We start from the raw sequence: 852,500 nt of genomic DNA, 5'->3' as shown, positions 1-852,500 counted from the left end.
CTGAGGGAACTAGCAGATTCCAGCTCTAAGAAAAGCCACATGTTTCAGCATAGACACAGGGTAAAGAAGCAATCTCCAGTGATCAGAGCCCCCATGTGTTTCAATGTAGGTCCAGGCAAACAGATGAACATCAATCTTAGAAGTGCCTGAGCAAACAGGCAGTGTTGGGGCCTGGCCACGGGCTTTAGCCATAGCCCCGGGCAAACAGACATCCCAGAGCAGCCAGACCATCACATGCTTTACTGTAGCAATGCGGAAATACAGAAATGCTCTACTGACCTCAGCAAACAGTAGACGCCCCCACTGGATAGGCCTTGGATAAGCATCAGATAAATTGCCAGACTCTTTCAGTTCCAGCCATCCCCTCCCTATCTCATCCTCTTAGCACATCATCAGACACAAGGGTCCTCTAGGGGCCTCAGGGCAACACCAGGTAAACAGTGTCTGCAACCCCTGTCCAGGCAGCTTAATATAATACCTCTCTCATCCCAGTAGCAGAGCTCAAATTTAAAAGAAATGAAAGTAGTCAAAAAAGATGAGCAAACAGCAACAAAAAGGGAATCTGACCACAGAAAGTTATCATGATGATATGGAAGATCAAGACATAAACTCAGAAGAGATCAAAAATGTGAAAGCATTTTTGGGCAAAACCCCAAAGAAAAATGGGAAGTAGTATCAAACCCAGAAAGAATTCATGGAAGAAATCAAAAGGGACCTTGAAAATCATATAAGAGAGACAGGAAAAGATATGCATTATGAAAAAAGAGTGAACAGCTGGAAAAAGAAAATAACTGCTTAAAAAGTAGTTTGGATTTGGATTGGACAAATGGATAAAGAAATACAAAAATCCAGTGAAGAATACTTCCTTAAAGACTACAATTAACCAAATGGAAAAGAAAGTATGAAAGCTAATTGAGAAAAACAACTCTTTTAAAAGTTAGAATTGGGCAAAATGTAAGCTAATTACTGCATAAGACATCAGAATCAATCAAATAAATTTGAAAAAAATGTAAAATATTTCAAAGAAAACCTGATCTAGAAAATTGATCCAATGTCAAAATCACTGGACTACCTGAAATCTCTTTGATTATGGAGATAGGGATAGCATCTTTCAAGAAATTATCAAGAAAAATTGGCCTGATGTCCTGGCACCAGAGGGGAAAATAGGCATTAAAAAAATCCACCAGGGGCTTCTAGATGATGCAGTGAATAGAGCACCATCCCTTAAGTCAGGAGAACTTGAATTCAAATCGGTCCTCAGACACCTAACACTAAGCTGTGTGACCCTGGGCAAGCCACATAAATCCAATGAACACACCAATCGCATCAGAAAGAGACCCCAAAATAAAACTCCAATGAATATTATAGCCAAATTTCAGAACTATCAATTCTTTGAAAAAATATTACAAATGGAAAGAAACAATTCTATATCAGGAAGTCACAGTCAAGATTACACAGAACTTGGCAACTGCAACATTAAAAGACAGGAGGTCATGAAACATGATATTCTGGATGGCGAAGTTAGGACTACAACCAAGAATCACTTACCTGTCAATATTAAGCATAATACAGCAATAGGGAAAAAGGAGAAAAATAGAATTAAACAAATTTTGATCTCTAATACCTAAGAAAAGCATAAACAGGTAAAAAGGAAAATAAAACATAAGAGAATCAATAGAACTAAACTATTTACATCCCAACATTGGAAAATACTTGAAATTCTCACTAATAGTACAGTCAGAAGGAATATACATTGACAAAAGGTATGAATATAAGGTGGATAAGAAAGAGGAATATACTGGATGCAGAAGAAAGGGTGAGATAGAATGGGATAAATTATTTCACATGAAGAGGTTCAAAAGACCTATGAACAGGAAGATGGAAAGGTGGAAAATTGTATCACTTGAACCTTACTCATATAGGTATTGGCTCAAATTGGGAATATTATACACAACTGGTTGAAGCTAGAAATCTATTTCATCCAGCAGGGAAGCAAGAGGGAAGGAGATTAAATAAAGGGAGAGGATGAGCTGATAGAAGAAAGGGCAGATTAAGGAAGGTGGTAGAAGAAAAACACTGGTGAAGGAAAGGGTGAAAGGAGAGAAAGGACAACAGGACAAAGAAAAGGATGGTGAGAAATACACAAATGGTAAATCATAATTATGAATATGAATGTGTTGTATTGCTCTGGAAAACGGAAGCTCTGAAATCAGAGTGGATCAAAAACTGGAGTCCTACAATATGTTGCTTACAAAAAACATACCTGAAGCAAAGAGACACACACAGAGTAAAGGTAAGAGGCTGGAGGATAGTCTATTATACTTCAGCTGAAGCAAATAAAAAAGGGAAAGAAAAGGAAAAAAAAAAAACAAAGGTAGCAATCCTAATCTCAGATAAAGTAAAAGAAAAATAGATCCAGTTAAAGAAGATAATGAAGAAAACTACATTTTGATAAAAGGTACCACAGACAGTGAAGAAATATCAATATTAAACTGCCAAGTGGTATAATATTTAAATTCTTAAAGTACAAATTAAGTGAATTACAGGAAAAAATAAACAGCAAAACTATAATTGTAGAGCCTCAACTGTCCCCTTTCAAAATTCAATAAATTCAACCAAAAATAAGAAATACTAGAATTTCTAGTATTTTATCTAGTATATTATCTAGAATATCTAGTAGAATAGTAGAAAACTACTAGAATAATAGAAAAGTTAGATATGATAGACCTTTGCAAAAAGCTAAATGGGAACAGAAAAGAATATGCCCTTTCTCAGTTGCATATGGTACCTACACAAATGTAATATAGAGAATAAAAACCTCAAATAAAATGTAGAAAGGCCAGAATATTCAATGTATTCTTGTCAGATCATAATGCAATAAAAATCACATTCAACAAAAGACAATGGAACTATGCTCAAAAAGTTATCAAACTGTGCATACCCTTTGATCCAGCAGTGTTAATAGTGGGCTTATATATCAAAGAGATTTTAAAGAAACCATTCTGGAGAACAATTTTGAAGTGCAAAAATGTTTGTGGCAGCCCTTTTTGTAGTGGCTAAAAACTGGAAACTAAATGGATGCCCATCAACTGGAGAATGGATGAATAAATTATGATATATGAATGTTATGGAATATAATTGTTCTGTAAGAAATTTACAACAGGATGATTTCAGAGAGGCCTGGGGAGACTTACATGAATTGATGCTAAGTGAAATAAATAGAACCAGGAGATCATTATACATGGCAACAATAATTTTATACAATGGTCAACTCTGTTGGATATGGCCCTCTTCAACAATGAGATAATTCAAACCAGTTCCAATTGTTCAGTAATGAAGAAAATCAGCTACACCCAGAGAGAGGACTATGGGAACTGAGTGTGGACCACAACACAGCATTTTCACTCTTTCTGTTATTGTTTGCTTGTATTTTTGTTTTCCTTCTCAGGTTTTTTTTTTCTTTCTAGATCCGATTTTTCTTGTGCAACAAGATAACTGTATAAATATGTATACATATGTTGGATTTAACATATATTTTAACATATTTAACCTGCCATCTAGGGAAGAAGGGGGGAAGGAGGGAAAAATTGGGAACAGAAGGTTTTGCAAGGGTCAGGGTTGAAAAAAATTACCCATGTATATATTTTGTAAATAAAAAGCTATAATAAAAAAAATTTAAAAAGTCATGACCAAACAAGAGGTAGAGTATTATGAAAAATAAAATAATCTTGATTATATTAAATTACAAGGCTTTTGCACGCACGCGCACACACACACACACACACACACACACACACACACACACACACCCCAATGCAACCAAGACTATAAGGAAAGCAGAAAGCTTGGAAAGTAGAAAGTAATCTTTCCTGCAAGTGTTTTTGATAAAGGCCTCATTTCTCAAATATATAATGAACTGAGTCAAATTTATAAGCATACAGACCATTCTAAAATGGATAAGTAGTCAAAAAATATGAACAGGCAGTTTTCAGAAGAAGAAATTAAAGTTATCTATAGTCATATGACTCTAAGTCACTATTCATTAGAGAAATGCCAATCAAAATACTTCTGAGATACCATCTTATAGCTTATATTATGACAAAAATGGAAAATGATAAGTGTTGGAAGAGGATTGGGGAAATTGGGACACTGATGAATTGATTCAACCATTCTGGAGAACAATTTTGAAGTACACCCAAAGGTCAAACAAAGTGTGCATATCCTTTGATCCAGCAATATCACTACTAAGTCTATATCCCAAAGAGATCATAAAAAGGGGGAAAGAACCTACAAGTACAAAATATTTGTAGCAGACCTTTTTTGGTGGTAAACAACTAGAAATTGAGGGGATGTTCATCAATTGGAAAATGGCTGAACAAGCTGTGGTACATGAATATAATGGAATACTATTCTGCATTAAGAAATGTTATCCAGGCAGATTCCATAAAGACCTGGGAAAATTGTACAAGCTGAAGCAAAGTGAAATAAGCAGACCAGGAAAATACTGGACACAGTAGGAGCAACAAGTATGATGATCAAGTATGAATGACTCAGCTCCTCTCATCAACATAAGTTTGTCATCCAAGACAAGTACAAAGGACTCATGAAGGAAAATGACATCCACACCAGTTAAAAGAACTAATGGATTCAATGTAGACAGAAGCATATTTTTTCCACTTTATTTTTTTTCATGGTATTTTTTTTCTTTTGATCTGTTTCTTCTATTACAACTGTGACTAATATAGTTTATATGATATCAAACTGCCTACCATTTTTGGAAGAGGGGACGGAAAAGAAGAGAAAAATTTGGAAACCAAAATCAATTCTAAAAATTGTCTTGACATGTAATTGAGGGGAAAAATAAAATATTATTAAAGTTTTTAAGGGGTATAAGACTTTGATTATCTCAGTGCATATGAAAAAGTCTGAAAAGAAAATGAACTGCACCAAAGTCCAGAGTATCTTAAAACCCTTGTTCCCAGCCACTCATTTGCATAAGATTCCCCAAAGAAATATATGAGATATAAATATCTGGTCACTTCTGAAAGAGTATGATTTTATTCCTGCTAAAAACAAAACAAAATAAAAAAAAATAATAAAACATTGTAGCCCAGAAAAAGCATAGTAATTCTCAGCAAAGCCAAAGACTGGGGATGATGGATATAGCAGCTTCTTCCTAAAGATAAATCTGGAAGTCTAGCAAATGGACCTGTCATCCAGAGACCATATACCTATAAAGAGCCAACCCAGTGGCCAAATAACTTGTTGCTCTACTATGGCAGTAGCCAGTCTGTGGCTAACAGATCTGCCCAATTCAATCAGCTCAGCAGCATTTGTGCCCAGTGAAGAACTGTCTTTTGGCTAAAAGACCAGCTCAGTTTATTTGATGAGAGTTAATGAAAAGTTAATTTATGGGAGCTCATAAGATATAGTGTGAAGAAAATGCCAATTACAGGATTACTCCTATAACTTGAGGTGGAAATTTGTGAATTAATCTCATTTAGGACACCAATTTGAATTAGGGTTATTTCTTAGGATTTGCATCACTATTCTCAAAATGAAAAGGACTGATCAAGTTTTCCTACTCATTTTAATTTCTGAATTAGGCAGCAAATGCATCTCCCAATTGTTAATTCTTTGGTAAATCATGTCCACATTAGCAAGGCAAAAAAAAAATTAGTCCCCATACAAAATATTCAAATGAATTTATTGAATGTCAAGAAAGACACAGCAAATCTCTAAGTCTAGAAGTAGCTACAATTCATTTTAATATTTTATTTCTTTCCAGTTACATGTTTGAAAAAAGTTTTTAACATTCATTTTTAAAAATTGTTGAGTTCTAAATTCTTTTCTTCCTTCTTTACCTTCCCCTCTTCCTGAGATGTTAAAATCAATTTGATATAGGTTTTATATGTAGAATCATGCAAAAATATATTTCCCTATTAATCATGTTGTGAAAGTAGGCACAGACCAATAAATAAACAATTAAACAACTCCATGAAAAAAAAAAATAAAGGTGGCAGCTAGATGGTACATCAGCTCTGAAGTCAGGAGGACCTAAGTTCAAATTTGGCTTCAGACACTTAATACTTTCTAGATTTGTGGCCCTAGCAAATTGCTTAATTCCAATTGCCTCAGGAAAGAAAAAAGAAAGGAAGAAAGAAAGAAAAAAGTGAAAACTAGTATATAGGATTCTTTCTCTAGAGGTAGATAATGTTTTTTATCATGAGTCCTTTGGAATTGTTTTGGATCGTTGTATTGCTGAGAACAACTAAATCATTCACAGTTAACCATCATACAAGGTGATTGTTTCTGTATACAAAGTTTTCCTGGCTCTTCTCACTTCACTCTGCATCAGTTCATGTAAGTATTTCCAATTTTTTTCTGAGAGAATTTTCCTCATCATTTATTCAGTTAGCTTCTGTATCTCCTTTTTCCTTTGGCCAATTATACTTTTAAAAGAGTCATTTTCTTCAGTGGATTTTTTCCCATTTGGCCAATTGCATTTTTTAAGGAGTTGTTTTCATTAGTCAATTTTTGTGATTCTTTTTCCAAGCTATTGATTCTTTTTTCATAATTCTGCATAACACTCATTTCTTTTCCCAATTTTTCTTCTACTTCTCTTACTTGATTTTAAAAATCCTTTTTAAGCTCTTCCAAAAAGATCTGAGGGCCAGGAGGCTTGGTCACTGGCTTTTCATATCAGGGCTTCAGGTGCTCCTACCTTGCCCACTGAACTGGGGTAAGCCCAACCCAGCTGTGCCTATTGTGCTGGGAATATAGGATTAGCAATTTGCCTTCTCCTCTGGGCTAGAAGCCTTATAAATAGCATGCTGTGCAACTGTTCTGCTGAACCATAACAGAGAAGCCTCATTTGTTGATCTGTGTTATGGCTAAGAGACTCCCACTGGGTTGCTCAGATATCATCTGTGTTTTAGCTGTGCTCAAAAACAAGCTGTGTTCAGTTCTCCCCTTTTATCCAAGTGAAACTGACTTTCCTGAAGTCCTTCTAAATTATCTTAAGCTGGAAAACTATTTCACTCATACTTTTTGTGGTTTTGGTAGCTTGAAAATCCATCAAGAGACTTGATTTAACATTATTTCTGAGGAAAACTAGGGAGAGGTCAGGCAACTTTCTGAATTCTCTTCAACATCTTGCTGCTAATAATTTCTTATAGCACAATTTCATTACGTGTACCACAACTTGTTAAGTCATTTCCCAATTGAAGGGTATCCCCTCAATTTCTAGTTCTCTGTCATCACAATAGAGCTACTATAAACATTTTTTTTACAAATGGGTCTTTTCCCCTCCTCCCCGCATTCTATGCCTAGTTTGTGTTCTATTGTTTTCTATTTTCCCAGTACTTTTTGTCAAATAATGCATTCTTGTCCCAAAAACTTGAGTCTTTGAGTTTATCAAATACTAGATACTATGGTCATTGACTATTGTTTCTTGTGTACCTAATATATTCCACTGATCTACCACTCTATTTCATAACCAATATCAGTTTTGATGATTACCACTTTATAATATAGTTTGAGATCCAGTACAGGTAGGCCACCTTCATGTTTGTTTGTTTGTTTGTTTTCATTAATTCTCTTGATATTATTGATTTTTTTGTTCTTCCAGATGAATTTTGTTATTTTTTTCTAGCACTAACAAATAATTTTTGGTAGTTTGATTAGTTTAACTCTGAATAAATAAATCAGTTTAGGCAGAATTGTCATTTTTATTATGTTATACCATTATATTATGATAATACATACTTTATATTATATTTTACTATATTTGCTCAGCTTAATTGTTCATAAGCAATTAATATTTTCCAGTTGTTTGAACAACTTTATTTGTATGGAAAATGTTCTGTAATTGTATTCATATAGTTCCTGAGTTTGTCTTGACAGGTAGACTCTCAAGTATTTTATGTTGTCTACAGTTATTTTTAAATAGAATTTCTCTTTTTATCTCTTGCTGCTATACCTTGTTGATAATATATAGAAATGCTAATGATTAATGTGGGTTTATTTTATATCCTACAATTTTGATAAAGTATTAATTATTTCAACTAGGTTTTTTTAGTTGATTTTCTAGAGTTATCACTAAAGATACCATTATGTCATCTGCAAAGAGTGACAGTTTTGGTTTCTCGATGCCTATTCTAATTCCTTCAATTTGTTTTTTCTCTTATTACTATAACTAACATTTCTTGTATAATATCAAATGATAATTGTGATAATGTTCATCCTTGCTTTACCCATGATCTTGTTGCACAATTTATTTTCTGGGAGGTGAGGAGAGAGTATGAGAAGGGAATGATAGTTCACCAAAATGGATTCCCAACTTTTTTTTTACAAGAAAAGTCTTATCTCTGACATTCAGCTATGTTTTACCTTTCTTTGTATTCCCAGTGTTTAGCACAATGCTTGGCACATAGTAGCTGATACTTGCTAGGAAGTCTTTGCTCACTTCCCAGAGTTTCTAGGGCAGTGATTGATGAGGAAATAAAATATTATTTGTTACCTCTACTCCCTCAGATCTGTACTTTAAGATCTTTGAGCAATGTAATTGGTTATAAAGGCAAATAGGGGGTGGGGAGAGAAGGTGAGGGTAGGAGGTAGAAAGAAAGTCTGACTCATCTCATGTCTGACTTTGGGTCTGTTCTCATAGAGATAGGAAGTTGCTCTTCATGGCCTTGGCTGGATTCTGAGAAAATCTCTTCTCATAGATGAGTCACCAGCTCATACAAAGAAGAAAGCTGCCGAAGTTTGTTCATCGACTAAATTTCTGTTTTGTCTCAACCCTCCTGAATCTACCTCTAAATATACAAAGTTTGTTATAGGTATAGTGAAAAGATTAACATCCATTCAGACTTTTGGTCAAGTACTTTATATCCCAGGATTTATTATACTGTTGAGATGGGCCAGTAGATAAATTTCTCAGGTGTATTAAGGGCTTTAATAAACAAACAAAAATCACTATGTAGAAGCAACATCTAGTACTACCACGTGAACTACACTAGTCCTTTTCCTTAAAGGTAGGAAAGTTTTCTGTGAGACTTCATTGGGCTAGGGGGCTAAACTGTTCATGTAGAACTATGCCCTGCAACATAGAATGGACTAATTTTACTTAAGACCCTAGCCTATAGACTGGGTGATTTCACACACACACACACACACAGAAAAAGAAGGGATGTATGTTTATGTGTGTATATACACAAAGTCTACTGAGTCATTATACTGACCTTATTATTGTGTGCCTGTGAATCTGAACACTCTACCAGGAAACTGATTCCCTTCCATTTGTGTTGTCTTGAGAAGATTATGAAGATCACCTGGCAACTTAAAGTATCAAGCACTCCAGCTGAACTGCTAAGCATTCAAACTTTACTGTAGAAAGCACAATCCAATGGGCTGGCCATTGTTCAAATGCCATAAGTATGTTCGCCTAAAAGACTATTTTATGGAGAACTCACATGAAACAAGAGCTCATATAGAGGTCAGAAGAAGAAATATGAAAATATTCTTGAAGTATCTCTGAAGAATTTTGGAATCTATTGTGAGATATAGGAGACACTGGCACAGAATTGCCCAGTATGGTGTGCCCACATTAACAAAGATTCTGTGCCCTGTGAGCAAAGCAGAAATGCAGAAGCTAAAAAAAAAAAAAAAAAAAAAGATTCACAAATTTAGAAACATTTCCACTCCAAAATTACATTCATATGGACTATTTGTGCCCTATCTGTGGCAGAGAATTCTGAGTTTATATTGGTCTGATCAACCACAGTGGGAAATGCTGTGCTTTTATCCCAACATTAGTAATATCATTTTGCTATGTTTTAGATATATACATATATATATATATGTACACACCTATGTGTATATGTATTTATGTATATATATATATATATATGCATAGGTATATAGGTAGATATATGTATATATATGCATATATATGTGTGTATATATAATTTACTTAAAACCTGTGCTATGTAGGCTGACTATTTTTCAGCACACACATACACTTATGTATATAACATACCTATATATAAACTCATATAGAGAGATATGCTAATATATCTTATATGTTAATATATCTAATATATATTATAGCATATATAGGAATAGCCTATGTATCAAGGTCTTAGTTGTATAGGAAAACCTTGTCAATGGCTCAAGCCATAGTCCCTTAGTCATAACAAAAGATAATGAATTTGGCATGCCACATATGTGGAGAACATGATAACTCAAGGTCTTCCTGCAGCCCCCAGAGGATAATGAAATAGCTGCCAGGGTTGAAGCAGTATGACTGTTCAGGGTTTACATAAAAGTATGAGATGTCAATGTGTGAAGGTAGGCAACCCAGGAGAAAATTAGGAATCCTGACCAGAGAGACCAGGAGGTAGGGCAGAAACTGTTCAATTGGATAGAAATCATTCAGGCACCTCCAGATATGGCCAGTATCTACAATAACTTGACTGGAAGAAAGTAGAGGCCTTCCTCCAAATCCATTGGCTATGAGATGTAATAATCGAGGTGTGCCTCTTTATCTTCCTTTCTCTACTTCTTTATTTCATTTAGAGAGGGGTGACAAAATCCAACTGTGTCCTATCTTCCTATCTACTATTCCAGATGCCCCATTCTTTATTTTTAAATGAGTTTGTTCCCATTGTCTGTGGGCATATTATTACTGGAGATCAGAGTTCACACAGGTGTATGATCCTAAGGAGTTTAGTATTTCACAGACTATCTGCGTTAAGAAGTGTAGGAAGTTTCTTTGACTTTCCCAAGCAGAACCCCAAAAACTTAAACTCAGGATTCACTTAGATTTCCCCTAGAAGCCTGAGATGATTAAGGCCATTGTAAACTGATCATGTTCTTGAAACTAAACTCCATTCCTGAAGCTGGAGAAGAGACCAGGAGAAACTAGAGGAGAGTCCCATCTCTCAACCAAAAATGGATATAAAGTATAATGGGTATAAGGACTTTGATTCAATTTCTTTCTAAATAACATGGGACCACAGTGAAGATTGTTAACAATTGTTAAATAACATTCAGAACTACCAGTAACATGAAGAGCTTTTTTTTTTTTCCTGTTTTGAGAATAACATATATAATTCCTCCCTTAGTGGGATTTAAACCTGTTCTTCACATACGTAGTTTATATCTTTTGTCATGATTAGTTGACTATGGCTAGAGCCAATGACATGATTTTATTTAAGCCCCTGCCACATCTGTCATTAAAATTTGATTGGACCAAGGGGCTAATTCTCAATCCACCAGTGGATTTCCTCATGGCTTAGATTATAAACTCCACAAGGAGTTGGTGCTCCCTAGACCTCATCTTTCCCTCTCCAAACGAATCCTAATCTATATTTTCTGCTGGTACTGGTTTTCTCCAATGGAAATGTTTTCCTCCTGCTTCAGATTGACAATGAAATGCTAATCCCTTGAACCCAAAAGACCACCAAGCTTGGACCTGTATCCCTCTCAAAGCCTACGCTTGCTCACTTGATCAGAAAGGTAGCACAAAGCAGAGAAAGCAGCCAGAAGTCCAAGGCTGTCACCAGAACTTAACCAGTCTGGTATCTGAGTATCTGAGGGTCATCCATCCTCCCAATAATCCAGTGACAAAGAGGGCTATTTCCTACAAAAGAACAAAGGAAGTAAGAAACTGTCTACTTTTTAAGTAATGAACCTGAACAAGAGATCCACACAGGTTTTGCACTGCAGTACCAAAAAAAGGACAATAGAAAAATAGGTAGTGACCCTCGGATTCTGGCTTTTGTCCAAAGGTGGCCCAGAGTTTGCTTGGTCTAAGGGGTAACCTGTGATGCAGCTACCTCTTTGGGCTGTAATGGAGTTTGGGCCCCTGCTCTTGAAAAAACTCACCTAGAGTTTGAAGATCCCAGAAGACACATTCTCCAGCCAGTGCTGCTGCTGAAAGAGGTAGCTGCCCTAGAAAGATTGGTGAAGCTAGCCCACCAAGGAAATGAGCCTTGCATATCTCAGGAAATCACCCTGTTCAGCTCTTACAACTAGGTTGCAAAAATATGTGATAAACCAAGTACAAAAAAAAATTCTTAAAAACCCCAAAAAACACAAGTAATAACAAATCACATAAATAAGGCTGGCCAAAGGCAGAATAGCCCTGAAAATTCTTTGTTTAACACTGTCATTCAACATGTTTGGGATAAGAAGGGTTCAAAAATCTGGAAAGATGTCTGCACCTCCATGATGAAACCATATTTCTCTGTGGGCAAAAATTATCTGTGTTATTCCTGAATGTGAAAAGTCTTTGTTTATTATGAAAAGATAAAATAAGATTCTGGAAAATGATGGGATCAAAATGACAATTCCTATTCTACACACATAAAAACAAAATAAAACAAAACAAAACAGCAAAATTAATGGCACCTAGAACTGGGCTTGGAGTAATGTGACATTTTAACTGGATGCTAGAAAGCGTTAACTCTTTTCTGAATTTCATCTAGTCCAAGGATAATTTTTTAACCAATTTTTAAATACTTTTATTTTAAGTTTTGAGTTCCAAATTCAATCTCTCCTTCTCTAAACCAATAAACTATCATATTTAGGTTATACATGTGCAATTATGTAAAACATTTCCATATTAGTAATTTTGTACAAGAAGACTCAAATAAAAGAAAAAAATGAAATAAAAAAGTGAAAAAAATAGCATGCTTTAATCTGTGTTCAATTAATATCAGTTTCTCTGAAGGCAGATAGTATACTTCATCATTAGTCCTTTGGGATTGTCGGGCTAATTTCTATAGGAAGTAAAACAATCTTGTATAGAAAGGAAAGGAGGGAGTTAGTGGAAGAATGCAAGTGAGTCCTCCTAAAGAGGAAGTATCCCACCTCAGAGAGGAAGTAAGAGTACCCCATATTCTATCGACAATTAAGAAAGCATGCTAGGGGCAGTTAGGTAACACAGTAGGTAGAGCACCAGCCCTGAAGTCAGGAGTACTTGAGTTCAAATCTGGCCTTAGACACTTAACACTTTCTAGCTGTGTGACCCTGGGTAAGTCACTTAACCCCAATTGCCTCAAGGAAAAAAAAAAAAAAAAGGCAGGCTACTGCCATGTTGAGATGTGTGAAAAAGTCTCCTTGTACCTGTGCTGTTTACAAGGAAATATCTTAAAAGCAGTACACAGAAAACAAATTTGTATCTTCATAATTTTCACAATCCTGATCATCCTTTTCTTTCAATCAAACCATCAAAAACTTCTGCTCACCGTAAAGTTTTTAAATTTTATTTTTAAAGAGATTTCCTAATTACATGTAAATTTTTTTTAACAATTTAAAGAAATTTGAGTTCCAAATTCTCTGTCCTTCCTACATCTACCCTTCCTTGAGAAAGCAAATGCTTTGATATTTATTATACTAGTGAAATCATGCAAAACACAATATTAGCCATTTTGCCAAAGAAAACACAAGCATGTGTTTAGAAAAAAAAATTCTAAAAATAATAATAGAGGGTTTTTTTTTAAGTATGCTTCAGAGTTCAAAGTATGTTTTCAGAGTTCCTCAGTTCTCTCTCTGGAGGTAGATAGCATTTTTTCATTATCTCCATAATCTTTTAAATAGCCCTGGTTCAATATTTGAGGATAGAGTCTGTCTGGGTCTGGTGGCTTAAATTCCTCAAGAGTAGTTACATATAATTCCTTCTTGGATATCAATTCCCTATGGACAATTTTTGTACTTTTCAGTCCAAAGATAACCCCTCTTGGCAGAGGAAAAAGTATTAAGCTACCCTGCTTTCTCACTAACATCAGTTATTATTAGTTAGTATGAAATCAGTGGTTCTATCCTTTCCTTGCTCTTCTTCTTTCCCCCATTTGTGTTTTAAAAAGGGGGGGGAAAGAAGGAAGGAAGGAAGGAAGGAAGGAAGGAAGGAAGGAAGGAAGGAAGGAAGGAAGGAAGGAAGGAAGGAAGGAAGGAAGGAAGGAAGGAAGGAAGGAAGGAAGGAAGGAAGGAAGGAAGGAAGGAAGGAAGAAAGAAAGAAAAGAAAGAAAGAAAGAAAGAAAGAAAGAAAGAAAGAAAGAAAGAAAGAAAGAAAGAAAGAAAGAAAGAAAGAAAGAAAGAAAGAAAGAAAGAAAGAAAGAAAGAAAGAAAGAAAGAAAGAAAGAAAGAAAGAAAGAAAGAAAGAAAGAAAGAAAGAAAGAAAGAAAGAAAGAAAGAAAGAAAGAAAGAAAGAGAAAGAGAAAGAAAGAAAAAAAGAAAGAGGGAGGGAGGGAGGGGAAAGAAGAAAGAAAGTAAGGAACAAAGGAATGAAGGAAAGAAGAAAAAAAGAAAGAGAAGGAAGAAAAAGAAGGAAGAGGAAGAAGAAAAAGAAGAAGAAGATGATAATGATGAAAAAGAAGAAGCCCTTTTTGGCTTTTTCTCACCACTCTTGGGTCATTCTGAACTTCAGCACTTATAAGGCTTTTCTTATAGGATCATGTCATGACATTTTATTTATCCTCCATTACTGGCCTTTTCTTCTATCATATATATTTATATTTCTAAAGTGTGAATTAGCTCCTAATTGCTTGCAATCACTCCACCAATCCACTTAGACCTCCCCACAGCTTCCAAATTGATATTCCAAAAGAATAGATCTGATCATATCACCACACTGCCCAAGAAGTTTCACTAGTGATGGGAGGCTGGGAACCTCCTGGGAACCAGGGAGCTATTGGGTTGTCTAAAATGGATGTCTGGTATGGATTGAAAAATGGCAAGTCAATGGTCCCTAGCAAATTGTACTGGCACCAGGCTCTGAGTGTTCCCAATACTTTCAGCCAAAGAAAAAGGAAGAGGAGGAGGAGAAAGAAGAGGAGGAGAGGAAGAGGAGGACAAAAAAGAGGTGGAAGAAAAGAAGAAAGAAAAGGAGGAGGAAGAGGAGGAGAAGGAGGAGGAGGAGGAGGAAAAAGAGGAGAAAGAAAAAGAGGAGAGAGAAGAGAAAAAGAAATTTCATTGGCTGCTTTTTGCCTTTAGGATAAAGTATAAAATATTGGTTAGGAGTTTATAGAATAATTTAATTGGTATAGTAAACTTCCAGATTAGGAAATTCCTTCTGACAATGCATATATATATATTTTTTCATGCATGTATATGTGTATATATGCAAGTATAATACATATAATATAGAATATAATTCATATAATAATGTATTATATATACATGTATAGACACACATACATATGCATATATACATATACACACACACACACACATATATACATACACAATGCCTAGCCTCCATCCTGAGGTTTTGCTATATTATCAATAGAATGCTAGACATCTCAAACTTACTGTGTCTAAAAGTAAACTACTTATCCTAAACCTACCTTTGACACCAAGACTAGGAACTCTGTAGCCCTGACAAATAGGAAAATTAAGATGGGTTATACTGAAGTAAATCTGAATTCATAATAGAACTCCAATATAGTATTAGTGTGCATTCTTTTAAATATGCTGTAACCTCTTTTCTAATCTCTTATTCGTGTTTTTGCATCAATCCTCATTAGAGATATTAGTCTATAATTTCTTTTTCTGCTTTATCTCTCTCTGATTTAGGAATTAAGATAAAATTGGTCTCTGAAGTTTCTAGGATCCCTTCTTTCCTTTTTTTTCAAACAATTTTATAATATTGAAATCTCCTATGTGTTTGGATGATTCTTCTCAGGTTCCTTTACTGAGTCATCATTTGTTTTTTGTGAGTATATTCCAAGACTGTCTCCTGGGATTTCTTCTCTTCTTTCTCAACACTTTTTTTCTTTCTCATCTACCTCATTAGCTCTTCTAGGTTTATTTATCAGCCCCATGCAGTTCAGTCTAAGTAAAAGGAGCAATGTCTATTTCCAAGCAGTCTAGGTTTGGCTATAAAAGCAATTATATTGTCCTCAAGAGATAAGAGGTCCAAGGAATCAAGACATGAACCATTGATGTATAAGGAGTACCACTGTGTACAAAAAGTCAGGAGCTCTTTCAACTTTATACATATTGCTAATTGCGCACATCAGTAGGTAAATATTCTTGCCCTGCTATTTTAAAGAAAATGACTTTGCTGGATATTAAATTATCTATGAGTATCCCATTTTATTACTTTCTAGATATTTAACCATCAGACTAGACTGACTCAGCCCTGGTTCACAACTCTACTAAATCCATATAACTATGTCAATACTCTCTTTCCTAAGTTTTAGGCCTATAAATGGTCAATTGAATATTTCTATTTAGGTATCCTATAAGCATCCAAACTCAGCATGTCAAAATAAAAATTCATTATTTTTCCCTCCAAAACCACCTTCTTAACTTCCTTATTTGAGAAGTCCAATCATGAAGAGGGCACAAGAGACCTTGGAATCATCCTCAACTCTTCTCTTTTCTTCACCCCCTTATATTCTTTCAGCTGCCAAATCTCATTCATGATTATTCTGATTGTTCTTCCCTCCTCACTACATAAATTAATTTTCTATTCAACTGCCAAAATTATCTTTTGAAAGAAGTGAAGTTTTGCCCAAGTCACTGCCTTACTCGGTAAATTTTAAAACTCCTGATGGCAGCCATACCTGAGAAGGAGAGAGAATGTCTTGAATGACCTTCACTCTTAAGCTCGTCCCTCCCCATCCCCCACTCTGAAAAAAAATAATTTGTGGGTGGGAGACAGAATAATTCACAAACATGAAAACTAAGTAAACATAAGGAGAAGACTGAAGGAGGTGCTCAGCAAATATAGAAGATGTCACTCCAATATGGAGAAAAAAAGGGAGCTGTATATCCTTTTCCCTTTCTTTACCTTCTGCTCTCATTACTCTATGCTAGGGAAAATAAGTCCCCTGGTATTCATCAATTCTTTCTGTTCTTTTGCCTGTTCTTTCCCTTAAATGTTGATTTAGTTGCCAATGTTTCTAACCCAAGACAAAATTGTTAGCCAATATACTTAAGCTTTCTTACACTTGTGTTGTTTAGTCCTGTATGATTATCCATGACTCCAATTGGGGTCATGGCAAAGATACTGGAGTGATTTATCATTTCCTTCTCCAGTGGATTAAGGCAAACAGAGGTTAAATGACTTACCTAGAGTCACACAACTAGTACATGTCTAAGTCCATCTTTGTACTCAGGTCTTCCTGACATCAGACCCAGTACTCTATCCACTGAACCACCGAGCTGCCTCTGGCACTTTACCTAGTACTTAATTATATCTGGAGAAAAAAGAGATATGTGACATTTCCTTTCAAAGATGAGAGACATCTTGCTTACCAAAGAGGGCAATTAGAACAAAATGAGAGATTTTTATATTGGAAAGCACAAATCTGAAGATAAATTCTGGTTTCAGAAACTCCTAGAAATAAAATTGAGAACGGGTAAGAACATTAGGCTGTGAAGGAATAGGGAAATATCTTCAGTGTAATTTTCACTTTCCGTGACTTGGGCTGTATTTGGAACAATAAGTTTTGAAAACCAAGCCAAAGTGAGCTAATAGACAAGCTCTGCTCATAAGTAAGGAGGTGCATTGAGTTGCATGAGCATGCTCACCGATTGGTGGCTTAACCTACCCAGAACAACCTTGGTTTCCTTCTCTCATAATTCTCCACCTCAAGTCTCTCCCATCTTCAATACAATCACCACGCCAGTGCTAATGGGATAAAGTCTGACCCTCTCCCTGTTCAAAAAGATGCAGTGTTTCTATGTGATCTCTAGAGTAGAAGAGAAATTTTTGTTTGGTGCTTCACCTCTGTGAAAGATGTCTTTGAATGACTGGCACTAGTCTTCCTAATTATTATACTTCCCTTCACACAATTTTACATTCCAGTCAAATTAACCTATTTGGTGATCTTGAAAAATGATATTCTATCTTCTGTCTTTTATTTTATTTTGGAGGCAATCCAGGTTAAATGACTTACACAGTGTCTGAAGCTGGATTTGAATTCAGGTCTTCTTGACTGGTGCTCTGTCCACTGTGCCACCTAACTGCCCCTATCTTCCAGCGTGATGCCTTTACACAGACAGTCCCTCCTGCCAGGGATTCACTCCTTTCTAATCTCTGATCCTTAGGACGCTTAGCTTCATTCAAAGGTCAGCTCCCATGTTATTTCCTTCATGAGCCTGATCTAGCTAGGAAGCTACTAATACTTTTCCTCAACTTTTAATTTCTTTTGTGTAAATCTTGTATTTATTTACCTGTGTCTTTCCTGCTTGAATGTAAGTCCTTGAGCTCCAGCTCTGTGGCGTTTTTGCCTTCATATTAGCAGTGCCCAGCACAATATTGTTGTTCAGTCATTTTCGGGCTCTTTGTGTCCCCATTTGGGGTTTTTCTTGGCAGAGATGCTGAAGTGGTTTGCCAATTTTCTGGCTCATTTGAGACATGAGGGAACTGAGGAAAACAGGATTCTGTGACAAGCTCAGGGTCGCACAGTTAGTGTCTGAAAACAAATCTGATCTCACAAACATGAATATTCCTGATTCCAGGTCAGGCACATCATACACTAGAGTGCCACCTAGTGCCCATAGGGCACATGGTAAGTGTTTAAGAAGAAAGCATGGGGGTAATTGATGGAGAATCTATTTTAGAGCCAGGATTTATCCAAATCCTGCCTCTGATACAGAATTGACTGTGTGATACTGTGATAGAAACATAACCTCTCAGTGTTGCAAGCCACATTCTAAGGTTATAAGTTGTAGAATCGTTGCTTATCTGATTTGCCAGCAACTAACACTCTCATTCCCAAAGCTTGCTACATTTTATATTTCCATATATGTACATGTTATCTTCTGCATTTTCCCTCAAAATGTAAGCTCCTTGAAGTTAGGAGACTGTTTCATATTTGCCTTTGTATTCCCAGTGGTTTGCACAGTGTCTGACACATATTAGGAACTTAATGTTTTTCCTTTTTTTTTTCCCCCCCTGAGGCTGGGGTTAAGTGACTTGCCCAGGGTCACACAGCCAGGAAGTGTTAAGTGTCTGAGACTAGATTTGAGCTGGGGTCCTCCTGAATTCAGGGCTGGTGCTCTATCCACTGCGCCACCTAGCTGCCCCCAATGTTTTTCCTTCAATTTGGAAGAGGACCACAAAGTGATGTTTTGATTCATGCATGAATTGGATTTAATTGAGGCAGAGTTGTAAAAAAGAAGTCATCAGAATCGACCTAAGTTCAAACAATGCTTACTAGCTGTGTGATTCTGGGCAAGTCACTTTGCTCCAATTCCCTCACAAAAAGCAAAACTAAAACCAAACAACAACAACAACAACAACAAATAAAGTCATCAGAGTCAGAATGACTGGCAATGGCCCAGGATGCAGTGGATGATCTGGAATCGACCAGCTCTAGGTACTCCACAGCACTTGCTTCAGCTGCCTTCATGAATTTTGGACCAAATTGTTGTCATCCACCCATGCCACCGTGTTAGTCTCCACATGCTTTAAGGAAACAACCCACTAATTCACCAATGGTTTGGGGACCTTTTGTGGTTGAGGTTGCCCTCACTGCCTGAAGAGTGTACATGTCACTGAACCTTCTATATAACTTCTTGGAGTCACAGGTAAGAGTTGAGTGCCAGGTAAACATCAAAAATGGAAAGCCACCCTTAGACACTTACTAAATACTTATTTAGGATATAGAAGCAAATAAACATAGTAAAATAGTGTAAACTAGAAAACAGCAACTACTTGGGAGGAAACTCATTATTTAACAAAAACTGTTGAGAAAACTGGAGAGGAGTTTGTCAGAAATTACTAGCTCTAATTGAATATGGGAATTAAATATAAAAGGTCACATCATAAATTGATGCATCATGAAAAGAGACATTTTTCAATTGTGAAAAGAGGGGGAAAAGGATTGAGATGATCACAAGAGATAAAATAGACAATTTTCTGGCATAAAATTGAAAAGTTTTTGCATAAACAAAATCAATGCAGATTGCATTGTACATCTGCACAAACAAAAATCATTTAGAAAGACTTTTTACTAGGAAAAAAAATCTTTGCATCAAATTTCTCCAGTTAAGGTCTGATAGCCAGGATATTTAAATGATTAAATATATAAGATCATTTTTTTTCTTTTCATTTTTAATCTTTTTTTTTTTCCCTGAGGCTGGGATTAAGTGACTTGCCCAGGGTCACGCAGCTAGGAAGTGTTGAGTGTCTGAGATCAAATTTGAACTCGGGTCCTCCTGAATTCAGGGCTGGTGCTCTATCTACTGCTCCACTTAGCTGCCCCCATAAGATCATTTTAAATTAAATATATGTTATTCCCTATTACATAAATAGTTAAAGGATATGAACAAGGAGTTCCCAAAAGGAGAAATGCAAGCCATCAACAACTATATTGAATTGATGAACTCTTGAGTGCAGTTTGGAGCATATTTTTCCATTTTATTTTTCTTGCTTTTTTGCCAAAATGACTAATATGGAAATACTTTTTACATGATCACATGTATAATGGATATCATATTGCTTATCTTATCAACTAGTGGGGAAGGGACTGGAGGGAGAGAGAGAATTTGAAGTTGAAAAGTTTTTTAAAATTTTGATTAAAAAATGAATCTCAAAAAACTACCTAATCATATGATAAAATATTCCAAATCACTAATAATAATAAAACACAAATTAAAACATCTCTAAGGTTCTACTTCATATCCATTAAATTAGCAAAGATGATGAGACAGGAGAATGACTATTGTTGAATGGGTTGTGAAGAATAGTGTACTGTTGGTGGAACCACGAAATGGTCTAGCAATTTATTCTGGAGAGTGATTCATGCTTATACACAAAAACTGTCTTGACTATGCATCCCATCCACTCAGGGATACCACCACTAAGTATATATTTCTAAGAGATCAAAGACAAAGATGCAGGACCAATATATATAAAAATGGTTCTAGCAGCACATTTTAATTGTAGCAAATAATTTAATTCCCTTAACTATTCATTCTCTCTACTAAATTACCTTGCAATTTAACTACTTTGAATTTATTTGAACTTGTTCTTGATTGGTTTGATAAATACTTGTATATGTTCTTATATTCCTAATTAGCATATAAATTTTGTGAGATGGTATTTCTTCATTTGTTGTATCCCTGGTGTTGTATCCGATTTATGTATTTCCAGTATTTAACAGAGTGTTTATCACATGGTTAAGAGTTTAACAAATATATGTTTGATTGAAGGTGCTCATCAACTGGAGAATTATGGAGAAATTATGATATGAATGTAACGGAGCATTATTGTGTCACAATAAATAACAAAAAGGAAGAGTAAATTCATATATCTTATAGTAAGACTTGCATGAACTGATACAGAGTGAAACAAGTAGATCTAGGAGAACAATTTATACAATCACTACAATATTGTGAAGAAAAACAACTTTAAAAGATTTAAGAACTCTGAATAATGAAATGAGCCACCAACCACTGTTCCAGATGATCAATGATAAAGCATATTACACATTTCCTGATAGAGATGATGGACACAAGAAGTATATAATGAGAGTTAGTTTTCAGATCTGGCCAATGTGAAGGGGAGTAGGGAAGGGAGAAGAGAAAAGTCATTTTTGCTTTTCTGTGCTCATTTGAAACAATGAGTTGGGTGTTTCATTTTGTTTTTTTTCAATGGGGATATGTGTGAAGTTTGGGATGGGGAAATGCATTATAATGTGTGTGGGGGGGTCAGTTGGCTAGAGCATAGAGAGCATTAGGGAGTTATGTATTACAAAGCTTCTTAAACTGGGTCAGGACCCCATATGGAGTTGTGTAACTAAATGTAGAGATTCTGAAAAATTTGGCAACATATAAGGTATAAAATATTCTGCCAAGATTTAATTCTTTATGTAAAAATAAATTAGCACATCTATCTCATTAGTATGCAAATTTTCTTTCTCGTTAATAAGTGGAAATGATATGTAAAGAAAAGAATTGTTTTAAAATAAATTTCTTTATGACTTATTAGTAAATGTTTGATTTGTATAATTATTTTATAAACCCATAAATGTAAAGTCACATAAAAATTTCTCAGGTGAAAAGGGGTTGCAAGTGGAAAAAAATTAGATGTATAACAATCACAAAAAGGTAGGTTGGAGTTCATTTCAATAGCACAAGGAATATCTTTTGAGATTTTTTTTTAATTAATTGGCAGCTGAACTTGATGCTGTTGTAGAAATAGCTACTTGTAGTAAAGGTCACATCTAAAGTGCCAAAATAGCATTTGAAGCTAGTCTGATATCTCATAATCATCCATAGAGACCATGAGAGTGTAGGGTACCCTCAAGCAGCCCAGGAGCTCAAGTGATGTTAGATCCAACTGGGTTCTGTTTTTAGCAGGTTTAAATTTACCATCTTCTCTGATGAACAGACATCACAGCCAGCAGGCAGATGTGCTGTGGCAGAAACAGAAATGTGACACCTGGTAAGTTAGCTATCTCAGTAGTCTCTCCTACAAACCAAAAACTTCCCAGTCACTTTAGAGCTATATCTGATTGACCTGTAACAGGGTCAGGGGCAGCTAGTTGGCACAATAGATAGAATGCCAGACCTGGAGTCAGGAAGACAGTTCAAGTCAGGTGTCAGACACTTACCAGCTTTGTGACCCCGGGAAAATATCTAACCCTATTTGCCTCAGTTTCCTTATCTGTAAAATAAGCTCAAAAAGAAAACAGTAAACCATCCTAGTTTCTTTGCCAAGAAAATCCCAAATGGGGTCACTAAGAGTCAGCCATGACTGAAAATGATTGAATGAGCAGGCACAGGATGCCTAGAATAATCTCTATCCAACAGAAGGTCAGGCTCTCTGATGGCAAGTTCAGTGGAATAAGAAGTGAATTGTAGTCATTGGCCAAGATCCAAATTCCACTTCTACCACTTATTGCATGTGAAATTTTGGAAAGAGGGGAAAGGAATTAACATTTATGCAGCATCTACTATGAGCCAGGCACTGTGCTAAGCTCTTTCACAAGTATTATCTCATTTGATCTTACAACTCTTTGGGTAGTGTTGCTATTATCTTCATTTTAGAATTGAAGAAACTGAGGCAGACTGGTTAAATGACTTGCCCGAGATCAAACAGCTGGTGTTTGAGGCAGCATTGGGACTCAGGTCTTGTTGACTCTGGGTCTAAGATTTGCCTTGAACAAATCACTTTGATGCGCCAGACTTTAAATCAGTTCAACGGCCATTTATTAAGTATCTATTATATATGTAATCTATTTTAAGTACCTATTTATTAAGGTACCTGCTAGGCACTGAAAATATAAAGAAAAAAAAATAGTTGCTACTCTTAAGGAACTTACATCCTATTGGGGAGAAATAAATACAAAATACAATTGGTAATAAGGGAGTAGTATTTGGTACTAATATTGGGAAATATAAAGCAGAATTTAAGATGAGTCTTAAATGGAGTTAGGGTCTTTAAGAGAAAGGGGCGAGGAAGGAGAGAATCTTACACATAATGCTGACTGAACACTTGCTGAAAATTCCAAAGAGCTAAATTTAGGCTTAATGGAGGAAGGAGCAGAATTTCTAATAACTCTTCTTAAATGGAATGGCTTGCCTTGGAAGGTACTGGACGCCCTCTTTACTAAAGGTTTTCCTGCTCAGGGTTGGACTAATTAGCTTCCAAGGTCCCTTTAAATTATGAAATTCTGGAATTTTCTGCGCTGCATGATCTATTGGTATAGCTCATTCTGAGAAGCCTGAATCTAATTTCTGCAGAGAAGCCACTGGGGCTGACTTATGGCAATCTTTGCCTACTGTGTGAGTGGTAGTAATATCGATCTGTCCTCATCCTAATGGGATAAAGTCAGAGGGAAACACTCTGACCAAGAAGGCTCAATTGTTTCAGTGTAGAGACTTACCAAGGACTGTCCCTCCCTGAAATGCTCTGGCTCCACAACATCCACCTACCTCCCACAGAGCAGGATAATCTGATTAGTTTTCAATTTTGCCTCATTTCTAAAGCACCTCTACAGACAAAAACTAAAACTAAACAAAACTCACCAAAGTCAATACATGAAAATAGCAAATATCTTGTCCTTAAATCTTATCTCCTTTTGGCTATACATCCCCAGTTTCTTCAACTAGTCTATCTACAGCATGACATTCACACTCTGCTTATTCCTTTCTGGAAATGTTGTCAATGTATTTCCTAAAATGTGGTTTCTGGGACTGAACATAAGATCTGAGATATTGTCCACCTAGGCCAGAAGAACTATCTTGGAATTCCTATGGTACTTAAAATTTTTTACATGATGTATAATAGTATTTTATTTTTCCAAGTACATGCAAAGATAATTTTCAGCTTTCACCTTTGCAATATCTTATGTTCCAATTTTCTCTCTCTCTCCTCCCCCCTCCTAAGACAGCAAACAATCCAATACAGGTTTAACATGTACAGTTCTTCTAAACATATTTCCATATTCGTCATACTGCACAAGAAAAATCAGATCAAAAGGGAAGAAAAAAAACAAGAAAGGAAAAAAACCGAGCAAACAATAGCAACAACAACAACAACAACAACAAAAAGGTGAAAATACTATTCTTTGATTCACAGTTTCCACAGTTCTTTCTCTGGATGTAGACGGAGTACTTAGAATTTCTATCTATTTAGTATTTAATGTTGCCTTTGTATCCTTCTCCAGTTTTTGCAAGGGTCAATGTTGAAAAATTACCCATGCATATGTTTTGTCAATAAAATATGCTATTTAAAAAAAAAATGAGGACATCTGGGGAAAAAAAAATGCTTCCTCCACAAGAACCCTGTGAAATAGGTTCCCAGAATCTAACATAGGAAGGGACACCAGGGGTCTCCAGTCTGACCCACACAAGGATCCCTCTGCAACATCCTTGTTTTGAAGGCCTCCCATGAAGAAGAAGTTATTGCAACCCATTTCAGTTTTGGATAGTTCTAAATGTTAGAAAAGTTTTTCCTTACATTAGGCCTCCATTTCTTTATTTTCACTAAGTGGGCTTGATTTTGTAATCTGAAACATTACTTATGAGTGAAATGATTCCATAAATTTACAGATCATCTTTCCAAGTGAGGTAACTGAGGTTCAGAAGTTAATTAATTCTTGTATGATCACATCAAGAAATGGCTATGCCTGGATTCAGACCCAGAATTCCTGACTCAAGTCCAAACCTCAACTTCCTGTCTAGAAATGGAAAAATATAGGCAGAAACTTCTATCATTTTAAAAAATATATATTTAAAATTAAATAAAAAATAGAAAAAGAAAAAGGGAAATTTTAAAAAAATATATTGTCTTGTGTCTAGCAGAATATTAGGGAGGATTCAATATATATGTAGCAATAAATTTCCCATTTCAAGAATATATATAATAGAAGACATTATATTCATTAATATCTATCTTTGCTTCCTTGTAGGTTATACTTTTGTTCTTTACTATGAACTTTTACTTTATTCTTTTTTCTCCCTTTCATCCTCCTCAACATCTCCAATCAGATTATATATATATATATATATATATATATACACATATACATATATAGAAGTACAGATAATTAAATACACACATATATGTATGTATATATATAGACACACACATACATAAACCTGCCTACATACACATTTATACATACACAGACGTGCATCTAAAACAATATTAATATGGCTGACATAGATTTCTTTCTTAATTGAACCTTAAATTATTATTAGCCTTACTTTTTTTCCCTAATAAATTCTACTCCTGATCCTTGATATTATATTTATATCTTATTTCCCATCCCTGCTAATTCTATTTTAGTTCTACTCCTTGCTTTGCTATTATGTAGCCTCCCCCCACTAAAGGATCCTTCTTTTATCTTCCACCCTCATCCATATCCTTCCCCCATTAAGTTATGCACCTTGTCCCACTACCATAAATCTATGCATCTTCTCTATACCTTACCTTATCCTATTCCATCCCCACTTCTTTCTGTCTAAATTTTGGAGAGAGCTATAACTTTCATGATATATATGTATTGTTCCCTATTTAACCCATTTCCAATGTGAGTAGCTTTTAAAACTACTAAGGCCCATCTAATGCTTCTATGTCAATTTTTCATCTGTACCTCATTTATATAGCATAAATACTATTTTTATCTTTTCCTAGACAATTTTTTTAGTTAGATCATATTTAGCACTACCCCAATCTTTCTTTTGAATTACCTAATTACTGAAATGAATCTTAGATGTATGGTTTATATTTCCACATTGTTCTTGTTGAGTACCTTGAAATTAGCCTTTGATATTGGTTCTTATGTTACATTTGCTATTGAATTCAGGTTTGATTGAGACAAATCTTGAAAATCTACAAGTTCCACTCTTTGCAGGTGATATGATGGTATACTTAGAGAACCCTAGAGATTCTAATGAAAAGTTATTAGAAATAATTCACAACTTTAGCAAAGTTGCTGGATACAAAATAAATCTACATAAATCCTCAGCATTTTTATACATCACTAACAAAATGCAACTGCAGGAGTTACAAAGAGAAATTCTATTCAAAACAAATGTCGAGAGTATAAAATATTTGGGAATCCATCTACCAAAGAAAACTCAGGAATTATATGAGCAAAATTACAAAACACTTGCCACAAAAATAAAGTCAGATTTAAATAATTGGAAAGACTATTCAGTGCTCCTGGATAGGCCGAGCGAATATAATAAAGATGACAATACTCCCCAAACTAATCTATTTATTTAGTGCTATACCAATCAGACTCCCGAAGAAACTATTTTAATGACCTAGAAAAAATAACAACTAAATTCATATGGAAGAATAAAAGTTCAAGAATTTCAAGGGAACTAATGAAAAAAAAGTCAGATGAAGGTGGTCTAGCTGTACCTGATCTAAAGCTATATTATAAAACAGCAGTCAACCAAAACCATTTGGTATTGGCTAAGAAATAGAACAGTAGATCAGTGGAACAGATTAGGTACAAAGAACAAGAAAGGGTACATCTATAGCAATCTAGTGTTTGACAAACCCAAAGATACCAACATTAGGGATAAAAATTCATTATTTGAAAAAAACTGTTGGGAAAACAGGAAATTAGTATGGCAGAAATTAGATATGGATCCACACTTAACACCATATACCAAGATAAGATCAAAATGGGTCCATGATTTAGGCATAAAGAATGAGATCATAAATAGATTAGAGGAACAGAGAATAGTCTACCTATCAGACCTGTGGAGGAGGAAGGAATTTATGACCAGAGGAGAACTAGAGATCATTAGTGATCACAGAATAGAAGATTTTGATTACATCAAATTAAAAAGCTTTTGTACAAACAAAACTAATGCAAACAAGATTAGAAGGGAAGTAACAAATTGGGAAAATATTTTTACAGTTAAAGATTCTGATAAAGGTCTCATTTCCAAAATATATAGAGAACTAACCCTAATTTATAAGAAACCAAACCATTCTCCAACTGATAAATGGTCAAAGGATATGAACAGACAATTCTCAGATGATGAAATTAAAACTATTTCCGCTCATATGAAAGAGTGTTCCAAATCACTACTGATCAGAGAAATGCAAATTCAGACAACTCTGAGATACCACTACACACCTGTCAGATTTCTGACAGGTGTGTAGTGATATCTCAAAGTGACGGGAACAAATAATGATGAATGTTGGAGGGGATGTGGGAAAACTGGGACACTAATACATTGTTGGTGGAGCTGTGAAAGAATCCAACCATTCTGGAGAGCAATCTGGAACTATGCCCAAAAAGTTGTCAAACTGTGCATACCCTTTGATCCAGCATTGCTGCTATTGGGCTTATATCCCAAAGAAATACTAAAGAGCGGAAAGGGACCTGTATGTGCAAAATGTTTGTGGCAGCCCTTTTCATAGTGGCTAGAAACTGGAAGATGAATGGATGTCCATCAATTGGAGAATGGTTGGGTAAATTATGGTATATGAATCTTATGGAATATTATTGCTCTGTAAGAAATGACCAGCAGGATAAATTCAGAAAGGCTTGGAGAGACTTGCATGAACTGATGCTGAGTGAAATGAGCAGAACCAGAAGATCACTATACACTTCAACAACAATACTGTATGAGGATGTATTCTGATGGAAGTGGAAATCTTCAACATAAAGAAGAGCCAACTCACTTCCAGTTGATCAATGATGGACAGAAATAACTATACCCAGAGAAGGAACACTGGGAAGTGAATGTAAACTGTTAGCACTACTGTCTATCTACCCAGGTTACTTACACCTTCGGAATCTAATACTTAATGTGCAACAAGAAAATGGGATTTACACACATATATTGTATCTAGGTTATACATGTGAAATGTATGGGATTGCCTGTCATCTAGGGGAAGGAGTAGAAAATCTGGAAAAATGAATACAAGGGATAATGTCATAAAAAAAAAAAAATTACTCATGCATATGTACTGTCAAAAAAATTTATAATTATAAAATTAATAAAATAAAATAAAATAAAAAATAAATTCTCACAGTTAGTATGTTAAGAAAAAAAAAAAAGAAAAAAAAAATCTACAAGTTCATTGAATGTCCTTTTTTTTCCATTCAATATTATGCTTAGGGGCAACTAGGTGGAGCAGTGGATAGAGCACCAACCTTGAATTCAGGAGACCCAAGTTCAAATCTTGTCTCAGATACTTAACACCTCCTAGCTGTGTGACCCTGGGCAAGTCACTTAACCCCAGTGGGGGTGGGGGGGGAGAAATCTGGTCAATATTATGCTTAGTTTTGCTGAATTTATATTTCTGGCTGAAGGCCTAATTCTTATGATTGCCAATATTACCTATTCTAAGACCTACAATCTTTTATTCTAGCTGCTGATAAATCCTGTACAATTCTAATTGCAGCTCCATTATATTTTAATTGTTTGGGGGTGGGTTTTTTTTTGTTGTTGTTAATTTTCTTTTTGATCTGAAGATTTCGAAATTTAGCAATAATGTTTTTTATGTGTTTTCTTTGTAGAATCTCATCGAAGTGTCAATGGGTAAATTTTATTCTATTTCTACTTTCCCCTGTAAGTGTTTTATCACTTCAGGACAATTTTCTTTGATTATTTCTTGCAATATTGTGTCAAGATTATTAATTTTTTTTCGTCCATTTTCAAATAGTCCACTTATGTTTTCTTGTTCTGTTCTTCAGATTTGTTGTTTTCCTTGTTTGACCTTTTTTATTTTTTCATTCTTTATATTTTGTTATTTCTTGGTCTCTTATCATTTCACTGGTTTTCCATTGGTCAATTCTAATTTTCAAAGATTTTCTACTTTAAGACTGTATCTTCTTTTCCAATTGACTTTCTTTTTATAACTTTCTTGTATTTAAAAAAAAAAAAAATTTCCTCAATCTTCCTCATTTAGTTTTTAGTCTTTATTGAGTTCTATAAATTCTTTCTGGGTGGGGAGCCATTTAACATTACTGTTTGGATTAGAAGCTTTTTTTTTTTTTTTTTTTTTAAATTTCAACGTTCTCCTTTGATGACGAATCCCAGTTTTCCCTATTCCTTCAATAAGTTTCTATGACTGAGTTTTTTCTCCTTTGACTGCTTATTTTTAAATGAACACTTATTAGTCTAAGTACGGCTAATCCTGGGTTTGGGAGCCTCTGGCTTCACTTTAGCTCTCCCTGACCTGGAACACCAAATCAAAAATTCCACCCTCCTGCAAGTGCCTGCTGTCAGCAGCATCCCTGCCCCACTACCTTTGCCCTCACAGATGTGCTGGCTCAATCCTGCCCAGGGCACATCTCTGCAGCACACCTGGGCCTGGCTTTCCTAATCAGCTGAGGTTCCCTCAATCTTACCAGACTCAAAAACCGGATTCCCCATGGGTCTGGGAGGTGAAAGTTCTTGTGGCTGTGGCTTAGGTTACTTTTGTATTCAGCTAATTCCAGAACTCCCTGCTAGGTTTCTGCAGAGCTAGCCTGGAGGTGTTCAAACCCCAGGTTAAACCCCAATCTCCAGGTCTGTTGTCCCTGGACAACCGGTTTTACCCCAAGTCTTCTTCCCCTGCTCTCCCATCATGTTCACCATATGCAAATTTCTTTTGTTTATGGGGGAAATCTAGAGAGTTTGGAATTTTCTCACCTAACCCACCATCTGCCCAAAATCCTCTCCTCAGCCTCTATCTTTATTTTTGCCTTTTACTTCTCCCACCACCACTGACCTAAAGCTAATAGAGGGCCATTATAGAACTAGGAGAATCAAAAAAGGACTTTGAACAGGCTTCCCTTCCAATAGGTTCTAATATAGTCTTTCAAGTTTGAAACAACAGCTTCAGGAATGAAATGTTCTGTATACTACCTACACACCAAAACATAAGATTTGGGGTTTTTTTAGGAACATTGAGCTTGCACCATTTCATTCAGTGACTCCCTGTGCATACACATACCTGGTAGGGGTATATGTGCTCTGTGGCTGGACATATTCAGATGTGTCTTACAGGGGACAAACACTAATTATTGTAGCTCCACTGCCCTCATGCTCTCACCAATTTAATGGCTGAAATGATGCTTGTCTGCATGTGGCTTTCTACCATCCTGATCACTTCTTCTTCTGTCTTCTGTTGCGAAGTTATACAAACAGCCTTCCCAAACTTTGGACTGGCTTCTGCACTACCCCACATATAATTAAAGACTACTGGCAGTTCTTAATCACTAGGCAGGTTTACTGTTCTCCATAAACCTACAGCTTTCAAAACATGCTTCACCCCAAATTCCACTGGAAATATAATTTGCTATTCCATCAAATAAAGCAGAATTTTTTCATAACAACCTGAATAGCAAGAACTTGGTGATGAAACCATTAAAAATACTTTATTGTTACAACATATCATGAAGATCACAACACATTCGGCTTCTTCTCTCAAGGATATACACAATACAATCTGTTTGGTACAGAGGTTAGAACAGGAAACGGCAAGCCCTTGGAAACTGGCTGCTGTAAGTCTCAGGCAAATGGAATTTGTTAGTGTTTTAGTGACAGCAGGTAGGACATGAGGGATGGCTCCATTAACCACTTCCTTGTGCCATTCCCTTTATAACAGTATGAGCAGATGATTCCCTAATGACCTCATCTCCCAGCCTAAAGTCAAAAGGAGCTACTCCTCTGCTGTAGAGAGGCTTTGGGACTGGCTGTTACTACTACCCAGACTCTTAGCTTTTTTTCGACTTTCTCACTGAAGCAATGTTGTGCAGCAGTGTGGAATGAGTGCATGACCTGGGTTCAAATCCTGCCTTGCTATTTATTAGGCAACTCACTTTAACCTCTCTAGATTTTGTGTCCTCTTTTGAGAAATGAGAAACTTTTAGGTCCCTCCAGTACTAGGATCTCATGATTCCTGTTTGTTCAGGTGATAAGATGGAGAAAGAAAAGAAAATTCCCATCTGCTCTGTTCTGTGCGCACCCAACAGAAGTTCTGGAAGGAGTTTGGTGGGAAAACTGACACACCTAAAATGAGGGGTAAGGAATAATACATGGACCTCAGCATCCAAGGCTGCTCTTTTCAACAGCTCTGGCTAATTGAATTAATTGCTATGGCATGGATCAACTCAATCACAGAGCTGGAAAAGACAGCATTTTACAGCTAGGGGAACTGGGGTAGCAGGAGGTTAAGTGATAATCCCCAAGAATTCTTTTTTCTGGAAAAAAAAATAAAAATGCAGCCCCATTACACCACTGCTAAGTATATTTACTACAGGAAAAATGTTTAAGAGGGACATGATCTGGAGAGAATCTAGAGAATGACCAAGTTGTCCAAGGGCTTTAATCCAAGACATATGGATTAAATTGACCAGAGAGGTTTATTAGCCTGAATGACAAAAGCCTTGGGGCTTGGGGCTTGGGAACATGATAGTCACCTTGAAAACTGTCTCATGTGGACCTGTGTTTAGGCTTGTTCTTGGTCTCAGAGGGCAGGACAGGGGTAAAGGGTTACAAGACCAACTTAAGCTCCATGTCAGAGCTGTTTAACCCTCAGAGCTGACCCTAAGTAGGAGTTTCCTTGGAAGGCAGCCACTGAAGGTCCCCAAGTAGAGGCCAGACAGCTACCTTAACAGAGTATGTTGAAATAAGAATCCTTTTTTAGGTAAGATGAAGCAGACAATCCCCAAAGGTCCCTTACAACTGTGAAACCCTACAATTCTATGCCTGTTCTACAAAACCCAACCAGTCACTTGACCCTCAGCTCAAAGAAAAGCACTTTAAGTATTGTGTGGTACTTCGGTGGTATGGGGAAACAGCCGCTCTTTGCTGTCAAGAGATCCCAGATTCAATCATTTGCTGGAGACTAGGACCTCACTTAGCCTCTCAGGCCTCAATCCCCTCACCTGGGAAATGAAGCAGGGGGAGGAGGCAGCTCCAGAGACTCCCCCCCACCCTCAGCTCTGGTTCTGTCACCAAGTAGGAAACAAGGAGGTGGAAGGCTTCTTCAGTCCGAGTTAGCCAGGCAAGGATTCCCTTTGTAGCTCAGGGGACCAGCCTCCCCATTGGCTAATCTGCGCACCCCAAGGCATCCTTGGTTTTGGTTTTAAACCATTCAGGGCATGCACACACTATCTGCCTTATTTTCACAAAGGAAAAGCTAGTATCTTGAGGATCATAGTTGTGGGGATCACAGAATAATGTACTTGTGGAAAAAAAGATTCAAATTCATGACTGTGCCAAGGTGATTACAGCCAAATAATAATAATAATATTTATCAGAATCCACCTCCAAACCTCTGCAGTCAGACTAACTCTTTTATCCACATGCCTTTCTAAAAGGAAACTTCAATCCCCAAGGCACATTCCACTCCAAGTTCCACAGAGGCAAAAATCCAATCTCATCCTACCCTTATCAGAGATGAGATTAGAACAATGCTAGATATTTTTTCCTCTTTTTTTTGGAGGGAGGAGAGATTGTAGGGGAAATATGTTGAGAACCATCATGGGAAGGTTCTTCTGCTAAGGTCTCTGTTCCTGCTCATTTCAAATAAAGAATAAAGTCAAACCTCAGATCCATTGTTTAATATAAAAATAGGAACTATGCAAACAGTATGAAGGAATTCCCATCTCACTTCAGAAGCAGATTAGTGCTATGACAGGGAGAATATAGCAGTTGAATTTAAGGAAATGAAAGTTTTAGGTGAATCTTAGAGCTTGAAAATGATTAGAATAGACCCAAAATACTGGGTTTTCACAAGTAAGAACTTTCATGCTGGAAGTACAGTCTTTTCTACCACACTTTGGAATCTTTCAGGTACATTTTTCGAAATCCTATTAAAAGACCAGTTTTTCCCCAACGAAGTCTCAATTTAAACAACACAATAAAATCAATAACAGGAATGAAGCTAAAGTCTAGATTCTCCCTTTTAGAGCTTTACCTTTTGGTTCAGTGAGGATAAGCTGACCCAGATTTGAACATGCTGTTGTCCTAAAGTGAGAGGATGGAGTTGCTAAGAAGAGTAGCACAAAAAGTTGCTGTTTATAGGGACTTCTTCTGACCTTCCTTCCTCTAGTCCCACAAAGAATCCAACAGAAACCCAAATCAAATGATCTCTCCTCTTGGAGGTGGGACTCCTTCCCAACGCAGCCAAACCCTAGAAAAGGCCTATGGAAGGGAGTTCTTGAAGCACATCACAGGGTCCGGGATAGGTAGTGTAAATACAGCACCAAGAGTGTTGTGATTGGGGCTTGACCATTATGGAAATCACAACCTTTGTCAACAGCATTTGGCTTGAAAAGTTTGCAAGTCACCATTTAATCCAGAAATGAGAGAGACAGCACTACTAAAGTGCGTTCAGACTTTAAAGTACCAAGAAAAAAAAATGCTCTAGAAAAAAAAAATCTTGATACAAGAGCAATAAATGTGCTGCTGATCAGTCAGCATTCCCCTGTCCACTTTGCTTTGCTCTGCCCTGTCCAATCCAGGAGAGTTCCAGGGCATGCCCATTCCTGGGACTGAGAACCCAAACCCTTCAGGAGTCACAGTTCCTTAGGAAGTCCCTTCAAGGCCCCAGTTGGGGAGTAAAGAAGGTTAAGATGCTGCCACCATTTCTGGCTGTTTTGCCCTTGTCTTGATGGGTTCTTTCTCTGTGGAGGAAAAAAATACTTATTATTTTTACATAAAATACCCCAAAATCAGAAAAATAAGGTTTTGGGAAATACTTGGGAAAACAATGTTTGACAGGGAGACAAGTATCTGGGTTCCTGAGAGCCATTCCACTCTGGAGAGACCTTGTTTGCTTCTACATATTAAATATGAAAAAGCAGCTAGCTAAACAGAATGCTATTATAAAAGGAAAAAAATCTAAGACAAATTGATTTTGGTAAGAACAAAGCTGGCTACAGATATCATTCAAAAAAAAAACTCTTAATAGAGAACAGGAACACTTAGAGAATAATAAGAAAAAAAAAGCAAAACTGGGAAATTATGAAAGCAAAGAAAGGGCAGATTGCCAATGGACATTTTCTGACAGTTAAGATGAACTTATGGGAAGACAGCAGCCACTCTTCCCCAGGGAAGAGTACAACTAAAACAAGAAACAATGAGTAGAACTCCACTCTACTGAGAATGTATTAAACTGTGTTGATTGATAGGGAAAGACCCTTTGTGGCAAAATACGGTTTTCTGTTAAAAAAAAAAAAAAAAAAAATAGCATTCCCAATTTTTAGGACATACTTCTTTGAAAATAGTGTCCAGAAATATTATTGCTCTGTAAGAAATGACCAGCAGGAGGAATACAGAGAAGCTTGGAGAGACTTAAATCAACTGTTGCTGAGTGAAATGAGCAGAACCAGAAGATCGCTGTACACTTCAACAACAACACTGTATGAAGATGTATTCTGATGGAAGTGGAAATCTTCAACATAAAGAAGATCCAACTCACTTCCAGCTGATCAATGATGGACAGAAATAACTGCACCCAAAGAAGGAACACTGGGAAATGAATGTAAATTGTTAGCACTGCTGTCTATCTACCCAGGTTACTTATACCTTCGGAAGCTAATAATTAATGTGCAACAAGAAAACGGTATTTACACACATATATTGTATCTAGGTTATATTGTAACACATGTAAAATGTATGGGATTACCTGCCATCGGGGGGGAGGGAGTGGAGGGAGAGGGGGATAATTTGGAAAAATGAATAAAAAAAAAAAAAAAGAAAATAGTGTCCAGATCACTACCAGTGCTTTTGAAATCTTATGCAATATTTTAAGAAGAATGATTTCAATAGAAAGCATTTTCCCTCTTGGAATTCCTGGGCAAGAAGACTATGAGCCATTACCAAGTTCATCATTATCATTCCCCAGGTAGGGACTAGCTTTCTCACTTCCAGTCTGTACCAAATAAGAAAGGCCTATGCTTATGTGCATTTCGAATATCCCTTAAATTCAACAAAATTTCTCAATTCTTTTTTAAACTTTAAAGATGCTAAAATATTAATTAAAAAGGGAAAAAAGAACATACCTGGAATCTTCTCTGATAGGGGTTCTGAAGGAACTTCTGGAAGCTCTAATTGTTCCTACAAAGACAAAAGAGGAAAAATTATGAGATAAAATTCTGTAAAGTCTTAAGGTTTGGTGGTTGTTTCAACAAGTGATCCCTATAGGCTCTCTCCAGTCTATCTTAACTTTGTCTGATTAAGTCAACTTCTTTACTTCAAAGTTCCTTAACTATTGATTTTATATGAGAACAAAGCTCTTAACCATGAACTTTTGGGTCCTTATGGTCTTCAGAATACATCTACCAGGACATCAATGCTTAACTTTTTTTTGTATCATGAATTCCTTGGGCTGAATTTAGGTGGCACAGTGGATAGAGAGCTAGCCCTGGAGTCAGGAAGATCTATGCAACCTTGATGCTTACTGGCTGTTTGAACCTGGGCAAGTCATTAACTTCTGTCTGCCTTAGTTTCCTCATCTGTAAAATGGATTTGATAACAGCACTTACCTTGAAGGGTTGTTGTGAGATTCAATAAGATAATAATTGTACATTTTAAAGAGCATAGCATTTAAAAATCGGGCACATAATAAGTACTATGTAAATATTAGCGGTGGTATTATTATTATTTGGCAGTGTCTAATGAAGCCTGTGGACTTTTTCTCAGAATAATGTTGTTAAATACATAAAATAAAATACATAAGATTACCAAGGAAACCAATTATTTTAAAGTTCAATTATCAAACTATTTTTAAAAACAAGTTTCTAGGTACCCCACATCAAGAGCCTTTGATTCAGCATAACCAATTTCAATAGCTTCTGGTTCTGAGGCAGTCTGTTATGGCTCTGTACCCCATTGCTCATATCCTAACAAGTTAGGGCAAACATATTCTTTATGAACACTTAGACTCTAAAGGGAGATGGAAAGGCAGTAAATGGAAAGTACTAGAAAGGTCACATGATATAATGAAAAAATCTCTAGACTACAAGTTAGGAGATGTAGGTTCTTAATCTTGACTTGACTAATAATTAGCTATGACCTAGGAGAATTCTTTTAAACCTGTTTTCTGCTTTGTAAAATGAGATTTGACTAGATTATTGGATTGTAGGAAGACCATCAGACTTGGATATCAGAAGCTCTGGGGTCAAAACTTTGGCTTTGACATATACCAGCCATGTAATCAAGAGCAAATCAATTAGTTTTTTTTGTGTATGTGCCTCAGTTTCCACAAGTGTAAAAAAAGGATAACACTTGCACAATGCATTTTACAAAAAATGTGAAATTCTAACAATTTTGGTTCCATCCGAGGGTATTATTCATCAAAAGCTTTTTTCCCCCTTTTCTGCATTTCAAAACCCTTAACTAAGCTCTAATGAAGAGAAGGTCCTTCTCTTCATCCAGGTAAACTTCTTTATGGGCGCCCTTGATCTTATTCCTTCCTGTCTTCTCCAGTAAACTGTTCCCAGTTTCATCTCCTTTCTTTCTCTCAAACTGACAATCTCTATTGTTAGATAGAGATTTCTCTCTCAATCTCTGACTCTTTTGTTGATGCCTATAAATATGTCCAAGCTTCCAAAACCTTTTTAATTCTCTCCCTTTCCTATAAACATTGGAATTGATGATTCCACTATTTATCTATATATCCTTTACTTCTCTTACCTTTTATAACTAACCTTGAAAGAGCTTTCTACACTTCTGGCCTCTACTTTTCTTCTGAAACCTCTGCAATCTGACTTCAACAAAACAATACATTAAACCCTGATCTACAAGGCTTGCATATTTGAGATGAATGCTCACAATGAAAATTTAACAACTGGCTCTCACAAATCAATTTCACCAGGCCCTAACATCCTCTGCTTTCTGTATACTAAAGTCTATGTAGATGAGTTCCAAATCTTCTCATCTAGACCTACTTTCCCTCCTGAATACCAACTGCCTCATAGACATTTTTTAATTAATTTTTTTTTATTAACAGTTGTCAATGAATATTAGATTCATTTTTGAGAGGAGTACATATGAAACTATATATGGCTTGTTTTTAATGCATATATCAAACTTAATCACTATTTTGACTTTCCTTTTGTTCTTTATGTATTTTATATATTTTACTGATTTTTTAGCATCACTATCACCCTCCTCCTCTCCATCAGAAGGGCTCTCTTTTGTAACAAGAAACAGTCAATCAAAATGAATTTGTGTTGATTTGGTCATATCTGAAAACATCCCATTCTTTACCTGTTTGGAAACATATTTTTGAAGTCAAGATTGTTCCTATTAGATATCTCAAATTGAATGTCCATAAGCTTTGCAAATTCAACATATTTAAGACAGAACTCGTAACTCCTCTTCCTAATATCCCTATTACTATTACACAACTCCCATCCTTCCAGTCACACAAGTTCATATTCTTAATGTTCCTCCCTCATATATGACATTTTAATTGCCAAATCTTATCATCAACCTACAATCTTTCTCTATACATTCTCTTAGCCACTACTCTAGTTCAAGCTCTTTGCTGGATGATTGCAAATAATCTTCTAAATTATCTTCCTATCTTAAACCTCTCCCTTCTCTAAGCTACCTCCACATGGCCTCCAACATGATTTTTCCTAAGTGTAGTTCAACCCCTATTACCCCGCCACTCAAACTCCAGTGACTCTACTGATATATTTAGGATCAAATCTTCTCACAACTGGCATTTCACACACAGAATCTGGCTGCTCTTTACAATTGAGGTTTCCTGACTCTGAACCAGCTATCTGCATACCTGTAATGTTCTCCATTCATACCTTTCTCTCCTGCAATCCGATCTCCTTCAAAACTCAATTTGCAACATCATGTCTATGAGGTCTTTTCCTGATTCCTCTAATTGCTCATGCCTTCCTCATAATTACCTAGTATTTGGTTTGTACATGTCTTGCTTATACCTGAATGTACATGCTATTTTTCTCCCTACATTCCACTAAAATATAAGCTCCTTGAAAGCAAAAACTGTTTTATTTTTGTCTCTGTATCCCCAGGGATTAGCACAGTACCTAGAATAAAGTAGGTACTTCATAAATACCTACCAACTGATTAAACATAATTCTGTGTGTTCTTGCCTTCCCAGTTTACATTACCTATATATTATGTACGTTATACTATATCATATGTATTATATCATATACTTTATATTACCTATCTATTACTTATCACTTTCCCCTTTCTACTATTCTAATAAGCTTCTAGATTGAGTCCCTGTGACACTGGGGATTTTCAGTGGTATGACAGTTGGGTAGGCTCCATTAAACCAACCTTATGACTAAGCCTCTGTGGTGGAAATATAAATGGGAGGCAGCAGGCACTAGTTCACACTACTAAGCTAAATTCTGGCAAACTGGGATAGCTGCCCAGAAAGACTGGGAATCCCTGCTCTAGGGGACTAAATACAGACCCTTAAGAGTAAACAGAAAGCTCTGGAAGTGAGAACAAGTTGGCTAATTCCTCATAAAGGTCTCTTATAGATTGAGGTGCTCATTCATCCATGTATGTATGTATTCATCCATTCAATAACCATTGACCAGAACCACAGAATAGAAAAAAAAAGTCAAAAAAATCTCACACCATTGCCAGTTGTGGTAGAGTAGTAGGGGGATACAAAGGGACAAAGAAAACAATGCTCTTTTCTCAGAGAAAACTAAATTCAAATTCCCAACTATTCATGGAACCACTTATAAATAAAAATTTCTATCCCAGAGTGTCTTTTAGGATATTCCCAGAATTCTTTATCTTATTACTTACTAAGTGTGTGTGTGTGCAGGAAATGTAAACCTTTTTCAATATTTACAATGATTTAACTGGCAATGAAAATTAGTTGGGGAAAAAGATCTTAATTCATAATTATCTAAATATCTAACATCTAAATCAGCACGGGTTTAGGTTTTCAGTCTTTTTCTTTAAAAAAGAGAAATCAGTCAGCTCAAATGTTACCTGAGTGATTGCTTCTAATTCTTCTAAGATAGCATCTTCATCTTCTTGAGTAAAACTGCCAGCCAAGAGATCATCAATTTGCTGCAAAGAGAAAAACCCATAATGACTAACATACTTTGCCATTTGGTCCCTTACAACTGAAACCTGGAGCAAGGTAAAAGGTGAGAAAGATCAGGTATAAAATTGTCTCATCACAAGATTTCACTCATCAAGGAAGTACAACAATGAAATTATATCCTTGAAGACTGTTGAGTTACATCACCCAGGAAGTGGACAACTAGCAAGGATTGGAATGATACAGAATTCATACCTTCTGGTACTCTACAGCATCCCGGGTTTCATCCATTATCCTTTCCACTTCTTCAATGGACATGACCTAATAGCATAACATAAAATGTTTATATCTTGAAGGAATCTCAGCATTCACATAGCCTAATTCAAGTAGCCTAAAAGATTGAAATTGAGACCTAGAAAAATGAAGTTGCTGCTCCAAATCACTGTTAATTGTGGCACAGTGAGAACTGGTATGGTAACTCAATAACCATACCACCATCTACCATGCTGCTACCACTTTGGTAGTTAAAACATGGTTAAAAACAACTATGAATTCTACTGGCCAGGTAACAAAGGCCAATTAGGCCGGGTCTCAGTTCTCAGGCCTAAAATAAACCCCCAGGGTTAGTACTTTCACTAATGTTGAACAAAACATAAAACATTACTGGCTCCACTAGGAGATTTTCTCAGAGTTGGTGTGCAACATTGTATATAAATCCTATAGAAGTCCTGCATGTTCATTTAAAAAAAAAAAATCTGAGGGCAAATGTTTCTACTTTCCCATTTTCATCTCCCTATGACACAAGGAGGTATTTTTTTTAAAGTGATCAAAAGGGGAACAGTGGAATTTATGACAAATATATGCCACCCTTAATCCTCTCCTTTGAATCAACTCAGCTATTGCCTTTTTCAAGACTTAGCTTAAAACTCATGTTCTACCAAGTCTTTCCCAATTAATTTTAAATTACATTTTTCTCTGCATCACTTCGGCACTTAATAGATTTAGTTTGCATTGTTTTATACTTGTTGATGGTAACTGTTGTTAAGTCACGTTATAGAGGTAGCTTTGTTTTTTTTCTCCTTAAAAAACAAACATATAAACTGATTACATCCATGTATTTGTGTTTTTGTTTGTGACATGGCCAAAGTACTATGAGAAATTAACACAAAATTAGAAAAAAATAAAGCTGTTTTAAAAACAAAAACAAAAAACCATAGCTCAGTGATAAGAGATCATAGCTTCTATTTTTTTTGTATTTTTCTACACCAACCAATACAAAGCTCTCTCCCCTGCATATGTATAAAAATGATTCCCCCAGCTACTCTTTAGTAGCTGTTCACTGCTCTATTTGCCTCATCCCTTGCTGCTCCATTTAGTTCTTCCTCAATCCCTACAGTACTTAGTGGCTTTGACCTACCTGATGCATTTTATTGAGACACTCATTTCCAAACTTCAGGCCTTCAATCACTTTCATTTCAATCTGGGTAAACTCAATATTCTGAACCTAGAGGAAAAAAAACAAAAAAACAAATCCCACCTTGTGCAGGAGACAGAATGCAGCTAACCTCCCCTCACTTTCCACATGGGAATTAGTTTTACTTTATTACTTTTACCTAATCAAGCATTTCTTGTCTACTATAGAGGCTAATAATGATATGAATGACACCTCATATGTACCTTCTACCTTCAGAAATAAATCACAACAAAATTATGGAATGATCAACTGTGATAGACTTGGCTTTTTACAACAATGAGGTGATTCCAGGCAATTCCTATAAATTTGGGATGGGAAGTGCCATTTGTATCTAGAGAGAGAACTATGGAGACTGAATGTAGATCAAAAGTATTTTCATCTTTTTTTGTTGCTGCTGTTTGTATGCTTGTGTTTGTTTTCCCTTTTGATCAGATTTTTCTTGAGCATCATGATGAATATGAAAGAATAACACATGTTTAACCTATAGAAGATAAGTCTTAAGGAAGGGATAAAACAGGGAGGGAGGGAGAAAAATTTGGAACACAAAACTTTGCTTTGTTGAATGTTGAAAACTATCTTTGTAAGTACTTGGCAAAATAAAATACTATTAAATTAAAAAAAAAAAAAACAAAAGAAAACCAAAAAAACCTCAATTATCCCAAGCCTTCATTAAAATGCAAATAGAGGAAAACAAAAAAAGCAAAAATCAAAGTAATTATGATGTTCATCATGAGAGTGCTGGTGAAAATTCAGAGGACTATATATATATGGATTTCAATGATTCCTATTCCCATGGGCAGCAATAACTGAAATCCCAATTGGGATTGGCACTGGCCCATGATACAGAGAGAAAACTTCTATCAATCTACACCTTTTCTTCAACATACAGTGTTAAAAAAATTTGCGCAGACTAGTGGTGTCAAACTCAAATAGAAACAAGGGCCACTAATCCATATAAATATTTTTGTGGGCCACATTCTGATTTAGTTTTAAAATGTAATGTAACCTTTTTTTTTTTTTTATCATATTTCTATTTTTTTTGTTGTTGTTGTAAATTTCTCCCAATCATAGTTTAATCTGGTTTGGGTAGCCCAGAAGAGTGTTGTGGGCCATCATATTCTAGAGAAAAATTACAGAGGCAGTTAGGTGGAGTAGTGGATATAGAACCAGCTCCTTAGGTCAACAGGACCTGAGTTCAAATGTGACTCAGACACTTAACACTTTCTAGCTGTGTGGCCCTGAGGAGGGAGGGAAGGGAGGAAGGAACAGAGAAAGGAAGGAAGGGACTGAGGGAGGGGGGAATTATGTTTGTTACAAGAGCACTTTTGTTTAATGTTATCAAAACAGCCTATGGTTCAATGGCACATCCATCACTCTGAGCCATGGGGACGTCTATATACATACCATCTATATACATACCATAGTTTCCAGATTCGTGATTTGGTTTTCTGTCTTATCCAAGAGCTGTTCCTGGTAACGCTTCTTCTTAAGCAGTAACTTTGCCCTTCTACAGAAGGAAATGCAACAGGGGACACAGTGACATAAATGGAAGAAACAAATGAATCACAATATAATCTCTTTGGGTGGGAATCTCAGTGCCAGGCAATTACTAAAGCAAACAGGCCCCCTAGAGCACAAACCTGATAAAAAGGACAACATCTGCATCCCTAAATAGAGCATGCCCTTAGGGAGCACTTATTTGATGCCTCCATATGCAGAATTCTGATATTCAGAAAGATCAGGGAAGAAATATCCAGAGAATTCTATAATTATGAATTCAGTTCTTCCATCCCAGATTTTTCCAAATCTTATTTTGGCCAGAAGCAAGTAGTTCTCGTTAGTCCTCTCACTTACTCTTTTTTTCCATCACGAAGAAGTTGTCTAGCAATCTCCCTTTCCCTTTCCAGTTGCTGGGTAATTCTCTTCTGGTACTGCTTCAACTTATCCCGTTGTTGTTTCAATTGCTATCAGAAGCAAGAAAAAATTGCATCTCATTAAAACTTTGTTTTGTTTTGTTTTTTTTGCTGAGGTAATTGGGATTAAGTGACTTACCCAGAGTCACCCAGCCAGGAAGTGTTAAGTGTCTGAGACCAGATCTGAACTCCGGTCCTCCTGACTTCAGGGCTGGTGCTCTATCCACTGCGCCACCTAGCTGCCCCTCATTAAAACTTCTGATTGATGCATGCATATCTATTTTTCATTATCAAGTCATAATGCCTCTGACAATATAACCAACCTTCAGGTCACCATTTTTATCAAGGAACATAATGTATAGACCACATTGTGCAGATGTGATAGCTATCCTCAGGCAATCTATGCTCTAGAAGAGACAATGGCAAGACTGACTCACATACACTGAGACACACACTCTTGCAATGATAACTGTACAATCACTAATATTAAAGTTTTCATCATTTGAACAACTAATTATATAAAAAGGCTTTGGTCTGTAATCCATTCCCAAGCTGGCAAATGGATGAATTTTCAGTATCATATGAGTCAGTCACGACTACCTTCTTTTCCTGGACACTGCCCTGCTGCTTATGTCCCATTCACATGTTCAAAAAAGCTGATATAGCCATAGTATTTTCTTTCTATCTTGAGAAAGGATTTACCAGCTTAGCACACAACTTCTGAAAGACTGCTAACTCCAAATCTATTTAAATTTTAATTCAAATATTAGGAGATAGTAAAAATGTCATCGTTATACTATGCCCAAAAAGTTATCAAACTGTGCATACCCTTTGACCCAGCATTGCTGCTATTGGGCTTATATCCCAAAGAAATACTAAAGAGGGGAAAGGGACTTGTATGTGCCAAAATGTTTGTGGCAGCTCTTTTTGTTGTAGCTAGAAACTGGAAGATGAATGGATGTCCATCAATTGGAGAATGGTTGGGTAAATTATGGTATATGAAGGTTATGAAATATTATTGCTCTGTAAGAAATGACCAGCAGGATGAATAAATACAGAGAGGCTTGGAGAGACTTGCATCAACTGATGCTGAGTGAAATGAATAGAAGATCTCTGTACACTTCAATGCTGTATGAGGATGTATTCTGATGGAAGTGGAAATCTTCAACATAAAGAAGATCCAACTCACTTCCAGTTGATCAATGATGGACAGAAACAACTACACCCAGAGAAGGAACACTGGGAAGTGAATGTAAATTGTTAGCACTACTGTCTATCTACCCAGGTTACTTACACCTTCGGAAGCTAATAATTAATGTGCAACAAGAAAATGGTATTTACACACATATATTGTATCTAGGTTATATTGTAACACATGTAAAATGTATGGGATTGCCTGTCATGGGGGGGGAGGGATAATTTGGAAAAATGAATACAAGGGATAATATTATAAAATAAATAAATAAAATTTTTTAAAAATGTCATCGTTATGCCAGTGATGCGGGTTGTGGTCTCTTTAAGAAACTAGTCCTTTCAGATAGTTATTTTTTTCTGATTCCCAGCCCCTCCTGGCTGATGCATTCATTATCAATTCAAGAAGCTAAGACTATGATTCACAATTCCTGGTCAAAAGCACCCCTCTGAATTCCAACCTGGGCTGTCCCAGCCCCCATTCTAATGACCTGCTCACGTTTCCCAACTCCTGCCAAGCAAATTCTAGCCCTCACTGAAACCCAGCCAGGAGCCAACCTGGGACTCCACCCACAGGTCCCTTTAGCTAAATCTCTCATTATAAAAGAGCCAGACTGGCTGGAGCCCTCTTTGCAGAGGTTCCTAACATGACAGCTTTCCGCCTGGCATGCCAAAGATCTCTGCCCATGAAACACTGTTTCTGGGGCCTTCTTATCTCTACCTTCACCTTTTACTAACCAGACTTCAACTTTACTTCCAAACTCCACAATAAACCTCTTTTATCAACCTTGGTTTTCCGGTCTGTAAATTCCTTTACAGGGGTTCTTTGCGCTGCTTCTAGACCTCATTTAACTCTGTATCCTTGTGCCGAATCCAAAGGGGTTGCAGGGGAGTTCTATCTGACTCCCGGTACCCCAAACCTGCCACTAGACCTCAATTAAATCTAATTTCATTTGGGTACCCCAATTCTAGACCTCATCAACAATTCTCTTTTATTGTCCTGATTCATTTTTCCTAATTATCCTAATAACCCAGTCCTGCCTGGTTCAGCTTTAGTTTATAATTGTCTGCTCAATCCTGCAAAACCATCCCTCCCTATCAGAATATTTGATAAGGATAAAAGATCTTATGTTTTAGAATAATAATGCCTCTCCATCCCAAGCAATGAGAATGTCAGATACCGTCTTATCAAGATGCCTCTGCCCATCTCCGGGGTTCCTCCCCCTACTAGGTCATGCCACCCAGAGTCCCTTTCCCGCTCTCAGCACCCTGACTTAGCCCCTGCCTCAGTCTACCCCGAGTCTGAGCCACATGTATATAAGTCATTGAGAACTCACATTGTTTGCTGGATTCTTGGAGACGTTAATTTCATTCTGCCCTGGGACCAACCATGGATCCATTTAGTCCCAGTAAATCTTGCCCTTTTAAATAAATTATTAAATACTCTCTAATCATTATCTTGCCTCAGTTTCTCCAGCATTACATCATAAGGAAAGCACGTATAACCAAACTTATTCCTCTGTGAAAATAACAGTTCTTAAAATAATTTCTGAGCAAAGGTCACCATAACACATGCTGGGATATACAGTTTCTTAGAGTCATATCTCAAAGAAATGTAAGGTGATGATAACCTGTTCCTTTAGTCTGTGAATATACATGGTCCTGGGAACTTGTGAGGAGAGGGAAAAGATTAAAGACAAATGAGATAATATCTGTAAAGTGCTTAGTGCTGTGACTTGATACTTAGTAGGTGCTTAATAAATGGGCAGCTTGGTGCCACAATACTACCAGGCCTGGAATCAGTAAGATTTCTTCTTGTTCAAAATCTGGTCTCAGACACTATTTATGTGACCCTGGGAAACCCTGGTTGCCTCAGTTTCTCATCTGTAAAATGAGCTAATAAAGGGAACAGCAAAGCACTCTAGTATCTTTGCCAAGAAAATGACAAAAGGGAAGAGTCAGACACAACAAATGTTTGCTTCCTTCTTTCCTTTTTAAAGAAAGTTATCAAGCTGGTGCTCCTCTATAAAACATACTAGAAGTAATTCTTTGGGAAGAATTCTTAATGTTGTTTATAAGAAATCAGGAAAAAGAATGACTTTTAGGAAGATCAGATTTCTTCATGGTGTTGTTCCCAATTACTAAAGGAGTTAAAACGGATAAAAGCCTTGGGGCAAATTGATGGCACCTAGAAACAATTTTGTTACCAAAGATAAAAGTCTTAAGTCCTATATTAACACCTCCTACCCCCAGGTCCCCACATTCATGACAGCCAAAAGTGAAAACAATAAAGAATTAAATTACAACTATCCCCATCACCTTAATTTTAATTAAGACAATTAGATTTAATTAATATTAATTTTAGACAAGCCTTAAGCACCTTTGGAAGAAGTTATCTTTTACATCCAGTTCAGTTTCCCCCTTAAAAGGCACATGAATCTATAATCTAGATGGTGATTAACATTTTTTGAGTGCCCAAGTACCAACTCAGTCATGAATTCAGAAGTACCTGAAAAGCTCACCAACCTACCCTCCTAATTAATCCTTTCTAATTTTTGAATACCTAGTCCCTAACAGACTTCAAAATACAGAAGCTCTCCTTTTAGAAAAGGAAAAGCTGTATGTATTTGAGCTACAACACCCATTCATTCAAAGTCAATTTTAATTAATTAATTTAATTAAGATGTAACTGACCATAAATTGGCCAGGGAAAGATTTCATTTTCTTAGTAATTATATACAGGGGGGCAGCTAGGTGGCGCAGTGGATAGAGCACCAGCCCTGAATTCAGGAGGACCTGAGTTCAAATCTGCTCTCAGACACTTAACACTTCCTAGCTGTGTGACCCTGGGCAAGTCACTTAACCCCAGCCTCAGGGGAAAAAAAAAGACCCCCAATGGGGTCGTGACCCACAGTTTAAGAAGCTGGGATAGGCAGGTTTGGAAATCTTAACTCGACATATAAATGCTACCCATTATTAAGTCTGCAATTTATATGTTTTGTTTAAAGTTTAAAGACCCAGTAAACTGCTCTACTTTGGAGAAGTAGCACTAATATGAGATGACAGGAGATGTGACTAAAGTTCTCTTTTTTAAAGGTGTTGGGGGAAGGAGACAGGTCCTGCAGGAACTTGTTACTGGGTTGCAAAGCTACTAAGGAATAACTTTCTTCCTCAGAAAAACGGCTTGAATAGCACTTCCACGGGCTGTAGAGGGGCTCAAATAATGCGCGTAGATTGTGTTTTGTGAAGCTTAAAGAGGAAGGTAAAGGTTAGATAGGAGCTGCGGTTAGCTTCCACCAGCCACGCCGGGAACTAACCCTCCAAAAGAAATCTGAACACGAAAGGGAGGCGTCCGAAAAACAGACGGCGGAAACTTCCAGACCCAGAAAAGCTTCGAGCCTCGGGCCAGACCCCACCCCCTCTCATTCCCCGCCCCCGAGGAAAAACCCTTAAAGAAATAGAAAGGCAGCCCCAGAAAGGGGAGGACCGCAGAGAAGAGGAGGCGGCGGCGGAGGGACGGGGCGGTGTGGGAGGAAGGTGCGGGACAGATTGGGGTGGGGCAGAAAGGTCACGGGGGGGAGGGGAGCAGGCCCTTCCGGCCCTCCAGCCTTTCACCCTCAAGCAGGACGAAGATGCCCCTCTGGTACCCCGCGGCCCTCCAGCCCCTGGATAGGAGGAGCGCTGCTAACTGCAGACTTAGCTCCTGGGAATCTTCCAGCCTTCTCTGGCAGAAGGAAACTGAGGCCGCGAAGGGGGGTAGGGAGGACGACCGGTCCGAGGTCACCCGGCACGCGGGGGCGGAGCCCGGCCTGGAGACCCCAGGCTCAGGTTTCTACTCCGCAGCGGCCGGAGTTGGGGCCCGGGACTCCCTCCCAGCCTGCGCTCCAGCCCGTGCTCCGCCCCGCCGCCGCTAAGGCCTCCTCACCAGGATGGCTTTGTCTTGTTCGGTGATCCGGCTCTGCTTCTTGCGGCCGAACAAGTTGCCCATGACGGCCGCGGAGACCCGGCTCTGCTCGGCCTGGCCCCGCTTCCTCAAGTCCACAAGGAACCCCGAGCCCCGGCGGCCGCGGGCCGCCCAGCCACGCTACGGTGGCCGAGGAAGACCAGGAACCACCGGATCGCGTAGGCCCCACGTGGCTCGGCTCAGACGGAGTTCGGGAAGAAGCTGAGGGCGAGGGGGAGGGAAGAGGGAATTAGAGCTGTCACTTGTCCTCAGGGTCTTTTCCCGATCCCGGGATTAGTGGAGGTCAACCCCAGGGAATTATGGGAGGGGAACCTTCGTCTGGAGGTTCATTAAGTACCTCTCCTTAGGGCGTGTAGACGCCCATTGGACCTTGGTATGGGCCGCACCAGGAGTGGTTTCAGAATCCAGTCAGTAAACATTTATTAAGCAGCTTCCCTCCTGGATCCCTCCCGTTGTCCGGGCGGACTATCCCACCCTTACCTTCCGAGGCCCCAGACTTTCTCTGCTTGTTCTGCATCCCTGAGGCTAGATGTCCTGCAGAGGATCATGCTCTAAACCGAAGCACTCCCACTCCCTTCGATACCCAATGCGGAGGCTCAGGCCGGGCCGCAGTCCGGCCTTGTTCGGGACCTAAGGGACTCGGGGAATGTGAATAGTCATCGTTTCTGTATTGACCCTATTTATTTAGATTTAATAGATGTGTGGTTTTTGGTGGAACAGGAGAATCTACCTGAGTTTCTGTCTGTGGAAGACCTTAGTTTAAGAAAGGCCAAGGCCATCTCCGGCCATTCTGCTCTATATCTGGCCCCGGCCCCAGGCTGAAGGGGCTCTCCCCCCTTAAATCCAATCCACCCGCAGGTCAGCAATGAAGCCCCGGCTTACTAGATAGGGTTGGCTGAGAAAGTCTGAAGCATTGATGCAATTACTCCCTGAGGCACCGCTGGGGACGGGTTCAATCTTATAGGTCCTGGAAAGTCCCACCTTGCTATGTCCAGCAGGAAATCGGTGATGTTAAACCCTCGAAGTTAAATTTCCCCTCTAAATCTGTCCATGGCTCCAGCCCATGACTTCTCCCCCCACCAAGTCCCATGGTCCTTCTTCTAGCCACTTAACTCTTTCAGGGGGCTAAAGTACTCCGTGAATTCGGCCTGTCAGCTAAGGACATGGTCCAACGTCTTTCTTTTGACTAATCGTGACTTCCAGTAGGGAATTTCCCATTGTTAATTGTTAAAACTCCTTTCTCTCCCGAGCCATTCTCCAGTTGATAAATGTTCAAAGGATACGAACAGATTATTTCCAGAAAAAGAAATTAAAATTATTTCTAGTCATAGGAAAAATGTTCTAAATCATTATTGATGAAAGAAATGCAAATTAAGATAACTTTGAGCTATCACTACACACTGTCAGATTGGCTAAGATAACAGGAAAAGATAATGATCAATGTTGGAGGGGATGTGGGAAAATTGGGACACCCATGCATTGTTGGTGGAGTTGTGAACTGATCCAACCATTCTAGAGAACAATCTGGAATTATGCACAAAGGGCTATCAAACTGTACATACCCTTTGACCCATCAATGCCTTTACAAATCATAAAAAAGGGAAAAGGACCCACATGTGCAAAAATGTTTGTAGCAGCTCTTTTTGTAGTGGAAAGGAACTGGAAACTGAGTGGATGCCCATTGGTGGGAAAATGACTGAATAAATTATGATATATGAATGTAATGGAATATTATTGTCCTCTAAGAAATCATCAGCAGGATCATTTCAGAAAGGCCTGGAGAGACTGATGCAAAATGAAATGCAATAGTACAGGGCAACAGCGATTATACAATGATCAATTCTGATGGACATGGCTCTTTTCAACAATGAGAAGACTGAGGCCAGTTTCAATGGTTTTGTGATGGAGAGAGCCACCTGCATCCAGAGACAGACCTGTGGCGACTGAGTATGGTTTGCAACGTAGTATTTTCACCTTTTTTGTTGTTGTTTGCTTGGATTTTGTGTTTTCCTTCTCAATATTTTCCCTTTTTAATCTGGTTTTTCTTGTGCAGCATGATGATTGTGGAAATATGTATAGAAGAATTGAATGTGTTTAACATTGGATTACTTGTCATCTAGGGCGCTAGGGGGAAGGAGGGAGAAAAAAAATTGGAGCATAATGTTTTGCAAGGGTGAATGTTGAAAACTGTCTTTGTTTATGTTTTGAAAGTAAAAAGCTTTATTAAAAAAAAAGTTTTCTCAACTATATGCTCTCCCAAAATCTTTTTCATATTTACTATTCCTGGTGTCTCTTCATTTAGTCTATACCCTCTTCTAATTATAAACCTTCCTTTTGCCAAAGAGAATGGCCACTGTGGATTCTTCACATGACCGAACCCCAACATTTCTTGTATACATCATTTCATCATTTGGTGTTAAATGCCAGACGTCATTTGTAACTAGAAATTACTCTCCACAATCACATCAATGGTATCACCTCCCTAATGTCATGATCCTCTTTGAGAACAAAGGGCAAGCAATAGCAACTATGAGCTAAAGCTATGTTTCTTGGCAGCTGTGACTCTGCAGACTCTCTCTCTTCTCTGGAGAATGCAGGAGTCAGAGCCCTGAACCTTGTGTCCCCAAGAAAAGGACCTAATTTCTTCACCATGCCATTGACTCAGCAACTGCAATTTCAAGAGCAGGGCTTCTGTCTTCACCTAAAGGCGTTAAGGGCTGAGTTCAAACATTGCACTCCAGTGATAGAAAATTCTTCTTTTCTTTCTACCTCTCTACCTACCATAAGTTACTAAAAATAGAAGACGTATTCTTGCCAGCTGTAACTTCCTAGGGAGACTTCTTGCTGTCCATAGTTTGCCAGCCCCTTAGTATTATTAGTATGTGAGCATTCTGTCTAGTGGTGGATTTCATATGTAAATTCATTGATGCTTGCCAATTCTGGTCTATATATTGCAAATTCAGAGGATATTCTCAAACACATTAGGTGGTTTTCTTTATATTTTCTTTACATTTTTAAACTTATTTAACATGTATTGGTCTACCTGCCAGCTAGTGGAGGAGTGAGGAGAAGAAGGGGAAAATTTGGAAGAGAAAGTTTTGTAAGGGTCAATGTTGGAAAAATTACCCATGCATATGCTTTGTAAATAAAAAACTTTAATAATAATAAAAAATTTCTAAAAAATAAAAAAATTTCTTTACATCATGAATATATATCAAAGGAACATGATTTTCCATAGACTACCTCTCACTCACTAAATGAGATTTCCATCTTTTTTGTTCATTTAAAATTTTTTTGTAATTTTGAATTTGATAGACACCAACAAATATGAAAGTTTTCATACACACAAAAAAGAACTGAAGAGGACTGTAATATTAAACTGAATTTCAATTACAAATGAATTTTTTAAAATGAAATATGCAACAAATTCAGGATATTAATTACAAAGCTGTTGGACTTGTCTGTGTTCTTCTCTTCCCTTCTGTGCCTTTCAAAAAAGTTCTTATAACAAATAGGCATAAACAAGCAAAATAAATCCACATATGGATCTGGCCATATATTTATCATACTCTATGACCCTTGAAGATGAAGGGATAATATGAAATAAAAATGTGAAGATTTGGAAGAGCATAATTTTATAAGAAATTATAAAAAATAGTTAATAGAGTAACAATTCAATTCGCAGCATAAAGAAATTTTGTCAGAGACATCTATAATAGGTTGCAAAGGTTTGCCATTTATTATGTGAAATAGTTCATAGACTTGGCCAACTATGACTAAGCAAGGCAGAGAAGGATGATTAAGCAACCTGCTTTTGTGGGGAATGGCTTTAAAATCTCAAAGAATAGGAGGAGGAATTGGGGAGAGGCCAGGGAGGGATCAAGGAGGAGCTAGATGTGACTGACCAGGCCCCAGACTCATGCTAATCAAGACAGTCACAGGATGGATGGATGGATGACAGTGAATTCCTATTTCACATTATTCTTTGCTAATAACACAGTTGGAGAAAACTGATCTGATTATGATTGACAATAGGAACAGGATGAGCTCATTTTAGCAATTCCTGGGAATTTCATAATAATATTAAAATATTTTTTGTCTAATAAAATAATCTTTTCCAACTACCTAATACAATAATAAAAAATTAATTTTTTCCAAGGATTTGGGTAAGGTTGGCTTTTCTTTATATATCTGAACTAAAATAGTACATAGCAGATTGAATGCAAAAGTAAATAAAAGATCCAGCTATCTTCTATTAAGCTAATCATTAGATATCTGCAAAATATGAAACAAAAAGATTTGGGAACCATTGATATAGATAATAGAAATTCTTCATTTACTTTGTTTTTTTTTTTCCCTGTGAGTGAATAATTAGGCTAATCTCTGTACTATTCTAGAGCTTGATGGGATCAGCATAATGTTATTTGTAAACAGAAACACCTCTGATAAAGTTTTGCCTTTCTGTTTCATGTCTTACTTGATATTAATAAAGAGACATCTAATAAGATTGTCTATTATGTCTCTCAAGGAATCTTGTATAATTTTGATGAATGCATGGTAGACATGAGGAAAAAAGACTTTTATGAAGATATTTCGCTCTATCAAATCAAATGCTTTTTGATAATTGTTCAATTATTTCAGTCACATCCCCACTTGGGGTTTTCTTGGCCAAGACACTGAAGTGGTTTGCCATTTCCTTCTCTAGCTCATTTTACAGATGAGGAAAAACAAGGCAAACAGATTAAAGTGACTTGCCTATTTTATAATTAACCACCAAGAAATACTTTGGGATCTTCTATATCTTTCAGGCAATTGCTCTTGTCATATTTGTCCTTTGTTCTTGAAGAGGACCATGACTGCAGAAAAATGACACCAATGTCATGCAAGTGAATTGGATTTCAGTGAGATAGGGCTGCCTCAGTTTCCCCTCCAGAGCCATCTCAGTCTAGTAGCCAGACCTAGATCAGGATGACTAGAAATGGTCCTGAATGCAATGGGAGACCTTGGCCTTTTTAAGCTAAGGTCTTTGACAGATCTCAGTTTGACTGGAGCCACATTTATTCAGTGATTAAGGCTAAGTAGTAAATGAGTCTAAAAACAGCCTCTTTCATCAAGTCAAAAAAAATGTAAGTCAATTATATGAGAGAAGTATATTGAAATGGACAGTGAATCTGAAGTCAGTGAACCTGGTTTCAAATATGAACTCTACCATTTACCACACGTGATTTTGAGCAAATCACAACAGTTTTCTGTTATATAAAATCTAGGGCTACACTACATGTCCTCTAAGATCTTTCCCACTTTAAATATATAGCATGGGAGACAGGCAAGCCAAAGGCACACAGGTATGAGATAGAGTGTAGGGGGACAAGATCCTAGCATTGTGGGGGGTAGTAAAATGTAAAAAGTCTGGAAAGGGAAAAAAGGCCAGAATGTGTAGGGCTATACATGCCAAATAAAGTCTTGTTATATTTGAATCTAGAAATAACAAGGACTCACTGGAGCTCACTGATAACACAATCATACTTAAGAGAAATATTTGAGAAAAATCACAGCAAAGAATGAACTGGAATAAGGAGAATTTTGAAGTAAGGAGATCAGAAAGCTATGAGGATACTCTGGGGAAAAGGGGATGAGAGTATGTATGGATTGGGAGGGTGACTGTGAGTAGAGAGAAGACATATGTGAGAGATATAAAGGTAGAAATTACATGATCTGGCAAATATATTGGATGAGTAGAATCAATGAGACTAAAGAGTTGAAAACAGTAAGATTTTGAGGTTGGAGGATAGTGATGTGGGTTGTCTCCCTTTAAGAAACTAATCCTTTCAGACTGATTTATTCCTTTCTGATTCCCAGCCCCTCCTAGCTGATGCATTATCAATTCAAGAAGCTAGGACCTTTGATTCACAAATCCTGTCAAAAGCACCCTTTTGAATTCTAATAGGAAATCCTGGCTCTCACAACCCCCACCCAGATCTGAGCCAACTTGGGGCACTATCCACAGGCCCCTTTAGCTAAATCTCTCATTATACAAGAGCTGGAGCTCTCTCTTTGCAGAGCTTCCTAACATAGCAGCCTTATGCTTGGCATGCCAAGGATCTCTGTCCACTGGAATCTTATTCTGGTGTCCTTTTATCTCTACCTTCACCTTTTACTAACTAGACTTTAACTTTACTTCCAAACCCCATAATAAACCTCCTTTATCAAGCTAAGTTTTGGGGTTTGTAAATTCCTTTACAGAGGACTCTGTGCCGCCATTAGACCTCATTTAACTCTGTATCCTTGCGCCAAATCCAAAGGGGTTGCAGGGGAGCTCTAGTTGACTCCCTGTATCCCAAACCTGTACCCCAACCTCAATTAAATCTAATTTCATTCTAAACCTCATTAACAGTACATTTCTTTCACTGTATAGTAAAAGAGAATGCTAAACAAAAGAGAAATTGAGTTTAGTTTTGGACATGTTTTATTTCAGATGTCTGAAATGGCAAAAAGGCAATGGGTGATGGAGCACAGAAGAAAGACTGGAGCTAGATATATAGAGCTGGCAATCATCTATGTAGAGACAATAATTGACCTAATGGGTGCTGAGGAAATGACCAAGCAAGCTAGTGTAGAGGGAGAAGAGGATGCAGGATAGAATCTTGAGGAATATTGACAATTAGTAAGCATGATCTGGAAAAAAAATGCAAAAGATATTGAGAAGGAATTAATGATCATAGAGGTTTATAGGAGGACTGGAAGAGGATAGTATCACAAAAATCATGAGAGGAGAGAACAACCAGGACAAAGGCTTCGGAGAGAGAGATCAAGGATGAAGACTGACAAGAGGCCCTTAGAAGAGCTGCCTAGTCTAGAAGAGAGTTAGATAAGAGGAACTAGAGACAGCTAGAATGGATGGTTTTCTCAAAGAGTTTAGACAAGAAGGGAATGAGAGATAAAGGATAATAGGGGATGGTTGGATCAAATGATGTTTTTTAAGGGTGGAAGAGACATTGTAGGGAAGAAGCTAGTAGATGGAGATGGAAGGAAAGAGAGAGATTGAATGAATGAGTGAATGGCATTCATTTTCCAAAAGAAATAAATGAAGGGTTTGCCAGTATTCCCTTTGTCCTATATTCATGTTTTAGGATCTTATTCCTGTCTGCAAATCTACTTCAAATCTATAGTTCTGATATGCAGAACATTTTTTTTAACCTCAGAAAAGCCAGATTTATACACTGTGGAAAGAGCTTTGTTGTTGTTCAGTCATTTTTCTAGTCATTCCTGACTTTTTTTATGTGTCACATACACACTTTTTAATAGGCAATTTTAAATTTATTTATTGAATATTTTCCCCCAATTACATTCAAAATTAATTTTTTTTTACATTTGTTTTTAAAAATTTTGAGTTCTGGGTTCTCTTCTTTATCTTCACCCACAATTAAGAAACCACTTGTGAAGTTATGCATAAAAGTCAAGTTGTGAAAAAAACATAGCTCTCCAATCCTAATGAAAATAAAAATCCTCAAGAAAAATTAAATTAAAAAAAGAGAGAGAAAGAGAGAATGCTTCAATGTGTATTCAGACATAATCAGTTCCTTTTCTGAGTATGGATAGAATTTTTCATCATAAGTCCTTCAGAGTAGTCATGGATTGTTGTCCAACTGAGAACAACAAAGTTATTCACAAGCTGGTCATCCTAGAATATTGCTATTATTTTGTATACAGTATTTTTCATTTTGTTTGAGTTCATGGAGGACTTTCCAGATTGTTTTTTTCTTGAAAGCATCCTGCTCATCATTTCCCATAGAAAAATAGTATTCCATCAAAAACACAAACGACAGTTTACTGAGCTATTCCCCAATTTATGAGTATCCCCTTAATTTCCAATTTTTTTTACCCTGAGAAGAGAGCTGTTACAAATATTTTTTCTGTACTTATAGGTCATTTTCCTTCTCCCCAAAAATCTCTTTTGATAGTATTGTTAGGCCAAAGAATATGCCTGACTTTTTGTAACTTCATTTGGGGTTTTTCAGACAAGGACACTCCAATAATTTTCCATTTCCTTCTACAGCTCATTTTACAGATGAGGAAACTCTAGCAAACAGGGCTAAATGACTTCCCCAGGATCACACAACTAGTAAATGTCTGAGCTCAAATTTGAACTCAGGAAGATGAGACTTCTTGGTTCCAGGCTCAACGTTCTATCCACTTTGCCACTGAGCTGCCCCTGGAAAGAGCTCTAGGCTCCTATATGTCTGCTGAAAGAATTTTCATATGAATTTCCAGTGATCTTTTGTGAACTCAAATTCAAAATAGCCCATCCCCCAGAGATCTAGCTCTTACCCTACTGATGGTCCATAGCCCTTTACTTCTGGCCCTTCAACATTCTCTATGAAGGGAGATAGGGGATAACTGAGAAGCACAGAGTGCTGGAAGGGAAAAGTGAATCCTGGAAGAAAAGAATCACGACAAAGGAACCCTGGGAGTGGGGATAGCAGGTGGCCTACATGTGAGAGATGAGGTTCTTGTGCTGTACCACACAAGATTGGTGAACCCAAGAATTCTCATAAGGAGAAAATGCAGGGCAAAAACAAACACAAAAGGAAAGGAAAGGATTAGGTGAAGGAGACACAGAGAGAGATAAGGAGGGAGGGAAGAAAGAGGGAGGCAGAGAGAGGGAGAAAGAAAGAGAGACAGAGGGAGACACAAAAAGAAAGAGAGAGAGAGACAAAGAGTGTGAACAAAGAACTCGTGGATAAGGAAACTTCTGCTACCAATGTTGGTTGATATCTTGTCTGTATTTTACAGCCATGGAGAGTTGTCCAGAGCACTGAGAGATTAGGTGATTTGCCCAGGGTCACACAGCTAATATGTCAGAGCCAGAGATGGAGTTCTTCCTAGTGTGAGCCAGGTGGCACAGTGAATGGTCACTAAACTTTCAGTCAGGAAACCCTGTGTTCATATCCTGTCTCAGATGCTTCCCCAGGCAAGTCACTAACATCTCTCAGACTCAATTTCCTTATCTGTAAAATAGGGGTAATAATAGAATCTATACCACAGGATTACTTGCAAGCACTTTGAAGATGTTAAAGTTCTATATGTGTAAACTATATCATTGCTAACAGAGCTGGTTCTTTATCTCTCGGTATTTAGTAGGCACTTAATAAATGCTTGTTGTAGTTACTTGCTGTTAACTTCAGCCACTTACTAAACTCTTGAGTTCGAATGTCTTGGATCATCCTCAGAATCTTTTTCTTCCTGCCAGATGCCAGGAATGTGGCCATCCAGGCATAAACAAGAAACATTGGAGGCTCTGAGAGTGGATAAATTCTTCTGGAAGAAAATCAGAGCAAGAAAATCGGCAAGCCAAGTATTCATAATATAACCAAAATGAAAAGGAAGAGGTTCTAGCAAAGCAGATGTGGCAGGAAGAGCAAAGCAGAGTCACAGAAATCTAAGGAACAAAAAGCGTCAGTGCCAGTGGTTTCTAACGCCATGCAGAAATCAAGGAAGGTGAAATTTTATCAGCTGGGATAGACTCTCTTCCATGTCATGCGGCCAAACTTGGGTATCTGCTTCAACCACATCTTTCTCGGGGGATGTCTTAGGAGAAGCAGCTCATTTGACTGTACACCCTGAGTGAAATGCGATATTAGCTGTTCCCTCACTCCTTTATGTTTCTCCATCTTAGATCACAATGCTTCCTTCCCAATTGGCTTCTCCAGAAGTATAATCCAGGGGTATCTGACTATAAGAGCACTTTGGGGGTTTCTGTATTCAGCAGGGCCCTTCCAAGGTCTCTGTCCCACACTCCTTAACTGAACATGCCCTAGGTGATTGCACTCAAGAAATATTTATTAAACATCTCTTATATACAAAGACCTGGGAAGATAAACTGGATTATGTAAAATATTTTGTAAACCACAAAGCATTACTATTATTGTTGCAATTGTTATTTTAGTTATTCTTATAATTATTGCCATTTTAAAAATTATATTTATACAGGCATTTGTGGTTTGATTTTAAAACCAAATTACTGTTATCTCAATGAGAAAATTTCTTCTTGGTTCCAGACCGCTGACTAAACAGAAGGTGGGGATAGATGTAGTGTATTTTTTCCTTATTTTCCCTCTGTTCCCCACTAGGTGGGGATATAGGACTGAATCTGCCATCCTAACAACCTGTAGGACTCTCAGAGCAGCCATTTTGCACCTGTTTCCACCCCTCAGAACAAAGGCAGCGAGTGGTTTGAGCTCTATCACTTCCATAACTGGTTCAATGGATCTAAGCAAAAATGCCATACAGTATTTTCAGAGCAAACTGCAACTAGGATTCTGGAAATGCCTTTTACTTCACGGGATCCCAAGGAAATTAATGTACACATCTTAAAGCCTGCCATAAAGGTGAGGTAGGATTACATAATGGCATTAATGAAAGGGGTGATGTTACACCATTGGTGGAGGGGAGGGACTGTAAGAGTAGGCCCCATAGGATGACTATGGGTATCTCGTAAGAGGACTAAGGGCATGAGGTTGCTGAGCCAAGGATGAGGAAGAACCTTTGTTTGGGATTTTTGATGGTCTAGTCCTATGGCTGAATTGGAAATGTCCCTAACTGCTGCCTGGAGGAGGGATCAGTGATTGTGCATAAATTAACTATTGTAAGGGAGATGGTTAATTTTAGGTGAAATTTGTATTAGTCCATAATTAGTTTATGCATATTTTTCCTTTCAAATCTTTCTTTCCCTTTTCCCCTTCTTGGAGTACAGGTCAGAGCACAGAAGAGCAGATATATGTTCCTGCCCTAGCCCCATCCTCACCTTCAGCCAGGAGCCATAAATGGTTTCCTTTAGGCAGAAGCCAATAAGGGACTGCATTTCCCCTTAGTCACATGGCCTGGGAAGAGAGTTCCAGATTCAAAGTTCTCTCCCCAGCCTTGGAGAGGCAGTGGGCTGCTCTTAGACTGAGAAATGAAGAAAGAGAACAAATATTTATATAGCACCTACTAGGTGTCAGGCACTATGCTAAGTGCTTTGCAAATATCTCATTTGATCCTTATAACATACCTGTTATAGGTAACCCTGCTGTTGTTATCTCCATTTTACAGTTGAGGAAATCGATCAGACAGAGGTTGTGATCAGACAGAGGTGACCATGGTACCTTGGTTATTGCAGTACCACAAATATCTGGCTCGGAAGGTGAAGTAAGATTTGAACTCAGGTGTTCCTGACACAGTACAGGCCCAGTGTTCTATCCATTGCACATACTCCTTCCAACCTCCAACGCCTAACTGCCTCTGCTGCTAGGCAGATAGATGCACAATGAAATAAGCAGATGACTGTCTGGGAGGGGGAAGAAAGGGGAAAATCTCAGCAATATAAAAATAAGCATCTCAATAAAAATCTATTTTAAAAGGAGGAGGGGATTTCTTGGGCAGTTTCATGCTGAAATCCAGCCTTCTAGTAAAAGGAGATGCTCTGGACTCACCAGACTTCAAGGTGCTTTAATAGCAACCTCATTTTTCAGAGTTTTAACTAATTTTCTATTGAAAAAAGGAGATTTCCTGAGCAGCGCCAGCCCCGGGGGGAAAAAAGAGAATGACACTTTGGCCTTCCAAACTGGAAGAAAAGCAAGAGTCCTAAACTATACGTAAGAGAGAGCAAAAGACTCCCTCTGTTATTATGATTTATTTGGACAGTTTAGGTCTAATGGGAAAGAGGGTTGCCTTAGTAGCCCCTCCAAGTTAGTTTCCTTTTAGGAGAATTCAGTAGTATCAGAAGGTTAGGTGCAAATATGGACTGCAAGGGTAAAAGAGGGAGTGACCAGAATGTTAAGAATTGTATTGATTAAGAATTATTGTAAGTCTTTTGTCATACATAGTTTTGGGGCCGAGAAAGAGGGTAGAAATATACCAGAAAAAGGATCTTGCTCTGGCTCATTTCTGCACCCTTAAGAAAGAACTTTACAGTTAAGTATAATAAATATATGTCTAGTTTTCCCCCCAGTAGATTGAGTTCCTTACTCAATATTCAGATAGGAAATACCAGGTATAAGACAGCTCTTCCACAACCAAAGATATGCTCAATATACTCATACATGTAATTTATATATAGTTCAAACATAAACGGTAACCTCTCATCTCTTTGATATTTTCCATGGGAGGCAAAGATTTCCAGGAGATTTGTGGACTATTGAACAGATAATTCACCTTAAACCCAGATCCATAACTTCTGACCAGTCCCATACATACAACAATTGTACCTAGATGATCAGACTTCACTAGTTCTGTTTCCTCAGACTGGACAGAGTGGTGAGCCTGGATCAGGAAGACTCATCTTTCTGAGTTCATATCTGACCTCAGACACTTACCAGCTTGTGACCCTGAGCAAATCACTGAACCCTGAACGCTGTTTGCCTCAGGTTCCTAATCTGTGAAATGTGCTGAAGAAGGAAATGATAAACCCCTTCAGTATCTTTGCCAAGAAAATCCCAAATGGGATCACAAAGAACAGGACATGACTAAAAAGTGACTCAGCGGCAACAAAATACATACACAGCTTCTCTTTCTGTGGTGGTCTATTTAGGGAAGAGAGTAGTTACAGAGGTTACAAAGCCACCATCACCAGAGCTGATGACTTAAGACTTCTTGATCTCATGATATAACTATCAAGAGTGGAAATGTTCATTACTTAGGACCACTTTTTGGAAACCTGTTTTCAGGAAAATAAATGTAAAGCAGAAAGAACCTGAGAATCTAGTCTCAGATTCACCTAGGCCAGACATATTTATTGCTATGTATCATCATAGTTGACTTTGAGTGCCTCCCCCTTAAAAAAATTACATGTATTTAATTTGTATATATTTTGCATATAAAATGATATGATATAAGATTATATTGTCTCCCTTGATGGAATATAAACTCCTTGAGGGCAGGGACCATTTCATTTTATTTTATTTTTTAATCTTTTTATCCCTAGTGCCTAGGAGTTTTAATCTTTAAATGAATAAGGTACCAAATGGCAAGATTAGGACTTGAACCCAGGTCCTCTACTATAAAACAAGGGCATTGGATTAGTCAGTATATTGGGTCCCTTCTAAGATTCTATGCTGCTGTAAAACCTTAGCCATATAGAACTATAGAACAGTTTAAGGAAACTATGATTGTAAAGCTTGTATGTGCCACTAGAGAGCATTGCAGTGCTAGTCAGGGTGACCTGGCCACTTGTATGATGGGATACTTGTGACTGCAGAGCAGGTGTTTTTACTGAAGCTCCAAGTCACATTTCTCCTTTCTTTCCAAAAATCCACAGGGACACATGGATGGGAATATAGATCCCCTTGCTCTCCCAACCACCGGGGCAGGCATATACCTGTAGATGCCATATCCAGGGAGAAGGAACTGTCTGATACTTAACACCTGTGACCTAGACCAATTAATTGTGCTTTTCAAGTGTATGATTCCTTATTTACAAAAAAGAGAAGGTTGCATTAGATAGCCTTTAAGATATCTTTTCACACCAAATCTATGACTTTGTGCCTGTTTTCTTCCCACTAGAACGTATCTCTTTCTCTATTTTCCTGCTAAGCTGAGCTAGCTACTAAATTTCACTGGTGCAAAATAATAATAAGCTAGCATTTATATGACACTCGTTTTAGCCTCACAATAACCCCATGGGATAGATACTGCAATTATCTTGATGCTCATTTTGCAGATGAAAAAACAAACATTCAGACAGGAGATGTGCTTGCCTACTATTTGAACCTAGCACCTACCTATTTACTATGTCACCTGCCTTTTCCACAAAAAGAAAGTGGGAAAACATTCATGCAATGTTTACAGAACAATACTGGGTGTGCTGGCAAATATTAAACAGCCAGGTTCTCAGGGGGGAAAATGAATACATATGCACATTTTTAAAGATTACATATGTATAATCACATGAAACTTATTTCCACATTAGTCATGTTGCGAAAATAGAATTAGAACAAAAGGGAAAAACCATGAGAAAGAAAACAACAAAAGCAAAAATGGTATGCTTAGATCTGCATTCAGAATCCATAGTTCTTTCTCTGGATGTGGATAGCACTTTTTGAATTGTCTTGGATCACTGTTTTTCTAAGAAGAGTCTATCAAAGTTCATCATCACATAATGTTGCTATTACTGTATACAATGTTCTCCTGGTTCTGCTCCCTTCAATGAGCATCAATTTATATGTCTTTCCAGGTTTTTCTGAAAGATGCTTACAGAATACAATAGTATTCCATTACATTCACATACTACAACTTGTTCAGCCATTCTCCAATTTCCAATTCTTAATTCTACCTGATCAACAAAATGCTAAACCAAGATCTGATTTGTAGCAGATTGCTGGTTACTAAGGTATAAATGTATACAATGAAAAATTTGGCTCTTCTGGGTTAAAGCTGACTCCAGCACACCCTCTGCTTGAAATCATCCATTGAGTGGAGGCAGGGCAACCCTTCAGCTCCTGACTTGTGATTTAGCATAACCAGTCATTATCATCCACTGTGGGATCAATAGGATAAATCTTTTCTTTCCACTAGTAACTGTAACCTCAGAAAGATTATTTGGGAAGGGTAGGGGAGAAGGAGTAGAAAAGGCTGAATGTCTTAAAAGTCATCCTAGATGTAGCATTTAGCTAACATTTAATGTTAGCAAACATTAACATATCATTTAAATGATAGATTGTTGTTGTTTTTGTTGTCATTATATGGAAACAAGGGGAAGGAATCAGATTTTAACTTGGAGGAGGTGTAGCTAAAGGAGAAGAGAATCAGAGAATTCTAAATTGGAATTATTTTTGTCTAGCACTTTTGTCTTTCCAGAGCAGCCTCAATGGGCCAGAGGTAAGGGATCTAAAGAACGAGGGCAAATGGCTTTCCATTTCTCATTAGATTTCTTTAATTCCATGACACTTTGGAGTGGATGAATGCTGCTTCCCTCCAAAATTTGTCCTGCTTCTCCTCCCAACCCCTCCACACTACTTCATCATCAGTTATCAAAAGAACACCCAGGTTCCATCCCAGTTCTAAAAATCTACAATTCTATTTACATTGGAATATTGGAAAGTTACTATCAATAAAACTTTATTGATCAATTTTAAAAAAGACTAAATTATAAATTTCTATCAATGGATAGCAGAATTCATACCAGAATTTCCTCATATTGTTATGCCACAGTTCCCTTTTATTGTCCTGCCTCAGTTTCCCTAGTTGTCCTACCTCTGTTCCTTTAATTGTTCTTCCTCAATCCCACTGATTGCAACCCCCCTTCCTGATCATTAGGACTAAGATAATTAAAGTTTAGAAATCTGGCCACTCTGACATTCCAAAAGAGTCATAAAACTCCAAATGTCCTATCTCTGGTTCCTAATTGGTATCCTCTACCTCTAAGTCCAGACTTCCTGGCTCTAGTTTGACTATCTTCTTTACTCCCAATTAGTAAGAATTTATGATCCTACCCCCAACCTGCCAGAACTGGATTCCCCTTCCTGGAAATTCCCACTCTCAGTGTTCTGACTCCCACCCCTGCCTCTGTCTACCCTGGTAGCTTAGCTTATGTGTATATATATTTCATGGGAACCTCACATTGGCTGCAGTATACTTTGAGATTTATTCAACCCTGGGGGCAACATGGATCCTGTTTTGCCCCCAGCACAATCTCTCCCTCACAAATAAAATGTTAAAAACTCTCTAATCTCTATCTTGCCTCAGTTTCTGGTGGAATCCAAATGCAAAACACACACAACATATTATAGTGGAAAGCACACCGGATTTAAAATAAGTGGGCTTTGATTAAAATCTTAGTGCTGGTTTACTGTTTCTTCATAGATTTAAACCAGCTCTAATAAATCCCAATATCCAACCTACCTTCTCCATTTCCATGTCCTTTCCCCCACTCAGTACAACTTAATATTGAGATCAGGAACCATTTTGTTTTGTCTTCATATGCTCAGTGGCCAAAAGCACAGTACCTGGTATATCATAGCCATTTAAAAATGTTTGTTGATTTGGATGATTATCTGGTAATTTGCTTTCTTCTCCTGAAGCATAAATTTGAAAAAAATTTTGGTTGCCTTTCTTTCAGAATAAGGTCCAAGTTTTTTTCCGTATCTTTAGTGTCTTTCCTTCTTTCAGATATCTTGTATATCGATTCTTCAATACTCTTACAATTGGATTGCCTCCAGAACAAATTTCTTTTTGTACTTTTCCGATCCAGTTGCTTTTCTTGTCTTTTTTTGTTTTAGTGTTATTTCCACATGCCCTAGAGTGGTCCTCAAACTTTTTAAATAGGGGGCCAGTTCACTGTCCCTCAGACTGTGGGAGGCCGGACTATAGTAAAAACAAAAGCTCACACTCTGTCTCCGCCCCTCAGCCCATTTGCCACAACCCAGTGGGCTGCATCTGGCCTGAGGGCCATAGTTTGAGAACCCCTGCCCTATAAGAATTTGTAAGATTGTGATGCTACAGTTCAAGTATGGTAGTTGCCCTGCCATTAATGGAGAAAAGTTTGTTAAGATGATTTTTACACATCTTTTCCTCTGTTGTCCTATTTTTGTCCTCATATGCCCTGGGAATGATTTTGCTTAATTGGCTGTCTTTGCAAAGTTTTCTTTAAATTGGTTTTTTATCTTCCACCATTTTTTCTATTTTATAATATGATATTGATCATAATCATCTATCAATTTTTTGGGGGGTAAAATTTCACAAAATTCTAATTCTAATTCCATGTTGCCTTTGGCAACTATCACAACTTTTTGGACTTTTTTGGTGGTCTTGTGGCATCTAATATATGTTGGTTAAACTTCTTTATAAAATCATTTTTATTAATATTAATATCATCTTAGTTGTCCATTTCTTGCTTTTGATAACAATTTTTATTTAAATACTAGAGGGTTAAGTTGTTTCCATTGTGTGTGGTATCTTTTTTTTTTTTTTTTTTTTTTTTTTAACTACTTTTTTGTTTGCTGAAATCAGAGGAAATGACAGTGTATATGAGGAAGAGACTTGGGAATTCCCTCTCAGGGGAAGATGCCCAGAGCTAGCCCTATTACTATAGGCCAGATGTGATTTCTTTCATTCTGGGTGGACCATCTTTTTCTATAAAGCAATTTTCTAGGTTACCAGAGAAATTCTAATATCAAATTGATGAATCACTGGGACATAGCACCTATGGATGCGGTCAAATGGAACTAATTCATAGATTCTTTGCAGAATGCTTTTATAGACTTGGGGAACTTATTTCTACAGACTCAACTCAATTCCCTTTATTGGAGCCATAGTTTCCTTTGTGGAGTCATACTAAATATACTATTTCTCATTCCTTTTGGGGATATTAAGAAATACTATTAGGACAGAACTTTTGTCTGAAGCCCTTAGTCTAACCTGGAACTTTATCAATTTATAATCAATTCAATAGGATTTTTATTCAGCATCCCTAAGTGACATGTGCTTGGAAATCTCTAGTGATGGATAACTTACTACTTTCTAGAAATGTCCGATTTTGGACAGTTCCAGTAGTTCGAAGTTGTATTTTATATTGAGCTAACATCCACCTCTTAGTAATTTGGTATCATAGATTTAGAGCTAGAAAGGATTTCAGATGCTCTTTAGTCAAAACACCTAATTTTAAGATGAAGAAATGAAATGCCAGAGAAATTAAGAGAATGTTGAGGCAAGATGTTTAGTAGGGTAACAAGAATGACAAGCATTTTATTGAAAAAAGATGAAAGATTTTAGGAATAGTTTCTGCAGTGAGTGGGAGAATGGCTTGAGTAGGGAGGATTACCTTGCTATAGTGAGGGCTCACTTGAGGTTACATTGAAGTGGAGCTAGTAGGCACAGTTTTGTGATTTGCTCCCCCTCCATTCAGTAGGACAAGAATAGGAATGGAGGCAGTAGATGGTGATAGTGGTGTGATAGTAGGATTATAGTCTAGGAATCAAGTGACCTAAATTCTAGTTCTTTTCCACTAACTCATTCTATGACCTTGGGCAACATACATTATCCCTCTGTAGGCCTTATTTTACATTTGATTTCTGGGGTTCCTTCCAGCTCCAACATCTGCAGTTTTGTGATTATGTGTTTGTCATGACATTTTTTCCCTAGGATGATGGCTATTGATTCTGTGGAGCCTAGTAGGGCTGGGATTTGAACCTTATTGTTCTGACTCCAAAGCCAAATAAATTCCCTTTCCACTCCACTCTACTACTTCCCACCCATTGTTCTAAGTTGTGATCTCTGCAGACTATCAGAACAAGAATTTGAAGATAGTTTTCATATCTCTTCCTCTTGGACCTTTCAAAGAATCCTTGCATAACAATTTCTGACCCCCTCTACATTTTAACTTTGTTTGGAATATTCCAGCATATCAATATCTTTCCAAAATGTGTCCACAGAGAGCACAATATTCCTGTAAGATAGGGTGTATTAGGGGTTACCCCCTTCCCTGTTTTGTATACTCTTAGTTGCAGTTTCAGACTTAAAAAGCTTTTTTTTTGGCTTTCAGTCACCTTGGTGACTCATTGAGCTTGTTCTCTGCTGCTGATGTCTTCATGCTTCCCTATTCCATTTGGGGATGGGCAAAGTTAAGATGACACACATCTGTTGCCAGAATGGAAACCCCTATAGTTGGATTTTTACTTTGCTTCTCTGCTTTTCATCCCCAATACCCTATTATACAGTCCCAATCTTTCCATCTGCCAAGAATTCTCTTGGGAAATGGGGCAATGAAGCTGCCATGCTCTATAGGTGTTAAAACTGAGGCTGCAGTCTCTTTGGGGGAGGACAGAAGAGATTCTAACTTAATTCAGTTTTGCCTCCTGCCTGTTTAAAACAGTCTGGGAACTTGACACCCTATCAAGCCCACATGGCCTTTCCCACACTCTTCCTGCACTAATGGATGCTGTCAGTAGCCTCTGAGCTCAGTACTTCTTTGCTTCCCTGCCAAAAGTGGCCCCACATTAGGAAGCAGGGATTGATTTTGCAGAATCCTGGCAGCCTAGAGCAAATAACAGTGGAAACGAGAATTTGTCAGCATCCTGGTTACCTGGAAAACCTTCTTCCCCAAGGAATAGATTTGTCTAGAATGGCTGGCACCACTCTGAAGCTGCAGAGGATGTGTGGGGAGGGCATAAAAGGGAAGAGGTAGAAGTGAGAGGATATAGATTTAAAGCTGCAAGGAAATTGAAAATTTACCTAGTCCAACTCTTTCATTTTATGTGAGTCTAACTCACCTTTCACTGAGGTGACTGAAGCCCTGAGAGGGAAAGTGATTTGCCTAAGGTCAGATAGAGAGTAAGATCACAATGGATAGAATACCCAGCGTGACTCAAAGAGATCTGTATTCAAATCTAGTCTCAGATACTTACTAGCTGTGTGACCCTGGGAAAGCAACTTAACCTCTATCTCAGTTTTCTCACGTGTAAAATGGGGAGAATAATATCATCTACTTTTCAGGGTTGTCATAAGGATCAAATTTGTAAAGCTCTTAGCACAGTAGCATGGGAAATAGTAGGTGCTATCTTAATGTTAGTTATTATTATTATCTTCTGATTCTAAATCTAACAACTTTCTACCCTGTCCCACTGGCTAAACGGACAAAAGGAATACCAGAGATTAGGGAGGCATTAGCATGATGTAATAGAGAATGGTCTAGTTTTGGAGTCAAAAGATTTTGGTTTGAATGTCTGCTCTGGCATGAAATAAATGAATGAATGGAAGGGGCAGCTTGATGGCAAAATGAGTAGTACATCAGAACTGAAGTCAGGAGGACTTAAGTTCAAATCTGCCCTCAGATACTTAACACTAACTATGTGACTTTGGGCAAGCCACTTAACCTTAATTGCCTCACTGAAGGAAAAAAAAGAAAAGAATGAATTAAAAGGTATTCATTAAGTGATTACTATTTGCAAAACACCTTGCTAAGTATTGGGGAAACAAATAAAAAATACACAACTCTGTTTTCAAGGAGCTCACAACAGGGAGAGACAGAACATCTAAAAGTCAAATGAAAAAAGTACTTAGTTGCTGTGTGGCTCTAAGCAAGCCTCTTAACCTCTCCCTGTGTGTTTCTTCATTTGTAAAATGACTGTAATGATTTTGCTTTACCAATTGCTTCACAGGGCTGTTGGGAGTAAAACACTTTGTATATAAATACTTAAAATGAGAGAAAATTATGAATTATTTTTTCATAGAGAACAGAATCCTAAGGAGATATCCTAGGTTAGTCTACATGTTCAGGCCTGACCCAGGATTGCCTGGTACTTCAGATTTGGTATTGAACAAAATGAAATATTCCTAAGAACATCTGACAGTTAATTAAAAGATTGATTTAGCTCTAGCATTGGAAAGCTATCCAGGGCAGAAAAGAGATGTTCCAAGAGATTCCATCATTAAGTCAGATGAGTTCAGCTTCCTGATCTCTGCCTGCCAGAATACTTCTAGAGAAGTCCATTCCAGCTTTGGACAATTCCAATTCTGAGCTGCTACTTTTACTCTGGTTTTTGTATCTCTAGTGCTTAGCACAGTTTCTGAGACATAATGACTGCTTAATAAGTCTTTGTTAAATAGAACAGTTGACTTTATATTTTAGTATGGTCCAGTGTTGAGCAGGAAAAAATTGTTATTCAATGTACATGGCATAGGATTAGGAGCAGCACCATGGAGAGGGATCTCAGAGAAAGCAAGCAAAGTGGCCTACAAGGCTAAGACTTTGCCAAGACTTTTTGGAAGTGGAAATAGACTGTAAGATAAGAAGTCTAAAGGGATCAACTTTTCCAGAGACTTCATTCTCTTCTTTTCATTTTTTTTCACTATATCAGGTATTTTTTTCAGTTTGTTCAGCAGCCAAAGCATTTATTGGTGCCAGGTTCTAGCCTTATGAATTGGAGATATTACCTTTCTCCCTAAAGGAAAAAGAGCCCAGAGGAAGTCAAATGTTCTCAAAACTGTCTTCACCATATCCTATTATAATAGGCTGGATTAATGAATGTGATAGGATGTGATTTTTGCCATAAAAAGATGAAATTCTGGAAGTCAGAGAAAAAAAGCGAAGATGATGAACTGAAATAAATAAGCAGAACTGGGAGAATGATATAACAATGACTATGATAATGTAAACAAAATAACAATAGAATGAATAAAATGAAGCTTGATCTTGTCAAAATTGGATAAGTATACTAAGTTCTTGGGATGCTAATACAAAAGCAAAGACAGTTCTTGCCTTCATTGAAGATAGCATGAATAGAGGAATGGTGGCCAGATGGGAATATTTTTGTTTGGAAAGATACTGGAATCTGTAAGGCTAAAACAGAGGAGATTAGTATATCTTTCTCAAAAGCAATGGTAATATTGTGGTTCCAGACAGTAGTAAATGGGAAAAAGGTTGTAGCTCAAAGGCAGTAAAGCTACTAGGAAAGAGAAGAGAACACTGGGAATAAAGTGAAGCATTGGCAGTAGCCTGACTAGACATAGCAGGCCACTTAAAAAAGTTGGAAATTGATTAGTTTCTTAGCCCAGTTTCTTGGATTAAAGATCTAATTTTGCATCAATTCAACCTTGTATTAAAATATGACCCATTCTTTATTTTTTTTTCTTGCCAATATTTTTTTATTTTTTTAACTTTAAAAAAATCTTTAAATAGTTTTTATTTACCGGATATTTGCATGGGTAATTTTACAACATTGACAATTGCCAAACCATTTGTTCCAATTTTCCCCCTCCTTCCTCCCACCTCAGATGGCAGGTCGACCAATACATGTTAAATATGTTAGAGTATAAATTAAATACAATATATGTATAATATATAACTAAATACAATATATGTATAATGAAACAGTTATTTTGCTGAACAAAAAGAATCTGACTTTGAAACAGTGTACATTTAGCCTGTGAAGGAAAACCAAAATGCAAGTGGATAAAAATAAAGGGATTGGGAATTCTATGTAGTGGTTCATAGTCATCTCCCAGAATTCTTTTGCTAAGTGTAGCTGGTTCAGTTCATTACTGCTCTATTGGAACTGATTGGATTCATCTCATTGTTGGAGAGGGCCACATCCATCAGAATTGATCATCATAGAGTATTTTTGTTGAAGTATATAATGATCTCCTGGTCCTGCTCATTTTACTCAGCATCAATTCATGTAAGTCTCTCTAGACCTCTCTGAAATCATCCTGTTGGTCATTTCTTACAGAACAATAATATTCCATACTATTCATATACCACAATTTATTTGGGCAATCTCCAATTGATGGGTATCCACGTAGTTTCCAGTTTCTGGTCACCACAAAGAGGGCTGCCACAAGCATTCTCGCACATACAGGTCCCTTTCCCTTCTTTAAGATCTCTTTGGGATATAAGCCCAGTAGCAACACTGCTGGGTCAAAGAGTATGCACAGTTTGATAACTTTTTAAGCATAGTTCCAAATTGCTCTCCAGAATGGCTGGATGTATTCACAGTTCCACCAACAATGTATCAGTGTCCCTGTTTTCCCACATCCCCTCCAACATTTCATTACCTTTGCTTGTCATTCTAGCCAATCTGACAGGTGTGTAGTGGTATCTCAGAGTGGTCTTAATTTGCATTTCTCTGATTATTAATGATTTGGAGCATCTTTTCATATGACTAGAAATAGTTTCAATTTCCTTATCCAAGAATTGTCTGTTCATATCCTTTGACCATTTATCAAATGGAGATTGGCTTGATTTCTTATATATTAGAGTCAGTTCTCTATATATTTTGGAAATGAGGCCTTTATCTGAACCTTTGACTGTAAAACTGTTTTCCCAGTTTATTGTTTCCCTTCTAATCTTATCTGCATTGATTTTGTTTGTACAAAAACTTTTCAATTTGATATAATCAAAGCTTTCTATTTTGTGATCAATAATGATCTCTAGTTCTTCTTTGGTCATGAATTCATTCCTCTTCCACAAGTCTGAGAGGTAAACTATCCTATGTTCCTCTATTTATTTATAATCTCATTCTTTATTCCTAGGTCATGAACCCATTTTGACCTGACCTTGGTGTACGGTGTTAAGTGTGGGTCAGTGCCTAGTTTCTGCCATATTAATTTCCAATTTTCCCAGAGATTTTTGTCAAACATTGAGTTCTTATCCTAAAAGCTGTGGTCCTTGGGTTTGTCAAACACTAGGTTGTTAGAGTTATTAATTATTTTGTCCTTTGTACCTAACCTATTCCACTGATCAACTAGTCTATTTCTTAGCCAATACCAAATGGTTTTGGTGACCGCTGCTTTATAATATAATTTTAGATCTGGTACAGCTAGGCCACCTTCATTTGATTTTTTTTTTTCATTAATTCCCTTGAAATTCTTGACCTTTTGTTTTTCCATATGAACTTTGGAAATTATTTTTTCTATGATCCATTCTTTATTGATGCATTTTATGTTCCCAATTAAGCCTTGAGGCTACATGTGAAACTGAATGTCCTGCATACTTCTCTCTCCCTTCTCTCAGACCCTGCCCAATTCACTGCTTCATATCTAGGCTCCCCTAGCTCTGACTACTATCATCTTTACAACCTTAGGAAGCTGGATCTTTTGATAATATATAAGCATCTTAAGAGAAGGAACTGTCCTTCTTTTTATATCTTCAATTGTATCCTAGTGCCATTTAATATATGCTTATTAAATTAAGCTAAATTTATCTCAGGAGAAGGAATGAATCTCCCCTTTGGCTCTTTGCATTGCTCTCCCACTCCTCAATTTTCTAAGGCACACAATTCTATGGTTAGTTTAAAATTTGTTATTTGTTTGCATTTGACAAAAGTCTATTTTTTGAATCTCTCACATCTCTCACCCCACATTGAAAAAAGAAAGAAAGTAAAAATTATTGCAACATATATGTAGAGCCAAACAAAAATTGACTTCACTGGATTGGACACCCCAATTGTATTTGTTAAAACTGAATCACTTTTCCAAGTCCCTAGAAACCTAACACCTGCCTTCTTTTTTCTTCCTCCCTATAGCACACATGGATCTATAGAACAAAAAGGATTTTTTGGCTTGCTGTCACATCTTAATTAACTCAGCAGGTGAATTGCACTATAAAAAAATTCTGTTGGTTCAATAGAACCAGCTAAGGCTGATTCTTTGAAACACAGCCACATTACCATTTGGTTCATGTGAGAGGAAGAGTTTCCCACCTTTCTTTCAGATGGAATTCCTTCCCCCATTCCCCCACCCTAACCACAGCTAAATGTTACTCTTCTCTCTCTCCCAATTACCATTCATAGGTTGGGTCCCTAGGGAGAGAACTACCACATATTACAAAATACTTTGAGGATTCACTATTCTAAAACTGTAACTCACGAGCCCCTACTAGTGTATTTACATTGACTCGAATCTATTGGAGGACATAATTAGTTCAAAATGCAAGAATTTACTGAATGGCAAATTAAGAACAGTAGCAACAAAACATCTCCCTTCTTCTCCTATTGTTGGAGCACATACTCTTACAAATAGAATGTGATTGAGAAGAATGGACACACAAAAATTTCACAAGTGAAGAGGCAAAACTCGCAGGATGGCAATTCACATTCTAAGTGTTTTCCGGCCATAGGATTGTTGATGTCCTCACACTGCTCCTGTCAACCTTTACATCTGCCAGATTTTCTTCCACTGGTTGCCGCTGGATGCTGCTCTCATTAGATGGCCATATGCTGCCCCATTGAATGCTACTTCATTAATTGGTTGTAATCACCACTTCCAGCTTTGGGCTAAAGTAGTTATACTTTTTTCAGAAAGAATTGGAGCCTTTATATCCCAAAGAGATCTTAAAGGAGGGAAAGGGACCTGTATGTGAAAGAATGTTTGTGGCAGCCCTTTTTGTAATGGCCAGAAACTGGAAACTGAGTGGATACCCATCAGTTGGAGATTGACTCAATAAATTGTGGTATATGAATATACCAGCAGGATGAATACAGAGAGGCTTGGAGAGATTTACATGAACTGATGCTGAGTGAAATGAGCAGGACCAGGAGATCATTATACACTTCAACAACAATACTACATGATGATCAATTCTGATAAACATGGCTCTCTTCAACAATGAGAGGATCCAAATCAATTCCAACTGATCTGTAATGGACAGAATCAACTACACCCAGAAAAAAAACCCTGGGAAATGAGTAGGAACCACAACATAACATTTCCATTCTTTCTGTTTATGGTTTGTTTGAATTTTTGTTTTTTCTTCTCAAGTTATTTTTACCTTCTTTCTAAATCTGATCTTTCTTGTGCAACAAGATAACTGTATAAATATGTATGGGATTACCTGCCATCTAGGGGAGGAGGTGGAGGGAAAGAGGGGAAAAATTGAAACAGAAGTTTTTGCAAGGGTCAGTGTTGAAAAATTACCTATGCATATGTTTTATATATAAAAAGCTATAATTTTTAAAAAAGAATTGAAGCCCTCAGGCTGGCAAGGGTTTCACCTCTGGAGCCCACCACTTCCGAAGCAGGAATCCAGCTCCAGACAACATTCTAATGTCCTCCATTTGCCCACCAGTGAGTTTCACAACTTCCATAGTCTGTGAATAAGCCATTGGTGGTCTGAAAAGGGCAAAATTTGAAAGACTTTGTCCCACTACTATACCAGTATCTCCAACCCCAAATCCAGTTACTTTTCTCTCACACATACCTTCACAAAATTGTTGTTCAGTTATTTCAGACTCTTTGTGACCCCATTTGAGATTTTCCTGGCAGAGATATTGAAGTGGTTTGTCATTTCCTACTCTAGCTCATTTTATAGATGAGGAAGCTGAGGCAAACAGGGTTAAATGACTTGCCGTTGGACATACACTTGTAAGTATCTCAGGCTGGATTTGAAATTAGGAAGATTAATCTTTCTGATTCTAAGGACAACTTGCTTTACCACCCAACTTCCCTCTCCAAAATTACACAGATATACTCCTCTCCTTTGGGGAGGGGAGTAGGGCCAAACAATTTCTATCCAGTAGTCTGGATATATTCCCATGGTGCCAATCCATAAAGAGAAGTATACATGGATGGCCCTGCCCCATGATTTATTAAAAACCATTTATTAAACTCCTAATCTATATGTAAGATTAATAATTATCATAATAATAGTTAGCATCTGTATGGCACTTCAAAGTTTGCAAAGTATATTACATATATTCTCATTTGATCTTCCCCAAAACCAGGGGAGTTAGATATTATCTCCCCTTTACAAATGAGGAAATCAAATCTAGAGATACAAGGACAAGAATCAGATCCTTCTCTCAAGGAGTTTACATCCAATTAAGTCAGTAGAGTTCTGGGGCAGGATTCAATTAGCCACTAGTATTTTATCTCTTCTCTTCATATATACACTGCAAAAAGTTTAGATTATCCTGTAGGCCTTCTGGGGCACTCTAAGCCTTACACTGGTTCAAAAACCCTTAAGGGTGAGGGAAGGCATTAGAGGATTTGCTGGTACTCTCAACCAAGGTATTATTCTCTGTTTTTTCAACCAAGATCAGGCAGCTTAACTAAGTTTATTGAAATGCTGCCAACAGAAGAGAGAAGGAAGGGGAAGGTCTGTTACTGCTGGCACTTGTCTTAGAAGCAGTGGCTTCTTATCCAGTGAAGAGTGAGTCATTGCCATGTTTCCTTTAAAATGTCACTGTGGCCCTCATTAGAGAGTAAAAAGTTTGCTTCTCCTAACTGCCAAAGAAAGTGATGAGAGCTTAGAGCCAATGGAGAGACAACCTATATACCTGACTGCCTGCAGAGGGAAGTTGATCCTTTATTGTCCTGAGCTGGCCTATGTGTGAGCCAATAGTGGCCCTAACAAACGCTATGGATTGCATAGCTTCCATATTAGGGAGTGATTTTCCTTTAACTCTATCTAGAGCCACAATTGTCCTGGGGATCCAGGGTTTTTTTGCCTTGACTTGGGGATGGGGAGGCAGTTACTAATTCCTCCCCATAATAACTGATATTCTAGCTCCTCACCTCAGAGTTCTTTATTGGCCTTCACTGTCTTGTGATGTCTCTGGGCACATACTTACAAGGTTCAGTCAACATGAGATCCTTACCCTAAGACCAACCTTTTTGTTCAATTCCAACTGACACTTATGGAGTACCACAAGTCATTCCTCTATGCACATATGCTGTACACATACATTCACACAAGTAAATCTGCCACCTATTCATAACTTCCTAAAGATAACTCTGTCCCAGTCCTCATTTGTAAAATGAGGGGATTTGCCAAGAATGATCTCCAGTTATTCCTTCTAGAATATATTAGTTAAAAGAAAATTATATTTAATAAAACAATTTAGCAAATAAAGTGATTTTACCCATAGTGGGTTACAGCCTACATGCAGAAGATATGACTGGCTAGCATATGTGGAGAACATTCATAAGGGGAAAATGTGAGACCAAAGCACATATATGGATGGGACATGTGTATATATGTAGCAGAGACCTGCTAGAGCAATTGATCCCTCAGATCCTACAGAGTCACCTAGGAAGATGTCCTATGAAGAGCTTGGCACATAGGATTCAAGAGGTACTAGCTTGTCATGATGGTGATGATAGCTAACACTCATATAGTGCTTATTATGTACCAAACTGTTCTATCTCATTTGATTCTCACAATCACCCTGGGAGGGAGATGCTGTTATTATTATCTCCATTTTACAGTTAAGGAAGCCAGAGGAAAATCCTTGCCTAAGGTCACAGAGCTAGTAAGTATCTAAGATCAGATTTGAACTCAAGTAGGACTGACTCTAGGCCCAGCACTGTATGCACAATACCATATGGTTACTTGTTGGATTGACAAACCATTTGATTTAGGATTAGAAAAGTTCTTGTAATATTTAGACAGATATTTTGTGCCTCCAAAAGAAATTTTTGGATCTTGCCAAAATAAGATTTGTAGAAGCTCCATAGAGTCTGGGAAGATTGACTTGCTCCCCAAATCTGAAAAAGATACACAAATTATATTGAGAAGGCAAAAACCGAGCAAAGAAGGCAAGATCATTTTTTCTCTACATTCCCGGTTCCCCTCCCTGCCTTTATTATGAAAGTTATCTTCCTACCATGCCCGAGTGATGAGATCCTGAATGGTGTGCTGGACAGAGAGAAACTAAAGAATTAACCCTGAGGCAAGCAGAGAGAAGACAGAGAGAGATCAGTTTAGCTCTATGGCCCCACCCTCTGAGAAGGTCATCCAATCAGACATCTATATATTAAACCCCGAGACCCTTCTCTGGAGGGATCCCATGCAGTCTCACCTTGCCATGTCCTATCAGAAATCCCAGTCATGTTCCTCAGGTTAAATTTTCTCTATAAAATCTACTTATGGTCCATCCCATGGCTACTGCCTTCCTTTGGGTCAGTCTGTCATGACATGGTGCCTCACAGTGACTTTCTCCTTACTCCTCCATCCCATGCCACATGGTTTCCCCCCTAACTCCACAATGTTTCTCAACTCCTCCTCTGCTTACAGCTAATTCTTTTTGAGTGCTAAGTCCCTTTCAGAATTTGCTAGCATTCCCTCAACCTCATGGGTTGTTCCCTTTCCACCTGGTAATTGTGAGTTCTACTGAGGAACTTGCTTTTCATATATTCTCCCATTTCATCTTTACCATTTCTATTGTATCCCTTCATTTTCTGTAACTTCTTCCCCTACATGAATCCACCTTTCGCCAAAGAGTATGGCCATTGTGAATTCTTCACATGAGCAAACCCCAACTTTTGGTGCCTGTGATTGTTGGAGTTCGAAGGAGACCCCCAAAGATTGGGATTCCGAACTGGTATTACCAGGTGTCTCAACAGAATTTGCAGACTCACACTCATCTCTAAGTCAAGGGACAAAGTTTATTATAATTGTAATGCCATTTGAAGCAAGCTAAGTTCCAAAAGAATTTTGCAAAAAAACAGGAGCAAGAGGATAAATTAAAAAAAAAAAATAGAGAGAGATCATGTGCTTCATGTCACTGATATGCTAATGTTATGGCTTAGAGGCAGAATTGAGGAGTGTTTTTTGAAGTGAACTTGAAAAGTTTGGAAATTTATGGTTAAAGGTTTCACCCCATAATTGAATTATATGGCTTAGATTGTCTCAGAAACCTTATTAATGACCAACAGATTGTTGTGTGACAGCTAGAATTGTTTGTGGAACTAACATTCCCAAGGCCAGGTGATTTTAGGCTTATTGCTACATCCTTCCTAGGAACTATACATCACCATCATCTGGAGTTTACATCATCCACATCACTGAGAGCACACCTTCCCCTAATTTGCTTTTGTTCTCTAGGTCAGCTAGAATTGATTTGAGGGATAAAACAAGGATGGGCTTGAAGCAGATTGTGGTCCCTTTAAGAAGCTGATTTGTGATCCTTTCAATCCTTTGATTGATTTGTGATTCAGATTACTCCCAACCCCTCCAGGTTGATTCATTATCAATTCAAGAAGCTAGGACCTTTGATTCACAAATCTTGGTCAAAAGCACTCCTTTGAATTCCAGTAGGAGATCTGGGCTTGTCCCAGCCCACACCAGGACTGAGCCAATTTGGGACATCCCCCAATGGGCCCCTTTAGCTAAATCTCTCATTATAAAAAGAGCCAAGCTGGAGCCCTCTCTTTGCAGAGGTTCCAAATGTGCCCCATGCTTTGCACCCCAAGGGCCTCTGCCCACTGGAATTATGTTTCCAGAGCCCTCCTCTCTTTATCCTCACCTATTTCCTTAACTAGACTTTAACATTACTTATAATCCCCATAATAAACCTCTTTTATCAGTCTAGGTTTTCGGGTCTGTAAATTCCTTTACAGAGAACTGCTTGTGCCGCCATCAGACTTCATTTAAGTCCTTACCCTTGCACTAAATTCTGAGGGGTTGCAAGGGAGCTCCCTGTACCCCAAACCTGCCACAATACCAGAAAACCTAATTTCATTTGGGTACCCCAAATCTAAACCTCATCAGACTCCTCCTGCTGCCTTGACTTACTCCCTCTTTTTCTTACCTCCTTGTTCTTTTGCAGAACTACCAGGTGGCAACAATCATGACTGAGGCAAAAGCCCTACTTACATTAAGTTTCAGCTCCCCTGCTGAGAGGAAGGCTTCCAGACTTCTTCCTGCCTAGACAGATGCAGCTCTCCCTTCCCCAGAGCTCTCATGTTGAGATTAAGTACCTTCATTCAGGCTATATTTTTTACCCAGGGAGTGGGAACACTGACAATTTCCCTTTCCAAGAGAGTCCCAGTCACCACCTTATTTGTGCAGGAGCTGACAGAACACCCCATTTCCCCCTAATTATCTTTCTTAAATTCCAAAGAATCTCTCTGAGGCAACTGAATAAGATTATTCAAATCCCCCTAAGCTATTACCAGCCTTACCTAAAATGCGTAGGTAAGAGCTAGTTATGCATTCTCCTGGTACTCATCTAGATTTGCTCCAGGGACTTAACTTGTTGGGTGTTAGAAGGAATAGTCCTCATAGATACAACTATGCTACACAGGGATTTAGGAATGAATGAATGAAGGCTGACTGAATGACCTTCTCTGAAAGCATGTATGTAATGGTGGATCTGGTCCTGGATACTGTTCCTTTTTTGTTGTTGCTGTTGTTATTGTTCAGTTGCTCAGTGACACATCACTCTCTGTGACCCCATTTGAGGTTTTCTTGGCAAAGATGATAGAGTGTTTTGCTATTTCCTTCATTTTACAGATGTGGAAACTGAGGCAAACAAGGTTAAGTGACTTGCCCAGGGTCACACATCTAGTAAGTGTCTGAGGCTGGATTTTAAGAAGTTGAGTCTTCTGATTCTAGGTCATGTGTTCTATCTACAAAATAAATAAGAATTCAATAAACACTGATAATGTTAATATGTAGTATTCTAAGTTAATTCACAAGGATCTTTATAAATGGTTTAGTGGCCCCCTTTATATTTGAACTTGATCCCAATGCTCTAGAAGATCTCCCACAATTTATACAAACCTAGATCCAGGATGGGGCACCTCTGATCTCAGGGACAGAAGAAACCTCTACTAGACCGTCCTGCAGGAGGAACTGAAAAGGGTAAAAGAAAAAACAAAAACAGCAAACAAAGAATGGAAAGGTTGGGAGAAGAAGATGCTAGACAAGATAGTTCCTTTTTTTGTGCCACAGTTCTCTTTTATTGTCCTGACTCAGTTTCCCTAGTTGGTCCTGCCTGTTTCCCTAAATTGTTTTGCCTCAGTTTCCCTAATTGGTCTTGCCTCAGTTTCCCTAATTGTTCTGCCTCAATCCCCTTAGTTGCAAACCCCTCTCTGGTTCATGAAGACTGATATAACTCAGGGCTATTTGCTCTAAGGTTATAAACTGTGAATGTGTAAACCCAGAAATGGGAACTCCAAACACTTTAATTCCTAGATTGTTAGAATTTATGATTCTACCCCCCAATCTACGAGTTGATGGTCACCAGAGTTTGGACTCCACGCCCCCCCCAGCCTTTGTTTAGCTACTGTGTATAAATATGTCATTGAGAACTCAAATTGGCTGCTGGAGGCTGGATTCTTGGAGATGATAGTCTGGGAGATGATTCAGCCCTGGGACCAAACCATGAATCCATTTGGTTCTAGTAAATCTCTCCCTTTCAAATAAAATATTAAAAATTCTCTAATCTCTATCTTGTCTCAGTTTCTTCAGCATTACACTTTTCTGCGTGGGTTTACATTCTGAGAGAGGAAGAGAATATCCAGGGTTAGTGGTGGACAGGAAGAAGAGCGTTTGGGTCTGGGAAGTCACAGATTGGTGAGCCATTGACTGACAAAGTCCTTTCTTGGAAAGGAAGGGTTGATGGGAAGGGTTGATTTATACTTGGGCTTTCATTGATTGGCCAATAATAGCTCTCAGTTTAAGCTCAGTTCTTGCTCTTTGAGTTTTGAAGACTGAATGAGTGTAAATAGCAATTGTTTCTGTTATTGCCAGAAACTCTGAGGTTCTTCTCCCAGACTGGTTCTTTTGGGAAGGTAATCTAGGCCGTCTTTTGCCTCACTTCTTACTTAGTTTTTAGTTAAAAACTGAATGGTCATTGCCTCAGAAAAACTAAATCCTGGGAAAGACCTTAGCTTAGAAAGGCAAGGTCTCCTACTGCCTCCCAGGTCATAGCTTTTACTTGTCACAGGACTCTGGTAATTGGAGAGGGTAAGGCTGAAGACTTTGTGTAGCTTTCCCTCACTACAAGTCCAGACATCAACATCCTGTTATCATTGGTCCTCCTAGATAATGAAGGATGAACAACAGCAAATGTTAATTTGATCATGGTTACAAGAGCTAGAAATGGAAAGGCTGGGAAGGGAAATGCACACAAGTAGTAGCTTGGTGTGACTATGGAAACAGCATTTGGGTCAGATTTGGTGAAAACCAACCAACCAATAGCCTAATGACCTAGGGAGAAAACTACAGTACCAGGACAGAGATGCAGGCTAGAGTAAAAGAGGGCAGCATGGAGAGGGCCAAGGAGCAATAGCGTATGATGAGAAAAGCACTTCGGCAAACTCAAAAGTGTAACCCACATTTTGGGCCTCCTCCAAAAGTCTTGGGCATGGAGCATGAGGAGATGAGTGGCAGGTGGCCCCTTTCCCAGCATCCCTTCAGTTGAACTTGACCTACTTTATGGGTAAAAGATGTCAACCCTAGCAAATAAAACACAAGGAAGCAAACTTAGAGCAGATGCCATCAGGAGTTGTGAAATTAGAGACATGAATGGCCAAGATTTAAAGCAACTATTAAAGGTGCTAAGTTAGGTGGTGAGAATATTTAAAGCATGAATTATATCCTTGGCAAGTTGAAAATTCCTTGCTGATGACCCAGTTTGGGCTGAAAAAAAAAAAAAAAAAAGAGATGGATGACCTTCCTTCCTGCTTCCCTTTTCCTTCTCTCCAGATAGGGTCAATATTACTGTAGCTCATTTCCTCTCTTTCAGTTTTCTTGCTTCCCATATCTGATTTATTTCTTCAACTAGCAAATATGATGAAGCTGTTAATGAACAGAAATTCAAAGGTGAGTGTTGTGTGTCTTAATGAATGCTTACAGATATAGAGCTGGAAAAAGAGATAGGGAATGTTTCTTATGTTAGAGATATGAAATATTTGGTTGAGATTGAAACCAAAGGAAAATAATTTAGAAGAGTTGAGTATAGTAAGAGATTGGTATTGAATACATTGCCTGGCACATAGTTGAAGCTTAATAAGTAGATTGATTGTGATGAGCCCATCAATGGATTCAGAAATAAAATTGTGGATTGTTAAGAAGAGCAGGTTGCAAGGAAGCAAAATATAAATACATTTCTTTTCCTTTTCCATTTTCTTGGCAGATAGTTGATATCTGGGCCTTGAAAAATCATGCTCCCTAGGGGGAGGCAGTACCTTGGAAAGAGAAAGCTACCCCCTTTAGAGGAGTGAGCTTCTAACTACTGACTACTGACATGAAAGGAAGGGAGGGAGCTGTACCATAACCCTCAACAGGATTCTGCTGAAAGGGATGCTCAATTCTGTCTAGCTCCCCAGGACTGCTTGATGCTTACAAAAGGGCTATAAGAGCAGCTGGGTGGTGAAGTAGGTAGAGTGCTGGGGCTCGAGTCAGGAAGACCCGAGTTCAAAGCTTCCAACTTACTGGCTATGTGATCCTGGGCAAGTTATTTAACCTCTGTTCAATTCAAGTTTCCTACTCTGAAAAATAGAGATAAAATAGTGCCTGCTTCCCAGGGCTATTGTGAGAATCAAATGAGTTAATTATAAAGTGTTTCACACAGTGCCTGGCACATACTGAATGTCATATAAATATTAGCTATTATCATTATTATGAATTATAGGATAGATGTTCCCCACAGAATTCTTTCTGCTCATAGGCAAGTTCTTACAGAATAGGAAGGGCCCTCTGCTGAACTATACTTGCAGATGTGGATTCTAATACCAAAGCCTTTATTTTGCTTTCCTTAACTGAGAATCAGAGTCATAACTAGTACTAGTGGAGTGTGGCTGGTGCAGGTTTCTCAAAAGAATTTATAGGCTTAGATATTTTCAAGCCTTTCTGAGCACGGCTTAATCCATCTGGGCTTCTTAGCAAAGAAAAAAAGGTGTTAGCAACCAACAAGGAAAAGACAGGAGCTAAGTTCTCTAGTAGAACCCTAGTAGAATCAGGAGGAAGACACCATTAGGGAAAAGTCTCCAATAAGGTTTGGTAAATGTCATTGACTGATGGTTAAATTCCTAAAGAAGTTTAGCCATTGTGTTGCTTAGCAAATGCACTAACCCTAAAAAAAGAAGTAGCTGGGAATTACTGTAGAGTGGTCTTTTATAGGGGAAATATTACCTCAAGCAGGGATTGACATTATAACTTGGCTTTCTGATTGGATATAATAAACTGTGGGGGTTGTCCATGAAAGGAACTGATTAGGTCTTGAAGAATAAAAGGTCCACTTAAAGCTGAGATGATGATTCTATCAGTGTTTTTCCTTGCTAGCATCAGGTAATTGCTTGGCTTCTAGATAGTTTGCAGTAATTCAGACTTTCTTCAGATCCCAACTATGCAGGTTCTGGGGTCTTTATCCTCATCAGTACCTGGGGCTTTGCCACAGAACACAGAAATGTAAACATTTCTTTGGCAGGTAAAAACTCCTAAACTTAGAATGTAGTTAGCAAGATGAATTAATTAAAAGAGAAAGCTACTACATATTTCACTTTCTCTCTGGCATGACTCAATCTGCATGCTTCTAGTTCCTCTCTACCTTGCCCCGTGTTGAACAACTGGCACTACTACATATGGTAGTTAGGATTCCTTCCTCAAATTCACTCCTTTACAATTGAATTTATCTTAAAGATTTGAAAATTAAAAGAGAATGAAAGGAGGTGCTTTTGACAACTATGACTCTTTGGCTAAGAGAAAAATTCTTAACCAAACAAAAGAGAAGAGATCATTTAAAAAATAGACAATTATATACATTTTTTAAAAAGAGAAGAAAATAACTTTGGCACTCTCTCCAGAAACCCATGCAGGTAGGCTAATTAAGGGGTGTGTTAGTAGGGGAGGGGGAGGGGGAAGGGGAAATCCTTGCATCAGATATCTCTGATAAAGGTCTAAGATCTAATCAATATAGGTTGGAAGCTTATACAAATATATAGCTCAAGATTTACTCCTAAACAAATGATGAAAAGATACTAAGTTTTCAAAAGGATTGTAAACTATCAACAACCATATGAAAAATTGGAACAAATTGCTTATGCGAGGAGAAAGACAAAAGACAGAATGCTCAATGTTCAGACGTCGTGGGAAGATTGAACACTCATACACTGATGGTGGAACTATGAATAGATCCGATTATCTTGGGAAACAATTTGGAATTATGCACTTAAAGTTATAATCCTATCTAGTCATATTATTTAACCCAGATATCTCACTACTGTGTGCATATACTCAAAAGATGTCAAAGACAGAAAGATAGGTTCCATATATACTAAAATATTCATAGCAACACTTTTTGTGGTAGCAAAAAACTATAAAGTTCTGTCAAGCTCATGTAACTCGCCTACATTATCTCCCCACTTAATTTCCCTCTAGCTAGAGAGTAGGTTAGACTGAGTGTCCAGACGAGAAGTGCATTCAGATAGTGGCCTGAGATGTCGAGCAGAAACTCAGCAGAGAGGTGTCTGGCATCCCATCTTGCTAGTTCCAGCCTGTGGTTATTAATTCTTCACTTTTATGGGTACCCCATTTGCATTCAAGATTCAGGGACAAAAGAGAATTGATTCTAATGGGAAAAATATTACCCCTTTCATCTTTAGCATGCACCATACAAACCTGCATAAAATGCAAGAGTTACTTGTTATTTAAAACAAAGAATAATTTAATACAGTTGTTTTGGCTGATTAGACGATGTAATAACACAGTTGCACCTTCAGGGTTACCATGACAACAACTGTTCTTTCCTTTTTTGCCAAGCTATAGCAATCTACCATGTCCATAAATCTTAAGCAGGCACGGTTGGCTTTTGAACATTCTTCTCCAGGTCTCTTGGTGCTGCTGAATTTCATGGAATTCAATTATTGACAGACAAAGCACACAAATACTGACACGATTCTCTTTGGCCCCCTGGCATATTCCTGGCAATCTAAAGTTCACTGAGTGGTGATAGATTCACAGGCCAAGGGGTGGCAGTCTGCCATACCTCCAGTCACCCCTAGGAAGACGAGAAATCATTTGACATTAACTGCCTGCATTGACCCTGTCCAAGCAAAGCCAGCAGATTTGACAGCAGGCAATTTGGGAAAGTTTGGCATCTCACCTTTCTATCTGATTTTCTCCTCCTCTCTTCTCCTCTCCTTCAAAGTAGAGGAGGAACAAATTGTTTCTTACTCCCAGTGCCACTAGAACAAATCCCTAGACTTTGATTTCAGAACTTTCTTGTGGAAGGCTCAGACTGTGTCTGGAAGCTTGTGGACTCCAACCAGCTTTTACATCAGAATCTGTAAGTGTGGTGAGCTTCGTTTGGATTACATTGTGTTCTTCTCAAGGGCCACATCCAAATACACTAAATAAATCATATCTTGACTCACACTACCTATCCAATTTTATTTACTGCTCCCTAGTCTAAAGCAGGCAGTTCTCCTTTCTGTTTCCATCCTCCAATTCTTATTCAGAATATCACTATTTTCTTCTTTTGGTCCTATTCCTCCAGAATTCTCTAATTTTTTCTAATACTTCTTTCTCTAATACTTCTCCAATTTTCTAAATCCTACCAATTCTTTTCATTCATTCATTTATTCTATAGTTTTTATTTTGCTGTTTACTTGTCCATATAGTTTTTTGGTCTGTTTGTTTTGTTTTGTTTTTTGCTGAGGTAATTGGGGTTAAGTGACTTGCCCAGGGTCACACAGCCAGGAAGTGCTAAGTGTCTGAGGCCACATTTGAACTCGGGTCCGCCTGACTTCAGGGCTGGTGCTCCATCCACTGCGCCACCTAGCTGCCCCCCCAACATAGATTTTTAAATACAAGGGCTAAAGAAAGTACAATAATATATTTTAGAAAAGTGATTGTAAATAATTGTACATGCAACAGTACATTTGTTATTTACTGACTATTAAATAAAAGCTATGTGTGATATTTATATGGCGCCAGTTTTTTGAATGCTGCCTTCTTAAAAAAAAAAAAAAATCCATGGTTGTAGCCAGTGTGTATATTAGTCATTGATTTTGCTTATTTTATTCTACATATCTTATCAGTCTTCCCACATTTTTTGAATTGTTCATATTTGTGGTCTTACAGCATGACAATTTCTTTACATTAATGCATTCATGATTTATTCAATCATTTCATAACCATTAAGCATATAGCAATAGCCTTCTCAGTTGTCTCCTTCGACCTGATTTTTCCTCTTTCCAAGTCATCAGCTGTCAGAGATATTTTGTGCAGATCTGATTCTATTATTTCTCTGCTTAAGCAGTATCAGTGACTGCCCATTGCTTATAGAATAAAATATAACTTTTCTGTTCAATATATAAAGCCATTTGCAAGCTGCCTCTAGCCTCTCACTCACTCACCCAATGCTCTAGTCAAACCAGCCCAGTTATTATTCCCTATATATAGCATTCCACCTTCTACTTGCCCTTCATGCCTCCAATGTTTTAATTATCCCTTTCTAGATCATGGCCCCTGTGATCTAGACAAATCTGTGTAAAATTTTTTTACCCCTCCCTTTGAAACTGAGAAGTCTGAATTATGCATTATAACAAAAATATGTTGCTATTATATATACCTCCATATATTTCATGCATTTCTGAGTAGCTAAACTTTTTCTGCTGGTTTTCATGTGTTGTCTGAAGATTCTGCACAACTCTCCCCAAATTTCCATTTAATTTCTTATACAACCTGCAATACATGAAGACTGTGATGGGAAAAGTCATGACGTGGAAGGGATAAATGTAGTTCTTCACTCTGCCTCTCAGAAGCCCCATCTCCCTTCAAGATTCAGTTCATTTCCTTTAAGGTTCTTTTCTGATTCTTCCATTGTTAGTACCCAGTCTATTTTGGGGGCTACGTATTCCACATTTATCTATCTGGAGAGGGAGAGATGATCAAGGGACCCTTTATCAATTGAATCTCTCAGGAAACAGACAATGAAGTATTAAGGTTTTCTTTCTTATAGACATTAAATGCTTATGATTATAGCTTGTAAAGAGTATGAAAACTTGATGGGCTCACATCCTGAGTGGCCTATTCCCATGTTTTAAAGGGTAGAAAACTCATTCACAATTTGTGGAAACAACCCATTCAGTTTACAGAGAAAATAATGACGGGGGTGGGGATGGGGTGGGGTGGGGGGATGAGAGATGGGTGGGGGGATGGAGAGGTGAATTCTGAAACTGTGTCCCCTTGATGAGAATTAGGTAAGGGATACCTAAATGAAATTAGGGTTAATTGAGGTCTAGTGGCAGGTTCGGGGTACAAGGAGTCAAATAGAGCTCTCCTGCAACTCCTTTGGATTTGGCGCAAGGATACAGAGTTAAATGAGGTCTAGTAGAGGTGCAAGAGTCCTCTGTAAAGGAATTTACAGGCCCAAAAACCTAGATTGATAAAAGAGGTTTATTGTGGGGTTTGGAAGTAAGGTTGGAAGGTAGAAGTCACCAGGGCCAGGCCTGGCACCAGGTGGGCAGGAACCCTTGACATAGCCAATGTAAGGATGCCACGTCTGGGGCTCCTGCAAAGAGTGAACTCCACTTTCCCTCTTTTATAATGGGGGGCTTTTGGTAATCTTGAAGGGGGTGAAGTCCCAGGTTGGCTCCTGGCTGGTTTCAGCCAGGGTTAGAATTTGAATAGAATTCAATGGGTTTTTAGATAAGGAACTGTTTGTGCTTAGGGTGGAGGTTGGGAAACCTGAGCAGATCATTAGAGTGGGGGCTGGTACAGCCCAAGTTAGCTCAGATCCGATGGGGGCTGGGAATTAGAAAGGAATCTTAACCTACATCACGCTTTGATCCATAAAGGAAGGGAGATTCGGGGTCTCAGATTCCAAAGAGTCTGGGATGGGGCACACTTTCCAAACAGGCCTTTTCCAAGGTAAGTGGCTCATTCAATTGGAAATCTTAGTCAAAACCCCCCCATTGATCTTTGGGGGTAGCTGGATCCCCATTCAGGAAATTCCAAATTTCATTCAATTGGGAGATCTTGGTCTGATAATCAGCTCAAATTGCCCCCAAGATTTGCTCATAAAATAGGTTTCTGTTAACACATTCTTTGCAAATTTCCTCACTGAGGGATTTGTCCACTGAGAGAGAGCTTTTTAGTGAAAAATAAACCTTCTTTTTTGCCCCTGATTTTTGGGTCTGGAAATTCTTTCACATTTGGACCTGCTGTTATGCCGCGGTTTCCTTTGATTGTTCTACCTGAATTTCCCTTAATTGTTCTGCCTCAGTCCCCCTGGTGGCAACCTCCTCTTCCCCCCACCATTAGGACTGAAATAATTCAGCACTGGCTACTCTAAGGTTATATATTGTAAATGTTTAATCCCAGATAATAAGGAAGACCTTCCATCTCAGACATCATGTCTCCAGACCTTCCCAACTTCTCAGAATGACCAGTGCTCACTCTGCCTTCCCCCCTTCTGTCTTTGTTCTCCCTAATCACTAAAACCACATAAAGAATCTCTGGAATCACATATTCGATACTGGATACTTGGAGACGAGAGTCTGATTCATTCAATTAATTAAGCTCTCCAGCAAATAAAATATTATAACTCTCTAATCTCTATCTTGCCTCAGTTTCTCCAGCATTATACTGCGTCTCCGAGCAGAGGGATCTCTCCCCCTTGTTACCACACCACATCAGTAAGAAGATAAAAAAGTGCAATGAAGTTCCTTAACCAAATCTGACAGAATTGCAGGGCAGCCAGTTATTGGCTCTCCTCAAGGGTGTCTTATGGAGGAGAAGCAGAGACCCAGCAGGGAGCAGCTTCAGAGGGTTTCCTTTCAGAGTCAAATGGAGCTGTGGTGACTCGCCTAGGAATCCCCTGGATCATTTCAGTAAATATCTTTGCTTCCAGCTATTGTATGCTTTAGTTACCTTCTGAAAGTCAGTGTGGGGGAGGGGCTTAGAGGTGCAGACCCAAGAGCACCTTGAGTCTGGGGTAACTGTGTCCCTTCCCCCAAACCTATGGGTATAAGTTGAAAGAGTGTACCAGAATGAGTGTGGTCTTAGAAATATGTACTTCTAATAGAATTTAAGCTCCTTGAGGACACAATCCCCAGAACAATACCTAGAACACAATCGGTACTTAATAAGTGTATGCTGATTTATTGATTGATAATTTGTCTCCAGTTTTTTGCCACTACTCATGAAGCTGCTAGGAGCATTTTTGCACAAACACAAAGAAGTCATTTTCTCCTCTATCAAGAACATTCATATAGTACAAATCTATCTGGTCATAAGGTATGAACATTTTATAATTTTATTGCATGATTTCATAGTATTTTATCAAAAGATTGAAACTATTCACAGCTCCAATGGTATGTCAATTTTCTACAACTCCCACAGCAGTGAACTTCCTCGTCTTTTAAGATTTAAGAAGCCTTAAAATCCCAACCTTCCCCTGAAGCCTTTACTGGACATTCTCTGAACTTCTCTACTTACTTTTATCATGATTCATTTTTATACACATATGAGATTGGTAGGACTGTCTTGTAATGTTATTCATCTGATTTATGCCTCTTCTCTCCAACTAGTTCACATATTTCCTAAGGTTAGATAGCATGTCTAAATTTTTTTTGGTTTCCTCAGGGCCCCGACAAAGGGCTATGCAGTTAGTAGGTGCTAAGTAAAAAGCGTTTGAAATTTGCATTGAGTATGACAAAACCCTAGATCAGATAAGTCAGATGGGGTAATGCATATAAGGTCCTTTGAAAATTTAAAAATGCATTGCAGGTGGAAGCTATTATTTTTTCCTGTATCTGAAAATATGTCTCATTTTGTACCTCTAGTATCTCAACTCTCAGCCAAGAAGTGGGACTCATGATTCACCTTCAGTCTTAAGTCTAAGTTGTTTTCCTTTGCCTTATTGTAGTTATTGTATAAACTGTTCTCTTGGTCCTTCTCACTTTATTCTGCATCACTCTGAACAAGACCAATCAGGGTCCTCTGAATCCATTCTTTTCATCATTTCATATGTTACATTAACATCCCTTTGTATTAACAGGAGTGGCATTGTAACATAGCAGATTGAAAGCCGGCCTTTTTGTGTGAATTTTGTGTTCAAATACCACTTTTGACACATACTGGCTTACCAGGTCTGCAGGTAACTTCCTAAGATTTGAAGTTGCAGAGAAGGTAACTGTTTCATTGAGAGAAGGAATTCTTTTCCCTGGGAAAGATGGAAGCGCACTCTTCCTCTGGACTTCACACATTGGAAATATCCTCTACCCCTTGTCCTCTCCCTCCACTTAGCTGGTTCCTTTCAGAACCTCCATTTTTAGGAGAAGGCACAGGCCACCAAATCTTTATTCTTCTTCTGTCTGCACTCCTGACTGTTCTCCGGGCAGTTATTGTTTTTTTAAGCTATAGCATGTCACAAAACCAACTGTTTAGGAACAGAAGAGTTGCAATTTGTATCAATTAAAAGGAGCATACATAGGAATGAAACTACATATTTTTGAAGTACTTAAGACATTTACCTAAGTATAAGTTTTAGACAATTAATAAAATACTGTTAACTTGATTGATTTACTGAATCTATTCTATAAGAAAATTCACTAAAAGTGAATTTGAAGACCATTTGTCTAAAGAAGAAGACTGGTTATGGCAACCGATAGATTAAGATCGACAATTGTTTAGGACATTAGCTGGTCTATGAATTACAGTTTGCAGTATGTTCTTATAGCCCTATGAGATAAAATGGGAAGCCTAACCAGTGCTCTAGCTCAGGCCCTTATCATCTGGATTATAATAACTTTGTTGTTCGACTACCTGGGCATTTTCTTAAAATACTTAACAAAGTATCCTTCTGTTTAAAAAAAAAATTATTATTTAATGCCAGTTGAAATGGGAAGCCTGAAGAAACTTTCTGTCTCAAGGAGAAAGCTACCTTGAATTTTACCTCCAAAGCCCACCCAGACAAACAGATGACCAGCCCTCATGGATAATGCCCATTACTGATTAAGCTTTCTATAGAGTTAAGCAGAAACCTATTCAATTCCAAAATTCCCCATTGTTTCAATAGTTCCAAGCTCTGGGATCTGCCCATAAAACTAAGTATATTCAACAAACCTCTTTACAAAATCTCCTGATTGTTTTTGGAGCTCTTGTCCACTTAGGGAGTCTCTTAGTGATATTCAGAAATGAACTTTCCTATTCTTTGCCATAGAGTGAATTCTTTCCCAAGAACTCGGGCACTCTGCCTTTTTTGCCAGGGCTCATATCCCATCGCAGTGAGTATAAGAATTTTCTTTCTAAGTATAATCAAAATGCTGCCTAAGATGCATCTATTTATTATACTTGAGTATAAAGATGTTTTGTTAATTCCTAAAATCGTGTTTGCATGTTTGCAGGTCTGATATTTTTTTTCTAAAGTGTTCTGTTCAAAACTAAGTGAAAGGGTAGTTCCTTCTGTCAGAGTTTTTAATATATGGGATAACAGATACAGAAATTAACATATGGCATTAGGATGTTTCATTGTAGAACTGACAGGGTTGAATTTCAGTAGTTCCATCTTTTTAATATTTAGTACTTTTATAATTTATGTTACATAAAGTGATAAACTATGGCTTCTAGTTTCAAAGGTTTTAACTTATTAGGTCCAGTCATGGATTCATTATGTTGCTATTGTTTTTTGCTTTATGTATTTTTTGATGCTTTAAGTAAATATAGCTCCTTCATGAAATTACTTATTCATAGACAATTCTTTTTGTCTTGACTGGGAGGATTGGTAATCTTTTTTTTATTTTTTGGGGGGTGTAGATTTTGTATTTTAATGAATATCCTAACTTCCAGGAATGTCATTATTATGTATCTATGGGGTTTTCTGGGAAAATTGGTCATGTGGGAGCTATTTTACAAGTTGAATAAAGAATTGAGATTTCTTTATATAAAGTAAGTTCACTTCAAAATATGAGGACTGAAGTATAAGCCTTAGGAGAACTTGACCTCTCTGTGAACTTCATGACTTGGACCAAGCTGACAGATCTGTATAGAAATTTTAGGAACTAGCCCCTCTTGGAACTGTGTATGCTTGAGGGGACATGGCTACCCCCTTCTTGCATAATCTTGCTAAAATATGCTCCAAAGACAGTCTGTTTCCTGTTCTAACTCAGAAATAACTGACAGAATCGATTCATGATCTTATTCCTCAGTCACACACTTGCCACATGTGCAAAGTTGCTGTGCTAAATGAATTACTTAATAAGTTGGCTGCATGGCTTCTTTGCCTAAAGTCCTATATAAGCTAGCAAGCCCTAAGTTTCTTTGGAATCCCATCCATGGAGATGACGATCTGCCTGGGAATTTTCCCATTCGGGACTCAAAGGCTGCTAGTCTAAGGATCCCCCAGCCGAGATTTCCAGAGTCAATGCTCTCCCGAATTGATGATGTTTTCTTTATCCTTCTCTACTATTACTTATAATATTAGTAATCTTCCGTGTTTTATGTTGTATGAGCTGTTACTGTAAGCAATCTATTCCTTGCATTGCATGATTAAATTTTACTTTCACTTTTGACTATTGTGTGAGTGTCATTTATAGGAGCGAATCCAAACTTTTCTCTAAAATCACAAAACACAAGTCTTCCCCACTACCCTGAAATTAAATAAAAGGAAATTGGACTAAATTATCGAGTTGCCAAAATGATTGCCTAAAGGCATAGATCTGACTGGATCGTTCTATTTCCCCAATGGCAGACAAAAAGTGCTATGAGGAATTTAGTGATATCTATACTTGGGTAAATATCTTTAGTATTTCAAAAGATATGTGGTTTCACTCCTAGAGATACTCCATCCATAGAGGTAAATTACAACTCTTTCATTTCTAAATAAATCGCTATGATCAAAAAAAAAAAAAATAATTACCTGGAAAATAGCCCTGGGATGTTAGGCTCACATTCCTTAGGCCTTCTGTAAGAGGCAAGCTTAACACAAGTTCAAGTAATGTTGGTACTTGTACAAGTCAATGAATGCTTTCCTATAGTCTAGAAGAAGGCTTTGATGAGGGAAAGGAAAGGGGGAACCCCATTTGTCGGAGCATAGATAATAAGATAATCCCATGAGGCGCAGTGTCCCCTGTAAAATGAATTTACAGGCCCGAAAACCTAGATTGATAAATATAAGATTTATTGTAGGAATTTGGAAGTAAAGTTTAGTTAGAAAGACGCCAGGGCTGAAGGTGGCCGCTGGGCCGGCAGGAACCCTTATATGGCCGGAAGGATACCATGTGTTGGGGGGAAGGGCTCCAGATCGGCTCTTTTATACCTAGAAGGGGATGGGCAGAGGCTGGGGGAAGCTGAGCAGATAGTGGGGGCTGGGCCCGGATATTCAAAAGGATGCTTTTGACCAGGATTTGTGAATCAAGGTCAGCTATGGGGAGTGGGCAGTTAGAAAGGAATCTTAAAGGGACCTCAACCCCTATCAGCTTCATGGAAAAAGTTTGCTTTGTATAAATTTTGTACTCATTTATATCTGGCAATAAATTCTGCTTCCCTTGACTGAATAGAAATTTATTTTTTATAAATCCAGCATCAAGCAAAGGGTCTATTATATAACAGGTGTTTAATTAATTGATTGATTGAGATAACTGAATCAGGCCTTGAAGAAATGGGAGGATTTCAAAATTGAAGAAGATAATTCACTTAAGTTTGGAAACCCCATCAGGTAGCTAAGCTGTGAGTTAGTGCAAATTCACATATAGGTATCTTCAGACCAAACTTTTCTTCATAGTCTATCCTGTCACCTGTCCAATTGCAACATGCACTTACTTTCCAGCTCTTAGAAAATAATAATGAAATCAATATTATATTGCTTCTAGATAAAGTGTGTCAATGGACTGATCTATGGTTATACTCACTAGTCCTTCCAGTTGGACCAAAATATCCTTCCATGACTAATTACTTCCCTTCATAGTATGTTCCCAGATCACCATTTCTTGAGGGGTCTAACTATGGCACTCATTTTAGTACCAACTCAACTCACTTTCCAGGCTGCTCTATCTCCCCACCAGCTGCTGGCATTCATCTCCACTGCCCTCTTTTATTATTCCTCCTGATTTCTACTTTGTCTTTATGTTTTATCTTTGCAATCTCTTTGAGAAGGGACCATCTTGAAAAACAATTTTTGGGGGTATTTATTTCACCAGCATTTAACACAATTCTTACTATGTGTTATGTGCTTAATAAGTGCTCTCTACCTCTCTAATTTAATCTCTTTTGATTTTATATTTTTATAATCCCCAATGTTTAGCATAGTTCCTGACACATGCTTTTCATTCATTCTTTCATAGTGGAGAAAGAAGTCCATTCCAAATACTGAGGAAGGAATTGGCAAAGGCACAAGTTGAGAGAGATTGTGTGAATGGAGAATCTGGGAGATGGCTACAAAAACAATTGTGATGGACATATGAAGGAAATATTTTGGAGAGTCTATGGAACATGTATGGACATTCCATAATTTGTTCCAGTTGGCTAACCATGGAGGTTGGGAGATTTTTTTGTTTGTTTGTTTATAAAGAACTATCAGTGTCTTCAAAGAAGCCTAAATCAGCCTTGACTATCTGCTTCACTCCCTTCTGAGGGAACTCACTGATTTTTTCATGTACAGTTTCCAGTGACAAACTATGTGGTTCAGCCCTCTGAATTTATATGATCCTTAAAAATGGGCCTGGGGCTTCAGCCTTTTTGTTTTTTGTCTGTTTTAGGTGAAGGAAGGTAGAGTTTTGTGACCTCCTGAGTTTGAATGGTCAGCATGAGGGAGCTTTGGCACACTGAAAATTAAGATCCCAGGATCCAAGACTCCAAGTATTTTATCTAACAGCTAGCCTAACACTGATAATACTATAAGAGGCAAGAAGCAATCTGTAGGATCAACTTTTTGGACCCATGCCAGTAATAGCCAAAACAAAAGTGATGCTACCTTTGGATGGAAATTTGTAGGACCAGTGCTATAGAGGAAATGAGCTAAACTTTAAGCCTGTACTTTCAGAGACGTTATGTTTTCAGTTTCAGTTATATAAGAAAGAATGTACATTGGAGCTATGGGAGAAAATGTTTATATATTCGACAAGACATGGAAACAATTGCTTATATGGGGAGAGAATATTTATAGCAAGTTATTCTGATATTTTAAAAATTGACATATATGAATATATTTTCCAAAAACAAGAGATGCAAATTAAAACAAGTTTGAGGTGTGATGCATGTATATACTATGTGTATACTTTAGAAGTAAACATCCCTGCCTCTCTAGCTCCCTATTTCAATAGAACTGGTGATGGTGCCAATTATTTGTACTGGTCCCTAAAAAATGGGAGGGAACATTTTTTCTCCCTAAAAATTGGGGAAACGTTTGCTGGTCTTAAGTCTTGTGATACTTTTCTGTCCCTGATGATTTTTCAAAAATCATTGACAGTGATTCAGTTAGATTTTACTTGTACAAATTCACAGTTCTTTTAGCATTTTGGGATGTAGTCCATCCCAACCCACTGACTTTAACTCATTGAAGGTAGAGAAGTGTTCCATTACTAATATTTAGCTTTGGCTTGGACTCCTTGTTAGCCATTTTTGTTTTTCCTTAGCAGTAAAATGATTTCCACAGCACATAGCATGATCCCTGTCACATTCTACAATGAGTTTAATAAGTGCTTATTTATTGAACATTATGCTGATTCAATTATCCACTGTTTCCAAACCCACTTGTTTGGATTGGAAGGAGGTATCCCCAGTCATCACTTTGCCATGTAGTCAAGTCACCCCCTCCATGGAAATTGTCACATACTCCTACCTTGGGGAAGAACTGATTTGCAAGGGCCCAATCTTTGTCTAACTGAATTGTCTTTATCTCACTTTGAAAACCTGGTTCAATCAGCTAGTCAGTGTGTTACCTTGAAGTACTTACAATAAACTTTTAATTCTCTATCCTGGAGTTTTGCCTCATTAATCAAGGTGAAAACCTAAAGAATTTTCCTTTCAACATGCTGAGTGATTTTCATTAATAAGAATCAAAATAAAAAAGTTGGATGGTCCTATCAATTATTTTGACATTCTTCTGACTCTGAAAATATTTTTTAAAATTTCCTCCTTTTTTTTTTTTTCCAAAGTGATGCCCCTTGGCGGTCATCTTCATCTTTGCTTTTTCTGAATTTTGGAATTCCTGTCTGTATTCATATAGGAATGATCATGCTACCATTTTATATTCACCCTCACCTGCTTCTTGTTCCCATTATCTATACATGCACTGTTTGTTAGTTAATTTAAGATGGTGGCTATGTATCTTTTGCAACCACTTTGGATTCTTTAGATATTACCTTCTTTTTTTTTTCCCCCCCCTAATCAGAATTGTTTTGGGCTGGCTTTTCCTGTAGAACTTCAAGCATTAAGATTCTATTTCTCCTTTCTCTGAACTCTGAAACCCATTACCCCCAAAGCTAAAGGTTGTCTTAATATGTCAAACTTTTCTCTTTTGTGTAAGAATTCCAAGAGGTTAAGATCCCTTCTCAGGGCTCCAAACATATGTACTTAGAAACTAGTGTTTCTCTTATCAGTCAGAATCATAGGTCCAGAATGGCAGTTCCCTTGTTGATCCCATATTTTGAAGGATGAGATCTACACCTGTCATCAAAGCACAGTAAATGATAGCTGGTTTGCTTTGAGCAGAGATAGCAAGAAAGCAACAAAAGACGTCTGGAGAGTTGAAGGTCCTCATGCCTCTGGGACATATGTATGATGTCCTCCCTCCCTCTCGATTACTTCTCTATGTCCTCATGGCTTATAATGCTCTCATGCAAAATTGCTTTCCTTTTTCTCTTCAGTGATCCTCACCTAATTGTTCTTCCTTTGGTACCTGAATTTCTTCACAAATCAATCTTTCTAATATACGGTGTTACTCTACTGACTCTTTTTTAAATTAAGTATATATATATATATATATATATATATATATATATATATATATATATATATATTTTTTTTTTTTTTTTTCCTAAGGCAATTGGGGTTAAGTGACTTGCCCAGGGTCACACAGCTAGGAAGTGTTAAGTGTTTGAGGCTAGATTTGAACTCTGGGCCTCCTGATTTCAGGGCTGGTGCTCTATCCACTGCGCCACCTAGCTGCCCTCTAGGTATATTCTTTAAAAAACATTCTATTAATGAGTTCCATCTCATCAAGTCTCAATGACATTTATATGGTAGAATTTTATACATAGATAGATATAGATATATAGAATAATTAATCAATTTACAAGCATTTTCCAAAGGGCAATGGGATCCAGAAAAGCTTCATGTAAAAGGTGGTGTTTGAAGTAAGTCTTGAAGAGAAGAATTTCTGCAGTTAGGAAAGCAAAAGCTAAGATAGTCCCTTGTCCTCAAATATTGCTAAAGAAGGAAGCTATAGTATAGGGAAGTAAAAGTCAGGGAGGGAAATTCTGGATTATAAAGTTACTGGGGGGTGTAAGTAGAAATCCAAGAGTAGACTGACATGCCCTTTTCAAGTGTAAAGAATTCTTTACTTCAACAGTTGGCTCATTTAATAAGAGAGTGCATTCTAGGCACTGGGACAGCCAGCACATAAGCTTGGAAATGAGTTGTGTTTTATGTGAGGAACAAGAAGTCCAGTTTGGCTGGATTATAGAGAGCCAGAAGGGAAATAATGTATAATGAGGCTGAAAGGGTATGTTGGGGACAGGTTGAACAGGGATTTAAAAGCAAAACAGTAGTTTATACTTAATAGTGGGAACAATAGATTAACACTAGAGTCTACTGAATAGGGGTGTGACATAATTTATAATGGATTGGAACGGAGAGACACCTGAGGTAAAAAGATCAATTAGAAAGCTATTGCAATGGTCTAGACAAGAGGTAATATGAGGCTGTTCCAGTAGTGAAAAGAGGATGCATTAGAAATATGGTAGAAAAATACAAAAATGAATGGCAAAATTTTAAATTCTTACCATGTGCCAAGCACTGGAGTTACCAAAAAAAAAAAAAAAAAAAAAAGAAAAAAAAAGTGTTTGTTTGCCCTCAAGGATGGTTAAGGAGAGAAGTTCTGCTTATAGGAGAGTATAGGCAGGGAGGGGTATTGTGGACTGGAAAATTACTGGGGAAGGGTGAGTGGGAATTTAAGAGTAGATTAACATACCTTTCCCAATAGCAGAGCAGCGGCAGTGTTGAACTGATTAGGTTAGTTCTAGAATTGAAAACTATTTGGGAGAAGAGGGAAGAAGATAGAAAATAAAGTGAAGGTAGTTGGAGTAACTGGTTTCTATAGGGAGCTATTACATGTGAAACATTAGACCTGAAGGCCTACAGGGTAGGAATTTCACAGGTAAAAGGCTTTAGTTTTTTAAAACACAAGGAATAAGGGAGAGGAAATAGAAACCATCAGATTTAGCAAGTGACATCTCCTATAAAGAGAAATAAAAAATCTTTTCTATAACATCCATTAATGGAAGTATCTCTTGAATTCATCTTTGACCAGCTGGAGAGGGAATCCTTAAAGGAAGTGGTAAAAGAGAGATTGAGTCATTTTAGGAAAATTATTCTCCAAGGATGTAACAAAATATTTAGTTTACTGTTCTGCATAATCTAATGAATTTTGGAATGACTTTGTGTTACAAAATTTTTAGAACCATGGGATGTCTTTACCTGTCTTTGGTTCTCTTTCTAAATGGAAGTACTTAGATTAGGCTAATCTCAATGAACAAAAATTGAGCTTTCTACCACTTTGCTTTGCTTTGAAGGAGCAAAAAGCAGTTGTGTTTACCTACCTATACTTATTTCAGAGTCAATAATTTAGAAATGAGGTTTTTTAAAAAATGATGATGATATAGAGTGAGCACCTTTTGGAACTTGAATTTCCCAAACAGAGGGCATGTGATTATTTTAAAAGGTCATTTTATTGCTTGGGTCTACCATCCGATATAAGGGACTTCTCTTTGGCAATCTGCCATAGCACAGAGTCAGAGGGATCAGGGCTGCCTTCTTAAGGTTTCTAAGCATCCAAGGAAGACTTGGAAAGACTTTAAATAAAAATTGTAGTGTCATGAATTGAGGGAGAATACAATATTATACCTAGAATGACTTTTATGTGTCTGATGAGGTGAACCTAAAATATAGCTCTTTATTTGGCCCTTTGTTGTTCCATTCTTTGGTATATCTGTAGGATGTTTATCCTTGCAACAGCCTCCCATTCCCACTCCAAACCCCAACTCCACTCCTAATGTTGCTTTGTCTCCACTATTCTCCAACAGAGTTGTTTTTGGACAAGTCTATGACCCTTAGCTTTCTCGTCTTATAAAATGGGCACCATCGTAACTGTACTGCTTCTCTTATGGGTCAATGAGGAAAATGCTTTGTATGTCATAAATTTCCAAGGAGAGATGCCTTGATGATATTGTTATGTTACCAAGCAATTCTCTCTCTCTTTCAGGAGAAAACTGATGACCAGCTATTTCTGCATTTTATTTTTTATTAACAGTTTATTCTTTGTCATTGCTCTTATTTTCACATTACAAGTCCATTTTTTAAAGTCTTTTTTAATTTTAATTTTTGTAAAATAAATAGATAAATGAACCTTTAGGTAGGATGCTCTCTAGAGCCTTGGTTAACTTCATGATTGAATTTTCGCATCAAACCTCTGAAAATACAGCCCACGTGCACAAGCACACACACATACACACGCACACACACATACACACACACACGCACACACACACTAGATGAAAGCTAATTGTAAAAGTTACTTAGTTGCTCCTGGCTGTGCCAACTTGGAAAAGAGTTGGGGACTGCAGGCAGGAGGCGGAGAAAATCTTTTTTCTCCTTCTGGTACTATCTACATTTTGCCAGGTAATGGTTTTGTCTCAGAACAAAGAGAAATGCATATAAGGTTAAAAATCTCTTGAGTTTCAACTTTGTTAGTCAGTTATTTGCAGATTAGAAGCTGTATTAACACCTAGTGGTGGGTTCCCCTCAGGACTTTCCTTGAACCTCTTAGTTCAGTAGAAGCTGGTTGGTTCAATGATAACTTTGGACAAAATGAATGAAGACAAGCATATTAGCCTGATAGACACATCATTCCCATAGGCTACCAACAGTTTACCAGCTACTGCTAAATTTATCACCTACATTTAAATAAAGTTCCATAATGGTTTGCTATTTGTCCTTCTCCAGCCATGGAGATGAGTGGGGAACCCTATAGCCCTCTTGATACCAAAATGATTTTATCCCAAGCTGATCTAGACATTCCTATAGAAGGTCAAGGCAGTCAGTCAGGAGGATTAACTGGATTCTGGGTGGGAAGGGCAGTCTCCCTCCCCATGAATTTCAGCATCACCAACTTACAATGACTTTTCTTTTAGCAGGTACTTATTTATTACAGGGTAGCTAGAAGGGGCAATTCATTTGCCCTGCACCTCCCCAGGAGTACCCTCATAGCTAACTCACCAAGGGACAACACAAGACAAGGAATTTCCCTGGCATCTGATCCATGACAATAGAGTCATAACTCCATCAGACAGAATCCTGCAGGTGAGGTTGAACTGCCTTCCATAATAAAGAGAACAAAAATATTTCATCATTTTTTTTTTTACCACTATTATTGGTCTCATTATTGGCAGAATTAATTAGGCCACTATACTAGCCTATGAATAATCGTGATACCCAAAGAAAAATGGAAAGAAAAAAACCAAAAAGTTTTTCAAAATATCATCATTGTGGTTAAGTTTGGCAAATGCCATTTTTGTTCTCAAACACTGCTTAAGATTACATTTTTCTGGCACCTAACAAGGGAAAAATTATCTTCACACCTCTTGTATCTCAATCTCTCAGGCTTTGCACTTAACACCCACACACCCATACCCACACACACCCACACACCCTACACAACCATACTCTAGAACAATCACCCCGGAAGTCTCTTTTGCATTATAGACTGCAAGATGCATATCTTAGTTATATCGGGATATGGGAGAGAAGGACCAGGAACAAGGGAATGTGTTGTCCTGGAAAAAAAAATTACCCATCATTGACCCACTGTGACTCAAGAGTACTGTTGTTGTGCTATTCTTGTACACATAAGCATGCACACGTGGGCACACAAGCTGATAGGCATGCTCCTGGGCATATAATTACCGAGCCTGCCAGTAATCTGAATATTAGCACTTCTGCAAGAAATGAAACCCAGTGGTTTAAGGCAGCAGCTATAACAACCAAGGGATTCTGTCATCTGTCCAGAGCCAGCAAAGCGCCTTGCGCTGATGGGATTTGTTTGTGTGAGGAAGGAGAACGACTTTAAAAAAAAAAAATTCAACTTGATAAATAACAGAGTTGGAATAGAAATGACAGAAAGAAGGTGGAAGGTGAACAATCCTGTCCCTCATCATGCCCAGACAGGCAATCCCACCAACAAGAGAAAGTCCTTCAATCACTCATCTCCATTTCCTACGGTTTAAGTAGCCTTGCTTAGGGTTCCCATTCATATGCATAGTGCAAGTAGGATATTTTCACTTGATCCTTTCCTTAGTTTTTCCAGCCTCCTATCCTAGAATCTTTATTCTCAGTAAGCTGAGCACATTCCTGACTCTGTAGGAAGGGAGAGAAATGAGCAGAAGCTGCATGGATGGCTCATGCTCTCCTTGCTTCATCAGAACTGCCCAGTTTCTGGGGCTTATTCCATGGATGGCCAAATCAGGCATTACTGTCCGCAGAGACAAATGGGAGGACATGCTTGCTCTGCCCTGCATGTGAGCCCCTGGCCATTCTGGACTTCAGTCTTTCAGCTATTTGCTAGCTAATATTCTAGCAAAATAAAAATACACAAAGCTAATGGGATCCTCCCCCCTCCCCACCCTAAAAAACCCAAACACAACAACAAAAATTTCAACCAAAATGGTAACAAAAACAAAACAGGTGTGGTTTGTCCAAGTCCTTGGAACCCGGAAGTTGTGTTCTTAGCAGAGAAGCAACTATCAAAACCAAAAAGAATAAAAATCCCTTTCCTTTCCTGTACTTTCTAGATATTATAGCAAAAACAAAAGAAAGCAGGCATCTGTCTCTCCTCAAATCATCAGTAGCTAAGTCAGAAGGAAAAAATGTTCAAGTTACAGGTTGCAGCAGCAGCCAACACTAAACATTCAAGTCGATCATTTCACTATATACATGACAGGAGAGATACAGCCCTGCCTGGGAGGGACTTCCCCATCTCTGGGGAGACTGCAGGCTCCTGTTATCTGATGCGCTTCTCCACGGAGTACACAGAAATGTAGTAGTCATTGCTTCCAACTGCCAAATGAGGCTGCAGGAGAGAAAGCAAATGAGAGAGAAATAAACAGCTTGCTCAGCCCACCCCTTCACACACAAACCTATGCCTAGAGACGCAGAGGACAAAAAGGCGCTATGGGCAGCAAGATGCAAATCGGTCATGAAGTCATCTGGCTACCTTGATCCTCAATGGAATTAAGAAGGTACAAACTGCCATGGCATGCAATCTGTCTTTCACCCAAGGGGTTTCGTTAATGCTACTATTCACATTACTATTCCAAGCAGGCCCAGAAATGATGGTGGCTATTAGTTGCCAGCTTGTAGTTGGGACAATGTATTACCTGTCCTCCAGTAGAAGAAATATGCATATTACCCATAGTGCCTAGCATTTTTCTTTCTAGGTTAATCCTATGGGGACAAATTCCGTGTATTTCAGTCAATACATTTCAGCAGAAATCTAGGGGCTAGAATCTTTCAGAGCAGGGGTTATCAACCTAAGTCAGTAACATTTCAAAAACATTATGATAATAGTATTTTAATACAATTACTTTTCTTTGTAATACTTATGTATTTTATTTTTGCATTTAAGAACATTATTCTAAGAAGCCGTCCATAAGCTTTGCCAGACTGCTTAAAGAGCTCATGACAGAAAAAAAAAATCTGAGTTTGAGTTTCAAGTTGGAAGAAAGCAACTTTAAAAAAAATACAAGACATGACTACATGAATGGATTATTATTAGCAGCAAAGCTAATAAGCTACTGATTTTGTTGGGTTGCTTTTACAAGGAGAAAGAAGGACAGGGAGATTGTCTAATATCACTGATGGTTGAAAGGATTGGTTTTGTTTCATGAGAGGGCCAAGTGAAGCTGATTTTTCTGCTCTTGAACCTAGGTCAATGTAGTAGTAATAGTGTCTGTCCTGAAGAGCTCCACCGACTGTCTTTTATGCAGTAATATAGTAAGCTTCTTAGGATTCTCAGGAGGCAAATGGCAGCAGGAGAATATGGGTACAGATAATTTATTCACAAGATTTACTGGACCCAGAACTTAGGGGTGTATGAAGCTAGAGTTACCCCAGGAGCAAAAGTAAATGGATGCTGCTGATTAGTACAGGGAGACAAGTGTTAATTCCATTCAGGGGGTCAGCACCGGTACAGTTTAACAAAGCAAAACATTCATTCAACCACAGAAATCCCGATATAAAGATACAGACCCAGTGCGGGTGGAAAGCTAAACAGCTGATGGCTCCAACTCTTTGTCCCATAAACCCATCATAGTATTTGATGTTGTTGATCAGCTCTCCATTCCCATTATAGATAGCAGTGAACTGATTCATTGAGCCACTGTAAATCAGGAAAGAGAACATGTATAAGCCGAGATTGTTTATTTTTATTTTTTGCATGTTTATGTGTGTGTATGAAATTGGAGCAAGAAAATTCTTTTTCTCCATATCTTGCCTCAGCCATTCCTAAAAATGGGGTTTGTCTCTAAAATTGGGCAGAAGAGGTGAACAGCAATGCAGACAAATAGATCTTTGTAATTCACTTTGATAATGCTGGAAAAATAAACTGCTGGGGCTGGATTAAAACTGTTTTCTTCTAGAATAACACTGTGCATTACAGAAGGCCAGAAGATAGATTTTTCTTGTGTCCTTCATAATATAGATACTGTAGCACACCAAACTCTTTCTAGAGATGTACTTTTGTACCTTTTGTCGATACCTTGAGGACTTTTGAATAAGATCTCTCTATATAAAGGGTCTAAGATTCAATTTCAGTAGATGAGGAACAAAATCAGAGAGGCAAGGCATTAACTGACTGCTCAGAAACTACTATTCCCCCAATCTCCCACCCTAAGTTAGGTAGAGGCATTTGGTTACTTTTTTTGTCATCTATCATTTCTTTCTTCTCACCTTTGAGTTCCTTAGGATGCTTAAATTCCTAGGCCTTTTTTAGGGCAACAAAGAAGTAGAGACCTTCCATCAGTAATTCATATTATTTTCTTGTTAGTGCATCTTCTATTTATTTTATTTATTTGCCTCAGTAGGCAATGAAGGTGGAGTCCATTATATATAGGAGCTCTATATAAAGTGGGACACAAGGACTCTTCTTTCTCTTCCTCTTGGGGACTTAACTGTGTGGGAGTATGTGGCGGGGGTGGGGGATGGAATGATGACATGTTTTTCTCTCTCTTGTATTGAAAGAATTTTCAAGAAAGATTGTTGGGGAGGGAAGAGAGAAGACTGGTACCTACCATGCAAACAAATTTGCCTGTGGGTGAATGTCAAGGGCCGTCAATCCTTTCACGATTTGGAGGACATTCACAGATTCAGGCATCCGGGGGTCGAAGAAACGGACATCTCCATTGACACTGCCAAGAGGGGATATTTTCAATTATTATGATTTGGACCAGTCTGATGTAAAGGATCCTCGACAACGGAACTGACTGTGGCTACCTTTCTAAGTCAGGATACTTTATCAAGAGCTAAAAGCCAGGACTGCAGGAATTCAGGTACAATCTCAAACCTGGAATAAGACCCTTCATTCTGTCACTTTATTCTGGTACATGAAAAAAAAGACTGATTCTCTTATTTACATAAATATTGCACAAGACCAAAATATCCTGAACTCTGAACAGCATGGAAAATTTGGCATTTTTTAAAACACTACTTATCCGGGAAACCAAGATTGAGTGAATTGCTCATTTTCTTTCCTTTTTATTTAAGAGAAAGAGTGGTAGGATAGCTAGGGAGAGCCACTATTATTGCTCCTTATAGAAAGTATCATTACTCTTTGGTTCTGGAAAAATACCAAATAAACTGCCAGGCAGAAGCATGAATTATTTTTTTTATATTTTGTAATAAGATTAGATTCTGTGGGATTGGGAGCAATGACATGATGACAGCATATATCTGACAGTTATGGTGTTAAGCCCCCTTTCCAATATAGGAGTTTTAATACCCACCTGCCTTCCACAAATAAGAAGAAAAGAACAACTCTGTGAAGAAGGTGTGGTGGCTTTGTGATAGTAAATTATATTCTGCTGTCCCTTTAATGGGCAAATAAATATTCACTGCTCTCAGCACAGTATTTACCAAGCAACAGACATGGATTTATGAGCAGAAAATTGCTAGATGGTGAAGTAATCCTGAACAGCAATATGCCCAGCAGACACGTACTGCTCCTTCTTCTTCCTTATAGTCTGTCTGCCTAATATGTGGAAGGGAAGAAAGGCAGTTTTTGAGAAAGGGGGACATTTCACCTGCTCCCTTGGGGTTCTTTTTACTGTTTGCAATGAAGCTTAGCCAAGGAAAATGCCAGAGAATTGAATAAGCAATTCTAACCTGGCTGAAAGACACACACGTTTTTCCTCACTAACCTTTTGCCCTCATCAGTGACCCTTTGGCCAGTCCCAAGCAGAAGTTAATGACTGCCCTGAAATGCCAAAATGAAGTGCTATCATTTCCTGGCTGCTTAAATACCAGACACATATTTTTAATGGAAAGCAAAATAATGTTTTTACAGCAAAATGTCTCATAAATATTCCACCCTCATTACCTGACGCTCATGATGTGGCCCTCGGGATGTTTCTGGAGGTGTGCTTTTACCACCCAGGCAGTATGCTCACGGTAGGTCATAACTCGGCTAGAGAAAAAGGAGAAGGTGAACTCTTGACATTTAATTAGCAGTTGGAATACCTCGATACAGCTTAGGAATGCCTAGGCTCTGTCTAGACTTGTGGTTCTCAGAATTGAGGGATACAATGAAGGGGCTTATCATGGAAAAACCAACTGAGCATTTCTTCTTACCATAAGTTTGGGAGTTGACTAGTAAAATATTATACTTTTCCCTTGTTCCCAAGGTTCAGGAATTAAAATGACATGAAACTCTGGATAGTTGCTTAGTATCTTAACTCCATTTTAAGGGTATTGGAGTAACCAATCAGAAATAAAAGAAATAAGCATTATTGAGCACCTACTATGTATCAGTCTTTGTGCTGAGCACTGTGCAGATATCTCATTTGATTTTTTCGATGACCCTGGGTGCTATAATTATCCCTGTTTTACTTTTAGTAAACTGAGGCAGGCAGGGGCAAAGTGATTTACACAGTGTAAAAGGCAGGAACACTGAAAAGGCTCAGTTAAGGCTCAGTATGATTGGTTTTATCCTACAACAAGGTGTTAACACTGGATTTGATGGTTATCTAGTTTATATATACTTAGTACTTAGCAAGGTGTAATAGAGTATTTAAACTGAGGACAAAGTCATTCACATACATTCCATCTTTGATGGCTCTCCTAACTCCTGCACTTTGAGAGAGACTAATTCAGACTGGGAGACTGAAGGAGACAATAAAGACATTGAACTTTATCCCTGACTATTCTCGTGGTGATTATTCTACTGAAACTAAGGCCTATTCCAGGAAACCTCCAGAAAGCTAACCAGAACATTACATTTTGATCCCTGCCTGGACTAAGGACCTATATCAGACTGACAAGATCTTGAGTTCAGTGAAGAAGTCCCCGTGACTCAGAAATAGGGTGAGTACAAAAATAGACAAGCAAGAAACTTTGGTAAGGACTAAACTAGTGTTTCAGCTGAAATGGGTCAGATGCTTAGAAAAGAAACTTCCCCAACCCAAGGGAAGTATATAGAGTGCATAGTTAAACTAATAAAAAACCAAGGTTTTATTGTAACTTGGAAGCAGATCAATGAACTCTTAGAAACTTTACTCGTCTCTTTGATTCTCTTAAGGAAGAAAAATTAGAGCTAGATAAGTGGAAACTTGTAGAAGAGCAATTAATTGAATATAATAATAATAATGGTCCTGATTCAATTCCTAAAGGAACATTCTATATATACAACATAATACAGTTGGCTTTAGGGAATTACATAAGTTTTAGAATATGGAAAAATAAGAGTAGGAGGGGATGGTATTGACAAAATAGCTGAAAAGCATGAAGAATTAGACAAGAAAGCAGTTAAATGTAGTACTGATGAAATTAGGGAATGTGGTGCTGCACAGCAGGAGCCATTATGGCATTCCCATCCCTTGACCCTCCCCCCTCAATTTCCCCTTTGTGGGTGGAAGGGGGGGAAGGGAAGTGACATAATCAGCACCACCCATGAAGCAGCTTTGTCCATCCTCTATGACACCATTAGAAAAGGCACTAATTAAAGCTAAAAAAGAAGGACAGGATATATCTGATTTAAGAATAGAAACATACCCTGGGATTGAAGAGTTTGATTCTTCAGGTCAAGCCAGGAGAAGATACACTCCTTTTGATCTGGAAATTGTCAAAGATCTGAAAAAGGCTTATACTCTTTATAGGGCTACATCGTTTTATGTTAAAATGGTATTAGAGAATTTGGCTTTTGATTTTAACCCCTAGTGATTGGAAATCTATAGCAAGGACTTGTTTAGAACATGGAAAAAACTTGTTGTGGCTTTTTGAGTATAGTGAACTCTGTAGAATACAAGACCAACGACATAGGCAAACTGGAGTTAATATACCAGTCACCTTTGATCAACTGCAGGTATAGGTGATTTTGCAGACTTTAGCACAGATTAATTACCCTTTGATAGCATATTAGCAAATTGCTGTTGCTGCTATCAAAACATGGGGCACCTTCCCAGGAAAACAAGATAGAGGGGAAGCTTTTACTAAAATAGAGCAAGGTCCATGAACCCTTTGCTGATTTCTTGGGACATCTGCAGACAGCTGTCATATGAACTATTAGTGAAAATGAAGCCACAGGAATAATGATAAAACAACTTGCTAGAGAAAATGCTAATGAGATTTGTAGAAGAATTATACTAGGACTACACCAGGATGCTCCTTAGGATGAGATCATAAGATGCTGTGCTACAGTGGGCACAAATGCCTTTTATATCCAGGCTATGATGCAGAACATGGTAAGCCAGGGTCCCTTTTGGCAAGGAACTTCCAGAGAGACTCGTCAATGCTTTCAATGTGGTAAAGTAGGGCATCTGAAAGCTCAATGTTGGCATAGAGATAGAGTGAGAGGACAGGGTGAGACCTACCCTATGTCCAAAATGCAACAGAGGCTTCCACTGGGGGTATCAGAATGTAGATTGACTCAGGAAAATGGAAATCAGGCAAAAAAACAAAGCAAAATAAAACAAAAAAACCCCAGGTGGGGCATGATGGCAACCCAGGTTACACCCAGAGAGTCTTTAGAAGTTCCATACTCTGATACTATCAAGCAGCCAAAAAGCAATCTGATGGAAGAAAGGGTTACAGGTTTTATAACCTGACAGAAGGGCAGTGTCCAGTGCGAGCAGTTCCAATATAATCATCAAGTGATGTGGAAAGAGCCAGAAAGTGGTGAATGGAAGAAACCAGATTGGTTAACTACTTGGGGAAGAGGGTTTGCTTGTATCTCTACAAATGGAGAAGAAATCAGATGGGTACCAACGAGCCGTATTCGCCTTGTCCTTCAGAGAGAGAAAGAAAAAGAGAAAAAAACCTCGAAACAAAGGAGAAGACCTAAAAAACATCTGACACTGAAAAAGCATGGTTGATAATGAAACTATTGCAAGACTTTAAAACTAGCAGGAATCATTGGATTCCCTGACACATGAAGTAATGGACAATAGACTGGTTTTGGACTATCTCTAGGACTTATGGACATGTATAATTCCTCATGTTGATTCATAGTTTGTCATATCACTACTTCCATATATATATAATTTATATTTGTTTCACCACACTGAGCCTGCACCAGCTGTGGGGAGAGCCATCACTACTAGCCTGTGTTATATAACTATGTGCTTGTGTAACACCTCCCATGCTGATGGATTTATGTATACCTGTTTCAAGTGAGACCCTTCAGAAACCTGATAACAAAATCTGGTTTGACTCTCCATTTTTCCTTGATGTTTCACCTCCCTTACTGAGAAATCAGGGAGGGCATGATGACCTCCTTTTTTGGGGTTCTCACCTCCCTGAAAAGTCAGGGAGGGTGTGACCACTTATGTTCTAAAACAAAAGAAAATGGGAGATGTAATGGGCCAGAACTCTGTACTTGAAACAAAGATTCTTACAAGGTCTTAAGTCAGTGGAATTGATAAGACAATGGTTATCTAGTTTACATACACTTAGTACTTAGCATGGTGATGTAATAGTTACAGTTGATGTAATTGTAATAGTGTATTTAAACTGAGGACAAAGTCAGCCACATACATTCCATCTTTGATCTGCCTTGTGATGGCTCTCCTGCCTCCTGCACTTTGAGAGAGACTGGTTCAGACTGGGAGACTGAAGGAGACAATAAAGACTTTGGACTCTATTCCTGACCATTCTCATGGTTATTACTCTGTTGAGACCAAGGCTGGTCCCAAGACCTCCAGAAAGCTAACCAGAACATTACAACACAGTGTCTTATAGGGAGGACTGGGTGGTCTTTGGGGTAATCAATAACTTTTGAAATTTTCAGCGGGGGGGGAGAGAAAGAAGGACCAGCAATATCCTAATACCCTCAGGTCTTTCTAACTCTAATACGTAGATTGCCTTTTTAAAGAGTTTAGTCACAAAAGGCAGAAGAGGTATGGGATGACAGAGGGGATGGAAGAATCAAGTGAGAGTTTTTTGGGGATGGAAGAGACATGCCTAGATTTGTAGAGAGTATGGCAGTAGCCACTATAAAGGGAGAGACTAAAGATAAGTGAGAGAGAGGAAATGATAGAAGGAGCAATCTACTAGAGGAGAAGAGATGGAATGGGATCATTTATTCAAGTAGAAAGGTCACTTTATATGAGATCTGAGTGAAGGAGGAAATATTGGCAAAAGATAACTGTTTGTGAGATAGAAGTGAGAGGAGAGATGAGAGGAGAGACATCTCTCCCTAAATGGCCTAAGGGTGAGGAGAGAGGGAGCTAAAGGTGGCTTGAGAAGGGACAAAAGATTTGGAAGAGATGCTGCAGAAAGTGGGATATTGAATTGATAAGGTAGTTATAGTAAGATTACAGCAGTGAGGACCCAATTGAGATTGTGTAATATAAATCTGTAGTGCACCCAATCATGATGATTGTGCAATTTTCCACAGCTTTGCTCAGCAGCACTTATACAGGAGTGAAAGCGGCAGATGGTGGAAGTGAGGCCTGGCTGGGTGTAATCCATGATATGATAAGGAGGCCAGGAAGAGATAAGAACAGAGTAGAACTGAGCTGGTTCTCTAAGAGTTAGGATGGGGAAAAGAGGAAAGAGTGATTAACATAGGAATGATTGGAAGTCACCTTTGCTTCGGATAGAACCTGTAACCTATCTCAGGGAGTCTGTCAGTGAGTGTTGGTGTGGGTCCAACAAGCTGTTATCTAACAAAGGTTTCTGGTGGCCCTTGCCATTTTTTCTTAGCATTCCTGAAGATGACTCCTTAGTTAGGCAGTGTGAGTAGCAGTTTTACTAATTTTTTCTTGCTCCCTTTGCAAAGTACCATAAAAAACCCATCTTACCTCACTACACGTTCATACGATGTGTTAATTCATCTCCCACTGACAACCTGGCCCACCTTCAGATTGGCTCCAGTCTACCCTATCTTAAAAAATCCCTTGTCACTTGACACTGCTCTTCTTCCTAGTTCCTGTCCAGACTTGGTTGGTCCTTCCTGTCACCACCTAACTTCTTGAACATGCCTATTAGCCTATTCTAGCCTCAAATACAAAATTCTCTGGCTGGATTTGAAAGCTCTCTACTACTTACTACCAACATAGGCTTCTCCCTTTATCATATATTCTTCTCCTTCCTACTCTCTACAATTCCGATTCATGAAAAATCAGCTACTTCTCATCTCTAGGCCTTTGCACAGCCTGTTTCTCAAGCCTGGAATGCACTTCCTTTTCTTTTGATTTGTAGTTTCCTAATGTCGCATTCTACATTAACCCTTTCCTAATCCTTCCATTTGCTACTGCTTCTCTCCAAAAAGAGAAGTTTTTCATTTATGTACTTATTTTAGACATATTTACATCTAAGTACATGTTGTCTTTCTTATAAAATGTAAATTTCTTGGAAATAGAGACATTTTTTAAATCTTCAAAGCCTAGCACAGTGCATGGGATAGTAGATGTACTAAATACCTTCTGCATGATTGATTGATTAGCAAGGCATAAAATGGATATACCAATCAACAAACTTTTGTTAAGCATCTACTATGTATCAGGCATTGCATTACTGAGGATATGAATAGAAAGAATGAAACCATGTCTTTTTCTTTGGATCCTGCATTCTAACAAGAAACAATTACATATAGTATAAAAGTGCATAGAGAATAAATGTAAAGATAATAAGTACAGAGTAGTTAATTATAAAGTGGTTTGGAAAGCAGTTTGGCAGCTAGGTGGCTTTGTGGATAAACTGATGGGCCCGGAGTCTGAAAGACCTGAGTTCAAATTACAACTCAGATACTTCCTAGCTGTGGGAGTGTAGGCAGGATAGTTAACTTTGTTTCCCTAATCCACTGGAGAAGGAAATATGTCAGACCATTCTAATATCTTTGCCCAGAAAACCCCCTGGACAGTATGGCCCATGAAGTCATCAAGAATTGGACATGACTAAACAATAAGTTTGAGAAGCAGGGTACTGGCAGGGGGAGGGATTGAAAAAGGCATCATGTAGAAGATGGTGCTTGACTCCTAATTTTAATTAATCTAGCCTGAATTTTCTTTCTAGTCACATGAACAATCAATGTCAATCCAGTCTTCTTGGACTCCCCCTCTAACTCTCCATTTTCTGTCTGTAGCTCTACTGATGCTCCTGTAGCAGGTACCTTCTGGGGAAACTCTCCTCCCCCACTTTCCACTTTTTTGCATCTTGTTTTCTTCTACTAGATTGTTAAGCCCCTTGAAAGCAAGGACTGTTGGTTTTGTTCTTATTTTTATCACCAGTGCTTAGCACAGTGCCTGGCATATAGTAAATGTTTAGTAAATGTTTACTGAACTGAATTATTGAATACAAATAGTTTAGCACTGAAGTGTTACCAAATGTTTTATTTCTCTAATTTGATCATAAATTTCCAACAAGGCATGTATGAAATCTGCCTTTTTACCCTCTACAGTAGTTTTCTTACTTCACTACATCCTCTCTACCAAAGATGCTGGAGCTTTCTTGCATTTTACTTCTTCTCTCCATTATCCCTTTTACTTCCTAACTTGTACCATGCTCCTCTGCATAATAACATATTGGTTATGGTAAGTAAGGAATTAGGTAAGTTCCCACAAGAAGGAACCCTTTTCTTGGTATCTGTGTATTCTTATTGAGCACATGGTACGTTGTTAAGTGCCTTGAAATGAATTTTGAATTGAAGCTCTTATAGTTTCTATGAGATTTTTTAGTCAAACATTTATGTCCAGATACTCTAGAGAGTTGTGGTGCAAGGAGTGCATTCTATTGGCAGACCTTTGCCAAAAAATGTATGGAGTTTTTTTCAGGGGGAGGGGGGAGGGAAAGGGAGAGTAGTAGCAGAATAAGTATCTGAAGTTCTGACCCCTTGGACATGGAATCTTCCTGGTCAACTTTTTGAACACTGTCCTGTCTTTCTAAATATCCCACATTTAGCATTTGTGGGAGGCTGTGAAGTGAGTAGAAGGAAAGCAGGCCCTAGAAATACAAAGAAAAACACCACTGAACTGACCCTGAATTTCCATAGGATCAGCTGGAGTGAGCCTAGCAGGAAAACCACTAATACTTGAGGGCAGGAGAATGGGCAGGCTCTGGTGAGTTACCATTCACTGAGTGCCATTCTCCTATCATAGACCCGAATGGAACCATCGCCAAGGCCAGCCACAATGAGTGAGCGGTGAGAGTCACAGGAGAGGCTTGTCACACAGCTGTCTGCACCAGTGGGGATATCCTAAGGCACAAACAGAGAGATCACAATGTAGAGAATCATGAGCATCTGAGTGTAGTCCTCTCATAAGTCCTCTTGTGAGAATGCTGAAGGAGAATTTTGAGCTGATTGATTCTGTAACACTTTCCAAAAATAACCTGAAATTGTATTTATTGATAAAAATCTCTCCCCCTCCTCTTCCCTTATGCGATATTCAAGGATGTTATGTCCATCTACAGAAGTAGTCAGAAAGTCTTGAGGAACCTTGGGGTAGAAGGGAAAAGTAAGAAAACTCTAAGTGTACAGAGGCATTTGTCCCCACAGTATGAATGATAGGTCAATTGTACTTCAGCTTCTACCGGTCTGGAAAGGAAAAGCTATAAACATGCATCTCCCAGGAGGTCACAGAGCTCACAGACACAATTTAATAATGACTGTCTTTCAGGTCCAATTAAACTTTCCAACAACATATTCCTCTCTTTCTAAAAAGAAAGACAAAGCACATTTGGCAGGGAAGAAGCCTTGTTATATCTCTCCTAAAACTTCTAATTAGTTAAGGAAAATCTCCAGGAGGAATTTTCCTTCCTATAAAGCATCACTCCCCTCCTTTCCTGTTGGTCATAAATGCTGCTAGAAGAGCAGGAGTGCTGATAAATACTTTGTAGGAAAGAGGAGAAGACAAAAAAAATGGGTCCCGGGAGAGAAAAGTACTTTCAGGAATATAAAAAGATTTTGCAACTAAGAGAAAAGAAATCCAACATATATAAAAAGCAAGAGATCACTACTTTAACCAGGAGCTCCCCATTATAGAATACTATTTTTTATGCATCAAACCACAAAACAAATCTGTAATTAGCATCTTTATATCTGCATGAAAGAATATACTAGCAGGGGACAGGAAGGGAAAACTCAAATAGATAAAACCATTGATTAGTTAAGAGAAGCTTTTCTGTCTCTCTCGATCTGTTTTTTGCCTTAGCAGAGGCCTTTCAAAGAAAGAAGAAACAGAACCTCTAGGGAAGTCAAGTTCTCTCTTTGGTTGAGTTCTACTTTCTCAGTATAGGAACTGTATTTACTAAGAAAAAAAATCTGTCATGGGGTGGGGGAAGAAGAGACATTTTTCTAACAACTCCCTTCCCCCTCAAAAAACCCACCAATTATAGCTGTGCAGTTCTACTGGCAATGATTTAATAACAAGAGAGAGTGTGAACCAAAAGATGACAAATTTCAAAATAGAAGGCCAAAGGTATTCAAAGGAAGAGAATGCAGAGTGTAAAAATGGTGCTATCAGGGCATTGCCTTGGGTGGTAGTTCTGCATGTTGCAGATCTCCACCAGGTGCACATGTGGCCACCAATGAGAGTACTGCCTGCCACAGAAAGGAAATAATGGTAAGAAAGAAAAATAGTTTTAATTTAACAGCTACAAAAGGAAGAGCAGCTTCTAACAATTGGGAAATAATTAGGCCCTCTTCACACTGCATTAGCTCCCTTCACACCTCCTTTCTATTTTGGTTTTGAGAGCACATGTGATACACCTTTCCCTTTCTGACAATGTCAATTTTTGTCTAATCAAACATCTTAGCTGGGGATTCAAGTTGGTCAAGGATGTAAGTTGAGGGGGGCTGGAAAACAACTATTTTCTCCTAGAAAAAAAATTTCACCCTTAGGAAAATTCTCAACTCATGGAGTTCTGGGGATAAAGAAAATGGAAACCTCTATATCCTAAATCCATGTCAAACACTGTTCTAAGAGCAGCATCTGGCTCCCCTCTCTCTGCTGCTTCTGACCCGACCTGCATTAGCTCTCTTCCCTCCCTTGCTGGCCCTCTGTCAACTTTCCAGGGTGTCTTGAGCAAAACTAATTTACTTCTCTCTCTCTCTTTATTAAAACTGAAAATAAATGTTTTCAGAAGCACACAGTCGAATAATTAATCATTCTAATTTAAAATGTTTTCACCCTACTGATTTCTGATGTTCCCTAATTTATACAGATAAAATAATATTTGGAAATAATTAGGATTAGTATAGGCTTAATTATGCTGGAATGCAGGGTCAAAGTATCATAATTAATGTTCATCCAGGGGTAATTAATTTCTAAAAGCTCTGAAGTCTAGCCTTCATTTGTCCCCAGGAGTGAAGCCTTTTTTCTTGTAGATCTTGCCTCTTCCCCTGAAATAATTTAAGTTTTTACCACAACTCCCTTTTGCTGATGATATATTACTTGGAAGGGTAGAATCTATTTCTCTATAATCACAAATAGAAGAGGGCCCTTAAGAGAAATTTGAAGGTAGAGCTGAACTTTCAGGAAATAAAGAAGAAAATGGAGATGGTAATGGTACACCTCACCTGTGAGGTACATTGGGAAGAAGGCTGGATTTGGAAACAGAGGATCTGAGTTCAAATCCTGATTCTAATACTTACCATTTATATGACCTTAGCAAAGTCCCATCAACTTCTCAGGTCTCACTTTTCCTCAACTATAAAATAGAGAGGATGACCTTGAAAATTCCTTCTATAGGAAGGAATCAAGCAACTGATTATCTAACACACTGCATCTGAAACACTTAGGTGAACAACTGATGTAGTTTCTTTGGCAGCACTAGGTTGAGGAAGAATGCCAAGGTTCTAAAAGAATGGCAAAAAGAGGAGGCTTACATATTTCATGAATCTTCTTGTTTTTGTCTTTTTAAGCAGAGGTTTTTTTTTTTTTTTTTTTTTTTTTTTTTTTTTTTTTTTTTTACCTGTACTTTCATCTCTCTATCTGTGTCCCAGATTCGGATAATCCGTACATCTCCTGAAGTCATGAGGAGGCCAGTCTCTTGCTCCCAGTCTACTACCATACCAGCTCCTAAGTAGAAACAAAAAGTATGTATGTGTTACATGAAGAATTCATTCAGCTTTTATTTGGAGAATCATTGCAAAAGCAAGCCTTGGGAATGCAATTAGGGCATTCAGTCAAACACTTCCAAAAAATTCATCAAACTGCCCAAAATGACATTTATTCTCTGAGCTTAGGATCTAGATTCCAAAGAAGGGCAAGAATAAGATTTTAAGGGATCCTTCTTCAATTTATAAAAAGTAATTTTGAGTCCTGCTTGGACTCCTATAATGCACATATCAAGTCAACAAGTATTTATGAAAAGCTTACAATGTATCAAGCACTGTGCTAAATACTAGAAACTGTTTGGGGGTAAATAGCTTAAAGGAGAAAAAAAAAATGGAAAGACTTTGCCAGACTTTCAGGTTCAAAGATGTCCTAGAAGAAATGAACTAGATTAAGAGACACAGCATTGGATTTGATATATTGATGGAACTGAATTGTCTATCATGGATGCAGAAACTTTCTCCAGTGGATCATGTTTTATTTATTTCTTATCAGCATGTGTGTCAGCATATTTTAAATACATTAAAATTCTTCTTCCATAAGTCCTCCGCTGTGGGCTTATCCCACATTTTGGGACTCTTACTTTTTGATACAATCTGTCCCATAAGTTATCCTTCACTTTGAACTCATGACTGACCTGCTTTCTTTTCTGGTCATACATTTTTTCTTGGATAATAAATTTTATAATGCTTCCCTTCATAGTTCTTTGTGGGTAATATATTGCTGCCTTGTCTCAATCATGTCAGCCTACACAAAATTATACACAAGTTTTTCATTCTCATGGAGCCATGGATTGGCTTGTTTGGGAACTCAAGAAAATATTACTGAACATTCACCAAATGAATTTTGGTGTATGAATGAACATTAAAATATTATATATTTCTTCTGAAGTATCTGTTCTCATAGCCTACTCTCTTTTAGCTCTCCAGGAAACAACAAACTTTGGAATGGAATTTCAACTTTTGTGGATAATCAAATGATAGACCAACAAGGATTAATAAATGTTTATTCTATGTAGGAAACTATACTTAGTACTGGAGACACACACACACACACACACACACACACACACACACACACGTTTATTTTTGAGGTGGTCTGTGCCCTCAAGGAGCTTATAGGGAAATACAATATGATTAAAGAAGTAAATGTAACCAATTTGCTTGGAGGATAAAGCATGAGAAGGAGTAATGTGAAATCAGCTTGAAAGGTTGATGGCTGTCAAGCTCACTTTCAGTGGCATTTAAAGAACTTTAAATGCTACAACTAGGAGACTGTATTTTAACCTAAAGGCCTCTTGAACAAAGTGGTAGCATAGTCAGATCTGGACTTTTGTACTATAATACCACTTTTGCAACTGTGTAGAAGATTGAATGGAGAAGTGAGAGATCAGAAGCAGGGAAACTCTATCAGGAGGCCTTTGCAATCATCTAGGTGGGAAGTAATAAGAACCTAGACTAGAAAGGTTGCAGGATAAGTAGAGAGATGTTAAAGTGATAGAACTGACAAGGTGGAACAACTGAGTAGATATGTCATAGAAACCATTGTCAGCAGTCTTTGAAGTGGTAGAATGTACTGGGATGACATCTCATTTCCTTTTAGGAGGGCCCAAATCATTCTACTGCTTGGTAGATAGTATAATTTGGGGATAACTGGTAAGTGAAATAGTCATACTTCTGTAATCCTCCATACTAAATAATACCTCCATACTAAATACCTTTAAATTAGTCCCAAAGGACATTCATTTAAGGATATACTGCCTTTTAAGACTACCAAGACTTGTCTAATACATAACTATCTCCATACAAACTTCATTTAATAGGCTTGTTTACACTACCAAAGAATTTTACGAGAAGGTGCTTAAATGGTATACTTTGAAGGCAAAATCAATTAATAATTATCTTTTACGTCTGATGTTGGGAGGCAGACTGACCTCATATTTGATGCTCTACTGGATAGATTTCTACTCACAAGTTCCTTCATGCATAAAAGTAATTCTTGGCCCAAGAAATTGGAGATACAAAGCATGACTGGTTGGGAGATTCTAATACCTTGGAAGAAGAATGTATACTTTTTGTTTTTGTTTTCCATATCCAATACATTGTTGTCTGTCCTTATAGAGCTGAGATGGAGAACATAAAATCTTCTAAGTACTTCCAGAATGAGATACTAACTGCTAGACAGGGAGATTTGTGAAGAACAACTTCCTTATTCTCCACTTTGGGTACAAAAAGAGATGACCTTCCTAGGCTACAATAGAGCCTGAGGAAATTATCTTGGGGAACAATAAATGAATTAAGCCTTTTTCTGATGCTGATAACATGAATGGGGAAAAAATAGGACTTAGTTAATAAAAGCGGGTGAGGAAAAGGGGAGAATATCCATGATATGAGTATTGTGCAAATGGGGAAAGGTAAAGGTAAAGGATGGTCAGAATTAATTGTTATCTAACAGGCAATCCCAGAGAATGAAGCACATAAAAACTGTTGGATATTCTGTTAATTAGAATACTGTTTTCTTTTTCTTATTTTTAAAGACTGGGTCTCCCTATCTTTGCCCAAGGTAGATGTACAGGGGGTACTCACTTTTGGATAGCACATTTGAATTGATCCATTTCTGATGTGGGTGGATTCATTTTTCTTTAAGTGATTTGGTGGTCCTCTGCTCCCAGAGGGGAAGGTAAGGTAGTAAGTACTTAAATGACCAACTACCGTGTGTCATGAACTGTGCTAAATGCTTTACAGATATTGTCTCATTCATACCTAATACTCCTTGGAGGTAGGTATTGTTTTTATCCCTACTTTATAGTTCAACTCATCAAAGCAAACAGAAGTCAAGTGACTTGCCTAAGATCACGTAGCTGATACATATCTGAGGTTGGATTTCAACTCAGATCTTCTGACTCCAGGCCCAGCATTCTAGCTATCTCTATTAATGTTCAATTTAGTGTAGACATCTGATTGAGTTAGTCCACTGCAACTCACTGCATCATCAACCTATCCTTCCCTGGAAGCAAGGATTGCAATGTACTACCATTTCCTGGCAGGAGATGGAGTTTTCATTCATCAAACACTTATAGAGTACTTACTATGAACAAGGCAGTGATGTGGCAGACAAAAAACCATTGCAATCTGGGACAGCATTAATAGAAGCATAGTATTAACACCAAAGTAAGTACTAGTCCCAATCTCCAGCTATTCAACAATGGAACAGTCTGCCCAAGAATTAGAGTAGTTGTCTGAGGACAGATGACTTGGACCAGTCAGGGATATGAGGAAAAGAAACACAGGGGTGGGGAGGGGTAATTTTGGACTAGATGACCTCTATCATTGCTTTTACCAATTAAAATCCTATAATTTTAACTCATGTATTTCTTTATTATTAAAGCTTTTTATTTTTGAAACATATACATGGATAATTTTAACATTGACCCTTCCATATTTTCCCTTCCTTCCCTCCACCCTCTCCCCTAGATGGCAAGAAATCCAAAATATGTTAAACATGTTAAAATATATGTTAAATCCAATATATGTATACAATTATCTTGCTGCACAAGAAAAATATATCAAAAAAGGAAAAAAAATGAGAAAGAAAACAAAATATAAGCAAACAACAACAAAAAGAGTGAAAGTGCACTCCACATGATCCACTCTCAGTTTCCACAGTCCTCTCTCTGGGTGTAGATAGCTCTCTTTATCACAAGACCATTGGAATTGGCCTCATCTCATTGTTGACAAGAGCCACATCCATCAGAATTGATCATCATATAATTTTGCTGTTGCCATGTACAACGATCTCCTGGTTCTGCTCATTTCACTAAGCATCAGTTCATGTAAGTCTCTCCAGACCTCTCTAAAATCATCCTGCTGATTGTTTCTTATAGAACAATAATATTCCATAACATTCATATAACTTATTCAGCCACTTTCCAACTGATGGGCATCCATTCTAACTCACATATTTTCACCAAGCTTTTGTTGTGAGTGAATTCTTGGGTATAAGTGCAAATAGAATTTGGTTACAGAAAAGCAGAACTACTTGAACTTATGAAAACTTTAACTAGTATTTCCTAAACCCCTTTGTAAAAACCTGGTTCCTACTAAGGTACAAATTCAATGTCTGCTTCTTGCCAGGTTCTTAAGTAATTAATGTTTTATTGGTTTTTGAATAGAATTAAAGAAATCCAAGTAATCAAGAAGTACAACTAAAAGTATCAAGACTATACTTTGGATAATCCACAGACATCAAAGAAACATATATTCACATGAAAAAGTAGTAAACTGTTAACTATAAAGTTTGGACTACAAGATGAGAGGACAGGAATACTAACTGGACCATGCAACTCCTTTCTTTTTTAAAATCCAGAACCCATAAAGCCTATACAGGCATTAAAAGCTAAAACAATACTTATACACAATTAGTAGAAATATAGATCAATAGGACTTAGGTAGCATTTCGGACAACTGAGATTTCTTCATACTCCTGAATGGAAAACAATCCCTAAACACTTAAGGGTTCTTCCTAGTGGGTATCCTGTATCAGCAACACCTTTTTTTTATTTTATTTTTTTTCTTAAGGCCAGGAATGCTTTTTACCCCATCTCTGCCCATTGAAATCCTTCAAGATTCAATTCAAATTCTACTTCTCATTCCTAAATTTTCCAAGCCAGAATTCTTACATCTCTCAAACAATTCTAGCACTTTTAATTTCATCTTATGCCCTCTGTATTGTGTTCATGTCTTATTTATCCCATTAGATAGTAAATTCCTTGGGAACAGAGACTGTCTTTTATTTATTTTTTGGATTTGTTGGCTATTGAAGAAGAGTAGGACTATTATAACCTTCCCTGTAGATGCTATGCTGCATCAGCTTTTTGGAGTAGCCAAGTCATGACTCTTATTGAGCTGGAAGACAAATAAGATTGCTAAATGTGTTTTTTTCCCCCCATTATTAATTGCTAAATTATATGGGATTTTACATTTATTTGTATTACATTTCATCTTGTTAAATCATCATTGCAGCCTTAAAGTTGTTTTGTTTTGTTTTTTGATCCTGAATCTTTTACCATTTTAACTTTGCATCATCTTTAGATTTACCAAGCATGTCACCAATATTTTCATCCAATCTTCATTGGATGAAAACATATTGAATAAAGTATCTGAGGATAGAACCTTAAGGCACACCTCTTAATTCACCTATATCTGGATAGACTTGCATGAACTGATGCTGAGTGAGGTGAGCAGGACCAGGAGATCATTATATATTACTATATGATGATCAATTCTGATGGACGTGGCCCTCTTCAACAATGAGATAAACCAAATCAGTTCCAATAGAGCAGTAATGAACTGAACCAGCTATACCCAGCAAAAGAACTCTGGGAGATGACTATGAACCATTATATCGAATTCCCAATCCCTCTAATTTTGTCTGCGTACATTTTTGATTTCCTTCACAGGCTAATTGTACACTATTTCAAAGTCCTGTGGAGATGGTCAAATGATGAAGCAGCATGTATGGATATACCAGGAATTGTAGTAAAAACCCTCCACACAGGGAGCCCAGGCCAGAGGGCCATCTTCTCACTGGAAGCAGCAGTGGGATTCAGCAGCTCCCTGGGTGTCTGAGCAGCCTTTTAAGGATTTCACTGCTCACCTCCAGGTATGAGGAAGGAGCTCAGAAAAGTTGCCCTAAAAGTTGTCTGGTTATCTAAACCTGGTTGGATTACATGGCAGGTGGGGACCATGTCCATACAGTTATTTTGTTGTACAAAAAGAGTCCGACTAGATACTACTACTAGGTCCATACCCCAACAAGATCATAGAAAGGGGAAAGGATCCATATGTACAATATTCTTTACAGCAACTCTTTTTATTTATTTATTTATTTTTTTAAGTGATGAATTGTAGACTATGAGGGGTATTCATCAATTGGGGAGTGGCTAAACAAATTGTGTCATAACAAATAATGAAAGTGTCAGTTTTGATGAAACCTGGGAAGACTTGTATAAATTGATATAGCCTGAAATGAGAGGAATCAAGAGAACAATTTATAAAACATCGCCACTATTGTAAAAACAAAAATCTTTGAAAGACAATATGCTAAGCCCCTAAAGTAAAAGATTACAAGGTTGTATAAAAAGGAGTGAACTCATCCAGCTTGGAAATGGAGCAGATGGGACTGGGCCCTTAAATGGGTGCTGTACTGTTAAGATTCTTACAAGGTACTTATGTACTTAGTTCACACCTTTAAAAGAGTTTACACATTTACATGCTCCTACACTCCCTCCAGGGAAGAACCCTGGTGGTTTGAGACCCAATGAAATCTGACAAATAGATGTGACCCACTATAAATCTTTTGGTCGTCTGTCTTTCATACACATTGTGGTAGATACCTTTTCAGGATTCACTTTTGCAATGCCAACAGCAAAAGAGACAGCCCGAGTGGTCATTGAATTCCTTATCCAAGCATTTGCAATTATGGGTGTGCCACAAGAAATAAAAACAGGTAGTGGACCTACATATACTTCTAAAAATTTTGCACACCTTTGTGCACAGTATAAGTTTTACACACCACTGGCATACCTTTTAATCCTCAAGGTCAGGCAATAGTAGAGAGAAGAAACAGAGACATAAAGACACTCCTCCAAAAACAAAAGAAAGGGGGAGCCACAGGTAACCTAAGAGAACTTCTAAATTTAGTTCTCTATACCATTAATTTTAAAATTTTTGACAAAGATGCACTAGCTCTGGCAGACAGGTTTTATAACCCACTGAAAGGGCAGTATCCAGTGCAATCAGCTCCACTATCTTTAGATAATTGCCAGGTGATGTGAATGGAAGGGATCAGATAGGTTAGCTACTTGGGGAGAGGGTTTGCTTTTATTTCTTCAGATGGAGAAGGAATCAGATGGGTGCCAGTTAGTCATATTCTCTTTGTCCATCAGAGAGAGACAGAAAAAGAGAAGATCTAATAAACACTGAAAGAGCATGGCTGATGATAAAGACTGTTGAAGGACTTGAAAACCAGCAGGGATCATTGGATTCATTGAGATGAAAAATTGTTGATGAGACTATTGCAGGACTTCAAAACTTGCAGGAATTATTGGATTCCTGGCACATGAACTAATGGATAATAAATTCCTTTTGTACTATTTCTAGGACTTATGGATATGAATAATTCCTCATGTGATATGTTACTATGTGTTTATGTAATTATGTATAATACCTATACATATAGATGGATTTTATGTATTCCTGTTTCAAGTAAACCCCTTCAGAAACCCGCTAATCTGATTTGATTTCCCATTTCTTTTGATGTTTTCATCTCCCTGAGAAGTCAGGGGGATGTGACCACCTCCTTTTTATGATGTTTTCACTTCTATTTTGAGCAGTCAGGGAAGAAGTGATCACATTCCTTTTGGGGGGTAAGAACCTTGAGAAGTCAGGGAGGTCGTGACCACCCTATGTTCTAAATCAAAAGAAAGGGGGAGATGTTAGGATTCTTACAAGGTACTTATGTACTTAGTTCATATCTTTAAAGGAGTTCAAACCTTTAAAGGACTTTACACCTTTAACTGTACTTCCAATGTGGGTGAATAGGGGGATTCAATTTTCTTTCCACATCTACTTTCCCTTCTGTTTCTATTATCTCTGGACAGTTCTCTTTGATAATTTCCTGTAAAATAGAATCTAGGCTCTTTTTTTGGTCATAGTTTTCTGGAAGTCCAATAATCCGCAGATTATCTCTCCTAGATCTATTTTCCAGGTCTATAGATTTTCCCAGTAAGTATTTGACGTTGTTCTCCAGCTTCTCATTTTTTTTGTTTTGTTTGACTGATTCTTGGTTCTCTGTGAATCATTCATTTCTATTTGTTCCATCCTGACTTTTAAGGAGTTATTTTCTTCTTTCACAGTTTTTAGTTCTTTTTGTAAATGCCCAATTTCGTTTTTAAATGAATTATTTTGCTCTATTGAATTTTTTTCCATTTCCCTAATTTTTTTTTTTTGAGAATTATTTTCTTTTTCCAATTCAAAAATTCTATTTTCTTGAGACTTTTTTATCTTTTCCAATTCAGAAATCCTACTTTCCTGTGTTTTTTTAACCTTTTCTAATTCACTAATTTTGTTTCCCTGCATCTCCTGTGAATTCTTTATTTTTTCCAACTCCAATTTCAGGACGTTGTTATTCTCTATCATAACTTCCCTTTCCTTGCCCCATTTTTCTTCGATCTCCCTCAATTTCTTAAGAGCTTCTTCTAGGAGAGAGTTATGTGATGGGGGGCAGGAATCGTTCCCCTTTAGGTTGTTATCTTCTGAATCTTTGCTGTTAACTTCCTTGGGGTTGGATACCCGCTCTTTCTCTGTATAGAAGGAATCTATAGTTTTTCTAGCTTTTTTGCTCATACTTAAAAAATGTTTTGGGGTCTGTCCCTGGGGTAGGAAATTATTTACTTCTTTACCAGCTTCCTCCCAGACCGGATGGATGCAGCGGCCCCTGCGCCCGCGCTAAGAGAGAGCTCTGGAAGAGAGTTCCCCACCCCCTCCTTGGAAGCGCCTCAGAGGTGATTAGCACTGCTGTGCTTTGAGGGCGTAGAATAGTGAAGACAGCAAGAAGCTCAGCCTATGTGTCCGGGTGGGGAGTGGATGTCTGCAGCAGGTGACGTGAGAAGCCCCTGCGCTCAAACTGGAAGTGTCTGCCAGAAACCGCGGTCCCTAGTTCAAAGGTTCCGCTTCTCTGGGACTTCCTGGAGCTGAGTTCCACTCCCTCCAGCTAAGCCAGGCCGTGTGTGTTGCCTTGGGCCATATCCACCCACTTGTCAGTCTCTCAACTATTCTCAGGAGGTAGCTGAGGCCACACCCCCTGGTGCCGAGTCTGCCGAGTCACCCCCAGGGTGGGTGGGGGGGGGAAATCTAATCTGAGTTTTAAAATATTTTGGCTTTCTCTTCTGAACTGCTAAATAATTAGCAGAGAAGAGCTAACAGCCTGTGCCAGATTCCTTTACCTCAGTGGCTTCTCTGATCCCAGAGCCCCTCCCAGCGCAATGGGCGCAGTGTGCCCCTACCCCACCGTCTGTGTTGGTCTTTCTTATTCCTCCCCTGAGAACTGACCTTTCCTGTTGAAACTCCAGATTCTCTTCAGCTGGTAAGTCGTGCTTCCAGTCCTTGTGGTATCTATCAGTCCTGAGCTAATTTTGAGACTTAATTTATCTAATTGGTTGTGAGGGAGTGAGGACGTTCACTGAGTAGTGTGTTTCTTCTCCGCCATCTTGGCTCCGCCCCCGGGGGATTCAATTTTCAAAAATAATGAATAAAAAAGCAGTCTTCTTGACTCTTAATGTCAGGAATTTTTCTCTCCATGGAAAGATCTACTCTGATCTCACCTATTATTCCATGATATGCTTTATTTCTCTTTCTGGTGCTATAGTGGAATGAGAATTGGCATTGGAATCTGACGCCTTGGGTTTGAATTCTACCACTGAAGCTCAGAGTCTGTGGAACCTTGGACAAGTCATCACTTGACTTTCCTAGACCTCAGTTACCTTCACCTGTAAAATGATGAGGTTGGGTGGGGTAGCTTACGACGTCCTTTCCAGTTCTATAACTTCCTATGATCTTTTTTCACTTTCTCCACTGATACAAAATACTAGAAATGGGGAGATCAACTAATTTAACTGCCTAATTTAGAGGGATAAGGAAACTTTTTCCTAGAAGAATATCTATCAGATACTTTCATGAACTTTTCCTCTCCTGGCTCTCCCCATGTTTGAAGCAAACTCTTTTTCTCATTCATTTTAATCTTCACTAGAGCTTCCTAGTAATTCTTGAAAACTTTCTTAGTAGAAGTGGCAACATCAACAAATCAAGTTTCTAGAGGAAGAACATTGTAAAAAACAAATAAAAGTGCTCAGAAATGTACTACTATGGTTTACTTGAAAATCTTATACTTTATCTTTCTATTGCTCCAATTTATACTGAGAACTCCTAAAACCAGGAATATGTGTTCTTTCTTTCTTACAGACCCTGGTGTATAAACAGTTGTCAGTCAATCAATAATTGTCAAGATAATAGAAGAGAAGCTGTGTAAAGGGAAAATAAAGTATTAGGTTCAATAGGCACTTCATTCCTAAGCCTCGAGATTTTTATTACCCAACAAGAGTAAGTAAGAGGAGGAAAAAAAGAAGCCTTGGCTAGCTGGAAAGCCTAGGGTATACTTAGAACTATCTCCTTGTCAATCTAATGAATCTGTCTTAAAGCATACAAAAGACCTATTTTCAAAATCTTGACCTTAATTCAAGTAGAGAAAAAAAATGTATTCAAAATATTCAACATCTCTATTTCCACAAATTAAACAAAATGGCAGACTTTAAGGGAAAAAAGTATGGCATAGAGAAAGGCATCTACAAAAAATAAACAGAAGGAAAATTCAGAAATGTTCAGATGTGTCATTACAACATACACAAAAGGCTTGAGATTTTATTTTAGATTGTAATCTAAGTTACATGCCCAAAGTTCTCAGTCTACATGACTAAACTCCATTCTCTCTTTCATTTATGTACACATTTAGATTGATAGGCACATGGGTATATGGACATAAAATGATATCTAATAGGATCTACTTGGAAAAATGGCTTCATGATTCTTAGATACAAGAGTAAGCACACTTTGATAATGCATATCAAGAAAAATCAAGTGTTAAATTATTCCTGCCACATATAAAATAGAAAACAAGGAGTTTAGCAAATTCACTTATATTTTGTTGGGAATATTGAAGCAGTCATGTTGACTGAGTGTTAAACTGGCTTGGAATCCTTACTAAAGTCTCCTTTCTGAACACCAGTGATGGCAAGGCTCACAAGCCTAATCTATTGTTTCATTCTGGAGCAGGAAATACTGGACTTCACAGCTTAGCTGAAGTTTATATATCTTTATCTTGTGAGTCAAACTGATTGTTATTTTAGATTTCCTGGCACCTTAAAGTCTTCTGCAGAACAGGAAGTAAGCGTACTGACAGTGGTGTTGATGATAAATGCCCCCAAAGTGTTTATATTTGTCAACTTGTTTACCGCCCATGTGACAAGATAACTCTGGCAGGCCTGAGATGGATATTATCATTACATCACTGATTAAGTTAGGTGGATAAAGCTCTGTGTGGCAGTTTGAAAGCCCTCAGTTTTCTAGTTAGATTCCTCTACTTGAGGGCAATGATTTTCTTTAGTCTGATATGATGTAATCATCACAAAAATCATGTATTTCTCTGCTGGAGGGAAAAAGGAGGACACACTTTCTAACTAGGGTTACTGCTACCAAGGGAAGAGCCACAGGGCACATATCCTCTTCCTGGCTTATGGGGAGGGGCATAAACACTGAACAACCATGAAATCATGGGTAAGGAAAGACTGCAGCCCTGGAGGGAACTCAAGCCATGATTAAGAACAAGCCCACAATATTTTGTAATCCCTAGGCTTGGCCATTATAAGTGTGGTCTTCTGAATTCCCAATGTGGTGGGGGATGACAGAATAATGCAGAGTCTTTTATCTTGTGGGTCAGGGAATCCTAACCACCTTTCTGTTATCCAACTTAGGTATATACTTTGCCAATAACACAAATAATACCTATTAATTTCTGAACTACTGGTGCCCAAAAGAAAAATAAAGAAAATTTTAAAGAGGCTATATGAATACAAACAGGGCAGATTCACTAGTTATACTTAGTTATTTAGACCACTTCTGAAATATTATAACTAGCCAGTGTGGTGGACAGAGCATTGGACTGAGTTCAAAATCTATTCCTGACATTTAGTAGCTGTGTGATCATCAAAAAGTTACTTAACCTCTTTGAGGCTCAAGTTAGTACCTAACTTCAGAGTTGTAGAGATCAAATTAAATAATGTTTATACTTTGCAAACTTCTGAGTAATATATGTCAGTTTTTATTTCTATTATTAATAGTGGAAGCCTTTACAAGTGACACTGAAAAACTAGAGTTTTCAGAGAAAGTTGACTAGTATAGCAAAGGGTCAGGAAAACATCAGATGAAGAACAACAAATTCAAAACAAAAGTCAAAGCATCAAAGTGTTTTCCTCATAATAATCCTTTCTTCTGCCCATGACGACACTTCTAATTGGGAATCACATCAGTTTAGGTCTACAATGTTTGCCATCTACTGTGCCATGGAAAAAACCAGTTATGTGAATATAAAGGGGAACCTTACTATTTGGATTGTCGAAAGTTTCCAGAAACATAGCTGAATCTCAAAAGAGCAAATTTAGAGAGTATGAAATAAACTAGGTCACTGAATTCTCTGTGTAGTTCCACAAGGGAGAATGAGTATCAACAGAGAAAAGTTATAAAGAGGCCTGTGTTTGGGTCAATAAATAAAAAGAAGAATGAAAGCTGTCCAACAAGGGAACTGGCTGCCTGGTGAGATAGTAAGAGCCCAACTTCCAAAAGTGTTCCCTCAAAGGCCAAATGAATATTTATCAGAAATGTTGGAGAGCTGAGAGGTTATATTAGATGATTTTTAAGTTTCCTTCCAATTTTAAAATCCTATAGTTATGATTAAGTTAAAAAAACTCAATGATTCCTAAAGTTATTTACTTACCTAGAAGGTCTTTTTTGATATCATTATAAATATATTTTTAATACTTTACAGATTTAAATATTCACAAGTCAGACATAGAGGCAAAGGGGAGTCAAGTTATAGCTAATATTTCATACAATAATACCTTTCATCAAGGTTTATAAAAGAAAAGCTACTATGAAGTCTGCTCATCTAGGCAAAGACTGTTATGGGAAATTTCTCCAATCAAGAATAGCATAATTTCAGAATGAAAATTATAAATGTCATTCCTCTCAGTAGTGGAGGAAACCAACTGGGGAATGCCCAAATAAATCATGGCATATGAATGTAGTAGCATGTTGTTGCCCTATAAAAAGTGATGACATGGACAGATTAAAAAAAACCGAGGAAGATTTGTATGAACTGATGTAGACTGAGGTGATATGGACAAGAATAATAGTGTTATTCCTTCCTACTTCTCCCCAAAAGAAAGTATGAGTGAAACCTTTAAAATTACTCAGGTGTTGCAGAGTGAAGGGAATAGAACCAAGAGAATACTTTTTTCTCTAACAGCAACACTGCAAAAAGTGAACTATTTTCAAAGACTTAAGAACTCTGATCAACATAAGGACCAATCATGATCCTAGAGGGATGATGATGAAGAATGCTTTCTACCTCTTGACAGAGAAGTGAAGTTCTAAATATGCAGAATGAGACATACATTTTTGGATATGGGCAATGTGAACATTTGTTTTATATTTTGTTCAAGACTCTTTCCCAGCCTCTTTCCTTCTCAGCCATGGCCATGTACCAAAAAATACTTTGCATTTGTTAAAAGAGTTTTTTGTTTTTAAAGCTGGAGTGGGGTGGGGAGAAAAAAAAATAAATGCCCTGTTAGATGGGAAAAAAAAATCAATTTAAATAAATAAATGTGAAAATATAGACAAAAGAGGAAACACAATAAAGGCAAAATATTAAAAACTAATATATTAAACTTAACATGTTCTATATAAAATCAAGCAAGAGGGGAAAATCCAATTTCTTACATAAAATTAAGACTATAATTTGTGAATCACATGGAGCTTATTCTGTAGAATTCTCTAAGAAAACTTCCCCCAGGAAATGAGACTATTTCCTATATCAGATTTAAATGAATACCTACTACCAAAATTCACTCCCATTTTCAAAAAATGTGCATGTGCATGCATTCTTGTATGTGTGCACACACACATTCATACACCATAACAAAAAAACAAACAAACAAACAAAAAACAACAGCTCAATTATAACCAACAAACAAATACATACTTAATTTTTGACATTCTGAGTTCTATTCTGATGACTTCAGGATATTATTAGCTGGTACTTATGGAATAGAAAGAAAATTCAACCTAGAGCTAAATAAACAAATTGTTATTCATCTCAACTAAGCCTTTCTTTCCCTGACTCCCCTCCCCTTATAATGAACACTGCAGTATAACACAGGTTTAATTACTGAAATGCTGTAGATTAAGAGATTAATTGACTTGTCAGGAATATATGCAAGGAAATTGAGAGTGAGTAAATGGAAGACTAATAATGAGTATGATTTTATTAAAATACAGTTCTGCAAAGAAAATGATGTTGTTCAAGAATTCTTACTATTCCATTTCCAAAAAGAGTTAAATGTCACTATTTCTTTTTCCTTAAGTAAATTATTGTTGACCAGAGTGGGAAAAACTGGGTTTCATTCCTTTGCTTTATCTTTTTTTCTCCTCAGGGAGGGTGAGGGGGAACCCTCTTTTACCTCCCTCTTAGTCTTTAACTTTAACCCTTCCACTTTAGCAAAGAAGTTCTTTTGCTGTGGGCCCACCTGGAGCAAAAAAAAATGATTTACTGACACAAGCTTGGGGATTCCTGTTTAATTTTTCTTCCTCTTTCATCCAGATTCCTTATGAAATTATGAATTCCATCTTCTAACACGTTATTGATTTGTTTTCAGATGAACTATGCTTATTTTAATAAAAGATTAACTCATATCTGACAGGCAAAACTTCATCCTCTCTTACTTCTGATTAAGATGGCTTTGTGACTGGGTCCAGAGAAACTCAACTTTCTTACACGTATTCTATTAAAAACCTAAGAAAAATGAAACTGAAGAATGATTAAGAAATCTAGGTCTGATGGTACATGCCCATAATACCTGCCACTAGATGGGGGGAAGAATGAGAGTCTGAGGTGGATGAATTACTTAGATTCAGGAATTGATAACAACAATTAACATTTATATAGCACTAACTATGTGCTAGGTATTGTGTTAAGCACTTTAGAAATAATGCAGATTTGGTTGTCCCCACTAAATCTGGCACCAGTTATGGTAAACCTTCAGGAAAGAGGAGCCACCAGGCTGAGGAGAAATGTAAGCTGTACCAGCTTGGAGAAATGCAGAAAATCAAAGCTTCCATCAAGATCTGCACAGAGGTTAGTACACTATATTTTTAGTTTGGGAAAGACAGGGAGACCTTGTCTAAACAAACAAACAAACAAAAACTCTTTAAAAAAAAAAAAAAAAAGGGAAATAATAGTAATTACTTTCCTTCATTCTAGGATTGTACGTAAAAGATAGCTAGCCTGCAGGCAAGAGGACAGGGGTCTTATCAGAAAAGCCAATGTAAACAAGTTAAAGCCCTATAGGTATAGAGAGATAAAGCATTTTTTAAGCACTTAATACAAGCCCATCCTTGGGTTTGGGAAGAAAAAAAGTTAGTACATATATGAAGAGGGAAACTTAAGGAGGCTTAGAAACTTGCAACTACATCACTCTCACCAAAGACACATAGCCAGGAACCACCATTTTTAAGACTAAGATGTTCAGAGGTACTAGTAATCTATCTGATAACATTCTACAGGTCTTTGAATACTATAGTAGTCTGAAACTGTCTGATCCAGGGGACAGCCTGAATCCTAGCAATATTATAAATCTAGTTATAAAAGTAGAATGGAAGCCTATAGCAAGGTTTGAGGTAATTGAGGAGGGAAAAAAGCAATTAAGCAGGGCTGGCCATTCTATCCAGGAGCATGGGGAAGAATGGAGCCTGGCCCTGGCACAAGTCTTAAATCAGTAATTAAGACATGAGATATGAATAAACAGAAGAAGATACAGAACACAAAGAAGAAATATGGCTCCAGAGACAGCTAAGAGGAAAAAAAAATAGAAGAAAAGCAGAGTCACAGAGATAAAAGGGCCTTAGACACAAGGACTACATGGAAAAAATAAAGCAAGAAATGAAAACTAGAATTAGAAACAAAATAATAACTCTGGATGAAATAATTGGAAGGAGAATAAATGCCTTAGAATAGAAGGTGGTAAAATTACTCAAATAGCACTAAAAATTAAAATGAGCCAAATAGAAATTAATAATAACCCAATGGGAAATATGTAAAGTATATACTATGAGAAGTAACTGACATGGAAATATGTGGAGAGTAAGAATCATTTCATTGAAGACTTACATGAACTCATGCTGACTGAAGTGAGCAGAATCAGGAGAACACTGTACACAGTAATATTATGAAATATTGTGATCTAAGACAATTCCAATAGATTTGTGATGGAAAGTGGCATCCACATCCAGAGAAAGAACTATGGAGACTGAAAGCAGAGAGAAACATACTATTTTCACTTTTGGGGGGGGTTTGTTTCTTTCTTGTTGGTTTTTCCCTTTTGTCCTGATTTTTCTTTTACAACATGACTAATACAGGAATATGTTTAAAATGATTATACATGTATAATCTATATCAGATTACTTAATGTCTGAGGGGAGGAGAAGAGGAAAAAAATTTCAAACTCGAAATCTTATAAAAACGAATGTTGAAAACTATCTTTACACGTAATTGAAAAGAAATCATTTTATTGAAGTCCCCTTCCAGTAACAACGACAACAAAAAGTCTGAGTATCCTTTTTCAAGAAGTCAACTGATTAGAAATTATCATTAGAAAGCAAAGTGAAAATAAAAACTATTAGTCATGTCCTGAAAAACCTCAAAAACAGAACTAGGAACATCAGTCAAGATCTAGAGCTTCCAGGCCAAAGAAAAGATTCTACATCCTACCACAATGAAAGAGTTTAAATAACAAAGAAAGTCAGAACCAAGACTTAGCACATCATTTAGGAGAGGGAATTTTGGACTGTAATAAAGGTTTATAACCAGGAATTATTCCAAAGATAGAAAAATGGACCTTTAAGGGAACAGGGAGCTTTAAAGTGTTCTTGAAGAAGAGACCAGAACTGAGTAGAAACTTTGAAATGCAAACATAGGAGTCAAGAGAAGTCTTAAGAAATAAAAACGTCTGGGAAATTAGAAAGAGTTAAAATAATGATGAAGCACTTACAATCTATAGGATCCCTTCAGATCTCTCAAGCCTTTAAAGGTACTGGTGAGTCATATGCATAACAAAAAGAGAGGAACTGGGGATGGTTTTGTTCTCTTTTGATGCTTTTAGGAGAAGAAAGAAAAAGGGATGGAAAGAGGAATTATTTTAGGATTTGGTACACAGTAAAGAATAAATGCATGTACCCTTCCTGCCTTCTCAGAAAAGAAACAACAAGGGAAAAAAAGGGGAGCAGAAATTATTATTTTCCCTAACTAGAGTAAGAAAAGCACAACTAGTTTTCCTCTCCCTCTTCCTCCTTCTTTTCCTCCTTTCCTCCCTGACTCCCTTCCCATCTCTCCATCTTTCCCTCCCAATTTGATACAGAAATACTTTAAATTCAACAGAAAGCTTAAGATTTCTTTGTTGCAGTATTTTTCCTTGAGCTAAAAGCTATGCATGTTGACTATGACATTCTTGGAAATTTTCATTTTGAGATTATTTTCAAAAGGAAGCCAGAATATTTTTTCTATTTTCACTTTGTTTTCTAGTTCTAATAGATAAGCAGTTTTCATTTATGATTTCTTGAAAAAATGATATTCAGGATTTTTTTGTTGTTGTTGTCTGTGGAAGTTTTTAGAGACTCCAATGAAATAATTATTAAATTATCTCTCCTTGTTTTTTTTTTTTTTTCCATATCAGTTATTTCTCATAATAGATATTTTACATTTCCTTTAATTTTAAAATTTTAAAAAATTTTATTCTAACATTCCCCAATGTCTCATGGAGTCATTTCTGTTTGATTCATTATAATTTTCAGGGTTACTTAGGCAAAATGTACCACCCATTTTTAAAAAATGCAAATTTATTCTATTTTTTCTAATTATATGTGAAGATCATTTTCAACATTAATTTTTTTTAAGATTTTGAGTTCAAATTTTTTCTCCTTCTGTCCCTCCAAGATGACAAGCAATCTGATATATTACTACTTTCTATTCTAAGCTATTTATTTATTCCCCTTGGAAGTATTTAATCCAGAGCTATTATTTTGCCTATAAATCTATTTATTACTTTTTGCTTTATTTATTCTAGGTAATCTTGAAATCCAAAAAAATTTTTTTTTCTCTTTCACTCTCCTTGTAGTTTCTGTGGAGTTAGCCTCTTCTGGGTTTAAAAACCCAGATCCAACCTCTAGATCCATGTCTTGTGACTTTTGCTTACTTATATCTCTAGTCTCAGTTACTGATTTGGGACTTTGAACCAAGACTAAGTTCTATTTTCTCCCATACTACTGTGTGGTTAGGTTCTCTTTGGTATGTGTCATTGATTTCTATTTCCTTTGATGTTTTCACCAAGAGTGGGAATCTTCAATGTCCCTGGTTAGAGAGGTGGTTGGCAGTTACTATAGTCTCTATTTCCTCTGGGTTTTTCCTAGTTAGGGTGCTGCCATTTCTCACCCAAAGGCTTCCCAATTTGAGGTGCTGGTTTTTCTATTTCCTCTGAGGTATTGCTGGTTGAGTCATTAGACATGCTCCTGTTAACTTCATTTCCCAGATCAGGATAGGTGGTTTTCTATCCCTACTTCAGTTTTCCTGATTATAGTGCTGCCATGGGTTTCTGATTTCTTTCTCTGGGCTCAGTTTGGTTTCTCTTTCAGTATTTGTGGCATCTGGCTCTCTGTTTTTGTGAACATCTGGACTACAAAAAAAGGAAGGGGGGGCTTACTGGTGTTTCTTTAAAATTTCTTGGTAGCTGTTTCACCTGATACTTGTTTTTCCTAGACCACTGCTAGAGAAAGAGTGAGAGAATTGGTCTAGTTTTTGATGTTTCATGTGGTTATCTTAGCTTCCTAGTTTTCTTCAAAATTCATTCTCATCCCTCAGTTGTTGGTGGTCTTTCCCTAGAAATTACTGTGCAGCTACTTGGTAGATAATTTGTATTTATTTTTCTTTGTATATTTTTATTTCACTGAGCAAAATCATATAATCATAAATTTAAGGCTTGAAGGGATTTGGGAGGTCATTCAGTCCTCTTATTGTAAAACAGATGAAAACAATGAAATAATTTGCAGAAGGTGGTTTCAAAATTAGATCCTCTGGTGTTTTGCAGTCTCTGAGAAAGATGGTGGCAGCTGCAGCCCATGGGATTGGTTCCAAAGTGGGCCAGAACCTGAAGGAGATCCAGATTCACTTGTGCCAGCACTTGCTCAGAAGTCAAGGAGTGAGAGACTTCAGTGATAAATACTATGTGAAGCTGAAGAAAGTAAATTCCTACTTCCCCTACTTCTCCATCCGTGAGTGCTCCAAGATGCAGCCCAAGCTATGAGTCTGTTCTGCTTTTGACCAAGAGAAGAATGTCTCTTTGAACAACCTCAATAGTGAACAAGTGGCTATAGCTCTAGTGAACATAATGAATAACAAAGTCTGAACTTTCAAGAAAGCATTAACAAAAGTTGCCTTGGAGCTTAGACTCTGATGGACTGAGAATGCAATATCCATATATTTTAAAATTATCTTTCTGGGTAAATCTTATATTGTAATGAACTATAACTTTTCTGAATGTTCCTTTTAGTACCTCATCCCCAGACATATGCAGTTAGCCACCAACATTGTGATTGAAGAAATTTAATATAATACAACTTTTCAATTCTAAGAAAAAAATAAGATCTTCTGATTTCAAATTTAGTCCCATTCCCCCTGTGCTCTGATGTTTCCCATTTCTTGCGGAAGCTCTATGGGGACAGTTGTGAGTTTCCCTTTTGGCTTTGTAGTCAGTGCTTAGGCACTTTATTTTATTTTATTTTTTTTTTGGGGGGAGGGGGCCTGATTGGTGATTTTATTGATGAAGAGAACTCTCAGTGAGGAAACTCAAATTATATCAGCAATGGCTCAGTAATTTAATCATCTCAGAGTGTTGCATAGGGCATGGAGAAGTTAGGTTAAGGGACTTGCCCAGGGTCACACAACCAGAATGAGGAAAAAGCAATACTTGAGAACCCATGTTTTCTTGAAACCAAATCTGTATAGTCTATATCACACTGCTCCTTAAAACAGATGGCCCTAAATAAATACTTGTTGAATGAACTGAATGAATGATATATAAAAACAAAAACCAATAATAATTTTTTTAAGACAGGAAAAAAAAAAAGATCCCCCAGGGAGAAATTGCCTAATGCCTAAGCACCAAGGTGCATTACAGATTGACTATTACATGACTCTAAGCATGGGGTAGAGCCCTGGCCTATTTGGCTTTAACAACTTTGACATTACAGTACAGTCAGAAGTAATGGCATAGAGCTGTCCTGAACTGGCTCTGATTTCCTGCTCATTGAGTGGGGAATTCCCTTTGATCGGGTTCTGATAATTTTAGACTTTATATTTGCCTGTGAATTTCTAAAGAAACAGAAAGTGAGGATAATAGTCCACCAGTAAGTTCCCATAAGCTTCTTGATAATCAGAGGGAGTGCAAAGGTTTAAAATTAAAGGATTCTGATTCATAACTTCCTTTTGTACTATATATTCTAGCAATCAGCACTTTTCTGGTAACCACAGTATTTGCATTTTAGTCCTCAGTTAATGAAGATTAATCAAAGATTTAAGATTTATCTAAGTGTTATATCACAAAGAGAAAAATTTAAACAATTTCTTTAATGCACAATGCCATAATTAATAGAGTAGAAGAAGAACCCTTTATTTCCTTTAGCATGAGGCAGAGTTTGGAGGCATAGTCAAAAAGGGCTAACATATTCTATGTTTCAAGATTTTGCTTTTCAAACTTTGATTTAAAACTGGGTATTAAAAGGTTAGCAAAGATTAACTCTATGAATTTCCTTTGAATTTACTTAGGGCAAACAATTTTGACCTACTGAAGTCACCGTAATTCCATGCCTGCCCCCTCTGGCTTCCTATTACCAAGAATTCAATCAATTATTGAGCTGAAAAGGTCATCTAGTCAAGTTTCTACATTTCACATAGAGGTATGATTCAATACCTGAACCAAGAAACATAAATGTATCCCTTCAACAATACTTTGTTACATGCTTACTGCAAGTTAGGTACTATGGTCAGCCATTAGGAAAACTGAGCATAATTCCCCAAAGAACTTATTTTAGTGCTTAATCACACTTTCTGATTAAAAAAAAAAATGCTTTCCTTTTGTCTAATTTAAACCTTTCCATGACAATGCAAACCCTTTTCTTAGGATTTTTGCCTCTGCACATGGTGATTCAGTGGTCAATATCTATAGCTTAAAGATTTTAGATTTTTTTCACTTTAAACAAAATAATCCTAATTCTGTTAGTCATGCTTTATTTCCTATATTCTTTACTTCTTCAGTACTAAATGCTTTACAAAATGTGGTTTCAGCAGGTCTGTGGTAGTTTTTGGTTTTCAAATTTATGATTCTCATATCCTTAATAATTCTGAGAATATAACTGAAGCCTAGAGTTTCCTTGGTAATCTTGCTTTAGCAGTCACACAGCTGGGAATATCATTTATGCCATTAGAGAGAAATGAATAACTAAAAGCTAGGCTATGACCAAACAGTTTACTTGAGGGATGATCACATAGCTCTGAAAATTAAAGGTGAAAGAAAGTATTTATTCTCTTTTTAGTGAGCCTCAGAAAAAAGCAGCTTTATAAAAAAGTTTTTCTATTCCATCTAAATGAGAAAAGAACTCCTGTTTCAAATAGAAGTGCAGTAGTTAGAAAGTTAAACATGTAGAATTAGTCACACATAGAACTAACCAGCTATGGCTGTTATTCAGATATTCTAGTAACTTAGAAAACCATTTATTTACAAATTCTGAGTTTATATGTGAAGTTTTCTGATAGAAACAGGTATTTCAAATAGCATAGTTTAGTTTCATGATACAGAGCCCTCTCAAACAGGTGGAAAAAAAAATCAGAATCCTTTCCAGATATGTTCCAACGATTATGTTCTTTCTAGTAAGGCATATTTAAAGCCAATCAGGATATTACATTCCTCTGTAAATCTTTTTATAAGAATATAGTCATAATGAAGTCAAGATTATTGGATTTAGATTTGGATTATTTTTAATGTTCCAATTCAAAAGTTAGGGGAAAAGGGTCTTGGGGAGATGAAAATAACATTAATTAGTTTTCTTATGTATAGAAAATGCCCAGTTGTTGGAGATTAGGCAGGAAAAATGCAAATCACACCCACAAGAGTAGAGATGAAAGACTGAAACTCTGAGCCCAAAGAAAGTACAACTAATAGATAAAACATTTAAATCTCATTTTAAGAAGGTGGGTTTTCTTCTCAGTTCCTTATAATATCTAATTTCTCCACTCAGACATGTCCTATCTCTATTGGTCAACTTTACCTGGTACTCAAGAATTCTGTCCAGGGAATAAAAAATGAAGCAAAAGAAACAAATCTAAATTCCTTAACCTTATTTTCCTGTAGCAAAAGAACCTAGAAGATGTGAAAAGGATTAACAACAACAACAAAAAACCTTTAAGAATCAACAAAATGAAGGCAAGGATAGTTCCATGGATGGTTGTAGGTAAGAGGAAAGAAAACACTCACCTCCCTGCTTACTTCGATCAAGATAGATTGAAACCCTTCGGGCCAGACCTGTGAGGAAATAGGGATTAGGGGATTGGTGCTAAGGGTAAATTGGTCAGGCAAAGCAAAATAAATTAAAACAAAACAAAGCAAGATTAGAAAGAAAACTCAAAAGAGAAAAGAAAGTGGAATGAGTGCAGAAGAAAATGTTCATGTTCACAACATGCTTCTATCCAAAGGGAAAGGAATGACTTGGTTGTAACAACCTGCCTATAAAATCATTCTACTTTACAAACACAAAAATAATTAATACTTTCTGGCTAATAACACTGGTTTGATTATCAAGTATTTTTCTAATTGTAAATGCCCTGGATGTCAAAGTTATTTGTGGAACGTGCGTCATCTAACTGCAACATAAATGATCATCTAACTAACTTTAATAAAATGTAGCACCAACTAAGCCACATTTGAGGGTAGACTAAAGGCCAAAGAGGAGCTGAAGGACTGAGCAAGTTCTTTGGTAGAAGACAAGATAAGTAATTAGCATGTCCAGGGATAACCAAATTAACAGATGCTCTGTTTTGAGGGGATAAAACTATGGTGAGAAATTAGTAGTGGAAGGGATTAAGTTCAAACCATAAAACAACAACAACAAAACTTCTCCTAGAAAGCAGGCCAAATGTTAGGGTGGTAGAACCGACTCTAAGTGCAGTATAATAGGGCTCTGTTGGGGTACTTGGCTTGGTAAGGAAATGAAGCTGCTCCTTCTACCAAAATAAATAGTTTTCTCCAGGCCAATCTCTGTGAAATGAGATCTTTAGGAGTTGGAACAATAATAGATGGTAACTCAACAGAATTCAAGTCAGGGTACTGGTTTCCAAAATGACTCCTTAGCTGGTCTCATCAACTATTTCCACTTCTCAATCTGGGTAGCTAAGGAGAAAGATCTTGAGCAAAAATATTTTTTGATTCTCTGGTCACTTCTTGATTTTTGTAAGTAATTCAAGAGTATATGAGAAAGTATACACAAAACTATGTCCTCATTGTGCACCATGGTAGGAGTTGTTTCTGTGATGATGTAGAGGCTCTGTACATCTTTTGCATTGAAATCAAAGAACCAGAGGACCACTGGAAGAGAGTGTCATTCTCATCTCAGAGATCAATATATCAAATCGCCTTTTGAAATAGGCTACCTAATGAGTAACTTAGAAAGCAGTCAGAAAGCTAGAGAACCTTTAAACTCCTGAAGATATTGCCCAGGGCAAACAGTTTTATTCCAAGCATATTCATGAAGAAGCAAGAACAAGGAATGAAAAATGGTATTTGGAAATCCTATCTCCTCTCTTTTCAGCTAGTTACTGTATGCCTTGGAGTATATAAGACTTCTATTTGAAGATTCTTCAGATTTGCACACTGATGGAAAGTTTTTCTTATGTTATTTCCTGGAATATGGAAAAAGACTTTTAAAAAATATTTTCTGAGAAACCAATAATTCTTACCAAGTTTGTTTGTCTGGTTCTGCTGTTTTGATTTGTAGAAGTCTGTAATCTCCCACTTCTGGTTTGATTTTTTAATTTTATGCATTTTTTTTCTTATCATCTCTAAAGCCCTGTACTCTACTATTTCACTAAGATTTTCCCACCATCAATAGGTATAACACTTTTTTTTGCCAATTCTCCGGGGTCTGTGGATTCTTGAACCATCAGGATTTCCAGTGGTTTTTCCTTTATATCTCTTATTATGCCTCTAAATCTGTAGGTTCCTAGGGCTTGTCAATTTTTCTTTTCTGAAGGCTTACGGCTCTTAAGAGTTTTGTTCTTTCTTTCTGAAGATTTCTCCTGGCTTTCTTTTATTCATTACAATGGTGACTTGTTTCACTTACTCAGGCTTTATATTTTCTGTTTGTTTTCCTCCCTTTCTTTCTTTTCTAATAATAGCTTTTTATTTTCAAAATATACACAAAGATGGTTTTCAACATTCACCTTTGTAAAACTCTTGTATTCCAAATTTTTCTCCTCCCACCCCTAGAAAGCAAGTAATCCAATATAGGTTAAATATATGCAATTCTTCTAATCTTTGTTCTTTTCTTATAAGTAAGACTCATGTTAGGGAATTGGGCTCAGTGCACCATCTTGCTGAAGGAAGGTTTTCATGTTCTCTCTTTTTGTTAGTTAATAAAAAAGTATCTATTAGGTATTAGGTACCAACTATGTGTCAGGCCTAGACATGGCTGCTAAGCACTGAAAATACAAATATAATAAAACTCTCCATTCACAAGGGATTTACATTTTAATGTGGGAGAAAGCGAGTAGGAAAAAAAAAGCATGTTAAAAATAAATGCAAAGAGAATAAATACAAAACAAAGTATAAAGTGTGGCAAGATAATATAGACGGTGGTGTTTGAGCTGTGTCTGGAAGAAATACAAATGATGAGGTGCTGCAGATGTAGATGCAGGACACAGCAGTGTGAAGACATGGAGACAGAAGAGGGGTTGTTGTTCTAGTCCCTCTGTTTAGTTTTAAAATCATTTTTTCAACATATGTACAATCTACATTTCTAACCTCAAGAATTTTCATTCTTAGCCCAGCCCATACCTCTAGCTTCACTGTGTATTAAAGAGGAAAGTCTCTGCAATCTACTCAAATATCAGAGTTTAGGAAGGGGAGTAATGAGACAGAACTAAAAGGTTGGAGACATATGGTGAAGGGCATGGAGAGCTAAATAGAAGATATTTTCCCTTGGAACTAATAAGGATCCACTGGAATTGATTGAGTAGGAGAATAACAATCAGATATTTACCTGAGAAAAATCACCTTGGCAGTTTTGTGGAGTATAAAAGGATGAGGAGAGATTTAAGGTAAGAAGAGCAATTAGGAGACTGAAATAATAATGGAATAAGTGAGAGATGATAAGGATCTGGACTGGTACTTGGTAGAACAGTAGGCACTAGTAGAATAGAGAAAGGGGATTACATGTGAGTGATGTTGTAAATGTAGAAACGTCAAGATTTGGCCAATGACTGGATATGTGAGATGAGAGAGTGAGGAGATGAGAGTAACACCAAAATTACAAACCTGAGAGAAATAGTATTTATTTTATGATAGCTTAAAGGGATGAAAGGATCTACTGAAAATTTTTTTAAAAGGATGGTCTTTATGACGACAAGACTGAAGATTAGAGAGAGGATGACTGACATTATAATTGGCTGGAGAAGATGGCAAGGGATGGGTGCAAGGACACATGTAGATAGGTCTTGGCAAGGGTGAGAAGTATTTTATTGTCAGAACCTAGGGATACAAAAAGAGCAGGAAATGAAACCTCGGAGTTTTGAGATGAAGAGAAAGGGGAAAGAAGGAACTTGTGTTGAATAGCCTCAACATTTCAGTAAAGTTAACAAGTGAGGTTCTTTGCTAAAGGAGAGAACAAAAGATTTGGAAAAGTTTTGGTAAGGAATGAGCTAGGGAATCAGCATGGGTGGAATTGCCTCACTGCCCTGGGGGCCCAGTTGAAGTTGGATAATAAGAATCTATAGTGTAACCACTATGATTGTATGAATGGAGGGGAGAAGAAAGAAAATGGGAGTAATCCAAAAGTGACATTTGGCAAGGCACATGTGCTAACAGGTGAGAGGACAAGAGATCTGAGAAGACAGTAAAGAGTCAAAATTGGAGAGAAGAGAAAATGAAGATCAGGGCAGGGGTGATGTACTGAGGAGTGGGGGCCTGAAAATCCTGAGGGAGGTGAAGAAGAGACTTATAAGAGGTGAGACATAGGGGATGAAAGACTGGGAGGCTCAGATAGAGAAATATCAGTTTTTGATTATGGAAGGGGACACTTGCTGATAATGGTAAGATCCTGGGTGCATGAGGAAACGGCATGTGTCTCTATAGATGGAGAATCTTTCTGACTCCTGCCACTTAATCTTTTCCTAGGATGACAACTCAGTGATCTTGATGAGGTATAGCTTCTAGAGGAAACACAGCAGAAAGGAGATTCCCTGACAGAGTACTACTGTTCTAACAATCTATCAATAATCCTAAAGTCTTCTGGCCTTAGAAAAGTCCTACAAACATTATTGAGTGTCAGATAGATAATCTGTTGGTCAGTGATAACTAAATTCCTGAGACAATAGTGAATAGACCACCCCTCAAACTTCCCTGTAATCCATAAAATTAGCAAATAAGTAACATGAAGCTCTGGTCTAACTTTGAACTATAAATCTATCTTCTTTCTCTTGGTTCCTTGATAAATTCTTTTGGAACTTAGCCTGCTTCAATTGGCATTACAATTACAATAAACTTTGTCTCTTTACTTGGATATGGATTTAAGTCTGCAAATTCTTTTGAGATACCTCACAACACTGGTCTGCAACCTCAACCTTTTGGGGTCCCTTCTGAACCACAACAATCTGATAGCAATCAAATCACAGGTGAAGACTTATAACTTCATGGATGGATAAAAGAAGGATTTAGATGGAGGAGAGAACAGAAATTGAGAACAAAATAATGTTAATATCACTGTCCTTTGGAACCTAAGGAAAGGGGAGCATCACTATTACAGGACTTTGAATTACATATATTTATTTTCATTTACTGGAAAGTATTCTACAGGTCATAGGCAACATGAGACTGTGAGAGGATAGAGTAGGATGAATGTTGGATTTGGAATCAGAGATTCTGGGTTTGAATTCCAGTTTATGTGATTGTGGCTAACTCACTTAATATCTTTGGGCATTTGATTCCCTTTATTTACATCTGCAAAAAAAGAAGAGTCCCTTTCAGATTCAAATCTAAGATTTAATATTGTATTATCATCACTATTAGTCATGGAATATTAGAATTGCAAGGGATCCCAGAGATTTAATCCAGTTTCCTCATTATTTTGCAAAAGAAAATGGGAGCCAGAGATGTAAAGTGAATTGTCTGAGTAAGCTAGACAGTGGCAGAGACAGAGAGGAGCCCTCCATCTCCAGAAATCTATGATTCTTCTTTCTGCTCCTTCTAAAATGACTAGGCAGAGCTTTCTTGAGAAGATTTTTTTCAAAGTGTTTCAGAAAAGTTACTTCCCTGAACTTTAGTAAAGTTCTTTAAAGATCTGTCCTTTCTTAGAAAATCCTATTCTGACATATTTTCAGTGAACTGATTATCATACCTCTACCCCCAACAAGACAAAAGTGTGTGAAAGGTGCCCAAGACCAGAGATGGCTCTTTTAGGCATGGATGCCACTGCACTTAATCCTACTCTATGACATTCTAGATAATCTTACTTATCTCATCAATGACTTTGCCACATTCAGCTCTGCTTCTTTGTTCACATAACAGGGCATATTTTCAGAAAGATAAGGGAGAGTGCGGCTGTTTGGATGAAAAGGAGATGAGTGGCATAAAACTGAAATTCTTAGTTATAACCTGGATTTTTATAGTTATAGTAGTCTGAATTCTTGGGTTCTTCAAGAAGTAAGATATTAATGGGAACTACTGTTACTTGATCTTCTTGGATTAGGTGAACTTCATAAAAATAATATCAAGTTAGAAAAAAAGCATCAGATTTACTGAGGAGGTCACTGCTTTTTAAAAGTACCTTTCAAAAGTCAACATGTCTTAAGACAAAACTTACTACCTTTTCCCTAAAATCTTTCCCTCGACCAAGCTTCCTTGCTTTTGTAAAGGGTATTTCCAACAATCTCATTTCCCAAGTTTGTAACTTCACTGTTATTTTCATTCTCTCTCGGCCAATTAAGCACAAATTCCTGCCACCCTAACATCTCTCCTTTCTGACCTTTTTCTTTATAAGCAAAGTCACCACTTGGTTCAGGCTTGCACTGTTTCTGGTCTCATAATTAGTCTCCTAGCCTCAAGTCTCCCCACTCCAATCTATTCTTCACATAGCTGCCAAGATAATTTTTCTTAACTGTAATTCTAACTGTGTCATTCCTCTGGACAATAAACAGGTTCCAAATCAGGACCATGGGTCCATTGCAAATTTATGTTACATAAACTTATCTGAGCCTTCACTGCAGTATTACAATTCTTTTACTCTTCTATTCTTCAAAATTATTCTTTATAAACTTTTTCTTCTGTTCTCAAAGTCCCCATTCACTTTTCACTCCCCTCAAATATCTCTCAAGCTGAAGTTTTAATTTTTTCCAAGAAAATCAAGGTCATTGACCATAAATTCTTTAACATTGTCATGACACCCCAAACTCAATGTCATTCCCTTAAATTCTCTTTCACCCCTGTTATGATGAAGAACTTGATTTCTTTCTTGACAATTTCTCTACATGTACCCTTGATATTATGCCTTACTAAAGCTGCCAAGAAAATTGCTCTAACTTGCCTATACTGTCTCTTACTAGTCTTTAGTATTTCCTTATAAATAATTTTTTTCACTGCTGTTTACAAACATTCCCAAGTTTACCCTGTCATCAAAAAACTCACTAGAGCCGATTATCCCTAGTAGCTCATGCACCTCTCTTCCCTCTTCCAGTCAAAATCCCTGAAAATAGATATCTATTCTAGATATCTCCATTTCTTTTCTTCCCATTTTCTTCTAACCTACTCAAGTTTGCTTTTGCCTTTATCATTCAATTGCAATGGAACTCTAGTAAGTTATTAATGATTCTCTTACTTGTAAAAATCGAATTAACCTCCTCCTCCTCTAATTTTAATAGTTCTTGACTTGTCTGATTATTTTGACAAGCCTTTCCTCCTGGATATTTTCTCATTTCTGGATCTTTATCTTCACTGAGCACTCTTCAGCTTCTTTTGCTGATTTATCATCCACACCACATTCCTCATTGGGGGCCCTCTTTTCTCTATATTCTTTTATTTCGCAACCTCATCAGTCCCATTGTTTCAATTATCAACTCTATGCAGATGACTCTCAGATCCAGCTTTAGTTTCTCTTTGGGGCACATTTTTGCATCAAAAACTGACTACTGGACATCTTGAATTGGATGTCCCAAAGGTATCTCAAACTCAAACATAACTCATTATCATAGGATTTGAGAATTCAAATAAAAATCCATATAGTTCAACCCATACATGAAAGGAATGCCTATTATAATATAGCCAATAAGTGTCATCTGACTTCAGTTTAGAGATATCTAATGAAGGGAAACCCATCATCTCTCAAGGCAAAGTCTTTCACTTTTGGATTGTTCTAGTTGATGGGAAATATTTTCTTTACATTAAAGCTAAATCTGCAACTCCAGGTTCTGCTCTCCAGCATCAAGGAGCAAACAGATCAAACAGAACAAGTTTGATTCTTGTACTCTATGACAAGCCTTCAAATACTTGAAGACAGCAATCATATCTAATATGGGTTTTCTCTTCTCCAGATTAAATATGCCAAGGTCCTTCAAATGATTCTCATGACATAGACTTAAGCTCCTTTGCCATCCTGTTGTCTTCCTCACTTGAACTTAACATTTCTCTTAATGAGAACCAATTCTGCATTAGCTGTTGTGGCTTATATCAAACTTGTTTTATGCCAACCTTGCTGTCCAATAAAGCTCTCAGATCTTTTTGAGTCTAATTTTCTTTTCTTTTCTTTTTTTTCTCTTTATTTATTTAGTTTATTTTAATTTTTTTAAACATGGTAAAAATATGTTAAATCCAATATATGCATACATATTTATACAATTTATACAATTATCTTACAGTTACAATTAATTATGTTTTATACAAAAATCAAAAAGAAAAATAAAAACAAAAAGGAAAAAGAAATGAGAAAGAAAATAAAATGCAAACAAACAATAAAAAAGAGTGAAAATATTATATTGTGATCCACTCTCAGTCCCCTCCCTCCCCCCCCCACACAGTTCCTCTCCCTGGGTGTAGCTCATTGGAGCTAGCCTGGATTATCTCATTGTTGAAAAGAGCCTCAGTCTAATTTTCTATCTAATTATGCCTTGTCTATCATATGCTTAAGCTGATTTTTTGTACTCACGGGTAAGACTTTTTACATTTATTCCTATTGAATTTTACCTTATTAGCTACATAACTATGTTCTAGCCTAAAGCTCTAAAGACACTTATGACTACTGATTCTGCTATCTAGTATGCTGATTTAGTTTCTTTTAGGAATTATTTGTTCTTCCTTATAAACTGGAATGTATATAGGTATTCTTTTAGTCCTTTCACCTTCTTCAGGAGAGAGTTCTGTTCTATTCTTGCAACACAGATGAGGGTCATTTGGCTATGGTACAAATACCTAAAGGGCTAAGATGGAGTTAGAGTAAATTGTGGGATCAACAGTCTGAAAAGGACTTCTTCATAGCATCTTAAAGGTTAACCAGCCTGTGTAGTTTGAAATTAAGTAGGCCAATTCAAGTTTTCTGCTCTATTACTTCTGCTGGTTTCAAGTTCCTCCACAAGTATATTTGACTATTACTACCTCCAATATGCTTTTGAAATCTCTTTGAAAAGGATATTGGGAGTGGATATAAGGAATCAAATAATAGATGTGAACATTTTCTGATTTGCAATGAGGCACACTTTGTTGGAAAGATTCCCTTTGATTGAGAAGGCCCATGGCATCTGGCTCTTCCCATCAGACATTAAGAACAAGTTAGATCAGTACCCTTTAATATCAAGATTTCACAAAAATAGAGGAGAGAGAATCTACTAAAAAAGCATTCCTTTAATTAGATGCAAGAACAATACCTGAAAGAGGAAAGCCATCAAAGGAAACATGTTAAAGGTAAGACTATCAAATCTGGTTACAGAAATAAATTATAAATGAATAGAGAGAATGAGAGGGAAAAGGAAAAAGCTGTTTTTTGGGGAAATGTTTTTTAAAAACTAGGATTAAATCTAGAGATTATCTTAAAAAGGAAATAATACTCAGATTTCAATTACTTTAATCTACTAGAGATGAAACCTTATTAACAGATAAAGTTATTACTTTAGTCTTAAGTTCTAAAGGAAATGCTGCTAATGCACACATTCCTTATTCTTTGAACAAAGAAAGCAAAGAAAATGTCACTTATGTCCTAAAGCAAGAGTTGCGATTGTTCTTGTATGCTAGATTTTGTTGTAGCCTCTTCTAACTGAACTGACAGCATTTTATTTTCTTATCTAAGCTTCCCAGTCTAGTTATAGGTGAAAAACAAACTAGAATTATGTTGTTCCTCTATATCTTTAAACCTGAAGGGAATAGCAAGCAGACTAGAAATAACTAATTCATGCCCAAACTGGAGACAGGCAATGAACTGACATGCAGCAATGCAAAGCTGTGCAAAACATAGACAGGTGATCCAAAGTAATGGTGAAAGTAATCAGTTATAATCATACTGACTAAATTCAGAGAACAGGAATACTGTTCCCTATTAGTTCAAGCCAGGCAAGTGGTCAGTAAACTTATTCTTTAGGTCTAAGGGAGCAAAAAGGGATATGTCCAGGATAATCATTTTGTATTCTCGTAGTACCAAGATTGTTTTCTAAAAATGGGAACATCTAGATATGAATATTTATAAAATGGTTTATGACTCCTCCACTCACATGGAGATGGTTTGGAGCTTTTAAAATCTATTTCTAGTGAAGCATAACCAAGGGAAAGGTCTTACCAAACAGAAAAAGCTTTGGGTATAGTTCACATAACAGACTACTGTCTGAAGTCCAATCTAGTCAAGTTTGGAGAACTCATTATCAGAGAGTTGGCTAGTAAGTAGTGAATATATTTGGATAGAGAAACTCATGGAACTGTCTAATAAAGAATAAAGAGATTGTCATCTGCATCAATGGAAGGAATAACCACATTGCTGAAATCACTGCTCTTTTGAGGTACTAATGAAATGTTCACAACATGTTAGGCATCTGTGAGTGACCAAAAAAAGCATAATCTAAAGCTGGAAAAGCCTGATTCTTCTCTCCTGGTCTTAATCATCAATCAGGCAACATTTCCTCCTAGGAAACATCCATCTCAGTTTTAAACCACATCAAAGACAATGACATAACTTCCCACACATCAATGAAAGAGGCAAGTAAATACATTAATGCTGAAGGGTTGAAATTCTGATACTACTGACAGAAACCACACCAAAACACTCTTATGTTATATTTATCAGATACTATAGTGTTTTTGACAAAGAACCAAGTTAGTTTTGTGTTACCAGGAAATCTCAGACAATACTGACAGAGACACTGCTGGAGGAGGAATGAAGCCATATGGATCACTTCATCCAATTCTGGAAAGGCATCCCTGGGTGATATGCTTCAGATTCTAAAAAAATTCCATGCAGACCTACCTCTTGTTGTTGGTAGCATGTCTGAAAGCCCCTGCCAGGCAGTCACCATTTCAGGGTTCTTTTCTACATCTGCAAAATTTTTCCACACCCTGATGGCACCATCATCTGGAAAAGAAAAGATAAGACTGTCAAAGACACTATCTCTTTCAGGCTCTATTCAGGAGTCTGGGGGAGACAGGAAGTCAAATGACCTGCATTTGATTTGCATTTGAACTGCAAAAGAATGAATATGTTGCCTAATTTGGCAACTGTCTGACTGATAAAGAAATGGACCTAGACTTCTAGATTTGTTCCTTTTTTCTTTTTCTTTATGCTCCTCTTTTTGCAACCCAAATTTCTCCCCCCCAAAAAAAAGAAAAGAAAAAGAAAAAAAAAAAGAAATGAAGGCAGGCAGGCAGGAAGAAAATGATGCAGCAAAGAACATGTGAGGGTGCATTATTATTTTCCTTTTCATAGGCAAACATACCTAGCTAACTATTGAATAGGTCCTTGAAACAATTTTAGCTTCTCTAGAACCTGTGATTTATTTCCTTCTTATTAGTATTGAAGTACTAAGTGTAAAATCCTTCAACCTGTAAGAATAACCATGATAAAGCCCAGACTCTGGATAATACACTCCTCTCTATGTTAACTTTTTGTTAAGAAAAAATAAATCAATCATTTCTGAGGAAAAAAAGTCTTAATGCCCTTTCACATCCCTTTCTTACCATTGTTTAATTATACTTAACATGCAAACTGTGGTTTCAGTGATGGAAACAATTGAAACCAGCTGGACTGTCAAGATCAGGGATTCTCAAACTATCACCCGAGGGCCAGATGTAGCCCAACGGGTTATGGCAAATGGGCTGAGGGGTAGAGACAGAGTGTGAGTTTTTGTTTTTACTATAGTCCAGCCCTCCAACAGTCTGAGGGACAGTGAACTGGCCCCTTATTTAAAAAAGTTTGAGGACTACTGGTTAAGATTGAGAAACTGAATTGAGAAGACTATTGTCAATTCTCAAAGTTTACTAAGCAGAGAAAAGCAATTCTTCATGAATTTTGTTAAGTGAAGACACACCTTTGTCACCATAATGAAGTGGGTTATGATCCCTTTAAGAAACTGTATTTCCTATTGATCTGTGATTCCTTTCAGATTCCCAGCCCCTCCTGGCTGAGGCATATCCTCCCCAGACAAGTTGTCTTTCCAGGATGCCAGAGCCTTTGATTCAATTACAAATCCTGGTCAAAAAGCATCCCTTTGAATTCCAATAAGAGATCCGGGCTTGTCCCAGCCCCCATTCTGACTTGCTTGGGCCGCCCAGTCCCCACTGGTTCTGATCTGCTCCCAACCCCCACTAAGACACCCAATATAATAAGCTTCCATCAACTAAAGCCTTTGCAGATGGATCTCAATAGCTCACTCAGCTGTCCACTTTCTGTCCACTGAGAACTGTATTCTCAGTGCAAAACTCCATTTTCTATAGATCTGCCACTATAGAAGTCAGTCTCTGGGTAAATTGATATCTAACAATAAACTTTCATTTTGCAACTAATATTTGGGAATGAGTGAATTCTTTCACTCTTAAAATCTGTGGCCGATTTAAAGGGGATTCTTAATAACTCTCTTATAGCCACTAACCTCTAGACCATCAGGAATCTAGACCACTCTAAATCTCATCAATCTCACTTTCATAGAAGCCCACTAGAGGAGTGAGGGGAATGTCTGTTATGGCCTAAGTCTGACAGCCAGCCTTTAAGTCTTAATGCCAAATAGAACATTGGAAACAAACAAACAAACAAAAAACCTCATGTGTGTGTATTTCAGCTTCTCATCTGTTTATTTTGACTCATTTTTCTCTTTTTGTATTTGCATTATTCAAAGCTCATTAGTTTCCTCACCAAACCCTTAGTGATTTCAGTACCTTGAACTGTCCAAAGGATCCACAGGTTGTAGCTTACTTCATACTTGGGGGAAAAAATAGTTTATGCAGTGGGCACCTTTAGTAAATGTTTGTTCAACTAAATGAAAAATTCTCAATCCAATCTTAACCTGATGATCTTCTTCATATCCTTTCCCTTTCTCTTGGTTTCGACTTCTCAGTGATTTCTCTTTCAATTTGAATTTCTCTCCTTACTTTTTCCCTCATCAGCCAAGAACATTTCGTTTATCCTGTCTTTTTTTTCCTCCACCCTTATATCTGTCCTCTTCTTGAAAGTACTTTATTTCTAAAGGTACATTCCAGTCTCACACTAAAATATACTTTTGCTGATATGACTGTCTCTTCTTTACATTGAATTCTTGATCAATTCAATTCTACATTATATTCTATATTCAAGACCTTCGACCTCTTATCCTGTTATTGATCATGCCTTACTAAGTCCCAAACCTGTTTTCTCCACTCTTTACTCCTTTGCTCATATTTCATAAACTATGAAATGAAGTTGGAGAAAGGCACAATATTGTGCTATGAATATAATTTTATATAATATTAACTGGGATGCCAATATAACAAAAGGCAATTTATTTTATGGCTTCTTAACCAATTTGTTCTCCTTTTCCAAATCTTTTTTATTTTATTTTTTTTTATTCCTTCTCAAATTTCCTATGATATGCCTCTCCCTATCTTCTCAGTTGAAAACCTATCCTTTTTTTTTTTTTTTTTTTTAAACTGATAAACTTGAGGCCATTTGCCATGAGTTTATTCTTCTTTCATTTCAGGTCAAGCAGATGATTTCTAACAATATTTTGCTGATGTATCTCATTTGGAGACAGTCCTTCTCTTTGCCAAAACTCTCTACATGCACAAGTGATCTTACTCTATCTCACCTTCTCCAGCAGACTGCACCTACTATAATCCCCACTCTCTATCTTCAATTACTTACTGCTCACTGGCTGTTTCCCTGATACCTAAAAATATGCCTATGTCTCCTTCAATCTTGAAAACAATAAATAAAAAACCTCACTTTACCTGAACATCCTTGTCTTTTTTTCTCCATTTTTTGCTAAAAGTCTTGAAAGAGTCATCTATACCCAGTGCTTCTACTATCTCTTCTTTCTTCTACACCTTTGTCAGTTGAAGTTCTTACCTCATCATTCAATTGAAACTGCTTTCTTTGTCACTTCTTATTTGCCAAATCTAAAGGCCTTTTCTGGATTTTTTTTTTTTTTTGACCTCTCAGAAATCTGCTATATTTTCTCCTTGTCTTGATACTGTTTTCTTCTGGTTCTCCTCTTATCCATCTTATTTCTTTGCTAGATCTTCAGTTGTCTTTGCTAGATCTTCATCCAAATCATAATGATTGAGTACACATGTCTCCCAAGGTTCTGACATGGGTCTTCTTTTCCTTTTCTCTATCAGGTAGGGTTCTCATCCGAACTCTCATGAATTCAATGAATATTTCTATGGGACAATTCTCAGATCTACTTATCTCATTACACTTCTCTCCCAACCTCCATTCATATATCTCTACCTGTTCACTGAATATCTTAAATTGATGTCCCCATGAAACATCTTAAACTCAACATGTCCAAAATAGAAATCAGTATCTTTCCCCTTAGGTTACCCTCCTTCCCTATGGCTGTCAGTGTTATACCATCCTTTTGGTCATCTAGGCTCACAACTAAGTGACATCTTGGACTTTTCACTTCCAACACACTGAATTTATTGCAGCCAAATCCTGTCATGTCTACCTTCCCAATATTTCTTATATATGTCCACTTTTCTCTTGCTGTTTGGAGTCTCTCCCTACTCCAGTCTAGTCTCATACTCAACTGCCAATAATTTAAAAGCACAGTTTTTATCTTATTTTTCACTTTTTTTCCCCCCTGAGGCTGGGGTTAAGTGACTTGCCCAGGGTCACACAGCTAGGAAGTGTTAAGTGTCTGAGACCAGATTTGAACTTGGGTCCTCCTGAATTTGAGGCTGGTGCTCTATCCACTGCGCCACCTAGCTGCCCCTTATTCTTCACTCTTAATGCTCCACATTTGTACCCCTGACCTAAGAATAAACTCCAGTGACTCCAAGATCAAATGTAAAGTGCTTTATTTGGTATTTAAAGCCCACCGCAAGCTAGCCCCTTCCTATTATTCTAGTCGTCTTCTTCTTCTTTTTTTTTATTGATACAGAATAAGAAAAAAAAACAGAAAAGGAAAACAAAGCAAATCAGAACATTGTCAAGTGCCAAGTGCCTCCTATCAAGGAAGATTCAAAATACATAACAATAAATTACCAGTTCAAGAAAGGCTATATATAGGTAGAAGAAATTATATTCATGCGTGTCCTTTTTTTTTTTTCTTCCTTGTTTGTGCACTTTTTTAACCTTATTGTTTTTTTTTTCCCCTTTCATCGCTCCCACTTCCCCCAAGCAGGCTATAATTAAGCACAGATATTTGTTATATGCATATACAAATATCTACACACACACACATACTCATATACATTTATATGTAAACATTCATATCAACCCACAGATGCACTCATATACATATAGCTATATACATACATACATAGAGCAACATGCCTATATATCTACATATAGTCAGACATATATACAGACACAATTATCCATATGTAAACATGGCTCTAAAACAATATTAGTATGGTTGACACATAATATAGATTTCTCTCTTGATTGAATGTTTGTTTAAGATCAATGATTACTGGCAATTTTTTTTAAAAAATAAATTCTACTCCTAATCCTTGTTGTAGTGTTCTTTCCTATCCCTGCTAACTCTTCTGCTTTAATTTTGCTTCTTAATTTGCCTTGCGATTATTTAACCTCCCTCCACTCATGTATCCCTCCCTTGTTTTCTCCTCCATGCATCTCCCCTGCCTTATTTCTGTGTAGAAGGAGGATACTATATCTTTCATGGTATACATACAGTGCTGCCTATTTAACCTTTTCATGATTAGTGAGTTTCAGAACTTCCTTCTTCCTACTGTAATGCTTCTGTAAATATTCTTTCTCTGTACCTCATTTGGTTAACATAATTATTATTTTTACTTTTTTTTTTTTTTTTTTTTTTTTTAGGTGGCTTTGCTTTTTGGAGACAGATCATACTCAATTCTGCCCTAATTTTTTTTTAAGTTATGCAATCAATGGATACCAATGTATGGTATACATTTCCACGTAAAACACATAAACAATTTGTCCATGTTAAGTTCCTTGAAGCTGATCTTTGATATTGGTTCTTATAGGTTAAATTTTCTATTGAGTTCAGGTTTTGTTGAAAGTCCTGAAAATCTGCAAGTTTGTTGAATGTCCATTTTTTTCATTCAATATTGTGAATAATTTTGCTGAAAGTTATTTTTGGCCACAGGTCTGGTTCTTTTGATTACTGGTATGTAAGATTTCAGAACTCGTAATCTTTTATTGTGGCTACTGATATGTCCTGCATAATTCTAACTGCAGCTCCAGTCTATTTGAACTGCTTTCTTTCCCTTGTTTTTTGCAAAATTTTCTCATTGATTCTGGGATTTTTTTTTGAAATTTGGCAATATCCCTTTGAGTTTTCTACAAGGGATCTCTTTGAGGTGGTGATTAGTGGAGATAGGTGGACTTCTATTTCTACTTTCCCCACCTGCTCTATCACTCCAGGACAATTTTCTTTTTTTGTCTCAGTTTTCAATTATTCTTATATTTTTTTCTTCTTGATGTGTTCTCCTGATCTGTTGTTTTTCTTATGATGTTTCACATTCTGTTCTAGTTTTTCATTCTTTATATTCTCATTTGTTATTTCTTGGTTTCTTAAAGTTTCACTGACATCTCCTTGCCCAATTCTAATTTCCAAAGAGTTAATTTCATTTTTAAAATTGACATTTTTAAGATTCTTTTCTAGTTGGCTAATTTTTTTTTCATAATCTTGTTTTTCTATGATGGTCTTTTTTTTTTTTTTCTTCCCAATTTCTCTCATTTAATTTTTAAATTCTTTTTTGGGTTCGTCTATAAATTCTCCTTGGGGAGAGTCATTTAACATTACTCTTTGGGGTAAAAGAAGCTTTTTTACATAATTGTCCTCTGAAGATGAACGAACTCCTATTTCTATAGTAGGTTTCTATGATTTGGTTCTTTCTTCTTTGGCAATTTATTTAAGCACTTTCAGTTGTGGGGCAGGGAGGATAGTGCCTTTAACTTCACTAGGACTACACTCTGCAGCACAACTGAGCCTGGTGTTCCTAATCAGTCAAAGTACCCTCAGTCTTCCCAGACTCAGACTCCTGACTTCTCATGCTGTAGGAGAGGTGAAAGTTTCTGTGGTTCCTGCTGAGGCTCCAGCCAAACCCAGCTAATCTTCATACTGGTTAATTCCCAGCCTCTGATCTTTTTTCGGATCTTCTTGAATTGTGGCAGGAGAACCCTTGCTGTGGCCCAAGTCTTCTTGATTTTTCACCAGTCTATATTCATTCTGAAGCACAAATTTGTTCTGTTTGTGGGGGAAATCTAAAGAGCTTGAAATTTACTGACATACTCTGCCATCTTCCCAGAATCCTCACCATCCTAGTCTTCTTACACTTTATTACCTTCATATACTTTACAATCCAGGGACATTGGTTTTCTTGATTTTCCTTTCATGAGACCCAGTCTCTTGATTTTATGCCTCTTCCTAGGCTGCCCCAAGGCCTGGATTACTCTTTCATCACTTCTGCTTCCTGGCTTCCCTCACGACTCAGATCAAGTTACATCTTTTGCAAGGGCCTTTCTCATTCTCCTTTAGTGTTAGTAGCTTTTCTCTGAGATTACCTCTAATTTATCCTGTATATATCATGTATGTACCTAGTTATTTGCATATTGTCTTTCCTCTTGGGCATGTGAGTTTCGTTGAGGGGACAGGACTATTTCTACATTTCTCTATATCCATACATACCATTGTGCTTGGCACATAGGAGGCATTTAATAAATGCTTATTGACTTGACTGATCATTTTCTCTAACCAGCCCTTCATAATCACTTCCAATTCCCATAGCAGGAATGGGAAAACTTCAAAATGTAACCTCAAGCTGATTACGAGGTTAAATTGTTCTGATCGTGCTTGCTATAGTCCAGAGAAAAAGTTCTCTTATGGTAGTAGACTATTGTGGTTAAAGATTTCATGGCAGAACCTTAAAAGATTCTTAAGAAACTGAAGAGCAATGAATTCGGATTACTGTTTAAATATCCAATATATTATGAAGCACAATCCAAATTGGAAAAAAAAAAAAGTTAGTTTTACCTCCATCCCATTTTGTTCTCATTTCCACAATCTCTTAATGGATTCCTTTTTTCCTCTACATATTCACAACAAAATCACCAAAGTTTTGAAAATGTATCTGAATCTCAACATGTCCAAAACAGAACTCATCATCTTTGCACCCAGTCACCCAGATTTGTAATCTTGAATATTCCCTCTTTCTCACACTTTATATACAATTGCAACTCCACAATGTTCTCCCCTTCCTTCTCTTCTCTTCCATGGACACACCACCCTTCTTTCCCTGTACCTGAACTGCTGTACAAAGCTTCATAATTGTTCTTTCTGGTTCTATTTAACTTATCCACATACCAGTCAAAATAAGACAAATCTGATCATATTACTCTTAAAAAAACAACAACAAAACATGACTTTCTTGTCACTGGTATAAAATAAAAAATTCTCAGTCTGGCATTTAAGGCATCCTACAATCTGGCCTCAGTTTCCTTTCCTGATGTATCTGATGTTATTTCCTTTCACATGCTCTGTGCTAAAAGTTCCTATATGTTTCCATAATCTGTCTCCTGTTCCTAGATTGAACTCCTACCTCAGCTCTACCTGTCAAAATACTTATTTCTTGAGATCCCTCCTAATTAGTAGTTATTTCTTATTTTTCAATATGCTTCATATTATAATGTTATACCTTCCCAGAAGAATTAAGATTCCCTGAAGGCCAGAACATTTTGGTTTTGTCTTTGGTCTTTTATGTGTTGGTGCTTATATTTAATAAACACCTGTGGAATAGAATCCCACTTCATCATCTTCCTAAATCTGTGCCTTCTTTTGACTTAGTGATTCCTGTTAATAATACCACTATTCTTCCAAAAATGTATCCTCAGAACTGCAGTTTGTTTCCTCTCCCTCCATCCTTCAATACTTTCTCTTGGAACTATTTTATTGATCTATTAAATGGTCTCTCTGCTTTAATCTATCCTTAATCAAACACTAACAGGTTAACTTTCCCAATATATGTGATGATGATGAGACTTCCTTGCTCACAAAGAATCAATGGCTTCCACTGCCTATTGGATAAAGTGGAAACTCTTTGTCCAGATATTTACATCTCCCTAGTTAAGTTTCAGTTTACCTTTCTATTTTATTTCAAATCATGCATTTTCATCTACTCTCTACTTAAGTAAAAATGGAATTTAACAAATTCCATGAATCTCATACTTTCTCATCTCTAAACCATTGTTTATGCCAGAAATTCCCTATTTCCATCTCTATGTGTTAAATCCTACTTATTCTTTAAGATATTTTAAAAAGTCATCTTTTCTCATAAATTTTTCCTGATAATTCCAGTTAGAAATGATTTCTCTCCTTGCAAAGCTGGAGGTGTTAACTATAAGGGTTCGTTGGCTAGTTATTATTCTCATTAGGTTATGTTTGGCATTAGTTAGTTGTGTATAGCTCAATTCTACCACTAGAATGCAAATTCCTTAAGGTCAGGGACCATTCTCTTCTGTATCTTTCTTAGTTACTAAATAGTGCTGCTCAATGAATGCTTACTGAGTGGGTCAGTTTTTAACTTAAAATGTGAGTGAATTAAGCATCTTATGTTTCTCTGAGAAAAATTAAAATAGATTGCTTTTTGTGTCTTGTCCTCGATTTTTTTAAACTTCTTTGCTCTGTGAACTTTGATAGAAAAAATGTCTTCTGTTAGTGTGCCAGAGTATACCATCCATGCCAACCTGATTTTAATTCATCTTCTTAAATGTCTTCCTTGATCCCTTTCCAATTCTTCAGTTAAGATTCTTCATATGACATTTTGTATCAATAACCCTTGTAAGGGTCAATAAAAACATCCTCATAATTTGATCCTTGGTTGTTTTTTTTTCAGTACTTCTTTATAACTTTCGATATTATTGTCCCACATTTTTCTTATCTGAGATATGAAATATTTTCTGACTTCATATAATCTTTGTTTTATGCTTTTTCTCTGCAGCTGCTTTTTTTTCCTTCAATTTTATTTCCACTGAAAGTAAATTTTCCCAAATTTTACCTCATTTTTTTTTTGTTGTTGCTTGCATTACTCTTGTGTTTTAGTTCCTGTTCCCATCATCTTCTACTCTTACAGTTTCTAATACTGAAATCATCCCCATAAATGAATACTTATTCATCTCATCTAACCAGTAGCTTAATCTGGTAACATGGAAAGAGATTACATTTCTCTTTATACCTACTGACATTTCACTATGTTGAATCTGTTCACAACCTTCTTGGTCTTTTTGTCTGCAAGCAGTTCCCCCTCCAATCCAGTATAGAGGACTACTCATGAATGACTAACAAAACTCAAATGAAGCTGTACTTTCTATTTCTGGGTGATGACACAAACTGGTATTGATGGTTCAGCAGAAACATACTATTGGGGAAAGCCTTCTTGCTCAGTCATTTCAGTCGTGTCCAATTCTCCATGACCCCATTTGGGGTTTTCTTGGCAAAGATAATGCAGTGATTTGCCATTCCAACTTTTTAGCTTATTTTACAAATGAAGAATTAAGGCATATAAGGTTAAGTGATTTGCCCAGCATCACACAGTCAGTAAGGGTCTGGGGCTAGATTTGAACTAAGGAAGGGGGGTCTTCCTGACTCCAGGTCTAGCTCTCTGTCAATTGTGCCATCTACCTGCCCCGAGGAAAGTCTTACAATATTTTATTCCCAGCGCAATTAAAACATACAGGCTAAATTTCTGCCTTTTAAATTATATTTGATATTAAGGTCATTTCCCTCATAATTCTGTGGCATTTTATGATGATCACTTCTAATCAAAGATCTTTTTCATTAGGAAGAGAACAAATATAAACAGGACAAAAAGTATCCTGAAATAGCAAGCATGGCTACCACTTTAGCTCAGGAGTCCCAGGATCCCAAGTCTACCTATTAATGTTCTGATGTAATACTTCCCCCTGCTCCCATTTCTTTGACCAAGTGGGATGCAGCTTACCTGTAGCTGTCAGTAGCAATGAACAGTCCTGGCCATTCAGATACTCCATGGCAGTGACTCTTGTATATCGAGGATTTCCATTGTGGAAGTAGTCCAACTTTTCCCCTTTTTCCCAGTCCCAAAAACTTGAGGAGTTTAAAGATAAAATAGGAAATGAAAATGAGAACTATATCTGTTTTATTAGCAGTACTAAGAAAACTCTATTAAATCAGTATCTTCTCAATTATAAAGGTTTATACTTATTATCCATTAAACTTGTTTTTCTCCTTGGAGAATTTGAATATTTGTTTCTTTTTAATTAATGACTTTTCATAACATCTCTTGCTTTTGCAGAGGAAATAATAAGATTAAATCTCCATTACAAGTCTTTCTGTTATAAATTTAGTTTTGATGAGACTATTATATGCACACTAAAATCAGGAAATCACTTTATCTTTATATACAGTATAAAAATAACACATGTCAAAAATGTAACATCTGATTCACTGTCCATTAACCTACAATTATTACTTTGAGACTTCATCCCTTTATAATTCAATAGTAGTCAAGAGCTACAGAAAGAATGCTTTCAACCTTCAAGAGATTAGAAAAGTAATGAAGAGTATCTCATAGTCAGTTTTTGAGACCTCCATGTTTGGAATAAAACAAAAGAGCCCTACATTCAGAGATGTGTGCAGAGTATGCAACACTTCAGCATCCTTCAAATGCTGAAGGATCAGCATTTAAATCAGCAGTTAAATCATGAAGAAGTTAATATTTAGTTAATACTTGATGAAGTCAGGAGAAAAGTTACCATAACTCTTACCAAATGCTGTCTTTATCAGCTACAGCTATGCAAGGAGTGAAGGGATGGAATTTGACCACTGAAGGAACACCAGGGTTCCTATTAAGGAAGATCTGGTCATCTAATCTTGTAATACCTACAAAAAGAAATGGATAAGAAAGTACTTGATAATTAATCTGAATTTCTATGCTTATACCTAAGAAATTGAATATAATACTGTGAAGAAAATACAATTTATGCTCATACATGAATGAAATGTAAGCATATCTGAATTCTATAGCAATAATAGTATATGCTAGTATGGTTGTATGTGATATTGTCCTTATTTTTTATTTATTGCAAAGCTTATTAGACTATAGATTTCATGAGGACAGGAATTATGTCTTCTATTTCTTCATATAGGAAATGTCCTCTGGAAAAACCTCACTGCATGTACCTTTGTCCCATTCCATCCCACTTTCTTTGACATATTACATACATACATAATCATACCTATTCTCTAATTTATCTTCAATCTCTCCTTAATGTCTAGCTATTTTTCTGGTGCCTACAAACATGTCTATGTTTCCCCAAACCTCAAAAAAAAAACCTCCCCCAGTTAGCTATTGCCCTATATTTTTCCTCCTATTGTCTAAACTCTTTGAGAAAGCCACCTATACCTAGTGCTTCCACTTCCACTCTTCTCATCAGTGACCTCTACTGCCAAATTCAATGGTCTTTGCTCAATACTTCTTGGTACCTTTCCGGGCTCTGAAACTATCAGTCATCCTCTGTTCTGGGAAAATTTTTCCTCTTCGTGACATTGCTCTCTCCTGGTTTTGCCTCCTACCTGTCTGAACACTTCTGAGTCTCCTTTAATGGGATGCTCTCTCACCTCATTACACCCTGATTTCCTTCTAGGCATAATAAATAGCAACTTTTGTTTCTGTCTTTCCTCTCTACTTCCCCATGCCTGTCCACTGAATTTATTTTCCATTTACACTGTATGTGTCTTTTTCATATTGTCTCCCTTAAAGTCTCTTTAGAATGTGACCTTTCTTCATATCTTGTCTTTAGTTTGGTCCCTGGCATATAGTAAGTAATTAGTAAATGCTTATTAATTTAAAAATGCGTGGAAAGGAGATTCAAAGTGTATAACAAAGAGGAAAAAAATCCAGAATAAATAAGGAGGGGGTGGGTGATATAAGAATGTAATGGAATATTATTGTGTTAGAAGAAATAATGAAAAAGATGATTTCCCAGAATCCTATGTAGTTCAACTTCTTAAATTGTGGCTTAAAACCCTATATGGGTCTTATAACTGAATGTGGGGGATGAAAAATTATGATTTATTATCATTATAAATGTTTGGTTTCTGTATCTATTTTAGATACCTATACATCCAGGGTCATAAAAAAATTTCTTGGTTGAAAAGGGATCATGAGTGGAAAAAGTTTAAGAAGCCCTGCTATATAGTATTATGAAGTGATACTGAATGATGTAAACAGAACCAGGAAAACAAGGATAGCAATGTGTTGAAGAAAAGCAACTTTAAAAAATTCTGATCAATGCAATGACTAAGCCTGAATCCATAGGATATATGATGAAGGCTGTTATCTCCTTCTTAAAAGAGAGATGATGGACACAGAGAGACATAACATTTTGGATTTGTTTTGGTTAACCATGCTGATTTGTTGAAAGGCTCCTCCCCCACTCCCTTTTGTGAATTTTTAATTAGGCAGAAAGACTGGAGAGAAAGAAGTTGGAAACAATTACTCAGAAGGTAAAGAAGGAGAAGGCAGAAGAAGAGGCCAATGTAGTACTGAAAAATGCACAGATGAAAACAATGAAGTTCAGAAAGAAACAAAAAAGTAGGACTGTTTTGAAAGTAAAATGTAGAATAATATATGTGTATGTATTTGTTAAAAAAGCAAGTATTATACATGATTTTATACGGAATCCTCTTGTTTCTGTTATGTAGAAATGTTCTTACATTTTTTTAATGTCTCAGTTCAGAATAAAAAAAGGCCTTGAACCATTAGAATGAAAAAGAATTTATTGAAGTTACTTTTCAGAACTGACAATGGTTATTCAACAGATAGACCTTATTACTTCAAAAAATGCCTTAGGCTGATAATTTAAAAGGGTTCAAAAAAAAGTTGGATGTGGTATTATTACCCATGAAATGGTCAATCATAACTTACAGTAGTTCTTTCAAATTCAAATAGAAGCAGATCCTAGTAGCTGTATACTGACTTAGAAAGCCACAAATTGACATTATCTATGTAGCATTTTATTTTTATTTGATTTTTTGTTTTAAGGTTTAAACATTACTGTTTAATGTTCTTTTTAGGTTTAAACATTACCTACTTATATTTTAATCTGCTTCTCATTAAACTGTGGGTTCTGGCCCACATTGGACACTTCTGCTCTTTAGAGATGCAAGATAGTCTAGTTGGAGATCTCAGATGTGATACAGGCTGGTATTTCTTATATTAAGAATTTCTCTAGTACATGAGACAAATTTTGAGGCAATGACAAAATAAGGAAAATATCCTACTCTTTATTAATTGGCCCTTCTGAATTCTGAGATTCCAATATGGTATGCTTGGAAAACTTTTGAGACATTTAAGCATTCTCCTATGCATAAGAATGAACTATACTCTGTATTAGATGGAAGTCAGTACTAAGGAATACTTGCCACAATAATGTTAACTTGAAATCCTGTATGAACCAAGACTACACAGACAGATGTCTGTAAATCTTTAAAAAAAAATTTAAATTCAATTTAATTGATAATAAACATTTATTTTAAGTTCCTCCCAACTTTCCCTTCCCTCCTCTTGAAAAAAAGAAAAAACCAAAACAATTTTGTAAATTGATTTTGTAAGTTGTAAAATGATTAGTAAAGTATAAAAAATGATTAGTAAAGTATAAAAAAATTTCTATGTTGTCTTTATTCAAAAACAGATGTCACTTTCTCATGTGATTCCATTACTTCTACAAGAGCAAGTAACATTCTTTGTCACTAAAGTTAGTCTGACAGTATATGTAATATTCTATACCTCTAGTTCTTTACCTCTGTAAAGGGAGGGAGCTGCATTTTCTCATTTCTCTTTAAGGATAAGCTTGGTCATTAAAATTTCTTACAACCAGGATTTTTTTTTTAAGATCTTTTTTATACTGAGAATCACTATGCTATAAGTATCTCTGCATTTATTTCTAAATACACTAAGTGGTGATGCCTGGCCATAAACTAAAATATACACATAGACAGACATACACAGTCACACAAGTGCGTGCTGTTTTTTATATGCTGTTATCCTTATGGTATGTAAAAATACCTATTCTTGAAAGCATTTTTAAAAATTTGGCTGTTCTTTATTCTTTGAACTTGAAGAGGCCCAATGATATCATGATGTTGGAATCAAAGTTCACAACATTTATATGTGTTCATTCTTGAAAGTACTTGAAAAAAGCTGGCTAGATAAAGGGTTAATGTGTTAAATGGTTTTGATAACATTTTTTTCTTTAGGCATCTAAAGTAGCATATATTATCACCAATTTATGAGCATCCATCCTACTCTTATTTCATTCTTATTTTTTTTTTTCCCCCTGAGGCTGGGGTTAAGTGACTTGCCAGGGTCACACAGCTAGGAAGTGTTAAGTGTTTGAGACCAGATTTGAACTCGGGTCCGCCTGAATTCAGGGCTGGTGCTCTATCCACTGTGCCACCTAGCTGCCCCTGTCTCATTTCATTCTTATGACAAGAGGTTCAAATTGAGCAGACAAAAATTAACCAAATATAAGGTTTCAATTATATAAGTTAATCTGTACAGCTTTTGTGTGCTCTTCATTTTCACTTTAACATTTTAGTGGTAGAACTCTAGATATAGTTTTGATGTAAAGAAATTAAAGAGAAAGGTGATACTTTAGTAATACTTCAGAATCTCAAATTATTAAGAAACGATATGTACATTTTGGATGTTAGCACAAGAGATCCACTAACACTGAGGATGCAGCTGAAGGATGGACCAAGAAGGAATAAAGGGAAATGGAGTATGGAATAAGGAAAATGAAGAAAATCAACCACCTGGATATATAATTATCAATAGATAAGAATGGCATATTTGCTGATAACAGATTATTTGGTTAATCTGGTTCAAAGTATTACATTTTGCTTGTTTTCAAATAAAGGGATTACTAAACTCAGATTCTGAATATGATAAATAGCTGAAAGAGGGCAGATCTAAAATTAGAGTTCAATCCTTCTCAGTTTTAAGTATACATGTGTTATTTTGACATCCTACAATCTCTCATTTGCTTATTTTTATAGCAGTTCAACAGTCCTCCTGACAAACACATCTCATCCCATTTTACTAAGTCTGAGAAAGTAAATCTAAATCTGGTCTACACAAAGATGGCCTATTCTGTTTGCAAAATACCAGTTTTGGTTTTTTGACACTCAGCTCTGATTTTACTATTTAATTCAGACCTAAAACATTAGGTAGAAATTCTTTTTCAATGTCATAGGCCTGGATAGCCTCTAGCTATTAATTGTCCAAGGCAGACTCAGCAGTAGATTGTCTTGAACAATAGGTTAACCAATTCATTTGAGGAATCCAAACTAAAAGGCTTTCAAAGGTTTCAAAGAACTTCCATTCTCTAAGGAAAACAATTTCTAGAATTCAGAAAAATAAGGTGTTGAGCACTAGTTTCAGAGAATGATCTTGTTCTACTTTACCTGGGAGGATATGGAAAGGTTTTCTGGAGGAGGTGACACCTGAGTTTAGACTTGAAGAGAAAGATTTTAATAGGAGAAGATGGAGACTGTATTCAAAGCAGGAGAGGATGGATTTTCAAGTAAAAGATGGCAGGATTAGATTGGCTACCATCTAACTTGGCTGTAATGTAGAATATATGAATATGAATAATGTAAAATAAAACTATAAAGGAAGATAGGAGGTAGATGATAGAAGGGATCAATGGGGCAAAGGGGAGAAAAAGCATATATATTATTTCACCACATGCCAAGCGTTGTGCTAAGCCCTTTTTACAAATATTATCTTGTCCAAGGTCACACAGATAGTAAGTGTTTGAGGTCAAGTTTGAACTCCAGTCTTGTGCCTCTTGGCATAGCACCCTATCCACTGCACCACCAGCTGCTTCTAACATGATAAATGTCCAAATATTTGTGAGCTTTATTTAGTTTCCTGACTGCTACCTCATAAAGACATGAAAAGTTATTAAAAAAACCAAGATGAGCTTTCAATAGTGCACTGAGTATACCTGTTAATGAAACATGAGCCAGAGATATAATAAAAGGAAAAAAAAAACTCTTAAGTGTAAATGAGACTATACATAAAAATGCTTCAGAAATGTCACTGAGCTTGAGAAGTAAAAAATCATTTGTTATGCTCAGTGGAGCAAGGGTATATACTAGAGCCATTTAGATGGCTGGTAAATATTACGAGATCACATAATTCAGTTTAGCTAAATAACCTGGTTTGGATGGATGAATAATTGGAATGACATTTGACAAAGGCCCCACTCTGACAGTACCCTTTTAGCTCAGTTGAAAGCGACAAGAGTTTATCTTATCGAGTCCTTCTTATGGCTTTAAAGAAGTAACACATATTACTCATCAGAATCTTATGGGACAGGAAGAAAGGTCAAAGTGGTAAATCAATAGAATCTGCTAAGAGTTTCTAAATTATTGATTTTATGCCAGATCCTTTGGCAGTGTTGCACCTATAATCTATAACCAATATAGTTCCTGAAAGTTCTGGCTGCTGACTTGCAAACAAAGGCCCTTTAAAGTTCCTGAATTTGCTTAAAATGACACAATTATATCATTTTCCAAACTGGGGGGGGGGGAACTCATTCTTAATTTATTAGCACACACTGAAAAAAAATTGTAACTTTTATTTTGGTGCTTATTCTGATTAAATCAGGTTTTTTCATCATTAGATTTTATTGAGTGGTATGCAGTAAGTGTACTTTATTTCTCTGCAAAGAATATTTCTGTACTTATGATGGTTATGGCTAACAAAACTGCAAATACACCATGCTCTGTAACGTTCAGGAATAATATAAATCATTTGTTCTCTTCTCCCTCACTTATTTCTGATGCTTACCTAATGAAAAGCTGTTTGATATAGTGTAGTGCTATATTTGGGGACAAGAAGAACCTAGATCAAAATTCTTCCATAAGCATGTCCTACCTGGATGATCTTGAAAAAAGTCACTGGTTCTCTATGTGCTATAATTTACTTTTCTAGAATATGGGGAAATGACATCTATACTAATTCACAGGAAATGAAGGTCAAGTGAGATAATGTAGAATGGATAACATTTAGATAAAGATCAAAGGAGGCAGCAACAAAGATGATACTGTTAGCAAAGAATACCACAGACTACCTAGATAGAAGGAGAAAACCAAAGAAGAGTTTAGGAAACTTCACAATCTTGGCACAGAGCCTTATATAGTAGTGAAGGAGAATTTGAATTCTCCAGTTGTATATAGGAGCACTCTGGGAAAAGCAGAATAACTAACAATTTTTTGGCTTGTCTTAATAACAAGTTTAAATTTTTAAAACTAGAATCAATCAGTCAATAAACCTTTATTAAGCATTTATCATGTGTCAAGTACCATGCAAAGCCCAGTGAGTACAAATAAAGGTAAATTATTTTTACAATTTGCACATAGAATGAGTGACTTGCTTGGGGTGTCTCCCAGGTAGAACATGTCTGTGGAAGAATTTGAATCCAGGTTCTTCCTAATACAAATATAGCACTCTCTACACTATAATAAATAACTTTTTTTTTTTTTTAAATCAAGTAAACATCAGAAATAAGTATGGAGGAAAGAACACATGAATTATATCATACTTATATTATTCCTGAACAGCACAGATCATAGTGTATTTGTAGATTTGTTAGCCAAAGATGGTTTCTGCCCTCAAGTTGCTCACAGACTAATGGGAGAAGACAACACACAGAAAAAAGTTCAAAAGTCAGAGATGGGGAGGAGAGGAAGCTACCCAGCATGTGGTCAGGGCAGAAAAGATCTGAATTGTGAGTTTCATAGATCACATTTTGCAGGATGATGAGATTCTGGCAATCACAAAGAAGGTGACTTCCCTGAGTGCTTGCCTCAAAGTTAGGATCTGGAAGCAGCTCCCACAGGTCTATCCCCTACATTCTCCAGGTAGAGGGGAGAAGAAGCCTCCCGGGAGAAATTGTGCATTTCAGAGTTGATTTCTTTTTGAAGATGAGAAAACAATGAATAAAGTGGCTATTTAGAATCACTAAGAAGTTAAAAGTTGTTGAAATAGAAAGGATGAGAACACAGGGAGAAATGATGGAAGAGGAAAGAAAAGTTGGTTATAACCTGATATGTACCCTAGATTTTAAAAGAGTAGATTTTATGGTTTCAGAGAAAAGATACATATGATCCTATTCACTCAAAAATACTAGGAAGCTCTACAATATGTAATTCTAAAGACATAAAGAAAAGCAATTCCAATGAGAAAGGGAGAATTTTTTTCTAACAGGATTGTTGTGAATGCACATGGAACTTAACAACCAATTTAGACTTAAAAGATATGTATTATTGTATCATAATACTAGACAAGAATTACTGCTCCAACTTTCAAAATATGAGAAAAGATATTGCTAATGATAAGCTAGAGATTTAGATGTGGATATCTGGCAAAATGTAAAATGTATTATTAAAGAGACCTTCAAACTACCAAATTCTGTGTTTAGTGCTTTGAGAACAGGAAGCAGTGACCATCAAGAGCCGACATGGGCTTATTAATAAAACGAGTCACGCCAGACTAATATCATTATCTTTTTTTTTTGGATAGGATTACTAGATTGGTAGAACAAGGAGCTGTAATACTTAGAGATTATCTAGATTTTAATGAGATATTTTATCACTTCCTCATGTTATTCTTGATCAAAACAGGGGATCAAAAATAGAACAATGAGGTATATTTAGAATTGACTGAATGGTTGGGCACAAAGAGTAATTAATTAATGGTTCAATGTCAATTTGTAAAGCAATAGCTAGTGGATAGGCTCAGGGATCTACAGTATATCCTATGTTTTTTAACAAACTAATCAATAACTGATAAAGGTAATATGTCATGCTTACAGAATAAAACAAAGCTACAAAAGATAACTAACATGTTGGATGATAGATTCAGAATTGTAAAGTATTTAGCACAGTGCGTGGCATTTGGGAAACATTATGTAAATGTCAGCTATTATTTTATAACATCTTAACTGGCTAGAACACTGGACAGAATCCAAGATTCTGGGAGAAACATAAAGTCTTACACCTTGGTTTGAGAAACTCAGTTTCTCAAATATAAGACAAGAAGGGTATAGCTAGAGAGGAATTTTAATGAAAAAGATCTGGGGATTCAAATATTAAAGAGAAAAAGGACCCAAATGTACAAAAATATATATATCTACAGATGGATATGTATACAAGAAGGCCATCCATTGGAGAATGGCCAAATAAGTTATGGTAGCACTCTGCCATAAGAAATGACATAAGGAAAGCAATTTACTGATAAGAACATTATAGAGACAAAAAACATTGAAAATTTTAAGAACTTTGCAATGTAATGCAATGACTAATCACAATTACGGAGGCCCAATAATGAAGCATTCTGTGAGAGAGGTGAAATCGACAATTTTGGACACAGCCAGTGTAGGAATGTTCTTTTTGACTATGTCTATCTATTATAAAATTTTTTGTTTTGTTTTTTTTTCCCCCCAGCACAGGTGGAAGTGGGAGGCAGGAGAAAAAAAAAGTTCATTAATTAACAAAGAAATCTAAAACTCTGAACCAAAAACAAAATAGCATTTATGGTAGTAAGCATTTGTTTAAAGTTTTAAAGTTTGCAGAACATTTTACATGTTATCTTATTTGATCCTCACAGTAACCCTGTCAAATAATTATAAATAATATCCCCATTTTGCAGATGAGGAAATTAAGGATCAAAAAAGTTAAATGATTATGGGCAGCTAGTTGGTATAGTGGATAGAACACCAGCCCTGAAGTCAGGAGGACTTGAGTTCAAATTTGACCTCAGACACTTAACACTTTCTGGCTATGTGACTCTGGGCAAGTCACTTAATTCCAATTGCTTCAGCAAGAAAAAAAAGTAAAATGAATTGAGCAGGGTCACAGAGTCAGTAAAGAGTGGACATATATTTTCTCTGATTCCAAGTCCAGCACTCTACACACTGAGACATTCAGTCGACATCTTAACAAACAAAAAAAAAATAAGCTGGTGTTTTAAGATCATTGCAAACTCAATATAAATTGAGTAGCCTTGAAAACCTCATCATGATGTGGAGGTAACCCTTGTTTCTTGAAGACTATATCAATGGTGAGAAAAACCCTGCCACCACAGGTCCTAATTATCCCATGTTAAGCATGAAGCCCACGTTTGGGATTAGATTTTCGTATTTGAGCAATGGCAAAGACGCCAGTGTCACTGAATTGCAGTGTATATTGAGGATGAGGATGAGGGGATGCAAGGTTTAAAACTGGAAAGATGAAAAGAGGAGGAGGAAGAGTTATAAAGGACTTTGAACACCAAACAGAGGATTTTATATTTGATTCTAGAGGTGATAATAACTTTAGCAGAAGTTGACTAAGCGCTAGGGTGATGTGATTGGACTTGTACTTTAGGAAAATCACTTTGGAGTGAAGGATGGGTTGGAGATTTTTCCAGAGGAGGACAATTATGGAGAAGATTGGCTGAAATCTTGTGAGGTTTAGTCTAGACAGAATTTGGCAGGGGAAAAGAGAAAGGAAAAGGAAAGGAGGGATAGGGAGCCAGAGTGGTCATGTTAAAAAATCTTGAAGTAAAAAAAAATCTTGACAGTTTAGACCAATTTTATGTGGTCCTGCAGGGCCAATCTAGGAACAATTGTTGGGATTTTTAATAAGGGAGATTTAAAAATGCTCTAAATTAATATTGATTGGGGAAAGGTAAATTAAAACAACTCTAAAACATTTTATCAGACTGGCTAATATGACAGAAAAAGAAAATGACAAAGGCTGGAGATGATGAGGAAAAATAGGGACACTAATGTACTATTGGTAGAATTGTGAACTGGTCCAACCCAAAGAGTTATGAAAATGTGTACAAAATATCTTTTGATCCAACAATATCACTGTATCCCAAATAGATCAAAGAAAAGGGAAAAAGATATAGAGATACAAAAATATTTATAATGGCTCTTTCTGTGGTGGCAAAGAATTGGAAATTGATGGAACGCTCTTCAATTGGTGCATGGCTAAACAAGATGTGGTATATGATTGTGATGAAATATTACTGCGTTATATAAAATGACAAGAGGAATGATTTCAGAAAAAAACCTGGGAAGCCTTATATGAGCTGAGAAGGAGTGAAGTGAGCAGAATTAGGACATCATTGTGTATAGTAACAGCAATATTATAATGATGATCAACTGTGAAAGACAGCTACTCTAATACAATGATCCAAAACGATTCTGGAGGAATGCTATTCACTGCCAGAGAGAGCGCTAATGAATTTTGATTGTAAGATGAGTATATATTTTTCATTTTCTTAATTTTTCTTATGATGTGGCTAAAAAAGAAATGTTTTTACATAATTTCACATGTATAATTGATCTCATATTGTTTGCCTTCTCAATGAGTGGGGAGAGACTAGTGAGAAAGAATTTAGAATTCAAATTTAAAAAAGAATGTTAAAAAAATGATTTTATAAAGCAAAAGGAGATTTAGGAAAAACTTCTTAATAATGAGAGCTATCCAAAAAAAGGAGAATGAACTGCTTCTGTTTCTCTCTCCCTGGAGATTTTCAAGCAGATATTAAATGAATAATTATTGATTATTTTATAGAAGCAATTCTTTTTCAGGCTAATCTAAATGACCTCAAATCTCTTTAATCTGAGATTCTTTGATATTCAAGAGCAACTCAGATGGACAAATTTCCATGGTACTAAATCACTGAGGGAAATCTCTTAGGGGTTCTGTATAGTTCTGTTCCTGCCCATTCTGGACTATGAAAAGTACAAAAGTAAAGAGGTTAAGGGGAGAATGTTCAATTGTCCTCAATGATCTCATTTGTTTCCTAATCATATTACAACGATGCTTTATCACAGTATAGAAATATTTATGGTTTCTTAATGACTATATCAGTAAAGTGCAAGATCTGGCATATTATACCTAGTTCATGATATTTCAAATAAAGGTTCAGTGACTGAATGTTGATCTATTTCAAACAGATCAACCTAAATCTGTAGGGATTCAATAGCAGATTGGCTACATGGTGATAAAGTTCTTGGTCAAAGCAAACCATGAATGTCATTTATGAAAGCACAAAGAGCTTGTGATCTACATTAGTTAAGGAAGCATCCATACCAAAGAAATAAAAAGATACTTAATGGGTGGTTTTCTTCAACAGAAAAAAAAAAAAGTCTCCTTTACATTAGAAAAGAAGCAAATCAAAGATATCATTTCAGGTATTATATGTATGGAGGCCCCACTTACCCTTCTGGATGATCTGCTGTGCTTGCTTTCTCACACGTGTGTTGCGTAGAAACCGCCACTCCCGCTCTTTTCGGATTTGGCTCTCCAGATCATGTTCTTCTGGGATCTTTGAACAACAACAAAAGATGAAATCAAGGTTAACTGCTCGAAGGAACATTAAAAAAAAAGTCTTCTTCCTTCAAGTTTTCCATAAATGCTAAAATAAATGAGAGTTAATCTGGAGAAAATGGTTTTTTTGTCAGAACCAAATGTCTTTTGATGTGTAAAAACAGATGGTCAGTATTTAAAAGGCTTTACATCTTAAAATCCAGTGAGTAAGTAGCTAATGGAGAGCCATTATATTGCAAAGTAGAGAAAGAGGAAAGTAAACATGGTGGGCAGTTAGGCAGGGCACCTGAGTCTAATAGATAGATGCAGTGGGTAATGTACTAGACTTTGTACTGGGGAACTGGGTTAAAATTCTAGCCTTGAATTGCTGATTAACACTGAGCAAGTCATTTTACTTTCTGGTTGAGAATTGTCTCAATTAGGGAAAATAATGTTTGAGCCATTTACTTTCCAGGATAATAAGCACTTTATAAGCCTTAAAGGGCAACACAAATTTGAGTTGGTATCACTGTCAACATCATTATTAACTCCTCTCATCTTTTTGAAGAGCTTCAGATAGAAATAGCAAGGAGAAGTCATTACTACTATTCTTTTATATTTGACTTTTAGGAGGATACTATTATATACATGGATAAAATACCTACTTTTGAAATTGAGCTAAGTGGCATGGTGCATAAAGTGTTGGACCTAGATTCAGGAAGGCTCCTCTTCCTGAGTTCAAATCTGGCCTCAGACACTTACTAGCTGTGTGTCCTTGGGCAAGTTTCTTACCCCTTCTTGCTCTAAATCACTATTGATTAGAGAAATGTAAATTGAGGCAACTCTAAGGTACCATTTCACATCTAAAATGACAGGAAAAAGTAATGATGAATGTTGGATGGGGATGTAGAAAAAACTGGGACACCAATGCATTGTTGGTGGAGTAGTGAAATGATACAACCATTCTGGAGAGCAATTTGGAACTACGCCCAAAGGACTATAAAACAGTGCATAATCTTTGATCCAACAGTGTTACTACTGAGCCTGTATCCCAAAGACATTATAAAAGAGGGAAAAGGACTCACATGTGCAAAAATGTAGCAATTCTTTTTGTGATGGCAAGGAACAGGAAATTGAGTGAATGCCCATAAATTGAGGAATGGATAATACATCATGGTATATGGATGTAATGGAATATTATTGTTCTATAAAAATGATGAGGAGGCTAATTTCAGAAAAGCCTGGAAAGACATACATGAATTGATGCAAAGTGAAGTGAGAAGAACCAAGAGAACCTTGTATATAATAATAGTAAGATTATGTGATGATCAATAAGAAAGACTTAGCTCTTTTCAACAATCAAATAATTCAAGGCAATTCTAACAGACTTTTGATGGAAAGTACCATCCACATCCAGAAAGAGAACTATGGAGAATGAATGTGGATCAAATCATAGTATTTTCACCTTTGTTATTGTTGTTTATTTGCTTATTTTTTTCTTTCTTGTGTGTTTTTTTCCTTTCAATTTTGATTTGATTATTTTTCCTCAGTATGATGAATATGAAAATATATTTAGAAGATTTGTACATATGAATTGCTTGCTATCTTGGGGAGGGGAGAAAGGGGGAAAATTTGAACACTAGATTTTATAAAGTTGAATGCTGAAAACTATCTTTGCATGCATTTGGAAAAATAAAATAAAAAAATTAAAACATACATATGTATTTGTAAAAGAAAAACAGCTTGAGACAAGAGATTCCAAACTACCTTCTTTTTCTTCTTCTTCTTCTTTTTTTTTTTTTGGAAAAAAAAAAATAGTAACAGCACTCAAAAATGGAGTTGAGAGTATGAATCTTGCCTCTAATACTTACATACTAGATAATTACAGGTAAATTATTGCAGAAAGAGACCTCTGAGGCAACTGAGCTCAGTCTTCTTTCATCACAGGCCAGGAAGAACTTACTGATCTATCTAAAATAACATGAGTAATAAGTATCAGACAGAGGTGGGATATGAAATCAGATCTTCTGACTCCAAAGCCAGTGAACCTTTTCCAGTGTGTCAGCTGAGCCTGTTTCTTCAACCATAAAATGGGGATAACAATATTTGCAGCATCTACCTCACAGGATGCTATGAGGACAAATGAGATAATGTACTGAAGATTAAAATTAAAAAAAAAATACTCTTGGAATATTATTAATGTCTATAAACTTACCCCAGAGGATTATGATCAAGATAACCATTCTACATTTTTATTTCTTTAACTCTAATAAACTCTCTCAATTTCTTATTTTTCATTTCAGTAACTGAGTGTATACATATGTCATTGAAGGCATGTGCTAAATCTATAGAATGGATGTTAGCCTTCTGAAAAGGATGGATGAAGTCAGTGCCTTCCATAGAAAGTACAACCATGAATTAGAGTTTTGTTATATTTTTAAGGAAGATCATCTATGGCCAGAAAAGACAGACGACAGAGTTGCTCATTCTTTATTTTGCTTCCATTTTCTCTGCCAAGGAGAATGACTTTGCACAGGAAAAGGCAAAGCAAAAATGATTAATAGGGAATTGATATTCAAGATAAAAAGGGAAATAGTAAGAAAATACCTAGTTGCTCTTGATGTATTCAAGTTAGTTGGCCAAAATGAACTACATCCTTGGATCCTGAAAGAATTGGCAGATGTCACTGCTGAGCCATTGTCAGGGATATCTGAAAATGTGAGAGGTGCCACAAGATTGGAATTGGGAAAATGTTCTATTGAAAAAATAATTAAGAGAACAGAATCTGCAAACTATAACCTAGTAAGCTTAACCTTAATTACTGAAAAAAAAATCTAAATAGTAAGATACAGATTAGATGATTAAAAAAATTTAGATTAAGAACTGGATGAGTAACTAGAGTTAATGGTTTAGTATCAATGAGGTAGGAGGTTTCCAGTTGAGAATCCTAGGGGTTTGAACATAACCTTGTGTTATTCACTACTCATAACAATGATCTAAATAAAGATATGGATAGAACACTCATCAGAATGTTGATGAAAAGCCGGGATGAATAGCTAACATATATGATAAAGATGTTGACATTGAAATGGGCTAAGTTTAATAAGTGGAAATTAAATAGGACTGGATTTAAAGTATTATCTTATAAGTACAATAAATTAATTTTACAAATATCAGAAGGGGAAGATATGTTTAGAAGCAAATGTTCCAAAAACGAGCTGGAGGTTTTAGCAGACTGAAAGCTCAGTGTGAAAGCAGTGTGCCAGCCAATTAAGCAAATATGACTGGAGGATCTTTTAAGAGGCCTCGATTCCAACCAGACCTCAACCATACTATTGTGTTAAGTTCTAGGCCCAATAATATTAAAGACATTGATAAGCAGCAATGTCCAGAATAAAAAAAAAGTCTTTGTATCTAAAACTGGGTGAACAAATTGGACATTTTTAGCCTGGAAGTGAGACAAGATAGAATGTTCAAGTATCTGAATGATCTGATTGTCATATGGAGGAGAGATCAGTTTTATCTCATTTGGTCCCAGAGGGGAGAATCAACAGGAATGGATAGAGCTGAAAGGAGGGAAATATGGATTAGATTTCAAGAAAAAAAGTTCTTAAAAATTAGAACTGTCTAAAAGTGGTATGGATTTCCTTGAGAAATGGTTGAATTTTTTCTCTTTGCATTTCTTCAAGTAGATGGTCACTGATCACTTACATGTTATCTCATAGCATTCTTTTTATGATTTCACTTCTGACCACTCTCATGTTGTTAGAATGTCCAGAAACTAAATCCTGGAAGAATTTCTGACCCTTGATAAACTGCCAAATTGAGCGTGGCCTCAGTCATCTAGGACATCTAGCTAAGACTCTAATTACACTGCATTCCTGAGCTATCTCCTCACCTACTTTCCATTGCATACACTTGCCTTTTCCCCTACCTTTCTAGTTATTGAACCATAAACAAATTATTCCTAGAATGAATGTCACTCTATTCCTGCTATAGCTCTATTTATCATCCCTATAACTTTCATAACTAAAATATCCTTTCCTGGCCACAATACCCTTTTGTCTTATTTCCCTCCTTAAAGGCAAGGATCGTCTTTGTTTTTTATATTGGTATTTTATATTGGTATATAGCACAGTGCTTGATATGACTTTTTAATTAATTAACTGATTTATTCATTTCTTCAGGAGTCTAACTGCACATACATAAACACAGACACAGACACACAGACACAGACACACACAGAGTATTGCTTGACTTCTAAATGTTTTTGGGAGATGTTGGATGGTGAGAATTTAGAACTAAAAATATAAAAAAAAGGTACCTTTCTGGTTACATATATACTCACACATATAGAACATGTATATATATATATATGTATATATTACATATGCATGTACCTATGCTTCTTTGTGCATTTATACCCACACACACATATCATAGTTTTAAAAAGTTATTTTCAGTTCCAAATTCTCTCCTTTCCTCCAACCCTTCCCCAATCCATTTAGAAAGCAATATATGATATTCATTATACATATGAAGTCATACAAAATTTCTATATTAGTCATGTTGGGAAAAAAAAGATAAGAAAAAGTGAAAAAAATATGCTTCAGTTTGCACTGAGTTGATTCAATCTGTATCTGGAAGGATATAGCATTTTCATCATAAGTCCTTTGGAATTGTCATGGATATTTCTACTCATCAAAGTAGTGAAGTCTTTCACCGTGTTTATCATTACAATATTTTTATTACTATGTATAATGTTTTCTTGATTTTGCTCATTTTACTTTGCATCAGTTCATATAAGTCTTCCCAGGAAAAAGATAAATATTTAGAAAAAATAAATCTTAGAAACCATCTGATCAAATTCCATTCTACAGATGAGGAAATGGGGCTACAGAAATTAAATGATTTGGTCAAAGTCATTATCTCTGTACTTTGTATTATATTTATATTGGGTAGGGATTATATGTGAACAAGTATGGCCGAACTGTTGTCCATTCTAAAATTTACATTGTTTCTTTGCAGGTGGCTACAATCTCAGTTCTCAAATTGACAGGTACATGTCACTCTGTCCCTTTACTTTTGCTTTGTAATTGTCTTTGCTCCAAAGTCAGTACATTTGATTTTTTGTTTACCAGGTTGTTCTGTTTGCTGTTGTTTGAATTCATTTTGCAAGAATGTTCAGCATTCCATGGCTGAGCTATACCTTTTAAAAAAAAAGGTGTTAGTGTCAAAAACTCCATTGAGAAATTTATTGATTAAGAAATATCCCCAAGTGGAACATGGAGGCAGAGTGTGGATTTCTAACCACTGATTATATTTTATGACAATCTGGTGTTTATTCAAAAAGAAATGACAAATAACCAATAATGTGGTGCAATAAACAAACCTGGATAAAAAGTATTAAAGCATGTGCAGGAGCTAAGATATTACACTTTAATGAAAATCTGGTTTCTATGAGAATAAATTAGAAAAAGATCTAAAAGGCTGTTTCCTTTTAGGAAAGGGAGAGGGACACGATAAGAATTTTAAGTCATTGGATCAGCATTCCCTGATGGTCCCAAAGCTGGATTATGCAGAGCATGTCTCTCCCTGGTAAGAGGGCAGAGAATCACAGATGGTACAGAAAATTCTGAGAGACTTAGTTTTTTAGCTCTAAAGATAATGGAGTCAACACTTTTTTTTTTTTTCTGAGGGATGAGGGACATAATATATTTTGGAAGATATTCTAGAGGGGAGGCAGTAGACTGTGTCAGAAGTCTGTGGTCAGAGATTAAGTGTCTGTCTGTTCTTGTCACTGACTAGCACGGAGGAAGGAGTGGAGGGAATAATTCTCCCAGGGTTAGAATTCTAGGTAACCAAAAGGAATGGGGACATCCATTGGGGGGAAGAGAAATGTAATAACATTCTAATTTGTCTTTTGTATCTGATGCTGTGGGACTGAGTATGTTGACAAAGTAAGAATGCCTATGAAGTATGCTTTTCCTCATTACTTGGAGAACTGCAGGACGGGGTCTGGATAGTTCTCCTTTTCTGACTTTGCTTTTATAACTGGAATTATAAATACGCTCTACACTTCCAGAATATGACTGCTACTGATCAAAGTCTAGTTTGAATCAGATGAAACAAGAAAAATAGGAGAACCAAAGGGAGAGGAAATAAGGAGAAGGAAAGAAAGGGGAAAGGCAATGGGAGAACATAGAGAAAGTAAGAGAACACATGAGAGAAACAAAAGACAGCAGACACAGAATCATTAGGGAGATAATGTTATCGAACAAGATTAAAAAAACCCAATAAAATTATTTAACCACATATTTCTGTCCAACAGAATCTTTTAATCAAGCATTCTGGTTCCTTTTCCTCTCTACCCTATTTTTCTTTGAGCTTTCCAGTAAACAAAAATCTAGTTTCAGCTTTTGCTTAGCTTTCCTCTAACCAGAGCTCCCGGAGGCATGTGGGTGTTTGTAATAGTGTTACACGTTTAGGATCATGACACTCCACAGATTTCTAACACCTCTTGGCTTCTACTCAGACAGAAACCAATTACTATTCTGAAGTCTCCCACTGAGACACATCAGTAGAAAGCCAATGAAATTCATATCCTTTAACTCTCTTGCCTGGCTCAAAGAACAGTTTGGGATTCAGGAAAAAGAGGAAAGCTGGAGTCTCCCCAGAGGATTTGTGGGGGAACATCAGTTCCCTATGTGCTTGCTGAGGAAAATATGCTGCATAAGATGAATTTGTGAGTCATGGAAACCAATTCCCAGTTAGTTCTACCATTCTAATATTTGAAGAAGTTCAAGGGGCATGGAAGTAAGAGGTATGACTAAGGTACATGGATATTAGGAATGAAAAAGGCCCAGTTCTTCATATGTACCACTGCCAAGATAGTTAAACATCAAGGTCTGCAGAACTTTTCAAGATTGTTGCTGTTCTTCCTCCTAGTGAGCAATGTTGTTTGTATTAAATGGAGAATGATTTGAGTATGGTTCTGAATTTACTCAACAGACATGTATTATTTTGTTCCTGGGAATTTTAATAAAAACAGAGATGAGTTTGCTCATTTACTCATCTTGTCTCTGTACAGTGCAAATATATTTGAGGATTAACATTCTGTGTTTTTGTATGTCCATGCTGTAGTTGACTGTATATCAGGCAACAGAGATAATCAGCTACATGCATTTTTTATGAGGGCAGTAACCTGCATAATCATCATTTTCATTTGCTATTAAGTGAAAATGGTAATTTTAATGTAACAACAAGAAAAAAATGCTTCACAAGTCACCAACCAACTATAATAGCAGGATTACAATAATAGAACTTTAATCATTCTTCCAGAGAAGGATAATTGGACCCTTCAAAACAATATGTCAGATTATAACCTGGAATTGAAATTAGTTCTTTTGATTCCCAGATCAGTGCTCTGATCTGGGACCATACTGATACAAAACAGGCACATTTCTGTCCCTAATATTGTGGCTGCTTCTATTTTCTCCCCTTTTCAAGAATTTTATCAGAATTAGGGGGAAACCCTGCAGGAAAAGTAGCGAGGAAGGAAGGCCATGTTGCTAAAGTTATTTTCTGACAGACTAAGGCAGAATTTGCAGCCATTATTTGCAATTTGTATATTAGGCCAGAAGGCTCACTCACAAGGACCTTTCATCACATAGCATCAAACAAAAGGAGGACAAAACTTTTCTGGAACATAAAGTATTGTTGTTCTGCAGCAATTTATTAATAGACCACTGAACAATCACAATGGATCCTGCTCACTCTAAATGTATTTGATTTAACCACCAATAAATCAAGAGAACTCTGTCTGAAACAAAGTCAGTAATTCATAAGAGAAATTAATATTGGCATAATTCTGTAGTACATGCTACCAGATCCTTTGCAGGAGATGGCAAGAAGGTGATACCAGACAAAAGAGTGCCAGTTCAGGGTGTGGGTGGGTGGGTGGGTGGGAAGTGTGAGGAAAGAAGGGAGACAGAGGAAGGGAGAGACAAAGAGAGAGGAAAAGGGGAAGAGGGAGAGACAGAGAGGAGGGAGAGAAAAAGAAAGAGGGAGAGAAAAAGAGTGTGTGTGTGTGTGTGTGTGTGTGTGTGTGTGTGTGTGTGTGTGTGTTATGTATCCATTTTGCCTCATAAAGTTGCGCAAGACTGTATTTCTATAAAAGAATGGTAAGTCAGCTGCTAGTGAACCACTGGTACTCTTCAATGTGAAATTATGAAGTAGTAGAGTAAATGAGTACCCCTTTCCTCTCACCTCCTCCTTGGATAGCATGAAAATAATATCCTAGCAGTTTCTCTCAAGCCTTCACCTAACTGTATGTATACTAAATAAGTTTTCATCAGAAATTTTTTTTTGATGCAAAATTTTTTTTTTATTATAGCTTTTTATTGATAGAACATATACATGGGTAATTTTTCAACACTGACCCTTGCAATCACTTTTGTTCCAACTTTTCCCTTCTTTCCTTCCACCTCATTTCCTAGATGGCTGGTAGTCTCATACATGTTAAACATGTTAAAGTACATCTTAAATACAATATGTGTACATATCAGAAATATTTTTTTTTCTGTTTCCCCCTCCACCACTACCACTGGGCAAAAAAGAAATTGAATCTGCTTTCTTTCTGAACTGTTCGAGAAAGGATCAAAGCCTGTATTTTTGGAATATAAAAATAGAGTGACATTAGTTGGGATAATTAATATGATGCTGAAAATTCATAACTAACTGAACGGTTATAAAACAGTCCTGACTTCCCTCAGTCTGTCACTGGCACCAACATTCACTTATCATTAAACCTGAGTCAATTTTGACTACTCTCTTTCAATCAATTCCTCTATCCAGGAGAGCTCTTCTAATTCTGCAAAACCTCTTGAATCTGAACATTCCTCTCCATTCTCACAACCACATCAACTTAGGGCTTCTACTTTGGGTAAGTTACTACTCTTTCCTCCAAGTTTATTTCATTCCGCTTCAGTCTATTTTTGCCAAATGAATCTTTATTATTTGATTTTGTCATTTTTATACAAAAAATTCAAGAATAAATTCAGTTTTTAACTGGCTTTAATTTACACTAAGCCCTACCACATAATTTGCCCCAGTCACACTTCTTTACTTTGTGTCCCCTGAATAATCTCCTTATTTTCCTCTTCAGGTCTTTGCTCCTGGATTACCTTCTGTTAAGAACCATCTTTTGAATTCTTCTGTATTTTAGAAGACTCAGTAAAATGTCATCACGTCTATGAAGCCTTCTCTGACACCCCTCCAGAATTGGAAAATAAATTTTCATTATCTTTGTAGATCAGGCTGTTTTTCCCCCCATCATAATTGCTTGTTTTCTCTCATACTAGACTAAAGTGCCAAGAGGAAAGGATTGTGTAGTATGAAAATAACAACTCAGATTTCTATAGCACTTTAAAGTTGAAAAAGTCCCATTTCTCACAGTGACCTTTGGAGATCAGCTATGAGAAACTAGGTAGAGTAGTGAATAAAGTGCTGATGGGATTCAGGAAGACTGAAGTTCAAATCTTGCCTCAGATTCCTACTAGGTGTGGATCCTTAAATAGCAAGTCACTTAAGGTGTCAGCCTTAACTTCTTTATCTGTAAAATGGGGATAATTATAGCACCTACCTCTTGGAACTGTTTTTAAGCTCAAATAAGATAATTATCTAGGTTGATCCTGCCAGTAGCATATGCTTGTCTCAAAGATTAAGCCATGCATGTCTAAGTATACATGGCCAGTACAGTGAAACTGCAAATGGCTCATTAAATCAGTTATGCTTCCTTTGGTCTTCGCTTCCTCCTACTTGGATAACTGTGGTAATTCTAGAGCTAATACATGCCGACTAGCGCTGAAGTGCTTAAGAAAGTACTTGGCCTAAAGTAAGTATTTAATATTGTTCCTTTTATCCTTTCCTTCTCTTATGAGATAAAAGGGGTGTTTTTATCTTCATTTTACAGATAAGTAAACAGACTCTGAGAGGTTAAATGCCACTCACATAGTTTCTAAATTTCAGAGATGGGACTTAAACCTAAGTATCTTGACCTTAAGTCCACCATGCTGACTTTTAATGATTTTTATACTTCTCTGAGTTTGTTCACCAGTGCATACACTCATGCACACCCACCCACACACTCACACACGACTGACTTTGTACCCAGTAGATCCTTAACAAATGTTGGCTAAAATTAAATTAAAATAGTCCAGTGAAATTTTATGGTTCTGACATCAGAATTTCATGAACTAATAACTTTCAAATTTCCTAATGCATGTATCAGTTACATAAATTAGCTGGTGATAATCCAATAAAAAATTTAACAACAAATGGGAAATACTGAAGTACAGAGTTGTGGGGGAGGCATGAGCAAACAGGTCCATCTAGTCCAAGCTGTAAATGAACAAGAATCTCTTTCCCAACACATCCAAATAAATGGTTATCTAATCTTGGCTTGAAAATTTCCAGTGAAGGAAAAATCTTTAATTCCAGAAACAGCCCATTTAATTTGTGGATCGTTCTAACCATTAGGAAGCCTTTCACATCATAAAGCTTGAATTTGTTGTTTTTTGATTTATGCCCATTTTTCCTAGTTCTGTCTTTAGTAACATAACCTACCTACAAGTTGGGATTGTCACATTCTGATCAGTTTTGTGTATCTGGGAGTGCTCATCCTCTTGGTCACTAGAAGATGCAACCTTAAGAGCTTTTGGAAAAATTTAAACATTTATTAAGAATTTCTGTTGATCTGAACATCAAACTACCTTCAGGCTTGTTGAGTGTTTTGGGGTTTTCTTTTATTTTCTATGAGAGTACTTTTTTTTTTTTTTTAAATTACCAACTAACTGTAGGCTTGGTAGCCAAGTAATACAGTGGATAAAGCACTAGGCCAGAAAGACTCATCTTTCTGAGTTCAAATCTAGATACTTACTAGTTATGTGATCTGGGCAAGTCACTTAGCCCTGTTTGCCTCAGTTTCCACATCTGTAAAATGAGCTGCAGGAGGATATAGCAAACTACTCCACTACCTCTGCCAAGAGAACTCCACCAAATGGCTTCTCAAAGAATCAGAAATGACTGAGAATCTGAAATGACTGAGCAACTATAAACAATTAAGCTTGTAAGCTCACTGAGCATAGGGACTTTGTATATTCCTCAATGTCTAGTGCAGTTTTGCAAATAACAAAGATTTAGTGTTTATTGAACTGAATTTTACATAAAGAGAAGCTTGATCAAAATAAGTTTGTGATATTTCTATGCAATAAAATACATAGAGGTTTTTTATTTGTTTTGGTCAGCTTCCACATGAAAAATAAAAAAAAAATAATTAGATTGATAAGTATCTTGATGAATAGTCAATTCAAGGAAGTACAAACATATTTTTAACGACAGAAAAAAAGCCTTACATATTTCGTGCTTCATTTCTTAACTAGAAAAAAGAAAAATTGTAAAACCCCAAAGTACCCCAAAAGTTATCATTAATAATTGGGAGACAGATATAAGCACATTTTTAACTATAGCCATAAAATCTAGGACTGGCAACAGTAAACTAAAGGTCAGAAACAGATTATTTCCTAAAATGTATCTAACTGAATTTAAAAGAAAAAAAAGTAATATGTTCTTTTAGTTGTAAAGCTGACAAAGCAGCAGTAGATTTTTTTTTACCCCAACCATATTTTCCCTTCTATCATGGATATTAGATTTAATGGCAAAATTAGGACCCCCCAGTAATGGGGATACAGCATTACCTTGAATGTAGGGAGTGATACGTTCATTCTAGTCACATATGATAGGATCAAGACTTATGAGGTCCTGATACATAAGAGTTGGCTAATTTTTCCTAAAAAATTGCTACCTTGGCTAGGATAACTTTTTTAAAGGTTCTACTTGCCACAGGCAAGGCTACTTTTCCTTAAAAGTTTTGAAATCCTTTTTGAAATTTAATTGGTCCAGGGGTCCTAAGTACAAAAGCTACCACATGAGGAATGAGGCACAGCATCATCAGGTTTGACAGGTGCATCAGGATGGCCAACACATGGGCAGAGAAACTGTGCTCAATGAAATCAATGCTCTATCCTGACTTATCTTTTTCATGATAAATATATCACTTTTTAATAGGAGATAGTACTAAGTGTCTCATTTTGTTCCAGTCTTGAACATGTGTCACCAGACCGTCTTGAAGTAGACTTGGCCAACAACATTACAGTTTGGTCACTGAATAGTTGTATTGGACAAGTCACTTAAATTCAAAAACAAACATTTAATAAAATGTAGCTTCAAACATTGTGTGAACTTGAACAAATCATTTAACCTCTGTGTGTCTCATCCACTTAAGAAGGAAATGGCAGACCATTCCAGTATCTTTGCCAAGAAAACCTTATGGAAGTGTAGTCCATGGGGTTACAAAGAGTGGGACATGACTGAGCAACAATAGCTACCTTCCAGCTCTGACCTTTTTTAAAGAAGGACAGAAGAGATTTTCATGAAATGCTAAAGGGTCTCAGATGTGTCATACTGAGCTGACTAGCACTTAGTATATTTAACATTAAATTAACATTTTGGTGTCTCTTCCCTTTTTAAAAAAGAGATAGCTTTTTATAATAGCAGCAACAAATTGTTCTCAAAAATTATTGCTGGGACAGGGACATACAGTACAATAAATGTGCTCCATAACTGGAAGAAAAAAGAAAAAAGGTGGCATGTCTTTTACCAACAGAAAGAGGACTCTTGTGGTTTTTCCTTGTAGCACAAAGCATCACAGAATTGTACCAACCAATTCAAATCCCCTTTATTACTTTAGTACTCTGATAACATTTTTTTACTAAAGAAGAATGTGCCAGCTCCAGAGGCTATTTCATTTGGGGAAATTTCTGATTTTTGAACAGTTCTTCCTTACATTCAGGGTAAGTTTTTCTAGGCAACTTCTTACCCACTTCTCCTAGTTCTTCCCTATAGAATGTAATCTATATAGTAAGCTGAAATGGCCTGTATTTAAATCTCGTTGACACTTGTGTTTCTAAAGATGAGTTTGTAAATGGATGTTTTGGTGAATAAATCTGTCCCTTTTTTAGTGCTGTTGGCATGGATTTATCTCTCTAGGAGAAATTCTAAACTATCAGCTTAGAGATCCCCAACTTAGGATAGCTTTCTGGGCACATTAGAAGTTTGTCATGGGAGAACAGTACAGGGAATATTTGATAAATGACCATATTATCCAATTGCAATATTTCCAAAGTAGTAAAAATAGTAAAACATTCTGTAGAGGGAAAAGGAGGAAGAGTATATCTAAAAAATTGGAAAGATATAGCTAAAAGAATAAACTCTACTGACCAAAACCAGATGAATGTGGGATTTAAAAATGAAACCCTTTACATACTGAATTAGGAAAAAAACAAACAAAAAAACAAAACCATAACAACCCAGTAAAAGTTTAACCAACCAGAAACTCTGAATTGATTTCCAATTGATGAAATTACAATACTTTTAATGTACCTTTGGAGAAACATCTCATTATTACTAATGTGCTCAGAGTTTCTAATTCTATTTATAACAACTTATCTTTGTGAATCAGGATTATTGATCTTCTTCTCAAATCCAAAGAAACAACTGCAGGTTGAACATGATATGCAGGAATCTCCCCCCAAAAACTAAAAATAAAAGTGCTAGTTTACAAAAAACAGAATCAAAGGTCTCACTATTATTGGACTGTGTTCTGATAAACATTTAAAAAATTTAAGATAAAAAATGTTATATACAGAATAATTTTCTTCATGAAAAATTAATCCTTTTATTTTATCTCATGTGCTGCTGCATATTCTTTTCATATTTCTTAAGAATTATGAAAAGGTTTGCTGAAAACCAAGAAATCTAGGAATAAAAAAGTGCTAACCTCTGTCCTAGATAAATTGAGTTTCATCTTGTGAATATGTACTTGTGCTTATCTCACCAAACTATAGCTGTCTTGTGAGGTAGTGTCTGAAAGCTAGCTCATCTAGGCTTACCATAGATGAATTATATTAGAACAAATCTAGCCCTTGTTCCCTAATAAAGCAGGAATTGGTAGATGAATACTAGGGACACATGACTCATTCTGGATTATGCAGTCCATAAAGAGGGGCATTTATCTCCCAATCCAAAAGCCTAATTAGGCCCAATAGCCAGACCATTTAGCATGTACATGACAAAGGTCACCTGTCTTTGCTTTGCACAGAGCTTTGATTACCAGAAATAATACATAAGGTTACATTAGAGGTCTCTGTAGATAATTCTTGATTCTCTATGATAAATTTTGAAGTCCTATGTATGTACAGATTTCTTCTCAAGCTGCTAGCTAATGTGTGCTTAAGAAACACATCAAATTTCAGCCAATTAGAATATATTTCAGGAAGACAAATCTGCTTAAAAACTTACTTAAAAACAAACAAACAAAATGTGACTCATGCTTAATTTTTGGATTATCAATACCAGTGGACTGCAGGGCTTTAAGAGAGTCCATCAATAACTGTTACTTGAAAAAAATATAGATACTTTGGAGCTATAATTTTAATGAGAAGTGAAAGTTAACTAGCAATATTTTTTATCCCTCTTAATATTTACTCATTAGTTGCAAGTGCCTAGATAAAAGGTGAGACACAACTTTAGTCACATTAAAGCTAATCACACTTAGCTTTCAAAACATCAAAGTTAAAAAATTGTCTTCCCAACTATAATACTTAAGATGTTTCAAGAGTCCTCTGTTTCGTTTCTGTTATAATTTAGGCAGTATTGGTTCTCATCAAGAATAAGCTCAGAATTTTACTTCCCCCCTTTTTGAAAGAAATTAATCTACTTGTAATTGAAGAAAGGTTTTCTTTTTAGTTGCTAGCTCTAAATCTTTAACTCTAAAGTTAATTCAAATATCAGCAAGTCGAGACATAATGTGAGGTGGGTGAGATAGTGCTGACCTTGGGATTGAATGCCATTATCTGTACAGTTGACTCAAAGATTTCATTGGGATTGTTTTAAGATCAATTCATTAAGAAAATGGAAAACATTACTGAAAAGATCTGCTCCTCTTCTTACTGAGCAAAAGGAATCTGATAAAAGAGACTTTTAAAATTTTGCTAAAGTACTGACTATGATATTTAGACTTTTTCTCAACAAAACATCATTTACTGATAGTTGAGATAAGGGAAGCTTAGGAAAAAAGAAACAATGACTGATCTAAATAAAATCTGAATTACTGAATTTTGAATCTGGACATAACAGATAGAAATACATACAATATAAATTTTAAACTGACAAAAGGAAACTAAAAGGAAATTCAGTTTTCAGATTCCAAGAAAAGTTATCTGATTGTACAAATATAAGTATATAACATTTATTTTCAGATTGCAGCTGGGGATATTGTTGGGGAAAATGAAAGTTTTTTTTCTTCTTCTAATTTTAGGAAGGAACTTTAAATTGGGTAAAAAGCAAAAATAGTGTGATATGAAGGGACTCATGGCACAGACATTTCTTTTTTTCCTGGGTTTCTATTCCAAGAAGACTGGAGTAAGAGCTCTTCTCCTAGTAAAGTCCAACCACCTCTTGCTTTGTCTTTCTGGGATGTCAACAATCTGAGTTTGTCACATCCATTTCTGAATTTCTGAAGGAGTAATTATGGCAGGAAAAATCTCCTATTACAACTGCTGCAAAATTAGAGCAGAGTGAAAGACAATTTGGAAGGATAATCAAATGTTTTAGAAATTGGCTCCAAAGAAGGTGTTCTTTAAAAAAAAAGTGGCAAAGTCTAATGACCCCAATATGGTCTAAGTGGACTGGCCTAAGGCTGTCCCAATAGTTCATTGCTACTTTCAGTGGTGATGAAGGCGAAACATTTGACATTAGCAAGAACAAGAATGACAAGATTGTGCATTTAGATAAGGCCAGAAGGTAAAAATAATGACACTCTACTCCTAGAGTAGAATATGCATGTATCCCATAGCTAAGAAATAAATGTTAAATCATGCTGGACACAATAGTATCAGTGTAAAATGTATTAATTCTTCTTCTTTTTTTTACTTGAACACCACTCCCACTTTCCCATTCAGTAATGTAACATTATAACTCCCATTGCTTCTCCCTTCCTGACCCCACAGAAATTGAGCATGGCTCTCCTTGATGAATAGGCAGAATGACCAAGCTAAGAGGGAAATGGGAAGCAGATCAGCTGGTACTTTGAGCATGGGATATTTCAAGTACATTCAATCCCAAGTCAATGACTGAATAACATTGGCTCAGAGGGATCAGGTTTTAAATATGACTTTAACAAATTTTAAAATGTAGCTAAAAGATCCACATTTAAAAGTGGCATAAGATAATAATTTTGGGATTAGGGATATACAGAGAAAAAAAGGAAAGGAGCATCCTGAGTATTAAATGAATCTCTTTAGGTTGAGTGACAGCAGGTATTTGCTTACTTGGGAATCTGAGAGGAACAGAATAGGACCAGGAATTTACTGCAAATCAACAAGACCAGTTACCTTCATTACTGGCTGGGCAAAATATTTGGCACTCCAGTCACAGAATCCTGTCTGCATTGTGGCTGAAATGAAACTTTTGTGTCCAACAGTGTCATCTGCATCATCAGTGGTCTTCCAAGAGGAGAGAAAGAAAGCATAAAGACATAATTATCAATCTGACATCCAAGAAAACCATTACTATGTGTTTCTTTCTATTATTTTATGGTTCATTTCTCTGATTAAAAATTCTGATATTCCTGAATCTGACTGTAATTTCTTATTATTATATCTTTTCCCCTGCCTCATCTCCCATAAATCCATTCTTTGCCCTTATTAATGCCTTTAATCCATTCACCCCTTGGTAGGTTAAAAGGCCATTATCCTTCTTCTGATCATTTCCCTCTATTCTTGAATCCCTTGGTCACATTACCATACATCCCTTGCCAAACCTCAGCCCTGAATTATTCTCACCTAATTCCTAAACTACTATTCACATGCTGCACAATAGAGCTGATGGAAATCACACAACTTCTTCTGATGGAATACATTGTACATGTATGTTGTTCAGCTCCATCTGGCCCTCACTGTGGTAAGGAAATCCTCTGAATTTTCTCTAATTGTTTCTCAATTTCACTTTTCACAAAGGCTATTTTAAACTTTTTCTTCTCTCCTCAAACCCGAATATCTCTAACCTCCTTCTAACCTCTGTAACTGAGGACCTGTCCTTTTCATTTATTGAGAACATTGAATATATCTCAGATAAGCTTCCTCTTCATTTCAAAATACTGTGACATGATCCTCAATTCTCTTGCCTTTCCTTCAGGCTCTAGCAAAGAATACCACCCTTTCCATGTACCCTTGATTATATATTCTTTCTTACCTGAAACTGATTTCTCCAAGGTTCTCTAGACTATCAAATCTGATGGCTTTTTCTTAATCTTAATTGTTCTTGATCTACTTGGTGTATCTGACAGTGCAGACTTCCTTCTCTTCCTAGATATGTTCTCTTTTCTCAATTATCACAATTCTATTTTCCTTGTTATCATTACACTTATATGACTGCTTTTTTCTCAGTCTGTGTTGCTGATTCATAATCCATATCATTACCCTGTCTGTGGTTTCTTCTAATAATCTATCCTAGGCTCACTACTTCTCTTTTTCTTAACTCTCTCTTACTGAACTCACAGATTTCCATGGTTTAATTATCAGCTCTATGCAGGTAACTCAAAGATTCTCTCTGCCCAGCTCTCTTCTATAAGCTTTAACTGAACAACAATAATTGCCTATCACACATTTCACACTATGTGTCAGAGAGACATTTCATTAAGTCCAAAACTGAACTCTTTACTAATTTTCCCAAACTTTCCCTTCTTTCAGTCTCCCAGGTTCACAACCTAAACATTTTCCTTACCTACTCCTTCTTCCTCACCTTCTTTTCCACCCATCTATTCATTTCATCTTCAGTGACCAAATCCCTTCCACATCCCTTCTAGTCCTCTGACCCTTTCTTTAATTCACATAATTACTCTGTTAGTTCAGACCCTTCACATACTTAGATGACTGGAACTGTTTCAAGTCTCTGTATATCAGGCCATTTTCCACTCTTCTGTCAAGTGATTTTTCTTAGGTATGAGGTGCTGACTATGTGATTCCTCTACTCAATCAACTCCAGTAGTTTCCTATCACTTCTTACCCTTTCTTTCTAGTATTAGTAAACATCACTGTCCTCTCACATGATATGATCTATCCAAACTAACTTTCCTCTCTGTTTGAACTACCTTTTACTTATTCTTTATATTTAATCTGTTTCTATGCATATACATGCTGGTTGCTACTACATTAAAACATAAGCTTCTTGTGAGTACAGATTGTTTGCTTTATTATATGTATATCCCCAGTAACTAACACATTGCCTGGAACATAGTATTGCTTAATAAATATTTATTGATTCTCTAATAATAAGCAACTAGAGTTGGAAAATACACAAGAGAGGATTTAAAAAAAGGACAATTTTTTCAGGTATTTTTTGAAACTCAATTATGGCAGCAATGTTAGGGATGTGTTTGTGTTGGAACAAACAAACAAAATGTCTGTTGCTACTCATGCCAAAATTGGAGTCTAGAAATGTTAGCCAACGATAAACACAAACACAAGCTTACATCTGGCTTGATTTCTTGATCAGCAGCTGCCATTATGTCAGGTTTTATCCTCAGGACAGCTGAGCCTCATACTTGGTGCTATTTGGCAATCTACTACTGAGCAACCTAGGCATTGAATAGTAGGGGTATTTTTAGTTAGGAACAAGGTATAGTTGCTGCATGACATTTGTAAAATTTTGTCCACCACCTGCCAGCATCATGCCTAGCTGGTATGATAACCACTTTTTAATCTACTGAACACAATGATTCTCTCCACAGTTGTTTTCCTTCTCCCCCTTTCATTATGGACTCTGCTAACTCCTACACTGTTCAGAGATACAGAACGCATCGCACATATATGACCATGCTATAGCCTCATTCAATTTACATAGATGCATTTGCTATAGCCTGAAATCTCATTAGTCCCAGTAATCTTGGCATAGGAAGCCAGAAAAAGATCACACATATTTGTCAGGAATCATTTTATGATCATGTAATAGATAATAGATATGATCTTGACATGTTCTCACCATGTGAATTAAAACATGAAGCTGTTTTCTCAGAATGTCTTTTGAAGTGTGTTGAAAAGGAAATAGCATCAGTTTATGCAAAGCAATTGAATGTTTAAAAAGAAAAACTATGCAGATTAAATGATTCTATTCAATGTAGTTAAAATTGTGCCATCAAGTGTTGTAAAATAATATTTCTTCACAAAGAAGAAAAATCATTTTTACTATTTGGTTTACTTTATGGAAGTTATTAAGAAGAGAGCTGGACTAGTGGCAGCAGGCAGCATTAAGATAAATGCATAGTGCAATATAATAGTCATAAAGGATATGATACTTCAAACAATAGGGCAGATATGTATGCATGCAAAAGACAAAGAAAGGAAGGGGTAATCTGACTAAATGGACAAAGCAACAGAAAAGACTTGGATGAATTGTAGGAAATGTTAGATACAAACTGAGTGACATGAAGTTACTTATATCCTGATGCCCTTCTTTTAAAACTTGAGAAAGAGGGACATCAGTCCTTGATTATGAACTAATTAGAATGGATCTAAATGATTCACAGTAAAACAATGAGACCTAAGAAGGTTTTGGCAAATAGTAAAGGTGATTGTTGATTGTTGTTTTTTACCTGATCTGGGCCCTTGTCAAACATTTTTCGTGTCCTGGGGAATTGGTGGGAGTGAGGTGTATACTGTACGCCCATGGCACCCACATTAGCTGGTCTTCCTGATGGGATGTCCCGACTGCCTGGCTGTTTAGTCACATCATTAGTCAGGCTTGAGCTGCTGGTACTGGATGTTGGAGGAGAGCCTCTGCCAGAGGGTGAAATGTAAGAAATGAATATGATGTCTTACATCATTTTACAAAAAAACATTTTACTTAAAAATAAAAGCTTTCATTATCCCTCACCTAGATCTGATAGAGAATCTAATCTTAGTTTAGCTTCTTGTCTCTAAGCATATACTCTCTTAAATTGTTGAATGTTACTATGTAGTGTGACAACTTAATTCCTTTCCCAACTAAATCTTTTTCATAGAAAATTAGTCTATCAATATGTAGGTAAAGAGCAACCAAATTAAAAGCCAAATGAATCACTTCTTTTTTTTTTATTAGTAAGAAATACAGAATAATTTATGATGTTTTATCTGCATTTGTCATTCAATTAAATTGCTCCATGAAATACAGAACTATCATAGGGAAGTCTTGCCATAAGATTTCTAACTGGGGGTGTTTTTTTTTGTTTGTTTGTTTGTTTGTTTTTTACAATTTTATAGGAACACGAAGGACACATTCTATTATCATACTATGTGCAAACAATGAACTAACCTCAACTTGGAGAAGACCTCTGGGAATGAGGAAAATGTATTGGTGGGAGAGAGAGGAAGGAGATGGGGAAGAAATAGATATAGTATAAAAAGAGATCACCAGAAAGAGAGGAAATACTAAAAAAAAAAAATAAATTAAGGGAGTGAAAGGCTCTAAATCAGTAAAACAACTTACCCTACTTGGTGAATGTGCATGCCCTTGTTAGTAGGGCTAGCTGGGGCAGACTGAGTAAGAGAAGAAGTGTCAAGGATGCGCTGAGGACGGGCATTAACAGTGGCCTGTAGAAAAAAGGAACAAGCAGCATGAAAGGCTAATCAAACAATCTGCAAATATTTATTAAGAGCTTTCTAAGTGCCAGGCACAAATATAATGAACCTTTCCTCCCAAGGAGTAAACTTACATTCTAATGGAGGAGATAACAAGGATAAGCAGAGGGACTAAGATAGGGATTGGACCTATGATTCCATTAGTCAAGGAAACTTCCTATACCTACCAATTCAGGTTGGTACCTTCTTGGTACTTTCAGTCTTTCAGAGTTTCCTGAGGAATTTGAAGGTTAAATGAATAGCCCAGGCTGATGCAGCATATGAAGGTATATCCAGAATAAATAGAGGGATAAATATAAATTAATACATAATTATTAAATACCATGTAGTTTGGGAAGAAAGGCACTAACAGTTTAGGGAATCAGAGAAGATTTCATATTGGAGGTGGTGCCTGAGCTGTGGCTTGAAAGAAGAGAGGGAAAGAAGAGTACAAGATCATTGGCTCCATTATATATCTCTACAATTACAAACTAATAAGCATTTTTAAAAAAGAATTTTGTATCTAATAATACATGAGCTGTTCACAAGATGCAATTCTTGATTTTAACTTACTTTATTATTTTCAAATTCTAAACCAATCTGATTTAACAAATATTTATTAAATGCATATTCTGTGCAAGGTCAAGTACTAAATACTCTATACTAAGTGCTGGGGATACAAAGACAAAAGGAAAAGCAGTCCCTGTTCTTACAATTTACTAATTTTTCAGCTGGGATCCAATAAGTTTTAATAATAGCAATTATTAGAAAATATATATACTATATATGCTATTTTATATACTATAACATACTATTTTAGTTTAGACTTTTCATCACCTCTTGCTTGAACTACTGCAATGGCCTTCTAAGGAACCTTCCACTGCTCTCCTTTCTGAATTCTATCTTTGAAAATAATATTCCCAGACACTGTTACATTGTTGGTGGAATTGTGAATACATCCAGCCATTCTGGAGAACAATTTGCTCAAAGAGTTATCAAATTGTGCATAACCTTTGATGTAGCAGTGTTACTACTGGGCTTATATCCCAAAGAGATCTTAAAGAAGGGAAAGGGACCCGTATGTGCAAGAATGTTTGTGGCAGCTCTTTTTGTAGTGGCCAGTAACTGGAAACTACGTAGATGTCCATTAATTGGAGAATGGTTGAATAAATTGTGGCATATAAATATTATGGAATATTATTGTTCTGTAAGAAATGACCAGCAGGATATTTTCAGAAAGGCCTGGAGAGACTTACATGAACTGGTACTGAATGAAATAAGCAGGACCAGGAGATCATTATATACTTTAACAACAATACTATATGATGATCAATTCTGATGAACGAGGCCCTCTCCAACAATGAGATGAACCAAATCAGTTCCAATAGAGCAGTAATGAACTGAACCAGCTACACCCAGTGAAAAGAACTCTGGGAAATAAGTGTGAACCACTACATAGAATTTCCAATCCCTCTAATTTTGTCCGCCTGCATTTTTTATTTCCTTCACAGGCTAATTGTATACTATTTCAAAGTCTGATTCTTCTTGTGCAGCAAAACAACTGTTTGGACATGTATACATATAGTGTATTTAACATATACTTTGACATATTTAACATGTATTGGTCTACCTGCCATCTGGGGGAGGGGTAGGGGGAAGGAGGGGAAAAAGTAGAACAAAAGATTTTGCTATTGTCAATGCTGAAAAATTATCCATGCATATATCTTGTAAATAAAGAGCTATAATAAAAAAAAGAAAATAATATTCCCAGGACAAAGGCTGAAATATGTCACTGCCCTACACATGTGCACGCGCGCAAGCACACCCACACACACCCACACCCACCCACACCCACACCCACACCCACACACACACACTGGTGGTTTTCTATTGCCTTTGGAATAAAACTCAAACACCTTATCCTAGAATATGAATTTTCTACCATTTGGCTCCTCCCTATCTTTCCTACCTTTCATTCATGATTTCACTCTCTTATTCCTGAACTTGGTTTCAAACCAGTAGTAAATGCTCTTTCTTTTCACAAACTACTTTTGCATTTACTTATTTGTGCATATGTAAGTTTCCAGAGATTGTTTTGTTCTTGATTGGGTATCTCCTTCACTCAGCACACACAGCACCTTGTACATCCTAGGTATTTGATAAATATGTTGAATTGGAAAAATAAAGTTACAAAATAGTGAAAAAATGAAACAAAGTAAAAATTGCAAGGCTGGAGGGAAGAGTTTTAACTTCTGGAGCAATAATGAGCTGTTTCTTCCCAAATGCAGCAAAAAGTATGTCATATGTCCTATCACATATACAAGCATGTGTTATAATTATTTATTTTGTAGTACATGTCTTTGTCCATCCTCTTTTCTCCCTCTACCTATGTGGAGGTGTATTAGAGATTGGAATAGACACTAATTATGAGACTATTATAATGACCTAGCCTAAGGTAGTAGCGTTGGGGGATGCTGGGGAGGTAGAATTGATGAGTTAGGACTGGATAAGGAGAGTAAGGTTAAGGCAGAATTGAGAATATTTTTGAGATTGAGAAACTAGGTGACTAAAAGAATGGTGGTACCTACAAAAGAAATAGAAATACCTGAATATAGAATAAGAATAAGAGAATATAATGGAAAGCATTGAGGGCAAAGCTCTGTTTATGCACCCACAGTCCACTGGAACACATTGTAAAAGGAAGTAGCTGTGTTTAAAGCTACTTTCTATCCTTACCTTTCCCAGGGCTATACTCCCTTTAAGGAAAGTGGTTTGTCTGAGGCAAATACTCAACTTTCATTTCTCCTCTTTTTTTTCCCCTCCCTCAGATGCCTGAGCTCTTACATCACTTTTGCCTTCAGACAAATCCTCTTGAATCCAGTGGTTCTCTATATGCTCTGAAGAACAAAGCTGGGCACTTGAGTTGTCCTGCAAATATATTACTTGCCTCTGTTCTTGTTTAAAGCCATATGAGTACTATATCTTTTGCTCCTTCCTGAAAATATAGTTCTTTTATGAATTATTTTGACTTTTCTGTGAATGGGAAAAAGTTGACTATGGCACAGAAATAATTATTTGGGAATACAAAAGACGATATATATTGGAAATAGTACCTAGAACTGTAATTAAATCAAAAATTCAATACATGGGACCCATGTCCCAAGCTAGACCTCTGCCATTAAAGTTGGTTTATATTCATTTTGTTCCTGAAAGAGATTTATAAAATCCTTGGAGAATTTGAGTTAAGGCAAACAACTATGATAAAGAGTTTTTTTTACTGGTTTTTTTTTTTTCTTGAAGAGAAAAAAGAATTCATCTTGAACTGCAAAATAAGCTCTCGTGTCTCAGTTCCGTGACTTAGTGAGAAAACACTTGTTCATCTTAAAATAATCTATTTCATGCCACAGAATTTTTTCTTTCTGTATCTTTCTTCATTAAAAATATATTTTTTGCCTATAATGCCGGAAATAGCTTAAAAGAAAAAAAAACAAAACAAACCTCTGAATACCTGCCCCAGGTTGAAATAGTATAGACCAGTAATTACTTATAAATGTTCTGATCTGAATATGTGCAATATGTAACTAGGGAAGTAACTGGAAGGGTAATTAAGCCCCAGGACTTTTGAAGGAGCACATTGATAGAATCATCCTGGGAAGCTGTTTCATTAATGAGTCATACCCATGAAGTTCTACTTAAAGAATCTAAGGCTTTCTATAATTGTATCCAACTGTGTTGCCATTAGCATTTGGAAAAAACTAGAGAAGACAATCATTTTCATTTTTGTTTTTATTTTATCTATTTTGTGGACTCAAAATGTTTTCATCAGATTTACCTTAATGCTGAACATTATGAATGATGGGAAAATAGTCAATATTATAAAACTTCCTTCTTCTGGAGCTTGCAGGATTCAAAATTCCAATACAGAAAAAAAAATCTATGCCAATTTAAGACTTGACATTCAGGAGGGCAGGACTTCTTTGTTTTAGAATTTAGTACAGATTTTAAAACTTGAAGTCTGCTTTAAGGTTTACAAATGGTAGGGAAATAATAAACAAACAGGACTGTTTATTGGCAAGTGGATTGCTTTTATTTTTAAAACATAAATTTTGCAAAGATTTTTTTTAAAAAAATAATCAGCCAGCACAGTTTTAAGGGAGAAGCTCAGATCCACTCTGGATACCCAAAGTCATTAAATTTCAAGGACTCTCATGACACCTGCTTTTAAGAAACAATGTCAGATTAAAAAAAAAAAAAACACCACCACCCAAACCAAAACATTTATTTAACAAAACCTTTAACTGGAAACTTCCTATATATCTCTATGTCTTCATGAATATATAACTCATCTTTCAAGAAATCTAATATTTCATTCATAAGTGTCAATTAGCAGTTAGGAACTTTGGAAAGGCAATCAGGTCCATAGATTTAAAAAGCAAGACAAATAGAAAATTCTTCATTTAAATAGCATCAGAGCTTACAGGATTCAGTTTAGCAAACATTTATTAAGTCTACTTGCTGTGTACAGAACACTAAGTTAGTCAGAACTGGAGAGAAAACAAAATTAAGGTAAGACAAGGTCCCTGGCTCACAGGACATAGCATATACACAAAATACTACAACAGAAAAACAATATACGAGAGAGGTACAAAAATGCTATTTTGGCAGTAAGGTTGCTATGGCCACAAATGAAATAAGATTCTTTAATATTGTAAATAAAAGTCTTTTCCTCTGTAGAATGTAAGCTCCTTGAAGACAGAGACTTTTAATTTTTGTCCTTGTATCCTAGGTTGTTAACATAGTGAGAGACACAGAGACACTAAATAAATGTGTATAGAACTGAATCCTTGCCATAAGCCTGGAAACCAGGATTTAACAAAACAACTTTTTTTTTTTTTTTCTGGCACTGAAATGAAGTTTATAATAGATTTTTATTATTAAATCTATCCAATATGAGTACTTTTGAATCAAATTTCTTCTGTTTGTTTTTTTCTTAAGTATGTAAGTTGCTTGACCATCTCATGCCCCTCTCCCAAAGTCTGAAGAGAAACAGATTTCAGATAAAGGGGAGAAGTTTAAACTAAGAAACTGTCATTTCATCTCACATTGATCATTTGGGATTAATTTTTGACTGCTCTTCTCCACACTTTCAAGAAAATGGTTGAAGACTGAGAGGAATATTTTGTCGTTGAACTGAAAAACTTCACCAAAATTCAGCAACCTTAATTACTTAGGGAATATAAAAACTCCAACAATTACTGCCTTATACAGTGACTCACTACCCAACTTCTCAGACACTCAAGAGATGATCCCATTCTTAATGTGCCATTCCATTCTACTCTGTGGATTCATCAGCCCCCACAAAATCTATAATGAAGTCCCAACAAAAAAAAATGAGTGGGAGATACTAGGTTCTTAACTCACTTTTCTACTTCAGGGCTTCCCAACATCACTAAGGAGTAGGATTTCAGTCTTGGGTGAATGGATTTTTGTTTTTTCCTGGCTTTTCTTATAGCAGTATCTTTTCTGGATCTTTACTATTATTTCAGAAAGTAAACTATAATAATTTTGCTTTTTAACTTATCTGAAACTACACACTTTAATGACTTCTTCTGATTGATCTGACAATCACAGACTGACAAGTAATTCTTTACTGGTTCAACTAACATTTATTACTTTTTACTTAAAGTAGTGATATCAACCTCAAACAAAAACAGGGCAACTAAACTACATATAAGAATTCCTACAGGCTACATATTGACTCAGAAAATCACAAATTAACATATTTTTGTTTCATCATATTTGTATTTATTTTATGAAATATTTTCTAGTTACATTTTAATCTTTCCATGATGGGAGTGTCAAGCTTTGTGTGTGAAACCTCTGACTTACATGTAATTTGGCACAGAGGACAGCAATTAGGTCTCAGAGCCACTAAAATTAGGTTTTATGCCTGTGACATATATTGCTTGTGTGATCCTACAGAAATCACTTAACTTTTCAGTGCTCTAGATAATTCCTTAATATTTGAAGTTTCAGAGAAGGTGGTAAACTTCATGACAGAAGAAGTTACTTCATTTGGGAGTTTCCTATACCAATGAAATCACAGATTCAATAAGGCTATGCAAGGATCAATATTGAAAAATTATCTGTGCATATGTTTTGAAAATAAAAAGCTTTAATAATAAAAAAATAAATAAATTTTAAAAATAAAACGAAAATTTTTAGCATTTTCTTTTTCACCAATTATATGTAAAATTATTTAAACATTCATTTTTAAAACTTTGAGTTACAAATTTTCTCTCTCCTACCTTTCCTTCCCCACTCTTTTCATTGAGAAGGCAAGCAATTTGATATAGGTTATACATGTATAATCATATAAAACCTATTTCCATAAGTTATATTGTGAAAGGAAATACTAAAAAAAAACTCTATAGATATTAAATACTATGACATTACAGTGGCATAGTAGAAAAAGTGCCAGATGAGAAATCAGTAGACCTTAATATGAACCTTAGTTCAGATATTCATTGGTTACTGATGATGAACAAGTCAGTTATTTTCTTTTAAACCCTATTTTCATCTGTGAAATAAATATATTATTAAATGTTACCTCACAGAGTTGTAGGATTTCTGAACCTTAAAAAAAAGGATTCAGTCAATCAATATTTATTATGTACTATGTGCTGGGCACTGTTCTAGGTACTGGAGATAAAATACAAAGAATAAAGCTAGTTCTTCTCACAAGAGTTTCTATAAAAATAAAGTTTTTTTTTAAGTAAAAAAAAAAGAAATAAATCACAGTTCAGTTCTTATTCCTTTCTTTTAGATTAGAAATATTTAACTATTATTTTTATTTTAGGGAAGATCTAAGGTGAAATATCTATTTCAAGAAAGAAACATGAATAAGGAGGAACTTTCCAGGAGATATTTTCAGCTTCTAGAACTTAGTAGACTAGATGCTCCCTGAACCTAAACAGATAAGGACTTATCTATGACATTTTCTCTTTGCTTTTGCTTTTCTATATATGCTTTATCCTGGGTTTAGCCATCTTAATAAATGGCACCATTGAGTTCTTTTAGTATTTTGTGGCTATCAGTGAAGTACTAAATTGTAATCCATACTTTTCCCTATGTAATAAGCTGATTTCCCTTTCTGATCATATATGTCCTTGTGGGCGCCTTGTTTTTCTTGTCTCCCACAAATCTTTATGGCTATAACTTACTTATACTAACACTTAAACATCCCATTTTAATTTGGGGTCATTTGCAACTTTTTTTTTCTTCCAACATCATGAATTCCAAGAATGACAGCCATTAAAAGAATATGGTAGTATTGAAGGGATGCCCACCTATTGGAGAATGGCTGTGAATAAATTATGGTATATGAATATTATGGAATATTATTCTTTTATAAGAAATGACCAGCAGGATGATTTTGGAGAAACTTGGAGAGACTTACATGAACTGATGCTGAGTGACATGAGCAGAACCAGGAGACCATTTATACACTTCAACAACAATACTACATGATGATCAATTCTGATAGAGGTGGCTGTCTTTAACAATGAGAGGATCCAAATCAGTTACAACTGATCTGTAATGAACAGAATCAACTACACCAAGAAAAAGAACACTGGGAAATGAGTATGCAGCACAACATAACATTTCCACTCTTTCTGTTACTGCTTGTTTGCATTTTTGTTTTTTTTTCTTCTGAGGTTATTTTATCTTCTTTCTAAATCTAATCTTTCCTGTGCAACAAGATAACGATAAATATGTATAATTATATTGTATTTAATATATACTTTAACATATTTAACATGTATGGGACTATCTGCCATCTAGGGGAAGGGGTGGTGGGAAGGAGGGGAAAAGTTGGAGCAGAAGGTTTTACAAGGGTCAATGTTGAAAAATTACCCATGCATATGTTTTATATGTAAAAAGCTATAATAAAGAATAAAATTAAAAAAAAAAAAGAAATAAATATAAAATGATCTTTTGTTTTTTAATATGATAGTTAAATTGATTATTGAACATATTTATTTTTCATGGTTGGATTGTCCATGACTTTTTTGTGTGTTTGAAAATCTCTAAAGATATGTAGACATAGATCTATATCTATCCACATACAAACACAAAATACATTATTTTAAGACTGTATTTTGTTTGAGTCAAAAGCTTTTTCTGCATAGTACTATTTTATATTTTATGAAAATTGTCATAAAGATAAGAAAGTATTACTTGAATCAAAATATTTGGATTTAAATTTGGATCAGCTGTATCTCCTGTCAAACTCCTGTCCTCTCAATTTTTAAAAAAATCATGAGGTAATATAATATTCCATTATAGTGGCATAGTGGAAAAAGTGCCAGATGAGAAATCAGTAAACCTTAATATGAACCTTAGTTCAGATATTCATTGGTTACTGATGATCAGCAAGTCAGTTATCTTCTTTTAATCCCTGTTCTTATCCGTGAAATGAACATAATAATAAATGTTACCTCACAGAGTTCAGGCCAGGTTGTTAAGGGATTTAACAACTAAACAGAGAGGTTTACATTTTATCTTAGACATAATAGAAAGCCACTTGAATTGATTGAATTAAGTAGTCAAATAGACAGAGCTGCACTTAAAGTCACTGACAGTTGTGTGTAGGATAGCCTGGAGTAGAGAGAGAGATGAAGTGGATCAACTAAGAGGCTGGTGCAAAAATCTAGGTGAGAAGTAAAGAAGGCCTGAACTAAGATGGTATCTGTGAAGAGAGGAGTCATGAAAGATACACTGATTATAATGTCTTTGACAGAAATAGGAAAGAGGGATGGATGGATGTGTGTGTGATTATGAGATCATAGTCAGTTTGGTTTTATAGTTTAAAATATAAAATTGATAACACAAAGGAGAAACTGAGATTAGAAATGTAATTATATACATTTGGGTGTGTGTATATGTATGTACATATATTGTGAGTCATTTGCATATTGATAATAATTAAACCCATGAAAACTGAGAATCCATGTCACAGAGAAAATATAGAGAGAGGTGAAAAGAGGAATTAGGACATAACCATGGGGGATAGCCACAGTTATAAGATATGATCTGGATGATGATCAAGCGAAGGGCTCAGGAAGGAGATGATAAAAAATGAGAAGAGTGTTACAAAACCCAGAGGTAAAAAAGTATCTGATAGAAGAGGATGGTTATCAAATGCAACTACTAGTTCTAGGGGAATCATGAATGAGAAAAGAGGATCAGATTTCAAATTCAGTGACTCTTGACAACTTTGAAGAAATCTATTTTAGATGAATGATGCAATCAGATGCCAGATTGTAAAGGGTTGAGGAGCAAATGAGAAGAGAAGAAACCAAGGCAGCAAGTATAAAAAACATTTTAAAGTTTCATTGAGAAAAAGAGGAGTGATATAGGATAACACCTTGAGGGGATGATGGAGTCTAGGGAAAGTTTTTCAAGGATTTTGAAAGGAAATGTTTGAAAGTAGTAGGGAAGGTATCAGTACATAAGGATAGCTTGAAGATTTAAGAGGTGATTGAGTATGCGATTTTTTGGGAGAAAATGGGAGGGAATAGGATTAATGCACATGTAGAGGGGCTGGTTTTTAGCAAGGATAATGAACATCTCATTGTCAGAGATTGGATAAAAGGAGAGAGAAGGAAATGCTGAAAGAGGGTTTTGAAATGAAGAAGGAGAAAAGAAGAAGCTCACGTCAAATAGCCTCAATTTTCTCAGTAAAGTAAGAGGCAAGGTCCAAGAGGAGGTTTGGAATAGCTTCTGTGGGAGGTGAGACAGGGAACCAATTAGGGAAAAATATACATATATGAAGCACTAGACAAATGTGAATAATTATTATTGTGTTTGTAATGTGTTATAAATGAGCCCATCTTCTAAAAATGGTGTCCTTGGCTACCACATCTTTCTACTTGGCAAAAAGAACAAGAACAAGTTTTTGGTGGTATCTTGAATCTTTTTGTCCTTCTCATTTTGTTAATTGTTTTGTATCAGTTAAAAGTTTCTTTACTTTTGTCTACTTATGATTTTGCAGTTAACCACTTATTTAAAAATATGTTAGAGGTTCTGACATTATTTACTAATAGAATGCCATTTTTCAAACTTTATTTCTTCTATTTTGACACTGATTCTGACCTTTTCTTTAACTAGGAGATGACCTACTTCTACAAATAGCTGACTGGAAAAACTCTTAGATTGATACTCAGTCATATTCATTCTGGTAAGATGCACTTCATTTTACTTACTGTAATGTTGTTCAGCTCTTTCCCCAGAAAATAAGCTGTCAAAGAATACTAAGAGGCAGATTTCTAATACGGAAATAAAAGCTATCAATATTAAAAATCTCCAAAATAAGAGAAATATAAATTGTTCTATCCATACCCATCAGATTAGCAAAGATGACAAAAACAGGAAAATGACAATTGTTGAAAGAGCTCTTTAAGGCAGGACCAGAAGATCATTATATACTTCAACAACAATAATATATGATGATCAATTCCAATGGAGGTGGCCCTCTTCAACAATGAGATGAATCAAATCAGTTCCAGTAATGAATTGTACTCTGGGAAATGAGTATGAGCCACTACATGATGTTAGGATTACAAGGTGATAACTCAGGTTGTCTGGGCAATTCTCTGGCTCAGAATTCACACCTTTGGTTCAGGCCTTTGAAGGGAGTTTACACCTTTGGACTTCTGAGGTAGAGTTTACATGTTTAAAAGAAGTTTGCACCTTTAAGTAAAGCAAGTTCATTGGTTGAAGTATTTTCCCAGGCCTCGTTTAGTTCTCACTAGCTCATTCTCTGCGACAATAAAAGAGGCAACATTGAGCCTGGAGAGGAGGGATTGAGTTTAGATGGCACAGAGGAAAAGATTTTATAGAAAAGAGATCTCCTCCCAGAGAAGGATTATAACTTAGAGACGACAGGACTTTACACTTTGGCACCTGACATGGGGCAAAGACTTTTGCCTATCCTGACAAGGACTTATTCTGAGCCCTTCAGAGAAGCTGGCCTGGACCTTCACATTTTGGCACCCAAATATACAATTCCCGATCCCTCTATTTTTGTCTGCCTGCATTTTGGATTTCCTTCATAGGTTAATTGTACATTATTTCAAAGTCTGATTCTTTTTGTACAGCAAAATAACTGTATGGACATGTATCCATATATTGTATTTAACATATACTTTAACATATTTAACATGTATTGGCCAACTTGCCATGTGGGCTGGGGGGAAGGAGGGGAAAAATTGGAACAAAATTACCCATCTTGTAAATAAAAAGCTATAATTTAAAAAATAAAAAAAAAAGAAAGAGCTCTGGAAGGATAAGAATACAAATGACTTGTTGGATGTAACCACTCTGGAAAACAATTTGGAAATATTTTTTAAAAAGCAATAAATGGTGCAGCTATGTGGTGCAGTGGATAGAGCACTAGCCCTAAAGTCAGGAGGACCTGAGTTCAAATCTGGTCTTAGACATTTATTAGCTGTGTGACCCTGGACAAGTCACAACCCCAATTACTTCAGCAAAAAAATAAATAGAATAAATTAAAAAAAAAAAAAAGCAATAAATTGGGTCTGTTGACCCAATAACCCCTATAAATACCAGAGAAAGCCATCATTCAAAAGGGTGAAACTTATACACTCAAAAATATTTAAAGGAGTATTTTTTTTTGGTAACAAAAAACTGGAAACAAAGGATGCCCCATAATTGGGAACTAGTTGAACAATTATGCTATGTGAATGTGATGGAAAGTTATTCTATCATAATACGTATCAATTCAGAGAAACCACAAAGAGGTGAACTGATGCAGTATGAAAAGGGTTGAAGCAGGAAAACAATTTATATAATACCATAAGAAAAAACAACTTTGAAAACATACCAGAGCAATCGATCATAACTAGAGAAGAGTGATGTTGTTAGCCACAAGTTGGAAAAATGATGATGGGCACAGAGGAACAGAATTAAACAGATTCTGAAATATAGACAATGTAGTGAATTATATGGCTTGACTACCTTTATGTGATGCAAGAGAAAGTTGATATTGGGGGGAGATAGTAAGGATTGTGACAGAAATGAAAAAAAAAACAGAAAAAAGTTATTTTTAAAAACTGTTAAATTTAAAACAATAATAAAAACCAAATGAAAAACTTTATAGTTTGCTGTAACAATCTTTTTTTTTTTTTTTTGCTACTGTACTCTAGAATGTTTAAATCTGCTGATAATTTATAAATTTATAAAAAAAAAAACATTCCTTTGTATGGAATCAAGATTTTTTCAGCTTTGCTTAAGAAATCTTTGGCCTCTTTCATTCTTGGATGTCTAAGCACATATTCCAGATTGTTGTTGCTGTTGCTATATTCTCTTGGTCCTAGCTTCTTATTGAAGTCACAAAGTATTAAAATAATTAGTTTGATGAGTTGTGTCAAGGTGCTCATGTAACTTCCCTACTTCTTTATCCTCTGCAATGGATATGGGTGCATTAGCTGCCATGGAATGCTGATGCCAGTTAGCATTTATATAGCACTTTAAGTTTGTAAGGCATTTTATATATTATCTCATTTGGTTCTTACAGCAATGGTAGAGATGGGGAAAATGAAACCAAGAGAGTAGATAAGGGATTTGCCTAGGGTCACACAGCTAATAAGTGTCATATTGAAACTTAGGTCTTCTTGATTCTAAGTGCAGTACTGAATCCACCAAACTACCTAGCTACTTAGTCTATATGAGAAATGTAAAATGAGAAGAACAAGTGCCTCAAGAAATAATCTTTATTAATCCAAAATAAAAAGGCACAAGCCTTTGGGTACAAAATGGAACCACTAATTCCTTTAGCATAGTTACATTTAATTTAATTTTTTTTTTTCTCTGAGGCTGGGGTTAAGTGACTTGCCCAGGGTCACACAGCTAGAAAGTGTTAAGTGTCTGAGACCAGATTTGAACTCAGGTCCTCCTGAATTCAGGGCTGGTGCTCTATCCACTGCGCCACCTAGCTGCCCCTATAGTAGTCAATTCAATGTGGAATTGCTATCACTAGGATAATATGTTATCACATAGAAAAAATATAAAGGCTATATGTCTAAGTCCAGCAGCAAAGAGAAATAACAAATCAATTTCACTGAATGGGTCGGAAACACTCCATTTTTAAGCTAGTAAAATAAGCTTTTAGGTATGTTACCTTAAAGACAGCAGGTGTTCCAGCAAAATGGAATCAAACAGGGAGCCCATAGCGCTCATGAGTGCTGCCTAAAAGAAACTTGCAACCAAAAAAACATAAATAATGATTGGTTTTCCAAGTGAATATGAAGCTTGCAGGGATGCTTTTATAAAGTTTAGTGACTGCCATTTTTATTTGAGTTTGTTCTATTAGACTTTCTAGTTATTATTATTATTATTTTAGGATATGGATTCACTATATTGATTCCTGAAGGGAAAGTAAAGGATTCATCTTAGCTTGCGTATACTAGTAAGAGTATATATAATTGTAATGCCTCAGACAGGCAGCATTGCACAGGGGAGAGAAAGGGAGCTGTAAAGCCATTAGACTTAGATTCAGGTTCCATTTCTGATAAATACCAACTGATTAATCCTATGCAAAGTCATTAATTTCTCACTCTCATAAGTTGATGAGATATAGTTGATGCACATTAGCAAAGGTGTGCATCATCAGAAGTTCCCAATATTAATGAATCATAACCATAACACTATATAATAGCTAACATTTATATTGTGATATAAGAATTTTAAAGTGATTCCATTTGAAAAATGATGGTGTGAGAGAGGTCTGGATGTAAGGATACCTTGAATGCCTGGTGAAAGAATGCACATTTTCTTTAGACTAATAAGAGAGATGTAGAAGGGTTTGAGTAAAGGAGTAATACAGTCAGATGTGTTTTAGAAATATTGTTTTGGAAGAAGTGTGAGAAACTGATAAAAAAAAAAAAAGGACTGTTCCTAGAGAAATTCATTGGGAGGCTACTATTAGTCCAATTAAAAGGTAGTAAGTATTTGAAATATAGTAATAGCAAAGAGGATGGAAAGAAGGGGGGGGATAAATTGAAGAGCTATTTAAGAGAGATTCTATAGTCTTTGGCAGGACATAGGGCTGAAAGAGAGAAAAGTCAAAGCTGGTTCTAAAGTTTAGACTCAGAGTGAGTGTAAAAATGGTGGTACCATCAAAAGATAATTTTGTTTAGAGATGTTATTCTGACTCCATCCAGCTCTTTGCTTACTGCAGCACTTCCTCTTTTTTTTTAAATTACAGCTTTTTATTTACACGATATATGCATGAGTAATTTTTCAGTATTGACAATTTCAAAACCTTTTGTTCCAATTTTCTCTCTCCTTCCCCCCACCCTTTCCCCCAGATGGCAGGTTGACCAATACATGTTAATTATGTTAAAGTATAAGTTAAATACAATATATGCATACATGTCCATATAGCTATTTTGCTGTACAAAAAGAATCAGACTTTGAAATAATGTACAATTAATCTGTGAAGGAAATCAAAAATACTGCAGCACTTTTTCAAAAAGATCCAAGGCCACCCAAAACAAGATAAGCTGAACAACTCATACAGAGAAAACTGAGTTGAAGGAGGACACATGTTGCCCAGATTATGACACCATGGACAATGAGATAAACCCAGAACTGAAGAGGAGGAGAGTAGGCTGGATTAAATTTGGGAAACTACACAACACTTTCAATCATCCCAAATTGTTGTTTGACAGCAAGATCTATTTTTCTAAACTAATATTCACCTGGTGATGTTAGTAGTTTTGTGGTTGCCAAATATAGCATGAAGCATTCAAATTGTAGAAGGATCAAAATTTGAGGTGACCCAAAGATTAACAAAACGATGTATGATGAATATAAGTAGAATTTTGCAAAAAGTGGGATTTTCAGGATAAGTAGTATAAAAGAACATTATGAATATGGCTGCCTGAAAAAAATGGTGGAGCCTATCATACAGGAAGAGAGACAGAGGCCCAAGTGTTACACTGGCATCTATGAAATATAAGAAGACTTAAAAAATAAGTCTTTGGAATGTCAATAGAAGAATTTCTAAATAAAAGGACAACAATCACACAGATTGAGAAGGCATGAATGTGTAAAAATTGACACAAGAGGAGAGCATCCCGACATCTATTAGGTCCTAGATCCAGATATGCTTTAGGGTTAAGATGTTTCTATCTCACAATCCCATTATGTAGGTGAATCTCAAAGATGGCAAGGTTGTTGAATGATAATTGTGCAATAAGGACTGAAAATAGCATTAGAAAAGGAATATAATAATAATAAAAAAGGAGTAATGGCTTAGGAGTATATTCTCCTAATAATAGACAGGGGAATAAGGAACACAAGAGATAGAGCTTTCAATTCTAGTACCTCTCTCTTATATTGGACTTTTATGGCCATTCTTTTAGATACTGTAATCATCTTCTGGCTGGTCTTTCTGTCTCTATCTTTTAGAATCTTTCCCTCACTGCTAAATCAGTCTTTTAAAAACTTTTATTAATATCTTTTGTTTTGGCATCACCTTCACCTTCAAATGCATCTTTCCATAATCCCTTCCTCAGAGAGCCATTGCTTGTAACAAAGAATGAAAAAGAGGGAAAAAAGTGATTTAGCACCTAAGCCTGACAATATATGGTACCCCACACCTATACTTCCTCATATCCAAAGCAATTTTTCTAACACTGAAATATTTTGTACTAATTCAATTATTTGTTGAATTAAAATAGTCCAGAGTTCATCAAACCATAGATTTGGAGTTAAAAGTGAAACCAGAGGTCATAAAAAACAGAATCACCTCAGTAAATGATTCACCAAAATCATATAATTTTAGAACTTGGAGGACTTGAATGTTCTAGTTCTCTTAGAGATGAAGGAAAGTTTGATTCAAAAATCTTAGTAGCTTCCTATTGCCTAGAAAATAAAATATAAAGGATAGTTTAGTATTTCAGGTACTACATAATGTGGTACAAATTGACCCTTTTAGATTAACTTCACAATACCTCCTTTAAAACATTTTATATTCCAGCCAAACTCCCTGATCACACCCTGTCTTCCTCTCTTACCTCCATGTTTTTGTACTAGCTGAACAACATGCCCCTGGAGCTTAGCCTGCTGAAATCCTCCAACTTCCTTTAAGGCTCAAGTCAGATGTCACCTTTTCTCTGAAAATTCTTTAGTTCTTTCCAGCTAAAACTAATCCTGGCCTTCTCAAATATTTTTATCATACTTGTCTGGATTTTTCCTATGATCTAATGACATTATGCAAATAAAAGTTTCATGGTTACTTTCATATATTTATATATGTGATATCCTCCTGTAAAAGAGTATAAACTCATTGAGACCAGAGATTGCTGCTTTTGCTCAAAGAGATAAATTAAATATGCTTAATTGTGAAATAGAATTTTAACAAACCTAAATTAACTACAAAATTTTCTTTTTTTGGTATAGCAATGTGTAAACTTTGTAGAAAAACTATCCTTGTATTATGATATATGGAGAAATGATTTTCATGAGGAGCATATCTTGAGATCAATAAGCTAAAAGATCCGTGCACTTGTTTTTTAGAAATATCATAGATAGGTCTAGGTGGGGCTAAAATAATTTGACTGTGTGTTCTAGCTATCTGTCAGGGACATAAAATACACTCAAATATAAAATTTTAAATTTGAAATGAATATTAGCCTTTCTATTCTAGTTGTGATTTTACTAAAGGATTTAAAAAATTTTAACTTTACTATGACTTGGCTGAACCAACAACAATCTGAGTTTAATTAATAAAAAAAGTTCAAAACTACAAAGCTGGTTTGGTTTCAAATTGTAATTTTTGTCACCAAATTTGCTCTTCTTTCTGAATTCTCATTTTTTGTTAATAATTCTATCCTTGCAAGTCAGTTACCCATTCTTCAAACTTCAGTGTCTTTCCTCTTTCTTATTAAATATATTTAATCAGCTGTCGAATGCTATTGATATAACAATCATCATGCCTTTCACATCTACTCCTTTCCTCTCAGCTGCCAATGTTTTCATTCAGACCCATCATAACCACTGAAATGTACTACCAAAATATGGCTTCTAGCTTTTCTAAACTCTTCTATTAAAATTTTTATTTTTTTAAATTATGAAAGTGACAAACATTTGGAAACATAAACATTTCAATATGCAAAAATGTATTTATATATAAACTATGGACTTCTATAAGACAGTGTGCTTTTTAAAAAGTATATTAAATTTGATGTGATAATGACAAATTGCTCTGTTTCAGTATGTACTCTTTTGTATATTTTTAAATGTTCTAATCTTCCTTCCTCCGTCCCTTTCTCATTCTTCCTTTCCTTCCTTCCATTCTTCCTTTCTTCTTTCCTTCCTTCCTTATTACATCCCCAATTTTTAATTTTAAAATTTTTTTTCTTCACCTCATTTTTTTTAAAATTAATTTTATAATTATAATTTTTTTTGACAGTACATATGCCTGGGTAATTTTTTTTACAACATTATCCCTTTTTACAACATTATTACAACATTACAACATTATTCACTTTTCCAAATTTTCCCCTCCCTTCCTCTACTCCCTCCCCTAGATGACAGGCAATCCCATACATAATAAATGTGTTAAAGTATATCCTAGATACAATATATGTGTGTAAAACCAAATTTCTTGTTGCACGGTAAGAATTGGATTTCCTGGGTAGAAAGACAATAGTGCAAACATTTTACACTCATTTCCCAATGTTCCTTCTCTGGGTGTAGCTGTTTCTGTCCATCATTGATCAACTGGAACCGAATTGGATCTTCTCTATGTTGAAGATATCCACTTCAATTAGAATATATCTTCATACAATATCGTTGTTGAAGTGTATAGTGATCTCCTGGTTCTCTGCTCATTTCACTCAGCATCAGTTGATGTTAAGTCTCTCCAAGCCTCTCTGTATTCATCCTGCTACTCATTTCTTACAGAGCAATAATATTCCATAACATTCATATACCACAATTTACCCAACCATTCTCCAATTGATGGACATACATTCATTTTCCAGTTTCTAACCACTACAAAAAGAGCTGCCACAAACATTTTGGCCCATACAGGTCCCTTTCCCTTCTTTAGTATTTCCTTGGGATATAAGCCCAGTAGTAGCACTGCTGGATCAAAGGGTAGGCACAGTTTGATAACTTTTTGGGCATAGTTCCAGATTGCTCTCCAGAATGGTTTGATTCTTTCACAACTCCACCAATAATGCATCAGTGTCCCAGTTTTCCCACATCCCCTCCAACATTCATCATTATTTGTTCCTGTCATCTTAGCCAATCTGACAGGTGTGTAGTGGTATCTCAGAGTTGTCTTAATTTGCATTTCTCTGATCAGTAGTGATTTGGAACACTCTTTCATATGAGTGGAAATAGTTTTAATTTCATCATCTGAGAATTATCTGTTCATATCCTTTGACCATTTATCAATTGGAGAATGGTTTGATTTCTTATAAATTAGAGTCAGTTCTCTATATATTTTGGAAATGAGGCCTTTATCAGAACCTTTAACCGTAAAAATATTTTCTCAATTTGTTACTTCCCTTCTAATCTTGTTTGAATTAATTTTGTTAGTATAAAAGCCTTTTAATTTGATGTAATCAAAATCTTCTATTTTGTGATCAATAATGATCTCTAGTTCTCCTCTGGTCATAAATTCCTTCCTCCTCCACAAGTCTGAGAGGTAAACTATCCTCTGTTCCTCTAATCTATGTATGATCTCATTCTTTATGCCTAAATCATAGACCCATTTTGATCTTATCTTGGTATATGGTGTTAAGTATGGGTCCACATCCCCAATTTTTTAATGGTATAAGAATCCATATATCATTTGGCTAGTCTTCAATTAATAGATACTCACTTTTCGAGTTATTTGTTTTCACAAAAATGGATACCTATAACTTTTTTTTTTTGGTAATATGGGTCTCTTTCTTTGAATTCTGGGTGAATAAGCTTAGCAGTGGTATTGAATGATCAGAGTTTAGTGAAATTTCAGGATATAATTTGAAATTGCTTTCAAGACTCATTGGATCAATTCATTGCTTTTATCAATCCCTCCAATAATTATGATTTTCTTTTTCTGGAATTTTTGATAATCTGATGGTTCTGAGAAGGAAGATCAGAGTTGTTTTCATTTGCATTTTTATTATTATTAATGATTAGTGGCACTAAAAAAAATAACCCTATTAACAATAGCTGGCACTTCTTATTTTGAAAATTGCGTGTTTTAAAATTCTTTTAAGGGCAACTGGGTGGTATAGTAGATAGAGTACCAGCCTTGAAGTCAGGAGGACCTGAGTTCAAATCTGGTATCATACACTTAACACTTCCTAGCTGTTTGACCCTGGATAAGTCACTTAATCCCAATTGCCTCAGCAAAAAACAAAAACAAAAACAAAAACAAAAAAACACCCTTAAAAATTAATTAAAATTTTTAAAAATTTTTTTCTCTTGTATCTCTTTCTCCCTCTTTCCCACCAGGATAAAAAAAATTTAAAAAAAAGAACAACAAAACCTTTGCAACATATATGCATAGTCAAGCAAAATAAATTCACACATTAGTCATGTCCAAGAATGTATGTCTCCATTTGAATAATCTGTCCACCTTAGTTCAAAGATGGGTAGCATTTTTCATTGGTTCTCTGGAATTATTTTGGGAATGCATAGACCAGAGTTCTTAAAGCAGCTACTGTTCTTGATTGTGTAGATAAACATATCTTACATATGAGACCTTAGCAGAAAAATCTGATGCAGAGACTTTATTTTCAATTAACTGTTTTCTTTCTAATTCTAACTGCATTGGTTTTGTGTGTAAAAGCTTTTCAATTTTATGTAATCAAAACTGCCCACTTTATCTTCTGATTAGTTAAGAACTTTCTATATATCCATAGCTTTGAAAGATGTCTATTTATCTTCTCTCTTTTATTTAGGATAAGAGTTTTTATTTTTAGGTTGTGGATCTATTTTTTCCAATTCGTTTTTCACATTGCTGCCAAAGTCATTTTTCAGATTAGTATCAGCATAGATAGTCTTACTCTCTTGCCTAATTCTTAGTGAACAGAAGTTCAAGATTTTTAGCACTGCTATAAAAAAGGGCCTCCAAATTTTCATGTTCCAGCCTACTCTGGGAGCTTTTCCTTATATCAGACCACTTCATTTATTTTTATTATTTAGCCAAATCAAAACATATGTCATAGATATACCAACAACACTGTCTAGATAGCTAAGATATAGTGTTGGACTTGAGGTGAAGAAGGTCAAGAAGAAGTTTGATCCTTAACTAGCTTGTGTGATTTCGGGCAAGTCAATTAGCCTGTTTTAGCTTTATTTTTAAAATGGGGATAATACTAGCATCTGTTTTGGAGGGTTGCTGTATCAAATGTGATTTTATATTATATATTAATTATATGTTAAGTTTTATAAACCTTAAAATGTTATATAAGCTTGCTATATTGTTATATTATATATGTAGTATAATTATATTCTACTATTCTATTCTATTATTAATATATTAATTGTATTCTATTTCCCTCATTATGCCTTCACTAACATTGTTCTTAATCCCTGGCATATCCTTCTCCTATCTTTATCTGCTGAAATTGTATCTCTCTCTGCAAGCCTAATTCTAATGCCATCTAAATCCATGAACAATTTTCTAGTGTCCACAGGTAGAAATAATCCTTCTCATTTCAAAAGTTGTATAACAAATGATTTGTATCCTTTGTATGAGCTTATGTTACATTTTGTTTTATGAGCCAATATGACAGATATGTAAATACATGGTTGTTCTTGATCTAGTGTGAGCCCTGGGTTAAAATCATGCCTTTGAGATTTTTCTTTCTAACTTAGAATCCTTAATTCTGTTCTTTGTTTTAACTATTATTTCAAATCCCTCCTTCTACTTCTCTAATTTTTTCCTAAGCAATCTTTCTCATACTGATTACATTCTCCTTCTCCTATTCCACCACTTGGTGAATCAGTTATACTCTATATAATCGTCTGTGCTTGAATCCTTTCTCCTTTGTCTTGTTACCAATTAGACTGCCAAACCTCAGCTTTCAATTACTTCCTTTCCTATTCATATGCTGTCAAATGGAGTTGAAGAAAACTTCAAAATCAAGCCAACTGGGCCCATTACAAATATATACTACACAATCTCAATTGGACCTTCTTTGGAGAGGTAACTCATTTGTGTTTATGGAATCAGCTGATTCTTCCACTCTTCACAGAGGAATTCCAAACTTATTCATTTCTTTTCAAGGGCGCTCATGGCACCTACTTCTGCTACCTTCTCAGGTAAGGACCTTGCTTTATATTTCATCTACAAAATAAGATTCAGCTCCCTGATTTGGTCTACCAAACTTTAATGCTTCTCTTACCTCCAGGATCAAATATAAAACCTTGTGTGGCTATTTAAAACCATTTACAACCTTACCCTTCCTATTTTTTCTTAATTATGTCTTACTTCCCCAGGCTTTCTTGTTTCTCACACATGGCATTATAATTACAAGAGTTACAACTCTTGGCTTTTCACTGTCTATCTTTCCATGTCTTGGAATGTTCTCTCACTTCCATCTCTGGTTTCAAGACTCAGCTCAAAGTCTGTCTTCTGTAATAGGCCTTTCCAAGTCATTTTTCTTCCCTACTATTTTCCTTTTAAGATTATGTTCTTTATATATGTCTTATGTGTAAAATAACTGTAGTTATGTTTGCTCCTCCAGAGCTATCTGAGGATACAGACTGTTTTTACATTTCTTAGTAACCCCAGTATTTAGCACAATGTAATAAGAGTGCTTAACTCAAATAAAAGAGGCTTGTTAATTGAATGAGAAATACTAACTCTGATGCTGGACAAATCATTTAACTTTTCAATAGCCCCAGGCAATTCCTTTAAGACTTACATAATAAATATATCACCCATCAAGTATTTTGGGCAAAACTAGTCTCTATCCCTTTTAAGGGGCTTGTATTCTACAATGGGAGACAAGCATGAAAATCACATACAAGATGTACAGAGAAAAGATGGAGAGTAGTCTCAGAGGTACTAATAAGAAGGGAGGGAGAGGACTATGAGAGATATCTTGTGAAAGATTAGACAAATTTAGTCTCAAAGGAAATTAGGGACACTAAGAAGTGAATTAGAGAGCAAGCATTGCCAGTCCAGAAGGTAGTCAGTGCAGAGGAATCCCAAGTTGTTCAATTTGGTTGTAGAGTATGTAGAAGGGAATCAGGAACAATTAAGATGGAAAGTTAGGTTTATAAAGGATTTTAAATGATCTCTTGTCTTAGGATCTTTCTTTTGATCTTTGAGTCAACTGGAAAACATTGGATTTTATTGATTATGGGGGTATTATTATGGGAGGTATCCTAAAGTCCAATACTTTGGGAAAATCACTAGGGTTGTTGTGGTGGGTACAATGGCATAAAGTGGTGAGTAACATGTGACAGGGAAAAACAAGGAGGAGGTTTCTGCATTCATTTAGGCAATGAGGTCTGAAGTACAGCAATTGCTGTCAGAATCAAAAGAAGGGATAGATCTATGAAATATTATGAAGAGATGACAAAACTTGGCAAAAGAAGGAGTCAGACGAATAGTGCAGCAATATTCCTGGGAAACTGGGAAGATGATAGGGGGCTATCAGTAATATGGAAGTTCAGAAGAAAGGGGTGTGAATTCTTTTCAGTAGACAGAATCTGGATTAGTAAAGGGAGCTTTCACATGGAGAATTCCTTAGTCTAATGGAATCAAAGGCCTGAGAACCCAAGTTAATTGTTTTAAGAGTTATTTGATTAAATGCAAATATTTCTTTCTCCTACTATAATATTAGCTCTTATAAGTAAGCTATTTATTTACCTTTTTTTAAAGCTCTCAAAGTACTGAGCACAATGTTATACATGGTGTATAATTAATAAATATTCAATAAATAAGTGAGGTAGTATTCTAATCTTTCAAGGTACAATAAGGCAGTATAAAAGGTTTTATATATCAGCGATTTGCACCCATAGTTTGTAAATTTACAAAGCATTCTAAATTTGGAATGTAAAATTGAAAAACTTAAATCATTTCTGAATATATGTGTAAAACTTTAACATATGTAAGAAAAATTATTTCCAACAAATTTGAGGAGTAAAAATAACAATGGGAAAACTATTTCCAAATGCAGAAAGATTCAATTAAGATTATTAGAGGTTCATTAGAATTTCCAACTAAGATGATAATAGGTGATAACTTAATTTAAATGTATACTGTAAATAAACAGTAGACTATGTGAACACATTTAGAACACATCCTACTATGCATCCATTTATCTCTTTTTCTTGTCTTTTGCATCCATTTATCTCTTTTTTTTGTCTTTTCCCTCCCTTAAGCTAGCTTTGCTCACACCAGTTGTGTAGCCATTAATGTCTACTTGGCACTATGTCTATATTTCTTCCAGGTGTTTTGTCTCTGGCTCTTTTTCTTCTCCTTTCTTTCTCTTTCCCACTCTACCATCTGTCTTTCTTCTTTAATATGCCATTATATGAAACTGAAATGTATTTTTCATTATTTGTTTTATTCACTTGATAGATTTTATATTCTAAACTCTTAATTTGAAAAGCTGAAGAATAGTATATTTTATATTTTTCTTTTTGAAAAAGGATTCCTCAATGCTGGAATAGAAAAAAAAATCACCTCTATTTGGCTGTTATTCTTCATATAATTTTGGCTTTTCAAGTTACTTAATTTTCTTTCACTTAGATTGATAGAGCAGAAAGATGACTTTCTTAAATGTTCTGGGTGGGAGGGCCCATCTGTGATGAAAAAATCAAATATATATAATCCATAATGGAAATTTCCAGGTTGACTTGTTATCAGATAATATTTTAGAAGAATGCTATCTTTCTGATGGCAGGGGATTCAGAGAAAAATGTCTTGTGAAAGCATTTATTTTCTGTTTCTAGGATGCAGTATGATCTCTCAGAGCAGGTTATCTGGTTCAAGCCTCTCATTTTACAGGTGGAAAAACTAAGGTCCAGAAAGGGTTTGCCCAGCCTGAAGAAATCAGATTTAAAATCTGCATTATTCTTATTCTTTTTCTCTTTACGTGGAAAGAGAATAATTGCTAGGATAAGATATTAAAACTTGGTTCACAATCTTGCATGTGATACAGTTTATGCTTATTAGTCAGAAAGCTAAATAATTAGCATTATTAATCAGAAATGAAAAGCCAATTTTCATTATGCATACTTATTTAAAAAAACACAGGGGGTGCTTATGGGTACACAGGATGCCACTTTAATTCTAGATGATGCAATAGTTCTCTTGCAACAACTAGTACAGGCTGACTTCACAGCTTTATATGCACTGACATCATCTGATATAGTACTAAAAACTCCTTCTTCAGCCTTACTTCCTGTCTGAACAACAACAGTATATCTTTCCTGCTGGAGATAATTTCTATATGAAATATTTCTTCCTTCCATGTTTCTGATAGGAGCTGAAACTGATTTTGATCTCTGAACAGTTGGAAAAGATGGCATGCAGGAGACTGGGCAGAACAGAGACAATAAAACACATACATAAGCTGTGGCAAGTCAAAGTCACAATGTCAGTGTGTTGTAAGAACATAGAATCACAACTACTGAGCTGGATCCAGGGGCCCTGTAGTCTCTTCTTCCCCTGCCCTGTCACCTCTGCTTATTCCTTTTTACAATTAAGGGCTCATTTGTAAAATGAGTTGTGGGAAATGGACAAGATTTTGAATCAGGGTATTTAACTGGGTTTCAAACCCCTTGTTATTAATTATATCTGCTTGACCCTGTGCAGTTCATTCAACTTCTTTGGACCTTAGTTTGCTGGGTAAGACTTCAAAAATATTTCTAGCTCCAATTTCTATGATCTTACGTACCACCCACTTGGTTTCTAAGCACTGGGAAGATAAGACCAAGTTACATGGAGTCCTATAATAGGAAAGTATTGTATTCTTATATTGATGACCAGGTCAAAATAGTTAGCTATCACAATGAAACTGAAATGAAACTCTATAATTAAAAAAAAAACCATATAAAAATCTTTCTCAACTTACTAAAGGGATGACTCGCCTAAAGAAATTGCTTTCTTACTAAAGTATGCCATAACCATGTTTTATTGGGGAAAGTTAATAAGCATTTATATAGCACCCACTATGTGCTAGGCAGTGTGCTTAGTCTTAATTATTTATAATATTTCTATATATTATCTCAGTTGATCTTTACAACTACTTAATGAGGTAGATATTATTATCTCCATTTTATAGTTGAGAAAACTTAGGAAGACAGAGGTTAAGTGACTTCCCAGGATCAAACAGTTAGTATCTGAGATGAAGTTTGAACTCAGGTCTTCCTGATTCTAGTTGTGCTGACTGCCTAGAATGTTAAATGAACTTCTTGAAGACAAGAACTACATATGTATAATACAGATGCCAACAGCAATGATTTATAATGTCAAAGGCTTGGTTACTAAAATCCTTTCACCTAATTTTATATTTTACTTCTGCTGCACCCATGATGATCACACCCTTCATTTTGTCATCACCATCAAAATATCCCACTTTCATGTTTAAGAATTCTACAATTCCTTTTTATGATCATAATATTTTATCAGGCCATCACTTCCTAAGGTTTATGACCTCTAACCCTGTTCTTTTTCTTCCCTTTTATCCTTTAAACTCCAAGTCTTTTCCAGGCTATAACCTTTATTATACTCTCCATATTTTCTTTTCTTTTCTTTTTTCCCCTGAAGCTGGGGTTAAGTGACTTGCCCAGGGTCACACAGCTAGGAAGTGTTAAGTGTCACATTTGAACTCAGGTCCTCCTAAATTCAAGGCTGGTGCTCTCCATATTTTCTTAATCAAAGTAGCTGACCTCTATGTTACTCTCTATTCTTCAATCTCTTTCTTCCTAATCCTGCTACCAACCATTTATTTGCTGTTAATCATTTATTGATAAACTCTGATCTTGGGTTCCTCATGCCAGGTTGATGATTACTCATCATAGATTATGCTGCCTCCTTGGCTTCTATTAACATGTTGTGGAATGGAGCTGCAGAAAATTACAAAACCACTATTTGTTATCTGTCCTCAACTGGACTCTACCTGTAACAAGGCAATCCTACACCTTCTTCATTCATGAACCACCTCATCCACTATTCCAAATGCAGCTATTCTCATGCAGCTATTCCAGACTTTTTCACTCTCTCTTCCATTCTCTTAGCTATGAACTTTACTGGATAACTTATCTCAAAATCTGAAGCTGTTTGCTCTTTCTCCTCTTCTTCATCTAAAATCACTCAGAAATCTTCCCCAACTCTTAGTTCCTCCTTGACTCTCAGGAAGAGATAGTTTTCAGGATAATGCTCTCTTCCTTGACTCTCTTTTGCTGGAATTTATCCAAGTTATTCCCCACCACTCATGGGTGTTCCCCAGTGCTCTTTCCTGGCCTTTCCGCTTTTCTTCTTTTGTTTTAACTTTTTTGATGACTACATTTGATGACTGGTCATTTGGTGACTCTTATTACCATCTCTAGGAAGATGATTCCCAGTTCTAATTTTCTAAGCTCCAATTCTACATTTCCAATTTAATACTAGACATTTCTTATTGTCTATGCTGTAGGCATGCCAATCTCAACATGTTCAAAACAAAACTCATTTTTTTCCCCTTTACTTAAGTTCTCAATTACTTTGAGAAGTATCACTATTCTCCAAGTTACCAAGGCTCACAAGGGATTTGATGATCTGGCATCTTAACTCCTCACTAATCTGTTGCTAAATTTTACTTATAGCCTTCACATCTTTCATGTGAGTGTGTAAAAAATTTCTCCTCTCTATACATATAGCTACCACCTTAGGTCAAGCACTTATCATCCCTCAACTAAACCATTTTAAAAGCTTTCTAATTCCATTCAAATGCCAAAGTGATTTTCCTAAAGAATAGAAATATACTAGGAATAGTAACTGTGTTACTCCCTGTTTCCCGGCTTCAAGAAACTGTAGTGGCTCCCTATTATCTATGGGATCAATTATAAAATCTTTCCTGGCTTCCTCTCTTCTGCTTCTGCCCCATTTACCATCCATCAATCTTGAAGATTCAAGGTACATAATCTCTCTTATTAGAATGTGAGATCCCTGGGGGCAGGTATTGTGTTTTTCTCTTTCTTTGTATTCCCAGCACTAAGGACAGTGTCTGGCCCATACTGCTGGTTTAATAAATGTTTGTTGAATATTTAAGTCCTTCTAATATGGATCAAAATATAGTTTGGTTATGGAAAATTAATTTAGTTCAAGAAGAATTCAAATCACATTTCTTGCTTCTGTTAGATATGGCCATTCTTAGATATGTTCTTCTTATCAGAGAGGGATCTAGATTTGGTGGGAAGAAGGTGTTGGAGGGTTGGAGTGAGCCAGGAAAGAGGAGAAACAATGAGTCACTGAGAAGTAACACTGAGTAAGTATACAAAAAAGAAAAGAGCAACAAAGAATCTTTGGATTCACAATGTCTGAGTCAGGATTTTTACCCACAGATCACTACTAATTTTATATAAGTTTCAAGTCTCTTAATAAAACACTCACAAAAACATGAAAAACAGAATTCAAGATCTTTAATAAAAGTAATTCTGGACCAATGGGCCTACCTTATAGGCGATGCTGTTGAGCACTTTCATAGCCAAATCTGAAACATCTGGATATGGGTCAGCAGCCAGATGTAGTAGGACTCTCCAAATTTGTGTGTAAACACTATTGAAGGAAACTCCTAATTAAAAACAAACAAATAAAAAAGAAATGTTGGAATTAGGTTACTTCTTGGTAGTTCCTCTTCTGATGTCTCTAGGGAAAGTAAGTTTCTTGCAAAATGACAATACTGGAAAGAGTCAAACAGTGACAAATGATTTCAGTATTATGTTCTTGAATAGGGCTTGGGAATTAAGAAATTCTAAATCTGCAACACACAGCATAGTGTGAAACTGGCTGATGCAATCTATTTGTTAAGCTTGTATATGATTTCTTAAGGTTGAAATTTAGGGTTAAAAAGCAGAGAGAAAAAAGAAGAAATATTCTCATTTTATAAGATAGCTTAGTTTTTCTGAAATTGATAATGACAAGAATAATAATTTTATTTTATATTTTATATATACCTCATCTGATGAGGGTAATTCCATGGATTAAAACATGCTCTTTAGATGTCATTATTTTGTATACCTCAATGCTTCAAATTTGTCCTTCACCCTTTCACATCTGAGCAGATTCTTTTCATGAAGAAGAAAGGAAAGAATAAGAACGAAAACAATCTTCCCTAGGCTCCAACTTTTGGGGGCTGTGCCTTGGTGAACTTAGACTAGACCTAGTGAGGATCTACCTGACGACTTTTGGTTTGATAGGATCAGCAACAACTGATACCTCTATGGGAAGAGATTTCAAAGATGTCCAGTTACTTCTACTTCATGATGAAGCATAGGAATGAGATGTTGAACATTTCAATTTGTTAATTTAAAATACATTTATTCTCTTTACTTAACCCAACTAATGTTACTAAGTATCTACTATGTGGTAAATGTTATCAGAAAGGAAAAAAGGAATAGAAGTCATGGTTACTGCCTTTAAGGTGGACCTATTGGGAAGAAAAGAAACACCAAGTAGGATTTTAATAGGCCAAGAGAGGAAAGGGCAATTTAAACAAAAATGAAGCAGAAATGGATTTGGCCTTTCACAGACTATTCACAGACCTATTCATATGATAAATCCATCTGGTTGGAGCAGACTTCAAGTTGGATTACAGTAAAAGACAAAGTTGAGTATACAAAATTTACCCTTTCTTCTGCAGCCCATTACCTAACTTGGGAGATAAGCAATTTATTTGTTGAAATGAAGAGCTCTGGTTCATTACTGAAAAGGATATTAAAACGAAACTTTAAAATGTGTGATATTAAATGGATAGCTAATTAGCAGAATGCTAGTGAATCTTTCTGACATGTCTGGTAGATATTTAAATGTAATAAGTTTTTTAGCAGATGTTATCATGAGTGGATTCTATATCTGTTGCTCTCCAACGTTAGCCTATATTCAACAATTTGTAAACTCAACATTACCATCCTGTTTTCAATCTTACCATAATAATTTTTATGTACAAGGTAAAACAATAATGGAGTGAGATTAAATTTAAAAAGTAAGAATACCAGAACTTAAACAGGCAAATTAATATTTTTCTCTCTTCAAAGTAGAAGACCTAGGAAATTATCCTGAGAAAGAGAAAAATAATCTGTCAAAATAGTTAAGAAACCGTTGGAAAATACTCTGAAATTCACCTTTCTCTCTTAGCAGGGGGTCTCTTAAGGTGTCTGGTTCTGTGATATGTTACATTAAGACCACCAGGAAACTGCACTTTATTATTTTATTTAAGAAGAAAAAACAAATGTAGGGAGAAGAGAATCTACTTTTTAGAATCATCTATTACAATATACAGAAGGGATGTAATGGGTGAATTGGATTACATTTTCACCTACACATGCATTAAGTATACTAGTCAACCATCAAAAACAAAAATAAAAGCAAAAGTCTCAGTTATTTGATTCCTCTTCAAGATAAGAACATAAGGATTATTTTTAAAGGATGTCTCAAACTCATTAGAATGTTGCTTTAGATTTTACTCCCCTCTTTCATTTCTTTTCTTTCTTTTTTTTTTGGTTGAAAATGAAAATGTGATTTATAGTCCTGATTCAGTTCAGTGATGCATCTGAAGCAGCATATAATAGTAAGCCTGTATTGCTATGACAGTGAAAATGTTGTAAGCTCATATGCTAACAATCTCAGTTTGACTTCACATAATGAACCCTCTGCTTTTAAAAACATGGGAGAATGAGGGAAAGACTAAGAAGTAGATAGGATTATAAGAGCAAGAAAAATGAGGGGTTTAAATTAGATGATCTCTATGATCCCCTAGAAGTGTCCCATAACTGATGGTATATGTGAATAAGCAAATTTAAAATGAGCACTATCAATGGAAGTGAATAGTTTGAAAAGTAGACTAAAAAAATTGAGATGATGATGAGGGGAAAGACAGTATATTTTTAGTGACCATTAGAAGACATTGACTTTTTTTGCAGAATATCCTGGCTTTATTATGGGAGAACTCATAATTCAATTCAATTGAAATAGTTAGCACAAAAGAGAAAATTTTGATTTTTAAATCATTTCCCCTGACTACAGTGATGGGCACAGCTGTTCATTGTGATAAGATATTAATGAGGATAATGAAAAGGAACTAGTATCTAATCTTCCCCCCCCCCCCCCCCCCCTGCAACATTCTCACTCCTTGGGTCACTTATAGCAACTACTATGAATTAAAATATGGTGTTTCCCAAAACAGACATAATTCATATCACACACATCAGAGTAGTAGCAACACAGATTGCAAGTTAGACATAATTAACTCTAGTCTTTTCTAAGTAGTAGGCATTCTTAAGTGCTGCCTTACACAAGAAAAAACAAAAACAAAAAAACGCAACAACCAGGAAACTAGGATGGATATGAGCTGCTAGATGTTGAGAAAGGGCTTTGGTATCTGGAAGTGGTTGAAACCCCTAAGTGACCTGAAAGTTCTGAAAACATTTCCATGTTTAAAGTGATACAAGATCCACCAGGTGGCTTTTAGGATTATACTTGAGAGTTTTGGTCAGAAGTGTTTTAGTCAGCTAATCTAGAACTATTTATCATCAGAGAATTCAGGGAAGTGCAAGGGTGTCCATTATCTTTCTGAAAAACAGATGGTTCAGTTTCAACTGTTGATAGACATCTACACATTTATTTGGGAGGAAATATAGTGCAGTGGAATGAAGGCTGGGATGATCAAGGATCTCAGTTCGAAACCCACTCTATCACTTTTTTGGCAAGTCATAGTTCCTATTTAGGCATCAGTTTCTTAATTTATAAAATAAGGAGTATGTATTAGGTGGCCTCCAGGTGACTTTTTCAGTTCTAAATCATTAGTCTTAAGGGTTTTTCAATTCCTCAAAAGAATTAGCAATAGCCATTTCCCTTTTGAGATTATGATCCTTATTTTGACATTTTTCTCTGCTTCCATGAGGTAATCAGAGTAGTAAGGTATTCTTTTCTCCTACCTCAAAAGCATATTATGGAATGCTGCGGGGTCTGGCTTTGGCTTATGGCATTTGTGTTACCATTTCCCAGTTCCTGATTTTAGGGAATATATGACTTGCTTCCTCCTCTTCATAGGGTAATACAAACTTTACTCCCAAACTAGTTCTTTTAGCAAGAAGAGATGATGTCTGACAGTTTATATTCTCTTACTATTCACTACCTGCTGGGAACTACTGTCCCTTTTCAATACATGGAAGAATTAAATTGCTCACATGGGGAATAGAATATCTTCTATTCTCTCTAATCACAGACAGCCAACGTGCCTCACATAATCTTTTCAGCAAAGATCTTCAGTCACACAATGACACACTTAATGATGGCCTTTAATCATGGATTTTTGCTATAAAAACATAATTAATCTTGTAGCATCGGAAAACAATGTTGTTCATTTTCTCAGTACTCTTTTCCGACATGAAGGGATCAGATTAATGGGTTGTAAAACATTCCCTTCAAATATTCTTCAGTTTCTTCTACAGAAGTACTGGTTATATTCCTCCTTAGTGAATGAGCATTTCCCTCCCTTCTAGAGGCTAGAAACCAACATCTTTTATAATTGGAGCAAAATAAGCCAGTAATTTAGAAAGCACAACTCTAGGACCTCTAGAATTATAGAATGGTTTGGCATTAACATAGCTTAGGGTCTTTAAAAAAAAAGGTACTCATGAAAGTTTGAAAAGAAAAAAAAAAGAACAGTGATATTATTATGGTTTCAAATATTCCATTGATGTTAAAATAAGACAAGACACCCAGCAAGTGGAAAACTGAAAGAAGGCTGACTTGGGGTGGCATAAAATGTTTAAGGAGAAGGATTCCATATGCAGTTGGTAACTATGGAGATTTAAAAAGAAAGCATTTTGTTATAATTATTATTGTTTAAGAGTAAGATTACAGATAAGGGAGTTCTAGAATTTCCTTGCTCTTTTATAAGGAGAGGAGGAAAGGATATGCATATGGTGGCAGTAAGGATGGGAAATGGTGGGCATTTAAACATGATTTCTATAGAATCCCAAAATGATCATGTTGCTACAAACACTATTCAAAAATCAATCTGATGGAGTTATAAGTTTAGAGATTTTTTACAAAGTCCTGCTAGGGGAAAATATTTGTAGTAGCAAATTAAATCCAATAGCTTATTCTAATTAGTTTATTGTAAAATATGTTCAAATAAATGTGCCACTTAAAATGGTATTAGACTTAGTACAGAGTAATTTCATTTCATCCCCCTTTTATCCCATTATTTCTTGGACCATCTATTTTTGGACAAGGATTTTTATTTATGACCAGTATATTTAACTGTTTTTAATACTGTCATTCATTAAACAAGTCCCTGGAAGTGGAATTAAACTGATTTGTTAGCATCCATTAGGGAAAGGTGAGGAATCATTACCAATAAATATTTACTGAGCACTTGTTAATGAAAGGCATTGTGCTAGTCAATTGGGGCTACACTGAAATATAAAATAGAGACTCTTCTCTTCATGACCCTGAAATATAATTTGACCATACAAAACCAAAAGACAACATATGCTCAATGCCAAATGACTGACGGTAAAAAATAAATCATTTCAGAAGAGAGAACACAATGGATTAGCCAGCCAAAAAAGGGGAAAAAAAAAAGAAAAAGAAAAAAAAAACTTCACATAAGAAGCAGGAATTGAGGTGGGTCTTGAAGGATAAACAAAACATCAACAAATAAAAGGGGAAAAAGATTTTACACAGAAAGAAAAATGACATGGGTTCACCAGACAAAGAGTAGGCTTAGTTTGATTGTAACACTAATATTATCTAAGAGAGTATGGGTAGATAAAATTGCAGGGAACCAGAATGTGGAACTTCTTAAATGACAAAGTAAAAGTATTAGGTTATAAGCAATAGTGAACCACTGAAGTTTTTGGTGCAGAGAAGTGATAGATAAAGTTGTATGGGAGGAGGATTAATCTGGTAGTGTTGTATAGGAGGGATTTTGGGAGAGGGGTGGTAGTGATTAGAGGTAAGGGACTAGTTTCTAGACCAGTGTGAAATGATAAGGGTTTGAATTAAGCATTAGGAATTAAAAGAATCACTTAGAACTGAAGCATCAATGTAGAATGTGGGGAATGGTATCAAAAATGAGGGAGAGAAGAGGTTAAAAAAAAAAAAAAAAGAGACTGATAGGCTTACAACCTAGGGCATAGAAAATGGTGCTACTAATAGTAATAAAAAGCCTACCAAGAGGAACTTGCTTTGTTGATGGCTGGTGGGAAAGAGTATGTAGGGAAAGAAGGAATGATAAGTTGTTTGATGTGATGTTCTAGGGCTGCCAAGATTTTGAAACCCATTCTTAGCACATTCTGTGAACTAAGCTAAGGAGATTGCTATTCTTTGGTTGAAATGAAAAAAAAAAAAAAAAAAAAGACTGTAAACAAGCAAATGGTGAAAGTAATGGAATTCTCTCTAGGTTATGAATTTTAAACACTTACATAAGCACTGTCATTTACAGGTACATATGAGCTCTATCTAATTGAATATGAATGAGGCGAGCTTTGGAGAGTAGCTACTTTGTTTTCTTAAGGTTCCTTTTCTTTCCTCTACCTCATTTTGGGACATTTCCTACCAACTGTTCTAAAGCTTGTCAGAACCATAGATAAAAGAGTAGTTTTCTCCAGCACAAATGCTCAAAGAATCATATTCAGTGAGGAAGAAATGATCAGAGGTTTGAATCTTAGAAAAGGGAGGAAAAAGTAAGGAAGGGCTGGGGAAAAATAAGTAATGCTATAACTTACTTAGTGAGGCAGTGAATGATTAAACTGTAACCTCTATAGCTTGGTTGTATGACCCTAATTTCAAAGCAAAGATACACATTTTATTTTTGAATCATTAGGAATAAACATGGAGTAAGGTTCATAGGGTCTTATTTACACATTGCTCTTATTTCTCTATTTCTGTCCATCCTAAAAGCTCTTTTCCACCTGAAATGTTTCTATGGCTAAAGAAATCTCCAATGTGTGCATTATATACAAAAGCATATCATTCCGAAGGTTAGTATCTTCAAACTCCACTAGGGACTTCAATTTACAGTAATCCTCAACCTCTGTAGTTTCTATAGGAGAAAAATCATATCTTTCTGAGCAGTGATTGTTTCTTTTCCATGAGAAAAGCCATTTGGTAGAGGTTTATAAATTAGCTCTAATGACAAGGATTCAGAACAGGTCAGGATTGGATGCTATTTCTTACAGGATGCTTAGGGAATCAATGGATATGCAGTAATGGGTATCAGAATTTTTCCAAACCCCAAAGAGAACAGTTTGGGAATAATGAATGTAATAAGATTTGCTACTATGTATTTGAAACATTGTATTGAAATCTTATAGGTTAGATTTTTTTTCATTAAATACTTACATAAATTTGCATGGAGATTCAGCTGAAAAACTGTTATCAGTACATATGAATAAGTTTTAAAATCTGAACTGGAAAACAAAAGATGGAAAACAATCTTCCTTCCTTAGCAGGGAGAAAGCTGATAGAAGGCAGAAGATTTCAACAAATATTTCCAAATACATGTTCACAGGCTGAGACCTAGATAAGAAGGGATCTAGTGGCTAAAAACATGTGACTCAATTTATTTTTTTTTTTAACTAATGGCTGTATATGGGAAAGCTGTTACATTGTCTTAGAAAAATTTTCAACCTTTTCATTTTATATATGCAGAAACAGAATGATCTTTGGATTATTTGTTAATGATCATAGAATAAGACAATAGCCAGGCCAGTCACTGGACCTCTCAGTGAACCAGGCAACTCTCTGATACTCACTGTTATTGAACAGGTGTCAATCTTTTCTGGTAATGAGATTTTCCAATATCATTAGGGCTATCAAACTATGCATTTCCTTTGATCCAGCAGTGTCTCTACTAGGTCACTATCTCAGAGATTATAAAAAAGGAAAAAGACCCGCATGTGCAACTGAATGGATGCCCATCAGTTGGGGAATAGCTAAATAATCTATGGTATATGAATATAATGGAATATTATTGTTCTGGAGAATTTTTTCATGACTATTAGACGGCTTTAATTTCATCATCTGAAAATTGTTTGTTCGTATCCTTTGTCCATTTATCAATTGGGGAATAACTTGTATTTTTTACAAATTTGACAGTTCTTTATTTATTAAAAACACTGGCTATAAATCCCCCCCCCCCATCTTTGTACTTCCCTTTTAATCTTGTTGCACTGGTTTTGTTTGTGCAAAAACTTTTTAATTTAATGTAATCAAAGTTGTTCATCTTTCATTCAAAAGGTTCTCTAGTTCTTTTTTGGTCATAAATTCCTCCATTCTACAGAGATCTGACAGGTAAACTATTCTTGAGCAGGTTGATTTCCGAAAAGCCTAGAAAGACTTACAGAACTGATACTAAGTAAAATGAGTAATACCAAGAGAACATTATGCACAGCAACAACAAGATTATGTGATGATCAATTGGGATGGATTTGGCTCTTTTAAAAAAATGAGGTGATTCAAGGTAATTCAATACACTTGGTTCCCCCCCCCCCCCCCCCCCGAGGCTGGGGTTAAGTGACTTGCCCAGGGTCACACAGCTAGGAATTGTTAAGTGTCTGAGACCAGATTTGAACTCGGGTCATCCTGACTTCAAGGCTGGTGCTCCCACTGCACCACCTAGCTGCCCATTCCAATACACTTGTAATGGAAAAAGCTATCTACACCCAGAGAGAGAACTATGGTGACCAAATGTGGAACAAAGCATAGTATTTTCACTTTTCGCTGTTGTTTGCTTGCTTGTTTTTCTATCTCATGTTTTTTTGTTTTTTTTTTTCCCTGATTTTTGATCTGATTTTTTTTTTTTTTTTTTTTTTTTGGTATAGCATGATGAATATGGAGATAGGTTTAAAAGAATTGCATATGTTTAACTTATAGTGTATTGCTTGCTGTCTGGGAGAGGGAGGAGGAAAGGAAAAAGTGTGAAACACAAGGTTTTGTAGAGGTGAATGTTAAAAACTATTTTTGCATGTATTTGGAAAGATAAAAAGCTATTACAAAGAGAGAGAGAGAGAAAGAGAATGTTTCTGATACCATGGAAATCAAAGGTCTGGAAGCTCCCATCACCTTTACAAAAAGGCTAGATAATTGAGTCTAATGTTTAAAATCAGGGAATATAACTATTAACAGTGCCAAGCAGAGTCAAAGATTCAATCTTTTAGGTTCTAGAGAGAGGAAGGATTATTTTTATGAAGCCATCAATGGCAGTAGTGTGGCAAATCAACAACAGACTAGACTTGAACTGAGGAAACTGCAGTTTGCATCCTGACTCAGACACTGTGTGACTTTGATTATATGAATAGGTTTATAGAATTTTAAGTAGGGAAGAACTTGAGAAATAATCTAGCACTACTCAAGTTTTGACTCTCTTTTCCAATTAAGCCAAAAGCTGATCTTTTATATAAATGGACTTTTAAGCTCAGTGGTAAGCCTGACTATGACCTATAACTAGGAATTTCTAGATAGGGAAGCATTATGATGTAGATTTATAAAACATAGTTCTCTAATTTTTAAAAAAATACATTATGTATTAAATAAAGGTTTTTAATGGGCTAGAAAAGTTATGTGTATGTATAAAATACATGACAAGTGGTCATTCAACATTTGCTAGCAGACCTTCAATGAGGAAGAGACCTTGGAGGCAGTCCAAATCTCTTCTGGACAGCTCTAATGCTTAGACTCAGATGACCAGATATTTATGAATTTTTCTTTTTTTTTTTTTCAGGGATAGTATTTTTGTCTTTGACTTTATTACTTTTCAAGCAATATTAGTAGATGTTTTGATTGATGTTGAATTGTTAATTTTGATCTTTGTATTCCTTGGTCTCCTTGTATCTTTACTTTTTGACTTTTGATTTCAAAGAATCAATAATTTCTGACATGGTTTTGTATTTTGTATTCCTTTCTACATGTTTTTTTTCCTTCTTATATTGCCTTTAATTGGACATCTTCTTTCAATTTATTACTATAGATTCTCAACAGTTCTCTCAAGTTGCTTCTGCCATGCTAGTGTTTAACATCTTTCCTAAGGAGTATTACTTTGATAGCTACATTTTTTTCCCCTATAGTTCTCCACAGCAATGGTTCTATAGACTATTATGTGAAGGACTTGAAATGTTTTAATGCTTTCTGTCAAGTACTGTGGCAGAAAGTGTTTGTTCATGATGATAAGAACAGATACCAACTTAAAAAAAAAACTATTTTGGTAAAAATCAGTTGGCTATGTCCATTTCTTTTGCAAAATCATTGGAAATAATGTTGCTCTTTTGATCACGAACTTTATTATTAGGTATAATTTCTGGAGTTTGAATTAATGGAAAATTTTGTATATCTTCAGTGTCTTCATCTTCTCCTGCAGATTTTAGATTCTCTTTATTGTTATCTCTCATTCTGTTTAAGCTAGGCTTAGGGATAAAGTTATTTCTTATGAGTGATTTGTCCTGGTCAGTAAAATACTTCTGTGACTTGAAGCTTAGGGGACTGTGGATAAAAAGCAGTTTGAAGACTTTAGTCTATAATTGATGAAATGTGTTTTCACTTTGATACGATATAGTTGTATCACATAATAATAAAGTCTATTTCATGGTTTTACTTTAATGATCAGAGTCATCAGAATCAAACCATTTCTAGCTGGTGGGGTATTGCTGTTTCTGATTTGTTCCAATCTCTTCTTCAGTTCCAGTGGTATCAGAACACAAAAGATCATTACTCACTTTAGAATCTATTGTTTCAATCTGATCATCCTGACCACTTTGAGTAGGATCAGCCTATACCACCTGATCTATTTTTTTGGATTCAAAGAAGCAATTTCATCACATATTGAATGGGATGCTAACCTAGTTGATAATATCATTAGGACCTAAATGGTCAGAATTTTAGGATTATTGTCACAGCTGTAGGACATATAGAGTTCTTAATGGAAATCATGTTGGCTAATAATACTTTATTGACCACTGAATATGCTTATAACCCTTTACAACTTGGATAATGGATTATATTTTGAGGGGGTTGTCCATATTTTTCTCTCTCTCATTTTTAACGGGGTTCAGATAGATATAGTTCTAAGACAAGGAGCTTGCAGAAAATGATAAAATAACTGAAGTTATTTTAATAGAAGTATTAAGATGTGAATTGATCTTCTGAAGGTTAGCTATACACTAGACAACATACATTATTTATTTCTCCTCTTCTTTCCACTTGAATTTGATTTCCTTGTCTAGGTCTCTATATTTTGAAGCTTTTTATTCACATAGCTTAGAGATATTGAGTATATGATATAATGACTTTTAACAACAGTATTCTTTTATGCATAAGTGTTATGTCTAGATAATTGTGAGCTATGGTTTGATCTGTGATTATGGTCTAATTCCATTAGTTGATGTGCTCAAAATACTTTGGTGTCGGTATCTATCCTATGGGGATTTGTTACCTATCAATCTATGAAAGATTTCAAATTTCTGACTTAAAGGTATTATCATGTGTTCCAGAATTTCTATCATTACATTAAATAATCTGAATTTCTCTAAAAAAGTATTATAAACCTCTTCTTAAGCTTCTTACATCTTCTCCTTTCCCTACTCTCTGAGGTGAGAACCATATTTCTGAGCTGAAAAAAATGAAGCTGTAAGACATGGCTGCCCTTTCCCCCCTTTCTCTATTAAAAATTTTTTTGACTCTATACTCCAAACTCTCCTCTTTTTTCCTAATCTCTTGACTGTGAAGTAGTACTTTTCTTTGCTAATATCAAATCTTCTACATATATCCTTGGTCACGTCTTCTTAATTGCTCTAAGATTGAAATCCTCTATTTTTAACTTCTCATGTCTTAGTTCCTTCCTTAATATTTTCAAATTTGCCTATCTCTTCCATCTTTAAAAACCTTCACTAGACTCTATGATTCCTTAAGACTCTGTCCTGCATCTCGCCTTTTTTCCCTCAAACTTTTAGAAAACTCCCAAAGTATTAATATTTACTTTCTCTCACTCCTCAGTTCTTTGTAATTTGTCTTTCTATCATATCACTCAACTAAAAAGTCTTCTCTAAAAATTACGCGTGGGCTCTAAATTGCAAGTTCTGACAATTTTTTCTTGATCCTCATCTTTCTCCACCTGTTTGTTACATTTGATACAGTTGACAAGCCTTTCCTCCTGAATGTTCTCTCCTCTCAATGTCTCATAACACTACTCTTTCCTAACTTCTCCTTAAGTTCTTTTTGTTGGCTGATTATTTATATTACAATTTTTAACTGTGTTTGTTTTCTAAGGCTCTGTCCTGGTCCCTCTTCCTTTCTCTGTCACTTACTCTTGGTATGTTTATCACTATGGATTACCATGGGTTTAATAATCACTTCTTATTATTATAGGACATATAATAGGATTATTGTAGGACAACTAGGTGGCACAGTGGAAAGAATGCTGGGCCTGGAGTTAGGATGAGCTGGTTCAAATCTAGATTCAGACATTTACTTAGCTTTGTAATGCTGGGCAAATCAGTTGATCCTGTTTGCCTCAGTTTTCTCATCTGTAAAAAAAAAGTTAGTCAACTAGTTCAGTATCTTTACCAAAAAAACCTTTACCAAGAGTTGGACACAACTGAAAAACAACAACCAATTTATATAGATGACTCATATATTTATATAGCGATAGTGACTCTTCTCTGAGCCTTAGTATTATATCAGCATATGTATTATACTCAAAATCAACATAATCAAAACAGAATTGATATTCTCCCCTTAAAAACCACTTCTCTATGGAAGGCAACATTATTCTTTTAGTCTCTCAGGTGTATGACCTTGGCATTGTCCTCAAATCTCTTTCCCTCAGTCAGCATATCTAATTGGTTGCCAAATTTTGTTATGCTTATCTCCACAAAATCTCTTGTCCCCGACCCCTTCCCTCTACTCAGAGCAGTGAACATTGTTCTTCAGACCCTAATTATCTTTCATCTATATCAGTGGTTCTCAGCAAGATAACCTCTTTACACTCTGAGCTCTCCTCAAAGAGCTTTTGAATATGTGGACTAAATCTAACAATATTAAACATGCTAACATCATTATGAAATGAATTAGCATAATTATGAAAATAGTTTTTGCTTTATAGATCTACCCTGTCCAAAAGAGTATGGGTGCCCAGATCACATATTAGGAACTGCTGATCTAGCTTATGACAATGGGCTCCTAATTAATCTTCTTATCTCATCTTTCCCCTTTGCAGGTTACTCTCTCAACAAAACTATAGGAATGATTCTTTAAAAATACAGATCTGAGTATAAAACTGCCTAACTCAAGGTTCTCCCTATTGATTTTAGTATAATAATAGAATCACAAAATTTGAGAGATGGAAGGGATTTTAGTGGCCATCTAGTACAGTCCAAAGAAGATGGAATCCCCAGTGTAACATACTTGACAAGTGGTCATCCAGTCTCTGTCTGAAGACTTCCAAGGAGGGGGAATTCATCACCTTTACAAGAATACCATTCCACTTTTGGACAATAATAATTGTTTAGATGTTTTTCCTTCTACAAACCCTAAAAAGGACTCTTTATAGCATCGGACCCATTGCTCCAATTTCTTTCCAAATAAAAATAATTCCAGAAACTTGTCTACATGATATTACTTAAAAGAGTTATCATATACATTTCAAGTTTTTTTTTTTCACTAGGCTAACTACTTCTCATATAATGATTCAAGGTCTTTCATTAATTTGGTTTTTGTTCTCTGGACACCCCAGTTTATCAATGCTCTTAAGCCATAGTAGCCATAACTGAACACAATACTCCAAAGTTCTAACAAGGACAGAATACAGTAGGATTATCACTTCCCTATGCCTAGAAGTTAAGTCCCTCCTAATGCTTTGCTGCTTTGGGCTGTCATATTATACTGCTAACTCATATTGAGCTGTGATCTACTAAAAGCCCAAGATCCTTTTCAGAACAATTGCTGTAGACCCATGTCTCCCTTAGACTGTATTTGTGAAATTGATTTTTTGTGCCTAAGTGCAAGACTACATGATTTCCTATTGAATTTCATCTTATTAGATTCAACTTGATGACTGAGCCTGTCAAGAGCCTTATGGATGCTGACTTATTTAGTACAAAAGCTTATTCCTTTCACTTAAAATAAATTTCTCTGTTTAGTCTTTACAACCTTCGTAATCTAATCTCACTCCAACTTATCTTGTGCATCTTATTATGTTTTATTCCCCCTTTGATACTCTGACACCCTTTGGAAGATTTTTTCCATTTCTTGGACAGGATATATCATCTCATTTCTCTGGGGTTGCCTCCCATGCCTAGAACACTCTTCTTCTTACTCTCTGCCTCCTGGCTTGTCTTGTTCACTTCAAAAGAACAAAATTCTACCTTTTACAACATACCTTTCCTTTGTCTCCTTAATGTTAGTGATTAACCTTTGAGATTGACTTAAATTTATACTGCTCATATCTTAATTGTTTAAGTTGTTTGCATGTTATTTCCCCATTAGACTGTGAGCATCTTGAGAGCTGAGATTGTTTTAGCTTTTAAAATTTGTTTTGTATCCTCACTGTTTAACACAGTGCCTATCAGATGATGAATAAATGAATGTGATTGAATTGACATCTAAATGAGGATGTTTTCTTCTGGACTGCATATATAATAATAGAAATCTTAGAGGCAATTATTTTATTTTGTATACAATAAAATCTAGCATTTAAAAAATTCTCAATCAGAGGATCAAGGATAGGAAAAAAGTCAATCCAACCTTTGTAATTTTTATTTCAAATAGTTCACATGTTGTCAAAAAGGAAGATGGAAGATTTCAGTACACTTTTACAAACTAAAATTCTTACATGTCCATCTATCCTGGTCATCCTTGAAATTATATGCTCAACTATAAATGTAAGAAAGCAGGTAGGAAAGCATCTTTACAAAAAAAAGGGGTTAAAGTATATATGGGAAAAGTATAAAGAGGAAAAAAACCAGGATATTTAAGGAGGGCAATGAAATATATTGCCCATTTCAATTCCTGATTACTTCCACATAATGCTTGTTCATTTCTCCAAAATGAGAGAATTTGAGGAATTGATCTATTCAGCTGGTAAATCTATTCAGCTGGAAGTGCTGTGGAAAAGTTTGGTTTTGCTCTACAGAGAGTATCTCCATAGTAATAAGAAAGCACAAAGAATCAAGATGTAGAAGAGTTACAGAATCACAAATTTCAGAGATAGAAGAGTTCTCAAGAGCAGAAAGCAAACACACAGCTTACCTATGAGTGAGTTTAGTGAGGAATAAGAGCTGACTCTTCTCATCTTATCGATTGTCTCAAATGAAAGGATGTACTCTTCGTTTTCAGGGCTGCCCAGGGTGCTGCTTGCACTGCTACTGGTGCTGAGATTGCCTGGAGAAAATGCAACAGAGCTTCCAGCTGTTCAAAAATGAGGCAGGAGAAAAGGAGAAAAAGTTAAGTTTTATTCTCTAGTAACCAGACCCTTGATCTTATACAATTGCATGCTTTAAAATATATATAACTCATCTAAAAGAGGGAATACATACATATATACATACGTACACATGCATGCAGAAACATACAAGCAGAGATTATGCTTCTTTTGCAAAGAAATGTGCTCCTAATAAACACTGTATATACTTAATGTCTACTAATTATAAGTTAGAAGGTATGGATTATCCACTGGCGGCTAAAATGTGTCATCAAGTTTGATTTGTTTGATGGCTGTATACTCAGATATTCTAGAAGTTAACTATAATTACTCTGGAAAAAACCTATAGTCAATAACTGGTAGTAAGATACTGTATATGAAAGCAGTTGGCAAATAATAATAGCAAGTAGCATTTCATGTCATATGTATACCAGTAGAGAAGATAAGTAGGAGGGGTTGTATATAGAAAATATAGTAATGATAAACCCCTTTTCTACACGGAAAATTATATTGTCTTACATTCTTCTGTCAGGCTCAGATTCTGCAAAGACTTGTTCAAACTTCTTGCTGTGGTAACTGCTCTAATATTTCCATAGGAGCTGACTGAACGAAGTCTAGGTGTACATGGACCATCTCGCACAGGTGTCAAACTTCCCCCCTCTAGTTAGAAAAAAGAAAAAAAAAACATACAGGAGAAAAAAGTGTAAACTGTAGACTTAAATACAATGAAGTAACATTTTCCAACTTGTGAATTAGGTGGCGACAATTATAAAAACAAATGATTTCTGAAGCAAAAGGTCAAACAAAACAAAACAAATGGCTATCAATGCTAGATTCCAGTGTTGGAAATCAGGTATTTCCTAATTCATTTTAACAAAACAAAAAAGCTCAATGATCAAGATAAAAGTGGAAAAAACTGAGAAGACAAATTTTGTAGCTCAGAGAGATGTATATTATTCTACTCTAATAAGAATTGGTCATAATTATTTCTGGAATGGATGACCTCTAAGAAAACAGTATGTGATAGGAATGCTATTAATAATCGAGGTAGTGGTTCATTTCCTTTGGAATCACTTCTTCAACTGTGACCCAGCATGGCATATAATCCTGGTGTTCTGGTGGGCTTTCAAGTTTTGCTAGTTGTAATCTGCCTCTCTAAATTTCACTGTCTGTTTTCACTAGACAAGTTTATTTGTCTTCTGATTCCCAGAGTTACTAAATGTAATAGTACTGGTAAAAAACAGCTGATCATCCTCACTAGAGTTGGATTTTAGAAGCAAGGGAAGTTCTACCTGTCCTTTGAGTTTCTTTTAGGGATGAAATGTAAATGTTAAAGATGACTACAATTTGCAGTTAAAAGGACAAATAGAGGAAAAAGACAGCTTTCTAACATGATTCATAATTACAGATAAAGGAATGATTAAATCACTCATCACAGGGAGAGTTCAATTTTCTCTTCCTCAAGTTCCTGTTGTGGCAGTTGTTATCCTTAGAGATTTTTCACCATATGCAATTTCAAAATGACATTAAATAAGGAAAAAAAAGCAGGTCAGTGGCAATTCCTTTTTCTTCCCTAAATGAAGCCAAACACAAAGAACAAGGAGAAAAAAAAATAGCATATGGAACAGTTGGTGAATACGCAAAGCGAGACAAATAATCCAAAAGCCTGTGAACACACCATTGTCTTGAAGGAGGAGAGGTTAGGAAAATTAAAAAACCTACAAGGAGGTAGCTTTTTTGGAAACTAGGATTACTATTTCAGAATAACCATGATTCTGGGTAGGACAGATTTTTTCCAGAGTTATATAAAGGATAAAGATGTACCTGTGGCAGCTGGAGAAGGCAGAGGGTAGTTCTTTTCTTCTTCAATAAATTGCAAGGCTACTGTGCAGAAATTACTCTCATACTGAACCACAAGATGACTCAGAGCAACCACCAGTTCCTGAAGAGAGGGAGAGAGAAAAATAACACTTATCTGTAGCTAAAATGATTGGCTTGCAAAAAACTCCCATTGTGGAACACCAGCCTAATTTAGCCAATAGACGAGGCTAGCTGCTTGACCTTAAGAAGCTGAACTACCTAGAAACAAAGTCAAGATTAACACAAAATTCAGTTTGCAGTTGAAAAAAATAAGACTCAACCTTTACATTGGAAACAATTTTGTTACATCTTGCAACAGCTGTCATGAAAAGGCATCTCTGAAAACCAGAATATTATTGAAATAATGTAGTTGTTTTCATAGAAAAAATCTCCAACAAGAGACAGTGGCATTATGCCAATTTAGAGCTCACCTATTAGTGGCAGGATATGACTAGCAAATTCTAAATGGAAATATTAATGAGTTATATACATGTGGAGAAGAAAAGGAATCTCAGAGCCCAATGCTTGTTATCGTCCATACTATCACCCAAACTGCAAAGCTTTTCTATTTATTAGAAATGATATTTATTGTATTCATTTTTATTTTTACTAAGATCATATCTGAAACAAATAATTGTATAGAGACAATATGTAATTTAATCTTAAAACTTTCCTAGATTTTTAGGGCAAAGAAGCCCTGGAATAAAAAACTTTTTTAAAACACATTAACTTTGGTATCAAAGAAAAATATCTACTGTAGCTTTAGTTTAGAACAGAGAATACTGCAATAAGGGTACTTCAGGATTTGAAAGTAGTAGAAATTTTGTGATACTCTTGTTTCTTTATTCATTCAAGATATTAATCAAATTTCACCTATTTTTTTTCATTTAAGAAAACATAAAAAATAGGTTCTTTAAAGCAAAACCTTCACGAAATAACTTACTATCTGTGAGAATAACTAGGCAAAGAGTTGCAAGGTCAAGAAAACTGCTATAACATTAAGTTCTATTAAGTCCTTGAAAAAAGCAAGATTTAAGGAATGATCCCACTGGTCCACTGACAGTCTTTAATTATGTATGTCAAAGGCACAGCATGTCAAGTTGCAAGGCCTAAAAGATTTTTGCTGCCAATGAAATGGCTGGTAAGACAAGGTTTATTTGACACATATTCTGAGTAATTAATGTAAAAACTCATATAGTGCTGTAAGATTTGGTAAGTGCTTTTCTTATAACAATATTATTATGTAGGTAATATAGAAGTCACCCTTAAAAATGATAATGCTAGAGGAACAGGAGTCACTTCTAGGGTTTCTCCGGGAGAGAGAATGAAGTTCTGGTGAAATGCAATCTGTGAAGAAAGTAAATATTTACCTGCAACTATAAGAAAGAGAGAGAGAGAGTGTGTATGTGTGTCTAGATTTGCACTTAATCATATCTTCTATTATCTCAATCAGATTACATTCTCAATCAGAGCCTCTCTATGTGATTGATCATCAGCTCTTTTATGGCCTTTTTTCTCTGTCTTCTTTAAGCATTCACTCTGATCTTTCCCATCTTTAAAAATATTAATGAAACCCTATCATTTCCTCAAGCTATTGTCCTATATTTCTACTTTCTAGTCAATAGTGAGCAAATATTTATTAGTATCTACTCTGTGCCAATCAATATGCTAAAAGTTGGGGATAAAAATACAAAAAGAAAAAGATAGACCCTGCCCTCAAAGAATTTTAATTAATTGAATGAGGGGAGCTAAACAGAGGAAGCTAGAGGGAAAAAGGGTATGTAACTAGGAGGCGTAGTGGACAAGTCAGACAAGGAAGTCTCAAAGTTAGGGCAGTCAGGTGAGAAATAAAGGGACTTTGGAGCTGGAGCTCTCCCCTTAACTTTAAAACCCAATTTCTACTGCCTATCATTTTGATTAGTTCTTCATAATCTGTCTTCATACTGCATCATTTGATAGTTCTTTTTTGGGGATGCTTTACTTTTTTTTAAAATAGTAATTTATTTCCCTCTCAATTACATATTAAGACAATTTTTAATATTCATTTTTACAAGATCCTAGAGTTTCAACTTTTCTTTCACTCTCCCTCTATTCCCTTCTTCTCAAAATGGAAATTTGATATAGGTTATACACATGCTATCATGTAAAACCTATTTCCATATTGGTCACAGTTGTGAAAGAAGCAGATCAAAAGGGGAAAAAACATGAAAAAGAATAAGGTGAAAAAAATATGCTTTGATCTGTATTCAAAGTCCATTAGTTCTTTTTCTGAATGTGGATAGCATTTTCCTTCATGAGTCCTTTGAACTTATCTTGGGTCACTGTTTTTTCTAGTTCTGCTCATTTCACTTTGCATCAATTTATACAAATCTTTCTTCATTTTTCTGAAATCTGTCTGTTCATTATTTCTTATTGTACAATAATAATCCATTACATTCATATATCACAGCTTGTTCAGCCATTCTCCAATTGACATCCCTTCAGTTTCCAAATTAAGCCACTACAAAAAGGGCTATTACAAATATTTTTGTACATGTAGTTCCTTTCTCCTTTTTTAATGATCTCTTTAGGATATAGATCTAGAAATAGTGTTGTTGGATCAAAGGAAATGCACACTGTGACTGCCCTTTGAGCATGATTCCAAATTGCTCTTCAGAATGGTTGGATTTGTTCACAACTCCACCAAGAGTACATCAGTGTCCCAATTTTCCCACATCTTCTCTAACATTTGTTATTTTCCTCTTCTGTCATACTAGCTTATCTGCTAACTGTAATGTAATATGTCACACCTAAGTTGTTTTAATTTGCATTTTCTAATCAACAGTGATTTAGTGCATTTTTCTTCATTTGACTATAAATAGCTTTAATTTCTTCACCTGAAAACTGCCTGATCATATCTTTTGACTAGTTATTAATTGAGGAATGATTTGTATTTTTATTGTTTACAATGGAATGGAATTTTGCTTTGCTATGTCTTGCTGCTGAGATTTTTTGATCATAGAAAAAATTGGTTTATGTGGGTTTATCTTATATCCTGCAACTTTACTAAATTTGTTAATTATTTCAAGTAATATTTTTACTTGATCCGCTAGGGTTTTCTCATTATAAACATATCATCTGCAAAGAGTGATAAATTTGTTTTCTTGTCTATTTTAATTCCTTCTGATTTCTTTTTCTTCTCTTCTTGCTATAGTTAACATTTCTAGCAGTATACTGAATAATAGTGGGCATCCTTGCTTCTTCCTGATCATATTGGGAAGGATTCTAGCTTATTCCCATTATATATAATGCTTGCTAATGGTTTTAGATATAGCTGGAATGCTCCCTTTATTCCTATGCTCTCTATTATTAATAGGAATGGGTGATATATTTTGTCAAAAGTTTTTCTGCAACTATCTATCCATTTGGTTTTATTATTGATGTGGTCAACTGTGTCAATAATTTTCCTATTTTTGAACCAACCCTGCATTCTTAGTATACATTCCACTAGGTCACAGTATATATACTTTGGGATATATTGCTGTAATTGCCTTGCTAGTATTTTGTTCAAAGTTTTTGCATTGATATTCATTAGGCAAATTGGATTATAATTTTCTTTCTCTGTTTAGCTCTTCCTAGTTTAGGTATTTATTGTTCTGTTTGTTTTTTTCCCCTTATGTTGCTGATGTAAGAATCACAGAAATAAAATTTCCCTTAAGTACTGCTTAGGTTACATCCCATAAATTGTGGTATGCTTTTTCACTGTTTTCATTTCTTGATGAAATTTATTGATTGTTTCTATGATTTGTTCTTTGACCTACTTATTCTTCCCCAATATTTGATTCATGTCTTGTTGGCCACTTGCATATTTTTCTCTTGACTTGATAGGTCTGAAATTTGATTGTAATGTTTCTCGGGATTTTATTTTGGGATATCTTTCCTGCACTGATAGGTGGATTCTTTCAATACCTATTTTGTTCTCTAGTTCCAGGAGATAAGGGCAGTTTTCCTTGATAATTTCCTGAAAGATGTTGTTCAGGTCCTTTTTCTAATTATGGCTTTCAGACAATCCAGTGATTTTGACATTATCTCTCCTGGATCTATTTTCCAGATCAATGGTTTTTCCTGTAAGCCATTTTATATTTTCTTTTATTTTTTTCATTCTTTTGAATCTGTTTGATTCTTGAGGTCTTAGAGAGTTATTAGGTTCCATGTGCCTAATTCTAACTTTTAAGGAGGTTTTTTCCTTAATTCGTTTTTATATTTTCTTTTTCATTTGGACAGACATATAAAAAAAGAGTTATTTTCTTCAATGGCTTTTTGTATCTTCTTTTTAACTTGGTGAATTCTATTTTTTTAAGTAGTTGTTTTCTTTTTCCAAATTGTTGACTTTTTAATAATTCTCTTGTATCACTCTCATTTCTTCCCCTAATTTCTTTTCTGTCTCTCTCATATGATTTTTTTTGTCATTTAAAAAATAATAGCTTTTTATTTTTAAAATATGTGCAAAGATAATTTTCAACATTTACCCTTGAAAAACCTTGTGTTCCAAATTTTTCTCCTTTGCTTCTCCCCATCTCTTTCCCAGATGGCAAGTAATCTAATATATGTTAAACGTGTAATTTTTCTGTACATATCTCAAATTTATCATGCTGTACAAGAAGGAAAAAAGATCAAAAAGAAAAAAAAACTCTCATGATTTTTAAGCTTCTTTTTGAACTCTTTCACGAGTTCTTTCTAGACTTAAGATCATTTCCTGTTTTTCTTTGGGGCTTTGCCCACTGGTGTTTTGATATCATAGCTCTCTTTTGTGTTTGTGTTTTGATCTTCCTTGTCACCATTATAATTTTCAGTGGCCGGATTCTTTGTTGTTGTTGTTTTTTGCTTATCTTTTTTGGCCTTTTCCTTTTCTTTTAAATTTTAGCTCTGTTCCTGAGGTGGAAGGGGCACTGTCTAAGGCTGTATAGTCCCTGGCTATTTATTTAATGCTGCATTGATGTTGTCTTGAAGCCAAAAGAGACCTTTGTGTTTGGTGCTGTACTGAGGGGATAGAATGGAGGGGTGGCTGGTACTGCAGTTCTCTTGGAACTAAGCTCAAGTTCTGATGGTATCTGGTGTGTGCTGAGACTGGGGGGTTGGGGGTAGGAGAACAGAAGGGATTTGCATTTACCTAGGATATGCTAAAGCACACAACAGTCTGGCTGTTGAAGGTTCCCCATTTGCCTGAGGCAGTGCTGAAGCATAGAGTGGTTCTATAACTGGAGTCTGCTCATTCCCCTGGCTACATTGAGACACTAGGGGTCCTGGTATTAGAGCCCTATCACTAGGCTCAGGACCTACTGTTTGTTGCGATGGGGCTTGCTGGGATGTCTCCTCTCCTGGACTACATTTCCCTTTTATTCAAGTGAGACAGACTTTTCCTGCCAATCTCCCAAATTTGTTGGGCTCAAAGATTGTTTTACCTCATTAGTTTTGAGGCATGACTTTATGGTTGTTTGAAGGTGAATAAGGGAGAATTGTGGGAAAATGCTGCTTATTTCACCATTTTGGGTCCCTGAAGTGTGAGGTACTTTTCTTGCTTGAGTTTTCTCTGTTCTCCATAGGCTCGTTCTTACTTTTATGTAAATATATGTATTTAATCTGCCTCTATAATTTTTAGTATTGAATATTGCCACCCTTAATGTACCTTTCAAACCAGATATCTTGGAGATATTCCAAATAAACATGTTCAAACACTTGTTTTCTAAACCTCTCTTTTTCACGGAAGGCATTATTTTTCTTTCAGTTTCTCAAGTTTGACATCAAATTTTCTCTCTCCTTTAGCATACTTCTTTGTTCAGGGGCCAAACTTTGCTAGAATTTCTTTTTAAAAAAATCTGATCCTCTTCTCTCTTATCACATAAGAGCACCTCTTATTTCATTTCAGCTCCTCTTCATCTGTTGTTTAGACTATTACAAAGTACCATTTATTCATTCCCTTCCTTATCTTTCCACTCTCAAGCATGTCAATTATATTACTGCCAAAGTGAATTTCTGTTACTGTAGAATAAAAATGTCATTCTATTATTCAAAAACTTCAATGGTTTCCTATTACTTCTAGAACAAAATACAAAGCTTTTCAAAAACCTATTTTTCTATCCTCATTATACTCCTCTTCCTGTATTTTACAACACTGCCAAATTGGTCTTCTCTCTATTCCTCAAATAGGATATTAATTTCTTGTCTTTCTGCCTTTACACTACCTCTCCTCTCAGCCTAGAATGCTTTTTCCTCTCTTTGACTCACTTCACAGAATCCATCTCTTCCTTTAAGATTTAGCTCAAGAGAGTCATCAAAACCATTAGGTACTGGTTAAAAAATATGAGTCAATCAATAGAATAGATTAGGTTCACAAGACACAATAGTCAACGACTATAGTAATCTAGTGTTTGATAAGCCCAAAGACGCCATCTTCTGGGATAAGAATTCACTATTTGACAAAAATTGCTGGGAAAAATGGAAATTAGTATGGCAGAAATGAGGCATTGGCCACACCTAACACCATATAACAAGATAAGGTTGAAATGGGTTCATAATTTAGAAACAGTGATATCATAAGAAAATTAGAAGAATAAAGGACAGTTTACCTCTCAGATCTGTGGGAAAGGAAGGAATTTGTGGCCAAAGAAGAACTAGAGTACATTATGAAATGCAAAATGGATAATTTTGATTACATTAAGTTAAAAAGTATTTGTACACACAAAACCAATGCAGACAAGTTTAAAAGAGAAGCAATAAACTGGGAAAAATTTTTTATATTCAAAAGTTGTGATAAAGGCCTCATTTCTAAAATATATAGAGAATTGACTCAAACTTATAAGAATTCAAGCCATTCCCCAATTGATAAATGGTCAAAGGAAATGAATAGGCAATTTTCAGATGAAGAAATTAAAATCATTTCTAGTCATGAAAAGGTATTCTAAATCACTACTGATCAGAGAAATGCAAATTAAGACAACTGAGATACCACTACACACTGCTCAGATTGGCTAAGATGACAGGAAAAGGTAATGATGAATGTTGGAGGGGATGTAGGACAACTGGGACACTGATACATTGTTGATAGAGTTGTGAACCTATCTAATCATTCTGGAGAACAATTTGGAACTATTCCCAAAAGGCTATCAAAATGTGCATACCCTTTGAGCCAGCAGTGTCTCTACTGGGCCTGTATCACAAAGGGATCATAAAAAAGGGAAAAAGACCCACATGTGCAAAAATGTTTGCAGCATCCCTTTTATAGTGTCAAGGAATTGGAAACTGAGGGGATGCCCATCAGTTGGAGAATGGCTGAATAAGTTATGATATATGAATGTTATGGAATATTATTGTTCTATTAAGAAACAATAAGCAGGATGATTTCAGAAAGGCCTGGAGAGACTTATATGAACTGATTATATGAACATTGTACCCAGCAACAAGAAGATTATGTGATGATCAATTCTGACAGATGTGGCTCTTTTCAGCAATGAGGTGATTCAGGCCAGTTCTAATGGTCTTGTGAGGAAGAGAGCTATTTGCAACCAGAGAGAGGACTATGAGGACAGAGTGTAGATCACAACATATATTTTCTTTTTTTTTTTTTGTTGTTTGCTTGCATTTTATTTTCTTTCTCATTATTTTCTTTTTGGATCTGATCTTTTATATGCAGCATGATAATTGTGGAAATATGTATGGAAGAATTGCACATGTTAAATACATATTCGATTACTTGCCATCTAGGATATGAGGTGAGGGGAAAGGAAGGAAAAAAATCGGAAGGGTGAATGTTGAAAATTATTTATGCACAAGTTTTGAAAATAAAAGCTTTTATAATAATAATAATAATAATACTAATACTAATAATAATAATAATAATAATAATAATAATAATAATAATAATAATAATAATGATGATAAAGATTTAGCTCAAGAACCACCTTCAACATATAAGCCTTTGCTTATGTGGCATCTTTTAGTGCCCTCATTCTTAAATATGTTTTTTAAAAACTTTTTATTTTCACAATATGTGCAGTTTTCAACATTTACCCTTGCAAAACCTTGTATTACAAATTTTTCCCTCTCTTCCCCCCCCCACTCCCTCCCCTAGATAGCAAATAATCCACTATATGTTAAGCACGTATAATTCTTCTAAATGTATTTCCATAATTATCATGCTGCACAAGAAAGATCAGATCCAAAAAGAAAAAAAATGAGAAAAAACAAAATGCAAGCAAACAACAAGAACAACAAAATGAAAATATTAGTTTGATCCACACTCCATCCCCACAGTTCTCTCTCTCTAGGTGCAGATGGCTCTCTCCATCAAAAGACCATTAGAACTGGCCTGAATCACCTCATTATTGAAAAGATCCACGGTTGTCAGAACTGATCATCGCATAATCTTGTTGGTGTGTACAATGTTCTCTTAGTTCTACTCACTATACTTAGCATCAGTTCATGTAAGTTTCTCCAGGCCTCTCTGAAATCATCTTGCTTATTATTTCTTAATAGAACAATAAATATATTCCATAACATTCATATATCATAACTTCTTCAGCCATTCTCCAACTGAAGGGCATCCCCTCAGTTTCCAGTTCCTTGTCACTACAAAAAGAGCTGCTAAAAACATTTTTGCATATGTGGATTCTTTTCCCTTTTGGTGATCTCTTTTGGATACAGGCCTAGTGGAGACACTGCTGGATCAAAGGGCATGCACAGTTTGATAGCCCTTTGAGTATAGTTCCATATTCTCTCCAGAATGGTTGGATCAGTTCAAAGTCAATCTTAAAAATCTTGTATTTATTCTCTTTATGCTTATTCCACACATTCTTACATTTATACTTGTTTCCATTAGAATGAAAGCTCCTTGACAGTAGAGATTTATTTGTATTTTTAATGTTTACTAGAGCTTAGCATATAGTAGGTGCTTGAAAAATGCTTTTGAATATTGAGTAATTGAAGCAATGACCCATTTGTATTTTAACACTAGGGGAGTTTTCCTATAAGAAAAAGAACTCTTCCAAACAAAAAGGTCTGAAAATTTTGAATAGTTTTTATCCTACTTCATTCAACTGCCCTCCTGCCAAATTGTTGTGCTTATCAGAAAAAAAGTAAAGCTTTCTCCTCAAACACCAATATCATGCAATGAAATGATTTAAAAGTTCATTGGTATTAAGCAACAGGTGGCTTACTGTTCTTGTATATTTATAGGTCACTTATACATTTATATACCTTGGGATGCATTAAAAGTTGGGATGAATTTAATAGTCTTTTTCTAGCACTCCCATATTAAAGATCTAAAGTTGGTCAGCATCATAGATATATTGTGATTTTTTAAAGATTCAACTTTTAAGGTTTTGCAGAGTTTCAATTTGTGTAATAAGTTTTTATCACATATTTATTATTTTTGTAATCTAGTAGCTTGAAATGTATATTTGAAATCTGTACTATATAATTTTTTCAATAAAGATGATTGATGAAATTAGTATTATTTTTCCAATAACTTAAAAAAATAAACTTAATCAGATAAATACATATTCAGTTTAGGGGAAAATAACAACAAATGACAATTTAAAGTTAGTATGATATAGTCAGCCTCAAAAAGTCAAGAGGACTTGAGTTCAGTTTCTACTTTTGATAATACTAACTGTGTGATTATGTGACTATGTTCAGTAATTAAATTAACGTTGTAAATTGCAATTGGTAAGGAGAGGTTTCTTAAAAGGAATGATGTATTCAAATAATAACACATCAGGCCAAAAACAAACAAAAAAACAAAAAAACTTTTCTCCAATTTAAGTGAGGCAATATCTATTCTATGAGAAGGGACAACTATGGATCTGCCTATTAGCATAAAACTTTAAATTAAAGGTCTACACTTAATTTAAACTCCTTGGCTTAAAAAACCAAAACTAAAACCAAATGACATAGACATAGTAAAACTCCTTTATTTATTTTTTTGTTCCATGATTTGCTCAAGGTCATATAGCTACTAAGGGTCAAGTGTCTGAGGTCACATTTGAACTCAGGTCCTCTTTACTCCAGGGCTGGTATTCTACCACCTATTTGCCCCCAAATGTGTGAAATTCATATATATATATATATATATATATATATATATATATATATATATATATATATATATATATATATATATGTATATATATATATATCAGTCTTCATGAACTGATACACACACACACACACACACACACACACACACACACACACACACACACATTCAGTCTAGTCCTATGTCCCAACAAAGGAGACAAACCTAGACCACTATTCTGGTAACTGGGATACTAAAAATATCTTTTTAACATGATTATGGAGAATCAAATATGTGCCCTTGAAGGGAATAAGGAAACTGGAAGCATACCATCAGTCTATTTTCCTTTCATAAAAACTGGGAAAACGACTAAATATCTATTTGGTGAAGTTGTCATGTTTCTTCCCCTATTCCTCTAATGTACTTTCTCCCTAAAGACTGTCACAAACTTCATGTTTCCATTAACAAATTAATATTTAGCATTTAATTTATAATTCAAGACCTCCTAATGTAAAAGTGTGCCATCACAATAGAGATAAAACAAAATAGCATAATGGAGGAAGGTGAATATATTTTGTTTCTAGAAGAGTAACACAAAGTTAGCCTTGGATTCCTAAGAGAATAAACTCTGACCTACTGATTGACTAAGCGGCTTTGGTTTTTTTATCTTCTTTGTAGCAAAGACAGCAGTTTCTTAGTATTGAGGCAAAGGACAATTTCCTTGTACTTCTAATTAGTTTGGTTCAAGGCAGGTATTTGGTTAACGGAAATAAAATTGTGCTCAACTTGTTTGTTATATCACAATGCTTATTTCTGTGGGTAAAGATGGAAACCAAAATTAAAGGAAAAATGATAAAACTGCAAGTAAAGGAGGGAATGGACTATATCTAAAATCATTCCCTCTCACTTTTAGAATCAAATATAAAATCATCTATTTGGGGTTCAAAGCCCTTCATAACCTGGTCCCCATATCACTTTGAATACCTCCCATTCCTTCAGGTCTTTTTATACCTTTTCTGTGGACTCAATGGTCTGATGACACTGGTCTTCTGGCTGTTCTTCCCACAAGACATTCTTATTTCCCAAACTTGGAAATTTAATTGGTTGTTGCCCATGCCATCTTTATCTCCTGGCTTCCTTTAGGTTGCAGCTAAAAATTTCACCCTATTTTATAAGAAACTTTTCCTAATCTCTTACTCCTCCCTTGAACCCCGATTCCTTTCCAGTGGTGTAAGGTTGATAGAAGTGGAATAGTGCATACATTTTCAGACTTTTCCCATGTATTGATTAGTTTTGCTGATTGTTTTTCTTTTCTTACTCTTTTTCTTTCTTTCTTTTTTTAATTTAAGGTTCTGAGGGAGTCACTTTTCCTTTGAAACAGAGAAGAAAGGTCTAGGGGGGGGTATGTGGCAATCTTATTGAGCAATTAAACAATTCGAAAGGGAACTCTAGATACCATTCCTCATGAATCCCTGCTCTTAGAAAAAAGTAATACAAGTTTGAATATATATCCCAATAAATGAGTTATTATTTTATAAAGAATACAAAATGTAAGGGATAATGCTGATAAAACAGCTTAAGGTCACAGAATATTAGAATTAGAAAAGACCTTAGCGAGGCTTAGAATATAAAACTCCTATTACAATTGAAAAAAATAATGGAATAGAAAGTTAAGGAAGTCTAAAAATGGAAAATGACTTGGCAAAGGTGCCACAGCTAGTTACTGCCGACGAGGCCTAAAAATCGTGATCTCCCTCGTTAGATTCTTGGGCTCTTTTTTCACCACACACTGCCCTTCAAAAATGCAAGCTAAGTGCTTTGGGGAAAATTCCCAAGGTCAGTTTCATTACAATCTGAAATGTTAGAACAAAATTTAAATTGATTATTTAAGCTGAAATCTTAGAATAAGACATACTTTCTTTCAATTTAAGCTGACACTTAAAACTAAGCAGTTTTCATAAAACTGCTGCATCTCACAAACGAGGGAGTTGGAAGGGAAATATTTTTCTATTTTCTATTTTTTATTGCTCTTCTGAAACACAATAAAGTGTTTACATGTTTTTCCTAGGCAGGAAAGAGTCTACCATAATTATAAGCTGCTAGGAGATGTAGCCTATCCAAATGTTTCTAAATGAAACAAATATGTCTGTGCAATGAAGAAAAGGAATTTAGAGGAATTTTAGAATTAAAAGAACTCTTCTTCAAATGAGGCACAAAGACAAAAAGTGAATGGCTTTTGTTACTGTTAATGGAACCACCAAATCTCAAATCTCTACTGCATTGCTGAAAGGCTTTTGATTCCTCTTAATATGTTGTGATACAATTTACTTACCTTTCTAACCATAGGGCTTCCGTCATTGATAAGCTGAGCTAACATCATAGCCACATTGTGATCAATTGTGGTGGAGTGATCAGTCCTCTCTGTAGAGTTACCCACAAAAGTACCAAGGGCAAAAACTGCAGCACAACGAACCTGAAAAGCAGAGGGAAATCATCGAGGTTACTTTCTACTGTTCCCTAATTTCTGGATCTGAATCTCTTTCAAAATTTTCATTCAAATTTAATTCAACCCAACTCAATATATAGTCAATGAATACTCTTTTTATGTCTGATCTGCCTCCCTCCCAAAAAAAAATCTCATACAAATAGTATGATCTTTGTGCTCAAGCACTATAAAATCTTGTTATATACTCAGAAAAATTAAACAACTTAAATCATTGCAGTATAATATTAAATGGAAAAATGTATAGTACCTATAAGCACTAAGGAAGTTTGGACAGGGAATGAATAGACTGGGGCATGACTTTATGGAAAAACTCTAACTTGACTTTGAAAGATCAATAGAAATCTCAATAGATATAAAAATGAAAACAATACTTCCATTTATATGTGTGTGTGAGTGAGTGAGTGTGTGTATATAACAACACACAAATGAATGGGGAATTCAGAATGATCTTTATGTTCCCCTTTCTTTAAGAAACTTCATTAACTCCTTATTACCTTTTAGAAAAAATACAAACTCCTCCGCTTAGCATCTGAAGCCTTCACAATTTGGCTCTAGCCTACCTATTCAGGTTTCTTTCATGTCATACCTCCTCCTCAACTCTATTCTTTTAAGTTCCAGCCAAACTGGCTTAGCTGTTGTTTCCTGAGCTCAGTCTTTCATTTTCTATCTCCATTTTTTTTTGGGGGGGGGGGACACCAGCTGGGCAATTCAGAATTGGCTACCATCCTATATGCCCATGTAGTTTTAACTAGTAATCACTTCTGCTTTTACGATAGAAAACAGTCAAAAAGGTCTTCCTGTTTCCCCAATTGTAAATTAAAGATTATGTATGCATAAGGACTCAAATAGCTCCAAAGCACCTGGGATGGATAAGAAGAAAATAAGCTCCTTTTCTTCTCAAGTGATAGATATTCTGAAGTAGAGAAATAAATATTTCAGCCCTATACTCTCATTCCCTTAAGACAATTATTGCACTCCTAAGATCCCAAAGGAAAGACATGGAAGCAAAGGAATTACAGGCTGCACTTCACTCTGTTCATTTTGGTAGTTCAGATTCTGAAGAGAAATAAAATGAAGTAATGCAGACTATCTGACAATAAACAAAAAGAAACTGACTTAGTATGGAAAGAATATTCATCAAGGATATTACATTAATTCAGTCGGGAGATTTTCTCTTTATTTTTCTTTTGCCATGAAGACACATGGGACAAAAGTATGTGTGAAGTGTGTGTGTGTGTGTGTGTATACCCTATGTTCTGTATTGATAAACAGGAAGCTATAGAAATAGTTAAAGCTTTAAAACCATAGACAAAATTGAGTTTTGAGGATAACTATAAAACCTTTTAAAGAAAAATTTAGACTAGTTTATATGAGACAAATATTCCTCTAACTATAGAAGGTAATAGAGAATACCTTAATTCCCACCAACCACCATCTGTAACTACTGAAAGGGGAGCATCTTTAATACATATAAGAGATGGGATTTACTCATGCAGAAAAGGAAATTTTGGAAGCCATCCTGGGAATGGCGCTAAGTGGTACAATGGGCAGAATACAGGCTTGAACTCAGGAAGATCTGAGTTCAAATTCTGTCTCAGATACACTATAAAATGGAGATTGTACTTCCTCATCTATAAAATGGAGTACCTACTTCCCAAATTTATTGAGAGGAAGAAATGAGAGAATAATTATAAAGCATTCAGCAAGATACCTAGAAGAGGAGCTCTGTATAAATATTAGCTATTAGTTATCATTATCAACTCAATTTGGGTATAGATTTGGAAAATGACTTCAATTCCTTTGAGGTGTATAGAATATCCTTTATCCTCTAATTATTACATTGAATAAGTCTTGTGTGTGAGCTTTCAACTTCTTTCCTTTCTAATGCAGATGCTGGGCTGTCACATAATCGTTCATTTAGAGAGGCATTTGCTGCCAAATGGAGGAAGCAAAATAGGCAGAAGAAACTGATTAATTCTTCTTCCCATTTAAAAAATCCTCAAATTCACATATAGATTTCACATTCTAACTACTGCAATAAGTTGCTTTAGTTTAATTTCCTATACCAAATATCTTTCAAGTCATGTATAAATTACATAGATAGCTCTGAAGTTTATGCATAGATCCTCAAAGATCAGGCTGTATGGTATTTTGGGTTTTGGTTTTTTTATTTTTTTCTTTTGGAAATTTATGTATATATTGTAAAAACAGTTTTTAACTTTCATTTTTAAAAACTGAGTCCCAAATTTTTTCCTTTCTTTAGAAGATAAGCAATTAGAACTAGATTATACATTTTCAGTCATGCAAAATATCTTTCCATATTAACCATGTTGCAAAAGAAAAACAAACAAACAAAAACAACTTCCAAAAAAAAATAAAAAAATGTGCTCTAATCTGCATTCAGACTTCATCAATTCTTTCTCTGGAGGTGGATAGCATTTTTTGTTATCTTTTGGAACTGTCACTAATCACTAATTTTTGAGAATAGTTAAGTCATTCAGAATTGATCATCATATATCAGTATTGTTGTTATGGTACACAATGTTTTCTTGGTTCTACTCACCTTATTTTGCAATAGTTCATGTAAGTTTGAGAGTTTTCTGAAAGTGTCCTGTTCATCATTTTTTATAGTACTATAGTATTCCATCATAATCATACACCAGTACTTGTTTAGTCACTGCCCAATCTCAAGAGATTCCAATTCTTTGCTATCACAAAAAGAACTGCTATAAATATTTTTGTACAAATTGGCCACTTTCCCCTTTCTCTGATTTTTTTGGGATACAGATCTAATAATAGTATTACTGGGGTCAAAAAGTATAGATGGTTTTATAGTCCTTTGGGTATAGTTCCAAATAGTAAATTATATTTCTGATAAAAATAATTTTGGATATTTTTTCTGAAACAGCTTAGTAAAAATATACGGTTGGTAAACTGAGTGAAATATTTGAAGTATGATAAAGCTGGGGAAGGGTGATAAAGATGATCTACATGGCAGAGAGCATGTCCTATTACTAAAGTTCTAGTAGAGTATAATACAAGGTTAGATATTGTACCTTTCTTTGTAAGTGTAAAATTTTTTTTATTAAGTATGGACACACATATCAATCTTGTTTTTAGTCAAGATTTCCCATCATCTCTAAGTTTTCTCTTTCTAGATATATTGATTGCTCTTGAGTTGTTGTCACTGAATGTTTTAGTATCTTCACAAGAAACATTCATTTGGGGGGCTGATTTGTCAGGGAGGTAAAATATGGCTTTATTTGGATTTCTCCAAGGTCATGTCAGCTTTGCTGATTTAAACAAATGACACTGAAAAATTTTCACTGAAACATTTGGTAAATCCTGATGAACAGACACCACATTTTCAAGGGCTTGAGCCAATTTTGTTCTATTGTAATATAAATGGGATTTATAAGTCAAAACTATGAAAGCTTAAACAGTAAAGATGCAGAAATCTTATCTAGAAAGGACAGATTTTTATTTTTTCTCTTAACCAAAAATCCAGATAGCTCTACAATTCCAAATGTAACCAAGAAAAATACTTGTAACTTTTTTTTTTTTAATTTTAATTAGAGAGGGATCTGGAAAGTTGAATGGGTAATACTAGCTCTTAGTAAACTGGATGAAACATTTTATGTTATATTTGTAAAGATAAGTAAGGGACCATTCTTATTTATTTCCTTTCTAGAGGAAAGTAATTGTATGACCTTTGGTATGTTACCTTAGTTTTTTTCATATATACTATGGAGATAATTATTCTTCCTCCTTCAAGAAACATAAATTAGATATTTTTAAAAGAACATTGAGAGCTTGGGGTAAAATCTAAATCACAGTTACAATCTTATGTTACCAGTACACAAATGAATAACAAATTTCTGGGCTATGCTCAAGAAATCACAAGAATTCAGGAGATAGCTATGTGACCAAAAATTTTATTATGAGAATGTTTGCTACCTCAAACATGCTAAATTAGCCTTGTAATTTCCTAAATATCACTATCGATCTATGACTTTTTGTCTAAAATTGAGCTGAACGTCTCTCTTCTTAACTTAAGTTCTTCTCTTCCCAAGTGACCCCATATAAGAACTTCCCAACTTTTTGTTGTTGTTCTCCTGAATTTCAATACTAATGTGGTGAAAACTATGGAACTCATTTCAGAAAAAAATAAAAATACATAGGATCATAGGATATCATAGAATACACATGAAAGAAGTTATATACAAATAACTGTCAAATTATAAAAACATTTTAATTTAAAAAAATTCACAGGTTAAAAGTCTAAGCTTTACTACTCATTACTTCCAGATAAATCTTCTTAAAATTAAAGCAGATATTATAATTTCATATCCATTGTTTAGAAATCCCAAGGTTTCTATTTTCTATAGGATAAAGGTAATACTCTTTGTCTTGGCATTATTAAGACTTAATAAAAGTCTCAACCTAGAACCCAATATAGAACTCTACATGTCATTACCCCTTCACAACATACTCCATTGTCTCTTCCTCTACTCCTCATCAAGGAGGGAAGGAAGGAAGAAGGGAAAAAGGGAGAGAAAAGAGAAACCTATTTGTCTGGAGCAACTCATGAATTTATCTGGCAGGCTGTGACATCCTGGGTCTTTTTAGAGACAGTGACAGTATGACCCTCATATAACTTGCTGAGGAAAACCACTTCTCTATTGTTTGGCTTCCCTTGCGGCCCCAGGCCATGGTAGCAGAGAAACAACTTAATCACTGAACTAGTGTCAGTTCCTTTTTAATATACAACAACCCTTCATAGGATGCTGAGAAAATGTAAGGATTTTTTTTTTTAAAGAAAAATATATCACCTATGTTCAAAACAGTTTCAAAGCATGTGTTTAAACTTCTCCTTCCCCATTTCTTAAGCTATAGAGAATAGTACAGTACAAAACAGTCACCAATTATAAAGTTTTCCTCTCTCAGGCTGCAGATGACAACAGAAGACAGAAAGCCAAGATGGCTCTTGGAAGCAGGTGATGCTGATTTCCTCAAATCTGATCCCAGCAGCTGCAGAACCAATCTGGCTTCACTCAACTCTCTCAGCCAACTCAACCTTTTTGTAGCCAATAAGATCTCAGCAAAATGTCTCCGTTCCATGGCTCCCGGCAAAACAGATGCTTAGTTTGCCTGTCAGCTCAACTCCTATAGCTGTATTTTGTTTTCTAAACAAATTCTCCCTTTATCTTCTGTGTCTTCTATTCCCAACTCTATCTTCTTCTTTTATATAATTGACTACTATATTCCTCAACAGCAGGGGTTCTTAGCTTACTTTTTTTTTTTTTTTTTTGACTGTGTCTAGTATTTTTGGCAATGTCTAGTGAAACTACAATGTCTAGTTTCACTAGAGACTACAAAAACTTTCTCAAAATAATGATTTTAAAAGCATAAAATAAAATATGGAAATGATTTATATTACATATAAATATAAGATACACATTTTTAAAAAGGAAAAAAAAAAGGGAATCCTTGCAGTATCAATTGTAGTAGCTCACGTCAAGGTTTCTTCATTCATAAATAGTAACTCATTTCTAACATGTGAAACTCCAAAAAATTATTTTCTTTGACATGTGCTCATCAATTGGCCTTCTATAACCCTCCTAGATTTTCCAACATTTCTCAACCTTCCCCTGATCATAAGTTTCTGTCTTCTGAGGAAAGAAAAGGCCAGGTAACTTCTGGCCCATAGTGACTCTCCCTGGGTATTCAAGAATTCTACCTCTTGCTGTGTTCACTTGATCTCTAGCCTCAGATAAGAAAAGAATCCAGTCTCTTCAAGCTCCTCATGCTCTTCTCTAAGGGAAACTAGTCAAGGACCAGGCTGACTTCCTGACTTCCAACAACTCGACCTCTTCAAGAGTCTTTCACTTCTTGCTGCCAAATTGATCTCCTGCCTGTGATGTGGGAAGGCTCCTGTGTTGAGAGAATCTCTCCTTTGACCTTGGGCCTTCCACAATACTGCAGTCTCCTGCCTACTTCTGAAGGTTCTAAAGAAAGAGTAGTAACAAAACTGGGCCTCTCATCTGATCATAGGACTATGCCTTCCATCTTGTGCTGAGCTTTTCTCCTGACTAATCTCCAGCCTCATCTGTGAAAAGGAAAGATGTCTTCTACTCAATGATTGAATTTAGGTGGAGAAAATCCCGCAACTCTTCTGACTGGCTCTACTACAAATATCTGCTACATAACCTCAACTGAGCCTTCTCTGTCGCGAGGCAGTCTATTTACTTCTCCTTTATCAAATCACTCTCTTACTCTCACAATGGTTCTACCAAAACTTTTCAGCCCTTCTCAAATCTCCCAGGGCTCTCTCTCCCCAACTGTCACAGCAGAGAACTTTCCTCTTATTTTACAGGAAAAACAGAGGCCATTTGCTGTGAACTCCCTCTTTTCTCCTCTTCCTCATCTCCCATGGGATACTTTCTGTCACTGTCTCTTCCTTGAATTTTGTTTCAGATGAAGAGTGGGCTTTACTCCTTACTAAGGTCCCCTCTATCAGTTTAACTATTAATTATTGTCAATCTCTCTCTGTTTACTGGCTCCTTCCCTACCACCAAGAAACATGTCTATTTCTTCCCCATCCTCATAAGATCCTCCCTTGATTTTTCCATCCCTGCCAATCATTATCCCATAGCTCTTCTGCCCTTTGTGGACAAAGTCTTTCAAAAAGGCCATCGACAATAGATCCCTCCAAGTTCTCTGCTCTCAATATGCTCTGCTTCTTTTTTTTTTTTTATGTCATACATTTTTTAAAAATAGTTTTTATTTACCAGATATATGCATGGGTAATTTTACAACATTGACAATTGCCAAACCTTTTGTTCTAATTTTTCCCCTCCTTTCCCCCCCTCCCCCTAGATGGCAGGTTGACCAATACATGTTAAATATGTTAAAGTACAAATTAAATACAATATATGTATACATGTCCAAACAATTGTTTTGCTGTATAAAAAGAATTGAACTTTGAAATAGTGTATAATTAGCCTGTGAAGGAAATCCAAAATGCAGGCAGACAAAATTAGAGGGATTGGGAATTCTACGTAGTGGTTCATAGTCATTTCCCAGAGTTCTTTTGCTGGGTGTAGCTGGTTCAGTTCATTAGTGCTTTCTTGGAACTGATTTGGTTCATCTCATTGTTGAAGAGGGCCATGTCCATCAGAATTGATCATCATATAGTACTGTTGTTGAAGTATATAATGATCTCCTGGTCCTACTCATTTCACTCAGCATCAGTTCATGTAAGTCTCTCCAAACCTCTCTGAAATCATCCTGTTGGTCATTTCTTACAGAACAATAATATTCCATAATATTCATATACCACAATTTATTCAGCCAATCTCCAATTGATGGGCATCTACTCAGTTTCCAGTTTCTGGTCACCACAAAGAGGACTGTCACAAACAATCTTGCACATACAGGTCCCTTTCCCTTCTTTAAGATCTCTTTGGGATATGCTCTGCTTCTTAATATGCCTTGCAATCCAGTTTTCCACATCATTTTATCAACACCACTCTCTCCAAAGTTACCAATTACCCCTTTTTAAAATAGCTTTCTATTTTTCTAAATATATGCAAAGATAGTTATCAATGTTCACTTCTGCAAAACCTTGTATTCCATATTCTCACTCTCTTCCCTTCTCTCGCCTTCCTTTAGACAGGAAGCAATCTGATACAGATTAAACATATGCAATTCTTCTAAACATATTTCCATATTACCCATAACCTCCTAATTGCCAAATCCTGTGGCTTGTTTTCCCTTCTCATTCTTCTTTACTTCTTTGGAGCCTTTGACAAAGTTGATCACACTGTCCTCCTTGATACATTCTGCTCTCCATGCATTCAGATTGGATGTCTGGCAGACATTAAATTAAATATATTCCAAACTGAACTCATTATTTTTCCTCCTGGATCCCCCTCTCCTTCCTACCTAACACCATTCTCCCAGTCCTTTAGGTCTCAACCTAGAAATCATCCTTAAGGCCTCATTATCTCTCATTCCCCCACTTCCCAAATTCTATCTGGTGCAAAGCCTGTCAGTATCATCCTTGCAATACCTCTCCAATACACCACCCTTATCTCCTGACTCTGCCAATATTCTAATACAGTACTTTATAACCTTATGTCTAGACAACTGTGATAGTCTGCAGATGTGTATCATGTCTCTGTTTATTCCTAAAGTACAGGTCCAACTATGTCACCTCCTCTACTCAATAAATTCTAATAGCCCCTTATTGCTCTGAGCATCAAAACCAAAATGTTCAGTTTAGCATTTTAAGTTCTTCATAACCTATCATTCTCTTTGACTCCCAGCTTTCTAGGCTTCTTATACCTTTTTTTCTACCACGTAGTCTTTGAGCAAGTGATACTGGTCTCCTGGTTGTTCCATGAACAAGACATTTTTTGGCTCTGGACATTTTCTCAGGCTGTCCTCCAAGCCTAGAATGCTTCTCCCTTGTCATCTTTGTCTGCTGACTTCTTACAAATCCATATAATGAATTTCTCTACAGAAAGCCTCTTAATCCTACTGTCCTTTTTCTAATTATTTCATATTTATCACATGATATATATGTACAGTTTGATTATACACATTTATTTTATATAATTTATTACATAGGTATATAACTTGTTTACAAATATTTGTATGATCATATCAGATTACCTTAAGTTTGGGGAGAGGGAAGGTAAGGAAAGGAGGGAGAAAAATTTGGAAAAGGTTTACAAAAATGAATGTTGAAAACTATATATGTATTTAGAAAAATAATATACTATTTAGAAAAAGAAAATATTTGCATGACTCTTGTCTCTTTATTTAGAATGAACTCCTTAAGGAAAGTGACTGTCTTTCTGCGTCTTTTATATACATAATACACAGGACTCTGTGCATAGCAGGCACTTAAATAATCACTAACGATCCAAAGGGCTAGTTGATTTGTAATTTATCAAGTACATTCTCCAAAACTCTGAAAAGTCATATATAAGTAAACCAATAGGCAACAATATATTGTACCTATTATTTATGTAGTCAGTTTCTGGCCTGAAATAGGTCTCACCATTACATTTAGCTGAGAGTAAAAGCAAATTTTCTCTCAGTTCCTCAGTCTGTGTCATTATATAATATTTTAATATAAGGGGCTGAGTTTTTTCTCAGTTGATTTTCCCAGAATTCATTATGCAAATATGCTTTTTTTCATTCTTTTTCAAAAATTTAAATATCCAAATAAAAAGGGAAAATACCCAATGCTCTACCTACAAGTAAACATTTGCATATAATTGCAAATTTAAAATTCAATATAGTAGATATACAAACAAAACCCAAATACACATAAAGTCAAAATATAACCAGATCCAGCAATGTGATTACTGGGTCTGTATCCCAAAGAGATCATAAAAGAGGGGGAAAAGAACCACAAATATAAAAATGTTGTAGCAGTTCTTTTTTTGTGGTAGCAAGGAATTGGAAATTGAGGGCATTTCCATCAATTGGGGAATGATTGAATAAGTTATGTTACATGAATGTAATGGATTATTATTCTATAAGAAATGATGAGCAGTTTGATTTCAGAAAAGCCTGGAAAGACTTACATAAAATGATGCTGAATGAAGTGAGCTTATAACTAGGAGAACACTTTTTCAGTAAAACTATCTGATGATTAACTATGATAGACTTAGCTCTTCTCAACAATACTGTAATCCAAGACAATTCCAATTGACTTGGGATGGAAAATGCTGTTTGCAGCATGAAACATTATTTCCACCATTTTAAAAAAAATTGTCTTTTTTCTTATGTTTTTTCCTTTTTTTATTTTTTCTTTTCACAAAATGCCTAATATGGAAATGTGTTTTAAATGATTGTATATCTATAACATAAATCAGATTGCTTGCTGTCTTGGGGAGGAAGGAGTTAAAGGAGAAAGGGAGGGAAAAATATTGAACTCAAAAATCTTAAAAAAAATAAATATTGAAAATTTTTATATATAATTGGCACAGTGAATCAATACAAAATAAAATTTTCTCATTCAGGACACTGAACATATAAAGATATATAAAAACATCTCATATAAGCCACAGAAATTATGCTTATTCTGAAATATATAAGAAATAATCTTATTCATGAACATCAAAATATGTAATATTCTCTCTAAAGTGTAATGTTCTCTGTTGAGGTTTTCTTGGGATCTCTGGAGGCAGCCTTTGTTTCAGTTCAGTAATTACAAGTACAGCCAGAGATTAAAGTCCAAATCCTTTATTGTCTCTTTCCAAGTCTTGTCTCTTTTCCTGGGGCCCAGTTAGTTTTCTTAGAGGTCTATTTCTCTCCTTGGTTCCTTTTAAGCTCCTGCTGCCAGTGCTTTGTCTTTTCTGCTTTGGCCAGCTTCTTGAGGTCCTCCTGAATGTGTCTTGGTTTCTGTGGGGGAGACAGGAGGACTGCCACCACTTCTCTGGTCTTCCCTAGTTCTTCTGGTTGAGTTTGTCCAAGCTTATATCTTCTTTCTCATCATAGGTGTGAATCTTGTGGAACTATAGTAAGTACTAAGTACATATATTGATCTAGAGAACTGTTAAGCACTATGCTAAACAATCATTGTCTCTATCAATTCCACTGACTTAGCACCTTTTTTCAAGTTCTGACCCATAACAAAAATATATTGCACATAAAGAATAAAATGTAGAACTCAAATGTAGTTATCTAAATGTATACTATAGATCTATGAAGAAGATTACAAAAAACACACATCAGCATTTTATAAACAGTATTTTAAAAAAAACCAATTTGTATAACATTGAGTTCTATTAAAAATTTAAAATAATTGTTTATATTACGTATATACCACTACATAATCTTATTCTATGAATAATCATATCTCCTGCTTTACCTGGTATATTGTATGCAAGCCTAATGACTATTCATTAATTTAATGCTTTTAACATTTGAAACCTATATTTCTAAATTCTAGATCACTGATTATTAATTACTGTAAAAATGTGTTTTTAAATAGCTCACCTAATAGTCTCTAGAAGGTGCACTATGTTTCCTGCCTAAAGCTTTAGTAGAGGGAAAAATCTGAAATAAATTTAATTCTCTCATCATTTGAATTGGCAATCCCCTGTGAAAATGACAAATGTGATGCAACTATCATATGTATGGCATGATGTAAAGGGAAAGGAGCAAAAGAGATGGGGAACAATAAATATGCTAGTCTTACTGTTATCTAAATTAGAATACTCTTCACTTCAAGGAATATTTTGGAGTTTTTTTAAAACTACATTTTTATTAGTTTTATATGTTGACTTTTAGAACAAGCTGAGTATCTATAATCTTGAGGTATTCCTTCAATATATCAGATCCTATGTTGTAGCTAAAGAATTTCTAGCCTTTTACACCCATCATTTTGTAATCTTTTCTTTAACTGAGATCTCATTCGAGCATTTCTACTTATTTATTGTTTAATCTAATATTTTCTGAACAACAACTCAATCTGTCACTATGAGAACAAACCTGGACCATATATAGAAACCCATTACTTGATACAGGTTCAAAGGGCATCTTTAGATAAGACATTAAAAATCACCTTATTTTTAATAAGGTGATTTTTAATATCTTTGGGTCATGAAAATCTTTCTTCTGAATTGCATTTTTATTTCCTGAAATCAACACTTTGTAATTCAATTTTTCAGAAAAAGTTCTGAGACCAATAAAGTATACTTTCAGAACTTAGAATGTATTACACTTGGGTACACCATCTCCAGCCTAAATGTAAATGCTTCCTCACGTTTCATTGCTCCTCCAGATATCAGTCTTTGTGGCTGACTATCCATAAAACCCCTCAAAGCCAGTTTTTTCTCTTTGGGCATATCACAGTGAAGGAAATTTGGTTATGCTTGTTAAGTTGTTCCACTAACACCAAATTGCCTTTCTAGTATTTGTAAGTTTTCTGATCAGGAGGCTATGAGGTATGTGGTTTTTATCCTGAGCACAATTCTAAAAGCTAAGCTTTAAAGATATTCTAATGATTAACTTAGTTTTTTTCTACTTTAGATATCTGCCAATATTGTAAAGCTTGAGTTATATTTCTAACCCAAATATCCCAAGTTTCTCCTCCTGAAAGGGTTAAGGATCCTTCTCACAGAAAAGTCATAATCTAAATCTATGATCCCACAGCAATGTATTATTGAATGGTAAATTGGGAAAATTGAATGTGCTTATAATTTTTTGTGCTATTTCAAAGAGATTTTCCTTTAAAGTTAACTCAAGGGGTGTGAACCACAATATAGCATTTCCATTCCTTCTGTTTTTGTCCACTTGCATTTTTGATTTCCTTCTCAGGTCATTTTTACCTTATTTCTAAGTCTGATTTTACTTCTGCAGCAAAATAACTGTGTGGACATGTATACATATATTGTGTTTAACATATATTTTAACATATTTAACATGTATTGGTCTACCTGCCATCTGGGAGAGGGGGTGGGGGGAAGGAGGGGAAAAGTTGGAACAAAAAGTTTGGCAGTTGTCAATGCTGTAAAATTACCCATGCATATGTTTTGTCAATAAATATCTATAATAATTAAAAAAAAAAAAAAGGAAGTTAGCTCAAGGGGAAAGGAATAAGACAATAGGGAGGGTGGAACCATGATGGCAAGTGAAGCCAGGAAGCTGCTTGACTTCTCCCAGGTTCCCTTGAAACTGAGCCTTGCAACAGAGATTGACAAAGTGAAACCTCTCTCCAACTCAAGATAGGTTGGGAAAACTTCAAGAAAACTCAGTCTCAGGCTTATATCCCAAAGAGATATTAAAGAAGGGAAAGGGACCTGCATGTGCAAGAATGTTTGTGGCAGCCCTCTTTGTAGTGGCCAGAAACTGGAAACGGAGTGGATGCCCATCAATTGGAGAATGACTGAATGAGTTGTGGTATATAAATATTATGGAATATTATTGTTCTGTAAGAAATGACCAGCAGGATGATTTCAGAAAGGCTTGGAGAGACTTACATGAACTGATGCTGAGTGAAATGAGCAGGACCAGGAGATCGTTATATTTCAACAACAATACTGTATAATGATGAATTCTGATGGACTCTCTCCAATAATGAGATGAACCAAATCAGTTCCAATTGATCAGTGATGAACAGAACCAGCTACACCCAGTGAAAGAACATTGGGACCTGAGTGTGGACCACAACATAGCATTTCTACTCTTTCTGTTATTGTTTGATTGTATTTTTGTTTTTCTTCCCAGGTTATTTTTACCTTCTTTCTAAATCCAATTTTTCTTGTGTAGCAAGACAATTGTATAAATATGCACACATATAATGTATCTAAGATATACTATAACACATTTAACATGTATGGGGAGGGGGTGGAGGGAAGGAAGGGAAAAGTTGGAACAGAAGTTTTTGCAAGGGTCAATGTTGAAAAATTACCCCATGTGTATGTTTTGTCAATAAAAAGCTATTAAAAAAAAAAAAAAAAAGAAAGCTCAGTCTCACTGAGGTAAAAAAGGGTGTTCAGCCCACCTCAGACAGACTCTGGGTAAGCCAGTGAGAGTGTCTTCATCACAGCAACTGAGACCCTCGGTCCTGGCTCAATAGAGGAGCACAGCACGGGGGCAGCTTCCAGTCCCAGCTCAGAAAGCAAACTCTGGGAAACCAAGCTGTTACCTGCATAGAGCAGGCAAAGCTACCTTCTGTAAACACAAGAGGGCGCTGTGCTCAAAGCAAAGGCTCAGAGATGCATAGGAAGCTTGAGACGATGCCCCTATACCCCAGGAGCAGATTCAACATCAGTTAAAAAAAAAAAAAAAAAAAGAGGAAATGCTAAAAGAAAAGGAAAAAAAAGATGAGCAAGAAACAGAACAGACCATGGAAAGCTAGTAGGGTGATAAGGCAGATCAAAACACCAACTCAGAGGAAAAAAGGTCTGCAAAGGAAATCTTAAATAGTGATATGAATTGTTCTCAGATCCAGAGAAGCTTCTTGGCAATGCCCATGAAAGGCTTTAAAAGGCAAGTTAAGGGGAGGTGGAGGTGGAGCCAAGATTGCAGAGAGGACACATGCTTCATTCTGCACTCCTTTCTACCCTCACTTACTAATTACCTAATTTAGCCTCAGAAATAGTGCCTGACTGATAGCATCCACAAATATTGGGAGTACAATAAATTACCAGCAGAAGATAACTTGGAAGATTGCCAGAAAAGAACTGTCTTAATGGGGTGGAAGGGGAGGGAGGAGACCCTGGCAGGCAGAACACTGAGGCTAGCTCATGCTGAGTGGACATGGGGCAGGGTGTGGTCTCCGTGGTTGGAGAATTTACAGGAAGAACTCTAACACAGGTCGTTTGCTCTGCTTTAGTTGAAAAGCAGTAAATCCACAGAGAAGTTACACAAATGCCAAAAGTAGAGTGTAGTCCAAAATGCTAGTGTTTGACAGGACCTGGACACATCTACCCAGCATGGGGAACGACTTAGCACAGACCACAACTCAGCTGCACAGCTGCATTCCAAAGCCCAGCCCAGGGCAATGACACTTCCGCAGCAGCGTGACCTCTTCGCAGCCTTGGCAGGACAGCCACTGTCCCTCATTGTCTGTTCTTTTTCTATAGAAGAAGTTGACAACCTCCTTGCCCTGAAAGCAGACCCTAAGGGCTTAAAAAAATGAGTAAAAAAGCCAAGCCAGCTCTAACTATAGATAGGTTCTATACAGAAAGAGAACAGATTTCCAACTCTGAGGAGACTAATACTAGACAATCTCCAAACAAAACCACAAAGGGGGATATAACCTGGTCCCCATCATACAAAGCTCTCCTACAAGAAATTAGAAAAGATCTTAAAAGAGAGCTAGAAGAAAAATGGGAAAAGGAAAGAGAAGCTTTACAAGAGAGTATAGCAAAGGCATATGATTCATTAAAAGAAAGATTTGAAAAAGAAAACAACTCCCTGAAACATGAAATGGAAAAGGTAAAGAACTCCCAGGAAAGTAGGATTTGTGAATTGGAAAAGGAAAATAACTCATTAAAAAAAAATTTAGTGAAATGGAAAAAAATTCCATAGAGCAAAACAACTCAATTGCACATATGCAAAAAAAAAGTAAAAAAAGTTAATGAAGAAAATAACTCATTAAAAATCAAAACTGAACAAATAGAAATGAATGATTCATTGAGACACCAAGAATCACTCAAGCAAAACCAAAAAAAAAAAAAAAAAGAAAAATAGTTAAGAAAAATGTTAAATATCTACTTGGAAAAACAACAGACCTGGAAAATAGATCTAGGAGAGATAATCTTTTTTCCCCCCATATGATAGTTTTTAAATTAATTTTATAATTATAACTTTTTTTGACAGGACATATGCATAGGTAATTTTTCACAACATTATCCCTTGCACTCCCTTCTGTTCCGAATTTTCCCCTCCTTCCCTGCACCCCCTCCCCTAGAAGGCAGGCATTCCCATAAATATTAAATATGTTATAGTACATAGGAGAGATAATCTGAGGATTATTGGAGTTGCTGAAAATTATGATGAAAAAAAGAGCCTAGATACTATTTTACAGGAAATCATCAAAGAGAACTGTCTAGATGTAATAGAATCAGAAGGTAAAATAGGCATTGAAAGAATTAATTGAACACCTTCTGAAAGAGACCCCAAAATAAAAACTCCAAGGAATATTGTGGCTAAATTTCAGAACTATCAGACTAAAGAAAAAATATTACAAGCAGCGAGAAAAACAATTCAAATACCAAGGAGCCACAATAAGGATCACTCAGGATCTAGCACCTTCCACTTTAAAAGATCAAAGGGCCTGGAATGTGATATTCCATAAGGCAAAAGAAAGTGGAATGCAGCGAAAAATAAACTACCCAGTTAAGCTGAGCATTTTCTTCCAGGGAAGAAGTTGGACAGTCAATGAAACAGGTGAATTCCATTTATTCCTAATGAAAAAACCAGAGTAAAAAAAAAAATTGACCTCCAAATATAGGACTCAAGAGAAGCATAAAATTTAAAAAGAACTCTTGAGAATTGTATTTCTATTTCAGGCATACATAAAGAGCACGTGTATAATTTGATTTTACTGTTATAATATATATATATAAAGGAAGTAGAAGTGGAAAGGGGATTGTATCAGAAAAAAGGAAAAGGGGATATAAAAAGAGGGAAATTACATCTGACCAAGAGGCAGAGGAAACCTATTATATCTGAGGGAATTAAGAAAGGGGGAGAAATATTGTGTGAATCTTACTCTCATCAGAATTGGTTATATTTGATTTACAGAGAAACTTCTCTCACCACATTAAAAAATGGGAGAAGAAAAGGGAAAAGGAAAAAGTTTAGGCTAAATAGAAAGGAATACAGGAAAAAATAAGGGAAAGGTATTAAAAAGGGGTAGGGACTCAAAAGGGGTGGGAGGGATTCTAAAGAGAGAGAGCTCTGTGAGGCAAATGGTGTCCATAAGTTTAATACTGGGGAGGGGGGTAAGAGGGAAAGAAAAAAAAAAGCATAATCTGGGGATAACAAGATAGCAGGAAATACAACATTAGTATGTTTAACCATAAAGGTGAAATGGGATGAACTCTCCCATAAAATGGAGATAACAGACTGGATCAAAAGCCAGAAGTCTCCAATATGCTGTTTACAGGAAACACATTTAAAGCAGGGTGATACATACAGAGTAAAGGTAAAAGGCTGGAGCAGAATCTATTATGCTTCAGTTCACCTAAAAAAAAGCAGGGGTAGCTATCCTCAGGGGTAGTAATCCTACTAGGGGTAGTAATCTCAGATGAAGCAAAAGCAAAAATTGATCTAATTAAAAGAGATAAGGAAGGAAACTATATCTTGCTAAAGGGTAGCAAAGACAATGAAGCAATATCAATACCAAACATATATGCACTAAGTGGTATAGCATCTCAATTCCTAAAGGGAAAGTTAAAAGAGTTGCAAGAAGAAATAGAAATATAGAATACATAGAATATAAAAACTATAATAGTGCACTCTCAGAATCAGATAAATCAAACCACAAAACAAATAAGAAAGAAGTTAAAGAGGTAAATAGAATATTAGAAAACTTAGCAATAATAGATTTTTAGAGAAAACTGAATGGAGACAGAAAGGAGTATACTTTCTTCTCAGCAATTCATGGAACCTATACAAAAATTAACCACATATTAGGACATAAAGACCTCAAAATTAAATGCAGAAAGGCAGAAATAGTAAATGTATTCTTTTCAAATCAGGATGCAATAAAAATTACATTCAACAAAAAGCTAGTGGTAAATAGAACAAAAAGTAATTGGAAACTAAATAATCTGATCTTAAAGAATGATTGAGTGAAACAGCAAATCATAGACATAATTAATAATTTTACCCAAGAAAATGACAACAATGAGATGGCATGCCAAAATTTGTGGGATGCAGCCAAAGCGGTAATAATAGGAATTTTTATATCTCTAGAGGCTTACTTAAATAAAATAGAGAAAGAGAAGATCAATGAATTGGGCTTGAAACTTAAAAAGCTAGAAAAAGAGCAAATTAAAAACCCCCAATCAAATACTAAAGTTGAAATTCTAAAATTAAAAAGAGAATTCAATAAAATTGAAAGTAAAAAAAACCAAACTATTGAAGTAATCAATAAAACTAAGAGTTGGTTTTATGAAAAAAAAAACACAATAAAATAGATAAAGCTTTAGTTAATTTGATTTAAAAAAAAAGAGGAAAATGAAATGGCTAGACTCAAAAATGAAAAGGGAGAACTATCCACCAAATGAAGAGGAAACTAGAGCAATTATAAGGAGTTACTTTGGCTAATGTTATGTCAATAAATTTGACAACCTAAGTGAAATGGAGGAATACCTACAAAAATATAGATTGCACAGATTAACGGAAGAGGGAAATAAATTGCTTAAATAGTCATATTTTAGAAAAAGAAATAGAACAAGCTATTAATCAAGTCCCTAAGAAAAAATCCCCAGGACTAGATAATTTACATGTGAATTCTACTAAACATTTAAAGAACAATTAACTCCAATCCTATATAACTATTTGAAAAAATAGGGAATGAAGGACTCCTATCAAATTCCTTTTATGACACAGATGTGGTACTGATACATAAACCAGGAAGGCGAAAATAGAGAAAGAAAATTATAAACCAATCTCCCTAATGAATATTGATGTAAAAATCTTTAAAAAATAGATTACAGATAATCATCCCCAGGATAATACATCACAACCAAGTAGGATTTATACCAGAAATGCAGGGCTGGTTCAGTATTAGGAAAACTATTAGCATAATTGAGTATGTCAATAACCAAATTAACAAAAACCATATGATCATCTCAATAGATGCAGAAAAAAGCATTTGATAAAATCCAATATCTATTTCTATTAAAAATATTTGAGAATATAGTAATAAATGGGCTTTTCCTTGAAATAGTCAGTAGCATTTATTTAAAACTGTCAGTAAGCATCATATGTAATGGGAATAAAGTAGAACCATTCCCAATAAGATCAGGAATAAAACAAGCTTGTATTTTATTACCATTACTATTCAATATTGTATTAGAAATGCTAGCTTCGGCATGTAGAGTTGAGAAAGAGGTTAAAGGAATTAGAGTAGGTAATGAGGAAACCAAATTATCACTCTGCAGATGATATGAGATTCTACTAAAAAGCTATTAGAAATAATAACAACTTTAGCAAAACTGCAGGATACAAAATAAACCCACATAAATCATCAGCATTCTTATATATCACTAAAAAAATCCAACAGCAAGAGAAATAAAGAGAAATTCCATTTAAAGTATCTGCCGATAGTATAAAAGTCAGGAACTATATGACCAAAATTATAAAACACTTTCCACACAAATAAAGTCAGATTTAAACAACTGAAAAAATATTAAGTGCTCTTGGATATGTCGAGCGAATATAATAAAGATGACAATACTACCTAAACTAATCTATTTATTTAGTTCTATATCAGTCAAACTCCCAAGAAACTATTTTACTGACCTAGAAAAAAATAACAAAATTCATCAGAAAGAACTAAAGTTCAAGAATTTCAAGGAAATTAATGAAAAAAAAAATTAATAATTTTGTGATGAAGAGAACTATCTATATCCAGAAAGAGGACTGTGGGAACGAAGTGTGAAAACACTCTTTTTGTTGTTATTTGCTTTCATTTTATTTTCTTTCTCATTTTTCCCTTTTTTTTTTGATTTGATTTTTTTTCTTGTGCAGCAAGATAATTATATAAATACATATATTGGATTTAACATATATTTTTGCCATGTTTAACATATATTGGATTACTTGTTATCTAGGGGAGGGAATTAGGAGAAGGAGGGGAAAATTGGAACACAAGGTTTTGCTAGGTTTAATCCTAAAGAATCATCCATGCATATCTTCTGAAAATTAAGAATCTTTAATAAAAAAAAGTTTAACAAAAAAATAAAGTTAACTTAAAGAATTTATTTACCAACAATTTGCATGAGATGGCAATATTTTTACTCTATTAAGTATATTTTCATTCTTTCTGAAAAGTATAATTATCAAAGTTCACTTACTTTTTGAAAGTCCTACCCTAGTAGGAATTTTGGAGGTATCTACAACATCAAGTAATTTGGAGGAAACACATATGGTTTTATTTGTTCCTCTTTATATCTCTTAGTTCTCCAAATTCCCCTCCATTTCCAATAGTATTTTATAAAATATCCTCAATATGCTGCATTTTCTGTATTTTCAAGAGAATTTTATAAAACATCCTCAATATTTTTATTGCTTAAGTAATAGGGTATTCTCTTGAGTATAAGTCCTTGGTGTGGTTTTATCTTCATTGTTAAAAATGTACACATTAGACATGGTAATCGTTGTTATTCATATCAATCTGTATTTAATAATAGCAGCAGTAAATCATTAGATATTAATACTTGTGTTCAAATAATCAAAATTACATTGCAGAAAAAATTACACACACACACACACACACACACACACACACACAAAAAGAAAACTGTTTAAAAATACTCCTAATTTTTTTTCCCCTCTAATTAATCCTTGATAGACATTAGGGGTTCAAATAAATCTTGGAGAGATAATCTCTCCAGTAGGTCCCTGACAATACAAAGGGCATTTGAATAAATCCTTGACAGAGCTCTATAGTTCAGTGTAGTCGTAATGCTGATACAACAAATACAACTTCTTTTGCTGTTTGGTTTGGAATCATTATTCTAACCTATGCTCAGGCTAGTAGGTATCTGGGAGGGTATGGTGGGAAGAAGTTAGCTTTTTAGGTTGGCAGGAAGTAGCCACCAGCATGATTATGTCACTCAGGATAGTATGGGGAAGCTTGGGGTGTAGGGGATACATTTATACTACTTAACCATTGTGGCTCCTAACCCTCATCATTGAGCTCCCCATTTACACAAATTCAGTAATAATATCCTTGAGTGTTAAATAGAAAACACTTATGACACCAAAAGGCAAAAGGAAGAAAAAGCCCAACATTTACCCAATTGAAAATAAAGGCAATAAGAATAAAAAATATAACACTTCAACTGTTTCATGTTCTCTGATTGATGTACAACTTATCTGTAAAGAAATGAACACATGAATAAACTTCAAAAGAAGGCATAAAAGTAGGTAAATGTTTAAGTTTGTAACTGAGAACTCAACAGAATGCTCTAGCAAAATAGCCTCCTAATTGTTCTGCCTCCCTACAGTCCTTGTTCCTTCTAATCTATATTCCAAAAACTGCCAAAGTGATTTTTCAAAAGCATAGATTTTGTCAAATCATTTTCCTGGTTAATAAATTCCATGACATTGGGAGATTATAAACTCTTTTGTTCAGCATTTATTTAATGGCTTTTTTTATAACTTGGACCTGCAAGGCTGACTTTAGATTTCTACTATTCTCATACTCAACAATCTTTTCTGATTCTTCTTACACCTCCTCCCTGGCTATTAATAGCCTCTGTGTAAAATTACCTTGCTTTTATCTACCGTGTGTGTTTAACCTTCTCTTATAGAATGAAAACTGCTTGTGAGTAGGTATTACTTTGTACATTCTTATTTATATACATGGCAATTGGTATAATGCCTAATATATAGTAGGCATTAAATAAATGCTTATTGATTTATTGTATCTTAATTTGTTTCTCTGCACTTCCCTACATTATTACTAGTTCTGACTATTGGAATACAATTACATATTGAGAAATCAATTAGTAAAACTCAAGTAAAACCTGAGAGTTTAAAGGTTCTTACTTTTTAGGCAGACATCTGGTTCTAGGCAGTTTTGTGGCATAAATGATTTAATCCTTAATTAAATGGAAAACTTAACTGAGAAAATCTCCATACTAGTTTACTTATGCATAACTATTTTAATATTACTATAAGACTTTGTACATTTTTCAACTGACACAGAGCTCTATATAGAATAGGTACTTGAGAAAAATTTGCTGAATTGAACTATAAGACCTAAGACAATAGAATTCTTTTTATGACATCTAAAAATCACAGCACAGAGTTTAATGATTTTTTCATAATGATAGCTGAATCTATCAATTCATTTAATTTAACACTCAAATTTTCATATTAACTAATAAACAAACTTACTTCAGGAATGGGATCAGAGAGAAGACTGTAGAGTTTCTCATGGGCACTGTCTCTTACACCACACCATCTTGCTGAATCAAAATTTTGCCAAATTCGTCCCAGGCAGATGGCCACCCATTGACGCAACAAAGGGTGAGGGTCATTCAGTTGCTCCAGACAAATGGCAATCAGATTGCCTTGCAGACAAGCTTCCTAAAAAAAAGACAAAATAATGATTTCTCTTATTTATGTAGGAAAAATTGTGAAGAGGACTACATGCTTTACATACTATTTCCCTAATATTAAAAATCTTGGCTAATAAAGCTTCCAAGGTCTGTTTTTTATGTCTTACTTTAAATTGTGATATTCAAAATAGCAATCTCCATATTTTAAATAAAGAGAAAGGAGCAAGTTTAATAAGGTTTTCTAGCTTCCTTTCCATGTCAAGTTATTATTTTGTTATAATATTAGCACTCTTTTAGATTTGTGGCTCTGTTTTATTTAATGGCAGAACAACAGTTTTACCTGATCACAAAACAAGATAACTAGTATTATATCTCTTTTTCTGCTTGTTGATCCTAAAACTATTTTGATATTATTCTAGATCTCCCTGCAGCTAGTTCCCTCTTTCTGAGATTACCTTCCCTTTAAACAAGCCATGTTTTGTAGGTACATTATTATTTGCATACTGTCTTCCTTGTTAGAATATGAGTGTGTGAAATCAGAGACTATATTTTTGTCTTCTTTGTACCCTTAATGTTTAGCGCAATACATATTAAGTGCTTACTAGATACCTGAACATCAAACATTTGACAGAATAAATTAAACCATGTAGCAAATTAATTTCTTAAATGTGATTCTTAAAAACCTGAAAGTGACAAGTCAGGAGGGTAGCTAGAAGAAGCAAGTTTGTTGATACCCACCTGTCCTGTGTTATAGCTGTTGACAATCACAGCCAGAATGAAAGCTGTCATGGTCCTATGTTCAGCCTGAATGAAAAATAAGATATTTTTATTTTAAGTCATGCATCTGTTTCCTTCTGGGGTAAAACTCCTCCAGTCCTATAGCTGACCAAAGCCATCTTGTCAAAACTTTTATGATACAGTTATGGTTTTTGATCTATTCAAAACAAATTGAGGGTCTTTAAATAAACATGACAGCATTATGAGAATGATTTCATTTCTAAAAGGAGAAAAGCTATCTCCCAGAAAGACTTATAGTACAGAAGAAAAAGGAAGTTGATATGACAAAATATCTTGGTTAATTATGAGATTTAGTAGGTCTTTTTTTTCTGTCCCATTATACAGCAGTATGCTCTCATACTTGGATATACTGTTCCTAAAATGCAGAATTAGCATTTTTCCTATTTCTTTTAATGAATTCTAATATGTGAGACATGAGGATAGTGATTATTTACAAAGATAAATTAAGAATATATTAATCTAGCTTATAAATTAACTATAGATAATATTTTAATTTTAAAAATTGAGATTAAAAAATACAAGTGATTATTTTCAAAAAACTTATTTATAATTATTTTTTTCCTTGGAAACATTTCTTAGGAGGCCCACAGTATAAGACAGTAATGGAGGGTTCTGGCTAATCAAATGTTTTAATTCAACTAAATAAAATTCAACAAGTATTAGATTAAGTATCTACTATATACTAAAAATTGTACTAGGAATTTCAGGAGAAATGCAAGTAAACATGGTTAATGGTTACCATGTGTCTAATACATTGAATGAATCAGTTTTCAAAGAATCTAATTAATTTTATTTGAAAATAAAACTTCAACTGAATACAGTTCAGTCTTTTGTGATGACTCAGGAAATAATTCATGAAATAAAATCATCTCTAAAGATTAAATATCATTTTGTTGTAGATGTACAGTTGCTATTTAATAGAGTTCTGTTGATAAAATTCTAGATGAATCACCTTTTCCTATATTGCAATGAAAATGTCAGTGAGAACACCACCAGATCATTTTCTTTGATGAAAGAGTGATTTGAGGTCTGTAGTCCTTACAAAACCAGATATTGCAATTATGTAACACACAGTCAGAGAAAAACCACACTAATTCTTGAGAATATCTGAAAGAAAAATGAAGTTTGTTTCTTACTGGCATATAAGGGTCTGCCAAGACAGAAAGGAAATATTTGTGACCGTTGTCCTTCACGAGATCAGCTTGGCATGACTAGGGAGAAAAAAGAAAGAAAGAAGGGAAAACAGTGAGCACAGTTACCTGAAGGGAATTTCGTTCTGCGTCTCATGATATATGAATAAATGAATGTACCATGAATATTTTATGGCTTAATCATTTTCTCCCCTCAAGTTCAATTTTCATTTGAAAAAATAGTGAGAATTGTTGCTTGTAGACAAATTCTCTGTGGCTATGGATAACTGAGTATGATCTTATGTGTTCTCAGAATTGAAATGGCTCTGTGCTATATTCTCTGGAAACAACAACAACAACAACAACAACAAAAAACAACACATGATCTTTATAATGGAAATAGGCAAAGGCATAAGAAGTTATTGGGAACAGCTTAATGACTGGGGAACAATTTGAGAGATTATTGGCAAAGAATATCTTTAGAGATATTCTTACTTTTTATACAATCAATCAACAAGCACTTATTAAGAACTTGCTAAAAACCAGGTATTGGGCTAAACCTGGCCGTTAAGGAGCTAACATTCTAATGAGGGAGACCACATGTAAATCACTATGCATACACAAAATATCTAGTTATAATTGGGAGGTGATCCCAAAGGAAGTAGGAGAGGAGAAGAGACAAAGGATTTGGAAAAGCCTCTTGTAGGACAGAAGATTTGAGCTAAGTCTTGAAGAAAGTCAAAGAAGCTAAGTAGTAGAGGTTGGAAGGAGAGCATTTGAGGGATAGGGAACACAGAATTAAGAGATGAAAGAATAATGTGAAAGAAACAGCAATGAGACCAGTGTTAATTGATACAAAATTAGGTGAAGGGGAATAGAGACAAGAAGATTGAAAAATTAGGAAAAGGCCAGATTGTAAAAGGCTTTAAAAGTCAAAGAAAGAATAAACCAAAAAGCCCCAAAAAAGAGCAATGAAAGAGGAAAAGGCATTATGTGAAAAAACAAAAACAAAAACAAAAACAAAAAACTTATTGCCACTAATTAATTGGAGAATGACTAAACAAATAAAGTACACGAATATGATAGAATACTATTGTGCTGTAAAAAACTACTGAAGGTCCAGTTTTAGAAAAAGAGGGGAAGACTAATAAACTGATGCACAATACAGTGAGCAGAACCAATCCATATAAGAACAACATTCTAAAAATCAACAACTTTGCAGGACTTAAAAACTCTGATCAATGCAATGATCAAATAGGATTCCAGAGAATTGATGATAAAAAAAAAAACTACATAGTTCCAGACTGAAAGATGACCAACTAAACGAATCTAATTTGATAAATATTTATATAATTATAAAATTACAGATGCAAAATGAAGCCTATTTTTTTGGACATGGCCTATATGGAACAAAATTTTTCCCCCCTCAAATTTTTACCTTCTAAAAAAACACAGGACCCCAGGCTTCTTAATTTTGGTTCCTACCCTCTCTAAAAATGTTCATTGTTTTGTATTCTGTTAATCATGATTGGCTTACGTGATAGCTCAGTAAACTAATATAGATATTAGATAGATGGCATTTAATTTTTTTCTTATAAACTTAACACAAATGTCAATAAATACAATCATTTCCACACATAAAGAACAGAAAAAGAGATTGGGACATTGTAAATCTTTACTGAATGTCATATTTTAAATATATATATATATAATAAACTGAACACAGAAGTTATAAAACCATTTTGGTTAACTGCCACTTGTTCTTGATAGTACATATTAAAAATCTGTTTTCATTATTGGTTTTAAAAAATAGAATTTGATATTTTCTGTTTCTTATATCAACCTATTATCTATTATATCCTTCCCTGCTATAACTACTGTTATAAATATTTCTGCAGTACCTATGAAGTCCTTTGACTGTTTGAATTTCTGTGATAGGTACCTAAAAGTATCAGGTAGATGCTATAATTAATCCATTTTAGAGATAAGGAAACAGAAACTGAGGAATTAAATTATTTATGCAGGATCATAAAAATAGTGTCTACAGAAGTATTTGCACTTGGGTCTTCCTAATTCAAAGTTTTACATTACATAGACTATTCCATCAAATGAATTTTATGGTATTAAAGAAAACTGGGTCTACATTGTGCTGAAATCTGTCCTGCAGAAAGTGATGTATGATATGATTTAGACAGGATTATGACATTATATTCCTGAATCTTAAGAAGATGCAAAACAGTGACTTATCTACATATTCCACCTTAAAGTACACATGAATATTAAACTTGCCTTAAAATAATCTAGTTCTAAACTATAAAACTCTAAAACTATAGCAAAAAATTGTTCCCAATTGTGGAAAGTCTTACTTAGCTATGATCCAAGGCAGTCTGTTCTTCCTAAATTTATAATGTGTGGCATACTTATTCTTATGGTTCATCCTTAAGACCTTTTTTGGGGGAGGAGGGACGGGAGAAAGGTGATGAATAGGTGACAGATTTTAGAGTCATTTATTTATTAATATGTGAGGACATTTAAATATATTCATTTATTGTATGTATATGCATATGTACAAATATATACATGGATTCAAATATATACATTCTAATGTTTCACCTGGACTTGTATATCAAAGATCCTAGAAATAACTAAGTATTTATTAAATGCTTATGTGCCAAGTAATGTGCTAAATACTGAGGCTACAAAAGAAGTCATTAAAACAACAACAAACCAATGTATATCTACTCTCAAGAAGTTCACAGAGTAATCAGAGAGAAAACATGCAAGTAAGTTTGTACAAATAAGATTGTATGAGATAAAGTAGGAATAGAGAAAAAGCATTTAAATAGAGAACTGGAAAAATCTTCTTAGTAAAAGTGAGATCTTAGCTGATACTTGCATGATGAAAGGGGAAACCAGAAGGAAGTGATTAGGAAAGAGAGAATTCTAAGCACTGGAGATAGCCAGTAAAAATATCCACAGTCAGGAGATGGAGTTAAGAAAAATTACATCCATGATCCTCTCCAAAACTACTGTGTTTACAATGTAGGCTCTGAAAAACTTCTTTTCAGATCCAACAAAATGTCATTAGTCAAGACCATAAATTGTGAACAGGATACAATTAGGGTTTCAGGAAAAAGTGAAAGAAATGTTTTCTTTAAATTTTTTACATCTTGTTTATATGTGGACACTAAAATTAACAACTTTTTTCAAATCAAGGGCTAAAATATTAAGATGTCTTTCAATATGTCTCCTGGTTCTAGGTCAAATTTGTAGAACCAAACAATTAAGAGTTGGAAGAGATGATCAAGTTGAATTTCACATTACATATTACAATTAAGGAAACTGAGGAGCCTGGTCAAAATTTTATAGGCAACTGGGATTCAAACCTACATCATTTGACTTCAAATTCATCTTTCTTCCACTATATCCTACTGCTGTTAATTTTCTTTTAAGCGATTTTTATGTAGATGATGAGGTTGTGATAATAAACAGGTTTACTTTGAAGTATTATTTGTTCATTTATTTTCACTTGAATGATCTTGGTTTGATAAGTATGTGTACTTGAAAACTGTAACAACTCTATTTAAAAAATATATGATTCATGTTTCTAAGTCAGAATGCCTTCTTTTCTTTTATTCTAAATTAGTGAAATAATTTCACTAAATTAATGAAATATTACACTATATTTCATATAAAAAGTTACCTTTTTATTCATGCTGCACAATAATGGAATGGAAAAAGCATTAAACAGCATGTTTTGGTTTAACTCCTTTATTAAAAAGCACCATACCCTTATTTCTACCTATGATACCTGCCTATTAGGAAAAGAAAATAAACTTTCCAATGGAAAAAACAAAACAAAATAAAAACATTCAACCAGCATCTGGCATTTTACAAAACACTGGGTCCACTAGAGACTTAGGGGTTCAGAATAAATGAAGCAAAAAACCCTGGCAGTTTTATCTGCAAAGAAATCTTTTTTCTCAAGATTTTGCTTTTTCCAGATCAAGATTTAGGCATGACATAATAAGGTCAGAGCAGAAGAGAGAAATGAGAGAATCTGATTATGAAAGCACATATTACTGTTTTCCTAAAACAAAAACAAAAACAAAACAAAACAAAACACCTCAGTTAGGTTTCAGCTCTATGGGCAGCTCTGATTCTTCTCTGGGTCTTATAAGACTCAAAGGAATCACACTTTTTAAAAAAAACTCCGAAATGGGATTGGGGTCAGGTTGGGAATGAAAAAAAGGCAAACCATGAAGAGTAGAAAGATAAGAGAAAACACATTAGTGTTCTAGCAGCTAATGCAATTTGCAAGTAAATCAAGTACCAAGGCAATGAAATTGAGGCCAAGTGAAAACTGTGAAAGTTTGAAGGGCCTTTTCATTCTGCTACTAACATAAAAAACAAATTTTACTATTTGGGCAAAAGAAAAAAAAAGATAAACAAAAGATAAGGGGAAAAACTTAAATCACTTTCAGTTTATTTAACATCAAAGTGATACAACAAACCATTCTATTGCCTTGAGGCATTTTCTCTAGTTGCCATCAAGCATAGAAGATATTCCCTTTTTCCTGAATGGTTTCACTGGCTTTCTTCACATCCCAACTAAAATCCCATCTTCTACATACATTATTTCTCAACCACTCTTAACTCTAGTACTTCTCCTCTTTTAACTGTTTTCTAGTTATGTTATCTATGGCTTTTTTGCATATATCTGTTTACTTGTTGCCTGCATTATACTGTGAGCGCCAAAAGGGCAGGGATTATCTTTTGCCTCTTTTTGCATCCCACTTAGCATAGTGCCTGGCACATAGTAGGTGCTTAATTTTACATATTTATTGACTGACTCATAATTGTCAAATTTGGCAAGATGGTATAATTTTAAATATAATTTTAAAGAAATTGTAGTTGAAAACTGAGTCCATCAATTGGAGAATGGCTGAATAAATTATGATATATAAATATTTTGGAATATTATTGTTCTGTAAGAAATGACCAACAGAATGATTTCAGAAAGGCCTGGAGAGGCTTACATAAAATTAAGCTGAGTGAAATGAGCAGGACCAGGAGATCATTATATACTTCAACAACAACACTATATGATGATCAATTCTGATGGACATGGCCCTCTTCAACAATGAGATGAACCAAATCAGTTCCAAGAAAGCAGTAATGAATTGAACCAGCTATACCAGCGAAAGAACTCTGGGAGATGACTATGAACCACTACATAAAATTCCCAATCCCTCTAGTTTTGTCTGCCTGCATTTTGGATTTCCTTCACAGGCTAATTGTACACTATTTCAAAGTCTGATTCTTTTTGTACAGCAAAATTATTGTTTGGACATGTATACATATATTGTATTTAATTTATACTTTAACATATTTAACATGTATTGGTCAACCTGCCATCTGAAGGGAAGGAGGGGAAATTTGGAACAAAATGATCGGCAATTATCAATGCTGTAAAATTACCCATGCATATATCTGGTAAATAGCTATGATAAAAAAAAAAGAAATTTAAAAAAAAAGAAATTGTAGGCATAAACAATGACTAAATTTTTCAAATATCACAAAGAATACTGAACAAAAGTAGGAAATAAGTTTATTATATTTTGTCCTTGGATAGGTCAAAGTATTCAGTGAGTACCTTTTAAAGTTAACAAATCTGTTCTAGAGATACATCTAATTTGATCTTTCTAACCAACAGAAGAATCACAAAAGCAAAATGTTATTTTTAGTGACTGTTAATGAGTGAGTTTAAAAACAGATGTATAGCTATGATGAAATGGCAGTTGCACATCTAGCTTTTTAAAAATATATATATAAAAAAAAGGTATTTATTGCAAAGCTTTTAGTTGAACAAAGAACAAAGAGGACTTCTTGAGAGAGTATGGTTGAACAAATTATGTTATATGAATATAACTGGATTATTGTACTCTAAGAAATGAAGAGATGGGTTCATAGAAACCTGAAAAGACTTATATGAATCAAAGTGAAACAAGCACAACATTGTAAAGAAATTTGCCTTGATAGACTTAAAAACTGATTAATATAATATCTGAAAAGGATTGCTGATGATTGTTGCTTGTTTGCAGGTAGCAGAAAAACAGCAAACTATTAGAGAGATTCTTGGAGGAAGTCATCCATTTCACTTAAGTTATCAAATTTATTGGCATAAAGTTGGGCAAAGTAACTCCTTATTATTTCTCTAATTTCCTCTTCATTGGTGGAAAGATCCCCCTTTTCATTTGTAAGACTATCAATTTGATTTTCCTCTTTCTTTTTTTTGATCAAATTTACCAAAGGTTTATCTATTTTATTGGCTTTTTCATAAAACCAACTCTTGGTTTTATTTATTAATTCAATAGTTTTTTTACTTTCAATTTTATTGATTTCTCCTTTTAATTTTTGTATTTCAAGTTTAATTTTTGGTTGGGGGTTTATAATAGAGAGATTCTTTAGAAGAAAAAAACAAAGAAAGAGAATTATGAATGGGACAAAGTCCTGGAAAACATGATCACAGATGGGATGAGGAACACAAGGCGGGGCTTTTTTTTGGTGAAGAGATAGGTCACTTTTTTATAAATGACTGGGCTAAAGAAGGATGAAGTTGTAGAAAGGCTTTGAGGTGTGGTATAGTGTAGGGGAGATGACAAAATTAATTCATTTTAGAAGGTCTAAATTTTCTTAGAAAATCTAGAGGCCTTGTTATCTATTGAGATGGCATTGAGACTTTAAGGAGATGAGGAGGTTTCCAACAGCTACTGTGTGAAGCTACAGATCAGATAGTTAGAGAAGAATATAAGGATTGTTGAGCAGTAGAGAGCAGTTGAGAGCAGTTGAGATCAGATAATTAGAATTGAAAGCTTCATGGAAGTTTGCCTGCTCTGTTTTATAGTGATAATCTGACTTTGTACAGTGATTCAACAACTGTCATTCTGGTAACTTATTCCACATTAGTAATATTAAATTAATAATTCCATAGCCTAAGCTGCCTGAAGTAATGTTTGATATTGGAACCACAAAAAGAACTTGGAATTCTAATTTCTAATCCTCTCTAAGAATCACTAACTTTAACTGCTTTCAATATGTGTTAAATCTGCTTAGGGCCACTAGGTCAAATATTACTGCTAGTGAAAAATGAATGTACTGAGGATGGGAATGCAATAAGAAATAATATCTGATGCTGCTGCCTTCAGAGCTATACAATAAGATATCATCTTTTCAAATCAATTGTTTCACTTTGAAGTCACTAGGAAATATAAAAAAAGAGGCATAAATGAACTAATATTAATATGGGATGGGGAAAGGAAGTTTTTTTTTTTTTTTTTTTTTGCTTCTTAAAAAATGAATCTGTTTCTGAAGCCAGGATCTAAACAATTTATAGAGTGCTAACATACTAAATATGTCTAGTGTTGGAATATACTCAAGAACTGAGCAGGTTCCTACTTCTCTCCCTGCTCCAGTTCAACACTGCAGTGGTAGTGATTCAGTGCAGTCTAACCATTAATCATTGTACCCTTCAGTCAAGACTGAAAAACAGCCTCCCTTGATTTCCCTGAGCATCTACGATAACACTTTACTTACATTTACAGGGCAGTCATTGTTTCTCCCATTAATCAAAAGGAAAATCTATAAAACCACCACCACAAACTAAGTTACCTATAGAGGGCTGAAACTCCAAAAAGGTATGCTTGAATCAGACAACTGGAGCACTTAAGGCTAATTACCTATTCGATGTGAGACAATAGCTCTATATACATATTTAGAAGAGATGGTGATGTGATGGCTTGCCTCATCATTGGTGCTTACAGAATGTTTGGTGTTGAGATAATTGTAGGCAAGGATTAGAGGTTCAGGGAGAGAAGCCAGAGTCATTTGGCAGCAAGCTGAGGAGGAGAGAGGCTGGAGACTCAGGACTCCAGAATCCAGGATACATCTTTGGCAAGCCGTGTGGCATCTTGTCTGCCTCCTTCACTTCCCCCCCCAAAGACCAAGGACTTTGACTGATCATGACTCTGATGGACCCTGAGGCCCTCTAAGGAGCTAGCCCATATTTTACAGTTACCATTTAGACATAGTGGGCTGAAATGGACAAAAGCAGCATTATGCTGATGTGGCCATTACATTGTTATAGTCTAAAGACAGCAGTTTATAGAACTTCTGTCTCTTCCTCCTCTTTTGGCTTTTCATTTTAGGAAGGTGTTGATATTTTAAAAACTTCATATTTGACAATCCAGAAGCTGAAAACAAAAACCCTTTAATACTCTTTATTTCTCTGGGCACATCTCTGATAATATTTGGAAGAAAAGTGCTTGGCTTTTTTTTTTTCTTTTCTTTTCTCTAATGTATCGCAAGTTATCAGGTTGCCTTTCTCCAAACAGGCTTTTTCTTTATATACAACTATAGTGTTGGGGAAAATAGTACAAACTCATTTTGTGTTTCCACAGATATATCACTGAGATATTGGAACATCTGCTTTGGTGTGTGTAGAACATGATACATGCAAATATCTCTCTAACCAAGAGCAGGAAAATCTACTTAGGGGTTCTTCAATAAACAACAAGCAACCTTAACCAGTAAATTATAGCTTACATTTCAATGGACCAACAAATGAAAAAAATTGCAAAAAACAAATATTCATTCTAGATTATGTAAAACTGTTTCAGAGGTTAAAACAGGAAATCTCCAATGAGGTTCAACTAACTTTACTCCAGTATAATACCATTCTAAATGGAGCAAGGAGATCTTATAGCAAGGTAGATATGTTATCAAAAAAGAGCACAAATTAGAATTACAGACCTGGCAAAATCCTGAGCCCTGGATTAGTGACAATCAAACGTTTAAAAAAGATACTGAGAGGTGATGAAAACAAAAGGATATTCTGAAAGAATTCTTATGCTATGAGGATGGAAAAAGATAGGGGAGAGAGAAGGAAAGAATGTAGTCTCTCCCACACAATTGCAAAGAGGAGGTTACTTCATGCAAGATCTAGCAAAGATTCCACTGATTTCTATGGCTTCTCTCAATAATACAGGCTTTATATCAGAGGTTTATTATGTGAGGTTGTTTTGATAAATTCAAATTTGCTTAAGGGAGTCATCATAGGATGCTAGACAATAATTCTGAATAACAATCTGCTTTTGTTTTTAAGTTGGTTTGTTATTGTCCTTCATTACTGAAGAGGAACAGGCTAATCAGACCAATACAAGTTTGGAATGCTCTGCCACAGATTGGAAACAAATAGTCCTTATGAACATCTGGGGTGGCTTTTTGAACTGTGCAGCTTGTGTCTCTTCTGAGCTGCTTCAATTTTGCTATGCTTATAGAGCACAGTACCTTCTTTGATGAGGGCACACCATGTTGGGTGATCCTGTATTAATGTATTTTACGTCATACAATCAATTCTAAAATTTTAAAGAGAAACCTTGAAAGTGTCCTTTATATAGCTTTTTCTAATCAACTTGTGAGTACTTTTGTTGTGAGTTCTCCATAAAATAGTCTTTTTGACAAGTACATGTTTGGCATTTGAACTCTGTGGCCAGTCCAATGGAGTTGTGCCCTCTGGAACAGAGTTGGGATGCTTGGCAGTTTAGTTTGAGAAAGGATTTAAAATGTCTGATGATCTTCAGAATGTTTCTGAGACAAAAGTAATTCAGTTTCCTGGCATGACACTAGTATACTGTCGAGGTTTCACAAAAAATACAAAAATGAGTTCAGAATAATGGTTCCGTAGAGCTTCAGTTTGGGAATCAGCCTAATACCTTTCTTCTCCCACACTTTCCTTCGAAGCCTCCCCACACTGAGCTAGCTCTGGCAATGCATATGTCAACCTCATTATCAATGTGGAAATTATATTGCCAAGATAAGAGAACTTATCTACAGCATTCAAAACTTCTCCATTTGCTATAACTGATTGTTCTACATATAACATGATGTGGTGCTGGCTGATGAAGTACCTGTGTTTTCTTGGTGTTAATTGTTAGGCCAAAATAAGCACAAGCAGCAGAGAATTGATCCATATTTTGTTACATCTTAACTTCAGAGGCTGCATTAAATGCAGAATCATTTGCAAACAAAAAATCATACAACAACATTCCCTCCACTTTAGTTTTGACTTGTAGTCTTTTCAAGTTGAAGAATTTGCCATCAGTGTGGTAGGTGATTTTGACTCTATGTCAAATACTTCATTGAAGGTATTTGACTACATGGCTGAAAACATCACACTAAAAAGCATGGGAGCAAGGACACAGTCTTGTTTCATTCCATTGGTGACTGGGAAAGCTCAAGAGCATTGTCCATCGTCCAGAAGTTGGGTAAGCATCAAGAAACTGATGAATTTCTCTGGGCAACTGAATGTTGACATAAATTTCCATAAGCCCTCATGACCAACAGTAATAAAACCTTGGACAGATCTATAAATGTATACAGATCTTTGTTCTGCTCCTATGATTGTCACAGGACAATCTATTCCCTTTATTTTTATAAAGATGAACAACATAGGCATTCTTTGGATCCCTGGGCTATAACCTTCTCTTGTCATATAATCTGGAAAATTTTAATCAGGTCTTGAATGAGCAAAGGACCCCTCAGTTTTATAAATCTCAGCTGGAATAAATTAGTACCAGATACTTTTGCCACATAAAAGAAGCCTAATGATCTCAAACCCTACAGTGAGTTGGGGAATGTCTATCCTAAGCATGTAAAGACTTCCACTGGTGTAATGGGCAGATGAGAACAATTTATTCAAATAGCCATGAAGGCAGGTGAAGCAGATGCTGCAGAGTACTTAGAGCTTGGTTAGACCCCGGTTAGACATTAGCTAGACACAAGATCATCCATTGCATCTCAAGTCATCAGCAGTTATTTTGACTCTATCCTGCCATTGGACAGTGTTATTCTGGGAGAGAGAGGGAGGCTGATGACTTTATGCAAATCTGCCTCATTTAAATCCAATTTATACACCACATTATTTTACTATTTCTACCTATTTCATAACCCTGTTGGCAATGAGCAAGTGACAAAGCAGCAGATGTGGATACACTGGGAGCTGTAGTTATAATACTGCACAGAGGCAGCCTAAGCCATATTATCATCTTCTCATAAAACCAACTTTTAGTTTTATTTATTAATTCAATAGTTTTTTTTTTTTTACTTTCAATTTTATTAATTTCTCCTTTTATTTTCAGAATTTCAAGTTTGGTATTTGATTGGAGGTTTTTAATTTGTTCTTTTTCTAGCTTTTTCAGTTTCAAGCCCATCTCATTGGTTTTTTTCCATTTTATGCAAATAAGCATCTAGAGATATAAAAATTTCCCTTATTACCCCTTTGGCTGCATCTCACAAATTTTGGTAAATTGTCTCATTATTGCCACTCTCTTGGATGAAATTATTAATTGTGTCTATAATTTGCTATTTCATCCTTCATTCTTTAGGATATGATTATTTAGTTTCTTTTTGGTCTATTTTTTCCTGGCCTGCATGTGATTTTTATTGCATCATGAACTGAAAAAAAAAATGCATTTACTATTCTGCCTTTCTATATTTGATTTTGAGATTTTTATGCCCTAACACATGGTCAATTTTTGTATAAGTTCCATGAATTGATGAGAAAAAAGTAAACTCCTTTCTGTCTCCATTTAATTTTCTACAAAGATCTAACATACTTAACTTTTCTAACATTTTGTTTACCTCCTTAATTTCTTTCTTGATTATTTTGTGGTTCAATTTATCTAGTTCTGAGAGAACAAAGTTGAGAATCTCCATTAGTACAGTTTTGCTGTCTATTTCTTCTTGTATCTCTCTTATCTTTTCCTATACTAGGAATTTCCATGCTATTCCACTTGATGTATATATGTTTAGTATTGATATTGCTTAATTATCTATGGTACCCTTTTATAAGATATACCTATACCCTTCCTTTATCTCTTTTAATTAGATCTACCTTTGTTTTTACTTGATCTGAGATAAGGAATGCTACCCCTGCTTTTTCTTCCTCATAATATATTCTGCTCTAGCCCTTTACCTTCATTCTGTATGTATATATCACTATGCTTTAAATGTGTTTCTTGAAAACAACATATAGTAGGATTCTGGCTTTTAATCCAATCTGCTATCTGCTCCTGTTTTATAAGGGAGTCCATCCCATTCACATTTAAAATAACTAATTCTGTATTTCCTGCCATCTTATTTACCCTAGGTTAATGCTTTTCTCTTTCCTATCCCTCTTCCCTCCTACCCAATATTTTGCTTTTGATGATCACCTCCCACAAACAGTCCTTCCCCTTTTAGAGCCCCTCTTCTTCTTTATCTTTCCCCTAATTCTCCTGTTTTCCTTTCTATTAGTCCTTTCTTTTCCCCCTTTCCCTCCAAGGTGAGACAAGTTTCTTTATGAAAACAAATATGTCTGATATTCTCTCTTAGAGCCAAATCGGAGAGTAAAATTCACACAATGCTCATTGCCCTCCCTTTTCCCCCTCAGTTATAGTAGATTTTCTTTGCCTCTTCGTGAAATGTAATTTCCCTTATTTTATGTCCTTTTCGCTCTTCTTTCAGTATGATTCCCCTTTCCACCTTTAGTTTCTTTTTCATATTATCATAATAAAATTAAATTATACCTGCATTCTCTAAGTAAACCCATAAATGAAATACAGTTCTCAAGTTCTTTCCTTTTTACCTTTTTATGCTTCTCTTGAGTTCTGTTTGAAGATCACATTTTTTGTTCAGTTCTGGTCTTTTCATTAGAAATAGGTGAAATTCACCTATATCATTGAATGTCCAACTTCTTCCCTGAAAAATAATGCTCATTTTAGCTGGATAGCTTATTCTTGGCTGTAATCCCAGTTCTTTTGCTTTTTGTAATATCAGATTCCAGGCCCTTTGATCCTTTAAGGTAGAAGCTGCTAGATCCTTGGAAATTCTAATTGTGGCTCCTCGGTATTTAAATTGTTTCTTTCTGGCTGCTTGCAGATCTTTTCCTTGGTCTGATAATTCTGAAATTTAGCTATGATATTCCTTGGGGATTTAATTTCAGGGTCTCTTTCAGGAGGTGATTGGTAGATTCTTTCAATGGCTATTTTACTTTCTGATTCTAAAATATCAGGGCAGTTTTCTTTTGTGATTTCCTGTAAGATAGGTCGTTTTTTAAAATCATGGGTTTCAGGAAGCCCAATAAATCCTTAGACTGTCTTTCCTAAATCTATTTTCCAGGTCAGTTGTTTCCTAGGAGAGATTTCATATTTTCTTCTATTTTTTTTTTTTGTTTGTTTGACTGATTCTTGAAGTCTTATTGAGTCATTCACTTCCATTTGTTCAATTCTAATTTTTTGTGTATTATTTTTCTTCAGTTAAGTTTTTAAACTCCTTTTGCAATTGCAAGCTACATTTTTTTGGATTTGCCCAATTTTTTTTTTTTTGTTCATTGCATTTTTTCCATTCCTTCTTGCAATTACCTCATTTCATTTCCCCATTTTTCTTCTAACTCTCTTTTAAGATCCTTTATGCAATCTTTGAAGAAAGCCTTGTGAAATGGGAACCAGCTCATGTCTCTCATTAGGGTTTCTTCTGGAGTTGCTTTGCTTTTAGGAACCTCAGAATTTGAAGTCTGTTCTCTCCATAAAAGCTGTCTATGGTGAGAGTTCTTTTTTTCTTTTTTATTCATTTTTTAAAAGGCTTGAGATCTGTTCAATGCAAAGGGCAAAGGAGAATGCCCTAGGGCAGTTCTGCTGATTGATTTCCAGTGCTGGGTAACGGTGGCTAGGTCCAACGTTCTTCTAGGGCTCAGTGGTTTAAAATTTGTCTTTTACAAAAGACAAATCTGCCAAACCACCTGCTTGCAACCAGGACAGAGTGGCCTAAAAGGCTCACAGATTCCCAGGTGTGTGAAAGCTACAACATTCTGATTCTCTGCTCCAGCTTCTTGCCCCTGTCTCCCTGCGCTGCAGTCTAGGTTCGGCAGACTGTTGCCCTGCCTGATTGAAACAGACTTCTTCTGAAGTTCTTCCAAGATATCTTCTTCTAGAAATATATTGTACTCCAAATATTTGTGGATTCTTTGACTTCAAAACCAGTTTAGAGGCTAAATTTGCTGTTGGTTTGAGAAAAGGTTAGAGGAGGTTACAGTGTCTGCTCTCCACCATCTTGGCTCCACTCCCATAGGATCATCATCTTATTGGAAGGAGCAAGGGGGTTGGCAGCCCTGTGGGCATCTGAACAGCCTTTTAAGGATTGCACTGCTCTCATTATTAATCAGAGAAATGAAAATTAAGACAACTCGGAGATATCACTACAAACCTCTCAGATTGGCTAGGATGACAGGAAAAGATAATGCTGAATGTTGAAGAGGATATCCCAGTCCAGTGTCTAGGACACTGATACATTGTTGGTGGAATTGAGGATACATCCAGCCATTCTGAAGAGCAATTTGGAACTATGCTCAAAGAGTTATCAAACTGTGCATACCCTTTGATCCAGCAGTGCTACTACTGGGCTTATATCCCAAGGAAATACTAGAGAAGGGAAAGGGACCTGTATGTGCCAAAATGTTTGTGGCAGCCCTCTTTGAAGTGGCTAGAAATTAGAAATTTAGTGGATGCCCATCAATTGGAGAATGGCTGAATAAATTATGGTATATGAATGTTATGGAATATTATTGTTCTGTAAGAAATGACCAGCAGGAGAATTTCAGAAAGGCCTGGAGAGACTTACATGAACTGATGCTGAGTGAAATGAGCAGGACCAGGATATCATTATATACTTCAACAACAATACTACATGATGATCAATTCTGATGGACGTGGCCCTCTCCAACAATGAGATAACCAAATCAGTTTCATTTGTTCAATAACGAATAGAACCAGCTACACCCAGCGAAAGAACTCTGGGAAATGAGTGTGAACCACTACATAGCATTTCCAATCCCTTTGTTTTTGTCCACTTGCATTTTTGATTTCCTTCTCAAGGTAATTTTACATTATTTCAAAGTCTGATTCTTCTTGTGCAGCAAAATAACTGTATGGATATGTATATATATATATTGTATTTAATATATACTTTACCATATTTAACATGTATTGGTCTACCTGCCATCTAGGGGAAGGGGTGAGAAGGAGGGGAAATGTTGGAACAGAAGGTTTTGCAAGGGTCAATGCTGAAAAATTACCCATGCATATATCTATATCTTGTAAATAAAAAGCTATTTTAAAAAATTTGCATTGCTCACCTCCAAGTGTGAGTAAGAGACTGGAAAAGAAATATTGTCTGTTTATCCTAAATATTGTCTGTTTGCCCAACCAAGCTCAATTATCATGGCAGGCTCTACATGTTTTGCTTGTATGAAAACTTCCACAAATTTGATTTTGCTCACACCATTGAGCATGGAATGTGTGGGTGCTTACAGACAACATAAAATCCAGTAGACCTGGAAAGAAAGAACAGCTGTTGTAAGAAAACTCAACAGATATCACATCCAAATGTGATGTGAAGTGAAACAAGGCTGGCAAATAAAGGCCAGTTTACTGAAATAGGAGCTGGATATATGTTTATTCTGGAGAGGCTGCAGTGAAAGGGAGCACTGTGAAACTGATATAGGTTTTGCACTAAAAAATAATGTAGTGAACAAGCTCAATGCTTTTGAAAAAGAGTGAATAACAGACTCATGACAATGTGACTGCTACTTGCAGGAAAATGTCACACCATCATCATTAGTGCCTATGCTTTCACCATGACAAGCCTTGATGAAGTCAAAGAAAAATTTTATGAAGACTTGGAGATCTTTATTGCTCATGTGCCAAAAGAAGACAAGCTTATAATTTTGGATGACTTTAATGCAAAAATAAGTTCGGACTACTAAACATGGCAGGGAGTCCTTGAGAGTTGAAGATACCAATAGCAATGGTCATTTACCATTGAAGACTAATCTCATCACCTAAACGCAATAAAACTTCACGTTACACTCTTGCAGCAAACATAGGTATTTAATAGACTATGTGATGTAAGGAGAAGAGACAGACAGGATGTCAAAGTGATAGAAGCAATGTGTGATGCAGTGTGTTGGACTGAATTCCTTAAATAATATACTTTTTGTCCCAATTATTTTTGTAGTCTTGTATCTTATTTCCCTGGTACCATTATCCCTCTGAAAAATTTAATGCCAGCTTTCCCATGCCTTTCTAAATTTCTCAATTCAATCAATTCACATAAACAAAATTATTTTATATTTATATAAATACAAATTTATTTTGTTCACTTTGTTTCCAGATCTTTACTAGCACAAAAAGTGTTGCTATGAACATTTTCTTATATAGTGGAACTATCTTTGCCTTTCTTGGATTACTGAATAAGCTAAAGCAGTATTTCTGGAATGATTTTTTAATATAAATATTAAAAGCTATTATTTTTATATCACCTAAATGTACCCACCATCATATCTCTCCCATTTCCTTATAACAAATAATTTTTAAAAGAAATAAAACTAAAGAAATCCAATAAAAATTCTCAACATTGTTGAGATGGAGTTGTATTTGCATATCTTTTTTGTGGACAAATTTGTTTTATACAATTTCACAGTATTCAGATTTGATTGTTTTGTTGTGATTGTTCCAGAGAAATATAGATAAACCAATATTTCAACTTTATTTCAACAATATTTCAGACTTTCAATTAAGAACATCCCGCTCATTAGTTTCTTATAGAACAACAGTATTCCATCATAATTTCATTCCATATTTTATTCAGCCATTCCTCAACTGATGAATACCCTCTCAACTTTCAATTCTTTGCCCTGAGAAAAGAGTTTCTTTAAATATTTTTGCACATATAGGATTTTTTCATTTAAAAAAACCCCCAACATATCTTTTGGAATATATGCCTAGTAGTGGTATTAGTAGGTCAAAGAGAATGCATCATTTTGTAGCCTTAAAGCATAGATCTTATTAGATAGACTGATATAAAGTAAAATATTCAGTCAGGAAAAACAACAACAACAAAAAATAACTATTTAATGCAAATGGTAAGATCACCCCACCTCTCCAAACAAATATTTATAGAATGAGTGAATGCTTGAAGAAATAAAGCAATTAAAGATGTGAGACTGAAGATCTAGTAGAGAATAGAGCCAGAGACATAGATTACAAAACCATATAGGTATCTCTTGAACTCTCTGAAACTGAAGATACAGAAAAAATATTTATCAGATCCCAAATTCTGGGGATAGCCTATATGTATTGTGAAATGGGAAATGGATTCATTGAAAAAGGAAGAAGAGTAGTCAGAAGACTAGATGATAAAAATAGAGAGGGCAATATCAGAAGAATTCCAAGAAAAAGAGAATATAGTATAGACTATCACAGGGAGGTCAAGGAGAATGAAGACTAAAAATGAAATCACTTTATTGATTAGGGGACCATATTTTCAGCAATGATGGAAGTCAGAGTATGGTTAAATGTTGTGGGTAGAAATGAAATAGATAACAACAAATGTAGAACATTTTTTTCAAAAAATTTAAAATATAGAGACAAAGGATAGTTAATGGATGTAGCACAATTAAGATGAGTCTCTCCTCTTCCTCTTCCCCCTTTAAAGGACAGAAGTCAGACTTATGCTTTCAGATAAAAAAGAAGAAACCATTGGAAAAGGAAAGACTTGAAGATGTAAGAAAGCAAGGAAATACATAACTGGTAGTATAAAACCTTAAGGGAGCTGGGAAAGAATAGAATGAAAACCATGGGAAAAAAAGGTAATAATGCTAATTACAAACAAAATCAATGTTTGAATATTTAAAAAGTCAGAAAAGTCCATTTTAACTGAACCTGTCTTCTAACTCTTTTATCTGACATTTTTTAGGGAGAAGAAACTTAGGAGAAAAAAAAAAACAGCAACCTAGTAAAATCCCAGGAAAATATAAACATCAACTCAAACACATTATATATAAAGTAAAAATGAGATTACTCACACTGTCCACAGCTAGAATTTTGGCCCATATGAAAACAAGAAGTGGTCTCAATTCTCTGGCTGAGCTCTGTAGCAGTTTCAGCACATATGGGAAGATGCCAACTGATAGGGCCTAGGGGCAAAACAGGAAAAAGAAAATTAAAAATTACCAATGATCTCACTATAGGTTCTATATAAGAAGGAAGGAAGGAAGTGGCACTGATGGCAGAACTGCAGAGCTCTGGGACACAGATGCAACATAATTTTCAGCACATTTGGGAAATATGATCAGAATGAATATCCCTGATTTATAGTAAAGAGGGATTTCCTCCAGATTTATTCACCTCTGATTTAATTCCTTAAAGTTGCCAGGTATTTCCAGACTCATCTGGTGTGCAGAGACCTAGAATTAATCTAGTGGCACCCTTTCCTCATTACAATGCATGCAGCTTTATGCCTGAAAACATGATGCTTTTCGTCTTCAAATAAAGCTGTTGACTTTCAGTGCACGTGGGTATGTATACCCACATATACATACACACTCTCACAAACAGTGTTTCTGGAATTCTCCATCAGCATATGAAATATTCTGGTATGCCTCTTGCCACCTTTTGTCAACTTTACATGATAATACACATGCAGATCTTTGAGAACAATCTTGAGAGGCTGATATTTTTGGGATGAGAGCTTGATGCTCAGTTAACATGGAGCAAATGAAAGCTTTTGGCCCTTGCAGTGGTTTGATACCTCTCAGAATTTCTGGTGGGATACCCACTAGTGGGGAGCCCCTTAATTCAAAAAACACAGGGAAAATGGGAGAGAGCACTTACACCACAGGATGCAGAACCTCTGTGAGAAGTTTCATTATTTTTAATTGTGTAAGGCTTTGCTGTCATCTTACATTATAAGAGAAAAATAATATCAAAACAAAACAAATTTTAAACCCCAAACACCTGACGTTTGTAGTACAAAGACATTCCTCCAACACAAAAGAAGTGCACTTTGCAACCATGATAGATGACACACTGAGCTGAAGCCTTAGATCCAACTGTAATATTGTTGGGGGGGTGAGGTGGGAGGGGTGTTGCTGTTCCTATTTGCACAGAATGCATTTCTGCCTATAGTGATTTCTATTTTATTGGACACTGTCAAGGAAGGATTTTTGCTCATACAAATAAAGCAGGCCCCTTATTTTTTAAAACTAAATTTTATGTTTAATCTCTTAGGATAGAAATCTTTCTTAAATGTATTCTTAAATGCATACCTGTCTTTTTATACTGAAAACATTGAAAATAATTAACTTCAATGATTTAAATTTATCATTATGAATCATTATGAATATCAATGATTATATTGGGTTATATAATAAAGGAATGCTCTGTGAGCTGTTAAAAATATATAGGAAAGGTTGCACTTATACAAAGTGGCCTGAAACTATTAAACTATTTGAAATCCTACCCACTTTTGATGCTTTTGTACTATGTTCCCTTGATGTAAGCTGTCACCTCTTATTCCTGTCAACATGCCTATCTCTTACAGTAGTGCTTCCCTTTTCCCCTGTCCTAATTTGCCCTTAATTTTCTGTGATTGTGAAACCAGATAACCAAGCTTGACTCTGAGTCGAAATTCAGAGCAAATAGGCTCAGAGTAAGCACCTAAATGGCTCTTCCATGAGTAGAGTGCTAGGCTATATTTCATGGACTTTATTTTATCTAATTTTGCTGCTCAGAGGCCTTTTTTGCTTACTTCCGGGTTCTTGGCTGTGTTCCGGATAGCTGAGATTGCCGGATAATGGACCTCCAGATAAGTGAGTAAGGTGTTACTGTACTTTCTTTTCTGCAAAGGCTATGGGTAGGTGCAATCTCAGATGGAAGAAGAGGGATAAAAAGTGAATAATGGTAGTTGCTTTGGCCCATTGAGAACACATTTCAAGTACATTTGGCAGTTTCCAAATCCTACTGAATACAGCCAGATTTGAAATTGAACTTAGGGATATAAGGCTGTGGTCAGTTTTGAGACATTCAATAAGCTCACAAAAGATTTTCCCATTCCCTTCATGTAAGAATGACTTATTGTACACAGTCTACATATCAACTCATTTGAAAGGTTCTTTTCCCTTCTGTGAGCTAATGCAACAAGTACACACCAGGCTCACTGCCCAGGGGCCCAAGTCTAAAAACCTTCCCAGTAAGTCGAGAGCTCTCAACCGATGAACTTGGCTTAACAGCACCTACAGAAAGAGGAAGAAAGAAATATTATTGCAAAACCTTATAAGTCCAAACCCTAAAAAAAAAAAAAAAAAAAAAAAAAAAAAAAAAAAAAAAAAAAAAAAAAACTATTCCCAAATATGCACCTGAATAATAAAGGCAGGAGTTTTAAACTACTAATGTTTTTGATAGATGAGAAAGAGAATTTCACTCATCTCCTCACCCCAGCCACTTTTCCCAAATGTACAGTTTCTGCTACTTTCCATCCCATTCATGTATAATTCATAGCTGCACTATATGTTGACTAAAATTTGCATTTCTTTCAGCTCTTAATTAAAAGGATATGTAATTTATCTCTCAGAAATATTTTGGACTAATGTTTTTATTCAAGACTGCTACAATTTACTGTAACATCCTAATATTTTGACTAGCATGGATTTAATAGTCTTTAGGTGACATTGGGTAAGGGCGTCTCCTGATTTCCCAAGTTTGAGTAAGTGAGATGGCCCAATCACAGCATTAGTATCAAATTTTATTCATAATAAATTCCAAGACCAGTAATATTTTTTCTCATTCATCCTACTTCTTAAAGAACTCCAAATAAGAGAACTTTGTTTTCCTTTGCCAAAGAATTACAAAAGCACTTGAAAAAAGAAGAGATAAGTCTAACAATATTCATTATCAAAACTTTGTTTACAACAGTGAAGTGCCATCTTATAGAGGCAGCTTGGGATATTAGAGATCTGGTTTTTAAGACAGGAGGACTACAACTGATGGACACTGTTTCCTTATTTGTAAGATGGGGACAACATAATTACTTCACAGCATTATTGTGAAGATTTAATGAAATAAAACATGTAAAAAGCAGAACTAAGCAATACAAAATATCCAAAAAAGGACTTTAATAGCATTTTAAAAATAAATAAGAAAGCTAATTCATAAGGAAAAAATCATTAAAAAAATAATTACACCAAATTTCTTAATGGAACAACCAACAGAAGAAGCAGTATAGAATAATAAGAGTACTTGATTTAGAGTTGGTGAAACTGGAAAAGAAAGAGATAAACTACGTAATCCTTAAGATCCCATTAAACATATAGTCTAAATAGATAGAACCCTCTTGATTACTTGACTCTCTAGGAGTTGTAGATCTAATGGTAGAATTCAAAATCTTTTGTTGTTTCTGCATTATATTTCTAAGTCAATTTTGGTTCAGAATCCTAAAAATCCACGCTAGTGATTTGATGAGTTATTCCAATAACTTTTTCCTCTGGTAATTTAAAGTAAAGAACAGATATAAGCCTGTCTGACAATTCAAATTAAAGCCACATTTGTCTATGGCAGTGATTCATTAGGGAACACCACAATGAAATGATAACATTGGAGATAGGAACTAGAAAGCCCCTATCAGAATTAAGTACTAGATAGCAGAACAATATTCCAGTTTTAAATTTATATTACTTAGTTTCATTAATATTATAAAATAATAAAAGCAAATAAAATTATGTAAATAAAACTGACTTAAACCATCTTCATGAAATAGTTATATTTATTTTTATTAACTATAAATTTTTAATTAAAGTGGGTTTTTAGTATATTAAATTATATAGGAAACAAATTTCTTTCCTTTATCAGTCCTTTTTATTTCTATCTATCTTCCTCATTTCTGTGACTCCTTCATAAATATTACACCTGAAACAAATTAGGACAACGTCTGAAACCCCTGGGTACTGTTTAATAAGAATTGAAGAGCATATAAAAATGAGAAGTAATTTGTAGTTTTGTTCTGTGGTTAGAGGACAACTCTATAGATATATGACACAATAAACCTTCAAAAACACCATCTGATATACAAATATTATCAATGAACAACCAAAATTATTTTTAATATGGATAAATGTAATTTTTTTCTAGATTTGAGTTTTTAAAAGCCCATTAAGATTGCATAAGGGAAAAGTGTCTTAATAATAGTTCACATGAAAAAGGAATTGAGAGATTTAGTGAAATATTAATTCAAAGTAAGTCAATCATATGCTATAGTGGCCAAAGCTAATCAACCAACAATTATTTATTAAGCATCAACTACAGTATAGTCAATAGTGATACAAGTAACAAAGTGAGACTATTCCTTTCTCTTAAATTAAACTCTCTTAAGCTTAATTTTTTATTAATTTTTATTGGAGAAAGGGAAGGATCCTACCATTATCTTGGTAACATTTGGAGGCAAAATATCTAGAGCAAGGGAACTGAGGGCCCTATTACATTATTCCATGCTCAGGCTGTAACTGGGGGCTATTAGAAGGACTTTTTTTAGAAGGAATAATTTAAGATGGACATTGACATGCTTGATTGTTTCCAGAGGCTAAAGGAGATTGGAGACTAATAGATAAAAGGATTGATTGAAGGAAGTGGAGATGTTTAAATCAGGAGAACACTATATAAGCTATTTCAAATATTTGAAAGTTTTTTAGAATACTAGAAGTATTCTGTTTGATTATTGAGCAATGAATGGAAATTGTAGAGAAACAATTTAAGTTTGATACAAAGAATAAAATCCCCCAAATCAGAACTATCTAAAACTAGAACAAATCACAGAAGGGAGGAATAGTTATGTTTGAAAGTACTTTTCCCCCAACTAGAGGTTTTAAATGAGTAGCTAGATTTCCATTTTGGCTGACTGCATAGAAGAGGTTCTTCAACAGATATATATTATACCAAAGGTCCTTGAAATTCCTAAGCAGGGGGTGTGGAAACTCTACTTCTGAAGAAATTATTGACCTAGAGGGCAAAATGGCAATTTTAATTTGAGGGACAGTGAAGCAATTACACATTAAAAAGATATATTTTAAAGCTGCTGACTGACCCAGGACACACATCAACTTCTGCCATTGCAAGTAAGGTAAAAGAAATTTTGTCCACCATATGAAAAGAAAAATAAACTGTTAAAAGTGAACAGGTCTCTGAATTAAAGTTTCTGTTGAGCAATATTTAAAGGATTGCCAAAGAATAGTTGGACAATTTATGGGTTATAGGGTCTAGGCTTTGGCATTATAATAAAGCTTTTCAAGATAATGCATGATAGAAAAAAAAAAAAAAAAAAAAAACCATGTCAATGAGACAACAGCTATATTATTATGGAATAGTATTAAATAAAACAAGTTCTTCTGTGTATTTTGTCTCGCCCAATTTCTAAATGGAATATACATTAATATTATCCATTTGTACTGGGCAAAGAACTAGAAGGAGAGCCTTTAGTAAAAATTAAGAATCTTCTGCTTATGCTAGTTTTATAGAATTACACTGAAAACAAACAAACAAACCAAAAAACCCATTCTTCTTTTACAAGGGAGGTTTTTTTCCCCCCTTTATTTTGGCAACAATATATTGGCTCTGTTAGGTCTTCTTCCCTGAGGGAGTGTGGATTGTAAATGGAACATTTTTTAAAAAGTCAATAAAAAATTATTTACATAAGGATTCTTTAGGCTTGGTCCCTAGAAGAATCAAGTTTAACTTGTGTGGCATTATGCCCTTGAGACATAAAGGTCCTGGTTTACTACAGATTATTACTGTGCTGCTTCTAGATAAAAAGGTATAGCTTTCTGTGATGGAAATTTGTAACTACAGATTCAAGAGAAATTGAACAATGTTTCTAAGCTTCCTTGGATCCTCTCCCTTTCCTTCTCTTAGAATTTATTTATTCAAATAACAATTTCTATGGGTTAGATACAAGTCATACAAATAAATACAAGTAAGAAATGCCTGATCTCAAGGAGTTTATAATTATACATATAATCGCATTGTGTTCTATGAAAAGAGAACACGAAAATATTTAAAATTTTCATAGTCTGGCTCCAATCGTCCATTCCATTTCATTTCATATTACTCTCCTTTATACAATTAATGTCCAAATCAAACTAGCTGTTCTATTCTTTCTTCAGCAGCCTCCACAAATTCATGCTAACTGTTTACAAGCCCAGAATGGCTTCTTTTCACCCACCTTGTAACCACCCCAACTCTGATATACACCTTCATGTCAAAGATTTTCTTTTCAACCTTACCTCTTGAAATCCTTTTCATATGTAAAAGTTTCCCGTATTCTGAACAGTATTCCTTTCTTTAAAAATTTTTTTAAAGTTCTTTGTATTACGTGCACTCCCCTCCATCGCATTCTACTTTTTAGCAGGCTTTGTTTAAATATATGTTGTGTCACAATAATCTAAATAGACTGTTAATTCCTTGAGTGTAGAAACTGAGTGATTTTTCATCTTTGTATCCATAGAAATAAGCACTCTCTTTCATGGTCTCTCTCTCTCTCTCTCTCTCTCTTTCTCTCTCATTCTTGCTCTTGCTCTCCCCTCTTTCTGCTTGCCTGATCAATGAATGGTTATATTTAATGCTTTTATTTATTTCTGTACTACATTTAAATTGACCCTTTCTTTTCTCTCCACCTTGTCTTACCATGGGAGATTCCTGAGGGAGGTTCTTGTACCAGATGAAATTTCAGAGTTACAAGGTTAATTATGAATAAAATCCTCAGTTGCCAGCTAATATTATGACACACCATAGACTGAATACTAGAGAGAATACCTGCCAGCTTCCATTGTAAGGAAAGAGATAAACTATCATCTATTTTTTAAAAGTTCTCTCAGATATGGAACCACTGAAAAACAAATGTTTGATCAAGAAAAGACTGATAGTCCTGCTCTTCATATTGTAATTAGTAGCATTTAGTAGAGAATGTACAATTCTTTCTTTTAGGAAGGAAGTGAAGCAGATGTCCTTGGAAAGGAAGATAAAAAACAAATTCCTGTCTCACAATATGTAAAAGAATCAAATCACTGTACTTACAGAAAGGCACTGATCTTATCCTGGCAATTATTAGTATTTTTAGTATATAATAAAAGCTTTTTAGAGATGGGATTTTTCCCATTAGGCACTTAAACTAAAAATAGGTGCAGATAGAGCCCAAAGAATGGCCTTACTACAAGGAAGGAAGCAATGAAGAAACGAAGAAAGAAAAAAATTAAGGAAGGCAGGAAAGAAGTAAAGAAAGGAAAGAAGGAAGGAATAATTAAAATAGAGTGAAAAACTGGGTGTAAGTGTGAGTTTTGGGAAAATATATAAGATATGTATGAAGGACATTCTTTGAAACTGCTATAATTCTGAAATATACCTTTTTGCCAAAGAGGCAGACAGATCTTCAGCAGAAACAGGTGTTTCTGTGTTAATGGTCAACCAATAGACAATAGGTACTGTTTCTCTCTTAGAATTTAAAAGAACTGAACTTTATATTTTCTTATAAGAAAGAAAGTATTCATAAGAACTATTTGCCTCATGTGTTCAAAGCAGCTTATGGTGTAAAAGCCAAAAGGGGGGAGGGGAAGCAATATAGCCATTAGGCTACAATAAAAGATAGGTATTTGTTTCAGCATATTTTCAATTCAAAGCTCATTGTGATAAGGAATGGGGGAGGGACAGGGAAGGTAAAGGTGGGTAAAATTTTGGAACAGAATAATGGATAACCTGAATTCATATTCAATTGGGAGTAGGGTAATATTCCATGACTCCAGGAATATACAAACAACTAGTTGTAGTTACTCTTGATGGAATAAATATAATTAATTTACTCAAATACTATCTAGCCCAGAGTATTGCAGTCAGCAGGTACATGTTTCACATATTTCACACCTCTTCACAAAAACTAGATCACTGAGCATAGGGCTATGAGTTCTTTTTTTTTCTTTCTTCCCATAGTTGCATAGGGTATGGTCAATCAAGCTGTGTGAACAAAAGAAATTTACCTGTAAGACTATGGGAAGCTGTTCTGGTGGGTTCCTGTTCTCTACTCCCATGGTGAGCCACACCTGGAATGCAGTCAACTGCTCAGCAAAAAATGGGCTGTGCTGTGAGACAAAACAGAAACAGTGGTGAATTTGTTCTTCTTTTACATGTGTAATAACTTAATTAGACTTCAATGCATACCTCATATATAAATGAGATAGTGCATTTTGACTGGAACAGTGAAATACTGGTAATGAATCTTTCCAAATAAGCATTTTTAAATTCTTTTTCTCCCTTAGAGGATAGAAAATTTTTCAGCAGCTGCTTGTATTAACTCACTTTAGAGAAAGATGAAGACCAACAATAAATATGTGGGACATAAGAAAACATACTCCCTTTTTATATAGGAAAAAGAGTCAGTCATTTTCTTAACATTTCTTCCTGTTAATGAAGTGATTTCTTTTTCTCACATGTTCAATTTTTCTTATACACATTTTTACCTTTCCTGAGCACAAAATGAAACAATACAGGATGAATGAAAAGCATAGTGTTTTTCTTTTGCCAAAGAATTTTAATACTTTCCTGGGGGGTGGAGGTGAGAGGGGGAAGGGAAGGAGTGGATAATTTTAAAGGAGAAATAAAGTGCTTATCTAAAAGATAATATAAAACTAAAATAGTTAATATTAATTGTAGTGTTCTTCTCTAAATTGTAATGTTCTCTGGGAGTAGATTTCCTAGGGGGCTTCTGGGAGCAGCCTTCCTTTCAGTTCAGTGTAATCACCCCAAATGCAACCAGAAGTTAAAGTCCAAATCCTTTACTTTCTCCTTCAAAGACTTGAATCTTTCCCTGGGGCTTGGTTAGCTTTCTTAGAGGCCTATCTCTCTCCTTGGTTCCAAGAACTCCCTCTGAATGTCTCTAGCCAGCACAAAGGTGGAAGTTGGAATGAATCTTGACTCCTCCTCGAAGCAAGTGGGCTTGTGGGTCTGGCCCTGAGAGCTTCTTGCTTATATTTCTGCCTGACTTGTGAATCTCCTTGACTTGTGAATCCCCTCCTTATATATGCTCTCTAAAGGCGTGAAGTCTAAAGGTATGAACTAATGTGTGAAGTCCTTTAAAGTTATGAACTCCTTTAAAGGTATGAACTAAGTACATAAGCATTGTGTCTATCAGTGACTTAGACCTTGTTTCAAGTTCTGGCCCATAACATCTCCAATTTTCTTTTGATTTAGAACATAAGGTAGTCATGACCTCCCTGACTTCTCAAGGAGGTGAGAAACCCCAAAAAGAGGGTGATCACACCTTCCCTGACTGTTCAAAAAAGGAGTGAAAACACCACAAAAAAGGAGTGCTCATACCCCCCCGACTTCTCAGGAAGAGTGATGAAACATCAAAGGAAATGGGAAATAAAATCAGATTAACGATTTTCTGAAGAGGCTTACTCTTAAAACAGGTGTACATAAAACCATCAATATGGGAGGTATTAAACATAATTACATAAATTACATAAGCACATAGCAATATAACACAGGCTAGAAGTGTTGTAATAAATAACATGAATCAACACGAGGGATTATACATGTCCCTAAGTCCTAGAAATAGTCCAAAAGGAATCCATTGTCCATCAGTTCATGTGCCAGGAATCCAATAATTCCAGCAAGTTTTGAAGTCCTACAATAGTCTCATCTTGTGTTAGGGAATCGAATGATTCCTGATGGTTTTCAAATCTTTCAACAGTCTCATCTTGTGTTAGGGAATCCAATGATTCCTGCTGGTTTGCAATTCCTGTGACAGTCTTATTTTGTGTTAGGGAATTCAATGATTCCTCCGATTTTGTTCTTAGGGTCTTCTCCTTTGTTTTGAGGTTTTTCTCCTTTTCTGTCTCTCTCCAGGTGCTCATTGCCACCCATGTGTTTCCTTCTCTGTCTGTAAAAATACAAGCAAACCCTCTCTCCCAGGCAGTTAACCTATCTAGTCCCTTCTATTTACCCCTTTCTAAATCTTTTTTCATCATCTGGCAATTACATTGGAGCTGTTTGCATTGGACACTACCTTGTTGGTTTAAAAAACCTGTATTCTCCCCATTGTAATCCCTTTCTGCCATCTGATTACTTTTCAACTGATTGAACACATCAGAGTCCTGACCTTCTAAAGACTCTCTGGGTGTAACCTTGGCTACCAGCATGCCCCACCTATCTTTTTGGAGTTGGGCCTACCTCTCACTTCCCTTGGTCAATATACATTCTGAGGCCCAGTGGAAGCCCTTGTGGCATTTTGCACATGGGGTTTTAGGTGTACTCTCACCCTGTCTTCTCACTCTATCTCCATATCTACACTAAGCTCTAAGATGTCCTATTTTTCCACATTGAAAACTTCAACAATTTTCTCTAGAAGTCTCTTGCCAAGGGAGACCCTGTCTTCCCATGTTCAGCATGGTCTGGGTATAATAAGCATTTGTGTCCACTGTGGCACAGCGTCTTATGATCTCTTCTAAAGGAGCATCTTTGTGTAGTCCCCATATTATTCTTTTGCAAACCTCATTGGCATTTTCCTTAGCCAGATGTCTGGTCATTATGTACCCTTTTTATAAATCCATAATTTTTTCTAGATCAAAAGGAGTATATCTTCTTTTTTGACCTGAAGAGTCAAGCTCTTCAATCACAGGGTATGCATGTATTAAACCAGATACACCCTGTCCTTCATTTTTTATCTTAACCAATGCTTTTTCTAATCTTATCATAGGCTGCTTAATAGGTGGTTCTGATTGTGTTACTGCCTATTCCCTTCCTCCTTCTCCCTCCTCCCATGAAGGATTAATTGAGGGAGGTAGATCAGGAGATTGGAAATTATATACTTTCTCCTGCCATGAATTCTTATCTAATTCTTCATCCTTTTTACGTAGTTTAGTTGGTACCTCCCCCTCCTGCTCTTTCTTCTATTTCCTTATTCTATAACTTATATAATTTCCTAAAGCCAGTTGTATTAAATTATGTGTATTAAGTATCTTTGGAAATTGAATCAGATCCATTTTTATTATAATGTTGACAAAGTTGCTCTCCTACTATTTCCCACTCCTCCAGATCCAATTCTTTTTCCATAGAGAACCAAGGAGATGTGTACTGTAGTTTCTAAAAGTTCAATGATTTGCTCCCAAATTATAATCAAACCTTAGCTTTTCATAACCCTGACAATACTCTCTACACATTTTCCTTGAAGAGAAACAGAAGGCTGTTTTCTAAACATCTGTCCCATCTCAGCTAGAATTCTACTTTAGCTCTTTAACAAAGTTTCCTTGTTGTACTCACCCTAATTTCTGGGTCAAGAAACTTTTCTACTGAAATCACGATCAGAGGCTTTTCCACTGAAAATCAGGATCGTGCCTGTCCCATGTTTGGGCGCCAAAATGTAGTGTTCTTCTCTAAACTGTAATGTTCTCTGGGAGTAGATTTCCTGGGGGGGCTTCTGGGAGCAGCCTTCCTTTCAGTTCAGTGTAAATCACCCCGAATGCAGCCAGGAGTTAACGTCAAAATCCTTTACTTTCTCTTTCAAAGTCTTGAATCTTTTCCTGGGGCCTGGTTAACTTTCTTAAAGGCCTATCTCTCTCCTTGGTTCCAAGAGCTCCCTCCGAATGTCTCCAGCCAGCAGGAAGGTGGAAGTTGGAATGACTCTTGATAGCTCCTCCCAAGAAGTGGGCTTGTGGGTTTCTGTGGGCTTGTGGGTCTGGCCTTGAGAGCTTCTTGCTTATATTTCTGCCTGACTTGTGAATGTCCTTGACTTGTAAATCCCCTCCTTATATATATGCTCTTTAAAGGTTGAAGTCAAAAAGTGTGAACTAATATGTGAAGTCCTTTAAAGGTATGAACCCCTGAGAGACATAAGCATTGTCTCTATCAGTGACTTAGCACCTTGTTTCAAGTTCTGGCCCATAACCAGTAATGATTTCTATTTGTAGTCCCTAAAATTCTAAAACTATGGGCAAAATGTGAGGGTCTGATTCATAGCTTAGGGAGTCATGGTCCCAAGAGATCTACTGGAATAAAGTAAGCACTGAGAATTCTATTTCATATTTTAAAAAGAATAACTTGAGGGTATGAACAGCATTATTCTTGAATATAAAAAAAAGCTTCATTAGGAAAGAAAGTCCTATATACTTTTTTGGTGGTTTCAAAGAGCTGGGGGGAAAAAAAATGCCCAAAGACTGAGGAATGGCTAAATAGTGATTTAACAATGTAACGGAGTTGTACAATGCTGTGAGAAAGAATTAATATGAAGAAATTAAGGGAAATTGGAAAGAGTGATATGAATGAATTGGTGGTGAGTGAAGTTATTAGCAAAATACAATTAATCTTGGATTGTATTAATAGCAACAAAAAAAAAAAAATAGATTATAATGACCCAGCTTGCCATAGAAATAAAAGTAAGATATATCACCTTCTTTGCAAAAGAGAACAGTGCATATATCAGATTCAGGAGATATGCTGGTTAGTTTTGTGAACTGCTTTTTTTTCAATTTCTTTGTTGTGAGAAATGGCTCTCTGGTTAGGAGAAGAATGATGTATTTGGAAATGAAGGAAATGTTAAAAGAAGGAAAAAAATCCAGAAAAAATGAAAGATGATAAATGAAAAAAGGTGTTGATATAAAAAAAAAATTAGGGATTAATACTGATGGAGAGTTAGCCAAAATATGGTTAATTATACTTGAAAGGCAATTTGTGATTAAGGAAAGGTAATGTTTTTCATACTTAGTATAATACTCATAAATTATTTTTTAAAAAGAAATTGGGTAAGTAAATATAAGTTAAAAGAAAACTAGCAGACTGATTTTTATTCAGGTATATTAACATAATTAAATCTCCCTGTCTAACTTCATTTAAAAATCTGTCTTGGTCTACGGATTTTTACATGCTTCTCCCTTTGCTAGTAATGTCTGCTGGGTCCTGTATATAGATATATAAAAGGAGAAGAAGATTGTTATCTTCAACAAGGGAACTAAACCTAGCAAAGGAAGAAAAAGCTCTCCTCGCTCAGCGTGACTGAGAGAGTTGGTCTTGTTTTCAAAGACTCAAGAGAAGTTTAACATAGAGAGAAAAAGCATCTTTTAATGATGAGACAGGCTCTGGACTTTCAATTATGCCAAAACCATGCCATGACAGAGGCCCCTTTTATCTCTCAAAACATTGCCCAAAGCAGATATTCATTCTAGAATGGCCAGGATTCTTTTTGGTATCATTGCCACTGGGTGCCAGGGCTAGTTTCCTATTTTTAGGTAAATACAACAAACACAATTGGCTCACACAGGAGCCAATTCCTCTGGACTAGGAGTATTAAAAAAAAAAAATGTTTAATAGTATTAAGGAATTCCTGTTCCCAATTTTCTTTGTAGATTATACAAAGATGTTTAAAGAAGGGAAATGGGAGAATTCAGACAGTTTGCAAGAAACACTTATTATTTAATCAAATAAAAGAGATTTTCCCATCATTTTTACCAAGAGAAAGCAACACCATCTATGGAGTACTATCTAATCATTCTTAGTTGCCAATTATTTTTTTTAAAATGTATTGAAAATAGAAAATTAGATAATAGAAAATAGAAAAAAAAAAAGATAAAGAAAAAGAAAGGATTGTCTAGTGTACAGCAGAATATAAGAGAGGATTCAAAATGTGTTACAATAAATTTTCATTTCAAGAAATTACACAACAATAGAACATATATTCAAAGCTGTCCATCTTTGCTTTGTTTTTTCTTTCTTTTCATTTTTTCCCTCTGCTGTGCACTTTTTACTATATTCTTTTTCCCCTTTTCCTTAACCACAAGAAAGCTAAAGCCAATAATAGATATATTTATGTATATATACATACATATGCACATATATACATATACATGGACATATATATAAGTACACACATAATCACAGATACATATATTCATATACATGTACGTAATATTGTATTGTGTTTATCTGTCTTCTGTCTGGGAAGTAAAAGTTCCTGTGGCTGGGGCTGATGTTACCTTCCAACTCAGCTAATTCCGGAGTAGGACTTGATCTTTTAGTCCTTGCTATTTGAGTGGAATAGCATGGAGTTGTTCATATTTTATAGAGGCCAAATCTCTATATCTTTCTTCAAATCTTCTTCAATGATCCCAAGGGGACCACAGTTCTTCCCCAACTCCTATTTGTTTTTAATTTGGCCTGGAGTGACATGGTTTTGGCATAATTGAAAATCCAGAGCCTGTCTCATCATTAATTGTGGGGGGAATCTGGAGAAGTTAGAATTTTCTGAGCTACTTTACTATCTTTCCAGAATCGTCTCTCCCTATCATGTCAGTTACTAGTTCTAAATTAAAAAACGCAAATTAGATTATATCTTTCTTGACAGGGACTTGCCATGTTTGATACTACCCTGCTACCTCAATAATGATATGTAATGCATTGAATTTTAAGGTGACTAAGAGGCATAAAGTAAATAAAGAATATTTAAATATAGATTACAAAAATTTGTTCAAGATTCTTGGCATAGAGATTTAAACCTACTCTTCAATATTGAGTAGTATGGTATAGAATCAAAACTAGACTTGGAGTAAGAAGACTCATGTCTGAAACCTAATTTTTATCACTATGTAATATGTCTATAGAGAAGGCAGAATCTCTTAGGGTCTTAGTTTCCTCATTTTTAAAATGCACCATTGTATGTACAATATTTTTTATCAATATATTATTTTCCTGACAGGGTTGTTATTTCGATGAAATAAGCCATTAGAAATAAAATGTTTCAAAAACTTCATGGTGTTATATAAATGCAAGCTTTTATTAATACTAAAAAAAGTAATTTACTCGTCCACTCTGTTGGTACAGATACATTTCTTCCCACCCTCTATGTTCATTTGATAAAGATCCACATTCAATATAATTCAAAATTTCTAAGAAAACATAACTTAGTTAGATATGGAATACTAGCTTAGCTGCTTAAATGAATTGCTTAATTTCTAGCAACAAGAAAAATTGAGTCCTCTTGCATCTATGCATAGGAGATAGTCTTTTTTTAAAATGCAAATAAAAAAAACTTTTATTTTTAAGTACTTGGGAGACTAAAGTTCAATACGTACTATCTAGTCTTGTCCTAGGTAGGAAGGACAAAGTTTTCTCCCCTTCCCCTATTGAAATTTACTTACTTACTTAATATCGTCCCCCCCAGTTACATTCAAAACAATTTTTTATTCACATTTGTTTTTAAGATTTTTGAATTCTAGGTTCTCTCCCTATCCCTACTCATAATTAAGAATCACATGTGAAGTTATGCAAAACATTTCCATAAAAGTCAAGTTGTGAAGGGAAACATAGATCTCACACGCTAATGAAAATAAGAACGCTCAAGAAAAATTAAGTTAAAAATAAAGAGATAGAGAAATAGAGAATGTTTCCATTGTATTCAGACACAATCAATTCCTTCTCTGGGTGGAGATACAGTCTAAACTAAACAACAGAGGCAATCATAAAATATAAAGTTTAATCATTGTAACCACTTTGTAATATATAATAATATTTGTATATTTGTATAATTCTAACCATTTTGTAATATATAATAATACTACATTACTTACTAATCAAGTAACTTTACATGAAATTGAAAAGTTTCTGAACCAAACTAACAAATCTGGCATAAGAAGGGAAGTAGTTAAACGGGAAAAGAAAAATTTTGAATCAAATTTCCCTGATAAGAGTTTTCTATGCAAGATATAAATACTTACATATACATATATACACATGTGCCATTATAAATGCCATTCTCCAAAACAGATTAAACAGTCAACGGACATGAAAAAATAATTTTCAAAAGAATTGTGAATTATTTACATATTCAATTCACTAATAACTAGATAAATTCAAATTACAACAAATCTACAATTTCATTTCGTATTCAGCAAATTGGCAAAGATAAAAAATGTTGGAAAGTTGGTAGAATAACAAGCATATTCTATTATAACAAGCAATATCAATTATAAAACTATTACATTATTAGTAGAGCTATAAAATGGTATTGTTATTTGGGAAAGCAATTTGGAATTATGGAAATAAATTGATTAATACATCTATATCCTTTGTACTATTAATATTGGGATTATATCCACTGATTGGGGAATGCCCAAATAAACTGTGATATTTGAATATAATGAAAAATTACTTTAAGAAATGACATATTTGATGACTATACATAAGAATGAAAAGACCTAGAGAAACCAATGCAAAGTGAGGAAGCAGATGTAGAGGGCTGAAACTTTGGAGAAGTATACTTGAAACAAGGTGTTAACTCAGTAGAACTGATGAGGTAATGGTTCTTTAGTTCACATATATCCTTAGTATTTAGTATGGTGATGTAATGGTTCCCTAAGTTCATCATAATCAGTACCCTTTAATGATGTAATTACAAGAAGGTATTATAAGGGCTAAGGACTGGAAGATAGACATTCTATCTTTGACTAGCCTGGTGGTGGCTCTCCTGCCTCCTGCACTCCTGCATTAAGATCAAGGCTGATCCCGAGGTCCTCCAGAAAGCTAGCTCAAACACTACAAGCAGAACTAAGAAAATAATAGGTATAATAACGACAACAACACAGATTATAAGAAACGTGAATTAGCAAACTTATAAAGATTGGTTGGTTGGTTGTTGTCCTTTGTTCTTGAAGAGGACTGAAATGGCATCATTATGTTAGTCAAGTTACATTGGGTTCAACTATGGCTGATGAGGCCAATATGAGCTCAGAATGCTCTATCACAGGGTAGGGCACAAAGAGTCCATGTGAACATCTGGAGCAAATTCTCACATTTCTCTTGAGCTATTTTAATTCTGCTTTGTATATAGAGCAGAGCACCTTCTCTGATAAGAGAATGCCATGCTGGGCAGTCCTGTGCCAGTGCCTCCCATGTCACACAATCAATTCCAAAGTTTTCCAAAGTTTTTATTATTATTATTATTATTATAGCTTTTTTATTTACAAGATATATGCATGGGTAATTTTTCAGCACTGACAATTGCAAAAGCTTTAGTTCCAACTTTTCCCCTCCTTTCCCCCCAACCCTTCCCCCAGATGGCAGGTGCCAATACATGTTAAACATGTTAAAGTATAAGTTAAATACAATATATGTATACATGTCCAAACAGTTATTTTGCTGTACAAAAAGAATTGGACTTTGAACTAGTGTACAATTAGCCTGTGAAGGAAATAAAAAATGCAGGCAGACAAAAATAGAGGGATTGGGAATTCTATGTTCATAGTCATCTCCCAGAATTTTCGCTGGGTGTAGCTGGTTCAGTTCATTACTGCCCTATTGGAACTGATTTGGTTCATCTCATTATTGAAAATGACCACGTCCATCAGAATTGATCATCATACAGTATTGTTGTTGAAGTGTATAATGATCTCCTGGTCCTGCTCATTTCACTCAGCATCAGTTGATGTAAGTCTCTCCAGGCCTTTCTGAAATCATCCTGCTAGTCATTTTTTACAGAACAATAATATTCCATAATATTCCTATATCACAATTTATTCAGCCATTCTCCAATTGATGGGCATGCACTCAGTTTCCAGTTTCTAGCCACTACAAAAAGGGCTGCCACAAACATTTTTGCAATACATTTATATTATTTTTATTATATATATTTCCCTTCTTTAAGATCTGTTTGGGATATAAGCCCAGTAGTAACACAGTTTGATAACTTTTTCAGCATAGTTCCAAATCGCTCTCCAGAATGGTTGGATGTATTCAGTTTTCCAAAGTTCTTGAGAAACTTTGAGAGTGTCTTTGTATTGCTTTTCTGATCATGAAGCATCTGCACTTCAGAGGATGCATTGAATGCAGAATCATTTGCAAACAAAAAACCATGCTCCCCTCCACTTTAGTTTTGGCTGATAGCCCTTCCAAAATGAAGAACTGATCATTAGATGCCATGTTTGTCCTCATACAAGACATTTGACAACATGGCTGAAAATATCATGCTGGAAAGCATGAGAGCAAGTACACAGCATTGTTTCACTTTATTGGTCACTGGGAAAGTGCAAGAGCAGCATCCATTATCCAGAACCTGGGCAAGCATGGCATTGTAAAAGCTGATATATAATAATTAATGGGCATTTCTGGGCAACCAAATCTTGACTTAATATTCCATATTCCTAGCAATATAAATTGGAAATAAATTGTTCCCCTGTCTGAAAATTGTTCTAATCTGCTAACAATTTTTCCAGTAGTGTTTTTGCCTCAGGAGCACAGCTTTTATTGAATGAGAATATTCAGTGTGGAGAGGATAAGTCTACGATTGCTCTAGCACTCTGTACCACACACTGCCTTCGTCATTTTCACATCATATCTACTTCTTTTCCTTATAGTCACATAGCTTATTAAATGCCAATGTTTGCTGTAAGGGCACATCCATGAAGTTTTATTGCCTTTACATAAACAGAATACATGTTGATGATGAGGTCATGAAATGCACAAATCTTTAGTACTAAAAAACCACTTCTGTGCTGTTTTCAATTCCATTTCTCCCAAAGATTCCCTACCATGTTGAATAATCTCAGCCTATTACAGCATTAAAATCATCCAGAATTACATGCTCATCCTCTTTCAACATGTTGGTGACAAGAGTCTCCAGGTCTTCATAAAATTTTTCTTTAACCTCATCAGGATTCACATAGTGAGAACACAGGCACTGATGAGGGTGGTTGGTGGTGTTCCTGCAAGTGACCATCTCATTCTCACAAGCCTGCTGTTTACTCCTTTTTGGCAGACATACAAGATTGTTGACTGGATTAATTTTGATTGCAAAACCCACACTAACTTCACTGCAGACCCTCTGAAAAATGTATATCCAGGTCCAATTGGCTAGATTTCACTTGCCAACCTTGTTTCACTCTCTCTTTGAATGCAATACCTACAGAGTTGTTCATCTTTCTAATTTCTAATTTACTGGATTTTGTGTTATTTATAAATGTGCAAAACATTCGCGTGCAGATGGTGAGCAGAATCAACTTTGCCTAAGTTTTTGTATTTTTTTTTGGGGGGGGGGGAGACTGCAGGGTGGGATTTCCCCAAGTTTTATGGTAATCAGGCCAAGGTTGGGTAAGCAAACAATTTTTTAGGGCACCTTTTCTAGCCTCTTCCTCACAAAAAAGGTAAGCAATGTGATCCTTACAAGGCCACTCAGACATCCAGATAGTTGTCGATACCCATTGCTGCCTCCATTGAGAAGATGACCCTAAGGCCTGGGCTGCCTCTGTGCAGGGCTGTGACTACAACCCCCAGTGTACCTGCACCTGCTGCTTTGTCACTTGCCCATCACTACAGTACTCTAAGATAGGTAGAAATGGTAAAATAGTATGGGTGATATCTTTTGATTCATGTGTAAATTGGATTTAAGTGAGGCAGAGTTTCATGAAGTCATAGACATCCCTCTCTCTTCCAAAGTCATCACAGTAGTGGTAGGACAGAGTCAAGACCACTGATGATGGCCTTGGTACCACCAAGCTCTAAGTGCTCTACAACTACAGCTGCCTTCATGGCCATTAGAACAAAATGTCTTCACATGCTTGAGCTGGACACCTCTTAACTCACCAAAGGGTTGACAATCCCTTGGTTACTTTTGACATGATTTTGCCTGTCTGCCAAAATGGTTTAATACGGTGTGGCCACTGAGAATGCTATAGCTTCATAGAGCCTGTCACAGGTAAGAATTAGGTAGATCAGTTGGCTACTAAAGGTAGATGGGTAACCCTGAAAAGGAATTGACAGTCCTCACCCCAGAAGAACTAATCTTCCCTTAACTATACTCTTAAAGATCAAACATGACTCAAATGAAGGGATTGAAGAAAATATACTCATTACAACTCATCAAGGAAGTGGGTGGCCTACAGGTATTAAGCATTGCACATATTTTTGGATTTTTAAAAATTTATTACTAAAATTTGCTTATTTAATTTTTTTCCCCTTTCTTTTATCTTTAAAAATATTGTCATATAGGATAGCTCTTAGGTAGTGGCAAGAATAGTGAAGATAGCTATGATGATGTAAAAAACAGAAGACATCAATAAAAACAAACAAAATAATATCAGTTACTAAAAAAATAAATAAAGAAAATGATTTTGGCAAGTCAAATGTTGCCTTCTCTTTTCCTTCGTCACAAAGACTTGTGTCCAATTCTGTTTGGCCACCTTTGTCTTAAATTAGAACATTTTAATTATTGAAGGTTAAAATGAAGAATTTGTAACAAAGACACTGGATATCTCTGAAAAGCAAAAATATCTAGAACTGTATCTTTGACCTAGAATAAAAAGGTGAACAACACAAAAATGTACAATTTTTTCACATGTCAGTGAAATCTTTCACACGGAAATCAGAACAAAGACACATTTCTAGCCAAATACTGAATGGAATGGGACATGAGGATAGTGTTTAGTGCTTATATTTATAAGGACTTACCCTAAATGCAGTTCCTTCCTCTATAATGGTTGGCAATTGGGAGAGACAAATATCAACTGCTAGGTCCCAAGCTTGCCTGGAAAAATAAAAAGAGGAAAACATAAAAATGACTATTTTCTTTGGATAATGGAAGAAAATCTACAATAAAATGAAAGATGAGCTGATATAGTCTACAACAAATATTTTCTTTCCTTGATTATTTTATGATTTGAGAAAAGGTATAGGAGAAAAACTACTACAACATATTTAGAAACATGATGACAGAACCTTTTAACCAGTGAAATGCATGAAGAGCTGTTCACCAGTGTCAATGATCTTAGTGTAGCTATTTAAGCTATTTACTAGATTTTGGCTTTTTTTTTTTTTTTTTTTTTTTTTTTTTTTTTTTTTTTTTTTTTTTGTGGTAAAAAGAAAGACATACTAATCTCAAAAGGGGAAATCTTACCAATTTCTAATGGAATTAGGCCACTGGAGGCAGTTTACCTAAATCATTGGCCAAACAGGATAGAGATTTACATAAGTGAATCTGGTTTGCTCAAAATGAATTTGTATGTTAATCTGGGGTGAATGTGGAAATATGAATTATTAAAGAGAAACCATATAATGGTTACTGCAGGCAGCTGGACTCCTATCCAATTACTTCCAAACTTAGAAGGCAGAGAGAATCATTCTTAGCCCTAGAGAAAAGCAAAATAAAACAATTCCTACATACAAAGGAATTTCATTGCTCTAAGGGGCCTGAAGTTAGAGCAATCAAGTTCCAGGTGGCAATGTGACAACTTAACCATGTGTCAGAGTAAGTACTAAGTAGTAACAGGTAAGTATAGGTAGCACCTACCAATCAGTCACATAGTTTTAACTTCATCTTTTGCTTCTTAAATAGAAAATGAAGCATTGCTTATTCTTGTTTTAATGATACTATCCTCTAAGTCAACTTGACTAAATTCTTTAGTTTCTCATCATAATTTATTAGTAGTCAGCACCAGGTCATGACTCAACTTCTTCCATCGCCTCAAATCCTAAAACACACATATACTACGTAAAATGTTGAGTACATTTTAAAAAAAACGTGAGTTTTCACTCTGTTTAGAACATTGATCTCTTGAATAAAGCATAAAGGTACTAGCCAGCTAGTCAGCCTGCAGTGATTATCACATCTTCTTAATTCAGCTCTGAGACCAGCATTTCAATTTAACTCATTAAATAATCCTGTGTCGCAAACATAAAAACATGATGATTTCTACAGTTCCAAAAACATTAATTCTTAAAATAACTCGAGATATAGTGAACCAAATTCTCTGAAGTTTTAGTTATGCTCTTGCTTATGTTTCTCTGGAAAGTAATGGTAAATAAGGTGACATTTAGTAGTAGTTGTTTTTTAAAGCAGTAATTTATAAATGACCTGGAAAAGACAAAGTGTCTAATTTATGGGAAAAAATAACTAATGAAGTGGAACAATTTGGATGATTCAGGGCTTGAAATTTTCAGCTGTCACATCATAGATTGCAACCAGGTTGAGCACAGATGCTTAGTATCTGGCTGCTTAACATCTGTTCCTACAACTCAACTGTATCTTGTATCTTAAAGAAACTTTTCATAAACTTTCAACTGATAGGCCAAAATGTACTTCTGAGGTTATCAAATTGACATTCCTCTATGTATCTGCTTTCCTGGAACTTTAACTCACTAGTTATATGGTCGATGGCAACTTATGTAACTAAACTTATTTTATTAGGTTTTGTTCATCTACAAAATGGGGGTTGGGGTGATAGGATGTGATGTTTGAATATACTACTCCTTAAGCAAGTTAGGCATCTAAATAGATGATCCTATTTTACTCATTTTACTTTTCTAGTCTGTTTATCCCATCATAACTTTTGTCATGCAAATTTAGTAATACAAAATACTGATAGTGAAAAAGTTAATTTCTGGATATAAAAATGCTCCTGAATACCACTATGTAAAGGTAATGTGAAAAAAGTTAACTCTCCACAAGATTGTAAATTCTTTGAAACAAAAACTGTCCAATACCTTTCCTTTCATAGCTTGCATTTAGAACAGTGTATGGAACATAGGAGATAAATGTTTATTTACTATTATTGTTTTATTGAATTATTCACTATGAAGTATGATTTTATCATTACCTAAAAAATATCTAGATCAGTAGTGCTGTTCTACAAAGGCTGTTATTGTGAGAGGCTAGACACATTCCAAAGATGTAACTACTGCTAAAAACCTTCTTGAAATAATCTAAAAAACTGGAGGCAACTGTTTGCATAAGAACAATACCCATACATACATATATACATACACACACACACACACATACACACACACACACACACACACACACAGAAAGCTAATCACATTTATTGGGTGCACTGAATTTGCCAAAATATTGTGACATAGGAGATACAAGGGTTATTATTCTCATTTTGCAGATGAGAAAACTATAGCTCAGAGAGGTTTGTCTTGCCCATGATTATAAGCTAGTAAAAAATTGATGTGAGATTTGAATTCTAGATTTTTTTTTTTATTTTTTACTACATGTCCATAACTTGATGTCTCTTAAACTATGTTGTCATTCTTTGGGGGTGGATATGACAGGCACAACTTATTTGAACATAAGGCTGATTAAAAAGTAAGATAATTAAACTGGACAATATTATTTTAGATTCCAAAATATGTGATAAAAAAAACAAGACTGCTTTTTTGCTCTGGTGGTAAATTGGCTCTCAAATCAATTGAATAGTCTCGAAAATATACAGAATAATGCTTACATCAAATTAGAATAAGTATCTAAACTTCCAACGATGACAACTCTGAAGGACAGCAAACAATCATTTGAATGAGTAAGCTCTAGTAGTTAGCTTTAAAAAGTAACCCAAAACAAGTCTTTTCTTTAGAATCCAAATTAGCATATAAAAATTTGGTATCTTTTTTTCCTCCTTATTCCCGTCTATGGTTTTCCCATCATCCTTACTAGTGGTCCTCAAACTATTTAAATAGGGGCCAGTTCACTGTCCCTCAGACTGTTGGAGGGCCAGACTATAATAAAACAAAAACTCACACTGTCTCTGCCCCTCAGCCCATTTGCCATATCCCAGCAGGCCATATAAACGTCCTCAGTGGACCACATCTGGCCCCTGTGGAAGCAGCTATGTGTTTCAGTGGATAGAGAGACCTGAATAAATCATTCCAATAACAAAAGCTTACTAATACTTGGTTAAACTAAAGTCAAAGAAAAACAATACATTCATGTTATTATTGCTGTTCATCCTGACTCTTGGTGACTCTGTGGGCCATAGCATAGTGCATGTCAATAATGTGCACGGGGTTTTCTGGGCAAAGAAACTTGCCTTTTCCTTCTTCAGTGGATCAAGATAAACATCGATTAAGTGATTTGCTCAAGTTCTCACAGCTAGAAAGAGTCTGAAGCCACATTTGATTTCACATCTTCTTGACTGCAGCCCCAGCATTCTATTCACTATGGTGCCACCTAGCTTCCCCAATAATGCACTAAAAATTATCCTGAAAAATAGTGATACCAGACAATTGAAAAGCATTAACTTTCCATTAGATTGTAAACTCCTTGAAGCAAAATTATCTTATACCTTTCTTTTTATATCTGGTGCTTAACATAGTGTATGGCACATAATAGGAATTACAAAGAAAAAGCTACAATGTAACTATAAAAACTGAATATGCTGCTCAGGTAAAATGAACCTTCAATGGAATACATAACTTCTAAGCATTACTAAAGTGTGTAGAAACTTTACAATTCAAAAACAGGAGTAAACATTTATATTGTGGACGTTTCATATCTGGCAAAAATTAGGGATTCTTTTATCTATTTTTGGGAACCATGCTTTTTTAAAAAATTTACATTTTTAATTATAAGTCTAGGTTCTTTTTCTTCTGAAATAATGCACTCCACTGCTTTATGGTAGGAGCTGGTAAATCTTTTGTGATACTTTCAATATTTTTTCTTTAACCTGGAAATTCTGTATTTAAGCTAGAATATTCCTGAAAATTATCATTTCTTTCATGAATCGACCAGTATATTCTTTCTATCTCTACTTTGTTCTAGGTTCTAAAGAATTTGAGCAATTTTCTTTAAATATTTTTGAAAACTGACATCTAGGGTTTTTTTGTGTTTTTAGTTAAAGAATTCAAGTAGGCCATTGATTCTTAATTTCTTAATTGTTTTGTCCTTGAACACAGTGCAGATCAATTGTTTTTCCTATATTATATTATATTACATTTTCTTCCCCAGTCTTTTGACTTTGCTTTAAAATTTTTTAGTCTCATGAAGTAACTAGCCTCTATTTAGTCAATTCTAATTTTCAGGGAGTTTGTTGCCTGGGTAAAGTTTTATACCTCTTTGCCAAACTGGTAATTCTATTTTTAATTAAAAGAATGATTTTTCTTTTCTTCTATCGCTCTTATTTCTTCCCCTCCACTCTCCCATTTCTGTTGAGTTAGTGCCAAAGCTCTATCTGTCTTTGAGTCTTTGGGAATAGATGTTTTAGAGTCATGATCTTTTTTTGGGTTTCTATCTTGAACATCCCTGTAACCAGAATTAAGTTTATGGTGGGTTATCTTTTCGGTTGCTCATTCTAAAGTCCATTTTCTGATTTCAGACTTTATGTGAGGGCAAAACCATGTGCTTTTAGGGGAAAGATCTGGGTTGGTCCTTCTGCTGCATATCTTTGGAGATTAAGTGTTATGCTCCAGAATTTCAGGGACAGCCCAGATTGCGAACCTGCTAGCTTTCCAGAGTCAGAGGTAAACAACATTTATTAAGTGTCTACTATGTTCCAGGTACTGTGTTAAGCATTGGAGATACAAAAAAAAAAAAAAAAAAAAAAAAAATTCCTGCCCTCAAGGTGCTCACAATATAATGGAGGACACAAGACATAAAAAGAAGCTGAAAAGGAGGAGGAGGCAAGAAAGCGAACTTCTCTGGGGGCACAATTGAGTAATACAGTTAGGATGGGGAATTGATCTGAGAAGGTGTGAGTTTCATAACTGACTTCATCTGCTGGAATGATGAGTTTCTGGAGATGTTGAAGTCCAGGACAGTAGGATGGTGGAATATGATCAGAAGAGTTCCTTGAGTGCTTTCCTTAAATGAAGGAGATGGGAGGACTTCCCAAATGTCTACACCTCACCTACTCCAAATAGAACAAAATCTGATTTCTATCCTCAAAATTCAAGCTCTACAAGATTCTGATCTGGGTTTATATCTAAGGAATAGTTGATTGCTATTAGAATCAGCCACTATAAACCAGCTAGAAATCTGCTGGTTCAGAGTACTTCAAGTTCCTCCTCCCTATTTAACTCTGGTTGCCAACCATATCATTCAATTGAAAATGATCTCTCCAAAGTTATCAAAGATCTATTAACTGCCAAAACAAGTGGCCTTTTTTTTCCCCCAACCATCATACTTCTTGACTTCTGTGGCCTCTGCTAATCACCTTTTTCTTGATATCCAACTCTCACTAGGCTTTTGGGACCCTCCTCCCTCCTTGTTCTTCTCCTACTCCTCAACCTCATCCTCTGCTAGATTTTTCACACAGGTTACATCTCCTAAAAGTGGACATCCCCCATCACTCTGACCTGAACCCCTTCTCTTCTCTTCTCCCTCTATACTGTTTCACTTTCTGACCTCAAAACTCCCATGAATTCAATTTTCATCTCTATGTTAATAATCTTTCTACCAATGTCTCTGCTAATCTCCAGATTCCAATCTCCTATTGTCTTTCAGACAGCTCAGACTGGTGTATAGCAGATACCTTGAATCCAATATGTCCAAAAATGAACTCATTATCTTTCCCTCAAATTCCTCTCTTCCCAATTTCCCTTTTATTGTAGAAGGAATTATGGTCCTCTTAGTCACCCTCACTTGCAATCCAGTTGTAATCACTGATTCTTCACTCTTTCTCATTCTCTAGATCCAATTTGGTGCCTAGCTAAGGTCTGTCAATTTTATTTTTCTAACATTTTTAGCTCCCTTAAGTAGGAAAGAGATCTCTTAATTCTACTGATTTCTTTCTGTTAATTGTTTTCAATTTTGTATATAAGTATATAAAGTACAATTGTTTGGATTATGTATACATATGTATGTATAGATTTGTATACCTATGTATAATTGTTTGCCTCATTATTACATGAGCTACTTGAAAGAAGAGTTCATTTTGTATCCTTAATGAATCTCCAGTACTTAGCACAGTGCCTGGCAGATAGGACTTACTTCATAAATGTTTATTGTTTGACTGACTTTTCCCAATTCTCCCAACCTCTACCCCTAAAGCAAACTTAGCTCTGCTAAATCACAAGAAAGGGAGAGGAATTAGGTTGGCTAACAATGATCCTAAAGGCAGTGGATCTTGGCCTGAGAGAAGAACTAAGAGAAACAAAACCAGAACCATTCATTCCATTTTTTTTTTTTTTAGGTGAGGAGGTTATGGCAGTACTGCAGTAATGCTAAGTCAAAAATTAGGACTCAATGCAAATAAAGAGTGTTCAATGCAAAATTAACAAAACATAAATAACTGATTAAAAAAAATAAAAGATGGAGAATCACTTTAAAGAAGTTAAACTACTTTTGAATCCACTTTGCTACCCTCTTTCTAAGGTTGAGTTTATTCCATTCACAATCAAGATAATAACTGTGTTTTGTGTTTTTCCCTCCATTTCTGCCCATCCCCACCCAAATAAAGAAAAAAGAAGTTTGGAAAAGATAGGAAACAGAATTAACATTAGTAATCTATATAATAAGTCATTTTGCCCTTTCACACTTCATCAAAGTATTGGGTTCTTAAACTTTCTTTTTTTTTAATGTCTCCTTTATCATTAGCTTTCATTAGATGGACTTTATTTTGCCTGATACTATTCTTTTCCCAACTTATAATGCCCTCTCTTAAGGCCCTCTACTCTCCTATATCCCATAATGTAATACTTGTGTTGAATTGAATATATTTCTATATGCCTGAGTCATCTGAATAGTTAACCCCTCTTTGCCTGGTTTAGTAAAATTAATGAAATGGCCAGCCTACCAATCCCAAGTCCCATGACTATAAACTCTTTCTCTAGATAATCCAAATTATGGAAGAGTAAGTTCCTCCATTATCAATTCTTTCCCAGAGTATTCATTCTCCCCTCCCTCCCCCCACTTTTTTTTTTTTAATCTCTCTTAAAATAAACAAAACAGAACAAAGACACACCTAGGTCCTGAGTTTGTCTTTCTTTATTCCCTCTGTGTCCCTTGAAGACAGTGAAGATAGTGGGGTTCAGAAAGTTCACCTGTCTCTTCTTTGCCTATTAGAATATAAGCACTCTATTACAACATATTGTTATGTCCATTTCTGTAAAGACCATTAAATAAAACTGGCTCAGGCCCAAAGTCTTAATACTTTAAAATGACTCAATTTAGACTCTGGATTTCATGTAATATATTTAAGAATTATAACAATTTATATTCAAATAAATTGGATTTACATAACATTGCTTCATGAGACTTAAAAAAAAATATTTAGGATACTGGCCATAAAGTGTTAACTTTCAAAGACAATATAACTTTTTTCTCATGCTCTTAACTTTGGATTTTATTTTTTTAATTTTTAATTTTTTGTTTTAATAACATTTTGTCCTTACCAACTAGCCTTCTGAGAGTTTAAAAGTTCTGTGCTAATTTAGATTTATGAAAGTGTTTGTATGGTAGAGGAAGAAAAAGAAAGCACAAAAACTTCATCTTTGTTAAATTTTAAAATGCAATCAAAATATAGATGAAATTAAAAAGATCTGGAGAGGGAAGGGAAGATCTTTAAGACTCAAGATGAACAAAGATGAAAAAGAAAATTACTCCATTTTTGAATACTCCAGAATATGAAATAAAATAAGTTTCATTTCTTCCCACTGACATTCACTTTCCCCTGGACAATGGGCTATCAATATAATTAAGTGGTAATCAGGACATAATCAAAACTGCTTCAAAGTACAAGCAATAAATAGTTCTCTTATGTTCAATAAATGCACTGACTTCAGGCAAAATGTTATTCAGCACTGGTAAAGAAGATATTTATTTTAGGTGGAAGCAGTAGGCAAAGTCAATTATTGTAATTAAACTCAATATAGATCCTTTAAATTTGACCAAAGGGGAGGGAAAGTTAATTTCAGGCACTGGAAGAAGAGAAAGGTGTGTGTGTGTGTGTGTGTGTGTGTGTGTGTGTGTGTGTGTGTGTGTGTGTGTGTGTGTGTATATATATATATATATATTAGAGAGGGCACTAAAGGATCAAGAAGGAAGCATCTTATAAACTATAAAGATGAAACTTTGCAAGCAGCTGACACAGAGGAAAGAACTAAGTGTTAATATTTTGCTGCAGTTTACTACATGAGAAAAACTCATGTCAAAGTTGCATTGGTCATTACTGTAAAAAATCATAATGTTACAATGCTGTTTACTTCACCAAAGTTCTATCTGAGGCAAAGGGTGCTATTGCCTGAAAAATTTTTCTTTTGCATTTCTGGAAGGTCATAAAATGTTATCAGAAGAAACAAACTATATGGGAAGAAAAATTCTTCTTATCAGAGAATCAATAAACTGGGAAAACATTTTTACATTCAAAGGTTCTGATAAAGGCCTCATTTCTAAAATATACAGAGAATTGACTCAAATTCATAAGAATTCAAGCCAATCTCCAACTGATAAATGGTCAATGGATATGAACAGGCAATTTTCTGATGAAGAAATTAAAACTGTTTGTAGTCATATGAAAAGATGCTGCAAATCATTATTGTTCAGAGAATTGAAAATTAAGACAACTCTGAGATACCACTATACACCTCTCAGATTGGCTAAGATGACAGGAAAAGATAATAATGTGGGAAAAGTGGGACACTAATACATTGTTGGTGGAAATATGAATGATGCAGCCATTCTGGAGAGCAATTTGCAACTATGATCAAAAAGTTATCAAACTGTGCATACCCTTTGATCCAGCAGTGTTTCTACTAAGCCTGTATCCCAAAGAAATCTTAAAGGAGGGAAAGGGATCCACATGTACAAAAATGTTTGTGGCAGGCCTTTTTGTAGTGGCTAGAAACTGGAAACTGAGTGGATCTCCATCAATTAGAAAATGGCCGAATGAATTTATAAGAATGTTATGGAATATTATTGTTCTGTAAGAAATGACCAGCAGGATGATTTCTTAGAGGCCTGGAGAGACTTACATGAACTGATGCTAAGTGAAATGAGCAGAACCAGGAGATCATTATACATTGCAACAAGACTATATGATGATCAATTTTGATGGACATGACTCTCTTCAACAGAGATGATTCAAACTAGTTCCAACTGTTCAGTAATGAAAAGAGTCATATACACTCAGAGAAAGGACTGTGGGAACTGAGTGTGGACCATAACATAGCATATTCACTCTTTCTGTTGTTGTTTGCTGGCATTTTGTTTTCTTTCTCATGTTTTTTTTTCCCCTTCTTGATCCGATTTTTCTTATGCAAGATAACTGAATATATTGGATTTAACATATATGTATATATAACATGTATTGGTCTACCATTTAGGGGAGAGGAGTGGGAGGAAGGAAAGGAAAATTTGGAATAGAAGGTTTTGCAAAGGTCAATGTTTAAAAATTACTCATGCATATGTTATGTAAATAAAAAGCTTTAATAAAAAATTCTTCTTATAAAATTAAATCATCAAGTTAAATTTATTTATGTTCCCCTCTATTATCCCATCCCTCCTTCCCATACCTACCCCTTGCACTAGACTTATGATTTCACCTGTTTAGCTTTTTCTATTTGGGCAGCCTGACATTTAATTTACTTCTGGTGTACTGAGCAGTTAAATGTTTAGTCCAGAATCATTTAATCATTATATTCCAGAGGAAGAACCTGAATTATGGACCTCCTAACACAGAGACCAGGTCCTTTTCACTGTCATTTTATTTTTTTGATCTCCTACAAATGGAAATATTAACATAAAACAAACTTATTGTCAGAGGATTCAAATCTTTTTTTTTTTTTTTAAATGGTGACCATAGCATCAAGTCTTATAAAAGTAGCCCCAGAAGTGCTGACATGAAATGGCAATAGAGTGTGTTTCCTTCACTTTGATGTTACCCAGTCATTTTGTGTAAATATAAAAGACCATATCTTTAGCCACATTGGTTTAGACCATATACGTTTATTTGTTCAGGCCAATTTGTAAAATTAAAGAACCAAAATAAGAAAACCATGGGGGCAACTAGACAGTGCAATAGATAGAGAGCTGGGCCCAGAGTCAGGCAGATTTGAGTTCAAGTACAGCCTCAGACATTTACTAAGTATATGACCTGAAGCAAATCACTTATAACTGTTTGCTTCAGTTTGCTCATCTATAAAATGAAAGCAGCAAATAAAATGGCAAAACTACTTCACAAAACAAGCAAACAAAAACAAAAAAGGAGTCACAAAGACACCTGAAATAACTAAAAAAAAAAAGAGAGAGATGAATGATATACACAGACTGTGATGAATAAGCAATAGTTGAACTAAATGATTTATGAAGAATAAGAACAAGAAATTGATATTTTCCTACTTTTTGAAAGGGGATTGAGAGTAAAGGCAGAAGAAAAAGAAAAGAAATAATTTGCCAGCTTTAAAAAAAAAAAAAACAACATAGCAACAAGTGATAAAGTGCGAAAGAAATGAATACAAAGAAAACTCAGCAAAAACATACATTTGATCTTTTCACTATTGTTATATTTTACATAAATCTTCTCCAGGTTCTACTCACTCTGCATCAGTTCATACAAATCTTTGGGGTTTTTCCTTTTCATTATTTCTTAAAATAGTTTATTTTTTCTGGCTATACATGTACACACATTTTTTTAAAAAAGCATTTCTTTATGAATCATGTTGGGAAAAAAACTCAGAACAAAAGGGAAATAAGATGAGTGGGGGAAAAAAGAAGAAAAAGAAAAAAAGTTAACATAGCATGGTTTATTTACAATCAGTCTCCATATTTCTCTCTCTGGATGGGAATGGTATTTTCCATCCAAAGTTTTTTGGGATTGCCTTGGATCACTGAACCACTGAGAAGAACCAGGCCTTTCATAGTTGCCCAATCTTGTTGTTGATCTTTAGAATGTATTCTTCGTTCTGCTTGTTTTGCTCAACATCAGTGTAAATCATTCCAGTACTTTCTAAAATTAGCTTGTTCATCTTTTTTATAAGGCAATAATATTCCCTTTCTTTCATATACCACTTATTCAGCCATTTCCCAATTGATGGACATCTACACATTTTCCAATTATTTGTCACCCCGCACAAAAAAAGAGCTCCTACAAACATTTTTGCATATGTGGGCCCTTTTCCTTCCTTTAAGATTTCTGTGAGATCCGGAACCAGTAACAGCACTGCTGGGTCAAAGGGCATGCACAGTTTAATAGCCCTTTGGGCATACTTCCAAATTATTCTCCAGAATGGCTGGACCATTTCACAACTCCACCATCAATGCACTGATTCTACATATCTGTAACAAGGAATTTTTTTCCCCTGGCTTTCTTAATAGAGAGGAGAGGGAGAAAATGAGTATCTGAATTATGACACTGAATTTTAAAAAGACAGGAAAAAGAATACAGTAAGTAAGTCTACTATTTACAATAATTCCCTACACTTAACATTTAAAACAAGATAAACACAAGAAAAACATGTGAGGCAATGTAACAGAAGTGAAAGAAATCTAAATGAGGAATCAAGGGATCCGGGTTCTAGTTCTAGTTACAAATAAGTAATTTCAACTGTCATGGTCTGTAAGGCAGCAAAGTACAGTAGAAAAAGAACTGTTGGAATTAGAACCCAAGTTCTCCTGAGTTGTATTACCTTAAATTACTCAAATTCTCCAGTTTGTAGGTTCTTTAGTAATAAAATAGAAGATGTTTATGGGAGTGGGGAAGAGGCAGACTAGATGGTCCTTTCCAGCAGCAATGCTGATCTGTGATTAACTTATAGCTATGACTATCACTGAACCAAATTATCATCACAGCCCAGTCTAGCTTTGACTACGTAGTAACATGGCAGAAGTACGTTGCTGTAAAGGTCTCTTATAGCAGAATATCTGCATATACAATTGAAAGATTTTCTTATTATATGAGAAACTAAAAATCATATGAGACTAAATGTCTCAGAATTCCAAAATTAATTTGCGGTTTGTATATGGAATTCTGAGCTTCAAAAAAAGTAGGAAAATGATACACTGTAAAAATTTAGGGGACATTAAACTGGGCTGTTTAAGAAACCAGTGCTCTGTGTTTTGGCATCTGAGGCAACAGCAGAAGTTAAGAGGGAGGTTAGAAGGTGTCTGGATTAGCACTTCCTACACATTGCTATGATACAACCACACTGTACTCCCCAGGAAGGGAGAGCAGCATGGTTACTTGTTTTCAAAATAAGATTTGGGAGGGAGGAGAGAGGTGGGATGGAAGAGGAGGAGTGACTAGATGTGACCAGAGGATCTGAAATTCTATACATACTCCTTCCCTCAACAGCTTGGAACAATGTGACTTTCTAAGCTGCTTGCAACTGTGATGACTCATAGGATCAAAAAATATGCCAACCAGGCAAGAGTTTTGGTTTTCAGGAAACAGGCACTAGGATGGCAAATGCCCAAGGAAGAAGCCTAGAAGGAAAACAGTCCAGGCATATGCAGAACTCCCATCTGCACTGATCAATCAATCCAAGGCACCCTCAATGGGAATAGAAAGTACAGGCTATTACCTTGAAGAAATGCAAGGATTTTAGGACCTGCAGAAATTGAAAGTGAAAGGGAATGACTCCCCCATGATTTTTCATCAAAAATTAACCAGGAAATGGACTTCTTGTACTTCACCATTCATCTTTTCTCTTTTTTTCTCCCCTGAGCAAAGCCTGAACATATTTTATTTTATGTTTTTAGCCTCAATTTTTGTTACATCTTGTTCATTTTTCTCCTGCTACTTTCATTCCATGGACTTGCTAACATGCTTTAGCTCCCTTCCCTTTCTCATTTTTAAAGGTCCCCTTCTCTGAATGGTGAGTACCTCCCCAAATTACCACTGTGAGGAATTGACTAGACCAGTCATTCTTCATAGTCCCGAGGTCCCTCAGCAGTTTCTTTCTTCCGCCTCCCTCACCTTTCCCACCTATTTCATTCCTTTTATATGCTGTTTTCTCCCATTAGAATATAATCTCCTTAAAGACAGAGACTACATTTTTTTTTTTTTTGCTTGATTTCTATCCCTGGTACTTATTTGCACAGTTCCTGGCACTGGCACTTGTTGACAACTAAATGTTTCAAACTCTCATCCTATTAAATTCCATGGCCCAAGAAATAAAATTAACCCTAATTTACTTATTAGTTTCTTGGGAAACTTCAAAATTTGGACAGTTTAGATTTAAGTATTATTTGAGTAGAGGGAATATTAAAAATAGTAGAAAGTAATTAAGCTCTCTGATCACTGCAATGACTAATCAAGACTGCACTGCAGAGAATAAAAACAAACAAGCAAGCAAACTACACACTCCTGAAAAGGAAGATGATAGTTACTCGGGGTGCACAGGATATATAAGAGGAGTAGCACTTCTGGTATGAGGATTTGCTGAGCCCTTTTTAAGGTTGCTCATCCACCTCTGGTGTCCAACTGATCCATCCAACTTTCACCTATGGCTCCAATAACCTGGAACAGGCATAGTGGCCACACCTTGGTAAATGACTTGGGCATATGGGCTTCACCAGGTTGAAGGTAATCAATAGGCCTCAAAATTATTGATGAGTTGGGGGATGTCTACTCCCTCCAATGTGAAGATTTTCCCTGACAGAAGGGGCAGATGAGAACAATTTGTTCCAATGTCCATAAAAGTGGCCGAATCAGGTGCTGTGGACCTCTTAGCTCAAAGATGCCAAGGTCACCTATTTCATCAATCAGGCATCTTGGCTTTTATCCTGCCACTGCACTTTGATGACTCATGAAGAAATGGTGAGGTTGTTGTACAATTCTGTGCAACTTTGCCTCACTTAAATCCAATAAATGAACAGGTCTAGCCATCAATCATGCTGTCACTGGTCTTCTTAGAAAACAAAGAACAAACAACAACATAACCAAAATGAATTTTATTTTGGTTGACTATGCTTGCCTTTCACAAGGAAGACTTTACTTTCTATCTGTTTTAAAAATATATTTTGAGGAGGAGGTAAAAATATACCTAAAGCAGAGGAATGGAGACGGACATGTAAAAAAAAAAAAAAAAAAAAAAAGAGGATCCTTGAAACATGTAACAAGAAGATGAACATAAAAGGAAATTCAGAGAGAAACAAACAAGCTGGTCAGCTTTAAAACTAACTAGTTGAATTGTATGCTTTTAAAAAAGCAAGCTATTTATAATAGAGATTCATTTTCATATACACATTTGCTTTTTCAAATGAACTGGTCTTTGAAGTTCAAAGTACCCAAAATGAAAATTATTAAAAGAGCCCAGCAACAACAACAACAACAACAAAAAACCACTAGAAATTCTGTTGTCAAGCATATGGAACACATTCCTTTTCCTCTTTCTCCTACTTCTTTATAGGGTTAGATAAATTTCTTTATCCAACTGAATGATTCCCTTTTAGAGTCAAAACTGATGAGATCAAGCTTCAGACACAGTCTCCCTTCTTTCCCTCGATTATAATAGGTCTTTTGACCCCTTTATGTGAACTAATTGTCCCATTATACCTCTCTTTTCCTCTTTTCCCAATACAGACTTTTCTACCCCTTAATGGTTTTTTTCTTTGATATCTTCACATCAGAGTCCATTCACAATCACACTCTCATCTAGGTGATGTCGCCCTCTTTCTGCCCCAGTGACAGATGCAGTTCTCAAGAATTACACTTATAGTTTTCCCATCTAGGGATAACCTTTCAATTACACACACACACATACACACACACACACACACACATCCTCCCACACCCAGCGTTTTACCTTTCTACGCCTCTCTTGAGTCCTGTGTTTGCAGATGAAGTTTTCTGTTTAGTTCTGATTTTTTTTCAATACAAATGATTGAAAGTCTCTGACTTCACTGAAGATCCATCACCTCCCCTTAAAGATAATACTGAATCTTGCTGGGTAGTTAATTCTTGGTTGTAACCCTAGGTCCTTTGCCTTCTAGAATATGGTATTCCACGTCCTCCAAATCTTTATTGTAGAAGGCTGCCATAGCCTAGGTAATCCTGGCTGTTGCTCCTTTATATATGAATTATTTTTATCTAGCAGCTTGTAGTATTTTTCCTTGAAATTGAAGATTTAGTTTCACAACAATGTTCCTTGGGCTTTTCCTTGTGGGATCGCTTTCCAAAGGTGATTGATGGATTCTTTCAATCAGTATTTCCCTTTCTGTTTCTAGAATATTGGGGCAATTTGCCTTATAGAATCTCTTATAGAATAGTAACCAGGATCTTTTTTGGTCATGCCCTTCAGGGAGGCCAATAATTTTTAAATTGTCTCCTCTGGATCTATTTTCTAGGTTGGCTATATTTCCAATGAAGTATTTCACATTTTCTTCCATATTTTCATTTTTTTTAGTTAATTTGACTGATTATAACTGTTTTACAAAGTCATTAGCTTCCATTTGCCTTGTTATAGATTTTAATGTGTGATTTTCTTCTGTTAGCTTTTACTTAACTTTTCCCATCTGGTTAATTCTACTGTTTAAGGAGTTGTTTTCTTCAGACAACTTTTTTCTTTCCTTTTCCAAGCTGCTGACTGTTTCATGTATACCTCTTATTTCCTTTCTCATTTTTTTCTTCAATCTTTCTTATTTGTGTTTGAAAGTCTTTTAGGGAACTTCCAAGAAGCCTCTTTGGACTTAAGAACAATTCATACCACTCTTTGAGATTTCCTTTGTGGATATTGTGTCCTCAACTGAATTTGTGTTTTGGTTTGCTGTGTCACCATAATAGCTTTCCATGGGTCAAGCTTCTTTTCTATTTTTTGCTCATTTTCTTTCCTTTTCTTTTAGCATTTCTTCTTCTTTTTTTTTTTTTCCTTCCTATTTTGAGGATTGAGCTCTGCACTGTCCCAAGCTTCCGGTATTGCTGTGAGCTTTGAATTTTCGCACAGTGCCCTCTTGTGTTTGCAAGAGGTAGCTTTGCCTGATCTGTGTAGAAACAGCCTAGTTTTCCTAGATTTTGTCTTCTGAGCTAAGACTGGAAACTGCCCCCCTGATCTGCTCCGCTAGTGAGCCAGGATTGAAGATCTTAGTTGCTGATTTGCTGTTGATTAAGACCTTCTCACCAGCTTTCCCAGAGTCTATCTGAGCTAGGCTGAATACCATTTTCATTCCAGTGAGACTGAGCTTTTTTTCAGTTTTTCTTGAGTTGGAGAGAGGTTTCATTCCATCAGACTCTGTTCAGCAGCTGGGTTTCATGTGGTTTTTCAAGGGAAATTGGGAGACCATGCACAAAGATTTATTTTTAAAGCAAACAAATTATATAAGCAGAAAAGAAAATACATAGAAAAACTCATGGTAACAGAAAGTGCCTGAGAAGCCATGGACAAAACTTCATCATACCCTGTGTGTAGATTAATCATTATTTTATAGGAGATTAAATTATAGAACAGGAAGACACACAAAGGGGAGATGGGAGGAAGAAAATACAGGATAACATATGATGCACTTTAATCCAAGTTCATGGTAAGTAAGAAAGTGACAAAGTTTTAAAGGTACACAGAGAAAATTTTTCAAGGTACTTTAATGTGAGAAAGATTTAAAAAAAAAAAGAAAAAGAAAAACACCTACTACCATAAAAAGGACAACCAATATTTCAGAAATCACTCATTCACATGCATACTTTTTTCCCCCTCTAATAGAACTTAATCCAGAATTGGTGTGGTCCTCTTGGTGTCCAGGTTGCAGTCCATTCACTTTGGTCAGTGTTTTGCAGAGCCCTAAGAATGATCCCATGTAGATTTTAAAAAGAGCAGTAAAACGAGTGCCATCCTTATGCTTTTCCTTTAATTGTTATTGGTAAAAGTATTACATAATAGAGGGCAAGATAGAAAGCTAGAAGCAAATAAAAGAAGGGGTTCACAGATAGAAAATGACAAGATGGAAAACAGATACCTTGATTTTTTTTGGACAATCTGGGAGGTGGAGATCATTAATTTTATAACAGAAAAATCACAAATTGTTTTGAACAGACTTCTTTACATCCAAAATCAAATAGTTACTTAAATTGTATGCAAAGCACTGAACTAGGCACTGGAGCATTACAACGTGCCTATACTCAATGAGGTCAAAAGCTTGAAATTCAGTCATGTGTGATTCTTTTATCACCCCATTTGAGGTTTTCTTGGCAGTGGTAAGAGAGCAATTTGTCATTTCTTTTTTTAGTTCATTTTACACAGGAAGAAACTGAGGCAAACAGGGTTAAATGACTTGTCACATAGCTACTAAGTGTTTGAGGTCAAATTTGAACTCAGTTTTTCCTAACTTCAGGCCTGATGTCTGTGCCATTTAGCTGCAGCAAGTTTTTAGAGCTAAATGAGTAAAAAGTACTAAATAAAGTAGTTGTAAAAGCAGCCTTGATAGTTGAGAATGTTGAGAAAGTTGAAAATGAACTTCCTTTACAATGGTTTTCAGCAATAAGTTATCTTAGCTAATTTGGTATAGTGTATTACCTTTTGTAGCATGGAAGTAAAACTCACTAATCTGTAATTTTTAGAACGTTTCTTATATTTATGAGAGTTGTTAGCACTGGAACTCTCTATCTGGTTAAATTACACACTTAGGTCAATAGAGCCACATAACAACATTAGCACTTCAAATGAATCTAGGAAATGCAAGTATATTCAATATAATTTCACTTGTATAACCTCTAATCTATCTATTTCAAAAGGTAAAAATATATTGAATGAATTGGGATGGATGGGCTCTTTCGTATTTCCTTTTTATCAATGATTTTCAAATATTAGCTCTGATTCCTAAGATGATTTTCTGACAGTGATGCATTTAAAAGACCTCTTCACATTATAAGAATGTACCTTCATTACAGAGGTTGGGGGAGGGAGATGTTGCATATAATGTCATACTTGCTGGCTGATTTATTTATTTATTTATTTGTTTAAATATTTTTGCTTCTTGGTTTATTTTGCTAAACTATTTCTGTATCTTCTTCCCACTCCCCCCTCCTTACCCCATACTATATTTTTTCTTAGAAAGAAAGACTGTCTTGAAAGGATATATTTGGAAATGAAAACAATGTCAAATAACTTTTTAAAGTGAAAAAAACATTAAACTTCATAATGGCATAATGACGTAGGAATCCTTTTTTTTTCATTGATTTTTAAATCGTTTCTTAAATAGCTTGTTGCTAAGGTTCTAGTTCTAATTATATAATTTAAGCCATCTTGTTGACTTTTCTGGACCATTTGTTTCATTTCCTTAATTTTTCTTACAAAGAAACTTTTTGCTTATGGGAAATTTTTAATTTTACCAATTAGATAGTAAGAGTTGGTTCTTCTACCATGTTTAATCCCTGCCACAAATGAAGAATTGTTTTTTGTTTGTTTTTTGATACAAAGCATCAATTTTTTCAAGAATTCCATTTAGTATTTAGAAATAGTTTCTTGGATTTCACAAGTTATTTACATTTTAAACAATTCTTTTCTTCAACACTGAATGACTAAAAAAATTAAGTTTTCTCTATTTTAAATGAATTATCCCAATAATAAATGGGCCAAAAGTTTAATATTCAAACCAAGTAAATGAAAATAATTCAAATCACATAATTCCCTTTTGGCAACAGAGAGGTAAAATCTTTCAGGATGCAAAAGGATGGTTTTTCATAAGACTTGGCTCCACAATAATAATGCTTAAGTAATTTAGTTACAAGGAATTCTCTATAGCAAATAATTCAGTAAAAAAAATTTTCTAGCTCAATTAACATAATCTGTCCCAAATAACCAGGACAGTGTTCTTCACAACACATAACTGTGTTAACATCAAGAAGAAATTATATTTCAGCATTGGATATTCCATATATTTTAGCTACCCATAAAATTTTCAAATCACCCATCAAAACAAATCACAACACTATAGGAGAAAGGGACAAAGGCTTTAGAGGTTGAAAAGCTTGGAGATAAAAATGTATTTTCATTCCTACCTTTATGTATAGAATGAAAAACACCTGCATTCATATAATATCTTACTACAAAGAGGTAGAGCACTACTGGCCTTCAGGTCAAGATACATGGGAAAGTTCTTAATAATTCTAGTTTAAGCAGGTTCTTATAACAAAATTCCACTTCCAAGAAAACTGAAAACAATTTTAAAATCCCATAGAGTTTATTATATTGGGATTTTACTTCACTGTAATTGAAAGGTGTGTTACCTGCTGCAACAGGTCTACTGTCACTGTGACAGATCTAAACAAGGACTGACAACAAGTTCTGTAAAACCAACTAAAAAAAAATAAGCTCTTTTGGAATAGAAAAGGAATTTTGTTTCTTGGAAACAGTGTAGGTATATGCTAGGATTGTGAAACATCACAACTGGATGCCATTCTATTCTTCCTAGTGCCTGAGAGAGACAACAATAATTCAGCAAAAGTCTGACTAGTAATTCCCAGAAAGGCAAGTTAAGCTCTAGCTTTTTACAGGGCAGTGGGTTGGAACTGCTGAACCAGTAAAGTATATTTAAATGTTCATTGTGGAAAGGGGCCCAAGAGGACACACAAATCAATTTGGAGAAGCTGAAAAATAATGAAATAGGAAAACTTGAAGTATAATTTTATGACTATTATAAAGCAATTCCAACTCCCTTGGTATATGAATTTTGATCACTTTCCAAAATATACTTTAACTATCACAAATATTCATGTTATTCCATGTTCCCCAAACACACATAAAAAAGAAGATTTACACTAGCATTATAATGCTAAAATACTGTATTTCTATTTTAAGTTGGAAAAAGCACTAGTCACACAGATAAGGAATTTTATTACATGATAAGTCTAAATTCTAGGCTATTAAAACAAATCAAAATAGCACTAAAAGGATCTTAGGATGAGGAAATAGGAAAAATTCCAAATAATAGGGAAAATTATCTCTATCATACTAAATAAACAACAGGTTTTCTTAGTTTATCTATAGCAATGATTTCCCCCCCCCCCCATTTCGTAGCACTGTCAATTTGGTATCAATCACCTATTCCTATCCTCTAAGAACTTTTTATTTTCCCTGCTTCTACTAATTAAGAGATATAGTTTCTATTCCTGTATGTTTTCAGTTTCATAATAGTCTATTTCTTTGACTAAGCATTCAAAGAAAATATGGAGTGAAAACTACACATTAAATGCACATGGTTTGAAAACTGAGGAAGGAATAATGCCACTTCTCTCATACTTTTAGTAGCAAATAAATACTTTTAACTAAGTCTTCATTCCCTCCTCCAAATCCTTTATTAATTTATTCTTCACTGGCCAACATAACTCCTGAAGTCTTTAGTTAAAGTTTCTTTCTTGTTCAGAGGCAGCCAGTTATTATGATTATTTCCTATCAAGTAACTAGTTTTCAGTCCTTGACCAAATCAATCCTGAAAGAACCCCAAGGTCATTTGAAAAATTTTGAATTCTGAAAAAAGACATCTCCAATGTACCAGCAACTATTCTAGAGAACTCAACAACAGACAAACCTGCTGGTTTGCGGTTCCTTTGATCACTAATTGTTGATTTAAAAAACCCACAAAACATTAGAGTAATATTTTGCTATTACCTGGGCATTTTAAAAAAGCATTCCATAGGATCCCATAGGATAACAGCTACATTAAAAAAAAAAAAAAAACCCACCAATCTCCTTTATTTAAAGGATAATAGAAAATTAAATGAAAGAAAATAGTCAGTAGTTATAGGTTCATCATCTCTGGGCTGATAACATCCTGATCTAGATATTCAGATCTAGTCTGTCCAGTCTTACATCACTAATTGCCTACTAAACATTTCAAACTTGACATCCTATGGGCATCTCAAAATCACAATGTCTAAAACAAAACTCTTTCGTAGCCAAAATTGCCTTTCTTCACAATTTCCAAGTTTCTACTGAGGTCACCACTATCTTTCCATTTGTCTAAGTAGTCAGCTACAATGTCATCCTCAACTCCTGATTCTCACTCTACATTTGTTTCTAATAATATTATTTCTAAATGTTAGAGATTCTAATTCTGTCACATTTGTTTCCTTCTCTTCACTTATATGGTAGCCACTCAAGCCCTCATCACCTTAACTATGAACTGCTGCAATAGCCTTTTAATTGGTCTTCCAACCAAGAGTATCTTCCCAAAACAAGATTTCCATTCAACGTTTTTCTAAAGCCTGTTTGACCACGTTAATTACCTTACATCATAGAATAAGCCAATGGTCCCCTTTAACCTCTAAATCAAACATAAATTTCTCTATTGTATATTTAAAATTCTTTACAATACTATTCTTTTCTATGCTTCTAAACTGATTATACACCAACCACTTTGCTCTGTACATTCTATGGTTCAGCTACATTAGTCATCTTGCAGTTTCTTACACATGACAAATTCACCTTTTGTCTGATGACTTTGCACATGCCATCCCTCATACCTGGAATATGTTGACTTCTCAATTCTGTTGCTTGAAATTCTGAGATGCCTTTTAGACTCAGCTCATACTTTTTACCTGTGGGGTTTCCTGGTCACCTAAATCACTTTCAAATTTATTCTGTATCTGTTTTTTATGTAATTAGTATCTCCATGGCTATATAGCTCCTTGCTGGAAAATGTAAGCTTTTGGAGGGCATGGTAATTTTTGGCTTTATATACCATAAGTCAACAGTTTCTGATATATAGTTATATATTTTTAATAGCTGAGTGATTGATTAATCTTTCATTTTGATTAAATATTATTTCACTCTATTATGTGGGATACAGTAGTCTATGACAACTCTTTTTGTATATATATATATTGTTATGTATGCGTGATCTTAACAAGGGAGAGACTATTTCAACTTTTATTTAGGGTTCAGCACAGAGCATTCTACATGTTATAGGTTCAAAATTCAATCAAATACAGGATCCCTTGGTTATTTATTTGTGAATTATGTGCAGCAAAGTTTTGATAGCCACATTGTTTTTCACTGCCAAATCAAGTGCTTCTGGGTTGCCTTCTATTTACTAAAAGCTGATGTATTTTCAAAGAATGTAATTAATTTCACTAAATTAAAGTAAAACTATTGCTGAAAAATTAATCAGATAGATTTAAAAACAAATATACATAGTCTGTACCATTTCAGATATTTTTTCTACTGTTTTACCATTGATATATATGCTGTCAAGATAATTTTCTTATTGATCAGTATTCAGGTTCAGTATAGAACTTTGTAATCAAACTATGCAGAAGGTTTTGCTGAAGAAGGCCAGATGGCAAGAATGAAAAGAAACAAAAGTCTTCAATCAAACTAACTACACATTTTTTTTTTAGTCTTAAGAGGAATTTCCCAGGATCAGGGGAAAATCAGTTACATCAAGAAGGAATTATAGTTAAGGAAAGACATTAAACCAAAATTTACACTTATATTGCAATCACAAGTACAGAGTAGTTCAGATGGTAAAATGTTTCCCAATCTCACTTCTGCCATTCTCAAGAATCCATTTGCAGAAAGCCTAACTCTTTTCTGGAGTATGGAGGAATCCTTGGGTAGAAACACTGAGATACTTCAGCCTTTAAGCAGCAAATATTGAAAATTATCCCAGCTATGGATAATTCTTAGTACTTTTATAAACATGTTCTTGGGTCTCTAATAGTGTCACTGAAATCTTCTTATATTTTTAATTTTAAGCAATGAAATTTCACAAATTCAAAAAAGATTAAAAAAATAGTATTCAAAAAGCAATAGATGTTCAGTTGTTGAAGACTTACCACATTGCATGCATATAGGTAGGAGGTAGGCGTGGACTGCTAACAGGGGTACAGTTATATGATCTCATGATCCTTTCTGCCAACAGAAAGTTACGAAACAGACTTGCCACCAAGAGGTCCTGCCTGAAAAGCTTTTGGAAGAGATCTAGAGCCAATGAAAGAGAACAGTATAGTACCATGTTAGTCAAAATCAGCTATACACACACACACACACACACACACTCCTCCCCAAAACTGAAAAAGCAAATTTCGACTAACTGTCCAAAAAAGGATAAACATGCAATACCAATTTTGCTACAACACACCAGAAAAGAGCCAGTGAGTTGAAGAAAATGCATTCTGAATTTGGCAAGCAAATACTGGAAAAATACATATATACTTGCTACCTTCTCACTGTGCCTAACACTTCATTAGGCAAACTTACTTGACATCCCTTGTGAGCAAATGTGAACTCTAAGTACCTTGTGTTCTTTTAACCTAGTTGTCACCCCACCCTTATCATGAAATTATTCTCAAAGTTAATTTTACACATTCTTTATCTACTAGAGAGATTCCAATTATTCCCTGATAACCTTACCCCTGGGCAGCACATTCCAAGCAATGGTATCTGTAATTGCAGTGAAGATCCAGTTCAGTTCTCCCAGAGGAGTCCTCCTGTCATTAAGCCTGCCAGGAATCCTATAAAATATAGGACATTTTCATTATTAACACAAGTTGGGGGAGGAGGAAGAGGTAGCAGAGACAACATCTCATTAAAAAGTCCACACAACAGATTTGGCCCCCATCACTTGAAGCCAATCTAATCAATTTATTTCACAAATATCCAGGTTGACTAACTTGTCACAAAAACAGTAAGCACCAGAGATAGGCTTTAATCCCAGATCCTTTTATACTTTGGCTCTTTAAAATATCTTAGTACAGTAAATGCTTTTAGACAAATTGCACAATAAGAGATGATTATGACCTTGCCATAGTTAATTGATTGGGTCACAGTTAACAAACTAAAGAATGCAGACATTATCCTGGAGTGAGATGCAATTCTATCTTTCTAGCTTCACCAAAAAAAAAAAAAAGGCCTTTTGTTATTCTTGCCAAGCATCCAAATTAATTCCAATATCATACTTTACATTCTACAGATCTGAAAATGACCTTCTTTATCTTCAACTGCCTGTCTAGTTTAATTTTATCCAGCTCTTAGTAATACAACCTAATTAAAAAAAAATCTTGATGCTAAGAGGTGAGAGTCTGAATGTCTTCTCAATATATTCATACTGTTCTTGCCTCCAAATTATAGCTGGAAAGAAAACTCCTTTCCATTTTCCAATTTCAATGGCACAAAGATCTAAAACCTGACAGAAAACTAAAACTTCTACTAGCTTTATCTACCTTTTTGTTTTGTTTAAAGGTAAAGTTTTATAGAGTCCAGAAGGTAGAGAACAGAATACCTGCCACTTACAAGATGTAAAAGATTAACAGTTTAATTTTACAGAGCCCAGTGGAAGTAAATTTTTAATGGCAAGGACATTCCCTATGTGTTCACAAAATGGAATCATAAGAGAATGTTATGAAACTACAACAGATGGTTGCCCATTCTTTTAAGGCAATAGAATTTCTCCCATTTGCTTACAGTTAGGACTACTCAAACAAACTGGATGAAAGGGGGGAAAAATGTTTGGAAGGAAATGATTACATAGTATAATAATGAATAATTGATATCAAGCAGTACTAGTAGAAAGCAATTAAATAATTTTCTACATTTTCAATTTCTGAAATTTAAATGTTCTATGCTGATAGAGGTCTTGCAAATTTAGTCAACTATTAATTGTTCCTGATAATGATAATGGCTAGTAGCATCAAAAAAATCATTTTAGTCAGCTCTGGAATGCCTTGTACTTACACTTTAATGTGGATATCCCCACTGTTATAGATAGAAATCCTTAAATTTTAAAATTGTTGTCTAATTCTAAATATGCTCTCCTCTTTAACTATGCTTTCTGGAATTCCATAATTAATATATTTTTCTTCACTGAAAGCATCTTCCTCTCTGTTCTTCTTGTCTACTTTACTTTTTACTACTATGTTACATCTACTAATTGTCAAAGTCCCCCAAATCCCTATGCCGAGTCCTCTTCCTTATATCCAATTTCTCGTGGTGATCTCATCAGGTCCTATGAATTCAAATATCTTTGGGAAGATGATAACTAGATCTACCATATATAATAATAGATCTACTATACAAAACCATAGTCTCCTATTTTCCAATCCTACAACACCAACTACTGTCAGACATTTTGAAATGAATGTTCCATTGGTATCTCAAACTTAAGAAGTTCAAAACAGAATAACGTTTTGCACTAAATCCTTTCCTTTTCCCATTCACAGAGCCAAAACTTTGTCTTAACTTTTTAGATCCAAGTCATTCTGGGCTTTCATGGAAAGATTATAGCCCAAGCCTCCTACTGCCCACTATTTGGATCTTGACTGCTTAGAGTGGGCACAAAGAGCAATTGTTATCTATTCTGGACAGAGCATCTTTCCCTCTCAGGCTGATTGTTTTGTGATGGTAAACTAAGCCATATTTTGCCTAGGTTCTTACCTAATCCTTTGTACTAAAACCTATGAAAGATTTAAATTTTAAAAGGCCAAGATCACCCACTGCCTCCAGGGCATCACTAGACATCTAGACTTATTTTAACTACTTGGACTCTGATGGCTCAGGATAAGAAATGCCTCATTAAGTCCAATTCACTCCAAAGTTAAGGCATCAGCCTCCAAGGTCTCCTCCCTTCAACCTCAGAGATCTAGATTAGCATATCTTTAAACAGGTCTGAGATCTGGTCAGGCAGGTGGATTCCACCTCACACTTCCTAGATTTCTCCCTCTGAACCACCAAACTCTTAATAAAAAGTACTAAGAAGTACTAAAAGTACAAAGAAAACACTATGCACAGTGACAGCAACAATAGAAATGGAAAGAACACACCAAAAAAACCTAAAGTAAGTGTAACAAAATTATGATCATATGAGATATGTGGAAAGGGGAAGTCTGTAAGTATTAAATATTGCACGTTTTTTGGACTTTTTCAAAGTATCCATCAGGTGTGATGATAATTTTTCCTTCTCCATATATATCATATAAATGATTTCTCTAGAAGACTAAAGTGGGGTTGGGATGAAGGAGGAGGGTCAGAACACATGGGTATAATGGATATGTAAAAAACAGAAATTATCAATAAAAACATGAAAAAATTGAATTACGCAAATTCATCTAAGTCACAGCAGTTTAGATTTTACAAGTTAATTATTTAGAAATTACTGCTTACGTTAGAGTAAAAATTATTATTAATAATAAGAGGAGATCCAAAGTCCCCTTTTTTCTAAAGTTTTGAGTTTTTAAAAGTTCAATCTTTTGAAGGATAATGAGATTGGATTAACTTTCAAGTTTAAGACATCACCTCAGAGAGTAGCCAATGTGTTCTTTTCAGGCTGGGGTGGGGCATAAATTCTTTGAATATATTGCCCAAGGTTGGGAGTTGTTTGGGTATAGCAAGATCTTCTAAGGATTGACAGTCACAGCTCCTCACTGAAATACTCTTCCTTTCATTAATTGTTAACCAATCAGCGTTGGGTACCATTCCTCTTCCAAAAGAACATATATAAACCTTGAGTCCATTGTCATGACTGTCTGGCCTAAAAATGATAGCCAAATGACCATCCTTTTATTAATAAACATGCTGGTCTTATTAATAAGGTGATTGATTTACCCAGAAATTGTGTCTTTTGATTTTCTTTAATCGCCATGAAAAGAAAAAATTGGGCAGTTGGGGAAGAGGAATGGAAAGAGGGGCAGTATAATGACCTAGAAAAAATAACAACAAAATTCATATGGAAGAATAAAAGGTCGAGAATTGCAAGGGAACTAATGAAAAAAAAGTCAGAGGAAGGTGGTCTAAGTGTACCTGATTTAAAGCTATATTATAAAGCAAAAGTCACCAAAACCATTTGGTATTGGCTAAGAAATAGACTAGTTGATCAGTGGCATAGGTTAGGTTCACAGGGCAAGATAGTGAATAAAAATAGCAATCTAATCTTTGACAAACCCAAAGATCCCAAATTTTGGGATAAGAATTCATTATTTGACAAAAACTGCTGGGAAAACTGGAAATTAGTATGGCAGAAACTAGGCATGGACCCACATTTAACACCACATACTAAGATTAGATCAAAATGGGTCCAAGATTTAGGCATAAAGAACGAAATCATAAATAAATTGGAGGAACATGGGATGGTTTACCTCTCAAACTTGTGGAGGAGGAAGGAGTTTGTGTCCAAGGGAGAACTAGAGACCATTATTGATCACAAAATAGAACATTTTGATTACACCAAATTAAAAAGTTTCTGCACAAACAAAACTAATGCAAACAAGATTAGAAGGGAAGTAACAAATTGGGAAAACATTTTCACAGTTAAAGGTTCTGATAAAGGCCTCATCTCCAAAATATACAGAGAACTGAATTTAATTTATAAGAAATCAAGCCATTCTCCAATTGATAAATGGTCAAAGGATATGAACAGACAATTTTCAGATGATGAAATTAAAACTATTTCCACTCATATGAAAGAGTGTTCCAAATCACTATTGATCAGAGAAATGCAAATTAAGACAACTCTGAGGTATCATTACACACCTGTCAGATTGGCTAAGATGACAGGAACAAATAACGATGAATGTTGGAGGGGCTGTGGGAAAACTGGGACACTGATGCATTGTTGGTGGAGTTGTGAAAGAATCCAACCATTCTGGAGAGCAATCTGGAATTATGCCCCAAAAGTTATCAAAATGTGCATACCCTTTGACCCAGCCATACTACTACTGGGCTTATACCCCAAGGAATTACTAAAGAAGGGAAAGGGACCTGTATGTGCCAAAATGTTTGTGGCAGCCCTTTTCATAGTAGCTAGAAGCTGGAAGATGAATGGATGTCCATCAATTGGAGAATGGTTGGGTAAACTATGGTATATGAATGTTATGGAATATTATTGTTCTATAAGAAATGACCAACAGAAGAAATACAGAGAGACTTGGAGAGACTTACATCAACTGATGCTGAGTGAAACGAGCAGAACCAGAAGATCATTATACACTTCAACAATGATACTGTACGAGGATGTATGCTGATGGAAGTGGATTTCTTCAACATAGAGAAGAGCTAATCCAATTCCAATTGATTAATGATGGGACAAAATCAGCTATATCCAGAAAAGGAACACTGGGAAATGAGTGTAAACTGTTATTTTTACCTTGTGAATCCAATTCTTCCTGTGCAACAAAAAATTCGGTTCTATACACATAAATTGTATCTAGAATATACTGTAATATATTTAACATATATAAGACTGCTTGCCATCTGGGGGAAGGGGTTGGGGGAGGAAGGGAAAAAAATCTGAATAGAAGTAAGTGCAAGGGATAATGTAAAAAATTACCCATGCATATGTACTGTCAAAAAATGTTATAATTATAAAATAAAATAAAAATTAAAAAAGAAAGAGGGGCAGTAGCTGGAAATTGCATTATCATTAACAATAATAGCAGCATTTATTAAATCCTTGTTCATGAAAGGCACTATACCAAATGCAGGTGATTAAAAAATACATTAAAAATGGAAAACTGGGGAATATTAAAGAAAAGATTTATATGAAGGCATGGGATGATCATATAGAGTATAAACTTATAGATGAAGGGAGCAATAAAAAACTTTCTAAAAATTAAAAGAATATGATGTGAAAAAAAGCTCTTTTATACCCGTGTTATAGAATTTTTATCAAAAATGTGTATTTTATTTTGCCAATGGCTATTTATGCATGTGCTAAGGAAACTGCATCTTTCTGCTTTTAATAAAATTAAATATGTTATTTTCCAAATTTTGGATCCATACTTGCATCCCTGACATAAAGACAGATAGATGTGCTATGGTAAATAAATGACTGGACAAACTATGATAGTCTTTTTTTGTTAGGAATGTATCTGAAAGTGTTCAATCAATATTCACTAATAATATTTAGGAGTACTTTTTCTTTGTTTTATCTTTTCCCAGTTTATGTAACACAATTATTTATTTCATAAAAAGAAATTTGATGAAATATTTTCTTTTTCAGATTTTGCAAATAATTTGTATAGTAAAGAAATTAATTTTTCTTCAATATACTTACATAATTCTGCTGTAACATATGTAGCCCCTATTTTTTTTTTAAGTGAGGGGAGAGAAGAGGTAATTCCTAATTTAATTCCCTTTTCTGAAACTGGAATATTTAAGATCTCTATTAGATGCTGTTACCTTGGATAATTTATATTTTTGTACTGATTTCTATTTTTAAATTTTTTTTCCTGTTGATTTTTCAGGGTTTACTGAACTCAACTGTATAGTATGTTCTAATTATTGTTTTTGTTTTTTCTGTTGTGAATATACATAGTTTATTTTTTTTATTTTATTCAACTTTTGTCATTCCAAAATAAGTTTATCTTAAATGAACAACTTTATAGTATTTTCACAATAAATTTTCTTTTGAAAACTGTCATTTTGGAAACCAAAATCTGTTTCTTTAGCAGACTGTAGGTATTTAAATATAGAAATATTCTAAACCTTCTTATTTCCTCTTATTTGTAATGAAAATTGATATTCAAAGAGTTAAGAAATTGTTTCAGGTTTCTTTCTATACCACAATCTAAAGAATATCAAAACACTACCCATTCTGGAAATCACATATAATTCCTATTGTAGTATAAGTAGATAGAAAAAAGATGTACAGAAAATCAAAGAGAAGAAAAGAAAACATTTCTTTTTAAAAGCTTCCTTACATACCCTAAAATAAATTCTTTAATGTTCTAAACAGCTTATAAAATTTATATGTATATTTATTATTCAGTGGTTGAATTTCCCATAGCACAAAGGGGTATAAAATTATAGTGATCCAGATTATAAAATTCTAGCAGAGTATTTCAATATCATGAATCACTAACCTTACCCTTAAAGATACAGCATGGCAAAATGAATAGAAGCCTGGGCTGGAAATCAGGAAGACCTAAGTAGAAGATTTACCTGTGAAAAATAATGGCAACATAATTCTGCCAATCTGCATTGTTAGAGAAAGTTCCTTCCCTGGCAAAGGAACACTTTTTAATTGAATTGATAAAGGTAGGTCATTTATTTGTTTTTTATATTTTGCAATTATTTTGAATAGGATTTACATTTCTTATATTGGCTCATGGATTTTGTTATATGGACATGCTGTTTATTTTTGTACATTTATTTTGTTTGCCTTTGTCTCAATTACTATCATTGATAATTCTCCAGGATTTTCAAAGTAAACTATCATGTCATCAGCCAATAGGGTTAGTTTTACCTTCTGTTTTCCTAATATTCAAATCTGACTTCCAGTCAAATTTACTTCTCTATGCTATAAGCTTTTAAACTCTATCAAATAATAGTAAGGAAAGAATATGTTTTACTCCATAGTTACTGCAGAAATATCTATGATACTGCTTTTAATTATTTTCTTTACCAAAGCATTAATGAACTTATTACTTTATTAAAGTGTGGGTGGATTTTTTGTTTGTTGGTTTTTCTGGGGAGAGGAGAGAATCAAATACTGTGATTCTATTTTTATTTTTAAAGTTATGATGTTTGGGACAGCTAGGTGGCGCAGTGGACAGAGCACCAGCCTTGAATTCAGGAGGACCCGAGTTCAAATCTGGTCTCAGACACGTAACACTTCCTAGCTGTGTGACCCTGAGCAAGTCACTTAACCCCAGCCTCAAAAAAAAAAAAAAAAAAAAAAGTTATGATGTTGATGTGTTTCCTTAATTTTGAACTCATTCTTATATCCCTGGTATAAATCCATTTTAGATTTTCCATAGTAAATAATTTCTGAGAAGAAAGGTAGATAAATAAAACAGAAGAGGAAAAAAGAGAACTAGAAATAGATGGGCCTCAATAACCCAGTGTTAAATAAAGCTAAAAATTTAAGATATTTAGGAAAGAACTTCCTATTTCATAAAAACTTCTGAAAAAACTAGAAAGCATTCAGATAGAAACATTTTATGCCATATTACATAATAAATTATTATCTAAATATTATTCAATAAAAATTGAAGAGAAACAGAAAATATAGTTTTCACTATTAAGAACAGAAATATTCCTAAACAAAGGAGGAAAAGCAATTATAAATGCAAAATAGATTTCTACAAATAATATTACTGAAGGACAAAAAAGCAATCAAGTGGGAAAATATTTGAATAAAATATCTCGAATTAGGGGTATAGATAATTAAAAATATAAAATAGATAATTGATTAAAATAAAAAAAATTGTATGAACAAAATCAATAGGACTAGGATTAAAAAGTAAAGTAGTTGAAAGGGGAAAATTCTTTGTATTTATTAAATATTTCTGATATGGATCTGATATACAAGACATAGAGAGAAATATGGGAAACTAAAAAATACGCCAATAAATAAGTAACCAAAGAATGAAAACAACCAGTTCTTAAGATAAAATCTGTAAAGCATTAAAAATCATAATAGAATGGTTTCAAATCAAGAGAAATAAAATTCAAAATAATCTTGAAATATCAGCTTTATTTTTGCATTTCAATAATTTTTCCAGCATCTCCTCTCTCCTTTTTATAGACCTATCCCATGTAACAAATATTTTCAAATAACAGGAAAAAAATCAATGAAACTGTGCATTGGTAAATCAGGGAAATTGTTCATTTTGTATTAATTGCATATGTGGTATTCTTGGCTTTGTTTACTGTGTTTTACATCAAATCATATAAATCTTTTAATAAGTCAGGGTATTCATCATTTCTTACATCAAAGTATAATTGAAATGCAAAAATAAAATTTAAAAATATTCATTAATGTGTGCAACATGCACATACAGAAGGCCAGGGGAAGAGGAATTTACCAGAGAAGTAATATGACTAGCCAGTAAAAGATTATATATATTTTTAAAGATAGGAAAGTTAATATAGATTTATTAACTTACACATACCCACATTCCTACATATACTTCTCTAAAATGATCACCTTTACTTGAAAGGGACAGAAGGTTATGATGAAAAAAGTTCTGAATTGGTCATTAACTAAGTTATGTATCCCTGGGGAAAATATCCTAATATTCTGTGGAAAGGGGGTTCTTCTTTTGTAAAATTAAAGTATTAGAGAATATCATCTTCAATGTCTCTTCCAATATTACCATTCAGTTTTTGCCCTCCAGATTTTCATTTATTAATGGTAATTTATATTTCTAGTCCTTAATTTGTAATTTGCTGGAGTAATCTTTTTCATTTAACTTTTTCATTTCATTTACAGAAATCCTTAACAAAAGTATTTTAATTCTATTTTGAAACTAGAGAAAAATATTAGAGACTGGGAAAAAACCCAAAGAAGTCAATGTCACAATATTACAAAGGAAAAGCACAATCCTAAGAAGAGATGTGAAACGACATTAGCTCTACCTTCTTTTAAGAGGTTCAGGGGAAGAGGAATTGGAGATAGTGTTAGATTTTTGTCAATATACTGACTGATTTTACTGAATTTTTTCTACTTATTTTAAAAAATCTTGACTGCAAGGAAATCTAGATAATGGAAAAAATTTTAAAAATTACTATTAAAAAAAAGAAAAAGAAATATATGTTTTTTCATGGATTATAAATTTTTTTAAAATAAAACTTGCAGGGAACTGCATTATAGAATTCTCTATCAATTATTGTAAATGGCTAATTTTAAAAACTTAATCATAGCGTGTCATATGTGAATAATCCAAGGTTCTCAGCATCAGAATTCACTTGAATATATCATGTTACTAATTTTAATTAAACAGTTATTAGGTACACACACACATACACACACACACACACACACACACACACATATATATAAATTACTTTGGGATAATTAAAAGGAAAATGAAACAGCTTTTAAAAGCGACAAATATGATGAATGTAAAGCATAAAAAGATTTACACTACTTCAGCAATGTAATAAATAAAAACATCAGCAAAATAAGGCTAAAAAACCCCAAAGAAGATATGAAAATGAAGGGGGAGAGAAACTGTTCCCTTTACTGAAGCTGTGTTCCCTTTAAGATTATCACTGTGAAACTGTGTTCCCTTTTGATCTATGATCCCTTTTGGAGTCTCAGCCCCTCCTGGGGAAGGCATATCACCCCCAGATAAGTTATCTTTCAGGGATGCCAGAGCCTTTGATTCAATTAGAAATCATAATAAAAAAGCAGTTACTTGAAGTGTTGTTGATTCCAATAGGAGATCTGGGTTGGATACAGACAAGCATCTAGGCAGGGAACCTTGGCTTCCAGAAGCCTTAGGATTCCTTTTAAAAAGCAGTTTCTGGGCTCACTCCTTGCAGAGGTCCAAGTAGTTGCTAGGACCCTGTGCCTGCTGAGAAGGCATTCCCTTCTTTATTCCAGACTCCATTTCCCTAATAGGACTTTGCCACTATAGAAGTCAGTCTCTTAGCAAACTGGTTTCTATCCAACAATCAACTTTCATTTTTCTCAAATAATAATTTGGGGTTTTGTGAATACTTTCATGGAAAAACCTGTGCTGACCAAAAGGGGATTTTAACAACTCTCTAAATGCCACTTACCTCATCAAAAAGACACCCTTATTTCACTCTTTTTGAAAAAGGGAGTAGCTCAAGATGACAGGAACAAATGTTAGAGGGGATGTGGGAAAACTGGGACACTGATACATTGTTGGTGGAGTTGTGAAAGAATCCAGCCATTCTGGAGAGCAATTTGGAACTATGCCCAAAAAGTTGTCAAACTGTGCATACCCTTTGACCCAGCATTGCTGTTATTGGGATTATATCCCAAAGAAATACTGAAGAGTGGAAAGGGAAATGCGTGTGCCAAAATGTTTGTGGCAGCTCTTTTTGTTGTAGCTAGAAACTGGAAGTTGAATGGATGCCCATCAATTGGAGAATGGTTGGGTAAATTGTGGTATATGAAGGTTATGGAATATTATTGCTCTGTAAGAAATGACCAGCAGGAGGAATACAGAGAGGCCTGGAGAGACTTAAATCAACTGTTGCTGAGTGAGATGAGCAGAACCAGAAGATCACTCACTATACACTTCAACAACAATACTGTATGAGGATGTATTCTGATGGAAGTGGAAATCTTCAACATAAAGAAGATCCCACTCACTTCTAGTTGATCAATGTTGAACAGAGGTAGCTACACCCAGAGAAGGAACACTGGGAGGGGAATGAAAATTGTTAGCACTGCTGTCTATCTACCCAGATTAATTATACCTTCGGAAGCTAATAATTAATGTGCAACAAGAAAATGGTATTTACACACATATATTGTATCTAGGTTATATTGTAACACATGTAAAATGTATGGGATTGCCTGCCATCGGGGGGAGGGAGTAGAGGGAGGGAGGGGATGGTTTGGAAAAATGAATAAATAAATAAATAAATAAACAAACAAACAAATAAATAAATATATTAAAAAATTTAAAAAAAGAAAAAAAAAGAAAAAGGGAGTAGCTCATGAGTAGGGGAATTTAATTTCATTCATGTTTTTTTATCTCTTTAGAGCTAGCAATCATTTTTGTAGATTGTTTTTCTTCTTTCTCAAAAATACATTATGCTGTATAAGCTAGTTCTTTGAGGTGGCAAAGAAGAGGGATACTAGGAGAATATTTTACAATGTAAAGGTAAAAGTTATCAGTAAAAGTTAATACATTAAAAATATTATTTGAGAAATGGCCAAGACAAAAGAATGCAGATAGAAAATTTAGAAATGACAGAACCGATTATGAAGTTATTACAATGGCATATGCAAAAACAAATCAGGGGCAGCTAAGTGGCGCAGTGGATAGAGCACCAGCCTTGAATTCAGGAGGACTGGAGTTCAAATCTGGTCTCAGACACTTAACACTTCCTAGCTATGTGACCCTGGGCAAGTCACTTAACCCTAACCTGGGGGGAAGGGAGGGGGGAATCTGTATATAATCTCAAAAAAATATGATTATTAACTGCTTCAATTTTATTATTTTATTTTTACATATATATGTATGCTGAGATAATTGGAGTTAAGTGACTTGACCAGGGTCACACAGCTAAGAAATGTTAAGTGTCTGACGCCTGATTTGAACTCTGGTCCTCCTGACTTCAGGGATGGTGTTCCATCTACTGCGCCACCTAACAGATCCTTACTTTATTTTTAAAAGATGAACATACTTGTTTGGATTATTCTTATATAAGTATTAGAGAATAAACACATAAGAATTAAATATTTCTAGTATTCTAGTCACTAGCAGTAAATGTCATTTCTTCTCAGTGACAGAATAAGTAAGGAGTTGATTTTATATAATTATTTCTGCTTGAAAGTCAAATGAACTTTTTTGTAAGATGGCATCCTGTATGTGATACCTGGTGTCAACAGTCAATATGTTAGAAGCCAGACCAGAAGATTACATCTTCAAATCACTTAGAGATTAGGTCTTTTTTTGAAAGGAGTGATAGATGAAAGTTTTAGCTCTTAAGCTTGCTATGATATTTACATAAAACGGGGAAATACTTGCATTTTACCTGCCTCAGAGTATTGTTGTGAGGGAAACATTTTGTAAAATTAAGTGTGACTTCATCATTAACCTCAGAATCCCTCTCAACTCTTAAATGCTATAATGACAAATGAATGTGTGTATATATATGATTATTATACTATTATATTACTTTAAACCCTATTAAAATGACTGTTTTTCATTACACATTCACTTTCATTTGTAGTGTTTGTTTTTGAGTATGAAGTTTAGCAATTCAAGGAATCACTTAACAGATTATGGAAATATAAACTAACGAACATGCACTATTCAATTCTTTATTAGCATTTTCCAATGTAATTTTAAAATTAATTTCTAATCCATCCTGCATTTACATTTTTTGTTGTTGTTATTTTAGGTATACATTATCTCTCTGAAATCAGGAAGTGTTTAATTTTTGTCTGTCTTCCCAAAGACAGGCAAACTTTCAATAAATTTTTGTGAATTAAGTAAAGTATACTTGTCTTCTTGTTCCTTTTTCCCAGAAAGAAAATGGGCGAATCTCAATGCTATGAGGAAAAGGAAAAAAAAATCTAAAACCTGGGTTTATAGGAATATAGTATTTAAAACTGAAAAAATTATCAGAGTCATTTATTCCAATCCCCTCATTTTGGCAAACGAAAGAGGCAGGGATAAGTAAAGTGACTTGCTAAATATCTTCCACCACCACTTCAGCCTTTTGCAGCCTAAGAAGAAAATAAAGGGGCAGGAAGAGAATACAAAAGAAAAGGAAATGTTTACATTTCTTAAAAAAAAAAAAAAAAAAAAAAAAAAAAAAAAAAAAAAAAGATCCTAAGAAAGTTCAAGGGAAGGGAAGAAGAAGAGATTTAAAATATATTTTTCTTGAATACACAGAAGATCCCCAGAAAATATTTAGCAATCATCAAAGAACTAAATATGAAACAAGGAAAAACATTGTTATAAGAAAGGATAATCACAATATGAATGGTAAAGCACATTAACAGTCTCACAATGGGAACTTTCACCTTCTGCCTTCAATTAAGACAAGCTGCCAACAAAACAAACTAATCAGCAGGAACAAAACTTACACAGAAAAGGGCATTTGTCAAAAGCACCCAGGAACACATATTTTTTCCAAGACACAGGAGGGCACCATGGTAGAGAACAAAATGAAAGTACTGATACCTTATGTTAGCAATCACCTTACTATACTTTAATGGCATCTGATTTGATGACACTGGTTTGCTATTCTTTTGTGAAAGAGATGGAAAAGTCTATGTGCTATGCAATATTCTTCCTGAAGGCACTCTCTAAAGTCTCCCTTTCTCCCAACCTCTGGCATTCTTACTTGTCAACTCACTCATAAAATCATCTTAAAGCTAAGATTTCTTTAAAGTTTGTTGAGTCTGAGAAATGGTGAGCTGCTTTGCTGCAGTGTACAAATAACTACAAAAAAGAAAAATAAAAGCTCCTCCTTTTCTCTTTTGGCCTTCTAATAATATGAATGAGATAATTGAGAGTGGAAAATCTAGTGTACTAACCTGTGACACTCTGTCTCATTTCAGATGTATAAGATAAAAGGTAACTGATTAATTATGGCTCTCAAGGCAGGGAGGGAAAGATTTGTTATTTTGTTTACATTAAAACATTTCAACATTTTATCCAACTTATTCACATTCTCACATTCACACCTTATAGTCTCTTTGGGTTTTACTTCCATCATCTCATTTCTAAATTAGCTTAGTGAATCATTACTCATTTTATCCATGACTGGGAGATATTAGAGAATTACTTCCTCCCCACCTTAGGCTAGCCTATAATATTTACAAGAAAACACAAGTGTTTTTTTTTTGCTTGTTTGTTTGTTTATTTGATATTGAAATGGACAAAAGACTGAGCCCCTCAGCCCTGGGTCAAGAGGCCTCAGGCTTATAGGAAAATGTTACTAAAACTAAATTAAAGGAAATGTTATGTTCAGACTGAGCCCCATCTCCCGGTTCATGAGACCCTAGACTTTCCGAGAAGTGTGTGTCTAACAGAGTCAGGACAACATTGTAAAACATGCCAACAAGGTCCCGTTGTGTGCTCACTCACATCCAGCCATTTCCCCATTGTAAACGAGAAACTGTGTCAGTGATTTCTTAAATGTGTAACCACAAGGCTGTACCAGGATGTGGCAAAAGCACTTAAAAGTGTACCTCACTAAAGGTTCGGGGCTTATCTCTACTAGCCTGTCTAATAGGGTCAGTTGCCAGCCGGCTAATAAATGATGCTTTAAATTGAATAATCTGGTCCAAGCTGTCTATCTCGTGTCAGTTCATTTCAATATCAGACCAATTATACTTGTTTTTCTTTTAAATTTCAAGGCATGAAGTAATATTTGGATCTGCCAATGAAATCAAATTGATCAAATTCTGAAATAGGTAGGACCTAAAAAAGTAGGAACAATATAAGGTTTTCCAACTTCACTAGAGACCTTCAACTAGGTCCCATCATCAAGCTTTTATCAAGGAACTATTGCTTTTCTTTTCTATAGTAATTCTGTCTTTTGATCCCCTCTTAGGAGAAGTGTATTAATAATACATTAAGCTCATGAAGCACCTTTCTGACAATAAATACGTGGACAGTCCAGAATTATTCCCCAATGCAGCCCTAAGATTTAAGCAACTTCAAGAATCTTAGAAAATGAAAAATTTGAAAAGCTTAATTCGACAAAGGACAGAAATGTAGTCAAAAATAGGACCAAATCCAGAAGTCTAAACATTGGGCTATTAATTTGCTGTTTTCCTGTTAATCAAAGGCTAATTACTATGCTTAGGTTTTTAAAATAATTTTAAATAATTAAGCAAAATACATTAGAATCACAGAATTAAAGTGCGGAAAGGGATCCTGAGTTCACACAAAAATGGAATCTCCATTATAACACACAAATGAGGAACACATCACAACTCTAAGGAATCCATTCAATTTTCAGATAACACTAATCTGTAGCTTGAGTAGAAAACAAATATTTTCTTCAGCTAAAAAAAACACCCCTCAACTCTAATAGCCATATAATGCCTGGATCTTCTCTCCAGACTTGTCTTGGTATATAAGAAGTGTTCTCCATAAATAATAAATGTGACAGATAAAAGGCAGCATGAGGTTGGGGAGAAAAAAATGGGATAAATGGAGAATATTTTATTTTCTTTTTTGAAAACTTGAAGTTTTTTTGTCTAGGGATTGTTTAGGCAGTATGAGGTCTACCATATTGTGAGTTTGAGGACGTTGGATCAAATAGTACTTCTTATATTTAAGACTACATACAACATCTTGGGCAAAGTATATCCATTCTCTAAGCTTCAATATGCTAAATAGTAGAGTGAAGGGAGTAGAAGAAATGATATAAAGAGTTTGAAACTCTAACCTGATGCTATGATATGAAATAGTTTTTAACTACATAAAGCTACCACTACATAAAAGTTTAAATTCAGAGACTCAAAGTAGAAAAGTACACTAAGTAGACTTGTTTGCCTTGAATATCATATATAAAAGATAAATCAGAATGTGGAGTGTAGTGTGTGTGTGTGTCTATGTATGTGTGTGTGTGTGCGTGTGTGTGTGCGTGCGTGTGTGTGTGTTTAACTTGTGACAAGAAGAACTTTCACTGACCAAAAAAAATTTTTGTTTTCAGTCTTCCTTTCATCCATTGGTAAAGTAAATTCAGGAAATCAAAACCATTTAAAGATATGGCAGAGTGATCCCCATCCACATAGCTACGGGCTCTTACCCTTCCACTTTTACATGGTGAAATGTGAAAAGCAGAACAGATTTTAGAAAGCAGGTTTTTAATAATCTGAGATTTTACAATAACATAAATGTTTATGTATGGATCAATAACATGAACAAATTCTTGTACTTTTACAAAAATCACTGAACTATAATACTTTATAACAACCTCTCTTCACAAATGCAAGAGTGTTGGCAGATCACTTAACAATCTTCACATAGATATAAACCTGATCTTATGGTCTGGAGGTGACCTTGAATTCTGGAGTACCAAGTCAGCAAAGAACAATCTCATACAGGTCTAACAAAACAACAAAAGGCCGTCAGCTGGATCACATCAAGAGGCCAAGGTAAGTGTGAAGAATTTTGTCAAGTGAGCAGTACAGTGATGAATTTTTGGGCCACAGAAACTTTTCAAATCTGCCTACTAAGATGCTCTACAATTTGGATTGTGATCTGTGTTGTCGAGAAATTATTTACACAGATGAAATCACAGATATTTGGGTAATTTTAAAATTATTTATACATTTTCATTATTTGAATATAGGATGCTTTAAATGTTTTTGTGCTTAACCCAAACATTTTTGAGAATTAGTGTTGTAAATTTTGTAATTGCTTTTGCAAACTCTTGAGTATCTAAGTAAAAGTACTTTTTCAAAATAAATTTATGTTTAAATTTTTAAAATTAGTCTAAAGATATATTTTGTAAAACATTTCTCCTTTTCAGCAATGAGGTGATTCATGCCATTTCCAATGTCCTTGTAATGGAGACAGCCATCTGCATCCAAAGAGAGGAATGTGCGGATTGAGTGTAAATCACAACATAATATTTTCATCTTTTTTTGTGGTTAATCTTTTGAATTTTCTTTTCTTTCTTAATTTTACCCTTTTAATCTGATTTTTCTTGTGCAACATGATAATTGTGGAAATATGTATAGAAACATTTCACATGTTTAACATATATTGGATTGCTTGCTGTCCAGTGAGGGGCAAAGGAGGGAGAAAAAGTTTGGAACACATGGTTTTGCAAGGGTGAATGATGAAAACTATCTTTGCATATATTTTGAAAATAAAAAGCTATTACTTAAACATTTCTCCTTTTAAATTTGTAGTATGATATACTGTATCTAATCAAGAGATGAAGTTTTATAAACAAATCAAGAGAATTTCAATTGTATGTCTCTATCCTTCACATTCCTTGCAATATTCTTTCCCTTCATCTTTGTCTCATAATAATTCAAGAATTCATTCAAGGTAAAGCTCACTTGTGATTTCCTACTGAAACTCTTTTGTGATGTGTCAAGTTTTTATTAATTTCCTCTTCAATATATTATCTATATATTTATCTGTTTATCCTTTATATACCTTTAATATTAATTGATAAGAGGAAAATCACTGATAAGGGGAAAAGATAGGAAGTATATATGTATCATTATGATTTTCCTTTTGGCTATTAAAATGGTAGAAAATCAAATATGTCCTTCTAGTTATGCCTCTCTTATATAGTTATGCTATGATTTGTTTACACTGGTAAGATAGGTAATGTTAATCAATTTACAGATTTAACAATAAGAGAGCCAAGCATAAATGGTAGTTATTTCCCTGGGGCTTATTAATGGAAAAGAAAATTATAAGCATAATTGAGCATTGAAAATTCTTTTAAAGCTGGTTAAAGTCAACGACTTAGGAAGTTAAAGTTTTGCTAATGCTATGCTTATATATCATGTTTCTTTCTAGAATATGTTCATGTTATAAATTTATATAATTTCAAATTGATGTAGGTAGCACAGAGCAATTTTGTTAGCTGATTATTTTCTAACTACCTAAAATATTTAAAAGTCTATTCAGTTTAAAAGATATAAAATAAGACTAGATAATCAAATAAAAACTCAGCAGTGCTGTATTTTGGAATTTTAGAAAACTACAATGTAGCACGAATTAGGTAGAGCCATACCTGAGGTTGCTCTTGTATGATATCTTGTCCATTTTATTTTTTTGTGATGGCAATATTCCTCAGTAAGTTAATGATACCAGAGAAATCAAAATGATGGATGCCCTCTGTCAGTTTTGGTTCAAGGAAATTGGAGCTCCATTTCCCTCATACAGGAGAAACATTCATTGAAATGAGACATATGGGAATATCACCAAGCCAATTATTTCTCTCCTCCCCACCCCAAATCACAAAACTGGCTTCACAGCTATTCTGATAGCTTTATCAATAGTGTGTATGTTTGTGTATAATATATATTAGATTTCCTGCTGTCTTAGGGAAAGGGAACATAAAGGTGGGGAAAGGGAGAAAGAGGAGGAAAAATTTTAGAACACAAACAAAAATGAATGTTGAAAAGTAGCTTTACATATATTTGGAAAAATGAAATCATATTGAGAAAAAAAAATAGTGTGTATGTTCCACTAAAACTGCCACATTATTTAAACTGCTATTTTTAAGAAAACGGGTTGAGGGTCTCCCAAATTTTAATCTTTAAATAGAGAAAAATTTCCCAATTATTCTTAATCATTAGTCCCTAAGGTAGCTGGCCTAGGTACAAGCTTTCAGTTCTGTTAAAAGGGACCAGGGAAAACAAAGGAATTCAACCACATACCTGGGATGGGGCCCAAAGTTGAGTAGCCAGTTCAGGGAGTGCTAACCAGGGATGAGCCTATAAAGTTCAAACAAGGTGGGCATTTATGAGACTATACCCTACATCAGATTGTTAGGGCTTTGTGAAAGGTAGAATATGACATTTGCAAGAGCAAAAGACATAAGTTTAAGACTAAGAATATCTTGGCAAGTAAAACTAAGTTTACTCCTAGAGGAAAAAGAACAATGGACTTTTAATGAAATAGAAGCTTTCTCAGGATTTTTGATAAAAAGACCAAAGCTAAGTAGAAACTCTAAAATATAAACATAGTAATCAAAGGAAATGTAAAAAGGTAAGTTACAGTGAGCAATCAGAAGAGCTATCAATCAAGATTTTCTTTCTTTTTTTTTTTTAAAGTACAGGCAACTATTTTACTTATCTATTTTAATACTTTAAAATTTTCTAAGAGTCAGTTATACTCATTTGCATGAATTTTGCAAAACCATTTTCTTTTTTGACAATCAAGAAAATCTCTCCATCTTCAGTCATGGGCCGTACAGTGCTTTCTATACAATTTTCTAAACATCAGCAACAATATTTCATTTCAAATCTGCAAAACATCCACAAATATCTACTGCACTTTGTTGAATTTAAATCCATTAAGTTTAACAACAGCACCATTGTCTATATTATTATCTTACTTATTCTGGGATTCTGTCTCATCATTTCTTTCAATTCAAGCTCACTGTCTTTGATAAAGAAAATAGAAGAAAAGAGATTTTAATAAGTATATCTTCCCTCCATAGTCCATTTATCAGTCTCCTAGCCACTAAAGCAGCAATCCTATCCACTCTTTTCTGCATTCTCTAGGTCATTTTAATAGTGTAATTATCCCTACTCTGAAAAAATGTTTCTATTATTTTTTTTAAACAAGGCATTTCCTTCCACTCACATGTTTGAGCAAGGAATCTATCAAGACTTGAGTGGGATAGATATCATTATTTTCTCATTTGTGGCTCCATTATTAACATTTCAATATCTGATTTTATGTGCCTCAAGAAGACATTATCATAATTGCTAAATTGGTCTTTCCTAACCTGTCTCACTACTTCATTCTAAAATAATCTTTTACAACAAAACTCTTTAATGATCAAGTAATTTTTTTTTTTTATATCATCCTCATTATACCCCTATAATCTCAAAGAAGTAGTATGGCATATAATGGATAAACATGAGCTGATGTTTAGAAAATCTGAATTCAAAGCTCACTTTTGAAACATATCAGTTTGGTGATCCTGGACATTACAATTTCCCCCAGGCTTCAGTAAAGTGAAAGATTAGCCTCTATTGTACCTTCTAGTTCTGAATCTATAATCCAATAATACAGTAAAATATTCAGACTAAAGAATACATTTTATTCATCTCAGAATATGGTCACTACTTAATAAAAGGCCTGGTACACTACTGAATATTCCTTGAATGAGTCTCCTGTTCAATTTCAGGCTATGATCCTAATTCAGAAATCCTGAAGAGAATAGCACCATTGCTGTTATATGTGCAGATATAGAGAGTAAATTCAAAAAAATAGCAACTAATACAGAATGTTGCTCAATAAAATTGAGAAAGTTGCTTATGATAAAAAGTTATAATAATAACCTTTAGATAGCTATTTGATGAAAAACAGCAATAGAATGTAAATCTCCCCTGTACCTAATAATGCCTTATTAAATTTATTTTCACTATTTTTGTATGGGTCAATATCAAAATTAGTAATACATTATTTAAAGAATTATAACTAAAAACAGTAGGTGATCCCAAATGATGATAACTATTAAGTAATAACTTCTATTTATAAAATACTTTTTTTCCAAACAGCCTAATTGACAGAAAATATAAGTAACATTAAGTTTATTTTATAGGTGAAAAAAAAGAGAAGAGGTAAGGTTGTTCTACCCCATGGTGATATAGTGAGTAAAATTGGAAACTGGGATCAAACCCATCTGATTCGAAGTCTACTATCACATTGTGTTTTCTCTGAAAGAAGAAAAGAGATAAAACTGACTATTCAAGCACAAATATTTAGTGAAGAATAACACGTGAATGCATGTAAAAATGGAATATTAATTTTTTCAGATTCTGTCACTCTAAAAAAGTATTTATAATCCTGATTCATTATATTATTCTTTCGTGATGTATGTGTTATGCATGTGTATATGTATGTGTGAGAGAGAGAAGAGAGACAAAGAGACAGAGAAACAGAGAAGGAGGGAAGCTGTAAAATCTGCTATTTTTGCTGATTTTTTTTTAATCAGATTTTGTTGAAAAGTCCATATACAAAATAATGGAAAGAACAAGTTCTTACCCACTACCCTTGACCACAAAAAACCCAAAACAAAACAAAAAGAAAGCAAACTCAAGAATGATTTCAAAGAAGAGATATCAGATATCGCCATTTGTCTGAGGGGAAGATCCAGGAGGTATCTTGCAAATTTCAGATTTTTCAATAAATGATGAGTTTTGCTGATTTTTTGTTTGTTTGTCTGTCTTTGAAAATATTGTTGTATGGGATAATTTACTTGATGGGAAAGGAAAGGCATACAGGAAAAAACTTGATGATGTAAGAAAAAAATGACATCAATAAATTACACATTTTTTAAAATAAAAGACTAAAAATATATAAAGAACTGTGTCAAATTTATAAGAATTCAAGTCATTCTCTAATTGATAAATGGCCAAAGGATATGAACAGATAATTTTCAGATGATGAAATTAAAGCCATTTATAGGTTATATGAAAACAATGCTCTAAATTACTATTGATCAGAGAAATTCAAATTAAAACTACTCTGAGATAGCACCTTATACCTCTCAGATTGGCTAAGATGACAGGAAAAGATAATGATAAATATTGGAGGGGATGTGGGAAAACTGGGACATTAATGCATTGTTGGTGGAATTGTGAAATGATCCAACCATTCTGGAGAGCAATTTGGAACTATGCCTAAAGGGCTATAAAACTGCATACCCTAAAGGGCCCATGTGTGCAAAAATGTTTGTAGCAACTCTTTTTGTGGTAGCAAAAAATTGGAAAAGGAGGGGAAGCCATCAATTGGGGAATCCCCGAACAAGCTGTAGTACATGAAGGTAATGGAACACTACTGTTCTATAAAAAATGATGAACAAGCTGATTTTTAAAAAGCCTGAAAGATGGACATGAATTGATATTGATGCTGAGCAAAACAAACAGAATTAAGAATACTTTGTACACAGTAACAGTAAGAATGTGTGATGATCAACCATGAAAGACTTGGTTCTTCTCAGTGGTTGAGTGATCCAAAGCAATTCCAATAGACTTTGAACAGAAAATTCCATCTGCAACCAGAAAAAGAACTAAGGAGACTAAGATGTCAATCAACACATGCTATGTTCATTTATTTTTTCTGTTTTTTGTTTTTTTTTTTAAATCTCTCCCATGATTTTTCCCATTTGCTCTGATTTTTCTCTTCCAACATAAGTCATAACAAAAAAAAAATTAATTAATTAAAGACTGAGGGGCAGTTAGATGGTACAGTAGTGGAGTTTTGGGGGATCTAAATTCCAACCAGTCCACAAACACTTAGAAGTTATATGACCCTGGGCAGGTCAGTTAAAGCCAATTGCCCCAAAAATAAATAAATAAATAAATAAACAAACAAACAAATATATAAATAAGTAAGTAAGTAAACAAACAAACAAACACTTAGAACTAATTTATAAAGTCAATGACAACATAGGGGAAGGGAAGAAAGTTAGATTATTAGATCTGTTTGCAATAATATGTTACTTATAAATGTATATTTATATATATGTATATCATACCATATTATTTTTTATGGCTGTGTATGTAATTGTAGGACCAAGAACAAGTCTGCTTTTTTTAGCGCCATTTTCATTTCATTAGCCTATAAGATAGCTGGAAAAGAAGCTAAATATTATGTTATCAAAATTTTGCTGGAATAGAGATGTTTCCTAGGTAAAACATAAATATTAAAAAACTAAAACAAAAACTAGATTTAAAGAGCTTCTTTTAGTCTTTTAAAAATAATTCGGGTAAGTATTGAATAAATTTTTTTAACTGGTAAAAATAAAACAGCTGAGAAAAGGAGTTCTCACCTGTGAATATAATTAAATTTCATTTGCCATTTCTATGTGCCCTAATACAACATCATTTTTATTAAAGTATATGGTCATAAAACTGTAGCGATAGCAATAAGATGGAAGGAAATATAGGAAATTAAACTATCTTATTGGCTGATGAAATGTTAGAAAATTCCATAGAATTCCATACAAAAGCCTAGAGAATCAACAAGGTTACTAATGGAGATAGTTAATAATTTCAACAAGGTTGAAGACAACAACAACAAAAAAAAGATATACAAAAATCAACAGAATTTCTCCATAATAACAAAATCCAAGAGCTTTATTAAAAAAAAAAAAAAAAAAAGGCTACAAGATATTTGGTGGTAAATCCACTAATGAATAATAAAAATATGGCTTAAGTTTCCATTACAAATTACTCCTTATACAAGAAAAAAAAGAGCAAAAGGATTTCAGGAGATACCTCTAAGCAGGACAGTTTTATACTTGTCTTGTTCAATTGATAGATTAAAAAAAAAAAAAAAGCTTACATAAAAAAACTTTTATGTATTTTATGGCTTTAAACTTGATCATCAAATAATGTCCTTTGCATTATGGAAATATCCATATGTTTTTCAGGTTTATAAATAAAGTGAAAACAGAAAGAAATTTTTAAAAAAGAAAATCCAATAAAATCAATGTGGATATTGAGAAAATTAATAGCTTTAGGAAATTTATAGGCTATAAAACATATTACTAGAAAAAAGAAATCCAACCAATCCTATAAAATGTTTGGAAATCAATTAAATAAAGCTTATTAAATATTGGTATACATTCAATTAAAAAGTGATTCTTAAGGAAATAAAGAATTTAAATAGTTGGAGGAATATTCAGTGTTCATGGATAGGACATGCAAATATGTTAAAGATGATAACATTAACAAAGTTAATTTACATTTTTAATGTTCTGAAAATCAAACTATCAAAAGAGAAAAATAATAATAAATTCATTGGGAGGAATAAAAGTTCTTAATTATCAAGGGAAATAATGAAAAAAAATAAGGATAAAGGCAAGTAGAACTTCCAAACCTCAAAAAATTTTTTATTGATTATAGAGAAGCAGACGAAAAGATTAGATGAGGCAGGGGAAAAAGAGTAAACTTGGAAACTCAAACAACTAAGGAAAGAATTTACTACTCCATAAAAACTACTGGAAAAATATGAAATGTCTTAACAAAAATCAAGTTTAGATCAATTTAGATTAATCCACAATAAATTCAAAACAGTTACCGAATTTTCTGAATATAAAAGATCATACCATAAAAATAATTAAAGAGAAACAGGCCATATTCTTAATCAAAGCAGTTATCACAAAAGGTAAAAGTAATTTTGACAATATAAAACTTTTTAAGCTTTTGCTCAAATGAAATTATACATCTGGATAAGACCTAATCAGGTAAAAAAATCTTTTATCATATTTCTAACATAAAAGTTTGGTATAAAAAAATATAAAAAAACCTAACTGATAAATACATAAAAGGCCAAAAGCCACTCCTCAGAAGAAAAGTTATCAAGCGATATGAATATTTTTCAAAAGAAGAATCACAAATTATTAGTAATTGTATGAAAGAATGTTCCAATTCAAAATAACCCAGACCCCTGGGAATTATGATAATAGATAGGAATAATCTAAGTTGAAGGAGTTGTGGAAATATAAACTAGTGAATTGTTAATGAAACTGTGAATAACTACAAACATTCTGAACATTAATTTCTAATTATGCAAATAAAGTGTCTAAAATATTTATATCCTCAGAACTAGTTATTCTACTACTAGCTACAAACCCCAAGCAGATACATATACTATACATGCCAAATTATTTATAGAAGCATTTTTCATATTAGCAAACAACTAGAAGCAAGGTAGTAGCCCATCAACTGAGAAATGGTTAAACAAACTATGGTATATGAATGTCCTATAATATTAATGTGTTATAAAAAATGATGAATATGATGAGTATAGAGAAGTATGGAAAAACTTACAAAATGATGACAGCAATACAAATGGAAACAATAATCACAAAACAATGGAATGTAAATGATGCAAAATAACAAAGAGTAAGCATGGATTCAAATAACTGTTTTTACAAGAAACCTCTTCCCAATCTGCCAGCAGAGACAATGTCATTTATGTTCAGTTGTTTTTTAAATAATTAATTGGGTTCTGCTGATTTTTCTACCCTGTTCTTCCTCTAAAAAATTCATGGATGTAAATTATTTTTTCAAGTTTATGTAATATCAGGCTTTTAAAAATTACTGATTGGTCTTTCTCTTCCTAGTTTAAAAAATTTTTTTCTTTGATATAAAATTGGACACTTCAGCTAAAGATGGTGGAGGGATGGTTGGGAAGAGATAGAGAGAAATACAATGTATGCAACTTAAGAAAATTAATTTAAAAAAAACTTCTTATTTGGCAGTTAAATCTCTGGGAACTAGCAAAGACAACAAAAATAAAATTCAATTATCTAAATCAACTTTTGTCAAGTAATATGGTAGAGCTGTGATGTAGCATTTCAAATAACCACAAAACTGCAAAAAATACTTGGGAATCATCCTACCAAAGCATATTAAATACTTAGGTAGATCTGACTACAAAATATTCCTTAAAGAAATAAAAAACCATTTATATAGTTGGAGAGCTATTCTGTGCTTAAGACTGAGCTGTGCCAATACAACAAAAATGATTAGTTACTAAAAGTAATTTATAGATTTAATGTACTATCAAACTATCAGACGAATACATTATAAATACTACATTCACTTGGAGGAACAAAACATTTAGAATGTCAAGGGAAATAAAAAAATAAGAATAAAAGGAATACCAAATTAGAGCTAAAACTATATTATAAAGCAAAAATGAAAAATCTGGAAACATCAGACAATTATATATTCTAACTTAGTAGACTAAAGAAATAGAAGTTGATTTTGCTAGAGTACTCACAGTAACCAACTATCTTGTCTATTCTGATTTAAAATAATGCATTCTCAAATGTTTATCATCTTTTAAAAACTCACCAAATAAACTTCCCTCTCATTCCACTATCTAGAAATTAGTTCTAGCTATGAGTCAGAAGTACAGAACCTATCTTCTTCCCAGATTAATTCTTACAACAAGCATTTCTAAAAGGCAGCAATCCCTGAAAGCTGAATTATCTTTTTAAATTACTTACTCTGACTTGGTTATACTGTATTCTAGAAAACAGTGGCATTGCTTGGACTGAATAAAAGAAGGATCCTTGTAAAACCCATTATTTTCTTACTCTGAAGTTTTTAACTACAAAACAAAAAACCTTTAAGAACATATAGAACAGTCCCACATATTCTTACTGGGACTTCAGGGGAAGTGTTTATTTGTTAGATGATGAAATATGAGGACTATTAGAATAGTATTTTTTTTAAATAGGCAAACCAAGCGTTTTTATAAACAAATTTTATAAACAATCATATAATGAAGATTTTTCTTTTTTTGCATGAAAATATTTAATAAGTAAAACTGATATAATAGTAAAACTCTCTAATGGAATTTATTAACTTCTTGCTATGTTGCAAGATCTAAGATACAAATGTAATTGGGGGAGAAAGGACCTCAATATAACATAATCAGAATTAGTTATATAAACTCTCATTCTAGTCAATTTAGGAAAGTATGTATTAGAGGGGAATGGTAATGATAAACACATACATGGAATAATACAAAATAACAAAAATATTCAGTGAAATTAGGGGAAAATGGTACTCATAAAAAACTAAAAAGGGAAAAGATCTAAAATGACTGGATTAGGAGACACAAGGATCAAAAAATGTTTCATGGAAATGGAATCTTTAAACTTGGGCCTTGAATGATAGGCAAGAGAATTTGAACCAGAATTTGAATTTTCAGCTATTTCACAAATTCATCATGCCCATCTCCTATCTGTGCCAGGTCCTACATTGCCATTCTTCTATCCTACTGAAATCATTCCTTTCCTTAAAGGTCCCAATATAAAATTTCCTGCAAGAAAGCCTTCTTTGATACTTCATCCCTCATGTCGTATTCCATATCAGATTATATTTTGCCCTTACCTGGAATCTAGACTTCAATAGCTGGTTTCACATTCACTACTACTTCCTAACCTTGTGATCCAAGTCAGGACTTTACCTCTGGAGCTCATTTCTCTAAACTGTAAAAGGTGGAGTATGATCTAGAGGATCTCATTCATCCCTTCCAGCTTTAATGTCTCTGAGCCTAACTCTATTAACTATTTTTAGAAAAAGTGAATGGGGAAGAAATCAGGAGGGGCATACCTTGTACTATTGTACCTTGAGTCATCTTTCTCTATAAATGTAGTATTAGGCTGCAGCTCTTTGAGGGAAGTGAAGCTGTAATTTTCTACCTTTATATCTCAACTACCTAGTCCATAATAGGTAGCTGAGAAGTTTTCTTTTAATTTTTCATATAAAGTGAATTGATGAAAAATACTTTAGATTTTCTGCAGTAAAAACTGAGATTCAGACTGATTACAGGGCTCAAGTTGATTCTTCTCTATTAAGAAGTATGGGGAGGAATGAAGCACTTTTATATAACACCTACAATGAGGCACTATGCTAAGCAGTTTATAAATACTGTGTTTAATCTTCACAACAACACTTCTTTGAGGTAGTTATTATTATTATCCCCATTTTAAAGGTGAGGAAATTGAGTACTAAGAAGTGAAATGAAATGTCTTGTTCAGTCACATAAACGTGTAAGGTAGGATTTAAATTCAGGTTTTCTTGACTCTAGGCCCAGAACTCTATTCACTGAGCCATTTTTAATAAATGTTCTCATATTTGACCCTATATGAGGTAGGTGCTACTATTATCCACACTTTACAGAGGCAGCTGTTTGTTCAAATGATGACACAATGATAAAATGATTCTTTTCTCTATATATACATTCACCATTATTGATTTCAATTTCTTACCATTTTTTCAAATAATGTAACTCCACAAGTAATTCTCAAATCAATAGACTGAGTCATAATATCTGTCCTAAATTCCACTTCTACATTGCCAACTACAGTGTCTTAAATAGAACATGTCTCAGTTTAGACTCATAATTTTATTCCCACAACCTCCTCTTACTTCAAATATCATTATTATTATTTTTAATAGCTGAATCTCTTTGATGATACCCTTTATTGTTTTATTTTTTTCTATTTATACATTTACATTCATTCTTTAAACACATTTTATGTGTTTTATGAATCATGTTGGGAGAAAAAAAATCAGAACAAAAAGGAAAAGCCATGAAAGAAAGGAAAAAAAAAAAAACAGAAGAAAAAGAAAAAAAGTGAACATAGCATGTATTAATTTACTTTCAGTCTCTACAGTTCTCCCCCTGAATGTAGATGGTGTTTATTCGGATTGCCTTGGATCATTGAACCACTAAGAAGAACCAAGTCCATCACACTTGATCATTTCATAATAATATTTTTGCTATGTACAATTTTTTATTTGTCTACTCACTTCATTTAGCACCCGTTCATGTCTTTTCAGGGTTTTCTTAAATCAACTTGCTCATCATTTCTTAGAGAACAATAATATTCTATTATATTAATACACTATAACTTATTCAATTATTTGCCAACTGATAGGCATTTACTCAGTCTCCAGTTCCTTGTTACTACAAAAAGGGCTGTTACAAACATTTCTGCATATGTGGATCCTTTTCCTCCTTTACGATTTCTATGGGATAAATAAATCCATTAGTGTCACTGCCGATCAAAAAGTATGCACAATTGAAAGCCCTTTGGGCATAGTTCCAAATGATTCTACAGAATGGTTGGATCAGTTTATAACTCCACCAATAATGTGTTAGTGTCCCAGTTTTCCAACATTCCCTCCAACATTCATCATTATCTTTTCCTGTATCTGATAATACTCTTTAGTTTTGATGCATGATTCTTAATTGATAATAGATTGCCACATATTTATCACCACTATGTACCACAATATTTTTTTAGAGTTTACCTAAAACTTTAATGATTGAAAATCATGATTAGCAATTATATAGCATCACTAGATGAATACTGAAATTCAAAAGATGGTCCTTTTCAGGAAGAAGCTTTAGGGACATTGAAAGTAATATATATTTCTCCTACTTTTTTGCAAAGGAGGGGAGGAATATCAATATATATAACAATATGTATATCAGACATCTTTTTTAACATTTACTAGTTTTGTGGAACTTTTTTGTTTCTTTTCAATTCTTAATTTTGTGGAACGGATTTCTGAAATTGGGAAAGTGTAAATATACATGAGGTAATTTACATGAAATACAAACAAAATATATCAATAAAAATAATTTTAATATTTTAATAAACCAAAAATTCCAAAGAAAATCCAATTATTTATCTTCTTATTTTATACTTGGCTCAAGTCACAGTTCAACTAGATTGTAAATATAATATTTAAAATTTTTTTATTATAGTTTTTTATATACAAAACATACATGCATGGGTAATTTTTCAACACTGACTCTTGAAAAACTTCTGTTTCAACTTTTCTCCTCCTTCCCTCCACTCCCTCCCCTAGACGGCAGGAACCATGCATGTTAAATATGTTAAAATATACACCAAATACAATATATGTATACATATTTATAGTTATCTTCAAACAGCATTATTTTTGTTGAAGCAATCACTATGTTCTAATTCATACAGTTATATAAGTTTGGCATATGACCTTATATTCTGTCCCGAGCTCATTTTAAATTCTCTCCCCAGAACACCTAACATTGATCTTCTCTCTACTTACCTTAGTCAATAATCATAATTCAGGACCTCTTATACTCTTGCTTGGATTTTAATCATGTGTTATTAATTACTTTACCAGATATCTTCCTGCTTCTACTTTTTCTGTTTTCCTATAAGTTATCAACATATAATGTTTTACCCATGCTTATTTCATGTCAGAGGAGGCAGATGATGAATAGAAAAAAGATAGAGAAATGTGATTTTTTTCTGCCTTGATTTTTAGTTTGAAAAATGCTAAACAGGATTCTGAGGTTGCATTGTGAAGTAGATGTAGAGCTGGCCTCAGAGCTGAGAAAATGTTATTTAAGTTTCTCTAACACAGGCTAACGGTGTGACATGGGCAAGTCATTGAATTTGTGAGGGCTCTAGCTATGGATACAAGAGGCAAAGAATCTACTGACTTGGACTGGTAAATAGAATTTCCCTATCTGAAAGTTCTGCATATTAATGAAATCAAAGGCCCAGGTACAATCCCGTCTCTTCATCCTAAATTGTTCTGGCAATAAGTGTTAATACTTTACAACAACTGGCATTAATAACAGTAAAAAGAACAGAAGAACACAAATCCTCCTGAAGATGAAGGAGAAACAATCCCACATCAGCAGAAAAAAATTCCTACAAATCAAATAAGAAATAATAAACAAGAAAAAACAAGAAGAAATAATGTCCCACTTGTTTCAAAAATCAAAGTTATTCAAATATATTAAAATCATGCTTACTTCTCTATTAAATCCAGTGTAACTCCAGGCACCAGACTGACACACTTCTGCATGCAAAACCTGTAGAAAAGAAAAGAAAATCACAATACCAGAACATTAAGATTAAAGAAAGCAACAGTACTGTGTTGGGGAAGAAGTTTGGGGGGGGAAGAATTAGGGGTATTTGCAATAAACGATTCAGATGTAAAAATGATTGTTAGTGGAATTAGGAAAACTTGGATTAAAATAAACAACAAGCATATATTAAAGACCTATTATATATCTAGTTTAAGTCTTGCTCAGCCACTGAGTCAATTAAGACAGGAAAAATAATTTAGGCTTTCATTGCAAATGCAGAAGTGTGAATAAAATCCCCTTTCTTCCCCCCCCCCCCAGAACATCAGTGAAATAACAATTCTGCATTTATGTCTCCCATTACAACCCATCTTTATTCCTCTTTAAAAAAATAAAAAAGAGTGTTCCACAGTCATACACAATTCTCTTTATGTAACTATTCTTGGGTTCATATCAATCTTTTGACTGGTTAAATGTCAAGCTGGTAAGTATTTCCAAGCTGGTAAGTATTTCAATAAAGAGATGGGACAGGGATTTTGTAATGATGTATATTAGAGTCCCTGGAAAGGAACACCAAGATATTAAACTCTGTGTGTGTGTGTGTGTGTGTGTGTTTAAAAGAACATGGATAGTCTGAGTTTTCTAAAGAAATGTAGAAACAAAATTTATCTAAAAGGAAAGTAAAATAGAAAGATATATTTATAGGGCCTCAGATAGTGAGTAAGCTATAAGACCCTTCAGCCCAGAGGCAATGTGGCTGACAATATTAGGTCTGGCTCCCCATTTCCCTTTGGTGCCCATCTCCCTTCCTGAGAAGTCAAGGGGGGAGTGACCACCTGTGTTCTACTTGAAGCAAGAGATACTTACAGTAAGAGGAATTTACATATCAATAATAGGGTGCTTATAGTTAACATATGCACAGTGTGCTGTGGCCATGTAATGGTTCTATAGGTGGCACATGCTCAGTGTACTATAGCAAGGTAATTATACTAAGGTATTTAAGGGCTGAGAGAACTTGAAATAAACAGAGTCTATCTTTGACCAGACTTCTGGGTCCATTAAGACCAAGAGCTCGGCTGATCCCAAAGATTCTCCAGAGATCTAGTCCAGATGGTATATTCTGGCACCCCAGCCTGAGGGCTCTAGAAAGCACACACAGTTATATTGTGAATATTGAGGGAAGGAGAGACTGGGGTGCTAAAATATACCATTAAGAACAAAATATAAAAAGCTAAAATTCTACAATATGTTGTTTACAATAAACACATTTGAAGCAGAGAAAGTCACACAGAATAAAGTGAAAGACTGGAGCAGATTATATTGTGCTTTAGCTGAAGGTTAAAAAAAAAAAAAAGCAGAGGTAATGATCCTGATCTCAAACCAAGCAAAAGCAAAAACAGATCTAATTAAAAGAGATATTGCTAAAGGGTGCCATATATATTGATATTATCAATGCTAAATATATATGCACCAAGTGGTGTAGAATGCAAATTCTTAGAGTAGTTAATTGAGTTGCGAGCTGCAAGAAGAAATAGGTAGCAAAACTATACTAGTGGGGAATGCCAACCTCCCCATTTCAGAACTAGATAAATCTAACCAAAAAAGAACCAAGAAAGAAGGAGAGGGAATAGAATTTTAGAAAACTTAGGTATGATATATATCTGGCAAAAATTGAATGGGGATAAAAAGGAACAGGCCTTTTTTTCTCAATGGTACATGACACCCACACAAAAATTGACCTTATAATCAAAAGCAGAAAGGCAGAAATATTAAATGCACTCTTTTCAGATCGTGATGCAATAAAAATAATGTATAATAGTCATGAAAACATAGATTACGAAAAGAAATTAATTAAAAAAATGGGTGGATAAAACAATAAATCATAGAAACAATAAATAATTTCATTTAAGAGAATAACAATGAAACCACATACCAAAACTTATGGGATACAACCAAAGGAGTACTTAGGGAAAATGTTATATCTCTAGATGCTTACAAGAACACAATAGAGAAGACATAAGATCAATTAAGTGGACATGCAATTTAAAAAGCTAAAAAAGAAGCAAATTGAAAACCCCCAATTAAAATCAAATTAGAAATTCTGAAATCAAGGAGAGTAATAAAACTGAAAGCAAATTATTGTACTAAAATAAATAAATAATATCATTACACAAGTCTTAAATAAATACTGTTTATAAATAGATAAAACTGAGTATTGATTTTCATTTTATGAAAAACAACAACAAAATAGCTAAACCTGTAGTTAATTTGATTAGAAAAAGGAAAGAATTACCAAACATCTCCTTATCAAAAATTGAAAAGGGCAAACTTATTTATCAATGAAGAGGAACTTAAAGCAATAATTAGGAACTGTTTTGTCCAACTATATACCAATAAATCTGACAATCTAATTTAAATGGATAAAGTTTAACAGAAGAGAAAATGAAATCCGTAAATAATCCCATTTTAGAAAAAGAAATTCAATAAGCCATCAATGAACTTTCTTAAGAAAAATTCTACATAGGCCAGATGGATTTATAAGTGAATTCTACCAAATATTTAAAGAATTAATTCCAATACTCTATAAACTATTTGGAAAAACAAGAAAGTAAGGAGTTTTATCAAATTCCTTTTTGGCATAGATATGGTACAACTACATAAACCAAGAAGAATCGAAAATAAGAAAGAAAATTATAGACCAATTTCCTAACGAATATTGATGCGAAAATCTTAAACAAAATAGTAGTAAAGAGATTACAGCAATTTATCACCAGGATAACACATTATGACCAAATCAATTATGACATAGTTTTTATACCAGAAATCCAGAGTTGATTCAATATGAACAAAACTATCCACATAAACATATTAATAACAAAACACAAATCATATACTTATCTGAATAGCGATGCAGAAAAAGCATTTGACAAAAGACAGCATCCATTCCTTAAAAAACACTAGAGAACATAGGGATAAACAGAGTTTTCCTTAAAATGATAACTGGCCCTGTCTAAAACCAATAGCAAGTTTTATACGTAATGAGTACAACTTAAAAAACATTCCCAATAAGATGAAAGGTGGAATAAGGATGTTTATCACCACTAGTATTGGTTTGTACTAGAAACATTAGCTTTAGCAATAAGAGAAGTAAAAAATATTGAAGGAATTAGAGTATACAATGAAGAAACAAAACTATTACTCTTTGGAAATGATATGATGGTATATTTAGAAAAACCAAGAGAATCAACTAAAAAAGTATTTGAAACAATTAACAATGTTAGCAAATTTGCAAGATTTTTTAAAAAACTCACATAAATCACTGGAATTCCTATATATTACCAACAAAGAGTAGCAGCAAGAGATAGAAGGAGAAATCCTATTTAAAATAACTGTAGAAAATATAAAATATTTGGAAGTCTACCTGCCAAGACATAGCCAGAAACTATATGAACACAACCAAAAAAAATTTTCACACAAAGTCAGATCTAAACAATTAGAAAATATCAATTGTTCATGAGTAAGCCGAGCTAATATACTAAAAATGGTAATTCCACCTAAATTGATCTACTTATTCAGTGCCATTCCAATCAAACAAGCAAAAAAAAAAGCACAAACCTAAAATTGTTTATGTATACTAAAAATTATATATGTATACTAAAATTGTTTATGTATACTAAAAAGAGTTAGAAAAAAAATAACAAAATTCATCTGGAAAGTAATTAATGAAAAAAAATACAAAGGAAGGTAGATTTGCAATCCTGGATCTCAAGCTGTATTTTAAATCACCAAACATCAAAACCACTTTGCTAATGGCTAAGAAACAGAGTAACTGAGCAGTATAATAGGTTAAGTACACAAGATAAAATAGTGAATTAACTATAGTAATCTACTGTTTGATAAACTCAAAGACTCCAGCTTCCGAGATAATAACTCATTATTTGACAAAATTGCTGGAAAAACTAGAAAAAAGAATGGCAGAAAATACACACATACCAACATCTCACACCTTCTATTAATACAAAGTCAAAATGGATTCATGATTTAGACATAGAGAATGATACAATAAGCAAATTAGAAGAGCAAGGGATAGTTCACCTGTCAGTTTTTTGATAAAGGGAGGAATTTATGACTAAACAAGAAAGGTTTTGCATAAACAAAATCAATTCAGCCTAGATAAAAGGGAAGCAGCAAGCTGGAATCAATTTTTACAGTCAATGTTTCTGATAATCGTCTCATTTCTAAGTCTGAGTTAAATTTTTAAAAATGTGTTATTGCCCAATTGATAAATGGCTAAAAGATATGAAAAGATAACATTTAGATGAAGAAATTAAAGTCATCCATAGCTATCTGAAAAAAAAAATGCTCTAAGTCACTACTGATTAGAGAAAGGTACATTAAAAATAACTCTGGGAGAAATGCAAATTGAGACAACTCTACACACCTCTCAGATTGGTTAAGATGACAGGAAAAGATAATGACTAATATTGGAGGAGATGTGAGAAAACAGGGACACTGATACATTGTTAGTGGATTTGTGAACTGATCCAACCATTCTAGAGAACAATTTGAAACTATGCTCAAAGGGCTTAAAAATTTGCACACTCTTTGATCCAGCAATGTCTATTGGACTTATATCCCAATGAAATCCCAAAGAGAAAGGGTCCCACATGTGCAAAAATGTTTGTGGCAGTCTTTTATGTAGTGGCAAGAAATCGGAAACTGAGTGTATGCCCATCCATTGGAGAATGGCTGAATAAGTTATGGTATATGAATGTTATGGAATATTACTGTTGCCTAAGAAATGATCAGCAGGATGATTTCAGAGAGGCCTGAAGAGACTTACATGAACTAAGTGAAAAGAGCAGAACTAGGAGATTATATGACAATCAATTTCAATGGACATGGCTCTTTTCAACAATGAGATGATTGAGGCCAGTTCCAATAATGTGATGAAGAGAGCCATCTACATTCAGAGAGAGGACTGTGGGAATTGAGTGTGGATCATAACATAGCATTTTCACTCTTTTTGCTGTTTGCTTTTTTTTTTTTTTTTTCATTTTGTTCACTTTTTGATCTGATTTTTCTTGTGCAGCATGATAATTGTTCAAATATGTCTACATATATTAGATTACTTATCATCTAGGGGAGGGCATGGGGGAAGGGAGAGAAAAATTTGGAACACAAGGTTTTGCAAGGATTAAGGTTGAAAAATTATCCATGCATATGTTTTGAAAATAAAAAGCTGGAATTAAAAAAAAAAAAAGGAATAAAAAGAGAGAAAAAAATAAAAATAACTCTGAGGTACCACCTCACACCTATCAGATTGGCTAAGATGACAGGAAAAGGTAATGATAAATACTGGAGAAGATGTGGGAAAACTGGAACACTAAAGCATTGTAGGTGGAGTGGTGAAATGATCCCATCATTCTGGGAAGTAATTTGGAAATTTGCTCAAGCTACTATAAAACTATGCATACCCTTTAATACAGTAGTATCACTACTAGGCCTCTGTCCCAAAGAGATCATAAAAGAGGAGAAAGCACTCACATCTTTGATAATAGTTTGATAACAAATAGAAATATAAGAACAAAAGCTATTGCCCAACTTAAAAAATGGTCAAAGGATATGCAGTTTAAAAAAAAAAAAAACAACTTTAAACTATTAGTCAATGTGAAAAATGTTCCAAAAATTAATAGTAAGAGAAATAATAAAAACAACTCTGTAGTTTGATTGACTTGCTTCATTCCTGCTATTTGTTCCCTCTTCATTGAGTATTATTTCTTAGCATAAAACAGGAGTCTAATAAATATATATTTATTGAATACTTGAATAGAAGCAGGGATAGATGAAAGCAAAGATGAACAACATCTAACCAATCTATAATGGTCTTTATTGCATATTTGTAAAACTATTAACAAATGGCATAGCCAGTAAGTTTGATGTTTATTTGAGTTTAGGAGATTATGATTTTTGAAACATTTAAAAATATATAAGTAACTGCTTAAAAGAAAAGAGATTAATATATTTCATTAAATAAGTAATAATACATAAAACTGAGGGAAAAGGGAAAACCCAAGGCTGACTGATTAATGAGAGATTACAATTATGGGAATTAATAGAGAAATATTAAAATATATTTCTAGATTTCCTTAGATATCAGAATAATGAGAATGAATATGGAACCTAGTAAAGTAGCTGGCTGAGGATTGTGATTACTTTATGTAGAATACATAAAAATGCAGCTGACTCTGAAATACTATTACAGAAATAATCATATGGTTTTAAATATTTTTTCATATTACTAATAATGAAAATTGTTTTTCTAACGGTAAACCACCATTGACTGTGGCAGTAATACAACTTGAACATACTGCTCTATAGTCCTTTTAACATCATTTTATTTAATCAATACTGATTAAATATGTTTGATTTTTTTCTTTTTCATTTTCAAAGCTCTGTCTTGAGTCATACCTTTTTGGTAACCTGATCTGCTGAGATGCTTAATTATTATCTCTAAAATGATATCTCAAAGATATATTTCAAACTCTATCTCCTCTTGAGATTTCTTTTTCCATCAATCTCTGAAACCTTCTTCATCCAGAAAGATGCCTCCATCACCATTTTCCAGCAGCCCTCTCATCCTTCCACCCATGGACTTCTCAAATGACTGTACATATTTCAGCTTCTTTTGAGGGGCTGTTTCAAAGTTTGCCATCCTACTATACCCTCCTAACACCAGAGGGTAGAGACTCTATTTATGATTCAATTGTATTCCCAGTAATAATCACAGTGACTGATACATAATAAGTCCTTATAAATCTTTTTTTAACTTGTCTTGATACCAATTGACATAGCAACAAGAGTGGTTTGGACATTTTGATCTAATTGTCCCATTGCTATCTCAAATAAAGCCTCTAAAAAAATTAACTTATAACATTTTACCCCAAATCTACAACTTTTGACTTCTATTTCTATAGACAGCATCAACAAGTTTGACAATCTTGGTATCATCTTCAACTTCTCACACACACTCTACATAACTACTTAGATAACAATATTTTTATTTTGATCTTTTTGACACTTGTTCCTTTTTTCTCCACTCACAGTCAACAAACTGGCTCGGTTAAGCTTTAGTTACATAATCCCCAGTCTGTTGTCTTACCCTTCAGTAACTGTCTCTGTCTCAAGTTTTTGTCCTTGACAATCTGTCCTTTTAAAAACTGTGAAACTGATCTTCCAAAACTTCAAATACCAGCTTCACCATCAAAAGGAAATAGGTTAGTGTCTCTATTACCTTAAGTTCAAATATAAAGTGTTTCTTTTGGTATTTAAAATTCTTCACAGGCCTCAAACTACATTTTAACATTTGTACACATACACACACACAAACACAAACACACACACACACACACACACACACACACACACACAATGGATTAGTCAAATGGATTTTGCTATTCCTCATGTATGAATTTGAGTTCGCATGATTTTAGATGCAGTGTCAGTTTAGTATTAGTATTGGTACAATGTTTATGATTTTGTGCATAATATGACTGTTTAGCATTACAATAAGCAAGGAGGTATAAAGATCAATTTTACATATAAAAAGTTTACGTCCTAGGCAGTTAACTTTCCTGAGGAAATGAGTTCTGAGTTTCAGTGAACTTTTTCTGATGCAAGAGAAGGATGTATATGTAAGCTACAAGGTAAGATGATACCCAGACTTATCCTGGATATAGCGTTTGGTTTAACTCATATTCCTAATATGATTTTATATTTTTGTTTTGTCTTTTGACATGAATGAAATTCCAGTTTAAAAAAAAAATCACCTGCTACATAGTAAATTTTATTCCAGCATTTGTATTATATGTCTTTCTTTTATATAACAAATTAGTTATTTTTGTTTTCTCTTCCACTATGTTAATGCATTCACATTTAAAACCATGATTGTTAGGCTTGTAACATCCTTCATTTTTATTTTGTGGTCTACTTTCATCTTCAAATCAATATTTTGTTCCTGTGATAACTTTTTGCTTATACTAACAAAAATGAAATTCATCACACCTAGACTATCACCAAGGTTGTAGTACTGATTGAATCAATCAATTAATTAATTATGCACAAATTAAATTCAAAGAGTAGCAACATTGGCTTTCATGTGAACAGAATTGGGACTTTGAGAACTAAGTAGAAAAGATGAGTGAAACCTTTTCATTTTAGAGAGGAGAAAAATGAAATTCAGATGAGTTAAAAGACATCCCAAAGATAACATCATTAGTAAATGTCTAAGATGGGAAATGAATTTTGGTCTTACTGACTTTTAAGATCAGCCTTCTAATAACTAATGGATAACAAAATTTAAATAACTGTTTAATATTTCTGTCATGTTTGCAAAGACATCAGAAACCAAATTTTATAATGAGTTTCTTATGTTTGGAAGAATTGCACATGTTTAACCTATATTGTATTACTTGATGTCTAGGGGAAGGAGGAAAAGGAAGGGAGGAAGAAAAATTTGGAACACAAGGTTTTACAAAGGTGAATGTTGAAAACTATTTTTGAATATATTTGGGAAGAATAAAAAGCTATTATTAAAAAAATTGTTTCTTCCTTTTCTTTCTTTGGACCATGATAGTAATCACTAATGACTCTTGAGATAGTTGCAATGTAACAGCAATGAATTATAATAATCCTGAAGTAATTAAGAAAAAATACAATGCAAATATGGAAAAGAAAATTATTTTCACATGCAGAAAAATCTTATATAACTAACATCAACATAGGAAGAAACATAAACTAACAAATAAGTAAACTTTGAGTTTTATCAAATACTCAATTGGCAGTTTTCTCTGCATCAAAAGAACTTTTTAGATAACAGCTTTATAGTATATTCAAAACTACTACTCAACCATAACTTCAAATATCCCAAAAAACTTGGTATATGATTTCATTATAATTTGTCAAAGATGCAGTCATTCCAATGAAGATTAATTTGCAGTAGGGAAGACCAATAGTTGAAAAAGGGGGAGATGTACCCCAAACAAAATGCATGTATCTGGAACTCTATAAACAGTAAATAATTATAACACAAAAAGTTCTTTTCACCCCAGTGTCAGTATGACATGGTATTTCCATTTTTCACATTGTAGTACTGTTGAACATTGGCAAAAAGATAAAGGCTTTTGGATTATGTGCTATGGTTCTATAGAAAGAAGTCAGTGCCAAATAATTGATTTAGAATAAATTCCAACAAATGAATCTGTGCATTTCACACTAGGGAACCAAAGCCTCAACTTTCCTTGTCTTAGTTGCTAGAGGGTGTCCTGATATACATATAGAATAGCTAAATTTATAAAAGTCCAGATTTTTTGATTCCTCCAGTGAAGAATTATTTCTATTAAGATATGATGCAAAAGGAAATCTGTGTGGCTATAGTAATTCTGCCAAGAGACATGAACTAAAATGGTGAGTACTTTATAAATTTTAAATACTATTCATGTCTTAATAGAAATAATTCTTCAATAGAGGAATAAAAAAATATGAATACAAATCCTGCCTATGACAATGAGCCACTTAAATTCTTAGAAAGCAATCCTACAAGGAAAACCCCAAGGAACATTGTTGCTACTACTCTAGAACTACAATCTCAAGGAAAAAATTCTACAAGCTGCCAGACAAAAACGATTCAAATATCAAGGAGCAACAGTCAGAATTACCCCAGATATGGCAGCGTCTATATGAAAGGATTAGAGGGTTTGAAATACCACATTCCAGAAGGCAAAGGACTTGGGGTTACAACCAAGAATTAACTACTCAGTGAGACTCAGCATCATCTTTCAGGGGAGGTGATGGATAGTCAATGAAGTAAGAAACTTTCAATCATTTCTCCTGAAAAACCAGAACTAATCAGAAAATTTAATCTACAAAAACAGGACTCAAAAGAAGCATAGAAAGGTAAATGGGGAAAATATTTGTTATTTAAAAGTTAATCTGTTTACATCCCTAGTTGGGAAAATAATATCTGTAATTCTTAAGAACTGTATCTGTCCCTAGGGCAGACAAAAGTGGGGCATCACATAGATAAGGTTGTGATTGTGAATGAACTCTGATGTGATGATATCAAAGAAAAAAACATTAAGAGGGGAAAAAAGATCTGTATTATAACAAAGAAGAAAGAGGAGGTATAATGGGACAACCAGAACACAAGAGGCACAAAAGACCCATTACAATGAGGGAAAGAAGAAAAGGGGATGAGGATTGTCTGAAACTTGATCTCATCAGTTTTGGCTCTTAGAGGGAATAAACTGAAGCATTCAGCTGAGTATAAAAATTTATCTAACCCCATAAAGAAGTAGGAGAAGAAAGGAGAAAGAAAAAGGGAATCTGACCAGATTCTAGTGTTTCTAGAGAAAAAAGGCAAGAGAAAGGGAGAAGGGGTGATAGAAGATAAGGTAGTGGGTGGGATTGGGTTAAAAAAAAAAAACACTATTAAAGATAGGATGGAAAGAAAACAAAAGTTTTCTTTCAAGGGAGAAAACAGGAAGGAGGGAAATACAGATCTAGTCATCATAACTGTGAATGTGAATGGAATGAATTCTCCCATAAAAACAGAAGCAAATTGAAATGTATAAAATACTACAATGTATTAGAGCAGTAATGAACTAAACCAGCTAAAGAACTCTAGAAGCTGATTATGAACCACTACATAGAATTCCCAATTCCTCTAATTTTGTCTGCCTGCATTTTGGATTTCCTTCGCAGGCTAATTATACACTATTTCAAAGTCCGATTCTTTTTATACAGCAAAACAACTGTTTGGTCATATATACATATATTGTATTTAATTTATACTCTAACATTTAACATGTATTAGTCAAACTGCCATCTGGTGGGGGGGAGAAGGAGGGGAAAAATTAGAACAAAATGCTTGGCAATTGTCAGTGTTGGAAAATTACCCATGCATATATCTGGTAAATAAAAAACTATTAAAAAATACTACAATATATTGTTTACAAGGAAGACATTTGATGCAGAGAAACACATACAAAGTAAAGGACAAAAGCTGGAACAAAACTTATTATGTTTCAATTTAAGTATAAAAAGTAGGGGTAGCAATTCTGATTTCAGAAAAAGCAAAATTAAAAATAGATCTTATCAAAGGAGATAAGGAAACAAAGAACATTTTGATAAAGGGTACCATGAACAATGACATAGTAAAGCTACAAAATGTGTACACACCAAATAGTAGGGCAGCCAAATTCCTGGAGTAGATTTTAAGCTAGGTACAGGAAGAAATAGAAAGTAAAATTATACTAATGGGGAACATCAACCTTTCCCTTTAAAAATCTGACAAATCTAACCACTAAATAAACAAGAAACTAGGGAAGCTAACAGAATCCTAGAAAGCTAGATATGATAGACCTCTGGAGAAAACAGAATAGGGACAGAGAAAAATATACCTTTTCCTTGGCAGTACAGGACACCTATACAATAATTATCAATTTATAAAAACCTCACAATCAAATGCAGAAAGACAAATCATAAATGCTTCATTTTCAGACAATAATGCAAAAGGAAAGGTATACTAAAAACCAAATGGAAATTAAATAATCTAATTCTAAAAATTAAGTGGGCCAAACAACAAATCATAAAACAATCCATAATTTCATCCAAAAAAATAAAAATAATGAGACAACATACCAAAATCTATAATATACAGCCAAAGCAGTTCTTAGGGGAAAGTTTCTATCTCTAAATAGCTACATGAATAAAAAGGAGAAAGAGAACATCAATGAATTGGACTAGCAACTAAAAAAGCTAGAAAAGAACATATTAAAACTCCCCAAATTAAATACCAAATTATAAATTCTGAAACTCAAAAGAGAGATTAATAAAATTGAAACTAAGAAAACTATTGAACTAATTAACAAAACTAAGAGTTTCTTTTATGAAAAAACAACAATAAAAAAGACAAACTTTTGGTTAATTTAATTAGAAAAGGAAAGAAAAATTACTGGCATCAAAAATGGAAAGGGCAAAGTTCCCAACAATGGAAAAAAAAAAATTAATGTAATAATTAGGAGCTATTTTGCCCAACTGTGTGACAGCAAGCCTCACAATCTAACTGAAATGGATGAATATTTACAAAAATATAAGTTTCCCAGGTTAACAGAAGAAGAAATAAATTACTTAAATAGTCCTATTTTAGAAAAAAGGAATTGAACAAGCCATTAATGAATTCCCTAAGAAAAAATCTCCAGGGCCAGATGGACTCATAAGTGAATTCTAGCAAACATTTAAAAAACAATTAATTCCAATACTATATAAACTATTTGGGAAAATAGACAAAAGAGTCCTGCCAAATTTCTTTTATAACACAAATATGGTTCTGATAACTAAACCAGGAAGAGCCAAAACAGAGAAAGAAAATTATAGACTAATCTCCCTAATGATGCAAAAATTGTAAATAAAATATTAGCAAAAAGATTACAGCAACTTATCAACAGAATAATATACTATGACCAAGTGGAATTTGTACTAGGAATGCAGTTGTCATTTAATATCAGGAAAACTATTACCATAATTGATCATATCAATAACAAAACTAACAGAAACCATATGATAATCTTAATAGATGCAGAAAAAGCTATGGACAAAATACAACAACCATTCCTATTAAAAATATGAGAGAGCATGGGGATAAAGGAAGATTTCCTTAAAATAATAAGCAATATCTATCTAAAACCAACAACAAGCATTATTTGTAATGAAGAGAAGCTAGAAGCATGCCAATCATCACTACTATTATTCAACATTATACTAGAAATTTTGACTTGAACAATAAGAAAAGAAAAACAAATTAAAAGAATTAGAATAGGTAATAAGGAAATAAAATGATCACTTTTTGCAAATGATATGATGATATATTTAGAGAATCCTAAAACATCATCCAAAAACAAAAATCTACTGGAAACAAGTCACAGCTTTTAACAGTTGTTAAACTATATATTATTGACAAAGTACATCAGCAAGAGATAGAGAAATTCCATTTAAAATAACTATAGACAAACAATTGGGAAAATATCATTTGCTCATGGATAGCCTGAGCTAATATAGTAAAAATGACAATTTTGCCTAAATTGGTCTACAAGTTCAGTGCCATAGAAATCAAACTGCCAAAAAAATTATTTTATATAACTAGAAAAATATTAACAAAATTCTTCTTGAAGAACAAAAGGTCAAGAATATCAAGGAAATTAAGGGAAAAAACACAAAGAATGGTGGTATAGCAGTACCAAATCTAAAACTATTACAAAGCAATAGTCATCATAACCATTTGGTACTGGCTCAGAAATAGAGTGGTGAAATGTGCAAAAATATTTTAACAGCACTTTTTGTAGTGGCAAGAAACTGGAAACTGAGTGTTATATCCCCATCAGTTAGAGAATGGCTGAATAAGTTATGGCATATGAATATTATAGAATATTACTGTTCTATAAGAAATTATTAACAGGATGATTTTGGAGAAGCCTAGAGAGACCTATACGAACTGATGCTAAGTGAAATGAGCAGAACCAGGAAATCATTATACATGACAAACAGAAAGATTAAAAGATGATTAATTCTGATGGATATGGCTCTTTTCAACAACAAATAATTCAGGCCAGTTCCATCTTGTGATAGAGAGAGCCATCAACACTCAGAGAGAGGACTACGGGGATTGAGTGTGGATCACAACATAGTATTTTCACCGTTTTTACTGTTTGCTCGCATTTTGTTTTCTTTCTCATTTTTTTCCTTTTTAATCTGATTTTTCTTGTACACTATGATAATTGTGGAAATATGTATAGAAAAAGTGCACATGGTTAACATTGGATAGTTTGCCATTTTAAGGTAGAGATGGGGGGAAGGAAGGAAAAAAAATTAGGGGCACAGGGTTTTGCAAGAGTGAATGCTGAAAATTATGCATGCATATGCTTTTTAAATTAATTAATTAAATTGATTTTTACAAAAAGATTATGCATAGGTAAATTTCCAGGATTGACAATTGCAATTTTCCCTTCCTTCATCCCACCCCTTCCCCCAGATGGCAAGTTGACCAATATATGTTAAAGTATAAGTTAAATACAATACATGTATACATGTTCAAACAGTTATTTTAATGCATATGTTTTTAAAATAAACAGTTTTAATTAAAAAAAGAGAAAGAAATAGAGTGATGAGTCAGTGGAATAGATTAAACACAAAGGACAATAATTAAGGCCTATATTAATCTAGTATTTGATAAACCCCCAAACTCCAGCTTCCGGAATAAGAAATCACTATTTGACAAAAATTGTTGGGAAAATTGGAAAATAATATGTCAGAAACTCAGTACAGACCTATATCTCAGACCCATACTAAAATAAGGTCAAAATGTGTACATGGTTTGTATATAAAGAATGATAGCATAAATAAATTAGGAGAGCAAGGGATAGTTTACCTGATAGATTGTTGGAGAAGGGAAGAATGTATGACCAAAAAAGAACTAGAGAACATTATGAAAGGCAAAATGGACAACTTTAGTTACATTAAATTAAAAAGTTTTTGCATAAACAAAACTGAAACAAGATTAAAAGGGAAGTACGCATCTGGGGAAAAATCTTTATAGCCAGTGTTTCTGATAGAGTTCTCAAAGAACTGTCAAATTTATTAGAATACAAGCCATTCCCTGACAAATGGTCAAAGGATACAAATAGACAATTGAAACGTGCTCTCCTGGCAGTTACAATTACTAGTCTGTCCTAGACCCACCAGAGTACCTTTGACCACTGTCCTCTGCAGTGTGAATTCTACCTGGCTCGCCTCCTCTGAGGCCTTCAAAGGTCTCTGGCCACAATCTCTTGAATCTATAGCTTAATAACCGGTAGCGCACTCAAGAACAGCCACGTGTAATCTTAAAAGCCTTTATTATACCTACTCACATAATGCCCTGACTGATGCCCTGACTTGTTGGTTCCCCAGTGAACACCTGGTCAGAAGACCCACGTGTTCACTACCAAAACCCTTACCTCTTTTGGCTACCCATCTTGGCTTGGCCACCCAGGTTAGGGAGCCAGGGTGAAGAGCGCCAGGTTAAAGAGAGCACCTGCTGCCTGCAGTGGGCTTACATAGGGCCTGTGAGGTCACACACACAGCCAATCAGCGAGAGAGTCACCCATTACGAAGCTATCTCAATATGGCCAGGATCCCGCCCAAGGGCAGTCCTAATATCCACAGAAATTACTTCCGGACCACTCAATCTCCCGATTTGCTGTGGCGCCCATTTAAAGGCCCCTTACAGACAATTTTCAGATGACATGACAACAAATAAAGACATCTATTTTTATATCCAAAAATGCTCTAAAGCCCTATTGATTAGAGAAATGCAAATCAAAACAACTCTGAGGCATTACCTCACACCTCTCAGAATGGTTAAGATGACAGAAATGATAATGGTAAATGTTGAAGGGAATGTGAGAAAAATGGGACACTAATGCATTGTTAGTGAAGCAAAATGATCTAATCATTATGGAGAGCAATTTGGAATTATGTCCAAAGGGCTACAAAACTGTGAATACTCTTTGATCCAGCAGAACCATTACTGGTTCTGTATCCCAAGGAAATCATAAAGGAAGGAAAAGGACCCACATGTGCAAAAATATTTGTAGCAGCTCTTTTTGTGGTAGCAAATAATTGGAAAAGGAGTGGACGGGGAATTGGGGAATGGCTGAATAAGCTGTGGTATATAAAGATAATGGAATATTATTATTTTATAAAAAAATGATGAGTAAGCTGATTTTAGAAAGGCCTGGGAAGATTTACACAAACTGACACTGAGCAAAACAAGCAAAACCAGGAATACATTATGCACATTAACAGCAAAAATGTGCGATGATCAACTATGAAAGACTTGTTTCTCCCAACATGATTTATAAAGCAATGTATATTAAAAATAAATTAATTTTTTTAAAAAAGAAACTGGTGTAGCTAGAAACTGGAAGTTGAATGGATGCCCATCAATTGGAGAATGGTTGGGTAAATTATGGTATATGAAGGTTATGGAATATTATTGCTCTGTAAGAAATGACCAGCAGGAGGAATACAGAGAGGCTTGGAAAGACTTACATCAACTGATGCTGACTGAAATGAACAGAACCAAAAGATTGCTATACACTTCAATGCTGTATGAGGATGTATTCTGATGGAAGTGGATATCTTCAACATAAAGAAGATCCAACTCACTTCCAGTTGATCAATGATGGACAGAAATAACTACACCCAGAGAAGGAACACTGGGAAGTGAATGTAAATTGTTAGCACTACTGTCTATCTACCCAGGTTACTTATACCTTCGGGAGCTAATACTTAATGTGCAACAAGAAAACATATATTGTATCTAGGTTATATTGTAACACATGTAAAATGTATGGGATTACCTGGCATCGGGGGGAGGGAGTGGAGGGAGGGAGGGGATAATTTGGAAAAATGAATACAAGGGATAATATTATAAAAAAAAAAAAAAATATATATATATATATGTATATATATATATTAAAAAAAAAAGAAACTGGGAGTTTGATTTTTTGGGGGGGTCTCATTTATTTTTTGCTTCCTTTTTTTTCTTTATTAACCCTTTTTATTTTTCAAAACATATGCATGGACAATTATTCAACATTAGCCCTTACAAAATTTGTGTTCCAATTTTTTCCACTCTTCCCCTACTCCCTCCCTTAGATGGCAAGTAGTCCAATACATGTTAAATATGGTAGAAGTATACATTAGATCCATTATATGCATACATACTTTTACAATTGTTTTGCCTAACAAGAAAAATCAAATCAAATCAAAATTTAAAAAGGGAGGAGCAAAATAAAATGCAAGCCAAAAATAACAAAAAGAATGAAAATGTTATGTTGTGAACCAAACTCAGTTCCCACAGTCCTCTCTCTGAGTGTAGATGGCTCTCTTCCTCACTAAACAATTGGAACTTGTCTGAATCATGTCATTGTTAAAGAGAGCCATGTCCATCAGAATTGATCATCATATAATCTTCTTGTTGCTGTGTACCAATAATCTCCTGGCTCTGCTCATTTCACTTAATATCAGTTCATGTAAGTTTCTCCAGGCCTCTCTGAAATCATCCTGATGGCTGTTTCTTACACAACAATAATATTCCATAACATTTCATATACCACTCAGCCATTCTCTAACTGATAATCAGTTTCTAGTTTCTTGCCACTACAAAAAGGGCTGCCACTAACATTTTTGCACATGTAGGTCCCTTTCCCTCCTTTAAGATCTACTTGAGATATAAACCCAGTTCTCTGAACAATAGTGATTTGCAGCATCTTTTCATATGACTATAAACAGTTTCAATTTCTTCATCTGAAAATTGTCTGTTCATATCTATTGATCATTTATCAGTTGGAAAATGACCTGAATTCTTATAAATTTGAGTCAATTCTCTCTATATTTTAGAAATGAGGTCTTTATCAGAACATGTGAATGTAAAAATGTTTTCCCAGTTTATGGCTTCCCTTCTAACCTTGTTTTTTGCATTTTGTTTGTACAAAAACTTGTTTTGTTGTATAAAAACCTTTTAACTTAATATAATCAAAAGTATCTATCTTATGATCAATAATGATCTCAGAAACTGAGTTTCTTTAGCAACATTATTAGATTCTGAGATGCACTAATGGTAGATTATCCAACCAAGACATATTCAGATATCAAATTTCCCTTCCAGAAAAAATTCTATATTTAATTTCATTTTAAATGCACTAATGCCAATGTATAATATGTACCTGAATGACTTCAAATATACAATTTATTTTTAAAAGCACCTAGAGAAGGGACTTCAATAATTTCCTTTTAAAAATGCCCAACAAATCATAAACTTGAGATATTTTCCCTGGTTTACTGAATCAGAATCCTTTCATTCAGTTAAGGCTATAGGCATCAAAAGATAAGATTTGCTTTTCAAAAGGATATCTGAATTAGATAAATATTTAGACTATATTAGTCAAGTGGGGTGCAACTGCAAGTAAACTACAAAAAAAAAAAAACGATTTTAAACTCTTTACATTCCAAATATCAACTACTAGAAACCTGATCTAATGAAGATATGCCCATCTCGATCCCTATGATCTCCACATCCCTCCTTAGGTTAACAATCCAACCATCTGAACACTCTAACATATAACATCAAGTAAAGGGGACTTCTTATACATTTTGGGTTTTAAAAAAATGTAAAGGAGAGAGCTAAAAGTGAAATAAATAAATGTTATTGTAAGGACAGAAGGAATAGAAATTAGATGACAATAGCATTGGAAGGAATAAAGTTAGAGATGCCTGAGAAAATTCAAGCAACTGAAAAACAAAACATACTAATAAATCATTTATTGTAAAAAAAAAAAATTAAAATAGAACTTAACTAGAAATTCCTGTGGATATGTCCTAAAAGCAGAATCTTCAAATTTGTGAATATTATCACTTTATTTAAGTAACCTATTCATGTCCTATATCATTTCCTAATCTGTAAAGAAAATTCATTAATGATGAACTGTATTAACACATTTTTGTGTGTTAATAGGGAAAAAAAAAGATAAAAATTACTCTAAAGTGCCCTGTAATTGGGTTACAAACTATTCTGATCACTGTTCTGAAGATTAAATTGCTCCATTTGAATGAAATGTGGAAATTTTTTATTGTGTCTTAATATGTTATGGCACAATTTAATTTTTTGGGGGGGAGTATCTCAATGAAATTTTTTTGTGTGTGTCCAATCCTGCTAATCTGCCTTCTAGGTTTACAAACCAATTTGTCACATAAGGACTGCAGTAATAGACTACTTAGCCTTCCTATTTTGTCTACTATAATTTATCCTATGAAGCCTTTTCATATTTAATGTCTATAACCACACTACAAGGTATCTTTCTTAAAGAATTTAACCTACTATAATTTCTTTTTCTCCACAGCACTCTATGATTTTGGTACGATTTTCAGCATGTTTATACTTCTAGAGACATTTAGGTGGTGCAGTGCATAAAATGCTATGCATCTTCCTGGGTTCAAATTTGGCCTCTGACATTGATTGTGTGACCCTAGGCAATTCACTTAACTCTGTTTGCCTCAGTTTTTCTTTTATGTAAAAATAAGCTGGAGAAGGAAATGGCAAACCACTTCAGTATCTCTGACAAGAAAACTCCAAAGGGGGTCAGAAAGAGTGAGATATAGTTGAAAGTAACTTAACAATAACATAATTTTAACTAATTTTAGAAGATCATAGACTTAGTTTACAATGAGGTAAAATATATTTATCAATGATATAAATTGCTAAATTATGGAAGCAACAGATGCTTATGAACTGTTTGCAGGGTACCCATCGATTTAGTAGAATTAGATGAATATAATTATAATTTTTAAGACTGCTGATTTAAGCAACTGGTAGAATTTTGTGAAGGAAATCAAGAGAACTTAAAAGAAAAAAATCTTGATGAAGAGAACAAGATTTTGAGTGTATAACTACTGCCACGTCAGGTCAGAACAAGTAAATTAATTGTGTATATTGTACATAAAATTTCCCTTTTGTAAAATGAGATTAAAAAAAAATTAACCAGAAGACAATTTATGAAACCAACACATTTCATAGAATTTTTTTGTAGTAGAGAAGATAAGCCAATTCACATGAAATTTTCAATTAATTTCAAAAAATGAAGAGAAGAGTCTTGTTTTTTCCTGCTCTATTCTGCACTAAACTGAAGGTTAAATAATTAACAAAAAGAAATCTGTTTTGCCATGGAATAAGAAATTACATTTAAACTTATAGAAATGATTCAATTAGGCACAGCTTTCCTGCCTTTATGTTAGTGATATTGGTAGCTTAGTCAACTTTGAGGGAAAACAAGTCTTGACTATAGAAATATGATATATCAATGACATGAGCCTTATTTTCAAATTTCAACATTTTAAACAAGCTAGTGCAGTGTAATTGGAAGATATTGTTCTCAACATAATTTACTAGAAAATATGTCCTACTGGGAAAACTTGCTACATTACGACTCCAGGGCAATCAGTTAGAGGCCCTGTTGTCCTGTAGAAGAAGCTCAGGAGAATCTCCCTTGTACCTAGCAGCAGACCTCAACCTTTAAATATAAACAAAAAAGCAAAGAGCTCTGACAATAGAGAGCTACTATGGAGACAGGAAATACTGGACCACAAGCCCAAAAGAGAACACCAAAGACAAAATGCCTCTAGGTGATACCTCAAAGAGGAATATGAACTGGTCTCAAGCTCAAAAAGTGCTCTTTAAAAGAGAGTTAGAATAAAAATGGGGAAAAGAAATGAGAGCTTTGCAGGAGAGTTTGGAAAATGAAACAGAAATTGACTGAAGAAAAGAGCTCCTTAAAAAAGTAAATTTGGTGGGGGAGCTAGGTGGCATAGTGGATAGAGCACCAGCTATGAAGTCAGGAGGATCTGAGTTCAAATGTGATCTCAGACACTTAACACTTACTAGCATGTGACCCTGGGCAAGTCACTTAACCCCAATTGGCTCAGCAAAAAAAAAAAAAAAAAAAAAAAAAAAAAATTGGTGAAATGGAAATGGAAAATATGTCCCATATGCCTAGAGAATTCTTGATGCTTTTACTCTGATCAAAAGATAATCTTGATAAAACTTATTAAAGTAAAAATTCAAAGATACATGTCCTTTATTTACCCAAAAAATCAATTAAGGACCAAACATGTGCTAAGTACTGTGATAAGTGATGAGGATACAAAAGGAAGCAAAATATTGTCCTTGCCTCAAGGACCTAGATGCATACAAATATATATAAATGATATACCAAGTAATCAGGAAAAATATTATTAATAGAGGGAAATAATTACATTTAAGAGGTAAGGTGGGGAAAATTAAAAAAAATTAAGGGGATTTTACTTGAGATTTAAAGAAAGTCAGAGAAATCAATGGGTATTGTTGATAATGGAGGACATTCCAGGCAAGGGAAAGAATCAGAGAAAATGCCTGGGGCAGTCAGAAGACCAATATTACTAGATCAAAGAGTACTTGGTGCAAGAAGACTACAAGTTGGGGGTGGGGTGGGGAGGAGATGGAGGATTGGTTAGGAGTTATGAAGTTATGAAGAGCTTTGAATGCCAAACAGAATTTTGTATTTTAGAGTGGAGACAATAAAGAGACAGACAGAGAAAGTCACTGAGAGGAGTGGAGAGGTGAGATGATTTGATTTGCACATTAGGAAAATCACTTTGGTGGCTGAGTGGAGGATGGAATGGATTGAGGAGAGATTTGAAGTAGGTAGACCCTCATCAAGATTTTTCTAAAATCTGGGAAGTGACAAGGGCCTGCATATTCAAGAGATATTGCAAAGATAAAATCAATAATCCTGGAAAACAGACTGGATGTTGCAGGGAGGAAATAGTAAGTAGTCAAAGAGGACACCCAGGTTATAAACTTGAGACTAGAGGAAGGAAGGTAGGAGATGGGAAAGGTTTAGGAGGAAAGATGAGTTCTGTTTTGGATATGTTAAGTTAAAGATGTCTTTTGTATCTACTTTAAAATGTCTGAAAGACAAATGCAGATGTGAAATTTGTGAGGCAGTGCTATTACAGTTGAGGAAATTGGGTCAAGCAGAGCTTAAGTGACTTGCCCAGTGTCTGAGGCCACATTCGAACACAGGTCTTTCTGACTTCAGGGATGGTACTCTATTCACTGCACTATCTAGCTGCCACTACATGTGATATGTTACAAAGAAAGCTCAAATCTTTTCTGATTCCAACTCCAAGTCTCTTGCTTTCTATTTTTCTTTTTGTAAATTAAATTGTATTTGTTGTCAATCAGCAATGATCTTTCTTCTTCCCTACCAGCCAACCCCTAATTAAGAAAAAAAAAATTCTTGTTAAAAATATGTATAATCAAGAACAAATTTCTGCTTTCCTCAATCCATTCCTCAACCTCACCTTGATAATATGTCTATACTCTACGAATTTTGCCTGTGTCTTAAGAAGTGGCTAGTAATGAAACATTAACATGAAAAATTTAAAGAGATTTAGCTCATAGTCAGAAGGAGTCCTTTATTTTGTGAAAAATACACAGGCTAACCAAAGACAGTCTAATGAGGGCTGAAAGTAAAGAAATATGCTTAAAAGTAAAAGGCAGAGAAAAGGGAAGCAAGGTCAGGGTCTGGAGAGTTAGGAAGGGTCCTAGTCAAAAGCTAACTTACAAGTGCATAATGATAATCCAAGAACAAGGCTATACTAATGTTAGTTATTGAGGGTGTCTTCCTCCAACAAAATTTGTCATTGGATAAAGGTATGCTCTAGGGCACCTGTAGAGGAGAAGGGAAAGTCCCTCAATTCCAGAGTCCTTGCCAATTTGTGGGAAGTTTGATAATGGGGCCTAACAATGGACTGGGTGCAAGATAATTGCCCAGAGTTTTGGATGACTTATTTGAAGGACAGCTTAGTACAAAATAGAACAAAGACATCAGGCCCAACTCCCTTTCTTTCACACACATTCTCCAAGATTACATCACTCCCAATAACTATATTACTAAAGTGACTACATCCTTGAAAAGTACTAGGGTCTCTACTGCTATTAGGATATCTACTACATCATTCGGAAGAGCTCCATCACATCAGTTGGTAGGTTTCACCATAGTGTTCTGGAATCATAAACTAAGGTTATCAAGTCATTCAAAGTTGTTTGCCTTTACTATATTCTTGTTTTTTTTTTTTTTTTTTTTTTTTTTAGGCTGGGGTTAAGTGACTTGCCCAGGGTCACACAGCTAGGAATTGTTAAGTGTCTGAGACCAAATTTGAACTCGGGTCCTCCTGAATTCAAGGCTGGTACTCTATCCACTGCGCCACCTAGCTGCCCCCGCCTTTACTATATTCTTGTCCTTGTAGAGACTGTTCTCCTGGTCCTACATTCTTCAGTTCATGAATGTTTTTCCTGGTTCCTCTGAAACCATTCCTTTCATCAGTTCTTAATGTACAACAGAATTCTAATCACACTTACAATTTGTTCAGCCATTGTCCAGTTGGTGAGCACTTACTCAATTTCTATTTCTTTTCTATCACATAAAGAATTATTAATATTTTTGTACATCCTTAGAACTTGTTTTGCTCAAGACCAATGTCTTCCTCAATACACTATCCTTCTAATTCTTTGGTCTTGCTTCTGTCCCTTGTTTCCTATGTTCCCATTGAGTGAGATGTACCTCTGTCCTCAACTCTGTATTTGTGTGTGTGCTCCTCTGTAATTTGACTGAGATGAAAATGAGGTTGCAGAATTAGCCAGTCTCACCAGACCTTCCATATTTGTAAACATACAATTCAGAAAAAAATTTATCCTAATCTTCCTTTCCCTTTTCTCTCTAAAATATTCTTCTTTCCATTTCATTTTTAAAGAACATCAATATATAACAGAAACCTTCCCAGGCCTTCTGTCCAATTAGACCCCTTCTGTGATCAATGATGATAATGGGGCTCACATTTGCACATAAAATATAGTTTATCCTTGCTTAGTTTTTCACAATTATTCATGCTTACCTTATGTTTTTTTTTTCTTAAATTCTTGTGAATTAAAAGTTTCTACAATAGCTCCAGTTTTTTCATTAAGAATGCTTACAAGTCACCTATTGCATAAAAGTTCCTCTCTCTCACCCTCCCCACCCTCAGGATCATCCTCAGTTTTGCTAATAAAATTAATTCTTCATTGTAATCTTGTATAATTTAATTATTGGAATAATTTATTTTAAGATTTTCCTTCATTATGGTAGTGGTTGCAACTTCTTAACTATAGCTCCTTGATAGCTGAATTTTTATTTCTTGTATTTGTTTTTTGTCCAGAAAACAATGTATTTTGACTAAATATTCCTGAAGATTTTCATTTTGGGGTTTCTTGCAGGAGGTGACCCATGAATTCTTTATTTATTTTTATTATTGGGACACAATCATGGATTATTACTTGACTCACTCAGTTAATGTCTGAGGTTGGATCTGACCTCAGGTCCTCCTGACTCCAAGGGGTGGTACTCTATCCTCTACACCACTTAGCAGTTTCAACCAGGGAATTCTTTTTATTTCTACTCCACTGTCCAGTTCTCAGAGAAGTATGATGTCTAGACTTTTTTAGGGGAGTGACAATGGGAGAGTCATGGCTTCCAGGTAGTCCACCAATTTTAAATTTTTTCATCTCAATCTCTTTTACAAGTCAAAAAAGGATATGTAAATATGAAATATCTTACACATTTTTCCCCCCACTACTTTGACTTTGTCTTAATATTTCTTGCTGTCCCATGGAATCACTGGTTTCTACTCAGTCCATTTTAATTTGAAGGTAGCATATTATTTAGACAAGATTTGGTACCTTCTTGCTAAGTTGCTAATTCCCTTTCCAAATCTTTATTCCATACATAGCACATTGGTGAAAACTGTTTTAAATGATTTTTTGAACTCTTGCTTCATCTCTTCCAGGAATTCCAGTTGAATTTTGCCTAAGTTGTATTCTTCTTTAAGTTTTTGTTTATAGATGTTTTGGAAATATTCTTTTCCCTGTTGTTGTTGTTGTTGGTGGTGGTGGTGTGTGTGTGTGTGTGTGTGTGTGTGTTAATTTCTACATATAGTGAGATTCTATTTCTCTTCACTCAATTTTTCGTTGTACTTTTTGATTTGGGACTTTATGTTGTGACCAAGCTGTTTACTTGTTAAGATCTTAGAGATCTAGATTGTTCTTTCTGCTGCTGTCTTAGAGTGTTGAGCATCCTCTTATTACAAAATATAAATTACAACTCAATCTGGGGAGCACTGAGCTTTTAGAGCTCTTAAAGTAGTCAAATCTAGGCTCAAATATTGTTCTGACCTATACACCTTCTTGACCCATAGTTGGTTGAAACTGGGCTTGCTCATTTTGTAGTTTCAGTAAATTGTTGATGGAATCAACCATTTTTTAAAAAGCAGAAAACTCTAGTGGTTCAGAATGAGAACTGGGTTCTCATTATTCTTCTACAGTTCCAGATTGGACTAGAGGTTCTGTTCCTGGCCTCAAGGACACTTGAACACCTCTTGCTTCTCTCAAGTTGTTATTCCACTGAATCAAAATGTCTCTTTGCTCCACAGACATTATTATTTACAAAATTTAACTCAACCTGGCAAGGTTATACATGTTGCTCCCTTCCCTAAAGGCAAAAGAATAGAATATTCGCCTTTTTCATGAGCTCAGGAATACCTCAGTGATCCATTGAGCTATAGTTTTCTTTGTTCCATGAGGCCCCATGATTTTACCATCTCTCTTTTTTTTTTTTATTATGACTTTTTTTTGACAGTACATATGCATAGGTAATTTTTTACAACATTATCCCTTGTACTCCCTTCTGTTCCAAGTTTTTCCCTTCCTTCCCTCCATTCCCTCCCCTAGATGGCAGGCATTCCCATACATATTAAATATCTTATAGTATATCCTAGGTACAATATATGTGCAGAAACGTATTTTGTTGTTGTTGTTGTTGCAAAGGAAGAATTATATTCGGAAGGTAAAAATAATCTGGGAAGAAAAACAAAAACAAAAATGCTCACAGTTTACACTCATTTCCTAGTTTTCCTTTTCTGGGTGTAGCTGATTCTGTCCAACATGGATCAACTGGAATTGGATTAGCTCTTCTCTATGTTGAAGATATCCACTTCCATCAGAATACATCCTCATACAGTATCATTGTTGAAGTGTATAATGATCTCCTAGTTCTGCTCGTTTCACTCAGCATCAGTTGATATAAGTCTCTCCAAGCCTTTCTGTATTCCCCCTGTTTGTCATTTCTTTCTTTTTTTTTTTTAATATATTTTTTATAATATTATCCCTTGTATTCATTTTTCCAAATTATCCCCCCCTCCCTCTACTCCCTCCCCCCGATGACAGGCAATCCCATACATTTTACATGTGTTACAATATAACCTAGATACAATACATGTGTGTAAATACCATTGTTGGTCATTTCTTACAGAACAATAATATTCCATAACATTCATATACCATAATTTACCCAACCATTCTCCAATTGATGGACATCCATATATTTTCCAGTTTCTAGCCATTACAAAAAAGGGCTGCCACAAACATTTTGGCACATACAGGTCCCTTTCCCTTCTTTAGTATTTCCTTGGGATATAAGCCCAGTAGTAGCACTGCTGGATCAAAGGGTATGCACAGTTTGATAACTTTTTGGGCTTAATTCCAGATTGCTCTACAGAATGGTTGGATTCTTTCATAACTCCACCAACAATGCATCAGTGTCCCAGTTTTCCCACAACCCCTCCAACATTCATCATTATTTGTTCCTGTCATCTTAACCAATTTGACAGGTGTGTAGTGGTATCTCAGAGTTGTCTTAGTTTGCATTTCTCTGATCAATAGTGATTTGGAACACTCTTTCATATGAGTGGAAATAGTTTCAATTTCATCATCTGAAAATAGTCTGTTCATATCCTTTGACCATTTATCAATTAGAGAATGGCTTGATTTCTTATAAATTAGAGTCAATTCTCTGTATATTTTGGAGATGAGGTCTTTATCAGAACCTTTAACTGTAAAAATGTTTTTTCCAATTTGTTACTTCCCTTCTAATCTTGTTTGCATTAGTTATTCTGGATGTTACTTTCAAAAGTATACACAAGTCAATTCTAAACTGAACATAAATATTATTTTTTCTAGCCTATTGTCCATAATCAGTAATATTTCTCTGTTCCTATGCATTGGTATTTTTGTCACCTGATGAGGCAAATTTATGCTATTTTAAAGAAGGAGGAATCTGATTCTATATTTTACATTCTTTTAAAACAAAATTCTAAAAGCTATTGCCATGAAAAGAAAAACTTTGAGTTCTAAAAAATGAAATAATGTTCTATGGTTTGCCATTCTTAATTTTAAAACATCTGCTTCATATATTTGTATTTGAAATATTTAGAATATTAACTGTTTAGCCTAAACATAATCTGTGTGTTTTGATAGATTACTGGTAGAAGAGTTCCTGAATTAACTGACAACTGTAGTTACACACAAGAAATTCATAGCAATTGCATTTTATAGACAAAGAAAATGTAATAAAAATTTCCCAAAATTTAATTTTGTTTTTCAAAGACAATTCCTAATTTATTCCCTTTTAAAACTCTACTCCCATATTTTTGTTGAAACTGTAGCTCCAAGGAGAATCAAAAAAAAAGTACCCTGAGAGCACTCTATAGAAAATTTCGTCTCTTTGACCGTTAGATTGAATGTCTTTCTGCTTTAGCTTCCAAGTAGAAAAAAAAAAAAAAGATTTCCCAAAAAAATATTTTTCTATTTTTTTTAAAGAGTTCTAACTAAAGAAATAATATTACTCTATTCTACAAAAAAACTTCTGGGGAAACTAGAAAGTAATCTGACAAAAATTAAGTATAAATAAGCATCACACAATACACCAAGCTCAACTTCAAATGTGTTTATGTCTAAGAAATAAAGGGTGACATCATTAGCAAATTAAAGGATTACATAAAAAATAACTTATCAGATGGAAGAGTTCATGAGAAAGTAAGAGAAAGAATGATTCAGAGGGGACAAAATGGACAATTTTGTTTGTATAAAATTTAAAAAGTCTTACACAGCCAAAATTATAAATCAAATGAAATTCAGGGAAATAGTTTGTAGCAAATTTCTCTGATAAAGGTAATAATGAAATCTAATTTATATGAATTAGAGCTATTCCCTAATTGATAAGTGGTCAAAGATTATGAATAGTCAGTTTTCAGAGAACATATGGAATAGAAGGTATAAATAGTCATGCATAAAAAGAATGCTCAAAATAATTACAAATTGGGGAAATGCAAATTAAAACAACTCTGAGGTACAATCTCATACTTATCAGATTGTCAAAACTGACAAAAATGGGAAATGACAAATGCTGGAAAGACTATAGGAAGATAAGTGCTTTCATATATTGTCTTGTTGAAGCTATGTTGGTCCTGGTATTCTGGAAAATAATTTGGAATTCTGCCTCCAAAGTTAGTAAGCTGTGCTAACCTTCAACCCCCCAAAAAAACTATCACCAGGCCTATACCTCAAAGCAATCAAGCAAATAGAACAGTACCTAACTGTACATAATACTTGTAACAGCAATTTTTCATGATGTTAAAGAATTGGAAACTGAAGGGAAGTACAACAATCAGGGAATGGCTACCATGTGATAACAATGAAAGGGATGGTTTCAGAAAAACCTAAGAAAACTTAAAAAAACTGTTACAAAATCAAGTAAACAACACAATGAGAAACTTTTATATAATAAAAACAATATTATAAAGATAAACAACTTTGAAAGATATAGGAACCACAATTCCAAAGGACTCATAATAAAATATGTTATCCATTTCTCTAGATAATTATTTTCTTTCTTTCCTTTTTTGGATATGGTTAATGCAGGAATTTATTTGACTTGTCTATAAATTATTTGTAAAGCGTTTTGCTTTTTTTGCCTTTTAAATGCATTAGGGATAAGAAGGTAAGAAAAGAATTCAAAACTGAAAATAAAATAAAATTAGGTGGGAGAGGGAGGAGAGAGAAGTAATGTGATTAAAAAACAACAACAACAACTCTTAAGGTAGACTTACTCTAAATTTTAAATTTCTATCTTGCTAGCAAATAACCTGAAATTCAAATACTTATTTTCCCAACTTGGCAGGAAGCATGATTTGAACCATCAATAGGAAGAAACCATCCAAAACTCTAAGGACAGAAAAGACAAAGAAATTACCTACCAGGATCATACACAGTTAATTATTAAATACATGTTTAAGTCACATTATCTTATAATTAGAATATTCTTCATAAGTTAATTATATAAAAATTGATTATTTGATTGATAATATACTTGAAGTTGCATAAAATTAATTTTTATGGAAAACTCATAAGGGGACTGGTAAATTATCCCACCCATTCTTAACACCTATCTTTTCTATCCCAGTAATTCTATTTAATTCACAGAATCCTAAATGTAAAAGAAGATATCATAGAAATAATTTGTTTTATGGATTTGGAAAGTGAGTGCCAGAGAAGTTAATTGGAATTTCCATGTCATTTCTTCAGTTTATCAATGGAGCTATGATTTTATTAATGGAGATATTCTTTCTTTGGGCCAAGTTCAACATATCCAATTATTGCTTATGATCTTCTATGAAGAATTTTCTCACTGTACTAGAAGACTTCTCTAGCTCTATATTATCTTAGAACAAGCCCAGTAATTACCATTTTCTGATCATATTTTGTCTTCTATCCTTTGCACTTCTTATGTATAAGTCAACCTCAAAAATATATTAGTCTACTGACATCACCTGTGAGACTTTCTGTCTAATTTCCTTTGGCTAATGGTAACTGATTCCTCAGAAGCTCTAGTGCGCCACAGTTTACAACTTTGCACCACTTCTTAGAGAACACTTGCTTTAAAAAGATGGCTTTGTGCCAGGGAACAGCTTGCCATCATTAAAAGCACTGCACAATTTTTCATATGCAATTCAGTTGCTCTCTTTTTCCTATTCAATTTTCAGTGTTCATCTGCAGTGTCTTTCCTGGATATGTAATCAGTCTTCTTTAGTGCTTGATTAGAGGACAAGCTATCCAACTATATAGCATGGTTTGAAAAGACATTTTTCTGTATGAATTATTAGGTTAACTTGCTTTTTGAGTCTTCATGGATGTCACTGAATGTATTATTTGGAAACTTGATATAATCATTCAGGAGCATTTTTATAGGACTTTGACATCTATGGGACATTGCATTTGAGTCTTCCTCAATCTTAAAGTCACAGAAGATCTCCTTTGGTAAGTGGATATTCCTGTTTTAAAAGTCTTATGTGACAATAGTTTAAGGATTTTGAATAGTTGTAAGTTTACATTTGCCAATGAATATTAAATGGTTTTAAGTTATTTCAAGGTGAATATACCTATAAACATGCATATTTCCTCCAACAATTCAGATGATAATCTTTACCTTCTTGTACATCATGTGTGGTTAATTTGTCCATATATTCCCATAAACTCACCACAGAAAATCCATCCAATTTACTTAAGATTTTCCTCACCTTTTCTGAATATTACTATGATGTAACTAAGGAACACAGGATACCTTCTTATTCATTCTGTTCAAATGACTAGAAATGAATTAAAAGTATCTTAACACTTTAGAACAAGCACAAGAAGAAAACTCAATTTAAAAAAAGTCTTTGTTTTAGAATGAAACATGGACTCATTGAAAGAACTTTGCAATTTTCCAATGGCAATCTGTTGTTTTTTACACATCAAATTCTGAGCCCAGAAGTACTGAAATACTTCTAAATTTTCTAACCAAGCTAATTGTTTTCTATCTAGTATTTTTCATCCACTTGATTTTTCTGGTGTGGAAAGTTAGGCCAAATGCTTTGACTTAATTATGAAGATCATTTAGCAGTATCTGAAGTGTTTTCAGTTTCCATACAATTTAGGACATGAGTGGGTGAGAAAATTTTTTAGGATGAGCCTTAAAAGCTGGGACATATCAACAAACAAAGAAAGAGGATTTTTGAACTCCTATGATATGCCACAAAAATGTGGCAGCCAGGCAAAGATGTAAAAATAAGAAAGTAGGCCTACAGAATGCTATTTACAGAGCTTTTCTTGATGCAATTTGGAGTTATATGTGTTTTTCCTCCATTCATTTGGTACATTCTTCTCCCTAAAATATGAAGCAAAATAACCCTTCAATGCTTTCATGATTATGATGCTTCAAAAATAGTTCCATACTATATGCTTTGTTTGATCAAATTGTTCTCCCCTTCTTTTTCAGTATTATTTAAGTTCCAGCATACTTGGTACTTAAGGAGCAAAGTCTAAATATACAGTCAATTGTTAACCAAGAATATAGGTTTTTATTATTAAAATGTGGGCAAATATTGTTCTATTTGTTATTTTGTCAGTTTCATTTATTAGACATTTTTGGAATGAGATAACTAAATGTATTCTGCTTTTCTTTCTACTGCTTTTGTTTCAATCCACCCATTCCTCTATACTCATATACCTTTGTACTCCCACTTTATAAATGGTTTTTGTATTTTAAACACCCATACAGAAGAATGTAATTTCCTGGAAGAAATATCTCATTTTTGTGTTTGTATTCCCAGTGCTGACAAATAGTAGGTGCTTAATGAAAATTTAATAATTATTGGTATCACCTCTGCTTTTATATTTCTGTTTGGCAAGGAGATGAAATATTTGTTAGCTAATGTGATTTCTGGATTACTTTTACCTTCTTTTTATGGCTACTGTTTTCTATCAGTTAATGGCTTTAAGGAAATGGTAAAAATCAAGGTTTATATTACTTTCTTTTCTTTCTCCATTTTGAGCAGTGATGATTCATCTGAGTAAACCATAAAAAAAGTTGTTGTAATAGTTCACAACATTTTGTCTTTATCGTTTTTTAAATTTGACTTTGATTTTAACGTTTTCTTTTAACTGTTGAATTGTTTGCACAAAGAAACTGTTGCTGATGGCCAAGTCTGTAACCAATTGTTTCCTACATTTTGCAAAATACTCAATTAAAGTTGTGTGATAATGATCAATATTTGCTTTAATCCAGATGTTTTGAATATTTTTTCTGGAAGAAACAATCCATGATAAATAGGCATGAGATTTTCTAGGTACTTGGAGATTTCTGGCTTCTTTCACTTTTCAAATCTGAGGCCAGAAAGTAATAGAGCTGAGAAACATATATAATGTGTTTTATTTCTAAATATTTTATGGTATATAATCTTTAATATTAAGGTCCCTTGTCCATTTATAATGGGTGTTGGTCTAAGCCTAATTTCTTCCAGACTGCTTTTCCAATTTACCCAGTTTTGCAAAAGTAATTTATGTTTTCTAGTTAATTAGATACTAAGCTATAGAGTTCCACTGCTTCTGATTCTCTCTTGTCCAATTTGTCCCACTGTTCTATTTCTATATTTTTAATCATTACAAATGGTTTTGATGACTGTTACTTTGTACAATTTGAGTTCTCAAAGGACTATTCTTTCTTCATCCATACCTCTTTCATTATTTCCCATGATATTCTAGATCACATGATTCTCCAAATGAATTTTGCTGAATTCTGTAAAGTATTCCTTTGTTTCTTTAATGTATTGTTAATTCCATAAATTAACCTGGGTGGATTATTAATTTTAATATACTTGCATGGCATCTGCAAGAGCATGGAGAATACAAATTTAAAGGAAAAAGAAAGGCAAATGCTTATGTTATGCAGTTATTTCACATTTTAAATGAACATTATACAAATTTCCAACTACTGATAATGCTGGGCACAATTTTTAAAAGAGACTACAGGCTTTTTCTAAATAATAAGAGCTGTCTAAAAATGGAAAGAGCTGTGCTAAGAGATAGATTTCCATCATTAACAATATTTTTTTTCAAATTTCTGAATTAAACATCAAATACATTTCCATTACATAAACAGGGAAAAGTAAACAAGAAAGGGACTTAGTGAGGTTGGACTGTTTGGATTCCTACATGGGAAGAACTTTCTCATTATTAGGGCAGTTAAAGGGCACAGGAGTTAGTGGAATGTGAAACAATGATATCTAAAAAGATGAAATTAATTAAGGGTTGAGAAAAGAATGTAATGGGAGAGAGAGAAAGGGAGAAGTAGAAATGGAGTAAATTATCACAATCATAAGAAAAAGCTTTTTATAATGGAAGTAAAGAGAAGGAAAGTAATGGAGAGTGAGTGAATCTTACTCTTATCAGAATTGCCTTAAAGAAGGAATAACATACACATTCAATTAGATAAAGAAATCTACCCTACCATAGAGGAAAGTAAGTGCGGAAGGGAATAACAGAAGAGGGGTGTAAAAAGAGAGAAAGAAAGGAGAGTAGATTGGGAGAGAGGGTAGCTAGAAGCAAAATGCTTTTGAAGAAGGACAGGGAGATAACAGAGAAAGAAAGATTGGAATAAGGATGGGGGGAGGAGAGGAAATATAGTTAGTTATGAGCAATTGTGAAAACAAATTGAAGTTTCTCTGATAAAGGTCTCCTTTCTTAAAACATAGAGAACAGAATCAAAATTGCTTAAAAAAAAAAGCCATTTTACAATTGGTAACTGATCAAAAGATATGAAGTTTTCAGATGAAGCAATCATATGTATAGTCATATGAAAAAATGCTTTAATTCACAATTGATTGGAGAAATGGAAATTAAAACAGTTTTGAAGTATTACCTCATACCTATTAGATTGGCTAATAGGACAGAAAAAGAAAATGACAAATGATGGAAGGCATGTGAGAAATATGAGACATTAATGAACTCTTGATGGAGTTGTGAACTGATTCAACCATTCTGTGGAGCAATTTGGAACTATGCCCATTGGGCTATAAAACCCTCTGACCTAGCAATATCCCTAGTCTATGTGCCAAAAGAGTTGAAAAAGCAAAAAGGGAAAGGACCTATATGTACCAAAAAAAAAAATATATATATATCACCTCTTTTCTGGGGGTAATGAATTGGCAATTGAGAGGATGCCTCTCAATTAGGAAATAGCTGAACAGTTGTGGTGACTGTGATTGAATACTATTATGCTATAGGAAAAAATGAGCAGAATACTTTAGAAGAACCTGGAAAGACTTCAATGAGCTGATATAAAGTGAAATGTATACAAATGAATGTGTACAAAATAAGAGCAATTACTGTAAAATGATCAGCTCTGAATAACTATTCTTAGCAAGTAAGAGTGTCTGAATACAAACTGAAGCATAAAATTGAAGCAATTTTTTTTAAACTTTATTTTTCTTGAGGGTCTTTTTCACTTTTGGTCTATGTTTTTTGTTTTTTTTTTCTTTAATAACATGACTATTATAGAAATGTGTCAAGTCCGGGCTAGCTCCTCTGAAGGGTTCAGAATAAGTCCTTGCCCCACGTTGGTCACCAAAATGTAAAGGTTCTGATAGTCTCTTCAGTTGTAATCCTTCTCTGGGAGGAGGTTTCTTTTCTCTGTGAATCCTTTTCTCTGTGAGCAGGTTTCTTGGGATGCTTCTGGAGCCTCCAGCCAGCCTCTTCTTCTTTTTCCTGAATCCTGGCTCTGAATCTCCTCCAGCTCTTGTCCTTCCCCAATCCAGACTGCTTCCTTCCAGACTGCTGTCTAAACTCAATTCCAGTCAGCTAACTCCTTGCCCGACTGCCCTCCTCTTTTATCCTAGCAGAGATTGGGCTAGTGAGAACTCAGGGGCCTGCGGGAAATACTTCAACCAATGAACTTGCTCCTCTAAAACTCCCCCCCCAGAAGTCCAAAGGTGCAAACTTCTTTCAAAGGCCTGAACCAAAGGTGTGCATTCTGAGCTACAGAATTGCCTAGACAACCTGAGTTACCACCTTGTAATCCTAACAGAAATGTAAAAAACAAACAAAAAATAAGGGGTCCTCAAATGAATTCTGATATTAGTGTTTTGTTCATCAAGCATACCCTTACAATTAAAAAAAAAAAGAAAATTCTTGCTTTGGGAATCCAATGACAATCCAATGGCTGAATAAGATGATCAATGACATCATTTGCACATGTGGATTACATGATTCAAAGTTTAGAAATTTTCAAGTTAATTATACATTAGACAGTCATCATTTATGGCAAGATAATACAACTTATCTGCTACAAACCAGAGAATAAATAGCATCTAGGAGTTAAAAATCTAAGGTTAAAGGCTCTAACGGCTCAGAAGAAAATCCTTAGGCCTAAGATTAGAGATGGATCTGAGAAGATATCATTAGTCCTTTGTGACTAGACATTCCACTGATCTTATTTCTAATGTATTTTAATACTACTTGCTTTTAAAATTTACATTTATACTATATATATACACAGACATATATATATATATATATATATATATAATATTTATACTTTAGAGGAACAGTTTATACATTATTTTACAAACATTTCCTTTCATTACTTAGAATAGCTTAATAGTACTCTATCATGTTCATATACGATAATTTGGTCAACTGAGGGGCACTCTCCGGTTCTTTGTTACAACAAAAAGAAATGCTATATATTGTGGGACACAGATCCATGTTGCTTTCCAGAATGGCAGTATAAAATCGAGCAAAGAGTTTAATAGTTTTCTGAAATCTGTTTGTTTTTGAAGATCATGTTAATACTGAATTAAGAGACTCTACCGAGAATAGATACTAAATTCTGTTACCTACTCAGCTACTTATCACTGCAGGACTTAGAAGGAGCTCCATACTAGACACTTCTCAGAAATTTAGCTTATCTATATAATCCTTCCGGTTGCTATCTATGGAAGCTGGAAATTCACTGCTCATTGTCTCTGCATGCAATTTATCAATACAGTTAGGAAACCAGCAAATACTCAGCTCAGTCAAAATAAAGAGGCCACATAGCTGGGGAAGGGAATCACAACACAGAAGAGTAATAGATAGTAGTAGAACCTCGAGGTGATAAAAAGCAGTTTGTAGTTTTATGATCCCCTTCTCCAGCTACATTGACTTCTTGATATTTACATTAGGAACAGAATAACTGTTGGTTGATTTGACATGAAATTCTAAACCTGTTTTTTTTCCCCCCCAAATTCTGAAATTACTGTTTTGTCCATCAAGCATCCCCCCACAATTAAAAAAAAAAAAAAAAAAAAAAGGAAAAAAGGAAAAACAAGTTTATCAGTCAAAAAGCATTAATAGAGGAGAAAAAAATATACGGATGTTTCAGATGCAAGTCAGACAGAAAGATCCCGGTGGTTCTTAGGATGCAGCAATAAAGCAAATTCAGGAGCTAGGTTAGAATCTGGACCTGTGGTCTAAGAAGCACTAGCATTCTCTAGGCTTTTGGAATTACCTGTCCATCAGTGGCAGTTGGTCAGTAGTTGATACTGATGGTAGTGAGGAAGATGGACTCCTTCTCCATAGAAATTGCTTCTTCTGAAGATGACTGTGGGGGGCCAGACTAAAAGCAAGGTTAGTAGTTTCAATGGGAAAGAACAATTATATACTACAGGCTCTTGAATAAACACTCTGGAGCTGTCTCCATGGGTTTCTATAGGAAAATGGTGGTCAAAATGATAACAATGATCACCTGGCACATGTGGCCTTCTCTCATTAAGGCTGCCTTGCTTCTTCTGCTTGGTTAGCCTGCTTATGCCTGTGAATGGCAGTTGGTGAGAACAGCTGGCCGCTTGCTCATGGAATTGCTTCACTGGAGGACAGGTACAGAGCCTAGCTGGAAGCACAACTAGCAGTTTGGTGGCAGTGCGGTTCTTGGAGCTCCTGGGTTCATGTTCCAATTTTCACACTGGGAGTTTGTTAATAATAATGCCAAAGAATTGGACTCCTTATCAACAGTAATTACTTTCCTCAATAATAACTGCTGAGGCCTAGCTGTAAACAAAGATAGTGCCTGGGGGTCACTGATAATTCTAAGGGCTCTTAGGTTCAAAGTACTGGGCTATCTACATTTTGGACTAAAGGGAAATGATAATTATGGTAAAGTGAGTAGCTTGACTCATTTGACACATGCAGCCCCAGTCACTTTCTTCCTCATATTGCCTTCTGCTTCAGTTAATATGACTGGCCTACTCTCTGATTAGTGTAGCACCAAGTCAATAAAATTTTAGGTTGCATTATCATTTTTTTTTATTATATTGGCATGGTCCAGTTTTGAGCAGTGAGTATTTTTTCAATTACTAAAGTCTGTATATTTTTATTATTATTATTATTTAGTAGCTCTATTCATACAACTCTTACATGTATGTTGGTAAGTTAACATCTTAATATTCTATATATTTTTTACTTATTTTGAATAGGATTTTTAAACTATTTCTTCCTGGGGTTTCAGTATTGCAGAGAAAAATTGATAACATTTTTTGTTCTGCTATTTTGCTAAATCTATTGTTTGTCTTAGTTTCTTCAATCATTTTCTGAAGTTCTGTAAGGCCATTATCAAATTACCTGAAAACAGGTAATTTCATTTAATCTTTGTCTATGGTTTTTACATTTTTAATATTATTTTGTCTTTATACACACATATACAAATTTGAAAACTATGTAGACTAATGGGAGAAAAGGAAAATTATTGCTTTATCTTTGTGCACATGATCAATTTATATAAAGCTACTGAGGAATGTTAAGAAGTATTTAATTCAGAAATAGGTCAAATTAAGCTTATCTAACAATGCATTATTTTATATTTTTCTTAATATGCAACTTTTTATTAGATTTATGAAGCTCTGAAAAGTTAACATAAATATCTTTTATTATTATTGTATTAACACAAATATCTTCTTCCAGTGGATTCACCTTTAAAAATAAAGAAAAAGGAAGAAAGAAAGGCACTTGGAATGGAAATACTACTACTGTCTTTAGTGCCTTTAATATAGTTTCCCTATTTGTTTTTCAGGAAGTTATCAATATTTATTGTTGCCTTATTTAAGATTTTGTATTCAACTCCTATTTTTTAGATTTGCCTGAAGCAGTCAATTGATGGAAAAGAGATGGAAAGATGGAATTAAAAACAAAACAAAACAAAAAAACAATAAGAATAACACACACACACACACACACACACACACACACACACACACACACACACACACACTCTTTTATCCTGTTCATTTAACCAAGGTCTTTCCTCTTCTACAGTCAGCATGTTCTAAAATAGTAATAGGCTGATCATTAATATCATTGGAAAGAGATAGGTCCAATTTATTACAAAATATTGTTCTTGTGAAAACATTTTAATTATTGTAATGTTCAAAACATTTAATACTGAAAGAAAGCTTAAAGTCCAAGAATACAATATCTACTAATCTGGCCTCTGTAATCTATCCAAACATTACTAAAGCAAAGGAAAGAAATAATGAGAATTGCAGAAAAAATGACAAGATGTCAGAAAACTAACATTGAGACTGTTGTTTCTCAAACTAATTTACACTATTTAAAAAACAGTACTAGGGACACTGTGTTACCATCTGCTCAAATTTAAAAAGTAATAGGACTAGATGGATCATTTGTGAAAGAGACAGCTATTTCCAAAGGGATTTCTAATGCTATTTCCCAATGTTCCCAAAGGCCTATTGGCACAGTGGGCAGGATGCAGATGTGAATGTCCTAAGCTGAATTACCTACTCTACATAATATTCAGTACTTCCCATCAAAACCCTGCTTCCCTGCTCTCCTGATGACAATGAATTCCCATTAGATGTGATGTTGTCAGTGCACCAGCTATTTCTGATGCAATATGTACTTAATATTATTGACTCTACAGACAGTCACGCACATACTCATACACACAAATCACACAGGAAGCCAAGCTAAGCAATCACATCCTGAATGCCCAGCAGTCCAACAAAACACAAGTAGAGGAAACAATATTTTAGTTGATTTGTAGATTATAATGTGACAAACCTCAGAAATCACTTGCAGAATGGTATGTGACAATATTAGAGTAGCATTAAGAGTAACAATTATTCCTCTTGCACTAATCAATATTAAGCAAGAAAGGATTTGTACATTTTTGACCTGTTTCTCTATTCTTCCAGAATTATATTAATTACTTACATGCAGTAAGAGTCCCCAAGCAGTTTAAATTACATATAATCTCTATTCTACTCAGACTGTCTCCCTTAAAAGCCTATTTTGTAAAATAAGCTTTCTAGTTTTCCTGCATATATACTAATACTAGGACATTCAAAATCTTTTATATAAAAAACAACTTTAGAATCATTTGACTGCCCAATAATACTCTGCATGGTCTCAAAGTGTAGAACTTACCTTAGGAAAACTAGGTAGAAGTAGCAGAGAGGTCAATTTAGATTCAAAATAGGGAAAATTTTCCTAATAATGAGAACTATCCCTAAGAAGTTTGGATTGCCTATCAAAGTAGTGAGTTCACTTTCACTTGATGAAAAGCTGATTGAGTACATAAATCTGGTAGGTCAGTTAAGGCATTCTTTATTAATTATAGCTAAAATGTAGGAAGCATTTCAAACAAAATTAAGATGAGGATGCTAAAAAGTTGAAGGAGCAAGTGATAAAAGTGATCAAGGTATGTAAGAAAGGAAGATAAATGATGGAATACAAAATATTGTGTGAGTTGTAGTACTTGAGGGAAAGTTTGCAGATTATCTTTATAAGGATAAAATAAGAATGTATAATTGATAAGAAGTTGTACAAGTGCTTTCATTACTTTTTTGCCTCATTGTGTGCCTGAAATAACAAGGTTTCTCATGGAAAAGTGCTTCAGGCTTCACTGTCCTTCAGGATAACAATAATTAACCAACCCATAGTCATTTACAATAATAACAGATTTCTAAGAGCACAATAAAAAAGACTTAAGTTAAGAGTCTTATTCCACACAATTTATGACTTCAAGCAAAAACCAGGTATTTAATTGTTGAGTATATGATAGAGAGGGTTTTCATCCAGAAAACAGCAATTTTGATTCAGTGACAGTTTTCTCACTACTTGAGTATAGTGAAGGTAGGAAATAATGGGAATAGATATAATTACTGAGTAAAAAAAGCACCAGATGAAGCTGTAAATGTAAAGGGACTAAGTTTAAAAAAAATTCTTTTACAATATAAAAGACATTGACTTCTGAGTAATTTTTTTTAACATTACTCAGAAGTCAATGTCTTTTATATTGTAAAAGAATTTTTTTTAATTCTACTGTAGCTTTGTTAAGAAAAGCCACAACTTCCTAAAAATCTATAGCCTGATGAGTCAATATTTATCCACTGATTTAATAAAAATCATATTTATTAATATTAACTCAAATGGTTATATGACGGATGGAATATATATTAAGTACCTACCATATGTCAGACAGCACATTAAATACTTTACAAATACTATCTCATTTGATGAGAAAGTGTACATCCTATAAATACTTGGTACTGAACAAAAATATGTGTTCTCTGCAAAAGGATTATTCCTGTTAAAAGGTTTGTAATTCACATTCCCAGAAATAGCAATGTGCTTTCACAAAACCTTTTGTTAAAATTTTTATTAAGTGCCTACCTAAGATGTAAGACTACCATGGCTACAAATATGAAAAAATAATGGAGTACCTGTCTTCAAAAAGCTTGAATGCAGTATTATGAGGAAGGCAATTAAATGTGAAAAAGTAAATACAATAAAAGTTAAAAGGAGACGAGAATAAAAGTTTTTATCCTGTACTTAATGAGCCATTATAATTTTTTTTAAGCAGGGAAGAGGCATGTTCAGACATGTATGTTAGGGAAGATTAATACAGCAGGAACATGAAGGATTATTAAAGAAGAGAGAGAACAGAGGCAAGAAGATCAAAGAGAAGGCAAAATAAACTTCAGAGACTAACATTTGTTCTTTAGTCATTCAGATGAATTCAATTCTTTGTGACTCCATGAACACCATGGAGTTCATGAAACTCACTGGGCCTTTCTGTCCTCTACTAATTCTCAAACTCTGTTCAAATTCCATGTTCCTTGCTTCCACGATACTATCTACGCACTTTATCCTCTGCTATCCCCATCTAATTTTGCCTTCAACTTTCCCACCAACAAAGTCTTTTGTAATAAATCCTGTCATCTCATCATGTGGCCAAAATATTTAAGATTAAACTTCAATATTTGTCCTTCCAAGGAATAGTCAGAGTTAATTTCTTTTAAGTATTGATTGATTTGATTTCCTTGCTGTCAAAGGAATTCTCAAACGTCTTTTCCAGCACAAGAATTTGGAAGCATCAATTTTGTGGCACTCAGCTTTCTTTATATAGTCCAACTCTCACAAACATAAACTACTACTGGAAAAACCATAGTTATGACAATATAGAGAGCTTTTTTGTCAAGGTGATCTCTATGCTTTTAAGGATGCAGTCCAGATTTGCCATAAATTGCCTTTTAAGAAGCATCTAAAAGACATTTTCATGGCTTCAGCTGCTGTCTAAGGTAACTTCTGAACCCAAGAATATTAAATTTATTATTCTTCTATTTGGCAAGAAGTGATGGGACTAGTTGCCATGATCTTAATTTTTTTTTTTTTAAATACTAAGCCCACTATGGGTATATAGCATGAGAAAGTCAAAATTAGAAATGCAAGTCCCATACATAATATTTTATAAAAACACTCTAATATAACAAAGAATTAAAAAAACCACAAATATCTATTAATGGTTGAGTAGCTAAAAACATCTGTGTAAATCAAACCTTATTATGAAATAAGGAATGAAAATTAAAAAGTGTTCATGAAAATATGAGGATAATGTTATAACTGATGCAGAGCAAAATAAACAGAAATAAGAATATGCACAATGAATGAAATAATGTAAGTTTAAAAGATAAAAAACTAAGGATCTAAACAATCAAAAGCATGGAAAACATAGGTTCTTAATAAATAATACATCATTCTTCCTAAGGAAGAGAGATGATGGAAAAGGTGGAATCAATCATGCACTATGTGTATGGGTATGGAATGTTTTTGCTTAATTTTTTTTTTTCTCATGATTGAAAGCTCAATCTAGTGGGCCTGTTGAATGTTAACTGACTGAGGCTGAATGACTGTGACATGAAAAGGAAAAATTTTTTTAAATCAAAACTAAGATTAATTTCCTAAGGGAATTGCTGCTGTCCCCTAGTCACTAAGACATAAAGTAAAATCACTTCTTGGTGAATGAGAGAGAATATGAATAGATATGTAAGACTAAAAATCATTTAGTTCAGCTAGATAAAATGATACCAAGCCTCCTCCTCATAATGTACTTCAGCTCTAGGACATTCTTACATTTGCTGTCCATCAGTCACTAAATAAGGTTAAGATAAGGGGAAAACTTTCCATTATGGCAAAAACACATTAATACTTTATCACTAACATTTAAGCACCTTCCAATCCTTCTACTTAATCGATGGAAGGGAAACAAGCCTCTTACTCTCCATCCAATTCAAAATAATAGCTATCATTTTCATTAATAGACAATAGAAATGCATACAGTATGCTTCAATAGACATCAATCTATTTTACAAGTACCTTAATAAATTAAGTGCCACTGAATTGTAATTTTCTGTTATACACAATATACACATAATAAATTCAGGTTTGTGTTATACTGCTCAGAAAAATAGGAAACAGCTAGAGGAAAAAATGCATTTTGAATTGTGATATTATATTGAAATATAGTGAGAAAGAACAAGAAAAGAATAGTTTGATTACTCAGGCCAGAGTTATTGAAACTATAGATTGACTGAACCTAATATTAAGCTGTCAAGGGCCTACATCTTCTACCAATAACTTTTATCACTTAACAATGGATTTACTGACACATTGCACTGTCATTTTTGCACACATAAATAAACAGCATCTTCAAGTCAAAATGTAGTTATGCTCAACAAAGATATACCTTGCTTTGGTCACTACTTTCCCATCTATGCCTTATTTGATAAAATCAAAATAGATAACTCACACACAAAACATGAAAGCATATTTATTAGTCTAGTCAGTACAAGACTTAGGAAGAGCTCCTTCATCCTGTCATAAATCAGCAATGTTGTTTTTAACATTTTACAACCTATAAAAAATGACCACTACCTGCTTCTCCTCCTGTTCATTTTTGGGGAATGAAAGACTCTTGAGATAATTTTAAAGCACTATGCATACTCATTACTTAAAACACAGCATCTACTTGAGCTCAAATTCTAGTTGCTTATGATGAAAATAAAAGTTTCTGATTATTCATCATTAAAATGTTTACCTCATTATTGTATTTTAAAATCTCATCCTTAAAAATACTCATCTCTCAAATTCTAATTCTGATCTCTATATTATGAAATCAAGCTCTATTCCCTTCTTAAGCTTCATCTATTGATTTTAAATTCTGACTCTGCAGAAGTACACATTTCATTTAATTATGACTACATAAAATGCAATATATTGCTCATTTTAGGCTAATAGCATTCAATAAGATGTACCTTCTTTCAAAGGAAAAATTTTGTCAAAAATATCCTCTTGTAGGACACTGTTTAATTGTTCTGGAGAGCAGCTATTGCATGCAATTATGCCAGATTGATTTTCGATAAACTCCAGTGGGAAAAATATTTTTGTGTTTTATCTATAGATGGGAGTATCTTGACAGTGTTAAACAAAGTAGAATCAACCAGTAGTGATATCAGGTAAAAATTGTACCACTTGGGAGAAACAAGCAAAAATTTCAGAAGGAGCCAATTTTCCCAAAGTAGTTACTAGAATGTGTATTGAGAAAACAATGAAAATAGGAAGAGATAAAAGAGAAATTCAATGATACACAGAGAGATGACAGCTAGAATACTGAAAACAAAACTGGAATGATACATATAAAGTCTAATTTCAGGTCCCATTTTGCTTTTCCACCCCATTGTTCCAGCAATTAGGAGATTTGTTCAACAGAGAATGCCAATCTTATAAAAATGCCATTGTTAAAATGAGATAGGCTTTGAGAAGGACAGGTGGGTAATATTGGGGAAAATAGATGAGTGGACAGACTTGTGTTGTATGAGTATATTTCTATGGGTATAAATAATATGTGCATGTATGTTTATGTGTGTGTGTATATATATATATGTATGTACATATATGTATGCATAGGGCAACAGAAAGTAGTGGAAGATCTAGATAAAAATTTAGAATAAATTGTGGGACTAAGAGATGCTTATTGCAAAATATTGGTAGATAAAAGAAATCTCTGGTGTAAATCAGAACAGAACTCCTCACCAGTCTTTTTTCTATGATCTTACAAATGTCTTGCAACAATAGTTCAGCAATAATTCTGCCAGTCATTAAGGACCAAGGAGGTAGTACATCTGGGCTAGGTGATTTGAACTCAACAAATAAGGTCAGATTCCTTCTTAGTATTTCTTTACTTATCAATTCCCTATTGATTATGGTTTTTGTTGCAGGGTGTTTTTTCCTCACAACAAGCATATGCAAAATACTTTCTAGATGACAGGCACTGTCCTTATTTTCCTTTGTAGAGAAAAAATTAGCATACAATTTGAGCAGCTCTGCCTTCACTTTAAAGTTATCACTGTACCAAGTAAATTTCTTATCCTTTCTTGTAAATGTCATTTTCCTACCAAAACAGCTTTTTAAAAATGCTACAAATCCATTCTATTGTTCTTAGGAAAAGGAACACTGATACACAGAAGTAGATGTATAAGCAATCCAGTAGTTCTCAAAGTAATTTAGGATTATACTCCCAAAGTCACCAAACTATATTTTTTCAATAAACCACAAAAGAACCAAGACATAGGAGAAGGATTCATATGTACAAACATATTTATGGCCCCACTTTTTCATTCTGAAGATTTGGAAACAAAATGGAGTTCATCAATTGAGGACAAGCTGAAAAAATTATGGCATATGAATATAAATATTAAGCTGTAAGAATGACAAAGAAATTCAAAAGATTTTAATATGAACTGATACAAAATGAACTTTGAAGAAACAGAAAATTTTATTAACTAGCTATACCATTTAAAGGGTCAATTTGATCAATGCAATGATCATTTATATAGAAGATAAGGATGAATCATGCTTCCTGCCTTTTACTGGAGAATTAATGAACTCTCATTATAGAATGATAATATACACTTTAAGACTATCTATTAAAAATGTTTTTATATTAAATATTAAAAAATGTTTATTTGTTGAAATGAATGTGTTTACTTGGGGAGGGAATTCCATGGATGGGGAATGGGGAAGAATGATTAATACAACTCAAAAAAAACTAAACAAAGAAAAAACCATGAATAAAATATTTTTTAAATATACAACAGATTGAAGTTCAACCAGTGACAGACAAAAAAGGCAAGTGTCAATATATCAATGTAAAATTTAATGAATAATGAAAAATTTGAATATAATTTGTCTTATTTACTCCACAGATCTCTGAAATATCTAATATGTCCACTTTTCTCCATTCATGCAGATACAACTGTCAGGAAATCACCTCTTGCCTGGACTTATTGCAACAGTCCTTTAGTTGCTTTCCCTTTCTCAAAATTTTCCTCTCCCTACCGATCTTCTCTTCAGATGCCAAAAGAATTTTCCTAAAGAGCAAGTATAATCAAAATACCTTTACCCCAACAAATAAATTCCAATTTCTAAATACCTATAGGATCAAATATAAAGCCCTCTGTCACTGAAAGTTCTTCATAAAGCATCTCCTTACTACTATTTGAAACCTCTTTTAATTTTACGCCATGCACTCTTAAGATCTAGCACATTTGCCCCACATGCAATGTTCCATCTTCATATTCTTATTGTTGCTGAGCTGCCTCAATATCTGGAATACCCTCTCTCTTACCCCTTACCTCGTAAGTTCCTAGATTCCTTCAAAACATAGCATAAATCCCATCTTCTAAGAGATGTCTTAGTTACTGTGAGCTATTATTATTATTCCCTTCTGCTCACAGAAACTTTCTACCATCTCTGTTTCTATGTGTAAAATCTCATATACCAAGTCATTTACATTTTGTCTACCCAAAAAGAATGAAAGGGTCCTGGGGAAGAGATTTGTTTTATTGTCATATTCCCAGAACTTAATGTCTGCCAAATATTAAATACTTAAATGCTTCTTGACCAGGATGATTGATTCATATATGCCATTTTCTTTTTGTATACTTCTTTTGTATATGGAAATGACTATGTTTGCTGATGACTATCAAGTTCATATTAATAAAAGAATTAATGGAACTACTTAAGTTCTTCCTTTATTGTTTAGTTTCTTAAGAAAGCTACTACAAATGTGTTCTGAACAAAAAAAAATTAACTCCACAAAAATAAAAGGCTAATTATTTAAAAGTAACACAATGGTCAAAGGAAAAAAAAAAATTAGATTAGAAAGCAAAAAATATGTAACTTTGTCACTAACTTACGGAATTGTAAGGAATGTATGCAATCTTTGCGACCTTCATAGGAGAAAATTTGGTAAAATGTTCTGAAATTCTAAGAAAGGTACTAAAAAGTAACAAAATAATTGTTACCAATAAAATAAAAAAAATGTTATTCTAAATGAAGCACATATTGAAATTGATATTCACTTTAGCCTTCAGGTTTATATATAATCCAAGTTCTAAAATAAGCCACTTTGGTGCTTATGAGTGAGCTAGCCCTTTTGTAATGATCCAGGTGCTATGAGTATACATATAACTAGTCTCTGAATAAACAGGTTCTCTTAATTTCTAGGAGTAAATCTCTTACTCTTGGAAAACATAAATAGCAATCTCAAATCTAAAATATATAAGGAGATATTTGCACTTTTATGACTTTGGGTAATAAGATATTGTCTAAGCAGTATTCCTTATAGCTACTTTTAACTGACCAATGCTAAGAAGTATGGTGCAAACATCTGGATCAACAAGTTCATTAACCTACAATTCCTGTCTCACCAATTATAGACACTTACCATCTGAGCGCAATTTTGATAGGTGTTGTAAGGCATGATGTGAAAAGGTCAGCTGGAAGGTCAGGGATCATAGGTAGTAGTTCATTAGCTTCACATGCTGCTAGCTGAATGCAGTTTTTCATTGATGGGGGCAAAGGCATCTGGGCAAGTGGATGACTTGGGTTAATTGCAGCTACCTACAGGACAGAATGTTAAAGGAAAAAAAAATGACTCATTTGGAGAATTATTTGGAAATATATTTTGAGCACAAAAGAATGAATCAGCTATCACTAATAGCTTTGGACTTTTCTCTGAAATTTTTTATGTACTGATTCAGAGTTTTTGTTTTGTTTTGTTTTGTTTTGTTTGAATTCTAAATTGATTACAAGGGAATAAATAATTGCAAGACCTGGCAATAAGAATATGCCATCCCAAAATTCTTTCTTGTCAGCTAGCATAGTGGACTAAATTTAAAATCAAAATTCAAATATGGCAAATCTCAGTTTTGCAAACAATATAATCAGTCTTTCCAATTTGAAAAACAAGGAGTAATTTACTACTTTCTCAAAAGCTAGATAGGTTATAAATACTGCTGTTGGTTCCTCTAAGAGTCATGAAACATACATAGGTAACTAACTCATTTTGCAGTTTCATCAAAGAACAATTATTCAATTTTATATTTGTTAAGATACTTTGTACTAAGTATTCCAATTGGTGATTTGGAACAAGAAATCAGATTAATTCTGAAGAAAAAAAAACCATTAATCAAGTAACAATCTTGCCTACATAAAATTATTCTAGTTTCATTATACAATAAGATATTGGCTTTGCTGTACAAAAAGATTAATTAACCAGTAAAGTAGGAGTGTTAACTGCTCTTTAATTCAATAGGAAGAATGTTAGAAAGCATTGTGAACAGTTAGGCAGGAAAGCACTATATAAATCCAAAATATTATTTATTTTCTCATGATTATATGAAGTAAAATCTCCAGGTGTGAAATAAAACAATTAGTTCTCCATAACCAATTAAGTTGTTTTAAATGCAATGCTTTAGAAGGCCAAAAATCAGTTAGTAAATGAAACTCAGTAAATGAATTTATACATATATATCTGTGGTTTAACAACAGTAAAGTTAATATGCACCACCTAACAATCTCAACTACCACAGTCTCAAGCTGCCAAAAAAGATGTACTCTAAGAATGCGAAGTAAATCTATTATATGCTAAACAAAATACAATTAAGGGAGTAAATCTGCTTTGAAATCTTGCAATGCTTTGTGCTATGTCACTCCATTATTTGGAGTATGATCAAGTGTTTACTGCAATAAAAGAAATTCCATTTATCAAATAAACAGTAGTACTGTGTCAATGATACATTAAAAAAATAACAAAATTAAATCTACCAGTTTATGATTTCTGATTTTCCTTACCACTTATTTTGTACTCCTAACTAGGAACAATATCTGGCAGTGCACAACAGGTTTTTGTTTTTGGTTTTTTTTTTTTTTTTTTGTTTTGTTTTTTGTTAATCATTTCTAAGAAAGAATGAGATTCACACGACTATATGGCATGTCAGTATACTGAGGGCTGTGTATGAATAATAGATTTCTAGATTCTGAAAATAATTCTGGAGAGAAAAACTTAAGAGCTAGTTTTGTTGGGGGAAAAAATTACTGAACTGAATTTTAAAAAGTAGACATATGTAAGAAATAACTTGCTTCAGAACTGGCCTGTGAGTCACTATCAGGATATGTGGGATCCACAAAGGAAGTAATTTATGATCTGAAGTGAATACATCAGTGCAGGAAAATCCCAGGAATCACTTAAGAAAATACATTTATAAAATACCTACCCAAAAACATGTACCATGAAATGGAAATATAGAGCATGAAATAAGTATCATCATAGCCAAATGAATGAAATGCTTCAAAAAATTAGGTCCTCTGTTATCCTCTGAATTACCAGACGACTGTATCGAGTGTCTCACTGTCTTCACTATTACTTATAGAATGTTCTCCGCCAGTTCCCAGCTGAAAGCTAGAGCATGAAGGTATAAGCCATATATCTAAATTTATATATCTACTGCCACATTTTTTCATAGTATCTCGAAAAAGCAAAATAAAAACTTACTACCTTATTGATAATTCACAGAGCAAACATTATTTACAAAATGAAAATACTCATATTGATTTCCCCTAGAGACAGATAATTTCAAAAGAACAAAAAACAAAAAACAAAAACTTCTAAAATGAGCAATTTGGTAGGGAATATTTCTGAGATCTGTGCTCTACTCCCCTCTACCCATACTAAATATCCACAACCAAGGATATTCAATTACTTGACTAGAAAAATATAATACCTATGGGGTAATTCTACCAAGAAGTATTTGAAGTACCATGTTATATTAGCAAATATTTAATTTTTATGATGTTTCTACATTTTATACCAATGTGCTCACATTATAGGACTCCATCACAAACAAGTAGCACATTTTTGAAACTTACAAATAAGAAGAGTTGTAATCTATGATCAATTATTTAAAAAAGAATATTCCAAATAACTAATAGAAGAAATGATAACTCAAAACAATTCTGGATTTTCAGCTAACACTTATCAGAGGGAACAATCAGGAAAAACATGCCAGTAAGACAGATATTAGAGGTGGAATTGCAAATTGGTACAACCACTGTAAAAAGCTGTTTCTGAATTATGCATACAAAATTACTAAAATATCATTGCATTGCGATATATAATATATCCTAAGGAGGTCACAGACAAAAAGAAAAGCTCCATATTCACAATATCGTTTATAGTAGTACATCTTGTTTTAGCAAAGAACTGGATACAAGGTGGTAACCATTGAGTAGGGAACAAACACTGGAAAATGAATGTGATAGAATATTACTGTGCTATAAGAAAAGTTGAATATGATAACTTCAGAGAAGCAAAAAAGGTCTTCCATAAGTTGATGCAAGATGAAGTAGAGCCAGAAAAGTGATATAAATTATAAGTATCAATGTAGATGAAAAGAACTTAATATAACTTAAAATGAATGTTGTGAAATTATTTTTTTAAAAAAATAAGCCTGGCCCCGGAGAAGATGTATGAAAATACCTCCCTTTGTTCCTTTGCAGAGAAGTCCATAGTACTTCCACAGGAAGACCATTATATTCAGCAACACTAAATATAATTTTTGTCTGCATTGATTGATCATTTCATAATTTTAAAATATTCATTGTTATAAAGGATTACTCTCTTGAAGCAGAGAAAAATCCAGGTGATAGAAAGAAGTGATTAATACAAAATTTTAATGTTTTCTAGCTTCAAAAGAATTTTAACTTGTGTATAAATTTCTCTAAACTTTTTTTTAAGTACCAAGTGCTTGAAATTGTTTATACATTTATCATAACTTCCTTTCCTTCCCTTATTCCCTAACTTTCTCCCTGCCAGTCCCATACAAATACTAATTATATTCTCATAACTCAGATTATCACCATTTACTATATGAGTACACATAAACAGCAGGGTGAAGTGACTTATCTAAAGTAAAAAAATTACTTGGAAAGACAAAATTAAAACCTAGGTCTCCCGTTTATTGGGACATTTTCCGTAACAATCTGCTTCTCTCTTGAATAGGGATACTATGTGCAAAGAAATAATGACTAAATACTATTGAGTATTTTTTAAAAGATCTATGTATACATTAAATTAATTGTACATACTCAGTAGTGTATAAATCCATATTATATTATTGTATTATAATAATATAGTGTAAATGCCTCAACTTTCAAAACAGAAAGCACTGAACACATTTCATTAAAAGTCATCCCTCCTACAAGAACAAAAATCCTAGAATACAATGGTACACTTAGAAATAAAAACACTATTTTAAGTTTTAATACATTTGCTTTAAAAAAAGCTGAAAGGAAACATTTACAATAAAATAAGGCTCTTCTCCAGCTATACAAACTAAAAGAGCATCAGAGTGAAACAAGGTTGCCCACTATCACCATTACTATTCAATATAGAACTAGAAACAACAAAATTCAGTTCTGCACATATATATTGTACTAGGATATACTAAAAAATATTCAATATGTATGGGAATGCCTGCCATCTAAGGGGTGGAAGGAAGGAGGGGAAAAATTTGGAACAGAAGGGAGTACAACGGATTATGTTGTAAAAAAAATTACCTATGAATCTGTACTGTCAAAGAAAATGTTATAATTATAAAAATTAATTAAAAAAATAAAAAAATAAATAAAAGAGCATCAGGAAATCCAACTTGTACCACTCAGGAAATTACTTCTTAGGTCCACTGTGACAACCTGCTAAGAAACAAGATTGATTTGGGCACAAGTTGAGACTAAAGCTTGTCAAACCTGAGTCATGAAGAAAGCTACATGAAGTCTAACAGATGTGTCAGAAGATGCTTCATACACAAGTATTTTGCTGATGGAATACATTCAGGCAGAGGCATACTTGCAAAAGCATCCAGAGAGTTGCTTTTGCATAAAAGATACTCACCTCTTTCATTCTGGATGTTTTATGAAACAGATGCCAGAGTGCCCTCCCACCAAACACAAGCAGAAAAGGAGGTGGCAGGAAAAGGAAATGAACAAGAAATATGTGAATGTGGAATATGAAGGAAAATTGGGATAAATCTCAGGAGAATGAGGTTTACTGGCCTCTAATCTAAAGTTGAGTCATTTTGAAACTGCTTTGCCTTGATCCATAAGGAAGCAGACTGTCATTATTAATAAAGCATTACCACTACTGAGGCACAGTACTATAAGAATGGGTTGCACAATTATTAAAAACTATCAACTTCTAGGAGCCAATATGATGAAGTAAGCATTAAATCCCCATAACTCTCCCATAATCCCCTTCAAGTAGCCATAAAAATAGCACCCCAAAACAAATCCTGGAACAGCAGAACCAGCAAAATGACAGGGTCAAATAATCGTTTAACAAAAACTTGGGATGATTAGTAGAACAGATCTGTCTCACAGAAGGAGCATAGTCAAGGACAAAAAACAACCCTACAAGCAGGCCCCTCTCAGCAAACCAGCAGTAGATTCTTGGCTCCAGTGCAATGAAGTAGGCAAAAGGTCACAACAGGCCTCTCCACATGCCTCAGCCCAGCCATGGGAATGGGACAAGTTCTAAGAACTGCCAGGTACCTCAGCACAGCCCCAGCCAAACCTCTAGCAGGCAAATTTCTATGCACTCCAATGTATCCCTGGGAAATGCAGAAACCCAGCATCTTAGCACATGCCCAACACCACTAAGAGCAGAGCTTGGCACCATGTAAGATGCCAAAGCACTAGGGCCTCCCATAGTACGAACCCAACCTACAGATCCTTATACACAACATGAGGCTCCCTTGTAGGCCTCAGGTAACATCAGTGTAGCACCCAGTAATCGGCCAGCATTTAGAGCTTCTGGAATAGAAGCTTGAGGTGCCCCTTCCACTCCAGCAAAAGCTAAAATTTAAGAGAAAAAGGCCAAAAAATTTGAGCAAGAAAACCAAAACAATCTGACCACAAACTCAGAAAACAATGTCAAAACACCAGTGAACAAAACCCCAAAGAAAAATAAAAAGTACTCCCAAATTTATAAATATTCATGGAAGAGCTTAAAAAGGAACTTAAAAATCATATGAGAAAAGTAGAAAAACTGAGAAAAGTTATGCCAGAAAATTATGAAAAAAGCCAACAGCTCGGAAAAAAAAAAATTGGCCAAATTGACCAAATAGAAAAGAAAGTACAAAAATAGAAGAGAAAGTACAAAAGCTAATTGAGGGAAACTCCTAAAAATTAGAATTAGACAAGTAGAAGCTAATGGCTCTATGAGACATCAAGAATCAATTGAACAAATTCAAAAGAATGAAAAAAATGAAAGAAAATGTAAAATACTTCATGGGAAAAACTGACCTGCAAAATAGATCCAGGAGAGACTATGTCAGATTTACTGGATGATCTGATAACCAAAGCAGGACCTAGACAGCATCTTTCAAGAAATTACCAAGGAAAACTGTCCTGATGTCCTGGAACCAAAGGGCAAAAAAGGCATTGAAAGAATCCACTGATTACTTCAAGAAAAAGATCCCAAATAAAAACTCCAAGAAAGTTATAAGTAAAATTTCAGAATTATCAGGTCAAGGAAAAAATACTGCAAATGGCCAGAAAAGAAAAAAAAAATAATACAAATAACAGGGAGCCACAATTTATTATTATTTTTAAATAGGACTTAGGCGCTACAACATTAAAACACTACCAACATAACTGGCCATATCATTAACAAAACCAAAAGAAATATCTCAATCGATGCAGAAAAAGCTTTTGATAAAATACAACTCTTATTCCTATTAAAAAGCAAAGGAGAACACAGGAATAAAGAGAATATTGCTTAAAATGATAAGCAGTATCAATCTAAAACCATGAGCAAGTGTTATCTGTAATGGGGAAAAGCTAGAAGCCTTCTCAGTAAGATTAGGGTGCAGCAAGGATGCTCATTATCACCCTTATTACTTAATATGGTGCTAGAAATATTAGCTATAGCAATAAGAGAACAAAAAAGTCAAAGAAATTAGTATAGGCAATGAGGAAACAACATTGTCACACTTTGCAGATAATATGATAATTAGTGAATTCTGGAGAACCAGCTAAACTACTTGAAATAACTTTAGCAAAGTTGCAGGATATACGATAAACTCACATAAATTAGTATTTCTTTATAAAACCAACAAAGTCCAACATAAAGATAGAGAAATTCCATTTAAAACAGTAGTAAACAACAGAAGACACCTGAGAGTCAGAAGATAAACTCAGGAATTATATAACAAAATTACAGAATGGAAATGGGGGGAAAGGAGGTCTTTCTTTGATAAAGTTACAATGGTGTGTCCTGCTATAAGTAAAGAGATTATCGATGAAAGGAGATGAAGACCATACAATGGATATGGCCTAAGGGATTTGGTGTTTGAAATTTGGGATGGCAAAGGAGTTGGAATCCTTTTGGGTAAATGCTATCTGGGAGAATGGGAGAATATGTACACGAGAAGGAGATTTTGAGGTAAACATTTACAAAAAAAAAAAGTTATCAAGGGAAGTTAAAGGTCAACAGTAGACTGCATAATATAGAACATATATGGAGGGAGCCTAGCATGGGACAGTGTCTTCTCTTACACCTGCAGTAATTAACTGGTTCTGAGAGTACACCTAAATTAGAGTAAAGCTAAGGAAAGATACCTTGAAACTTGAAGAGGTACGAGAAGATACTTGTTGAGGGCTGGAACTCTAAAAAGGTGTATTTGAATCTAAAGACAGCAGAATACTTAAGGCTAATTACCTACTCAAGGTGTGATGACAGTTCTATAAACATATGGTGATGTGATGGCTCTCCTCACAACTGGCTTTTGCTGAATGTGTTGTGATGAGGTAATCAGAGGCAAGGATTGGAGGGCTGAGGGAGAGGTTCAGAATCTCTCTGACACAGAATGCTGAGGACAGAGACTTTAGGATATGGACTCCAGGGTATAGGATTCATCTTTGACTAGCCAACTTGCAGCTTGCCTGACTCCTTCACTTCTCCTAAAGACCAAGGACTTTGACAGATCCTGAGGCTCTCCAGAAAGCTAGCCTAGACATTACAGATTGGCCCCAAAGTGGACTAAGGACCTGCATGCAGCTCAATCTTAATTGCAGTCAAGAATCCCTGTGAGCTGGGAATAAGATGAGTATTAAAATAGACAAGCATGAAACTTTGTTAAGGGCTAAACTAGTAACTTTTGTTTTCTACCTGAAATGGGGGCAGACACTAGAAAAAGAGCCTCGCCCACGCCCCACCCCTATTCCTACCCTCCCACCCTGAGAGACATCTATAGAAAGTATACTTAGGATAATAAAGAGGCAAGGTTTGCTTGTAACTTGGGAGCAGATTGGTGGACTCTTAGAAACATTAGAATGCATGTCTCCTTGGTTCTCCAAGGAAAAAACAATTAGATGCAGATAAGTGGAAACTAGTAGGAGAACAACTATGTGAATATTACAATGATAAAAGACCTGATTCAATTTCTAAGGAAACATTCTCATTCTCTCTCTCTCTCTCTCTCTCTCTCTCTCTCTCTCTCTCTCTCTCTCTCTCTCTCTATATATATATATATATATATATATATAGATAGATAGATAGATAGATAGATAGATAGATAGATAGATAGATCTATCTATCTATCTAGTGAGCTCTGTAGGATACAAGCCCAACAAAATAGGCAAAACAGGAATTAATATATCAGTCACCTTTGACCAACAAACAGGTCCTTATGCAGACACTTTAGCACAAATTAATTACCCCATAGCAGCATAGGAAACAAATTTGCTGCTGCTATCAAAGCATGGGGCACCCTCTTAGGAAGGCAAGATAGAGAGGAACCCTTCACAAAAATAGCACAAGGTCCAAATGAACCCTTTGCTGATTTCGTGGGATATCTACAGACAAACTATCATATGAACTATTGGTGAAAATGCAGCAACAGAAATTATGATAAAAACAACTTGCTAAAGAAAATACTAATGAGGTTTGTAGAAGAATTATACTAGGACTATAAAAGGATACTCCTTTAGATGAGATCATAAGGCACTGTGGCACAGTGGACAAAATTATATTTTATACCCAGGCTTTGATGCAGACTTCCCAAGATCCAAATGTGGGAAGACAGGGTCCCTTTTGGTAAGGGACTTCCAGAGAAACTCTTCAGTGCTTTCAGTGTGGTAAAGTAGGACATTTGAAAGCTCAATGTTGGCATAAAGATAGAGAAAAAAGAGAGAGGTGGGAGAAAACAAGACCCAAAACTCCATATCCAAAATGCAAGAGAGGCTTCCTTTGGGCATCAGAATGTAGATTGATTCAGAGAAATGGGATGTGGAGCCCAGCCTTAAGGTTCCAGGCAAAAAAGACTTGGGGCATGATGGCAGCTAATGTGACTCCCAGAGAGTCTTTAGAAGTTCAGTACTCAGACATGACCAATCAGCCAAGAAGCAATCTGAGGGAAGAAATGGATTACATAATCACTCAACCAAGAAGCAACCTGATGAGAGAAAGGGAATACAATTGGGGAGAACTGAATTGAATGCAGTTGGGACTACTGAGATATCCCCTGAAGGGGTGAAATCTGTTCCTCTCTGGCCTATAGATCCCTTGCCTCCAGGCACAGTAGATTTGATCATTTTACCTTCTGAGAGTGGTTACAAAACAGTGTCCATCCATACACAGATGTGAGAAACATGTAGAATATATCCCAGTCACTAATAAAGATAGACAATGTGTGACTTATCAGCCAGGAGAAGTAGTAGCATCAGGTTTACTGACACAGACTCCTAATAAGGAATCTGGTGATATTTGCTTAGATTTTGACTTCCAGCAACTGAATCCAGGAATATTCTGGACTGCAGCTATAATAGTTGACCATCCTATGCTCACTATCTATATAAATGGCACACCATTAGAAGGATTGGTAGACACAGGTGCAGATCGTACAGTTGTTATAGGTGCCAGCTGGCCCAGTCACTGGCCAAAGATTAAGGCAGACATCTATGTCTGGCATAAGAGGATCAATAACAGCTGAAGTTAGTACTACCCTTTGGAGATGGACATTTGAAGGTGAAACAGGAGTTTTACTCCTTTTGTAATTGAATTACAATTGAATGTAATTGAAAATAACAAGTGAATTTGAATAGATTCAATTGAAAAGATCCCCATCAATCTATGGAGAAGAGACATTTTACAACAATTAGGATTACCAATGAGTACTTCAGTTTTTTAGGCAGGGCTGCTGTTGAAGGCCTGCCAACACTTTCACCTGTTCTATTCAATAGAAAACTGATACACCAGTGTGGATAGAACAGTGGCCCTTACTTACTGAAAAAATTCAGGCCTTATTAGACATAGTACAGGAGCAACTTCACCAAGAATACTTACAACCTTCTCTAAGTCCTTAGAATTCCCCTGTATTTGTTGTAAAAAAGAAATCTGGACAATGGAGGATGTTGACTGATTGAAAAGTAAATGAACAAATGGAAACTATGGGAATTCTTCAGCTTGGACTTCCATCTCCTCTTCAGTTGCCTAGAGAATGGCCTTTTTGGATTATAGACATTAAGGAATATTTCTATTCTATCCTCTAGATAAGGAGGATATGAAAAGATTACCCTTTTCAGTGCCCAGCATTAACTTAGCTGAGCCTTATAAAAGATACGGACAGTTTTGGTACAGTGAATGAAAAATAGCCCTACTATGTGCCAAATGTTATGTTGCTGCTGCTCTTACTCCAGTAAGAAAAGAATTTCCAAAAGTTATGTTGTTACATTACATGGATGATAATATTGGAGTGTGCACCTGAGAAGCAAATGTTAGAAGCATGTTTATAAAAGAAACACTAAGGAACTACAAATTGCACATAGCTCCAGAAAAAATTCAAAGACATGCTCCTGTTCAATATTTAGGATAGGAAGTATATCCTAAGGTGCTTATAGTATAAAAACTTTCCTTAAGAATAGAGAAGCCAAACAACTTAAATGACTTTCAGAAATTGATAGGAGATATCCAATGGATGCGTCCAGTGTTAGGCTTGACTACCTATCAATTATAACCATTATATGACACTTTAAGGGGAGATAGTGCTTTAAACTCATCTCGTCAGCTCACAAAAGAAGCTCAAGAGGCTGTGAGAGAAGTTGAACTAGTTTTATCCAATGTGGTTGAAAGAGTCACTCAAAAACCTTTGGAAATATCAGTTTTTGCTACAAAAGAGGCACCCACAGCAGTCCTTTATCAAGAAGACAGTGTGGTAGAGTGGATGAACCTCTCAGCACAACCAGAACAAAGCCTTACTCTTTACCCAGTGCTTGTGGCTAGAATTTAATTAAAGGACATTAAGAGAGTAGTACAATTATCTGGGACAAGACCTGAGAAGATATAAATCTTTTATATCAATGCACAAATTAATGTATGCTGTGCAACCATACCATAGTGACAAATGTTATTGGCCCCAGCTCCAAATTTTACACAGGTCTCCATTAAAGATAACCAGACTATTACATAATTGGCCATGGATTCTTGAAGAAAAGATTCTAAGGTTCCTCTGAAAGGGCCAAATATCTTTACAGATGTATCCAAACATAATATTTGTGCTGTATACTCTCGCGACTTAACTATTGAGTACTCAGAACTCCTTTTCAGTCCACTCAGCCAGGAGATGCAAATATAATATCTAATTTGGCCTATTTAGTAGGTGTGGTACAAATATATAAAAGCTCATTAAGAAACTTCAAGAGCAAGTGAGAAAGCATCCAGGTAAGATTTATATCTTGCATGTCCACTTCCATAGTGGACTTCTAGGTCCTATTTTTTTGATGGAAATTCAAAGGCAGATAGCTAACCATGTTAGTCAATACTCCTTTATTTCAGGCATCCCAAGAATCTTATTCTAAATATCAGGCTGCCTAAGCTTTATGTTTACAATTTGGAATAACAAAAGAGGAAGCTAGGAGCATAGTAAAAGTCTGTACAGCTTGCTCTCCTTTCCACACTCCTTTACTCCCTTAAGGGAAAAACTCTCGTGGTTTGAGACCCAATGAAATTTAGCAAATGAATGTGATCCATTATAAATCTTTTGATCATCTATCTTTTATCCATGTTGTAGTAAGTACTTTTTCAGGATTTACCTTTGCAATATCAGCAACAAAAGAGACAGCCCGAGTGGCCACTGAATTCCTTATACAAGGTATGGCAATCATGGGTGTGCCACAAGCAATAAAAACAGATAATGGACCTGCATATACTTCTAAACATTTTGCACACTTTTGTGCACAGTATCAGATTTTACACACCACTGGCATACTGTTTAATCCTCAAGGACAGGCAATAGTAGAGAGGAGAAAAGAGACATCAAGCTGCTCCTTGAAAAACAAAAGAAAGAGGGAGCCCCAGGTAACCCTAGAGAACTTCTAAATTTAGCTCTTTAACGTCTTCGTTTTTGATAAAGATGCACTGGCTCTGGCAGACAAGTTTTATAACCTACTGGAAGGGCAGTGTCCAGTGCAAGCAGTTCCAATATCTTTAGATAATCACCAGGTGATATGGAGAGATCTAGAAAGTGGTGAATGGAAGGGACCAGATAGGTTAATTGCTTGGGGGAGAGGTTTTGCTTATATCTCTATAGATGGAGAAGGAAGCAGATGGGTGCCAATGAGCCATACTCACCTTTTCCAACAGAGAAAGACTGAAAAAGAGAACATCCTCGAAATGAAGGAGAACACCTAAGAAATATCTGGTAGTTCTATCTCTGACTACGTGTGTCACTAAAAGAGCATGGCAGTTATGGCAATTGACTCCTGGACATCAAAAACTGTTAATGAGACTAATGCAGGACTTCAAAACCCTCAGGAATCATTGGAATCCCTGAGACATGATAAGACTGTTGTAGGACTTCAAAACTCTCAGGAATCATTGGAATCCCTGAGACATGATAAGGCTGGTGCAGGACTTCAAAATCTGCAGGAATCATTGGATTCTCTGACACGTGAAGTAGTGGACAGTAGATTAGATTTGTTCTGGACTATCTCTTGGCTGTTGAAGGAGGCATATATGTGATTGTTATTTACATACTCTCCCTCCTTCTAGGACTTCTGGAAATCTTTTACAATACTACATTGATTCACATTGTTATATTACTACTTGCATGTACAATTCATGTTTGTTATACCACATTGAGCCAGCACCGGCTGGGGGAGAGTGTTACATGCCTGTGTTATATTACTATGTGCTTGTGAAACACCTCCCATGCTGATGGATTTATGTATACCTATTTCAAGTAAGACTCTTCTGCCCAGAAACCAGCTAACAATATCTGGTCTGACTCCCCTCTTTGGTGTTTTTCATTTCTCTTCCTGAGAAGTCAGGGAAGGCATGACAACTTGCATTCTAAAACAGAAGAAAGCTGGAGATGTACAGGGCTGGAACTCTGAAAAGGTGTATTTGAATCTAAAGACAGCAGAGCACTTAAGGCTAATTGCCTACTCAAGATGTGACAAGAATTGGAGGCCTGAGGGAGAGGTTCAGACTTTCTTTGATACAGCATGCTGAAGAGAGAGAATTCAGGCTCCAGACTCCAGAGTCCAGGATCCATCTTTGACCAGTCATGTGGCAGCTTGACTGACTCTTTTACTTCTCCTCCTAAAGACCAAGGACTTTGACTGACCCTGACTCCGACTGATCCTGAAGCCCTCCAGAGAGCTAATCCAAACATTATAGAAATTCCCAATCTACCCCTTTGTGGGGATGAGAACTACACAGGTGTTATATATTGTACATGTCTTCAAACTTCTTAAATATATTGCTTAGTTCTGATATATTTTTTAAAATATCTGCTATATTGAATGATTCCTTGGTAATGGAAAGAGAGGAGGGATATTTGGGAATGTAAAAATCATAAAAATATCAATAAAAACATTTAAAAAGCAAAAAATTAGCTTTGGTTTTAGTTGTTAGATATTTACTTTTTTTTCACATCTCAAGTCAACAAGTATAATTAAGTTCCCATGAAATTCTAAGGGTTACAAACAAAAAAGAAAAACATAAAAGTACTCCCTATCCTCAAAGAGCTCACATTCTCATGAAGGAAGCATCATGAAAAGAACTATGTCCCAATAAGACAGACTAAATAAACTGGTTGGTAATAATCTGAATTAGGGAATGTCCTAAGACTAAAGAGAACTAAATTACTTCCAAGTGTAGCAATTTAGAAATTCTGCATTCTAAGAAGACAAAAGGCCTTATAAGTTAAGTGGTGGCACAAGAGTAATGGATGGGAGGAAATCAAGAATAGTATTTCTTGGGTAAACAGTTGTTGAGTAAATGAATAAACATACCAAAGGGATCATTGACAGGTACACTGATTATCTGATATTTTCCTTAGGATAAAGTGAATGTCAATGAAGAAATTAATTTTAGTTATAGTTTGAGCTCCAAGCACAATTATATGTAATTATAATATTTCAGACTAATATAGCATCTTTCATTAAAATAACTGAAAGTGTGCTTCTAATATTTATTCATTTCTTCTAATAAGCTATAAGGTAGACACTAGAATATAAAGCTTTATTTCAGTGATACCTGGAGACAATAATCCTTTAACATTCTGATATTTAAAGCAACAACGCTCACTAATAAATGATTATTTTTAGTTGGCTACCATTGGGTCATCAAAAATATGAGACTTCAAATCCAACTGATAGGAATTGTTGTTTATACTTTTTCTGGTTTCCTAATTGACTTATACTATTGATCATTTAGATTAATAATTTTTTCTACATCTACTTGATCATTACTATCACAGCCTTTTAAATGTCAGGTTTAAAATATAATAACTGATAATGACAAGAACAACAACATTTATGTCACACTTTAAGGTAATAAAGTACTCTAAAAATATAATCCCAATGAATCCCTATGAAGTAGAAACTATTATAATCTGAATTTTGTAGGTGAGGAAACTAAGTCCAAGAAAAGCTAAGTGACTTCTCCAACTTCACACAATCAATGTGTAAGCTATGATAAGAATTTGATTCTATTTCCAAGTCCCAGTGCTTTTCTGCAGCGAGTCTACCTAGTTGTAGTCTTCAACCAAATAAGGGACCATAATAAATATTTCAAATATCAGAAAAATTTTTATCCCTATAAAGCTTACCATCTAGATTTTATGTGTGTTATAACAGACTACTATATTGCCATTAAGAATGACAAATATGAGGGCCAGGCAGAAATATAGAAAGATCTACCTGAAGTAACATAAAGTGAACAAAGAGACCTCACAATGTGGCACACATTAATTACAACTATCAAAATAATGTATTTGCACATGGAATATTGAAATCATAAGGGAAATTATAAGTCACTTGTTCCAATCTTTCCATTAACATCAAAACTTAAATTTTTATCATAACTACCCTAAGGAAAAAGACAAAGTATTCCATTTCTCTTAAGAGGAGGTAAATAAGATTATATCTTTATCAAAACAAATATTTTGGTAAAATATAAAATAATATGGAACCATTTTTCACTTTCATATATTTTGCTGCTAAGAAGACTTTATAGGCTCATTTCTTACTCCACTGCTTTATCAAGATCTAAAGATGATTCTGGCTTCCAGAAACTTATGCCAGGAGAGCACAAATTTGGCAGGTTCTTTGTCAAGCTAATAAGGTTTGAAGTACAGATCTAGTAATGGCAATATCTGTTTTTCAAATACTATCTTAGCTAAACCCTAAGGTAAGAATTTTTGTTCGTTTGATTTACCAAAAGTAAAATGATTAACTTTGGATTTATGGACCACCAGGGATCTAGAAAGAGAGTGCAGAGGATCCATAAGGCTCAATGGCAGGGAAGGAGGTAATGCACAGGAATGATATCTTTATATTATCCTGATTATGAGGTTTTGTTTGGCAATCCTTACTACTATATATTTAAAAATATTATTCTGAGGCCTACAAATTTCACCAGTCTGTCAAAGGGATCTATATACCTCCCAACAAAAGGCTTAGGACCCATAATCCAAAAGGACTGTAATCAGCAGTACCAATGGTCAAACCCCCCAAAACACAGAATCTTGAAGTATAGTTAGTTATACTCACAAACGTTTACATACCATAAAATAGTATAACAGATAATGGCTCTGAAAATTCTCTTCCCAGGGATTTTAATCATGTGACAAAGAATAATATATATACACAGGTTTCACATTGTTTCTTTAATCAGTTTAAATTTTGGGGAAAAAAAACTTCAAAAAACTTCGCCTGTTTTTTCAACAGAAAAATAATCTTTTCTTCAGGGAAGATTCTTCCAGGAAGTCGTGGGAGATGTAGCATAGAGGTCTATTAGGCCATATTTACACTCTTAGTTTATACTCATTTATAATATATTAAAAACCTTTAACCTAACTTGGGTAGATATTTAATACAAGACACACATTGAAATGAAATTCCACCAATGATCATAGATATTGATTAAGACAAAAATTACATTATATAACTCATAAGAAAGCAATGCCTGAAATATTTTGTGTTTTATCAAGAAAATGATATCTGTCTAATGCTGGTATCAGTATATCCAAGAAACAATTCCATCGTCAATTTCCCTGAAAAATCAATGATTTTGGAAATTTTGGATTTTAATTATAATTATAAAAGATAAAAAGAACCCAATTTTGCCATTTTGAAATGCTATATATTCTAAAAACTTTAATGTGTCTATCCATCATTCAAAAACTCTGGTTGCCACTTAAAAGCAAAAGTACAAATCAAAATAACATTGAGGTTTCATCTCACATCGAACAACGTGGCATATTTAATAATAGATATATGATAGGAAGATAGAGGAATATCTAAACTATATAGATAAGTGTAATAGGATATTACCGTACACTGATGCAAGTGAAATATAATCTTAAAAAAGCCAAGAAAACATAATGTACAATGGCTAAACCAAAGTAAATATAAAGAACAATCCATCAAAACAACAAAAAATCTAAAGTGAATGTTGCAAAAGTTATGAATAACAAACATGACTTGAAAGAAGAGTTAAGAAACTCCCTTTGCAGATGTGAGAGGCCCACAACTGAGATACAATGCAAATATTTTCAGACTTGTTCATATACTCATCAGTTATGGTGATTTTTTTCCCTTTGCTTTTTTTTTGAGGAGGGGGGAATGATGAGGTCCTTTAAATTATGAGAAATGTCTCTCTTGGAGGGGAATAAAGAGGTCAAATACAAAGACATCAATGAAAACATTAAAAAAAAAAAAAAAAAAAAAAGGAAACTTGTCTACAAAGTAATTGTACTCCAAAATATAACTTAAGACATGTATTATCAGAAAAATAAGAGGAAACAGGAATAGAGAGGAGATGGTAAAAACAAAAGGTTTTCATGTAGAAGGGGGAAGAAGATGAAAAAAACTCACTAAAAATAAAAGATGTTTAAATTTGAGGGACCTTGTACAAGTTACTTCACATCTCTGGGATTCTTTATTTTTTTAATTAAACAATTAGGTTTTTCAACTGCTTGAGTAAGGCACATTCCCACTCTTAAACAGAGAGAAAGTGCATATCAAAAAAACACTTTAAATTCTCATTCTTTTTCTAATGTTCTAGGATTACTTAAAATCAACATTAAGTGCAAGTAAAATAAATTCAAGCAGAATCCATCTAAAAGATCATCAGGATGGCTTAGATGTTAAGCATCCAAAAATTAATTTGAATTCAAGATGAAGAAATCAAAACCACAATTTGACAAGTTCCTTCATTTTTATTAAAATGTACTATCAGAAAAATAAGAGGAAACAGGAATAGAGAGGAGATGGTAAAAACAAAAGGTTTTCATGTAGAAGGGGGAAGAAGGTGAAAAAAACTCACTAAAAATAAAAGATGTTTAAATTTGAGGGACCTTGTACAAGTTACTTCACATCTCTGGGATTCTTTATTTTTTTAATTGAACAATTAGGTTTTTCAACTGCTTGAGTAAGGCACATTCCCACTCTTAAACAGAGGGAAAGTGCATATCAAAAAAGCACTTTAAATTCTCATTCTTTTTCTAATGTTCTAGGATTACTTAAAATCAACATTAAGTGCAAGTAAAATAAATTCAAGCAGAATCCATCTAAAAGATCATCAGGATGGCTTAGATGTTAAGCATCCAAAAATTAATTTTATTTCAAGATGAAGAAATCAAAACCACAATTTGACAAGTTCCTTCATTTTTATTAAAATGCACTATGCCATGTTTGAGTTTTTCAAAAGAAGAAAGAGAAAGCAACATGTTTCATAAAACCTAAACTCAGTTCTGCAAATTCTAATACAAACAAAACCAAATGACACTACTGAGAACAAAAACTCCAGGAGTCAAATCAAAGAGGCTGAGGATAAAAAATAAATATTACAAAAACTAAAGTAGATATATAGGTTATGTGACACTTGTAAGGGCAAAAAAATCTATGTCACAAAGCCTCTGCACCAAAGACAACGAATCAGCTGATATACAAAACAAAGGCTTATCACAATTACACTGGCAAATTAAATTAAATAAATTAACATTTAACTGCATTCATTTTAAGAGCTCTCAGTAGATTTTCTTGAATTCAAGACTTCTCAGAACTGCATAGATTTCTGGATCTTGCAAAACTCCTTAACTAATTAGAAATTAGAGGGGTATTCTACTCTTAGAATGCCTTTCCATAATAAAAAAAGTTAGGGTTTAGATTTTGGGTAAAAAAAAAAAAAAAAAAGAAAGAATGATTTTAAATAATGATAGTACTTTTTGAGTACTGGCAGGAGGCCAGTCTTATTCATTGGCTCCGTACAAGAAATGAGACCCATTTAATAAGTTTTGGTATTCTCTTTTTAACATGTTACTAAAACTTCCACAAATTTATAAAAACATGTTATGATTTCAAGCAACAACATGTCTGGTATACAAAAAGTTAATCTCAGGAAAACCTCTAAAACATTCTTCAGTGGTCTTAGGGATTTCACTGAACCCTTTTATGTTCTATGTGTAGCTAAGATCATTTAAAACAGAGATGGTACAGATTGTCACCTGATAATTGGGGAGATCACTATCATTAAAATCTAAGGTGCAGTTTCTTCCATATCCCAGCCCCTTGTATGGTTCAAAAAGCCCTTTGTTTTCTAAATGCTGTGCAGCAGAGTTAGGATGGTTTTAGCTTCAGATTCTCAAGATGAGAGGGAAGGCCTATATATTTGGGGCTCTCCTTTATCCCAAAGAAGTCTAATTTACTTAGCCAATAAGAAGTTTTGGTTTCATAAATTTAAAGTGAGAAAGGGCCTCAGATGTCATCTACTATAACCCTTTTATATTGCTTGATAAGAAAACTAAAGCAAAATGAGATTATAGGATATATAAGTAATAATGAATATTTAAAGACAAAGGTTCCAATTCTGATCCCATTCCTTTCACTATACAATGTTGCTTTCTCAAAAAGGGAAAGCGATGCATGCATGAACTTTGATAACTAAAATCACTAGACCTCTAGGCTGAGCATTATGCAGAAGACAATTACATTTCTGAAAAAGTTAGTGTGTAATATTATATGTAAAACCAATTCAAATTAGAACAGATTTTTTTTCATAGAAATAATAGAGATTCATTCTTTCCTCAGAAAATGATGATGATCAACTTTATAAGAACAGTATCAATGCTATAAATTGCAAGGTGGCACCATGTATAAATCAATGGGCCTGAGGTCAGGAAGGCTAGAGTTCAAATTCTGACTTGGACATTGGCTAGTTGTATGAACCTGAAGGCAAGTTATTTAACCTTATTTAGCCTCAGTTATCTGTAAAGTGAATTTAATATTAATATCTATTTTGTACGTTTGTTTGTGAAGATCAAAAGAGATAGTATCCTTGATAATAAGGACCTTTTTTTGGGGGGGGGGGGGAAGAATCAGATGGTGCAGGGACTGGAGTGCAAAAGATTTGGATTCAAATCCTAACAAATATTTCTTAGCTGTTGGACTGACCAAATCATTTAATTTCTATTAGCCTCTGTTTTCTCAACTTAAAAATGAAGCATTAATTTACAAAAATAAAAATGGGGATAATAATAGCTTCTGTCCCTAGGGTTACTATGAGATAACATTTATAAAGAACTTAGTAGAAAATTTGACACATAATAAGCATTTAATAAATGCTTATGTTATTCCTCTTTTTTGGTTACATATGGAATAAAAACTTTTAAAATTGTACATAAACCAATTAAGTAAAACGCTGGTAAATCTAATCCCATCAAATTTAGTGGTTCACAAAGAGTATGATATAGAGCAAAATTTTGAATGTTAGAATATTACAGAGAAAATAATTTTTCTAAATAATTTTATTTAACATACTTTTTACTTGTGCACACTTGGAATGTTAAAGAAATAATTTACAAAATAAAAACACAGTCACTGAGTTCAACTTACAATATTTTTCACTGAAAAATTTTTCTCTTTGACACACAGAATCTTAACAACATGTAAATAAATAGAGCATTTACTGAATACATATCCAACATCTCAAAGGATAAAACAATCTTCTTATTACTCTGAGAAATAAATATTCATTGCACATTATAAGTAAAATAACAAAAAAATGGAAATTCTTGCCATATATATAGGTGTCCCGATTAAGTAAAGTAAAATTGATTTTTTACTCTTCTTCCTCTTTTTCTTTAAAAATATTATCTGTTATAAATGAAAGACTGATGATCAAAAAAACCCAAAGATATGAATACAAGAGAAATATCAACTTTAAAAAAAAATTTGCTCCCGACACAAAAATTTTATAAATGTCAATGCTGAAAATTAGGCTAATTATATTGATATTTTATTTATATGAGTTAAATCAACATTTCCTTATTACTTATTTAATGACCTAGGGGTGTCACTCAAAGCTTTTGGCTTTATTTTTGTGCTCATTAGATAAACTATCTCACGGTTAGTGACTAACCATGCGAGAATCTGAAGAGGGAAAACACTGCTCTTGAGGAAAAAATGATTAGCAGAATCTGATGGGATTTTTTAAAAATGAGGAACTTTATATTTGTCAGTCAATCTTATGTAATAATTCGGATTGAAGCATTAATTTACAAAAATAAAAAATGACATTTCAAAAACCTTATATATATACATATATATGACCAAACCAAATTTCAAGTGAACAGATAGAATTCAAAAATTCTAATCTTATTAAAAATAAATCTATCTTAATAATACGTGTGAGATCATGAGATTTTTGCTCCTAATTATCTGTGCTTTGACTACTCAGAATTCATCTATTCCTTGGGGATCGTAGTTCTCTTTCCTCATGATCCCTGCGGTGGCACTACTATGCATCCCACAGAGGGAAGGTCTCTTAATTGAAACAAATTCTTTAATTTCACTTTAAAATTTACCATTTAATACAGGTATCAAATATTAATCATAACAACTAAGGAAAAATGTTTCCTCATTATCAGAATATAATTGTGATTCTCTAGTCCATTTGTTAAAAACCACTACTGGCAACAATGTGTAGGTTGGCTTTATATCATTTAATTTTTCCTCCTTTCTTTCTTTCTTTTTTTTAGGAAAAACCCAACATATTTAATGGTAAAATAGCAGATATGCTAATGGAATCAAAGCATGTATCCAGACATTGGAATAGTTGTATAATAAATACCTGTTTTCACATTTATCTTAGTGGTATAGACCATTGGGGTACTAATTGACTCTTATGAATGCTATTGCTTAATTAACATTCAAATTAAAAATGACATTAAATACAATAGAAAATAAGTCAGTATGACTCCATTTCAATATCAAGGGCTCCAGTATCAAATAAGCTTATCTTGGCACAGTGAAAAATATTACCCCTATAAAAAACAAAAACAAAAACAAAAACAAACAAGAAACCAAACCAAACCAAACCAAACAAAAAAACCCCACAACCTATCTCCGAGAGACTCCTGGGGGGTGAGGGGGAAAGAAATCCCAAAAAACTTAATCTTAAGAAAAGTTTTTCTGTTTTAAAATGTCTTACCTCTAACTCTTGCTCCCTTTGTAGTGCAAATTGTTTGAAGGACTTGACAATAAGGCCAGCATTAGAGCAATCATAGACGAAAATGGAAGGGCTACCCATCCAAGTCTGTAGATCATATATGGACAGTGGAATATATTGAGTGTAGTTCTGGAAAACAAAAGAAAATAAATATATATTACTTATGCATTAGAATAACCATAAATTCAGCTCCCTTACCCAGATCTCATTTTTAAGGGAGTCTATCAAAATTATATGAGTTTTAAATGTGCAATTTTATAAGTGTGAAAAGTACAGTAAATTATTAATCTCAATTTTCATTCATTAAAAAAGTCACTATTATATTTTGCTATACTAGACTCTGGATAGTTTTGGGGGAGACACATAAAGTAAACAAGATACAGTCTGTCCCCTTAAGTATCTCACAACCTCATAGGAAGAGATTTTTTTTTTTCCTGATTAACTTCTGGGAAGAGGAAGGTTGAGAGTAAAGGGGAGAAGAGAGAAGGAACCCTCCTACTCTAAAATATTATCAACTCGCTAGATATAATCACAGAAGATGAGATATAAGTGTTACCATGGGCAAAGAAAAAATTGCTTTGGAGAGAATTAACACTTACATATTCCAGGACAACAGTAGATCTAATGTAAATAATAAGGAGAAGAATGTGTTTAAAATGGAACTATTTGCCTAGGAGATACCTCATAAAGCAATTGACAAGTCAGTTGAGAGAACATGAGACATAGCTGAAGGAGAAGAGACATATATTCCAGCCAGACATGTAACTGGAGGCCAGAATTAATCTCTGAAGAAGACAAAAAGAGAAAGCAAAACCCAAAAACTAAGAATTGAGCTAAATGACTAAGATAGCAAAAAAGTAAAGAGGAAAACATAGTGAAAACTTGACAAGAAAGAAATTACTTTCAAGTTCAGCAGAGCCTTAATAGTGAGTAGCCTCAGTTACATGTGTTCTGTACATTTATGTCTCACAACCACCTGACTCTATGTTTATGACCATTCTTCCCACAGATGCTGTACACATTTCTGGAAGTATACTTTGATTTATGGGTATTTTTCCACCTATTATTTTTGCTATGCAGTATTAGTAATAAATGCCTCTGCTACTGGAATCAACTGGTAGGCTGTTAACATAAAACACTCCCCTAGGGGTTTGTCAGGGAAAGGAATCAGCAAACAATGTGCTAAGTATTTTTTTAAACAAAAATAACTCATTTGATTTTCATAATAAATCTTGTAAAATAGGTGTTATAATTGAGGAAACTAAAGCAAAAAGATTTTATGACAAAATCACAAAGTTATTAAGCATTTCAATCTAGATTTGAACTCAGGTCTTTCAGATGCCAGGTCAAAGGCTCTATTCATTGTGCCGAACAGTTCTGTGATTCACAGTAGCTAATAAAAAGAAACTGAACACATGGCAGGTACTTAATGAATTAATTGTAACCTAGATTATGTAATAGTAAGTATTATAATACAACAATGAACTGACCTCCTCCCCCCAAAAATAGAAGAAATGAAACAAAAGGCCAAATGAGAAGAAACCATCTCTTAGAAGAATAGAATTAGAGAAATAGAGTTGCAAGAAACTGCAGCTTGCCTTCAGAGAAGGCAAGAGAAGAATAATTCCACAAAGATCAAGTGACTTATCAAATTTGTTAGCAGCAGAACTAGAATTAGTCAGGTACCATGACTATGGTTCAGTATCACATTGTTGCTGTTCAAATATTTTCCTGTGTGAGTTCTATGTATCCTTTTGGCCACCTACCATAACTGAAAACTCCTTGTAGATAAAGCTTTTTACATTAGTTCTACCAACCCTTCAATAGTGCTTAGTAAAATCAACAACTATTGTTTTTGCTGCTAATAAATGTAGAGAAACTATAAGGAAGGAAATCATTATGTAAAACATAATTCTTAAAGAAATATTTAATGGTGTTACTTACATAAAATACGTATTATACAAATTATGTAATACTATGTGCTCTGTGATTCTCCAATATGACATCTCAATAGTTATAGACATAGCTTCTGAGACATGGTCAAATCAATTGGTTAGCCTGAAAACACAAGTCTTTAGTTCTCCCTGGTATACATTGAGAATTTCTTCATAAATATTTACACATGATGAGACCAAATGATATATTTTAACATCATTGGTGTACATGAAGCAATTAATAAAATACTTTGGTCTAATCTTTCTATAGCTTAGGAATCATGTCTATCTAAATTTAGATGAGATAGATGATAATGGATTTCAGGATAGGCAGAACCATCATGTGCTTAAACTGCTTCCCTAAAAAACATCGCATTTAATATAAATTTTTTTGACATTACTATGTTAGTGAAATTTTCTTTTATTAAAAGAACAATTTTCCACTTAGACAACAAATACACTAGGATTCTAACTATATTTGAGTCTACAGTAAATATCTGTGCTATATGAATAATCCATAAATATGTACCAAAGTCAAAGCCTTTATAATAATTAATAATGGAATAGAGGGAGAGTTATTATACTAATGGGCAGCTTTGCTAAAAATTATGGAAGAAAAAAAAAACTTTGGAACCTGTCAAATTATTTACAATATTCATTTCCCTCCTTAAATAATATATTGCTTTCGTGAATTTAAATATTTTTTTAAAAAATGACAAAAATTGTGAATGCTTTGTTTCAAGTACATTTACCTATAACTGGGCAATATTTGAAAGGCCCACTAATCCTCTATTTTTTGGTAAGAAAAATGAGGACAGATTTGTATCAAAGAAAAGGCTGGTAAAGTGCTTTTCTAGTAATAAGCAATGTGAAATAATAGTGAATTATTTTCACCTTTGGAAATGATAATTATAAATCTTATTAAGGCAGGGTTTCCATGATCTCTCAACTTTTTGCTTTTCTGTTGTATAGTAAATTAAAGGCTGTGCACAAACTTTCTTTTTCTTATTTAACTTTCATTTCTGTAAAAAATGGATAAACCGAGATTTTCTACATCATTTTCTGGGTTTTTTTTTTTCCTCTTTAATTTCTTCATTTCTCAAGCTTCCATAAGCTTTTGAGAAATATTGAAATGTTACTTTGTTCTCTATATTGCTTTTTATTTCTTGTATATTTAAAATTTTTTGAAACTTTTACTTTCAGTAGCTGAATACAGAAATCTAGAATCTCTAATGGACTTTTTTATTTTTCAAACATACTTCCATGTTTCCTTTGTTATGTCTCCCTTAATTGGGGAATCCCACATTCAGTTTTTCTACTACATATTCTACCAGCTGGATGTGACAGTTATTAATTCACAAGGCAATCTTCTACACCTTCAATAGCTTCTTCAGGATTCTTCTGCTTTAGTGGTGTCCTTAGGAGTATTCCATGGTTCTACCATCTTTCATGGTATGATTCTTTTTTTCTTTTCTTTTCTTTTTTTTTTTTTTTACAAAAATTTTATGCATAGGTAATTTTCCAGCATTGACAATTAAAAAATGGTATGATTCTTAAGACTAAAATAGCATTTGGTATGTTAGCTGGATTCATGTTATCAAATGCAAAAAAAGACTTTTCAGATTTATAGTTTATGCATTTCACCTGTTTTTCAAAATCAGATGCTGCTACTTAGCTGAATTATCTGGGTACACTTTTTGTAATTTACATTTTTAATGATCTCAGGGTCTTCAATTTTGCAGAACCCCTCAATTTCATCCCTTAGTTCAACTGAACTAAGGAATAAAATTATTATTCTATGATTGCCTTACCTTTGTTAGCAACTTCTATGAAACAGCTAAATTTTGTCTATCAGTGCATTTCAGCACCATCTCTGCAGCTTCTAACATTAAAGAGTTGCACTTGATTAGGTGCTACTGCTTGTCTAGCTGCCAGCTTGGACGTTTTTCATCTATTTCTTAGATTTAGAAATAGCTTTATAGGATTAGCTATAGTGCTAATCCAATTAACACTAACACCTTAAATTAACTGGCTAGCGTTTTAGAATATATACCAAATTAGTCTTGTAGAAGATAATTTTGCTATTAAAATAAACTGGCTGGCATTTTCTTACTAGCTCTTTCCCCCAATTCTGTGTGTGTGTGTGTGTGTGTGTGTGTGTGTGTGTGTGTGTGTGTGTGTGTGTGTGTGTGTCTATCTGTCTCTTTACCCATGGACAAAGATTGGGCTTGAGCAAATTCTCATCATTGTCATGTACCCATTTAAATTTAACAAGATTAAAAACAGATGTTCTGAAAGATTCTTTTATATTTTCAATTCCCTATGCTTCTCCTTTTCATTACTGATCTCTCTCTTGATATTGTTATAAGTGTTGAAGATGAAGGATAATCCAATGCACCAAACCTTAGGTCAAAGTTACAACATGGTTTCTTTACAAATTATTAAGAAGAGTGGAAAAATTGGAACACTAACTATAAGTAGAGTTGTGAGCTACTCCAAAAGCTATATATGCATATCCTTTGATGCAGCAATATTATTAGTACTAGGTCTGTATCCCATAGATAACAAAGAAAATTGAAAAGGATCTATTTGTACAAAATATCTGTAGCAATTCTTTCTGTGGTGGCAAAAAAATTAGAAATAAAGGGGATACCAATCAATTGGGGAATGGGTGATCAAGTTTAGACATATGATTGTGATGGAATACTATTTTGCTATTAAAAAGTGACAAGCAGAATGATTTTAGAAAAATCTGGGAAGTGCTGTATGAACTGATGCTAAGTGCAGTGAGCAAAACCAGGAGAACATCATAGCATAGTAACAGCAATATTTTAAGGATGATCAACCATGAATGACTTAGCTACTCTGATTAAGAAAATGTTCCAAGGCAATTCCAAAGGATCTATGATAAAAAAAAAAAAGCTATCCACTTCCAGAGAGAGAAGTGATGAACCCTGAAATAAATAAATAAATCAACAAATGAATGAATGATTGAATAAATAAATATGTAAACGGTAAAATAAATAAATGAGCAGATAAGTAGATGGATAGAGAAAGGGGCAAGTGGAAAAAAAAAAAGGCTATGCAGATTAGAAAAAATGAAGCCAGTTCCAAAGCAAACCAATAATAATATAATATTAGACAGGTAAAAGATAGCAAAAGTGAGGTAAGCAACAAAGTGAGGAAAAGGATTATTCAAGGACATAGTAGTTGTCAGATACTGTTTATAGTTAGTTTATTTATATTAAGCTATTTTAAACTAATTGAAACAAAGATTTTTAACTATTCTCATCTTGCCATATTGATATATACATAATCTTCTTACCCAGATTGAAAACAGGTAGAATCCAGGTTTTGTAGTTCCTTTATATTCCTCAGCACTTTGTGTGAAACAAACATTAAAAAAAAGTTCACTGAATGTCAAAATGCAATTCTATTTTCCCCTTTCAAATCCAGGAAGGATATAGCATCATATCTTAAAAGAATAGGGATTTTACTTTTATCAACTAGATCACCAAAACCTACCCTTACCTGTGTCCATCTTGTGGCCATGTAGAAGAAACTTGCTGCAAACTTAAATTGTGCAGTTATTCTCCATAATTAGAAAAAAAAGAATAGTGCCATTATTTAAAAGACACTGTAAAATAAATGAAGAACATCTTTTTTTGAGATTATTAAATATTAGGCACCATATAGAATATACAAAAGCAAGCCTATTAACCATATATAAACAGAAATTGTCATCTTTACTACATTCATCAGTATGCCTGAAAGAACATCAAAAACAATTTGGAAGAATATTATAATGGTAAGCAAAGTACACCAGAGTCAATCAATCAACAAATATTTGTGCCAGGTACTATACTAAACACTAAGAGTACAAAAAGAGACAAAAGGCAGTGCCTTCACTCAAGAAACTTACAATGAAACTGAACCCAGCAGGCAAAAAAACAAAACAAAAAAAAAAAACCATGCAGAACAAACCTTAAATTTACAGTATAAATAGGAAACAATTTAATAGAGGGAAGGCACTAGAATTCAGAGGAATTGGGGAAAGCTTCCTGTAGAAGATGGGTTTTAGTTAGGACTTAAAAGAACCAAATCAGTTAGAAATAAGAGGGGAAGAGGAAAAGTTTCCAGGCTTGGGGAATAGCCTGAGAAAATTGTTGGAGTTGAGACAGGAAATGTTTTGTTCCTTGATGAAAGAGTCCAGAGTAGAAAGTAAGGTGTAAGAAGACTGTAACAGGAGGAGGGAGATTCAATATGAAGAGCTCTCAAAACTAAATTAAACATTCTGTATTCAACCCTAAAAGCAAAAGAAAGGCACTTCAATTTATTGAGTTGGGAGAAGGGGGTTACATTGTAAGAAAAATCATTTTACTTGGATGAACAGAAGATAGATTGCAGTGGAGAGAAACTGAGGCAGGTAGATCTAGTCCCAGCAATCTGTTGTGATGATCCAGGTGTAAGATGATGAGATTCAATAAATTCTAGTCTCAAACTCTGCAACAGAGTGATTTGGGGCAAGTAATTTCTCATTTATGGGCCTGAAGTTTCCTCATCAGAAAGATGAGGAGTTAGGATAAGATAGTCTACAAATTCTCTTCCAGCTTTAATATTCTCTTATTCTATGACACCACAAGAACTAGAATAAAGAATTTATCATTATCTTCCCCTTCTAGGATACAATCTAAATTTATACCAACATTATACCCATAAAACATTATACCAACTTTCAGAAATATCAAGTTTGGTGACTGTCCTTGTTTTGGAAAAAAACTAAAAAACAAAATGGCATCACTATGTTAAGAAGCCAGTGTGTCCAACTGTGACTAAGCAGACCAATGTGAGCTCAGAATGCTTTGCCTCAGATCAGACACAAATAATCCTTGTGAACATTTGGGGTGTACTCTCTAACTTTGCAAATCTCACATTTCTTCTAAGTTAATTCAATTCTGCTCTGCTCATAGAACACAGCACTTTCTCTGATGAGAGCACATCATGCTGGGCAGTCCTGTGTCAGAGTCTCCTGTGTCACCCAATCAACTGCAAAGTTCTAAGAGACCTTGAGAGTGTCCACTTGATCCATCTAACTATCTCTTGTGGCTCCAAGAAGCAGGCACAGTAGCATGCGCAGTGGCCCTACCTGGTAAACCATTTTGGCAAATGGGCTAAACCAGGTTGAGGATAACTAAGGAGTCCCAAACCCTATCATGAGTTGAGGAGGTCTATCCCAAGCAAATGAAGAATTTACTTGGTAGAATGGGCATATGAAAATAACTTGTTTCAATAGCTATGAAGACTGGCAAAGCAGGTGCTATCAAGTAATTAAAAGTTCAGATACATACTAACAGTGTGATTCCAAGCAAGTCATTTAACCCTTTCTGACAAATGAATTTTCTTATCTGTCAAATGAGCTGGAGAAGGAAACGGCAAATTACTCCAGTTTTCTTTGCCAAGAAAACTCTAAATGGAATTATGATGTTAAACACAACTGAAAACAACTAAAGAACAACAACAATAAATTTTTTTTTTTAAATACTAATATGTATAAAGAACCCATGACAGAACTTTCCCTAAGATAGGATCTTTATTCATGCCCTGGAGTAATTTTAACAGACACAATAACACTGGGGTATGCTATGGAATATCTTCTCAACATTGCAAATCAATGAGAACAAAAAAACTAGAATTTCTGGAAGAATTTAAAGACTGCAAATCACATTTATATGGTATATCTTTTAAGCCTCACAAAAAAATCTTTGAGATCAGTACCATTTTACTAATCAGATCCATTGCTCAAAAAAATTAAGGGACTTTTCAATGGCCAGACCTTCAATTCAGGAGCAGAATTTTAATATAGGTCTTCTTGACTGCAAGATAACATACTGTCCAATGTCTTACTCAAAGACAGGATTATGTGTTAGGAGCTATGGTTGGCACATAATGACCACTCTGCTGGAGTTAAAGCTTCATGAAGACAGGGACAAAGAGAAATGTTCTTTGCAAGTGACTTGCCTAATTCAATTTCTCTCATCAATTAATCAACAAAGGAGAGAAAGAGTGGTGGAATGGAAGGCCTAGTTTCATGTCTAGACATGTCTGAGATAATTCTCTTAAGAAGATAAATTGAGAGAAGATGTGATGATCTTAATCAGTAAGAGAGATAGATTTCTCACTAGCAATAACATATAGTAAAAAAAAAAAAAAAAAAAAAAAAACAACCAAAATGAAGAACAATTCCTGCTATTTTAGTTTATTATTTAACCTTTTCTAAGTTTGATTCAGTTGCTAATCAGCTCCTCAAAAACGATTAACTTTGAACACCAAATTAACTGAATATATAAAAATGAAAAACGTATCCAGGTCATCTGGATGATACTACCAAAAGACCTATGCTCAGTGTTCTAAAACAGTTTGCAAATAATGGGATTCTGATTGTTGCTCCCAGCCCCAATCTGCCCTCAGCTCCATGCTCCACATGAATAATTAATCATGTTTTTCTTGTACAGCATGATATTTGTGGAAATATGTATAAAAGAATTACACATGTTTAATATATATTGGATCACTTGCCCTCTAGGGGAGGGAGTGGGGGGAAGGAAAGGAGAAAAAATAAAACACAAGGTTTTATAAGGGTGAATGTTAAAATTTACCCATGTATATGTTTTGAAAATAAAAAGCTTTAATAAAAAAAAGAAAAATAATTATGATAGAATCTAAATCCAAATTAATCAATACAAAAACTTAATTTATCAAGAAAAAAAATTAGTTATGAATCTCACTAGAACAATGAACAGACCAACATATTCTGTAACACATTAACAGACTACCATATAAGGGTTACCAAAAAACATAACATAGAAATCAGCCAATAAGAAAGTGTCATCAGTAAAATGCAGAATAGCACACTAGACTACAAACCTCAATAAATCTTTCCCCTGACATGGCACTTGCTTAGTACTCCCTTCTTTACTATTATTGGGTGAACCTATGTTACTTATACTATCATTTCCATAAATTAATATATTAACATCCTTCCCCCCCCCTCCAATCTCGCAAATGAGCTTTTCTAAATGCATTCTGGATAATCATATATATATGCAGTTCCACTGGGGCTTTAGGATCTCCCAATATAAGCAAGTTCCTCCTATAATCTCAAAATTCACATATCCTATGATGTAATACGCATCATTTACCCTACAAAAATCATTGTTACTTTGGTGGGCTGCTGGCTTTCAGGAAGCTTGACCTATGCACTGAGTGCATAAATCTCATTAAAATACTTTTTGCTTGGGTTGCTCTGGGCTTGAATTCTTTGAGAGGAGACACCATTACACATACCTGATACCTCAACCCCAGTCTCTCCTTTCTTCCATGCTATAGTAACTGTAAATATCTACACATGACAGTAAGTTGTTTCCCTTGAATAAAACGATTAAAAAAAAAATCAACATGAATCTGTTCAGATTAGCAATGCTGTAGTGTCTTAGAAGACTACATTACTTTTCTTCCTTGGTAGGGAGAAATAGACAATGGGAGGAGAGGGAGAAAACATCTATTTCATTAATATAAAATGAGAAAAATTACTTTGGGAACAACTCTGTTGAAAAATTCAGATATCCCAAACCATATTAGCCTACCTCAAAAAAGCAAATGCTGTTTGTCAGACTGAAGAATAGAATTACAATCATGTAATCTTCAATAACCTAGAGAATTACAGATTCTACCCTGCACTGAAAAATTCTGGATTTAGGTTTTTATTTATTTTGGAAGGGAAGGAGACAGAAAAGTAAAAAATGGAAAAAGAAGTAGAAAAGAATGAGAAATGTGATTTTTCTTTGTGCTGTCTCTAAGAATCTGAAAAAAAAATTATATAGTGTTTTTAATGTTTGACACAAACACCAAAACTTTGGAATATAGCTGCTACAAATATTTTACAGATAAAGAAAAGGAGGCTAAGATGTTTAAAGTTACTTACCCAGGGTCATACAAACTAATAGCCTCTCAATTGATTTTATTTTAATTTTTGATTTTTCTCAATCTCTGCTCCCATTTATCTTTTACTCACATATTGAGAAGGCAAGGAAAAAAATCCATTACAAAAAAGTATAGCAATGCATAAAAATTTCCTTTTGGCATTAGCCATCCCCCCTCCCCCCCAAAAAAGAAAATAAAATATGTTTCAATCTGCTCTTTAAATCCATTTCTTTTCAATATGGACATGGGTAGCATTTTTCATCTTCAGTCCTCTGGAATTATGGTTGGTCCTTGTGTTAATCAGAGTTAATAAAATTTTCAAAGCTGATCATCTTTACAAAATTGCTGCGATTATAGAAACTTTTCTCTTAGTTCTGTTAAACTACATTAGTTCATATAAATTTTTCCAAGTTTTAATAAAATTATCGCCTTCATCATTTCGTTTTGTACATTAGTTTTCTATTGCATTCACATATCAAAACTTCAGCCTTTTCCCAATTGATGAATTTTCTGACATCACAAAAAGAACTGTAAATATTTTTGTACATGTCTTTCCTTTTTCTTTGATCTTTTTGAGATAGAGACCTAGGTAGAACATTGCTGGGTCAAAGTGTTTTCTCAGTTAAAAAGTTTTATGAGCGTAGTTTGAAATTGTTTTCCATAATAATTGGACTACTTCACAGACCCACCAAAAACACATTAGTGGATCTGGACTTGTTTTCCTACACCCCTCCACCCATGTGATTTTCTTTTTTATCATCTCAGTCAATTGGTAAGTGTGAGAGTATATCTCACAGTTGTTTTAAGTTTTACTTCTCTAATTACGTATGGATGATTTAGAACATTTTTTCATATGGCTATTAATGGCTTGGATTTCTTCCTCTGAAAACTATGCATTCATCTCTTGACCATTTATCAACTGGGGAAATAGTTCTTTTTCATGTAAATTTCACTAGGCTTCTTAAACATTTTGAAAACAAAACCTTTATAAGACAAACTTGGGGGCAGCTAGGTGGCGTAGTGGATGGAGCACCAGCCCTGAATTCAGGAGGACCTGAGTTCAAATCTGGTCTCACACTTAACACTTCCTAACTGTGTGACCCTGGGCAAGTCACTTAACCCCAGCCTCAGGGAAAAAAAAAAAAAAAAGACAAACTTGAAGTAAAAATGATTCCCAGATTTCTACTTTTTATTTTAACTGATTTTTTTGGGGGGGGAATGTTTTAAATTTTATATAATCAATAGTTTACATTCTGATAACTTTTCTGATTTCATCATAAACTCTTTCTCTATCCATAAATCCAACATTGAATTTCCATAGTTCACTAATTTGCTTATGACCTCACCCTTTACATCTAAATAATTTACCCATTTTACATATATCTTGGAATATAGGGTGGATTGTTGGCTTATACACAATTTGTCAGACTACTTTCAAGTATTCCCAACAGTTTCTATCAAATCGTAAGCTTTTGCTCTAATAATTGGGATCTCTAGATTTATTAAACACTGAACTACTATGCTTATTTCCTTCTAAATATTATACACCAAATTTTAAGTTCAAGTATTGGTAGTCTCCTTCCCTTTCCTCTTTTCTTTTTTGTGGATTCCCTTGATAGCTTTGATCTTTTGCTCTTCTAAATGAATTATTATTTGATCTCACTCTATAAAGTTAATTCTTTGGAAGTTTAATTGGTATAGCATTGAATGAAAAAAATGTCATTTTTATTAGATTGGCTTGGACTACCAATAAGTGATTATATATTTTTCTAATTATTTAGATTTGTCTTTATTTGTATGAAGAGTGTTTTTTAACTGGTAGTTCCTGTGTAGACTCACAAATATTTTATACTGTCTATATAAAATAAAAGTTTTCTAACTTTCCTGATGGGACTTGTTGGTAGAATATGGAAATGTGGATGATTTATGTGGACTTATTTTATATCTTGCAACTTTGCTAAAGTTGTTCATTATCTTTTGATTAGTTTTTTAGCTGATTCAAAGATTCCCTACATAAATCATAATGTCATCTGCAAAAAGTAATAGTTTGGTTTCTTTGCTGCCTATGCTTGTTCCTTTCATTAATTAAAAACAAACAAAAAAACCAAAACAACTTATTGCTATAGCTAACATTTTTAATCCAATATAATGGAGATCCATACTTGACCCCTGATCTTAATGGAATGGCTTCTAGCAAATTATTCCTAATACTCTTTCTTTTGATGGATACTACTTATCTTAAGGAAAGCTTCACTTATTCCTATGCATTCTACTGTTTTTAACAAGATGTAAGTTGTATTTTGTCAAAGATTTTTTTCTGAATATATTGAAATAATGTGAATATTGTTAGTTGGTATTAATATAGTCAATTGTATTTATAATTTTTCTAATAGTGATCCAACTCAGCATTACTGACATAAATCCGGTGTGGTTATAAAGTATGATCTATTTATGCCCTATTGCTATACTATCTTTGCTAATATTTAATTTGGATTTTTTTTTTACATGGATACTCATTAGGGAAATTGGTTTATAGTTTCCTTTCAGTTGATTTGAGTATCAAGATGATATTTCTGTCAGAAAAGGAATGTGGTAGGGCTCCTTTACCTATTTTTTAAAATACAGTTTATATATATTAGAATTAAATGTTTTTAAATGTTTGATAGAATTTGCTTATAAATCCAACTAGACCTGAGAGGTTTTTTGGGGAGTTGATTTACAACTTGTTGAATGATTTTTTTCTAAAACAGGGTTACCGAAATATTCTATTTTACTATTTCCTCTCCCTTCTCCTCATCCCTTAAAGCTTCTACAATATAATATATTATAGTTATCACTTCCACCTAGCAGGGCTTAGCCACAGGGTACCTCCTACAATCTGGAAAATCTACATCCCTTCACCTTAATTTTCCTTTAGGCAATCATAAAAGGACTTAGTCTTTTCTAGTATGATGAAAAAGTCTACTCAAATGTCTTTTAAACTTAATTTTAAAATATAATCCTGCATTTTCAAGGTTCTAAATTTTTCCTATGTCATCTGCTAGCTTTTGTGTGTCATGTGCAGCTTCCACAAAACTTGCAAAAATAAAATTCCTCTAAAATCTTTTATGCCTACTCACAACACATTGAAACCATGAAAGAGGAGGTTATAATGTGGAAAGAATCACTGCAGTTCATTTTGTTTGTTTGTTTTACTTTAAATTTTACCATGCACAGCTGGGAAATAAATATAGAATCTTTCCCATTCAATGACTTTTCTAATATTTTTTTCAGTTCTGTATTTTTTATTTTATTGTTAGTTTATTTTTAAATTTTTGTTTAGTTTAAATGTATCTAAGTCTGAAAGGGGGTAATTGAGGTTCCTCATTAATTATAATTTTATTGTCTAATGCTACAAGTTTTTTATTAACTTTTTCTTAACAAATTTAGATGCTATGCCATTTGGAACATACATTTTATATTGATATTCATTGTTTGTGGTACTGTTTAGCAAAATGTAACTTGTTTTACTCTTTTAATTAGGCATATTTTTGCTTTCACTTTGTTTGCAAATAGGATTACTCTCTCTGCCTTTTTTTCCTTGAACTGAATGAAGCATAACAGATTCTACTCTAGTTTATCTTTCTGTTTCATTTGTGTTCTTGTAAACAAACATTGTTGGAATCTTATTTCTAATCCATTTTGATATCTTCTCCCATTTTATAAGTCCCATCCCATTCACACTCATGGTTATGATTGCTGTATATTTCTTCTATTCTATTACCTTCTACTTATCCTTCTCTTTTTTACCCTGTTCCCTCTTAAGAGTCTATTTTGCTTCCAACTGATGTGTAGTTTAACCCATCTACCTCTTACTCTCTTTCTTTCAATTAGCCCATTTCCCTCCTATTTTCTTTTGGGTAAGATGTATTTCTTTACCCAACAGTGTGTTTATATGTATTCTTTCCTTCTTTAACCAATTCAGATGAGAGTGATTTTCAAATGTTGTGTGCTGTGGGTCCTCTTTCCCCTCCCCCTGCCTTTATTGTAGAAACTCTAGAGGTAGATTTTGAACCAAAGTCTTCCTGACTAAGTATATCCCCACCTATTATGTAATATTGTTAACAGTTTTCTCAAAAGTTTTAGATGTTATTTCTCCAGTAGTAACAAGACATAATCAATTCTCATTAAGGATATTGTTCCTTTTGTTCTTAAAAAACATATACAAGACATTTTCATTCATTCCAAATAAAGGGAAAGAGCTTTAAATTATTTATTCATGAGAATTAGCTTTATTAAAAAAAACAACTAGCTTTGCTTCATAGAAGATTCTTAAAAGAGTAAACTATTCACAAAGGCACTAGTATAATAACAAGAGCTATACTGCAGAAGTTCTAAAAAATTAAATTCAGGCAAAAATAGAAGATATGGGTTTTTCTAATATTAGGTTGATGTGACTATTGACCTATTAGCATCTTTAATCTAAATTAATTTGGACTTCCTTATGGATCCCTTGGGAAAATAAACCATCTTTAAAACAAAACAGCTTGAATTTGAGAGTTTTTTAGTTGAAATGAATTAGTCTGAAATAATACTTCCTGATGGCTTTATCCTTTTTAATCTACCAGTCAGAATGTGGAATGCATAATCCCTCATAAATATATTACTGTCATAAAAGAGGGGATCTCAAAGTCACACAATACTAATGGAAATCTAAATGCCTCTGGCATAAAGGAAGAGAGATACTTGCTGAGTCTCTGGCAGAGAGCTGCAATTCTATTGATAAGTGTTACAATTAATATAGAGAAGACAATTCCTTCCTATTCCCAATAATCCAAAAAGAATGTGAAAAACTAATAGAGATACACTAGAAAATATCCAATGCATTATTTGACCATAAGTTCCAATATGTAGTAGCTATCTGAAAATATCCAGTTATTATATACAAATAGCATGGATTAAAGCCTAGCCCTAGGTGAAACTGAGGAATTTGGCATCCCAGTTTCCCTCCTCTGGTGGAATCAGATCATTCTCAAATTGAAGTTTAAGAAAACCTGGCCTTTAAATTTAAATATGTATGTATGACATACAAACTAGTAATTACAAAAAATGAAAAATTAGGTGGAATAAAATGAATCATCCTGTCATCATTAGAAATTACTTTTTTCACTCCAATGTTTCTTTAGATTCCAAGTAAGGATTTGTGGACCTCAATCATCCTCTTGATATTCAATCTTTTGATAAATCTAGATTCTCTCATTTAATCAAGAAACTTCCAGATCACTAGAAAGCTCTTGGTACTTAACTTAAACATCTGTATTAAGAATGCTTTTCTTTCTTGTTAAGGTGGATATTGTTCAAACATTTACTTAAAAGATATGGTTATAGTTTTTCCCAATAGCAAAAAAAAAAAAAGAAAGAAAGAAAAAAAGAAAGAAAGAAAAAAAAAAGAAAAAAGAAAAAAATTTTAAAAAAAAAATCACTACTAAAGTTCACAAAAAGACAATGATATTTAAGCAGGTGACTCAAATCCATTTTTGATCAAGAAGAGTATGCCAGCTTAAAAAAAAACCAAGCTAATTAAGAGGTCAGGGAGAATATATATATATATCATCTGTGTATACCTAATAAGTGAATGACAACACTCAACATCCAGAGTTACAAAAGTCTGGAGCAAAACAAAGTGATGTGGTTTTAGAGTGTGTAATTATAACAATTTAATAAACTAGCTACTAAGATTTATATGAAGAATAGCAATCTACCTTCATGTAGAATAAAAACTGAATATTGCATAGATGTGCCAAAAAAAAAAAAATAGACTTAGTAATGGGCAACATTATGTAGAGAGCAAAGACAAAGGAAATAAAATATCAACATAATAGCATTTTCAACATTTCCAAATGTTTCCAACAAATAATTCAACAATTTTTAATTGACTAAAATATGTAACATATAGGACACCAGAATTAGGAGACCAGAGATATCATACTCCAATCCAATGTAGATATTTTCTTCTCCTTTGGTATTACAACTATACCTACTCCTAGTCATTGCTACTGAAAGAATTCATGGTATATCATAGAATTTATGTCAATCTGCAATCATGCCTGTACTAGACTACAGAAGTAGAGGGATCTTGGCTAGCTCTTTGTCACAAAAAAATATCTATTTAAGAACAAAAGTAAGCATCACATGTAATAGGGATATACTAGATTTCCCAATAAGTAATGAGAAAAGCAAAGATGTCTGCCCTCTTTGTTATTATTTGATATATTTCTAAAAATACAACTGATAAGAAGGTAAGAGAAAGAAATAAAGGTGTAAAGAGGACATAAAACTATCCTTATCTAGGGTGAAATGAGATTTATTTAGAAAATCTTAGAGAAACTGCAAAAACAGTTGACAATATAACAATAACAATATAAGCTAAAAAATATACTCAAAATAATCAACAATTCTCTGAATTAAAAAAAAGAAACCCAAGAAGCAATAACAGAAAGATCATTTTATTCCAAATAAGTACAAAACATTGGGAGCCAATCTATAAAAGCACATAAAAGCCCATATAAATTCAAATACAAAGTATTCCTTAAGGAGACAAAGACCAACTCAAATAGCTGGAAAAACATATAATGCTCATAGTTGGGCCACAATATAATATAATCAAAAGTAAATTTATAGTTTTAATATTTTATCAAACTACCAAAGACATTGTTAAAGTTAGTTATCAAAATTCATGTAAGAAAAAAGAGATGCAGTATGTCAAGAGAAATAATGAAGGATTAATACTGCCAACTCTCAAATTATTTTACAAAGAAGCAGTCATAAAATTTTTTATTTTAATATTGGTTAAAAAATAGAGAAATGTCAAAATAACTTGAAAAAAGGTAGAGTATGAAACTCAAAAATTCAGTGTTTAATAAACTCCAAAATATAAACTACTTTAAAAAGAGTTTCAATTAATAATAAAACACCTGCTAAGAAAACAATATTAAGAATCATACTATTAAAAAATTAAAAAGGGAATAGATCATATCATTTTCAGAGATATAACTAGGAAAACAATTACCAAAAAAGAAAAAAAGTACAAAATTTTAGTTACATGATTCTTTATAAAAACAAAATTAATTAATACATCCAGAATAAAAAAGAAATCAAATGAGAAGAAAAATTTTCATATTAAGTTTCTCAAATAGGATATCACAGTCAAGCTATAGAAACAATTACCAAGATATATAAGCAATAAACAAAAACCAGTCCCAAGTGTTCAAAAGGATATAAACAAACATTTCTCAAAAGAATTGTAAACTATGAACAATCATAGTAAATACTTCAAATCACTAATATTAAGAAACATGAAAATCAAAACCACCCTGAAATTTCATACTTGACATGGCAAAAATGAAAAAAAAAAAAGATGAGAATGGTAAATATTGGGAAGGGTTAAGAAAAGATAGTTGTGAGGGTTGGAGGGTTACATTGCACAAAAGGTTTAGAGAATAATTTAGTAGATTAAATAGTGGTAAGATCGATATCACCTAATTTCACAATGTCACATTATATAGTGATCATCATTTAAAGGACTTAAAATCATGATAACTTGAGTATAAATTCTAACTGAGATACTTACTATCTATATGTATCTACACAAAGTAATTAATGTCTCAATACACCAGTTCAGTTATTTATAAAATGGGAGGGGGAGCTAACAATTCTGACTCTTTAGAATGCATTAGGATATATCTGGAAGTTGCTTATTCTGGGTATTTTTCAATTTTAAATGTGTAGGCTTATTCCAAAACTCCAAGAAGATAGTAAGTGACATAAATCTGGGACTGCAAAAGCCCTCTGAGACCAAAACCAGGACAGTTCTAAGCACAACAAAATATAAAAGACAAAAACCCTCAGATGAAGAGAAGAATAAGAAGAAATTTTTCTATCTCCAATTTGGACTTTTCTTCTAGCAAGATGGAGAAACTGAGAATGATTGTGCAAGACTGAAGGATAGTATACTTTTGACTTATTCATTAACAGAAGGGATTAACCCATTGAGACATATGCTAATTATAAAGAAATAACACATTCAACCATTCTGAAGAGTAAGTTGGAACTATACCCAAATGGGAATAAAATTATTTAAACCCTTTGAGCCAGCAATGCCATTACTGGGTCAATATCTCAAGAAAATCATATAGGAGGGGAAAAGACCCAAATGTGCAAAAATGTTTGTAGCAGGGTGGTCAAAAATTGGAAAATAAATAGATGCCTTATCAATTGGGGAATGGCTGAACAAGCTGTGGTATGTGAAGGTAATGGAATATTATTGTTCTATTTAAAAAATGATGAAAAAGCTGATTTTAGAAATGCTTGGAAAATTTTATGCAAACTGATGCTGAGCTAAACAAGCAGAACCAAGAATATATTGTACACAATAACAATTGCAAATGTGCAATGATCAACTGCGAAAGACTTGTTCTTCTCAATGGTTCAGGAATCCAAAGTAATCCCAGCAAACTATGGACAGAAAATGTCATCTGTATCCAGAAAAAGAATTAGGGGATTGAATGTAAATATATACATGCTATGTTCACGTCTTTTTTCTGTTTTTTTCTCTCCCATGGGTTATTTGTTTTTGCTCTAAGTTTTCTCTCCCATCATGATTCATAAAGCAATGTGTATTAAAAAGAAATAAATTTTTAAAAATAACATTTATCCACAAAGAAAAAAAAAAGATACATTTCATACCAATCCCCAATTTAAAAGAAAATTAATTCAAAAGTACTAACACATTGTAATCATTCTCTCAAATACTAATAAACAATCTACAAGTTTTAATGAAGTACTACTTCAAAGATCTTAGATAAATATTCAGACCATGACAGCCAGATAAATATAATTTAAATCTATAGGTATACACTCTACTGTGTGACTCAGGATTGCTTTTTTATACTAGTCATAACTTTTAGTTAACAATAGTTAATATTCTGGTATACTAAATATTTTTTAAAATTAATTCTACCTCGAAACTATACATCTACCCATTCTTCTCCTAACCCCTTGACAGCTGTAGAAAATGATATTAAGAACCTTAAATTTAATAAATAATACAATGCCTTAGTCATACTATATTTTTATTTTCCTGACAAATAAAAATGTTAACAAATTAATAAAATATGTATCCAGACAACACCTTTAGGAAGTTTCTCTGCAAAAAGAATGTTTTAAATCACAATAATAAAAGAAATGAAAATCAAGGAAAACAAGGAAGTTATTAAAGATGAACAAAAAAATTAACAAGAGTAAGTGTTGGTGGGATCATGCAATGCACATTAATACAAGATTCATAAAATAGTGAAAGTGGTATGACCATTTTGGAAAGAAATTTGGAATCATGCTAAGAAGAGACAAAAATACTTGAAACCAGAGACCCCATGGGCCTATATTCCAAAGCAGATATCAATAAGAAGAAAGTTCCATATACTTGAAAATATTTAAATTAAATTAAATTAAATTAAATTCAAACTTTTTGTGAAGCTAAGAACTAGAAGCAAAGTAGATGCCCATCACCAGAAGTATGCTGAAACATATGGTATATGAGGAATACAACTATACTGTAAGAAATTATGTATTTGAAGAATACAAAGAAAACAGAAAAGGCTGTATGAACGATGAGACCTAAAGAAATCTAAACCAAGAAAACAATAGTATATATTAACTATCAATCAACAAACATTTATTGTTATTATTATTGTTGTTATTGTTATTCAGTATTCAAGTGCCAGTCACTATATAAAGTTCTAAGAAAAAAAAAAGATAAAAACCAATGCCTGCCTTCAAAGAACTAAATGTCTAATGTAAGACAACATGTAAACATATACAAAAAAAATAATATTCAGGATAGATATTGTTCTTGAATCATTCAATTGTCTCTGAATCTCTGTGACCCTAAGGACTTTAGCATATCTGGCCTTTCTATCTTTTACTCTCTCTCTAAGTCTGTCTAACCTTATGTTCATGGTTTGCAAAATCTATCCATCTCCTCTTCTGTTGTCCCTTTTTCCTTTTGCCTTAAATTTTTCCCAGTATCAGTCTTTCCCAATTGAATGGGACTAATTGGATGAAGTATTTCTCAGTATTGAGTTACATGATCCCTGTTCCCTGAACTGGGACCTTGGGGAGGTCATTTGATCTCTAGAGATCAAATCTCTAGGGATCTTTGAACCTGAAGATACAGGAAGTTGCAGGAAGTGACCTACCTGTGGTGAACAGCCAGCATTGGTGACCATTAGTCAAGGATGGTTACATCCTGTTAATCTATCCAATGAGAAGGATCGAGTCTTTTGCTTTTAAACCCTGGACAAGCCAGAAGATGGCCAGGTTCCAGGAGCATATGGCAGAGTTGGGATAGCTCCCAGTTGTGCCTGGGCCTCTCCCTACAGGGATTAAAAAAATGCTTTCTCTTTGTAACTGATGATGTCTCTGATTAGTTAACTGGGAAGGGAGTCTTGCACCAGACCTGTCCCCCACACAATGAATACTGTCTTCTCTTAGCCTGTCTTATGTGGTCAAAGTATTTAAACTTCAGCTTCAGTATTTGATCTTCCAATGAATAGCCTGAATTGATTTAAGTTTTGATTGATTTAATTTCCTTGCAGTTGAAAGGACTCTCAAAAATCTCTCCAGAACAATATAAAAGTGTTCATTCTGCAGCACTTACCTTTTCTTATAGTCTCTAACTCCCAACTGGAAAAACAATAACTTTGACTATCTGAACCTTGGTTAACAAGATGAGGGCTCTACTTTTTAGAAAGCTGTTAAGATTTGTCATAGCTTTCCTTCCAAAGAGCAAGCAATTAATTTCCTGCCTACAATCACCATCTGTAGTGATCTTTGAGTTCAAGGACATAACTTTGACATTGGTTGTCCCTAGGAAGAAAAGAACAGCTGTGAATTCTTTGATTTTTTGTTTGTTTGTTTGTTTTGGTATTTAGTTTCATATCAGTTTTTACACTCTTTTCTTACTCTTTAATTTCTGTCATCAAAATGGTAACATCTGCACATCTGATTGTTTTTTTTTTTTTTAATATTTATGAAATGCTTTATAAGGTTTGGAAAGTACTTTGCAGATTTCTCACTTAAGCCACCCCAAAACCTTTTATAAATATTTATTTATTTTTAACAAAAATTTTATGCATAGGTAATTTTCAGCATCAACAACTGCAAAACCTTTTATTCCAACTTTTCCCCTCCTTCCCTCACCCCTTCCCCCAGATGGCAGGTTGACCAATACATGTTAAATATGGTAAAGTATAAGTTAAATACGATATATGTGTACATGTACAAACAGTTATTTTGCTGTTCAAAAGGAATTGGACTTTGAAACAGTGTACAATTACCCTGTGAAGGAAATAAAAAATGTAGGCTGACAAAAATAGAGGGATTGGGAATTCTCAACTCCCGGAGTTCTTACACTGGGTGTAGCTGGCTACTGCTCTATTGGAACTGGAGTTCATCTCATTGTTGAAGAGGACCTCATCTATTAAATCTGATATTGCTTATATTTCTCGTGGCATCCCTAATTCTGGCTTCTGATTCAGTCAGCCTGGCAGTTTACATAACATACTTTGCATATAAATTAAATAAATAAGGTTTAGCATATAGCCTTGTACTCCATTTCCAATCTTAAACTAATAGCTGTTCCAAGTTCAGTTCTAACTGTTGCTCTTTGGCCCACATACAACTTCTTTAGAGGATAAGTAAGACAATCTGGTACTACTATTTCTTTGAGGACTTCCCACATTTTGTTGTGTTTCACAGGGGCAAAAGAGTTAATGTAGTCAATGAAGCAGAAGTAGTTGTTTTTCTGGAAATCCTTTGCTTTCTCCATAACACAGTGACACTACTCTCTAATTGATTACTAATTCAACATCTCTTCAAAAAACATCCTGCTTTTTTGGTAATTCTTCATTCACATATTGCTAAAACCTAGCTATGCATAACTTTGCTGAAGGGTAAAATAAATATATTTGTTCAATGATTTGATTATTCTTTGGCATTGCCTTTCTTTAGGATTGAATCAATCTTTTCCGATACAGTGGCCACTGTTGAATTATTCAAATTTGTTGGCATTTTGAATACATTTTAAGACTGCATTTTTAGGGTTTTAAATAAGTCAGATGGAATTCTATCACCTCCACTAGACTTAATGTTAGCAATGCTTCCTAAGATCCATTCTTTGTGGCTCTAGATCAGTAACCACAATGGTTATGTGTGATGGTATGATCTTCCTTATATGTTGCTTTGTGTGTTCTTGCCACCTATTCTTAATCTCTTCTGATTCCCTACAACTTTTGTTTTTTATCATGAGCATTTTTACACAAAACATCTCTTTTATATCTCTAATTTTCTTGAAGAGATTGCTAGTCTTTTTCGTCCTGTTGTTTTTTTCTATTTCCTTACATTGCTCATTTAAGAAAATCCTTTTATGTCTCCTTGCTATTCTCCAGAATTTTGCATTCAAATGGGTATATCTTTCCCTTTTTCCTTTTTCTTTTATATTCTTTCTTTCTTTCCTCAGGTATTCATAAAGCCTCATCAGACAGACATTTTGCTTTCTTGATCTCTTTTTCTTTGGAATGTTTTTTTTTTTTTTTTGGTACTAATATAACATAATATAATATTGTGGATCTACTCTATCTACCAAATCTAATCCATTAAATATATTTATTGTCTGATAGTTTTCCCTACTTTTTCAAATTAAGTGTAAATTTTTTAATAATAAATTCATGTATAATCCACAATTAGCTTCAGTTCTTCACAATATACTTCACAGTATATGATGAATCTGATTTCGATATTAACCATCTGATAATGCCCATGTATAGAGTCACCTTTTAGGTTTTAAAGAGTATTTGCTATGATCAACAGCTAATCTTGATAAAATTCTATTAATAGTCTCTGCCCTGCCCTCATTTTGTATCCCAAGGCCAAATTTGCCTATCATTCTAATTATCTTTTGATTTCCTACTTTAGCATTCTAATCTCCTAAAATAAGTGACTTTATTTAAAATTTTTTTATTTTATAATTATAAACTTTTTTTTGACAGTACATATGCATAGGTATTTTTTTCTAACAACATTATCCCTTGTACTCCCTTCTGTTCCGAATTTTTCCCCTCCTTCCCTCCACCCCATCCCCTAGATGGCAGGATTCCCATACATATTAAATGTCTTATAGTATATCCTAGGTACAATAGTACAATATATATGTGCAGAACCGAATTTTGTTGTTGTTGTTGCAAAGGAAGAATTGTATTCGGAAGGTAAAAATAATCTGGGAAGAAAAACAACAACAACAACAACAACAAAATGCTCACACTTTACACTCATTTCTGAGTGTTCCTTTTCTGGGTGTAGCTGATTCTGTCCATCATTGATCAATTGGAATTGATCTCTATGTTAAAGATATCTACTTCCATCAGAATACAGTATCTGTTGAAGTGTATAATGATCTCCTAGTTCTGCTCGTTTCACTCAGCATCATTTGATGTAAGTCTCTCCAAGCCTCTCTGGAATCCTCCTGTTGGTCATTTCTTACAGAAAAATAATATTCCATAACATTCATATACCATAATTTACCCAACCATTCTCCAATTGATGGGCATCCATTCATTTTCCAGTTTCTAGCCACTATGAAAAGAGCTGCCACAAACATTTTGGCACATACAGGTCCCTTTCCCTTCTTTAGTATTTCCTTGGGATATAAGCCCAGTAGGCTAATCTTATCTTAGTATGTGGTGTTAAATGTGGATCCATGCCTAGTCTCTGCCATACTAATTTCCAGTTTTCCCAACAGTTTTTGTCAAATAATGAATTCTTATCCCAAAAGTTGGGAAGTTTGGGTTTGTCAAAAACTAGATTGCTATTTTTATTCAATATCTTGCCCTGTGAACCTAACCTATGCCACTGATCAACTAGTCTATTTCTTAGCCAATAACAAATGGTTTGGGTGACTGTTGCTTTATAATATAGTTCTAGATCAGGTACAGCTAGACCACCTTCATTTATTTTTTTTTTCATTACTTCCCTTGAAATTCTTGACCTTTTGTTGTTCCATATGAATTCTGTTGATTATTCTCAAATTGTCTCTCCTGGATCTGTTTTCCAGGTCTGTTGTCTTTCCAATAAGGTACTTGACATTCTTTTCAATTGTTTCATTTTTCTGGTTTTGCTTGACTACTTCTTGGTTTCTCCTTGAGTCATTCATTTCTACTTGTTCGAGTCTAATTTTCAAAGATGTATTATCTTCACTCACTTTTTAAAATATCTTTTTGTAATTATCCAATTGACTTTTTAAGTGAGTTTTTTTCTTCTATGGAATTTTTTTCCATTTCATGCATTTTATTTTTCAGAGAGCTGTGTTCTTTTTCCAACTCACTAATTTTATTTCTCAATGATTTGATCTCTTTATCTACTCTGGATGACTCCTCCAGGCTCTCTTGCCAAGCTTGCCTTTCCTTTTCCCATTTCTCTTCTAGCTCTCTTATGAGAGCCTTTTTGATTTTCTCTATGAGAGTCTTATGTATTGAGGTACAGCTCATATCCCCCTTAGGGGATTCCTCTGGAGACAGTCTGCTTTTAGTCTCCTCAGAGTTTGAAGTCTTCTCTCTCTCCATACAGAAGCTGTCAATGGTTAGAGCCCTTTTAAATTTTTTGTTCATTTTGTCAGAGCATGAATCGGAGAAAACAAATTGACAAGAAAAACAATTGGTCTGTTTCTGAGTAGGGGTGGGGCTGGATGGTTTTACCGAGCTTCCTCTACAGACTGATGGAGACAGTAGCGAGGCACTAGCAGAACAGCAATGGCTGTGCTGCATCTGCACTCTGAGGCTCTGAGAACGCACTGAGTCACTCTGGGTGGGGGTGGGAGTGGCCGGGTCCCAAGAGATCCTAGCTTTCCGGGGTTTTATTCTTCACCTCCAGTAATTACACCCTCTCCACTGCTCCTGGCTTGCTGCCAAAACGGAACATCCACACTGGGGAAAAAAGTCTTTTCGCAGAAACGGCAGAGATCGCACTTCTCCCCCCTCCAGTCTGAGCTGTGTAAGCTGCCTGTCTCGCTCTTGCTCTCGCTCTCGCTGCCTGCCCTCAGTCTGCACCCAGTCTGTTCATCCCCTTCCCTGAGCAAACATAGACCTTCACTGGCAGATTTCAAGGATGTCTTCTGTTGGTAATTATTTGTGGGTTTCTTTTTTGGTTAAGCATTAATTCTGAGGCTTGTCATGAAGTAAGTTCTGAGAGAAAATGCGGAGCTCAAGCAACTATCTGCCTCCACACCGCCATCTTGGCCGGAAGTCCCGTGACTTTTTTTTTTTTTTTTTTAAAGTGTTATTCCTAGAAGATATTGTTGGTCCTTCATAGAACTGATCAACTTCGTCCCCTTCAGTATTGGTATTTGGAGCACAGACTTATATTGCCATGATATTAAATGGTTTGTCTTGGATTCGAACATATATCATTCTGGTATTTTTGAGATTATATCCCAATATTTCCTTTCCCACTCTTTTAATGACTATGAGGGCTATTCCATTTTTTTTTTTCCTGATGGATCATTGCCCACAATAGTATTACTAGTGATAATCTGAATTAAATTCACCCATTCCTGCCCATTTAACCCAAGATGTTGATGTTGAAACTTTCCATTTCCTTTCTAACTACATCCAGTTTGCAGTGATTCATAAATTTAGAATACACTAGAATTAAGTGGAGTTTGATAGAGGATTCCAGTAAAGGAAAGGATTTTAGTTGGTACCTAAAGAAAGAAAGAAAAGCAGTACTTAGAGCAGAGGATAGAGACCATTCTAGGTATGAATGGCAGCCACAGAAAATACCCAGAGCAAAACAATTAACTATCTTGTTCCTGGAACTGCTAGAAGGCCAGTATCACTGGATCAAAGAGTATATGATAAGGAATAAGATGTTAACATACTGGAAGTTTAGGAGAGTGGTACTAGGCTATGAAAGGCTTTGAATATCAAATAAGGCATTTTGATCTTGATTCTAGAAAAATCACTTAAGTGGCTGAATAGGAGGATGGATTAGAATGAAGAGAGATTTTAGATAGGCAGACCCACCAAAATTTGTCCAGAAGTAAGATAATGAAAGCTTTTACTAGAATAATGGTAGTGTCATATGAGATAAGGGGGCATATTTGTGTGGTATTGCAAAGGTGACACTGACAGTTCTTAACAAAAGGTTAAGAAATTGGGTATGACAGATGAGTAAGTGAGGATGACTTCTAGGTTATGAAGTGGAAATAGAGATTAGTGTTGCCATCCAGAGCAATAGAGATAGGAATGAGGGAAATTTTAGGGGAAAAGGTGATGATTTCAGTTTTGGACATGGTAAATTTAAGATGTCTATTGCACATCCAGTTCAAAATGTTTAAAAGGCAGTGGGAGATGTAAGACAGAAGATCAGAAGAGACCTACCACAATATAAATGGAAAGAACAAAATTAAAACGTTTGTGGCAATTCTTTTTGTAGTAGCTAGAAACTGGAAATTGAATGTATGCCCATCACTTGGAGAATGGCTGAATAAATTGTGGTATATGAATGTTATGGAATATTATTGTTCTGCAAGAAATGACCAGCAGGATGATTTCAGAAAGGCCTGGAGAGACTTACATGAAATGAGCAGGACCAGGAGATCATTATATACTTCAATAACAGTACTATATGATGATCAATTCTAATGAATATGGCTCTCTTCAACAATAAGATGAACCAAATCAGTTCCATTTGTTCAATAATGAAGAGAACCAGTTACACTCAGTCCTATTTTGTGTGTGTGTGTGTGTGTGTGTGTGTGTGTGTGTGTGTGTGTGTGTGTGTGTGTGTGTAGCAAAATAACTGTATGGATATGTATACATATATTGTATTTAACATATACGTTAACATATTTAGCATGCATTGTTCTACCTGAAATCTAGGGGAGGAGATGGGGGGAAGGAGGGGAAAAATTGCAACAGAAGGTTTTGTAAGGGTCATTGCTGAAAAATTACCCTTGCATATATCTTGTAAACAAAACATTATAATAAAAAATTAAAAGAAAGAAAGAAAAAAATCAAAAACCTAATAAAATTATAAAGGTTAAGCAGAACTTGAATGAAATAAAATGAGAAGACAGCTCTCACCTACCCCTTCATAATCCACTGATGGTAATGTACATTTATTCTGAATTTTTAATCTATCTATCTATCTATATCTATATGTATATATGTATATATGTATATATATATATATATATATATATATATATATTATATATAAATTTTGTCATAAAAATAGCTTCCTGAGAGTTTCTCTCTCAGAGAAATAGTTCCCCCTCTCAGGGAATAGACAACTGGTAACTCTAATGGCAACAATTGATCATTAAGGTGATATGAGAAAGACAATAGCAGTTAGCAATAAAAAGAGAAGAGAAATCAATTTACAAGCTTACTTAAAACTCACCAACCTTGTTAAAGACCCAGATTTCTCCATTCACTGTGGGCCTTGGTACTCCATGACCATTATAGTGAAAGAGAACCCGCTCCTCCTTGGCATTTCGGCGCAGGGATGTGCAAAGCTTCTTGACTTCATCCACTGTTGGATCAAGACTTTGTTTGTAGCGGGCCTGTTGAAGTAGAAGAAATTTTAAAATTGCAATGCATTCCAAAATACATATATTATTCTACAAAACTCAGGATTCCTTTTGAAGTTGGTCATAATTTTTTTCCAGGTAAAAAATTAAGTAATCAAAACTAATATTCCATCAGTTTGTCAAGCAGCATTCAAGTCAAGAAATGATGACATTATTCTTATACATACTAATACTTAAAAGTATACTTTTACTTTAAAAAGTTTAAATGACAAAAATCTGTAATATTCACTTGCTGGATTTGTCTGCTGCCTTTCTACAGATGAATGTTGGAAACATATTAGTATACAAAGTACCTGAATCAGTTAAACACTGGAATAGTTGCAAAGGTGAGAACAGAAATTAAGAAGCATGGAAGAATCAGTTAAACACTGTAATAGTTACAAAGGTGAGAACAGATATTAAGAAGCATGCAGAAAAAGCCTGCCACATAAAAGTTATCTTCTTTATGAGGGATTCCAACACCAATAACAATGCCAGTTTGTATTCTGACAAGACAAGCAACCATACAAGAAAAATATTAGCTCTTTTAGAGAAACTGGTAAATATTGTATAAAATAAAACAGAATAAAGTGAGAATCAGGTATAACATTGTTATTTTACAAAAACACAAAGACCAACAATTCCAGATGACCAATTATAATGCCAATTGACTTCTGACACATGTAATGTATAATGTCCAGGCTAGCTCTCTGGAGGGCCTCAGGATCAGTCAGAGCCAGGATCAGTCAAAGTCCTTGGTCTTTTGAAAGAGAAGTAAAGGTGGCAGGCAAGCTGCCATTTGGCTCATTAAAGATGAATCTTGGACTCTCCAGTTTGGAGCCTGAAGTCTTCTCTCCTCAGACTGCTGGAGCCAGAGAGACTCTGATCTCTCTCCCTCAGCCCTCCAAACATTGCCTAGGATTATCTCACCACCACATATTCAGTAAGCTCCAATCTTGAGAAGAGCCATCACCATATCATCTAAGTATATGCTTATAAAACCATTATCTCACAATCAATAGGTACTTAGCCTTAAGTACTCTGCTGTCTTAGATTCAAGTACACCTTTTCAGAGTTGTAGCCCTCTACAGTAATGGATTCAGATAATAGAATGAAATATATACTTCTTGGACATCACAAAAGTCGGAATTTGTTTTTCTTAGCTATGATATGGGAGAGGGAGTTCATTCCTATACAATATTAGAAGGATGAGATAAGAAGAAAATATAATTCTTTTTTCATGGAAAAAAATAAATTTAAAAAAAATTATCTTAAGGAAGCACATTAATAATTAAAAGATAAACAACAATATTACCTACGAGGGTACTAAGATAGTTGAAGGCTACAACTGCCAATGCATGAAATGCTGAATTGAAGTGAGGAAGACCTATATGAGATATTTACTAGCTGTGTGACACTAAAGAATTCACTTGACAATTGTATGCCTTAGTTTCTTTAAGTGTAAAATAGGGATAATACAGCCACCAACCTTACAGAGTGGTTAGGAGGAAGAATATGAAATAATGTATGAAAAGACTTTGAGAAACTTATATTACAATTATTTTTCTTATTTCTTAGAAGGGATACAAATATTAAAAATATTCTACAAATTGAAAAATATCACAATGTAAAATAAGAATTTTCTCATTTTTGAACTTTTTATTGTCAGTCAATAATTTCAATATCATTGAAAAAAATATTGAAAATTCCTACTACATATATGAGACACTGCTTTTCACAGAACAATTACATACCCCAGTCATACATCTGAGAGATAATCAAAAGATGGTGGCAGGATAGAAAAATTGAAGGGAACAACAAAGTTTAGGTTAAAGGTCCTGCATTCAAAACCAAGCTCTCCTACTTGTGATCTTGAACAAGTCACTTAACTTCCCTAGGTCTTACTTTTCATATCTATAAAAATGAATGGGTTTAGTTAGTGCTATATCAAGCAAACTCCCAAGAAACTATTTGGCTGATCTAGAAAGAATAACAGCAAAATTCATCTAGAAGAACAAAAGGTCAAAGAGGATCTTTAGGTCTTTTAAATCTCAGCTCCAAAACTATGATCCTATGATCTTATCTTAGTCATGACTAAAGCAGAATTTAGCTCAAGGAGTATGTATACATCTGATAAGATCAAAGAATATAAATGCTATACCATATACTAAGTGCTTTTAAAGGAGAAGCAGAAACAAGATTTTGACATAACACAAGGAGATGAATTATGTCCAGCGGGGACATAGTCATATCTGATGTTAGAAGATGTTAGGATTACAAGGTGATAACTCAGGTTGTCTAAACAATTCTCTAGCTCAGAGTTCACACCTTTAAGAGTTTACACCTTTAGACTTCTGAAAAGGAGTTTACACATTTAAAGGAGTTTACACCTTTAAAAGGAGTTCTGAAAAGGGATTTATACAACCTTTAAAAGGAGCAAGTTCATTGATTGAAGGAATTCCCACAAGTTCCTGGGAGTTCTCACAATTCCATTCTCTTTGAGAATAAAAGAAGGCAACATTGAGTCTGAAGAGTCAGTCTAGACTGGAACACTGAGCTGGGACAGCAGTCTGGATTGAGTTCAAAGAGAAGACATCTTATGGATTTGCAAGTCCAGCAATCCAACACTTTTGGAGGGGAAGGCTCCAGAAACCTCTCAAGAAACCTGCTCACAGAGGAAAAGATTATACAGAAAAGAAACCTCCTCCCAGAGAAGGATTACAATTGAGAGATCAACAGAACATTACAAGAGCAGCTTTTAAAAAACCCTTATTCAAGGATTCTGAATAAATTAGGACAAGATTAACTTGAATAAGTTAGAACTAGATGGAAAATGGAGAATGTAAGAGATAAAATGTCAACTCAAATTATATTTCACATAGTTTATTAGATTATTCTATGGACCAGAATCCAAAAAAAGCATAAGTAAGAAACATATATGCTAAGAATTTCATTATCAATTTTTTTAAGCTTTCCCATTAAAATCATACTTCGAAGTTTAATTTCCACCACAAAAGTTCCACCAACAGTTCCCTTAGGCTCCAGGAAACTATAAAATAATTTGGCAAAATCTAATTATAGACCAATAGACCAAGGGATAAGCTTTCTTATATTCCTTAAATACCAAGATACAATCATGTACATGATTTAGACATAAAGGATGATACCATAAGCAAACTGAGAGAGCAAAGAATAGTATGCTTAACAGATCTATGGAGAAAAAAAGAATTTATGATCAAACAAGAGATAAAGAATGTTATAAAATGCAAAATGGATAATTTTGATTATATTAAATTTAAAAAAGGTTTTGTACAAACAAAACCAATGCAATCAAGACAACAAGGAAAGCAGAAAGCTGCAAACAAATGTTAAAACCAGTGTTTCTAATAAAGGCCTCATTTCTCAAATATATAGAGAACTGAATCAAATTTTTTTAAGAATACAAATCATTCCCCAATTGATAAATAGTCAAAGGATATTATGGCAATAGTTTTCAGATAAAAAAATTAAAGTTATCTATAGTCATAAGGAAAAAAATGATCTAAATCACTACTGATTAGAGAAATGCAAATTAAAATACCAATCATTTTGGAGAGCAATTTGGAACTATGGAATCTGAATGCAGTTCAAAGCATAGTATTTTCACATTTTTTCTTTCTCATCATTTTTGTCTCTTGTTCTGAGCTTTCTTTTCACAGCTGGCTAATGTGGAAAAATATTTAACATGAAAATATAACTTATATCAGATTGCTTGCTGTCTAGGGGAATGGATGGGAAGGAAGGAGAGGGAAAATTTTGAAACTCAAAATCTTACAAAGATAAATGTTAAGAGGTAATGAGTAAACCAAATCATCACTCTTTGAGATGATATGAAAGCATACTTAGGGAATTCTAAATAATCAACTAAAAAACTATTAAAAGAAATCCACAACTTCAGCAAAGTTGCAGGACACAAAATAAATCCACATAAATCATCAGCATTCTTATACATCATTAACAAAAATCCAACAGCAAGAGATACAAAGAGAAATTTCATTTAAAATAACTGTCAATAATATAAAATATTTGGGAATCTATTTGCAAAGGGAAATTCAGCAACTATATATAAGGTTGAACTAGGTAATTTCTAAGTTTTCTTTTGCTAGATCTATAGATCAGTGAATTTCACAGGAATGTTACACATGCAATTCACCTAATAAGAGAAGAGCAGAAAACCAGTGTTTTTACATTCAACTTCTAACCTCATTATTTTCAGGTTCCAAACTTACTAGCCTGGTGTTTTTTTTTTTTTTAAACAATTCAAACTGATATAGAATTCATCTCCCTGTGTGTAGTTATATGTATGAACAATTATTATGAAGAGGGTGAATCTTAAAACATTTTACTATATGCCACATTTATATTAGAAGTTTCCAATTAGAGGCAGCTAGGTGGCTCAGTGTATAGAGCACCAGCCCTGAATTCAGGAGTGTAAGGGTAAAAAGCCTCTAGAAGCGACGAAGATAAATGATAGTCAAATCCTTAAGGAAATAAGCTATTGTTGAACAGAACATGTGAAGATTACAAAGAAAATATTTTAGGTAAAATTGGCTCATTCCCCAAATGTATTTTGCACAAATATAATCAAATCAATGAAACAAACCCAATTACTATTCTCTTTTTTTAAGAAGATATTAATGGTGGTCATCTTTGTAAAATCCCGGGCATCTTAAAATTGACATGCCTGCATTGTATCAGAATTTCAGTGCAAAACTTTAAGTACCTCTTCTTTCAAGCTTATCTAGCTTAAATTATCTAGCAGTGTCTTCCATAATGAGTAAAGAACAAGGTAGTTTTTGCCCAGCACGTTGTTTAGACAGTGATCTCCACAGTGTTTCCCATAATTTTCTTCATGCAATGACATCTTCAAAGCCTGAAGTCCTGGTAGTGCACAGGTTTTGGAAAGGTTAATTCTTTTCCTTTGTACAAGTTGTTCCTGATTAAGTAGCACGAGACATGTATTCCTAGGCGGTTTCCTAATGTTCAAAATTGCTTTTACTGCTGAAGGTTTTTCTCTGCTAAAAAACGTGGTCCAATGAGGCTTAAGATCAAAAAAGTGACATCTAGTGTTCATGATTCTTTTTTTTTTGGTGTTGGGTGGCATTTCCCCTTGTACTTGCATGCATTTCACTGTGTACTCATTTCACCAATGTTTCACCAAGTATTGCTGCTACTAGTCACTTTAGCTGGGGTAAAAAGCCTCTAGAAGCAGTTCAAGGCATGTGGGAAGACCTGAGGAATGAGAGGTTCTGAGGCGCAGGCGAATCCTATGTGGAGGTGGGGCACAGCCCCATGAGGCGGTGTCTGATTCCAGGTACCACGCCTCCCTCCTTAGTGCTCTCAAAGCCTAGCACGCCTCCCTCCTTCTTCTCGGGCCAATCACATTATGCCAGGTTCCTAGAGGACTTCCCCCTTCCCCCATATCATCAGTGGGGTATAAATATGTGCTATCTCAGAATAAAGTTCTCTTTCGCTTCACCCTACCTAATGGTGGTCTGTCTCTATGGGATCCGGGTTGGTGCCCCAAGTCCGGTAAGTGTGGCCTAGCCGTACCAACAACGGAAGGGCATTAAGAGTAGCTCTAATGCGAGCTACCAGGTTAGAGTAGTCCATAGGGGTGTAACACAGGAGGACCCGAGTTTAAATCTGGTCTCAGACACTTAACACTTCCTAGCTGTGTGACCCTGGGCAAGTCACTTAACCCCAGACTCAGGAAAAAAAAAAAGTTTATTTAAAAAATAAATAAATAATTTTTTTAAAAAAAGAAGAAGTTTCCAATTTCTGGAAGACATGGTAAGGGGGAAAGAGTAAGACCTCTCTGACTTTCATCTATACTCTCATTAAATAACTCCCTCCCCAAAACAATATATCATGAAGACAGAACCTAAAAGTACTTCATAGATTTTGAGTCATGAACCAAAAAAAGCATAATCATATTTAGTATAGTACCCATCTAGAAGCTCTTGTCAAACTAAAGGTATATTTTTCAAAGAGAAGCCCAAAAATCAGCATTACATCTGTAAATAACAAACATAAATTATAGTAGCAGAGACAAAATGATATCTGACAATGACAGATGATGTACCCTAAATGTGGAGAACTAGCTATGTTAATTCATTTGACACTCACAATGACCCTTACCGTAATATTATTATTCCCATGTTATAGATGAGGAAACTGAGGCAAAGAAAGATAAGAAAGATAGCTAGTAAGCATCTAGAGTGGGATTTGAACTTAGGCCTTCCTATCTCCAAGTTCTACCTTATCCATTGAACCACCTAGCAAAAACTTTAAGGAGAAATTATCTTTGAAATTTATGGGGGTGGGGGGTGTGCAGCTAGGTGGCGGAGCCTTGAATTCAGGAGGACCAGAGTTCAAATCTGGTCTCAGACACTTAAGACTTCTTAGCTGTGTGACCCTGGGCAAATCACTTGACCCCAGCCTCAGAAAAAAAAAAAAAAGAAAGAAAGAAATTTATGGGGACACCACCCAAGGACAAACAGCTTCATTCTGTAACTTAGATGGGGCTGTTGAACTATAGATATCAATCCCATTGAAATGGAGAAACACCCATTCAATTCTAAGCTTTTCTCAATTCCAGGTCAAGCTGAAATTCAGCTTGTAGATAAAAGAGCCAACTTGGAACTCTACCCATTAGCCCCATCAAGAACAACACCTAGCTAGTAGTCAAGGCTTATAAAAACTGCAACTTGAAAGAACTCTTTGCAGAGGACCTGACATGTCATGCTGTGCCATGTTAGGCTATGCCATGTTATGCCAAGGAAACCTCTGCCCACTGGGATGATATTCTCTTCCAGTGCTACCCTATCTTTATCCTCACGTATTTCCTTAAGGAGACTTTATGCCTCTCAGTTTGGATTTCTCTACTAGAAACTTTATTTCCTAATGCCTATAATAAACCTGTTTTATCAATCTAGGTTTTCAGATTTGTAAATTTCTTTAAAGAGAATCTATGCACTGCCAGAAGAGGGTTCCCCAAAACTCCCTTCCCTTGCGCTGGATTCCAAGGGTACGGTGTAGGGGAGCCAAATCTCTCCATTTGGTTCCCTGAACCCCAAAATTGCCACTAGACCTTATCATTTAACTCTCTGACTAGCAGGAACCCTAATCTCATTTTGGTTCCATAAATCTAGAGCTCATCATTTGGTTCCCTGACACAAGGGAACCCCAAAACCTAAACTTCATCAATACATCTTTGGATTATATTGTGTTAGAAAATTCAAATTTTTAAATTGCTGTTATTTCCTTTTATAGAAACACAAGTGTTTAATTTCAGCAAGTAAAGACAAAAGCCCTATAATAATATTCTCCAGCATCATCACTATGTATGTATATTAAGTGTGACATAAATGTTTAAAATTACATACAAACAAATGCAATTTCACAAATCAAAGGTAGTATTTATTTGAGATAGTATTAACAATATTTCTTTTTTAGGACAATTTTTTTTTTAATTATGGATAAGCGATCAAATTTAGACAGAAGTAGTAAAAATAATGATGACAATGTGGCCAAGTCTTCATGACCAGGTTGTAGTATACATAAATTGACAAGTAAAAGAAAATAAGTCAAGTCAGTTTTGCAGTATAGCTTTACTTCTAAGAATGATATTGATGTGGAAAATTTTCTTTGTTTAATTTGTAATGAAGATTTGGCTGTGGAGAGACTGGAATCAACCAAACTAAAATGACATCTTAACATCAAGCATATAGCATACTCAATAAACCAAAGGAATATTTTTAATGATTTTAAAAAAATTTAAATAAAGAAAAAACTATATTTTGAGAAATTTGTTAATATTTATTAGCATCTTATAAAATTTCTTCAACAAACATATGGGGATGAAATTAATAAATTTCTATAAAGACTATATACACAAAAATATTTTTAAAGCATTTTTTGTGGTAACAAAGAACTTGAAACAATTGATGTCCATCAATTGGGGATCATTTATATTACGGTAGGGTAAGTGGAATGGAATATTCATGATATATGGATAGAATAGAAGCATGAAAATGACTGGGTGCAGTTTCTATTGTTATATAGAATATATAATTTTTAACAATAATTTTAAGGTGGAGTGCTTCTATTCTAACCATCTGTACTTTAGAATCAGTGACCCTGACATTCTTAGAGTGCGATAGTTCTAACAATCTGTCCATCAATGATTGTAAAAGTCTTCTGGCCTAGGAATATAATATTTATTCCCTTAGACTTTAAGGATGATATACTAGGAATCTGACCTTAGAGTGCTATCCTTCTAACAATCTGTCTGTCAATAATTCTAAAGTCTTTTGGATTTAGGATAGTCCTACAAACATTGCTGTCAGATACATAATCTGCAGGTCAGTGATAACCAAATTCCTGAGACTACTCAGTTCTACTTCTAGGCCATAAAATTAACATATAATGACTGGATAAATTCATCTCCTTGCTCCTACTTAGCTCAAATCTTTTGGAATTTAGCCCTTCAATTGGTGTTACAATTATCATAAACTTTGCCCCTAGACTTGGAAATTGATTCAGGCCTGCAAATTATTTTGAGACACCTCATGATACCAGTGACTGCAACTTTTTGGGATCTCCTATTGAATTTCAACAAAAAGACACAAAGGGAAGCAATGTTAAAATAGGTCCACAAAGAAAACTATCTAGACACTGTGATTATAAATGGAAACAAAAGCAAGTACAAAACAGCTGAAAGTGAGAAAAAAAAATTATAAACCTTTCCAAATACAACTTAAAAGAACAGGGCAGAAAATCAGTAAAATACCAAATGAGCAAAGTGAAATCACCTTAAAAGCAGAAAAAATGAAAAGAATGATCATAACACGTTATACAGATAATGCTAACAAAACTGAGAAAATAAGGAAATAAAGGAATACTTTCAAAAATACAAAGTACCAAAATTAGCAGAAGATCAGATAGAGATTTTAAATATGATAATTTCAGAAAAAGAAACATATTTAGATGTAAAGGAACTACCAAGGGGATGGGGAGGGAATCCAGGTCCTGATGGATTCATAGGACAATTCTATCAAAATTTTAAAAAACCAAAATCAATACTTTACCAATTATTCTGAAAAAATAAGAAAGTATCTTACTAGTATCATTTTATGAGACAAATATAGCTCTATATGATAGTGATGTAATACAGCTTCTAGGGAAGACAGCGATAATTTTACGGTTCCCTTTTAAGGCCCTGAATATATATACCACTGAGTCATAAAACTCCAGGTATCTTATTTCAATCCTTGCTGGGATAATTCCCCCTCTGTTTGAGTATTGTGCTCCTGTCCATGACCACTTCATCTTGATCCCTATCCTGTCAGGATTAAGTTATGATCCTTTCCTGGAATTATGGCTTGTCTACTCACCTAGTATGCTCATCCTCCTTATCTGTTTTTGTTTCCCCTATAAGGTTGTAGCTATATAAATTCCCTGCTTTAGTTGCTGGTTGCTTAATGCTTTAGACAAGAGTCCCATTACAGCCAGGTAGCCCAAAACTCAGCTAGTCTAAACTCTCCACAATTGAAATATTAAAAACAAATTTCTGTCTTGCCTTGGTTTCTCTGGCATTATACCCTGACCTTAGGGGGCTTCTGTTTTAATAATGTCAGTGGTTGTAAATCTTGTGGTTTTGGAATCTGTAATCCTGAGTTGCCTCTTCATTCTCAGCTCTTACTAGACTTCTTTTGGTTAGCCCTTGTGCCTTTCAAGAAATAAAGCACTCTTCTTTGGCTATGAAAACTTCTTTTGTGAATTTTTCACATTCCAAACCACTCTATCAATCTAGTGTTTCATCATTAGTGTCCCAATTTTTCCATATCCCTTTCAGCATCTGCCATTTTTCTTTTCTGTGATGTTAACTCTTCTAATAGGCATAAGATAGAATCTCAGAGTGGTTTTAATTTGGATTTCTCTAAATAGAAATAACATGTCTTTTGACCATTTATCAAAGCAGAATAGCTCTCCCTGTTTGGCTCGGGTCTTTATATAATCAAGAAATGAGGACTTTATAAAACAAAATTTTCCCCGAAGTTTCTTGTTTTTCTCCTAATTTTGGCTGCTCCAGTTGTCTTTATGCAAAAGTTTCTTAATTTCGTGAAATCAAAACTATCCATTTTATTTCCTGTAATCCCCTCTATCTCTTATATAAATATAACTTTCTCTCTCATGCATAGATGTGATAAGTATTTTTTCCATGCCTCCCTAATTTACTTATAACATCACCTTTTATGTATAAATCATTTATCTATTTTGTTCATATGCAATGTGAGATGCTGGTCTATCCCTTAGTTTCTGCCAAACTGCTTTCTAGTTTCCCCAACAATTTCTGTCAAATGACAAGTTCTTATTCCAAAAGCTTCAATTTTTGGGTTCATAAAAACTAGTTTACTATGGCATTTAATACTAATCTATTCCACTGATCTACCACTCTACTTCTTAATTTATACCAGATAGTTTTAATGATTACAACTTTGTAATATAGCTTGAAAACTGGAACTGGTAGGTTACCTTCCTTCACATTTTTTCCTTGATTCCCTTGAAATTCCTGACTTTTTGTTCATCATCCAGATGAATTTTATAAGTATTTTTCCTAAGTATATAAAAAATTCTTTGATAGTTTGATTAATATAGTGCTGAATAAGTAATTGGTAGAATTGTCAAATGTTAAATTGTGACCAAAATAATTATGAATCTCTTATGGTACTGTCCCGTTATTCTAAATGATATATTATTTATGACATTAATAAATAGGAAGTATTGCTGAAAATAGAATACAAGATATTAATTTTAATAAAATGTGTTAAATCTCTGAAATTAGTCTCTACAAATGGATAAGCTATATAGTATTCCTCCACCCCCCTCCCAAAAAAAGCCAAGTACTTAGGTGAATTATTCAAGATTCAAGATATGATAAGCAAATTTTACTACTTAGCAACATAACATCATAGATTTAAAGCTAGAAGGGACCTCAGAAATTATCAAATACAAACTTAATTTTATGTAAGAAAAAACCGAATCTAACTAGAGATTAAGTGACCTGCCCAAAATCAATCAAAAAAGTGACCTACCAGAAGCAAAGCAATAATTTGAATTCATGTACTCTGACTCCAAATTACTATCCATTATACTTATCCTAATTTATTGTTTTCTAAAATACTGCCTAACTGAACTAGTTTAGGAGCTCTTATTGTCCCATTCTTAGAGATTTATGGACTAGAAATGAATATGTGTGTGTGTGTGTGTTTGTGTGTGTGTGTGTGTGTGTGTGTGTGTGTGTACATGTCAAATGATTTGTAGAAAAATAAAGAAATCAAGGCGGCGAAGGGGGGATGATGGTGGTATTGATGGTAAGGTATCATGAAAGAAATGAAAGAATAACAACATTACCTAATTCACAGATGACATGATGTAATTCAAAGAGTGTTACATTTACAATTTAAAAACCCTGGATCAAAAATTGCCTCTTTTACTTTATCCTTGTGAGACCTTGAATAAGTGTGGTATATTAATACATATACTCTCAATTGGACTGATAATTTTGCTGATATTTTCCCTTCTTCCTTTTCTATACTTACAAAATATTATATGAGATGGCTCTGTGGCAGAAAGAAAGAAAAAAATACTAGGAGAAATGTCGGTGATATAAAAAAAATTTCAATAAACATGTATTTTTAAAATACAAACAAGTCTAACTGATGTGTGAAAATGCTAACAAGGCAATTTCCTTGGGAGAAAAATTTTAAAAAGACAAAAGAGATTTTCATCTCATAATTTGCAAGTTCAAATATGACTTATGAAAAAATGCCAAGTACCTGAAACTTTATGAAAACATTTCCAGGTAATCTACTAAAATTGAATACAAACCAACAGTTTCTAAAAGTTCTTTATTTTACTGCTAAACAGGGCAGGCAGGGTCAAGGTAAAGAACTATATCACAGGAGGCTCTGGGCAGGGCTTTTGCAAAACAAAAACACAGTGACGACTGACTTGCTTTGCAAGACTGGCTAAGCATGTTTGTCTTTCAAGGTTTCAATCAAACTTCATAGAAAAAAGGATTTTTCTTCAAGGAAGGGATGCAGAGAAGTGGTAGTATTCTGCTAGGCCTTGGGTCACAGGATGGAAGCAATTTTTTTTAGATTTAAAGATTAAGAAGATCATCTGTTAAAAGTCACAAGCAAAAATTAAAGTGGTATCAGAGAAGAGTGTTTACAAGTGATGTGTTGTAAAGTCTTTTTAGATGGCATCTTTGTAATCATTTTAGCTTATATTTCCACAGTTTCCTTCAGAATCCTGTTAATTCCAAAACAAAAATAAGCACAAAGTCCCTATTATATAGTATGAGGACATGAAGTAGACACTCAATAAATAAACATGTTTTTTGGATGATACTAATCTACGTCACTGAGAGATTGTAATTTCTACTGGACAAATGTGTAAATTCCAAAAGCACTGAACAATCTGATAATCAATCTCAGTGAGCTATAAATTACAAAGTGGAAATAAAGCTTTCTACCCCAGGTTCATGAAGATATATTTATTTGGGAAAGAACGTACTTATATTTTACCTATCAAAAAAAGTAAATACTATTTGTTTTAGCTAGTAAAAGTCACAAAATTGTTCTTTTCAAATAAAATCTATCCAAAACAAGGACTATATTTAAATGTGTCATCTGCAGAAGCAAGATATAATGTTGTGAAATGCTTTTTTATATATTTTCTCTTTTTTTGAACCCTGAAGTAACTATCATGAAGTAGATACCAAAGGCATTATTATCCATAAGGATAATGAGGCTCAGGAAAGTTAAATGAGTTGCCCATTGTCTCACAGTTGTGTCAAAAATGGAATTTAGAAGAGGAAAGAACCTTTGAAATAATTTAGAACATGTATACTATGCATTTTTACAGAATGGAAAATTTAGGGCCAGAAACGATTAAGTGAATTTTGTTTGTGTTTTTCTACTCAAATATATTTATATATATTTACACATATATTTTTTCTCCATAAACACCATCATTTTCAAAATCATGTAATAGGTATCCTTAAAAATGGACCCTTTTTCCTAGGATTAATCATAGTATTAATACTATGAGGCCCCCCTTTTTCTACCTTCTAGTTCCAGATTTCAAGAAAAACAAACAAAAAACATCCCACATCAAAAAACAAAAAACAAAACAAAAAACAAACAAACAAAAAAAAAAAAAGATCCTAACATTTTAAAAGTTTAAATGGGGCACTCGAGTCCTTAAAATATAAAGGGAACACAAAAAGGCAATGTTCTGATCTATAAATCTGCTGCAACAGCCTAGTCAACTCCTAAGGGAATTCTGAGTAATAAGGTCAAGATCTAAATACTGCAATTGCTATGATAGGCCCTCAAAAGGAAATCACTGCTTTTGTAGCTGATACATAGCTAGAACCTCATAAAACCCCATAGCCTAGGGAAAAACAACAAAAAAATATTAAGAACATTTCCCAACCACATAGGAAAACATCAACAAACTCTGATTTCTAGAAGCAAAATGCACAAAATTCCACAATCCTCACAGACCAATTGAAAAGAAACCTGTGCTTTCCTCCTCTCTTTTCTTCCCTCTCTTCCCCCCACATTCTCACAGTCGGAGATCTGGTCATTTTGAATTGTTTGGTTTTGTTTTTTAAAAGTCAATTTACTCACAAATGAAAAGGGTATCCTTAAAAATGAGCCAGATGAGGCCCACCATTACAAAAGTCCTATATTGCCAACTAATCTATTTCCTGATTGAAAGACTTAGCATAAACCTCATTTACAGGTTCATTTGGCCATATGATGATCTTCTGACCCTATATGCCATTCAGGAGGCACATTGCTTTAAACATGGAAAAAAATGTCATGAATATTCAGCTCCTGATTATCAGAAAAGTCTTTTAAAAATTCTACTCTACCTTATGTTTAATTAATTTAAAAGTTGGTTTATGCTGCATGATCATTATATATTAGTTTGCTGCATTATTTTAAATGTTTTAGGTCTTTTACACGCAATTTTTCAGTTGTATGGATTTTTTAAAATTCTGGTTTTGCATTACTATTTCTTTGCCTTCTTCTGAATTATTTTTCTTTCATTTTTCAAGGCCCTTTGAAATGAAAACAGCACATCCTGTTTAGCAATCTGTTCAGCCAATTTCACAAGAATCTAGTTTGCAGATGACACTAAAATTTACAACTATTTTCCTGCAAAATTTGCCAAGGGCTATGGTATCTCAAATGATGCTTTGATTTGGTTGAGATTAAGCCAAACTGAATTGCTTTATTACATACCAACCTTTAGTCATTTTGGCTGAAGTTAAATTTACAAGCAAAAAATTAACATGATGACAATAACAAAACTTCAATGAATTTAGATGGATCTGAATTTTCAATAAATATGCATCTTTTCTTTAATTCAACAAATTATTTTCTCCCCATATATAATCTTTATTATCTTTTGGGATAGATAATTAGCTTCTCTATCTGTTCTCTGAAACTAGAAAGATAACACACTTTAGAACAAAACCATAAGTGACATCAGGTAGAACTAGAAGAGTATAGTATTTTGCCACTAAGTCTCTCATCACAATGTTAAAATCTATTTTCATTTTTTTTTTTTAAAAAGAGAAATAATCAGGACCTCAACACAGGGCACACTGAAAAGTTTGTCTCTGTAAAACCAATAACTGCTTAAGGAGATAGGTTTTGTCCTTTGACACAAGAGTATTATGAAGTCAGTAATCAAAAGTCATTCCTTACTATAAACTTTCACTATGCAATTGAAAAGGCACAACTCGTAAAACTGCTCTTTTTTTACATAAAACTTGTTAAATCTGTCAATTAAGTTGCTACAATTTTAACAATCCAAGAGGTACTTTGTTTGAGGAGAGCCTTTATGACAGTCATTTCACTTAGTCAAATAAAATATTCTTTTATAGTTCAACAATAAGCCCAGTGAGATTTTGTATTCTCAGCACCTTTTAGTCATTTTTGTAACTCCCCAAAATATGATTTGTAATACAAATATCTATAAAAGATATATAAAAGAACAAAAACCACTCCAATAGAAGTAGTCTTGGAATATAAAAAGTTCTCAAAAGAAGAAGTGCATACTAACAATCGTATGAAAAAATGATCCCAAATCACTAATAATAAAAGAAAAGCAAATCAGCAAAAATTACAAAAGATAGGAATATTCACTGTTACAAGAAGGTGGAATGAAGACAGGCACACTAATACTATAAAATAATATAATGATTCTGGACAGCAGTTTGAAATTATATTGAAATTATGTTGTTAGCTAGTTTCCATAACTACCAAAATATCAGTTTTGGTGATATGAAAAGACTGGAAAAGACTGGTATATGTGACAGTTCTCTGAGATAGAAAAATATAGTAAATATAAAAACAAAACAAAAATTTACCAAAATAAAAACAAGACTAAAAACAAAGTGCTTTTGAGAAGGCAGAGGAGAAACATCTATAATTTCAAAAAACTTTTTTTTTCCTTAATTGGCTCACACTTATAATTCCACTGGTCTAGAGAACTCAGAAAATTCCTTCTACCAACATAGAAGAGCAATGTACTTGTCTTGAAAAAGTATCTAGGACACTATAAGCCAAGTGTCATGATGAGAACCATAGAAGCAATATGTACTTGATTAGAAGATGAACCTAGTTTTAGTCTTATTGTTAAGACTGGCTCTTTAACTATTATGCCATGCTAACTCTCTACCACAAATTCTCACATAAAGAAAAATAATAATTCACAAAACAAATCCATATTATTTACATACAAATAAATATTTTTTTAAAAGGATCAGAGAACTAAGAAGAATGGTCAGCACTATTATACTAAATCCAATATGAACATGACCATTAAAAGATCACTTGACATGATGAGGTTCACACAATCAATAAGTATCAAATGCAAGGGTTTAACTTGGATCTTCCTGGTTCTCTGTCCATTATGGTGTGCTCCCTCTACAATTACAGTCCAGTAAAAATACAATAAGGAGCAACCCATGCTATTTATGTAGAAAAAAGTGTCGGAAAGAGCCCAAAATCTGGAAGATGGTGGATCATGTTATACTAATTTATATAAACATCTTTTAGACTAGCATTACTATTATTATCAGATTTATAGACAAGTATACAATCATTTACAATTTACACTTACAGATATAATCATTTTTTTTGTTTCATCTTGAGTGCATATTTTTCTTATATCCTTTTCTTACCTACTATGAATATGAGTAAATGTGAATAACTATTTTTCAACTGAAATAAAAATAAAATGTTTAATTATTTACCATATGAGGCACAATAATTGCAGCATAATGTATAAAGTTATTTTACTAAAAAGAAAAAGACTACTTCTCCTTAAGAACTTTAGAGGTATGAATACATTTTACTAGTACAGTACCCCTCAGGCTTAGCAAATGATTACAAGAGTTATTGGGATATAGCTGGATCAAAGGTTGTGAATAGCTTTAATATCTTTGGGGGCATAACTAGTTCCAACCCAAAACTTTCCAGAATTCTGACAATTGAACATTGGTTCAGAATATCAATATACTGATTCTTCCACAGCCTGTCCAACATTTGTCATTTTCTTTTTTATCAACTGTACTCAACTGAGATGTGAAGTAGAAACTCAGAGCTGCTTTAGTTCAGATTTTGCTAACTGATTTGCAGAATTTTTTCATATGGCTGGTCATAGGTAATGAAGGTTTCTCCTCTAAATGGCTCAATTTTATAAATCTGAATCAGTTACTTACATACTTAGTAATGAAATATTTATCTGAGATACTTGCTGTAAAGATTCTCCCTCCCCCCAATTTTCCTTCCTAATCTTAGCTATATTGGATTTGTTTATGTAATTTTTTAAACTTTCATGTAATCAAAAATGTCTACTTTTATCTTTTGTGATTCCCAATACCTTTTTTTTTGGTCATCAACTTATCTTTATTCATAGATTAGAATGATCATTTCTTCCAAGTTTCTCTAATTTGCTAAGGGAATGTATATTTTGATCAATATAACAGAGCCAGATATCTTGGGGTTTAAGGACTAGGACTATCCCTTAAAACCAAATCACTTAGGGGTCTCATAAACTGACCAATAACAATTGGTCCCAAGCCAAGCATTACTTGGTCAGGGTTTGGGCCAAGATTGGTTCAGAATGAAAGCTAATACCAATTATTTTTGTTTTATTTAGAAACCCTGAGGATTTTCTCCATATCAATTGATATTTTTCTTCTGATTGCATAAAGGAAATCATTCTCAGTCTCATTTCTTACCTAGCCTTAATCATTGATTGAGCATTGCTTCCGTCTCACTTTAAAAGGCCAAGTTTAACCACATATGCTGATTTATATATGGCTACTTGGCTCAGATAGCTCCAGACAACAAAGTGAGGCTTGTGACTTTGCACAGCTCTCCCATACTTAAATCCAATTCATTTGCATGTCATGGATGATGACTTCACAAACAATAATATCTTATCCTATTAAGGAATGCTACTTACTTCTATAAGGATGACATTATAAGATGACAGGAGATGGACTAAATATGTGGCTAATACGGAAATTTGTTTTAATTGGCAATGTATATTTGTTACAAGAATTTTGATTTAATTTTTCTCTACAGATGAGCAGAGAGAGAAGAGAGGAAAAAAAATTAATGTTTGATAATAGAAAATGATTGTTTTTTTCAAGTCATTGCAGCTAAAAAAAAAAAAAATATTTTACCTAGTGCCACTCCTCTCCTTAAAACTACAACAAACTTACTTTTACTGGTCCTTGAATGGCAGTTATTCAGTAGGCCTTGAGTCTGGCATAATCTTTGAGAATTCATGATCACTTCTACAACACAATGTGGTCAGAGATTTTTCTAACTCAGATGATGAAAAATTATGTTTTGCACCAGAAAGTCATCATATTAATTTCCATTAAATAGAACAGAAATTTAACCATAAAAAGAGCAATCAGGTTTTTGTACCATGAGCTCATCAGATTTTTATCATCTCTGAAATTCTACAATACTCACTAATCATATCATTCATTAGCAGTTACAACTGTAATGTAACCTCTTTCAAAGTCAAGATTTCAGCATGGAATTCTTGCTATATGTTTAGGAAGCAATATAAATTTGTTTTCTATCAAACTGGAAAGATGGGGAAGGCAATAGAGAACACACCGTTTCACTTAATCCAAATAAAGAATTAAAAAAAAAAAATCCTCAAACCCAGAAGAGAGAAACTAATTTAAAGGACATAGTATATATAACATAGTGTTTTATTTTTTTTTAAAGACACTAGAATAAACAATAGACTCAACTCTGCTTTTTAACTAGATGCATGATATTTGGCAAGCCTCTTAGTCCCATTGAGTCTCATCTTTCTCATCTTGAAATAATAAATAAGTTGTGCCAGATCATCTCAAATTCCTATCTGAACCTGATGTTCCTTCTTCTATCACAAACGACTAAGAAACATGTTACATCTGAAAAAATTGTTACCAACATGGGCAAAGTATTACTAACTAATATAGAAAAACATCAATTGAAAAAATATCTTCTCAGTATGAAATTTAAATACAAGAGAAATTAAAATAGAATGAATGTCTAATGAAAGCCAGTGTCCAGCCAAGTTTTATAATCATCAGTTCATCAACCAACAAACATTTATTAAAGTATTTGCCTAATAAACTCCCACAAGACCTGTGTTAAATTTAGGAAATACAAAGAAAAATAAAAATACTACCAGAACTCAAAAAGACACACTTTAATGGGGAAGCAATGTTAGTAACTAGGAGAATAGATGTAGAGAAATAAAGATAAAAGAGAAATTAAAAGAGAAATGCAGCTAAGATGATAGGAGAAAAGAACTGCTATAGCTGGAACAAACAATGAGTCTTAAAAGAAGCCAGCACAATCAAAATTAGGAAATAAGGGAGAAGAGAATTCCAGGTAAGATTGGTTTCCTTAATTTCTCTGAGTAAATAAAATATCTAACTACAGATCCTAATTTGTGGATATAGATACAATCTCTCTGAGATGAATCTTGCCATGAGAAAATTAAAAGTGATTTTGCATCTATAAAGTCCAACTCACAAACCTGAAAGTGTCACCACTTACATTTTTGTCTACTTTGAAAACATTTTATCAAATATTAAAATGGAGGTTAAATAAGATTAATGGGTGAATTCTTTAATTATTTTAAAATTCTGAATATCTTAGAATTCTCATACTCCACACATATCTCAAAATGTAAGTTCCTTAAGAGATGGTGTTTCCGCCAAGATGGCGGAGAGGACACACGTTTCTATCTGATCTCCTACAACCTTCAGACTAATTAGCAAATCTAGCATCTGAACAAGTTCTGAACCAGCAGAATTGACAAATATTGGGAGTGCAACAAATTACCAGCAAAAGATAATTTCAAACAGGCCAAAAAAGGCCTGTTTCAATTGGAAACAGGAGGAAGGTAGCAAAGCACAAGCAGCTGAACACAATACCAGTACAGACAGCACAGAGTCCAGGGGCAGTGCAGACAAGGAGGAATCTACAGCAATGTTGCTCATTCTGCCCTAATTGCAAGCCAGTAGAGCAGCAGAGAAGTTAGAAAATATCCAACACAAACACAAAAGATCAAAAGTGAACCCTGACATGCCAGGACCTCACAGGATCTGGCCATACCCTCCCAGAACCAGGAATAAGTCAGGGAATGACCCAGTCCAGCCACAGCTGCTTATAAAGGAAGCCACTGCTTGTAGAGAAAACTTGGAAAACCTGCCCTGCCCAAAAGCAGACCTAAATTTTTTTTTTAAATGAGTAAAAAAGTAAAGAGAGCTCTGACAACAGACAGCTTTTATGATGAAAGAGAAAAACAGATTTCAAACCCTAAGGAGACTAAAGGCACACTGTCTCCAGATGAAGCCCAAAAATGCGATATAAGCTGGTCCCCATCACACAAGGCTCTCCTAGAAGAAATGAAAAAGGATCTCAAAAGAGAGCTAGAAGAAAAATGGAAATAGGAAATGAAAATTTTGCAAGAGCATTTGGAAAAGGCATATAACTCATTAAAAGATAAATTTAACAAAAAGGAAAAAGAAAACAACTCCCAGAAAAACAGAATTTATGAAATGGAAAAAAATTCCATAGAACAAAACAACCCATTTAAAAATTCAATTGGAAAAATACAAAAAGAAGTAAAAAAAAAAGTAAATGAAGAAAATAATTTCCTAAAATTCAGAACTGAAGAAATGGAAACAAATGATTCAATGACACAAGAATCAGTCAAACAAAACCAAAAAAAAAAAAAGAAGAAGAAAAGGTAAAATACCTGTAAAATTGGGAAAAAATAGGTTTGTTTTCCTATTACAAAACAGGGATTTTTTTGGGAATTCCTGGAAATTCCAAAAATTGGAAAATAGATCATGAGAGACAATCAAAGGATTATCTTCCTGAAACACAGGATGAAAAAAAGAGCCTACACACTATCTTTCAGGAAATCATCAAAGACAACTGCTTGGATATCATAGAATCAGAAGGTAAAATGACCACTGAAAGAATTCACTGAACACCTTCTGAAAGAGACCCCAAAATTAAAACCCCAAGGAATGCTGTGGCTAAATTTCAGAACTATTGACCAAGGAAAAAATATTATAAGCAGCCAGAAAGAAACAATTGAGGAACAAAAATAAGGACTACTCAAGACATAGCAGCTTCCACTTAAAAGAATCAAAGAGCCTGGAATCTGATATTCCAAAAGGCAAAGGAACATGGAATGTAGCCAAGAATAAATTACCTTGCTACACTAAGCATTTTCTTTCAGGGAAAAAAATGAACATTCAATGAAACTAGTGAATTCTATTTACTTTTGATGAAAAGATCAGAACTAGACAAAAAATTTAATCTCCAAATATAGAACTCAAGAGGAGCATAAAAAAGATAAAGACAAAGAAAAAAAAAAAAACCTCATGAGAACTATATTTCTGTTAGAGGTATACATAAAAGTACATGTATAATCTGATTTTACTATTATAATATAAAAAAGAAACTAGAAATGGAAAAGGGGATTGGAATAGAAAAAAAAAGGGGGAAAGTAGAGATAAAATGAGGCAAAAAAATCTATTATAATTGAGGGGGAAAAGAGAGGGTGATTAATATTGTGGGACTCTTGCTCTCATCAGAATTGGATCAAAGAAAGAATAATAGATGTATTTGGTTTCACTGAGAAACTTTTTTCACCCTATAGAAAAGTGAGAAAGAAAAAGGGGAAAGGAAAGAGGAAAAGAAGGGAAAACAGAAACAGTAGGGGAAAGGTATAAGAAAAGGGGAGAGTCTCTAAAGGGAGATGACTGCTTGAGGCAAGTAGTGCTCATAAGTAAAGTACTGGGGAGGAGGGAAAGGGGAAAAGGAAAGAGAAAAGTATAATAAAATTGCAGGAAACAGAGAATTAGTAGTTTTAACTATGAATGTGAATGGAGTGAACTCTCCCATAAAATGTAAGTGGATAGCAGACTGGATTAAAAGCCAGAGTCCTACCATATATTATTTACAAGAAACACATTTAAAGCAAAGCGATACATATAGTGTAAAGTAAAAGGCTGGAGCAGAATCTATTATGCTCTAGGTGAAGTAAAAAAAGCATGGGTAGCCATCCTGATCTTAGATCAAGCAAAAGCAAAAATTGACCTAATTAAAAGAGATAAGGAAGGAAACTATATCTTGCTAAAGGTTACCATAGATAATGAAGCAATATCAATATTAAACATATATGCACCAAGTGGCATAGCATTTAAATTCCTAAAGAAGTTAAGAGAGTTGTAAGAAGAAATAGACAACAAAACTATAATAGTGGGAGATCTCAACCTTGCGCTCTTAGAATTAGATAAATCAAACCACAAAATAAATAAGAAAAATGTTAAAGAGGTAAATAGAATATTAGAAAAATTACATATGATAGATCTTTGAAGAAACTTGAATGGAGACAGAAAGGGGTACACACTTTTCTCAGCAGTTCATGGAACGTATACAAAAATTGACCATATATTAGGACATAAAGACCTCAAAATCAAATGCAGAAAAGCAGAAATAGTAAATGCATATTTTGCAGATCACAATGCATTAAAAATTACATTCACTAAAAGGCCAGGGGAAAGTAGACCAAAAAGTAATTGGAAACTTAGCAATTTCATTCTAAAGAATGAATGGTTGAGACAGCAAATCAGAGACATAATCAATAATTTCATCCAAGACAATGACAATAATGAGACAACATACCAAAATTTGTGAGATGTAGCGACAAGATGTAGTAAGGGGAAATTTTATATCTCTAGATGTTTACTTGCATAAAATAGAGAAAGAGAAGATCAATGAATTGGGCTTACACTTAAAAAAGCTAGAAAAAGAACAAATTAAAACCCCCCAATCAAATACCAAACTTGAAATTCTAAAAATAAAAGTAAATTAATAAAATTGAAAGTAAAAAAAGCTTATTAAATTAATAAATAAAACTAAGAATTGGTTTTATGAAAAAAAAAAAACAACAACAAAATAGATAAACCATAAGTTAATTCGACTAGAAAAGGGAATCAGGAAAATCAAATTTTAGTCTCAAAAGTGAAAAGGAAGAACTTTCCACCAATGAAGAGGAAATTAGAGCAAGTTTATGCCAATAAATTTGACAACCTAAGTGAAATGGAGGAATACCTACAAAAATATATACTGCCCAGATTAACAGAAGAGGAAATAAATTAATTAAATAGTCCCATTTTAGGAAAAGAAATAGAACAAGCTATTAATCAACTCCCTAAGGAAAAATCCCCAGGACCAAATGTGAATTCTACCAAACATTTAAAGAACAATTAACTCCAAGGATATAAACAGACAATTTTCAGATGAAAAAATTGAAACTATTTGTAAGTCACATAAAAAGGTGCTCCAAATTACTACTGATCAGAAAAATGCAAATTAGGACAACTAGTTTAATTTATTTACACAAAATTTAAGGACAATACTTTGAGGAAATGTTTGTATTTTGGAATAAATCAGTTATCTAAAGGATTGCCTTGGTCAGGATTTGTACTCCCAGGCTGGCTCAAATGGACCCAGCATGTGTAATGTTCTGTTGTCTCCAGAAACTGCTGATCACTCTCTGGGAGGAGATCTGCTGTCTTAACTCAATCTCCCAGCCAGACTCTTCTTCCTCTTTTATCCTCCCAGAGAATGGGCGTGGAATAACTCAGGGGCTTGTGGGAGAAATACTTCAGCCAATGAACTTGCTCCTCTTAAACATGTAAGCTCCTCCCCAGAAGTTCAAAGGAGTAAAAACTCTCCTTAAAGGCTGGAACTAGAGAATTGTTAAGTACAGACTTAGCACTTAGTAAGAACCTAATATCTCATTATCTCATTGGCACTTAGTAAGAACCTAACAAGCATGTACACTGCAGAATTGGAGGATAGAGCTTTCCAAAAGATTACTGTTTGATTTACTCATTTAAATATGATATAATAAAATGATCTTTTAAAGTATATTTTTCTTCTATGACAATAAACATGTATATGTTTGAAGAATTATAGGTATGTATGTTTCAGCATCTATTCAAAATCATCATAAACCATACACAATTTTGCTATTAGTACAGTGATTATATCAAATGCTTAACTCCTTCTGACTTAGCACATGCTCTTATAGTTTTTTCAATCTATCAAGCTGTTTCCAAATCACCAAAATGTTTCTACAATTTGAGGGCAAACATTTGAGAGCAATCTGATTATTACATACACATACTCTCACATGCATTCCATATTTTGGGATGTGTCATCACATGATCAAGATGTTATGAACATTTGTATTCATTTAGTGGAAATGTCAGACTGCTTGAAATCCATGTTCCTTGGACATGTACATTTCAAGCCACACTGAAAACATCATGAACCATCACAAATAACATTACCTCTCATTGCAGTATTAAGGCAATTTTCTGATTTATATCTATACTTTGCTTATTGTTAGATTGGTAAAACCTATCAGTCATTCAGCAGCATTCCTTTGAGAGTACAATCAGGATGCTAGTGATAGAAGAGGAAGTAAATTCTTTTTTTTATTTTTATTTTATTTTATTTTATTTTATTTTTTTAAATTTTTTTTATTATATATATATATATATATATATTTTATAATATTATCCCTTGTATTCATTTTTCCAAATTACCCCCCCTCCCTTATTCCCTCCCCCCGACGACAGGCAATACCATACATTTTACATGTGTTACAATATAGTCTAAGTACTAATACATGTGTGTGAATATCATTTTCTTGTTGCACAATAAACATTAGAATCCGAAGGTACATGCAACCTGGGCAGACAGATATTAGTGCTAACAATTTACATTCCCCTCCCAGTGTTTCTTCTCTGGGTGTATCTACCTCTGTCCATCATTGATCAACTGGAAGTGAGTTGGATCTTCTTTATGTTGAAGATTTCCACTTCCATCAGAATACATCCTCATACAGTATCGTTGTTGAAGTATACAGTGATCTTCTGGTTCTGCTCATTTCACTCAGCATCAGTTGATTTAAGTCTCTCCAACCCTCTCTGTATTCCTCCTGCTGGTCATTTCTTACTGAGCAATAATATTCCATAACTTTCATATACCACAATTTACCCAACCATTCTCCAACTGATGGACATCCATTCATCTTCCAGTTTCTAGCTACAACAAAAAGAGCTGCCACAAACATTTTGGCACATATATGTCTCTTTGAAGAGGAAGTAAATTCTGAAGAGATTTTTTTACTACAAAGGTTTTTATATAGAATGTTTATATAAATAGAATGCTTATTACATATTATATTATTTATAACATTTATATATACTATTATATATAAACATTGTTTTAAAATGAAGCATTATGTAAAATTGCACTTAGATTTATTTCACCTATATTTTCATATGGTGCTTTTCATTAGCCAGTAGAAAAGTAAATATTTTATAGGTGGCACAATAGATAAGAGTGCCAGGAGTCAGAAAGACCTAAATTCAAATCCAGCCTCAGATGCTACCCAGCTGTGTGATACTGGATAAGCCATTTAATCTGTGTGTCTTAGTTTTCTTTTATGTAAAATAGGATAATTATGATACTTAACTTTCAAGATTATTATGAGGATCAAATGAGATAATTATTATAAAATACTTAGCACAACATCTACCATAAAATAGGCATTATATAAATGTTTGCTATTATTACATATCATAACTGCTCATTTTTGCCTTTTCATTAGCTAAAAATAAAAAGATAAATTTCCATCTTTCAGCAATAAAATTTTTCTACCATTTTCACCACATAGTTTTTATCTTTTTTAAAGCAAAATAGAGAACTAAACTCAATGCAAAACCAGATTTAGGAAACTGGTATTAAGCCAAATATTATAATTTTTTTTGTTTAAAAATAATCCAATATCAAATATATTATTGCTATGTTGTTGAACATCTTCCAAGTTACAACTTATTTTACTAAAAATGTTATTTATTTTCAAAAATTAATAAAATAAAGAAATTTAACATGAAATCTTGTAGATAATAAAGTATATGAAGTTTTGAAAGGTTATTTCTTTTAATTCTTACAGAATGTCCCACATAAAATAGATAATTGCTTTATATAATTAGTTTTCATAATTATGGCTTGAATAAATTTTGTATTTTATAATTATAATTTTATAAAGTTTAATCACTATAGTTACTTAAGCATTTAATGAATAAACATAAATTTAAAAAATATTAGGAATAGTATGTTGTTCTCCTGGGGTTTTAGCAAACTTTTTTTTGGTCACTGAAAAGAGTTCATGGAATAAAAAACATTGGGAACCACTGACCTCCCACCAATGAAATCAAAGGTCCCTCACCTTAAATAATGACTGTCTTTAATTTTATGGCATTTTCTAAATTCACATTACAGCTTCCCAGCTGGCTATACATTCTTTGAAGACAAAAGGATTATATACCCAGCAATTAGCACAGTCCTTAATAAATAATTTTGAATTTAACAAATCTTATATAGTTCCTTTACCATATTTTAAAAGTAAGGAAAATAAGGAAAATAAAGCCCTGAAATCTAAAGTAACTTTTACAAGTCCAGTTGGAGCCAGTAAGGATAACCTTTAAAGTCAAGTGCAAAAACAGAATTATCATAGGTTAAGTGAACTATAAATATGAAATTTCTAAATTGAGGATAAAACTTTATCCTCAATTCTAATTCAAGTATAACTTTTGAATGTCTATCAGCATCTATGGATGCAGTTGTATGTATATCTAAGAGTATACTATACTAAAGATAGTTTTCAGGAGCATTATAGGTTAAGGCTATCAAGCTGGAAAGAACCTCAGCAATGAATATTCCTCATTTTTCATTGAGGGAATTGAAATCCACAAACTTAGTGACTTGCCTAAAGTCTATATTAGGTAACATATATACTTAAAAAGAAATAATACTTTTACTTGTTGGTTAAATGCCAAATGGAACATAATGATTTATAAAATATACTTTTTTGGGGACTAAATCTATGATTTCAGTATAATAAAATACATCAGATGAGGAAATTCTCCCTACTAATAGAAGTCAGTACATGCTCTGCAATTTGAGGTCTTAAAATTTGCTTTGAGCACTAATAGATGTCTTGTCAAGAGTCACAAAGCTAGTTTGGGTCTCAATCAGAATTTGAATGCAGACCTTCCTGCCTACTAGAACAGCTCTCTGCTCACTACACAACTTCTCTTTATATATAAATATGTAAGACCCCATTATGATAATGGTTATCTGAAAGCTCAAGCATACCTATGTGGCACATGATCAAGATTACAAAGTTAACCAGTGTTGGACCAGCCCTTTTTTTTTTTTAATCTTCTTAATCAGTTCCAGTAGCCTGAGTCTTGGCTTTAGAAGAAAATTAGTGGCACTTTTAGCTCTAGTTTTTGTAGTTTCTGGGATCCATGTGCACCATATTCTTCTTTCTGAAAGTTACGTTGCTCACAGGTTAGAGCTGATAAGAGCTGTCAGCAGGTTGGCCAAATGAAAAGGATTTTCTAGTAATATGCTTTTGCAACAGATTCTTGATTTGGCTTTAGAATGCTAGATCACTGATGAGGGCAGAATGAGATTATATTACAAATTGGTAAATTTTATATCTATAGTTATAAAATTTAGCCCATTCAATTTTTCCAAATCACTAATATTAAATACTAAAAGTATAAGCTTCATTTAATTCCTAAAACAAAAACTAAAATTCCTAAATTCTACATTATAATTGAAATCTTTAAATGAACAAGCTACAGAAATCAAGTTAGTTGGCAAATTAATATAGGTGTCCTCTGACTTTGTCCAAATATTCTAGAAAGCAATTTGAAAAAATAATTAAAATATCAATATACATCTTCTACAAATAAAAACTAAAGAGGTCAATAATAAAAAGACTCCACATTTTCCAAAATTATAGAAATATTTTTTTCAAATAAATACCTGAGCTATGCTTTTATAGATATTTTACATTTTCTAGTTAGCAAAAAACTGGAAATAAAAGAATATGCCCAATTGGGTAATATCTAAATAAGCAAAGGGTCATGAATATAATAGGATATTGCATAAAATATGCATTAAAATGACTATGATGGATGCAGAATTTATTCTTAAAACTTAAAATCTTAAAATTTATTCTTAAAACTTAATTTCTCATTAGTAGAACTGATGTAATCTCTATGTGACCACTTCTATTCTTGGCTGAAGAAACTAAGTTTTAACAACCAAACCTGCATTCTTTCTCATCTATTCTTAAAGACAGCAGGGACAATAATAGGCAGAGTAGAAAGAGAAGAGCTTTTACCAACAAATTTTAATTTGCTGACTTTTATACAAAAATCAACTCAAATAAATAAAAATTAGAGAAGGTTTTAGAGGTATGTCCATGCTCTATATAGCTGAAGAAAGACATGTTTTACATTAAATTTACACTTCAAGTAGAACCACAATGTAGTATTATTTCTAAAAGACTTACTAAAATAATCATTTCTCCACAGAAACTGAATGGCTTCTACAATGTTAGATACGTAAAACAAGTGTATACACAAACATACACACACACATACACACATACACATACACATGCACACGCACGCGGGCACACACAGGGAAGGAAAAAGAATAAAGACTTTAGGGTTAATAGGCGAGCAAGAGTTCCTATTATTTTATATCATTCTAAAAGAAAAAAAAAAAGCTGTTCAGAAATAAATTAGAGCAGTGATTTGAATGTAACCTAGTAATTAGGTTGTGTGTTCAATTAGCTTTCAGGCCTAACTTGCTACTTTTTAGGAGCTGCTGAACCTTTGAAGTGGAAAGCCATCATACCTTTCTTTTAATTAGGATGACAGGCAATAATATTAAAGAATGAAAGTTCAGAAAACAAATTAAAGACATATAAAGGAGAGAACCACAACATCAACAAGGGATGAATGTAAAAATGGGCAAAAGGTGACCATTCAAAATAGTTGGCTCAAGCCTCTGGCCTGATTCTAATTCAAATGAAGATAAAATATTTTCATAAAGGGAGGGAGGGAGGTAAGAAAGAAAGAAGGAAAAAGATGAGCACTTTTGATCCCTCAGAAACTTGAAAAAGAATAAAGAGCAAATCAGTATTCTGAATAAGTAAAGAACAAGGAAAAGAAGAAACAAACAAGAAACCTCCCATCAATACTGTATCAGTGCCCAGAAGATCCATTAACTTCGTATCTGCCTTCCTTGAGAAAAGAATGTGAGTTTGTTTTTTTTTAATGTTTGTACTTGTATTTACAGTACCTAGTACATTGAATATATATGCTTCATAGATGTTAGTTCACTTGAACTAACTTAGAAATAGAAACCTATTCTATGTCAGCTGATCTCATGTAAGAGAGATTTCATTTGGGCTTGTTCTAATGATAATAAAAACTGGATATTTTTTGTTTGTGATTGGGGTATGAATTAGAAGCCTGAGCCTATAATTTCATTTTATCCCCAGTTTTCTCATGTGATCTTATGATACTACTCTGTCATTTTATATAACTAAACAATATTAAAGATGCTGATGCTGATGCTGCTGATTGATGATTCCCTCCACAGATATGGCATATCTATATCCTATATCCTGTCTTAGTTTCCTTAGAGCATTAAAGGAGTAAATGATTCAGAGGCAGTTTTGAATTGATTAGTCAATCTACTCTGACTTGTAACAGCTATGTAATTCTGGACAGCTATGTAGGAGGTATTTAGGGAGAAATAGGACCACTGATTTGAGGGCTTGCTAAGCCTTTTCTGGACTATTCATCCACCACTGATGTCTGCTTACACTAATCTCTAACTTGTGGTTCCAGGAAACTATAGCATATGCAGCAGCCACACTCCAGTAAACCAGATCAATAGATGGGCTACACCAGAGAAAAAGTAACTGACTAAAATCAAACGCATTAGGGGTTCCCCTATGGGCAGATGAGAACAATTTCTTCTAACAGCTAAGAAGTCAATTGTAAAGCAGTTACAAGACCTTAGTCAGACATTCAAGATACCAAAGCTACCCACTGTATCCTGGGTCATTGCCAATCATCTTAACTTTTGTCTTACCACTGGACTTCAATGATTCTGAAAGAAAGAGAGGCTGACAACTCAGTGCAACTTTACTCTGCTTAAATCCAATTCACACAGAACATCACCTCATGATGTCATTGGTCCTCTTTGAAAATGAAGGCTAGACAACAATGCTGGACAAGTCCCTTAAATTCTTTAAATCTATTTTTTTAACTGCCTAAAGATGTTCAACTAGATTACCTCTAATGCTTCACTCAGGTCTAAATTTATTATCCTATGACTTGATCTTGGTTATATAACCAATATATGTCATCTTCAAATCCAGATATTCCCGATTCGAAGTTTAGCACTCTTAGCCATTTGGAAATGATGCCAGTAAAATGATTAATAAATTTCCTTTACCAGCAAGACACAGACATAATCTCAGTAATTTCAGGTAAGCAATTTGTCTCAGATTTCTTTTATTTGTAAAATGGAAATAATAATAATAATAACAATAGTATCTACCAGAAAAAAGGAGAAAAGTACTTCTAAAACTCAAATTACTAAATATAAAGGAACAAATCAGCATCAAAACCATCTGATATTGGTTTTTAAAAAATTACAGAGATGGGAAGCAAAATGAAAACAAGAGAATCAGAAACAATGGAGTTTTAATACCTCTGTAACTACTGAGAAAATAGGAAAATAAACTATTCAGGAAAGAACACCCTATTTGATAAAAACTTCTGTGAAAATTAGAAAGCAGTATAGAATAAAGTGGACTCAGAACAACACTTTTCATCATATGATGAGACCCATATGTCCTCAAAGCAACTTTCTTATTCCGACCCATGATATGAGAAATGGAGAAAACTTTAAAAAAATAAAAAAAAGCCTCCCAGACCTATATGCCCTATGTGATTAGCCACAGCTTCCTTGATGCAGCTTCTTCTCTCAGTCCTACATCCCACACTTTTACCTTTCATCAACACAGAGTAAACTTAAGACAAAACTATTCTAAAGACTTGATTCACATTGGCTTCCCAGACATTCAATGGATTTCTGAAGCACACATGAATAATGTTTTCCTGTCATGCAGATTAGACAATTTTCATATGAAAAAGAGAGGAGCCTTGTCTAGGGAAACCAAGAACCACTGAATTCTTGCAGCATTATGTTAAATATTCAATGATTTACAAGGGCCACATTTGTGTCCTCATGTCAAACCTGAATTAAGAGACTGCTGAGATTAATAATCATATTTCTGGGAATCATACTTAACACCGTACATCAAGATAAGATCAAAATGGGTTCATTATTTAGGCATGAGATTATAGAATAATAAGAATGAGATTATAAATAAATTAGAGGAACGTAGAATAGTTTGCCTCTCAGACTTGTGGAGGAGGAAGGAATTAGTGACCAAAGGAGAACTAGAGATCATTATTGATCACAAAATAGAAAATTTTAATTATATCAATTTAAAAAGCTTTTGTTACAAACAAAACTAATGCAAACAAGATTAGAAGGGAAGCAATAAACTGAGAAAATATTTTTTACAGTTAAAGGTTCTGATAAAGACCTCATTTCCAAAATATGTAGAGAATTGACTAATTTATAAGAAATCAAGCCATTCTCCAAATGATAAAGAGGATAAAATCAAAGGATATGAACAGACAATTCTCAGATGAAGAAATTGAAACTATTTCTACTCAATGAAAGGGTGTTCCAAATTACTACTGATCAGAGAAATGAAAATTACAACAACTCTGAGATACCACTACACAACTATCAGATTGGCTAAGATGGCAGGAAAAGATAGTGACGAATGTTGGAGGGGATACGGGAAAACTGGGACACTGATGCATTGTTGGTGGAGTTGTGAACGGATCCAGCCATTCTGGAGAGCAATTTGGAATTATGCTCAAAAAGTTATCAAACTGTGCATATTCTTTGAGCCAGCAGTGTTACTACTGGGCTTATATCCCAAAGAGATATTAAAGAAAGGAAAGGGATGTGCAAAAATGTTTATGTCAGCCATTTTTGTAGTGGCTAGAAACTGGAAAATGAATGGATGCCCACCTTGAAGAATGGTTGGGTAAATTATGGTATATGAAGGTTATAGAATATTATTGTTCTGTAAGAAATGATCAGCAGGATGAATACAGAGAGGCTTGGAGAGACTTATATAAACTGATGCTTAGTGAAATGAGCAGAACCAGGAGATCATTATACACTTCAACAACAATACTGCATGAGGATGTATTCTGATGAAAGTGGATATCTTCAACAGAGAAGATCTAATTCAGTTTCAATTGATCAATAATGGACAGAATCAGCTACACCCAGAGAAGAAACACTGGGAAATGCATGTGTATTACTTGCATTTTTGTTTTTCTTCTCAGGTTATATTTACCTTCTGAATCCAATTTTTCTTGTGCAACAAGAGAACTGTACAGATTTGCAAACATATATTGTATCTAGGATATACTTTAACATGTTTAACATGTATAAGACTGCCTGCCATCTAGGGGAGAGGTTGGAGAGAGAGAGAAGGGAAAAGCTGGAACAGAAGTGAGTGCAAGGGACAATATTGTAAAAAATTACCCATGCATATATTCTTTTAATAAAAAAGCTATAATTTAAAAAAAAATCATGTCTGTGTTTTGCTATACTTCAAAATATTCTACAAGATCAAAGACTTTAGTAAATTAAAAAAGAACTAGATGATAGATACTCTCACAGCAATGAATAGGTGATGTATTCTTAACTAAGCAAGAGATAGAGGCAATTAAATAGACAAAATAGGTAACTTTGATGACATGACCTTAAAAAGCTTCTGTACAAATCAAATTAAGGCACCTATAATAAAGGAAGAGATCAAATAAAAAAAAAAAATCTTTGTATCAAATTTTTCAGATAAGTGAAAATTTAGTATTCAAGATATATAAGGGTAGATTGATATGACATTTTATAAATATCTATGTAAATGTTTGTTTATTCATATATGTATACACACATATTACAACGTAATTTAAGCCATTTCTCAATATATAAGTGGTAAAACAATGGAATACATAATTCTAAAAAGAATTACAAAGTATTAACAACAATATGAAAAAATGCTCAAAATCAATAATAACAAGAAAATTTAACAAATTAAAAAACTCTGAAGTTTTATCTCACACCTTAAAATTTGCATGAATGATAAGAATAGTTAATGCTGAAGAGCTTATGAGACGATAGGCACACTAGTTAGTATAGTTGTAAATCATGTGATCATTTTGGAAAGCAATTTGAAACTGTGCAAATAAAGCAACTAAAATGCCGACATCTTTTGACCAAGAGATTCCATAATTAGCCTGATATCCAAAAAAAGTAATTGGTAAGAAATAAGTTATATGACAAATTTATTTTTAAAAAGGGGAGCCTTTTACCTTTTGTAACCTAATATTTTGTAACCCCTATGTAACCTAATATTTTTGCAATTATTATTTTTTATTATAGCTTTTTATTGACAAAACATATGCATGGGTAATTTTTCAACATTGACCCTTGCCAAAACTTCAGTTCCAACTTTTCCCCTACCTCCCCTAGATGGCAGGTAGTCCCATACATGTTAAATGTTAAAATATATGTTAAATACAATATATGTATACATATTTACACAGATGTCTTGCTACACAAGAAAAATCGGATTTAGAAAGAAGATAAAAATAACCCATATTATAGGAAATGATACAATTTATATGATTTATATATATGAAATTTATATGATACAAAGTAAACACAGCTAAAAAATCAATATCTTCAATGACTAAACAATTAAGCGGAAAGAAACCTCTCCCCCAATTTAAAATTAATATTATCAAATTGTCAAAAAACAAGCAGAGCTCAAAATTTCTATCCCAAGCCTTTACAGAGAAATTGAGGTCCCACAGCTATGCATATTTTACTTTTTCAATGTATTGAGATGTTATGCTGACTTTGTTCTGCTTTTTCTTTTTTGACTTGAAAAATATTATTTGTTATCTGCGACATTTTTCAGGACGTGTGAGAGGAAAGAAACTTGGGGAAACCATACTGATATTTCAAAAAATAACATCAATAAAATATATTATAAAAAACAGTAACGATTTCACAGGAGTCTTATAAGGATTGAAATAGGATAACAGTACTTTATTAATTTTAGCTATTATTATTAAGCAAAATAAATCATAATTAAAAACAAACAAAATCAAAGATATATCTGAGTAAAAAATACATTCTAAGGTAATAACAAGAAGAATAATGTATTATTAAAAAGGGAGAAACATATACAATCAAATAATGTCTTCTGGACCAAGTTTCAAACAATTTGATTTGAAGTAGGTATACAGCTTAATAAAAATGATGAATGCTATTTTACCTAAAAACAAAAGAGTAGATAGGGCAATCACTTAATTATTCTAAGTGATTGCAATAAGATGATAAGAAAACCTTTCCTAACTAGCAAAGGCAATGCACAATGAGGGGTGCAGTAGACCAAAAGCATTATTAAAGACCTGCAGTCATATTCAGGCCCTCTCAAGGATGTTGTTATGAGGACTTTGACCTTTGGGATTAGATAAAGACAAGAAAAAGTGAAAGTATGGATGAAAAAAGAACTTCTGGCTGTTGCTGTTAGTCCTTCATTTTAGAGGAGGACCAATGACATCACAAGATGATGTTTTAACTTGCACATAAATTGAATTTTAGTAACAGAATTGCACATAGTTGTCAGCCTCACTTTCTCTCCAAAATCACTCAAGTCCAGTGGCAAAATAAAAATCAAGACAATTGATGATGGGTGGAATTTAAGGGATCTTCAATATCTGACCAAGCTCTAAGCACTCCATAGCTCCTCCTTTAGTTGCCTTCAAGGCCACTGGAACAAAGTGTTTCTAATCCACCCATTCCAAATTAAGGAGAACAAATCAGAATTCTGCCTGAATACAATGTACTTATTACACAACTGTCATGCTGCCAAAAGATGGAAGAGAAAGAAAAACACACAGTAGAGTCTGAAGTGCTTTTAAGATCAGACAAAACGTTAAAAGACAATTGAACTGGGCACTGATGCACTTGATAGTCTAGGCAATGAGGAGTTAAATAAAAATATGTTAAAATGTGACCATTAACCCCAAATGATAGTATATTTTCTATAATGTTATACAAATTTAATGAGAATATGCAACAGTCACATCACACCAGATACCAAATTATGTAAATTGCGTACCACTCAGTAAATAGTTTTGCCTTTGGCCATATGTTCTTCTTTGCAATTTATCACAATTGCATAAACAACTAAGTTCAATTTCAGAATCTTTTAAAATACAATATTTCTCCCCATTTCCAACCACCTACAGTGATTTTGGATTTCTTTGGATCATTCCATAATGTTTTCCTTTCTCAAGAAACTCATCACTATGAAATCCCATTGGGGAATGAATCTATCTATCCGTATCTAGTAGCCTCTCCAGTCTCTGAAGATTGGGGTCAATGGCTTTAAGTTTTCTAAGAAAAGGATAAAGCACAGACCCTTCTCATTCTACCAGCTACACTGGTTTTGAAGTCATTGGACTTACCTTATATTTAGACTGTCTAATATGTCTTCACACTAAGCTCATTTTCCTCCTTTCCCCTTACCTTTTCGGCTTCCTTTGTTGTTTTGTCTTCCCCCATTAGATTATAAGCTGCTTGAGGACAAAGATAATGTTTTTATTTGTAATTGTGCTCCTAGAACAATTGCCTGGCACATATCAGGCACTTAATAATGTTTAATGACTAGCTGAGCTTTGGGAAGGAAAACAAAGAAGAAAAAGAAAAGGGAAGATGTTAATGAGAGAAAAATAAGTCAAGGAAGACAATAGCATCATAAATTCAGAGATGAAAGAAACTAGTGGTCAACTCAGTTCTCTTTTAGCAGAATAGGAAACTGAGGTACAGAGAAATTAAGTAATGGCCCCAAGAACATGCAGAAACATAATGACAGAACTAAAATTTTAATGTTAGCACCTTTTCTACCATATTATGGTGACATGGTGACTTCTACAGATGAAAATATAGGATAAAAGAGCAGATGATGAAGGCCCATTCAATGAGGTAAACTGCTCATTTTGTTTGTGGAAAAAGTCCAGAGCAGTTACCCAAAGTAAAGTTTTGAATTAGGCTCTGAGCCTTCCAAGAAAAGAGGTTACTTTTCCAAAGATACTAAAATTATCAAAGATTTGTGATCTCATCCCAGCTGTAACTGCTATGCTCATCCATGACTGTCTTTCTGTCCTTTCTCCCAATATAATAAATATACCAGTAGTTTAATGAATATACTAGTAGTGGAGCATTCCAGCTGTCCACCTCATATTCTTGCTACTTAACAAGTCTATCTTCTCTTCTTAAAACACATCTTTGATGTCATTCTTTATTCCACTTTTTCTTAGTACTTTCTTGTTGGTGATTTGCTCCTATCTGCCATTTGCATCTTCACTGATCTCTGTAAAATATGTATAAGATGGTTGCTCAGATATAGTGGTATTCTGTATCTTAATGCCATATGGCAAACACTAAAAAATTTTAGAATTGAAAGATGCCACCAATTGTACCTACTTACTAAAGGATTGAGAGAAGTTCTAAGAAAAAAAGTCTACTCTTTCACCAAACACTCCAGATGGTTCCTGTCTATTAATAGATACTATAATACAATTAACTACTTTGCTACCCAAATTTCTACAAAATCTAAAACTGGCTTAACCACAAAGAAGCTCAAGATTAACTGGAGAGACAGAATACAATAATCTAAGACAATTCCAAGTGACTCATGATGGAAAATACTGACCACATTCAGAAAAAGAACTTTGGAGTCTGAAAAGCAGATCAAAGCATACTATTTTCACCTTTTTTGTTGTTTTTTTTTTCTTTTTCTTTCTCATGGTTTTTCCCTTTTGTTCTGAAAATTCTTTCACAATATGACTAATGTGGGAAAATGTTTAACATGATTGTACATGTATAGTCTCTATAAGACTGACTATTGTCTAGGGGAAGTGTAAGGTAAGGGAGGATGGAAGAAAAAATTGAAGTTCAAAATCCTCCAAAGATAAATGTTAAAAACTGTCTATGTAATTGGGGGAGGGGGGGGAGAAATACTATTAAGTTAAAAAAAAAAAAATACAAAGACCTGATTTCTACTCAGTGTCTATACAATTGGAAAAATCCCATAATAAACTCATTTTTGTCAAAAAATCCTGGATTTTAAAGACTCAATTTTGTTTTTTCAAACTAAAGTTTCTACAACCAATTTTATAAAAGATTAACTGGAAAGAGACATAAAAGTAAATCAAAGCAATGAGCCAAATCTCTTTCAAAAATGTATTGATTTTAAACTAGAAGTCTAAACAATTGCAAACATACTCCTAACATTTCATATAAAGTAAACTCCTTAAATATTATTGTTCTATAAGAAACAAAATGCAGGATGATTTCAGGAGAGATTTACGTAAACTGAGTAGAACCAAGAAAACATCATATACAGCCACAATGATATGATGTGATGATCAACTGTGATGGACATGGCTCTTTTCAACAATGAGGTGATTCAGGCCAATAATATTGACTCGTGATGGAGAGAGCCTTCTGCATCCAGAAAGAGGACTGTGGGGACTAAATGTAGATCACACAACATAAAATTTCATCCTTTTTTATTGTTATTTTCTTGCCTTTTTTCTCTCTCTCTCTCTTTTTTTTCCTTTTTGACCTTATTTTTCTTGGGCAGCATGATAAATATGGAAACATGTATAGAAGAATTATTCATTTTTAACATACATTGGATTACTTGTACATAGAGGAGAAAGTGGGAAGAAGGAGGGAGAAAAATTTGGAACACAAGGTTTTGCAACCTTGAATGTTGAAAACTATCTTTGCATGAATTTTGAAAATAAAAAGCTATTATTAAAAATAAATAAACTCCTTAAAGCTAAAGAAAAAAGAATCACATGGACTTTATAGGCCCAAGTTTATAACTATCTAATTATTCTAATAGAATGTTATATGAATATCAAGTGAAATGAGCATTTTGCCTATATCATAATGGAAAAGAGAAAAATAGATTGTAAATGGAACAGCAGGATTCGTATGTACAGTTAGCTTTTAAATATAGTATATGAAATATAGATGGCATGCCAAGCCTGAAATCAGGAAGACTCATCTTTCTGAGATCAAATCTGGCATAAGACACTAATTAGTTATGTGAGTCTGGGTAAGTGACTTAACCCTGCTTGCTTCAGTTTCCTATCTGTAATATGAACTGGAGACCACCCCTAAATGGGGTCACATAGAGTCTGACATGATTAAAACAATTCAATAACAACAAGCATAAAGTAAACTGGACATATAACGTTCAACATTTTCCCAATTGCGTATTTCCTTGCAGTTTTCTTTTCTTTTTGTTCTTTCTTTTAAACACTTTTAAAAAAACATTTCGATGATCTACTTTTCTTTATTTCATTTTTTGCAATCTTATCATTCCTACCAATATCCAGCCAATGAAAAAGAACCTCATAATGCCTTTAGAATCACAGTTGGTCACTATATTGACCAAAATTTGTCTTTCAGAATTGTGTATTTTTTTTTAAATGTTGTTTTTTAAATATTGTTTTTGTTTGTATAAAGAATTTTCCTGTGAATAGAACCAGGAGAACATTGCACAGCAAGATTATACGATGATCAATTCTGATGGGCATGGCTCTTTTCAACAGCGAGGTGATTCAAGCTAGTTCCAATGATCTTATATTGAAGAGAGCTGTCTGCACCCAGAGAGAGGACTGTAGGGACTGAGGGTGGATTCCACTTAGTGTTTTCACCCTTTGCATTGTTGTTTACTTTCATTTTGTTTTCTCATTTCTCTTTTGTGATTCGAATTTTCTTGGACAGCATGATAATTATGGAAATATATATTAAAAAACTGTACACATTTAACATATTAGATTACTTACCATAAAGAGAGGTGATGAAGGAAGGGAAGGAAAAAAAAATCTGAAATACAAGTTTTTGGCAAAGGTGAATTTTGAAAATTATATATGCCTGTGTTTTGAAAATAAAAAGCTTTAATCCAAAAGAGAAGAAAAGAAATGCAATAAATAAATAAATAAATAGAGTCCTGGTTCCACTCACTTCACTGAAGCAATTCAATTAACTTGGAACCATCTTTTCAGTAATTTTTTTTATAATGCAATAATATTTCAATACATTTATATAACTTGTTTAGTTATTCCCTAAATGATAGGTATCCCTGAATTTCAAGTTCTTTTCTACAATAAAAAAGGAAAGCTTTTATTTGTTATTTTCATTTTTGGTTATATTTGTCATTCTGTTAGATGTGCTAGAATGCTTTAATTTGTACTTCTAAAATTATTAGTGTTATGATTGTTAATAACTTAAATTTCTTTAAGAATTGCCTATTTATATACCCTTTAACCATCTATACATGGGGGAATAGCTATTGTTCTTATAAATTTGAACCAGCTGTTTACATATCTTGGAAATAATAAAGCTTTTATCAGAAAACTTCCTGCCCACCCCCCCCCCAAGATCTCCAGTTAACTATTTCTTATTTAATTTTACCTCAGTTTTAATAATGTAAAAAAAAATTTATTTCATGTAATAAAAGTTGTTTATTTTATCTTCTCTGATCTCTACTTCTTGGTTGGTCATGAATTCTTCCCCAATTCATAGTTGCAAAAAAAAAAAAAAAAAAAGTATTTCCTTTTATGCTACAAGAATTTATGGTGTGACTGTTTATATCTAACATATCCAATTGTAGCTTATATAATACTTGGTATACATTTATCTAAACAAAATTTAAATTAAAGAGAGACAGACAAAAAAATGGACAATTTCTGTCGGACTGCTATCTAGTTTTTATCAGATAATGAGCTCTTTCCTCAATAGTTGGACTATTTGAGATTATTGAACTTTATTCCATTGTAGGTGATTACTGCTGGGCCTTGGGTACAAAATATGTTTCACTAATATAATATTCTTTTTTTAACCAATATGAAGTAATTTTGATGATCTGGTATTGATAGGTCTCATGCTTCTCCACTTTACAATCTCCTTAGGATTCTGCATATTTTGTTTCTCTGGACAGATTTCATTATTTTTTAATAGCATTCTAAAGTAATCTTATTGGTATAGCCCTAATAAATAAGTTACTTAATTTGGACAATATTATTTTTATTATATTAACATAGCCTAAACATGAGCAATTACTATTTATTTATTTGAACCTATCTTTATTTCTGTAAAAAGTATATTGCAATTATATTCACATAGTTCCTCCGTGTGTCTTGATAAATGATCTCCCAAATATGTTCATTATACATATGTTATATAATTGTTTTAAATGGAATTTTTCTACTATTTTCTGCTGGATTAGTTGAATATTTAGGGATTTCTACATAGACCATAACATCATCTGAGGGGAAAAAACCACAATAGTTTGGTTTTCTCTTTCTGTTTATTGCTTAGCTGGTTCCCCCCCCCCCTCTTATTTTGCAATAGTTACAACTATATCAAATAACAGTAGATCATCAAATATTTAGAAATAAATTAAATAAATGGTGATAATGAATGTATTGAAAAAGTCTCTACGTAATATTGGCCTTCATTTTAGATAGATAATATTTACCAGATTTTGGGTAAATTGATTCAAATTCTTTTTAGTGATTTTAAGAGGAGTAGATATTTAGTACTATGCAAAAAAAAATTCTTCAGAATCTTTTGATATAAACAATCTTTTTATTTTTATCAATATGAATGTGGCATATTATGCTTATGGTTTCCCTGGTCAAAGAATAGAGCCTTTTTAAATATATTTTGTAACTTTTGTGCTTAATGCTTAATATTTTTGCATCAATATTCAATAGGAATGCTGGTCTATAACTTTCTTTCTCTGCATTGTTGTTCTCTGATTAAGGTATAAAAACTATAACTATATTATTAAAGAAATTTGGTAGTATTTCATAATTTTCCAATTTGTATATAAAATTTATATAATATTAAAATTAATTATTCAATGTTACATAGAATTACATATTGATCCTCATTGTCTTCACAATTATATCACCTCTAATGCATAAATAAACCAATCCAATACAGTTACTTTGCTTTGCTTAATGCCATTATATTGACTTTATAAGTTCCTGAGTGGGACTGAGTATCATGGTCAAAGTGTGGTATTTCTGCTATTCTTGACAAAAAAAGGTTTGCTCACTTTTTTTGTAAATCTTTAACATTTCTCTTCTGTAATTTGTGCCTTATCTATTTTCATCTCTGAATGCCACTCAGGATAATTTTTCATAGTTGGACAAGCTTTCCATAAACTTGTTTTACCCTTTATTGCTTCTTTTCTTTATGAGAAAATAGTCAACCTTATAATCAACCATCATGTTTCTTTCTAAGATACTGCACATTTAGATGGCAAATCTGTGTTGCTTCTTATAGACATCTCTTTTTGTTTAACAAGTCAAACATTTGTTAATAAAGATACTTTCTGAATTCTTTTGCTTTTCCTGTGAAATTTATTTCCATTGCTTTAACTTCTGGATAAAACTATTATAACTGACACGTCATTTTTTTGTTGTCCATTTCCCATTTTTAAAATAATACTCAACTAAATAATTGCAATGTTTTGCTCTTTTTCTCACATTACTTTTAAATTTTTAATAGATTATTAACTTACCTTTCAATGCACAAAAAGTGACTCAAAGATAACTACCACAGGACATGTAGGTGGTGGAATGGATAGAGAACTAGCTCTGGAGTCAGGAGGATCTATGTGTTCAAATCTGCCTCAGATATTTGACACTAATTAGATGTTTGACCCTAGGCAAGTCACTTAACCCTGAATGGTATACATACACATACACAAAACTGCTATACAAATAATAATGCAGTCAATTGTGTTTTTTGTTGTAAACTTCTACATAATTTTCAAATATTTTAGCTCTCCTATTTCTTTCTCCTGAACCTACTTTCCCATGTATTTCTCCCTGCTTTCTCCTTTAATCACCACTGCACTGAAGTCACCAGTGTAATTTGAAGGATCTTGATCTAAGATATCAAAATAACATAATGGTTAGAAAACATGAACTATGGATAAGTAAAAAGCTTCCTCACATTATCGCAACTTACTCTATCAACAAGTAATTTACACAAATCTGATGGACCATTAAATCAAACTATATAAATTTGTGGACCATTCCAGTAAAACTCTGAAATAAACCTTACCTCTGGCCTTTCCAAAAGGCAGTTAATCTGAAAAATAATAAAAGCAGCTGATATTTATACAGTGCTAAGCCATTGTAAATTGACATTGTCATTGTGCTAAGCACTTTACCAATATTACTTCAGCAGATCACAACACCAAGGGGGTAGATATTATTAGTATCCCCATTTTACAGATGAAGCAAATGACAGGAGGCAAATGACTTGCCCAGGCCAACTACTTACAGAATGACTGGAGTCATATTTGAACTTAAGTCTTCCTTTCTCCAGGCTTGATATCTCTAAACATTGTATCACTTGGCTGTTCCCATTAATTGTCAATGTAGATTTCTGGTCAGTTCAGAAAATAAACAAAATCTATATCTATTCTACTATCAACGGAATATGATATATCCTCTTCAACATAAAAAAGATCCAACTCACTTCCATTGATCAATAATGGACAGAAACAACTACACCCAGAGAAGGAACACTGGGAAGTGAATGTAAACTGTTAGCACTATTGTCTTTCTACCCAGGTTACTTATACCTTCGGAATCCAATTCTTAACGTGCAACAAGAAAATTGGATTTACACACATATATTGTATCTAGGTTATACTGTAACACATGTAATATGTATGGGATTGCCTGTCATCTAGGGGAGGGAGTAGAGGGAGGGAGGGAAAAATTTGGAAAAATGAATACAAGGGATAATGTTATTAAAAAAAAAAAAAAAAAAGAAAGATTACTCCTGCATATGTACTGTCAAAAAAATTTTTTTTATAATTTTACAATTATAAAATTAGTAAAAAAAAAAAAAAAAAAAGGAAAAAAAGAAGTTATAGGAAGCAGATTTTCCTTCAATATGAAGAACTTTTTAACAATTAAATTCATCTACAAATAAAAAAGAATGATATATCCATAATGCAACCATCAATACAATATGAAATATACATAATGCAACATTATGCAAACAAAACTATTTGAGTCCTGCAGAAATTAGATAAATTCTAGCAGAGCAATCATGAATTTTATTAAGCAGAGAATACAAACATCAACTCTACAAACAGTACTTATGACTGAAAAAGTCTTCAAGTCTTTATGCAAAAGCCACCAGTCTTTTTATCCATTTCATACTGAGAATTACTGCTGTCTGAATAATTTTCTTTAGCCAGGTACACAATCAACTCTTAATTAATAAATACTCGATAATGAAGAGGATCATTAAGCAAGGGAAAACTCCATAAAGCAGATAATGCAAGTATTTTGAATGTAGCTTTGTTTTTGTTTAGGTTTTTTGAACGATTGATTTCTCTTCCTAATTATATTTTGCTTAATTCTCATCGCTAGCCCACAAAATGAGGCCTAAGCAACCTAGAATTTTAAATCTGCCAAGAATAATCCACAAAGTATAAAATTCACAAGTGGATAATCAAAATTTGACTAGGTGTGCTATAATGTATTATGACTGTAACCTGAAAGAAGGGTCGACTAGTAAATTGTCTGGAACCTTTCAGGACAGTGAATCACCACACCAATAGGATGAGCTGTCAAAGCTCAGAAATCTTTGTGCTCAATAAAAAACTAAAAAAGATGAGATGTCTGTTCAGCATTTCCCTAAAGTCCATGGCTAATAACAAAAGTCCTAGATACATCAAAACTAGTAATAATTTGCCACCTTCTTTATTCACATACTTTGGCTAAGATGATAATGGAATATTCCCTATATTACATACAGCATCTAAATGTCAAAGTTCCTCTAAGTGTACTCATTTGGGAGAAACATCATATGCTGACACCTTACTTTTGATCAATTTCCTTCATCTATTTTAGTATACTATAAATATTTTAATCTAAATCTATTTAAGTCACCAGGGAGAACTAAAATTAAACACAAGTATATGTGTCATGATTTTAGCTACATGATCTGGAATATATTTTTGGGGGGAGCCAGGTCAAGGGAGCATAGGAGAGAAGTTTTTCCCCCCTTGCTCCAGCACCTAAATTATCTCCACACTGAACTGACAGAAATTCTAATCCATTAGGAAAATTTTTGAGAGAAAAATAAATTCTTTACTCTGTGCCCTAGTTGTATAATCTCTTGCACCCATCTCTCAATAAAACTTTCATTTGAGACTTGCAATGAAATGAGTGACTTTTACTTAACTGCAGTATTTTGCAGTTGAAACAACACTGGGCATGTGTTTTTTCCCCTCCTTATTCCTCTTGCAGTATACAAATTTATATCCCTACAAGGCAATAAAACAAAATCTTAAATTTAATCATAAGTACTTCAAGCAGTGGCAAACTGTTAAATTATTTACAAAGTAGTTCAATGAGGTTGGACAAGGAAATAGATGCCAGAACCAGATTTTGGGAACATTCAGAAAGGAATGTGATCCACTCGGATCATTAATTTTCTTTATAAATCAAAATTACCCTATAATCAAAATACTAAAAGACATTAGTTACAGCTTAAAAAAACAAAAACACAAAGTGAGATCTTTAGTACCTGTACAGTAATAAATCTTCAGGCTTCTCTTTCTGGAGTTAAGAGAATCAGCATTCACTGGTCAGTTTTTCTGCATATATATATTTGAAGAAGCTCTTAAAAATGTAGTTGCTTCCTAATTCATTCCTACCTACTATGACCTTGAGGGCAAGCAACAATTTTAACATGACTAGACTGATCTTATTTCTGATTGAGTAACCTTTCTTGAACTTTTAAAATAAATAATAAAGACAAAACTAGCTCCATTAATATTTACATCAAAATGGAAGAAGTATCAGATACCAGCTGACATTTTATATTTGACTAATTTTCTTTACTTATTTTATAATAATATAAGCATTTAATTTTATTTTTAAGTAAGGTAGATCTAAAATCAAATCCAAGTAAGTATATCATGATTTTCATCTAGATTTACATAAAGCAAGGTAGGGAAGAGAGCTACAGTGGAATAATTTTTTTTTTTTAATGTCAACTCTATTATCTCAATTACTTCTATTCTAAACTGCCAGAACTCCTAATTCATTAAGAAAAATCTGGAGAGAAATAAATTCAAAAGGAAATTCAATAATGTTGCCATTGTTTTATTGCAGATAGCATATCAACTTCTCTTTATTACTGCAGAAAACTCAAGAGCTCTGTTGAGTGCAATAAAGTGGTACGTGTTTAGTTTTGCAATGATTCCAAGGCATATTTACTGTGTAGAACCAGGTACCTTGCACACAAACATCTGAGCTTAGTAACTACCTGAAATTCAGTGCAAACTCTACAAGGCAGCAGGAGGTCTGCCCACATACTGAATACTTGCTGCTACTGGAAGCCACTCTGCTTTACTGTAATTAAATTCAGTTGTTAAACAGCAAAAATATACTTTCTTGTGCACCAAAGTGTTTGGCTATTAATATAGGGGAGATACAGTTATCGTCATTAGACAGAAGAAATTAGTGTCTTTTTAAATGAAAGACAATGAGTATTTGAGGCAGGAATATTTAAAGTATTTTTATAACTGAAAACATGTCTAATGGTCATGATCATGAAGAAAACGCAATATGGTTTTGCAACGAAGGTGAAAGATTGTACTCTGGTACATATGGACCTATTCCTAAATTCTTTACAAGATCTTCCCACAAAATAGATCTCAGATTGCTGTCATTAGTCAACCATGTAATCTCACTACTGTACTGGTACTATTTCTAGTATCTAGTATTTCAAGTATAAAATATACTTGAAATAACATACACCACCCTAGGAAGCAAAACAGGCCTTTTTTGCACAAAGATTTGGGTTGTTTTACTTTTTCCAACTAAAAGCTATTCAATCAGCACTGAAAATCTTCACTGCCTATGAAATTTTTATAATTAACATTTGAGTTCACTAGTCTAAAATACCTATTCTACTGTACATAGTATAAATTCTTACCACTATTTCAGTATCCTTCTTATTAATGACTTGTAAATAATCACTGATTTTAAATTGTTTCTCTTATAAGAGCTTTCCTCATTGCTATGGAACAAATTAGTGCCCCAAATAGCATTCAGAGAGAGGGTTAGTTCAGACATTTAACTAGCTACACTGACTATGCATCTAAATAAACACATTTTCTTACTTATTTGATTAAATTAATATTAAATCTATGGCTCTATCTCAACTTTTAGCAACCTATGAACACAGAAGATCCTAAAGAAGAAAAGAAAGAATTTTGGAATGTTAAATAAACAAATACCAACATATTGTATTTTCTTATAACAATAGCAATTTAAAAACCAGTTAGTAAAACCTTTGAGAATCACTCTCTAGAGGGCTTCATAAGGAGATCTAAATTCATGGTTTCAAAAGGTTTTTAAAAGTCCTTCTCAAGGTAAAAATTGGAGTATAGAGGCATATTCTTGACAACTACTAAATCAGATGGAAAGGGAGAATAGAGTGTCTATTAACGTAACTCCTTTAAATGTAACTGTAAATGTTAATATACACTAAAACTATAATAATTTGACGTGTTCATCATTATTTCATTTGTTTATAGACAAAATGAATGGTACTTTTAGACTTAAAATGATTCCCCATTCATGCTTACATTAATCTAGCCTCATTTGAAATTTTATTGCACCCTTAGAAGTTCTTCAAGAAATCACTTTCCATTGATGATGTTTCCTTACTATTTCTAGAGAAATAATTCATTAAAATACTTCTGTTCACTTTACTATTTACACCCCCACATTTCTCACACCAACTGTTAAAAGAATATCATAGTCTAGACAAGTACATTAAACATGATCTTGAATTTCTATACGAGACACACATTTTATACACAAAAAAAAGTACTAAAAAGGGTATGCAAATTGCTTTTGGAAAAATTAAAATCCATTATTACTGATTTAACAAATAACCCAAATGCAAAATACAAGTGATATGTAGATTCTTATCAGTTTTGAGCAACAGCAGAAAAGATGTAAGGGCACTAGAAAAAAGGCCAAATCCATCTATGACAGCACTTTCCTTAACAGTAAATCAAATATAAAAGGAATTTCCTAATATCTAGGACATACTCATAAACTAACTGAAATCTGAAGCAGATAAATTTGTAAACAATATTGTAAAATGTTGTTTACCTATAGATTCACAGGACAAGAAAATACAGAAAACCTTTATCTGTGACATGTAAAAAGCAGAAATGCCTGTCACAAAAGGTACTTAATGGTTGCTTAAATTGATCACTTCACAAACTCTCATTAGAAAGACCTATAACACTAAGTGTAGTGGGAAAACAAACAAATGAAAATGGAATCAGGAAAACAGGCTTATAGTTGGAATTGTTCTTGATTAGCTGTGTGAACTAAAGTGAATCACTTCATTTCTCCAAATCTCAATTTCTTCATTTCAAAATGAGAACTGCTGAAATTCTTTCTAAAGACTAAAATGCTCTGATAATAAGTGTGTGAAGATACTGCTAAATATAATAGTATTTATTTATTTAATTATTATTTAATTTTTTGATTGACTATATTATTATATAAATAGTATTTATACAATAGTATTATATTTAAAAGTTAAAGCTTTGAAATTTTCCACCAAATTTTTAAACCAGCTAATAAGAAAGATGAGAGGAAAGGCTTCTAGTTTCTTATAAAGAATTTTAAAATATATTAAAAAAAAAAAAAAAAGAAAGAAAGAAAATTAAGATAGCTAGGTAGTACAGTAGATAGAACACTAGCCCTGAAGTCAGGAGGACCTGAATTCAAATCTGGACTCAGACACAAAGATAACATGACAAAAATATATTTTATAACATTGACCATAAAAAATTGATCATAAAAAAATTGATAATTGGTAAATGAACCCCTCCAAAACCTTTTCTTCTGAACCAAAGAGAAAGTATTTAAGAGATGTCAACTATACAATATTAGGCATTTCTTCACCTCCTCTCACAAAATTGTTTGGGGGAAAAAAAAAATACTCCAAATAATAATCAAGAGTAATCTGGCTAAGACTACCAAAAAAAAAAAAAAATCAAAGTACCTTCCCTGTGGTAAAAGGCAGCCATGATTTAGGGGAAACACAGAGCACTGCAGCAATGTTTCTTTATGGAAAATTTTAAAAGTTAAAAAGGAAAATACATCAGTATGACAACCAATATACCCAGGGCCAAAAGCAAGTTAAGCCATATGGTTTGTGATTATCAAGACTGAAAAGATATGAGACCCAGTAAGACTCTAGTACTCTCATGAATAGCTGGGGCAAGCACATTTTGCAACAGGCAAAGGAGAGCTGTAATATTCTCATTTAGATTAATATTAATTAGGATTCTAAAATCCACATAATAAAAAATGGAAGAACAAACAAAAAAAAAAAATCCAAGCTTACCCTTGGCTGCCAATTTTCATATTGTTTCTGTAAATTTGCACCAATAGTTTCCAAAGCTTTCTGAGGACCCATTGATAGAGGATCTAAGGGGAAAAAAATAGAAGAAAAGAAGTCATTATATAAATCTTTATATACTAAATTGTTTTCAAAGCCAGTTTTTTAATTACATAATTAATTTCTATACTACTTTTGCACTAGCATAGCCAAATTTTTCATTATATAACTGGCCAGATTTTTAGAGCTAACTAGTGCAAACTAAGTTCAAATATCCAAAATTAGTCTACTCCATAAAATGTATTTTGCAACAGTTTTATTTTAAAAATCATGTTGCGTTGGTAAGAGAAGAGTTTACACACAAAAATCTGACATTTACATCTTATTATATATGTGGTAAGAGACAGACAGACAGACAGACAGAGACATTTTAAAGTTATATTCTTTGGGGCAGCTGGAAAAAAAAATGTTATATTCTCAGACATATATCTCTTCTTTAAAAGCACATTTCGTAAAAGAACACATAAATGTAACTCAATTCCTTCAAGAATAACCTCAAACTCTAAAAAACTGATAAAAACATAACATTTAAACTCATTTAACCAAAAAAAAAAAAAAAAGGGGGTACTTGCAAGAAAATGAACATTTTTTTATTTTTTATCTGTAAACACTATTAAATCTCCATTTTATTTGCTCTAATGATCAAAAAATTTACACTAAAAGTAATTTCATGTGGATATAGCTCTTCTCAACAATGTGACGACATTCACATTCAAAGTTATTTCAATAGATTTGATGTAGAAAATGCCATCCGCATCCAGAGAGAGTACTATAGAGACTGAATATGCCTTGAAACATAGGATTTTCATCTCTTTTTTGTTTGTTTCTTTCTGGCAGTTTTTTCCCTTTTGGCCTGATTTTTCTTGTACAACATGACAAATATCGAAATATGTTTAAAAGAATTGCACCTATTTAACTTATAACATTGCTTGTGGTCTTAGGAAAGAGTGAAGTAAGGGAGAGGAGAAAAATTTGGACACAAAGTCTTATAAAAATGAATGATGAAAACAATTTTTATATGTATTTGGAAAAATAAAATATTTCTGAATTTTTTTAAAAAGAAGAAAAAATGAAAATGGAGATTAAAATACTAAACTTCCTAAAAATAATAATAATTTCATATCCATAATTATAATGTTCTTCAACAAAACTCCATCTACAAAGAACAAAATAGGGTTCTAATGAATCATGGGATGTAGGATACAAAATTATAATTATTTAAAATAAAAAATATTTTCTAATAAAAGTATCTCTGCTTATATAATGTACATGATACAGTGCTACTAAAGTCCCCATCAAGCCATGTTCTTTTATCTAACTTGTCATTCTGCTTCTCAGTCTCCCTAAAATGGCCAAAAAAAAAAAAAAAAAAAAAAAAAAGGTAGCAAAACTTGAGAAGTCATATCTCTTTTTTAAAATAATAGCTTTTTATTTTCAAAATATATGCAAAGATAGTTTTCAACATTCCCCCTTGTAAAACCTTGTGTTCCAAATTTTTCTTCCTGCCTTCCTCCCAAGCTCTCCTCTAGATAGCAAGTAATCCAATAAATGTTAAATCATACAATTTGAAGTCATATTTTTAAAGGGTTTTTTAAAAAATATTCTACTACGATGCTCATGTGCTGAATTTTATTAAATGTCTTGATAACAAATATTTCCTACACTGAATCATTCTTACAGAACCAAAACTGGCCATTCCATATTTTCTTTAAAAAAAAAAAAGTGTGCCACTAAAGCTTTATCACATATAGAATATATACTTCAAAATCCCTTAACATCATTCCCCACTCTTTACCTTAGACTCTGACAATGAGGCAGTCCTCTTCAACAAGGCAAACCATTCTATATCCCCTTTCACTTTTTATCCAACAGACTTCAATCGTTACCTATTTATCTCTAAGATTCAATGCCTCACTATCATACTAGTTCCTTCCTTACAGTCAAACACACTCACTGTCTCCCATCCTAAAAAAAAAAAAAAAAATTCATACCATATCACTTCCCTTTCTAAGCCAAACTCTTAAATTAAAAAAAAAATAATAATAATAATAATAAAACTGTCAAAATTCATTGTTTCACTTCTCTCTATTCTCAACACTTTGCAATCTGGTTTTTCAATTTTATTATAACTAAAACTCTTCTCTTCATAGTTAAATATGATCTCTTAATTTGCCTGATTGTCTTTTCTCAGATCTCATTCTTCTTTGTCAAAAGATGCTGCATTATGTGACACCATTCACTACCCTTTCCTCTTAGATGCTTTATTTTCCCTAGGTCTTTGTGACACTGATTCTACTCCTCTATCTATCCAATTGCTTATTAGGTTCCTTTGCTGTCTCTTAATCTTAAGTGCTCCCTTAAGGGAGCACTTTCCCCCCTGCATTCTTAGCAGCAACCTCATCAGAACGGACAGGTTTAATATTAACTATGCTAGTGACTCAAAGAGCTGTCAGTTAATGTTTACTTATGAAACACCTATTATTTGGCAGGCACTATGATAAACACCATAACTTTGCTGAGACTTGTATATAAAGCCCTAGTCCCTCAAAACAAATAACAGGGGTGAATTCTGAAACCGTGTCTCCTTTGATCTGTAAAGGAAAGGAGATTTGGGGTCTAAACCTCCAGAGAGTCTGGGAGGAGGCACACTTTCCAGACAAGCCTTTTCTAAGGCAAATCAACACCCCCCCCCCCTCGCATTGATCTTTTGGGTAGCCAGATCCCCATTCAGGAAATTCCAAATTCTGAGGAAAAACCTTCAAAGTGATTTCATTCAATTGGGAGATCGTGGTCTGATAATTAGCTCAAACTACCCCCAACCCGCTCATAAAATAGGTTTATGTTAACACATTCTTTGTGAGTTTCCTCATTGAGGGATTTTGTCCACTAAGAGAGAGCTTCTTAGGGAAAAATAAACTTTCCTTTTTTGCCACTGATTTTGGGGTTCGCAAATTCTTTCGCATTTGGGCCTGCATCTCCAAGCACAGGGGATCTCTCCCCTTTCCCACACCACATCAATTTCAAATTGGATGTTCTAGAGACATCTCAAACCCAACATGCCCAAACACTGTCTCCTCTTTTCTTCCCAATTCACAACTCTTCAAAACTTCCTTCTTACTGGTGAAGGTAACCAAATTCTTCCAAATTCCCAGGTTAAATTCCCACTCTCACCCAAATAGCCAATCAATTGCTAAATCTTTTCAAGTCTGCCTCTGCAATCTGAGTCTTCATCTCTATTCACAGAGCTACCAATTTATTTCAATTTTATCCTTTGCTTAATTATCACAAGTGCTTCAAAACTTTCTCCACTCTAATCCACCCCCCAAAACCTGCCAAACCTTAATGGAAGGTATGACTGAATCACTCCCCTACTTTAAAAATTCTAGTTACTTTCTTGTCTCTAAAACCAAACATAAACTCCCATTTAGCTTTAGTTAAAGCCCCGACTCATTCCCTATCTATGCAATCTAGACTAAACTTGCCTTCCGTTTGGACAAAACTCCATTTCCCCTCTCTAGATCTTTGTATTGATCATTCACTGTCTGGAAAGTACACCTTCCCCACTTTCAAGCAAAGAATCCTCTTCCTTTCAAAACACAGTTCACTCATCCCTCTACCAGTGCTTTCTCTTCTAAAATTATCTTGTTATTAAATACTTTGTATTTATTATCTTTATAGTTATATATTTATATTTTGACCTGCCTCACCTATTAAGATGCAAGTTCCTTAAGGGCAGAGTATTTCATTAACTTTATTTGCATCTCTAGCACCTCCAACAGTATCTGTACACAGTAAGTGCTATTTTTATTGATGTTGATTGACAGATAAAAGAAGAGTTGTGGCTCTAACACATGCATATGACATGCAACCAAATAAATGATGACTTTTTCCCTAAGAGTCTCTACATTGGGAAAACCAGTGATGCTGCTACTGTTAAAAAATAATTACTGAACACTTTTGGTAGTTTCTCTCAAAGTTTAATTACTTGGGTTATATAAGAGCATTACAAGCATTATTATTCTCATTCTATACATGAAGAAAATGAGGCTTGGAGAGTTTTAAAATTTTCTCTATAGTTATACAATTATTAAATGTTAGAGACAACATTCCAATCCAGGTTATTTAAGTATCATTTCTTTGAGACCTTTTCTCTTCTAAGTTCCATATCCCCAATTCCTTGAACTAAGTCCTTATGTGGAAGCGTCTACAGATACTCCAATGACAGGCTAAAGATGTGCTCTCCATTTCCCATTAGCTATATTGTTTTTAGACTTCTTTGGCCCACTCTGGCATTAGTCTTCCCAAGGAAACTCATCACTGAGAAATCTCATTATACTCCAAGACAGAAAATCTGCCTGGCCCTCACATCTCATCAGCACTCTCTCCAGAATCTCTATTTTAAAAGGGGATTCAGCACAGTTTTATCCCCATTTCTTACCTTGCTGTGAGGACATCATGCCCCTATGCCAGGCATTTTCCATTACTTTCCCCTCACCTTTCCAGTTTCCTTTGTGTTATTTTCCTCCATTAGACTGCAAGTTCTTAGCCTTTGTTTTCACTTGTATCCTCAGAACTTGGCATAGTACCTGGTATACATTAGGCACTTAATAAATATTTACTGAGTGACTGACTAAAATGATTACATTTTTTCTCAAAAAGCATTTTCTGAACAATGAATTTCATAAATAGGGGAATAACATGGTCAAACCCCTGATTTAGGAAAATTATTTCTTGTCACACAAAGAATTAGAACAGAGAAAAAAAGTCAAGTCAGTAAGAAAGATTTTACAACAGTTCAGTTCAAAAGTGAGGACCTGAACTGAAGTGGTATCAGTGTAGAGAAGAAACAGTTCAAAAAAAGTACATGATGTGTAACCAAAAGTGTTGTACCACAGTTCTCTTCTAATTGTCCTGCCTCAGTTTCCCTTAATTGTTCTGCCTCAATCCCCCTGATTGCAACACCACCCTTCCCTCCTGATCATCAGAACTGATATAATTTAGGGCTGGCTACACTAAGGTTATAAACTGTAAATGTTTAATCCAGATAAGGAGAAACACCTTCTATTTTAGACATCATGACCCCAGACCTTCCCTACTTATCAGAATGTCCGGTACCTCCCCCCATTCTGTCATTGTTCTTCTTGATCCCAACTTATCAGAATGTCCAGTGCTTCCCCCTATCCAGTCAGAACTGGATTGATAGTCCATTGCAGTTCTCCTTGCTCTGACTCTGCCCCTACTTTGGTTTATCCCAGCAGCTTGGAGCCAAGTGGGTATATATATATATATTTCATGGGAACCTCACATTCCCTGCTGGATGCTTTTGAAACAACAGCCCTGGGGGCAACATGCCCCCAGTACAATCTCTCCCTCTCAAATATAAAATATTAAAAACTCTCTAATCTCTATCTTGACTCAGTTATCAAGAACTTGATAACTGACTGTATGGGGGCTGGGAGGCAGGGGCGGGGGAGTGGTGAAAGCAAGAAAACTGAGATTTCTAAGCCTAAGTAACTAGAAGGATGGTGCAAGTACCAACAGAAAAAGAATTACAAAAGAGATAGTTCAGGACAGATGATGATGAATTCAGTTTTACATAAGTTGTTAAATAGTTAGAGTTCAAAATCAGGATTCAAAGAAGAGACTGAAGTTAGAAAAATCTTTAAGAAATCAAAGAGTATTCACAAAGGGTTGAAGTGCCTCAAGTTTGTGCTTTATGGAATCTACCAAAGATAACAGCAGGAAAGCAAAGTTATGCTATCTAAATCCATATCTAAAGCATAGTGGTCAGTTCTGAAAACTAAAATTTGAAAGAATGTTTATAAGCTTAAGAACATCCAGATGAGGTCAATAAGAACAGTGAAGAGGTTAAAGAATGGCCATGTCATGATGATTACTTCAAAAAACTGTAAAGATTTAGAATGGAGAAGACTTAGGGGAAAACATAACAGCTTTCTCCAAGTATTAGAGAAGCTCTCATGTGGAAAAATTGTTCTGCTTGATTTAAATGGTAGAACTAGGAATAACCAGTGGAAGTAGCAAAATGGCAAATTTAGGCCAGATATAAGAAAAAATATTTGAGTATCTAAAAGTGGAATCAGGAGAGAGTGGGCTCCCTGTGTCTCTAAGGGTCTCTAAGCCAAGTGCTTGTCATGTCTATTGTAGAGAAGATTCTTCTCCAAGCAAGGTCAGTCAACCAGCATTTTTTAAGCACCTACTGTGTTCCAGGCACTATGTTAAGCATTGGGCACAATGAAAGACTGAACTACTTACTGCTGATCCTTTACAATTCTAAACACTTGTGATTCTGTGATCTCCTTATCATCCTGATCAGCTTCCTCTGGTTATGCAATAGTTTGTCAAATTCCTAAAATGTGATATCCAGAACTAAACACAATATTTCAAATGTGGTCTGAGCAAGGAAGGACAGTGAGACTTTCATCATTTCCATTATGGAGACTTTGCATATCAATATAGTCTAAGATCATATAGTGTATTTTTCTGTTACTATTTGATTAACTTGTATAGCTTTGAAGGCCCTAGGTATTTTGAGTTCAGTCATTCAACCATATGACAGTTCTACCATTTTGCCTACATCACTCTATCATATTCAGAAGGCTTGTAAATAGGATTGCCTGGAGTAAATGTCAGAAAAATGCTTTTCTGACAGCTATTCTGGACTCATAGTATTCTTATAATCTACCAGTCAAGAAACCTCATCATAAAGAAATGAAAGTCTAGGAGAATATACCTTCTACCCAAGGTATGAGAGGAAATATTTGAACTGCATTATTTCTGCATGTTCAAAGTAAATATCTCTTTCCTTAATAATAAGATAATAAATAGTGTTGATTGTGGTAGTAATGGTGAACATGATCAAGATGATGATGATGATGATGACAATGACGACTGATGATGATGACAAGGACAATGACAATGATGATGGCAATGACAACGAGGAGGAAAAGAATAATATGAACTTAGTCTGGATGACTTACTCTGGATGTTGTCAGAATAGAGCTCTTAATAGGCTAAATGTCCATAAAGTATCTCTGTTACTAGTCTTACCCACAAGAAGAAAGCACTAAATGGCAAAATATAGACATTCATCCAGTAATGACAATAACTCCAGTATTCTTTTTACAATTACTAGAGGCTCTACTAGAGCCAATGTCCTGTGAAGGGAAAGAACAAGGGGAAAACTGGAAAAATTAGATTTTCTCCACTATAAGGAAATTAAATGTAGTAAACTCTAAAATTCAAGAAATTAAAATATCCTTTACTTCTTTTTCAACAGAAAAAAAAAATACATTATTAAGACTGGCATTCCTTAGACAAATTATTGTCTTCAAAAGTATTCTGTCCAAGTCTCAAAAAAAATGTAATGACTAAAATAAAGCTTTCTGTTATATAATGAACCAATTGAATGCATTAAGAAAAATATGAGAAAGGACTGGATTTGGAAAGAATAAAGCTCAATTAAAATATGTGAACATTAAATAAGTAATCCAATTTTTAAAACATGAATCAATCACTCTGCCATCTTTCCAAAATAGAATTGCTACTACCCAAAAATAACAATCAAAGCTGACAATTATAAATAATAATGCTTGCATACCTCATTTAGTCTTTTCAATAATCTGATAAGTATTACATATATTATTATCCCCATTTTATTTATTTAAGAAATATGAAGCTCAGAAATTAGGTAACTTCTTCAATATCCAACAACCAATAATTATCAGAAGCAATATTTAAAACCACTTCTCATCTAACTCAAGAACAGATCTCCTCAACAGTGACAATGGATTTTCAATGAACCCAAAGTTATCTAGTCATAGAATTCAAACTTTAAGTTGAAAGGGGGAATGCTTTGATCAGATAATATTAGTTCTTTTCCAGGGCCTAAATAATGAGAAGGCGCTCAAAGAAGACTTTTTAAAAAAAGATTGTGTTTTTGTTTATGAATCCCAAACTAATTAAATTAAATTTTATACTCTCCTCACCTCCAATTAAATCAATAACTTTGTTACCAAGAATCACTTAAGAGCTCTATTTAAAAAACATATAATAATAATTATAAGCATTCTAGGCAGAAGGTAGAAGATAACAAATTCTGTTTTATTTTTATAGCACCACTAATATTCTAGGTACTGTGTAAGGCATATTACAAATACATTTTCATTTACTCTTTATGATAGCCCTGGAAGATAAATGCTATTATCTACACTTTACAGTGGAGGAAACTGAGGCAGACAAATTAAATGATTTGCCCAGGGTCATATTAAGTGCTTAGGCCAATTTTGAACTCACTTCTTCCTGACTCTAGGCCAGTGTTCTAACCACTGAGACACCTTCTATAAATTATTTACCCTATAATCTTCTCCCAACCACTTTCCTACAAGTTTTGAAGTAAAAAATTAATTTAGCCCTAATTAATTCCCAATTGTCTATTAACATTTTCCCATCAAAATTACTACAGCAATCTTCTACATGTCCTTTATGATGTTCCTTTCTAGATATTTCATCATCCAATCAACCCTACATCTTAATACCCGATTTTCTATTCCCGAAACTATGCTTTCAAGATGGCGTGATTCCTCTAAAATCTAAAACTGGCATATATTTTGTCTTATAGTTCTCTCTCTTCCCACTGAACTTGGCACACTATTACATTCATAGTATCTGATTTCCTCAATAATTGACTAGCCTCTTATTAATCTTAATTCCATTACCTGCTTTTCAAGAGCTATTTTGCTAAACAGTAATGTGATACTGAAGAAGTAATTTAACCTCTCTTTGCATGCACATGACATTCCCACAATCAAAGAACCTGAATTTTAAAATAATCCCCAAGGTACCATCTAATTTCCTGAATATATTATAGATAGCTTCCACAATCCAAGTCCATCCTACCTAAACTTATTTCATATAATTCAAAGACAGCTCCTTGCTTTCCTAATCAAATATCAAATGCTATGGAAAAAAGAGTATTAAAGGAACAAGAAAAAGTCAGTAAGATTTATGACAAATTATAAATCACTGATACCTTTAAAGAAATTATATTCAGTAGGGAAATTGGGATAGGAACCAGACTGCAAGGGCTTTGAACATCTGGCAAGGAAGTGAAAAACCACAAAATACTGTTCTAGAAATTGTGATGATCATAGAAAAAAATAGAATAGTAGCTAGATGTAATGGTCCATGTGTCTAGACACAAATACATCGTTCATGTTGACAGAGAAAGTTTCTAATAGACAGGAAAGAGAAATACAGAAGCTCACATTAAAAGCTTCAGAAGAGTAGGTACTATAAATTACCTTTATTTTATATTCCCCACTGTACTTGACAAATAAGTAAGATTCTCAATAAACAGTCATTCTTCTATTATCTCATAAATATCCCTTTAATGAACTGTATGAGAAGGAAAAAAGAGAATCTGCAAAGATTAATTATTGTAAAGAAGGTAATAGGAAACAACAAACCAATAATATTTTGAGATAAAAGAACTTCCAGAGGTCCTCACCAACTTCAGCACTTTTACCTTTTATTATACACCCTATCCATTAAGTGGTTCATAAAAGAAATTTCAGCAAAATTATACTTACCTATGCCTAGCATTCAGCTCATTTATACCACAATTTAAAATAAAGATAATTCTTAAACAAGTCATGGGATATACATTTCTTCCAATGCAACCTTTCAATATTATTGTGCATCATTTAATATCTAGCCATAAAACAAAAACAGTCGTTCCACATCCTCCTCCAAAAATAGACAAGTGTCAAGAGAGAAAGAGAGAAAAGCGGAAAGGGAGAGGTTGAAGATAGAAGGGTAATAATAGTTCCTGACCTACATTTTTATTTGCCACTTTTACACTGACATTTCAAATTCACCATGTAAAAAATTTAACTCATTGAGCCATTTCTTATGGGTCTTGAAAATAAATAAAAGAAAAAAGCATCACTGTTCAATCTAGATAAATTTCATGAGCTATATAAGCCAATTGCTCACTTTGCTATAATACCTGTCTATATATCTATTCTGACCCCAATTTTCAATGCTGTATATGCATTTTATTGAATGAAAGAAAGAAGTAGCTGCTTACAGGTAAAGTCATGAAATATAATATTTCTTTTATGGATTAAGCTGCTACCAAAGGTACAGGTCAAAATAAGAAAAGTCTGAAGAGTTATTTGTATAATCTGATTTATACAGCTGCTCAGTGCTATGCCACTCAAAGTATGACTCTACTATTGTTTTTAGGAATATACCTTGCCCTTTTTTGGTATCACTGTAGAAAATACCTATTTACCTCAGCAAAGCTATGCCTAAAACTGAATTCAAAATCTTTTACTTTAAATCTTCCTTACTTCCTAATTTCCTTAGCACTATCAAAGGTACTACCATCTTCCCAATCCTTCAGGCTCACAAGCTAGGAATGAGCCTTGGTTTTTCACTATCTCTCACTGTCCATATCCAATGTATTTCCAAGGCCTGAAAATTTCACCTTTGCAAATACACACTCTTAAAAACACACCCCTCTCCTCTGATGCTGTCATCACTACGGTGGAAGCTATCATCACCTTATGTCTGGATTAATATTATAGCCTGCCTCAATTATCCTCCCAATCAATTACCAGTGATTTTCTAAGGGCTTACTAAGTCATCCCCTACCTCAACAAATTCCAGTGGCTCCCCATTATTTTTAGAGTAAATAGAAAAATGTTCTATTTGTCATTCAAAGCCTTACATAATATAGTCACCTCCAACTTTTCCAGTCTTATTCCCTGCAACCTACTCTTCAATCCAAAGACACTGCCTTCTTTGTTGTTGTTCAATCTTTCATTTCTGTCCAACTCTGAGACTCTATAGATCATACCATACCAAGCCTTTCTATCCTCTATTTTCTTGAAGTTTATCCAAGTTCATGTTCATTGTTTCCATGACACTATCTAGATCCAACTCATCTTCTGCCATCCCCATTTCTTTTTTGCCTTCCCCAACTCCAGAGTCATTTTTCATGAGTCCCATTTTCTCATTATGTGGTTAAAAAACTTAAGCTTCAGTTTCAGTACTTGAGCTTCCAGTGAATAAACTGAATTAATTTAGGTATCAACTGATTTGATCTCCTTGTTGTCCAAGGGACTCTCAAAAATCTTCTCCAGCAATACAATTCGAAAGTATTGATTCTGTGATGCTCACCTTTCCTTATACTACAACTCTCACAACCATTGTGGTGGTTGTTTGTTCTTCATTACTGAAGAAGACTATGACATCAGAGAAGGGATGCCATGACATACATGTGAATTGGATTTAAGTGAGGAAGAACTGTGCAAAGTTATCAGCCTCACTTTCACAGATATCAGTTTAATTGGAGCAATATTCAATCAGTGATTAGGGTTAGGTAAGAAATGAGACAGAAAATTTATATGTATGTATGTATGTATGTATGTATGTATGTATGAAATCTGGAAGGAGATTTGTGTTTAAGGTATGCTCCTTAAGAAAAAAAGAAAAAGAGAAAGCATGTAAACCCCAAGATACCTTGTGATGTTGAATCACAATTTAAATTGACATTTCTTTGGGCAGAGTACCCACAGGTAAGGGTATGATCCCTTATGTATTCAGAGGGAAGGGAAGGGAAAGGAATAATTTCTTGAAGTACTGACCTGATTTGGTCTCCAAGGTGTCTAAAGTATTCTCAAAAATCTTCTCCATATTTACATGAACTCATGTTAAGCTAAGTGAGTAGAACCAAGAGAACACTGTATGCAGCAACTATATATAATGATCAACTCTGATGGACATGACGCTTTTCAACAAGGAGATGATTCAGGCCAATTCCTATAAACTTGTGATGGAGAGAGCCATCTGCATCCAGAGAAAGAGAGGACTATGGGGACTGAATGTGGAACACAACATAATATCTGCACCTTTTTTATTGTTGTTGTTTGCTTGCTTGTGTTTTTCTCATTTTTTTTCCCTTTTGATTTGATTTTTCTTGTGCATCATGATAAATATAAAAATATATTTAGAAAAATTACACATGTCTATCTTATACTAGATTACTTCTAAGCCTAAAGGAAAGGGCAAGAGGAAGAGTGAAAAATTTGGAACAAAAGGTTTTGCGAGGGTGAATGTTAAAAATTATCTTTGCATGTATTTTGAAAAATAAAAAGTTATTATATATTTTTTAAAATCTTCTCCAGTACTACAATTCACAAGTGTTGACTATGCAGTATTCATCTTTACTTATAATCCAACTCTCACAACCATACACTGCAACTGGAAAAATCATAGTTTTGACCATATAGACTTTTGTTGGCAAGGTGATGTCTCTGCTTCTTAGAATGCTGTTCAGATTTGCCTTAACTTTCAGTTCACAGAGCAAGCATCTTTTAATTTCCCGGCTCCAGTCACCATCTGCAGTGAACTTTGAGCCCAAGAATATAAAATTTGACACTGCTTTCATTTCTTCTTCCTCTATTTGCCAAGAAATGATGGGACCAGTTGCCAAGATCTTTATTTTTTGATGTTAAGCTTCAAGTTAACTTTTACACTCTTCTCTTTCACCCTTATCTTCTTAATTACTCTTTAATTTCTGCCATCAGAGTAATATCATCTGTAAATCTGAAATTATTTATATTTCTCCTGGAAACCTTAATTTTCGCTTTTGATTCAGTCAATCTGACATTTCACATGATGTACTTTGCATATAAGTTAAATAATTAAGATAATAACACAGCTTTGTTGTCTTTCTTTTCCAATATTAAACCAATCGATTGTTCCATGTTCAGTCCTAACTGAGGCTTCTTGGTCCACATCCAGTTTCTTCAGGAGACAAGTAGGTGATCTGGTATTCCCATCTCTTTAAGGACTTGCCACAATTTGTTGTGTGTTCCACAGAGTCAAAAGTGTTAGTGTGGTCAATAAAACAGAAGTAGATCCTTTTTTTCTAAAAATTCATTCAGTTCCCATAATCCAGCAAATATTAGCAATTTGATTCCTCTATCTCTTAGAAAACCAGCCTATTCTTCTTGCAATTCTTCTTTCCCATACTGCTAAAGCCTAACTTGCAGAACTTTACTTTTTTACCTTGCTGGCATGTGAAATAAGTGCAATTGTTTTGCAATATGAATACTCCTTGGCATTTCTCTTCTTTAGGATTGGGACATAATCTAATATTTTTTCAAACTGATGGCCACTGTTAAGTTTTCCAAATTTGAGTGCAAACTTTAACAACAAATCTTTTAGGATTTTAAATAGTTCAGATGGAATTCCATCATCTCAACTAAACTTATTTTTAGCAATTTTTCCTAAGGTCCATTTGACTACATTCTCTAGGATGTTTGGCTCTAGCTCAGTAACCACACCACAGTGGTTATTAATGATATTATGATCAATCCTGTTTAGTTCTTTGTGTATTCTTGCCATTTTTTCTTACTCTCTTCTGCTTCTTATAAGTCTATAAAATGTTTGTCTTTTATCATAACCATCTTTACACAAAACATCCATTTTATATATCTAATTTTTATAAAATGATCTCTTGTCTTTCTTATTTTATTGTTTTCTTCTATTTCTTTGCACTGCTTTTTAAAGAAAATCTTATCTCTCCTTGCTATTCTCTGGAATTCTGCATTCAGCTAAGATATATCTTTCCCTTTCTATTTCCTTCTTTCCCTAGCTATTTGTAAAGCCTCATCAAACAGTCATTTTGCTTTCCTGTTCTACGTTTTCTTTGAAATGTCTGCCTCTTTGCTATTTTCATAGATGACACTCTATCTCTAGACTTTGGATATTTTCTCTGCCTAGAATGCTCTCCCTCAGAATCTTTAACTATTTCCTCCAATTCTCAACTAAAATCTCATCTTCTACAAAAAGCTTTTCCCAACCTTTCTTAATTAGTTCCCTTCTCTTTGTTAAGTATTTCCTCTTTATCTTGTTTGCTTGCTATCTCCCCCATTAGACAATACATTCTTGAAGAATGCTGTCTCTTTATATGTCCCCAACATTGAGCACAGTGCCTGGTACACAGAGCAGATACTTAATAAATGTTTATCAACTGTGTCATGCAAAAATGATATATAAATATTGCTGATGGAAATAATACCTTCTATTTTCCCTCCTCATTCTGACTAAAGAAATTATAAGTGAATCATTCAAATTGCTACCAAGTAGACAATATTTCACTTGTAAAATAAAGTTTCAAGCAAATTTCATTCAACTAGGCAGCAATTTATTGTGGATATTCAACCCTAATTTAATAATACCACTTAGTAATTTTGGTTTAAAAAGGCATGTTTATTTTTCTACACACAAACAGAAGATAGATGCAGAGTATCTAACTTATTTGGTACTGATAAAATGCTGAAGTAAACCAAGTTCAAAACCAACTTAGAATCTTAACTATCAGCTTTTCATAAAGTAAGATTTGTTGATGAGCCCGAAAAAAAATTTTGATAAAAAATATAAATTTTGAAAAAAAATAAAATTTTGAAAAAAAATATAATGGTATAATAAATATTAATGCTCATATTATATAAAAAGAAAAACCAGAAAAGAATTAGAAAATTAGAACAGATTTATCTTTCACAGCATGGCAAGGAGGAAAAATTCTTAAATAAGGGATAATAAAGGTTATCTTTGTAACAGATCATGTAGACAAGCAAAACAAATCAGTCATGACCAGTTTGTCTCATTCTGTATCTTGGTTCCACCACTGCTCTATCAAGAGAAGAAAAGTACTTTTCATCAGCAATTCTTAAGAAATGAGGTTGGTCACTACATTGATAATAAGATTTGATAAATTGCTTAAAGTTATCCACTTTTTTCAATGTTGATGTACAATTATTCTCTGGATTATGCTTGCTTCACTCTGGCTCACTCATTACAAATATTCTCAGGTTTTTCTGAAACTGTCCCTTTCAAATCTTTTGAATCAAAGATTTCATTATTAAGCAAATTGGTCAGTGACAAAAAGAAAGGACCCATATACACTAAAATATTTTAAAGTATTTTTCATAACAACAAAGGAATGTCATATGCCTCCCATCAGTGATATGTCTGAACAAATTATGAACAAATTTTAATATGATACTACTCTGTTGTAAGAAGAAATAATGAGTACATACATGATGAAATATGCTTACCACCTACTAAGAGACAGATGATGGACTAAAAATACAAAATGAGACATTATCTTTCAGGGGTAATGTGAAGATTTGTTCTGCTTGACTATGCATGTTTATTAAAAGGGAGGTTTATTTTGTTTGTATGTATGCATGGTTTAATTTTGAGGGGGGAGAAGAGGAAATGGAAGGGGAGAGATAATGTGAAAATAGTCATGAAAAGGACAAAAGTATCAATGAACTAGTAAAAAAAAAAAAAGAAAAGAAAAGAAAGGACAAAATATTAAAAAAAAAAAAAAGAGTTCAAACAAACACCAAGTAGGACAGCTTTGAAATCAGTTTGTGGAATTTATTATATACTTTAAAAGAAAAAAATTAGGGTGAGTGGGAAAGCAAAGGGCCAGAGCAGAGTAAAGGGCTACTATATCATATACAATCCTCTTTTTCTGTTTTGTTTTTGTTTTTTTTGTATATGGAAATTCTTTGGTCTTGTCAAGTAAAGACTATAAGTCGGCAAATCAATAAACATTTATTAAGTGTTAGGCATTCTGCTAAGTATTGATATTTGGCACAAATATCAAAGGAAAAAAAAATATATATATATATATATATATAAAATGGATATAGAGAAGCACCGAAAAACTCACAACTACTGCAAGATGAAGTAAGCAAAAACAGGAAAACATAACAATATAAATGGAAACAACAAAGCAACTGAAATTGAATGTTGTGAAATTGGAATGACCAGGTTGGAACCAAAGAAGAAATATGAAGATACATCTCTCTTCCATCTTTGCAGAGATGGGGACCAATTATGAATATGAAACATTGTATATGATGTCATGCTTAACTGATATATGCTAATTTATTTTGGTGAACTTTTTTCTCTTGTTTTCTATTACATGTGATAGATCTTTTGGTAAAGGCGATAGTTGGTATACCATGAAATAGTGTTATAAAAACAAATCAATAAATTTAAATATGTATATTATATATGTATGTGTGTGTTGTTGTGTGTATATATATATATATATAACTGAGAAATATTAAAATAGTAACAATATCTTCCCTACTGTGGATGGTATAAATGAAAATCAGAACTACAGATTATTGTTCTAGCCCAATCCTTATTCTATTGATCTTAGTGAAGTTTATGTTAGGCATAGGTAAAAGATATTATCAATTATATCCATTGACCAGTGCTAGAGCCTGAATTGATGCTCAATTAATCAATATGTATTTATTGAGGACTAACTATATGAAATTTGCCAGACTAAGATCTAAGAATACAAAGACAAAAATGAAATAATCCCTGCAGACAAGGGACATTTTAATGGCAAGAATATTTCAAATGTCTCTTTTGAAAGAAGTTCATCTTTTTTTAATTGCTGATTTCTTGCAAATGAAGAATAATTCTAGGTTTTTCAGTTGTCTTTCTTCATATCAAAAGTCTTCCTGACAACTTGAAAAATCTGTTATTTTTTACCGAAATGGTGACATTTAGTTGGAATTTGAGATCTGGAATTTTTTTTTATCAGCAATTCTATCAATCAGGACTTTGTTATCTATACTCTAGAAACACATACAGACATATAGATGAAAACAGAGTTACTTTGTTTTTGTCCCTGTTTCCCTAAGCCTAACACCATGTACAGAAAATTGAACAAAAAAACTTTGAAATATTTGTTCATATATACATGTATATGTGTATGCATACAAACATACATAATCAATACATACTAATATATTTACATATCAAATACTAAATACATGTGTGAATGTGTATAATATATAAGTGTATATCTACATCATATATAAACACACACACAAACATTTCCAAAAGTCTTTTAAAACCATACATGACTAAAAGAAACAAAGTAAAATATTTAGTTTGTATATATAAACACACACACGCTCACACACACACACACATACAGCTTTTATAAAAGTAATTTTTATGACTTGCATATAACATAGATAGGATGATCTCACATTGATTTTAAGGATGGGGCCAAGGAACTTACAACCAAGTGTTCATCCTTGAAGTCCTTCAGATGGCCTCTTCATGACAGGTGATAAGAAAATTCACACTTACCAATCCAGCACTCTAAACGGGCACAGGGAGTTGTCTTCACCACATCCGGAGGATCCACACCTACATTTAGGCACAAAACTAAGGCAACGCTAACCGTCTTCATCTGGGAACACAACAGAGAAACCAAAAAGAAAAATATTTTCATGTGGACACTGATATCATCTGTTTTCTATAATCAGAGGACACTGCTCTGCCTTCACATTTTAGCAAGACTCTTCTAATCATCTCAAAAAATCTTTAAGTGCCTACCATATGTACCTAGGTTTGGGGCTAAAAAGAAATGACATTGTTCCAGTCAAAGAGTTTATAGTCTACTCCATGGAATACAATTTGCCCTCAGGTAAGCATAACACAAGATAAAATATGATAAAAGCAAAGAAATGGACAAGACAAAGCACTCAGGGAATCTAAAATAAAATACTTTTAACAAGAGAGGATCAAAGCTTCATAAGATTGTTAGTTATTGTTTCTACTGTTTTTAATTACAGTAATTCCATGAGGAAGTATAGGAAGTCCCTAAAATATAGAAAATATAAACTAATTCTGTTCCAAATGTTCACTTGTAAGGTTTTTTCCCTAAGATGATATGGTAATTAAGTTCTCAGATTAGTCCATAAAAACTCATTTAAATCATAACACAAAAATGCTATATAAATGTATATTTGAAAATAATATTGTTAGAAACACAGAAACACATCATAGTGTACAATCTTTTAGTCCTGTAATTTCTGGAAATAATGGGAAAGTATCAGGAAAAATTGTTTAACTGATATATTTCCGGTTATTCCTGTATTATCTCAAGTAGCAATCTCCCAATAAGACTGCCAAAACATGTTAAGTGGAAAAAAAATCACAGAATTAACATTTCTAGCCTATTTCTTTGCAATTATTTATATTTTCGTTGGGATTAAGGTTAGCAAGAATGGAGAGGTTTAAAAGAATAAGTTTCTTCACCAATTTTTTGAGATCATGTCACCTACTGCCTTCTAGCCATCCCTCCCAAATCTGTTTTGTTTTCATTTGCACCTGCAGTGTACACAACACCCCTATAAGAACCCACATTGGCCTTGGTTTTCCCAAGGGAACTCTTTGGAATGAGACAGGTCTAAGAAAAGAGAAATATTCTTCTATCTGTCCCATAAATATATATATGTGCAAACCTACCTAATGTATTTTTGAGTTCCACATTTTCCAGGCTCTATAGAATTCTCACTAGCTCCACAATCCCTCCCCTTCTCACCAAAAAAGCATGATCACAATCAGGATAATTAACATTACATAAAGCTTATAGGTTAGCCAAGAGCTTCACATATATTAATATATTTAGTCTGTACAAAAACCCTGTGATGGAGATGGTACTATTATCCCCATATTTTAGATGAGGAACTCAAAGTTTAGAGAAGTGGTATAGTTAGTCTGAGGAAGATTTAAATTCTGTTCTTCCTGACTACAGATCCAACATTTTATCTAAATGCTTCATTCCTGTGGTCTGCTGTTTTGTGATCCAATGACAAAGTAACTCAATAATTTTGTTACCTATCAAAGTACTTTACCTTCTGAGAGGAGAGAATACCAATATGTGAATAAGAGTGAAGATTATGTTGAGAAGGAAGAGAAATTTTGGTTTTTCTCAATTTCCTTTAACAAAACACAAATACCTCTTAGTGGAAGTATTTTGAGATACAAAGCAGCCACATAAGTAGGCAACATATAGAGAACATAATAGTCCCTTGGAAATTCAAAGATAATATTTACATTTGTTACTTCCTTTCAAGTTTTCAGGTCCCAAGATGAAATACTTTGGATATTAAAATACTAAACCTGATACTGTGACCTCACAGTACTAAAGATAAGTAGTATAAGTATGCTCAATAACTCTGTACCAACAGTCCAGAGAGGCAAGAGGCAGAAAATTAAAAGAGAAAAGGAGACTCAAAAAGGGACACCAAAGTAATGCTTCCATTTCCCCAAAATATAGTCAGTAGCAAATACCTTCAAATCTCCAGGCTTTATATTACTAAACTGGGTGCCATTTAAATGATCTTCTGAAGTTCAACCTCACAGATAAACAACCTCACAGAATTAAGAATGAGAGTTAGGAGATCAATCAGTTTGGAAGTCAATGAGTAGGGCATGACCACTCCTTCAAATGGAGGTTTCACAGAAGACTTCACTTAAAGAATAGAGGTGCTACCATTATGGGAAATAAAGGTGTAAAAGTAGCTGGAAGAACAGATGCTGAGATGGATTAGAAGTATTGTCATTTTTATTCTCTTGGTGTGGCCTAACCAAAAGCACTAAATAACTATCCAGTTATTAGGAAATGCACTGTTCACCTTCTCACAAAGGACAAGAAAGACTAAGAATAATGAAGACATATTTTTGGACATGCCCAAAGTGGGAATCTGTTTTGTTTTTCTATGGATATTATTAAGACAGTTTTTTTTCCCCCTTCCTTTTTTTCCCCAATGGGTGGATATGGGAAGAAAAGAGAGATTCTTGATAAATGGAAAAAATAGTTTTAAAATTTGAATCCTTACTTCAAGTATAAAGGGCTGAAACTCTGAGTTGATGCACTTGGGTCAGACAACAGAGCACTTAAGGCTAATTACTGATTGAACAATACTCTATTAGCATATGCTTGGAAAATGGTCCTTCCCACTATTCTGTGCTAGTTCACTCCTTTGGTGTATACAGATAATTGTGGGAGGGTTTAGGGGGTAGAGTAAGACAAGGTAGAGCTACTTTGGCATTAGATGAGGAGAAGGAAGGTAGTGGAGATCCTGTGTCCATTCCCTTCACTTCTACCCTTAAAGGACCAAGGACTTTTGCTTATCCTAACTCTGGCTGATTCTAAGGTATCCAAGGTGCTAACTCGGTCTTCACATTTATGAATGATAATTTTTATTCCATTGTGATTATTAAAGGGTATGTTTAGTTATTTTACTTTTTTATATTTGTTTGTAAGTTTGTTTTACCCTAGCACAGTTAATTTTCATAAAGGTACCACACAAAACTGAGAAATAGCTATATTGCTTTCTATTCTTATTCAGTAATGATCAATAATCCAGCAAATCTAACTTCAAAAATTCGATTCATATCCTTAACTTTCCTTATTTTTTTTTAAGATAAAATATATTAGATTTGAAGAATACATAGATCCCTCCCTATGTCATTGTTCAGTTATTTCCATCGTGTCAAACTCTTTGTGACCCCATATGGTTTGTTTGGGGTTTTTTTGGCAAAAGTACTAGAATGGTTTACCACTTCCTTCTCCAGCTTATTTTACAGATGAAGTAATTGAGGTGAACAGAGTTAAGTGACTTGCCCAGTATCAAACAACTAGTAAATGCCTGAGGCCAGATTTGAACTCAGAAAGATGACTCTTCCTGACCCCAGGCAAGACACTTTGTCCATTGTTCCATCTAGCTGCCAACTATTATAATTTTTGCTAACTCTCCCACTAAATATTTTCTCCTTTAAGTACCATAAATGCAAGCAATTTATGAGATATTATTAGATGATTCTATTATCTATAATACCTTTAAGCATAATGTAGTTACTCTGCTGCATTTTTCCCTTAATCATGCCAGTTCTTACTCTTGCTTTGAAACCATGATTGTTACAAACTGGGAGTTAAGGAGATGTCCAGCTTAGAGCCAGGAAGTCTGAAACTTAAGAGTTACAAACAATGCCAATTAGGTATCTGAAATAGGACATCTGGAGTCTTATTTTCTGGAATGTCAGATCTCCTTAGCCCTAAATTATCTCAATTCTAATTGGCATAAAAGGAGGGTTGCAACCAGGGAAATTGAGGGAAAATAATTCAGGGAAACTAAGGCAGAACAGTTTAGTAAAACTGAGTCAGGACAATTAGAGAAACTGAGTCAGGACAATAAAAGGGAACTATGGCATAACACTACTTAACTGTGTTCCTCTATTACTCTTTATGACACTGAGATTCCAAAGAAACCCTTGTCTCTTCTCTCCTTTTTAAAATGTAAGACTTCATAATTTAGCCCTTCCCCAAAATTCAAAGACATTTAACTTTAAAGTTATATTAAAGCCAATGGAAGCAGCTCAGCCCAACTTAGGAAAACAAATATACATCCTGCTTTGTGCTAGAAAGACATAGGAAAAGTATGATACAAATATCTGACATTATCTTAAAGCCTATCAATGATTATGTGCTAAAATGAATGTGAGTAACCAAGCCAAATTTTTTTAAAGCCATTCCTTAGTTGATAAATAGTCAAAGGATAAAAATATTTTACAGAAGAAATCAAAGCTATCAATAGCTTTACCAAAAAAATTCTTAAAATAACTACTGATCATGAAATGCAAATTAAAACAACTCTAAAATAACCACTTTACAATTATCAGATTGCCAAACCTGATAAAAAAGGAAAATGACAAATCTGGGAAGGGAAGGAAGGTAAATAGAAAAACACACTGTTGGTAGCTGTGAACTGGTCTAACCATTCTGGAGAACAATCAGGAACAATGCCCAAAGGGCAAAAAAACTATGCACACTCTTTAACCAACTACTAATTCTATACCCACTACATCCACTACTAATTCCATATGCCAAAGACATAAAAGAAACAGGGAAAGTACCTATATGTACAAAAATATTTATAATACCTCTTTTTATGGTGCAAAGAATTGGAAATTGCAAGAACATCCATCAATTGGTATATGGTTGAACAAGTTATGGTATAATGTTGTGACAAAATACTATTGTGCTATAAGAAATAACAAGTAGGATGGTTTTAGAAAAACCTGGAAAACTTATATGAATTGATAAAAGGTAAAGTTAGCTAAAACAGGAAGATACTTTATACAGTAAGAGCAATATTGTAATAAAAATCAATTGTGAAAAACATAGCTATTTGGGTTAAGGCAATGATCTAAAGAACTAAAGGGCACATGATGAAAAATATCATCTGTCTCCAGAGAGAAAAGTGATGAACTCTGAATAGAGATTGAAGCATACTTTGTTCACTTTTGTTAATTTTCTTGCATCTTTTTTTTTTCAATTATTGCACATGTATAATATCATATTGCTTGCCTTTGCAATGGCCAAGGGAAAGAACAAAAAAAGAAGAGAATTTGGAACTCTAATTTTTTAAAAATGAATCTTAAATAAATAAAAAGAGTGGAGAGGAAGATAAAATAAAATGAACGTAACCTAAAACTTGGTCTCTAGGTCAATTCCAAAGTTGGGCAATGATAATAAACAGTAAATAATTTAAACCAAACTAGTTCATTAATAGTTCTAACCCAAAAAAGGTCATTATGATAAGGAAAGATATATAAATTGATGTGTGGATTTTACAAATCAGTTCATAATTATAAACTTCAATCTCTGTATAATGAGAGAGTTAAATTATGTAATTTCTAAGATCCCTTCCAATTCTTATATTCTGTTAATCTATGATTCAAAATTTGCTATTCTCAAGCTAGATGGTAAATCCCTTGAAAGACTAGTGTTGTATGGCTTCTGTAAACCAGTTCTCAAAATGGCTTAAACAATAAAAGATAAAGAGGGGGAAAAAAATGACTAGTTAAAAGATTATTTATGTTTATCTCTACCTAATCAACAGCAATAAGGTTATCTCTATCTGAATGAAGCCAAATAAATTCACTCCAGATTTCTTTACCATTATCTTACATTTATTTGGTAAGAACAATACATTGCTTTAAAAGTAATCATTTGGCACAATAAAAACTCCCAATTTTTTTAGTGAAATTAAAATTAAATCAATTCCAAGTTTCTATTATCATGACATTATCTAAGATCTAAGCTTTGCTCATCAAAAGTGCTTAATAAATGTTTCTTTAATAAATGAACAAATGATTCAGCCCCTAAGAAATGACATCAATTTGCAGTCAACTGCCTTCTTTTACTCAGAACTTGATGCAATGATATTGTATAACTTTTTCCTCCCATGTTACTACTAAGTTTTCTCCTCTAAATATCTGAACTCTAGAAGGAAACTAAAAACAATATTGTGGCTTACCTATTTATGTCCAAAGTATTCAGTATTCCCTTGCTTGTCTGAAGCAAAGCCACCCTATTCCTCAACATCCCCAGGAGTATTCATTAAGATTCAGAGCAGAAGGCAAAAAACTTTCAGCAGCACAATCATCATACAAATGTATAATTTATTAAGTAAGCCAGTAACTAGAATATACAGCACAACATAATGGAGGAAAGAAAAATCTCAGTTATTGAAAAAAGATAAAAATTTAGTTTGCTCTCCAATACCATCTCAAATTCATCATCAAAAATTAGTAAAAATCTTAACAAATTTGTATATCAACCTGTATTTTTGCTCTTGAAAGCTTATAATTTGGGATGTTGTAAAACTTAGTTATCACCATCAGAAACTCTGCTCTATTAAGTCAGGTTTCTAATACTTAAAGGAAATATTATACTTTCTCAACAGCCTCCTGATTTCAATTCATATATGTAAACAAGAAGAGCTGTAAATGCTGTCAAATATTCAAATGGATCTGTAATCCCAAAGATTTGGAAGTTTCCTCCATTGATGAAAATTAAGACTACCCCCACCCCCGCCCCGTGCCCTATATATATATGTCTTCCATGATTTCACCACAGAGATAAACATACTGGAGCTCTTCCTCATCTGAAGAGGATTAACAATGGTATACTTTTATTTTCCATTATCTGTCATGCCTTCCCTTTATTATGTGATCAATTCATGCTCTCTTCCTACTATAAGATTCCTTCATGACAATTTTACTCCTATTGTTCCTTGATATTCCCTATTGGAACAGCAAACACACCAGCCTAAATATACCATGCTTCCTTCCTTAGTCCTCAGGGATACTCAGCCCATCAGTGCCTAAAGGCAATGTAGTACACACCTCTCCTTTTGTTCAATTCTGAGGCTAGCTCACTGTTTTAACTGTGTTGTTTGTCCCCAAAAGATATATGTTGGGCACGAGCTATAGGTTGTCCATCTAAATACACACTGTAACATAGTATAATATCACATATCAGTAGAGACATTTAATATCCAATTGGTCTTTTTTTATGTGGATAATCAGGCCATTATCCTCTGAGTGATTAACCTTTAAAGAGATTACAATATTCTGAGGTTTAATTTAAGTTGTATAATATCATTCACATATAGTCAACCATCAAGAATTTTTCTTCAGCTGGAAGAAACTCCATCAGTGGCAAACTCCTTTAGGAAGTGCATATCTTTTATGTTTTATGCCTCATTTGATGTATATGATCAGAGGATAAATGAAGAGTTATCTCTTCTGTTTTATCTTTCAAGACATCTTAAGTGACTTTTGATATATACCTGGACAAAGATGCTTAAAGGCCACATTTTTTCCTAAGATTGATTTTTTTCACAATTAACATTTTATATTTCTCTATATATTACAGTCAACTGTGAAATAGCAATGACATGATCCATTTTTGAATTAGCTTTTATAAAAACCTGATTGTGCCCATGACAAATGTGAGAAATACAGAGGAACAAGAAAAATAATACAAAACAAAATACAGGAAAACAAAATTTAAAAAAAAAAAAAAACCCACATAATTTGGAAATAAGTATATTCCTTGATTATAGTCACATAAAATGTGTATATAAATATATTCTGGCTAATTATTAAGAGCAAGTTTCTTTTAAATATGGTACTCAAAATTTACAAAGCTCTTTTTTTTCAGATACACTGTGAAATGAAGAGTATAAATACTATAACCTCCACTTTATAGATAAGGAAAGTTGTAATGTCCAGGCTAAGCTTTCTAGAGGTACTCCAAATGGGCCTTGATCTAAGAAGGATAGTCACTAGGAGGATGGTCAGGATTAGTCTAAAGTCTTTATTGTCTCCTTCACCGTCTGTTCACTCTGACTAACTGACTATGTCCCCAGGTCTCTCAGCCCTTAAATATCCTATTACAATTACATCATTACAGCTATACTAAATATGTGTGAACTAGAGAACCATTACATCACCATACTAAGTACTAAGTATGTGTAAACTAGAGAACCATTATTTCATCAATTCCACTGAGTTAACACCTTATTGTAAGTATCCTTGTTTCAAATATACCTCTCCAGAGTTCCTGCCCTTTACAGAAAATGAAGGTCAGAGGAAATGCAATTTGTACAAAGTCAGGCAATTATAGCTGGCAGTCAGGATTCAAACTTGCTAAGTAAGAGTCAAAGAAATCAGTACTAAATAAAGGGAGAAAAGGTCAAGTCAAGAAATCCAGAAAAAACAAAAAAAACAAAAAAAAACAAAAAACAAAAAAAAACAGGTAAAGATGCCCTTTTTTTTTTCCTGAGGCATTGGCGTTAATTAACTTGCCCAGGGTCACACAGTTATGAAGTATTAAGTGTCGGAGGCCAAATTTGAACTCAGGTCCTCCTTCAGGGCTGGTGCTCTATCCAGTATACCACCTAGACACTCCTGCCTATTTTTTCAATCTAACTTAGAAGTTCTCTCCCAACTCCAATTTTATTTTATTTTTTTTGGAGAGGCAATTGCGGTTAAGTGACTTGCCCAGGGTCACATGCTATTAAGTGATGTGTTAAAAGTCGAATTTGAACTCAGGTCCCTTGTCCTGACTTATCCACTGAACCATCTAGCACCCAAATTTAACGAATCACTTACTAAGATTGTGTTATATTTGTTTTGTTGTTGTTGTTTCTTTTTGCAAAAAGAATTATAAATTATTTTGTTAGTTTCTGCCTCATCTAAACTTTTCTATATTCTTAGTTGTGTTTGGTTTGGGTTTTTTTTTTTTTTCCACTAAGAAATGATTTCTACACTTTACACAGTTAAGTTAAAGAGAAGTCATGCTAGAATAAAGCAATTTAATGTATTAACTATAGGAAAAGCTTCAACAAACCCACGGGTACACAAATGATTCCATGTTGATAAGAATATATGTTTGGAGCCTGGAAGTGAGTTTCTACTCACTTCTTGCTCATAGAAATATCTCTATAAAAAAGAAATCCCATAATATGACAAATATGGAAAAAACTTTATTTAGAACTCAAAAATCATGACAAAGCCCATATTAAATAAAAAATGTGTTAACTGTGGGAAAAGTTAAAAATGCAGACTGATTCACAAATTGTTCAAAGAAGCAATGAAGTAAAGAATACCATAATTTTTTTCTTGATTAAAAGATTAATCTCATTTTAAAGTAATAAATAATAACATAAAAATTCTCAATATCATCAAAATGAAAGCTTATTGAGTGCCAAATATTCGTTGAATTAGTTATTTTTAAATTTCTCTATGTAAATTAAATGTTTGGGTTACATGTTATACTCAAACTTGAATATAGAGAATTTTTGTTTTTGCTAAAGCTGTTTTAAGAACACAAATATGACTATGCTTATTTGTATTTTCTTTTGTAACTATATTTTAATGCCACATCTATTTAAGAATTATGAATGAAAAAATAGACATGTTTTCCAAAACAAAGTATTCAAAAAGCACATTGATTTCCTAACTAGAACAGTGAAAAAACAAGAGGAACTCAACAGGTTGTAAAGCAGAATAAAGCATTCTTTAAAAGAACAGAAGAAATGCTTCAAAAGAATCCCAAATATAAAGAATCTGAGAGGAAAGGGAAGAATGCCATGCATTACTCAACTACTGACGTTATGAAAAAAGTACAAAACTTTGGAGAGTAGAGCAGAAGTTTCTAAACAAGTTGTAGATAACTGTGCTCCATAAAATGTGAGAAGCAACACAGGGGCTATGAAGAAAACATCATCTTGGTGGACAAAGAGACAGAGATACATTATAGAGTTCAAAGGAGATCCCCTCTTTGATTTGAGCAATCTGAGATCACTCTTCCATGCATCAAAGATAACATAAAGAGCTCCACAATTGAGTCCTTCCTTAGCAGAGCAACTAAAAAGTTATTAAATCAAGACTTCTTTCTAGAAATGTGAAGTGTTATTTTTTTTTTGGGGGGGGGGGTTTAAAATGAGGTCATTGCTAAAGAAATTTAAACAAATGACCCACAGGTATAACTAGTAATTCAAATACATTTTCATTTGTTCTAAGTTCCTCAAAGTAGATCTCATTTTAAAAAATGATTATCCTTGAAAAAGAAATACAAAAAGATTCTAGTTCATCATTTTTTTCTAATCATTCCACCCTGCTTAAAACATTACTCAAGGGACAAATCTTCAGCTTCTATAATGGAAATATCAATTCTCTAAGCAGCCTGGAGGAATAAATAGGGGAGCTGAAAAGAATTTCAAAGAAATCTGAATTTCAAGAAACTGAGCTGAGTAAAGTGAACAAAACTAGAAATAAATGAAAACAATATTATAAAGGCTATACTTAGTCACTGAATGGGTGTGGCCTCAGTCAAACTGAGACCTATTGAATACCTTAGCTTCAAAAGGCCAGTATCTCCACTGTATCCAGGGTCATCTCCACTCGTCCTGCTCTGTATCTGACCTTTGGACCCAATCATCTTCACTTTTGTCAACTGACTTTGATGATTCTGGAAGAAAGGCTGACAACTCAGCAACTCTGCCTCACCTGAATCCAACTCATTTGAAAATCAAGACATAATCCTGTGATATCACTGGTCTTCTTCAAAAAAGAGGAATCAACAACAGAATGGCATATGATTCTTGAAGTTAAAAAATCAGCAAGAAGACCAGAGGCATAAAAAAAACAACTCAGCTCCCTAAGTTACTGTGAAGGGGGAGGAGAGAAAACTTATCATGGGCAAGACAAAACAAAAATTGTAAAGAAAAGTAAGAAAAGGTCATTTTTTTCATTTTTTTAAAATTTATTTTCTTTATTATAGTTTTTTTATTTACAAGATATATGGATGGGTAATTTTTCAGCACTGACCCTTGCAAAACCTTCTTTCTATTCCAACTTTTCCCCTCCTTCCCCCCATACCCTCCCCTAGATGGAGGGTAGATCAATACATGTTAAATATGTTAAAGTATATGTTAAATACAATATATGTTTACATATCTATACAGTTGTTTTGCTGCACAAGAAAAATCAGACTTAGAAATAAAATAAAATTAATCTGAGAAAGAAATCAAAAATATAAGCAAACAAAAACAGAGGGAGTAGAAATGTTTTGTTGTGGTTCACATTCATTTCCCAGAGTTCTTTTGCTGGGTGTAGCTGGTTCTTTTCATTGTTGAACAAATGGAAGTAATTTGGTTCATCTCATTGTTGAAGAGAGCCATGACCATCAGAATTGATCATCATATAGTATTGTTGTTGAAGTATATAATGATCTCCTGGTCCTGCTCATTTCATTCAGTATCAGTTCATGTAAGTCTCTCGAGGCCTTTCTGAAATCATCCTGCTGGTCATTTCTTACAGAACAATAATATTCCATAAAATTCATGTACCATAATTTATTCAGCCATTCTCCAATTGATGGGCATTCATTCAATTTCCAGTTTCTAGCCACTATAAAAAGAGCTGCCACAAGCATTTTTGCACATAGAGATCCCTTTTGCTTCTTTCAGATCTCTTTAGGATATAAGCTCAGTAGTTACATTGCTGGATCAAAGGGTATGCACAGTTTGATAACTTTTTGAGCATAGTTCCAAATTGCTCTCCAGAATGGCTGGATGCATTCACAATACCACCAACAAGGTCCCAGTTTTTCAAATCCCCTCCAACATTCATCATTATCTTTTCCTGTCATTCTAGCTTTGTTGGAATAAAAGCTTTTTAATTTGATATAATCAAAATTTTCTATTTTGTGATCAATAATGACCTCTAGTTCTTCTTTGGTCACAAATTTCTTCCTCCTCCACAGGTCTGAGAGGTAAACTATCCTATGTTCTTCTAACTTATTTATAATCTCATTCTTCATTCCTAGATCATGAACCCATTTTGACCTAATCTTGGGGTATGGTGTTAAGTGTGGGTCAATGCCTAGGTTCTGCCACATTAATTTCCAATTTTCCCAGCAGTTTTTGTCAAATTGTGAATTCTTATCCCAAAAGCTGGGGTCTTTGGGTTTCTTAAACACTAGATTATTAAAGTTATTGACTATTTTGTCCTGTGAACCTAACCTATTCCACTGATCAACTAGTCTATTTCTTAGCCAATACCAAATGGTTTTGGTGACCACTGCTTTATAATATAGTTTTAGATCTGGTACAGCTAGACCACCTTCATTCAATTTTTTTTTTTATTAGTTCCCTTGAAAGTCTTGACCTTTTGTTCTTTCAGATGAATTTTGTTATTTTTTCTAGGTCAATAAAATAGTTTTTGGGGAGTCTGATTGTTATAGCACTAAATAAATACATTAATTTAGGTAGTACTGTCATCCTTAACCTCAACCTATCCAAGAGTGAATTTTTGCAATTTGTTAGATCTGACTTTATTTGTGTGGAAAGTATTTTGTAGTTTTGCTCCTATAGTTCCTGACTTTCCCTTGGCAGATACATTCCCAGATATTTTATACTATTTATTGGTAGTTGCTTTAAATGGAATTTTTCTTTGTATTTCTAACTGTTGGATTTTTGTAAGTGATGTATAAGAATGCTGAGAATTTATGTGGGTTTATTTTGTATCCTGCAACTTTGCTAAAGTTGTAGATTATTTCTAATAGCTGATAATTGATTTTCTGGGGTTCTCTAATTATACCATCATATCATCTGCCAACCTATTCTAATTCATTTTATCTCTTCTTCATCTCTTATGCCAAAGATAGCATTTCTAACACAATATTGAATAGTAATGGTGATAGTGGGCAACTTTGTTTCATGCACTCCTGATCTTATTGGGAATGGTTCTAGTTTATCCCCATTACATAGATGTTACTGCCTATTTTAAAGAACAGTCCATTTATTCCTATACTCTCGAGTGTTTTTAATAGGAATGAATGTTGGATTTAATCAAATGCTTTTTCTGCATCTATTGAGATGATCATATGGTTTTTGTTAATTAGGTTATTGATATAGTAAATTATGCTAACAGTTTTCCTAATATTGAAACCCTACTTGATCATGGTGTATTATCCTGGGAATGATTTTCTGTAATATTTTATTTAAGATTTTTGCATCAATATTCATTAGGGAGATTGGTCTATAATTTTCCTTCTCTGTTTTCGACCTACTTGATTTAGGTATCAGTACCATATCTGTGTCATGGTACTGATCTGAGTCATAAAAGGAATTTGGTAGGAATCCTTCATTCCCTATTTTTTCAAATAGTTTATATAACATTGGAGTTTTATATATATATAAATAAATATATTATATATATTAAATATATTATATATATTAAATATATTATATATATATTTATATATATATATATATATATATAAACACATTCTTTAAATGTTTGGTAGACTTCACATGTAAATCCATCTGGTCCTGGGGATTTTTTCTTAGGGAGTTGATTAATAACTTGTTCTATTTCTTTTTCTAAAATGGGATGATTTAAGCAATTTACTTCCTCATCTGTTAATCTATATTTTGAAGGTAGTCATCCATTTCACTTAGGTTATCAAATTTATTGGCATAAAGTTGAGCAAAATAACTCCTAACTGTTGCTCTAATTCCTCTTCATGAGTGGAAAGTTCTCCCTTTTCATTTTTAAGACTAACAATTTGATTTTACTCTTTCCTTTTTCTAGTCAAATTTACCAAAGGTTTAATCTATTTTGTTGGGCTTTTTTAAAAACCAAATCTTAGTTTTATTTATTAATTTGATTTTTTTAATTTTCAATTTTATTAATTTCTCCTTTTAATTTTAGAATTTCAAGTTTAGTATTTGATTTAATTTGCTCTTTTTCTAACTTTTTAAGTTGTAAGCCCAATTCGCTGATCTTCTCTTTCTCTAATTTATTCAAGTAAGCCTCTAGAGATATAAAATATCCCCTTATTACTGCTTTGGCTGCAGCCCACAAATTTCGTTATATTGTCTCATTGTTGTCATTCTCTTGGGCGAAATTATTGTGTCTATGATTTTCTGTTTCACCATTCATTCTTTAGGATAAGATTATTTAGTTTCCAATTACTCTTTAGTCTATTTACCCCTAGCTTTTTGTTGAATGTAGTTTTTACTGCATCATGATCTGAAAAGAATGCACCTTTCTGCATTTAATTTTGAGGTCTTTATGTCCTAATATATGGTCAATTTTTGTATAAGTTCCATGAAATGTTGAGAAGAAAGTGAACTCCTTTCTATCTTAATTCAGTTTTCTCTAAAAATCTATTATTACTAACTTTGCAAATATTCTATTTACCTCTTTAACTTCTTTCTTATTTGTTTTGTGATTTGATTTATCTAATTCTGATAGTGCAAGGTTGCGATCTCCCACTATAATAGTTTTGCTATTTCTTCTTGCAATTCTCTTAATTACTCTTTTAGGAATTTAGATGCTATATCTCTTGGTGCATATATGTTTAATATTGATATTGCTTCACTATCTATGGTACTCTTTAGCAAGATATAGTTTGCTTCCTTATATCTTTTAATTAGATAACTTTTTGCTGCTGCTTGATCTGAAATAAGGATGGCTACCCCTGCGTTTTTTTACTTCACCTAAAGCATAACAGATTCTGCTCCAACCTTTTACCTTTACTCTCCATGTATCACCCTGATTTAAATGTGTTTCCTGTAAACAACATATTGTAGAATTCTGGCTTTTGATTCAGTCTATTATCCGCCTCTGCTTTATGGAAGAGTTCATCCCATTCACATTTACGGTTAAAACTACTAATGTTGTATTTCCTGCCATCTTATTATCTCCAGATTATGCTTTTCTTTTTCTTTATCCCTTACCCCCTAACCAGTATTAAACTTATGGGCACCACTTGCCTCACACAGCTCTCCCTCTTTAGAATCCCTCCCACCCCTTTGACTACTTTTCCCTTTCTTATACTTTTCCTTTATTTTTTTTTCTGTATTCCCTTCTATTTAACCTACTCTTTTCCTTTTCCCTTTTCCTCTCCCACTTTTTAATGAGGTGAGAGAAGTTTCTTTGTAAACCAAATATGTCTAATATTTTCTCTTTGAGCCAAATCTGTTGAGAGTAAGATTCACATAATGTTCCTCCTCCTCCCTTAATTCCCTCAGATATGATAGATTTCCTTTGCCTCTTGGTTGGATGTAATTTCCCTCTTTTTATATCCCCTTTTTCCCTTTTTCTGATACAATCCCCTTTCCACTTCTATTTCCCTTTTTTTAAAATATTATAACAGTAAAATCAAATTATACACATGCTCTTTATATATGCCCATAACAGAAATACAGTTATCAAGAGTTCTTTTTATCTTTTATGCTTCTCTTGAGTCCTATATTTGGAGGCCAAATTTTTTGTTTAGCTGGTTTTTCATTAGGAATACATGGAATTCACCCATTTCATTGAATGTCCATCTTCTTCCCTGGAAGAAAATGCTCAGCTTAGCTGGGTAGTTTATTCTTGGCTGTATTCCAAGTTTTTTTTTTTTTTTTGCCTTTCAGAATATCAGATTCGAGGCCCTTTGATCCTTTAATGTGGAAGCTGCTAAATCCTGAGTGATCCTTATTGTGACTCCTTGGTATTTGCATTGTTTTTTTTCTGGCTGCTAGTAATATGTTTTCCTTAGTCTGATAGTTCTGAAATTCCTTGGAGTTTTTATTTTGGGATCTCTTTCAGAAAGTGTTCAATGAATTCTTTCAATTTTATCTTCTGATTCTATTACATCTGGACAGTTCTCTTTGATGATTTCCTGTAAAAATAGTGCCTAGGCTCTTTTTTCCATCATAATTTTCAGGAAGTCCAATAATGCTCATTATCTCTCCTAGATCTTCCACGTCTGTTGTTTTTCCAAGTAGATGTTTAACATTTCTTCTATTTTATTTTTTGGTGGTTTTGTTTGTTTGTTTGTTTGTTTTGCTTCACTGATTCTTGATGTCTCAATGATTCATTCATTTCTATTCGTTCTGTTCTGATTTTTAATGAGTTATTTTCTTCATTTTTTTTCCTTACTTCTTTTTGTACATGTCCAGTTGAATTTTTAAATGAGTTGTTTTGCTCTATGGAATTTTTTTCCATTTCACTATTTTTTTTTTTTTAATGAGCTATTTTCTTTTTCCAATTTACAAATCCTACTTTCCTGGGAGTTCTGTACCTTTTCCAATTCACATTTCAGGAAGTTGTTTTCGTTTTCCACTTTATCAAATTTTTCTTGTAATGAGTTATATGCCTTTTCCATACTCTCTTGCAGAGCTTCTCTTTCCTTTCCCCATTTTTCTTCTATCTCTCTTTTAAGATCTTTTATAATTTCTTCTAGGAGAGCCTTCTGTGATGGGGACCAGGCTATCTCCCCCTTTGGGGTTTTGTCTGGAGACTGTCTGCTATTAGTCTCCTCTGGGTTGGAAATCTACTCTCTTTTTGTATAGAAGGTATCTATCCTCGATTTGCTTTTTTACTCATTTTTTAAAATGCCCTTGTTGTCTGCCTTCAGGGCAAGGAGGTTCTCAGCTTCCTCTACAGAACAGGGACAGATGGACAGTAGCTATCCTGCAAGCAGGCTGCAAAGAGCTGGGGAAGTGTGACTGCCCTGGGAAGAACCCTGCCCAGCAGAATTGCTTCTCTGTGTAGAAGTGTGACTGCCTTAGGCAGAACTCCCCCACACTGTGCAGAAGTGCAACTCCCCTGGGCAAAGCCCCATCCTTTAGAATGCAGCTGTGCAGTTGCCAGCTGCGCTGTGATCCATGCTGAGTCACTCCCAGTGACTTGATGGGTATGTCCAGGTCCTGTTAAACTCTTGTGTCTTGTGGTACACTCTACCTTTGGCGTTTGTGTAATTTCTCTATTGTTCTATTATTTTGTAACCAAAACAGAGCAGCCAACCTATGGTAGAATCCTCCCTGCAAATTCTTCACCCATGGAGACCTCATGGCACCCGGGTCCACTCAGCGCCACCATGTTCTACTTCCCTACATGACCTGGTCTCCTCCTGCCCAATCAGGACAGATCTTTTCTGGCAATCTTCCAGATTATCTTCTGCTGGTAATTTGTTGTACTCACAATATTTGTGGATGCTACCACTATTTCAGAGGCTGAATTTGGTAATCAGTAAATGAGGGTAGAATGAAGCATATGTCCTCTCCGCCATCTTGGTTCTGCCCCCCCAAAAAAGGTCATTTTGAATGTCAAAATTTATTTTTTCACTTAAGACAAAACTGCTATCAGAAGAAAGTCAAGTATATTTAAGATCTAGGAATCCTGATCAGACTATAACATCTAACCTCCCCCCCCCATGTTTTGGGGATTTTTTTTTTTTACTTGTAGTTTCCCTAGTCCTTCTAGGGACTGCTTTAATGAGGTAATTATGAACTCTGATAATTACACTGGCAAAATGAGAAGCAGAATTGTTCCCAAATTACAAAAATTTCCAAATGGAAAGAAAATATTGTAATACAACCTCAGACCAGGCCACATTATCACAAAATGTCAAAAAATATATAAAAGATAAAAATAAGCATACTTAATTAACAGATTGGGAATTTGTCTAATTTAAACCCTATTTGAAATCTATAGAATTACAATTATAGATTACAATTACTTGCACTGGAAAACAATCAAAGGTATGCTTAATATCCAATATAATAAAAGTGAAGATGACAATTAGGAATTGCAAACATCATATCCTTCTGAACTAAATGCCACATCACATATAATCAGTGACTATAGTAAAAAACAAAAATGCATTTCATATAGTGTTGTAAAAATGTAAAAAGTTATAAGATTTATTGTATAAATTGTTAATTTAATTGTTTTATTGTGCTTCTATTTAATACATACTCCTCCACAACTACTTTTTTGTATTATGTCAAAATTTCCTTAGCCTAAGTTACAGTATTCCTGGGTATTCCTTCCAGACTTCATAGAGTTCTTCAGGACTCTACAATTAAAAATAGATGGACTAGAATCTGATGATGGATGAAAGAATGATCCAACAGATAAATGTGACTCAAAGCTCCACCTTAAAAAAAAAAAAAAAAAATCCAGATTCCCATGAAAGAGACATAATCAAAGTAATGTTTTAGAAAGACTAATCTTGGGAAAGGAAATAGCAATGACTACAATTGGTAGAAAATGGGAATAGACTAATGAAAAAAATAATTAACATGGACAACTGATAGTTGGGATACTCTTGCAAAAGAAAGAATCAAGAGTAGTTGGGAAGTTTGAAATAGTTGATGGAAAAACATTAGCCAAAGATGATTCAAAAGCATTAAGCCCAGCTTTTTAGAAAAATTCTTCCAAAATTTAAAGAACTATTTGTGGAAAAATACTGAAAAATTAGTAACGTAAATTTCAATCTGCTACAACTTTAGACTAAAGCACATTCCAAATTGCTACCATCCATCCCACTGAAAAACTGTTGATTCTTCCAAATCAGAATAGTGTAAAAGGAAAGAACAAAATCGTAGGAATTATTTTTCATGTAACAAAATTTTACTGTTTCTTATGAAATAAAAACAACTTATGTTTATGTAGTGCTTTATGAATATAAAATATATATCACCTCATCTGATTCTCACAGGTGTGTAGAGTTCAAGTATTTTTTTTTTCCTATTTTTCTACAGCTTAAGAAATGAGCTCAGAAAAATTTAAAAACCTAGGTACCATCATGGAGCTAACATGACTCTAAGTCTTTTCATTTCAAAACTTGTGGTTTTAGTTCAGGTAGGTGGCACAATCCACCAGCCCTGGAGTCAGGAGAACTTGAGTTCAAATCTAGCCTTGGACACTTCTAGCTGTGTGTTCCTGGGCAAATCACTTAAATCTCCCAAAAACAAACAAAACTAGTGGTTTTTATATTAACCATCATGAATATTTCCTAGCCTCAATATACAAAATACTTTGAACTAACTTGTGGTTATCATGTTCCAAAAGCAAAGACCTTATTTTCAAGAGACATTTCCCCTAAGTATAATTAAAAATAAAACAAACTAAACCCTTTTTAGCTCTGAATACCTAAGGACTAAGCAATGTCATTGGGCTAAAGTGTCATCTAGCTCTAAAGTGATATTTTCCATTCCAAACTGCACAAGTTACATAAAATATCTAATTATCCAGCAGACTCCTCTAGTCTCTGAAGTCTCATACCAATGAATATATAAGTCCAAGTGATGAGGTTCGGCTCCCCTCAATTGCCTGTCAGGGAACCAAAAATGATGAGGTTTGGCACAGGGCAGGGAGTTGTGGGAACCCCCTTCTGGTCGGCAAAGGTCTTTCGTAAATGAATTTACCAACGGAAAAGTTAAACTGGCAAAAGAAGTTTATTATTAGAACTGAGAAGTCAGCTTTTGCAGGCTGACTTCCTTAGTGGCAGATCCCAACAGAGAAGTAAAAATCTGGCAGAGAAATCCTCTAGCAGAGAAATCCTGAAAGAGAGGTGAATAGGGTCCTGTTAGGGAAATAGGCGAGAGAAATAAAAAGGGAGTGATGCTGAAAAGAGAAAGTCTTTTCCGGGGGCAGAAGGTCGCAGCTATGCCAAGGGGACAGAGAGATTCTTGGCATGATTGCTGTTTTTGGCCCCCTGCAAGGAATTGAGCTGAAGGAAGCTTGTTTTATGGGCAGCTCTTGGTGGGGGCTGGAAGCAGTTTGAGCTGGAATCAGAAGAGAGAATCTTGGAATTGAAGGAGTGTCCCTGGACTAATCTCTAACTCAATGGAGTTGGGATAAAAATCTAGATCTCCAGCTCAGGCTAAGTAGGAGCGGTCACTCAACTAGTCCCAGAGACAAAATTATTACATATGTTGGCAAGTAAACTACTGTATTGGCTGCTTTTAATTGTTTCTCTTTCTAACAAAAGAGGTTTCAATGGGAATTAAAGTGAAAGATAAAAGAAATTTCCAGGACTTACTGTTATATATAAACAGGAAGGATCAATGAAATTTATCTTTCCAAATGTTTTAAAGAAAAAGAGAATTTAGAAGTGGGAATATAAAGAGTAAGAAAAATGGTTTTTCTTTTTCTTTTTTTTTTTTAAAGTTGAACCCTTGAAAGTAAAAGTTTTATAAAGGGGAGGGGGTAAGGGGAAAGGAATTGCTTTTCTATATGCTTTGATTGCCAACACCCTGGTGCCAACCTTCTCCACCTCACACCTGGATCATTACAATAGGTAGCTGATTAGTCTCTTTGCTTCAAGTCTTTCCCCATAATACCTTCCATTTAGCTGACAAAGTGATCTTAAAGTGCAAGTCAGATCATGTCACTCCTTCTCCTAGTAAATAAATTCAACGTTAGGTTCAATTTTCACTAGGTCTCTCCTGACTTTTCCAATCTTCTTCTTTTTTTTTTTTTTAAATACCTTACTCCTCTCCACATAATCTAAGGTCGAAGGCCCATTTCCCATGTCCATACATTTTCACTAGCTATCCTCCAAACCTAGAATTCCACTGTCCCAAAAATCTTACTAAACCTTCATTGCTGTTTTGAGTCATCTCCCTACTCATATTCTGACTTGCCTGGCTTCCCTAGCCTCCTTCAAGACCCAGATGAAAATCTGCCTTCCACAAGAAGCTTTTCCAGGGGCTTATTAATGCTGGCAACTTCCTTCTGAAATTCACTTCCAATTTATTATTAATTTATCTTGTCTTTATGTAGTGCTTTGCATGTAGTTTCAGTGAGTTCCTTAAGGGTAAAGGAGGTTTTTGCCTTTCTTTGTATTCCCAGTGCCTAGAACAGTGCACAGCACATAGTTGGCACTTAAATGCTTGATGACTTAATCAGCATCTAGGTATGAGTGACATCTAAAGAACAGATGAGAAGGAAAAAATGGGGGAAGGGTAAGAGGAAGCAAAGTAAAACAAACAGGAAAACAGAAAAGGAAAAAGAAGATGAAAGCCATATACAGTAGCAAATAGTAAAGAGCAAGAAGATGATCTATCTACCCACAGTTTTAAATGATTCTCTTGGGCAAAAGTGACAGGGATTGTTTGTTTAACCTAAACAAAATTATTCAAAATGTTCAAATGAACTTAATTGTTCAAATGAACTTTCGCTAAAGAAGGGCTACAAGGCAGGGACAATAAGCAAGGAAGAAAGAGGAAAAGAAATAAGAAATGAGGAAATTCCAATTCCTTCTAAGCCAGAATGATGGAAGTGATAGTAAATACACATTTCTTTTTTATAGCAAGGAAATTCAGCAATTCCTTCTAAGCCAGAATGATGGAAGTGATAGTAAATACACATTTCTTTTTCTATTGGATATACAACAGCAGCTAATGTTTTCATCCAGTAGTTGGCAGGTTTTTATAAGCAAAAAGCACTAACCTACATGTAATTTTTATGACAGAATTGTCTTGATCTGCTAATAATTTCAAAGAAAAATCCCACACATAATCTTCAAAACCCCTTAGTAACAAGCCCTTTTCTAAGCAAGTACAGGCTTTAAAAAAAAATAAAATAAAGAAACTCAGTGGTAAAGAAAGAACTCACTCCACACCACAGCAGTATCTTCAATAACAGCTCTTTCCAAATACAATAATAAGAAATTCAATATTCTCCCATGGTGCAGTGTCAGGAAATCCACTTAATGTAGCCACTAGAACTCAACAATACCTGGTAGAGAAATGAAAGCTCTGATGGAAATTTTGTAACCTTTACACCACAACCCATCCAGAACATGTACCTTGGCTCCAATTTTAATATTAGCTCAAAAAAATCTTTTCAAAAGTCCCATTTGTTAAGTGATGGAGTATCAACTGTACCTATTTCATTTCACCTTAAAATGACTGCATATAAAGTTATAATGCATAGATATAAAATATAAATGAATATGAAAGTAATATAAAGTCTCAATTTAGGCTAAGTTGTAGCATATGAGAGTTTTGGATTTGGGTTGATGTGGGGAGTTTTCTTGCTTGTAATAAATACAAATAATATCTATGTTTTAGTTTCTTTTATAGTTTCAGGGTTATATGTCCCTAATTTTTAAATGAGTCATACTGTAAAACTAAAAGTAATAAACACTGTGTTACGTGTTACATTGAGTGCTATCTAAAGCCAAAACTATAAAGTTATTCAATGACCATCTAACAAATATCACTTTGTCATACAAGAGTTGGATTTAAAAAAAATAAGATAAAAACTCATAAAAAATTTAATTCATCTGTTCACTGAACTTTTTTCCAGGTTCAAAACTAGTAATAGCAAGTATCAAACGAGAAGGAAAAATTCCATTTTTTTTTATTACCTTAAATTGTTGTCTTGGTAATAAAATGTTATTTAGCTTTCTGAAAAGGAAGACTTCTGAGTCATTTAACAGAACATTAGTCCCTCTCCAAAGCAAAGAGGACAAGAAACACAAGTGTACAGCAATATCCAAAAATTAATACTATTACCACAATGACCAGCAGCTCAGTGAGTAATATAACAGTGCCATCAATAAAACATTTGTTTCTTTAATTCATTCATTTACTCTATATTATTGGCAAACATCTCTGTTCAGCATGGAAAAAAGGGAGAAGCCAAAGGGAAAGACCATATTCTAAGGGATAGGACAATCAATGTTAGTTATGGTCTTTTGATTATTACACCTTTTGTAGTCTGCTATGATATAAAATTCACTTACATATTACTGATTTTCCTAAAGCAAAGGTCTAGACCATGTCATTCCTCTTACTCAAAAAACTCTAATGGATCCTTATTACCTCCACAATCAAATATAAAATTCTGTGCTTGGTTTTAAAGCGCTTAATAATCTATTCCTTCCTACCTTTTCCAGGTTTCTTATACTTTACTCGCTCCAATGTACTCTGATCTATCAACAATGGAATCTTCATTCTTTCTTACAAACAACTCTTGTGATTTTTCTACTGGCTATCCTCCATGTCTAGAATGCTCTACCAGAGCTAAGTAGCACAACAGGTAGAACTCTAGGCCTGGAGTTAGAGTTACTTATATATAGTTACTTATCATTAACTAAGAGCTCATAAAAGCTCTTTAAAAAACATGGTTTTGATTTTCTTTATATTCTCAGAGCTTAGCACATAGTAAAGTTTGAATAAATGCTTGCTGTATAAAAACTGCTATTGTAGCAAATTCTCACAGTGGATAAAAGCTAAACTATTATTACTTGATAACCATGAAAGATGTTATTCATCTTGTTTCCAACATCATCATGTTTCCAACAGACCATAAGGCATTCTACCCTTCTCACAAAAAGAGATTTATTGTTTGCCACACTGAAGCCAAGCCAATTAATAAATTATCACCCTAACCCTGTTTTACCATGCCAATGAGATGGCAAGCAGCATTACAACCTAATTATTTTTAAATTACCATGCAAGTAAATTGCAACTTATTGGTTCCTTCTTACTAACAGAAAGTCTAACAGTCCTAATTCAGGCTTGCATATGTTAATGAGCTATAGTAATTTCAAAATTTCAGCAATGCTTTTCTATATACATTCTCTTTAAGTTATAAAATAGCAATTCTCTGGAAAGCAACTCTCCTCAACTACAGGGAAAGAAATGTTACCCAACAGGGCTCTCACTGAAGCAAGGCAATCCTTTTTTCCCTCCTAATTTAATTCATATTTCACTTTACACCAAAGATTTCTCTTCCCTCCTTAATCTTCCCATACTTCCTCCTCTCCATGTAAGAAAGATGAAGATATTATCTCTTATCCTGTTGAAAAAACTGAAGCCACTTAACTTGAGTTCTCTTTCATTCTCTTCATCATAATATGCCTTGATGTATCTCCCCTTCCTCTTCTGTTCCCAGAGATTTAACCCATCTGCCAAGATGATATGACCACTGTACATGCTACAACTTCTTGGAGCCACAGCTAAGATTTGAGTGCCAGCCGAACACCAATGGTGAGTGAGTAGCCCTAAAAGGGGCTCAAGCAAGCCTTCATACCAGAGGTGCTAATCCTCTTAAACACTCCATATAACTTTACTTTCTCTTCTCCTCTCCCTCTCATTCTTTCCTCAACTTTTTGACATTTGAAACTATTCTACCTAAAGTTACCATTGATATCTTACTTGTCAAATCTCATGGTCTTTTATTTGTCGTCATCCTTCTCAATCTATCTGCTACATTTGTTTGATACTGTTGAGCATCCTCTCTTCTTGAATTCATATTCTCTCTGTGTCTCTCTGTCTCTGTCTCTGTCTCTCTCTTTCTCCCCTCCTCCATCCCCCACATTTTCTAATGTTACATACTAATTACATACTGCATACCAGCATCCCAAAGTATGGAATTTCCCCCAAAGATTTTGATATACATCCTAAACTCTCTTTTCTCTTTAAATTCTTCTGCAGCAATCTCATCAGCTTCCAAATATCTAACTTAAATATCTACACACACATATTTATCTATCTATCTATCTGAGTTAGGCAGATTCTATTAAAGGCCTTATCTTTTCCCTTTCTACTCCCTCTTTGAAACCTTATTACTTTCCATGAGTTTAACTATCATCTCTAAGCAGATGACTTCCAGAGCTATATATTCAGTCTAATAATTTAGTTCCAAATTACCAATTACATAATGGACATTTCACATTGGATGTTTTGGAGAGCTTAAACTCAATGTGTCCAAAACTTTTTTGTTAAAATCCTCTCTCTTCCAAACCTCTCTATTTCTGTGAAAGGTGCCATCATTCTTCATTCCCCAAATCAATAATCAAGGCATTATCTTCAACTCCTTATTTCCCCTCACACCTTATCAGCCACTGATAAATCACAACCTTCACATCTCTTGAATCCAACCTCTTCTCTCCAGGTTTCTATCACCTCTCACATAGATTTTTGCAATAGCCGCCTGACTGGTCTCCCTTACTTCAAGTCTCTTCCTACTCTAATCTATCCTCATACTGCTAGGAAAATTATTTTTCCTTAAGTGCAAATATAATCATATAATCCTCCATTTAATCAACTCCAGTGTCTCCTTATTTCCTCTAGAATAAAATATAAAGTTCCATTTAGTTTTTAAAGACCTTCTCAGCCTCACTGGACAACTTCCAAAAGCTTGATATCCAGGCCAAACTGGTTTTCTTTCACTTCCTGATACATACCACTCCAAAATCTGTCTCCATATCTTTGTATGGTCAGCCTGCCATCTTTACGTAAAGGTAACTCCATCTTTACTTCCATATAACAGAGTCTCTTACTGAAAGAGCAGCTCTAGTTTCATGAAGGTTTCCTAAGCCCCCCCACTCACTAGTACCCTCCTCAAACTATCTTGTATTTAAATACTTTGTGTATATTTAAATTTGTCTTTATATGTATATATGTATATTGATGAATATATGTATGTTCATTATTTTACAAATTAGAATGGAAACTTTTTGCCAACACAGATTGTTTCAACATCCCCAATAATCATAGGTAAATGTTAAATTGATTGACTATAATTTTTACTAATGAAGTCCTTGTGGGTATAATTAAACATATACTTAAAAAAAAAAAAAAGAAAAAGAAAAAGAAAACAGATAAGTGAAAAGGAAAGCAATTTTATTAAGGTTACTTTAAACACCTAAACATGAAAAAAAAAATGCAATGCTCTCCTAAGACATTGTTATTTATGCTTCCAAATGTATATGTTTGTTTAATGTGTCCATTCTCAACATATATTCTCACTCAGTTCAATGAATTTCACTGTTGAAAAATTGGCTCCCTTCAGGAAATAACACAGATCAAAAGTGAAATAGTGCAGAAATACATACAAATGTAGATCATGTATAATTCCAATGTTGTTAAATTAGTTGTATTTTATAGCACTAATCATTTTTTATTTTAAAATTTCATTATTACAATCATTATAATGTCACATTGCCTCACAATAACTTCCTTTTAAAACTAATTCTTTTTATACACATTATTTCCCAGTATAAAGCTCTAACTGGCTCTTCCCACAGAAAAGCTTCAAATCCCTTTAGTCCTAAATAACTTACACTAATGTGAAGTCCACTCTTCTCCAGAAGGTAGACTCTCCACTAAAACTGAGACATTAAACCAATTACTGTATTTCTAGGGCTGAATTTTTCCTCTGAGCAACAGGCCCTCAAATACAAATTCACAATCTCTGAAAAATCTTCTGTTCTGCTCAAATTATAAAATTATATATTTAAAAGATACTAGTACTAAAAATGTCAAATAGAGCTCATTTACTGGTTACTCTCACCATGAAAAAACATTACAGAATAGTCAAATTTACTTAATAATGTGTAAGGCCTCCCCCAAAAAATTAATTTGATCCCTCAAAGTAGCAAAATTCTGGAAATGTTCACAACTGGGTGCCTAGATATATTTCATATATTAAGCTAACCTGGACAAAAGAGGCATCCATTTGAGACATCCATATGTGACTATTATTATTATTAATGATTATTAAGTCATTATGATGGGGGTGAACCTTGAAACTGCCCCTCTTAACTTTTTGGGAGGAAGCAATAGGAGTGAACTCTGAAACTCTCCTCTGATAAGAGACCCACCCTTCAGGGCAGTTAAGTGATTTCATTCTGTTGGAAATCTTGGTGGGGACTAGCTATACCCTCAATTGACTAGCTGCACCCTCTATTGAGTTGAAGATTAGCCCAGGACCACTCCCAGTAGCTGGAACTTAAATGGTCTTATTCAGTTGGAGATCTGGATCTGACATTCCTATTGAATGGCTTGAAACTCCAAGATAAGTACTCTTTTTTTCAACTAGGCCTGGGGGCACTTAAAAGAAGCCCCAGCCTCAGACTTCTCATAAAAAGAAAATTTTGAACTCCAAATCTCTGCAGAAGTAGGATTATACTTTGCCAAGGGACCTCCTCTTCGCACATCTGCCTGCCAGGACTCTTGCCTGCTGTGAAGATATCCTCTTCTCAGTGACAACATTTATTTCCCTAGCAAAGCTGGCTTCTCAGTACCAATAAAAATCCTTTTTGCCATTCAGACTTTTCAGATTCATGAATTGTTTCATATTGGATCTGTGATCCACAAGTGATACGAAAGATATCCAGAAAATAGGATTGGCAAAGTGTCTGGGTGAATCGTGTTATGAATAAGGAATAACAAATAGCTGGCCCAAGGGCTTCTCTAGTATGGAAGTCACCATAAGAGACCTTTTCCAGAGGAAGGCTCCTGGGCCTTATATGAAAGACACCAACAAGAAATACAAAGTATGAGAAAGTGTGGTTTGAGTTACAATTTTAATAAGGAAGAGAATACCTACAAAGAACTATAAGTTGAGAACTAAAATATTTCACAGTTAGACTGAAGGAAGGAGGAAAAAAAAGATTGGGGGGAGGGAAAAAGGGTGTGTATGCTTTTTTCCCAAGATCAAAAAGTATGTGAAAAAACACTAACAGTCCCAATCTCCTGTCTACTAATCAGGCAAGCCTGTCTGGGGTAATTCTGGATGTTACTGTGTAGTTTTCTAGTCAATATGAAGACAGAAATCAATTCAGAAAAATCAATTCAGATAACACAATAATTCTTTTTTATGTCACAAAAAACACAAATATTCCTTCTTTGAGTGTCAAGACTAAACAATACACTGAAATTTAAAATAAGTACAAACAGTAAGCTATGAGATTCTCCAAAGAAGAACACATTGATAACTGTACCAATTTTGTCACAAAATACCAAAAATTTACAGAAGCCCACAGATAATAAAGGAAAGGGGACTGCCAGCAAAACCATGGTTCAGGCAAACGAGGTGGCAGCCTCCAGGACACCAGAAAAGGGCCAGAGGCACTTAAAATTTCATAGCAGGGCTCTGCATCAAGACCCTTCCCTATAGCCCTTCAACCCTAAGGAGATCATAAAGTTTCAGGGTAGGGACATAAGAGACCCTGGAAAGTCTAAGAGAAAGCCCAGAGTCCTCAATATAGGCCTGGGATACAATAGAGTAGGGATTCTCAAACTACGGCCCCCAGGCCAGATGTGGCCTGCTGAGGATGTTTATGCAGCCCACAGGGGTTATGGCAAATGGGCTGAAGGGCGGAGACAGAGTGTGAGTTTTTGTTTTTACTATAGTCCGGCCCTCCAACAGTCTGAGGGACAGTGAACTGGCCCCCTGTTTAAAAAGTTTGAGGACCACTGCAATAGAGGATCCAGAAAATCCAAAACTCTAATTTTTAAATATCCAAGGGTTATCTAACTTCAAAAGAAAGCAATCAGTGCAGAAACCCAGACAGTGCAGTGCTAGCAAAATGAAGAATAGGATAGATACAACATACTTTTAAGTTTAATTTGCATTGTTAATATTTTCTCCACCACTTTTTGAGGTATAAATGCTCAATGAAAATTTAACAACTGCCAGTTTGGCATCCCTGTACCTAATGATCCACAGAAAGGCAAAGAAGATCAATCACCTCATCCAAAAGTACAAGAGCCAGTCAGACCGTGGCGCAAAGCTCCAATTTAGGAACTAAAGATGGTAAATAAACAAAATGAGATACTTACAAGTTTATACTTGTATACAATTGTCATAGAAATAGAAAATCCCAAAAGCTTTAAACTGAAACAGATAAGCAATGGAGAAGACAAGACACACACTCTCTCTCTTTTCCCTTCCTTTTATCCCCTCCTGACCACAGTAAATGTCATAGAGAGTAGACACAAAGAAGAATAACTAAAATATCCACAAGTTCACAAAGGGAAAAAAAAAAATCTATAAAAGTGAAGCGGGTTGTGATCCCTTTAAGAAACTAGTCCTTTCAGATTGATTTATTCTTTTCTGATCCCCAACCCTACTAGTTGATGCATTATCAATTCAAGAAGCTAGGACATTTGATTTACAAATCCTGGTCAAAAGTACCCCTTTGAATTCTTATAGGAGATCCAGGCTCTCCTAGCCCCCATCAGATCTGAGCCAACTTGGAATCCACCCACAGGCCCCTTTAGCTAAATCTCTCATTATAAAAGAGCCAAGCTGGAGTCCTCTCTTTGCAGAGGTTCGAAACATGCCAGAACCATGTCTGGCACTTAGGACTCTCTGCCCACTGGAATATTGTTTTCCAGTGCCAACCTCTCTTTACCTAACACCTTCTTCTAACTAGGCTTGAACCTTACTTCTAATTCCCATCATAAACCTCTTTTATCAATCTAAGTTTTCAGGTCTGTAAATTCCTTTACAGGGGACTCTTGCACCACTACTAGACCTCAATTTCATTTGGGTACCCCAAATCTATACCTCATCAAAAGGAGCCAGTAATAAGAGTCTTGGATTCAAATACATTATAAATAATCACAAAGTTTAGACAACAAAGTCCTAACAAAAAAAAAAAAAGACAAATTTGAGATCATAGTATTGATGAGTCTTAAGATAAAACATTTGTCAGGACCACAGCTTTGATTGGGCACAGATTATTCAAAAAAAATATGATAGGCAAAGGAGACTGTATAGAAGGGGATAGAGAGAAATATATATTAGGAAGCTATACTCACATAAGAAAATTCAGAACTGTGATGGAAGGAGAGCAATAGAAAATAGTTAGATAAAGGTCAATGAGAGAGAAACATGATTTTTTTCATTGGAATATATCAAACAAACACCCCCCCCCAATCATGCAATTGACTAAAAGATGCAGAGAATGCAATATCCTACTGTTCTTATTTAAAAAAATAAAAAAATAAAAAAAAAGTGTTTGATTCATCTGACCAAACTGCCACCTCAAATTCTTCCAACAAGAAAATTTCCAATGCAGATCAAAATTGCACAACATTTCTAGAAAAATATAACACAAAACACTGACAACCCTCTAACAAGAGATATTAGATTCTCAAGGTATAAAATAAGGAGAACAAAGTTCACTACTGTCATGGAAAAAATCTGCATCAAAGTTCAAGTAAAAGAAGTGTCACCTCTGGATGTTCCAGTCACCATACAATATTGTGTTGAATGTATCAAGACCCAAAAAAACTAACATGCAGTTGAATAACTACTCTCAGGGTCTTGGAAAGATGCTGAAAATGGACAATGAGTTGGAACCACAATTAAAGATGCTTTTCTATATTATGATAGACATTATGATGAGAGGGAAGAAGGGAGGGGAAGGAGGAGAGAGGGGAACAATGATATTAAAAACAAACAGTATCCAGAAAACTTCTCAGAGAGAAAAAAAAAAATGCATGAGCAAAAAAGAGGCTGAGGAAAAAAACATACACAACTGATAGTCCACATTCTTCACGGACATCCTCTTGGTGCCTTAAAAAAAGAAAAAAGAAAAAGAAAAAAAAAAGACAGGCAGGCACACAAGCTTCTATCATGTTAGGTGAACACCAACTACACTTTATAAGAGGACAAGGACTAGAACTACACAGGATGGGTAACTGATTTTTATTTGGATCACTGGAGAAAATATCTATAGCAATAAGATCACAGATATCTTGAATATTTAAGTGTTTGAGATTGTCAAACATATACTATAAAACATATTCCGAAAGATTTTCCCAATTTGGAATTTAGTAGAAAAAAAATAAAATGCAGAACTAGCTCAGGAAAGAAAATTCTACCACATTTCTGATATGTTGAGACCCTACAGATTCTAGTTTTAGTAATCATTAAGTAACCTACAAAACTTCTATTAAAATAAAAATGCCCAGAAATTTTCATATTTTTGAAACTCTAAGGGATTGCTGTAGAGTGGGAGAAGACAGCACATTTTATTTCTAATGTTTTATTTTTAATTATATATCACATAACTGACATTCTTTGGGGAGCAGGGAATATTTGTTCCCTCTTATGTAGAACTAGTTCACTAACATCTTTACAACAATAATATACACTATATAATTTGAGCCTCATAGCAATCTATGAAATCAGATATCATTACCCTGAGATCCAAAGGTATGATGGAAACACAAGTTGGGTAGAAAAGGGAACAAAACCATTAGTGTAGGATATGATCTTTATAAGTGATTTCTAAATTTCCTTTCTTCCTCATGCTTTTGTCTAGGGCCAAGTGACTAGGATCTCAAAATACAAAGCTTTTTATACAATGTGGAAATCCCATATCTCTCCTTACTTTCGTGGCTAAGCTTTTTGGGAAAGCTCTCTACAATAGGGGCCTCCATTTACTTTTTTTCTAATTATCTTCCTAATTTTCTATGTAGCCCATCATTCAATAGAGTTTGTTCTCTCCAAAATTACTAATGACTTCTTAATTGCCAAATCAAAGGGCCTGTAATCAAGATTTATCCTTGTCCTTTCTGAAATCTTTGACACTGTCAATCATTCTTTTTCTTGATAATCTATTCTCTCCAGATAATCATGACACCACTCTCTTGGTCCTAATAATAGCATCTATCTCTCAAAATTGTTAGGTGTAAAGTGAGACATTTGTAAAGCACTTTGTTAATTCTAAAATTCTATTATTTAAAAGTTAATCAGAAGCCAACCAACAATAGGGCATACAGGTCCCTGGAGCAAATCTGTATCATCAGAACCAGAAATGAGACAGAGTAGCCTGTAAAGTCCTATGCAGAGCCTACAAAGTCCCTGTGTCCAGAGACAGCAAAGACTGAGAACACTCCAAGGTGGGGATATTCCAAATCCTAGATATATACTGAGGGATATAATGTTTAGACCAGGATAATCTAAGCCCAGGAGCTCTAAGGTCCCTAATACTATACTGGGACAATTAAAAAAAAAAAAAAATCCTGAAAATACAGGATTCTAAACCTCAAACATCAAGGAGCTTAACCCCAAAATGAAGGTCAATTCAAGAAGTTAGGAGACAAGACTAAACAAGGCTAACCATCATATCCAAAAACACAGCAAGGAAAGAAATACAAAGTCCCAGTTTAGAGATTAAAGCTGAAAAATTAGTAAATCAAAGAAAATGTCAAGTAGTATCTTGAATTATTATAAATCTAACTCCATAACAAATGGAAGCAGAAACTTGAAGGGGAAAAAAGGATTTTCCACCTGGTATACATAAATGCCTAGAAGAAATGAAATAAGAGATAGAGATAAATGATTAAATGAAAGCTCAGGAGGAAAGAAATGGAAGAAAAATAAGTAGTAAAAGAGAAAGTACAACTTACTTAAAAAATGGATTCTTAGAAATGCAAATTTAAACAACTTGTAGGTGCCACCTCACATCTATCAAAATCGGCTAAGATGACAGAAAAAAAAGATAAATGTTGCAGGGGATGTGGGAAAACTGGAACACTAATGCATTGCTGATGGAGTAGTGAACTGATCCAGCCATTCTAAAGAGTAATTTGGAACTACACTCAAAGGGCTATCAAACTGCACACTCTTTGATCCAGCAGTCTTACAACTGGTTCTATAACCCAAAGAGATCAAAAAAGAGCGGAAAGGACTCACATAAGCAAAAATGTTTGTACCAGCTCTTTTTGTGGTGACAAGGAATTGGAAATTGAGGGGATGTCCATCAATTGGAGAATGGCTGAAGAAAGTCATGAATATAATGGAATATTATTGTTTTATAAGAAATGATGAGCATGCTGATTTTCAGAAAAGCCTAGAAGTGATAATGAGTGAAGTGACCAGAACTAGATTATTGTACACAGTGTCAGCAAGATAATATGATAATCAACTATGATAAGCTTAGTTCTTCTCAGCAATTTGGAGATTCAACACAATTCCAATAGACTTGGTATAGAAAATGTCATCCACATCCAGAAAGAGAACTAAGGAAACTTCTGAATTTGGATCGAGGCATCCTATTTTCACCTAATTTTGTTTGCTTTTTTTTTCTCATGGTTTTTCCCTTTTGTTCCGATTTTTCTTTCACAACATGACTAATATGGAAATATATGGAAATATGCTTAAAATGATTGCATATATATATATAAAACTTGTATCAGATTGCTTAGTGTCTTGGGATGAGGGGAGGGAAAGAAAAGGGGGAGGGAAAGAAAGGAGGGAGGAAAAAATTTGGAATTCAAAATCTTACAAAAATAAATGTTTAAAAACTGTCTTTCCATGTAATTGGAAAAAGAAAATACTATTGAAATTTAAAAAAAAAAGAATGGATTCTGAAAACCAGAATAGATCAAATAAAAATAAATGGCTAAGACAGCAAAGAATATTAGAACAAAACCAAATGATTGAGATATAGAAGATAGCAAATAACCTTTCCTCTATATTTATATACTACTTTATTTATCACTATCTTATTTTTCAATATTTTATTAAAGATAATTTATTTCAATTTGTGATATTCCTATAAATGCTTATTATTTTTATTGTTTCATTCCATTCATTTCTAATTCAAATGGAATAGGGAAGAGGGGAACTAAATAACTAAGAAAGAACAATCTCATTATGTGTAAGGCAACTAGATGATAATGAAGTTTTCCTGGTTTTATCTTTCCAATCTATCAAAGGATTCGATAATCTATATTGTAACTTCTTCGATGATAGTGAAACTAAGATACAAACTTTCAAGGAAACTAGATCTGAATAGGGAACATTATCTTTTTCTTCAGCCCTTTCCAAGCCTAAGATTTCAGTAGTTTATTGTACAAAGAAATGCAAATAGTTCTATTACTGTATCTTATCTTACCAAAAAAGATATTTATATTATATCCTTTTCACTATACTCATGCCTATTACATTCATAATGTCAATAGGCTTCTCTGGATTAAAGATAATGATACTAGCTTTATTTATTTACCTATTTATCATTATTAAAGCTTTTTATTTTTCAAAACATATGCAATTCTTCAACATTAGCCCTTGCAAAATCTTGTGTTCCAATTTCCGCCCCTCTCTTCCCCCATGCCCTCCCCTAGATGACAATATGTTAAACATGGTAGAAATATATAGTAGAAATATATATTAAATCCAATATATGCATACATATTTATACAATTATCATGCCACACAAGAAAAAATACAATTAAACCAGTTTAAAAAAAAAAAAAAAAGGAGAAGCAAAATAAACAAACAACAACAAAAAAAGTGAAAATAGTATCTTATGAACCACACTCAGTTCCCACAGTCTTCTCTCTGGATATACATGACTGAACAATTGGAACTGTCCTGAATCATCTCACTGTTGAAGATAGCCATGTATATCAGAATTAATCATGGCATAATCTTGTTGCCATGTATAATGATCTCCTAGTTCTGCTTATTTCACTTAGCATCAGTTCATATAAGTCTTTCCAGACTTTTCTGAAATCACCCTGCCGATCGTTTCTTATAGAACAGTAATATTCCATAACATTCATATACCATAATTTATTCAGGCATTCTTCAACTGATGGGCATCCACTCAGTTTCCAGTTTCTTGCTATGACAAAAAGGGCTGCCACAAACATTTTTGCAAATGTAGGTCCCTTTCCCTCCTTTAAGATCTCTTTGGGGTATAAGCCCAGTAGAAACACTGATGGATCAAAGGGTATGCACAGTTTGATAATGTTTTGAGCATAGTTCCAAATTGCTCTCCAGAATGGTTGGATCTGAAAATTGTCTATTCATATCCTTTGACCATTTATCAATTAGAGAATGGCTTGAATTCTTATAAATTTGATGCTTGCTGATGGTTTTAAATAGATGCTACTGATTATTTTAAGGAAAAGTCCATTTATTCCTATATTCTCTGGTGTTTTTAATAGGAATGGATGTTGGATTTTATCAAATGCTTTTTCTGTATCTATTGAGATAATCATATGGTTTTTGTTAATTTAGTTATTGATATAGTCAATTATGCTAATAGTTTTCCTAATATTGAACCAGCCCTTCATTCCTTATAAATCCTATTTGGTCATGGTGTATTATCCTGGGGATGACTCTCTGTAATCTCTTTGCTAATATTTTATTTAAGATTTTCCCATCAATATTCACTATGGAAATTGAAAGCCACAGATAGTAGGGGAATTCTGGGTCTGATATAAGACCCTTCATCCCAGAGTGAACCTGCTGGCAATGTGTGGTTCAGCTCCCCATGTCCCCTTGGGGCATCTCCCCCTTTCTGAGAAGTCAAGGGGTATGTGACCACCTGTGTTCTATTTGAAGCAAGGGAAATTTACAGTAAAGATATATTTACATATCAATAGCAAGGTGCTTATAGTTAGCACTTGAGCAGTGTCTGTGGTAATGTAATGGTTCTATAATTGGCAGTTGCTCAATGTGCTGTGGTGATGTAATTGTACTAAGGTTTTTTTTTTTTTTAATAGTTTCTTTCTTCCCATTTTTATTGACATACAAAATTCAGTGGTAGTATGGTGTCTAGCACATAATTAACACTTAATGAAGCTTATTGACAAGACTGGCTAACTGGTGGCTAGGAATGATCAGTTATCTCTCCCAGAGTCAGGAAAGTTGAGCTTCCTGTCTTGTACCTCAGTGCACGACAATGCAATAGTATCTCACCATGCACTAAAGTATTTAGGGGCTGAGAGGACTTAAAATAAAGGGACTCCATCTTTGCCCATCTTTGACCAGCCTCATCACTCTTCTAATCCAGATTTCTGGAAGTTCTTTCTTAATATTTAAATTCAATGATCAACTTTATGCCCACTGCTAAAACTGTCCTTTTAAACATTTGGAGGAGTGCTTCTACTCAGAAAAGTAAATGAAGATTGTGTTTCTATGATAAAATAATTGATTGATGTATCTAATGTAGCCTTCAGAGGAATCCACAATAGCCATTAAGGAAAAAAATGGAAGCCATCCATTAAAAATCCATTTTATTAGAAAGAACTAAGCTTGCATTACTGATTGTCCTCGAACTTTGTTCAGTATTTGCTTTTATTTAGTAAAACTTTAAAAATAGGAAGAATCTTGGAACAAATATGCTTCTGATGCTATTTTCTGCCAGAAGTATAAAACACAAAGGTTAAAAAGGGGGGATGGGACAAGCACTCCTGAAAGGAAACAAGAACTTTCTGTCTCCATAGTCATAGAAAGCATTTTTATTGGATTATGGAAAAATGCTAAGACTTTGTAGAAATTAAGTACATATATAATTTTTTTTAATCCTTAAGTTTCTTAATTTATATTATTTAAATAAATGGGGAGGTTGGAGTTAATAGTAAGAAATTTATTTTTATTGGGGCAGCTAGGTGGTGCAAGGCTAGATAGAGCACCAGCTCTGAAATCAGGAGGACCTGAGTTCAAATGTGATCTTAGACACTTAACACTGCCTCCCTGTGTAACCCTGTGTGACCCCAATTGCCTCAGCAAAAAAACAAACAAAAAAAAAAACTTCCAAGAGATTGTTAATAGCAACTAACACTTATATAATGTTTTGTATACATTATCCTATTTCATTTTTGTAAAAACCTTGGAAAGTAGTGGCTACAAATATTAACCTCAATTTTCTCCTCAAGCATTCTAAACCACCCTTCTCCTATTTTACAAATAAAAGGCCATTTTCCATGAGCAATATTCTCTTCTACTTTATTCTACTTAGCAAAAAAAATTTGTCTACTGTCTTTTTCTTTCTTCAACTGAAAAAGTAGCACTCTTTGATAACTCCTCTATATTTTTGATATCATCCCTCTATAGCAGATTGCCCCCACTTATTTCTTTATTCCCTGAACTTCAAGCTCTTCCTATCTGCTGACTTTCTCTGCTGCCTACAAACATGTCTAGATCTTCCCAAACTTGAAAAACACCTTGACTTGATCCTATAATATCCTCAAGTAAACATTCTATTGAATGAAGAATCATGATTATATTTTCCTTCTTAGAATCAAATTCTACACATTCTCTCCTCTTTATTTTCAGACTTTTATTTGCAATCTGACACCTAAAACCTTATCACTCAACTAAAACTCTGAAGAGCACTACCAGGAAAGCAAATTCTGCCAATGCCAGGAAAAGCAACTGCCAAGACCCAGCCACAAAACTCAGGAACAGAAGAAATGGACAAGTCACCAAGACAGGGATATATGCAGCATTGTACCAGGCCTGAAGGAGAAAGCACAGCATCCAGCTGAGGCCAATTCTGATCATCCATAAATCAGTTGGGACAGACTTTTAGTAAGCCATGAATTTTCCAGTGTGTGAGGAGGCTGAGGCATATTTTGAGATTCAGCTATCAAGAAAATCACAATCAGAGGGGAAGGAATTAAGAAATTATTAATAAGAAAATATGCAGAGGGAAGAAAAAACATGCAGGGGAAGAAAGAAAGTAGGGGTTGAGGGTCTGAAAGTACCAGATTTCAGGAAAAAGAAATCTCAAAAAATCTCAAAAGACTTTGAATATAAACAAATGAATCAACTGGGGAAAAAAAGTTTAAAAAAAAGTTAAAAAAAAAAAAAAGGAAATGAGTCCTCCAAAGCTAATAAATGATTTCAGCCTTCAATAAATAAATATCTAAAATAAAAGGAAATGGGCCAAGATGAGAGAATAAGGTAGGAACTCACTTAAACTCTTTCAAATCCACCTCCAAACTATAAAATTAAAACTGAGGATCAAGCAGAGAATGCAAGTTCTCAATGACATATTTATACACAGTAGCTAGCAGGGTGGAGTCCAAATTCTGATAATGGGAAATCTCCAGGCAGGAACAGGTTGAGGGGGACAGGACCACAAATTCTAACAAACTTGATTAAAGAGGTATGCAGCTTAGAGCCAGAAAGTCTGGACTCTCGCTATTCTTGAGTTTACACATTGACAATTTATAACTTTAGAGTAAATAGCCCTGAGTTATACCAGTCTTAATGAACCATAGAGGGGATTTGCAAGGGGGCTTTGCAACTAAGGGGACTGAGGCAGAACAATTGGGCAAACTGAGTCAGAACAATAAAAGGGAACAGTGGCACAACACTAACATAAAAAAGAAATTAAAGTAATAATTAGGAGCTATTTTGCTTAACTGTATGGCAGCAGTTTGACAATCTAACCAAAATGGATGAATATTTACAAAAAAATTTATAAATATAAATAAAATATAAAAATTTACAAAAATATAAAAATAAAAGTATAATATTTACAAAAATATATAAAATATAAATGCCCAGGTTAACAGAAGAGGAAATAAATTACTTAAATAGCCTCATTTTAGAAAAAGAAATTGAACAAGTCATTAATGAACTCCCTAAAAAAAATCTCCAGGCCCAAATGGATTCACAAGAGAAGTCTACAAAACATTTAAAGAACAATTAATCCTAATATCATGTAAACTATTTGGAAAAATAGGTAAAGAAGGAGTATTGTCCTTCTATGACACAAATATGGCACTGATACTTAAACCAAGAAGAGCCAAAACAGAGAAAGAAAATTACAGACTAATCTACCTAATGAATATTGATGCAAAAATTTTAAATAAAATATTAGCAAAGATATTACAGCAACATATCAGCAGGATAGTACACTATGACCAAGTAGGATTTATATCAGGAATGTGGAGCTGATGCAATATCAGAATAACTATTACCATAATTAACCATATCAATAACAAAAACCAATAGAAATCATATGATAATCTCAATAATCAGAAAAGGCTTTGGACAAAATAAAGAAGCCATTCCTTTTAAAAACACTAAAGAACATTGGGGAAAAGGGTGCTTTCTTTAAAATAATAATTAGCACCTATCTAAAACCAACAACCAGCATTAATTGCAATGGAGAGAAGCTGGACACATTCCCAATAAGATCAGGGATGAAACAAGGATGTTCATTATCACCACTATTATTTAATATTGTACTAGAAATGTCGGCTTTAGCAATAAGAAAAGAAAAAGAAACTAAAGGAATTATAATAAGCAATGAGGAAACAAAACTATCAAGCTTTGCAAATGATAGGATGAGATAATTACAGAATCCTAGAAAATCATTCAATAATTTGCTGGAAACAATTAACAACTTTAACAAAGTTGCGGAATATGAAATAAAACCACACAAATCATCAGTATTTCTATACATTACTGACAAAGTCCATCAGCAGGAGATAAAAAGAAAAATTCCAATTAAAATTACTAGAACTATAATGAACCCAAGAACTATATGAACATAATTACAAAACACTTCTCACACAAAGTCAAAGCTAAACAATTGGAAAAATATCAATTTCTCATGGGTAGGCCAAACTAATATAATAATGACAATTCTGCCTAAATTGATCTAGTTGTTCAGTGCCATACCAATCAAACTGCCAAAAATTTATTTTATATAACTAGAAAAAATAATTTAAAAATTCATCTGTAAGAACAAAAGACCAAGAATATCAAAAGAATTAGTGAAAAAAAAATTACAAAGGACGGTGGCTTAGCAGTACTAAACCCAAAACTATAATATAAAGCAACAGTCATGAAAATTATCGTAATGCTGGAGAAAGTGAGGCAAGATAGAGATTAGAGTTTTTAATATTTTATTTATTGGAGAGCTTAACTGATTGACTGGAGCAGACTCTCATCTCAAAGTATCCAGTATTGAATGAGAGACTCCAAGGATTTTTATAGGAAAATGAAGAGGAGAAGAATGGAGAGGAAAGGGAAGGGAAGAGGGGAAAGAGGAAGGGAAAAAGGAGGGGAGGAGAGGGGAAGGGAGAGAAACTAAGGCAGCTGGCAGAGAGCAGACCATAAATTCGGTTCTGACAGATTGGGTGTGAGAACTATAAATTCTTACAAATTGGTACTTAAGAAGGTAGTCAAACTAAAGACAGGAAGTCTGGAGAGATAGAGGTAGAGGATGCCAATTAGGTATCTGAGATAAAACATCTGGAGTCTTATCTTTTGGAATGCCAGAGTGGCCAGATCTCTACAACCCTAATTATCTTAGCCTTAATGAACAGAAAGGGGGGGGGGGGGGTAGGGGACACAGCATACTAACTCAGGGAAACTAATGCAGGGAAACTGAGGTAAAACAACTCAAGGAGATTGTGGCATAACATCATTTGGTACTGGCTAAGAAATAGTGTAGTGGATCAGTAAAATAGATTAGATACATACAGCACAATAATCAAGGCCTATAGCAATCTAGTATTTGATAAATCCCCAAACTCCAACTTTTGGAATAAAAATTCACTGCAAAAATTTCTGAGAAAACTGGAAAATAGTATGTCAGAAACTCAGCATAGACCTCCATCTCATACCCCATACCAAAATAACATCAAAATGAGTACATGAATTGGGCATAAAGGATGATACCATAAACAAATTAGGAGAGCAAGGGATAATTTACCTATTAGATCTTTGGAGAAGGGAGGAATTTATGGCCAAAGAAAAACTAGAGAACATTATGAAAGGTAAAATGGACAACTTTGATTACATTAAATTAAAAAGCCTTTGCACAAACAAAATCAACAGAAGCAAGATTAAAAAGGAAGTACAAAGCTGGGGGAAAAAAATCTTTACATACAATGTTTCTGATAAAGGTCTTATTTCTAAAATATATAAAGAACTGTGTCAAATGTATAAGAATTCCAGTCATTCCCCAATTGATAAATGGTCAAAGGATAGGAACAATTTTCAGTGACAATGACAACTTTAAAGCCGTTATTGTTATATGAAAAAATGCTCTAAAGCCTCACCTCACACTTCTCAGATTGCCTAAGATGATAGGAAAAGTAATGATAAATGTTGAAAACCTGGGACACTAATGCATTTTGGTGGAGTTGTGAAATGATCCAATCATTCTGAAGAGCAATTTGGAGCTATGCCCAAAGGACTACAAAAAACTGTGCATACCCTTTAAACCAGCAGCACCACTATTGGATCTGTATCCCAAAGAAATCATAAAGGAGGGAAGATCCACATGTGCTAAAATTTAGTTTGTAGCAGCTCTTCTTGTGGTAGCAAAGAATTAGAAAATGAATAGATGCCCATCAATTAGGTAATGGCTGAACAAGTTGCAATATATGAAGGTAATGGAGTATTACTGTTCTGTAAAAATTGATGAACAAGTTGATTTTAGAAAGGCCTGGAAAGATTTACACAAACTGATATTGTGCAAAGCAAGCAGAACCTGGACTACATTATACACAATAATAGCAAGAATGTGCTGATTGATTATGAAATACTTGATTTTTCTCAGTGGTTCAGTGATCCAAAGCACTTCCAATAGATTTTGGATAGAAAATGCCGTCTGCATCCAGAAAAAGAACTAAGGAGACTGAATGTAAATCAACACATGCTATGTTCACTTCTTTTTTCTGTTGTTGTTTTTTTTTAATCTCTTTCATGGTTTTTCCCTTTTGCTGATTTTTCTCTCCCAATATGTATTAAAAACAAATAAATTTACTCGAAAACTACATGGAGTAAAGGGAGAGAATTATAAAGTATGGTAAGACTAGAAAAATGGAGCAGAGGAAGAAACAAGTGACAAAGTTATCAAGAGCTTTGAATTTTAAACAAAAAGTTTTACATTTGATCTTAAAGCTATTACAAAGTCACTGAAGTTTATTCAATAGGGGGAAGCTTTTAGATTAATTTGATAGCTGAGTAGAAGATGGAATAAGGTAGGGGGCAATTTGCAATAGGAACACTAACTAGCAGACTATATAATATTCCAGGTGTGAGCTCATCAGTCTGCAACAGACAAGTTTGGAGTTTAGCACCAGTCTAAGCTCCTCACTCAGTTCAAAAATAGTTTGCCAAAATACAAAACAGAAGAGATACATAATCAAACTTTCTGAACACAATTTCTTTAATTAATAAAAACACAAATGAACTAAGAATAAAGATACAAAGCTGTATAATGGATCAGTTTTGGGGAGTCTGTAGTTTTACTCAACTTAAATGGTTATCCAAAAAAAAAAAAAAAAATCCAATTTAAAAACAATAGTAAAAAGAAAAGATTAACAACTGTCTCCCAAGCCACTCTTTTGTATCCTTATTTTTGTCTGTGCCAAGTGAGACATTTACTGTATCCTTCTTAAAGGTTCAAATAACCTTGCTGTCTTCAACTTCTGAAATATACATGATGCCAAAATAATGCAGTGATAGTTGTCAAAGGAACAGATGTTGCGGTTTTCTCTCCAAGAGCTTTATGTGAAGCAGCCCACTACCATCTGGCTATTTACCACTGCACTAGAGTGCAACCACTATTTATTAACGTGTGCAATACTTGAGAAATCAGGAGAAAAGAAGAGTCACACTGTGATGGATATTTTTAATTAAAACATTCAATTTCCAGTAATGGGCAACTTATCTCTTTCAATTTCAAGAAGCTTTATTCTTACTTTGTGCCTGAAAACTTCAGCAAAGCTTTCTACTGTCATACACAGAGGGGCATCAGGAGCTTTTTCTTTTCTTTTTTTTTTTTTCACAAGACAGCCTTGATTTAAGTAGCAATAGGAAAATACTGCAACAGTGGGTGGTTTTCATGCTGGCTTTATTTGGCCAAGGTGACTAATTCTACACAAAAGAAAGCAGCTTCTCTTAACACATTATGTCATACATTAACATAGAAGGGAGACAATCTTGGGGGGGGGGGGGGGGAGGGCAAGAAATAATGTTTTTATTTTCTTCTTTGGTCCAAGTTAAGAACAAAAGTTAACATTTTCAGTGATTTTTATTACATTCCTTGAATGTAAAGGATGTGATTTTCCATTCTTGACACTACTGAGTTTTTTCCACTTATTTTTCATATTATAAGAACACTTAAAAAGCAAGTATTCTTGGAAGGTTTCTGGATGTAAGATTTTTTTGGTTCTTTTAGCACACAAAATTATCATAATAGTAAATTAAAAATCACAAAATATTTCACTGAAATCTATGTAGTAAGATAAGGGATACTGATGAGTTTAATATATCTATAAAACATTCGACTCAATATGTCCAATAGGCAAGTGGAGATAGGAGATTAGAAATCAGACAACAAGTAAAAATGAAAATTATCAGCATAAAGATCATAACCAAATCTATAGAAGCAGATGAAATTATTGGGACTCAGGGGTTCCTCAAAAATATTAGGTTTCCAGACCAGTGTCATGAGGTGTCTGTCTCAAGAGAATTTGCTTAGACTCATCTCCAAGTCAAGAGGCAAAGTTTATTATAATCATAATACTATTTTTTTAATTTTATTATTATAACTTTTTATTGACAGAACATATGCATGGGTAATTTTTTTATAACATTAACGCCTGCACTCACCTCTGTTATGACTTTTCCCTTCCCTCCCTCTACCCCCTCCCCTAGATGGCAGGCAGTCTTATACATGTTAAATATGTTATTGTATATCCTAGATACTATATGTGCAGAACCATACAGTTCTCTTGTTGCACAAGAAGAATTGGATTCTCTAGGTAAAAATAACCTTGGAAGAAAAACAAAAAATGCAAACAGTTCACAATCATTTCCCAGTGTTCCTTCTCTGGGTGTAGCTGATTCTGTCCATCACTAATCAATTGGAACTGAATTAGATCTTCTCTTCGTTGAAGATATCCACTTCCATCAGAATACATCCTGATACAGTATTGTTGTTGAAGTATATAATGATCTCCTAGTCCTGTTCATTTCACTCAGCATCAATTCATGTAAGTCTTTCCAAGCCTCTCTATATTCATCCTGCTGGTCATTTCTTACAGAACAATAATATTCCATAACATTCATATATCACAATTTACCCAACCATTTTCCAATTGATGGGCATCCATTCATTTTAGGTCTCTTTCCCTTCTTTAGTATCTCTTTGGGATACAAACCCAGTAGTAATACTGCTGGGTCAAAGGGTATGCACAGTTTGATAACTTTTTGGGCATAATTCCATATTGCTCTCCAGAATGGTTGGATTTATTCACAACTCCACCAACAATGTATCAGTGTCCCAGTTTTCCCACATCCCCTCCAACAGTCATCATTATTTTTTCCTGTCATCTTAGTCAATTTGGCAGGTGTGTAGTGGTATCTCAGAGTTGTCTTAATTTGCATTTCTCTGATCAATAGTGATTTGGAACACTTTCATATGAGTGGAAATAATTTCAATTTCATCATCTGAAAATTGTCTATTCATATCTTTTGACCATTTATCAATTGGAGAATGGCTTTAATCATAATACTATTGATAATGAGCTAAGTTCCAAAAAGGCGCTAGCAAATAAGCAGGGGGTAAATAGCTACTTTTACAGTAAAAAGTTTGAAACCAGATGTTTCATATCACTTATGTGATAATTTTATGGCTTAGAGATGGATTCTTAAAGAAACATGCTGTTTTGACACTTTGTGCCCTGGCACCTAACCCATATTCACCTATGGGGGTGGAGGGAAGGCTGTTTTTAGGCCTGAAACATCACTAGGTCAACTGGTGGGCATCTAATTTTGTATTGCCTGTATTAGCTTTAGGCACTTCATTATTGATGCTCTAAGCATCCCATCATTGCTGATAGCAAACTTTTGGATTCAACATCCAGATGACATAAGATGAACACATCATTCCTAAGTCAAAATAGCCTAGGATCTGTACTATCTAAGGCCAGGTAATCTGAGAGTAATTACAACATTCCTAAAGACTGCCTCATATCAAAATCACCAAGCAGAGGAGGTCCAGGACAGAGTCCTTGGGAAAGCCAAGATAAGTGGGCATAACTTATTTGAAGATTCAGCAAATAAGAATAGTTAGAAAGGAGAACTAGAGAAAAGCAGTGTCATTAAAGTAAGAGAGAAAATACTTAATAAAATGGTGATCATGGTAATAACAATATTGTTACAATAATCATCTGTGAAAGACTTACTTTTATCAATACAATGATCCAAAGCAAATTCAAAGTACTCATAATGAAAAATCCTGTCCACCTCTAGATAGAACTGATGTACTTTGAGTGTAGATTGAAGCATACTTTTTTTTATTATCTTTATTTTTTTTCTCTTTTTCTTTTTGCAACATTGTTAATATGGAAATGTTTTGCATAACTTCGTATAATGGGTATCATACTGCTTGCCTTCTCAATGAGTGGGGGAGAGGTGAGAGGAGAGAATTTGAAACTGAAAAATTTTAAATGAATGCTATATTCTTTAAAAATAAAAATAAAAGAAGAGGATGATCAACAGTGCCAAATGCTAGAGGTCAAAAAGGATGAAGACTGGTATGGTAACTGAGATCTTCAGTAATTTTTAGAGGGAATAGTTTTCATTTGAATGCTGAGATTAGGATAATCAGGATAATCAGTTAAGGGAAATAGGGAAAAGAATAAGGGAAAAGGGAAGTGGAAGCACTGATTGTAGAGAAAAGATAATTAGCAGGAATTGATGGAATTTGAGGAAGAGGGAGACATGGGTATATTTGCAGGCAGTAAGGAAGGATGTATTTGGATCAGAAGAGTTGAATTCGGCAAGAATTATCTCTTCATATGAAAGAGTTAAGTAAAGGAAAAAAGTAGTGGCAGAGTGCCTGTGTGACCCAAAGAAGAGGTGAGAAGAGATAGCTGTCAGCAAATGACCTCAACTTTTTCACTGACATATGAATCAAGGATAGCACGACAAATATGGAAATATGTTTAGAAGAACTACACTTGTTTAACCTATATCAGATTACTTGTTCCTTACCTCCCACTCACTTCTGGACTCTTTACAATCTGGCCTCTGACCTCCAAAGTTAGCCATCATCACTTAACTGCCAAATCTGACAGCTTTTTAATCTGAAAAAACTAAACTATTCAATCAACCAGGAAAATTTATAAAGTACTGAGTACAAGTCAGACACTGTGCTAGGCACTTTTGAAATGTGAAGACAAATATCTTAATCTCTGCATATCATTCTCATTTAGGAGATTATATTCTTGACCTCTCTTTAACATCAAATACTTATTACTCTCTATTAAATTTTTGAATTCTCTTTAGCCCCTGAAACTTCTTATTACCTTCCATTTTGAATATTTGTGATATTTGTTTTCCTTGTTTCTCTTTCTACCTCCCAGACTATTGCTCAGTCTCTTATTCTGGCTTTTCATTTACTTCAGACCTTCCATCTCCTGCTGTGCCTGGAGATGTAAAGTAATTTGAGAGTAAAGAAATGACACTTGCCACTCAATAAGAAACACTTTCACAATGACATACCCTTTACTTTCCAGTGACTCTGAACTCCTGTAGATCATTATCCAAGCCTCATTCCTCACTCCCTATTACTCAATTCCTCATTCCCATACCCTTTAATCATCCTACTCCAAAATTTAATCCACAATCCACCCAGCTCTTCCATGGTGCCCTCTAGGTGTCCAGTCCCATAGGCAAAAAATTTCCCTTCATATTATATGTATTCCTATATCATTCCTTCCCTCCATTAGCTCTTTTTTGGGGGGAAGGGTGTTTGTTTTTTTCTTTTAAAAAATTCTTTTATTAAAGCTTTTTATTTACAAAACATATGTATGGGTAATTTTTCCAACAATGACCATTGCAAAACCTTTTGTTCCAAATTTTCCCAACCTTCCCCCCCACCCCCTCCCTTAGTTGGCAGGTAGTCCAATACATGTTAAATCCAATATATGTATACATATTTATACAGTTATCTTGCTGCACAAGAAAAATCAGATCAAGAAGGAAGAAAAAGAAAAACTGAGAAAAAAAACAAAATGCAGCAAATAACATCAAAATGCTATGTTGTGTCCCACACTCTGTTCTCACAGTTCTCTCTCTGAGTATAGATGATTCTTCATCACTGAACAAGTTGAACTGCTTTGAATCATCTAATTGTTGAAGAGAACCACGTCCATTAGAATTGATTGTCATATAGTCTTGTTGCCATGTATAATGATCTCCTGATTCTGCTCATTTCACTTAGCATCAATTCAAGCCTCTCTGAAGTCATCCTGTTGGTCGTTTCTTACAGAACAATAATATTCCATAGCATTCATATACCATAATTTATTCAGCCATTCTCCAATTGATGGGCATCCACTCACTTTCCAGTTTCTTGCCACTACAAAGAGGGCTGCCACAAACATGTTGGCACATACAGGTCCCTTTCCCTTCTTTAGTATCTCTTTGGGATACAATCCCAGTAGAAACACTGCTGGATCAAAGGGTATGCACAGTTTGATAACTTTTTGAGCATGGAAAGATTCCAAATTTCTCTCCAGAATGGTTGGATCTGTTCACAGGTCCACCAACAATGTATCAGTGTCCCACTTTTCCCACGTGCCCTCCAACATTGATCATTATTGTTTCCTGTTATCTTAGCCAGTTTGACAGGTATATAGTGGTATTTCAGAGTTGTCTTAATTTTCATTTCTCTGATCAGTAGTAATTTGGAGCACCACTTTTTCAAGTGACTACAAATAGTTTCAGCTTCTTCATCTGAAAATTATCTGTTCATATCCTTTGACCACTTATCAATTGGAGAATGGCTTGAACGTGAAAATAAATTTGAGTCAATTTTCTCTATATTTTAGAAATAAATCCTTTGAATGTAAAAATGTTTTCCCAGTTTATTACTTCCCTTCTAATCTTGTCTGTATTAGTTTTGTTTGTACAAAACCTTTTCAACTTAATATAATCAAAATTATCTATTTTGTGATCATTAATCTCTAATTCTTCTTTGGTTACAAGTTCCTTCCTCTTCCACAAATCTGAGAGGTAAACTATCCTCTGTTCTTCTAATTTGTTTATAATATCATTCTTTATGTCTAGTTCATAAACCCATTTCGACCTGATCTTGATATACGGTGTTAGGTGTGGGTCTATGCCTACTTTCTGCCATATTAGTCTCCAATTTTCCCAGAAGTCTTTGTCAAAAAGCTGGGGTATTTGGGTTTGCCAAATACTAGATTACTATAGTCATTGACACATGACTATAGTATGAACAAAATATTGTTCTGTGAACCTAACCTATTCCACCGATCACCTTCTAGTAGCTCTTAATGAAACCAGTCTTCTCCTAGATAACACAACTTCCCTGGCCACTTTTTCCAGTACTGGCTGTACCTTCACTCATTCTCAGTTTGCTGAACAAGGCAGAAGAATTGTAATACTCTTGGCTCCCATTTTCAGGTTTTCCTCCTTCTTTTTCTATTCAGAAACTTCTCTTCCCTACTGATATCATCCACTCAATCAAAATCCTAGTGGTTGTTGTCTGTATATCCCCAGATCATTCCCCTTCCTTCCTTAATGAGTCTCTGGCTTATAATTTTTCTTATTGGTTCAAAAGCATTCCATAGTCCAAAGCAGTTGGGAGAAAATTATCACAAAGGCCCTGAACATCATTTAAAAATGCCTAAAGTTACAATTAATATCAATAATTAAAATTTTTTACCTCTAACTCCTCAACATTTTTCCTAGTATATTCTTAAGTTTATGAAGACTACAAATAAGAAAGCTGGGAATAAGAGAAATAATAAGAGAAAGAAAAGAAAAATAGTGACTAAAATACCTCTACTGTTATGTCTCTGTTTATATAATGACAATTCATAAAATATAGCTGGACATGATAAATGTGGAAAAATGTTTAGAAGAATTAGACAAGTTTAACTTATATTAGATTGCTTGCTGTCTAAGGTAGGGGTGGAAGGGAGAAAATTTTGGAACACAAAGTTTTACAAGGGTGAATGCTGAAAACTATCTTTGCATGTATTTTGAAAAATAAAAACCTATTTTTTTTAAAGAAAATATAACTGGATAGGATCTTTAGAATGCTTTCCTTCTTTCCCAAGAAAAGGAATCCATTTTGTTTAGTTCTGAAATATCTTCTATATACTTTCCATCCATCAAAATTTGGAATAGGACTTGAAGTCAATTGCCAATTCTTCATCTTAGTACTTACATGCCACTTGCCTTATTTTCTTTTCTATAAAATGAGATCTCTCCTAGCTCAAAATCTTACATTTGGAAAATCCTGCAATTAAGATAACCAAACTTAATCTCATCCCTAGATTTCTAATAGAGTAGTTACATAAGGGAGCAAAAAGGAGTCAAGAAAATGTATCACTAGAAAGGTAAAATAGACATAGGTGCATATATGTTGGTGAGTTGTGCTCTGAACCAACAAGGAATACCCACTTCAGCAAGATTCACCAACCTATCCAGGTATCTTGGTTTGGTGCTTTGTACATCAGGAGCACTTCATAGAAGTTCACTGAATTGAATGATGCAAAAAGTCAATATCTGGATGTGGCTCTTTACAACAATGAAGTGATTCAAGTCAATTCCAATAGACTTGTGATGGAGAGGGCCACCTGTATCCAGAAAGAGGATTGCGGGGACTGAATGTGGATCATAACATAGTATTTCCACTTTTCTTATTGTTTGCTTGCTTTTTAAAATTTCTCTTTTTTTTTTTCCTTTTTGATCTGATTTTTCTTGTGCAACATGATAAATGTGGAAATATATATATAAGAATTGCAGATGTTTAACATACACTGTATTGCTTGCTGTCTAGGGAAAGGAGTGGAGGGAAGGAAGGGAGAAAAGTTTGGAACACAAAGTTTTGCAAGGGTAAATGTTGAAAACTACTTTTGCATATATTTTGAAAATTAAAAAGCTATTATTATAAGAAGAGGAGGAGAAGGAGGAGGAGGAGGAGGAGGAAGAAGGAGGGGGGAGGAGAAGAAAGGAAAGAAGGAAGAAAAAAAGAAAGAACAAACCTGGGTAGATTAAATGCATACATTCATTTGAGATTCAAAATCTATAACAAATGAAGTTGTCAATTTTGGCACAGAGGTTCAATTTTTAAAAAGTAAATAAAGTAAATAAACCAGTTTAAAACTACTTTGCTGTAGAAAAACTATGATAAGTTGAAGTAGGAGTTACCATAGGACTTTGCAGCTGAACCAGATAATGAAATCTATGCCAGAAAGTAAAGACGAAGCCATCACACATTCTTAAATTACAGCTTCTCCACCCCTTCATCTGTCTAGCTGCTTCTGACACACAGTATGATATTTAGTGAAAATGTTTCAAATATACAAATGAGAACTGGAGAGTTAAGATCATAGGATCAGAGAAAAGAAACTTAGAACCCACTGTCTAATCATCTTATTTAAAGTTATGAAAACTCAGGATCTGAGAAATTAAGTAACTTTCTCAGAACAGTATGTCTGTACTGCATTTTACAACTCTAAACTGATGAATGTTGAATAGAGTGAGATGCACTTAAAAATATGAAAGTAATTTAGAATACAGATTACTTAAGCATTTCCTTTTAATGATGCTCTCTAAAGGCTTTGCTCTCTGTGCATTAATATTAATTTGATTTAAGGAGTATAGAGATACACAAAAACCTAATCCACAAAATGAAAGTTCTAGCTTAAACCATATCAGAGTTCCCTATTTGAGGGGATGATGACCTTATAACACTATCAACAACAGTGTTTTAATGTTTTCAAAGTACTTTCCTCATCCTTATCTTCATCTCACAGATGAAGAGGCTGATGTTCAGTAGATAAAGTGACTCACCATGGATCAAAACAATATTTTTTAAAAAAAAATTTTTAATTATTTATGTTTAATATACATTGCTTTATAAATTATGTTGGGAGAGAAAAATCAGAACAAAAGGGAAAAGCCATGGGAGAGGGGGAAAAAAAAAAAAGACAGAAAAAAGAAGTGAACAGAGCATGTGTTGATTTACACTCAGTCTCCTTAGTTCTGGATGCAGATGGCATCTTCTATCCAAAGTCTGTTGGGAGTGCTTTGGATCACTGAACCATTGAGAAGAATCAAATCTTTCATACTCAATCAGCACATTCTTGCTGTTATTGTGTACAATGTATTCTGCTGGTTCTGCTTGTTTTGTTCAATATCAGTTTGTGTAAATCTTTCCAGGCCTTTCTAAAATCTACTTGTTCATCAATTTTTACAGAACAGTAATACTCCATTACCTTCATATATCTCAACTTGTTCAGCCATTACCTAATTGATGGGCATCTATTCATTTTCTAATTCTTTGCTACCACAAGAAGAGCTGCTACAAACTAAATTTTAGCACATGTGGATCCTCTTCCCTCCTTTATGATTTCTTTGGTGCTGCTGGTTTAAAGGGTATGCACAGTTTTGTAGTCCTTTGGACATAGCTCCAAATTGCTCTCCAGAATGGTTGGATCATTTCACAACCACCAACAATGCATTAGTGTCCCAGGTTTTCAACATTTATCATTACTTTTCCTATCATCTTAGGCAATCTGAGAAGTGTGAGGTGGTACCTCAGAGTTGTTTTAATTTGCATTTCTCTAATCAGTAGGGCTTTAGAAAAGCATTTTTTCATATAACAATAACGGCTTTAAAGTTGTCATTGTCATCTGAAAATTATTCCTATCCTTTGACCATTTATTAATTGGAGAATGACTTGTATTCTTATAAATTTGACACAGTTGTGTGGAAAGGTGAAGAACTTACAGATTAAGCACATATTGATCAGAGACTGTTTGCTAACTTAGATCAGGCCTATAGCCCCCAAGTCACGTGATTTTAGATAAGGCCTAGAATGCATTCCATTTTCCAAAGAAGGGATTAAAAAACCTATATGTGGCCAAAGAGGCTGTATATCACCTTGTCTACTACATTCCACTGACCAAATAAGGGAATACAGACTTATATGACCAATCACAACATATAGAGGGTGGGATTTTGAAAGTTTTTTGTCTGAAATGTATAAAAGCTGTGAACATTTTCAAGGGAGTGGCTCTCTCCTGCTGGGAATTTGGCTCACAGACCAGGATGGGGTCTGCTTTTCAAGATTCTAATAAATAATTCTACTTTCTATGAGTGACCTCTGAGTAGTCAATTTGGGTAGGTCTTTGTGTCCCAAACACAGTTCTTTATATATTTTAGAAATGAGACCTTTATCAGAAACATTGTGTGTAAAGATTTTCCCCCCCAGCTTTGTACTTCCCTTTTAAATCTTGCTTCTGTTGATTTTGTTTGTGCAAAAGCTTTTTAATTTAATGTAATCGAAGTTGTCCATTTTGCCTTTCATAATGTTCTCTAGCTCTTCTTTGGTCATAAATTCCTCCCTTCTCCAAAGATCTGATAGGTAAATTATCCCTTGCTCTCCTAATTTGTTTGGTATCATCCTTTATGGCCCAATTCACGTACTCATTTTGATCTTATTTTGGTATGGGGTAGGAGATGGAAGTCTTATCCCGAGTTTCTGACATATTATTTTCCAATTTTCTCAGAAATTTTTGCAGTGATTTTTTATTCCAAAAGTTGGAGTTTGGGGATTTATCAAATACTAGATTGCTATAGGCCTTGATCATTGTGCTGTGTGTATCTAATCTATTTCACTGATCCACCACTATATTTCTTGGCCACACCAAATGGTTTTCATGACTGCTACTTTATAAATACAGTTTTGGGTTTGGTACTGCTAAATCACCATCCTTTGTTTTTTTGTTTGTTTGTTTGTTTTTTGTTTTATTATTATTAATTCCTTTGATATTCTTGACCTTTTGTTCTTCCAGATGAATTTTGCTATTATTTTTTTTTTCTAGTTCTGCCAAAATAAATTTTTGGCAGTTTGATTGGTATGGCACTGAGCAAGTAGACCCATTTAGACAGAATTGTCATTTTCATTATATTAGTTCGGCCTATCCATGAGTAAATTGATATTTGGATCACAACAATATTAAGAGACAGAGCTACAATACTAAGTCCTTTTGATTCTAAATCCACTAGTTTCTCTACTATACTAATGTTGTAACTCCTCATGAAGTACATACAATGTAAGTAAATTGCATCAAGATACAATCTATCTTTAAGTAAAAATAGTGTTTTTAACCTGACTTCAGAAAATAACTTTTTCCTTCCAACAATTCTACTTCTTTTAAGAAGACAAATTCTCAGTTATGGCTCCAAGAAGCTGTAGCATGCATAGGAACCACACTCCAGTAAAACCACATTAGCAGACAGGCTAAATTAGGTTGAGGGTAACTGACAGGCTTCTTATTAAGATATTCCCCAACAGAATGTGTAGATAAGAACAGTTTGTTCCAAAAATCATGAAGACAACTGAAGCAGGCACTATGGAGTGCTTAAAGCTTGGTCAGACATCAAAAATGTCAAGATCATAAAATTCATCCTTAATCATAGTCATCTTTACTTTAGTCCTGCCACTGGTATCAATGACTTAGGAAAAGAAAGTGATTCTAAAGACTGCAACTCTGCCTCACTTAAATCTAGTTCATTCACAAGTTAAAGACATCACCCATGATGTCACTGGTCCTCTACCAAAAGGAAATATGAATAACCAGAAGAAGAAGACAAAACACACAAAATATGTGTCAGTATACTGTCTTCAAAACACTGTATAGAACAAAAATCTAAATTATTGGAAAGTTTAATATTCCTAGAACCAAGAACCCATTCAGTTTGGCTTCAAGGCATAGTAGCAAGAATATTAGATTTGAATCTTGGCTCTGCCAGTGACACCTTTATGATGTTGGGTAAGTCACTTAACTTTTCTGAGTCTGTTTGGCAATAGGAAAGAGGGCCTACAAGCAAAGTCACAGGATACCAAGATCAACAGGTCAGATCATCCAAAGAGCAGAACAGAGATGGGATAGGAACAGAAATAGCCTACAAATCTCTGTCAGTGAAAGCAGAACCTTCCCCAGAGAAACAGCTGAGTGTTGGGGGACTTCTTTGGTTGAGGGTGGGGAGTGGGGGAGAAAAGGGAAGTGGTACAAGAAGGTACAAGAGGAGCAGAAAGCAATAGGATGGGCATTCTGGAAGATCTGGGGAGCAATGCACTGAGATCATACCCTAGGAAAAAAATGGAAAAGAAATTATGGAACAGCAAAGTCAAGATATGGCACTAACAGATGTGGACTGAATGAAAGGAAACAAAAGTGCTAAAGTTATAACTGAGCCAGAAACAATATAAATATAAAATCTAACTATGATCTCTTTTGCTCTTCTTGTATTTAAGAAATCAATACAAAATGTTGCTCAATTTAAATGTAAAAACTTTGGTAGCAACTTGAAAGTAAAATTTCTATACATCTAAGGTCTTTTAATTTCAATCAAGTTTCATGATTCACTACCAAAGCTATGATAATTAATTCAGAATTCAAAGCATAATTCCTACTTTTTCATGATAAAAAATGTCTCTAAATAAATAATAGATCAAAGTAGTGACACACTTATGTTGCACATATCCTGTACAGTCAACAAAGTAGGAATATGAATGCTATGACATTCAGTCTTTTAGCCAAAGAGGAAATTACAAAGAAATAATGAAAAAAAAAGGCTTAGAAAAATTGGGAGTATGAAAAGGACTTTTGATCATTATTTTTTCTTGACACAATAAAAACTACAAGAACACAAAGACAAAAGCACATTCCCAGTGTCCGTGCTAAGCTGGACTTGGAGAGTCCATATTTCCATATTCTTCACATAAGATTCTTTTTACTTTTAAAGAAACCCCAAATTTGTATTGTGCAGCATATTATATCATTCTGCCCTCTCTAGAGGCATTAAATTTCCATAGTATTTCCTCAATCAAGGAATTAACTTTAAACTTTCACTTTTTTTGCTGAGGCAATTGGGTTAAGTGACTTGCCCAGGGTCAGACAGCTAAGAAATATTAAGTATCTGAAACCACATTTCAACTCAGGTCTTCCTGACTTCAGGGCTGGTGCTCTATCCACTGTGCCATCTAGCTGTCCCTAAACCTTCATTTAGTAACATTTCTAACTCCTTTTCAGGTTTAAAAGCCCTAAGAAAAAAATGGCATCTCACTACTTATCTTTCCAAATCCCATTGGGTTTGGTAATTTTTCTCTTCTCTAAGTAGTATTTCAAATAAATATCACCAAATTACAGTTAAGATTTTCTAATGTAAGATAAAAAGGTGGCATATTTAATAGTGTTGGACTTGAAGTCAAGAAGACCTAAATTCAAATCCAGCCTCAGTTACGACTTGTAGGATCATGGGTTGCAAGTCACTTGGGGCAGCTAGGTGGTACAGTGGATAGAGCACCAGCCCTGAAGTCAGGAGGACCTAAGTTTAAATCTGGTCTTAAATACTATTTATACTTCCTAGCTGTGTGACCCTGAGCAGGTCACTTAACCCCAATTGCCTCAGGGGAAAAGTGCCTTTCAAAGACTTTCTTTATCTAGGGGACAATAGTACTTCACTGGATTTTTATAAGGACCAGATGAAATCAGACATAAAGTGCTTTATAAATCTTTATATATACTACTTGTTATTCTTAATTTATTCCCTCCTCCCTTATAAAAATAACTTAAAGGAGCATTATATTCAGAAGAAAAAAAAGAGATTTTCTCATTTATGAAGGATTTGATAACAGTGCCTTTATTCTAGTTCCATAGTTGCAAACATTTTCTCTACTGATTTATTAGAAACAGCCATATTACATACTTCCAGCTACTACATCAACTTCCACTCTCCTGTTGTATGCATGAATCAACATATTCTTTGTAATGAAAGTAATCCATAACTATTATCTCACATTAAGAGCAAGGAGAAAATGAATGGTTAAGACCTGTGTCCAGTCTTATTAAAATCAATTGGAAATATGTCAGATTGGATATGATATGAACATGGAATAGTAAAGGAACAAGTCCTAAGGGACTAGTTGTTGTGCCACAGTTCTCTTTAATTGTCCTGACTCAGTTTCCCTAATTGGTTCTGCCTTTGTTTCCCAAAACTGTTCTGCCTCAATCCCCTTAGTTGCAAACCGCACCCCCCCCTTTCATTAAGACTGAGGGCCACTTGCTCAAAGGTTATAAATTGTTAATGTAAGACTCAAGATAAGGGGAGTTCAGACTTCCTGGCTCAAGAATTTAACCTTCCTTCCTCAAGAATTTATGGCACAGCCCCCTCTAAATATTCCAAAAGATAAAACTATCTGGGATATCTCATTAACATCTTTACTTCTGTTTATTCAGACATCCAGATTCTGGCTTCTTAGTTTTCCCCCCTCATCAGAACCAGATAGATAGTCCATTCCTTCTTGCAATGTTCTGACTCCGCCCCTGCCTTGGTCTACCCCTGTAATTGAGCCATGTGTGTGTATACATGTCATTGAGAACTCACATTTACCACTGGATACTTTGAGACGAGAGTCCTGTCCAGTCAATCATACTCTCCAATTAATAAAATATTAAAAACTCTCTAATATCTATCTTGCCTCAGTTTCTCCAGCATTACACTAGTAAAGCATTTTCTGTACCCCCCCAAAGTTAAGTAGAAACTTAACCTATGATCTAATCTCCTTCTTCTTAACAAAAGGTCTTTTGATTCTCCTATCTATTATCTCCTAATTATATATCTGAGGTGTCATGAGAATCATTAGAGAAGCATATAACAATAATATCAAGCATTTATATAGCATCTTTTCTCCAATGAATTCAAAGCACTTTACAGATAATGTCCAATTATTCCTTACTTGACTTGAGGTTGATATTATGGTTGCCATTTTACAGATGGAGACTTAAAAGCAAAAAGAAGTCAATTAGCATGGCGAATACAGGCACTGACCAACATCTAACATCCTATACCAAGAAAAGGTCAAAATGAGTTCATGATTTAGACATAAAGGGTGATACATACTATAAGCAAATTAGGAGAACAAAGGATAGTCTACCTCATCTGTGAAGAAGAAAGGAATTTATGGCTAAAGAAGAACTAAAGAACAATATGAAATACAAAATGGATAATTTTAATAGTAAATTTAAAAGTTTTGATACAAACAAAACCAATACAGCCAAGGTTAGAAGGAAAGCAGAAAACTGGGGGAAATTTGTTTTACATCTAAGGACTCTGATAAATGCCTCCTTTCTAAAATATATAGAGAATTGACTCAAATTTATAAGAATACAAGCCATTCTCCAATTGTTAAGTGGTCAAAGGATATGAACAGACAATTTTCAGATGAAGAAATTAAAGCCATTTCTAGTCATATGAAAAAAATGCTCTAAATTACTATGGATTAGAAAAATGCAAATTAAGACAACTCTGGGGTACCACTATACACCTCTCAGATTGGCTAAATGATAGGAAAATAGAAAGATAGAAAGAAAAAAAGAAAGGAAGGAAGGAAGGAAGGAAGGAAGGAAGGAAGGAAGGAAGGAAGGAAGGAAGGAAGGAAGGAAGGAAGGAAGGAAGGAAGGAAGGAAGGAAGGAAGGAAGGAAGGAAGGAAGGAAGGAAGGAAGGAAGGAAGGAAGGAAGGAAGGAAGGAAGGAAGGAAGGAAGGAAGGAAGGAAGGAAGGAAGGAAGGAAGGAAGGAAGAAAGAAAGAAAGAAAGAAAGAAAGAAAGAAAGAAAGAAAGAAAAAGAAAGAAAGAAAGAAAGAAAGAAAGAAAGAAAGAAAGAAAGAAAGAAAGAAAGAAAGAAAGAAAGAAAGAAAGAAAGAAAGAAAGAAAGAAAGAAAGAAAGAAAGAAAGAAAGAAAGAAAGAAAGAAAGAAAGAAAGAAAGAACAAGACAGACAGACAGGAAAATAAATGTTGAAGGGGATATGGGAAAACAGCAACACTAATACATTGTTGGTGGACTTGTGCTCTCCATTCTGGAGAACAATTTGGAACTATGCCCAAAGGGCTATCAAACTGTGCATACACTTTGATCCAGCAGTGTGTCTCTACTGGGTCTGTACCCCCAAAGAAACCATAAAAAAGGGAAAAGGACGCACATGTGCAAAAATGCTTATAGCATTCCTTTTTGTACTGGAAAGTAAGTGCACACTTGAATGGATGCCCATAAGTTGGGGAATGGCTGAATAAGTTATGGTATATGAATGTAACGAAATATTATTGTTTCATAAGAATAATCAGCAGAATGATTTCAAAAAGGCCTGGAGGGACTTACATGAACTGATGCTAAGTGAAGTGAGTGGAACCAGGAGAACATTGTACACAGCAAAAACAAGATTATGTGATGATCAACTCTTTTCAACAAGGAGGTGATTCAGGCCAATTCCAATAGACTTGTGATGGACAGAACCATCTGCATTCAAAAAGAGGACTAGGCGAACTGAATGTGGATCACAAATAGTATTTTCACTGTGTTTGTTGTTTGCTTGCTTTTTTTCTCTTTTTTTCCTTTTTGATTTGATTTTTCGTCTGCATCATGACAAATATGGAAATATGTTTAGAAGAATTGCACGTTTAGCCTATATTATATTACTTGCTATCTCGGGGAAGAGAGAAGAGGGAAGGGAGCAAGAAAAATTTGGAACACAAAGTTCTAAATGTTGAACTCTATCTTTGCATGTATTTTAAAAATAAAAAGCTATTATTAAAAAAAATTTTAAATGATTTCCAAGCTTAATGTGAATTCAGATGCTGGCATACCTTTAGATTTAGAAAAATATCTGAAATCATACAGCAAGATTTAGAATTGAATAATTTAAATTTTGATTTAAATTCAATTAGATAGGGGCAGCTAGGTGGCGCAGTGGATAGAGCACCAGCCCTGAAATCAGGAAGACCTGTGTTCAAATTTGATCTCAGATACTTAACACTTCCTAGCTGTATGACCCAGGGCAAGTTACTTAAACCCAATTGTCTCAGGGGAGAAAAATTCAATTGGATAAATTAATTGGGAACAATTATTATTCATGACATGGTTGGTCTATGTTCTGGAAAAATTATATCACACCTTGGTAGATTTGAGATTAAAAATAACAAAGAATGGAACCAGCATAGAATAATATCAAAAATGAGAATTTACTAAGGCATTATGCTAGATGCTAAGAATGCAAATATAAAGAATGAAACAACCTTTGATCTCAAGAAGCTTACATTGTAATAGGGGAGATAAGTAGATAGAAAAATGTATACAGCATAAATATAAAGTAAATAAATACAAACATATACAAAGTAGTTAAACATAAAATCATCTGAGAAGGAGGGCACTAGTATTTGGAGGGATTAAGAAAGGCTTTTTGCAGGTGGTGCTTATAAAAAAGTACCATATTCTCAGGAAGAAGCTGAGAAAAGGAGATAAAGTCCATTGCAAGCACAGGGCTTGGAAACTGTGAGGAGCATCTACAGTGTAAGGAACCTAGAAAAGGCCAATTTGGCAGAATTGCAGAATATGGAAAGAAATTAATTAAGAACTGGAAGCAACAGGAAAACACTGAATATATTGAATATGGTCAGCCCTATGTTTAAGGAAGATTACTTTGGCAGCAATGTGTAGCATTAATTATCATGAGGAGAGACTAGAAGCAAGAAGCTCAATCGGGAGGCTGCTACAAGCTGTCTAACAAATCAATGGATAAATTAAAGAATGAATTATATACTACTACAGATAGAACCTTCACCTTGACTATAAATGCTGATGAAGACATATTTTAAATGATATTTTTTATTTTATTAATATTTTCCCCCAATTACATTCCAAACAATTTTTTTTTACATTTGTCCTTAAAATGTTTGAGTTCTAGATTCTCTCCTCTATCCTCACCCACAATTAAGAAACCACATGTAGAGTTATGCAAAACATTCCATAAAAGTCAGGTTGTAAAAGAAAACAGATTTCCCATCATAATGAAAATAAAAATCCTCAAGAAAAATTAAGTTTTGACACAATCAGTTCCTTCTCTGGTTATACATAGGAGTTTTTATCATAAGTGCTTCAGAATATTTGACTCTACTACTGAGAATAGCACATATTTATAGCAAATCATCCTAGAACATTGCTATTACTTTACATAAAGTACATTTTATTTTGCTTGAGTTCATGGAGAACTTTCCAGGTGTTTGTTTGTTTGTTTTTTCTGAGAGCATCCTGTTCATCATTTCCCAAAAAAACAATAATATTCCACCACAAGCACAAGGTACAATTTATTGAGCCATTGAGACATCCCCTCAATTTCCGATTTTTTTTTGCTCTGAAAAGAGAGTGTAATGAATATTTTTTGGACACAAAAGTCATTTTCCTTTTTGTTTTTTCTGAATCTTTTTTGGTATTCATATTTAGTAGTGGTATTGTTAGGTCAAAGGATATGCACGAATTTATAGCCCTTTAGACACAGATCATCTCTTTTGATTACTTATAGATTGGGGTGTGGCTCTTATTTTTTATAAATTTGATTCAGTTCCCTCCACATTTGAAAAATGAGGCCTTATCAGAGAAAGTTTCTTTGAAAAAAAATTTTTTTAATTATTGCTAACTTTATTTACTCTCCTTTTTTCTCTTTATTTTTATCCTATCCCTCCTCAAAAATGTTTTGCTAATGACCATTCCCTCCCCCATAGGCCCTCTCTTTTATTACCCTCCCACCCTTCCCATATCCTCCTTACTTCCTATTTTCCTGCAAGGTATACCCCAATTGAGTATGTATATTATTTCTCTGGGAGCCAATTCTGATGAGATTAAGGTTCCTCACTCATCCTCTCCTCACCTTCACTCTAAATGCTTTTTCTTGCCTCTTTTTTTTAATAGCAGATAATTTGCATCATTCCCTTTCTCCTAATACAGTCCTTTCTCACCCATTCATTTCATCATTTTAAAAAAAGATATTATCCCTTCATATTCAACTCACACCAGTGTCTACTGTCTTCATATACTCCTTTTAACTGCCATAATAATGAGAAAGTTCTAACGAGTTACAAGTATCATCCTCCAGGTAGAAATGTAAAGAGTTAAATTATTAAATCCCTTATGCTATCACTTTCCTGATTATTTCCTTATGCTTCTCCAGTCCTCTATTTGAAAATCAAACTTTCCATTAAGCTCTGGTCTCTTCAACATGAATGCTTGAAAATCTTCTATTTCACTGAATGACTATCTTTTCCTTTGAAAGAAAATTTTGCTGAATAGGTGATTCTTGGTTGTAATCCCAGCTCCACTGCTCTCTGAAAAATCATATTCCAAGCCCTGTGGTCGTTTAAAGTAGAACAACTAAATCTTGTGTCTTCCTGATTGTGGCTCCACAATACTTGAATTGTTTCTTTCTAGATGTTTACAATATTTTCTTCTTGAATTGGCATTTCCAAAATTTTGCTATAATATTCTTGGAAGTTTTCATTTTGGGATCTCTTTCAGGATGTAATGGGTATATTCTTTTAATTTCTATTTTACCCTGTAGTTCTACAATATCAGGACGGTATTCCTTGATAATTTTTTGAAAGATGATGTCCAGGCTCTTTTTTGACCGCGACTTTTAGGTAGACAAATAATGTGTAAATAATCTCTGCTGGATTTATTTTCCAGGTCAGCTGTTTTTCCAAAGAGATATTTCATATTTTTTCTCTCTCTCCCTTTTTTTTTTTTTTTTTGATTTATTGTATCTTGATTTCTCATAAAGTCATTAGATTCCTTTTACTCAATTTTAATTTTTAAGGAATTATTTTCCTCAGTGAGCTTTTGTACCTCCTTTCCCAATTGGCCAATTTCACTTTTTAAGGCATTCTTCTCAACAAGTTTTTTTTTATTTCCTTTTGTACTACTTCTTTTCCTAATTTTTCTGATATCTTTCTTAGTTGTTTTTAAAATTCCTTTTGAGATCTTCCATGACCTGAGCCCATTTTTTTTTTGAGGCTTTGGATATAGGACTCTGACTCTGTTATCATCTTCTGAGTTGTGTTTTAATTTTCCTTGCCACCATAATAACTTTCAATGGTCAGAAACTTTTTCTGTTTGCTCATTTTCCTAGCTATTACTGGGCTTTTAACTCTTTGTTAAAAAAGAGCTCTGTTTCCAGGGTAGAAGATGCACAGTCCCAAGCTTTTAGAATTTTGTGCAGATGTTTTCAGAGATCCTTCTAAGAACATAACCATAAGCACTCTTCTCTGCCCTGGAGCTGTTAGGTGTGTGCCCACCCCACAGTAGCTATAAGATCTAGTGTGTTGACTTAATAGAGCTCTGTTTTGCTGGCCACTGGGGTTAGGGCTAGGGTTGTACTGGTACAGCCTGCACACTCCGTTGCCACAGATCCTCTCAGCTGACCTTCTTAATTCTACCTGATGTCCCTAAGCTGCTAATTCAAAGGTCACATCAGGCTGTAGCTGGGGGCAGGCCAGGACTGGGAATAAGGCTAGATCTGGGGTCAGATGTTATCATCTTCTGAGTTTGTACTTTGATCTTCCTTGTCACTTTCTATAGTCAGAATCTTTTTCTGTTGTTTACTCATATTTCCAGCTTTTTTTTTTTTTTTTTTGGGGGGGGGGGGCTTTTACCTTTGTTTAAGTAAAACACTTTTTCCAGGGTGGAGGGTGCAAAGTCTCAAGTTTCAGATTTTGTGCAGGTGATTTCAGAGATCCTTCTAGGGATCTATATTGTGAGCCAGCACTACCAAAATCTAAGTATGGGCAAAGTAATAGAGTTCTGCCATAGTGCCAGCAAAAAGGTCTCTGCAATCTGCCCCTGATTATCTGTCCTGCCTCCTCCCTCCCCTCACTATGAGCTGAGACTCTTGGAGACCATCACTGTCCCACTAGAGTAGTTATCCTGGCAGTGGTAGCTCAATGTCTCCCAAAGTCCAATCCTAAACTGGAGCTTCCCTCACACCCTACTATGCCAAACCTTTCCTACCCAGTTGTCCTTGACTTCTGCACTGGAAGGTCCGGACAGCACAGGCACTGCGGTGGATTTACAAGCCCCATTACCTGTTCCTAGTTTTGTGGGGCCTGAGCTATTATACTCCAGACTCACCCAGATGCAACAGACTCCTCTTGCCAATCTTCCAAGTCATCTTCAGCTGAAAAATTATTCCACTTCATCGTTTGGGGGATTCTGATTCTCTAAAATTTGCTTAAAGTTATTATTTAAAAGTATTTGGAGGGATCTGGGGAAGAACTTCTCTATGCTCACTATCCTCTCTTGGCTCCACCTCTCATTGAAATCTATTCTACTGTTTAAAAAAATGGTTGGGTTTTTTTGTTTGTTTGTTTGTTTTGTTTTTTTGCTGAGGCAACTGGAGTGACTTGCTCAGCATCACACAGCTAGGAAGTGTTAAATATCTGAGACCACATTTGAACTCAGGTCCTCCTGACTTTAGGGCTGATGCTCTATCCACTGCACCAACTAGATGCCATTAAAAAGCTGTTTTTCATATTAGCCTTTCCCCAGAAATTATACTTTACACATTAATTAGAATAAATATGCTAAATGAGATATTTGATACATCCCAAGAAGAATTTAAATTACTATCTGTCATAAATTCAAAGAACTTCAGAATTAGGATTGTTAAGCCAAAGTATTTTATCTTTACAAACTTGAAAATTGAAAAACTTTAAATCCAAGTATCAAAAAAAGTGTCATAATCATTTCTTTTTCCCAGTCTAATTGTCATTACTAAAAGAGCCCATTATAATTCAACCCACTACATGCAATTCCTTTCGATGTGTTCATCAGAATGTGTTCATTCTGAAGATAAAAGAAAACTATTGAAGAATAGTTACTAAATAGTTTCTAAGTTATTCCACCAGCAAGACAATCATTGTTCTGCACAATGTTCACAAAACAGATTGATAAAAGCTGCTTTGTAAAGGTCAAGTCTGTTCTTCATTAAATTTACATTACACATCAGACCTTCACTTTAGCATTATCTTCGGTCTTACCACAGATCCAATTTCTCTGAGGTTCATGTCCAGTTTATAAACCTCCTAGGATGCCTATTGAACCTATTGTCGGCCTTCACCAGAAATTTTATTTCAAATAGTCCTTCTTTACCCAGCACACATCCTTCTCTCACTGGACTCCTTTCCTGCACTGACTCCATTATTGGTTGACATTTCAATATTGTTTTCACCACTGCTCACCAACTATCTATCATGCCTACCACACTAACGCTCAATCTTAGACCATCAGTTCAATGTTATGTTTGGTTACAAATCAAATGCCAAAAGCAAAGTGAGCTGAGCTGACTTGATCTACTACAAATCCTCTACAATTTCAAGTGGTCCCCTGCTACTATTTTAACATTTTCTTAAAATTCTAGTCCCAATTCTTTTTTCTTGGCATATGATCTTTATCCTATTTTACTAGAGAAATCCTATTTTATCTGGCAGAAGCTAACTTACCTAACCTCTTCCCTTTCCATGTAAACTTTCTGGTCACTATATCCATTTGCTTATTCTTCCTTTCAATCTCAAAAACAGTTAACCCTAACTCTATGGGCCTAACCTCTACATCTGTACCCTGATCTTATTTCTTTCTAACTCTTATAGGACCTTATTGCTTACAATCATCACTTCATCAGCTCTTTCTGCTCTCCTTTCAAAAACTTCAGGTGTCTCTCAAATAAATAATCATTACTTAATGATGATTCCCCCTTCTAGTTACCACTCTATTTTTCTACTTCCAAAATAAGTTATTTATCCTTACAATTCCCATCTACCTAAAAACTGCTATTCCTTAATCAGATTCTAACACTAAGAAACAAATAAGAGAAAACAGGATTCCATATCTATTTATAATATCATCTAGACTACAATAAGTATAAAGTGCTCTGCAATCAACTAAGAGTGAAATCATCTCCATCTCTTCTTAAAACTCCCTGTTTTGGCTTTATAAAACTAAAATAACTTTGTTCTTTTACCTCTGACTTTTCCCTGTCTCTTATATATCCCTTTCTGCTCTTCCTCTAAGAATTATAAACTCAAATGGCACCAATTTATCTGTGTTAGAAAGTCAAACTATGTGACTTTAAACAAATCATTTAACTCTTTGAACTTCTGGATTTTTGGTAAAAGATTATCTCTACAATCCCTTCCCAATCTCAGCTCTTATAGTTAATCAATTCAACTCACCTCTCTCTGTCCTCAGTCCCTTCATTCCCTTTTTTTCCTGCCACCATTCAATTTCTCAGAATGCTTAAATGAAGCTGGAGAAATTCACTCAATCTCATAGATTGGAATCACTATAAATTTATGTTATTTTTAATCTCAACTGGGTCCACATTACAGTGACACAATCCTTTTAGTTTTCTGTAACTGGCTAGATATTCCATTCCCCATAGTGGCTTTTCTAAACCTTCTCTTCTCTGCTTAAACCTCCAACACCAGCATCAGCTTCCCCAATTCTCTCAGCTAAGGACCTTACCTCTTATCTCAAAGAAATCACATAAGGAAAGATAAGACCATTTGCTACAGATCATAAAACTATATAGCTATAAATGGGAAAAAATTAGACAGGTAGACAGACAGATAGCTAGATAGATAGATAGTCCATCCCTCAGGAATAAAGCCTGCATCTTATATTCCTTTTGAATCATCGTGTGGCATGTAGCAATGCCATAAAAAGATTTAGATAGGAAAGAAAGAATAAAGGAATGAAATGATTATCTAAGACAAAGAATATAGTTGTGATCTGGACTTGGTCAAACACGTGGGCAATTAGTTATTATCTCTCTCAAGATTTAAGAGGTTCTCAAGGGGATTTGGGATTTTGAGCTTTTATAAAATTTTTGAACAAACAAGAACTTACTCGGAAACCTTTTAAGAGTCTCAGCATTGACACCTGAAAAAGCCTAGTGTTTTACAGATACTAAAAGTAAGCAAAAACATTAAATGTTTTGGCAGCCTTAAGAAGAGCTATCATTTCATTGTTGATGGAACTGTGAATGAATCCAACCATTCTGGAGAGCAATTTGGAACTACGCTCAAAAAGTTAGCAAACTGTGCATACTCTTTGATCCAGCAGTGTTTCTACTGGGCTTATATCCCAAATGGATCTTAAAGTAGGGAAAAGGGCCCCAATGTGTAAAAATGTTTGTGGCAGTTCTTTTTGTAGTGGCTAGAAACTGGAAACTGAATGGATGCCCATCAATTAGAGAATAAATTATGGTATATAAATGTTATGAAATATTATTGTTCTGTAAGAAATGACCAACCAAATGATTTCAAAGAGGCCTGGAGAGACCTACATGAACTGATGCTAAATGAAATGAGAAGAACCAGGAGATCCTTATACACAGCAACAACAAGACTATAAGATGATCAATTCTGATAGACCTGACTCTCTTCAACAATGAGATGATTCAAACTAATTCCAATTGTTCAGTAATGAAGAGAAACCATATATACCCAGAGAGAGGACTATGGGAACTGAATGTGGACCACAACATAGCATTTTTACTCTTTTTGTTGATGTTTGCTTGCATTTTGTTTTCTTTCTTAGGTTTTTTTTTTCTTTTTGATTCAATTTTTCTTGTTGCAGCAAGATAACTATGTAAATATGTATACATATATTGGATTTAACATATTTTAAGATATTTAACATTGGGTTACCTACCATCTATGGGAGGGGATGGCAGGAAGGAGAGAAAAATTTGGAACAAAAAGTTTTCCAAGGGTCATTGTAGAAAAATTATCCATGCATATATTCTGTAAATAAAAAGCTTTAATAAAAATTTTAAAGGACTATCATTATTAAACAGCAACCCCCCCAAAAATGATTATTGCCTCATTTAAAATTTAAAGAATGAACAGGAATGAAGAAGGAAAAAAACAGGCAGTTTTTAGATGAAGAAAATAAAGTCATCTACAGTCATATTTTTAAAATGCTCTAAATCACTATGGATTAGAGAAGTGCAAATTAAAACAACTCTGAAATATCATACACAACTATCAGATTGGCTAATATGACAGAAAGGGAAAATAATAAATGATGGAGAAAATGTAGAAAAATTGGAACACTAATACTGTGAATGGATCCAATCATTTTGGAGAGCAATATGAAACTCTGTCCAAATAGCTATAAAACTGTGCATACACCTTGATCCATCAATAACTAAGTATGTACCCCAAAAAGATCACAAAAAGGACGAGAGGACCTACATGTACAAAAATGTTTAAAGTAGCTCTCTTTTCATCAGAAAAGAATTAGAAACTGAGAGAATGCCCAACAATTGGAGAATGGTTAAACAAATTGTGATATGTAAATATAATAGAATACTACTATTCTACAAGAAATACTGAGCAGGTTGATTTCAGAAAAACCTGAAAAGACTAACATGAACTGATGCTGAGTGAAGTGAACAGAACCAGGAACACACGGTACACAATGACAGCAACATTGTGTGGCACTCAACTATGAATAACTTATCTCTTCTCAACAATACAATGATTTAAGACTCATTGTGAAAAATGCTATCCACATACAGAGAAAGAACTATGGAGTCTCAATGCAGAGTGAAGCATACTATTTTCATTTTTTAGTTGTTTCTTTTTTCTCAGGATTTTTCCCTTTTGTTCTAATTTTTTTTTTCTCACAACTTAATTAATATGGAAGTATTTATAATATGATTGTGTATATTAATCACTGTCTTAAGGAAGGGGGAGGGAAAAATAATGGAAATAAAAATATTATAAAAGTAAATGTTGAAAATTAATAAATTTTAAAAACAAAATAAAACAGTATAATTTTGCTGCTGCACAGAAAAAGATTATCAAAACGTTTGCAAATTTCTAATTAAGTTCTTTAAAAATTCAAAGACATCATAAAACATCATCATGTTGCTGAGTTAATATTATTAATATGTTTTAGTTATCTACCAGTCATCCATGTAAAAGAGACTAAGGGTAGCACAAATTCAAGCCAGACACCCATAAATCTTATTTTCACCAACAGTTTCAATTTCTTTCCACCAGACATTTTCTGAGAACTGTTAACAAGTAACAACTTGCTACTTATTAGATCTTTCTTTTCCTGATCTTCTTAGTGAAGATACTGATAAATGGTACAACAAAAAAAGTGAAAGGAAAATGGAATAGGAAGAGGTGAAAGTGAACTGACTGATCTAAAAACAAGATAATTAGCTTCATACTAACTGGTGGGCTTACCATGTGAAACAGCTATTTTTTCTACAACTTCAATTGTGCTACAATTCATAAAAACTTAAATGTGACATCTTCAATTTTAACCTAGAATAGATAAATATAGTAGCTAACAAGTGGGGGAAAAAAAAAAGGAAGCAGAACCAGCTTGTTGTAATTTCCCTGGACAAAAAAGGAAATATGATCTTTTAATTGACACGCAAAGTACTTTCAGATCTTTAAACATGTGTACTTTTAAAAAAGTAAAAGAGGCAACATTGATAATAGCTTTGACCTCTGAAAGTATAAGACTGTGGATTGTTATTCAGTAGTATATATATTTATAATATAAAGACCTACTTAATTTAACTATCAATGTTGTTAGAAATATTAGAGCATAGGCTAGACAATCATCGGTCAGGGGTTGTCTTGAAAAGACTCCTGAATTAAATAAGAGGGAACTTATATCCTAAAAAGATGTCATTAACTCTTAATTCAAGCATAAAGCACAAGGCAAATATAACCTAATCTATCTACATGTTTGCTATACCAAAGAACTAGCTTTTAAAAGATTCCTGAATCCATTCAAAACTCAAGAGGTAATTTTCATAAGCATGACAATTTTTAAATGAAATATACTAAAGAAATAAGCTGACATTACAACAGCCATAAGGAAAGAACTCCTGCACTAAGCACTGAGAATCAACTTAATGATCTCAGAAGTCTTTTCTATATGTTCAATTCTTGGAACTTCAAATAGTCCTCTTTATAGTATTACTCAACTATGTTTTAATAATAATAATAATTATTACATTTTTACTTAACTTTTCATATGACTATATATTGTCTCTCCAATTTGATTATTTCATTTATCTCTGGCCTGCCTCACAGATTGAAGCAGTCAGTCAACAAGAACTTTTCAAGTCTTTACAATTCATCAGGCACTTTGCTCTGCATGTAAGTATTGTGAGTTAAGGATGGGGTATAAGAAAACAGAAAAATTCAATGTTGGGTTGTATTTTGTTTTTTCTGATAGTGATAGTTGAATTCTTAATTCTAAAATTAAGAATATCTGCATTTGGTAAATGATTTTTTTTAATTTGAAAAAAGAGACAATATTGAGAACATTTATATTTAGCTCCTGTTAAAAATCATTATCTTCTTTTTTCAGAAAAAAAAAGTCACTTAATGTGCATTCTTGTTCTATCTCTAGCAGTTCTAAATTCTCTACAAAGGTGCAACTACCAGCATCTGATGTCAGCTAGCTCCTTATCTCTAAAAATAAAATTAAAACATTAATATATTATGTCATGCTTTCACAGAAATAGCATTTCCTAAGTATCTAAATCATTCTAAAAGAAGATGTTAAAAGTAGCCCCACTGGAACAAGTGCTGTGGATACAAAGTGAATTTTTGTCAATTTAAATAAAAGGTAAACAGAATAAAGAACTGTAGGTTAAGGTGGACAGGCAGCATAGCAAAGATAACATTTGACACTAATGATCACCCTCACCCTCAACGAGATATTTTCTCCTTCCTAGGCTTTTATTATATTACTCTTGGTTCCCTCCTTTAAGAATAAAAGATGTAAAGAACAAGCTTTTTGGCATAGACAAGAAGAGAACTAGCTCTGGAAAGAGAGGACATGGAAGAAAATTCTGCCTCTAATGCTTACTACTTACTAACTGTAACACTGGGCAAGTCAATTAACCTCCCTGGGTCTCAGTTTTTTTCTATGTAAAATGAGGGAGATTGGATTAGATTTTTTTCTAGCTATGATCTCATGATCCATCTATATATATAACCACCTGCATTCTTATTAAAATACCAGTCTTAGAATTCTACAAAGTGATAATGAAAGGGGAAAAAATGCTCTCATTCATTTCTGAACTCACAAAGAATACTTTAGCATCAGGTTTTCCCATTTTGTTTATGTGACTAGACAAAATGCAACCTATGAGAGTAGGGTGATAGCGAAAAATCATTCAACAGAAAAGTGAAAAAAAAATTATAGTACAAAATTTTTGACATTTCTGTAAGATCCATTAATTCCTACAGTAAATTTAGCTTTCAAATATCAATCTATGATGCGAGATGGGAGGAAAATGGGGAAGGGACCTGGGAAAACAGATTTCCTAGGAAAAGAAGAGAAAAAAAAATTTCACCAATAATTAATTCATTATGGGAGTTATTTTTCCATAAATATCTAATTTGTCAACAAAAATAACAGAAACAATTTTCTATTTTTCCTTACAAGCCATATGTCTAAATGTAAGACAGGAAACTTTATAGAGCACTGGAAGCTAGCTACACACAGTAAACCTAAAGTAAGGATTGCATTTGAATATTGCCAGGATGAAGATAAGCAGTATCAGTTGCCACATGTCTTGGCAAAAAAGATTCTTTATACTGTACATATTACATGATTAGTTCCCTTACTGTTCCTAAAGGGACTTCCGCCAATAAACTATGCTTTTGCCCCTAAATGTCACTTGTGAGGGCCTCTTTCCTGAATGAACATAACCAAATTCATCCCCTCCCCCATAAAAAAAAGAGCTGGTAATTCCATTCAACAAACTCAAGGTAAATTACAGGCTCCTGCAGCTATTTTCTCAATCCAATACCTATAGCTATACCTCCCTCTCCAACTCTTACCTTTAGAAAAGTTTACCATGCAATTACCAGTATGAATTGGTATACCCAATATAACCTATGACTATAAGGTAATGGCTCCTTTAATATCTTCTTTATGAAATTTGTTCTGTTACTTTCTTTTTTTACTGAGGCAACTGGAGTTAAGTGACTTGCCCAAGGTCACATAACTAGGAGGTGTTAAGTATCTGAGGACAGATTTGAACTCAGATCCTCCTGACTTGAGGGCTGGTACTTTAACCACTACACCACCTTGTTCTCTTACTTTCATAGTTGCCCTACACAAAGGCATATCTGTCTGCCAGGTCAGGAATTTACATCCCACCTGGCACCATGTCATATTACTTTCCTTTTTGGGTCTTGGTGGAGTAAACAGACTCTAAGGCTGATACCAACTGTAAATCTGTGATCCTATGAACTTGAGTGCAGTTAGGTACTAAATAAGACTCTTTGATGAGTATGATGTTCAATTAACCATGGTGAAAGATACCTTAGAGTACAACGAAATAGTCTGGCCTGTATTCCTGGAACCACACTGATTGCTTACAGTTGTTTCTCTAATGGAACTTATTTAAGTTACATCCTCTCAAGTGGCTGGTGGGATAGTAGTCATAAACCTGATTTCCTAAGACTTCTTTGAATGGAAAGATATTATTAGATTCTGTAATTACTTCAAAAGGTCAGATAAGAGAAATTTTCTGTGCATACTATTTTCACAGCCAGTTTATCTTCTTCCTAGACATCCTTATTCTTTTTAGTGAAATATTTAAATATTTTAATATATTTAAAACTACAGGATTTTTTCTTCTTCTTGGTATTCAAAATAGAGCTTATTAAGGAATTTTGCCTTTTTCATTTAATATTTTAGTTCTAAAAAATCAAAATCAAAAGAAATAACATTATTTTTGGCTAGCTGAAGCAAACTTAAAGCAGTAACTACATTTCACAACAAAACTACTCATTAAGACTTTTTCTACCAAGATGTGATGCTTTTTCAGAAAAAAGCTAGATGCACAAAGATTATGTTTAAGAAATTAGATGGATTTGCTTTACAAAATATTTTTATTGAACAACTCACAGCAATCATATGGAGCCTTTAAACTGTACCAAGGATATACATTAATTCCACAAAATGTCCATAAATTCCTGAGGATCTTTTCAGTTACACTTCAAATTATTTTCTGAATCATGCAAGACCTTTTCCACTTATTTCATAAATAAAAGTCACCAAAATGCCAATTTACCAATGACTAGATAAATTAGAATTTTTCCAATATAGTTTTATACCTATTTGTTGTTGATACCTTTAAGGGAATACTATAGATTTCACCTATAGTGAAATCAGATTTAAATGAATGGGGAAAAGAAGTTGGAAATGGGTAGTCCAATTCATTTTCTTTGATTATTATGATTAAAGTTAGAAACATATGCAAAGCATATGAATATCATCAGATAGAGTAGTACTAGCAGACTAATCCATCTCCTTTCCACTGGAAGCCTCCCAAATCACTGCCAATACAAGTAGTTTCTTCTCTCTTCACCAGAAAATAGTAGCCTGGCGCTCCAATTCACCTTATTAACTAATTCACTGTATAGGAAGTCCTCCCTCCAATTTCCTGTCATGTAAAATGTGGAAAATTTGGAGTTATAACATATTAATTAGAATGTTAAAATTGATTGTCTTGAAAATAATGAGGCTGCATGGAATGATGAATATAGAGATGCCAGGAATACAGGGGTTCAGGACCACCTCTACTACATACTGGTTGGAGCAAATCACCTCTCAGTGCTCTATGCAAGTTGCAGAAGGGTAAACCTGCACTGCTAAATTGAATTTTCCTCAATTAGGAGTTCCCTATAGCAATAAAATCATAGATCTAATTCTTATCTCTCTCGAAAATTAAAGTTTATCTACTAACCTCTGGTAGTGTTCTATTTTCCATAACTTTAATTTATTTGTGGCCCCATGTGATTGCCACACAATACTTACTTTTTTCATTTTAATAATTAATAAAATTAATAAAGTAAACTAGCCATCTAATTATAAGCATTAGTGTATAGTTTGTAATTGACTTCTCAATGTCTGGATTGGCACTGAATATGTTGCTTGAGTTGTATACAAAATGATAACCATAAAGTATCTTTCTCTCTATATTAATTCTAATTTAACTTTATCAGTCATCTGAAGAAAACACTGGTTTTCAGACTGATCTTTCTTAAAAAAAAAAAAAAAAAAAAGACCTACAGCCTGAAGCACTACTTGCTTGCCAGGTGGAGAATATATATAAAATGTGACTGGTAGGTAAGACATAATAGCACTAAGTCCTGGATATTCCCTGTGGCTTTACAAGGACAAACTGAGTTCCCCAGTAACTGTAACATTTAAAGAAGGTGCAATGGACATTTATTTACCCGGTCCTTCATCCTCCAACTTTGGGCCAAGGATTTGGAGCCTTCAATCTTCTCGCAGTGCCTCTTCTTCATGAAAGTCAAAGGCAGATTCCAGTCGGTCAGGTCGGACTCGTCCTCCTCCCCAAGTCCGAGAAGGGGCGACTGCAGCATCTCGGACTCCATGAGGGCGGGAGGAGGTGGGGGAGTCCTGGGCAGCAAACGCTCGAGAACCTCCAGCCTTAAAGAGTTGTGGGCACCAAATGGGATGAAATAGGGGAACGAGGAGTGGACGACGAGGAAAAGAGGATCGGGGAGGCCGTCCCGGTATGGAGCGGGGGATCAGCGAAGTTCCGGATGCTTATCTCCTCGTGGGAATACGGAAAACCCAAGGCCAGGAGCGAGGGGAGGTGCGCACACTGGGCCCGAGAAGCCCCGCACCCCCCGGACTTCAGGCCACTCCGGCTTCTCCGCTGACTGTGGGATCGGGCTCCGAACTGGCTTAGAATAGAGCTGTCAAAAGCGTGGGAGCCCTTGGGCCTCCGGATGACCCTGCTACAGGCCACCTCGACCGGATCGGCCTCCAGCCGATCTCTACCAGAAGGGCAGGAAGGTCGCAAGCTGTAGCTGACTGCGGCCCGCCGGCCAGCCGGATGGAAGATACGAGCGGAGGCTAGTGAGGGGAAGCGGGGGGCGGGGATCCTCTTCGGGTTGCCTCTCAACCCTGAGGACCCCGCACTCTCCGGAGCAGTTGCAGCTGAAGCCAAGATCGGCCCATAGTGTCCGCCTTCGGGAGGCTTTCCTCAAGTCTAGCCCAGGATCCCGAGGCCTGGTTCGTCTTCGCCCAAGGGCCTACGCCGCTCCCTTAGGCCTGAGCTCAGAAAGGTGGGAAACGTCAGGTACAGTACCCTCCTAGACGACTGGGAAAGAGATCGTTTGGGTTGAGGAATCTGCCCTCCTCGTCCAGAGACAGAGAGGTAAACTCCGCTCATCAGCACACCAAGGGGGACGCCATATTGCCAAGGCCCACAATGCATAGCGATCTACGGAGCCCCCAGAGGTCAAAACTTTCTCAGGAAATTCCTGGAGCTGTCCGCCTCCAGCAGTAGGAAGGGAAAGATCTGTACTACTGCCGCACATGATCTTAGTGATCGAGGGGAACAGTCGAATAATATTAAGGGATACATTTTCTTTTCTTTTCTTTTTTATTATTATTTTTTTCTGTTGTGGGAAGACGGAAATACAGATGAACAGTAAATAGATTTTTATTAGGTATGTACGAAGTACTAAGATGGAAAAGTTAGTGGCCATCTTTCACAAAAAATTTCTTGATCTTGGGTAATACCCAGAATCCCATCTTTAAAGAATTCTACTGTTTGTGACACTTTTATTTTGGGAAAATATTAATGAAAGAAAATCAACATATAAATGTCTATGATGGCTTATTAGTGATGCCAGTAAACCCTGGAACAATTTATTTCACCCCCTGGAAAATTTCTTCACACACACACACACACACACACACACACACACACACACACACACACACACACACACACACACACGGCAGAATAATGTGTTCAAAAAAGTCCCCTCTTCCCCATCCCCCCCCACGTAGTCACTATAAAGAGATAGAGTGGTTTATTTGCTTCTAAAAGCATCAGCTACTCAGACTAAGGTCAGAACACTCTTTGACTTGGACTTGGAGGGAAAGTTTTTTCATCTTACATTTCAAAACTTTTTGACCTCATCCCTCATTGTCTTCCATATTTCTCCTTATTCAAGCAAGTCTAGAAGCATTTGTTAAGCAAGTATTATGTATGTTGGGGGGAGGGAAGAAGTTCACAAATGGAATACTACAAAAGCCCCAAAAAATTGTCTCTGACCTTAAGGACAAGACACTGAGCCTGAAGTCAGAAAAACTTCTCTTCCTTTTATTCAAATCTGACCTCAGACCCTAACTAGCTGTGTGACCCTGGGCAAATCACTTAATCCTGTTTGCTTCAGTTCCTCATCGGTAAAATGAGCTGGAGAATGCCTATATAATCTTGGCCAAGAAAACCCCAAATAGTGTCACAAAGAGTTGTATATGACTGAAAAATTACTGAACAACATGTGGGGGAAGGAAATGATGTGGTTATATTTGCCTTTTAGTAAAATCACTTTGAAAATAGAGAGGAGGATGGATTGGAGTAGGGAAAACTTGAAGCAGGCCAGAAAGCTCTTGAACCAATATATGAATGAGATGATGAGCCTTGCACCAGAGTAGCTAATTTTATATATATATATATATGATGTGAAAATAGAAATGTTAGCTAGCTGGCACAGTGGATAGAGTGCCAGGCCTGGAGTCAGAAAAACCTGAGTTTAAATCTGACCTCACATACTTACTAGCTGTGTAAACCTAGGCAAGTCACTTAATATTGTTTGCCTCAGTTCGTTTGACAAATGGATTTGAGAAAGAAATGGCAAACCAAGAAAACCTCAAATGAGGTTTTAAGAAGTCACATAAGACTGAAAAAACTGGACAATAGAAATGACAACATTTGGCACAGACTAAAAAAAGTGTAGTGAATGCAAGTAAGTCAGCTTCAGAACCTAGTTGACTTGGGAAAATGGCAGTGCCCTCAAAATTGATATAAAAGTTGAGAAGAGTTTAAGTATATAATGAGTTCTGTTTTGAACATGTTGAGAGATCTAATAGGTTATTGGAAGATTATTGGAGAAAGAACTTAGAGCTGAACAGATGAAGTCATCAGCATAGAGATGATAACTAAATCCATCAGAGATGATATTGCCAAGAGAAATAGTGTAGAAGAAGAAAAGGGACCAGGGCAACACCCAGGTTTAGGGGGTATGACCTCAATGAAGATACAACAAAGGGGATAGAGAAGGAGTAGTCAAACAGGTAGGAAGAGAAGAAAATGAAGTGTTATGAAAATCTAGAAAGAGAATGTAGGAGAATAATAATAAGCTAATATTCTTATAGCACTTTTAGGCTAGCATTTTATATCATCTAGCTAATGTCTGGGTCAGATAGGTGATACAATGGATAGAGTGCTAGGCCTGGAATAAGAAAAGTAATTTGGTCTCAGACACTAGCTATGTAGCTTTGGACAAATCATTTAACATTGTTCACCTCCAATTTTTCATCTGTAAAATGAACTAGAAAAGGAAATAACAATTTCTTTGCCAAAAAATCCCAAATGGGGTCACAAAGAGTAGCACACAACAGATTAGTAGATTAGTAGAGGGAGTGCCACAGATTGCTAAAGATTCCAGATTTTCCTGTATTTTTATATTCTTATTGTATTGTTCTGGTAGCTTTTTTTGTTCTGTGCCAACCTTGCTTTCCAGGAATAAACCATAATTGATCATGGTGGAGATTTTTGGATGTGTTGTACTTTGTGCTAAGATTTTATTTAGTATTTTTGCAACTAAATTCAAAAGAAAATTTGGTGTATAGTTTTCATTTCTGGCATCTTTGTCAGATTTTTAAATAAAAAACATTTATATCCTAAGAAGAATTGGATAACATACCATTGTGGTCTGTATTCTAGAATAGTTTATATAATATAATGCAAAGGGACCTTAGAGGTCAAGTAGTGGAAGAAGGGAAGTGCCTTAGGGAACCTAAGGCACAAAAGGGATAAGTAATTTACTTAAATATTATTTGTTCTTTAAATGTTTAAAAACATTCCTCAGTGAGTCATGTTTTCTCAGGTAATAATTTGACAATTTCTCTTCTTTCTTTCTTTTTCTTGATTTATCATTTTTTTCCACATATCATAGTGGTATGGACTATTTTAGTCCAATTTTAGACATTTTTTTCAGCCTTATTAAAATCCTAAATATGTTAGGTTAGATTTGCTTCAATTGTACTTCATGGCTTCTTTTGTAGAGAAGAGAGAAAGGACAATATTTCTTCTAATTTAATGTTATTTTTTTATCCAATAAGCCAGTTGTCTGACCAAAGATAATTTGAAAATGATTTCCCAATACTGATGAATATTTCCTCTATATTAAAAATAATTTCTCTTTTGTAATATTCTTTTATAGACTATGATATGTTTGGACAAACAACCCATAAAATCAGTCCATCAGTTTTGGGGAAGCAATTGGAGTCCAGTGATTTGTCCAAGATTACTTAGCTATTAAGTGCCTGAGGCTGGATGTGAACTTAGATCTTCCTGCTTCCAAGGCCAGTGCACTGTGTCCTGTACCATCTAGCTTTCCCAAGGGTCTATCTCTATAATGCTGTTATTATTTCAGTGATGCTTTATGGCTGGAATCATACATATCCGTGAAAAATTAAAATTGTGATTTATGTAAAGGACAATGGAAAAGCATACTGTATTACCAATGAATACTTGTTCAGAACAAATTGTATAAAAGGTATCATCACAGAAATGTATGAACAGAAGAAAAAAAAAAGCTGAATCAGCCATGTCACAAGTATGAGAGTATAACCAATGATCCAATGGCCAGAAAATGTGTTCTATTGGCATACAAGGCCAAGAAAAAAATTTCCAACATGTTTGGTAACTCCTTGTAGAAGATTAGGGGAAGATAGATGGAAAAGTCATATGGGATGAGAAGGTCAAATGAGATTTTTATCTGCACCTTTGGAGGGAGTATTCACATTCAAGTTTCAAATATTAAAAGGTTTTTTTTTTTCAGAAATAATTACAAATTGACCCACTGAATTTATTGCTGTATATTTTGTTATAAACAGTTACAAGACACTGAAATCTAATGAATACTGAGTCTCTTTGGATATGATAAGTACAATGATAAGGTACAAAATGTAAAATCTTGATACTAGAAGAAATCATCAATATGATAGCCATGGAGCAGTTTTTGCATTTTCTACTCCTTACTGGCAAGTTTGGTCCCTACAGGACAGCTAATACATGTACCTCACAAAGGTTCTTGATGTTTCCCTGAGGAGCTAAGAGAATCTTTTGTTGTTGTTACTGTTAAATCTCATAAGCCCCTACCATTTTGTTTCTACAAATGATTACCAGTTGACATCAACTAGGCAAGCAGACTTTATTAGTTTTTGGAAAGATGGTATTTACTAAGGTTGTATAATTTAAACCATCTCCCACTTATATAATCAAAGTATAAAGGAAAATGGGTTCAAGCTTAACATTTGGCAATGGGATAACACATGTATCCTAGTTTCTAGAAATCCCTTTTTTCTCCTTTGTGGAAGACTCATGAAGTTCATTTTAGGCATGTTGTAGCTTTCTTCTAGGTTCCTTGTAGAGTCTTTTGTCTGGTTTATCTTTAGCTCCTAAGGCTACTTCTTGTCTCTACTATTCCAGGGATAATGCTACAAAGCTGATGAAGAAATACAAATCTTCTGGTTTTTCAAAGTCCAAAGTTCACTAAGTCTTCATTTGATCAAAGATGTAGGGGGAAGAGCCCAAGGATTTTTTTCTCCTCTCCCCCAAGTGATTCCTCAGGGGCTTGACTGGAAGGCTTCTAACATTTTGCTTTCAGATTCTTAAATTCCCAGGTTTTGATTTTAAAATAGCTAGATGATGCAATAGAGAGAGCACTAGATCTAGAGCCACAAAAGCCTCATCCAAATCCTGCTTCAGACACATATAAATTGTGTAATTGTAGGCTTTTAATTTTTGTTTGTCTTAGATTACTCATTTATAAAATGGAGATAATAATATCACTTACCTCCTAAAGTTGTGGTACGGATAAAATGAAATAATTTTTGTGAAGTACTTTGCAAATTTTAAACACACTGATCAGCATTTTGAAGTGGCTTCCTATTTGACAACATAATGGATAAAATGCTGTGTTCAGGAAGGCCTGAGTTCAAATCCAGATTTAAATACTTGTCTGATCCTGAACAAGTCACTTGACCTTTATCTGCCTCAGTTTCTTTAAATGTAAAATGGAAATAGTAATAGCACCTACCTCCCAGGGTTGCTGTGAAAATCAAATGAAATAATATTTGTAAAGAACAAAGCAAAGTATCTGGCATGGAATAGGAGCTATATAAAGACTAGTTATGAGAATGAGGATGAGGATGAGGATGATATGGGGTAAAATCAAGCCTTCTTAACCTATCAGAATATATTTCTTGATGCAAGTTCAGTTCAACCAATGATTTTGAAGTACTTCTAGATTGATCAGAGAGTTGTCACATTCAAATTAAATCCTTTCATTGACTGAAATGAAGTATTTATGCTTTGTTCTCATTTACTTTGATTGACTGGTAGCAACATATCACTTGTAATCAGCTCCTTTACCTTTACAAAAGTAAAACTAAGGAGATTATTATTTTCTGGACCTAACCTCCATAGAGTGAAAGACAGAAAAAGGTTCTCATCTTCAAGAGGGAGAACTCTCAAAGGAAGAAGAAAAGAAATCCATACTCATTGAATACAATTTATGCCATGAGGCACTTTGTCATCATTTTAAAATCAATTCATTTTCCAAGTTGTCAATATCAGCAATTTTTAAAAGATTTTTGTTCATTTTCTGGGAAATGAGTGTGAATCACTACATGGCATTTCCACTCCCTCTATTTTTGTCCACTTGCATTTTTTATTTCCTTCACAGGTTAAGTGTACATTAGTTCAAAGTCTGATTCTTCTTGTGTAGCAAAATAACTGTATGGATATATATACATATATTGTATTTAAAATATACTTAACATATTTAACATGTATTGGTTTACCTGACATCTGGGGGAGGGAATGGGGAAAGGAGGGGGAAAATTGGAATAAAAGATTTTACAATTATCAATGCTGAAAAATTACCCATGCACATATCTTGTAAATTAAAAAGCTATAATAATATATATATATATATATATATATATATATATAAAAGATTTTTGTTCATTTTTGGGGGGAAGAAGGAAAATTGCATTTTTATTTTGAAATAATTAGTTTCCTTTGTAATCTGTTTTGATATTTTTTTCCATTTACATATAAAAATGTTTAACATTAGTTTTTTAAACTTTTGAATTCTAAATTTTCTCTTCTTCTGACCTCCAGAACACAAGCAATTTGATATAGATTATACATGTGCAAAACATATTTCCTTATCACTCCTGCTATGAAAGAAAAAAACAGAACAAAATTTCCCCAAGAAAAATAAAGTTTAAATTAAAATTTTAATTTAATAAAACAATATTTTAATTTAATTAAAAGATTCCATCTGCATCTAAACTCTATCCCTTCCTTCTTTGGAGTTCCTTCTTTGGAGATGGATGATACTTTTCATGATGAGTCCTTCAGAATTTCCAAAGATCATTGTGTTGCTGAGAAAAGTTAAGTCATTCAAGGTTGATCATCAAACAATGTTGTTGTTACCATGTACAATTTTCTCTTGGTTCTGCTAACATCACTTTGAATCAGTTCATGTTGATCTTTCCAAGTTTTTCTGAAAGCATTATGATTATCATTTCTTATAGCACAATCATATTCCATAACAATCATATACCATAACTTATTCAGTCATTCCCTAATTGATGGACATCTCCTCAGTTTCCAATTCTTTGGTACCACACACACACACAAAAAAAAAATAGCTGCTATAAATATTCTTGTGCATATATGTCCACTTCTTTTCTTTTTAATATCATTAGGCCACAGACCTAGTGGTGGTCTGGATGGATCATTAAGTATACACAGTTTTATAGCCATTTGAGTATAATTCCAAATTGCTCTCCAGAAGGGTTGGATTAATTCACAATTCCACCAAAAGTGCATTAGTATCTCAATTTCACATATTTCTTCCAATACTGTTCATTTTTCCTTTTTTGTCATATCAACCAATCTGATAGGTATGGGGTGGTTCTAATTTGTATTTGTCTAATCAATGGAATATCAGCAATTTCTACTTCTTCTAGTGCTTCATTTTATCTTCTTAATGTGCTTCAGAAAACTAAAGTTTTGTCCAGATGAAAATAAGGTTTGACAGGTTATCACATGTTAATTAATTCTAAATTTGGTGTAAATGTTGTCAAATATTGACTAATTCCTCTCTTATATTGCAGAGAATAAAAACATCCAAAGCAGCCAAGAAACAAGAAATCTTTAAATACTGTAGCATTGTGCCATGCCACAATGTTACAAGATGTTTTACTTTGAATCTCTGATTCAAAACATGAATTGTCTTTTTTTTTTTTTTTTTTTTTTTTGCTGTTTCTTAATAAGATCTTTTCCTATGCTTAGCACAGGGGGAAATGTATTATTAGAGATATGAAGCAGTATATATTTCTCCTATAACTGGAAAAATAACTCCTGGAATCAGGAGAACCTGAGTTCAAATTTGAGAAAAACCCTCATGAATAAGCTTGCACTGAGGAAAATAGCTGTCCCTTCTGTCCCTTCTGTCCCCTTTCTCAAATGCAAGAAAAGGAATTAGAAATGGCCAACTCCAGATCATTTTTTTGTCCATTTGCAAAATGGATTAACAATAATAAGGTACTTCTCTCCTATTCCTTTGGGGAGTTCTATTGATGAGAAACAATGAATATATTTTCAGCTTTTTTCCCCCAATGTACCGATCGGTTTTGTTGACTTTTTCTCTTCTTTTTCTTTTGATTTCTTTTTAAAATGAAGAATTTTTTTTTGTTTGTTTGTTTGCTTGTTTTAGCTCTCTAGGAGAGGAAAGATGAAGAGATACAGGAGAAAATTTATGTAATATAAAAATGAAAGATATCAATAAATACATCGTCAGTTTTTTTTTTTAACATATTGATCAGTTTTGCTGACTTTTTCCTCTTCTTCCTCTTTTTTTTTTCTTGATAAAAATTTTTCTTTTTTAAGTCTCTCTGGAAGGGGGAAATGAAGAGATGCAGGGGTGAGATTTAGATGATATAAAACCCAAAAATATTATAATGAGAGTTTCTCTGTTACATTACCTCACATTCCACTGCCAAACCATACAAAGTACCCACTTGGTAGTCTGAGAAGATTGGTAGTCTCTCTTTTCTTCAAAAAAGGCAACTCTGAATTACATTGTTGACAAATGAACAATACACATGCATGTGCATGTTCTCAGTCTCCCCAAAAGCAGATTCCCAGTATCTTCCACATGAATTCATCTTAGGTGATCTGGATTCCCCCAAGCACCCCCATCAAAAATATTAATATAATAATAATAATATCATAATAGCAATACAATTTGCTTTAAAAAAAAAAAAAGAAAAGAAAATATTTATCAACGTGCAGGTAGAATCTTCTGAAAGAATCAGGTTAGCATTCTAAAAGGAAAGTACAACCTTGACTGCCAGGCTTGACAATTCAACGACTAATTAACCATTTCCTGTGTGTAGAGCATCCATACTTATTCTTAAAAAGATTCAAAATGGAGATGAAAAAGAATACTTGCCTTTATGTCAAAGTCTCATGAAAAAGTTGTCTACAATCATCATCTCCAATTTTTCTCACATTACTCAGTCATTTCAGTCATGTCCAACTCTTTGTGACCTCATTTGCTGCAAAACATACTGGATTGATTTGCCATTTTCTTTTCATTTTAGAAATGAGAAAATTGAGACCAAAAGGATGAAGTTATTTACTCAGGGCCACACAACTAATAAATGCCTAAGGCCTAGATCTATCCCAGCACCACTTATGTGTCCTTTCTAGAACCCTTGGCAATCTGACCTTTGAATTTCTCAATTAAATAAAAGCACTATCTCTAAAGTTGTTAAAGTAATTTACAAATCTGAAATCTAATAGTCTTTTCTTAATTGTAATCTTTCTTTACTTATCTTCAACATCTGGCACTATTGATATCCCTCTTTTGGATATTTTTTCTCTCTTTTTTTCATGATATTACTCTCTCCTGGTTCCTTTCTATTTATCTGACCATTCATCAGTTTCCTTTGTTGTATCATTTTCTTCATCAAATCCTATTACTGTGTATTTCTTTCAATGTTCTTTCTTAGTTTGACCTCTTCCCTCTCCCTCCTCTTCTCCATTTCCCTCTCCCTCCCCCTTTCCCTCTCTGTTTCATTAATCTCATCAGCTCTCTAGGGCTTAACTATCATCTCTATGCAAATAACTACTACATCTACATAACATATAGTCCCAGATTCACTATTGTTCTTAAGTCCTACATCACCAGATATCACAACACATTCAAAACTGAACTCTTTCAAGGTCTTGTATTTAAAAAACAAAAAAAAAAAAAAAGCATTCTTAGTTTTCATGGATGTACAAAAACATGCAATGGACCTCATTTTGCCCTTGTACTTTACTCTTACCTGGCAGAAAAAAAAAAACACAGTAAATCAAGGTCTAATTTGTAGCAGTTACTGATTTCCATGGTGTAAATGCTCACAGTGAGAATTTAATAATCAGCCTTCCTGAGTTAGCTCCAATACACCCCCCCGGGGTAAGAGAATGTAGAGTTGTGGAGGACAGTGAGATTTCCAACTGGGAGACCAGGAGAGTGGTTGTAGCCTCAGCAGTAAAAGGAAAGTTTAGAAGAGGGAAAGCTGATGCCTTGTGTTTAGGAAGAAAAAAAAAAAAATACATCAGGCTTGTGTCTGAATCTGAAAGGAAGCTGATAAAGTGATTAGATAGTTTTGTCCCTCAGTGTCATAATGGTGCATTAAGATAGGGATAAAGGGGGGCAGCCTGCAATTTATTTTCTCTCTTCCAATCAGAAAAAAGGTAAGGCAAAAACTTAACCTTCTGTATTGCCCTTTCTCTGTCCTCTGGTCTAGTTTGGAAGAGCTTTCTCTTCTAGTCCTTTCCCTTAACTCTACTTCCCTATTAAGCTAGAGATTTGAGTGGAAAGGAAAGTGAGGAATAATGCTTCGTCTCTGGGCCATCCAGCTTCTTTCTTTCCCAGTGGGTCCTTCACCTAGTGCTTACAGACATGAAAAATGAGAGATTGGCATTCTGAGGAACAGATAGAAAATTTAAGCATGAAGCATATAGGATAAATGCTAAAAAAAAAAAAATATGCACCCAGGTGGTCTCCTTGACCACAAAACTCCTGTTTAGAGTCCTAGTTTACATATTCTGTGAAATATAAAACCTTTTCAAAGCTGTCTCCTCCAAACCCACCTCTCAACATTCAGAGGGCATTTACATTTTTACTTAGCAAAACAATAACAAACTCTTAATCTAAATGAATTAGGTTTTACAAAATCATACTGTACAGTGTCAGATACATGTAAATAGTATAGAAAGTTCTAGGAGGAAATCTCTCTCTTGACAAAAACAGAAGGGAAGAGAGTAGAAATCTTCAAATCTCTTGGCTGAATAAAGTGGACATTTAATCACTGTAGAACAATCTTTGTCTCTCTTTATGTCTCCATGTCTTTTTGTGTCTCTCTGTGTGTCTGTCTGTTTGTGCCTCTGTCTCTCTGTCTCTATCTCTCCCAGTTAATGTCTCTCTCTCTCTGTCTCTCCCTCAATTTCAATCTCTCTCTCTCTCTCTCTCTCTCTCTCTCTCTCTCTCTCTCTCTCTCTCTCTCTCTGTCTCTGTCTCTCTCTCTCTCTCTCTCTCTCTCTCTCACTCTCTCTCTCTCTCTCTTTCCCAGTGCCTCTAAAATTTCATGCCACTCCAGGATTATAACTCATCTATCACTATAACAAATTAGAATCAATAATTATGGGTTTCATTCAGCCTCTAATATTTTCCAGTTTTACAAAAAAGCTAGTCATTCAGATATCTGAAAAAAGTAAGGGCTTTGTTTTTCAACATATTAATAGTAAGGGAATCTAATTACCCAGCTGATCCTGTTTGTTTTGTTGTTGTTAATTATTTTTTTCTTGTTAGCTTTTTTGTAAAACGTATGTTTTCCTTATTTTTCTTCTTTTAGCAGTTTCTTTCCTTTAATTTCCTTTCTTTTCAGATCTCTATTTTTTTTAAAAAACATTTAATTATTTTGTTCTTATGCTCCTGTTACTTCCTATATTATGGTAACTTTTTGGCTTTCACTTTCAATATCTTCCGTAGTTCTCTCTATCCTATCTCTTATTATCTTGGTGGCATACACCTTTCTTTTGAGTGTTCCACTGAATCTATCCCAGGATTTGAGCAATAGGCACATTGCAAGTGGTGTGCTTCAGAAATTTTTGATTATTATTGATGTTACTTTGTCATTCTCATCCTTTTGAAAGGAATTCTGATGGAAATTATTACAGTAAAAAGTCAAGATCCTGTTTTTATTCCTTTGTGTTTAGTGATCTTTGGACTATTTCACAGATCAATAAAATAATTGCTTTTTTTAAATCAACCGATCAGTTAAGAATATTTATTAAGTACCCACTATGTGCCAGTTATGGGGGTAGCTAGGTGGCATGGGGTAGATAGAGCACAGGGCTTAGAGTCAGAAACACTTGAGTTCAAATCTGGCCTCACACACTTACTAGCTGTGTGATCCTGGGCAAGTCATACTTAACCCTGTTTATTTCAATTTCCTCATCTATAAAATGAGCTAAAGAAGGAAATGGCAAACCACTCCAGTATCTTTGCCAAGAAAACCCTAAAAGGGATCACATGAAGAATTGAAAACAACTGAAATGATTCAACAACAACTTTGTGTGGTATTGTGCTAGGCCATGGAAATGGAACACAAATACAAAGAATCAAACAATCCCTACTGGCAAAGAGCTTATCTTTTTTTTTTTTTTTTAATTTACAAAGCATATGCATGGGTAATTTTTCTAACAATGATCCTTGCGAAACCTTTTGTTGTAAATTTTAGCATTTGTAATTTGTAAAATTTAGCATAAATTCAAGATAGAGATGATGTGGCTGTCTTGCAGATCTGGGAGTCATCTACTTAAGCACAGTAGTGAAACCCATAAGATTGATGAAGTTTTCAAAGGGGGAAAAAAGTATAGAGGGATAAGAAAAGCTAGACTATGACAGACCTTGGGGAACACCCATAGCTAGGTTTTATTAAATAAATGTATTGGGATATAAGTTTATCTTCTGTAGACTCACCAGAAGCATATTTAGAAGTATCATGGGAAAGGAAAGGAAAGGAGAAGAGAAAAAAGGAGAGGAGAGGAGAGGAGAGGAGAGGAGAAAAGCAGAAAAAGGGAAAGGAAAAAATGAATGGGAAAAGAAAGAAAGAAAAGAGAAAAGAGGAGGAGGGGAAAAGAGAAGAGAGAAGAAGAAGAGAGAGAAGGAGAGGAGAGGGGAGGAAAAGAGAATTGTTCTGTCTGTAGTAAACAGTGACAGAAATGACATTTGCTCATGGACTTTGGGTTCCTTCCACTAGATTTCAGTGTTTTGTAAGCTTTTATCCTTTATACATTAATAAATATGAGTATTTGCTATGTTGACTTCTATTAAAAATGTGGTTCTTAAATATTTATAGATCAATATTATGTTTGGCAATTGTGGGCAACAATTCTGTCTGTGATAATGTTCTAATTCCAATACAATTTATTTGTTGAATTCTCAAGAATGGTTTTGGTGGCTGTATTTGTAACATGAGGTTTGTGATCTACTAGTTTTAGAAGGATAATAAATTTCTGGTATGTGAGTTTGATAGTCTGATAGCCTTGTCTTTCTAAATTTTTGGTAGATGCCAAATTTTTGCAATTTGCAATGGAATTTGCACATTATCTACTTGTATACTTTCTGTTGACCAATTAATTCAGACTTCTTACAATCAATGGTGATGAGCTGGTCCTGAATTGCTACCAAACTCCTACATTGTATGAAAACAAACCATAACAGGAATTTTTTTTCATGCTTCTTTGTCAATATAGTGGTGACCAACTTCATGTGAATATCATTCATGGAGAGCTTTTTGATTCTGTTCTTAGATCTTAGCTGTTAAATAGGTTCCATCCAGAGGTAAACCACTTTTATTTACATTTGGCAAATAGCAACGTAACTGCTAAATTACAGGTTATCATCCTTTGCTATTACCTTTCAAAGTGTGGCTTGTTTGTTCCAAAATAAAATTTTGACCTATTGATAGCATGCTTTGAGAACATATCAGTTCTCTTGCTCCCTTTTTCAGGAAAAATGGCAATTTTAAAAATAACTTGTTTTAGGATGATAAGTCCTATTTTTCACTCATATTGTCCAGAATTTTGTTAGAATATTTTTTTTCCTTTCTTAGGATACTTCATCTCTCAGCTCTGGCAGTTTTCTGTGATTGTCCTCCATGTTCCCTCCTCTGTTCCAATTATTCGTCTCCTTGGCTTCCTTTAAATGTTAACTAAAATCCCATCTTCTACAGGAAGTTCTTTCCAACTTCTCTTAATTCCAGTGCCTTTCTGCTGTTAATTACCTACTATTTTATCTTGTACATATCTTGTTCTATATATATTTGTTTGCCTGTTGTCTTCCTTGTTAGACTGTAAGCTCCTTGAGGACAGGGATTGTCTTTTGCCTCTTTTTGTATCCCTAATGTTTACCACAGTGCCTAACACATAGCAGGTGCTTACTAAAATTTGATTGATTTGATACCTAAATCTGTATCATCATCATCATCATCAACATCAACATCAAAATCATCATTATCATTATCATTGTTATTATCAAAGTAGAAGCATAATTTAATGGATAGAGAATTGACTTCAGAACCAGAAAAACCTGGATTTATCTTTTATCTCTTGCAAGTTCCCACCACGTATGTAAAATCACTCAGGTAGATCATTTAACCTTTCAAAGAGTGGTCTAAGCAATTCTCTAACACCCTGTGTTACAAAAAAGGTGCCTGGAGAGTTCCCTATAACAATGAACTCACAGGTTTAGTATCTATCCCTACTTTAAATTCAGGGATTGGCACTGGATTTGAAGTTGAATGATCTGCATTAAAATCCTGCCTTAGATATTTATTTGCTTTGTTCAATTATTTTCAGTTGTGTCTCACTCTTTATGACCCATTTGGGGTTTTCTTGGCAACTAAGATGAGGAAACTAAGGGTAAAGTGACTTGCTCAGAATCATACAGCTAACCAGATTTGAACTCAGGAAGAGGAGTCTTCCAGGCCCATCATTCTATGCCCTGTACCATCTACTAGGTGTGTAATCTCAGGCAAATTATTTCATATAGCCTCAGCTTCTTCATCTGTAAAATGCGACTAACAATAATACTTAAACTTTTAAATTTATCTTTCACTTCCCTTAATCATTGTGTTTTCCCTTGTATTAGGTCATAGATGTGAATAGAAGGGATCATATCTTAGCAGTCACCGGCAACTGAGGAGGAGGAGATAGATATTTTCACCTAAAGTCAATATGATTCTTCACTCCTGCAAAGTCACACTGCAGCATAGCTGCTGGCCAAGACAATTGCTACAGCTTCTCTGCAGATTGGCTTTGTTTTATGTCTTATCAGTGCTTTAAAAAGCCACCTGTATGTAGCAAAATTAATTTGGCCTGGAAATGACAACACTAACTTGTGTTTCTTTGAGGTAGTCATTTAATCTCTCTATGCCTCAGTTTCCTTTTGTATAGTATAGAGAGATTAGACTATATGACCTTAAAGGTCAGATTTCTGGCTTTATAAGTGTGCAAATCTAAAAATCAATTTTTCCATTTTAGCTATGTAATGCTTACTATTAAAAATGATATTCTTAAAAATGTCACAGGAAAGAAAAATCTCTAATATTTACATAGATATTAGGGAGAGGTATTCACATAAACTGCATAGAATTAATTTTATAGACTTCCTCTTGGGGAAAAAAATGCATGTTCTTTTTTTCAACAACAAAAAAAATATTTTCTCTAGAACTTCCCGTAGTCAATGAGGTTTTCTAATGGGAACATCCCTTCTTCCTTCTAAGACTTCCATTTTGGGGAAGATCCTAGGCCAGCAATGCTTCATCCACCTCCAGGCCCAAGCCTTTGTAACCCTCCAACACCTCTATTAGGCTTTTTTAGTTTCTTTTTGTATTCTATTTTTCCCCATTAGAATGAAAGTAAATTGAAGATAGGGACTTTCTTTTTACTTAGCACTGTGTTTAAGCACAGTGCCTGCCATATCTTATGTCTTAAATCCTGCTTGATTTGCCTTGCCTGTCCTTTCCATTTTTTCCTCCACCTCACAATAGAAAAAAGAAAAGAAGAAAAAAAAAAAAAAAAAAAAAAAGGAAAATAGAACCTTAGTAACAAATATGCACAGTCATGAAAAACTAATTAACTAATTTCCATATGGACCATGCCCCACTCTCACCCCAAATAGCTCCATTTGCACCAGAGTCCATCACCTTCCTGTCTGGAGGTGGGCTACATGCTTCCTATTATGCCCTCTACAGTCAAAGAGTATATTATAATAAATTGATATGATGATAATATAATTGATAACTGTTCAACAGAGTTTTAAATCGATTAAAGTTATTTTTCTTTACAATGTTACTATATATATTGTTCACTTGGTTTTACTTATTTAATTTTATATGAATTTTTACCAATCTTTCTTAGTTCTTATCTAACCAATCTTTCAATGGGATCTAGAATCAGAGACTTGAGTTTAATTCTGACCTTAAATACCAGACATAACCTAAAGCAAGTTACCTCATCTCTGTTTGACTCTGTAAAATTTGACATTTTGACATCTGTAAAGATCTTTCAGAGTTGTTGTGAGGATCAAATGAGATGATAATTTTAAAGAGTTTGGCACAGTGTCTGGCATATTTTATTCTTTGGAGTGTAGACTTAGTAATGAGTGATATAAAGGGTATACACAATTTAATAACTTTTGGGACATAGTTCCAAATTGTTTTCCAGTATGTGTAGACCAGTATATATACCCACCAATAGTTATCAATAACACTATTTTCCCACAACCCCTCCAGAATTTGTAATTTTTCTTTTTTGTCCACTTTACCAATCTGATGGGTGAGGTAGAACTTCAGAATTGCTTTAATTTGTATTTGTCTAACTATTAATGATTTGGAGCATTTTTTATATGCTATTTATAGATGGAATTTCTTCTTTGAAAACTGTCTGGTCATATCTTTTGGCCATTTATCAACTGGAAAACAGTTCTTATTGTTTTAAAAAATATTTACTTAAACATTAATTACATGTAAAAACAATTTTAAAAATTCTTTTAAAAAATGCTTGAGGGGCACATAGGTAGCACAGTGGATAGAGCACCAACCCTGAAGTCAGGAGGACCTGAGTTCAAATTTGATCTCAGACACTTAACACTTCCTAGCTTTGTGACCTTGGGCAAGTCACTTAACCCCAATTGCCTCAGCAAAAAAAAAAAAAAAAAAAAAAAATGCTTGAGTTCCAAATTCTCTCCTTCCTTTTCTCCCTTCTCCTTTCTTGAGAAGGCAAGCAATTTGATAAAGATTATACATTTACTGTTTATGCAAAACATATTTCCATATTAGCCATGTTACAGAAGAAAACATACAAACATACACAAACATACACACACACACACACACAAGAAAAATAGAGAAAGTTTTTTTTTTTTTTTAAAGTATGCATCAATTTACTTTCAGACTCCATCAGTTCTTTTTCTGGAGGTGGCATTTTTCATCATGAGTCCTTCAGAGAATTAGATCATTGTATTGTTAAGATTTAGCTAATCTCATAATCATTCATAGCTGATCATCAAATAATATTGCTATGTACATTGTTTTCCTGGTTCTGCTCACTTAACCTTGCAACAATTCATGTAAATCTTTCCAGGTTTTTCTGAAAGCATCCTGCTCATCATTTCATATATCACAATAGTATTCTATTACATTCACATGCCACAGTTTGTCCAGCTATTCCCTAATTAACAGACATCTCAATTTCTAATTCTTTGCTACCCTAAATAGAACTGCTATTTTTTTTTTCATACATATAAGTATTTGTCTTTTTTTTTTTTTGGTAAAGTTCTTCATTGGATATAATTTTATTATATTGTAATAAAGATGTTTATTATTTCTGCTTTTTATTTTTTTCAATTACTTTTTTACTTTTTAATTTAATGGAAAATAGAAAGACAGAAAAGAAAAACAAAACAAAACAGAACATTGTTATGTGCCCAGCAGAATGTCAGGAAGGATTCAGAATATAACAATGAATTCCTAATTCAAGAAAGGATAAATTATATTCCTGAGTGTCCATCTTTTATTTCCTTGTAGGATGTTCTTTTATTTTCTCCTGTTCACTTTTTTTTTTTTTTTTTTTTACTTTGTTCTCTTTTTCCCCTTTTATCCTCTCACCTCCCCCAAGAGGTTATAGTTAAGCACAGAAATATTGAATACACACACACACACACACACACACACACTCACAGACACACACATACACACACCCTCCTATACAAATACACACACATACATACTTATACACACACACATATATATACACACACTATACACATACATATACATTCACACCCATTCACAAACTCACACACAAATATATACATACATACATAGAGCAACATATTTATATATGTTCAAACACACACATTTACCCATATGTAAACATGCATCTAAAACAATATTAGTATGGTTGATATATAATGTAAATTTCTCTCTTAAATGAATCTTCAAGCCTGATTGTGTCTAAGATCAATGAATACTAGCTGTACTCTTTTTTCTAATAAATTGGACTCCTGATCTGTCATAGTATTTATGCACATTTCTTCTTTCTCTGCTAAAATTTCTACTTTAAAACTAAAGAATTGTGCTTTTTTTTTTAAACTAAAACTCTGCTAAGTTTTCTACTTTAATTCTGCTTCTTAACTTGCTTTGCTGTTATTTAACCTCCCCCCACCTATGGATCCCTCCCATATCTTCTCCTTCCTCCCCCCCCCCACTTTTTATTCCCTTCTCCATTTCCCTTCCCCCTTATTTTTTTATAGGTTTTGGAGGGTGCTATACCCTTCATGGTATATATGTAGTGTTGCCTATTTAACCTATTCCTGATGGGAGTAGGTTTTCAGAACTACAAGCCTTCCTCCCACTTCTTGTTGTGTCACAGTTCTCTTTTAGTTGTTCTGCCTCAGTTTCCCTAATTGGTCTTGCCTCAGTTTCCCTAAATTGTTCTGCCTCAATCACTTTAGTTGCAACCCTCCCCTCCCTCCTCTCTCCCCCCCCCCACCTTGTTCATTAAGACTAATATAACTCAGGGCTATTTTTACTCTAAAGTTATAAATTGTCAAAGTGTAAACTCAAAAAGGGAGAGTCCAGACATTCTAGCTCTAAGTTGGACAGCTAGCTCCTTAACTCCCAGTTGGTTAGAATTTATGGTCCTATCCCATAACCTGTGAGAACCGGATTGATGGTTCCTGCCTGGAGATTCCAGCTCATCAGAGTTTGGACTCCACCCCCCTGCCTTTGTTTAGCTACTGTGTATAAATATGCCATTGAGAACTCACATTTGCTGCTGGATTTTTGGAGACCATAGTTTCATTCAGCCCTGGGACCAAACCATAAATCCATTTGGTCCTAGTAAATCTCTCCCTTTCAAATAAAATATTAAAAACTCTCTAATCTCTATCTTGCCTCAGTTTCTCCAGCATTACATTAATGCCTCTGTATCTAGTCTTCCTTTATTATTATGGCTGCTGGTAAGTCCCATACAATTCTAATTGTAGCTCCAGCACTTTTGAATTGCTTTTTGCTTATTTCTTGCAAAATTTTCTCTTTGATATGGGGGTTTGAAATTTGGCAATAATATTCCTATGTATTTTCCACAAAAGATCTCTTTGAGTTAGTGATCAATGATTTTTTTTCCCCTACTTTTTCCTCATGATTTATCACTTCAGGACAATTTTTTTGGATTATTTCTTGCTTTAATGTGTCAAGTTTCTTTTTTTGGTCACAGCTTTCAGGTAGTCCAGTTATTCTAATATTTTCTCTTTTTTTTCTGGGTTCTTTTGTCATTTTCCTTTTCTATTATTTTAATCAATCTGATAGATGTGAGGTAATGTGTCAGAACTGTCTTAATTTGCATTTCTCTAATCAATACTGATTCATACCTTTTTTTATATATGACTACAGATAACTTTGATTTCTTCTTCTGAAAACTCCCTATTCTTATCCTTTGACCATTTAGCAACTAAGGAATGACTTCTATTCCTATAGAAGTGACGCAATATAAATGATTTTCCCCTCCCTGAGGCTGGGGTTAAGTGACTTGCCCAAGGTCACACAGCTAGGAAGTGTTAAGTGTCTGAGACTAGATTTGAACTCCGGTCCTCCTGAATTCAAGGCTGGTGCTCTATCCACTTCACCACCTAGCTGCCCCAGTATATATGAAAAAAATGAGGCCTTTATTATTTATCATTCTCTTTATCAGGGAAACAATGCAGAATCTCTTCCTAGTTCATGATGTCATAGGTGGATAGGTTTTCAATGGCCCATTTCCCAACTTGTAAAAAGAATTAGACTGAAAAAAGCATTTACTTACAAAATAAAATTTGTAAACAGCCTAGGAATCACCTTTGATGGTTCCCTTTCCTTTCCTGTCACATATTTACTCAGCAGCAGCTAAGTATCTATATTATTATCTCTCTCCCTCTCTTCACTCACAAGGGAAAATGAGATTGAGAGAGTTAACTGATTGGCCCTGGGTCACAAGGCTAGCAAATTTGAGGTAGAATTTGAAATCAGATTGTCCCAAATCCAAGTCTTTTTTATCAATCCACTGTACTAACCAACAGTCTTACATTAAAACAATCTATAGTTTCTGAATCCAATTTTTCTTGTGCAACAAGAGAACTGTACGGATATGAACACATATATTGTATCTAAGATATACTTTAACATGTTTAACATGTATGAGACTGCCTGCTATCTAGGGGAGGGTGTCGAGGGAGGAAAGGGAAAAGTTGGAACAGAAGTGAGTACAAGGGACAATGTTGCAAAAATTACCCATGCATATATTCTGTCAATAAAAAGCTATTTCCATCTCTAGTGAGTTCTCAATATTCTCTAAAGGAAGTATAAACTCTTGTTTTAGACATGTCAACTGGAAACCATTTTTAAAATTAAGTTAATATCATTCTAAATTCAATGATTTCCAACCTGGAGAAATGTCCAAACCAAATAGTCTGCCTCATCCCCTTGGATATCTCTCTATCCCAAAGTAACATTTATAGGAATTTTTAAGGGGGAGAGGTTACAATGTTTAAGTTTTAAGTTTGGGCTTAACATTCCAGAATATTCTTTAACTAGAACTACTAGTTCCTACTAGAATTCTTGACCACTCCCCTCAATGATTAAAAGGAATCCTTTATAAAAATGGCTATCTATATTCAGAGAAAGAACTAATGAAGGAAAAAAAAAGGATTTTACAAACATTTTTGTGTCTAATATTAGCAATCTCTAGGGTAGGGGAGAGAATTTTTAAAAAAGGAAATCAGTTACTTGATAACTATTATATATTGAAAAGGAATACCAAGTTGTACATAATCAATTTGCAATTTCATGTTCAATCATCTTTTTAAAAAAATTCTACTTTCTTGTGGAAATGCTTCTTTTATTTCATAAATTAAAAATAAAATATATAATTTTTTAAAAGAAAGAATATCAATATCTTAATCCATGAATGGAAAAGAGGATTCCCCTTAGGCCAGTCCTAGGATCTATGCTTTTGAGGATAAAGCATATATATATATATTTGGCATTCTCATCCAAGATCATAGGATTTAAAGCTAGAAAAACTATTACAGATCATTTAATCCTGTATAGCTTTAAATTCAAATGAAGAAATTAAGGCCTGAGAAATTAAATTACATGTGTGGAGTCACAAAGACAGTGCATAACTAGGACTGTTCTTCATTCCCCTGTACATCAGAGAAAGGTTTCAGATAAGCAAGTAGACCAATCAAAAAATAAGTGAAAAATGAGTACAACTAGGGCCTACTGGTATACTGGACTCATACTAAAATAAAGACAAAAAATCAATTGTTAAATTTTTAGTATGAAAATTTTTACACTTCAGATATCAGCAAACACACAAATTAGATTAAGGCAGCTACATGGCTCAGTGGATAGATCACTGGTCTTGGAAATAAGAAGAACTGAGTTTAAATCTGAACTCAGACATTTATTTATAATTGTTATAACTTGGCCCTGGGCCAGTCAATTTACCCTGTTTGCTTCAGTTTCCTCATTTGTAAAATAAGCTGGAAAAGAAATGATAAAGCACTACAGTATCTTTGTTAAGAAAATCTCAAATAGGGTCATGAAGAGTTGGTAACAACTAAAAAACATGATTGAACAACTGCAGACAATATAGATGCATCAGGCAACGTGGTGAAGTGCAAAGCATGCTGGCATGAAGTCAGAGGACTTAAATTCAACTCCTGACTCTGAGATTTGCTAGCTGTATGAACAAAACACAAGTGGGGTTCTCAGAATAATCTGTAAAATGAAGACAATAATACTTACATTGTCTATCTCAGATGGCCCTCTGAGCATTATGTAAATCATAAAGTACCATAGAAACATAAGTTATCACTTTTAGGTATTTTTCTAAAATTATTCTTTAGGAATCTGTAGAACTGAACCATAAAATAATATTTCTTTTTTCCTTTCTTCTCTCTCTCTCTCTCTCTCTCTCTCTCTCTCTCTCTCTCTCTCTCTCTCTCTCTCTCTCTCTCTCTCTCTCTGTCTGTCTCTGTCTTTCTTTCCTAAACTCTGAAGAAAGGAAAAAAATAAAACAGTGAAGGTCCTGAAGGAGACCTAAGGAAAAATCTCTCTTTCCTCACAACAGAGAGCTGAAGATTCCTAGGACAGAATATTATATGCATTGTTAGACAAATCTGTTTATACTTTCTCATTTTTCTTTATCTCAAAGGGTGGATTAAATCTGAAGCTAGAAGTTGGAAAGTGACTAGGATTTTTTTTTTTAAATAGTTTTTATTTACCAGATATATGCATGGGTAATTTTACAACATTGACAATTGCCAAATCTTTTGTTCTATTTTTTCCCTCCTTCCCCCGCCCCCCAGATGGCAGGTTGACCAATACATGTTAAATACGATATATATATATATATATATATATATATATATATATATATATATATATATATATATATATATATATATATATATATATATATGTCCAAACAGTGACTAGGATTTTTAAAACCATCTATATATTTTCATATATATAAAATATTGTTTAAAACCTTTAAAGGAATGTTTTATAAAGGCAAAATGCCAGAGGAATGGTTGAAAATAATAATTTCTGATTCTGTGGCATCAAACCATTCTTTTTGATTATGATTATGATAGCATATCATATCACAGCATCATTATTTCATATGATACAACCAACACAGGAACAGAGTTTATAAAGGGAGAATGCCATTTCAAAGGCATTTATTGAAAGTAATAGGAAAGATTAGAAGGGAACAAAAGAACCCAGAAAAGAAGAGAAAGTTGAATAAGGAGGGGGAAAGATAGCAAAAACAAAGACAAACAAAAAAGAAACTTTTAAAAAGTCTTGATCAAATAGCACCTTATAGCTTTTAAATGTCAGGGTCTTCACATACTAGATTCTTCAACTAACTAATTCTTTCTTAAAACAAAAAATCATTATGTCTTACACATTTTCATTTGCAAGCAAGATAGGTTGTTTTCCATCTTCCAATAGTGCATTTTTTTTTTTTTATTAAATCAATCAAGGGCATTGTATACTTTCTTTCATCAAGAACAGGGGAAAGAGTTGAAGTCAGGCAACTTGAGAAAATCTGCTACCTAGCTAAGCCTTTGTTTTCACAAAAGGGAAGCTGGCCAGCTCTGGTCTTTTCCAGAGAAATCTCTGCTTAGTTAAAAAGAAACCAGAATTGATTGAGAGTACTTGACTTTTATTTGGCCATCCTTCTTCTTTCTTTGTTTCTTTGTTTTTTTGGAACAAAATCCAAAACGTCTCTCTTCCCCCTCCCCCTCCCATCTTTTCCCCCTCTTCTTCTCTCCTCTCCCTTTCTCCTTTTCTTCTCCCTCTTTCTCTCCTTCTCTCTCTCTCTTTCCTTCTTCCTCTCCCTTTTCTTCTCCCTCTCCCTCTCCCTCTCCCTCTCTTTCTCTCCCACCCTCACCCTGATCCTACTTCCCTCCCTTCCACTCCTTCTGTTTTTCTGTCTCCATCTTTTGATCCTGCCTTTCACATTCTCCCCTAAGTGAAACTGAAAACAAGCTCCCAGCATGGAACCTCTGCTACCTGAATTTTCTTAATCCCTTTTCTTCCTCTCTAGACAAGAAGAATTTGTGTTCCAATATTACTTAAAACTATACAAAAATCTTTGGGATACTCTATATTTTGTATATACCTAGTTATTTACATATTGTCTCCCCAATTAGAATTTGAGCTTCAAGTCAGGCTTTGTTTTTTTGTTTGTTTTGTTTTTTGTTTTTATTTTTTATCTTTTTGAGTATGTACAGCTTGTAGCACAGTGCCTGATACAGAGTTAGTCTTTAAATGTTATTGACTGATTGATCAGAATGTTTCCCACCCAAAGGAAAATTACCAGATTACATAAAAAATTATTATATTGGACTAGATCAGTTCTCAAATTTTTTATCTCCAGATCCCTTAGCTCTTGGAAATTATTGAGGATGCCCCTCCCAAAGAGCTTTTATTTTTGTGGGTTCTATTTATCAATATTTACTATATTAGGTATTAAAACATATTAGTATTAGTACAAAAACATAATAAGTACTTTTAAATGTTTATTGACTGGATCCTCAGCAATATCATACTTTGAGATCTGCCAAACTAGTTGATCAAGGTAAGTTCTAACTCCATCAGTTGGTGGAGGACTCTGACTGCCAGATATTTGGATATTACTTTGTTGGCAATGGACAGCTGCTGACATTTTCTTTTGTTTTGTTTTGAGAGAAAGGGAATGGTATAAAATAGTATTTTCAGTTTCCTTTTCTCCTTCCAGGAAAAAAAATCGAGAGGGAAAAAAATTCATTATCCATTTTAAGTTCATATTTCCCTTAAAGAAGGCTTTAACAAATACAGTGACTAAGTTTGTTATCTCCAAACTTACAGAAATATCTATAAAGTTTGCATTTTTCAAAATGAATCTTTATCTACCCCCACTGATGGTTACAGATTATGATGAAAGAATAGCAGAAATATGAAACAAATCACTCATGAAACAGATCCACGAAGCCATTTGTATCCCTGTAAGTCAGAATAGTCAGGACTTAGTCTAGTCTCAACCAGAGTGAATTATTCATATACTGCATTGGCTTTTGAAAATGTGGTATCTTTCCATAGATAGTCTCTGGTGAATAGTAAAGAATTTGCAAATGTAAATTGCATCTTGCATTCTGTAATATTTTTGGTCATTATTTTATATTATTGAATATGAACATTGAACTATTTATAATTTACCCAGATTTTCCCATCCCAAGTTTTTAATCAGTTGGATATGTCAAATCATGGATTTGAAACATTTTGCCTCCTTCATAATGTACTTTGTTGTGATGGTGAGTGCTATGAAGGAATATACGCTAGGACCTCTGGGAAGCGTTTATGTTTATGATATACTTATTTTTATTGACTCACTAGTGAAAGTGATTGCTGGAGTTTAGCTCTTTCTTAAATACATATTTTCGTTCAATTTCTTTTGAGTATAGTTTGAATTTTTATGAATCTTTCATTTTATGTGTCAAACTTAGGAGAAAAAATAAACTACTCTCCTTTTCTGATCCTGAAGGGCACAACAGTGGGTCTTTTAGGAACCATGGGAGGAAAGAAAACCATTCTTCGCCTGGGGTCAGGAAGATGAATTCTCCCATTCCTTCAAAAAAAAAAATCCTATTGAAGCTTTTTTGCTAGGTTTGTAACATCCCATCCTCCTCCAATCTCTGGGTAAGAGAATTGGGCTGAAATTTAAACTGGACTGGAAATGGAAAGCACTTCTATTTATCATCAAACTCATTTAAATTGAATTATAGGGAACTGGTACAGCATATATATAATATATATATGCAGAGGTTTATGTAATATATTCTCTACATTATATACACATACCCTTACCTTGGCCATTCATTCTAGGTAACTCTTGTTTTGTTCTTCAGAATCTGTCTTGTCACATCCATGCCAGTATAAAATTGGGGCAGCATTGTTTTTCAAAAGATTTCTGTATTCACTTTTTCAATATGCAGGATTGAGAAAGATGAAGCCTTTTTTTGTGCATTGAAAGGAATGAATTAATTTCCAAACATTCAGGCTTCTTAACAGATCTTTTGTTGTATAAATAATCACAATGGCAAAATATTCCTCTTGTTCTTTCTAAATTTCTTATGATGTCATTTCTGTGCTATATAATTTTTTCCCTTGTGGAGATATATATTATATATATATTAAATGGTTAAGTACCATAGATATCATTGTAACCATTTTGCAGACAAAAAATGAAGGCTCATAAGGATGAAGTAATTTGTTCACTGCAGAGGCAGTATTCAAACCTTCCTACTCCATCACTTCTAAATCCAACAATTTAGTTGCTATCTCTGGAGCTAAAAAACTGAAAAGAAAGAGTCAATGATAAAAAGAAAAAAGATTGATTAATCCACATTCTCTTTGGTAAAATAAATAAAATGGAAAGAGCTGGAAATTGTATTAATGGGTTAATAGTATTACCTCAAAACTAAGGAACATGCATTGTAAATAATATATACTTATCTTATAAATTGGGACATATATGCAGAGGTTTATGTAATATATTCTCTACATTATATACACATACCCTTACCTTGGCCATTCATTCTAGGTAACTCTTGTTTTGTTCTTCAGAATCTGTCTTGTCACATCCATGCCAGTATAAAATTGGGGCAGCATTGTTTTTCAAAAGATTTCTGTATTCACTTTTTCAATATGCAGGATTGAGAAAGATGAAGCCTTTTTTTGTGCATTGAAAGGAATGAATTAATTTCCAAACATTCAGGCTTCTTAACAGATCTTTTGTTGTATAAATAATCACAATGGCAAAATATTCCTCTTGTTCTTTCTAAATTTCTTATGATGTCATTTCTGTGCTATATAATTTTTTCCCTTGTGGAGATATATATTCAAATATACAGAGAAATCCTTTGTTATAGCCAAGAGAATGCTGAATTTAGAATAAGAAACTTACATTCTGGCCCTAATTCTATGACTTCTTAGTCATGTGATTTTGTGCAAATCTCTTCAATTTCCTCTTCTGGAAATAATAGCAATAGAGACTAGACTTATGATTTCATTGGTATAGGAAATTACAAATGTGCATATCATTCAAAACAAATCCCCACCTCAGCCTTGTCCAAGAAAAAAAGAAAAGAAGGAAAGAAAGAAAAAAGAAAGAAAGATAGGAAAGAAGAAAGGAAGGAAGGAGGAAAAAGAATGAAGAAACAAAGGAGGGAAAGAAAGAAGAAAATGATAGGAAGGAAAGAAGGAAGGAGAGAAAGAAAGAAGGAAATGATGGAAGGAAGGAAGGAAGGAAAGAAGGAAGAAGAAGAAAAGGAAAGGAAATTTTTTTTATCTGTACTCTAAGTCCATTACTTCTTTATCTGGAGATAAGTAGTATGTTTAATCATGAGCCCTTTGGACTGTGTTTAGTCATTGTGCTGATCATAATTACCAAGTCTTTTGAAGCAGATTATTTTTACAATAATATTATTATAGTATAAATTTGATTCTGCTCATTTCACTCTGTATCTGTTCATATAACTCTTCTAAAGTTTATTTGAAACTCTTCCAAAGTTTATTTGAAACTATCCTCTTCATCATTTCTTATTTCACAATAGTATTTATCACATTCATATATTATAACTTGTTCAGCCTAGTTGATGGCTCAGTTTTTAATTCTTTGCTACCACAAAAAGAACTGGTATAAATATTTTTATTCATATGATTCCTTTTCTCTTTCTTTGATATATTTAGGGGTATAGACCTAGTAGTGGTATCATAATATAATGATATTTCAATAGACCCAGGTAAACCAATTTATTTTACCATTCCCAGTGATGAACTTCTAATTGATTTCCATTTCTTTGCTGGCACAAAAAAAAAATATTCTACTATGAATATTTTTATGTATTTGGGATCTTTTTTCCCTTCTGTTTTTAGTCTCCTTGGGATATATGTCTAGAGATAAAATCTCTAGAATAGAGAGTAGGGACATTTTAAAATTCCCCATTCTTTTTAAAAATTAATTTAAATTTTCTTTTTGGTTATACATGTGCATTCTTTTTTTTTTTAAACATAGATTTCCTTTCAAATCATATTGGGAGGGAAAAATCAGAACAAAAGGGAAAAATCATGAGAAAATAAAACAGAAGAAAAAGGGGGAAAAGCATTTTGATTTACATTCCATCTTCATAGTTCTCTTCCTGGATGCAGATGATTTTTTTCCATTCAAAGTTTATTGGGATTGCCTTGAATCACTGAACCACTGAGAAGAACCAAATCTGTCTGTCATAGTTGATCATCCCACAATCTTGCTTTTACTGTTAGCAATATATTTCTGCTTCTTCTTGTTTTGCTCAGCATCACTTAGTACAAACCTTTCCAAGCCTTTCTAAAATTAGTTTTTTCATCATTTTTTATGGAACAATAATATTCCATTGCTTTCATATACCATAACTTACTTTTTCAGTCATTCCTCAAATGATGGGCAGTCATTCATTATCCAGTTTTTTGCCACCACAAAAAACCTGCTACAAACATTTTTGCAGATGTGGGTCTTCTTCCCTCCTTTATGATTTCTTTGGGATATAGATCCAATAGTGGTGCTGGTTTAAAGGGTATGCACAGCTTTATAGCCCTTTAAGGAACAGTTCCAAATTGCTTGGATTATTTCACAACTCCACTAACAATGCATTCATTCGTATCTCCATTTTCCCACAGCCCCTCCAATGTTTGTCATCATCTTTTTCTGTCATTTTAGCCAATCTGAAAGGTGTGAAGTGGTACCTCATAGTTGTCTTAATTTGCATTTCTCTAATCAATAGTGATTTAGAGCATTTTTTGTATTATCATAGAAGACTTTTAATTTCTTCATCTGAAAATTGTCTGTTTATATCATTTGACCATTTATCAATTAGGGAAAAACTCTTCAGTTTTTAGAAAAGAATGGCATGGTAAATACAGGGCAAGTTTTCAATCAGGGTCATCCAGCGTAAAGTCTCACCTCTGACAAACCAATTATGTGTCTATTTGCTTGTCATTTAACTCCTCAGTAAGTGTATAACTTTCAAAGGGATCACCCCATGGAAGGGGATTTCCACAGAGAAGTTCTCCTTTCTTTCACTAATAAAGTCCAGACCATTAATGACAGTTACAATCTAAGTTCCAATTTCTTCTGTGTCACCAAAGGATTTCAAGTACTATGAGTATCCTTTAAATTTTGGCACAATTGGGAGAAGCCTTCATCATCCCCGCTCCAGGTATATCTCTACCTCTTTTGCCAACTAGTTTAGAAAAACAGTAGCAATTATGGCAAAATCATTAGCCCAGGCAGAGGTAGAAAGAGAACCTATAAATGGTAAAGGGGGTTGTTCCTACATTATGGTATGAAGGTATAAGCAGGTGATTTGGAGGCCAGGGAAGATAATAAATGTCCTGGAAAATAAATCCTCCCAGCATTCTTTAAATCACCAGGTTTATATCAGACTATACATTTTTGAACCCAGACTGGCTCTTGCCAGAGCTTTACCTTTCAGAGCTCTCTGACCACTTTAACCTTTTGACCACTATAAGATAGAAATATGAGCTATAATGATTAGGCCTTCTAGCATTCACCAACAGATCACATGTAAATCAATACAAGAGCATTTGTTTCAGTTTCTTGAATCTAATATACTTCACCCTCAGATAAATGTAATCACTTCTTTGTAATGTGATGTGTGGGATGGTGGTACCTGATGAATTTGTCTTTAGCTTTCTCCAGGGTACCTTTCTTTAGCCCACTTCCAAAATCCAATAAGACCATGATAGCCACAACACACTTCATGCAAGCATCCCTTGATAACTTTGGGGAAGATTTCACAATATTCCATTTTAATAAAACTGTTCTCTAAAATCTACAGCAAGCATATGGCACAGACACTCTCTGGCTGCATTTTTTTCCTCTCCTGCAAATCTAACCTCTTTCCCTCCCTCACCTAATTTTCACACCACATCTTTGGAGGCATAAATCCTGCTTAGAGACTTATCTTAGAAGGAATTATCAATACATATGTGAAATATGTAAAAGCCCAAGGTAAACATGCCAGGTATTGCCTTGTGAGGATCAGTGCTTGGGATTTTCTTCAGTAATCCCTAGGCTTCACAAGAAAAGCCAAGAGTCAGGGAATCTGCAGCAATATCTGACAGAAGCAATACACGACAGCAGATCCCAGAGTTTGGAAAATGTCCACAAATAAGCACAACAAACAGACAAGCAACAAGAACAATTAATTGAACATCATCTCCCCCTCCTGGTTTCCTTCAAGTCCCCAAAATTTCATCTTTTACAAGAAGCCTTTCCTAATTTCTCGTAATTCTAATGCCCTTCCCCCATCCCCAACATAGATTAATTCTCTCCTATTTACCCTGTATATGGTTTGCTTGTATCTAGTTGTTTACATGTTGTCTTTTCCAGTAGAAGCTAAACTGTGAGCTCCTCAAGGACAGGGATTGTATTTTGCTTTTCTTTATATCTTCAGTACTTTAGTTACATACTAGGTGCTTAATAAATACTTATTTTCTGACTAATAGCACAGGGAAAATTCCAGCAAGCTGCTTTCTACCCTATGTTGCCAATATAGCTAAATTCTGTTTCACAAACAATGCCTGTTTTAGTCTTTCATCTCACATAATTTTGTTATTATCCTTCAGACTTACCATATGTTATTTAATTCAAGCATCAGAGCAACCCTTGGAAAAAAGGTGTTATTATTATCTCCATTTTATAGATGAAGAAAATAAGGCAGAGAAAGGGTAAATGACTTGCCCAGGATTAAAGTAATTATCTGAGGTGGGATTTAAAATCAGGTCTTGACTGAGCCAAATACTCCTACCCACCTAGATGGCTTTTAAGGTTCCTTCAAGTACTAAAGTTCTCTGGTCTGTGATTCTTTTATAATACTTCTGATAGTTGGTCATCTAGTATCTATCTCACAGTGTTGCTATGAGCATCAAATGAGAAAATACTTGTAAAACTAGCATAGTTCCTGGCATACATTAAGTGCTTAGTAAATGCTTATTGTTATTTATGTATAGAGAGAGACTGGGCTGCAATATGTTGCTATGGGGAAAGTGGAATGAAGCTCATCAGCTTTTTCAGTCTTCTTCAACTGAGAAGAGGTATAACCTTCTCCTGTAAAAGAGAATCTTATCAATTGTTATGGGCCAGAACTCTGAACTTGAAACAAGGATTTTTACAAGTACTAAGTAGAATTGATGAGATGATGGTTATCTAGTTTAGCATGGTGCTTCGTGGTTCTCTAAGTTCAGTATGATTGATTTAATCTTACAAATAATGGTTTCCTAGTGATATAATGATTGGTTTATGCTCAGTGTAGAACCTCAGCTAGGTTGATAGAGAGAGCTAGAGAAGACAAATGGATTGGAGGCTTGTGCTTCAGCACAAGCCCTTGGACTCAGATTCATTCATCCCATCTCACAGCACCTTGGTGGGTTCATTTTCTCCACTGAAAGCAAGATTCTGGAAGGCCTTTAAGAAAGCTAACCAGGTCCCAGGAAAGGAGACAAGATTTTTTTTTTTTTCTTTCTTTTTTTTTTTTTTTCCCCCCTGAGGCTGGGGTTAAGTGACTTGCCCAGGGTCACACAGCTAGGAAGTGTTAAGTATCTGAGACCAGATTTTAACTCGGGTCCTCCTGAATTCAAGGCTGGTGCTCTATCCACTGTGCCACCTAGCTGCCCCCAAGGAGACAAGATTTTGAAGGAGATAATAAAGAATTTGGACTTCAACCCCTGGCTACTTTTGTGGTGATTGCTGAACTGAAAAGAAGGCTGCCCCAGAGATCTCCAAGAAAACCCAACTGAGAAAATTATAATTAATCACAGAATCCCCTGAAAGGGATATTAGTTGACTCTGAAGATAAGTGGATAAAGACCATATAGAAAAGTAGAGTTATGATATTCTGTAAGGAACAGCAAAGACATGAGACTTGATGGGGAGCATCCAAAGGAGCTGGCCCATCAAGAGAGTCATATAATAACATTATTAGCAAATATTGATAATTCTGAAGTATAAGAGGCATGTTATTGCTCTCTGTGGGTGTCCTGCTCACATGGTCCTTGAATGTATTTTTTCCTCTCATGACCCTTATTCTTCATATCAAGGATATATGCATTTATGGGACAGAACATTTAAAGATTATAAGTGGAATGTTCTATCATTATTACTGCTATGCTATTTCATTAAATGTCTTGCTTTGAACTAAGTGTGTCCTCTGGTTGAGGTCTTCTGGGGTAAGGTCTGATGAGGATTCTGACCTTCCAAGTACTTAATACCTGGGGTAATTTCCTGATAGTACATGAATAAAAGGGTTCTGAACTATTTTTACACATACACACACACTACACAGATGTGCATGTATACATATACAGACGCACACCCATACACACACACATATACAGTCAGGGAGAAAAAATTATGTTAGCATTGGAACTATAGGTTCTTTTTATGAACATCTTGTACATGTACAAGATACATAAGTGCATAGACAGTTTTTATTTCACATAACTATCACGGTGCCCTGGACAGACTGTATGTTGCATTAAATTGAATTGTTGTTGAGAGTCCAATGGCTATTTAGTTGAATCTTTAAACTCTTAATGATTAGAAATGTTAGATATTAGAAGAACCTTAAAGGTCATCTAGCAGTACCTTAGCCCTATTTTGGAAGTAATATTGTGTGACTCAGGAAAAAAAAGTTATTGCCCCTAAAATCCTTGGTATTGGCAAATGATTCAACATCAGAAATAGATATAATTTTATCAATAGACACAATGCTAAAAATTTTGCTTTATTATTTTTCTTGCCCCTGCTTCCTAAAATCATTAGGTCTTTACATCTGTGCTGTAGTAGAATCATCCTTTATATGTTGTTTCTCCCTATTAGATGAGATCCTTAAAAACAAAAACTTTTTCATTTCTATCCATATCAATAGTGTTTAGCATAGAACCATACATATAGCAAAAGTTAAATAAAATAAATGTTTCATTTATTCATTCTCTATAGTTTGTGTTTAATCAGAATTATTCAGAAGAAGGTAGAACTAGAAGTGCTGGTAGGATTTGACTCGATGGAGAGAGTAAACTGCACATTTTAGGCAGCTTGAGCAAAGGCACAAAAACAGGAATGAATATGACATATTCTCCGCACAGCGAGGAGGCTGGTCTGGCTGGGATTATAGTTGTTTTAAAAAATTGCCTAAATACATCTTCCTTTCTCTTTTCCTATCTGAGAGGATGAAATGACTCTATTCCTAATCAGGAATAACATTTCCATTTGTACTCTTGATTTCATCCCTTTCTGCATCCTCTGGGATTTTATTCCATCAATTATTGCCTCTTCTTTGCCACATCAATTTCTCCCACTTTTGCTTGTTTCTCCTTGACCTACAAACATGATCAAGTATCCTCTACATAAAACAAAACAAAACAAAAGTAACTAACCCAAATCTTCCCTTGGTCCTGCTGCTCAAGATCCTCCTCTATATATGTATGCTATCTCCTTTCTAAAGATGAGGATAATAAGAATAATATACATTTACAAAGCATTTTAAGATGGAGAATAACAGAATATGAGCTCCTGAAAAGTGTGAACTCTTGCTTTTGTTTTTATACCCCCATGCCTAGGAGAGTGTTTGCCTTACAGTAGGTGCTTAATAAATGTTTGTGGATTGATTCATATAAATAGCTGAAAGACTTAAAGAATATTCAGATTTTAGAAAATCAATCCAGCTCGATTTTGCTACCTTTTCTGGTAAGAGTTGAAGAAGAGAAAGAAATAATAATCAATATTTGTAATAATGATAGCATTTATATAGTTCTTTAAGATTTATAAGAAGTTTTATGCATCTTATCTTATCTGATTCTCACAATGATCCGGTGGGAGAGGTGCTATTATTATCTGCATTATACAGATGAAGAAACTGAGGCAGACAGTGACTTGTCCAAGGTCAAGCATCTAGGAAGTATTTGAGGCTAGATTTAAACCAAGGTCACCTTATTCTCTTTATCATTCCACCTAGCTGCCAATTTGAATCATGGTGCAGTAGAATAAATGCTTGATTTAGAGTCAGAGGAGTTGGATGGATTTTTTTTTTAAATAGTATTTTATTTTTCCAAATACATGTGAAGATAGTTTTCAACATTCATTTGTTTTCCAATTTTTTCTCCCTCCTTCTCTTCCTTCCCCCCCCTCCAAGACAGCAAATAATCTGATGTAGGTTAAATACTTGCAATTCTTTCGAACATATTTCCATATTTGACATGTTGTGTGAGAAAAATCAGAACAAAAGGTAAAAATTCATGTGAAGGAAAACAAATAAAAAAAAGTTGAAACTACTATGTTTTGATCCACATTCAGTGTCCCCAGTTCTCCATAGGCAGTGTCCCCAGTTCTCTCTGTGTTCCAGCTAGTCAGTACCTGAAGTTCCATCTCAGAGGATAGGGCACTGGACCTGGAGTCAGGAAGCCCTGAATTCAAATCCAGCTTCTGGTACTGACTAGTTGGGTGATCCTCCTGAATAAGTGTTACTTAACCTCTATTTGTCTTAATTCACTGGGGAAGGAAATGACAAAGCACTCTAGTAAATTTACCAAAAAAAACCCATGTACAGTTCACAAGGTCATAAAGAGTTGAACAGGACTGAACAATAACATTTATATTTGTTATATATGCTATATGTGTCTATATCATCTTCAACTATATCATTTATATTTATATAGCTATATTGCTATATATTGCTATTTAATTTATTTCCATCCTGAGTGACTTCAGTCCCATTCCCATTGAACAGGAGACTTTGGCATGGGAAAACCTACCATTATGTTGTTTTATTCCTTGAATGTTCCCAATATTGCAAACAGAGAGAAAGCCAAACCAGAAATGTATAATTAACATTTATAGAAAATGATTACATGATAATTTTGTTGTATATTTGAAAGGAATAACAAGATGTGCATAGTAGATATGCAGTTTCATGAAATCATTTTTATGGTTCTGTGTTATAGAAATATTTGTTTTATTCTGTAAATGTAAAATAAAATAAATGTACCAAACCACAGGGCCACAAAGCTGTTGTGCAGTGAAAAGGACTTAGAAAGACCTGTTATTCTGAATCTTCTACTTGGAGAGGTCACCTAGACACTTTAAAGCAATATCTCAGGTTTTTAGTTCATAAAATTGTTAAAACAACTTGTAATGGAGATTTGGCAGGCATTCAGACTAAATAAGATGGCATCATCTATGTGTAAAGCTCTCTGAAATAGGGTCCCTTGAGGACTGGAGCATATGTGGATGTTCTGTATTGGACTACCAGGCTGGTTGGAGGGCAGTTTTTTCCCCTTAGTTGCATAGCTGCAACAGTCAGTGTTTATAAAATGGCCTGACAGCATCAGCCTGGGCTTTTGCAAGATTCATATCTGATCAAGGAGATGACTCCTTCCTTGTACTGTGGAGAGGAGGTTTTTAGGGTTGCCTCCTTCCCTTTCCTGAGACCTCATACCCCCAGAAATGGGCTGGGTCTTAAGCCTTTTGTTTTGTTCTTTTCTAATGTAGATTTGGAGAAGTAGAATCTGCTCCAGCCTACAAACCTGGAAGAGATCCAGGAATCCAAGAATCTGGGCTGAAATACCCCTCTCTGAGGAGAGAAGGTCCCAGGAATCTATTCCAGCAAAAAACCCAGCAACAATACCACCTTTGGCTGTTAATTACCTGGTTCAAGATATTGGTGGGTCCTTACACCAACAATAGCTAATGAACTCCCAAGACACAGGACGCAACTGATTCAAATTCTATGTAGAAACTATGTAGGATGTAAGGTAGAATCTCATCCTCCTTTTCCATCCCATCCTACACAGTTAGAGAAATTGTCTTGCCATGTTGTCAATATGAAAGACCTGAGCTTAAAAAGACCAAGGTTTCTCATTGCATCCAGGGCCATTTCCAGCCGTCCTGATCTCTATCTGGCTATTGGACCCAAATGGCTCTGGAGGGGAAAGTGAGGCAGGTGACTTTGCCCAGCCCTCTCTCATTTACATTTAATTCACTTGCATGTCACTGCATCACCTCCCTGATTTTACGGTTCTCTTTGAGAAAAAAGGACAAAACAATTGTCAAAGTAAATAGCCCTCTGTAAGAAGTGAATCCTATGTTAAAGGATTAATTAGATTGTTATATCAAGTCACTGGGTCCTTAAAATGGAGAGAACATAGCCAGATGGGTCTTGAGTCATTGTTAAAGTAGAGTTAACCCCCAACTCCTCAGTGTCTGAGAACCCTGACGGGGAAGGGTAAAATGTAATCAATCTAACCCTAAGAAAGTAGGACTCAAGTCAACCATGTTACAGACGCAAACAAGATGATGGATGTAAGTGCTTTGATAAACTAAAATGTAATGCAAATATAGCAGTACTGGTGTTAAGAAAAGAAATTGAGTTGCAAACTAACTTTTGAAGTCTCCCTCGAACCCATTTATTTGTAGCACCTAGACCACGTTCTTTAACATGTTTTGTTGTTGAGTCATTTTTCAGTCATGTCTGACACTTTGGTTACATTTGGATTTTTCTTGGCAAAGATATTAGAGTTGTTTAGCATTTCATTCTCCAGCTCATTTTAAAAATGAGAAAACTGAAGCAAAGAGGTCTCAGTGACTTGCCCAGGGGTCATACAGCTAATAAGTTGTTTGAGATTGGATTTGAACTCAGGTATTCTTAACTCCAAGCCTAGTGCTCTATCTACTATCCCAGCTAGCTACCCCTTTTTCATGTAAGTCTTCTGGAATAGCTAACCTAGATTCAAAATATTTGGGGGGTACAAGCACTGAAAGAAATAGCTAATGAGCTCCTATGTGCTTGCTTTTTCAGTAATCAGCCAGAGAATACAACTGATTCAAAGCAAATGCATTTATTTAAAACATTTTTTTTCCAATAGTATTTTATTTTTACCAATACATACAAAGATAGTTTTCAACATTCACCTTTGCAAAACCTTGTGTCTCGATTTTTTTCCTCACCCTCTCTATGGACCCCCCTTCCCAAGACAGCAAGCAATCTGAGATAGGTTAAATATGAAAGTAAATGCACTTAATGAAGTAATATTGCTCAAGTGTAAGCAGACTTAAAGATCATGAATAAATTGTGCAAACAAGGGAATAATATGAGGAGGTGAAACACATACTTCCAGTGCTATAGGCTCACCATTGTGTTGTTCCCTTTCCTTTATATGGTGTCTCCATTGGACTGAGCTCTGCTAGGTGCAAGGTGACAATCTAGCACTATAGTCTATAGTCTCTATATATATAGACTATAGTCTCTTCTAGAAAATAATTTTTTCTGATACTGAGTGAAATGAGCAGAGCCAGGAGAATATCGTACATAGCAATAGCAAGATTTTGTGATGATCAGCTATGATTAATTTACCTCTTTTCAGCAATGTAGTAATGCAAGACAATTCCAGTAGACTTGGGCTGGAAAATGCCATCCACATCCAGAGAGAGGATTATAGATGTTGAATGCAGATCAAAACATACTATTTTCACCTCTTTTTTTTTTTGTTTGTTTGCTTTTTCTTTCTTGTTATTTTTCCTTTTGTTCTTATTTTTCTTTTACAACATAACTAATATGAAAATATGTTTAAACGATTGTGCATGTATAACCTATATCAGATTGCTTTCAGTTTTAGGGAGATGAGAGTTAAGGGAGGGAGGGAGAAAAAATTAGAAATTTAAAATTTTCTAAAATGAATGTTGAAAACTATCTTTACATGTAATTAGAAAAATAAAATATTATTGAATTAAAAATTTATTCTCATGGTATCTGTAACATGGTATCAGAACATGCTGGTTCTATAGTCTGACTGTTACTCTGATAACTGTTGGGTCATCACTCTACTAAGTGCTACTCTCTGCTAGTGTCTTCTGGGCTCCTCTCCTTGGAATCATCTAAGGCATCTATGGAGGCTTTCAGTTGGGCTGTTTAGGTTATCTAAGGAAAATGCTTGTCCTATCACCCCAACCCAGCTTCAGTTTGTTAGGTTATGGTGCCTAGAGCCTCTCCCTGACAATGGCCTTCTACGATTAGCTTCCATACTCAGTTAACAAAAACCAGGCAAAAGACTTTAATACTCACTATTGTTATTGTTGAGTCATTAAGTCATGTGTAACTCTGTGACCCCATTTGGAGTTTTCTTGGCAAAGATATTGGAGTGGTTTGCTCTTTCTTTTCTAGATCATTTTATAGTTGAGGAAACTGAGGCAAACAGAGTTAAGTAACTTGCCCAGGCTCAGACAGCTAGTAAATATCTAAGGCCGGATTTGAGCTCATTAAGATGAATCTTCCTGAGTTCAAGGATGGCATTCTATCCACTGAGCCACATAACTGTTCTAAATCTGACTAGGTAAGCCATATACACACTTACACACACATATACACACATATTTACATGTAATACACACATTTACATATATGTATATATATATATATATATATATATATATATATATATATATATATATATATATATATATATATTTTTTTTTTTTTTTTTTACAAAGCAGAAAACTGAGGTGAAGAAGATTTGCCCAGGATTACACAGTATCAAGGGGAAAGAAAGGGCTATGATGCAAAAGAACAAATCTTGAGCTTGATCTCCACTATTACTGTTAATTATGCAGATCTGGGGAAGGAAAATTATTCTTCTTCTTTACAGTGGATTTGTTTCAGGATCTTAGGTGGAATTTTTTTTTGCCTACCAAAAAAATTGGTTTAAGAACTCAGTATTATTGTTCAGAAGCCTTGAACTTGGAATTTCTTTCTTTTGGGAAATTTGGTCCAAGAACTCCTACACTCAGTAACTTCTCTTCCAGCTGCTATTTTATATGACTGTGACACAGCCTTTCTCAAGGCTGATCTCTCTTTCAGTCATCTTCACATTTATGTGCAATCAGGACAAGGAGACATACATCTCAAGCATGTTAGGAAAGGTCCCTTTGATGATTTGTATAAGAAAAGATCTTCAAAGTCAGAGCAAACGCTTCATCCTCTAACAGTGTTAAATTGACTGGACTATTCCTGGTCATTTTCCTTAATGCAAAGCTCCCTGAAGTTCCATTTCTTTCTTTGGGGTTCTTGGTGGACATACTCCTATAGACAATAGGAGCTTATACCCCCTTTTGGAGCTGTTTATAAGTCATTTGTCCTTCAAATTTGAAACCAAAAAGTTCATTTCGGGCACTTGACCAGAACAATGACAGTTTAAATTCCTATTACTTTTTATGCATGACAGCTCCATGAAAAGGGCATAGCATTTACTTTAGCAAATTTGGAAATAGGGCTTGGTGAACTGACCAAAGTCTGTAAATATCAAAGGTAAAAAAACTGGTCTCAACATTATTAATCTGTAACATGTTGCTGAAATGCATACATCAACCTTTGCAAAGGATGGGACTCGGGTCAGCTTGGATCTAGGTTATAGAAGGATTCCTTATTTTTTGTATTCTGAGAATAAAATGATCCAGCACTCCTACATAACTCCCCCGATCCCCCACTAGCTAGACTCCAGGGAGAACTGAAGCATGAAAAATGGCTCTGATATTTGGGGGACCTTTCAGATAGACACAATAGGCAGAAATCTATAGAGTGAAGATTATAGAATTTAGTCAGAAGGAACTCTAGTCATCTAGTCCAACTCTATTATCTAATGAAGGTATGTCTTCCCAGCCCAATCCCTCCAGAATAGATTCAACAGATATTGGTGGGAGTGAGCATCACATCAAGGCCTATATTTGCTACCCAAAAAAGGATATTTTTAGACCCTCTGCTCTAGGCACTTATGATGTAGGTGGGGAAGAAAACTAGGAATAGCAGTGCAATGTAGTGGAAAGGTCTAGGCTTAGAGCCAAAACTATAAAACTTGAGTTCTAAATCTTGGTTTGGCCTTCTAGGTGATGCAATGGGCAGAGTGCTAGTCACAGAGTCAGGAATATTCATCTTCCTGAATTCAAATCCGGCCTCAGACACTTAACTATCTATATGACCCTGGACAAGTCACAACCCTGTTTTCCTTAATTTTTTCATATGTAAAAATGAGCTGGAGAAGTAAATGGCTAACCATTCTAATATCTTTGTCAAGAAAACTCTAAATAGGTTCATGAAGAGTCAGACCCAGCAACAAACCACAAACTACTTTTTTCTTCCAATTGACTTGGGCAAATGATTTTCTTTCTTGGGGCCTTAGTTTCCTTAATCCACTGAATGAAGAGATTCAATTTGGTAATTCCCAAGTTTCTTGCCAACTAGTGGTTTAATGGTATATAGCATAAGCCTCACTATCAGAAGGCTAGTTTTATTATCTAGTTCAGTCTCCATAGAATACTCCAGTTCCCTGAGAGAATTAGGAAGTCTCTCTAATGAGGGAAAGGAAAGGGGGAACCCCATTTCTCAGCGCATAGATAATAAGATAATCCCATGAGGCAAAGTGTCCCCTGTAAAATGAATTTACAGGCCCGAAAACCTAGATTGATAAATAAAAGGTTTATTGTAGAAATTTGGAAGTAAAGTTCAGTTAGAAAGATGCTAGGGCCAGAGGTGGCCGCTGGGTGGGCAGGGACCCTTACATGGCTGGAAGGATACCATGTGTTGGCTGGGAGGGCTCCTTCAAGGAGAGCGCTTTGGCTCGTTTCTTTTATACCTAGAAGATGATGGACGGTACCCCTAAATTCTTGGCGGGCTTTTCACTTAGCTCAGATCAGGTGAGGGCTGGGGGAAGCTGAGCTGATAGTGGGGGCTGGGCCCGGATATTCAAAGGGTGCTTTTGACCAGGATTTATGAATCAAGGTCAGCCAAAGGTTGGGCAATTAGAAAGGAATCTTAAAGGAACCTCAACCCCCATCCTCTCTCTACCATCAATTTCTCTTTGTTTTCCCTATTTTAGGGGCCCAGTGACTAGCACCCCACCTCCATTTAACCCTTAAAGATCAGACTTGTTTTTATGAAGGGATATTTACTTCAAAGATAACAAAACTAAACATCCAAATATTTATCTCAATCCTTCAGGGGCATAATGTCTTCTAGGTTCACAAGTCAAACTAGGCTCAAAACTTAATTTAATTCTTATATGATATTTGTCCCATGAAGTTCAAGTCCAAACCCCCAGGTTTTCCCTGCTGAATTGGCTATTATATGTCTTTGAATCCTAGACTCCTGGATTCTTCTGGCCCAAGTTTCTGGGTTAATGTTCCTCTCCCCCCCCCAATAACTGAAAATTGCTTTGAAAAAAAAAAAAAAAAAAAAAACAACATCAGGAGAGGGTTCTGGGAAGATGGTGGAATAAATCAGAAAATTCCAAACTCTCCAGATTTCCTCCAAACAAGACAAAATAGTGCCTCAGGGGAGAATATAAAGCAGTAAAAATAAACAAGAGTTGGGGCAGAAAAGTAGTCCTCCTAGGATAACTGGAGGTCTGAAGAAAAATACCAGGACAGAAGTTTGCCCCAAGTAAAGTGTAAACACCTCCGGGCTAGTTCTGTAGAATCAGCAAGCTTGTGAACCCTGGGGCCTGCTGGATTAGGAGGTATCCTTGCCCTAGCCACAGGAATTCTTACTCTCTGCACATTGTGGGGAGTAGGGCATCTGAGCCAGGAAAGAATAAGGGAACCTTTGCTGCTAAGGAGTACTAGGCCCAGCTGTGCTGTAGAGAATTGGTTCTGGATAAAATTGAAATAGCACACACCCAGTGAATGCAGAAATACTGGAGTTCATCTTCAGAGACTAGAAGAAAAAAAGATCATCCATCTGTCCAAAAAGAATTCATAGAGGAACTTTTAAAAGATTTTAAAAATGAAATTAGAGCAATGGAAGAAAAAATTAAAAAAAAAAGAACACTTTAAGAAAACTAAGATTATGAAAAGAGTCAAACCAACTAGAAAAGGAAATCCAGAATCTTTTTTTAAAAATTGGTTAAATTGTTTTAATTGATTAAGATTTTTTGTTTTAACATTAATTTGAGACAAATACAAAATAGAAAAAGCAAAAGCAAATATTTCTATGTGCACAGCAGAACATAAGGATTCAAAATATTAGACAATGAATTTCAATTTCAAGAAAGCTCATAGTATTTATTAAAATACTACACATTGTGCTGAGCTAATCTGTCTTTTTCCTCTTCCTTGTAGGTTTTCTTTTGTTTTTTTTTTCTGTGCATTTTTTACATGAATTCTTTTTTCCTCTTACCTTCCTCCGCACCCTCCAAGAAGACTAATTTAAGTGCAAATATATTTATATACACACATATGTGTATAAATATGTAAATATATAAATATAGACATATGCATAGACATCTATAATTATACACATATTTACACATATACATTATATATATATATATATATATGTGTGTGTATATATAAAGTCATAGTATTTGGTTGTCCTCTGTTTCTCTGAAGGTGTATCACACTATCCTTCATAAATCCAAGACTTTGCATATTTTTCTAAATTTGTCAATTCATCATTTACTATACCATAGCATTCTAATCTTATACTGTCTAATTATTTGAAATAGTCTAAAACAATATTGATCAATATAGCTGACATATGATAGTTTCCTTACTTTTCTTTTGATTAAACGTACTTTAGCTTTAATTTTGTCTGAGATCAATTATTACTAGCCCTGTTTTTTAAACTACTAAATTCTACTCCTGATCATTATTATGTTTGTGTATATCTCTTATTTCCTATTCTATTTCTGACTCCTGCATTACTACTACCCATAACTTAACCTATCCTGCATCCAAGGATCTCACCTTTATTCTCTCCCCCTATCCTCTTTTCCTTTTTGTCCCATTCCCATTAACCTACACTCTCTTCCATGATCCCCCTGGACACTCAGCCACTTATTATTTTATAAACTTAGAAGACTTTCCCTTCTAGAAATGTATATTGTTCTTTCGTTCCTTCTTAACCTGAGTAGGATTCCACAACTACCAACCCTCTCTCCCCATCTAATTCTTCTCTTTCAGTTATTGTTCTCACACCTCATTCATATAACATGACATATCTTTTTTTTACCTTTTCCTATATACTTTTATATTTAGAGTCATAATGCTCAGTTCTACTCCAATCTTTCTTTTGAACTATTAAATTACTAATAAGAATCTTACACATATGATTTACTTTTCTACACAGTTGTCCTTATTAAGTCTCTTGATACTAATCTTTGATGTTTACCTGATATTTCTCTTGGATCTCTTGTCAAAAATTATTTTTATTAAGTTCAGCTCTTTTTGCCACAAAATTCTAAGTCTGGCAATTCATTGAAAGTCAATTTTGTTTTTCATTCAGGATTTTGTTTAACTTTGCTGGATGTGATAATTTTAGCCACAACTTTATTTCTCTTCTTCATTAATATATTAATGTTCCAAGACCTGTGGTCTTTTAATGTCACTGCTGCTAGGTTTTATGTGATTCTAACTTGTTGTTGGTAATTTTTTGCTGCTGGCAATATTTTCTCCTTGATCTAGAGGTTTTGGAATTTGAATCCAAAATCTTATTTTTAGATTTCTTTAAAAATATTTTTTATTTTCCCCCAATTACATATAAAACCCTTTTAACATTTACTTTTTGTTATGGCCTGCTTTCTAGAGCCCCCAAATTGGGGTGACAAAACATACACTGCTTTTTTAGTGGAGAAGTGATGAGACTCCCAAGGGTGGTGGAAAAATGGAGTCCATTTATTCCCAGTTCTTTTCCTTTTTTATACCCTCATACTCTTATGTAACCAAAACAACCCTGGGCATGTGCTAAGTATATACTGAGCACATGGGACCACATAAACAACTTGCTATTGTATGTAGATTGCCACCTGGCATCGATCTTTGCCACCTGATATCACCCTGCTTCAATCATAACATAGGTTATCACCACCTCCTGACTTCTCAGGAAAGCTGAGAGCCCTTAGAGCTATCTAATCTATTCCACTGATCAATTAGTCTATTTCTTAGCCAGTACCAAAATAGTTTTGATTATTGTTGCTTTATAAAATAGAGAGCTGAACCAGACATTGTTAGTAGGTTCCCTCTGGGCTGAAGAGTCTTATACCTCATCCAGAGTTCTCCCACTGTCTGTGACCTTCTACACTTTTAATTTAAATTCTCTCTTCCTTTCCTCTCCTCCTATATATACAATGTTCTCCTGGTTCTGATTGATTTACATTGTGCCAGTTCATGTAAGATTTTCCAGCTTTCTCTGAAAGCATTCTGCCTATCATTCTTACAGCACAGTAGCATTCTGTTCAAATCATACACGACAATTTGTTCAGTCAATTGGCATCCATTTAATTTCTAATTCTTTGCCACTACAAAAAGAGCTGCTATAAATTCTTTTTTATAATTTGTCTCTCTCCCCTGTATCCCTTTAAAAATTTCTTTGGGATAAAAAACCCAGTAGTGGTATTGCTGGATCAGAGAGTATGTATAGTTTGGACAAATTGATTTTTTTGTTTTCTTCTTTTTTTGCAGAGGCAATTGGGATTAAGCGACTTGCTCAGGGTTATACAGCTATGAAGTGTTAAGTATCTGAGACCAGATTTGAACTCCTGACTTCAGGGCTAGTGCTCTATTCACTGCACCACCTAGCTGTCCTGGACTAATTGACTTCTAAGGTCCCTTTCAGACTTGACATTCTGTAAGTGTCTTGATTCTCAGAAAAAAAAAAAAAAAAGCTGCTTATTAGATCACTCATCTTCCCCCCCCCCCCCAATAAAGGCAGTTTATTTATTTATTTATATTTTTAAAAATTAATTTTATAATTATAACATTTTTTTGACAGTTCATATGCATAGGAATTTTTTTTTTTTTTTTTTTTTTACAACATTATCCCTTGTACTCCCTTCTGTTCTGAATTTTCCCCTTCTTCCCTTCACCCCCTCCCCTAGATGGCAGGCATTCCCATACATATTAAATATCTTATAGTATATGCTTGGTACAATATATATGTGCAGAATCGAATTTTGTTGTTGTTGTTGTTGCAAAGGAAGAATTGTATTTGGAAGGTAAAAATAATCTGGGAAGAAAAACAATAACAACAACAACAACAACAACAAATGCTCACAGTTTACACTCAATTCCCAGTGTTCCTTTTCTGGGTGTGGCTGATTCTGTCCATCATTGATCAATTGGAATTGGATTAGCTCTTCTCTATGTTGAAGATATCCACTTCCATCAGAATACATCCTCATACAGTATCATTGTTGAAGTGTATAATGATCTCCTAGTTCTGCTTGTTTCACTCAGCATCACTTGATGTAAGTCTCTCTAAGCTTCTCTGTATTCCTCCTGTTGGTCATTTCTTACAGAACAATAATATTCCATAACATTCATATGCCATAATTTACCCAACCATTCTCCATTTGATGGGCATCCGTTCATTTTCCAGTTTCTAGCCACTACAAAAAGAGCTGCCACAATCATTTTGGCACATACAGGTCCCTTTCCCTTCTTTAGTATTTCCTTGGGATATACTAGTAGTAGTAGCACTGCTGGGTCAAAGAGTATGCACATTTTGATAACTTTTTGGGCATAATTCCAGATTGCTCTCCAGAATGGTTGGATTCTTTCACAACTCCACCAACAATGCATCAGTGTCCCAGTTTTCCCACAGCCCCTCCAACATTCATTGTTATTTGTTTCTGTCATCTTAACCAATCTGACAGGTGTGTAGTGGTATCTCAGAGTTGTCTTAATTTGCATTTCTCTGATCAATAGTGATTTGGAACACTCTTTCATATGAGTGGAAATAGTTTTAATTTCATCATCTGAAAATTGTCTGTTCATATCCTTTGGCCATTTTTCAATTGGAGAATGGCTTGATTTCTTATAAATTAAAGTCAATTCTCTGTATATTTTGGAGATGAGGCCTTTATCAGAACTTTAACTGCAAAAATGTTTTCCCAATTTGTTACTTCCCTTCTAATCTTATTTGCATTAGTTTTATTTGTACAAAAACTTTTTAATTTGATGTAATCAAAATTTTCTATTTTGTGATCAATAATGATCTCTAGTTCTCCTTTGGATACAAATTCCTTCCTCCTCCACAAGTCTGAAAGGTAAACTATCCTTTGTTCCTCTAATTTATTTATGATCTCATTCTTTATGCCTAAATCTTGGACCCATTTTGATCTTATCTTAGTATGTGGTGTTAAATACTCATCTTTGAGTATAGCTATACAATGTTCAACATTTTTTCACACTCATAAAATTGATAACCTTCAAGATTATCATGGATTTATTTACCTTAATCTTATTTATTTATTTACCTTATCTTATGTACTAAACTGTGCTTTTTAAAGATTCAGCACTCAGCTTAATTTTTCCAATATAACTTCTACTGATCTAGAGATACTACCCTAGTGTCACTCTTTGATATGAAACAAATTTATTTTCTGATATTACTATTGTTATTAATGATAATCATCAACATAGTATTTTTACTTTTTCTTTTTGTCAATAGTATTTCATTTTTCTAATAATATGTAAAGATAGTTTTCAACATTCATTTTTATAAAATTTTGAGTTCTATATTTTCCCCTCCCTTCTTTAATTCCTCCCTCCTCAAAACAGGAAGCAATCTGATACAGGTTATTTATGTACAATAATTTTAAACACATTTTCATATGAGTCAGGTTGTGAAAGAAATATTAGAACAGAAGGGAAAACTCATGAGAAAGAAAAAACAAACCAAAAAAGATGAAAATTATATATTTTGTGATCATGAATGGTCTCTAGTTCTTCTTTGGTCACAAATTCCTTCCTCTTTCACAAATCTAAAAAGTAAACTATCTTCTGTTCTTCTAATTTATTTATAATATCATTCTTCATGCCTAGATCATGAACCCATTTTGACCTTATATTGGGGTATGGTGTTAAGTGTGGGTCAATGCCTAGGTTAAGCACAATGAATTTAAAAATTAACTCTCTTTGATCTGTTTAGTGGTTCAATTTTTTAAAACAGTAAATAGCTTACATTTCTTTTTTAAAAGAAAATTTTGACTTTGTTCTAAAATTTCATTTTCTCTCTCATTGATTTCTAGCTGATTCATTGTAATTCTAAAATACTTAAGTAAAGATTTTTGACCTTGTCTCCCAAGCTTTTTAATCCCCCTTCCAATTTTCTTCTTGAGCTCTTTTAAAATTTCCAAATATGTGTTTCTTTAAGTCCAAAATGAGTTAACTAGTTAATCAATTAATTGAGCAAGGCATGTATTACAGAATTACTATGGATCAAATACTGTGCTAAGCAATGGGAATTCAAATATGGTTCCTTACCAATGAGCTTTCATTCTTTTTTTTAGTAATAGCTTTTTATTTTTCAAAATACATTAAAAGACGGTTTTCAACATTCACCCTTGCAAAATCAAATTTTTCTCCTTTCCCCACTTCCTCCCTCCCTTAGACAGCAAGTAGTCCACACATCTAAAGCAAGGAAGAGTAGCTGTCAGGCTAACTTGCATTGTTAAATGATGTCACCTGTTGTAAAGAAAGAATTCTTTCTCCTTCAGAGATGAACGCAGGAAAATGCCTTTCCCATAGTCATTTAGGTATTTTTAAAGACAGTTGTGGCAATGCAACCAATGGAAAAAGGCTGCTTGCAATTAAGCAAGTTCAGTTCTGATTGTGATTCCTTTTGGGGTTTTCTTGGCAAAGATACTGAAGTTCATTTTATAGATGAGGAAACTGAGCCAAAATTGTCCAGGATAACACAGCTAGGAAGTTCCCGAAACTAGATTTGAACTCCTAACTCCAATCTCAGCACTCTTTCTACTGTACCATTTAGTTGCTCTGATCATGGGACAGGACAATGCAAAGTATTTGTGACGTGCCAGTTTGAGGGTGTGCTGGTTTCTTGAAGCAGGTCCCCCAGCATTTTCTATGTGATTGACACCATCTTTTTTTTTTTACCTTTATAATATTTTTATTTATATTTTTCTCACTCCCACTTTCCTTCCCTCTTTCTCCCCTCTCCCAAGATGGCAATCAAATAGAAGTTATGCATTTACAATCATATTAAACATATTTCCACAATACTCATGTTGTGAAAACAGACTCAGAATAAAAGAGAAAAATGACAAGATAGAAAAAAAACAACAAAAAAGTGAAACAGTATACTTTGATCTGCATTTAGACTCCATAGTTCTTTCTCTGGATGTGGATAGCAGTTTCCATTATGAGTCTTTTGGAATTGTCTCAGAGAGTGACACCATCTTAAGTGATATGTACCAAACGTTCATTATATGTAAAAAGTTAAATAATAATACAAGACAGGTTTGTTTGTGATTAAGGTACAAGTACTGTGCTCTTCAAAATACAAAAAAGTTGCAACTTCTATAGTTTTTTCGTGATTCTGTAGTTCATGTGTCTTCTAAATACCTCCCCTTTCTCCCAAACCTTTCCAAAGCTTGTCTCCCTCATCTAATTCTGCCAATCAGATGCAACTCCCTAAGGGCCCTTTTGTCTCTCATGCCTTGTGTTTACAAGGCAAAGTCAATATTTGACACTTCTCTGATTAAGCGACTTGACATAAACACCAGACTGGATAATTCAGACCATGAAAAATATATATAAATAAGTAAATTTATATGTTATACAAGCACCATTATGGATTTTTTTTTGCTTGATTTTTTCAAGTCAAATTATATTATAGAATGTTGTGCTATGAAACTTCAGGGCATGACAATTTAAAGTTGAAGAGGAGAGGGAAGAAAGCAGGGGAGGAGAGAATAAATGATGCAAAAAGAAGTTATAGTTTGGTCTTTCAGTTAACTAGATGGTATGAAAGATCAAAGCATTTCTATATATACTCCAGAAATTATATGAAGAAATCTACAGAGAAATATTAATAAATTTTATATAGTCTAAAAGTAGACCAAAAGATAGTCAGAAACCTCAATCACTAGAGAACAGATCTGTCAAGGAAATCAGCATGCAGTTAAGACTGAAAGCAAGCAGAATTATCTGACCGAAGATAAAAGACTATAGCAATATCTTAACAGGGATAGCATGAGAGGTTAGGAAATCAACAGTAGCACTTGAGCAATGACGCTCCAGAAACTTGAAGCAATACCCTACTGGGAGCAGCTGTCCACAGAGCTCTGAATAGGGACCCTGAGTCTTGTTAGAATGCTACATGCAGACACACAGGGAAAATAGAAGCCAGAGTAGGATCCCAGAAAATTGAGGTCAAATCTCCAACTATATATGTGTACAGAGGACTAGAATCTAGTCCTGTCACAAAGTCCCCACTTAGAAATTGAAACAGACATATGAGTAAACAGAGTAAACATTATGAAGAAATCTTATGGGTCAAAAAGTGCTCAAGCAGTAAATTCAGAAGAGTGGAATTGTATATCAGAGCAACTTGGCAAACAGAACTTCAAAGGAAAAAATATCTTGGACACAATATCTATAATATAAGCATCTGGCAGAGAAATGAAGCAAATTATTAAAAACGAAATAAGAGCAAAAGAAGAAGGCAGAGCCAAGATGGAAGAGAACAGGCAGGACTTTGCCTGTATTTTTCTTGGCTTTCCTCAAAATCAACACTACATCAATCTCTAAATGGATTTCAGAGTGACAGAACTCACAAATATTTGGAGTATAACAAATTTCCAGCAGAAGATATCTTGGAAAGACTTTAGGAAAGGTCTGTTTCAGTTGGGCAGAGGGAATGTGGCATAGCACAGGTACAACACATAAAGGCCCAGGGAAACCCAGGTTTGAGTGGGGAATCTAGTGGGAGGCTTGTAGTCAAAATACAGGTTACTCTATCTTGGTTCAGAAGGATCAGCAGACTGTCTGTGAGCCCTCCATTATAACTACAGTTGGCATATAGTGAATCATAAATGCCAGCATAACAGGTGGGACTTCGCCAAGCCCACTGAGAGAAGTGGAGAAGCTTGCCACATTGGCTCCATAGTGGCATGAAGCCCCTGTCACCTTTAGAGGAAAATCAGTGCAATCTTCCCCATGCTCTAAGAGTAGACCCCAACAAAAAATGAGCAAAAAAGTAAAAAGAGTTCCGACTATAAGTAGGTTTTGGGGATAAAGGGAAAAACAGAACCCAAACCCTGAAGACACTAAAGGCAAAACACTTCCAGATGAAGCTTCAAAAGGACACATGAACAGGTCTCCAACTCAGAAGGCTCTCTAAAAAAATTTTTTTAATGATCTTAAAAGAGAGTTAGAAAAAAATGGAAAAGGAAATGAAAGCTTTGCAAAAAAGTTTGGAAAAGGAAACAGAGAAATTGGCTGAAGAAAACAACTCCTTAAAACTGTATTTGGTGAAATGGAAAAAATATAATGAAGAAAATAACTTTTAAAAAAATTTGGCAAAATAGAAAAAAAACAATTCCTTGAAAAATAGAATTGGTGAAATGGAAAAAGAGAACAACTATTTTAAAAACAGAATTGGTGAAATGGAAATTAATTTAATTTAATGGCTTGAGTCACATCCATTAGAATTGATCATCACATAATCTTGCAGTTGCTGTGTATAATGTTCTCTTGGTTCTACTCATTTCACTTAACATAACTTCATGTAAATCTCTCCAGGCCTTTCCGAAGTCAGTATGCTGCACATTTCTTATAGAATAATAGTATTCCATAATATTCATATACCATAAATTATTCAGCCATTTTCCAACTGATGTACTCATTTTCCAGTTTCTAGGCACTAGAAAAAAGGCTGATATAAACATTTTTGCACATGTAAGTCTTTTTCCGTCTTTTATGATATCTTTAGGATACAAACCCAGTAGAGACACTGTTGGATCAAAGTGTATGCACAATTTTATAGCCCTTTGGACATAGTTCCAAATTGCAATAGATTTGGCAAAATGGAAAAAGAAAACAATTCCTTGAAAAAGTATAAATGGCCAAATGCAAAAGGAAGTAAAAAGATGACTGAAGAAAATAATTCACTAAAAATTAGAATTGGACAAAAGGAGTGACTTACTCAATGAGATATCAAAAGTCAGGCACAAAAAAGTAAAATGCCTCATTGGAAAAACAACTGGAATGGAGAATAGATCCAGAAGAGACAATCAAAGAATTACTGGACTACCTGAAAACAATGATGAAAAAGAGATCATTGAAAACATCTTTCAAAAAAATTATCAAAGAAAACTGCTCTGATATCCTAGAGGCAGAGGGTAAAATAGATATAAAAAAATCCACCAATCACCCCCTGAAAGAGACCCCAAAATGTAAACTCCAAGGAATATTGTGGCTAACTTTCAGAATTGCTACATCAAGAAGAAAATACTGCAAGCAGCCAGAAGGATATACTCCAAATATCAAGGAGCCACAATTAGGATTACCTACACCCTAGCAGCTTTCACTTTAAAGGATCGAAGGACCTGGACTATAATATTACAGTAGACAAAGGAGTTTGGACTACAGCCCAAGAATCAACTACCCATCAAAACTAAACATTGTTTTTCAAGGAAAAGATTGACTTTCAATGAAATAGGGGATTTTCAGTTATTTTTTATGAAAAGACCAGAACTGAACAAAAAAAAAATGATCTTCAAATACAGAGCCAAAGAAGAAGAAATAAAAAGAGAAGAAAAAACTAAGTTTTTTAAAGGTTAAAATGTTTATATGATATGTGTAACTCTTGAGAACTGATCTTTGTTAGGGTTATACTTAGAGGATGTAGTATAAATTGATTTAAATGGGATGATATAAAAAAGAAACTAGGAATGGAAAAAGTATTGTTCTGGAAGAAGAGGAAAGGGAAGGTAAAATGGGGTAAATTACATCACATGAAAAGGCAAAAGAAGGCCTATTATAATTGAAGGAAAGAAGGGGAGGGGAGAAGCATTGTTTGAACATTAATTTCATTGGATTTGGCTCAAAGAGGGAATGTCATACACATTTAGTTTGGTATAGAAAATTGTCTCATTCTATAGGGAAATAGGAGGGGAAAGGGGAAAGAAAAGGGGGGAGACTAATAGAAGAGAGTTCAGAAATAAAAAGGGAAAGGGATAAGAAAATGGGAAGAGACTGAAAAAAAGGAGGTTTAATTGAGGGAGGTGATGATCAGAAGCAAAATATTGGTGAAGAGGGAAAGAGAGAAAAGTATAACTTGGGAAAGATAGAATGGCAGGAAATACAGAGTTAGTAATTTTAAATATGAATGTGAATGGGATGAACTCTCTCATAAAACTGAAGTGGTAGCAGAGTGGATTAAAAGCAAGAATCCTACAACACAATATTTACCAAAGTCACATTTGAAGCAGAGTGATACATTCAAAATAAAAGTAAAAAGGTGCAGCAGAATCTATTATGCTTCAGTTGAAGTAAAAAAAAAAAAAAAAAAAAAAAAAAAAAGCAGGGTTAAAAATCCTGATCTTAGATGAAGCAAAAGCAAAAATAGAGCTAATTAAAAGAGAGAAGGAAGGAAACTACTAGAATAGTATGCAAATTCCAAGAAGAGAAGTTAAGAGAGCAAAACTGAACTAGATAAATATAACCACAATAACAGAGAAAGAAGTTAAGGAAGTAAATAGAATTCTAGGGAAATTAGATATGATAGACTTTTAGAGAAAATTGAATGGCTACAAATACAGCAATACTTACTAGAAATAATTAACAAGTTAGCAAAGTTGCAGATTATAAAATAAATCCACATAAGTCACTGGCATTTCTAGATCACCAACAAAGTTCAGCAGCAAGAGATAGAAAGAGAAATTCCACTTAAAATAACTATAGATAATATAAAATAGTGGGGAGTCTACCTGCCAAGAAAAAGCTAGAAAGTACACGAACGCAATTACAAAACACTTTTCAAATAAAGTTGGGTCTAAACAATTGGAAGAATATCAAGTGCTCATGAGTAAGTCAAGCTAATATAATAACTATGATAATTCTATGTAAATTAATCTATTTATTCAGTGCCACATGAAGCAAACTGTTAAGAAATTACTTTATAGAGCTAGAAAAAATAACAAAATCCATCCATGGAAGAACAAGAAATACAAGGAAATTATTGAAAAAAATTCAAAGGAAGGTGGCCTAGACCTAAAATTATTTTATAAAGGTGGTCATTAAAAGTATTTGGTTCTGGCTAAGAAACAGAATAGTGGATCAATGGTTTAGGTTAAGTTTACAAGACATAATAGTCAATGACTAAAGCTAATCTATTGTTTGATAAACCCAAAGACTTCAGCTTCTGGGATAAGAATTCACTATTTGACAAAATTGCTGGGAAAATTGGAAAACATTATGGCAGAATATAGGCATTGACCAACATCTAACATCCCATACCAAGATAAGATCAAAATGGGTTCATGATTTAGACATAAAGGATGATACTATTAGCAAATTAGGAAAACAAGGGATAGTCTACCTCTCAGATTTGTGGAGAAGGAAGGACCAAATGGTCCTTATGGCCAAATAAGAATTAGAGAACATAATAAAATGCAAAATGGATAATTTTGATTGTGTTAATTTAAATTGTTTTGTATAGACTAAACCAATGCAGCCAAGATTAGAAGAGAAACAGAAAACTAGGGGAAAAAATTTATATCCATGTTTTCTGATAAAGGCCTTATTTCCAAAACATATAGAGACTTGACTCAAATTTATAAGAATATAAGCCATTCTCCAATTAGTAAATGGTCAAGAGATCTAAACAATTTTCAGATGAAGAAATTAAAGCCATTTCAAGTCATATGAAAAAAATGCTCTAAATCACTATTGATTAGAGAAATGCAAATTAAGACAGCTCTGAGATACCACTTCACACCTTTCAGATTGGCTAAGATAATAGGAAAAGATAATGATAAGTGTTGGAGGGGATGTGGGAAACTGGGACACTAACATATTATTGGTGGAGTTGTGAATTGATCTAACCTTTCTGAAGAGCAATTTGGAACTATGTACAAAGGTCTACAAAATTGTGCATACATTTTGATCCAACAGTGTCTCTACTGGGTTTGTATCCTTTTTTTGTTGTTGTTAATATAATATCATTTATTCTTTTTTTCAATTACATATATAGTTTTCATCATTCATTCTTATAAGATTTTGAATTGCAAATTTTTTTCTTCCTCCTTTCCTTAAAATCTCCACTTCCCAAGAAGGAAGCAATCTGATATAAGTTTTATATATATATATGTATGTATGTATAATTTTTTAATTTTATAATTATAAAAATTTTTTGACAGTATATATGCATGAGTAATTTTTTTTATAACATTATCCCTTGTATTCATTTTTCCAAATTATCCCCTCCCTCCTTCTACTCCCTCCCCTAAATGACAGGCAATCCCAGACATTTTACATGTGTTACAGTATAACCTAGATACAATATATGTGTGTAAATCCAATTTTCTTGTTGCACGTTAAGTATTAGATTCCGAAGGTATAAGTAACCTGGGTAGATAGACAGTAGTGCTAACAATTTACATTCACTTCCCAGGGTTCCTTCTCTGGGTGTAGTTGTTTCTGTCCATCATTGATCAACTGGAAGTGAGTTGGATCTTCTTTATGTTGAAGATATCCACTTCCATCAGAATACATCTTCATACAGCATTGAAGTGTACAGCGATCTTCTGGTTCTATTCATTTCACTCAGCATCAGTTGATGTAAGTCTTTCCAAACCTCTCTGTATTTGTCCTGTTGGTCATTTCTTACAGAGCAATAATATTCCATAACCTTCATATACCATAATTTACCCAACCATTCTCCAATTACCCATCCATTCATCTTCCAGTTTCTAGCCACTATGAAAAGAACTGCCACAAACATTTTGGCACATACAGGTCCCTTTCCCCTCTTTAGTATTTCTTTAAGATATAAGCCCAATAGCAGCAATGCTGGATCAAAGGATATGCAGTTTGATTAACTTTTTGGGCATAGTTCCAAATTGCTCTCCAAATGGTTGGATTCTTTCACAAATCCACCAACAATGTATTAGTGTCTACTGGGTTTGTATCCTAAAGAGATCATAAAAGAAGGAAAAAGTCTCACATGTGCAAAAATATTTATATCAGCCTTTTTTCTAGTGGCTAGAAACTGGAAAATGAGCCCATCAATTGGAAAATGTCTGAATAATTTATGGTATATGAATGTTATAGAATACTATTATTCTATAAAAAATGCGCAGCATACTGACTTCAGAAAAGCCTGGAGAGACTTACATGAAGTTATGTTAAGTGAAATGAGCAGAACCAAGAGAACATTGTACACAGTAACTGCAAGGTTATGTGATGATCAATTCTAATGGATGTGACTCTTTTCAACAGTGAGGTGATTCAAGCCAATTCCAATATATTTGTGATGGAAAGAGCCATGTGCATCTAAAGAGAGAACTATGGAGACTGAATGTGTATCACAACATGATATTTTCACCTTTTGTTATTGTTTGCTTGCTTATTTTTACTTTCTCATTTTTTCCTTTTTGATCTGATTTTTCTTATGCAGCGTGATAAATGTGGAAATATATGTAGAAGAATTACACATGTTTAATCTATTTCAGACTACTTGCTATCTAGGGGAGGGAAGAAGTGGGGAGAGAAGGAGAAAAATTTGGTTTTGCAAGGGTGAATGTTGAAAACCGTCTTTTAATGTATTTTGAAAAATAAAAAGCTATTACTAAAAAAAAGAATGAAAGCTCATTGGTAAGGAACCATATTTGAATTCCCATTGCTTAGCACAGTATTTGATCCATAGTAATTCTGTAATACATGCCTTGCTCAATTAATTGATTAACTAGTTAACTCATTTTGGACTTAAAGAAACACATATTTGGAAATTTTAAAAGAGCTCAAGAAGAAAATTGGAAGGGGGATTAAAAAGCTTGGGAGACAAGGTCAAAAATCTTTACTTAAGTATTTTAGAATTACAATGAATCAGCTAGAAATCAATGAGAGAGAAAATGAAATTTTAGAACAAAGTCAAAATTTTCTTTTAAAAAAGAAATGTAAGCTATTTACTGTTTTAAAAAATTGAACCACTAAACAGATCAAAGAGAGTTAATTTTTAAATTCATTGTGCTTAACATGATTTTAAAAAAGATGTATACCACATTTCAAGAAATAAAAATGAAAATTGCCCTTATTTACTAGAACCAGAACAAAAGTGAAATCTAAAGGATCTACCAGTTACCTCCTAAATTGAATCCTAAAATTAAGGCTCCCAGATAAAATCCAGAACATCAAGATCAAATAAAATATTGTACCAAGTCAGAAAGAATTAACTTGCCAACTACTACAGTCTTAAAGATAGGTATAAAGGACATAAAACTCACCCTGAGTGACATGATGGTATATTTGAAAATTCCTAGGGAATCAACAAAGATACTAATTCAGACAATTAAAGGCTTCATCAAAGTTGTAGATCACAAAATAATTTATCAAAAAATCAACAGCATTTACATATAAAAATAAGAAAACCCAAGAAGATAAAACAGAAATGGAAATTATATTTCTTACCACAGAATATGTAAAATATCTCAGAATTAATCATTCAAAGCACCCAAAAGATTTATATAGGTTCAATTACAAAATGTTCCTCAAAAATAAACAAATCTCAAAAATCTAGAGGAATATTCAGTGTTTCTGGAGAGACCATGCCAATAAAATAAAAATGACAATACTTCCAAAGTTAATCTATACTTTTAATGTATAATCAATGTATCAAATTATAAAGATGTTACTTTATAGAACCTGATAAAAAACCAACAGATATAGAATATTAGGAGAGAGGATGAAAAGGAATAGAAACAAATGGAAAATGACACTTCCAGGCCTCAGACTATAATACAAATATAATTTGTAGCAGTCATCAAAATCATATTATTTTGGTTAAAAATAGAGACATAAATCAATGGAATGGACTAGACAAGGGACATTAAGAAATAATTCAATAACCTAATGTTTGATAAAGTGGAAAAGCATACATTACTTAGAGAAAAACTTTCTCTTTTTGATAAAAATTGCTGGGAAGACAGCAAAACAATTTAGCAGGAATTAGGCTTAGATAAACACCTTATATCCTACTTCATAATATATTCTAAATAGAAATGTAACCTTGGTAGTAAAGATCATAAAAGATTATTAAAAAAAAAAAAAAAAACCAGATCTATACCTCTCTCAGAAATGGGTAGGAGATTTATCCTTAAGCAAACAAGAGACAGAGGCAGCTAAAAAGATAAAATGTATGTGATTATATGAAAATGAAAAGCATCTGCAAAGAAAAGATTAATACACTTAGGATAAGAAAGGAACTGTTTGAATAGGGGGAAAATTCTTATCATTTTTCTCTTCTAAGATATTGGTATCTGTGTGTGTGTGTGTAAAATAACTGTTATAGAAAGATATATAACTAATAACTAATCCACAGCAAATAAATAATAAAAGGATATGAACATATATTTCACAAAGAATTGTAAAGTACTCACAATCAATAAAAAGCTCTATACTATTAATTATAAAGAAAATTCAAATCAAAACAAATTTTAAGGTTTTATCTCAGAGCCTACAAATTGGGAAAGGTAGCAAAAATATGTCAATAGGCTATTAAGGCAGAGCCAATATGTCTGAGAGAAGCCATATCCATAGTTTCTCTCAGAAATAATTTTAAATCGAGCCATTAAAAGAATTCTGGAGTTACAGAATCTTAAAAGAGACAGATTGAAATAATTTTCCAGCTCAAGATACATTAGAAGGATTTCAAGGTCTGTTTCACTTGAGTAAAAAGGAAGCAGAGCTTAGCATGGGTGGTGTCTGAGAAGAGAGTAGAACACAGACTGAGGAAACACAAAGGGAAGTAAAAAAAAAAAAAAAAGCTAACAAGAAAATCTTTAAAAATTAGAATTGAGAAGAAAATAATTCTTCAAAAATTAGAATTGAAAAGTAGAAGCTAATGACTTTCCATCAAGAATCAGTCAAACAAATTCAAAAGATTGAAAAAAATAGAAGAAAATATAAAATGCTGCATTGATTTGGAAAATAGATCTAAGTCCAATAAGAATTATTGGACTACTTGAAAGTCAATGATCAATATTTTTTTTAAACCTGAACAGCATCTTTCAAGAAATTATCAAGAAAGACTGCCTTAATATCCTAGAATCATAGGTTAAAATAGTCATTGAAAGAATCCATCAGTTAACTCCTGAAAGAGATCCCAAAATGAAAGCTGAAGGAATATTATAGCCAAATCCCAAAACTACCAGGTTAAGAATAAAAAGCTGCAAGTAGCAAGAAAGAAAAACAATTAAAATATCAAGAAACTGCAGTCAGGATTACACAGGATTAGCAGCTTCTATACTGAAGGATTAGAGAGTTTGGAATGTGATGTTCTGGAAGGCAAAGAATCTCATATTATAAATAATCATTGGATTTTGCTCAAAGAGGGAATAACACATACTTAATTTGATATAGAAATTTGCCTTACTCTATACTGTAGTGGAAGGAGAAAGGAAAGGGGAATGCTAATAGAAAGAAGGGCAGAAATAGAAAAGGAAAGGGATAAAAAGGGCTGATAAAAGGAGTGCAGATTGAGGGAAATAGAGATCAGAAGCAAAACAATGGGGAGGAGAGATAGACAAAGGAGAGAGAAAAGTATAACTTGGGAAAAACAGGATGGCAGGAAATACAGAGTTGGTAATCTTAACTGTAGATGTGAAAGGAATGAACTCTCACCTAAAACTGAAGTGGATTAAATGCCAGAATCCTACAAGTTTATAAGAAACACATTTGAAGCAGAGAGACACATAAACAGCAAAGGTAAAAGGATGGAGCAGAATATATTATGTTTTAGCTGAAGTAAAAAAGAAGAGGAAGAAAGAAGAAGAAGAAGAAGAAGAAGAAGAAGAAGAAGAAGAAGAAGAAGAAGAAGAAGAAGAAGAAGAAGAAGAAGAAGAAGAAGAAGAAGAAGAAGAAGAAGAAGGAGAAGGAGAAGGAGAAGGAGAAGGAGAAGGAGAAGGAGAAGGAGAAGGAGAAGGAGAAGGAGAAGGAGAAGGAGAAGGAGAAGGAGAAGGAGAAGGAGAAGGAGAAGGAGAAGGAGAAGGAGAAGGAGAAGGAGAAGGAGAAGGAGAAGGAGAAGGAGAAGGAGAAGGAGAAGGAGAAGGAGAAGGAGAAGGAGAAGGAGAAGGAGAAGGAGAAGGAGAAGGAGAAGGAGAAGGAGAAGGAGAAGGAGAAGGAGAAGGAGAAGGAGAAGGAGAAGGAGAAGGAGAAGAAGAAGAAGAAGAAGAAGAAGAAGAAGAAGAAGAAGAAGAAGAAGAAGAAGAAGAGATAGTGATCCTGACCAGATCAAACAAAAGCAAAAATCTAACTAAAAGATAAGGAACAAAATTGCATAATGAAGTAATATGAAAACTAAACATATATAAACCAAGTGGTATAGAATACAAATTCCAAAAGAGAAGTTAAGAGAGTTGCAAGAAGATATAGAGAGCAAAACTGTCCACATAGGGGATCTCAACCTCCCTCTACCAGAACTAGATAAATCTAATCACAAAAGAAACAAGAAAGAAATAAGGAGATGAATAGAATTTTAGGAATGTATGATAGACCTTTGGAGAAATTTGAATGGGGATAGGAAGGAATATCTTTTTTTTCTCAGTGCTACCTACACAAAAATTCACTATATATTAGTGCATAAAAACCTAACTATCAAATACAGAAAGGTAAAAATAGTAAATATATCCTTTTAGATCATGATGCAATAAAAATTATGTGTAATAAAGAGCCATAAAAAATAGGCCAAAAATTCACTGGAAATTAAATAATCTAATCCTAAAGAATGTGTTGGTGAAATATTAAACCATAGAAACAATTGATAATTTCATCTAAGAGAAAGTAAATAATGACCTAACATAGGATCTAGCCAAAACAGTTCTTAGGGGAAATTTTATATCTCTAGATGTTTACATGAATAAAACAGAAAAAGAGAAGATCAGTTAAACTGCATATACAACTACAAATGCTAGAAAAAGATCTCTTTCAGGAGGTGATTGGTGGATTCTTCCAATGACTATTTTATCCTCTGGTTCTAGAATATCAAGGCAGTTCTCCTTGATAATTTCTTGAAAGATGTTGTTCAGGCTTTTAAAAAATCAACCTACTAATTAAGTACCATACCAGTCAAACTGCCAAGAAATTACTTTATAGAGGTAGAAAAAAATAATAACAAAATTCACCTGGAAGAACAAAAGGTCAAGAATTTCAAGGGAATTAATGGGAAAAAAAATGCAAAGGAAAGTGTCTTACATAAAACATAAAACAATATTATAAATTGGTAATCATCAGTTTGACAATGTAAATTACCAACCACCATTTGGTACTGGCTAAAAAATAGAGTAGTGGATCAATGGAATAGATTAGCTTCACAAGACACAATATTCAGTGATTATTGTAATCTAGTGATTGATAAAATAAAAAACTCCATCTTCTCAGATAAGAATTCCCAATTCTAAAAAATTTCTGAGAAAACTAGAAAATAGTATGGCAGAAACTAGGCATTGACCAGAATGTAATACTCCATCCCAAGACAATGTTGAAATGGGTTTATAATTTAGATATAAAGGATGATACTATCAGCAAATTAAAAGAATAAGGGATAGTCTACCTCTGAGATCTGCGAAGAAGGGAGGAATTTATGGCCAAAGAAGAACTAGAGAACATTATGAAAAGCAAAATGGATATTTTATTACATTAAATTAAAAAGTTTTTGCACAAACAAAAGCAATGCAGTCAAGATTAGAAGGGAAGCAGGAAGGTAGGAAAATTTACATCCAAGTTTTCTGATAAAGGCCTCATTTTAAAAATATATGGAGCAGTGATTCAAATTTAAGTGTACAAGATATTCCCCAGTTGATAAATGGTCAAAAGATATTAGCAGATAATTTTCAGAAAAGAAATTAAAGTCATTTCTAGTCCCATAAAAATACTTTAAATCACTTTTGATCAGAGAAATTAAAATCAAGATGGTTCTGAGGTAGTGCTTCACTCCTCTCAGATTGGCTAAAGATGACAGGAAAAGATAATGATGAATATTGTAGGGGATGTGGGAAAACTGGGACACTAATGAAGGCTGATTTTATAAAATCCTGGAAAGACTTATATGAACTGATGCTAAGTGAAGTAAGCAGAACTAAGACAATATTGTACATAATAGCAACAAAATTATATGATGATCAACTGTAATGGACTTGACTCTTTTCAACAATGAGATGATTCCAGGCAATTCCACTAGACTTTGAAGGGAAAGTGCACTTTATAGAGTGTACATCCAGAGAGAGAACTATGAAGACTGAATGTGGATCAAAGTATAGTATTTTCATTTGTTGTTGTTGTTGTTGTTGTTATTGTTATTTGCTTGGGTTTTCTTTCCTTTCTTATTTTTTTCCTTTTGATCTTATTTTTTTTTCTCAGTGTGGCAAATATGAAAACGGAGTTAGAAGAAACCCACACATTTAATCTATATCAGATTGCTCCCTGTATTGGGGAGGGGGCAGGCAAGGAGAGAAAAATTTGGAACACATTTTGCAAAGGTAAATGTTGAAAATTATCTTTACATGTATTTGAAGATATAAGATAGCATTTTTAAAAAGAATTATTGGCCTAAAGTCATTATTAAATTTTTGAAAAACCTGAACAACATCTTTTTAAAAATTATCAATAAAAACTGCCCTGATATCTTGGAATCAGAGGGTAAAATAGTCATTGAATGAATCTACTGATCACCTCCTGAAACAGATTTCAAATTGTGAGCTCCAAAGAATATTGTAGCAAATTCCAGAACTATTAGGTCAAGAAGAAAATATTGCAACTATCAAGAAAGAAACAATTCAAATATCAAGGAATTACAGTCATGATTGAAGGGTTAGAGAGCTTGGAACATGATATTGTAGAAGACAAAGCATCTTGGGTTACAACTAAAAATCAACTACCCAGTAAAAATAAGAATTGTCTTCTAGGGTAAAAAATGGATATTCAGTGAAATAGGGGACTTTAAAACTTTCCTAATGAAAATATCTAGAGATGAACAGAAAATTTGACCTTCAAATACAAGACCCTCAAATACAATACAAGACCCTACAAATACAAGAGAGAAGCATAAAAATAAACAGAAAAAGGGAAAAAAAAAACCATGGTATTCAATAAAGTTAAATTGATTACATCCCTACACAAGAAAATGATACTTGTAACTCTTAAGAACTGTATCTATTTTAGGACAGTTAAAAGAAGTATGTTTAGACAAAGTGTGTGGGTGTAAATTGACTTTGATGTGACGGTAAAAAAAATTATTAAGCGGTGAGAAAAAGAATTGTACTGGGAGATGAGGAAAGAGGGAAGCAGAATGGAGTAAATTACATCACGTGACGAAGCATGCAAGACCTTTTACAATAGAGGAAAAGAATAAAACATTGTTTGAACCTAACTCTCATTGGATTTGGCTCAAAGAGGGAAAACATATGCACAAATTTATTTTACTCTATAAGGAAGTAGGAGGGAAAAGGGAAATGTGTATGTGTATGAAGGTGATAGAAGAGAGGGCAGATTGAAGGAGGTGGTGAAGCAAAATACTGATGAGGAGGGTGAAAAGGGAGAGAGAGAAAAGTATAAACAGAAGAGAAATAGAAATGGATAACAGAGTGGATAAAAAATCAAAATCCTTGATATGTTATTTATAGGAAACACATTTGAAGCAGAGACACACAGAATAAAAGTTAAAGGCTGGGACCAGAATATATTATCCTTCCACTAAAGTAACAATCCTAATCTGAGACAAAGCTAAAGCAAAAATAGAGCTAATTAAGAGAGACAAAGATGTAAACTACATCTTGCTAAGAGTTACCAGATGACAGGTTGACCAATACATGTTAAATACTGTGCATTCTCTTTTATCCAGTAGTCTGTATTCCAAAGAGATCATAAAAATAATTATTAAAAATGTACAAATATTTATAGCAATTCTCATGTGGTGGCAAAGAATTGGAATTGAAGATATGCTCATCAATTGGGGAATGGCTATACTAGTTGTGATATATGAATGGAATGCAGTATTGTAATTCTACAAGGAATACTACAGTATAGTATAATGTGTATATAGATATATATGTGCACACATACTATAGAATACTATAATTCCATAAGAAATGATGAGTAGGTGGATTTCAGAAAAATCTGGAAAGACTGACATGAACTGATGCCGAGTGGTGAGCAGAATCAAAACACTGTACACAGTGACAGCAACATTGTGTAATGATCAACTATGATTGACTTAGCTCTTCTCAGTCATAAAATGATACAAGACAATTACAAAAGACTGATGATGGAAAATGCTATTCCCATCCAGAGAAAGAATTATGTGGTCTGAATGCAGATCAAAACATTATTTTCACTTTTTTTTTTTTTTTTTTTTGCTTTTTGTGGATTTTTCTTTTTGTTATGATTTTTCTTCTACAACATGAGTAATATGGAAATATGTTTACATGATTGCACATGTATAATCTATATCAGTTTGCCATCTTGCCATCTTGGGGAGGGGAGATTTGAGGAAAGGATGGAGAAAAATTTTGGAACTCAAAATTTTACAAAAAATGAATGTTGAAAACTATCTTTACATGTAATTGAAAAAGTAAAATACTATTTCAAAAACATGTTGGCAGATTTATGGAATGTTAGGCAAATTAGTACATTGATAGTAAAGCTGTGAAATGGTACAACTATTTTGGAAAACAACTTGAAATTATGCAAATGAAGTGATTAAAATGTCCATACCCTTTTAATAAGAGTGCTTGTACCACTGTGCTTATGTTGTGCTTATCCAAGAAAGCCATCAATAACCACAAGGTTTTTATATATACCAAAATATTTATAGAAGTATCTCTTGTGAAAGTGAAGAACACTGGGAAGATGGCCATCAGTTGTAATATACTAGAGATAACTATAATGGTATAAAACATATCAATAAAAACTTATTTTAAAAAAAAGAAAATTAAGCATATGATTTTAAAAAATATGATTAACAAAACTGAAACCAAAAAAACTTTCATGGACTTAACAGAAGTAGGAGATTTTTTTAACTTCTTATTTTTCCTCCTTTGTTCTTAAAGAAGATCAATGACATCACAGAGGTGATATGTTGACTTGCATGTGAATTTGATTTAAGTAAGGCAGAGATGCACAGTCATCAATAAATAATAAAATCAGTAAACCTTTAGCTAGTTTCAATTTTTTAAAGGAGTGAAAAACCAAATTGCCCATTTCAAAAATGATAAAATGAAAATTCAAAACACCTGAAATGGGGACATTATTAAAATTATTTTGTCCAATACTATGATGTTAGGATCCTTACTAGGTGCTAAAACTAGGTGGCTAGGAACTAAAGCCAAGGCCCCTCCCCAGAAGCTCCCCAAGAGATCTCTCAGAGAACGATTATGATCTAGAGAGAAACAGAACATTACATTATTTCAGCAAAACTGATAACAAATAAAATGAACAAATATTTCCATAAATGTAAAATACTTAAATTTAACAGAATAAGAAATAGAAAATTTAAATAACTTTATTTCAGAAAATGAAAAGGAAATGAACAAACCATACATGGACTCTCAAAGACAAAAAGCCAGGACCAGATTGATTTATAAGTAAATTCTATTAAACGTTCAAAGAACAATTAAGTCTAATAATCTAAATGAGAAAATGAGAGACTGTCATCAAATTCCTTCTATAATACAAATGTGGTTTTGTTTCTGCAACCAGGGAGAAACAAAGCAGAGACAGAAAATTGTCAAATATTCTTAGTGAAAGTCAATACAAAATATTAAAAATAAATATTCTCAAAGAAATTATAGCAACATATCAAAATATTAAGCATAAGCTATGACCAAATTAACTTAGGCTATGAACCCATTTAACTACACATAGTTCATTAATCAACCACTAGAAAGGAAGGGTTGGTCCAAAAATTGTAAACCTATTAGACCATGTTAATAACATAAATAATAAAAATCATATTTTTCCTCCATAAAGAAAAATTTGACAAAATAAAATATCTATTTCTTCTTTTAAAAAACTTATAAAATACACTTCAGCAACAATACTGTATGAGAATGTATTCTGATGGAATTTGGTATCTTCAACAAAGAGAAGATCTAATTCAGTTCCAATTGATCAATGATGGACAGAATCAGCTACACACAGAAAAGGAACACTGGGAAATGAGTGTAAACTGTTTGCACTTTTGTTTTACTTCCCAGGTTATTTCTACCTTCTGAATCCAATTCTTCCTGTGCATCAAAAAATTCGGTTCTGCGCACATATATTGTATCTAGGATATACTATAACATATTTAACATGTATGGGACTGCCTGCCATCTAGGGGAGGGAGTGGAGGGAAGGAGGGGAAAATTTGGAACAGAAGTGAGTGCAAGGGATAATGTTGTAAAAATTACCCATGCATATGTACTGTCAAAAAAATTATAATTATAAAATTAATTTTAAAAAGAGATTAAAAAACCCAAAAAAACCTTATATAGTTTGGTAATAACCTTTACTTTCTATGAACAATTATATATCAAGACAAGAACTAGAATCATATTAAATGTCAAACTCTAGAGGCATAATTAATAATATCAGGGGTAAAGCAAAGATTATTATTATCATTTTGTATAGTTCTATTAATAGTGGTTTTAACAAGAAGAAATGAAAAAGATATTGAGAGATATCTCTCTCAATTGATAAGTAGTCAAAGGATATGAACAGACAATTTTCAGCTGATAAAATTGAAACTATTTCCACTCATATGAAAAAGTGTTCCAAATCACTATTGATCAGAGAAATGCAAATTAAGACAACTCTGAGATACCACTACACACCTGTCAGATTGGCTAAGGTGACAGGAAAAAATAATGATGAATGTTGGAGGGGATGTGGGAAAACTGGGACACTGATGCATTGTTGGTGGAGTTGGGAAAGAATCCAACCATTCTGGAGAGCAATCTGGAATTATGCCCCCCAAAAACTGTGCATACCCTTTGACCCAGCAGTGCTAATACTGGGCTTATATCCCAAAGAGATCTTAAAGAAGGGAAAGGGATCTGTATGTGCAAAAAATGTTTGTGGCAGCCTTTTTTTGTGGTGGCCAGAAAATGGAAAATGAATGGAAGCCCATCAATTGGAGAACGGTTGGGCAAATTGTGGTATATGAATGTTATGGAATATTATTGTTCTGTAAGAAATGACCAGAGGATGATTTCAGAGAGTCTTGGAAAGACTTACATGAACTGATGCTAAGTGAAATGAGCAGAACCAGGAGATCACTATACACTTCAACAACAATACTGTATTGTTAGGATTCTTACAAAGTATTTATGCACTGAGTTCACACCTTTAAAGGAGATCGCTCATTGGTCCTTTAAGGAGTTCCCACAAGCACAGGGAGTACCCACAAGCCCATTCTCTGGGAGGATATAAGGAGCCAAGATTCAGTGGGGAGAGTTAGAGTCTGGATTGGGCAAGGAGAGCACTTCCCCAGAGAATTTCAGGGAAACTCAAGGAGATTCAGAGAGCCAGGATTCAGTAGATTTGCAAATCCAGGAGATTCACAAGTTTAAAGGAAAGCTCATGGATTTCCTGGAGATTCACAACTAGGATTGAATTCTGGGAAACCCACAATCCCACACTCTTGGAGGCAGAGTTTGATTCATTCCCACGGCTACCTTTGTGCTGCCTGGAGGCTTTGGATTCAGAGGGAACTAGAGACTGAAGCTGGCTGGAGACATTCTGACAAGAGCTCATCGAGGAACTAAGGAGAGAGATAAGCCTCTGTTAAAGCTAGCCAGACCCCAGGAAAATATTCAAGATTTTTAAAAAAAAATTTTTTTAAATTAATTTTATAATTATAACCTTTTTTTTTTTTTTTGACAGTACATATGCATAGGTAATTTTTTTTTTACAACATTATCCCTTGTACTCCCTTCTATTCTGAATTTTTCCCCTCCTTCCCTCCACCCCCTCCCCTAGATGGCAGGCATTCCCATACATATTAAATATCTTATAGTATATGCTTGGTACAATATATATGTGCAGAACCAAATTTTGTTGTTGTTGTTGTTGCAAAGGAAGAATTGTATTTGGAAGGTAAAAATAATCTGGGGAGAAAAACAAAAAATGCTAACAGTTTACACTCATTTCCCAGTGTTCCTTTTCTGGATGTAGCTGATTCTGTCCATCATTGATCAACTGGAATTGGATTATCTCTTCTCTATGTTGAAGATATCCACTTCCATCAGAATACATCCTCATACAGTATCATTGTTGAAGTGTATAATGATCTCCTAGTTCTGCTTGTTTCACTCATCATCAATTGATATAAGTCTCTCCAAGCCCCTCTGTATTCATCCTGTTGGTCATTTCTTACAGAACAATAATATTCCATAACATTCATATACCATAATTTACCCAACCATTCTCCATTTGATGGGCATCCGTTCATTTTCCAGTTTCTAGCCACTACAAAAAGAGCTGCCACAATCATTTTGGCACATACAGGTCCCTTTCCCTTCTTTAGTATTTCCTTGGGATATAAGCCCAGTAGTAGCACTGCTGGATCAAAGGGTATGCACAGTTTGATAACTTTTTTGGGCATAAATCCAGATTGCTCCCCAGAATGGTTGGATTCTTTCACAATTCCACCAACAATGCATCAGTGTCCCAGTTTTTCCACAGCCCCTCCAACATTCATCATTATTTTTTCTTGTCACCTTAGCCAATCTGACAGGTGTGTAGTGGTATCTCAGAGTTGTCTTAATTTGCATTTCTCTGATCAATAGTGATTTGGAACACTCTTTCATATGAGCGGAAATAGTTTCAATTTCCTCATCTGAAAATTGTCTATTCATATCCTTTGACCATTGATCAATTGAAGAATGGCTTGATTTCTTATAGAGTCAATTCTCTGTATATTTTGGAGATGAGAACCTTTAACTGTAAAAATGTTTTCCCAATTTGTTACTTCCCTTCTAATCTTGTTTGCATTAGTTTTGTTTGTGCAAAAGCTTTTTAATTTGATGTAATCAAAATTTTCTATTTTGTGATCAATAATGATCTCTAGTTCTCCTTTGGACACAAATTCCTTCCTCCTCCACAAGTCTGAGAGATAAACTATCCTATGTTTCTCTAATTTATTTATGATCTCATTCTTTATGCCTAAATCTTGGAACCATTTTGATCTCACCCTAGTATGTGGTGTTAAATGTGGGTCCATGCCTAGCTTCTGCCACACTAATTTCCTCCCAGCAGTTTTTGTCAAATAATGAATTCCTATCCCAAAAGTTGGGATCTTTGGGGTTCTCAAACACTAGATTGCTATTTTTATTCACTATCTTGACCTGTGAACCTAACCTATGCCACTGATCAACTAGTCTATTTCTTAGCCAATACCAAATAGTTTTGGTGACTGCTGCTTTATAATATAGTTCTAGATCAGGTACAGCTAGACCACCTTCATTTTATTTTTTTCATTACTTCCCTTGAAATTCTTGACCTTTTGTTGTTCCATATGAATTCTGTTGTTATTTTTTCTAGGTCATTAAAATAGTTTCTTGGGAGTCTGATTGGTATAGCACTAAATAAATAGATTAGTTTAGGGAGTATTGTAATCTTAATTATATTTGCTCGGCCTATCCAAGAGCACTCAATATCTTTCCAATTATTTAAATCTGACTTCATTTTTGTGGCAAGTGTTTTGTAATTTTGCTCATATAATTCCTGACTCTCCTTTGGTAGATATGTTCCCAAATATTTTATACTATTGACCGTTATTTTAAATGGAATTTCTCTTTGTATCTCTTGCTGTTGGATTGCGTTGGTAATATATAAAAATGCTGAGGATTTATTTGGATTTATTTTGTATCCTGCAACTTTGCTAAAGTTCTGAATTATTTCTAGTAGCTTTTTAGCAGAGTCTTTGGGGTTCTCTAAGTATACCATCATGTCATCTGCAAAGAGTGATAGTTTGATTTCCTCATTCCTACTCTAATTACTTGAATCTCTTTCTCGGCTCTTATTGCCGAGGCTAACATTTCTAGTACAATATTGAATAGTAATGGTGATAGTGGGCAACCTTGTTTCACTCCTGATCTTACTGGAAAAGCTTCCAGTTTATCACCATTACATATATGCTCCTTATTATTTTAAGGAATAGTCCATTTATTCCTATACTCTCAAGTGTTTTTAATAGGAATGGATGTTGGATTTTATCAAATGCTTTTTCTGCATCTATTGAGATGATCATATTGGTTATTGATTTAGTCAATTATGCTAATAGTTTTCCTAATATTGAACCAGCCCTGCATTCCTGGTATAAATCCCACTTGGTCATAGTGTATTATCCTGGGGATGATTTTCTGTAGTCTTTTTGCTAATATTTTATTTAAGATTTTAGCATCAATATTCATCAGGGAGATTGGTCTATAATTTTCTTTCTCAGTTTTCAGACTACCTGGTTTAGGTATCAGTACCATGTCTGTGTCATAAAAGGAATTTGGTAGGACTCCTTCATTCCCTATTTTTTCAAATAGTTTATATAGCATTGGAATTAGTTGTTCTTTAAATGTTTGGTAGAATTCACATGTAAATCCACCTGGTTCTGGGGATTTTTTCGTAGGGAGTTGGTTAATAGCTTTTTCTATTTCTTTTTCTGAAATGGGACTATTTAGACTATTTACTTACTCCTCTGTTAATCTGGGCAAGCTATATTTTTGAAGGTATTCTTCCATTTCATTTAAGTTATCGAATTTATTGGCATAAAGTTGAGCAAAGTAGCTCCTAACAATTGTTCTAATTTCCTCTTCATTAGTGGTGAGTTCTCCCTTTTCATTTTCAAGACTAACAATTTGCTTTTCCTCTTTCCTTTTTTAAATCAGATTTACTAAGGGTTTGTCTATTTTGTTGGTTTTTTCATAGAACCAACTCTTAGTTTTATTAATTAATTCAATATTTTTTTTACTTTCAATTTTATTAATCTCCCCTTTTATTTTTAGAATTTCAAGTTTCGTGTTTGTCTGGGGGTTTTTAATTTGTTCCTTTTCTAGCATTTTAGTTGTAAGCCCAATTCATTGACCTTCTCTTTCTCTATTTTATGCAAGTAGGTCTCTAGAGATATAAAACTTTCCCTTATTACTGCTTTGGCTGTCTCCCACACATTTTGGTATGATGTCTCATTATTGTCATTTTCTTGGGTGAAGTTATTAATTATGTCTATGATTTGCTGTTTTACCCAATCATTCTTTAGTATAAAATTATTTAGTTTCCAATTATTTTTTTGGTTTATTTTCCCCTGGCTTTTTATTAAATGTAATTTTAATTGCATTGTGGTCTGAAAAGGATGCATTTCCTATTTCTGCCTTACTGCATTTGATTTTGAGGTTTTTATGTCCTAGTATATGATCAATTTTTGTATCAGTTCCATGAACTGCTGAGAAGAAAGTGTACTCCTTTCTGTCTCCATTTAGTTTTTGCCAAAGATCTATCATATCCAACTTTTCTAGTATTATATTTACCTCTTTGACTTTTTTCTTATTTATTTTGTGGTTTGATTTATCTAATTCTGAGAGTGCAAGGTTGAGATCTCCCACTATTATAGTTTTGCTGTCTATTTCATTTTGCAGCTCTCTTAATTTCTCTTTTAAAAATTTAGATGCTATTCTATAAGATATTTAATATGTATAGGAATGCCTGCCATCTACAGGAGGGGGTGGAGGGAAGAAAGGAAAAAATTCGGAACAGAAGGGAGTACAAGGGATAATGTTGTAAAAAAAAAATTACCTATGCATATGTACTGTCAAAAAAAAAAGTTATAATTATAAAATTAATAAAAAAAAGAATTTAGATGCTGCACCACTTGGTGCATATATGTTTAATATTGATATTGCTTCATTATCTATGCTACCCTTTAGCAGGATATAATGCCCTTCCTTATCTCTTTTAATTAGATCAATTTTTGTTTTTGCTTGATCTAAGATCAGGATGGCTGTCCATGCTTTTTTGGCTTCACCTGAAGCATAGTAGATTCTGCTCCACCCTTTTACTTTTATTTTGAATGTATCACCTAGTTTCAGGCATGTTTCCTGTAAACAACATATAGTAGGATTCTGGCTTTTAATCCAGTCTGCTAACTGCTTCCTCTTTATGGGGGAGTTTACCCCATTCACATTTATGGTTAGAATGACTAATTCTATATTGCTTGCCATCCTGTTAACCCCTGCTTATGCTTTTCTCCTTTCCTTCCCTCTTCCCCCCCCCACCCAGTATTAAATTTGTGAACACCACTTGCTTTTTACAGCCCTCCCTTTTTAGTATCCCTTCCCCACCTTAAAGTTCCTCTTCCTATTTTACCCCTTTTTCCTCACAATTTCTGTATTCCCTTCCCCTTAGCTCACTCCTTCCCTCTCACTTTTCAATGAAGTGGAAGAAGTTTCACCATAATTCGAATATGTCTATTGATACATAGTTGTTCATCTCTCTCCTTTCTTTTTCTCAGATATAATAGGTTACCTTTGCCTCTTCATGAGATGTAGTACCACCACTTTACCCTTTTTTATGATATAATTTCCTTTCCACCTCTAGTTTCTAGGACAAATTATACATGTGTTCTTTACATATCTGTATGGCAGAAATATAGTTCTCCAGATTTCTTTTTACCTTTTTAGAAATCTCTTGAGTTCTGTATTTGAAGATCAAACATTTTGTGTAGATCTGTTTTTTTCATCAAGAATAGATGGAATTCATGAAGGTTATGGAATATTATTCTCGGTAAGAAATGACCAGCAGGAGAATATAGAGAGGCCTGGAGAGACTTAAATCAACTGATGCTGAGTGAAATGAGCAGAACCAGAAGATCACTGTACACTTCAACAACAATACTGTATGAGGATGTATTCTGATGGAAGTGGAAATCTTCAACATAAAGAAAATCCAACTCACTTCCAGTTGATCAATGATGGACAGAGGTAGCTACACCCAGAGAAGAAACACTGGGAGGGGAATGTAAATTGTTAGCACTAATATCTGTCTGCCCAGGTTGCATGTACCTTCGGATTCTAATGTTTATTGTGCAACAAGAAAATGATATTCACACACATGTATTGTACCTAGACTATATTGTAACACATGTAAAATGTATGGTATTGCCTGTCGTCGGGGGGAGGGAATAGAGGGAGGGGGGGTAATTTGGAAAAATGAATACAAGGGATAATATTATAAAATATATATATATATATATATATATATATATATATATATATATATATATATATATATATATAAAAAAATAAATAAATAAATTAAAAAAAAAAAAAAAAAAAAGAATAGATGGAATTCATTTATTTCGTTAAATGTCCATCTTCTTCCCTGGAAAACAATGCTCATTTTTGCTGGGTAAGTTATTCTTGGCTGCATACTAAGTTCCTTAGCCTTTCAGAATATCATATTCCAGGCCCTTCGTTCTTTTAATGTGGACGCTGCTAGATCCTGCATTATCCTTATTGTGTCTCCTCCATATCTTAATTGCTTATTTCTAGCAGCTTCCAATAACTTTTCCTTTGTCTGATGGTTCTTAAACTTGGCCACTGTATTTCTTGGCATTTTGATTTTAGGGTCCCTTTCAGTATGATTGGTGAATTTTTTCAATGTCTATTTTACCCTCTGTTTCCAAAACGTCTGGGCAGTTCTCTTTGATAATTTCCTCGAAAAGAGTGTCCAAGCTCTTTTTTTCCTCACATTTTTCAGGGAGTCCGATTATTCTCAACTTGTCTCTCCTGGATCTCTTTTCCAGTTCTGTTGTCTTTCCAAAAATGTACTTGACTTTTTTTTCAATGTTTTGTTTTTCTGGTTTTGCTTGACTACTTCTTGGTTTCTCCTTGAGTCATTCATTTCTACTTGTTCAAGTCTAATTTTCAATGATGTATTTTCTTCACTCACTTTTTTTATATCTTTTTGTAATTGTCCAATTGAGTTTTTAAATGAGTTTTTTTCTTCTATGGAATTTTTTTTTACATTTCATCCATTTTATTTTTTAGAAAACTGTTTTCTTTTTCCAGTTCATTAAATCTGTTTTCCTTGGAGTTGTTTACCTTTTCTAATTCACTAATTTTGTTTCTCAGTGATTTGATCTCTTTATCCACTCTGGATAACTTCTCCAGGCTCTCTTGTCAAGCTTCCCTTTCCTTTTCCCATTTCTCTTCTAGCTCTCTTGTGAGAGCCTTTTTGATTTCCTCTATGAGATTCTTTTGAATTGAGGAGCAGATCATATCCCCCTTAGGGGATTCCTCTGGAGACAATCTGCTTTTAGTCTCCTCAGTATTTGCAGTCTGCTCTCTCTCCATACAGAAGCTGTCAATGCTTAGAGCCCTTTTAAATTTTTTGTTCATTTTGTCAGAGCAGGAATCGAAGAAAACAAATTGACAAGAGAAACAATTAGTCTGTTTTTTGGGGAGGCTGGGGCTGGATGGTGTTACCAGGCTTCCTCTACAGATTGCGGGACACAGCAGTGAGGCACTAACAGGACAGCAATGGCTGTGTTGCATCTGCGCTCTGAGGCACTGAGTCACTCCAGGTGGGGATGGTGATGGCCATGTCCTGAGAGACACTAACTTTCGGGGTTTTATTCTTCACCTCCAGTGTTTACACCCTTTCTGCTTCTCCTGGCTTGCTGCCAAGATGGAACATCCACACTGGGATAAAAGTCTTTTTGCCGAAACAGAAGAGATTGCACCCCTCCCCACTCTGGTCTGAGCTTGTGAGCTGCCTGCCTGGCTCTTGTGTCTGCGCCCAGTGTGTTTGACCCTCCCCCAAGCAAGCATAGACTTTTTCTGGCGAATTTCAAGGATGTCTTCTGTCGGTGATTATTTGTGGCTTTCTTTTCCGGTCAAACATTAATTCCGAGGCTTGTCATGAAATAAGTTCTGAGAGAAAATGCGGAGCCCAAGCAGCTGTCTGCCTCCACGCCATCTTGGCCAGTAGTCAAGATTCAAGATTTTGAAGGACACAGTAAAGGATCAGGATTTTAACTCCTAGATAGATTTGGGATTATTGAACTGAACTGAAACTAAGGCTGCCTCCAGAAGCCCCCCAAGAATCCTGCTCCCAGAGAATCATTACAATTTAGAGAAAAGAGAACATCACACTGTATGAGGATGTATTCTGATGGAAGTGGGTATCTTCGACAAAGAGAAGATCTAATTCAGTTCCAATTGATCAATTATGGACAGAATCAGCTACACCCAGAGAAGGAACACTGGGAAATGAGTGTGAAATGTTTGCACTTTTGCTTTTCTTCCCAGGTTATTTTTACCTTCTGAATCCAATTCTCCCTGTGCAACAAGAGAACTGTTCAGTTCTCATACATTTAATGTAGCTAGGATATACTATAATATAATTAACATGTATAAGACTGCCTGTCATCTACGGGAGGGGGTGGAGGGAGGAAGAGAAAAGTCAGAACAGAAGTGAGTACAAGCAATAATGTTGTAAAAAATTACCCAGGCATGTGTTCTGTCAATAAAAAGTTATAATTAAAAAAAGATATTGAGAGAATGGGAATAAGCACAGCCAAAGAAATACAATTATTACTTTTACAAATGCCTTGATAATTTTTTTCTTAAAGAATCATATATTCAACTAAAAAGTCATTTAAAAAATAGCTTCAGAAAAGTAACATGATTATTATACAAATTATTAGTTTTTCTGCATATTACCAACAAAACACATCAGGAATCTAGATAGAAAAATTCCACTCAGAAATAATGCAGATTGTATAAAATATTTGTGAGCTAATTCACTAACATAGAGCCTAAGAATTATGTGAATACCACAATAGACCTTGCTTTATAAAATTTCAGACACAAATAATCAGAGATACTTATTGCTTCTGTCTGGACCAAGCTAATATAATAAAAATGATGTCACCACCTAAATAAATTTACAGATTCAGTGTCATATCAATCAAATTACAAGGAAATTACTTTATAGAGATAGAAAAATTATAGCAGGAAAAATAATGGAAAAAGTGGAAACAAAGGAGATGAATAGTTTCATATACACTAAAAGCAGTAATCAACAAAAAACCATTTGATACTGTTTAAAAATTGGAAATTTGATCAATGGAGAAGATTAGGAACTCACATCTAAAAGCAAATGCATATAATTGCATAATAATATTTATTCAGCACTTTAAATTTTGCTTTGTGCTTTATGAATATCTCATTTTTGTACTTACCATAACTCTAAGAGATATGTTATAATTATACTCATGTTACAGTTGTAGAAACTGTTTAAATGACACACTTAAAACTGAGTTTAAATGACATACTTAAGCTTACAAAGATATTTGAACTTAGTTTTTTCTGACTCCAGGCCTAGTGATCCATCTGGAAGCCTCCATAAACTGAAAATGGATAGTATAAAAGATAGATTGGAAAACTGAATCTTAAATTGTGTCATTTCAAGAAATAATCCAGGCTTTGTAGTGCAATTCTTGCTACTGGAGCAGGCATAGGTTTCAGGATTGCTTAATTTGCTTACGGTAATCCAGCTAGGAAGTGTATGAGGCTGGATTTGCATTTGATTCTCCCTTATTCCAGGTCTTGAGATCCAATTCAATGATAGGTGAGATGAAAAGTCGTCTGGTATCACTGAAGCAAATGGACACAAATTTGATGGGACCAATGCTTTATAGAATCTGTTAAATCTGATCCCCTCTCTTCAAGGTGTTCTTCTGGATAGAGTATGCTCATGAGATGTTAGGGCAAAAGTTAATAATTCTATTCTTGCTGTATCTTTGAAGTAAATATTCCTAAGTAAAAGTTAATTGATGATAATTGGTTAAACAGAAGTGGGATAATAGTCACTAGTTGGCTAGCAGTGAGGACTACAGAAGAGACCATTAAAATAGAAAAGAGACATTCAACCCCTTGAGGATACTCCTATCAACTTAAGGGGTGGATACAGTCAGCATAATTCTAAGAGAATGGGCCCAGAAGAGAGTACTTGCTAGAATGAGAATTTTTTTTAAAACTTCAATAAAAACTAACATTAGAAAAATTAAAATAAGCTGTTTATTATTTTCAGTTGAGAGGCAATGTAATGAATTGCAAAGCAGTCTGAGGAAAAAAAAAGTTTTTATGGATTCATTATAGATCTATTTCCTTTTAAGCCTTTATTTTTCTTGTCAAGTTGTAACTTTTGGTTGAAAATTTTGAGTCCAAATCATAGTACACTAAAATTTTTCTGCTATTTAGGAAAAATAGAGATGGAGTAATTTAGTATTTGAGCCCTGGCCTGGGAACAGAGCCAGAAATAGCAGTTTGGTGCCCTCGGCAAGTGATAGGAAATGTACCCTCAATTCAACTTTGTCATTCTGTGATATGAAAATATAAGAAGTAATTAAGACAAATTCAGTTGAGTAGGAGGGGGAATTAGTAACTATAATGACTTAGAAATGGGTACATCTTGTAGCTTTCTATTTTGTTGTTGTTCAATCGTTTCAGTTGGGCCTGAGTCTTCATTTGTGCTTTTCTTGGCAAAGATACTGGAATGGTTTGCCATTTTTTTTTCTGCAACTCATTTTATAGATGAGGAAATGGAGACAAATAGGGATAAGTGACTCACAGATGGTGAGTGTCTAAGGCTAGATTTGAATTCAGAAAGGTGAATCTTCTTGACTCCAGGTCTAGAATTCTATCCACTGTATCACCTAGCTGCTTCTAAGACTTCTATTTTAATTAATCATTATTGCTCAACTCAATTTTTTTTTCGGTTGTGTAAATTATGTGTTGAATTTCTGCTCCCTACATGTTTTACCTTATCATAGTTACAACTCTAAGTGAGAGGCAGAGGTCCTAATGTCATTCATTGATATCATTAGTAAGTCATTTAACTTCCTTTTGCACTAGGTTCCCTGACCCTTAAATGGACATAATATTTACCTTGTGTTTTCCTCATGGCAACCAAAAAGAATAGCATATGTTTTCCTGAGAGAAAATTGAGAAACTTTAGGTAATTTCATTAATTTTAAGGCCATTTGAATTTTCTAACTAGTAACAAAAGATTCATGACTTCAACTGGCATCCAAGGAATCACTGTCATTAAAAAAAAATCTTATTCAATTTTAATAATTATCCAATCTGTGAAACCCTTCATTGTCTGTCAGGTTGATTGTTGCTGTTCTTGCTCCCAAGGTGTGTTCTTTCCTTTGGAACAATTTCACAATTTCAAAGCCTGAGAAGGGGAATAAAGAGGAACACAAATCCATCCATTTTATCCCCCTTTTAAGCAAGCTAGGAAGAGTGGGGGTGAATAAGGTTGAAATGATAACTACTTCATGAAACTTTCCTAGAATTACTTTCCCTACAGCAATTAGAAATAATCTCTTCTATAATAAAGCTAAAATCTCTTTTCCCACAACTTCTACCAATCATTTCTCTTCTTTCCCTGGCTATAGAAGAAGTCTGATTTTTCTTCCTCATTACAGCCTCTCAGAGTTAAATATCTCTATTTCTTTCAATCTGTTCTCACAAAAGATAACCTGAAGGCCTCATACCAAACATTTCCCCTGAAAAGTTTATTTCATTAGAGCATTTGCCATGGATATTTTAAAAAATTGAACTTTTTGCATATTGATTCATAAATGACATCATTTTTATTCATAAAATTAAACAACTTTAAAAACATTACAATTCTGCCTTTTTAATGACGGAGAAAGTGATGTGGCAGGGAAGAGGGGTGAAACTGTGTCTCCTTTAATTTGTAAAAGAAGGGAGATTGGGAGTTTCAGGCTTTCCCTTGGGAAAGCATACCTTCCCAGACAAGTTAAGTGGCTTAATTCAATTGGAGATTTTGGTCAAATCATCCTCCTTTGATCTTTTGGAGGTGGCCTGAATCCCCTTCAGGAAATTCCCAGACTCTGGGGAAAAGCCTTCAAATGATTTTATTCAATTGGAGATTTCTGTTTGATGATCCTTTATTGATTAGTCCAGACAGCTTCCAGCCCCAGGCCAACATTTTGCTCATAAAATTGGGGTTTGTCAAACACAACTTTGTCAAATTCCTCCTTAGGAATTTGTCCACTAAGAGAGCTTCTTCTTAGTGAACAACAAAGTTTCCTTTTCTGCCATTCAGACTTTTACGGGTTTGGGAATTTTTTCACATTGAACCTACGCCCAACCAGAGGGGATTCCCCACACCAATTCTCACAACTCTTTGCACTGCCACTAACTGCATCAAAGGGGAAGAAGGATGGGAGAGAATTTGGAACTCAAAATTGTAAAATATTAAGGTTAAAATTGATTTTAAACATAATTGGGAAAAATATTAAAAAGGAAAACATTAGTAAATCAAGTTTATTTTAAAAATGCAAACAAAAATAGCATGTGAAATATCACTTCTTTTTGCTTTAGAGATGATCAGATACAGATATACAAAGATTCAATTAATTTTCATGATTTTTATCTTTAAATAATAAGCTAACTCAATTTGACCAAAATAGATTAAAATTATCCAAACGTGATAGATTTAAAATTTTCCAGCATATTGATTCAATTAGCTAAGGAAGCCAACTCTTGTTTGTTGAACAAGATCACAAGGGAGTTATAATATTATTGGGACATTGCACTTCTTTGTTTTTTACATTTGATAGTTTTTAAAAGGCTCTTTCACATAGCTAGAAAAAGGTATGAAAAGCATTGAATAAACTTGCAAAAAGCCTGGAGCACAGAATATTAGGTATTTCTTTAGTCCATCAAGCTGCTCTCTGGTGGGGCTTGTATTATTAGTTGTAACAGAACCATTAGAGTCCTGAAGCAATTGGGCTTCACTTTCAAAATCAAACAAACACATTTTAAATTAATTGGCTGTGATTCTAACATTGTCTCTGCCATTGTCTAAGCTAAGCATTTTTTTTCCCATTGCAGTCACAATTCTATATTTCTCTAGTTTAAATTTCTGGTCAATGTGGTAATTCTTTATTCTACAAGTGGGCAAAATGAGGTTATTTTGTACTGCTTCTTTTATAACAAAGAGTTGCTGGGGCTCAAACACATCATTAATACAAGTAGACATTTTTCTCTTAACTGGTGGGGGATTGATACATTTTTTTTTCTCCACACATTTTCATACTGTCTTTGAAATTTTATTGAAAATGCTCTGTCTGGAACTCTTTTTATTGCAGTTAAAGAGTGATGCAGCCAACTGGCTCATTGTGTAGAGCACTGAACTTGGAATGAAGAAGATCTGAGTTTAAATTGGGATTCAGACACTAACTAGCCATCAACTGGGCAAGTCACTTAAGCTCTGTTGCATTATTCTACTGGAGAAGGAAATGGCAGCTCACTCCAAAATCTTTAGCAACAAAACATGGGGAGGATTCTGGGAAGGTGGCAGTGTAGGTTGGTAAATTTCAAGCTCTCCAGATTTCCCCAACAAATAGAAAAAATTTGTGTCTCAGGGCGAATTTAGACTGGTGAAAAATCAAGAAGACTTGGGGCAGAACAGGGGCCCTGTTGATATAAGAAAAAAAGATCTGAAGAGAAACTCGGGACTGGGGATTAAATTGTATGAAGTGCAAACACTGCCAGGCTAGCTTCCTAGAAACATCAAATGGGGACCCCTCAGGCTAGCTGGTTGTGGCTGGAGGCTCAGCATAAGCCACAGATACTGTCACCTCCTGGATTGTATGTCAAGTTAGGGTTTTAGTCTAGGAAGACGAAGTGAATCTTGGAAGTGAATCTTGACTGACTAGGAACGCCAGACTAGCTGTGTTGTTGAGACGCTGCCCTGGGCGAGAAGGAACCAAAACCCGGGGTGAGTGCAGAAGCAGGGGGGGCAGGGAAGCCGCTGGCTGTGGGCACTTGAAAGAGGGGGGAGCTCTTGGTTTGGCTTTCCTGGTCAGAGTGAAGAACAGAAGGGAACTTTGAGGCACCTTCTCCCACCCCACAATTAGGGGTGCTTATACTAATACCTCTTATTTTAAAAAATGAATAGGTAAAGAAATGCATCATTGAAATATATTATGGGAATAGGGAAGATCAGGGTTCATCTTCAGAGAAGGACCTTTAGTTTAAAAAAAAAAAAAGGCGCTTCTGCCCCCAAATAATTTATAGATGAACTCAAAAAAGAATTCAAAAATTAAATAAGAGACATTGAGGGAAAACTAAAGAAAAAAATTAAAACCACATAAGAAAAATAAGAAATTTATGGAAAAAAACTTAACCAACTAGGAAAAAAAATCATCTCAAAGATGAAAATAATACTTTGAAAATTAGAATTTTTATTGAAAATTAGAAAATTAACCCCAATTGCCTCAAAAAACAAAAAAGCAAGCAAAAAAAATAAAAAGAAAGAAAATTAGAATTGGGCAAGGGGAAGCCAGTGAAGCTATGAGAGATCAAGAAATAACAAAACAAATTATAAAGAATGTGAAACGTCTTATAAGAAAAATGACAAATCTGGAGAACAGATCAAGAAAAGAAAACATAGGACTAATTGAACTGCCAGAAAATTGTGGCCAGAAAGAGAACCTTGACACAAAAATGCATGAAATAATCCAAGAAAATTATCCTGGAGTGATATAACAGAATTTAATTAAAGAGGCAGCAGGGATAGGAAAATTGTGTGCATTGTGTGTGTGTGTATGTATGTATGTATATATCCTTATATGTATACATAAATATATCTTTTCTTGTTCTCTGGGGGGTAGGGGGGAAGGGTGGAGCCAAGATGGTGGAGCCAACACATGTTTCTCTCCAACCTTCTCCTACAACCCTCAGACTAATTAAGCAAATTCAGCCTTTGAATTAGCTCTGGACCTGCAAAATCCACTGATATTAGGAGTGCAACAAATTACCAGCAGAAGGTAATTTTGAAGATTGCCAGAAAAGGTCAGTTTCAATTGGAAATGGGAGGGAGGCAGCCTGCGCAAACAGCTGAGCACAAATGTCAGTGCAGAAAGCCCAGAGTCCTGGGGCAGTACAGACTCTGTGGTCAGTGCAGCCTTCCCAGGTAGTGTGGACTTCATGGGGCAGTACAGACTCCTCATGGTGGAGAATCTGTAGAGAGGAATTTACAGCAGGAGTGTTGGTTACTCTGCACTGGCTGCAAGTCAGTAGATCAGCACAAAAGTTATAAAACATCCAACATCAATACAAAAGGTAAATAGTGAATCCTGAAAAGCCAGAATCTCAAGGGACCTGGCCATGCCCACCCAGCACCAGGAGTGAGTCAGCACTGACCTAGTACAGCTGCTGCTGCTCATAGAGAACCAATCTAAGGGTTACTGGACTCCTTGAAAACCATGATGAAAAAAAGAGCCTAGACATTATTTTTCAGGAAATCATCAAAGAGAACTGCCTTGATGTCATAGAATCAGAAGGTAAAATAACCATTGAAAGAATTCACTGAACATCTCCTGAAAGAGACCCAAAAATTAAAACTCCAAGGAATATTGTGGCTAAATTTCAGAACTATCGCACCAAGGAAAAAAATATTACAAGCAACCAGAAAGAAACAATTCAAATACCGAGGAGCCACAATAAGGATTACTCACTCAGGACCTAGCAGCTTCCACTTTAAAGGATCCAAGGGCTTGGAATCTGATATTCTGAAAGGTGAAGGAACTTGGAATGTAGCCAATATTAAATTGCCTTGCTAAACTGAGCATTTTCTTTCAGGGTAGAAGATGGGCATTCAGTGAAACTGATGTATTCCATTTAGTTTTGATGAAAAGACCAGAGCTAAACAAAACAAATTTGACCTCCAAATATAAAATTCAAGAGAAGCACAAAAAAGTAAAAATAAAAATAAAAATCTTTGAGTACTATTTCTATTATGGGTATACATAGAGAATCATGTATATTCTGATTTTACTATTATAAAAAAGAAACTAGAGGTAGAAAGGGGATTGTAACAGAAAAAAAGGAGGAAAGTGGAGATAAAATGAGGAAAATTATATCTCAGGAAGAGGCAAAGAAAACCTATTACAATTAAGGGAAAGAAGAGAAGGTGACAGATATTGTGTGAATCTTACTCTCCTCAGATTTGGCTCAAATAAAAAGAATATTAGATATATTTGGTTTCACTGGGAAACTTCTCTCACCTTATAGAAAAGTGAGAAGAGAAAAGCAAAAAGGGAAGGGGTAGCTTAAATAGAAGGGAAAACAGAAATAGTAGGGGAAAAGTATAAAAAAGGGGGAGGGTCCCTAAAGGGGGAGGACTACTTGGGACAAGTAGTACTCATAAGTAAAATACTGGGGAAGAAGGAAAGAGGAAAAGGAAAGAGAAAAGTATAATTTGGGATCAATAAGATGTCAGGAAATAAAAAATTAGTAGTTTTAACTGTAAATGTGAATGGGGTGAACTCTGCCCTAAAGCATAAATGGATAGCAGATTGGATTAAATGTCAGAATCCTACAATATGTTGTTTACAAGAAACACATTTAAAACAGAGTGTTATATACAGAGTAAAAGTAAAAGGCTGGAGCAGAATCTATTATGCTTCAGGTGAAGTAAAAAAAGCATGGACAGCCATCCTGATCTTAGATCAAGCAAAAGCAAAAATTGACCTAATTAAAAGAGATAAGGAAGGAAATTATATCTTGTTAAAGGGTACCATAGATAATGAAAGCAATATCAATATTAAACATATATGCACCAAATGATGTAGCATCTAAATTCCTAAAGAAGTTAAGAGAGTTGCAAGAAGAAATAGATAGCAAAACTATAATAGTGGGAGATCTTAATGTTCCTCTCTCAGAACTAGATAAATCAAATCACAAAATAAACAAGAAAGACGTTAAAGAGGTAACTAGAATACTAGAAAAGCTAGATATGATCTTTGGAGAAAATTGAGTGGAGACAGAAAGGAGTACACTTTCTTCTTGGCAGTTAGTGGAACCTATAAAAAATTGACCATATATTAGGACATAAAGACCTCAAAATCAAATGCAGAAAGGCAGAAATAGTAAATGCATTTTTTTCAGATCACAATGTAATAAAAATTACATTCAATTTCCAGGGGAAAATAGACCAAAAAGTAATTGGAAACTAAATAATTTCATCCTAAAAAATAAATGGATGAAACAGCAAAATCATAGACATAATCAATACTTTCATCCAAGAGAATGACAATAATGAGACAACATATCAAAATTTGTGGGATGCAGCCAAAGTGGTAATAAGGGGAAATTTTATATCTCCAGATGCTTACTTGCATAAAATAGAGAAAGAAAATATCAATGAATTGAGCTTGCAACTAAAAAAGTTAGAAAAAGAACAAATAAAAAAACCCCAATCAAATACCAAACTTGAAATTCTAAAAATAAAAGAAGATTAATAAAATTGAAAGTTAAAAAAAAACCATTGAATTAATAAATTAAACTAAGAGTTGTTTTTTTTGAAAAAAACCAACAAAATAGATAAACCTTTAGTTAATTTGATTAGAAAAAGGAAAGAGGAAAATAAAATTGCTAGTCTCAAAAATGAAAAGGGAGGACTATCCACCAATGAAGAGGAAATTAGAGCAATTATTAGGAGTTACTTTGCTCAACTTTATGCCAATAAATTTGACAACTAAGTGAAATAGAGAAATACCTACAAAAATATAGATTGCCCAGATCAAGAGAAGAGGAAATAAATTACTTCAATAGTTCCATTTTAGAAAAAGAAATAGAACAAGTTATTATTCAACTCCTAAAAAAAATCCCCAGGATGAGATGTATTTAGATGTGAATTCTACCAAACATTTAAAGAACAATTAACTCCAATACTATAAAAAGTATTTGAAAAAATAGGGAATGAAAATTTCTACCAAATTCCTTTCATGACACAGATATGATATTGATACCTAAACCACATAGGATGAAAACAGAGAATGAAAATTATAGACCAATCTCCCTAATGGATATTGACACAAAAAATATTATCAAAGAGATTATAGAAAATCATTCCCAAGATAATGCACCACGACCAAGTAGGATTTATAGCAAGAATCCCTGGCTAGTTCAATATTAGAAAAACTATTAGCATAATTGACTATATCAATAACCATATTAACAAAAACAATATGATTATCTCAATAGATGCAGAAAAAGCATTTGATAAAATCCAACACCCATTCCTAATAAAAACACTAGAGAGTGTAGGAATAAATGGACTTCTTAAAATAATCAGTAGCATCTTTTTAAAACCATCAGCAAGCATCATATGTAATAGAGATAAACTGGAACTATTCCAAATAATATCAGGGGTGAAACAAGGTTGCCCAGCATAACCATTACTATTCAATATTGTATTAGAAATGCTAGCTTTGGCAATAAGAGAAGAAAAAGAGATTAAAGGAATTAGAGTAGGTAATGAGGAAACCAAACTATCACTCCTGCCAAATGATATGATGGTATACTTAGAGAACCCTAGAGAATCAACTAAAAAAACTATTAGAAATAATCCACAACTTTAGTAAAGTTTCAGGATACAAAATAAATCCCCATAAATCATCAGCATTTTTATATGTCACTAAAAAAATCCAACAGCAAGCTATACAAAGAGAATTCCATAGAAAATAACTGTTGATAGTATAAAATATTTGGGAATCTATCTGACAAGGGCAAGTCAGGATATGCATGAGCAAAACTATAAAACACTTTTCACACAAACAAAGTCAGATCTAAGCAAGTGGAAAAAATATCAAGTGCTCTTGGATAGGTCGAGAGAATATAATAAAAATGACAAAACTCCCTAAACTAATCTATTTATTTAGTGCTATACCAATCAAACTCCCAAGAAACCTAGAAAAAATAACAGCAAAATTCATCTGGAAGAACAAAATGTCAAGAATTTCAAAGGAATTAATGAAGAGAAAAGCAAATGAAGTCTAGCTGTATCAAATCTAAAACTATATTATATATATATATATATATATATATATATATATATATATATATATATATATATATATATATATATATATATATATATACACATATATATCAAAACCATTTAGTACTGGCTAAGAAATAGAGAAGTTGGTCAGTGGAATAGATTATGTTCACAGAACAAAATAGTCAATAACTATAACAATCTAGTGTTTGACAAATCTAAAGACCCCAGCTTTTGGGATAAGAATTCACTATTTGACAAAAACTGGGAAAATTGGAAACTAGTATGGCAGAAAGTAGGCATAGACCCACACCTAATACCATATACAAGATAAGGTCAAATGGGTTTATGATCTAGACATAAAGAATGATATTATAAACAAATCAGAAGAACATAGGATAGTTTACCTCTCAGATTTGTGGAAGAGGAAGGAATTTGTGATCAAAGAAGAACTAGAGACCATTAATTATCACAAAATAGATATTTTTAATTATATTAAGTTTAAAAGTTTTTGTACAAATAAAACTAATGCAGACACGATTAGAAGAGAAGCAAGTCTAAAATATAGAGAGAATTGACTCAAATTTATAATAGTTCAAGTTATTCTCCAATTGATAGTCAAAGGATATGATAGTCAAAGACAATTTTCAGATGAAGAAATTAAAACTATATGTAGTCACATGAAAAGGTGCTCCAAATCACTATTGATCAGAGAAATGCGAATTAAGACAACTCTGAAATATCACTACACACTTTTCAAATTGGCTAAGATGACAGGAAAAGATAAAGACAAATGTTGGAGGAAATGTGGGACACTGATACATTGTTGGTGGAACTGTGAATGGATCCATCCATTCTGGAGAGCAGTTTGGAATTATGCTCAAAAAGTTATCAAACTAGCAGTGTTTCTACTGGGCTTATATTCCAAAGAGATCTTAAAGGAGGAAAAGGGACCCCCATGTGCAAAAAATTTGTGGCAGCTCTTTTTGTAGTGCCCATCATGAACAAGTTATGGTATGTGAATGTTATGGAATATGTAAGAAATAACAAGCAGGATGATGTATAGGCTAGCTCTCTGGAGGGCCTCAGGGTCAACCAGAGAGAGGATAAATCATAGTCCTTGGTCTTTAAGGGGAGAAGCGAAGGAGGTAGGCAAGCTGCTACATGGCTTGACAAAGATGTATCCTAGATTCTGGAGTCTGCAATCTCCAGCCTCTCTCCTCCTCATCTTGCCACAAAGTGCCTCTCACTTCTCTCTCTCTACCCTCCAATCCTTGCCTATGATTATCTTACTATCAAACATTTAGCAAGCACCAATGGTGAGGAGAGCCATCATCTAAATATATGCTAATAGAGCCATTGTCTCACATCAAATACATAGCCTTAAGTGCATTCTTGTCTGATTCAGAGTTTCAGCCCTCTACATAGCAGTGTTTCTACTGGGTTTATATCCCAAAGAGATCTTAAAGGAGGGAAAGGGACCCATATGTGCAAAAATGTTTGTGGCAGCCCTCTTTGTAGTGGCAAGAAACTGGAAAATGAATGGATGCCCATCAGTTGGATAATGGCTGAATAACTTATGGTATATGAATGCTATGGAATATTAGTGTTCTTTAAGAAACGATAAGCAGAATGATTTCAGAGAGGCCTGTAGAGACTTATATGAACTGATGCTGAGTGAAATGAGCAGAACCAGGAGATCATTATAGATAACAACAGCAAGATTATACGATGATTAATTCTGATGGACATGGCTGTCTTAAACAATGAGAGGATTCAAACCAGTTCCACTTGTTCAGTGGTGAAGAAAGCCATCTACACCAGAGAGAGAAACATGGGAACAGAGTGTGGAACACAACAAAGCATTCTTACTCTGTTGTTATTTGTTTGCATTTTATTTTCTTTCATAGTTTTTTTTTTCTTCTTTCTTGATCTGATTTTTCTTGTGCAGCAAGATAGCTATGTGTATATATATTATATATATATGTTGTATTTAACATGTATTTCGACATATTTAACATGTATTGGTCTACCTGCCAGCTAGGGGATGAGGTTGGGGGAAGGAGGGAAATATTTGGAACAAAAGGTTTTACAAAAATTAGCCATGCATATGCTTCACCAATAAATTAATGAAAGAACAAATGAATGAATGAATGAATCTTTTCTTAACTGTAGCTTACTTGGGGGTGAGGAAGATTGAGATGGGGGGAAAGGAATAAAGTAAGCAAGATGAGCATTAGAGAACAAAAGAACACTTTACAAGGAAGTAAAGAAAATTGATATTAATGAATATAATTTCTTCTAGTATGTATACTTTCTTGAACTGGTAATTTGTTGTTATATATTTTGAATCCTTGATATACTCTATTTTGGTTTTTATTTCTTTTCTATTTTTTATTTTTCTTACTCTTTTTCAAATAAAAACAAAATTTTAATAGTTTTTATTTACCAGATATATGCATGGGTAATTTTACAACACTGACAATTGCCAAATCTTTTGTTCTAATTTTTCCCCTCCTTCCCTCCGCCCCAGATGGCAGGTTGACCAATATATGTTAAATATGTTTAAATTAAATACAATATATGTATACATGTCCAAACAGTTGTTTTGCTATACAAAAAGAATTGGACTTTGAAATAGTGTACAATTAGCCAATGAAAATCCAAAATGCAGGCAGACAAAATTAGAGGGATTGGGAATTCTATGTAGTGGTTTATAGTCATCTCTTAGAGTTCTTTTGCTGGATGTAGCTGGTTCAGTTCATTACTGCTCTATTGGAACTGATTTGGTTCATTCATCTCATTGTTGAAGAGGCCAACGTCCATCAGAATTGATCATCATATAGTATTGTTATTGAAGTGTATAATGATCTCCTGCTCCTGCTCATTTCACTCAGCATCAGTTCATGTAAGTCTCTCCAGGCCTTTCAGAAATCATCCTATTGGTAATTTCTTACAGAACAATAATATTCCATAATATTCATATACCACAATTTATTCAGCCATTCTCCAATTGATGGGCATCCACGTAGTTTCCATTTTCTGGCCACCACAAAGAGGGCTGCCACAAACATTCTTACACATACAGGTCCCTTTCCCTTCTTTAAAATCTCTTTGGGATACAAACCCAGTAGTAATACTGCTGAGTCAAAGGGTATGCACAGTTTGATAACTTTTTGGACATAGTTCCAAATTGCTTTCCAGAATGGCTGGATGTATTCACAATTCCACCAACAATGTATCAGTGTCACTGTTTCCCCACATCCCCTCCAACATTCTGTATTCAAATAAAATAAATTTTAAAAGTTACAAAATACAAACAAAAAAAGTGTTGAACATGACTGAACAACAACAAAGAGTAATGCAAAGTTTTCATTCCTGTCTTTGATGGAAGAAAGTTGAGCACAGAAGCTAAGAGAAGCTTATTCATTTTTATCACCATTTCTAGAACAGAGTGTATCCATAAAGATAGACCACTTAGTAAGTGTTTACTATGTAATGATAATAATATTAATTCTTAACATTATTTAGTACCCATTATATTAAGAACTTTGCAAATATTATTTCATTTAATCCTTGCAACAACCCTATGAGGTAAGCTCTAGTATTTTCCCCATTTTATACTTGAGGAAATTGAGACAGAAATTAAGTGACTTGTCTAGGGTTATACAAGGTGATGTTATATTTGAATTCAGGTTTTTTTACTCTACCTCTATTGTTTTACCCACTGCTCTACACAGTTGTGTTAGCCACTGTGCTAAGCATTGGAAATATTTGTTGTTCAGTTGTTTCAGCTGTGTCTGACTCTTTGTGAATCCATTTGGGGTTTTCTTGGCAAGGATATTAGAGTCATTTGCCATCTCTTGGCTTAGTTCTTTTTTTTTTAAACAAATAAGCTGAGGCAAATAGGATTAAGTGGCTAGTAAGGGTCTGAGGCCAGATTTGAACTCATGAAGATGAGTCTGATTCCAAGTCTAATGTTCTATTTTCTACACCACTCAGCTGCCCCAGAGCACTGGAAATATAACTATAATCAAGATGAGTTTACCTTCTAGTAAAGAAATTCAACATGTAAAAGGGAACTGGAAAATAAAAGAGAAGGATAGGGAATGGATAGTTTGGTTTGGAATTAGCAGCTGTAAAGTGGGAAGAAAGCCTGGAAAACTGCTGAATTTAAGGGACTGATTGTAAGGTTCTTGCGGGGAACAGGTTGGAATGATAGCTGGATTGGTGGTGGCTTTAAATGCTAAGCAGAGGGGCAGTTAAGTGGCACAGTGGATAGAGCATCATCCCTGAAGTCAGGCGGACCTGAATTTAAATCTGGCTTCAGACACTTAATACTTCCTGGGTGTGTAACCCTGGGCAAGTCACTTAACCCCAATTGCCTCAGCAAAATAAATAAATAAATAATGATAATAATAATAATAAATAAGACACTGGAATTTATAGAGTAGTGGGGTAAAATGATTAGACATGCAACTTGGGTAAATAATTTAGTGTCTGTATGGAGAATTGATTGGAATGGGAAGAAGATAGAAGCAGAGAGAACCAATCAGAAGCCATTATAAAGAGAAAGGTGAAGAGAACCTTAATTTGGGTAATGGTTGCATGTATAGAGAAAGAAATAGAAATAAGATGTCTTGCAGATAGAAATGATGAATTTGACATCTAATTGTATACAGCATTACATAAAAGATGATTCAATATAAAACCATGAATTTCCACTTCACATTGTTTATCTAAACAAAACCCAGCCACATGTAAGAAATACTACAAATCACTTTCAAAGGTACACTGCTTTTCTGTTTTCTTATGAGTTTTTCTTTTCTTCTCTGTTATGCACTTATTTTTCTTCCTCTCTCCTCATTTCAGCCTAGAGAAGGCACTAGACACAAATTGTGTGTGTGTGTGTGTGTGTGTGTGTGTGTGTGTGTGTGTGTGTGTGTGTGTGTGTAAAACCATATTATACAGAATGGGATAAAGACAGAGGGAAAGGGCAGAATGGAGGGAGAAGATAAGAGAGAGATCCTTGGTATTGTGGTGGGATGGGGGTGGGTGTTGAGTAATAATTAGGCAATTTAATAGACAGAATTTGAATAGAAGAATTAGCAGGGATAGGAAACAAAAAATATAATAACAATGATCAGGATCAGAAATCATTAGAAAAAAAGTAGAGGCAGTAATCATTGATTTCAAATTCAAAGCTAAAAAAGATTCAATCAAGAGAGAAAGCTATATTATGTCAGTCACTTAATATTATTTTAGATGTATGTATATGTTTGTATATGCATATATATATGTGTGTGTATGTATGTATATGCATAGTTGCATATGAATGTGTATACATATGCACACACATAAATATATCTGTGTTTAATTGTAGTCTGCCTGGGGGAGGTAAGAAGCAAGAAAGGTAAAAAAAATATAAAGTAATAAGTGAACATCAGAGAAAAAAAGGAAACTTGAAAGAGAGCAAAGAAAATTTCTGAATATATCTTTTATTATTACATATGCTTTCTTAAAATGGAAATTTATTGTTATATACTCTGAATCCTTTATGTTCTGCTGTGCACAAGACAATATTTTTTCTTTTTTTCTATTTTGTATTTGTTTTAAATAAATAGATGGGTTTTTTTTAAAACCACACTGCACATATTTTTATTATCAATTCTATCTTTGGAAATGGATAGCATTTTACTTCATATACTATTTGTAATTGATTTGAGTATTTATAATACTAAAAATGATTTAGTTTTTTAAAGTTTTTCTTAGAACAATATTGTTACTGTGTACAACTTAGTTTTAGTTTATTTTATTCTTCATTATTTCATGCAAGTCATTACATGTTTTTCTAAAATCAACCAGCTCATCATTTCTGATAGCACATTAGTATTCCATTACAAGCATATATCACAACTTGTTTAGTCATTTCCCAATTGACTAGCATCTTCTCAATTTCCGGTTCTTTGCTGCCACAAAGACAACTGTCATAAATATTTTAGAACATGTAAGTTCTTTTATTTTTCCCCTAATCCCTTTGGGAAACAGACCTAGTAGTGGCATTGCAGCTCAAAGGGTAGAGCAGTTTAATAACTCTTTGGGCATAATTCCCGATTGCTCTCCAAAATGGCTGGATCAGTTCACAGTACCACCAACAATGAAGTAATGTCTCAAGTTTTCCACATCCCTTCTAATATTTATTTGTTGCTTACTCTTATAAATTTATTCATTCTGATAAGTGTAAGATGATATCTCAATATAGTTTTAATTTGCATTTCTCTAATAAATAGTGATTTAGAACATTTTTATATGACTATATGCAGTTTTATTTCTTTATTGAAAATTGCCTATTCATATTCTTTAGCTATTTATCAATTGGGAAGTGGCTTGTATTCTTAAAAATTCTTATATATATATATACATATATATAATATATATAAGTTCTTTATATATTTGAAACATGAGTTCCTCATTTGAGAAACTTTTTATAATTTTTATTCAATTTTCTTTCTTTTTTTTTCCAATTTTGGCTACATTGGTTTTATTTTTACAAAGATGGTTTCATTTCATCTAATCAAAATTATCTATTTTATACCCACAATGCTCTCTATAACTAATTTATTCATAAATTGTTTTGCCTATCTTTAAGTCTTATAGGTAATATGTTCAATGTTCTAATCTTCTTACGATATTCTTTTTTACATGTGGGTCATATATCCATTCTGACCTTATTTTTGTAAATGGTATAAAGTATTGATCTATGTCCAATTTCTGCCAGCTTTCCCAACAACTTTTTTTTTTTTTTACCAAATAATGAATTTTTATCCCAAAGTTTAAATTTTTACATTTGTCAAATTCAAGGTTTCTATAATCAATTGCTTCTGTGAATTGTACATCTACTCTATTCTACTGATCTACCTTTCTTAGATAGTACCAGATAATTTTGATAATTACTGACTTATAGTTTAAGATCTAGTATTATCCAACTTGCTTTCTTTTCATTGTTTTGAATTAATTATTTTACTTTTCTTGATATTTTGTTCTTCCAAATGAATTTTGTTATTTTTCTAGCTTATTTTTCTAATTTTTCTGATAACTTAATTGGCTTTGTATTAATAAATAGATTGGTTTAGATTATATTATAATTTTTTATTATTGGTTCTGCTTATTCATGAACAGTTGTTCATGAATATTTCTCCAGTTATCTAAGTCCAATTTAACTTGTATAAAAGTATTTTATAATTATGTTTATATTAGTTCCTAAGTTTGTTTTGGTAGGTATACTTCAAGGCATTTTATACTGTTTACAATTATTTTTCTTCTTGCAGGGATATAGTGATGATATATAGAAAATTTATGTGGGCAATTTATTTTGGTAATTTATGTGGGTTTATTTTTTTTATATCCTGCTATTTTGCTAAAATTATTGTTTCCATCAGCTTTTTAGTTGAATCTCTAGGATTTTCCAAGTCTATTATTAAATTGTCTGCAAAAAGAGATGGTTTTATTACTTCATTGTCCATTCTGATTCCTTCAGTTTCTTTTTTCTCATAGCACTGTTGTTAATATTTCTAATACAATATTAAATAATATTAGTGACAATGTGCATTCTTGTTTCATTCCTGATTGTAATTGGAATTTTTTTTTAACTTGTTTGCTAAACACAATGTTTACTGATGATTTTAAGAAGATGTTTCTGATCATTTTAAGGGAAAATTCTTTTATACCTATATTTTCAAGTATTTTAAATAAGAAAAAATGTACTTTATTAGAAGATTTTTTCTGCATCTATTGGGATAATCATAAGATTTTTGTTGCTTTTGTTATTGGCATGATCAATTATGTTAATAGTTTTTCTTATGTTAAACTATCCCTGCATTCTTGGCATAAGTCTCAGTTGGTCATAATGTATAATCTTTTTAATACATAGTTATAGTTTCATAGCTAACATTTTACTTAGGACTTTTGTATCCATATTCATTAATATAATTAGTCTATAATTATCTTTCTCTAATTGTACTCTTCCTGGTTCAGGTATCAGTAATGAATTGATTTGTTTCTGAACTGAACTGTACTGATTTTTATTTTTTTCATAAAGGAGTCTTGTAGAATTCCAAATAATGTATTTAATATTATAATTAATTGATCATTAAATGTTTGATAGAATTCACTTGTAAATCCATCTGGTCCTGATGCTTTTTTTTTTAGGAAGCTCATTCATGATCTATTCAATTTCTTTTTTTAAACTAGATTTATTTAGCTATTCTGTTTTCTTTTTTCTTAATCTAGGCTGTTTGGTTAGCATTTTTTTGAGGATATTTTTCTATTTCACTTATATAGTTAAGTTTATTGCCATTTAATTGGGCAAAATAATCCTTTGTTTGATTTCATCTTCATCAGTGACATAGTCACTCTTTTAATTTTTTCTTTTTTACAAGGTAACTGGGTTTAAATTTAAGTAACTTGCCCAGGGTCACACAATTAGTAAGTGTTAATTATCTGAAGCGAGATTAGAACTATCATGTTCCTGACGTCGACTGGTGCTCTATTTACTCATTGCACCATCTAGCTTCCCCTACTCTTCTCATTTTTAATACTAGTGATGTGATTTTCTTCTCTCTTTTTAAAAATTGTAGAGAGCTGGAACTCTGGAGAAGTATACTTAAAACAAAGTGTTAACTCAGTGGAATTGATGAGATAATGGTTCTCCAATTCCCATATATACTTAGTACTTAGTATGGTTATGTAATGGTTCTCTAGTTCACACATATTCAGTATACTGTAATGATGCAATTATAATAGGGTATTTAAAATGGGGACAAGGTCAGACTCCAGGGAAACTGGTTGAGATTATCAGACTGTCAGACTGCTGGATGAGACTAGGTTAGACTCAGACTGAATTAGACTGAGACTGAGTCAGAGTATGACAGACACAGACTGTGTAAAAGGCAATAAAGACTTTAGACTCTATTCTTGTCCATTCTTTTGGTGTCTATCTTGCTAAGACCAAGGCCTTTCTGGAGGACCTCCACAAAGCTAGCCCGAACATTACAAAAAATAGTATTTATTAACCAGTGGTTTATCTATTTATTGTATTTTTTTCACAAACCACTTCCTAGTTTTATTTATTAATTCAATGGTTTTCTTACATTCAATTTAGTTGATCACACCTTTAATTTTTAAGATTTCCAAGTTGATGTTCAGTTAGGGATTTAAAAATGTATTCTTTTTCTAGTTTTTTTTTTTTAAATGTATAGTCAATTCATTGATCTATTCTTTTTCTATTTTATTGATATAAGCATTTAGAGATATACGTTTTCCTCTGATTACTGCTTTAGTAGTATCCCATAGATATTGATATATTGTGTTATTATTGTCATTCTCTCTAATGAAATTATTGATTATTTCTATGACTTATTCTTTAATTCACTAATTTGTTTAATTTCCAATTAGTTTTTAATTTGTGTTTCCCTGGTCCATTATTTAATTTAATTTTTATTGCACTGTGATGCACCCTGAAGAGGGTGCATTTAATTTTTCTCTTTTTCTGCATCTAACTACAAAGGTTTTATCCACTCATGATGCTTTTTACCTAAGAAATTGTTATGTGATTCCAAGTATATAGATATATAAAAAACACATTGAACATTTACTGATAATAAATCATAATTTTGTAACTCCCAATTCAGTTATAAAACCCCATGGAGTCATATATCCATACTTATTTATTTACCCATATTCAAGAAGCTAGACCCTAATATATAGTCAATTTTTGTAAAGGTATCAAATACCACTGAGAAAAACATTTATCCCTCTCCAAATATCCATTTTTATCAGGATTATCTATGATTTTATTCACCTTTTGGACTCCTTTCTTTTTTTGGGGGGTTAGATTTATTTAATTCTGAGAGGTAAAGGCTAAAGTACACTCACTATTATAGTACAACTTATTTCCACATGTAAAATTCATTTAATTTTTCCTTTATAAAATTAAATGCTATATTATTTGGTGTAGGTTTAGCATTGATAGTGCTTCATTTTCTATGGTGTCTTTTATCACAATGTAGTTTTCCTATTTATCTCTTTTAATTAAATCTATTTTAGCTTCAATTTTGTCTGAGATAATGATTGATACCCTTGTTTTTTTTTAACCTCATCACAATAAATTCTACTCCACCCTTTATTTTAACTCCTTGTGTAGCTCCCATTTAAAATGTGTTTTATAAACAATATACTGTTCAATTCTGATTTTAACCTATTCTATCTATGTCTGTTTTATAGATGAATTCATCCTCTTCACATTCAAAGTTACAATTACTTGTTGTGTATTTCCATCCTATTTTTGCTGTTTATTCTTTTCATCCTCTTTTTTTAACCCTAACTCTTCCTATAGTCTGATTTACTTCTAACCTTTTTTTCTTTTACCTCCCTAATCTGCATCATTTTAAAGAATCCCTCTTCTCTATCCTCTGTTAAACATGTGTAATTCTGTTTAAAAGACCTTTATACACTTGTAGTTGTATATGTTTTTCCCTTTTTAACCAAGTTCTGATGAGAATAGGGTTCCAGCACTACCAGTCCTCCAGCCTACCTGTTTTCACTATAACAATTCTTCCATCCATGCCTCATTTGTATGAGCAATTGCTCCACTTTTGTCTAACCAATTTTATTTCCATTATACACAATGCAATCCCAAGCCTTCTATTGATATATGTTCCTTCAAACTATCCAAGAATGATAAATATTCTTAAGCCTATGGATGACATTTCCCCCATATATGAAGTAAAGTTTGACTTTATTGAATCCCTTATAATTGAGCTTTAATGATTAACTTATTTTTCTCCTAAATCTTATATATATCACATTTTCCATCGAGTTCTAATATTTTTGTCACAAATATCTGAAAATCTTTCAATTCATTAAATATCCTTTTTTCTTCATTTAAGATTATACTCAGCTTAGTTGGGTAAGTTATTTTTGGTTGCAAACCTTTGCTCTTTGAAAAAAAAACTTTGCTCTTTGAAATATAGTGTTCTACAGGACAGGAAGGTGGCACAGTGAATAGAGCACTGGCCCCTGGAGACAGAAGAAACAGTTCAAATCTGCCCTGAGATACTTGACATTTACTAGCTGTGTGACCCTGGACAAGTCAGTTGACCCTGATCGCCTCAGGAACATATCTCTCTATCTATCTATATGTTCCAAGCCTTTGTGTGTTTTATATAGAAGCAGCTAGAGCTTGTCTTATACTGACTTTAGTTTCCTAAATTTTTTTTTTCTTGTTGCTTATACTATTTAACTCTTAACTGGGACCTTCAAAACTTGACTATGATGTTCCTGTGAGTTTTCATCTTGAGATTTTCTTCAGGTCGTGCTCAACATTTTTTTCTACTTCTAGAATTTGTTCTAGAACTTCAGAGCAATTTTCTTTGATGATTTTTTGTAACATCATATCTAGATTCTTTTTTAAAATCATAACTTTCAGGTAGTTCAGCAATTCTTATATTATCTCTCCTTGATCTGTTCTCTAGAGCTTTTAAAAAATTTTTTTATCTTCCTCCAGTTACATTTAAAACATGTTTTTACATTTGTTCTTAAAACTTAAAACAGTTTTAGATTCTCTCCCTAATCCTCATCCCCAATTCCCATTAAGAAAGCACGTGTGAAGTTATGAAAAACATTTTCATTAAAGTCATGTTGTGAAGGAAAACATCTCCCCCCATAAAAAAAAAACTCTCAAGAAAAAAAAAAAACCTTCAAGTGGGATAATTTCTCTCTCCCTCTCTCCCTTTTCTCCATAATAATAATAAAGGGACCCTCAGGGAATGGAATAAAGAACTGGTCATGCAACAAAGTCTGCAGAGGTGATATTAAACCCTTCAAATTCAGCTTTTATCAGAAGGATAAAACCCAATATTAACCTTAAAAACAGTGGAAGAAGTTGTTAGGAGGAGGACAAAGCTTGGAGGGCATTTAATAGGAAAGAATGACATTTTGGTGGAGGAAAACATAAAGGAAATTATTGGGATTCCTTAGACTTGTTTTACTGTATTCTTCCTACTCCATTTTTTATTATTAATAAATAGCATACTTTGGAATTACCACTATTATTACTTTGATGATGATAATAACTACTACTCTTCCCATTACTACTACTAGAATTTACACAGTACTCCGGGATTTGAAAAATGTTTTGCCTATTGTTTGTCTTTAAGTTTTCATCTTTGAATGTCCTTTGAATGACTTTAGTTAGTTGGATAACATGCCAAATTTTCTTTAAACAGGTTTTGTCCTCTACTGCTTTACTTTAAGAGTTAATAGTGATTGTAATTGTTCATCAGCTTCTCTTCATAAGATTTTACAAACAAGATTATGCTACAACCTAATGTTGCCTTTGTCAATAAGCCAGATGTTTGGTGACTAGAATGATTTATGGGTTCTTTTGATCTCCTTATGAAAATTAACATGAGTTTAACTTCTTGATAAAATTATTAGAAGTGGTATTGATATGATTTTTATTTCATTGTTGTGATATAAATAATTATGGGAAGTTATATGATATATATTAAAATATTTAAACCTGAATCATTAAATAAGTTATTAAAAATCAAAAATAGACATAAAGGAATCATAAAGAAATGTAAAAAGACAAGCACAATAAAAAACTCTTTAAAAACCATAAGTAAATTCTATACAATACTTAAAGGGAAATTAAAAACTATGCTATGAAAATTAATCTTTAAAATTACAAACACAATGGATTTCACCAATATCCTTATAGGAGACAAATGTGATCATAGAATTTAAACCTCAGAAGAAGAAGAAGAAAAAAGAGAAAGATACAAACCAATCTCACTAAATATATATATATTTTGTAAGACAATTGGGGCTAAATGACTTGTCCAGGATCATATCGCTAGGAAGTGTTAAGTTTCTGAGACCAGATTTGAACTCAGTTCCTCCTGCCCCCAGTAACCAGTGCTCTATTCACTGCGAGCAACATATATTTTTAAAAATTCCCTAAAAACAATTTGAATTTGTACCAAGGACACAAGGACGATTCAACATTGGAAAAATTATTATTATAATTGATCACATAAACAACAATGATAGCAGAAATCTGACCCAAGAATTTCCGAACCAAGATATAAGTGATTCTCTTTGGGACTAAGAAATGAGGATATAAAGAACCAGAGACACTGAGGAAAGAAGCCTGACTCCTTTCTCTGTAAGCTAGGATCCGCCAGGACTGCATCCAGTCCTCATACAAGGGTCAGAAATATGGGATCCTTCAAAGGCAAAGGGAAAATGCCACAATCCCTCTAGGTCTAGCCTTGCTGTTGTCACATTTTCTTATGAGTTATTTGAGTTTTGAGTATTACTATCATAATTGAAGAAATAAATAGCTATCCTAACCCTAATTTACTTTTTACATTTGCAGAGAGGTCAAGAAATATGAGAACTGAGAAAAGCCCACCAGATTTGTCAATTAAGAAATCATTTGTGATTTTGGAGAGAACAGTTTCAATTAAATATTGGAGACAAATTACAAAGAATTGAGAAATGACCGATAGGGTAAGAAGTTGAGGCAACAAATGCAGATAATTTATTCTAGGATTTGGTCAGATAATTTAGCTGAAAAAGGATGGCATACATACATACATACATATATACGTATATGTTTATACATGCAAATATATGCCATTCTTTCTCAAATTCCTGAAATAAATGTGTGTATATATGTATGTATAATATAAATAAAACTGTATATAGTATGTATTATATATGTGTGTACACATATATGTGATAGCTTGACAAGGTGGTAGAATCTTGTAAAAGTTGTTTTTTTCTTTTTTTGTTAAGATTGAGGAAACTAAGGTGAATTTTTAGGTATCAGAGAAGGAACAGTAGATAGAAAGAGATGAAGATTAGAGAAAGGGAAGGATGATTGTGAGACAATCTACTGAGTCTTCTGAAATCAACACAATTTTCAAAGTTAATTTAATTAAATGTTTATCTTAAGAAGAAAAAAATGAAGAATGAAAAAATCAGAGATAGTCATACAAAAAAGGAAGGAAATCTTTAATCATGTTTGTTTTTCAATATTCAAAAATGAATATGCTTTCTGTACATACTAAGAGGATTTGAACTCAGGTCTTCCTAACTTCAAGTCCAGTGCTTTGTATACTATCCTGCCTATCTTAAATGAGATAACACATATAAATCACTTTGAAAATCCAAAAGCAGCATGCAAATGCTAGATATTTGTTTTAGCTACTTTTCTAAGCAAATTACCACAAAACAAAACAAAATCTTTTTCATTTCATAGAGCAAAAGATTATCAAAATGTTACTATAAACAATGTTCCCCAGCAAGATGCTTTTCATGTATTATCACCTTACAAAATTAAAATTCTTTGATGCCTACAAACATACCCAATCTCCCCAATGACCTCATACATGTATCACTGATGGGACCTAAAACATACATAGATTCTTCAGGGGATACAGATTTCAAAAATGAAAAAAAAAGACATTTATTATTCTAACTGAAAGGATTTTTAAAGTCATAATTTATTTCTTCATTCTGAATAAAAGAATAAAGTGTTGTCAGTACCTACAACAAGCTGGATACTGTGCACTGGGATAAAAAGAAAAACAAAAACACAGTCCCTGACCTGAAAGAGCTCACTGTCTAATGGGGAAGATAACATATAAGTAATTTTGTACAAACAGGATGTGCATGATATAATTGAAGAAAACCACAGAAGAAAGGTACTACATTAGGGAAAACTGGAAAAGACTTCTTGAAAAGGGTAAGATTTTAGCTGAAACTTGAAGGAACTTAATGAATCAGCTGGAGATGAGAAGGGAGAGAATTCCAGGCTTGGGAGGCATGTCAGTAAAAATGCATAATTGGGAAATGGAGTGTCTTGTTTAAGGAAGAAAAAGGAGACCAGTGTCACTGGGCTGAGTAATTAAGGACTTTAAAAGCTCAACAGAGGATTTTTTATATTTAATCCTGAAGATAACTGAGAGCCCCTGGAGTTTATTAAATAGTCAAATTTCAGGAAAATAAGTTTGACAACTGAATGGAGCATAGACTGCAATGTAAAGAGACTATAGGCAGGGAAGACCAACCAGTGGGCTTTTTAAAAAAAAATCAATCAATCAACAAAGATTCATTAAATTCTTACTTTGTACCAGTCACTGGGCTACAAAAGGTACAAAAAGAGGTTAAAATACAGTCCCCATGCTCAATGAGCTTGGGGAAAAACAATATGCAAACAAATACATAGAAACCAAACTGTACATAGGATAAAGTTAATGCCCATGTAGGTGATGTGGTTTTATGGTGGCAGTGTCTGAGGAGAAAATGAAGCATAAATGAGAAACATTGTATGAGTAGAAGAGATTGGATACAGGAAGATTTGAGAATAATATCTAGGTTTCCAGCCTGGGTAACCCAGGAGGATGGCGGTATTCTGTGCAATAATAGAAAAGTTAGGGAAATATTTGTTTTTTGGTGAGGGAGATAATGAGTTCAGTTTGGGGCATGTTGAATTTAAGATGTCTATGGGACATTGAGTTTTAGATTTCTAAAAGGCAGTCAGAATGTGAGAAAGGAGGTTAGTAGAAAGGTTAAGGCTGGATAAGTAGAGATGATAATTGAATCCGTTGGAATTGGTGTGACAACCAATAGAAATAGGACAGAGGACAAGAAGAACAGGTTCAGGACAGAGCCTTAGAAGACACCCACCTTTGTGGAATATAATGTGAATTTATCAAATGAGACTTAGGAATGGTTAGGCAGTAGAAGGAGAACCAGAAGAAAGCAAAAACAGAAAGAAGTGAGTTTCAAGGAAAAGAGGCTATTAGTTGTGTCAAAGGCTGCAAGAAAAAAATAAGGATTGAACACAAATAAAGTCAGATCTAAGCAACTGGAAAAATATCAAGTGCTTTTGGATAGGTTGAGCAAATATAATAAAGGTGATAATACTCCCTAAACTAATCTATTTATTTGATGCTATACCAATCAAACTCCCAAGAAACTATTTTACTGAACTAGAACAATAACAACAAAATTCACCTGGAAGAACAAAAGGTCAAGAATTTCAAAGGAATTAATGAAGAGAAAAGCAAACTAAGGTAGCCTAGCTGTACCAGATCTAAAACTATATTATAAAGCAGTGGTCATCAAAACCATTTAGTACTGGCTAAGAAATAGACTAGTTGATCACTGGAATGTATATACTATATATAGTATATATATGACTATATATATGACTATAACAATCTAATTTTTGACAAACCAAAATTTTTTTGGAGGATAAGAATCTACTATTTGACAAAAACTGCTGGGAAAATTGGAAACTAATATGGCAGAATGTAGGCATAGACCCACACCTAACACCATATCCCAAGATAAGGTCGAAAGGGTTCATTATCTAGACATAAAGAATGATACTATAAACAAATTAGAAGAACATAGGATAGTTTACTTCTCAGATTTGTGGAGGAGGAAGGAATTTGTGACCAAAGAAGAACTAGAGATCATTACTGATCATAAAATAGATAATTTAAATTATATTAAATTAAAAAGGTTTTGTACAAACAAAACTAATGCAGACAAGATTAGAAGGGAAGCAATAAACTGGGAAAACATTTTTATATTCAAAGTTTCTGATAAAGGTATCATTTCTAAAATATATAGAGAATTGACTGAAATTTATAAGAATCCAAACCATTCTCCAATTGATAAATGGCCAAAGGATATGAACAGACAATTTTTAGATAAAGAAATTGAAACTATTACTAGTCATACAAAAAGGTGCTCCAAATCACTAAGTGCAAATTAAGACAACTCTGAGATACCACTATAATCTCTCAGATTGGCTAAGTTGACAGGAAAAGATAATGACAAATGTTGGAAAGGATGTGGGAAAACTGCGACACTGATGCATTGTTGGTGGAACTGTGAACAGATCCAACCATTCTGGAGAACAATTTGGAACTATGCAAACTGTGCAAACCCTTTGATCCAGCAGTATTACTACTGGGCTTATATCCCAAAGAGATATAAAAGAAGGGAAAGGGAACCATATGTTCAAAAATGTTTGTGGCAGCCCTTTTTGTAGTAGCCAGAAATTGGAAACTGAATGGATGCCCATCAGTTGGAGAATGACTGGGCAAATTGTGGTATGTGAATGTTATGGAATATTATTGTTCTGTAAGAAATGACCAGCAGGATGAATACAGAGAGGCTTGGAGATACTTACATGAACTGATGCAAAGTGAAATGAGAAGAACCAGAAGATCATTATATACAGCAACAAGAAGACTATATGATGATCAATTCTTCAACATTGAGATGATTCGGACCAGTTCCACTTGTGCAGTGATAAAGAGAACCATCTACACCCAGAGAGAGAACCGTGGGAACACAGGGTGGATGGAACACAGCATAGCATTCTTTCTCTTTCTGTTATTATTTGCTTGCATTTTGTTTCTTTTTTCTCATTTTTCTTTTTCTTCCTTCTTGATATGAGTTTTCTTACACAACCGGATGGCTGGGTTTGTATACACATATTGGATCTGTCATGTATTTTAGCATATTTGCTCTGCCGGGTGGGGGAAGGGATAGGGAGAATAAAAAGCTTTAATAAAAAAAAAAAAAGAGTAATAAGGATTGAGAAAAAGCTGTTAGATTTTGCATTTAAGAGATCAATTAAAATAATTATTTAAAGGAATTTGGAGGGGTTTGGGGAAGAGCTCAGGCTTTAACCCCACCATCTTGGCTCTGCCTCCCCTGCTCTTAAGAGATCATTGGCAACTGTGGAGAAAGCTATTTCAGTGAATGAAATCTGAAGCCAACCTAAAAAGAGAATGAAAGGGAAGCAAGTGAAGAAACAAATCATAGACAACCTTTTCAAGATGATGAGCCTTAAAAGGGAACAGAGATGGGACATAATTATAGCTAGTGGAGATGGCCTGATCAAGGAATTTTTTTTTAGGATGAGTGAGCCATGGGTATTAGTGAGACAATTAGACATTGATTAGTGAAGGAAGCAGACAATAGATAGGGAGAGATGAAAGATGATGTAAGGGGAAATCTGCTGGAGAAGACAAGATGGAATGAGATCACTTGTGTGTATAGAACTGTTAACCTTGGCAAGGAAAAAATCTACCTCTTCCTGTGAGACAGAGATGAAGGAGAAAGTAGTCCAAGAATGATGTGATATGAAGAAGAGGAGAAGAGAAACCTCTTAGAAAATGACCTCAATTTTTTTTCAATACAAAGTTCTTGGCTGAGAGAATGGGTAAGGGGGAGGAGCTATGAGAGAACTGAGGAAAAATGAAAAGGTTTGGGAAAGCTGCTCTGGTGAATAGGATTGTAAATTGATCTGAGAAGAATTGTCTTCCTGGAGTAAAAGCCCAGTTGATATTAATAGGATAAGTTTGTAGAAGACCAAGTTAGTATGATTTTAAAAAATGTACCCCTCTTTTAACAAATATGAATAGGAACAAATGCAGCAAATGCATTTGGCTTGGCTGAGCCTTGGCAAGGCAAGATCAGTAGTAGAATAAGGGGGCAAGGGACTCAAGGAAATAGGATATTATAGAGTTGAACCTGTTCACTACAGAGTCAAGATGAGGAAGAGAGAAGGATATAGCCAGTGCAGGCAGGGGTAGTAATCTGGAAAAGTTGAGTCATAGAGGGATTGGAGATCATGGTGAGAATGAAAAATTAGTGGTTGCAAGGCTGCAAAGGTGAAATGACAACACATGATTAAATAAAAATTTTTTTTAAGGTTTGTGAACATGGATGTAGGACATCTGAGAGTAATAGAACAATCAAAGGTATGAATATTTTGTATAAGTGGGTGGAGTGGAGGAATAGGCCATGGGAAGTGAGTAAATTGAGGAATTAGGACATTAGGATAGTTATGTCTACATAGACATAAATGGATAGATGAGTGTGTGTGTGTGTGTGTGTGTGTGTGTGTGTGTGTGTGTGTGTGTTTGTGTGCGTGTGTATCTCCTAGCATGAGGATAAGTGAGACATGGGCATTTGTGAACAAGGAAGCAGCCAAATGATAGGGAGATATGAAGAATGGGAAATCTGCTGCAGAAGACAAGATGGAATGAGATCACTTGTGGAGGGGGAAGGAAGGGATAGAAAAAGGATTTATTAAATATCTACTATCTACTATTGTTAAGCACTTTAAAAATATTATCTCATTGAATCCTCATAACAACAGGTAAATCCTGTTATTATCCCATTTTACATTTGGCCTAATGACTTGCCCAGGACTATAGAGCCTTTAAGTATCCGTGTCTATATTTAAATCCAGATTTTTCTGACTTAAAACCCAGAATTTTAGCAATCAAGAAGCATTATTAAAAACCTAAGATGTTCCAGGCATTGGGCTAAGCACTAGAGATGTAGGAAAGAGGCAAAAACCAGTCTCCACCCTTAAGGAATTCATAATTCTAATGGAGGATACAAATACGTAAGCAAACAAATATGTATAAACATACAATCTATGGGATAAGTAGGAAATAAAGAAATAAGAGAGAGAAGATGCTTGAATTAAAGGGATTAGGAAAAGGTTTCCTAAAGAATAGATTTTAATTAGGACTTAAACCAAATGGAGCAGGTAGGTGACCCAGTGGATAGAACATTGGCACTGGAGTCAAGAGGATCTGAACTCAAATCTAACCTCAGAGCCTGACAATTATTATGTGACCTTGGGCAATTACTTAACCCAATTGCCTTGCTCTCCCCCTCACTATCAAAACAAAAACAAAAACAAAAAAAAAAACAAAAACAAAAACAAAAAACGGCAATAGATGGAGGTAAGTAGGTAAGTATTCTAGGCATGGGGAACAACCAGAGAAAATGACTGGAGCCTATATGAAGTATCTTATTTTTGGAACAGCAAGGAGGCCAATGTTACTAGATTCAAGAGGATATGGCAGGGAATCAAGTGTAAAAAGACTTGAAAAGTAGGAGGGAGCTAAGTTAAGAAAGACTTTGAATGCCCACAGAGAATTTTGTATTTAATCCTGGAGGTGTTTCTGAACCACTGGAGTTTAACTGAATTGGGAAGAGGATGACATTGGTGGATCTGTGCTTTAGGGAAATCATTTTAGTTGTTGAATAAAAGGTGGATTGAAGTGGGGAGAGACTTGAGGCGGGAAGACCCACCAGAAGGCTATTGCAATAAACAAGACATGAGGTATTGAGCACCTGCACTAGAGGGGTGGCAATGTTAGAGTTGAGAAAGGGGAACGTTTAAAAGATGTTGCAAAGGTGAAGTTAAGAGATCTTGGCAAGAAATTGGATATTTGGGATGGTGGTGAGAGACAGTGGAGAGTCTAGGATGACTCTTAGGTTGTGAGCTTGAAAAATTAGGAGGATAATGTTGCCCTTTGCACTAGTTGGGAAATTAGGAGGGAGAAGGATTTGAGGGGAAAAATAACTTAAGTTCTGTTTTAGATAGGTTTAGTTTAAGATATCTACCACATTGGAGGTGTCTAAAAGTCAATTGGAGATGTAAGACTGGAGGTTAGCAAATATAGATTTGAGAATCATCAACTAAAAATAGTAATTAAATCTATGGAACGTAATAAGATCATCAAGTGAAGTAGTGTAGTGGGAGAAGAGGATTCAGGGCAGGAGCCTGAGAGACATCTATAATTAGTGGAAATAATCTGGAAGAACACCCAACAAAGGAGACTGAGGAGTGGCTAGATAGGTAGGAGATGTCAGGAGTGAATGACTCCCAATGTCCTAGAGTGAAGAGCATCTCAATGAAGTGTCAAAGGCTGCAGAGAGAATGAGGACTGAACAAAGGCCAGTGGATTTGCCAGCTAAGAGATCGTTGTAGTAACTTTACAATGAGATATTTCAGTGAAGTGATAAGGTTTAAGACAGACTATAGAGGGTTAAGAAGTTGTAGACAGACTTTTCAAGGAGTCACAAAAGGCAGAGGAGATATAAGATACTAGTGGAGATAGAAATGATCAAATGAGGGTATTTTTTACAATGAGGGAGACATGGATATGTTTGTAAGCAATAGAGAATGAGCCAGTAGACAGAAGGGATTGAAAATAAATAATAGAGTGGGGATGATAGAGGGAGCAATCTGTAGGAGGAGACAAGATGAAATCTATCTAGAAAGATTGTGAGCCAGGTTCTATACTCATTAAGGAAGGATAGTGCCTGGAGAAAGGTATATTCCCGCTATCAGAATGTTGATCAGGTGATAAATATGGAATAAGAATCAAAAGAAGGGAGGAAGCAGTTTTTCCATCCCCTCACTATGACTGATTGGGGGTTAAGAATGAAAATATTGGAGAGGCTGACCAGGGAAGTTTTGTCATCAGAAGAGAGCTGTTTTATTGAGTGCAAGAAATAGGAAAAAGCAGAAAGGGAAAGGTTTGCTATGAATGCAAATATGTTACCTATAGAGCAAGCATTCTAGAGAATATGGTAGAAAAGGTGGGTAATTTTGATTTAGGAGGGTGTGTGTGTGTGTGTGTGTGTGTGTGTGTGTTGGGTGGGAAGAGAGTCTGATTGAAGAAGATGGGAACACAGGTATAAGCAGTGGGCTACAGGCATCAGTATTTATACAATGAAGGCAAGTAGTCCAGAATCATGGCATGGGGAAGTTATGGCAAGGTGTGAGTGAGCTAATCATTGAGGAGTAAGTTCAGGCAGGTTATTATCTCCAGGGGTCAGGCAGGTGAATGTATAGCAGGTGGGTAGAAAAAAGTGGACACTGAAGCTAGGCTTTCTCAGGATATGGAGCTCTCAGTAGGGAATCACCAATTATTGAGTCAGTCTCAGAGTAGAGTCCGTCCAGGGTGAGAGCAGTGGTATAAGGAAAGGAGGCCATTTTCCCTCCCCTGCCATGGGGGCAAGGTAGTTGGTGTGAAGTCACAGCAAACCAGAAAGGATGCCAAGCAAATCAGTGGATTGGCTGATCCAGGCAAGGACCAGGATATTGCTTTTATTTATTTATTTTTTTTCTTAAGCACAGATTACCTAGTATAATGAAAAGAGCACTGAGTTTAAATCCTGGCTTTCATATCCTTACAGGGTGAGCTTGAATAAGTCTCTTAGTTTCTCTCCCTCTCACTTTTCTCATATGCAAAATGTAAATAATATTATCTTCTACAATTGCTTTACAAGTGTTGTGAGGATTAAATACAGTACTCTGTAAACCTTATGGTGTTATCAACAGCTATGGGTAATTTGAAGGTTTTTTTGTTTTGCTTTGTTTTGTTTTTGCTTGAGTTTGGTTTTTTTGGGGTAGAGGGAAGGCAATCAAAGTTAGTGACTTTCTCAGGGTCCAACAATTTGAATTCAGATCCTCCTGACTCCAGGGCTAATGCTCTATCCACTGTGCTCCCCTACTACCCAAATTTAGTGAGGTTTTTTTTTTTTTTTGGTTTGTTTGTTTGTTTGTTTTATTTTGCTGAGGCAGTTGGGATTAAGTGACTTGCCCAGGGTCACACAGCCAGGAAGTGTTAAATGTCTGAGGTTAAATTTGAACTCAGATCCTCCTGACTTCAGGGCTAGTGTTCTATCCAGGACACCAACTAGCTGTGCCATTTTAGTGCAATTTTAAATATGAAACTACTCTAAGATTTTTGTAACACTTTGAACAACTGTTAGCTATCATTACTTATTATTGGGAGAACATGAACAAATAAAATAATATCAGCACCGATAGTTAACATTCACATAGCATTTCAAAAAATGTACAAAATGCTTTTACATAGATTAGCTCATTTGACCCTTAACAATAACCCTAAAAGTATTAGATCGGCTAAAAGTTGTTTCTTGGAAGCTATCAATTGACAAGTTCTTCAGATCTTCTGTTAAGTATGTGGGTTACTTACTCAGCAGGGAGTTCAGTATTGACCCTGAGAAGATAAAATGTTCATCACATAGCCTGAAGAATTATAGTGAGAGGAAGACATTTCTGGGATTTGATGCCCATCTCTGGAGATCTGTGAAGAATTGTACCTATCCTTGCAAAGCCTTAAAATAATCTCCCTCAAGGATATATATATATGGATATATATATATATATATATATATATATATATATATATATATGAAGCATAAAAGCAGAAAGGGGGAAACCTGATCTGGACCTTTGGATATCTTTAAGAAAAGAAATGTAAGATTTTGTTTAGCTGTCTTACACATGTATCAGTGTTGGCTTTTACCTTTTTGAACAATCCCTTTGCACTGCACATTGACAGTCCACCTCCCCCACCCCACCCCAACCCCTAGGCGGCTTGGGAACAATTTTGTACCACAAGAATAATGATCACCAGAATCTTATTGCATTTGCCAGTAGGGGACTCGCTGACAGTGATTAATCCCACATATAAACTATATTTCTTAGCCTTCAAGTGAGTGGGCTGTCACTGAAAGTTCTGAAACTATGTTCATGGAGCATAATTCCAAGTATGGATGAACAATAACCCCTTGGCTCATATCCTGACAAAGAACAAAGAACTATCCAGAGATGAATTACAGTTTTGGCCAACATCAATTACTAGTCAAAAAGAGCCAACATAGATGCAAATACCTTATCTTCTAGGTTCTGTGCACCTGAAACCACAATAATCCCCATGAGAAAGGTGAGGGAGAACTTAGATATTTAGGGAGCTAGAATCAAGAAAGCACATAGTTGTGAATTACGAACTGATCCAACCATTTTGGAGAGCAATATAGAATTACATCCAAAAAGTTGTTAATCTATCTATGCCCTTTGACCCACAGGAAGACCACTACTGAATCTATTTCCAAAGATGATTAGGGAAAAAGGAAAAGAATGTGTATGTTCTAGAATATTTATAGCAGCTCTCTTTATGGTAGCAAGGGATGCCCATCAAGTAGGGAATGGCTGAACAAGTTGTAGTATATGACTGTGATAGAATCCTACTTTACTACAAGAATTGATGAACTCAATGATTGTATTAAAACATGGATAGACTTGCATGAAATAATGAAGAACAAAATGGGCAGAACCAAGAGAATGTTGTATGTAGTAATAGCAATATTATTTTTCTACATAATTTTTTATTATTATAGCTTTTTATATATCAAACATATGCATGGGTAATTTTTCAACATTGACCCTTGCAAAAACTTTTGTTTCAATTTTTCACCTCCTTCCCTCCACCCCCTCCCAGGTAGTCCCATACATGTTAAATATGTTAAAGTATATGTTAAATACAATATATGTATACATATTTATACAGTTACCTTGTTGCACAAGAAAGATCAGATTTAGAAAGAAAGTAAAAATAAACTGAGAAGAAAAAACAAAAATGCAAGCAAACAATAATAGAAAGAGTGGAAATGTTAATAGTAATATTATTTTAACAACTTTAATTGACAAAGTCATTTTGACTTGTAAATATTCAAATTAACTACAAAGGACATATAAAGAAAAATGCTATGTGCTTCCAGAGAAATACTTGATAAATAAAAGTATAAATAAATTGATTTTACATATATACACATATACATTAAGGGGAGTATAACCTCCCTGGGAGGTACCTTCAAAGGTAGCCTTCTGATCTATAATATTGTGAACATATTGGGAGATCTGATTTTTGATTGACTGAGAGAAAGCTGAGTTTAAAGTTTTATCCTTGTGTAGGAGGAAGACCCTTTAAAAGCTGAAAAATTTTGAAAGAAGATTTCAAGGGAAATGATCAAGAAAGAGAGATGAGATATTGAATTCAGACTGGTATATTGAGCCATGGCCATCTATAGGAAGCTGGACTCATCATGTTCCTTCATCTCTAGAGTTTGAAAGTCTAGAGACGTAAGAAAGTTCTCTATTTGTCTGAATTCTTCTCCTCAGTCAAAGAGAGCAGTGGAAAGAACATTAGTCAGGAAGATCTGAGTTAAAAACTGGCTTTAAATACTGAATATTTGTGTGACATTGTTTATATTACTTAACCCAGGGGCAGCTAAATAGCAAGTAGATAGAGCACCAGCCCGGAAGTCAGGAGGACCTGAGTTTAAATCCAGCTTTAGACACTTAAACTGTGTGACCCTGGGCAAGTCACTTACCCCCAATTGCCTCAGCAAAAATAAGTTACTTAGCCTTTAAATACCTTGGTTTCCTCAACTGTGAAATGGGCATAATAATAGCACCTATTTTACAAAGTTTCTGTGAGAACCAAATGAGATTATATTTGTGAAATATTTTATACACAGTGCCTAATATTTTAAAATGCTTATTCTTTTCTTTACTATCCTGTTTATTCTTTAGTATATACAATTTCTATTTGAGTTTTGTTTAGGTAAATGGATTTTCTTACTATTTAATCCTTGTAATAGCCTTTTGTGGAAGCAGTGTTAGGAAGGGCCTAAACTGGGAAACTAAGAGTTATCCTCCCTATTAAGAGTGATCTGGGGAAGCAGCTTTCATTCTGAATCCAAAATTGAAGTGCTAGACTGGAGATATTTGAAGGAGTTGGCAGTTGGCATTGTAGTCTGATACCCTTCTTAGCGAATAAAAGATAGTCTCTTGACAGTTCTGGATTCTACCTGCCCCTCCCTGGGAGACCAGTAATCTTAAGTATTCTAAGGAAGATGTTATAGCCCAGAGCTGCTTCTCTTCAGAATATAACCAGCAGCAAAGCTTTGGAGCTGGTGCACATAGATTCTTGGCTCTGGCAGGGAACAGGAAAAAGAGATGTATCATTCTAATGGTGATGGACCCCTTCACCTGGGACACATGGACCTATCCAACCAGCAACTAGCATTCTTCCACAGTAGCCAAGTTGTTAAGGGAAAGAAATTTTTCAGTCTATAGATTTCCTGCCAAAATGCATTCTAGCCAAATCCAATGTTTTGAGAGCAAGCTACTAAAAGTTGTTTTTGGTCTGGCAAGAATGAAGAAATCGAAGGCTTCATCATGCCATCTTTAAAGAGACTGAACATTTGAATGATGCTCTTTTTTAAGAAAAATTTCCCAATTACAAGCAAAGACAAATTTAATATTCTAAAAAAAAAAGTTTCTCATTTTCCCTCTCTCTGTTTTCTCTCCTTTCTTTGAGACAGAAAGCAATTTGGTACAGATTATATATGTACAATCATGCAAAGCATATTTCCATATTAGATTGTGAAAGAAGACACAGACCAAAAGAAAAAATAAACATGAACAAAATAACAAAGATTTTTAAGTGTGGTTTGATTTGCATTCAGGTTCTATCAGTTCTTTTTCTGAATGTGAATTATGTAATGATAGCAGAATTACATAAATTCATGGAATATTTAGGCAAGCCTCATTTGCATTAATCTATGTTTTGGAATCTTTGAAAATGGAGAAAATCAGAACTGCTATACTACTTGACTGAGCAGTCATTTGAAGGAGGTCTACCTAGTCATGAACTCATCTCAGAAGAATATAAAGAGGGTCAAGTAATACAGACTTCTGCTATATAATAGTATGCTGGGAAAAGACAGAATAGAAACTGAACAGGTAAGAAGTTATCAGATATCAACTAGTAGTAATATACCCATTTATAAAATAATTCTAGAGCAGGGACCATGGGAAAGAATATAGAGATTTATGCTGGGAGCTTGGGAAGGGATGGAGCAGTGGAGTTTGCTATAGGTAGCCATCTACAACAATAGCTAACAGCTACAAGGTTGGCTGAAAACTTTCATCTGCCCTAAGAGAATAGTTTAGTTTTCATAGGACGTTAGACTCTACAACTGAAAAGAAATGTAGAGATTACCAATCAACTATTTAATTAATTGATCAAATTCCCCTTCTCCATTTACAGAGGAGCAAACTGAGGCTCAGAAATATGAAGAGAATGCCTAAAGTCACGCAGGAGCTAAGTAACAGGTAAATTTGGAACTCAGGTTCTTTAGCTCTAAATTCAGACATGTTTCCATTTCAGCACACCTCTTTCCTTTTCTGTGCCTCTGCTTCTTCCTTGTAAAATAATGGGGATAGACTAGAGGTCTTTTTTTTTAAAAAATAATTTAAAATAACTATTTTATTTTTCCAAATATATGCAAAGATAGTTTTCAGCATTCATTTCTGCAAAACCTTGTGTACCATATTTTCCTCCCTTTTCCCCCTCCCTAAGACAATAAGCAAAAAAATATAGGTTAAATATGTGCAATTCTTTTAAAATATGATTCCATATTCATCATGGTGTGCAAGAGAAATCAGATCAAAAGGGGGAAAAACACAGAAAGAAAGGAAAGAAAGAAAACACAAGCAAACAAACAATAACACAACAATAAAAAAGTGAAAATACTATGCTTTGATCCATATTCAATTTCCATAATTCTCTCAGAATGCAGATGACATTTTCCATCACAGTAGACTAGAGGATCATAAGGTTCTTAACAGTGCTGAACACCAGGGTTCCAAAGAGAGTGGGAAGCTCTACTCTCACTCCCCTTCCACCTAACCCTGACAGTCTTTTCAAATTAAAAGGGTCGCCTCTTTTCTGGTATGTCTTAATCAAATCTTTTGCCTTGTGCCTAGTGAAGAGTGTGTGGGTAGAGATGGTGGTGAAAGCAATAGAATTGCACTAGCACCTCGTCCCACAGCAGATTTTTGTCCTCTCTCTCATCAGCTCGCCATATCTTCTCTCAGCATGTAGCTCAGTCAAGGATTGATTATTTTCTTGACAGGTTCACACTTGTTTTTCCAAGACCTTTTCAGCAAGTGGCCTGAGGGAGAATCAGATACCAATCAGTAAAAAAGACTACTCACCCAATGGTTCCTGGAACTCTGATGTCTTTGTTGGTCCAATTGAGGATTCTAGATCATATAGTATGAGAATGATCACAGCTAATACTACATCTAGAATAATTTTCTTTTAAACAGGAGTATGTTGGAACAGAGATTTTTTTTAAAAAATAAATTTTTACTGATATCTTTTGCTTTTTTTTTTTGTATCACTAGAATTTCTCAAAATATCTTTCTCCTTTTCTACAAGTCAACCTATGTAACAAAGAAGGATTTTTTTCCCTTTTATTTATTTTTTAAAAAAATAATAGCATCTTATTTTTCAAAATCCATGCAAATCTAGTTTTAAATAGTTACCTCTGCCAAATCTTGTGTTCCAAATTTTTCTGCTTCCCTCCCATTTTACCCCTTTCTTAGACAACAAGCAAATAATCCAATATAGGTTAAACCTGTGCAATTCTTCTAAACATATTTCCACATTTATCATGCTGCACAAGAAAAATCAAAAGGGGGAAATGAGGAAGAAAAAAAGGACAAGAAAGAAAACAACAACAACAAAAAAGTGAAAATACAATGTTGTTATCCATATTCAGTCCTCATAATCTTCTCTCTGGATGCAGATGGCTTTCTCCATCACAAGTCTGTTGGACAGGAGGAATACAGAGAGGCTTGGAGAGACTTACATCAACTTATGCTGAGTGAAATGAGCAGAACTAGGAGATCATTATACACTTCAACAACGATACTATATGAGGATTCTGATGGAAGTGGATATCTTCAACATAGAGAAGAGCTAATCCAATTCCAATTGATCAATGATGGACAGAATCACCTACACCCAGAAAAGGAACACTGGGAAATGAGTGTAAACTGTTTGCATTTTTTATTTTTCTCCCCAGATTATTTTTTACCTTCCAAATCCAATTCTTCCTTTGCAACAACAACAACAACAACAAAATTTGGTTCTGCACATATATATTATACCTAGGATATACTATAAGATATTTAATATGTATGGGAATGCCTGCCATCTAGGGGAGGGGGTGGAGGGAAGGAGGGGAAAAACTCGGAACAGAAGGGAGTACAAGGGATAATGTTGTAAAAAAAAATTTACCTATGCATATGTACTGTCAAAAAAAGTTATAATTATAAAATTAATTTTAAAAAATAAATAAAAAGAAAAAAAAGAAAAAAGAAAAGAAATAAATCAAAATCACTTGTATCAAGATAAAAATCAAAAACAAAAACAAAAAAAACAAGTCTCTTGGAATTGCCCTGAATCATCTCATTGTTGAAAAGAGCCAAGTCCATCACATTTGATCTTCATAATCTTGTTGTTGCTGTGTACAATGTTGTCTTGATTCTCTTCATTTCACTTAGTATCAGTTCATGTAAGTCTTTCCAGACTTTTCTGAAACCAGACTGCTGAGCATTTCTTATAGAATAATAATAATCCATTACATTCATATGCCATAACTTATTCAGCCAGTTCCCAATTCATAGGTCTCTGTTCCTTCCCACTACAAAAAGGGCTGCTACAAACATTTTTGCACGTGTGGGTTCTTTTCCCTTTTTTATGATCTGTTTATGACCTAGTAGAAACACTACTGGAATCAAAGGATTACCACAGTTTTATAGCCCTTTGGGCATAATTTCAAATTGCTCCCCAAAATGGTTGGATCAGTTCACAACTTTATCAACAAGTATTTGTGTCCTAGTTTTCTCACATCCCCTCCAACATCCATCACTGTCTTTTCCTGTCATCTTAGCAAATTTGGGAGGTGTGAAATGGTATCTGAGCACTGTCTTATAATGATTTTTAAAGAAAAAGAATAAAAAAATCAGCAGAAATCATCAATATGTTGAAAAAATCTGAAAATGCTTCATATCTGTAGACTTTCAACTGCTCTTCTAGCTCTTCTTTGGAGACATACTTGGTCTTTATAATTTTTCAGCATTAGCTTATTATTGCTTTGTGATGGATCTTTTTTTTTTAAACTTTTCTTATTTCTTTTAAAAATATTTATTTAAGAAATAAAAAACAAAGTAGAAAAAGAAAAATAAATAAGGAAAAGAAAGTTAAAAAGAAAAGAAAATTTAAAAAAAGAAAAACTAAAAAAAAAAGAAAAAGACAAAGAAGAAAAATTTAAAAAGCAAAACAAAACCTTGTCATGTGCCCAGCAGACCATCATGGAGGATTCAAAATATGTAACAACAAATTTCCATTTTGAGAAAGTGTATATAATAATAGAAGAGATTTATGACTGAAGAGTTCATGACTGTCCATCTTTTCTTTGCTTCCTTGAAACTTATTATGCTGTTCTCTGCTGTGCACTTTTAACTTTATTCATTTCTTCCCCTTTTCATCTTTCCCACCTCTCCCAAGCTGGCTACAGTAAATAGAGGTATATTTGTAGATACATATATACATACATATATACATATTATCTATAGAAATACACATATACTTATATGCATACATGCACACAGATGTATATATATATAATCTGCATTTACACATAAGTAGACAGGCATCTAAAACAATAGTAATGTGACTGATATATAATATAGATTTTCTTTCTTGATTGAATCTTTAAGCTTGACTTTTTCTGAGATCAATGATTACTAACTCTATTTTTTCCCTAATAAATTCTTATAGTGTTTGTATATATCTCTTAGTTCCTATACCTGCTAACTCTTCTAATTCTAAGCCTTGCTTTGCTGTTATTTAACCTTCCCCTAGATTCTTTTCTTATCTTCTCCACAAACTTTTTCCCACCCTCCTTATTCCATTCCCATTAATCTACAGATTTTATTCCACTCCTTTAATTTAAACACCCTTTTATGTCGTACCTTATCCTATGCCACTTTTTCCTTCCCTCTTTATCTATTTTGCATTAATCTACATGTCTTCTCCCACAGCCATAAATCTACACAGCTTTCTATACCCTTCCTCATCTTATGTGGTTCTTTTTGTTGTGTATATTGTTTTCTTGTCTCTCCTTACTTCATTCTTCAAAAGGTCTTGTAAAACATTCTGTGCTTCGTTGTAGTCATCACAGAGATAATTTATTTTTTTTATTTTCAAAACATATGCATAGATAACTTTCAACATTCACCTTTGCAAAATCTTGTGTTCCAATTTTTTTCCTTCCCTTCCCCTCACTGTTTGCCCTATTATGTTAAACATGCAAATTCTATTCATATTACTACAATTATCATGGTGCAAAAAAAAAAAAAAAAACATAAAGAAAAGGAAAAAAAAAGAGAAACAAAACAAAATGCAAGCAAACAGAAATAAAAAGGTGAAAATATTATGTTGTAATCGATCCACACTAAGTTCCCATCATTCTCTCTCTGAGTGCAGATGGCTCTTTTTATCACATCTTCATCATTGGAACTGGCCTGAATCACCTTGCTGTTGAAAAGAGCCATGTCTTTCAGAATTGATCATCATACAATCTTCTTGTTGCTGTGTACAGTGTTCCCCTGGTTCTACTCACTTCATTTAGCATTAGTCCATGTAAGTCTCCTCAGGCTGCTCTGAAATCATCCTGCTGGTCATTTCTTATAGAACAATAATATTCCATAATATTCATATACCACAATTTATTCAGGCAATCTCCAACTGATGGGCATCCACTTAGTTTCCAGTTTCTTGCCACTACAAAAAGGGCTGCTACAAATATTTTTGCACACATAGGTCCTTTTCCCTTTTTTATGATCTTTTTGGGATACAGATTCAATAGAGACACTACTGATCAAAGGTTGATAGCTCTTTGGATATAGTTCGAAATTGTTCTCCAGAATGGTTGGATCAGTTCACATTCTCCATCAACAATGTATTAGTGTTTCAGTTTTTCCACCTCCCCTCCAATATTCATCATTATATTTTCCTGTCATCTTAGCCAATCTGAGAGGTGTGTAGTGTATCTTAGAGTTGTCTTAATTTGCATTTCTTCATATGACTATAAATGCTTTTAATCTCTTCACCTGAAAATTGTTCGTATTTTTTGACCATTTATTAATTGGAGGATGGCTTGAATTCTTATAAACTTGAGTTAATTACCTATATTTTTTAGAAATGAGGTCTTTATCAGAGCCCTTGGATATAAATTTTTTCCCAATATATTGCTTCCCTTCTAATCTTGTCTGCATTGGTCTTGTTTGTACAAAAACTTTTTAATGTAATGTAATCAAAATTATATATTTTGCATTCCATAATATACTTTGGTTTTTCTTTGGCCACAAATTCCTTCTTTCTCCACAAATCTGAAAGGTAAACTATCTTATGTTCTTCTAATTTGTTTATAATATCACTCTTTATGTCTAAATCATGAACCCGTTTCAACTTTATCTTAGTATAGGTGTTAGGTGTGGGTCAATGATTAGTTTCTGCCATACTAATTTCCAATTTTCCCAACAATTTTTGGCAAATAGTGAGTTCTTATTCCAGAAGCTAGTGTCTTTGGGTTTATCAAACACTATATTACTATAGTCATTGACTAATTGTGTCTTGTGAACTTAACCTATTCCACTGATGGACTACTCTGTTTCTTAACCAGTACCAAATGGTTTTGATGACCACTGCTTTTGAATATAGTTTTAGGCTGAGTAGCTAAGCCACCTTCATTTGCATTTTTTCATCATTTCTCTTAAAATTCTTGACCTTTTGTTTTTTTCAGATGAACTTTGTTATTTTTTTCAGTAGCTCTGTAAAATAATTTCTTGGGAGTTTGGTATAGCACTGATTAAGTAGATTAATTTAGGTAGTATTGTCATTTTTATTATATTAGTCTTGAGCTACTTGATGAGCACTTGATATTTTTCCAATTGATTAGAACATAGATAATTTCTTATATAACAGCTACATTCATGTACCACAAATTTTTGAGTTATTTCTCAATTGATGGCATCTACTTTGTTAGTGTAAGTGCTATTGTCAATATAAGGGGATTTATTTCTTATCTGTGACCTACTTGGGGTATCAATCTAATAGAGGAATTTCTGCATCAAAGGGAATAGACATTTTAGTCATTCTATCTGCAAATTTTCAAATTGCTTTCCAAAATAGTTATATTGATTCACAGATGCACCAAAAATGTTCTAGTTTACCTATCTTCTCAGAACCCCTCCATTATGGATAATTTCATTTTTTGTCATCTTTGCCAATTTTCATGGTATGGGATGAAATTACAGAATTGTTTCATTAGCATTTCTGTTATTAATTAGTTATTTGGAATTTTCTTTCATGTGGTTATAATTGGCAATTCTTCTTTTCAGAGCTTTGTTCCTTTGTTCCTTTGATCACTTATCTCTTAGAGAATGTTTTTTGGTCATATATTTACATTTTATTTTTAATACCCATATATAGATATATCACTTAGATACTGAATCTTTATCTGAGAAATTTGATGCAAAAAATGTTTTTCCTTTTTGACCACTTCCCTTCTTATCCCAAATGTATTAATTTTGTTTTAGCAGAAACCTTTCAGTTTCATGTTATTAAAGTTATTTATTTTATCTTGTGCAGTTGCTTTTATCCCTTATTTGGTTAAGAATATATTCCTTATCCTAGTTGTAAAAGATATAGCATCTGCTTCTTTTTCATTTTTTATGGCATGATCTTTAATGGTCGAACATCCATTTTGTTCTTATTTATTCTTTATTGTAAAAGATGTTAGTCCAAGCCTAAATTTGAGACAAAATCTTTAGTGGGGATATAACAAATTCACTTTGTCTCAGGAAGAATTATTACTATACTGGAGTCCTGCATTCAGCCAGTCAGTAAACATTCATTAAGTACCTATTACGTGCCATGCACTCTGTTAAGCATTAGAGATATGAATATGGGGGGGAAGACATTATTTGCTCTCAAAGATTACAATCTAATAGGGGAAGATAACACACAAAAGGGAGCTAAAGAAATATGGAGGGGTTTGGAAGAGAAAGATAGTAGGGAAGCTACATAATACTAGGTAAGGACATAGTAGAAAGGTCAGAGAAGTTCCAAAGTGGTTAAACTAGAAAAGAAATGAAAAGTGGACTAGTCATTTTTCTTATATGGAGGTTTTGGAGTATATAGCTCCACCCCCCAATCAGAGGGACAGAGAGATGGTACTGAGAAGAAGGAACAAGACTTATGGGATATTACAGGATCATGAGTTTTTTCCCAATAATGAGCTTCCTGATGGAAAATTCTGAGAAGTCTTTTTGGTATTCATTCTTAGTTCTTTGACTTACTAATTATTTTATCTTGAGTGAATCACTTTACTTTGCAGGGTTTTTGACTCTTCATCTCTATCTGATGATGCCATGTCATATAGAATAGGGATTGTCATATAGAAGAAGAATTAGATTTGTTTCATTTGTCACTCAGAGGACAGAACTTGGAGAAAAAAATTATATTGGGTAGAAATTTTAAAGGGTCAAATTTAGACTCCATATAAACTTCCTAAAATTATAGTTCTCCAAATGTGGGATGAGAAAGGTACTATCAAGTTCCCCCTCACTTTCAGTCTTCAAGGCAATGAGTCAATCAACAAGTATTTATGATTTTTTTTTTTTTTTGCTGAGGCAATTGGGATTAAGTGATTTGTCCAGGGTCACATAGTTAGAAAATGTTAACTATCTGATACCATATTTGAACTCAAGTCCTCCTGACTTCAGGGCTGGTGCTCTATCCAACAAGTATTTATTAAACTCTTAGTATGTGTATGGGGTATCAGGGAAGACTGATATTTGCTGAGCCTGCTTTCTACTTTTTGTGTCCACCTGATCCTCCCAACTCTCACCTGCTCCAAGAAGCTTTTAGCATGTACAGTAGCCACATCATGATAAAACTCTCTCAGCAGACTAGTTAAGCCAGATTGAGGGCAATCAGCAGACTTCAAACCCATCAATGAGTTAGGAAGATATCTACCTCAAGCATATGAAGATTTCCCCAGATAGAATGAATGGATGGGAACAACTTGTTCCAATATCCATAAAAGCAGCTAATCAAGTGTTGTAAGATCTTGGTCAGACATCAGAGATGCAAAGGCCATTCACAACAGCATCATCATTTGTCTTGACTTCTGTCTTACCATTGAACTTTGATGACTTTGGAAGAGAGATTTAAGCTGATAACTTTGTGCAATTCTTCCTTGCCTAAATCCACTTCACATGCAAGTCAATACATCACCTTGTGATGTCATTGGTTTTCTTCAAAATGAAGAAAAACAACAGCTATGTGCCAGCACTGTGTTGGACACTGCCAGAAAGGCAAAAAGAGAGTCCTGGTCCTTTAAGGAGCTCACATTCTAATAAGGGAAATAACATGTATATATAAGATATATTCAACATGACCTATAGCCAAGGTAGGTGGTACATTGAATAGGGTGCTGGGCCAGAAGTCAGGAAAACATGGATTTAAATGTATTCTCAGACACTTACTACTTGGCAAATTGCTTTACCTGTTATAAATGTTCCTCATTTGTAAAATGAAATGGTGAATCACTCCAGTATCTTTGTCAATGAAACCTCAAATGTCATAAAGAATCAAAATGGAACTCAATAACAAAAGAATAGATGAAAGACAATAAGAGATAAAATATTGGCAGTGAAGGGTATCATTTGAGCCAATCTTTAAGGAAGTCAGGGAATCCAAAGGGTAGAGGTGAAGATGGTGAGTTTTTCAGGGATAAGAGAGTTGTTGAAAAGGTAATGAAACTAGAAGATAGAATGGCCCTGTGTGAGCAACAGCAAGGAAGCCAATGTCACTAGATGGTAGAATACAAGGAGGGGAGAATAGAGACTAGACTAGAAGCAGACTATAAAAGAATGAAGGCAACAAGTTGTGAGGGACTTTAAAAGTCAAGCAGAAATTTTAATTCATGCTGGAAGTAATAGGGAGTTGCTGATTTTTATTGAGTGGAGAAGGGTGGGATGACATGACTAGACTTGCACTTTAAAGAAAGTCTCTTTGGCAGTTGAGTGGAGGATGAGACAGAAAAGTAAAGATTGAATGACCATTTATTGAATGTGTTACAGAATGAATTATTCTTCTGGTCCCTTTGGACCAATGATCCCATTGAGGTCCCTTCCAGTTTTGAAATTATAAGCTTCTTTAAAATTAAGATGGTTGGTCTAAATTATCTCTTCCAGTTTTAAAATCTTTTTTGATTCTGGTTTTCATCAAATTGTTTGACTTGTGAAAACTACGTAGACAGGAGTGCATTGGGAAAGTCATTTTTTATTTGTTATCTCCTCAGCTGCCCTTCCTGCCCAAAGTTCTGATCTCTAATTCTAAAACTACCTTTGCTCTGTAGCATACCTACTCCAGGCAGATCAGTCTCTGTACTGTAGCTACATAAATAATAGAACTGAAATCATCCTTAGTTAAAAATAGATATTCTTCTTAATGAATATTTTACTTTCTGTCTTTAGGATATAAAATTCCCTTGGCTGAAATGTTAAAGCAAACCCTGTTATTGGACCCAAAGAATTCAGAACCAGCTTAGGTCTGGTTCTACAAATATAACTGGTGTGGCCCAGAGTTTTCCTTTGATATAGTCCCATTTGTAGGAGAAATCTGATGCAAACTCTTGGCCAATTATAGCAGCTCTCTGTAGCCTAAAGGCAGTTTGGAAGTTCCTGAGTATGTTAGTCACCTTTTAATTTAATTGAAGCAAATTAATTATAAAATGCCCTTTGGATGTTTATAAATAATTCCCTTCTCTAGGTCTTTCCATTACTGGATCAGCAAAACCAAAAGCAGCTGTTTCTTTGGTCTTGTTGTGTATAAGAAGTTCTGTTAGAGATGGAGGCACTATGGTACTGTGAAAATACCACTGACTGAAGTCTAGGGGACATGGGCTCAAATCCCATTTCTTATACTTATGACTGATATGAAGTTAGCAAGCCATTTCACCTCCATACTTTCCTCATCTGTAAGTAAAGGCATTTGGACTAGATGTCCTCTGAAGACCTTTCTATTTCTGAATCTTGTGTCAGGGAATAGATATAAATTCCATTATACCATAGAGTTGAAAAGGTAACTTCTATTGTTCAAATTGTTTCAGTCATTTTGACTCAATAAAGTAGTACTAACTTGGAGAAGTTCTCTTGGGAGTCTAGGAAAGCCAAAAATTAGCTTCATATATGACTTTCTTCTGGACTCCATTTTCTTATTTATGAAAAGATAACCTGTCAATTTTAATGGACTTGTAATAGAAAGAACCATTTGCATTTGGAGAGAAAACTATGGAAACTGAATGTGGTTAAAAGCATAATATTTTCACCATTTTTAAAATTTGCTTATGTTTTTTTCCTATCTTGATGTTTTGTTTTGTTTTTCCCTTTTGATCTGATTTTTTTGGTGCAGCATAACAAATATGGAAATATGTTTCAAGAAATTGCACTTGTTTAATCCATATGGGATTGCTTGGGGAGAGGGGAGAAGCAAGGGAGGGAGAAAAAATTGGAATACAAGGTTTTGCTAAAGTGAATGTTGAAAACTATTTTTGCATGTATTTGGAGAAATAAAAAGCTATTTTTAAAAATTGTTTTAGTCATGTCCAACCTTTCATGATTTCATTTGGGGTTTACTTTGCAAAGATACAGATAGCTCACCATTTACTTCTTCAATTCATTCAACAGATGAGGAAATAGAGGCAAATAAGGTTAATCGACACCCTCAGATAGAAAGATTCTGAGGCTGGATTTGAATTCAGGTCTCTGAGCACTCTGTCCATTGAGCCACCTAGCTGTCCAAAAAAAGGAATTTTGAAAAGGTCAAATTAGGGAGCAGAATTAGATAATCTCTAAGGGTTTACCTTGCTCTAATGTCTAAATGTACCTCCTTTAAAATCACACTCTGGGAGCAGCTAGATAGTGCAGTGGATAGAGTACCAGCCATGAGTCAGGAGGATCTGAATTCAAATGTGACCTCAGACACTTAATAATTCCTTAGCTGTGTGACCCTGAGCAAGTCACTTAACCCCAATTGCTTCAGCAAATAAATAAATAAAATCACACTCTGATGCTGTTAAGGACCATGCCAAAGTGTGGGCAGTTCAATTCTCCAAAAGCCTCCACAGTGAATCATAACACCCCTGAAGGACTTGAAAAGCAGCCTTTACTGATGCAGATATTGCTTGTGAATTGGGAATGAAATAAATAGGGAAGAGAGAAGAGGAGAGAGGTCAGAGAATGCAACTGCCTCTCAGTCTCCTTGTATCATTGTCATCCTCTCACATGAAGGGATCTATTCTGCCAGATAGAATCTGCCACTAGCAGGTGGCTCCTGTAACATGATGCCTTATCATGGAGTGGAAATGACCATGTGTTTTCATTGGCTCTGTCAATGGAATGCACAGTTTATCATATCTGATCAAGCTGAAAAGGCTTCTTGTGTTCCCACATGGTTTACCATTTGAGGACCAGTCTAACTAAATTCAGAAAGTCTTGCCACCAGTTTGGCTTTAACAAGTCCACTCATGAATGACATTAAGTAAAAAACAATCTGCCTCAGTGGAAGAAGTACACCCACCAAGGAAAGTCAATTTTCACTGAAATATTAACATGTTGCTTCAATTTACTCTCGGTCCTTTCATTTTATAGATAAAGAAACTGAAGTCTGGAGAGGAAAGTACCTTGCTTCAGGCTATACACTAAGCTAATGATAGTGAGGGGATGGGGGAGTGAAGAGGGGTTTCTAAATTGCCTCAGAGGAAAATTTATGAAAGAGAAATCACCAGACTAGGGCAATGGATGAAAGAACTCAGATCAGGACTATTTAGGAAGATTATAAATATACAATGGAGGCATGTTGGAAAGAAAGAATTATATTTCTCATGAAGATTTAAACTTCAAGGATAAGCTGATTGAAATTCCTAGGACTTCAGTTTCCATAAAGCCATGTGCTAACTTTGGTAAAAATCAGGAGGTCTAGAACTACACTATTCTAACAACAAGGAGGTTTGCAGACAGTGTATTTTAGTAATATTTATGCATGTCTTGGAAAGCTAGCGAAGTTGACATGTTGTCCATGTGGCACCTATGCATAGTTAATTTGTACATGACACTAATAATTTAAAAAATATAGCTTTTTAATTTTTCTAAGCACATGCAAAGATAGTTTTTAGCATTTACCCTTGTGTTCCAAATTTTTTTCTTTCCCTCCCCTCCCTTAGATAGCAAGTACTCCATATAGGTTAAATGTTCAATTCTTCTAAACATATTTCCACATTTATTAGGCTGAGCAAGAAAAATCAGATCAAAAGGGGATGGGTAAATGAGAAAGAAAAACAAGCAAGCAAGCAAACAACAACAAAAACAACAAAAAGGTGAATATATTATATTGTGATCTACATTCAGTTCCCATGGTCCTCTCTTTAGATATATATGACTTTCTCCATCACAAGTCTACTGGACTTGCCTTGAATCACCTCATTGTTGAAAAAGAGCCAAGTCCACCACAGTTGATCATAACATAATCTTGTTGCTGTGTACAATGTTTTCTTGGTTCTACTCACTTCACTTAGGATCAGTTCTTGTAAGTCTTGATCGGCCTCTCTGTAAACAGTCTGCTGATCATTTCTTTAAAAATAATAATATTCCATTACATTCCTCTAGCATAATTTATTCAGCCATTCTCCAACTGATGGGAATCCATTCAGTTTCCAGTTCCTTGTCATTATAAAAAGGGCTGCTACAAACATTTTTGCATATGTGGGTCCTTTTCCCATTTTTATGACTTTTTTGGGATACCAGTAGATGCAGTAGAGACACTGCTGGATCAAAAAGTATGCACAGTTTGATAGCCTTTGGTCATAATTCCAAATTGCAAATTGGTTGGATCAGTTTACAATTCCATCCACAATGTATTAGCACACTAAGAATTTCACAAGTTTTATTCCATTTGCCTTCTGTTGTTTGGTCAAGAGCCACAGATGCCCATTGTTCTGTGTTTCAGAGTTTCAAATGATGGGAAAACTGTGTCCACCATTCTCAAGAGAGTTTGACTGAAGGAGATAGTAAGTTCCAAGATCTGATTCTATCTCTCTTGATCCTATTCATGCCAAGCACAGAATTGGTCCTGGTCTAAATTGGACCAAAGCATCCCCATGCTATCTATCCCAGGATACCAAATGCCCCCAACAACATAAAAATCCTGTCCTGCTATACACTGGACAATATCCTGTGCCCTGGAACTATTTTTGTCCTATCTCCTTTATTAATCAATCAACAAATATTTGTTAAGTATGCCTATTATGTCCCAGTCACGGGGGGATATAAAGAGAGAGCCTTCAGATTGCCCACATTCTATGAGAGGAGACAATAAATACACATTTAAGTATAAAATTTCTTGTTCAGAAGATTCAATTAAAATTTTCTTAGCAAAGATATTAGAGTGGTTTGCCATTTCCTTTTCCCACTTTATTTTAAACAGATGATGCAAACAGGGTTAAGTGACTTACTTAGGATCACACAGCTAGCAAATACCTAAGGCTGGGTTTGAATTCAGGTCTTTCTGACTCTAGGTCAACACTTTATCCACTGCACTATGTAGATATACAAAAATCAATACAAGGCAATTTTTTGGTGAGGTGGGGTGGGGAGGGAGATATTAGCCTCTGATTGGAAAAGGGCCACAGAAAGTCTTCATTGTAATAGGTGGTACTGGGGCTTGGCAGCTAGGTGGTGTGATGGATTGATTGCTAGATCTTGAATCAAGAAGACCTGAATTTAAATGCAGTCTCTGACATTTCCTAGCTGTGTCACCCTGAACCAGTCACATAAACTCTGTCTCAGTTCCCTCAAATGTGAAATGGAAATCATCCTAGTAGTTACATTACATTACAGGGCTGTTTGCAAGATCAAATGAGGTAATATTTGTAAAAGCATTTAATGCAATACTGGGCACATAGTACATACTTAGTAAATGCGTATTCCCTTCCCTTTTCATGCTGCAACATCTACAATTCCTTCCCAGATCACCTCAGACTAATGTACTCTTTTTTTCCCTCTGACCTCCTGTGGACCTGAACATCTGTTTCCCTTGTTTGGCAATAATGTCCTGCCTTGTGACAGCCTTTCTATTGCATTCTTGAGCAGTTATGACAATAATAATTCACACAGATACTGCAGCTAGGCTCATTTTCACAGACACTGCATTACCGAGTAAACTGAGAGATGGCCTTCAAGCTGAGAAGATCTGAATTCAAGTTACGCCTCTGACACATACCAGCCATTTATTCTTGGGCAAGTCATTCAACCCCTTAGTGCTCTGGGTACCTCTAAGACTGGAAGTTGTGGAAAAGATCTGCATTGGTAGAGGGATTTCTTCATCCAGGAGTTCCTATGTCAATGACATCATAGGTTCAGTCTCTATTCCTGGAGATTTATAAAATGTTAGAATGTTATTAATGTTATAATATAATACTTATATAATTATGTAGATAATTATTCTAATGAGATAAGATATAGTATTATTATTAATGCATATTATATATTATTACTATATTATAATTATATTGGATGCCAGATTATGCTGTAATTTCAGTCATATCTGACTCTTTGTGACCCCCATTTGGAGTTTCTGTGGCAAAGATATTGCAGTGATTTGCTATTTCCTCTTCCAGCTAATTTTACAGAGGAGGAAACTGAGATAAACAGGATTATGCAGGGTCATACTATCAATTAAGTGTCCAAGGCTGGATCTGAACTCATGAAAATGAGTCTTCCTGATTCCAAGCTCAGTATTTTATCTATTGTGCCATGTTGCTGTACTATATATATCATATTATTTTAATACCAATAATAATTTATTATATTAAATTGTGCATATCATGTTAGATATTATATAATATATATATTCCATATTAATAATAATAGTTGACATTTATATAACTCTTTAAGATTTTACAAAATACATTTTCTTATTTGATCCTTACAACAACCCTGTGAGGGGACTGCTACAGCTATTATTATTTCTGATGAAGATGGGACTTTAAGAGGTATTTTGCCTACGATTACCTAACTAAGAATTAGAGCCAGCATCTGTATCCCTCACTCTAAATCCAATGCTCTTTCCACTCTTTCACACTGAATTTTGTTATGTCTTCTCACCTAAATGGTAAATTCCTTGAGAGCTGATTGTTGCTTCTGATCTCTCTTTCTCACCCTCCCCACCCTTCCCTTCTTCCCTCCTTTCACCCTTCCCTTCCTCTCTCCCTCCTTCCTTCCCTTCCTTCTCCTTTCTCTCTTTCTTTCTCTTTCTCTCTCTCTCCACCCCCATTCACACACAACACATCTATACACACACTTAAGAATGTATTATACAGCACTTAACAAAATTCACTTGTATTTTTGAGTACCCTCATATTGAAAAAAATGCTTTCCTTACAGCAACCCAATATTGTATGTTATTATCTACATTTATAGGTAAGAAAAACTGAAAATCAGAAAAACTGCCATTTGCTGGTAGACACCCAGTTAGGAAATATTAGCCCTGAATTCCAGACCTGAACAAGAGCGGTCTAACTCCAAATCCATTGCATTTTTCTATGGCTTCAATATTCCTTCTCTTAACACAAAGTAAAGCAATATTTACAAATGGGATTGAATGATCACCATGCTGCCCATTTCTAAGGAAGCTAAAGAAATGCTCTCTAATGGAGACTGTCCATCTATACATGGCAAGTTTGAGTGGAACTCAGAATGTATTTCCCCTAAAGCTGTCAGGTACAACAAGGAGCCAAGAGCTCCCATAATGAGGAAATAGAGAATTTTGGGGCTCAGGAAGCACTCTCTGTTGCTTCAGTTCATTCACATCTGTTGGCCTTGAGGCTGACTTCTCAATTGAGTGGTGCAGGTGCTTTAGAATATCTCCCTATAGAGTAACCAGCATCATTGGCATGTCAAGCTAAGCAATATGGCTTCATAGAACCATGGAATGTGGGAGCTGGAAAAGGATTTAGAGATGGAAGCCAGGAAATGGGAGTTCCAGCTGTCCCTCTCATCACAAAGGCAACACAATAACACTAGCATTAGCATAGTGCTACAGAACAAGAACTAGATGTGAAGTAGGGAGATCTGGATGAAAATCCTAGTTCCAACACTTCCTAGGGAAAGGGGAACAAACATTCATTAAGTGCCTAATATGTGCCAAGTCCTTTACAAATATTACCTTATTTGATCCTCACAATAATCCAGGAAGTTAGGTACTATTATTATTCCCACTTTGCAGCTGAGGAAACTGAAGAAGGTAAAGGTTAAGTAACTTGCCCAGGCTGATATACCTAGGAACTGGGAAGTTGGATTTCTATTCAGATTTTCCTGGCTTCAGGCTCAGTGCCCTATTTACTGTAGCACTTACCTGCCTCCAAACTAGCCTCTTACTATCAGGCTTGAATAAATCACTTTACTGCTGTCAGAGCTTCAGTTTCCTCATTTATAAAATGGGTCTGATAATAAATAATGCTTATATTATCTCTCTCACAGAGCTGTGGCAGGTAAAATGATTTTTAAACCTTAAAGCCTGACTAATTGTAAATCATCTTCATCGTCATCACTACATCATCATCATCATTGTAATCCTAGAGCTGAAAGGAACTTTAGTATCTATAGCACTCAGAGTTGTTGTGAGAATAAAATGAAATAATATTTGTAAAGTGCTCATAGTGGGCACATAATAGGTGCTTAATAAATACTTATTTTCTACCTTCTTTCTCCTCTCCCTTCCTATCTCCTTTCCCTCTTCATTCCCTCTTTTCCTTCTTCTTTCCTTCCTCTTTCCTTTCCCTCTTTTCCTCTTCCTTTCCTTTTTCTCTCCTTTGTTTCCTTCCTTCCTTCTTTCCTCCCTCACTCCCTTCCTTTCTCTGTAGCCTCATAATTCAGTGTCTTATGATGTTGTAACTCCAAAAAAGGCAAATAGTTCTTAGTGTTTCCACAAACTTGAATGAATTCCTAGGTAATTTCTCCAGCCAGAGGGAGCTAAAAGGCCTTATGATCTTAAAGAGACATTGCCAAATGGGTGACTGGCCCCCACAGAGATTCATTTAAATTAATTATTTAGTGATTACTTAATATTTTAATAGTTAGTACAATCAGAGAAATGGAAACATTTTAATAAATTTTTCTTTGCTTTAATGAAAACATTTTTTAGGGTGATGGTTATTTATATTTATAAACTTGACCCTCTGGGTATTAACTTAAGTATAAATTTAGGGAACGTATCAGAAAGTCATGTTTTGCCTTTTGTTAACTACAAAATAAACTAGTTTTCCCCCAACAGAGATTCTCTAACTCTATTTGCTGCTTAGATTTGCAGTCTAAACCAAACAGCATGGGATAACCGCTCATGCATATAATTTAAAGACACAGAAGATGTTCATATAGCTCTTTTGACCCTCACAATAATTCCCATTTTACATAAGTGAGTTTGAGATAGGTTGAGTGACTGCTGAGAACATATAACTAGCACACATCATAAGCATTATTTGAATTCAAATCCTCCTTACTGTTTGTTGGATCTTTTTCAGTTAGGTCCAGTTGTGAGTTGGTTTCTGCTTTGGTTTCAGTAATCTATACGTAAATGCATCACTTTGAATCATGCATAGCCCATGTTTGTTGCCTCCTACAATGCTTTCTGTCCATAATCTTTGTCTCTATTTTTCTGATTGATAAGATCAGTTTTGTATAGGAGGATAGGATTGTTTCTGCTGTTCCCAAAGCCACAGATTCACCAATAGCCATCATCTATATTCCCCTTGAGTACATGAGTCTGCTTTTTGTAGTTCCACATGCAGAGATAATTGTCTTTTTGACAAGTCTTTCCAACCTTAGAACAAAGTGGGAGAGCTTCTGTTTCTCCCCTTGAGAAACAGTTAAGAATTTCACCTATTCTCTGCGCTCTCAGAGCCAGGGTCGATATTGCAATACTGTCACCTTGAGGGATTACATCTTCAAAAGCATGTATAATGTCAAAAGTGAGCCCCATTGAGGCACTCTAATAACTTACCTGCCTTTCCGTAATGTGTCTATGGTAAGTTTTAAACTGGGTACAAAAGGCTTTTTTGACAAGTCACTTTGCAAATAGTCATATTTGTCTATAGTGGTCTCCTTGCTCTGTACTATTTGAATGACAAATAACCTCTTCATAGGGATAAGTCCAGTCTCTCTTGGTTTTAAGTTACTGGCAATACTAGGAGGATCTCAGTATGTAGCATACATTGTACTCTGCTTTGTTTATAAAGGACTTTTTAAATTTAACCATTCTTACTCAGAAACAGCATTGAATATTTCATTCCCAAATATTCCCCTTTCATAGTATCTTTTTGGGGAGACTTCTGAAGGCTCTGGGGTTATATAAAACATTAGTTTACATTGAGACCCTTGATGAATATTGTAATAATTTACATGCTGCACCCTGCCCAAAGAGTTCTCAGTGTATAAGATCTTTTAAATTATATCCTTAATACAATTCATGGGCAGTTCCAAAATCAACACTCCTTTTTTGCGGGTGAGCTGTACCTAATAATGTACATCATTTTCCACAAACAGAGTAACTACTGCTTGTTAAATGGAGTCTTTCCCATAGAGTTGATAAATCTCCAAGGAGGAAACAGGAAACAGTATGAAGGGATGGACAAAAGTGCCAAAAACTATAGACAGGTAAAGAAAGATGAGCAATTAGAAAAAGGAATTTAGATTTATCAGTTAAGATATCATCAGCAAAATGATGAAGCATGTTATTCACTTCCAATGGAAAGATAATGGACTAAATGTGCAGAATGAGACAACTTTTTGACATGGCAGATATGAGAATTTCTTAACTTGACTAACCATGTTGGTTTGCAAAGTCTCCCCAGATTGAGAAAAAGAAGACAATAAATGCTTAATAATCGCCAAAAAAATTTTTATTTGACTATCTGTAGCAACTTTTGAGAGAGTAGTTTTAGCAGAATTGTGATATAAAAAACCAATAGTTGAGGGGTAGGTGATATAAAAGTTTAGACAGAAAGGACAGATGTCTCTTTCTAGAAGTTTGACAGTGAAGTGAAGGAGAAGAATAGACAAATTGCTTAAGGGGATAGTAGATTCAATTGAAGGATGAGAGAGACCTAAAAAATGTTTGTCAGTTAAGAAGAAAGTGATGGTAAATAGGTTAGATGACAGAGAGAAGGGCCTAGCTAAGATGTGATTAGTTGATTTAGAGGAGGGCTTTTTAAATTTTTTCCACTCATTACTCTTTTTCTCCTGAGAAAGTTTTATACAAACCTGATACAGAAGTATATAAAATAGATATACAAATCAAACATTTACTGATAATAGGTCATAAAGAAATTTATTTTAAAACAATTCTTTGGTATTTATATATATATATATGTATATATATATAATTTTACCATTTATTAAAAACAAAAGTAAATTTTCACACTGATGAAATGGTTGTTCTTTTTTATTTTTGCATAAAGAATTAAATTTTGAAAGAATAGTTGATACCTTTTATTGTTGCCAAATTTTTTGCAACTCCCATATTCAGTTATGTGACCCCACAAGGATTTGCAATCCACAGTTTAAGAAGCACTGATTTAGAAAATATGCATTTAATAGTGAACCAAGGAGCAGTTAGGTTGCATAGTAGAGAGTTCTTGACCTAGTTAGACTCATCTTCCTAGATTTAAATCTGGTCTCAGATACTTACTAGTTTTTTGACCTAGCCAAGTTACCAAACCCTGTTTGCCTCAGTTTCCTTATCTGTCAAATGGGCTAGAGAAGGAAATGGCAGATCATTCCAGTATCTTTGTCAAGAAAACTCCATATAGGGTCACAAAGTGAGACATGTCTGAAACAACTGAACAATAACAGTGGGGTTCAGTGACTTTTCTGGAACAAAGAAACCAGACTAGTGGCAACTGAGGGTTGAGCTCAAATGATTTAAGGCCAATGAAACAAGATTCAAATGTGGAGAACAGTTTGTAGTTGAAATGGTTAATTACTTAGTCAAGACTACAAAAGGAGATAGTAAGATCAGAAGAGGGTGATAGACTGGAAAAATAGAGAAGAATAAAAGCATGAAAGGTCATGGTGAGAGCAAAGGACAGCATTAAGAAGAGATCGAGATGAAAGGATAAGGGAATTAATGTTAGAGAAAGGAATTTCATAGTTCAAGATTAATTTTAGATGATGATAGGTTTTAAGGTATGACCCCCCTGTGATGCAGGAATTTTGGCTGGTAGGGTGGAAATAGAAGTTAGGGAACTGAGAAGATTGAAAAATTAGAAGTTTAAGATGTTTGTGGGAGCAAACCGTAAATATTTATATTCTCAAGTATAGGGCAGGAGTTGGGGTGGAGAAGAATTCTGTGGGTCAGCTGCTTAACTCCTGAGAAAGGATAGAAAGTGATCTGGAGATTGGTAGATGATTTGGATTTGATTGGATTGGAGAATAGAGAAAAGAATAGTAATTGCTAAAAACAAGTGGATGAAATAGAATCTGGAGGTGGCAGTGAGGAGTAAGGATATGTTGATTTTTCCTCTTGGTTTGGTGTGTGGTGAGTTGCAAAGAAAGGAAAAGCCATTACTGGAGGAGATGATCAGGGATAAGATGTCAGTTCCAGAAAACTAGGAATGATAGAAGATGAAAAGTCTTTGGCTGGAAGAGACTCTAAAATGAAGAGGAATTTACTAATAATACAATGGATAATCCCAGAAAACAGAGGGGAGATAAGAATAGAATAGGAACTGGAGAGAAGTAAGGGTTGATCAGGATAGAAATGAGAGTAAAGAAGTTATTTTTTCACTTATTTCGCAACTATTTTATTAAATCTGTAATATGTTCCAGACATTGCCCTTGACACTGAGGATACAGAAGCAAAAAATTAAATAGTACCTGCTCTCAAGGAGTTTATATTTTATTAGGGGAAAAACATGAGTATGTGGTTACAGCCAAATATAAAATATATCCAAAGCAAATGCAAAGTAATTTCCATCTCTCTCTGGACTCTTCAAGATCAAGAACCATGAAGTTTTTTTTATTTGGTAATAACCTCTTAAATAACCTTTTATTCTCTAATCCTCACCATGAATTACAATCCCTCTGATCTCTCAGTACTATCCCTCTCCATTTCTTCATTTTCTTCCATTCTTGATCTCAACCCTTTAACTGACTAATTCAAATCTATGATATTCTCTATAGTTGAATCCTTTTTTCCTTCTCCTATTATTAATCTTGTCTTGCTAAACCTTAACCATGGATTATTCCCGCTGTCCAATTCCTCTGCATCTACTGATGAGCAACTGAATAAATTTGAGGAAAGTCATACAACCATGCTGCCTGGATCAACTATGAGTCTAATCTTATTTCTTATTTGGACTCCAACTATAGTAAGCAATTATTTTACTCAGTCCTAATTTAAGCATTCTTTTCTACTCTCAAACTTCCATATTACCTTTCTCTCCACCCTCATAGATGAAGATCTTTCTTTATATTTAAACAAGAAAATAGAGGCCTTTCACCATGAGCTACCTCTTTCCCCCTTCACTTCACAACTCCTTATATCACATTCCATTCTCTCCTTTACTTCAGATTCTGATAAAGAGATGGTCTTTCTCCCTGCCAAGGCAAACTCTTCTGTATGATCCCATCTCCTCCTAATCTCCCTGACAGATTGCCCCCACAATCATCCTTTCCTCTTTAATTTTCAATTCCTCCCCATCTACTGCCTATAAACACTCCCAAGTCTCTCCCCAGTCTCACAAGGCCCTATCATCCCCTCAAACTAACTTTTGTTAGCTCTACTTTTTCTCAGTGCCAGGTGGGGGAGTGAAAGGGGAAAGCTCTTTATATTTATTGTGATTATTTACTCTTCTCTAATTTCCTTCTAAACTCCATACAATTTGACTCTGGATCTTAATCTCTCAAATAAAATTGTCCTTTCCAAATTGATTGGTGATCTTTTTCATTTAAGATCATATATAAGGCATCTATTTATTTCTTCCACTAAAAAAAAAGTCACTTAAAACAAAAGACTCAGATAAGTGTATACTGACAAAGACTGAAAAATGAAATGATAGCTTGTAAATTCTATTATTCATTTTCAGGAGGTTGAGTTTAAACTATCCACCATTGCCCATTACAAGGTCAGTATTCTCCTGATTCTGCTCACTTCAGTTAGCATCGCTTCATCTAAGTTTTCTCAGATTCATAAGCTCTTTCTTGATTCTCTCAGTTACTTTGTATTTATTTGACATATACTTATATGTGAATGTATTATACATTTTACACCACCCCTAAATAAAGAATATAAGTTCCTTGAAGGCAAGAATTGTTTGATTTTCACCATTGTATCTCTTACATAATATGGCACAATGACTGGTACATAGCAAGTGCTTAATAAATAAATACTTTTTTGACTGATTGATGGAGTGATTGAGTAAAAAGACTGATCCTTGAGAAGATCCCTGTTATTTTTTGGTCAATTCCAATTTGTGGTGACTTAGTATTGTTTTAACCTCTGATTTCTTAGAACAGTCAAGAGAGATAGGAGCAATAGTTCCATATCCTCAGCATTGTGAACTATTATTTTCTCATCTTAAAAAAAAATCTTAGTTTCCACCCCACATTCCCCAAACCCACATTGTCCTCTGAATAGTAAAGAGGAAAATAGTAAAAGATGGAAGAAAGGATGAAAAAAATTGAAGCCTATAAATGTATAAGAATAAAAGGAAATGAGGGAAAAAAGAAAAATAGATATGAATAGAGAAAGTTCAGTCCCAAAGGGTCTATGGATACAAACTTAGGAGTCATTGGAATAAGAAGGATTCTTTCAGCCAGGGGGAAGAATTTGAGGTCACTTGTACTCCCAGGCAGAGTTGTTAGAATGCTTTAGCTTCAGAGATTGACAGGCAGCTCTCACTGGCTCAGATCATTTGGCACAGATGGCCAGTAGCAGCAAGGGGCACCCTGACCTTGTAGTGGGCAATGGTGGCTGATTTCAGCAGCTGTCTATTCAAGATGGATTCATTCTGTCGTTAAGGATGGAAAAGACAAGAGTGTTGCCCCAGGCTGTCCTGGTCCTGGTAGTTTGTAGTTTACCATAGCAACCATTAAAAGTTAAGAGAAAAATGAACCGCCAGAAAAAAAAATTAAGATCCTTGATACTAGAACCCCATACTTGGGAAGGATTTGGGTCATGCTTTAAGATGCTCTGAGATGGAACCTGCAGCATTCCCCAGTAAACCAGGCTATACCAAGCTCACAAGGCACTGGAATTCCTCCTACTGATTGAATTCCACAACGACCTTAAAGACATGACCCTGTATTCAGAAAACACCAGTCACCTAAGTATATGAAAATGACATCTCTACTTCATGGAATTATGGTTCTTCAAATCCTAAGAGGACCTGAATTATAGGTATGTAAGATTTTAAATGATTTGAAGAGGAAATGTTAGTTAATGTTAGAAAATGTTAGTTCTATTCATACCCTTCTCTCTATTTAGCCAACCACCAACCTAGATCAGGCCTTTATCATTTTTTACCTGGATTACTGTTTACCTGGATCCTTTTAATTGAACTTTATACCAAAAAGAAAGAAGGAAACCTCTCTTTGAATTAAAGTTCTTAGGAAAATGTTCATGGAAATAACAGAGAAAGGAATTGTGGAAATTCAAGTTATTAAAGATCCTGCTAGATTGAGAATGGGTAACAGTGACTCTGGGTGATGACCCAGGACTGACAGATAAAACCTTGGTCAAGCAGGCTGATATCAAAATGAATCCCCATTGTAAGTCAAAAATTTGGCCAAACAGATAGGAATCAAGACAGATTATTCAGACCAGTTAGTTTTGAGCCAAATTTGTTCAGCACCAAGGAGAACTCTTTGTGAGACTGTTTCCAGGCTCTTCCCTTTCCAAACCATCCTAGGTAGAGTTGCCAAAATTATCTTCCTAAGGTACAGATCTGACCATGTCATGTCCATACTAAAAAACCTCCAGAGTCTCCTTATTTGGCATTTAGTATCTCTCACATTCTGGCTCCAACCTTCCTTTTCAGTTTTATTTCATATTACTTCTCTTTATACACTTTTTGTGCCAGCCAAACTAGAATACTAGTAGTTTCTTGAACATGAGTTTCATCTTCTGCTTGTATATGTTTGCACAAGTGGTTTCCCTTTCCTAGTTTGCATTCTCTCCCCAGTCTTACCTTTCAGAAGCCCTTTTTTCCTTTAAGATTCAGTTATGAAATCTTCCCTGGATTCAGTGATTAGAGTACTCTCCATTCTCAAACCACCTTATACTCAACTGTATACATACCATATCCCCTCAGGAAAATGTAAACTCCTTGAAGGCAGAGGATATTTTGTTTTTGTCTTTGTACCTCCAGTATCTAGCACAGCCTAGATAGTTAATGAGTTTTTATTGAATAGACATGACTTGAAATTGCCTAAAGATTTTTAGTCAAATAATAAATTTTAGGAAGTCGTTGGTATTGGACAATCCTGGCTCAAATCTAACTTGTCTGAATGATCTGTGTTGATTCCTATCTATCTGGCCAAGCCTTTGACTTACAATGAGGATTCATGTTGATACCAGCCTGCTTGACTAAGTCCTGGGTCATTGCCCACTGTTACCCATTCCCAAATCAGCAGAATCACTATTAACTTTTGGGTTTCCATAATTCGTTCTTCTGTTATTTCCATGCACATTTCCCTAATAACTATAATTCAGAAACAGGCTTTCTTATTTCTTTTTGCTATAAGCATCTCCAGGCCTTTGCATAGGTGTCTCTTATGCCTGAGATAAACATCTTCCTCATATCCACTTTTTAGAATTCTTAGTTTCTTTTAAAGGTCAGTTTAAACCCTGTGTCCTGAGCTAAGACTGTAAAAATGAAAATACAGAGAGGAGAAAAAGGTAACCCTTAGGATATCAGCGCCAATGTTATAGAAGGTAAGATTTGGAATGAACTTAAAAGGCATTTAGTTCAACCTGTACCTTCTAAAACAATAGCCCTGATCATTGCTTAAAGGGTAATGTTATATATAAACTATTTCAGGATGCTTACCATTCAAGGAGAGGAGGGAGGGAGAAATAGAATTTGAAGTTTTTAAAAATTGACTTAACATGTAATTTTGGGGAAATAGAATATTGTATTTTTCTAAAAGAGTAATATAAACTGGGGGCAGCTAGGTGGTGCCGTGGATAGAGCACCAGCCCTGAATTCAGGAGGATCAGAGTTCAAATCTGGTCTCAGACACTTAACACTTCCTGGCTGTGTGACCCTGGGCAAGTCACTTAACCCCAGCCTCAAAAAAAGATAAAAAATAAATTAAAAAAAAAAAAGAGTAATATAAACTTTTGGTCAGCTCTAATTCAGTGTGATCCAGTGGAAAGAACAATGCATTTTTATTTGGAAGACCTAGGTTCAGGCTTTGCTACTTTCTACCTATGTGAAACTAGGGGGAAATCATTTAAAATTCTTTGAATCTTTGTTTCTTCATCTGTAAAATGAGAAGACTGGATTAAAAGACCTCTAATGTCACTTCTATCTCTGAATCTATGATTTTATGAATTGTTAGGCCATTTCCCCCTTGATCAAGACAAATCTCCATATGCTATCTTTACCCATTAGTTTTTGTTCAATTCTCTGAGGCCAGGCAGACGAAATTTTATTTTTCTTCCACATATAAGGGGGTGAAATACTACATCAAAATTTCAGAAAAGGCTAAAAGACAAAGATATAGGAAAAAGGAAGATTTCAGATACAAAATAAATAGTCCTCTTCATAGAAAATTTGGAAATATATATGGAAAGGACAGAAAGAAAATCCGTGTTTCTCCAGGGTATAGATTATATTAACAACTTTGTCTTTACCTATTCATCTCTATAAAATTTCTACTTCCACCCACATAGAAATATGGGAGGTACAAATGACTGCATTAAAGCTACCACCCTAGTGCAACATAGAGTGGCTTGTGGAGGGAAGGAACTTCCTATCCCTAAATAAAACTGCTGAAAAGAATACAATACTCACATTTCCCTTTTCCCCCCACCCCCAGCTCAGCCAGTGCTAAAGATGGAAAATGATTACAGCTGTCCATTGAAGAACAAGTCCAGGAGATCAGCAGATTGACCTGTCCAGCTGTGACATTGCAGCCTGTGAAGAGCACGCAGAGGAGCAACCTGCCTGACCCAGGAAGCAGCAGCAGAGACACAATACCGGCAAAGTGCCAGCCCAGCTGAATGAAGACCCTCTGGAAAAAGGAAGGGCATTGGAATACAGGAACTTCACTACCATAATACTTTAAGTCTCTTCCCAGATTCCCCTATTCTGGAATCTTGGGGTATTTGTGGGAGAGTATACCCTTGACAGTTGGTAGAAATGTTTTGTAGCTATTCTCCTTAAATGCCTTTGCTAAAGAACTGAGTCTACTGGCTGATTAAGGGGAAGCACACCAGTGGGGGCATGTGACAGCCACTCTTCTGTGGACTTAACTTGTTAGTGGTAACACAAGTTGGGCCATTGAACCTCAAAGGGGAGGATAAACATAGGGTGTAGCCCTTCAAATACTTCCCCAAGCCTTCTCTTTTCTAGATTAACTATCCTTAGTGACTTCAAATATTCTTTTAATGTGCTAAGATACCCAGCCTTTTCCCCATTTTAATCAGTGCTGGATCTATTTAACTTTACCAATGTCCTTTCTAAGATTCTAAAGTGCACACGATATTCCATATGTAGTTTGGAACTTTATCCTTCTGGACACTATTTCTTTATTAATTCCAATTGATATCGCATTAACCTTTTGTTTCTTTGTTTATTGTTGCCCTATTGATTTATGTTTCTAGGGATGATTTATTATAATACTAATCTAAATATCCATTCAGTGACATGTAGAGTCTAACATGAATTGGTAGCAGAGAGGGAAAAGAATAAAAGTAAGCATAGGTAATAATGACAGGGGGAACGAAGGAACTTCAGTTCCCTACAACTAGCTGAATAAAAAAATCCTTAGTCCTTTATGTTCTTCTTCCAATATAATTCTCAGCTTTATCTCCATTCATTTTATGTTACAGAGAAACTCATCATCCACCAATATTATTCTGCCTTCTCTTGTTACAGTCTTTGGGGAGTACAGTGGAAAAAATGCTAAATTTGGAGTCAGAGAACCTAGATTTAAATCTTGGCTCTGCTGCTACCAAATTGTATGACCTTGGCCCAGTCACATAACCTCTGGGGGTATTAGTTTTCTCATCTATAAAATAATGGAGTTGAACTAGATGACTTCTTATTACCTTTCCATAACTAAATTGATTATCCTAAGTGTCCTGTGATTCTCATATTATTCACCCTGGCTGCAAATTGTGCTTTTCACATCACCTCCTCCTCACTGCCCCTAATCTTTGCCAGTTAAAATTCTCATTCCCTTTGAGGATCAACTAATTTTTCATCCCCAGCACAGAAATATTTCCTGATCCTTGCAACTGGGAGTGAGTGCTCCCATATGGGATCCCTCGTGGCTCTTTGCTTGGATCTCTCTGCAACATTTATCCTATTTTAATTTATATTTTCCTTATTTGTGTTCATATTCTTTCATCTTTGTGAACCCCTTGATACTTTAAATTGCAAAACTTTCATCTTTGTATGCTCTGCTCCTGGGAGTCATCTTTCTATTTAGATTCAACTTTCTTCTTTTTTTATTGTAAGAAATTGCAGCTAAATGAAAGCAAGGTTTTAGGTGCTCCTTGAAGTCCAAAAAAGTTAGCATGTGGTCTTACCTTACTTCAAAGTCAACAAGAAATATTATTTTGTGATACTTTTACCACTATGTATTGTGACATATTGAGGATTAGTATTTGCAAAAAGACCACCATGAAAATAATTCCAGATCATGACGCAACATCCATTATTAAGGATAAAGAGGTAGAAAAATCCATGTTCAGGCCAGTTCCAATGATCTTGTGATGAAGAAAACCATCTGCACCCAGACAGAGGACTATGGGACCTGAGTATGGGTCACAACATAGTATTTCACTCTTTTTGTTGCTATTTGAGTGCATTTTGTTTTCTTTCTCTCTTTTTTTTTCCTTTTTGATCTGATTTTTCTTGTGCAGAGCGATAATTGTGGAAACTATATATAAAAGAATTGTACATGTTTAAATAATATGGGATTTCTTGCCATCTAGGGGAGGGGAAGGAAATTTGGGAGGCAAGGTTTTGCAAAGGTGAATGTTGAAAATTATCCATGTCTATGTTTTAAAAATAAAAAGCTTTAATAAAAAAATAAAATTGCATTAAAAAAGGAAAAATTCCAGGAAGAACTTGATAAGACTCTTCAAATTAAATCAGCAAACTGTCACTTGGTGACTTCAACGCAAGGATAAGGAGGAGTATTTAGGAAAGCATTGTGCAGAAAGACAGAGAGAGGCCAAAGACTTATAGGAAACACTGAAACATCACGCCTTTATATTACATATATTTCCTTTGAGAAAAGATTTGGTAGGTGCCAGACATGATGAGTACCAAATAACATTGAAGAAATTTAAGAGAGAGGAAAAGACTTGTTATTGATTTTTATCCCTGCCTAGTTAGTATTGAGAGACACTTGGCTGAACCCATAGTGAATGGGTCGTTCATCTCCCTGTTCTGTGCCCACTCATGCATTTAAAATTCAGTATAGGAAAGGTTTAAGTTCCAATTAAGAGGATTAGAACCCTCATTCTCACATTAACGGGCTAATTAATAAACTCTTTTCTTGATTGGATGGAAGCAAATAGGAAATTAGTATAGTTTGAAAGGTAAGGGCACCTTTCAAGAAAAACAGTATCTATAAGAAGTCAAAGAAAAAACAGTGGCCTTGGTTATTCAAAAATATTATGGGCCAGAACTCTGAACTTGAAACAAAGGATTCTTACAAGGTACTAAGTCTGTAGAATTGATAGAGACAATAGTTATCTAATTTAGCATTTAGTATGATTGATTTAATCCTATAAGGAGATGTTATGGGTCAGAACTTGAAACAAGGTACTAAGTGGAATTGAAGAGACAATGGTTAAATCTAGTTTAGCATTGCTTTAATCCTACAACAAATAATGGTTTCCTAGTGACATAATGATTGGTATATACTCAGTGTGGAACATATAAGTGAGAAGCTCTCAGAGCCAGAAAAGGACAAGTGGGCTGGAAGCTCTTGGAGGCTGAGACAGATTCATTCCATCTTCCACCTTTGTTGTGGCTGGAGGCTGAAGCACAAACCTTTGGATTCAGATGTAATTGGGGAGAGTCAGAGGGCAGAAAAGGCAGGTGGGAGCTCCTCGGAACCAAGGAGAGAGATAGGCCTCTAGAAAAACTAGCCGAGCCCCAAATGAAGGAGACAGGACTTTGAAGGAGGCAATAAAGGATTTGGACTTTAACCCCTGGCTACCCGTGTGGTGATTACTGAACTGAAACGAAGGCTGCTCCCAAAGACCCCAAGAAAACCTCAACAGAGAACATTACATTTTAGAGAGAATATTACACAAGAAACCAGTTGTCTGCAAATTTTCAAGTTTCACATAAGAAGAGATTTCTTTTTCTTCAGCAAAAAACAGGTCAGATTTCTTTTTTTATTTCTAATACAGAGAACATCTTTGTGCGTGGACTATGCTTAGCACAGAGAACACAAGTAACATGAAAAAGCAGTTAAAGCACAGAAAATTAATTATTTTTCTTCTATGATAATAAATTGCTCAGATTATAATATAAATTTGGATGGATAACCTAGAGAGCTTGTCCATCAAGTATTATGTACCTGTAAAATACATATAGATGTATCTATGTATGCATATATGTGTATATATCTATCAAGTCTACTTTAACCCTTCTTCTCAGAACCACGCTACCACTCAGGGTTCTTTTTTAAAAATTTATTTTGTTTTTATTTATGGAATAGAAACATTTCCATAACATAGTACAATAAACAGATGATTGCACATGAAATTGCAAATTCACTATGTATAACTAGTGATTCTTTTAAAATATACAACAAAATTATCATGTAAATTTCTTTTTTTTCCCTTTTTTTCTTCCCCTTTTTACTCTAGATATGGCTATCATTAGACACAAATAGCTATATACATATACATATGTACGTATATAAACACATATACATGTAAAATTATTTTAAATGTACTTCCCTTTATCAATTCTTTCTTTGAATGATAGTGTCTTTCTTCATACATTTTAGAGTTAATTTGAGTATTTATGATAGACCACATCACTTATCTGATCAGTCATTTTTAATAGTATTTCATTTTTCCAAATACATGCAAAAATAGTTTTCAACATTCATCTTTGCAAAATTTTTGTGTTCCAAAATTTTCTACCTTTTCTCTTCCCTCCCCTCTTCCCAAGACAGCAAACAATCCAACATAGGCTAAACATGTGCGATTCTTCTAAACATATTTCCATATTCTTTATGTTAAGCAAAAAAAAAAAAAAAAAAAAAAAAAAAAATCAAAAGGGGAAAAAAAACACAAGAAAGAAAAAAAGCAAACAAATAACAACAGCAAAAAGGGTGAAAATACTATGTTTTGATCCAAATTCAGTCTTCATAGTTCTCTCTCTGGATGTGAATGACATTTTCCATCACAAATCTATTGGAATTACCTTGAATCACCTCATTGTTGAAAAGAGCCAAGACTATCATAGTGCTCAAAGCAATTCTTAAAATAATATTTCTGTTACTATTCACAATGCTCTATTGATTCTGCTCATTTCAATCTCCATTATTTTGTGTAGATCTTTTTCTGTTTTCCTAAAATCATCGAGCTCATCATTTCTTATAGCACAGTGGTATTCCATCACTCTGGTTCAGCTACTCTGATTTTTGTAGACTGTCTCTGCACTGCTATTGGTTCTAGCCCTCACTGATTGTTCCCCTTTTTTGTTGTGAATCAGTAACTGGTACTCTGTTTCATTTAATCATAAGTCATTATAAGAATCAAATGAGATAACACATGAAGTATTTTGCAAACCTTTATGTAAATTCTAGATATTATTATAAAGCACAAAACTCAGAACTTCTTCTAATATTCCACTGCACAGTCCATCTATGGAGTGAAGGAGAATTTGTATTTCCCCCAGAAAATGGAGGGAAAAGAGGTTTCCCTTACCACTCCATGCCTTCCTGTCTGGTTGGCAAAATATGGCCATTCAGTGTGTCAGAGTAATCTTGGGCTGAAACGCCACATTTCTTAATGGCAAAGTGATTGCTTTTATTTATGTCGCTCCATAGTGATATATGAAGCTCTTCAGAAGCAAAAAATATATGAGACAATAAATAAAAGTCAGGATTCTGGTCATAGAAAACTCCACAGAGGAAAGAAATGAGAAGAGGTGAGCCTTAGGTTTCTGGACAAGATTGGACAGGCAGCTTAGGGGAAGCCACTTTCCGGAAGACTTCTTTAGAGAGTGTTGACATTAAAGAAAGAGCAGCCAGAAAGAATAGAAAAGAAGAAATTGAGGGCAGAGGCTAGGATGGAGTCCAAGGAGAGGGTCAAGGTCTGCAACATGATGTGTCTCCTCAGGTCTCCAAAATTTCACCCAGAGCTCATTCTCAGCAACATTTTAAAGTAGATAATATTGCTTTAGTGCCCCCTCCCCTTCTATTTTAGGCTTTTCTCTTCTTCCTTCTGCCCTGCCCATACCCTTCAACTCTCTCAACATTGCTCTTGTATTCCCTTGTCCAGACTTTGTTTTCAGCTGATCCAACTTATTCCTGGTAAGATGCAAGTTGAGAACAATTCATAGTATTATCTCTCCCAGTGGTGTTTGATTTTTAATAAGGCATTAGAAGATTAAGCAGCTTTCCAAATCCAAAGGACTTATTTTAGTTGAAAGTTACCTCCTTGGAAACAGAGTCATATTTTTTCTTGGTTTTTCTAAAACACTAGCCCAATGTTCTGTACAACATAAATGTTCAATACTGATACTGTGACACAGCCTCCTCACTGTAACTCATGTAAGAAACTCCTTCTCACAGCTCTTGACATTTTCTCATTAGCTGAAATTTTTTACATTTTCATCTTTGCCTCTTGTCTTCCCCAGCTTGCTTCAAATCCCAATTAAAATCCCAGTTTCTATAAGAAATCTTTCCTATATAAGGCCTTCTCGATATTGATTATTTCCTATTTATCCTGTATCCAGCTTGCTTGTACATAATTATTTGCAAGCTACTTTCTCCATTAAACTGTTAGCTTCTTGAGAATAGGGGATTTTGAGGGGGCTTTCTTCATATCTCCACTGCTTAGCACAATTCTTAGTACATAGTAAATACTTAATAAATGCTGATTGACTTGATTTGACTTAATAATTTTTTTTTAAAAAAAATTAAACTTTTAATCCTAGTTTTTTCCTTATACTTAGCCCACAGTCATTCTGGCTGCATCTTCAGCTCTCCCCACTCTGTATTGATTCAGCCCTGTCAATGAAACATATAAGAGGAAAAGAGTTATTAGAAGGGTATGACGACATTAGATTAATTAGAAATGTCTTCAGTCCTCACGGCCCTGAGGTCTATCACTAGTAAGAAAATAAGAATTGTGTCTTTTTTATTTGATTTCTTCCTTTTATCTCATTCAATCAACTTTTTTGGCTCACTTTCATTCACTTATTCAGCTTGACCCTAGGATCAGTAACTTCAATAATGCCTTATTTTCTATCCTTGACTTCCTTGCTCCCTCATTGTTTCTCTGTTCCTACTCTACTAACCCTCAACCCTGGCTAATGTCTACCACCTGCTGCCTTCAGTCCTACTCCTGAACAAGCTATCATGCTGGAAGAAATCAGGAAATCTTGTTGACTGAATCCTCCATAAACTTATGCTCAACAAATTTATGTAACTTCATCTGAGCCCTCATTTTTGAAATATTTATTCATGTTATATAGAATATTACATTCTTCAAAACATCTTCCAGAGAGAGAAGGAGGGAGGGAAGAAGAGGAAGACTGACAGAGACAGAGATAGAGAAAGAGTGACAAAGACACAGAGAAATACAAAGATACCGAGACATAAAGAAACAGAGATATGACAAGAACAAAGATGGAACTAGAGAGAGGAGGAGAAAAGAAAAGGGAAAGAGAAATTGAGACACAGACACATAAAGAAACAGAAAGAGGCAAAGAGAAGAAAAAGAGATACATGTTCTAATTATCATAAGATACATAAATCTGGAAGAGATATTGACAAGTCAAATTCTCTCAATTTATCGATGAGAAAATCTGAAGCTTAGGTGACGTGACTTGCTTAAGAACCCAAAGGTAATAAGACAAGAGTTGGTATTCTAGTTTAAACTCTGCAACTACACATCCTATGCCATAAATTGTCAGCTTCTAAACTGAAATTCTTGTAGGGCATAACTTGGGATAGATGGAGAGTTTATAAAAAATTCAGTGAATATTAGAAGTTAATAAGCTAAGATCTATTTAAACCTGGACTATTATCTATCCCTATCTGACTGACACTCCTAATTTCTTTTCTAGAGTTCTCTCTCTGTCTTGTCTTTGTCTTTGTCTTTGTCTTTCTGGCTATAGCTCTATATACGTAAATGTACATATACAAATTCTATATGTGCACACACATATATGCAGTCAGATGTATAGTAATTTTTATAGTATGGAGCAAAGGCAGAACTTTTGTTGTTTAACCACTTGCATTGTGGACCACTTTTTGTGACCTGATTTGGAGTTTTCTAGGCAAAGGTTCTGGAACGGTTTGCCATTTCCTTCTCCAGTTCATTTTATAGATGACAAAACTGAGAAAACATAATTAAGTCCAGGGTCATACAATAGTACCTGAGCCAGATTTGAATTCATGAAAATGGTCTTCCTGCCTCCAGGTCTAGCCCTCTATCCATCTATCTATCTAGCAGCCCCAATATATATATAGTACAGGGTAAAAGCAAGGCTAAATCTCGGTGCTCTTTCTTTTAAACAACACTGCATCCTTTGTCCTGCTCTGCCTCACATAGTAGGTTTTTTTGTTTTTTTTGTTTTTTGCACTTTTCCAATAATATAATCAAAAACTACAGAGAATCTGTAATCTTGATAGGCAGGGGCAGTAATCCCTCCAGTGACATAGATTGTCAATTCATTCTCCTTTCTTATCCTCAAATACTTTTCCCTATCCTGGTGTAAATCTGCTTCAGGGATTATCTGTTTATCTGCTTATCTATTTTGACTTTGTCTTGGTATCTGGTTTTAGGTGTGGATCAATGTCTAGTTTCTTCCATACTAGTTTCCAATTTTACCAGCAATTTTTATGAAATAGTGAGTTCTTATCCCAAAAGATGGGGTCTTTGTAATCCATCTTTTTCAAGTCAAAGATTTCTCTGCTGACATCCTTTATATATCTAATGTGCTTTTTGTGTAATATTGTATTATTTTAACAGTGAAAAGGACTTTAAGGGTTAACTAGTTCAATCCTTTCATTCAATAAGTGAAGAAACTGAAAGATCCTTGCCCAAAGTTATGCAACAAATGAATAACATGGCTAGAATTTGAAACTTGGGTTCCTTAACTGCAAAATTAGTGTTCTTTTCATTGAACAATAATATTATTTTGGAGGAAGTTGCTTGTGCAAGATCATACATGTGACAAGTAGCAAAAATTGACTCAAAGTTTTTTTACCCTTTTAACTGCATGGTATTGCCTTTCAGTTGAGGGATTCAGGTTACCTCCTCAGTGGTTTTGACCTCAGTTTGTATTCTCTGAGATGAAGAGTTATTTGTTCCTTCCAAAAAGTTTATAAGATGCAGAATTGTCTTTAAATATAAGGGTAACTCTCCCTTAGGTTTTATATATATATATATATATATATATATATATATATATATATATATATATATATATATATATATATATATATATACATACATATGTATATATATATATATATATATATATAGGCAGTTAGGAATAAGAAAAGACAAAGAAATTAAGAGAATTAGAATAAGCACTGAAGAGATAAAATTATCACTCTTTGCAGATAACATGATAGTATGCTTAGAGAATGCTACAGAATCAGCCAAAAGCTACTTGAAAAAATGAATAGCTTTAGCAAAGTTGCAGGATATAAAATAAACTCAGACAAAATTATCAGCATTTCTATATATTACTAACAAAACCCAGCAGCAAGAGTTAAAAAGAGTAATTCCATTTAAATAACTATAGACAAAATAAAATGTTTGGGTGTTTACCTGCCAAGACAAACTCAGGAACTATATGAACACAATTACAAAACACTTCATACAAATAAAGGCAGATCCAAACAACTGGAAAAAATATCAATTGCTCATGGGTAAACCAAGCTAATATATTTAATTAAAATGACAATTCTACCTAAATTTGTCTGCTTTTTCAATGCCATACCAATAAAATTGCCAAAAAATTATTTTATAGAGCTAGAAAAAATAATAACAAAATTCATTTGGAAGAACAAAAACTCAAGAATTTCAAAGGAATTAATGAAAAAAATTCAAGTATGATGGCCTAACTGTTATATCAAGCATCAGACATAAAAAACATGAAGTACTGGCTAAGACATCGAGTGGTGGATCAGTAGAATAGGTTAGATGCACATAGCACAAAAATCAATAATTATAATAATCTAGTATTTGATAAATCCCCAAATTCCAACTTCTGGGATAAGAACTCATTATTCACAAAAATTTCTGGGGAAGCTAGAAAATGATATTTCAGAAACTCAGCATAAACCAAATCATACACCCCATTCCAAAATAAGATTAAGAGTGACACTATAAACAAATTAGGAAAGCATGGAATAGTTTATCTAATAGATCTTTGGAGAAGGGATGAATTTATGGCCAAAAAAGAATTAAAGAGTATTATGAAATGCAAAATGGACAACTTTGATTACATTCAATTAAAAAGTTTTTGCACAAACAAAACCATCTCAAGCCAAGGTTAGAAGGAAAGCATAAAGATGGGGAAAAAAAATTTATAGCCAGTGATTCTGATAAAGGCCTCATTTCTAAAATATATAAAGAATTGAGTCAAATTTATAAGAATACAAGTCATTCTTACATTGATAAATGATGAAAGGATATGAACAGACAATTTTCAGATGAAGAAATTAAAACCATCTATAGTAATTTTTAAAAATGCTCTAAATCACTATTGATTAGAGAAATGCAAATTAAAACAGCTCTGAGGTACCACCTCACACCTCTCAGATTGGTGAAAATGACAGGAAAAAGATAATGATAAATGTTGAAAGGGATGTGGGAAAACTGGACACTGGTTCAACAATTTAGCATTGCTTTGCATAGTTTGTAGATAGTCCAATCTCATAGCTCCCATCCTAAAGTCTCTTTCTGAGATCTTATGGTTGGTGCTTCACCCCCGATATAGCTCCCTTATCCCTTAGAATGGGCAAATTAACTGATTAGTTATTGGGTCAAAGCCAGAGGATTAAGGAAAGAAGAAATGCTGATCAGGATTTTTGCCTAATCTGCAAATTTTTCTTTCTAGGACTATTATCTCTTTGACAATGCCAAAAGCAAGTCTATATTCATTTAAGCAATGTAGGTATCTATGTTTATGTTTTATCAATTCTTCCTACACCCCTTTCCCAACTATGTCCTAGTCCCACCCTCATTCCCCACTTTAAAGTTTTAGGACTGGGAATCCTACTTTTATATATTTGGTAAAATTTTTCTGTAGTATTACAGAATGATAAATATTTGAGGCTTTGTGGACCAAGAAACAAAATCAAGGATGTTATATAGGTACTTATATAATAAGAAAAAAATTTCACACATTTTTTGTTGACAAAAATCAAAATATGATGAGAATAATTATAACAACAGAGAACAGGTCTAATAAGAAGAATGGAATACTGTTTTGGAGAATAACATTTCGTTTAATTGTGATTCAAAGTTAGTCTTGCCTATGGTCAAAATTGATTGAAAATGTTCTTTGGTTAATGTTGATCTGTATTGAGATTTTATGTATTTTATCTTTGAAAATGTCTTTTCATACAGATTGGTATTACTAAATAGTAATATTAATCCTTGAACATATGATTCTTAATTGAGCATATTCATTGCTTGGAAGGCATTTATAGAATTCTATTAGATTCTCCTCTTGAAATTTGCCTTTTAGCATAGCTGATTAATCACTTACAATGGAAGGTTAGGTAAAGGCTCCACAATTATATAGTTAAATGGATTTTGAAAATGGAAATTTCTTTTGCACTTGTTTCAAGGCCCAAAAAACTCAGCTGAAACTGGAGTTTGAGCTGAGAATATATATCTACTTCAAATTTGTGTGGGAATGGAGATCTCACTTCTTGTTTTAGCGTTTGACAGCACAGGATATACATAAAACAAGTTCACATTACTTATGATTCAATCAAATTGACTTCACTGTGGTATAAATTTCACATCTAAGTGCTGTTTTGCCTTAAATTTTTAGGTTGAATTCATCAAGAAATATTAGCAAGTCTACAGCAAAACCTAATTTCCAGAGTTATTCAATGTTTAATAAAAGTGGTTGGAGACTGGATCTTATTTTTTAAAAATTCAATCATAACCTCAAGCTCAACTAATCTCAATAAAATTGTTTTGTAAAACAAAACAACAAACTCTTTTTCTTTTTTCTACATGATGGGTATGTCCTGGCAATAAAAAAAATAAAATGTTGAGGTATAGCAATATACAGGGCAATCAAAATACTGTCAAATTATAAATGTCACTGTGATTTGTGGTGTGTTGAGTAGCAATGCACAGTGATGAGAATGCCACATAAAAAAAATGCCACAGCTATTCAGCTCTGCTGTTATAGCTTGGAAACAGGCACAGATATGTATAAACTAATGAGCATAGTTGAGTTCCAATAAAACTTTATTAAAAAATATAAAAAAAACCTTTCTTAGCTCATGGGCCATACAAAAAAAAAGTGGCGAAGTAATTTCAGCCTGTGGATCTTAGTTTGCCAACCCTTGATCTTCACTTTGTATTTCCTTCAGCATCCAACAGTATTATATTTATATAAAACAACTAATAATGGTTTTTTAGCTAACTTTGCAGGAGAAAATTTGGCTCCACAGCCCATGATTATTATATCTCTAAACATGGAGAAACTGATCCTAAGTAGCTTGCTCTAAGTTCCGGATTCTTAAACTGTGGTCTCCTTACAAAATGTGGGGGTTACCAAATTATGACTTATTATCAATAAATGTTTGGTTTGTATGCCTATTTTATATACCTAAATACCCAGGGACACATAAAAATTTCTTGGGAAAAAATAGTTCATTAGTGGAAAAAGTTTAAGAAGTCCTGTTCTAAGTTACTTTCAGATCTAGTTAACAAAAAGTCAATCAATTGTCCTCCATCAATGGAAAATGAATTTAAGGTATGTCAGTGTATCTGTATACATTGTCCTCAACATATTGGACTCCACATTGAGTCCACATATTGAATTGTAACCTCAAAATATAGGAGCCTCTCATGCTTCCTTCCTCATAATGCATCCAGCCTTTATTGTTGATTGGTGAAGTTCACCTACCAGGCTTTAATTTATAAAGAAACCTAATCTCCACTGACAAAATCAGTGAAATATGTATTATCTCTTTTTAAGTCTAGCAAAAGCAATATAAAAGAGTTGGCCTTTTGTAAACCTAATCATAGAAGAGGGGCTGAATAATGAGGTATTAAACAAACTGTGAAAATTCAACCTCACCCTAAGTGAACCCTTTATGAGACAGAAATGAATCTCCTGAATGAATCAGAAAGGAAGTAAGACCTACGATAAAGAATGACAAGTCACAACTCTAGATGACTTTAATAGTTAGTTCAGGAAATCCAGGAAAAAGACTCAAAGAAGAACAAAAGTACTACAATAGCAAGTAAAACACATGGAATTAAAGAAAAGTAAGCTGTAAGAGACTATGAATTTGGAAAAAGGTATAGGTAGAAACAATTTTACAAAGAAAAGGACTAAAAATCTTGTAATGAGATTACTTGGGTCAATCAAGCATGAAATATATCAATGTAGAAGCCCACTACTAGACTTTAGGTGATAATCTAGTATCTCCTTTCTTCCCTTGAGTCTTTCATTGCAGCCTGAATAACTCTCTTTGGGGAGGGGGGGGGAATATGGTAAAATCTTTTTACTTTTTTTTGTTTTAAATGTTTACTTTGATTTAAATCCAATTCATGTGCAAGGTAAGACATCACCTTGTGACATCATTGATTTTCTTCAAAAATAAAGAATTAATAACAATCAAATGCACCTTCCCAGAAAAAGAAACTAGATCAGTCATCCTGCTTATCCAAAACTCAGTTGATTAATTAAGCAATTTAACATTTAGAAAGGAACTTTTATCTGTGGCTTGAACAGTGTTTGATCTTGCAAATCTACATGAAGAAAAATTATGGAACATGGGAGGGACTGTAATTTAGCTCAAAGCTTTAGAATCTCAGGTTTCTGTCTTTGGTTCTCATAATAGCTCCCTAAGTAAATCTGTTCCCTTCTATTCATATGATCTAAACCACCTTCCTTAGAGTTGAATTCTTCAAAGTCCATCATCTCAGGGATTTCTTTGATGAAGTAGAAATGCATAGACTTAAAATGACACAGTCTTATAATAGCAAAGTGCCTTGAAGTGTCTAGTTTGTCCCCATTGATAGAACCTTAATATAATCAGCTAAGCACATCCCCAATACTGATTGCAAATGATGCTTGTAAAGGTCTATGACCAAAGGCATAAATGCTTTACAGGGCACTTTCAGGATGGTCTCTCTTCTCCATAGGACATCTGCTTATTCTGTAATTAACCAAGACTAATTTTTCCATTTACATTACACTTTATATTTTATTTTATATTCTAGGTAATGCCTAGTTCATGGTAAATTCTGACTAAAGGATATCTGTTGGTGAATCAAAGAAAGAAGAGTCAGAAAAGACATACTTCTACTATTGGATTAATGTTTAATCCCCAGGATAGTCTTTCTCCTGAAGGAATGGAAATTTATGAAAATTACTTGGGTGGTCGTACTTGGGGAAAGTCAGTAAAATCTGGTGATTATAAACCTCTTAAGGAAAAGGAATCATAATCTTATTTTCCTTCTATTTTCTTCTCCATATTTCTATTGGAACTATGTTAGTATCAACCAGAGCCAGAACTAGGAAGCACTTGGATACAAGTTGAGGGTCTCCCAAGTGTCCCACACAATGTACATTACACATTATAAATACATTTTTCCTACCATAAAATCTTAGTCTTCAAGGTCCATGATTATTTATGACAAATCAATTCTGAGCCTCAGTTTCTTCATCTATTAAATGAAGGTATAAAACTAGTTGTTTTCTGAGGTAGTTTCCAGGTCTAGACTATGTGTAACATATGTGCATGTATAATACATACACATATATACATCAATTTAAATACACACACATACATATATACATATTTATATATCTTTATATCAATCTATTTATCTGTCTACCTATTTATCTCAGAAGAGTATGTATGTACAAAATTGGCTTTAGGCAATATTGTGAAATATTTTCTTTCCACTTTTCCCCACTTCCAAAGATCCCTCCTTTCCCTGTTTCTGGCTCCATGTCCCCATTTCTTTCAGGCTATCACTATTTCAGGCCACCAAGTCAACAATAAACTAATTCATATCTTGGCATTAGGGACTTATTGTGTTGTATTTTAATGGGGGGATGTACTGGGGGCATGTACATTTCAAAATAGGATGCACATAGTGAAATTAAGCTCTAGCTATGATTATCCTTCTATTTCTTCATCTATCTCACTCTCATCCCTTCCTTGCCAAGGCTAACCTCTTCGCTTGTATCTGAAATCCTTTTCCCATCTCCCTCCCCTGGATTTCCTCTCATACATCTTCTGTCTCTCCTTTCTCACTGACTATTTCCCTATTGCCTATAGACTTGCTCATACTTCCTCTAGCCTATCTTCCATTAGGCTATGCTGTCTCCTTAAGTTATTATTTTAAACATTGTGTCTCCTTCATGACAGACTTCTAGGAAGAATATTTATGGTTGTTTTGCTCCATTTTCTCTCTACTCACCAACTCTTAATTCCTTATAATGGCTTGTGACCCCATGATCCTGATATCTCTAATTGTTTCCTGACTCCTTTTCCTGACCCTTTTTTCTGATGCTTTTTTCTCTGGCTCTTCTTTCTGTCTCAGTATCCCAAGCTACATCTTCCTGTCTTATGTTCACTCTCTGGTTTTTTCCCTTGGTGTTTGTATCTATTTCCATGTTCTCAATGATTATTTCTATGAGAATAACTTCCAAATCTAGATTTCTACCTGTATCCAGTTATCAAATTTCTGATAAGAAAAAAGAATAAATTTGCTTTTGAATCACCAAAATCTTTATTAGAGATTCAAAAAGATACAACAACTCTTGTAATGGACAGAAGGAAAGACTCCATATTTACCAAAGTATTCAATTATTATGGTAGCAAATAAAATAATTTTTTTAAAAAAAGAAGAAAAATGGATTGGGGAATGGTTGGACAAATTGTAGCATATGAATGTCATTCATTCTTAGTCAATAAGCATTTATTAAGCACCTATCATGTGGCAGGAGCTGTGCTAAATGTTGGGGATGTGAAGAAAGACAAGATGCTGTCCTCAAGGAGGACACAGTTTAATGGTACAACAAACAAATAATTATATATTGGTAAATAGGAAATAATTAATAGAGGGAATAATAGATAGAGTTAAGAGGGGTTGGAAAGGCTTCTTAAAGAAGATAAAGTTTTAGTTGGGGGAGCCAAGACATAGAGAATCTGAAAAGCTGGAATCTGTGAATATTTTCTAATCAATCCAACCCCTAACTGAAGCACACAATCCCCTCTCTGTCCCACAAATGGTCCTCCAGACTTCCTATGTTATTTATATTCAGGAGTACCTTTTTCCATTTTGAACAATTCTTATTGTTGAAAGTTTTAATTTACATAGTAAATTACCCTTAATCTGTTTCTCCATTGGTTCTAGCTCTGTCCCATGAGTCCAAATAAAGCAAATTGAATCCTCCTGTCATGGATTAGGTATAAATTTGGCTTTATTTCCCCTCTTAGCTGATCTTGTCCCAGAAATAGAGTAGATACATGAGGTAATGAAGTATAAATGTGTTATCCTTTTATAAGTGTGAACTTCTTTCTCTGAGTGACTAAGAAGGAACAATGTGATTGGTTGGGCTGAAAATGGGACATGACCCTGGGGGTTTTAAATTGCTAAGCAGTTTCAGCAAGTACAGGTCAGGAGCTGTTTGTAAGAGACCCCATTATTAAGGGAAAAGAGGATTTATTAAATTGATCAATTGTTCTTGGAGTATATAAAGGAGCTCAGACTCATAGGATACTGAGCAAGCTGAGGGAGTGGAAGCTGATGTCTGGAAGCAGACCCCTCAAGTGTAAGGCCAAACTGGAAGAGTAGCCCAGAAAGAATGATACACTTATCCCTTCACATCACAGGGGTTAAGGACCTTATAATCTGGAAAATCCATTAAAACTTTTTAGCCCTTTATACTAGAGAAGAAATTTTAATTATTGTGGTATGAAAAGATAATATATGTTGATATACAATATTATGCACAGTTTTCTGTATTTCTGAGTTTCTAAACTTTTTCTGTGTTGTCTACCAGCCTTCATATGCTGTCTGCAGATTCTGAAAAACTCCCCCCAAAATTTCTTATTTAATTTCTTATGCTGATCTGTGATATATTTAAACCAGGATGGGGAAAGTCACAATGTGGAAGGGATAACTTTATATATACATGTATATTTCATATCTATTTAATTAATATATATGTAAAAATACATACATATATGTGTCTATGTAGACATATTATAATAATAATATACTCTTTAAAATTAACAAGGTATTTTCCTCATAATAACTCTGGACTGGGCAGAGTAGATAAGAATTCTAGAAAGTGAAATGATTTACTTACAAATGTAATGCTTTATTTTTTTATATTGATGAAATTTGTTTTATCTTATAACAGTTGTTTTATGATATACTAGTCCCAGGCTTCATCAAAACCTCATATAAGAAAGGAAAAATTAAGCATGACTGAGGTTGGGGAAAGGAATCATATCTGACAATGTATGCTACTTTCCTCACCTTTCTTTCAAGAGGAAGAATATGTGTTACATCCTCAATTTTCTGTAACTGAGAATGTTCATTATAATTAATCTTAACTGCCTTCCTTATTTCCCTCTATCTACATTGCTTTTAGACTTTTTTGGACTTCTCCATCATGCTTTTCTTCCCCCAGGAAACTCATCACTGGGCATCTCATTATCCTGCAAAATTGAATTTCCTTGAGCAATCATATCTCATCCATAACCTTTGCCCCTTTAATTGAACTCTGACTGGAGGATGCACCTCTTTTAGCTCCCCTAAGCTTCTTAAGGGCAGGGACTCCCTTTGTTTTTATTTATATTTGCCTCCTCCATACTTAATACAGTGCCTGGCACATGGTAGGAGCTTAATAAATATTTATTGACTGACTGACCTTTAGCATTGTTTTCATCTATTGCAGTTACTTCGTATATTATTTTCTTGATTTTGACTTTCTTCATGTGCATTACTTCATTTGTCTTTTCATGTTTCTCTGAATTCTTCAGATTTGTTCTTTCTTACAGTGCAATAATATCCCACTTTTTATATCATAAAGAGAGTGACTATTTATCTATTATTTATTATGTGTGCTCCTGCCCCTGAGGTCCTTCCTTAACTGGTTGGAAATGGTGGAGGGTGGATATTAGGGAACTCCTCTTTGATCATCCACCATTTAAGGAAGACTGAGAATTCACTTCATCATTTCTCACTGGGTTATGTTCTTGGACTTCATGATCTCCAAAAAATCCTCATTTTGCAAGATGAAAGCAACTCTGAAATTCTCATCTTCTCAGATCATTCCCTTCTCCTGCTTCAGGACTTCATCATGTAATGATGCATAATGCATTTACCCTGCAAATGTGTAGTTTCCCTCCCTCCCTCCTTGTCTCTCGTCTCAAACCTTCCATTTTTTCTGCTTTTTAAATGTTTTCTTCCTCCATTAAATTGTGAGCTCCTTATCAGCAGAAATTATCTTTTACCCTTCCTTGTATCTCCAGCACATAGCACAGTGCTTGGCACATAGTGGTATTTAATAAATGCTTTTTGATTCTGATTCTACTACACAATGGCAATCATGTATTAAGCATCTACTATATGCCTAGGGCAGTTAGGTGACACTATAGATAGAGAGCAAGGCTTGGAGTCGGACCACTTGCCCTCAGATACTTATTAGCAGTGTAACCCTGAATAAGTCACTTAATCCTATTTACCTCAGTTTCCTCATCTGTAAAATGAGCTGGAGAAGGAAATGGCAAACCACAATCCAGTGAATTTCAAAGTTGGACACAACTGAAAACAGCAAAATAACATGTACCAGGAATTCTGCTTGGTGCTGGATATATATATATATATATATATATACACATATATATGTATATATCTATCTGGTCTGGATGCCTGTGAAATGGGCAGTGTGTTCTGAGAAGCTGAAATCTCCAGGGAAGTATGAAGCATGCAAGTGTATCAAGGATGAGAGGAATGTATTCAAAATTATTAGAAGATAATTTGTAGAGGGGAGTTTTAGAGGTTGGGGAAATCAGAAAAGGCTTCACATAGAATGTGCTATTTGATATGTGTCTCCAAGGAGTCAAGGAATTTTAAGGAATGAGATTGAAGAGGATGTGCCTAAGGGACAGCCAGGCAAACATGTGGAGATAGAAGGAGTTTGAACCCAGTATAGGTAGAGAAAAGAAATGTATAATAAGGCTGGAAAGATATGTTGTGGTCAGATTGTGAAAAGCTTTAAATGTCAAACAGGAGAAGTTATATCTTATTCTAGCAATAATCAGAGGCACTAGAGTTTTTAAAGTAGGGTTCAAACTATGTCTTAAGGAAAATCTTTAGTAGTTATGAGGAGGATGGATTGTGGAGGGGAGAAATGTGAGGTGGGGAAACCAAAGAGGAGGTTATTATTGTAACAGTGCTAGGGAGAGGTGTGGAGGACCTGACAAGGGAGTGCTGCAAACAGCTTCTACTGGCTCCCAAAAAGCTAATTGTTAAAATTTCAATGTGAACATTCACACTTCAGAAATTAGCAAAGGCTACAAATCACAGCTTGATTGTTTTATTGACTCAAGAAAGTGATAGAGAAAATGTTAATAATGAAAGATAAGGGGCAACTATGGGGCACAGTGGATAGAGAGCCAGTTCTGGAGTCAGAAGGACCTGAATTCAAATCTGGTCTCAGACACTTAATGCTTACTAGCTGTGTGACCCTGGGCAAGTCACTTAACTCCAATTGCCTTGCTAAAATAATATTATTAATAATAATAATGAAGGATAAACCTAAAAGTTTGCGAGTATTACAGTGTTGCTGTTGTTCTGGAGAGCAGTTTGTTAAACATTTATGAGCACACCACTGGCCTGAACTAGTATAGCGATAGGCGAATAGAAAGAAGGAATAGCAGCAGTGTCTCTACTGGGCTTATATCCCAAAGAGATCATAATAGAGGAAAAGGAACCCACATGTGCTTTTTGTTGTGGCCAGAAACTGGAAACTGAGTGGACGCCCATTAGTTGGAGAATGGCTGAGTAAGTTATGCTATATGAATTTTATGGAGTATTACTGTTCTGTAAGAAATGATCAGGATGATTTCAGAGAGGCCTGGAGAAACATGAACTGATGCTGAGTGAATTGAGAAGAACCAAGAGAACATTGTACATGGTAACAAGAAGGTTATGCAATAATCAACTGTGATAGACTTTGCTCTTTTTCAAAATGAGATGATTCAGGGCAATTCCAATAGACTTGGAATAGAAAATGCCAAACATATCCAGAAAGAGAACCACAGAAACTAAAGGTGGATCTAAGCATAGTGTTTTCACCTTTTTTTTTTGATGCCTTTGTTTGCTTGGGTTTTTTTTCACTTTTGATCTGATTTTTCTTGCACAATATGACAAAAATGGAAATAGCTTTAAAAGAATTGCATGTATTTAACTTATATCAGATTGTGGTTTTGGGGAGGGGGAAGGAAATTAAGGAGGGAGGTAGAGAAATTTGTAATACAAAGTGTTATAAAGATGAGTATTGAAAACTATCTTTACAAGTATTTGGAAAAATTAAATACTATTTTAAAAAAGAAAGAAAGAAAGAATAAGATGTGAGAGATAAGATTTTTGCACCTGACCAGATATATGGATTGAAGGATAATAAGTAGTCATGGAAAACATGGAAGACAAAAAGGCTCAGTAGAGAGACCACTGGGTTGTAAAGCATTAACAGTTGTGTGATTTCTCTTGCAAAATTCTTAATTACTTTCCAAACTAGTTGGACCAATTTACAACTCTGTCAACACATGAAATAGTCATAAAACTAATTTACTATTAGATGATAGGGATTTCCCAAAATATTATCAAAATACCAAGAATATTTTTGCAACTTAAAAAGACAATAAAGTTTAGGGGCCTGGAGTCAGACCCATCTTTTTGAGTTCAAATCTGGCTTAAAGCACTTACTAGCTATGCATTCTTGGAAAATCACTTAGCCCTGTTTACCTTAGTTTCCTCAATTATAATATGAGCTGGAGAAGGATATGGCAATGCACTTTACCAAGAAAACCCTGTATGAGGTCATAAAGAATTTGACAGACCTGAAAAGATCGAACAACAACAACAACAACAAAGGTTAAGAAACAGTGTTTAATACAAAGAAATGAATAGAAAACAGTAGAATTTCAAATAAATGTCAAAGGCATAGGCATTCCCTGTGTTTGTATGAGTGTGTATATAATCAAATCACCCCATATATAAATAATTATGATTCCTAATATTTGATCGTCTCTGGCCCTATTCTACTATGTCCACTTTAACCTCACCAATCCCCTTCCTATCTTGGAGAAATTTATACTGTGGGCAACATCTTGACTCATTGATGACTCCTTCTCTTGGATTTCTACTTCTAGAAATTTATCAGCCATGCTTTACCTAATCTCCCTGACATTTCTTCAGCGTCTTCCTCCTTTAGGGATATCCTTTCCTTATCATCATCCTCAATTCTCCATTTAGAACCATGACGCAAGATCAAATTTTGCCATTTTTCCTAGATGGTATATGTCAATCTACTTCATTCCAGCTCTATTCATCATCCTCAAAATTTTCTGGATCAAACAATCCTTCACAGGACATCATTTCCCTTTCTAGGTTATTCTGCCTGTTAAAATGCAAGCTTTTCGAAGAGACAGACTATCTTAGTTTTTTGCATTTGTTTCTCAAAGCACCTTAGTATTTAACTTACACAAAGTTAACTAGCACAAAGTAAGCAGTTAACAAATGCTTTTTTTTTTTTTTTTTAAATTCATGAATTCTCCGCTTCAGTCCCTTTACTAAATGGATGAAAATTCTATTTTAAAATAGCTCATGTCCTGGACCCACCCAGGTTTCTGGGACTTCTAATCTGAAAAGGAGGAGCTATTTGGAGCCACAGAAACTGGGAAGTTCCTTCTCTCCCTCACTTCAGAGATGTATGTATAACTGAGATTCCTCCACTTCCTTTCCAGTCTACCCCTCCTCCAGCTATGCTTTTAAGGGAACACTGCAGATTTAAACCATGAATTAAATTTTTAATGAAGCTGCATAACAGTAGTGCCCAAATGTGATGCAATATTGATAAGCTCAGAGTGTCCAGCCGGCAGGAGATCACCCCAGAAAGCTTTTTAGAATGTTATGCAATATGTAGCTAAATTAATTATTTGCAACACAGGGATCCGTCTCCCTATGGCATTGCTGAGGCCCACAGAGTGTAAAAAGGACTCCTTTCATTATTCCCAGCGATAAATGTCAGTTGGTAGAAAGTGTATGTGTATATAGGGAAGTTGATGACTTCTGGGACCCAGAGACAATGTGTATGAATGAGGAGAATCTGTATGAAAGTGTGTGTGTGTGTGTGTGTGTGTGTGTGTGTGTGTGTGTGTGTGTGTAAAAGAGACAGATACAAAGAGACTGAAAGACAAGAGAGATGAGGAAGAAAGAAAGAAATGAGATGAAACAAAGAAAAAACAAAGAGGGAAAGAAAGAGGGGGAGGGAGGGAGAAAAAGAATGAAAAAGAGAAAGGAAGAGAAAGAAAAATGAGAAAGATGAGGGGGAGTGATAAAAAGAGAGACAGGGACAAAGAGTGAGACAGATAGAGGTACAGAGAAATGAGAAAAAAATAGGGAGATGAGAGAAACAGCAAAAAGGGAAAGAGGGGAGAGAAGAAGAGGGAGAAAGAGAAAGGAAGAGAACGAAAGAAATGAGAAAGATAAGAGGGAGAGAGAGAGAGAAAGAAAGAATGAGAGAGATAAGAGAGAGGAAGAGAAAGAAAAAGATGAAGAAGAACAAGAAGAGAGAGAGAGAGAATGAGAGAGAGAGGGAGGGAGAGAGGGAAAGGAGGGAGAGAGAGGGAGAGAGGGAAAGGAGGGAGAGAGAGGGAGAAATAGAAACAGAGAAAGAGAGACAGAGAGAGAGAAAGGGGGAGGGGAGAGAGAGAGACAGAGAGGGAGAAGCAGCAGAAACAGCAAAATGCAGGAAATATCTGCTCCCGGGAGGGACATTGCCTCATGGCCTCCTGCTTCCTGCTCAGTTTTCAATGAGGCAGCAAGCAGTGTATTGGAAACCCTTATCCCCAACCGTCATTCTGCCCATTCTGTGGTTTTTGCCTTGCCTTTCAGTCTCTAGCCGGAAAGAGGATTTACGAGAAGCAGGAGACTTCTCTGACTAACCTCCCTCCCCCAGCTCATCATTCAGTTCATTGTTGCAAGTTTGGCCCTTGATCACTGATGGTAGCTTGCAGTCTATTTTTTTGGCTTCCCTTCCTAGATCACTTTGCAAGTATTTCCTTGTCCCTTATTAGTCTAGACACTCCTACATGATAGGAAATGAGCCTTCCTTGCCTTTGTAGCCTTCCTTGGTGCTTAGCACAGTAAGCTGTACCTAGAAGCATTGATCAATAAATATGTTGACTAGTTGACTCACCTCCTGGAGCTCAGTGAAGGAAGGCTAGGGACCACTGACTGGAAGGATAGTGCCCTTTTCTAATTCAGAAACATTCTCTGTTTCTGGGCTGGGGGCTGGGCTGGCCAAACTTCTTTCTGGATCACATCAACTTAAACAAGCCATCCCTGTATACTAACTATGGCAGCATTTTGATTGATCCTTCTACTCCCAGGTCAGCTTGTGAAGTTCACATGAGATGATGTTTAGAAAATACTTTACAAATGTTAAATGTCAGTGATTATTATGGTGGTGTAGCTATTTTTGAAGACAAGACCCTTGCTACTGATAGGGTCTTATATTCTTTCTTTTTCTGACCAAGACCAGATCAAAGGAAGATATGTGCCTTGATTTCTAGTAATGGGGATGAATTGTGCTGAGCCATCCCCACCCTCTCCCTTGGTATCCTTTGTAGTCTAAGGTAAGAAATTATTTAATTTCATCTCTAAAATTTAGTTTCCTCATCCATAACATAAGGACGATCAAAGATCTTCTGTCTTCCCTACCCCCATTGGTGGAAGTTCAAATAAGGTAATGAATGTGAAGATACTTTATAAACTGTCAAGTGCTATATAAATGTAAGCTATTAGGAGAAGGCCCTGGAAAGCAGCCTGTAGCCTTGGAACAGAGCAAAGCTAACCACCCATATTTTAAATAAAGGCAGCCAGGAAAAGACTAGAGAGAATTGCCTTAGAAAGTTGTTTTGGCAATTTAGAGTGGTGAAGAGGGGAAAAGGAGAGGGAGGGGATGGCCAGACTTGAAAAGGTCTGAAAATGGGAGAGGTTAAGGTATTTGATCAGAGTGCAAATAGCTCCTGGTCCAGATGGATTCTTGAGGAGTCTGAAAAGTAAAATCCAAACTCCTCTTTCTGGTTTTCAGGCCCCCTTAATCATCCTCATTCCTCCACCCAATCCAAATTTATCTAACCTCCCAAAGTTCCCCAGGATTCATCTTCTGCTACAGATAGGCTGATTTCCTCACTGTCTGCATCCTGATCTCCCATGCTTTGCTGCTCTGAGACAATTAGGTACACAGAGTGATGAGGAGTAAATGATGAGGAGTAAATTGTGGTCTAAACAAAGATGGGTCAGTTCCTTTCTCTCTCTCCTTCCTTCCCCAAAGTAACCTTTGATGGTTCGGCAGCAAAGGAATTTGCTACTTAATGCTGTATGGAAACATAGTCTTTATTGATTAGAATGGAAACACCGGAGAGCCGGTGGGCAAAATGGCTGCGTGGTACAAGGCCCATTTTGCAAAGAGTAGATTTTTGAGTTCTCTCTTTTATACCAGAGCACAATCATTCAGCCTGAGAGTGATGTAAATAAGATAAGGATTCTCTTGTTATCTTTTGAGTAGAGACAGAAGTCTCTTCCCCTGCTGTGACATTTGGTCTGTTTGAGCAGATTAGAATGGGGGGCTGTAAAACTCCAACCAGCTCAGATAGCCCAAACTAGTTTGACCACATCAAAGTCCAAGTCCCAAATGCAGTTGGAGATCAAACAAGGAATATCAAGGGGCTACCGCCCTCAACAAGAGGATAGAGCACTTGGGCTAGAATCAGGAAGACTTGAGTTCATATCTAGGCTTAGACACATTAGCTGTGTGATCCCCAGCAAATCACTTAATCTCTGCCTCAGTTTTCTCAAATGTAAAATGGAGATAATAACATCATCTAACTCAGAGTTGTTGTAAGGAACAAATAATATTTGTAAAAAGTGTTTTGCATGTATCTGGCATGCAGTAAGCACCATAAAAATGTTTATTTCTTTACTCCACTATTCTTTCTCCCTCATTGGATTTCTCAACTTTAAAAAAATCTTCCAAGATCCAATTTAGGTTTTACTTTCTTTAGGAAGCTAGATATCCTAGCACCCACTAATCTGTCTCTTGACTTTGTAGCCTATTCTATAGTACCAATAGTAATAACATAATAATCTGTTGAATTACATTGAATATCATTTAACATAGTAATTAGTTTCATTATATTCAGCATATGGAGATTTATTTAGGGCTATATAATTTAGAGGAAGAAAGAAAGAAGGAAGGGAGGGAAGGAGGGTAGTAGGGAAAGAAGGAAAGAAGGAATGAAGGAAGGAAGGAAGAAAAGAGGGAGAGAAGGAGGGAGAAAGAGAAGAAAGGAGAGAGAGAAGAAGGGAGAAAAGAAAGAAGGAAGGAAGGGAGAAAGGAAGGAGGGAGAGAAGGAGGAAGGGAGAGAAGAAGGGAGAAAGGAAGGAAGGAAGGAAAGAGGGAGGGAGAGAAGGAGGGAAGGAGAAAGGAAGGAGGGAGAGAAGGAGGGAGGGAGAGAAGGAGGGAGGGAGAGAAGGGATAAAGGAAGGAAGAAAGAAAGGAGGGAGGGAAAGAAGGAGGGAGGGTTAAAGGAAGGAAGGAAGAAAGGAAGAGAGAAAGGGAGGGAGAGAAGGAGGGAGGGAGAGAACAAGGGAGAAGGAAGCAAGGAAGGAAGGAAAGAAGGAAGGAAGGGAGAAAGGAAGGAGGGAGAGAAGGAGGAAGGGAGAGAAGAAGGGAGAAAGGAAGAAAGGAAGGAAAGAGGGAGGGAGAGAAGGAGGGAAGGAGAAAGGAAGGAGGGAGAGAAGGAGGGAGGGAGAGAAGGAGGGAGGGAGAGAAGGGATAAAGGAAGGAAGAAAGAAAGGAGGGAGGGAAAGAAGGAGGGAGGGTTAAAGGAAGGAAGGAAGAAAGGAAGAGAGAAAGGGAGGGAGAGAAGGAGGGAGGGAGAGAACAAGGGAGAAGGAAGCAAGGAAGGAAGGAAAGAAGGAAGGAAGGAAGGAAAAGATGAAGGAAGGAAAGAAGGAAGGAAGGGAGAGAAAGGAGAAAGGAAGAAAGGAAGGAAGAAAAGAGGGGGAGAAGGAGGGAGGGAGAGAAGAAGGTAGAAAGGAAGGAAGGAAGCAAGGAAGGAAGGCAGGAAGGAAGGAAGGAAAAAGGGGAGTGAGTAAGGAAGGGAGAGAAGAAGAAAAGGAGGGAGAAAATGAGAAGGAAGGAGGCAGGGAGGGAGAGGAAAGAGGAAAGGAGGAAGTGAGAGAAAATGTTTAAAAAATGAATGTTAAAAATAAACTAAATTTTTAAAAGGTCTTTTTGAAGCTATCTTGAGTCCTTCCTAAAGAGATGACTGAAATTTCTTCTAATTTTGTTAGTGGACCAGAACTTGTTACAGAATGTCCTGCTCATGCTCTCCAGTCTCTCCAATGCACACTCTCTGTATATCACCATGGTTGTCCTGGAAATTGGCTTCTTGGTTCCTCTTCATGGAGAGATATTGTCCCAGGATTTCTCAGCAAGCATTAGATCCCTCCTGTGCTTCATTTCTTCCATCTATTCAAGGAGTTCTTATGGTAACTTCATTATATATATATTTTTAGGTTTTAATTATAGTTATTTATTTGCTTCATTTAAGCTTTTATTGTAGTTTGTTTGCGTATTTAACTTCAATTCTTAAATTTAAAATTTAGAATAGATTTAAGATCTTTGACCTCCTATATTATTGGATGGGCTGGGTAGACCTAGGTCATGCTTCATGTTGTGGTCTGAAAACCACTGCCCTACTTCATTCCTGAATGAGATGGCTGGGTTTTGTTCCTACTTCCCTCATAGTGGCCCCTGGGTAGGAAGCAGTCCTAGCCTAGAAGCTGGAATTAGTTGCTATTTGGGGAGCAAGTTCTTCCTACTGCCACAGTTCATAGCTTCCATCTGTCATCTGGGATGTCATAAGACCCTGTTCACCTTGAGCTTATCTGTTGGTACAAGTCACAGATCTTCAGTTTCATGCCAAAGATGGGACTGCCTTTAGGCTAATCTTCTAGGACACAATCAGACCCCTATTCCCATTGTCCTTGGCCTAATTTCTTTGCATCATCATTTACTAGAAGACTTGGATTCCTGGAGCAGTCTTTGCCGCAGTCTCTTTGGATAGTCTTTTATAAGCATGGAGGAACTCAATGATGTTTTTCTTTGGTTCAGTCATTCCATATGGTGCTCCTTTTCATTGTTAGTAGGTGTTTCTCAAGGGAGCTAGGCTTGGCTGGCATTTTACATGCTGTAATATTAGCCAGAATTCTCTGTCTTTGCATCTCTCATCTTCCTCTAGGGCAGCCAAAACTGACTTACAAATATTCTTAGGGTTGCTTCTTGGAAAGATCTCTAAAAGGGAGAGGAGAAATGAAGAGCTGGAAACTCCCAATAGCTGCTGCCAAAATGAATGCTTGTAACTCAAATAGAGAGAGAGATCTATCTTCTCATTTCATTCTTTTCTAAGCTCTGGTCAGAAGATCTAGCTAGAAGACCAGATCTCCAAAACCAAGAAGCAACTTCAGTACAGCTAGAGACTCCTGGGAAATTGAATCAAGGGAGGCGCAGGGACTTATCAGGTTTTGGGGACAGCTTTGTTTGTCATTTAGGGAACTAAACTCCAGCCATGTGGAGAGGGGGAGAAACAGTGAGAGAAACCCTGAGAGATATTAGTCCTTCACATATATAGTAAAAAAAAAAAAAAGATAATAATCTTTTACATTTAATGTTCTATGTTATATTGCATAGGTGGAAAGAATAACTACCTTTTATAGTTGATAATCTAACCTAATATAAAAATAAATCATTAGTATTTATCTTCTATCGAAAGAATCCTTAGTACATCTTCAGTTTCAGTAGAAAAAGAACAAAAACAATATGTCTAACAAGTTATTCTCATGTAATTTTGATCCTCTTTGCTAGAATTCTATATTTTGTAAGAAGCTCATTTGATATAGCTTGAAGATCATGAGTATTTGGCTTGGCAATATCTATTAAAAATGGCATTCCCAAGTGTTAGGATTACTAAGTGAGAACTGAGGTTTTCTGGACAATTACAAGGTGAGAACTCAGGTTGACTTGATAGAGGGGGCAAGCTCATTGGCTGGGGTGGTTCTTCCCAGAAGCCCTTGCATTATCCCACGCCCATTCTCTGGGAGTCCTCTCTTTTATTCTCCCAGAGAATGGGCGTGGGATAATGCAAGGGCTTCTGGGAAGAACCACTTCAGCCAATGGGCTTGCTCCTTCTATCAAGTCAACCTGAGTTCTCACCTTGTAATTGTCCAGAAAACCTGAATTCTCACCTTGTCACTGTCCAGACAACCTCAGTTCTCACTTAGTAATCCTAACACCCAAGTTTCTGTAAATCAATGTTATATCCAAGTAATTGTGGACAACACTGATAATGGTGCAAATCTAGTGTAGTTTGTGATCTTTCTAAAGCTCAGGTCTCCATGTCATACATATGCACACATTCAACAACTCCAATGACTCCCTATCACCCCTAGAATCAAATATGAAATCTTCTCTGTCTTTCAAAGCTATTCATAACCAATCCCGTGCTCATTCCCACTCCCCTGCTATTTCCAGCCTTCTTATACCTTATAGTCCAATGGATTTCAAATTTGAAATCCACTAATACTACCTTCCTTGGTCAAAAAAAGACAGTCCATCTTATCTCTGGGCATTTTCACTTGCTTTCTTTCGTGCCTAGAATTTTTTCTTTCCCCTTATCTTCCTGTCTTTCCTGGTTTTCTTCAGGTCTCTGTTAAAATTCCATCTTCCACAGAAACTTTTCTGATGCCTCTTAACTGCCTTCATTCTATTAATTATTTCCAATTTATCTTGTGTTTTTTCATTAAATTGTAAGGTCCTCAAAAGCAGGGACTCTATCTTCCTTTGCTTCCACAGGATCTTTTTATTTTTTATTTTTTGACTAGGTAAAAGAGGCCACTCTTTGCCTCATGTCTTACCTAACCTTAATCACTGATTGGGCATTGCCTCCATCAAACTGAGACCTGTTAAAGACCTTAACTTAATAATGCCACTATCTCCCACTCCAAAGCCATCTCCAGTCATTCTGATCTATAGCTTGCCATTGGACCCAGAGGATTCTGGAGGAGTTGTTTGCTTGCATTTTATTTTTTTCTCATTTTTTTCCTTTTTGATCTGATTTTTCATGTGCAGCAAGATAATTGTATAAATATATTAATATGTATAATTAATACATATTAATAATGTATAAATATATATATACATATATTGAATTTAACATTTTTAACATATTAAACATACATTGGATTACTTGCCATCTAGAGGAGGGGATGGAGGGAAGGGAGGAAAAATTGGAAAACAAGATTTTGCAAGGATCAATGTTGAAAGATTAACCATGCATATGTTTTGAAAATAAAAAGCTTTAATAAGAAAAGAATAGTTTTTCTGTAATTTTTGGTGGTGATGACCTTGTGTTGAATTGCCACATTTCCACAAAAACAATCTGCATTACTCAGTCACTTGTTTAATACTTTTTTTTATCAACATAATGTTGTCTGAGTTTATGCAAATCATACTCAGGTTGGGATTTTTCATTTCATTCTTGGTTCTTAATCTTTTCATCTTAAAATGTCACAGTCAGTTAGTTACATTTGTCTTGTGGACCTCCTGTTATAAACCATTACTATTGCTTGATGAAGGGATTTCTGATTGTTCCAAAAGTATTTCTGTTGGTTCTTTATCTGCTTATTAAGTGCTCTAAGAATTCTTATCAATTATCTTCCTTTTTTTGATGAGGAAGTGTTAATTATTTCTATCATGGCCTTAGGGTGATAAGCCTTGTATTTTGTTAATATTGCATGAGTTTTTATTATAATGGCTCTTAATTCCTTTATGGTTCCTTTTATACTTAGTAAAGCATGTGTAAAACTAGAACAACATAGCTGTTAATTGCTTGAAATACAATTTTCCTATTTAGTTTTGATTTGAGAATACTTGTGGCTCTTTTAATGTATTCAGTGTTGGTCAAATACAAACCCAGAATTAAAGAAAGTTTTAGAAGAAAGTTTAAATTGTCTGGCAAAGGAGAGAGCCAGAACAAATGGCCCATTTCCCACAAACTTCTGTAAGTTTTACATGACACAGAGTTCATTAAAGGAGGAAAGAAACAGTGGTCTGGTCAGTCTAGAGGCAATTTCCAGATAAGGTATATAGATTAGAAATGTATAATGGGAAGAAATTTCTTACAGTCCTTGCACCAGTCTGGGAAGATTTTTTGGGTCAGCATAACCTGGATTCCTCAGTTAAACATTGAACAAGTCTGGTCTCAAAGCAACAGTTCTGATCTCAGTTACATAGGGCTGAGTTCAAACAATCAATGAAGTTTCTCCTTTTTGTTTTGAAAATATATTATTTTTACACTTTTATCATTTAAAAGAATTTTGAATGACAAATTCTCTCCCTCTTACCCTCTCCCCACAGTGAAAAGACAAGTAATAGAATATCAATTATCTTTGTGATGTCATGCCCAATATGTTCATATTTGCCGTATTGAAAAACATCAAAAAAAATTCAGAAAATTCTCTTGTATCATTGTATCGATCATAATAGTCATATCTGTCACAGTTGATCATCATTAAAATATTGCTTTTACTAGACAATGATCTCCTTATATTTTGCTTCAGTTAATATAAGTCTAAAAAGTCATAGATTGCAACAAGTATATCTGAAAATAGCTGCACAAAACCCTTGAAGCTTGGGACAGTGTAATTAACCTGCATCCTAAAATCAGATTTCTACTTTTACAAATAGTTAAAAGTCAAATAATAGTCTAAGAAAAGAATTCTAAAAATAGAAGATAGCAAAGTCAAAACTTCTAAACCCAAAGCGTCCAAGAAAAATATAAGTGTTTCTAGTCTATGGAAGAGCTCAAAAAGGATTTTGAAAATCAAATGAGAGACATAGAGGAAAAAATTGGAAGAGAAATGAGAGTGATGCAAGAAAATCATGAAAAAGAGATTAACAGCTTGATGGAGACACAAAAACAGACTAGGCCAAATGGGAAAGGAACTACAAAAATTGAATGATGAAGAGAATGCTTTAAAAGCTAGAACTGACCAAACTGGGGGAGAGGGGAGAGGAAGAGAAATCCAATTAAAAAAATAACTCCTTTAAAAGTAGAATTGGATAAATTGAAAAGAAGATACAAAAGCTTACTGAAAAATAATAATTCCTTAAAAATTAGAATTGAGTGATAAATTTACAAATGAATTCTACCAAATATTTAAAGAACAATTAATTCCAATATTATGGAGAGTATTTGGAAAAATAGTAAAGAAGGAGTTCTGCCAAATTCCGTCTGTGACACAAATATGGTACTAATACCTAAACTTGGAAGAGTCAAAACAGAGAAAGAAAATTACAGACCAGTCTCCCTAGCGAATATCAATACAAAAATTTTAAATAAAATATTGGCAAAGAGATTACAATTTATCATCAGGAGAATACACTGTGACCAAGAGGAATTTATACCTGGAATGCAGGGCTGGTTCAATATGATATCCTGAGGATAACTATTGACATAATTGACCATATCAATAACAAAAACTAACAGAAATAATATGATAATCTCAATAGATAAAGAAAAAGCTTTTGACAAAATACAGCATTCATTCCTGTTAAAAACACTAGAGACCATAGGAATAAAGGAATTTTCCTTACAATAATAAGCAGCATCTATCTAAAACCATCAACAAGCATTACTTGCTTCCTTGGGGAGGGGGAGAAAAGGGAAGGAAGGAGAAAATTTTGGAATCCAAAATCTTACAAAAATGAATGTTGAAAATTATCTTTACATATATTTGGAAAGATAAAATACTATTGAAAAAAATTTTAAGTGCTAAAATATCTTTTTTCAAGAAATTGTCAAGGAAAACTGGTCTGGCATTCTAGATAAAATAGAAATTGAAGGAATCCACAAATAATCTCCTGAAAGAGATCCCAAATAGAAAAATCCCATGGGTACACCTTCATCCTGATGTTATAGACCTATCCTGTGAACCTCCTAAATTTTCTTAGTTTAATTAAGTCTCCATCTGAACTTTTATTGGCTCTGTCACTCCAAAATTTTATTTATGATATTGTTTTAAAATTGTTTGAAGGGGAATATTGAGAGAGTTCACCTGGTTTGTTGCCTCTAATATTGCTCCCTACAGTTCCCTATTTTTAGCCTTTTTTAAAACCAACCATTCTTGTATTAATGGAAGCATAATTATAGAAACAGACTTTAACTAGGTTAAAGTTTCAAAAGAAGTTCATTAAAACAACCTAAATCAATGAAGGCATTCCCTTCCTGGTCATCCTATTAAGAACTTGATAGAGTACAGACTGGTGAACACTTGTAGTCATAAGCAACAGGACTTGTATCAAGAACAAGTGCACTACACAATACAGGACATTTTCCACATATTTGACCATGAGTATTACCCCAAAAAAGTTTTTTAAAAGACAGATTCATAATCTCGTTCTTCTTTCAGTGTTATAAAAATTGAGCACATTTAGTTAAGCAGTATCATAATATGCACATCCTCTAAAGATTAAAAAGTTAAAAAGACGTTAAAGATAAAATAAATCAGATTCTGGACTAATTACAATTAATCAGCTTATTTCATCGTGGATCTTAAATGTCTCATGCAACTATTTAATCCTTGAAAATTTTCCTTGGAAATCCAAAAGAAATTTCTTACATTCCTTATAATTCAGAAATCCCCAGGCAGTTCCAGAAAGGTTTTATTCTTAAATATGGTTCATAGGTAAAAACTGGTCCAAACTTTATAGAACTTACTTTATACTTTTGTCATTAATGATAGAAACAAGAAATAAAAATTTACCTTCATAGAAACATTTGAAAGCCAATTACATACCTATACCTTAATTCTTAGAAAAAATTATCTTGTTGCTTTCTCAAAGTAAAGTATATATACTTCATTAAAATGTAAAACTTTACATAAAATTTGAAACTTAAAATTTTTGCATTTTCATTACATCACATCTTTTTCCTACTTCTCCTTTGAGTGTAATATATTTGATAACATATAAAAATATTCAGAAAGAATTATATTCTTTAATAATGTAATATCAAGATACATTAAAATATTACATATTAATATATAAGTATTACTGACCACAAATTCAGAAATGAAAAATAATAGGGTCTTTCATACTGACATTTCATTATAGTAACTCAGAGATATTTGAGTATTGTAACAAGGTATATGTATGCATGTATATACATATGTGTATTTATATATATATTATATATAGATGTATGTATTATGTACATGCATATGTACATATGTTTATTGTATATACATATATATATCTCATTTACAATTCACTTGCTCCAATTATAAAAAATTATGAAACATAAAAGGGAAGACATAGTTAGAACAATATTAAGATCATCCCTTCAGGGGTCCAAACTAACCTGATATAAGCACAAAAAGATAAAGTTTCTTCTTCAGTTCTGTTTGATTTTAGGTTTGAATCATTGTTAACCTTTGTTTTAGAACAATCATATAACAAAGTTTCACATTATTCACAAGGTATAATAGTTAGGCTCAGAATTAACTATGTGGCAAAAATTTTCTGTTCGTAAAGGAAATAACAAAAAGGCGAAACTGAGTACTAAGAATCTTACCATTACATTTTCAAAGTCATTCTATTAACCTAATTTTTTCTCCCTCTCTTCCCTTCCCCCTCCCCTAGACAGCAAGTAATCGAATATATATGTTAAACATGTGCAGTTCTTCTGCACATTTTTCCACAATTATCATGCTGCATAAGAAAAATCAGATCAAAAAGGAGAAAAATGAGAAAGAACTCAAAATGCAAGCAAGTAACAACAACAACAAAAGTGAAAATATGTTGGGATCCACACTCAGTCCTCTCAGTCCTCTCTCTGGGTGCAGATATTGGCTCTTTCCATCACAAGACCACTAGAATTGGCCTGATTCAAGAGGATTTAATTTTCCAATGATACAGTTGCATAACACCTGGGGTATCATTTTTCAAATTAATTGCATTTCTTATACAATCATTTCCCAAAAATCATAATGTAAGTAAAACGAGAAGCCTAAACCATAATGCAAACCATCTTATGGATTTTAAAAACATAGCAAAATGTATTGCCAGTCAAATAACATCAATTCAATTGAATACATTTCTGGAAATGCATAGAAAATAATTTTACCCATTTATCAATTTGGCATTTTTTAGTAATCACATTCAAAAGCAGGATTGGCAGTTGTAATTTTAATTCTTATTCATGTGATTTCTAAATCTATTATCTTAATTCATTGCTGACTCTTCATGACCCCATAGACCATATTGTTCATGAGGTTTTCTTCAAAAAGATACTAGAATGGTTTTGCATTTCCTTTTCCAGTGATTAATTGAGATTAAGTGACTTGTCCAAGGTCACAAACCTAGTAAGTGTCTGAACCTAGATTTGAGGGCAGGACTTCTTGACTCCAGGCTCACTGTTCTATCTTCTGAGCCATTTAGGTGCCTCTAGACATTGTTTACAACATACTTAACATTACACAAATAAAACACTTAGCACTTCAAGTTCAAAAGTCCTGGTCATGCTTCCTTCTAAATACTTATTCCAATCAGAACTGAGCTTTATCACTTCAGTTTTGGACATTCTCGGTTAAATGTGTATCTTCCCTTTGCCCAAACTTTTAACAGCTTGCCTAAATATAAGTTAGCAGGAGTTTATCCTGTGCCAGTACTATATGAATCCCTTTACTTTATGATAATCTAATGTTGAGCAAGACCATCTTCCTGCCTTATGGAAACCTAGTGCATTTAATGTTGGGCTAGACTGTTTACTCATCACCAACCCCTTTCTTCATGCTCTGCTCCTTTTCTTCAGATATAAATGAGAAAGAACTCATTTGGGGCTTAGAATCTAGTTATTCTTATCCTTCCTTAGTTTGAGGAGTTTAATTCTTTGACCACTTCTTGATTGACTCCACTGACAGCATCCACTCTGACTTGTGATCAAATAAAAGCTTGAGTGGTACATTGTTGTGTTGGACGGTGGGCTCACCCAGTAATAATGTGGGAGGGGGAAAAATCCTTTCCTGGTTGCCAAGATTGTTTTTTTAATCTTGATTTAAGAGTCACTCTGATTAATTAAAGACAAACCCAGGAAATAAGATAAAAGGAGTTTATTGGAGTCCCAAGGAATCAGGCAGTTGTAATAGGACCAGCCATTCCATTGCACTGCATTCCAAAGGAACAGAATGTTGTTGTTCTTCAGTCATGTTCAATGCTTCATGATCTCTTGGACTAGTCTATGGGGTTTTCTTAGCAAGGATACTAGAGTAGTTTGCCATTTCCTTCTCTAGTGAGTCTACATTTTATAATTGAAAAACTGAGCTAATAGGGACTTCCCTAGGGCCACATAGTAAGTATCTAAGGTGGAATTTGAACTGAGATCTTCCTGACTCTAATCCCAGCCTCTATCCACTGCACCACTTGGGTGCTCTGTCATCTTAATGCCAAATGTCAAATATATTTTGTATTAATATCTGCTATACTTTTAGAGTTATATCACTCTGAATGAGACTAATTATAATTTACTTTTGGGACAAATACAATCAAGTCAACTCTGGATTTATAATAACAAATGGTATTGTTTAAAATCTAAATTTTCTCAAGGGCCATTTGCTGCCACTCCTCAAATTATAGAACTCGCTGCTTTCAATTAGCTTAGTTCCAAAAATTTATTGTGGTTTTTTCAAATTCTCATTTCCTTAAATTATTTGAACATTTACAAAAAATTTTAAGCCATAATTTGGAAATTTACCACAAAGAGATACAGAGAGAGAGAGAGAGAGAAGAGAGAGAGAGAGAGAGAGAGAGAGAGAGAGAGAGAGAGAGAGAGAGAGAGAGAGAGAGATACAGAAACATAAGTAGAGAAACACAAATATACAAAGAGAAAATCTGTCAAACAATGAGCTAAATTTCTAAGTCTAAGAGGTCTACTAAGATAAGGGTACCTATACCAGTTCTAACCTAGCTTAAATAATTCCCTGGGTCAATGTATCACACTGATCCTAGCTTTGACTGTATTCCTCTCAAACTCTAAGGTTACTCATGAGGTTATTTCTTGGCATGAAGAGTGATCCTGTTCTGTTCTTCTTCAACCCTAAGATCATGGAGTAAACATTTATAGTCCAAATAAGCATTCAGACTTCTCAGGTCAACCATCAGAGATCCCACTTTTAACATCAAAATTGTTGGTTGAGAACAAACCCAAAGCTGAAAAAAAAAAATAAGGTTTGTTTAATCATCTAGCAAAGGGGAAAGTAAAAAAATGTGTTCTTCCAAGTCTCATAAGTTTTACTATATATAGATTTCAAAAAGATGTGCAAAGAAAGTCATCTGAATGGCCAGCATAAAATCAATTTCCATGGAAGACATTTACATTATTTTGAGATATGTAATGGGAGGAAACACTTTCCATGCCTAGAATCAATCATTGCATCTTCTGGAAAATTTGGGAAGGTCAATATAGCCTGGATGTTCTGAGTTAGGCATTAATTGGTCTCAAAGCAACAAGTCTAGTTTCTCAGCCATGCAGGGGTAGGTCCAAACAGTGCAATAAAGTCTTTTCACAATAGCCATAGACTTCTCCTTGATATCTTTATGCTTAATGTATTTGCTTGAGTAGACAATGAGTAGCTTCAAGATTAAATCATTTAGCCTCTATTTTTCCTTAGGAAATATTATATCCAAAATACATTTTGATATCATCGTAGAAAGATTTCACTAGATGAAGAAATTGTTTATTATGTTTTGGGAAAGTCATGTAACTTGTCACCCTTGCATACAGAGTAATTAATATTAAAGTCGTGATATACTTCCCTCTTTAATTTGGAAGTTATATTTAGTTCTGCTTAGGAGATGTGATCACGAATTTAGGAGAAGAAGAACCATAATGGACTTGAACTGCCTGCTAGAAAAATGCCATATTTTATATCAATTGTACTTGTTATTATGTTGGTGGCATATTTTAAATAAAAGAACAGTTTTCCATTTGGACATCAAATACTCTAACATTCTCACTAGTCTTGGGGCTATTTTATAACAGTTCAAGAACAAATCATGAGTACAGGATAGAGTCCAAGATTTTTCATTAATCAATAAACTGACTGTAGATATAGCAGTACTCTGGTATTTTTCCCCAATAATTACCAAATCAATAATATTGTTCTTTATATCCCTGATACTTTTTTGGCACACCTTTTTTGTTGCTCTTCCAAAATATTATTTTGTTTGTAATGCAAGCTGTGAATTCTTCATAAAAAATATATAAACACACAAATGGCCTAAATTTGGAGAGATTATTTGGTGTTCTCATCTTTTGATAGTAAATATGTCATGATTTCTGTTAAAAAAAAAAAAAAAACAACAACAACCAGAAACAAAAACAATGGAATCAGGTTTGCTGTCTGCAAGAAAGGTGGCAGAGTGTTTTGCTGATAATTCTTACTGTATTGTATAGCATTTGAGCCAAAAACTATGAATTTTATCCAGTCTGATTATTTACCAGTTTTTCAGAGAGGCTAGCAGTTCAATCACCTCTCTTGACATAATTCTGTTGTCCATTATATTAATGGTCTGCAAGCTTTCCATTTCTTATTTGATCCAACTTGCCTTTTTATTATGTTAGGTTTCTGGTAACCATATGGAAGACAAGGAATTTTCCACCTTCTTCCTTCAGAAGTTTTCTCTCTTATGTAATTTCTTTGCTTCTTAAGCTTCTGCAGTAATATTTTTGTTTCATGTTGAATTGCTTATTTTGTTCTCTGAGCTCCTTGTATCATTGTAACCTTTTGACTTTTGATTCTAGGATTTCTGTTATGCATTTTCCCCCTGGATTCTGTTCCACATTTTTCTTTTTTGTTGTCTTTAATTGAACAATATGGCATTTCAGCTTTTTACTGTGTATACTAGCTAGTGATTGATGTAATCTTCTAAAGTCTCTCCACAGATCTTCAACAGTTCTTTCACTATCATTCTGCTATAATGCCGTTTGATTCCTGATCTTAAAAGCATTTCTTGATGGCACTTGCCCTCATTTTTATTGTAGCAACAGTTGCCTCACATACTGTTTGGTGCAAATCCTGAAATAGCTGTGGGTTATTTTTTTTTCATTTCTCTCAAATATTGTAGGAGAATACATTTGTTTCTGATAGTGGTAACAAATGCCAAACTTTATTGAATTCTATTTTGAAATATTAATGCTAGTTATATCCATGTCAATAATTTTTGTAAAAAAAAAAGGTGAGACATCATTATTGTTTTATCATCAGTTTCATTTTTATGTATCATTTCTGGAGTTTGCATCAAGTGATAATTTTTGATGACTTTATTTTTCTTCAACTTGTCCCTTTTTAGATTTTGGAACTTTTGGATCTCATCTCTAATTCCATCTAATTTGGAGGAGAAATTATTAAAAATCATTTCATGGAAAAATTATCTTTTATTATTTCTATGCATTTGTCAGTTTTACATTTTTATATATATTGGATGGCTGACAAAAGGCAGTATGAATTCTTTATGTATAACTGATAAAATTTTGTTTCTAACTTATGATATACTACTGTTGTATGTTGAAAGTACATTTTCTTTAGAACATTTTATGTGCACATGTGGTCTGTTCACTTTGGTGGTTAGTTCCATAGCATTAAACCATATGCAGTAAGGAATGGTATTTCCTATTTGTTCCGGTTTACTTCATATCAAAGTGATCATAATGAGTTTCCAGTAGGATCAATATGCAATTCTACATCATCCAACCTATGTTTCAATCTCTAAGAAACTGTTGTATCACATTGGCTGAGATACTAACCCAATCAATGGTATTACCAGAATCTACTTCACTAAAGTCTCTGGTTCTTGCCAAACTCTAAAAGTTAACATTTCATTGACATAACCACAGTGCTAAAAAAGGATCATAAGACTATATACCTTAATCTATTCTCCCATGATTTTTTCTGTTTTGCTAGGCTTCTATATTTGACAGTCTATGTATTTTGGAGATTATGAGTATTTGCATGATGACATCTATTAAATATATTGTTTTTATATTTTTTTTGCTTGGTTTTATGTTTGGGTGATTGTGAGCAAGAGTTCGGTCTGTGATGTAATGATCCAGGTTCATTATTGTTTATTGGTTTATTGGTTCTCCAGGATATTTTGATGCCTATATTTATGATCGGAGGGATTTACTATTTTCTAGCCCACAAAAAATAACAAGATTCACGTGTGTGTATGTATATAATTTTAGATGTCTAAAATTCTGATTTATAATTCTACCTCTCAGATCATATCTTGCTAGATATTTGGTAGGTACTAAAATTTTATACCATGAAGTCATGCACTGCAGAGTTTCTTCTGTTTCTTTGAATTATGAATTAATCATTTGCTCAATGATTTTCTGTTAAAATATTGTTAACTGAGCTCATGAGAATGTCATCCATGATTGGTCTTTTAATTCCATTCTTGGGTATTTGCTCCATCCAGAGGATTATCTTTTCTTTTCTTTTTTATTTGTTATCCTTTTTCTTATATATACAACTTTTATTTGCATAGTATTCATCAGTAAGGAACTTCATGACATCTAATCCATCCCTACAACATCCATGAGAAGGGAATAATTACTGAATGCATTCATTTTCCAGAGGCAGAAAAAATGAAGGGGGGTGGAGAGAAGGTTATGAACTACTCAATAGCACTCAAGTAATCTTTTGGTATATAACTGAGATACATGATCAATGTAATCTAGGTATCTGATTTTCATTTGGAAACCTGATCCAAGCAGCCACTGTTATTCTTTCCTATGGAATAAACTTCATATCCCTAAGCTTGGAATGCAAAACTCTTTATAATTTAGGCTTATTCTTACCTCCAAGTACTCTTTGATTTGTACCTTTTGCTCCAATGAAGCTTGTATAATAATCATAGAATCATAGAATTGAAAGCAACAAGGGATTTTAGAGATTATCCCCCTTCAATTTCTTAATTTCTCTTTTCCATATCCTACTTTTTACTCATCTCTCCTTCCTGCTATCAGTGTATCCCAAATTTTCCTATTCTCTAATACCCAGAGTAAGTCTCTTATCTCCTAAGTAGGCTTTGCTAACCATTTCAGCTTTCATTAATCTGTCCTTTCTGTGATCTCACATTTTATCTGTGACATATGCCATTATACTGAGGTATCTTGGGGTATTCTTGAGGAGTCTTATGTTATTTTCTATTTTATATGTTTTTATCTTATCCCTCCTACCACAGACTGTAATTTCATTGAGAAAAGGAATCTTGAATTTTTTAAAATATATTCCATTGTATGAGGCACAAAATTAGTAGTCAATAAATCTTTTTAAAAATTTGATTCCAAAATGACAATTCTACCTAAATTGGTCTACTTGTTCAGTGCCATAACAATCAAAAATTATTTTATAGAGGTAGAAAAAATGATAACAAAATTCCTCTGGAAGAGGAAAAGGTTAAGAATATCAAAGGAATTAATGGGGGAAAAAAACAAAGGACACTAGCCTAACAATACCAGACCCAAAACTATATTATAAAGCATCAGTCATTAAAACCATTTGATCCTGACTAAGACAGACTGGTGGATCAGTGGAATAGGTTAGGTACACATGACATAATAATCAATTACTATAGTAATTTAGTAGTTGATAAACCCCCAAACTCTATCTTTTGGGATAAAACCTCACTATTTCACAAAAATTGCTTGGAGAACTGGAAAATAATGTCAGAAACTCAGCATAGCAATTTGGAACTATACCCAAAGGATTATAAAACTGTACTTACTTTTTGATCCAGCAATGCTACTACTAGGTCTATATCCCAAGGAAATCATTAAAAAAAAAAAAAAAAAAAAAAAAAAAAGGGAAAAGGACCATCATGTGAAAAAATGTTTGTGACAGCTCCTTTTGTGATGGCAAAAAATTTAGAAAATGAATAGATGTCCATCAATTGAGGAACGACTGAATAAATTATGGCATTTGGAAGTAATGGAGTACTATTGTTCTATAAAAAATGATGAACAAGCTGATTTTAGAAAGACCTGAAAGGATTTGCATGAATTGATGTGGAACAAAACAAGCAGAACCAGGAACACATTGTACTTAATAACAGCAAGATTATGCAATGATCAACGATGACAGACTTGGTTCTTCTCAGTAATTCAATGATCCAAGGCAATACCAATAAACTTTTATAGAAAATGCCATCTGCATCTACAGAGAGCACCATGGAAACTGCATGTACATCAAAACATTGCTATGTTCATTTTTTTTTCTTTTTCTTATGTCTTTTTTCTCTTGTGGGTTTTCCCTTCTGTTCTGATTATTCTCTCCCAATAGGATTCATAAAGTTTTTATAAATTCATACGCCTATTGTATATAAATTATAAATTTATATGAATTATAAATTCATAAATATTTTAAAAATTAATATACATGTGTAACAAGAAAAAAACAAAAAGAAAGAAAAAAGTAAAATTTTTGAACTTAAATAAAAACCAAAAAATTTTCCATGTACACAATACAAAACAGTATTCAATATAAAACCATGAATTACATTTCATAGTCTACTTTTTTGAAAAACTATGTAATAAATACTATATATCATTCAAAGCTACTCTATTTACCTGTGCTTCATTCTAAATCTTCTTTTGTTTTCTGCTATGCATTTTTTTTCTCCCTCCCTCCCTCTTCTGATAGAGAGAAGGCTACCATTAAACACAATGTGTGTATGTGTGGTGTGTGAAATCATACTATATATACTTCTCTTTATCAGTTTTTTTTTGGATGTGGAGAGTATCTTCCTTCATAGGTTCTTTGTAGTTGATTTGAATATAATATGACAGTCATTAAAAGTTGTTCTAAGAACAATACTGCGTTTCTATGTATAAGTTCTATTGGTTCTGTTCACTTCATTCTTCATTATTTTATGCAAGTTTTTCCATATTTTTCATAATCAATCAGTTCATCATTTCTTATAGAACAGTTAGAATTTTATCACAATCACATACCATAACTTATTTGGCCATTCCCCAGTTAATAAGTAGGCTCTCAATTTTCAGTTCTTTGCCATCACAAAAAGAGCCACTATAAATATTTTAGAATATGAGTTTTTTTTCCCTAATTACCTTGGATAACAGACATAATAATGTTATTGCTGGGTCAAAGGATACACACAGTTTTATAACACTTTTGGCATAGTTCCAGATTGCTTCAAAATAGTTGAATCAGTTCGGAGTTCCACCAATAGTGAATTAGTGTTACAGGTTTTCCACACTCCCTCCAATATTTGCTGCTTTCCCTTTATATTATTTTAGCCACTCTGACAGTTATAAGAAAATATCTCAAAGTTGTTTTAATTTGCATTTCTCTAATCAATAGTGATGTAGATCATTTTTTCATATGACTATATTTAGTTTTGATTTCTTCATTTAAAAGTTGCCTATTCATATTCTTTGATCATTTATCAATGGGGGAATTATTTGTCTCATTATTAATTGGACAGTTATTTATATGTTTGAGATATGAGTTATACTGAAAGACTGTAAAAATTTTCTTCTAATTTTTGTTTTCCTTTTAATCTATTTGTACAAACCCTTTTAAATTTAATGTAATGAATTGAATACCTCACAATCTAGTCAATAAATCTCGAGGGAGCTCATGATGGTATTGCCTAGTAGGACAAGTAGATGCTCATTTGCATAGTTTTGCCTCCATCAAGTGTGATGGGAAAAGATTGCAGAAGGAAGCATATTGTTGCCAGGTTACTGTGGTCCCTTTCCTTCATTAGCTATTTGCTCTAGCTGCCAGAGGATTGGGGCAAAAAATGCTGGTTCAATCACATATGTTTCTGGCACAATGTCTGATAGAAGTCTGTCACTCTGAGTCACATCACTTGCCCTTCTGCTTCTAAGTTTTTTCAAGTATATACACATGAATGAGACCATTTAGTAGTATAGCAAGGGAATATGATAAATTTTCTCTAGCTGATCCAATTTTATTAGTCTTCCCTACTATCTTCCCAAGATATATATATATATATGTATATATATGTATGTATGTATGTGTATGTATATATATATATATATATATATATATATATATATATATATATATATATATATATATATATATATATATGTAAAACTATTTCCTCCATTAGCCTTTGGAAAAGGATAAGTATCCCTGAGATGCCTTGAGATGCATGTACTCAATACTCAAACTGGTAAAGTTCAGTTGAGTAGATAAGAGAAATTTTTTCCCTTGTCTTCCTTGATCTTCGGAATTTAAATTCTTAATTCAAATTTAGCTGTCAGCCAAAACCAGAAATGCAAGCATGATGGAATCAACCCCATGCAGAAGACCTATGGAAAAGATGGATCCCAAAACAGTAGCACTAAAGAAAGAGCATGAAGTGTTTGTCAAGGTGAATTATATGGACAAGATTCACATTGGACACTAGGAGATACTTCTCCCGATCTCCAGAAGACTTTGGAAAATAGCTCAAGCTTTTGCTCTGTGAATACTGCCTGAAGTATATGAAGATTGAGCTACTATTTATATTTGGGGCAATGCCAGTGAAGGACATCTACTGAAAGAATAATGTCTTGGTGTATGAGATGGATGGCAAAGACTATAAGATTTAATTCTAGAACCTTTGCCTATTGGTTAAGTTCTTCCTGGACCACAAAACCTATACTTTAATGTGGAACTTCTTTTGCATTTTGACCAAGGTGGACAGACAGGGGATCTATACAGTGGACTAGTTCTCTAAGGAGGAGTCCTCAGATGAGAATAATGTGGCCTGTATGCTGACTCTCCCTATCCCCATTGGCACTGAGACTATAGCAAATTTCTCATTGACTTCAGTCATATAAATTGTAGAAGGTGGAGAACACAGTGCTTTCTCCAGAGAAGCCTCTGTAAGATCTTGTCCAAATAAGCTATCATAATCACTGCTCTTAGGTACTACTGGAGATCCTTAAAGACTTCTGGAAAACATTATCCATCAAAGACTTTAGCCAAATGACTTGCAGCATCACATAAAATGCATCATCTACAGTCTGCAGTCACTCAATATAGTGAAGTACTGGAAAAGGTAGCATATCACTTGTTTTACTTCTAAGTTGGTAAAAGAACACGTGATATATAATAAGCCACTTATAATGGTGAACTCTATTTGTCTCAAGTGGGTACCACCCAAGCACAAACAAGTAAAACTGTCCAAAAAGTAAGCAATGCTTAAACCAACTGACTCCTTACCTCCCTCCCTCCACTGTTCTACATCCTTTCCAAAGTCTGTAAAGATGTCTCTTTTCTCAGTTTGTAAATATGTACAGACTTGTCTACTTTCCTGCGAGCCTCAAAAAAATTTTTTTTAAATTAAGAAACTTTAGTTTGTCAATGTAAAAACAAACAAACAAACAAAAAAAAACACCCTCTCAATCTGAATACTCCAATTCAAAACCAAGTACCACTAGATACCTTGCAGATAGTCTAGGTCATCTTGAACCTGAGGTATATTCATTCACTTCTTTTATGTTATTCAGCATATTCAGTAGTTCACTCACACTTGTATCTCTCTATTATTTTTTGATACTACTTTTAAAAGTAGATTATATGGTCTGCCAGACTTTATAAATTGTTCCTTGGGTAGATCTCACATCTCACTCTTGCAATGTAAATATGTCTGTCTTTTTCTGAGCTTTTGCCTCAGTCAATCCTTCTATTCTTCTGGTACTAAAGAATGACCCAAATCAAATACTTCAGAACTCTTCCCTGGGTTTGAAAGCCACCATTTGTGTCTGTTCTCCCGATGACTTCAGCACAGTCTACATGGATGGTCAAGGAGTATTTGGGTGACATATTATTGCTTGTAGCATTCTGATAATATTTTTAGTAGAATTTAATTGGTTCCATTCAGTCTTGACACTTCAGTGAAATTAGAAGTCTAAATATACCAAAGCTATGTTGTCTACTTTTCTATTGACACCAAAAAACTTATTTAAGTAACTTCAGACTTATCTTGATAAATCCCAAATAAGGAAAGTCTTTATCACGCAGTTCATTTGTGGACTTTAAAGGAACTTTTCTCAAATATCTAATTATTGATAAATTATAGTAATTTGAGATCCACTATCTAAGACATTCCATATTCTTTCTTCACAATTGTCTCTTCATGAGATCCTATGAATTCAGGCAGAATAAACCTATAAAGAATTAGGAAATAAAGTCAATATTATTGTTACTGAGGTCTAGGCTGATTTCCTTCCATGGCCCCACTTCTTTCTTTCTGATGCTGGCACAAGAAATGTCATCTTCTGTATAATCAATGCTTCCTCCTTTTCTCTAGTACATGGAGAAATAAAGAGGCAGGGGGTGGGGAGGAAGAAAGAGATTTAATCCACAATTGTAGCAAAAAAAAAATTTATGATCATCTTTATGGAGTCTTTTTTGTATCAGGCCCTTTACTTTTCCAAAGAGAACATTTTTGTCTGTTCTTTATCTCTTAGCCAATTCTCTGTGGGCTTCTGCCTTTCACTCTGCATCTGCAATATGGTTCTCTCAAACATGGCTCCCAGTTAAGATAGTCCTGAACTTAAGCCATTATTTGCAGAGGTACTGTGATTTTCCATGTATTTATTTCATCTTGGATAACTACAATGGTGACAGATCCATGTATGCATGTATAGTTCAGAGTTGTATATATCAGACTTTTGTATCTTTATTGGTCTTATTTTATCTACTTTATCAGGTTCTACTACATCTCTCTATATTAGTCTCTGCAATCAAATATCCATTCTGACTACAAAATCACTAAAAAGTAGAATTGATACATGAAGTATGTGATTTCTAGGTAGTCTCACCCCCCCCCCATATTACACAGTTGGTTTTGCAAATGGGTCTGTCATAAGATTCCAAGCTTTGTTGCATTAAGGGCTTTCACAAAGCCAAGAGCAGCCCCTCTAAGAATCTCCATCTATTCTTTTCTGACTCTGTTGACTTCCAGTGCTATAATATATATAAGATCTAGCTAATCTAAGTCTCCCAATGTTGTTTTCCACAGAGATAGAATTCCTGTCCTGGAAGTGTCACTAATTTACTTCTGCAGTATCTTTCTCTGGCACAGGAGGACTGGCCTCTCAACTTTATAGGTGAGAGAAATGTCTTTTTCAGACTTGGAAGTGATCAGGAGTATGCTAGTGAATGTTTAATAAATGTCTTGAGGTGAGAGTGCAGAATGTGCAAACAAAATTTTTAATTAAATCTGATTATTAACATTCTATTTAACATCATCTTCTTAGGTGTAGATAATTAAGAAAACAATAAAGCAAGCACTAATTTGCAGTATTTGCCAACTTCTTAAATGTAAATCCTCACACCAGAAAATTTAGATAAGTTCTTGACTATATAATAGTACATCTCTAGATATAATTCTCTCTTTTTTTGTGTGTGTGTGGAAACATCTTCCTTGTTCAGAAGAGCTTCTATATTTTTGAGTACTCTTCTTCTACAGAGGGTGGCTTACAGATTAGTTCCCAAGCACTTTCTTAGCAATATCAAACAGGTTTGAATTATTGAGTACATCATTCAGATGCTTCTTTTATATTATTATTATTTTATAATTTTAAAAATCTTTGGTATTTCTTTGCAATATTTTATAATAATATAGAAATCTTATATAAAGAATATGATATAATAAATATAAAACATGAATAATATATAAATAACATAATCTATAATGAATATAATAGTATGTAAATAATATGATATGTAATTAATATTATGCACAATATCTAATTATTGATCATAATATCTAAATATCATATAAATAATATTATGATAGTCATAATCTGAGCTCACTCCTAATATTAGTAGGCTTCTATGACTTTCAGTAACTACAGCACAACAATAAATTTCAATCATTTTAATACCTATTTTTATAGATTTTTCCATGTTTAAGAAATTTAATGAGAATAGTAATGTTAGCAAGTTATAAATATGCAAGGTTGTACCAAAAATAGTACTTATGTGGCATATGACAAGGGCATACACAATTAATCATGTTACATAAACAATAAATAAGTATGCAAATCTATATCAAGGCAACAGGAATAAACTCAAAGCCACAAAAATCAGTATGAACTTTTTCATATACCTACATATTGAGCCAAAACCTGCTTCTAGGCATATGATACATCAGCTAAAAGTATCAATTGCACATTTTGCATAACAATGTTATCATGATAGCCACAGTTAGATAGTGAGAGAAGAGGTTGTCTGGGTGAAGTTTTGAGACTAGTCTTTCAATAATGGAAAATCAAATTGGAAATAAACAGGACTTTTCTAAAATAAACCTCATCAAAATTACAATAGAGAACCAGGAAGTATAATTTTAAAAATCCTGAAAACCAAGGAAATTGAAAAAATACATTAAAAATATTAGAGACAAAACAAAAGAGAGTATAAAAAGACAAAATCCAAGCAGGATTTAAAATGTAAACACACACACACACACACACACAAACACACACAGTAACAAATAGATCTAATGATATTTAAATTTAAGCTAAAGCATAAAAGCATGAGGAAGATGAATAAAAGAAGATTCTTTCTAGCCAACCACAACAAACCTTGAGCCAGGAAAACAGCTCAAAACCATCCCATACACAATAAAAGATTAAAATGACCTTCAAAAAAATAACAAAAATGGAAATTCCAATAATGGCTAAGGGAAAAAAAAAAGGAAAAAAAAAAAAAAACCTTTCATATTCAATTCCCATGGACAGAGTCCTCACATGTAAAGTTGAATATTCATAGTAACATATATACCCCTTCCTTGGTCTTGGTTCACTTATACCTAAAATACTTTACCAGCTCTAGGGATTAATTTATATTTATGTTATTCACCTTTCTCTGCTTATAAACTCTCCTATTTATGATATTTAGGTTGGCTTAAGGGTACTATCTCAAAATATCTCTATTGCATTATGATTTCTAAGTGGAGACACTATTTGTTTCTCCTATCCAAGTGCCTCAGGCTGAAGCTGGTATGTTTCTCTATATATCCAGTCTAAGTCTCCTCCACCCCCTATCTCTCAATCTTTACTTTCCAGCATTAATCATATAACAATGATTCATATGAATGTAAAATCCACTTCTATGCATGTGGGATGGGTAGTTCTTTGAAGGATGCTGTGGACTGCATATGTCTAAGTGACTCCTGATTGGTTGAAAGGTTTCTAACAAAGCAGATTTGTGTAAATGAAAAGACATGCTTTGGAGGAGGAGGTTGAGATAGCTGGATTCCTGGACCTCCACATTATCAGGTATTTCTTGAAGTTGAGTCAACAAATACACATGCTTTCAGGACTGGGTCTTCATTATCTAGTCCCCCATTATATATATACACTGACACAGAGATGTGTATGTGTGTGTGTGTGTGTGTGTGTGTGTGTGTGTGTGTAGAAATATATAAACTTGTATATGATATTTGTTATCTGTATTTGTTATTGTTATTCAAACATTTTAGCTGTATCTGATTTAGCTGATCTAATTTCTTGTTAACCCCATTTGTAGTTTTCTTGGCAAAGATACTTGAGTGATTTGCCATTTCCTTCTCCAGCTCATTTTGCAGATGAGGAAACTGAAGTACACAAGGTTATGTGACATCCAGGGTCACATAGCTGAAAAGTGTCTGAAGACAGGTTTTAACTCAGGATGATGAGTCTTCTTGACTTCAGAAGGTCCAGTATCACTGTGCCACCTAGTTGCTCCTGTGTATATATGTATATGAGTTTGTATATATATATATATATATATATATATATATGTATGTATGTATGTATATATATATGTATGTATGTATATATATATATGTATGTATATGTATGTATGTATATATATATATGTATGTATGTATGTATATATATATGTATGTATGTATATATATATATGTATGTATGTATATATATTAATATATATTATATAAACATAAATATATAAACACATATACATATATACATAAATGTACATATATCACATTAAAGAAAGGAAAATGAACATTTGGAGAGGCATGAATAATTTGGCTAGAAAGCTATCAGTTTCAGCAGGCAAATAATAAGGAAGTCAAGTATGATGATCATGAATGGGATATATAGTAGATTTCCATCTGAAAGAGGAAATGTCTTTGTTATATGACTCTTTACATTTAAGGATCTTTATAGATTTTACATAACTATTGTGATTTTATTGATTTCCTTTCAACATCTGCCTTTTCTTCAAGAGTTTCCATAATAATAATAAAAAAAACTAAATAAATTACTATAATGAGTTTGTGTATGTTTTTTTTAATAAGATATGTATAGCTTAATAAGTTAGAATTTTGTGAGTGACATACGCAGATCTTCACAGCCACACAACTGACTGATGATTTTACTGCAATACTACTTACTATGCAATGGGGGCCTGGCCACAGGAGCACCAACTCTTTCTGCTGGCAGCCCACGGGGCTATGCTCTCAGAAAGGCTTGAAGATACCTAATATATAATTCCTACTGCCTGATTCAGATGTGAGTCTCTGGACCATTTCCTGTCCCCTTATCAATTTAAAGAAAAAGAGTCATTTGAAGGTATGAGTCAGAAATGAGAATCTATTCAAATGCACTTTCTCTTTTTTGTCTTGTCTATGTTCCAGTAAGAAATGTGCTGTAAGCCTCCAGATGAAAAAAGGCCAGTTTCTCTCACCTGAGATCAACATATAGCTCTTGAATAAGACTTTTTCTTTATCTTTTTTTGGTTCTTTATTGTTTTAAGGTGAAAAAATATCAGATAGCTAAAACCTTGTGAGCTTCTGAAAGATTGGAATCTGAACACCAGAATTCTGAGAGCTAAAGCCTATGCTTGCATTTGCTAAAGGTGATTTATCACAGATCTATTTATAGATAGATAAAGAGATTCTAAAGCCCTAAAGAGTGACCTTCGACCCAGCCCAGGGATAGGAAGGGATATCAATTTATATATCACCATATCCCATTCAGAACTTAAGTTAGTAGGCAAATGCTTTGTAGAAACAGTTCTAAGTTTGAGCTCATTGTCTTCAGGGACTGAGATATTCTAAGAAGGGAAAATAATGCCCCCTAGGATTTGGAGAAAAATGTTTATACTTCTGTTCTAGTTGTATCTTTGAAGCAAAAAATCCCTTTAATGTTAATTGTCTCAGTGATTCTGGGGTACTAAAATGCCAAACCACTTCAGTATATTTGCCAAGAAACTCCCAAATAGGAAAATAAGGAGTCAAATCTTAACTGAAAAGTGACAATTGGAGAAAACCTTCTGGAATGGGAGCTCAAGCCAGTTATGTTAGAAAAACTTTCTAGGTAGGTGCCCCTAGAACTTTTAAAGAGAGATGTAGCTAATTTCATTCTAGGAACTGAATCTTCTAGAAGGTCTGTGTATAGGGATGGGAAGGACAGGGAATTTGGAGAATAAGTCCAGAATTTCAATACAATTTATTACAAAAAAAGAATTAATTAGTGTTACTTATTTCCCTGAAATAACATCTCTTTCATGCATATGATACATTTATATGTGATTTCTTAATAGATGCAATTATAGAGATAACTGTTTAATAATCATAACAGTGAAAATGTTTGGATAAAGAACAAAATTTTCTCTTCTGGTTCCTTGTCCTTCTCATTTGTGTGGATGGAGCCATTTTCCCAATTTTTTCCTCAGATATCCCCATGGATGCGACCATTCTCCTAGTTACTATTTTTGATTCCCCTCCCTGGGATGAGGAAGGAAAAGGGTGAGACTCTTTAAACCTGTTCCAAGACAAGGGTCCTATTAATGATAGTGCCAAGAGCACTGTATTTTGGCTATTGCCATGACCTTGAGCTTGCAAGAGAAAAATACCCAGAATAAGAGGGTCCAACTTTCCTGATCAAGCACGAATTGTAATAGTGAAACTAGTTTTCCCTCCTTCAATTTCATATTGATTCTCCCATTGGGGCTATTTCCCATTACTTACATCTTTTAAAGAGTCTGGTCACTTTCTATATTGGTCAAGTGTTCTCAAAAAGAAACTAGTTTCTCTAAAATATCATTTGGCGTATGGAAAAGGACTGAAGAGTGTCTTTGTGGGCATTAAAAGAAAGCATCTAGCGACTCAACACAAATAAAACAGATATTTGCTGAAAGTTACTGAAAGCATACACTGAAATTAAATTAAAGCATATTCTTAAAGCATTCTGTAACCTAACATGTATGTATACATACCTACTTATACATTCTAATATCTATATCTGCATGTGTGTATATACAAATATTATCTGAATATATATCTCTAGATATCCTAATATATGTGTATATCAATATATTCTCATATGTGTGTATGTTGTATATATAAATGTATATAGAGAGGCAGAGTCAGAGAGATGATCAGTGAGTTGGGCTCAGAATTGAAAAGGGAGGAGAGATGGTTTGCTTTTGGGAAATTGTTCAGACCTTCCAGGGATTCTAAACTATTCCCTAACACATAAGCCATCTTTTTAACATCAGTATCTTTCCTGTGATATTTTATGGCTATAAATCAAAATGCACCGTGATCTCAGAGGACTCCAAATTGCAGGTAATTCAAAAAGCAATGGAAAGGAAAAGGGTGGTACAAGGACGAGGCTGTTATAATGATGATGCTTGTATGGAAAATGGCAAAATACATCACCAAGGAAGCCAGAAAAAGAAGTGGGTTGGCCATGTAGCAAGAGTGGAAATTAAAATGGATAGTTCAGTGTTTTCACTGGTATCCTTGAAATATTAAAAGACCCAGAGATACGTTCATAGTAAACTTGGGAGATCTTCTGTGGAGTGTTTATGTCTAATGTGGGGGAGAGGGTTCTTGATTAGAGTAGAGCCTATAAGAAACAAAAGCCCTATGGGGAGGGTGGGTACAAGGGACTTTAATACTTGAATTGGCTAATAGTAACCATAGCAACTAAAGCTGTTTCAGTGCCAAGGTACCCTCAAACAAAAATTATGCCAATTCCCTGAAACCACATGAGTTTTAGGCTCATTTTCTTATAAATTTCCCCAATTTAGAAAAACAAAGGTCTGGAATGTGACCTGAACATATGTAAACTTTGGGAAATTATTACTAATAGTAAACACATTCACTCATCAGCTCCACATATATCTAGTTTACCCTGGAAAAGAAAAATATTTCTCCCTATGGAATCTGTCTTACTCACCCTTAATTCTACTTTGTATTTATAGTCAGAGAAACTCATATTCATTAGCCATCTAATATTTCAATGATAGCTTCAAATAACATAGAAATGGGAGCAACCAATTAAAGGAATAATGTTTCCAAATTCCTGCTGCATTTGTTTCCATAGGGAACAAATTACTTTCTCCCTTTACAACCTCCCTCTTATTTGGTTGAAAGAAAAGAAGAAAAATGGAAAATAAATGATACAGACAAAACTGAATAAGGTAAAGGAGAATAGTTATTTGCATTTTCGAGATGGAAGGGAAGAAATAAGTACTGTGAACTATCTCTATGGCTCCAAAGTCTGCTGGTTCCACTTGTACCAGCCTCAAGTCACTTTCTCAACTCTACCCTATCCTTACCTTGTGCCTTGTCACATATTTTCTTCATATCTTATCTGGGCCTCTTCAGCTTTCCTGCATTTTGCTCCTTTCTGGCACACCCCCTGGCCATTAGGGATGGTCATCAAGGAACATGAATGAGAGCCAATATGGACTCTCCAAGCAGAGCTCTTTCTGTTTCTGTCTGTCCACCTGAATACCCAGGATTCTCTCTTGAAGTTTTTCCAAGGTAAAAAAAATTCACAGGAACCCAAAAAATCCTGGGCAATGTCTGTTCATCCTCAAGCTGATTTTTCCAGCCTATCAAGTCTCCAGTTCTTACAGTTCTAGAGCTGGCCAGCATGAGACAAAGATTATAGAATGTATGAAAATTGCACAGGATGAGAAAGCATTTTGGGTGGCAATCTATCCTAGTGGAAGGAGAATACATAATGATGAAATCATGGATCCATTAATGTACCAAATGGATTTTACACACACACACACACATATATATATACACACAAATATGCACATATATATGTACTCACACACATATACCCCTTTTCTAATGCTGCCTTGGAAGCTAGATGTCTTTCTCTAGAATGCTAGACCTTGATTTAGGAAGAGTTCAGTGCTCGCCTCAGACACTTATAGTTGTGTCATTCTGGGCAAATCAGTTAACCCAGTCTTCTAAGATGGCTATAGCAAACAACCCCCCAAACCCATCATTGGGTATCAATCCTGGCATAATGAGCCCCACTGAACTTAGTGAGACTGGTCCTCAGACAGTAAACATATAGGTCTGGTAACCTAAGACTGGGCTGTCAAAATTGTGCATTTATATCCCCAGTGCTAGTATTTGTCATTTCTCTTAATGAATTCTCCTTGAATGACTGGCAGAGGGATTACCTAGTCAGAAGAAATCGTTGGGGTCTTGAAGCTTTGACATGTAATATGTTGTCAAATCTGCAAACAAATGACAATCCTGATAAAGTAAATAGCACGTTTGTTCCAAAACCTTTTTATAACTCATCTCATTTGATCCTCACAATCTCCCTTTGAGGTAAGAAGGCAGAAGAATAGTTAAAGGGCAATAGATTTAAAGATTCATAGAATTTTCGCTCTTCCTTCAAAATGACACTCATGCACTGCCTTTTATATAAAGCCTTTTAAGGTCCTTCTGAAATTGCTAATAGTCTGCTCCTTCCCAACTAACTTGTAATTAACTATTTTGTATTTATTTGTATATATTCTCTCTCTTGCTGTCTTCTCCATTGAAACATAGACACCATGAATGTAGGAATTGTTCATTGTATTTATATCCCCAATACTTGCACTGTGGCTAGCACATGTTAGGTGCTTAATATATAGTTGCTGGCTGATTGAAGAGACTTAGATTTGAAATTTGCTTCTCTTAGTTAACTATTTGTGGGACCTTGATTAAATCACTATTTTTCCCTAGGCCTCAGTTTTGTCATCTGAAAAAAAGGGGCAGGCTAAAATTCAATTCAACAAAAACAAACAAACAAAAATTTGTGTGACCACTATGTCTCAGGTGAGAGTGACATGTATGGCAGAGTAAAGAAAGAGTAGATCATAATGATGAGGTTAGTGGCAGTCAAAGAGTTAATAAAATCCCCTTTTGGTTGGTACAGAGGTTCACCGTGAAGGAATTCACTAACCTGAAGAGTTTTAGGTGGCAAAAATGGAAGTTTATTGTTAGATAGAAAGCCAGATTTGCTAAGAGACTGACTTCTTTAGTGGCAAAGTCCAATTAGGGAAATGGAAGCTGGCACTGAGAAGAGAATGCCTTCTCAGCGAGTAGGGTCCTAGAAGCAGAGCAAGCTGCTTTGGACCTTCTGCAAAGAGTGAGTTCAGAAATTGCTCTTTAAAAAGGAGTCTTGAGGCTTCAGATTTCAGGTGGAAAGGAAAGCCAAAGTTCCCAGGCCTACATGCTTATTGGTATCCAGCCCACATCTCCAGTTGGAATTCAAAGGATCTGGCATTCCCAAAAGATCAAAGGGGTGCTTTTTGATTAAGATTTCTTTCTTTTTTTTTTTTCTTTTCTGAGGCTGGGGTTAAGTGACTTGCCCAGGGTCACACAGCTAGGAAGTGTCAAGTGTCTGAGACCAGATTTGAACTCGGGTCCTCCTGAATTCAAGGCTGGTGCTCTATCCACTGCGCCACCTAGCTGCCCCTTTGATTAAGATTTCTAATTGAATAATGACACTTAACTTATCTGGGGAGATATGCCTTCCCTAGAAGGGCCTAAGACTCACAGATCAAAAGTGAACACAGTTTCAGAGTGATAATTTTAAAGGGAATACAGTTTCACTTCTCCTTCAATAGAATCAGATAGGTCCATGTTCAAGAATGGTTTCTGGACACATGTAGCTGTGTAAGTGTGGGCGCAGACAAGTCCCAGAAATGCTTCTGTATGCTTAGAAGTTACATGCAGTTGCAGTTCTGTATCAGCAGAGGGTATTTCCATATTAGGGAGTAGGTGTCTTAGCCTGTACAACTAATAACATAGTTCTAGGCCAAAACAAAACAAAACAAAAGAACTAATTAGCTCATGTACTAGGAGGGAGCTGAGAACTGGTCCAGTCTTTTTGCAAAACAATTTGGGACTTTTTCCATTACTAATCTGTGTGTACCCTTTGATATAGCAAAACACCACTTCTATACCTGATAGCTCAAATAGGGAAGTCACCCATAAATACAAATATATCTTAATGGGTTTTTTTGGTAGCTGCAACAAATGCGAAATTTATGTCCATCAATTATAGGATGGCTGGACAAATTATTTGTATATGAAAGTAATAAAATACTGTTTTACTGGGAAACACAAGAAGATGCAGAGTAAAGGGAAAAGGAGTAGGAAAACAAATTGTTCAATAACAATATAGTAAAAGCAAACAACTAGGAAAGTCATAAGAATCTAAATCAATACAATAATCATAATTTCAGAGGACTAATGATACAGCATACTACCTACATCTTTTTTTTCTTTTTTTTTTTTTTTTTTTTTTTTTTTTGAGGCTGGGGTTAAGTGACTTGCTCAGGGTCACACAGCTAGGAAGTGTTAAGTGTCTGAGACCAGATTTGAACTTCGGTCCTCCTGAATTCAGGGCTGGTGCTCTATCCACTGCGCCACCTAGCTGCCCCCAATACTACTTACATCTTGACAAAGGTGATAGACTCAAGATGTAGAATGAGCACATTTTTGGACATGGCCAATGCAGGCATTTGCTTTGCTTGACAGAGCGTATTTCTTACAAGGGCTATGTTTTTCTTTCTTCTTCAGGGAAGTAGGGAGAAGGATGGAGAAAAATGAGAGAGAAAATGGATCTTTGTTCATTTAAAAAAAGTTAATTTTTAAAAAAAGAAAATAGTGATTGGTTTCAAAGATACACAGTGTACTGTGGTTCCCAGATAAATAAATACACAATATATGCAAAGTGATGTGGGGGCTGGAATGACTTGATAATGACTTCTTGGTTCCATCTACTATGATTCTAAGGAGAGAAAGGTCTTATCACCATTTGGAAAATGGAGAAGTTGAGGAAACATTTCTAAGGTCACATAAGTCAATATCATTTCAACAGAAGTTAGCCAGTGGGACTCCATTCTGCCAGTCTCTTTCCAACTGCTTTAGGTAAATGCCAACAATGAATCAAATTGAGTTTAGGATTCATCCTAAACTTCTCCAAATTCAGGGTTTCAACATAGAAGCTGAGATTGGGGGTAGAAAAAGTAGATAGCCTCCTAAAGTAAAATGTCTGGGTGGAGGAGGGGAAGTAGAATGAGGTACACTTTGAATATTTTCTTTTTATAAATGCAAATATTTTAATGCCAGGAAAAAAAATTCTAATCTCCACTACATATAGGTATTTTTACCTTCTGATCATACAAAATTTATGTGTTAAAGTAAAGTCTCAGAGCCTCAGCTGGATAATAACACACAGTGGTATAATTTTCAAACTTATCCAGGAAGCAAAATGTCTTGCCCTGGCTTTGCTTCCATGACAAATCCTTTGTGGGCGGACATACTAAGCTTGTGCTCTGTCTGACATTTCCAGGACATTAAATGCACAAGAATCTATGACTTGCAATGAAATCCCTGCTTGGAGAGACATAAGTGTGCCCAGCCAGAGAGCAGCATGGATTCCAATCTTTGCCTGGAAATTCTGACACTGCAAAAGCTATATTGATCAGTGACCCTATGAAGTGGAATTCCACAGGCAGCCAACTTCAATCTCTAGCTGGGCCTGGCTTAATGCAGGAGTCCTGAGGTTTTTCGATGAGTTAGATGTCAAGGATGAAAATCAATCAACCAATCAATTGACCAGCATTTGTTAAGTGCTTATTAAGTGCTCAGTATTGTGGATGCAAAGACAAAAATGAAAGTTCTTACCCTGAGGAAGCTTCTATTCTATTGGTTGGATACAATATAAAGGCAACTAGGTGGTCCAATGGATATAATTCTGTGCCTGAAGTCAGGAAGTCAGTCAGTCTCAAAAATTTATTACCTGTGTGATTCTGGCTAAGTCCTGTCTCCTGTTTCCTCAACTATAAAATGAGGATGATAAACAGAACCTTGTCTCTCAGGGTTGTTATGAGGATGAAGTTAGATATTTGTAAAGTGTTTAGCACAGTGTTTGGCACATAGTAGGTGCATAGTAAGTACTTTTTACCCTCTTTATCCCTCCCCAAATAAATACAAATTAATTTGGATTGGGGGAAGTGAATATTAGTAGCTGGAAACGTATTAGAAATAATACTGTTGATAAGGTGTCACAGTGGATAAAGTGCTGGACCTGGAGTCAAGAAAATTCATCTTCCTAAATTCAAATCTGGCCTCAGATACTAGCTATGCCAACCCAGGCAACTCATCTAACCCCATTTGCTTCAATTTGAATGAAAATGTCAAACTACTTCATTATCTTTGCCATGAAAACTTAGATAGGGTCATGAAGAGTTGGACAAAATAGAATAACAATAGACGGGGGCACTTATTAAACTTTTTGAAAGAAACAGATTTTTTAAGGAGAATGAGCATGGGGGAAAGCCAGAGCAATGCATGGCAATAGGAAGTGGGGTGCCAGCGCATGAGAAAGGAATAGCAAGACTAATTTGACCTGACTGTAGAATAATGAAGAAGAGTAATGTGTAAAAAATCTTGAAAAAGGAGTTTGGGCCCAGACTGGGAAGAACTTTCAAAAGCCAAGTGTTGTGTTCCCTCTCATTGGCTGGAAGGAGGCCCAACCACTGACCTGGCTTTTCCTATAGAGAAAGAGACTTTCAGGGAGAAAAGAAAATGTGTTATTGGTTTCAAAGCTACTGGCTGTGCTTTCCTTCTGGTAAGCCAAGAAATCTGGAGGCTCAGAGTGAAGCCCAGCTGTCAGTTGCTAATTACCTGCTGCAAACTTGTTAGAATCACCCAATCTGTGGGTTCAGCTCCATTCACACAATGGACACTAATTTGTAAAAACAAACAAACAAACAAACAAAAAACCTGTAGCTAAATAAAGCAGCTGCAAACAAATCAAGAAAATGCTTAAATATAAAGGGACATCCTGCCAAGAAAAACACAGAGGAGACCCCAGACTTAGGTTGCCATTATTTTCCAAATACAAAGAGGAAAGGGTTGTACAAAGGAGACATCTTCTCTGGATTTCTCTTTTTTTTTTACCCTAATTATGCATAAACATTTAAACTAGAGCATGCTGATTTTATAGCCAAGAGTGGTAGGTCCTAAATCACTTCTCTAGGCTTCAGTTTTATAACTAAAAATGGAAGTAGGGATGGAGTAAGATTTTGTAATAGATGATTTCTGAGGTCCCTTCCAACTATGACATTTAAAGTTAGCCAGCTGAACAGTTACAATTAGTTTCCCTTTCTCTTGGTCAGGGGAGTCCTAAACTTCCCTTTTAGAATTTTGTGGACTATATAGCACTATAAAAGTATGAGTGCGGTGAAGGGAGAGAGTGAAGAAGAAGTAAGGTAAGCTAAATCTTACAAAAATTGAGAAATTGTTTCCAAATGATTAAAAATGATAATGTACAGGTCATTCCTTTCTCAATGGAATGGGGGGGGAATAATAATACTAATACTTAACATTTGCACCATAGAATGTTTTAAGATTTGCTTTAAAATTCACCTAATTCCCTTGGAATGACAAATCTTACTTTGACTGGCCTCTGTCTAGTATTTCATAGGAATCACTCCTGCTTGAGAAGAGCAGAGCAAGTTAAAACCTCATTTCCTCTTTAATGTATTGTTGCTTGTGGTTGAGGCCTGATCAAGAGATTTACCCATCAACACAGCTGACAGAACTGGCCAGAAGATTGACTGATATCAGCCTTTCTGAGTGCCCTGGAACTACCAGGATGAGGTGGGGGGCAGCAGTGACTGCAGCTGTCAAACACAGTTGTGAAAGTTGTGTGTGGAATGGAGAGATAAAGTGAAGAACTTGAATGTGTGAATTCTTTTTCTGTGTTTTGTTTTCATTATTTCTGTGTCTTTGTGACCTGCATAAGTACAATATGTGTAGGCCCATATTTATTGAGTCTTGGCCAGCTATAAACATATTTACTTATCCTGAGCTGATGACATTTATCAGTATTTGACATTTATTGATATTTAGACAATTAGTTTAAATACTATTTGTTTGATTATCTAAGCCTGAAGGCCTGATTTTCTATTTCCTAGAAATCAGGTGATTTAGGGGAAACAGAAACCTTCCATTCCAATCTCTCCAGATAGCAACAACCAATTAGATGCCTCCTCCCCCCCTTCTCAATGCTCTCTTACTTGTGATATAATCTCTTTTATAAAAGCTGTGTATCTTTATTACTTCTTTAGCTGTCCTACCAGGAGCTTTCTCTTTCCCTTATCTGGTGGTGGGACTGCTCATCCTCATGAGTATTTAATAAGAAATTTTTCTGTTTTCTACTTTGAGTGATCTCTGAGTAGTCATTTTGGTCTTTTTATGTTCCACACAGTTTGCCACATCAGCTGTAAGCCTACATATTAGGTCTCAGTTATGCATACTAAGGTAAGTCACACTGGACCTTTCCAGATGGGGATGGGGTGTGAATGTTGGCATATGGTCTTGCCATCAACCTACAAAGTCTAGTTGCATAGATGTTTAATAATATTGGCCATTTTCAGCTTTAACTCTAGCCTGCAGACCCAATCACACATTCCCTGGTGAAAGAGCATTGTGAATTTTTATCTTCTCTCCTACAGATTATTTCTCCCTTCTGTTTTGAGAAGGGGCCAGTGTTCAACATCCACTTGACGGCACATCTAAGAAGGATAAAGCTGAAAAAAGTGTGTGAGAGTCCCTTGTAGACCATCTACTAATTAGCTTCCTCTAATACCCTTGTATTTCAATATCCACCTTGATGCTTCCACAAATACCCTAAACTTGCAATTCTTCAGCCCCTTCAAATCCCATCACCTGTTCTTTTTCTACCTTGTTAACATACAGAGACAGTCCAACACAGTATCTCATCATTAACCACAAGGGTGGGGAATTTATTTTGGAGATTCTGACTCTCCACTATCTGGCCATAATGTCTTAATGTTTCTTCTCTGACTTTGCTTCCATCGTTATTCAGTGGTGTCTGACTCTTTACGAACCCATTTAGGGTTTTCTTGGCTAAGATGCTTTGATGTTTGAGGCCGTGTTTGAACTCGTAAAGATGAGTCTTGCTTACTTCAGAACTGGTACTCTATCTACTGCACTCTCTCGCCACTCTTTCCATAGCCTATTCACCTTCCCTATGCCTTCCAAGGCATATCTTTAATTTCTCTGTCTTCACTTCTTTTTCAAGTCTCTAGCCTGTAATTAACCAATTCAATTCTACACTATCCTCTGTTCTCAAATCCCTAACTCCCTATCCCTTCGCAACCCCAGTGCTCCGACAGTCCTACAGAATGTCTCCTCTGCCCTACTCATAGGCCACCATCTGGAGCCATACCAGAAAACCACACACCCATGTTGACTAAGAACATTATAAATTCATCATATTCAACCTCTTCTGGGCCCTCACTGCCATAAAGCAATCTCTTTATTCTCCACTAATCAGTTCTCTATTTTATTTGCCTAAGAATTTATACCAAACTTTCCCTTCCTTCTTTAGACCTCCCATAATCTGCTCCACATGATGCTCTCCAGCTGAGAACTTTGCTTCTCATTTTACTAAAGAAGTTGAAGCCATTTATGGCCTCATCAAATAGCTCCATCTTCTGTCCTTCTCTATGTCTCAAAACCTTGACATCATCCCACACTTGCATCTCCTTTTTCCCTTAAAAAAAGTAGGCTTCTTTGTTGTCAAAGCTAACTCCTCTTCATTTGCCCTTGATGCCATTCTTTCTCTTCTCTGAAAGTTTGAAATCTATTTCCCACTACTTTCAAATATGAGAGCAAATGTCTTTAAGTTAAAAAAAACTTCCCTAAATTCACTGGATTCTAAAATTCCCTCTCTGTCTTGCTTACCCAAACTCCCAGAAAAAGCTATCTATATTTGCTGCCTCTACTTTCTCTCCATTCATTGATCTCTGAAGCCTTTGTAATCTTTCTTCCAAACTCAAAAATATGCAACTGAAATTTCCCTTTACAAAATTAACATCAATCTCTTAATTTCCAGATCTGAAGATCTTTTTTCAATTCAGTTTTTTTCTTTTCCTACTGTGTTAGAAACCATTAGCCATCTTTTCTTCATGGATACGCTTTCTCTGGATTTTTATGACCTACCTTGTCTACCATACTTTCCCAGTTTCCTTTATGGTTCATCATCCATATGTCCTCTATTGTAAGTGGGTCCCAAGCTTCTTTCATAGGTCTTCCCTTCTCCCTCTGCATTTTTTCAGTGATTCCCATTGTTTTCATGATCATTTTTGTGAACATAGCTTATGGATTTATATATATTTTTCCATGAGCTTCAGACCTATATCACAAGTTGACTACTGCACATTTCAAATTGTTGAGACAATATCTCAGATATATATCCAAAGCCAGACTTACTACCTTTACTTTTAAATCCCCCCTCTTCAAACTTTCTGTAGAAGGTGCTACCAACCTTACAATTTCCCAGATTTGTAACTACAGTACCCCCAACTTCTTCTCTTTATACATCCAGTTTTTATGACCTACCTGTCTACCATTCTTTTGCCAAATATTGCCATTTCTAACTCCAAAACATTTTTCATATCCAGCCTCTTCTTTTTGCACACACAGATTAGTCACAGCTTCTCATCTGATCTCTCTCCACTCCAGGCCATCCTTCACACTACACCAAAATTATTTTCCTTTAACATAGATTTGACTAAATCACTCCCCTAGTCAATCAACCTCAATGGCTCCTGATTGCCCTTAGAATAAAATATAAACTCATCAACTTGTCTTTTAAAGCCCTTCCCAACCTTGCCCCAACATATCTTTCTATTCTCATTATACATTATTTAATTCCCCTACATTTCCATCCCAACAAATTGGCCTTCTCTCTTTTCTTCACATAAGACATTCCATCTCTTGACCCTATGTTTTTGCACTGGCCAGCCCCCAAGGTTAGAATGGAGTGTTCCTCACCCTATCCTTTTTTGAACTTCTCTCTTTCTCAGGGTAAACCTCAAACCCAACTTCAGTATAAAAACTTTCCTTATCCCTCAGTCTATCAATGCCTTGTTTCCCTTCCTAACTACCTTGCATTTATTTTCTCTGAATTTATTATGAGCAGCATACAGAGCACTTGGAGTCAGAACATCATGAGTTCAAATCCTGATAGATATGCTGCATCTAGCTGTGTGAATGTGGACAAGTCACTTAACTTCTCTCAAACTCAATTTTTTTCACCTGTAAAATGTGGATAATAATACTTCTTCAGAGGCTCATTGGGATGTTCAAATGAGAAAAGCACTCAAAAACCTTAAATTCATATATAGATGCCAGCCAGCACTATACATATACATATATATGTTGTCTTCCCCATTGGAATATAGGTGCCTTGAGAATGGACTATTTTACTCTGTGTTTTTATCCCAAGCAGCTAGCACACTGCCTAGGACACTGCAGATTGCTGAATACATTATTGTTGATTGATTGATTGTTAATATAGCTCCCTTGTTCCCCTAGCAGAAGAGGGAGGTAGAAGTGGGACTATGACTTGGAAGGCAGAGAAAAAAGTGGAAAATGGAAAAGGAGAAGGGAATTCAAATAATAGTGGTAGGGACTGGGGACAGGGTAGTGTTAGAAAATTTCTCAGTCCAGCTTCACAAAGAGCCCACAAAGAATTTTGCCCATCGGTGCATCCAAAGACAGGAGGTCAAATAAGGTAAGTAGTCAAAATGAAAGGGAAAGAGATTTATCAGCATGCTAAGGAAGATCACTGGCTAGTTCTAGCTTCAGACTCTAAAATTTCAGTCTAGGTTTCTATAACTTCTCAGGTCCTCTTACAGTACACAGGCGATCAGCAGCATTCTGTGGCAATTACTGCAGCAATGAAGTTTTGTTCTACCCTTCAAAAAATTGAATTATTGGACTCCCATTATGGAAACTTCATCTCTTTGTAGAGGTCACCTGATTATCCTACCAGATTATCAGTGCTCGGTTCCTGTTTTGAGATTTTCACAGATGGTTGGTAAGAACAAGATTGAAATTTTAGTCACAAAAAATTTTATTTTCAAAATTATATGTCTTTTTTTTTTTCTTTCCATAGAGGTAGGTAGTTAAGAAGATAGAGAAAAAAAAGACATATTGATTGTGGACCATGGGAAAATGAGCTGAATAGATTTTCAGATTCCTATCTTAGAAGATTAAGAAATTGAAGGAACTTTATTATTATTATTATTATGTTTCACTAATTTCCTAATTACTTCCATAGGCTGATAACCAATCATATTCTTATCTACCCCATGGTTTAAAAGTCATACTCAAAATTCTCTGTTCTGTTATAATATACCATGGTGATGGGCCATCATGCCTCATCTTCTCATCCCCAGTAGGGTCTGTTTGCATGAATAACCCTGCTTGCTAATAGCTGCTGGGACTGCCCCATTTTTCTACTCATACTTCACCCAATGATCTACCTAGATATGTAAGGTGGTCTGATGATGAAATTCTATAGTCTGACACTACCTGATATGCTTTTTGCTTTTTTCTTTTTTCTTTTTCTTTTTTTTGATGGGGCAGGAACTATACTCAGAAGACATGATCTAATTAAATCTAATTACTCATAAAAGCTTGGAGAGAGATAGGAGAAAGCTAATGAAAGGCAAAATAAATTCAAATCATCAAACCTATCTCTTAAAATTTTTACTTTTTTCTTTGCCAGCCTCCATCAGGGAAATGACCCAGAGAGAAATATTTATGGAACTAAACGTGCAGATTTCCCCACATTATCCATCTGAAAGGGCATAAAGGGTGTTCCCTATGTGAGGCCTCCAATTGATTCAAATGATTTTGCAGGAGCAAATCATCTGTAGGCTCTCTCAGTCCACGGAATTCTGCAGCACTAAATCCTCCAAATCACCCCCATCAGGCAATACCCTCATTAGCCAGTATTCTAAAGTTTTCCTGCCTGTTAAAAATTTCCCTTTCAACCATCAAATTCCTTAAAAGGTTGTCTACTCTTTAACTCCTCCATATCAGACCTACCCTGAGAAGTAGAAATGGGGAGGATAGTAATAAGATAAGGTTGAATCTCTTTTACCACCTGCTCTGATTCCCAATTATGTTTACCCTTATTAGCCTGTTTTATAGACCTCAATTTCATAGGCTCAAAAGCATTCTCCAGAGAAACCTCTGAGTCAGAAAGCCTGCTTTCCTCCAATAGCCTAATTTGTCCCTGCCTCCCTTATCATTGACCTCTTTATCTGTTTCATCAGCAAATCCATTAGATGAGCCCTCTGACTTCAGAGCATTTTTTTTTTAAATTAGAAGCTTGTTTACTTCTGCCTCTATTTTCTTAATCCTTAAAGACAACTTATAGTCTTTTTCCTTGCACTGGTAATATATTTCAATAGATGTTAACAGGAGACAAACATTTGTCTGGCATTTTTGCTTTCCTCTAATATAACAATTCTGTGGAATTTAGAGAACTTTTCTCAGTATACCTAAAAGGAGATTCTTCATACCTGTTTCTAACCAGCCCATCACGCAGGACTCCCATTCTCCTACATCTTTCCCTCATTTAAAAATGAATTTAACCAAGAGGTCATTGTAAAAAAAGAAAACAAACCAAAAATTCTCTCTGCTCACGTACCATATATTGTGAGCTAATGCTTAAATTTGGCATAGTCCAGCAGATAGATTCGAGGTTTTTAAAAAAATGCTACAAATCCTCATGAACCATAAAATTTAATTAAAACTCACTTTATAATAAAACATCAAAAGCACATAATTCAAGAATAAAAAAGAATATTAAAATACAGTCACCAAATCAAGAACTCAAAGAAGTGACCTAAAGGCAATAAGAGCTCAGGAAAAGATTTCTGAAAACCTTTCCCTCTATGTTACAAAATTGGGGAAATGGCTGAACAAATTGTGGTATATGGTTGTGTTGGAATACTATTGTGCTATTAAAAAGGACAAGCAGGATGCTTTCAAAAAAGCCTGAAAGGACTTATATACACTGATGAAAAGTAAAGTGAGCAGTACCAAGAAAACACTGTACACAGTAACAGCAATATTGCATGATGATCAACTGTGAATGATTTCACTATTCTCAGCAATACAATGATCCAAAGCAATTCTGAAGGACTCTTAATGAAAATGCTATCTACCTCCAGAGAAAGAACTGCTGAAGTCTAATGTAAATTGCAACATACTTTAAAACTTTATTTATTATTGGGAGGGGGAAAAGTGTTCTTCTGTTTTCTTTTGCAACATGTCTCATATGGAAATGTTTTGCATGACTGCATATGTACAATTTATATCAATTTTTTTGCCTTCTCAAGGAGAAGAGGAAGAGAGGAAGGGAATGAATTTGGAACTCAAATGTTTTTGTTAAATGAATGCAAATATTTTTGTTTACATGTAATTCAGAAAAAATAAAAAGTAAATATTAAAGAAAAGAAAAGCTTCCTCTCCAGTCTAATCATTCTATAGTTCAGATTATCACTTGTGTATGGGACTATGGGACAGAATGAGTTAAGCAATGGAGTTGAGTCAAGGAGCATCTGGCCATAACAGCTGTAACACCCCCAGGAACCTGCCAATTTTCCCTCACATGTGAAGTTCCTTTACACAACATTCCCTTTATTCAACAACCTTGTGAGGTCAGGGCCATATGGCAGATAAGGAAATTGAAGTTCAGAAGTTAGGTGACTTAATCAAGTTAATACAGTGTCTGAGGCAAGATTAGAATTCCCAGTCCAGCCCTCTGTTTACTCCTTTTCTTCTGCTTTCTAGAAGAGAAATTTTTACAGGCAACAATTTCCCAGATACAAAAAGATTTAATAAGGGTAGAAAGAAGCCACCTGGAGGATCTGAGTTTAGAGTCAAAAAGAACTAAATTCAGATGCTGCTACTCTCGCATACTGGTTGTATGTGTGATTCTGGGCAAGTTAAGTTTCCTACAACATTGCAATGAGGGGTCCAAACCAAAAAACATACCCAGGGGTAGCAAGGCTCAGGTGGACTTGCTGATGTCCCTTCCTTCAAACCCATTTGGATAATAAATATAGCCAGCATTTAAATAGTGCTTTAAGGTTCTACAAAGCACTTTATAAATATTATCTTATTTTATCCTTGTAACATCTCCAAGAAGAAGGTGCTATTCTTATGCCCAATTATAAATAAGGAAACTGAAGCAATTAAATGACTTGCTTCGGTCTATGTAGTTAAATAAGTATTTGAGGCTGGAATTCAGGTCTTCTTGACTCCAGGTCCATCAACCTATATTACTGTACTACCTAGGGCAGGGGGTTGTACAATGTTTAGATAAGAAACAATTTCTAATTTCAAGGAAGTCCTAGTATATAGTACAGGATACCATTAGGTATCAGGGATACATATATTAAATACATTACCAGCATGAGAGAAAGTCCACAGAATGCATATGAATGTGTGTGTATATAAGCATATGCATACATATATTTATATATCTTATACTATATATACACACTTATATTCATACATGTGTATATATTCTTATAGATATGATTCTATATATTATATATGCTGTTCATTCTTTTTTTTAAAGGACCAATGACATCACAGGGCAATGTCCTGATTTGCACATGAATTGGTTTTAAGTGAGGCAGAGTTACACAAAATTATCAGCTTTACTCACTCTTCCATAGTCATCAAAATCTAGTGGTCAGATAAAAGTCAAGATGCCTGGCAATGGCCCAGGATGCAGTGGATGACCTTGGTGTCTTTCAGGTCTGACCAAGCTCTAAGTGCTTCAACCATCTTCATGGTCCTCAGAACAAATTGTTCTTATGTATCTATTCTGTAGAGAGGAAAGGAGTCTTTGTATACTTGGACATCCCCCTAACTCATTGACCTTATTTAATCCATCTATTGAGATACTTTAAGTGGGGTGTGGTTGCTATACATGGCTATCGTTTCTTGGTACCACAAGTAAAAATTGACAACCAGAGAGATCCAGAGAGGCTGCAGAGAGAAAGTCCTAGTGACACTGACACATAATAGAAAGCTAGGATTCTGAGAGATAGAGAAGAAGTCTTTCCAGACATAGAGAATGGCTTATGTGAAAGCATTGAGATGGTAGATGGAAAGAGTCACACAAACTCTCTGAACCTCAAAAAAATTAATGTGAAGGAAGTATTAAGTATTTATATTTAATTAGCTTTAAGGGAGTGAACGTTTTAAAGCACAGGCCAGATAATAGAGATACATAGATGAAAAATTACAATCCCTAGCCTTAAAAGAATATATTTACAATTTACACAGAGTTATATTTGTGCAATTTAGTTACATTGTAGCACTTCCTTCCTGTTTCTTCTTCCATTCACTATCAACAGAGAATAGGAACCTATTGTTTAAAGCTAGAAGGAACCTCTGGGGGCATTTTGACCAACACTCATTCTAGAGATACAGAAGCAAGACAGAGTGATTCATCTAAAGTCAACTAAGTAGAATAAAACTGGTCCAAGACTTGAATTTAGGTCTTTTTATCTTCCCCCCAAAAAAAACCCTCCCATCCTCCACCTTTTCTATTTCTATAGAGGGCAACAGCAATCCTAGTTTCTCAGTCTCACAACCTAGATCTTATCATCACCCTCCACTCAATAAATTCCACTGGCTCTCCACCACCACCAGGATCAAAGACAAAATTCTCTGACATTCAAAGTCTTTCATAACCTACCCCCTCCTACCTTTCTAGTTATCTTATTTCCCATTTCAGAACTTCCATCCAATGTCACTAGTCTCTTTGCTATTCCACAAATAAGATCCTCCTTCTTTCTAGGGGTTTTTCCTGGAAAATTCCATTTTTGGAATGCTGTCCCTCCTCAAGTCCACCTACTGCCTTCCCAAGGTTTCATTTGAGTCCCAACTAAAACCCATCTCCTTTTAATTCTAGCATATCCCCTCTCTTAATTATTTCTTAGTTATCCTGCATATAACTTGTTTCGTTGTACACATTTGTTTATTTGTTGTTTCCCTCATTAGATTGTAGCTGCTTGAAGACAGAAGCTAATTTTTTTTTTTAGTTTTTCTGTATTTCCAATGCTTAGCACCATACTTGGCACATAGTAGGTTACAAATAAATGTTTATTGACTTCTGACTCAAAATTCAGTACTCCCTCTGCTACTTTTGATAAAGACAACACCAAGATTGAGAGGAATTGCAATAAGGACATTCTGAAGTAAGGAGATATCACTTTCTAGAAAGGTTTGCCAGAAGGAGGTGCCAGATACATCTTGAAGGAAGGGAAGAGTTTGCGATAGAAAGGGTATGCATTTGAGATGCAATTTTTCATTAATGCAGAGAGGAGCAAAGGGGCAAAGTGAGATCAATGGATAGTTGATTGACTGGATTATTATAGTGTGTGAAATAAGATTGGTAGATTGGGATCAGATTTTGGAAGGCCTTAAATACTAGGCAATGAGGAATCACTGAATTTTTTTTTTTTTTTTTTTTAAGAGCAGGCATTATTAGAAATTTTTTCCTTCATTTTTCCAGGCATGTCTGGCTATGTATGACCCTATTTGGGGTTTTCTTGACAGAGACACTGGAGTGATTTTTCATTTTCTTCTCTGGCTCATTTTACAGATGAGGAAACAAGGTTAAGTGACTTGGCCAGGATCACATAGTTAGTAAGGATCTGAAGCCACATTTGAATTTAGAAAGATGAGTCTTCCTGTCTTCAGGTCCACCTCCTATCCACTTCATCACTTAGTTGCCCCATTAGAAATTTAGAAAGATTAATCTAACAACACAATATGCTCTATTCTGTGGACTAAAGAGAACTATTGAAGTACTGACCAGAGAGTACTGACCAGAGATAGACCCAGACATCAGGAAGATTACTTTGGCGTTCATGTGAAGAATGGTTTTGAGAAAGAAGTAAAGCTAGGTAAGGGAATCAGTTAAAATGCTAGTAATAAAAATCTGAGAGAGAAAGTTAGGGAATTAGGATCATAGAAGTGTGAGAAGTGATTAAGGCTATGGTAGGTAGCTCATGCATTGTAGAGATAGAATCAGCAGAAATAGATAATTAATTGGATGTTGAAGTTGAAGGTAACTAATGTTTGATCTTGCTTCTTAGTTTGAAAGTGATTAGAAGGAGCAGTTAAGTTTGTGACCCTAGGCAAATTCCTTAACCCTGTTTTTTAACTCCTGATTTGTAAAATGAGCTGAAGACTGTATCTTTGCCAAGCAAACTCTAACTGGATTCATGAAGAGTTGAGAATGACTGAAACAACTAAACAAAAAGAAGGAGGGGTTGAATTTGAGAGAGAAATGATGAGTTCAGATTTGGACATGTTGAGTTTTTTAAAGATTAAATTAAGATATTTTAGTAGAGATAATAATAGCTAACATTTATATAAAACTTATGCTATTTTCAGGCACTGTGCTAAGTGCTTTACAATCATTTGCTCCTCATAATAACCAAGAAAGGCAAGCAGTATTGATACCCCCATTTTACAGATGAGGAAGGCAAGTAAAAGTGGCTTCTCTACGGCTACTCAGCTAGTGTCTGAGGTCAGATTTGAACTCATACTTTCCTGAGTGCAGACCTAACACTTTATCCATTGTCCCATAGCCTCTTAGAAATGTAGGACTAGACAAAAGTAAATATTTGGGGATCATTTGTAGGAAAGTGATCCTTGATGTTTAGAAAAAGGTATAGTGAAAGAAGACTGCTAGAGGGAATACTCGTGCTTAGGGGGCATGAGGATGGTAGAGAACCATAAAAGGAAACAATTTTGAGGATTGAAGGAGAAGGGATGAAAAAACAAAACAAAACAATAACAACAACAACAAAAAAAACTTCGCAGTAGATGACCCAAGCTGGAGTTATTAGATGAGACAGAAGTAGAGTTTGGGTCTTAAGAAGTAAGCTGTAGAACACAACTGTGGGTAAAGACAATTAAAAGAATTGCTGTGGGATCAGTAAGGAGAGGTATAATAAATAGAGCACTAATCCTGAAATCAAGAGGAATTGAATTCAAATATGACTTCAGCTCTTACTAGCTGGGTCATCCTTGGCAAGTCACTTAACCCTGATTGCCTCAAAAAAAAAAAAAAATTGCTGTGTAGCCATGAGAGCCCAATTAAGGTTAGATAATGAACACATTCAATATCTTTTCTGACATCCTCCTCCAATCCTCTGGAGAAGGAGCACAGAAAGCAAATGATAGTGAACAAGGGCTAGGGATTGGCTGTGCAGAGACAATGAAAGGACTAGAGGTTTAAGAGTATGAGACTGCCTTGTTGAAGTAGCTGATCATAAGGCTAAAACTGAAAAGACTGAAAAGAGACAAGAACAGGAGTAATGAATTGGAGAAAAAAGAACAGTTTGAGGATGATTAAGTTTGAAGGTTTAGATGACTGAAATAAAATGGAGGTGGAAGTCACTGGAGTTGAGGAAATTGATGAATTGAGAGATCACCATGAACAGTGTGGTCAGATGATGAAGTTGGGGAAATGGTATATGAATGTGAGGGAATTTGAGAAAAACATGGGAAGACTTGAATGGACTGATTCAAAAAGAAATGAGAAGAACCAGGAAAATTATATTATAAAGGAAAACAACTTTGATAGTCCCAGAATTCTCATCAACCAAATGACTAGTCACTATTCCAAAAGACTGATGATGCATCATCCTTCCCACCTCTTGGCAGAGAGGTAATGAACTAGAGATATGGAATAAGAAGTGCATTGTAGGCAAGGCCTCTGTGCTGGTTTATTTTATTTGGCAATGTTATTTGTTATGATAGAAGAGTTTTGGGAGGAAGCAGAGAAGAATTATTGGATAAAGAGTGGGAAGAGTACTAATTGTAATGCAGAGAGAGAGAGAGAGAGAGAGAGAGAGAGAGAGAGAGAGAGAGAGAGAGAGAGAGAGAGAGAGAGTATAATACTATCCAGGAAACATTTAAATATATACAGAAGAGAACAGAAGGAAGTTAAGAAGCAGATATAGACAAGAAATGAGGTGTCGGTACTATAGTGTAAAATTTATGATATATTTTAAAATAAATTAGTATGTAATAAAGATCTTTAGTTTCATATACCATCATCTTTTTTTCTAAATATACTCATATTTGTTCATGTTTGTCAGGTTCCTAATAGAAAATAAAATTAATTTAAAAAAATAAAAAAAAGATAATGAGCTATCTGTTTGAGTTATTGAAGAAAGCAGAAAAATTACTTGGGTAGGGTTAGTGACATGAATAGGGTAGGTAGTAAAATTAATCTTGGTAGAGATCAGAAATGAGGGTTACTTATAGAAGTTATTTTAAAAGGGGAGAGAAAAGAGTCAAATCCCCAAAATATCCTAATATTCCATGTGCAATCTTGGGCAACACTTTTAAATTTCCTATGCCTCAGTTTCCTCCTCTGTAAAATGAGGGGATTGGTCCTAATGGTCTCCTTCCAGATCTATGTCTTTAATCCTATGGGATTCTGTAAGCCAATAAACTGGGAGTCCAGAGATGCTACTGCCGAAGATCCTTAAGAAAATGTTTTAATATTTTAATAAAGCTTTTTATTTTCAAAACATATGCATAGATAACTTTCACCATTCATCCTTGCAAAACTTTGGTGTCCAAATTTTTTTCTCCTTCCCTCCCCCCACTCCCGCCCCTAGGTGGCAAGTAATCCAATATATGTTAAACATGTGCAATTCTTCTATACCTATTTCCACAATTATCATACTACATAAGAAAAATCAGATCAAAAAGGGAAAAAATGAAGAAAACAAAATGCAAGCAAACAACAATAAAAAAGGTGAAAATACTATGTTGTGATCCACATTCAGTCCCAGTCTCTGTCTGGGTGCAGATGCCTCTCTCCATCAGAAATATACTGGAACTGATCTGAATTACCTTACTGTTGAAAACAGCCATGTCTGTCAAAATTGATCATCATATTAATCTTCTTGTTGCTGGGTACCAGGTTCTCCTGGTTCTGCTCACTTCACTTAGCATCAGTTCATGTAAGTCTCTCCAGGCCTTTCTTAAATCATCTTTCTGATCATTTCTTATAGAACAATAATATTCCTTGACATTCATTTACCATAACTTATTCAACCATTCCCCAAATAATGGGCATTCACCCAGATTCCAGTTCCTTGCCTCTACAAAAAGGGATGCTACAAATATTTTTGCACATGTGGGTCCTTTTCCCTTTTTTAGGACTTTTAAAAAATACAGGCCAAGTAGAGACAATGCTGGATCAAAAGGTATGCATAGTTTAATAGCTCTTTGGGTATAGTTCCATATTGCTATCTAGGATGATTTGATAAGTTCATAACTCCACTAACAATGCATTAGTGTCCCAGTTTTCCCACATCCCCTCCATTTATCATTGTATTTTCCTGTTATCGTAACCAATCTGAGAAGTGTGAAGTGGTACCTAAGAGTTGTCTTAATTTGCATTTCTCTAGTCAATAATGATTTAGAACATTTTTTCACATGACTAAAAATGGTTTTAATTTCTCCAATCTGAAAATTGTGCACATCCTTTGACCATTATCAATTGGAGAATGACTTGTATTCTTTTTTTAAATTTTAAATAAGATTTTTTTTATTATTATAGTTTTTTATTTACAAGATATATGCATGGGTAATTTTACAACACTGACAATTGCCAAGCCTTTTGTTTCAAATTTTCCTCTCTTTCCCTGCCCCCCCCATGGCAGGTTGACCAATACATGTTGCATATGTTAAAGTATAAATTAAATACAATATATGTATAGATGGAATAACTTGTATTCTTATAGATTTGAGTCAATTCACCATATATATTTTAGAAATGAGGCCTTTATCAGAACCCTTGGATGTAATTTTTTCCCTAGTTTTCTAATTCTCTTCTAATCTTATCTGCATTGGTTTTGCTTGTACAAAAACTTTTTAACATAGCATAATCAAAATTATTCATTTAAGAAAATATTTTAAATGCTAGTCACCTAGCCCCTACCCTTACCAGACGTTTGTGGAGGCTCACCTACCTCTTTGAACTCAAAATAAGGGTTAAAGGTATTTTAAACTAGCCTACTTTCTGGACACTTCTGGATTCTTTTCCTGTGACCTATACCCCAACCAAGCTAGCTTTTAAAATAATAATAATAGATTTTTATTTTAAAAATTCATGCAAAGATAGTTTCCAACATTCACCTTGTATTCCAAATTTTTCTCCCTCCTTCCTCACCTCTCCCCTCCCCTAGACAGCAAGTAATTAAATATAGGTTAAACACATGCAATTCTTCTAAACATATTTCCAATTTATCACACTGCACAAGAAAAATCAGATCTAAAGAGGAAAAAATGAGAGAAAAAAACGAGCAAACAAACAACAAAAAAAGATGAAAATATTATCTTGGGATTCATATTTAGTCCCTCTTTCTGGATGCAGATGATTCTCTCCATCACAGGTCTATTCAACCAAGCTCTCTTTTTAAACAATCATTATTTTTTAATTTATGGAATGAAAGAAGCATAACATAGCACAAAAAAATGACTGCACATAAATCCACAAATCCACTATATATAGCTTGCTATTCCTTTTAAATATACAAAACGTTATCATGTAAATTTCCTTTTCTCCAACCTTTTCCCCATTTCCTTCAAGAAATGGCTACTATTAAAAATAAAATATGCATATATTTGCTTTATCACCTTTTTGCCAAGAAATGGAAAGTATGTTTCATTATCAATCTTTTGAAATAGTGACTAGTCATTTGGCTGATGAGAATTCTGAGTCTGCCAAAACTGTTTTTCTTTACATTAAGATTTTCCTGGTTCTCACTTCTTTATGAATCAATCCATATAAGTCTTCCCAGGTTTTTCTAAATCCATCATTTTACACATACACACATAATACATGTGTATGTATACACATGTATGTATACCTGTGTATATATACACATATGCACAAATACATACACATGTGTGTAAAATTATTCTATACATCTTTTAATTGGTTTTCTTTGAATGCAAATAGTTTCTTATTTCATATATCCTTTATATTTAATTTGTATATTTATAATAGTCAAAATAGATTGGTCTCTCAAAGTCATTCTCATATACTTTTTTTTTTCTTGAGGCTGGGGTTAAGTGACTTGCCCAGGGTCACACAGCCAGGAAGTGTTGAGTCTCTGAGACCAGATTTGAACTTCGGTCCTCCTGAATTCGGGGCTGGTGCTCTATCCACTGCACCTCCTAGCTGCCCCCTCTCAAAGTCATTCTTAAACTAACATTGCTGTTACTCTATACAATTTTCTCTTAGTTCTGCTCATTTTTTTTTATTCTTCACTATTTCCTGTATGTTTTCCTAAGATCATTGAAATCATCATTTCTTATATCACAATAAGAATTCTATCACAATCACTTACCACAACTTGTTTATCCATTCCCCAATTGATGGGCATCCCTGCAATTTCCAGTTCTTTGGCACCACAAAGAGAGATGTTATAAACAATTAAGCACTATTTCTATGTCTGACTCTTCACCTGTGATTTAACCCTTAACATTTGTCATCATTACTGAACACCCACTTTGTTATAGAGTCCTGGGGAGGAAAGAGGGGATCCAAAGAATACAAAGATTCTGGGTTAGAATTCTGATTAAAGGGAATAAGATAGTTTCTACAAACTGATTCGAATTCTCGGGTCAAACCTGTGCCTACCTCCCTTTCTGCACCAGTGAAGTTGACAGCCTGGGCTTTTCTCCAACTGGCCATAATAACCCTGAAACTGAATTGCTCAGCCTGAGGGATTCTCAGAGGCTAGATCCAGCTGTAGCAGGCAACTGAGCAAAAACCTTACCACCCCCAATACTGGCTCCTTTTAAAAAATCTGTCCTTCTTGTTACTTTGAAGACTGGAAGGAAGAAGATCTGGATGAAGTTCCAGATACAATAGCCAAGAATCAGAAGGTATCTCTATCTTCATAGATGATGATTTTGGCCAACTGGAAAAAAGTTCCGTGAACTTGTTGTCAGTAGACAAGAGGTCAGCATCTCGTAGCATCAAGGAACTTAGAAATGCAGAAAAATCAGAGGATGGGAAAGGCAACTTACAGGAACAGAGAAAGGAGTTCTTCTGCCACCAGGAGGCAGAACTTGCAGAAGCAATTTTTTTCCTGAAGTACCATGAGATAGGAGTAAGGAGGCTAAGCCCTGAGTTCTAATTCTATTGCTAGGATGGGGATGGGAAAGGGAAGTTAAGGTTACAGAAAAGTGACAGGGGACTGTAGTTTCCTTTTAGATAGATTTGAACTGAAAATGCCATCACTTCTATGAAATGTTATCTCTGCTCAAGTTTGGGGTCTGCATTATCAATATTTCTATGCTTAAGGAGAGGGATTAACGGAAACATCCTACTAATATACTAGAAAGTTGGATCTATTTTTGACATTGTTACGGGATAACTATGACTTTGAGCTTTGCTTATGAGATATAGTTTCTTCATTTGTGAAATGGGGATAATAAGTATAAGGGAGGTGATTGGAGGAACTCTCCACTCTTAATTGCTGAACATGGTTCCAGAGAAACACATTTTCAGCTTCAATACTGAAGATTTTGTATTTTAGGATGATAAATCAATCCCCTTACTGGTCCCTAGATCCTCATGGAGGAGGGAAAAGGAGAGAGTTGATACATCAATGAGAACTGGGCATTTAGGAAAAAGAGTTACCCACTAAGTAGTCTTTAAAAGGAGGATAAACTTCACTTATCATCCTTTTTCTTCATATGTGTTGGATATATAGAACTTCTTGACCTTTTTTTTCTGACTTTCATCCAGACAGAAGGAGATATTTCTTCTCTCCCCTTTCCAGCAAATATCAAGGAATAGGTGCTCAGGTAAGCTTGGTGTGGACCTCAAATCTCAAGTTGTCTCTTCTTTGTTTTTCTTTCCTTGAGCACAAATGACTCAACATCAGTCCTGAAATGGAAATTTCTAATCCCTTGAGTAAAGTTGGAGAAGTCGAGGACTGTTAGATACTACTTAATATGGTAGTAGAAATGCTAACTATAGAAATAAGACAAGAAAGAAATTGAGGGAATAAACATTGGGTAAGAATGAGAAAAATGGTAATTTTGTATATTATATGATGATCTAGAGAATCCTAGAGAAACAATTGAAAAACTGAATGAAATAACTTCTTCAAAGTTGTAGAATATGAAATAAATCCACATAAATCTTCAGCATTTCATATATTGCCAATAAAATCCATCATAAAAGGATAAAAAGAAAAATTCTATGTAAAATATCTGCAGAAAGAATGAAATACTCAGAAGTTTTCCAAAACACACATAGGAACTATATGAATACAACAACCAGAGATGTAAGCAAAGAAATAGAAAATTTTCCCAGTTTTTTGAACTAGCTCCAAACCTCACAATTTCTTATGAAAATTAGTGACTGGAAGCATATTCCTACAAATGGACACCCACATATGAAGTGAGGTTTCACATATTCTGTGCAGGTTTCATTATGTGGTTCAGAAGGAGATAAAACAGATATCTCTTGCCTCTTCTCTTCCCCTGCCCCTTCAAGCCATTCTCCAATTGATAAATGGTCAAAGGATATGAACAGGCAATTTTCAGATGATGAAATTAAAACTATTTCCATTCATATGAAAGAGTGTTCCAAATCACTATTGATCAGAGAAATGTAAACAACTCGGAGATACCACTACACATCTGTCAGATTGGCTAAGATGACAGGAAAAAATAATGATGAATGTTGGAGGGGATGTGGGAGAACTGGTACACTGATACATTGTTAGTGGAGTTGTGAAACAATCCGGCCATTCTGGAGAGCAATCTGGAATTATGCCCCAAAAGTTATCAAACTGTGCATACCCTTTGATCCACCAGTGCTACTACTGGGCTTATATCCCAAAGAAATACTAAAGAAGGGAAAGGGACCTGTATGGGCCAAAATGTTTGTGGCAGCTATTTTTGTAGTGGCTAGAAACTGGAAAATGAATGGATGCCCATCAATCAGAGAATGGTTGGGTAAATTATGGTATATGAATGTAATGGAATATTATTGTTCTGTAAGAAATAACCAGCAAGATGATTTCAGAGAGGCTTGGAGACCCCTGCATGAACTGATGCTAAGTGAAATGAGAAGAACCAGGAGATCATTATACACTTCAATAACAGTACTATATGAGGATCAATTCTGATGGGAGTGGCTATTTTTGGCAATGAGAGGATCCAATTCAATTCCAATTGATCAGTGATGAACAAAACCAGCTACACCTGAGAAATGGAGTGTGAACCACAACATAGCATTTACATTCTTTCTGCTATTGTTTGCTTGCATTTTTGTTTTTCTTCCCAGGTAATTTTTACCTTTCTAAATCTGATTTTTCTTGTGCAACAAGAGAACTGTATAAATATGTACACACATATTGTATTTAAGGTATACTTTAACATGTTTAACATATATGAGACTGCCTGCCAGATGGCAGGGGAGGAGGTAGAGGGAAGGAAGGGAAAAGTTGAAACAAGTGTTTGCAAGGGTCAATGTTGAAAAATTACCCATGTATATGTTCTGTCAATAAAAAGCTATAATTAAAAAAAAAAGATATATGCTACCCAACTCCTGATAAATGATAGACATGGAATGCTGATTGAGACTTTTTTAATGTAGTCAATGACAGAATTTATTTTCCTTGATCTGTTTGTAACAGGAGTTTTGTTCACTTGTTTGGGAATCATGAAGAGAGAGAGGTGGGAAAGAAAAAAGATATTTTTGTTTTTAAAAAAGACCTCATTTTATTGCACTTTGCAAATATTGCATTTTCTATAAGCTGAAGGTTTGTGGCAAACCTGTGTTGATCAAGTCTCAGCATCATTTATCCAAGAGCATCTGCTCACATGATTTCTGTATCATATTTTGGTAATTGTAGCAACATTTCAAACTTTTTCATTATTGTTATATTTGTTATGATAATTTGCAATCATTGATTCTTGGATGTTATAATTATAATTGTTTTAGGGCTCCTAAGATTCACACCCATATAAGACCACAAAATTAATCAATAATTATTGTGTGTATTCTGAGTGTTCCACTGATCTTCCCTTCTCTTTTTTTCTCCTCTAACTTCCCTATTCTCCCAACAATTTTGAAATCAGGACACTTAAAAAACCTTAGAATGTTCTATAAATGTTCAAGTGGAGTTAAGTCAATCAATGTGTCAAACTTCACTATTATCTTATTTCAAGAAATTGCCATAGCTTCTTGAACCTTCAGCAGCCACCATCCTGTTCTATTAGTAGTCATCAACATTGGGGCAAGACTCTCCACCAGCAAAAAGATTAAAACTCTCTGATGGCTCAACTGATAGCACCTTTTTAACAATAAAACATTTTTTTCTTTCTTTTCTTTTTTTTTAATAGTTTTTATTTACCAGATATTTGCATGGGTAATTTTACAACATTGACAATTGCCAAACCATTTGTTCCAATTTTTCCCCTCATCCCCCCCTCCCCAATGGCAGGTTGACCAATACATGTTAAATATGTTAAGAGTATAAATTAAATACAATATATGTATACATGACCAAACAGTTGTTTTGCTGAACAAAAAGAATCAGACTTTGAAATAGTGTACATTTAGCCTGTGAAGGAAATCCAAAATGCAGGCGGAAAAAATTAGAGGGATTGGAAATTCTATGTAGTGGTTCATAGTCATCTCCCAGAGTTCTTTCATTGAGTGTAGCTGGTTCAGTTCATCACTGCTCTACTGGAACTGATTTGGTTCATCTTACTGTTGGAGAGGGCCACGTCCATCAGAATTTATCATCATACAGTATTGTTATTGAAGTATATAATGATCTCCTGGTCCTGCTCAACAATAAAACAATTTTAAATTAAAGTGTGCACATTGTGGTTTTTTAGATATAATGAAATTGCACTTAACAGACTACAATATAACTTTTATATGCATTGAAAAACCAAAAAATTTATGTGACTCATTTTATTGCAATATCTGCTTTACTGTAGTAATCTGGAACTGAACCTGCACTATCTTTGGGGTATGTCTATACAGAGCCAAAGCGAAGGAAAAATGTCTATTCAGCAGTCCTCCAAAGTCTTTCATGTTTTAAGTATCAGCCTTTTGGGAGCGTATAATAGAAGTTATGAGTTACTGTATCATGTTTTAATTATTCTGTCACTACATGCCTTTGTATTTTAAAGATTTCTTTTATTAATAATCAACAAACATTTATCAGGAACCTTCTATGTGAGGCACTATACCAAGTACTGGGGATGCAAAGAAGAAAATAACATGAATCCCAATCTCAATTCATATTCTAATGGGGAAAACATGTTCAGTTAGTCATTCAGGTAATAAATATTTATTTAGTGCTAAATCCTAGTCACTATACTAAGAACTGGGAATACAAATACAAGCCAAAAAAAAAAAAAAAGAGCTCTTGTCCTCAAAAAGCCTACATTCTAATAGAAGACAACATATAAAATGAATATGACAGGAGGAAAATGAAAAATTGGAGCAGGAGCATGATGGTGGAAGTCAGAGTACAGCCTGGAGACAAATGAGAAATACTTGGCTGCCTTCCTTAAATGAAAGTTCTGGGAGGAGCCATCCCATGAGAGGGAGAGGCCATATCAAATACTCTTTCTAAGGTATGACTACTGAGATTAAGAGGTTTCTAGAGCATGATAAAGTCTTGAGTACAGCAGAATAATATATGACCATGCAAACAATCATGTACATATAAGATATATACAGTGTAAATAAAAGGTAATCTGAAAAGAAAGTCACTAAAATGGTGGTGGAAATAGTGGTTGTGGCAGTGGTGGTGGGAATGCATCAAGAAAGGGCTTCTGCAGAAGGTAGGATTTGAGCTGAATCTCGAAAGAAACCAAGAAAGACAAATGCTGAAGGAAAGGGAAATATTTCCAGATAGGAGGATAGCCAAGGAAAAGGCATTATTATGTGCAAAAAAATACATATTGTTATATGCAAAAGTAGTACCGTACCATAGAGTAGGTGGAGAGTTGTAGCACCTCTGAATTTATTAAGTGAGAGGAGAGGATAACATGAGCAGGACTAAGCATTAAGAAAATCCCTTTGGCAGCTGAATAGAAAATTGGGGGAAAGACCAATCAGGAAGGCCAACAACTAGCAAGCTGTCAGTAGTCCCTTTGTGTGGTAAAAACCTGGTACTATCAGAGAAGAGAAGGAAATGTATATCTATATCTATATATCTATATCTATATCTATATATCTATATATATATAGATATATATAGATATATCTATATATATATGTATATACACAAAAGATGTTGTAGAAGAGAAAGCAGAAATGATATTACTTGGCAATAGACTAAATATGTGAGATGAGAAATCAGGGATGATATCTGGGTTACAAGATTAAGTGACTTAGGAGGAAAGTGGTGAACTCAACAGTAATAAAGAGGTCTCAAAGAGATATTTGAGAAGAAAGATAATGAGTTCTGTTTTGGACATGTTGAGTTTTAAATGCCTATGAAATATCCAATTTAAGATGTGCATTAGGTAGTTAGTTGGTGATGTGAGAGATCCAGAAAAAGGTTAGAACTAGATAAATAGAGCAAGAATCATTTGCATAGAGATGATGCAGGAAATAAACAACTGTTCTCTATCTGATCTACTTTGTACACTGAGTACCTTTTTAGAAAAGACTGTTAATGCCTTTTGGGGACATTTTAGACTTGAGCCATTTTAAAATTTTAAGAAATGTTTCCTGGAATTCTCAAAGTAGGAGCATAAAGAATGAGGGATTGACTCTGATTTTTGTAACTGGGATCCTTCAGAACTAACTCCAGTCTATATAGAGATGGAGTCTAGTGGGTACAATCTGGTCTATGGGATTTTATATAGTCTTTATGCTATCTCCCTCATAGGTTTTTTCTTAAATTATGAATTAAGCAAATATTATCAAACATGAACATTTAAGAAATCACAGAAGAAACTGTGAATGTCCACTATATATAGCTTGTTTTAAATATATATTAAATTTTAAGTGAATATTAAATTAAATATGGTAATAACAGAATCACCCTGTTTCTTTGTATCTCTTTCTGAACTTCCTTCTGACATCTGTAAGGATGCGCTTCCCACAAAACAAGAGAAGGGAATTGTAAGGGTCCTTTAAATGGGCGGCCACAGCGCAACAGGAGATTCTAGTGGCTCAGAAGTAATCTCTGTGGATATAGGACTGCCCTGTGGGTGGGATCTTGGCCATATTGAGATAGCTTTGTAATGGGTGACGGCTCTCTCGCTGGTTGGCTGTGTGTGTGACCTCACAGGCCCTTTATAAGCCCATTGCTTGCAGCCAGTCTCTCTCTTTAATCTGGCTCCCTAGCCTGGGGTAGCTGAGCCAAACTGATGGATAGCCCAGAGAGGTAAGGAGTTTGGTAGTGAACACATGGGTCTTCTGACCAGGTGTTCACTAAGGAGTTAACAAGTCAGGGCATTATGTGAGTAGGTATAATAAAGGCTTTTAAGATTATACATGGCTGTTCTTAAGTGCGCTACCGGTTATTAAACTAAAGATTCAAGAGATCATGGCCAGAGATCTTTGAAGGCCTCAGAGGAGGTGAGCCGGGTAGAGTTGACACTGCAAAAGTCAGTGGTCAAAGGTACTCTGTTGGGCCTAGGACAGACTGGTAATAGTAACTGCCAGGAGGGCATATTTTAAATGTTTTATTGATGTTCATTTTCTTTCTTTTTTTTAACTCTATCACCTGTCAACTCTCCATTCCCCAGATATACGCCCTTCCTTATTCCAAGACTAGTCAAGCAAAACAAATTATCCTATTTAGCTATGTCTGAAATTTTGTTTCCATTCTGCTCTAATCTATCACCTCCTTGTTGAGGTAGTATTAAGCATGTTTCATAAGTATTCTTTTGCAGTCATGTTTGGTCATTACATTGATCAGAGTTGTGAATTCTTTCAAAGTTGTTCTTTACAATGTAATTGTATTGTGTGATTATATTGTATTGGGGTAATTATACAAATTGCTCTCATTCTGCTCACTTTATTTTGCGACTGTTCATATAACTTCCTGTGTTTCTTTGAATACATTCTTATGGCAAAATAGTAGTCCTTTATTTTAATATATTACAATGTGTCCAGCCTTTCCTCAATTGATGGGCAGCCACTTTTCTTAGTTTTTTTTTGCTACAGTGAAAAGCGTTGCTACAAAAAATTGTGTATATATTACTTCTCCATTTGACCTCTTTTCACTGGCCATCTTGTAGGGGATTAGTTGTGTCAAAGGGTTTCCACAGTTTGGTGACTTTGGAGAATAGTTCCAAATTGTTCTCCATGATGGTTTAATAGATTCATAGATTCAACAGCAAGAATTAATGTCTTTCTTCTTACAGTTCCTTCAACAGTTATTTTTTTTTTGTCATCTTTGCCAATTGGATGAATATAATGTGGAAATCTTTCTCTCTCTCCCCTAGAGGATTTTTTCCAGGGAAAATCTAAGGTCCTCCCTCTCTCTCCTGTCAGAATAATTGAAATTCTAGAATGAACAAAACCTTCTTGTTGGACCTGTTTACATAAAAAAAGATAACATTCAGTTGTGGCTTTTTAAAAATTATTTTTCTTTACCTGCTTGCTTTGCTAACAGCAAGATGATTCTTAACCTTTTATTCAAGTAATAAAATTTCCTCTGGTTTTTTTTTAAGTTCTAATCTGTAATTCTCTTATTATTGATGATTTAGAGAACTTTTTATGTGGCTATTGAACTACCTATTCATATCCTTCAACCACTTACCCATTGAAGAATGGCTCTTGTTCGTTTTTTAAAAAATAAATTTTATTACTATAGTTTATCTTTTATGTCAAAAGCATTTTTGCCAAGCACCTCTTTCAGAAAACCAAACTCATATAACAAATAACATTTTTGAAGAAAAAAATAAAAAGAGGGAAAAGAGATAAAATGTCAGTAAAATTGATTAATATATTGAAAAAATCTGAAAACTCTACACCTATGGACCTTTTTTCTCTGGAAAGGAGTGTGGTGAGTGTCTTCCCATATATCTCCTTGCAACCATACCTGTTCTTTGTAATTTTAAAATATTCACTTTTGATTGTTTTGTGGTTGTTCTTTCCATTTACATTGTTGCAGTCATTATTTCTTTTGTTTTCTTGACTCTATATGTTGAGGCCCAGAGGTCTAGGACCCCGTTCTGGAGTTTGTTGCTGACTTGAGTAGAGAGAAGTATTACGTACAGTTCCCCTGACAAACATGAGACCCGGAGCATGCTGAGGTTGCTGTAATCCATGATCGGGTCAAATAGTCACAGTGATCCAAAATAAGTATGTTCCAAGAATTGGCTCTGTTATCAGGAAATGAGCTCTGTGATTTTCCTGGTTGACTCACATCAGGATAAAGTACTTTCTCAGGTTTGACATGTAGGGCTGGGGGATAAAAAGAAGGAGCTGGAGAAGAGGGGAGAGAGATAGGGATGTAGCTGTGACTGAAAGTGCCATAATAAAGAGCACCTTGATTTCATCTCTTCTGGCTTTGGTGAACACATTGATTGATGTCCAAATTCGCACTGAGGACTATGGGAAAGTAAGACCCAGCTGCCCCCAGGTGTAGCACCTGGCATCTATGGATATTGTTTTATATGTTTATATCACTACTTTAAATATCTTAGATATAAGATAAATTTAATACAGATACATTTTCCCAGTCAATGGCTTTTCTTATAATTCTATTGCATTGATTTTGTTTATGCAAAAATCTTTTCAAAGAACTTTAAAAGATGTTAGAATTGATTAATGAAATGACAAACTAAATTCCACTGGATCAAATATGAAGCATAACTAACTCATGTGCAAACAAAGAAATGATGGACTCAAAATGCATAATGAGATATATGTTTTTGGAAATAATCAATGAGAGAGTTTACTTTGTCCAGCTATGCATGTTTGTTATGAAGGTCTTTTTATTTTACTTTCTTTTTTGTTACAACTGGGAAGAGAGAGAAAAAAAAAATACTTTTTAAATACTTTAAAAATATGAAATTAAATAAAAAACAAGATTTTTCAATTTTATATAATCCAAACTGCCCATCTTATGTTCTAAAATCACCTCTTTCCCTTGCTTAATTAAAAATTCTCCCCCCACCTCCTCTCCCAGTCATCGTAATGAAATGTAAGGAAATACCTTTGATTGTTTCTGGAACTGTGTATCTGACCTGTATTTAGGAGACAAAATTATCCTTTTTATTTCCTATGATCATCTCTATTCTTTGTCAAGAAATCTTTCCTTTCCATGTCATTGTAAGAGATAGTTCTTTTTCTTCTAATTTGCATATTGTAGTCATGCATCCTATCCATTTAGAACTTGGTATATATGAAGTGATTATTGATCTAAATCCTCTTCCTGTCAAATTATTTTCTAATATTCACAATTGTTTTTGTTGAATAAGGAATCCCTACCATAGTAATTGCTGTCCTTAGATTTATTGAACACTATGCTACAGTGTTTCATTTCTTCTGTGTCTTTTGTACCAAATTTGTTCCAGTGATTGGCTTTTATATATTTTTAAACAATACTAATCATTTTGATGACTGCTGCTTTGTTGTATAATTTTATATCTGCTATCACTAGATTTTCTTCCTTCCCACAGTCTTGATTGGGATGCTTGAGCTCAGATTTTGTTCTTGGGTAAGTCTTAATGCCAATGTAGTTGTCCCGTCATAGTTTTGCATGGGAAAGCTGGGTCCTACTACCCTTCTATTCTTACTTCTGTAGCCCTTGTGCTGCAGTTCCTTGGGGACCTAGGCCCAGAGATGGCTTTTGTCTTCATCTCTTGTCTCTCCTCCTCTAAGTTGATCTCTTATATGTGTTCTTTTTGCATTCTTGCACAGTCATTGACTCTTGTGACTATGCTTTTAGGCAGGCTTTGGCTTATCTTCCCTAAGTGTGAATAAGCTTGTACTTACTTGAGCTCCTTCTCCTGATTATCTTCTAAAAGGTTTATATTTTTGGCTTCTTGGGAGTGTAGACTTTAATCTGTCTTGGTCTTTCTGAGATCACACTAACTTACTTCATAGATTGTTACAATGAAAGCACTTTGTAAACTTTAAAGAATTAGTGATGGGTACTATTATTATAGTTATTTGTAAAATTAAGTTAGCCTAAAATGGAAACTCCAAGGCCTCTTCCAGATTTGCTATGATTGATGCTTTCAATCTTATGTAAATAAGGGTAGTTTTAGATGGGACAATGTTCGTGGGTTCCCATTAGTTTAGCTCTGTATGATGATTTATGTGAGTCACATGTGTAACTCCAGTTTTACATCTTACATTGCAGATTTGATAGATAATTTGCCCATTTCCCCCAACTCCAAGAGACTATATAAAAAAGAGGAACTAAGCTTAATCTTTAATCTTAACTTTAACCTTAATAGCCTTTTGTCAGGTACAGTTCCAGTTGAAGACCTTGGGACCCCAAATAACTTATAACAGTTGGAGCTGAGACTTGTGGTGGGAAATCAGGAGCAATTATAGTAAGTAACAACAGAGCACTGGACCATTTCCTCTAAATGCTGAAGGTCACTAGCCAGTATATTTGTGTATACCTGTCAGATGTGTGAATGATGAAAGTGTGGTACCCAATTTATCTCTTTTGTACTTTTCAAAGCTTTTTTCTCCACCCTATTCTACCTGATCTATCCCATTATCCTCTATCAAGTCAAATGTACACTTCTAAATCCTGCAGCTCCAGAGAGGCAATGTGCTGAACTGGAAAGATGAGGAATTTTGGGGGAAGATAGATGGTGCAGTGGATAGAGCATCAGCCCTGAAGTCAGGAGGACCTGAGTTCAAATCTCAGATATTTAGCACTTCCAAAGCTGTGTGATTGTGGGCAAGTCACTTAACCCCAATTGCCTCAGCTAAAATGAGAAAAAAAAAAAAAAAAAAAAAAAAAAAAAAAGATGAGGAATTCTTAGAGGATCCTTGTGATGTTAAGACAATCCAATCTCTGCCTGCCTCAGTTTTCTCATCTGTAATGTGATGGAACAGCAATGAGGTCTCTTCCAATTCTAAATCTGAGAGCCCTTTAATATGTCTCATCCCTAGACTTGGTGATGTGGTTGGAAGCTTGATGGCTCATTCAGGTATAAGCAATACAGACACGCAAACAGCCTATCTGCACCTCATCCACTGAGTTACTCATAGTCCTTAACACGATTCCCCTGCCTCCCCTCCACCTACACACACACACACACACACCACACCACACCATACACACACACACACACACACACACACACACACACACACACACACACACACACACACACATATATATATTCATCCTACAGCAACCCCACCCTATTTCCCTCCCTCCTCATCTTTTAGTGGGAAATAGCTTTGTGAATTGGAAATGGCTTCATTGAGCCGCAAGACTATTAAACCAGGAAGAGGAAATGAGCCGTTTCTAATCTCCGCGTTCATCCTTAGCGCTCAGGGACTTCTACTACGCTGCTGAAAACCCGCGCTGATTCCAGCTACCCGGAACTCGAGCCCCAGAGATCTGCTCTGTTTGCTGGAAAGGCAAACTGTTTGAATTCCGGCTCGGATAAGTTTCATAGAGCTCATCCCGGACCATCCTTTCCATTCCACCAATCCCCGACCCCCCCCCCCCCCCGACCCCCACACACAAACACTCATACCCTCACACCTTCACCCTTGCTGGCAGGACTTAGTGGTTCTCCAGAGTTCATATTTTCCCTGCTCACTGGTTTAAAGAAGTGGCCCTGGGGAGGGGGGGGGGGGTGTCGAGGTGAGGGAGAAGGGACTAAAATAATTCTCAAACCTTTGGAGTCTGGGATTTATTTCAACAACCCCGCCCCCAACCCTCATCCCTTATGATTATCCGAATGATGGAATAAAACTGGCTGTGTGTGTGTGTGTGTGTGTGTGTGTGTGTGTGTGTGTGTGTGTTCTCCGCATCCCCTGATCTAGAGGCAAGTTAGAGGAGGAAAAGATAGGAAAAAGAAACTCAGTAAGAGTATCGGGAGCAAGGGAATGGGAACGCGGGGGAGGGGGGGGCTCCTGTGCATTTTGTTTTGTTAACAATTAAACACCTATCAAATGTAGAGGCATCCCAGAGCCTAAATATTTTCCTGGTACCTTTTCACTTCCCGTGCCCCGTTGGAAACTCTGGAAAAGCACATTAGCTTTTAAAGCCTAATGGTTTAAATCACAGGGAAAGAGGATTTGGGTCTGAAGCATATGGGTCTACCTTCAGCCATTTCTTACCCTATCTAAGCCTAAGTTTTTTTCATCTATATACTAGATATCATCAAACCTACTTTAACTTGTACCTAACCTGTATGTATATAGGAGATATACCTACCTCTCAGGGTTAGTGGTAAAAATCAAATGTTATGCTGTCTCTAAGAGCTCTTTATGAGCAGTAAAGCGTCGTGTGGACGTAAAGTCCACTTGCCTTGTTCCCCTGTCCCAAGCAATTCATAGTTGGGTGGGTGGGAAGAGTGGGAAGAGAGAATGAAGGGCCAGGTTCAACAGATGGGGAAATAACTGGGGCGGAAGGGAGGAGCTAGGAGAGAGGAGGAGGAGGTGAGGGAGAGGAGGAGAGTGAAGGGGTTGTAAGGACGTTTGGGAAAGAAGGGAGAGACCCAGAGCATCTCTTGGGGATGGGATGAGGAGGAAGGAAGAACACCTCCTTTTTTCATCCCAGTTCTTGATAGATCCCCTTCCTCTGGCATGGAACGGGTCACTAGACAATTAAAATGGGATTCCTGCCTTGATGACGTCCGCACCGTGAAGGCCCCTCCCGCAGCAGCATAAAAGGCTGTGAGGTTCCGCAGTCTGCTCGGCAGTTAGGGGGTGGACTGATAGCTCCACGGCTCTGAACTCCCAGGCACCGCAGCACGCAGACTACTGCGGGAGACTCGGGGAGTAGGGAGGACTTGTTAGGTCCCGGGAACACTGGGACCCTTCCAACCATGCCGGGCGGTATCCCGTGGTGCTTCGTGGTCCTCTTCGCCGTGTGCCTGGAATGCCTGGCCCAGAATTTCGGGCAGACCCGTTTTATCTGCACTTCGGTGCCGGTAGATATGGACATGTGTACCTCGGTTCAGAGCAGCGGCAGCGCTGAGGACCTCAAGACCAATGTGTTACAGCTTCGTGAGACGGTGCTGCAACAGAAGGAAACCATTATGAACCAGAAGGAGACTATTAGGGAACTGACCACCAAACTGGGCAGGTGTGAAAGTCAGAGTTTGCTGGAGAGCGGACCCAATGAAGCCAAGCCTGGATCGGGCAGAAAACAGACAGGCTCCGGGAAAAATACCATGGGGGATCTGTCCAGAACCCCTGCTGCGGAGACTCTCAGTCAACTCGGGCAAACTTTGCAGTCTCTCAAAACCAGGCTAGAGAACCTTGAGGTAAGTGCTCCATCTTCTCATAATGTGGAGATGGCTGTGCTCTGGCTGACTTCTACAATTTTTTCTCCTCTCGCTGAACCCTTTTCAGCAGGTCTCTCCTAGGCACAGGCGCGCGGGCTCACACACCACACACACACACACACACACACACACACACACACACACACACACACACACACACACACGCCTGTGTTGTCCTTTATTAGGTGTTGTCTGGGTGATTCCACAAGGTTTGCATGAAGTTTTTTTGTGGGCTCCTAAGTGCAGATCGATTCTCTGGAAGACTGTCTCGGCAATTAGCTTCCAGGGAAGCCTAGACACTGGACAGCTCCATCTCTCACCTTTTAGCTCCGCTTTCTCCCCAAGCGTTCTTTACTGTACAGCTAATCATTTTTGTTGTTGTTGTTGGTTCCCCCACCCCACCTCCCTTCTACTCTGTGTCTCTGCAGCAGTACAGTAGACTCAATTCTTCAAGCCAGACCAACAGCCTTAAGGACATGTTGCAGAACAAGATCGATGACCTAGAGAAGCAAGTTTTGTCTCGGGTGAATAGTCTGGAGGAAGGGAAGTTGAATCCCAAGAATGAGACTGAGGAGAGGGTCAAGATAGAGAGCACTCTAACATCCCTCCACCAAAGGATCAGTGATCTGGAGAAAGGTAAACACTACTTGGGACAGTAGATGTGGGTTACAGACTCGTCTTTGGATTGATGATCTCGGTGCAAAATAATACTGCAGAAATGCCTCTTCGCCTAGTTACCTGCTGCAACCATCCTTTCCTCCATCCCACCACCCTCATTTTTACTTTCCTGCCTTCACTTAAGCTCTTGATCTTTTCTTTTCTCCATAATGCCAGACCCTAAAATTATCCAGGTCTTAGTACTAATTGCTGTTGACAGCAGTAAGGGAGAGTAAACCTTCTCTGGTCAACTGATTTTTTTTTTTTTTTTTAAATATCCTGAACTCTTAAAACTTATCAAATCTTTATTTGGTTGATTTAGTCCAATCTGTCCTGGGAAACCCCACCCAGTGTGTTCTGTTCTTGACACATTTCATCAGGATTATATATGGGCTCTACCAACTCTCTAAGCTAGTCCTTTCCCCCTCAATAAGAGTCCATCTGGGCTATCTAATAGCATTTTATCTGAGTTTCCTTGATGTCCTCATGGGATTCTATTGGCACTTCCCATCCATTCACAGTGCTTTAATGCTCTCACAGACACAACCTGCAGTTTTTCACTCGATGTAACATAATCCCGGGCATATTTTGCACTCCCCAAAGATTCTGTTTCTCAAACTTCAACAAGCTGGGTGATTATTACTCTCATTCAAACTCACTGCTCCACATACCACGCCTTGGGCATATTGATTAGCAGGAGCAACTCTTTGCTTGATGTCAGAAATCAAATAAGGTTGTAAAAGGAAGAGAACTGATTCCCAGAGCTCGTGACACGTGATAAGGATTAGACTGCAAAATGTGCTGGAGGGATTTAAACACTGCCATCTTAAGGCCTGTTATGTAACTGGAGGGGGGGGGGAATAGATCATTAGAAAGAGAGAAAGCAGAATAGGGAGGTAGGAGGGAAAATGCAGAGAGTGTGCTGAGGGTGACGGGGAAATGAAACAACAAAACAAGAAAAGCTGGAGACATGGAGTCAGCCAAGCCAAGTGGGAATCTGCAGACCTAGAGGGAAGGATGCTTGAATGAGGGAGGAAGTACAGATGGCAGAGAGATAGATGGAAGCTGGGGGTGAGGAAGGGTTAGGAAAGCCACTCAACTGAGTAGAGTGGCCTTGCTCACGTCCTTCAAGCTTGCTGGGAGGTAGGAGGAGGGATGCGGAGGCGGGATGTCCTCAGATCTTGCTCTGCCTGCTATGCCTCCCTCAGGGAAGTCATCAGGCTTTTCCCAGTTTCCTCAGTCCAGAGTGAACCAGCCTCCTATCTCTTTCCCTTGTGTAGGAGTACAAAAATCTGAGGTCCCTGCTGTATACAGCATGCAGCCTGCAGTTTGAACCCTGCTTCTCTGTGTGTATATGTCAAGGCTCATCTGTTTATACACATACTGGAAGTGGTTGTGACCCATCACTACCTGCACACATTAGGACATACTGATACAGGGAACCATGAACTGTGCAAATATAGACATATTCAGGAAAATGAAAATATAGAGATGCTTACATGTAAGGATCCCTAGGTTCACATTATCTGGGATTGATGCTGTGTTTGTTCAGAGTCTGACTATAAAATATTGTGAGACTCATAAAAAAAATAAATCAACTTATATATCTAAATTAGTCTTGTTCCTTCCAAATAGTTTCCAAAAAATTATATAAAATGCTGCTCAAAACATCGTGGATACTTCTCTTTGGTACTGTCTTCACAGTCTGACATACATTTTGGGAATATTTTCAGTGATGGAAAATGCACCTCTTTGAAGGGGAATTAATTTTTTTTTATTTACTTATTTATTTTGCAAATAGTCAAGAGTTCCCCACAGTTATATCTGATGAATAAGGTAATGATGGGAAATGCTCTTTCGGATAATAAAATTAACTGTGGCTACAAAGTTGTGAGACTGATTTGCTTCTAAACTAGCACTGAAGATGATTTTCAAAGAAGTATTTTGATTTGCACTAGTATCCCTGGAAGTAGCTGTCTAGCCTTCTGACCAAGTGCTCTGAAAGGAGACAATCTTCTTTTGGATTAACCAGAAACTCTGATTTGATTGCAAATCATTCTCATTCCTTAGTATTCCTTTCCACTCAAACTTTGCACATAACAGGCACTTATAGATATTTTATCCCATGCTTTTTCATGTCTATAAATGAATTCTAGGCATATAAGTTGTTTCACCTGCTTGTCTGTGGAGTACATACATACATACGTACATATCTCAGCTCTCCTCTATTTTTTCCCCAGGTCAGAAAGACAACAGGCCTGGGGACAAGTTCCAGCTCACATTCCCACTTCGAACCAACTACATGTATGCCAAGGTGAAAAAAAGTCTTCCAGAAATGTATGCCTTCACTATCTGCATGTGGCTAAAATCAAACGCCTCCCCTGGAGTAGGGACTCCATTTTCCTATGCTGTACCAGGCCAGGCTAATGAACTAGTCCTGATTGAATGGGGGAATAACCCAATGGAGATCCTCATAAATGACAAGGTAAGAGTCCCTGAACCCACCCACCCACCCCTTACAGACACTGGACTTATTAAAAAAAATTCATAGAATGCTTGAGTTGGGACCCTCTCTTTTCACAGATAGGGACCTGAGATCTAAGAAGTGCAATGATTCAAGGTCCCACAACTAATAAATAATAAAAAGAGAAGGAAACCGGTATGCTAGGCAGATCATTCAGTTTAAGGATCTTCCAGGTGAGCTGACAATTCTAGAACCAGGCATTAAACTGAGTGGGCTCTATGCCTTGCATTGTTATTGGAATAACTGAGTTTCAAAGAAACATGAAAGGGGGAGACTACTCTTTCTCTTTAAGTAAAATTCCCTTCCTCTTTAATTAGGCTTCTTAGAACAGAGTGGAATTGAAAACACCAAATGGAAGCTTCCTAAAAGTGAGATATGTGCTGTATATGTTACTTAACATAAAGAAATAAAGGTCTTTGTAGAGCTTAGTGTAAGGATGTGGAAGAGAGCAAAAAGAGATAGATGTGTTTAAAATCCCCTCATCACCTTAAGGTCAATATGGTTCTGGGCCAATTTTGGGCTAGAGTCCAAACTCAAATAATTCCAGGCCAGTCACTGGACATTATCAATACTAAATGTCCTGGGTCATTTCCAGAGCTGTGCCAGGAAGAAGAAAAAGGTCCAGACAAAGGTCTCATGCTTTCCCAAAGCAATCCCAAGATTGACTAAGATTGTCCCCTTGAATCTTCTAGCTTAGAGATGTCCAAGAAGTATACTGAATTCCTTGGAAATTCTAGATAACACCCCCTGACCCCTTGTTTTTTCACTCTTCCAACCCTAGTTTTCTAAGTGAGACTGACCCTTCATTGTCACTGATAGACTTGGAGATAGAAGATCAGGCTTAAAGCTTGGTACTGACACTTATTAAGCAGTCTGACTATAGGAAAGCCATAATCTCTCTGTAAAATGAGAATAATATTGTGTGTACTATCTCCTTTTTACACCTTATAGCTTTTTATACCTTAAAGCAGTTTATAAATGAGAGTTTGTTATTCTTCACTGAATTCTTCTATGACAGTCACCAATAAGTTCTTGAGTTAATTTATCAATCATTAAATATCCACCTTTCCTAATGCCTAAGATTGATATTAAATGGAGCCTAGGCTGGGAATCTCAGGACACATTAGAATTTATCCCTACACTTTTCCTGATTGTGATCTTAAACCAATTGTTTGTCACCTCTGGACCACCATTTAATCCTAAATATGAAGAATACACTTAATAATAAATTTGTCTTATCATAATATCCTTCCCCCTCCTCTCACTCTAGAGGAAAGTTGGAGGATTAATGAGATCACAGATGGAAAAAGGGTCTGCGCGTTTAGACTGCAGTGCCATCTATGTTGATGCGCTGATCAGTTTCTTTAGCACCTCTTCTTCAGAAGCTTAGGACTCGGAGAGCACTAAACCTGGGACGTCTAATAATTAAAAAACAAAAAATCCTCAGAGAGAGGCAATGCAGGAAAAGGAATATGAAATAGATAAAGAAGGCATTGGTGAATTCCAGCCCCAGACCCATGTTTAACCAAAGCCTTTGTTTTTCCAAGTTGCTGCTGTCAACATTCTTTTTAGAATGATGTACTTTTATGGACCAAGGCTAGCTCTTACTAGGTTCTACTAGTGGGGATACTATGATAGTAGGAATTAGGGTATTGAACAAAAGATGAAGAAAAGGAGTAACCCTTACTCCTCTCCTTTCCTTCCCCCCATTCCAATTCACTCATTTGCCTTGTCAACCAATTTAAGGGGTTTATTATTTGGCAATGGGTATTTTGTATATACTGTACCCTAGAATAATGTGACTGATGTGTATCTTAATGTGTGGGTTAATATTTCCAGACTTCAATGATGAGTCAATACGACGTTTGGCCATTTAATACATTTTTTGTAACTGATTTAATAATAATAGTTAACATTTCCACAGTGCTTTAAATTTAACAAAGCACTTTACTTATATAGTCTCATAACAACCTTGTGAAGTATAGGTATTATTATCCCCATTTTATAGATGAGGTTACTGAGGCTTAGAAAGCTTAAGTGATTTGCCTGTGTATCCATCACTGACAAGTAAGCATTAAGGGCAAAATGTGGACCCAAATCTTCTTGATTCTATATCCATCCCTCTTCCCATTACACCACACTATCTCTTATGATAGAACTAAAAGTAATCAGTATGAATAACAAAGACAAATGAAAGCACAGTGCCTTGTCTTTGGAAGGGAAATGGTTAATCAATGTTTGCTGAATTAATGATTCAAATAGAAGTGTCAGAGTTGTGCATACTGTTATAATAAGCTAAGATCAAATGGATTTGAAATGTGAAAAGGAATAATAAAATAACTATTTTCCTTTTCTGCCTCAGGTTGCCAAGCTACCCTTTGTTATCAACGATGGTAAATGGCATCACATCTGTATCACATGGACTACTAGGGATGGTGTCTGGGAGGCCTACCAGGATGGTACTCAAGGAGGCAATGGAGAGAACCTGGCACCCTATCACCCAATCAAACCACAGGGTGTGCTCGTGTTGGGCCAAGAGCAGGTACTGGTCAAATGGGGACTGGGTTAACTGGAAGGGCACACCTAGGGAGTAACCCTAGATGTCCATGGATGATCAAAAGATAGACCTCTGGATTAGAAGGAAAGAATGATGAAATAGGAACCATTTTCTTGTGGGAACCAAAAATCACACAATCCCCCTCTTTCCTCCCTGTCCTCTGTCTCTCTGTCTCTGTCTCTTTCTTCCCCTCACTTCCTCCTCCTCTTCTTCCCTCCTTCCCTAGTCCTCTCTCTGTCTCTCTATTCCTCCCCACTCTCTTTCCCCCTTTCTCTTTGTCTGTTTCTCTCTGTGTGTCTGTCAGTCTGCTATTTCTCATAGATAAATATTTCATATTTTTATAGAATTTTAACACTCAAAAATATTTTAAGTTGCTAAAGGTGAAAAAAGATTTTAATAGGGATAATAATATTCCCAATAATTCACTCTTCAATAGAATTTTAAGGTTTACAAAATACCTTTCTCATAACAATCCTATGAATAAAATGGTGTAAATATTATTTCATCTTTAGAGATAAAGTAACTTAATATTAAAGAGTGACTTGATTTGGCAAAACTCCTGATTTTGATGGCATTATAGGGAACTCAAGTACAAACAGACTGTGGTCTCAGTGCTCCTGATAATCACTGTTATTGTCATTATTATTATTGTCATTATTATTATCATTATTGAATCAGGAAGAAAAAAAAATCTGTTTTTGATATATACTAGTTGTGTGACTTGAATCTTGAAACCTTTCAGTTGTTTTAAGTTAAAGATATGTAGATGAGTCACTAATCTCCATAAGTGGGGAAGGAATTTCCACACTGAAAGTTCCCCATACTTATGAAATCACAGGTCTGAACTAACAAAAATTATTATTATTACCTTGATTTTAAAATAAACAAACTTCTAATTCATAATATCAATTTAGTTCCACATAGAAAAATGTTTCATAAAATCACATTTTATTCTTTCTTTTTTCACACTTGAGTGAAAATTTCCTAATATGAAGATGCAACAATGCAGAGACCACAAGTAGGAATGAATTAAGTCAACACATAAAACAAAATGCTTTACTGTAAAATACTGGAAAAAAGTTTATATTTTATCATTAGCTGTTCTAATTATAAAATTACTAGTTTGAGGCTTCATTTTAATTGGTTTTGATACTGAAAATTAATCTGGCTATTATCTTATAAATTAAAATAAAAAATAAAATAATTTTCCTTCCTCTGTCTCTCTGTCTCTGCCTCTTTCTGGTGGCACCTAGAGTTCCTAGGATTATAATTTTTTTTTCTGCTAGTTCCATTTAGCAAGACTCAAAACATTCATTACTGGATTGAGAAATTAGATTGGCAAAGACAAAAAGAAATAACATAAGAAATGATAATCAAGGAAAATATCTTGAATGGACCCTTGTTCTTGTTAGATCAGCCTATACACCAGGTTACTGGCTCTAAGCTCCAGCTATAGAAAAGCTAAATTCTATTATATCTCCTATCCCCCCCCACACTCAATAGGATAATACACCAGGATCAGGGAAAAGACTAGAGACATTTCTATCCCCTGTGATCTTTGTGAAATAAATAGAGGGAGACCCAGACAGAGAACAGAAACAAAAATAGAGGCAGATCATATAGCCAGCTAAAGTTAAACTCACAGATAGACACCAGAGACAAAATAGACCTCTCTCCTCCCCCTTCTTTCTGTATGTCTTTCCTTCTTTCTCTGTCTCTCTCTGTGTCTCTATCTCTCTGCCTCATCTGTCTGTCTGTCTGTCTGTCTCTCTCTCTCTCTTGTCTGTTTCTCCCTCTCTATTTCTGTCTGTATCACTGTCTTTCTACCTCACATAATATTTCAAGTTTATACAGAATTTTAACATTCAAAATACCTTAAGTTGCTAAATAGAGAAATGTGGATAAATAGGAAAAAATACACAATGTACCTATAGACATCCACATTCACACAGAAAGACATTTTTTCACAATTAAACAGAGAGAAAGATAAATAAGCAGAAATATAAAGGCACATGGAAGGACAAACAACATTAGGATGACCAACATTCCTAATGAGGCAGTAAGCCAGAACTGAAATTTCTCAGGGCCACCCACTTCCCCAGCCTTCATCTTAATCATTACCCTCCATTACTATGTTCTCTCTGTTTCTTTGAAAGGATACTTTGGGTGGTGGGTTCGATGCCACACAAGCTTTTGTTGGTGAACTGGCTCATTTCAACATCTGGGATCGAAAACTCACTTCTGGGGAGATCTATAACTTGGCCACCTGCAGCACCAAAGCTCTGTCTGGGAACGTCATTGCCTGGGCTGAGACCAACATTGACATCTATGGCGGGGCCACCAAGTGGACATTTGAAGCTTGTCGTCAGATCAACTAATTGCTTTGAAGCTGCCTCTTTCCCTTCTTCCTGCCTGCCCTTCCCTCCCGTTCCCACTCTCCTCCCTGCTTAAGTAGTTCTGACCCATTTGTCTTTTCCTCTCTTCCTTCCTGAAAACTTAATTAAGGACATGTCCACCTCCTCCCCCAAAACACTCCTCCTTGTTTTGTTTGTTTCTCTCCTGAAGCGGAGTCACTTGTCTTGTCAGTCCCCAAAGAACAACTCATTTCTCTCTAGGAGCCTTGGACTCAGTTCCTCAGGCATCCCCTCTCCACGGTAAAAGCAACAGCATCAAACTTTTGAACCATGCAAAAGTAGGTGAAAAGTTTTTTGATTTTTTTTTGGTCAGGGGAAAGGGGCTTTTCTTTTGGAATGATGCTTTCTGTTTTTCCTACCTTCTCTCTCTCTCTCTTTTTTTTTTTTTGTGGCTTTGGGAAATTTCACAACTGGTCGAATTCCTGTATTTGCCAACTTTGTTAGATGCCTGAGTGCCTTTGGGCTGGTGCAACTTCTTGAGCACACACATTTGTCTTCATTTGCAACCCTTTTTAAGAAGGACATATCTCTATATTGATATAATAAATGTCTTTTAGGCAGTTTGTTAAAGGCCAGGACACCTCGCCATAGAGAATTTTTATTTTGTATTAAAAATGAATTCTCTTTAAATGACTGCATACTCACATGGCACTTTGATTGACTCTGCCTACTCCCATTGGGAGAGGAAGAGATAACTCTTGTGGAGGAGGAAGAAGGATACTATTGGCCTCAGCATTCTGACTAATCCTGTTGGCAACTATCAGCCCCTAACCTGTTCCTCAGCTATTTGTATCTGAGGGTACACCAAAACTAGGGAAGCCATAATGCTCACTTGGTTTTTTGTTTTTGTTTTTGTTTTTTTTTTTTGTGTGTGTGTGTGTGTGTCAGGCTCTTTCCCAGGACTAGAAGGAAAAGCCTTATTCTTTTCACTTCACTGCACTATACAAGGCAGTGGATTGCTCCATGCCATTTAGCTGCCACGTGGGTCCCAGGTGCAGTGTTCCAAACCTGGTAACCCACAAGAGAGGAATACTCCATCTCATGTTCCAGGGAGGCCACATCTCTACTTCCTCACCCTTCTTCATATTTGGTTGGGTCTTAGTTCTTAGGATCATAGCATTTGGAGGTAAAAAAAAAAAAAGACCTTAGAGATGACCTAGTTCAACCATTTCATTTTATAGATGAGAAAACTGAGGCTCACAGAAGTGAAGTAATTAAGCCCAAGGTCACTCAGCTAGTGAGCAGCAAAGCTAGAATTCAAATTCAGATACTCAGACTCAAATTATGGTGTTCTTACCATTACACCATGCTATTTAGAGAGTAAAAGGTCTGAGTAGATTAGTTTAATTGGGAATCTCCTCCTTTTCCCCATTTTATAAGAAAACTTATATGTGGCTAAGATCCAGCCCCTTTCTAATGGGGCTCAAAACCCCTGGCAACCCAGGAAGGCTTTTTCTTTTTTCTCTTGCCTCCCGTTATTTGTAGATCTAATCTGCAGGAGTTAAACAAGCCTTCACAAAGCAAGGATGATCTCAGTTATATTTCTACTGAGGAGATAGGGTTCAAGTATATCCTCTATGGGACAAGTTTCAGCAGCTTGATCCCTTCATTCCCACTTTAGTTTTGTGGAACCCAAGTCCAGCAATGCTAATCTTCCTTTGGTTGTGTGGCTCTTTGAGCTGCTATCTGAATAACCAGAAGGCCTTTCTCCCCACTTTTTGATGTTATCTAAAAATTCTCCCCTTGACCTTCCATGTAGGAGGGGAAATTGTGTGTGTGAGTGCGTGTATGCTTGCATGCATGTATATGTGTGTGAATGTGAGTGTGTGTATGCTTATGTGTGCAAGAGTTGGAAGAACCATGCCCATGTTTAGTGTGAGCTCTGCTTTTTCAGCATCTGGAAGTAATACACCTTGAGGGCACTTCCCAATGCTGTCACCAGAGTCTAATGAAAAATGGGCTTGTACATCTTTCTAGAAATTCAAATATTACCACCTGGCTCTTCTGCAGCCCCAGACATTTCTGCAGCAGATACAGGTGTCTAAGTCTTATGTTCCCTAACAAGGTCACCTGTCTCCTTAAATACAGGTTCATTTCATGTCTAAAAATGAGTGTATGAGGATGTGTGTATGTATGCATGCACACACCTTGTGTATATGTATGTACTTATGTATGTCTGCTCAGCACATAGCCATTGGTTCTGAGATACATTTCTCTTATTTAAAGGGCATGGACTGAATGACAAGATGTATGTTGTTACAAATGTTGATTGGCATTCTTCCATGGTTATGTTTCCTCAAAGCCTTGTGTCTTGTGACACTCTTGGATTTAAAGATGGCTTCTGTGTTTGCATGTTTTTCTGGATGTTGTGTTCCTTGCTGCCTTGGTCTGATGTATTCATCCCTTTGTCTGCATGGGTTCTTGCAGAATTGTGTTGTTTGCTGAGCTCCCTCTCAAATGTTCTGTGATCTATGTGTAGCAATCAGAAATGGCTGTATAATCCAGGCTAAGGGATAGATAAAATCTTCTCCCCAACACACACTCACGCACACACACAAACATACACAAAACACATACATATGCACACAAACACAGAAATGAAGGTAAGACCAAGCTCAAATGATACCCAAAGCAGGGAGAGAGAGCTTGTGATTGTCCCTCTAGTCCAAGAAGGCCCTGCTCCCTCACTTCTCTCTTTGTGGAGCTGTTGTATAATGTTGGTGAAGGACCCAAAGTGTACTCGGTGCTGTCCTACCTGCACCTACCACCAGCCCCAGCCCCTACCTACTGGACCCCAGACCACCCTCTGCCCCTAACCAGGCAAGGTGGGAGCTGTCCATTCAGGACCACAAGCCATTCTCTGTCTCTAACTAGATAGTCAGACAGAGCTTATCCCTTATGCTTATGCCTTTCCATCATCTCACTCCATTCTCTTCACACCTTTACCTATATTCCTCCTCCCTTTCACACCCAACTCCCACCCACCCCAAAGCTTTGGAGCTGTTCAAAATGGTTCTAAAACATCTTCTCACCCATCTTCCTTTCCTTCAAGCTCTCCTAGAGATACACAGGATGGCCGGGACTGAGTCCTCAGCACCCTTCCTCATCCCCTAATTGGGGTCAGTGCCAAGCTCCTCAGCTCCCTCACTGTGTTTGTACTTGGCAATGCTGCTTGCCCTAGGTAAGGCAGATGACAAAGCCACCAATCTAATCCACTCAGTTTCCATATACTCCTTAATCCGATTGATGTTCCCTCTTGCACTGAATAATACATGCCTCTCTCAGGTAATGCCATTTTATAAAATAAGGAGATAAAAAAACACTGTTGAGACAGTGTTTGTTTTTGCCTAGCCAGTGTCCGACAGCTCCCAGAGGCATCTGAAGTGGGAGAACTGTTGAAATAGCCTTTCTGGTCTCTTGGGAGCTAAGATCCCACTTGGATTTTAAGCCTTCTTGCTTTTGATAACACAGTATTATCTCTCTTATTGTAGAAGAAAAAAAAAGTTTATTACCAAACAAAAGTATTTTTATGAGAAAAAAAGACAAACATATAAATTAACATATAATTTCTCCCTTGAAAATATTTTTCAGGCTCTACCAAAACTTAGACTGGTATGTGTGTATTTTGGAAGAAAGACAGTAGATTTTGTATGTTTCCCTCCCTTTCGCAGACTCCCTATTTATTTTCTTGGACTGCAAAGGTTATCAGCCCTGGGACCTGAGGCCAAGGGATTAGGATTATTGGGGGGGGCAGAGAGGAAAATGGGTGGAAGGATGTCTTAGAGTCATTTTGAACAGCTCCAAAGAAGTTCTGCCTGTTTATCAAGAGTAGGGGGGACCAAGACAAAGAAGAATTTAAGGTGAACCCTTTGTCCCAGAGCTGTTTCCATTTAAGTGGAATGAGCTGGACATTTGAATGTCTATTTCATCCCCTTAAAAAAATAAAGTAAATAAATTGGGGCTATTATTTTAAACAACAGCAACAAAAGATAAAAATTCACAAATATAAAAGAAAAACAAAATAGATGTTAATCTTTTATAACTTGCCATGACCAAAATAGTTTAACTGGAAGCCCTAATAGTTTGATCTATTGAAATATTTTACAATTTACATTTGATCAATAAAGGATTGGAAATATATTCCTTCTATAAGCAGTGAACTTTAAGTATAATTTGATGAAGGGGGAACAAATCATTGAGGAGAAAACAATTTCAACTCAAATAGTCCCAATTTTGTCTGACTTGCAAAAAAACCCTCAAAAAACCAACAACAGCAGTCCCACAAAATAGCTAACAAATGCCCCAATCCTCCAATGGTTGCTCTTGATACATTGTAAATACTGTATAGTGTTAAAGAGAATCTGTGTATCTTACTTTTTTCATTATTTGCTAACCAAAGCTGTACATTTTTTCATATATGATCTGCAGCCGTTTGGGTTTCAAATAGGTCAGTCATGGGACCTGCCACCTCCCATCAGCAGTTCTGGAAATGCACTGTTTCTACTGGTATTCTTGCTTTTCTTTCTTTCTTTTTTTTTCATTTTCTTGCAGAAACTACATGAATTGTTGAGTTTATTTTTACACAGTAAAGAGTGATGAAAGACGGTGGTCTTCTTTCTGGAGTATTATTTCACTTTTCTAATGAACTTATACATAAACCCTAGTAAGCTAACTTCAAATCAGGTTACAAACATTTACATACATTATTTCATCTGACCTCCATCACATCCCTATGAGATACTCAGGGAAGATATTATTACTCTTTGTTTACAGGATTGTAGAATTTATAGCTAAAAGAAAACTCTGGAGATCAGCTAATTCAACACCTTTATTTGACAGATTAAGAAAATGAAATCCAGAGAGAAGTGAATTATATGTAATATTCAATTTCATTCAACAAACATTTATTAAGCACCTATTATGTGCCAGGTAATGAATTAAGGGATGAAGGTGTTTTCTGGTTGTTGTTTTTTGTTTGTTTTTAGAGCATGATTTTATTAATGAAGAACTCTTAGTAAAGAGACGCCTTTTACCAGTACAAGTCAGCAACTGTTCTGCAGTTCATACTTTTTAAAGTGCCTCCTAGAGGCATTTAGTGGTTATACAGCTTTCCTGGGGTCACATTGTCAGTATGCCAGAGAGAGCACTTGAAATTCTATTTGTTCTTCCTGACTTTGAGACTGATTCTCTATTGACTATTATGTGCTGCTTCTTTACTGCAGATACAAAAACAAGATGAAATAGTTCCTACTCTCAGAGAGCTTAACTTCTATTGGAGAAAATAAAAGTTATATAAATATACACAAATATATATATACATATACATACATATATATACATATATACATACACACAGTGATGATACAATGTAAGTGTCATTGACTAATTTTACAAATGGGAGTGAGTTGTACTAAGTCATTGAGTAAGAGTTAGAGCTCCATTCTTCTAAGTATTTTTCACTATTCACATGGAAGTAATGAAAGAACAATTCCTCTTATTTCTAAAGCTTTTTTATTTTGCAAAAAGCTCATTGCTACTAGCTTCACAAAAATCCTATTAAGCAGAGAATGACCATTCTATATATAAAGAAATTGAGAGTCCCAGAAAGATGGAACAATCTACTCAAAAATGCACAACAAATTAATGGAACATCTAGGTGCTAAGGCTCAGGTTTTCTCATTCCCAGTGAATACTCTTCTGAGAATTTCTTATCTTTGGATAAAAGAATGCTTCCAAGACTACCGTGATGGCAGCAGGGTTAGTATGGTTCACCCAAGACCCTTAGATTAATTATTTTAACCAACCCTTTTACCTTTCTCCTTTGATCCAAGGATAAATAATTTTTAGTTAATGTTCTGGTGTCTCTTATTCTTGGTATTATCCTTACTTGGTTCTCTATATTTATATAGAGTAACCCAGTATTTTCTACATTTAGGTCAGAAAAAAGGAAATAATTTCCTTGGGGGAATCTAAATATCTTATGATCCTACATAGCCTATAATCTTTCATTATATTGTTGCCAAGCAGACAATGTCTAAGGTCTTTAGCCTTTCTACTAGAGCTAAAGAATAGCAAAAGTATATGGAATCTTAGAGACTATCTACTCTTATCCACCACCTTTTGAAAATAATAAAGTACATCTATAAATACTTTCAAATTTATAAAGTACTATCTTCAATGCGACCCAGTGTAGTAGGTATACCTACTAGCACCATGATTCCCATTTTATAGATGAAGAAATTTTATCCAAGTGAAGGGAATATGTCAAGCCTCTTATACAAGTCATATAAACTATTGCATTCAAACAAAAAAAAGGTCAAAGACTCACAGAATTCCCTAATACATTTAGGGAAACTCATCAGAAGATGATTAATTCAGCAGCAATGGCAATCTCTGAAACTCAGAATCTTCTGAAATAGTCATATAGTTTTGAGGCGATTAAAGGTTTCAGAATTCTAGTAATTTAGTCCTTCCTTCTCCCCATCTCACCTACTGATAGTGGTCACACCTTTTAGTGAGTTTCAGTCTGGCTATGCGTGGAAACAAAATAAGGAATTGGAAAATATCAATTATGTAAAAGAATAGTCATGTCGATTTGAAAATTGTAAAGGGCTGAAACTCGAGTCAATGCATTTGGGTCGGACAATCAAGCACTTGAGACTAATTACTGATTGGACAATATTCTATAGCAATATGCTTGGAAAATGGCCCTTCCCACTATCCTGTGCTGCCCAATCGTTTGGTGTATATAGAGAATTGTGGGAGGGACTAGGAGGTGCAGTGAGATTAGCCAGGGTCACTTCTGCAAGAGAGACTAAGAGGTGAAGTCGCAGAGATTCTACACATCCACTCTCTTCACTTCTACTGCTAAAGACCAAGAATAAAGACTTTTGCTTATCCTGATGCTGGCTGATTCTAAGGTATCCAGGGGTTAATGCAGTCACCACAGAAAATGGTTAAATTGTTAGATTAAAAGGCTAGTTATTAATAATTTGAAATTAACTTGGAAGGTAATCTCTAGTAAGTATCTCAGAGATCTGTGATTTTGAGTAGTTTCATCAGTAAATTAGATGCAAGCTTAAATTATATGGTTCCCAAATCTGCTTATGATATAAAACTGAGAAGGATAGCTCATGCTTAGAGGGACCAACATAGGTTCCAAAGATATTGGGCCAAATCTATTAAGATGAAAGTTATTAAGTATTATAGGTTAGACCTAACTTAGGCCATCTAATGGTTCAGGTTCAGAACTAGAACAGAATAAGACATTTTTAGGATATCTACCAGTTGACAAAAGAATGTTAACTTATCACTAGCAAGGAAAAGATATTCAGTAAGAACACAGAATTGGTTCAATTGGGCATAGACTTCCTATCTCTGAATTTGTCATGATGGTACACCAGTATGCAGGGAAGAATTCCTACCTCCTTTTGTGCACTGACTTTTGAACTCAGAACACTGAGAATCTACATCAGTAGTTAAGGATTAGCTGGTCCAGCTAATTTTCAGGATGGTTTCAACACATTTGGAGGAAAAACAAGCCTACTCTACCAAACAGCAGGACCTTAGGAAAAAAGGTATCCCCGCCTATGTGGCAGAGCCTTAGGAAATATTGCCCTTATCAAAATGGGGATCAGTGTAAAGTTTTATACTTGGGTTCAAATATTCATCATCACATAATTAAGACAGAAGAGATGTGATTAGAGAGAAGTTTTCTGGAAAAGAGTTATTGTCTTTAGTGAACCCCAAGGTCAATATGGGTCATAATTTTGGTGTGGTAGCTATAAAAGCTAACATGATTTGTACTAGAAGAAAAATATAATATTTAGGGTTAATTCAAGGCACTAAAGGATTAGGAAGGACATCCACAAACTAGAGAATAGCTAGGATCAATCAAGAAAGCAAGCATTTATTGATTGCCTGCTATGTTTCAGATCAGAAGCATCACCAGGATGGTGAAGGATTTCAAGTTCATGCCATTTAACAATATCTATAACAAAAAAATTTATATGGTCTATCACTACCAATCACTTTCATTTGATCCTCACAACAGGTGTGGGATAAGTTTTATTTTCAACACCTTTTTACAGATTTGGGAATTGAGGCAAATAGAGAGAGGTTAAGTCATTTGCCCAGGATCACACGACTAATAAGTATCTGAGGCCGGAACTGAACTCAAGTCTTGTTGATTCCAGACCCAGCATTCTATCCATTGCACCACCTAGATGTTTGATAATACAAAGGATGTTTAGTTTGGAGAAGAGAAGACTCATTCATTGTCTTCACTTATCTAAAGGATTACCATATAGAAGAGTATATGTTCTGCTTGGCTCCAAACAGAAGTAAAAGCAATGGATAAATGTTATAAGAAGGTAAATTTATGCTTGATGTAAGGAATAAATTCCTAGCAATTAGAGTAGTTCAAGAGTTGATGGGCTATCTTAGGAGTTATTGAGCCCATCTTTACTGGACACTTTCAAGCAGAGGCTGACAATAGCTATCGAAGTCTTTTTTAGCCCTGGGTTGGACAGCCTCTGAAGTCCCTTCTGACTATTGCTTAAAATGGTGCTACTCACCTGTAATTTTGTTATTGGGGAAAGCTAATGCTAATGGATCATTAATAGCTCTGTTCAGAGTTCTTATCTCCAGTATAACTAAAACCAATGGGTATCTTCACTAAGTCTGGAACTAAATGGTGAGCCTGTAGGAGTGGAGAACAACAAGTTGCCCAAGGAGCTTGTAATGACCCAATTAAGAAAAATGGAGCAATTTGAAGCTTCTATGATGATCAGTATTAAGATAGAGTCACTGCATTTCAGCCTGAATAAAATAGTGAGATCCAATCTCACAAAACAACATTAGTTATTATTATTATAAGAGATGCAGCATGTGCAATGAATGGTAAGCATGCCCCATTTGGAATTAGAAAACATTTGGATTTTGAAATCCAGCTCCGCAACTGAATAGTTATATGACCTGGGCAAGACACTGTATTTTCTGAACTTCAGTTCCTGAAAAATAGGAATAATACTATTTCCTCTTCTTCAGAGAATACTATTTCCTTTTCTTCAGAGAATTATTGTGAGGAAAATGTTTTATATACCTTAAAATAAATAAATAGTAATAGATATTTATATGATGCTGCACTGTTTATAATAAAGAAACAGAGATTCTGAGGTAAGTAGTTTCCCAAAGACACACCTGGTAATGGACAAAACTGGGACTTAAACTTCTTGAACTCTTTCCCTTGAATCACAAAATGGTACATGAATTTTAACAACCAGATTCCTAAGACTTAAAAACCATGAGGAACAGAGGAAGAAGGAAAGACTATGACTTCGCAGCAGACCTAGCCTTGAAACTTGAATAGTTTCAGAGGTCCAAAAAGCCTTGACATCCTTAGTGAGAATGGAGTTTTAGTCGTACTGCATTGCTTGTCATGGTTGACCTCTACCCTTTGCATTGCCATCCCATCTCTCCTCTTGGAGAACTGAACTATAGGAACCTCAGACCTAAAAAAATCTGGGGGCATTGAGGCTGAGGAAGACAGCCTCTCTTTGTTTTCTCTACTGCCCAGGAGATGTGCTTAAGGCTGAGCTCCTCCTTTCTATATTTTCTAATTCTATTTTTCAAAAGCAGTTGCTGGATCAGGATCTTTCTTTCCCCTTGTAGAAATAATTAGATCTCCTGTTTTCCCTGGTGGCAAATGCCCTGGGCAGTGTCCAGGTTCATGGTGCTCTTCTTCAACATCAAACATTATTCTCCTTGTCACTGGTAAAGTAGCTTCCCAATGAATTTTGCAATCTGGCAGACAGGTCAATTTTCCCCAAACTCAATTGTCACACATTCTTCTCAGAATGGACACTTCAAATAAATTGTTTCTAACAACAGTATTCTTAAAAGCTGAGAATCATCTCATCTCTCAATTCCTCCAAAGAAGAAAATTTGCATTTTGAGGAAGCAAATCCTAGTTTCATTGTTCAGCCTCCTATTCTTCTGGATATATGAACACAAGTAGCATCCCCCAACTCAAGAGAGTACAAGGGCACAGTTTTAGCTCTTTAACCTAATAGGAGAACTGAGATCACTTAACCTAGTTGGTCAGATTTAGATGTATTTGATATTAGTGTTCTGGGGAAAAGATAGTAAGGCAGTGCAGGCAATAAGTATTTACCAAGTACTTAATATGTGCCAGGCACTGTGCTAATCACAAGGGATACAAATACAAGTAAAAAAAAATAGTCCCTGATTTCAAAGAGCTTACATTCTAATGCTGATAAAACAATACATAAAAGGCAACTAAAAGGAGATGAGGGGAGGGAAGAATTATGGTAATGAAAGTCCAGAGTCAGAAGCATAGCTAAGAGGGTTATGAAGCATGGTGAGACTGGGCCCATCTATAAAATGAAGATGGTGGAAGGAACCTAACAATGAGAGGGGGAGGCCAGCTAATGGAGGGGTGTTACAGGTTAAAGGCAGCTGTGTTATGGTAGTGAAATCTGAAGAATCAGAAATACTCCTAAAAGGGGAATGAGAATGTTTCCTGGACCAGAGGCTGAGGTAGAGTGGGGACTGACTTTTTTTTTTATTAAAGCTTTTTATTTTTAAAACATATGCATAAATAATTTTTAACATTCATCTTTGCAAAACTTATTTCCAAATTTTTTCTCCCTCTTTTGCCCCACCCCCCAGATGGCAAGTAATCCAATATATTAAATATGTGCAATTCTTCTATACATATTTCCACACTTATCATGCTGCACAAGAAAAATCAGATCAAAAAGAAAAAAAAGGAAAGAAAACAAAATTCAAGCAAACAACGACAAAAAAAGAATGAAAATACTATGTTGTGGTCCACATTCAGTTCCCACTTTCCTCCCTCTAGGTGCAGATGGCTTTCTTCATCACAAGACCATTGGAAGTGGCCTGAATCATCTCATTGTTGACAAGAGCTATGTCCATCAGAATTGATCATCATATAATCTTTGTCATGTCATTTAGCATCAGTTCATGTAAATCTCTACAGGCCTCTCTGAAATCATCCTAGCCAACTAGGCTGTAACTCTGTGGTACCAGTCAAAATGGAATGAGAGGGCGGGACTCACATTTTGGGGACAGGGTATAAACAGTCATGTTTTAATGGTTTGACTGTGCCAGTTTCCAAACATTTGGTCTTGCAAGATCATAAATAAAAATCCTTTCTTGGCTTTATTAGTGGGTCTGTAGAGTTCTTGGTACAAAACTTGTTTCTTATAGACTGTGAGCTCCTTGAGAGGTTTTTTTTTTGTTTGTTTGTTTGTTTTTTTATCCCCAGATCTTAGCACAGTGCCTGGAACTTGATAGTCAATGTTTAACAATCATGTATTTACTGGCTATTTATGATCAATTGTTCCATCAGAGCTCTCTTAACACTGGTGAAATCAATAACTATGTCCCTTACCCAACTACTCAGTTTTGGAGACCAACTCCTGGAACACTACACCCCATGAAACTAGTTTGCTATCAAACTGGCAGGCAAACAGGAATGGCTATTAAAGAGTCACTAGCTTTCTGGGAGTAAAACTGACTGAAGTTGACCTTTGAGTAAATAAGCTTCTGAACAGGACATCTGAAAGTGAAACCCCCAAACCCAAAAGAAGTAGGTCTTGTGGGGATGTATCCTACTCTCATATCAAACAGCTTTTTAATGACCATGAGAATAGAAATGCTGGTCAGGAAAGGGGTGAGATATCTGAAATCAATCAGGGAGAGACTTGTCAGTCAATGCAGTCAAAGAAGCATTTATCAAGCTTTTACTGTGTACCAGACATACTGCAAAACACTGGGGATACAAAGAAAGGCAAACTTAGTCCCTGCTCTCAAGAAGCTCATATTTTAAAGAGAAAAATAACACAGCTACATATGCAATAGATAATTGTTGTTTAGATGTATGTATCTATCTATCTATATATATTACATCTATATATGCATATATATGTATAGTGTGAATGGCATCAGATTTCTAATTATAATGGAACAACTTCTATGAAACAGATTGGGAAAATTCCCCAAAAACCTGCTATGGTTACTCTGTCCCATTCTCAAGAAGTACATCTTCCCAATGTTCTTGTCAGAATTAATTACTTTTCACTTGTTTCAGTCATGTTTAACTTTTTTAAACCACTTTCAGGAATTTTTGCCAAAAATACTTGGAGTGCCATTTCCTTCTCCAACTCATTCTATAGTTGAGGAACCAAGGCAAACAGGTTTAAGCTCAAGTTCACCTAACTTGTATCTTGAGGTCAAATTTGAACTCAGGTCTTCCTAATTCCAGACCTGGAGTTCTAATCCATTGAACCACCTAGCTGCCCTCCTGTCAGGGTTAGGATTTAGATTTATTGTCATACTGAATTTTTTTAACTGGGTAAGAAAGAGTTGTTGCTCCATCAAGGAAATACTTGATGTTTCAACATCTCTTATTCCTTCATGGTTACCTCCTGATTTTAATGTAACAATTTAAAGTTTGAAAAAACACTTTTTGAAGGGGTGGAGCCAAGATGGTGGAGAATAGACAAGTCTATCTGAGTTCTCCCAGGAGTTCCTCAGATCAACACCAGATCAAGTCTCTGAATTGGTTTTTGAAGTGACAGAAGCCAAAAATATTTGGAGTATAGCAAATTTGCAACAGAAGATATTTTAGAAGGACTTCAGAAAAGATCTATTTCAATCAGACATGGACATGGTGGGGAAGGCAGCCGAGTGCAAGCATAGTGCAGGGTCCCAGGGCAGTGTGGCATCTACCAAGAGGCATCTACCAAAATACAGCAGTGCTGGCTACTCTGTCCTGGTTCAGAAGTCAGTGGATCAGCAGATTAGCTGTGAAACATCCAACACAACTACAAAAGGCAAATAGTGAGCCCCTGAACCTCAGAATAATGGGGGACTTGGCCTCATTGAAAAAACAACTGACCTATAAAGTAAATTCAGGAGACACAATCTAAGAATTATGGGACTACCTGAAAATTGTGATGAAAAAAAAAAGAGCTTAGACATCATCTTTCAGGAAATCACCAAAAAAAAAAACAAAACAAAAAACTGCCCTGATATCCTACAACCAGAGGATAAAATAGTCTTTGAAATAATTCATTGATCACTTCCTGAATCACAACCAAGATTGCCCAGGACCTAGAAGCTTCCACTTTAAAAGACTGTAAGGCCTGGAATCTGATATTCTGAGAGATAAAGGAACTTGGATTTCATCCAAAAATCAACTATTCAGCAAAATTAAACATTATCTTTCAGGGGAAAAGATAAACATTCAATGAAACAGGTCAATTTCATTTATTTCTGATGAAAGGACCAGAGCTGAACAGAAAATTTGATCTTCAAATACAGAACTCAAAAGAAAGATAAAAAGGTAAAAAAAGAAAGAAAAAAAAATTTCTTTTAAAAGTTAAAAAGTTTACATCCCTACATGGGAAAATGATATGTTTAAATCTTGAAATCTGTATCTCTGTATGGGCATACTTACAGGGTGCAGGTATAAATTTGATTTTATTGTGATGATATAAAAAGAAACTAGAGATGGAAAGAAGGTTCTACTGGAAGAAAAGGAAAATGGAATTAAAATGGGGAGGGGAATCTCATTAAGTGGTCAAAAAGATCTATTACAATTGAGGGAAAGAAATGAGGAAGATGATGTCATATTGTGTGAATTTTAATCACATCAGATTTGGCTCAAAGAGAGAATATCAAAATATCAGATATATTTAGCTTCACAGAGAAATTTATTTCATCCGGTAGGGAAGTAAGTGGGGAAAGGGGAAAGGAATGGGGGAGGCTAATAGAAGGAAGAACAGAAGTAGAAGAGAAAAAGTCTAAGAAAAGGGAAAGGGCTGTAAAAAGGGAGGTCTGTTTGAGGGAAGTAGTGGTCAGAAGCAAAATACTGGAGAGGAGGGAAAGGAGGAAAGGAAAGAGAAAAGCATAACATGGGGCAAATAAGGTTACAGTTAAGTAATTTTAACTGTGAATATGAATGGGATGAACTCTCCCAAAAAACAGAAGTGGATAGCAGACTGGATTAAACATGAGAATCCTACAATATGTTGTTTATAAGAAATACAGTTAAAGAATAGTGATACAAAAAAAGTAAAGGTAAAAGGCTGGAGCAGAATCCATATTATGCTTCAGCTGAAGCAGATCTAATTAAAAGGAAGGAAACTACATCTTTCTAAAAGATACCATAGATAATCAAGTAATATCAATACTGAATATATGCACCAAGTGGTATAGTATCCAAATTCCTAGAGGAGAAGTTAAGAGAGCTGCAAGAAGAATTAGACAGCAAAACTATTCTAGTGGGGTATCTCAACCTTGCTCTTTCAGATCTAGATAAACAAAACCACAAAATAAATAAGAAAGAAGTTAAGGAGGTAAATCAAATTCTAGAAAAGTTAGGTGTGATAGAACTTTGGAGAAAACTTAATGGAAACAAAAAATAATATACTTTTTCCTCAGCAGTGCATAGAACTTAATACAAAAATTGACCATTTATTAGGATATAAAAACCTCAAAATCAAAAGCAAAAAGGCAGAAATAATAAATATATTTTTTTCAGATCATGATGTGATAATGCCATAAATGCAATAAAAGGCCAGGGGAAAATATACCAAAAATTGGAAACTAAATAATCTAATCCAAAAGAATGAGTAGGTGAAACAACAAATCATAGACACAATTGATAATTTTGTGCAAGAGAATGACAATAATGAGACAACATACCAATTTTATTTTGCCCTAAATCTGATCATCTAAGTGAAATGGATCAATAATTACAAAAATATAAATTGCCCAGATTAACAGAAGAGGAAATACATTAATTAAATAGTCCCATGTTAGAAAAAGAAATTGAACAAGCTGTTAACCAACTCCCTTAGAAAATATCTCCAGGATTAGATTTACATGTAAATTCTACCAAACATTTAAAAAACAAATAATTCCAATACCATGCAAACTATTTGGGAAAAGAGGGAAAGAAGGAGTCCTACCAAATTCCTTTTATGACACAGACATGGTTCTGATACCTAAACCAGGTAGGATCAAAACAGAGAAAGAAAATGATCAATTTCCCTAATGAATATTGATGTAAAAATATTAAATAAAATACTAGCAAAGAGATTACAGCAATAATACACCAATACAGAATAATACACCATTCACAAATTTAGCAAAGTTGTAGGACACAAAATAAATTCACATAAATCATCAGCATTTTTTTATATGTTACCAACAAAGTCCAGCAGCAAGAGATAAAAAGAGAAATTCCATTTACAATAACAGTAGATAATATAAAATATTGGAAGTCTACATGCCAAGAGAAAATCAGAAACTTCATGAACATAATTACAAAATTTCCACACAAATTAAGTCAGATCTAATCAGTTGGAAAAATATCAAGTGCTCATGGGTAGGAAGAATGAATATAATAAAAATAATAATACTACCCAAATTAATCTACTTATTCAGTGACATCCCAAGAAATACAGAGCTAGAAAAAAATAATAACAAAGTTCATCTGGAAGAATAAAAGATCAAGAATTTCAAGGGAATTAATGAAAAAATGCAAATGAAAGTGGCCTATCTGTATCTGACCTAAAACTATATTGTAAAGCAGTGGTTATTAAAACTATTTGGTACTGGCTAAGAAATAGAGTAGTCAATCATGGAATAAGTTAGGTTCACAAGACACAATAGTCAATGATTATAGTAATCTAGTGTTTAATAAACCCCAAAGACCTTAGTTTTTGGAATAAAAATTCACTATTTGACAAAAACTGCTGGGAAAATGTTTTTAAATTGGAAATTAGTGTGGCAGAAACTAGGATTGACACACATCTAACACCATATATCAAGATAAGGTCGAATTGGGTTCATGATTTAGACATAAAAAGTAATATTATAAGCAAATTAGAAGAACCAAGAAAAGTTTACCTCAGATCTATGGAGAAGGAATTTGTAGCCAAAGAAGAATTGGAATACATTATTGAATACAAAATGGATAACTTTGATTATTTAATATAATCAATATAATATGTTAATTATTAATAATATTAATATAAGTAAAATGTTAAAAAGTTTTTGTACAAACAAAACCAAGGCAGACAAGATTAGAAAAAAAGCAATAAACTGGGCGGGGGTGGGGGGGGGGGGGAGGATTTACATTCAAGGGTTCTGATAAAGGCCTCATTTCTAAATTGTCCAGAGAATTGACTCAAATTTATAAGAATTCAAGTCATCCTTCAATTGATAAATTATTAAAGGCTATGAACAGACAATTTTCAGATAAAGAAATCAAAACCATTTCTACTCATAGGAAAAATGCTCTAAATTACTATTGATCAGAGAAATACAAATTAAGACAACTCTGAAGTATCACTACACACCTTTCAGATTGGCCAAGATAATGATGAATGTTGGAGGGGATGTGGAAAAAGTGGGACATTAATACATTATTGGTGGACTTGTGAACTGATTCAATCATTCTAGAGAGCAAGTTGGAACTATGTCCAAAGAGAGATCAAACTATGTATAACCTTCGATCTAGCAATGTTTCTACTGGGGTTGTGTCTCAAAGAGATCATAAAGGAGGAAAAGGGATCCATGTACAAAAATGTTTGTTGCAACCCTTTTTGTAAAAAACTGGTTTGGAAACTTAGTGGATGCCCATTAATTGGAGAATGGCTGAATAAATTATGGTATATGAATGTTATGGAATATTGTTGTTTTATAAGAAACTTTTAGCAGGATGATTTCAAAGAGGCCTGAAGAGCTTACATGAACTGCTTAGTGAAGTGAGCAGAACCAAGAGATGGTAGTACACTGCAACAGCAAGATCATATGATGATCATTTCTGATTGATGTGGCTCTTTTTAACAATGAGATGATTCAAGCCAGTTCCAATGGTCTTGTGATGAAAGAGCCATTTATACCCAGAGAGAGGACTGTGGGAACTGAGTGTGGATCACAACATAATATTTTCACTCTTTTTGTTTTTGTTTGCTTGCATTTGTTTCCTTTCTCATTTTTTTCCTTTTTTGATCTGATTTTTCTTGTACAACATAATTGTGAAAATCTGTCTAGAAGAAGTGCACATGTTTAAAATATATTGGATTACCTATCATCTAGAGGAGTTTGGAAGAAGGGAGAAAAAAAATTTGGAACACAAAGTTTTGCAAGAGTGAATATTGAAAATTATCTATGCATATGTTTTAAAAATAAAAAAACTTTAATAAAAAAGATAAAAACAAAAAAGCATTTAAAGTTATATTTCAAGTATCATAACAATCCTATGAGTTAGTCTCTAAATCTATTTTAATAGATGAGAAAACTGAAAGATTTATAGACTTGTCCATGGTCCCACAGCAGAAATTAACTCAGAACTCAGGTCTTCCTGACCTGTCTAGTACTAAATAATTCTGCCTCCTTCTTATACAATCCTAGATCCTCTGGGGGAAGTGTACCATATGTTGGACTTCCATTCCTAATCTTTCCCTCAGCTGACATGTTCCCAGCCCTACTTATCCTTTCCCTCTCTCACATTCCTATGCAGAGGGAAAGAATCTGGAGCTGAAGGTCACAGATTATGAAGAAAGAAGAGAGGAGGAGAGAATGTGATTCCAGATCCAGAACTTTGGACTCCATCTTCTCAGTCTTTTGACACAATCAAGGAAGGACATAAGGACTCTGCTGATTTCAGATTTCGTGCTGTTTCAGGGACATATCCCTGAATGGGGATTTAGGATTAGAGGTTCAGAGGCAAATAATGAGAAATCCTACATTAAAATATTAAATCTACCACTTATTAGCTGTATGAATTGGAGGATGTTTTTAACTTCTCTTAAATCTCAGTCTTTTTATCTGGAAAATGAGGAAAATAACAACAGGTTAGTTATGAGGGTTAGCATGTGGAAGTACTATACAAAATTATTATTGTTGTTGCTGCTGATCCTATAAAACAGAATTATGTGAAAATACTATACAAAATTGTTGTTGTTGTTGCTGATCCTATAACAGGATTGTTTTTCACAGCTCTTCCCACTCCTTGACCACCCACGCTTCCTCCAGCTTCCATGCTTGTTACACATTGTCCTTCTCTTCACTCCTCATCAATCATCCTCTGTGGAATTTGGCTTAAGGTGATGAGATGAGACCAGGGCAGTGACAGCTCCATTAGTACTCCTGGAAGAAACAGAATCTGAGAGAAACAGAGAAAAAGAGAAAGACAGAGACAGAGACAGAGAGAGAGATGGAGAGAGAAAGAGGATAGGAGAGAATCAGAGAAAGAGACAGAGAAAGAGATGGAGAGAAACGGAAAGAGACAGAGACAGAGACAAATAGAGAGATAATCTGTTGTTGGTGGTGTTTTCTTTTTTTTTTTAATACATATTTGTATTTATATCCCCAGCAGCTAATACTATGTCTGGCTGCTCACAGGCTCTTGAGTGATTGGTTGATTGATTGATTGGGTGAGAAGAGGAGGGACATGGCAGCAAGTGATGTCAAATTCAAATACCTGAACTACAGGCAGAATGTTGACTTAAAAATTGATTACATATAAAAATATCCATATTCTGTTATATTTTTATTTTTCACTAAACATTTTCAAATTATACTTTAATTTGGGTTTAGGGAATATGGCATAGTTTCATATCTCTGGAATAATAGATAAAATGCTGGGCTGAGAGGCAGGAAGTCATGAATTTGAATCCTGCCACAGATACTTACTAGCTGTGTTTTTCTGGGTAAGTCACTTAACTTTACTAATCTCAGTTTCTTCAACTGAAAATGGGAATAATAGCAACAACTATCTCACTGCAATATTGTGAGGTTCACAGTTTTAGAGGGGAAGGGGTCTTAGAAGTCATCTCAGTCTCCTAAGCTGTACTTGATAACCCAATGTGTAGAGAACTGGTCTGAAGTCAGGAAAACCTGAATTCAAATCTTATCTCAGATATTTACTAATTATATGACCCTCGAAAGTCACAAAATCTCTGGCTTCTTCAGTTTCCTCGACTGAATAAGAGGGATAATAATAGAACCTATCTCCTAAGGTGGTTGTAAAAACAGAGTGAGAGAGACTTGACATAATAGGTACATAATAGGTATTCATGGGGAAATCCAAGCTCAACAAAATAACTGTTTGGACATGCATACATATATTGTATTTAATTTATACTTTATCATATTTAACATGTATTGGTCAAATTGACATCTGGGGGGAGGAAAGGAGAGGAAAATTTAGAATAAAAGGTTTGGCAATTGTCAATGCTGTAAAATTACCCATGCATATATCTGGTAAATAAAAACTATAATTAAAAAAAAAAAGAAATCCAGGCTCAACAAAATAAATGACTTTTCTAGGGTCACTCTAAGTAAAAAGGATCAAAGGCAGGATTAAAACCAAAGAAACTGATTCTGAGTTCAGTGTTCTTTTTGTTGGCCCATACAAATGAGATGATGTATTTAAAGTGTTTGAAGCCCTACATAAATGTCAATAATTATTACTATAATGACCTTCCCAAGGCCTTTCTTTAACTTAGGCAGAAAAAGAAAAATGATAAGTATCTCCCCCCACTAATGATGAAATAGTTACCTTTACTACTTTGATTTATAGAGACCTGAGGTCAAATTATTACTTCTCAGGATGTGACCTTAACATCACTTAAGTCAATACCTTAAAATCTCACTGGTAAGAGTACTCTCTCCATTAATGCAGTTCTTTAGGACGCTTGTCTTTATCCTTCCATGAATCTTCCATAGAGAATCCACTCAGGATTGTGGGATGGTCTTTCTTTCATTTTCTTCACATTGCAATGGGGAACCTAAGCTGTTTATGTCTAATGTGTATCTTCTTTAAAATGCCTTTTTGCTGGCACTTAGTCCTGG

General features: G+C 34.7%; 3 protein-coding genes and 1 pseudogene across 7 annotated transcripts; 2 read left to right on the top strand and 2 right to left on the bottom strand.

The window, feature by feature from the left end:
- Window positions 1-30,783: 30,783 nt before the first annotated feature.
- CHMP6 (charged multivesicular body protein 6) lies at window positions 30,784-48,260 on the bottom strand. Its single transcript, XM_074260368.1, has 8 exons — window positions 47,946-48,260; window positions 42,771-42,880; window positions 42,336-42,423; window positions 40,860-40,946; window positions 39,698-39,763; window positions 39,388-39,468; window positions 35,445-35,499; window positions 30,784-34,064 (listed from the first exon to the last, which is right to left on the bottom strand). Exons 1-8 carry the CDS (start codon window positions 48,006-48,008, stop codon window positions 34,009-34,011), a joined length of 606 nt encoding a protein of 201 aa, XP_074116469.1. The 5' UTR covers window positions 48,009-48,260; the 3' UTR covers window positions 30,784-34,008.
- Window positions 48,261-98,626: 50,366 nt separating this feature from the next.
- RPTOR (regulatory associated protein of MTOR complex 1) lies at window positions 98,627-598,881 on the bottom strand. 5 transcript variants are annotated; one of them, XM_074260362.1, is made up of 35 exons: window positions 597,873-598,881; window positions 525,318-525,420; window positions 508,038-508,120; window positions 459,550-459,708; window positions 432,121-432,267; window positions 410,512-410,687; window positions 363,959-364,018; window positions 333,924-334,024; window positions 333,347-333,491; window positions 310,380-310,455; window positions 297,932-298,033; window positions 292,070-292,153; window positions 289,946-290,056; window positions 271,993-272,067; window positions 270,797-270,862; window positions 269,895-270,086; window positions 248,109-248,249; window positions 235,690-235,807; window positions 234,385-234,525; window positions 233,694-233,852; window positions 218,900-219,018; window positions 191,058-191,161; window positions 190,186-190,369; window positions 186,929-187,039; window positions 170,331-170,436; window positions 158,807-158,921; window positions 158,002-158,126; window positions 147,851-147,955; window positions 137,623-137,670; window positions 115,018-115,124; window positions 112,173-112,300; window positions 104,990-105,076; window positions 103,686-103,802; window positions 102,646-102,775; window positions 98,627-101,467 (listed from the first exon to the last, which is right to left on the bottom strand). In XM_074260362.1, exons 1-35 carry the CDS (start codon window positions 598,032-598,034, stop codon window positions 101,399-101,401), a joined length of 4,056 nt encoding a protein of 1,351 aa, XP_074116463.1. In that variant the 5' UTR covers window positions 598,035-598,881; the 3' UTR covers window positions 98,627-101,398. The 5 variants fall into 5 exon arrangements, with proteins under 5 accessions (XP_074116463.1, XP_074116464.1, XP_074116465.1 ...); XM_074260363.1 differs by lacking the exon at window positions 137,623-137,670; XM_074260364.1 differs by lacking the exon at window positions 363,959-364,018.
- Window positions 598,882-600,614: 1,733 nt separating this feature from the next.
- LOC141540782 (histone acetyltransferase KAT8 pseudogene) lies at window positions 600,615-779,930 on the top strand (annotated as a pseudogene).
- Window positions 779,931-823,832: 43,902 nt separating this feature from the next.
- NPTX1 (neuronal pentraxin 1) lies at window positions 823,833-833,152 on the top strand. The gene is made up of 5 exons (XM_074260361.1): window positions 823,833-824,404; window positions 824,854-825,061; window positions 827,323-827,567; window positions 829,969-830,148; window positions 832,320-833,152. Exons 1-5 carry the CDS (start codon window positions 823,964-823,966, stop codon window positions 832,539-832,541), a joined length of 1,296 nt encoding a protein of 431 aa, XP_074116462.1. The 5' UTR covers window positions 823,833-823,963; the 3' UTR covers window positions 832,542-833,152.
- The last annotated feature ends 19,348 nt before the right edge of the window (window positions 833,153-852,500 follow it).

This window comes from Sminthopsis crassicaudata, chromosome 4, assembly GCF_048593235.1.
Source record: "Sminthopsis crassicaudata isolate SCR6 chromosome 4, ASM4859323v1, whole genome shotgun sequence".
Taxonomy (NCBI): domain Eukaryota; kingdom Metazoa; phylum Chordata; class Mammalia; order Dasyuromorphia; family Dasyuridae; genus Sminthopsis; species Sminthopsis crassicaudata.
The sequence above is the reverse complement of the archived record's forward strand: the minus strand, read 5'-3'. Positions and strand labels throughout refer to the sequence as shown.

Excerpts from the sequence above, each read along its gene's own strand:
- CHMP6 (XM_074260368.1), bottom strand. The coding sequence starts at position 48,008 with ATGGGCAACTTGTTCGGCCGCAAGAAGCAGAGCCGGATCACCGAACAA. Across the intron at positions 42,424-42,770 it reads CTTCGTGATGGAAAAAAAGA|AAGGGCAAAGTTACTGCTTA; the intron begins GTAAGTGAGAGG and ends TTCCTTCTGTAG. Across the intron at positions 34,065-35,444 it reads CCTATCAGAGAAGATTCCAG|AGAAAGAACCCATCAAGACA; the intron begins GTATGTTCTTTT and ends TTTCCTCCACAG.
- RPTOR (XM_074260362.1), bottom strand. The coding sequence starts at position 598,034 with ATGGAGTCCGAGATGCTGCAGTCGCCCCTTCTCGGACTTGGGGAGGAG. Across the intron at positions 187,040-190,185 it reads TTGACAAGGGCCCAGATCAG|ACCACTGATGATGCAGATGA; the intron begins GTAAAAAACAAC and ends TCCTCTTGGAAG. Across the intron at positions 101,468-102,645 it reads TAGCTTTCCACCCGCACTGG|CCTCATTTGGCAGTTGGAAG; the intron begins GTCTGTATCTTT and ends TCTCTCCTGCAG.
- NPTX1 (XM_074260361.1), top strand. The coding sequence starts at position 823,964 with ATGCCGGGCGGTATCCCGTGGTGCTTCGTGGTCCTCTTCGCCGTGTGC. Across the intron at positions 824,405-824,853 it reads CCAGGCTAGAGAACCTTGAG|CAGTACAGTAGACTCAATTC; the intron begins GTAAGTGCTCCA and ends GTGTCTCTGCAG. Across the intron at positions 830,149-832,319 it reads TCGTGTTGGGCCAAGAGCAG|GATACTTTGGGTGGTGGGTT; the intron begins GTACTGGTCAAA and ends TTTCTTTGAAAG.